Source organism: Myodes glareolus, chromosome 3 (genome assembly GCF_982192425.1).
Source record: "Myodes glareolus chromosome 3, mMyoGla1.1, whole genome shotgun sequence".
Lineage (NCBI taxonomy): Eukaryota > Metazoa > Chordata > Mammalia > Rodentia > Cricetidae > Myodes > Myodes glareolus.
Genome location: NC_142028.1, coordinates 129,678,108 through 130,831,540, shown reverse-complemented (window position 1 = coordinate 130,831,540; position 1,153,433 = coordinate 129,678,108).

The window sequence follows — 1,153,433 nt, the reverse complement described above, 5'->3', positions numbered from 1 at the left end:
ACACTCCATTCACTACGCACAGTGAATTGAAGTGTTGAAACAGACTGCTTCTCTTTCAGAAAAATGCATGTGAGTTTCTTGTGAATGCTTGTAAGGAGCTTAAGGCACTTTCAAGGGAAAGTGACTTTCTCGGAAAGGACACCATTTAGAAAGTGAAGCAGCACTCCATTCACTTCGCACAATGAATTGAAGTGTTGGAACAGACTGTTTCTCTTTCAGAGAAACGCATGTGAATTTCTGTTTAATGCTTGTAAGTAGCTTAAGGCACTTACAAAGGAAAGTGATTTTCTCTGAAAGGAAAGAATTTAGAAAGCGAAACAACACTCCATTCACTTCGCACAGTGAATTGAAGTGTTGGAAGAGACTGCTTCTCTTTCAGAAAAATGCATGTGAGTTTCTTGTGAATGCTTGTAAGTAGCTTAAGGCACTTTCAAAGGAAGGTGATTTTCTCTAAAAGGACAGCATTTAGAAAGTGAAGCAACACTCCATTCACTATGCACAGTGAATTGAAGTGTTGGAAGAGACTTCTTCTCTTTGAGAGAAACAGATATGAGTTTCTTGTGAATGCTTGTAAGTACCTTAAGGCACTTTCAAAGGAAAGTGATTTTCTCTGAAAGGACAGCATTTAGAAAGTGAAGCAACACTACATTCACTGCGCACAGTGAATTGAAGTGTTGGAACAGACTGCTTCTCTTTCAGAAAAATGCATGTGAGTTTCTTGTGAATGCTTGTAAGGAGCTTAAGGCACTTTCAAGGGAAAGTGACTTTCTCGGAAAGGACACCATTTAGAAAGTGAAGCAACACTCCATTCACTTCGCACAATGAATTGAAGTGTTGGAACAGACTGTTTCTCTTTCAGAGAAACGCATGTGAATTTCTGTTTAATGCTTGTAAGTAGCTTAAGGCACTTACAAAGGAAAGTGATTTTCTCTGAAAGGACAGCATTTAGAAAGCGAAACAACACACCATTCACTTCACACAGTGAATTGAAGTGTTGGAACAGACTACATCTTTCAGAAAAATGCATGTGAGTTTCATGTGAATGCTTGTAAGTAGCTTAAGGCACTTTCAAAGGAAAGTGATTTTCTCTGAAAAGACAGCATTTAGAAAGTGAAGCAACACTCCATTCACTACGCACAGTGAATTGAAGTGTTGGAACAGACTACTTCTCTTTCAGAGAAACAGGTATCAGTTTTTTGTGAATGCTTGTAAGTAGCTTAAGGCACTTTCAAAGGAAAGTGATTATCTCTGAAAGGACAGCATTTAGAAAGTGAAGCAACAATCCATTCACTTCGCACAGTGAATTGAAGTGTTGGAACAGACTGCTTCTCTTTCAGAGAAACAGATGTGAGTTTCTTGTGAATGCTTGTAAGTAGCTTCAGTCAGTTTCAAAAGAGAGTGATTTTCTCTAAAAGCAGAGCATATAGAGAGTGAAGCAACAACCATTCAAATTGCACAGTGAATTGAAGTGTTGGAACAAACTGCTTCTCTTTCAGAAAAATGCGTGTGAGTTTCTTGTGAATGCTTGTAAGTATCTTAAGGCACTTTCAAAGCAAAGTGATTTTCTCTGAAAGGACAGCATTTAGAAAGTGAAGCAAAACTCCATTCACTACGCACAGTGAATTGAAGTGTTTCAACAGACTGCTTCTCTTTCAGAAAAATGCATGTGAGTTTCTTGTGAATGCTTGTAAGTAGCTTAAGGCACTTTCAAAGGAAAGTGATTTTCTCTGAAAGGACAGCGTTTAGAAAGTGAAGCAACACTCCATTCACTACGCACAGTGAATTGAAGTGTTGGAACAGACTACTTCTCTTTGAGAGAAACAGATATGAGTTTCTTGTGAATGCTTGTAAGTACCTTAAGGCACTTTCAAAGGAAAGTGATTTTCTCTGAAAGGACAGCGTTTAGAAAGGGAAACAACACTCCATTCACTTCGCACAGTGAATTGAAGTGTTGGAACAGACTGCTTCTCTTTCAGAAAAATGCATGTGAGTTTCTTGTGAATGCTTGTAAGTAGCTTAAGGCACTTTCAAAGGAAGGTGATTTTCTCTAAAAGGACAGCATTTAGAAAGTGAAGCAACACTCCATTCACTACGCACAGTGAATTGAAGTGTTGGAAGAGACTTCTTCTCTTTGAGAGAAACAGATAGGAGTTTCTTGTGAATGCTTGTAAGTACCTTAAGGCACTTTCAAAGGAAAGTGATTTTCTCTGAAAGGACAGCATTTAGAAAGTGAAGCAACACTCCATTCACTACGCACAGTGAATTGAAGTGTTGGAACAGACTGCTTCTCTTTCAGAAAAATGCATGTGAGTTTCTTGTGAATTCTTGTAAGGAGCTTAAGGCACTTTCAAGGGAAAGTGACTTTCTCGGAAAGGACACCATTTAGAAAGTGAAGCAACACTCCATTCACTTCGCACAATGAATTGAAGTGTTGGAACAGACTGTTTCTCTTTCAGAGAAACGCATGTGAATTTCTGTTTAATGCTTGTAAGTAGCTTAAGGCACTTACAAAGGAAAGTGATTTTCTCTGAAAGGACAGCATTTAGAAAGCGAAACAACACACCATTCACTTCACACAGTGAATTGAAGTGTTGGAACAGACTACATCTTTCAGAAAAATGCATGTGAGTTTCATGTGAATGCTTGTAAGTAGCTTAAGGCACTTTCAAAGGAAAGTGATTTTCTCTGAAAAGACAGCATTTAGAAAGTGAAGCAACACTCCATTCACTACGCACAGTGAATTGAAGTGTTGGAACAGACTACTTCTCTTTCAGAGAAACAGGTATGAGTTTTTTGTGAATGCTTGTAAGTAGCTTAAGGCACTTTCAAAGGAAAGTGATTATCTCTGAAAGGACAGCATTTAGAAAGTGAAGCAACAATCCATTCACTTTGCACAGTGAATTGAAGTGTTGGAACAGACTGCTTCTCTTTCAGAGAAACAGATGTGAGTTTCTTGTGAATGCTTGTAAGTAGCTTCAGTCAGTTTCAAAAGAGAGTGATTTTCTCTAAAAGCAGAGCATATAGAGAGTGAAGCAACAACCATTCAAATTGCACAGTGAATTGAAGTGTTGGAACAAACTGCTTCTCTTTCAGAAAAATGCGTGTGAGTTTCTTGTGAATGCTTGTAAGTATCTTAAGGCACTTTCAAAGCAAAGTGATTTTCTCTGAAAGGACAGCATTTAGAAAGTGAAGCAAAACGCCATTCACTACGCACAGTGAATTGAAGTGTTGGAACAGACTGCTTCTCTTTCAGAAAAATGCATGTGAGTTTCTTGTGAATGCTTGTAAGTAGCTTAAGGCACTTTCAAAGGAAAGTGATTTTCTCTGAAAGGACAGCGTTTAGAAAGTGAAGCAAAACTCCATTCACTACGCACAGTGAATTGAAGTGTTGGAACAGACTACTTTTCTTTCAGAGAAACAGATATGAGTTTCTTGTGAATTCTTGTAAGTACCTTAAGGCACTTTCAAAGGAAAGTGATTTTCTCTGAAAGGACAGCATTTAGAAAGTGAAGCAACACTCCATTCACTACGCACAGTGAATTGAAGTGTTGGAACAGACTGCTTCTATTTCAGAAAAATGCATATGAGTTTCTTCTGAATGCTTGTAAGTAGCTTAAGGCATTTTCAAAAGAGAGTGATTTTCTCTAAAAGGAGAGCATATAGAAAGTGAAGCAACACTCCATTCACTTAGCCCAGTGAATTGAAGTGTTTGAACAGACATCTTCTCTTTCAGAGAAACGGATGTGAGTTTTTTGTGAATGCTTGTACGTAGCTTAAGGCACTTTCAAAGGAAAGTGATTTTCTCTGAAAGGACAGCATTTATAAAGTGAAGCAACACTCCATTCCCTTTGCACAGTTAATTGAAGTGTTGGAACAGACTACTTCTCTTTCAGAGAAACAGATGTGAGTTTCTTGTGAATGCTAGTAAGTAGCTTAAGCCAGTTTCAAAAGAGAGTGATTTTCTCTAAAAGGAGAGCATTTAGAAAGTGAAGCAACACTCCATTCACTTCGCACAGTGAATTGAAGTGTTTTAACAGACTGCTTCTCTTTCAGAGAAATGCATGTGAGTTTCTTGTGAATGCTTGTAAGTAGCTTAAGGCACTTTCAAAGGAAAGTGATTTTCTAGGAAAGGACAGTATTTAGAAAGTGAAACAACACTCCATTCACTTCGCTCTGTGAATTGAAGTGTTGGAACAGACTGTTTCTCTTTAGGAGAAACGCATGTGAATTTCTGTTGAATGCTTGTAAGTTGCTTAAGGCACTTTCAAAGGAAAGTGATTTTCTCTGAAAGGACAGCATTTAGAAGCGAAACAACACTCATTCACTTCGCACAGTGAATTGAAGTTTTGGAACAGACTACTTCTCTTTCAGAAAAATGCATGTGAGTTTGCTGTGAATGCTTGTAAGTAGCTTAAGGCACTTTCAAAGGAAAGTGATTTTCTCTGAAAGGACAGCATTTAGAAAGTGAAGCAACACTCCATTCACTACGCACAGTGAATTGAAGTGTTGGAACAGACTACTTCTCTTTCAGAGAAACAGATATGAGTTTTTTGTGAATGCTTGTAAGTAGCTTAAGGCACTTTCAAAGGAAAGTGATTTTCTCTGAAAGGACAGCATTTAGAAAGTGAAGCAACACTCCATTCACTTCACACTATGAATTTAAATGTTGGAACAGACTGCTTCTCTTTAGGAGAAACGCATGTGAATTTCTGTTGAATGCTTGTAAGTAGCTTAAGGCACTTTCAAGGGAAAGTGATTTTCTCTGAAAGGACAGCATTTAGAAAGTGAAGCAACACTCCATTCACTTCGCACTGTGAATTGAAGTGTTGGAACAGACTGCTTCTCTTTCAGAGAAATGCATGTGTATTTCTGTTGAATGCTTGTAAGTAGCTTAAGGCACTTTCAAAGGAAAGTGATTTTCTCTGAAAGGACAGCATTTAGAAAGCGAAACAACACTCCATTCACTTCGCACAGTGAATTGAAGTGTTGGAACAGACTGCTTCTCTTTCAGAAAAATGCATGTGAGTTTCTTGTGAATGCTTGTAAGTAGCTTAAGGCACTTTCAAAGGAAGGTGATTTTCTCTAAAAGGAGAGCATTGAGAAAGTGAGGCAACACTCCATTCACTACGCACAGTGAATTGAAGTGTTGGAAGAGACTTCTTCTCTTTGAGAGAAACAGATATGAGTTTCTTGTGAATGCTTGTAAGTACCTTAAGGCACTTTCAAAGGAAAGTGATTTTCTCTGAAAGGACAGCATTTAGAAAGTGAAGCAACACTCCATTCACTACGCACAGTGAATTGAAGTGTTGGAACAGACTGCTTCTCTTTCAGAAAAATGCATGTGAGTTTCTTGTGAATGCTTGTAAGGAGCTTAAGGCACTTTCAAGGGAAAGTGACTTTCTCGGAAAGGACACCATTTAGAAAGTGAAGCAACACTCCATTCACTTCGCACAGTGAATTGAAGTGTTGGAACAGACTACATCTTTCAGAAAAATGCATGTGAGTTTCTTGTGAATGCTTGTAAGTAGCTTAAGGCACTTTCAAATGAAAGTGATTTTCTCTGAAAGGACAGCATTTAGAAAGTGAAGCAACACTCCATTCACTACGCACAGTGAATTGAAGTGTTGGAACAGACTACTTCTCTTTCAGAGAAACAGGTATGAGTTTTTTGTGAATGCTTGTAAGTAGCTTAAGGCACTTTCAAAGGAAAGTGATTTTCTCTGAAAGGACAGCATTTAGAAAGTGAAGCAACAATCCATTCACTTCGCACAGTGAATTGAAGTGTTGGAACAGACTGCTTCTCTTTCAGAGAAACAGATGTGAGTTTCTTGTGAATGCTTGTAAGTAGCTTCAGTCAGTTTCAAAAGAGAGTGATTTTCTCTAAAAGCAGAGCATATAGAAAGTGAAGCAACAACCATTCAAATTGCACAGTGAATTGAAGTGTTGGAACAAACTGCTTCTCTTTCAGAAAAATGCGTGTGAGTTTCTTGTGAATGCTTGTAAGTATCTTAAGGCACTTTCAAAGCAAAGTGATTTTCTCTGAAAGGACAGCATTTAGAAAGTGAAGCAAAACTCCATTCACTACGCACAGTGAATTGAAGTGTTGGAAGAGACTGCTTCTCTTTGAGAGAAACAGATATGAGTTTCTTGTGAATGCTTGTAAGTACCTTAAGGCACTTTCAAAGGAAAGTGATTTTCTCTGAAAGGACAGCATTTAGAAAGTGAAGCAACACTCCATTCACTACGCACAGTGAATTGAAGTGTTGGAACAGACTACTTCTCTTTCAGAGAAACAGATATGAGTTTCTTGTGAATGCTTGTAAGTAGCTTAAGGCACTTTCAAAGGAAAGTGATTTTCTCTGAAAGGACAGCGTTTAGAAAGCGAAACAACACTCCATTCAGTTCGCACAGTGAATTGAAGTGTTGGAACAGACTGCTTCTCTTTCAGAAAAATGCATGTGAGTTTCTTGTGAATGCTTGTAAGTAGCTTAAGGCACTTTCAAAGGAAGGTGATTTTCTCTAAAAGGACAGCATTTAGAAAGTGAAGCAACACTCCATTCACTACGCACAGTGAATTGAAGTGTTGGAAGAGACTTCTTCTCTTTGAGAGAAACAGATATGAGTTTCTTGTGAATGCTTGTAAGTACCTTAAGGCACTTTCAAAGGAAAGTGATTTTCTCTGAAAGGACAGCATTTAGAAAGTGAAGCAACACTCCATTCACTTCGCACTGTGAATTGAAGTGTTGGAACAGACTGCTTCTCTTTCAGAGAAATGCATGTGTATTTCTGTTGAATGCTTGTAAGTAGCTTAAGGCACTTTCAAAGGAAAGTGATTTTATCTGAAAGGACAGCATTTAGAAAGCGAAACAACACTCCATTCAGTTCGCACAGTGAATTGAAGTGTTGGAAGAGACTGCTTCTCTTTCAGAAAAATGCATGTGAGTTTCTTGTGAATGCTTGTAAGTAGCTTAAGGCACTTTCAAAGGAAGGTGATTTTCTCTAAAAGGACAGCATTTAGAAAGTGAAGCAACACTCCATTCACTATGCACAGTGAATTGAAGTGTTGGAAGAGACTTCTTCTCTTTGAGAGAAACAGATATGAGTTTCTTGTGAATGCTTGTAAGTACCTTAAGGCACTTTCAAAGGAAAGTGATTTTCTCTTAAAGGACAGCATTTAGAAAGTGAAGCAACACTCCATTCACTACGCACAGTGAATTGAAGTGTTGGAACAGACTGCTTCTCTTTCAGAAAAATGCATGTGAGTTTCTTGTGAATGCTTGTAAGGAGCTTAAGGCACTTTAAAGGGAAAGTGACTTTCTCGGAAAGGACACCATTTAGAAAGTGAAGCAACACTCCATTCACTTCGCACAATGAATTGAAGTGTTGGAACAGACTGTTTCTCTTTCAGAGAAACGCATGTGAATTTCTGTTTAATGCTTGTAAGTAGCTTAAGGCACTTACAAAGGAAAGTGATTTTCTCTGAAAGGACAGCATTTAGAAAGCGAAACAACACATCATTCATTTCACACAGTGAATTGAAGTGTTGGAACAGACTACATCTTTCAGAAAAATGCATGTGAGTTTCATGTGAATGCTTGTAAGTAGCTTAAGGCACTTTCAAAGGAAAGTGATTTTCTCTGAAAAGACAGCATTTAGAAAGTGAAGCAACACTCCATTCACTACGCACAGTGAATTGAAGTGTTGGAACAGACTACTTCTCTTTCAGAGAAACAGGTATGAGTTTTTTGTGAATGCTTTTAAGTAGCTTAAGGCACTTTCAAAGGAAAGTGATTATCTCTGAAAGGACAGCATTTAGAAAGTGAAGCAACAATCCATTCACTTCGCACAGTGAATTGAAGTGTTGGAACAGACTGCTTCTCTTTCAGAGAAACAGATGTGAGTTTCTTGTGAATGCTTGTAAGTAGCTTCAGTCAGTTTCAAAAGAGAGTGATTTTCTCTAAAAGCAGAGCATATAGAGAGTGAAGCAACAACCATTCAAATTGCACAGTGAATTGAAGTGTTGGAACAAACTGCTTCTCTTTCAGAAAAATGCGTGTGAGTTTCTTGTGAATGCTTGTAAGTATCTTAAGGCACTTTCAAAGCAAAGTGATTTTCTCTGAAAGGACAGCATTTAGAAAGTGAAGCAAAACTCCATTCACTACGCACAGTGAATTGAAGTGTTGGAACAGACTGCTTCTCTTTCAGAAAAATGCATGTGAGTTTCTTGTGAATGCTTGTAAGTAGCTTAAGGCACTTTCAAAGGAAAGTGATTTTCTCTGAAAGGACAGCGTTTAGAAAGTGAAGCAACACTCCATTCACTACGCACAGTGAATTGAAGTGTTGGAACAGACTACTTCTCTTTCAGAGAAACAGATATGAGTTTCTTGTGAATGCTTGTAAGTACCTTAAGGCACTTTCAAAGGAAGGTGATTTTCTCTAAAAGGAGAGCATTGAGAAAGTGAAGCAACACTCCATTCACTACGCACAGTGAATTGAAGTGTTGGAAGAGACTTCTTCTCTTTGAGAGAAACAAATATGAGTTTCTTGTGAATGCTTGTAAGTACCTTAAGGCACTTTCAAAGGAAAGTGATTTTCTCTGAAAGGACAGCATTTAGAAAGTGAAGCAACACTCCATTCACTACGCACAGTGAATTGAAGTGTTGGAACAGACTGCTTCTCTTTCAGAAAAATGCATGTGAGTTTCTTGTGAATGCTTGTAAGGAGCTTAAGGCACTTTCAAGGGAAAGTGACTTTCTCGGAAAGGACACCATTTAGAAAGTGAAGCAACACTCCATTCACTTCGCACAATGAATTGAAGTGTTGGAACAGACTGTTTCTCTTTCAGAGAAACGCATGTGAATTTCTGTTTAATGCTTGTAAGTAGCTTAAGGCACTTTCAAAGGAAAGTGATTTTCTCTGAAAGGACAGCATTTAGAAAGCGAAACAACACACCATTCACTTCGCACAGTGAATTGAAGTGTTGGAACAGACTACATCTTTCAGAAAAATGCATGTGAGTTTCTTTTGAATGCTTGTAAGTAGCTTAAGGCACGTTCAAAGGAAAGTGATTTTCTCTGAAAGGACAGCATTTAGAAAGTGAAGCAACACTCCATTCACTACGCACAGTGAATTGAATTGTTGGAACAGACTACTTCTCTTTCAGAGAAACAGGTATGAGTTTTTTGTGAATGCTTGTAAGTAGCTTAAGGCACTTTCAAAGGAAAGTGATTTTCTCTGAAAGGACAGCATTTAGAAAGTGAAGGAACACTCCATTCACTTCGCACTGTGAATTGAAGTGTTGGAACAGACTGCTTCTCTTTCAGAGAAATGCATGTGTATTTCTGTTGAATGCTTGTAAGTAGCTTAAGGCACTTTCAAAGGAAAGTGATTTTCTCTGAAAGGACAGCATTTAGAAAGCGAAACAACACTCCATTCACTTCGCACAGTGAATTGAAGTGTTGGAACAGACTGCTTCTCTTTCAGAAAAATGCATGTGAGTTTCTTGTGAATGCTTGTAAGTAGCTTAAGGCACTTTCAAAGGAAGGTGATTTTCTCTAAAAGGAGAGCATTGAGAAAGTGAAGCAACACTCCATTCACTACGCACAGTGAATTGAAGTGTTGAAAGAGACTTCTTCTCTTTGAGAGAAGCAGATATGAGTTTCTTGTGAATGCTTGTAAGTACCTTAATGCACTTTCAAAGGAAAGTGATTTTCTCTGAAAGGACAGCATTTAGAAAGTGAAGCAACACTCCATTCACTACGCACAGTGAATTGAAGTGTTGAAACAGACTGCTTCTCTTTCAGAAAAATGCATGTGAGTTTCTTGTGAATGCTTGTAAGGAGCTTAAGGCACTTTCAAGGGAAAGTGACTTTCTCGGAAAGGACACCATTTAGAAAGTGAAGCAGCACTCCATTCACTTCGCACAATGAATTGAAGTGTTGGAACAGACTGTTTCTCTTTCAGAGAAACGCATGTGAATTTCTGTTTAATGTTTGTAAGTAGCTTAAGGCACTTACAAAGGAAAGTGATTTTCTCTGAAAGGAAAGAATTTAGAAAGCGAAACAACACACCATTCACTTCGCACAGTGAATTGAAGTGTTGGAACAGACTACATCTTTCAGAAAAATGCATGTGAGTTTCTTGTGAATGCTTGTAAGTGGCTTAAGGCACTTTCAAAGGAAAGTGATTTTCTCTGAAAGGACAGCATTTAGAAAGTGAAGCAACACTCCATTCACTACGCACAGTGAATTGAAGTGTTGGAACAGACTACTTCTCTTTCAGAGAAACAGGTATGAGTTTTTTGTGAATGCTTGTAAGTAGCTTAAGGCACTTTCAAAGGAAAGTGATTTTCTCTGAAAGGACAGCATTTAGAAAGTGAAGCAACAATCCATTCACTTCGCACAGTGAATTGAAGTGTTGGAACAGACTGCTTCTCTTTCAGAGAAACAGATGTGAGTTTCTTGTGAATGCTTGTAAGTAGCTTCAGTCAGTTTCAAAAGAGAGTGATTTTATCTAAAAGTAGAGCAGATAGAAAGTGAAGCAACAACCATTCAAATTGCACAGTGAATTGAAGTGTTGGAACAAACTGCTTCTCTTTCAGAAAAATGCGTGTGAGTTTCTTGTGAATGCTTGTAAGTATCTTAAGGCACTTTCAAAGCAAAGTGATTTTCTCTGAAAGGACAGCATTTAGAAAGTGAAGCAAAACTCCATTCACTACGCACAGTGAATTGAAGTGTTTCAACAGACTGCTTCTCTTTCAGAAAAATGCATGTGAGTTTCTTGTGAATGCTTGTAAGTAGCTTAAGGCACTTTCAAAGGAAAGTGATTTTCTCTGAAAGGACAGCGTTTAGAAAGTGAAGCAACACTCCATTCACTACGCACAGTGAATTGAAGTGTTGGAACAGACTACTTCTCTTTCAGAGAAACAGATATGAGTTTCTTGTGAATGCTTGTAAGTACCTTAAGGCACTTTCAAAGGAAAGTGATTTTCTCTGAAAGGACAGCGTTTAGAAAGGGAAACAACACTCCATTCACTTCGCACAGTGAATTGAAGTGTTGGAACAGACTGCTTCTCTTTCAGAAAAATGCATGTGAGTTTCTTGTGAATGCTTGTAAGTAGCTTAAGGCACTTTCAAAGGAAGGTGATTTTCTCTAAAAGGACAGCATTTAGAAAGTGAAGCAACACTCCATTCACTACGCACAGTGAATTGAAGTGTTGGAAGAGACTTCTTCTCTTTGAGAGAAACAGATAGGAGTTTCTTGTGAATGCTTGTAAGTACCTTAAGGCACTTTCAAAGGAAAGTGATTTTCTCTGAAAGGACAGCATTTAGAAAGTGAAGCAACACTCCATTCACTTCGCACTGTGAATTGAAGTGTTGGAACAGACTGTTTCTCTTTCAGAGAAACGCATGTGAATTTCTGTTTAATGCTTGTAAGTAGCTTAAGGCACTTACAAAGGAAAGTGATTTTCTCTGAAAGGACAGCATTTAGAAAGCGAAACAACACACCATTCACTTCGCACAGTGAATTGAAGTGTTGGAACAGACTACATCTTTCAGAAAAATGCATGTGAGTTTCTTGTGAATGCTTGTAAGTAGCTTAAGGCACTTTCAAAGGAAAGTGATTTTCTCTGAAAGGACAGCATTTAGAAAGTGAAGCAACACTCCATTCACTACGCACAGTGAATTGAAGTGTTGGAAGAGACTACTTCTCTTTGAGAGAAACAGATATGAGTTTCTTGTGAATGCTTGTAAGTACCTTAAGGCACTTTCAAAGGAAAGTGATTTTCTCTGAAAGGACAGCATTTAGAAAGTGAAGCAACACTCCATTCACTACGCACAGTGAATTGAAGTGTTGGAACAGACTGCTTCTCTTTCAGAAAAATGCATGTGAGTTTCTTGTGAATGCTTGTAAGGAGCTTAAGGCACTTTCAAGGGAAAGTGACTTTCTCGGAAAGGACACCATTTAGAAAGTGAAGCAACACTCCATTCACTTCGCACAATGAATTGAAGTGTTGGAACAGACTGTTTCTCTTTCAGAGAAACGCATGTGAATTTCTGTTTAATGCTTGTAAGTAGCTTAAGGCACTTACAAAGGAAAGTGATTTTCTCTGAAAGGACAGCATTTAGAAAGCGAAACAACACACCATTCACTTCGCACAGTGAATTGAAGTGTTGGAACAGACTACATCTTTCAGAAAAATGCATGTGAGTTTCTTGTGAATGCTTGTAAGTAGCTTAAGGCACGTTCAAAGGAAAGTGATTTTCTCTGAAAGGACAGCATTTAGAAAGTGAAGCAACACTCCATTCACTACGCACAGTGAATTGAATTGTTGGAACAGACTACTTCTCTTTCAGAGAAACAGGTATGAGTTTTTTGTGAATGCTTGTAAGTAGCTTAAGGCACTTTCAAAGGAAAGTGATTTTCTCTGAAAGGACAGCATTTAGAAAGTGAAGGAACACTCCATTCACTTCGCACTGTGAATTGAAGTGTTGGAACAGACTGCTTCTCTTTCAGAGAAATGCATGTGTATTTCTGTTGAATGCTTGTAAGTAGCTTAAGGCACTTTCAAAGGAAAGTGATTTTCTCTGAAAGGACAGCATTTAGAAAGCGAAACAACACTCCATTCACTTCGCACAGTGAATTGAAGTGTTGGAACAGACTGCTTCTCTTTCAGAAAAATGCATGTGAGTTTCTTGTGAATGCTTGTAAGTAGCTTAAGGCACTTTCAAAGGAAGGTGATTTTCTCTAAAAGGAGAGCATTGAGAAAGTGAAGCAACACTCCATTCACTACGCACAGTGAATTGAAGTGTTGAAAGAGACTTCTTCTCTTTGAGAGAAGCAGATATGAGTTTCTTGTGAATGCTTGTAAGTACCTTAATGCACTTTCAAAGGAAAGTGATTTTCTCTGAAAGGACAGCATTTAGAAAGTGAAGCAACACTCCATTCACTACGCACAGTGAATTGAAGTGTTGAAACAGACTGCTTCTCTTTCAGAAAAATACATGTGAGTTTCTTGTGAATGCTTGTAAGAAGCTTAAGGCACTTTCAAGGGAAAGTGACTTTCTCGGAAAGGACACCATTTAGAAAGTGAAGCAGCACTCCATTCACTTCGCACAATGAATTGAAGTGTTGGAACAGACTGTTTCTCTTTCAGAGAAACGCATGTGAATTTCTGTTTAATGCTTGTAAGTAGCTTAAGGCACTTACAAAGGAAAGTGATTTTCTCTGAAAGGAAAGAATTTAGAAAGCGAAACAACACACCATTCACTTCGCACAGTGAATTGAAGTGTTGGAACAGACTACATCTTTCAGAAAAATGCATGTGAGTTTCTTGTGAATGCTTGTAAGTGGCTTAAGGCACTTTCAAAGGAAAGTGATTTTCTCTGAAAGGACAGCATTTAGAAAGTGAAGCAACACTCCATTCACTACGCACAGTGAATTGAAGTGTTGGAACAGACTACTTCTCTTTCAGAGAAACAGGTATGTGTTTTTTGTGAATGCTTGAAAGTAGCTTAAGGCACTTTCAAAGGAAAGTGATTTTCTCTGAAAGGACAGCATTTAGAAAGTGAAGCAACAATCCATTCACTTCGCACAGTGAATTGAAGTGTTGGAACAGACTGCTTCTCTTTCAGAGAAACAGATGTGAGTTTCTTGTGAATGCTTGTAAGTAGCTTCAGTCAGTTTCAAAAGAGAGTGATTTTCTCTAAAACTAGAGCCTATAGAAAGTGAAGCAACAACCATTCAAATTGCACAGTGAATTGAAGTGTTGGAACAAACTGCTTCTCTTTCAGAAAAATGCGTGTGAGTTTCTTGTGAATGCTTGTAAGTATCTTAAGGCACTTTCAAAGCAAAGTGATTTTCTCTGAAAGGACAGCATTTAGAAAGTGAAGCAAAACTCCATTCACTACGCACAGTGAATTGAAGTGTTTCAACAGACTGCTTCTCTTTCAGAAAAATGCATGTGAGTTTCTTGTGAATGCTTGTAAGTAGCTTAAGGCACTTTCAAAGGAAAGTGATTTTCTCTGAAAGGACAGCGTTTAGAAAGTGAAGCAACACTCCATTCACTACGCACAGTGAATTGAAGTGTTGGAACAGACTACTTCTCTTTCAGAGAAACAGATATGAGTTTCTTGTGAATGCTTGTAAGTACCTTAAGGCACTTTCAAAGGAAAGTGATTTTCTCTGAAAGGACAGCGTTTAGAAAGGGAAACAACACTCCATTCACTTCGCACAGTGAATTGAAGTGTTGGAACAGACTGCTTCTCTTTCAGAAAAATGCATGTGAGTTTCTTGTGAATGCTTGTAAGTAGCTTAAGGCACTTTCAAAGGAAGGTGATATTCTCTAAAAGGACAGCATTTAGAAAGTGAAGCAACACTCCATTCACTACGCACAGTGAATTGAAGTGTTGGAAGAGACTTCTTCTCTTTGAGAGAAACAGATAGGAGTTTCTTGTGAATGCTTGTAAGTACCTTAAGGCACTTTCAAAGGAAAGTGATTTTCTCTGAAAGGACAGCATTTAGAAAGTGAAGCAACACTCCATTCACTTCGCACTGTGAATTGAAGTGTTGGAACAGACTGTTTCTCTTTCAGAGAAACGCATGTGAATTTCTGTTTAATGCTTGTAAGTAGCTTAAGGCACTTACAAAGGAAAGTGATTTTCTCTGAAAGGACAGCATTTAGAAAGCGAAACAACACACCATTCACTTCGCACAGTGAATTGAAGTGTTGGAACAGACTACATCTTTCAGAAAAATGCATGTGAGTTTCTTGTGAATGCTTGTAAGTAGCTTAAGGCACTTTCAAAGGAAAGTGATTTTCTCTGAAAGGACAGCATTTAGAAAGTGAAGCAACACTCCATTCACTACGCACAGTGAATTGAAGTGTTGGAAGAGACTACTTCTCTTTGAGAGAAACAGATATGAGTTTCTTGTGAATGCTTGTAAGTACCTTAAGGCACTTTCAAAGGAAAGTGATTTTCTCTGAAAGGACAGCATTTAGAAAGTGAAGCAACACTCCATTCACTACGCACAGTGAATTGAAGTGTTGGAACAGACTGCTTCTCTTTCAGAAAAATGCATGTGAGTTTCTTGTGAATGCTTGTAAGGAGCTTAAGGCACTTTCAAGGGAAAGTGACTTTCTCGGAAAGGACACCATTTAGAAAGTGAAGCAACACTCCATTCACTTCGCACAATGAATTGAAGTGTTGGAACAGACTGTTTCTCTTTCAGAGAAACGCATGTGAATTTCTGTTTAATGCTTGTAAGTAGCTTAAGGCACTTACAAAGGAAAGTGATTTTCTCTGAAAGGACAGCATTTAGAAAGCGAAACAACACACCATTCACTTCGCACAGTGAATTGAAGTGTTGGAACAGACTACATCTTTCAGAAAAATGCATGTGAGTTTCTTGTGAATGCTTGTAAGTAGCTTAAGGCACTTTCAAAGGAGAGTGATTTTCTCTGAAAGGACAGCATTTAGAAAGTGAAGCAACACTCCATTCACTACGCACAGTGAATTGAAGTGTTGGAACAGACTACTTCTCTTTCAGAGAAACAGGTATGAGTTTTTTGTGAATGCTTGTAAGTAGTTTAAGGCACTTTCAAAGGAAAGTGATTTTCTCTGAAAGGACAGCATTTAGAAAGTAAAGCAACACTCCATTCACTTCGCACTGTGAATTGAAGTGTTGGAACAGACTGCTTCTCTTTCAGAGAAATGCATGTGTATTTCTGTTGAATGCTTGTAAGTAGCTTAAGGCACTTTCAAAGGAAAGCGATTTTCTCTGAAAGGACAGCATTTAGAAAGCGAAACAACACTCCATTCACTTCGCACAGTGAATTGAAGTGTTGGAACAGACTGCTTCTCTTTCAGAAAAATGCATGTGAGTTTCTTGTGAATGCTTGTAATTAGCTTAAGGCACTTTCAAAGGAAGGTGATTTTCTCTAAAAGGAGAGCATTGAGAAAGTGAAGCAACACTCCATTCACTACGCACAGTGAATTGAAGTGTTGGAAGAGACTTCTTCTCTTTGAGAGAAACAGATATGAGTTTCTTGTGAATGCTTGTAAGTGCCTTAAGGCACTTTCAAAGGAAAGTGATTTTCTCTGAAAGGACAGCATTTAGAAAGTGAAGCAACACTCCATTCACTTCGCACTGTGAATTGAAGTGTTGGAACAGACTGTTTCTCTTTCAGAAAAATGCATGTGAGTTTCTTGTGAATGCTTGTAAGTAGCTTAAGGCACTTTCAAGGGAAAGTGACTTTCTCGGAAAGGACACCATTTAGAAAGTGAAGCAACACTCCATTCACTTCGCACAATGAATTGAAGTGTTGGAACAGACTGTTTCTCTTTCAGAGAAACGCATGTGAATTTCTGTTTAATGCTTGTAAGTAGCTTAAGGCACTTACAAAGGAAAGTGATTTTCTCTGAAAGGAAAGCATTTAGAAAGCGAAACAACACACCATTCACTTCGCACAGTGAATTGAAGTGTTGGAACAGACTACATCTTTCAGAAAAATGCATGTGAGTTTCTTGTGAATGCTTGTAAGTAGCTTAAGGCACTTTCAAAGGAAAGTGATTTTCTCTGAAAGGACAGCATTTAGAAAGTGAAGCAACACTCCATTCACTACACACAGTGAATTGAAGTGTTGGAACAGACTACTTCTCTTTCAGAGAAACAGGTATGAGTTTTTTGTGAATGCTTGTAAGTAGCTTAAGGCACTTTCAAAGGAAAGTGATTTTCTCTGAAAGGACAGCATTTAGAAAGTGAAGCAACAATCCATTCACTTCGCACAGTGAATTGAAGTGTTGGAACAGACTGCTTCTCTTTCAGAGAAACAGATGTGAGTTTCTTGTGAATGCTTGTAAGAAGCTTCAGTCAGTTTCAAAAGAGAGTGATTTTCTCTAAAAGCAGAGCATATAGAAAGTGAAGCAACAACCATTCAAATTGCACAGTGAATTGAAGTGTTGGAACAAACTGCTTCTCTTTCAGAAAAATGCGTGTGAGTTTCTTGTGAATGCTTGTAAGTATCTTAAGGCACTTTCAAAGCAAAGTGATTTTCTCTGAAAGGATAGCATTTAGAAAGTGAAGCAAAACTCCATTCACTACGCACAGTGAATTGAAGTGTTGGAAGAGACTGCTTCTCTTTCAGAAAAATGTATGTGAGTTTCTTGTGAATGCTTGTAAGTAGCTTAAGGCACTTTCAAAGGAAAGTGATTTTCTCTGAAAGGACAGCGTATAGAAAGTGAAGCAACACTCCATTCACTACGCACAGTGAATTGAAGTGTTGGAACAGACTGCTTCTCTTTCAGAAAAATGCATGTGAGTTTCTTGTGAATGCTTGTAAGTAGCTTAAGGCACTTTCAAAGGAAGGTGATTTTCTCTAAAAGGACAGCATTTAGAAAGTGAAGCAACACTCCATTCACTACGCACAGTGAATTGAAGTGTTGGAAGAGACTTCTTCTCTTTGAGAGAAACAGATATGAGTTTCTTGTGAATGCTTGTAAGTACCTTAAGGCACTTTCAAAGGAAAGTGATTTTCTCTGAAAGGACAGCATTTAGAAAGTGAAGCAACACTCCATTCACTACGCACAGTGAATTGAAGTGTTGGAACAGACTACTTCTCTTTCAGAGAAACAGATATGAGTTTCTTGTGAATGCTTGTAAGTACCTTAAGGCACTTTCAAAGGAAAGTGATTTTCTCTGAAAGGACAGCGTTTAGAAAGCGAAACAACACTCCATTCAGTTCGCACAGTGAATTGAAGTGTTGGAACAGACTGCTTCTCTTTCAGAGAAATGCATGTGTATTTCTGTTGAATGCTTGTAAGTAGCTTAAGGCACTTTCAAAGGAAAGTGATTTTATCTGAAAGGACAGCATTTAGAAAGCGAAACAACACTCCATTCACTTCGCACAGTGAATTGAAGTGTTAGAACAGACTGCTTCTCTTTCAGAAAAATGCATGTGAGTTTCTTGTGAATGCTTGTAAGTAGCTTAAGGCACTTTCAAAGGAAGGTGATTTTCTCTAAAAGGACAGCATTTTGAAAGTGAAGCAACACTCCATTCACTACGCACAGTGAATTGAAGTGTTGGAGGAGACTTCTTCTCTTTGAGAGAAACAGATATGTGTTTCTTGTGATTGCTTGTAAGTAGCTTAAGGCACTTTCAAAGGAAAGTGATTTTCTCTGAAAGGACAGCATTTAGAAAGTGAAGCAACACTCCATTCACTACGCACAGTAAATTGAAGTGTTGGAACAGACTACTTCTCTTTCAGAGAAACAGGTATGAGTTTTTTGTGAATGCTTGTAAGTAGCTTAAGGCACTTTCAAAGGAAAGTGATTTTCTCTGAAAGGACAGCATTTAGAAAGTGAAGCAACACTCCATTCACTTCGCACTGTGAATTGAAGTGTTGGAACAGACTGCATCTCTTTCAGAGAAATGCATGTGTATTTCTGTTGAATGCTTGTAAGTAGCTTAAGGCACTTTCAAAGGAAAGTGATTTTCTCTGAAAGGACAGCATTTAGAAAGTGAAGCAACACTCCATTCACTTCGCACAGTGAATTGAAGTTTTTGAACAGACAGCTTCTCTTTCATAGAAATGCATTTGAGTTTCCTTTGAATGTGTGTAAGTAGCTTAAGGCACTTTCAAAGGAAAGTGATTTTCTCTGAAAGCACAGCATTTAGAAAGTGAAGCAACACTCCATTCACTACGCACAGTGAATTGAAGTGTTGGAACAGACTGCTTCTCTTTCAGAAAAATGCATGTGAGTTTCTTGTGAATGCTTGTAAGTATCTTAAGGCACTTTCAAAGGAAAGTGATTTTCTCTGAAAGGACAGCGTTTAGAAAGTGAAGCAACACTCCATTCACTACGCACAGTGAATTGAAGTGTTGGAACAGACTACTTCTCTTTCAGAGAAACAGATATGAGTTTCTTGTGAATGCTTGTAAGTACCTTAAGGCACTTTCAAAGGAAAGTGATTTTCTCTGAAAGGACAGCATTTATAAAGTGAAGCAACACTCCATTCACTACGCACAGTGAATTGAAGTGTTGGAACAGACTGCTTCTCTTTCAGAAAAATGCATGTGAGTTTCTTGTGAATGCTTGTAAGTAGCTTAAGGCATTTTCAAAAGAGAGTGATTTTCTCTAAAAGGAGAGCATATAGAAAGTGAAGCAACACTCCATTCACTTCGCCCAATGAATTGAAGTGTTTGAACAGATATCTTCTCTTTCAGAGAAACGGATGTGAGTTTTTTGTGAATGCTTGTACGTATCTTAAGGCACTTTCAAAGGAAAGTGATTTTCTCTGAAAGGACAGCATTTATAAAGTGAAGCAACACTCCATTCCCTTTGCACAGTGAATTGAAGTGTTGGAACAGACTGCTTCTCTTTCAGAGAAACAGATGTGAGTTTCTTGTGAATGCTAGTAAGTAGCTTAAGACAGTTTCAAAAGAGACTGATTTTCTCTAAAAGGAGAGCATTTAGAAAGTGAAGCAACACTCCATTCACTTCGCACAGTGAATTGAAGTGTTGGAACAGACTGCTTCTCTTTCAGAAAAATGCATGTGAGTTTCTTGTGAATGCTTGTAAGTACCTTAAGGCACTTTCAAAGGAAAGTGATTTTCTCGGAAAGGACAGCATTTAGAAAGTGAAGCAACACTCCATTCACTTCGCTCAGTGAATTGAAGTGATGGAACAGACTGTTTCTCTTTCAGAGAAACGCATGTGAATTTCTGTTGAATGCTTGTAAGTAGCTTAAGGCACTTTCAAAGGAAAGTGATTTTCTCTGAAAGGACAGCATTTAGAAAGCGAAGCAACACTCCATTCACTTCGCACTGTGAATTGAAGTGTTGGAACAGACTGCTTCTCTTTCAGAAAAATGCATGTGAGTTTCTTGTGAATGCTTGTAAGTAGCTTAAGGCACTTTCAAAGGAAGGTGATTTTCTCTAAAAGGACAGCATTTAGAAAGTGAAGCAACACTCCATTCACTACGCACAGTGAATTGAAGTGTTGGAAGAGACTTCTTCTCTTTGAGAGAAACAGATATGAGTTTCTTGTGAATGCTTGTAAGTACCTTAAGGCACTTTCAAATGAAAGTGATTTTCTCTGAAAGGACAGCATTTAGAAAGTGAAGCAACACTCCATTCACTACGCACAGTGAATTGAAGTGTTGGAACAGACTGCTTCTCCTTCAGAAAAATGCATGTGAGTTTCTTGTGAATGCTTCTAAGGAGCTTAAGGCACGTTCAAGGGAAAGTGACTTTCTCGGAAAGGACACCATTTAGAAAGTGAAGCAACACTCCATTCACTTCGCACTGTGAATTGAAGTGTTGGAACCGACTGCTTCTCTTTCAGAGAAACGCATGAGAATTTCTGTTGAATGCTTGTAAGTAGCTTAAGGCACTTTCAAAGGAAAGTGATTTTCTCTGAAAGGACAGCATTTAGAAAGTGAAGCAACACTCCATTCACTACGCACAGTGAATTGAAGTGTTGGAACAGACTACTTCTCTTTCAGAGAAACAGGTATGAGTTTTTTGTGAATGCTTGTAAGTAGCTTAAGGCACTTTCAAAGGAATGTGTTTTTCTCTGAAAGGACAGCATTTGGAAAGTGAAGAAACACTCCATTCACTTCGCACTGTGAATTGAAGTGTTCGAACAGACTGCTTCTCTTTCGGAGAAACGCATGTGAATTTCTGTTGAATGCTTGTAAGTAGATTAAGGCACTTTCAAAGGAAAGTGATTTTCTCTGAAAGGACAGCATTTAGAAATTGAAGCAACACTCCATTCACTTCGCACTGTGAATTGAAGTGTTGGAACCGACTGCTTCTCTTTCAGAGAAACGCATGAGAATTTCTGTTGAATGCTTGTAAGTAGCTTAAGGCACTTTCAAAGGAAAGTGATTTTCTCTGAAAGGACAGCATTTATAAAGTGAAGCAACACTCCATTCACTTCGCACTGTGAATTGAAGTGTTGGAACAGACTGCTTCTCTTTCAGAAAAATGCGTGTGAGTTTCTTGTGAATGCTTGTAAGTAGCTTAATGCATTTTCAAAAGAGAATGATTTTCTCTAAAAGGAGAGCATTGAGAAAGTGAAGCAACACTCCATTCACGTCGCACAGTGAATTGAAGTGTTGGAACAGATTGCTTCTCTTTCAGAGAAACAGATGTGAGTTTATTGTGAATGCTTGTAAGTAGCTTAAGGCAGTTTCAAAAGAGAGTGATTTTCTCTAAAAGGAGAGCATATAGAAAGTGAAGCAACACTCCATTCACTTCGCACAGTGAATTGAAGTGTTGGAACAAACTGTTTCTCTTTCAGAAAAATGCATGTGAGTTTCTTGTGAATGCTTGTAAGTAGCTTAAGGCACTTTCAAAGGAAAGTGATTTTCTCTGAAAGGACAGCATTTAGAAAGTGAAGCAACACTCCATTCACTTCGCACAGTGAATTGAAGTGTTGGAACAGACTGTTTCTCTTTCAGAGAAACGCATGTGAGTTTCTTGTGAATGCTTGTAAGTAACTTAAGGCACTTTCAAAGGAAAGTGATTTTCTCTGAAAGGACAGCATTTAGAAAGTGAAGCAACACTCCATTCACTACGCACAGTGAATTGAAGTGTTGGAACAGACTACTTCTCTTTCAGAGAAACAGATATGAGTGTTTTGTGAATGCTTGTAAGTAGCTTAAGGCACTTTCAAAGGAAAGTGATTTTCTCTGAAAGGACAGCATTTAGAAAGTGAAGCAACACTCCATTCACTTCGCACAGTGAATTGAAGTGTTGGAACAGACTGCTCCTCTTTCAGAGAAACAGATGTGAGTTTCTTGTGAATGCTTGTAAGTAGCTTCAGGCAGTTTCAAAAGAGAGTGATTTTCTCTAAAACCAGAGCATATAGAAAGTGAAGCAACAACCATTCAATTTGCACAGTGAATTGAAGTGTTGGAACAAACTGCTTCTCTTTCAGAAAAATGCGTGTGAGTTTCTTGTGAATGCTTGTAAGTAGCTTAAGGCACTCTCAAAGCAAAGTGATTTTCTCTGAAAGACAGCATTTAGAAAGTGAAGCAACACTCCATTCACTACGCACAGTGAATTGAAGTGTTGGAACAGACTGCTTCTCTTTCAGAAAAATGCATGTGAGTTTCTTGTGAATGCTTGTAAGTAGCTTAAGGCACTTTCAAAGGAAAGTGATTTTCTCTGAAAGGACAGCGTTTAGAAAGTGAAGCAACACTCCATTCACTACGCACAGTGAATTGTAGTGTTGGAACAGACTACTTCTCTTTCAGAGAAACAGATATGAGTTTCTTGTGAATGCTTGTAAGTACCTTAAGGCACTTTCAAAAGGAAAGTGATTTTCTCTGAAAGGACAGCATTTATAAAGTGAAGCAACACTCCATTCACTACGCACAGTGAATTGAAGTGTTGGAACAGACTGCTTCTCTTTCAGAAAAATGCATGTGAGTTTCTTCTGAATGCTTGTAAGTAGCTTAAGGCATTTTCAAAAGAGAGTGATTTTCTCTAAAAGGAGACCATATAGAAAGTGAAGCAACTCTCCTTTCACTTCGCACAGTGAATTGAAGTGTTTGAACAGACATCTTCTCTTTCAGAGAAACGGATGTGAATTTTTTGTGAATGCTTGTACGTAGATTATGCACTTTCAAAGGAAAGTGATATTCTCTGAAAGGACAGCATTTATAAAGTGAAGCAACACTCCATTCCCTTTGCACAGTGAATTGAAGTGTTGGAACAGACTGCTTCTCTTTCAGAGAAACAGATGTGAGTTTCTTGTGAATGCTAGTAAGTAGCTTAAGACAGTTTCAAAAGAGAGTGATTTTCTCTAAAAGGAGAGCATTTAGAAAGTGAAGCAACACTCCATTCACTTCGCACAGTGAATTGAAGTGTTGGAACAGACTGCTTCTCTTTCAGAGAAACAGATGTGAGTTTCTTGTGAATCTTGTAAGTAGCTTAAGCCAGTTTCAAAAGACAGTGATTTTCTCTAAAAGGAGAGCATTTAGAAAGTGAAGCAACACTCCATTCACTTCGCACAGTGAATTGAAGTGTTGGAACAAACTGTTTCTCTTTCAGAAAAATGCATGTGAGTTTCTTGTGAATGCTTGTAAGTAGCTTAAGGCACTTTCAAACGAAAGTGATTTTCTAGGAAAGGACAGCATTTAGAAAGTGAAACAACACTCCATTCACTTCGCTCAGTGAATTGAAGTGTTGGAACTGACTGTTTCTCTTTTGGAGAAACGCATGTGAATTTCTGTTGAATGCTTGTAAGTAGCTTAAGGCACTTTCAAAGGAAAGTAATTTTCTCTGAAAGGACAGCATTTAGAAAGCGAAACAACACTCATTAACTTCGCAGAGTGAATTGAAGTTTTGGAACAGACTACTTCTCTTTCAGAAAAATGCATGTGAGTTTGCTGTGAATGCTTGTAAGTAGCTTAAGGCACTTTCAAAGGAAAGTGATTTTCTCTGAAAGGACAGCATTTAGAAAGTGAAGCAACACTCCATTCACTACGCACAGTGAATTGAAGTGTTGGAACAGACTACTTCTCTTTCAGAGAAACAGATATGAGTTTTTTGTGAATGCTTGTAAGTAGCTTAAGGCACTTTCAAAGGAAAGTGATTTTCTCTGAAAGGACAGCATTTAGAAAGTGAAGCAACACTCCATTCACTTCACACTATGAATTGAAGTGTTGGAACAGACTGCTTCTCTTTAGGGGAAACGCATGTGAATTTCTGTTGAGTGCTTGTAAGTAGATTAGGCACTTTCAAAGGAAAGTGACTTTCTCGGAAAGGACACCATTTAGAAAGTGAATCAACACTCCATTAACTTCGCACTGTGAATTGAAGTGTTGGAACAGACTGCTTCTCTTTCAGAGAAATGCATGTGTATTTCTGCTGAATGCTTGTAAGTAGCTTAAGGCACTTTCAAAGGAAAGTGATTTTCTCTGAAAGGACAGCATTTAGAAAGTGAAGCAACACTCCATTCACTACGCACAGTGAATTGAAGTGTTGGAACAGACTACTTCTCTTTCAGAGAAACAGATATGAGTTTTTTGTGAATGCTTGTAAGTAGCTTAAGGCACTTCCAAAGGAAAGTGATTTTATCTGAAAGGACAGCATTTAGAAAGCGAAACAACACTCCATTCACTTCGCACAGTGAATTGAAGTGTTGGAACAGACTGCTTCTCTTTCAGAAAAATGCATGTGAGTTTCTTGTGAATGCTTGTAAGTAGCTTAAGGCACTTTCAAAGGAAGGTGATTTTCTCTAAAAGGACAGCATTTAGAAAGTGAAGCAACACTCCATTCACTACGCACAGTGAATTGAAGTGTTGGAAGAGACTTCTTCTCTTTGAGAGAAACAGATATGAGTTTCTTTTGAATGCTTGTAAGTACCTTAAGGCACTTTCAAAGGAAAGTGATTTTCTCTGAAAGGACAGCGTTTAGAAAGTGAAGCAACACTCATTCACTACGCACAGTGAATTGAAGTGTTGGAACAGACTGCTTCTCTTTCAGAAAAATGCATGTGAGTCTCTTGTGAATGCTTGTAAGGAGCTTAAGGCACTTTCAAGGGAAAGTGACTTTCTCGGAAAGGACACCATTTAGAAAGTGAAGCAACACTCCATTCACTTCGCACAATGAATTGAAGTGTTGGAACAGACTGTTTCTCTTTCAGAGAAACGCATGTGAATTTCTGTTTAATGCTTGTAAGTAGCTTAAGGCACTTACAAAGGAAAGTGATTTTCTCTGAAAGGACAGCATTTAGAAAGCGAAACAACACACCATTCACTTCGCACAGTGAATTGAAGTGTTGGAACAGACTACATCTTTCAGAAAAATGCATGTGAGTTTCTTGTGAATGCTTGTAAGTAGCTTAATGCACTTTCAAAGGAAAGTGATTTTCTCTGAAAGGACAGCATTTAGAAAGTGAAGCAACACTCCATTCACTAAGCACAGTGAATTGAAGTTTTGGAACAGACTACTTCTCTTTCAGAGAAACAGGTATGAGTTTTTTGTGAATGCTTGTAAGTAGCTTAAGGCACTTTCAAAGGAATGTGATTTTCTCTGAAAGGACAGCATTTGGAAAGTGAAGAAACACTCCATTCACTTCGCACTGTGAATTGAAGTGTTCGAATAGACTGCTTCTCTTTCGGAGAAACGCATGTGAATTTCTGTTGAATGCTTGTAAGTAGATTAAGGCACTTTCAAAGGAAAGTGATTTTCTCTGAAAGGACAGCATTTAGAAAGTGAAGCAACACTCCATTCACTTCGCACTGTGAATTGAAGTGTTGGAACAGACTGCTTCTCTTTCAGAGAAACGCATGTGTATTTCTGTTGAATGCTTGTAAGTAGCTTAAGGCACTTTCAAAGGAAAGTGATTTTCTCTGAAAGGACAGCATTTATAAAGTGAAGCAACACTCCATTCGCTTCGCACTGTGAATTGAAGTGTTGGAACAGACTGCTTCTCTTTCAGAAAGATGCGTGTGAGTTTCTTGTGAATGCTTGTAAGTAGCTTAAGGCATTTTCAAAAGAGAGTGATTTTCTCTAAAAGGAGAGCATTGAGAAAGTGAAGCAACACTCCATTCACGTCGCACAGTGAATTGAAGTATTGGAACAGTCTGCTTCTCTTTCAGAGAAACAGATGTGAGTTTATTGTGAATGCTTGTAAGTAGCTTAAGGCACTTTCAAAGGAAAGTGATTTTCTCGGAAAGGACAGCATTTAGAAAGTGAAGCAACACTCCATTCACTTCGCACAGTGAATTGAAGTGTTGGAACAGACTGTTTCTCTTTCAGAGAAACGCATGTGAATTTCTGTTGAATGCTTGTAAGTAGCTTAAGGCACTTTCAAAGGAAAGTGATTTTCTCTGAAAGGACAGCATTTAGAAAGTGAAACAACACTCCATTCACTTCGCACAGTGAATTGAAGTGTTGGAACAGACTACTTATCTTTCAGAAAAATGCATGTGAGTTTCTTGTGAATGCTTGTAAGTAACTTAAGGCACTTTCAAAGGAAAGTGATTTTCTCTGAAATGACAGCATTTAGAAAGTGAAGCAACACTCCATTCACTACGCACAGTGAATTGAAGTGTTGGAACAGACTACTTCTCTTTCAGAGAAACAGATATGAGTGTTTTGTGAATGCTTGTAAGTAGCTTAAGGCACTTTCAAAGGAAAGTGATTTTCTCTGAAAGGACAGCATTTAGAAAGTGAAGCAACACTCCATTCACTTCGCACAGTGAATTGAAGTGTTGGAACAGACTGCTCCTCTTTCAGAGAAACAGATGTGAGTTTCTTGTGAATGCTTGTAAGTAGCTTCAGGCAGTTTCAAAAGAGAGTGATTTTCTCTAAAACCAGAGCATATAGAAAGTGAAGCAACAACCATTCAATTTGCACAGTGAATTGAAGCGTTGGAACAAACTGCTTCTCTTTCAGAAAAATGCGTGTGAGTTTCTTGTGAATGCTTGTAAGTAGCTTAAGGCACTCTCAAAGCAAAGTGCTTTTCTCTGAAAGACAGCATTTAGAAAGTGAAGCAACACTCCATTCACTTTGCACAGTGAATTGAAGTGTTGGAACAGACTGCTTCTCTTTCAGAAAAATGCATGTGAGTTTCTTGTGAATGCTTGTAAGTAGCTTAAGGCATTTTCAAAAGAGAGTGATTTTCTCTAAAAGGAGAGCATATAGAAAGTGAAGCAACACTCCATTAACTTCACACAGTGAATTGAAGTGTTTGAACAGACATCTTCTCTTTCAGAGAAACGGATGTGAGTTTTTTGTGAATGCTTGTACGTAGATTAGGCACTTTCAAAGGAAAGTGATTTTCTCTGAAAGGACAGCATTTAGAAAGTGAAGCAACACTCCATTCCCTTTGCACAGTGAATTGAAGTGTTGGAACAGACTGCTTCTCTTTCAGAGAAACAGATGTGAGTTTCTTGTGAATGCTAGTAAGTAGCTTAAGACAGTTTCAAAACAGAGTGATTTTTTCTAAAAGGAGAGCATGTAGAAAGTGAAGCAACACTCCATTCACTTCGCACAGTGAATTGAAGTGTTGGAACAAACTGTTTCTCTTTCAGAAAAATGCATGTGAGTTTCTTGTGAATGCTTGTAAGTAGCTTAAGGCACTTTCAAACGAAAGTGATTTTCTAGGAAAGGACAGCATTTAGAAAGTGAAACAACACTCCATTCACTTCGCTCAGTGAATTGAAGTGTTGGAACAGACTGTTTCTCTTTTGGAGAAACGCATGTGAATTTCTGTTGAATGCTTGTAAGTAGCTTAAGGCACTTTCATAGGAAAGTGATTTTCTCTGAAAGGACAGCATTTAGAAAGCGAAACAACACTCATTCACTTCGCACAGTGAATTGAAGTATTGGAACAGACTACTTCTCTTTCAGAAAAATGCATGTGAGTTTGCTGTGAATGCTTGTAAGTAGCTTAAGGCACTTTCAAAGGAAAGTGATTTTCTCTGAAAGGACAGCATTTAGAAAGTGAAGCAACACTCCATTCACTTCACACTATGAATTGAAGTGTTGGAACAGACTGCTTCTCTTTAGGAGAAACGCATGTGAATTTCTGTTGAGTGCTTGTAAGTAGATTAGGCACTTTCAAAGGAAAGTGACTTTCTCGGAAAGGACACCATTTAGAAAGTGAATCAACACTCCATTAACTTCGCACTGTGAATTGAAGTGTTGGAACAGACTGCTTCTCTTTCAGAGAAATGCATGTGTATTTCTGCTGAATGCTTGTAAGTAGCTTAAGGCACTTTCAAAGGAAAGTGATTTTCTCTGAAAGGACAGCATATAGAAAGCGAAACAACACTCCATTCACTTCGCACAGTGAATTGAACTGTTGGAACAGACTGCTTCTCTTTCAGAAAAATGCATGTGAGTTTCTTGTGAATGCTTGTAAGTAGGTTAAGGCACTTTCAAAGGAAGGTGATTTTCTCTGAAAGGACAGCATTTAGAAAGTGAAGCAACACTCCATTCACTACGCACAGTGAATTGAAGTGTTGGAACAGACTGCTTCTCTTTCAGAAAAATGCAGGTGAGTTTCTTGTGAATGCTTGTAAGGAGCTTAAGGCACTTTCAAGGGAAAGTGATTTTCTCGGAAAGGACACCATTTAGAAAGTGAAGCAACACTCCATTCACTTCGCAAAATGAATTGAAGTGTTGGAACAGACTGTTTCTCTTTCAGAGAAACGCATGTGAATTTCTGTTTAATGCTTGTAAGTAGCTTATGGCACTTACAAAGGAAAGTGATTTTCTCTGAAAGGACAGCATTTAGAAAGCGAAACAACACACCATTCACTTCGCACAGTGAATTGAAGTGTTGGAACAGACTACATCTTTCAGAAAAATGCATGTGAGTTTCTTGTGAATGCCTGTAAGTATCTTAAGGCACTTTCAAAGGAAAGTGATTTTAACTGAAAGGACAGCATTTAGAAAGTGAAGCAACACACCATTCACTACGCACAGTGAATTGAAGTGTTGGAACAGACTGCTTCTCTTTCAGAGAAACAGGTATGAGTTTTTTGTGAATGCTTGTAAGTAGCTTAAGGCACTTTCAAAGGAATGTGATTTTCTCTGAAAGGACAGCATTTGGAAAAGTGAAGAAACACTCCATTCACTTCGCACTGTGAATTGAAGTGTTCGAACAGACTGCTTCTCTTTCAGAGAAACGCATGTGAATTTCTGTTGAATGCTTGTAAGTAGATTAAGGCACTTTCAAAGGAAAGTGATTTTCTCTGAAAGGACTAAATTTAGAAAGTGAAGCAACACTCCATTCACTTCGCACTGTGAATTGAAGTGTTGGAACAGACTGCTTCTCTTTCAGAGAAACGCATGTGTATTTCTGTTGAATGCTTGTAAGTAGCTTAAGGCACTTTCAAAGGAAAGTGATTTTCTCTGAAAGGACAGCATTTATAAAGTGAAGCAACACTCCATTCACTTCGCACTGTGAATTGAAGTGTTGGAACAGACCGCTTCTCTTTCAGAAAAATGCGTGTGAGTTTCTTGTGAATGCTTGTAAGTAGCTTAAGGCATTTTCAAAAGAGAGTGATTTTCTCTAAAAGGAGAGCATTGAGAAAGTGAAGCAACACTCCATTCATTCGCACAGTGAATTGAAGTGTTGGAACGGACTGCTTCTCTTTCACAGAAACAGATGTGAGTTTATTGTGAATGCTTGTAAGTAGCTTAAGGCAGTTTCAAAAGAGAGTGATTTTCTCTAAAAGGAGAGCATATAGAAAATGAAGCAACACTCCATTCACTTCGCACAGTGAATTGAAGTGTTGGAACAAACTGTTTCTCTTTCAGAAAAATGCATGTGACTTTCTTGTGAATGCTTGTAAGTAGCTTAAGGCACTTTCAAAGGAAAGTGATTTTCTCGGAAAGGACAGCATTTAGAAAGTGAAGCAACACTCCATTCACTTCGCACAGTGAATTGAAGTGTTCGAACAGACTGTTTCTCTTTCAGAGAAACGCATGTGAATTTCTGTTGAATGCTTGTAAGTATCTTATGGCACTTTCCAAGGAAAGTGATTTTCTCTGAAAGGACAGCATTTAGAAAGTGAAACAACACTCCATTCACTTCGCACAGTGAATTGAAGTGTTGGAACAGACTACTTATCTTTCAGAAAAATGCATGGGAGTTTCTTGTGAATGCTTGTAAGTAACTTAAGGCACTTTCAAAGGAAAGTGATTTTCTCTGAAAGGACAGCATTTAGAAAGTGAAGCAACACTCCATTCACTATGCACAGTGAATTGAAGTGTTGGAACAGACTACTTCTCTTTCAGAGAAACAGATATGAGTGTTTTGTGAATGCTTGTAAGTAGCTTAAGGCACTTTCAAAGGAAAGTGATTTTCTCTGAAAGGACAGCATTTAGAAAGTGAAGCAACACTCCATTCACTTCGCACAGTGAATTGAAGTGTTGGAACAGACTGCTCCTCTTTCAGAGAAACAGATGTGAGTTTCTTGTGAATGCTTGTAAGTAGCTTCAGGCAGTTTCAAAAGAGAGTGATTTTCTCTAAAACCAGAGCATATAGAAAGTGAAGCAACAACCATTCAATTTGCACAGTGAATTGAAGTGTTGGAACAAACTGCTTCTCTTTCAGAAAAATGCGTGTGAGTTTCTTGTGAATGCTTGTAAGTAGCTTAAGGCACTCTCAAAGCAAAGTGATTTTCTCTGAAAGGACAGCATTTAGAAAGTGAAGAAACACTCCATTTACTACGCACAGTGAATTGAAGTGTTGGAACAGACTGCTTCTCTTTCAGAAAAATACATGTGAGTTTCTCGTGAATGCTTGTAAGTAGCTTAAGGCACTTTCAAAGGAAAGTGATTTTCTCTGAAAGGACAGCATTTATAAAGTGAAGCAACACTCCATTCACTTCGCACTGTGAATTGAAGTGTTGGAACAGACTGCTTCTCTTTCAGAAAAATGCGTGTGAGTTTCTTGTGAATGCTTGTAAGTAGCTTAAGGCATTTTCAAAAGAGAGTGATTTTCTCTAAAAGGAGAGCATTGAGAAAGTGAAGCAACACTCCATTCACTTCGCACAGTGAACTGAAGTGTTGGAACAGACTGCTTCTCTTTCACAGAAACAGATGTGAGTTTATTGTGAATGCTTGTAAGTAGCTTAAGGCAGTTTCAAAAGAGAGTGATTTTCTCTAAAAGGAGAGCATATAGAAAATGAAGCAACACTCCATTCACTTCGCACAGTGAATTGAAGTGTTGGAACAAACTGTTTCTCTTTCAGAAAAATGCATGTGAGTTTCTTGTGAATGCTTGTAAGTAGCTTAAGGCATTTTCAAAGGAAAGTGATTTTCTCGGAAAGGACAGCATTTAGAAAGTGAAGCAACACTCCATTCACTTCGCACAGTGAATTGAAGTGTTGGAACAGACTGTTTCTCTTTCAGAGAAACGCATGTGAATTTCTGTTGAATGCTTCTAAGTAGCTTAAGGCACTTTCAAAGGAAAGTGATTTTCTCTGAAAGGACAGCATTTAGAAAGTGAAACAACACTCCATTCACTTCGCACAGTGAATTGAAGTGTTGGAACAGACTACTTATCTTTCAGAAAAATGCATGTGAGTTTCTTGTGAATGCTTGTAAGTAACTTAAAGCACTTTCAAAGGAAAGTGATTTTCTCTGAAAGGACAGCATTTAGAAAGTGAAGTAACACTCCATTCACTATGCACAGTGAATTGTAGTGTTGGAACAGACTACTTCTCTTTCAGAGAAACAGATATGAGTGTTTTGTGAATGCTTGTAAGTAGCTTAAGGCACTTTCCAAGGAAAGTGATTTTCTCTGAAAGGACAGCATTTAGAAAGTGAAACAACACTCCATTCACTTCGCACAGTGAATTGAAGTGTTGAAACAGACTACTTATCTTTCAGAAAAATGCATGTGAGTTTCTTGTGAATGCTTGTAAGTAACTTAAGGCACTTTCAAAGGAAAGTGATTTTCTCTGAAAGGACAGCATTTAGAAAGTGAAGCAACACTCCATTCACTATGCACAGTGAATTGAAGTGTTGGAACAGACTACTTCTCTTTCAGAGAAACAGATATGAGTGTTTTGTGAATGCTTGTAAGTAGCTTAAGGCACTTTCAAAGGAAAGTGATTTTCTCTGAAAGGACAGCATTTAGAAAGTGAAGCAACACTCCATTCACTTCGCACAGTGAATTGAAGTGTTGGAACAGACTGCTCCTCTTTCAGAGAAACAGATGTGAGTTTCTTGTGAATGCTTGTAAGTAGCTTCAGGCAGTTTCAAAAGAGAGTGATTTTCTCTAAAACCAGAGCATATAGAAAGTGAAGCAACAACCATTCAATTTGCACAGTGAATTGAAGTGTTGGAACAAACTGCTTCTCTTTCAGAAAAATGCGTGTGAGTTTCTTGTGAATGCTTGTAAGTAACTTAAGGAACTCTCAAAGCAAAGTGATTTTCTCTGAAAGGACAGCATTTAGAAAGTGAAGAAACACTCCATTCACTACGCACAGTGAATTGAAGTGTTGGAACAGACTGCTTCTCTTTCAGAAAAATGCATGTGAGTTTCTTGTGAATGCTTGTAAGTAGCTTAAGGCACTTTCAAAGGAAAGTGATTTTCTCTGAAAGGACAGCGTTTAGAAAGTGAAGCAACACTCCATTCACTACGCACAGTGAATTGAAGTGTTGGAACAGACTACTTCTCTTTGAGAGAAACAGATATGAGTTTCTTGTGAATGCTTGTAAGTACCTTAAGGCACTTTCAAAGGAAAGTGATTTTCTCTGAAAGGACAGCATTTAGAAAGTGAAGCAACACTCCATTCACTACGCACAGTGAATTGAAGTGTTGGAACAGACTGCTTCTCTTTCAGAAAAATGCATGTGAGTTTCTTTTGAATGCTTGTAAGTAGCTTAAGGCATTTTCAAAAGAGAGTGATTTTCTCTAAAAGGAGAGCATATAGAAAGTTAAGCAACACTCCATTCACTTCGCCCAGTGAATTGAAGTGTTCGAACAGACACCTTCTCTTTCAGAGAAACGGATGTGAGTTTTTTGTGAATGCTTGTATGTAGCTTAAGGCACTTTCAAAGGAAAGTGTTTTTCTCTGAAAGGACTAAATTTAGAAAGTGAAGCAACACTCCATTCACTTCGCACTGTGAATTGAAGTGTTGGAACAGACTGCTTCTCTTTCAGAGAAACGCATGTGTATTTCTGTTGAATGCTTGTAAGTAGCTTAAGGCACTTTCAAAGGAAAGTGATTTTCTCTGAAAGGACAGCATTTATAAAGTGAAGCAACACTCCATTCACTTCGCACTGTGAATTGAAGTGTTGGAACAGACTGCTTCTCTTTCAGAAAAATGCGTGTGAGTTTCTTGTGAATGCTTGTAAGTAGCTTAAGGCATTTTCAAAAGAGAGTGATTTTCTCTAAAAGGAGAGCATTGAGAAAGTGAAGCAACACTCCATTCACTTCGCACAGTGAATTGAAGTGTTGGAACAAACTGTTTCTCTTTCAGAAAAATGCATGTGAGTTTCTTGTGAATGCTTGTACGTAGATTCGGCACTTTCAAAGGAAAGTGATTTTCTCTGAAAGGACAGCATTTATAAAGTGAAGCAACACTCCATTCACTTCGCACTGTGAATTGAAGTGTTGGAACAGACTGCTTCTCTTTCAGAAAAATGCGTGTGAGTTTCTTGTGGATGCTAGTAAGTAGCTTAAGACAGTTTCAAAACAGAGTGATTTTCTCTAAAAGGAGAGCATTTAGAAAGTGAAGCAACACTCCATTCACTTCGCACAGTGAATTGAAGTGTTGGAACAGACTGCTTCTCTTTCAGAGAAACAGATGTGAGTTTCTTGTGAATCTTGTAAGTAGCTTAAGCCAGTTTCATAAGAGAGTGATTTTTTCTAAAAGGAGAGCATTTAGAAAGTGAAGCAACACTCCATTCACTTCGCACAGTGAATTGAAGTGTTGGAACAAACTGTTTCTCTTTCAGAAAAATGCATGTGAGTTTCTTGTGAATGCTTGTAAGTAGCTTAAGGCACTTTCAAACGAAAGTGATTTTCTAGGAAAGGACAGCATTTAGAAAGTGAAACAACACTCCATTCACTTCGCTCAGTGAATTGAAGTGTTGGAACAGACTGTTTCTCTTTTGGAGAAACGCATGTGAATTTCTGTTGAATGCTTGTAAGTAGCTTAAGGCACTTTCATAGGAAAGTGATTTTCTCTGAAAGGACAGCATTTAGAAAGCGAAACAACACTCATTCACTTCGCACAGTGAATTGAAGTTTTGGAACAGACTACTTCTCTTTCAGAAAAATGCATGTGAGTTTGCTGTGAATGCTTGTAAGTAGCTTAAGGCACTTTCAAAGAAAAGTGATTTTCTCTGAAAGGACAGCATTTAAAAAGTGAAGCAACACTCCATTCACTTCACACTATGAATTGAAGTGTTGGAACAGACTGCTTCTCTTTAGGAGAAACGCATGTGAATTTCTGTTGAGTGCTTGTAAGTAGATTAGGCACTTTCAAAGGAAAGTGACTTTCTCGGAAAGGACACCATTTAGAAAGTGAATCAACACTCCATTAACTTCGCACTGTAAATTGAAGTGTTGGAACAGACTGCTTCTCTTTCAGAGAAATGCATGTGTATTTCTGCTGAATGCTTGTAAGTAGCTTAAGGCACTTTCAAAGGAAAGTGATTTTCTCTGAAAGGACAGCATTTAGAAAGCGAAACAACACTCCATTCACTTCGCACAGTGAATTGAAGTGTTGTAACAGACTGCTTCTCTTTCAGAAAAATGCATGTGAGTTTCTTGTGAATGCTTGTAAGTAGGTTAAGGCACTTTCAAAGGAAGGTGATTTTCTCTAAAAGGACAGCATTTAGAAAGTGAAGCAACACTCCATTCACTACGCACAGTGAATTGAAGTGTTGGAAGAGACTTCTCTTTGAGAGAAACAGATATGAGTTTCTTGTGAATGCTTGTAAGTACCTTAAGGCACTTTCAAAGGAAAGTGATTTTCTCTGAAAGGACAGCATTTAGAAAGTGAAGCAACACTCCATTCACTACGCACAGTGAATTGAAGTGTTGGAACAGACTGCTTCTCTTTCAGAAAAATGCATGTGAGTTTCTTGTGAATGCTTGTAAGGAGCTTAAGGCACTTTCAAGGGAAAGTGATTTTCTCGGAAAGGACACCATTTAGAAAGTGAAGCAACACTCCATTCACTTCGCACAATGAATTGAAGTGTTGGAACAGACTGTTTCTCTTTCAGAGAAACGCATGTGAATTTCTGTTTAATGCTTGTAAGTAGCTTAAGGCACTTACAAAGGAAAGTGATTTTCTCTGAAAGGACAGCATTTAGAAAGCGAAACAACACACCATTCACTTCGCACAGTGAATTGAAGTGTTGGAACAGACTACATCTTTCAGAAAAATGCATGTGAGTTTCTTGTGAATGCTTGTAAGTAGCTTAAGGCACTTTCAAAGGAAAGTGATTTTCTCTGAAAGAACAGCATTTAGAAAGTGAAGCAACACACCATTCACTACGCACAGTGAATTGAAGTGTTGGAACAGACTACTTCTCTTTCAGAGAAACAGGTATGAGTTTTTTGTGAATGCTTGTAAGTAGCTTAAGGCACTTTCAAAGGAATGTGATTTTCTCTGAAAGGACTAAATTTAGAAAGTGAAGCAACACTCCATTCACTTCGCACAGTGAATTGAAGTGTTGGAACAGACTGCTTCTCTTTCACAGAAACAGATGTGAGTTTATTGTGAATGCTTGTAAGTAGCTTAAGGCAGTTTCAAAAGAGAGTGATTTTCTCTAAAAGGAGAGCATATAGAAAATGAAGCAACACTCCATTCACTTCGCACAGTGAATTGAAGTGTTGGAACAAACTGTTTCTCTTTCAGAAAAATGCATGTGAGTTTCTTGTGAATGCTTGTAATTAGCTTAAGGCACTTTCAAAGGAAAGTGATTTTCTCGGAAAGGACAGCATTTAGAAAGTGAAGCAACACTCCATTCACTTCGCACAGTGAATTGAAGTGTTGGAACAGACTGTTTCTCTTTCAGAGAAACGCATGTGAATTTCTGTTGAATGCTTCTAGGTAGCTTAAGGCACTTTCAAAGGAAAGTGATTTTCTCTGAAAGGACAGCATTTAGAAAGTGAAACAACACTCCATTCACTTCGCACAGTGAATTGAAGTGTTGGAACAGACTACTTATCTTTCAGAAAAATGCATGTGAGTTTCTTGTGAATGCTTGTAAGTAACTTAAAGCACTTTCAAAGGAAAGTGATTTTCTCTGAAAGGACAGCATTTAGAAAGTGAAGTAACACTCCATTCACTATGCACAGTGAATTGAAGTGTTGGAACAGACTACTTCTCTTTCAGAGAAACAGATATGAGTGTTTTGTGAATGCTTGTAAGTAGCTTAAGGCACTTTCAAAGGAAAGTGATTTTCTCTGAAAGGACAGCATTTAGAAAGTGAAACAACACTCCATTCACTTCGCACAGTGAATTGAAGTGTTGGAACAGACTGCTCCTCTTTCAGAGAAACAGATGTGAGTTTCTTGTGAATGCTTGTAAGTAGCTTCAGGCAGTTTCAAAAGAGAGTGATTTTCTCTAAAACCAGAGCATATAGAAAGTGAAGCAACAACCATTCAATTTGCACAGTGAATTGAAGTGTTGGAACAAACTGCTTCTCTTTCAGAAAAATGCGTGTGAGTTTCTTGTGAATGCTTGTAAGTAGCTTAAGGCACTCTCAAAGCAAAGTGATTTTCTCTGAAAGGACAGCATTTAGAAAGTGAAGAAACACTCCATTCACTACGCACAGTGAATTGAAGTGTTGGAACAGACTGCTTCTCTTTCAGAAAAATGCATGTGAGTTTCTTGTGAATGCTTGTAAGTAGCTTAAAGCACTTTCAAAGGAAAGTGATTTTCTCTGAAAGGACATCGTTTAGAAAGTGAAGCAACACTCCATTCACTACGCACAGTGAATTGAAGTGTTGGAACAGACTACTTCTCTTTGAGTGAAACAGATATGAGTTTCTTGTGAATGCTTGTAAGTACCTTAAGGCACTTTCAAAGGAAAGTGATTTTCTCTGAAAGGACAGCATTTAGAAAGTGAAGCAACACTCCATTCACTACGCACAGTGAATTGAAGTGTTGGAACAGACTGCTTCTCTTTCAGAAAAATGCATGTGAGTTTCTTTTGAATGCTTGTAAGTAGCTTAAGGCATTTTCAAAAGAGAGTGATTTTCTCTAAAAGGAGAGCATATAGAAAGTTAAGCAACACTCCATTCACTTCGCCCAGTGAATTGAAGTGTTCGAACAGACACCTTCTCTTTCAGAGAAACGGATGTGAGTTTTTTGTGAATGCTTGTATGTAGCTTAAGGCACTTTCAAAGGAAAGTGATTTTCTCTGAAAGGACAGCATTTAGAAAGTGAAGCAACACTCCATTCACTTCGCACTGTGAATTGAAGTGTTGGAACAGACTGCTTCTCTTTCAGAGAAACGCATGTGTATTTCTGTTGAATGCTTGTAAGTAGCTTAAGGCACTTTCAAAGGAAAGTGATTTTCTCTGAAAGGACAGCATTTATAAAGTGAAGCAACACTCCATTCACTTCGCACTGTGAATTGAAGTGTTGGAACAGACTGCTTCTCTTTCAGAAAAATGCGTGTGAGTTTCTTGTGAATGCTTGTAAGTAGCTTAAGGCATTTTCAAAAGAGAGTGATTTTCTCTAAAAGGAGAGCATTGAGAAAGTGAAGCAACACTCCATTCACTTCGCACAGTGAATTGAAGTGTTGGAACAAACTGTTTCTCTTTCAGAAAAATGCATGTGAGTTTCTTGTGAATGCTTGTAAGTAGCTTAAGGCACTTTCAAAGGAAAGTGATTTTCTCGGAAAGGACAGCATTTAGAAAGTGAAGCAACACTCCATTCACTTCGCACACTGAATTGAAGTGTTGGAACAGACTGTTTCTCTTTCAGAGAAACGCATGTGAATTTCTGTTGAATGCTTGTAAGTAGCTTAAGGCACTTTCAAAGGAAAGTGATTTTCTCTGAAAGGACAGCATTTAGAAAGTGAAACAACACTCCATTCACTTCGCACAGTGAATTGAAGTGTTGGAACAGACTACTTATCTTTCAGAAAAATGCATGTGAGTTTCTTGTGAATGGTTGTAAGTAACTTAAAGCACTTTCAAAGGAAAGTGATTTTCTCTGAAAGGACAGCGTTTAGAAAGTGAAGCAACACTCCATTATCTACGCACAGTGAATTGAAGTGTTGGAACAGACTACTTCTCTTTGAGAGAAACAGGTATGAGTTTTTTGTGAATGCTTGTAAGTAGCTTAAGGCACTTTCAAAGGAATGTGATTTTCTCTGAAAGGACAGCATTTGGAAAGTGAAGAAACACTCCATTCACTTCGCACTGTGAATTGAAGTGTTCGAACAGACTGCTTCTCTTTCGGAGAAACGCATGTGAATTTCTGTTGAATGCTTGTAAGTAGATTAAGGTACTTTCAAAGGAAAGTGATTTTCTCTGAAAGGACTAAATTTAGAAAGTGAAGCGACACTCCATTCACTTCGCACTGTGAATTGAAGTGTTGGAACAGACTGCTTCTCTTTCCGAGAAACGCATGTGTATTTCTGTTGAATGCTTGTAAGTAGCTTAAGGCACTTTCAAAGGAAAGTGATTTTCTCTGAAAGGACAGCATTTATAAAGTGAAGCAACACTCCATTCACTTCGCACTGTGAATTGAAGTGTTGGAACAGACTGCTTCTCTTTCAGAAAAATGCGTGTGAGTTTCTTGTGAATGCTTGTAAGTAGCTTAAGGCATTTTCAAAAGAGAGTGATTTTCTCTAAAAGGAGAGCATTGAGAAAGTGAAGCAACACTCCATTCACTTCGCACAGTGAATTGAAGTGTTGGAACAGACTGCTTCTCTTTCAGAGAAACAGATGTGAGTTTATTGTGAATGCTTGTAAGTAGCTTAAGGCAGTTTCAAAGAGAGTGATTTTCTCTAAAAGGAGAGCATATAGAAAATGAAGCAACACTCCATTCACTTCGCACAGTGAATTGAAGTGTTGGAACAAACTGTTTCTCTTTCAGAAAAATGCATGTGAGTTTCTTGTGAATGCTTGTAAGTAGCTTAAGGCACTTTCAAAGGAAAGTGATTTTCTCGGAAAGGACAGCATTTAGAAAGTGAAGCAACACTCCATTCACTTCGCACAGTGAATTGAAGTGTTGGAACAGACTGTTTCTCTTTCAGAGAAACACATGTGAATTTCTGTTGAATGCTTGTAAGTAGCTTAAGGCACTTTCAAAGGAAAGTGATTTTCTCTGAAAGGACAGCATTTAGAAAGTGAAACAACACTCCATTCACTTCGCACAGTGAATTGAAGTGTTGGAACAGACTACTTATCTTTCCGAAAAATGCATGTGAGTTTCTTGTGAATGCTTGTAAGTAACTTAAAGCACTTTCAAAGGAAAGTGATTTTCTCTGAAAGGACAGCATTTAGAAAGTGAAGTAACACTCCATTCACTATGCACAGTGAATTGAAGTGTTGGAACAGACTACTTCTCTTTCAGAGAAACAGATATGAGTGTTTTGTGAATGCTTGTAAGTAGCTTAAGGCACTTTCAAAGGAAAGTGATTTTCTCTGAAAGGACAGCATTTAGAAAGTGAAGCAACACTCCATTCACTACGCACAGTGAATTGAAGTGTTGGAACAGACTGCTTCTCTTTCAGAAAAATGCATGTGAGTTTCTTTTGAATGCTTGTAAGTAGCTTAAGGCATTTTCAAAAGAGAGTGATTTTCTCTAAAAGGAGAGCATATAGAAAGTTAAGCAACACTCCATTCACTTCGCCCAGTGAATTGAAGTGTTCGAACAGACACCTTCTCTTTCAGAGAAACGGATGTGAGTTTTTTGTGAATGCTTGTATGTAGCTTAAGGCACTTTCAAAGGAAAGTGATTTTCTCTGAAAGGACAGCATTTAGAAAGTGAAGCAACACTCCATTCACTTCGCACTGTGAATTGAAGTGTTGGAACAGACTGCTTCTCTTTCAGAGAAACGCATGTGTATTTCTGTTGAATGCTTGTAAGTAGCTTAAGGCACTTTCAAAGGAAAGTGATTTTCTCTGAAAGGACAGCATTTATAAAGTGAAGCAACACTCCATTCACTTCGCACTGTGAATTGAAGTGTTGGAACAGACTGCTTCTCTTTCAGAAAAATGCGTGTGAGTTTCTTGTGAATGCTTGTAAGTAGCTTAAGGCATTTTCAAAAGAGAGTGATTTTCTCTAAAAGGAGAGCATTGAGAAAGTGAAGCAACACTCCATTCACTTCGCACAGTGAATTGAAGTGTTGGAACAAACTGTTTCTCTTTCAGAAAAATGCATGTGAGTTTCTTGTGAATGCTTGTAAGTAGCTTAAGGCACTTTCAAAGGAAAGTGATTTTCTCGGAAAGGACAGCATTTAGAAAGTGAAGCAACACTCCATTCACTTCGCACAGTGAATTGAAGTGTTGGAACAGACTGTTTCTCTTTCAGAGAAACGCATGTGAATTTCTGTTGAATGCTTGTAAGTAGCTTAAGGCACTTTCAAAGGAAAGTGATTTTCTCTGAAAGGACAGCATTTAGAAAGTGAAACAACACTCCATTCACTTCGCACAGTGAATTGAAGTGTTGGAACAGACTACTTATCTTTCAGAAAAATGCATGTGAGTTTCTTGTGAATGGTTGTAAGTAACTTAAAGCACTTTCAAAGGAAAGTGATTTTCTCTGAAAGGACAGCGTTTAGAAAGTGAAGCAACACTCCATTATCTACGCACAGTGAATTGAAGTGTTGGAACAGACTACTTCTCTTTGAGAGAAACAGGTATGAGTTTTTTGTGAATGCTTGTAAGTAGCTTAAGGCACTTTCAAAGGAATGTGATTTTCTCTGAAAGGACAGCATTTGGAAAGTGAAGAAACACTCCATTCACTTCGCACTGTGAATTGAAGTGTTCGAACAGACTGCTTCTCTTTCGGAGAAACGCATGTGAATTTCTGTTGAATGCTTGTAAGTAGATTAAGGTACTTTCAAAGGAAAGTGATTTTCTCTGAAAGGACTAAATTTAGAAAGTGAAGCGACACTCCATTCACTTCGCACTGTGAATTGAAGTGTTGGAACAGACTGCTTCTCTTTCCGAGAAACGCATGTGTATTTCTGTTGAATGCTTGTAAGTAGCTTAAGGCACTTTCAAAGGAAAGTGATTTTCTCTGAAAGGACAGCATTTATAAAGTGAAGCAACACTCCATTCACTTCGCACTGTGAATTGAAGTGTTGGAACAGACTGCTTCTCTTTCAGAAAAATGCGTGTGAGTTTCTTGTGAATGCTTGTAAGTAGCTTAAGGCATTTTCAAAAGAGAGTGATTTTCTCTAAAAGGAGAGCATTGAGAAAGTGAAGCAACACTCCATTCACTTCGCACAGTGAATTGAAGTGTTGGAACAGACTGCTTCTCTTTCAGAGAAACAGATGTGAGTTTATTGTGAATGCTTGTAAGTAGCTTAAGGCAGTTTCAAAAGAGAGTGATTTTCTCTAAAAGGAGAGCATATAGAAAATGAAGCAACACTCCATTCACTTCGCACAGTGAATTGAAGTGTTGGAACAAACTGTTTCTCTTTCAGAAAAATGCATGTGAGTTTCTTGTGAATGCTTGTAAGTAGCTTAAGGCACTTTCAAAGGAAAGTGATTTTCTCGGAAAGGACAGCATTTAGAAAGTGAAGCAACACTCCATTCACTTCGCACAGTGAATTGAAGTGTTGGAACAGACTGTTTCTCTTTCAGAGAAACACATGTGAATTTCTGTTGAATGCTTGTAAGTAGCTTAAGGCACTTTCAAAGGAAAGTGATTTTCTCTGAAAGGACAGCATTTAGAAAGTGAAACAACACTCCATTCACTTCGCACAGTGAATTGAAGTGTTGGAACAGACTACTTATCTTTCCGAAAAATGCATGTGAGTTTCTTGTGAATGCTTGTAAGTAACTTAAAGCACTTTCAAAGGAAAGTGATTTTCTCTGAAAGGACAGCATTTAGAAAGTGAAGTAACACTCCATTCACTATGCACAGTGAATTGAAGTGTTGGAACAGACTACTTCTCTTTCAGAGAAACAGATATGAGTGTTTTGTGAATGCTTGTAAGTAGCTTAAGGCACTTTCAAAGGAAAGTGATTTTCTCTGAAAGGACAGCATTTAGAAAGTGAAGCAACACTCCATTCACTTCGCACAGTGAATTGAAGTGTTGGAACAGACTGCTCCTCTTTCAGAGAAACAGATGTGAGTTTCTTGTGAATGCTTGTAAGTAGCTTCAGGCAGTTTCAAAAGAGAGTGATTTTCTCTAAAACCAGAGCATATAGAAAGTGAAGCAACAACCATTCAATTTGCACAGTGAATTGAAGTGTTGGAACAAACTGCTTCTCTTTCAGAAAAATGCGTGTGAGTTTCTTGTGAATGCTTGTAAGTAGCTTAAGGCACTCTCAAAGCAAAGTGATTTTCTCTGAAAGGACAGCATTTAGAAAGTGAAGAAACACTCCATTCACTACGCAGAGTGAATTGAAGTGTTGGAACAGACTGCTTCTCTTTCAGAAAAATGCATGTGAGTTTCTTGTGAATGCTTGTAAGTAGCTTAAGGCACTTTCAAAGGAAAGTGATTTTCTCTGAAAGGACAGCGTTTAGAAAGTGAAGCAACACTCCATTCACTACGCACAGTGAATTGAAGTGTTGGAACAGACTACTTCTCTTTGAGGGAAACAGATATGAGTTTCTTGTGAATGCTTGTAAGTACCTTAAGGCACTTTCAAAGGAAAGTGATTTTCTCTGAAAGGACAGCATTTAGAAAGTGAAGCAACACTCCATTCACTACGCACAGTGAATTGAAGTGTTGGAACAGACTGCTTCTCTTTCAGAAAAATGCATGTGAGTTTCTTTTGAATGCTTGTAAGTAGCTTAAGGCATTTTCAAAAGAGAGTGATTTTCTCTAAAAGGAGAGCAAATAGAAAGTTAAGCAACACTCCATTCACTTCGCCCAGTGAATTGAAGTGTTCGAACAGACACCTTCTCTTTCAGAGAAACGGATGTGAGTTTTTTGTGAATGCTTGTATGTAGCTTAAGGCACTTTCAAAGGAAAGTGATTTTCTCTGAAAGGACTAAATTTAGAAAGTGAAGCAACACTCCATTCACTTCGCACTGTGAATTGAAGTGTTGGAACAGACTGCTTCTCTTTCAGAGAAACGCATGTGTATTTCTGTTGAATGCTTGTAAGTAGCTTAAGGCACTTTCAAAGGAAAGTGATTTTCTCTGAAAGGACAGCATTTATAAAGTGAAGCAACACTCCATTCACTTCGCACTGTGAATTGAAGTGTTGGAACAGACTGCTTCTCTTTCAGAAAAATGCGTGTGATTTTCTTGTGAATGCTTGTAAGTAGCTTAAAGCATTTTCAAAAGAGAGTGATTTTCTCTAAAAGGAGAGCATTGAGAAAGTGAAGCAACACTCCATTCACTTCGCACAGTGAATTGAAGTGTTGGAACAAACTGTTTCTCTTTCAGAAAAATGCATGTGAGTTTCTTGTGAATGCTTGTAAGTAGCTTAAGGCACTTTCAAAGGAAAGTGATTTTCTCGGAAAGGACAGCATTTAGAAAGTGAAGCAACACTCCATTCACTTCGCACAGTGAATTGAAGTGTTGGAACAGACTGTTTCTCTTTCAGAGAAACGCATGTGAATTTCTGTTGAATGCTTGTAAGTAGCTTAAGGCACTTTCAAAGGAAAGTGATTTTCTCTGAAAGGACAGCATTTAGAAAGTGAAACAACACTCCATTCACTTCGCACAGTGAATTGAAGTGTTGGAACAGACTACTTATCTTTCAGAAAAATGCATGTGAGTTTCTTGTGAATGCTTGTAAGTAACTTAAAGCACTTTCAAAGGAAAGTGATTTTCTCGGAAAGGACAGCATTTAGAAAGTGAAGCAACACTCCATTCACTATGCACAGTGAATTGAAGTGTTGGAACAGACTACTTCTCTTTGAGAGAAACAGATATGAGTTTCTTGTGAATGCTTGTAAGTACATTAAGGCACTTTCAAAGGAAAGTGATTTTCTCTGAAAGGACAGCATTTAGAAAGTGAAGCAACACTCCATTCACTACGCACAGTGAATTGAAGTGTTGGAACAGACTGCTTCTCTTTCAGAAAAATGCATGTGAGTTTCTTTTGAATGCTTGTAAGTAGCTTAAGGCATTTTCAAAAGAGAGTGATTATCTCTAAAAGGAGAGCATATAGAAAGTTAAGCAACACTCCATTCACTTCGCCCAGTGAATTGAAGTGTTTGAACAGACACCTTCACTTTCAGAGAAACGGATGTGAGTTTTTTGTGAATGCTTGTACGTAGCTTAAGGCACTTTCAAAGGAAAGTGATTTTCTCTGAAAGGACAGCATTTATAAAGTGAAGCAACACTCCATTCCCTTTGCACAGTGAATTGAAGTTTTGGAACAGACTGCTTCTCTTTCAGAGAAACAGATGTGAGTTTCTTGTGAATGCTAGTAAGTAGCTTAAGACAGATTCAAAAGAGAGTGATTTTCTCTAAAAGAAGGAGAGCATTTAGAAAGTGAAGCAACACTCCATTCACTTCTTACAGTGAATTGAAGTGTTGGAACAGACTGCTTCTCTTTCAGAGAAACAGATGTGAGATTCTTGTGAATGCTTGTAAGTAGCTTAAGGCAGTTTCAAAAGAGAGTGATTTTCTCTAAAAGGAGAGCATAGAGAAAGTGAAGCAACACTCCAGTCACTTCGCACAGTGAATTGAAGTGTTGGAACAAACAGCTTCTCTTTCAGAAAAATGCGTGTGAGTTTCTTGTGAATACTTGTAAGTAGCTTAAGGCACTTTCAAAGGAAAGTGATTTTCTCTGAAAGGACACCATTTAGAAAGTGAAGCAACACTCCATTCAATACGCACAGTGAATTGAAGTGTTGGAACAGACTGCTTCTCTTTCAGAAAAATGCATGTGAGTTTCTTGTGAATGCTTGTAAGGAGCTTAAGGCACTTTCAAAGGAAAGTGACTTTCTCGGAAAGGACACCATTTAGAAAGTGAAGCAACACTACATTCACTTCGCACAGTGAATTGAAGTGTTGGAACAGACTGTTTCTCTTTCAGAGAAACACATGTGAATTTCTGTTTAATGCATGTAAGTAGCTTAAGGCACTTTCAAAGGAAAGTGATTTTCTCTGAAAGGACAGCATTTAGAAAGTGAAGCAACACTCCATTCACTACGCACAGTGAATTGAAGTGTTGGAACAGACTACTTCTCTTTCAGAGAAACAGGTATGAGTTTTTTGTGAATGCTTGTAAGTAGCTTAAGGCACTTTCAAACGAATGTGATTTTCTCTGAAAGGACAGCATTTGGAATGTGAAGAAACACTCCATTCACTTCACACTGTGAATTGAAGTGTTCGAACAGACTGCTTCTCTTTCAGAGAAACGCATGTGTATTTCAGTTGAATGCTTGTAAGTAGCTTAAGGCACTTTCAAAAGAAAGTGATTTTCTCTGAAAGGACAGCATTTATAAAGTGAAGCAACACTCCATTCACTTCGCACTGTGAATTGAAGTGTTTGAACAGACTGCTTCTCTTTCAGAAAAATGCGTGTGAGTTTCTTGTGAATGCTGGTAAGTAGCTTAAGGATTTTTCAAAAGAGAGTGATTTTCTCTAAAAGGAGAGCATTGAGAAAGTGAAGCAACACTCCATTCACTTCGCACAGTGAATTGAAGTGTTGGAACAGACTGCTTCTCTTTCAGAGAAACAGATGTGAGTTTCTTGTGAATGATTGTAAGTAGCTTAAGGCAGTTTCAAAAGAGAGTGATTTTCTCTAATAGGAGAGCATAGAGAAAGTCAAGCAATACTCCAGTCACTTCGCACAGTGAATTGAGGTGTTGGAACAATCAGCTTCTCTTTCAGAGAAATGCGTGTGAGTTTCTTGTGAATACTTGTAAGTAGCTTAAGGCACTTTCAAAGGAAAGTGATTTTCTCTGAAAGGACAGCATTTAGAAAGTGAAGCAACACTCCATTCACTACGCACAGTGAAATGAAGTGTTGGAACAGACTACATCTCTTTCAGAGAAACAGATATGAGTTATTTGTGAATGCTTGTAAGTAACTTAAGGCACTTTCAAAGGAAAGTGATTTTCTCTGAGAGGACAGCATTTAGAAAGTGAAGCAACACTCCATTCACTTCGCACTGTGAATTGAAGTGTTGGAACAGACTGCTTCTCTTTCAGAGAAACGGATGTGAGTTTCTTCTGAATGCTTGTAAGTAGCTTAAGGCACTTTCAAAGGAAAGTGATTTTCTCTGAAAGGACAGCATTTAGAAAGTGAAGCAACACTCCATTCACTTCGCACAGTGAATTGAAGTGTTGAAACAGACTGCTTCTCTTTCAGAGAAACGCATGTGAATTTCTGATGAATGCTTGTAAGTAGCTTAAGGCACTTTCAAAGGAAAGTGATTTTCTCTGAAAGGACTAAATTTAGAAAGTGAAGCAACACTCCATTCACTTCGCACAGTGAATTGAAGTGTTGGAACAGACTGCTTCACTTTCAGAGAAACAGATGTGAGTTTCTTGTGAATGCTTGTAAGTAGCTTAAGACAGTTTCAAAAGAGAGTGATTTTCTCTAAAAGGAGAGCATATAGAAAGTGAAGCAACACTCCATTCACTTCGCAAAGTGAATTGAAGTGTTGGAACAAACAGCTTCTCTTTCAGAAAAATGCGTGTGAGTTTCTTGTGAATGCTTGTAAGTAGCTTAAGGCACTTTCAAAGGAAAGTGATTTTCTCTGAAAGGACAGCATTTAGAAAGTGAAACAACACTCCATTCACTTCGCACAGTGAATTGAAGTGTTGGAACAGACTGCTTCTCTTTCAGAAAAATGCATGTGAGTTTCTTGTGAATGCTTGTAAGTAGCTTAAGGCACTTTCAAAGGAAAGTGATTTTCTCTGAAAGGACAGCATTTAGAAAGTGAAGCCACACTCCATTCACTACGCACAGTGAATTGAAGTGTGGAAACAGACTACTTCTCTTTGAGAGAAACGCATGTGAATATCTATTGAATGCTTGTAAGTAGCTTAAGGCACTTTCAAAGGAAAGTGATTTTCTCTGAAAGGACAGCATTTAGAAAGTGAAGCAACACTCCATTCACTACGCAGAGTGAATTGAAGTGTTGGAACAGACTGCTTCTCTTTCAGAAAAATGCATGTGAGTTTCTTGTGAATGCTTGTAAGGAGCTTAAGGCACTTTCAAAGGAAAGTGACTTTCTCGGAAAGGACACCATTTAGAAAGTGAAGCAACACTCCATTCACTTCGCACAGTGAATTGAAGTGTTGAAACAGACTGTTTCTCTTTCAGAGAAACGCATGTGAGTTTCTGTTTAATGCTTGTAAGTAGATTAAGGCACTTTCAAAGGAAAGTGATTTTCTCTGAAAGGACAGCATTTAGAAAGTGAAGCAACACTCCATTCACTTCGCACTGTGAATTGAAGTGTTGGAACAGACTGCATCTCCTTCAGAGAAACGCATGTGAATTTCAGTTGAACGCTTGTAAGTAGCTTAAGGCACTTTCAAAGGAAAGTGATTTTCTCTGAAAGGACAGCATTTATAAAGTGAAGCAACACTCCATTCACTTCGCACTGTGAATTGAAGTGTTGGAACAGACTGCTTCTCTTTCAGAGAAACAGATGTGAGTTTCTTGTGAATGCTTGTAAGTAGCTTAAGGCAGTTTCAAAAGAGAGTGATTTTATCTAAAAGGAGAGCATATAGAAAGTGAAGCAACACTCCATTCACTTCGCACAGTGAATTGAAGTGTTGGAACAAACTGTTTCTCTTTCAGAAAAATGCATGTGAGTTTCTTGTGAATGCTTGTAAGTAGCTTTAGGCACTTTCAAAGGAAAGTGATTTTCTCTGAAAGGACAGCATTTAGAAAGTGAAGCAACACTCTATTCACTTCGCACAGTGAATTGAAGTGTTGAAACAGACTGTATCTCTTTCAGAGAAACACATGTGAATTTCTGTTGAATGCTTGTAAGTACCTTAAGGCACTTTCAAAGGAAAGTGATTTTCTCTGAAAGGACAGCATTTAGAAAGTGAAACAACACTCCATTCACTTCGCACAGTGAATTGAAGTGTTGGAACAGACTACTTATCTTTCAGAAAAATGCATGTGAGTTTCTTGTGAATGCTTGTAAGTAGCTTAAGACCGTTTCAAAAGAGAGTGATTTTCTCTAAAAGGAGAGCATTTAGAAAGTGAAGCAACACTCCATTCACTACGCACAGTGAATTGAAGTGTTGGAACAGACTACTTCTCTTTCAGAGAAACAGGTATGAGTTTTTTGTGAATGCTTGTAAGTAGCTTAAGGCACTTTCAAACGAATGTGATTTTCTCTGAAAGGACAGCATTTGGAATGTGAAGAAACACTCCATTCACTTCACACTGTGAATTGAAGTGTTCGAACAGACTGCTTCTCTTTCAGAGAAACGCATGTGTATTTCAGTTGAATGCTTGTAAGTAGCTTAAGGCACTTTCAAAAGAAAGTGATTTTCTCTGAAAGGACAGCATTTATAAAGTGAAGCAACACTCCATTCACTTCGCACTGTGAATTGAAGTGTTTGAACAGACTGCTTCTCTTTCAGAAAAATGCGTGTGAGTTTCTTGTGAATGCTGGTAAGTAGCTTAAGGATTTTTCAAAAGAGAGTGATTTTCTCTAAAAGGAGAGCATTGAGAAAGTGAAGCAACACTCCATTCACTTCGCACAGTGAATTGAAGTGTTGGAACAGACTGCTTCTCTTTCAGAGAAACAGATGTGAGTTTCTTGTGAATGATTGTAAGTAGCTTAAGGCAGTTTCAAAAGAGAGTGATTTTCTCTAATAGGAGAGCATAGAGAAAGTCAAGCAATACTCCAGTCACTTCGCACAGTGAATTGAGGTGTTGGAACAATCAGCTTCTCTTTCAGAGAAATGCGTGTGAGTTTCTTGTGAATACTTGTAAGTAGCTTAAGGCACTTTCAAAGGAAAGTGATTTTCTCTGAAAGGACAGCATTTAGAAAGTGAAGCAACACTCCATTCACTACGCACAGTGAAATGAAGTGTTGGAACAGACTACATCTCTTTCAGAGAAACAGATATGAGTTATTTGTGAATGCTTGTAAGTAACTTAAGGCACTTTCAAAGGAAAGTGATTTTCTCTGAGAGGACAGCATTTAGAAAGTGAAGCAACACTCCATTCACTTCGCACTGTGAATTGAAGTGTTGGAACAGACTGCTTCTCTTTCAGAGAAACGGATGTGAGTTTCTTCTGAATGCTTGTAAGTAGCTTAAGGCACTTTCAAAGGAAAGTGATTTTCTCTGAAAGGACAGCATTTAGAAAGTGAAGCAACACTCCATTCACTTCGCACAGTGAATTGAAGTGTTGAAACAGACTGCTTCTCTTTCAGAGAAACGCATGTGAATTTCTGATGAATGCTTGTAAGTAGCTTAAGGCACTTTCAAAGGAAAGTGATTTTCTCTGAAAGGACTAAATTTAGAAAGTGAAGCAACACTCCATTCACTTCGCACAGTGAATTGAAGTGTTGGAACAGACTGCTTCACTTTCAGAGAAACAGATGTGAGTTTCTTGTGAATGCTTGTAAGTAGCTTAAGACAGTTTCAAAAGAGAGTGATTTTCTCTAAAAGGAGAGCATATAGAAAGTGAAGCAACACTCCATTCACTTCGCAAAGTGAATTGAAGTGTTGGAACAAACAGCTTCTCTTTCAGAAAAATGCGTGTGAGTTTCTTGTGAATGCTTGTAAGTAGCTTAAGGCACTTTCAAAGGAAAGTGATTTTCTCTGAAAGGACAGCATTTAGAAAGTGAAACAACACTCCATTCACTTCGCACAGTGAATTGAAGTGTTGGAACAGACTGCTTCTCTTTCAGAAAAATGCATGTGAGTTTCTTGTGAATGCTTGTAAGTAGCTTAAGGCACTTTCAAAGGAAAGTGATTTTCTCTGAAAGGACAGCATTTAGAAAGTGAAGCCACACTCCATTCACTACGCACAGTGAATTGAAGTGTGGAAACAGACTACTTCTCTTTGAGAGAAACGCATGTGAATATCTATTGAATGCTTGTAAGTAGCTTAAGGCACTTTCAAAGGAAAGTGATTTTCTCTGAAAGGACAGCATTTAGAAAGTGAAGCAACACTCCATTCACTACGCAGAGTGAATTGAAGTGTTGGAACAGACTGCTTCTCTTTCAGAAAAATGCATGTGAGTTTCTTGTGAATGCTTGTAAGGAGCTTAAGGCACTTTCAAAGGAAAGTGACTTTCTCGGAAAGGACACCATTTAGAAAGTGAAGCAACACTCCATTCACTTCGCACAGTGAATTGAAGTGTTGAAACAGACTGTTTCTCTTTCAGAGAAACGCATGTGAGTTTCTGTTTAATGCTTGTAAGTAGATTAAGGCACTTTCAAAGGAAAGTGATTTTCTCTGAAAGGACAGCATTTAGAAAGTGAAGCAACACTCCATTCACTTCGCACTGTGAATTGAAGTGTTGGAACAGACTGCATCTCCTTCAGAGAAACGCATGTGAATTTCAGTTGAACGCTTGTAAGTAGCTTAAGGCACTTTCAAAGGAAAGTGATTTTCTCTGAAAGGACAGCATTTATAAAGTGAAGCAACACTCCATTCACTTCGCACTGTGAATTGAAGTGTTTGAACAGACTGCTTCTCTTTCAGGAAAATGCGTGTGAGTTTCTTGTGAATGCTTGTAAGTAGCTTAAGGCATTTTCAAAAGAGAGTGATTCTCTCTAAAAGGAGAGCATATAGAAAGTGAAGCAACACTCCATTCACTTCGCACAGTGAATTGAAGTGTTGGAACAGACTGCTTCTCTTTCAGAGAAACAGATGTGAGTTTCTTGTGAATGCTTGTAAGTAGCTTAAGGCAGTTTCAAAAGAGAGTGATTTTCTCTAAAAGGAGAGCATATAGAAAGTGAAGCAACACTCCATTCACTTCGCACAGTGAATTGAAGTGTTGGAACAAACTGTTTCTCTTTCAGAAAAATGCATGTGAGTTTCTTGTGAATGCTTGTAAGTAGCTTTAGGCACTTTCAAAGGAAAGTGATTTTCTCTGAAAGGACAGCATTTAGAAAGTGAAGCAACACTCTATTCACTTCGCACAGTGAATTGAAGTGTTGAAACAGACTGTATCTCTTTCAGAGAAACACATGTGAATTTCTGTTGAATGCTTGTAAGTACCTTAAGGCACTTTCAAAGGAAAGTGATTTTCTCTGAAAGGACAGCATTTAGAAAGTGAAACAACACTCCATTCACTTCGCACAGTGAATTGAAGTGTTGGAACAGACTACTTATCTTTCAGAAAAATGCATGTGAGTTTCTTGTGAATGCTTGTAAGTAGCTTAAGACCGTTTCAAAAGAGAGTGATTTTCTCTAAAAGGAGAGCATTTAGAAAGTGAAGCAACACTCCATTCACTTCTTACAGTGAATTGAAGTGTTGGAACAGACTGCTTCTCTTTCAGATAAACAGATATGAGTTTCTTGTGAATGCTAGTAAGTAGCTTAAGACCGTTTCAAAAGAGAGTGATTTTCTCTAAAAGGAGAGCATTTAGAAAGTGAAGCAACACTCCATTCACTACGCACAGTGAATTGAAGTGTTGGAACAGACGGCTTCTCTTTCAGAGAAACAGAAGTGAGCTTCTTGTGAATGCTTGTAAGTAGCTTAAGGCAGTTTCAAAAGAGAGTGATTTTCTCCAAAAGGAGAGCATATAGAAAGTGAAGCAACACTCCATTCACTACGCACAGTGAATTGAAGTGTTGGAACAGACTACTCTTTCAGAGAAACAGATATGAGTTATTTGTGAATGCTTGTAAGTAACTTAAGGCACTTTCAAAAGAAAGTGATTTTCTAGGAAAGGACAGCATTTAGAAAGTGAAGCAACACTCCATTCACTTCCCACAGTGAATTGAAGTGTTGGAACAGACTGTTTCTCTTTCAGAGAAACGCATGTGAGTTTCTTGTGAATGCTTGTAAGTAGCTTAAGGCACTTTCAAAGGAATGTGATTTTCTCTGAAAGGACAGCATTTAGAAAGTGAGGCAACACTCCATTCACTACGCACAGTGAATTGAAGTGTTGGAACAGAGTACTTCTCTTTCAGAGAAAAAGATATGAGTGTTTTGTGAATGCTTGTAAGTAGCTTAAGGCACTTTCAAAGGAAAGTGATTTTCTCTGAAAGGACAGCATTTAGAAAGTGAAGCAACACTCCATTCACTTCGCACAGTGAATTGAAGTGTTGGAACAGACTGCTTCTCTTTCAGAGAAACAGATGTGAGTTTCTTGTGAATGATTGTAAGCAGCTTCAAGCAGTTTCAAAAGAGAGTGACTTTCTCTAAAAGGAGAGCATATAGAAAGTGAAGCAACACTCCATTCACTTCACACAGTGAATTGAAGTGTTGGAACAAACAGCTTCTCTTTCAGAAAAATGCGTGTGAGTTTCTTGTGAATGCTTGTAAGTAGCTTAAGGCACTTTGAAAGGAAAGTGATTTTCTCTGAAAGGACAGCATTTAGAAAGTGAAACAACACTCCATTCACTTCGCACAGTGAATTGAAGTGTTGGAACAGACTGCTTCTCTTTCAGAAAAATGCATGTGAGTTTCTTGTGAATGCTTGTAAGTAGCTTAAGGCACTTTCAACGCAAAGTGATTTTCTCTGAAAGGACAGCATTTAGAAAGTGAAGCTACACTCCATTCACTACGCACAGTGAATTGAAGTGTGGAAACAGACTACTTCTCTTTGAGAGAAACGCATGTGAATTACTATTGAATGCTTGTAAGTACCTTAAGGCACTTTCAAAGGAAAGTGATTTTCTCTGAAAGGACAGCATTTAGAAAGTGAAGCACCACTCCATTCACTAAGCACAGTGAATTGAAGTGTTGGAACAGACTGCTTCTCTTTCAGAGAAACAGATGTGAGTTTCTTGTGAATGCTTGTAAGTAGCTTAAGGCAGTTTCAAAAGAGAGTGACTTTCTCTAAAAGGAGAGCATATAGAAAGTGAAGCAACACTCCATTCACTTCGCACAGTGAATTGAAGTGTTGGAACAAACAGCTTCTCTTTCAGAAAAATGCGTGTGAGTTTCTTGTGAATGCTTGTAAGTAGCTTAAGGCACTTTCAAAGGAAAGTGATTTTCTCGGAAAGGACAGCATTTAGAAAGTGAAGCAACACTCCATTCACTTCGCACAGTGAATTGAAGTGTTGGAACAGACTGTTTCTCTTTCAGAGAAACGCATGTGAATTTCTGTTGAATGCTTGTAAGTAGCTTAAGGCACTTTCAAAGGAAAGTGATTTTCTCTGAAAGGACAGCATTTAGAAAGTGAAACAACACTCCATTCACTTCGCACAGTGAATTGAAGTGTTGGAACAGACTACTTATCTTTCAGAAAAATGCATGTGAGTTTCTTGTGAATGCTTGTAAGTAACTTAAAGCACTTTCAAAGGAAAGTGATTTTCTCGGAAAGGACAGCATTTAGAAAGTGAAGCAACACTCCATTCACTATGCACAGTGAATTGAAGTGTTGGAACAGACTACTTCTCTTTCAGAGAAACAGATATGAGTGTTTTGTGAATGCTTGTAAGTAGCTTAAGGCACTTTCAAAGGAAAGTGATTTTCTCTGAAAGGACAGCATTTAGAAAGTGAAGCAACACTCCATTCACTTCGCACAGTGAATTGAAGTGTTGGAACAGACTGCTCCTCTTTCAGAGAAACAGATGTGAGTTTCTTGTGAATGCTTGTAAGTAGCTTCAGGCAGTTTCAAAAGAGAGTGATTTTCTCTAAAACCAGAGCATATAGAAAGTGAAGCAACAACCATTCAATTTGCACAGTAAATTGAAGTGTTGGAACAAACTGCTTCTCTTTCAGAAAAATGCGTGTGAGTTTCTTGTGAATGCTTGTAAGTAGCTTAAGGCACTCTCAAAGCAAAGTGATTTTCTCTGAAAGGACAGCATTTAGAAAGTGAAGAAACACTCCATTCACTACGCACAGTGAATTGAAGTGTTGGAACAGACTGCTTCTCTTTCAGAAAAATGCATGTGAGTTTCTTGTGAATGCTTGTAAGTAGCTTAAGGCACTTTCAAAGGAAAGTGATTTTCTCTGAAAGGACAGCGTTTAGAAAGTGAAGCAACACTCCATTCACTACGCACAGTGAATTGAAGTGTTGGAACAGACTACTTCTCTTTGAGAGAAACAGATATGAGTTTCTTGTGAATGCTTGTAAGTACATTAAGGCACTTTCAAAGGAAAGTGATTTTCTCTGAAAGGACAGCATTTAGAAAGTGAAGCAACACTCCATTCACTACGCACAGTGAATTGAAGTGTTGGAACAGACTGCTTCTCTTTCAGAAAAATGCATGTGAGTTTCTTTTGAATGCTTGTAAGTAGCTTAAGGCATTTTCAAAAGAGAGTGATTATCTCTAAAAGGAGAGCATATAGAAAGTTAAGCAACACTCCATTCACTTCGCCCAGTGAATTGAAGTGTTTGAACAGACACCTTCTCTTTCAGAGAAACGGATGTGAGTTTTTTGTGAATGCTTGTACGTAGCTTAAGGCACTTTCAAAGGAAAGTGATTTTCTCTGAAAGGACAGCATTTATAAAGTGAAGCAACACTCCATTCCCTTTGCACAGTGAATTGAAGTTTTGGAACAGACTGCTTCTCTTTCAGAGAAACAGATGTGAGTTTCTTGTGAATGCTAGTAAGTAGCTTAAGACAGATTCAAAAGAGAGTGATTTTCTCTAAAAGAAGGAGAGCATTTAGAAAGTGAAGCAACACTCCATTCACTTCTTACAGTGAATTGAAGTGTTGGAACAGACTGCTTCTCTTTCAGAGAAACAGATGTGAGATTCTTGTGAATGCTTGTAAGTAGCTTAAGGCAGTTTCAAAAGAGAGTGATTTTCTCTAAAAGGAGAGCATAGAGAAAGTGAAGCAACACTCCAGTCACTTTGCACAGTGAATTGAAGTGTTGGAACAAACAGCTTCTCTTTCAGAAAAATGCGTGTGAGTTTCTTGTGAATACTTGTAAGTAGCTTAAGGCACTTTCAAAGGAAAGTGATTTTCTCTGAAAGGACACCATTTAGAAAGTGAAGCAACACTCCATTCAATACGCACAGTGAATTGAAGTGTTGGAACAGACTGCTTCTCTTTCAGAAAAATGCATGTGAGTTTCTTGTGAATGCTTGTAAGGAGCTTAAGGCACTTTCAAAGGAAAGTGACTTTCTCGGAAAGGACACCATTTAGAAAGTGAAGCAACACTACATTCACTTCGCACAGTGAATTGAAGTGTTGGAACAGACTGTTTCTCTTTCAGAGAAACACATGTGAATTTCTGTTTAATGCATGTAAGTAGCTTAAGGCACTTTCAAAGGAAAGTGATTTTCTCTGAAAGGACAGCATTTAGAAAGTGAAGCAACACTCCATTCACTACGCACAGTGAATTGAAGTGTTGGAACAGACTACTTCTCTTTCAGAGAAACAGGTATGAGTTTTTTGTGAATGCTTGTAAGTAGCTTAAGGCACTTTCAAACGAATGTGATTTTCTCTCAAAGGACAGCATTTGGAATGTGAAGAAACACTCCATTCACTTCACACTGTGAATTGAAGTGTTCGAACAGACTGCTTCTCTTTCAGAGAAACGCATGTGTATTTCAGTTGAATGCTTGTAAGTAGCTTAAGGCACTTTCAAAAGAAAGTGATTTTCTCTGAAAGGACAGCATTTATAAAGTGAAGCAACACTCCATTCACTTCGCACTGTGAATTGAAGTGTTTGAACAGACTGCTTCTCTTTCAGAAAAATGCGTGTGAGTTTCTTGTGAATGCTGGTAAGTAGCTTAAGGATTTTTCAAAAGAGAGTGATTTTCTCTAAAAGGAGAGCATTGAGAAAGTGAAGCAACACTCCATTCACTTCGCACAGTGAATTGAAGTGTTGGAACAGACTGCTTCTCTTTCAGAGAAACAGATGTGAGTTTCTTGTGAATGATTGTAAGTAGCTTAAGGCAGTTTCAAAAGAGAGTGATTTTCTCTAATAGGAGAGCATAGAGAAAGTCAAGCAATACTCCAGTCACTTCGCACAGTGAATTGAGGTGTTGGAACAATCAGCTTCTCTTTCAGAGAAATGCGTGTGAGTTTCTTGTGAATACTTGTAAGTAGCTTAAGGCACTTTCAAAGGAAAGTGATTTTCTCTGAAAGGACAGCATTTAGAAAGTGAAGCAACACTCCATTCACTACGCACAGTGAAATGAAGTGTTGGAACAGACTACATCTCTTTCAGAGAAACAGATATGAGTTATTTGTGAATGCTTGTAAGTAACTTAAGGCACTTTCAAAGGAAAGTGATTTTCTCTGAGAGGACAGCATTTAGAAAGTGAAGCAACACTCCATTCACTTCGCACTGTGAATTGAAGTGTTGGAACAGACTGCTTCTCTTTCAGAGAAACGGATGTGAGTTTCTTCTGAATGCTTGTAAGTAGCTTAAGGCACTTTCAAAGGAAAGTGATTTTCTCTGAAAGGACAGCATTTAGAAAGTGAAGCAACACTCCATTCACTTCGCACAGTGAATTGAAGTGTTGAAACAGACTGCTTCTCTTTCAGAGAAACGCATGTGAATTTCTGATGAATGCTTGTAAGTAGCTTAAGGCACTTTCAAAGGAAAGTGATTTTCTCTGAAAGGACTAAATTTAGAAAGTGAAGCAACACTCCATTCACTTCGCACAGTGAATTGAAGTGTTGGAACAGACTGCTTCACTTTCAGAGAAACAGATGTGAGTTTCTTGTGAATGCTTGTAAGTAGCTTAAGACAGTTTCAAAAGAGAGTGATTTTCTCTAAAAGGAGAGCATATAGAAAGTGAAGCAACACTCCATTCACTTCGCAAAGTGAATTGAAGTGTTGGAACAAACAGCTTCTCTTTCAGAAAAATGCGTGTGAGTTTCTTGTGAATGCTTGTAAGTAGCTTAAGGCACTTTCAAAGGAAAGTGATTTTCTCTGAAAGGACAGCATTTAGAAAGTGAAACAACACTCCATTCACTTCGCACAGTGAATTGAAGTGTTGGAACAGACTGCTTCTCTTTCAGAAAAATGCATGTGAGTTTCTTGTGAATGCTTGTAAGTAGCTTAAGGCACTTTCAAAGGAAAGTGATTTTCTCTGAAAGGACAGCATTTAGAAAGTGAAGCCACACTCCATTCACTACGCACAGTGAATTGAAGTGTGGAAACAGACTACTTCTCTTTGAGAGAAACGCATGTGAATATCTATTGAATGCTTGTAAGTAGCTTAAGGCACTTTCAAAGGAAAGTGATTTTCTCTGAAAGGACAGCATTTAGAAAGTGAAGCAACACTCCATTCACTACGCAGAGTGAATTGAAGTGTTGGAACAGACTGCTTCTCTTTCAGAAAAATGCATGTGAGTTTCTTGTGAATGCTTGTAAGGAGCTTAAGGCACTTTCAAAGGAAAGTGACTTTCTCGGAAAGGACACCATTTAGAAAGTGAAGCAACACTCCATTCACTTCGCACAGTGAATTGAAGTGTTGAAACAGACTGTTTCTCTTTCAGAGAAACGCATGTGAGTTTCTGTTTAATGCTTGTAAGTAGATTAAGGCACTTTCAAAGGAAAGTGATTTTCTCTGAAAGGACAGCATTTAGAAAGTGAAGCAACACTCCATTCACTTCGCACTGTGAATTGAAGTGTTGGAACAGACTGCTTCTCCTTCAGAGAAACGCATGTGAATTTCAGTTGAACGCTTGTAAGTAGCTTAAGGCACTTTCAAAGGAAAGTGATTTTCTCTGAAAGGACAGCATTTATAAAGTGAAGCAACACTCCATTCACTTCGCACTGTGAATTGAAGTGTTTGAACAGACTGCTTCTCTTTCAGGAAAATGCGTGTGAGTTTCTTGTGAATGCTTGTAAGTAGCTTAAGGCATTTTCAAAAGAGAGTGATTCTCTCTAAAAGGAGAGCATATAGAAAGTGAAGCAACACTCCATTCACTTCGCACAGTGAATTGAAGTGTTGGAACAGACTGCTTCTCTTTCAGAGAAACAGATGTGAGTTTCTTGTGAATGCTTGTAAGTAGCTTAAGGCAGTTTCAAAAGAGAGTGATTTTCTCTAAAAGGAGAGCATATAGAAAGTGAAGCAACACTCCATTCACTTCGCACAGTGAATTGAAGTGTTGGAACAAACTGTTTCTCTTTCAGAAAAATGCATGTGAGTTTCTTGTGAATGCTTGTAAGTAGCTTTAGGCACTTTCAAAGGAAAGTGATTTTCTCTGAAAGGACAGCATTTAGAAAGTGAAGCAACACTCTATTCACTTCGCACAGTGAATTGAAGTGTTGAAACAGACTGTATCTCTTTCAGAGAAACACATGTGAATTTCTGTTGAATGCTTGTAAGTACCTTAAGGCACTTTCAAAGGAAAGTGATTTTCTCTGAAAGGACAGCATTTAGAAAGTGAAACAACACTCCATTCACTTCGCACAGTGAATTGAAGTGTTGGAACAGACTACTTATCTTTCAGAAAAATGCATGTGAGTTTCTTGTGAATGCTTGTAAGTAGCTTAAGACCGTTTCAAAAGAGAGTGATTTTCTCTAAAAGGAGAGCATTTAGAAAGTGAAGCAACACTCCATTCACTTCTTACAGTGAATTGAAGTGTTGGAACAGACTGCTTCTCTTTCAGATAAACAGATATGAGTTTCTTGTGAATGCTAGTAAGTAGCTTAAGACCGTTTCAAAAGAGAGTGATTTTCTCTAAAAGGAGAGCATTTAGAAAGTGAAGCAACACTCCATTCACTACGCACAGTGAATTGAAGTGTTGGAACAGACGGCTTCTCTTTCAGAGAAACAGAAGTGAGCTTCTTGTGAATGCTTGTAAGTAGCTTAAGGCAGTTTCAAAAGAGAGTGATTTTCTCCAAAAGGAGAGCATATAGAAAGTGAAGCAACACTCCATTCACTACGCACAGTGAATTGAAGTGTTGGAACAGACTACTCTTTCAGAGAAACAGATATGAGTTATTTGTGAATGCTTGTAAGTAACTTAAGGCACTTTCAAAAGAAAGTGATTTTCTAGGAAAGGACAGCATTTAGAAAGTGAAGCAACACTCCATTCACTTCCCACAGTGAATTGAAGTGTTGGAACAGACTGTTTCTCTTTCAGAGAAACGCATGTGAGTTTCTTGTGAATGCTTGTAAGTAGCTTAAGGCACTTTCAAAGGAATGTGATTTTCTCTGAAAGGACAGCATTTAGAAAGTGAGGCAACACTCCATTCACTACGCACAGTGAATTGAAGTGTTGGAACAGACTACTTCTCTTTCAGAGAAAAAGATATGAGTGTTTTGTGAATGCTTGTAAGTAGCTTAAGGCACTTTCAAAGGAAAGTGATTTTCTCTGAAAGGACAGCATTTAGAAAGTGAAGCAACACTCCATTCACTTCGCACAGTGAATTGAAGTGTTGGAACAGACTGCTTCTCTTTCAGAGAAACAGATGTGAGTTTCTTGTGAATGATTGTAAGCAGCTTCAAGCAGTTTCAAAAGAGAGTGACTTTCTCTAAAAGGAGAGCATATAGAAAGTGAAGCAACACTCCATTCACTTCACACAGTGAATTGAAGTGTTGGAACAAACAGCTTCTCTTTCAGAAAAATGCGTGTGAGTTTCTTGTGAATGCTTGTAAGTAGCTTAAGGCACTTTGAAAGGAAAGTGATTTTCTCTGAAAGGACAGCATTTAGAAAGTGAAACAACACTCCATTCACTTCGCACAGTGAATTGAAGTGTTGGAACAGACTGCTTCTCTTTCAGAAAAATGCATGTGAGTTTCTTGTGAATGCTTGTAAGTAGCTTAAGGCACTTTCAACGCAAAGTGATTTTCTCTGAAAGGACAGCATTTAGAAAGTGAAGCTACACTCCATTCACTACGCACAGTGAATTGAAGTGTGGAAACAGACTACTTCTCTTGGAGAGAAACGCATGTGAATTACTATTGAATGCTTGTAAGTACCTTAAGGCACTTTCAAAGGAAAGTGATTTTCTCTGAAAGGACAGCATTTAGAAAGTGAAGCACCACTCCATTCACTAAGCACAGTGAATTGAAGTGTTGGAACAGACTGCTTCTCTTTCAGAGAAACAGATGTGAGTTTCTTGTGAATGCTTGTAAGTAGCTTAAGGCAGTTTCAAAAGAGAGTGACTTTCTCTAAAAGGAGAGCATATAGAAAGTGAAGCAACACTCCATTCACTTCGCACAGTGAATTGAAGTGTTGGAACAAACAGCTTCTCTTTCAGAAAAATGCGTGTGAGTTTCTTGTGAATGCTTGTAAGTAGCTTAAGGCACTTTCAAAGGAAAGTGATTTTCTCTGAAAGGACAGCACTTAGAAAGTGAAACAACACTCCATTCACTTCGCACAGTGAAGTGAATTATGGAACAGACTGCATCTCTTTCAGAAAAATGCATGTGAGTTTCTTGTGAATGCTTGTAAGTAGCTTAAGGCACTTTCAACGCAAAGTGATTTTCTCTGAAAGGACAGCATTTAGAAAGTGAAACAACACTCCATTCACTTCGCACAGTGAATTGAAGTGTTGGAACAGACTACTTATCTTTCCGAAAAATGCATGTGAGTTTCTTGTGAATGCTTGTAAGTAACTTAAAGCACTTTCAAAGGAAAGTGATTTTCTCTGAAAGGACAGCATTTAGAAAGTGAAGTAACACTCCATTCACTATGCACAGTGAATTGAAGTGCTGGAACAGACTACTTCTCTTTCAGAGAAACAGATATGAGTGTTTTGTGAATGCTTGTAAGTAGCTTAAGGCACTTTCAAAGGAAAGTGATTTTCTCTGAAAGGACAGCATTTAGAAAGTGAAGCAACACTCCATTCACTTCGCACAGTGAATTGAAGTGTTGGAACAGACTGCTCCTCTTTCAGAGAAACAGATGTGAGTTTCTTGTGAATGCTTGTAAGTAGCTTCAGGCAGTTTCAAAAGAGAGTGATTTTCTCTAAAACCAGAGCATATAGAAAGTGAAGCAACAACCATTCAATTTGCACAGTGAATTGAAGTGTTGGAACAAACTGCTTCTCTTTCAGAAAAATGCGTGTGAGTTTCTTGTGAATGCTTGTAAGTAGCTTAAGGCACTCTCAAAGCAAAGTGATTTTCTCTGAAAGGACAGCATTTAGAAAGTGAAGAAACACTCCATTCACTACGCAGAGTGAATTGAAGTGTTGGAACAGACTGCTTCTCTTTCAGAAAAATGCATGTGAGTTTCTTGTGAATGCTTGTAAGTAGCTTAAGGCACTTTCAAAGGAAAGTGATTTTCTCTGAAAGGACAGCGTTTAGAAAGTGAAGCAACACTCCATTCACTACGCACAGTGAATTGAAGTGTTGGAACAGACTACTTCTCTTTGAGAGAAACAGATATGAGTTTCTTGTGAATGCTTGTAAGTACCTTAAGGCACTTTCAAAGGAAAGTGATTTTCTCTGAAAGGACAGCATTTAGAAAGTGAAGCAACACTCCATTCACTACGCACAGTGAATTGAAGTGTTGGAACAGACTGCTTCTCTTTCAGAAAAATGCATGTGAGTTTCTTTTGAATGCTTGTAAGTAGCTTAAGGCATTTTCAAAAGAGAGTGATTTTCTCTAAAAGGAGAGCATATAGAAAGTTAAGCAACACTCCATTCACTTCGCCCAGTGAATTGAAGTGTTCGAACAGACACCTTCTCTTTCAGAGAAACGGATGTGAGTTTTTTGTGAATGCTTGTATGTAGCTTAAGGCACTTTCAAAGGAAAGTGATTTTCTCTGAAAGGACTAAATTTAGAAAGTGAAGCAACACTCCATTCACTTCGCACTGTGAATTGAAGTGTTGGAACAGACTGCTTCTCTTTCAGAGAAACGCATGTGTATTTCTGTTGAATGCTTGTAAGTAGCTTAAGGCACTTTCAAAGGAAAGTGATTTTCTCTGAAAGGACAGCATTTATAAAGTGAAGCAACACTCCATTCACTTCGCACTGTGAATTGAAGTGTTGGAACAGACTGCTTCTCTTTCAGAAAAATGCGTGTGATTTTCTTGTGAATGCTTGTAAGTAGCTTAAAGCATTTTCAAAAGAGAGTGATTTTCTCTAAAAGGAGAGCATTGAGAAAGTGAAGCAACACTCCATTCACTTCGCACAGTGAATTGAAGTGTTGGAACAAACTGTTTCTCTTTCAGAAAAATGCATGTGAGTTTCTTGTGAATGCTTGTAAGTAGCTTAAGGCACTTTCAAAGGAAAGTGATTTTCTCGGAAAGGACAGCATTTAGAAAGTGAAGCAACACTCCATTCACTTCGCACAGTGAATTGAAGTGTTGGAACAGACTGTTTCTCTTTCAGAGAAACGCATGTGAATTTCTGTTGAATGCTTGTAAGTAGCTTAAGGCACTTTCAAAGGAAAGTGATTTTCTCTGAAAGGACAGCATTTAGAAAGTGAAACAACACTCCATTCACTTCGCACAGTGAATTGAAGTGTTGGAACAGACTACTTATCTTTCAGAAAAATGCATGTGAGTTTCTTGTGAATGCTTGTAAGTAACTTAAAGCACTTTCAAAGGAAAGTGATTTTCTCGGAAAGGACAGCATTTAGAAAGTGAAGCAACACTCCATTCACTATGCACAGTGAATTGAAGTGTTGGAACAGACTACTTCTCTTTCAGAGAAACAGATATGAGTGTTTTGTGAATGCTTGTAAGTAGCTTAAGGCACTTTCAAAGGAAAGTGATTTTCTCTGAAAGGACAGCATTTAGAAAGTGAAGCAACACTCCATTCACTTCGCACAGTGAATTGAAGTGTTGGAACAGACTGCTCCTCTTTCAGAGAAACAGATGTGAGTTTCTTGTGAATGCTTGTAAGTAGCTTCAGGCAGTTTCAAAAGAGAGTGATTTTCTCTAAAACCAGAGCATATAGAAAGTGAAGCAACAACATTCAATTTGCACAGTAAATTGAAGTGTTGGAACAAACTGCTTCTCTTTCAGAAAAATGCGTGTGAGTTTCTTGTGAATGCTTGTAAGTAGCTTAAGGCACTCTCAAAGCAAAGTGATTTTCTCTGAAAGGACAGCATTTAGAAAGTGAAGAAACACTCCATTCACTACGCACAGTGAATTGAAGTGTTGGAACAGACTGCTTCTCTTTCAGAAATATGCATGTGAGTTTCTTGTGAATGCTTGTAAGTAGCTTAAGGCACTTTCAAAGGAAAGTGATTTTCTCTGAAAGGACAGCGTTTAGAAAGTGAAGCAACACTCCATTCACTACGCACAGTGAATTGAAGTGTTGGAACAGACTACTTCTCTTTGAGAGAAACAGATATGAGTTTCTTGTGAATGCTTGTAAGTACATTAAGGCACTTTCAAAGGAAAGTGATTTTCTCTGAAAGGACAGCATTTAGAAAGTGAAGCAACACTCCATTCACTACGCACAGTGAATTGAAGTGTTGGAACAGACTGCTTCTCTTTCAGAAAAATGCATGTGAGTTTCTTTTGAATGCTTGTAAGTAGCTTAAGGCATTTTCAAAAGAGAGTGATTATCTCTAAAAGGAGAGCATATAGAAAGTTAAGCAACACTCCATTCACTTCGCCCAGTGAATTGAAGTGTTTGAACAGACACCTTCTCTTTCAGAGAAACGGATGTGAGTTTTTTGTGAATGCTTGTACGTAGCTTAAGGCACTTTCAAAGGAAAGTGATTTTCTCTGAAAGGACAGCATTTATAAAGTGAAGCAACACTCCATTCCCTTTGCACAGTGAATTGAAGTTTTGGAACAGACTGCTTCTCTTTCAGAGAAACAGATGTGAGATTCTTGTGAATGCTAGTAAGTAGCTTAAGACAGATTCAAAAGAGAGTGATTTTCTCTAAAAGAAGGAGAGCATTTAGAAAGTGAAGCAACACTCCATTCACTTCTTACAGTGAGTTGAAGTGTTGGAACAGACTGCTTCTCTTTCAGAGAAACAGATGTGAGATTCTTGTGAATGCTTGTAAGTAGCTTAAGGCAGTTTCAAAAGAGAGTGATTTTCTCTAAAAGGAGAGCATAGAGAAAGTGAAGCAACACTCCAGTCACTTCGCACAGTGAATTGAAGTGTTGGAACAAACAGCTTCTCTTTCAGAAAAATGCGTGTGAGTTTCTTGTGAATACTTGTAAGTAGCTTAAGGCACTTTCAAAGGAAAGTGATTTTCTCTGAAAGGACACCATTTAGAAAGTGAAGCAACACTCCATTCAATACGCACAGTGAATTGAAGTGTTGGAACAGACTGCTTCTCTTTCAGAAAAATGCATGTGAGTTTCTTGTGAATGCTTGTAAGGAGCTTAAGGCACTTTCAAAGGAAAGTGACTTTCTCGGAAAGGACACCATTTAGAAAGTGAAGCAACACTACATTCACTTCGCACAGTGAATTGAAGTGTTGGAACAGACTGTTTCTCTTTCAGAGAAACACATGTGAATTTCTGTTTAATGCATGTAAGTAGCTTAAGGCACTTTCAAAGGAAAGTGATTTTCTCTGAAAGGACAGCATTTAGAAAGTGAAGCAACACTCCATTCACTACGCACAGTGAATTGAAGTGTTGGAACAGACTACTTCTCTTTCAGAGAAACAGGTATGAGTTTTTTGTGAATGCTTGTAAGTAGCTTAAGGCACTTTCAAACGAATGTGATTTTCTCTGAAAGGACAGCATTTGGAATGTGAAGAAACACTCCATTCACTTCACACTGTGAATTGAAGTGTTCGAACAGACTGCTTCTCTTTCAGAGAAACGCATGTGTATTTCAGTTGAATGCTTGTAAGTAGCTTAAGGCACTTTCAAAAGAAAGTGATTTTCTCTGAAAGGACAGCATTTATAAAGTGAAGCAACACTCCATTCACTTCGCACTGTGAATTGAAGTGTTTGAACAGACTGCTTCTCTTTCAGAAAAATGCGTGTGAGTTTCTTGTGAATGCTGGTAAGTAGCTTAAGGATTTTTCAAAAGAGAGTGATTTTCTCTAAAAGGAGAGCATTGAGAAAGTGAAGCAACACTCCATTCACTTCGCACAGTGAATTGAAGTGTTGGAACAGACTGCTTCTCTTTCAGAGAAACAGATGTGAGTTTCTTGTGAATGATTGTAAGTAGCTTAAGGCAGTTTCAAAAGAGAGTGATTTTCTCTAATAGGAGAGCATAGAGAAAGTCAAGCAATACTCCAGTCACTTCGCACAGTGAATTGAGGTGTTGGAACAATCAGCTTCTCTTTCAGAGAAATGCGTGTGAGTTTCTTGTGAATACTTGTAAGTAGCTTAAGGCACTTTCAAAGGAAAGTGATTTTCTCTGAAAGGACAGCATTTAGAAAGTGAAGCAACACTCCATTCACTACGCACAGTGAAATGAAGTGTTGGAACAGACTACATCTCTTTCAGAGAAACAGATATGAGTTATTTGTGAATGCTTGTAAGTAACTTAAGGCACTTTCAAAGGAAAGTGATTTTCTCTGAGAGGACAGCATTTAGAAAGTGAAGCAACACTCCATTCACTTCGCACTGTGAATTGAAGTGTTGGAACAGACTGCTTCTCTTTCAGAGAAACGGATGTGAGTTTCTTCTGAATGCTTGTAAGTAGCTTAAGGCACTTTCAAAGGAAAGTGATTTTCTCTGAAAGGACAGCATTTAGAAAGTGAAGCAACACTCCATTCACTTCGCACAGTGAATTGAAGTGTTGAAACAGACTGCTTCTCTTTCAGAGAAACGCATGTGAATTTCTGATGAATGCTTGTAAGTAGCTTAAGGCACTTTCAAAGGAAAGTGATTTTCTCTGAAAGGACTAAATTTAGAAAGTGAAGCAACACTCCATTCACTTCGCACAGTGAATTGAAGTGTTGGAACAGACTGCTTCACTTTCAGAGAAACAGATGTGAGTTTCTTGTGAATGCTTGTAAGTAGCTTAAGACAGTTTCAAAAGAGAGTGATTTTCTCTAAAAGGAGAGCATATAGAAAGTGAAGCAACACTCCATTCACTTCGCAAAGTGAATTGAAGTGTTGGAACAAACAGCTTCTCTTTCAGAAAAATGCGTGTGAGTTTCTTGTGAATGCTTGTAAGTAGCTTAAGGCACTTTCAAAGGAAAGTGATTTTCTCTGAAAGGACAGCATTTAGAAAGTGAAACAACACTCCATTCACTTCGCACAGTGAATTGAAGTGTTGGAACAGACTGCTTCTCTTTCAGAAAAATGCATGTGAGTTTCTTGTGAATGCTTGTAAGTAGCTTAAGGCACTTTCAAAGGAAAGTGATTTTCTCTGAAAGGACAGCATTTAGAAAGTGAAGCCACACTCCATTCACTACGCACAGTGAATTGAAGTGTGGAAACAGACTACTTCTCTTTGAGAGAAACGCATGTGAATATCTATTGAATGCTTGTAAGTAGCTTAAGGCACTTTCAAAGGAAAGTGATTTTCTCTGAAAGGACAGCATTTAGAAAGTGAAGCAACACTCCATTCACTACGCAGAGTGAATTGAAGTGTTGGAACAGACTGCTTCTCTTTCAGAAAAATGCATGTGAGTTTCTTGTGAATGCTTGTAAGGAGCTTAAGGCACTTTCAAAGGAAAGTGACTTTCTCGGAAAGGACACCATTTAGAAAGTGAAGCAACACTCCATTCACTTCGCACAGTGAATTGAAGTGTTGAAACAGACTGTTTCTCTTTCAGAGAAACGCATGTGAGTTTCTGTTTAATGCTTGTAAGTAGATTAAGGCACTTTCAAAGGAAAGTGATTTTCTCTGAAAGGACAGCATTTAGAAAGTGAAGCAACACTCCATTCACTTCGCACTGTGAATTGAAGTGTTGGAACAGACTGCTTCTCCTTCAGAGAAACGCATGTGAATTTCAGTTGAACGCTTGTAAGTAGCTTAAGGCACTTTCAAAGGAAAGTGATTTTCTCTGAAAGGACAGCATTTATAAAGTGAAGCAACACTTCATTCACTTCGCACTGTGAATTGAAGTGTTTGAACAGACTGCTTCTCTTTCAGGAAAATGCGTGTGAGTTTCTTGTGAATGCTTGTAAGTAGCTTAAGGCATTTTCAAAAGAGAGTGATTCTCTCTAAAAGGAGAGCATATAGAAAGTGAAGCAACACTCCATTCACTTCGCACAGTGAATTGAAGTGTTGGAACAGACTGCTTCTCTTTCAGAGAAACAGATGTGAGTTTCTTGTGAATGCTTGTAAGTAGCTTAAGGCAGTTTCAAAAGAGAGTGATTTTCTCTAAAAGGAGAGCATATAGAAAGTGAAGCAACACTCCATTCACTTCGCACAGTGAATTGAAGTGTTGGAACAAACTGTTTCTCTTTCAGAAAAATGCATGTGAGTTTCTTGTGAATGCTTGTAAGTAGCTTTAGGCACTTTCAAAGGAAAGTGATTTTCTCTGAAAGGACAGCATTTAGAAAGTGAAGCAACACTCTATTCACTTCGCACAGTGAATTGAAGTGTTGAAACAGACTGTATCTCTTTCAGAGAAACACATGTGAATTTCTGTTGAATGCTTGTAAGTACCTTAAGGCACTTTCAAAGGAAAGTGATTTTCTCTGAAAGGACAGCATTTAGAAAGTGAAACAACACTCCATTCACTTCGCACAGTGAATTGAAGTGTTGGAACAGACTACTTATCTTTCAGAAAAATGCATGTGAGTTTCTTGTGAATGCTTGTAAGTAGCTTAAGACCGTTTCAAAAGAGAGTGATTTTCTCTAAAAGGAGAGCATTTAGAAAGTGAAGCAACACTCCATTCACTTCTTACAGTGAATTGAAGTGTTGGAACAGACTGCTTCTCTTTCAGATAAACAGATATGAGTTTCTTGTGAATGCTAGTAAGTAGCTTAAGACCGTTTCAAAAGAGAGTGATTTTCTCTAAAAGGAGAGCATTTAGAAAGTGAAGCAACACTCCATTCACTACGCACAGTGAATTGAAGTGTTGGAACAGACGGCTTCTCTTTCAGAGAAACAGAAGTGAGCTTTTGTGAATGCTTGTAAGTAGCTTAAGGCAGTTTCAAAAGAGAGTGATTTTCTCCAAAAGGAGAGCATATAGAAAGTGAAGCAACACTCCATTCACTACGCACAGTGAATTGAAGTGTTGGAACAGACTACTCTTTCAGAGAAACAGATATGAGTTATTTGTGAATGCTTGTAAGTAACTTAAGGCACTTTCAAAAGAAAGTGATTTTCTAGGAAAGGACAGCATTTAGAAAGTGAAGCAACACTCCATTCACTTCCCACAGTGAATTGAAGTGTTGGAACAGACTGTTTCTCTTTCAGAGAAACGCATGTGAGTTTCTTGTGAATGCTTGTAAGTAGCTTAAGGCACTTTCAAAGGAATGTGATTTTCTCTGAAAGGACAGCATTTAGAAAGTGAGGCAACACTCCATTCACTACGCACAGTGAATTGAAGTGTTGGAACAGAGTACTTCTCTTTCAGAGAAAAAGATATGAGTGTTTTGTGAATGCTTGTAAGTAGCTTAAGGCACTTTCAAAGGAAAGTGATTTTCTCTGAAAGGACAGCATTTAGAAAGTGAAGCAACACTCCATTCACTTCGCACAGTGAATTGAAGTGTTGGAACAGACTGCTTCTCTTTCAGAGAAACAGATGTGAGTTTCTTGTGAATGATTGTAAGCAGCTTCAAGCAGTTTCAAAAGAGAGTGACTTTCTCTAAAAGGAGAGCATATAGAAAGTGAAGCAACACTCCATTCACTTCACACAGTGAATTGAAGTGTTGGAACAAACAGCTTCTCTTTCAGAAAAATGCGTGTGAGTTTCTTGTGAATGCTTGTAAGTAGCTTAAGGCACTTTCAAAGGAAAGTGATTTTCTCTGAAAGGACAGCATTTAGAAAGTGAAACAACACTCCATTCACTTCGCACAGTGAATTGAAGTGTTGGAACAGACTGCTTCTCTTTCAGAAAAATGCATGTGAGTTTCTTGTGAATGCTTGTAAGTAGCTTAAGGCACTTTCAACGCAAAGTGATTTTCTCTGAAAGGACAGCATTTAGAAAGTGAAGCTACACTCCATTCACTACGCACAGTGAATTGAAGTGTGGAAACAGACTACTTCTCTTTGAGAGAAACGCATGTGAATTACTATTGAATGCTTGTAAGTACCTTAAGGCACTTTCAAAGGAAAGTGATTTTCTCTGAAAGGACAGCATTTAGAAAGTGAAGCACCACTCCATTCACTAAGCACAGTGAATTGAAGTGTTGGAACAGACTGCTTCTCTTTCAGAGAAACAGATGTGAGTTTCTTGTGAATGCTTGTAAGTAGCTTAAGGCAGTTTCAAAAGAGAGTGACTTTCTCTAAAAGGAGAGCATATAGAAAGTGAAGCAACACTCCATTCACTTCGCACAGTGAATTGAAGTGTTGGAACAAACAGCTTCTCTTTCAGAAAAATGCGTGTGAGTTTCTTGTGAATGCTTGTAAGTAGCTTAAGGCACTTTCAAAGGAAAGTGATTTTCTCTGAAAGGACAGCACTTAGAAAGTGAAACAACACTCCATTCACTTCGCACAGTGAAGTGAAGTATGGAACAGACTGCATCTCTTTCAGAAAAATGCATGTGAGTTTCTTGTGAATGCTTGTAAGTAGCTTAAGGCACTTTCAACGCAAAGTGATTTTCTCTGAAAGGACAGCATTTAGAAAGTGAAGCAACACTCCATTCACTACGCACAGTGAATTGAAGTGTGGAAACAGACTACTTCTCTTTGAGAGAAACGCATGTGAATTACTATTGAATGCTTGTAAGTACCTTAAGGCACTTTCAAAGGAAAGTGATTTTCTCTGAAAGGACAGCATTTAGAAAGTGACGCAACACTCCATTCACTACGCACAGTGAATTGAAGTGTTGGAACAGACTGCTTTTCTTTCAGAAAAATGCATGTGAGTTTCTTGTGAATGCTTGTAAGTAGCTTATGGCATTTTCAAAAGAGAGTGTTTTCTCTAAAAGGAGAGCATATAGAAAGTGAAGCAACACTCGATTCACTTCGCCCAGTTAATTGAAGTGTTTGAACAGGCATCTTCTCTTTCAGAGAAACGGATGTTAGTTTTTTGTGAATGCTTGTACGTAGCTTAAGGCACGTTCAAAGCAAAGTGATTTTCTCTGAAAGGACAGCATTTATAAAGTGAAGGAACGCTCCATTCCCTTTGCACAGTGAATTGAAGTTTTTGAACAGACTGCTTCTCTTTCAGAGAAACAGATGTGAGTTTCTTGTGAATGCTAGAAAGTAGCTTAAGACAGTTTCAAAAGAGAGTGATTTTCTCTAAAAGGAGAGCATTTAGAAAGTGAAGCAACACTCCATTCATTTCTTACAGTGAATTGAAGTGTTGGAACAGACTGCTTCTCTTTCAGAGAAACAGATGTGAGTTTCTTGTGAATGCTTGTAAGTAGCTTAAGGCATTTTCAAAAGAGAGTGATTTTCTCTAAAAGGAGAGCATTGAGAAAGTGCAGCAACACTCCATTCACTTCGCACAGTGAATTGAAGTGTTGGAACAGACTGCTTCTCTTTCAGAGAAACAGATGTGAGTTTCTTCTGAATGCTTGTAAGTAGCTTAAGGCACTTTCAAAGGAAAGTGATATTCTCTGAAAGGACAGCATTTAGAAAGTGAAGCAACACTCCATTCACTACGCACAGTGAATTGAAGTGTTGGCACAGACTACTTCTCTTTGAGAGAAACAGATATGAGTTTCTTGTGAATGCTTGTAAGAACCTTAAGGCACTTTCAAAGGAAAGTGATTTTCTCTGAAAGGACAGCATTTAGAAAGTGAAGCAACACTCCATTCACTTCGCACAGTGAATTGAAGTGTTGGAACAGACGGCTTCTCTTTCAGAGAAACAGATGTGAGTTTCTTGTGAATGCTTGTAAGTAGCTTAAGGCAGTTTCAAAAGAGAGTGATTTTCTCTAAAAGGAGAGCATATAGAAAGTGAAGCAACACTCCATTCACTTCGCACAGTGAATTGAAGTGTTGGAACAAACAGCTTCTCTTTCAGAAAAATGCATGTGAGTTTCTTGTGAATGCTTGTAAGTAGCTTAAGGCACTTTCAAATGAAAGTGATTTTCTCTGAAAGGACAGCATTTAGAAAGTGAAACAACACTCCATTCACTTCGCACAGTGAATTGAAGTGTTGGAACAGACTGCTTCTCTTTCAGAAAAATGCATGTGAGTTTCTTGTGAATGCTTGTAAGTAGCTTAAGGCACTTTCAAAGGAAAGTGATTTTCTCTGAAAGGACAGCATTTAGAAAGTGAAGCAACACTCCATTCACTACGCACAGTGAATTGAAGTGTGGAAACAGACTACTTCTCTTTGAGAGAAACGCATGTGAATTTTTATTGAATGCTTGTAAGTAGCTTAAGGCACTTTCAAAGGAAAGTGATTTTCTCTGAAAGGACAGCATTTAGAAAGTGAAGCAACACTCCATTCACTACGCACAGTGAATTGAAGTGTTGGAACAGACTGCTTTTCTTTCAGAAAAATGCATGTGAGTTTCTTGTGAATGCTTGTAAGTAGCTTAAGGCACTTTCAAAGGAAAGTGATTTTCTCTGAAAGGACAGCATTTAGAAAGCGAAACAACACTCCATTCACTACGCACAGTGAATTGAAGTGTTGGAACAGACTGCTTTTCTTTCAGAAAAATGCATGTGAGTTTCTTGTGAATGCTTGTAAGTAGCTTAAGGCACTTTCAAAGGAAAGTGACTTTCTCGGAAAGGACACCATTTAGAAAGTGAAGCAACACTCCATTCACTTCGCACAGTGAATTGAAGTGTTGGAACAGACTGGTTCTCTTTCAGAGAAACGCATGTGAATTTCTGTTTAATGCTTGTAAGTACCTTAAGGCACTTTCAAAGGAAAGTGATTTTCTCTGAAAGGACAGCATTTAGAAAGCGAAACAACACTCCATTCACTTCGCACAGTGAATTGAAGTGTTGGAACAGACTGCTTCTCTTTCAGAAAAATGCATGTGAGTTTCTTCTGAATGCTTGTAAGTAGCTTAAGGCATTTTCAAAAGAGAGTGATTTTCTCTAAAAGGAGAGCATATAGAAAGTGAAGCAACACTCGATTCACTTCGCCCAGTGAATTGAAGTGTTTGAACAGGCATCTTCTCTTTCAGAGAAATGGATGTGAGTTTTTTGTGAATGCTTGTACGTAGCTTAAGGCACTTTCAAAGCAAAGTGATTTTCTCTGAAAGGACAGCATTTATAAAGTGAAGCAACACTCCATTCCCTTTGCACAGTGAATTGAAGTTTTGGAACAGACTGCTTCTCTTTCAGAGAAACAGATATGAGTTTCTTGTGAATGCTAGTAAGTAGCTTAAGACCGTTTCAAAAGAGAGTTATTTTCTATAAAAGAGAGCATTTAGAAAGTGAAGCAACACTCCATTCACTACGCACAGTGAATTGAAGTGTTGGAACAGACGGCTTCTTTTTGAGAGAAATAGATGTGAGTTTCTTGTGAATGCTTGTAAGTAGCTTAAGGCAGTTTCAAAAGAGAGTGATTTTCTCTAAAAGGAGAGCATATAGAAAGTGAAGCAACACTCCATTGACTACGCACAGTGAATTGAAGTGTTGGAACAGACTACTTCTCTTTCAGAGAAACAGATATGAGTTATTTGTGAATGCTTGTAAGTAACTTAAGGCACTTTCAAAGGAAAGTGATTTTCTAGGAAAGGACAGCATTTAGAAAGTGAAGCAACACTCCATTCACTTCGCACAGTGAATTGAAGTGTTGGAACAGACTGTTTCTCTTTCAGAGAAACGCATGTGAGTTTCTTGTGAATGCTTGTAAGTAGCTTAAGGCACTTTCAAAGGAAAGTGATTTTCTCTGAAAGGACAGCATTTAGAAAGTGAAGCAACATTCCATTCACTACGGACAGTGAATTGAAGTGTTGGAACAGACTACTTCTCTTTGAGAGAAACAGATATGAGTTTCTTGTGAATGCTTGTAAGTACCTTAAGGCACTTTCAAAGGAAAGTGATTTTCTCTGAAAGGACAGCATTTAGAAAGTGAAGCAACACTCCATTCACTATGCACAGTGAATTGAAGTGTTGGAACAGACAGCTTCTCTTTCAGAGAAACAGATGTGAGTTTCTTGTGAATGCTTGTAAGTAGCTTAAGGCAGTTTCAAAAGAGAGTGACTTTCTCTAAAAGGAGAGCATATAGAAAGTGAAGCAACACTCCATTCACTTCGCACAGTGAATTGAAGTGTTGGAACAAACAGCTTCTCTTTCAGAAAAATGCGTGTGAGTTTCTTGTGAATGCTTGTAAGTAGCTTAAGGCACTTTCAAAGGAAAGTGATTTTCTCTGAAAGGACAGCATTTAGAAAGTGAAGCAACACTCCATTCACTATGCACAGTGAATTGAAGTGTTGGAACAGACAGCTTCTCTTTCAGAGAAACAGATGTGAGTTTCTTGTGAATGCTTGTAAGTAGCTTAAGGCAGTTTCAAAAGAGAGTGACTTTCTCTAAAAGGAGAGCATATAGAAAGTGAAGCAACACTCCATTCACTTCGCACAGTGAATTGAAGTGTTGGAACAAACAGCTTCTCTTTCAGAAAAATGCGTGTGAGTTTCTTGTGAATGCTTGTAAGTAGCTTAAGGCACTTTCAAAGGAAAGTGATTTTCTCTGAAAGGACAGCATTTAGAAAGTGAAACAACACTCCATTCACTTCGCACAGTGAATTGAAGTGTTGGAACAGACTGCTTCTCTTTCAGAAAAATGCATGTGAGTTTCTTGTGAATGCTTGTAAGTAGCTTAAGGCACTTTCAACGCAAAGTGATTTTCTCTGAAAGGACAGCATTTAGAAAGTGAAGCAACACTCCATTCACTACGCACAGTGAATTGAAGTGTTGGAACAGACTACTTCTCTTTCAGAGAAAAAGATATGAGTGTTTTGTGAATGCTTGTAAGTAGCTTAAGGCACTTTCAAAGGAAAGTGATTTTCTCTGAAAGGACAGCATTTAGAAAGTGAAGCAACACTCCATTCACTTCGCACAGTGAATTGAAGTGTTGGAAAAGACTGCTTCTCTTTCAGAGAAACAGATGTGAGTTTCTTGTGAATGATTGTAAGCAGCTTCAGGCAGTTTCAAAAGAGAGTGATTTTCTCTAAAAGCAGAGCATATAGAAAGTGAAGCAACAACCATTCAATTTGCACAGTGAATTGAAGTGTTGGAACAAACTGCTTCTCTTTCAGAAAAATGCGTGTGAGTTTCTTGTGAATGCTTGTAAGTAGCTTAAGGCACTTTCAAAGCAAAGTGATTTTCTCTGAAAGGACAGCATTTAGAAAGTGAAGCAACACTCCATTCACTACGCACAGTGAATTGAAGTGTTGGAACAGACTGCTTCTCTTTCAGAAAAATGCATGTGAGTTTCTTCTGAATGCTTGTAAGTAGCTTAAGGCATTTTCAAAAGAGAGTGATTTTCTCTAAAAGGAGAGCATATAGAAAGTGAAGCAACACTCGATTCACTTCGCCCAGTGAATTGAAGTGTTTGAACAGGCATCTTCTCTTTCAGAGAAACGGATGTGAGTTTTTTGTGAATGCTTGTACGTAGCTTAAGGCACTTTCAAAGCAAAGTGATTTTCTCTGAAAGGACAGCATTTATAAAGTGAAGGAACACTCCATTCCCTTTGCACAGTGAATTGAAGTTTTGGAACAGACTGCTTCTCTTTCAGAGAAACAGATATGAGTTTCTTGTGAATGCTAGTAAGTAGCTTAAGACCGTTTCAAAAGAGAGTTATTTTCTCTAAAAGGAGAGCATTTAGAAAGTGAAGCAACACTCCATTCACTACGCACAGTGAATTGAAGTGTTGGAACAGACGGCTTCTCTTTCAGAGAAACAGATGTGAGTTTCTTGTGAATGCTTGTAAGTAGCTTAAGGCAGTTTCAAAAGAGAGTGATTTTCTCTAAAAGGAGAGCATATAGAAAGTGAAGCAACACTCCATTCACTACGCACAGTGAATTGAAGTGTTGGAACAGACTACTTCTCTTTCAGAGAAACAGATATGAGTTATTTGTGACTGCTTGTAAGTAACTTAAGGCACTTTCAAAGGAAAGTGATTTTCTAGGAAAGGACAGCATTTAGAAAGTGAAGCAACACTCCATTCACTTCGCACAGTGAATTGAAGTGTTGGAACAGACTGTTTCTCTTTCAGAGAAACGCATGTGAGTTTCTTGTGAATGCTTGTACGTAGCTTAAGGCAGTTTCAAAAGAGAGTGACTTTCTCTAAAAGGAGAGCATATAGAAAGTGAAGCAACACTCCATTCACTTCGCACAGTGAATTGAAGTGTTGGAACAAACAGCTTCTCTTTCAGAAAAATGCGTGTGAGTTTCTTGTGAATGCTTGTAAGTAGCTTAAGGCACTTTCAAATGAAAGTGATTTTCTCTGAAAGGACAGCACTTAGAAAGTGAAACAACACTCCATTCACTTCGCACAGTGAATTGAAGTGTTGGAACAGACTGCTTCGCTTTCAGAAAAATGCATGTGAGTTTCTTGTGAATGCTTGTAAGTAGCTTAAGGCACTTTCAACGCAAAGTGATTTTCTCTGAAAGGACAGCATTTAGAAAGTGAAGCAACACTCCATTCACTACGCACAGTGAATTAAAGTGTGGAAACAGACTACTTCTCTTTGAGAGAAACGCATGTGAATTACTATTGAATGCTTGTAAGTACCTTAAGGCACTTTCAAAGGAAAGTGATTTTCTCTGAAAGGACAGCATTTAGAAAGTGACGCAACACTCCATTCACTACGCACAGTGAATTGAAGTGTTGGAACAGACTGCTTCTCTTTCAGAAAAATGCATGTGAGTTTCTTGTGAATGCTTGTAAGTAGCTTATGGCATTTTCAAAAGAGAGTGATTTTCTCTAAAAGGGGAGCATATAGAAAGTGAAGCAACACTCGATTCACTTCGCCCAGTTAATTGAAGTGTTTGAACAGGCATCTTCTCTTTCAGAGAAACGGATGTGAGTTTTTTGTGAATGCTTGTACGTAGCTTAAGGCACTTTCAAAGCAAAGTGATTTTCTCTGAAAGGACAGCATTTATAAAGTGAAGGAACACTCCATTCCCTTTGCACAGTGAATTGAAGTTTTTGAACAGACTGCTTCTCTTTCAGAGAAACAGATGTGAGTTTCTTGTGAATGCTAGAAAGTAGCTTAAGACAGTTTCAAAAGAGAGTGATTTTCTCTAAAAGGAGAGCATTTAGAAAGTGAAGCAACACTCCATTCACTTCTTACAGTGAATTGAAGTGTTGGAACAGACTGCTTCTCTTTCAGAGAAACAGATGTGAGTTTCTTGTGAATGCTTGTAAGCAGCTTCAGGCAGTTTCAAAAGAGAGTGATTTTCTCTAAAAGCAGAGCATATAGAAAGTGAAGCAACAACCATTCAATTTGCACAGTGAATTGAAGTGTTGGAACAAACTGCTTCTTTTTCAGAAAAATGCGTGTGAGTTTCTTGTGAATGCTTGTAAGTAGCTTAAGGCACTTTCAAAGCAAAGTGATTTTCTCTGTAAGGACAGCATTTAGAAAGTGAAGCAACACTCCATTCACTACGCACAGTGAATTGAAGTGTTGGAACAGACGGCTTCTCTTTCAGAGAAACAGATGTGAGTTTCTTGTGAATGCTTGTAAGTAGCTTAAGGCAGTTTCAAAAGAGAGTGATTTTCTCTAAAAGGAGAGCATATAGAAAGTGAAGCAACACTCCATTCACTACGCACAGTGAATTGAAGTGTTGGAACAGACTACTTCTCTTTCAGAGAAACAGATATGAGTTATTTGTGAATGCTTGTAAGTAACTTAAGGCACTTTCAAAGGAAAGTGATTTTCTAGGAAAGGACAGCATTTAGAAAGTGAAGCAACACTCCATTCACTTCGCACAGTGAATTGAAGTGTTGGAACAGACTGTTTCGCTTTCAGAGAAACGCATGTGAGTTTCTTGTGAATGCTTGTAAGTAGCTTAAGGCACTTTCAAAGGAAAGTGATTTTCTCTGAAAGGACAGCATTTAGAAAGTGAAGCAACATTCCATTCACTACGGACAGTGAATTGAAGTGTTGGAACAGACTACATCTCTTTGAGAGAAACAGATATGAGTTTCTTGTGAATGCTTGTAAGTACCTTAAGGCACTTTCAAAGGAAAGTGATTTTCTCTAAAAGGACAGCATTTAGAAAGTGAAGCAACACTCCATTCACTAAGCACAGTGAATTGAAGTGTTGGAACAGACTGCTTCTCTTTCAGAGAAACAGATGTGAGTTTCTTGTGAATTCTTGTAAGTAGCTTAAGGCAGTTTCAAAAGAGAGTGACTTTCTCTAAAAGGAGAGCATATAGAAAGTGAAGCAACACTCCATTCACTTCGCACAGTGAATTGAAGTGTTGGAACAAACAGCTTCTCTTTCAGAAAAATGCGTGTGAGTTTCTTGTTAATGCTTGTAAGTAGCTTAAGGCACTTTCAAATGAAAGTGATTTTCTCTGAAAGGACAGCACTTAGAAAGTGAAACAACACTCCATTCACTTCGCACAGTGAATTGAAGTGTTGGAACAGACTGCTTCGCTTTCAGAAAAATGCATGTGAGTTTCTTGTGAATGCTTGTAAGTAGCTTAAGGCACTTTCAACGCAAAGTGATTTTCTCTGAAAGGACAGCATTTAGAAAGTGAAGCAACACTCCATTCACTACGCACAGTGAATTAAAGTGTGGAAACAGACTACTTCTCTTTGAGAGAAACGCATGTGAATTACTATTGAATGCTTGTAAGTACCTTAAGGCACTTTCAAAGGAAAGTGATTTTCTCTGAAAGGACAGCATTTAGAAAGTGAAGCAACACTCCATTCACTACGCACAGTGAATTGAAGTGTTGGAACAGACTGCTTCTCTTTCAGAAAAATGCATGTGAGTTTCTTGTGAATGCTTGTAAGTAGCTTATGGCATTTTCAAAAGAGAGTGATTTTCTCTAAAAGGGGAGCATATAGAAAGTGAAGCAACACTCGATTCACTTCGCCCAGTTAATTGAAGTGTTTGAACAGGCATCTTCTCTTTCAGAGAAACGGATGTGAGTTTTTTGTGAATGCTTGTACGTAGCTTAAGGCACTTTCAAAGCAAAGTGATTTTCTCTGAAAGGACAGCATTTATAAAGTGAAGGAACACTCCATTCCCTTTGCACAGTGAATTGAAGTTTTTGAACAGACTGCTTCTCTTTCAGAGAAACAGATGTGAGTTTCTTGTGAATGCTAGAAAGTAGCTTAAGACAGTTTCAAAAGAGAGTGATTTTCTCTAAAAGGAGAGGATTTAGAAAGTGAAGCAACACTCCATTCACTTCTTACAGTGAATTGAAGTGTTGGAACAGACTGCTTCTCTTTCAGAGAAACAGATGTGAGTTTCTTGTGAATGATTGTAAGCAGCTTCAGGCAGTTTCAAAAGAGAGTGATTTTCTCTAAAAGCAGAGCATATAGAAAGTGAAGCAACAACCATTCAATTTGCACAGTGAATTGAAGTGTTGGAACAAACTGCTTCTCTTTCAGAAAAATGCGTGTGAGTTTCTTGTGAATGCTTGTAAGTAGCTTAAGGCACTTTCAAAGCAAAGTGATTTTCTCTGAAAGGACAGCATTTAGAAAGTGAAGCAACACTCCATTCACTACGCACAGTGAATTGAAGTGTTGGAACAGACTGCTTCTCTTTCAGAAAAATGCATGTGAGTTTCTTCTGAATGCTTGTAAGTAGCTTAAGGCATTTTCAAAAGAGAGTGATTTTCTCTAAAAGGAGAGCATATAGAAAGTGAAGCAACACTCGATTCACTTCGCCCAGTGAATTGAAGTGTTTGAACAGGCATCTTCTCTTTCAGAGAAACGGATGTGAGTTTTTTGTGAATGCTTGTACGTAGCTTAGGGCACTTTCAAAGCAAAGTGATTTTCTCTGAAAGGACAGCATTTATAAAGTGAAGGAACACTCCATTCCCTTTGCACAGTGAATTGAAGTTTTGGAACAGACTGCTTCTCTTTCAGAGAAACAGATATGAGTTTCTTGTGAATGCTAGTAAGTAGCTTAAGACCGTTTCAAAAGAGAGTTATTTTCTCTAAAAGGAGAGCATTTAGAAAGTGAAGCAACACTCCATTCACTACACACAGTGAATTGAAATGTTGGAACAGACGGCTTCTCTTTCAGAGAAACAGATGTGAGTTTCTTGTGAATGCTTGGAAGTAGCTTAAGGCAGTTTCAAAAGAGAGTGATTTTCTCTAAAAGGAGAGCATATAGAAAGTGAAGCAACACTCCATTCACTACGCACAGTGAATTGAAGTGTTGGAACAGACTACTTCTCTTTCAGAGAAAAAGATATGAGTTATTTGTGAATGCTTGTAAGTAACTTAAGGCACTTTCAAAGGAAAGTGATTTTCTAGGAAAGGACAGCATTTAGAAAGTGAAGCAACACTCCATTCACTTCGCACAGTGAATTGAAGTGTTGGAACAGACTGTTTCTCTTTCAGAGAAACGCATGTGAGTTTCTTGTGAATGCTTGTAACTAGCTTAAGGCACTTTCAAAGGAAAGTGATTTTTTCTGAAAGGACAGCATTTAGAAAGTGAAGCAACATTCCATTCACTACGGACAGTGAATTGAAGTGTTGGAACAGACTACTTCTCTTTGAGAGAAACAGATATGAGTTTCTTGTGAATGCTTGTAAGTACCTTAAGGCACTTTCAAAGGAAAGTGATTTTCTCTAAAAGGACAGCATTTAGAAAGTGAAGCAACACTCCATTTACTAAGCACAGTGAATTGAAGTGTTGGAACAGACTGCTTCTCTTTCAGAGAAACAGATGTGAGTTTCTTGTGAATGCTTGTAAGTAGCTTAAGGCAGTTTCAAAAGAGAGTGACTTTCTCTAAAAGGAGAGCATATAGAAAGTGAAGCAACACTCCATTCACTTCGCACAGTGAATTGAAGTGTTGGAACAAACAGCTTCTCTTTCAGAAAAATGCGTGTGAGTTTCTTGTGAATGCTTGTAAGTAGCTTAAGGCACTTTCAAATGAAAGTGATTTTCTCTGAAAGGACAGCACTTAGAAAGTGAAACAACACTCCGTTCACTTCGCACAGTGAATTGAAGTGTTGGAACAGACTGCTTCGCTTTCAGAAAAATGCATGTGAGTTTCTTGTGAATGCTTGTAAGTAGCTTAAGGCACTTTCAACGCAAAGTGATTTTCTCTGAAAGGACAGCATTTAGAAAGTGAAGCAACACTCCATTCACTACGCACAGTGAATTAAAGTGTGGAAACAGACTACTTCTCTTTGTGAGAAACGCATGTGAATTACTATTGAATGCTTGTAAGTACCTTAAGGCACTTTCAAAGGAAAGTGATTTTCTCTGAAAGGACAGCATTTAGAAAGTGACGCAACACTCCATTCACTACGCACAGTGAATTGAAGTGTTGGAACAGACTGCTTCTCTTTCAGAAAAATGCATGTGAGTTTCTTGTGAATGCTTGTAAGTAGCTTATGGCATTTTCAAAAGAGAGTGATTTTCTCTAAAAGGGGAGCATATAGAAAGTGAAGCAACACTCGATTCACTTCGCCCAGTTAATTGAAGTGTTTGAACAGGCATCTTCTCTTTCAGAGAAACGGATGTGAGTTTTTTGTGAATACTTGTACGTAGCTTAAGGCACTTTCAAAGCAAAGTGATTTTCTCTGAAAGGACAGCATTTATAAAGTGAAGGAACACTCCATTCCCTTTGCACAGTGAATTGAAGTTTTTGAACAGACTGCTTCTCTTTCAGAGAAACAGATGTGAGTTTCTTGTGAATGCTAGAAAGTAGCTTAAGACAGTTTCAAAAGAGAGTGATTTTCTCTAAAAGGAGAGGATTTAGAAAGTGAAGCAACACTCCATTCACTTCTTACAGTGAATTGAAGTGTTGGAACAGACTGCTTCTCTTTCAGAGAAACAGATGTGAGTTTCTTGTGAATGATTGTAAGCAGCTTCAGGCAGTTTCAAAAGAGAGTGATTTTCTCTAAAAGCAGAGCATATAGAAAGTGAAGCAACAACCATTCAATTTGCACAGTGAATTGAAGTGTTGGAACAAACTGCTTCTCTTTCAGAAAAATGCGTGTGAGTTTCTTGTGAATGCTTGTAAGTAGCTTAAGGCACTTTCAAAGCAAAGTGATTTTCTCTGAAAGGACAGCATTTAGAAAGTGAAGCAACACTCCATTCACTACGCACAGTGAATTGAAGTGTTGGAACAGACTGCTTCTCTTTCAGAAAAATGCATGTGAGTTTCTTCTGAATGCTTGTAAGTAGCTTAAGGCATTTTCAAAAGAGAGTGATTTTCTCTAAAAGGAGAGCATATAGAAAGTGAAGCAACACTCGATTCACTTCGCCCAGTGAATTGAAGTGTTTGAACAGGCATCTTCTCTTTCAGAGAAACGGATGTGAGTTTTTTGTGAATGCTTGTACGTAGCTTAGGGCACTTTCAAAGCAAAGTGATTTTCTCTGAAAGGACAGCATTTATAAAGTGAAGGAACACTCCATTCCCTTTGCACAGTGAATTGAAGTTTTGGAACAGACTGCTTCTCTTTCAGAGAAACAGATATGAGTTTCTTGTGAATGCTAGTAAGTAGCTTAAGACCGTTTCAAAAGAGAGTTATTTTCTCTAAAAGGAGAGCATTTAGAAAGTGAAGCAACACTCCATTCACTACGCACAGTGAATTGAAATGTTGGAACAGACGGCTTCTCTTTCAGAGAAACAGATGTGAGTTTCTTGTGAATGCTTGGAAGTAGCTTAAGGCAGTTTCAAAAGAGAGTGATTTTCTCTAAAAGGAGAGCATATAGAAAGTGAAGCAACACTCCATTCACTACGCACAGTGAATTGAAGTGTTGGAACAGACTACTTCACTTTCAGAGAAAAAGATATGAGTTATTTGTGAATGCTTGTAAGTAACTTAAGGCACTTTCAAAGGAAAGTGATTTTCTAGGAAAGGACAGCATTTAGAAAGTGAAGCAACACTCCATTCACTTCGCACAGTGAATTGAAGTGTTGGAACAGACTACTTCTATTTGAGAGAAACAGATATGAGTTTCTTGTGAATGCTTGTAAGAACCTTAAGGCACTTTCAAAGGAAAGTGATTTTCTCTGAAAGGACAGCATTTAGAAAGTGAAGCAACACTCCATTCACTTCGCACAGTGAATTGAAGTGTTGGAACAGACGGCTTCTCTTTCAGAGAAACAGATGTGAGTTTCTTGTGAATGCTTGTAAGTAGCTTAAGGCAGTTTCCAAAGAGAGTGATTTTCTCTAAAAGGAGAGCATATAGAAAGTGAAGCAGCACTCCATTCACTTCGCACAGTGAATTGAAGTGTTGGAACAAACAGCTTCTCTTTCAGAAAAATGCGTGTGAGTTTCTTGTGAATGCTTGTAAGTAGCTTAAGGCACTTTCAAATGAAAGTGATTTTCTCTGAAAGGACAGCATTTAGAAAGTGAAACAACACTCCATTCACTTCGCACAGTGAATTGAAGTGTTGGAACAGACTGCTTCTCTTTCAGAAAAATGCATGTGAGTTTCTTGTGAATGCTTGTAAGTAGCTTAAGGCACTTTCAAAGGAAAGTGATTTTCTCTGAAAGGACAGCATTTAGAAAGTGAAGCAACACTCCATTCACTACGCACAGTGAATTGAAGTGTGGAAACAGACTACTTCTCTTTGAGAGAAACGCATGTGAATTTTTATTGAATGCTTGTAAGTAGCTTAAGGCACTTTCAAAGGAAAGTGATTTTCTCTGAAAGGACAGCATTTAGAAAGTGAAGCAACACTCCATTCACTACGCACAGTGAATTGAAGTGTTGGAACAGACTGCTTTTCTTTCAGAAAAATGCATGTGAGTTTCTTGTGAATGCTTGTAAGTAGCTTAAGGCACTGTCAAAGGAAAGTGACTTTCTCGGAAAGGACACCATTTAGAAAGTGAAGCAACACTCCATTCACTTCGCACAGTGAATTGAAGTGTTGGAACAGACTGTTTCTCTTTCAGAGAAACGCATGTGAATTTCTGTTTAATGCTTGTAAGTACCTTAAGGCACTTTCAAAGGAAAGTGATTTTCTCTGAAAGGACAGCATTTAGAAAGCGAAACAACACTCCATTCACTTCGCACAGTGAATTGAAGTGTTGGAACAGACTGCTTCTCTTTCAGAAAAATGCATGTGAGTTTCTTCTGAATGCTTGTAAGTAGCTTAAGGCATTTTCAAAAGAGAGTGATTTTCTCTAAAAGGAGAGCATATAGAAAGTGAAGCAACACTCGATTCACTTCGCCCAGTGAATTGAAGTGTTTGAACAGGCATCTTCTCTTTCAGAGAAACGGATGTGAGTTTTTTGTGAATGCTTGTACGTAGCTTAAGGCACTTTCAAAGCAAAGTGATTTTCTCTGAAAGGACAGCATTTATAAAGTGAAGCAACACTCCATTCCCTTTGCACAGTGAATTGAAGTTTTGGAACAGACTGCTTCTCTTTCAGAGAAACAGATATGAGTTTCTTGTGAATGCTAGTAAGTAGCTTAAGACCGTTTCAAAAGAGAGTTATTTTCTCTTAAAGAGAGCATTTAGAAAGTGAAGCAACACTCCATTCACTACGCACAGTGAATTGAAGTGTTGGAACAGACGGCTTCTCTTTCAGAGAAACAGATGTGAGTTTCTTGTGAATGCTTGTAAGTAGCTTAAGGCAGTTTCAAAAGAGAGTGATTTTCTCTAAAAGGAGAGCATATAGAAAGTGAAGCAACACTCCATTCACTACGCACAGTGAATTGAAGTGTTGGAACAGACTACTTCTCTTTGAGAGAAACAGATATGAGTTTCTTGTGAATGCTTGTAAGTAGCTTAAGGCACTTTCAAAGGAAAGTGATTTTCTCTGAAAGGACAGCATTTAGAAAGTGAAGCAACACTCCATTCACTATGCACAGTGAATTGAAGTGTTGGAACAGACAGCTTCTCTTTCAGAGAAACAGATGTGAGTTTCTTGTGAATGCTTGTAAGTAGCTTAAGGCAGTTTCAAAAGAGAGTGACTTTCTCTAAAAGGAGAGCATATAGAAAGTGAAGGAACACTCCATTCACTTCGCACAGTGAATTGAAGTGTTGGATCAAACAGCTTCTCTTTCAGAAAAATGCGTGTGAGTTTCTTGTGAATGCTTGTAAGTAGCTTAAGGCACTTTCAAAGGAAAGTGATTTTCTCTGAAAGGAAAGCATTTAGAAAGTGAAACAACACTCCATTCACTTCGCACAGTGAATTGAAGTGTTGGAACAGACTGCTTCTCTTTCAGAAAAATGCATGTGAGTTTCTTTTGAATGCTTGTAAGTAGCTTAAGGCACTTTCAACGCAAAGTGATTTTCTCTGAAAGGACAGCATTTAGAAAGTGAAGCAACACTCCATTCACTACGCACAGTGAATTGAAGTGTTGGAACAGACTACTTCTCTTTCAGAGAAAAAGATATGAATGTTTTGTGAATGCTTGTAAGTAGCTTAAGGCACTTTCAAAGGAAAGTGATTTTCTCTGAAAGGACAGCATTTAGAAAGTGACGCAACACTCCATTCACTACGCACAGTGAATTGAAGTGTTGGAACAGACTGCTTCTCTTTCAGAAAAATGCATGTGAGTTTCTTGTGAATGCTTGTAAGTAGCTTATGGCATTTTCAAAAGAGAGTGATTTTCTCTAAAAGGGGAGCATATAGAAAGTGAAGCAACACTCGATTCACTTCGCCCAGTTAATTGAAGTGTTTGAACAGGCATCTTCTCTTTCAGAGAAACGGATGTGAGTTTTTTGTGAATACTTGTACGTAGCTTAAGGCACTTTCAAAGCAAAGTGATTTTCTCTGAAAGGACAGCATTTATAAAGTGAAGGAACACTCCATTCCCTTTGCACAGTGAATTGAAGTTTTTGAACAGACTGCTTCTCTTTCAGAGAAACAGATGTGAGTTTCTTGTGAATGCTAGAAAGTAGCTTAAGACAGTTTCAAAAGAGAGTGATTTTCTCTAAAAGGAGAGGATTTAGAAAGTGAAGCAACACTCCATTCACTTCTTACAGTGAATTGAAGTGTTGGAACAGACTGCTTCTCTTTCAGAGAAACAGATGTGAGTTTCTTGTGAATGATTGTAAGCAGCTTCAGGCAGTTTCAAAAGAGAGTGATTTTCTCTAAAAGCAGAGCATATAGAAAGTGAAGCAACAACCATTCAATTTGCACAGTGAATTGAAGTGTTGGAACAAACTGCTTCTCTTTCAGAAAAATGCGTGTGAGTTTCTTGTGAATGCTTGTAAGTAGCTTAAGGCACTTTCAAAGCAAAGTGATTTTCTCTGAAAGGACAGCATTTAGAAAGTGAAGCAACACTCCATTCACTACGCACAGTGAATTGAAGTGTTGGAACAGACTGCTTCTCTTTCAGAAAAATGCATGTGAGTTTCTTCTGAATGCTTGTAAGTAGCTTAAGGCATTTTCAAAAGAGAGTGATTTTCTCTAAAAGGAGAGCATATAGAAAGTGAAGCAACACTCGATTCACTTCGCCCAGTGAATTGAAGTGTTTGAACAGGCATCTTCTCTTTCAGAGAAACGGATGTGAGTTTTTTGTGAATGCTTGTACGTAGCTTAGGGCACTTTCAAAGCAAAGTGATTTTCTCTGAAAGGACAGCATTTATAAAGTGAAGGAACACTCCATTCCCTTTGCACAGTGAATTGAAGTTTTGGAACAGACTGCTTCTCTTTCAGAGAAACAGATATGAGTTTCTTGTGAATGCTAGTAAGTAGCTTAAGACCGTTTCAAAAGAGAGTTATTTTCTCTAAAAGGAGAGCATTTAGAAAGTGAAGCAACACTCCATTCACTACGCACAGTGAATTGAAATGTTGGAACAGACGGCTTCTCTTTCAGAGAAACAGATGTGAGTTTCTTGTGAATGCTTGGAAGTAGCTTAAGGCAGTTTCAAAAGAGAGTGATTTTCTCTAAAAGGAGAGGATATAGAAAGGGAAGCAACACTCCATTCACTACGCACAGTGAATTGAAGTGTTGGAACAGACTACTTCACTTTCAGAGAAAAAGATATGAGTTATTTGTGAATGCTTGTAAGTAACTTAAGGCACTTTCAAAGGAAAGTGATTTTCTAGGAAAGGACAGCATTTAGAAAGTGAAGCAACACTCCATTCACTTCGCACAGTGAATTGAAGTGTTGGAACAGACTGTTTCTCTTTCAGAGAAACGCATGTGAGTTTCTTGTGAATGCTTGTAAGTAGCTTAAGGCACTTTCAAAGGAAAGTGATTTTTTCTGAAAGGACAGCATTTAGAAAGTGAAGCAACATTCCATTCACTACGGACAGTGAATTGAAGTGTTGGAACAGACTACTTCTCTTTGAGAGAAACAGATATGAGTTTCTTGTGAATGCTTGTAAGTACCTTAAGGCACTTTCAAAGGAAAGTGATTTTCTCTAAAAGGACAGCATTTAGAAAGTGAAGCAACACTCCATTTACTAAGCACAGTGAATTGAAGTGTTGGAACAGACTGCTTCTCTTTCAGAGAAACAGATGTGAGTTTCTTGTGAATGCTTGTAAGTAGCTTAAGGCAGTTTCAAAAGAGAGTGACTTTCTCTAAAAGGAGAGCATATAGAAAGTGAAGCAACACTCCATTCACTTCGCACAGTGAATTGAAGTGTTGGAACAAACAGCTTCTCTTTCAGAAAAATGCGTGTGAGTTTCTTGTGAATGCTTGTAAGTAGCTTAAGGCACTTTCAAATGAAAGTGATTTTCTCTGAAGGGACAGCACTTAGAAAGTGAAACAACACTCCATTCACTTCGCACAGTGAATTGAAGTGTTGGAACAGACTGCTTCGCTTTCAGAAAAATGCATGTGAGTTTCTTGTGAATGCTTGTAAGTAGCTTAAGGCACTTTCAACGCAAAGTGATTTTCTCTGAAAGGACAGCATTTAGAAAGTGAAGCAACACTCCATTCACTACGCACAGTGAATTGAAGTGTGGAAACAGACTACTTCTCTTTGAGAGAAACACATGTGAATTACTATTGAATGCTTGTAAGTACCTTAAGGCACTTTCAAAGGAAAGTGATTTTCTCTGAAAGGACAGCATTTAGAAAGTGACGCAACACTCCATTCACTACGCACAGTGAATTGAAGTGTTGGAACAGACTGCTTTTCTTTCAGAAAAATGCATGTGAGTTTCTTGTGAATGCTTGTAAGTAGCTTATGGCATTTTCAAAAGAGAGTGATTTTCTCTAAAAGGAGAGCATATAGAAAGTGAAGCAACACTCGATTTACTTCGCCCAGTTAATTGAAGTGTTTGAACAGGCATCTTCTCTTTCAGAGAAACGGATGTTAGTTTTTTGTGAATGCTTGTACGTAGCTTAAGGCACTTTCAAAGCAAAGTGATTTTCTCTGAAAGGACAGCATTTAGAAAGTGAAGGAACGCTCCATTCTCTTTGCACAGTGAATTGAAGTTTTTGAACAGACTGCTTCTCTTTCAGAGAAACAGATGTGAGTTTCTTGTGAATGCTAGAAAGTAGCTTAAGACAGTTTCAAAAGAGAGTGATTTTCTCTAAAAGGAGAGCATTTAGAAAGTGAAGCAACACTCCATTCACTTCTTACAGTGAATTGAAGTGTTGGAACAGACTGCTTCCCTTTCAGAGAAACAGATGTGAGTTTCTTGTGAATGCTTGTAAGTAGCTTAAGGCACTTTCAAAGGAAAGTGATATTCTCTGAAAGGACAGCATTTAGAAAGTGAAGCAACACTCCATTCACTACGCACAGTGAATTGAAGTGTTGGAACAGACTACTTCTATTTGAGAGAAACAGATATGAGTTTCTTGTGAATGCTTGTAAGAACCTTAAGGCACTTTCAAAGGAAAGTGATTTTCTCTGAAAGGACAGCATTTAGAAAGTGAAGCAACACTCCATTCACTTCGCACAGTGAATTGAAGTGTTGGAACAGACGGCTTCTCTTTCAGAGAAACAGATGTGAGTTTCTTGTGAATGCTTGTAAGTAGCTTAAGGCAGTTTCCAAAGAGAGTGATTTTCTCTAAAAGGAGAGCATATAGAAAGTGAAGCAGCACTCCATTCACTTCGCACAGTGAATTGAAGTGTTGGAACAAACAGCTTCTCTTTCAGAAAAATGCGTGTGAGTTTCTTGTGAATGCTTGTAAGTAGCTTAAGGCACTTTCAAATGAAAGTGATTTTCTCTGAAAGGACAGCATTTAGAAAGTGAAACAACACTCCATTCACTTCGCACAGTGAATTGAAGTGTTGGAACAGACTGCTTCTCTTTCAGAAAAATGCATGTGAGTTTCTTGTGAATGCTTGTAAGTAGCTTAAGGCACTTTCAAAGGAAAGTGATTTTCTCTGAAAGGACAGCATTTAGAAAGTGAAGCAACACTCCATTCACTACGCACAGTGAATTGAAGTGTGGAAACAGACTACTTCTCTTTGAGAGAAACGCATGTGAATTTTTATTGAATGCTTGTAAGTAGCTTAAGGCACTTTCAAAGGAAAGTGATTTTCTCTGAAAGGACAGCATTTAGAAAGTGAAGCAACACTCCATTCACTACGCACAGTGAATTGAAGTGTTGGAACAGACTGCTTTTCTTTCAGAAAAATGCATGTGAGTTTCTTGTGAATGCTTGTAAGTAGCTTAAGGCACTGTCAAAGGAAAGTGACTTTCTCGGAAAGGACACCATTTAGAAAGTGAAGCAACACTCCATTCACTTCGCACAGTGAATTGAAGTGTTGGAACAGACTGTTTCTCTTTCAGAGAAACGCATGTGAATTTCTGTTTAATGCTTGTAAGTACCTTAAGGCACTTTCAAAGGAAAGTGATTTTCTCTGAAAGGACAGCATTTAGAAAGCGAAACAACACTCCATTCACTTCGCACAGTGAATTGAAGTGTTGGAACAGACTGCTTCTCTTTCAGAAAAATGCATGTGAGTTTCTTCTGAATGCTTGTAAGTAGCTTAAGGCATTTTCAAAAGAGAGTGATTTTCTCTAAAAGGAGAGCATATAGAAAGTGAAGCAACACTCGATTCACTTCGCCCAGTGAATTGAAGTGTTTGAACAGGCATCTTCTCTTTCAGAGAAACGGATGTGAGTTTTATGTGAATGCTTGTACGTAGCTTAAGGCACTTTCAAAGCAAAGTGATTTTCTCTGAAAGGACAGCATTTATAAAGTGAAGCAACACTCCATTCCCTTTGCACAGTGAATTGAAGTTTTGGAACAGACTGCTTCTCTTTCAGAGAAACAGATATGAGTTTCTTGTGAATGCTAGTAAGTAGCTTAAGACCGTTTCAAAAGAGAGTTATTTTCTCTTAAAGAGAGCATTTAGAAAGTGAAGCAACACTCCATTCACTACGCACAGTGAATTGAAGTGTTGGAACAGACGGCTTCTCTTTCAGAGAAACAGATGTGAGTTTCTTGTGAATGCTTGTAAGTAGCTTAAGGCAGTTTCAAAAGAGAGTGATTTTCTCTAAAAGGAGAGCATATAGAAAGTGAAGCAACACTCCATTCACTACGCACAGTGAATTGAAGTGTTGGAACAGACTACTTCTCTTTGAGAGAAACAGATATGAGTTTCTTGTGAATGCTTGTAAGTACCTTAAGGCACTTTCAAAGGAAAGTGATTTTCTCTGAAAGGACAGCATTTAGAAAGTGAAGCAACACTCCATTCACTATGCACAGTGAATTGAAGTGTTGGAACAGACAGCTTCTCTTTCAGAGAAACAGATGTGAGTTTCTTGTGAATGCTTGTAAGTAGCTTAAGGCAGTTTCAAAAGAGAGTGACTTTCTCTAAAAGGAGAGCATATAGAAAGTGAAGGAACACTCCATTCACTTCGCACAGTGAATTGAAGTGTTGGATCAAACAGCTTCTCTTTCAGAAAAATGCGTGTGAGTTTCTTGTGAATGCTTGTAAGTAGCTTAAGGCACTTTCAAAGGAAAGTGATTTTCTCTGAAAGGAAAGCATTTAGAAAGTGAAACAACACTCCATTCACTTCGCACAGTGAATTGAAGTGTTGGAACAGACTGCTTCTCTTTCAGAAAAATGCATGTGAGTTTCTTTTGAATGCTTGTAAGTAGCTTAAGGCACTTTCAACGCAAAGTGATTTTCTCTGAAAGGACAGCATTTAGAAAGTGAAGCAACACTCCATTCACTACGCACAGTGAATTGAAGTGTTGGAACAGACTACTTCTCTTTCAGAGAAAAAGATATGAGTGTTTTGTGAATGCTTGTAAGTAGCTTAAGGCACTTTCAAAGGAAAGTGATTTTCTCTGAAAGGACAGCATTTAGAAAGTGAAGCAACACTCCATTCACTTCGCACAGTGAATTGAAGTGTTGGAAAAGACTGCTTCTCTTTCAGAGAAACAGATGTGAGTTTCTTGTGAATGCTTGTAAGTAGCTTAAGACAGTTTCAAAAGAGAGTGACTTTCTGTAAAAGGAGAGCATATAGAAAGTGAAGCAACACTCCATTCACTTCGCACAGTGAATTGAAGTGTTGGAACAAACAGCTTCTCTTTCAGAAAAATGCGTGTGAGTTTCTTGTGAATGCTTGTAAGTAGCTTAAGGCACTTTCAAATGAAAGTGATTTTCTCTGAAAGGACAGCACTTAGAAAGTGAAACAACACTCCATTCACTTCGCACAGTGAATTGAAGTGTTGGAACAGACTGCTTCGCTTTCAGAAAAATGCATGTGAGTTTCTTGTGAATGCTTGTAAGTAGCTTAAGGCACTTTCAACGCAAAGTGATTTTCTCTGAAAGGACAGCATTTAGAAAGTGAAGCAACACTCCATTCACTACGCACAGTGAATTGAAGTGTGGAAACAGACTACTTCTCTTTGAGAGAAACGCATGTGAATTACTATTGAATGCTTGTAAGTACCTTAAGGCACTTTCAAAGGAAAGTGATTTTCTCTAAAAGGACAGCATTTAGAAAGTGACGCAACACTCCATTCACTACGCACAGTGAATTGAAGTGTTGGAACAGACTGCTTCTCTTTCAGAAAAATGCATGTGAGTTTCTTGTGAATGCTTGTAAGTAGCTTATGGCATTTTCAAAAGAGAGTGATTTTCTCTAAAAGGGGAGCATATAGAAAGTGAAGCAACACTCGATTCACTTCGCCCAGTTAATTGAAGTGTTTGAACAGGCATCTTCTCTTTCAGAGAAACGGATGTGAGTTTTTTGTGAATGCTTGTACGTAGCTTAAGGCACTTTCAAAGGAAAGTGATTTTCTCTGAAAGGACAGCATTTATAAAGTGAAGGAACACTCCATTCCCTTTGCACAGTGAATTGAAGTTTTTGAACAGACTGCTTCTCTTTCAGAGAAACAGATGTGAGTTTCTTGTGAATGCTAGAAAGTAGCTTAAGACAGTTTCAAAAGAGAGTGATTTTCTCTAAAAGGAGAGCATTTAGAAAGTGAAGCAACACTCCATTCACTTCTTACAGTGAATTGAAGTGTTGGAACAGACTGCTTCTCTTTCAGAGAAACAGATGTGAGTTTCTTGTGAATGATTGTAAGCAGCTTCAGGCAGTTTCAAAAGAGAGTGATTTTCTCTAAAAGCAGAGCATATAGAAAGTGAAGCAACAACCATTCAATTTGCACAGTGAATTGAAGTGTTGGAACAAACTGCTTCTCTTTCAGAAAAATGCGTGTGAGTTTCTTGTGAATGCTTGTAAGTAGCTTAAGGCACTTTCAAAGCAAAGTGATTTTCTCTGAAAGGACAGCATTTAGAAAGTGAAGCAACACTCCATTCACTACGCACTGTGAATTGAAGTGTTGGAACAGACTGCTTCTCTTTCAGAAAAATGCATGTGGGTTTCTTCTGAATGCTTGTAAGTAGCTTAAGGCATTTTCAAAAGAGAGTGATTTTCTCTAAAAGGAGAGCAAATAGAAAGTGAAGCAACACTCGATTCACTTCGCCCAGTGAATTGAAGTGTTTGAACAGGCATCTTCTCTTTCAGAGAAACGGATGTGATTTTTTGTGAATGCTTGTACGTAGCTTAGGGCACTTTCAAAGCAAAGTGATTTTCTCTGAAAGGACAGCATTTATAAAGTGAAGGAACACTCCATTCCCTTTGCACAGTGAATTGAAGTTTTGGAACAGACTGCTTCTCTTTCAGAGAAACAGATATGAGTTTCTTGTGAATGCTAGTAAGTAGCTTAAGACCGTTTCAAAAGAGAGTTATTTTCTCTAAAAGGAGAGCATTTAGAAAGTGAAGCAACACTCCATTCACTACGCACAGTGAAATGAAGTGTTGGAACAGACGGCTTCTCTTTCAGAGAAACAGATGTGAGTTTCTTGTGAATGCTTGTAAGTAGCTTAAGGCAGTTTCGAAAGAGAGTGATTTTCTCTAAAAGGAGAGCATATAGAAAGTGAAGCAACACTCCATTCACTACGCACAGTGAATTGAAGTGTTGGAACAGACTACTTCTCTTTCAGAGAAAAAGATATGAGTTATTTGTGAATGCTTGTAAGTAACTTAAGGCACTTTCAAAGGAAAGTGAATTTCTAGGAAAGGACAGCATTTAGAAAGTGAAGCAACACTCCATTCACTTCACACATTGAATTGAAGTGTTGGAACAGACTGTTTCTCTTTCAGAGAAACGCATGTGAGTTTCTTGTGAATGCTTGTAAGTAGCTTAAGGCACTTTCAAAGGAAAGTGATTTTTTCTGAAAGGACAGCATTTAGAAAGTGAAGCAACATTCCATTCACTACGGACAGTGAATTGAAGTGTTGGAACAGACTACTTCTCTTTGAGAGAAACAGATATGAGTTTCTTGTGAATGCTTGTAAGTACCTTAAGGCACTTTCAAAGGAAAGTGATTTTCTCTAAAAGGACAGCATTTAGAAAGTGAAGCAACACTCCATTCACTAAGCACAGTGAATTGAAGTGTTGGAACAGACTGCTTCTCTTTCAGAGAAACAGATGTGAGTTTCTTGTGAATGCTTGTAAGTAGCTTAAGGCAGTTTCAAAAGAGAGTGACTTTCTCTAAAAGGAGAGCATATAGAAAGTGAATCAACACTCCATTCACTTCGCACAGTGAATTGAAGTGTTGGAACAAACAGCTTCTCTTTCAGAAAAATGCGTGTGAGTTTCTTGTGAATGCTTGTAAGTAGCTTAAGGCACTTTCAAATGAAAGTGATTTTCTCTGAAGGGACAGCACTTAGAAAGTGAAGCAACACTCCATTCACTTCGCACAGTGAATTGAAGTGTTGGTACAGACTGCTTCGCTTTCAGAAAAATGCATGTGAGTTTCTTGTGAATGCTTGTAAGTAGCTTAAGGCACTTTCAAAGCAAAGTGATTTTCTCTGAAAGGACAGCATTTAGAAAGTGAAGCAACACTCCATTCACTACGCACAGTGAATTGAAGTGTGGAAACAGACTACTTCTCTTTGAGAGAAACGCATGTGAATTACTATTGAATGCTTGTAAGTACCTTAAGGCACTTTCAAAGGAAAGTGATTTTCTCTGAAAGGACAGCATTTAGAAAGTGACGCAACACTCCATTCACTACGCACAGTGAATTGAAGTCTTGGAACAGACTGCTTCTCTTTCAGAAAAATGCATGTGAGTTTCTTGTGAATGCTTGTAAGTAGCTTATGGCATTTTCAAAAGAGAGTGATTTTCTCTAAAAGGAGAGCATATAGAATGTGAAGCAACACTCGATTCACTACGCCCAGTTAATTGAAGTGTTTGAACAGGCATCTTCTCTTTCAGATAAACGGATGTGAGTTTTTTGTGAATGCTTGTACGTAGCTTAAGGCACTTTCAAAGCAAAGTGATTTTATCTGAAAGGACAGCATTTATAAAGTGAAGGAACACTCCATTCCCTTTGCACAGTGAATTGAAGTTTTTGAACAGACTGCTTCTCTTTCAGAGAAACAGATGTGAGTTTCTTGTGAATGCTAGAAAGTAGCTTAAGACAGTTTCAAAAGAGAGTGATTTTCTCTAAAAGGAGAGCATTTAGAAAGTGAAGCAACACTCCATTCACTTCTTACAGTGAATTGAAGTGTTGGAACAGACTACTTTTCTTTCAGAGAAACAGATATGAGTTATTTGTGAATGCTTGTAAGTAGCTTAAGGCACTTTCACAGGAAAGTGATTTTCTAGGAAAGGACAGCATTTAGAAAGTGAAGCAACACTCCATTTACTTCGCACAGTGAATTGAAGTGTTGGAACAGACTGTTTCTCTTTCAGAGAAACGCATGTGAGTTTCTTGTGAATGCTTGTAAGTAGCTTAAGGCACTTTCAAAGGAAAGTGATATTCTCTGAAAGGACAGCATTTAGAAAGTGAAGCAACACTCCATTCACTACGCACAGTGAATTGAAGTGTTGGAACAGACTACTTCTCTTTGAGAGAAACAGATATGAGTTTCTTGTGAATGCTTGTAAGTACCTAAAGACTCTTTCAAAGGAAAGTGATTTTCTCTGAAAGGACAGCATTTAGAAAGTGAAGCAACACTCCATTCACTTCGCACAGTGAATTGAAGTGTTGGAACAGACGGCTTCTCTTTCAGAGAAACAGATGTGAGTTTCTTGTGAATGCTTGTAAGTAGCTTAAGGCAGTTTCAAAAGAGAGTGATTTTCTCTAAAAGGAGAGCATATAGAAAGTGAAGCAACACTCCATTCACTTCGCACAGTGAATTGAAGTGTTGGAACAAACAGCTTCTCTTTCAGAAAAATGCGTGTGAGTTTCTTGTGAATGCTTGTAAGTAGCTTAAGGCACTTTCAAAGGAAAGTGATTTTCTCTGAAAGAACAGCATTTTGAAAGTGAAACAACACTCCATTCACTTTGCACAGTGAATTGAAGTGTTGGAACAGACTGCTACTCTTTCAGAAAAATGCATGTGAGTTTCTTGTGAATGCTTGTAAGTAGCTTAAGGCACTTTCAAAGGAAAGTGATTTTCTCTGAAAGGACAGCATTTAGAAAGTGAAGCAACACTCCATTCACTACGCACAGTGAATTGAAGTGTGGAAACAGACTACTTCTCTTTGAGAGAAACGCATGTGAATTTTTATTGAATGCTTGTAAGTAGCTTAGGGCACTTTCAAAGGAAAGTGATTTTCTCTGAAAGGACAGCATTTAGAAAGTGAAGCAACACTCCATTCACTACGCACAGTGAATTGAAGTGTTGGAACAGACGGCTTCTCTTTCAGAGAAACAGATGTGAGTTTCTTGTGAATGCTTGTAAGTAGCTTAAGACAGTTTCAAAAGAGAGTGATTTTCTCTAAAAGGAGAGCATATAGAAAGTGAAGCAACACTCCATTCACTTCGCACAGTGAATTGAAGTGTTGGAACAAACAGCTTCTCTTTCAGAAAAATGCGTGTGAGTTTCTTGTGAATGCTTGTAAGTAGCTTAAGGCACTTTCAAAGGAAAGTGATTTTCTCTGAAAGAACAGCATTTTGAAAGTGAAACAACACTCCATTCACTTTGCACAGTGAATTGAAGTGTTGGAACAGACTGCTTCTCTTTCAGAAAAATGCATGTGAGTTTCTTGTGAATGCTTGTAAGTAGCTTAAGGCACTTTCAAAGGAAAGTGATTTTCTCTGAAAGGACAGCATTTAGAAAGTGAAGCAACACTCCATTCACTACGCACAGTGAATTGAAGTGTGGAAACAGACTACTTCTCTTTGAGAGAAACGCATGTGAATTTTTATTGAATGCTTGTAAGTAGCTTAGGGCACTTTCAAAGGAAAGTGATTTTCTCTGAAAGGACAGCATTTAGAAAGTGAAGCAACACTCCATTCACTACGCACAGTGAATTGAAGTGTTGGAACAGACTGCTTTTCTTTCAGAAAAATGCAAGTGAGTTTCTTGTGAATGCTTGTAAGTAGCTTAAGGCACTGTCAAAGGAAAGTGACTTTCTCGGAAAGGACACCATTTAGAAAGTGAAGCAACACTCCATTCACTTCGCACAGTGAATTGAAGTGTTGGAACAGACTGTTTCTCTTTCAGAGAAACGCATGTGAATTTCTGTTTAATGCTTGTAAGTACCTTAAGGCACTTTCAAAGGAAAGTGATTTTCTCTGAAAGGACAGCATTTAGAAAGCGAAACAACACTCCATTCACTTCGCACAGTGAATTGAAGTGTTGGAACAGACTACTTCTTTCAGAAAAATGCATGTGAGTTTGCTGTGAATGCTTGTAAGTAGCTTAATGCACTTTCAAAGGAAAGTGATTTTCTCTGAAAGGACAGCATTTAGAAAGTGAAGCAACACTCCATTCACTACGCACAGTGAATTGAAGTGTTGGAACAGACTACTTCTCTTTCAGAGAAACAGATATGAGTTTTTTGTGAATGCTTGTAAGTAGCTTAAGGCACTTTCAAAGGAAAGTGACTTTCTCGGAAAGGACAGCATTTGGAAAGTGAAGCAACACTCCATTCACTTCGCACTGTGAATTGAAGTGTTGGAACAGACTGCTTCTCTTTCGGAGAAATGCATGTGAATTTCTGTTGAATGCTTGTAAGTAGATTAAGGCACTTTCAAAGAAAAGTGATTTTCTCTGAATGGACAGCATTTAGAAAGTGAAGCAACACTCCATTCACTTCGCACTGTGAATTGAAGTGTTGGAACAGACTGCTTCTCTTTCAGAGAAACGCATGTGTATTTCTGTTGAATGCTTGTAAGTAGTTTAAGGCACTTTTAAAGAAAAGTGATTTTCTCTGAAAGGACAGCATTTATAAAGTGAAGCAACACTCCATTCCCTTCGCACAGTGAATTGAAGTGTTGGAACAGACTGCTTCTCTTTCAGAGAGACAGATGTGAGTTTCTTGTGAATGCTTGTAAGTAGCTTAAGGCAGTTTTAAAAGAGAGTGATTTTCTCTAAAAGGAGAGCATTTAGAAAGTGAAGCAACACTCCATTCACTTCGCACAGTGAATTGAAGTGTTGGAACAGACTGCTTCTCCTTCAAGAAACAGATGTGAGTTTCTTGTGAATGCTTGTAAGTAGCTTAAGGCAGTTTCAAAAGAGAGTGATTTTCTCTAAAAGGAGAGCATATAGAAAGTGAAGCAACACTCCATTCACTTCGCACAGTGAATTGAAGTGTTGGAACAGACTGCTTCTCTTTCAGAAAAATGCATGTGAGTTTCTTGTGAATGCTTGTAAGTAGCTTAAGGCACTTTCAAAGGAAAGTGATTTTCTCTGAAAGGACAGCATTTAGAAAGTGAAGCAACACTCCATTCACTTCGCACTGTGAATTTAAGTGTTGGAACAGACTGCTTCTCTTTCAGAGAAACGCATGTGAGTTTCTTGTGAATGCTTGTAAGTAGCTTAAGGCACTTTCAAAGGAAAGTGATTTTCTCTGAAAGGACAGTATTTAGAAAGTGAAGGAACACTCCATTCACTTCGCACAGTGAATTCAAGTATTTGAACAGAGAGCTTCAATTTCAAAAAAATGCATGTGAGTTTCTTCTGAATGCTTGTAAGTAGCTTAAGGCAGTTTCAAAAGAGAGTGATTTTCTCTAAAAGGAGAGCATATAGAAAGTGAAGCAACACTCCATTCACTTCCCCCAGTGAATTGAAGTGTTGGAACAGACTGCTTCTCTTTCAGAGAAACGGATGTGAGTTTCTTGTGAATGCTTGTAAGTAGCTTAAGGCACTTTCAAAGGAAAGTGATTTTCTCTGAAAGGACAGCATTTAGAAAGTGAAGCAACACTCCATTCACTACGCACAGAGAATTGAAGTGTTGGAACAGACTGCTTTTCTTTCAGAAAAATGCATGTGAGTTTCTTGTGAATGCTTGTAAGTAGCTTAAGGCACTGTCAAAGGAAAGTGACTTTCTCGGAAAGGACACCATTTAGAAAGTGAAGCAACACTCCATTCACTTCGCACTGTGAATTGAAGTGTTGGAACAGACTGCTTCTCTTTCAGAGAAACGCATGTGTATTTCTGTTGAATGCTTGTAAGTAGCTTAAGGCACTTTTAAAGGAAAGTGATTTTCTCTGAAAGGACAGCATTTATAAAGTGAAGCAACACTCCATTCCCTTCGCACAGTGAATTGAAGTGTTGGAACAGACGGCTTCTCTTTCAGAGAGACAGATGTGAGTTTCTTGTGAATGCTTGTAAGTAGCTTAAGGCAGTTTCAAAAGAGAGTGATTTTCTCTAAAAGAAGAGCATTTAGAAAGTGAAGCAACACTCCATTCACTTCGCACAGTGAATTGAAGTGTTGGAACAGACTGCTTCTCTTTCAGAGAAACAGATGTGAGTTTCTTGTGAATGCTTGTAAGTAGCTTAAGGCAGTTTCAAAAGAGAGTGATTTTCTCTAAAAGGAGAGCATATAGAAAGTGAAGCAACACTCCATTCACTTCGCACAGTGAATTGAAGTGTTGGAACAGACTGCTTCTCTTTCAGAAAAATGCATGTGAGTTTCTTGTGAATGCTTGTAAGTAGCTTAAGGCACTTTCAAAGGAAAGTGATTTTCTCTGAAAGGACAGCATTTAGAAAGTGAAGCAACACTCCATTCACTTCGCACAGTGAATTGAAGTGTTGGAACAGACTGCTTCTCTTTCAGAGAAACGCATGTGAGTTTCTTGTGAATGCTTGTAAGTAGCTTAAGGCACTTTCAAAGGAAAGTGATTTTCTCTGAAAGGACAGTATTTAGAAAGTGAAGGAACACTCCATTCACTTCGCACAGTGAATTCAAGTATTGGAACAGAGAGCTTCACTTTCAAAAAATGCATGTGAGTTTCTTCTGAATGCTTGTAAGTAGCTTAAGGCAGTTTCAAAAGAGAGTGATTTTCTCTAAAAGGAGAGCATATAGAAAGTGAAGCAACACTCCATTCACTTCCCCCAGTGAATTGAAGTGTTGGAACAGACTGCTTCTCTTTCAGAGAAACGGATGTGAGTTTCTTGTGAATGCTTGTAAGTAGCTTAAGGCACTTTCAAAGGAAAGTGATTTTCTCGGAAAGGACAGCATTTAGAAAGTGAAGCAACACTCCATTCACTTCGCACACTGAATTGAAGTGTTGGAACAGACTGCTTCTCTTTAGGAGAAACGCGTGTGAATTTCTGTTGAATGCTTGTAAGTAGATTAGGCACTTTCAAAGGAAAGTGATTTTCTCTGAAAGGACAGCATTTAGAAAGTGAAGCAACACTCCATTCACTTCGCACTGTGAATTGAAGTGTTGGAACAGACTGCTTCTCTTTCAGAGAAACGGATGTGTGTTTCTTCTGAATGCTTTTAAGTAGCTTAAGGCACTTTCAAAGCAAAGTGATTTTCTCTGAAAGGACAGCATTTAGAAAGTGAAGCAACACTCCATTCACTTCGCACAGTGAACTGAAGTGTTGGAACAGACGGCTTCTCTTTCAGAAAAATGCATGTGAGTTTCTTGTGAATGCTTGTAAGTAGCTTAAGGCACTTTCAAAGGAAAGTGATTTTCTAGGAAAGGACAGCATTTAGAAAGTGAAGCAACACTCCATTCACTTCGCACAGTGATTTGAAGTGTTGGAACAGACTGTTTCTATTTCAGAGAAACGCATGTGAATTTCGGTTGAATGCTGGTAAGTAGCTTAAGGCACTTTCAAAGAAAAGTGATTTTCTCTGAAAGGACAGCATTTAGAAAGCGAAACAACACTCCATTCACTTCGCACAGTGAATTGAAGTGTTGGAACCGACTGCTCTCTTTCAGAAAAATGCATGTGAGTTTCTTATGACTGCTTGTAAGTAGCTTAAGGCACATTCAAAGGAAAGTGATTTTCTGTGAAAGGACAGCATTTAGAAAGTGAAGCAACACTCCATTCACTACGCACACTGAATTGAAGTGTTGGAACAGACTACTTCTCTTTGAGAGAAACAGATATGAGTTTCTTGTGAATGCTTGTAAGTACCTTAAGGCACTTTCAAAGGAAAGTGATTTTCTCTGAAAGGACAGCATTTAGAAAGTGAAGCAACACTCCATTCACTATGCACAGTGAATTGAAGTGTTGGAACAGACTGCTTTTCTTTCAGAGAAACAGATGTGTGTTTCTTGTGAATGCTTGTAAGTAGCTTAAGGCAGTTTCAAAAGAGAGTGATTTTCTCTAAAAGGAGAGCATATAGAAAGTGAAGCAACACTCCATTCACTTCGCACAGTGAATTGAAGTATGGAACAAACAGCTTCTCTTTCAGAAAAATGCGTGTGAGTTTCTTGTGAATGCTTGTAAGTAGCTTAAGGCACTTTCAAAGGAAAGTGATTTTCTCTGAAAGGACAGCATTTAGAAAGCGAAACAACACTCCATTCACTTCGCACAGTGAATTGAAGTGTTGGAACAGACTGCTTCTCTTTCAGAAAAATGCATGTGACTTTCTTGTGAATGCTTGTAAGTAGCTTAAGGCACTTTCAAAGGAAAGTGATTTTCTCTGAAAGGACAGCATTTAGAAAGTGAAGCAACACTCCATTCACTACGCACAGTGAATTGAAGTGTGGGAAGAGACTACTTCTCTTTGAGAGAAACAGATATGAGTTTCTTGTGAATGCCTGTAAGTACCTTAAGGCACTTTCAAAGGAAAGTGATTTTCTCTGAAAGACAGCATTTAGAAAGTGAAGCAACACTCCATTCACTACGCACAGTGAATTGAAGTGTTGGAACACACTGCTTCTCTTTCAGAGAAACAGATGTGAGTTTCTTGTGAATGCTTGTAAGTAGCTTAAGGCAGTTTCAAAAGAGAGTGATTTTCTCTAAAAGGAGAGCATATAGAAAGTGAAGCAACACTCCATTCCCTTCCCCCAGTGAATTGAAGTGTTGGAACAGACTGCTTCTCTTTCAGAGAAACGGATGTGAGTTTCTTGTGAATGCTTGTAAGTAGCTTAAGGCACTTTCAAAGGAAAATGATTTTCTCGGAAAGGACAGCAATTAGAAAGTGAAGCAACACTCCATTCACTGCGCACAGTGAATTGAAGTGTTGGAACAGACTGTTTCTCTTTCAGAGAAACGCATGTGAATTTCTGTTGAATGCTTGTAAGTAGCTTAAGGCACTTTCAAAGGAAAGTGATTTTCTCTGAAAGGACAGCATTTAGAAAGCGAAACAACACTCCATTCACTTCGCACAGTGAATTGAAGTGTTGGAACAGACTACTTCTCTTTCAGAAAAATGCATGTGAGTTTGCTGTGAATGCTTGTAAGTAGCTTAAGGCACTTTCAAAGGAAAGTGATTTTCTCTGAAAGGACAGCATTTAGAAAGTGAAGCAACACTCCATTCACTACGCACAGTGAATTGAAGTGTTGGAACAGACTACTTCTCTTTCAGAGAAAAGGATATGAGTTTTTTGTGAATGCTTGTAAGTAGCTTAAGGCACTTTCAAAGGAAAGTGATTTTTTCTGAAAGGACAGCATTTAGAAAGTGAAGCAACACTCCATTCACTTCGCACTATGAATTGAAGTGTTGGAACAGACTGCTTCTCTTTCGGAGAAACGCATGTCAATTTCCGATGAATGCTTGTAAGTAGCTTAAGGCACTTTCAAAGGAAAGTGATTTTCTCTGAAAGGACAGCATTTAAAAAGTGAAGCAACACTCCATTCACTTCGCACTGTGAATTGAAGTGTTGGAACAGACTGCTTCTCTTTCAGAGAAACGGATGTGAGTTTCTTCTGAATGCTTGTAAGTAGCTTAAGGCACTTTCAAAGCAAAGTGATTTTCTCTGAAAGGACAGCATTTAGAAAGTGAAGCAACACTCCATTCACTTCGCACAGTGAATTGAAGTGTTGGAACAGACTGCTTCTCTTTCAGAGAAACGCATGTGAATTTCTGTTGAATGCTGGTAAGTAGCTTAAGGCACTTTCAAAGAAAAGTGATTTTCTCTGAAAGGACAGCATTTAGAAAGCGAAACAACACTCCATTCACTTCGCACAGTAATTTGAAGTGTTGGAACCGACTGCTCTCTTTCAGAAAAATGCATGTGAGTTTCTTGTGAATGCTTGTAAGTAGCTTAAGGCACTTTCAAAGGAAAGTGATTTTCTCTGAAAGGACAGCATTTAGAAAGTGAAGCAACACTCCATTCACTACGCACACTGAATTGAAGTGTTGGAACAGACTACTTCTCTTTGAGAGAAACAGATATGAGTTTCTTGTGAATGCTTGTAAGTAGCTTAAGGCACTTTCAAAGGAAAGTGATTTTCTCTGAAAGGACAGCATTTAGAAAGTGAAGCAACACTCCATTCACTACGCACAGTGAATTGAAGTGTTGGAACAGACTACTTCTCTTTCAGAGAAACAATATGAGTTTTTTGTGAATGCTTGTAAGTAGCTTAAGGCACTTTCAAAGGAAAGTGATTTTCTCTGAAAGGACAGCATTTAGAAAGTGAAGCAACACTCCATTCACTTCGCACTATGAATTGAAGTGTTGGAACAGACTGCTTCTCTTTTGGAGAAACTCATGTGAATTTCTGTTGAATGCTTGTAAGTAGATTAGGCACTTTCAAAGGAAAGTGATTTTCTCTGAAAGGACAGCATTTAGAAAGTGAAGCAACACTCCATTCACTTCGCACTGTGAATTGAAGTGTTGGAACAGACTGCTTCTCTTTCAGAGAAACGGATGTGAGTTTCTTCTGAATGCTTGTAAGTAGCTTAAGGCACTTTCAAAGCAAAGTGATTTTCTCTGAAAGGACAGCATTTAGAAAGTGAAGCAACACTCCATTCACTTCGCACAGTGAATTGAAGTGTTGGAGCACACGGCTTCTCTTTCAGAAAAATGCATGTGAGTTTCTTGTGAATGCTTGTAAGTAGCTTAAGGCACTTTCAAAGGAAAGTGATTTTCTAGGAAAGGACAGCATTTAGAAAGTGAAGCAACACTCCATTCACTTCGCACAGTGAATTGAAGTGTTGGAACAGACTGTTTCTCTTTCAGAGAAACGCATGTGAATTTCTGTTGAATGCTTGTAAGTAGCTTATGGCACTTTCAAAGGAAAGTGATTTTCTCTGAAAGGACAGCATTTAGAAAGTGAAGCAACACTCCATTCACTACGCACAGTGAATTGAAGTGTTGGAACAGACTACTTCTCTTTGATAGAAACAGATATGAGTTTCTTGTGAATGCTTGTAAGTACCTTAAGGCACTTTCAAAGGAAAGTGATTTTCTCTGAAAGGACAGCATTTAGAAAGTGAAGCAACACTCCATTCACTACACACAGTGAATTGAAGTGTTGGAGCAGACTGTTTCTCTTTCAGAGAAACAGATGTGAGTTTCTTGTGAATGCTTGTAAGTAGCTTAAGGCAGTTTCAAAAGAGAGTGATTTTCTCTAAAAGGAGAGCATATAGAAAGTGAAGCAACACTTCATTCACTTCGCACAGTGAATTGAAGTGTTGGAACAGACTACTTCTCTTTCAGAGAAACAGATATGAGTTTTTTGTGAATGCTTGTAAGTAGCTTAAGGCACTTTCAAAGGAAAGTGATTTTTTCTGAAAGGACAGCATTTAGAAAGTGAAGCAACACTCCATTCACTTCGCACTATGAATTGAAGTGTTGGAACAGACTGCTTCTCTTTCGGAGAAACGCATGTCAATTTCCGATGAATGCTTGTAAGTAGCTTAAGGCACTTTCAAAGGAAAGTGATTTTCTCTGAAAGGACAGCATTTAAAAAGTGAAGCAACACTCCATTCACTTCGCACTGTGAATTGAAGTGTTGGAACAGACTGCTTCTCTTTCAGAGAAACGGATGTGAGTTTCTTCTGAATGCTTGTAAGTAGCTTAAGGCACTTTCAAAGCAAAGTGATTTTCTCTGAAAGGACAGCATTTAGAAAGTGAAGCAACACTCCATTCACTTCGCACAGTGAATTGAAGTGTTGGAACAGACTGCTTCTCTTTCAGAGAAACGCATGTGAATTTCTGTTGAATGCTGGTAAGTAGCTTAAGGCACTTTCAAAGAAAAGTGATTTTCTCTGAAAGGACAGCATTTAGAAAGCGAAACAACACTCCATTCACTTCGCACAGTAATTTGAAGTGTTGGAACCGACTGCTCTCTTTCAGAAAAATGCATGTGAGTTTCTTGTGAATGCTTGTAAGTAGCTTAAGGCACTTTCAAAGGAAAGTGATTTTCTCTGAAAGGACAGCATTTAGAAAGTGAAGCAACACTCCATTCACTACGCACACTGAATTGAAGTGTTGGAACAGACTACTTCTCTTTGAGAGAAACAGATATGAGTTTCTTGTGAATGCTTGTAAGTAGCTTAAGGCACTTTCAAAGGAAAGTGATTTTCTCTGAAAGGACAGCATTTAGAAAGTGAAGCAACACTCCATTCACTACGCACAGTGAATTGAAGTGTTGGAACAGACTACTTCTCTTTCAGAGAAACAATATGAGTTTTTTGTGAATGCTTGTAAGTAGCTTAAGGCACTTTCAAAGGAAAGTGATTTTCTCTGAAAGGACAGCATTTAGAAAGTGAAGCAACACTCCATTCACTTCGCACTATGAATTGAAGTGTTGGAACAGACTGCTTCTCTTTTGGAGAAACTCATGTGAATTTCTGTTGAATGCTTGTAAGTAGATTAGGCACTTTCAAAGGAAAGTGATTTTCTCTGAAAGGACAGCATTTAGAAAGTGAAGCAACACTCCATTCACTTCGCACTGTGAATTGAAGTGTTGGAACAGACTGCTTCTCTTTCAGAGAAACGGATGTGAGTTTCTTCTGAATGCTTGTAAGTAGCTTAAGGCACTTTCAAAGCAAAGTGATTTTCTCTGAAAGGACAGCATTTAGAAAGTGAAGCAACACTCCATTCACTTCGCACAGTGAATTGAAGTGTTGGAGCACACGGCTTCTCTTTCAGAAAAATGCATGTGAGTTTCTTGTGAATGCTTGTAAGTAGCTTAAGGCACTTTCAAAGGAAAGTGATTTTCTAGGAAAGGACAGCATTTAGAAAGTGAAGCAACACTCCATTCACTTCGCACAGTGAATTGAAGTGTTGGAACAGACTGTTTCTCTTTCAGAGAAACGCATGTGAATTTCTGTTGAATGCTTGTAAGTAGCTTATGGCACTTTCAAAGGAAAGTGATTTTCTCTGAAAGGACAGCATTTAGAAAGTGAAGCAACACTCCATTCACTACGCACAGTGAATTGAAGTGTTGGAACAGACTACTTCTCTTTGATAGAAACAGATATGAGTTTCTTGTGAATGCTTGTAAGTACCTTAAGGCACTTTCAAAGGAAAGTGATTTTCTCTGAAAGGACAGCATTTAGAAAGTGAAGCAACACTCCATTCACTACACACAGTGAATTGAAGTGTTGGAGCAGACTGTTTCTCTTTCAGAGAAACAGATGTGAGTTTCTTGTGAATGCTTGTAAGTAGCTTAAGGCAGTTTCAAAAGAGAGTGATTTTCTCTAAAAGGAGAGCATATAGAAAGTGAAGCAACACTTCATTCACTTCGCACAGTGAATTGAAGTGTTGGAACAAACAGCTTCTCTTTCCGAAAAATGCGTGCGAGTTTCTTGTGAATGCTTGTAAGTAGCTTAAGGCACTTTCAAAGGAAAGTGATTTTCTCTGAAAGGACAGCATTTAGAAAGTGAAACAACACTCCATTCACTGCGCACAGTGAATTGAAGTGTTGGAACAGACTGTTTCTCTTTCAGAGAAACGCATGTGAATTTCTGTTGAATGCTTGTAAGTAGCTTAAGGCACTTTCAAAGGAAAGTGATTTTCTCTGAAAAGACAGCATTTAGAAAGCGAAACAACACTCCGTTCACTTCGCACAGTGAATTGAAGTTTTGGAACAGACTACTTCTCTTTCAGAAAACTGCATGTGAATTTGCTGTGAATGCTTGTAAGTAGCTTAAGGCACTTTCAAAGGAAAGTGATTTTCTCTGAAAGGACAGCATTTAGAAAGTGAAGCAACACTCCATTCACTACGCACAATGAATTGAAGTTTTGGAACAGACTACTTCTCTTTCAGAGAAACAGATATGAGTTTTTTGTGAATGCTTGTAAGTAGCTTAAGGCACTTTCAAAGGAAAGTGATTTTCTCTGAAAGGACAGCATTTAGAAAGTGAAGCAACACTCCATTCACTTCGCACAGTGAATTGAAGTGTTGGAACAGACGGCTTCTCTTTCAGAAAAATGCATGTGAGTTTCTTGTGAATGCTTGTAAGTAGCTTAAGGCACTTTCAAAGGAAAGTGATTTTCTAGGAAAGGACAGCATTTAGAAAGTGAAGCAACACTCCATTCACTTCGCACAGTGAATTGAAGTGTTGGAACAGACTGTTTCTCTTTCAGAGAAACGCATGTGAATTTCTTTTGAATGCTTGTAAGTAGCTTAAGGCACTTTCAAAGGAAAGTGATTTTCTCTGAAAGGACAGCATTTAGAAAGTGAAGCAACACTCCATTCACTTCGCACAGTGAATTGAAGTGTTGGAACAGACGGCTTCTCTTTCAGAAAAATGCATGTGAGTTTCTTGTGAATGCTTGTAAGTAGCTTAAGGCACTTTCAAAGGAAAGTGATTTTCTAGGAAAGGACAGCATTTAGAAAGTGAAGCAACACTCCATTCACTTCGCACAGTGAATTGAAGTGTTGGAACAGACTGTTTCTCTTTCAGAGAAACGCATGTGTATTTCTGTTGAATGCTTGTCAGTAGCTTAAGGCACTTTCAAAGGAAAGTGATTTTCTCTGAAAGGACAGCATTTAGAAAGCGAAACAACACTCCATTCACTTCGCACAGTGAATTGAAGTGTTGGAACAGACTACTTCTCTTTCAGAAAAATGCATGTGAGTTTGCTGTGAATGCTTGTAAGTAGCTTAAAGCACTTTCAAAGGAAAGTGATTTTCTCTGAAAGGACAGCATTTAGAAAGTGAAGCAACACTCCATTCACTACGCACAATGAATTGAAGTGTTGGAACAGACTACTTCTCTTTCAGAGAAACAGATATGAGTTTTTTGTGAATGCTTGTAAGTAGCTTAAGGCACTTTCAAAGGAAAGTGATTTTCTCTGAAAGGACAGCATTTAGAAAGTGAAGCAACACTCCATTCACTTCGCACAGTGAATTGAAGTGCTGGAGCAGATTGTTTCTCTTTCAGAGAAACAGATGTGAGTTTCTTGTGAATGCTTGTAAGTAGCTTAAGGCAGTTTCAAAAGAGAGTGATTTTCTCTAAAAGGAGAGCATATAGAAAGTGAAGCAACACTCCATTCACTTCCCCCAGTGAATTGAAGTGTTGGAACAGACTGCTTCTCTTTCAGAGAAACGGATGTGAGTTTCTTGTGAATGCTTGTAAGTAGCTTAAGGCACTTTCAAAGGAAAGTGATTTTCTCGGAAAGGACAGCATTTAGAAAGTGAAGCAACACTCCATTCACTTCGCACAGTGAATTGAAGTGTTGGAACAGACTCTTTCTCTTTCAGAGAAACGCATGTGAATTTCTGTTGAATGCTTGTAAGTAGCTTAAGGCACTTTCAAAGGAAAGTGATTTTCTCTGAAAGGACAGCATTTAGAAAGCGAAACAACACTCCATTCACTTCGCACAGTGAATTGAAGTGTTGGAACAGACTACTTCTCTTTCAGAAAAATGCATGTGAGTTTGCTGTGAATGCTTGTAAGTAGCTTAAAGCACTTTCAAAGGAAAGTGATTTTCTCTGAAAGGACAGCATTTAGAAAGTGAAGCAACACTCCATTCACTACGCACAATGAATTGAAGTGTTGGAACAGACTACTTCTCTTTCAGAGAAACAGATATGAGTTTTTTGTGAATGCTTGTAAGTAGCTTAAGGCACTTTTAAAGGAAAGTGATTTTCTCTGAAAGGACAGCATTTAGAAAGTGAAGCAACACTCCATTCACTACGCACAGTGAATTGAAGTGTTGGAACAGACTACTTCTTTTTCAGAGAGACAGATATGAGTTTTTTGTGAATGTTTGTAAGTAACTTAAGGCACTTTCAAAGGAAAGTGATTTTCTCTGAAAGGACAGCATTTAGAAAGTGAAGCAACACTCCATTCACTTCGCACAGTGAATTGAAGTGTTGGAGCAGACTGCTTCTTTTTCAGAGAAACGAATGTGAGTTTCTTGTGAATGCTTGTAAGTAGCTTAAGGCACTTTCAAAGGAAAGTGATTTTCTCTGAAAGGACAGCATTTAGAAAGTGAAACAACACTCCATTCACTTCGCACAGTGAATTGAAGTGTTGGAACAGACTGCTTCTCTTTCAGAAAAATGCATGTGATTTTCTTGTGAATGCTTGTAAGTAGCTTAAGGCACTTTCAAAGGAAAGTGATTTTCTCTGAAAGGACAGCATTTAGAAAGTGAAGCAACACTCCATTCACTACGCACAGCGAATTGAAGTGTTGGAACAGACTACTTCTTTTTCAGAGAGACAGATATGAGTTTTTTGTGAATGTTTGTAAGTAACTTAAGGCACTTTCAAAGGAAAGTGATTTTCTCTGAAAGGACAGCATTTAGAAAGTGAAGCAACACTCCATTCACTTCGCACTGTGAATTGAAGTGTTGGAACAGACTGCTTCACTTTCAGAGAAACGCATGTGAGTTTCTTGTGAATGCTTGTAAGTAGCTTAAGGCATTTTCAAAGGAAAGTGATTTTCTCTGAAAGGACAGTATTTAGAAAGTGAAGGAACACTCCATTCACTTCTCACAGTGAATTCAAGTATTGGAACAGAGAGCTTCACTTTCAAAAAAATGCATGTGAGTTTCTTGTGAATGCTTGTAAGTAGCTTAAGGCAGTTTCAAAAGAGAGTGATTTTCTCTAAAAGGAGAGCATATAGAAAGTGAAGCAACACTCCATTCACTTCCCCCAGTGAATTGAAGTGTTGGAACAGACTGCTTCTCTTTCAGAGAAACGGATGTGAGTTTCTTGTGAATGCTTGTAAGTAGCTTAAGGCACTTTCAAAGGAAAGTGATTTTCTCGGAAAGGACAGCATTTAGAAAGTGAAGCAACACTCCATTCACTTCGCACAGTGAATTGAAGTGTTGGAACAGACTGTTTCTCTTTCAGAAAAACGCATGTGAATTTCTGTTGAATGCTTGTAAGTAGCTTAAGGCACTTTCAAAGGAAAGTGATTTTCTCTGAAAGGACAGCATTTAGAAAGCGAAACAACACTCCATTCACTTCGCACAGTGAATTGAAGTGTTGGAACAGACTACTTCTCTTTCAGAAAAATGCATGTGAGTTTGCTGTGAATGCTTGTAAGTAGCTTAAAGCACTTTCAAAGAAAGTGATTTTCTCTGAAAGGACAGCATTTAGAAAGTGAAGCAACACTCCATTCACTACGCACAATGAATTGAAGTTTTGGAACAGACTACTTCTCTTTCAGAGAAACAGATATGAGTTTTTTGTGAATGCTTGTAAGTAGCTTAAGGCACTTTCAAAGGAAAGTGATTTTCTCTGAAAGGACAGCATTTAGAAAGTGAAGCAACACTCCATTCACTTCGCACTATGAATTGAAGTGTTGGAACAGACTGCTTCTCTTTAGGAGAAACGCATGTGAATTTCTGTTGAATGCTTGTAAGTAGATTAGGCACTTTCAAAGGAAAGTGACTTTCTCTGAAAGGACAGCATTTAGAAAGTGAAGCAACACTCCATTCACTTCGCACTGTGAATTGAAGTGTTGAAACAGACTGCTTCTCTTTAAGAGAAACGGATGTGAGTTTCTTCTGAATGCTTGTAAGTAGCTTAAGGCACTTTCAAAGCAAAGTGATTTTCTCTGAAAGGACAGCATTTAGAAAGTGAAGCAACACTCCATTCACTTCGCACAGTGAATTGAAGTGTTGGAACAGATGGCTTCTCTTTCAGAAAAATGCATGTGAGTTTCTTGTGAATGCTTGTAAGTAGCTTAAGGCACTTTCAAAGGAAAGTGATTTTCTAGGAAAGGACAGCATTTAGAAAGTGAAGCAACACTCCATTCACTACGCACAGTGAATTGAAGTGTTGGAACAGACTGTTTCTCTTTTAGAGAAACGCATGTGAATTTCTGTTGAATGCTTGTAAGTAGCTTAAGGCACTTTCAAAGGAAAGTGATTTTCTCTGAAAGGACAGCATTTAGAAAGCGAAACAACACTCCATTCACTTCGCACAGTGAATTGAAGTGTTGGAACAGACTGCTTCTCTTTCAGAAAAATGCATGTGATTTTCTTGTGAATGCTTGTAAGTAGCTTAAGGCACTTTCAAAGGAAAGTGATTTTCTCTGAAAGGACAGCATTTAGAAAGTGAAGCAACACTCCATTCACTACGCACAGTTAATTGAAGTGTTGGAACAGACTACTTCTCTTTGATAGAAACAGATATGAGTTTCTTGTGAATGCTTGTAAGTACCTTAAGGCACTTTCAAAGGAAAGTGATTTTCTCTGAAAGGACAGCATTTAGAAAGTGAAGCAACACTCCATTCACTACGCACAGTGAATTGAAGTGTTGGAACAGACTGTTTCTCTTTCAGAGAAACAGATGTGAGTTTCTTGTGAATGCTTGTAAGTAGCTTAAGGCAGTTTCAAAAGAGAGTGATTTTCTCTAAAAGGAGAGCATATAGAAAGTGAAGCAACACTCCATTCACTTCGCACAGTGAATTGAAGTGTTGGAACAGACTGCTTCTCTTTCAGAAAAATGCATGTGAGTTTCTTGTGAATGCTTGTAAGTAGCTTAAGGCACTTTCAAAGCAAAGTGATTTTCTCTGAAAGGACAGCATTTAGAAAGTGAAGCAACAATCCATTCACTACGCACAGTGAATTGAAGTGTGGAAACAGACTACTTCTCTTTGAGAGAAACGCATGTGAATTTCTATTGGATGCTTGTAAGCAGCTTAAGGCACTTTCAAAGGAAAGTGTTTTTCTCTGAAAGGACAGCATTTAGAAAGTGAAGCAACACTCCATTCACTACGCACAGTGAATTGAAGTGTTGGAACAGACTGCTTTTCTTTCCGAAAAATGCATGTGAGTTTCTTGTGAATGCTTGTAAGTAGCTTAAGGCACTTTCAAAGGAAAGTGACTTTCTCGAAAAGGACAGCATTTAGAAAGTGAAGCAACACTCCATTCACTTCGCACAGTGAATTGAAGTGTTGGAACAGACTGTTTCTCTTTCAGAGAAACGCATGTGAATTTCTGTTTAATGCTTGTAAGTATCTTAAGGCACTTTCAAAGGAAAGTGATTTTCTCTGAAAGGACAGCATTTAGAAAGCGAAACAACACTCCATTCACTTCGCACAGTGAATTGAAGTGTTGGAACAGAACTCTTTTTTCAGAAAAATGCATGTGATTTTGCTGTGAATGATTGTAAGTAGCTTAAGGCACTTTCAAAGGAAAGTGATTTTCTCTGAAAGGACAGCATTTAGAAAGTGAAGCAACACTCCATTCACTACGCACAGTGAATTGAAGTGTTGGAACAGACTACTTCTCTTTCAGAGAAACAGATATGAGTTTTTTGTGAATGCTTGTAAGTAGCTTAAGGCACTTTCAAAGGAAAGTGATTTTCTCTGAAAGGACAGCATTTGGAAAGTGAGGCAACACTCCATTCACTTCGCACTGTGAATTGAAGTGTTGGAACAGACTGCTTCTCTTTCGGAGAAACGCATGTGAATTTCTGTTGAATGCTTGTAAGTAGATTAAGGCACTTTCAAAGGAAAGTGATTTTCTCTGAAAGGACAGCATTTAGAAAGTGAAGCAACACTCCATTCCCTTCGCACAGTGAATTGAAGTGTTGGAACAGACTGCTTCTCTTTCAGAGAAACGCATGTGTATTTCTGTTGAATGCTTGTAAGTAGCTTAAGGCACTTTCAAAGGAAAGTGATTTTCTCTGAATGGACAGCATTTATAAAGTGAAGCAACACTCCATTCCCTTCGCACAGTGAATTGAAGTGTTGGAACAGACTGCTTCTGTTTCAGAGAAACAGATGTGAGTTTCTTGTGAATGCTTGTAAGTAGCTTAAGGCAGTTTCAAAAGAGAGTGATTTTCTCTAAAAGGAGAGCATTTAGAAAGTGAAGTAACACTCCATTCACTTCGCACAGTGAATTGAAGTGTTGGAACAGACTGCTTCTCTTTCAGAGAAACAGATGTGAGTTTCTTGTGAATGCTTGTAAGTAGCTTAAGGCAGTTTCAAAAAAGAGTGATTTTCTCTAAAAGGAGAGCATATAGAGAGTGAAGCAACACTCCATTCACTTCGCACAGTGAATTGAAGTGTTGGAATAAACAGCTTCTCTTTCGGAAAAATGCGTGTGAGTTTCTTGTGAATGCTTGTAAGTAGCTTAAGGCACTTTCAAAGGAAAGTGATTTTCTCTGAAAGAACAGCATTTAGAAAGTGAAACAACACTCCATTCACTTCGCACAGTGAATTGAAGTGGTGGAACAGACTCCTTCTCTTTCAGAAAAATGCATGTGAGTTTCTTGTGAATGCTTGTAAGTAGCTTAAGGCACTTTCAAAGGAAAGTGATTTTCTCTGAAAGGACAGCATTTAGAAAGTGAAGCAACACTCCATTCACTACTCACAGTGAATTGAAGTGTTGGAACAGACTACTTCTCTTTCAGAGAGACAGATATGAGTTTTTTGTGAATGCTTGTAAGTAACTTAAGGCACTTTCAAAGGAAAGTGATTTTCTCTGAAAGGACAGCATTTAGAAAGTGAAGCAACACTCCATTCACTTAGCACTGTGAATTGAAGTGTTGGAACAGACTGCTTCTCTTTCCGAGAAACGCATGTGAGTTTCTTGTTAATGCTTGTAAGTAGCTTAAGGCACTTTCAAAGGAAAGAGATTTTCTCTGAAAGGACAGTATTTAGAAAGTGAAGGAACACTCCATTCACTTCGCACAGTGAATTCAAGTGTTGGAACAGAGAGCTTCACTTTGAAAAAAATGCATGTGAGTTTCTTGTGAATGCTTGTTAGTAGCTTAAGGCAGTTTCAAAAGAGAGTGATTTTCTCTAAAATGAGAGCATATAGAAAGTGAAGCAACACTCCATTCACTTCCCCCAGTGAATTGAAGTGTTGGAGCAGACTGCTTCTCTTTCAGAGAAATGGATGTGAGTTTCTTGTGAATGCTTGTAAGTAGCTTAAGGCACTTTCAAAGGAAAGTGATTTTCTAGGAAAGGACAGCATTTAGAAAGTGAAGCAACACTCCATTCACTTCGCACAGTGAATTGAAGTGTTGGAACAGACTGTTTCTCTTTCAGAGAAACGCATGTGAATTTCTGTTGAATGCTTGTAAGTAGCTTAAGGCACTTTCAAAGGAAAGTGATTTTCTCTTAAAGGACAGCATTTAGAAAGTGTAGCAACACTCCATTCACTTCGCACAGTAAATTGAAGTTTTGGAACAGACTACTTCTCTTTCAGAAAAATGCATGTGAGTTTGCTGTGAATGCTTGTAAGTAGCTTAAGGCACTTTCAAAGGAAAGTGATTTTCTCTGAAAGGACAGCATTTAGAAAGCGAAACAACACTCCATTCACTTCGCACAGTGAATTGAAGTGTTGGAACAGACTACTTCTCTTTCAGAAAAATGCATGTGAGTTTGCTGTGAATGCTTGTAAGTAGATTAAAGCACTTTCAAAGGAAAGTGATTTTCTCTGAAAGGACAGCATTTAGAAAGTGAAGCAACACTCCATTCACTACGCACAATGAATTGAAGTGTTGGAACAGACTACTTCTCTTTCAGAGAAACAGATATGAGTTTTTTGTGAATGCTTGTAAGTAGCTTAAGGCACTTTCAAAGGAAAGTGATTTTCTCTGAAAGGACAGCATTTATAAAGTGAAGCAACACTCCATTCACTTCGCACTATGAATTGAAGTGTTGGAACAGACTGCTTCTCTTTAGGAGAAACGCATGTGAATTTCTGTTGAATGCTTGTAAGTAGATTAGGCACTTTCAAAGGAAAGTGACTTTCTCTGAAAGGACAGCATTTAGAAAGTGAAGCAACACTCCATTCACTTCGCACTGTGAATTGAAGTGTTGGAACAGACTGCTTCTCTTTAAGAGAAACGGATGTGAGTTTCTTCTGAATGCTTGTAAGTAGCTTAAGGCACTTTCAAAGCAAAGTGATTTTCTCTGAAAGGACAGCATTTAGAAAGTGAAGCAACACTCCATTCACTTCGCACAGTGAATTGAAGTGTTGGAACAGACGGCTTCTCTTTCAGAAAAATGCATGTGAGTTTCTTGTGAATGCTTGTAAGTAGCTTAAGGCACTTTCAAAGGAAAGTGATTTTCTAGGAAAGGACAGCATTTAGAAAGTGAAGCAACACTCCATTCACTTCGCACAGTGAATTGAAGTGTTGGAACAGACTGTTTCTCTTTTAGAGAAACGCATGTGAATTTCTGTTGAATGCTTGTAAGTAGCTTAAGGCACTTTCAAAGGAAAGTGATTTTCTCTGAAAGGACAGCATTTAGAAAGCGAAACAACACTCCATTCACTTCGCACAGTGAATTGAAGTGTTGGAACAGACTGCTTCTCTTTCAGAAAAATGCATGTGATTTTCTTGTGAATGCTTGTAAGTAGCTTAAGGCACTTTCAAAGGAAAGTGATTTTCTCTGAAAGGACAGCATTTAGAAAGTGAAGCAACACTCCATTCACTACGCACAGTGAATTGAAGTGTTGGAACAGACGGCTTCTCTTTCAGAAAAATGCATGTGAGTTTCTTGTGAATGCTTGTAAGTAGCTTAAGGCACTTTCAAAGGAAAGTGATTTTCTAGGAAAGGACAGCATTTAGAAAGTGAAGCAACACTCCATTCACTACGCACAGTGAATTGAAGTGTTGGAACAGACTGTTTCTCTTTTAGAGAAACGCATGTGAATTTCTGTTGAATGCTTGTAAGTAGCTTAAGGCACTTTCAAAGGAAAGTGATTTTCTCTGAAAGGACAGCATTTAGAAAGCGAAACAACACTCCATTCACTTCGCACAGTGAATTGAAGTGTTGGAACAGACTGCTTCTCTTTCAGAAAAATGCATGTGATTTTCTTGTGAATGCTTGTAAGTAGCTTAAGGCACTTTCAAAGGAAAGTGATTTTCTCTGAAAGGACAGCATTTAGAAAGTGAAGCAACACTCCATTCACTACGCACAGTGAATTGAAGTGTTGGAACAGACTACTTCTCTTTGATAGAAACAGATATGAGTTTCTTGTGAATGCTTGTAAGTACCTTAAGGCACTTTCAAAGGAAAGTGATTTTCTCTGAAAGGACAGCATTTAGAAAGTGAAGCAACACTCCATTCACTACGCACAGTGAATTGAAGTGTTGGAACAGACTGTTTCTCTTTCAGGGAAACAGATGTGAGTTTCTTGTGAATGCTTGTAAGTAGCTTAAGGCAGTTTCAAAAGAGAGTGATTTTCTCTAAAAGGAGAGCATATAGAAAGTGAAGCAACACTCCATTCACTTCGCACAGTGAATTGAAGTGTTGGAACAGACTGCTTCTCTTTCAGAAAAATGCATGTGAGTTTCTTGTGAATGCTTGTAAGTAGCTTAAGGCACTTTCAAAGCAAAGTGATTTTCTCTGAAAGGACAGCATTTAGAAAGTGAAGCAACAATCCATTCACTACGCACAGTGAATTGAAGTGTGGAAACAGACTACTTCTCTTTGAGAGAAACGCATGTGAATTTCTATTGGATGCTTGTAAGCAGCTTAAGGCACTTTCAAAGGAAAGTGTTTTTCTCTGAAAGGACAGCATTTAGAAAGTGAAGCAACACTCCATTCACTACGCACAGTGAATTGAAGTGTTGGAACAGACTGCTTTTCTTTCCGAAAAATGCATGTGAGTTTCTTGTGAATGCTTGTAAGTAGCTTAAGGCACTTTCAAAGGAAAGTGACTTTCTCGAAAAGGACAGCATTTAGAAAGTGAAGCAACACTCCATTCACTTCGCACAGTGAATTGAAGTGTTGGAACAGACTGTTTCTCTTTCAGAGAAACGCATGTGAATTTCTGTTTAATGCTTGTAAGTATCTTAAGGCACTTTCAAAGGAAAGTGATTTTCTCTGAAAGGACAGCATTTAGAAAGCGAAACAACACTCCATTCACTTCGCACAGTGAATTGAAGTGTTGGAACAGAACTCTTTTTTCAGAAAAATGCATGTGATTTTGCTGTGAATGATTGTAAGTAGCTTAAGGCACTTTCAAAGGAAAGTGATTTTCTCTGAAAGGACAGCATTTAGAAAGTGAAGCAACACTCCATTCACTACGCACAGTGAATTGAAGTGTTGGAACAGACTACTTCTCTTTCAGAGAAACAGATATGAGTTTTTTGTGAATGCTTGTAAGTAGCTTAAGGCACTTTCAAAGGAATGTGATTTTCTCTGAAAGGACAGCATTTGGAAAGTGAGGCAACACTCCATTCACTTCGCACTGTGAATTGAAGTGTTGGAACAGACTGCTTCTCTTTCGGAGAAACGCATGTGAATTTCTGTTGAATGCTTGTAAGTAGATTAAGGCACTTTCAAAGGAAAGTGATTTTCTCTGAAAGGACAGCATTTAGAAAGTGAAGCAACACTCCATTCCCTTCGCACAGTGAATTGAAGTGTTGGAACAGACTGCTTCTCTTTCAGAGAAACGCATGTGTATTTCTGTTGAATGCTTGTAAGTAGCTTAAGGCACTTTCAAAGGAAAGTGATTTTCTCTGAATGGACAGCATTTATAAAGTGAAGCAACACTCCATTCCCTTCGCACAGTGAATTGAAGTGTTGGAACAGACTGCTTCTGTTTCAGAGAAACAGATGTGAGTTTCTTGTGAATGCTTGTAAGTAGCTTAAGGCAGTTTCAAAAGAGAGTGATTTTCTCTAAAAGGAGAGCATTTAGAAAGTGAAGTAACACTCCATTCACTTCGCACAGTGAATTGAAGTGTTGGAACAGACTGCTTCTCTTTCAGAGAAACAGATGTGAGTTTCTTGTGAATGCTTGTAAGTAGCTTAAGGCAGTTTCAAAAAAGAGTGATTTTCTCTAAAAGGAGAGCATATAGAAAGTGAAGCAACACTCCATTCACTTCGCACAGTGAATTGAAGTGTTGGAATAAACAGCTTCTCTTTCGGAAAAATGCGTGTGAGTTTCTTGTGAATGCTTCTAAGTAGCTTAAGGCACTTTCAAAGGAAAGTGATTTTCTCTGAAAGAACAGCATTTAGAAAGTGAAACAACACTCCATTCACTTTGCACAGTGAATTGAAGTGGTGGAACAGACTCCTTCTCTTTCAGAATAATGCATGTGATTTTCTTGTGAATGCTTGTAAGTAGCTTAAGGCACTTTCAAAGGAAAGTGATTTTCTCTGAAAGGACAGCATTTAGAAAGTGAAGCAACACTCCATTCACTACTCACAGTGAATTGAAGTGTTGGAACAGACTACTTCTCTTTCAGAGAGACAGATATGAGTTTTTTGTGAATGCTTGTAAGTAACTTAAGGCACTTTCAAAGGAAAGTGATTTTCTCTGAAAGAACAGCATTTAGAAAGTGAAGCAACACTCCATTCACTTAGCACTGTGAATTGAAGTGTTGGAACAGACTGCTCTTTCAGAGAAACGCATGTGAGTTTCTTGTTAATGCTTGTAAGTAGCTTAAGGCACTTTCAAAGGAAAGAGATTTTCTCTGAAAGGACAGTATTTAGAAAGTGAAGGAACACTCCATTCACTTCGCACAGTGAATTCAAGTGTTGGAACAGAGAGCTTCACTTTGAAAAAAATGCATGTGAGTTTCTTGTGAATGCTTGTTAGTAGCTTAAGGCAGTTTCAAAAGAGAGTGATTTTCTCTAAAATGAGAGCATATAGAAAGTGAAGCAACACTCCATTCACTTCCCCCAGTGAATTGAAGTGTTGGAGCAGACTGCTTCTCTTTCAGAGAAATGGATGTGAGTTTATTGTGAATGCTTGTAAGTAGCTTAAGGCACTTTCAAAGGAAAGTGATTTTCTAGGAAAGGACAGCATTTAGAAAGTGAAGCAACACTCCATTCACTTCGCACAGTGAATTGAAGTGTTGGAACAGACTGTTTCTCTTTCAGAGAAACGCATGTGAATTTCTGTTGAATGCTTGTAAGTAGCTTAAGGCACTTTCAAAGGAAAGTGATTTTCTCTTAAAGGACAGCATTTAGAAAGTGTAGCAACACTCCATTCACTTCGCACAGTAAATTGAAGTTTTGGAACAGACTACTTCTCTTTCAGAAAAATGCATGTGAGTTTGCTGTGAATGCTTGTAAGTAGCTTAAGGCACTTTCAAAGGAAAGTGATTTTCTCTGAAAGGACAGCATTTAGAAAGCGAAACAACACTCCATTCACTTCGCACAGTGAATTGAAGTGTTGGAACAGACTACTTCTCTTTCAGAAAAATGCATGTGAGTTTGCTGTGAATGCTTGTAAGTAGATTAAAGCACTTTCAAAGGAAAGTGATTTTCTCTGAAAGGACAGCATTTAGAAAGTGAAGCAACACTCCATTCACTACGCACAATGAATTGAAGTGTTGGAACAGACTACTTCTCTTTCAGAGAAACAGATATGAGTTTTTTGTGAATGCTTGTAAGTAGCTTAAGGCACTTTCAAAGGAAAGTGATTTTCTCTGAAAGGACAGCATTTATAAAGTGAAGCAACACTCCATTCACTTCGCACTATGAATTGAAGTGTTGGAACAGACTGCTTCTCTTTAGGAGAAACGCATGTGAATTTCTGTTGAATGCTTGTAAGTAGATTAGGCACTTTCAAAGGAAAGTGACTTTCTCTGAAAGGACAGCATTTAGAAAGTGAAGCAACACTCCATTCACTTCGCACTGTGAATTGAAGTGTTGGAACAGACTGCTTCTCTTTAAGAGAAACGGATGTGAGTTTCTTCTGAATGCTTGTAAGTAGCTTAAGGCACTTTCAAAGCAAAGTGATTTTCTCTGAAAGGACAGCATTTAGAAAGTGAAGCAACACTCCATTCACTTCGCACAGTGAATTGAAGTGTTGGAACAGACGGCTTCTCTTTCAGAAAAATGCATGTGAGTTTCTTGTGAATGCTTGTAAGTAGCTTAAGGCACTTTCAAAGGAAAGTGATTTTCTAGGAAAGGACAGCATTTAGAAAGTGAAGCAACACTCCATTCACTTCGCACAGTGAATTGAAGTGTTGGAACAGACTGTTTCTCTTTTAGAGAAACGCATGTGAATTTCTGTTGAATGCTTGTAAGTAGCTTAAGGCACTTTCAAAGGAAAGTGATTTTCTCTGAAAGGACAGCATTTAGAAAGCGAAACAACACTCCATTCACTTCGCACAGTGAATTGAAGTGTTGGAACAGACTGCTTCTCTTTCAGAAAAATGCATGTGATTTTCTTGTGAATGCTTGTAAGTAGCTTAAGGCACTTTCAAAGGAAAGTGATTTTCTCTGAAAGGACAGCATTTAGAAAGTGAAGCAACACTCCATTCACTACGCACAGTGAATTGAAGTGTTGGAACAGACGGCTTCTCTTTCAGAAAAATGCATGTGAGTTTCTTGTGAATGCTTGTAAGTAGCTTAAGGCACTTTCAAAGGAAAGTGATTTTCTAGGAAAGGACAGCATTTAGAAAGGGAAGCAACACTCCATTCACTACGCACAGTGAATTGAAGTGTTGGAACAGACTGTTTCTCTTTTAGAGAAACGCATGTGAATTTCTGTTGAATGCTTGTAAGTAGCTTAAGGCACTTTCAAAGGAAAGTGATTTTCTCTGAAAGGACAGCATTTAGAAAGCGAAACAACACTCCATTCACTTCGCACAGTGAATTGAAGTGTTGGAACAGACTGCTTCTCTTTCAGAAAAATGCATGTGATTTTCTTGTGAATGCTTGTAAGTAGCTTAAGGCACTTTCAAAGGAAAGTGATTTTCTCTGAAAGGACAGCATTTAGAAAGTGAAGCAACACTCCATTCACTACGCACAGTGAATTGAAGTGTTGGAACAGACTACTTCTCTTTGATAGAAACAGATATGAGTTTCTTGTGAATGCTTGTAAGTACCTTAAGGCACTTTCAAAGGAAAGTGATTTTCTCTGAAAGGACAGCATTTAGAAAGTGAAGCAACACTCCATTCACTACGCACAGTGAATTGAAGTGTTGGAACAGACTGTTTCTCTTTCAGGGAAACAGATGTGAGTTTCTTGTGAATGCTTGTAAGTAGCTTAAGGCAGTTTCAAAAGAGAGTGATTTTCTCTAAAAGGAGAGCATATAGAAAGTGAAGCAACACTCCATTCACTTCGCACAGTGAATTGAAGTGTTGGAACAGACTGCTTCTCTTTCAGAAAAATGCATGTGAGTTTCTTGTGAATGCTTGTAAGTAGCTTAAGGCACTTTCAAAGCAAAGTGATTTTCTCTGAAAGGACAGCATTTAGAAAGTGAAGCAACAATCCATTCACTACGCACAGTGAATTGAAGTGTGGAAACAGACTACTTCTCTTTGAGAGAAACGCATGTGAATTTCTATTGGATGCTTGTAAGCAGCTTAAGGCACTTTCAAAGGAAAGTGTTTTTCTCTGAAAGGACAGCATTTAGAAAGTGAAGCAACACTCCATTCACTACGCACAGTGAATTGAAGTGTTGGAACAGACTGCTTTTCTTTCCGAAAAATGCATGTGAGTTTCTTGTGAATGCTTGTAAGTAGCTTAAGGCACTTTCAAAGGAAAGTGACTTTCTCGAAAAGGACAGCATTTAGAAAGTGAAGCAACACTCCATTCACTTCGCACAGTGAATTGAAGTGTTGGAACAGACTGTTTCTCTTTCAGAGAAACGCATGTGAATTTCTGTTTAATGCTTGTAAGTATCTTAAGGCACTTTCAAAGGAAAGTGATTTTCTCTGAAAGGACAGCATTTAGAAAGCGAAACAACACTCCATTCACTTCGCACAGTGAATTGAAGTGTTGGAACAGAACTCTTTTTTCAGAAAAATGCATGTGATTTTGCTGTGAATGATTGTAAGTAGCTTAAGGCACTTTCAAAGGAAAGTGATTTTCTCTGAAAGGACAGCATTTAGAAAGTGAAGCAACACTCCATTCACTACGCACAGTGAATTGAAGTGTTGGAACAGACTACTTCTCTTTCAGAGAAACAGATATGAGTTTTTTGTGAATGCTTGTAAGTAGCTTAAGGCACTTTCAAAGGAATGTGATTTTCTCTGAAAGGACAGCATTTGGAAAGTGAGGCAACACTCCATTCACTTCGCACTGTGAATTGAAGTGTTGGAACAGACTGCTTCTCTTTCGGAGAAACGCATGTGAATTTCTGTTGAATGCTTGTAAGTAGATTAAGGCACTTTCAAAGGAAAGTGATTTTCTCTGAAAGGACAGCATTTAGAAAGTGAAGCAACACTCCATTCCCTTCGCACAGTGAATTGAAGTGTTGGAACAGACTGCTTCTCTTTCAGAGAAACGCATGTGTATTTCTGTTGAATGCTTGTAAGTAGCTTAAGGCACTTTCAAAGGAAAGTGATTTTCTCTGAATGGACAGCATTTATAAAGTGAAGCAACACTCCATTCCCTTCGCACAGTGAATTGAAGTGTTGGAACAGACTGCTTCTGTTTCAGAGAAACAGATGTGAGTTTCTTGTGAATGCTTGTAAGTAGCTTAAGGCAGTTTCAAAAGAGAGTGATTTTCTCTAAAAGGAGAGCATTTAGAAAGTGAAGTAACACTCCATTCACTTCGCACAGTGAATTGAAGTGTTGGAACAGACTGCTTCTCTTTCAGAGAAACAGATGTGAGTTTCTTGTGAATGCTTGTAAGTAGCTTAAGGCAGTTTCAAAAAAGAGTGATTTTCTCTAAAAGGAGAGCATATAGAAAGTGAAGCAACACTCCATTCACTTCGCACAGTGAATTGAAGTGTTGGAATAAACAGCTTCTCTTTCGGAAAAATGCGTGTGAGTTTCTTGTGAATGCTTGTAAGTAGCTTAAGGCACTTTCAAAGGAAAGTGATTTTCTCTGAAAGAACAGCATTTAGAAAGTGAAACAACACTCCATTCACTTCGCACAGTGAATTGAAGTGGTGGAACAGACTCCTTCTCTTTCAGAAAAATGCATGTGAGTTTCTTGTGAATGCTTGTAAGTAGCTTAAGGCACTTTCAAAGGAAAGTGATTTTCTCTGAAAGGACAGCATTTAGAAAGTGAAGCAACACTCCATTCACTACTCACAGTGAATTGAAGTGTTGGAACAGACTACTTCTCTTTCAGAGAGACAGATATGAGTTTTTTGTGAATGCTTGTAAGTAACTTAAGGCACTTTCAAAGGAAAGTGATTTTCTCTGAAAGGACAGCATTTAGAAAGTGAAGCAACACTCCATTCACTTAGCACTGTGAATTGAAGTGTTGGAACAGACTGCTCTTTCAGAGAAACGCATGTGAGTTTCTTGTTAATGCTTGTAAGTAGCTTAAGGCACTTTCAAAGGAAAGAGATTTTCTCTGAAAGGACAGTATTTAGAAAGTGAAGGAACACTCCATTCACTTCGCACAGTGAATTCAAGTGTTGGAACAGAGAGCTTCACTTTGAAAAAAATGCATGTGAGTTTCTTGTGAATGCTTGTTAGTAGCTTAAGGCAGTTTCAAAAGAGAGTGATTTTCTCTAAAATGAGAGCATATAGAAAGTGAAGCAACACTCCATTCACTTCCCCCAGTGAATTGAAGTGTTGGAGCAGACTGCTTCTCTTTCAGAGAAATGGATGTGAGTTTATTGTGAATGCTTGTAAGTAGCTTAAGGCACTTTCAAAGGAAAGTGATTTTCTAGGAAAGGACAGCATTTAGAAAGTGAAGCAACACTCCATTCACTTCGCACAGTGAATTGAAGTGTTGGAACAGACTGTTTCTCTTTCAGAGAAACGCATGTGAATTTCTGTTGAATGCTTGTAAGTAGCTTAAGGCACTTTCAAAGGAAAGTGATTTTCTCTTAAAGGACAGCATTTAGAAAGTGTAGCAACACTCCATTCACTTCGCACAGTAAATTGAAGTTTTGGAACAGACTACTTCTCTTTCAGAAAAATGCATGTGAGTTTGCTGTGAATGCTTGTAAGTAGCTTAAGGCACTTTCAAAGGAAAGTGATTTTCTCTGAAAGGACAGCATTTAGAAAGCGAAACAACACTCCATTCACTTCGCACAGTGAATTGAAGTGTTGGAACAGACTACTTCTCTTTCAGAAAAATGCATGTGAGTTTGCTGTGAATGCTTGTAAGTAGATTAAAGCACTTTCAAAGGAAAGTGATTTTCTCTGAAAGGACAGCATTTAGAAAGTGAAGCAACACTCCATTCACTACGCACAATGAATTGAAGTGTTGGAACAGACTACTTCTCTTTCAGAGAAACAGATATGAGTTTTTTGTGAATGCTTGTAAGTAGCTTAAGGCACTTTCAAAGGAAAGTGATTTTCTCTGAAAGGACAGCATTTATAAAGTGAAGCAACACTCCATTCACTTCGCACTATGAATTGAAGTGTTGGAACAGACTGCTTCTCTTTAGGAGAAACGCATGTGAATTTCTGTTGAATGCTTGTAAGTAGATTAGGCACTTTCAAAGGAAAGTGACTTTCTCTGAAAGGACAGCATTTAGAAAGTGAAGCAACACTCCATTCACTTCGCACTGTGAATTGAAGTGTTGGAACAGACTGCTTCTCTTTAAGAGAAACGGATGTGAGTTTCTTCTGAATGCTTGTAAGTAGCTTAAGGCACTTTCAAAGCAAAGTGATTTTCTCTGAAAGGACAGCATTTAGAAAGTGAAGCAACACTCCATTCACTTCGCACAGTGAATTGAAGTGTTGGAACAGACGGCTTCTTTTTCAGAAAAATGCATGTGAGTTTCTTGTGAATGCTTGTAAGTAGCTTAAGGCACTTTCAAAGGAAAGTGATTTTCTAGGAAAGGACAGCATTTAGAAAGTGAAGCAACACTCCATTCACTTCGCACAGTGAATTGAAGTGTTGGAACAGACTGTTTCTCTTCTAGAGAAACGCATGTGAATTTCTGTTGAATGCTTGTAAGTAGCTTAAGGCACTTTCAAAGGAAAGTGATTTTCTCTGAAAGGACAGCATTTAGAAAGCGAAACAACACTCCATTCACTTCGCACAGTGAATTGAAGTGTTGGAACAGACTGCTTCTCTTTCAGAAAAATGCATGTGATTTTCTTGTGAATGCTTGTAAGTAGCTTAAGGCACTTTCAAAGGAAAGTGATTTTCTCTGAAAGGACAGCATTTAGAAAGTGAAGCAACACTCCATTCACTACGCACAGTGAATTGAAGTGTTGGAACAGACTACTTCTCTTTGATAGAAACAGATATGAGTTTCTTGTGAATGCTTGTAAGTACCTTAAGGCACTTTCAATGGAAAGTGATTTTCTCTGAAAGGACAGCATTTAGAAAGTGAAGCAACACTCCATTCACTACGCACAGTGAATTGAAGTGTTGGAACAGACTGTTTCTCTTTCAGAGAATCAGATGTGAGTTTCATGTGAATGCTTGTAAGTAGCTTAAGGCAGTTTCAAATGAGAGTGATTTTCTCTAAAAGGAGAGCATATAGAAAGTGAAGCAACACTCCATTCACTTCGCACAGTGAATTGAAGTGTGGAAACAGACTACTTCTCTTTGAGAGAAACGCATGTGAATTTCTATTGAATGCTTGTAAGCAGCTTAAGGCACTTTCAAAGGAAAGTGTTTTTCTCTGAAAGGACAGCATTTAGAAAGTGAAGCAACACTCCATTCACTACGCACAGTGAATTGAAGTGTTGGAACAGACTGCTTTTCTTTCCGAAAAATGCATGTGAGTTTCTTGTGAATGCTTGTAAGTAGCTTAAGGCACTTTCAAAGGAAAGTGACTTTCTCGAAAAGGACAGCATTTAGAAAGTGAAGCAACACTCCATTCACTTCGCACAGTGAATTGAAGTGTTGGAACAGACTGTTTCTCTTTCAGAGAAACGCATGTGAATTTCTGTTGAATGCTTGTAAGTAGCTTAAGGCACTTTCAAAGGAAAGTGATTTTCTCTTAAAGGACAGCATTTAGAAAGTGTAGCAACACTCCATTCACTTCGCACAGTAAATTGAAGTTTTGGAACAGACTACTTCTCTTTCAGAAAAATGCATGTGAGTTTGCTGTGAATGCTTGTAAGTAGCTTAAGGCACTTTCAAAGGAAAGTGATTTTCTCTGAAAGGACAGCATTTAGAAAGCGAAACAACACTCCATTCACTTCGCACAGTGAATTGAAGTGTTGGAACAGACTACTTCTCTTTCAGAAAAATGCATGTGAGTTTGCTGTGAATGCTTGTAAGTAGATTAAAGCACTTTCAAAGGAAAGTGATTTTCTCTGAAAGGACAGCATTTAGAAAGTGAAGCAACACTCCATTCACTACGCACAATGAATTGAAGTGTTGGAACAGACTACTTCTCTTTCAGAGAAACAGATATGAGTTTTTTGTGAATGCTTGTAAGTAGCTTAAGGCACTTTCAAAGGAAAGTGATTTTCTCTGAAAGGACAGCATTTATAAAGTGAAGCAACACTCCATTCACTTCGCACTATGAATTGAAGTGTTGGAACAGACTGCTTCTCTTTAGGAGAAACGCATGTGAATTTCTGTTGAATGCTTGTAAGTAGATTAGGCACTTTCAAAGGAAAGTGACTTTCTCTGAAAGGACAGCATTTAGAAAGTGAAGCAACACTCCATTCACTTCGCACTGTGAATTGAAGTGTTGGAACAGACTGCTTCTCTTTAAGAGAAACGGATGTGAGTTTCTTCTGAATGCTTGTAAGTAGCTTAAGGCACTTTCAAAGCAAAGTGATTTTCTCTGAAAGGACAGCATTTAGAAAGTGAAGCAACACTCCATTCACTTCGCACAGTGAATTGAAGTGTTGGAACAGACGGCTTCTCTTTCAGAAAAATGCATGTGAGTTTCTTGTGAATGCTTGTAAGTAGCTTAAGGCACTTTCAAAGGAAAGTGATTTTCTAGGAAAGGACAGCATTTAGAAAGTGAAGCAACACTCCATTCACTTCGCACAGTGAATTGAAGTGTTGGAACAGACTGTTTCTCTTTTAGAGAAACGCATGTGAATTTCTGTTGAATGCTTGTAAGTAGCTTAAGGCACTTTCAAAGGAAAGTGATTTTCTCTGAAAGGACAGCATTTAGAAAGCGAAACAACACTCCATTCACTTCGCACAGTGAATTGAAGTGTTGGAACAGACTGCTTCTCTTTCAGAAAAATGCATGTGATTTTCTTGTGAATGCTTGTAAGTAGCTTAAGGCACTTTCAAAGGAAAGTGATTTTCTCTGAAAGGACAGCATTTAGAAAGTGAAGCAACACTCCATTCACTACGCACAGTGAATTGAAGTGTTGGAACAGACTACTTCTCTTTGATAGAAACAGATATGAGTTTCTTGTGAATGCTTGTAAGTACCTTAAGGCACTTTCAAAGGAAAGTGATTTTCTCTGAAAGGACAGCATTTAGAAAGTGAAGCAACACTCCATTCACTACGCACAGTGAATTGAAGTGTTGGAACAGACTGTTTCTCTTTCAGAGAATCAGATGTGAGTTTCATGTGAATGCTTGTAAGTAGCTTAAGGCAGTTTCAAATGAGAGTGATTTTCTCTAAAAGGAGAGCATATAGAAAGTGAAGCAACACTCCATTCACTTCGCACAGTGAATTGAAGTGTGGAAACAGACTACTTCTCTTTGAGAGAAACGCATGTGAATTTCTATTGAATGCTTGTAAGCAGCTTAAGGCACTTTCAAAGGAAAGTGTTTTTCTCTGAAAGGACAGCATTTAGAAAGTGAAGCAACACTCCATTCACTACGCACAGTGAATTGAAGTGTTGGAACAGACTGCTTCTCTTTCAGAAAAATGCATGTGAGTTTCTTCTGAATGCTTGTAAGTAGCTTAAGGCACTTTCAAAGCAAAGTGATTTTCTCTGAAAGGACAGCATTTAGAAAGTGAAGCAACACTCCATTCACTACGCACAGTGAATTGAAGTGTTGGAACAGACTGTTTCTCTTTCAGAGAATCAGATGTGAGTTTCATGTGAATGCTTGTAAGCAGCTTCAGGCAGTTTCAAAAGAGAGTGATTTTCTCTAAAAGCAGAGCATATAGAAAGTGAAGCAACAACCATTCAATTTGCACAGTGAATTGAAGTGTTGGAACAAACTGCTTCTCTTTCAGAAAAATGCGTGTGAGTTTCTTGTGAATGCTTGTAAGTAGCTTAAGGCACTTTCAAAGCAAAGTGATTTTCTCTGAAAGGACAGCATTTAGAAAGTGAAGCAACACTCCATTCACTACGCACAGTGAATTGAAGTGTTGGAACAGACTGCTTCTCTTTCAGAAAAATGCATGTGAGTTTCTTCTGAATGCTTGTAAGTAGCTTAAGGCATTTTCAAAAGAGAGTGATTTTCTCTAAAAGGAGAGCATATAGAAAGTGAAGCAACACTCGATTCACTTCGCCCAGTGAATTGAAGTGTTTGAACAGGCATCTTCTCTTTCAGAGAAACGGATGTGAGTTTTTTGTGAATGCTTGTACGTAGCTTAGGGCACTTTCAAAGCAAAGTGATTTTCTCTGAAAGGACAGCATTTATAAAGTGAAGGAACACTCCATTCCCTTTGCACAGTGAATTGAAGTTTTGGAACAGACTGCTTCTCTTTCAGAGAAACAGATATGAGTTTCTTGTGAATGCTAGTAAGTAGCTTAAGACCGTTTCAAAAGAGAGTTATTTTCTCTAAAAGGAGAGCATTTAGAAAGTGAAGCAACACTCCATTCACTACGCACAGTGAATTGAAATGTTGGAACAGACGGCTTCTCTTTCAGAGAAACAGATGTGAGTTTCTTGTGAATGCTTGGAAGTAGCTTAAGGCAGTTTCAAAAGAGAGTGATTTTCTCTAAAAGGAGAGCATATAGAAAGTGAAGCAACACTCCATTCACTACGCACAGTGAATTGAAGTGTTGGAACAGACTACTTCACTTTCAGAGAAAAAGATATGAGTTATTTGTGAATGCTTGTAAGTAACTTAAGGCACTTTCAAAGGAAAGTGATTTTCTAGGAAAGGACAGCATTTAGAAAGTGAAGCAACACTCCATTCACTTCGCACAGTGAATTGAAGTGTTGGAACAGACTACTTCTATTTGAGAGAAACAGATATGAGTTTCTTGTGAATGCTTGTAAGAACCTTAAGGCACTTTCAAAGGAAAGTGATTTTCTCTGAAAGGACAGCATTTAGAAAGTGAAGCAACACTCCATTCACTTCGCACAGTGAATTGAAGTGTTGGAACAGACGGCTTCTCTTTCAGAGAAACAGATGTGAGTTTCTTGTGAATGCTTGTAAGTAGCTTAAGGCAGTTTCCAAAGAGAGTGATTTTCTCTAAAAGGAGAGCATATAGAAAGTGAAGCAGCACTCCATTCACTTCGCACAGTGAATTGAAGTGTTGGAACAAACAGCTTCTCTTTCAGAAAAATGCGTGTGAGTTTCTTGTGAATGCTTGTAAGTAGCTTAAGGCACTTTCAAATGAAAGTGATTTTCTCTGAAAGGACAGCATTTAGAAAGTGAAACAACACTCCATTCACTTCGCACAGTGAATTGAAGTGTTGGAACAGACTGCTTCTCTTTCAGAAAAATGCATGTGAGTTTCTTGTGAATGCTTGTAAGTAGCTTAAGGCACTTTCAAAGGAAAGTGATTTTCTCTGAAAGGACAGCATTTAGAAAGTGAAGCAACACTCCATTCACTACGCACAGTGAATTGAAGTGTGGAAACAGACTACTTCTCTTTGAGAGAAACGCATGTGAATTTTTATTGAATGCTTGTAAGTAGCTTAAGGCACTTTCAAAGGAAAGTGATTTTCTCTGAAAGGACAGCATTTAGAAAGTGAAGCAACACTCCATTCACTACGCACAGTGAATTGAAGTGTTGGAACAGACTGCTTTTCTTTCAGAAAAATGCATGTGAGTTTCTTGTGAATGCTTGTAAGTAGCTTAAGGCACTGTCAAAGGAAAGTGACTTTCTCGGAAAGGACACCATTTAGAAAGTGAAGCAACACTCCATTCACTTCGCACAGTGAATTGAAGTGTTGGAACAGACTGTTTCTCTTTCAGAGAAACGCATGTGAATTTCTGTTTAATGCTTGTAAGTACCTTAAGGCACTTTCAAAGGAAAGTGATTTTCTCTGAAAGGACAGCATTTAGAAAGCGAAACAACACTCCATTCACTTCGCACAGTGAATTGAAGTGTTGGAACAGACTGCTTCTCTTTCAGAAAAATGCATGTGAGTTTCTTCTGAATGCTTGTAAGTAGCTTAAGGCATTTTCAAAAGAGAGTGATTTTCTCTAAAAGGAGAGCATATAGAAAGTGAAGCAACACTCGATTCACTTCGCCCAGTGAATTGAAGTGTTTGAACAGGCATCTTCTCTTTCAGAGAAACGGATGTGAGTTTTTTGTGAATGCTTGTACGTAGCTTAAGGCACTTTCAAAGCAAAGTGATTTTCTCTGAAAGGACAGCATTTATAAAGTGAAGCAACACTCCATTCCCTTTGCACAGTGAATTGAAGTTTTGGAACAGACTGCTTCTCTTTCAGAGAAACAGATATGAGTTTCTTGTGAATGCTAGTAAGTAGCTTAAGACCGTTTCAAAAGAGAGTTATTTTCTCTTAAAGAGAGCATTTAGAAAGTGAAGCAACACTCCATTCACTACGCACAGTGAATTGAAGTGTTGGAACAGACGGCTTCTCTTTCAGAGAAACAGATGTGAGTTTCTTGTGAATGCTTGTAAGTAGCTTAAGGCAGTTTCAAAAGAGAGTGATTTTCTCTAAAAGGAGAGCATATAGAAAGTGAAGCAACACTCCATTCACTACGCACAGTGAATTGAAGTGTTGGAACAGACTACTTCTCTTTGAGAGAAACAGATATGAGTTTCTTGTGAATGCTTGTAAGTAGCTTAAGGCACTTTCAAAGGAAAGTGATTTTCTCTGAAAGGACAGCATTTAGAAAGTGAAGCAACACTCCATTCACTATGCACAGTGAATTGAAGTGTTGGAACAGACAGCTTCTCTTTCAGAGAAACAGATGTGAGTTTCTTGTGAATGCTTGTAAGTAGCTTAAGGCAGTTTCAAAAGAGAGTGACTTTCTCTAAAAGGAGAGCATATAGAAAGTGAAGGAACACTCCATTCACTTCGCACAGTGAATTGAAGTGTTGGATCAAACAGCTTCTCTTTCAGAAAAATGCGTGTGAGTTTCTTGTGAATGCTTGTAAGTAGCTTAAGGCACTTTCAAAGGAAAGTGATTTTCTCTGAAAGGAAAGCATTTAGAAAGTGAAACAACACTCCATTCACTTCGCACAGTGAATTGAAGTGTTGGAACAGACTGCTTCTCTTTCAGAAAAATGCATGTGAGTTTCTTTTGAATGCTTGTAAGTAGCTTAAGGCACTTTCAACGCAAAGTGATTTTCTCTGAAAGGACAGCATTTAGAAAGTGAAGCAACACTCCATTCACTACGCACAGTGAATTGAAGTGTTGGAACAGACTACTTCTCTTTCAGAGAAAAAGATATGAATGTTTTGTGAATGCTTGTAAGTAGCTTAAGGCACTTTCAAAGGAAAGTGATTTTCTCTGAAAGGACAGCATTTAGAAAGTGACGCAACACTCCATTCACTACGCACAGTGAATTGAAGTGTTGGAACAGACTGCTTCTCTTTCAGAAAAATGCATGTGAGTTTCTTGTGAATGCTTGTAAGTAGCTTATGGCATTTTCAAAAGAGAGTGATTTTCTCTAAAAGGGGAGCATATAGAAAGTGAAGCAACACTCGATTCACTTCGCCCAGTTAATTGAAGTGTTTGAACAGGCATCTTCTCTTTCAGAGAAACGGATGTGAGTTTTTTGTGAATACTTGTACGTAGCTTAAGGCACTTTCAAAGCAAAGTGATTTTCTCTGAAAGGACAGCATTTATAAAGTGAAGGAACACTCCATTCCCTTTGCACAGTGAATTGAAGTTTTTGAACAGACTGCTTCTCTTTCAGAGAAACAGATGTGAGTTTCTTGTGAATGCTAGAAAGTAGCTTAAGACAGTTTCAAAAGAGAGTGATTTTCTCTAAAAGGAGAGGATTTAGAAAGTGAAGCAACACTCCATTCACTTCTTACAGTGAATTGAAGTGTTGGAACAGACTGCTTCTCTTTCAGAGAAACAGATGTGAGTTTCTTGTGAATGATTGTAAGCAGCTTCAGGCAGTTTCAAAAGAGAGTGATTTTCTCTAAAAGCAGAGCATATAGAAAGTGAAGCAACAACCATTCAATTTGCACAGTGAATTGAAGTGTTGGAACAAACTGCTTCTCTTTCAGAAAAATGCGTGTGAGTTTCTTGTGAATGCTTGTAAGTAGCTTAAGGCACTTTCAAAGCAAAGTGATTTTCTCTGAAAGGACAGCATTTAGAAAGTGAAGCAACACTCCATTCACTACGCACAGTGAATTGAAGTGTTGGAACAGACTGCTTCTCTTTCAGAAAAATGCATGTGAGTTTCTTCTGAATGCTTGTAAGTAGCTTAAGGCATTTTCAAAAGAGAGTGATTTTCTCTAAAAGGAGAGCATATAGAAAGTGAAGCAACACTCGATTCACTTCGCCCAGTGAATTGAAGTGTTTGAACAGGCATCTTCTCTTTCAGAGAAACGGATGTGAGTTTTTTGTGAATGCTTGTACGTAGCTTAGGGCACTTTCAAAGCAAAGTGATTTTCTCTGAAAGGACAGCATTTATAAAGTGAAGGAACACTCCATTCCCTTTGCACAGTGAATTGAAGTTTTGGAACAGACTGCTTCTCTTTCAGAGAAACAGATATGAGTTTCTTGTGAATGCTAGTAAGTAGCTTAAGACCGTTTCAAAAGAGAGTTATTTTCTCTAAAAGGAGAGCATTTAGAAAGTGAAGCAACACTCCATTCACTACGCACAGTGAATTGAAATGTTGGAACAGACGGCTTCTCTTTCAGAGAAACAGATGTGAGTTTCTTGTGAATGCTTGGAAGTAGCTTAAGGCAGTTTCAAAAGAGAGTGATTTTCTCTAAAAGGAGAGGATATAGAAAGGGAAGCAACACTCCATTCACTACGCACAGTGAATTGAAGTGTTGGAACAGACTACTTCACTTTCAGAGAAAAAGATATGAGTTATTTGTGAATGCTTGTAAGTAACTTAAGGCACTTTCAAAGGAAAGTGATTTTCTAGGAAAGGACAGCATTTAGAAAGTGAAGCAACACTCCATTCACTTCGCACAGTGAATTGAAGTGTTGGAACAGACTGTTTCTCTTTCAGAGAAACGCATGTGAGTTTCTTGTGAATGCTTGTAAGTAGCTTAAGGCACTTTCAAAGGAAAGTGATTTTTTCTGAAAGGACAGCATTTAGAAAGTGAAGCAACATTCCATTCACTACGGACAGTGAATTGAAGTGTTGGAACAGACTACTTCTCTTTGAGAGAAACAGATATGAGTTTCTTGTGAATGCTTGTAAGTACCTTAAGGCACTTTCAAAGGAAAGTGATTTTCTCTAAAAGGACAGCATTTAGAAAGTGAAGCAACACTCCATTTACTAAGCACAGTGAATTGAAGTGTTGGAACAGACTGCTTCTCTTTCAGAGAAACAGATGTGAGTTTCTTGTGAATGCTTGTAAGTAGCTTAAGGCAGTTTCAAAAGAGAGTGACTTTCTCTAAAAGGAGAGCATATAGAAAGTGAAGCAACACTCCATTCACTTCGCACAGTGAATTGAAGTGTTGGAACAAACAGCTTCTCTTTCAGAAAAATGCGTGTGAGTTTCTTGTGAATGCTTGTAAGTAGCTTAAGGCACTTTCAAATGAAAGTGATTTTCTCTGAAGGGACAGCACTTAGAAAGTGAAACAACACTCCATTCACTTCGCACAGTGAATTGAAGTGTTGGAACAGACTGCTTCGCTTTCAGAAAAATGCATGTGAGTTTCTTGTGAATGCTTGTAAGTAGCTTAAGGCACTTTCAACGCAAAGTGATTTTCTCTGAAAGGACAGCATTTAGAAAGTGAAGCAACACTCCATTCACTACGCACAGTGAATTGAAGTGTGGAAACAGACTACTTCTCTTTGAGAGAAACACATGTGAATTACTATTGAATGCTTGTAAGTACCTTAAGGCACTTTCAAAGGAAAGTGATTTTCTCTGAAAGGACAGCATTTAGAAAGTGACGCAACACTCCATTCACTACGCACAGTGAATTGAAGTGTTGGAACAGACTGCTTTTCTTTCAGAAAAATGCATGTGAGTTTCTTGTGAATGCTTGTAAGTAGCTTATGGCATTTTCAAAAGAGAGTGATTTTCTCTAAAAGGAGAGCATATAGAAAGTGAAGCAACACTCGATTTACTTCGCCCAGTTAATTGAAGTGTTTGAACAGGCATCTTCTCTTTCAGAGAAACGGATGTTAGTTTTTTGTGAATGCTTGTACGTAGCTTAAGGCACTTTCAAAGCAAAGTGATTTTCTCTGAAAGGACAGCATTTAGAAAGTGAAGGAACGCTCCATTCTCTTTGCACAGTGAATTGAAGTTTTTGAACAGACTGCTTCTCTTTCAGAGAAACAGATGTGAGTTTCTTGTGAATGCTAGAAAGTAGCTTAAGACAGTTTCAAAAGAGAGTGATTTTCTCTAAAAGGAGAGCATTTAGAAAGTGAAGCAACACTCCATTCACTTCTTACAGTGAATTGAAGTGTTGGAACAGACTGCTTCCCTTTCAGAGAAACAGATGTGAGTTTCTTGTGAATGCTTGTAAGTAGCTTAAGGCACTTTCAAAGGAAAGTGATATTCTCTGAAAGGACAGCATTTAGAAAGTGAAGCAACACTCCATTCACTACGCACAGTGAATTGAAGTGTTGGAACAGACTACTTCTATTTGAGAGAAACAGATATGAGTTTCTTGTGAATGCTTGTAAGAACCTTAAGGCACTTTCAAAGGAAAGTGATTTTCTCTGAAAGGACAGCATTTAGAAAGTGAAGCAACACTCCATTCACTTCGCACAGTGAATTGAAGTGTTGGAACAGACGGCTTCTCTTTCAGAGAAACAGATGTGAGTTTCTTGTGAATGCTTGTAAGTAGCTTAAGGCAGTTTCCAAAGAGAGTGATTTTCTCTAAAAGGAGAGCATATAGAAAGTGAAGCAGCACTCCATTCACTTCGCACAGTGAATTGAAGTGTTGGAACAAACAGCTTCTCTTTCAGAAAAATGCGTGTGAGTTTCTTGTGAATGCTTGTAAGTAGCTTAAGGCACTTTCAAATGAAAGTGATTTTCTCTGAAAGGACAGCATTTAGAAAGTGAAACAACACTCCATTCACTTCGCACAGTGAATTGAAGTGTTGGAACAGACTGCTTCTCTTTCAGAAAAATGCATGTGAGTTTCTTGTGAATGCTTGTAAGTAGCTTAAGGCACTTTCAAAGGAAAGTGATTTTCTCTGAAAGGACAGCATTTAGAAAGTGAAGCAACACTCCATTCACTACGCACAGTGAATTGAAGTGTGGAAACAGACTACTTCTCTTTGAGAGAAACGCATGTGAATTTTTATTGAATGCTTGTAAGTAGCTTAAGGCACTTTCAAAGGAAAGTGATTTTCTCTGAAAGGACAGCATTTAGAAAGTGAAGCAACACTCCATTCACTACGCACAGTGAATTGAAGTGTTGGAACAGACTGCTTTTCTTTCAGAAAAATGCATGTGAGTTTCTTGTGAATGCTTGTAAGTAGCTTAAGGCACTGTCAAAGGAAAGTGACTTTCTCGGAAAGGACACCATTTAGAAAGTGAAGCAACACTCCATTCACTTCGCACAGTGAATTGAAGTGTTGGAACAGACTGTTTCTCTTTCAGAGAAACGCATGTGAATTTCTGTTTAATGCTTGTAAGTACCTTAAGGCACTTTCAAAGGAAAGTGATTTTCTCTGAAAGGACAGCATTTAGAAAGCGAAACAACACTCCATTCACTTCGCACAGTGAATTGAAGTGTTGGAACAGACTGCTTCTCTTTCAGAAAAATGCATGTGAGTTTCTTCTGAATGCTTGTAAGTAGCTTAAGGCATTTTCAAAAGAGAGTGATTTTCTCTAAAAGGAGAGCATATAGAAAGTGAAGCAACACTCGATTCACTTCGCCCAGTGAATTGAAGTGTTTGAACAGGCATCTTCTCTTTCAGAGAAACGGATGTGAGTTTTATGTGAATGCTTGTACGTAGCTTAAGGCACTTTCAAAGCAAAGTGATTTTCTCTGAAAGGACAGCATTTATAAAGTGAAGCAACACTCCATTCCCTTTGCACAGTGAATTGAAGTTTTGGAACAGACTGCTTCTCTTTCAGAGAAACAGATATGAGTTTCTTGTGAATGCTAGTAAGTAGCTTAAGACCGTTTCAAAAGAGAGTTATTTTCTCTTAAAGAGAGCATTTAGAAAGTGAAGCAACACTCCATTCACTACGCACAGTGAATTGAAGTGTTGGAACAGACGGCTTCTCTTTCAGAGAAACAGATGTGAGTTTCTTGTGAATGCTTGTAAGTAGCTTAAGGCAGTTTCAAAAGAGAGTGATTTTCTCTAAAAGGAGAGCATATAGAAAGTGAAGCAACACTCCATTCACTACGCACAGTGAATTGAAGTGTTGGAACAGACTACTTCTCTTTGAGAGAAACAGATATGAGTTTCTTGTGAATGCTTGTAAGTACCTTAAGGCACTTTCAAAGGAAAGTGATTTTCTCTGAAAGGACAGCATTTAGAAAGTGAAGCAACACTCCATTCACTATGCACAGTGAATTGAAGTGTTGGAACAGACAGCTTCTCTTTCAGAGAAACAGATGTGAGTTTCTTGTGAATGCTTGTAAGTAGCTTAAGGCAGTTTCAAAAGAGAGTGACTTTCTCTAAAAGGAGAGCATATAGAAAGTGAAGGAACACTCCATTCACTTCGCACAGTGAATTGAAGTGTTGGATCAAACAGCTTCTCTTTCAGAAAAATGCGTGTGAGTTTCTTGTGAATGCTTGTAAGTAGCTTAAGGCACTTTCAAAGGAAAGTGATTTTCTCTGAAAGGAAAGCATTTAGAAAGTGAAACAACACTCCATTCACTTCGCACAGTGAATTGAAGTGTTGGAACAGACTGCTTCTCTTTCAGAAAAATGCATGTGAGTTTCTTTTGAATGCTTGTAAGTAGCTTAAGGCACTTTCAACGCAAAGTGATTTTCTCTGAAAGGACAGCATTTAGAAAGTGAAGCAACACTCCATTCACTACGCACAGTGAATTGAAGTGTTGGAACAGACTACTTCTCTTTCAGAGAAAAAGATATGAGTGTTTTGTGAATGCTTGTAAGTAGCTTAAGGCACTTTCAAAGGAAAGTGATTTTCTCTGAAAGGACAGCATTTAGAAAGTGAAGCAACACTCCATTCACTTCGCACAGTGAATTGAAGTGTTGGAAAAGACTGCTTCTCTTTCAGAGAAACAGATGTGAGTTTCTTGTGAATGCTTGTAAGTAGCTTAAGACAGTTTCAAAAGAGAGTGACTTTCTGTAAAAGGAGAGCATATAGAAAGTGAAGCAACACTCCATTCACTTCGCACAGTGAATTGAAGTGTTGGAACAAACAGCTTCTCTTTCAGAAAAATGCGTGTGAGTTTCTTGTGAATGCTTGTAAGTAGCTTAAGGCACTTTCAAATGAAAGTGATTTTCTCTGAAAGGACAGCACTTAGAAAGTGAAACAACACTCCATTCACTTCGCACAGTGAATTGAAGTGTTGGAACAGACTGCTTCGCTTTCAGAAAAATGCATGTGAGTTTCTTGTGAATGCTTGTAAGTAGCTTAAGGCACTTTCAACGCAAAGTGATTTTCTCTGAAAGGACAGCATTTAGAAAGTGAAGCAACACTCCATTCACTACGCACAGTGAATTGAAGTGTGGAAACAGACTACTTCTCTTTGAGAGAAACGCATGTGAATTACTATTGAATGCTTGTAAGTACCTTAAGGCACTTTCAAAGGAAAGTGATTTTCTCTAAAAGGACAGCATTTAGAAAGTGACGCAACACTCCATTCACTACGCACAGTGAATTGAAGTGTTGGAACAGACTGCTTCTCTTTCAGAAAAATGCATGTGAGTTTCTTGTGAATGCTTGTAAGTAGCTTATGGCATTTTCAAAAGAGAGTGATTTTCTCTAAAAGGGGAGCATATAGAAAGTGAAGCAACACTCGATTCACTTCGCCCAGTTAATTGAAGTGTTTGAACAGGCATCTTCTCTTTCAGAGAAACGGATGTGAGTTTTTTGTGAATGCTTGTACGTAGCTTAAGGCACTTTCAAAGGAAAGTGATTTTCTCTGAAAGGACAGCATTTATAAAGTGAAGGAACACTCCATTCCCTTTGCACAGTGAATTGAAGTTTTTGAACAGACTGCTTCTCTTTCAGAGAAACAGATGTGAGTTTCTTGTGAATGCTAGAAAGTAGCTTAAGACAGTTTCAAAAGAGAGTGATTTTCTCTAAAAGGAGAGCATTTAGAAAGTGAAGCAACACTCCATTCACTTCTTACAGTGAATTGAAGTGTTGGAACAGACTGCTTCTCTTTCAGAGAAACAGATGTGAGTTTCTTGTGAATGATTGTAAGCAGCTTCAGGCAGTTTCAAAAGAGAGTGATTTTCTCTAAAAGCAGAGCATATAGAAAGTGAAGCAACAACCATTCAATTTGCACAGTGAATTGAAGTGTTGGAACAAACTGCTTCTCTTTCAGAAAAATGCGTGTGAGTTTCTTGTGAATGCTTGTAAGTAGCTTAAGGCACTTTCAAAGCAAAGTGATTTTCTCTGAAAGGACAGCATTTAGAAAGTGAAGCAACACTCCATTCACTACGCACTGTGAATTGAAGTGTTGGAACAGACTGCTTCTCTTTCAGAAAAATGCATGTGGGTTTCTTCTGAATGCTTGTAAGTAGCTTAAGGCATTTTCAAAAGAGAGTGATTTTCTCTAAAAGGAGAGCAAATAGAAAGTGAAGCAACACTCGATTCACTTCGCCCAGTGAATTGAAGTGTTTGAACAGGCATCTTCTCTTTCAGAGAAACGGATGTGATTTTTTGTGAATGCTTGTACGTAGCTTAGGGCACTTTCAAAGCAAAGTGATTTTCTCTGAAAGGACAGCATTTATAAAGTGAAGGAACACTCCATTCCCTTTGCACAGTGAATTGAAGTTTTGGAACAGACTGCTTCTCTTTCAGAGAAACAGATATGAGTTTCTTGTGAATGCTAGTAAGTAGCTTAAGACCGTTTCAAAAGAGAGTTATTTTCTCTAAAAGGAGAGCATTTAGAAAGTGAAGCAACACTCCATTCACTACGCACAGTGAAATGAAGTGTTGGAACAGACGGCTTCTCTTTCAGAGAAACAGATGTGAGTTTCTTGTGAATGCTTGTAAGTAGCTTAAGGCAGTTTCGAAAGAGAGTGATTTTCTCTAAAAGGAGAGCATATAGAAAGTGAAGCAACACTCCATTCACTACGCACAGTGAATTGAAGTGTTGGAACAGACTACTTCTCTTTCAGAGAAAAAGATATGAGTTATTTGTGAATGCTTGTAAGTAACTTAAGGCACTTTCAAAGGAAAGTGAATTTCTAGGAAAGGACAGCATTTAGAAAGTGAAGCAACACTCCATTCACTTCACACATTGAATTGAAGTGTTGGAACAGACTGTTTCTCTTTCAGAGAAACGCATGTGAGTTTCTTGTGAATGCTTGTAAGTAGCTTAAGGCACTTTCAAAGGAAAGTGATTTTTTCTGAAAGGACAGCATTTAGAAAGTGAAGCAACATTCCATTCACTACGGACAGTGAATTGAAGTGTTGGAACAGACTACTTCTCTTTGAGAGAAACAGATATGAGTTTCTTGTGAATGCTTGTAAGTACCTTAAGGCACTTTCAAAGGAAAGTGATTTTCTCTAAAAGGACAGCATTTAGAAAGTGAAGCAACACTCCATTCACTAAGCACAGTGAATTGAAGTGTTGGAACAGACTGCTTCTCTTTCAGAGAAACAGATGTGAGTTTCTTGTGAATGCTTGTAAGTAGCTTAAGGCAGTTTCAAAAGAGAGTGACTTTCTCTAAAAGGAGAGCATATAGAAAGTGAATCAACACTCCATTCACTTCGCACAGTGAATTGAAGTGTTGGAACAAACAGCTTCTCTTTCAGAAAAATGCGTGTGAGTTTCTTGTGAATGCTTGTAAGTAGCTTAAGGCACTTTCAAATGAAAGTGATTTTCTCTGAAGGGACAGCACTTAGAAAGTGAAGCAACACTCCATTCACTTCGCACAGTGAATTGAAGTGTTGGTACAGACTGCTTCGCTTTCAGAAAAATGCATGTGAGTTTCTTGTGAATGCTTGTAAGTAGCTTAAGGCACTTTCAAAGCAAAGTGATTTTCTCTGAAAGGACAGCATTTAGAAAGTGAAGCAACACTCCATTCACTACGCACAGTGAATTGAAGTGTGGAAACAGACTACTTCTCTTTGAGAGAAACGCATGTGAATTACTATTGAATGCTTGTAAGTACCTTAAGGCACTTTCAAAGGAAAGTGATTTTCTCTGAAAGGACAGCATTTAGAAAGTGACGCAACACTCCATTCACTACGCACAGTGAATTGAAGTCTTGGAACAGACTGCTTCTCTTTCAGAAAAATGCATGTGAGTTTCTTGTGAATGCTTGTAAGTAGCTTATGGCATTTTCAAAAGAGAGTGATTTTCTCTAAAAGGAGAGCATATAGAATGTGAAGCAACACTCGATTCACTACGCCCAGTTAATTGAAGTGTTTGAACAGGCATCTTCTCTTTCAGATAAACGGATGTGAGTTTTTTGTGAATGCTTGTACGTAGCTTAAGGCACTTTCAAAGCAAAGTGATTTTATCTGAAAGGACAGCATTTATAAAGTGAAGGAACACTCCATTCCCTTTGCACAGTGAATTGAAGTTTTTGAACAGACTGCTTCTCTTTCAGAGAAACAGATGTGAGTTTCTTGTGAATGCTAGAAAGTAGCTTAAGACAGTTTCAAAAGAGAGTGATTTTCTCTAAAAGGAGAGCATTTAGAAAGTGAAGCAACACTCCATTCACTTCTTACAGTGAATTGAAGTGTTGGAACAGACTACTTTTCTTTCAGAGAAACAGATATGAGTTATTTGTGAATGCTTGTAAGTAGCTTAAGGCACTTTCACAGGAAAGTGATTTTCTAGGAAAGGACAGCATTTAGAAAGTGAAGCAACACTCCATTTACTTCGCACAGTGAATTGAAGTGTTGGAACAGACTGTTTCTCTTTCAGAGAAACGCATGTGAGTTTCTTGTGAATGCTTGTAAGTAGCTTAAGGCACTTTCAAAGGAAAGTGATATTCTCTGAAAGGACAGCATTTAGAAAGTGAAGCAACACTCCATTCACTACGCACAGTGAATTGAAGTGTTGGAACAGACTACTTCTCTTTGAGAGAAACAGATATGAGTTTCTTGTGAATGCTTGTAAGTACCTAAAGACTCTTTCAAAGGAAAGTGATTTTCTCTGAAAGGACAGCATTTAGAAAGTGAAGCAACACTCCATTCACTTCGCACAGTGAATTGAAGTGTTGGAACAGACGGCTTCTCTTTCAGAGAAACAGATGTGAGTTTCTTGTGAATGCTTGTAAGTAGCTTAAGGCAGTTTCAAAAGAGAGTGATTTTCTCTAAAAGGAGAGCATATAGAAAGTGAAGCAACACTCCATTCACTTCGCACAGTGAATTGAAGTGTTGGAACAAACAGCTTCTCTTTCAGAAAAATGCGTGTGAGTTTCTTGTGAATGCTTGTAAGTAGCTTAAGGCACTTTCAAAGGAAAGTGATTTTCTCTGAAAGAACAGCATTTTGAAAGTGAAACAACACTCCATTCACTTTGCACAGTGAATTGAAGTGTTGGAACAGACTGCTACTCTTTCAGAAAAATGCATGTGAGTTTCTTGTGAATGCTTGTAAGTAGCTTAAGGCACTTTCAAAGGAAAGTGATTTTCTCTGAAAGGACAGCATTTAGAAAGTGAAGCAACACTCCATTCACTACGCACAGTGAATTGAAGTGTGGAAACAGACTACTTCTCTTTGAGAGAAACGCATGTGAATTTTTATTGAATGCTTGTAAGTAGCTTAGGGCACTTTCAAAGGAAAGTGATTTTCTCTGAAAGGACAGCATTTAGAAAGTGAAGCAACACTCCATTCACTACGCACAGTGAATTGAAGTGTTGGAACAGACGGCTTCTCTTTCAGAGAAACAGATGTGAGTTTCTTGTGAATGCTTGTAAGTAGCTTAAGACAGTTTCAAAAGAGAGTGATTTTCTCTAAAAGGAGAGCATATAGAAAGTGAAGCAACACTCCATTCACTTCGCACAGTGAATTGAAGTGTTGGAACAAACAGCTTCTCTTTCAGAAAAATGCGTGTGAGTTTCTTGTGAATGCTTGTAAGTAGCTTAAGGCACTTTCAAAGGAAAGTGATTTTCTCTGAAAGAACAGCATTTTGAAAGTGAAACAACACTCCATTCACTTTGCACAGTGAATTGAAGTGTTGGAACAGACTGCTTCTCTTTCAGAAAAATGCATGTGAGTTTCTTGTGAATGCTTGTAAGTAGCTTAAGGCACTTTCAAAGGAAAGTGATTTTCTCTGAAAGGACAGCATTTAGAAAGTGAAGCAACACTCCATTCACTACGCACAGTGAATTGAAGTGTGGAAACAGACTACTTCTCTTTGAGAGAAACGCATGTGAATTTTTATTGAATGCTTGTAAGTAGCTTAGGGCACTTTCAAAGGAAAGTGATTTTCTCTGAAAGGACAGCATTTAGAAAGTGAAGCAACACTCCATTCACTACGCACAGTGAATTGAAGTGTTGGAACAGACTGCTTTTCTTTCAGAAAAATGCAAGTGAGTTTCTTGTGAATGCTTGTAAGTAGCTTAAGGCACTGTCAAAGGAAAGTGACTTTCTCGGAAAGGACACCATTTAGAAAGTGAAGCAACACTCCATTCACTTCGCACAGTGAATTGAAGTGTTGGAACAGACTGTTTCTCTTTCAGAGAAACGCATGTGAATTTCTGTTTAATGCTTGTAAGTACCTTAAGGCACTTTCAAAGGAAAGTGATTTTCTCTGAAAGGACAGCATTTAGAAAGCGAAACAACACTCCATTCACTTCGCACAGTGAATTGAAGTGTTGGAACAGACTACTTCTTTCAGAAAAATGCATGTGAGTTTGCTGTGAATGCTTGTAAGTAGCTTAATGCACTTTCAAAGGAAAGTGATTTTCTCTGAAAGGACAGCATTTAGAAAGTGAAGCAACACTCCATTCACTACGCACAGTGAATTGAAGTGTTGGAACAGACTACTTCTCTTTCAGAGAAACAGATATGAGTTTTTTGTGAATGCTTGTAAGTAGCTTAAGGCACTTTCAAAGGAAAGTGACTTTCTCGGAAAGGACAGCATTTGGAAAGTGAAGCAACACTCCATTCACTTCGCACTGTGAATTGAAGTGTTGGAACAGACTGCTTCTCTTTCGGAGAAATGCATGTGAATTTCTGTTGAATGCTTGTAAGTAGATTAAGGCACTTTCAAAGAAAAGTGATTTTCTCTGAATGGACAGCATTTAGAAAGTGAAGCAACACTCCATTCACTTCGCACTGTGAATTGAAGTGTTGGAACAGACTGCTTCTCTTTCAGAGAAACGCATGTGTATTTCTGTTGAATGCTTGTAAGTAGTTTAAGGCACTTTTAAAGAAAAGTGATTTTCTCTGAAAGGACAGCATTTATAAAGTGAAGCAACACTCCATTCCCTTCGCACAGTGAATTGAAGTGTTGGAACAGACTGCTTCTCTTTCAGAGAGACAGATGTGAGTTTCTTGTGAATGCTTGTAAGTAGCTTAAGGCAGTTTTAAAAGAGAGTGATTTTCTCTAAAAGGAGAGCATTTAGAAAGTGAAGCAACACTCCATTCACTTCGCACAGTGAATTGAAGTGTTGGAACAGACTGCTTCTCCTTCAAGAAACAGATGTGAGTTTCTTGTGAATGCTTGTAAGTAGCTTAAGGCAGTTTCAAAAGAGAGTGATTTTCTCTAAAAGGAGAGCATATAGAAAGTGAAGCAACACTCCATTCACTTCGCACAGTGAATTGAAGTGTTGGAACAGACTGCTTCTCTTTCAGAAAAATGCATGTGAGTTTCTTGTGAATGCTTGTAAGTAGCTTAAGGCACTTTCAAAGGAAAGTGATTTTCTCTGAAAGGACAGCATTTAGAAAGTGAAGCAACACTCCATTCACTTCGCACTGTGAATTTAAGTGTTGGAACAGACTGCTTCTCTTTCAGAGAAACGCATGTGAGTTTCTTGTGAATGCTTGTAAGTAGCTTAAGGCACTTTCAAAGGAAAGTGATTTTCTCTGAAAGGACAGTATTTAGAAAGTGAAGGAACACTCCATTCACTTCGCACAGTGAATTCAAGTATTTGAACAGAGAGCTTCAATTTCAAAAAAATGCATGTGAGTTTCTTCTGAATGCTTGTAAGTAGCTTAAGGCAGTTTCAAAAGAGAGTGATTTTCTCTAAAAGGAGAGCATATAGAAAGTGAAGCAACACTCCATTCACTTCCCCCAGTGAATTGAAGTGTTGGAACAGACTGCTTCTCTTTCAGAGAAACGGATGTGAGTTTCTTGTGAATGCTTGTAAGTAGCTTAAGGCACTTTCAAAGGAAAGTGATTTTCTCTGAAAGGACAGCATTTAGAAAGTGAAGCAACACTCCATTCACTACGCACAGAGAATTGAAGTGTTGGAACAGACTGCTTTTCTTTCAGAAAAATGCATGTGAGTTTCTTGTGAATGCTTGTAAGTAGCTTAAGGCACTGTCAAAGGAAAGTGACTTTCTCGGAAAGGACACCATTTAGAAAGTGAAGCAACACTCCATTCACTTCGCACTGTGAATTGAAGTGTTGGAACAGACTGCTTCTCTTTCAGAGAAACGCATGTGTATTTCTGTTGAATGCTTGTAAGTAGCTTAAGGCACTTTTAAAGGAAAGTGATTTTCTCTGAAAGGACAGCATTTATAAAGTGAAGCAACACTCCATTCCCTTCGCACAGTGAATTGAAGTGTTGGAACAGACGGCTTCTCTTTCAGAGAGACAGATGTGAGTTTCTTGTGAATGCTTGTAAGTAGCTTAAGGCAGTTTCAAAAGAGAGTGATTTTCTCTAAAAGAAGAGCATTTAGAAAGTGAAGCAACACTCCATTCACTTCGCACAGTGAATTGAAGTGTTGGAACAGACTGCTTCTCTTTCAGAGAAACAGATGTGAGTTTCTTGTGAATGCTTGTAAGTAGCTTAAGGCAGTTTCAAAAGAGAGTGATTTTCTCTAAAAGGAGAGCATATAGAAAGTGAAGCAACACTCCATTCACTTCGCACAGTGAATTGAAGTGTTGGAACAGACTGCTTCTCTTTCAGAAAAATGCATGTGAGTTTCTTGTGAATGCTTGTAAGTAGCTTAAGGCACTTTCAAAGGAAAGTGATTTTCTCTGAAAGGACAGCATTTAGAAAGTGAAGCAACACTCCATTCACTTCGCACAGTGAATTGAAGTGTTGGAACAGACTGCTTCTCTTTCAGAGAAACGCATGTGAGTTTCTTGTGAATGCTTGTAAGTAGCTTAAGGCACTTTCAAAGGAAAGTGATTTTCTCTGAAAGGACAGTATTTAGAAAGTGAAGGAACACTCCATTCACTTCGCACAGTGAATTCAAGTATTGGAACAGAGAGCTTCACTTTCAAAAAATGCATGTGAGTTTCTTCTGAATGCTTGTAAGTAGCTTAAGGCAGTTTCAAAAGAGAGTGATTTTCTCTAAAAGGAGAGCATATAGAAAGTGAAGCAACACTCCATTCACTTCCCCCAGTGAATTGAAGTGTTGGAACAGACTGCTTCTCTTTCAGAGAAACGGATGTGAGTTTCTTGTGAATGCTTGTAAGTAGCTTAAGGCACTTTCAAAGGAAAGTGATTTTCTCGGAAAGGACAGCATTTAGAAAGTGAAGCAACACTCCATTCACTTCGCACACTGAATTGAAGTGTTGGAACAGACTGCTTCTCTTTAGGAGAAACGCGTGTGAATTTCTGTTGAATGCTTGTAAGTAGATTAGGCACTTTCAAAGGAAAGTGATTTTCTCTGAAAGGACAGCATTTAGAAAGTGAAGCAACACTCCATTCACTTCGCACTGTGAATTGAAGTGTTGGAACAGACTGCTTCTCTTTCAGAGAAACGGATGTGTGTTTCTTCTGAATGCTTTTAAGTAGCTTAAGGCACTTTCAAAGCAAAGTGATTTTCTCTGAAAGGACAGCATTTAGAAAGTGAAGCAACACTCCATTCACTTCGCACAGTGAACTGAAGTGTTGGAACAGACGGCTTCTCTTTCAGAAAAATGCATGTGAGTTTCTTGTGAATGCTTGTAAGTAGCTTAAGGCACTTTCAAAGGAAAGTGATTTTCTAGGAAAGGACAGCATTTAGAAAGTGAAGCAACACTCCATTCACTTCGCACAGTGATTTGAAGTGTTGGAACAGACTGTTTCTATTTCAGAGAAACGCATGTGAATTTCGGTTGAATGCTGGTAAGTAGCTTAAGGCACTTTCAAAGAAAAGTGATTTTCTCTGAAAGGACAGCATTTAGAAAGCGAAACAACACTCCATTCACTTCGCACAGTGAATTGAAGTGTTGGAACCGACTGCTCTCTTTCAGAAAAATGCATGTGAGTTTCTTATGACTGCTTGTAAGTAGCTTAAGGCACATTCAAAGGAAAGTGATTTTCTGTGAAAGGACAGCATTTAGAAAGTGAAGCAACACTCCATTCACTACGCACACTGAATTGAAGTGTTGGAACAGACTACTTCTCTTTGAGAGAAACAGATATGAGTTTCTTGTGAATGCTTGTAAGTACCTTAAGGCACTTTCAAAGGAAAGTGATTTTCTCTGAAAGGACAGCATTTAGAAAGTGAAGCAACACTCCATTCACTATGCACAGTGAATTGAAGTGTTGGAACAGACTGCTTTTCTTTCAGAGAAACAGATGTGTGTTTCTTGTGAATGCTTGTAAGTAGCTTAAGGCAGTTTCAAAAGAGAGTGATTTTCTCTAAAAGGAGAGCATATAGAAAGTGAAGCAACACTCCATTCACTTCGCACAGTGAATTGAAGTATGGAACAAACAGCTTCTCTTTCAGAAAAATGCGTGTGAGTTTCTTGTGAATGCTTGTAAGTAGCTTAAGGCACTTTCAAAGGAAAGTGATTTTCTCTGAAAGGACAGCATTTAGAAAGCGAAACAACACTCCATTCACTTCGCACAGTGAATTGAAGTGTTGGAACAGACTGCTTCTCTTTCAGAAAAATGCATGTGACTTTCTTGTGAATGCTTGTAAGTAGCTTAAGGCACTTTCAAAGGAAAGTGATTTTCTCTGAAAGGACAGCATTTAGAAAGTGAAGCAACACTCCATTCACTACGCACAGTGAATTGAAGTGTGGGAAGAGACTACTTCTCTTTGAGAGAAACAGATATGAGTTTCTTGTGAATGCCTGTAAGTACCTTAAGGCACTTTCAAAGGAAAGTGATTTTCTCTGAAAGACAGCATTTAGAAAGTGAAGCAACACTCCATTCACTACGCACAGTGAATTGAAGTGTTGGAACACACTGCTTCTCTTTCAGAGAAACAGATGTGAGTTTCTTGTGAATGCTTGTAAGTAGCTTAAGGCAGTTTCAAAAGAGAGTGATTTTCTCTAAAAGGAGAGCATATAGAAAGTGAAGCAACACTCCATTCCCTTCCCCCAGTGAATTGAAGTGTTGGAACAGACTGCTTCTCTTTCAGAGAAACGGATGTGAGTTTCTTGTGAATGCTTGTAAGTAGCTTAAGGCACTTTCAAAGGAAAATGATTTTCTCGGAAAGGACAGCAATTAGAAAGTGAAGCAACACTCCATTCACTGCGCACAGTGAATTGAAGTGTTGGAACAGACTGTTTCTCTTTCAGAGAAACGCATGTGAATTTCTGTTGAATGCTTGTAAGTAGCTTAAGGCACTTTCAAAGGAAAGTGATTTTCTCTGAAAGGACAGCATTTAGAAAGCGAAACAACACTCCATTCACTTCGCACAGTGAATTGAAGTGTTGGAACAGACTACTTCTCTTTCAGAAAAATGCATGTGAGTTTGCTGTGAATGCTTGTAAGTAGCTTAAGGCACTTTCAAAGGAAAGTGATTTTCTCTGAAAGGACAGCATTTAGAAAGTGAAGCAACACTCCATTCACTACGCACAGTGAATTGAAGTGTTGGAACAGACTACTTCTCTTTCAGAGAAAAGGATATGAGTTTTTTGTGAATGCTTGTAAGTAGCTTAAGGCACTTTCAAAGGAAAGTGATTTTTTCTGAAAGGACAGCATTTAGAAAGTGAAGCAACACTCCATTCACTTCGCACTATGAATTGAAGTGTTGGAACAGACTGCTTCTCTTTCGGAGAAACGCATGTCAATTTCCGATGAATGCTTGTAAGTAGCTTAAGGCACTTTCAAAGGAAAGTGATTTTCTCTGAAAGGACAGCATTTAAAAAGTGAAGCAACACTCCATTCACTTCGCACTGTGAATTGAAGTGTTGGAACAGACTGCTTCTCTTTCAGAGAAACGGATGTGAGTTTCTTCTGAATGCTTGTAAGTAGCTTAAGGCACTTTCAAAGCAAAGTGATTTTCTCTGAAAGGACAGCATTTAGAAAGTGAAGCAACACTCCATTCACTTCGCACAGTGAATTGAAGTGTTGGAACAGACTGCTTCTCTTTCAGAGAAACGCATGTGAATTTCTGTTGAATGCTGGTAAGTAGCTTAAGGCACTTTCAAAGAAAAGTGATTTTCTCTGAAAGGACAGCATTTAGAAAGCGACAACACTCCATTCACTTCGCACAGTAATTTGAAGTGTTGGAACCGACTGCTCTCTTTCAGAAAAATGCATGTGAGTTTCTTGTGAATGCTTGTAAGTAGCTTAAGGCACTTTCAAAGGAAAGTGATTTTCTCTGAAAGGACAGCATTTAGAAAGTGAAGCAACACTCCATTCACTACGCACACTGAATTGAAGTGTTGGAACAGACTACTTCTCTTTGAGAGAAACAGATATGAGTTTCTTGTGAATGCTTGTAAGTAGCTTAAGGCACTTTCAAAGGAAAGTGATTTTCTCTGAAAGGACAGCATTTAGAAAGTGAAGCAACACTCCATTCACTACGCACAGTGAATTGAAGTGTTGGAACAGACTACTTCTCTTTCAGAGAAACAATATGAGTTTTTTGTGAATGCTTGTAAGTAGCTTAAGGCACTTTCAAAGGAAAGTGATTTTCTCTGAAAGGACAGCATTTAGAAAGTGAAGCAACACTCCATTCACTTCGCACTATGAATTGAAGTGTTGGAACAGACTGCTTCTCTTTTGGAGAAACTCATGTGAATTTCTGTTGAATGCTTGTAAGTAGATTAGGCACTTTCAAAGGAAAGTGATTTTCTCTGAAAGGACAGCATTTAGAAAGTGAAGCAACACTCCATTCACTTCGCACTGTGAATTGAAGTGTTGGAACAGACTGCTTCTCTTTCAGAGAAACGGATGTGAGTTTCTTCTGAATGCTTGTAAGTAGCTTAAGGCACTTTCAAAGCAAAGTGATTTTCTCTGAAAGGACAGCATTTAGAAAGTGAAGCAACACTCCATTCACTTCGCACAGTGAATTGAAGTGTTGGAGCACACGGCTTCTCTTTCAGAAAAATGCATGTGAGTTTCTTGTGAATGCTTGTAAGTAGCTTAAGGCACTTTCAAAGGAAAGTGATTTTCTAGGAAAGGACAGCATTTAGAAAGTGAAGCAACACTCCATTCACTTCGCACAGTGAATTGAAGTGTTGGAACAGACTGTTTCTCTTTCAGAGAAACGCATGTGAATTTCTGTTGAATGCTTGTAAGTAGCTTATGGCACTTTCAAAGGAAAGTGATTTTCTCTGAAAGGACAGCATTTAGAAAGTGAAGCAACACTCCATTCACTACGCACAGTGAATTGAAGTGTTGGAACAGACTACTTCTCTTTGATAGAAACAGATATGAGTTTCTTGTGAATGCTTGTAAGTACCTTAAGGCACTTTCAAAGGAAAGTGATTTTCTCTGAAAGGACAGCATTTAGAAAGTGAAGCAACACTCCATTCACTACACACAGTGAATTGAAGTGTTGGAGCAGACTGTTTCTCTTTCAGAGAAACAGATGTGAGTTTCTTGTGAATGCTTGTAAGTAGCTTAAGGCAGTTTCAAAAGAGAGTGATTTTCTCTAAAAGGAGAGCATATAGAAAGTGAAGCAACACTTCATTCACTTCGCACAGTGAATTGAAGTGTTGGAACAGACTACTTCTCTTTCAGAGAAACAGATATGAGTTTTTTGTGAATGCTTGTAAGTAGCTTAAGGCACTTTCAAAGGAAAGTGATTTTTTCTGAAAGGACAGCATTTAGAAAGTGAAGCAACACTCCATTCACTTCGCACTATGAATTGAAGTGTTGGAACAGACTGCTTCTCTTTCGGAGAAACGCATGTCAATTTCCGATGAATGCTTGTAAGTAGCTTAAGGCACTTTCAAAGGAAAGTGATTTTCTCTGAAAGGACAGCATTTAAAAAGTGAAGCAACACTCCATTCACTTCGCACTGTGAATTGAAGTGTTGGAACAGACTGCTTCTCTTTCAGAGAAACGGATGTGAGTTTCTTCTGAATGCTTGTAAGTAGCTTAAGGCACTTTCAAAGCAAAGTGATTTTCTCTGAAAGGACAGCATTTAGAAAGTGAAGCAACACTCCATTCACTTCGCACAGTGAATTGAAGTGTTGGAACAGACTGCTTCTCTTTCAGAGAAACGCATGTGAATTTCTGTTGAATGCTGGTAAGTAGCTTAAGGCACTTTCAAAGAAAAGTGATTTTCTCTGAAAGGACAGCATTTAGAAAGCGAAACAACACTCCATTCACTTCGCACAGTAATTTGAAGTGTTGGAACCGACTGCTCTCTTTCAGAAAAATGCATGTGAGTTTCTTGTGAATGCTTGTAAGTAGCTTAAGGCACTTTCAAAGGAAAGTGATTTTCTCTGAAAGGACAGCATTTAGAAAGTGAAGCAACACTCCATTCACTACGCACACTGAATTGAAGTGTTGGAACAGACTACTTCTCTTTGAGAGAAACAGATATGAGTTTCTTGTGAATGCTTGTAAGTAGCTTAAGGCACTTTCAAAGGAAAGTGATTTTCTCTGAAAGGACAGCATTTAGAAAGTGAAGCAACACTCCATTCACTACGCACAGTGAATTGAAGTGTTGGAACAGACTACTTCTCTTTCAGAGAAACAATATGAGTTTTTTGTGAATGCTTGTAAGTAGCTTAAGGCACTTTCAAAGGAAAGTGATTTTCTCTGAAAGGACAGCATTTAGAAAGTGAAGCAACACTCCATTCACTTCGCACTATGAATTGAAGTGTTGGAACAGACTGCTTCTCTTTTGGAGAAACTCATGTGAATTTCTGTTGAATGCTTGTAAGTAGATTAGGCACTTTCAAAGGAAAGTGATTTTCTCTGAAAGGACAGCATTTAGAAAGTGAAGCAACACTCCATTCACTTCGCACTGTGAATTGAAGTGTTGGAACAGACTGCTTCTCTTTCAGAGAAACGGATGTGAGTTTCTTCTGAATGCTTGTAAGTAGCTTAAGGCACTTTCAAAGCAAAGTGATTTTCTCTGAAAGGACAGCATTTAGAAAGTGAAGCAACACTCCATTCACTTCGCACAGTGAATTGAAGTGTTGGAGCACACGGCTTCTCTTTCAGAAAAATGCATGTGAGTTTCTTGTGAATGCTTGTAAGTAGCTTAAGGCACTTTCAAAGGAAAGTGATTTTCTAGGAAAGGACAGCATTTAGAAAGTGAAGCAACACTCCATTCACTTCGCACAGTGAATTGAAGTGTTGGAACAGACTGTTTCTCTTTCAGAGAAACGCATGTGAATTTCTGTTGAATGCTTGTAAGTAGCTTATGGCACTTTCAAAGGAAAGTGATTTTCTCTGAAAGGACAGCATTTAGAAAGTGAAGCAACACTCCATTCACTACGCACAGTGAATTGAAGTGTTGGAACAGACTACTTCTCTTTGATAGAAACAGATATGAGTTTCTTGTGAATGCTTGTAAGTACCTTAAGGCACTTTCAAAGGAAAGTGATTTTCTCTGAAAGGACAGCATTTAGAAAGTGAAGCAACACTCCATTCACTACACACAGTGAATTGAAGTGTTGGAGCAGACTGTTTCTCTTTCAGAGAAACAGATGTGAGTTTCTTGTGAATGCTTGTAAGTAGCTTAAGGCAGTTTCAAAAGAGAGTGATTTTCTCTAAAAGGAGAGCATATAGAAAGTGAAGCAACACTTCATTCACTTCGCACAGTGAATTGAAGTGTTGGAACAAACAGCTTCTCTTTCCGAAAAATGCGTGCGAGTTTCTTGTGAATGCTTGTAAGTAGCTTAAGGCACTTTCAAAGGAAAGTGATTTTCTCTGAAAGGACAGCATTTAGAAAGTGAAACAACACTCCATTCACTGCGCACAGTGAATTGAAGTGTTGGAACAGACTGTTTCTCTTTCAGAGAAACGCATGTGAATTTCTGTTGAATGCTTGTAAGTAGCTTAAGGCACTTTCAAAGGAAAGTGATTTTCTCTGAAAAGACAGCATTTAGAAAGCGAAACAACACTCCGTTCACTTCGCACAGTGAATTGAAGTTTTGGAACAGACTACTTCTCTTTCAGAAAACTGCATGTGAATTTGCTGTGAATGCTTGTAAGTAGCTTAAGGCACTTTCAAAGGAAAGTGATTTTCTCTGAAAGGACAGCATTTAGAAAGTGAAGCAACACTCCATTCACTACGCACAATGAATTGAAGTTTTGGAACAGACTACTTCTCTTTCAGAGAAACAGATATGAGTTTTTTGTGAATGCTTGTAAGTAGCTTAAGGCACTTTCAAAGGAAAGTGATTTTCTCTGAAAGGACAGCATTTAGAAAGTGAAGCAACACTCCATTCACTTCGCACAGTGAATTGAAGTGTTGGAACAGACGGCTTCTCTTTCAGAAAAATGCATGTGAGTTTCTTGTGAATGCTTGTAAGTAGCTTAAGGCACTTTCAAAGGAAAGTGATTTTCTAGGAAAGGACAGCATTTAGAAAGTGAAGCAACACTCCATTCACTTCGCACAGTGAATTGAAGTGTTGGAACAGACTGTTTCTCTTTCAGAGAAACGCATGTGAATTTCTTTTGAATGCTTGTAAGTAGCTTAAGGCACTTTCAAAGGAAAGTGATTTTCTCTGAAAGGACAGCATTTAGAAAGTGAAGCAACACTCCATTCACTTCGCACAGTGAATTGAAGTGTTGGAACAGACGGCTTCTCTTTCAGAAAAATGCATGTGAGTTTCTTGTGAATGCTTGTAAGTAGCTTAAGGCACTTTCAAAGGAAAGTGATTTTCTAGGAAAGGACAGCATTTAGAAAGTGAAGCAACACTCCATTCACTTCGCACAGTGAATTGAAGTGTTGGAACAGACTGTTTCTCTTTCAGAGAAACGCATGTGTATTTCTGTTGAATGCTTGTCAGTAGCTTAAGGCACTTTCAAAGGAAAGTGATTTTCTCTGAAAGGACAGCATTTAGAAAGCGAAACAACACTCCATTCACTTCGCACAGTGAATTGAAGTGTTGGAACAGACTACTTCTCTTTCAGAAAAATGCATGTGAGTTTGCTGTGAATGCTTGTAAGTAGCTTAAAGCACTTTCAAAGGAAAGTGATTTTCTCTGAAAGGACAGCATTTAGAAAGTGAAGCAACACTCCATTCACTACGCACAATGAATTGAAGTGTTGGAACAGACTACTTCTCTTTCAGAGAAACAGATATGAGTTTTTTGTGAATGCTTGTAAGTAGCTTAAGGCACTTTCAAAGGAAAGTGATTTTCTCTGAAAGGACAGCATTTAGAAAGTGAAGCAACACTCCATTCACTTCGCACAGTGAATTGAAGTGCTGGAGCAGATTGTTTCTCTTTCAGAGAAACAGATGTGAGTTTCTTGTGAATGCTTGTAAGTAGCTTAAGGCAGTTTCAAAAGAGAGTGATTTTCTCTAAAAGGAGAGCATATAGAAAGTGAAGCAACACTCCATTCACTTCCCCCAGTGAATTGAAGTGTTGGAACAGACTGCTTCTCTTTCAGAGAAACGGATGTGAGTTTCTTGTGAATGCTTGTAAGTAGCTTAAGGCACTTTCAAAGGAAAGTGATTTTCTCGGAAAGGACAGCATTTAGAAAGTGAAGCAACACTCCATTCACTTCGCACAGTGAATTGAAGTGTTGGAACAGACTCTTTCTCTTTCAGAGAAACGCATGTGAATTTCTGTTGAATGCTTGTAAGTAGCTTAAGGCACTTTCAAAGGAAAGTGATTTTCTCTGAAAGGACAGCATTTAGAAAGCGAAACAACACTCCATTCACTTCGCACAGTGAATTGAAGTGTTGGAACAGACTACTTCTCTTTCAGAAAAATGCATGTGAGTTTGCTGTGAATGCTTGTAAGTAGCTTAAAGCACTTTCAAAGGAAAGTGATTTTCTCTGAAAGGACAGCATTTAGAAAGTGAAGCAACACTCCATTCACTACGCACAATGAATTGAAGTGTTGGAACAGACTACTTCTCTTTCAGAGAAACAGATATGAGTTTTTTGTGAATGCTTGTAAGTAGCTTAAGGCACTTTTAAAGGAAAGTGATTTTCTCTGAAAGGACAGCATTTAGAAAGTGAAGCAACACTCCATTCACTACGCACAGTGAATTGAAGTGTTGGAACAGACTACTTCTTTTTCAGAGAGACAGATATGAGTTTTTTGTGAATGTTTGTAAGTAACTTAAGGCACTTTCAAAGGAAAGTGATTTTCTCTGAAAGGACAGCATTTAGAAAGTGAAGCAACACTCCATTCACTTCGCACAGTGAATTGAAGTGTTGGAGCAGACTGCTTCTTTTTCAGAGAAACGAATGTGAGTTTCTTGTGAATGCTTGTAAGTAGCTTAAGGCACTTTCAAAGGAAAGTGATTTTCTCTGAAAGGACAGCATTTAGAAAGTGAAACAACACTCCATTCACTTCGCACAGTGAATTGAAGTGTTGGAACAGACTGCTTCTCTTTCAGAAAAATGCATGTGATTTTCTTGTGAATGCTTGTAAGTAGCTTAAGGCACTTTCAAAGGAAAGTGATTTTCTCTGAAAGGACAGCATTTAGAAAGTGAAGCAACACTCCATTCACTACGCACAGCGAATTGAAGTGTTGGAACAGACTACTTCTTTTTCAGAGAGACAGATATGAGTTTTTTGTGAATGTTTGTAAGTAACTTAAGGCACTTTCAAAGGAAAGTGATTTTCTCTGAAAGGACAGCATTTAGAAAGTGAAGCAACACTCCATTCACTTCGCACTGTGAATTGAAGTGTTGGAACAGACTGCTTCACTTTCAGAGAAACGCATGTGAGTTTCTTGTGAATGCTTGTAAGTAGCTTAAGGCATTTTCAAAGGAAAGTGATTTTCTCTGAAAGGACAGTATTTAGAAAGTGAAGGAACACTCCATTCACTTCTCACAGTGAATTCAAGTATTGGAACAGAGAGCTTCACTTTCAAAAAAATGCATGTGAGTTTCTTGTGAATGCTTGTAAGTAGCTTAAGGCAGTTTCAAAAGAGAGTGATTTTCTCTAAAAGGAGAGCATATAGAAAGTGAAGCAACACTCCATTCACTTCCCCCAGTGAATTGAAGTGTTGGAACAGACTGCTTCTCTTTCAGAGAAACGGATGTGAGTTTCTTGTGAATGCTTGTAAGTAGCTTAAGGCACTTTCAAAGGAAAGTGATTTTCTCGGAAAGGACAGCATTTAGAAAGTGAAGCAACACTCCATTCACTTCGCACAGTGAATTGAAGTGTTGGAACAGACTGTTTCTCTTTCAGAAAAACGCATGTGAATTTCTGTTGAATGCTTGTAAGTAGCTTAAGGCACTTTCAAAGGAAAGTGATTTTCTCTGAAAGGACAGCATTTAGAAAGCGAAACAACACTCCATTCACTTCGCACAGTGAATTGAAGTGTTGGAACAGACTACTTCTCTTTCAGAAAAATGCATGTGAGTTTGCTGTGAATGCTTGTAAGTAGCTTAAAGCACTTTCAAAGAAAGTGATTTTCTCTGAAAGGACAGCATTTAGAAAGTGAAGCAACACTCCATTCACTACGCACAATGAATTGAAGTTTTGGAACAGACTACTTCTCTTTCAGAGAAACAGATATGAGTTTTTTGTGAATGCTTGTAAGTAGCTTAAGGCACTTTCAAAGGAAAGTGATTTTCTCTGAAAGGACAGCATTTAGAAAGTGAAGCAACACTCCATTCACTTCGCACTATGAATTGAAGTGTTGGAACAGACTGCTTCTCTTTAGGAGAAACGCATGTGAATTTCTGTTGAATGCTTGTAAGTAGATTAGGCACTTTCAAAGGAAAGTGACTTTCTCTGAAAGGACAGCATTTAGAAAGTGAAGCAACACTCCATTCACTTCGCACTGTGAATTGAAGTGTTGAAACAGACTGCTTCTCTTTAAGAGAAACGGATGTGAGTTTCTTCTGAATGCTTGTAAGTAGCTTAAGGCACTTTCAAAGCAAAGTGATTTTCTCTGAAAGGACAGCATTTAGAAAGTGAAGCAACACTCCATTCACTTCGCACAGTGAATTGAAGTGTTGGAACAGATGGCTTCTCTTTCAGAAAAATGCATGTGAGTTTCTTGTGAATGCTTGTAAGTAGCTTAAGGCACTTTCAAAGGAAAGTGATTTTCTAGGAAAGGACAGCATTTAGAAAGTGAAGCAACACTCCATTCACTACGCACAGTGAATTGAAGTGTTGGAACAGACTGTTTCTCTTTTAGAGAAACGCATGTGAATTTCTGTTGAATGCTTGTAAGTAGCTTAAGGCACTTTCAAAGGAAAGTGATTTTCTCTGAAAGGACAGCATTTAGAAAGCGAAACAACACTCCATTCACTTCGCACAGTGAATTGAAGTGTTGGAACAGACTGCTTCTCTTTCAGAAAAATGCATGTGATTTTCTTGTGAATGCTTGTAAGTAGCTTAAGGCACTTTCAAAGGAAAGTGATTTTCTCTGAAAGGACAGCATTTAGAAAGTGAAGCAACACTCCATTCACTACGCACAGTTAATTGAAGTGTTGGAACAGACTACTTCTCTTTGATAGAAACAGATATGAGTTTCTTGTGAATGCTTGTAAGTACCTTAAGGCACTTTCAAAGGAAAGTGATTTTCTCTGAAAGGACAGCATTTAGAAAGTGAAGCAACACTCCATTCACTACGCACAGTGAATTGAAGTGTTGGAACAGACTGTTTCTCTTTCAGAGAAACAGATGTGAGTTTCTTGTGAATGCTTGTAAGTAGCTTAAGGCAGTTTCAAAAGAGAGTGATTTTCTCTAAAAGGAGAGCATATAGAAAGTGAAGCAACACTCCATTCACTTCGCACAGTGAATTGAAGTGTTGGAACAGACTGCTTCTCTTTCAGAAAAATGCATGTGAGTTTCTTGTGAATGCTTGTAAGTAGCTTAAGGCACTTTCAAAGCAAAGTGATTTTCTCTGAAAGGACAGCATTTAGAAAGTGAAGCAACAATCCATTCACTACGCACAGTGAATTGAAGTGTGGAAACAGACTACTTCTCTTTGAGAGAAACGCATGTGAATTTCTATTGGATGCTTGTAAGCAGCTTAAGGCACTTTCAAAGGAAAGTGTTTTTCTCTGAAAGGACAGCATTTAGAAAGTGAAGCAACACTCCATTCACTACGCACAGTGAATTGAAGTGTTGGAACAGACTGCTTTTCTTTCCGAAAAATGCATGTGAGTTTCTTGTGAATGCTTGTAAGTAGCTTAAGGCACTTTCAAAGGAAAGTGACTTTCTCGAAAAGGACAGCATTTAGAAAGTGAAGCAACACTCCATTCACTTCGCACAGTGAATTGAAGTGTTGGAACAGACTGTTTCTCTTTCAGAGAAACGCATGTGAATTTCTGTTTAATGCTTGTAAGTATCTTAAGGCACTTTCAAAGGAAAGTGATTTTCTCTGAAAGGACAGCATTTAGAAAGCGAAACAACACTCCATTCACTTCGCACAGTGAATTGAAGTGTTGGAACAGAACTCTTTTTTCAGAAAAATGCATGTGATTTTGCTGTGAATGATTGTAAGTAGCTTAAGGCACTTTCAAAGGAAAGTGATTTTCTCTGAAAGGACAGCATTTAGAAAGTGAAGCAACACTCCATTCACTACGCACAGTGAATTGAAGTGTTGGAACAGACTACTTCTCTTTCAGAGAAACAGATATGAGTTTTTTGTGAATGCTTGTAAGTAGCTTAAGGCACTTTCAAAGGAAAGTGATTTTCTCTGAAAGGACAGCATTTGGAAAGTGAGGCAACACTCCATTCACTTCGCACTGTGAATTGAAGTGTTGGAACAGACTGCTTCTCTTTCGGAGAAACGCATGTGAATTTCTGTTGAATGCTTGTAAGTAGATTAAGGCACTTTCAAAGGAAAGTGATTTTCTCTGAAAGGACAGCATTTAGAAAGTGAAGCAACACTCCATTCCCTTCGCACAGTGAATTGAAGTGTTGGAACAGACTGCTTCTCTTTCAGAGAAACGCATGTGTATTTCTGTTGAATGCTTGTAAGTAGCTTAAGGCACTTTCAAAGGAAAGTGATTTTCTCTGAATGGACAGCATTTATAAAGTGAAGCAACACTCCATTCCCTTCGCACAGTGAATTGAAGTGTTGGAACAGACTGCTTCTGTTTCAGAGAAACAGATGTGAGTTTCTTGTGAATGCTTGTAAGTAGCTTAAGGCAGTTTCAAAAGAGAGTGATTTTCTCTAAAAGGAGAGCATTTAGAAAGTGAAGTAACACTCCATTCACTTCGCACAGTGAATTGAAGTGTTGGAACAGACTGCTTCTCTTTCAGAGAAACAGATGTGAGTTTCTTGTGAATGCTTGTAAGTAGCTTAAGGCAGTTTCAAAAAAGAGTGATTTTCTCTAAAAGGAGAGCATATAGAGAGTGAAGCAACACTCCATTCACTTCGCACAGTGAATTGAAGTGTTGGAATAAACAGCTTCTCTTTCGGAAAAATGCGTGTGAGTTTCTTGTGAATGCTTGTAAGTAGCTTAAGGCACTTTCAAAGGAAAGTGATTTTCTCTGAAAGAACAGCATTTAGAAAGTGAAACAACACTCCATTCACTTCGCACAGTGAATTGAAGTGGTGGAACAGACTCCTTCTCTTTCAGAAAAATGCATGTGAGTTTCTTGTGAATGCTTGTAAGTAGCTTAAGGCACTTTCAAAGGAAAGTGATTTTCTCTGAAAGGACAGCATTTAGAAAGTGAAGCAACACTCCATTCACTACTCACAGTGAATTGAAGTGTTGGAACAGACTACTTCTCTTTCAGAGAGACAGATATGAGTTTTTTGTGAATGCTTGTAAGTAACTTAAGGCACTTTCAAAGGAAAGTGATTTTCTCTGAAAGGACAGCATTTAGAAAGTGAAGCAACACTCCATTCACTTAGCACTGTGAATTGAAGTGTTGGAACAGACTGCTTCTCTTTCCGAGAAACGCATGTGAGTTTCTTGTTAATGCTTGTAAGTAGCTTAAGGCACTTTCAAAGGAAAGAGATTTTCTCTGAAAGGACAGTATTTAGAAAGTGAAGGAACACTCCATTCACTTCGCACAGTGAATTCAAGTGTTGGAACAGAGAGCTTCACTTTGAAAAAAATGCATGTGAGTTTCTTGTGAATGCTTGTTAGTAGCTTAAGGCAGTTTCAAAAGAGAGTGATTTTCTCTAAAATGAGAGCATATAGAAAGTGAAGCAACACTCCATTCACTTCCCCCAGTGAATTGAAGTGTTGGAGCAGACTGCTTCTCTTTCAGAGAAATGGATGTGAGTTTCTTGTGAATGCTTGTAAGTAGCTTAAGGCACTTTCAAAGGAAAGTGATTTTCTAGGAAAGGACAGCATTTAGAAAGTGAAGCAACACTCCATTCACTTCGCACAGTGAATTGAAGTGTTGGAACAGACTGTTTCTCTTTCAGAGAAACGCATGTGAATTTCTGTTGAATGCTTGTAAGTAGCTTAAGGCACTTTCAAAGGAAAGTGATTTTCTCTTAAAGGACAGCATTTAGAAAGTGTAGCAACACTCCATTCACTTCGCACAGTAAATTGAAGTTTTGGAACAGACTACTTCTCTTTCAGAAAAATGCATGTGAGTTTGCTGTGAATGCTTGTAAGTAGCTTAAGGCACTTTCAAAGGAAAGTGATTTTCTCTGAAAGGACAGCATTTAGAAAGCGAAACAACACTCCATTCACTTCGCACAGTGAATTGAAGTGTTGGAACAGACTACTTCTCTTTCAGAAAAATGCATGTGAGTTTGCTGTGAATGCTTGTAAGTAGATTAAAGCACTTTCAAAGGAAAGTGATTTTCTCTGAAAGGACAGCATTTAGAAAGTGAAGCAACACTCCATTCACTACGCACAATGAATTGAAGTGTTGGAACAGACTACTTCTCTTTCAGAGAAACAGATATGAGTTTTTTGTGAATGCTTGTAAGTAGCTTAAGGCACTTTCAAAGGAAAGTGATTTTCTCTGAAAGGACAGCATTTATAAAGTGAAGCAACACTCCATTCACTTCGCACTATGAATTGAAGTGTTGGAACAGACTGCTTCTCTTTAGGAGAAACGCATGTGAATTTCTGTTGAATGCTTGTAAGTAGATTAGGCACTTTCAAAGGAAAGTGACTTTCTCTGAAAGGACAGCATTTAGAAAGTGAAGCAACACTCCATTCACTTCGCACTGTGAATTGAAGTGTTGGAACAGACTGCTTCTCTTTAAGAGAAACGGATGTGAGTTTCTTCTGAATGCTTGTAAGTAGCTTAAGGCACTTTCAAAGCAAAGTGATTTTCTCTGAAAGGACAGCATTTAGAAAGTGAAGCAACACTCCATTCACTTCGCACAGTGAATTGAAGTGTTGGAACAGACGGCTTCTCTTTCAGAAAAATGCATGTGAGTTTCTTGTGAATGCTTGTAAGTAGCTTAAGGCACTTTCAAAGGAAAGTGATTTTCTAGGAAAGGACAGCATTTAGAAAGTGAAGCAACACTCCATTCACTTCGCACAGTGAATTGAAGTGTTGGAACAGACTGTTTCTCTTTTAGAGAAACGCATGTGAATTTCTGTTGAATGCTTGTAAGTAGCTTAAGGCACTTTCAAAGGAAAGTGATTTTCTCTGAAAGGACAGCATTTAGAAAGCGAAACAACACTCCATTCACTTCGCACAGTGAATTGAAGTGTTGGAACAGACTGCTTCTCTTTCAGAAAAATGCATGTGATTTTCTTGTGAATGCTTGTAAGTAGCTTAAGGCACTTTCAAAGGAAAGTGATTTTCTCTGAAAGGACAGCATTTAGAAAGTGAAGCAACACTCCATTCACTACGCACAGTGAATTGAAGTGTTGGAACAGACGGCTTCTCTTTCAGAAAAATGCATGTGAGTTTCTTGTGAATGCTTGTAAGTAGCTTAAGGCACTTTCAAAGGAAAGTGATTTTCTAGGAAAGGACAGCATTTAGAAAGTGAAGCAACACTCCATTCACTACGCACAGTGAATTGAAGTGTTGGAACAGACTGTTTCTCTTTTAGAGAAACGCATGTGAATTTCTGTTGAATGCTTGTAAGTAGCTTAAGGCACTTTCAAAGGAAAGTGATTTTCTCTGAAAGGACAGCATTTAGAAAGCGAAACAACACTCCATTCACTTCGCACAGTGAATTGAAGTGTTGGAACAGACTGCTTCTCTTTCAGAAAAATGCATGTGATTTTCTTGTGAATGCTTGTAAGTAGCTTAAGGCACTTTCAAAGGAAAGTGATTTTCTCTGAAAGGACAGCATTTAGAAAGTGAAGCAACACTCCATTCACTACGCACAGTGAATTGAAGTGTTGGAACAGACTACTTCTCTTTGATAGAAACAGATATGAGTTTCTTGTGAATGCTTGTAAGTACCTTAAGGCACTTTCAAAGGAAAGTGATTTTCTCTGAAAGGACAGCATTTAGAAAGTGAAGCAACACTCCATTCACTACGCACAGTGAATTGAAGTGTTGGAACAGACTGTTTCTCTTTCAGGGAAACAGATGTGAGTTTCTTGTGAATGCTTGTAAGTAGCTTAAGGCAGTTTCAAAAGAGAGTGATTTTCTCTAAAAGGAGAGCATATAGAAAGTGAAGCAACACTCCATTCACTTCGCACAGTGAATTGAAGTGTTGGAACAGACTGCTTCTCTTTCAGAAAAATGCATGTGAGTTTCTTGTGAATGCTTGTAAGTAGCTTAAGGCACTTTCAAAGCAAAGTGATTTTCTCTGAAAGGACAGCATTTAGAAAGTGAAGCAACAATCCATTCACTACGCACAGTGAATTGAAGTGTGGAAACAGACTACTTCTCTTTGAGAGAAACGCATGTGAATTTCTATTGGATGCTTGTAAGCAGCTTAAGGCACTTTCAAAGGAAAGTGTTTTTCTCTGAAAGGACAGCATTTAGAAAGTGAAGCAACACTCCATTCACTACGCACAGTGAATTGAAGTGTTGGAACAGACTGCTTTTCTTTCCGAAAAATGCATGTGAGTTTCTTGTGAATGCTTGTAAGTAGCTTAAGGCACTTTCAAAGGAAAGTGACTTTCTCGAAAAGGACAGCATTTAGAAAGTGAAGCAACACTCCATTCACTTCGCACAGTGAATTGAAGTGTTGGAACAGACTGTTTCTCTTTCAGAGAAACGCATGTGAATTTCTGTTTAATGCTTGTAAGTATCTTAAGGCACTTTCAAAGGAAAGTGATTTTCTCTGAAAGGACAGCATTTAGAAAGCGAAACAACACTCCATTCACTTCGCACAGTGAATTGAAGTGTTGGAACAGAACTCTTTTTTCAGAAAAATGCATGTGATTTTGCTGTGAATGATTGTAAGTAGCTTAAGGCACTTTCAAAGGAAAGTGATTTTCTCTGAAAGGACAGCATTTAGAAAGTGAAGCAACACTCCATTCACTACGCACAGTGAATTGAAGTGTTGGAACAGACTACTTCTCTTTCAGAGAAACAGATATGAGTTTTTTGTGAATGCTTGTAAGTAGCTTAAGGCACTTTCAAAGGAATGTGATTTTCTCTGAAAGGACAGCATTTGGAAAGTGAGGCAACACTCCATTCACTTCGCACTGTGAATTGAAGTGTTGGAACAGACTGCTTCTCTTTCGGAGAAACGCATGTGAATTTCTGTTGAATGCTTGTAAGTAGATTAAGGCACTTTCAAAGGAAAGTGATTTTCTCTGAAAGGACAGCATTTAGAAAGTGAAGCAACACTCCATTCCCTTCGCACAGTGAATTGAAGTGTTGGAACAGACTGCTTCTCTTTCAGAGAAACGCATGTGTATTTCTGTTGAATGCTTGTAAGTAGCTTAAGGCACTTTCAAAGGAAAGTGATTTTCTCTGAATGGACAGCATTTATAAAGTGAAGCAACACTCCATTCCCTTCGCACAGTGAATTGAAGTGTTGGAACAGACTGCTTCTGTTTCAGAGAAACAGATGTGAGTTTCTTGTGAATGCTTGTAAGTAGCTTAAGGCAGTTTCAAAAGAGAGTGATTTTCTCTAAAAGGAGAGCATTTAGAAAGTGAAGTAACACTCCATTCACTTCGCACAGTGAATTGAAGTGTTGGAACAGACTGCTTCTCTTTCAGAGAAACAGATGTGAGTTTCTTGTGAATGCTTGTAAGTAGCTTAAGGCAGTTTCAAAAAAGAGTGATTTTCTCTAAAAGGAGAGCATATAGAAAGTGAAGCAACACTCCATTCACTTCGCACAGTGAATTGAAGTGTTGGAATAAACAGCTTCTCTTTCGGAAAAATGCGTGTGAGTTTCTTGTGAATGCTTCTAAGTAGCTTAAGGCACTTTCAAAGGAAAGTGATTTTCTCTGAAAGAACAGCATTTAGAAAGTGAAACAACACTCCATTCACTTTGCACAGTGAATTGAAGTGGTGGAACAGACTCCTTCTCTTTCAGAATAATGCATGTGATTTTCTTGTGAATGCTTGTAAGTAGCTTAAGGCACTTTCAAAGGAAAGTGATTTTCTCTGAAAGGACAGCATTTAGAAAGTGAAGCAACACTCCATTCACTACTCACAGTGAATTGAAGTGTTGGAACAGACTACTTCTCTTTCAGAGAGACAGATATGAGTTTTTTGTGAATGCTTGTAAGTAACTTAAGGCACTTTCAAAGGAAAGTGATTTTCTCTGAAAGAACAGCATTTAGAAAGTGAAGCAACACTCCATTCACTTAGCACTGTGAATTGAAGTGTTGGAACAGACTGCTCTTTCAGAGAAACGCATGTGAGTTTCTTGTTAATGCTTGTAAGTAGCTTAAGGCACTTTCAAAGGAAAGAGATTTTCTCTGAAAGGACAGTATTTAGAAAGTGAAGGAACACTCCATTCACTTCGCACAGTGAATTCAAGTGTTGGAACAGAGAGCTTCACTTTGAAAAAAATGCATGTGAGTTTCTTGTGAATGCTTGTTAGTAGCTTAAGGCAGTTTCAAAAGAGAGTGATTTTCTCTAAAATGAGAGCATATAGAAAGTGAAGCAACACTCCATTCACTTCCCCCAGTGAATTGAAGTGTTGGAGCAGACTGCTTCTCTTTCAGAGAAATGGATGTGAGTTTATTGTGAATGCTTGTAAGTAGCTTAAGGCACTTTCAAAGGAAAGTGATTTTCTAGGAAAGGACAGCATTTAGAAAGTGAAGCAACACTCCATTCACTTCGCACAGTGAATTGAAGTGTTGGAACAGACTGTTTCTCTTTCAGAGAAACGCATGTGAATTTCTGTTGAATGCTTGTAAGTAGCTTAAGGCACTTTCAAAGGAAAGTGATTTTCTCTTAAAGGACAGCATTTAGAAAGTGTAGCAACACTCCATTCACTTCGCACAGTAAATTGAAGTTTTGGAACAGACTACTTCTCTTTCAGAAAAATGCATGTGAGTTTGCTGTGAATGCTTGTAAGTAGCTTAAGGCACTTTCAAAGGAAAGTGATTTTCTCTGAAAGGACAGCATTTAGAAAGCGAAACAACACTCCATTCACTTCGCACAGTGAATTGAAGTGTTGGAACAGACTACTTCTCTTTCAGAAAAATGCATGTGAGTTTGCTGTGAATGCTTGTAAGTAGATTAAAGCACTTTCAAAGGAAAGTGATTTTCTCTGAAAGGACAGCATTTAGAAAGTGAAGCAACACTCCATTCACTACGCACAATGAATTGAAGTGTTGGAACAGACTACTTCTCTTTCAGAGAAACAGATATGAGTTTTTTGTGAATGCTTGTAAGTAGCTTAAGGCACTTTCAAAGGAAAGTGATTTTCTCTGAAAGGACAGCATTTATAAAGTGAAGCAACACTCCATTCACTTCGCACTATGAATTGAAGTGTTGGAACAGACTGCTTCTCTTTAGGAGAAACGCATGTGAATTTCTGTTGAATGCTTGTAAGTAGATTAGGCACTTTCAAAGGAAAGTGACTTTCTCTGAAAGGACAGCATTTAGAAAGTGAAGCAACACTCCATTCACTTCGCACTGTGAATTGAAGTGTTGGAACAGACTGCTTCTCTTTAAGAGAAACGGATGTGAGTTTCTTCTGAATGCTTGTAAGTAGCTTAAGGCACTTTCAAAGCAAAGTGATTTTCTCTGAAAGGACAGCATTTAGAAAGTGAAGCAACACTCCATTCACTTCGCACAGTGAATTGAAGTGTTGGAACAGACGGCTTCTCTTTCAGAAAAATGCATGTGAGTTTCTTGTGAATGCTTGTAAGTAGCTTAAGGCACTTTCAAAGGAAAGTGATTTTCTAGGAAAGGACAGCATTTAGAAAGTGAAGCAACACTCCATTCACTTCGCACAGTGAATTGAAGTGTTGGAACAGACTGTTTCTCTTTTAGAGAAACGCATGTGAATTTCTGTTGAATGCTTGTAAGTAGCTTAAGGCACTTTCAAAGGAAAGTGATTTTCTCTGAAAGGACAGCATTTAGAAAGCGAAACAACACTCCATTCACTTCGCACAGTGAATTGAAGTGTTGGAACAGACTGCTTCTCTTTCAGAAAAATGCATGTGATTTTCTTCTGAATGCTTGTAAGTAGCTTAAGGCACTTTCAAAGGAAAGTGATTTTCTCTGAAAGGACAGCATTTAGAAAGTGAAGCAACACTCCATTCACTACGCACAGTGAATTGAAGTGTTGGAACAGACGGCTTCTCTTTCAGAAAAATGCATGTGAGTTTCTTGTGAATGCTTGTAAGTAGCTTAAGGCACTTTCAAAGGAAAGTGATTTTCTAGGAAAGGACAGCATTTAGAAAGGGAAGCAACACTCCATTCACTACGCACAGTGAATTGAAGTGTTGGAACAGACTGTTTCTCTTTTAGAGAAACGCATGTGAATTTCTGTTGAATGCTTGTAAGTAGCTTAAGGCACTTTCAAAGGAAAGTGATTTTCTCTGAAAGGACAGCATTTAGAAAGCGAAACAACACTCCATTCACTTCGCACAGTGAATTGAAGTGTTGGAACAGACTGCTTCTCTTTCAGAAAAATGCATGTGATTTTCTTGTGAATGCTTGTAAGTAGCTTAAGGCACTTTCAAAGGAAAGTGATTTTCTCTGAAAGGACAGCATTTAGAAAGTGAAGCAACACTCCATTCACTACGCACAGTGAATTGAAGTGTTGGAACAGACTACTTCTCTTTGATAGAAACAGATATGAGTTTCTTGTGAATGCTTGTAAGTACCTTAAGGCACTTTCAAAGGAAAGTGATTTTCTCTGAAAGGACAGCATTTAGAAAGTGAAGCAACACTCCATTCACTACGCACAGTGAATTGAAGTGTTGGAACAGACTGTTTCTCTTTCAGGGAAACAGATGTGAGTTTCTTGTGAATGCTTGTAAGTAGCTTAAGGCAGTTTCAAAAGAGAGTGATTTTCTCTAAAAGGAGAGCATATAGAAAGTGAAGCAACACTCCATTCACTTCGCACAGTGAATTGAAGTGTTGGAACAGACTGCTTCTCTTTCAGAAAAATGCATGTGAGTTTCTTGTGAATGCTTGTAAGTAGCTTAAGGCACTTTCAAAGCAAAGTGATTTTCTCTGAAAGGACAGCATTTAGAAAGTGAAGCAACAATCCATTCACTACGCACAGTGAATTGAAGTGTGGAAACAGACTACTTCTCTTTGAGAGAAACGCATGTGAATTTCTATTGGATGCTTGTAAGCAGCTTAAGGCACTTTCAAAGGAAAGTGTTTTTCTCTGAAAGGACAGCATTTAGAAAGTGAAGCAACACTCCATTCACTACGCACAGTGAATTGAAGTGTTGGAACAGACTGCTTTTCTTTCCGAAAAATGCATGTGAGTTTCTTGTGAATGCTTGTAAGTAGCTTAAGGCACTTTCAAAGGAAAGTGACTTTCTCGAAAAGGACAGCATTTAGAAAGTGAAGCAACACTCCATTCACTTCGCACAGTGAATTGAAGTGTTGGAACAGACTGTTTCTCTTTCAGAGAAACGCATGTGAATTTCTGTTTAATGCTTGTAAGTATCTTAAGGCACTTTCAAAGGAAAGTGATTTTCTCTGAAAGGACAGCATTTAGAAAGCGAAACAACACTCCATTCACTTCGCACAGTGAATTGAAGTGTTGGAACAGAACTCTTTTTTCAGAAAAATGCATGTGATTTTGCTGTGAATGATTGTAAGTAGCTTAAGGCACTTTCAAAGGAAAGTGATTTTCTCTGAAAGGACAGCATTTAGAAAGTGAAGCAACACTCCATTCACTACGCACAGTGAATTGAAGTGTTGGAACAGACTACTTCTCTTTCAGAGAAACAGATATGAGTTTTTTGTGAATGCTTGTAAGTAGCTTAAGGCACTTTCAAAGGAATGTGATTTTCTCTGAAAGGACAGCATTTGGAAAGTGAGGCAACACTCCATTCACTTCGCACTGTGAATTGAAGTGTTGGAACAGACTGCTTCTCTTTCGGAGAAACGCATGTGAATTTCTGTTGAATGCTTGTAAGTAGATTAAGGCACTTTCAAAGGAAAGTGATTTTCTCTGAAAGGACAGCATTTAGAAAGTGAAGCAACACTCCATTCCCTTCGCACAGTGAATTGAAGTGTTGGAACAGACTGCTTCTCTTTCAGAGAAACGCATGTGTATTTCTGTTGAATGCTTGTAAGTAGCTTAAGGCACTTTCAAAGGAAAGTGATTTTCTCTGAATGGACAGCATTTATAAAGTGAAGCAACACTCCATTCCCTTCGCACAGTGAATTGAAGTGTTGGAACAGACTGCTTCTGTTTCAGAGAAACAGATGTGAGTTTCTTGTGAATGCTTGTAAGTAGCTTAAGGCAGTTTCAAAAGAGAGTGATTTTCTCTAAAAGGAGAGCATTTAGAAAGTGAAGTAACACTCCATTCACTTCGCACAGTGAATTGAAGTGTTGGAACAGACTGCTTCTCTTTCAGAGAAACAGATGTGAGTTTCTTGTGAATGCTTGTAAGTAGCTTAAGGCAGTTTCAAAAAAGAGTGATTTTCTCTAAAAGGAGAGCATATAGAAAGTGAAGCAACACTCCATTCACTTCGCACAGTGAATTGAAGTGTTGGAATAAACAGCTTCTCTTTCGGAAAAATGCGTGTGAGTTTCTTGTGAATGCTTGTAAGTAGCTTAAGGCACTTTCAAAGGAAAGTGATTTTCTCTGAAAGAACAGCATTTAGAAAGTGAAACAACACTCCATTCACTTCGCACAGTGAATTGAAGTGGTGGAACAGACTCCTTCTCTTTCAGAAAAATGCATGTGAGTTTCTTGTGAATGCTTGTAAGTAGCTTAAGGCACTTTCAAAGGAAAGTGATTTTCTCTGAAAGGACAGCATTTAGAAAGTGAAGCAACACTCCATTCACTACTCACAGTGAATTGAAGTGTTGGAACAGACTACTTCTCTTTCAGAGAGACAGATATGAGTTTTTTGTGAATGCTTGTAAGTAACTTAAGGCACTTTCAAAGGAAAGTGATTTTCTCTGAAAGGACAGCATTTAGAAAGTGAAGCAACACTCCATTCACTTAGCACTGTGAATTGAAGTGTTGGAACAGACTGCTCTTTCAGAGAAACGCATGTGAGTTTCTTGTTAATGCTTGTAAGTAGCTTAAGGCACTTTCAAAGGAAAGAGATTTTCTCTGAAAGGACAGTATTTAGAAAGTGAAGGAACACTCCATTCACTTCGCACAGTGAATTCAAGTGTTGGAACAGAGAGCTTCACTTTGAAAAAAATGCATGTGAGTTTCTTGTGAATGCTTGTTAGTAGCTTAAGGCAGTTTCAAAAGAGAGTGATTTTCTCTAAAATGAGAGCATATAGAAAGTGAAGCAACACTCCATTCACTTCCCCCAGTGAATTGAAGTGTTGGAGCAGACTGCTTCTCTTTCAGAGAAATGGATGTGAGTTTATTGTGAATGCTTGTAAGTAGCTTAAGGCACTTTCAAAGGAAAGTGATTTTCTAGGAAAGGACAGCATTTAGAAAGTGAAGCAACACTCCATTCACTTCGCACAGTGAATTGAAGTGTTGGAACAGACTGTTTCTCTTTCAGAGAAACGCATGTGAATTTCTGTTGAATGCTTGTAAGTAGCTTAAGGCACTTTCAAAGGAAAGTGATTTTCTCTTAAAGGACAGCATTTAGAAAGTGTAGCAACACTCCATTCACTTCGCACAGTAAATTGAAGTTTTGGAACAGACTACTTCTCTTTCAGAAAAATGCATGTGAGTTTGCTGTGAATGCTTGTAAGTAGCTTAAGGCACTTTCAAAGGAAAGTGATTTTCTCTGAAAGGACAGCATTTAGAAAGCGAAACAACACTCCATTCACTTCGCACAGTGAATTGAAGTGTTGGAACAGACTACTTCTCTTTCAGAAAAATGCATGTGAGTTTGCTGTGAATGCTTGTAAGTAGATTAAAGCACTTTCAAAGGAAAGTGATTTTCTCTGAAAGGACAGCATTTAGAAAGTGAAGCAACACTCCATTCACTACGCACAATGAATTGAAGTGTTGGAACAGACTACTTCTCTTTCAGAGAAACAGATATGAGTTTTTTGTGAATGCTTGTAAGTAGCTTAAGGCACTTTCAAAGGAAAGTGATTTTCTCTGAAAGGACAGCATTTATAAAGTGAAGCAACACTCCATTCACTTCGCACTATGAATTGAAGTGTTGGAACAGACTGCTTCTCTTTAGGAGAAACGCATGTGAATTTCTGTTGAATGCTTGTAAGTAGATTAGGCACTTTCAAAGGAAAGTGACTTTCTCTGAAAGGACAGCATTTAGAAAGTGAAGCAACACTCCATTCACTTCGCACTGTGAATTGAAGTGTTGGAACAGACTGCTTCTCTTTAAGAGAAACGGATGTGAGTTTCTTCTGAATGCTTGTAAGTAGCTTAAGGCACTTTCAAAGCAAAGTGATTTTCTCTGAAAGGACAGCATTTAGAAAGTGAAGCAACACTCCATTCACTTCGCACAGTGAATTGAAGTGTTGGAACAGACGGCTTCTTTTTCAGAAAAATGCATGTGAGTTTCTTGTGAATGCTTGTAAGTAGCTTAAGGCACTTTCAAAGGAAAGTGATTTTCTAGGAAAGGACAGCATTTAGAAAGTGAAGCAACACTCCATTCACTTCGCACAGTGAATTGAAGTGTTGGAACAGACTGTTTCTCTTCTAGAGAAACGCATGTGAATTTCTGTTGAATGCTTGTAAGTAGCTTAAGGCACTTTCAAAGGAAAGTGATTTTCTCTGAAAGGACAGCATTTAGAAAGCGAAACAACACTCCATTCACTTCGCACAGTGAATTGAAGTGTTGGAACAGACTGCTTCTCTTTCAGAAAAATGCATGTGATTTTCTTGTGAATGCTTGTAAGTAGCTTAAGGCACTTTCAAAGGAAAGTGATTTTCTCTGAAAGGACAGCATTTAGAAAGTGAAGCAACACTCCATTCACTACGCACAGTGAATTGAAGTGTTGGAACAGACTACTTCTCTTTGATAGAAACAGATATGAGTTTCTTGTGAATGCTTGTAAGTACCTTAAGGCACTTTCAATGGAAAGTGATTTTCTCTGAAAGGACAGCATTTAGAAAGTGAAGCAACACTCCATTCACTACGCACAGTGAATTGAAGTGTTGGAACAGACTGTTTCTCTTTCAGAGAATCAGATGTGAGTTTCATGTGAATGCTTGTAAGTAGCTTAAGGCAGTTTCAAATGAGAGTGATTTTCTCTAAAAGGAGAGCATATAGAAAGTGAAGCAACACTCCATTCACTTCGCACAGTGAATTGAAGTGTGGAAACAGACTACTTCTCTTTGAGAGAAACGCATGTGAATTTCTATTGAATGCTTGTAAGCAGCTTAAGGCACTTTCAAAGGAAAGTGTTTTTCTCTGAAAGGACAGCATTTAGAAAGTGAAGCAACACTCCATTCACTACGCACAGTGAATTGAAGTGTTGGAACAGACTGCTTTTCTTTCCGAAAAATGCATGTGAGTTTCTTGTGAATGCTTGTAAGTAGCTTAAGGCACTTTCAAAGGAAAGTGACTTTCTCGAAAAGGACAGCATTTAGAAAGTGAAGCAACACTCCATTCACTTCGCACAGTGAATTGAAGTGTTGGAACAGACTGTTTCTCTTTCAGAGAAACGCATGTGAATTTCTGTTGAATGCTTGTAAGTAGCTTAAGGCACTTTCAAAGGAAAGTGATTTTCTCTTAAAGGACAGCATTTAGAAAGTGTAGCAACACTCCATTCACTTCGCACAGTAAATTGAAGTTTTGGAACAGACTACTTCTCTTTCAGAAAAATGCATGTGAGTTTGCTGTGAATGCTTGTAAGTAGCTTAAGGCACTTTCAAAGGAAAGTGATTTTCTCTGAAAGGACAGCATTTAGAAAGCGAAACAACACTCCATTCACTTCGCACAGTGAATTGAAGTGTTGGAACAGACTACTTCTCTTTCAGAAAAATGCATGTGAGTTTGCTGTGAATGCTTGTAAGTAGATTAAAGCACTTTCAAAGGAAAGTGATTTTCTCTGAAAGGACAGCATTTAGAAAGTGAAGCAACACTCCATTCACTACGCACAATGAATTGAAGTGTTGGAACAGACTACTTCTCTTTCAGAGAAACAGATATGAGTTTTTTGTGAATGCTTGTAAGTAGCTTAAGGCACTTTCAAAGGAAAGTGATTTTCTCTGAAAGGACAGCATTTATAAAGTGAAGCAACACTCCATTCACTTCGCACTATGAATTGAAGTGTTGGAACAGACTGCTTCTCTTTAGGAGAAACGCATGTGAATTTCTGTTGAATGCTTGTAAGTAGATTAGGCACTTTCAAAGGAAAGTGACTTTCTCTGAAAGGACAGCATTTAGAAAGTGAAGCAACACTCCATTCACTTCGCACTGTGAATTGAAGTGTTGGAACAGACTGCTTCTCTTTAAGAGAAACGGATGTGAGTTTCTTCTGAATGCTTGTAAGTAGCTTAAGGCACTTTCAAAGCAAAGTGATTTTCTCTGAAAGGACAGCATTTAGAAAGTGAAGCAACACTCCATTCACTTCGCACAGTGAATTGAAGTGTTGGAACAGACGGCTTCTCTTTCAGAAAAATGCATGTGAGTTTCTTGTGAATGCTTGTAAGTAGCTTAAGGCACTTTCAAAGGAAAGTGATTTTCTAGGAAAGGACAGCATTTAGAAAGTGAAGCAACACTCCATTCACTTCGCACAGTGAATTGAAGTGTTGGAACAGACTGTTTCTCTTTTAGAGAAACGCATGTGAATTTCTGTTGAATGCTTGTAAGTAGCTTAAGGCACTTTCAAAGGAAAGTGATTTTCTCTGAAAGGACAGCATTTAGAAAGCGAAACAACACTCCATTCACTTCGCACAGTGAATTGAAGTGTTGGAACAGACTGCTTCTCTTTCAGAAAAATGCATGTGATTTTCTTGTGAATGCTTGTAAGTAGCTTAAGGCACTTTCAAAGGAAAGTGATTTTCTCTGAAAGGACAGCATTTAGAAAGTGAAGCAACACTCCATTCACTACGCACAGTGAATTGAAGTGTTGGAACAGACTACTTCTCTTTGATAGAAACAGATATGAGTTTCTTGTGAATGCTTGTAAGTACCTTAAGGCACTTTCAAAGGAAAGTGATTTTCTCTGAAAGGACAGCATTTAGAAAGTGAAGCAACACTCCATTCACTACGCACAGTGAATTGAAGTGTTGGAACAGACTGTTTCTCTTTCAGAGAATCAGATGTGAGTTTCATGTGAATGCTTGTAAGTAGCTTAAGGCAGTTTCAAATGAGAGTGATTTTCTCTAAAAGGAGAGCATATAGAAAGTGAAGCAACACTCCATTCACTTCGCACAGTGAATTGAAGTGTGGAAACAGACTACTTCTCTTTGAGAGAAACGCATGTGAATTTCTATTGAATGCTTGTAAGCAGCTTAAGGCACTTTCAAAGGAAAGTGTTTTTCTCTGAAAGGACAGCATTTAGAAAGTGAAGCAACACTCCATTCACTACGCACAGTGAATTGAAGTGTTGGAACAGACTGCTTTTCTTTCCGAAAAATGCATGTGAGTTTCTTGTGAATGCTTGTAAGTAGCTTAAGGCACTTTCAAAGGAAAGTGACTTTCTCGAAAAGGACAGCATTTAGAGAGTGAAGCAACACTCCATTCACTTCGCACAGTGAATTGAAGTGTTGGAACAGACTGTTTCTCTTTCAGAGAAACGCATGTGAATTTCTGTTTAATGCTTGTAAGTATCTTAAGGCACTTTCAAAGGAAAGTGATTTTCTCTGAAAGGACAGCATTTAGAAAGCGAAACAACACTCCATTCACTTCGCACAGTGAATTGAAGTGTTGGAACAGAACTCTTTTTTCAGAAAAATGCATGTGATTTTGCTCTGAATGATTGTAAGTAGCTTAAGGCACTTTCAAAGGAAAGTGATTTTCTCTGAAAGGACAGCATTTAGAAAGTGAAGCAACACTCCATTCACTACGCACAGTGAATTGAAGTGTTGGAACAGACTACTTCTCTTTCAGAGAAACAGATATGAGTTTTTTGTGAATGCTTGTAAGTAGCTTAAGGCACTTTCAAAGGAATGTGATTTTCTCTGAAAGGACAGCATTTGGAAAGTGAGGCAACACTCCATTCACTTCGCACTGTGAATTGAAGTGTTGGAACAGACTGCTTCTCTTTCGGAGAAACGCATGTGAATTTCTGTTGAATGCTTGTAAGTAGATTAAGGCACTTTCAAAGGAAAGTGATTTTCTCTGAAAGAACAGCATTTAGAAAGTGAAACAACACTCCATTCACTTCGCACAGTGAATTGAAGTGTTGGAACAGACTCCTTCTCTTTCAGAAAAATGCATGTGAGTTTCTTGTGAATGCTTGTAAGTAGCTTAAGGCACTTTCAAAGGAAAGTGATTTTCTCTGAAAGGACAGCATTTAAAAAGTGAAGCAACACTCCATTCACTACTCACAGTGAATTGAAGTGTTGGAACAGACTACTTCTCTTTCAGAGAGACAGATATGAGTTTTTTGTGAATGCTTGTAAGTAACTTAAGGCACTTTCAAAGGAAAGTGATTTTCACTGAAAGGACAGCATTTAGAAAGTGAAGCAACACTCCATTCACTTAGCACTGTGAATTGAAGTGTTGGAACAGACTGCTTCTCTTTCAGAGAAACGCATGTGAGTTTCTTGTTAATGCTTGTAAGTAGCTTAAGGCACTTTCAAAGGAAAGAGATTTTCTCTGAAAGGACAGTATTTAGAAAGTGAAGGAACACTCCATTCACTTCGCACAGTGAATTCAAGTGTTGGAACAGAGAGCTTCACTTTGAAAAAAATGCATGTGAGTTTCTTGTGAATGCTTGTTAGTAGCTTAAGGCAGTTTCAAAAGAGAGTGATTTTCTCTAAAATGAGAGCATATAGAAAGTGAAGCAACACTCCATTCAGTTCCCCCAGTGAATTGAAGTGTTGGAGCAGACTGCTTCTCTTTCAGAGAAATGGATGTGAGTTTCTTGTGAATGCTTGTAAGTAGCTTAAGGCACTTTCAAAGGAAAGTGATTTTCTAGGAAAGGACAGCATTTAGAAAGTGAAGCAACACTCCATTCACTTTGCACAGTGAATTGAAGTGTTGGAACAGACTGTTTCTCTTTCAGAGAAACGCATGTGAATTTCTGTTGAATGCTTGTAAGTAGCTTAAGGCACTTTCAAAGGAAAGTGATTTTCTCTTAAAGGACAGCATTTAGAAAGTGAAGCAACACTCCATTCACTTCGCACAGTAAATTGAAGTTTTGGAACAGACTACTTCTCTTTCAGAAAAATGCATGTGAGTTTGCTGTGAATGCTTGTAAGTAGCTTAAGGCACTTTCAAAGCAAAGTGATTTTCTCTGAAAGGACAGCATTTAGAAAGTGAAGCAACACTCCATTCACTACGCACAGTGAATTGAAGTGTTGGAACAGACTACTTCTCTTTCAGAGAAACAGATATGAGTTTTTTGTGAATGCTTGTAAGTAGCTTAAGGAACTTTCAAAGGAAAGTGATTTTCTCTGAAAGGACAGCATTTAGCAAGTGAAGCAACACTACATTCACTTCGCACTGTGAATTGAAGTGTTGGAACAGACTGCTTCTCTTTCAGAGAAATGCATGTGTATTTCTGTTGAATGCTTGTAAGTAGCTTAAGGCACTTTCAAAGGAAAGTGATTTTCTCTGAAAGGACAGCATTTAGAAAGCGAAACAACACTCCATTCACTTCGCACAGTGAATTGAAGTGTTGGAACAGACTGCTTCTCTTTCATAAAAATGCATGTGACTTTCTTGTGAATGCTTGTAAGTAGCTTAAGGCACTTTCAAAGGAAAGTGATTTTCTCTGATAGGACAGCATTTAGAAAGTGAAGCAACACTCCATTCACTACGCACAGTGAATTGAAGTGTTGGAACAGACTACTTCTCTTTGAGAGAAACAGATATGAGTTTCTTGTGAATGCTTGTAAGTACCTTAAGGCACTTTCAAAGAAAAGTGATTTTCTCTGAAAGGACAGCATTTAGAAAGTGAAGAAACACTCCATTCACTACGCACAGTGAATTGAAGTGTTGGAACAGACTGTTTCTCTTTCAGAGAAACGCATGTGAATTTCTGTTGAATGCTTGTAAGTAGCTTAAGGCACTTTCAAAGGAAAGTGATTTTCTCTGAAAGGACAGCATTTAGAAAGTGAAGCAACACTCCATTCACTTCGCACAGTGAATTGAAGTGTTGGAACAGACTGCTTCTCTTTCAGAAAAATGCATGTGAGTTTCTTGTGAATGCTTGTAAGTAGCTTAAGGCACTTTCAAAGGAATGTGATTTTCTCTGAAAGGACAGCATTTAGAAAGTGAAGCAACACTCCATTCACTACGCACAGTGAATTGAAGTGTGGAAACAGACCACTTCTCTTTCAGAGAAACGCATGTGAATTTCTATTGAATGCTTGTAAGTAGCTTAAGGCACTTTCAAAGGAAATTGATTTTCTCTGAAAGGAGAGCATTTAGAAAGTGAAGCTACACTCCATTCACTACGCACAGTGAATTGAAGTGTTGGAACATGCATCTTCTCTTTCAGAGAAACGGATGTGAGTTTTTTGTGAATGCTTGTACGTAGCTTAAGGCACTTTCAAAGCAAAGTGATTTTCTCTGAAAGGACAGCATTTATAAAGTGTAGCAACACTCCATTCCCTTTGCACAGTGAATTGAAGTTTTGGAACAGACTGCTTCTCTTTCAGAGAAACAGATGTGAGTTTCTTGTGAATGCTAGAAAGTAGCTTAAGACAGTTTCAAAAGAGAGTGATTTTCTCTAAAAGGAGAGCATTTAGAAAGTGAAGCAACACTCCATTCACTTCTTACAGTGAATTGAAGTATTGGAACAGACTGCTTCTCTTTCAGAGAAACAGATGTGAGTTTCTTGTGAATGCTTGTAAGTAGCTTAAGGCAGTTTCAAAAGAGAGTGATTTTCTCTAAAAGGAGAGCATATAGAAAGTGAAGCAACACTCCATTCACTTCGCACAGTGAATTGAAGTGTGGAAACAGACTACTTCTCTTTGAGAGAAACACATGTGAATTTCTATTGAATGCTTGTAAGCAGCTTAAGGCACTTTCAAAGGAAAGTGTTTTTCTCTGAAAGGACAGCATTTAGAAAGTGAAGCAACACTCCATTCACTACGCACAGTGAATTGAAGTGTTGGAACAGACTGCTTTTCTTTCCGAAAAATGCATGTGAGTTTCTTGTGAATGCTTGTAAGTAGCTTAAGGCACTTTCAAAGGAAAGTGACTTTCTCGAAAAGACAGCATTTAGAAAGTGAAGCAACACTCCATTCACTTCGCACAGTGAATTGAAGTGTTGGAACAGACTGTTTCTCTTTCAGAGAAACGCATGTGAATTTCTGTTGAATGCTTGTAAGTAGCTTAAGGCACTTTCAAAGGAAAGTGATTTTCTCTTAAAGGACAGCATTTAGAAAGTGTAGCAACACTCCATTCACTTCGCACAGTAAATTGAAGTTTTGGAACAGACTACTTCTCTTTCAGAAAAATGCATGTGAGTTTGCTGTGAATGCTTGTAAGTAGCTTAAGGCACTTTCAAAGGAAAGTGATTTTCTCTGAAAGGACAGCATTTAGAAAGCGAAACAACACTCCATTCACTTCGCACAGTGAATTGAAGTGTTGGAACAGACTACTTCTCTTTCAGAAAAATGCATGTGAGTTTGCTGTGAATGCTTGTAAGTAGATTAAAGCACTTTCAAAGGAAAGTGATTTTCTCTGAAAGGACAGCATTTAGAAAGTGAAGCAACACTCCATTCACTACGCACAATGAATTGAAGTGTTGGAACAGACTACTTCTCTTTCAGAGAAACAGATATGAGTTTTTTGTGAATGCTTGTAAGTAGCTTAAGGCACTTTCAAAGGAAAGTGATTTTCTCTGAAAGGACAGCATTTATAAAGTGAAGCAACACTCCATTCACTTCGCACTATGAATTGAAGTGTTGGAACAGACTGCTTCTCTTTAGGAGAAACGCATGTGAATTTCTGTTGAATGCTTGTAAGTAGATTAGGCACTTTCAAAGGAAAGTGACTTTCTCTGAAAGGACAGCATTTAGAAAGTGAAGCAACACTCCATTCACTTCGCACTGTGAATTGAAGTGTTGGAACAGACTGCTTCTCTTTAAGAGAAACGGATGTGAGTTTCTTCTGAATGCTTGTAAGTAGCTTAAGGCACTTTCAAAGCAAAGTGATTTTCTCTGAAAGGACAGCATTTAGAAAGTGAAGCAACACTCCATTCACTTCGCACAGTGAATTGAAGTGTTGGAACAGACGGCTTCTCTTTCAGAAAAATGCATGTGAGTTTCTTGTGAATGCTTGTAAGTAGCTTAAGGCACTTTCAAAGGAAAGTGATTTTCTAGGAAAGGACAGCATTTAGAAAGTGAAGCAACACTCCATTCACTTCGCACAGTGAATTGAAGTGTTGGAACAGACTGTTTCTCTTTTAGAGAAACGCATGTGAATTTCTGTTGAATGCTTGTAAGTAGCTTAAGGCACTTTCAAAGGAAAGTGATTTTCTCTGAAAGGACAGCATTTAGAAAGCGAAACAACACTCCATTCACTTCGCACAGTGAATTGAAGTGTTGGAACAGACTGCTTCTCTTTCAGAAAAATGCATGTGATTTTCTTGTGAATGCTTGTAAGTAGCTTAAGGCACTTTCAAAGGAAAGTGATTTTCTCTGAAAGGACAGCATTTAGAAAGTGAAGCAACACTCCATTCACTACGCACAGTGAATTGAAGTGTTGGAACAGACGGCTTCTCTTTCAGAAAAATGCATGTGAGTTTCTTGTGAATGCTTGTAAGTAGCTTAAGGCACTTTCAAAGGAAAGTGATTTTCTAGGAAAGGACAGCATTTAGAAAGGGAAGCAACACTCCATTCACTACGCACAGTGAATTGAAGTGTTGGAACAGACTGTTTCTCTTTTAGAGAAACGCATGTGAATTTCTGTTGAATGCTTGTAAGTAGCTTAAGGCACTTTCAAAGGAAAGTGATTTTCTCTGAAAGGACAGCATTTAGAAAGCGAAACAACACTCCATTCACTTCGCACAGTGAATTGAAGTGTTGGAACAGACTGCTTCTCTTTCAGAAAAATGCATGTGATTTTCTTGTGAATGCTTGTAAGTAGCTTAAGGCACTTTCAAAGGAAAGTGATTTTCTCTGAAAGGACAGCATTTAGAAAGTGAAGCAACACTCCTTTCACTACGCACAGTGAATTGAAGTGTTGGAACAGACTACTTCTCTTTGATAGAAACAGATATGAGTTTCTTGTGAATGCTTGTAAGTACCTTAAGGCACTTTCAAAGGAAAGTGATTTTCTCTGAAAGGACAGCATTTAGAAAGTGAAGCAACACTCCATTCACTACGCACAGTGAATTGAAGTGTTGGAACAGACTGTTTCTCTTTCAGAGAATCAGATGTGAGTTTCATGTGAATGCTTGTAAGTAGCTTAAGGCAGTTTCAAATGAGAGTGATTTTCTCTAAAAGGAGAGCATATAGAAAGTGAAGCAACACTCCTTTCACTACGCACAGTGAATTGAAGTGTTGGAACAGACTGCTTCTCTTTCAGAAAAATGCATGTGATTTTCTTGTGAATGCTTGTAAGTAGCTTAAGGCACTTTCAAAGGAAAGTGATTTTCTCTGAAAGGACAGCATTTAGAAAGTGAAGCAACACTCCTTTCACTACGCACAGTGAATTGAAGTGTTGGAACAGACTACTTCTCTTTGATAGAAACAGATATGAGTTTCTTGTGAATGCTTGTAAGTACCTTAAGGCACTTTCAAAGAAAAGTGATTTTCTCTGAAAGGACAGCATTTAGAAAGTGAAGAAACACTCCATTCACTACGCACAGTGAATTGAAGTGTTGGAACAGACTGTTTCTCTTTCAGAGAAACGCATGTGAATTTCTGTTGAATGCTTGTAAGTAGCTTAAGGCACTTTCAAAGGAAAGTGATTTTCTCTGAAAGGACAGCATTTAGAAAGTGAAGCAACACTCCATTCACTTCGCACAGTGAATTGAAGTGTTGGAACAGACTGCTTCTCTTTCAGAAAAATGCATGTGAGTTTCTTGTGAATGCTTGTAAGTAGCTTAAGGCACTTTCAAAGGAATGTGATTTTCTCTGAAAGGACAGCATTTAGAAAGTGAAGCAACACTCCATTCACTACGCACAGTGAATTGAAGTGTGGAAACAGACCACTTCTCTTTCAGAGAAACGCATGTGAATTTCTATTGAATGCTTGTAAGTAGCTTAAGGCACTTTCAAAGGAAATTGATTTTCTCTGAAAGGAGAGCATTTAGAAAGTGAAGCTACACTCCATTCACTACGCACAGTGAATTGAAGTGTTGGAACATGCATCTTCTCTTTCAGAGAAACGGATGTGAGTTTTTTGTGAATGCTTGTACGTAGCTTAAGGCACTTTCAAAGCAAAGTGATTTTCTCTGAAAGGACAGCATTTATAAAGTGTAGCAACACTCCATTCCCTTTGCACAGTGAATTGAAGTTTTGGAACAGACTGCTTCTCTTTCAGAGAAACAGATGTGAGTTTCTTGTGAATGCTAGAAAGTAGCTTAAGACAGTTTCAAAAGAGAGTGATTTTCTCTAAAAGGAGAGCATTTAGAAAGTGAAGCAACACTCCATTCACTTCTTACAGTGAATTGAAGTATTGGAACAGACTGCTTCTCTTTCAGAGAAACAGATGTGAGTTTCTTGTGAATGCTTGTAAGTAGCTTAAGGCAGTTTCAAAAGAGAGTGATTTTCTCTAAAAGGAGAGCATATAGAAAGTGAAGCAACACTCCATTCACTTCGCACAGTGAATTGAAGTGTGGAAACAGACTACTTCTCTTTGAGAGAAACACATGTGAATTTCTATTGAATGCTTGTAAGCAGCTTAAGGCACTTTCAAAGGAAAGTGTTTTTCTCTGAAAGGACAGCATTTAGAAAGTGAAGCAACACTCCATTCACTACGCACAGTGAATTGAAGTGTTGGAACAGACTGCTTTTCTTTCCGAAAAATGCATGTGAGTTTCTTGTGAATGCTTGTAAGTAGCTTAAGGCACTTTCAAAGGAAAGTGACTTTCTCGAAAAGACAGCATTTAGAAAGTGAAGCAACACTCCATTCACTTCGCACAGTGAATTGAAGTGTTGGAACAGACTGTTTCTCTTTCAGAGAAACGCATGTGAATTTCTGTTGAATGCTTGTAAGTAGCTTAAGGCACTTTCAAAGGAAAGTGATTTTCTCTTAAAGGACAGCATTTAGAAAGTGTAGCAACACTCCATTCACTTCGCACAGTAAATTGAAGTTTTGGAACAGACTACTTCTCTTTCAGAAAAATGCATGTGAGTTTGCTGTGAATGCTTGTAAGTAGCTTAAGGCACTTTCAAAGGAAAGTGATTTTCTCTGAAAGGACAGCATTTAGAAAGCGAAACAACACTCCATTCACTTCGCACAGTGAATTGAAGTGTTGGAACAGACTACTTCTCTTTCAGAAAAATGCATGTGAGTTTGCTGTGAATGCTTGTAAGTAGATTAAAGCACTTTCAAAGGAAAGTGATTTTCTCTGAAAGGACAGCATTTAGAAAGTGAAGCAACACTCCATTCACTACGCACAATGAATTGAAGTGTTGGAACAGACTACTTCTCTTTCAGAGAAACAGATATGAGTTTTTTGTGAATGCTTGTAAGTAGCTTAAGGCACTTTCAAAGGAAAGTGATTTTCTCTGAAAGGACAGCATTTATAAAGTGAAGCAACACTCCATTCACTTCGCACTATGAATTGAAGTGTTGGAACAGACTGCTTCTCTTTAGGAGAAACGCATGTGAATTTCTGTTGAATGCTTGTAAGTAGATTAGGCACTTTCAAAGGAAAGTGACTTTCTCTGAAAGGACAGCATTTAGAAAGTGAAGCAACACTCCATTCACTTCGCACTGTGAATTGAAGTGTTGGAACAGACTGCTTCTCTTTAAGAGAAACGGATGTGAGTTTCTTCTGAATGCTTGTAAGTAGCTTAAGGCACTTTCAAAGCAAAGTGATTTTCTCTGAAAGGACAGCATTTAGAAAGTGAAGCAACACTCCATTCACTTCGCACAGTGAATTGAAGTGTTGGAACAGACGGCTTCTCTTTCAGAAAAATGCATGTGAGTTTCTTGTGAATGCTTGTAAGTAGCTTAAGGCACTTTCAAAGGAAAGTGATTTTCTAGGAAAGGACAGCATTTAGAAAGTGAAGCAACACTCCATTCACTTCGCACAGTGAATTGAAGTGTTGGAACAGACTGTTTCTCTTTTAGAGAAACGCATGTGAATTTCTGTTGAATGCTTGTAAGTAGCTTAAGGCACTTTCAAAGGAAAGTGATTTTCTCTGAAAGGACAGCATTTAGAAAGCGAAACAACACTCCATTCACTTCGCACAGTGAATTGAAGTGTTGGAACAGACTGCTTCTCTTTCAGAAAAATGCATGTGATTTTCTTGTGAATGCTTGTAAGTAGCTTAAGGCACTTTCAAAGGAAAGTGATTTTCTCTGAAAGGACAGCATTTAGAAAGTGAAGCAACACTCCATTCACTACGCACAGTGAATTGAAGTGTTGGAACAGACGGCTTCTCTTTCAGAAAAATGCATGTGAGTTTCTTGTGAATGCTTGTAAGTAGCTTAAGGCACTTTCAAAGGAAAGTGATTTTCTAGGAAAGGACAGCATTTAGAAAGGGAAGCAACACTCCATTCACTACGCACAGTGAATTGAAGTGTTGGAACAGACTGTTTCTCTTTTAGAGAAACGCATGTGAATTTCTGTTGAATGCTTGTAAGTAGCTTAAGGCACTTTCAAAGGAAAGTGATTTTCTCTGAAAGGACAGCATTTAGAAAGCGAAACAACACTCCATTCACTTCGCACAGTGAATTGAAGTGTTGGAACAGACTGCTTCTCTTTCAGAAAAATGCATGTGATTTTCTTGTGAATGCTTGTAAGTAGCTTAAGGCACTTTCAAAGGAAAGTGATTTTCTCTGAAAGGACAGCATTTAGAAAGTGAAGCAACACTCCTTTCACTACGCACAGTGAATTGAAGTGTTGGAACAGACTACTTCTCTTTGATAGAAACAGATATGAGTTTCTTGTGAATGCTTGTAAGTACCTTAAGGCACTTTCAAAGGAAAGTGATTTTCTCTGAAAGGACAGCATTTAGAAAGTGAAGCAACACTCCATTCACTACGCACAGTGAATTGAAGTGTTGGAACAGACTGTTTCTCTTTCAGAGAATCAGATGTGAGTTTCATGTGAATGCTTGTAAGTAGCTTAAGGCAGTTTCAAATGAGAGTGATTTTCTCTAAAAGGAGAGCATATAGAAAGTGAAGCAACACTCCATTCACTTCGCACAGTGAATTGAAGTGTGGAAACAGACTACTTCTCTTTGAGAGAAACGCATGTGAATTTCTATTGAATGCTTGTAAGCAGCTTAAGGCACTTTCAAAGGAAAGTGTTTTTCTCTGAAAGGACAGCATTTAGAAAGTGAAGCAACACTCCATTCACTACGCACAGTGAATTGAAGTGTTGGAACAGACTGCTTTTCTTTCCGAAAAATGCATGTGCGTTTCTTGTGAATGCTTGTAAGTAGCTTAAGGCACTTTCAAAGGAAAGTGACTTTCTCGAAAAGGACAGCATTTAGAAAGTGAAGCAACACTCCATTCACTTCGCACAGTGAATTGAAGTGTTGGAACAGACTGTTTCTCTTTCAGAGAAACGCATGTGAATTTCTGTTTAATGCTTGTAAGTATCTTAAGGCACTTTCAAAGGAAAGTGATTTTCTCTGAAAGGACAGCATTTAGAAAGCGAAACAACACTCCATTCACTTCGCACAGTGAATTGAAGTGTTGGAACAGAACTCTTTTTTCAGAAAAATGCATGTGAGTTTGCTGTGAATGATTGTAAGTAGCTTAAGGCACTTTCAAAGGAAAGTGATTTTCTCTGAAAGGACAGCATTTAGAAAGTGAAGCAACACTCCATTCACTACGCACAGTGAATTGAAGTGTTGGAACAGACTACTTCTCTTTGATAGAAACAGATATGAGTTTTTTGTGAATGCTTGTAAGTAGCTTAAGGCACTTTCAAAGGAATGTGATTTTCTCTGAAAGGACAGCATTTGGAAAGTGAGGCAACACTCCATTCACTTCGCACTGTGAATTGAAGTGTTGGAACAGACTGCTTCTCTTTCGGAGAAACGCATGTGAATTTCTGCTGAATGCTTGTAAGTAGATTAAGGCACTTTCAAAGGAAAGTGATTTTCTCTGAAAGGACAGCATTTAGAAAGTGAAGCAACACTCCATTCACTTCGCACAGTGAATTGAAGTGTTGGAACAGACTGCTTCTCTTTCAGAAAAATGCATGTGATTTTCTTGTGAATGCTTGTAAGTAGCTTAAGGCACTTTCAAAGGAAAGTGATTTTCTCTGAAAGGACAGCATTTAGAAAGTGAAGCAACACTCCATTCACTACGCACAGTGAATTGAAGTGTTGGAACAGACTACTTCTCTTTGATAGAAACAGATATGAGTTTCTTGTGAATGTTTGTAAGTACCTTAAGGCACTTTCAAAGGAAAGTGATTTTCTCTGAAAGGACAGCATTTAGAAAGTGAAGCAACACTCCATTCACTACGCACAGTGAATTGAAGTGTTGGAACAGACTGTTTCTCTTTCAGAGAATCAGATGTGAGTTTCTTGTGAATGCTTGTAAGTAGCTTAAGGCAGTTTGAAAAAAGAGTGATTTTCTCTAAAAGGAGAGCATATAGAAAGTGAAGCAACACTCCATTCACTTCGCACAGTGAATTGAAGTGTTGGAATAAACAGCTTCTCTTTCGGAAAAATGCGTGTGAGTTTCTTGTGAATGCTTGTAAGTAGCTTAAGGCACTTTCAAAGGAAAGTGATTTTCTCTGAAAGAACAGCATTTAGAAAGTGAAACAACACTCCATTCACTTCGCACAGTGAATTGAAGTGTTGGAACAGACTCCTTCTCTTTCAGAAAAATGCATGTGAGTTTCTTGTGAATGCTTGTAAGTAGCTTAAGGCACTTTCAAAGGAAAGTGATTTTCTCTGAAAGGACAGCATTTAAAAAGTGAAGCAACACTCCATTCACTACTCACAGTGAATTGAAGTGTTGGAACAGACTACTTCTCTTTCAGAGAGACAGATATGAGTTTTTTGTGAATGCTTGTAAGTAACTTAAGGCACTTTCAAAGGAAAGTGATTTTCACTGAAAGGACAGCATTTAGAAAGTGAAGCAACACTCCATTCACTTAGCACTGTGAATTGAAGTGTTGGAACAGACTGCTTCTCTTTCAGAGAAACGCATGTGAGTTTCTTGTTAATGCTTGTACGTAGCTTAAGGCACTTTCAAAGGAAAGAGATTTTCTCTGAAAGGACAGTATTTAGAAAGTGAAGGAACACTCCATTCACTTCGCACAGTGAATTCAAGTGTTGGAACAGAGAGCTTCACTTTGAAAAAAATGCATGTGAGTTTCTTGTGAATGCTTGTTAGTAGCTTAAGGCAGTTTCAAAAGAGAGTGATTTTCTCTAAAATGAGAGCATATAGAAAGTGAAGCAACACTCCATTCACTTCCCCCAGTGAATTGAAGTGTTGGAGCAGACTGCTTCTCTTTCAGAGAAATGGATGTGAGTTTCTTGTGAATGCTTGTAAGTAGCTTAAGGCACTTTCAAAGGAAAGTGATTTTCTAGGAAAGGACAGCATTTAGAAAGTGAAGCAACACTCCATTCACTTTGCACAGTGAATTGAAGTGTTGGAACAGACTGTTTCTCTTTCAGAGAAACGCATGTGAATTTCTGTTGAATGCTTGTAAGTAGCTTAAGGCACTTTCAAAGGAAAGTGATTTTCTCTTAAAGGACAGCATTTAGAAAGTGAAGCAACACTCCATTCACTTCGCACAGTAAATTGAAGTTTTGGAACAGACTACTTCTCTTTCAGAAAAATGCATGTGAGTTTGCTGTGAATGCTTGTAAGTAGCTTAGGGCACTTTCAAAGCAAAGTGATTTTCTCTGAAAGGACAGCATTTAGAAAGTGAAGCAACACTCCATTCACTACGCACAGTGAATTGAAGTGTTGGAACAGACTACTTCTCTTTCAGAGAAACAGATATGAGTTTTTTGTGAATGCTTGTAAGTAGCTTAAGGAACTTTCAAAGGAAAGTGATTTTCTCTGAAAGGACAGCATTTAGCAAGTGAAGCAACACTCCATTCACTTCGCACTGTGAATTGAAGTGTTGGAACAGACTGCTTCTCTTTCAGAGAAATGCATGTGTATTTCTGTTGAATGCTTGTAAGTAGCTTAAGGCACTTTCAAAGGAAAGTGATTTTCTCTGAAAGGACAGCATTTAGAAAGCGAAACAACACTCCATTCACTTCGCACAGTGAATTGAAGTGTTGGAACAGACTGCTTCTCTTTAATAAAAATGCATGTGACTTTCTTGTGAATGCTTGTAAGTAGCTTAAGGCACTTTCAAAGGAAAGTGATTTTCTCTGATAGGACAGCATTTAGAAAGTGAAGCAACACTCCATTTACTACGCACAGTGAATTGAAGTGTTGGAACAGACTACTTCTCTTTGAGAGAAACAGATATGAGTTTCTTGTGAATGCTTGTAAGTACCTTAAGGCACTTTCAAAGAAAAGTGATTTTCTCTGAAAGGACAGCATTTAGAAAGTGAAGAAACACTCCATTCACTACGCACAGTGAATTGAAGTGTTGGAACAGACTGTTTCTCTTTCAGAGAAACGCATGTGAATTTCTGTTGAATGCTTGTAAGTAGCTTAAGGCACTTTCAAAGGAAAGTGATTTTCTCTGAAAGGACAGCATTTAGAAAGTGAAACAACACTCCATTCACTTCGCACAGTGAATTGAAGTGTTGGAACAGACTGCTTCTCTTTCAGAAAAATGCATGTGAGTTTCTTGTGAATGCTTGTAAGTAGCTTAAGGCACTTTCAAAGGAAAGTGATTTTCTCTGAAAGGACAGCATTTAGAAAGTGAAGCAACACTCCATTCACTACGCACAGTGAATTGAAGTGTGGAAACAGACCACTTCTCTTTCAGAGAAACGCATGTGAATTTCTATTGAATGCTTGTAAGTAGCTTAAGGCACTTTCAAAGGAAAGTGATTTTCTCTGAAAGGAGAGCATTTAGAAAGTGAAGCTACACTCCATTCACTACGCACAGTGAATTGAAGTGTTGGAACATGCATCTTCTCTTTCAGAGAAACGGATGTGAGTTTTTTGTGAATGCTTGTACGTAGCTTAAGGCACTTTCAAAGCAAAGTGATTTTCTCTGAAAGGACAGCATTTATAAAGTGAAGGAACGCTCCATTCTCTTTGCACAGTGAATTGAAGTTTTTGAACAGACTGCTTCTCTTTCAGAGAAACAGATGTGAGTTTCTTGTGAATGCTAGAAAGTAGCTTAAGACAGTTTCAAAAGAGAGTGATTTTCTCTAAAAGGAGAGCATTTAGAAAGTGAAGCAACACTCCATTCACTTCTTACAGTGAATTGAAGTATTGGAACAGACTGCTTCTCTTTCAGAGAAACAGATGTGAGTTTCTTGTGAATGCTTGTAAGTAGCTTAAGGCAGTTTCAAAAGAGAGTGATTTTCTCTAAAAGGAGAGCATATAGAAAGTGAAGCAACACTCCATTCACTATGCACAGTGAATTGAAGTGTTGGAACAGACTACTTTTCTTTCAGAGAAACAGATATGAGTTATTTGTGAATGCTTTTAAGTAGCTTAAGGCATTTAAAGGAAAGTGATTTTTCTAGGAAAGGACAGCATTTAGAAAGTGAAGCAACACTCCATTTACTTCGCACAGTGAATTGAAGTGTTGGAACAGACTGTTTCACTTTCAGAGAAACGCATGTGAGTTTCTTGTGAATGTTTGTAAGTAGCTTAAGGCACTTTCAAAGGAAAGTGATTTTCTCTGAAAGGACAGCATTTAGAAAGTGAAGCAACACTCCATTCACTACGCACAGTGAATTGAAGTGTTGGAACAGACTACTTCTCTTTGAGAGAAACAGATATGAGTTTCATGTGAATGCTTGTAAGTACCTTAAGGCACTTTAAAAGGAAAGTGATTTTCTCTGAAAGGACAGCATTTAGAAAGTGAAGCAACACTCCATTCACTTCGCACAGTGAATTGAAGTGTTGGAACAGACGGCTTCTCTTTCAGAGAAACAGATGTGAGTTTCTTGTGAATGCTTGTAAGTAGCTTAAGGCAGTTTCAAAACAGAGTGATTTTCTCTAAAAGGAGAGCATATAGAAAGTGAAGCAACACTCCATTCACTTCGCACAGTGAATTGAAGTGTTGGAACAAACAGCTTCTCTTTCAGAAAAATGCGTGTGAGTTTCTTGTGAATGCTTGTAAGTAGCTTAAGGCACTTTCAAAGGAAAGTTATTTTCTCTGAAAGGACAGCATTTAGAAAGTGAAACAACACTCCAATCACTTCGCACAGTGAATTGAAGTGTTGGAACAGACTGCTTCTCTTTCAGAAAAATGCATGTGAGTTTCTTGTGAATGCTTGTAAGTAGCTTAAGACACTGTCAAAGGAAAGTGACTTTCTCGGAAAGGACACCATTTAGAAAGTGAAGCAACACTCCATTCACTTCGCACAGTGAATTGAAGTGTTGGAACAGACTGTTTCTCTTTCAGAGAAACGCATGTGAATTTCTGTTTAATGCTTGTAAGTACCTTAAGGCACTTTCAAAGGAAAGTGATTTTCTCTGAAAGGACAGCATTTAGAAAGTGAAGCAACACTCCATTCACTTCGCACTGTGAATTGAAGTGTTGGAACAGACTGCTTCTCTTTCAGAGAAACGGATGTGTATTTCTGTTGAATGCTTGTAAGTAGCTTAAGGCACTTTTAAAGGAAAGTGATTTTCTCTGAAAGGACAGCATTTATAAAGTGAAGCAACACTCCATTCCCTTCGCACAGTGAATTGAAGTGTTGGAACAGACTGCTTCTTTTTCAGAGAGACAGATGTGAGTTTCTTGTGAATGCTTGTAAGTAGCTTAAGGCAGTTTCAAAAGAGAGTGATTTTCTCTAAAAGGAGAGCATTTAGAAAGTGAAGCAACACTCCATTCACTTCGCACAGTGAATTGAAGTGTTGGAACAGACTGCTTCTCTTTCAGAGAAACAGATGTGAGTTTCTTGTGAATGCTTGTAAGTAGCTTAAGGCAGTTTCAAAAGAGAGTGATTTTCTCTAAAAGGAGAGCATATAGAAAGTGAAGCAACACTCCATTCACTTCGCACAGTGAATTGAAGTGTTGGAACAGACTGCTTCTCTTTCAGAGAAACAGATGTGAGTTTCTTGTGAATGCTTGTAAGTAGCTTAAGGCACTTTCAAAGGAAAGTGATTTTCTCTGAAAGGACAGCATTTAGAAAGTGAAGCAACACTCCATTCACTACGCACAGTGAATTGGAGTGTTGGAACAGACTACTTCTTTTTCAGAGAGACAGATATGAGTTTTTTGTGAATGTTTGTAAGTAACTTAAGGCACTTTCAAAGGAAAGTGATTTTCTCTGAAAGGACAGCATTTAGAAAGTGAAGCAACACTCCATTCACTTCGCACTGTGAATTGAAGTGTTGGAACAGACTGCTTCTCTTTCAGAGAAACGCATGTGAGTTTCTTGTGAATGCTTGTAAGTAGCTTAAGGCACTTTCAAAGGAAAGTGATTTTCTCTGAAAGGACAGTATTTAGAAAGTGAAGGAACACTCCATTCACTTCGCACAGTGAATTCAAGTATTGGAACAGAGAGCTTCACTTTCAAAAAAATGCATGTGAGTTTCTTCTGAATGCTTGTAAGTAGCTTAAGGCAGTTTCAAAAGAGAGTGATTTTCTCTAAAAGGAGAGCATATAGAAAGTGAAGCAACACTCCATTCTCTTCCCGCAGTGAATTGAAGTGTTGGAACAGACTGCTTCTCTTTCAGAGAAACGGATGTGAGTTTCTTTTGAATGCTTGTAAGTAGCTTAAGATACTTTCAAAGGAAAGTGATTTTCTCGGAAAGGACAGCATTTAGAAAGTGAAGCAACACTCCATTCACTTCGCACAGTGAATTGAAGTGTTGGAACAAACTGTTTCTCTTTCAGAGAAACGCATGTGAATTTCTGTTGAATGCTTGTAAGTAGCTTAAGGCACTTTCAAAGGAAAGTGATTTTCTTTGAAAGGAGAGCATTTAGAAAGTGAAGCAACACTCCATTCACTACGCACACTGAATTGAAGTGTTGGAACAGACTGCTTCTCTTTCAGAGAAACAGATGTGTGTTTCTTGTGAATGCTTGTAAGTAGCTTAAGGCAGTTTCAAAAGAGAGTTATTTTCTCTAAAAGGAGAGCATATAGAAAGTGAAGCAACACTCCATTCACTTCGCACAGTGAATTGAAGTGTTGGAACAAACAGCTTCTCTTTCAGAAAAATGCGTGTGAGTTTCTTGTGAATGCTTGTAAGTAGCTTAAGGCACTTTCAAAGGAAAGTGATTTTCTCTGAAAGGACAGCATTTAGAAAGCGAAACAACACTCCATTCACTTCGCACAGTGAATTGAAGTGTTGGAACAGACTGCTTCTCTTTCAGAAAAATGCATGTGACTTTTTTGTGAATGCTTGTAAGTAGCTTAAGGCACTTTCAAAGGAAAGTGATTTTCTCTGAATGACAGCATTTAGAAAGTGAAGCAACACTCCATTCACTACGCACAGTGAATTGAAGTGTGGGAACAGACTACTTCTCTTTGAGAGAAACAGATATGAGTTTCTTGTGAATGCCTGTAAGTACCTTAAGGCACTTTCAATGAAAGTGATATTCTCTGAAAGGACAGCATTTAGAAAGTGAAGCAACACTCCATTCACTACGCACAGTGAATTGAAGTGTTGGAACACACTGCTTCTCTTTCAGAGAAACAGATGTGAGTTTCTTGTGAATGCTTGTAAGTAGCTTAAGGCAGTTTCAAAAGAGAGTGATTTTCTCTAAAAGGAGAGCATGTAGAGAGTGAAGCAACACTCCATTCACTTCCCCCAGTGAATTGAAGTGTTGGAACAGACTGCTTCTCTTTCAGAGAAACGGATGTGAGTTTCTTGTGAATGCTTGTAAGTAGCTTAAATCACTTTCAAAGGAAAGTGATTTTCTCGGAAAGGACAGCATTTAGAAAGTGAAGCAACACTCCATTCACTACGCACAGTGAATTGAAGTGTTGGAACAGACTGTTTCTCTTTCAGAGAAACGCATGTGAATTTCTGTTGAATGCTTGTAAGTAGCTTAAGGCACTTTCAAAAGAAAGTGATTTTCTCTGAAAGGACAGCATTTAGAAAGCGAAACAACACTCCATTCACTTCGCACAGGGAATTGAAGTGTTGGAACAGACTACTTCTCTTTCAGAAAAATGCATGTGAGTTTGCTGTGAATGCTTGTAAGTAGCTTAAGGCACTTTCAAAGGAAAGTGATTTTCTCTGAAAGGACAGCATTTAGAAAGTGAAGGAACACTCCATTCACTTCGCACAGTGAATTCAAGTATTGGAACAGAGAGCTTCACTTTCAAAAAAATGCATGTGAGTTTGCTGTGAATGCTTGTAAGTAGCTTAAGGCACTTTCAAAGGAAAGTGATTTTCTCGGAAAGGACAGCATTTAGAAAGTGAAGCAACACTCCATTCACTTCGCACAGTGAATTGAAGTGTTGGAACAGACTGTTTCTCTTTCAGAGAAACGCATGTGAATTTCTGTTGAATGCTTGTAAGTAGCTTAAGGCACTTTCAAAGGAAAGTGATTTTCTCTGAAAGGACAGCATTTAGAAAGCGAAACAACACTCCATTCACTTCGCACAGTGAATTGAAGTGTTGGAACAGACTACTTCTCTTTCAGAAAAATGCATGTGAGTTTGCTGTGAATGCTTGTAAGTAGCTTAAAGCACTTTCAAAGCAAAGTGATTTTCTCTGAAAGGACAGCATTTAGAAAGTGAAGCAACACTCCATTCACTACGCACAATGAATTGAAGTGTTGGAACAGACTACTTCTCTTTCAGAGAAACAGATATGAGTTTTTTGTGAATGCTTGTAAGTAGCTTAAGGCACTTTCAAAGGAAAGTGATTTTCTCTGAAAGGACAGCATTTAGAAAGTGAAGCAACACTCCATTCACTTCGCACTATGAATTGAAGTGTTGGAACAGACTGCTTCTCTTTAGGAGAAACACATGTGAATTTCTGTTGAATGCTTGTAAGTAGATTAGGCACTTTCAAAGGAAAGTGATTTTCTCTGAAAGGACAGCATTTAGAAAGTGAAGCACCACTCCATTCACTTCGCACTGTGAATTGAAGTGTTGGAACAGACTGCTTCTCTTTCAGAGAAATGGATGTGAGTTTCTTGTGAATGCTTGTAAGTAGCTTAAGGCACTTTCAAAGCAAAGTGATTTTCTCTGAAAGGACAGCATTTAGAAAGTGAAGCAACACTCCATTCACTTCGCACACTGAATTGAAGTGTTGGAACAGACGGCTTCTCTTTCAGAAAAATGCTTGTGAGTTTCTTGTGAATGCTTGTAAGTAGCTTAAGGCACTTTCAAAGGAAAGTGATTTTCGAGGAAAGGACAGCATTTAGAAAGTGAAGCAACACTCCATTCACTTCGCACAGTGAATTGAAGTGTTGGAACAGACTGTTTCTCTTTCAGAGAAACGCATGTGAATTTCGGTTGAATGCTTGTAAGTAGCTTAAGGCACTTTCAAAGGAAAGTGATTTTCTCTAAAAGGACAGCATTTAGAAAGCGAAACAGCACTCCATTCACTTCGCACAGTGAATTGAAGTGTTGGAACAGACTGCTTCTCTTTCAGAAAAATGCATGTGATTTTCTTGTGAATGCTTGTAAGTAGCTTAAGGAACTTTCAAAGGAAAGTGATTTTCTCTGAAAGGACAGCATTTAGAAAGTGAAGCAACACTCCATTCACTACGCACAGTGAATTGAAGTGTTGGAACAGACTGTTTCTCTTTCAGAGAAACAGATGTGAGTTTCTTGTGAATGCTTGTAAGTAGCTTAAGGCAGTTTCAAAAGAGAGTGATTTTCTCTAAAAGGAGAGCATATAGAAAGTGAAGCAACACTCCATTCACTTCGCACAGTGAATTGAAGTGTTGGAACAAACAGCTTCTCTTTCAGAAAAATGCGTGTGAGTTTCTTGTGAATGCTTGTAAGTAGCTTAAGGCACTTTCAAAGGAAAGTGATTTTCTCTGAAAGGACAGCATTTAGAAAGTGAAACAACTCTCCATTCACTTCGCACAGTGAATTGAAGTGTTGGAACAGACTGCTTCTCTTTCAGAAAAATGCATGTGAGTTTCATGTGAATGCTTGTAAATAGCTTAAGGCACTTTCAAAGCAAAGTGATTTTCTCTGAAAGGACAGAATTTAGAAAGTGAAGCAACACTCCATTCACTACGCACAGTGAATTGAAGTGTAGAAACAGACTACTTCTCTTTGAGAGAAACACATGTGAATTTCTATTGAATGCTTGTAAGCAGCTTAAGGCACTTTCAAAGGAAAGTGATTTTCTCTGAAAGGACAGCATTTAGAAAGTGAAGCAACACTCCATTCACTTCGCACAGTGAATTGAAGTGTTGGAACAGACTGCTTTTCTTTCCGAAAAATGCATGTGAGTTTCTTGTGAATGCTTGTAAGTAGATTAAGGCATTTTCAAAAGAGAGTGATTTTCTCTAAAAGGAGAGCATTTAGAAAGTGAAGCAACACTCCATTCACTTCGCAAAGTGAATTGAAGTGTTGGAACAGACTGCTTCTCTTTCAGAGAAACAGATGTGAGTTTCTTGTGAATGCTTGTAAGTAGCTTAAGGCAGTTTCAAAAGAGAGTGATTTTCTCTAAACAAGAGCATATAGAAAGTGAAGCAACACTCCATTCACTTCGCACAGTGAATTGAAGTGTTGGAATAAACAGCTACTCTTTCGGAAAAATGCGTGTGAGTTTCTTGTGAATGCTTGTAAGTAGCTTAAGGCACTTTCAAAGAAAAGTGATTTTCTCTGAAAGGACAGCATTTAGAAAGTGAAATAACACTCCATTCACTTCGCACAGTGAATTGAAGTGTTGGAACAGACTGCTTCTCTTTCAGAAAAATGCATGTGAGTTTCTTGTGAATGCTTGTAAGTAGCTTAAGGCACTTTCATAGGAAAGTGATTTTCTCTGAAAGGACAGCATTTAGAACGTGAAGCAACACTCCATTCACTACTCACAGTGAATTGAAGTGTTGGAACAGACTACTTCTCTTTCAGAGAGACAGATATGAGTTTTTTGTGAATGCTTGTAAGTAACTTAAGGCACTTTCAAAGGAAAGTGATTTTCTCTGAAAGGACAGCATTTAGAAAGTGAAGCAACACTCATTTCACTTAGCACTGTGAATTGAAGTGTTGGAACAGACTGCTTCTCTTTCAGAGAAACGAATGTGAGTTTCTTGTTAATGCTTGTAAGTAGCTTAAGGCACTTTCAAAGGAAAGTGATTTTCTCTGAAAGGACAGTATTTAGAAAGTGAAGGAACACTCCATTCACTTCGCACAGTGAATTCAAGTGTTGGAACAGAGAGCTTCACTTTGAAAAAAATGCATGTGAGTTTCTTGTGAATGCTTGTAAATAGCTTAAGGCAGTTTCAAAAGAGAGTGATTTTCTCTAAAATGAGAGCATATAGAAAGTGAAGCAACAATCCATTCACTTCCCCCAGTGAATTGAAGTGTTGGAGCAGACTGCTTCTCTTTCAGAGAAACGGATGTGAATTTCTGTTGAATGCTTGTAAGTAGCTTAAGGCACTTTCAAAGGAAAGTGATTTCCTCTGAAATGACAGCATTTAGAAAGTGAAGCAACACTCCATTCACTACGCACAGTGAATTGAAGTGTTGGAACAGACTATTTCTCTTTCAGAGAAACAGATATGAGTTTTTTGTGAATGCTTGTAAGTAGCTTAAGGCACTTTCAAAGGAAAGTGATTTTCTCTGAAAGGACAGCATTGAGAAAGTGAAGCAACACTCCATTCACTTCGCACTATGAATTGAAGTGCTGGAACAGACTGCTTCTCTTTAGGAGAAACGCATGTGAATTTCTGTTGAATGCTTGTAAGTAGATTAGGCACTTTCAAAGGAAAGTGATTTTCTCTGAAAGGACAGCATTTAGAAAGTGAAGCAACACTCCATTCACTTCGCACAGTGAATTGAAGTGTTGGAACAGACTGCTTCTCTTTCAGGGAAATGCATGTGTATTTCTGTTGAATGCTTGTAAGTAGCTTAAGGCACTTTCAAAGGAAAGTGATTTTCTCTGAAAGGACAGCATTTAGAAAGCGAAACAACACTCCATTCACTTCGCACAGTGAATTGAAGTGTTTGAACAGACTGCTTCTCTTTCATAAAAATGCATGTGAGTTTCTTGTGAATGCTTGTAAGTAGCTTAAGGCACTTTCAAAGGAAAGTTATTTTCTCTGAAAGGACAGCATTTAGAAAGTGAAGCAACACTCCATTCACTTTCCCCAGTGAATTGAAGTGTTGGAACAGACTGCTTCTCTTTGAGAGAAACGGATGTGAGTTTCTTCTGAATGCTTGTAAGTAGCTTAAGGCACTTTCAAAGCTAAGTGATTTTCTCTGAAAGGACAGCATTTAGAAAGTGAAGCAACACTCCATTCACTTCGCACAGTGAATTGAAGTGTTGGAACAGACTGCTTCTCTTTCAGAGAAATGCATGTGAATTTCTGTTGAATGCTTGTAAGTAGCTTAAGGCACTTTCAAAGGAAAGTGATTTTCTCTGAAAGTACAGCATTTAGAAAGCAAAACAACACTCCATTCACTTCGCACAGTGAATTGAAGTGTTGGAACAGACTACTTCTCTTTCAGAAAAATACATGTGAGTTTGCTGTGAATGCTTGTAAGTAGCTTAAGGCACTTTCAAAGGAAAGTGATTTTCTCTGAAAGGACAGCATTTAGAAAGTGAAGCAACACTCCATTCACTACGCACAGTGAACTGAAGTGTTGGAACAGACTACTTCTCTTTCAGAGAAACAGATATGAGTTTTGTGTGAAAGCTTGTAAGTAGCTTAAGGCACTTTCAAAAGAGAGTGATTTTCTCTAAAAGCAGAGCATATAGAAAGTGAAGCAACAACCATTCAATTTGCACAGTGAATTGAAGTGTTGGAACAGACTGCTTCTCCTTCAGAAAAATGCATGTGAGTTTCTTGTGAATGCTTGTAAGTAGCTTAAGGCACTTTCAAATCAAAGTGATTTTCTCTGAAAGGACAGCATTTAGAAAGTGAAGCAACACTCCATTCACTACGCACAGTGAATTGAAATGTTGTAACAGACTACTTCTCTTTGAGAGAAACAGATATGAGTTTCTTGTGAATGCTTGTATGTAGCTTAAGGCACTTTCAAAGGAAAGTGATTTTCTCTGAAAGGACAGCATTTAGAAAGTGAAGCAACACTCCATTCACTAGGCACAGTGAATTGAAGTGTTGGAACAGACTGCTTCTCTTTCAGAAAAATGCATGTGAGTTTCTTCTGAAAGCTTGTAAGTAGCTTAAGGCATTTTCAAAAGAGAGTGATTTTCTCTAAAAGGAGAGCATATAGAAAGTGAAGCAATACTCGATTCACTTCGCCCAGTGAATTGAAATGTTTGAACAGACATCTTCTCTTTCAGAGAAACGGATGTGAGTTTTTTGTGAATGCTTGTACGTAGCTTAAGGCACTTTCAAAGCAAAGTGATTTTCTCTGAAAGGACAGCATTTATAAAGTGAAGCAACACTCCATTCCCTTTGCACAGTGAATTGAAGTGTTGGAACAGACTGCTTCTCTTTCAGAGAAACAGATGTGAGTTTCTTGTGAATGCTAGTAAGTAGCTTCAGTCAGTTTCAAAAGAGAGTGATTTTCTCTAAAAGGAGAGCATTTAGAAAGTGAAGCAACACTCCATTTACTTCTTACAGTGAATTGAAGTGTTGGAACAGACTGCTTCTCTTTCAGAGAAACAGATGTGAGTTTCTTGTGAATGCTTGTAAGTAGCTTAAGGCAGTTTCAAAAGAGAGTGATTTTCTCTAAAAGGAGAGCATATAGAAAGTGAAGCAACACTCCATTCACTACGCACAGTGAATTGAAGTGTTGGAACAGACTACTTCTCTTTCAAAGAAACAGATATGAATTATTTATGAATGCTTGTAAGTAACTTAAGGCACTTTCAAAGGAAAGTGATTTTCTAGGAAAGGACAGCATTTAGAAAGTGAAGCAACACTCCATTCACTTCGCACTGTGAATTGAAATGTTGGAACAGACTACTTCTCTTTCAGAGAAATGCATGTGTATTTCTGTTGAATGCTTGTAAGTAGCTTACGGCACTTTCAAAGGAAAGTGATTTTCTCTGAAAGGACAGCATTTAGAAAGCGAAACAACACTCCATTCACTTCGCACAGTGAATTGAAGTGTTGGAACAGACTGCTTCTCTTTCATAAAAATGCATGTGAGTTTCTTGTGAATGCTTGTAAGTAGCTTAAGGCACTTTCAAAGGAAAGTGATTTTCTCTGAAAGGACAGCATTTAGAAAGTGAAGCAACACTCCATTCACTACGCACAGTGAATTGAAATGTTGTAACAGACTACTTCTCTTTGAGAGAAACAGATATGAGTTTCTTGTGAATGCTTGTATGTAGCTTAAGGCACTTTCAAAGGAAAGTGATTTTCTCTGAAAGGACAGCATTTAGAAAGTGAAGCAACACTCCATTCACTAGGCACAGTGAATTGAAGTGTTGGAACAGACTGCTTCTCTTTCAGAAAAATGCATGTGAGTTTCTTCTGAAAGCTTGTAAGTAGCTTAAGGCATTTTCAAAAGAGAGTGATTTTCTCTAAAAGGAGAGCATATAGAAAGTGAAGCAATACTCGATTCACTTCGCCCAGTGAATTGAAATGTTTGAACAGACATCTTCTCTTTCAGAGAAACGGATGTGAGTTTTTTGTGAATGCTTGTACGTAGCTTAAGGCACTTTCAAAGCAAAGTGATTTTCTCTGAAAGGACAGCATTTATAAAGTGAAGCAACACTCCATTCCCTTTGCACAGTGAATTGAAGTGTTGGAACAGACTGCTTCTCTTTCAGAGAAACAGATGTGAGTTTCTTGTGAATGCTAGTAAGTAGCTTCAGTCAGTTTCAAAAGAGAGTGATTTTCTCTAAAAGGAGAGCATTTAGAAAGTGAAGCAACACTCCATTTACTTCTTACAGTGAATTGAAGTGTTGGAACAGACTGCTTCTCTTTCAGAGAAACAGATGTGAGTTTCTTGTGAATGCTTGTAAGTAGCTTAAGGCAGTTTCAAAAGAGAGTGATTTTCTCTAAAAGGAGAGCATATAGAAAGTGAAGCAACACTCCATTCACTACGCACAGTGAATTGAAGTGTTGGAACAGACTACTTCTCTTTCAAAGAAACAGATATGAATTATTTATGAATGCTTGTAAGTAACTTAAGGCACTTTCAAAGGAAAGTGATTTTCTAGGAAAGGACAGCATTTAGAAAGTGAAGCAACACTCCATTCACTTCGCACTGTGAATTGAAATGTTGGAACAGACTACTTCTCTTTCAGAGAAATGCATGTGTATTTCTGTTGAATGCTTGTAAGTAGCTTACGGCACTTTCAAAGGAAAGTGATTTTCTCTGAAAGGACAGCATTTAGAAAGCGAAACAACACTCCATTCACTTCGCACAGTGAATTGAAGTGTTGGAACAGACTGCTTCTCTTTCATAAAAATGCATGTGAGTTTCTTGTGAATGCTTGTAAGTAGCTTAAGGCACTTTCAAAGGAAAGTGATTTTCTCTGAAAGGACAGCATTTAGAAAGTGAAGCAACACTCCATTCACTACGCACAGTGAATTGAAATGTTGTAACAGACTACTTCTCTTTGAGAGAAACAGATATGAGTTTCTTGTGAATGCTTGTATGTAGCTTAAGGCACTTTCAAAGGAAAGTGATTTTCTCTGAAAGGACAGCATTTAGAAAGTGAAGCAACACTCCATTCACTAGGCACAGTGAATTGAAGTGTTGGAACAGACTGCTTCTCTTTCAGAAAAATGCATGTGAGTTTCTTCTGAAAGCTTGTAAGTAGCTTAAGGCATTTTCAAAAGAGAGTGATTTTCTCTAAAAGGAGAGCATATAGAAAGTGAAGCAATACTCGATTCACTTCGCCCAGTGAATTGAAATGTTTGAACAGACATCTTCTCTTTCAGAGAAACGGATGTGAATTTTTTGTGAATGCTTGTACGTAGCTTAAGGCACTTTCAAAGCAAAGTGATTTTCTCTGAAAGGACAGCATTTATAAAGTGAAGCAACACTCCATTCCCTTTGCACAGTGAATTGAAGTGTTGGAACAGACTGCTTCTCTTTCAGAGAAACAGATGTGAGTTTCTTGTGAATGCTAGTAAGTAGCTTCAGTCAGTTTCAAAAGAGAGTGATTTTCTCTAAAAGGAGAGCATTTAGAAAGTGAAGCAACACTCCATTTACTTCTTACAGTGAATTGAAGTGTTGGAACAGACTGCTTCTCTTTCAGAGAAACAGATGTGAGTTTCTTGTGAATGCTTGTAAGTAGCTTAAGGCAGTTTCAAAAGAGAGTGATTTTCTCTAAAAGGAGAGCATATAGAAAGTGAAGCAACACTCCATTCACTACGCACAGTGAATTGAAGTGTTGGAACAGACTACTTCTCTTTCAAAGAAACAGATATGAGTTATTTATGAATGCTTGTAAGTAACTTAAGGCACTTTCAAAGGAAAGTGATTTTCTAGGAAAGGACAGCATTTAGAAAGTGAAGCAACACTCCATTCACTTCGCACTGTGAATTGAAATGTTGGAACAGACTACTTCTCTTTCAGAGAAATGCATGTGTATTTCTGTTGAATGCTTGTAAGTAGCTTACGGCACTTTCAAAGGAAAGTGATTTTCTCTGAAAGGACAGCATTTAGAAAGCGAAACAACACTCCATTCACTTCGCACAGTGAATTGAAGTGTTGGAACAGACTGCTTCTCTTTCATAAAAATGCATGTGAGTTTCTTGTGAATGCTTGTAAGTAGCTTAAGGCACTTTCAAAGGAAAGTGATTTTCTCTGAAAGGACAGCATTTAGAAAGTGAAGCAACACTCCATTCACTACGCACAGTGAATTGAAGTGTTGGAACAGACTACTTCTCTTTGAGAGAAACAGATGTGAGTTTCTTGTGAATGCTTGTAAGTAGTTTAAGGCACTTTCAAAGCAAAGTGATTTTCTCTGAAAGGACAGCATTTAGAAAGTGAAGCAACACTCCAATCACTACGCACAGTGAATTGAAGTGTTGGAACAGACTGCTTCTCTTTCAGAGAAACAGATGTGAGTCTCCTGTGAATCTTGTAAGTAGCTTAAGGCACTTTCAAAGGAAAGTGATTTTCTCTGAAAGGACAGCATTTAGAAAGTGAAGCAACACTCCATTCACTTCGCACAGTGAATTGAAGTGTTGGAACAGACTGTTTCTCTTTCAGAGAAACGCATGTGAATTTCTGTTGAATGCTTGTAAGTAGCTTAAGGCACTTCCAAAGAAAGTGATTTTCTCTGAAAGGACAGCATTTAGAAAGTGAAACAACACTCCATTCACTTCGCACAGTGAATTGAAGTGTTGGAACAGACTGCTTCTCTTTCAGAAAAATGCATGTGAGTTTCTTGTGAATGCTTGTAAGTAGCTTAAGGCACTTTCAAAGCAAAGTGATTTTCTCTGAAAGGACAGCATTTAGAAAGTGAAGCAACACTCCATTCACTACGCACAGTGAATTGAAGTGTGGAAACAGACTTCTTCTCTTTCAGAGAAACACATGTGAATTTCTATTGAATGCTTGTAAGTAGCTTAAGGCACTTTCAAAGGAAAGTGATTTTCTCTGAAAGGACAGCATTTAGAAAGTGAAGCAACACTCCATTCACTTCGCACAGTGAATTGAAGTGTTGGAACAGACTGCTTCTCTTTCAGAGAAACGCATGTGAATTTCTATTGAATGCTTGTAAGTAGCTTAAGGCACTTTCAAAGGAAAGTGATTTTCTCTGAAATGAGAGCATTTAGAAAGTGAAGCTACACTCCATTCACTTCGCACAGTGAATTGAAGTGTTGGAACAGACTGCTTCTCTTTCATAAAAATGCATGTGAGTTTCTTGTGAATGCTTGTAAGTAGCTTAAGGCACTTTCAAAGCAAAGTGATTTTCTCTGAAAGGACAGCATTTAGAAAGTGAAGCAACACTCCATTCACTACGCACAGTGAATTGAAGTGTGGAAACAGACTTCTTCTCTTTCAGAGAAACACATGTGAATTTCTATTGAATGCTTGTAAGTAGCTTAAGGCACTTTCAAAGGAAAGTGATTTTCTCTGAAAGGACAGCATTTAGAAAGTGAAGCAACACTCCATTCACTTCGCACAGTGAATTGAAGTGTTGGAACAGTCTGCTTCTCTTTCAGAGAAACGCATGTGAATTTCTATTGAATGCTTGTAAGTAGCTTAAGGCACTTTCAAAGGAAAGTGATTTTCTCTGAAATGAGAGCATTTAGAATGTGAAGCTACACTCCATTCACTTCGCACAGTGAATTTACGTGTTGGAACAGACTGCTTCTCTTTCAGAGAAACGCATGTGAATTTCTGATGAATGCTTGTAAGTAGCTTAAGGCACTTTCAAAGGAAAGTGATTTTCTCTGAAAGGACAGCATTTAGAAAGTGAAGCAACACTCCATTCACTTCGCACAGTGAATTGAAGTGTTGGCACAGACAGCTTCTCTTTCATAGAAACGCATTGGAGTTTCCTGTGAATGTGTCTAAGTAGCTTAAGGCACTTTCAAAGGAAAGTGATTTTCTCTGAAAGGACAGCATTTAGAAAGTGAAACAACACTCCATTCACTTCGCACAGTGAATTGAAGTGTTAGAACAGACTGCTTCTCTTTCAGAAAAATGCATGTGAGTTTCTTGTGAATGCTTGTAAGTAGCTTAAGGCAGTTTCAAAAGAGGGTGATTTTCTCTAAAAGGAGAGCATATAGAAAGTGAAGCAACACTCCATTCACTTCCCCCAGTGAATTGAAGTGTTGGAACATACTGCTTCTCTTTGAAAGAAACGGATGTGAGTTTCTTCTGAATGCTTGTAAGTAGCTTAATGCACTTTCAAAGGAAAGTGATTTTCTCTGAAAGGACAGCATTTGGAAAGTGAAGCAACACTCCATTCACTTCGCACTGTGAATTGAAGTGTTGGAACAGACTGCTTCTCTTTCGGAGAAACGCATGTGAATTTCTGTTGAATGCTTGTAAGTAGATTAAGGCACTTTCAAAGGAAAGTGATTTTCTCTGAAAGGACAGCATTTTGAAAGTGAGCAACACTCCATTCACTTCGCACTGTGAATTGAAGTGTTGGAACAGACTGCTTCTCTTTCAGAGAGACAGATGTGAGTTTCTTGTGAATGCTTGTAAGTAGCTTAAGGCAGTTTAAAAAGAGAGTGATTTTCTCTAAAAGGAGACCATTTAGAAAGTGAAGCAACATTCCATTCACTTCGCACAGTGAATTGAAGTGTTGGAACAGACTACTTCTCTTTCAGAGAAACAGATGTGAGTTTCTTGTGAATGCTTGTAAGTAGCTTAAGGCAGTTTCAAAAGAGAGTGATTTTCTCTAAAAGGAGAGCATATAGAAAGTGAAGCAACACTCCATTCACTTCGCACAGTGAATTGAAGTGTTGGAACAGACTGCTTCTCTTTTAGAAAAATGCATGTGAGTTTCTTGTGAATGCTTGTAAGAAGCTTAAGGCACTTTCAAAGGAAAGTGATTTTCTTTGAAAGGACAGCATTTAGAAAGTGAAGCAACACTTCATTCACTTCGCACAGTGAATTCAAGTATTGGAACAGAGAGCTTCACTTTCAAAAAAATGCATGTGAGTTTCTTCTGAATGCTTGTAAGTAGCTTAAGGCAGTTTCAAAAGAGAGTGATTTTCACTAAAAGGAGAGCATATAGAAAGTGAAGCAACACTCCATTCACTTCCCCCAGTGAATTGAAGTGTTGGAACATACTGCTTCTCTTTCAGAGAAACGGATGTGAGTTTCTTGTGAATGCTTGTAAGTAGCTTAAGGCAATTTCAAAGGAAAGTGATTTTCTCTGAAAGGACAGCATTTAGAAAGTGAAGCAACACTCCATTCACTTCGCACAGTGAATTGACGTGTTGGAACAGACTGTTTCTCTTTCAGAGAAACGCATGTGAATTTCTGTTGAATGCTTGTAAGTAGCTTAAGGCACTTTCAAAGGAAAGTGATTTTCTCTGAAAGGACAGCATTTAGAAAGCGAAACAACACTCCATTCACTTCGCACAGTGAATTGAAGTGTTGGAACAGACTACTTCTCTTTCAGAAAAATGCATGTGAGTTTGCTGTGAATGCTTGTAAGTAGCTTAAGGCACTTTCAAAGGAAAGTGATTTTCTCTGAAAGGACAGCATTTAGAAAGTGAAGCAACACTCCATTCACTACGCACAGTGAATTGAAGTGTTGGAACAGACTACTTCTCTTTCAGAGAAACAGATATGAGTTTTTTGTGAATGCTTGTAAGTAGCTTAAGGCACTTTCAAAGGAAAGTGATTTTCTCTGAAAGGACAGCATTTAGAAAGTGAAGCAACACTCCATTCACTTCGCACAGTGAATTGAAGTGTTGGAACAGACTGCTTCTCTTTAGGAGAAACGCATGTGAATTTCTGTTGAATGCTTGTAAGTAGATTAGGCACGTTCAAAGGAAAGTGATTTTCTCTGAAAGGACAGCATTTAGAAAGTGAAGCAACACTCCATTCACTTCGCACTGTGAATTGAAGTGTTGGAACAGACTGCTTCTCTTTCAGGGAAATGCATGTGTATTTCTGTTGAATGCTTGTAAGTAGCTTAAGGCACTTTCAAAGGAAAGTGATTTTCTCTGAAAGGACAGCATTTAGAAAGCGAAACAACACTCCATTCACTTCGCACAGTGAATTGAAGTGTTGGAACAGACTGCTTCTCTTTCATAAAAATGCATGTGAGTTTCTTGTGAATGCTTGTAAATAGCTTAAGGCACTTTCAAAGGAAAGTGATTTTCTCTGAAAGGACAGCATTTAGAAAGTGAAGCAACACTCCATTCACTTTCCCCAGTGAATTGAAGTGTTGGAACAGACTGCTTCTCTTTGAGAGAAACGAATGTGAGTTTCTTCTGAATGCTTGTAAGTAGCTTAAGGCACTTTCAAAGCTAAGTGATTTTCTCTGAAAGGACAGCATTTAGAAAGTGAAGCAACACTCCATTCACTTCGCACAGTGAATTGAAGTGTTGGAACAGACTGCTTCTCTTTCAGAGAAATGCATGTGAATTTCTGTTGAATGCTTGTAAGTAGCTTAAGGCACTTTCAAAGGAAAGTGATTTTCTCTGAAAGGACAGCATTTAGAAAGCAAAACAACACTCCATTCACTTCGCACAGTGAATTGAAGTGTTGGAACAGACTACTTCTCTTTCAGAAAAATACATGTGAGTTTGCTGTGAATGCTTGTAAGTAGCTTAAGGCACTTTCAAAGGAAAGTGATTTTCTCTGAAAGGACAGCATTTAGAAAGTGAAGCAACACTCCATTCACTACGCACAGTGAACTGAAGTGTTGGAACAGACTACATCTCTTTAAGAGAAACAGATATGAGTTTTGTGTGAAAGCTTGTAAGTAGCTTAAGGTACTTTCAAAGGAAAGTGATTTTCTCTGAAAGGACTGCATTTAGGAAGTGAAGCAACACTCCATTCACTTCGCACTATGAATTGAAGTGTTGGAACAGACTACTTCTCTTTCAGAGAAACAGATATGAGTGTTTTGTAAATGCTTGTAAGTAGCTTAAGGCACTTTCAAAGGAAAGTGATTTTCTCTGAAAGGACAGCATTTAGAAAGTGAAGCAACACTCCATTCACTTCGCACAGTGAATTTAAGTGTTGGAACAGACTGCTTCTCTTTCAGAGAAACAGATGTGAGTTTCTTGTGAATGCTTGTAAGTAGCTTCAGGCAGTTTCCAAAGAGAGTGATTTTCTCTAAAAGCAGAGCATATAGAAAGTGAAGCAACAACCATTCAATTTGCACAGTGAATTGAAGTGTTGGAACAGACTGCTTCTCTTTCAGAAAAATGCATGTGAGTTTCTTGTGAATGCTTGTAAGTAGCTTAAGGCACTTTCAAATCAAAGTGATTTACTCTGAAAGGACAGCATTTAGAAAGTGAAGCAACACTCCATTCACTACGCACAGTGAATTGAAATGTTGTAACAGACTACTTCTCTTTGAGAGAAACAGATATGAGTTTCTTGTGAATGCTTGTAAGTACCTTAAGGCACTTTCAAAGGAAAGTGTTTTTCTCTGAAAGGACAGCATTTAGAAAGTGAAGCAACACTCCATTCACTAGGCACAGTGAATTGTAGTGTTGGAAAAGACTGCTTCTCTTTCAGAAAAATGCATGTGAGTTTCTTCTGAAAGCTTGTAAGTAGCTTAAGGCATTTTCAAAAGAGAGTGATTTTCTCTAAAAGGAGAGCATATAGAAAGTGAAGCAACACTCGATTCACTTCGCCCAGTGAATTGAAGTGTTTGAACAGACATCTTCTCTTTCAGAGAAACGGATGTGAGTTTTTTGTGAATGCTTGTACGTAGCTTAAGGCACTTTCAAAGCAAAGTGATTTTCTCTGAAAGGACAGCATTTATAAAGTGAAGCAACACTCCATTCCCTTTGCACAGTGAATTGAAGTGTTGGAACAGACTGCTTCTCTTTCAGAGAAACAGATGTGAGTTTCTTGTGAATGCTAGTAAGTAGCTTAAGACAGTTTCAAAAGAGAGTGATTTTCTCTAAAAGGAGAGCATTTAGAAAGTGAAGAAACACTCCATTCACTTCTTACAGTGAATTGAAGTGTTGGAGCAGACTGCTTCTCTTTCAGAGAAACAGATGTGAGTTTCTTGTGAATGCTTGTAAGTAGCTTAAGGCACTTTCAAAAGAGAGTGATTTTCTCTAAAAGGAGAGCATATAGAAAGTGAAGCAACACTCCATTCACTACGCACAGTGAATTGAAGTGTTGGAACAGACTACTTCTCTTTCAGAGAAACAGATATGAGTTATTTGTGAATGCTTGTAAGTAACTTAAGGCACTTTCAAAGGAAAGTGATTTTCTAGGAAAGGACAGCATTTAGAAAGTGAAGCAACACTCCATTCACTTCGCACTGTGAATTGAAATGTTGGAACAGACTGCTTCTCTTTCAGAGAAATGCATGTGTACTTCTGTTGAATGCTTGTAAGTAGCTTACGGCACTTTCAAAGGAAAGTGATTTTCTCTGAAAGGACAGCATTTAGAAAGCGAAACAACACTCCATTCACTTCGCACAGTGAATTGAAGTGTTGGAACAGACTGCTTCTCTTTCATAAAAATGCATGTGAGTTTCTTGTGAATGCTTGTAAGTAGCTTAAGGCACTTTCAAAGGAAAGTGATTTTCTCTGAAAGGACAGCATTTAGAAAGTGAAGCAACACTCCATTCACTTTCCCCAGTGAATTGAAGTGTTGGAACAGACTGCTTCTCTTTGAGAGAAACGAATGTGAGTTTCTTCTGAATGCTTGTAAGTAGCTTAAGGCACTTTCAAAGCTAAGTGATTTTCTCTGAAAGGACAGCATTTAGAAAGTGAAGCAACACTCCATTCACTTCGCACAGTGAATTGAAGTGTTGGAACAGACTGCTTCTCTTTCAGAGAAATGCATGTGAATTTCTGTTGAATGCTTGTAAGTAGCTTAAGGCACTTTCAAAGGAAAGTGATTTTCTCTGAAAGGACAGCATTTAGAAAGCAAAACAACACTCCATTCACTTCGCACAGTGAATTGAAGTGTTGGAACAGACTACTTCTCTTTCAGAAAAATACATGTGAGTTTGCTGTGAATGCTTGTAAGTAGCTTAAGGCACTTTCAAAGGAAAGTGATTTTCTCTGAAAGGACAGCATTTAGAAAGTGAAGCAACACTCCATTCACTACGCACAGTGAACTGAAGTGTTGGAACAGACTACATCTCTTTAAGAGAAACAGATATGAGTTTTGTGTGAAAGCTTGTAAGTAGCTTAAGGTACTTTCAAAGGAAAGTGATTTTCTCTGAAAGGACTGCATTTAGGAAGTGAAGCAACACTCCATTCACTTCGCACTATGAATTGAAGTGTTGGAACAGACTACTTCTCTTTCAGAGAAACAGATATGAGTGTTTTGTAAATGCTTGTAAGTAGCTTAAGGCACTTTCAAAGGAAAGTGATTTTCTCTGAAAGGACAGCATTTAGAAAGTGAAGCAACACTCCATTCACTTCGCACAGTGAATTTAAGTGTTGGAACAGACTGCTTCTCTTTCAGAGAAACAGATGTGAGTTTCTTGTGAATGCTTGTAAGTAGCTTCAGGCAGTTTCCAAAGAGAGTGATTTTCTCTAAAAGCAGAGCATATAGAAAGTGAAGCAACAACCATTCAATTTGCACAGTGAATTGAAGTGTTGGAACAGACTGCTTCTCTTTCAGAAAAATGCATGTGAGTTTCTTGTGAATGCTTGTAAGTAGCTTAAGGCACTTTCAAATCAAAGTGATTTACTCTGAAAGGACAGCATTTAGAAAGTGAAGCAACACTCCATTCACTACGCACAGTGAATTGAAATGTTGTAACAGACTACTTCTCTTTGAGAGAAACAGATATGAGTTTCTTGTGAATGCTTGTAAGTACCTTAAGGCACTTTCAAAGGAAAGTGTTTTTCTCTGAAAGGACAGCATTTAGAAAGTGAAGCAACACTCCATTCACTAGGCACAGTGAATTGTAGTGTTGGAAAAGACTGCTTCTCTTTCAGAAAAATGCATGTGAGTTTCTTCTGAAAGCTTGTAAGTAGCTTAAGGCATTTTCAAAAGAGAGTGATTTTCTCTAAAAGGAGAGCATATAGAAAGTGAAGCAACACTCGATTCACTTCGCCCAGTGAATTGAAGTGTTTGAACAGACATCTTCTCTTTCAGAGAAACGGATGTGAGTTTTTTGTGAATGCTTGTACGTAGCTTAAGGCACTTTCAAAGCAAAGTGATTTTCTCTGAAAGGACAGCATTTATAAAGTGAAGCAACACTCCATTCCCTTTGCACAGTGAATTGAAGTGTTGGAACAGACTGCTTCTCTTTCAGAGAAACAGATGTGAGTTTCTTGTGAATGCTAGTAAGTAGCTTAAGACAGTTTCAAAAGAGAGTGATTTTCTCTAAAAGGAGAGCATTTAGAAAGTGAAGAAACACTCCATTCACTTCTTACAGTGAATTGAAGTGTTGGAGCAGACTGCTTCTCTTTCAGAGAAACAGATGTGAGTTTCTTGTGAATGCTTGTAAGTAGCTTAAGGCACTTTCAAAAGAGAGTGATTTTCTCTAAAAGGAGAGCATATAGAAAGTGAAGCAACACTCCATTCACTACGCACAGTGAATTGAAGTGTTGGAACAGACTACTTCTCTTTCAGAGAAACAGATATGAGTTATTTGTGAATGCTTGTAAGTAACTTAAGGCACTTTCAAAGGAAAGTGATTTTCTAGGAAAGGACAGCATTTAGAAAGTGAAGCAACACTCCATTCACTTCGCACTGTGAATTGAAATGTTGGAACAGACTGCTTCTCTTTCAGAGAAATGCATGTGTACTTCTGTTGAATGCTTGTAAGTAGCTTACGGCACTTTCAAAGGAAAGTGATTTTCTCTGAAAGGACAGCATTTAGAAAGCGAAACAACACTCCATTCACTTCGCACAGTGAATTGAAGTGTTGGAACAGACTGCTTCTCTTTCATAAAAATGCATGTGAGTTTCTTGTGAATGCTTGTAAGTAGCTTAAGGCACTTTCAAAGGAAAGTGATTTTCTCTGAAAGGACAGCAGTTAGAAAGTGAAGCAACACTCCATTCACTACGCACAGTGAATTGAAGTGTTGGAACAGACTACTTCTCTTTGAGAGAAACAGATGTGAGTTTCTTGTGAATGCTTGTAAGTAGCTTAAGGCACTTTCAAAGCAAAGTGATTTTCTCTGAAAGGACAGCATTTAGAAAGTGAAGCAACACTCCATTCACTACGCACAGTGAATTGAAGTGTTGGAACAGACTGCTTCTCTTTCAGGTAAACAGATGTGAGTTTCCTGTGAATGCTTGTAAGTAACTTAAGGCAGTTTCAAAGGAAAGTGATTTTCTCTGAAAGGACAGCATTTAGAAAGTAAAGCAACACTCCATTCACTTCGCACAGTGAATTGAAGTGTTGGAACAGACTGTTTCTCTTTCAGAGAAACGCATGTGAATTTCTGTTGAATGCTTGTGAGTAGCTTAAGGCACTTTCAAAGGAAAGTGATTTTCTCTGAAAGGACAGCATTTAGAAAGTGAAACAACACTCCATTCACTTCGCACAGTGAACTGAAGTGTTGGAACAAACTACTTCTCTTTCAGAGAAACAGATATGAGTTTTGTGTGAAAGCTTGTAAGTAGCTTAAGGCACTTTCAAAGGAAAGTGATTTTCTCTGAAAGGACTGCATTTAGAAAGTGAAGCAACACTCCATTCACTTCGCAATATGAATTGAAGTGTTGGAACAGACTACTTCTCTTTCAGAGAAACAGATATGAGTGTTTTGTAAATGCTTGTAAGTAGCTTAAGGCACTTTCAAAGGAAAGTGATTTTCTCTGAAAGGACAGCATTTAGAAAGTGAAGCAACACTCCATTCACTTCGCACAGTGAATTTAAGTGTTGGAACAGACTGCTTCTCTTTCAGAGAAACAGATGTGAGTTTCTTGTGAATGCTTGTAAGTAGCTTCAGGCAGTTTCATAAGAGAGTGATTTTCTCTAAAAGCAGAGCATATAGAAAGTGAAGCAACAACCATTCAATTTGCACAGTGAATTGAAGTGTTGGAACAGACTGCTTCTCTTTCAAAAAAATGCATGTGAGTTTCTTGTGAATGCTTATAAGTAGCTTAAGGCACTTTCAAATCAAAGTGATTTTCTCTGAAAGGACAGCATTTAGAAAGTGAAGCAACACTCCATTCACTACGCACAGTGAATTGAAATGTTGTAACAGACTACTTCTCTTTGAGAGAAACAGATATGAGTTTCTTGTGAATGCTTGTAAGTACCTTAAGGCACTTTCAAAGGAAAGTGATTTTCTCTGAAAGGACAGCATTTAGAAAGTGAAGCAACACTCCATTCACTAGGCACAGTGAATTGAAGTGTTGGAACAGACTGCTTCTCTTTCAGAAAAATGCATGTGAGTTTCTTCTGAAAGCTTGTAAGTAGCTTAAGGCATTTTCAAAAGAGAGTGATTTTCTCTAAAAGGAGAGCATATAGAAAGTGATGCAACACTCGATTCACTTCGCCCAGTGAATTGAAGTGTTTGAACAGACATCTTCTCTTTCAGAGAAACGGATGTGAGTTTTTTGTGAATGCTTGTACGTAGCTTAAGGCACTTTCAAAGCAAAGTGATTTTCTCTGAAAGGACAGCATTTATAAAGTGAAGCAACACTCCATTCCCTTTGCACAGTGAATTGAAGTGTTGGAACAGACTGCTTCTCTTTCAGAGAAACAGATGTGAGTTTCTTGTGAATGCTAGTAAGTAGCTTAAGACAGGTTCAAAAGAGAGTGATTTTCTCTAAAAGGAGAGCATTTAGAAAGTGAAGCAACACTCCATTCACTTCTTACAGTGAATTGAAGTGTTGGAACAGACTGCTTCTCTTTCAGAGAAACAGATGTGAGTTTCTTGTGAATGCTTGTAAGTAGCTTAAGGCACTTTCAAAAGAGAGTGATTTTCTCTAAAAGGAGAGCATATAGAAAGTGAAGCAACACTCCATTCACTACGCACAGTGAATTGAAGTGTTGGAACAGACTACTTCTCTTTCAGAGAAACAGATATGAGTTATTTGTGAATGCTTGTAAGTAACTTAAGGCACTTTCAAAGGAAAGTGATTTTCTCTGAAAGGACAGCATTTAGAAAGTGAAGCAACACTCCATTCACTTCGCACAGTGAATTGAAGTGTTGGAACAGACTGTTTCTCTTTCAGAGAAACGCATGTGAATTTCTGTTGAATGCTTGTAAGTAGCTTAAGGCACTTTCAAAGGAAAGTGATTTTCTCTGAAAGGACAGCATTTAGAAAGTGAAACAACACTCCATTCACTTCGCACAGTGAATTGAAGTGTTGGAATAGACTGCTTCTCTTTCAGAAAAATGCATGCGAGTTTCTTGTGAATGCTTGTAAGTAGCTTAAGGCACTTTCAAAGCAAAGTGATTTTCTCTGAAAGGACAGCATTTAGAAAGTGAAGCAACACTCCATTCACTACGCACAGTGAATTGAAGTGTGGAAACAGACTACTTCTCTTTCAGAGAAACGCATGTGAATTTCTATTGAATGCTTGTAAGTAGCTTAAGGCACTTTCAAAGGAAAGTGATTTTCTCTGAAAGGAGAGCATTTAGAAAGTGAAGCTACACTCCATTCACTACGCACAGTGAATTGAAGTGTTGGAACAGACTACTTCTCTTTCAGAGAAACAGATATGAGTTTTTTGTGAATGCTTGTAAGTAGCTTAAGGCACTTTCAAAGGAAAGTGATTTTCTCTGAAAGGACAGCGTTTAGAAAGTGAAGCAACACTCCATTCACTTCGCACAGTGAATTTAAGTGTTGGAACAGACTGCTTTTCTTTCAGAGAAACACATGTGAATTTCTGATGAATGCTTGTAAGTAGCTTAAGGCACTTTCAAAGGAAAGTGATTTTCTCTGAAAGGACTAAATTTAGAAAGTGAAGCAACACTCCATTCACTTCGCACAGTGAATTGAAGTGTTGGCACAGACAGCTTCTCTTTCATAGAAACACATTGGAGTTTCCTGTGAATGTGTCTAAGTAGCTTAAGGCACTTTCAAAGGAAAGTGATTTTCTCTGAAAGGACAGCATTTAGAAAGTGAAACAACACTCCATTCACTTCGCACAGTGAATTGAAGTGCTGGAACAGACTGCTTCTCTTTCAGAAAAATGCATGTGAGTTTCTTGTGAATGCTTGTAAGTAGCTTAAGGCAGTTTCAAAAGAGAGTGATTTTCTCTAAAAGGAGAGCATATAAAAAGTGAAGCAACACTCCATTCACTTCCCCCAGTGAATTGAAGTGTTGGAACAGACTGCTTCTCTTTGAAAGAAACGGATGTGAGTTTCTTCTGAATGCTTGTAAGTAGCTTAAGGCACTTTCAAAGCTAAGTGATTTTCTCTGAAAGGACAGCATTTAGAAAGTGAAGCAACACTCCATTCACTTCGCACAGTGAATTGAAGTGTTGGAACAGACTGCTTCTCTTTCAGAGAAACGCATGTGAATTTCTATTGAATGCTTGTAAGTATCTTAAGGAACTTTCAAAGGAAAGTGATTTTCTCTGAAAGGACAGTATTTAGAAAGTGAAGGAACACTCCATTCACTTCGCACTGTGAATTGAAGTGTTGGAACAGACTGCTTCTCTTTCGGAGAAACGCATGTGAATTTCTGTTGAATGCTTGTAAGTAGATTAAGGCACTTTCAAAGGAAAGTGATTTTCTCTGAAAAAACAGCATTTCGAAAGTGAAGCAACACTCCATTCACTTCGAACTGTGAATTGAAGTGTTGGAACAGACTGCTTCTCTTTCAGAGAAACGGATGTGTATTTCTGTTGAATGCTTGTAAGTAGCTTAAGGCACTTTTAAAGGAAAGTGATTTTCTCTGAAAGGACAGCATTTATAAAGTGAAGCAACACTCCATTCCCTTCGCACAGTGAATTGAAGTGTTGGAACAGACTGCTTCTCTTTCAGAGAGACAGATGTGAGTTTCTTGTGAATGCTTGTAAGTAGCTTAAGGCAGTTTCAAAAGAGAGTGATTTTCTCTAAAAGGAGAGCATTTAGAAAGTGAAGCAACACTCCATTCACTTCGCACAGTGAATTGAAGTGTTGGAACAGACTGCTTCTCTTTCAGAGAAACAGATGTGAGTTTCTTGTGAATGCTTGTAAGTAGCTTAAGGCAGTTTCAAAAGAGAGTGATTTTCTCTAAAAGGAGAGCATATAGAAAGTGAAGCAACACTCCATTCACTTCGCACAGTGAATTGAAGTGTTGGAACAGACTGCTTCTCTTTCAGAAAAATGCATGTGAGTTTCTTGTGAATGCTTGTAAGTAGCTTAAGGCACTTTCAAAGGAAAGTGATTTTCTCTGAAAGGACAGCATTTAGAAAGTGAAGCAACACTCCATTCACTACGCACAGTGAATTGAAGTGTTGGAATAGACTACTTCTTTTTCAGAGAGACAGATATGAGTTTTTTGTGAATGTTTGTAAGTAACTTAAGGCACTTTCAAAGGAAAGTGATTTTCTCTGAAAGGACAGCATTTAGAAAGTGAAGCAACACTCCATTCACTTCGCACTGTGAATTGAAGTGTTGGAACAGACTGCTTCTCTTTCAGAGAAGCGCATGTGAGTTTCTTGTGAATGCTTGTAAGTAGCTTAAGGCACTTTCAACGGAAAGTGATTTTCTCTGAAAGGACAGTATTTAGAAAGTGAAGGAACACTCCATTCACTTCGCACAGTGAATTCAAGTATTGGAACAGAGAGCTTCACTTTCAAAAAAATGCATGTGAGTTTCTACTGAATGCTTGTAAGTAGCTTAAGGCAGTTTCAAAAGAAAGTGATTTTCTCTAAAAGGAGAGCATATAGAAAGTGAAGCAACACTCCATTCACTTCCCCCAGTGAATTGAAGTGTTGGAACAGACTGCTTCTCTTTCAGAGAAACGGATGTGAGTTTCTTGTGAATGCTTGTAAGTAGCTTAAGGCACTTTCAAAGCAAAGTGATTTTCTCTGAAAGGACAGCATTTAGAAAGTGAAGCAACACTCCATTCACTACGCACAGTGAATTGAAGTGTTGGAACAGACTGCTTCTCTTTCAGAGAAACAGATGTGAGTTTCCTGTGAATGCTTGTAAGTAGCTTAAGGCAGTTTCAAAGGAAAGTGATTTTCTCTGAAAGGACAGCATTTAGAAAGTGAAGCAACACTCCATTCACTTCGTACAGTGAATTGAAGTGTTGGAACAGACTGTTTCTCTTTCAGAGAAACGCATGTGAATTTCTGTTGAATGCTTGTAAGTAGCTTAAGGCACTTTCAAAGGAAAGTGATTTTCTCTGAAAGGACAGCATTTAAAAAGTGAAACAACACTCCATTCACTTCGCACAGTGAATTGAAGTGTTGGAATAGTGTGCTTCTCTTCCAGAAAAATGCATGTGAGTTTCTTGTGAATGCTTGTAAGTAGCTTAAGGCACTTTCAAAGCAAAGTGATTTTCTCTGAAAGGACAGCATTTAGAAAGTGAAGCAATACTCCATTCACTTCGCACAGTGAATTGAAGTGTTGGAACAGACTGCTTCTCTTTCAGAGAAACGCATGTGAATTTCTATTGAATGCTTGTAAGTAGCTTAAGGCACTTTCAAAGGAAAGTGATTTTCTCTGAAAGGAGAGCATTTAGAAAGTGAAGCTACACTCCATTCACTACGCACAGTGAATTGAAGTGTTGGAACAGACTACTTCTCTTTCAGAGAAACAGATATGAGTTTTTTGTGAATGCTTGTAAGTAGCTTAAGGCACTTTCAAAGGAAAGTGATTTTCTCTGAAAGGACAGCATTTAGAAAGTGAAGCAACACTCCATTCACTTCGCACAGTGAATTTAAGTGTTGGAACAGCCTGCTTCCCTTTCAGAGTAACACATGTGAATTTCTGATGAATGCTTGTAAGTAGCTTAAGGCACTTTCAAAGGAAAGTGATTTTCACTGAAAGGACTAAATTTAGAAAGTGAAGCAACACTCCATTCACTTCGCACAGTGAATTGAAGTGTTGGCACAGACAGCTTCTCTTTCATAGAAACACATTGGAGTTTCCTGTGAATGTGTCTAAGTAGCTTAAGGCACTTTCAAAGGAAAGTGATTTTCTCTGAAAGGACAGCATTTAGAAAGTGAAACAACACTCCATTCACTTCGCACAGTGAATTGAAGTGTTGGAACAGACTGCTACTCTTTCAGAAAAATGCATGTGAGTTTCTTGTGAATGCTTGTAAGTAGCTTAAGGCAGTTTCAAAAGAGAGTGATTTTCTCTAAAAGGAGAGCATATAGAAAGTGAAGCAACACTCCATTCACTTCGCACAGTGAATTGAAGTGTTGGAACACACTGCTTCTCTTTCAGAGAAACAGATGTGAGTTTCTTGTGAATGCTTGTAAGTAGCTTAAGGCAGTTTCAAAAGAGAGTGATTTTCTCTAAAAGGAGAGCATATAGAAAGTAAAGCAACACTCCATTCACTTCCCCCAGTGAATTGAAGTGTTGGAACAGACTGCTTCTCTTTCAGAGAAACGGATGTGAGTTTCTTGTGAATGCTTGTAAGTAGCTTAAGGCACTTTCAAAGGAAAGTGATTTTCTCGGAAAGGACAGCATTTAGAAAGTGAAGCAACACTCCATTCACTTCGCACAGTGAATTGAAGGGTTGGAACAGACTGTTTCTCTTTCAGAGAAACGCATGTGAATTTCTGTTGAATGCTTGTAAGTAGCTTAAGGCACTTTCAAAGGAAAGTGATTTTCTCTGAAAGGACAGCATTTAGAAAGCGAAACAACACTCCATTCACTGCGCACAGTGAATTGAAGTGTTGGAACAGACTACTTCTCTTTCAGAAAAATGCATGTGAGTTTGCTGTGAATGCTTGTAAGTAGCTTAAAGCACTTTCAAAGGAAAGTGATTTTCTCTGAAAGGACAGCATTTAGAAAGTGAAGCAACACTCCATTCCCTTCGCACAGTGAATTGAAGTGTTGGAACAGACTGCTTCTCTTTCAGAGAGACAGATGTGAGTTTCTTGTGAATGCTTGTAAGTAGCTTAAGGCAGTTTCAAAAGAGAGTGATTTTCTCTAAAAGGAGAGCATTTAGAAAGTGAAGCAACACTCCATTCCCTTCGCACAGTGAATTCAAGTATTGGAACAGAGAGCTTTACTTTCAAAAAAATGCATGTGAGATTCTACTGAATGCTTGTAAGTAGCTTAAGGCAGTTTCAAAAGAAAGTGATTTTCTCTGAAAGGACAGCATTTAGAAAGTGAAACAACACTCCATTCACTTCGCACAGTGAACTGAAGTGTTGGAACAAACTACTTCTCTTTCAGAGAAACAGATATGAGTTTTGTGTGAAAGCTTGTAAGTAGCTTAAGGCACTTTCAAAGGAAAGTGATTTTCTCTGAAAGGACTGCATTTAGAAAGTGAAGCAACACTCCATTCACTTCGCAATATGAATTGAAGTGTTGGAACAGACTACTTCTCTTTCAGAGAAACAGATATGAGTGTTTTGTAAATGCTTGTAAGTAGCTTAAGGCACTTTCAAAGGAAAGTGATTTTCTCTGAAAGGACAGCATTTAGAAAGTGAAGCAACACTCCATTCACTTCGCACAGTGAATTTAAGTGTTGGAACAGACTGCTTCTCGTTCAGAGAAACAGATGTGAGTTTCTTGTGAATGCTTGTAAGTAGCTTCAGGCAGTTTCATAAGAGAGTGATTTTCTCTAAAAGCAGAGCATATAGAAAGTGAAGCAACAACCATTCAATTTGCACAGTGAATTGAAGTGTTGGAACAGACTGCTTCTCTTTCAAAAAAATGCATGTGAGTTTCTTGTGAATGCTTATAAGTAGCTTAAGGCACTTTCAAATCAAAGTGATTTTCTCTGAAAGGACAGCATTTAGAAAGTGAAGCAACACTCCATTCACTACGCACAGTGAATTGAAATGTTGTAACAGACTACTTCTCTTTGAGAGAAACAGATATGAGTTTCTTGTGAATGCTTGTAAGTACCTTAAGGCACTTTCAAAGGAAAGTGATTTTCTCTGAAAGGACAGCATTTAGAATGTGAAGCAACACTCCATTCACTAGGCACAGTGAATTGAAGTGTTGGAACAGACTGCTTCTCTTTCAGAAAAATGCATGTGAGTTTCTTCTGAAAGCTTGTAAGTAGCTTAAGGCATTTTCAAAAGAGAGTGATTTTCTCTAAAAGGAGAGCATATAGAAAGTGATGCAACACTCGATTCACTTCGCCCAGTGAATTGAAGTGTTTGAACAGACATCTTCTCTTTCAGAGAAACGGATGTGAGTTTTTTGTGAATGCTTGTACGTAGCTTAAGGCACTTTCAAAGCAAAGTGATTTTCTCTGAAAGGACAGCATTTATAAAGTGAAGCAACACTCCATTCCCTTTGCACAGTGAATTGAAGTGTTGGAACAGACTGCTTCTCTTTCAGAGAAACAGATGTGAGTTTCTTGTGAATGCTAGTAAGTAGCTTAAGACAGGTTCAAAAGAGAGTGATTTTCTCTAAAAGGAGAGCATTTAGAAAGTGAAGCAACACTCCATTCACTTCTTACAGTGAATTGAAGTGTTGGAACAGACTGCTTCTCTTTCAGAGAAACAGATGTGAGTTTCTTGTGAATGCTTGTAAGTAGCTTAAGGCACTTTCAAAAGAGAGTGATTTTCTCTAAAAGGAGAGCATATAGAAAGTGAAGCAACACTCCATTCACTACGCACAGTGAATTGAAGTGTTGGAACAGACTACTTCTCTTTCAGAGAAACAGATATGAGTTATTTGTGAATGCTTGTAAGTAACTTAAGGCACTTTCAAAGGAAAGTGATTTTCTCTGAAAGGACAGCATTTAGAAAGTGAAGCAACACTCCATTCACTTCGCACAGTGAATTGAAGTGTTGGAACAGACTGTTTCTCTTTCAGAGAAACGCATGTGAATTTCTGTTGAATGCTTGTAAGTAGCTTAAGGCACTTTCAAAGGAAAGTGATTTTCTCTGAAAGGACAGCATTTAGAAAGTGAAACAACACTCCATTCACTTCGCACAGTGAATTGAAGTGTTGGAATAGACTGCTTCTCTTTCAGAAAAATGCATGCGAGTTTCTTGTGAATGCTTGTAAGTAGCTTAAGGCACTTTCAAAGCAAAGTGATTTTCTCTGAAAGGACAGCATTTAGAAAGTGAAGCAACACTCCATTCACTACGCACAGTGAATTGAAGTGTGGAAACAGACTACTTCTCTTTCAGAGAAACGCATGTGAATTTCTATTGAATGCTTGTAAGTAGCTTAAGGCACTTTCAAAGGAAAGTGATTTTCTCTGAAAGGAGAGCATTTAGAAAGTGAAGCTACACTCCATTCACTACGCACAGTGAATTGAAGTGTTGGAACAGACTACTTCTCTTTCAGAGAAACAGATATGAGTTTTTTGTGAATGCTTGTAAGTAGCTTAAGGCACTTTCAAAGGAAAGTGATTTTCTCTGAAAGGACAGCATTTAGAAAGTGAAGCAACACTCCATTCACTTCGCACAGTGAATTTAAGTGTTGGAACAGACTGCTTTTCTTTCAGAGAAACACATGTGAATTTCTGATGAATGCTTGTAAGTAGCTTAAGGCACTTTCAAAGGAAAGTGATTTTCTCTGAAAGGACTAAATTTAGAAAGTGAAGCAACACTCCATTCACTTCGCACAGTGAATTGAAGTGTTGGCACAGACAGCTTCTCTTTCATAGAAACACATTGGAGTTTCCTGTGAATGTGTCTAAGTAGCTTAAGGCACTTTCAAAGGAAAGTGATTTTCTCTGAAAGGACAGCATTTAGAAAGTGAAACAACACTCCATTCACTTCGCACAGTGAATTGAAGTGCTGGAACAGACTGCTTCTCTTTCAGAAAAATGCATGTGAGTTTCTTGTGAATGCTTGTAAGTAGCTTAAGGCAGTTTCAAAAGAGAGTGATTTTCTCTAAAAGGAGAGCATATAAAAAGTGAAGCAACACTCCATTCACTTCCCCCAGTGAATTGAAGTGTTGGAACAGACTGCTTCTCTTTGAAAGAAACGGATGTGAGTTTCTTCTGAATGCTTGTAAGTAGCTTAAGGCACTTTCAAAGCTAAGTGATTTTCTCTGAAAGGACAGCATTTAGAAAGTGAAGCAACACTCCATTCACTTCGCACAGTGAATTGAAGTGTTGGAACAGACTGCTTCTCTTTCAGAGAAACGCATGTGAATTTCTATTGAATGCTTGTAAGTATCTTAAGGAACTTTCAAAGGAAAGTGATTTTCTCTGAAAGGACAGTATTTAGAAAGTGAAGGAACACTCCATTCACTTCGCACTGTGAATTGAAGTGTTGGAACAGACTGCTTCTCTTTCGGAGAAACGCATGTGAATTTCTGTTGAATGCTTGTAAGTAGATTAAGGCACTTTCAAAGGAAAGTGATTTTCTCTGAAAAAACAGCATTTCGAAAGTGAAGCAACACTCCATTCACTTCGAACTGTGAATTGAAGTGTTGGAACAGACTGCTTCTCTTTCAGAGAAACGGATGTGTATTTCTGTTGAATGCTTGTAAGTAGCTTAAGGCACTTTTAAAGGAAAGTGATTTTCTCTGAAAGGACAGCATTTATAAAGTGAAGCAACACTCCATTCCCTTCGCACAGTGAATTGAAGTGTTGGAACAGACTGCTTCTCTTTCAGAGAGACAGATGTGAGTTTCTTGTGAATGCTTGTAAGTAGCTTAAGGCAGTTTCAAAAGAGAGTGATTTTCTCTAAAAGGAGAGCATTTAGAAAGTGAAGCAACACTCCATTCACTTCGCACAGTGAATTGAAGTGTTGGAACAGACTGCTTCTCTTTCAGAGAAACAGATGTGAGTTTCTTGTGAATGCTTGTAAGTAGCTTAAGGCAGTTTCAAAAGAGAGTGATTTTCTCTAAAAGGAGAGCATATAGAAAGTGAAGCAACACTCCATTCACTTCGCACAGTGAATTGAAGTGTTGGAACAGACTGCTTCTCTTTCAGAAAAATGCATGTGAGTTTCTTGTGAATGCTTGTAAGTAGCTTAAGGCACTTTCAAAGGAAAGTGATTTTCTCTGAAAGGACAGCATTTAGAAAGTGAAGCAACACTCCATTCACTACGCACAGTGAATTGAAGTGTTGGAATAGACTACTTCTTTTTCAGAGAGACAGATATGAGTTTTTTGTGAATGTTTGTAAGTAACTTAAGGCACTTTCAAAGGAAAGTGATTTTCTCTGAAAGGACAGCATTTAGAAAGTGAAGCAACACTCCATTCACTTCGCACTGTGAATTGAAGTGTTGGAACAGACTGCTTCTCTTTCAGAGAAGCGCATGTGAGTTTCTTGTGAATGCTTGTAAGTAGCTTAAGGCACTTTCAACGGAAAGTGATTTTCTCTGAAAGGACAGTATTTAGAAAGTGAAGGAACACTCCATTCACTTCGCACAGTGAATTCAAGTATTGGAACAGAGAGCTTCACTTTCAAAAAAATGCATGTGAGTTTCTACTGAATGCTTGTAAGTAGCTTAAGGCAGTTTCAAAAGAAAGTGATTTTCTCTAAAAGGAGAGCATATAGAAAGTGAAGCAACACTCCATTCACTTCCCCCAGTGAATTGAAGTGTTGGAACAGACTGCTTCTCTTTCAGAGAAACGGATGTGAGTTTCTTGTGAATGCTTGTAAGTAGCTTAAGGCACTTTCAAAGCAAAGTGATTTTCTCTGAAAGGACAGCATTTAGAAAGTGAAGCAACACTCCATTCACTACGCACAGTGAATTGAAGTGTTGGAACAGACTGCTTCTCTTTCAGAGAAACAGATGTGAGTTTCCTGTGAATGCTTGTAAGTAGCTTAAGGCAGTTTCAAAGGAAAGTGATTTTCTCTGAAAGGACAGCATTTAGAAAGTGAAGCAACACTCCATTCACTTCGTACAGTGAATTGAAGTGTTGGAACAGACTGTTTCTCTTTCAGAGAAACGCATGTGAATTTCTGTTGAATGCTTGTAAGTAGCTTAAGGCACTTTCAAAGGAAAGTGATTTTCTCTGAAAGGACAGCATTTAAAAAGTGAAACAACACTCCATTCACTTCGCACAGTGAATTGAAGTGTTGGAATAGTGTGCTTCTCTTCCAGAAAAATGCATGTGAGTTTCTTGTGAATGCTTGTAAGTAGCTTAAGGCACTTTCAAAGCAAAGTGATTTTCTCTGAAAGGACAGCATTTAGAAAGTGAAGCAATACTCCATTCACTTCGCACAGTGAATTGAAGTGTTGGAACAGACTGCTTCTCTTTCAGAGAAACGCATGTGAATTTCTATTGAATGCTTGTAAGTAGCTTAAGGCACTTTCAAAGGAAAGTGATTTTCTCTGAAAGGAGAGCATTTAGAAAGTAAAGCTACACTCCATTCACTACGCACAGTGAATTGAAGTGTTCGAACAGACTACTTCTCTTTCAGAGAAACAGATATGAGTTTTTTGTGAATGCTTGTAAGTAGCTTAAGGCACTTTCAAAGGAAAGTGATTTTCTCTGAAAGGACAGCATTTAGAAAGTGAAGCAACACTCCATTCACTTCGCACAGTGAATTTAAGTGTTGGAACAGCCTGCTTCTCTTTCAGAGTAACACATGTGAATTTCTGATGAATGCTTGTAAGTAGCTTAAGGCACTTTCAAAGGAAAGTGATTTTCACTGAAAGGACTAAATTTAGAAAGTGAAGCAACACTCCATTCACTTCGCACAGTGAATTGAAGTGTTGGCACAGACAGCTTCTCTTTCATAGAAACACATTGGAGTTTCCTGTGAATGTGTCTAAGTAGCTTAAGGCACTTTCAAAGGAAAGTGATTTTCTCTGAAAGGACAGCATTTAGAAAGTGAAACAACACTCCATTCACTTCGCACAGTGAATTGAAGTGTTGGAACAGACTGCTACTCTTTCAGAAAAATGCATGTGAGTTTCTTGTGAATGCTTGTAAGTAGCTTAAGGCAGTTTCAAAAGAGAGTGATTTTCTCTAAAAGGAGAGCATATAGAAAGTGAAGCAACACTCCATTCACTTCGCACAGTGAATTGAAGTGTTGGAACACACTGCTTCTCTTTCAGAGAAACAGATGTGAGTTTCTTGTGAATGCTTGTAAGTAGCTTAAGGCAGTTTCAAAAGAGAGTGATTTTCTCTAAAAGGAGAGCATATAGAAAGTAAAGCAACACTCCATTCACTTCCCCCAGTGAATTGAAGTGTTGGAACAGACTGCTTCTCTTTCAGAGAAACGGATGTGAGTTTCTTGTGAATGCTTGTAAGTAGCTTAAGGCACTTTCAAAGGAAAGTGATTTTCTCGGAAAGGACAGCATTTAGAAAGTGAAGCAACACTCCATTCACTTCGCACAGTGAATTGAAGGGTTGGAACAGACTGTTTCTCTTTCAGAGAAACGCATGTGAATTTCTGTTGAATGCTTGTAAGTAGCTTAAGGCACTTTCAAAGGAAAGTGATTTTCTCTGAAAGGACAGCATTTAGAAAGCGAAACAACACTCCATTCACTGCGCACAGTGAATTGAAGTGTTGGAACAGACTACTTCTCTTTCAGAAAAATGCATGTGAGTTTGCTGTGAATGCTTGTAAGTAGCTTAAAGCACTTTCAAAGGAAAGTGATTTTCTCTGAAAGGACAGCATTTAGAAAGTGAAGCAACACTCCATTCCCTTCGCACAGTGAATTGAAGTGTTGGAACAGACTGCTTCTCTTTCAGAGAGACAGATGTGAGTTTCTTGTGAATGCTTGTAAGTAGCTTAAGGCAGTTTCAAAAGAGAGTGATTTTCTCTAAAAGGAGAGCATTTAGAAAGTGAAGCAACACTCCATTCCCTTCGCACAGTGAATTCAAGTATTGGAACAGAGAGCTTTACTTTCAAAAAAATGCATGTGAGATTCTACTGAATGCTTGTAAGTAGCTTAAGGCAGTTTCAAAAGAAAGTGATTTTCTCTAAAAGGAGAGCATATAGAAAGTGAAGCAACACTCCATTCACTTCCCCCAGTGAATTGAAGTGTTGGAACAGACTGCTTCTCTTTCAGAGAAACGGATGTGAGTTTCTTGTGAATGCTTGTAAGTAGCTTAAGGCACATTCAAAGGAAAGTGATTTTCTCTGAAAGGACAGCATTTAGAAAGTGAAGCAACACGCCATTCACTTCGCACAGTGAATTGAAGTGTTGGAACAGACTACTTCTCTTTCAGAAAAATGCATGTGAGTTTGCTGTGAATGCTTGTAAGTAGCTTAAGGCACTTTCAAAGGAAAGTGATTTTCTCTGAAAGGACAGCATTTAGAAAGTGAAACAACACTCCATTCACTTCACACAGTGAATTGAAGTGTTGGAACAAACAGCTTCTCTTTCAGAAAAATGCGTGTGAGTTTCTTGTGAATGCTTGTAAGTAGCTTAAGGCACTTTCAAAGGAAAGTGATTTTCTCTGAAAGGACAGCATTTAGAAAGTGAAACAACACTCCATTCACTTCGCACAGTGAATTGAAGTGTTGGAACAGACTGCTTCTCTTTCAGAAAAATGCATGTGACTTTCTTGTGAATGCTTGTAAGTAGCTTAAGGCACTTTCAAAGGAAAGTGATTTTCTCTGAAAGGACAGCATTTAGAAAGTGAAGCAACACTCCATTCACTACGCACAGTGAATTGAAGTGTTGGAACAGACTACTTCTTTTTCAGAGAGACAGATATGAGTTTTTTGTGAATGTTTGTAAGTAACTTAAGGCGCTTTCAAAGGAAAGTCATTTTCTCTGAAAGGACAGCATTTAGAAAGTGAAGCAACACTCCATTCACTTCGCACTGTGAATTGAAGTGTTGGAACAGACTGCTTCTCTTTCAGAGAAACGCATGTGAGTTTCTTGTGAATGCTTGTAAGTAGCTTAAGGCACTTTCAAAGGAAAGTGATTTTCTCTGAAAGGACAGTATTTAGAAAGTGAAGGAACACTCCATTCACTTCGCACAGTGAATTCAAGTATTGGAACAGAGAGCTTCACTTTCAAAAAAATGCATGTGAGTTTCTTGTGAATGCTTGTAAGTAGCTTAAGGCAGTTTCAAAAGAGAGTGATTTTCTCTAAAAGGAGAGCATATAGAAAGTGAAGCAACACTCCATTCACTTCCCCCAGTGAATTGAAGTGTTGGAACAGACTGCTTCTCTTTCAGAGAAACGGATGTGAGTTTCTTGTGAATGCTTGTAAGTAGCTTAAGGCACTTTCAAAGGAAAGTGATTTTCTCTGAAAGGACAGCATTTAGAAAGTGAAGCAACACTCCATTCACTTCGCACTGTGAATTGAAGTGTTGGAACAGACTGCTTCTCTTTCAGAGATACGGATGTGAGTTTCTTCTGAATGCTTGTAAGTAGCTTAAGGCACTTTCAAAGCAAAGTGATTTTCTCTGAAAGGACAGCATTTAGAAAGTGAAGCAACACTCCATTCACTTCGCACTATGAATTGAAGTGTTGGAACAGACTGCTTCTCTTTAGGAGAAACGCATGTGAATTTCTGTTGAATGCTTGTAAGTAGATTAGGCACTTTCAAAGGAAAGTGATTTTCTCTGAAAGGACAGCATTTAGAAAGTGAAGCAACACTCCATTCACTTCGCACTGTGAATTGAAGTGTTGGAACAGACTGCTTCTCTTTCAGAGATACGGATGTGAGTTTCTTCTGAATGCTTGTAAGTAGCTTAAGGCACTTTCAAAGCAAAGTGATTTTCTCTGAAAGGACAGCATTTAGAAAGTGAAGCAACACTCCATTCACTTCGCACAGTGAATTGAAGTGTTGGAACAGACGGCTTCTCTTTCAGAAAAATGCATGTGAGTTTCTTGTGAATGCTTGTAAGTAGCTTAAGGCACTTTCAAAGGAAAGTGATTTTCTTTGAAAGGACAGCATTTAGAAAGTGAAGCAACACTCCATTCACTACGCACACTGAATTGAAGTGTTGGAACAGACTACTTCTCTTTGAGAGAAACAGATATTAGTTTCTTGTGAATGCTTGTAAGTACCTTAAGGCACTTTCAAAGGAAAGTGATTTTCTCTGAAAGAACAGCATTTAGAAAGTGAAGCAACACTCCATTCACTACGCACAGTGAATTGAAGTGTTGGAACAGACTGCTTCTCTTTCAGAGAAACAGATGTGTGTTTCTTGTGAATGCGTGTAAGTAGCTTAAGGCAGTTTCAAAAGAGAGTGATTTTCTCTCAAAGGAGAGCATATAGAAAGTGAAGAAACACTCCATTCACTTCGCACAGTGAATTGAAGTGTTGGAACAAACAGCTTCTCTTTCAGAAAAATGCGTGTGAGTTTCTTGTGAATGCTTGTAAGTAGCTTAAGGCACTTTCAAAGGAAAGTAATTTTCTCTGAAAGGACAGCATTTAGAAAGCGAAACAACACTCCATTCACTGCGCACAGTGAATTGAAGTGTTGGAACAGACTGTTTCTCTTTCAGAGAAACGCATGTGAATTTCTGTTGAATGCTTGTAAGTAGCTTAAGGCACTTTCAAAAGAAAGTGATTTTCTCTGAAAGGACAGCATTTAGAAAGCGAAACAACACTCCATTCACTTCGCACAGTGAATTGAAGTGTTGGAACAGACTACTTCTCTTTCAGAAAAATGCATGTGAGTTTGCTGTGAATGCTTGTAAGTAGCTTAAGGCACTTTCAAAGGAAAGGGGTTTTCTCTGAAAGGACAGCATTTAGAAAGTGAAGCAACACTCCATTCACTACGCACAGTGAATTGAAGTGTGGGAACAGACTACTTCTCTTTGAGAGAAACAGATATGAGTTTCTTGTGAATGACTGTAAGTACCTTAAGGCGCTTTCAATGAAAGTGATTTTCTCTGAAAGGACAGCATTTAGAAAGTGAAGCAACACTCCATTCACTACGCACAGTGAATTGAAGTGTTGGAACACACTGCTTCTCTTTCAGAGAAACAGATGTGAGTTTCTTGTGAATGCTTGTAAGTAGCTTAAGGCAGTTTCAAAAGAGAGTGATTTTCTCTAAAAGGAGAGCATATAGAAAGGGAAGCAACACTCCATTCACTTCCCCCAGTGAATTGAAGTGTTGGAACAGACTGCTTCTCTTTCAGAGAAACGGATGTGAGTTTCTTGTGAATGCTTGTAAGTAGCTTAAATCACTTTCAAAGGAAAGTGATTTTCTCGGAAAGGACAGCATTTAGAAATTGAAGCAACACTCCATTCACTGCGCAGAGTGAATTGAAGTGTTGGAACAGACTACTTCTCTTTCAGAAAAATGCATGTGAGTTTGCTGTGAATGCTTGTAAGTAGCTTAAGGCACTTTCAAAGGAAAGTGATTTTCTCTGAAAGGACAGCATTTAGAAAGTGAAGCAACACTCCATTCACTTCGCACTGTGAATTGAAGTGTTGGAACAGACTACTTCTCTTTCAGAGAAACAGATATGAGTTTTTTGTGAATGCTTGTAAGTAGCTTAAGGCACTTTCAAAGGAAAGTGATTTTCTCTGAAAGGACAGCATTTAGAAAGTGAAGCAACACTCCATTCACTTCGCACTATGAATTGAAGTGTTGGAACAGACTGCTTCTCTTTTGGAGAAACGCATGTGAATTTCTGTTGAATGCTTGTAAGTAGATTAGGCACTTTCAAAGGAAAGTGATTTTCTCTGAAAGGACAGCATTTAGAAAGTGAAGCAACACTCCATTCACTTCGCACTGTGAATTGAAGTGTTGGAACAGACTGCTTCTCTTTCAGAGATACGGATGTGAGTTTCTTCTGAATGCTTGTAAGTAGCTTAAGGCACTTTCAAAGCAAAGTGATTTTCTCTGAAAGGACAGCATTTAGAAAGTGAAGCAACACTCCATTCACTTCGCACTGTGAATTGAAGTGTTGGAACAGACTGCTTCTCTTTCAGAGATACGGATGTGAGTTTCTTCTGAATGCTTGTAAGTAGCTTAAGGCACTTTCAAAGCAAAGTGATTTTCTCTGAAAGGACAGCATTTAGAAAGTGAAGCAACACTCCATTCACTTCGCACAGTGAATTGAAGTGTTGGAACAGACGGCTTCTCTTTCAGAAAAATGCATGTGAGTTTCTTGTGAATGCTTGTAAGTAGCTTAAGGCACTTTCAAAGGAAAGTGATTTTCTTTGAAAGGACAGCATTTAGAAAGTGAAGCAACACTCCATTCACTACGCACACTGAATTGAAGTGTTGGAACAGACTACTTCTCTTTGAGAGAAACAGATATTAGTTTCTTGTGAATGCTTGTAAGTACCTTAAGGCACTTTCAAAGGAAAGTGATTTTCTCTGAAAGGACTGCATTTAGAAAGTGAAGCAACACTCCATTCACTTCGCACTGTGAATTGAAGTGTTGGAACAGACTGCTTCTCTTTCAGGGAAATGCATGTGTATTTCTGTTGAATGCTTGTAAGTAGCTTAAGGCACTTTCAAAGGAAAGTGATTTTCTCTGAAAGGACAGCATTTAGAAAGCGAAACAACACTACATTCACTTCGCACAGTGAATTGAAGTGTTGGAACAGACTGCTTCTCTTTGATAAAAATGCATGTGAGTTTCGTGTGAATGCTTGTAAGTAGCTTAAGGCACTTTCAAAGGAAAGTGATTTTCTCTGAAAGGACAGCATTTAGAAAGTGAAGCAACACTCCATTCACTTTCCCCAGTGAATTGAAGTGTTGGAACAGACTGCTTCTCTTTGAGAGAAACGGATGTGAGTTTCTTCTGAATGCTTGTAAGTAGCTTAAGGCACTTTCAAAGCTAAGTGATTTTCTCTGAAAGGACAGCATTTAGAAAGTGAAGCAACACTCCATTCACTTCGCACTGTGAATTGAAGTGTTGGAACAGACTGCTTCTCTTTCAGAGAAACGCATGTGAATTTCTGTTGAATGCTTGTAAGTAGCTTAAGGCACTTTCAAAGGAAAGTGATTTTCTCTGAAAGGACAGCATTTAGAAAGCAAAACAACACTCCATTCACTTCGCACAGTGAATTGAAGTGTTGGAACAGACTACTTCTCTTTCAGAAAAATACATGTGAGTTTGCTGTGAATGCTTGTAAGTAGCTTAAGGCACTTTCAAAGGAAAGTGATTTTCTCTGAAAGGACAGCATTTAGAAAGTGAAGCAACACTCCATTCACTACGCACAGTGAACTGAAGTGTTGGAACAGACCACATCTCTTTAAGAGAAACAGATATGAGTTTTGTGTGAAAGCTTGTAAGTAGCTTAAGGTACTTTCAAAGGAAAGTGATTTTCTCTGAAAGGACTGCATTTAGGAAGTGAAGCAACACTCCATTCACTTCGCACTATGAATTGAATTGTTGGAACAGACTGCTTCTCTTTAGGAGAAACGCATGTGAATTTCTGTTGAATGCTTGTAAGTAGATTAGGCACTTTCAAAGGAATGTGATTTTCTCTGAAAGGACAGCATTTAGAAAGTGAAGCAACACTCCATTCACTTCGCACAGTGAATTGAAGTGTTGGAACAGACGGCTTCTCTTTCCGAAAAATGCATGTGAGTTTCTTGTGAATGCTTGTAAGTAGCTTAAGGCACTTTCAAAGGAAAGTGAATTTCTTGGAAGGACAACATTTAGAAAGTGAAGCAACACTCCATTCACTACGCACACTGAATTGAAGTGTTGAAACAGACTACTTCTCTTTGAGAGAAACAGATATTAGTTTCTTGAGAATGCTTGTAAGTACCTTAAGGCACTTTCAAAGGAAAGTGATTTCCTTGAAAGGACAGCATTTAGAAAGTGAAGCAACACTCCATTCACTACGCACAGTGAATTGAAGTGTTGGAACAGACTGCTTCTCTTTCAGAGAAACAGATGTGTATTTCTTGTGAATGCGTGTAAGTAGCTTAAGGCAGTTTCAAAAGAGAGTGATTTTCTCTAAAAGGCGAGCATATAGAAAGTGAAGCAACACTCCATTCACTTCGCACAGTGAATTGAAGTGTTGGAACAGACTGCTTCTCTTTCAGAAAAATGCATGTGACTTTCTTGTGAATGCTTGTAAGTAGCTTAAGGCACTTTCAAAGGAAAGTGATTTTCTCTGAAAGGACAGCATTTAGAAAGTGAAGCAACACTCCATTCACTACGCACAGTGAATTGAAGTGTGGGAACAGACTACTTCTCTTTGAGAGAAACAGATATGAGTTTCTTGTGAATGTCTGTAAGTACCTTAAGGCACTTTCAATGAAAGTGATTTTCTCTGAAAGGACAGCATTTAGAAAGTGAAGCAACACTCCATTCACTACGCACAGTGAATTGAAGTGTTGGAACACACTGCTTCTCTTTCAGAGAAACAGATGTGAGTTTCTTGTGAATGCTTGTAAGTAGCTTAAGGCAGTTTCAAAAGAGAGTGATTTTCTCTAAAAGGAGAGCATATAGAAAGTGAAGCAACACTCCATTCACTTCCCCCAGTGAATTGAAGTGTTGGAACAGACTGCTTCTCTTTCAGAGAAACGGATGTGAGTTTCTTGTGAATGCTTGTAAGTAGCTTAAATCACTTTCAAAGGAAAGTGATTTTCTCGGAAAGGACAGCATTTAGAAATTGAAGCAACACTCCATTCACTGCGCACAGTGAATTGAAGTGTTGGAACAGACTGTTTCTCTTTCAGAGAAACGCATGTGAATTTCTGTTGAATGCTTGTAAGTAGCTTAAGGCACTTTCAAAAGAAAGTGATTTTCTCTGAAAGGACAGCATTTAGAAAGCGAAACAACACTCCATTCACTTCGCACAGTGAATTGAAGTGTTGGAACAGACTACTTCTCTTTCAGAAAAATGCATGTGAGTTTGCTGTGAATGCTTGTAAGTAGCTTAAGGCACTTTCAAAGGAAAGTGATTTTCTCTGAAAGGACAGCATTTAGAAAGTGAAGCAACACTCCATTCACTACGCACAATGAATTGAAGTGTTGGAACAGACTACTTCTCTTTCAGAGAAACAGATATGAGTTTTTTGTGAATGCTTGTAAGTAGCTTAAGGCACTTTCAAAGGAAAGTGATTTTCTCTGAAAGGACAGCATTTATAAAGTGAAGCAACACTCCATTCACTTCGCACTATGAATTGAAGTGTTGGAACAGACTGCTTCTCTTTTGGAGAAACTCATGTGAATTTCTGTTGAATGCTTGTAAGTAGATTAGGCACTTTCAAAGGAAAGTGATTTTCTCTGAAAGGACAGCATTTAGAAAGTGAAGCAACACTCCATTCACTTCGCACTGTGAATTGAAGTGTTGGAACAGACTGCTTCACTTTCAGAAAAATGCATGTGATTTTCTTGTGAATGCTTGTAAGTAGCTTAAGGCACTTTCAAAGGAAAGTCATTTTCTCTGAAAGGACAGCATTTAGAAAGTGAAGCAACACTCCATTCACTACGCACTGTGAATTGCAGTGTTGGAACAGACTGTTTCTCTTTCAGAGAAACAGATGTGAGTTTCTTGTGAATGCTTGTAAGTAGCTTAAGGCAGTTTCAAAAGAGAGTGATTTTCTCTAAAAGGAGAGCATATAGAAAGTGAAGCAACACTCCATTCACAACGCACAGTGAATTGAAGTGTTGGAACAAACAGCTTCTCTTTCAGAAAAATGCGTGTGAGTTTCCTGTGAATGCTTGTAAGTAGCTTAAGGCACTTTCAAAGGAAAGTGATTTTCTCTGAAAGGACAGCATTTAGAAAGTGAAACAACACTCCATTCACTTCGCACAGTGAATTGAAGTGTTGAAACAGACTGCTTCTCTTTCAGAAAAATGCATGTGAGTTTCTTGTGAATGCTTGTTAGTAGCTTAAGGCACTTTCAAAGCAAAGTGATTTTCCCTGAAAGGACAGCATTTAGAAAGTGAAGCAACACTCCATTCACTACGCACAGTGAATTGAAGTGTGGAAACAGACTACTTCTCTTTGAGAGAAACGCATGTGAATTTGTATTGAATGCTTGTAAGCAGCTTAAGGCACTTTCAAAGGAAAGTGATTTTCTCTGAAAGGACAGCATTTAGAAAGTGAAGCAACACTCCATTCACTACGCACAGTGAATTGAAGTGTTGGAACAGACTGCTTTTCTTTCCGAAAAATGCATGTGAGTTTCTTGTGAATGCTTGTAAGTAGCTTAAGGCAGTTTCAAAAGAGAGTGATTTTCTCTAAAAGGAATGCATTTAGAAAGTGAAGCAACACTCCATTCACTTTGCACAGTGAATTGAAGTGTTGGAACAGACTGCTTCTCTTTCAGAGAAACAGATGTGAGTTTCTTGTGAATGCTTGTAAGTAGCTTAAGGCAGTTTCAAAAGAGAGTGATTTTCTCTAAAAGGAGAGCATATAGAAAGTGAAGCAACACTCCATTCACTTCGCACAGTGAATTGAAGTGTTGGAATAAACAGCTACTCTTTCGGAAAAATGCGTGTGAGTTTCTTGTGAATGCTTGTAAGTAGCTTAAGGCAATTTCAAAGGAAAGTGATTTTCTCTGAAAGGACAGCATTTAGAAAGTGAAACAACACTCCATTCACTACTCACAGTGAATTGAAGTGTTGGAACAGACTACTTCTCTTTCAGAGAGACAGATATGAGTTTTTTGTGAATGCTTGTAAGTAACTTAAGGCACTTTCAAAGGAAAGTGATTTTCTCTGAAAGGACAGCATTTAGAAAGTGAAGCAACACTCCATTCACTTAGCACTGTGAATTGAAGTGTTGGAACAGACTGCTTCTCTTTCAGAGAAACGCATGTTAGTTTCTTGTTAATGCTTGTAAGTAGCTTAAGGCACTTTCAAAGGAAAGTGATTTTCTCTGAAAGGACAGTATTTAGAAAGTGAAGGAACACTCCATTCACTTCGCACAGTGAATTCAAGTGTTGGAACAGAGAGCTTCACTTTGAAAAAAATGCATGTGAGTTTCTTGTGAATGCTTGTAAGTAGCTTAAGGCAGTTTCAAAAGAGAGTGATTTTCTCTAAAAGGAGAGCATATAGAAAGTGAAGCAACACTCCATTCACTTCCCCCAGTGAATTGAAGTGTTGGAGCAGACTCCTTCTCTTTCAGAGAAACGGATGTGAGTTTCTTTGAATGCTTGTAAGTAGCTTAAGGCACTTTCAAAGGAAAGTGATTTTCTAGGAAAGGACAGCATTTAGAAAGTGAAGCAACACTCCATTCACTTCGCACAGTGAATTGAAGTGTTTGAACAGACATCTTCTCTTTCAGAGAAACAGATGTGAGTTTTTTGTGAATGCTTGTACGTAGCTTAAGGCACTTTCAAAGCAAAGTGATTTTCTCTGAAAGGACAGCATTTATAAAGTGAAGCAACACTCCATTCCCTTTGCACAGTGAATTGAAGTGTTGGAACAGACTGCTTCTCTTTCAGAGAAACAGATGTGAGTTTCTTGTGAATGCTAGTAAGTAGCTTAAGACAGTTTCAAAAGAGAGTGATTTTCTCTAAAAGGAGAGCATATAGAAAGTGAAGCAACACTCCATTTACTTCTTACAGTGAATTGAAGTGTTGGAACAGACTGCTTCTCTTTCAGAGAAACAGATGTGAGTTTCTTGTGAATGCTTGTAAGTTGCTTAGGGCACCTTCAAAAGAGAGTGATTTTCTCTAAAAGGAGAGCATATAGAAAGTGAAGCAACACTCCATTCACTACGCACCGTGAATTGAAGTGTTGGAACAGACTGCTTCTCTTTCAGAGAAACAGATGTGAGTTTCCTGTGAATGCTTGTAAGTAGCTTAAGGCAGTTTCAAAGGAAAGTGATTTTCTCTGAAAGGACAGCATTTAGAAAGTGAAGCAACACTCCATTCACTTCGCACAGTGAATTGAAGTGTTGGAACAGACTGTTTCTCTTTCAGAGAAACGCATGTGAATTTCTGTTGAATGCTTGTAAGTAGCTTAAGGCACTTTCAAAGGAAAGTGATTTTCTCTGAAAGGACAGCATTTAGAAAGTGAAACAACACTCCATTCACTTCGCACAGTGAATTGAAGTTTTGGAACAGACTGCTTCTCTTTCAGAAAAATGCATGTGAGTTTCTTGTGAATGCTTGTAAGTAGCTTAAGGCACTTTCAAAGCAAAGTGATTTTCTCTGAAAGGACAGCATTTAGAAAGGGAAGCAACACTCCATTCACTACGCACAGTGAATTGAAGTGTGGAAACAGACTACTTCTCTTTCAGAGAAACGCATGTGAATTTCTATTGAATGCTTGTAAGTAGCTTAAGGCACTTTCAAAGGAAAGTGATTTTCTCTGAAAGGACAGCATTTAGAAAGTGAAGCAACACTCCATTCACTTCGCACAGTGAATTGAAGTGTTGGAACAGACTGCTTCTCTTTCAGAGAAACGCATGTGATTTTCTATTGAATGCTTGTAAGTAGCTTAAGGCACTTTCAAAGGAAAGTGATTTTCTCTGAAAGGAGAGCATTTAGAAAGTGAAGCTACACTCCATTCACTACGCACAGTGAATTGAAGTGTTGGAACAGACTACTTCTCTTTCAGAGAAACAGATATGAGTTTTTTGTGAATGCTTGTAAGTAGCTTAAGGCACTTTCAAAGGAAAGTGATTTTCTCTCAAAGGACAGCATTTAGAAAGTGAAGCAACACTCCATTAACTTCGCACAGTGAATTTAAGTGTTGGAACAGACTGCTTCTCTTTCAGAGAAACGCATGTGAATTTCTGATGAATGCTTGTAAGTAGCTTAAGGCACTTTCAAAGGAAAGTGATTTTCTCTGAAAGGACTAAATTTAGAAAGTGAAGCAACACTCCAATCACTTTGCACAGAGAATTGAAGTGTTGGCACAGACAGCTTCTCTTTCATAGAAACGCATTGGAGTTTCCTGTGAATGTGTCTAAGTAGCTTAAGGCACTTTCAAAGGAAAGTGATTTTCTCTGAAAGGACAGCATTTAGAAAGTGAAACAACACTCCATTCACTTCGCACAGTGAATTGAAGTGTTGGAACAGACTGCTTCTCTTTCAGAAAAATGCATGTGAGTTTCTTGTGAATGCTTGTAAGTAGCTTAAGGCAGTTTCAAAAGAGCGTGCTTTTCTCTAAAAGGAGAGCATATAGAAAGTGAAGCAACACTCCATTCACTTCCCTCAGTGAATTGAAGTGTTGGAACAGACTGCTTCTGTTTGAAAGAAACGGATGTGAGTTTCTTCTGAATGCTTGTAAGTAGCTTAAGGCACTTTCAAAGCTAAGTGATTTTCTCTGAAAGGACAGCATTTAGAAAGTGAAGCAACACTCCATTCACTTCGCACAGTGAATTGAAGTGTTGGAACAGACTCGTTCTCTTTCAGAGAAACGCATGTGAATTTCTATTGAATGCTTGTAAGTATCTTAAGGCACTTTCAAAGGAAAGTGATTTTCTCTGAAAGGACAGCATTTAGAAAGTGAAGCAACACTCCATTCACTACGCACAGTGAATTGAAGTTTTGGAACAGACGGCTTCTCTTTCAGAAAGATGCATATGAGTTTCTCGTGAATGCTTGCAAGTAGCTTAAGGCACTTTCAAAGGAAAGTGATTTTCTCTGAAAGGACAGAATTTAGAAAGTGAAGCAACACTCCATTCAATTCGCACAGTGAATTGAAGTGTTGGAACAGACTGTTTTTCTTTCAGAGAAACGCATGTGAATTTCTGTTGAATGCTTGTAAGTAACTTAAGGCAATTTCAAAGGAAAGTGATTTTCTCAGAAAGGACAGCATTTAGAAAGCGAAACAACACTCCATTCACTTCGCACAGTGAATTGAAGTGTTTGAACAGACTACTTCTCTTTAAGAAAAATGCATGTGAGTTTGCTGTGAATGTTTGTAAGTAGATTAAGGCACTTCCAAAGCAAAGTGATTTTCTCTGAAAGGACAGCATTTAGAAAGTGAAGCAACACTCCATTCACTACGCACAGTGAACTGGTGTTGGAACAGACTACTTCTCTTTCAGAGAGACAGATATGAGTTTTGTGTGAATGCTTGTAAGTAGCTTAAGGCACTTTCAAAGGAAAGTGATTTTCTCTGAAAGGACAGCATTTAGAAAGTGAAGCAACACTCCATTCACTTCGCACTATGTATTGAAGTGTTGGAACAGACTGCTTCTCTTTAGGAGAAACGCATGTGAATTTCTGTTGAATGCTTGTAAGTAGATTAGGCACTTTCAAAGGAAAGTGATTTTCTCTGAAAGTACAGCATTTAGAAAGTGAAGCAACACTCCATTCACTTCGCACTGTGAATTGAAGTGTTGGAACAGACTGCTTCTCTTTCAGAGAAACGGATGTGAGTTTCTTCTGAATGCTTGTAAGTAGCTTAAGGCACTTTCAAAGGAAAGTGATTTTCTCGGAAAGGACAGCATTTAGAAAGTGAAGCAACACTCCATTCACTACGCACAGTGAATTGAAGCGGTGGAACAGACTGCTTCTCTTTCAGAAAAATGCATGTGAGTTTCTTGTGAATGCTTGTAAGTAGCTTAAGGCACTTTCAAAGGAAAGTGATTTTCTCTGAAAGGACAGCATTTAGAAAGTGAAGCAACACTCCATTCACTACGCACAGTGAATTGAAGTGTTGAAACAGACTACTTCTCTTTGAGAGAAACAGATATGAGTATCTTGTGAATGCTTGTAAGTAGCTTAAGGCACTTTCAAAGGAATGTGATTTTCTCTGGAAGGACAGCATTTAGAAAGTGAAGCAACACTCCATTCACTTCGCACAGTGAATTGAAGTGTTGGAACAGACTGCTTCTCTTTCAGAGAAACGCATGTGAATTTCTATTGAATGCTTGTAAGTAGCTTAAGGCACTTTCAAAGGAAAGTGATTTTCTCTGAAAGGACAGCATTTAGAAAGTGAAGCAACACTCATTTCACTTTGCACAGTGAATTGAAGTGTTGGAACAGACTGCTTCTCTTTCAGAGAAACGCATGTGAATTTCTATTGAATGCTTGTAAGTAGCTTAAGGCACTTTCAAAGGAAAGTGATTTTCTCTGGAAGGAGAGCATTTAGAAAGTGAAGCTACACTCCATTCAACACGCACAGTGAATTGAAGTGTTGGAACAGACTACTTCTCTTTCAGAGAAACAGATATGAGTTTTTTGTGAATGCTTGTAAGTAGCTTAAGGCACTTTCAAAGGAAAGTGATTTTCTCGGAAAGGACAGCATTTAGAAAGTGAAGCAACACTCCATTCACTTTCCCCAGTGAATTGAAGTGTTGGAACAGACTGCTTCTCATTGAGAGAAGCGGATGTGAGTTTCTTCTGAATGCTTGTAAGTAGCTTAAGGCACTTTCAAAGCTAAGTGATTTTCTCTGAAAGGACAGCATTTAGAAAGTGAAGCAACACTCCATTCACTTCGCACAGTGAATTGAAGTTTTGGAACAGACTGCTTCTCTTTCAGAGAAACGCATGTGAATTTCTGTTGAATGCTTGTAAGTAGCTTAAGGCACTTTCAAAGGAAAGTGATTTTCTCTGAAAGGACAGCATTTAGAAAGCAGAACAACACTCCATTCACTTCGCACAGTGAATTGAAGTGTTGGAACAGACTACATCTCTTTCAGAAAAATGCATGTGAGTTTGCTGTGAATGCTTGTAAGTAGCTTAAGGCACTTTCAAAGGAAAGTGATTTTCTCGGAAAGGACAGCATTTAGAAAGTGAAGCAACACTCCATTCACTACGCACAGTGAACTGAAGTGTTGGAACAGACTACTTCTCTTTCAGAGAAACAGATATGAGTTTTGTTTGAAAGCTTGTAAGTAGCTTAAGGCACTTTCAAAGGAAAGTGATTTTCTCTGAAAGGACAGCATTTAGAAAGTGAAGCAACACTCCATTCACTTCGCACTATGAATTGAAGTGTTGGAACAGACTACTTCTCTTTCAGAGAAACAGATATGAGTGTTTTGTGAATGCTTGTAAGTAGCTTAAGGCACTTTCAAAGGAAAGTGATTTTCTCTGAAAGGACAGCATTTAGAAAGTGAAGCAACACTCCATTCACTTCGCACAGTGAATTTAAGTGTTGGAACAGACTGCTTCTCTTTCAGAGAAACAGATGTGAGTTTCTTGTGAATGCTTGTAAGTAGCTTCAGGCAGTTTCAAAAGAGAGTTATTTTCTCTAAAAGCAGAGCATATAGAAAGTGAAGCAACAACCATTCAATTTGCACAGTGAATTGAAGTGTTGGAACAGACTGCTTCTCTTTCAGAAAAATGCATGTGAGTTTCTTGTGAATGCTTGTAAGTAGCTTAAGGCACTTTCAAAGAAAAGTGATTTTCTCTGAAAGGACAGCATTTAGAAAGTGAAGCAACACTCCATTCCCTTTGCACAGTGAATTGAAGTGTTGGAACAGACTGCTTCTCTTTCAGAGAAACAGATGTGAGTTTCTTGTGAATGCTTGTAAGTAGCTTAAGGCACTTTCAAAAGAGAGTGATTTTCTCTAAAAGGAGAGCATATAGAAAGTGAAGCAACACTCCATTCACTACGCACAGTGAATTGAAGTGTTGGAACAGACTACTTCTCTTTCAGAGAAACAGATATGAGTTATTTGTGAATGCTTGTAAGTAACTTAAGGCACTTTCAAAGGAAAGCGATTTTCTAGGAAAGGACAGCATTTAGAAAGTGAAGCAACATTCCATTCACTTCACACTGTGAATTGAAATGTTGGAACAGACTGCTTCTCTTTCAGAGAAATGCATGTGTATTTCTGTTGAATGCTTGTAAGTAGCTTAAGGCACTTTCAAAGGAAAGTGATTTTCTCTGAAAGGACAGCATTTAGAAAGCGAAACAACACTCCATTCACTTCGCACAGTGAATTGAAGTGTTGGAACAGACTGCTTCTCTTTCATAAAAATGCATGTGAGTTTCTTGTGAATGCTTGTAAGTAGCTTAAGGCACTTTCAAAGCAAAGTGATTTTCTCTGAAAGGACAGCATTTAGAAAGTGAAGCAACACTCCATTCACTACGCACAGTGAATTGAAGTGTTGGAACAGACTGCTTCTCTTTCAGAGAAACAGATATGAGTTTCCTGTGAATGCTTGTAAGTAGCTTAAGGCAGTTTCAAAGGAAAGTGATTTTCTCTGAAAGGACAGCATTTAGAAAGTGAAGCAACACTCCATTCACTTCGCACAGTGAATTGAAGTGTTGGAACAGACTGTTTCTCTTTCAGAGAAACGCATGTGAATTTCGGTTGAATGCTTGTAAGTAGCTTAAGGCACTTTCAAAGGAAAGTGATTTTCTCGGAAAGGACAGCATTTAGAAAGTGAAGCAACACTCCATTCACTACGCACAGTGAATTGAAGCGGTGGAACAGACTGCTTCTCTTTCAGAAAAATGCATGTGAGTTTCTTGTGAATGCTTGTAAGTACCTAAAGGCACTTTCAAAGGAAAGTGATTTTCTCTGAAAGGACAGCATTTAGAAAGTGAAGCAACACTCCATTCACTACGCACAGTGAATTGAAATGTTGAAACAGACTACATGTCTTTGAGAGAAACAGATATGAGTATCTTGTGAATGCTTGTAAGTAGCTTAAGGCACTTTCAAAGGAATGTGATTTTCTCTGGAAGGACAGCATTTAGAAAGTGAAGCAACACTCCATTCACTTCGCACAGTGAATTGAAGTGTTGGAACAGACTGCTTCTCTTTCAGAGAAACGCATGTGAATTTCTATTGAATGCTTGTAAGTAGCTTAAGGCACTTTCAAAGGAAAGTGATTTTCTCTGAAAGGACAGCATTTAGAAAGTGAAGCAACACTCATTTCACTTTGCACAGTGAATTGAAGTGTTGGAACAGACTGCTTCTCTTTCAGAGAAACGCATGTGAATTTCTATTGAATGCTTGTAAGTAGCTTAAGGCACTTTCAAAGGAAAGTGATTTTCTCTGAAAGGAGAGCATTTAGAAAGTGAAGCTACACTCCATTCACTACGCAGAGTGAATTGAAGTGTTGGAACAGACTACTTCTCTTTCAGAGAAACAGATATGAGTTTTTTGTGAATGCTTGTAAGTAGCTTAAGGCACTTTCAAAGGAAAGTGATTTTCTCGGAAAGGACAGCATTTAGAAAGTGAAGCAACACTCCATTCACTTTCCCCAGTGAATTGAAGTGTTGGAACAGACTGCTTCTCTTAGAGAGAAACGGATGTGAGTTTCTTCTGAATGCTTGTAAGTAGCTTAAGGCACTTTCAAAGCTAAGTGATTTTCTCTGAAAGGACAGCATTTAGAAAGTGAAGCAACACTCCATTCACTTCGCACAGTGAATTGAAGTGTTGGAACAGACTGCTTCTCTTTCAGAGAAACGCATGTGAATTTCTGTTGAATGCTTGTAAGTAGCTTAAGGCACTTTCAAAGGAAAGTGATTTTCTCTGAAAGGACAGCATTTAAAAAGCAGAACAACACTCCATTCACTTCGCACAGTGAATTGAAGTGTTGGAACAGACTACATCTCTTTCAGAAAAATGCATGTGAGTTTGCTGTGAATGCTTGTAAGTAGCTTAAGGCACTTTCAAAGGAAAGTGATTTTGTCGGAAAGGACAGCATTTAGAAAGTGAAGCAACACTCCATTCACTACGCACAGTGAACTGAAGTGTTGGAACAGACTACTTCTCTTTCAGAGAAACAGATATGAGTTTTGTGTGAAAGCTTGTAAGTAGCTTAAGGCACTTTCAAAGGAAAGTGATTTTCTCTGAAAGGACAGCATTTAGAAAGTGAAGCAACACTCCATTCACTTCGCACTATGAATTGAAGTGTTGGAACAGACTACTTCTCTTTCAGAGAAACAGATATGAGTGTTTTGTGAATGCTTGTAAGTAGCTAAGGCACTTTCAAAGGAAAGTGATTTTCTCTGAAAGGACAGCATTTAGAAAGTGAAGCAACACTCCATTCACTTCGCACAGTGAATTTAAGTGTTGGAACAGACTGCTTCTCTTTCAGAGAAACAGATGTGAGTTTCTTGTGAATGCTTTTAAGTAGCTTAAGGCACTTTCAAAAGAGAGTGATTTTCTCTAAAAGGAGAGCATATAGAAAAATGAAGCAACACTCCATTCACTACGCACAGTGAATTGAAGTGTTGGAACAGACTACTTCTCTTTCAGAGAAACAGATATGAGTTATTTGTGAATGCTTGTAAGTAACTTAAGGCACTTTCAAAGGAAAGCGATTTTCTAGGAAAGGACAGCATTTAGAAAGTGAAGCAACACTCCATTCACTTCACACTGTGAATTGAAATGTTGGAACAGACTGCTTCTCTTTCAGAGAAATGCATGTGTATTTCTGTTGAATGCTTGTAAGTAGCTTAAGGCACTTTCAAAGGAAAGTGATTTTCTCTGAAAGGACAGCATTTAGAAAGCGAAACAACACTCCATTCACTTCGCACAGTGAATTGAAGTGTTGGAACAGACTGCTTCTCTTTCATAAAAATGCATGTGAGTTTCTTGTGAATGCTTGTAAGTAGCTTAAGGTACTTTCAAAGGAAAGTGATTTTCTCTGAAAGGACAGCATTTAGAAAGTGAAGCAACACTCCATTCACTACGCACAGTGAATTGAAGTGTTGGAACAGACTACTTCTCTTTGAGAGAAACAGATATGAGTTTCTTGAGAATGCTTGTAAGTAGCTTAAGGCACTTTCAAAGCAAAGTGATTTTCTCTGAAAGGACAGCATTTAGAAAGTGAAGCAACTCTCCATTCACTACGCACAGTGAATTGAAGTGTTGGAACAGACTGCTTCTCTTTCAGAAAAATGCATGTGAGTTTCTTGTGAATGCTTGTAAGTAGCTTAAGGCACTTTCAAAGGAAAGTGATTTTCTCTGAAAGGACAGCATTTAGAAAGTGAAGCAACACTCCATTCACTACGCACAGTGAATTGAAGCGGTGGAACAGACTGCTTCTCTTTCAGAAAAATGCATGTGAGTTTCTTGTGAATGCTTGTAAGTAGCTAAAGGCACTTTCAAAGGAAAGTGATTTTCTCTGAAAGGACAGCATTTAGAAAGTGAAGCAACACTCCATTCAGTACGCCCAGTGAATTGAAGTGTTGAAACAGACTACTTCTCTTTGAGAGAAACAGATATGAGTATCTTGTGAATGCTTGTAAGTAGCTTAAGGCACTTTCAAAGGAATGTGATTTTCTCTTAATGTACAGCATTTAGAAAGTGAAGCAACACTCCATTCACTACGCACAGTGAATTGAAGCGGTGGAACAGACTGCTTCTCTTTCAGAAAAATGCATGTGAGTTTCTTGTGAATGCTTGTAAGTAGCTTAAGGCACTTTCAAAGGAAAGTGATTTTCTCTGAAAGGACAGCATTTAGAAAGTGAAGCAACACTCCATTCACTACGCACAGTGAATTGAAGTGTTGAAACAGACTACTTCTCTTTGAGAGAAACAGATATGAGTATCTTGTGAATGCTTGTTAGTAGCTTAAGGCACTTTCAAAGGAATGTGATTTTCTCTGGAAGGACAGCATTTAGAAAGTGAAGCAACACTCCATTCACTTCGCACAGTGAATTGAAGTGTTGGAACAGACTGCTTCTCTTTCAGAGAAACGCATGTGAATTTCTATTGAATGCTTGTAAGTAGCTTAAGGCACTTTCAAAGGAAAGTGATTTTCTCTGAAAGGACAGCATTTAGAAAGTGAAGCAACACTCATTTCACTTTGCACAGTGAATTGAAGTGTTGGAACAGACTGCTTCTCTTTCAGAGAAACGCATGTGAATTTCTATTGAATGCTTGTAAGTAGCTTAAGGCACTTTCAAAGGAAAGTGATTTTCTCTGAAAAGACAGCATTTAGAAAGTGAAGCAACACTCCATTCACTACGTACAGTGAATTGAAGTGTTGGAACAGACTGCTTCTCTTTCAGAAAAATGCATGTGAGTTTCTTCTGAAAGCTTGTAAGTAGCTTAAGGCATTTTCAAAAGAGAGTGATTTTCTCTAAAAGGAGAGCATATAGAAAGTGAAGCAACACTCGATTCACTTCGCCCAGTGAATTGAAGTGTTTGAACAGACATCTTCTCTTTCAGAGAAACGGATGTGAGTTTTTTGTGAATGCTTGTACGTAGCTTAAGGCACTTTCAAAGCAAAGTGATTTTCTCTGAAAGGACAGCATTTATAAAGTGAAGCAACACTCCATTCCCTTTGCACAGTGAATTGAAGTGTTGGAACAGACTGCTTCTCTTTCAGAGAAACAGATGTGAGTTTCTTGTGAATGCTTTTAAGTAGCTTAAGGCACTTTCAAAAGAGAGTGATTTTCTCTAAAAGGAGAGCATATAGAAAGTGAAGCAACACTCCATTCACTACGCACAGTGAATTGAAGTGTTGGAACAGACTACTTCTCTTTCAGAGAAACAGATATGAGTTATTTGTGAATGCTTGTAAGTAACTTAAGGCACTTTCAAAGGAAAGCGATTTTCTAGGAAAGGACAGCATTTAGAAAGTGAAGCAACACTCCATTCACTTCACACTGTGAATTGAAATGTTGGAACAGACTGCTTCTCTTTCAGAGAAATGCATGTGTATTTCTGTTGAATGCTTGTAAGTAGCTTAAGGCACTTTCAAAGGAAAGTGATTTTCTCTGAAAGGACATCATTTAGAAAGCGAAACAACACTCCATTCACTTAGCACAGTGAATTGAAGTGTTGGAACAGACTGCTTCTCTTTCATAAAAATGCATGTGAGTTTCTTGTGAATGCTTGTAAGTAGCTTAAGGCACTTTCAAAGGAAAGTGATTTTCTCTGAAAGGACAGCATTTAGAAAGTGAAGCAACACTCCATTCACTACGCACAGTGAATTGAAGTGTTGGAACAGACTACTTCTCTTTGAGAGAAACAGATATGAGTTTCTTGAGAATGCTTGTAAGTAGCTTAAGGCACTTTCAAAGCAAAGTGATTTTCTCTGAAAGGACAGCATTTAGAAAGTGAAGCAACACTCCATTCACTACGCACAGTGAATTGAAGTGTTGGAACAGACTGCTTCTCTTTCAGAAAAATGCATGTGAGTTTCTTGTGAATGCTTGTAAGTAGCTTAAGGCACTTTCAAAGGAAAGTGATTTTCTCTGAAAGGACAGCATTTAGAAAGTGAAGCAACACTCCATTCACTACGCACAGTGAATTGAAGCGGTGGAACAGACTGCTTCTCTTTCAGAAAAATGCATGTGAGTTTTTTGTGAATGCTTGTAAGTAGCTAAAGGCACTTTCAAAGGAAAGTGATTTTCTCTGAAAGGACAGCATTTAGAAAGTGAAGCAACACTCCATTCAGTACGCACAGTGAATTGAAGTGTTGAAACAGACTACTTCTCTTTGAGAGAAACAGATATGAGTATCTTGTGAATGCTTGTAAGTAGCTTAAGGCACTTTCAAAGGAATGTGATTTTCTCTTAATGTACTGCATTTGGAAAGTGAAGCAACACTCCATTCACTACGCACAGTGAATTGAAGCGGTGGAACAGACTGCTTCTCTTTCAGAAAAATGCATGTGAGTTTCTTGTGAATGCTTGTAAGTAGCTTAAGGCACTTTCAAAGGAAAGTGATTTTCTCTGAAAGGACAGCATTTAGAAAGTGAAGCAACACTCCATTCACTACGCACAGTGAATTGAAGTGTTGAAACAGACTACTTCTCTTTGAGAGAAACAGATATGAGTATCTTGTGAATGCTTGTTAGTAGCTTAAGGCACTTTCAAAGGAATGTGATTTTCTCTGGAAGGACAGCATTTAGAAAGTGAAGCAACACTCCATTCACTTCGCACAGTGAATTGAAGTGTTGGAACAGACTGCTTCTCTTTCAGAGAAACGCATGTGAATTTCTATTGAATGCTTGTAAGTAGCTTAAGGCACTTTCAAAGGAAAGTGATTTTCTCTGAAAGGACAGCATTTAGAAAGTGAAGCAACACTCATTTCACTTTGCACAGTGAATTGAAGTGTTGGAACAGACTGCTTCTCTTTCAGAGAAACGCATGTGAATTTCTATTGAATGCTTGTAAGTAGCTTAAGGCACTTTCAAAGGAAAGTGATTTTCTCTGAAAGGAGAGCATTTAGAAAGTGAAGCTACACTCCATTCACTACGCACAGTGAATTTAAGTGTTGGAACAGACTACTTCTCTTTCAGAGAAACAGATATGAGTTTTTTGTGAATGCTTGTAAGTAGCTTAAGGCACTTTCAAAGGAAAGTGATTTTCTCGGAAAGGACAGCATTTAGAAAGTGAAGCAACACTCCATTCACTTTCCCCAGTGAATTGAAGTGTTGGAACAGACTGCTTCTCATTGAGAGAAACGGATGTGAGTTTCTTCTGAATGCTTGTAAGTATCTTAAGGCACTTTCAAAGCTAAGTGATTTTCTCTGAAAGGACAGCATTTAGAAAGTGAAGCAACACTCCATTCACTTCGCACAGTGAATTGAAGTTTTGGAACAGACTGCTTCTCTTTCAGAGAAACGCATGTGAATTTCTGTTGAATGCTTGTAAGTAGCTTAAGGCACTTTCAAAGGAAAATGATTTTCTCTGAAAGGACAGCATTTAGAAAGCAGAACAACACTCCATTCACTTCGCACAGTGAATTGAAGTGTTGGAACAGACTACATCTCTTTCAGAAAAATGCATGTGAGTTTGCTGTGAATGCTTGTAAGTAGCTTAAGGCACTTTCAAAGGAAAGTGATTTTCTCGGAAAGGACAGCATTTAGAAAGTGAAGCAACACTCCATTCACTACGCACAGTGAACTGAAGTGTTGGAACAGACTACTTCTCTTTCAGAGAAACAGATATGAGTTTTGTGTGAAAGCTTGTAAGTAGCTTAAGGCACTTTCAAAGGAAAGTGATTTTCTCTGAAAGGACAGCATTTAGAAAGTGAAGCAACACTCCATTCACTTCGCACTATGAATTGAAGTGTTGGAACAGACTACTTCTCTTTCAGAGAAACAGATATGAGTGTTTTGTGAATGCTTGTAAGTAGCTTAAGGCACTTTCAAAGGAAAGTGATTTTCTCTGAAAGGACAGCATTTAGAAAGTGAAGCAACACTCCATTCACTTCGCACAGTGAATTTAAGTGTTGGAACAGACTGCTTCTCTTTCAGAGAAACAGATGTGAGTTTCTTGTGAATGCTTGTAAGTAGCTTCAGGCAGTTTCAAAAGAGAGTTATTTTCTCTAAAAGCAGAGCATATAAAAAGTGAAGCAACAACCATTCAATTTGCACAGTGAATTGAAGTGTTGGAACAGACTGCTTCTCTTTCAGAGAAACAGATGTGAGTTTCTTGTGAATGCTTGTAAGTAGCTTAAGGCACTTTCAAAGAAAAGTGATTTTCTCTGAAAGGACAGCATTTAGAAAGTGAAGCAACACTCCATTCCCTTTGCACAGTGAATTGAAGTGTTGGAACAGTCTGCTTCTCTTTCAGAGAAACAGATGTGAGTTTCTTGTGAATGCTTGTAAGTAGCTTAAGGCACTTTCAAAAGAGAGTGATTTTCTCTAAAAGGAGAGCATATAGAAAGTGAAGCAACACTCCATTCACTACGCACAGTGAATTGAAGTGTTGGAACAGACTACTTCTCTTTCAGAAAAACAGACATGAGTTATTTGTGAATGCTTGTAAGTAACTTAAGGCACTTTCAAAGGAAAGCGATTTTCTAGGAAAGGACAGCATTTAGAAAGTGAAGCAACACTCCATTCACTTCACACTGTGAATTGAAATGTTGGAACAGACTGCTTCTCTTTCAGAGAAATGCATGTGTATTTCTGTTGAATGCTTGCAAGTAGCTTAAGGCACTTTCAAAGGAAAGTGATTTTCTCTGAAAGGACAGCATTTAGAAAGCGAAACAACACTCCATTCACTTCGCACAGTGAATTGAAGTGTTGGAACAGACTGCTTCTCTTTCATAAAAATGCATGTGAGTTTCTTGTGAATGCTTGTAAGTAGCTTAAGGCACTTTCAAAGGAAAGTGATTTTCTCTGAAAGGACAGCATTTAGAAAGTGAAGCAACACTCCATTCACTACGCACAGTGAATTGAAGTTTTGGAACAGACTACTTCTCTTTGAGAGAAACAGATATGAGTTTCTTGTGAATGCTTGTAAGTAGCTTAAGGCACGTTCAAAGCAAAGTGATTTTCTCTGAAAGGACAGCATTTAGAAAGTGAAGCAACACTCCATTCACTACGCACAGTGAATTGAAGTGTTGAAACAGACTGCTTCTCTTTCAGAGAAACAGATGTGAGTTTCCTGTGAATGCTTGTAAGTAGCTTAAGGCAGTTTCAAAGGAAAGTGATTTTCTCTGAAAGGACAGCATTTAGAAAGTGAAGCAACACTCCATTCACTTCGCACAGTGAATTGAAGTGTTGGAACAGACTGTTTCTCTTTCAGAGAAACGCATGTGAATTTCTGTTGAATGCTTGTAAGTAGCTTAAGGCACTCTCAAAGGAAAGTGATTTTCTCGGAATGGACAGCATTTAGAAAGTGAAGCAACACTCCATTCACTACGCACAGTGAATTGAAGCGGTGGAACAGACTGCTTCTCTTTCAGAAAAATGCATGTGAGTTTCTTGTGAATGCTTGTAAGTAGCTAAAGGCACTTTCAAAGGAAAGTGATTTTCTCTGAAAGGACAGCATTTAGAAAGTGAAACAACACTCCATTCACTACGCACAGTGAATTGAAGTGTTGAAACAGACTACTTCTCTTTGAGAGAAACAGATATGAGTATCTTGTGAATGCTTGTAAGTAGCTTAAGGCACTTTCAAAGGAATGTGATTTTCTCTTAATGTACAGCATTTAGAAAGTGAAGCAACACTCCATTCACTACGCACAGTGAATTGAAGCGGTGGAACAGACTGCTTCTCTTTCAGAAAAATGCATGTGAGTTTCTTGTGAATGCTTGTAAGTAGCTTAAGGCACTTTCAAAGGAAAGTGATTTTCTCTGAAAGGACAGCATTTAGAAAGTGAAGCAACACTCCATTCACTACGCACAGTGAATTGAAGTGTTGAAACAGACTACTTCTCTTTGAGAGAAACAGATATGAGTATCTTGTGAATGCTTGTAAGTAGCTTAAGGCACTTTCAAAGGAATGTGATTTTCTCTGGAAGGACAGCATTTAGAAAGTGAAGCAACACTCCATTCACTTCGCACAGTGAATTGAAGTGTTGGAACAGACTGCTTCTCTTTCAGAGAAACGCATGTGAATTTCTATTGAATGCTTGTAAGTAGCTTAAGGCACTTTCAAAGGAAAGTGATTTTCTCTGAAAGGACAGCATTTAGAAAGTGAAGCAACACTCATTTCACTTTGCACAGTGAATTGAAGTGTTGGAACAGACTGCTTCTCTTTCAGAGAAACGCATGTGAATTTCTATTGAATGCTTGTAAGTAGCTTAAGGCACTTTCAAAGGAAAGTGATTTTCTCTGAAAGGAGAGCATTTAGAAAGTGAAGCTACACTCCATTCACTACGCCCAGTGAATTGAAGTGTTGGAACAGACTACTTCTCTTTCAGAGAAACAGATATGAGTTTTTTGTGAATGCTTGTAAGTAGCTTAAGGCACTTTCAAAGGAAAGTGATTTTCTCGGAAAGGACAGCATTTAGAAAGTGAAGCAACACTCCATTCACTTTCCCCAGTGAATTGAAGTGTTGGAACAGACTGCTTCTCATTGAGAGAAACGGATGTGAGTTTCTTCTGAATGCTTGTAAGTATCTTAAGGCACTTTCAAAGCTAAGTGATTTTCTCTGAAAGGACAGCATTTAGAAAGTGAAGCAACACTCCATTCACTTCGCACAGTGAATTGAAGTTTTGGAACAGACTGCTTCTCTTTCAGAGAAAGGCATGTGAATTTCTGTTGAATGCTTGTAAGTAGCTTAAGGCACTTTCAAAGGAAAGTGATTTTCTCTGAAAGGACAGCATTTAGAAAGCAGAACAACACTCCATTCACTTCGCACAGTGAATTGAAGTGTTGGAACAAACTACATCTCTTTCAGAAAAATGCATGTGAGTTTGCTGTGAATGCTTGTAAGTAGCTTAAGGCACTTTCAAAGGAAAGTGATTTTCTCTGAAAGGACAGCATTTAGAAAGTGAAGCAACACTCCATTCACTACGCACAGTGAATTGAAGTGTTGGAACAGACTACTTCTCTTTCCGAGAAAAAGATATGAGTTTCTTGTGAATGCTTGTAAGTAGCTTAAGGCACTTTCAAAGCAAAGTGATTTTCTCTGAAAGGACAGCATTTAGAAAGTGAAGCAACACTCCATTCACTACGCACAGTGAATTGAAGTGTTGGAACAGACTGCTTCTCTTTCAGAGAAACAGATGTGAGTTTCCTGTGAATGCTTGTAAGTAGCTTAAGGCAGTTTCAAAGGAAAGTGATTTTCTCTGAAAGGACAGCATTTAGAAAGTGAAGCAACACTCCATTCACTTCGCACAGTGAATTGAAGTGTTGGAACAGACTGTTTCTCTTTCAGAGAAACGCATGTGAATTTCGGTTGAATGCTTGTAAGTAGCTTAAGGCACTTTCAAAGGAAAGTGATTTTCTCTGAAAGGACAGCATTTAGAAAGTGAAACAACACTCCATTCACTACGCACAGTGAATTGAAGTGTTGAAACAGACTACTTCTCTTTGAGAGAAACAGATATGAGTATCTTGTGAATGCTTGTAAGTAGCTTAAGGCACTTTCAAAGGAATTTGATTTTCTCTTAATGTACAGCATTTAGAAAGTGAAGCAACACTCCATTCACTACGCACAGTGAATTGAAGCGGTGGAACAGACTGCTTCTCTTTCAGAAAAATGCATGTGAGTTTCTTGTAAATGCTTGTAAGTAGCTTAAGGCACTTTCAAAGGAAAGTGATTTTCTCTGAAAGGACAGCATTTAGAAAGAGAAGCAACACTCCATTCACTACGCACAGTGAATTGAAGTGTTGAAACAGACTACTTCTCTTTGAGAGAAACAGATATGAGTATCTTGTGAATGCTTGTAAGTAGCTTAAGGCACTTTCAAAGGAATGTGATTTTCTCTGGAAGGACAGCATGTAGAAAGTGAAGCAACACTCCATTCACTTCGCACAGTGAATTGAAGTGTTGGAACAGACTGCTTCTCTTTCAGAGAAACGCATGTGAATTTCTATTGAATGCTTGTAAGTAGCTTAAGGCACTTTCAAAGGAAAGTGATTTTCTCTGAAAGGACAGCATTTAGAAAGTGAAGCAACACTCATTTCACTTTGCACAGTGAATTGAAGTGTTGGAACAGACTGCTTCTCTTTCAGAGAAACGCATGTGAATTTCTATTGAATGCTTGTAAGTAGCTTAAGGCACTTTCAAAGGAAAGTGATTTTCTCTGAAAGGAGAGCATTTAGAAAGTGAAGCTACACTCCATTCACTACGCACAGTGAATTGAAGTGTTGGAACAGACTACTTCTCTTTCAGAGAAACAGATATGAGTTTTTTGTGAATGCTTGTAAGTAGCTTAAGGCACTTTCAAAGGAAAGTGATTTTCTCGGAAAGGACAGCATTTAGAAAGTGAAGCAACACTCCATTCACTTTCCCCAGTGAATTGAAGTGTTGGAACAGACTGCTTCTCATTGAGAGAAACGGATGTGAGTTTCTTCTGAATGCTTGTAAGTAGCTTAAGGCACTTTCAAAGCTAAGTGATTTTCTCTGAAAGGACAGCATTTAGAAAGTGAAGCAACACTCCATTCACTTCGCACAGTGAATTGAAGTTTTGGAACAGACTGCTTCTCTTTCAGAGAAACGCATGTGAATTTCTGTTGAATGCTTGTAAGTAGCTTAAGGCACTTTCAAAGGAAAGTGAATTTCTCTGAAAGGACAGCATTTAGAATGCAGAACAACACTCCATTCACTTCGCACAGTGAATTGAAGTGTTGGAACAGACTACATCTCTTTCAGAAAAATGCATGTGAGTTTGCTGTGAATGCTTGTAAGTAGCTTAAGGCACTTTCAAAGGAAAGTAATTTTCTCGGAAAGGACAGCATTTAGAAAGTGAAGCAACACTCCATTCACTACGCACAGTGAACTGAAATGTTGGAACAGACTACTTCTCTTTCAGAGAAACAGATATGAGTTTTGTGTGAAAGCTTGTAAGTAGCTTAAGGCACTTTCAAAGGAAAGTGATTTTCTCTGAAAGGACAGCATTTAGAAAGTCAAGCAACACTCCATTCACTTCGCACTATGAATTGAAGTGTTGGAACAGACTACTTCTCTTTCAGAGAAACAGATATGAGTGTTTTGTGAATGCTTGTAAGTAGCTTAAGGCACTTTCAAAGGAAAGTGATTTTCTCTGAAAGGACAGCATTTAGAAAGTGAAGCAACACTCCATTCACTTCGCACAGTGAATTTAAGTGTTGGAACAGACTGCTTCTCTTTCAGAGAAACAGATGTGAGTTTCTTGTGAATGCTTGTAAGTAGCTTCAGGCAGTTTCAAAAGAGAGTTATTTTCTCTAAAAGCAGAGCATATAGAAAGTGAAGCAACAACCATTCAATTTGCACAGTGAATTGAAGTGTTGGAACAGACTGCTTCTCTTTCAGAAAAATGCATGTGAGTTTCTTGTGAATGCTTGTAAGTAGCTTAAGGCACTTTCAAAGAAAAGTGATTTTCTCTGAAAGGACAGCATTTAGAAAGTGAAGCAACACTCCATTCCCTTTGCACAGTGAATTGAAGTGTTGGAACAGACTGCTTCTCTTTCAGAGAAACAGATGTGAGTTTCTTGTGAATGCTTGTAAGTAGCTTAAGGCACTTTCAAAAGAGAGTGATTTTCTCTAAAAGGAGAGCATATAGAAAGTGAAGCAACACTCCATTCACTACGCACAGTGAATTGAAGTGTTGGAACAGACTACTTCTCTTTCAGAGAAACAGATATGAGTTTCTTGTGAATGCTTGTAAGTAGCTTAAGGCACTTTCAAAGCAAAGTGATTTTCTCTGAAAGGACAGCATTTAGAAAGTGAAGCAACACTCCATTCACTACGCACAGTGAATTGAAGTGTTGGAACAGACTGCTTCTCTTTCAGAGAAACAGATGTGAGTTTCCTGTGAATGCTTGTAAGTAGCTTAAGGCAGTTTCAAAGGAAAGTGATTTTCTCTGAAAGGACAGCATTTAGAAAGTGAAGCAACACTCCATTCACTTCGCACAGTGAATTGAAATGTTGGAACAGACTGTTTCTCTTTCAGAGAAACGCATGTGAATTTCGGTTGAATGCTTGTAAGTAGCTTAAGGCACTTTCAAAGGAAAGTGATTTTCTCTGAAAGGACAGCATTTAGAAAGTGAAACAACACTCCATTCACTACGCACAGTGAATTGAAGTGTTGAAACAGACTACTTCTCTTTGAGAGAAACAGATATGAGTATCTTGTGAATGCTTGTAAGTAGCTTAAGGCACTTTCAAAGGAATGTGATTTTCTCTGAAAGGACAGCATTTAGAAAGTGAAGCAACACTCCATTCACTACGCACAGTGAATTGAAGCGGTGGAACAGACTGCTTCTCTTTCAGAAAAATGCATGTGAGTTTCTTGTGAATGCTTGTAAGTAGCTTAAGGCACTTTCAAAGGAAAGTGATTTTCTCTGAAAGGACAGCATTTAGAAAGTGAAGCAACACTCCATTCACTACGCACAGTGAATTGAAGTGTTGAAACAGACTACTTCTCTTTGAGAGAAACAGATATGAGTATCTTGTGAATGCTTGTAAGTAGCTTAAGGCACTTTCAAAGGAATGTGATTTTCTCTGGAAGGACAGCATGTAGAAAGTGAAGCAACACTCCATTCACTTCGCACAGTGAATTGAAGTGTTGGAACAGACTGCTTCTCTTTCAGAGAAACGCATGTGAATTTCTATTGAATGCTTGTAAGTAGCTTAAGGCACTTTCAAAGGAAAGTGATTTTCTCTGAAAGGACAGCATTTAGAAAGTGAAGCAACACTCATTTCACTTTGCACAGTGAATTGAAGTGTTGGAACAGACTGCTTCTCTTTCAGAGAAACGCATGTGAATTTCTATTGAATGCTTGTAAGTAGCTTAAGGCACTTTCAAAGGAAAGTGATTTTCTCTGAAAGGAGAGCATTTAGAAAGTGAAGCTACACTCCATTCACTACGCACAGTGAATTGAAGTGTTGGAACAGACTACTTCTCTTTCAGAGAAACAGATATGAGTTTTTTGTGAATGCTTGTAAGTAGCTTAAGGCACTTTCAAAGGAAAGTGATTTTCTCGGAAAGGACAGCATTTAGAAAGTGAAGCAACACTCCATTCACTTTCCCCAGTGAATTGAAGTGTTGGAACAGACTGCTTCTCATTGAGAGAAACGGATGTGAGTTTCTTCTGAATGCTTGTAAGTAGCTTAAGGCACTTTCAAAGCTAAGTGATTTTCTCTGAAAGGACAGCATTTAGAAAGTGAAGCAACACTCCATTCACTTCGCACAGTGAATTGAAGTTTTGGAACAGACTGCTTCTCTTTCAGAGAAACGCATGTGAATTTCTGTTGAATGCTTGTAAGTAGCTTAAGGCACTTTCAAAGGAAAGTGAATTTCTCTGAAAGGACAGCATTTAGAATGCAGAACAACACTCCATTCACTTCGCACAGTGAATTGAAGTGTTGGAACAGACTACATCTCTTTCAGAAAAATGCATGTGAGTTTGCTGTGAATGCTTGTAAGTAGCTTAAGGCACTTTCAAAGGAAAGTAATTTTCTCGGAAAGGACAGCATTTAGAAAGTGAAGCAACACTCCATTCACTACGCACAGTGAACTGAAATGTTGGAACAGACTACTTCTCTTTCAGAGAAACAGATATGAGTTTTGTGTGAAAGCTTGTAAGTAGCTTAAGGCACTTTCAAAGGAAAGTGATTTTCTCTGAAAGGACAGCATTTAGAAAGTCAAGCAACACTCCATTCACTTCGCACTATGAATTGAAGTGTTGGAACAGACTACTTCTCTTTCAGAGAAACAGATATGAGTGTTTTGTGAATGCTTGTAAGTAGCTTAAGGCACTTTCAAAGGAAAGTGATTTTCTCTGAAAGGACAGCATTTAGAAAGTGAAGCAACACTCCATTCACTTCGCACAGTGAATTTAAGTGTTGGAACAGACTGCTTCTCTTTCAGAGAAACAGATGTGAGTTTCTTGTGAATGCTTGTAAGTAGCTTCAGGCAGTTTCAAAAGAGAGTTATTTTCTCTAAAAGCAGAGCATATAGAAAGTGAAGCAACAACCATTCAATTTGCACAGTGAATTGAAGTGTTGGAACAGACTGCTTCTCTTTCAGAAAAATGCATGTGAGTTTCTTGTGAATGCTTGTAAGTAGCTTAAGGCACTTTCAAAGAAAAGTGATTTTCTCTGAAAGGACAGCATTTAGAAAGTGAAGCAACACTCCATTCCCTTTGCACAGTGAATTGAAGTGTTGGAACAGACTGCTTCTCTTTCAGAGAAACAGATGTGAGTTTCTTGTGAATGCTTGTAAGTAGCTTAAGGCACTTTCAAAAGAGAGTGATTTTCTCTAAAAGGAGAGCATATAGAAAGTGAAGCAACACTCCATTCACTACGCACAGTGAATTGAAGTGTTGGAACAGACTACTTCTCTTTCAGAGAAACAGATATGAGTTTCTTGTGAATGCTTGTAAGTAGCTTAAGGCACTTTCAAAGCAAAGTGATTTTCTCTGAAAGGACAGCATTTAGAAAGTGAAGCAACACTCCATTCACTACGCACAGTGAATTGAAGTGTTGGAACAGACTGCTTCTCTTTCAGAGAAACAGATGTGAGTTTCCTGTGAATGCTTGTAAGTAGCTTAAGGCAGTTTCAAAGGAAAGTGATTTTCTCTGAAAGGACAGCATTTAGAAAGTGAAGCAACACTCCATTCACTTCGCACAGTGAATTGAAATGTTGGAACAGACTGTTTCTCTTTCAGAGAAACGCATGTGAATTTCGGTTGAATGCTTGTAAGTAGCTTAAGGCACTTTCAAAGGAAAGTGATTTTCTCTGAAAGGACAGCATTTAGAAAGTGAAACAACACTCCATTCACTACGCACAGTGAATTGAAGTGTTGAAACAGACTACTTCTCTTTGAGAGAAACAGATATGAGTATCTTGTGAATGCTTGTAAGTAGCTTAAGGCACTTTCAAAGGAATGTGATTTTCTCTGAAAGGACAGCATTTAGAAAGTGAAGCAACACTCCATTCACTACGCACAGTGAATTGAAGCGGTGGAACAGACTGCTTCTCTTTCAGAAAAATGCATGTGAGTTTCTTGTGAATGCTTGTAAGTAGCTTAAGGCACTTTCAAAGGAAAGTGATTTTCTCTGAAAGGACAGCATTTAGAAAGTGAAGCAACACTCCATTCACTACGCACAGTGAATTGAAGTGTTGAAACAGACTACTTCTCTTTGAGAGAAACAGATATGAGTATCTTGTGAATGATTGTAAGTAGCTTAAGGCACTTTCAAAGAAATGTGATTTTCTCTGGAAGGACAGCATTTAGAAAGTGAAGCAACACTCCATTCACTTCGCACAGTGAATTGAAGTGTTGGAACAGACTGCTTCTCTTTCAGAGAAACGCATGTGAATTTCTATTGAATGCTTGTAAGTAGCTTAAGGCACTTTCAAAGGAAAGTGATTTTCTCTGAAAGGACAGCATTTAGAAAGTGAAGCAACACTCATTTCACTTTGCACAGTGAATTGAAGTGTTGGAACAGACTGCTTCTCTTTCAGAGAAACGCATGTGAATTTCTATTGAATGCTTGTAAGTAGCTTAAGGCACTTTCAAAGGAAAGTGATTTTCTCTGAAAGGAGAGCATTTAGAAAGTGAAGCTACACTCCATTCACTACGCACAGTGAATTGAAGTGTTGGAACAGACTACTTCTCTTTCAGAGAAATAGATATGAGTTTTTTGTGAATGCTTGTAAGTAGCTTAAGGCACTTTCAAAGGAAAGTGATTTTCTCGGAAAGGACAGCATTTAGAAAGTGAAGCAACACTCCATTCACTTTCCCCAGTGAATTGAAGTGTTGGAACAGACTGCTTCTCATTGAGAGAAACGGATGTGAGTTTCTTCTGAATGCTTGTAAGTAGCTTAAGGCACTTTCAAAGCTAAGTGATTTTCTCTGAAAGGACAGCATTTAGAAAGTGAAGCAACACTCCATTCACTTCGCACAGTGAATTGAAGTTTTGGAACAGACTGCTTCTCTTTCAGAGAAACGCATGTGAATTTCTGTTGAATGCTTGTAAGTAGCTTAAGGCACTTTCAAAGGAAAGTGAATTTCTCTGAAAGGACAGCATTTAGAAAGCAGAACAACACTCCATTCACTTCGCACAGTGAATTGAAGTGTTGGAACAGACTACATCTCTTTCAGAAAAATGCATGTGAGTTTGCTGTGAATGCTTGTAAGTAGCTTAAGGCACTTTCAAAGGAAAGTAATTTTCTCAAAAAGGACAGCATTTAGAAAGTGAAGCAACACTCCATTCACTACGCACAGTGAACTGAAGTGTTGGAACAGACTACTTCTCTTTCAGAGAAACAGATATGAGTTTTGTGTGAAAGCTTGTAAGTAGCTTAAGGCACTTTCAAAGGAAAGTGATTTTCTCTGAAAGGACAGCATTTAGAAAGTCAAGCAACACTCCCTTCACTTCGCACTATGAATTGAAGTGTTGGAACAGACTACTTCTCTTTCAGAGAAACAGATATGAGTGTTTTGTGAATGCTTGTAAGTAGCTTAAGGCACTTTCAAAGAAAAGTGATTTTCTCTGAAAGGACAGCATTTAGAAAGTGAAGCAACACTCCATTCCCTTTGCACAGTGAATTGAAGTGTTGGAACAGACTGCTTCTCTTTCACAGAAACAGATGTGAGTTTCTTGTGAATGCTTGTAAGTAGCTTAAGGCACTTTCAAAGGAAAGTGATTTTCTCTGAAAGGACAGCATTTTGAAAGCGAAACAACACTCCATTCACTTCGCACAGTGAATTGAAGTGTTGGAACAGACTGCTTCTCTTTCAGAAAAATGCATGTGACTTTCTTGTGAATGCTTGTAAGTAGCTTAAGGCACTTTCAAAGGAAAGTGATTTTCTCTGAAAGACAGCATTTAGAAAGTGAAGCAACACTCCATTCACTACGCACAGTGAATTGAAGTGTGGGAACAGACTACTTCTCTTTGAGAGAAACAGATATGAGTTTCTTGTGAATGCCTGTAAGTACCTTAAGGCACTTTCAATGAAAGTGATATTCTCTGAAAGGACAGCATTTAGAAAGTGAAGCAACACTCCATTCACTACGCACAGTGAATTGAAGTGTTGGAACAGACTGCATCTCTTTCAGAGAAACAGATGTGAGTTTCTTGTGAATGCTTGTAAGTAGCTTAAGACAGTTTCAAAAGAGAGTGATTTTCTCTAAAAGGAGAGCATATAGAGAGTGAAGCAACACTCCATTCACTTCCCCCAGTGAATTGAAGTGTTGGAACAGACTGCTTCTCTTTCAGAGAAACGGATGTGAGTTTCTTGTGAATGCTTGTAAGTAGCTTAAATCACTTTCAAAGGAAAGTGATTTTCTCGGAAAGGACAGCATTTAGAAATTGAAGCAACACTCCATTCACTGCGCACAGTGAATTGAAGTGTTGGAACAGACTGTTTCTCTTTCAGAGAAACGCATGCGAATTTCTGTTGAATGCTTGTAAGTAGCTTAAGGCACTTTCAAAAGAAAGTGATTTTCTCTGAAAGGACAGCATTTAGAAAGCGAAACAAAACTCCATTCACTTCGCACAGTGAATTGAAGTGTTGGAACAGACTACTTCTCTTTCAGAAAAATGCATGTGAGTTTGCTGTGAATGCTTGTAAGTAGCTTAAGGCACTTTCAAAGGAAAGTGATTTTCTCTGAAAGGACAGCATTTAGAAAGTGAAGCAACACTCCATTCACTACGCACAATGAATTGAAGTGTTGGAACAGACTACTTCTCTTTCAGAGAAACAGATATGAGTTTTTTGTGAATGCTTGTAAGTAGCTTAAGGCACTTTCAAAGGAAAGTGATTTTCTCTGAAAGGACAGCATTTAGAAAGTGAAGCAACACTCCATTCACTTCGCACTATGAATTGAAGTGTTGGAACAGACTGCTTCTCTTTTGGAGAAACTCATGTGAATTTCTGTTGAATGCTTGTAAGTAGATTAGGCACTTTCAAAGGAAAGTGATTTTCTCTGAAAGGACAGCATTTAGAAAGTGAAGCAACACTCCATTCACTTCGCACAGTGAATTGAAGTGTTGGAACTGACGGCTTCTCTTTCAGAAAAATGCATGTGAGTTTCTTGTGAATGCTTGTAGGTAGCTTAAGGCACTTTCAAAGGAAAGTGATTTTCTCTGAAAGGACAGCATTTAGAAAGTGAAACAACACTCCATTCACTTCGCACAGTGAATTGAAGTGTTGGAACAGACTGCTTCTCTTTCAGAAAAATGCATGTGAGTTTCTTGTGAATGCTTGTAAGTAGCTTAAGGCACTTTCAAAGGAAAGTGATTTTCTCTGAAAGGACAGCATTTAGAAAGTGAAGCAACATTCCATTCACTACGCACAGTGAATTGAAGTGTTGGAACAGACTCCTTCTTTTTCAGAGAGACAGATATGAGTTTTTTGTGAATGTTTGTAAGTAACTTAAGGCACTTTCAAAGGAAAGTCATTTTCTCTGAGAGGACAGCATTTAGAAAGTGAAGCAACACTCCATTCACTTCGCACTGTGAATTGAAGTGTTGGAACAGACTGCTTCTCTTTCAGAGAAACGCATGTGAGTTTCTTGTGAATGCTTGTAAGTAGCTTAAGGCACTTTCAAAGGAAAGTGATTTTCTCTGAAAGGACAGCATTTAGAAAGTGAAGGAACACTCCATTCACTTCGCACAGTGAATTCAAGTATTGGAACAGAGAGCTTCACTTTCAAAAAAATGCATGTGAGTTTCTTGTGAATGCTTGTAAGTAGCTTAAGGCAGTTTCAAAAGAGAGTGATTTTCTCTAAAAGGAGAGCATTTAGAAAGTGAAGCAACACTCCATTCACTTCCCCCAGTGAATTGAAGTGTTGGAACAGACTGCTTCTCTTTCAGAGAAACGGATGTGAGTTTCTTGTGAATGCTTGTAAGTAGCTTAAGGCACTTTCAAAGGAAAGTGATTTTCTCGGAAAGGACAGCATTTAGAAAGTGAAGCAACACTACATTCACTTCGCACAGTGAATTGAAGTGTTGGAACAGACTGTTTCTCTTTCAGAGAAACGCATGTGAATTTCTGTTGAATGCTTGTAAGTAGCTTAAGGCACTTTCAAAGGAAAGTGATTTTCTCTGAAAGGACAGCATTTAGAAAGCGAAACAACACTCCATTCACTACGCACAATGAATTGAAGTGTTGGAACAGACTACTTCTCTTTCAGAAAAATGCATGTGAGTTTGCTGTGAATGCTTGTAAGTAGCTTAAAGCACTTTCAAAGGAAAGTGATTTTCTCTGAAAGGACAGCATTTAGAAAGTGAAGCAACACTCCATTCACTACGCACAATGAATTGAAGTGTTGGAACAGACTACTTCTCTTTCAGAGAAACAGATATGAGTTTTGTGTGAATGCTTGTATGTAGCTTAAGGCACTTTCAAAGGAAAGTGATTTTCTCTGAAAGGACAGCACTTAGAAAGTGAAGCAACACTCCATTCACTTCGCACTATGAATTGAAGTGTTGGAACAGACTGCTTCTCTTTAGGAGAAACGCATGTGAATTTCTGTTGAATGCTTGTAAGTTGATTAGGCACTTTCAAAGGAAAGTGATTTTCTCTGAAAGGACAGCATTTAGAAAGTGAAGCACCACTCCATTCACTTCGCACTGTGAATTGAAGTGTTGGAACAGACTGCTTCTCTTTCAGAGAAACGGATGTGAGTTTCTTCTGAATGCTTGTAAGTAGCTTAAGGCACTTTCAAAGCAAAGTGATTTTCTCTGAAAGGACTGCATTTAGAAAGTGAAGCAACACTCCATTCACTTCGCACAGTGAATTGAAGTGTTGAAACAGACGGCTTCTCTTTCAGAAAAATGCATGTGAGTTTCTTGTGAATGCTTGTAAGTAGCTTAAGGCACTTTCAAAGGAAAGTGATTTTCTCTGAAAGGACAGCATTTAGAAAGTGAAGCAACACTCCATTCACTTCTTACAGTGAATTGAAGTGTTAGAACAGACTGCTTCTCTTTCAGAGAAACAGATGTGAGTTTCTTGTGAATGCTTGTAAGTAGCTTAAGGCAGTTTCAAAAGAGAGTGATTTTCTCTAAAAGGAGAGCATATAGAAAGCGAAGCAACACTCCATTCACTACGCACAGTGAATTGAAGTGTTGGAACAGACTACTTCTCTTTCAGAGAAACAGATATGAGTTATTTATGAATGCTTGTAAGTAACTTAAGGCACTTTCAAAGGAAAGAGATTTTCTAGGAAAGGACAGCATTTAGAAAGTGAAGCAACACTCCATTCACTTCGCACTGTGAATTGAAATGTTGGAACAGACTGCTTCTCTTTGAGAGAAATGCATGTGTATTTCTGTTGAATGCTTGTAAGTAGCTTACGGCACTTTCAAAGGAAAGTGATTTTCTCTGAAAGGACAGCATTTAGAAAGCGAAACAACACTCCATTCACTTCGCACAGTGAATTGAAGTGTTGGAACAGACTGCTTCTCTTTCATAAAAATGCATGTGAGTTTCTTGTGAATGCTTGTAAGTAGCTTAAGGCACTTTAAAAGGAAAGTGATTTTCTCTGAAAGGACAGCATTTAGAAAGTGAAGCAACACTCCAATCACTACGCACAGTGAATTGAAGTGTTGGAACAGACTACTTCTCTTTGAGAGAAACAGATGTGAGTTTCTTGTGAATGCTTGTAAGTAGCTTAAGGCACTTTCAAAGCAAAGTGATTTTCTCTGAAAGGACAGCATTTAGAAAGTGAGGCAACACTCCATTCACTACGCACAGTGAATTGAAGTGTTGGAACAGACTGCTTCTCTTTCAGAGAAACGCATGTGAATTTCTATTGAATGCTTGTAAGTATCTTAAGGCACTTTCAAAGGAAAGTGATTTTCTCTGAAAGGACAGCATTTAGAAAGTGAAGCAACACTCGATTCACTACGCACAGTGAATTGAAGTGTTGGAACAGACGGCTTCTCTTTCAGAAAGATGCATGTGAGTTTCTCGTGAATGCTTGTAAGTAGCTTAAGGCAGTTTCAAAAGAGAGTGATTTTCTCTAAAAGGAGAGCATATAGAAAGTGAACCAACACTCCATTCACTTCGCACAGTGAATTGAAGTGTTGGAACAGACTGCTTCTCTTTCAGAAAAATACATGTGAGTTTCTTGTGAATGCTTGTAAGTAGCTTAAGGCACTTTCAAAGGAGAGTGATTTTCTTTGAAAGGACAGCATTTAGAAAGTGAAGCAACACTCCATTCACTTCGCACAGTGAATTCAAGTATTGGAACAGAGAGCTTCACTTTCAAAAAAATGCATGTGAGTTTCTTCTGAATGCTTGTAAGTAGCTTAAGGCAGTTTCAAAAGAGAGTGATTTTCACTAAAAGGAGAGCATATAGAAAGTGAAGCAACACTCCATTCACTTCCCCCAGTGAATTGAAGTGTTGGAACAGACTGCTTCTCTTTCAGAGAAACGGATGTGAGTTTCTTGTGAATGCTTGTAAGTAGCTTAAGGCACTTTCAAAGGAAAGTGATTTTCTCGGAAAGGACAGCATTTAGAAAGTGAAGCAACACTCCATTCACTTCGCACAGTGAATTGACGTCTTGGAACAGACTGTTTCTCTTTCAGAGAAACGCATGTAAATTTCTGTTGAATGCTTGTAAGTAGCTTAAGGCACTTTCAAAGGAAAGTGATTTTCTCTGAAAGGACAGCATTTAGAAAGCGAAACAACACTCCATTCACTTCGCACAGTGAATTGAAGTGTTGGAACAGACTACTTCTCTTTCAGAAAAATGCATGTGAGTTTGCTGTGAATGCTTGTAAGTAGCTTAAGGCACTTTCAAAGGAAAGTGATTTTCTCTGAAAGGACAGCATTTAGAAAGTGAAGCAACACTCCATTCACTATGCACAGTGAATTGAAGTGTTGGAACAGACTACTTCTCTTTCAGAGAAACAGATATGAGTTTTTTGTGAATGCTTGTAAGTAGCTTAAGGCACTTTCAAGGGAAAGTAATTTTCTCTGAAAGGACAGCATTTAGAAAGTGAAGCAACACTCCATTCACTTCGCACTATGAATTGAAGTTTTGGAACAGACTGCTTCTCTTTAGGAGAAACGCATGTGAATTTCTGTTGAATGCTTGTAAGTAGATTAGGCACGTTCAAAGGAAAGTGATTTTCTCTGAAAGGACAGCATTTAGAAAGTGAAGCAACACTCCATTCACTTCGCACTGTGAATTGAAGTGTTGGAACAGACTGCTTCTCTTTCAGGGAAATGCATGTGTATTTCTGTTGAATGCTTGTAAGTAGCTTAAGGCACTTTCAAAGGAAAGTGATTTTCTCTGAAAGGACAGCATTTAGAAAGCGAAACAACACTCCATTCACTTCGCACAGTGAATTGAAGTGTTGGAACAGACTGCTTCTCTTTCAGAAAAATGCATGTGAGTTTCTTCTGAATGCTTGTAAGTAGCTTAAGGAACTTTCAAAGGAAAGTGACTTTCTCTGAAATGACAGCATTTAGAAAGTGAAGCAACACTCCATTCACTTTCCCCAGTGAATTGAAGTGTTGGAACAGACTGCTTCTCTTTGAGAGAAACGGATGTGAGTTTCTTCTGAATGCTTGTAAGTAGCTTAAGGCACTTTCAAAGCTATGTGATTTTCTCTGAAAGGACAGCATTTAGAAAGTGAAGCAACACTCCATTCACTTCGCACAGTGAATTGAAGTGTTGGAACAGACTGCTTCTCTTTCAGAGAAATGCATGTGAATTTCTGTTGAATGCTTGTAAGTAGCTTAAGGCACTTTCAAAGGAAAGTGATTTTCTCTGAAAGGACAGCATTTAGAAAGCAAAACAACACTCCATTCACTTCGCACAGTGAATTGAAGTGTTGGAACAGACTACTTCTCTTTCAGAAAAATACATGTGAGTTTGCTTTGAATGCTTGTAAGTAGCTTAAGGCACTTTCAAAGGAAAGTGATTTTCTCTGAAAGGACAGCATTTAGAAAGTGAAGCAACACTCCATTCACTATGCACAGTGAACTGAAGTGTTGGAACAGACTACTTATCTTTCAGAGAAACAGATATGAGTTTTCTGTGAAAGCTTGTAAGTAGCTTAAGGCACTTTCAAAGGAAAGTGATTTTCTCTGAAAGGACTGCATTTAGAAAGTGAAGCAACACTCCATTCACTTCGCACTATGAATTGAAGTGTTGGAACAGACTACTTCTCTTTCAGAGAAACAGATATGAGTGTTTTGTAAATGCTTGTAAGTAGCTTAAGGCACTTTCAAAGGAAAGTGATTTTCTCTGAAAGGACAGCATTTAGAAAGTGAAGCAACACTCCATTCACTTCGCACAGTGAATTTAAGTGTTGGAACAGACTGCTTCTCTTTCAGAGAAACAGATGTGAGTTTCTTGTGAATGCTTGTAAGTAGCTTCAGGCAGTTTCCAAAGAGAGTGATTTTCTCTAAAAGCAGAGCATATAGAAAGTGAAGCAAAAACCATTCAATTTGCACAGTGAATTGAAGTGTTGGAACAGACTGCTTCTCTTTCAGAAAAATGCATGTGAGTTTCTTGTGAATGCTTGTAAGTAGCTTAAGGCACTTTCAAATCAAAGTGATTTTCTCTGAAAGGACAGCATTTAGAAAGTGAAGCAACACTCCATTCACTACGCACAGTGAATTGAAATGTTGTAACAGACTACTTCTCTTTGAGAGAAACAGATATGAGTTTCTTGTGAATGCTTGTAAGTACCTTAAGGCACTTTCAAAGGAAAGTGATTTTCTCTGAAAGGACAGCATTTAGAAAGTGAAGCAACACTCCATTCACTAGGCACAGTGAATTGAAGTTTTGGAACAGACTGCTTCTCTTTCAGAAAAATGCATGTGAGTTTCTTCTGAAAGCTTGTAAGTAGCTTAAGGCATTTTCAAAAGAGAGTGATTTTCTCTAAAAGGAGAGCATATAGAAAGTGAAGCAACACTCGATTCACTTCGCCCAGTGAATTGAAGTGTTGGAACAGACTGCTTCTCTTTCAGAGAAATGCATGTGTACTTCTGTTGAATGCTTGTAAGTAGCTTACGGCACTTTCAAAGGAAAGTGATTTTCTCTGAAAGGACAGCATTTAGAAAGTGAAACAACACTCCATTCACTTCGCACAGTGAATTGAAGTGTTGGAACAGACTGCTTCTCTTTCATAAAAATGCATGTGAGTTTTTTGTGAATGCTTGTAAGTAGCTTAAGGCACTTTCAAAGGAAAGTGATTTTCTCTGAAAGGACAGCATTTAGAAAGTGAAGCAACACTCCATTCACTACGCACAGTGAATTGAAGTGTTGGAACAGACTACTTCTCTTTGAGAGAAACAGATGTGAGTTTCTTGTGAATGCTTGTAAGTAGCTTAAGGCACTTTCAAAGCAAAGTGATTTTCTCTGAAAGGACAGCATTTAGAAAGTGAAGCAACACTCCATTCACTACGCACAGTGAATTGAAGTGTGGAAACAGACTGCTTCTCTTTCAGAGAAACAGATGTGAGTTTCCTGTGAATGCTTGTAAGTAGCTTAAGGCAGTTTCAAAGGAAAGTGATTTTCTCTGAAAGGACAGCATTTAGAAAGTGAAGCAACACTCCATTCACTACGCACAGTGAATTGAAATGTTGTAACAGACTACTTCTCTTTGAGAGAAACAGATATGAGTTTCTTGTGAATGCTTGTAAGTACCTTAAGGCACTTTCAAAGAAAGTGATTTTCTCTGAAAGGACAGCATTTAGAAAGTGAAGCAACACTCCATTCACTAGGCACAGTGAATTGAAGTGTTGGAACAGACTGCTTCTCTTTCAGAAAAATGCATGTGAGTTTCTTCTGAAAGCTTGTAAGTAGCTTAAGGCATTTTCAAAAGAGAGTGATTTTCTCTAAAAGGAGAGCAAATAGAAAGTGAAGCAACACTCGATTCACTTCGCCCAGTGAATTGAAGTGTTTGAACAGACATCTTCTCTTTCAGAGAAACGGATGTGAGTTTTTGGTGAATGCTTGTACGTAGCTTAAGGCACTTTCAAAGCAAAGTGATTTTCTCTGAAAGGACAGCATTTATAAAGTGAAGCAACACTCCATTCCCTTTGCACAGTGAATTGAAGTGTTGGAACAGACTGCTTCTCTTTCAGAGAAACAGATGTGAGTTTCTTGTGAATGCTAGTAATAGCTTAAGACAGGTTCAAAAGAGAGTGATTTTCTCTAAAAGGAGAGCATTTAGAAAGTGAAGCAACACTCCATTCACTTCTTACAGTGAATTGAAGTGTTGGAACAGACTGCTTCTCTTTCAGAGAAACAGATGTGAGTTTCTTGTGAATGCTTGTAAGTAGCTTAAGGCACTTTCAAAAGAGAGTGATTTTCTCTAAAAGGAGAGCATATAGAAAGTGAAGCAACACTCCATTCACTACGCACAGTGAATTGAAGTGTTGTAACAGACTACTTCTCTTTCAGAGAAACAGATATGAGTTATTTGTGAATACTTGTAAGTAACTTAAGGCACTTTCAAAGGAAAGTGATTTTCTAGGAAAGGACAGCATTTAGAAAGTGAAGCAACACCCCATTCACTTCGCACTGTGAATTGAAATGTTGGAACAGACTGCTTCTCTTTCAGAGAAATGCATGTGTACTTCTGTTGAATGCTTGTAAGTAGCTTACGGCACTTTCAAAGGAAAGTGATTTTCTCTGAAAGGACAGCATTTAGAAAGCGAAACAACACTCCATTCACTTCGCACAGTGAATTGAAGTGTTGGAACAGACTGCTTCTCTTTCATAAAAATGCATGTGAGTTTCTTGTGAATGCTTGTAAGTAGCTTAAGGCACTTTCAAAAAAGTGATTTTCTCTGAAAGGACAGCATTTAGAAAGTGAAGCAACACTCCATTCACTACGCACAGTGAATTGAAGTGTTGGAACAGACTACTTCTCTTTGAGAGAAACAGATGTGAGTTTCTTGTGAATGCTTGTAAGTAGCTTAAGGCACTTTCAAAGCAAAGTGATTTTCTCTGAAAGGACAGCATTTAGAAAGTGAAGCAACACTCCATTCACTACGCACAGTGAATTGAAGTGTTGGAACAGACTGCTTCTCTTTCAGAGAAACAGATGTGAGTTTCCTGTGAATGCTTGTAAGTAGCTTAAGGCAGTTTCAAAGGAAAGTGATTTTCTCTGAAAGGACAGCATTTAGAAAGTGAAGCAACACTCCATTCACTTCGCACAGTGAATTGAAGTGTTGGAACAGACTGTTTCTCTTTCAGAGAAACGCATGTGAATTTCTGTTGAATGCTTGTAAGTAGCTTAAGGCACTTTCAAAGGAAAGTGATTTTCTCTGAAAGGACAGCATTTAGAAAGTGAAACAACACTCCATTCACTTCGCACAGTGAATTGAAGTGTTGGAATAGACTGCTTCTCTTTCAGAAAAATGCATGTGAGTTTCTTGTGAATGCTTGTAAGTAGCTTAAGGCACTTTCAAAGGAAAGTGATTTTCTCTGAAAGGACAGCATTTAGAAAGTGAAGCAACACTCCATTCACTACGCACAGTGAATTGAAGTGTGGAAACAGACTACTTCTCTTTCAGGGAAACGCATGTGAATTTCTATTGAATGCTTGTAAGTAGCTTAAGGCACTTTCAAAGGAAAGTGATTTTCTCTGAAAGGACAGCATTTAGAAAGTGAAGCAATACTCCATTCACTTCGCACAGTTAATTGAAGTGTTGGAACAGACTGCTTCTCTTTCAGAGAAACGCATGTGAATTTCTATTGAATGCTTGTAAGTAGCTTAAGGCACTTTCAAAGGAAAGTGATTTTCTCTGAAAGGAGAGCATTTTGAAAGTGAAGCTACACTCCATTCACTACGCACAGTGAATTGAAGTGTTGGAACAGACTACTTCTCTTTCAGAGAAACAGATATGAGTTTTTTGTGAATGCTTGTAAGTAGCTTAAGGCACTTTCAAAGGAAAGTGATTTTCTCTGAAAGGACAGCATTTAGAAAGTGAAGCAACACTCCATTCACTTCGCACAGTGAATTTAAGTGTTGGAACAGACTGCTTCTCTTTCAGAGAAACACATGTGAATTTCTGATGAATGCTTGTAAGTAGCTTAAGGCACTTTCAAAGGAAAGTGATTTTCTCTGAAAGGACTAAATTTAGAAAGTGAAGCAACACTCCATTCACTTCGCACAGTGAATTGAAGTGTTGGCACAGACAGCTTCTCTTTCATAGAAACACATTGGAGTTTCCTGTGAATGTGTCTAAGTAGCTTAAGGCACTTTCAAAGGAAAGTGATTTTCTCTGAAAGGACAGCATTTAGAAAGTGAAACAACACTCCATTCACTTCGCACAGTGAATTAAAGTGTTGGAACAGACTGCTTCTCTTTCAGAAAAATGCATGTGAGTTTCTTGTGAATGCTTGTAAGTAGCTAAAGGCAGTTTCAAAAGAGAGTGATTTTCTCTAAAAGGAGAGCATATAAAAAGTGAAGCAACACTCCATTCACTTCCCCCAGTGCATTGAAATGTTGGAACAGACTGCTTCTCTTTGAAAGAAACGGATGTGAGTTTCTTCTGAATGCTTGTAAGTAGCTTAAGGCACTTTCAAAGCTAAGTGATTTTCTCTGAAAGGACAGCATTTAGAAAGTGAAGCAACACTCCATTCACTTCGCACTGTGAATTGAAGTGTTGGAACAGACTGCTCCTCTTTCAGAGAAACGCATGTGAATTTCTATTGAATGCTTGTAAGTATCTTAAGGCACTTTCAAAGGAAAGTGATTTTCTCTGAAAGGACAGCATTTAGAAAGTGAAGCAACACTCGATTCACTACGCACAGTGAATTGAAGTGTTGGAACAGACTACTTCTCTTTCAGAGAAACAGATATGAGTTTTTTGTGAATGCTTGTAAGTAGCTTAAGGCACTTTCAAAGGAAAGTGATTTTCTCTGAAAGGACAGCATTTGGAAAGTGAAGCAACACTCCATTCACTTCGCACTGTGAATTGAAGTGTTGGAACAGACTGCTTCTCTTTCGGAGAAACGCATGTGAATTTCTGTTGAATGCTTGTAAGTAGATTAAGGCACTTTCAAAGGAAAGTGATTTTCTCTGAAAGGACAGCATTTCGAAAGTGAAGCAACACTCCATTCACTTCGCACTGTGAATTGAAGTGTTGGAACAGACTGCTTCTCTTTCAGAGAAACGGATGTGTATTTCTGTTGAATGCTTGTAAGTAGCTTAAGGCACTTTTAAAGGAAAGTGATTTTCTCTGAAAGGACAGCATTTATAAAGTGAAGCAACACTTCATTCCCTTCGCACAGTGAATTGAAGTGTTGGAACAGACTGCTTCACTTTAAGAGAGAGACAGATGTGAGTTTCTTGTGAATGCTTGTAAGTAGCTTAAGACAGTTTCAAAAGAGAGTGTTTTTCTCTAAAAGGAGAGCATTTAGAAAGTGAAGCAACACTCCATTCACTTCGCACAGTGAATTGAAGTGTTGGAACAGACTGCTTCTCTTTCAGAGAAACAGATGTGAGTTTCTTGTGAATGCTTGTAAGTAGCTTAAGGCAGTTTCAAAAGAGAGTGATTTTCTCTAAAAGGAGAGCATATAGAAAGTGAAGCAACACTCCATTCACTTTGCACAGTGAATTGAAGTGTTGGAACAGACTGCTTCTCTTTCAGAAAAATGCATGTGAGTTTCTTGTGAATGCTTGTAAGTAGCTTAAGGCACTTTCAAAGGAAAGTGATTTTCTCTGAAAGGACAGCATTTAGAAAGTGAAGCAACACTCCATTCACTACGCACAGTGAATTGAAGTGTTGGAACAGACTACTTCTTTTTCAGAGAGATAGATATGAGTTTTTTGTGAATGTTTGTAAGTAACTTAATGCACTTTCAAAGGAAAGTGATTTTCTCTGAAAGGACAGCATTTAGAAAGTGAAGCAACACTCCATTCACTTCGCACTGTGAATTGAAGTGTTGGAACAGACTGCTTCTCTTTCAGAGAAGCGCATGTGAGTTTCTTGTGAATGCTTGTAAGTAGCTTAAGGCACTTTCAACGGAAAGTGATTTTCTCTGAAAGGACAGTATTTAGAAAGTGAAGGAACAATCCATTCACTACGCACAGTGAATTCAAGTATTGGAACAGAGAGCTTCACTTTCAAAAAAATGCATGTGAGTTTCTACTGAATGCTTGTTAGTATCTTAAGGCAGTTTCAAAAGAAAGTGATTTTCTCTAAAAGGAGAGCATATAGAAAGTGAAGCAACACTCCATTCACTTCCCCCAGTGAATTGCAGTGTTGGAACAGACTGCTTCTCTTTCAGAGAAACGGATGTGAGTTTCTTGTGAATGCTTGTAAGTAGCTTAAGGCACATTCAAAGGAAAGTGATTTTCTCGGAAAGGACAGAATTTAGAAAGTGAAGCAACACTCCATTCACTTCGCACAGTGAATTGAAGTGTTGGAACAGACTGTTTCTCTTTCAGAGAAACGCATGTGAATTTCTGTTGAATGCTTGTAAGTAGCTTAAGGCACTTTCAAAGGAAAGTGATTTTCTCTGAAAGGACAGCATTTAGAAAGCGAAACAACACTCCATTCACTTCGCACAGTGAATTGAAGTGTTGGAACAGACTACTTCTCTTTCAGAAAAATGCATGTGAGTTTGCTGTGAATGCTTGTAAGTAGCTTAAGGCACTTTCAAAGGAAAGTGATTTTCTCTGAAAGGACAGCATTTAGAAAGTGATGCAACACTCCATTCACTACGCACAGTGAATTGAAGTGTTGGAACAGACTACTTCTCTTTCAGAGAAACAGATATTAGTTTTTTGTGAATTCTTGTAAGTAGCTTAAGGCACTTTCAAAGGAAAGTGATTTTCTCTGAAAGGACAGCATTTAGAAAGTGAAGCAACACTCCATTCACTTCGCACTATGAATTGAAGTGTTGGAACAGACTGCTTCTCTTTAGGAGAAAAGCATGTGAATTTCTGTTGAATGCTTGTAAGTAGATTAGGCACTTTCAAAGGAAAGTGATTTTCTCTGAAAGGACAGCATTTAGAAAGTGAAGCAACACTCCATTCACTTCGCACTGTGAATTGAAGTGTTGGAACAGACTGCTTCTCTTTCAGAGAAACGGATGTGAGTTTCTTCTGAATGCTTGTAAGTAGCTTAAGGCACTATCAAAGCAAAGTGATTTTCTCTGAAAGGACAGCATTTAGAAAGTGAAGCAACACTCCATTCACTTCGCACAGTGAATTGAAGTGTTGGAACAGACGGCTTCTCTTTCAGAAAAATGCATGTGAGTTTCTTGTGAATGCTTGTAAGTAGCTTAAGGCACATTCAAAGGAAAGTGATTTTCTTTGAAAGGACAGCATTTAGAAAGTGAAGCAACACTCCATTCACTACGCACACTGAATTGAAGTGTTGGAACAGACTACTTCTCTTTGAGAGAAACAGATATGAGTTTCTTGTGAATGCTTGTAAGTACCTTAAGGCACTTTCAAAGGAAAGTGATTTTCTCTGAAAGGACAGCATTTAGAAAGTGAAGCAACACTCCATTCACTACGCACAGTTAATTGAAGTGTTGGAACAGACTGCTTCTCTTTCAGAGAAACAGATGTGTGTTTCTTGTGAATGCTTGTAAGTAGCTTAAGGCAGTTTCAAAAGAGAGTGATTTTCTCTAAAAGGAGAGCATATAGAAAGTGAAGCAACACTCCATTCACTTCGCACAGTGAATTGAAGTGTTGGAACAAACAGCTTCGCTTTCAGAAAAATGCGTGTGAGTTTCTTGTGAATGCTTGTAAGTAGCTTAAGGCACTTTCAAAGGAAAGTGATTTTCTCTGAAAGGACAGCATTTAGAAAGCGAAACAACACTCCATTCACTTCGCACAGTGAATTGAAGTGTTGGAACAGACTGCTTCTCTTTCAGAAAAATGCATGTGACTTTCTATTGAATGCTTGTAAGTAGCTTAAGGCACTTTCAAAGGAAAGTGATTTTCTCTGAAAGGACAGCATTTAGAAAGTGAAGCAACACTCCATTCACTACGCACAGTGAATTGAAGTGTGGGAACAGACTACTTCTCTTTGAGAGAAACAGATATGAGTTTCTTGTGAATGCCTGTAAGTACCTTAAGGCACTTTCAATGAAAGTGATTTTCTCTGAAAAGACAGCATTTAGAAAGTGAAGCAACACTCCATTCACTACGCACAGTGAATTGAAGTGTTGGAACACACTGCTTCTCTTTCAGAGAAACAGATGTGAGTTTCCTGTGAATGCTTGTAAGTAGCTTAAGGCAGTTTCAAAAGAGAGTGATTTTCTCTAAAAGGAGAGCATATAGAAAGTGAAGCAACACTCCATTCACTTCCCCCAGTGAATTGAAGTGTTGGAACAGACTGCTTCTCTTTCAGAGAAACGGATGTGAGTTTCTTGTGAATGCTTGTAAGTAGCTTAAATCACTTTCAAAGGAAAGTGATTTTCTTGGAAAGGACAGCATTTAGAAATTGAAGCAACACTCCATTCACTGTGCACAGTGAATTGAAGTGTTGGAACAGACTGTTTCTCTTTTAGAGAAACGCATGTGAATTTCTGTTGAATGCTTGTAAGTAGCTTAAGGCACTTTCAAAGGAAAGTGATTTTCTCTGAAAGGACAGCATTTAGAAAGTGAAGCAACACTCCATTCACTACGCACAATGAATTGAAGTGTTGGAACAGACTACTTCTCTTTCAGAGAAACAGGTATGAGTTTTTTGTGAATGCTTGTAAGTAGGTTAAGGCACTTTCAAAGGAAAGTGATTTTCTCTGAAAGGACAGCATTTAGAAAGTGAAGCAACACTCCATTCACTTCGCACTATGAATTGAAGTGTTGGAACAGACTGCTTCTCTTTTGAAGAAACTCATGTGAATTTCTGTTGAATGCTTGTAAGTAGATTAGGCACTTTCAAAGGAAAGTGATTTTCTCTGAAAGGACAGCATTTAGAAAGTGAAGCAACACTCCATTCACTTCGCACTGTGAATTGAAGTGTTGGAACAGACTGCTTCTCTTTCAGAGAAACGGATGTGAGTTTCTTCTGAATGCTTGTAAGTAGCTTAAGGCACTTTCAAAGCAAAGTGATTTTCTCTGAAAGGACAGCATTTAGAAAGTGAAGCAACACTCCATTCACTTCGCACAGTGAATTGAAGTGTTGGAACTGACGGCTTCTCTTTCAGAAAAATGCATGTGAGTTTCTTGTGAATGCTTGTAAGTAGCTTAAGGCACTTTCAAAGGAAAGTGATTTTCTAGGAAAGGACAGCATTTAGAAAGTGAAGCAACACTCCATTCACTTCGCACAGTGAATTGAAGTGTTGGAACAGACTGTTTCTCTTTCAGAGAAACGCATGTAAATTTCTGTTGAATGCTTGTAAGTAGCTTAAGGCACTTTCAAAGGAAAGTGATTTTCTCTGAAAGGACAGCATTTAGAAAGTGAAGCAACACTCCATTCACTACACACAGTGAATTGAAGTGTTGGAACAGACTGTTTCTCTTTCAGAGAAACAGATGTGAGTTTCTTGTGAATGCTTGTAAGTAGCTTAAGGCAGTTTCAAAAGAGAGTGACTTTCTCTTAAAGGAGAGCATATAGAAAGTGAAGCAACACTCCATTCACTTCGCACAGTGAATTGAAGTGTTGGAACAAACAGCTTCTCTTTCAGAAAAATGCGTGTGAGTTTCTTGTGAATGCTTGTAAGTAGCTTAAGGCACTTTCAAAGGAAAGTGATTTTCTCTGAAAGGACAGCATTTAGAAAGTGAAGCAACACTCCACTCACTACGCACAGTGAATTGAAGTGTTGGAACAGACTACTTCTTTTTCAGAGAAACAGATATGAGTTTTTTGTGAATGCGTGTAAGTAGCTTAAGGCACTTTCAAAGGAAAGTGATTTTCTCTGAAAGGACAGCATTTAGAAAGTGAAGCAACACTCCATTCACTTCGCACTATGAATTGAAGTGTTGGAACAGACTGCTTCTCTTTTGGAGAAACTCATGTGAATTTCTGTTGAATGCTTGTAAGTAGATTAGGCACTTTCAAAGGAAAGTGATTTTCTCTGAAAGGACAGCATTTAGAAAGTGAAGCAACACTCCATTCACTTCGCACTGTGAATTGAAGTGTTGGAACAGACTGCTTCTCTTTCAGAGAAACGGATGTGAGTTTCTTCTGAATGCTTGTAAGTAGCTTAAGGCACTTTCAAAGCAAAGTGATTTTCTCTGAAAGGACAGCATTTAGAAAGTGAAGCAACACTCCATTCACTTCGCACAGTGAATTGAAGTGTTGGAACTGACGGCTTCTCTTTCAGAAAAATGCATGTGAGTTTCTTGTGAATGCTTGTACGTAGCTTAAGGCACTTTCAAAGGAAAGTGATTTTCTAGGAAAGGACAGCATTTAGAAAGTGAAGCAACACTCCATTCACTTCGCACAGTGAATTTAAGTGTTGGAACAGACTGTTTCTCTTTCAAAGAAACGCATGTAAATTTCTGTTGAATGCTTGTAAGTAGCTTAAGGCACTTTCAAAGGAAAGTGATTTTCTCTGAAAGGACAGCATTTAGAAAGTGAAGCAACACTCCATTCACTACGCACAGTGAATTGAAGTGTTGGAACAAACAGCTTCTCTTTCAGAAAAATGCGTGTGAGTTTCTTGTGAATGCTTGTAAGTAGCTTAAGGCACTTTCAAAGGAAAGTGATTTTTTCTGAAAGGACAGCCTTTAGAAAGTGAAACAACACTCCATTCACTTCGCACAGTGAATTGAAGTGTTGGAACAGACTGCTTCTCTTTCAGAAAAATGCATGTGACTTTCTTGTGAATGCTTGTAAGTAGCTTAAGGCACTTTCAAAGGAAAGTGATTTTCTCTGAAAATACAGCATTTAGAAAGTGAAGCAACACTCCATTCACTACGCACAGTGAATTGAAGTGTTGGAACAGACTACTTCTTTTTCAGAGAGACAGATATGAGTTTTTTGTGAATGTTTGTAAGTAACTTAAGGCACTTTCAAAGGAAAGTCATTTTCTCTGAAAGGACAGCATTTAGAAAGTGAAGCAACACTCCATTCACTTCGCACTGTGAATTGAAGTGTTGGAACAGACTGCTTCTCTTTCAGAGAAACGCATGTGAGTTTCTTGTGAATGCTTGTAAGTAGCTTAAGGCACTTTCAAAGGAAAGGGATTTTCTCTGAAAGGACAGTATTTAGAAAGTGAAGGAACACTCCATTCACTTCGCACAGTGAATTCAAGTATTGGAACAGAGAGCTTCACTTTCAAAAAATGCATGTGAGTTTCTTGTGAATGCTTGTAAGTAGCTTAAGGCAGTTTCAAAAGAGAGTGATTTTCTCTAAAAGGAGAGCATATAGAAAGTGAAGCAACACTCCATTCACTTCCCCCAGTGAATTGAAGTGTTGGAACAGACTGCTTCTCTTTCAGAGAAACGGATGTGAGTTTCTTGTGAATGCTTGTAAGTAGCTTAAGGCACGTTCAAAGGAAAGTGATTTTCTCTGAAAGGACAGCATTTAGAAAGTGAAGCAACACTCCATGCACTTCGCACAGTGAATTGAAGTGTTGGAACAGACTGTTTCTCTTTCAGAGAAACGCATGTGAATTTCTGTTGAATGCTTGTAAGTAGCTTAAGGCACTTTCAAAGGAAAGTGATTTTCTCTGAAAGGACAGCATTTAGAAAGCGAAACAACACTTCATTCACTTCGCACAGTGAATTGAAGTGTTGGAACAGACTACTTCTCTTTCAGAAAAATGCATGTGAGTTTGCTGTGAATGCTTGTAAGTAGCTTAAAGCACTTTCAAAGGAAAGTGATTTTCTCTGAAAGGACAGCATTTAGAAAGTGAAGCAACACTCCATTCACTACGCACAATGAATTGAAGTGTTGGAACAGACTACTTCTCTTTCAGAGAAACAGATATGAGTTTTTTGTGAATGCTTGTAAGTAGCTTAGGGCACTTTCAAAAGAGAGTGATTTTCACTAAAAGGAGAGCATTTAGAAAGTGAAGCAACACTCCATTCACTTCGCACAGTGAATTGAAGTGTTTGAACAGACATCTTCTCTTTCAGAGAAAGGGATGTGAGTTTTTTGTGAATGCTTGTACGTAGCTTAAGGCACTTTCAAAGCAAAGTGATTTTCTCTGAAAGGACAGCATTTATAAAGTGAAGCAACACTCCATTCCCTTTGCACAGTGAATTGAAGTTTTGGAACAGACTGCTTCTCTTTCAGAGAAACAGATGTGAAGTTCTTGTGAATGCTAATAAGTAGCTTAAGACAGTTTCAAAAGAGAGTGATTTTCTCTGAAAGGAGAGCATTTAGAAAGTGAAGCAACACTCCATTCACTTCTTACCGTGAATTGAAGTGTTGGAACAGACTGCTTCTCTTTCAGAGAAACAGATGTGAGTTTCTTGTGAATGCTTGTAAGTAGCTTAGGGCACTTTCAAAAGAGAGTGATTTTCTCTAAAAGGAGAGCATATAGAAAGTGAAGCAACACTCCATTCACTACGCACAGTGAATTGAAGTGTTGGAACAGACTACTTCTCTTTCAGAGAAACAGATATGAGTTATTTGTGAATGCTTGTAAGTAACTTAAGGCACTTTCAAAGGAAAGTGATTTTCTAGGAAAGGACAGCATTTAGAAAGTGAAGCAACACTCCATTCACTTCGCACTGTGAATTGAAATGTTGGAACAGACTGCTTCTCTTTCAGAGAAATGCATGTGTATTTCTGTTGAATGCTTGTAAGTAGCTTACGGCACTTTCAAAGGAAAGTGATTTTCTCTGAAAGGACAGCATTTAGAAAGCAAAACAACACTCCATTCACTTCGCACAGTGAATTGAAGTGTTGGAACAGACTGCTTCTCTTTCATAAAAATGCATGTGAGTTTCTTGTGAATGCTTGTAAGTAGCTTAAGGCACTTTCAAAGGAAAGTGATTTTCTCTGAAAGGACAGCATTTAGAAAGTGAAGCAACACTCCAATCACTACGCACAGTGAATTGAAGTGTTGGAACAGACTACTTCTCTTTGAGAGAAACAGATGTGAGTTTCTTGTGAATGCTTGTAAGTAGCTTAAGGCACTTTCAAAGCAAAGTGATTTTCTCTGAAAGGACAGCATTTAGAAAGTGAAGCAACACTCCATTCACTACGCACAGTGAATTGAAGTGTTGGAACAGACTGCTTCTCTTTCAGAAAAATGCATGTGAGTTTCTTGTGAATGCTTGTAAGTAGCTTAAGGCACTTTCAAAGGAAAGTGATTTTCTCTGAAAGGACAGCATTTAGAAAGTGAAGCAACACTCCATTCACTACGCACAGTGAATTGAAGTGTGGAAACAGACTACTTCTCTTTCAGAGAAACGCATGTGAATTTCTATTGAATGCTTGTAAGTAGCTTAAGGCACGTTCAAAGGAAAGTGATTTTCTCTGAAAGGACAGCATTTAGAAAGTGAAGCAACACTCCATTCACTTCGCACAGTGAATTGAAGTGTTGGAACAGACTGCTTCTCTTTCAGAGAAACGCATGTGAATTTCTGTTGAATGCTTGTAAGTAGCTTAAGGCACTTTCAAAGGAAAGTGATTTTCTCTGAAAGGACTAAATTTAGAAAGTGAAGCAACACTCCAATCACTTCGCACAGTGAATTGAAGTGTTGGCACAGACAGCTTCTCTTTCATAGAAACGCATTGGAGTTTCCTGTGAATGTGTCTAAGTAGCTTAAGGCACTTTCAAAGGAAAGTGAATTTCTCTGAAAGGACAGCATTTAGAAAGTGAAACAACACTCCATTCACTTCGCACAGTGAATTGAAGTGTTGGAACAGACTGCTTCTCTTTCAGAAAAATGCATGTGAGTTTCTTGTGAATGCTTGTAAGTAGCTTAAGGCAGTTTCAAAAGAAAGTGATTTTCTCTAAAAGGAGAGCATATAGAAAGTGAAGCAACACTCCATTCACTTCCCCCAGTGAATTGAAGTGTTGGAACAGACTGCTTCTCTTTGAAAGAAACGGATGTGAGTTTCTTCTGAATGCTTGTAAGTAGCTTAAGGCACTTTCAAAGCAAAGTGATTTTCTCTGAAAGGACAGCATTTAGAAAGTGAAGCAACACTCCATTCACTACGCACAGTGAATTGAAGTGTTGGAACAGACTGCTTCTCTTTCAGAGAAGCAGATGTGAGTTTCCTGTGAATGCTTGTAAGTAGCTTAAGGCAGTTTCAAAGGAAAGTGATTTTCTCTGAAAGGACAGCATTTAGAAACTGAAGCAACACTCCATTCACTTCGCACAGTGAATTGAAGTGTTGGAACAGACTGTTTCTCTTTCAGAGAAACGCATGTGAATTTCTGGTGAATGCTTGTAAGTAGCTTAAGGCACTTTCAAAGGAAAGTGATTTTCTCTTAAAGGACAGCATTTAGAAAGTGAAACAACACTCCATTCACTTCGCACAGTGAATTGAAGTGTTGGAACAGACTGCTTCTCTTTCAGAAAAATGCATGTGAGTTTCTTGTGAATGCTTGTAAGTAGCTTAAGGCACTTTCAAAGCAAAGTGATTTTCTCTGAAAGGACAGCATTTAGAAAGTGAAGCAACACTCCATTCACTACGCACAGTGAATTGAAGTGTGGGAACAGACTACTTCTCTTTGAGAGAAACAGATATGAGTTTCTTGTGAATGCCTGTAAGTACCTTAAGGCACTTTCAATGAAAGTGATTTTCTCTGAAAAGACAGCATTTAGAAAGTGAAGCAACACTCCATTCACTACGCACAGTGAATTGAAGTGTTGGAACACACTGCTTCTCTTTCAGAGAAACAGATGTGAGTTTCCTGTGAATGCTTGTAAGTAGCTTAAGGCAGTTTCAAAAGAGAGTGATTTTCTCTAAAAGGAGAGCATATAGAAAGTGAAGCAACACTCCATTCACTTCCCCCAGTGAATTGAAGTGTTGGAACAGACTGCTTCTCTTTCAGAGAAACGGATGTGAGTTTCTTGTGAATGCTTGTAAGTAGCTTAAATCACTTTCAAAGGAAAGTGATTTTCTTGGAAAGGACAGCATTTAGAAATTGAAGCAACACTCCATTCACTGTGCACAGTGAATTGAAGTGTTGGAACAGACTGTTTCTCTTTTAGAGAAACGCATGTGAATTTCTGTTGAATGCTTGTAAGTAGCTTAAGGCACTTTCAAAGGAAAGTGATTTTCTCTGAAAGGACAGCATTTAGAAAGTGAAGCAACACTCCATTCACTACGCACAATGAATTGAAGTGTTGGAACAGACTACTTCTCTTTCAGAGAAACAGATTGAGTTTTTTGTGAATGCTTGTAAGTAGCTTAAGGCACTTTCAAAGGAAAGTGATTTTCTCTGAAAGGACAGCATTTAGAAAGTGAAGCAACACTCCATTCACTTCGCACTATGAATTGAAGTGTTGGAACAGACTGCTTCTCTTTTGGAGAAACTCATGTGAATTTCTGTTGAATGCTTGTAAGTAGATTAGGCACTTTCAAAGGAAAGTGATTTTCTCTGAAAGGACAGCATTTAGAAAGTGAAGCAACACTCCATTCACTACACACAGTGAATTGAAGTGTTGGAACAGACTGTTTCTCTTTCAGAGAAACAGATGTGAGTTTCTTGTGAATGCTTGAAAGTAGCTTAAGGCAGTTTCAAAAGAGAGTGACTTTCTCTTAAAGGAGAGCATATAGAAAGTGAAGCAACACTCCATTCACTTCGCACAGTGAATTGAAGTGTTGGAACAAACAGCTTCTCTTTCAGAAAAATGCGTGTGAGTTTCTTGTGAATGCTTGTAAGTAGCTTAAGGCACTTTCAAAGGAAAGTGATTTTCTCTGAAAGGACAGCATTTAGAAAGTGAAGCAACACTCCACTCACTACCCACAGTGAATTGAAGTGTTGGAACAGACTACTTCTTTTTCAGAGAAACAGATATGAGTTTTTTGTGAATGCTTGTAAGTAGCTTAAGGCACTTTCAAAGGAAAGTGATTTTCTCTGAAAGGACAGCATTTAGAAAGTGAAGCAACACTCCATTCACTTCGCACTATGAATTGAAGTGTTGGAACAGACTGCTTCTCTTTTGGAGAAACTCATGTGAATTTCTGTTGAATGCTTGTAAGTAGATTAGGCACTTTCAAAGGAAAGTGATTTTCTCTGAAAGGACAGCATTTAGAAAGTGAAGCAACACTCCATTCACTTCGCACTGTGAATTGAAGTGTTGGAACAGACTGCTTCTCTTTCAGAGAAACGGATGTGAGTTTCTTCTGAATGCTTGTAAGTAGCTTAAGGCACTTTCAAAGCAAAGTGATTTTCTCTGAAAGGACAGCATTTAGAAAGTGAAGCAACACTCCATTCACTTCGCACAGTGAATTGAAGTGTTGGAACTGACGGCTTCTCTTTCAGAAAAATGCATGTGAGTTTCTTGTGAATGCTTGTACGTAGCTTAAGGCACTTTCAAAGGAAAGTGATTTTCTAGGAAAGGACAGCATTTAGAAAGTGAAGCAACACTCCATTCACTTCGCACAGTGAATTTAAGTGTTGGAACAGACTGTTTCTCTTTCAAAGAAACGCATGTAAATTTCTGTTGAATGCTTGTAAGTAGCTTAAGGCACTTTCAAAGGAAAGTGATTTTCTCTGAAAGGACAGCATTTAGAAAGTGAAGCAACACTCCATTCACTACGCACAGTGAATTGAAGTGTTGGAACAAACAGCTTCTCTTTCAGAAAAATGCGTGTGAGTTTCTTGTGAATGCTTGTAAGTAGCTTAAGGCACTTTCAAAGGAAAGTGATTTTCTCTGAAAGGACAGCCTTTAGAAAGTGAAACAACACTCCATTCACTTCGCACAGTGAATTGAAGTGTTGGAACAGACTGCTTCTCTTTCAGAAAAATGCATGTGACTTTCTTGTGAATGCTTGTAAGTAGCTTAAGGCACTTTCAAAGGAAAGTGATTTTCTCTGAAAATACAGCATTTAGAAAGTGAAGCAACACTCCATTCACTACGCACAGTGAATTGAAGTGTTGGAACAGACTACTTCTTTTTCAGAGAGACAGATATGAGTTTTTTGTGAATGTTTGTAAGTAACTTAAGGCACTTTCAAAGGAAAGTCATTTTCTCTGAAAGGACAGCATTTAGAAAGTGAAGCAACACTCCATTCACTTCGCACTGTGAATTGAAGTGTTGGAACAGACTGCTTCTCTTTCAGAGAAACGCATGTGAGTTTCTTGTGAATGCTTGTAAGTAGCTTAAGGCACTTTCAAAGGAAAGTGATTTTCTCTGAAAGGACAGTATTTAGAAAGTGAAGGAACACTCCATTCACTTCGCACAGTGAATTCAAGTATTGGAACAGAGAGCTTCACTTTCAAAAAATGCATGTGAGTTTCTTGTGAATGCTTGTAAGTAGCTTAAGGCAGTTTCAAAAGAGAGTGATTTTCTCTAAAAGGAGAGCATATAGAAAGTGAAGCAACACTCCATTCACTTCCCCCAGTGAATTGAAGTGTTGGAACAGACTGCTTCTCTTTCAGAGAAACGGATGTGAGTTTCTTGTGAATGCTTGTAAGTAGCTTAAGGCACTTTCAAAGGAAAGTGATTTTCTCTGAAAGGACAGCATTTAGAAAGTGAAGCAACACTCCATGCACTTCGCACAGTGAATTGAAGTGTTGGAACAGACTGTTTCTCTTTCAGAGAAACGCATGTGAATTTCTGTTGAATGCTTGTAAGTAGCTTAAGGCACTTTCAAAGGAAAGTGATTTTCTCTGAAAGGACAGCATTTAGAAAGCGAAACAACACTTCATTCACTTCGCACAGTGAATTGAAGTGTTGGAACAGACTACTTCTCTTTCAGAAAAATGCATGTGAGTTTGCTGTGAATGCTTGTAAGTAGCTTAAAGCACTTTCAAAGGAAAGTGATTTTCTCTGAAAGGACAGCATTTAGAAAGTGAAGCAACACTCCATTCACTACGCACAATGAATTGAAGTGTTGGAACAGACTACTTCTCTTTCAGAGAAACAGATATGAGTTTTTTGTGAATGCTTGTAAGTAGCTTAGGGCACTTTCAAAAGAGAGTGATTTTCACTAAAAGGAGAGCATTTAGAAAGTGAAGCAACACTCCATTCACTTCGCACAGTGAATTGAAGTGTTTGAACAGACATCTTCTCTTTCAGAGAAAGGGATGTGAGTTTTTTGTGAATGCTTGTACGTAGCTTAAGGCACTTTCAAAGCAAAGTGATTTTCTCTGAAAGGACAGCATTTATAAAGTGAAGCAACACTCCATTCCCTTTGCATAGTGAATTGAAGTTTTGGAACAGACTGCTTCTCTTTCAGAGAAACATATGTGAAGTTCTTGTGAATGCTAATAAGTAGCTTAAGACAGTTTCAAAAGAGAGTGATTTTCTCTGAAAGGAGAGCATTTAGAAAGTGAAGCAACACTCCATTCACTTCTTACAGTGAATTGAAGTGTTGGAACAGACTGCTTCTCTTTCAGAGAAACAGATGTGAGTTTCTTGTGAATGCTTGTAAGTAGCTTAGGGCACTTTCAAAAGAGAGTGATTTTCTCTAAAAGGAGAGCATATAGAAAGTGAAGCAACACTCCATTCACTACACACAGTGAATTGAAGTGTTGGAACAGACTACTTCTCTTTCAGAGAAACAGATATGAGTTATTTGTGAATGCTTGTAAGTAACTTAAGGCACTTTCAAAGGAAAGTGATTTTCTAGGAAAGGACAGCATTTAGAAAGTGAAGCAACACTCCATTCACTTCGCACTGTGAATTGAAATGTTGGAACAGACTGCTTCTCTTTCAGAGAAATGCATGTGTATTTCTGTTGAATGCTTGTAAGTAGCTTAGGGCACTTTCAAAGGAAAGTGATTTTCTCTGAAAGGAGAGCATTTAGAAAGCGAAACAACACTCCATTCACTTCGCACAGTGAATTGAAGTGTTGGAACAGACTGCTTCTCTTTCATAAAAATGCATGTGAGTTTCTTGTGAATGCTTGTAAGTAGCTTAAGGCACTTTCAAAGGAAAGTGATTTTCTCTGAAAGGACAGCATTTAGAAAGTGAAGCAACACTCCATTCACTAAGCACAGTGAATTGAAGTGTTGGAACAGACTACTTCTCTTTGAGAGAAACAGATGTGAGTTTCTTGTGAATGCTTGTAAGTAGCTTAAGGGACTTTCAAAGCAAAGTGATTTTCTCTGAAAGGACAGCATTTAGAAAGTGAAGCAACACTCCATTCACTACGCACAGTGAATTGAAGTGTTGGAACAGACTGCTTCTCTTTCAGAGAAACAGATGTGAGTTTCCTGTGAATACTTGTAAGTAGCTTAAGGCAGTTTCAAAGGAAAGTGATTTTCTCTGAAAGGACAGCATTTAGAAAGTGAAGCAACACTCCATTCACTTCGCACAGTGAATTGAAGTGTTGGAACAGACTGTTTCTCTTTCAGAGAAACGCATGTGAATTTCTGTTGAATGCTTGTAAGTAGCTTAAGGCACTTTCAAAGGAAAGTGATTTTCTCTGAAAGGACAGCATTTAGAAAGTGAAACAACACTCCATTCCCTTCGCACAGTGATTGAAGTGTTGGAACAGACTGCTTCTCTTTCAGAAAAATGCATGTGAGTTTCTTGTGAATGCTTGTAAGTAGCTTAAGGCACTTTCAAAGGAAAGTGATTTTCTCTGAAAGGACAGCATTTAGAAAGTGAAGCAACACTCCATTCACTACGCACAGTGAATTGAAGTGTGGAAACAGACTACTTCTCTTTCAGAGAAACGCATGTGAATTTCTATTGAATGCTTGTAAGTAGCTTAAGGCACGTTCAAAGGAAAGTGATTTTCTCTGAAAGGACAGCATTTAGAAAGTGAAGCAACACTCCATTCACTTCGCACAGTGAATTGAAGTGTTGGAACAGACTGCTTCTCTTTCAGAGAAACGCATGTGAATTTCTATTGAATGCTTGTAAGTAGCTTAAGGCACTTTCAAAGGAAAGTGATTTTCTCTGAAAGGAGAGCATTTAGAAAGTGAAGCTACACTCCATTCACTACGCACAGTGAATTGAAGTGTTGGAACAGACTACTTCTCTTTGAGAGAAACAGATATGAGTTTTTTGTGAATGCTTGTAAGTAGCTTAAGGCACTTTCAAAGGAAAGTGATTTTCTCTGAAAGGACAGCATTTAGAAAGTGAAGCAACACTCCATTCACTTCGCACAGTGAATTTAAGTGTTGGAAGAGACTGCTTCTCTCAGAGAAACGCATGTGAATTTCTGATGAATGCTTGTAAGTAGCTTAAGGCACTTTCAAAGGAAAGTGATTTTCTCTGAAAGGACTAAATTTAGAAAGTGAAGCAACACTCCAATCACTTCGCACAGTGAATTGAAGTGTTGGCACAGATAGCTTCTCTTTCATAGAAACGCATTGGAGTTTCCTGTGAATGTGTCTAAGTAGCTTAAGGCACTTTCAAAGGAAAGTGATTTTCTCTGAAAGGACAGCATTTAGAAAGTGAAACAACACTCCATTCACTTCGCACAGTGAATTGAAGTGTTGGAACAGACTGCTTCTCTTTCAGAAAAATGCATGTGAGTTTCTTGTGAATGCTTGTAAGTAGCTTAAGGCAGTTTCAAAAGAAAGTGATTTTCTCTAAAAGGAGAGCATATAGAAAGTGAAGCAACACTCCATTCACTTCCCCCAGTGAATTGAAGTGTTGGAACAGACTGCTTCTCTTTGAAAGAAACGGATGTGAGTTTCTTCTGAATGCTTGTAAGTAGCTTAAGGCACTTTCAAAGCAAAGTGATTTTCTCTGAAAGGACAGCATTTAGAAAGTGAAGCAACACTCCATTCACTACGCACAGTGAATTGAAGTGTTGGAACAGACTGCTTCTCTTTCAGAGAAGCAGATGTGAGTTTCCTGTGAATGCTTGTAAGTAGCTTAAGGCAGTTTCAAAGGAAAGTGATTTTCTCTGAAAGGACAGCATTTAGAAACTGAAGCAACACTCCATTCACTTCGCACAGTGAATTGAAGTGTTGGAACAGACTGTTTCTCTTTCAGAGAAACGCATGTGAATTTCTGGTGAATGCTTGTAAGTAGCTTAAGGCACTTTCAAAGGAAAGTGATTTTCTCTTAAAGGACAGCATTTAGAAAGTGAAACAACACTCCATTCACTTCGCACAGTGAATTGAAGTGTTGGAACAGACTGCTTCTCTTTCAGAAAAATGCATGTGAGTTTCTTGTGAATGCTTGTAAGTAGCTTAAGGCACTTTCAAAGCAAAGTGATTTTCTCTGAAAGGACAGCATTTAGAAAGTGAAGCAACACTCCATTCACTACGCACAGTGAATTGAAGTGTGGAAACAGACTACTTCTCTTTTAGAGAAACGCATGTGAATTTCTATTGAATGCTTGTAAGTAGCTTAAGGCACTTTTAAAGGAAAGTGATTTTCTCTGAAAGGACAGCATTTAGAAAGTGAAGCAACACTCCATTCACTTCGCACAGTGAATTGAAGTGTTGGAACAGACTGCTTCTCTTTCAGAGAAACGCATGTGAATTTCTATTGAATGCTTGTAAGTAGCTTAAGGCACTTTCAAAGGAAAGTGATTTTCTCTGAAAGGAGAGCATTTAGAAAGTGAAGCTACACTCCATTCACTACGCACAGTGAATTGAAGTGTTGGAACAGACTACTTCTCTTTCAGAGAAACAGATATGAGTTTTTTGTGAATGCTTGTAAGTAGCTTAAGGCACTTTCAAAGGAAAGTGATTTTCTCTGAAAGGACAGCATTTAGAAAGTGAAGCAACACTCCATTCACTTCGCACAGTGAATTTAAATGTTGGAACAGACTGCTTCTCTTTCAGAGAAACGCATGCGAATTTCTGATGAATGCTTGTAAGTAGCTTAAGGCACTTTCAAAGGAAAGTGATTTTCTCTGAAAGGACTAAATTTAGAAAGTGAAGCAACACTCCAATCACTTCGCACAGTGAATTGAAGTGTTGGCACAGACAGCTTCTCTTTCATAGAAACGCATTGGAGTTTCCTGTGAATGTGTCTAAGTAGCTTAAGGCACTTTCAAAGGAAAGTGATTTTCTCTGAAAGGACAGCATTTAGAAAGTGAAACAACACTCCATTCACTTCGAACAGTGAATTGAAGTGTTGAAACAGACTGCTTCTCTTTCAGAAAAATGCATGTGAGTTTCTTGTGAATGCTTGTAAGTAGCTTAAGGCAGTTTCAAAAGAGAGTGATTTTCTCTAAAAGGAGAGCATATAGAAAGTGAAGCAACACTCCATTCACTTCCCCCAGTGAATTGAAGTGTTGGAACAGACTGCTTCTCTTTGAAAGAAACGGATGTGAGTTTCTTCTGAATGCTTGTAAGTAGCTTAAGGCACTTTCAAAGCTAAGTGATTTTCTCTGAAAGGACAGCATTTAGAAAGTGAAGCAACACTCCATTCACTTCGCACAGTGAATTGAAGTGTTGGAACAGACTGCTTCTCTTTCAGAGAAACGCATGTGAATTTCTATTGAATGCTTGTAAGTATCTTAAGGCACTTTCAAAGGAAAGTGATTTTCTCTGAAAGGACAGCATTTAGAAAGTGAAGCAACACTCCATTCACTACGCACAGTGAACTGGTGTTGGAACAGACTACTTCTCTTTCAGAGAAACAGATATGAGTTTTGTGTGAATGCTTGAAAGTAGCTTAAGGCACTTTCAAAGGAAAGTGATTTTCTCTGAAAGGACAGCATTTAGAAAGTGAAACAACACTCCATTCACTTCGCACAGTGAATTGAAGTGTTGGAACAGACTGCTTCTCTTTCAGAAAAATGCATGTGAGTTTCTTGTGAATGCTTGTAAGTAGCTTAAGGCACTTTCAAAGCAAAGTGATTTTCTCTGAAAGGACAGCATTTAGAAAGTGAAGCAACACTCCATTCACTACGCACAGTGAATTGAAGTGTGGAAACAGACTACTTCTCTTTTAGAGAAACGCATGTGAATTTCTATTGAATGCTTGTAAGTAGCTTAAGGCACTTTTAAAGGATAGTGATTTTCTCTGAAAGGACAGCATTTAGAAAGTGAAGCAACAGTCCATTCACTTCGCACAGTGAATTGAAGTGTTGGAACAGACTGCTTCTCTTTCAGAGAAACGCATGTGAATTTCTATTGAATGCTTGTAAGTATCTTAAGGCACTTTCAAAGGAAAGTGATTTTCTCTGAAAGGACAGCATTTAGAAAGTGAAGCAACACTCCATTCACTACGCACAGTGAACTGGTGTTGGAACAGACTACTTCTCTTTCAGAGAAACAGATATGAGTTTTGTGTGAATGCTTGAAAGTAGCTTAAGGCACTTTCAAAGGAAAGTGATTTTCTAGGAAAGGACAGCATTTAGAAAGTGAAGCAACACTCCATTCACTACGCACAGTGAACTGGTGTTGGAACAGACTACTTCTCTTTCAGAGAAACAGATATGAGTTATTTGTGAATGCTTGTAAGTAACTTAAGGCACTTTCAAAGGAAAGTGATTTTCTAGGAAAGGACAGCATTTAGAAAGTGAAGCAACACTCCATTCACTTCGCACTGTGAATTGAAATGTTGGAACAGACTGCTTCTCTTTCAGAGAAATGCATGTGTATTTCTGTTGAATGCTTGTAAGTAGCTTAGGGCACTTTCAAAGGAAAGTGATTTTCTCTGAAAGGAGAGCATTTAGAAAGCGAAACAACACTCCATTCACTTCGCACAGTGAATTGAAGTGTTGGAACAGACTGCTTCTCTTTCATAAAAATGCATGTGAGTTTCTTGTGAATGCTTGTAAGTAGCTTAAGGCACTTTCAAAGGAAAGTGATTTTCTCTGAAAGGACAGCATTTAGAAAGTGAAGCAACACTCCATTCACTAAGCACAGTGAATTGAAGTGTTGGAACAGACTACTTCTCTTTGAGAGAAACAGATGTGAGTTTCTTGTGAATGCTTGTAAGTAGCTTAAGGGACTTTCAAAGCAAAGTGATTTTCTCTGAAAGGACAGCATTTAGAAAGTGAAGCAACACTCCATTCACTACGCACAGTGAATTGAAGTGTTGGAACAGACTGCTTCTCTTTCAGAGAAACAGATGTGAGTTTCCTGTGAATACTTGTAAGTAGCTTAAGGCAGTTTCAAAGGAAAGTGATTTTCTCTGAAAGGACAGCATTTAGAAAGTGAAGCAACACTCCATTCACTTCGCACAGTGAATTGAAGTGTTGGAACAGACTGTTTCTCTTTCAGAGAAACGCATGTGAATTTCTGTTGAATGCTTGTAAGTAGCTTAAGGCACTTTCAAAGGAAAGTGATTTTCTCTGAAAGGACAGCATTTAGAAAGTGAAACAACACTCCATTCCCTTCGCACAGTGATTGAAGTGTTGGAACAGACTGCTTCTCTTTCAGAAAAATGCATGTGAGTTTCTTGTGAATGCTTGTAAGTAGCTTAAGGCACTTTCAAAGGAAAGTGATTTTCTCTGAAAGGACAGCATTTAGAAAGTGAAGCAACACTCCATTCACTACGCACAGTGAATTGAAGTGTGGAAACAGACTACTTCTCTTTCAGAGAAACGCATGTGAATTTCTATTGAATGCTTGTAAGTAGCTTAAGGCACGTTCAAAGGAAAGTGATTTTCTCTGAAAGGACAGCATTTAGAAAGTGAAGCAACACTCCATTCACTTCGCACAGTGAATTGAAGTGTTGGAACAGACTGCTTCTCTTTCAGAGAAACGCATGTGAATTTCTATTGAATGCTTGTAAGTAGCTTAAGGCACTTTCAAAGGAAAGTGATTTTCTCTGAAAGGAGAGCATTTAGAAAGTGAAGCTACACTCCATTCACTACGCACAGTGAATTGAAGTGTTGGAACAGACTACTTCTCTTTGAGAGAAACAGATATGAGTTTTTTGTGAATGCTTGTAAGTAGCTTAAGGCACTTTCAAAGGAAAGTGATTTTCTCTGAAAGGACAGCATTTAGAAAGTGAAGCAACACTCCATTCACTTCGCACAGTGAATTTAAGTGTTGGAAGAGACTGCTTCTCTCAGAGAAACGCATGTGAATTTCTGATGAATGCTTGTAAGTAGCTTAAGGCACTTTCAAAGGAAAGTGATTTTCTCTGAAAGGACTAAATTTAGAAAGTGAAGCAACACTCCAATCACTTCGCACAGTGAATTGAAGTGTTGGCACAGATAGCTTCTCTTTCATAGAAACGCATTGGAGTTTCCTGTGAATGTGTCTAAGTAGCTTAAGGCACTTTCAAAGGAAAGTGATTTTCTCTGAAAGGACAGCATTTAGAAAGTGAAACAACACTCCATTCACTTCGCACAGTGAATTGAAGTGTTGGAACAGACTGCTTCTCTTTCAGAAAAATGCATGTGAGTTTCTTGTGAATGCTTGTAAGTAGCTTAAGGCAGTTTCAAAAGAAAGTGATTTTCTCTAAAAGGAGAGCATATAGAAAGTGAAGCAACACTCCATTCACTTCCCCCAGTGAATTGAAGTGTTGGAACAGACTGCTTCTCTTTGAAAGAAACGGATGTGAGTTTCTTCTGAATGCTTGTAAGTAGCTTAAGGCACTTTCAAAGCAAAGTGATTTTCTCTGAAAGGACAGCATTTAGAAAGTGAAGCAACACTCCATTCACTACGCACAGTGAATTGAAGTGTTGGAACAGACTGCTTCTCTTTCAGAGAAGCAGATGTGAGTTTCCTGTGAATGCTTGTAAGTAGCTTAAGGCAGTTTCAAAGGAAAGTGATTTTCTCTGAAAGGACAGCATTTAGAAACTGAAGCAACACTCCATTCACTTCGCACAGTGAATTGAAGTGTTGGAACAGACTGTTTCTCTTTCAGAGAAACGCATGTGAATTTCTGGTGAATGCTTGTAAGTAGCTTAAGGCACTTTCAAAGGAAAGTGATTTTCTCTTAAAGGACAGCATTTAGAAAGTGAAACAACACTCCATTCACTTCGCACAGTGAATTGAAGTGTTGGAACAGACTGCTTCTCTTTCAGAAAAATGCATGTGAGTTTCTTGTGAATGCTTGTAAGTAGCTTAAGGCACTTTCAAAGCAAAGTGATTTTCTCTGAAAGGACAGCATTTAGAAAGTGAAGCAACACTCCATTCACTACGCACAGTGAATTGAAGTGTGGAAACAGACTACTTCTCTTTTAGAGAAACGCATGTGAATTTCTATTGAATGCTTGTAAGTAGCTTAAGGCACTTTTAAAGGAAAGTGATTTTCTCTGAAAGGACAGCATTTAGAAAGTGAAGCAACACTCCATTCACTTCGCACAGTGAATTGAAGTGTTGGAACAGACTGCTTCTCTTTCAGAGAAACGCATGTGAATTTCTATTGAATGCTTGTAAGTAGCTTAAGGCACTTTCAAAGGAAAGTGATTTTCTCTGAAAGGAGAGCATTTAGAAAGTGAAGCTACACTCCATTCACTACGCACAGTGAATTGAAGTGTTGGAACAGACTACTTCTCTTTCAGAGAAACAGATATGAGTTTTTTGTGAATGCTTGTAAGTAGCTTAAGGCACTTTCAAAGGAAAGTGATTTTCTCTGAAAGGACAGCATTTAGAAAGTGAAGCAACACTCCATTCACTTCGCACAGTGAATTTAAATGTTGGAACAGACTGCTTCTCTTTCAGAGAAACGCATGCGAATTTCTGATGAATGCTTGTAAGTAGCTTAAGGCACTTTCAAAGGAAAGTGATTTTCTCTGAAAGGACTAAATTTAGAAAGTGAAGCAACACTCCAATCACTTCGCACAGTGAATTGAAGTGTTGGCACAGACAGCTTCTCTTTCATAGAAACGCATTGGAGTTTCCTGTGAATGTGTCTAAGTAGCTTAAGGCACTTTCAAAGGAAAGTGATTTTCTCTGAAAGGACAGCATTTAGAAAGTGAAACAACACTCCATTCACTTCGAACAGTGAATTGAAGTGTTGAAACAGACTGCTTCTCTTTCAGAAAAATGCATGTGAGTTTCTTGTGAATGCTTGTAAGTAGCTTAAGGCAGTTTCAAAAGAGAGTGATTTTCTCTAAAAGGAGAGCATATAGAAAGTGAAGCAACACTCCATTCACTTCCCCCAGTGAATTGAAGTGTTGGAACAGACTGCTTCTCTTTGAAAGAAACGGATGTGAGTTTCTTCTGAATGCTTGTAAGTAGCTTAAGGCACTTTCAAAGCTAAGTGATTTTCTCTGAAAGGACAGCATTTAGAAAGTGAAGCAACACTCCATTCACTTCGCACAGTGAATTGAAGTGTTGGAACAGACTGCTTCTCTTTCAGAGAAACGCATGTGAATTTCTATTGAATGCTTGTAAGTATCTTAAGGCACTTTCAAAGGAAAGTGATTTTCTCTGAAAGGACAGCATTTAGAAAGTGAAGCAACACTCCATTCACTACGCACAGTGAACTGGTGTTGGAACAGACTACTTCTCTTTCAGAGAAACAGATATGAGTTTTGTGTGAATGCTTGAAAGTAGCTTAAGGCACTTTCAAAGGAAAGTGATTTTCTCTGAAAGGACAGCATTTAGAAAGTGAAACAACACTCCATTCACTTCGCACAGTGAATTGAAGTGTTGGAACAGACTGCTTCTCTTTCAGAAAAATGCATGTGAGTTTCTTGTGAATGCTTGTAAGTAGCTTAAGGCACTTTCAAAGCAAAGTGATTTTCTCTGAAAGGACAGCATTTAGAAAGTGAAGCAACACTCCATTCACTACGCACAGTGAATTGAAGTGTGGAAACAGACTACTTCTCTTTTAGAGAAACGCATGTGAATTTCTATTGAATGCTTGTAAGTAGCTTAAGGCACTTTTAAAGGATAGTGATTTTCTCTGAAAGGACAGCATTTAGAAAGTGAAGCAACAGTCCATTCACTTCGCACAGTGAATTGAAGTGTTGGAACAGACTGCTTCTCTTTCAGAGAAACGCATGTGAATTTCTATTGAATGCTTGTAAGTAGCTTAAGGCACTTTCAAAGGAAAGTGATTTTCTCTGAAAGGAGAGCATTTAGAAAGTGAAGCTACACTCCATTCACTACGCACAGTGAATTGAAGTGTTGGAACAGACTACTTCTCTTTCAGAGAAACAGATATGAGTTTTTTGTGAATGCTTGTAAGTAGCTTAAGGCACTTTCAAAGGAAAGTGATTTTCTCTGAAAGGACAGCATTTAGAAAGTGAAGCAACACTCCATTCACTTCGCAAAGTGAATTTAAATGTTGGAACAGACTGCTTCTCTTTCAGAGAAACGCATGTGAATTTCTGATGAATGCTTGTAAGTAGCTTAAGGCACTTTCAAAGGAAAGTGATTTTCTCTGAAAGGACTAAATTTAGAAAGTGAAGCAACACTCCAATCACTTCGCACAGTGAATTGAAGTGTTGGCACAGACAGCTTCTCTTTCATAGAAACGCATTGGAGTTTCCTGTGAATGTGTCTAAGTAGCTTAAGGCACTTTCAAAGGAAAGTGATTTTCTCTGAAAGGACAGCATTTAGAAAGTGAAACAACACTCCATTCACTTCGCACAGTGAATTGAAGTGTTGGAACAGACTGCTTCTCTTTCAGAAAAATGCATGTGAGTTTCTTGTGAATGCTTGTAAGTAGCTTAAGGCAGTTTCAAAAGAGAGTGATTTTCTCTAAAAGGAGAGCATATAGAAAGTGAAGCAACACTCCATTCTCTTCCCCCAGTGAATTGAAGTGTTGGAACAGACTGCTTCTCTTTGAAAGAAACGGATGTGAGTTTCTTCTGAATGCTTGTAAGTAGCTTAAGGCACTTTCAAAGCTAAGTGATTTTCTCTGAAAGGACAGCATTTAGAAAGTGAAGCAACACTCCATTCAATTCGCACAGTGAATCGAAGTGTTGGAAGAGACTGTTTCTCTTTCAGAGAAACGCATGTGAATTTCTGTTGAATGCTTGTAAGTAACTTAAGGCAATTTCAAAGGAAAGTGATTTTCTCTGAAAGGACAGCATTTAGAAAGCGAAACAACACTCCATTCACTTCGCACAGTGAATTGAAGTGTTGGAACAGACTACATCTCTTTCAGAAAAATGCATGTGAGTTTGCTGTGAATGCTTGTAAGTAGATTAAGGCACTTTCAAAGCAAAGTGATTTTCTCTGAAAGGACAGCATTTAGAAAGTGAAGCAACACTCCATTCACTACGCACAGTGAACTGGTGTTGGAACAGACTACTTCTCTTTCAGAGAAACAGATATGAGTTTTGTGTGAATGCTTGAAAGTAGTTTAAGGCACTTTCAAAGGAAAGTGATTTTCTCAGAAAGGACAGCATTTAGAAAGTGAAGCAACACTCCATTCACTTCGCACTATGAAATGAAGTGTTAGAACAGACTGCTTCTCTTTAGGAGAAACGCATGTGAATTTCTGTTGAATGCTTGTATGTAGATTAGGCACTTTCAAAGGAAAGTGATTTTCTCTGAAAGTACAGCATTTAGAAAGTGAAGCAACACTCCATTCACTTCGCACTGTGAATTGAAGTGTTGGAACAGACTGCTTCTCTTTCAGAGAAACGGATATGAGTTTTGTGTGAAAGCTTGTAAGTAGCTTAAGGCACTTTCAAAGGAAAGTGATTTTCTCTGAAAGGACAGCATATAGAAAGTGAAGCAACACTCCATTCACTTCTCCCAGTGAATTGAAGTGTTGGAACAGACTGCTTCTCTTTCAGAGAAACGCATGTGAATTTCTATTGAATGCTTGTAAGTAGCTTAAGGCACTTTCAAAGGAAAGTGATTTTCTCTGAAAGGAGAGCATTTAGAAAGTGAAGCTACACTCCATGCACTACGCACAGTGAATTGAAGTGTTGGAACAGACTACTTCTCTTTCAGAGAAACAGATATGAGTTTTTTGTGAATGCTTGTAAGTAGCTTAAGGCACTTTCAAAGGAAAGTGATTTTCTCTGAAAGGACAGCATTTAGAAAGTGAAGCAACACTCCATTCACTTCGCACAGTGAATTGAAGTGTTGGAACAGACTGCTTCTCTTTCAGAGAAACGCATGTGAATTTCTGATGAATGCTTGTAAGTAGCTTAAGGCACTTTCAAAGGAAAGTGATTTTCTCTGAAAGGACTAAATTTAGAAAGTGAAGCAACACTCCAATCACTTCGCACAGTGAATTGAAGTGTTGGCACAGACAGCTTCTCTTTCATAGAAACGCATTGGAGTTTCCTGTGAATGTGTCTAAGTAGCTTAAGGCACTTTCAAAGGAAAGTGATTTTCTCTGAAAGGACAGCATTTAGAAAGTGAAACAACACTCCATTCACTTCGCACAGTGAATTGAAGTGTTAGAACAGACTGCTTCTCTTTCAGAAAAATGCATGTGAGTTTCTTGTGAATGCTTGTAAGTAGCTTAAGGCAGTTTCAAAAGAGAGTGATTTTCTCTAAAAGGAGAGCATATAGAAAGTGAAGCAACACTCCATTCACTTCCCCCAGTGAATTGAAGTGTTGGAACAGACTGCTTCTCTTTGAAAGAAACGGATGTGAGTTTCTTCTGAATGCTTGTAAGTAGCTTAAGGCACTTTCAAAGCTAAGTGATTTTCTCTGAAAGGACAGCATTTAGAAAGTGAAGCAACACTCCATTCACTTCGCACAGTGAATTGAAGTGTTGGAACAGACTGCTTCTCTTTCAGAGAAACGCATGTGAATTTCTATTGAATGCTTGTAAGTATCTTAAGGCACTTTCAAAGGAAAGTGATTTTCTCTGAAAGGACAGCATTTAGAAAGTGAAGCAACACTCCATTCACTACGCACAGTGAATTGAAGTGTTGGAACAGACGGCTTCTCTTTCAGAAAGATGCATATGAGTTTCTCGTGAATGCTTGTAAGTAGCTTAAGGCACTTTCAAAGGAAAGTGATTTTCTCTGAAAGGACAGAATTTAGAAAGTGAAGCAACACTCCATTCAATTCGCACAGTGAATTGAAGTGTTGGAACAGACTGTTTCTCTTTCAGAGAAACGCATGTGAATTTCTGTTGAATGCTTGTAAGTAACTTAAGGCAATTTCAAAGGAAAGTGATTTTCTCTGAAAGGACAGCATTTAGAAAGCGAAACAACACTCCATTCACTTCGCACAGTGAATTGAAGTGTTGGAACAGACTACTTCTCTTTCAGAAAAATGCATGTGAGTTTGCTGTGAATGCTTGTAAGTAGATTAAGGCACTTTCAAAGCAAAGTGATTTTCTCTGAAAGGACAGCATTTAGAAAGTGAAGCAACACTCCATTCACTACGCACAGTGAACTGGTGTTGGAACAGACTACTTCTCTTTCAGAGAAACAGACATGAGTTTTGTGTGAATGCTTGAAAGTAGCTTAAGGCACTTTCAAAGGAAAGTGATTTTCTCTGAAAGGACAGCATTTAGAAAGTGAAGCAACACTCCATTCACTTCGCACTATGAATTGAAGTGTTGGAACAGACTGCTTCTCTTTAGGAGAAACGCATGTGAATTTCTGTTGAATGCTTGTAAGTAGATTAGGCACTTTCAAAGGAAAGTGATTTTCTCTGAAAGTACAGCATTTAGAAAGTGAAGCAACACTCCATTCACTTCGCACTGTGAATTGAAGTGTTGGAACAGACTGCTTCTCTTTCAGAGAAATGGATGTGAGTTTCTTCTGAATGCTTGTAAGTAGCTTAATGCACTTTCAAAGGAAAGTGATTTTCTCTGAAAGGACAGCATATAGAAAGTGAAGCAACACTCCATTCACTTCTCCCAGTGAATTGAAGTGTTGGAACAGACTGCTTCTCTTTCAGAGAAACGCATGTGAATTTCGGTTGAATGCTTGTAAGTAGCTTAAGGCACTTTCAAAGGAAAGTGATTTTCTCGGAAAGGACAGCATTTAGAAAGTGAAGCAACACTCCATTCACTACGCACAGTGAATTGAAGCGGTGGAACAGACTGCTTCTCTTTCAGAAAAATGCATGTGAGTTTCTTGTGAATGCTTGTAAGGAGCTTAAGGCACTTTCAAAGGAAAGTGATTTTCTCTGAAAGGACAGCATTTAGAAAGTGAAGCAACACTCCATTCACTTCGCACTGTGAATTGAAATGTTGGAACAGACTGCTTCTTTTTCAGAGAAACGCATGTGTATTTCTGTTGAATGCTTGTAAGTAGCTTACGGCACTTTCAAAGGAAAGTGATTTTCTCTGAAAGGACAGCATTTAGAAGCGAAACAACACTCCATTCACTTCGCACAGTGAATTGAAGTGTTGGAACAGACTGCTTCTCTTTCATAAAAATGCATGTGAGTTTCTTGTGAATGCTTGTAAGTAGCTTAAGGCACTTTCAAAGGAAAGTGATTTTCTCTGAAAGGACAGCATTTAGAAAGTGAAGCAACACTCCATTCACTAAGCACAGTGAATTGAAGTGTTGGAACAGACTACTTCTCTTTGAGAGAAACAGATGTGAGTTTCTTGTGAATGCTTGTAAGTAGCTTAAGGGACTTTCAAAGCAAAGTGATTTTCTCTGAAAGGACAGCATTTAGAAAGTGAAGCAACACTCCATTCACTACGCACAGTGAATTGAAGTGTTGGAACAGACTGCTTCTCTTTCAGAGAAACAGATGTGAGTTTCCTGTGAATGCTTGTAAGTAGCTTAAGGCACTTTCAAAGCAACGTGAGTTTCTCTGAAAGGACCGCATTTAGAAAGGGAAGCAACACTCCATTCACTACGCACAGTGAATTGAAGTGTGGAAACAGACTACTTCTCTTTCAGAGAAACGCATGTGAATTTCTATTGAATGCTTGTAAGTAGCTTAAGGCACTTTCAAAGGAAAGTGATTTTCTCTGAAAGGACAGCATTTAGAAAGTGAAGCAACACTCCATTCACTTCGCACAGTGAATTGAAGTGTTGGAACAGACTGCTTCTCTTTCAGAGAAACGCATGTGAATTTCTATTGAATGCTTGTAAGTAGCTTAAAGCACTTTCAAAGGAAAGTGATTTTTTCTGAAAGGAGAGCATTTAGAAAGTGAAGCTACACTCCATTCACTACGCACAGTGAATTGAAGTGTTGGAACAGACTACTTCTCTTTCAGAGAAACAGATATGAGTTTTTTGTGAATGCTTGTAAGTAGCTTAAGGCACTTTCAAAGGAAAGTGATTTTCTCTGAAAGGACAGCATTTAGAAAGTGAAGCAACACTCCATTCACTTCGCACAGTGAATTGAAGTGTTGGAACAGACTGCTTCTCTTTCAGAGAAACGCATGTGAATTTCTGATGAATGCTTGTAAGTAGCTTAAGGCACTTTCAAAGGAAAGTGATTTTCTCTGAAAGGACTAAATTTAGAAAGTGAAGCAACACTCCAATCACTTCGCACAGTGAATTGAAGTGTTGGCACAGACAGCTTCTCTTTCATAGAAACGCATTGGAGTTTCCTGTGAATGTGTCTAAGTAGCTTAAGGCACTTTCAAAGGAAAGTGATTTTCTCTGAAAGGACAGCATTTAGAAAGTGAAACAACACTCCATTCACTTCGCACAGTGAATTGAAGTGTTGGAACAGACTGCTTCTCTTTCAGAAAAATGCATGTGAGTTTCTTGTGAATGCTTGTAAGTAGCTTAAGGCAGTTTCAAAAGAGAGTGATTTTCTCTAAAAGGAGAGCATATAGAAAGTGAAGCAACACTCCATTCACTTCCCCCAGTGAATTGAAGTGTTGGAACAGACTGCTTCTCTTTGAAAGAAACGGATGTGAGTTTCTTCTGAATGCTTGTAAGTAGCTTAAGGCACTTTCAAAGCAAAGTGATTTTCTCTGAAAGGACAGCATTTAGAAAGTGAAGTAACACTCCATTCACTACGCACAGTGAATTGAAGTGTTGGAACAGACTGCTTCTCTTTCAGAGAAACAGATGTGAGTTTCCTGTGAATGCTTGTAAGTAGCTTAAGGCAGTTTCAAAGGAAAGTGATTTTCTCTGAAAGGACAGTATTTAGAAAGTGAAGCAACACTCCATTCACTTCGCACAGTGAATTGAAGTGTTGGAACAGACTGTTTCTCTTTCAGAGAAACGCATGTGAATTTCTGTTGAATGCTTGTAAGTAGCTTAAGGCACTTTCAAAGGAAAGTGATTTTCTCTGAAAGGACAGCATTTAGAAAGTGAAACAACACTCCATTCACTTCGCACAGTGAATTGAAGTGTTGGAACAGACTGCTTCTCTTTCAGAAAAATGCATGTGAGTTTCTTGTGAATGCTTGTAAGTAGCTTAAGGCACTTTCAAAGCAAAGTGATTTTCTCTGAAAGGACAGCATTTAGAAAGTGAAGCAACACTCCATTCACTACGCACAGTGAATTGAAGTGTGGAAACAGACTACTTCTCTTTCAGAGAAACGCATGTGAATTTCTATTGAATGCTTGTAAGTAGCTTAAGGCACTTTCAAAGGAAAGTGATTTTCTCTGAAAGGACAGCATTTAGAAAGTGAAGCAACACTCCATTCACTTCGCACAGTGAATTTAAGTGTTGGAACAGACTGCGTCTCTTTCAGAGAAACGCATGTGAATTTCTGATGAATGCTTGTAAGTAGCTTAAGGCACTTTCAAAGGAAAGTGATTTTCTCTGAAAGGACTAAATTTAGAAAGTGAAGCAACACTCCAATCACTTCGCACAGTGAATTGAAGTGTTGGCACAGACAGCTTCCCTTTCATAGAAACGCATTGGAGTTTCCTGTGAATGTGTCTAAGTAGCTTAAGGCACTTTCAAAGGAAAGTGATTTTCTCTGAAAGGACAGCATTTAGAAAGTGAAACAACACTCCATTCACTTCGCACAGTGAATTGAAGTGTTGGAACAGACTGCTTCTCTTTCAGAAAAATGCATGTGAGTTTCTTGTGAATGCTTGTAAGTAGCTTAAGGCAGTTTCAAAAGAGAGTGATTTTCTCTAAAAGGAGAGCATATAGAAAGTGAAGCAACACTCCATTCACTTCCCCCAGTGAATTGAAGTGTTGGAACAGACTGCTTCTCTTTGAAAGAAACGGATGTGAGTTTCTTCTGAATGCTTGTAAGTAGCTTAAGGCACTTTCAAAGCTAAGTGATTTTCTCTGAAAGGACAGCATTTAGAAAGTGAAGCAACACTCCATTCAATTCGCACAGTGAATTGAAGTGTTGGAACAGACTGTTTCTCTTTCAGAGAAACGCATGTGAATTTCTGTTGAATGCTTGTAAGTAACTTAAGGCAATTTCAAAGGAAAGTGATTTTCTCTGAAAGGACAGCATTTAGAAAGCGAAACAACACTCCATTCACTTCGCACAGTGAATTGAAGTGTTGGAACAGACTACTTATCTTTCAGAAAAATGTATGTGAGTTTGCTGTGAATGCTTGTAAGTAGATTAAGGCACTTTCAAAGCAAAGTGATTTTCTCTGAAAGGACAGCATTTAGAAAGTGAAGCAACACTCCATTCACTACGCACAGTGAACTGGTGTTGGAACAGACTACTTCTCTTTCAGAGAAACAGATATGAGTTTTGTGTGAATGCTTGAAAGTAGCTTAAGGCACTTTCAAAGGAAAGTGATTTTCTCAGAAAGGACAGCATTTAGAAAGTGAAGCAACACTCCATTCACTTCGCACTATGAAATGAAGTGTTAGAACAGACTGCTTCTCTTTAGGAGAAACGCATGTGAATTTCGGTTGAATGCTTGTAAGTAGCTTAAGGCACTTTCAAAGGAAAGTGATTTTCTCGGAAAGGACAGCATTTAGAAAGTGAAGCAACACTCCATTCACTACGCACAGTGAATTGAAGCGGTGGAACAGACTGCTTCTCTTTCAGAAAAATGCATGTGAGTTTCTTGTGAATGCTTGTAAGTAGCTTAAGGCACTTTCAAAGGAAAGTGATTTCCTCTGAAAGGACAGCATTTAGAAAGTGAAGCAACACTCCATTCACTACGCACAGTGAATTGAAGTGTTGAAACAGACTACTTCTCTTTGAGAGAAACAGATATGAGTATCTTGTGAATGCTTGTAAGTAGCTTAAGGCACTTTCAAAGGAATGTGATTTTCTCTGGAAGGACAGCATTTAGAAAGTGAAGCAACACTCCATTCACTTCGCACAGTTAATTGAAGTGTTGGAACAGACTGCTTCTCTTTCAGAGAAACGCATGTGAATTTCTATTGAATGCTTGTAAGTAGCTTAAGGCACTTTCAAAGGAAAGTGATTTTCTCTGAAAGGACAGCATTTAGAAAGTGAAGCAACACTCATTTCACTTTGCACAGTGAATTGAAGTGTTGGAACAGACTGCTTCTCTTTCAGAGAAACGCATGTGAATTTCTGTTGAATGCTTGTAAGTAGCTTAAGGCACTTTCAAAGGAAAGTGATTTTCTCTGAAAGGACAGCATTTAGAAAGCAGAACAACACTCCATTCACTTCGCACCGTGAATTGAAGTGTTGGAACAGACTACATCTCTTTCAGAAAAATGCATGTGAGTTTGCTGTGAATGCTTGTAAGTAGCTTAAGGCACTTTCAAAGGAAAGTGATTTTCTCGGAAAGGACAGCATTTAGAAAGTGAAGCAATACTCCATTCACTACGCACAGTGAACTGAAGTGTTGGAACAGACTACTTCTCTTTCAGAGAAACAGATATGAGTTTTGTGTGAAAGCTTGTAAGTAGCTTAAGGCACTTTCAAAGGAAAGTGATTTTCTTTGAAAGGACAGCATTTAGAAAGTGAAGCAACACTCCATTCACTTCGCACTATGAATTGAAGTGTTGGAACAGACTACTTCTCTTTCAGAGAAACAGATATGAGTGTTTTGTGAATGCTTGTAAGTAGCTTAAGGCACTTTCAAAGGAAAGTGATTTTCTCTGAAAGGACAGCATTTAGAAAGTGAAGCAACACTCCATTCACTTCGCACAGTGAATTTAAGTGTTGGAACAGACTGCTTCTCTTTCAGAGAAACAGATGTGAGTTTCTTGTGAATGCTTGTAAGTAGCTTCAGGCAGTTTCAAAAGAGAGTTATTTTCTCTAAAAGCAGAGCATATAGAAAGTGAAGCAACAACCATTCAATTTGCACAGTGAATTGAAGTGTTGGAACAGACTGCTTCTCTTTCAGAAAAATGCATGTGAGTTTCTTGTGAATGCTTGTAAGTAGCTTAAGGCACTTTCAAAGAAAAGTGATTTTCTCTGAAATGACAGCATTTGGAAAGTGAAGCAACACTCCATTCCCTTTGCACGGTGAATTGAAGTGTTGAAACAGACTGCTTCTCTTTCAGAGAAACAGATGTGAGTTTCTTGTGAATGCTTGTAAGTAGCTTAAGGCACTTTCAAAGGAAAGTGATTTTCTCTGAAAGGACAGCATTTAGAAAGCGAAACAACACTCCATTCACTTCGCACAGTGAATTGAAGTGTTGGAACAGACTACTTCTCTTTGAGAGAAACAGATATGAGTTTCTTGTGAATGCTTGTAAGTAGCTTAAGGCACTTTCAAAGCAAAGTGATTTTCTCTGAAAGGACAGCATTTAGAAAGTGAAGCAACACTCCATTCACTACGCACAGTGAATTGAAGTGTTGGAACAGACTGCTTCTCTTTCAGAGAAACAGATGTGAGTTTCCTGTGAATGCTTGTAAGTAGCTTAAGGCAGTTTCAAAGGAAAGTGATTTTCTCTGAAAGGACAGCATTTAGAAAGTGAAGCAACACTCCATTCACTTCGCACAGTGAATTGAAGTGTTGGAACAGACTCTTTCTCTTTCAGAGAAACGCATGTGAATTTCGGTTGAATGCTTGTAAGTAGCTTAAGGCACTTTCAAAGGAAAGTGATTTTCTCTGAAAGGACAGCATTTAGAAAGCGAAACAACACTCCATTCACTTCGCACAGTGAATTGAAGTGTTGGAACAGACTACTTCTCTTTGAGAGAAACAGATATGAGTTTCTTGTGAATGCTTGTAAGTAGCTTAAGGCACTTTCAAAGCAAAGTGATTTTCTCTGAAAGGACAGCATTTAGAAAGTGAAGCAACACTCCATTCAATACGCATAGTGAATTGAAGCGGTGGAACAGACTGCTTCTCTTTCAGAAAAATGCATGTGAGTTTCTTGTGAATGCTTGTAAGTAGCTAAAGGCACTTTCAAAGCAAAGTGATTATCTCTGAAAGGACAGCATTTAGAAAGTGAAGCAACACTCCATTCACTACGCACAGCGAATTGAAGTGTTGAAACAGACTACTTCTCTTTGAGAGAAACAGATATGAGTATCTTGTGAATGCTTGTAAGTAGCTTAAGGCACTTTCAAAGGAATGTGATTTTCTCTTAATGTACAGCATTTAGAAAGTGAAGCAACACTCCATTCACTTCGCACAGTGAATTGAAGTGTTTGAACAGACTGCTTCTCTTTCAGAGAAACGCATGTGAATTTCTATTGAATGCTTGTAAGTAGCTTAAGGCACTTTCAAAGGAAAGTGATTTTCTCTGAAAGGACAGCATTTAGAAAGTGAAGCAACATTCCATTCACTTTGCACAGTGAATTGAAATGTTGGAATAGACTGCTTCTCTTTCAGAGAAACGCATGTGAATTTCTATTGAATGCTTGTAAGTAGCTCAAGGCACTTTCAAAGCAAAGTGATTTTCTCTGAAAGGAGAGCATTTAGAAAGTGAAGCTACACTCCATTCACTACGCACAGTGAATTGAAGTGTTGGAACAGACTACTTCTCTTTCGGAGAAACAGATATGAGTTTTTTGTGAATGCTTGTAAGTAGCTTAAGGCACTTTCAAAGGAAAGTGATTTTCTCTGAAAGGACAGCATTTAGAACGTGAAGCAACACTCCATTCACTTCCCCCAGTGAATTGAAGTGTTGGAACAGACTGCTTCTCTTTGAGAGAAATGGATGTGAGTTTCTTCTTAATGCTTGTAAGTAGCTTAAGGCACTTTCAAAGCTAAGTGATTTTCTGTGAAAGGACAGCATTTAGAAAGTGAAGCAACACTCCATTCACTTCGCACAGTGAATTGAAGTGTTGGAACAGACTCTTTCTCTTTCAGAGAAACGCATGTGAATTTCGGTTGAATGCTTGTAAGTAGCTTAAGGCACTTTCAAAGGAAAGTGATTTTCTCTGAAAGGACAGCATTTAGAAAGCGAAACAACACTCCATTCACTTCGCACAGTGAATTGAAGTGTTGGAACAGACTACTTCTCTTTGAGAGAAACAGATATGAGTTTCTTGTGAATGCTTGTAAGTAGCTTAAGGCACTTTCAAAGCAAAGTGATTTTCTCTGAAAGGACAGCATTTAGAAAGTGAAGCAACACTCCATTCAATACGCATAGTGAATTGAAGCGGTGGAACAGACTGCTTCTCTTTCAGAAAAATGCATGTGAGTTTCTTGTGAATGCTTGTAAGTAGCTAAAGGCACTTTCAAAGCAAAGTGATTTTCTCTGAAAGGACAGCATTTAGAAAGTGAAGCAACACTCCATTCACTACGCACAGCGAATTGAAGTGTTGAAACAGACTACTTCTCTTTGAGAGAAACAGATATGAGTATCTTGTGAATGCTTGTAAGTAGCTTAAGGCACTTTCAAAGGAATGTGATTTTCTCTTAATGTACAGCATTTAGAAAGTGAAGCAACACTCCATTCACTTCGCACAGTGAATTGAAGTGTTTGAACAGACTGCTTCTCTTTCAGAGAAACGCATGTGAATTTCTATTGAATGCTTGTAAGTAGCTTAAGGCACTTTCAAAGGAAAGTGATTTTCTCTGAAAGGACAGCATTTAGAAAGTGAAGCAACATTCCATTCACTTTGCACAGTGAATTGAAATGTTGGAATAGACTGCTTCTCTTTCAGAGAAACGCATGTGAATTTCTATTGAATGCTTGTAAGTAGCTCAAGGCACTTTCAAAGCAAAGTGATTTTCTCTGAAAGGAGAGCATTTAGAAAGTGAAGCTACACTCCATTCACTACGCACAGTGAATTGAAGTGTTGGAACAGACTACTTCTCTTTCGGAGAAACAGATATGAGTTTTTTGTGAATGCTTGTAAGTAGCTTAAGGCACTTTCAAAGGAAAGTGATTTTCTCTGAAAGGACAGCATTTAGAACGTGAAGCAACACTCCATTCACTTCCCCCAGTGAATTGAAGTGTTGGAACAGACTGCTTCTCTTTGAGAGAAATGGATGTGAGTTTCTTCTTAATGCTTGTAAGTAGCTTAAGGCACTTTCAAAGCTAAGTGATTTTCTGTGAAAGGACAGCATTTAGAAAGTGAAGCAACACTCCATTCACTTCGCACAGTGAATTGAAGTGTTGGAACAGACTGCTTCTCTTTCAGAGAAACGCATGTGAATTTCTGTTGAATGCTTGTAAGTAGCTTAAGGCACTTTCAAAGGAAAGTGATTTTCTCTGAAAGGACAGCATTTAGAAAGCAAAACAACACTCCATTCACTTCGCACAGTGAATTGAAGTGTTGGAACAGACTACTTCTCTTTCAGAAAAATGCATGTGAGTTTGCTGTGAATGCTTGTAAGTAGCTTAAGGCCCTTTCAAAGGAAAGTGATTTTCTCGGAAAGGACAGCATTTAGAAAGTGAAGCAACACTCCATTCACTACGCACAGTGAACTGAAGTGTTGGAACAGACTACTTCTCTTTCAGAGAAACAGATATGAGTTTTGTGTGAAAGCTTGTAAGTAGCTTAAGGCACTTTCAAAGGAAAGTGATTTTCTCTGAAAGGACAGCATTTAGAAAGTGAAGCAACACTCCATTCACTTCGCACTATGAATTGAAGTGTTGGAACAGACTACTTTTCTTTCAGAGAAACAGATATGAGTGTTTTGTAAATGCTTGTAAGTAGCTTAAGGCACTTTCAAAGGAAAGTGATTTTCTCTGAAAGGACAGCATTTAGAAAGTGAAGCAACACTCCATTCACTTCGCACAGTGAATTTAAGTATTGGAACAGACTGCTTCTCTTTCAGAGAAACAGATGTGAGTTTCTTGTGAATGCTTGTAAGTAGCTTCAGGCAGTTTCAAAAGAGAGTGATTTTCTCTAAAAGCAGAGCATATAGAAAGTGAAGCAACAACCATTCAATTTGCACATTGAATTGAATTGTTGGAACAGACTGCTTCTCTTTCAGAAAAATGCATGTGAGTTTCTTGTGAATTCTTGTAAGTAGCTTAAGGCACTTTCAAATCAAAGTGATTTTCTCTGAAAGGACAGCATTTAGAAAGTGAAGCAACACTCCATTCACTACGCACAGTGAATTGAAGTGTTGGAACAGACTACTTCTCTTTGAGAGAAACAGATATGAGTTTCTTGTGAATGCTTGTAAGTACCTTAAGGCACTTTCAAAGGAAAGTGATTTTCTCTGAAAGGACAGCATTTAGAAAGTGAAGCAACACTCCATTCACTAGGCACAGTGAATTGAAGTGTTGGAACAGACTGCTTCTCTTTCAGAGAAACAGATGTGAGTTTCTTGTGAATGCTTGTAAGTAGCTTAAGGCAGTTTCAAAAGAGAGAGATTTTCTCTAAAAGGAGAGCATATAGAAAGTGAAGCAACGCTCCATTCACTTCACACAGTGAATTGAAGTGTTGGAAAAAACAGCTTCTCTTTCAGAAAAATGCGTGTGAGTTTCTTGTGAATGCTTGTAAGTAGCTTAAGGCACTTTCAAAGGAAAGTGATTTTCTCTGAAAGGACAGCATTTAGAAAGCGAAACAACACTCCATTCACTTCGCACAGTGAATTGAAGTGTTGGAACAGACTGCTTCTCTTTGAGAGAAACTGATGTGAGTTTCTTCTGAATGCTTGTAAGTAGCTTAAGGCACTTTCAAAGGAAAGTGATTTTCTCGGAAAGGACAGCATTTAGAAAGTGAAGCAGCACTCCATTCACTACGCACAGTGAACTGAAGTGTTGGAACAGACTACTTCTCTTTCATAGAAACAGATATGAGTTTTGTGTGAAAGCTTGTAAGTAGCTTAAGGCACTTTCAAAGGAAAGTGATTTTCTCTGAAAGGACAGCATTTAGAAAGTGAAGCAACACTCCATTCACTTCGCACTATGAATTGAAGTGTTGGAACAGACTACTTCTCTTTCAGAGAAACAGATATGAGTGTTTTGTGAATGCTTGTAAGTACCTTAAGGCACTTTCAAAGGAAAGTGATTTTCTCTGAAATGACAGCATTTAGAAAGTGAAGCAACACTCCATTCACTTCGCACAGTGAATTTAAGTGTTGGAACAGACTGCTTCTCTTTCAGAGAAACAGATGTGAGTTTCTTGTGAATGCTTGTAAGTAGCTTCACGCAGTTTCAAAAGAGAGTGATTTTCTCTAAAAGCAGAGCATATAGAAAGTGAAGCAACAACCATTCAATTTGCACAGTGAATTGAAGTGTTGGAACAGACTGCTTCTCTTTCAGAAAAATGCATGTGAGTTTCTTGTGAATGCTTGTAAGTAGCTTAAGGCACTTTCAAATCAAAGTGATTTTCTCTGAAAGGACAGCATTTAGAAAGTGAAGCAACACTCCATTCACTACGCACAGTGAATTGAAGTGTTGGAACAGACTACTTCTCTTTGAGAGAAACAGTTATGAGTTTCTTGTGAATGCTTGTAAGTACCTTAAGGCACTTTCAAAGGAAAGTGATTTTCTCTGAAAGGACAGCATTTAGAAAGTGAAGCAACACTCCATTCACTAGGCACAGTGAATTGAAGTGTTGGAACAGACTGCTTCTCTTTTAGAAAAATGCATGTGAGTTTCTTCTGAAAGCTTGTAAGTAGCTTAAGGCATTTTCAAAAGAGAGTAATTTTCTCTAAAAGGAGAGCATTGAGAAAGTGAAGCAACACTCGATTCACTTCGCCCAGTGAATTGAAGTGTTTGAACAGACATCTTCTCTTTCAGAGAAACGGATGTGAGTTTTTTGTGAATGCTTGTACGTAGCTTAAGGCACTTTCAAAGCAAAGTGATTTTCTCTGAAAGGACAGCATTTATAAAGTGAAGCAACACTCCATTCCCTTTGCACAGTGAATTGAAGTGTTGGAACAGACTGCTTCTCTTTCAGAGAAACAGATGTGAGTTTCTTGTGAATGCTAGTAAGTAGCTTAAGACAGTTTCAAAAGAGAGTGATTTTCTCTAAAAGGAGAGCATTTAGAAAGTGAAGCAACACTCCATTCACTTCTTACAGTGAATTGAAGTGTTGGAACAGACTGCTTCTCTTTCAGAAAAATGCATGGAGTTTCTTGTGAATGCTTGTAAGTAGCTTAAGGCAGTTTCAAAAGAGAGTGATTTTCTCTAAAAGGAGAGCATATAGAAAGTGAAGCAACACTCCATTCACTTCCCCAAGTGAATTGAAGTGTTGGAACAGACTGCTTCTCTTTGAGAGAAACGGATGTGAGTTTCTTCTGAATGCTTGTAAGTAGCTTAAGGCACTTTCAAAGCTAAGTGATTTTCTCTGAAATGACAGCATTTAGAAAGTGAAGCAACACCCCATTCACTTCGCACAGTGAATTGAAGTGTTGGAACAGACGGCTTCTCTTTCAGAAAAATGCATGTGAGTTTGCTGTGAATGCTTGTAAGTAGCTTAAGGCACTTTCAAAGGAAAGTGATTTTCTCTGAAAGGACAGCATTTAGAAAGTGAAGCAACACTCCATTCACTACGCACAGTGAACTGAAGTTTTGGAACAGACTGCTTCTCTTTCAGAGAAACTGATGTGAGTTTCTTGTGAATGCTTGTAAGTAGCTTAAGGCATTTTCAAATGAGAGTGATTTTCTCTAAAAGGAGAGCATTGAGAAAGTGAAGCAAAACACTCCATTCACTTCGCACAGTGAATTGAAGTGTTGGAACAGACTGCTTCTCTTTCAGAGAAACAGATGTGAGTTTCTTGTGAATGCTTGTAAGTAGCTTAAGGCATTTTCAAAAGAGAGTAATTTTCTCTAAAAGGAGAGCATTGAGAAAGTGAAGCAACACTCCATTCACTTCGCACAGTGAATTGAAGTGTTGGAACAGACGGCTTCTCTTTCAGAGAAACGCATGTGAATTTCTATTGAATGCTTGTAAGTAGCATAAGGCACTTTCAAAGGAAAGTGATTTTCTCTGAAAGGACAGCATTTAGAAAGTGAAGCAACACTCCATTCACTACGCACAGTGAATTGAAGTGTTGGAACAGATGGCTTCTCTTTCAGAAAGATGCATGTGAGTTTCTTGTGAATGCTTGTAAGTAGCTTAAGGCACTTTCAAAGGAAAGTGATTTTCTCTGAAAGGACAGCATTTAGAAAGTGAAGCAACACTCCATTCAATTCGCACAGTGAATTGAAGTGTTGGAACAGACTGTTTCTCTTTCAGAGAAACGCATGTGAATTTCTGTTGAATGCTTGTAAGTAGCTTAAGGAACTTTTAAAGGAAAGTGATTTTCTCTGAAAGGACAGCATTTAGAAAGCGAAACAACACTCCATTCACTTCACACAGTGAATTGAAGTGTTGGAACAGACTGCTTCTCTTTCAGAAAAATGCATGTGAGTTTGCTGTGAATGCTTGTAAGTAGCTTAAGGCACTTTCAAAGGAAAGTGATTTTCTCTGAAAGGACAGCATTTAGAAAGTGAAGCAACACTCCATTCACTACGCACAGTGAACTGAAGTGTTGAAACAGACTGCTTCTCTTTCAGAGAAACAGATGTGAGTTTCTTGTGAATGCTTGTAAGTAGCTTAAGGCATTTTCAAAAGAGAGTGATTTTCTCTAAAAGGAGAGCATTGAGAAAGTGAAGCAACACTCCATTCACTACGCACAGTGAATTGAAGTGTTGGAACAGACTACTTCTTTTTCAGAGAGATAGATATGAGTTTTTTGTGAATGCTTGTAAGTAACTTAAGGCACTTTCAAAGGAAAGTGATTTTCTCTGAAAGGACAGCATTTAGAAAGTGAAGCAACACTCCATTCACTTCGCACTGTGAATTGAAGTGTTGGAACAGACTGTTTCTCTTTCAGAGAAACGCATGTGAGTTTCTTGTGAATGCTTGTAAGTAGCTTATGGCACTTTCAAAGGAAAGTGATTTTCTCTGAAAGGACAGCATTTAGAAAGTGAAGCAACACTCCATTCACTACGCACAGTGAATTGAAGTGTTGGAACAGACTACTTCTCTTTGAGAGAAACAGATATGAGTTTCTTGTGAATGCTTGTAAGTACCTTAAGGCACTTTCAAAGGAAAGTGATTTTCTCTGAAAGGACAGCATTTAGAAAGTGAAGCAACACTCCATTCACTACGCACAGTGAATTGAAGTGTTGGAACAGACTGCTTCTCTTTCAGAGAAACAGATGTGAGATTCTTGTGAATGCTTGTAAGTAGCTTAAGGCAGTTTCAAAAGAGAGAGATTTTCTCTAAAAGGAGAGCATATAGAAAGTGAAGCAACACTCCATTCACTTCACACAGTGAATTGAAGTGTTGGGACAAACAGCTTCTCTTTCAGAAAAATGCGTGTGAGTTTCTTGTGAATGCTTGTAAGTAGCGTAAGGCACTTTCAAAGGAAAGTGATTTTCTCTGAAAGGACAGCATTTAGAAAGTAAAACAACACTCCATTCACTTCGCACAGTGAATTGAAGTGTTGCAACAGACTGTTTCTCTTTCAGAGAAACGCATGTGAATTTCTATTGAATGCTTGTAAGTAGCTTAAGGCACTTTCAAAGGAAAGTGATTTTCTCTGAAAGGAGAGCATTTAGAAAGTGAAGCTACACTCCATTCACTACGCACAGTGAATTGAAGTGTTGGAACAGACTACTTCTCTTTCAGAGAAACAGATATGAGTTTTTTGTGAATGCTTGTAAGTAGCTTAAGGCACTTTCAAAGGAAAGTGATTTTCTCTGAAAGGACAGCATTTAGAAAGTGAAGCAACACTCCATTCACTTCGCACAGTGAATTTAAGTGTTGGAACAGACTGCTTCTCTTTCAGAGAAACGCATGTGAATTTCTAATGAATGCTTGTAAGTAGCTTAAGGCACTTTCAAAGGAAAGTGATTTTCTCTGAAAGGACTAAATTTAGAAAGTGAAGCAACACTCCATTCACTTCGCACAGTGAATTGAAGTGTTGGCACAGACAGCTTCTCTTTCATAGAAACGCATTTGAGTTTCCTGTGAATGTGTGTAAGTAGCTTAAGGCACTTTCATAGGAAAGTTATTTTCTCTGAAAGGACAGCATTTGAAAGTGAAACAACACTCCATTCACTTCGCACAGTGAATTGAAGTGTTGGAACAGACTGCTTCTCTTTCAGAAAAATACATGTGAGTTTCTTCTGAATGCTTGTAAGTAGCTTAAGGCAGTTTCAAAAGAGAGTGATTTTCTCTAAAAGGAGAGCATATAGAAAGTGAAGCAACACTCCATTCACTTCCCCCAGTGAATTGAAGTGTTGGAACAGACTGCTTCTCTTTGAGAGAAACGGATGTGAGTTTCTTCTGAATGCTTGTAAGTAGCTTAAGGCACTTTCAAAGCTAAGTGATTTTCTCTGAAAGGACAGCATTTAGAAAGTGAAGCAACACTCCATTCACTTCGCACAATGAATTGAAGTGGTGGAACAGACTGCTTCTCTTTCAGAGAAACGCATGTGAATTTCTGTTGAATGCTTGTAAGTAGCTTAAGGCACTTTCAAAGGAAAGTGATTTTCTCTGAAAGGACAGCATTTAGAAAGTGAAGCTACACTCCATTCACTACGCACAGTGAATTGAAGTGTTGGAAAAGACGGCTTCTCTTTCAGAAAGATGCATGTGAGTTTCTTGTGAATGCTTGTAAGTAGCTTAAGGCACTTTCAAAGGAAAGTGATTTTCTCTGAAAGGACAGCATTTAGAAAGTGAAGCAACACTCCATTCACTACGCACAGTGAACTGAAGTGTTGAAACAGACTGCTTCTCTTTCAGAGAAACAGATGTGAGTTTCTTGTGAATGCTTGTAAGTAGCTTAAGGCATTTTCAAAAGAGAGTGATTTTCTCTAAAAGGAGAGCATTGAGAAAGTAAAGCAGCACTCCATTCACTTCGCACAGTGAATTGAAGTGTTGGAACAGACTGCTTCTCTTTCAGAGAAACAGATGTGAGTTTCTTGTGAATGCTTGTAAGTAGCTTAAGGCATTTTCAAAAGAGAGTGATTTTCTCTAAAAGGAGAGCATTGAGAAAGTGAAGCAACACTCCATTCACTACGCACAGTGAATTGAAGTGTTGGAACAGACGGCTCTTCTTTCAGAAAGATGCATGTGACTTTCTTGTGAATGCTTGTAAGTAGCTTAAGGCACTTTCAAAGGAAAGTGATTTTCTCTGAAAGGACAGCATTTAGAAAGTGAAGCAACACTCCATTCAATTCGCACAGTGAATTGAAGTGTTGGAACAGACTGTTTCTCTTTCAGAGAAACGCATGTGAATTTCTGTTGAATGCTTGTAAGTAGCTTAAGGCACTTTCAAAGGAAGGTGATTTTCTCTGGAAGGACAGCATTTAGAAAGCGAAACAACACTCCATTCACTTCGCAGAGTGAATTGAAGTGTTGGAACAGACTGCTTCTCTTTCAGAAAAATGCACGTGAGTTTGCTGTGAATGCTTGTAAGTAGCTTAAGGCACTTTCAAAGGAAAGTGATTTTCTCTGAAAGGACAGCATTTAGAAAGTGAAGCAACACTCCATTCACTACGCACAGTGAACTGAAGTGTTGGAACAGACTGCTTCTCTTTCAGAGAAACAGATGTGAGTTTCTTGTGAATGCTTGTAAGTAGCTTAAGGCATTTTCAAAGGAAAGTGATTTTCTCTGAAAGGAGAGCATTTAGAAAGTGAAGCTACACTCCATTCACTACGCACAGTGAATTGAAGTGTTGGAACAGACTACTTCTTTTTCAGAGAGATAGATATGAGTTTTTTGTGAATGCTTGTAAGTAACTTAAGGCACTTTCAAAGGAAAGTGATTTTCTCTGAAAGGACAGCATTTAGAAAGTGAAGCAACACTCCATTCACTTCGCACTGTGAATTGAAGTGTTGGAACAGACTGTTTCTCTTTCAGAGAAACGCATGTGAGTTTCTTGTGAATGCTTGTAAGTAGCTTAAGGCACTTTCAAAGGAAAGTGATTTTCTCTGAAAGGACAGCATTTAGAAAGTGAAGCAACACTCCATTCACTACGCACAGTGAATTGAAGTGTTGGAACAGACTACTTCTCTTTGAGAGAAACAGATATGAGTTTCTTGTGAATGCTTGTAAGTACCTTAAGGCACTTTCAAAGGAAAGTGATTTTCTCTGAAAGGACAGCATTTAGAAAGTGAAACAACACTCCATTCACTTCGCACAGTGAATTGAAGTGTTGCAACAGACTGTTTCTCTTTCAGAGAAACGCATGTGAATTTCTATTGAATGCTTGTAAGTAGCTTAAGGCACTTTCAAAGGAAAGTGATTTTCTCTGAAAGTAGAGCATTTAGAAAGTGAAGCTACACTCCATTCACTACGCACAGTGAATTGAAGTGTTGGAACAGACTACTTCTCTTTCAGAGAAACAGATATGAGTTTTTTGTGAATGCTTGTAAGTAGCTTAAGGCACTTTCAAAGGAAAGTGATTTTCTCTGAAAGGACAGCATTTAGAAAGTGAAGCAACACTCCATTCACTTCGCACAGTGAATTTAAGTGTTGGAACAGACTGCTTCTCTTTCAGAGAAACGCATGTGAATTTCTAATGAATGCTTGTAAGTAGCTTAAGGCACTTTCAAAGGAAAGTGATTTTCTCTGAAAGGACTAAATTTAGAAAGTGAAGCAACACTCCATTCACTTCGCACAGTGAATTGAAGTGTTGGCACAGACAGCTTCTCTTTCATAGAAACGCATTTGAGTTTCCTGTGAATGTGTGTAAGTAGCTTAAGGCACTTTCATAGGAAAGTGATTTTCTCTGAAAGGACAGCATTTGAAAGTGAAACAACACTCCATTCACTTCGCACAGTGAATTGAAGTGTTGGAACAGACTGCTTCTCTTTCAGAAAAATGCATGTGAGTTTCTTCTGAATGCTTGTAAGTAGCTTAAGGCAGTTTCAAAAGAGAGTGATTTTCTCTAAAAGGAGAGCATATAGAAAGTGAAGCAACACTCCATTCACTTCCCCCAGTGAATTGAAGTGTTGGAACAGACTGCTTCTCTTTGAGAGAAACGGATGTGAGTTTCTTCTGAATGCTTGTAAGTAGCTTAAGGCACTTTCAAAGCTAAGTGATTTTCTCTGAAAGGACAGCATTTAGAAAGTGAAGCAACACTCCATTCACTTCGCACAATGAATTGAAGTGGTGGAACAGACTGCTTCTCTTTCAGAGAAACGCATGTGAATTTCTGTTGAATGCTTGTAAGTAGCTTAAGGCACTTTCAAAGGAAAGTGATTTTCTCTGAAAGGACAGCATTTAGAAAGTGAAGCTACACTCCATTCACTACGCACAGTGAATTGAAGTGTTGGAAAAGACGGCTTCTCTTTCAGAAAGATGCATGTGAGTTTCTTGTGAATGCTTGTAAGTAGCTTAAGGCACTTTCAAAGGAAAGTGATTTTCTCTGAAAGGACAGCATTTAGAAAGTGAAGCAGCACTCCATTCAATTCGCACAGTGAATTGAAGTGTTGGAACAGACTGTTTCTCTTTCAGAGAAACGCATGTGAATTTCTCTTGAATGCTTGTAAGTAGCTTAAGGCACTTTCAAAGGAAAGTGATTTTCTCTAAAGGACAGCATTTAGAAAGCGAAACAACACTCCATTCACTTCGCACAGTGAATTGAAGTGTTGGAACAGACTACTTCTCTTTCAGAATAATGCATGTGAGTTTGCTGTGAATGCTTGTAAGTAGCTTAAGGCACTTTCAAAGGAAAGTGATTTTCTCTGAAAGGACAGCATTTAGAAAGTGAAGCAACACTCCATTCACTACGCACAGTGAACTGAAGTGTTGGAACAGACTGCTTCTCTTTCAGAGAAACAGATGTGAGTTTCTTGTGAATGCTTGTAAGTAGCTTAAGGCATTTTCAAAAGAGAGTGATTTTCTCTAAAAGGAGAGCATTGAGAAAGTGAAGCAACACTCCATTCACTACGCACAGTGAATTGAAGTGTTGGAACAGACTACTCCTTTTTCAGAGAGATAGATATAAGTTTTTTGTGAATGCTTGTAAGTAACTTAAGGCACTTTCAAAGGAAAGTGATTTTCTCTGAAAGGACAGCATTTAGAAAGTGAAGCAACACTCCATTCACTTCGCACTGTGAATTGAAGTGTTGGAACGGACTATTTCTCTTTCAGAGAAACGCATGTGAGTTTCTTGTGAATGCTTGTAAGTAGCTTAAGGCACCTTTAAAGGAAAGTGATTTTCTCTGAAAGGACAGTATTTAGAAAGTGAAGGAACACTCCATTCACTTCGCACAGTGAATTCAAGTATTGGAAGAGAGAGCATCACTTTAAAAAAAAATGCATGTGAGTTTCTTGTGAATGCTTGTAAGTAGCTTAAGGCAGTTTCAAATGAGAGTGATTTTCTCTAAAAGGAGAGCATATAGAAAGTGAAGCAACACTCCATTCACTTCACCCAGTGAACTGAAGTGTTGGAACAGACTGCTTCTCTTTCAGAGAAACGGATTTGAGTTTCTTGTGAATGCTTGTAAGTAGCTTAAGGCACTTTCAAAGTAAAGTGATTTTCTCGGAAAGGACAGCATTTAGAAAGTGAAGCAACACTCCATTCACTTCGCACAGTGAATTGAAGTGTTGGAACAGACTGTTTCTCTTTCAGAGAAACGCATGTGAATTTCTGTTGAATGCTTGTAAGTAGCTTAAGGCACTTTCAAAGGAAAGTGATTTTCTCTGAAAGGACAGCATTTAGAAAGCGAAACAACACTCCATTCACTTCGCACAGTGAATTGAAGTGTTCGAACAGACTGCTTCTCTTTCAGAAAAATGCATGTGAGTTTCTTCTGAATGCTTGTAAGTAGCTTAAGGCACTTTCAAAGGAAAGTGATTTTCTCTGAAAGGACAGAATTTAGAAAGCGAAACAACACTCCATTCACTTCGCACAGTGAATTGAAGTGTTGGAACAGACTACTTCTCTTTGAGAGAAACAGATATGAGTTTCTTGTGAATACTTGTAAGTACCTTAAGGCACTTTCAAAGGAAAGTGATTTTCTCTGAAAGGACAGCATTTAGAAAGTGAAGCAACACTCCATTCACTACGCACAGTGAATTGAAGTGTTGGAACAGACTGCTTCTCTTTCAGAGAAACAGATGTGAGATTCTTGTGAATGCTTGTAAGTAGCTTAAGGCAGTTTCAAAAGAGAGAGATTTTCTCTAAAAGGAGAGCATATAGAAAGTGAAGCAACACTCCATTCACTTCACACAGTGAATTGAACTGTTGGAACAAACAGCTTCTCTTTCAGAAAAATGCGTGTGAGTTTCTTGTGAATGCTTGTAAGTAGTGCAAGGCACTTTCAAAGGAAAGTGATTTTCTCTGAAAGGACAGCATTTAGAAAGCGAAACAACACTCCATTCACTTCGCACAGTGAATTGAAGTGTTGCAACAGACTGTTTCTCTTTCAGAGAAACGCATGTGAATTTCTATTGAATGCTTGTAAGTAGCTTAAGGCACTTTCAAAGGAAAGTGATTTTCTCTGAAAGGACAGCATTTAGAAAGTGAAGCAACACTCCTTTCACTTCGCACAGTGAATTTAAGTGTTGGAAAAGACTGCTTCTCTTTCAGAGAAACGCATGTCAATTTCCGATGAATGCTTGTAAGTAGCTTAAGGCACTTTCAAAGGAAAGTGATTTTCTCTGAAAGGACTAAATTTAGAAAGTGAAGCAACACTCCATTCACTTCGCACAGTGAATTGAAGTGTTGGCACAGACAGCTTCTCTTTCATAGAAACGCATTTGAGTTTCCTGTGAATGCTTGTAAGTAGCTTAAGGCACTTTCAAAGGAAAGTGATTTTCTCTGAAAGGACTAAATTTAGAAAGTGAAGCAACACTCCATTCACTTCACACAGTGAATTGAACTGTTGGAACAAACAGCTTCTCTTTCAGAAAAATGCGTGTGAGTTTCTTGTGAATGCTTGTAAGTAGGGCAAGGCACTTTCAAAGGAAAGTGATTTTCTCTGAAAGGACAGCATTTAGAAAGCGAAACAACACTCCATTCACTTCGCACAGTGAATTGAAGTGTTGCAACAGACTGTTTCTCTTTCAGAGAAACGCATGTGAATTTCTATTGAATGCTTGTAAGTAGCTTAAGGCACTTTCAAAGGAAAGTGATTTTCTCTGAAAGGACAGCATTTAGAAAGTGAAGCAACACTCCATTCACTACGCACAGTGAATTGAAGTGTTGGAACAGATGGCTTCTCTTTCAGAAAGATGCATGTGAGTTTCTTGTGAATGCTTGTAAGTAGCTTAAGGCACTTTCAAAGGAAAGTGATTTTCTCTGAAAGGACAGCATTTAGAAAGTGAAGCAACACTCCATTCAATTCGCACAGTGAATTGAAGTGTTGGAACAGACTGTTTCTCTGTCAGAGAAACGCATGTGAATTTCTGTTGAATGCTTGTAAGTAGCTTAAGGAACTTTTAAAGGAAAGTGATTTTCTCTGAAAGGACAGCATTTAGAAAGCGAAACAACACTCCAATCACTTCGCATAGTGAATTGAAGTGTTGGAACAGACTGCTTCTCTTTCAGAAAAATGCATGTGAGTTTGCTGTGAATGCTTGTAAGTAGCTTAAGGCACTTTCAAAGGAAAGTGATTTTCTCTGAAAGGACAGCATTTAGAAAGTGAAGCAACACTCCATTCACTACGCACAGTGAACTGAAGTGTTGAAACAGACTGCTTCTCTTTCAGAGAAACAGATGTGAGTTTCTTGTGAATGCTTGTAAGTAGCTTAAGGCATTTTCAAAAGAGAGTGATTTTCTCTAAAAGGAGAGCATTGAGAAAGTAAAGCAGCACTCCATTCACTTCGCACAGTGAATTGAAGTGTTGGAACAGACTGCTTCTCTTTCAGAGAAACAGATGTGAGTTTCTTGTGAATGCTTGTAAGTAGCTTAAGGCATTTTCAAAAGAGAGTGATTTTCTCTAAAAGGAGAGCATTGAGAAAGTGAAGCAACACTCCATTCACTACGCACAGTGAATTGAAGTGTTGGAACAGACGGCTCTTCTTTCAGAAAGATGCATGTGACTTTCTTGTGAATGCTTGTAAGTAGCTTAAGGCACTTTCAAAGGAAAGTGATTTTCTCTGAAAGGACAGCATTTAGAAAGTGAAGCAACACTCCATTCAATTCGCACAGTGAATTGAAGTGTTGGAACAGACTGTTTCTCTTTCAGAGAAACGCATGTGAATTTCTGTTGAATGCTTGTAAGTAGCTTAAGGCACTTTCAAAGGAAGGTGATTTTCTCTGGAAGGACAGCATTTAGAAAGCGAAACAACACTCCATTCACTTCGCAGAGTGAATTGAAGTGTTGGAACAGACTGCTTCTCTTTCAGAAAAATGCACGTGAGTTTGCTGTGAATGCTTGTAAGTAGCTTAAGGCACTTTCAAAGGAAAGTGATTTTCTCTGAAAGGACAGCATTTAGAAAGTGAAGCAACACTCCATTCACTACGCACAGTGAACTGAAGTGTTGGAACAGACTGCTTCTCTTTCAGAGAAACAGATGTGAGTTTCTTGTGAATGCTTGTAAGTAGCTTAAGGCATTTTCAAAGGAAAGTGATTTTCTCTGAAAGGAGAGCATTTAGAAAGTGAAGCTACACTCCATTCACTACGCACAGTGAATTGAAGTGTTGGAACAGACTACTTCTTTTTCAGAGAGATAGATATGAGTTTTTTGTGAATGCTTGTAAGTAACTTAAGGCACTTTCAAAGGAAAGTGATTTTCTCTGAAAGGACAGCATTTAGAAAGTGAAGCAACACTCCATTCACTTCGCACTGTGAATTGAAGTGTTGGAACAGACTGTTTCTCTTTCAGAGAAACGCATGTGAGTTTCTTGTGAATGCTTGTAAGTAGCTTAAGGCACTTTCAAAGGAAAGTGATTTTCTCTGAAAGGACAGCATTTAGAAAGTGAAGCAACACTCCATTCACTACGCACAGTGAATTGAAGTGTTGGAACAGACTACTTCTCTTTGAGAGAAACAGATATGAGTTTCTTGTGAATGCTTGTAAGTACCTTAAGGCACTTTCAAAGGAAAGTGATTTTCTCTGAAAGGACAGCATTTAGAAAGTGAAGCAACACTCCATTCACTACGCACAGTGAATTGAAGTATTGGAACAGACTGCTTCTCTTTCAGAGAAACAGATGTGAGATTCTTGTGAATGCTTGTAAGTAGCTTAAGGCAGTTTCAAAAGAGAGAGATTTTCTCTAAAAGGAGAGCATATAGAAAGTGAAGCAACACTCCATTCACTTCACACAGTGAATTGAAGTGTTGGGACAAACAGCTTCTCTTTCAGAAAAATGCGTGTGAGTTTCTTGTGAATGCTTGTAAGTAGCGTAAGGCACTTTCAAAGGAAAGTGATTTTCTCTGAAAGGACAGCATTTAGAAAGTGAAACAACACTCCATTCACTTCGCACAGTGAATTGAAGTGTTGCAACAGACTGTTTCTCTTTCAGAGAAACGCATGTGAATTTCTATTGAATGCTTGTAAGTAGCTTAAGGCACTTTCAAAGGAAAGTGATTTTCTCTGAAAGGAGAGCATTTAGAAAGTGAAGCTACACTCCATTCACTACGCACAGTGAATTGAAGTGTTGGAACAGACTACTTCTCTTTCAGAGAAACAGATATGAGTTTTTTGTGAATGCTTGTAAGTAGCTTAAGGCACTTTCAAAGGAAAGTGATTTTCTCTGAAAGGACAGCATTTAGAAAGTGAAGCAACACTCCATTCACTTCGCACAGTGAATTTAAGTGTTGGAACAGACTGCTTCTCTTTCAGAGAAACGCATGTGAATTTCTAATGAATGCTTGTAAGTAGCTTAAGGCACTTTCAAAGGAAAGTGATTTTCTCTGAAAGGACTAAATTTAGAAAGTGAAGCAACACTCCATTCACTTCGCACAGTGAATTGAAGTGTTGGCACAGACAGCTTCTCTTTCATAGAAACGCATTTGAGTTTCCTGTGAATGTGTGTAAGTAGCTTAAGGCACTTTCATAGGAAAGTTATTTTCTCTGAAAGGACAGCATTTGAAAGTGAAACAACACTCCATTCACTTCGCACAGTGAATTGAAGTGTTGGAACAGACTGCTTCTCTTTCAGAAAAATGCATGTGAGTTTCTTCTGAATGCTTGTAAGTAGCTTAAGGCAGTTTCAAAAGAGAGTGATTTTCTCTAAAAGGAGAGCATATAGAAAGTGAAGCAACACTCCATTCACTTCCCCCAGTGAATTGAAGTGTTGGAACAGACTGCTTCTCTTTGAGAGAAACGGATGTGAGTTTCTTCCGAATGCTTGTAAGTAGCTTAAGGCACTTTCAAAGCTAAGTGATTTTCTCTGAAAGGACAGCATTTAGAAAGTGAAGCAACACTCCATTCACTTCGCACAATGAATTGAAGTGGTGGAACAGACTGCTTCTCTTTCAGAGAAACGCATGTGAATTTCTGTTGAATGCTTGTAAGTAGCTTAAGGCACTTTCAAAGGAAAGTGATTTTCTCTGAAAGGACAGCATTTAGAAAGTGAAGCTACACTCCATTCACTACGCACAGTGAATTGAAGTGTTGGAACAGACTGTTTCTCTTTCAGAGAAACGCATGTGAGTTTCTTGTGAATGCTTGTAAGTAGCTTAAGGCACTTTCAAAGGAAAGTGATTTTCTCTGAAAGGACAGCATTTAGAAAGTGAAGCAACACTCCATTCACTACGCACAGTGAATTGAAGTGTTGGAACAGACTACTTCTCTTTGAGAGAAACAGATATGAGTTTCTTGTGAATGCTTGTAAGTACCTTAAGGCACTTTCAAAGGAAAGTGATTTTCTCTGAAAGGACAGCATTTAGAAAGTGAAGCAACACTCCATTCACTACGCACAGTGAATTGAAGTGTTGGAACAGACTGCTTCTCTTTCAGAGAAACAGATGTGAGATTCTTGTGAATGCTTGTAAGTAGCTTAAGGCAGTTTCAAAAGAGAGAGATTTTCTCTAAAAGGAGAGCATATAGAAAGTGAAGCAACACTCCATTCACTTCACACAGTGAATTGAAGTGTTGGGACAAACAGCTTCTCTTTCAGAAAAATGCGTGTGAGTTTCTTGTGAATGCTTGTAAGTAGCGTAAGGCACTTTCAAAGGAAAGTGATTTTCTCTGAAAGGACAGCATTTAGAAAGTGAAACAACACTCCATTCACTTCGCACAGTGAATTGAAGTGTTGCAACAGACTGTTTCTCTTTCAGAGAAACGCATGTGAATTTCTATTGAATGCTTGTAAGTAGCTTAAGGCACTTTCAAAGGAAAGTGATTTTCTCTGAAAGTAGAGCATTTAGAAAGTGAAGCTACACTCCATTCACTACGCACAGTGAATTGAAGTGTTGGAACAGACTACTTCTCTTTCAGAGAAACAGATATGAGTTTTTTGTGAATGCTTGTAAGTAGCTTAAGGCACTTTCAAAGGAAAGTGATTTTCTCTGAAAGGACAGCATTTAGAAAGTGAAGCAACACTCCATTCACTTCGCACAGTGAATTTAAGTGTTGGAACAGACTGCTTCTCTTTCAGAGAAACGCATGTGAATTTCTAATGAATGCTTGTAAGTAGCTTAAGGCACTTTCAAAGGAAAGTGATTTTCTCTGAAAGGACTAAATTTAGAAAGTGAAGCAACACTCCATTCACTTCGCACAGTGAATTGAAGTGTTGGCACAGACAGCTTCTCTTTCATAGAAACGCATTTGAGTTTCCTGTGAATGTGTGTAAGTAGCTTAAGGCACTTTCATAGGAAAGTTATTTTCTCTGAAAGGACAGCATTTGAAAGTGAAACAACACTCCATTCACTTCGCACAGTGAATTGAAGTGTTGGAACAGACTGCTTCTCTTTCAGAAAAATGCATGTGAGTTTCTTGTGAATGCTTGTAAGTAGCTTAAGGCAGTTTCAAAAGAGAGTGATTTTCTCTAAAAGGAGAGCATATAGAAAGTGAAGCAACACTCCATTCACTTCCTCCAGTGAATTGAAGTGTTGGAACAGACTGCTTCTCTTTGAGAGAAACGGATGTGAGTTTCTTCTGAATGCTTGTAAGTAGCTTAAGGCACTTTCAAAGCTAAGTGATTTTCTCTGAAAGGACAGCATTTAGAAAGTGAAGCAACACTCCATTCACTTCGCACAATGAATTGAAGTGTTGCAACAGACTGTTTCTCTTTCAGAGAAACGCATGTGAATTTCTATTGAATGCTTGTAAGTAGCTTAAGGCACTTTCAAAGGAAAGTGATTTTCTCTGAAAGGACAGCATTTAGAAAGTGAAGCAACACTCCATTCACTACGCACAGTGAATTGAAGTGTTGGAACAGATGGCTTCTCTTTCAGAAAGATGCATGTGAGTTTCTTGTGAATGCTTGTAAGTAGCTTAAGGCACTTTCAAAGGAAAGTGATTTTCTCTGAAAGGACAGCATTTAGAAAGTGAAGCAACACTCCATTCAATTCGCACAGTGAATTGAAGTGTTGGAACAGACTGTTTCTCTGTCAGAGAAACGCATGTGAATTTCTGTTGAATGCTTGTAAGTAGCTTAAGGAACTTTTAAAGGAAAGTGATTTTCTCTGAAAGGACAGCATTTAGAAAGCGAAACAACACTCCATTCACTTCGCACAGTGAATTGAAGTGTTGGAACAGACTGCTTCTCTTTCAGAAAAATGCATGTGAGTTTGCTGTGAATGCTTGTAAGTAGCTTAAGGCACTTTCAAAGGAAAGTGATTTTCTCTGAAAGGACAGCATTTAGAAAGTGAAGCAACACTCCATTCACTACGCACAGTGAACTGAAGTGTTGAAACAGACTGCTTCTCTTTCAGAGAAACAGATGTGAGTTTCTTGTGAATGCTTGTAAGTAGCTTAAGGCATTTTCAAAAGAGAGTGATTTTCTCTAAAAGGAGAGCATTGAGAAAGTAAAGCAGCACTCCATTCACTTCGCACAGTGAATTGAAGTGTTGGAACAGACTGCTTCTCTTTCAGAGAAACAGATGTGAGTTTCTTGTGAATGCTTGTAAGTAGCTTAAGGCATTTTCAAAAGAGAGTGATTTTCTCTAAAAGGAGAGCATTGAGAAAGTGAAGCAACACTCCATTCACTACGCACAGTGAATTGAAGTGTTGGAACAGACGGCTCTTCTTTCAGAAAGATGCATGTGACTTTCTTGTGAATGCTTGTAAGTAGCTTAAGGCACTTTCAAAGGAAAGTGATTTTCTCTGAAAGGACAGCATTTAGAAAGTGAAGCAACACTCCATTCAATTCGCACAGTGAATTGAAGTGTTGGAACAGACTGTTTCTCTTTCAGAGAAACGCATGTGAATTTCTGTTGAATGCTTGTAAGTAGCTTAAGGCACTTTCAAAGGAAGGTGATTTTCTCTGGAAGGACAGCATTTAGAAAGCGAAACAACACTCCATTCACTTCGCAGAGTGAATTGAAGTGTTGGAACAGACTGCTTCTCTTTCAGAAAAATGCACGTGAGTTTGCTGTGAATGCTTGTAAGTAGCTTAAGGCACTTTCAAAGGAAAGTGATTTTCTCTGAAAGGACAGCATTTAGAAAGTGAAGCAACACTCCATTCACTACGCACAGTGAACTGAAGTGTTGGAACAGACTGCTTCTCTTTCAGAGAAACAGATGTGAGTTTCTTGTGAATGCTTGTAAGTAGCTTAAGGCATTTTCAAAGGAAAGTGATTTTCTCTGAAAGGAGAGCATTTAGAAAGTGAAGCTACACTCCATTCACTACGCACAGTGAATTGGAGTGTTGGAACAGACTACTTCTTTTTCAGAGAGATAGATATGAGTTTTTTGTGAATGCTTGTAAGTAACTTAAGGCACTTTCAAAGGAAAGTGATTTTCTCTGAAAGGACAGCATTTAGAAAGTGAAGCAACACTCCATTCACTTCGCACTGTGAATTGAAGTGTTGGAACAGACTGTTTCTCTTTCAGAGAAACGCATGTGAGTTTCTTGTGAATGCTTGTAAGTAGCTTAAGGCACTTTCAAAGGAAAGTGATTTTCTCTGAAAGGACAGCATTTAGAAAGTGAAGCAACACTCCATTCACTACGCACAGTGAATTGAAGTGTTGGAACAGACTACTTCTCTTTGAGAGAAACAGATATGAGTTTCTTGTGAATGCTTGTAAGTACCTTAAGGCACTTTCAAAGGAAAGTGATTTTCTCTGAAAGGACAGCATTTAGAAAGTGAAGCAACACTCCATTCACTACGCACAATGAATTGAAGTGTTGGAACAGACTGCTTCTCTTTCAGAGAAACAGATGTGAGATTCTTGTGAATGCTTGTAAGTAGCTTAAGGCAGTTTCAAAAGAGAGAGATTTTCTCTAAAAGGAGAGCATATAGAAAGTGAAGCAACACTCCATTCACTTCACACAGTGAATTGAAGTGTTGGGACAAACAGCTTCTCTTTCAGAAAAATGCGTGTGAGTTTCTTGTGAATGCTTGTAAGTAGCGTAAGGCACTTTCAAAGGAAAGTGATTTTCTCTGAAAGGACAGCATTTAGAAAGTGAAACAACACTCCATTCACTTCGCACAGTGAATTGAAGTGTTGCAACAGACTGTTTCTCTTTCAGAGAAACGCATGTGAATTTCTATTGAATGCTTGTAAGTAGCTTAAGGCACTTTCAAAGGAAAGTGATTTTCTCTGAAAGGAGAGCATTTAGAAAGTGAAGCTACACTCCATTCACTACGCACAGTGAATTGAAGTGTTGGAACAGACTACTTCTCTTTCAGAGAAACAGATATGAGTTTTTTGTGAATGCTTGTAAGTAGCTTAAGGCACTTTCAAAGGAAAGTGATTTTCTCTGAAAGGACAGCATTTAGAAAGTGAAGCAACACTCCATTCACTTCGCACAGTGAATTTAAGTGTTGGAACAGACTGCTTCTCTTTCAGAGAAACGCATGTGAATTTCTAATGAATGCTTGTAAGTAGCTTAAGGCACTTTCAAAGGAAAGTGATTTTCTCTGAAAGGACTAAATTTAGAAAGTGAAGCAACACTCCATTCACTTCGCACAGTGAATTGAAGTGTTGGCACAGACAGCTTCTCTTTCATAGAAACGCATTTGAGTTTCCTGTGAATGTGTGTAAGTAGCTTAAGGCACTTTCATAGGAAAGTTATTTTCTCTGAAAGGACAGCATTTGAAAGTGAAACAACACTCCATTCACTTCGCACAGTGAATTGAAGTGTTGGAACAGACTGCTTCTCTTTCAGAAAAATGCATGTGAGTTTCTTCTGAATGCTTGTAAGTAGCTTAAGGCAGTTTCAAAAGAGAGTGATTTTCTCTAAAAGGAGAGCATATAGAAAGTGAAGCAACACTCCATTCACTTCCCCCAGTGAATTGAAGTGTTGGAACAGACTGCTTCTCTTTCAGAGAAACGGATGTGAGTTTCTTCTGAATGCTTGTAAGTAGCTTAAGGCACTTTCAAAGCTAAGTGATTTTCTCTGAAAGGACAGCATTTAGAAAGTGAAGCAACACTCCATTCACTTCGCACAATGAATTGAAGTGGTGGAACAGACTGCTTCTCTTTCAGAGAAACGCATGTGAATTTCTGTTGAATGCTTGTAAGTAGCTTAAGGCACTTTCAAAGGAAAGTGATTTTCTCTGAAAGGACAGCATTTAGAAAGTGAAGCTACACTCCATTCACTACGCACAGTGAATTGAAGTGTTGGAAAAGACGGCTTCTCTTTCAGAAAGATGCATGTGAGTTTCTTGTGAATGCTTGTAAGTAGCTTAAGGCACTTTCAAAGGAAAGTGATTTTCTCTGAAAGGACAGCATTTAGAAAGTGAAGCAACACTCCATTCAATTCGCACAGTGAATTGAAGTGTTGGAACAGACTGTTTCTCTTTCAGAGAAACGCATGTGAATTTCTCTTGAATGCTTGTAAGTAGCTTAAGGCACTTTCAAAGGAAAGTGATTTTCTCTAAAGGACAGCATTTAGAAAGCGAAACAACACTCCATTCACTTCGCACAGTGAATTGAAGTGTTGGAACAGACTACTTCTCTTTCAGAATAATGCATGTGAGTTTGCTGTGAATGCTTGTAAGTAGCTTAAGGCACTTTCAAAGGAAAGTGATTTTCTCTGAAAGGACAGCATTTAGAAAGTGAAGCAACACTCCATTCACTACGCACAGTGAACTGAAGTGTTGGAACAGACTGCTTCTCTTTCAGAGAAACAGATGTGAGTTTCTTGTGAATGCTTGTAAGTAGCTTAAGGCATTTTCAAAAGAGAGTGATTTTCTCTAAAAGGAGAGCATTGAGAAAGTGAAGCAACACTCCATTCACTACGCACAGTGAATTGAAGTGTTGGAACAGACTACTCCTTTTTCAGAGAGATAGATATGAGTTTTTTGTGAATGCTTGTAAGTAACTTAAGGCACTTTCAAAGGAAAGTGATTTTCTCTGAAAGGACAGCATTTAGAAAGTGAAGCAACACTCCATTCACTTCGCACTGTGAATTGAAGTGTTGGAACGGACTGTTTCTCTTTCAGAGAAACGCATGTGAGTTTCTTGTGAATGCTTGTAAGTAGCTTAAGGCACTTTTAAAGGAAAGTGATTTTCTCTGAAAGGACAGTATTTAGAAAGTGAAGGAACACTCCATTCACTTCGCACAGTGAATTCAAGTATTGGAAGAGAGAGCATCACTTTAAAAAAAAATGCATGTGAGTTTCTTGTGAATGCTTGTAAGTAGCTTAAGGCAGTTTCAAAAGAGAGTGATTTTCTCTAAAAGGAGAGCATATAGAAAGTGAAGCAACACTCCATTCACTTCACCCAGTGAACTGAAGTGTTGGAACAGACTGCTTCTCTTTCAGAGAAACGGATTTGAGTTTCTTGTGAATGCTTGTAAGTAGCTTAAGGCACTTTCAAAGTAAAGTGATTTTCTCGGAAAGGACAGCATTTAGAAAGTGAAGCAACACTCCATTCACTTCGCACAGTGAATTGAAGTGTTGGAACAGACTGTTTCTCTTTCAGAGAAACGCATGTGAATTTCTGTTGAATGCTTGTAAGTAGCTTAAGGCACTTTCAAAGGAAAGTGATTTTCTCTGAAAGGACAGCATTTAGAAAGCGAAACAACACTCCATTCACTTCGCACAGTGAATTGAAGTGTTCGAACAGACTGCTTCTCTTTCAGAAAAATGCATGTGAGTTTCTTCTGAATGCTTGTAAGTAGCTTAAGGCACTTTCAAAGGAAAGTGATTTTCTCTGAAAGGACAGAATTTAGAAAGCGAAACAACACTCCATTCACTTCGCACAGTGAATTGAAGTGTTGGAACAGACTACTTCTCTTTGAGAGAAACAGATATGAGTTTCTTGTGAATACTTGTAAGTACCTTAAGGCACTTTCAAAGGAAAGTGATTTTCTCTGAAAGGACAGCATTTAGAAAGTGAAGCAACACTCCATTCACTACGCACAGTGAATTGAAGTGTTGGAACAGACTGCTTCTCTTTCAGAGAAACAGATGTGAGATTCTTGTGAATGCTTGTAAGTAGCTTAAGGCAGTTTCAAAAGAGAGAGATTTTCTCTAAAAGGAGAGCATATAGAAAGTGAAGCAACACTCCATTCACTTCACACAGTGAATTGAACTGTTGGAACAAACAGCTTCTCTTTCAGAAAAATGCGTGTGAGTTTCTTGTGAATGCTTGTAAGTAGTGCAAGGCACTTTCAAAGGAAAGTGATTTTCTCTGAAAGGACAGCATTTAGAAAGCGAAACAACACTCCATTCACTTCGCACAGTGAATTGAAGTGTTGCAACAGACTGTTTCTCTTTCAGAGAAACGCATGTGAATTTCTATTGAATGCTTGTAAGTAGCTTAAGGCACTTTCAAAGGAAAGTGATTTTCTCTGAAAGGACAGCATTTAGAAAGTGAAGCAACACTCCTTTCACTTCGCACAGTGAATTTAAGTGTTGGAAAAGACTGCTTCTCTTTCAGAGAAACGCATGTCAATTTCCGATGAATGCTTGTAAGTAGCTTAAGGCACTTTCAAAGGAAAGTGATTTTCTCTGAAAGGACTAAATTTAGAAAGTGAAGCAACACTCCATTCACTTCGCACAGTGAATTGAAGTGTTGGCACAGACAGCTTCTCTTTCATAGAAACGCATTTGAGTTTCCTGTGAATGCTTGTAAGTAGCTTAAGGCACTTTCAAAGGAAAGTGATTTTCTCTGAAAGGACTAAATTTAGAAAGTGAAGCAACACTCCATTCACTTCACACAGTGAATTGAACTGTTGGAACAAACAGTTTCTCTTTCAGAAAAATGCGTGTGAGTTTCTTGTGAATGCTTGTAAGTAGGGCAAGGCACTTTCAAAGGAAAGTGATTTTCTCTGAAAGGACAGCATTTAGAAAGCGAAACAACACTCCATTCACTTCGCACAGTGAATTGAAGTGTTGCAACAGACTGTTTCTCTTTCAGAGAAACGCATGTGAATTTCTATTGAATGCTTGAAAGTAGCTTAAGGCACTTTCAAAGGAAAGTGATTTTCTCTGAAAGGACAGCATTTAGAAAGTGAAGCAACACTCCATTCACTACGCACAGTGAATTGAAGTGTTGGAACAGATGGCTTCTCTTTCAGAAAGATGCATGTGAGTTTCTTGTGAATGCTTGTAAGTAGCTTAAGGCACTTTCAAAGGAAAGTGATTTTCTCTGAAAGGACAGCATTTAGAAAGTGAAGCAACACTCCATTCAATTCGCACAGTGAATTGAAGTGTTGGAACAGACTGTTTCTCTGTCAGAGAAACGCATGTGAATTTCTGTTGAATGCTTGTAAGTAGCTTAAGGAACTTTTAAAGGAAAGTGATTTTCTCTGAAAGGACAGCATTTAGAAAGCGAAACAACACTCCATTCACTTCGCACAGTGAATTGAAGTGTTGGAACAGACTGCTTCTCTTTCAGAAAAATGCATGTGAGTTTGCTGTGAATGCTTGTAAGTAGCTTAAGGCACTTTCAAAGGAAAGTGATTTTTTCTGAAAGGACAGCATTTAGAAAGTGAAGCAACACTCCATTCACTACGCACAGTGAACTGAAGTGTTGAAACAGACTGCTTCTCTTTCAGAGAAACAGATGTGAGTTTCTTGTGAATGCTTGTAAGGAGCTTAAGGCATTTTCAAAAGAGAGTGATTTTCTCTAAAAGGAGAGCATTGAGAAAGTAAAGCAGCACTCCATTCACTTCGCACAGTGAATTGAAGTGTTGGAACAGACTGCTTCTCTTTCAGAGAAACAGATGTGAGTTTCTTGTGAATGCTTGTAAGTAGCTTAAGGCATTTTCAAAAGAGAGTGATTTTCTCTAAAAGGAGAGCATTGAGAAAGTGAAGCAACACTCCATTCACTACGCACAGTGAATTGAAGTGTTGGAACAGACGGCTCTTCTTTCAGAAAGATGCATGTGACTTTCTTGTGAATGCTTGTAAGTAGCTTAAGGCACTTTCAAAGGAAAGTGATTTTCTCTGAAAGGACAGCATTTAGAAAGTGAAGCAACACTCCATTCAATTCGCACAGTGAATTGAAGTGTTGGAACAGACTGTTTCTCTTTCAGAGAAACGCATGTGAATTTCTGTTGAATGCTTGTAAGTAGCTTAAGGCACTTTCAAAGGAACGTGATTTTCTCTGGAAGTACAGCATTTAGAAAGCGAAACAACACTCCATTCACTTCGCAGAGTGAATTGAAGTGTTGGAACAGACTGCTTCTCTTTCAGAAAAATGCACGTGAGTTTGCTGTGAATGCTTGTAAGTAGCTTAAGGCACTTTCAAAGGAAAGTGATTTTCTCTGAAAGGACAGCATTTAGAAAGTGAAGCAACACTCCATTCACTACGCACAGTGAACTGAAGTGTTGGAACAGACTGCTTCTCTTTCAGAGAAACAGATGTGAGTTTCTTGTGAATGCTTGTAAGTAGCTTAAGGCATTTTCAAATGAGAGTGATTTTCTCTAAAAGAGAGCACTGAGAAAGTGAAGCAACATTCCATTCACTTCGCACAGTGAATTGAAGTGTTGGAACAGACTGCTTCTCTTTCAGAGAAACAGATGTGAGTTTCTTGTGAATGCTTGTAAGTAGCTTAAGGCATTTTCAAAAGAGAGTGATTTTCTCTAAAAGGAGAGCATTGAGAAAGTGAAGCAACACTCCATTCACTTCGCACAGTGAATTGAAGTGTTGGAACAGACTGCTTCTCTTTCAGAGAAACAGATGTGAGTTTCTTGTGAATGCTTGTAAGTAGCTTAAGGCATTTTCAAAAGAGAGTGATTTTCTCTAAAAGGAGAGCATTGAGAAAGTGAAGCAACACTCCATTCACTACGCACAGTGAATTGAAGTGTTGGAACAGACTACTTTTTTTTCAGAGAGATAGATATGAGTTTTTTGTGAATGCTTGTAAGTAACTTAAGGCACTTTCAAAGGAAAGTGATTTTCTCTGAAAGGACAGCATTTAGAAAGTGAAGCAACACTCCATTCACTTCGCACTGTGAATTGAAGTGTTGGAACAGACTATTTCTCTTTCAGAGAAACGCATGTGAGTTTCTTGTGAATGCTTGTAAGTAGCTTAAGGCACTTTCAAAGGAAAGTGATTTTCTCTGAAAGGACAGTATTTAGAAAGTGAAGGAACACTCCATTCACTTCGCACAGTGAATTCAAGTATTGGAACAGAGAGCTTCACTTTCAAAAAAATGCATGTGAGTTTCTTGTGAATGCTTGTAAGTAGCTTAAGGCAGTTTCAAAAGAGAGTGATTTTCTCTAAAAGGAGAGCATATAGAAAGTGAAGCAACACTCCATTCACTTCCCCCAGTGAATTGAAGTGTTGGAACAGACTGCTTCTCTTTCAGAGAAACGGATGTGAGTTTCTTGTGAATGCTTGTAAGTAGCTTAAAGCACTTTCAAAGGAAAGTGATTTTCTCGGAAAGAACAGCATTTAGAAAGTGAAGCAACACTCCATTCACTTCGCACAGTGAATTGAAGTGTTGGAACAGACTGTTTCTCTTTCAGAGAAACGCATGTGAATTTCTGTTGAATGCTTGTAAGTAGCTTAAGGCACTTTCAAAGGAAAGTGATTTTCTCTGAAAGGACAGCATTTAGAAAGAGAAACAACACTCCATTCACTTCGCACAGTGAATTGAAGTGTTCGAACAGACTGCTTCTCTTTCAGAAAAATGCATGTGAGTTTCTTCTGAATGCTTGTTAGTAGCTTAAGGCACTTCTAAGTAAAGTGATTTTCTCTGAAAGGACAGCATTTAGAAAGTGAAGCAACACTCCATTCACTACGCACAGTGAATTGAAGTGTTGGAACAGACTACTTCTCTTTGAGAGAAACAGATATGAGTTTCTTGTGAATGCTTGTAAATACCTTAAGGCACTTTCAAAGGAAAGTGATTTTCTCTGAAAGGACAGCATTTAGAAAGTGAAGCAACACTCCATTCACTACGCACAGTGAATTGAAGTGTTGGAACAGACTGCTTCTCTTTCAGAGAAACATATGTGAGTTTCTTGTGAATGCTTGTAAGTAGCTTAAGGCAGTTTCAAAAGAGAGAGATTTTCTCTAAAAGGAGAGCATATAGAAAGTGAAGCAACACTCCATTCACTTCACACAGTGAACTGAAGTGTTGGAACAAACAGCTTCTCTTTCAGAAAAATGCGTGTGAGTTTCTTTTGAATGCTTGTAAGTAGCCTAAGGAACTTTCAAAGGAAAGTGATTTTCTCTGAAAGGACAGCATTTAGAAAGTGAAGCTACACTCCATTCACTTCTTACAGTGAATTGAAGTGTTGGAACAGACTACTTCTCTTTCAGAGAAACAGATATGAGTTTTTTGTGAATGCTTGTAAGTAACTTAAGGCACTTTCAAAGGAAAGTGATTTTCTCTGAAAGGACTGCATTTAGAAAGTGAAGCAACACTCCATTCACTTCGCACAGTGAATTTAAGTGTTGGAACAGACTGCTTCTCTTTCAGAGAAACAGATGTGAGATTCTTGTGAATGCTTGTAAGTAGCTTAAGGCAGTTTCGAAAGAGAGAGATTTTCTCTAAAAGGAGAGCATATAGAAAGTGAAGCAACACTCCATTCACTTCAAACAGTGAATTGAACTGTTGGAACAAACAGCTTGTCTTTCAGAAAAATGCGTGTGAGTTTCTTGTGAATGCTTGTAAGTAGTGTAAGGCACTTTCAAAGGAAAGTGATTTTCTCTGAAAGGACAGCATTTAGAAAGCGAAACAACACTCCATTCACTTCGCACAGTGAATTGAAGTGTTGCAACAGACTGTTTCTCTTTCAGAGAAACGCATGTGAATTTCTAATGAATGCTTGTAAGTAGCTTAAGGCACTTTCAAAGGAAAGTGATTTTCTCTGAAAGGAGAGCATTTAGAAAGTGAAGCTACACTCCATTCACTACGCACAGTGAATTGAAGTGTTAGAACAGACTACTTCTCTTTCAGAGAAACAGATATGAGTTTTTTGTGAATGCTTGTAAGTAGCTTAAGGCACTTTCAAAGGAAAGTGATTTTCTCTGAAAGGACAGCATTTAGAAAGTGAAGCAACACTCCATTCACTTCGCACAGTGAATTTAAGTGTTGGAAAAGACTGCTTCTCTTTCAGAGAAACGCATGTGAATTTCTGATGAATGCTTGTAAGTAGCTTAAGGCACTTTCAAAGGAAAGTGATTTTCTCTGAAAGGACTAAATTTAGAAAGTGAAGCAACACTCCATTCACTTCGCACAGTGAATTGAAGTGTTGGCACAGACAGCTTCTCTTTCATAGAAACGCATTTGAGTTTCCTGTGAATGCTTGTAAGTAGCTTAAGGCACTTTCAAAGGAAAGTGATTTTCTCTGAAAGGACAGCATTTAGAAAGTGAAACAACACTCCATTCACTTCGCACAGTGAATTGAAGTGTTGGAACAGACTGCTTCTCTTTCAGAAAAATGCATGTGAGTTTCTTGTGAATGCTTGTAAGTAGCTTAAGGCACTTTCAAAGCAAAGTGATTTTCTCTGAAAGGACAGCATTTAGAAAGTGAAGCAACACTCCATTCACTACGCACAGTGAATTGAAGTGTGGAACCAGACTACTTCTCTTTGAGAGAAACGCATGTGAATTTCTATTGAATGCTTGTAAGTAGCTTAAGGCACTTTCAAAGGAAAGTGATTTTCTCTGAAAGGACAGCATTTAGAAAGTGAAGCAACACTCCATTCACTACGCACAGTGAATTGAAGTGTTGGAACAGACTACTTCTCTTTCAGAGAAACAGATATGAGTTTTTTGTGAGTGCTTGTAAGTAGCTTAAGGCACTTTCAAAGGAAAGTGATTTTCTCTGAAAGGACAGCATTTGGAAAGTGAAGCAACACTCCATTCACTTCGCACTGTGAATTGAAGTGTTGGAACAGACTGCTTCTCTTTCGGAGAAACGCATGTGAATTTCTGTTGAATGCTTGTAAGTAGATTAAGGCACTTTCAAAGGAAAGTGATTTTCTCTGAAAGGACAGCATTTAGAAAGTGAAGCAACACTCCATTCACTTCGCACTGTGAATTGAAGTGTTGGAACAGACTGCTTCTCTTTCAGAGAAACGCATGTGTATTTCTGTTGAATGCTTGTAAGTAGCTGAAGGCACTTTCAAAGGAAAGGGATTTTCTCTGAAAGGACAGCATTTATAAAGTGAAGCAACACTCCATTCCCTTCGCACAGTGAATTGAATTGTTGGAACAGATGCCTCTCTTTCACAGAAACAGATGTGAGTTTCTTGTGAATGCTTGTAAGTAGCTTAAGGCAGTTTCAAAAGAGAGTGATTTTCTCTAAAAGGAGAGCATATAGAAAGTGAAGCAACACTCCATTCACTTCCCCCAGTGAATTGAAGTGTTGGAACAGACTGCTTCTCTTTAGGAGAAACGCATGTGAATTTCTGATGAATGCTTGTAAGTAGTGTAAGGCACTTTCAAAGGAAAGTGATTTTCTCTGAAAGGACAGCATTTAGAAAGCGAAACAACACTCCATTCACTTCGCACAGTGAATTGAAGTGTTGCAACAGACTGTTTCTCTTTCAGAGAAACGCATGTGAATTTCTATTGAATGCTTGTAAGTAGCTTAAGGTACTTTCAAAGGAAAGTGATTTTCTCTGAAAGGAGAGCATTTAGAAAGTGAAGCTACACTCCATTCACTACGCACAGTGAATTGAAGTGTTAGAACAGACTACTTCTCTTTCAGAGAAACAGATATGAGTTTTTTGTGAATGCTTGTAAGTAGCTTAAGGCACTTTAAAAGCTAAGTGATTTTCTCTGAAAGGACTAAATTAAGAAAGTGAAGCAACATTCCATTCACTTCGCAGAGTGAATTGAAGTGTTGGCACAGACAGCTTCTTTTTCATAGAAACGCATTTGAGTTTCCTGTGAATGTGTGTAAGTAGCTTAAGGCACTTTCAAAGGAAAGTGATTTTCTCTGAAAGGACAGCATTTCGAAAGTGAAACAACACTCCATTCACTTCGCACAGTGAATTGAAGTGTTGGAACAGACTGCTTCTCTTTCAGAAAAATGCATGGAGTTTCTTGTGAATGCTTGTAAGTAGCTTAAGGCAGTTTCAAAAGAGAGTGATTTTCTCTAAAAGGAGAGCATATAGAAAGTGAAGCAACACTCCATTCACTTCCCCCAGTGAATTGAAGTGTTGGAACAGACTGCTTCTCTTTGAGAGAAACAGATGTGAGTTTCTTCTGAATGCTTGTAAGTAGCTTAAGGCACTTTAAAAGCTAAGTGATTTTCTCTGAAAGGACAGCATTTAGAAAGTGAAGCAACACTCCATTCACTTCGCACAGTGTATTGAAGTGTTGGAAAAGACTGCTGCTCTTTCAGAGAAACGCATGTGAATTTCTATTGAATGTTTGTATGTAGCTTAAGGCACTTTCAAAGGAAAGTGATTTTCTCTGAAAGGACAGCATTTAGAAAGTGAAGCAACACTCCATTCACTACGCACTGTGAATTGAAGTGTTGGAACAGACGGCTTCTCTTTCAGAAAGATGCATGTGAGTTTCTTGTGAATGCTTGTAAGTAGCTTAAGGCACTTTCAAAGGAAAGTGATTTTCTCTGAAAGGACAGCATTTAGAAAGTGAAGCTACACTCCATTCACTTCGCACAGTGAATTTAAGTGTTGGAAAAGACTGCTTCTCTTTCAGAGAAACGCATGTGAATTTCTGATGAATGCTTGTAAGTAGCTTAAGGCACTTTCAAAGGAAAGTGATTTTCTCTGAAAGGACAGCATTTAGAAAGCGAAACAACACTCCATTCACTTCGCACAGTGAATTGAAGTGTTGCAACAGACTGTTTCTCTTTCAGAGAAACGCATGTGAATTTCTATTGAATGCTTGTAAGTAGCTTAAGGCACTTTCAAAGGAAAGTGATTTTCTCTGAAAGGAGAGCATTTAGAAAGTGAAGCTACACTCCATTCACTACGCACAGTGAATTGAAGTGTTAGAACAGACTACTTCTCTTTCAGAGAAACAGATATGAGTTTTTTGTGAATGCTTGTAAGTAGCTTAAGGCACTTTCAAAGGAAAGTGATTTTCTCTGAAAGGACAGCATTTAGAAAGTGAAGCAACACTCCATTCACTTCGCACAGTGAATTTAAGTGTTGGAAAAGACTGCTTCTCTTTCAGAGAAACGCATGTGAATTTCTGATGAATGCTTGTAAGTAGCTTAAGGCACTTTCAAAGGAAAGTGATTTTCTCTGAAAGGACTAAATTTAGAAAGTGAAGCAACACTCCATTCACTTCGCACAGTGAATTGAAGTGTTGGCACAGACAGCTTCTCTTTCATAGAAACGCATTTGAGTTTCCTGTGAATGCTTGTAAGTAGCTTAAGGCACTTTCAAAGGAAAGTGATTTTTTCTGAAAGGACAGCATTTAGAAAGTGAAACAACACTCCATTAACTTCGTACAGTGAATTGAAGTGTTTGAACAGACTGCTTCTCTTTCAGAAAAATGCATGTGAGTTTCTTGTGAATGCTTGTAAGTAGCTTAAGGCACTTTCAAAGCAAAGTGATTTTCTCTGAAAGGACAGCATTTAGAAAGTGAAGCAACACTCCATTCACTACGCACAGTGAATTGAAGTGTGGAACCAGACTACTTCTCTTTGAGAGAAACGCATGTGAATTTCTATTGAATGCTTGTAAATAGCTTAAGGCACTTTCAAAGGAAAGTGATTTTCTCTGAAAGGACAGCATTTAGAAAGTGAAGCAACACTCCATTCACTATGCACAGTGAATTGAAGTGTTGGAACAGACTACTTCTCTTTCAGAGAAACAGATATGAGTTTTTTGTGAATGCTTGTAAGTAGCTTAAGGCACTTTCAAAGGAAAGTGATTTTCTCTGAAAGGACAGCATTTGGAAAGTGAAGCGACACTCCATTTCCTTCGCACAGTGAATTGAATTGTTGGAACATATGCCTCTCTTTCACAGAAACAGATGTGAGTTTCTTGTGAATGCTTGTAAGTAGCTTAAGGCAGTTTCAAAAGAGAGTGATTTTCTCTAAAAGGAGAGCATATAGAAAGTGAAGCAACACTTCATTCACTTCCCCCAGTGAATTGAAGTGTTGGAACAGACTGCTTCTCTTTCGGAGAAACGCATGTGAATTTCTGTTGAATGCTTGTAAGTAGATTAAGGCACTTTCAAAGGAAAGTGATATTCTCTGAAAGGACAGCATTTAGAAAGTGAAGCAACACTCCATTCACTTCGCACTGTGAATTGAAGTGTTGGAACAGACTGCTTCTCTTTCAGAGAAACGCATGTGTATTTCTGTTGAATGCTTGTAAGTAGCTGAAGGCACTTTCAAAGGAAAGGGATTTTCTCTGAAAGGACAGCATTTATAAAGTGAAGCAACACTCCATTTCCTTCGCACAGTGAATTGAATTGTTGGAACATATGCCTCTCTTTCACAGAAACAGATGTGAGTTTCTTGTGAATGCTTGTAAGTAGCTTAAGGCAGTTTCAAAAGAGAGTGATTTTCTCTAAAAGGAGAGCATATAGAAAGTGAAGCAACACTTCATTCACTTCCCCCAGTGAATTGAAGTGTTGGAACAGACTGCTTCTCTTTCAGAGAAACGCATGTGAATTTCTGATGAATGCTTGTAAGTAGCTTAAGGCACTTTCAAAGGAAAGTGATTTTCTCTGAAAGGACTAAATTAAGAAAGTGAAGCAACATTCCATTCACTTCGCAGAGTGAATTGAAGTGTTGGCACAGACAGCTTCTTTTTCATAGAAACGCATTTGAGTTTCCTGTGAATGTGTGTAAGTAGCTTAAGGCACTTTCAAAGGAAAGTGATTTTCTCTGAAAGGACAGCATTTCGAAAGTGAAACAACACTCCATTCACTTCGCACAGTGAATTGAAGTGTTGGAACAGACTGCTTCTCTTTCAGAAAAATGCATGGAGTTTCTTGTGAATGCTTGTAAGTAGCTTAAGGCAGTTTCAAAAGAGAGTGATTTTCTCTAAAAGGAGAGCATATAGAAAGTGAAGCAACACTCCATTCACTTCCCCCAGTGAATTGAAGTGTTGGAACAGACTGCTTCTCTTTGAGAGAAACAGATGTGAGTTTCTTCTGAATGCTTGTAAGTAGCTTAAGGCACTTTAAAAGCTAAGTGATTTTCTCTGAAAGGACAGCATTTAGAAAGTGAAGCAACACTCCATTCACTTCGCACAGTGTATTGAAGTGTTGGAAAAGACTGCTGCTCTTTCAGAGAAACGCATGTGAATTTCTATTGAATGTTTGTAAGTAGCTTAAAACACTTTCAAAGGAAAGTGATTTTCTCTGAAAGGACAGCATTTAGAAAGTGAAGCAACACTCCATTCACTACGCACTGTGAATTGAAGTGTTGGAATAGAAGGCTTCTCTTTCAGAAAGATGCATGTGAGTTTCTTGTGAATGCTTGTAAGTAGCTTAAGGCACTTTCAAAGGAAAGTGATTTTCTCTGAAAGGACAGCATTTAGAAAGTGAAGCTACACTCCATTCACTTCGCACAGTGAATTTAAGTGTTGGAAAAGACTGCTTCTCTTTCAGAGAAACGCATGTGAATTTCTGATGAATGCTTGTAAGTAGCTTAAGGCACTTTCAAAGGAAAGTGATTTTCTCTGAAAGGACAGCATTTAGAAAGCGAAACAACACTCCATTCACTTCGCACAGTGAATTGAAGTGTTGCAACAGACTGTTTCTCTTTCAGAGAAACGCATGTGAATTTCTATTGAATGCTTGTAAGTAGCTTAAGGCACTTTCAAAGGAAAGTGATTTTCTCTGAAAGGAGAGCATTTAGAAAGTGAAGCTACACTCCATTCACTACGCACAGTGAATTGAAGTGTTAGAACAGACTACTTCTCTTTCAGAGAAACAGATATGAGTTTTTTGTGAATGCTTGTAAGTAGCTTAAGGCACTTTCAAAGGAAAGTGATTTTCTCTGAAAGGACAGCATTTAGAAAGTGAAGCAACACTCCATTCACTTCGCACAGTGAATTTAAGTGTTGGAAAAGACTGCTTCTCTTTCAGAGAAACGCATGTGAATTTCTGATGAATGCTTGTAAGTAGCTTAAGGCACTTTCAAAGGAAAGTGATTTTCTCTGAAAGGACTAAATTTAGAAAGTGAAGCAACACTCCATTCACTTCGCACAGTGAATTGAAGTGTTGGCACAGACAGCTTCTCTTTCATAGAAACGCATTTGAGTTTCCTGTGAATGCTTGTAAGTAGCTTAAGGCACTTTCAAAGGAAAGTGATTTTTTCTGAAAGGACAGCATTTAGAAAGTGAAACAACACTCCATTAACTTCGTACAGTGAATTGAAGTGTTTGAACAGACTGCTTCTCTTTCAGAAAAATGCATGTGAGTTTCTTGTGAATGCTTGTAAGTAGCTTAAGGCACTTTCAAAGCAAAGTGATTTTCTCTGAAAGGACAGCATTTAGAAAGTGAAGCAACACTCCATTCACTACGCACAGTGAATTGAAGTGTGGAACCAGACTACTTCTCTTTGAGAGAAACGCATGTGAATTTCTATTGAATGCTTGTAAGTAGCTTAAGGCACTTTCAAAGGAAAGTGATTTTCTCTGAAAGGACAGCATTTAGAAAGTGAAGCAACACTCCATTCACTATGCACAGTGAATTGAAGTGTTGGAACAGACTACTTCTCTTTCAGAGAAACAGATATGAGTTTTTTGTGAATGCTTGTAAGTAGCTTAAGGCACTTTCAAAGGAAAGTGATTTTCTCTGAAAGGACAGCATTTGGAAAGTGAAGCGACACTCCATTCACTTCGCACTGTGAATTGAAGTGTTGGAACAGACTGCTTCTCTTTCGGAGAAACGCATGTGAATTTCTGTTGAATGCTTGTAAGTAGATTAAGGCACTTTCAAAGGAAAGTGATTTTCTCTGAAAGGACAGCATTTAGAAAGTGAAGCAACACTCCATTCACTTCGCACTGTGAATTGAAGTGTTGGAACAGACTGCTTCTCTTTCAGAGAAACGCATGTGTATTTCTGTTGAATGCTTGTAAGTAGCTGAAGGCACTTTCAAAGGAAAGGGATTTTCTCTGAAAGGACAGCATTTATAAAGTGAAGCAACACTCCATTTCCTTCGCACAGTGAATTGAATTGTTGGAACATATGCCTCTCTTTCACAGAAACAGATGTGAGTTTCTTGTGAATGCTTGTAAGTAGCTTAAGGCAGTTTCAAAAGAGAGTGATTTTCTCTAAAAGGAGAGCATATAGAAAGTGAAGCAACACATCATTCACTTCCCCCAGTGAATTGAAGTGTTGGAACAGACTGCTTCTCTTTCAGAGAAACGCATGTGAATTTCTCATGAATGCTTGTAAGTAGCTTAAGGCACTTTCAAAGGAAAGTGATTTTCTCTGAAAGGACTAAATTAAGAAAGTGAAGCAACATTCCATTCACTTCGCAGAGTGAATTGAAGTGTTGGCACAGACAGCTTCTTTTTCATAGAAACGCATTTGAGTTTCCTGTGAATGTGTGTAAGTAGCTTAAGGCACTTTCAAAGGAAAGTGATTTTCTCTGAAAGGACAGCATTTCGAAAGTGAAACAACACTCCATTCACTTCGCACAGTGAATTGAAGTGTTGGAACAGACTGCTTCTCTTTCAGAAAAATGCATGGAGTTTCTTGTGAATGCTTGTAAGTAGCTTAAGGCAGTTTCAAAAGAGAGTGATTTTCTCTAAAAGGAGAGCATATAGAAAGTGAAGCAACACTCCATTCACTTCCCCCAGTGAATTGAAGTGTTGGAACAGACTGCTTCTCTTTGAGAGAAACAGATGTGAGTTTCTTCTGAATGCTTGTAAGTAGCTTAAGGCACTTTAAAAGCTAAGTGATTTTCTCTGAAAGGACAGCATTTAGAAAGTGAAGCAACACTCCATTCACTACGCACAGTGAATTGAAGTGTTGGAACAGACTACTTCTCTTTGAGAGAAACAGATATGAGTTTCTTGTGAATGCTTGTAAGTAGCTTAAGGCACTTTCAAAGGAAAGTGATTTTCTCTGAAAGGACAGCATTTAGAAAGTGAAGCAACACTCCATTCACTACGCACTGTGAATTGAAGTGTTGGAACAGACGGCTTCTCTTTCAGAAAGATGCATGTGAGTTTCTTGTGAATGCTTGTAAGTAGCTTAAGGCACTTTCAAAGGAAAGTGATTTTCTCTGAAAGGACAGCATTTAGAAAGTGAAGCTACACTCCATTCAATTCGCACAGTGAATTGAAGTGTTGGAACAGACTGTTTCTCTTTCAGAGAAACGCATGTGAATTTCTGTTGAATGCTTGTAAGTAGCTAAAGGCACTTTCAAAGGAAAGTGATTTTCTCTGGAAGGACAGCATTTAGAAAGCGAAACAACACTCCATTCACTTCGCACAGTGAATTGAAGTGTTGGAACAGACTGCTTCTCTTTCAGAAAAATGCATGTGAGTTTGCTGTGAATGCTTGTAAGTAGCTTAAGGCACTTTCAAAGGAAAGTGATTTTCTCTGAAAGGACAGCATTTAGAAAGTGAAGCAACACTCCATTCACTACGCACAGTGAACTGAAGTGTTGGAACAGACTGCTTCTCTTTCAGAGAAACAGATGTGAGTTTCTTGTGAATGCTTGTAAGTAGCTTAAGGCATTTTCAAAAGAGAGTGATTTTCTCTAAAAGGAGAGCATTGAGAAAGTAAAGCAACACTCCATTCACTTCGCACAGTGAATTGAAGTGTTGGAACAGACTGTTTCTCTTTCAGAGAAACGCATGTGAATTTCTGTTGAATGCTTGTAAGTAGCTTAAGGCACTTTCAAAGGAAAGTGATTTTCTCTGAAAGGACAGCATTTAGAAAGCGAAACAACACTCCATTCACTTCGCACAGTGAATTGAAGTGTTCGAACAGACTGCTTCTCTTTCAGAAAAATGCATGTGAGTTTCTTCTGAATACTTGTAAGTAGCTTAAGGCACTTTCAAAGTAAAGTGATTTTCTCTGAAAGGACAGCATTTAGAAAGTGAAGCAACACTCCATTCACTACGCACAGTGAATTGAAGTGTTGGAACAGACTACTTCTCTTTGAGAGAAACAGATATGAGTTTCTTGTGAATGCTTGTAAGTAGCTTAAGGCACTTTCAAAGGAAAGTGATTTTCTCTCAAAGGACAGCATTTAGAAAGTGAAGCAACACTCCATTCACTACGCACAGTGAATTGAAGTGTTGGAACAGACTGCTTCTCTTTCAGAGAAACATATGTGAGTTTCTTGTGAATGCTTGTAAGTAGCTTAAGGCAGTTTCAAAAGAGAGAGATTTTCTCTAAAAGGAGAGCATATAGAAAGTGAAGCAACACTCCATTCTCTTCACACAGTGAACTGAAGTGTTGGAACAAACAGCTTCTCTTTCAGAAAAATGCGTGTGAGTTTCTTGTGAATGCTTGTAAGTAGCCTAAGGAACTTTCAAAGGAAAGTGATTTTCTCTGAAAGGACAGCATTTAGAAAGCGAAACAACACTCCATTCACTTCGCACAGTGAATTGAAGTGTTGCAACAGACTGCTTCTCTTTCAGAGAAACGCATGTGAATTTCTATTGAATGCTTGTAAGTAGCTTAAGGCACTTTCAAAGAAAAGTGATTTTCTCTGAAAGGAGAGCATTTATAAAGTGAAGCTACACTCCTTTCACTACGCACAGTGAATTGAAGTGTTGGAACAGACTACTTCTCTTTCAGAGAAACAGATATGAGTTTTTTGTGAATGCTTGTAAGTAACTTAAGGCACTTTCAAAGGAAAGTGATTTTCTCTGAAAGGACTGCATTTAGAAAGTGAAGCAACAGTCCATTCACTTCACACAGTGAATTTAAGTGTTGGAACAGACTGCTTCTCTTTCAGAGAAACGCATGTGAATTTCTGATGAATGCTTGTAAGTAGCTTAAGGCACTTTCAAAGGAAAGTGATTTTCTCTGAAAGGACTAAATTTAGAAAGTGAAGCAACACTCCATTCACTTCGCACAGTGAATTGAAGTGTTGGCACAGACAGCTTCTATTTCATAGAAACGCATTTGAGTTTCCTGTGTATGTGTGTAAGTAGCTTAAGGCACTTTCAAAGGAAAGTGATTTTCTCGGAAAGGACAGCATTTAGAAAGTGAAACAACACTCCATTCACTTCGCAGAGTGAATTGAAGTGTTGGAACAGACTGCTTCTCTTTCAGAAAAATGCATGTGAGTTTCTTCAGAATGCTTGTAAGTAGCTTAAGGCAGTTTCAAAAGAGAGTGATTTTCTCTAAAAGGAGAGCATATAGAAAGTGAAGCAACACTCCATTCACTTCCCCCAGTGAATTGAAGTGTTGAACAGACTGCTTCTCTTTGAGAGAAATGGATGTGAGTTTCTTCTGAATGCTTGTAAGTAGCTTATGGCACTTTCAAAGCTAAGAGATTTTCTCGGAAAGGACAGCATTTAGAAAGTGAAGCAACACTCCATTCACTTCGCACAGTGAATTGAAGTGTTGGAACAGACTGCTTCTCTTTCAGAGAAACGCATGTGAATTTCTGTTGAATGCTTGTAAGTAGCTTAAGGCACTTTCAAAGGAAAGTGATTTTCTCTGAAAGGACAGCATTTAGAAAGCGAAACAACGCACCATTCACTTCGCACAGTGAATTGAAGTGTTGGAACAGACTACTTCTCTTTCAGAAAAATGCATATGAGTTTGCTGTGAATGCTTGTAAGTAGCTTAAGGCACTTTCAAAGGAAAGTGATTTTCTCTAAAAGGACAGCATTTAGAAAGTGAAGCAACACTCCATTCATTACGCACAGTGAACTGAAGTGTTGGAACAGACTGCTTCTCTTTCAGAGAAACAGATGTGAGTTTCTTGTGAATGCTTGTAAGTAGCTTAAGGCATTTTCAAAAGAGAGTGATTTTCTCTAAAAGGAGAGCATTGAGAAAGTGAAGCAACACTCCATTCACTTCGCACAGTGAATTGAAGTGTTGGAACAGACTGCTTCTCTTTCAGAGAAACAGATGTGAGTTTCTTGTGAATGCTTGTAAGTAGCTTAAGGCATTTTCAAAAGAGAGTGATTTTCTCTAAAAGGAGAGCATTGAGAAAGTGAAGCAACACTCCATTCACTTCGCACAGTGAATTGAAGTTTGGAACAGACTGCTTCTCTTTCAGAGAAACAGATGTGAGTTTCTTGTGAATGCTTGTAAGTAGCTTAAGGCATTTTCAAAAGAGAGTGATTTTCTCTGAAATGAGAGCATTGAGAAAGTGAAGCAACACTCCATTCACTTCGCACAGTGAATTGAAGTGTTGGACAGACTGCTTATCTTTCAGAGAAACAGATGTGAGTTTCTTGTGAATGCTTGTAAGTAGCTTAAGGCAGTTTCAAAAGAGAGTGATTTTCTCTGAAAGGACAGTATTTAGAAAGTGAAGGAACACTCCATTCACTTCGCACAGTGAATTCAAGTATTGGAACAGAGAGCTTCACTTTCAAAAAAATGCATGTGAGTTTTTTGTGAATGCTTGTAAGTAGCTTAAGGCAGTTTCAAAAGAGAGTGATTTTCTCTAAAAGGAGAGCATATAGAAAGTGAAGCAACACTCCATTCACTTCCCCCAGTGAATTGAAGTGTTGGAACAGACTGCTTCTCTTTCAGAGAAACGGATGTGAGTTTCTTGTGAATGCTTGTAAGTAGCTTAAGGCACTTTCAAAGGAAAGTGATTTTCTTGGAAAGGACAGCATTTAGAAAGTGAAGCAACACTCCATTCACTTCGCACAGTGAATTGAAGTGTTGGAACAGACTGTTTCTCTTTCAGAGAAACGCATGTGAATTTCTGTTGAATGCTTGTAAGTAGCTTAAGGCACTTTCAAAGGAAAGTGATTTTCTCTGAAAGGACAGCATTTAGAAAGCGAAACAACACTCCATTCACTTCGCACAGTGAATTGAAGAGTTCGAACAGACTGCTTCTCTTTCAGAAAAATGCATGTGAGTTTCTTCTGAATGCTTGTAAGTAGCTTAAGGCAGTTTCAAAAGAGAGTGATTTTCTCTAAAAGGAGAGCATATAGAAAGTGAAGCAACACTCCATTCACTTCCCCCAGTGAATTGAAGTGTTGGAACAGACTGCTTCTCTTTCAGAGAAACGGATGTGAGTTTCTTGTGAATGCTTGTAAGTAGCTTAAGGCACTTTCAAAGGGAAGTGATTTTCTCTGAAAGGACAGCATTTAGAAAGTGAAGCAACACTCCATTCACTACGCACAGTGAATTGAAGTGTTGGAACAGACTGCTTCTCTTTCCGAGAAACGGATATGAGTTTTTTGTGAATGCTTGTAAGTAGCTTAAGGCACTTTCAAAGGAAAGTGATTTTCTCTGAAAGGACAGCATTTAGAAAGTGAAGCAACACTCCATTCACTTCGCACAGTGAATTTAAGTGTTGGAACAGACTGCTTCTCTTTCAGAGAAACGCATGTGAATTTCTGATGAATGCTTGTAAGTAGCTTAAGGCACTTTCAAAGGAAAGTGATTTTCTCTGAAAGGACTAAATTTAGAAAGTGAAGCAACACTCCATTCACTTCGCACAGTGAATTGAAGTTTGGCACAGACAGCTTCTCTTTCATAGAAACGCATTTGAGTTTCCTGTGAAAGTGTGTATGTAGCTTAAGGCACTTTCAAAGGAAAGGGATTTTCTCTGAAAGGACAGCATTTAGAAAGTGAAACAACACTCCATTCACTTCGCACAGTGAATTGAAGTGTTGGAACAGACTGCTTCTCTTTCAGAAAAATGCATGTGAGTTTCTTCTGAATGCTTGTAAGTAGCTTAATGCAGTTTCAAAAGAGAGTGATTTTCTCTAAAAGGAGAGCATATAGAAAGTGAAGCAACATTCCATTCACTTCCCCCAGGGAATTGAAGTGTTGGAACAGACTGCTTCTCTTTGAGAGAAACGGATGTGAGTTTCTTCTGAATGCTTGTAAGTAGCTTAAGGCACTTTCAAAGCTAAGTGATTTTCTCTGATAGGACAGCATTTAGAAAGTGAAGCAACACTCCATTCAATTCGCACAGTGAATTGAAGTGTTGGAACAGACTGTTTCTCTTTCAGAGAAACGCATGTGAGTTTCTGTTGAATGCTTGTAAGTAGCTTAAGGCACTTTCAAAGGAAAGTGATTTTCTCTGAAAGGACAGCATTTAGAAAGCGAAACAACACTCCATTCACTTCGCTTAGTGAATTGAAGTGTTGGAACAGACTACTTCTCTTTCAGAAAAATGCATGTGAGTTTGCTGTGAGTGCTTGTAAGTAGCTTAAGGCACTTTCAAAGGAAAGTGATTTTCTCTGAAAGGACAGCATTTAGAAAGTGAAGCAACACTCCATTCACTACGCACAGTGAACTGAAGTGTTGGAACAGACTGCTTCTCTTTCAGAGAAACAGATGTGAGTTTCTTGTGAATGCTTGTAAGTAGCTTCAGGCAGTTTTAAAAGAGTGTGATTTTCTCTAAAAGCAGAGCATATAGAAAGTGAAGCAACAACCATTCAATTTTCACAGTGAATTGAAGTGTTGGAACAGACTGCTTCTCTTTCATGAAAATGCATGTGAGTTTCTTGTGAATGCTTGTAAGTAGCTTAAGGCACTTTCAAAGGAAAGTGATTTTCTCTGAAAGGACAGCGTTTAGAAAGTGAAGCAACACTCCATTCACTACGCACAGTGAATGGAAGTGTTGGAACAGACTACTTCTCTTTGAGAGAAACAGATATGAGTTTCTTGTGAATGCTTGTAAGTACCTTAAGGCACTTTCAAAGGAAAGTGATTTTCTCTGAAAGGACAGCATTTAGAAAGTGAAGCAACACTCCATTCACTACGCACAGTGAATTGAAGTGTTGGAACAGACTGCTTCTCTTTCAGAAAAATGCATGTGAGTTTCTTCTGAATGCTTGTAAGTAGCTTAAGGCATTTTCAAAAGAGAGTGATTTTCTCTAAAAGGAGAGCATATAGAAAGTGAAGCAACACTCGATTCACTTCGCACAGTGAATTGAAGTGTTGGAACAGACTGCTTCTCTTTCAGAGAAACAGATGTGTGTTTCTTGGGAATGCTTGTAAGTAGCTTAAGACAGTTTCAAAAGAGAGTGATTTTCTCTAAAAGGAGAGCATTTAGAAGGTGAAGCAACACTCCATTCACTTCTTACAGTGAATTGAAGTGTTGGAACAGACTGCTTCTCTTTCAGAGAAACAGATGTGAGTTTCTTGGGAATGCTTGTAAGTAGCTTAAGACAGTTTCAAAAGAGATTATTTTCTCTAAAAGGAGAGCATTTAGAAGGTGAAGCAACACTCCATTCACTTCTTACAGTGAATTGAAGTGTTGGAACAGACTGCTTCTCTTTCAGAGAAACAGATGTGAGTTTCTTGTGAATGCTTGTAAGTAGCTTAAGGCACTTTCAAAGGAAAGTGATTTTCTCAGAAAGGACAGCATTTAGAAAGTGAAGCAACACTCCATTCACTTCGCACAGTGAATTGAAGTTTGGCACAGACAGCTTCTCTTTCATAGAAACGCATTTGAGTTTCCTGTGAAAGTGTGTAAGTAGCTTAAGGCACTTTCAAAGGAAAGGGATTTTCTCTGAAAGGACAGCATTTAGAAAGTGAAACAACACTCCATTCACTTCGCACAGTGAATTGAAGTGTTGGAACAGACTGCTTCTCTTTCAGAAAAATGCATGTGAGTTTCTTCTGAATGCTTGTAAGTAGCTTAAGGCAGTTTCAAAAGAGAGTGATTTTCTCTAAAAGGAGAGCATATAGAAAGTGAAGCAACATTCCATTCACTTCCCCCAGGGAATTGAAGTGTTGGAACAGACTGCTTCTCTTTGAGAGAAACGGATGTGAGTTTCTTCTGAATGCTTGTAAGTAGCTTAAGGCACTTTCAAAGCTAAGTGATTTTCTCTGAAAGGACAGCATTTAGAAAGTGAAGCAACACTCCATTCACTACGCACAGTGAATTGAAGTGTTGGAACAGACTGCTTCTCTTTCCGAGAAACAGATATGAGTTTTTTGTGAATGCTTGTAAGTAGCTTAAGGCACTTTCAAAGGAAAGTGATTTTCTCTGAAAGGACAGCATTTAGAAAGTGAAGCAACACTCCATTCACTTCGCACAGTGAATTTAAGTGTTGGAACAGACTGCTTCTCTTTCAGAGAAACGCATGTGAATTTCTGATGAATGCTTGTAAGTAGCTTAAGGCACTTTCAAAGGAAAGTGATTTTCTCTGAAAGGACTAAATTTAGAAAGTGAAGCAACACTCCATTCACTTCGCACAGTGAATTGAAGTTTGGCACAGACAGCTTCTCTTTCATAGAAACGCATTTGAGTTTCCTGTGAAAGTGTGTATGTAGCTTAAGGCACTTTCAAAGGAAAGGGATTTTCTCTGAAAGGACAGCATTTAGAAAGTGAAACAACACTCCATTCACTTCGCACAGTGAATTGAAGTGTTGGAACAGACTGCTTCTCTTTCAGAAAAATGCATGTGAGTTTCTTCTGAATGCTTGTAAGTAGCTTAATGCAGTTTCAAAAGAGAGTGATTTTCTCTAAAAGGAGAGCATATAGAAAGTGAAGCAACATTCCATTCACTTCCCCCAGGGAATTGAAGTGTTGGAACAGACTGCTTCTCTTTGAGAGAAACGGATGTGAGTTTCTTCTGAATGCTTGTAAGTAGCTTAAGGCACTTTCAAAGCTAAGTGATTTTCTCTGATAGGACAGCATTTAGAAAGTGAAGCAACACTCCATTCAATTCGCACAGTGAATTGAAGTGTTGGAACAGACTGTTTCTCTTTCAGAGAAACGCATGTGAGTTTCTGTTGAATGCTTGTAAGTAGCTTAAGGCACTTTCAAAGGAAAGTGATTTTCTCTGAAAGGACAGCATTTAGAAAGCGAAACAACACTCCATTCACTTCGCTTAGTGAATTGAAGTGTTGGAACAGACTACTTCTCTTTCAGAAAAATGCATGTGAGTTTGCTGTGAGTGCTTGTAAGTAGCTTAAGGCACTTTCAAAGGAAAGTGATTTTCTCTGAAAGGACAGCATTTAGAAAGTGAAGCAACACTCCATTCACTACGCACAGTGAACTGAAGTGTTGGAACAGACTGCTTCTCTTTCAGAGAAACAGATGTGAGTTTCTTGTGAATGCTTGTAAGTAGCTTCAGGCAGTTATAAAAGAGTGTGATTTTCTCTAAAAGCAGAGCATATAGAAAGTGAAGCAACAACCATTCAATTTTCACAGTGAATTGAAGTGTTGGAACAGACTGCTTCTCTTTCATGAAAATGCATGTGAGTTTCTTGTGAATGCTTGTAAGTAGCTTAAGGCACTTTCAAAGGAAAGTGATTTTCTCTGAAAGGACAGCGTTTAGAAAGTGAAGCAACACTCCATTCACTACGCACAGTGAATGGAAGTGTTGGAACAGACTACTTCTCTTTGAGAGAAACAGATATGAGTTTCTTGTGAATGCTTGTAAGTACCTTAAGGCACTTTCAAAGGAAAGTGATTTTCTCTGAAAGGACAGCATTTAGAAAGTGAAGCAACACTCCATTCACTACGCACAGTGAATTGAAGTGTTGGAACAGACTGCTTCTCTTTCAGAAAAATGCATGTGAGTTTCTTCTGAATGCTTGTAAGTAGCTTAAGGCATTTTCAAAAGAGAGTGATTTTCTCTAAAAGGAGAGCATATAGAAAGTGAAGCAACACTCGATTCACTTCGCACAGTGAATTGAAGTGTTGGAACAGACTGCTTCTCTTTCAGAGAAACAGATGTGTGTTTCTTGGGAATGCTTGTAAGTAGCTTAAGACAGTTTCAAAAGAGAGTGATTTTCTCTAAAAGGAGAGCATTTAGAAGGTGAAGCAACACTCCATTCACTTCTTACAGTGAATTGAAGTGTTGGAACAGACTGCTTCTCTTTCAGAGAAACAGATGTGAGTTTCTTGGGAATGCTTGTAAGTAGCTTAAGACAGTTTCAAAAGAGATTATTTTCTCTAAAAGGAGAGCATTTAGAAGGTGAAGCAACACTCCATTCACTTCTTACAGTGAATTGAAGTGTTGGAACAGACTGCTTCTCTTTCAGAGAAACAGATGTGAGTTTCTTGTGAATGCTTGTAAGTAGCTTAAGGCACTTTCAAAGGAAAGTGATTTTCTCAGAAAGGACAGCATTTAGAAAGTGAAGCAACACTCCATTCACTTCGCACAGTGAATTTAAGTGTTGGAACAGACTGCTTCTCTTTCAGAGAAACGCATGTGAATTTCTGATGAATGCTTGTAAGTAGCTTAAGGCACTTTCAAAGGAAAGTGATTTTCTCTGAAAGGACTAAATTTAGAAAGTGAAGCAACACTCCATTCACTTCGCACAGTGAATTGAAGTTTGGCACAGACAGCTTCTCTTTCATAGAAACGCATTTGAGTTTCCTGTGAAAGTGTGTAAGTAGCTTAAGGCACTTTCAAAGGAAAGGGATTTTCTCTGAAAGGACAGCATTTAGAAAGTGAAACAACACTCCATTCACTTCGCACAGTGAATTGAAGTGTTGGAACAGACTGCTTCTCTTTCAGAAAAATTCATGTGAGTTTCTTCTGAATGCTTGTAAGTAGCTTAAGGCAGTTTCAAAAGAGAGTGATTTTCTCTAAAAGGAGAGCATATAGAAAGTGAAGCAACATTCCATTCACTTCCCCCAGGGAATTGAAGTGTTGGAACAGACTGCTTCTCTTTGAGAGAAACGGATGTGAGTTTCTTCTGAATGCTTGTAAGTAGCTTAAGGCACTTTCAAAGCTAAGTGATTTTCTCTGATAGGACAGCATTTAGAAAGTGAAGCAACACTCCATTCAATTCGCACAGTGAATTGAAGTGTTGGAACAGACTGTTTCTCTTTCAGAGAAACGCATGTGAGTTTCTGTTGAATGCTTGTAAGTAGCTTAAGGCACTTTCAAAGGAAAGTGATTTTCTCTGAAAGGACAGCATTTAGAAAGCGAAACAACACTCCATTCACTTCGCTTAGTGAATTGAAGTGTTGGAACAGACTACTTCTCTTTCAGAAAAATGCATGTGAGTTTGCTGTGAGTGCTTGTAAGTAGCTTAAGGCACTTTCAAAGGAAAGTGATTTTCTCTGAAAGGACAGCATTTAGAAAGTGAAGCAACACTCCATTCACTACGCACAATGAACTGAAGTGTTGGAACAGACTGCTTCTCTTTCAGAGAAACAGATGTGAGTTTCTTGTGAATGCTTGTAAGTAGCTTCAGGCAGTTTTAAAAGAGTGTGATTTTCTCTAAAAGCAGAGCATATAGAAAGTGAAGCAACAACCATTCAATTTTCACAGTGAATTGAAGTGTTGGAACAGACTGCTTCTCTTTCATAAAAATGCATGTGAGTTTCTTGTGAATGCTTGTAAGTAGCTTAAGGCACTTTCAAAGGAAAGTGATTTTCTCTGAAAGGACAGCGTTTAGAAAGTGAAGCAACACTCCATTCACTACGCACAGTGAATGGAAGTGTTGGAACAGACTACTTCTCTTTGAGAGAAACAGATATGAGTTTCTTGTGAATGCTTGTAAGTACCTTAAGGCACTTTCAAAGGAAAGTGATTTTCTCTGAAAGGACAGCATTTAGAAAGTGAAGCAACACTCCATTCACTACGCACAGTGAATTGAAGTGTTGGAACAGACTGCTTCTCTTTCAGAAAAATGCATGTGAGTTTCTTCTGAATGCTTGTAAGTAGCTTAAGGCATTTTCAAAAGAGAGTGATTTTCTCTAAAAGGAGAGCATATAGAAAGTGAAGCAACACTCGATTCACTTCGCACAGTGAATTGTAGTGTTGGAACAGACTGCTTCTCTTTCAGAGAAACAGATGTGTGTTTCTTGGGAATGCTTGTAAGTAGCTTAAGACAGTTTCAAAAGAGAGTGATTTTCTCTAAAAGGAGAGCATTTAGAAGGTGAAGCAACACTCCATTCACTTCTTACAGTGAATTGAAGTGTTGGAACAGACTGCTTCTCTTTCAGAGAAACAGATGTGAGTTTCTTGGGAATGCTTGTAAGTAGCTTAAGACAGTTTCAAAAGAGATTATTTTCTCTAAAAGGAGAGCATTTAGAAGGTGGAGCAACACTCCATTCACTTCTTACAGTGAATTGAAGTGTTGGAACAGACTGCTTCTCTTTCAGAGAAACAGATGTGAGTTTCTTGGGAATGCTTGTAAGTAGCTTAAGGCACTTTCAAAGGAAAGTGATTTTCTCTGAAAGGACAGCATTTAGAAAGTGAAGCAACACTCCATTCACTACGCACAGTGAATTGAAGTGTTGGAACAGACTGCTTCTCTTTCAGAGAAACAGATGTGAGTTTCTTGTGAATGCTTGTAAGTAGCTTAAGGCAGTTTCAAAAGAGAGAGATTTTCTCTAAAAGGAGAGCATATAGAAAGTGAAGCAACACTCCATTCACTTCACACAGTGAATTGAAGTGTTGGAACAAACAGCTTCTCTCTCAGAAAAATGCGTGTGAGTTTCTTGTGAATGCTTGTAAGTAGCGTAAGGCACTTTCAAAGGAAAGTGATTTTCTCTGAAAGGACAGCGTTTAGAAAGTGAAGCAACACTCCATTCACTACGCACAGTGAATTGAAGTGTTGGAACAGACTGCTTCTCTTTCCGAGAAACAGATATGAGTTTTTTGTGAATGCTTGTATGTAGCTTAAGGCACTTTCAAAGGAAAGTGATTTTCTCTGAAAGGACAGCATTTAGAAAGTGAAGCAACACTCCATTCACTTCGCACAGTGAATTTAAGTGTTGGAACAGACTGCTTCTCTTTCAGAGAAACGCATGTGAATTTCTGATGAATGCTTGTAAGTAGCTTAAGGCACTTTCAAAGGAAAGTGATTTTCTCTGAAAGGACTAAATTTAGAAAGTGAAGCAACACTCCATTCACTTCGCACAGTGAATTGAAGTTTGGCACAGACAGCTTCTCTTTCATAGAAACGCATTTGAGTTTCCTGTGAATGTGTGTAAGTAGCTTAAGGCACTTTCAAAGGAAAGGGATTTTCTCTGAAAGGAGAGCATATAGAAAGTTAAGCAACACTCCATTCACTTCCCCCAGGGAATTGAAGTGTTGGAACAGACTGCTTCTCTTTGAGAGAAACGGATGTGAGTTTCTTCTGAATGCTTGTAAGTAGCTTAAGGCACTTTCAAAGCTAAGTGATTTTCTCTGAAAGGACAGCATTTAGAAAGTGAAGCAACACTCCATTCACTTCGCACAGTGAATTGAAGTGTTGGAACAGACTGCTTCTCTTTCAGAGAAACGCATGTGAATTTCTGTTGAATGCTTGTAAGTAGCTTAAGGCACTTTCAAAGGAAAGTGATTTTCTCTGAAAGGACAGCACTTAGAAAGTGAAGCTACACTCCATTCACTACGCACAGTGAATTGAAGTGTTGGAACAGACGGCTTCTCTTTCAGAAAGATGCATGTGAGTTTCTTGTGAATGCTTGTAAGTAGCTTAAGGCACTTTTAAAGGAAAGTGATTTTCTCTGATAGGACAGCATTTAGAAAGTGAAGCAACACTCCATTCAATTCGCACAGTGAATTGAAGTGTTGGAACAGTCTGTTTCTCTTTCAGAGAAACGCATGTGAGTTTCTGTTGAATGCTTGTAAGTAGCTTAAGGCACTTTCAAAGGAAAGTGATTTTCTCTGAAAGGACAGCATTTAGAAAGCGAAACAACACTCCATTCACTGCGCTTAGTGAATTGAAGTGTTGGAACAGACTACTTCTCTTTCAGAAAAATGCATGTGAGTTTGCTGTGAATGCTTGTAAGTAGCTTAAGGCACTTTCAAAGGAAAGTGATTTTCTCTGAAAGGACAGCGTTTAGAAAGTGAAGCAACACTCCATTCACTACGCACAGTGAATGGAAGTGTTGGAACAGACTACTTCTCTTTGAGAGAAACAGATATGAGTTTCTTGTGAATGCTTGTAAGTACCTTAAGGCACTTTCAAAGGAAAGTGATTTTCTCTGAAAGGACAGCATTTAGAAAGTGAAGCAACACTCCATTCACTACGCACAGTGAATTGAAGTGTTGGAACAGACTGCTTCTCTTTCAGAAAAATGCATGTGAGTTTCTTCTGAATGCTTGTGAGTAGCTTAAGGCATTTTCAAAAGAGAGTGATTTTCTCTAAAAGGAGAGCATATAGAAAGTGAAGCAACACTCGATTCACTTCGCCCAGTGAATTGAAGTGTTTGAACAGACATCTTCTCTTTCAGAGAAAAGGATGTGAGTTTTTTGTGAATGCTTGTACGTAGCTTAAGGCGCTTTCAAAGCAAAGTGATTTTCTGTGAAAGGACAGCATTTATATAGTGAAGCAACACTCCATTCCCTTTGCACAGTGAATTGAAGTGTTGGAACAGACTGCTTCTCTTTCAGAGAAACAGATGTGAATTTCTTGTGAATGCTAGTAAGTAGCTTAAGACAGTTTCAAAAGAGAGTGATTTTCTCTAAAAGGAGAGCATTTAGAAAGTGAAGCAACACTCCATTCACTTCTTACAGTGAATTGAAGTGTTGGAACAGAATGCTTCTCTTTCAGAGAAACAGATGCGAGTTTCTTGTGAATGCTTGTAAGTAGCTTAAGGCAGTTTCAAAAGAGAGTGATTTTCTCTAAAAGGAGAGCATATAGAAAGTGAAGCAACACTCCATTTACTACGCACAGTGAATTGAAGTGTTGGAACAGACTACTTCTCTTTCAGAGAAACAGATATGAGTTATTTGTGAATGCTTGTAAGTAACTTAAGGCACTTTCAATTGAAAGTGATTTTCTAGGAAAGGACAGCATTTAGAAAGTGAAGCAACACTCCATTCACTTCGTACAGTGAATTGAAGTGTTGGAACAGACTGTTTCTCTTTCAGAGAAACGCATGTGAGTTTCTTGTGAATGCTTGTAAGTAGCTTAAGGCACTGTCAAAGGAAAGTGATTTTCTCTGAAAGGACAGCATTTAGAAAGTGAAGCAACACTCCATTCACTACGCACAGTGAATTGAAGTGTTGGAACAGACTACTTCTCTTTGAGAGAAACAGATATGAGTTTCTTGTGAATGCTTGTAAGTAGCTTAAGGCACTTTCAAAGGAAAGTGATTTTCTCTGAAAGGACAGCATTTAGAAAGTGAAGCAACACTCCATTCACTTCGCACAGTGAATTGAAGTGTTGGAACAGACTGCTTCTTTTTCAGAGAAACGCATGTGAATTTCTGTTTAATGCTTGTAAGTAGCTTAAGGCACTTTCAAAGGAAAGTGATTTTCTCTGAAAGGACAGCATTTAGAAAGTTAAGCTACACTCCATTCACTACGCACAGTGAATTGAAGTGTTGGAACAGACGGCTTCTCTTTCAGAAAGATGCATGTGATTTTCTTGTGAATGCTTGTAAGTAGCTTAAGGCACTTTCAAAGGAAAGTGATTTTCTCTGAAAGGACAGCATTTAGAAAGTGAAGCAACACTCCATTCAATTCGCACAGTGAATTGAAATGTTGGAACAGACTGTTTCTCTTTCAGAGTAACGCATGTGAATTTCTGTTGAATGCTTGTAAGTAGCTTAAGGCACTTTCAAAGGAAAGTGATTTTCTCTGAAAGGACAGCATTTAGAAAGCGAAACAACACTCCATTCACTTCGCACAGTGAATTGAAGTGTTGGAACAGACTACTTCTCTTTCAGAAAAATGCATGTGAGCTTGCTGTGAATGCTTGTAAGTAGTTTAAGGCACTTTCAAAGGAAAGTGATTTTCTCTGAAAGGACAGCATTTAGAAAGTGAAGCAACACTCCATTCACTACGCACAGTGACCTGAAGTGTTGGAACAGACTGCTTCGCTTTCAGAGAAACAGATGTGAGTTTCTTGTGAATGCTTGTAAGTAGCTTAAGGCATTTTCAAAAGAGAGTGATTTTCTCTAAAAGGAGAGCATTGAGAAAGTGAAGCAACACTCCATTCACTACGCACAGTGAATGGAAGTGTTGGAACAGACGGCTCTTCTTTCAGAAAGATGCATGTGACTTTCTTGTGAATGCTTGTAAGTAGCTTAAGGCACTTTCAAAGGAAAGTGATTTTCTCTGAAAGGACAGCATTTAGAAAGTGAAGCAACACTCCATTCAATTCGCACAGTGAATTGAAGTGTTGGAACAGACTGTTTCTCTTTCAGAGAAACGCATGTGAATTTCTGTTGAATGCTTGTAAGTAGCTTAAGGCACTTTCAAAGGAAAGTGATTTTCTCTGAAAGGACAGCATTTAGAAAGCGAAACAACACTCCATTCACTTCGCACAGTGAATTGAAGTGTTGGAACAGACTACTTCTCTTTCAGAAAAATGCATGTGAGCTTGCTGTGAATCTTGTAAGTAGCTTAAGCCAGTTTCAAAAGAGAGTGATTTTCTCAAAAAGGAGAGCATTTAGAAAGTGAAGCAACACTCCATTCACTTCGCACAGTGAATTGAAGTGTTGGAACAGACTGCTTCTCTTTCAGAGAAACAGATGTGAGTTTCTTGTGAATGCTTGTAAGAAGCTTAAGGCATTTTCAAAAGAGAGTGATTTTCTCTAAAAGGAGAGCATTGAGAAAGTGAAGCAACACTCCATTCACTTCGCACAGTGAATTGAAGTGTTGGAACAGACTGCTTCTCTTTCAGAGAAACAGATGTGAGTTTCTTGTGAATGCTTGTAAGTAGCTTAAGGCATTTTCAAAAGAGAGTGATTTTCTCTAAAATGAGAGCATTGAGAAAGTGAAGCAACACTCCATTCACTTCGCACAGTGAATTGAAGTGTTGGAACAGACTGCTTCTCTTTCAGATAAACAGATGTGAGTTTCTTGTGAATGCTTGTAAGTAGCTTAAGGCAGTTTCAAAAGAGAGTGATTTTCTCTGAAAGGACAGTATTTAGAAAGTGAAGGAACACTCCATTCACTTCGCACAGTGAATTCAAGTATTGGAACAGAGAGCTTCACTTTCAAAAAAATGCATGTGAGTTTTTTGTGAATGCTTGTAAGTAGCTTAAGGCAGTTTCAAAAGAGAGTGATTTTCTCTAAAAGGAGAGCATATAGAAAGTGAAGCAACACTCCATTCACTTCCCCCAGTGAATTGAAGTGTTGGAACAGACTGCTTCTCTTTCAGAGAAACGGATGTGAGTTTCTTGTGAATGCTTGTAAGTAGCTTAAGGCAGTTTCAAACGAGAGTGATTTTCTCTAAAAGGAGAGCATATAGAAAGTGAAACAACACTCCATTCACTTCGCACAGTGAATTGAAGTGTTGGAACAGACTGCTTCTCTTTCAGAGAAACAGATGTGAGTTTCTTGTGAATGCTTGTAGGTAGCTTAAGGCAGTTTCAAAAGAGAGTGATTTTCTCTAAAAGGAGAGCATATAGAAAGTGAAACAACACTCCATTCACTTCGCACAGTGAATTGAAGTGTTGGAACAGACTACTTATCTTTCAGAAAAATGCACGTGAGTTTCTTGTGAATGCTTGTAAGTAACTTAAGGCACTTTCAAAGGAAAGTGATTTTCTCTGAAAGGACAGCATTTAGAAAGTGAAGCAACACTCCATTCACTACGCACAGTGAATTGAAGTGTTGGAACAGACTACTTCTCTTTCAGAGAAACAGATATGAGTGTTTTGTGAATGCTGGTAAGTAACTTAAGGCACTCTCAAAGGAAAGTGATTTTCTCTGAAAGGACAGCATTTAGAAAGTGAAGCAACACTCCATTCACTTCGCACAGTTAATTTAAGTGTTGGAACAGACTGCTTCTCTTTCAGAGAAACAGATGTGACTTTCTTGTGAATGCTTGTAAGTAGCTTCAGGCATTTTCAAAAGAGAGTGATTTTCTCTAAAAGCAGAGCATATAGAAAGTGAAGCAACAACCATTCAATTTGCACAGTGAATTGAAGTGTTGGTACAGACTGCTTCTCTTTCAGAAAAATGCATGTGAGTTTCTTGTGAATGCTTGTACGTAGCTTAAGGCACTTTCAAAGGAAAGTGATTTTCTCTGAAAGGACAGCGTTTAGAAAGTGAAGCAACACTCCATTCACTACGCACAGTGAATGGAAGTGTTGGAACAGACTACTTCTCTTTGAGAGAAACAGATATGAGTTTCTTGTGAATGCTTGTAAGTACCTTAAGGCACTTTCAAAGGAAAGTGATTTTCTCTGAAAGGACAGCATTTAGAAAGTGAAGCAACACTCCATTCACTACGCTCAGTGAATTGAAGTGTTGGAACAGACTGCTTCTCTTTCAGTAAAATGCATGTGAGTTTCTTCTGAATGCTTGTAAGTAGCTTAAGGCATTTTCAAAAGAGAGTGATTTTCTCTCAAAGGAGAGCATATAGAAAGTGAAGCAACACTCGATTCACTTCGCCCAGTGAATTGAAGTGTTTGAACAGACATCTTCTCTTTCAGAGAAAAGGATGTGAGTTTTTTGTGAATGCTTGTACGTAGCTTAAGGCGCTTTCAAAGCAAAGTGATTTTCTGTGAAAGGACAGCATTTATAAAGTGACGCAACACTCCATTCCCTTTGCACAGTGAATTGAAGTGTTGGAACAGACTGCTTCTCTTTCAGAGAAACAGATGTGAGTTTCTTGTGAATGCTAGTAAGTAGCTTAAGACAGTTTCAATAGAGAGTGATTTTCTCTAAAAGGAGAGCATATAGAAAGTGAAGCAACACTCCATTCACTTCTTACAGTGAATTGAAGTGTTGGAACAGACTGCTTCTCTTTCAGAGAAACAGATGTGAGTTTCTTGTGAATGCTTGTAAGTAGCTTAAGGCAGTTTCAAAAGAGAGTGATTTTCTCTAAAAGGAGAGCATATAGAAAGTGAAGCAACACTCCATTTACTACGCACAGTGAATTGAAGGGTTGGAACAGACTACTTCTCTTTCAGAGAAACAGATATGAGTTATTTGTGAATGCTTGTAAGTAACTTAAGGCACTTTCAAAGGAAAGTGATTTTCTAGGAAAGGACAGCATTTAGAAAGTGAAGCAACACTCCATTCACTTCGCACAGTGAATTGAAGTGTTGGAACAGACTGTTTCTCTTTCAGAGAAACGCATGTGAGTTTCTTGTGAATGCTTGTAAATAGCTTAAGGCACTTTCAAAGGAAAGTGATTTTCTCTGAAAGGACAGCATTTAGAAACTGAAGCAACACTCCATTTACTACGCACAGTGAATTGAAGTGTTGGAACAGACTACTTCTCTTTCAGAGAAACAAATGTGAGTTTCTTGTGAATGCTTGTAAGTAGCTTAAGGCATTTTCAAAAGAGAGTGATTTTCGCTAAAAGGAGAGCATTGAGAAAGTGAAGCAACACTCCATTCACTTCGCACAGTGAATTGAAGTGTTGGAACAGACTGCTTCTCTTTCAGAGAAACAGATGTGAGTTTCTTTCAATGCTTGTAAGTAGCTTAAGGCATTTTCAAAAGAGAGTGATTTTCTCTAAAAGGAGAGCATTGAGAAAGTGAAGCAACACTCCATTCACTTCGCACAGTGAATTGAAGTGTTGGAACAGACTGCTTCTCTTTCAGAGAAACAGATGTGAGTTTCTTGTGAATGCTTGTAAGTAGCTTAAGGCATTTTCAAAAGAGAGTGATTTTCTCTTAAATGAGAGCATTGAGAAAGTGAAGCAACACTCCATTCACTTCGCACAGTGAATTGAAGTGTTGGAACAGACTGCTTCTCTTTCAGAGAAACAGATGTGAGTTTCTTGTGAATGCTTGTAAGTAGCTTAAGGCAATTTCAAAAGAGAGTGATTTTCTCTGAAAGGACAGTATTTAGAAAGTGAAGGAACACTCCATTCACTTCGCACAGTGAATTCAAGTATTGGAACAGAGAGCTTCACTTTCAAAAAAATGCATGTGAGTTTTTTGTGAATGCTTGTAAGTAGCTTAAGGCAGTTTCAAAAGAGAATGATTTTCTCTAAAAGGAGAGCATATAGAAAGTGAAGCAACACTCCATTCACTTCGCACAGTGAATTGAAGTGTTGGAACAGACTGCTTCTCTTTCAGAGAAACAGATGTGAGTTTCTTGTGAATGCTTGTAAGTAGCTTAAGGCAGTTTCAAAAGACAGTGATTTTCTCTGAAAGGACAGTATTTAGAAAGTGAAGGAACACTCCATTCTCTTCCCCCAGTGAATTGAAGTGTTGGAACAGACTGCTTCTCTTTCAGAGAAACGGATGTGAGTTTCTTGTGAATGCTTGTAAGTAGCTTAAGGCAGTTTCAAAAGAGAGTGATTTTCTCTAAAAGGAGAGCATATAGAAAGTGAAACAACACTCCATTCACTTCGCACAGTGAATTGAAGTGTTGGAACAGACTGCTTCTCTTTCAGAGAAACAGATGTGAGTTTCTTGTGAATGCTTGTAGGTAGCTTAAGGCAGTTTCAAAAGAGAGTGATTTTCTCTAAAAGGAGAGCATATAGAAAGTGAAACAACACTCCATTCACTTCGCACAGTGAATTGAAGTGTTGGAACAGACTACTTATCTTTCAGAAAAATGCACGTGAGTTTCTTGTGAATGCTTGTAAGTAACTTAAGGCACTTTCAAAGGAAAGTGATTTTCTCTGAAAGGACAGCATTTAGAAAGTGAAGCAACACTCCATTCACTACGCACAGTGAATTGAAGTGTTGGAACAGACTACTTCTCTTTCAGAGAAACAGATATGAGTGTTTTGTGAATGCTTGTAAGTAGCTTAAGGCACTTTCAAAGGAAAGTGATTTTCTCTGAAAGGACAGCATTTACAAAGTGAAGCAACACTCCATTCACTTCGCACAGTTAATTTAAGTGTTGGAACAGACTGCTTCCCTTTCAGAGAAACAGATGTGACTTTCTTGTGAATGCTTGTAAGTAGCTTCAGGCATTTTCAAAAGAGAGTGATTTTCTCTAAAAGCAGAGCATATAGAAAGTGAAGCAACAACCATTCAATTTGCACAGTGAATTGAAGTGTTGGAACAGACTGCTTCTCTTTCAGAAAAATGCATGTGAGTTTCTTGTGAATGCTTGTACGTAGCTTAAGGCACTTTCAAAGGAAAGTGATTTTCTCTGAAAGGACAGCGTTTAGAAAGTGAAGCAACACTCCATTCACTACGCACAGTGAATGGAAGTGTTGGAACAGACTACTTCTCTTTGAGAGAAACAGATATGAGTTTCTTGTGAATGCTTGTAAGTACCTTAAGGCACTTTCAAAGGAAAGTGATTTTCTCTGAAAGGACAGCATTTAGAAAGTGAAGCAACACTCCATTCACTACGCACAGTGAATTGAAGTGTTGGAACAGACTGCTTCTCTTTCAGAAAAATGCATGTGAGTTTCTTCTGAATGCTTGTAAGTAGCTTAAGGCATTTTCAAAAGAGAGTGATTCTCTCTCAAAGGAGAGCATATAGAAAGTGAAGCAACACTCGATTCACTTCGCCCAGTGAATTGAAGTGTTTGAACAGACATCTTCTCTTTCAGCGAAAAGGATGTGAGTTTTTTGTGAATGCTTGTACGTAACTTAAGGCGCTTTCAAAGCAAAGTGATTTTCTGTGAAAGGACAGCATTTATAAAGTGACGCAACACTCCATTCCCTTTGTACAGTGAATTGAAGTGTTGGAACAGACTGCTTCTCTTTCAGAGAAACAGATGTGAGTTTCTTGTGAATGCTAGTAAGTAGCTTAAGACAGTTTCAATAGAGAGTGATTTTCTTTAAAAGGAGAGCATATAGAAAGTGAAGCAACACTCCATTCACTTCTTACAGCGAATTGAAGTGTTGGAACAGACTGCTTCTCTTTCAGAGAAACAGATGTGAGTTTCTTGTGAATGCTTGTAAGTAGCTTAAGGCAGTTTCAAAAGAGAGTGATTTTCTCTAAAAGGAGAGCATATAGAAAGTGAAGCAACACTCCATTTACTACGCACAGTGAATTGAAGTGTTGCAACAGACTACTTCTCTTTCAGAGAAACAGATATGAGTTATTTGTGAATGCTTGTAAGTAACTTAAGGCACTTTCAAAGGAAAGTGATTTTCTAGGAAAGGACAGCATTTAGAAAGTGAAGCAACACTCCATTCACTTCGCACAGTGAATTGAAGTGTTGGAACAGACTGTTTCTCTTTCAGAGAAACGCATGTGAGTTTCTTGTGAATGCTTGTAAGTAGCTTAAGGCACTTTCAAAGGAAAGTGATTTTCTCTGAAAGGACAGCATTTAGAAAGTGAAGCAACACTCCATTCACTTCGCACAGTGAATTGAAGTGTTGGAACAGACTGCTTCTCTTTCAGAGAAACGCATGTGAATTTCTGTTGAAAGCTTGTAAGTAGCTTAAGGCACTTTCAAAGGAAAGTGATTTTCTCTGAAAGGACAGCATTTAGAAAGTGAAGCTACACTCCATTCACTACGCACAGTGAATTGAAGTGTTGGAACAGACGGCTTCTCTTTCAGAAAGATGCATGTGATTTTCTTGTGAATGCTTGTGAGTAGCTTAAGGCACTTTCAAAGGAAAGTGATTTTCTCTGAAAGGACAGCATTTAGAAAGTGAAGCAACACTCCATTCAATTCGCACAGTGAATTGAAATGTTGGAACAGACTGTTTCTCTTTCAGAGAAACGCATGTGAATTTCTGTTGAATGCTTGTAAGTAGCTTAAGGCACTTTCAAAGGAAAGTGATTTTCTCTGAAAGGACAGCATTTAGAAAGCGAAACAACACTCCATTCACTTCGCACAGTGAATTGAAGTGTTGGAACAGACTACTTCTCTTTCAGAAAAATGCATGTGAGTTTGCTGTGAATGTTTGTAAGTAGCTTAAGGCACTTTCAAAGGAAAGTGATTTTCTCTGAAAGGACAGCATTTAGAAAGTGAAGCAACACTCCATTCACTACGCACAGTGACCTGAAGTGTTGGAACAGACTGCTTCGCTTTCAGAGAAACAGATGTGAGTTTCTTGTGAATGCTTGTAAGTAGCTTAAGGCATTTTCAAAAGAGAGTGATTTTCTCTAAAAGGAGAGCATTTAGAAAGTGAAGCAACACTCCATTCACTTCGCACTGTGAATTGAAGTGTTGGAACAGACTGCTTCTCTTTCAGAGAAACAGATGTGAATTTCTTGTGAATGCTTGTAAGAAGCTTAAGGCATTTTCAAAAGAGAGTGATTTTCTCTAAAAGGAGATCATTGAGAAAGTGAAGCAACACTCCATTCACTTCGCACAGTGAATTGAAGTGTTGGAACAGACTGCTTCTCTTTCAGAGAAACAGATGTGAGTTTCTTGTGAATGCTTGTAAGTAGCTTAAGGCATTTTCAAAAGAGAGTGATTTTCTCTAAAATGAGAGCATTGAGAAAGTGAAGCAACACTCCATTCACTTCGCACAGTGAATTGAAGTGTTGGAACAGACTGCTTCTCTTTCAGAGAAACAGATGTGAGTTTCTTGTGAATGCTTGTAAGTAGCTTAAAGCAGTTTCAAAAGAGAGTGATTTTCTCTGAAAGGACAGTATTTAGAAAGTGAAGGAACACTCCATTCACTTCGCACAGTGAATTCAAGTATTGGAACAGAGAGCTTCACTTTCAAAAAAATGCATGTGAGTTTTTTGTGAATGCTTGTAAGTAGCTTAAGGCAGTTTCAAAAGAGAGTGATTTTCTCTAAAAGGAGAGCATATAGAAAGTGAAGCAACACTCCATTCACTTCCCCCAGTGAATTGAAGTGTTGGAACAGACTGCTTCTCTTTCAGAGAAACGGATGTGAGTTTCTTGTGAATGCTTGTAAGTAGCTTAAGGCAGTTTCAAAAGAGAGTGATTTTCTCTAAAAGGAGAGCATATAGAAAGTGAAACAACACTCCATTCACTTCGCACAGTGAATTGAAGTGTTGGAACAGACTGCTTCTCTTTCAGAGAAACAGATGTGAGTTTCTTGTGAATGCTTGTAGGTAGCTTAAGGCAGTTTCAAAAGAGAGTGATTTTCTCTAAAAGGAGAGCATATAGAAAGTGAAACAACACTCCATTCACTTCGCACAGTGAATTGAAGTGTTGGAACAGACTGCTTATCTTTCAGAAAAATGCACGTGAGTTTCTTGTGAATGCTTGTAAGTAACTTAAGGCACTTTCAAAGGAAAGTGATTTTCTCTGAAAGGACAGCATTTAGAAAGTGAAGCAACACTCCATTCACTACGCACAGTGAATTGAAGTGTTGGAACAGACTACTTATCTTTCAGAAAAATGCACGTGAGTTTCTTGTGAATGCTTGTAAGTAACTTAAGGCACTTTCAAAGGAAAGTGATTTTCTCTGAAAGCACAGCATTTAGAAAGTGAAGCAACACTCCATTCACTACGCACAGTGAATTGAAGTGTTGGAACAGACTACTTCTCTTTCAGAGAAACAGATATGAGTGTTTTGTGAATGCTTGTAAGTAGCTTAAGGCACTTTCAAAGGAAAGTGATTTTCTCTGAAAGGACAGCATTTAGAAAGTGAAGCAACACTCCATTCACTTCGCACAGTGAATTGAAGTTTGGCACAGACAGCTTCTCTTTCATAGAAACGCATTTGAGTTTCCTGTGAATGTGTGTAAGTAGCTTAAGGCACTTTCAAAGGAAAGGGATTTTCTCTGAAAGGAGAGCATATAGAAAGTGAAGCAACACTCCATTCACTTCCCCCAGGGAATTGAAGTGTTGGAACAGACTGCTTCTCTTTGAGAGAAACGGATGTGAGTTTCTTCTGAATGCTTGTAAGTAGCTTAAGGCACTTTCAAAGCTAAGTGATTTTCTCTGAAAGGACAGCATTTAGAAAGTGAAGCAACACTCCATTCACTTCGCACAGTGAATTGAAGTGTTGGAACAGACTGCTTCTCTTTCAGAGAAACGCATGTGAATTTCTGTTGAATGCTTGTAAGTAGCTTAAGGCACTTTCAAAGGAAAGTGATTTTCTCTGAAAGGACAGCACTTAGAAAGTGAAGCTACACTCCATTCACTACGCACAGTGAATTGAAGTGTTGGAACAGACGGCTTCTCTTTCAGAAAGATGCATGTGAGTTTCTTGTGAATGCTTGTAAGTAGCTTAAGGCACTTTTAAAGGAAAGTGATTTTCTCTGATAGGACAGCATTTAGAAAGTGAAGCAACACTCCATTCAATTCGCACAGTGAATTGAAGTGTTGGAACAGTCTGTTTCTCTTTCAGAGAAACGCATGTGAGTTTCTGTTGAATGCTTGTAAGTAGCTTAAGGCACTTTCAAAGGAAAGTGATTTTCTCTGAAAGGACAGCATTTAGAAAGCGAAACAACACTCCATTCACTGCGCTTAGTGAATTGAAGTGTTGGAACAGACTACTTCTCTTTCAGAAAAATGCATGTGAGTTTGCTGTGAATGCTTGTAAGTAGCTTAAGGCACTTTCAAAGGAAAGTGATTTTCTCTGAAAGGACAGCGTTTAGAAAGTGAAGCAACACTCCATTCACTACGCACAGTGAATGGAAGTGTTGGAACAGACTACTTCTCTTTGAGAGAAACAGATATGAGTTTCTTGTGAATGCTTGTAAGTACCTTAAGGCACTTTCAAAGGAAAGTGATTTTCTCTGAAAGGACAGCATTTAGAAAGTGAAGCAACACTCCATTCACTACACACAGTGAATTGAAGTGTTGGAACAGACTGCTTCTCTTTCAGAAAAATGCATGTGAGTTTCTTCTGAATGCTTGTGAGTAGCTTAAGGCATTTTCAAAAGAGAGTGATTTTCTCTAAAAGGAGAGCATATAGAAAGTGAAGCAACACTCGATTCACTTCGCCCAGTGAATTGAAGTGTTTGAACAGACATCTTCTCTTTCAGAGAAAAGGATGTGAGTTTTTTGTTAATGCTTGTACGTAGCTTAAGGCGCTTTCAAAGCAAAGTGATTTTCTGTGAAAGGACAGCATTTATATAGTGAAGCAACACTCCATTCCCTTTGCACAGTGAATTGAAGTGTTGGAACAGACTGCTTCTCTTTCAGAGAAACAGATGTGAATTTCTTGTGAATGCTAGTAAGTAGCTTAAGACAGTTTCAAAAGAGAGTGATTTTCTCTAAAAGGAGAGCATTTAGAAAGTGAAGCAACACTCCATTCACTTCTTACAGTGAATTGAAGTGTTGGAACAGACTGCTTCTCTTTCAGAGAAACAGATGCGAGTTTCTTGTGAATGCTTGTAAGTAGCTTAAGGCAGTTTCAAAAGAGTGTGATTTTCTCTAAAAGGAGAGCATATAGAAAGTGAAGCAACACTCCATTTACTACGCACAGTGAATTGAAGTGTTGGAACAGACTACTTCTCTTTCAGAGAAACAGATATGAGTTATTTGTGAATGCTTGTAAGTAACTTAAGGCACTTTCAAAGGAAAGTGATTTTCTAGGAAAGGACAGCATTTAGAAAGTGAAGCAACACTCCATTCACTTCGTACAGTGAATTGAAGTGTTGGAACAGACTGTTTCTCTTTCAGAGAAACGCATGTGAGTTTCTTGTGAATGCTTGTAAGTAGCTTAAGGCACTTTCAAAGGAAAGTGATTTTCTCTGAAAGGACAGCATTTAGAAAGTGAAGCAACACTCCATTCACTACGCACAGTGAATTGAAGTGTTGGAACAGACTACTTCTCTTTGAGAGAAACAGATATGAGTTTCTTGTGAATGCTTGTAAGTAGCTTAAGGCACTTTCAAAGGAAAGTGATTTTCTCTGAAAGGACAGCATTTAGAAAGTGAAGCAACACTCCATTCACTTCGCACAGTGAATTGAAGTGTTGGAACAGACTGCTTCTTTTTCAGAGAAACACATGTGAATTTCTGTTTAATGCTTGTAAGTAGCTTAAGGCACTTTCAAAGGAAAGTGATTTTCTCTGAAAGGACAGCATTTAGAAAGTTAAGCTACACTCCATTCACTACGCACAGTGAATTGAAGTGTTGGAACAGACGTCTTCTCTTTCAGAAAGATGCATGTGATTTTCTTGTGAATGCTTGTAAGTAGCTTAAGGCACTTTCAAAGGAAAGTGATTTTCTCTGAAAGGACAGCATTTAGAAAGTGAAGCAACACTCCATTCAATTCGCACAGTGAATTGAAATGTTGGAACAGACTGTTTCTCTTTCAGAGTAACGCATGTGAATTTCTGTTGAATGCTTGTAAGTAGCTTAAGGCACTTTCAAAGGAAAGTGATTTTCTCTGAAAGGACAGCATTTAGAAAGCGAAACAACACTCCATTCACTTCGCACAGTGAATTGAAGTGTTGGAACAGACTACTTCTCTTTCAGAAAAATGCATGTGAGCTTGCTGTGAATGCTTGTAAGTAGTTTAAGGCACTTTCAAAGGAAAGTGATTTTCTCTGAAAGGACAGCATTTAGGAAGTGAAGCAACACTCCATTCACTACACACAGTGACCTGAAGTGTTGGAACAGACTGCTTCGCTTTCAGAGAAACGGATGTGAGTTTCTTGTGAATGCTTGTAAGTAGCTTAAGGCATTTTCAAAAGAGAGTGATTTTCTCTAAAAGGAGAGCATTGAGAAAGTGAAGCAACACTCCATTCACTACGCACAGTGAATTGAAGTGTTGGAACAGACGGCTCTTCTTTCAGAAAGATGCATGTGACTTTCTTGTGAATGCTTGTAAGTAGCTTAAGGCACTTTCAAAGGAAAGTGATTTTCTCTGAAAGGACAGCATTTAGAAAGTGAAGCAACACTCCATTCAATTCGCACAGTGAATTGAAGTGTTGGAACAGACTGTTTCTCTTTCAGAGAAACGCATGTGAATTTCTGTTGAATGCTTGTAAGTAGCTTAAGGCACTTTCAAAGGAAAGTGATTTTCTCTGAAAGGACAGCATTTAGAAAGCGAAACAACACTCCATTCACTTCGCACAGTGAATTGAAGTGTTGGAACAGACTACTTCTCTTTCAGAAAAATGCATGTGAGCTTGCTGTGAATGCTTGTAAGTAGTTTAAGGCACTTTCAAAGGAAAGTGATTTTCTCTGAAAGGACAGCATTTAGAAAGTGAAGCAACACTCCATTCACTACGCACAGTGACCTGAAGTGTTGGAACAGACTGCTTCGCTTTCAGAGAAACAGATGTGAGTTTCTTGTGAATGCTTGTAAGTAGCTTAAGGCATTTTCAAAAGAGAGTGATTTTCTCTAAAAGGAGAGCATTGAGAAAGTGAAGCAACACTCCATTCACTACGCACAGTGAATTGAAGTGTTGGAACAGACGGCTCTTCTTTCAGAAAGATGCATGTGACTTTCTTGTGAATCTTGTAAGTAGCTTAAGCCAGTTTCAAAAGAGAGTGATTTTCTCAAAAAGGAGAGCATTTAGAAAGTGAAGCAACACTCCATTCACTTCGCACAGTGAATTGAAGTGTTGGAACAGACTGCTTCTCTTTCAGAGAAACAGATGTGAGTTTCTTGTGAATGCTTGTAAGAAGCTTAAGGCATTTTCAAAAGAGAGTGATTTTCTCTAAAAGGAGAGCATTGAGAAAGTGAAGCAACACTCCATTCACTTCGCACAGTGAATTGAAGTGTTGGAACAGACTGCTTCTCTTTCAGAGAAACAGATGTGAGTTTCTTGTGAATGCTTGTAAGTAGCTTAAGGCATTTTCAAAAGAGAGTGATTTTCTCTAAAATGAGAGCATTGAGAAAGTGAAGCAACACTCCATTCACTTCGCACAGTGAATTGAAGTGTTGGAACAGACTGCTTCTCTTTCAGATAAACAGATGTGAGTTTCTTGTGAATGCTTGTAAGTAGCTTAAGGCAGTTTCAAAAGAGAGTGATTTTCTCTGAAAGGACAGTATTTAGAAAGTGAAGGAACACTCCATTCACTTCGCACAGTGAATTCAAGTATTGGAACAGAGAGCTTCACTTTCAAAAAAATGCATGTGAGTTTTTTGTGAATGCTTGTAAGTAGCTTAAGGCAGTTTCAAAAGAGAGTGATTTTCTCTAAAAGGAGAGCATATAGAAAGTGAAGCAACACTCCATTCACTTCCCCCAGTGAATTGAAGTGTTGGAACAGACTGCTTCTCTTTCAGAGAAACGGATGTGAGTTTCTTGTGAATGCTTGTAAGTAGCTTAAGGCAGTTTCAAACGAGAGTGATTTTCTCTAAAAGGAGAGCATATAGAAAGTGAAACAACACTCCATTCACTTCGCACAGTGAATTGAAGTGTTGGAACAGACTGCTTCTCTTTCAGAGAAACAGATGTGAGTTTCTTGTGAATGCTTGTAGGTAGCTTAAGGCAGTTTCAAAAGAGAGTGATTTTCTCTAAAAGGAGAGCATATAGAAAGTGAAACAACACTCCATTCACTTCGCACAGTGAATTGAAGTGTTGGAACAGACTACTTATCTTTCAGAAAAATGCACGTGAGTTTCTTGTGAATGCTTGTAAGTAACTTAAGGCACTTTCAAAGGAAAGTGATTTTCTCTGAAAGGACAGCATTTAGAAAGTGAAGCAACACTCCATTCACTACGCACAGTGAATTGAAGTGTTGGAACAGACTACTTCTCTTTCAGAGAAACAGATATGAGTGTTTTGTGAATGCTGGTAAGTAGCTTAAGGCACTCTCAAAGGAAAGTGATTTTCTCTGAAAGGACAGCATTTAGAAAGTGAAGCAACACTCCATTCACTTCGCACAGTTAATTTAAGTGTTGGAACAGACTGCTTCTCTTTCAGAGAAACAGATGTGACTTTCTTGTGAATGCTTGTAAGTAGCTTCAGGCATTTTCAAAAGAGAGTGATTTTCTCTAAAAGCAGAGCATATAGAAAGTGAAGCAACAACCATTCAATTTGCACAGTGAATTGAAGTGTTGGTACAGACTGCTTCTCTTTCAGAAAAATGCATGTGAGTTTCTTGTGAATGCTTGTACGTAGCTTAAGGCAATTTCAAAGGAAAGTGATTTTCTCTGAAAGGACAGCGTTTAGAAAGTGAAGCAACACTCCATTCACTACGCACAGTGAATGGAAGTGTTGGAACAGACTACTTCTCTTTGAGAGAAACAGATATGAGTTTCTTGTGAATGCTTGTAAGTACCTTAAGGCACTTTCAAAGGAAAGTGATTTTCTCTGAAAGGACAGCATTTAGAAAGTGAAGCAACACTCCATTCACTACGCTCAGTGAATTGAAGTGTTGGAACAGACTGCTTCTCTTTCAGTAAAATGCATGTGAGTTTCTTCTGAATGCTTGTAAGTAGCTTAAGGCATTTTCAAAAGAGAGTGATTTTCTCTCAAAGGAGAGCATATAGAAAGTGAAGCAACACTCGATTCACTTCGCCCAGTGAATTGAAGTGTTTGAACAGACATCTTCTCTTTCAGAGAAAAGGATGTGAGTTTTTTGTGAATGCTTGTACGTAGCTTAAGGCGCTTTCAAAGCAAAGTGATTTTCTGTGAAAGGACAGCATTTATAAAGTGACGCAACACTCCATTCCCTTTGCACAGTGAATTGAAGTGTTGGAACAGACTGCTTCTCTTTCAGAGAAACAGATGTGAGTTTCTTGTGAATGCTAGTAAGTAGCTTAAGACAGTTTCAATAGAGAGTGATTTTCTCTAAAAGGAGAGCATATAGAAAGTGAAGCAACACTCCATTCACTTCTTACAGTGAATTGAAGTGTTGGAACAGACTGCTTCTCTTTCAGAGAAACAGATGTGAGTTTCTTGTGAATGCTTGTAAGTAGCTTAAGGCAGTTTCAAAAGAGAGTGATTTTCTCTAAAAGGAGAGCATATAGAAAGTGAAGCAACACTCCATTTACTACGCACAGTGAATTGAAGTGTTGGAACAGACTACTTCTCTTTCAGAGAAACAGATATGAGTTATTTGTGAATGCTTGTAAGTAACTTAAGGCACTTTCAAAGGAAAGTGATTTTCTAGGAAAGGACAGCATTTAGAAAGTGAAGCAACACTCCATTCACTTCGCACAGTGAATTGAAGTGTTGGAACAGACTGTTTCTCTTTCAGAGAAACGCATGTGAGTTTCTTGTGAATGCTTGTAAATAGCTTAAGGCACTTTCAAAGGAAAGTGATTTTCTCTGAAAGGACAGCATTTAGAAACTGAAGCAACACTCCATTCACTTCGCACAGTGAACTGAAGTGTTGAAACAGACTGCTTCTCTTTCAGAGAAACAAATGTGAGTTTCTTGTGAATGCTTGTAAGTAGCTTAAGGCATTTTCAAAAGACAGTGATTTTCGCTAAAAGGAGAGCATTGAGAAAGTGAAGCAACACTCCATTCACTTCGCACAGTGAATTGAAGTGTTGGAACAGACTGCTTCTCTTTCAGAGAAACAGATGTGAGTTTCTTTCAATGCTTGTAAGTAGCTTAAGGCATTTTCAAAAGAGAGTGATTTTCTCTAAAAGGAGAGCATTGAGAAAGTGAAGCAACACTCCATTCACTTCGCACAGTGAATTGAAGTGTTGGAACAGACTGCTTCTCTTTCAGAGAAACAGATGTGAGTTTCTTGTGAATGCTTGTAAGTAGCTTAAGGCAGTTTCAAAAGAGAATGATTTTCTCTAAAAGGAGAGCATATAGAAAGTGAAGCAACACTCCATTCACTTCGCACAGTGAATTGAAGTGTTGGAACAGACTGCTTCTCTTTCAGAGAAACAGATGTGAGTTTCTTGTGAATGCTTGTAAGTAGCTTAAGGCAGTTTCAAAAGAGAGTGATTTTCTCTGAAAGGACAGTATTTAGAAAGTGAAGGAACACTCCATTCACTTCCCCCAGTGAATTGAAGTGTTGGAACAGACTGCTTCTCTTTCAGAGAAACGGATGTGAGTTTCTTGTGAATGCTTGTAAGTAGCTAAAGGCAGTTTCAAAAGAGAGTGATTTTCTCTAAAAGGAGAGCATATAGAAAGTGAAACAACACTCCATTCACTTCGCACAGTGAATTGAAGTGTTGGAACAGACTGCTTCTCTTTCAGAGAAACAGATGTGAGTTTCTTGTGAATGCTTGTAGGTAGCTTAAGGCAGTTTCAAAAGAGAGTGATTTTCTCTAAAAGGAGAGCATATAGAAAGTGAAACAACACTCCATTCACTTCGCACAGTGAATTGAAGTGTTGGAACAGACTGCTTCCCTTTCAGAGAAACAGATGTGACTTTCTTGTGAATGCTTGTAAGTAGCTTCAGGCATTTTCAAAAGAGAGTGATTTTCTCTAAAAGCAGAGCATATAGAAAGTGAAGCAACAACCATTCAATTTGCACAGTGAATTGAAGTGTTGGAACAGACTGCTTCTCTTTCAGAAAAATGCATGTGAGTTTCTTGTGAATGCTTGTACGTAGCTTAAGGCACTTTCAAAGGAAAGTGATTTTCTCTGAAAGGACAGCGTTTAGAAAGTGAAGCAACACTCCATTCACTACGCACAGTGAATGGAAGTGTTGGAACAGACTACTTCTCTTTGAGAGAAACAGATATGAGTTTCTTGTGAATGCTTGTAAGTACCTTAAGGCACTTTCAAAGGAAAGTGATTTTCTCTGAAAGGACAGCATTTAGAAAGTGAAGCAACACTCCATTCACTACGCACAGTGAATTGAAGTGTTGGAACAGACTGCTTCTCTTTCAGAAAAATGCATGTGAGTTTCTTCTGAATGCTTGTAAGTAGCTTAAGGCATTTTCAAAAGAGAGTGATTCTCTCTCAAAGGAGAGCATATAGAAAGTGAAGCAACACTCGATTCACTTCGCCCAGTGAATTGAAGTGTTTGAACAGACATCTTCTCTTTCAGAGAAAAGGATGTGAGTTTTTTGTGAATGCTTGTACGTAGCTTAAGGCGCTTTCAAAGCAAAGTGATTTTCTGTGAAAGGACAGCATTTATAAAGTGACGCAACACTCCATTCCCTTTGCACAGTGAATTGAAGTGTTGGAACAGACTGCTTCTCTTTCAGAGAAACAGATGTGAGTTTCTTGTGAATGCTAGTAAGTAGCTTAAGACAGTTTCAATAGAGAGTGATTTTCTCTAAAAGGAGAGCATATAGAAAGTGAAGCAACACTCCATTCACTTCTTACAGTGAATTGAAGTGTTGGAACAGACTGCTTCTCTTTCAGAGAAACAGATGTGAGTTTCTTGTGAATGCTTGTAAGTAGCTTAAGGCAGTTTCAAAAGAGAGTGATTTTCTCTAAAAGGAGAGCATATAGAAAGTGAAGCAACACTCCATTTACTACGCACAGTGAATTGAAGTGTTGGAACAGACTACTTCTCTTTCAGAGAAACAGATATGAGTTATTTGTGAATGCTTGTAAGTAACTTAAGGCACTTTCAAAGGAAAGTGATTTTCTAGGAAAGGACAGCATTTAGAAAGTGAAGCAACACTCCATTCACTTCGCACAGTGAATTGAAGTGTTGGAACAGACTGTTTCTCTTTCAGAGAAACGCATGTGAGTTTCTTGTGAATGCTTGTAAATAGCTTAAGGCACTTTCAAAGGAAAGTGATTTTCTCTGAAAGGACAGCATTTAGAAACTGAAGCAACACTCCATTCACTTCGCACAGTGAACTGAAGTGTTGAAACAGACTGCTTCTCTTTCAGAGAAACAAATGTGAGTTTCTTGTGAATGCTTGTAAGTAGCTTAAGGCATTTTCAAAAGACAGTGATTTTCGCTAAAAGGAGAGCATTGAGAAAGTGAAGCAACACTCCATTCACTTCGCACAGTGAATTGAAGTGTTGGAACAGACTGCTTCTCTTTCAGAGAAACAGATGTGAGTTTCTTTCAATGCTTGTAAGTAGCTTAAGGCATTTTCAAAAGAGAGTGATTTTCTCTAAAAGGAGAGCATTGAGAAAGTGAAGCAACACTCCATTCACTTCGCACAGTGAATTGAAGTGTTGGAACAGACTGCTTCTCTTTCAGAGAAACAGATGTGAGTTTCTTGTGAATGCTTGTAAGTAGCTTAAGGCAGTTTCAAAAGAGAATGATTTTCTCTAAAAGGAGAGCATATAGAAAGTGAAGCAACACTCCATTCACTTCGCACAGTGAATTGAAGTGTTGGAACAGACTGCTTCTCTTTCAGAGAAACAGATGTGAGTTTCTTGTGAATGCTTGTAAGTAGCTTAAGGCAGTTTCAAAAGAGAGTGATTTTCTCTGAAAGGACAGTATTTAGAAAGTGAAGGAACACTCCATTCACTTCCCCCAGTGAATTGAAGTGTTGGAACAGACTGCTTCTCTTTCAGAGAAACGGATGTGAGTTTCTTGTGAATGCTTGTAAGTAGCTTAAGGCAGTTTCAAAAGAGAGTGATTTTCTCTAAAAGGAGAGCATATAGAAAGTGAAACAACACTCCATTCACTTCGCACAGTGAATTGAAGTGTTGGAACAGACTGCTTCTCTTTCAGAGAAACAGATGTGAGTTTCTTGTGAATGCTTGTAGGTAGCTTAAGGCAGTTTCAAAAGAGAGTGATTTTCTCTAAAAGGAGAGCATATAGAAAGTGAAACAACACTCCATTCACTTCGCACAGTGAATTGAAGTGTTGGAACAGACTACTTATCTTTCAGAAAAATGCACGTGAGTTTCTTGTGAATGCTTGTAAGTAACTTAAGGCACTTTCAAAGGAAAGTGATTTTCTCTGAAATGACAGCATTTAGAAAGTGAAGCAACACTCCATTCACTACGCACAGTGAATTGAAGTGTTGGAACAGACTACTTCTCTTTCAGAGAAACAGATATGAGTGTTTTGTGAATGCTTGTAAGTAGCTTAAGGCACTTTAAAGGAAAGTGATTTTCTCTGAAAGGACAGCATTTAGAAAGTGAAGCAACACTCCATTCACTTCGCACAGTTAATTTAAGTGTTGGAACAGACTGCTTCCCTTTCAGAGAAACAGATGTGACTTTCTTGTGAATGCTTGTAAGTAGCTTCAGGCATTTTCAAAAGAGAGTGATTTTCTCTAAAAGCAGAGCATATAGAAAGTGAAGCAACAACCATTCAATTTGCACAGTGAATTGAAGTGTTGGAACAGACTGCTTCTCTTTCAGAAAAATGCATGTGAGTTTCTTGTGAATGCTTGTACGTAGCTTAAGGCACTTTCAAAGGAAAGTGATTTTCTCTGAAAGGACAGCGTTTAGAAAGTGAAGCAACACTCCATTCACTACGCACAGTGAATGGAAGTGTTGGAACAGACTACTTCTCTTTGAGAGAAACAGATATGAGTTTCTTGTGAATGCTTGTAAGTACCTTAAGGCACTTTCAAAGGAAAGTGATTTTCTCTGAAAGGACAGCATTTAGAAAGTGAAGCAACACTCCATTCACTACGCACAGTGAATTGAAGTGTTGGAACAGACTGCTTCTCTTTCAGAAAAATGCATGTGAGTTTCTTCTGAATGCTTGTAAGTAGCTTAAGGCATTTTCAAAAGAGAGTGATTCTCTCTCAAAGGAGAGCATATAGAAAGTGAAGCAACACTCGATTCACTTCGCCCAGTGAATTGAAGTGTTTGAACAGACATTTTCTCTTTCAGCGAAAAGGATGTGAGTTTTTTGTGAATGCTTGTACGTAACTTAAGGCGCTTTCAAAGCAAAGTGATTTTCTGTGAAAGGACAGCATTTATAAAGTGACGCAACACTCCATTCCCTTTGTACAGTGAATTGAAGTGTTGGAACAGACTGCTTCTCTTTCAGAGAAACAGATGTGAGTTTCTTGTGAATGCTAGTAAGTAGCTTAAGACAGTTTCAATAGAGAGTGATTTTCTTTAAAAGGAGAGCATATAGAAAGTGAAGCAACACTCCATTCACTTCTTACAGCGAATTGAAGTGTTGGAACAGACTGCTTCTCTTTCAGAGAAACAGATGTGAGTTTCTTGTGAATGCTTGTAAGTAGCTTAAGGCAGTTTCAAAAGAGAGTGATTTTCTCTAAAAGGAGAGCATATAGAAAGTGAAGCAACACTCCATTTACTACGCACAGTGAATTGAAGTGTTGCAACAGACTACTTCTCTTTCAGAGAAACAGATATGAGTTATTTGTGAATGCTTGTAAGTAACTTAAGGCACTTTCAAAGGAAAGTGATTTTCTAGGAAAGGACAGCATTTAGAAAGTGAAGCAACACTCCATTCACTTCGCACAGTGAATTGAAGTGTTGGAACAGACTGTTTCTCTTTCAGAGAAACGCATGTGAGTTTCTTGTGAATGCTTGTAAGTAGCTTAAGGCACTTTCAAAGGAAAGTGATTTTCTCTGAAAGGACAGCATTTAGAAAGTGAAGCAACACTCCATTCACTTCGCACAGTGAATTGAAGTGTTGGAACAGACTGCTTCTCTTTCAGAGAAACGCATGTGAATTTCTGTTGAATGCTTGTAAGTAGCTTAAGGCACTTTCAAAGGAAAGTGATTTTCTCTGAAAGGACAGCATTTAGAAAGTGAAGCTACACTCCATTCACTACGCACAGTGAATTGAAGTGTTGGAACAGACGGCTTCTCTTTCAGAAAGATGCATGTGATTTTCTTGTGAATGCTTGTGAGTAGCTTAAGGCACTTTCAAAGGAAAGTGATTTTCTCTGAAAGGACAGCATTTAGAAAGTGAAGCAACACTCCATTCAATTCGCACAGTGAATTGAAATGTTGGAACAGACTGTTTCTCTTTCAGAGAAACGCATGTGAATTTCTGTTGAATGCTTGTAAGTAGCTTAAGGCACTTTCAAAGGAAAGTGATTTTCTCTGAAAGGACAGCATTTAGAAAGCGAAACAACACTCCATTCACTTCGCACAGTGAATTGAAGTGTTGGAACAGACTACTTCTCTTTCAGAAAAATGCATGTGAGTTTGCTGTGAATGTTTGTAAGTAGCTTAAGGCACTTTCAAAGGAAAGTGATTTTCTCTGAAAGGACAGCATTTCGAAAGTGAAGCAACACTCCATTCACTACGCACAGTGACCTGAAGTGTTGGAACAGACTGCTTCGCTTTCAGAGAAACAGATGTGAGTTTCTTGTGAATGCTTGTAAGCAGCTTAAGGCATTTTCAAAAGAGAGTGATTTTCTCTAAAAGGAGAGCATTTAGAAAGTGAAGCAACACTCCATTCACTTCGCACTGTGAATTGAAGTGTTGGAACAGACTGCTTCTCTTTCAGAGAAACAGATGTGAATTTCTTGTGAATGCTTGTAAGAAGCTTAAGGCATTTTCAAAAGAGAGTGATTTTCTCTAAAAGGAGATCATTGAGAAAGTGAAGCAACACTCCATTCACTTCGCACAGTGAATTGAAGTGTTGGAACAGACTGCTTCTCTTTCAGAGAAACAGATGTGAGTTTCTTGTGAATGCTTGTAAGTAGCTTAAGGCATTTTCAAAAGAGAGTGATTTTCTCTAAAATGAGAGCATTGAGAAAGTGAAGCAACACTCCATTCACTTCGCACAGTGAATTGAAGTGTTGGAACAGACTGCTTCTCTTTCAGAGAAACAGATGTGAGTTTCTTGTGAATGCTTGTTAGTAGCTTAAAGCAGTTTCAAAAGAGAGTGATTTTCTCTGAAAGGACAGTATTTAGAAAGTGAAGGAACACTCCATTCACTTCGCACAGTGAATTCAAGTATTGGAACAGAGAGCTTCACTTTCAAAAAAATGCATGTGAGTTTTTTGTGAATGCTTGTAAGTAGCTTAAGGCAGTTTCAAAAGAGAGTGATTTTCTCTAAAAGGAGAGCATATAGAAAGTGAAGCAACACTCCATTCACTTCCCCCAGTGAATTGAAGTGTTGGAACAGACTGCTTCTCTTTCAGAGAAACGGATGTGAGTTTCTTGTGAATGCTTGTAAGTAGCTTAAGGCAGTTTCAAAAGAGAGTGATTTTCTCTAAAAGGAGAGCATATAGAAAGTGAAACAACACTCCATTCACTTCGCACAGTGAATTGAAGTGTTGGAACAGACTGCTTCTCTTTCAGAGAAACAGATGTGAGTTTCTTGTGAATGCTTGTAGGTAGCTTAAGGCAGTTTCAAAAGAGAGTGATTTTCTCTAAAAGGAGAGCATATAGAAAGTGAAACAACACTCCATTCACTTCGCACAGTGAATTGAAGTGTTGGAACAGACTGCTTATCTTTCAGAAAAATGCACGTGAGTTTCTTGTGAATGCTTGTAAGTAACTTAAGGCACTTTCAAAGGAAAGTGATTTTCTCTGAAAGGACAGCATTTAGAAAGTGAAGCAACACTCCATTCACTACGCACAGTGAATTGAAGTGTTGGAACAGACTACTTATCTTTCAGAAAAATGCACGTGAGTTTCTTGTGAATGCTTGTAAGTAACTTAAGGCACTTTCAAAGGAAAGTGATTTTCTCTGAAAGGACAGCATTTAGAAAGTGAAGCAACACTCCATTCACTACGCACAGTGAATTGAAGTGTTGGAACAGACTACTTCTCTTTCAGAGAAACAGATATGAGTGTTTTGTGAATGCTTGTAAGTAGTTTAAGGCACTTTCAAAGGAAAGTGATTTTCTCTGAAAGGACAGCATTTAGAAAGTGAAGCAACACTCCATTCACTTCGCACAGTTAATTTAAGTGTTGGAACAGACTGCTTCTCTTTCAGAGAAACAGATGTGACTTTCTTGTGAATGCTTGTAAGTAGCTTCAGGCATTTTCAAAAGAGAGTGATTTTCTCTAAAAGCAGAGCATATAGAAAGTGAAGCAACAACCATTCAATTTGCACAGTGAATTGAAGTGTTGGAACAGACTGCTTCTCTTTCAGAAAAATGCATGTGAGTTTCTTGTGAATGCTTGTACGTAGCTTAAGGCACTTTCAAAGGAAAGTGATTTTCTCTGAAAGGACAGCGTTTAGAAAGTGAAGCAACACTCCATTCACTACGCACAGTGAATGGAAGTGTTGGAACAGACTACTTCTCTTTGAGAGAAACAGATATGAGTTTCTTGTGAATGCTTGTAAGTACCTTAAGGCACTTTCAAAGGAAAGTGATTTTCTCTGAAAGGACAGCATTTAGAAAGTGAAGCAACACTCCATTCACTACGCACAGTGAATTGAAGTGTTGGAACAGACTGCTTCTCTTTCAGAAAAATGCATGTGAGTTTCTTCTGAATGCTTGTAAGTAGCTTAAGGCATTTTCAAAAGAGAGTGATTTTCTCTCAAAGGAGAGCATATAGAAAGTGAAGCAACACTCGATTCACTTCGCCCAGTGAATTGAAGTGTTTGAACAGACATCTTCTCTTTCAGAGAAAAGGATGTGAGTTTTTTGTGAATGCTTGTACGTAGCTTAAGGCGATTTCAAAGCAAAGTGATTTTCTCTGAAAGGATAGCATTTATAAAGTGACGCAACACTCCATTCCCTTTGTACAGTGAATTGAAGTGTTGGAACAGACTGCTTCTCTTTCAGAGAAACAGATGTGAGTTTCTTGTGAATGCTTGTAAGTAGCTTAAGGCAGTTTCAAAAGAGAGTGATTTTCTCTGAAAGGACAGTATTTAGAAAGTGAAGGAACACTCCATTCACTTCGCACAGTGAATTCAAGTATTGGAACAGAGAGCTTCACTTTCAAAAAAATGCATGTGAGTTTTTTGTGAATGCTTGTAAGTAGCTTAAGGCAGTTTCAAAAGAGAATGATTTTCTCTAAAAGGAGAGCATATAGAAAGTGAAGCAACACTCCATTCACTTCGCACAGTGAATTGAAGTGTTGGAACAGACTGCTTCTCTTTCAGAGAAACAGATGTGAGTTTCTTGTGAATGCTTGTAAGTAGCTTAAGGCAGTTTCAAAAGAGAGTGATTTTCTCTGAAAGGACAGTATTTAGAAAGTGAAGGAACACTCCATTCACTTCCCCCAGTGAATTGAAGTGTTGGAACAGACTGCTTCTCTATCAGAGAAACGGATGTGAGTTTCTTGTGAATGCTTGTAAGTAGCTTAAGGCACTTTCAAAGGAATGTGATTTTCTCGGAAAGGACAGCATTTAGAAAGTGAAGCAACACTCCATTCACTTCGCACAGTGAATTGAAGTGTTGGAACAGACTGTTTCTCTTTCAGAGAAACGCATGTGAATTTCTGTTGAATGCTTGTATGTAGCTTAAGGCACTTTCAAAGGAAAGTGATTTTCTCTGAAAGGACAGCATTTAGAAAGCGAAACAACACTCCATTCACTTCGCACAGTGAATTGAAGTGTTCGAACAGACTGCTTCTCTTTCAGAAAAATGCATGTGAGTTTCTTGTGAATGCTTGTTAGTAGCTTAAGGCACTTTCAAAGTAAAGTGATTTTCTCTGAAAGGACAGCATTTAGAAAGTGAAGCAACACTCCATTCACTACGCACAGTGAATGGAAGTGTTGGAACAGACTACTTCTCTTTGAGAGAAACAGATATGAGTTTCTTGTGAATGCTTGTAAGTAGCTTAAGGCACTTTAAAGGTAAGTGATTTTCTCTGAAAGGACAGCATTTAGAAAGTGAAGTAACACTCCATTCACTACGCACAGTGAATTGAAGTGTTGGAACAGTCTGCTTCTCTTTCAGAGAAACAGATGTGAGTTTCTTGTGAATGCTTGTAAGTAGCTTAAGGCATTTTCAAAAGAGAGTGATTTTCTCTAAAAGGAGAGCATTGAGAAAGTGAAGCAACACTCCATTCACTTCGCACAGTGAATTGAAGTGTTGGAACAGACTGCTTCTCTTTCAGAGAAACAGATGTGAGTTTCTTGTGAATGCTTGTAACTAGCTTAAGGCATTTTCAAAAGAGAGTGATTTTCTCTAAAATGAGAGCATTGAGAAAGTGAAGCAACACTCCATTCACTTCGCACACTGAATTGAAGTGTTGGAACAGACTGCTTCTCTTTCAGAGAAACAGATGTGAGTTTCTTGTGAATGCTTGTAAGTAGCTTAAGGCAGTTTCAAAAGAGAGTGATTTTCTCTGAAAGGACAGTATTTAGAAAGTGAAGGAACACTCCATTCACTTCGCACAGTGAATTCAAGTATTGGAACAGAGAGCTTCACTTTCAAAAAAATGCATGTGAGTTTTTTGTGAATGCTTGTAAGTAGCTTAAGGCAGTTTCAAAAGAGAGTGATTTTCTCTAAAAGGAGAGCATATAGAAAGTGAAGCAACACTCCATTCACTTCCCCCAGTGAATTGAAGTGTTGGAACAGACTGCTTCTCTTTCAGAGAAACGGATGTGAGTTTCTTGTGAATGCTTGTAAGTAGCTTAAGGCAGTTTCAAAAGAGAGTGATTTTCTCTAAAAGGAGAGCATATAGAAAGTGAAACAACACTCCATTCACTTCGCACAGTGAATTGAAGTGTTGGAACAGACTGCTTCTCTTTCAGAGAAACAGATGTGAGTTTCTTGTGAATGCTTGTAGGTAGCTTAAGGCAGTTTCAAAAGAGAGTGATTTTCTCTAAAAGGAGAGCATATAGAAAGTGAAACAACACTCCATTCACTTCGCACAGTGAATTGAAGTGTTGGAACAGACTACTTATCTTTCAGAAAAATGCACGTGAGTTTCTTGTGAATGCTTGTAAGTAACTTAAGGCACTTTCAAAGGAAAGTGATTTTCTCTGAAAGGACAGCATTTAGAAAGTGAAGCAACACTCCATTCACTACGCACAGTGAATTGAAGTGTTGGAACAGACTACTTAACTTTCAGAGAAACAGATATGAGTGTTTTGTGAATGCTTGTAAGTAGCTTAAGGCACTTTCAAAGGAAAGTGATTTTCTCTGAAAGGACAGCATTTAGAAAGTGAAGCAACACTCCATTCACTTCGCACAGTTAATTTAAGTGTTGGAACAGACTGCTTCTCTTTCAGAGAAACAGATGTGACTTTCTTGTGAATGCTTGTAAGTAGCTTCAGGCATTTTCAAAAGAGAGTGATTTTCTCTAAAAGCAGAGCATATAGAAAGTGAAGCAACAACCATTCAATTTGCACAGTGAATTGAAGTGTTGGAACAGACTGCTTCTCTTTCAGAAAAATGCATATGAGTTTCTTGTGAATGCTTGTACGTAGCTTAAGGCACTTTCAAAGGAAAGTGATTTTCTCTGAAAGGACAGCGTTTAGAAAGTGAAGCAACACTCCATTCACTACGCACAGTGAATGGAAGTGTTGGAACAGACTACTTCTCTTTGAGAGAAACAGATATGAGTTTCTTGTGAATGCTTGTAAGTACCTTAAGGCACTTTCAAAGGAAAGTGATTTTCTCTGAAATGACAGCATTTAGAAAGTGAAGCAACACTCCATTCACTACGCACAGTGAATTGAAGTGTTGGAACAGACTGCTTCTCTTTCAGAAAAATGCATGTGAGTTTCTTCTGAATGCTTGTAAGTAGCTTAAGGCATTTTCAAAAGAGAGTGATTTTCTCTCAAAGGAGAGCATATAGAAAGTGAAGCAACACTCGATTCACTTCGCCCAGTGAATTGAAGTGTTTGAACAGACATCTTCTCTTTCAGAGAAAAGGATGTGAGTTTTTTGTGAATGCTTGTACGTAGCTTAAGGCGCTTTCAAAGCAAAGTGATTTTCTGTGAAAGGACAGCATTTATAAAGTGACGCAACACTCCATTCCCTTTGCACAGTGAATTGAAGTGTTGGAACAGACTGCTTCTCTTTCAGAGAAACAGATGTGAGTTTCTTGTGAATGCTAGTAAGTAGCTTAAGACAGTTTCAATAGAGAGTGATTTTCTCTAAAAGGAGAGCATTTAGAAAGTGAAGCAACACTCCATTCACTTCTTACAGTGAATTGAAGTGTTGGAACAGACTGCTTCTCTTTCAGAGAAACAGATGTGAGTTTCTTGTGAATGCTTGTAAGTAGCTTAAGGCAGTTTCAAAAGAGAGTGATTTTCTCTAAAAGGAGAGCATATAGAAAGTGAAGCAACACTCCATTTACTACGCACAGTGAATTGAAGTGTTGGAACAGACTACTTCTCTTTCAGAGAAACAGATATGAGTTATTTGTGAATGCTTGTAAGTAACTTAAGGCACTTTCAAAGGAAAGTGATTTTCTAGGAAAGGACAGCATTTAGAAAGTGAAGCAACACTCCATTCACTTCGCACAGTGAATTGAAGTGTTGGAACAGACTGTTTCTCTTTCAGAGAAACGCATGTGAGTTTCTTGTGAATGCTTGTAAGTAGCTTAAGGCACTTTCAAAGGAAAGTGATTTTCTCTGAAAGGACAGCATTTAGAAACTGAAGCAACACTCCATTCACTTCGCACAGTGAACTGAAGTGTTGGAACAGACTGCTTCTCTTTCAGAAAAATGCATGTGAGTTTCTTCTGAATGCTTGTAAGTAGCTTAAGGCAGTTTCAAAAGAGAGTGATTTTCTCTAAAAGGAGAGCATATAGAAAGTGAAGCAACACTCCATTCACTTCCCCCATTGAATTGAAGTGTTGGAACAGACTGCTTCTCTTTGAGAGAAACGGATGTGAGTTTCTTCTGAATGCTTGTAAGTAGCTTAAGGCACTTTCAAAGCTAAGTGATTTTCTCTGAAAGGACAGCATTTAGAAAGTGAAGCAACACTCCATTCACTTCGCACAGTGAATTGAAGTGTTGGAACAGACTGCTTCTCTTTCAGAGAAACGCATGTGAATTTCTGTTGAATGCTTGTAAGTAGCTTAAAACACTTTCAAAGGAAAGTGATTTTCTCTGAAAGGACAGCATTTAGAAAGTGAAGCTACACAACATTCACTACGCACAGTGAATTGAAGTGTTGGAACAGACGTTTTCTCTTTCAGAGAGATGCATGTGAGTTTCTTGTGAATGCTTGTATGTAGCTTAAGGCACTTTCAAAGCAAAGTGATTTTCTCTGAAAGGACAGCATTTAGAAAGTGAAGCTACACAACATTCACTTCGCACAGTGAATTGAAGTGTTGGAACAGACTACTTCTCTTTCAGAAAAATGCATGTGAGTTTGCTGTGAATGCTTGTAAGTAGCTTAAGGCACTTTCAAAGGAAAGTGATTTTCTCTGAAAGGACAGCATTTAGAAAGTGAAGCAACACTCCATTCACTACGCACAGTGAACTGAAGTGTTGGAACAGACTGCTTCTCTTTCAGAGAAACAGATATGAGTTATTTGTGAATGCTTGTAAGTAACTTAAGGCACTTTCAAAGGAAAGTGATTTTCTAGGAAAGGACAGCATTTAGAAAGTGAAGCAACACTCCATTCACTTCGCACAGTGAATTGAAGTGTTGGAACAGACTGTTTCTCTTTCAGAGAAACGCATGTGAGTTTCTTGTGAATGCTTGTAAGTAGCTTAAGGCACTTTCAAAGGAAAGTGATTTTCTCTGAAAGGACAGCATTTAGAAACTGAAGCAACACTCCATTCACTTCGCACAGTGAACTGAAGTGTTAGAACAGACTGCTTCTCTTTCAGAGAAACATATGTGAGTTTCTTGTGAATGCTTGTAAAAAGCTTAAGGCATTTTCAAAAGAGAGTGATTTTCGCTAAAAGGAGAGCATTGAGAAAGTGAAGCAACACTCCATTCACTTCGCACAGTGAATTGAAGTGTTGGAACAGACTGCTTCTCTTTCAGAGAAACAGATGTGAGTTTCTTGTGAATGCTTGTAAGTAGCTTAAGGCATTTTCAAAAGAGAGTGATTTTCTCTAAAAGGAGAGCATTGAGAAAGTGAAGCAACACTCCATTCACTTCGCACAGTGAATGGAAGTGTTGTAACAGACTGCTTCTCTTTCAGAGAAACAGATGTGAGTTTCTTGTGAATGTTTGTAAGTAGCTTAAGGCATTTTCAAGAGAGAGTGATTTTCTCTAAAATGAGAGCATTGAGAAAGTGAAGCAACACTCCATTCACTTCGCACAGTGAATTGAAGTGTTGGAACAGACTGCTTCTCTTTCAGAGAAACAGATGTGAGTTTCTTGTGAATGCTTGTAAGTAGCTTAAGGCAGTTTCAAAAGAGAGTGATTTTCTCTGAAAGGACAGTATTTAGAAAGTGAAGGAACACTCCATTCACTTCGCACAGTGAATTCAAGTATTGGAACAGAGAGCTTCACTTTCAAAAAAATGCATGTGAGTTTTTTGTGAATGCTTGTAAGTAGCTTAAGGCAGTTTCAAAAGAGAATGATTTTCTCTAAAAGGAGAGCATATAGAAAGTGAAGCAACACTCCATTCACTTCGCACAGTGAATTGAAGTGTTGGAACAGACTGCTTCTCTTTCAGAGAAACAGATGTGAGTTTCTTGTGAAAGCTTGTAAGTAGCTTAAGGCATTTTCAAAAGAGAGTGATTTTCTCTGAAAGGACAGTATTTAGAAAGTGAAGGAACACTCCATTCACTTCCCCCAGTGAATTGAAGTGTTGGAACAGACTGCTTCTCTTTCAGAGAAACGGATGTGAGTTTCTTGTGAATGCTTGTAAGTAGCTTAAGGCACTTTCAAAGGAAAGTGATTTTCTCGGAAAGGACAGCATTTAGAAAGTGAAGCAACACTCCATTCACTTCGCACAGCGAATTGAAGTGTTGGAACAGACTGTTTCTCTTTCAGAGAAACGCATGTGAGTGTCTTGTGAATGCTTGTAAGTAGCTTAAGGCACTTTCAAAGGAAAGTGATTTTCTCTGAAAGGACAGCATTTAGAAAGCGAAACAACACTCCATTCACTTCGCACAGTGAATTGAAGTGTTCGAACAGACTGCTTCTCTTTCAGAGAAACGCATGTGAATTTCTGATGAATGCTTGTAAGTAGCTAAAGGCACTTTCAAAGGAAAGTGATTTTCTCTGAAAGGACTAAATTTAGAAAGTGAAGCAACACTCCATTCACTTCGCACAGTGAATTGAAGTTTGGCACAGACAGCTTCTCTTTCATAGAAACGCATTTGAGTTTCCTGTGAATGTGTGTAAGTAGCTTAAGGCACTTTCAAAGGAAAGTGATTTTCTATGAAAGGACAGCATTTAGAAAGTGAAACAACACTCCATTCACTTCGCAGAGTGAATTGAAGTGTTGGAACAGACTGCTTCTCTTTCAGAAAAATGCATGTGAGTTTCTTCTGAATGCTTGTAAGTAGCTTAAGGCAGTTTCAAAAGAGAGTGATTTTCTCTAAAAGGAGAGCATATAGAAAGTGAAGCAACACTCCATTCACTTCCCCCAGTGAATTGAAGTGTTGGAACAGACTGCTTCTCTTTGAGAGAAACGGATGTGAGTTTCTTCTGAATGCTTGTAAGTAGCTTAAGGCACTTTCAAAGCTAAGTGATTTTCTCTGAAAGGACAGCATTTAGAAAGTGAAGCAACACTCCATTCACTTCGCACAGTGAATTGAAGTGTTGGAACAGACTGCTTCTCTTTCAGAGAAACGCATGTGAATTTCTGTTGAATGCTTGTAAGTAGCTTAAGACACTTTCAAAGGAAAGTGATTTTCTCTGAAAGGACAGCATTTAGAAAGTGAAGCTACACAACATTCACTACGCACAGTGAATTGAAGTGTTGGAACAGACGTTTTCTCTTTCAGAGAGATGCATGTGAGTTTCTTGTGAATGCTTGTAAGTAGCTTAAGGCACTTTCAAAGCAAAGTGATTTTCTCTGAAAGGACAGCATTTAGAAAGTGAAGCTACACAACATTCACTTCGCACAGTGAATTGAAGTGTTGGAACAGACTACTTCTCTTTCAGAAAAATGCATGTGAGTTTGCTGTGAATGCTTGTAAGTAGCTTAAGGCACTTTCAAAGGAAAGTGATTTTCTCTGAAAGGACAGCATTTAGAAAGTGAAGCAACACTCCATTCACTACGCACAGTGAACTGAAGTGTTGGAACAGACTGCTTCTCTTTCAGAGAAACAGATGTGAGTTTCTTGTGAATGCTTGTAAGTAGCTTAAGGCATTTTCAAAAGAGAGTGATTTTCTCTAAAAGGAGAGCAATGAGAAAGTGAAGCAACACTCCATTCACTTCGCACTATGAATTGAAGTGTTGGAACAGACTGCTTCTCTTTTTGAGAAACGCATGTGAATTTCTGTTGAATGCTTGTAAGTAGATTAGGCACTTTCAAAGGAAAGTGATTTTCTCTGAAAGGACAGCATTCAGAAAGTGAAGCAACACTCCATTCACTTCGCACTGTGAATTGAAGTGTTGGAACAGACTGCTTCTCTTTCAGAGAAACGGATGTGAGTTTCTTCTGAATGCTTGAAAGTAGCTTAAGGCTCTTTCAAAGCAAAGTGATTTTCTCTGAAAGGACAGCATTTAGAAAGTGAAGCAACACTCCATTCACTTCGCACAGTGAATTGAAGTGTTAGAACAGACGGCTTCTCTTTCAGAAAAATGCATGTGAGTTTCTTGTGAATGCTTGTAAGTAGCTTAAGGCACTTTCAAAGAAAGTGATTTTCTCTGAAAGGACAGCATTTAGAAAGTGAAGCAACACTCCATTCACTACGCACAGTGAATTGAAGTGTTGGAACAGACTACTTCTCTTTCAGAGAAACAGATATGAGTTTTTTGTGAATGCTTGTACGTAGCTTAAGGCACTTTCAAAGGAAAGTGATTTTCTCTGAAAGGACAGCATTTAGAAAGTGAAGCAACACTCCATTCACTTCGCACTATGAATTGAAGTGTTGGAACAGACTGCTTCTCTTTCAGAGAAATGCATGTGTATTTCTGTTGAATGCTTGTAAGTAGCTTAAGGCACTTTCAAAGGAAAGTGATTTTCTCTGAAAGGACAGCATTTAGGAAGCGAAACAACACTCCATTCACTTCGCACAATGAATTGAAGTGTTGGAACAGACTGCTTATCTTTCAGAAAAATGCATGTGAGTTTCTTGTGAATGCTTGTAAGTAGCTTAAGGCACTTTCAAAGGAAAGTGATTTTCTCTGAAAGGACAGCATTTAGAAAGTGAAGCAACACTCCATTCACTACGCACAGTGAATTGAAGTGTTAGAACAGACTACTTCTCTTTGAGAGAAACAGATATGAGTTTCTTGTGAATGCTTGTAAGTACCTTAAGGCACTTTCAAAGGAAAGTGATTTTCTCTGAAAGGACAGCATTTAGAAAGTGAAGCAACATTCCATTCACTACGCACAGTGAATTGAAGTGTTGGAACAGACTGCTTCTCTTTCAGAGAAACAGATGTGAGTTTCTTGTGAATGCTTGTAAGTAGCTTAAGGCAGTTTCAAAAGAGAGTGATTTTCTCTAAAAGCAGAGCATATAGAAAGTGAAGCAACACTCCATTCACTTCGCACAGTGAATTGAAGTGTTGGAACAAACAGCTTCTCTTTCAGAAAAATGCGTGTGAGTTTCTTGTGAATGCTTGTAAGTTGCTTAAGGCACTTTCAAAGGAAAGTGATTTTCTCTGAAAGGACAGCATTTAGAAAGCGAAACAACACTCCATTCACTTCGCACAGTGAATTGAAGTGTTGGAACAGACTGCTTCTCTTTCAGAAAAATGCATGTGACTTTCTTGTGAATGCTTGTAAGTAGCTTAAGGCACTTTCAAAGGAAAGTGATTTTCTCTGAAAGGACAGCATTTAGAAAGTGAAGCAACACTCCATTCACTACGCACAGTGAATTGAAGTGTTGGAACAGACTACTTCTCTTTCAGAGAAACAGATATGAGTGTTTTGTGAATGCTTGTAAGTAGCTTAAGGCACTTTCAAAGGAAAGTGATTTTCTCTGAAAGGACAGCATTTAGAAAGTGAAGCAACACTCCATTCACTTCGCACAGTGAATTTAAGTGTTGGAACAGACTGCTTCTCTTTCAGAGAAACAGATGTGACTTTCTTGTGAATGCTCGTAAGTAGCTTCAAGCAGTTTCAAAAGAGAGTGATTTTCTCTAAAAGCAAAGCATATAGAAAGTGAAGCAACAACCATTCAATTTGCACAGTGAATTGAAGTGTTGGAACAGACTGCTTCTCTTTCAGAAAAATGCATGTGAGTTTCTTGTGAATGCTTGTAAGTAGCTTAAGGCACTTTCAAAGGAAAGTGATTTTCTCTGAAAGGACAGCGTTTAGAAAGTGAAGCAACACTCCATTCACTACGCACAGTGAATGGAAGTGTTGGAACAGACTACTTCTCTTTGAGAGAAACAGATATGAGTTTCTTGTGAATGCTTGTAAGTACCTTAAGGCACTTTCAAAGGAAAGTGATTTTCTCTGAAAGGACAGCATTTAGAAAGTGAAGCAACACTCCATTCACTACGCACAGTGAATTGAAGTGTTGGAACAGACTGCTTCTCTTTCAGAAAAGTTCATGTGAGTTTCTTCTGAATGCTTGTAAGTAGCTTAAGGCACTTTCAAAGGAAAGTGATTTTCTCTAAAAGGACAGCATTTAGAAAGTGAAGCAACACTCCATTCACTACGCACAGTGAATTGAAGTGTTGGAACAGGCTACTTCTCTTTGAGAGAAACAGATAAGAGTTTCTTGTGAATGCTTGTAAGTACCTTAAGGCAATTTCAAAGGAAAGTGATTTTCTCTGAAAGGACTGCATTTAGAAAGTGAAGCAACACTCCATTCACTACGCACAGTGAATTGAAGTGTTGGAACAGACTGCTTCTCTTTCAGAGAAACAGATGTGAGTTTCTTGTGAATGCTTGTAAGTAGCTTAAGGCAGTTTCAAAAGAGAGTGATTTTCTCTAAAAGGAGAGCATATAGAAAGTGAAGCAACACTCCATTCACTTCGCACAGTGAATTGAAGTGTTGGAACAGACTACTTCTCTTTCAGAAAAATGCATGTGAGTTTGCTGTGAATGCTTGTAAGTAGCTTAAGGCACTTTCAAAGGAAAGTGATTTTCTCTGAAAGGACAGCATTTAGAAAGTGAAACAACACTCCATTCACTTCGCACAGTGAATTGAAGTGTTGGAACAGACTGTTTCTCTTCAGAAAAATGCATGTGAGGTTCTTGTGAATGCTTGTAAGTAGCTTAAGGCACTTTCAAAGCAAAGTGATTTTCTCTGAAAGGACAGCATTTAGAAGGTGAAGCAACACTCCATTCACTACGCACAGTGAATTGAAGTGTGGAACCAGACTACTTCTCTTTGAGAGAAACGCATGTGAATTTCTATTGAATGCTTGTAAGTAGCTTAAGGCACTTTCAAAGGAAAGTGATTTTCTCTGAAAGGACAGCATTTAGAAAGTGAAGCAACACTCCATTCACTACGCACAGTGAATTGAAGTGTTGGAACAGACTACTTCTCTTTCAGAGAAACAGATATGAGTTTCTTGTGAATGCTTGTAAGTAGCTTAAGGCACTTTCAAAGGAAAGTGATTTTCTCTGAAAGGACAGCATTTAGAAAGTGAAACAACACTCCATTCACTTCGCACAGTGAATTGAAGTGTTGGATCAGACTGCTTCTCTTTCAGAAAAATGCATGTGAGTTTCTTCTGAATGCTTTTAAGTAGCTTAAGGCAGTTTCAAAAGAGAGTGATTTTCTCTAAAAGGAGAGCATATAGAAAGTGAAGCAACACTCCATTCACTTCCCCCAGTGAATTGAAGTGTTGGAACAGACTGCTTCTCTTTGAGAGAAACGGATGTGAGTTTCTTCTGAATGCTTGTAAGTAGCTTAAGGCACTTTCAAAACTAAGTGATTTTCTCTGAAAGGACAGCATTTAGAAAGTGAAGCAACACTCCATTCACTTCGCACAGTGAATTGAAGTGTTGGAACAGACTGCTTCTCTCAGAGAAACGCATGTGTATTTCTGTTGAATGCTTGTAAGTAGCTTAAGGCACTTTCAAAGGAAAGTGATTTTCTCTGAAAGGACAGCATTTAGAAAGTGAAGCTACACTCCATTCACTACGCACAGTGAATTGAAGTGTTGGAACAGCCGGCTTCTCTTTCAGAAAGATGCATGTGAGTTTCTTGTGAATGCTTGTAAGTAGCTTAAGGCACTTTCAAAGGAAAGTGATTTTCTCTGATAGGACAGCATATAGAAAGTGAAGCAACACTCCATTCACTTCGCACAGTGAATTGAAGTGTTGGAACAAACAGCTTCTCTTTCAGAAAAATGCGTGTGAGTTTCTTGTGAATGCTTGTAAGTTGCTTAAGGCACTTTCAAAGGAAAGTGATTTTCTCTGAAAGGACAGCATTTAGAAAGCGAAACAACACTCCATTCACTTCGCACAGTGAATTGAAGTGTTGGAACAGACTGCTTCTCTTTCAGAAAAATGCATGTGACTTTCTTGTGAATGCTTGTAAGTAGCTTAAGGCACTTTCAAAGGAAAGTGATTTTCTCTGAAAGGACAGCATTTAGAAAGTGAAGCAACACTCCATTCACTTCGCACAGTGAATTTAAGTGTTGGAACAGACTGCTTCTCTTTCAGAGAAACAGATGTGACTTTCTTGTGAATGCTCGTAAGTTGCTTCAAGCAGTTTCAAAAGAGAGTGATTTTCTCTAAAAGCAAAGCATATAGAAAGTGAAGCAACAACCATTCAATTTGCACAGTGAATTGAAGTGTTGGAACAGACTGCTTCTCTTTCAGAAAAATGCATGTGAGTTTCTTGTGAATGCTTGTAAGTAGCTTAAGGCACTTTCAAAGGAAAGTGATTTTCTCTGAAAGGACAGCGTTTAGAAAGTGAAGCAACACTCCATTCACTACGCACAGTGAGTGGAAGTGTTGGAACAGACTACTTCTCTTTGAGAGAAACAGATATGAGTTTCTTGTGAATGCTTGTAAGTACCTTAAGGCACTTTCAAAGGAAAGTGATTTTCTCTGAAAGGACAGCATTTAGAAAGTGAAGCAACACTCCATTCACTACGCACAGTGAATTGAAGTGTTGGAACAGACTGCTTCTCTTTCAGAAAAGTTCATGTGAGTTTCTTCTGAATGCTTGTAAGTAGCTTAAGGCACTTTCAAAGGAAAGTGATTTTTTCTAAAAGGACAGCATTTAGAAAGTGAAGCAACACTCCATTCACTACGCACAGTGAATTGAAGTGTTGGAACAGGCTACCTCTCTTTGAGAGAAACAGATAAGAGTTTCTTGTGAATGCTTGTAAGTACCTTAAGGCAATTTCAAAGGAAAGTGATTTTCTCTGAAAGGACTGCATTTAGAAAGTGAAACAACACTCCATTCACTTCGCACAGTAATTGAAGTGTTGGAACAGACTGCTTCTCTTTCAGAAAAATGCATGTGAGTTTGCTGTGAATGCTTGTAAGTAGCTTAAGGCACTTTAAAGGAAAGTGATTTTCTCTGAAAGGACAGCATTTAGAAAGTGAAACAACACTCCATTCACTTCGCACAGTGAATTGAAGTGTTGGAACAGACTGCTTCTCTTTCAGAAAAATGCATGTGAGTTTCTTGTGAATGCTTGTAAGTAGCTTAAGGCACTTTCAAAGCAAAGTGATTTTCTCTGAAAGGACAGCATTTAGAAGGTGAAGCAACACTCCATTCACTACGCACAGTGAATTGAAGTGTGGAACCAGACTACTTCTCTTTGAGAGAAACGCATGTGAATTTCTATTGAATGCTTGTAAGTAGCTTAAGGCACTTTCAAAGGAAAGTGATTTTCTCTGAAAGGACAGCATTTAGAAAGTGAAGCAACACTCCATTCACTACGCCCAGTGAATTGAAGTGTTGGAACAGACTGCTTCTCTTTTTGAGAAACGCATGTGAATTTCTGTTGAATGCTTGTAAGTAGATTAGGCACTTTCAAAGGAAAGTGATTTTCTCTGAAAGGACAGCATTCAGAAAGTGAAGCAACACTCCATTCACTTCGCACTGTGAATTGAAGTATTGGAACAGACTGATTCTCTTTCAAAGAAACGGATGTGAGTTTCTTCTGAATGCTTGTAAGTAGCTTAAGGCTCTTTCAAAGCAAAGTGATTTTCTCTGAAAGGACAGCATTTAGAAAGTGAAGAAACACTCCATTCACTACGCACAGTGAATTGAAGTGTTAGAACAGACGGCTTCTCTTTCAGAAAAATGCATGTGAGTTTCTTGTGAATGCTTGTAAGTAGCTTAAGGCACTTTCAAAGAAAGTGATTTTCTCTGAAAGGACAGCATTTAGAAAGTGAAGCAACACTCCATTCACTACGCACAGTGAATTGAAGTGTTGGAACAGACTACTTCTCTTTCAGAGAAACAGATATGAGTTTTTTGTGAATGCTTGTACGTAGCTTAAGGCACTTTCAAAGGAAAGTGATTTTCTCTGAAAGGACAGCATTTAGAAAGTGAAGCAACACTCCATTCACTTCGCACTATGAATTGAAGTGTTGGAACAGACTGCTTCTCTTTCAGAGAAATGCATGTGTATTTCTGTTGAATGCTTGTAAGTAGCTTAAGGCACTTTCAAAGGAAAGTGATTTTCTCTGAAAGGACAGCATTTAGGAAGCGAAACAACACTCCATTCACTTCGCACAATGAATTGAAGTGTTGGAACAGACTGCTTATCTTTCAGAAAAGTGCATGTGAATTTCTTCTGAATGCATGTAAGTAGCTTAAGGCACTTTCAAAGGAAAGTGATTTTCTCTGAAAGGACAGCATTTAGAAAGTGAAGCAACACTCCATTCACTACGCACAGTGAATTGAAGTGTTAGAACAGACTACTTCTCTTTGAGAGAAACAGATATGAGTTTCTTGTGAATGCTTGTAAGTACCTTAAGGCACTTTCAAAGGAAAGTGATTTTCTCTGAAAGGACAGCATTTAGAAAGTGAAGCAACATTCCATTCACTACGCACAGTGAATTGAAGTGTTGGAACAGACTGCTTCTCTTTCAGAGAAACAGATGTGAGTTTCTTGTGAATGCTTGTAAGTAGCTTAAGGCAGTTTCAAAAGAGAGTGATTTTCTCTAAAAGCAGAGCATATAGAAAGTGAAGCAACACTCCATTCACTTCGCACAGTGAATTGAAGTGTTGGAACAAACAGCTTCTCTTTCAGAAAAATGCGTGTGAGTTTCTTGTGAATGCTTGTAAGTTGCTTAAGGCACTTTCAAAGGAAAGTGATTTTCTCTGAAAGGACAGCATTTAGAAAGCGAAACAATACTCCATTCACTTCGCACAGTGAATTGAAGTGTTGGAACAGACTGCTTCTCTTTCAGAAAAATGCATGTGACTTTCTTGTGAATGCTTGTAAGTAGCTTAAGGCACTTTCAAAGGAAAGTGATTTTCTCTGAAAGGACAGCATTTAGAAAGTGAAGCAACACTCCATTCACTACGCACAGTGAATTGAAGTGTTGGAACAGACTACTTCCCTTTCAGAGAAACAGATATGAGTGTTTTGTGAATGCTTGTAAGTAGCTTAAGGCACTTTCAAAGGAAAGTGATTTTCTCTGAAAGGACAGCATTTAGAAAGTGAAGCAACACTCCATTCACTTCGCACAGTGAATTTAAGTGTTGGAACAGACTGCTTCTCTTTCAGAGAAACAGATATGACTTTCTTGTGAATGCTCGTAAGTAGCTTCAAGCAGTTTCAAAAGAGAGTGATTTTCTCTAAAAGCAAAGCATATAGAAAGTGAAGCAACAACCATTCAATTTGCACAGTGAATTGAAGTGTTGGAACAGACTGCTTCTCTTTCAGAAAAATGCATGTTAGTTTCTTGTGAATGCTTGTAAGTAGCTTAAGGCACTTTCAAAGGAAAGTGATTTTCTCTGAAAGGACAGCGTTTAGAAAGTGAAGCAACACTCCATTCACTACGCACATTGAAAGGAAGTGTTGGAACAGACTACTTCTCTTTGAGAGAAACAGATATGAGTTTCTTGTGAATGCTTGTAAGTACCTTAAGGCACTTTCAAAGGAAAGTGATTTTCTCTGAAAGGACAGCATTTAGAAAGTGAAGCAACACTCCATTCACTACGCACAGTGAATTGAAGTGTTGGAACAGAATGCTTCTCTTTCAGAAAAGTTCATGTGAGTTTCTTCTGAATGCTTGTAAGTAGCTTAAGGCACTTTCAAAGGAAAGTGATTTTCTCTAAAAGGACAGCATTTAGAAAGTGAAGCAACACTCCATTCACTACGCACAGTGAATTGAAGTGTTGGAACAGGCTACTTCTCTTTGAGAGAAACAGATAAGAGTTTCTTGTGAATGCTTGTAAGTACCTTAAGGCAATTTCAAAGGAAAGTGATTTTCTCTGAAAGGACTGCATTTAGAAAGTGAAGCAACACTCCATTCACTACGCACAGTGAATTGAAGTGTTGGAACAGACTGCTTCTCTTTCAGAGAAACAGATGTGAGTTTCTTGTGAATGCTTGTAAGTAGCTTAAGGCAGTTTCAAAAGAGAGTGATTTTCTCTAAAAGGAGAGCATATAGAAAGTGAAACAACACTCCATTCACTTCGCACAGTGAATTGAAGTGTTGGAACAGACTACTTCTCTTTCAGAAAAATGCATGTGAGTTTGCTGTGAATGCTTGTAAGTAGCTTAAGGCACTTTCAAAGGAAAGTGATTTTCTCTGAAAGGACAGCATTTAGAAAGTGAAACAACACTCCATTCACTTCGCACAGTGAATTGAAGTGTTGGAACAGACTGCTTCTCTTTCAGAAAAATGCATGTGAGTTTCTTGTGAATGCTTGTAAGTAGCTTAAGGCACTTTCAAAGCAAAGTGATTTTCTCTGAAAGGACAGCATTTAGAAGGTGAAGCAACACTCCATTCACTACGCACAGTGAATTGAAGTGTGGAACCAGACTACTTCTCTTTGAGAGAAACGCATGTGAATTTCTATTGAATGCTTGTAAGTAGCTTAAGGCACTTTCAAAGGAAAGTGATTTTCTCTGAAAGGACAGCATTTAGAAAGTGAAGCAACACTCCATTCACTACGCACAGTGAATTGAAGTGTTGGAACAGACTACTTCTCTTTCAGAGAAACAGATATGAGTTTCTTGTGAATGCTTGTAAGTAGCTTAAGGCACTTTCAAAGGAAAGTGATTTTCTCTGAAAGGACAGCATTTAGAAAGTGAAACAACACTCCATTCACTTCGCACAGTGAATTGAAGTGTTGGATCAGACTGCTTCTCTTTCAGAAAAATGCATGTGAGTTTCTTCTGAATGCTTTTAAGTAGCTTAAAGCAGTTTCAAAAGAGAGTGATTTTCTCTAAAAGGAGAGCATATAGAAAGTGAAGCAACACTCCATTCACTTCCCCCAGTGAATTTAAGTGTTGGAACAGACTGCTTCTCTTTGAGAGAAACGGATGTGAGTTTCTTCTGAATGCTTGTAAGTAGCTTAAGGCACTTTCAAAACTAAGTGATTTTCTCTGAAAGGACAGCATTTAGAAAGTGAAGCAACACTCCATTCACTTCGCACAGTGAATTGAAGTGTTGGAACAGACTGCTTCTCTCAGAGAAACGCATGTGTATTTCTGTTGAATGCTTGTAAGTAGCTTAAGGCACTTTCAAAGGAAAGTGATTTTCTCTGAAAGGACAGCATTTAGAAAGTGAAGCTACACTCCATTCACTACGCACAGTGAATTGAAGTGTTGGAACAGCCGGCTTCTCTTTCAGAAAGATGCATGTGAGTTTCTTGTGAATGCTTGTAAGTAGCTTAAGGCACTTTCAAAGGAAAGTGATTTTCTCTGATAGGACAGCATATAGAAAGTGAAGCAACACTCCATTCACTTCGCACAGTGAATTGAAGTGTTGGAACAAACAGCTTCTCTTTCAGAAAAATGCGTGTGAGTTTCTTGTGAATGCTTGTAAGTTGCTTAAGGCACTTTCAAAGCAAAGTGATTTTCTCTGAAAGGACAGCATTTAGAAAGCGAAACAACACTCCATTCACTTCGCACAGTGAATTGAAGTGTTGGAACAGACTGCTTCTCTTTCAGAAAAATGCATGTGACTTTCTTGTGAATGCTTGTAAGTAGCTTAAGGCACTTTCAAAGGAAAGTGATTTTCTCTGAAAGGACAGCATTTAGAAAGTGAAGCAACACTCCATTCACTACGCACAGTGAATTGAAGTGTTGGAACAGACTACTTCTCTTTCAGAGAAACAGATATGAGTGTTTTGTGAATGCTTGTAAGTAGCTTAAGGCACTTTCAAAGGAAAGTGATTTTCTCTGAAAGGACAGCATTTAGAAAGTGAAGCAACACTCCATTCACTTCGCACAGTGAATTTAAGTGTTGGAACAGACTGCTTCTCTTTCAGAGAAACAGATGTGACTTTCTTGTGAATGCTCGTAAGTTGCTTCAAGCAGTTTCAAAAGAGAGTGATTTTCTCTAAAAGCAAAGCATATAGAAAGTGAAGCAACACTCCATTCACTTCGCACAGTGAATTGAAGTGTTGGAACAAACAGCTTCTCTTTCAGAAAAATGCATGTGAGTTTCTTGTGAATGCTTGTAAGTAGCTTAAGGCACTTTCAAAGCAAAGTGATTTTCTCTGAAAGGACAGCATTTAGAAGGTGAAGCAACACTCCATTCACTACGCACAGTGAATTGAAGTGTGGAACCAGACTACTTCTCTTTGAGAGAAACGCATGTGAATTTCTATTGAATGCTTGTAAGTAGCTTAAGGCACTTTCAAAGGAAAGTGATTTTCTCTGAAAGGACAGCATTTAGAAAGTGAAGCAACACTCCATTCACTACGCACAGTGAATTGAAGTGTTGGAACAGACTACTTCTCTTTCAGAGAAACAGATATGAGTTTCTTGTGAATGCTTGTAAGTAGCTTAAGGCACTTTCAAAGGAAAGTGATTTTCTCTGAAAGGACAGCATTTAGAAAGTGAAACAACACTCCATTCACTTCGCACAGTGAATTGAAGTGTTGGATCAGACTGCTTCTCTTTCAGAAAAATGCATGTGAGTTTCTTCTGAATGCTTTTAAGTAGCTTAAAGCAGTTTCAAAAGAGAGTGATTTTCTCTAAAAGGAGAGCATATAGAAAGTGAAGCAACACTCCATTCACTTCCCCCAGTGAATTTAAGTGTTGGAACAGACTGCTTCTCTTTGAGAGAAACGGATGTGAGTTTCTTCTGAATGCTTGTAAGTAGCTTAAGGCACTTTCAAAACTAAGTGATTTTCTCTGAAAAGACAGTATTTAGAAAGTGAAGCAACACTCCATTCACTTCGCACAGTGAATTGAAGTGTTGGAACAGACTGCTTCTCTCAGAGAAACGCATGTGAATTTCTGTTGAATGCTTGTAAGTAGCTTAAGGCACTTTCAAAGGAAAGTGATTTTCTCTGAAAGGACAGCATTTAGAAAGTGAAGCTACACTCCATTCACTACGCACAGTGAATTGAAGTGTTGGAACAGACGGCTTCTCTTTCAGAAAGATGCATGTGAGTTTCTTGTGAATGCTTGTAAGTAGCTTAAGGCACTTTCAAAGGAAAGTGATTTTCTCTGATAGGACAGCATATAGAAAGTGAAGCAACACTCCATTCACTTCGCACAGTGAATTGAAGTGTTGGAACAAACAGCTTCTCTTTCAGAAAAATGCGTGTGAGTTTCTTGTGAATGCTTGTAAGTTGCTTAAGGCACTTTCAAAGGAAAGTGATTTTCTCTGAAAGGACAGCATTTAGAAAGTGAAGCAACACTCCATTCACTACGCACAGTGAATTGAAGTGTTGGAACAGACTACTTCTCTTTCAGAGAAACAGATATGAGTTTCTTGTGAATGCTTGTAAGTAGCTTAAGGCACTTTCAAAGGAAAGTGATTTTCTCTGAAAGGACAGCATTTAGAAAGTGAAACAACACTCCATTCACTTCGCACAGTGAATTGAAGTGTTGGATCAGACTGCTTCTCTTTCAGAAAAATGCATGTGAGTTTCTTCTGAATGCTTTTAAGTAGCTTAAGGCAGTTTCAAAAGAGAGTGATTTTCTCTAAAAGGAGAGCATATAGAAAGTGAAGCAACACTCCATTCACTTCCCCCAGTGAATTGAAGTGTTGGAACAGACTGCTTCTCTTTGAGAGAAACGGATGTGAGTTTCTTCTGAATGCTTGTAAGTAGCTTAAGGCACTTTCAAAACTAAGTGATTTTCTCTGAAAGGACAGCATTTAGAAAGTGAAGCAACACTCCATTCACTTCGCACAGTGAATTGAAGTGTTGGATCAGACTGCTTCTCTTTCAGAAAAATGCATGTGAGTTTGCTGTGAATGCTTGTAAGTAGCTTAAGGCACTTTCAAAGGAAAGTGATTTTCTCTGAAAGGACAGCATTTAGAAAGTGAAACAACACTCCATTCACTTCGCACAGTGAATTGAAGTGTTGGAACAGACTGCTTCTCTTTCAGAAAAATGCATGTGAGTTTCTTGTGAATGCTTGTAAGTAGCTTAAGGCACTTTCAAAGCAAAGTGATTTTCTCTGAAAGGACAGCATTTAGAAGGTGAAGCAACACTCCATTCACTACGCACAGTGAATTGAAGTGTGGAACCAGACTACTTCTCTTTGAGAGAAACGCATGTGAATTTCTATTGAATGCTTGTAAGTAGCTTAAGGCACTTTCAAAGGAAAGTGATTTTCTCTGAAAGGACAGCATTTAGAAAGTGAAGCAACACTCCATTCACTACGCACAGTGAATTGAAGTGTTGGAACAGACTACTTCTCTTTCAGAGAAACAGATATGAGTTTCTTGTGAATGCTTGTAAGTAGCTTAAGGCACTTTCAAAGGAAAGTGATTTTCTCTGAAAGGACAGCATTTAGAAAGTGAAACAACACTCCATTCACTTCGCACAGTGAATTGAAATGTTGGATCAGACTGCTTCTCTTTCAGAAAAATGCATGTGAGTTTCTTCTGAATGCTTTTAAGTAGCTTAAAGCAGTTTCAAAAGAGAGTGATTTTCTCTAAAAGGAGAGCATATAGAAAGTGAAGCAACACTCCATTCACTTCCCCCAGTGAATTTAAGTGTTGGAACAGACTGCTTCTCTTTGAGAGAAACGGATGTGAGTTTCTTCTGAATGCTTGTAAGTAGCTTAAGGCACTTTCAAAACTAAGTGATTTTCTCTGAAAGGACAGTATTTAGAAAGTGAAGCAACACTCCATTCACTTCGCACAGTGAATTGAAGTGTTGGAACAGACTGCTTCTCTCAGAGAAACGCATGTGAATTTCTGTTGAATGCTTGTAAGTAGCTTAAGGCACTTTCAAAGGAAAGTGATTTTCTCTGAAAGGACAGCATTTAGAAAGTGAAGCTACACTCCATTCACTACGCACAGTGAATTGAAGTGTTGGAACAGACGGCTTCTCTTTCAGAAAGATGCATGTGAGTTTCTTGTGAATGCTTGTAAGTAGCTTAAGGCACTTTCAAAGGAAAGTGATTTTCTCTGATAGGACAGCATATAGAAAGTGAAGCAACACTCCATTCACTTCGCACAGTGAATTGAAGTGTTGGAACAAACAGCTTCTCTTTCAGAAAAATGCGTGTGAGTTTCTTGTGAATGCTTGTAAGTTGCTTAAGGCACTTTCAAAGGAAAGTGATTTTCTCTGAAAGGACAGCATTTAGAAAGTGAAGCAACACTCCATTCACTACGCACAGTGAATTGAAGTGTTGGAACAGACTACTTCTCTTTCAGAGAAACAGATATGAGTTTCTTGTGAATGCTTGTAAGTAGCTTAAGGCACTTTCAAAGGAAAGTGATTTTCTCTGAAAGGACAGCATTTAGAAAGTGAAACAACACTCCATTCACTTCGCACAGTGAATTGAAGTGTTGGATCAGACTGCTTCTCTTTCAGAAAAATGCATGTGAGTTTCTTCTGAATGCTTTTAAGTAGCTTAAGGCAGTTTCAAAAGAGAGTGATTTTCTCTAAAAGGAGAGCATATAGAAAGTGAAGCAACACTCCATTCACTTCCCCCAGTGAATTGAAGTGTTGGAACAGACTGCTTCTCTTTGAGAGAAACGGATGTGAGTTTCTTCTGAATGCTTGTAAGTAGCTTAAGGCACTTTCAAAACTAAGTGATTTTCTCTGAAAGGACAGCATTTAGAAAGTGAAGCAACACTCCATTCACTTCGCACAGTGAATTGAAGTGTTGGAACAGACTGCTTCTCTCAGAGAAACGCATGTGTATTTCTGTTGAATGCTTGTAAGTAGCTTAAGGCACTTTCAAAGGAAAGTGATTTTCTCTGAAAGGACAGCATTTAGAAAGTGAAGCTACACTCCATTCACTACGCACAGTGAACTGAAGTGTTGGAACAGCCGGCTTCTCTTTCAGAAAGATGCATGTGAGTTTCTTGTGAATGCTTGTAAGTAGCTTAAGGCACTTTCAAAGGAAAGTGATTTTCTCTGATAGGACAGCATATAGAAAGTGAAGCAACACTCCATTCACTTCGCACAGTGAATTGAAGTGTTGGAACAAACAGCTTCTCTTTCAGAAAAATGCGTGTGAGTTTCTTGTGAATGCTTGTAAGTTGCTTAAGGCACTTTCAAAGGAAAGTGATTTTCTCTGAAAGGACAGCATTTAGAAAGCGAAACAACACTCCATTCACTTCGCACAGTGAATTGAAGTGTTGGAACAGACTGCTTCTCTTTCAGAAAAATGCATGTGACTTTCTTGTGAATGCTTGTAAGTAGCTTAAGGCACTTTCAAAGGAAAGTGATTTTCTCTGAAAGGACAGCATTTAGAAAGTGAAGCAACACTCCATTCACTACGCACAGTGAATTGAAGTGTTGGAACAGACTATTTCTCTTTCAGAGAAACAGATATGAGTGTTTTGTGAATGCTTGTAAGTAGCTTAAGGCACTTTCAAAGGAAAGTGATTTTCTCTGAAAGGACAGCATTTAGAAAGTGAAGCAACACTCCATTCACTTCGCACAGTGAATTTAAGTGTTGGAACAGACTGCTTCTCTTTCAGAGAAACAGATGTGACTTTCTTGTGAATGCTCGTAAGTTGCTTCAAGCAGTTTCAAAAGAGAGTGATTTTCTCTAAAAGCAAAGCATATAGAAAGTGAAGCAACAACCATTCAATTTGCACAGTGAATTGAAGTGTTGGAACAGACTGCTTCTCTTTCAGAAAAATGCATGTGAGTTTCTTGTGAATGCTTGTAAGTAGCTTAAGGCACTTTCAAAGGAAAGTGATTTTCTCTGAAAGGACAGCGTTTAGAAAGTGAAGCAACACTCCATTCACTACGCACAGTGAATGGAAGTGTTGGAACAGACTACTTCTCTTTGAGAGAAACAGATATGAGTTTCTTGTGAATGCTTGTAAGTACCTTAAGGCACTTTCAAAGGAAAGTGATTTTCTCTGAAAGGACAGCATTTAGAAAGTGAAGCAACACTCCATTCACTACGCACAGTGAATTGAAGTGTTGGAACAGACTGCTTCTCTTTCAGAAAAATGCATGTGAGTTTCTTGTGAATGCTTGTAAGTAGTTTAAGGCACTTTCAAAGGAAAGTGATTTTCTCTGAAAGGACAGCGTTTAGAAAGTGAAGCAACACTCCATTCACTACGCACAGTGAATTGAAGTGTTGGAACAGACTGCTTCTCTTTCAGAGAAACAGATGTGAGTTTCTTGTGAATGCTTGTAAGTAGCTTAAGGCAGTTTCAAAAGAGAGTGATTTTCTCTAAAAGCAGAGCATATAGAAAGTGAAGCAACACTCCATTCACTTCGCACAGTGAATTGAAGTGTTGGAACAAACAGCTTCTCTTTCAGAAAAATGCGTGTGAGTTTCTTGTGAATGCTTGTAAGTTGCTTAAGGCACTTTCAAAGGAAAGTGATTTTCTCTGAAAGGACAGCATTTAGAAAGCGAAACAACACTCCATTCACTTCGCACAGTGAATTGAAGTGTTGGAACAGACTGCTTCTCTTTCAGAAAAATGCATGTGACTTTCTTGTGAATGCTTGTAAGTAGCTTAAGGCACTTTCAAAGGAAAGTGATTTTCTCTGAAAGGACAGCATTTAGAAAGTGAAGCAACACTCCATTCACTACGCACAGTGAATTGAAGTGTTGGAACAGACTACTTCCCTTTCAGAGAAACAGATATGAGTGTTTTGTGAATGCTTGTAAGTAGCTTAAGGCACTTTCAAAGGAAAGTGATTTTCTCTGAAAGGACAGCATTTAGAAAGTGAAGCAACACTCCATTCACTTCGCACAGTGAATTTAAGTGTTGGAACAGACTGCTTCTCTTTCAGAGAAACAGATGTGACTTTCTTGTGAATGCTCGTAAGTAGCTTCAAGCAGTTTCAAAAGAGAGTGATTTTCTCTAAAAGCAAAGCATATAGAAAGTGAAGCAACAACCATTCAATTTGCACAGTGAATTGAAGTGTTGGAACAGACTGCTTCTCTTTCAGAAAAATGCATGTTAGTTTCTTGTGAATGCTTGTAAGTAGCTTAAGGCACTTTCAAAGGAAAGTGATTTTCTCTGAAAGGACAGCGTTTAGAAAGTGAAGCAACACTCCATTCACTACGCACATTGAAAGGAAGTGTTGGAACAGACTACTTCTCTTTGAGAGAAACAGATATGAGTTTCTTGTGAATGCTTGTAAGTACCTTAAGGCACTTTCAAAGGAAAGTGATTTTCTCTGAAAGGACAGCATTTAGAAAGTGAAGCAACACTCCATTCACTACGCACAGTGAATTGAAGTGTTGGAACAGACTGCTTCTCTTTCAGAAAAGTTCATGTGAGTTTCTTCTGAATGCTTGTAAGTAGCTTAAGGCACTTTCAAAGGAAAGTGATTTTCTCTAAAAGGACAGCATTTAGAAAGTGAAGCAACACTCCATTCACTACGCACAGTGAATTGAAGTGTTGGAACAGGCTACTTCTCTTTGAGAGAAACAGATAAGAGTTTCTTGTGAATGCTTGTAAGTACCTTAAGGCAATTTCAAAGGAAAGTGATTTTCTCTGAAAGGACTGCATTTAGAAAGTGAAGCAACACTCCATTCACTACGCACAGTGAATTGAAGTGTTGGAACAGACTGCTTCTCTTTCAGAGAAACAGATGTGAGTTTCTTGTGAATGCTTGTAAGTAGCTTAAGGCAGTTTCAAAAGAGAGTGATTTTCTCTAAAAGGAGAGCATATAGAAAGTGAAGCAACACTCCATTCACTTCGCACAGTGAATTGAAGTGTTGGAACAGACTACTTCTCTTTCAGAAAAATGCATGTGAGTTTGCTGTGAATGCTTGTAAGTAGCTTAAGGCACTTTCAAAGGAAAGTGATTTTCTCTGAAAGGACAGCATTTAGAAAGTGAAACAACACTCCATTCACTTCGCACAGTGAATTGAAGTGTTGGAACAGACTGCTTCTCTTTCAGAAAAATGCATGTGAGTTTCTTGTGAATGCTTGTAAGTAGCTTAAGGCACTTTCAAAGCAAAGTGATTTTCTCTGAAAGGACAGCATTTAGAAAGCGAAACAACACTCCATTCACTACGCACAGTGAATTGAAGTGTGGAACCAGACTACTTCTCTTTGAGAGAAACGCATGTGAATTTCTATTGAATGCTTGTAAGTAGCTTAAGGCACTTTCAAAGGAAAGTGATTTTCTCTGAAAGGACAGCATTTAGAAAGTGAAGCAACACTCCATTCACTACGCACAGTGAATTGAAGTGTTGGAACAGACTACTTCTCTTTCAGAGAAACAGATATGAGTTTCTTGTGAATGCTTGTAAGTAGCTTAAGGCACTTTCAAAGGAAAGTGATTTTCTCTGAAAGGACAGCATTTAGAAAGTGAAACAACACTCCATTCACTTCGCACAGTGAATTGAAATGTTGGATCAGACTGCTTCTCTTTCAGAAAAATGCATGTGAGTTTCTTCTGAATGCTTTTAAGTAGCTTAAAGCAGTTTCAAAAGAGAGTGATTTTCTCTAAAAGGAGAGCATATAGAAAGTGAAGCAACACTCCATTCACTTCCCCCAGTGAATTTAAGTGTTGGAACAGACTGCTTCTCTTTGAGAGAAACGGATGTGAGTTTCTTCTGAATGCTTGTAAGTAGCTTAAGGCACTTTCAAAACTAAGTGATTTTCTCTGAAAGGACAGTATTTAGAAAGTGAAGCAACACTCCATTCACTTCGCACAGTGAATTGAAGTGTTGGAACAGACTGCTTCTCTCAGAGAAACGCATGTGAATTTCTGTTGAATGCTTGTAAGTAGCTTAAGGCACTTTCAAAGGAAAGTGATTTTCTCTGAAAGGACAGCATTTAGAAAGTGAAGCTACACTCCATTCACTACGCACAGTGAATTGAAGTGTTGGAACAGACGGCTTCTCTTTCAGAAAGATGCATGTGAGTTTCTTGTGAATGCTTGTAAGTAGCTTAAGGCACTTTCAAAGGAAAGTGATTTTCTCTGATAGGACAGCATATAGAAAGTGAAGCAACACTCCATTCACTTCGCACAGTGAATTGAAGTGTTGGAACAAACAGCTTCTCTTTCAGAAAAATGCGTGTGAGTTTCTTGTGAATGCTTGTAAGTTGCTTAAGGCACTTTCAAAGGAAAGTGATTTTCTCTGAAAGGACAGCATTTAGAAAGTGAAGCAACACTCCATTCACTACGCACAGTGAATTGAAGTGTTGGAACAGACTACTTCTCTTTCAGAGAAACAGATATGAGTTTCTTGTGAATGCTTGTAAGTAGCTTAAGGCACTTTCAAAGGAGAGTGATTTTCTCTGAAAGGACAGCATTTAGAAAGTGAAACAACACTCCATTCACTTCGCACAGTGAATTGAAGTGTTGGATCAGACTGCTTCTCTTTCAGAAAAATGCATGTGAGTTTCTTCTGAATGCTTTTAAGTAGCTTAAGGCAGTTTCAAAAGAGAGTGATTTTCTCTAAAAGGAGAGCATATAGAAAGTGAAGCAACACTCCATTCACTTCCCCCAGTGAATTGAAGTGTTGGAACAGACTGCTTCTCTTTGAGAGAAACGGATGTGAGTTTCTTCTGAATGCTTGTAAGTAGCTTAAGGCACTTTCAAAACTAAGTGATTTTCTCTGAAAGGACAGCATTTAGAAAGTGAAGCAACACTCCATTCACTTCGCACAGTGAATTGAAGTGTTGGAACAGACTGCTTCTCTCAGAGAAACGCATGTGTATTTCTGTTGAATGCTTGTAAGTAGCTTAAGGCACTTTCAAAGGAAAGTGATTTTCTCTGAAAGGACAGCATTTAGAAAGTGAAGCTACACTCCATTCACTACGCACAGTGAACTGAAGTGTTGGAACAGCCGGCTTCTCTTTCAGAAAGATGCATGTGAGTTTCTTGTGAATGCTTGTAAGTAGTTTAAGGCACTTTCAAAGGAAAGTGATTTTCTCTGATAGGACAGCATATAGAAAGTGAAGCAACACTCCATTCACTTCGCACAGTGAATTGAAGTGTTGGAACAAACAGCTTCTCTTTCAGAAAAATGCGTGTGAGTTTCTTGTGAATGCTTGTAAGTTGCTTAAGGCACTTTCAAAGGAAAGTGATTTTCTCTGAAAGGACAGCATTTAGAAAGCGAAACAACACTCCATTCACTTCGCACAGTGAATTGAAGTGTTGGAACAGACTGCTTCTCTTTCAGAAAAATGCATGTGACTTTCTTGTGAATGCTTGTAAGTAGCTTAAGGCACTTTCAAAGGAAAGTGATTTTCTCTGAAAGGACAGCATTTAGAAAGTGAAGCAACACTCCATTCACTACGCACAGTGAATTGAAGTGTTGGAACAGACTACTTCTCTTTCAGAGAAACAGATATGAGTGTTTTGTGAATGCTTGTAAGTAGCTTAAGGCACTTTCAAAGGAAAGTGATTTTCTCTGAAAGGACAGCATTTAGAAAGTGAAGCAACACTCCATTCACTTCGCACAGTGAATTTAAGTGTTGGAACAGACTGCTTCTCTTTCAGAGAAACAGATGTGACTTTCTTGTGAATGCTCGTAAGTTGCTTCAAGCAGTTTCAAAAGAGAGTGATTTTCTCTAAAAGCAAAGCATATAGAAAGTGAAGCAACAACCATTCAATTTGCACAGTGAATTGAAGTGTTGGAACAGACTGCTTCTCTTTCAGAAAAATGCATGTGAGTTTCTTGTGAATGCTTGTAAGTAGCTTAAGGCACTTTCAAAGGAAAGTGATTTTCTCTGAAAGGACAGCGTTTAGAAAGTGAAGCAACACTCCATTCACTACGCACAGTGAATGGAAGTGTTGGAACAGACTACTTCTCTTTGAGAGAAACAGATATGAGTTTCTTGTGAATGCTTGTAAGTACCTTAAGGCACTTTCAAAGGAAAGTGATTTTCTCTGAAAGGACAGCATTTAGAAAGTGAAGCAACACTCCATTCACTACGCACAGTGAATTGAAGTGTTGGAACAGACTGCTTCTCTTTCAGAAAAATGCATGTGAGTTTCTTGTGAATGCTTGTAAGTAGCTTAAGGCACTTTCAAAGGAAAGTGATTTTCTCTGAAAGGACAGCGTTTAGAAAGTGAAGCAACACTCCATTCACTACGCACAGTGAATTGAAGTGTTGGAACAGACTGCTTCTCTTTCAGAGAAACAGATGTGAGTTTCTTGTGAATGCTTGTAAGTAGCTTAAGGCAGTTTCAAAAGAGAGTGATTTTCTCTAAAAGCAGAGCATATAGAAAGTGAAGCAACACTCCATTCACTTCGCACAGTGAATTGAAGTGTTGGAACAAACAGCTTCTCTTTCAGAAAAATGCGTGTGAGTTTCTTGTGAATGCTTGTAAGTTGCTTAAGGCACTTTCAAAGGAAAGTGATTTTCTCTGAAAGGACAGCATTTAGAAAGCGAAACAACACTCCATTCACTTCGCACAGTGAATTGAAGTGTTGGAACAGACTGCTTCTCTTTCAGAAAAATGCATGTGACTTTCTTGTGAATGCTTGTAAGTAGCTTAAGGCACTTTCAAAGGAAAGTGATTTTCTCTGAAAGGACAGCATTTAGAAAGTGAAGCAACACTCCATTCACTACGCACAGTGAATTGAAGTGTTGGAACAGACTACTTCCCTTTCAGAGAAACAGATATGAGTGTTTTGTGAATGCTTGTAAGTAGCTTAAGGCACTTTCAAAGGAAAGTGATTTTCTCTGAAAGGACAGCATTTAGAAAGTGAAGCAACACTCCATTCACTTCGCACAGTGAATTTAAGTGTTGGAACAGACTGCTTCTCTTTCAGAGAAACAGATGTGACTTTCTTGTGAATGCTCGTAAGTAGCTTCAAGCAGTTTCAAAAGAGAGTGATTTTCTCTAAAAGCAAAGCATATAGAAAGTGAAGCAACAACCATTCAATTTGCACAGTGAATTGAAGTGTTGGAACAGACTGCTTCTCTTTCAGAAAAATGCATGTTAGTTTCTTGTGAATGCTTGTAAGTAGCTTAAGGCACTTTCAAAGGAAAGTGATTTTCTCTGAAAGGACAGCGTTTAGAAAGTGAAGCAACACTCCATTCACTACGCACATTGAAAGGAAGTGTTGGAACAGACTACTTCTCTTTGAGAGAAACAGATATGAGTTTCTTGTGAATGCTTGTAAGTACCTTAAGGCACTTTCAAAGGAAAGTGATTTTCTCTGAAAGGACAGCATTTAGAAAGTGAAGCAACACTCCATTCACTACGCACAGTGAATTGAAGTGTTGGAACAGACTGCTTCTCTTTCAGAAAAGTTCATGTGAGTTTCTTCTGAATGCTTGTAAGTAGCTTAAGGCACTTTCAAAGGAAAGTGATTTTCTCTAAAAGGACAGCATTTAGAAAGTGAAGCAACACTCCATTCACTACGCACAGTGAATTGAAGTGTTGGAACAGGCTACTTCTCTTTGAGAGAAACAGATAAGAGTTTCTTGTGAATGCTTGTAAGTACCTTAAGGCAATTTCAAAGGAAAGTGATTTTCTCTGAAAGGACTGCATTTAGAAAGTGAAGCAACACTCCATTCACTACGCACAGTGAATTGAAGTGTTGGAACAGACTGCTTCTCTTTCAGAGAAACAGATGTGAGTTTCTTGTGAATGCTTGTAAGTAGCTTAAGGCAGTTTCAAAAGAGAGTGATTTTCTCTAAAAGGAGAGCATATAGAAAGTGAAGCAACACTCCATTCACTTCGCACAGTGAATTGAAGTGTTGGAACAGACTACTTCTCTTTCAGAAAAATGCATGTGAGTTTGCTGTGAATGCTTGTAAGTAGCTTAAGGCACTTTCAAAGGAAAGTGATTTTCTCTGAAAGGACAGCATTTAGAAAGTGAAACAACACTCCATTCACTTCGCACAGTGAATTGAAGTGTTGGAACAGACTGCTTCTCTTTCAGAAAAATGCATGTGAGTTTCTTGTGAATGCTTGTAAGTAGCTTAAGGCACTTTCAAAGCAAAGTGATTTTCTCTGAAAGGACAGCATTTAGAAGGTGAAGCAACACTCCATTCACTACGCACAGTGAATTGAAGTGTGGAACCAGACTACTTCTCTTTGAGAGAAACGCATGTGAATTTCTATTGAATGCTTGTAAGTAGCTTAAGGCACTTTCAAAGGAAAGTGATTTTCTCTGAAAGGACAGCATTTAGAAAGTGAAGCAACACTCCATTCACTACGCACAGTGAATTGAAGTGTTGGAACAGACTACTTCTCTTTCAGAGAAACAGATATGAGTTTCTTGTGAATGCTTGTAAGTAGCTTAAGGCACTTTCAAAGGAAAGTGATTTTCTCTGAAAGGACAGCATTTAGAAAGTGAAACAACACTCCATTCACTTCGCACAGTGAATTGAAGTGTTGGATCAGACTGCTTCTCTTTCAGAAAAATGCATGTGAGTTTCTTCTGAATGCTTTTAAGTAGCTTAAAGCAGTTTCAAAAGAGAGTGATTTTCTCTAAAAGGAGAGCATATAGAAAGTGAAGCAACACTCCATTTACTTCCCCCAGTGAATTTAAGTGTTGGAACAGACTGCTTCTCTTTGAGAGAAACGGATGTGAGTTTCTTCTGAATGCTTGTAAGTAGCTTAAGGCACTTTCAAAACTAAGTGATTTTCTCTGAAAGGACAGTATTTAGAAAGTGAAGCAACACTCCATTCACTTCGCACAGTGAATTGAAGTGTTGGAACAGACTGCTTCTCTCAGAGAAACGCATGTGAATTTCTGTTGAATGCTTGTAAGTAGCTTAAGGCACTTTCAAAGGAAAGTGATTTTCTCTGAAAGGACAGCATTTAGAAAGTGAAGCTACACTCCATTCACTACGCACAGTGAATTGAAGTGTTGGAACAGACGGCTTCTCTTTCAGAAAGATGCATGTGAGTTTCTTGTGAATGCTTGTAAGTAGCTTAAGGCACTTTCAAAGGAAAGTGATTTTCTCTGATAGGACAGCATATAGAAAGTGAAGCAACACTCCATTCACTTCGCCCAGTGAATTGAAGTGTTGGAACAAACAGCTTCTCTTTCAGAAAAATGCGTGTGAGTTTCTTGTGAATGCTTGTAAGTTGCTTAAGGCACTTTCAAAGGAAAGTGATTTTCTCTGAAAGGACAGCATTTAGAAAGCGAAACAACACTCCATTCACTTCGCACAGTGAATTGAAGTGTTGGAACAGACTGCTTCTCTTTCAGAAAAATGCATGTGACTTTCTTGTGAATGCTTGTAAGTAGCTTAAGGCACTTTCAAAGGAAAGTGATTTTCTCTGAAAGGACAGCATTTAGAAAGTGAAGCAACACTCCATTCACTACGCACAGTGAATTGAAGTGTTGGAACAGACTACTTCTCTTTCAGAGAAACAGATATGAGTGTTTTGTGAATGCTTGTAAGTAGCTTAAGGCACTTTCAAAGGAAAGTGATTTTCTCTGAAAGGACAGCATTTAGAAAGTGAAGCAACACTCCATTCACTTCGCACAGTGAATTTAAGTGTTGGAACAGACTGCTTCTCTTTCAGAGAAACAGATGTGACTTTCTTGTGAATGCTCGTAAGTAGCTTCAAGCAGTTTCAAAAGAGAGTGATTTTCTCTAAAAGCAAAGCATATAGAAAGTGAAGCAACAACCATTCAATTTGCACAGTGAATTGAAGTGTTGGAACAGACTGCTTCTCTTTCAGAAAAATGCATGTGAGTTTCTTGTGAATGCTTGTAAGTAGCTTAAGGCACTTTCAAAGGAAAGTGATTTTCTCTGAAAGGACAGCGTTTAGAAAGTGAAGCAACACTCCATTCACTACGCACAGTGAATGGAAGTGTTGGAACAGACTACTTCTCTTTGAGAAAAACAGATATGAGTTTCTTGTGAATGCTTGTAAGTACCTTAAGGCACTTTCAAAGGAAAGTGATTTTCTCTGAAAGGACAGCATTTAGAAAGTGAAGCAACACTCCATTCACTACGCACAGTGAATTGAAGTGTTGGAACAGACTGCTTCTCTTTCAGAAAAGTTCATGTGAGTTTCTTCTGAATGCTTGTAAGTAGCTTAAGGCACTTTCAAAGGAAAGTGATTTTCTCTAAAAGGACAGCATTTAGAAAGTGAAGCAACACTCCATTCACTACGCACAGTGAATTGAAGTGTTGGAACAGGCTACTTCTCTTTGAGAGAAACAGATAAGAGTTTCTTGTGAATGCTTGTAAGTACCTTAAGGCAATTTCAAAGGAAAGTGATTTTCTCTGAAAGGACTGCATTTAGAAAGTGAAGCAACACTCCATTCACTACGCACAGTGAATGGAAGTGTTGGAACAGACTACTTCTCTTTGAGAGAAACAGATATGAGTTTCTTGTGAATGCTTGTAAGTACCTTAAGGCACTTTCAAAGGAAAGTGATTTTCTCTGAAAGGACAGCATATAGAAAGTGAAGCAACACTCCATTCACTACGCACAGTGAATTGAAGTGTTGGAACAGACTGCTTCTCTTTCAGAAAAGTTCATGTGAGTTTCTTCTGAATGCTTGTAAGTAGCTTAAGGCACTTTCAAAGGAAAGTGATTTTCTCTAAAAGGACAGCATTTAGAAAGTGAAGCAACACTCCATTCACTACGCACAGTGAATGGAAGTGTTGGAACAGGGTACTTCTCTTTGAGAGAAACAGATAAGAGTTTCTTGTGAATGCTTGTAAGTACCTTAAGGCAATTTCAAAGGAAAGTGATTTTCTCTGAAAGGACTGCATTTAGAAAGTGAAGCAACAATCCATTCACTACGCACAGTGAATTGAAGTGTTGGAACAGACTGCTTCTCTTTCAGAGAAACAGATGTGAGTTTCTTGTGAATGCTTGTAAGTAGCTTAAGGCAGTTTCAAAAGAGAGTGATTTTCTCTAAAAGGAGAGCATATAGAAAGTGAAGCAACACTCCATTCACTTCGCACAGTGAATTGAAGTGTTGGAACAGACTACTTCTCTTTCAAAAAATGCATGTGAGTTTGCTGTGAATGCTTGTAAGTAGCTTAAGGCACTTTCAAAGGAAAGTGATTTTCTCTGAAAGGACAGCATTTAGAAAGTGAAACAACACTCCATTCACTTCGCACAGTGAATTGAAGTGTTGGAACAGACTGCTTCTCTTTCAGAAAAATGCATGTGAGTTTCTTGTGAATGCTTGTAAGTGGCTTAAGGCACTTTCAAAGCAAAGTGATTTTCTCTGAAAGGACAGCATTTAGAAGGTGAAGCAACACTCCATTCACTACGCACAGTGAATTGAAGTGTGGAACCAGACTACTTCTCTTTGAGAGAAACGCATGTGAATTTCTATTGAATGCTTGTAAGTAGCTTAAGGCACTTTCAAAGGAAAGTGATTTTCTCTGAAAGGACAGCATTTCGAAAGTGAAGCAACACTCCATTCACTACGCACAGTGAATTGAAGTGTTGGAACAGACTACTTCTCTTTCAGAGAAACAGATATGAGTTTCTTGTGAATGCTTGTAAGTAGCTTAAGGCACTTTCAAAGGAAAGTGATTTTCTCTGAAAGGACAGCATTTAGAAAGTGAAACAACACTCCATTCACTTCGCACAGTGAATTGAAATGTTGGATCAGACTGCTTCTCTTTCAGAAAAATGCATGTGAGTTTCTTCTGAATGCTTTTAAGTAGCTTAAGGCAGTTTAAAAAGAGAGTGATTTTCTCTAAAAGGAGAGCATATAGAAAGTGAAGCAACACTCCATTCACTTCCCCCAGTGAATTGAAGTGTTGGAACAGACTGCTTCTCTTTGAGAGAAACGGATGTGAGTTTCTTGTGAATGCTTGTAAGTAGCTTAAGGCACTTTCAAAGGAAAGTGATTTTCTCTGAAAGGACAGCATTTAGAAAGTGAAGCAACACTCCATTCACTTCGCACAGTGAATTGAAGTGTTGGAACAGACTGCTTCTCTTTCAGAGAAATGCATGTGAATTTCTGTTGAATGCTTGTAAGTAGCTTAAGGCACTTTCAAAGGAAAGTGATTTTCTCTGAAAGGACAGCATTTAGAAAGTGAAGCTACACTCCATTCACTACGCACAGTGAATTGAAGTGTTGGAACAGACGGCTTCTCTTTCAGAAAGATGCATGTGAGTTTCTTGTGAATGCTTGTAAGTAGCTTAAGGCACTTTCAAAGGAAAGTGATTTTCTCTGATAGGACAGCATTTAGAAAGTGAAGCAACACTCCATTCAATTCGCACAGTGAATTGAAGTGTTGGAACAGACTGTTTCTCTTTCAGAGAAACGCATGTGAATTTCTGTTGAATGCTTGTAAGTAGCTTAAGGCACTTTCAAAGGAAAGTGATTTTCTCTGAAAGGACAGCATTTAGAAAGCGAAACAACACTCCATTCACTTCGCACAGTGAATTGAAGTGTTGGAACAGACTGCTTCTCTTTCAGAGAAATGCATGTGAGTTTGCTGTGAATGCTTGTAAGTAGCTTAAGGCACTTTCAAAGGAAAGTGATTTTCTCTGAAAGGACAGCATTTAGAAAGTGAAGCAACACTCCATTCACTACGCACAGTGAACTGAAGTGTTGGAACAGACTGCTTCTCTTTCAGAGAAACAGATGTGAGTTTCTTGTGAATGCTTGTAAGTAGCTTAAGGCATTTTCAAAAGAGAGTGATTTTCTCTAAAAGGAGAGCATTGAGAAAGTGAAGCAACACTCCATTCACTTCGCACAGTGAATTGAAGTGTTGGAACAGACTGCTTCTCTTTCAGAGAAACAGATGTGAGTTTCTTGTGAATGCTTGTAAGTAGCTTAAGGCAGTTTCAAAAGAGTGTGATTTTCTCTAAAAGGAGAGCATATAGAAAGTGAAACAACACTCCATTCACTTCGCACAGTGAATTGAAGTGTTGGAACAGACTACTTATCTTTCAGAAAAATGCACGTGAGTTTCTTGTGAATGCTTGTAATTAACTTAAGGCACTTTCAAAGGAAAGTGATTTTCTCTGAAAGGACAGCATTTAGAAAGTGAAGCAACACTCCATTCACTACGCACAGTGAATTGAAGTGTTGGAACAGATTACTTCTCTTTCAGAGAAACAGATATGAGTGTTTTGTGAATGCTTGTAAGTAGCTTAAGGCACTTTCAAATGAAAGTGATTTTCTCTGAAAGGACAGCATTTAGAAAGTGAAGCAACACTCCATTCACTACGCACAGTGAATTGAAGTGTTGGAACAGACTGCTTCTCTTTCAGAAAAGTGCATGTGAGTTTCTTCTGAATGCTTGTAAGTAGCTTAAGGCATTTTCAAAAGAGAGTGATTTTCTCTAAAAGGAGAGCATATAGAAAGTGAAGCAACACTCGACTCACTTCGCCCAGTGAATTGAAGTGTTTGAACAGACATCTTCTCTTTCAGAGAAAAGGATGTGAGTTTTTTGTGAATGCTTGTACGTAGCTTAAGGCACTTTCAAAGCAAAGTGATTTTCTGTGAAAGGACAGCATTTATAAAGTGAAGCAACACTCCATTCCCTTTGCACAGTGAATTGAAGTGTTGGAACAGACTGCTTCTCTTTCAGAGAAACAGATGTGAGTTTCATGTGAATGCTAGTAAGTAGCTTAAGACAGTTTCAAAAGAGAGTGATTTTCTCTAAAAGGAGAGCATTTAGAAAGTGAAGCAACACTCCATTCACTTCTTACAGTGAATTGATGTGTTGGAACAGACTGCTTCTCTTTCAGAGAAACAGATGTGAGTTTCTTGTGAATGCTTGTAAGTAGCTTAAGGCAGTTTCAAAAGAGAGTGATTTTCTCTAAAAGGAGAGCATATAGAAAGTGAAGCAACACTCCATTTACTACGCACAGTGAATTGAAATGTTGGAACAGACTACTTCTCTTTCAGAGAAACAGATATGAGTTATTTGTGAATGCTTGTAAGTAACTTAAGGCACTTTCAAAGGAAAGTGATTTTCTAGGAAAGGACAGCATTTAGAAAGTGAAGCAGCACTCCATTCACTTCGCACAGTGAATTGAAGTGTTGGAACAGACTGTTTCTCTTTCAGAGAAATGCATGTGAGTTTCTTGTGAATGCTTGTAAGTAGCTTAAGGCACTTTCAAAGGAAAGTGATTTTCTCTGAAAGGACAGCATTTAGAAAGTGAAGCAACACTCCATTCACTACGCACAGTGAATTGAAGTGTTGGAACAGACTACTTCTCTTTGAGAGAAACAGATATGAGGTTCTTGTGAATGCTTGTAAGTACCTTAAGGCAATTTCAAAGGAAAGTGATTTTCTCTGAAAGGACTGCATTTAGAAAGTGAAGCAACACTCCATTCACTATGCACAGTGAATTGAAGTGTTGGAACAGACTGCTTCTCTTTCAGAGAAACAGATGTGAGTTTCTTGTGAATGCTTGTAAGTAGCTTAAGGCAGTTTCAAAAGAGAGTGATTTTCTCTAAAAGGAGAGCATATAGAAAGTGAAGCAACACTCCATTCACTTCGCACAGTGAATTGAAGTGTTGGAACAAACAGCTTCTCTTTCAGAAAAATGCGTGTGAGTTTCTTGTGAATGCTTGTAAGTAGCTTAAGGCACTTTCAAAGGAAAGCGATTTTCTCTGAAAGGACAGCATTTAGAAAGTGAAACAACACTCCATTCACTTCGCACAGTGAATTGAAGTGTTGGAACAGACTGCTTCTCTTTCAGAAAAATGCATGTGAGTTTCTTGTGAATGCTTGTAAGTAGATTAAGGCACTTTCAAAGAAAACTAATTTTCTCTGAAAGGACAGCATTTAGAAGGTGAAGCAACACTCCATTCACTACGCACAGTGAATTGAAGTGTGGAACCAGACTACTTCTCTTTGAGAGAAACGCATGTGAATTTCTATTGAATGCTTGTAAGTAGCTTAAGGCACTTTCAAAGCAAAGTGATTTTCTCTGAAAGGACAGCATTTAGAAAGTGAAGCAACACTCCATTCACTACGCACAGTGAATTGAAGTGTTGGAACAGACTACTTCTCTTTCAGAGAAACAGATATGAGTTTCTTGTGAATGCTTGTAAGTAGCTTAAGGCACTTTCAAAGGAAAGTGATTTTCTCTGAAAGGACAGCATTTAGAAAGTGAAACAACACACCATTCACTTCGCACAGTGAATTGAAGTGTTGGAACAGACTGCTTCTCTTTCAGAAAAATGCATGTGAGTTTCTTCTGAATGCTTTTAAGTAGCTTAAGGCAGTTTCAAAAGAGAGTGATTTTCTCTAAAAGGAGAGCATATAGAAAGTGAAGCAACACTCCATTCACTTTCCCCAGTGAATTGAAGTGTTGGAACAGACTGCTTCTCTTTGAGAGAAACGGATGTGAGTTTCCTCTGAATGCTTGTAAGTAGCTTAAGGCACTTTCAAAGCTAAGTGATTTTCTCTGAAAGGACAGCATTTAGAAAGTGAAGCAACACTCCATTCACTTCGCACAGTGAATTGAAGTGTTGGAACAGACTGCTTCTCTTTCAGAGAAACGCATGTGAATTTCTGTTGAATTCTTGTAAGTAGCTTAAGGCACTTTCAAAGGAAAGTGATTTTCTCTGAAAGGACAGCATTTAGAAAGTGAAGCTACACTCCATTCACTACGCACAGTGAATTGAAGTGTTGAAACAGACGGCTTCACTTTCAGAAAGATGCATGTGAGTTTCTTGTGAATGCTTGTAAGTAGCTTAAGGCACTTTCAAAGGAAAGTGATTTTCTCTGATAGGACAGCATTTAGAAAGTGCAGCAACACTCCATTCAATTCGAACAGTGAATTGAAGTGTTGGAACAGACTGTTTCTCTTTCAGAGAAACGCATGTGAATTTCTGTTGAATGCTTGTAAGTAGCTTAAGGCACTTTCAAAGGAAAGTGATTTTCTCTGAAAGGACAGCATTTAGAAAGCAAAACAACACTCCATTCACTTCGCAAAGTGAATTGAAGTGTTGGAACAGACTACTTCTCTTTCAGAAAAATGCATGTGAGTTTGCTGTGAATGCTTGTAAGTAGCTTAAGGCACTTTCAAAGGAAAGTGATTTTCTCTGAAAGGACAGCATTTAGAAAGTGAAGCAACACTCCATTCACTACGCACAGTGAACTGAAGTGTTGGAACAGACTGCTTCTCTTTCAGAGAAACAGATGTGAGTTTCTTGTGAATGCTTGTAAGTAGCTTAAGGCATTTTCAAAAGAGAGTGATTTTCTCTAAAAGGAGAGCTTTGAGAAAGTGAAGCAACACTCCATTCACTTAGCACAGTGAATTGAAGTGTTGGAACAGACTGCTTCTCTTTCAGAGAAACAGATGTGAGTTTCTTGTGAATGCTTGTAAGTAGCTTAAGGCATTTTCAAAAGAGAGTGATTTTCTCTAAAAGGAGAGCATTGAGAAAGTGAAGCAACACTCCATTCACTTCGCACAGTGAATTGATGTGTTGGAACAGACTGCTTCTCTTTCAGAGAATCAGATGTGAGTTTCTTGTGAATGCTTGTAAGTAGCTTAAGTCATTTTCAAAAGAGAGTGATTTTCTCTAAAATGAGAGCATTGAGAAAGTGAAGCAACACTCCATTCACTTCGCACAGTGAATTGAAGTGTTGGAACAGATTACTTCTCTTTCAGAGAAACAGATATGAGTTATTTGTGAATGCTTGTAAGTAACTTAAGGCACTTTCAAAGGAAAGTGATTTTCTAGGAAAGGACAGCATTTAGAAAGTGAAGCAACACTCCATTCACTTCGCACAGTGAATTGAAGTGTTGGAACAGACTGTTTCTCTTTCAGAGAAACGCATGTGAGTTTCTTGTGAATGCTTGTAAGTAGCTTAAGGCACTTTCAAAGGAAAGTGATTTTCTCTGAAAGGACAGCATTTAGAAAGTGAAGCAACACTCCATTCACTACGCACAGTGAATTGAAGTGTTGGAACAGACTACTTCTCTTTGAGAGAAACAGATATGAGTTTCTTGTGAATGCTTGTAAGTACCTTAAGGCAATTTCAAAGGAAAGTGATTTTCTCTGAAAGGACTGCATTTAGAAAGTGAAGCAACACTCCATTCACTACGCACAGTGAATTGAAGTGTTGGAACAGACTGCTTCTCTTTCAGAGAAACAGATGTGAGTTTCTTGTGAATGCTTGTAAGTTGCTTAAGGCAGTTTCAAAACAGAGTGATTTTCTCTAAAAGGAGAGCATATAGAAAGTGAAGCAACACTCCATTCACTTCCCCCAGTGCATTGAAGTATTGGAACAGACTGCTTCTCTTTGAGAGAAACGGATGTGAGTTTCTTCTGAATGCTTGTAAGTAGCTTAAGGCACTTTCAAAGCTAAGTGATTTTCTCTGAAAGGACAGCATTTAGAAAGTGAAGCAACACTCCATTCATTTCGCACAGTGAATTGAAGTGTTGGAACAGACTGCTTCTCTTTCAGAGAAACGCATGTGAATTTCTGTTGAATTCTTGTAAGTAGCTTAAGGCACTTTCAAAGGAAAGTGATTTTCTCTGAAAGGACAGCATTTAGAAAGTGAAGCTACACTCCATTCACTACGCACAGTGAATTGAAGTGTTGAAACAGACGGCTTCACTTTCAGAAAGAAGCATGTGAATTTCTGTTGAATGCTTGTAAGTAGCTTAAGGCACTTTCAAAGGAAAGTGATTTTCTCTGAAAGGACAGCATTTAGAAAGCAAAACAACACTCCATTCACTTCGCACAGTGAATTGAAGTGTTGGAACAGACTACTTCTCTTTCAGAAAAATGCATGTGAGTTTGCTGTGAATGCTTGTAAGTAGCTTAAGGCACTTTCAAAGGAAAGTGATTTTCTCTGAAAGGACAGCATTTAGAAAGTGAAGCAACACTCCATTCACTACGCACAGTGAACTGAAGTGTTGGAACAGACTGCTTCTCTTTCAGAGAAACAGATGTGAGTTTCTTGTGAATGCTTGTAAGTAGCTTAAGGCATTTTCAAAAGAGAGTGATTTTCTCTAAAAGGAGAGCATTGAGAAAGTGAAGCAACACTCCATTCACTTAGCACAGTGAATTGAAGTGTTGGAACAGACTGCTTCTCTTTCAGAGAAACAGATGTGAGTTTCTTGTGAATGCTTGTAAGTAGCTTAAGGCATTTTCAAAAGAGAGTGATTTTCTCTAAAAGGAGAGCATTGAGAAAGTGAAGCAACACTCCATTCACTTCGCACAGTGAATTGAAGTGTTGGAACAGACTGCTTCTCTTTCAGAGAATCAGATGTGAGTTTCTTGTGAATGCTTGTAAGTAGCTTAAGTCATTTTCAAAAGAGAGTGATTTTCTCTAAAATGAGAGCATTGAGAAAGTGAAGCAACACTCCATTCACTTCGCACAGTGAATTGAAGTGTTGGAACAGACTGCTTCTCTTTCAGAGAAACAGATGTGAGTTTCTTGTGAATGCTTGTAAGTAGCTTAAGGCAGTTTCAAAAGAGTGTGATTTTCTCTAAAAGGAGAGCATATAGAAAGTGAAACAACACTCCATTCACTTCGCACAGTGAATTGAAGTGTTGGAACAGACTACTTATCTTTCAGAAAAATGCACGTGAGTTTCTTGTGAATGCTTGTAATTAACTTAAGGCACTTTCAAAGGAAAGTGATTTTCTCTGAAAGGACAGCATTTAGAAAGTGAAGCAACACTCCATTCACATCGCACAGTGAATTGAAGTGTTGGAACAGACTACTTCTCTTTCAGAGAAAGAGATATGAGTGTTTTGTGAATGCTTGTAAGTAGCTTAAGGCACTTTCAAAGGAAAGTGATTTTCTCTGAAAGGACAGCATTTAGAAAGTGAAGCAACACTCCATTCACTTCGCACAGTGAATTTAAGTGTTGGAACAGACTGCTTCTCTTTCAGAGAAACAGATGTGAGTTTCTTGTGAATGCTTGTAAGTAGCTTAAGGCAGTTTCAAAAGAGAGTGATTTTCTCTAAAAGGAGAGCATATAGAAAGTGAAGCAACACTCCATTTACTACGCACAGTGAATTGAAGTGTTGGAACAGACTACTTCTCTTTCAGAGAAACAGATATGAGTTATTTGTGAATGCTTGTAAGTAACTTAAGGCACTTTCAAAGGAAAGTGATTTTCTAGGAAAGGACAGCATTTAGAAAGTGAAGCAACACTCCATTCACTTCGCACAGTGAATTGAAGTGTTGGAACAGACTGCTTCTCTTTCAGAAAAATGCATGTGATTTTCTTGTGAATGCTTGTAAGTAGCTTAAGGCACTTTCAAAGGAAAGTGATTTTCTCTGAAAGGACAGCATTTAGAAGGTGAAGCAACACTCCATTCACTACGCACAGTGAATTGAAGTGTTGGAACAGACTACTTCTCTTTCAGAGAAACAGATATGAGTGTTTTGTGAATGCTTGTAAGTAGCTTAAGGCACTTTCAAACGAATGTGATTTTCTCTGAAAGGACAGCATTTGGAAAGTGAAGCAACACTCCATTCACTTCGCACTGTGAATTGAAGTGTTGGAACAGACTGCTTCTCTTTAGGAGAAACGCATGTGAATTTCTGTTGAATGCTTGTAAGTAGATTAAGGCACTTTCAAAGGAAAGTGATTTTCTCTGAAAGGACAGCATTTAGAAAGTGAAGCAACACTCGATTCACTTCGCACTGTGAATTGAAGTGTTGGAACAGACTGCTTCTCTTTCAGAGAAACGCATGTGTATTTCTGTTGAATGCTTGTAAGTAGCTTAAGGCACTTTCAAAGGAAACTGATTTTCTCTGAAAGGACAGCATTTATAAAGTGAAGCAACACTCCATTCCCTTCGCACAGTGAATTGAAGTGTTGGAACAGACTGCTTCTCTTTCAGAGAAACAGATGTGAGTTTCTTGTGAATGCTTGTAAGTAGGTTAAGGCAGTTTCAAAAGAGAGTGATTTTCTCTAAAAGGAGAGCATTTAGAAAGGGAAGCAACACTCCATTCACTTCGCACAGTGAAATGAAGTGTTGGAACAGACTGCTTCTCTTTCAGAGAAACAGATATGAGTTTTTTGTGAATGCTTATAAGTAGCTTAAGGCACTTTCAAAGGAAAGTGATTTTCTCTGAAAGGACAGCATTTAGAAAGTGAAGCAACACTCCATTCACTTTGCACTATGAATTGAAGTGTTGGAACAGACTGCTTCTCTTTCAGAGAAATGCATGTGTATTTCTGTTGAATGCTTGTAGGTAGCTTAAGGCACTTTCAAAGGAAAGTGATTTTCTCTGAAAGGACAGCATTTAGAAAGCGAAACAACACTCCATTCACTTCGCACAGTGAATTGAAGTGTTGGAACAGACTGCTTCTCTTTCAGAAAAATGCATGTGAGTTTCTTGTGAATGCTAGTAAGTAGCTTAAGGCACTTTCAAAGGAAAGTGATTTTCTCTGAAAGGACAGCATTTAGAAAGTGAAGCAACACTCCATTCACTACGCACAGTGAATTGAAGTGTTGGAACAGACTGCTTCTATTTCAGAGAAACAGATGTGAGTTTCTTGTGAATACTTGGAAGTAGCCTAAGGCACTTTCAAAGGAAAGTGATTTTCTCTGAAAGGACAGTATTTAGAAAGTGAAGCAACACTCCATTCACTATGCACAGTGAATTGAAGTGTTGGAACAGACTGCTTGTCTTTCAGAGAAACAGATGTGAGTTTCTTGTGAATACATGTAAGGAGCTTAAGGCAGTTTCAAAAGAGAGTGATTTTCTCTAAAAGGAGAGCATTTAGAAAGTGAAGCAACACTCCATTCACTTCGCCCAGTGAATTGAAATGTTGGAACAGAATGCTTCTCTTTCAGAGAAACAGATATGAGTTTCTTGTGAATGCTTGTAAGTAGCTTAAGGCACTTTCAAAGGACAGTGATTTTCTCTGAAAGGACAGCATTTAGAAAGTGAAGCAACACTCCATTCACTTCGCACTATGAATTGAAGTGTTGGAACAGACTGCTTCTCTTTCAGAGAAATGCATGTGTATTTCTGTTGAACGCTTGTAAGTAGCTTAAGGCACTTTCAAAGGAAAGTGATTTTCTCTGAAAGGACAGCATTTAGAAAGCGAAACAACACTCCATTCACTTCGCACAGTGAATTGAAGTGTTGGAACAGACTGCTTCTCTTTCAGAAAAATGCATGTGAGTTTCTTGTGAATGCTTGTAAGTAGCTTAAGGCACTTTCAAAGCGAAGTGATTTTCTCTGAAAGGACAGCATTTAGAAAGTGAAGCAACACTCCATTCACTACGCACAGTGAATTGAAGTGTTGGAACAGACTGCTTCTCTTTCAGAGAAACAGATGTGAGTTTCTTGTGAATGCTTGTAAGTAGCTTAAGGCACTTTCAAAGGAATGTGATTTTCTCTGAAAGGACAGCATTTGGAAAGTGAAGCAACACTCCATTCACTTCGCACTGTGAATTGAAGTGTTGGAACAGACTGCTTCTCTTTCGGAGAAACGCATGTGAATTTCTGTTGAATGCTTGTAAGTAGATTGAGGCACTTTCAAAGGAAAGTGATTTTCTCTGAAAGGACAGCATTTAGAAAGTGAAGCAACACTCCATTCACTTCGCACTGTGAATTGAAGTGTTGGAACAGACTGCTTCTCTTTCAGAGAAACGCATGTGTATTTCTGTTGAATGCTTGTAAGTAGCTTAAGGCACTTTCAAAGGAAAGTGATTTTCTCTGAAAGGACAGCATTTATAAAGTGAAGCAACACTCCATTCCCTTCGCACAGTGAATTGAAGTGTTGGAACAGACTGCTTCTCTTTCAGAGAAACAGATGTGAGTTTCTTGTGAATGCTTGTAAGTAGCTTAAGGCAGTTTCAAAAGAGAGTGATTTTCTCTAAAAGGAGAGCATTTAGAAAGTGAAGCAACACTCCATTCACTTCGCACAATGAATTGAAGTGTTGGAACAGACTGCTTCTCTTTCAGAGAAACAGATGTGAGTTTCTTGTGAATGCTTGTAAGTTGCTTAAGGCACTTTCAAAGGAAAGTGATTTTCTCTGAAAGGACAGCATTTAGAAAGTGAAACAACACTCCATTCACTTCGCACAGTGAATTGAAGTGTTGGAACAGACTGCTTCTATTTCAGAAAAATGCATGTGAGTTTCTTGTGAATGTTTGTAAGTAGCTTAAGGCACTTTCAAATGAGAGTGATTTTCTCTGAAAGGACAGCATTTAGAAAGTGAAGCAACACTCCATTCACTTCGCAGTGTGAATTGAAGTGTTGGAACAGACTGCTTCTCTTTCAGAGAAACGCATGTGTATTTCTGTTGAATGCTTGTTAGTACCTAAAGGCACTTTCAAAGGAAAGTGATTTTCTCTGAAAGGACAGCATTTAGAAAGTGAAGCAACACTCCATTCCCTTCGCACAGTGAATTGATGTGTTGGAACAGAATGCTTCTCTTTCAGAGAAACAGATGTGAGTTTCTTGTGAATGCTTGTAAGTAGCTTAAGGCAGTTTCAAAAGAGAGTGATTTTCTCCAAAAGGAGAGCATTTAGAAAGTGAAGCAACACTCCATTCACTTCGCACAGTGAATTGAAGTGTTGGAACAGACTGCTTCTCTTTCAGAGAAACAGATGTGAGTTTCTTGTGAATGCTTGTAAGTAGCTTAAGGCACTTTCAAAGGAAAGTGATTTTCCCTGAAAGGACAGCATTTAGAAAGTGAGGCAACACTCCATTCACTTTCCCCAGTGAATTGAAGTGTTGGAACAGACTGCTTCTCTTTCAGAGAAACGCATGTGAATTTCTGTTGAATGCTTGTAAGTAGCTTAAGGCACTTTCAAAGGAAAGTGATTTTCTCTGAAAGGACAGCATTTAGAAAGTGAAGCAACACTCCATTCACTACGCCCAGTGTATTGAAGTGTTGGAACAGACTGCTTCTCTTTCAGAGAAACAGATGTGAGTTTCTTGGGAATGCTTGTAAGTAGCTTAAGGCAGTTTCAAAAGAGAGTGATTTTCCCTAAACGGAGAGGATATAGAAAGTGAAGCAACACTCCATTCACTTCGCAGAGTGAATTGAAGTGTTGGAACAAACAGCTTCTCTTTCAGAAAAATGCGTGTGAGTTTCTTGTGAATGCTTGTAAGTAGCTTAAGGCACTTTCAAAAAAAAGTGATTTTCTCTGAAAGGACAGCATTTAGAAAGTGAAACAACACTCCATTCACTTCGCACAGTGAATTGAAGTGTTGGAACAGACTGCTTCTCTTTCAGAAAAATGCATGTGAGTTTCTTGTGAATGCTTGCAAGTAGCTTAAGGCACTTTCACAGCAAAGTGATTTTCTCTGAACGGACAGCATTTAGAAAGTGAAGCAACACTCCATTCACTACGCACAGTGAATTGAAGTGTTGGAACAGACTGCTTCTCTTTCAGAAAAATGCATATGAGTTTCTTGTGAATGCTTGTAAGTAGCTTAAGGCACTTTCAAGGGAAAGTGACTTTCTCGGAAAGGATACCATTTAGAAAGTGAAGCAACACTCCATTCACTTCGCACAGTGAATTGAATTGTTGGAACAGACTGTTTCTCTTTCAGAGAAACGCATGTGAATTTCTGTTTAATGCTTGTAAGTAGCTTAAGGCACTTTCATAGGAAAGTGATTTTCTCTGAAAGGACACTATTTAGAAAGCGAAACAACACTCCATTCACTTCGCACAGTGAATTGAAGTGTTGGAACAGACCTCTTCTTTCAGAAAAATGCATGTGAGTTTGCTGTGAATGCTTGTAAGTAGCTTAAGGCACTTTCAAAGGAAAGTGATTTTCTCTGAAAGGACAGCATTTAGAAAGTGAAGCAACACTCCATTCACTACGCACAGTGAATTGAAGTGTTGGAACAGACTACTTCTCTTTCAGAGAAACAGATATGAGTTTTTTGTGAATGCTTGTAAGTAGCTTAAGGCACTTTCAAAGGAATGTGATTTTCTCTGAAAGGACAGCATTTGGAAAGTGAAGCAACACTCCATTCACTTCGCACTGTGAATTGAAGTGTTGGAACAGACTGCTTCTCTTTCGGAGAAACACATGTGAATTTCTGTTGAATGCTTGTAAGTAGATTGAGGCACTTTCAAAGGAAAGTGATTTTCTCTGAAAGGACAGCATTTAGAAAGTGAAACAACACTCCATTCACTTCGCACAGTGAATTGAAGTGTTGGAACAGACTGTTTCTCTTTCAGAGAAACGCATGTGAATTTCTGTTAATGCTTTTAAGTAGCTTAAGGCACTTTCAAAGGAATGTGATTTTCTCTGAAAGGACAGCATTTGGAAAGTGAAGCAACACTCCATTCACTTCGCACAGTGAATTGAAGTGTTGGAACAGACTGTTTCTCTTTCAGAGAAACGCATGTGAATTTCTGTTAATGCTTTTAAGTATCTTAAGGCACTTTCAAAGGAAAGTGATTTTCTCTGAAAGGACAGCATTTAGAAAGCGAAACAACACTCCATTCACTTCGCACAGTGAATTGAAGTGTTGGAACAGACCTCTTCTTTCAGAAAAATGCATGTGAGTTTGCTGTGAATGCTTGTAAGTAGCTTAAGGCACTTTCAAAGGAAAGTGATTTTCTCTGAAAGGACAGCATTTAGAAAGTGAAGCAACACTCTATTCACTACGCACAGTGAATTGAAGTGATGGAACAGACTAGTTCTCTTTCAGAGAAACAGATATGAGTTTTTTTGTGAATGCTTGTAAGTAGCTTAAGGCACTTTCAAAGGAATGTGATTTTCTCTGAAAGGACAGCATTTAGAAAGTGAAACAACACTCCATTCACTTCGCACAGTGAATTGAAGTGTTGGAACAGACTGCTTCTCTTTCAGAAAAATGCATGTGAGTTTCTTGTGAATGCTTGTAAGTAGCTTAAGGCACTTTCAAAGCAAAGTGATTTTCTCTGAAAAGACAGCATTTAGAAAGTGAAGCAACACTCCATTCACTACGCACAGTGAATTGAAGTGTTGGAACAGACTGCTTCTCTTTCAGAAAAATGCATGTGAGTTTCTTGTGAATGCTTGTAAGTAGCATAAGGCACTTTCAAAGCAAAGTGATTTTTTCTGAAAGGACAGCATTTAGAAAGTGAAGCAACACTCCATTCACTACGCACAGTGAATTGAAGTGTTGGAACAGACTACTTCTCTTTCAGAGAAACAGATATGAGTTTTTTGTGAATGCTTGTAAGTAGCTTAAGGCACTTTCAAAGGAATGTGATTTTCTCTGAAAGGACAGCATTTGGAAAGTGAAGCAACACTCCATTCACTTCGCACTGTGAATTGAAGTGTTGGAACAGACTGCTTCTCTTTCGGAGAAACGCATGTGAATTTCTGTTGAATGCTTGTAAGTAGATTAAGGCACTTTCAAAGGAAAGTGATTTTCTCTGAAAGGACAGCATTTAGAAAGTGAAGCAACACTCCATTCACTTCTCACTGTGAATTGAAGTGTTGGAACAGACTGCTTCTCTTTCAGAGAAACGCATGTGTATTTCTGTTGAATGCTTGTAAGTAGCTTAAGGCACTTTCAAAGGAAAGTGATTTTCTCTGAAAGGACAGCATTTATAAAGTGAAGCAACACTCCATTCCCTTCGCACAGTGAATTGAAGTGTTGGAACAGACTGCTTCTCTTTCAGAGAAACAGATGTGAGTTTCTTGTGAATGCTTGTAAGTAGCTTAAGGCAGTTTCAAAAGAGAGTGATTTTTTCTAAAATGAGAGCATTTAGAAAGTGAAGCAACACTCCATTCACTTCGCACAGTGAATTGAAGTGTTGGAACAGACTGCTTCTCTTTCAGAAAAATGCATGTGAGTTTCTTGTGAATGCTTGTAAGTAGCATAAGGCACTTTCAAAGCAAAGTGATTTTCTCTGAAAGGACAGCATTTAGAAAGTGAAGCAACACTCCATTCACTACGCGCAGTGAATTGAAGTGTGGAAACAGACTACTTCTCTTTGAGAGAATTGCATGTGAATTTCTATTGAATGCTTGTAAGTAGCTTAAGGCACTTTCAAAGGAAAGTGATTTTCTCTGAAAGGACAGCATTTAGAAAGTGAAGCAACACTCCATTCACTAAGCACAGTGAATTGAAGTGTTGGAACAGACTGCTTCTCTTTCAAAAAAATGCATGTGAGTTTCTTGTGAATGCTTGTAAGTAGCTTATGGCACTTTCAAAGGAAAGTGACTTTCTCGGAATGGACACCATTTAGAAAGTGAAGCAACACACCATTCACTTCGCACAGTGAATTGAAGTGTTGGAACAGACTGTTTCTCTTTCAGAGAAACACGTGTAAATTTCTGTTTAATGCTTGTAAGTAGCTTAAGGCACTTTCAAAGGAAAGTGATTTTCTCTGAAAGGACAGCATTTAGAAAGCGAAACAACACTCCATTCACTTCGCTAAGTGAATTGAAGTGTTGGAACAGACCTCTTCTTTCCGAAAAATGCATGTGAGTTTGCTGTGAATGCTTGTAAGTAGCTTAAGGCACTTTCAAAGGAAAGTGATTTTCTCTGAAAGGACAGCATTTAGAAAGCGAAACAACACTCCATTCACTACGCACAGTGAATTGAAGTGTTGGAACAGACCTCTTCTTTCAGAAAAATGCATGTGAGTTTGCTGTGAATGCTTGTAAGTAGCTTAAGGCACTTTCAAAGGAAAGTGATTTTCTCTGAAAGGACAGCATTTAGAAAGTGAAGCAACACACCATTCACTACGCACAGTGAATTGAAGTGTTGGAACAGACTACTTCTCTTTCAGAGAAACAGATATGAGTTTTTTTGTGAATGCTTGTAAGTAGCTTAAGGCACTTTCAAAGGAATGTGATTTTCTCTGAAAGGACAGCATTTGGAAAGTGAAGCAACACTCCATTCACTTCGCACTGTGAATTGAAGTGTTGGAACAGACTGCTTCTCTTTCGGAGAAACGCATGTGAATTTCTGTTGAATGCTTGTAAGTAGCTTAAGGCACTTTCAAAAGAAAGTGATTTTCTCTGAAAGGACAGCATTTAGAAAGTGAAGCAACACTCCATTCACTTCGCACTGTGAATTGAAGTGTTGGAACAGAGTGCTTCTCTTTCAGAGAAACGCATGTGTATTTCTGTTGAATGCTTGTAAGTAGCTTAAGGCACTTTCAAAGGAAAGTGATTTTCTCTGAAAGGACAGCATTTATAAAGTGAAGCAACACTCCATTCCCTTTGCACAGTGAATTGAAGTGTTGGAACAGACTGCTTCTCTTTCAGAGAAACAGATGTGAGTTTCTTGTGAATGCTTGTAAGTAGCTTAAGGCAGTTTCAAAAGAGAGTGATTTTCTCTAAAAGGAGAGCATTTAGAAAGTGAAGCAACACTCCATTCACTTCGCACAGTGAATTGAAGTGTTGGAACAGACTGCTTCTCTTTCAGAGAAACAGATGTGAGTTTCTTGTGAATGCTTGTAAGTAGCTTAAGGCACTTTCAAAGGAAAGTGATTTTCTCTGAAAGGACAGCATTTAGAAAGTGAAACAACACTCCATTCACTACGCACAGTGAATTGAAGTGTTGGAACAGACTACTTCTCTTTCAGAGAGACAGATATGAGTTTCTTGTGAATGCTTGTAAGTACCTTAAGGCACTTTCAAAGGAAAGTGATTTTCTCTGAAAGGACAGCATTTAGAAAGTGAAGCAACACTCCATTCACTACGCACAGTGAATTGAAGTGTTGGAACAGACTGCTTCGCTTTCAGAGAAACAGATGTGAGTTTCTTGTGAATGCTTGTAAGTAGCTTAAGGCAGTTTCAAAAGAGAGTGATTTTCTCTAAAAGGAGAGCATATAGAAAGTGAAGCAACACTCCATTCATTTCGCACAGTGAATTGAAGTGTTGGAACAAACAGCTTCTCTTTCAGAAAAATGCGTGTGAGTTTCTTGTGAATTCTTGTAAGTAGCTTAAGGCACATTCAAAGGAAAGTGATTTTCTCTGAAAGGACAGCATTTAGAAAGTGAAACAACACTCCATTCACTTCACACAGTGAATTGAAGTGTTGGAACAGACTGCTTCTTTTTCAGAAAAAAGCATGTGAGTTTCTTGTGAATGCTTGTAAGTAGCTTAAGGCACTTTCAAAGCAAAGTGATTTTCTCTGAAAGGACAGCATTTAGAAAGTGAAGCAACACTCCATTCACTACGCACAGTGAATTGAAATGTGGAAACAGACTACTTCTCTTTGACAGAATCGCATGTGAATTTCTATTGAATGCTTGTAAGTAGCTTAAGGCACTTTCAAAGGAAAGTGATTTTCTCTGAAAGGACAGCATTTAGAAAGTGAAGCAACACTCCATTCACTAAGCACAGTGAATTGAAGTGTTGGAACAGACCTCTTCTTTCAGAAAAATGCATGTGAGTTTGCTGTGAATGCTTGTAAGTAGCTTAAGGCACTTTCAAAGGAAAGTGATTTTCTCTGAAAGGACAGCATTTAGAAAGTGAAGCAACACTCCATTCACTACTCACAGTGAATTGAAGTGTTGGAACAGACTACTTCTCTTTCAGAGAAACAGATATGAGTATTTTGTGAATGCTTGTAAGTAGCTTAAGGCACTTTCAAAGGAATGTGATTTTCTCTGAAAGGACAGCATTTGGAAAGTGAAACAACACTCCATTCACTTCGCACTGTGAATTGAAGTGTTGGAATAGACTGCTTCTCTTTCGGAGAAACGCATGTGAATTTCTGTTGAATGCTTGTAAGTAGATTAAGGCACTTTCAAAGGAAAGTGATTTTCTCTGAAAGGACAGCATTTCGAAAGTGAAGCAACACTCCATTCACTTCGCACAGTGAATTGAAGTGTTGGAACAGACTGCTTCTCTTTCAGAGAAACAGATGTGAGTTTCTTGTGAATGCTTGTAAGTAGCTTAAGGCAGTTTCAAAAGAGAGTGATTTTCTCTAAAAGGAGAGCATATAGAAAGTGAAGCAACACTCCATTCACTTCGCACAGTGAATTGAAGTGTTGGAACAAACAGCTTCTCTTTCAGAAAAATGCGTGTGAGTTTCCTGTGAATGCTTGTAAGTAGCTTAAGGCACTTTCAAAGGAAAGTGATTTTCTCTGAAAGGACAGCATTTAGAAAGTGAAACAACACTCCATTCACTTCGCACAGTGAATTGAAGTGTTGGAACAGACTGCTTCTCTTTCAGAAAAATGCATGTGAGTTTCTTGTGAATGCTTGTAAGTAGCTTAAGGCACTTTCAAAGGAAAGTGATTTTCTCTGAAAGGACAGCATTTAGAAAGTGAAGCAACACTCCATTCACTACTCACAGTGAATTGAAGTGTTGGAACAGACTACTTCTCTTTCAGAGAGACAGATATGAGTTTTTTGTGAATGCTTGTAAGTAACTTAAGGACTTTCAAAGGAAAGTGATTTTCTCTGAAAGGACAGCATTTAGAAAGTGAAGCAACACTCCATTCACTTCGCACTGTGAATTGAAGTGTTGGAACAGACTGCTTCTCTTTCAGAGAAACCCATGTGAGTGTCTTGTGAATGCTTGTAGGTAGCTTTAGGCACTTTCAAAGGAAAGTGATTTTCTCTGAAAGGACAGTATTTAGAAAGTGAAGCAAGACTCCATTCACTTCGCACAGTGAATTCAAGTGTTGGAACAGAGAGCTTCACTTTCAAAAAAATGCATGTGAGTTTCTTGTGAATGCTTGTAAGTAGCTTAAGGCAGTTTAAAAAGAGAGTGATTTTCTCTAAAATGAGAGCATATAGATTGTGAAGCAACACTCCATTCACTTCCCCCAGTGAATTGAAGTGTTGGAGCAGACTGCTTCTCTTTCAGAGAAACGGATGTGAGTTTCTTGTGAATGCTTGTAAGTAGCTTAAGGCACTTTCAAAGGAAAGTGATTTTCTAGGAAAGGACAGCATTTAGAAAGTGAAGCAACACTCCATTCACTTCGCACAGTGAATTGAAGTGTTGGAACAGACTACTTCTATTTCAGAAAAATGCATGTGAGTTTGCTGTGAATGCTTGTAAGTAGCTTAAGGCACTTTCAAAGGAAAGTGATTTTCTATGAAATGACAGCATTTAGAAAGTGAAGCAACACTCCATTCACTACGCACAGTGAACTGAAGTGTTGGAACAGACTACTTCTCTTTCAGAGAAACAGATATGAGTTTTTTGTGAATGCTTGTAATTAGCTTAAGGCACTTTCAAAGGAAAGTGATTTTCTCTGAAAGGACAGCATTTAGAAAGTGAAGCAACACTCCATTCACTTCGCACTATGAATTGAAGTGTTGGAACAGACTGCTTCTCTTTAGGAGAAACGCATGTGAGTTTCTTGTGAATGCTTGTAAGTAGCTTAAGGCACTTTCAAAGGAAAGTGATTTTCTCTGAAAGGACAGCATTTAGAAAGTGAAGCAACACTCCATTCACTTCGCACTGTGAATTGAAGTGTTGGAACAGACTGCTTCTCTTTCAGAGAAATGCATGTGTATTTCTGTTGAATGCTTGTAAGTAGCTAAGGCACTTTCAAAGGAAAGTGATTTTCTCTGAAAGGACAGCATTTAGAAAGCGAAGCAACACACCATTCACTTCGCACAGTGAATTGAAGTGTTGGAAGAGACTGCTTCTTTTTCAGGAAAATGCATGTGACTTTCTTGTGAATGCTTGTAAGTAGCTTAAGGCAGTTTCAAAAGAGAGTGATTTTCTCTAAAATGAGAGCATTTAGAAAGTGAAGCAACACTCCATTCCCTTCGCACAGTGAATTGAAGTGTTGGAACAGACTGCTTCTCTTTCAGAGAAACAGATGTGAGTTTCTTGTGAATGCTTGTAAGTAGCTTAAGGCAGTTTCAAAAGAGAGTGATTTTCTCTAAAATGAGAGCATTTAGAAAGTGAAGCAACACTCCATTCACTTCGCACAGTGAATTGAAGTTTTGGAACAGACTGCTTCTCTTTCAGAGAAACAGATGTGAGTTTCTTGTGAATGCTTGTAAGTAGCTTAAGGCAGTTTCAAAAGAGAGTGATTTTCTCTAAAAGGAGAGCATATAGAAAGTGAAGCAACACTCCATTCACTTCGCACAGTGAATTGAAGTGTTGGAACAAACAGCTTCTATTTCAGAAAAATGCGTGTGAGTTTCTTGTGAATGCTTGTAAGTAGCTTAAGGCACTTTCAAAGGAAAGTGATTTTCTCTGAAAGGACAGCATTTAGAAAGTGAAACAACACTCCATTCACTTCGCACAGTGAATTGAAGTGTTGGAACAGACTGCTTCTCTTTCAGAAAAATGCATGTGAGTTTCTTGTAAATGCTTGTAAGTAGCTTAAGGCACTTTCAAAGGAAAGTGATTTTCTCTGAAAGGACAGCATTTAGAAAGTGAAGCAACACTCCATTCACTACTCACAGTGAATTGAAGTGTTGGAACAGACTACTTCTCTTTCAGAGAGACAGATATGAGTTTTTTGTGAATGCTTGTAAGTAAATTAAGGCACTTTCAAAGAAAAGTGATTTTCTCTGAAAGGACAGCATTTAGAAAGTGAAGCAACACTCCATTCACTTAGCACTGTGAATTGAAGTGTTGGAACAGACTGCTTCTCTTTCAGAGAAACGCATGTGAGTTTCTTGTGAATGCTTGTAGGTAGCTTAAGGCACTTTCAAAGGAAAGTGATTTTCTCTGAAGGACAGTATTTAGAAAGTGAAGCAACACTCCATTCACTTCGCACAGTGAATTCAAGTGTTGGAACAGAGAGCTTCACTTTCAAAAAAATGCATGTGAGTTTCTTGTGAATGCTTGTAAGTAGCTTAAGGCAGTTTAAAAAGAGAGTGATTTTCTCTAAAATGAGAGCATATAGATTGTGAAGCAACACTCCATTCACTTCCCCCAGTGAATTGAAGTGTTGGAGTAGACTGCTTCACTTTCAGAGAAACCGATGTGAGTTTCTTGTGAATGCTTGTAAGTAGCTTAAGGCACTTTCAAAGGAAAGTGATTTTCTAGGAAAGGACAGCATTTAGAAAGTGAAGCAACACTCCATTCACTTCGCACAGTGAACTGAAGTGTTGGAACAGACTACTTCTCTTTCAGAGAAACAGATAAGAGTTTTTTGTGAATGCTTGTAAGTAGCTTAAGGCACTTTCAAAGGAAAGTGATTTTCTCTGAAAGGACAGCATTTAGAAAGCGAAACAACACTCCATTCACTTCGCACTATGAATTGAAGTGTTGGAACAGACTGCTTCTCTTTAGGAGAAACGCATGTGAATTTCTGTTGAATGCTTGTAAGTAGATTAGGCACTTTCAAAGGAAAGTGATTTTCTCTGAAAGGACAGCATTTAGAAAGTGAAGCAACACTCCATTCACTTCGCACTGTGAATTGAAGTGTTGGAACAGACTGCTTCTCTTTCAGAGAAATGCATGTGTATTTCTGTTGAATGCTTGTAAGTAGCTAAGGCACATTCAAAGGAAAGTGATTTTCTCTGAAAGGACAGCATTTAGAAAGCGAAGCAACACACCATTCACTTCGCACAGTGAATTGAAGTGTTGGAAGAGACTGTTTCTCTTTCAGAAAAATGCATGTGACTTTCTTGTGAATGCTTGTAAGTAGCTTAAGGCACTTTCAAAGGAAAGTGATTTTCTAGGAAAGGACAGCATTTAGAAAGTGAAGCAACACTCCATTCCCTTTGCACAGTGAATTGAAGTGTTGGAACAGACTGCTTCTCTTTCAGAGAAACAGATGTGATTTTCTTGTGAATGCTTGTAAGTAGCTTAAGGCAGTTTCAAAAGAGAGTGATTTTCTCTAAAAGGAGAGCATTTAGAAAGTGAAGCAACACTCCATTCACTTCGCACAGTGAATTGAAGTGTTGGAACAGACTGCTTCTCTTTCACAGAAACAGATGTGAGTTTCTTGTGAATGCTTGTAAGTAGCTTAAGGCACGTCCAAGCAAAGTGATTTTCTCTGAAAGGACAGCATTTAGAAAGTGAAGCAACACTCCATTCACTACGCACAGTGAATTGAAGTGTGGAAACAGACTACTTCTCTTTGAGAGAAACGCATGTGAATTTCTATTGAATGCTTGTAAGTAGCTTAAGGCACTTTCAAAGGAAAGTGATTTTCTCTGAAAGGACAGCATTTAGAAAGTGAAGCAACACTCCATTCACTACGCACAGTGAATTGAAGTGGTGGAACAGACTGCTTCTCTTTCAAAAAAATGCATGTGAGTTTCTTGTGAATGCTTGTAAGTAGCTTAAGGCACTTTCAAAGAAAAGTGACTTTCTCGGAGAGGACACCATTTAGAAAGTGAAGCAACACTCCATTCACTTCGCACAGTGAATTGAAGTGTTGGAACAGACTGTTTCTCTTTCAGAGAAACGCATGTGAATTTCTGTTAATGCTTTTAAGTATCTTAAGGCACTTTCAAAGGAAAGTGATTTTCTCTGAAAGGACAGCATTTAGAAAGCGAAACAACACTCCATTCACTTCGCACAGTGAATTGAAGTGTTGGAACAGACCTCTTCTTTCAGAAAAATGCATGTGAGTTTGCTGTGAATGCTTGTAAGTAGCTTAAGGCACTTTCAAAGGAAAGTGATTTTCTCTGAAAGGACAGCATTTAGAAAGTGAAGCAACACTCTATTCACTACGCACAGTGAATTGAAGTGATGGAACAGACTAGTTCTCTTTCAGAGAAACAGATATGAGTTTTTTTGTGAATGCTTGTAAGTAGCTTAAGGCACTTTCAAAGGAATGTGATTTTCTCTGAAAGGACAGCATTTAGAAAGTGAAACAACACTCCATTCACTTCGCACAGTGAATTGAAGTGTTGGAACAGACTGCTTCTCTTTCAGAAAAATGCATGTGAGTTTCTTGTGAATGCTTGTAAGTAGCTTAAGGCACTTTCAAAGCAAAGTGATTTTCTCTGAAAAGACAGCATTTAGAAAGTGAAGCAACACTCCATTCACTACGCACAGTGAATTGAAGTGTTGGAACAGACTGCTTCTCTTTCAGAAAAATGCATGTGAGTTTCTTGTGAATGCTTGTAAGTAGCATAAGGCACTTTCAAAGCAAAGTGATTTTCTCTGAAAGGACAGCATTTAGAAAGTGAAGCAACACTCCATTCACTACGCACAGTGAATTGAAGTGTTGGAACAGACTACTTCTCTTTCAGAGAAACAGATATGAGTTTTTTGTGAATGCTTGTAAGTAGCTTAAGGCACTTTCAAAGGAATGTGATTTTCTCTGAAAGGACAGCATTTGGAAAGTGAAGCAACACTCCATTCACTTCGCACTGTGAATTGAAGTGTTGGAACAGACTGCTTCTCTTTCGGAGAAACGCATGTGAATTTCTGTTGAATGCTTGTAAGTAGATTAAGGCACTTTCAAAGGAAAGTGATTTTCTCTGAAAGGACAGCATTTAGAAAGTGAAGCAACACTCCATTCACTTCTCACTGTGAATTGAAGTGTTGGAACAGACTGCTTCTCTTTCAGAGAAACGCATGTGTATTTCTGTTGAATGCTTGTAAGTAGCTTAAGGCACTTTCAAAGGAAAGTGATTTTCTCTGAAAGGACAGCATTTATAAAGTGAAGCAACACTCCATTCCCTTCGCACAGTGAATTGAAGTGTTGGAACAGACTGCTTCTCTTTCAGAGAAACAGATGTGAGTTTCTTGTGAATGCTTGTAAGTAGCTTAAGGCAGTTTCAAAAGAGAGTGATTTTTTCTAAAATGAGAGCATTTAGAAAGTGAAGCAACACTCCATTCACTTCGCACAGTGAATTGAAGTGTTGGAACAGACTGCTTCTCTTTCAGAAAAATGCATGTGAGTTTCTTGTGAATGCTTGTAAGTAGCATAAGGCACTTTCAAAGCAAAGTGATTTTCTCTGAAAGGACAGCATTTAGAAAGTGAAGCAACACTCCATTCACTACGCGCAGTGAATTGAAGTGTGGAAACAGACTACTTCTCTTTGAGAGAATCGCATGTGAATTTCTATTGAATGCTTGTAAGTAGCTTAAGGCACTTTCAAAGGAAAGTGATTTTCTCTGAAAGGACAGCATTTAGAAAGTGAAGCAACACTCCATTCACTAAGCACAGTGAATTGAAGTGTTGGAACAGACTGCTTCTCTTTCAAAAAAATGCATGTGAGTTTCTTGTGAATGCTTGTAAGTAGCTTATGGCACTTTCAAAGGAAAGTGACTTTCTCGGAATGGACACCATTTAGAAAGTGAAGCAACACACCATTCACTTCGCACAGTGAATTGAAGTGTTGGAACAGACTGTTTCTCTTTCAGAGAAACACGTGTAAATTTCTGTTTAATGCTTGTAAGTAGCTTAAGGCACTTTCAAAGGAAAGTGATTTTCTCTGAAAGGACAGCATTTAGAAAGCGAAACAACACTCCATTCACTTCGCTAAGTGAATTGAAGTGTTGGAACAGACCTCTTCTTTCCGAAAAATGCATGTGAGTTTGCTGTGAATGCTTGTAAGTAGCTTAAGGCACTTTCAAAGGAAAGTGATTTTCTCTGAAAGGACAGCATTTAGAAAGCGAAACAACACTCCATTCACTTCGCACAGTGAATTGAAGTGTTGGAACAGACCTCTTCTTTCAGAAAAATGCATGTGAGTTTGCTGTGAATGCTTGTAAGTAGCTTAAGGCACTTTCAAAGGAAAGTGATTTTCTCTGAAAGGACAGCATTTAGAAAGTGAAGCAACACACCATTCACTACGCACAGTGAATTGAAGTGTTGGAACAGACTACTTCTCTTTCAGAGAAACAGATATGAGTTTTTTTGTGAATGCTTGTAAGTAGCTTAAGGCACTTTCAAAGGAAAGTGATTTTCTCTGAAAGGACAGCATTTGGAAAGTGAAGCAACACTCCATTCACTTCGCACTGTGAATTGAAGTGTTGGAACAGACTGCTTCTCTTTCGGAGAAACGCATGTGAATTTCTGTTGAATGCTTGTAAGTAGCTTAAGGCACTTTCAAAAGAAAGTGATTTTCTCTGAAAGGACAGCATTTAGAAAGTGAAGCAACACTCCATTCACTTCGCACTGTGAATTGAAGTGTTGGAACAGAGTGCTTCTCTTTCAGAGAAACGCATGTGTATTTCTGTTGAATGCTTGTAAGTAGCTTAAGGCACTTTCAAAGGAAAGTGATTTTCTCTGAAAGGACAGCATTTATAAAGTGAAGCAACACTCCATTCCCTTTGCACAGTGAATTGAAGTGTTGGAACAGACTGCTTCTCTTTCAGAGAAACAGATGTGAGTTTCTTGTGAATGCTTGTAAGTAGCTTAAGGCAGTTTCAAAAGAGAGTGATTTTCTCTAAAAGGAGAGCATTTAGAAAGTGAAGCAACACTCCATTCACTTCGCACAGTGAATTGAAGTGTTGGAACAGACTGCTTCTCTTTCAGAGAAACAGATGTGAGTTTCTTGTGAATGCTTGTAAGTAGCTTAAGGCACTTTCAAAGGAAAGTGATTTTCTCTGAAAGGACAGCATTTAGAAAGTGAAACAACACTCCATTCACTACGCACAGTGAATTGAAGTGTTGGAACAGACTACTTCTCTTTCAGAGAGACAGATATGAGTTTCTTGTGAATGCTTGTAAGTACCTTAAGGCACTTTCAAAGGAAAGTGATTTTCTCTGAAAGGACAGCATTTAGAAAGTGAAGCAACACTCCATTCACTACGCACAGTGAATTGAAGTGTTGGAACAGACTGCTTCGCTTTCAGAGAAACAGATGTGAGTTTCTTGTGAATGCTTGTAAGTAGCTTAATGCAGTTTCAAAAGAGAGTGATTTTCTCTAAAAGGAGAGCATATAGAAAGTGAAGCAACACTCCATTCATTTCGCACAGTGAATTGAAGTGTTGGAACAAACAGCTTCTCTTTCAGAAAAATGCGTGTGAGTTTCTTGTGAATTCTTGTAAGTAGCTTAAGGCACATTCAAAGGAAAGTGATTTTCTCTGAAAGGACAGCATTTAGAAAGTGAAACAACACTCCATTCACTTCACACAGTGAATTGAAGTGTTGGAACAGACTGCTTCTTTTTCAGAAAAAAGCATGTGAGTTTCTTGTGAATGCTTGTAAGTAGCTTAAGGCACTTTCAAAGCAAAGTGATTTTCTCTGAAAGGACAGCATTTAGAAAGTGAAGCAACACTCCATTCACTACGCACAGTGAATTGAAATGTGGAAACAGACTACTTCTCTTTGAGAGAATCGCATGTGAATTTCTATTGAATGCTTGTAAGTAGCTTAAGGCACTTTCAAAGGAAAGTGATTTTCTCTGAAAGGACAGCATTTAGAAAGTGAAGCAACACTCCATTCACTAAGCACAGTGAATTGAAGTGTTGGAACAGACCTCTTCTTTCAGAAAAATGCATGTGAGTTTGCTGTGAATGCTTGTAAGTAGCTTAAGGCACTTTCAAAGGAAAGTGATTTTCTCTGAAAGGACAGCATTTAGAAAGTGAAGCAACACTCCATTCACTACTCACAGTGAATTGAAGTGTTGGAACAGACTACTTCTCTTTCAGAGAAACAGATATGAGTATTTTGTGAATGCTTGTAAGTAGCTTAAGGCACTTTCAAAGGAATGTGATTTTCTCTGAAAGGACAGCATTTGGAAAGTGAAGCAACACTCCATTCACTTCGCACTGTGAATTGAAGTGTTGGAACAGACTGCTTCTCTTTCAGAGAAACAGATGTGAGTTTCTTGTGAATGCTTGTAAGTAGCTTAAGGCAGTTTCAAAAGAGAGTGATTTTCTCTAAAAGGAGAGCATATAGAAAGTGAAGCAACACTCCATTCACTTCGCACAGTGAATTGAAGTGTTGGAACAAACAGCTTCTCTTTCAGAAAAATGCGTGTGAGTTTCCTGTGAATGCTTGTAAGTAGCTTAAGGCACTTTCAAAGGAAAGTGATTTTCTCTGAAAGGACAGCATTTAGAAAGTGAAACAACACTCCATTCACTTCGCACAGTGAATTGAAGTGTTGGAACAGACTGCTTCTCTTTCAGAAAAATGCATGTGAGTTTCTTGTGAATGCTTGTAAGTAGCTTAAGGCACTTTCAAAGGAAAGTGATTTTCTCTGAAAGGACAGCATTTAGAAAGTGAAGCAACACTCCATTCACTACTCACAGTGAATTGAAGTGTTGGAACAGACTACTTCTCTTTCAGAGAGACAGATATGAGTTTTTTGTGAATGCTTGTAAGTAACTTAAGGACTTTCAAAGGAAAGTGATTTTCTCTGAAAGGACAGCATTTAGAAAGTGAAGCAACACTCCATTCACTTCGCACTGTGAATTGAAGTGTTGGAACAGACTGCTTCTCTTTCAGAGAAACCCATGTGAGTGTCTTGTGAATGCTTGTAGGTAGCTTTAGGCACTTTCAAAGGAAAGTGATTTTCTCTGAAAGGACAGTATTTAGAAAGTGAAGCAACACTCCATTCACTTCGCACAGTGAATTCAAGTGTTGGAACAGAGAGCTTCACTTTCAAAAAAATGCATGTGAGTTTCTTGTGAATGCTTGTAAGTAGCTTAAGGCAGTTTAAAAAGAGAGTGATTTTCTCTAAAATGAGAGCATATAGATTGTGAAGCAACACTCCATTCACTTCCCCCAGTGAATTGAAGTGTTGGAGCAGACTGCTTCTCTTTCAGAGAAACGGATGTGAGTTTCTTGTGAATGCTTGTAAGTAGCTTAAGGCACTTTCAAAGGAAAGTGATTTTCTAGGAAAGGACAGCATTTAGAAAGTGAAGCAACACTCCATTCACTCGCACAGTGAATTGAAGTGTTGGAACAGACTACTTCTATTTCAGAAAAATGCATGTGAGTTTGCTGTGAATGCTTGTAAGTAGCTTAAGGCACTTTCAAAGGAAAGTGATTTTCTATGAAATGACAGCATTTAGAAAGTGAAGCAACACTCCATTCACTACGCACAGTGAACTGAAGTGTTGGAACAGACTACTTCTCTTTCAGAGAAACAGATATGAGTTTTTTGTGAATGCTTGTAATTAGCTTAAGGCACTTTCAAAGGAAAGTGATTTTCTCTGAAAGGACAGCATTTAGAAAGTGAAGCAACACTCCATTCACTTCGCACTATGAATTGAAGTGTTGGAACAGACTGCTTCTCTTTAGGAGAAACGCATGTGAGTTTCTTGTGAATGCTTGTAAGTAGCTTAAGGCACTTTCAAAGGAAAGTGATTTTCTCTGAAAGGACAGCATTTAGAAAGTGAAGCAACACTCCATTCACTTCGCACTGTGAATTGAAGTGTTGGAACAGACTGCTTCTCTTTCAGAGAAATGCATGTGTATTTCTGTTGAATGCTTGTAAGTAGCTAAGGCACTTTCAAAGGAAAGTGATTTTCTCTGAAAGGACAGCATTTAGAAAGCGAAGCAACACACCATTCACTTCACACAGTGAATTGAAGTGTTGGAAGAGACTGCTTCTTTTTCAGGAAAATGCATGTGACTTTCTTGTGAATGCTTGTAAGTAGCTTAAGGCAGTTTCAAAAGAGAGTGATTTTCTCTAAAATGAGAGCATTTAGAAAGTGAAGCAACACTCCATTCCCTTCGCACAGTGAATTGAAGTGTTGGAACAGACTGCTTCTCTTTCAGAGAAACAGATGTGAGTTTCTTGTGAATGCTTGTAAGTAGCTTAAGGCAGTTTCAAAAGAGAGTGATTTTCTCTAAAATGAGAGCATTTAGAAAGTGAAGCAACACTCCATTCACTTCGCACAGTGAATTGAAGTTTTGGAACAGACTGCTTCTCTTTCAGAGAAACAGATGTGAGTTTCTTGTGAATGCTTGTAAGTAGCTTAAGGCAGTTTCAAAAGAGAGTGATTTTCTCTAAAAGGAGAGCATATAGAAAGTGAAGCAACACTCCATTCACTTCGCACAGTGAATTGAAGTGTTGGAACAAACAGCTTCTATTTCAGAAAAATGCGTGTGAGTTTCTTGTGAATGCTTGTAAGTAGCTTAAGGCACTTTCAAAGGAAAGTGATTTTCTCTGAAAGGACAGCATTTAGAAAGTGAAACAACACTCCATTCACTTCGCACAGTGAATTGAAGTGTTGGAACAGACTGCTTCTCTTTCAGAAAAATGCATGTGAGTTTCTTGTAAATGCTTGTAAGTAGCTTAAGGCACTTTCAAAGGAAAGTGATTTTCTCTGAAAGGACAGCATTTAGAAAGTGAAGCAACACTCCATTCACTACTCACAGTGAATTGAAGTGTTGGAACAGACTACTTCTCTTTCAGAGAGACAGATATGAGTTTTTTGTGAATGCTTGTAAGTAAATTAAGGCACTTTCAAAGAAAAGTGATTTTCTCTGAAAGGACAGCATTTAGAAAGTGAAGCAACACTCCATTCACTTAGCACTGTGAATTGAAGTGTTGGAACAGACTGCTTCTCTTTCAGAGAAACGCATGTGAGTTTCTTGTGAATGCTTGTAGGTAGCTTAAGGCACTTTCAAAGGAAAGTGATTTTCTCTGAAGGACAGTATTTAGAAAGTGAAGCAACACTCCATTCACTTCGCACAGTGAATTCAAGTGTTGGAACAGAGAGCTTCACTTTCAAAAAAATGCATGTGAGTTTCTTGTGAATGCTTGTAAGTAGCTTAAGGCAGTTTAAAAAGAGAGTGATTTTCTCTAAAATGAGAGCATATAGATTGTGAAGCAACACTCCATTCACTTCCCCCAGTGAATTGAAGTGTTGGAGTAGACTGCTTCACTTTCAGAGAAACCGATGTGAGTTTCTTGTGAATGCTTGTAAGTAGCTTAAGGCACTTTCAAAGGAAAGTGATTTTCTAGGAAAGGACAGCATTTAGAAAGTGAAGCAACACTCCATTCACTTCGCACAGTGAATTGAAGTGTTCGAACAGACTACTTCTCTTTCAGAAAAATGCATGTGAGTTTGCTGTGAATGCTTGTAAGTAGCTTAAGGCACTTTCAAATGAAAGTGATTTTCTATGAAATGACAGCATTTAGAAAGTGAAGCAACACTCCATTCACTACGCACAGTGAACTGAAGTGTTGGAACAGACTACTTCTCTTTCAGAGAAACAGATAAGAGTTTTTTGTGAATGCTTGTAAGTAGCTTAAGGCACTTTCAAAGGAAAGTGATTTTCTCTGAAAGGACAGCATTTAGAAAGCGAAACAACACTCCATTCACTTCGCACTATGAATTGAAGTGTTGGAACAGACTGCTTCTCTTTAGGAGAAACGCATGTGAATTTCTGTTGAATGCTTGTAAGTAGATTAGGCACTTTCAAAGGAAAGTGATTTTCTCTGAAAGGACAGCATTTAGAAAGTGAAGCAACACTCCATTCACTTCGCACTGTGAATTGAAGTGTTGGAACAGACTGCTTCTCTTTCAGAGAAATGCATGTGTATTTCTGTTGAATGCTTGTAAGTAGCTAAGGCACATTCAAAGGAAAGTGATTTTCTCTGAAAGGACAGCATTTAGAAAGCGAAGCAACACACCATTCACTTCGCACAGTGAATTGAAGTGTTGGAAGAGACTGTTTCTCTTTCAGAAAAATGCATGTGACTTTCTTGTGAATGCTTGTAAGTAGCTTAAGGCACTTTCAAAGGAAAGTGATTTTCTAGGAAAGGACAGCATTTAGAAAGTGAAGCAACACTCCATTCACTTCGCACAGTGAATTGAAGTGTTGGAACAGACTGTTTCTCTTTCAGAGAAACGCATGTGAATTTCTGTTGAATGCTTGTAAGTAGATTAGGCACTTTCAAAGGAACGTGATTTTCTCTGAAAGGACGGCATTTAAAAAGTGAAGCAACACTCCATTCACTTCGCACTGTGAATTGAAGTGTTGGAACAGACTGCTTCTCTTTCAGAGAAATGCATGTGTATTTCTGTTGAATGCTTGTAAGTAGCTAGTGCACTTTCAATGGAAAGTGACTTTCTCGGAAAGGACACCATTTAGAAAGTGAAGCAACACTCCATTCCCTTTGCACAGTGAATTGAAGTGTTGGAACAGACTGCTTCTCTTTCAGAGAAACAGATGTGAGTTTCTTGTGAATGCTTGTAAGTAGCTTAAGGCAGTTTCAAAAGAGAGTGATTTTCTCTGAAAGGACAGCATTTAGAAAGTGAAGCAACACTCCATTCACTTCGCACAGTGAATTGAAGTGTTGGAACAGACTGCTTCTCTTTCAGAGAAACAGATGTGAGTTTCTTGTGAATGCTTGTAAGTAGCTTAAGGCACTTTCAAAGGAAAGTGATTTTCTCTGAAATGACAGCTTTTGGAAAGTGAAGCAACACTCCATTCACTACGCACAGTGAATTGAAGTGTTGGAACAGACTACTTCTCTTTCAGAGAAACAGATATGAGTTTCTTGTGAATGCTTGTAAGTAGCTTAAGGCACTTTCAAAGGAAAGTGATTTTCTCTGAAAGGACAGCATTTAGAAAGTGAAACAACACTCCATTCACTTCGCACAGTGAATTGAAGTGTTGGACCAGACTGCTTCTCTTTCAGAAAAATGCATGTGAGTTTCTTGTGAATGCTTGTAAGTAGCTTAAGGCACTTTCAAAGGAAAGTGATTTTCTCTGAAAGGACAGCATTTAGAAAGTGAAGCAACACTCCATTCACTACTTACAGTGAATTGAAGTGTTGGAACAGACTACTTCTCTTTCAGAAAGACAGATATGAGTTTTTTGTGAATGCTTGTAAGTAACTTAAGGCAGTTTCAAAGGAAAGTGATTTTCTCTGAAAGGACAGCATTTAGAAAGTGAAGCAACACTCCATTCACTTAGCACTGTGATTTGAAGTGTTGGAACAGACTGCTTCTCTTTCAGAGAAACGCATGTGAGTTTCTTGCGAATGCTTGTAAGTAGCTTAAGGCACTTTCAAAGGAAAGTGATTTTCTAGAAAAGGACAGCATTTAGAAAGTGAAGCAACACTCCATTCACTTCGCACAGTGAATTGAAGTGTTGGAACAGACTACTTCTCTTTCAGAAAAATGCATGTGAGTTTGCTGTGAATGCTTGTAAGTAGCTTAAGGCACTTTCAAAGGAAAGTGATTTTCTCTGAAAGGACAGCATTTAGAAAGTGAAGCAACACTCCATTCACTACGCACAGTGAATTGAAGTGTTGGAACAGACTACTTCTCTTTCAGAGAAACAGATATGAGTTTTTTGTGAATGCTTGTAAGTAGCTTAAGGCACTTTCAAAGGAAAGTGATTTTCTCTGAAAGGACAGCATTTAGAAAGTGAAGCAACACTCCATTCACTTCGCACTATGAATTGAAGTGTTGGAACAGACTGCTTCTCTTTAGGAGAAACGCATGTGAATTTCTGTTGAATGCTTGTAAGTAGATTAGGCACTTTCAAAGGAAAGTGATTTTCTCTGAAAGGACAGCATTTTGAAAGTGAAGCAACAATCCATTCACTTCGCACTGTGAATTTAAGTGTTGGAACAGACTGCTTCTCTTTCAGAGAAATGCATGTGTATTTCTGTTGAATGCTTGTAAGTAGCTAAGTCACTTTCAAAGGAAAGTGATTTTCTCTGAAAGGACAGCATTTAGAAAGCGAAGCAACACTCCATTCACTTCGCACAGTGAATTGAAGTGTTGGAACAGACTGCTTCTCTTTCAGAGAAACAGATGTGAGTTTCTTGTGAATGCTTGTAAGTAGCTTACGGCAGTTTCAAAAGAGAGTGATTTTCTCTAAAATGAGAGCATATAGAAAGTGAAGCAACACTCCATTCACTTCGCACAGTGAATTGAAGTGTTGGAACAAACAGCTTCTCTTTCAGAAAAATGCGTGTGAGTTTCTTGTGAATGCTTGTAAGTAACTTAAAGCACTTTCAAAGGAAAGTGATTTTCTCTGAAAGGACAGCATTTAGAAAGTGAAGCAACACTCCATTCACTTCGCACAGTGAATTGAAGTGTTGGAACAGACTGCTTCTCTTTCAGAGAAGCGTATGTGAGTTTCTTGTGAATGCTTGTAAGTAGCTTAAGGCACTTTCAAAGCAAAGTGATTTTCTCTGAAAGGACAGCATTTAGAAAGTGAAGCAACACTCCATTCACTACGCACAGTGAATTGAAGAGTTGGAACAGACTGCTTCTCTTTCAAAAAAATGCATGTGAGTTTCTTGTGAATGCTTGTAAGTAGCTTAAGGCACTTTCAAAGGAAAGTGACTTTCTCGGAAAGGACACCATTTAGAAAGTGAAGCAACACTCCATTCACTTCGCACAGTGAATTGAAGTGTTGGAACAGACTGTTTCTCTTTCAGAGAAACGCATATGAATTTCTGTTTCATGCTTGTAAGTAGCTTAAGGCACTTTCAAAGGAAAGTGATTTTCTCTGAAAGGACAGCATTTAGAAAGCGAAACAACACTCCATTCACTTCGCACAGTGAATTGAAGTGTTGGAACAGACCTCTTCTTTCAGAAAAATGCATGTGAGTTTGCTGTGAATGCTTGTAAGTAGCTTAAGGCACTTTCAAAGGAAAGTGATTTTCTCTAAAAGGACAGCATTTAGAAAGTGAAGCAACACTCCATTCACTACGCACAGTGAAATGAAGTGTTGGAACAGACTACTTCTCTTTCAGAGAAACAGATATGAGTTTTTTGTGAATGTTTGTAAGTAGCTTAAGGCACTTTCAAAGGAAAGTGATTTTCTCTGAAAGGACAGCATTTGGAAAGTGAAGCAACACTCCATTCACTTCGCACTGTGAATTGAAGTGTTGGAACAGACTGCTTCTCTTTCGGAGAAACGCATGTGAATTTCTCTTGAATGCTTGTAAGTAGCTTAAGGCACTTTCAAAGGAAAGTGATTTTCTCTGAAAGGACAGCATTTAGATAGTGAAGCAACACTCCATTCACTTCGCACTGTGAATTGAAGTGTTGGAACAGACTGCTTCTCTTTCAGAGAAATGCATGTGTATTTCTGTTGAATGCTTGTAAGTAGCTTAAGGCACTTTCAAAGGAAAGTGATTTTCTCTGAAAGGGCAACATTTATAAAGTGAAACAACACTCCATTCACTTCGCACAGTGAATTGAAGTGTTGGAACAGACTGCTTCTCTTTCAGAAAAATGCATGTGAGCTTCTTGTGAATGCTTGTAAGTAGCTTAAGGCACTTTCAAAGGAAAGTGATTTTCTCTGAAAGGACAGCATTTAGAAAGTGAAGCAACACTCCATTCACTACTCACAGTGAAATGAAGTGTTGGAACAGACTACTTCTCTTTCAGAGAGACAGATATGAGTTTTTTGTGAATGCTTGTAAGTAACTTAAGGCACTTTCAAAGGAAAGTGATTTTCTCTGAAAGGACACCATTTAGAAAGTGAAGCAACACTCCATTCACTTAGCACTGTGAATTGAATTGTTGGAACAGACTGCTTCTCTTTCAGAAAAATGCATGTGAGTTTGCTGTGAATGCTTGTAAGTAGCTTAAGGCACTTTCAAAGGAAAGTGACTTTCCTGGAAAGGACACCATTTAGAAAGTGAAGCAACACTCCATTTACTTCGCACAGTGAATTGAAGTGTTGGAACAGACTGTTTCTCTTTCAGAGAAACGCATGTGAATTTCTGTTTAATGCTTGTAAGTAGCTTAAGGCACTTTCAAAGGAAAGTGATTTTCTCTGAAAGGACAGCATTTAGAAAGCGAAACAACACTCCTTTCACTTCGCACAGTGAATTGAAGTGTTGGAACAGACCTCTTCTTTCAGAAAAATGCATGTGAGTTTGCTGTGAATGCTTATAAGTAGCTTAAGGCACTTTCAAAGGAAAGTGATTTTCTCTGAAAGGACAGCATTTATAAAGTGAAGCAACACTCCATTCCCTTCGCACAGTGAATTGAAGTGTTGGAACAGACTGCTTCTTTTTCAGAGAAACAGATGTGAGTTTCTTGTGAATGCTTGTAAGTAGCTTAAGGCAGTTTCAAAAGAGAGTGATTTTCTCTAAAATGAGAGCATTTAGAAAGTGAAGCAACACTCCATTCACTTCGCACAGTGAATTGAAGTGTTGGAACAGACTGCTTCTCTTTCAGAGAAACAGATGTGAGTTTCTTGTGAATGCTTGTAAGTAGCTTAAGGCAGTTTCAAAAGAGAGTGATTTTCTCTAAAAGGAGAGCATATAGAAAGTGAAGCAACACTCCATTCACTTCGCACAGTGAATTGAAGTGTTGGAACAAACAACTTCTCTTTCAGAAAAATGCGTGTGAGTTTCTTGTGAATGCTTGTAAGTAGCTTAAGGCACTTTCAAAGGAAAGTGATTTTCTCTGAAAGGACAGCATTTAGAAAGTGAAGCAACACTCCATTCACTGCTCACAGTGAATTGAAATGTTGGAACAGACTACTTCTCTTTCAGAGAGACAGATATAAGTTTTTTGTGAATGCTTGTAAGTAACTTAAGGCACTTTCAAAGAAAAGTGATTTTCTCTGAAAGGACAGCATTTAGAAAGTGAAGCAACACTCCATTCACTTAGCACTGTGAATTGAAGTGTTGGAACAGACTGCTTCTCTTTCAGAGAAACGCATGTGAGTTTCTTGTGAATGCTTGTAAGTAGCTTAAGGCACTTTCAAAGGAAAGTGATTTTCTAGGAAAGGACAGCATTTAGAAAGTGAAGCAACACTCCATTCACTTCGCACAGTGAATTGAAGCGTTGGAACAGACTACTTCTCTTTCAGAAAAATGCATGTGAGTTTGCTGTGAATGCTTGTAAGTAGCTTAAGGCACTTTCAAAGGAAAGTGATTTTCTCTGAAAGGACAGCATTTAGAAAGTGAAGCAACACTCCATTCACTACGCACAGTGAATTGAAGTGTTGGAACAGACAACTTCTCTTTCAGAGAAACAGATATGAGTTTTTAGTGAATGCTTGTAAGTAGCTTAAGGCACTTTCAAAGGAAAGTGATTTTCTCTGAAAGGACAGCATTTAGAAAGTGAAGCAACACTCCATTCACTTCGCACTATGAATTGAAGTGTTGGAACAGACTGTTTCTCTTTAGGAGAAACGCCTGTGAATTTCTGTTGAATGCTTGTAAGTAGATTAGGCACTTTCAAAGGAAAGTGATTTTCTCTGAAAGGACAGCATTTTGAAAGTGAAGCAACACTCCATTCACTTCGCACTGTGAATTGAAGTGTTGGAACAGACTGCTTCTCTTTCAGAGAAATGCATGTGTATTTCTGTTGAATGCTTGTAAGTAGCTAATGCACTTTCAAAGGAAAGTGATTTTCTCTGAAAGTACAGCATTTAGAAAGCGAAGCAACACTCCATTCCCTTCGCACAGTGAATTGAAGTGTTGGAGCAGACTGCTTCTCTTTCAGAAAAATGCATGTGACTTTCTTGTGAATGCTTGTAAGTAGCTTAAGGCACTTTCAAAGGAAAGTGATTTTCTCTGAAAGGACAGCATTTAGAAAGTGAAGCAACACTCCATTCACTACGCACAGTGAATTGAAGTGTTGGAACAGACTACTTCTCTTTGAGAGAAACAGATATGAGTTTCTTGTGAATGCTTGTAATTACCTTAAGGCACTTTCAAAGGAAAGTGATTTTCTCTGAAAGGACAGCATTTAGAAAGTGAAGCAACACTCCATTCACTACGCACAGTGAATTGAAGTGTTGGAACAGACTGCTTCTCTTTCAGAGAAACAGATGTGAGTTTCCTGTGAATGCTTGTAAGTAGCTTAAGGCAGTTTCAAAGGAATGTGATTTTACCTGAAAGGACAGCATTTGGAAAGTGAAGCAATACTCCATTCACTTCGCACTGTGAATTGAAGTGTTGGAACAGACTGCTTCTCTTTCAGAGAAACGCATGTGAATTTCTGTTGAATGCTCGTAAGTAGCTTAAGGCACTTTCAAAGGAAAGTGATTTTCTCTGAAAGGACAGCATTTAGAAAGTGAAGCAACACTCCATTCACTTCCCACTGTGAATTGAAGTGTTGGAACAGACTGCTTCTCTTTCAGAGAAACGCATGTGTATTTCTGTTGAATGCTTGTAAGTAGCTTAAGGCACTTTCAAAGGAAAGTGATTTTCTCTGAAAGGACAGCATTTATAAAGTGAAGCAACACTCCATTCCCTTTGCACAGTGAATTGAAGTGTTAGAACAGACTGCTTCTCTTTCAGAGAAACAGATGTGAGTTTCTTGTGAATGCTTGTAAGTAGCTTAAGGCAGTTTCAAAAGAGAGTGATTTTCTCTAAAAGGATAGCATTTAGAAAGAGAAGCAACACTCCATTCACTTCGCACAGTGAATTGAAGTGTTGGAACAGACTGCTTCTCTTTCAGAGAAACAGATGTGAGTTACTTGTGAATGCTTGTAAGTAGCTTAAGGCACTTTCAAAGGAAAGTGATTTTCTCTGAAAGGACAGCATTTAGAAAGTGAAGCAACACTCCATTCACTACGCACAGTGAATTGAAGTGTTGAAACAGACTACTTCTCTTTCAGAGAAACAGATATGAGTTTCTTGTGAATGCTTGTAAGTACCTGAAGGCATTTTCAAAGGAAAGTGATTTTCTCTGAAAGGACAGCATTTAGAAAGTGAAGCAACACTCCATTCACTACGCACAGTGAATTGAAGTGTTGGAAGAGACTGCTTCTCTTTCAGAGAAACAGATGTGAGTTTCTTGTGAATGCTTGTAAGTAGCTTAAGGCAGTTTCAAAAGAGAGTGATTTTCTCTAAAAGGAGAGCATATAGAAAGTGAAGCAACACTCCATTCACTTCGCACAGTGAATTGAAGTGTTGGAACAGACTGCTTCTCTTTCAGAGAAACAGATGTGAGTTTCTTGTGAATGCTTGTAAGCAGCTTAAGGCAGTTTCAAAAGAGAGTGATTTTCTCTGAAAGGACAGCATTTAGAAAGTGAAGCAACACTCCATTCACTACGCACTGTGAATTGAAGTGTGGAAACAGACTACTTCTCTTTGAGAGAATCGCATGTGAATTTCTATTGAATGCTTGTAAGTAGCTTAAGGCACTTTCAAAGGAAAGTGATTTTCTCTGAAAGGACAGCATTTAGAAAGTGAAACAACACTCCATTCACTTCGCACAGTGAATTGAAGTGTTGGAACAGACTGCTTCTCTTTCAGAAAAATGCATGTGAGTTTCTTGTGAATGCTTGTAAGTAGCTTAAGGCACTTTCAAAGCAAAGTGATTTTCTCTGAAAGGACAGCATTTAGAAAGTGAAGCAACACTCAGTTCACTACGCACAGTGAATTGAAGTGTTGGAACAGACTGCTTCTCTTTCAAAAAAATGCATGTGAGTTTCTTGTGAATGCTTGTAAGTAGCTTAAGGCACTTTCAAAGGAAAGTGACTTTCTCGGAAAGGACACCATTTAGAAAGTGAAGCAACACTCCATTCACTTCGCACAGTGAATTGAAGTGTTGGAACAGACTTTTTCTCTTTCAAAGAAACACATGTGAATTTCTGTTTAATGCTTGTAAGTAGCTTAAGGCACTTTCAAAGGAAAGTGATTTTCTGTGAAAGGACAGCATTTATAAAGTGAAACAACACTCCATTCACTTCGCACAGTGAATTGAAGTGTTGGAACAGACCTCTTCTTTCCGAAAAATGCATGTGAGTTTGCTGTGAATGCTTGTAAGTAGCTTAAGGCACTTTCAAAGGAAAGTGATTTTCTCTGAAAGGACAGCATTTAGAAAGTGAAGCAACACTCCATTCACTACGCACAGTGAATTGAAGTGTTGGAACAGACTACTTTTGTTTTATAGAAACAGATATGAGTTTTTTGTGAATGCTTGTAAGTAGCTTAAGGCACTTTCAAAGGAATGTGATTTTCTCTGAAAGGACAGCATTTGGAAAGTGAAGCAACACTCCATTCACTTCGCACTGTGAATTGAAGTGTTGGAACAGACTGATTCTCTTTCGGAGAAACGCATGTGAATTTCTGTTGAATGCTTGTAAGTAGATTAAGGCACTTTCAAAGGAAAGTGATTTTCTTTGAAAGGACAGCATTGAGAAAGTGAAGCAACACTCCATTCACTTCGCACTGTGAATTGAAGTGTTGGAACAGACTGCTTCTCTTTCAGAGAAACGCATGTGTATTTCTGTTGAATTCTTGTAAGTAGCTTAAGGCACTTTCAAAGGAAAGTGATCTTCTCTGAAAGGACAGCATTTATAAAGTGAAGCAACACTCCACTCCCTTCGCACAGTGAATTGAAGTGTTGGAACAGACTGCTTCTCTTTCAGAGAAACGCATGTGTATTTCTGTTGAATGCTTGTAAGTAGCTAAGGCACTTTCAAAGGAAAGTGATTTTCTCTGAAAGGACAGCATTTAGAAAGTGAAGCAACACTCCATTCACTTCGCACAGTGAATTGAAGTGTTGGAACAGACTGTTTCTCTTTCAGAGAAACGCATGTGAATTTCTGTTGAATGCTTGTAAGTAGATTAGGCACTTTCATAGGAAAGTGATTTTCTCTGAAAGGACAGCATTTAGAAAGTGAAGCAACACTCCATTCACTTCGCTCTGTGAATTGAAGTGTTGGAACAGACTGCTTCTCTTTCAGAGAAATGCATGTGTATTTCTGTTGAATGCTTGTAAGTAGCTAATGCACTTTCAAAGGAAAGTGATTCTCTAAAAGGACAGCATTTAGAAAGCGAAGCAACACTCAGTTCACTACGCACAGTGAATTGAAGTGTTGGAACAGACTGCTTGTCTTTCAGAAAAACGCATGTGAGTTTCTTGTGAATGCTTGTAAGTAGCTTATGGCACTTTCAAAGGAAAGTGATTTTCTCTTAAAGGACAGCATTTAGAAAGTGAAGCAACAATCCATTCACTACGCACAGTGAATTGAAGTGTTGGAACAGACTACTTCTCTTTGAGAGAAACAGATATGAGTTTCTTGTGAATGCTTGTAAGTACCTTAAGGCACTTTCAAAGGAAAGTGATTTTCTCTGAAAGGACAGCATTTAGAAAGTGAAGCAACACTCCATTCACTACGCACAGTGAATTGAAGTGAGGAACAGACTGCTTCTCTTTCAGAGAAACAGATGTGAGTTTCCTGTGAATGCTTGTAAGTAGCTTAAGGCAGTTTCAAAGAAAGTGATTTTCTCTGAAAGGACAGCATTTAGAAAGTGAAGCAACACTCCATTCACTTCGCACAGTGAATTGAAGTGTTGGAACAGACTGTTTCTCTTTCATAGAAACGCATGTGAATTTCTGTTGAATGCTTGTAAGTAGCTTAAGGCACTTTCAAAGGAAAGTGATTTTCTATGAAAGGACAGCATTTAGAAAGTGAAGCAACACTCCATTCACTATGCACAGTGAATTGAAGTGTTGGAACAGACTACTTCTCTTTGAGAGAAACAGATATGAGTTTCTTGTGAATGCTTGTAAGTACCTTAAGGCACTTTCAAAGGAAAGTGATTTTCTCTGAAAGGACAGCATTTAGAAAGTGAAGCAACACTCCATTCACTACGCACAGTGAATTGAAGTGTTGGAACAGACTGCTTCCCTTTCAGAGAAACAGATGTGAGTTTCTTGTGAATGCTTGTAAGTAGCTTAAGGCAGTTTCAAAAGAGAGTGACTTTCTCTAAAAGGAGAGCATATAGAAAGTGAAGCGACACTCCATTCACTTCGCACAGTGAATTGAAGTGTTGGAACAAACAGCTTCTCTTTCAGAAAAATGCGTGTGAGTTTCTTGTGAATGCTTGTAAGTAGCTTAAGGCACTTTCAAAGGAAAGTGATTTTCTCTGAAAGGACAGCATTTAGAAAGTGAAACAACACTCCATTCACTTCGCACAGCGAATTGAAGTATTGTAACAGACTGCTTCTCTTTCAGAAAAATGCATTTGAGTTTCTTGTGAATGCTTGTAAGTAGCTTAAGGCACTTTCAAAACAAAGTGATTTTCTCTGAAAGGACAGCATTTAGAAAGTGAAGCAACACTCCGTTCACTACGCACAGTGAATTGAAGTGTGGAAACAGACTACTTCTCTTTGAGAGAATCGCATGTGAATTTGTATTGAATGCTTGTAAGTAGCTTAAGGCACTTTGAAAGGAAAGTGATTTTCTCTGAAAGGACAGCATTTAGAAAGTGAAGCAACACTCCATTCACTAAGCACAGTGAATTGAAGTGTTGGAACAGACTGCTTCTCTTTCAGAGAAACGCATGTGTATTTCTGTTGAATGCTTGTAAGTAGCTTAAGGCACTTTCAAAGGAAAGTGATTTTCTCTGAAAGGACAGCATTTATAAAGTGAAGCAACACTCCATTCCCTTCGCACAGTGAATTGAAGTGTTGGAACAGACTGCTTCTCTTTCAGAGAAACAGATGTGAGTTTCTTGTGAATGCTTGTAAGTAGCTTAAGGCAGTTTCAAAAGAGAGTGATTTTCTCTAAAATGAGAGCATTTAGAAAGTGAAGCAACACTCCATTCACTTCGCACAGTGAATTGAAGTGTTGGAACAGACTGCTTCTCTTTCAGAGAAACAGATGTGAGTTTCTTGTGAATGCTTGTAAGTAGCTTAAGGCACTTTCAAAGCAAAGTGATTTTCTCTGAAAGGACAGCATTTAGAAAGTGAAGCAACACTCAGTTCACTACGCACAGTGAATTGAAGTGTTGGAACAGACTGCTTCTCTTTCAAAAAAATGCATGTGAGTTTCTTGTGAATGCTTGTAAGTAGCTTAAGGCACTTTCAAAGGAAAGTGACTTTCTCGGAAAGGACACCATTTAGAAAGTGAAGCAACACTCCATTCACTTCGCACAGTGAATTGAAGTGTTGGAACAGACTGTTTCTCTTTCAAAGAAACACATGTGAATTTCTGTTTAATGCTTGTAAGTAGCTTAAGGCACTTTCAAAGGAAAGTGATTTTCTCTAAAAGGACAGAATTTAGAAAGTGAAACAACACTCCATTCACTTCGCACAGTGAATTGAAGTGTTGGAACAGACCTCTTCTTTCCGAAAAATGCATGTGAGTTTGCTGTGAATGCTTGTAAGTAGCTTAAGGCACTTTCAAAGGAAAGTGATTTTCTCTGAAAGGACAGCATTTAGAAAGTGAAGCAACACTCCATTCACTACGCACAGTGAATTGAAGTGTTGGAACAGACTACTTTTGTTTTATAGAAACAGATATGAGTTTTTTGTGAATGCTTGTAAGTAGCTTAAGGCACTTTCAAAGGAATGTGATTTTCTCTGAAAGGACAGCATTTGGAAAGTGAAGCAACACTCCATTCACTTCGCACTGTGAATTGAAGTGTTGGAACAGACTGATTCTCTTTCGGAGAAACGCATGTGAATTTCTGTTGAATGCTTGTAAGTAGATTAAGGCACTTTCAAAGGAAAGTGATTTTCTTTGAAAGGACAGCATTTAGAAAGTGAAGCAACACTCCATTCACTTCGCACTGTGAATTGAAGTGTTGGAACAGACTGCTTCTCTTTCAGAGAAACGCATGTGTATTTCTGTTGAATTCTTGTAAGTAGCTTAAGGCACTTTCAAAGGAAAGTGATCTTCTCTGAAAGGACAGCATTTATAAAGTGAAGCAACACTCCACTCCCTTCGCACAGTGAATTGAAGTGTTGGAACAGACTGCTTCTCTTTCAGAGAAACGCATGTGTATTTCTGTTGAATGCTTGTAAGTAGCTAAGGCACTTTCAAAGGAAAGTGATTTTCTCTGAAAGGACAGCATTTAGAAAGTGAAGCAACACTCCATTCACTTCGTACAGTGAATTGAAGTGTTGGAACAGACTGCTTCTCTTTCAGAGAAACAGATGTGAGTTTCTTGTGAATGCTTGTAAGTAGCTTAAGGCAGTTTCAAAAGAGAGTGATTTTCTCTAAAAGGAGAGCATATAGAAAGTGAAGCAACACTCCATTCACTTCGCACAGTGAATTGAAGTCTTGGAACAAACAGCTTCTCTTTCAGAAAAATCCGTGTGAGTTTCTTGTGAATGCTTGTAAGTAGCTTAAGGCACTTTCAAAGGAAAGTGATTTTCTCTGAAAGGACAGCATTTAGAAAGTGAAGCAACACTCCATTCACTTCGCACAGTGAATTGAAGTGTTGGAACAGACTGTTTCTCTTTCAGAGAAACGCATGTGAATTTCTGTTGAATGCTTGTAAGTAGATTAGGCACTTTCATAGGAAAGTGATTTTCTCTGAAAGGACAGCATTTAGAAAGTGAAGCAACACTCCATTCACTTCGCTCTGTGAATTGAAGTGTTGGAACAGACTGCTTCTCTTTCAGAGAAATGCATGTGTATTTCTGTTGAATGCTTGTAAGTAGCTAATGCACTTTCAAAGGAAAGTGATTCTCTAAAAGGACAGCATTTAGAAAGCGAAGCAACACTCAGTTCACTACGCACAGTGAATTGAAGTGTTGGAACAGACTGCTTGTCTTTCAGAAAAACGCATGTGAGTTTCTTGTGAATGCTTGTAAGTAGCTTATGGCACTTTCAAAGGAAAGTGATTTTCTCTTAAAGGACAGCATTTAGAAAGTGAAGCAACAATCCATTCACTACGCACAGTGAATTGAAGTGTTGGAACAGACTACTTCTCTTTGAGAGAAACAGATATGAGTTTCTTGTGAATGCTTGTAAGTACCTTAAGGCACTTTCAAAGGAAAGTGATTTTCTCTGAAAGGACAGCATTTAGAAAGTGAAGCAACACTCCATTCACTACGCACAGTGAATTGAAGTGAGGAACAGACTGCTTCTCTTTCAGAGAAACAGATGTGAGTTTCCTGTGAATGCTTGTAAGTAGCTTAAGGCAGTTTCAAAGAAAGTGATTTTCTCTGAAAGGACAGCATTTAGAAAGTGAAGCAACACTCCATTCACTTCGCACAGTGAATTGAAGTGTTGGAACAGACTGTTTCTCTTTCATAGAAACGCATGTGAATTTCTGTTGAATGCTTGTAAGTAGCTTAAGGCACTTTCAAAGGAAAGTGATTTTCTATGAAAGGACAGCATTTAGAAAGTGAAGCAACACTCCATTCACTACGCACAGTGAATTGAAGTGTTGGAACAGACTACTTCTCTTTGAGAGAAACAGATATGAGTTTCTTGTGAATGCTTGTAAGTACCTTAAGGCACTTTCAAAGGAAAGTGATTTTCTCTGAAAGGACAGCATTTAGAAAGTGAAGCAACACTCCATTCACTACGCACAGTGAATTGAAGTGTTGGAACAGACTGCTTCCCTTTCAGAGAAACAGATGTGAGTTTCTTGTGAATGCTTGTAAGTAGCTTAAGGCAGTTTCAAAAGAGAGTGACTTTCTCTAAAAGGAGAGCATATAGAAAGTGAAGCGACACTCCATTCACTTCGCACAGTGAATTGAAGTGTTGGAACAAACAGCTTCTCTTTCAGAAAAATGCGTGTGAGTTTCTTGTGAATGATTGTAAGTAGCTTAAGGCACTTTCAAAGGAAAGTGATTTTCTCTGAAAGGACAGCATTTAGAAAGTGAAACAACACTCCATTCACTTCGCACAGTGAATTGAAGTGTTGTAACAGACTGCTTCTCTTTCAGAAAAATGCATTTGAGTTTCTTGTGAATGCTTGTAAGTAGCTTAAGGCACTTTCAAAACAAAGTGATTTTCTCTGAAAGGACAGCATTTAGAAAGTGAAGCAACACTCCGTTCACTACGCACAGTGAATTGAAGTGTGGAAACAGACTACTTCTCTTTGAGAGAATCGCATGTGAATTTCTATTGAATGCTTGTAAGTAGCTTAAGGCACTTTGAAAGGAAAGTGATTTTCTCTGAAAGGACAGCATTTAGAAAGTGAAGCAACACTCCATTCACTAAGCACAGTGAATTGAAGTGTTGGAACAGACTGCTTCTCTTTCAGAGAAACGCATGTGTATTTCTGTTGAATGCTTGTAAGTAGCTTAAGGCACTTTCAAAGGAAAGTGATTTTCTCTGAAAGGACAGCATTTATAAAGTGAAACAACACTCCATTCCCTTCGCACAGTGAATTGAAGTGTTGGAACAGACTGCTTCTCTTTCAGAGAAACAGATGTGAGTTTCTTGTGAATGCTTGTAAGTAGCTTAAGGCAGTTTCAAAAGAGAGTGATTTTCTCTAAAAGGAGAGCATATAGAAAGTGAAGCAACACTCCATTCACTTCGCAAAGTGAATTGAAGTGTTGGAACAAACAGCTTCTCTTTCAGAAAAATGCGTGTGAGTTTCTTGTGAATGCATGTAAGTAGCTTAAGGCACTTTCAAAGGAAAGTGATTTTCTCTGAAAGGACAGCATTTAGAAAGTGAAGCAATACTCCATTCACTTCGCACTGTGAATTGAAGTGTTGGAAAAGACTGCTTCTTTTTCAGAGAAACGCATGTGTATTTCTGTTGAATGCTTGTAAGTAGCTTAAGGCACTTTCAAAGGAAAGTGATTTTCTCTGAAAGGACAGCATTTAGAAAGTGAAGCAACACTCCATTCACTACGCACAGTGAATTGAAGTGAGGAACAGACTGCTTCTCTTTCAGAGAAACAGATGTGAGTTTCCTGTGAATGCTTGTAAGTAGCTTAAGGCAGTTTCAAAGAAAGTGATTTTCTCTGAAAGGACAGCATTTAGAAAGTGAAGCAACACTCCATTCACTTCGCACAGTGAATTGAAGTGTTGGAACAGACTGTTTCTCTTTCATAGAAACGCATGTGAATTTCTGTTGAATGCTTGTAAGTAGCTTAAGGCACTTTCAAAGGAAAGTGATTTTCTATGAAAGGACAGCATTTAGAAAGTGAAGCAACACTCCATTCACTACGCACAGTGAATTGAAGTGTTGGAACAGACTACTTCTCTTTGAGAGAAACAGATATGAGTTTCTTGTGAATGCTTGTAAGTACCTTAAGGCACTTTCAAAGGAAAGTGATTTTCTCTGAAAGGACAGCATTTAGAAAGTGAAGCAACACTCCATTCACTACGCACAGTGAATTGAAGTGAGGAACAGACTGCTTCTCTTTCAGAGAAACAGATGTGAGTTTCCTGTGAATGCTTGTAAGTAGCTTAAGGCATTTTCAAAGAAAGTGATTTTCTCTGAAAGGACAGCATTTAGAAAGTGAAGCAACACTCCATTCACTTCGCACAGTGAATTGAAGTGTTGGAACAGACTGTTTCTCTTTCATAGAAACGCATGTGAATTTCTGTTGAATGCTTGTAAGTAGCTTAAGGCACTTTCAAAGGAAAGTGATTTTCTATGAAAGGACAGCATTTAGAAAGTGAAGCAACACTCCATTCACTACGCACAGTGAATTGAAGTGTTGGAACAGACTACTTCTCTTTGAGAGAAACAGATATGAGTTTCTTGTGAATGCTTGTAAGTACCTTAAGGCACTTTCAAAGGAAAGTGATTTTCTCTGAAAGGACAGCATTTAGAAAGTGAAGCAACACTCCATTCACTACGCACAGTGAATTGAAGTGTTGGAACAGACTGCTTCCCTTTCAGAGAAACAGATGTGAGTTTCTTGTGAATGCTTGTAAGTAGCTTAAGGCAGTTTCAAAAGAGAGTGATTTTCTCTAAAATGAGAGCATTTAGAAAGTGAAGCAATACTCCATTCACTACGCACAGTGAAATGAAGTGTTGGAACAGACTACTTCTCTTTCAGAGAAACAGATATGAGTTTTTTGTGAATGTTTGTAAGTAGCTTAAGGCACTTTCAAAGGAAAGTGATTTTCTCTGAAAGGACAGCATTTAGATAGTGAAGCAACACTCCATTCACTTCGCACTGTGAATTGAAGTGTTGGAACAGACTGCTTCTCTTTCAGAGAAACGCATGTGTATTTCTGTTGAATGCTTGTAAGTAGCTTAAGGCACTTTCAAAGGAAAGTGATTTTCTCTGAAAGGGCAACATTTATAAAGTGAAACAACACTCCATTCACTTCGCACAGTGAATTGAAGTGTTGGAACAGACTGCTTCTCTTTCAGAAAAATGCATGTGAGCTTCTTGTGAATGCTTGTAAGTAGCTTAAGGCACTTTCAAAGGAAAGTGATTTTCTCTGAAAGGACAGCATTTAGAAAGTGAAGCAACACTCCATTCACTACTCACAGTGAATTGAAGTGTTGGAACAGACTACTTCTCTTTCAGAGAGACAGATATGAGTTTTTTGTGAATGCTTGTAAGTAACTTAAGGCACTTTCAAAGGAAAGTGATTTTCTCTGAAAGGACACCATTTAGAAAGTGAAGCAACACTCCATTCACTTAGCACTGTGAATTGAATTGTTGGAACAGACTGCTTCTCTTTCAGAAAAATGCATGTGAGTTTGCTGTGAATGCTTGTAAGTAGCTTAAGGCACTTTCAAAGGAAAGTTACTTTCCTGGAAAGGACACCATTTAGAAAGTGAAGCAACACTCCATTTACTTCGCACAGTGAATTGAAGTGTTGGAACAGACTGTTTCTCTTTCAGAGAAACGCATGTGAATTTCTGTTTAATGCTTGTAAGTAGCTTAAGGCACTTTCAAAGGAAAGTGATTTTCTCTGAAAGGACAGCATTTAGAAAGCGAAACAACACTCCTTTCACTTCGCACAGTGAATTGAAGTGTTGGAACAGACCTCTTCTTTCAGAAAAATGCATGTGAGTTTGCTGTGAATGCTTATAAGTAGCTTAAGGCACTTTCAAAGGAAAGTGATTTTCTCTGAAAGGACAGCATTTATAAAGTGAAGCAACACTCCATTCCCTTCGCACAGTGAATTGAAGTTTTGGAACAGACTGCTTCTTTTTCAGAGAAACAGATGTGAGTTTCTTGTGAATGCTTGTAAGTAGCTTAAGGCAGTTTCAAAAGAGAGTGATTTTCTCTAAAATGAGAGCATTTAGAAAGTGAAGCAACACTCCATTCACTTCGCACAGTGAATTGAAGTGTTGGAACAGACTGCTTCTCTTTCAGAGAAACAGATGTGAGTTTCTTGTGAATGCTTGTAAGTAGCTTAAGGCAGTTTCAAAAGAGAGTGATTTTCTCTAAAAGGAGAGCATATAGAAAGTGAAGCAACACTCCATTCACTTCGCACAGTGAATTGAAGTGTTGGAACAAACAACTTCTCTTTCAGAAAAATGCGTGTGAGTTTCTTGTGAATGCTTGTAAGTAGCTTAAGGCACTTTCAAAGGAAAGTGATTTTCTCTGAAAGGACAGCATTTAGAAAGTGAAGCAACACTCCATTCACTGCTCACAGTGAATTGAAGTGTTGGAACAGACTACTTCTCTTTCAGAGAGACAGATATAAGTTTTTTGTGAATGCTTGTAAGTAACTTAAGGCACTTTCAAAGAAAAGTGATTTTCTCTGAAAGGACAGCATTTAGAAAGTGAAGCAACACTCCATTCACTTAGCACTGTGAATTGAAGTGTTGGAACAGACTGCTTCTCTTTCAGAGAAACGCATGTGAGTTTCTTGTGAATGCTTGTAAGTAGCTTAAGGCACTTTCAAAGGAAAGTGATTTTCTAGGAAAGGACAGCATTTAGAAAGTGAAGCAACACTCCATTCACTTCGCACAGTGAACTGAAGCGTTGGAACAGACTACTTCTCTTTCAGAAAAATGCATGTGAGTTTGCTGTGAATGCTTGTAAGTAGCTTAAGGCACTTTCAAAGGAAAGTGATTTTCTCTGAAAGGACAGCATTTAGAAAGTGAAGCAACACTCCATTCACTACGCACAGTGAATTGAAGTGTTGGAATAGACTACTTCTCTTTCAGAGAAACAGATATGAGTTTTTAGTGAATGCTTGTAAGTAGCTTAAGGCACTTTCAAAGGAAAGTGATTTTCTCTGAAAGGACAGCATTTAGAAAGTGAAGCAACACTCCATTCACTTCGCACTATGAATTGAAGTGTTGGAACAGACTGTTTCTCTTTAGGAGAAACGCCTGTGAATTTCTGTTGAATGCTTGTAAGTAGATTAGGCACTTTCAAAGGAAAGTGATTTTCTCTGAAAGGACAGCATTTTGAAAGTGAAGCAACACTCCATTCACTTCGCACTGTGAATTGAAGTGTTGGAACAGACTGCTTCTCTTTCAGAGAAATGCATGTGTATTTCTGTTGAATGCTAGTAAGTAGCTAATGCACTTTCAAAGGAAAGTGATTTTCTCTGAAAGTACAGCATTTAGAAAGCGAAGCAACACTCCATTCCCTTCGCACAGTGAATTGAAGTGTTGGAACAGACTGCTTCTCTTTCAGAAAAATGCATGTGACTTTCTTGTGAATGCTTGTAAGTAGCTTAAGGCACTTTCAAAGGAAAGTGATTTTCTCTGAAAGGACAGCATTTAGAAAGTGAAGCAACACTCCATTCACTACGCACAGTGAATTGAAGTGTTGGAACAGACTACTTCTCTTTGAGAGAAACAGATATGAGTTTCTTGTGAATGCTTGTAATTACCTTAAGGCACTTTCAAAGGAAAGTGATTTTCTCTGAAAGGACAGCATTTAGAAAGTGAAGCAACACTCCATTCACTACGCACAGTGAATTGAAGTGTTGGAACAGACTGCTTCTCTTTCAGAGAAACAGATGTGAGTTTCCTGTGAATGCTTGTAAGTAGCTTAAGGCAGTTTCAAAGGAATGTGATTTTACCTGAAAGGACAGCATTTGGAAAGTGAAGCAATACTCCATTCACTTCGCACTGTGAATTGAAGTGTTGGAACAGACTGCTTCTCTTTCAGAGAAACGCATGTGAATTTCTGTTGAATGCTCGTAAGTAGCTTAAGGCACTTTCAAAGGAAAGTGATTTTCTCTGAAAGGACAGCATTTAGAAAGTGAAGCAACACTCCATTCACTTCCCACTGTGAATTGAAGTGTTGGAACAGACTGCTTCTCTTTCAGAGAAACGCATGTGTATTTCTGTTGAATGCTTGTAAGTAGCTTAAGGCACTTTCAAAGGAAAGTGATTTTCTCTGAAAGGACAGCATTTATAAAGTGAAGCAACACTCCATTCCCTTTGCACAGTGAATTGAAGTGTTGGAACAGACTGCTTCTCTTTCAGAGAAACAGATGTGAGTTTCTTGTGAATGCTTGTAAGTAGCTTAAGGCAGTTTCAAAAGAGAGTGATTTTCTCTAAAAGGATAGCATTTAGAAAGAGAAGCAACACTCCATTCACTTCGCACAGTGAATTGAAGTGTTGGAACAGACTGCTTCTCTTTCAGAGAAACAGATGTGAGTTACTTGTGAATGCTTGTAAGTAGCTTAAGGCACTTTCAAAGGAAAGTGATTTTCTCTGAAAGGACAGCATTTAGAAAGTGAAGCAACACTCCATTCACTTCGCACAGTGAATTGAAGTGTTGGAACAGACTGTTTCTCTTTCAAAGAAACACATGTGAATTTCTGTTTAATGCTTGTAAGTAGCTTAAGGCACTTTCAAAGGAAAGTGATTTTCTCTAAAAGGACAGAATTTAGAAAGTGAAACAACACTCCATTCACTTCGCACAGTGAATTGAAGTGTTGGAACAGACCTCTTCTTTCCGAAAAATGCATGTGAGTTTGCTGTGAATGCTTGTAAGTAGCTTAAGGCACTTTCAAAGGAAAGTGATTTTCTCTGAAAGGACAGCATTTAGAAAGTGAAGCAACACTCCATTCACTACGCACAGTGAATTGAAGTGTTGGAACAGACTACTTTTGTTTTATAGAAACAGATATGAGTTTTTTGTGAATGCTTGTAAGTAGCTTAAGGCACTTTCAAAGGAATGTGATTTTCTCTGAAAGGACAGCATTTGGAAAGTGAAGCAACACTCCATTCACTTCGCACTGTGAATTGAAGTGTTGGAACAGACTGATTCTCTTTCGGAGAAACGCATGTGAATTTCTGTTGAATGCTTGTAAGTAGATTAAGGCACTTTCAAAGGAAAGTGATTTTCTTTGAAAGGACAGCATTTAGAAAGTGAAGCAACACTCCATTCACTTCGCACTGTGAATTGAAGTGTTGGAACAGACTGCTTCTCTTTCAGAGAAACGCATGTGTATTTCTGTTGAATTCTTGTAAGTAGCTTAAGGCACTTTCAAAGGAAAGTGATCTTCTCTGAAAGGACAGCATTTATAAAGTGAAGCAACACTCCACTCCCTTCGCACAGTGAATTGAAGTGTTGGAACAGACTGCTTCTCTTTCAGAGAAACGCATGTGTATTTCTGTTGAATGCTTGTAAGTAGCTAAGGCACTTTCAAAGGAAAGTGATTTTCTCTGAAAGGACAGCATTTAGAAAGTGAAGCAACACTCCATTCTCTTCGTACATTGAATTGAAGTGTTGGAACAGACTGCTTCTCTTTCAGAGAAACAGATGTGAGTTTCTTGTGAATGCTTGTAAGTAGCTTAAGGCAGTTTCAAAAGAGAGTGATTTTCTCTAAAAGGAGAGCATATAGAAAGTGAAGCAACACTCCATTCACTTCGCACAGTGAATTGAAGTCTTGGAACAAACAGCTTCTCTTTCAGAAAAATGCGTGTGAGTTTCTTGTGAATGCTTGTAAGTAGCTTATGGCACTTTCAAAGGAAAGTGATTTTCTCTGAAAGGACAGCATTTAGAAAGTGAAGCAACACTCCATTCACTTCGCACAGTGAATTGAAGTGTTGGAACAGACTGTTTCTCTTTCAGAGAAACGCATGTGAATTTCTGTTGAATGCTTGTAAGTAGATTAGGCACTTTCATAGGAAAGTGATTTTCTCTGAAAGGACAGCATTTAGAAAGTGAAGCAACACTCCATTCACTTCGCTCTGTGAATTGAAGTGTTGGAACAGACTGCTTCTCTTTCAGAGAAATGCATGTGTATTTCTGTTGAATGCTTGTAAGTAGCTAATGCACTTTCAAAGGAAAGTGATTTTCTCTGAAAGTACAGCATTTAGAAAGCGAAGCAACACTCCATTCCCTTCGCACAGTGAATTGAAGTGTTGGAACAGACTGCTTCTCTTTCAGAAAAATGCATGTGACTTTCTTGTGAATGCTTGTAAGTAGCTTAAGGCACTTTCAAAGGAAAGTGATTTTCTCTGAAAGGACAGCATTTAGAAAGTGAAGCAACACTCCATTCACTACGCACAGTGAATTGAAGTGTTGGAACAGACTACTTCTCTTTGAGAGAAACAGATATGAGTTTCTTGTGAATGCTTGTAATTACCTTAAGGCACTTTCAAAGGAAAGTGATTTTCTCTGAAAGGACAGCATTTAGAAAGTGAAGCAACACTCCATTCACTACGCACAGTGAATTGAAGTGTTGGAACAGACTGCTTCTCTTTCAGAGAAACAGATGTGAGTTTCCTGTGAATGCTTGTAAGTAGCTTAAGGCAGTTTCAAAGGAATGTGATTTTACCTGAAAGGACAGCATTTGGAAAGTGAAGCAATACTCCATTCACTTCGCACTGTGAATTGAAGTGTTGGAACAGACTGCTTCTCTTTCAGAGAAACGCATGTGAATTTCTGTTGAATGCTCGTAAGTAGCTTAAGGCACTTTCAAAGGAAAGTGATTTTCTCTGAAAGGACAGCATTTAGAAAGTGAAGCAACACTCCATTCACTTCCCACTGTGAATTGAAGTGTTGGAACAGACTGCTTCTCTTTCAGAGAAACGCATGTGTATTTCTGTTGAATGCTTGTAAGTAGCTTAAGGCACTTTCAAAGGAAAGTGATTTTCTCTGAAAGGACAGCATTTATAAAGTGAAGCAACACTCCATTCCCTTTGCACAGTGAATTGAAGTGTTGGAACAGACTGCTTCTCTTTCAGAGAAACAGATGTGAGTTTCTTGTGAATGCTTGTAAGTAGCTTAAGGCAGTTTCAAAAGAGAGTGATTTTCTCTAAAAGGATAGCATTTAGAAAGAGAAGCAACACTCCATTCACTTCGCACAGTGAATTGAAGTGTTGGAACAGACTGCTTCTTTTTCAGAGAAACAGATGTGAGTTACTTGTGAATGCTTGTAAGTAGCTTAAGGCACTTTCAAAGGAAAGTGATTTTCTCTGAAAGGACAGCATTTAGAAAGTGAAGCAACACTCCATTCACTTCGCACAGTGAATTGAAGTGTTGGAACAGACTGTTTCTCTTTCAAAGAAACACATGTGAATTTCTGTTTAATGCTTGTAAGTAGCTTAAGGCACTTTCAAAGGAAAGTGATTTTCTCTAAAAGGACAGAATTTAGAAAGTGAAACAACACTCCATTCACTTCGCACAGTGAATTGAAGTGTTGGAACAGACCTCTTCTTTCCGAAAAATGCATGTGAGTTTGCTGTGAATGCTTGTAAGTAGCTTAAGGCACTTTCAAAGGAAAGTGATTTTCTCTGAAAGGACAGCATTTAGAAAGTGAAGCAACACTCCATTCACTACGCACAGTGAATTGAAGTGTTGGAACAGACTACTTTTGTTTTATAGAAACAGATATGAGTTTTTTGTGAATGCTTGTAAGTAGCTTAAGGCACTTTCAAAGGAATGTGATTTTCTCTGAAAGGACAGCATTTGGAAAGTGAAGCAACACTCCATTCACTTCGCACTGTGAATTGAAGTGTTGGAACAGACTGATTCTCTTTCGGAGAAACGCATGTGAATTTCTGTTGAATGCTTGTAAGTAGATTAAGGCACTTTCAAAGGAAAGTGATTTTCTTTGAAAGGACAGCATTTAGAAAGTGAAGCAACACTCCATTCACTTCGCACTGTGAATTGAAGTGTTGGAACAGACTGCTTCTCTTTCAGAGAAACGCATGTGTATTTCTGTTGAATTCTTGTAAGTAGCTTAAGGCACTTTCAAAGGAAAGTGATCTTCTCTGAAAGGACAGCATTTATAAAGTGAAGCAACACTCCACTCCCTTCGCACAGTGAATTGAAGTGTTGGAACAGACTGCTTCTCTTTCAGAGAAACGCATGTGTATTTCTGTTGAATGCTTGTAAGTAGCTAAGGCACTTTCAAAGGAAAGTGATTTTCTCTGAAAGGACAGCATTTAGAAAGTGAAGCAACACTCCATTCTCTTCGTACATTGAATTGAAGTGTTGGAACAGACTGCTTCTCTTTCAGAGAAACAGATGTGAGTTTCTTGTGAATGCTTGTAAGTAGCTTAAGGCAGTTTCAAAAGAGAGTGATTTTCTCTAAAAGGAGAGCATATAGAAAGTGAAGCAACACTCCATTCACTTCGCACAGTGAATTGAAGTCTTGGAACAAACAGCTTCTCTTTCAGAAAAATGCGTGTGAGTTTCTTGTGAATGCTTGTAAGTAGCTTATGGCACTTTCAAAGGAAAGTGATTTTCTCTGAAAGGACAGCATTTAGAAAGTGAAGCAACACTCCATTCACTTCGCACAGTGAATTGAAGTGTTGGAACAGACTGTTTCTCTTTCAGAGAAACGCATGTGAATTTCTGTTGAATGCTTGTAAGTAGATTAGGCACTTTCATAGGAAAGTGATTTTCTCTGAAAGGACAGCATTTAGAAAGTGAAGCAACACTCCATTCACTTCGCTCTGTGAATTGAAGTGTTGGAACAGACTGCTTCTCTTTCAGAGAAATGCATGTGTATTTCTGTTGAATGCTTGTAAGTAGCTAATGCACTTTCAAAGGAAAGTGATTCTCTAAAAGGACAGCATTTAGAAAGCGAAGCAACACTCAGTTCACTACGCACAGTGAATTGAAGTGTTGGAACAGACTGCTTGTCTTTCAGAAAAACGCATGTGAGTTTCTTGTGAATGCTTGTAAGTAGCTTATGGCACTTTCAAAGGAAAGTGATTTTCTCTTAAAGGACAGCATTTAGAAAGTGAAGCAACAATCCATTCACTACGCACAGTGAATTGAAGTGTTGGAACAGACTACTTCTCTTTGAGAGAAACAGATATGAGTTTCTTGTGAATGCTTGTAAGTACCTTAAGGCACTTTCAAAGGAAAGTGATTTTCTCTGAAAGGACAGCATTTAGAAAGTGAAGCAACACTCCATTCACTACGCACAGTGAATTGAAGTGAGGAACAGACTGCTTCTCTTTCAGAGAAACAGATGTGAGTTTCCTGTGAATGCTTGTAAGTAGCTTAAGGCAGTTTCAAAGAAAGTGATTTTCTCTGAAAGGACAGCATTTAGAAAGTGAAGCAACACTCCATTCACTTCGCACAGTGAATTGAAGTGTTGGAACAGACTGTTTCTCTTTCATAGAAACGCATGTGAATTTCTGTTGAATGCTTGTAAGTAGCTTAAGGCACTTTCAAAGGAAAGTGATTTTCTATGATAGGACAGCATTTAGAAAGTGAAGCAACACTCCATTCACTACGCACAGTGAATTGAAGTGTTGGAACAGACTACTTCTCTTTGAGAGAAACAGATATGAGTTTCTTGTGAATGCTTGTAAGTACCTTAAGGCACTTTCAAAGGAAAGTGATTTTCTCTGAAAGGACAGCATTTAGAAAGTGAAGCAACACTCCATTCACTACGCACAGTGAATTGAAGTGTTGGAACAGACTGCTTCCCTTTCAGAGAAACAGATGTGAGTTTCTTGTGAATGCTTGTAAGTAGCTTAAGGCAGTTTCAAAAGAGAGTGACTTTCTCTAAAAGGAGAGCATATAGAAAGTGAAGCGACACTCCATTCACTTCGCACAGTGAATTGAAGTGTTGGAACAAACAGCTTCTCTTTCAGAAAAATGCGTGTGAGTTTCTTGTGAATGCTTGTAAGTAGCTTAAGGCACTTTCAAAGGAAAGTGATTTTCTCTGAAAGGACAGCATTTAGAAAGTGAAACAACACTCCATTCACTTCGCACAGTGAATTGAAGTGTTGTAACAGACTGCTTCTCTTTCAGAAAAATGCATTTGAGTTTCTTGTGAATGCTTGTAAGTAGCTTAAGGCACTTTCAAAACAAAGTGATTTTCTCTGAAAGGACAGCATTTAGAAAGTGAAGCAACACTCCGTTCACTACGCACAGTGAATTGAAGTGTGGAAACAGACTACTTCTCTTTGAGAGAATCGCATGTGAATTTCTATTGAATGCTTGTAAGTAGCTTAAGGCACTTTGAAAGGAAAGTGATTTTCTCTGAAAGGACAGCATTTATAAAGTGAAGCAACACTCCATTCCCTTCGCACAGTGAATTGAAGTGTTGGAACAGACTGCTTCTCTTTCAGAGAAACAGATGTGAGTTTCTTGTGAATGCTTGTAAGTAGCTTAAGGCACTTTCAAAGCAAAGTGATTTTCTCTGAAAGGACAGCATTTAGAAAGTGAAGCAACACTCAGTTCACTACGCACAGTGAATTGAAGTGTTGGAACAGACTGCTTCTCTTTCAAAAAAATGCATGTGAGTTTCTTGTGAATGCTTGTAAGTAGCTTAAGGCACTTTCAAAGGAAAGTGACTTTCTCGGAAAGGACACCATTTAGAAAGTGAAGCAACACTCCATTCACTTCGCACAGTGAATTGAAGTGTTGGAACAGACTGTTTCTCTTTCAAAGAAACACATGTGAATTTCTGTTTAATGCTTGTAAGTAGCTTAAGGCACTTTCAAAGGAAAGTGATTTTCTCTAAAAGGACAGAATTTAGAAAGTGAAACAACACTCCATTCACTTCGCACAGTGAATTGAAGTGTTGGAACAGACCTCTTCTTTCCGAAAAATGCATGTGAGTTTGCTGTGAATGCTTGTAAGTAGCTCTAGGCACTTTCAAAGGAAAGTGATTTTCTCTGAAAGGACAGCATTTAGAAAGTGAAGCAACACTCCATTCACTACGCACAGTGAATTGAAGTGTTGGAAAAGACTACTTTTGTTTTATAGAAACAGATATGAGTTTTTTGTGAATGCTTGTAAGTAGCTTAAGGCACTTTCAAAGGAATGTGATTTTCTCTGAAAGGACAGCATTTGGAAAGTGAAGCAACACTCCATTCACTTCGCACTGTGAATTGAAGTGTTGGAACAGACTGATTCTCTTTCGGAGAAACGCATGTGAATTTCTGTTGAATGCTTGTAAGTAGATTAAGGCACTTTCAAAGGAAAGTGATTTTCTTTGAAAGGACAGCATTTAGAAAGTGAAGCAACACTCCATTGACTTCGCACTGTGAATTGAAGTGTTGGAACAGACTGCTTCTCTTTCAGAGAAACGCATGTGTATTTCTGTTGAATTCTTGTAAGTAGCTTAAGGCACTTTCAAAGGAAAGTGATCTTCTCTGAAAGGACAGCATTTATAAAGTGAAGCAACACTCCACTCCCTTCGCACAGTGAATTGAAGTGTTGGAACAGACTGCTTCTCTTTCAGAGAAACGCATGTGTATTTCTGTTGAATGCTTGTAAGTAGCTAAGGCACTTTCAAAGGAAAGTGATTTTCTCTGAAAGGACAGCATTTAGAAAGTGAAGCAACACTCCATTCACTTCGTACAGTGAATTGAAGTGTTGGAACAGACTGCTTCTCTTTCAGAGAAACAGATGTGAGTTTCTTGTGAATGCTTGTAAGTAGCTTAAGGCAGTTTCAAAAGAGAGTGATTTTCTCTAAAAGGAGAGCATATAGAAAGTGAAGCAACACTCCATTCACTTCGCACAGTGAATTGAAGTCTTGGAACAAACAGCTTCTCTTTCAGAAAAATGCGTGTGAGTTTCTTGTGAATGCTTGTAAGTAGCTTAAGGCACTTTCAAAGGAAAGTGATTTTCTCTGAAAGGACAGCATTTAGAAAGTGAAGCAACACTCCATTCACTTCGCACAGTGAATTGAAGTGTTGGAACAGACTGTTTCTCTTTCAGAGAAACGCATGTGAATTTCTGTTGAATGCTTGTAAGTAGATTAGGCACTTTCATAGGAAAGTGATTTTCTCTGAAAGGACAGCATTTAGAAAGTGAAGCAAAACTCCATTCACTTCGCTCTGTGAATTGAAGTGTTGGAACAGACTGCTTCTCTTTCAGAGAAATGCATGTGTATTTCTGTTGAATGCTTGTAAGTAGCTAATGCACTTTCAAAGGAAAGTGATTCTCTAAAAGGACAGCATTTAGAAAGCGAAGCAACACTCAGTTCACTACGCACAGTGAATTGAAGTGTTGGAACAGACTGCTTGTCTTTCAGAAAAACGCATGTGAGTTTCTTGTGAATGCTTGTAAGTAGCTTATGGCACTTTCAAAGGAAAGTGATTTTCTCTTAAAAGACAGCATTTAGAAAGTGAAGCAACAATCCATTCACTACGCACAGTGAATTGAAGTGTTGGAACAGACTACTTCTCTTTGAGAGAAACAGATATGAGTTTCTTGTGAATGCTTGTAAGTACCTTAAGGCACTTTCAAAGGAAAGTGATTTTCTCTGAAAGGACAGCATTTAGAAAGTGAAGCAACACTCCATTCACTACGCACAGTGAATTGAAGTGAGGAACAGACTGCTTCTCTTTCAGAGAAACAGATGTGAGTTTCCTGTGAATGCTTTTAAGTAGCTTAAGGCAGTTTCAAAGAAAGTGATTTTCTCTGAAAGGACAGCATTTAGAAAGTGAAGCAACACTCCATTCACTTCGCACAGTGAATTGAAGTGTTGGAACAGACTGTTTCTCTTTCATAGAAACGCATGTGAATTTCTGTTGAATGCTTGTAAGTAGCTTAAGGCACTTTCAAAGGAAAGTGATTTTCTATGAAAGGACAGCATTTAGAAAGTGAAGCAACACTCCATTCACTACGCACAGTGAATTGAAGTGTTGGAACAGACTACTTCTCTTTGAGAGAAACAGATATGAGTTTCTTGTGAATGCTTGTAAGTACCTTAAGGCACTTTCAAAGGAAAGTGATTTTCTCTGAAAGGACAGCATTTAGAAAGTGAAGCAACACTCCATTCACTACGCACAGTGAATTGAAGTGTTGGAACAGACTGCTTCCCTTTCAGAGAAACAGATGTGAGTTTCTTGTGAATGCTTTTAAGTAGCTTAAGGCAGTTTCAAAAGAGAGTGACTTTCTCTAAAAGGAGAGCATATAGAAAGTGAAGCGACACTCCATTCACTTCGCACAGTGAATTGAAGTGTTGGAACAAACAGCTTCTCTTTCAGAAAAATGCGTGTGAGTTTCTTGTGAATGCTTGTAAGTAGCTTAAGGCACTTTCAAAGGAAAGTGATTTTCTCTGAAAGGACAGCATTTAGAAAGTGAAACAACACTCCATTCACTTCGCACAGTGAATTGAAGTGTTGTAACAGACTGCTTCTCTTTCAGAAAAATGCATTTGAGTTTCTTGTGAATGCTTGTAAGTAGCTTAAGGCACTTTCAAAACAAAGTGATTTTCTCTGAAAGGACAGCATTTAGAAAGTGAAGCAACACTCCGTTCACTACGCACAGTGAATTGAAGTGTGGAAACAGACTACTTCTCTTTGAGAGAATCGCATGTGAATTTCTATTGAATGCTTGTAAGTAGCTTAAGGCACTTTGAAAGGAAAGTGATTTTCTCTGAAAGGACAGCATTTAGAAAGTGAAGCAACACTCCATTCACTAAGCACAGTGAATTGAAGTGTTGGAACAGACTGCTTCTCTTTCAGAGAAATGCATGTGTATTTCTGTTGAATGCTTGTAAGTAGCTTAAGGCACTTTCAAAGGAAAGTGATTTTCTCTGAAAGGACAGCATTTATAAAGTGAAGCAACACTCCATTCCCTTCGCACAGTGAATTGAAGTGTTGGAACAGACTGCTTCTCTTTCAGAGAAACAGATGTGAGTTTCTTGTGAATGCTTGTAAGTAGCTTAAGGCAGTTTCAAAAGAGAGTGATTTTCTCTAAAATGAGAGCATTTAGAAAGTGAAGCAACACTCCATTCACTTCGCACAGTGAATTGAAGTGTTGGAACAGACTGCTTCTCTTTCAGAGAAACAGATGTGAGTTCCTTGTGAATGCTTGTAAGTAGCTTAAGGCAGTTTCAAAAGAGAGTGATTTTCTCTAAAAGGAGAGCATATAGAAAGTGAAGCAACACTCCATTCACTTCGCAAAGTGAATTGAAGTGTTGGAACAAACAGCTTCTCTTTCAGAAAAATGCGTGTGAGTTTCTTGTGAATGCATGTAAGTAGCTTAAGGCACTTTCAAAGGAAAGTGATTTTCTCTGAAAGGACAGCATTTAGAAAGTGAAGCAATACTCCATTCACTTCGCACTGTGAATTGAAGTGTTGGAAAAGACTGCTTCTTTTTCAGAGAAACGCATGTGTATTTCTGTTGAATGCTTGTAAGTAGCTTAAGGCACTTTCAAAGGAAAGTGATTTTCTCTGAAAGGACAGCATTTATAAAGTGAAGCAACACTCCATTCCCTTCGCACAGTTAATTGAAGTGTTGGAACAGACTGCTTCTCTTTCAGAGAAACAGATGTGAGTTTCTTGTGAATGCTTGTAAGTAGCTTAAGGCAGTTTCAAAAGAGAGTGATTTTCTCTAAAATGAGAGCATTTAGAAAGTGAAGCAATACTCCATTCACTACGCACAGTGAAATGAAGTGTTGGAACAGACTACTTCTCTTTCAGAGAAACAGATATGAGTTTTTTGTGAATGTTTGTAAGTAGCTTAAGGCACTTTCAAAGGAAAGTGATTTTCTCTGAAAGGACAGCATTTGGAAAGTGAAGCAACACTCCATTCACTTCGCACTGTGAATTGAAGTGTTGGAACAGACTGCTTCTCTTTCGGAGAAACGCATGTGTTATTTCTCTTGAATGCTTGTAAGTAGCTTAAGGCACTTTCAAAGGAAAGTGATTTTCTCTGAAAGGACAGCATTTAGATAGTGAAGCAACACTCCATTCACTTCGCACTGTGAATTGAAGTGTTGGAACAGACTGCTTCTCTTTCAGAGAAACGCATGTGTATTTCTGTTGAATGCTTGTAAGTAGCTTAAGGCACTTTCAAAGGAAAGTGATTTTCTCTGAAAGGGCAACATTTATAAAGTGAAACAACACTCCATTCACTTCGCACAGTGAATTGAAGTGTTGGAACAGACTGCTTCTCTTTCAGAAAAATGCATGTGAGCTTCTTGTGAATGCTTGTAAGTAGCTTAAGGCACTTTCAAAGGAAAGTGATTTTCTCTGAAAGGACAGCATTTAGAAAGTGAAGCAACACTCCATTCACTACTCACAGTGAATTGAAGTGTTGGAACAGACTACTTCTCTTTCAGAGAGACAGATATGAGTTTTTTGTGAATGCTTGTAAGTAACTTAAGGCACTTTCAAAGGAAAGTGATTTTCTCTGAAAGGACACCATTTAGAAAGTGAAGCAACACTCCATTCACTTAGCACTGTGAATTGAATTGTTGGAACAGACTGCTTCTCTTTCAGAAAAATGCATGTGAGTTTGCTGTGAATGCTTGTAAGTAGCTTAAGGCACTTTCAAAGGAAAGTGACTTTCCTGGAAAGGACACCATTTAGAAAGTGAAGCAACACTCCATTTACTTCGCACAGTGAATTGAAGTGTTGGAACAGACTGTTTCTCTTTCAGAGAAACGCATGTGAATTTCTGTTTAATGCTTGTAAGTAGCTTAAGGCACTTTCAAAGGAAAGTGATTTTCTCTGAAAGGACAGCATTTAGAAAGCGAAACAACACTCCTTTCACTTCGCACAGTGAATTGAAGTGTTGGAACAGACCTCTTCTTTCAGAAAAATGCATGTGAGTTTGCTGTGAATGCTTATAAGTAGCTTAAGGCACTTTCAAAGGAAAGTGATTTTCTCTGAAAGGACAGCATTTATAAAGTGAAGCAACACTCCATTCCCTTCGCACAGTGAATTGAAGTGTTGGAATAGACTGCTTCTTTTTCAGAGAAACAGATGTGAGTTTCTTGTGAATGCTTGTAAGTAGCTTAAGGCAGTTTCAAAAGAGAGTGATTTTCTCTAAAATGAGAGCATTTAGAAAGTGAAGCAACACTCCATTCACTTCGCACAGTGAATTGAAGTGTTGGAACAGACTGCTTCTCTTTCAGAGAAACAGATGTGAGTTTCTTGTGAATGCTTGTAAGTAGCTTAAGGCAGTTTCAAAAGAGAGTGATTTTCTCTAAAAGGAGAGCATATAGAAAGTGAAGCAACACTCCATTCACTTCGCACAGTGAATTGAAGTGTTGGAACAAACAACTTCTCTTTCAGAAAAATGCGTGTGAGTTTCTTGTGAATGCTTGTAAGTAGCTTAAGGCACTTTCAAAGGAAAGTGATTTTCTCTGAAAGGACAGCATTTAGAAAGTGAAGCAACACTCCATTCACTGCTCACAGTGAATTGAAGTGTTGGAACAGACTACTTCTCTTTCAGAGAGACAGATATAAGTTTTTTGTTAATGCTTGTAAGTAACTTAAGGCACTTTCAAAGAAAAGTGATTTTCTATGAAAGGACAGCATTTAGAAAGTGAAGCAACACTCCATTCACTTAGCACTGTGAATTGAAGTGTTGGAACAGACTGCTTCTCTTTCAGAGAAACGCATGTGAGTTTCTTGTGAATGCTTGTAAGTAGCTTAAGGCACTTTCAAAGGAAAGTGATTTTCTAGGAAAGGACAGCATTTAGAAAGTGAAGCAACACTCCATTCACTTCGCACAGTGAATTGAAGCGTTGGAACAGACTACTTCTCTTTCAGAAAAATGCATGTGAGTTTGCTGTGAATGCTTGTAAGTAGCTTAAGGCACTTTCAAAGGAAAGTGATTTTCTCTGAAAGGACAGCATTTAGAAAGTGAAGCAACACTCCATTCACTACGCACAGTGAATTGAAGTGTTGGAACAGACTACTTCTCTTTCAGAGAAACAGATATGAGTTTTTAGTGAATGCTTGTAAGTAGCTTAAGGCACTTTCAAAGGAAAGTGATTTTCTCTGAAAGGACAGCATTTAGAAAGTGAAGCAACACTCCATTCACTTCGCACTATGAATTGAAGTGTTGGAACAGACTGTTTCTCTTTAGGAGAAACGCCTGTGAATTTCTGTTGAATGCTTGTAAGTAGATTAGGCACTTTCAAAGGCAAGTGATTTTCTCTGAAAGGACAGCATTTTGAAAGTGAAGCAACACTCCATTCACTTCGCACTGTGAATTGAAGTGTTGGAACAGACTGCTTCTCTTTCAGAGAAATGCATGTGTATTTCTGTTGAATGCTTGTAAGTAGCTAATGCACTTTCAAAGGAAAGTGATTTTCTCTGAAAGTACAGCATTTAGAAAGCGAAGCAACACTCCATTCCCTTCGCACAGTGAATTGAAGTGTTGGAACAGACTGCTTCTCTTTCAGAAAAATGCATGTGACTTTCTTGTGAATGCTTGTAAGTAGCTTAAGGCACTTTCAAAGGAAAGTGATTTTCTCTGAAAGGACAGCATTTAGAAAGTGAAGCAACACTCCATTCACTACGCACAGTGAATTGAAGTGTTGGAACAGACTACTTCTCTTTGAGAGAAACAGATATGAGTTTCTTGTGAATGCTTGTAATTACCTTAAGGCACTTTCAAAGGAAAGTGATTTTCTCTGAAAGGACAGCATTTAGAAAGTGAAGCAACACTCCATTCACTACGCACAGTGAATTGAAGTGTTGGAACAGACTGCTTCTCTTTCAGAGAAACAGATGTGAGTTTCCTGTGAATGCTTGTAAGTAGCTTAAGGCAGTTTCAAAGGAATGTGATTTTACCTGAAAGGACAGCATTTGGAAAGTGAAGCAATACTCCATTCACTTCGCACTGTGAATTGAAGTGTTGGAACAGACTGCTTCTCTTTCAGAGAAACGCATGTGAATTTCTGTTGAATGCTCGTAAGTAGCTTAAGGCACTTTCAAAGGAAAGTGATTTTCTCTGAAAGGACAGCATTTAGAAAGTGAAGCAACACTCCATTCACTTCCCACTGTGAATTGAAGTGTTGGAACAGACTGCTTCTCTTTCAGAGAAACGCATGTGTATTTCTGTTGAATGCTTGTAAGTAGCTTAAGGCACTTTCAAAGGAAAGTGATTTTCTCTGAAAGGACAGCATTTATAAAGTGAAGCAACACTCCATTCCCTTTGCACAGTGAATTGAAGTGTTGGAACAGACTGCTTCTCTTTCAGAGAAACAGATGTGAGTTTCTTGTGAATGCTTGTAAGTAGCTTAAGGCAGTTTCAAAAGAGAGTGATTTTCTCTAAAAGGATAGCATTTAGAAAGAGAAGCAACACTCCATTCACTTCGCACAGTGAATTGAAGTGTTGGAACAGACTGCTTCTCTTTCAGAGAAACAGATGTGAGTTACTTGTGAATGCTTGTAAGTAGCTTAAGGCACTTTCAAAGGAAAGTGATTTTCTCTGAAAGGACAGCATTTAGAAAGTGAAGCAACACTCCATTCACTACGCACAGTGAATTGAAGTGTTGAAACAGACTACTTCTCTTTCAGAGAAACAGATATGAGTTTCTTGTGAATGCTTGTAAGTACCTTAAGGCACTTTCAAAGGAAAGTGATTTTCTCTGAAAGGACAGCATTTAGAAAGTGAAGCAACACTCCATTTACTACGCACAGTGAATTGAAGTGTTGGAAGAGACTGCTTCTCTTTCAGAGAAACAGATGTGAGTTTCTTGTGAATGCTTGTAAGTAGCTTAAGGCAGTTTCAAAAGAGAGTGATTTTCTCTAAAAGGAGAGCATATAGAAAGTGAAGCAACACTCCATTCACTTCGCACAGTGAATTGAAGTGTTGGAACAGACTGCTTCTCTTTCAGAGAAACAGATGTGAGTTTCTTGTGAATGCTTGTAAGCAGCTTAAGGCAGTTTCAAAAGAGAGTGATTTTCTCTGAAAGGACAGCATTTAGAAAGTGAAGCAACACTCCATTCACTACGCACTGTGAATTGAAGTGTGGAAACAGACTACTTCTCTTTGAGAGAATCGCATGTGAATTTCTATTGAATGCTTGTAAGTAGCTTAAGGCACTTTCAAAGGAAAGTGATTTTCTCTGAAAGGACAGCATTTAGAAAGTGAAACAACACTCCATTCACTTCGCACAGTGAATTGAAGTGTTGGAACAGACTGCTTCTCTTTCAGAAAAATGCATGTGAGTTTCTTGTGAATGCTTGTAAGTAGCTTAAGGCACTTTCAAAGCAAAGTGATTTTCTCTGAAAGGACAGCATTTAGAAAGTGAAGCAACACTCAGTTCACTACGCACAGTGAATTGAAGTGTTGGAACAGACTGCTTCTCTTTCAAAAAAATGCATGTGAGTTTCTTGTGAATGCTTGTAAGTAGCTTAAGGCACTTTCAAAGGAAAGTGACTTTCTCGGAAAGGACACCATTTAGAAAGTGAAGCAACACTCCATTCACTTCGCACAGTGAATTGAAGTGTTGGAACAGACTGTTTCTCTTTCAAAGAAACACATGTGAATTTCTGTTTAATGCTTGTAAGTAGCTTAAGGCACTTTCAAAGGAAAGTGATTTTCTCTAAAAGGACAGAATTTAGAAAGTGAAACAACACTCCATTCACTTCGCACAGTGAATTGAAGTGTTGGAACAGACCTCTTCTTTCCGAAAAATGCATGTGAGTTTGCTGTGAATGCTTGTAAGTAGCTTAAGGCACTTTCAAAGGAAAGTGATTTTCTCTGAAAGGACAGCATTTAGAAAGTGAAGCAACACTCCATTCACTACGCACAGTGAATTGAAGTGTTGGAACAGACTACTTTTGTTTTATAGAAACAGATATGTGTTTTTTGTGAATGCTTGTAAGTAGCTTAAGGCACTTTCAAAGGAATGTGATTTTCTCTGAAAGGACAGCATTTGGAAAGTGAAGCAACACTCCATTCACTTCGCACTGTGAATTGAAGTGTTGGAACAGACTGATTCTCTTTCGGAGAAACGCATGTGAATTTCTGTTGAATGCTTGTAAGTAGATTAAGGCACTTTCAAAGGAAAGTGATTTTCTTTGAAAGGACAGCATTTAGAAAGTGAAGCAACACTCCATTCACTTCGCACTGTGAATTGAAGTGTTGGAACAGACTGCTTCTCTTTCAGAGAAACGCATGTGTATTTCTGTTGAATTCTTGTAAGTAGCTTAAGGCACTTTCAAAGGAAAGTGATCTTCTCTGAAAGGACAGCATTTATAAAGTGAAGCAACACTCCACTCCCTTCGCACAGTGAATTGAAGTGTTGGAACAGACTGCTTCTCTTTCAGAGAAACGCATGTGTATTTCTGTTGAATGCTTGTAAGTAGCTAAGGCACTTTCAAAGGAAAGTGATTTTCTCTGAAAGGACAGCATTTAGAAAGTGAAGCAACACTCCATTCACTTCGTACAGTGAATTGAAGTGTTGGAACAGACTGCTTCTCTTTCAGAGAAACAGATGTGAGTTTCTTGTGAATGCTTGTAAGTAGCTTAAGGCAGTTTCAAAAGAGAGTGATTTTCTCTAAAAGGAGAGCATATAGAAAGTGAAGCAACACTCCATTCACTTCGCACAGTGAATTGAAGTCTTGGAACAAACAGCTTCTCTTTCAGAAAAATGCGTGTGAGTTTCTTGTGAATGCTTGTAAGTAGCTTAAGGCACTTTCAAAGGAAAGTGATTTTCTCTGAAAGGACAGCATTTAGAAAGTGAAGCAACACTCCATTCACTTCGCACAGTGAATTGAAGTGTTGGAACAGACTGTTTCTCTTTCAGAGAAACGCATGTGAATTTCTGTTGAATGCTTGTAAGTAGATTAGGCACTTTCATAGGAAAGTGATTTTCTCTGAAAGGACAGCATTTAGAAAGTGAAGCAACACTCCATTCACTTCGCTCTGTGAATTGAAGTGTTGGAACAGACTGCTTCTCTTTCAGAGAAATGCATGTGTATTTCTGTTGAATGCTTGTAAGTAGCTAATGCACTTTCAAAGGAAAGTGATTCTCTAAAAGGACAGCATTTAGAAAGCGAAGCAACACTAAGTTCACTACGCACAGTGAATTGAAGTGTTGGAACAGACTGCTTGTCTTTCAGAAAAACGCATGTGAGTTTCTTGTGAATGCTTGTAAGTAGCTTAAGGCACTTTCAAAGGAAAGTGATTTTCTCTTAAAGGACAGCATTTAGAAAGTGAAGCAACACTCCATTCACTACGCACAGTGAATTGAAGTGAGGAACAGACTGCTTCTCTTTCAGAGAAACGCATATGAATTTCTGTTGAATGCTTGTAAGTAGCTTAAGGCACTTTCAAAGGAAAGTGATTTTCTATGAAAGGACAGCATTTAGAAAGTGAAGCAACACTCCATTCACTACGCACAGTGAATTGAAGTGTTGGAACAGACTACTTCTCTTTGAGAGAAACAGATATGAGTTTCTTGTGAATGCTTGTAAGTACCTTAAGGCACTTTCAAAGGAATGTGATTTTCTCTGAAAGGACAGCATTTAGAAAGTGAAGCAACACTCCATTCACTACGCACAGTGAATTGAAGTGTTGGAACAGACTGCTTCCCTTTCAGAGAAACAGATGTGAGTTTCTTGTGAATGCTTGTAAGTAGCTTAAGGCAGTTTCAAAAGAGAGTGACTTTCTCTAAAAGGAGAGCATATAGAAAGTGAAGCGACACTCCATTCACTTCGCACAGTGAATTGAAGTGTTGGAACAAACAGCTTCTCTTTCAGAAAAATGCGTGTGAGTTTCTTGTGAATGCTTGTAAGTAGCTTAAGGCACTTTCAAAGGAAAGTGATTTTCTCTGAAAGGACAGCATTTAGAAAGTGAAACAACACTCCATTCACTTCGCACAGTGAATTGAAGTGTTGTAACAGACTGCTTCTCTTTCAGAAAAATGCATTTGAGTTTCTTGTGAATGCTTGTAAGTAGCTTAAGGCACTTTCAAAACAAAGTGATTTTCTCTGAAAGGACAGCATTTAGAAAGTGAAGCAACACTCCGTTCACTACGCACAGTGAATTGAAGTGTGGAAACAGACTACTTCTCTTTGAGAGAATCTCATGTGAATTTCTATTGAATGCTTGTAAGTAGCTTAAGGCACTTTGAAAGGAAAGTGATTTTCTCTGAAAGGACAGCATTTAGAAAGTGAAGCAACACTCCATTCACTAAGCACAGTGAATTGAAGTGTTGGAACAGACTGCTTCTCTTTCAGAGAAACGCATGTGTATTTCTGTTGAATGCTTGTAAGTAGCTTAAGGCACTTTCAAAGGAAAGTGATTTTCTCTGAAAGGACAGCATTTATAAAGTGAAGCAACACTCCATTCCCTTCGCACAGTGAATTGAAGTGTTGGAACAGACTGCTTCTCTTTCAGAGAAACAGATGTGAGTTTCTTGTGAATGCTTGTAAGTAGCTTAAGGCAGTTTCAAAAGAGAGTGATTTTCTCTAAAATGAGAGCATTTAGAAAGTGAAGCAACACTCCATTCACTTCGCACAGTGAATTGAAGTGTTGGAACAGACTGCTTCTCTTTCAGAGAAACAGATGTGAGTTTCTTGTGAATGCTTGTAAGTAGCTTAAGGCAGTTTCAAAAGAGAGTGATTTTCTCTAAAAGGAGAGCATATAGAGAGTGAAGCAACACTCCATTCACTTCGCAAAGTGAATTGAAGTGTTGGAACAAACAGCTTCTCTTTCAGAAAAATGCGTGTGAGTTTCTTGTGAATGCATGTAAGTAGCTTAAGGCACTTTCAAAGGAAAGTGATTTTCTCTGAAAGGACAGCATTTAGAAAGTGAAGCAATACTCCATTCACTTCGCACTGTGAATTGAAGTGTTGGAAAAGACTGCTTCTTTTTCAGAGAAACGCATGTGTATTTCTGTTGAATGCTTGTAAGTAGCTTAAGGCACTTTCAAAGGAAAGTGATTTTCTCTGAAAGGACAGCATTTATAAAGTGAAGCAACACTCCATTCCCTTCGCACAGTTAATTGAAGTGTTGGAACAGACTGCTTCTCTTTCAGAGAAACAGATGTGAGTTTCTTGTGAATGCTTGTAAGTAGCTTAAGGCAGTTTCAAAAGAGAGTGATTTTCTCTAAAATGAGAGCATTTAGAAAGTGAAGCAACACTCCATTCACTACGCACAGTGAATTGAAGTGTTGGAACAGACTACTTATCTTTGAGAGAAACAGATATGAGTTTCTTGTGAATGCTTGTAAGTAGCTTAAGGCACTTTCAAAGGAAAGTGATTTTCTCTGAAAGGACAGCATTTAGAAAGTGAAGCAACACTCCATTCACTACCCACAGTGAATTGAAGTGTTGGAACAGACTACTTCTCTTTCAGAGAGACAGATATGAGTTTTTTGTGAATGCTTGTAAGTAACTTAAGGCACTTTCAAAGGAAAGTGATTTTCTCTGAAAGGACAGCATTTAGAAAGTGAAGCAATACTCCATTCACTTCGCACTATGAATTGAAGTGTTGGAACAGACTGCTTCTCTTTAGGAGAAACGCATGTGAATTTCTGCTGAATGCTTGTAAGTAGATTAGGCACTTTCAAAGGAAAGTGATTTTCTCTGAAAGGACAGCAGTTAGAAAGTGAAGCAACACTCCATTCACTTCGCACTGTGAATTGAAGTGTTGGAACAGACTGCTTCTCTTTCAGAGAAATGCATGTGTATTTCTGTTGAATGCTTGTAAGTAGCTAAGGCACTTTCAAAGGAAAGTGATTTTCTCTGAAAGGACAGCATTTAGAAAGCGAAGCAACACTCCATTCATTCGCACAGTGAATTGAAGTGTTGGAACAGACTGCTTGTCTTTCAGAAAAACGCATGTGAGTTTCTTGTGAATGCTTGTAAGTAGCTTAAGGCACTTTCAAAGGAAAGTGATTTTCTCTCAAAGGACAGCATTTAGAAAGTGAAGCAATTCTCCATTCACTTCGCACAGTGAATTGAAGTGTTGGAACAGACTGTTTCTCTTTCAGAGAAACGCATGTGAATTTCTGTTGAATGCTTGTAAGTGCTTAAGGCAGTTTCAAAGGAAAGTGATTTTCTCTGAAAGGACAGCATTTAGAAAGTGAAGCAACACTCCATTCACTACGCACAGTGAATTGAAGTGTTGGAACAGACTTCTTCTCTTTGAGAGAAACAGATATGAGTTTCTTGTGAATGCTTGTAAGTACCTTAAGGCACTTTCAAAGGAAAGAGATTTTCTCTGAAAGGACAGCATTTAGAAAGTGAAGCAACACTCCATTCACTACGCACAGTGAATTAAAGTGTTGGAACAGACTGCTTCTCTTTCAGAGAAACAGATGTGAGTTTCTTGTGAATGCTTGTAAGTAGCTTAAGGCAGTTTCAAAAGAGAGTGACTTTCTCTAAAAGGAGAGCATATAGAAAGTGAAGCAACACTCCATTCACTTCGCACAGTGAATTGAAGTGTTGGAACAAACAGCTTCTCTTTCAGAAAAATGCGTGTGAGTTTCTTGTGAATGCTTGTAAGTAGCTTAAGGCACTTTCAAAGGAAAGTGATTTTCTCTGAAAGGACAGCATTTAGAAAGTGAAACAACACTCCATTCACTTCGCACAGTGAATTGAAGTGTTGGAACAGACTGCTTCTCTTTCAGAAAAATGCATGTGAGTTTCTTGTGAATGCTTGTAAGTAGCTTAAGGCACTTTCAAAGCAAAGTGATTTTCTCTGAAAGGACAGCATTTAGAAAGTGAAGCAACACTCCGTTCACTACGCACAGTGAATTGAAGTGTGGAAACAGACTACTTCTCTTTGAGAGAATCGCATGTGAATTTCTATTGAATGCTTGTAAGTAGCTTGAGGCACTTTCAAAGGAAAGTGATTTTCTCTGAAAGGACAGCATTTAGAAAGTGAAGCAACACTCCATTCACTAAGCACAGTGAATTGAAGTGTTGGAACAGACTGCTTCTCTTTCAAAAAAATGCATGTGAGTTTCTTGTGAATGCTTGTAAGTAGCTTAAGGCACTTTCAAAGGAATGTGATTTTCTCTGAAAGGACAGCATTTGGAAAGTGAAGCAACACTCCATTCACTTCGCACTGTGAATTGAAGTGTTGGAACAGACTGCTTCTCTTTCGGAGAAACGCATGTGACTTTCTGTTGAATGCTTGTAAGTAGATTAAGGCACTTTCAAAGGAAAGTGATTTTCTCTGAAAGGACAGCATTTAGAAAGTGAAGCAACACTCCATTCACTTCGCACTGTGAATTGAAGTGTTGGAACAGACTGCTTCTTTTTCAGAGAAACGCATGTGTATTTCTGTTGAATGCTTGTAAGTAGCTTAAGGCACTTTCAAAGGAAAGTGATTTTCTCTGAAAGGACAGCATTTAGAAAGTGAAGCAACACTCCATTCCCTTCGCACAGTGAATTGAAGTGTTGGAACAGACTGCTTCTCTTTCAGAGAAACAGATGTGAGTTTCTTGTGAATGCTTGTAAGTAGCTTAAGGCAGTTTCAAAAGAGAGTGATTTTCTCTAAAATGAGAGCATTTAGAAAGTGAAGCAACACTCCATTCACTTCGCACAGTGAATTGAAGTGTTGGAACAGACTGCTTATCTTTCAGAGAAACAGATATGAGTTTCTTGTGAATGCTTGTAAGTAGCTTAAGGTAGTTTCAAAAGGGAGTGATTTTCTCTAAAAGGAGCGCATACAGAAAGTGAAGCAACACTCCATTCACTTCGCACAGTGAATTGAAGTGTTGGAACAAACAGCTTCTCTTTCAGAAAAATGCCTGTGAGTTTCTTGTGAATGCTTGTAAGTAGCTTAAGGCACTTTCAAAGGAAAGTGATTTTCTCTGAAAGGACAGCATTTAGAAAGTGAAACAACACTCCAATCACTTCGCACAGTGAATTGAAGTGTTGGAACAGACTGCTTCTCTTTCAGAAAAATGCATGTGAATTTCTTGTGAATGCTTGTAAGTAGCTTAAGGCACTTTCAAAGCAAAGTGATTTTCTCTGAAAGGACAGCATTTAGAAAGTGAAGCAACACTCCGTTCACTACGCACAGTGAATTGAAGTGTGGAAACAGACTACTTCTCTTTGAGAGAATCGCATGTGAATTTCTATTGAATGCTTGTAAGTAGCTTAAGGCACTTTCAAAGGAAAGTGATTTTCTCTGAAAGGACAGCATTTAGAAAGTGAAGCAACACTCCATTCACTAAGCACAGTGAATTGAAGTGTTGGAACAGACTGCTTCTCTTTCAAAAAAATGCATGTGAGTTTCTTGTGAATGCTTGTAAGTAGCTTAAGGCACTTTCAAAGGAATGTGATTTTCTCTGAAAGGACAGCATTTGGAAAGTGAAGCAACACTCCATTCACTTCGCACTGTGAATTGAAGTGTTGGAACAGACTGCTTCTCTTTCGGAGAAACGCATGTGACTTTCTGTTGAATGCTTGTAAGTAGATTAAGGCACTTTCAAAGGAAAGTGATTTTCTCTGAAAGGACAGCATTTAGAAAGTGAAGCAACACTCCATTCACTTCGCACTGTGAATTGAAGTGTTGGAACAGACTGCTTCTTTTTCAGAGAAACGCATGTGTATTTCTGTTGAATGCTTGTAAGTAGCTTAAGGCACTTTCAAAGGAAAGTGATTTTCTCTGAAAGGACAGCATTTAGAAAGTGAAGCAACACTCCATTCCCTTCGCACAGTGAATTGAAGTGTTGGAACAGACTGCTTCTCTTTCAGAGAAACAGATGTGAGTTTCTTGTGAATGCTTGTAAGTAGCTTAAGGCAGTTTCAAAAGAGAGTGATTTTCTCTAAAATGAGAGCATTTAGAAAGTGAAGCAACACTCCATTCACTTCGCACAGTGAATTGAAGTGTTGGAACAGACTGCTTATCTTTCAGAGAAACAGATATGAGTTTCTTGTGAATGCTTGTAAGTAGCTTAAGGTAGTTTCAAAAGGGAGTGATTTTCTCTAAAAGGAGAGCATATAGAAAGTGAAGCAACACTCCATTCACTTCGCACAGTGAATTGAAGTGTTGGAACAAACAGCTTCTCTTTCAGAAAAATGCCTGTGAGTTTCTTGTGAATGCTTGTAAGTAGCTTAAGGCACTTTCAAAGGAATGTGATTTTCTCTGAAAGGACAGCATTTAGAAAGTGAAACAACACTCCATTCACTTCGCACAGTGAATTGAAGTGTTGGAACAGAATGCTTCTCTTTCAGAAAAATGCATGTGAGTTTCTTGTGAATGCTTGTAAGTAGCTTAAGGCACTTTCAAAGGAAAATGATTTTCTCTGAAAGGACAGCATTTAGAAAGTGAAGCAACACTCCATTCACTACTCACAGTGAATTGAAGTGTTGGAACAGACTACTTCTCTTTCAGAGAGACAGATATGAGTTTTTTGTGAATGCTTGTAAGTAACTTAAGGCACTTTCAAAGGAAAGTGATTTTCTCTGAAAGGACAGCATTTAGAAAGTGAAGCAACACTCCATTCACTTCGCACTATGAATTGAAGTGTTGGAACAGACTGCTTCTCTTTAGTAGAAACGCATGTGAATTTCTGCTGAATGCTTGTAAGTAGATTAGGCACTTTCAAAGGAAAGTGATTTTCTCTGAAAGGACAGCATTTAGAAAGTGAAGCAACACTCCACTCACTTCGCACTGTGAATTGAAGTGTTGGAACAGACTGCTTCTCTTTCAGAGAAATGCATGTGTATTTCTGTTGAATGCTTGTAAGTAGCTAAGGCACTTTCAAAGGAAAGTGATTTTCTCTGAAAGGACAGCATTTAGAAAGCGAAGCAACACTCCATTCACTTCGCACAGTGAATTGAAGTGTTGGAACAGACTGCTTCTCTTTCAGAAAAATGCATGTGAATTTCTTGTGAATGCTTGTAAGTAGCTTAAGGCACTTTCAAAGGAAAGTGATTTTCTCTGAAAGGACAGCATTTAGAAAGTGAAGCAACACTCCATTCACTTCGCACAGTGAATTGAAGTGTTGGAACAGACTACTTCTCTTTGAGAGAAACAGATATGAGTTTCTTGTGAATGCTTGTAAGTACCTTAAGGCACTTTCAAAGGAAAGTGACTTTCTCGGAAAGGACACCATTTAGAAAGTGAAGCAACACTCCATTCACTTCGCACAGTGAATTGAAGTGTTGGAACAGACTACTTCTCTTTCAGAGAAACGCATGTGAATTTCTGTTTAATGCTTGTAAGTAGCTTAAGGCACTTTCAAAGCAAAGTGATTTTCTCTGAAAGGACAGCATTTAGAAAGTGAAGCAACACTCCGTTCACTACGCACAGTGAATTGAAGTGTGGAAACAGACTACTTCTCTTTGAGAGAATTGCATGTGAATTTCTATTGAATGCTTGTAAGTAGCTTAAGGCACTTTGAAAGGAAAGTGATTTTCTCTGAAAGGACAGCATTTAGAACGTGAAGCAACACTCCATTCACTAAGCACAGTGAATTGAAGTGTTGGAACAGACTGCTTCTCTTTCAAAAAAATGCATATGTGTTTCTTGTGAATGCTTGTAAGTAGCTTAAGGCACTTTCAAAGGAAAGTGACTTTCTCGGAAAGGACACCATTTAGAAAGTGAAGCAACACTCCATTCACTTCGCACTGTGAATTGATGTGTTGGAACAAACAGCTTCTCTTTCAGAAAAATGCGTGTGAGTTTCTTGTGAATGCTTGTAAGTAGCTTAAGGCACTTTCAAAGGAAAGTGATTTTCTCTGAAAGGACAGCATTTAGAAAGTGAAGCAACACTCCATTCACTACGGACAGTGAATTGAAGTGTTGGAACAGACTACTTCTCTTTCAGAGAAACAGATATGAGTTTTTTGTGAATGCTTGTAAGTAGCTTAAGGCACTTTCAAAGGAATGTGATTTTCTCTGAAAGGACAGCATTTGGAAAGTGAAGCAACACTCCATTCACTTCGCACTGTGAATTGATGTGTTGGAACAAACAGCTTCTCTTTCAGAAAAATGCGTGTGAGTTTCTTGTGAATGCTTGTAAGTAGCTTAAGGCACTTTCAAAGGAAAGTGATTTTCTCTGAAAGGACAGCATTTAGAAAGTGAAACAACACTCCATTCACTTCGCACAGTGAATTGAAGTGTTGAAACAGACTGCTTCTCTTTCAGAAAAATGCATGTGAGTTTCTTGTGAATGCTTGTAAGTAGCTTAAGGCACTTTCAAAGGAAAGTGATTTTCTCTGAAAGGACAGCATTTAGAAAGTGAAGCAACACTCCATTCACTACTCACAGTGAATTGAAGTGTTGGAAAAGACTACTTCTCTTTCAGAGAGACAGATATGAGTTTTTTGTGAATGCTTGTAAGTAACTTAAGGCACTTTCAAAGGAAAGTGATTTTCTCTGAAAGGACAGCATTTAGAAAGTGAAGCAACACTCCATTCACTTAGCACTGTGAATTGAAGTGTTGGAACAGACTGCTTCTCTTTCAGAGAAACGCATGTGAGTTTCTTGTAAATGCTTGTAAGTAGCTTAAGGCACTTTCAAAGGAAAGTGATTTTCTCTGAAAGGACAGCAGTTGGAAAAAGAAGCAACACTCCATTCACTTCGAAATGTAATTTGAAGTGTGGAAACAGACTACTTCTCTTTGAGAGAATCGCATGTGAATTTCTATTGAATGCTTGTAAGTAGCTTAAGGCACTTTCAAAGGAAAGTGATTTTCTCTGAAAGGACAGCATTTAGAAAGTGAAGCAACACTCCATTCACTAAGCACAGTGAATTGAAGTTTTGGAACAGACTGCTTCCCTTTCAGAGAAACAGATGTGAGTTTCTTGTGAATGCTTGTAAGTAGCTTAAGGCAGTTTCAAAAGAGAGTGACTTTCTCTAAAAGGAGAGCATATAGAAAGTGAAGCGACACTCCATTCACTTCGCACAGTGAATTGAAGTGTTGGAACAAACAGCTTCTCTTTCAGAAAAATGCGTGTGAGTTTCTTGTGAATGCTTGTAAGTAGCTTAAGGCACTTTCAAAGCAAAGTGATTTTCTCTGAAAGGACACCATTGAGAAAGTGAAGCAACACTCCGTTCACTACGCACAGTGAATTGAAGTGTTGGAACAGACTGCTTATCTTTCAGAGAAACAGATATGAGTTTCTTGTGAATGCTTGTAAGTAGCTTAAGGTAGTTTCAAAAGGGAGTGATTTTCTCTAAAAGGAGCGCATACAGAAAGTGAAGCAACACTCCATTCACTTCGCACAGTGAATTGAAGTGTTGGAACAAACAGCTTCTCTTTCAGAAAAATGCCTGTGAGTTTCTTGTGAATGCTTGTAAGTAGCTTAAGGCACTTTCAAAGGAAAGTGATTTTCTCTGAAAGGACAGCATTTAGAAAGTGAAACAACACTCCAATCACTTCGCACAGTGAATTGAAGTGTTGGAACAGACTGCTTCTCTTTCAGAAAAATGCATGTGAATTTCTTGTGAATGCTTGTAAGTAGCTTAAGGCACTTTCAAAGCAAAGTGATTTTCTCTGAAAGGACAGCATTTAGAAAGTGAAGCAACACTCCGTTCACTACGCACAGTGAATTGAAGTGTGGAAACAGACTACTTCTCTTTGAGAGAATCGCATGTGAATTTCTATTGAATGCTTGTAAGTAGCTTAAGGCACTTTCAAAGGAAAGTGATTTTCTCTGAAAGGACAGCATTTAGAAAGTGAAGCAACACTCCATTCACTAAGCACAGTGAATTGAAGTGTTGGAACAGACTGCTTCTCTTTCAAAAAAATGCATGTGAGTTTCTTGTGAATGCTTGTAAGTAGCTTAAGGCACTTTCAAAGGAATGTGATTTTCTCTGAAAGGACAGCATTTGGAAAGTGAAGCAACACTCCATTCACTTCGCACTGTGAATTGAAGTGTTGGAACAGACTGCTTCTCTTTCGGAGAAACGCATGTGACTTTCTGTTGAATGCTTGTAAGTAGATTAAGGCACTTTCAAAGGAAAGTGATTTTCTCTGAAAGGACAGCATTTAGAAAGTGAAGCAACACTCCATTCACTTCGCACTGTGAATTGAAGTGTTGGAACAGACTGCTTCTTTTTCAGAGAAACGCATGTGTATTTCTGTTGAATGCTTGTAAGTAGCTTAAGGCACTTTCAAAGGAAAGTGATTTTCTCTGAAAGGACAGCATTTAGAAAGTGAAGCAACACTCCATTCCCTTCGCACAGTGAATTGAAGTGTTGGAACAGACTGCTTCTCTTTCAGAGAAACAGATGTGAGTTTCTTGTGAATGCTTGTAAGTAGCTTAAGGCAGTTTCAAAAGAGAGTGATTTTCTCTAAAATGAGAGCATTTAGAAAGTGAAGCAACACTCCATTCACTTCGCACAGTGAATTGAAGTGTTGGAACAGACTGCTTATCTTTCAGAGAAACAGATATGAGTTTCTTGTGAATGCTTGTAAGTAGCTTAAGGTAGTTTCAAAAGGGAGTGATTTTCTCTAAAAGGAGAGCATATAGAAAGTGAAGCAACACTCCATTCACTTCGCACAGTGAATTGAAGTGTTGGAACAAACAGCTTCTCTTTCAGAAAAATGCCTGTGAGTTTCTTGTGAATGCTTGTAAGTAGCTTAAGGCACTTTCAAAGGAATGTGATTTTCTCTGAAAGGACAGCATTTAGAAAGTGAAACAACACTCCATTCACTTCGCACAGTGAATTGAAGTGTTGGAACAGAATGCTTCTCTTTCAGAAAAATGCATGTGAGTTTCTTGTGAATGCTTGTAAGTAGCTTAAGGCACTTTCAAAGGAAAATGATTTTCTCTGAAAGGACAGCATTTAGAAAGTGAAGCAACACTCCATTCACTACTCACAGTGAATTGAAGTGTTGGAACAGACTACTTCTCTTTCAGAGAGACAGATATGAGTTTTTTGTGAATGCTTGTAAGTAACTTAAGGCACTTTCAAAGGAAAGTGATTTTCTCTGAAAGGACAGCATTTAGAAAGTGAAGCAACACTCCATTCACTTCGCACTATGAATTGAAGTGTTGGAACAGACTGCTTCTCTTTAGTAGAAACGCATGTGAATTTCTGCTGAATGCTTGTAAGTAGATTAGGCACTTTCAAAGGAAAGTGATTTTCTCTGAAAGGACAGCATTTAGAAAGTGAAGCAACACTCCACTCACTTCGCACTGTGAATTGAAGTGTTGGAACAGACTGCTTCTCTTTCAGAGAAATGCATGTGTATTTCTGTTGAATGCTTGTAAGTAGCTAAGGCACTTTCAAAGGAAAGTGATTTTCTCTGAAAGGACAGCATTTAGAAAGCGAAGCAACACTCCATTCACTTCGCACAGTGAATTGAAGTGTTGGAACAGACTGCTTCTCTTTCAGAAAAATGCATGTGAATTTCTTGTGAATGCTTGTAAGTAGCTTAAGGCACTTTCAAAGGAAAGTGATTTTCTCTGAAAGGACAGCATTTAGAAAGTGAAGCAACACTCCATTCACTTCGCACAGTGAATTGAAGTGTTGGAACAGACTACTTCTCTTTGAGAGAAACAGATATGAGTTTCTTGTGAATGCTTGTAAGTACCTTAAGGCACTTTCAAAGGAAAGTGACTTTCTCGGAAAGGACACCATTTAGAAAGTGAAGCAACACTCCATTCACTTCGCACAGTGAATTGAAGTGTTGGAACAGACTACTTCTCTTTCAGAGAAACGCATGTGAATTTCTGTTTAATGCTTGTAAGTAGCTTAAGGCACTTTCAAAGCAAAGTGATTTTCTCTGAAAGGACAGCATTTAGAAAGTGAAGCAACACTCCGTTCACTACGCACAGTGAATTGAAGTGTGGAAACAGACTACTTCTCTTTGAGAGAATTGCATGTGAATTTCTATTGAATGCTTGTAAGTAGCTTAAGGCACTTTGAAAGGAAAGTGATTTTCTCTGAAAGGACAGCATTTAGAACGTGAAGCAACACTCCATTCACTAAGCACAGTGAATTGAAGTGTTGGAACAGACTGCTTCTCTTTCAAAAAAATGCATATGTGTTTCTTGTGAATGCTTGTAAGTAGCTTAAGGCACTTTCAAAGGAAAGTGACTTTCTCGGAAAGGACACCATTTAGAAAGTGAAGCAACACTCCATTCACTTCGCACTGTGAATTGATGTGTTGGAACAAACAGCTTCTCTTTCAGAAAAATGCGTGTGAGTTTCTTGTGAATGCTTGTAAGTAGCTTAAGGCACTTTCAAAGGAAAGTGATTTTCTCTGAAAGGACAGCATTTAGAAAGTGAAGCAACACTCCATTCACTACGGACAGTGAATTGAAGTGTTGGAACAGACTACTTCTCTTTCAGAGAAACAGATATGAGTTTTTTGTGAATGCTTGTAAGTAGCTTAAGGCACTTTCAAAGGAATGTGATTTTCTCTGAAAGGACAGCATTTGGAAAGTGAAGCAACACTCCATTCACTTCGCACTGTGAATTGATGTGTTGGAACAAACAGCTTCTCTTTCAGAAAAATGCGTGTGAGTTTCTTGTGAATGCTTGTAAGTAGCTTAAGGCACTTTCAAAGGAAAGTGATTTTCTCTGAAAGGACAGCATTTAGAAAGTGAAACAACACTCCATTCACTTCGCACAGTGAATTGAAGTGTTGAAACAGACTGCTTCTCTTTCAGAAAAATGCATGTGAGTTTCTTGTGAATGCTTGTAAGTAGCTTAAGGCACTTTCAAAGGAAAGTGATTTTCTCTGAAAGGACAGCATTTAGAAAGTGAAGCAACACTCCATTCACTACTCACAGTGAATTGAAGTGTTGGAAAAGACTACTTCTCTTTCAGAGAGACAGATATGAGTTTTTTGTGAATGCTTGTAAGTAACTTAAGGCACTTTCAAAGGAAAGTGATTTTCTCTGAAAGGACAGCATTTAGAAAGTGAAGCAACACTCCATTCACTTAGCACTGTGAATTGAAGTGTTGGAACAGACTGCTTCTCTTTCAGAGAAACGCATGTGAGTTTCTTGTAAATGCTTGTAAGTAGCTTAAGGCACTTTCAAAGGAAAGTGATTTTCTCTGAAAGGACAGCAGTTGGAAAAAGAAGCAACACTCCATTCACTTCGAAATGTAATTTGAAGTGTGGAAACAGACTACTTCTCTTTGAGAGAATCGCATGTGAATTTCTATTGAATGCTTGTAAGTAGCTTAAGGCACTTTCAAAGGAAAGTGATTTTCTCTGAAAGGACAGCATTTAGAAAGTGAAGCAACACTCCATTCACTAAGCACAGTGAATTGAAGTTTTGGAACAGACTGCTTCCCTTTCAGAGAAACAGATGTGAGTTTCTTGTGAATGCTTGTAAGTAGCTTAAGGCAGTTTCAAAAGAGAGTGACTTTCTCTAAAAGGAGAGCATATAGAAAGTGAAGCGACACTCCATTCACTTCGCACAGTGAATTGAAGTGTTGGAACAAACAGCTTCTCTTTCAGAAAAATGCGTGTGAGTTTCTTGTGAATGCTTGTAAGTAGCTTAAGGCACTTTCAAAGCAAAGTGATTTTCTCTGAAAGGACACCATTGAGAAAGTGAAGCAACACTCCGTTCACTACGCACAGTGAATTGAAGTGTGGAAACAGACTACTTCTCTTTGAATGAATCGCATGTGAATTTCTATTGAATGCTTGTAAGTAGCTTAAGGCACTTTCAAAGGAAAGTGACTTTCTCGGAAAGGACACCATTTAGAAAGTGAAGCAACACTCCATTTACTTCGCACAGTGAATTGAAGTTTTGGAACAGACTGTTTCTCTTTCAAAGAAACGCATGTGAATTTCTGTTTAATGCTTGTAAGTAGCTTAAGGTACTTTCAAAGGAAAGTGATTTTCTCTAAAAGGACAGCATTTAGAAAGCGAAACAACACTCCATTCACTTCGCACAGTGAATTGAAGTGTTGGAACAGACTGTTTCTCTTTCAGAGAAACGCATGTGAATTTCTGTTGAATGCTTGTAAGTAGCTTAAGGCAGTTTCAAAGGATAGTGATTTTCTCTGAAAGGACAGCATTTAGAAAGTGAAGCAACACTCCATTCACTACGCACAGTGAATTGAAGTGTTGGAACAGACTACTTCTCTTTCAGAGAAACAGATATGAGTTTCTTGTGAATGCTTGTAAGTACTTTAAGGCACTTTCAAAGGAAAGAGATTTTATCTGAAAGGACAGCATTTAGAAAGTGAAGCAACACTCCATTCACTACGCACAGTGAACTGAAGTGTTGGAACAGACTGCTTCTCTTTCAGAGAAACAGATGTGAGTTTCTTGTGAATGCTTGTAAGTAGCTTAAGGCAGTTTCAAAAGAGAGTGACTTTCTCTAAAAGGAGAGCATATAGAAAGTGAAGCAACACTCCATTCACTTCGCACAGTGAATTGAAGTGTTGGAACAAACAGCTTCTCTTTCAGAAAAATGCGTGTGAGTTTCTTGTGAATTCTTGTAAGTAGCTTAAGGCACTTTCAAAGGAAAGTGATTTTCTCTGAAAGGACAGCATTTAGAAAGTGAAACAACACTCCATTCACTTCGCACAGTGAATTGAAGTGTTGGAACAGACTGCTTCTCTTTCAGAAAAATGCATGTGAGTTTCTTGTGAATGCTTGTAAGTAGCTTATGGCACATTCAAAGCAAAGTGATTTTCTCTGAAAGGACATCATTTAGAAAGTGAAGCAACACTCCATTCACTACGCACAGTGAATTGAAGTGTGGAAACAGACTACTTCTCTTTGAGAGAATCGCATGTGAATTTCTATTGAATGCTTGTAAGTAGCTTAAGGCACTTTGAAAAAAAAGTGATTTTCTCTGAAAGGACAGCATTTAGAAAGTGAAGCAACACTCCATTCACTAAGCACAGTTAATTGAAGTGTTGGAACAGACGGCTTCTCTTTCAAAAAAATGCATGTGAGTTTCTTGTGAATGCTTGTAAGTAGCTTAAGGCACTTTCAAAGGAATGTGATTTTCTCTGAAAGGACAGCATTTGGAAAGTGAAGAAACACTCCATTCACTTCGCACTGTGAATTGAAGTGTTGGAACAGACTGCTTCTCTTTCGGAGAAACGCATGTGACTTTCTGTTGAATGCTTGTAAGTAGATTAAGGCACGTTCAAAGGAAAGTGATTTTCTCTGAAAGGACAGCATTTAGAAAGTGAAGCAACACTCCATTCACTTCGCACTGTGAATTGAAGTGTTGGAACAGACTGCTTCTTTTTCAGAGAAACGCATGTGCATTTCTGTTGAATGCTTGTAAGTAGCTTAAGGCACTTTCAAAGGAAAGTAATTTTCTCTGAAAGGACAGCATTTATAAAGTGAAGCAACACTCCATTCCCTTCGCACAGTGAATTGAAGTGTTGGAACAAACTGCTTCTCTTTCAGAGAAACAGATGTGAGTTTCTTGTGAATGCTTGTAAGTACCTTAAGGCAGTTTCAAAAGAGAGTGATTTTCTCTAAAATGAGAGCATTTAGAAAGTGAAGCAACACTCCATTCACTTCGCACAGTGAATTGAAGTGTTGGAACAGACTGCTTCTCTTTCAGAGAAACAGATGTGAGTTTCTTGTGAATGCTTATAAGTAGCTTAAGGCAGTTTCAAAAGGGAGTGATTTTCTCTAAAAGGAGAGCATATAGAAAGTGAAGCAACACTTCATTCACTTCGCACAGTGAATTGAAGTGTTGGAACAAACAGCTTCTCTTTCAGAAAAATGCGTGTGAGTTTCTTGTGAATGCTTGTAAGTACCTTAAGGCACTTTCAAAGGACTGTGATTTTCTCTGAAAGGACAGCATTTAGAAAGTGAAACAACACTCCTTTCACTTCGCACAGTGAATTGAAGTGTTGGAACAGACTGCTTCTCTTTCAGAAAAATGCATGTGAGTTTCTTGTGAATGCTTATAAGTAGCTTAAGGCACTTTCAAAGGAAAGTGATTTTCTCTGAAAGGACATCATTTAGAAAGTGAAGCAACACTCCATTCACTACTCACAGTGAATTGAAGTGTTGGAACAGACTACTTCTCTTTCAGAGAGACAGATATGAGTTTTTTGTGAATGCTTGTAAGTAACTTAAGGCACTTTCAAAGGAAAGTGATTTTCTCTGAAAGGACAGCATTTAGAAAGTGAAGAAACACTCCATTCACTTCGCACTATGAATTGAAGTGTTGGAACAGACTGCTTCTCTTTAGGAGAAACGCATGTGTATTTCTGTTGAATGCTTGTAAGTAGATTAGGCACTTTCAAAGGAAAGTGATTTTCTCTAAAAGGACAGCATTTAGAAAGCGAAACAACACTCAATTCACTTCGCACAGTGAATTGAAGTGTTGGAACAGACCTCTTCTTTCAGAAAAATGTATGTGAGTTTGCTGTGAATGCTTGTAAGTAGCTTAAGGCATTTTCAAAGGAAAGTGATTTTCTCTCAAAGGACAGCATTTAGAAAGTGAAGCAACAGTCCATTCACTATGCACAGTGAATTGAAGTGTTGGAACAGACTACTTCTCTTTCAGAGAAACAGATATGAGTTTTTTGTGAATGCTTGTAAGTAGCTTGAGGCACTTTCAAAGGAATGTGATTTTCTCTGAAAGGACAGCATTTGGAAAGTGAAGCAACACTCCATTCACTTCGCACTGTGAATTGAAGTGTTGGAACAGACTGCTTCTCTTCGTAGAAACGCATGTGACTTTCTGTTGAATGCTTGTAAGTAGATTAAGGCACTTTAAAGGAAAGTGATTTTCTCTGAAAGGACAGCATTTAGAAAGTGAAGCAACACTCCATTCACTTCGCACTGTGAATTGAAGTGTTGGAACAGACTGCTTCTCTTTCAGAGAAACGCATGTGTATTTCTGTTGAATGCATGTAAGTAGCTTAAGGCACTTTCAAAGGAAAGTGATTTTCTCTGAAAGGACAGCATTTATAAAGTGAAGCAACACTCCATTCCCTTCGCACAGTGAATTGAAGTGTTGGAACAGACTGCTTCTCTTTCAGAGAAACAGATGTGAGTTTCTTGTGAATGCTTGTAAGTAGCTTAAGGCAGTTTCAAAAGAGAGTGATTTTCTCTAAAATGAGAGCATTTAGAAAGTGAAGCAACACTCCATTCACTTCACACAGTGAATTGAAGTGTTGGAACAGACTGCTTCTCTTTCAGAGAAACAGATGTGAGTTTCTTGTGAATGCTTGTAAGTAGCTTAAGGCAGTTTCAAAAGAGAGTGATTTTCTCTAAAAGGAGAGCATATAGAAAGTGAAGCAACACTCCATTCACTTCGCACAGTGAATTGAAGTGTTGGAACAAACAGCTTCTCTTTCAGAAAAATGCGTGTGAGTTTCTTGTGAATGCTTGTAAGTAGCTTAAGGCACTTTCAAAGGAAAGTGATTTTCTCTGAAAGGACAGCATTTAGAAAGTGAAGCAACACTCCATTCACTTAGCACTGTGAATTGAAGTGTTGGAACAGACTGCTTCTCTTTCAGAGAAACGCATGTGAGTTTCTTGTGAATGCTTGTAAGTAGCTTAAGGCACTTTCAAAGGAAAGTGATTTTCTCTGAAAGGACAGCAATTGGAAAATGAAGCAACACTCCATTCACTTCGCACTGTGAATTGAAGTGTGGAAACAGACTACTTCTCTTTGAGAGAATCGCATGTGAATTTCTATTGAATGCTTGTAAGTAGCTTAAGGCACTTTCAAAGGAAAGTGATTTTCTCTGAAAGTACAGCATTTAGAAAGTGAAGCAACACTCCATTCACTAAGCACAGTGAATTGAAGTGTTGGAACAGACTGCTTCTCTTTCAAAGAAATGCATGTGAGTTTCTTGTGAATGCTTGTAAGTAGCTTAAGGCACTTTCAAAGGAAAGTGACTTTCTCGGAAAGGACACCATTTAGAAAGTGAAGCAACACTGCATTCACTTCGCACAGTGAATTCAAGTGTTGGAACAGACTTCTTCTCTTTCAGAGAAACGCATGTGAATTTCTGTTTAATGCTTGTAAATAGCTTAAGGCACTTTCAAAGGAAAGTGATTTTCTCTGAAAGGACAGCATTTAGAATGCGAAGCAACACTCCATTCACTTCGCACAGTGAATTGAATTGTTGGAACAGACTGCTTCTCTTTCAGAAAAATGCATGTGACTTTCTTGTGAATGCTTGTAAGTAGCTTAAGGCACTTTCAAAGGAAAGTGATTTTCTCTGAAAGGACAGCATTTAGAAAGTGAAGCAACACTCCATTCACTACGCACAGTGAATTGAAGTGTTGGAACAGACTACATCTCTTTGAGAGAAACAGATATGAGTTTCTTGTGAATGCTTGTAAGTACCTTAAGGCACTTTCAAAGGAAAGTGATTTTCTCTGAAAGGACAGCATTTGGAAAGTGAAGCAACACTCCATTCACTTCGCACTGTGAATTGAAGTGTTGGAACAGACTGCTTCTCTTCGTAGAAACGCATGTGACTTTCTGTTGAATGCTTGTAAGTAGATTAAGGCACTTTCAAAGGAAAGTGATTTTCTCTGAAAGGACAGCATTTAGAAAGTGAAGCAACACTCCATTCACTTCGCACTGTGAATTGAAGTGTTGGAACAGACTGCTTCTCTTCGTAGAAACGCATGTGACTTTCTGTTGAATGCTTGTAAGTAGCTTAAGGCAGTTTCAAAAGAGAGTGATTTTCTCTAAAAGGAGAGCATATAGAAAGTGAAGCAACACTCCATTCACTTCGCACAGTGAATTGAAGTGTTGGAACAAACAGCTTCTCTTTCAGAAAAATGCGTGTGAGTTTCTTGTGAATGCTTGTAAGTAGCTTAAGGCACTTTCAAAGGAAAGTGATTTTCTCTGAAAGGACAGCATTTAGAAAGTGAAACAACACTCCATTCACTTCGCACAGTGAATTGAAGTGTTGAAACAGACTGCTTATCTTTCAGAAAAATGCATGTGAGTTTCTTGTGAATGCTTGTAAGTAGCTTAAGGCACTTTCAAAGGAAAGTGATTTTCTCTGAAAGGACAGCATTTAGAAAGTGAAGCAACACTCCATTCACTTCTCACAGTGAATTGAAGTGTTGGAACAGACTACTTCTCTTTCAGAGAGACAGATATGAGTTTTTTGTGAATGCTTGTAAGTAACTTAAGGCACTTTCAAAGGAAAGTGATTTTCTCTGAAAGGACAGCATTTAGAAAGTGAAGCAACACTCCATTCACTTAGCACTGTGAATTGAAGTGTTGGAACAGACTGCTTCTCTTTCAGAGAAACGCATGTGAGTTTCTTGTGAATGCTTGTAAGTAGCTTAAGGCAGTTTAAAAAGAGAGTGATTTTCTCTAAAATGAGAGCATATAGAAAGTGAAGCAACACTCCATTCACTTCCCCCAGTGAATTGAAGTGTTGGAGCAGACTGCTTCTCTTTCAGAGAAACGGATGTGAGTTTCTTGTGAATGCTTGTAAGTAGCTTAAGGCACTTTCAAAGGAAAGTGATTTTCTAGGAAAGGACAGCATTTAGAAAGTGAAGCAACAGTCCATTCACTTCGCACAGTGAATTGAAGTGTTGGAACAGACTACTTCTCTTTCAGAAAAATGCATGTGAGTTTGCTGTGAATGCTTGTAAGTAGCTTAAGGCACTTTCAAAGGAAAGTGATTTTCTCTGAAAGGACAGCATTTAGAAAGTGAAGCAACACTCCATTCACTACGCACAGTGAATTGAAGTGTTGGAACAGACTACTTCTCTTTCAGAGAAACAGATATGAGTTTTTTGTGAATGCTTGTAAGTAGCTTAAGGCACTTTCAAAGGAAAGTGATTTTCTCTGAAAGGACAGCATTTAGAAAGTGAAGCAACACTCCATTCACTTCGCACTATGAATTGAAGTGTTGGAACAGACTCCTTCTCTTTAGGAGAAACGCATGTGAATTTCTGTTGAATGCTTGTAAGTAGAATAGGCACTTTCAAAGGAAAGTGATTTTCTCTGAAAGGACAGCATTTAGAAAGTGAAGCAACACTCCATTCACTTCGCACTGTGAATTGAAGTGTTGGAACAGACTGCTTCTCTTTCAGAGAAACGCATGTGTATTTCTGTTGAATGCTTGTAAGTAGCTAAGGCACTTTCAAAGGAAAGTGATTTTCTCTGAAAGGACAGCATTTAGAAAGTGAAGCAACACTCCGTTCACTACGCACAGTGAATTAAAGTGTTGGAACAGACTACTTCTCTTTGAGAGAAACAGATATGAGTTTCTTGTGAATGCTTGTAAGTACCTTAAGGCACTTTCAAAGGAAAGTGACTTTCTCGGTAAGGACACCATTTAGAAAGTGAAGCAACACTCCATTCACTTCGCACAGTGAATTGAAGTGTTGGAACAGACTGTTTCTCTTTCAGAGAAACGCATGTGAATTTCTGTTTAATGCTTGTAAGTAGCTTAAGGCACTTTCAAAGGAAAGTGATTTTCTCTAAAAGGACAGCATGTAGAAAGCGAAACAACACTCCATTCACTTCGCACAGTGAATTGAAGTGTTGGAACAGACCTCTTCTTTCAGAAAAATGCATGTGAGTTTGCTGTGAATGCTTGTAAGTAGCTTAAGGCACTTTCAAAGGAAAGTGATTTTCTCTGAAAGGACAGCATTTAGAAAGTGAAGCAACACTCCATTCACTACGCACAGTGAATTGAAGTGTTGGAACAGACTACTTCTCTTTCAGAGAAAAGATATGAGTTTTTTGTGAATGCTTGTAAGTAGCTTAAGGCACTTCAAAGGAATGTGATTTTCTCTGAAAGGACAGCATTTGGAAAGTGAAGCAACACTCCATTCACTTCGCACTGTGAATTGAAGTGTTGGAACAGACTGCTTCTCTTTCGGAGAAACGCATGTGAATTTCTGTTGAATGCTTGTAAGTAGATTAAGGCACTTTCAAAGGAAAGTGATTTTCTCTGTAAGGACAGCATTTAGAAAGTGAAGCAACACTCCTTTCACTTCGCACTGTGAATTGAAGTGTTGGAACAGACTGCTTCTCTTTCAGAAAAATGCATGTGAGTTTCTTGTGAATGCTTTTAAGTAGCTTAAGGCACTTTCAAAGGAAAGTGATTTTCTCTGAAAGGACAGCATTTAGAAAGTGAAGCAACACTCCATTCACTACTCACAGTGAATTGAAGTGTTGGAACAGACTACTTCTCTTTCAGAGAGACAGATATGAGTTTTTGTGAATGTGTGTAAGTAGCCTAAGGCACTTTCAAAGGAAAGTGATTTTCTCTGAAAGGACAGCATTTAGAAAGTGAAGCAACACTCCATTCACTTAGCACTGTGAATTGAAGTGTTGGAACAGACTGCTTCTCTTTCAGAGAAACGCATGTGAGTTTCTTGTGAATGCTTGTAAGTAGCTTAAGGCACTTTCAAAGGAAAGTTATTTTCTCTGAAAGGACAGCAATTGGAAAATGAAGCAACACTCCATTCACTTCGCACTGTGAATTGAAGTGTGGAAACAGACTACTTCTCTTTGAGAGAATCGCATGTGAATTTCTATTGAATGCTTGTAAGTAGCTTAAGGCACTTTCAAAGGAAAGTGATTTTCTCTGAAAGGACAGCATTTAGAAAGTGAAGCAACACTCCATTCACTAAGCACAGTGAATTGAAGTGTTGGAACAGACTGCTTCTCTTTCAAAAAAATGCATGTGAGTTTCATGTGAATGCTTGTAAGTAGCTTAAGGCACTTTCAAAGGAAAGTGACTTTCTCGGAAAGGACACCATTTAGAAAGTGAAGCAACACTGCATTCACTTCGCACAGTGAATTGAAGTGTTGGAACAGACTGTTTCTCTTTCAGAGAAACGCATGTGAATTTCTGTTTAATGCTTGTAAGTAGCTTAAGGCACTTTCAAAGGAAAGTGATTTTCTCTGAAAGGACAGCATTTAGAAAGCGAAACAACACTCCATTCACTTCGCACAGTGAATTGAAGTGTTGGAACAGACCTCTTCTTTCAGAAAAATGCATGTGAGTTTGCTGTGAATGCTTGTAAGTAGCTTAAGGCACTTTCAAAGTAAAGTAATTTTCTCTGAAAGGACAGCAGTTAGAAAGTGAAGCAACACTCCATTCACTACGCACAGTGAATTGAAGTGTTGGAACAGATTACTTCTCTTTCAGAGAAACAGATATGAGTTTTTTGTGAATGCTTGTAAGTAGCTTAAGGCACTTTCAAAGGAATGTGATTTTCTCTGAAAGGACAGCATTTGGAAAGTGAAGCAACACTCCATTCACTTCGCACTGGGAATTGAAGTGTTGGAACAGACTGCTTCTCTTTCGGAGAAACGCATGTGAATTTCTGTTGAATGCTTGTAAGTAGGTTAAGGCACTTTCAAAGGAAAGTGATTTTCTCTGAAAGGACAGCATTTAGAAAGTGAAGCAGCACTCCATTCACTTCGCACTGTGAATTGAAGTGTTGGAACAGACTGCTTCTCTTTCAGAGAAACGCATGTGTATTTCTGTTGAATGCTTGTAAGTAGCTTAAGGCACTTTCAAAGGAAAGTGATTTTCTCTGAAAGGACAGCATTTATAAAGTGAAGCAACACTCCATTCCCTTCGCACAGTGAATTAAATGTTGGAACAGACTGCTTCTCTTTCAGAGAAACAGATGTGAGTTTCTTGTGAATGCTTGTAAGTAGCATAAGGCAGTTTCAAAAGAGAGTGATTTTCTCTGAAAGGACAGCATTTAGAAAGTGAAGCAACACTCCATTCACTTCTCACAGTGAATTGAAGTGTTGGAACAGACTGCTTCTCTTTCAGAGAAACAGATGTGAGTTTCTTCTGAATGCTTGTAAGTAGCTTAAGGCAGTTTCAAAAGAGAGTGATTTTCTCTAAAAGGAGAGCATATAGAAAGTGAAGCAACACTCCATTCACTTCGCACAGTGAATTGAAGTGTTGGAACAAACAGTTTCTCTTTCAGAAAAATGCGTGTGAGTTTCTTGTGAATGCTTGTAAGTAGCTTAAGGCACTTTCAAAGGAAAGTGATTTTCTCTGAAAGGACAGCATTTAGAAAGTGAAACAACACTCCATTCACTTCGCACAGTGAATTGAAGTGTTGGAACAGACTGCTTCTCTTTCAGAAAAATGCATGTGAGTTTCTTGTGAATGCTTGTACGTAGCTTAAGGCACTTTCAAAGGAAAGTGATTTTCTCTGAAAGGACAGCATTTAGAAAGTGAAGCAACACTCCATTCACTACTCACAGTGAATTGAAGTGTTGGAACAGACTGCTTCTCTTTCAGAGAAACGCATGTGAGTTTCTTGTGAATGCTTGTAAGTAGCTTAAGGCACTTTCAAAGGAAAGAGATTTTCTCTGAAAGGACAGTATTTAGAAAGTGAAGGAACACTCCATTCACTTCGCACAGTGAATTCAAGTGTTGGAACAGAGAGATTCACTTCCAAAAAAATGCATGTGAGTTTCTTGTGAATGCTTGTAAGTAGCTTAAGGCAGTTTAAAAAGAGAGTGATTTTCTCTAAAATGAGAGCATATAGAAAGGGAAGCAACACTCCATTCACTTCCCCCAGTGAATTGAAGTGTTGGAGCAGACTGCTTCTCTTTCAGAGAAACGGATGTGAGTTTCTTGTGAATGCTTGTAAGTAGCTTAAGGCACTTTCAAAGGAAAGTGATTTTCTAGGAAAGGACAGCATTTAGAAAGTGAAGCAACAGTCCATTCACTTCGCACAGTGAATTGAAGTGTTGGAACAGACTACTTCTCTTTCAGAAAAATGCATGTGAGTTTGCTGTGAATGCTTGTAAGTAGCTTAAGGCACTTTCAAAGGAAAGTGATTTTCTCTGAAAGGACAGCATTTAGAAAGTGAAGCAACACTCCATTCACTTCGCACTATGAATTGAAATGTTGGAACAGACTGCTTCTCTTTAGGAGAAACGCATGTGAATTTCTGTTGAATGCTTGTAAGTAGAATAGGCACTTTCAAAGGAAAGTGATTTTCTCTGAAAGGACAGCATTTAGAAAGTGAAGCAACACTCCATTCACTTCGCACTGTGAATTGAAGTGTTGGAACAGACTGCTTCTCTTTCAGAGAAACGCATGTGTATTTCTGTTGAATGCTTGTAAGTAGCTAAGGCACTTTCAAAGGAAAGTGATTTTCTCTGAAAGGACAGCATTTAGAAAGCGAAGCAACACTCCATTCACTTCGCACAGTGAATTGAAGTGTTGGAACAGACTGCTTTTCTTTCAGAAAAATGCATGTGACTTTCTTGTGAATGCTTGTAAGTAGCTTAAGGCACTTTCAAAGGAAAGTGATTTTCTCTGAAAGGACAGCATTTAGAAAGTGAAGAAACACTCCATTCACTACGCACAGTGAATTAAAGTGTTGGAACAGACTACTTCTCTTTGAGAGAAACAGATATGAGTTTCTTGTGAATGCTTGTAAGTACCTTAAGGCACTTTCAAAGGAAAGTGACTTTCTCGGAAAGGACACCATTTAGAAAGTGAAGCAACACTCCATTCACTTCGCACTGTGAATTGAAGTGTTGGAACAGACTGTTTCTCTTTCAGAGAAACGCATGTGAATTTCTGTTTAATGCTTGTAAGTAGCTTAAGGCACTTTCAAAGGAAAGTGATTTTCTCTAAAAGGACAGCATTTGGAAAGTGAAGCAACACTCCATTCACTTCGCACTGTGAATTGAAGTGTTGGAACAGACTGCTTCTCTTTCGGAGAAACGCATGTGAATTTCTGTTGAATACTTGTAAGTAGATTAAGGCACTTTCAAAGGAAAGTGATTATCTCTGAAAGGACAGCATTTAGAAAGTGAAGCAACACTCCATTCACTTCGCACTGTGAATTGAAGTGTTGGAACTGACTGCTTCTCTTTCAGAGAAACGCATGTGTATTTCTGTTGAATGCTTGTAAGTAGCTTAAGGCACTTTCAAAGGAAAGTGATTTTCTCTGAAAGGACAGCATTTATAAAGTGAAGCAACACTCCATTCCCTTCGCACAGTGAATTGAAGTGTTGGAACAGACTGCTTCTCTTTCAGAGAAACAGATGTGAGTTTCTTGTGAATGCTTGTAAGTAGCTTAAGGCAGTTTCAAAAGAGAGTGATTTTCTCTAAAATGAGAGCATTTAGAAAGTGAAGCAACACTCCATTCACTTCGCACAGTGAATTGAAGTGTTGGAACAGACTGCTTCTCTTTCAGAGAAACAGATGTGAGTTTCTTGTGAATGCTTGTAAGTAGCTTAAGGCAGTTTCAAAAGAGAGTGATTTTCTTCAAAAGGAGAGCATATAGAAAGTGAAGCAACACTCCATTCACTTCGCACAGTGAATTGAAGTGTTGGAACAAACAGTTTCTCTTTCAGAAAAATGCGTGTGAGTTTCTTGTGAAGGCTTGTAAGTAGCTTAAGGCACTTTCAAAGGAAAGTGATTTTCTCTGAAAGGACAGCATTTAGAAAGTGAAACAACACTCCATTCACTTCGCACAGTGAATTGAAGTGTTGGAACAGACTGCTTCTCTTTCAGAAAAATGCATGTGAGTTTCTTGTGAATGCTTGTACGTAGCTTAAGGCACTTTCAAAGGAAAGTGATTTTCTCTGAAAGGACAGCATTTAGAAAGTAAAGCAACACTCCATTCACTACTCACAGTGAATTGAAGTGTTGGAACAGACTACTTCTCTTTCAGAGAGACAGATATGAGTTTTTGGTGAATGCTTGTAAGTAACTTAAGGCACTTTCAAAGGAAAGTGATTTTCTCTGAAAGGACAGCATTTAGAAAGTGAAGCAACACTCCATTCACTTAGCACTGTGAATTGAAGTGTTGGAACAGACTGCTTCTCTTTCAGAGAAACGCATGTGAGTTTCTTGTGAATGCTTGTAAGTAGCTTAAGGCACTTTCAAAGGAAAGTGATTTTCTCTGAAAGGACAGTATTTAGAAAGTGAAGGAACACTCCATTCACTTCGCACAGTGAATTCAAGTGTTGGAACAGAGAGCTTCACTTTCAAAAAAATGCATGTGAGTTTCTTGTGAATGCTTGTAAGTAGCTTAAGGCAGTTTAAAAAGAGAGTGATTTTCTCTAAGATGAGAGCATATAGAAAGTGAAGCAACACTCCATTCACTTCCCCCAGTGAATTGAAGTGTTGGAGCAGACTGCTTCTCTTTCAGAGAAACGGATGTGAGTTTCTTGTGAATGCTTGTAAGTAGCTTAAGGCACTTTCAAAGGAAAGTGATTTTCTAGGAAAGGACAGCATTTAGAAAGTGAAGCAACAGTCCATTCACTTCGCACAGTGAATTGAAGTGTTGGAACAGACTACTTCTCTTTCAGAAAAATGCATGTGAGTTTGCTGTGAATGCTTGTAAGTAGCTTAAGGCACTTTCAAAGGAAAGTGATTTTCTCTGAAAGGACAGCATTTAGAAAGTGAAGCAACACTCCATTCACTTCGCACTATGAATTGAAATGTTGGAACAGACTGCTTCTCTTTAGGAGAAACGCATGTGAATTTCTGTTGAATGCTTGTAAGTAGAATAGGCACTTTCAAAGGAAAGTGATTTTCTCTGAAAGGACAGCATTTAGAAAGTGAAGCAACACTCCATTCACTTCGCACTGTGAATTGAAGTGTTGGAACAGACTGCTTCTCTTTCAGAGAAACGCATGTGTATTTCTGTTGAATGCTTGTAAGTAGCTAAGGCACTTTCAAAGGAAAGTGATTTTCTCTGAAAGGACAGCATTTAGAAAGCGAAGCAACACTCCATTCACTTCGCACAGTGAATTGAAGTGTTGGAACAGACTGCTTTTCTTTCAGAAAAATGCATGTGACTTTCTTGTGAATGCTTGTAAGTAGCTTAAGGCACTTTCAAAGGAAAGTGATTTTCTCTGAAAGGACAGCATTTAGAAAGTGAAGAAACACTCCATTCACTACGCACAGTGAATTAAAGTGTTGGAACAGACTACTTCTCTTTGAGAGAAACAGATATGAGTTTCTTGTGAATGCTTGTAAGTACCTTAAGGCACTTTCAAAGGAAAGTGACTTTCTCGGAAAGGACACCATTTAGAAAGTGAAGCAACACTCCATTCACTTCGCACTGTGAATTGAAGTGTTGGAACAGACTGTTTCTCTTTCAGAGAAACGCATGTGAATTTCTGTTTAATGCTTGTAAGTAGCTTAAGGCACTTTCAAAGGAAAGTGATTTTCTCTAAAAGGACAGCATTTGGAAAGTGAAGCAACACTCCATTCACTTCGCACTGTGAATTGAAGTGTTGGAACAGACTGCTTCTCTTTCGGAGAAACGCATGTGAATTTCTGTTGAATACTTGTAAGTAGATTAAGGCACTTTCAAAGGAAAGTGATTATCTCTGAAAGGACAGCATTTAGAAAGTGAAGCAACACTCCATTCACTTCGCACTGTGAATTGAAGTGTTGGAACTGACTGCTTCTCTTTCAGAGAAACGCATGTGTATTTCTGTTGAATGCTTGTAAGTAGCTTAAGGCACTTTCAAAGGAAAGTGATTTTCTCTGAAAGGACAGCATTTATAAAGTGAAGCAACACTCCATTCCCTTCGCACAGTGAATTGAAGTGTTGGAACAGACTGCTTCTCTTTCAGAGAAACAGATGTGAGTTTCTTGTGAATGCTTGTAAGTAGCTTAAGGCAGTTTCAAAAGAGAGTGATTTTCTCTAAAATGAGAGCATTTAGAAAGTGAAGCAACACTCCATTCACTTCGCACAGTGAATTGAAGTGTTGGAACAGACTGCTTCTCTTTCAGAGAAACAGATGTGAGTTTCTTGTGAATGCTTGTAAGTAGCTTAAGGCAGTTTCAAAAGAGAGTGATTTTCTTCAAAAGGAGAGCATATAGAAAGTGAAGCAACACTCCATTCACTTCGCACAGTGAATTGAAGTGTTAGAACAAACAGTTTCTCTTTCAGAAAAATGCGTGTGAGTTTCTTGTGAAGGCTTGTAAGTAGCTTAAGGCACTTTCAAAGGAAAGTGATTTTCTCTGAAAGGACAGCATTTAGAAAGTGAAACAACACTCCATTCACTTCGCACAGTGAATTGAAGTGTTGGAACAGACTGCTTCTCTTTCAGAAAAATGCATGTGAGTTTCTTGTGAATGCTTGTACGTAGCTTAAGGCACTTTCAAAGGAAAGTGATTTTCTCTGAAAGGACAGCATTTAGAAAGTAAAGCAACACTCCATTCACTACTCACAGTGAATTGAAGTGTTGGAACAGACTACTTCTCTTTCAGAGAGACAGATATGAGTTTTTGGTGAATGCTTGTAAGTAACTTAAGGCACTTTCAAAGGAAAGTGATTTTCTCTGAAAGGACAGCATTTAGAAAGTGAAGCAACACTCCATTCACTTAGCACTGTGAATTGAAGTGTTGGAACAGACTGCTTCTCTTTCAGAGAAACGCATGTGAGTTTCTTGTGAATGCTTGTAAGTAGCTTAAGGCACTTTCAAAGGAAAGTGATTTTCTCTGAAAGGACAGTATTTAGAAAGTGAAGGAACACTCCATTCACTTCGCACAGTGAATTCAAGTGTTGGAACAGAGAGCTTCACTTTCAAAAAAATGCATGTGAGTTTCTTGTGAATGCTTGTAAGTAGCTTAAGGCAGTTTAAAAAGAGAGTGATTTTCTCTAAGATGAGAGCATATAGAAAGGGAAGCAACACTCCATTCACTTCCCCCAGTGAATTGAAGTGTTGGAGCAGACTGCTTCTCTTTCAGAGAAACGGATGTGAGTTTCTTGTGAATGCTTGTAAGTAGCTTAAGGCACTTTCAAAGGAAAGTGATTTTCTAGGAAAGGACAGCATTTAGAAAGTGAAGCAACAGTCCATTCACTACGCACAGTGAATTGAAGTGTTGGAACAGACTACTTCTCTTTCAGAAAAATGCATGTGAGTTTGCTGTGAATGCTTGTAAGTAGCTTAAGGCACTTTCAAAGGAAAGTGATTTTCTCTGAAAGGACAGCATTTAGAAAGTGAAGCAACACTCCATTCACTACGCACAGTGAATTGAAGTGTTGGAACAGACTACTTCTCTTTCAGAGAAACAGATATGAGTTTTTTGTGAATGCTTGTAAGTAGCTTAAGGCACTTTCAAAGGAAAGTGATTTTCTCTGAAAGGACAGCATTTAGAAAGTGAAGCAACACTCCATTCACTTCGCACTATGAATTGAAGTGTTGGAACAGACTGCTTCTCTTTAGGAGAAACGCATGTGAATTTCTGTTGAATGCTTGTAAGTAGATTAGGAACTTTCAAAGGAAAGTGATTTTCTCTGAAAGGACAGCATTTAGAAAGTGAAGCAACACTCCATTCACTTCGCACAGTGAATTGAAGTGTTGGAACAGACCTCTTCTTTCAGAAAAATGCAAGTGAGTTTGCTGTGAATGCCTGTAAGTAGCTTAAGGCACTTTCAAAGGAAAGTGATTTTCTCTGAAAGGACAGCATTTAGAAAGCGAAACAACACTCCATTCACTTCGCACAGTGAATTGAAGTGTTGGAACAGACCTCTTCGTTCAGAAAAATGCATGTGAGTTTGCTGTGAATGCCTGTAAGTAGCTTAAGGCACTTTCAAAGGAAAGTGATTTTCTCTGAAAGGACAGCAGTTAGAAAGTGAAGCAACACTCCATTCACTACGCACAGTGAATTGAAGTGTTGGAACAGACTACTTCTCTTTCAGAGAAACAGATATGAGTTTTTTGTGAATGCTTGTAAGTAGCTTAAGGCACTTTCAAAGGAATGTGATTTTCTCTGAAAGGACAGCATTTGGAAAGTGAAGCAACACTCCATTCACTTCGCACTGTGAATTGAAGTGTTGGAACAGACTGCTTCTCTTTCGGAGAAACGCATGTGAATTTCTGTTGAATACTTGTAAGTAGATTAAGGCACTTTCAAAGGAAAGTGATTTTCTCTGAAAGGACAGCATTTAGAAAGTGAAGCAACACTCCATTCACTTCGCATTGTGAATTGAAGTTTTGGAACAGACTGCTACTCTTTCAGAGAAACGCATGTGTATTGCTGTTGAATGCTTGTAAGTAGCTTAAGGCACTTTCAAAGGAAAGTGATTTTCTCTGAAAGGACAGCATTTATAAAGTGAAGCAACACTCCATTCCCTTCGCACAGTGAATTGAAGAGTTGGAACAGACTGCTTCTCTTTCAGAGAAACAGATGTGAGTTTCTTGTGAATGCTTGTAAGTAGCTTAAGGCAGTTTCAAAAGAGAGTGATTTTCTCTAAAATGAGAGCATTTAGAAAGTGAAGCAACACTCCATTCACTTCGCACAGTGAATTGAAGTGTTGGAACAGACTGCTTCTCTTTCAGAGAAACAGATGTGAGTTTCTTGTGAATGCTTGTAAGTAGCTTAAGGCAGTTTCAAAAGAGAGTGATTTTCTCTAAAATGAGAGCATTTAGAAAGTGAAGCAACACTCCATTCACTTCGCACAGTGAATTGAAGTGTTGGAACAGACTGCTTCTCTTTCAGAGAAACAGATGTGAGTTTCTTGTGAATGCTTGTAAGTAGCTTAAGGCAGTTTCAAAAGAGAGTGATTTTCTTCAAAAGGAGAGCATATAGAAAGTGAAGCAACACTCCATTCACTTCGCACAGTGAATTGAAGTGTTGGAACAAACAGTTTCTCTTTCAGAAAAATGCGTGTGAGTTTCTTGTGAATGCTTGTAAGTAGCTTAAGGCACTTTCAAAGGAAAGTGATTTTCTCTGAAAGGACAGCATTTAGAAAGTGAAACAACACTCCATTCACTTCGCACAGTGAATTGAAGTGTTGGAACAGACTGCTTCTCTTTCAGAAAAATGCATGTGAGTTTCTTGTGAATGCTTGGACGTAGCTTAAGGCACTTTCAAAGGAAAGTGATTTTCTCTGAAAGGACAGCATTTAGAAAGTGAAGCAACACTCCATTCACTACTCACAGTGAATTGAAGTGTTGGAACAGACTACTTCTCTTTCAGAGAGACAGATATGAGTTTTTTCTGAATGCTTGTAAGTAACTTAAGGCACTTTCAAAGGAAAGTGATTTTCTCTGAAAGGACAGCATTTAGAAAGTGAAGCAACACTCCATTCACTTAGCACTGTGAATTGAAGTGTTGGAACAGACTGCTTCTCTTTCAGAGAAACGCATGTGAGTTTCTTGTGAATGCTTGTAAGTAGCTTAAGGCACTTTCAAAGGAAAGTGATTTTCTCTGAAAGGACAGTATTTAGAAAGTGAAGGAACACTCCATTCACTTCGCACAGTGATTTCAAGTGTTGGAACAGAGAGCTTCACTTTCAAAAAAATGCATGTGAGTTTCTTGTGAATGCTTGTAAGTAGCTTAAGGCAGTTTAAAAAGAGAGTGATTTTCTCTAAAATGAGAGCATATAGAAAGTGAAGCAACACTCCATTCACTTCCCCCAGTGAATTGAAGTGTTGGAGCAGACTGCTTCTCTTTCAGAGAAACGGATGTGAGTTTCTTGTGAATGCTTGTAAGTAGCTTAAGGCACTTTCAAAGGAAAGTGATTTTCTAGGAAAGGACAGCATTTAGAAAGTGAAGCAACAGTCCATTCACTTCGCACAGTGAATTGAAGTGTTGGAACAGACTACTTCTCTTTCAGAAAAATGCATGTGAGTTTGCTGTGAATGCTTGTAAGTAGCTTAAGGCACTTTCAAAGGAAAGTGATTTTCTCTGAAAGGACAGCATTTAGAAAGTGAAGCAACACTCCATTCACTACGCACAGTGAATTGAAGTGTTGGAACAGACTACTTCTCTTTCAGAGAAACAGATATGAGTTTTTTGTGAATGCTTGTAAGTAGCTTAAGGCACTCTCAAAGGAAAGTGATTTTCTCTGAAAGGACAGCATTTAGAAAGTGAAGCAACACTCCATTCACTTCGCACTATGAATTGAAGTGTTGGAACAGACTGCTTCTCTTTAGGAGAAACGCATGTGAATTTCTGTTGAATGCTTGTAAGTAGATTAGGCACTTTCAAAAGAAAGTGATTTTCTCTGAAAGGACAGCATTTAGAAAGTGAAGCAACACTCCATTCACTTCGCACTGTGAATTGAAGTGTTGGAACAGACTGCTTCTCTTTCAGAGAAACGCATGTGTATTTCTGTTGAATGCTTGTAAGTAGCTAAGGCACTTTCAAAGGAAAGTGATTTTCTCTGAAAGGACAGCATTTAGAAAGCGAAGCAACACTCCATTCACTTCGGACAGTGAATTGAAGTGTTGGAACAGACTGCTTCTCTTTCAGAAAAATGCATGTGACTTTCTTGTGAATGCTTGTAAGTAGCTTAAGGCACTTTCAAAGGAAAGTGATTTTCTCTGAAAGGACAGCATTTAGAAAGTGAAGCAACACTCCATTCACTACGCACAGTGAATTAAAGTGTTGGAACAGACTACTTCTCTTTGAGAGAAACAGATATGAGTTTCTTGTGAATGCTTGTAAGTACCTTAAGGCACTTTCAAAGGAAAGTGACTTTCTCGGAAAGGACACCATTTAGAAAGTGAAGCAACACTCCATTCACTTCGCACAGTGAATTGAAGTGTTGGAACAGACTGTTTCTCTTTCAGGGAAACACATGTGAATTTCTGTTTAATGCTTGTAAGTAGCTTAAGGCACTTTCAAAGGAAAGTGATTTTCTCTAAAAGGACAGCATTTAGAAAGCGAAACAACACTCCATTCACTTCGCACAGTGAATTGAAGTGTTGGAACAGACCTCTTCTTTCAGAAAAATGCATGTGAGTTTGCTGTGAATGCTTGTAAGTAGCTTAAGGCACTTTCAAAGGAAAGTGATTTTCTCTGAAAGGACAGCATTTAGAAAGTGAAGCAACACTCCATTCACTACGCACAGTGAATTGAAGTGTTGGAACAGACTACTACTCTTTCAGAGAAACAGATATGAGTTTTTTGTGAATGCTTGTAAGTAGCTTAAGGCACTTCAAAGGAATGTGATTTTCTCTGAAAGGACAGCATTTGGAAAGTGAAGCAACACTCCATTCACTTCGCACTGTGAATTGAAGTGTTGTAACAGACTGCTTCTCTTTCGGAGAAACGCATGTGAATTTCTGTTGAATGCTTGTAAGTAGATTAGGCACTTTCAAAGGAAAGTGATTTTCTCTGAAAGGACAGCATTTAGAAAGTGAAGCAACACTCCATTCACTTCGCACTGTAAATTGAAGTGTTGGAACAGACTGCTTCTCTTTCAGAGAAACGCATGTGTATTTCTGTTGAATGCTTGTAAGTAGCTAAGGCACTTTCAAAGGAAAGTGATTTTCTCTGAAAGGACAGCATTTAGAAAGCGAAGCAACACTCCATTCACTTCGGACAGTGAATTGAAGTGTTGGAACAGACTGCTTCTCTTTCAGAAAAATGCATGTGACTTTCTTGTGAATGCTTGTAAGTAGCTTAAGGCACTTTCAAAGGAAAGTGATTTTCTCTGAAAGGACAGCATTTAGAAAGTGAAGCAACACTCCATTCACTACGCACAGTGAATTAAAGAGTTGGAACAGACTACTTCTCTTTGAGAGAAACAGATATGAGTTTCTTGTGAATGCTTGTAAGTACCTTAAGGCACTTTCAAAGGAAAGTGACTTTCTCGGAAAGGACACCATTTAGAAAGTGAAGCAACACTCCATTCACTTCGCACAGTGAATTGAAGTGTTGGAACAGACTGTTTCTCTTTCAGGGAAACACATGTGAATTTCTGTTTAATGCTTGTAAGTAGCTTAAGGCACTTTCAAAGGAAAGTGATTTTCTCTAAAAGGACAGCATTTAGAAAGCGAAACAACACTCCATTCACTTCGCACAGTGAATTGAAGTGTTGGAACAGACCTCTTCTTTCAGAAAAATGCATGTGCGTTTGCTGTGAATGCTTGTAAGTAGCTTAAGGCACTTTCAAAGGAAAGTGATTTTCTCTGAAAGGACAGCATTTAGAAAGTGAACCAACACTCCATTCACTACGCACAGTGAATTGAAGTGTTGGAACAGACTACTTCTCTTTCAGAGAAACAGATATGAGTTTTTTGTGAATGCTTGTAAGTAGCTTAAGGCACTTCAAAGGAATGTGATTTTCTCTGAAAGGACAGCATTTGGAAAGTGAAGCAACACTCCATTCACTTCGCACTGTGAATTGAAGTGTTGGAACAGACTGCTTCTCTTTCGGAAAAACGCATGTGAATTTCTGTTGAATGCTTGTAAGTAGATTAAGGCACTTTCAAAGGAAAGTGATTTTCTCTGAAAGGACAGCATTTAGAAAGTGAAGCAACACTCCATTCACTTCGCACAGTGAATTGAAGTGTTGGAAAAAACAGCTTCTCTTTCAGAAAAATGCGTGTGAGTTTCTTGTGAATGCTTGTAAGTAGCTTAAGGCACTTTCAAAGGAAAGTGATTTTCTCTGAAAGGACAGCATTTAGAAGTGAAACAACACTGCATTCACTTCACACAGTGAATTGAAGTGTTGGAACAGACCTCTTCTTTCAGAAAAATGCATGTGAGTTTGCTGTGAATGCTTGTAAGTAGCTTAAGGCACTTTCAAAGGAAAGTGATTTTCTCTGAAAGGACAGCATTTAGAAAGTGAAGCAACACTCCATTCACTACGCACAGTGAATTGAAGTGTTGGAACAGACTACTTCTCTTTCAGAGAAACAGATATGAGTTTTTTGTGAATGCTTGTAAGTAGCTTAAGGCACTTCAAAGGAATGTGATTTTCTCTGAAAGGACAGCATTTGGAAAGTGAAGCAACACTCCATTCACTTCGCACTGTGAATTGAAGTGTTGTAACAGACTGCTTCTCTTTAGGAGAAACGCATGTGAATTTCTGTTGAATGCTTGTAAGTAGATTAGGCACTTTCAAAGGAAAGTGATTTTCTCTGAAAGGACAGCATTTAGAAAGTGAAGCAACACTTCATTCACTTCGCACTGTGAATTGAAGTGTTGGAACAAACAGCTTCTCTTTCAGAAAAATGCGTGTGAGTTTCTTGTGAATGCTTGTAAGTAGCTTAAGGCACTTTCAAAGGAAAGTGATTTTGTCTGAAAGGACAGCATTTAGAAAGTGAAGCAACACTCCATTCACTACGCACAGTGAATTGAAGTGTTGGAACAAACTGCTTCTCTTTCAGAGAAACGGATGTGAGTTTTTTGTGAATGCTTGTAAGTAGCTTAAGGCACTTTCAAAGCAAATTAATGTTCTCTGAAAGGACAGCATTTAGAACGTGAAACAACACTCCATTCTTTCGCACAGTGAATTGAAGTGTTGGAACAGACTGCTTCTCTTTCAGAGAAACAGATGTGAGTTTCTTGTGAATGCTTGTAAGTAGATTAAGGCACTTTCAAAGGAAAGTGATTTTCTCTGAAAGGAAAGCAATTGGAAAATGAAGCAACACTCCATTCACTTCGCACTGTGAATTGAAGTGTTGGAACAGACTGCTTCTCTTTCAGAGAAACGCATGTATATTTCTGATGAATGCTTGTAATTAGCTCTAGGCACTTTCAATGGAAAGTGATTTTCTCTGAAAGGACAGCATTTAGAAAGTGAAGCAACACTCCATTCACTACGCACAGTGAATTGAAGTGTTGGAACACACTACTTCTCTTTCAGAGAAACAGATATGAATTTTCTGTGAATGCTTGTAAGTAGCTTAAGGCACTTTCAAAGGAAAGTGATTTTCTCTGAAAGGACAGCATTTAGAAAGTGAAGCAACACTCCATTCACTTCGTACAGTGAATTGAAGTGTTGGAACAGACTGCTTCACTTTCAGAGAAACAGATGTGAGTTTCTTGTGAATGCTTGTAAGTAGCTTAAGGCAGTTTCAAAAGAGAGTGATTTTCTCTAAAAGGAGAACATATAGAAAGTGAAGCAACAACCATTCAATTTGCACAGTGAATTGAAGTGTTGGAACAGACTGCTTCTCTTTGAGAGAAACGCATGTGAATTTCTGATGAATGCTTGTAAGTAGCTTAAGGCACTTTCAAAGAAAAATGATTTTCTCTGAAAGGACTAAATTTAGAGAGTGAAGCAACACTCCATTCACTTCGCAGAGTGAATTGAGGTGTTGGAAGTGACTGCTTCTCTTTCAGAAAAATGCATGTGAGTTTCTTGTGAATGCTTGTAAGTAGCTTAAGGCACTTTGAAAGGAAAGTGATTTTCTCTGAAAGGACAGCATTTAGAAAGTGAAGCAACACTCCATTCCCCACGCACAGTGAATTGAAGTGTTGGAACAGACTACTTCTCTTTCAGAGAAACAGATATGAGTTTTTTGTGAATGCTTGTAAGTAACTTAAGGCACTTTCAAAGGAAAGTGATTTTCTCTGAAAGGACAGCATTTAGAAAGTGAGGTAACACTCCATTCACTTTCTCCAGTGAATTGAAGTGTTGGAACAGACTGCTGCTTCTCTTTCAGAGAAACGCATGTGAATTTCTGTTGAATGCTTGTAAGTAGCTTAAGGCACTTTCAAAGGAAAGTGATTTTCTCTGAAAGGACAGTATTTAGAAAGTGAAGCAACACTCCATTCACTTCGCACAGTGAATTCAAGTGTTGGAACAGACAGCTTCACTTTCAAAAAATGCATGTGAGTTTCTTCTGAATGCTTGTAAGTAGCTTAAGGCAGTTTCAAAAGAGAGTGATTTTCTCTAAAAGGAGAGCATATATAAAGTGAAGCAACACTCCATTCACTTCGCACAGTGAATTCAAGTGTTGGAACAGAATGCTTCTCTCTCAGAAAAATGCATGTGAGTTTCTTGTGAATGCTTGTAAGTAGCTTAAGGCACTTTCAAAGGAAAGTGATTTTCTCTGAAAGGACAGCATTTAGAAAGTGAAGCAACACTCCATTCACTACTCACAGTGAATTGAAGTGTTGGAACAGACTACTTCTCTTTCAGAGAGACAGATATGAGTTTTTTGTGAATGCTTGTAAGTAACTTAAGGCACTTTCAAAGGAAAGTGATTATCTCTGAAAGGACAGCATTTAGAAAGTGAAGCAACACTCCATTCACTTAGCACTGTGAATTGAAGTGTTGGAACAGACTGCTTCTCTTTCAGAGAAACGCATGTGAGTTTCTTGTGAATGCTTGTAAGTAGCTTAAGGCACTTTCAAAGGAAAGTGATTTTCTCTGAAAGGTCAGCAATTGGAAAATGAAGCAACACTCCATTCACTTCGCACTGTGAATTGAAGTGTGGAAACAGACTACTTCTCTTTGAGAGAATCGCATGTGAATTTCTATTGAATGCTTGTAAGTAGCTTAAGGCACTTTCAAAGGAAAGTGATTTTCTCTGAAAGGACAGCATTTAGAAAGTGAAGCAACACTCCATTCACTAAGCACAGTGAATTGAAGTGTTGGAACAGACTGCTTCTCTTTCAAAAAAATGCATGTGAGTTTCTTGTGAATGCTTGTAAGTAGCTTAAGGCACTTTCAAAGGAAAGTGACTTTCTCGGAAAGGACACCATTTAGAAAGTGAAGCAACACTCCATTCACTTCGCACAGTGAATTGAAGTGTTGGAACAGACTGCTTCTCTTTCAGAGAAACGCATGTGAATTTCTGTTTAATGCTTGTAAGTAGCTTAAGGCACTTTCAAAGGAAAGTGATTTTCTCTGAAAGGACAGCATTTAGAAAGCGAAACAACACTCTATTGACTTCGCACAGTGAATTGAAGTGTTGGAACAGACCTCTTCTTTCAGAAAAATGCATGTGAGTTTGCTGTGAATGCTTGTAAGTAGCTTAAGGCACTTTCAAAGGAAAGTGATTTTCTCTGAAAGGACAGCATTTAGAAAGTGAAGCAACACTCCATTCACTACGCACAGTGAATTGAAGTGTTGGAACAGACTACTTCTCTTTCAGAGAAACAGATATGAGTTTTTTGTGAATGCTTGTAAGTAGCTTAAGGCACTTTCAAAGGAATGTGATTTTCTCTGAAAGGACAGCATTTGGAAAGTGAAGCAACACTCCATTCACTTTCCCCAGTGAATTGAAGTGTTGGAACAGACTGCTTCTCTTTCAGAGAAACGCATGTGTATTTCTGTTGAATGCTTGTAAGTAGCTTAAGGCACTTTCAAAGGAAAGTGATTTTCTCTGAAAGGACAGCATTTATAAAGTGAAGCAACACTCCATTCCCTTCGCACAGTGAATTGAAGTGTTGGAACAGACTGCTTCTCTTTCAGAGAAACAGATGTGAGTTTCTTGTGAATGCTTGTAAGTAGCTTAAGGCAGTTTCAAAAGAGAGTGATTTTCTCTAAAATGAGAGCATTTAGAAAGTGAAGCAACACTCCATTCACTTCGCACAGTGAATTGAAGTGTTGGAACAAACAGCTTCTCTTTCAGAAAAATGCGTGTGAGTTTCTTGTGAATGCTTGTAAGTAGCTTAAGGCACTTTCAAAGGAAAGTGATTTTCTCTGAAAGGACAGCATTTAGAAAGTGAAACAACACTCCATTCACTTCGCACAGTGAATTGAAGTGTTGGAACAGACTGCTTCTCTTTCAGAAAAATGCATGTGAGTTTCTTGTGAATGCTTGTAAGTAGCTTAAGGCACTTTCAAAGGAAAGTGATTTTCTCTGAAAGGACAGCATTTAGAAAGTGAAGCAACACTCAATTCACTACTCACAGTGAATTGAAGTGTTGGAACAGACTACTTCTCTTTCATAGAGACAGATATGAGTTTTTTGTGAATGCTTGTAAGTAACTTAAGGCACTTTCAAAGGAAAGTGATTATCTCTGAAAGGACAGCATTTAGAAAATGAAGCAACACTCCATTCACTTAGCACTGTGAATTGAAGTGTTGGAACAGACTGCTTCTCTTTCAGAGAAACGCATGTGAGTTTCTTGTGAATGCTTGTAAGTAGCTTAAGGCACTTTCAAAAGAAAGTGATTTTCTCTGAAAGGACAGCAATTGGAAAATGAAGCAACACTCCATTCACTTCTCACTGTGAATTGAAGTGTGGAAACAGACTACTTCTCTTTGAGAGAATCGCATGTGAATTTCTATTGAATGCTTGTAAGTAGCTTAAGGCACTTTCAAAGGAAAGTGATTTTCTCTGAAAGGACAGCATTTAGAAAGTGAAGCAACACTCCATTCACTAAGCACAGTGAATTGAAGTGTTGGAACAGACTGCTTCTCTTTCAAAAAAATGCATGTGAGTTTCTTGTGAATGCTTGTAAGTAGCTTAAGGCACTTTCAAAGAAAAGTGACTTTCTCGGAAAGGACACCATTTAGAAAGTGATGCAACACTCCATTCACTTCGCACAGTGAATTGAAGTGTTGGAACAGACTGTTTCTCTTTCAGAGAAACGCATGTAAATTTCTGTTTAATGCTTGTAAGTAGCTTAAGGCACTTTCAAAGGAAAGTGATTTTCTCTGAAAGGACAGCATTTAGAAAGCGAAACAACACTCCATTCACTTCGCACAGTGAATTGAAGTGTTGGAACAGACCTCTTCTTTCAGAAAAATGCATGTGAGTTTGCTGTGAATGCTTGTAAGTAGCTTAAGGCACTTTCAAAGGAAAGTGATTTTCTCTGAAAGGACAGCATTTAGAAAGTGAAGCAACACTCCATTCACTACGCACAGTGAATTGAAGTGTTGGAACAGACTACTTCTCTTTCAGAGAAACAGATATGAGTTTTTTGTGAATGCTTGTAAGTAGCTTAAGGCACTTTCAAAGGAATGTGATTTTCTCTGAAAGGACAGCATTTGGAAAGTGAAGCAACACTCCATTCACTTCGCACAGTGAATTGAAGTGTTGGAACAGACTGCTTCTCTTTCAGAGAAACGCATGTGAATTTCTGTTTAATGCTTGTAAGTAGCTTAAGGCACTTTCAAAGGAAAGTGATTTTCTCTGAAAGGACAGCATTTAGAAAGCGAAACAACACTCTATTCACTTCGCACAGTGAATTGAAGTGTTGGAACAGACCTCTTCTTTCAGAAAAATGCATGTGAGTTTGCTGTGAATGCTTGTAAGTAGCTTAAGGCACTTTCAAAGGAAAGTGATTTTCTCTGTAAGGACAGCATTTAGAAAGTGAAGTAACACTCCATTCACTACGCACAGTGAATTGAAGTGTTGGAACAGACTACTTCTCTTTCAGAGAAACAGATATGAGTTTTTTGTGAATGCTTGTAAGTAGCTTAAGGCACTTTCAAAGGAATGTGATTTTCTCTGAAAGGACAGCATTTGGAAAGTGAAGCAACACTCCATTCACTTTCCCCAGTGAATTGAAGTGTTGGAACAGACTGCTTCTCTTTCAGAGAAACGCATGTGTATTTCTGTTGAATGCTTGTAAGTAGCTTAAGGCACTTTCAAAGGAAAGTGATTTTCTCTGAAAGGACAGCATTTATAAAGTGAAGCAACACTCCATTCCCTTCGCACAGTGAATTGAAGTGTTGGAACAGACTGCTTCTCTTTCAGAGAAACAGATGTGAGTTTCTTGTGAATGCTTGTAAGTAGCTTAAGGCAGTTTCAAAAGAGAGTGATTTTCTCTAAAATGAGAGCATTTAGAAAGTGAAGCAACACTCCATTCACTTCGCACAGTGAATTGAAGTGTTGGAACAAACAGCTTCTCTTTCAGAAAAATGCGTGTGAGTTTCTTGTGAATGCTTGTAAGTAGCTTAAGGCACTTTCAAAGGAAAGTGATTTTCTCTGAAAGGACAGCATTTAGAAAGTGAAACAACACTCCATTCACTTCGCACAGTGAATTGAAGTGTTGGAACAGACTGCTTCTCTTTCAGAAAAATGCATGTGAGTTTCTTGTGAATGCTTGTAAGTAGCTTAAGGCACTTTCAAAGGAAAGTGATTTTCTCTGAAAGGACAGCATTTAGAAAGTGAAGCAACACTCAATTCACTACTCACTGTGAATTGAAGTGTTGGAACAGACTACTTCTCTTTCAGAGAGACAGATATGAGTTTTTTGTGAATGCTTGTAAGTAACTTAAGGCACTTTCAAAGGAAAGTGATTATCTCTGAAAGGACAGCATTTAGAAAATGAAGCAACACTCCATTCACTTAGCACTGTGAATTGAAGTGTTGGAACAGACTGCTTCTCTTTCAGAGAAACGCATGTGAGTTTCTTGTGAATGCTTGTAAGTAGCTTAAGGCACTTTCAAAGGAAAGTGATTTTCTCTGAAAGGACAGCAATTGGAAAATGAAGCAACACTCCATTCACTTCTCACTGTGAATTGAAGTGTGGAAACAGACTACTTCTCTTTGAGAGAATCGCATGTGAATTTCTATTGAATGCTTGTAAGTAGCTTAAGGCACTTTCAAAGGAAAGTGATTTTCTCTGAAAGGACAGCATTTAGAAAGTGAAGCAACACTCCATTCACTAAGCATAGTGAATTGAAGTGTTGGAACAGACTGCTTCTCTTTCAAAAAAATGCATGTGAGTTTCTTGTGAATGCTTGTAAGTAGCTTAAGGCACTTTCAAAGAAAAGTGACTTTCTCGGAAAGGACACCATTTAGAAAGTGAAGCAACACTCCATTCACTTCGCACAGTGAATTGAAGTGTTGGAACAGACTGTTTCTCTTTCAGAGAAACGCATGTGAATTTCTGTTTAATGCTTGTAAGTAGCTTAAGGCACTTTCAAAGGAAAGTGATTTTCTCTGAAAGGACAGCATTTAGAAAGCGAAACAACACTCCATTCACTTCGCACAGTGAATTGAAGTGTTGGAACAGACCTCTTCTTTCAGAAAAATGCATGTGAGTTTGCTGTGAATGCTTGTAAGTAGCTTAAGGCACTTTCAAAGGAAAGTGATTTTCTCTGAAAGGACAGCATTTAGAAAGTGAAGCAACACTCCATTCACTACGCACAGTGAATTGAAGTGTTGGAACAGACTACTTCTCTTTCAGAGAAACAGATATGAGTTTTTTGTGAATGCTTGTAAGTAGCTTAAGGCACTTTCAAAGGAATGTGATTTTCTCTGAAAGGACAGCATTTGGAAAGTGATCAACACTCCATTCTCTTCGCACTGTGAATTGAAGTGTTGGAACAGACTGCTTCTCTTTCGGAGATACGCATGTGAATTTCTGTTGAATGCTTGTAAGTAGATTAAGGCACTTTCAAAGGAAAGTGATTTTCTCTGAAAGGACAGCATTTAGAAAGTGAAGCAACACTCCATTCACTTCGCACAGTGAATTGAAGTGTTGGAACAGATTGCTTCTCTTTCAGAGAAACGCATGTGTATTTCTGTTGAATGCTTGTAAGTAGCTTAAGGCACTTTCAAAGGAAAGTGATTTTCTCTGAAAGGACAGCTTTTATAAAGTGAAGCAACACTCCATTCCCTTCGCACAGTGAATTGTAGTGTTGGCAAAGACTGCTTCTCTTTCAGAGAAACAGATGTGAGTTTCTTGTGAATGCTTGTAAGTAGCTTAGGGCAGTATCAAAAGAGAGTGATTTTCTCTAAAATGAGAGCATTTAGAAAGTGAAGCAACACTCCATTCACTTCGCACATTGAATTGAAGTGTTGGAACAGACTGCTTCTCTTTCAGAGAAGCAGATGTGAGTTTCTTGTGAATGCTTGTAAGTAGCTTAAGGCAGTTTCAAAAGAGAGTGATTTTCTCTAAAAGGAGAGCATATAGAAAGTGAAGCAACACTCCATTCACTTCGCACAGTGAATTGAAGTATTGGAACAGACTACTTCTCTTTCAGAGAGACAGATATGAGTTTTTTGTGAATGCTTGTAAGTAACTTAAGGCACTTTCAAAGGAAAGTGATTTTCTCTGAAAGGACAGCATTTAGAAAGTGAAGCAAGACTCCATTCACTTAGCACTGTGAATTGAAGTGTTGGAACAGACTGTTTCTCTTTCAGAGAAACGCATGTAAATTTCTGTTTAATGCTTGTAAGTAGCTTAAGGCACTTTCAAAGGAAAGTGATTTTCTCTGAAAGGACAGCATTTAGAAAGCGAAACAACACTCCATTCACTTCGCACAGTGAATTGAAGTGTTGGAACAGACCTCTTCTTTCAGAAAAATGCATGTGAGTTTGCTGTGAATGCTTGTAAGTAGCTTAAGGCACTTTCAAAGGAAAGTGATTTTCTCTGAAAGGACAGCATTTAGAAAGTGAAGCAACACTCCATTCACTACGCACAGTGAATTGAAGTGTTGGAACAGACTACTTCTCTTTCAGAGAAACAGATATGAGTTTTTTGTGAATGCTTGTAAGTAGCTTAAGGCACTTTCAAAGGAATGTGATTTTCTCTGAAAGGACAGCATTTGGAAAGTGAAGCAACACTCCATTCACTTCGCACAGTGAATTGAAGTGTTGGAACAGACTGCTTCTCTTTCAGAGAAACGCATGTGAATTTCTGTTTAATGCTTGTAAGTAGCTTAAGGCACTTTCAAAGGAAAGTGATTTTCTCTGAAAGGACAGCATTTAGAAAGCGAAACAACACTCTATTCACTTCGCACAGTGAATTGAAGTGTTGGAACAGACCTCTTCTTTCAGAAAAATGCATGTGAGTTTGCTGTGAATGCTTGTAAGTAGCTTAAGGCACTTTCAAAGGAAAGTGATTTTCTCTGTAAGGACAGCATTTAGAAAGTGAAGTAACACTCCATTCACTACGCACAGTGAATTGAAGTGTTGGAACAGACTACTTCTCTTTCAGAGAAACAGATATGAGTTTTTTGTGAATGCTTGTAAGTAGCTTAAGGCACTTTCAAAGGAATGTGATTTTCTCTGAAAGGACAGCATTTGGAAAGTGAAGCAACACTCCATTCACTTTCCCCAGTGAATTGAAGTGTTGGAACAGACTGCTTCTCTTTCAGAGAAACGCATGTGTATTTCTGTTGAATGCTTGTAAGTAGCTTAAGGCACTTTCAAAGGAAAGTGATTTTCTCTGAAAGGACAGCATTTATAAAGTGAAGCAACACTCCATTCCCTTCGCACAGTGAATTGAAGTGTTGGAACAGACTGCTTCTCTTTCAGAGAAACAGATGTGAGTTTCTTGTGAATGCTTGTAAGTAGCTTAAGGCAGTTTCAAAAGAGAGTGATTTTCTCTAAAATGAGAGCATTTAGAAAGTGAAGCAACACTCCATTCACTTCGCACAGTGAATTGAAGTGTTGGAACAAACAGCTTCTCTTTCAGAAAAATGCGTGTGAGTTTCTTGTGAATGCTTGTAAGTAGCTTAAGGCACTTTCAAAGGAAAGTGATTTTCTCTGAAAGGACAGCATTTAGAAAGTGAAACAACACTCCATTCACTTCGCACAGTGAATTGAAGTGTTGGAACAGACTGCTTCTCTTTCAGAAAAATGCATGTGAGTTTCTTGTGAATGCTTGTAAGTAGCTTAAGGCACTTTCAAAGGAAAGTGATTTTCTCTGAAAGGACAGCATTTAGAAAGTGAAGCAACACTCAATTCACTACTCACTGTGAATTGAAGTGTTGGAACAGACTACTTCTCTTTCAGAGAGACAGATATGAGTTTTTTGTGAATGCTTGTAAGTAACTTAAGGCACTTTCAAAGGAAAGTGATTATCTCTGAAAGGACAGCATTTAGAAAATGAAGCAACACTCCATTCACTTAGCACTGTGAATTGAAGTGTTGGAACAGACTGCTTCTCTTTCAGAGAAACGCATGTGAGTTTCTTGTGAATGCTTGTAAGTAGCTTAAGGCACTTTCAAAGGAAAGTGATTTTCTCTGAAAGGACAGCAATTGGAAAATGAAGCAACACTCCATTCACTTCTCACTGTGAATTGAAGTGTGGAAACAGACTACTTCTCTTTGAGAGAATCGCATGTGAATTTCTATTGAATGCTTGTAAGTAGCTTAAGGCACTTTCAAAGGAAAGTGATTTTCTCTGAAAGGACAGCATTTAGAAAGTGAAGCAACACTCCATTCACTAAGCACAGTGAATTGAAGTGTTGGAACAGACTGCTTCTCTTTCAAAAAAATGCATGTGAGTTTCTTGTGAATGCTTGTAAGTAGCTTAAGGCACTTTCAAAGAAAAGTGACTTTCTCGGAAAGGACACCATTTAGAAAGTGAAGCAACACTCCATTCACTTCGCACAGTGAATTGAAGTGTTGGAACAGACTGTTTCTCTTTCAGAGAAACGCATGTGAATTTCTGTTTAATGCTTGTAAGTAGCTTAAGGCACTTTCAAAGGAAAGTGATTTTCTCTGAAAGGACAGCATTTAGAAAGCGAAACAACACTCCATTCACTTCGCACAGTGAATTGAAGTGTTGGAACAGACCTCTTCTTTCAGAAAAATGCATGTGAGTTTGCTGTGAATGCTTGTAAGTAGCTTAAGGCACTTTCAAAGGAAAGTGATTTTCTCTGAAAGGACAGCATTTAGAAAGTGAAGCAACACTCCATTCACTACGCACAGTGAATTGAAGTGTTGGAACAGACTACTTCTCTTTCAGAGAAACAGATATGAGTTTTTTGTGAATGCTTGTAAGTAGCTTAAGGCACTTTCAAAGGAATGTGATTTTCTCTGAAAGGACAGCATTTGGAAAGTGATCAACACTCCATTCTCTTCGCACTGTGAATTGAAGTGTTGGAACAGACTGCTTCTCTTTCGGAGATACGCATGTGAATTTCTGTTGAATGCTTGTAAGTAGATTAAGGCACTTTCAAAGGAAAGTGATTTTCTCTGAAAGGACAGCATTTAGAAAGTGAAGCAACACTCCATTCACTTCGCACAGTGAATTGAAGTGTTGGAACAGATTGCTTCTCTTTCAGAGAAACGCATGTGTATTTCTGTTGAATGCTTGTAAGTAGCTTAAGGCACTTTCAAAGGAAAGTGATTTTCTCTGAAAGGACAGCTTTTATAAAGTGAAGCAACACTCCATTCCCTTCGCACAGTGAATTGTAGTGTTGGCAAAGACTGCTTCTCTTTCAGAGAAACAGATGTGAGTTTCTTGTGAATGCTTGTAAGTAGCTTAGGGCAGTATCAAAAGAGAGTGATTTTCTCTAAAATGAGAGCATTTAGAAAGTGAAGCAACACTCCATTCACTTCGCACATTGAATTGAAGTGTTGGAACAGACTGCTTCTCTTTCAGAGAAGCAGATGTGAGTTTCTTGTGAATGCTTGTAAGTAGCTTAAGGCAGTTTCAAAAGAGAGTGATTTTCTCTAAAAGGAGAGCATATAGAAAGTGAAGCAACACTCCATTCACTTCGCACAGTGAATTGAAGTATTGGAACAGACTACTTCTCTTTCAGAGAGACAGATATGAGTTTTTTGTGAATGCTTGTAAGTAACTTAAGGCACTTTCAAAGGAAAGTGATTTTCTCTGAAAGGACAGCATTTAGAAAGTGAAGCAAGACTCCATTCACTTAGCACTGTGAATTGAAGTGTTGGAACAGACTGCTTCTCTTTAAGAGAAACGCATGTGAGTTTCTTGTGAATGCTTGTAAGTAGCTTAAGGCACTTTCAAAGGAAAGTGATTTTCTCTGAAAGGACTGTATTTAAAAAGTGAAGGAACACTCCATTCTCTTCGCACAGTGAATTCAAGTGTTGTAACAGAGAGCTTCACTTTCAAAAAATGCATGTGAGTTTCTTGTGAATGCTTGTAAGTAGCTTAAGGCAGTTTAAAAAGAGAGTGATTTTGTCTAAAATGAGAGCATATAGAAAGTGAAGCAACACTCCATTCACTTCCCCCAGTGAATTGAAGTGTTGGAACAGACTACTATTCTTTGAGAGAAACAGATATGAGTTTCTTGTGAATGCTTGTAAGTAGCTTAAGGCACTTTCAAAGGAATGTGATTTTCTCTGAAAGGACAGCATTTGGAAAGTGAAGCAACACTCCATTCACTTCGCACTGTGAATGGAAGTGTTGGAACAGACAGCTTCTCTTTCGGAGAAACGCATGTCAATTTCTGTTGAATGCTTGTAAGTAGATTAAGGCACTTTCAAAGAAAAGTGATTTTCTCTGCAAGGACAGCATTTAGAAAGTGAAGCAACACTCCATTCACTTCGCACTGTGAATTGAAGTGTTGGAACAGACTGCTTCTCTTTCAGAGAAACGCATGTGAGTTTCTTGTGAATGCTTGTAAGTAGCTTAAGGCAGTTTCAAAAGAGAGTGATTTTCTCTAAAATGAGAGCATTTAGAAAGTGAAGCAACACTCCATTCACTTCGCACAGTGAATTGAAGTGTTGGAACAGACTGCTTCTCTTTCAGAGAAACGCATGTGAGTTTCTTGTGAATGCTTGTAAGTAGCTTAAGGCACTTTCAAAGGAAAGTGATTTTCTCTGAAAGGACAGCATTTAGAAAGTGTAGCAACACTCCATTCACTACGCACAGTGAATTGAAGTGTTGGAACAGACTACTTCTCTTCTAGAGAAACAGATATGAGTTTTTTGTGAATGCTTGTAAGTAGCTTAAGGCACTTTCAAAGGAAAGTGATTTTCTCTGAAAGGACAGCATTTAGAATGTGAAGCAACACTCCATTAACTTCGCACAGTTAATTGAAGTGTTGGAACAGACTGCTTCTCTTTCAGTGAAATGCATGTGAATTTCTGTTGAATGCTTGTAAGTAGCTTAAGGCACTTTCAAAGGAAAGTGATTTTCTCTGAAAGGACAGCATTTAGAAAGTGAAGCAACACTCCATTCACTACGCACAGTGAATTGAAGTGTCGGAACAGACTGCTTCTCTTTGAGTGAAACGCATGTGAATTTCTGTTGAATGCTTGTAAGTAGCTTAAGGCACTTTCAAAGGAAAGTGATTTTCTCTGAAAGGACAGCATTTAGAAAGTGAAGCAACACTCCATTCACTTCGCACAGTGAATTGAAGTGTTGGAACAGACAGCTTCTCTTTCAGAGAAACGGATGTGAGTTTTTTGTGAATGCTTGTAAGTAGCTTAAGGCACTTTCAAAGCAAATTAATGTTCTCTGAAAGGACAGCATTTATAAAGTGAAACAACACTCCATTCCTTTCGCACAGAGAATTGAAGTGTTGGAACAGACTGCTTTTCTTTCAGAGAAACAGATGTGAGTTTCTTGTGAATGCTTGTAAGTAGCTTAAGGCAGTTTCAAAAGAGAGTGATTTTTTCTAAAAGGAGAGCATTTAGAAAGTGAAGCAACATTCCATTCACTTCGCACTGTGAATTGAAGTGTTGGAACAGACTGCTTCTCTTTCAGAGAAACGCATGTGTATTTCTGTTGAATGCTTGTAAGTAGCTCTAGGCACTTTCAATGGAAAGTGATTTTCTCTGAAAGGAGAGCATTTAGAAAGTGAAGCAACACTCCATTCACTTCGCACAGTGAATTGAAGTGTTGGAACAGACTACTTCTCTTTCAGAAAAATGCATGTGAGTTTGCTGTGAATGCTTGTAAGTAGCTTAAGGCACTTTCAAAGGAAAGTGATTTTCTCTGAAAGGACAGCATTTAGAAAGTGAAGCAACACTCCATTCACTACGCACAGTGAATTGAAGTGTTGGAACAGACTACTTCTCTTTCAGAGAAACAGATATGAGTTTTTTGTGAATGCTTGTAAGTAGCTTAAGGCACTTTCAAAGGAAAGTGATTTTCTCTGAAAGGACAGCATTTAGAAAGTGAAGCAACACTCCATTCACTTCGCACTATGAATTGAAGTGTTGGAACAGACTGCTTCTCTTTAGGAGAAACGCATGTGAATTTCTGTTGAATGCTTGTAAGTAGATTAGGCACTTTCAAAGGAAAGTGATTTTCTCTGAAAGGACAGCATTTAGAAAGTGAAGCAACACTCCATTCACTTCGCACTGTGAATTGAAGTGTTGGAACAGACTGCTTCTCTTTCAGAGAAACGCATGTGTATTTCTGTTGAATGCTTGTAAGTAGCTAAGGCACTTTCAAAGGAAAGTGATTTTCTCTGAAAGGACAGCATTTAGAAAGCGAAGCAACACTCCATTCACTTCGGACAGTGAATTGAAGTGTTGGAACAGACTGCTTCTCTTTCAGAAAAATGCATGTGACTTTCTTGTGAATGCTTGTAAGTAGCTTAAGGCACTTTCAAAGGAAAGTGATTTTCTCTGAAAATACAGCATTTAGAAAGTGAAGCAACACTCCATTCACTACGCACAGTGAATTAAAGTGTTGGAACAGACTACTTCTCTTTGAGAGAAACAATTATGAGTTTCTTGTGAATGCTTGTAAGTACCTTAAGGCACTTTCAAAGGAAAGTGACTTTCTCGGAAAGGACACCATTTAGAAAGTGAAGCAACACTCCATTCACTTCGCACAGTGAATTGAAGTGTTGGAACAGACTGTTTCTCTTTCAGGGAAACACATGTGAATTTCTGTTTAATGCTTGTAAGTAGCTTAAGGCACTTTCAAAGGAAAGTGATTTTCTCTAAAAGGACAGCATTTAGAAAGCGAAACAACACTCCATTCACTTCGCACAGTGAATTGAAGTGTTGGAACAGACTGTTTCTCTTTCAGAGAAACGCACGTGAATTTCTGTTTAATGCTTGTAAGTAGCTTAAGGCACTTTCAAAGGAAAGTGATTTTCTCTGAAAGGACAGCATTTAGAAAGCGAAACAACACTCCATTCACTTCGCACAGTGAATTGAAGTGTTGGAACAGACCTCTTCTTTCAGAAAAATGCATGTGAGTTTGCTGTGAATGCTTGTAAGTAGCTTAAGGCACTTTCAAAGGAAAGTGATTTTCTCTGAAAGGACAGCATTTAGAAAGTGAGGCAACACTCCATTCACTTTCCCCAGTGAATTGAAGTGTTGGAACAGACTACTTCTCTTTCAGAGAAACAGATATGAGTTTTTTGTGAATGCTTGTAAGTAGCTTAAGGCACTTCAAAGGAATATGATTTTCTCTGAAAGGACAGCATTTGGAAAGTGAAGCAACACTCCATTCACTACGCACTGTGAATTGAAGTGTTGTAACAGACTGCTTCTCTTTCGGAGAAACGCATGTGAATTTCTGTTGAATGCTTTTAAGTAGATTAAGGCACTTTCAAAGGAAAGTGATTTTCTCTGAAAGGACAGCATTTAGAAAGTGAAGCAACACTCCATTCACTTCGCACAGTGAATTGAAGTGTTGGAACAAACAGCTTCTCTTTCAGAAAAATGCGTGTGAGTTTCTTGTGAATGCTTGTAAGTAGCTTAAGGCACTTTCAAAGGAAAGTGATTTTCTCTGAAAGGACAGCATTTAGAAGTGAAACAACACTGCATTCACTTCACACAGTGAATTGAAGTGTTGGAACAGAATGCTTCTCTCTCAGAAAAATGCATGTGAGTTTCTTGTGAATGCTTGTAAGTAGCTTAAGGCACTTTCAAAGGAAAGTGATTTTCTCTGAAAGGACAGCATTTAGAAAGTGAAGCAACACTCCATTCACTACTCACAGTGAATTGAAGTGTTGGAACAGACTACTTCTCTTTCAGAGAAACAGATATGAGTTTTTTGTGAATGCTTGTAAGTAACTTAAGGCACTTTCAAAGGAAAGTGATTATCTCTGAAAGGACAGCATTTAGAAAGTGAAGCAACACTCCATTCACTTAGCACTGTGAATTGAAGTGTTGGAACAGACTGCTTCTCTTTCAGAGAAACGCATGTGAGTTTCTTGTGAATGCTTGTAAGTAGCTTAAGGCACTTTCAAAGGAAAGTGATTTTCTCTGAAAGGTCAGCAATTGGAAAATGAAGCAACACTCCATTCACTTCGCACTGTGAATTGAAGTGTGGAAACAGACTACTTCTCTTTGAGAGAATCGCATGTGAATTTCTATTGAATGCTTGTAAGTAGCTTAAGGCACTTTCAAAGTAAAGTGATTTTCTCTGAAAGGACAGCATTTAGAAAGTGAAGCAACACTCCATTCACTAAGCACAGTGAATTGAAGTGTTGGAACAGACTGCTTCTCTTTCAAAAAAATGCATGTGAGTTTCTTGTGAATGCTTGTAAGTAGCTTAAGGCACTTTCAAAGGAAAGTGACTTTCTCGGAAAGGACACCATTTAGAAAGTGAAGCAACACTCCATTCACTTCGCACAGTGAATTGAAGTGTTGGAACAGACTGCTTCTCTTTCAGAGAAACGCATGTGAATTTCTGTTTAATGCTTGTAAGTAGCTTAAGGCACTTTCAAAGGAAAGTGATTTTCTCTGAAAGGACAGCATTTAGAAAGCGAAACAACACTCTATTGACTTCGCACAGTGAATTGAAGTGTTGGAACAGACCTCTTCTTTCAGAAAAATGCATGTGAGTTTGCTGTGAATGCTTGTAAGTAGCTTAAGGCACTTTCAAAGGAAAGTGATTTTCTCTGAAAGGACAGCATTTAGAAAGTGAAGCAACACTCCATTCACTACGCACAGTGAATTGAAGTGTTGGAACAGACTACTTCTCTTTCAGAGAAACAGATATGAGTTTTTTGTGAATGCTTGTAAGTAGCTTAAGGCACTTTCAAAGGAATGTGATTTTCTCTGAAAGGACAGCATTTGGAAAGTGAAGCAACACTCCATTCACTTTCCCCAGTGAATTGAAGTGTTGGAACAGACTGCTTCTCTTTCAGAGAAACGCATGTGTATTTCTGTTGAATGCTTGTAAGTAGCTTAAGGCACTTTCAAAGGAAAGTGATTTTCTCTGAAAGGACAGCATTTATAAAGTGAAGCAACACTCCATTCCCTTCGCACAGTGAATTGAAGTGTTGGAACAGACTGCTTCTCTTTCAGAGAAACAGATGTGAGTTTCTTGTGAATGCTTGTAAGTAGCTTAAGGCAGTTTCAAAAGAGAGTGATTTTCTCTAAAATGAGAGCATTTAGAAAGTGAAGCAACACTCCATTCACTTCGCACAGTGAATTGAAGTGTTGGAACAAACAGCTTCTCTTTCAGAAAAATGCGTGTGAGTTTCTTGTGAATGCTTGTAAGTAGCTTAAGGCACTTTCAAAGGAAAGTGATTTTCTCTGAAAGGACAGCATTTAGAAAGTGAAACAACACTCCATTCACTTCGCACAGTGAATTGAAGTGTTGGAACAGACTGCTTCTCTTTCAGAAAAATGCATGTGAGTTTCTTGTGAATGCTTGTAAGTAGCTTAAGGCACTTTCAAAGGAAAGTGATTTTCTCTGAAAGGACAGCATTTAGAAAGTGAAGCAACACTCAATTCACTACTCACAGTGAATTGAAGTGTTGGAACAGACTACTTCTCTTTCAGAGAGACAGATATGAGTTTTTTGTGAATGCTTGTAAGTAACTTAAGGCACTTTCAAAGGAAAGTGATTATCTCTGAAAGGACAGCATTTAGAAAATGTAGCAACACTCCATTCACTTAGCACTGTGAATTGAAGTGTTGGAACAGACTGCTTCTCTTTCAGAGAAACGCATGTGAGTTTCTTGTGAATGCTTGTAAGTAGCTTAAGGCACTTTCAAAAGAAAGTGATTTTCTCTGAAAGGACAGCAATTGGAAAATGAAGCAACACTCCATTCACTTCTCACTGTGAATTGAAGTGTGGAAACAGACTACTTCTCTTTGAGAGAATCGCATGTGAATTTCTATTGAATGCTTGTAAGTAGCTTAAGGCACTTTCAAAGGAAAGTGATTTTCTCTGAAAGGACAGCATTTAGAAAGTGAAGCAACACTCCATTCACTAAGCACAGTGAATTGAAGTGTTGGAACAGACTGCTTCTCTTTCAAAAAAATGCATGTGAGTTTCTTGTGAATGCTTGTAAGTAGCTTAAGGCACTTTCAAAGAAAAGTGACTTTCTCGGAAAGGACACCATTTAGAAAGTGAAGCAACACTCCATTCACTTCGCACAGTGAATTGAAGTGTTGGAACAGACTGTTTCTCTTTCAGAGAAACGCATGTGAATTTCTGTTTAATGCTTGTAAGTAGCTTAAGGCACTTTCAAAGGAAAGTGATTTTCTCTGAAAGGACAGCATTTAGAAAGCGAAACAACACTCCATTCACTTCGCACAGTGAATTGAAGTGTTGGAACAGACCTCTTCTTTCAGAAAAATGCATGTGAGTTTGCTGTGAATGCTTGTAAGTAGCTTAAGGCACTTTCAAAGGAAAGTGATTTTCTCTGAAAGGACAGCATTTAGAAAGTGAAGCAACACTCCATTCACTACGCACAGTGAATTGAAGTGTTGGAACAGACTACTTCTCTTTCAGAGAAACAGATATGAGTTTTTTGTGAATGCTTGTAAGTAGCTTAAGGCACTTTCAAAGGAATGTGATTTTCTCTGAAAGGACAGCATTTGGAAAGTGAAGCAACACTCCATTCACTTCGCACAGTGAATTGAAGTGTTGGAACAGACTGCTTCTCTTTCAGAGAAACGCATGTGAATTTCTGTTTAATGCTTGTAAGTAGCTTAAGGCACTTTCAAAGGAAAGTGATTTTCTCTGAAAGGACAGCATTTAGAAAGCGAAACAACACTCTATTCACTTCGCACAGTGAATTGAAGTGTTGGAACAGACCTCTTCTTTCAGAAAAATGCATGTGAGTTTGCTGTGAATGCTTGTAAGTAGCTTAAGGCACTTTCAAAGGAAAGTGATTTTCTCTGAAAGGACAGCATTTAGAAAGTGAAGTAACACTCCATTCACTACGCACAGTGAATTGAAGTGTTGGAACAGACTACTTCTCTTTCAGAGAAACAGATATGAGTTTTTTGTGAATGCTTGTAAGTAGCTTAAGGCACTTTCAAAGGAATGTGATTTTCTCTGAAAGGACAGCATTTGGAAAGTGAAGCAACACTCCGTTCACTTTCCCCAGTGAATTGAAGTGTTGGAACAGACTGCTTCTCTTTCAGAGAAACGCATGTGTATTTCTGTTGAATGCTTGTAAGTAGCTTAAGGCACTTTCAAAGGAAAGTGATTTTCTCTGAAAGGACAGCATTTATAAAGTGAAGCAACACTCCATTCCCTTCGCACAGTGAATTGAAGTGTTGGAACAGACTGCTTCTCTTTCAGAGAAACAGATGTGAGTTTCTTGTGAATGCTTGTAAGTAGCTTAAGGCAGTTTCAAAAGAGAGTGATTTTCTCTAAAATGAGAGCATTTAGAAAGTGAAGCAACACTCCATTCACTTCGCACAGTGAATTGAAGTGTTGGAACAAACAGCTTCTCTTTCAGAAAAATGCGTGTGAGTTTCTTGTGAATGCTTGTAAGTAGCTTAAGGCACTTTCAAAGGAAAGTGATTTTCTCTGAAAGGACAGCATTTAGAAAGTGAAACAACACTCCATTCACTTCGCACAGTGAATTGAAGTGTTGGAACAGACTGCTTCTCTTTCAGAAAAATGCATGTGAGTTTCTTGTGAATGCTTGTAAGTAGCTTAAGGCACTTTCAAAGGAAAGTGATTTTCTCTGAAAGGACAGCATTTAGAAAGTGAAGCAACACTCAATTCACTACTCACTGTGAATTGAAGTGTTGGAACAGACTACTTCTCTTTCAGAGAGACAGATATGAGTTTTTTGTGAATGCTTGTAAGTAACTTAAGGCACTTTCAAAGGAAAGTGATTATCTCTGAAAGGACAGCATTTAGAAAATGAAGCAACACTCCATTCACTTAGCACTGTGAATTGAAGTGTTGGAACAGACTGCTTCTCTTTCAGAGAAACGCATGTGAGTTTCTTGTGAATGCTTGTAAGTAGCTTAAGGCACTTTCAAAGGAAAGTGATTTTCTCTGAAAGGACAGCAATTGGAAAATGAAGCAACACTCCATTCACTTCTCACTGTGAATTGAAGTGTGGAAACAGACTACTTCTCTTTGAGAGAATCGCATGTGAATTTCTATTGAATGCTTGTAAGTAGCTTAAGGCACTTTCAAAGGAAAGTGATTTTCTCTGAAAGGACAGCATTTAGAAAGTGAAGCAACACTCCATTCACTAAGCACAGTGAATTGAAGTGTTGGAACAGACTGCTTCTCTTTCAAAAAAATGCATGTGAGTTTCTTGTGAATGCTTGTAAGTAGCTTAAGGCACTTTCAAAGGAAAGTGACTTTCTCGGAAAGGACACCATTTAGAAAGTGAAGCAACACTCCATTCACTTCGCACAGTGAATTGAAGTGTTGGAACAGACTGTTTCTCTTTCAGAGAAACGCATGTGAATTTCTGTTTAATGCTTGTAAGTAGCTTAAGGCACTTTCAAAGGAAAGTGGTTTTCTCTGAAAGGACAGCATTTAGAAAGCGAAACAACACTCCATTCACTTCGCACAGTGAATTGAAGTGTTGGAACAGACCTCTTCTTTCAGAAAAATGCATGTGAGTTTGCTGTGAATGCTTGTAAGTAGCTTAAGGCACTTTCAAAGGAAAGTGATTTTCTCTGAAAGGACAGCATTTAGAAAGTGAAGCAACACTCCATTCACTTCGCACAGTGAATTGAAGTGTTGGAACAGACCTCTTCTTTCAGAAAAATGCATGTGAGTTTCTTGTGAATGCTTGTAAGTAGCTTAAGGCAGTTTCAAAAGAGAGTGATTTTCTCTAAAAGGAGAGCATATAGAAAGTGAAGCAACACTCCATTCACTTCGCACAGTGAATTGAAGTATTGGAACAGACTACTTCTCTTTCAGAGAGACAGATATGAGTTTTTTGTGAATGCTTGTAAGTAACTTAAGGCACTTTCAAAGGAAAGTGATTTTCTCTGAAAGGACAGCATTTAGAAAGTGAAGCAAGACTCCATTCACTTAGCACTGTGAATTGAAGTGTTGGAACAGACTGCTTCTCTTTCAGAGAAACGCATGTGAGTTTCTTGTGAATGCTTGTAAGTAGCTTAAGGCACTTTCAAAGGAAAGTGATTTTCTCTGAAAGGACTGTATTTAAAAAGTGAAGGAACACTCCATTCACTTCGCACAGTGAATTCAAGTGTTGTAACAGAGAGCTTCACTTTCAAAAAATGCATGTGAGTTTCTTGTGAATGCTTGTAAGTAGCTTAAGGCAGTTTAAAAAGAGAGTGATTTTGTCTAAAATGAGAGCATATAGAAAGTGAAGCAACACTCCATTCACTTCCCCCAGTGAATTGAAGTGTTGGAACAGACTACTATTCTTTGAGAGAAACAGATATGAGTTTCTTGTGAATGCTTGTAAGTAGCTTAAGGCACTTTCAAAGGAATGTGATTTTCTCTGAAAGGACAGCATTTGGAAAGTGAAGCAACACTCCATTCACTTCACACTGTGAATGGAAGTGTTGGAACAGACAGCTTCTCTTTCGGAGAAACGCATGTCAATTTCTGTTGAATGCTTGTAAGTAGATTAAGGCACTTTCAAAGAAAAGTGATTTTCTCTGAAAGGACAGCATTTAGAAAGTGAAGCAACACTCCATTCACTTCGCACTGTGAATTGAAGTGTTGGAACAGACTGCTTCTCTTTCAGAGAAACGCATGTGAGTTTCTTGTGAATGCTTGTAAGTAGCTTAAGGCAGTTTCAAAAGAGAGTGATTTTCTCTAAAATGAGAGCATTTAGAAAGTGAAGCAACACTCCATTCACTTCGCACAGTGAATTGAAGTGTTGGAACAGACTGCTTCTCTTTCAGAGAAACGCATGTGAGTTTCTTGTGAATGCTTGTAAGTAGCTTAAGGCACTTTCAAAGGAAAGTGATTTTCTCTGAAAGGACAGCATTTAGAAAGTGTAGCAACACTCCATTCACTACGCACAGTGAATTGAAGTGTTGGAACAGACTACTTCTCTTCTAGAGAAACAGATATGAGTTTTTTGTGAATGCTTGTAAGTAGCTTAAGGCACTTTCAAAGGAAAGTGATTTTCTCTGAAAGGACAGCATTTAGAATGTGAAGCAACACTCCATTAACTTCGCACAGTTAATTGAAGTGTTGGAACAGACTGCTTCTCTTTCAGTGAAATGCATGTGAATTTCTGTTGAATGCTTGTAAGTAGCTTAAGGCACTTTCAAAGGAAAGTGATTTTCTCTGAAAGGACAGCATTTAGAAAGTGAAGCAACACTCCATTCACTACGCACAGTGAATTGAAGTGTCGGAACAGACTGCTTCTCTTTGAGTGAAACGCATGTGAATTTCTGTTGAATGCTTGTAAGTAGCTTAAGGCACTTTCAAAGGAAAGTGATTTTCTCTGAAAGGACAGCATTTAGAAAGTGAAGCAACACTCCATTCACTTCGCACAGTGAATTGAAGTGTTGGAACAGACAGCTTCTCTTTCAGAGAAACGGATGTGAGTTTTTTGTGAATGCTTCTAAGTAGCTTAAGGCACTTTCAAAGCAAATTAATGTTCTCTGAAAGGACAGCATTTATAAAGTGAAACAACACTCCATTCCTTTCGCACAGAGAATTGAAGTGTTGGAACAGACTGCTTTTCTTTCAGAGAAACAGATGTGAGTTTCTTGTGAATTCTTGTAAGTAGCTTAAGGCAGTTTCAAAAGAGAGTGATTTTCTCTAAAAGGAGAGCATTTAGAAAGTGAAGCAACATTCCATTCACTTCGCACTGTGAATTGAAGTGTTGGAACAGACTGCTTCTCTTTCAGAGAAACGCATGTGTATTTCTGTTGAATGCTTGTAAGTAGCTCTAGGCACTTTCAATGGAAAGTGATTTTCTCTGAAAGGAGAGCATTTAGAAAGTGAAGCAACACTCCATTCACTTCGCACAGTGAATTGAAGTGTTGGAACAGACTACTTCTCTTTCAGAAAAATGCATGTGAGTTTGCTGTGAATGCTTGTAAGTAGCTTAAGGCACTTTCAAAGGAAAGTGATTTTCTCTGAAAGGACAGCATTTAGAAAGTGAAGCAACACTCCATTCACTACGCACAGTGAATTGAAGTGTTGGAACAGACTACTTCTCTTTCAGAGAAACAGATATGAGTTTTTTGTGAATGCTTGTAAGTAGCTTAAGGCACTTTCAAAGGAAAGTGATTTTCTCTGAAAGGACAGCATTTAGAAAGTGAAGCAACACTCCATTCACTTCGCACTATGAATTGAAGTGTTGGAACAGACTGCTTCTCTTTAGGAGAAACGCATGTGAATTTCTGTTGAATGCTTGTAAGTAGATTAGGCACTTTCAAAGGAAAGTGATTTTCTCTGAAAGGACAGCATTTAGAAAGTGAAGCAACACTCCATTCACTTCGCACTGTGAATTGAAGTGTTGGAACAGACTGCTTCTCTTTCAGAGAAACGCATGTGTATTTCTGTTGAATGCTTGTAAGTAGCTAAGGCACTTTCAAAGGAAAGTGATTTTCTCTGAAAGGACAGCATTTAGAAAGCGAAGCAACACTCCATTCACTTCGGACAGTGAATTGAAGTGTTGGAACAGACTGCTTCTCTTTCAGAAAAATGCATGTGACTTTCTTGTGAATGCTTGTAAGTAGCTTAAGGCACTTTCAAAGGAAAGTGATTTTCTCTGAAAGGACAGCATTTAGAAAGTGATGCAACACTCCATTCACTACGCACAGTGAATTAAAGTGTTGGAACAGACTACTTCTCTTTGAGAGAAACAATTATGAGTTTCTTGTGAATGCTTGTAAGTACCTTAAGGCACTTTCAAAGGAAAGTGACTTTCTCGGAAAGGACACCATTTAGAAAGTGAAGCAACACTCCATTCACTTCGCACAGTGAATTGAAGTGTTGGAACAGACTGTTTCTCTTTCAGGGAAACACATGTGAATTTCTGTTTAATGCTTGTAAGTAGCTTAAGGCACTTTCAAAGGAAAGTGATTTTCTCTAAAAGGACAGCATTTAGAAAGCGAAACAACACTCCATTCACTTCGTACAGTGAATTGAAGTGTTGGAACAGACCTCTTCTTTCAGAAAAATGCATGTGAGTTTGCTGTGAATGCTTGTAAGTAGCTTAAGGCACTTTCAAAGGAAAGTGATTTTCTCTGAAAGGACAGCATTTAGAAAGTGAGGCAACACTCCATTCACTTTCCCCAGTGAATTGAAGTGTTGGAACAGACTACTTCTCTTTCAGAGAAACAGATATGAGTTTTTTGTGAATGCTTGTAAGTAGCTTAAGGCACTTCAAAGGAATATGATTTTCTCTGAAAGGACAGCATTTGGAAAGTGAAGCAACACTCCATTCACTACGCACTGTGAATTGAAGTGTTGTAACAGACTGCTTCTCTTTCGGAGAAACGCATGTGAATTTCTGTTGAATGCTTGTAAGTAGATTAAGGCACTTTCAAAGGAAAGTGATTTTCTCTGAAAGGACAGCATTTAGAAAGTGAAGCAACACTCCATTCACTTCGCACAGTGAATTGAAGTGTTGGAACAAACAGCTTCTCTTTCAGAAAAATGCGTGTGAGTTTCTTGTGAATGCTTGTAAGTAGCTTAAGGCACTTTCAAAGGAAAGTGATTTTCTCTGAAAGGACAGCATTTAGAAGTGAAACAACACTGCATTCACTTCACACAGTGAATTGAAGTGTTGGAACAGAATGCTTCTCTCTCAGAAAAATGCATGTGAGTTTCTTGTGAATGCTTGTAAGTAGCTTAAGGCACTTTCAAAGGAAAGTGATTTTCTCTGAAAGGACAGCATTTAGAAAGTGAAGCAACACTCCATTCACTACTCACAGTGAATTGAAGTGTTGGAACAGACTACTTCTCTTTCAGAGAAACAGATATGAGTTTTTTGTGAATGCTTGTAAGTAACTTAAGGCACTTTCAAAGGAAAGTGATTATCTCTGAAAGGACAGCATTTAGAAAGTGAAGCAACACTCCATTCACTTAGCACTGTGAATTGAAGTGTTGGAACAGACTGCTTCTCTTTCAGAGAAACGCATGTGAGTTTCTTGTGAATGCTTGTAAGTAGCTTAAGGCACTTTCAAAGGAAAGTGATTTTCTCTGAAAGGTCAGCAATTGAAAAAGGAAGCAACACTCCATTCACTTCGCACTGTGAATTGAAGTGTGGAAACAGACTACTTCTCTTTGAGAGAATCGCATGTGAATTTCTATTGAATGCTTGTAAGTAGCTTAAGGCACTTTCAAAGGAAAGTGATTTTCTGTGAAAGGACAGCATTTAGAAAGTGAAGCAACACTCCATTCACTAAGCACAGTGAATTGAAGTGTTGAACAGACTGCTTCTCTTTCAAAAAAATGCATGTGAGTTTCTTGTGAATGCTTGTAAGTAGCTTAAGGCACTTTCAAAGGAAAGTGACTTTCTCGGAAAGGACACCATTTAGAAAGTGAAGCAACACTCCATTCACTTCGCACAGTGAATTGAAGTGTTGGAACAGACTGTTTCTCTTTCAGAGAAACGCATGTGAATTTCTGTTTAATGCTTGTAAGTAGCTTAAGGCACTTTCAAAGGAAAGTGATTTTCTCTGAAAGGACAGCATTTAGAAAGCGAAACAACACTCCATTCACTTCGCACAGTGAATTGAAGTGTTGGAACAGACCTCTTCTTTCAGAAAAATGCATGTGAGTTTGCTGTGAATGCTTGTAAGTAGCTTAAGGCACTTTCAAAGGAAAGTGATTTTCTCTGAAAGGACAGCATTTAGAAAGTGAAGCAACACTCCATTCACTACGCACAGTGAATTGAAGTGTTGGAACAGACTACTTCTCTTTCAGAGAAACAGATATGAGTTTTTTGTGAATGCTTGTAAGTAGCTTAAGGCACTTTCAAAGGAATGTGATTTTCTCTGAAAGGACAGCATTTGGAAAGTGAAGCAACACTCCATTCACTTTCCCCAGTGAATTGAAGTGTTGGAACAGACTGCTTCTCTTTCAGAGAAACGCATGTGTATTTCTGTTGAATGCTTGTAAGTAGCTTAAGGCACTTTCAAAGGAAAGTGATTTTCTCTGAAAGGACAGCATTTATAAAGTGAAGCAACACTCCATTCCCTTCGCACAGTGAATTGAAGTGTTGGAACAGACTGTTTCTCTTTCAGAGAAAGAGATGTGAGTTTCTTGTGAATGCTTGTAAGTAGCTTAAGGCAGTTTCAAAAGAGAGTGATTTTCTCTAAAATGAGAGCATTTAGAAAGTGAAGCAACACTGCATTCACTTCGCACAGTGAATTGAAGTGTTGGAACAAACAGCTTCTCTTTCAGAAAAATGCGTGTGAGTTTCTTCTGAATGCTTGTAAGTAACTTAAGGCACTTTCAAAGGAAAGTGATTTTCTCTGAAAGGACAGCATTTAGAAAGTGAAACAACACTCCATTCACTTCGCACAGTGAATTGAAGTGTTGGAACAGACTGCTTCTCTTTCAGAAAAATGCATGTGAGTTTCTTGTGAATGCTTGTAAGTAGCTTAAGGCACTTTCAAAGGAAAGTGATTTTCTCTGAAAGGACAGCATTTAGAAAGTGAAGCAACACTCCATTCACTACTCACAGTGAATTGAAGTGTTGGAACAGACTACTTCTCTTTCAGAGAGACAGATATGAGTTTTTTGTGAATGCTTGTAAGTAACTTAAGGCACTTTCAAAGGAAAGTGATTATCTCTGAAAGGACAGCATTTAGAAAATGAAGCAACACTCCATTCACTTAGCACTGTGAATTGAAGTGTTGGAACAGACTGCTTCTCTTTCAGAGAAACGCATGTGAGTTTTTTGTGAATGCTTGTAAGTAGCTTAAGGCACTTTCAAAGGAAAGTGATTTTCTCTGAAAGGACAGCAATTGGAAAATGAAGCAACACTCCATTCACTTCGCACTGTGAATTGAAGTGTGGAAACAGACTACTTCTCTTTGAGAGAATCGCATGTGAATTTCTATTGAATGCTTGTAAGTAGCTTAAGGCACTTTCAAAGGAAAGTGATTTTCTCTGAAAGGACAGCATTTAGAAAGTGAAGCAACACTCCATTCACTACGCACAGTGAATTGAAGTGTTGGAACAGACTACTTCTCTTTCAGAGAAACAGATATGAGTTTTTTGTGAATGCTTGTAAGTAGCTTAAGGCACTTTCAAAGGAATGTGATTTTCTCTGAAAGGACAGCATTTGGAAAGTGAAGCAACACTCCATTCACTTTCCCCAGTGAATTGAAGTGTTGGAACAGACTGCTTCTCTTTCAGAGAAACGCATGTGTATTTCTGTTGAATGCTTGTAAGTAGCTTAAGGCACTTTCAAAGGAAAGTGATTTTCTCTGAAAGGACAGCATTTATAAAGTGAAGCAACACTCCATTCCCTTCGCACAGTGAATTGAAGTGTTGGAACAGACTGCTTCTCTTTCAGAGAAACAGATGTGAGTTTCTTGTGAATGCTTGTAAGTAGCTTAAGGCAGTTTCAAAAGAGAGTGATTTTCTCTAAAATGAGAGCATTTAGAAAGTGAAGCAACACTCCATTCACTTCGCACAGTGAATTGAAGTGTTGGAACAAACAGCTTCTCTTTCAGAAAAATGCGTGTGAGTTTCTTGTGAATGCTTGTAAGTAGCTTAAGGCACTTTCAAAGGAAAGTGATTTTCTCTGAAAGGACAGCATTTAGAAAGTGAAACAACACTCCATTCACTTCGCACAGTGAATTGAAGTGTTGGAACAGACTGCTTCTCTTTCAGAAAAATGCATGTGAGTTTCTTGTGAATGCTTGTAAGTAGCTTAAGGCACTTTCAAAGGAAAGTGATTTTCTCTGAAAGGACAGCATTTAGAAAGTGAAGCAACACTCCATTCACTACGCACAGTGAATTGAAGTGTCGGAACAGACTGCTTCTCTTTGAGTGAAACGCATGTGAATTTCTGTTGAATGCTTGTAAGTAGCTTAAGGCACTTTCAAAGGAAAGTGATTTTCTCTGAAAGGACAGCATTTAGAAAGTGAAGCAACACTCCATTCACTTCGCACAGTGAATTGAAGTGTTGGAACAGACAGCTTCTCTTTCAGAGAAACGGATGTGAGTTTTTTGTGAATGCTTGTAAGTAGCTTAAGGCACTTTCAAAGCAAATTAATGTTCTCTGAAAGGACAGCATTTATAAAGTGAAACAACACTCCATTCCTTTCGCACAGAGAATTGAAGTGTTGGAACAGACTGCTTTTCTTCAAGAGAAACAGATGTGAGTTTCTTGTGAATGCTTGTAAGTAGCTTAAGGCAGTTTCAAAAGAGAGTGATTTTCTCTAAAAGGAGAGCATTTAGAAAGTGAAGCAACATTCCATTCACTTCGCACTGTGAATTGAAGTGTTGGAACAGACTGCTTCTCTTTCAGAGAAACGCATGTGTATTTCTGTTGAATGCTTGTAAGTAGCTCTAGGCACTTTCAATGGAAAGTGATTTTCTCTGAAAGGAGAGCATTTAGAAAGTGAAGCAACACTCCATTCACTTCGCACAGTGAATTGAAGTGTTGGAACAGACTACTTCTCTTTCAGAAAAATGCATGTGAGTTTGCTGTGAATGCTTGTAAGTAGCTTAAGGCACTTTCAAAGGAAAGTGATTTTCTCTGAAAGGACAGCATTTAGAAAGTGAAGCAACACTCCATTCACTACGCACAGTGAATTGAAGTGTTGGAACAGACTACTTCTCTTTCAGAGAAACAGATATGAGTTTTTTGTGAATGCTTGTAAGTAGCTTAAGGCACTTTCAAAGGAAAGTGATTTTCTCTGAAAGGACAGCATTTAGAAAGTGAAGCAACACTCCATTCACTTCGCACTATGAATTGAAGTGTTGGAACAGACTGCTTCTCTTTAGGAGAAACGCATGTGAATTTCTGTTGAATGCTTGTAAGTAGATTAGGCACTTTCAAAGGAAAGTGATTTTCTCTGAAAGGACAGCATTTAGAAAGTGAAGCAACACTCCATTCACTACGCACAGTGAATTAAAGTGTTGGAACAGACTACTTCTCTTTGAGAGAAACAATTATGAGTTTCTTGTGAATGCTTGTAAGTACCTTAAGGCACTTTCAAAGGAAAGTGACTTTCTCACCATTTAGAAAGTGAAGCAACACTCCATTCACTTCGCACAGTGAATTGAAGTGTTGGAACAGACTGTTTCTCTTTCAGGGAAACACATGTGAATTTCTGTTTAATGCTTGTAAGTAGCTTAAGGCACTTTCAAAGGAAAGTGATTTTCTCTAAAAGGACAGCATTTAGAAAGCGAAACAACACTCCATTCACTTCGTACAGTGAATTGAAGTGTTGGAACAGACCTCTTCTTTCAGAAAAATGCATGTGAGTTTGCTGTGAATGCTTGTAAGTAGCTTAAGGCACTTTCAAAGGAAAGTGATTTTCTCTGAAAGGACAGCATTTAGAAAGTGAGGCAACACTCCATTCACTTTCCCCAGTGAATTGAAGTGTTGGAACAGACTACTTCTCTTTCAGAGAAACAGATATGAGTTTTTTGTGAATGCTTGTAAGTAGCTTAAGGCACTTCAAAGGAATATGATTTTCTCTGAAAGGACAGCATTTGGAAAGTGAAGCAACACTCCATTCACTACGCACTGTGAATTGAAGTGTTGTAACAGACTGCTTCTCTTTCGGAGAAACGCATGTGAATTTCTGTTGAATGCTTGTAAGTAGATTAAGGCACTTTCAAAGGAAAGTGATTTTCTCTGAAAGGACAGCATTTAGAAAGTGAAGCAACACTCCATTCACTTCGCACAGTGAATTGAAGTGTTGGAACAAACAGCTTCTCTTTCAGAAAAATGCGTGTGAGTTTCTTGTGAATGCTTGTAAGTAGCTTAAGGCACTTTCAAAGGAAAGTGATTTTCTCTGAAAGGACAGCATTTAGAAGTGAAACAACACTGCATTCACTTCACACAGTGAATTGAAGTGTTGGAACAGAATGCTTCTCTCTCAGAAAAATGCATGTGAGTTTCTTGTGAATGCTTGTAAGTAGCTTAAGGCACTTTCAAAGGAAAGTGATTTTCTCTGAAAGGACAGCATTTAGAAAGTGAAGCAACACTCCATTCACTACTCACAGTGAATTGAAGTGTTGGAACAGACTACTTCTCTTTCAGAGAAACAGATATGAGTTTTTTGTGAATGCTTGTAAGTAACTTAAGGCACTTTCAAAGGAAAGTGATTATCTCTGAAAGGACAGCATTTAGAAAGTGAAGCAACACTCCATTCACTTAGCACTGTGAATTGAAGTGTTGGAACAGACTGCTTCTCTTTCAGAGAAACGCATGTGAGTTTCTTGTGAATGCTTGTAAGTAGCTTATGGCACTTTCAAAGGAAAGTGATTTTCTCTGAAAGGTCAGCAATTGAAAAAGGAAGCAACACTCCATTCACTTCGCACTGTGAATTGAAGTGTGGAAACAGACTACTTCTCTTTGAGAGAATCGCATGTGAATTTCTATTGAATGCTTGTAAGTAGCTTAAGGCACTTTCAAAGGAAAGTGATTTTCTGTGAAAGGACAGCATTTAGAAAGTGAAGCAACACTCCATTCACTAAGCACAGTGAATTGAAGTGTTGAACAGACTGCTTCTCTTTCAAAAAAATGCATGTGAGTTTCTTGTGAATGCTTGTAAGTAGCTTAAGGCACTTTCAAAGGAAAGTGACTTTCTCGGAAAGGACACCATTTAGAAAGTGAAGCAACACTCCATTCACTTCGCACAGTGAATTGAAGTGTTGGAACAGACTGTTTCTCTTTCAGAGAAACGCATGTGAATTTCTGTTTAATGCTTGTAAGTAGCTTAAGGCACTTTCAAAGGAAAGTGATTTTCTCTGAAAGGACAGCATTTAGAAAGCGAAACAACACTCCATTCACTTCGCACAGTGAATTGAAGTGTTGGAACAGACCTCTTCTTTCAGAAAAATGCATGTGAGTTTGCTGTGAATGCTTGTAAGTAGCTTAAGGCACTTTCAAAGGAAAGTGATTTTCTCTGAAAGGACAGCATTTAGAAAGTGAAGCAACACTCCATTCACTACGCACAGTGAATTGAAGTGTTGGAACAGACTACTTCTCTTTCAGAGAAACAGATATGAGTTTTTTGTGAATGCTTGTAAGTAGCTTAAGGCACTTTCAAAGGAATGTGATTTTCTCTGAAAGGACAGCATTTGGAAAGTGAAGCAACACTCCATTCACTTTCCCCAGTGAATTGAAGTGTTGGAACAGACTGCTTCTCTTTCAGAGAAACGCATGTGTATTTCTGTTGAATGCTTGTAAGTAGCTTAAGGCACTTTCAAAGGAAAGTGATTTTCTCTGAAAGGACAGCATTTATAAAGTGAAGCAACACTCCATTCCCTTCGCACAGTGAATTGAAGTGTTGGAACAGACTGTTTCTCTTTCAGAGAAAGAGATGTGAGTTTCTTGTGAATGCTTGTAAGTAGCTTAAGGCAGTTTCAAAAGAGAGTGATTTTCTCTAAAATGAGAGCATTTAGAAAGTGAAGCAACACTGCATTCACTTCGCACAGTGAATTGAAGTGTTGGAACAAACAGCTTCTCTTTCAGAAAAATGCGTGTGAGTTTCTTGTGAATGCTTGTAAGTAACTTAAGGCACTTTCAAAGGAAAGTGATTTTCTCTGAAAGGACAGCATTTAGAAAGTGAAACAACACTCCATTCACTTCGCACAGTGAATTGAAGTGTTGGAACAGACTGCTTCTCTTTCAGAAAAATGCATGTGAGTTTCTTGTGAATGCTTGTAAGTAGCTTAAGGCACTTTCAAAGGAAAGTGATTTTCTCTGAAAGGACAGCATTTAGAAAGTGAAGCAACACTCCATTCACTACTCACAGTGAATTGAAGTGTTGGAACAGACTACTTCTCTTTCAGAGAGACAGATATGAGTTTTTTGTGAATGCTTGTAAGTAACTTAAGGCACTTTCAAAGGAAAGTGATTATCTCTGAAAGGACAGCATTTAGAAAATGAAGCAACACTCCATTCACTTAGCACTGTGAATTGAAGTGTTGGAACAGACTGCTTCTCTTTCAGAGAAACGCATGTGAGTTTTTTGTGAATGCTTGTAAGTAGCTTAAGGCACTTTCAAAGGAAAGTGATTTTCTCTGAAAGGACAGCAATTGGAAAATGAAGCAACACTCCATTCACTTCGCACTGTGAATTGAAGTGTGGAAACAGACTACTTCTCTTTGAGAGAATCGCATGTGAATTTCTATTGAATGCTTGTAAGTAGCTTAAGGCACTTTCAAAGGAAAGTGATTTTCTCTGAAAGGACAGCATTTAGAAAGTGAAGCAACACTCCATTCACTACGCACAGTGAATTGAAGTGTTGGAACAGACTACTTCTCTTTCAGAGAAACAGATATGAGTTTTTTGTGAATGCTTGTAAGTAGCTTAAGGCACTTTCAAAGGAATGTGATTTTCTCTGAAAGGACAGCATTTGGAAAGTGAAGCAACACTCCATTCACTTTCCCCAGTGAATTGAAGTGTTGGAACAGACTGCTTCTCTTTCAGAGAAACGCATGTGTATTTCTGTTGAATGCTTGTAAGTAGCTTAAGGCACTTTCAAAGGAAAGTGATTTTCTCTGAAAGGACAGCATTTATAAAGTGAAGCAACACTCCATTCCCTTCGCACAGTGAATTGAAGTGTTGGAACAGACTGCTTCTCTTTCAGAGAAACAGATGTGAGTTTCTTGTGAATGCTTGTAAGTAGCTTAAGGCAGTTTCAAAAGAGAGTGATTTTCTCTAAAATGAGAGCATTTAGAAAGTGAAGCAACACTCCATTCACTTCGCACAGTGAATTGAAGTGTTGGAACAAACAGCTTCTCTTTCAGAAAAATGCGTGTGAGTTTCTTGTGAATGCTTGTAAGTAGCTTAAGGCACTTTCAAAGGAAAGTGATTTTCTCTGAAAGGACAGCATTTAGAAAGTGAAACAACACTCCATTCACTTCGCACAGTGAATTGAAGTGTTGGAACAGACTGCTTCTCTTTCAGAAAAATGCATGTGAGTTTCTTGTGAATGCTTGTAAGTAGCTTAAGGCACTTTCAAAGGAAAGTGATTTTCTCTGAAAGGACAGCATTTAGAAAGTGAAGCAACACTCCATTCACTACGCACAGTGAATTGAAGTGTCGGAACAGACTGCTTCTCTTTGAGTGAAACGCATGTGAATTTCTGTTGAATGCTTGTAAGTAGCTTAAGGCACTTTCAAAGGAAAGTGATTTTCTCTGAAAGGACAGCATTTAGAAAGTGAAGCAACACTCCATTCACTTCGCAGAGTGAATTGAAGTGTTGGAACAGACTGCTTCTCTTTCAGAGAAACGCATGTTAGTTTTTTGTGAATGCATGTAAGTAGCTTAAGGCACTTTCAAAGGAAAGTGATTTTCTCTGAAAGGACAGCATTTAGAAAGTGAAGCAACACTCCATTCACTTCGCACAGTGAACTGAACTGTTGGACCAGACTGCTCCTCTTTCAGAGAAACACATGTGAATTTCTGTTGAATGCTTGTAAGTAGCTTAAGGCACTTTCAAAGCAAATTAATGTTCTCTGAAAGGACAGCATTTATAAAGTGAAACAACACTCCATTCCTTTCGCACAGAGAATTGAAGTGTTGGAACAGACTGCTTTTCTTTAAGAGAAACAGATGTGAGTTTCTTGTGAATGCTTGTAAGTAGCTTAAGGCAGTTTCAAAAGAGAGTGATTTTCTCTAAAAGGAGAGCATTTAGAAAGTGAAGCAACATTCCATTCACTTCGCACTGTGAATTGAAGTGTTGGAACAGACTGCTTCTCTTTCAGAGAAACGCATGTGTATTTCTGTTGAATGCTTGTAAGTAGCTCTAGGCACTTTCAATGGAAAGTGATTTTCTCTGAAAGGAGAGCATTTAGAAAGTGAAGCAACACTCCATTCACTTCGCACAGTGAATTGAAGTGTTGGAACAGACTACTTCTCTTTCAGAAAAATGCATGTGAGTTTGCTGTGAATGCTTGTAAGTAGCTTAAGGCACTTTCAAAGGAAAGTGATTTTCTCTGAAAGGACAGCATTTAGAAAGTGAAGCAACACTCCATTCACTACGCACAGTGAATTGAAGTGTTGGAACAGACTACTTCTCTTTCAGAGAAACAGATATGAGTTTTTTGTGAATGCTTGTAAGTAGCTTAAGGCACTTTCAAAGGAAAGTGATTTTCTCTGAAAGGACAGCATTTAGAAAGTGAAGCAACACTCCATTCACTTCGCACTATGAATTGAAGTGTTGGAACAGACTGCTTCTCTTTAGGAGAAACGCATGTGAATTTCTGTTGAATGCTTGTAAGTAGATTAGGCACTTTCAAAGGAAAGTGATTTTCTCTGAAAGGACAGCATTTAGAAAGTGAAGCAACACTCCATTCACTTCGCACTGTGAATTGAAGTGTTGGAACAGACTGCTTCTCTTTCAGAGAAACGCATGTGTATTTCTGTTGAATGCTTGTAAGTATCTAAGGCACTTTCAAAGGAAAGTGATTTTCTCTGAAAGGACAGCATTTAGAAAGCGAAGCAACACTCCATTTACTTCGGACAGTGAATTGAAGTGTTGGAACAGACTGCTTCTCTTTCAGAAAAATGCATGTGACTTTCTTGTGAATGCTTGTAAGTAGCTTAAGGCACTTTCAAAGGAAAGTGATTTTCTCTGAAAGGACAGCATTTAGAAAGTGAAGCAATACTCCATTCACTACGCACAGTGAATTAAAGTGTTGGAACAGACTACTTCTCTTTGAGAGAAACAATTATGAGTTTCTTGTGAATGCTTGTAAGTACCTTAAGGCACTTTCAAAGGAAAGTGACTTTCTCGGAAAGGACACCATTTAGAAAGTGAAGCAACACTCCATTCACTTCGCACAGTGAATTGAAGTGTTGGAACAGACTGTTTCTCTTTCAGGGAAACACATGTGAATTTCTGTTTAATGCTTGTAAGTAGCTTAAGGCACTTTCAAAGGAAAGTGATTTTCTCTAAAAGGACAGCATTTAGAAAGCGAAACAACACTCCATTCACTTCGTACAGTGAATTGAAGTGTTGGAACAGACCTCTTCTTTCAGAAAAATGCATGTGAGTTTGCTGTGAATGCTTGTAAGTAGCTTAAGGCACTTTCAAAGGAAAGTGATTTTCTCTGAAAGGACAGCATTTAGAAAGTGAGGCAACACTCCATTCACTTTCCCCAGTGAATTGAAGTGTTGGAACAGACTACTTCTCTTTCAGAGAAACAGATATGAGTTTTTTGTGAATGCTTGTAAGTAGCTTAAGGCACTTCAAAGGAATATGATTTTCTCTGAAAGGACAGCATTGGGAAAGTGAAGCAACACTCCATTCACTACGCACTGTGAATTGAAGTGTTGTAACAGACTGCTTCTCTTTCGGAGAAACGCATGTGAATTTCTGTTGAATGCTTGTAAGTAGATTAAGGCACTTTCAAAGGAAAGTGATTTTCTCTGAAAGGACAGCATTTAGAAAGTGAAGCAACACTCCATTCACTTCGCACAGTGAATTGAAGTGTTGGAACAAACAGCTTCTCTTTCAGAAAAATGCGTGTGAGTTTCTTGTGAATGCTTGTAAGTAGCTTAAGGCACTTTCAAAGGAAAGTGATTTTCTCTGAAAGGACAGCATTTAGAAGTGAAACAACACTGCATTCACTTCACACAGTGAATTGAAGTGTTGGAACAGAATGCTTCTCTCTCAGAAAAATGCATGTGAGTTTCTTGTGAATGCTTGTAAGTAGCTTAAGGCACTTTCAAAGGAAAGTGATTTTCTCTGAAAGGACAGCATTTAGAAAGTGAAGCAACACTCCATTCACTACTCACAGTGAATTGAAGTGTTGGAACAGACTACTTCTCTTTCAGAGAAACAGATATGAGTTTTTTGTGAATGCTTGTAAGTAACTTAAGGCACTTTCAAAGGAAAGTGATTATCTCTGAAAGGACAGCATTTAGAAAGTGAAGCAACACTCCATTCACTTAGCACTGTGAATTGAAGTGTTGGAACAGACTGCTTCTCTTTCAGAGAAACGCATGTGAGTTTCTTGTGAATGCTTGTAAGTAGCTTAAGGCACTTTCAAAGGAAAGTGATTTTCTCTGAAAGGTCAGCAATTGAAAAAGGAAGCAACACTCCATTCACTTCGCACTGTGAATTGAAGTGTGGAAACAGACTACTTCTCTTTGAGAGAATCGCATGTGAATTTCTATTGAATGCTTGTAAGTAGCTTAAGGCACTTTCAAAGGAAAGTGACTTTCTCGGAAAGGACACCATTTAGAAAGTGAAGCAACACTCCATTCACTAAGCACAGTGAATTGAAGTGTTGAACAGACTGCTTCTCTTTCAAAAAAATGCATGTGAGTTTCTTGTGAATGCTTGTAAGTAGCTTAAGGCACTTTCAAAGGAAAGTGACTTTCTCGGAAAGGACACCATTTAGAAAGTGAAGCAACACTCCATTCACTTCGCACAGTGAATTGAAGTGTTGGAACAGACTGTTTCTCTTTCAGAGAAACGCATGTGAATTTCTGTTTAATGCTTGTAAGTAGCTTAAGGCACTTTCAAAGGAAAGTGATTTTCTCTGAAAGGACAGCATTTAGAAAGCGAAACAACACTCCATTCACTTCGCACAGTGAATTGAAGTGTTGGAACAGACCTCTTCTTTCAGAAAAATGCATGTGAGTTTGCTGTGAATGCTTGTAAGTAGCTTAAGGCACTTTCAAAGGAAAGTGATTTTCTCTGAAAGGACAGCATTTAGAAAGTGAAGCAACACTCCATTCACTACGCACAGTGAATTGAAGTGTTGGAACAGACTACTTCTCTTTCAGAGAAACAGATATGAGTTTTTTGTGAATGCTTGTAAGTAGCTTAAGGCACTTTCAAAGGAATGTGATTTTCTCTGAAAGGACAGCATTTGGAAAGTGAAGCAACACTCCATTCACTTTCCCCAGTGAATTGAAGTGTTGGAACAGACTGCTTCTCTTTCAGAGAAACGCATGTGTATTTCTGTTGAATGCTTGTAAGTAGCTTAAGGCACTTTCAAAGGAAAGTGATTTTCTCTGAAAGGACAGCATTTATAAAGTGAAGCAACACTCCATTCCCTTCGCACAGTGAATTGAAGTGTTGGAACAGACTGCTTCTCTTTCAGAGAAACGCATGTGAGTTTTTTGTGAATGCTTGTAAGTAGCTTAAGGCACTTTCAAAGCAAAGTGATTTTCTCTGAAAGGACAGCATTTAGAAAGTGAAACAACACTCCATTCACTTCGCACAGTGAATTGAAGTGTTGGAACAGACTGCTTCTCTTTCAGAAAAATGCATGTGAGTTTCTTGTGAATGCTTGTAAGTAGCTTAAGGCACTTTCAAAGGAAAGTGATTTTCTCTGAAAGGACAGCATTTAGAAAGTGAAGCAACACTCCATTCACTACTCACAGTGAATTGAAGTGTTGGAACAGACTACTTCTCTTTCAGAGAGACAGATATGAGTTTTTTGTGAATGCTTGTAAGTAACTTAAGGCACTTTCAAAGGAAAGTGATTATCTCTGAAAGGACAGCATTTAGAAAATGAAGCAACACTCCATTCACTTAGCACTGTGAATTGAAGTGTTGGAACAGACTGCTTCTCTTTCAGAGAAACGCATGTGAGTTTTTTGTGAATGCTTGTAAGTAGCTTAAGGCACTTTCAAAGGAAAGTGATTTTCTCTGAAAGGACAGCAATTGGAAAATGAAGCAACACTCCATTCACTTCGCACTGTGAATTGAAGTGTGGAAACAGACTACTTCTCTTTGAGAGAATCGCATGTGAATTTCTATTGAATGCTTGTAAGTAGCTTAAGGCACTTTCAAAGGAAAGTGATTTTCTCTGAAAGGACAGCATTTAGAAAGTGAGGCAACACTCCATTCACTTTCCCCAGTGAATTGAAGTGTTGGAACAGACTACTTCTCTTTCAGAGAAACAGATATGAGTTTTTTGTGAATGCTTGTAAGTAGCTTAAGGCACTTCAAAGGAATATGATTTTCTCTGAAAGGACAGCATTGGGAAAGTGAAGCAACACTCCATTCACTACGCACTGTGAATTGAAGTGTTGTAACAGACTGCTTCTCTTTCGGAGAAACGCATGTGAATTTCTGTTGAATGCTTGTAAGTAGATTAAGGCACTTTCAAAGGAAAGTGATTTTCTCTGAAAGGACAGCATTTAGAAAGTGAAGCAACACTCCATTCACTTCGCACAGTGAATTGAAGTGTTGGAACAAACAGCTTCTCTTTCAGAAAAATGCGTGTGAGTTTCTTGTGAATGCTTGTAAGTAGCTTAAGGCACTTTCAAAGGAAAGTGATTTTCTCTGAAAGGACAGCATTTAGAAGTGAAACAACACTGCATTCACTTCACACAGTGAATTGAAGTGTTGGAACAGAATGCTTCTCTCTCAGAAAAATGCATGTGAGTTTCTTGTGAATGCTTGTAAGTAGCTTAAGGCACTTTCAAAGGAAAGTGATTTTCTCTGAAAGGACAGCATTTAGAAAGTGAAGCAACACTCCATTCACTACTCACAGTGAATTGAAGTGTTGGAACAGACTACTTCTCTTTCAGAGAAACAGATATGAGTTTTTTGTGAATGCTTGTAAGTAACTTAAGGCACTTTCAAAGGAAAGTGATTATCTCTGAAAGGACAGCATTTAGAAAGTGAAGCAACACTCCATTCACTTAGCACTGTGAATTGAAGTGTTGGAACAGACTGCTTCTCTTTCAGAGAAACGCATGTGAGTTTCTTGTGAATGCTTGTAAGTAGCTTAAGGCACTTTCAAAGGAAAGTGATTTTCTCTGAAAGGTCAGCAATTGAAAAAGGAAGCAACACTCCATTCACTTCGCACTGTGAATTGAAGTGTGGAAACAGACTACTTCTCTTTGAGAGAATCGCATGTGAATTTCTATTGAATGCTTGTAAGTAGCTTAAGGCACTTTCAAAGGAAAGTGACTTTCTCGGAAAGGACACCATTTAGAAAGTGAAGCAACACTCCATTCACTAAGCACAGTGAATTGAAGTGTTGAACAGACTGCTTCTCTTTCAAAAAAATGCATGTGAGTTTCTTGTGAATGCTTGTAAGTAGCTTAAGGCACTTTCAAAGGAAAGTGACTTTCTCGGAAAGGACACCATTTAGAAAGTGAAGCAACACTCCATTCACTTCGCACAGTGAATTGAAGTGTTGGAACAGACTGTTTCTCTTTCAGAGAAACGCATGTGAATTTCTGTTTAATGCTTGTAAGTAGCTTAAGGCACTTTCAAAGGAAAGTGATTTTCTCTGAAAGGACAGCATTTAGAAAGCGAAACAACACTCCATTCACTTCGCACAGTGAATTGAAGTGTTGGAACAGACCTCTTCTTTCAGAAAAATGCATGTGAGTTTGCTGTGAATGCTTGTAAGTAGCTTAAGGCACTTTCAAAGGAAAGTGATTTTCTCTGAAAGGACAGCATTTAGAAAGTGAAGCAACACTCCATTCACTACGCACAGTGAATTGAAGTGTTGGAACAGACTACTTCTCTTTCAGAGAAACAGATATGAGTTTTTTGTGAATGCTTGTAAGTAGCTTAAGGCACTTTCAAAGGAATGTGATTTTCTCTGAAAGGACAGCATTTGGAAAGTGAAGCAACACTCCATTCACTTTCCCCAGTGAATTGAAGTGTTGGAACAGACTGCTTCTCTTTCAGAGAAACGCATGTGTATTTCTGTTGAATGCTTGTAAGTAGCTTAAGGCACTTTCAAAGGAAAGTGATTTTCTCTGAAAGGACAGCATTTATAAAGTGAAGCAACACTCCATTCCCTTCGCACAGTGAATTGAAGTGTTGGAACAGACTGCTTCTCTTTCAGAGAAACGCATGTGAGTTTTTTGTGAATGCTTGTAAGTAGCTTAAGGCACTTTCAAAGCAAAGTGATTTTCTCTGAAAGGACAGCATTTAGAAAGTGAAACAACACTCCATTCACTTCGCACAGTGAATTGAAGTGTTGGAACAGACTGCTTCTCTTTCAGAAAAATGCATGTGAGTTTCTTGTGAATGCTTGTAAGTAGCTTAAGGCACTTTCAAAGGAAAGTGATTTTCTCTGAAAGGACAGCATTTAGAAAGTGAAGCAACACTCCATTCACTACTCACAGTGAATTGAAGTGTTGGAACAGACTACTTCTCTTTCAGAGAGACAGATATGAGTTTTTTGTGAATGCTTGTAAGTAACTTAAGGCACTTTCAAAGGAAAGTGATTATCTCTGAAAGGACAGCATTTAGAAAATGAAGCAACACTCCATTCACTTAGCACTGTGAATTGAAGTGTTGGAACAGACTGCTTCTCTTTCAGAGAAACGCATGTGAGTTTTTTGTGAATGCTTGTAAGTAGCTTAAGGCACTTTCAAAGGAAAGTGATTTTCTCTGAAAGGACAGCAATTGGAAAATGAAGCAACACTCCATTCACTTCGCACTGTGAATTGAAGTGTGGAAACAGACTACTTCTCTTTGAGAGAATCGCATGTGAATTTCTATTGAATGCTTGTAAGTAGCTTAAGGCACTTTCAAAGGAAAGTGATTTTCTCTGAAAGGACAGCATTTAGAAAGTGAAGCAACACTCCATTCACTACGCACAGTGAATTGAAGTGTTGGAACAGACTACTTCTCTTTCAGAGAAACAGATATGAGTTTTTTGTGAATGCTTGTAAGTAGCTTAAGGCACTTTCAAAGGAATGTGATTTTCTCTGAAAGGACAGCATTTGGAAAGTGAAGCAACACTCCATTCACTTTCCCCAGTGAATTGAAGTGTTGGAACAGACTGCTTCTCTTTCAGAGAAACGCATGTGTATTTCTGTTGAATGCTTGTAAGTAGCTTAAGGCACTTTCAAAGGAAAGTGATTTTCTCTGAAAGGACAGCATTTATAAAGTGAAGCAACACTCCATTCCCTTCGCACAGTGAATTGAAGTGTTGGAACAGACTGCTTCTCTTTCAGAGAAACAGATGTGAGTTTCTTGTGAATGCTTGTAAGTAGCTTAAGGCAGTTTCAAAAGAGAGTGATTTTCTCTAAAATGAGAGCATTTAGAAAGTGAAGCAACACTCCATTCACTTCGCACAGTGAATTGAAGTGTTGGAACAAACAGCTTCTCTTTCAGAAAAATGCGTGTGAGTTTCTTGTGAATGCTTGTAAGTAGCTTAAGGCACTTTCAAAGGAAAGTGATTTTCTCTGAAAGGACAGCATTTAGAAAGTGAAACAACACTCCATTCACTTCGCACAGTGAATTGAAGTGTTGGAACAGACTGCTTCTCTTTCAGAAAAATGCATGTGAGTTTCTTGTGAATGCTTGTAAGTAGCTTAAGGCACTTTCAAAGGAAAGTGATTTTCTCTGAAAGGACAGCATTTAGAAAGTGAAGCAACACTCCATTCACTACGCACAGTGAATTGAAGTGTCGGAACAGACTGCTTCTCTTTGAGTGAAACGCATGTGAATTTCTGTTGAATGCTTGTAAGTAGCTTAAGGCACTTTCAAAGGAAAGTGATTTTCTCTGAAAGGACAGCATTTAGAAAGTGAAGCAACACTCCATTCACTTCGCACAGTGAATTGAAGTGTTGGAACAGACAGCTTCTCTTTCAGAGAAACGGATGTGAGTTTTTTGTGAATGCTTGTAAGTAGCTTAAGGCACTTTCAAAGCAAATTAATGTTCTCTGAAAGGACAGCATTTATAAAGTGAAACAACACTCCATTCCTTTCGCACAGAGAATTGAAGTGTTGGAACAGACTGCTTTTCTTTAAGAGAAACAGATGTGAGTTTCTTGTGAATGCTTGTAAGTAGCTTAAGGCAGTTTCAAAAGAGAGTGATTTTCTCTAAAAGGAGAGCATTTAGAAAGTGAAGCAACATTCCATTCACTTCGCACTGTGAATTGAAGTGTTGGAACAGACTGCTTCTCTTTCAGAGAAACGCATGTGTATTTCTGTTGAATGCTTGTAAGTAGCTCTAGGCACTTTCAATGGAAAGTGATTTTCTCTGAAAGGAGAGCATTTAGAAAGTGAAGCAACACTCCATTCACTTCGCACAGTGAATTGAAGTGTTGGAACAGACTACTTCTCTTTCAGAAAAATGCATGTGAGTTTGCTGTGAATGCTTGTAAGTAGCTTAAGGCACTTCAAAGGAATATGATTGTCTCTGAAAGGACAGCATTGGGAAAGTGAAGCAACACTCCATTCACTACGCACTGTGAATTGAAGTGTTGTAACAGACTGCTTCTCTTTCGGAGAAACGCATGTGAATTTCTGTTGAATGCTTGTAAGTAGATTAAGGCACTTTCAAAGGAAAGTGATTTTCTCTGAAAGGACAGCATTTAGAAAGTGAAGCAACACTCCATTCACTTCGCACAGTGAATTGAAGTGTTGGAACAAACAGCTTCTCTTTCAGAAAAATGCGTGTGAGTTTCTTGTGAATGCTTGTAAGTAGCTTAAGGCACTTTCAAAGGAAAGTGATTTTCTCTGAAAGGACAGCATTTAGAAGTGAAACAACACTGCATTCACTTCACACAGTGAATTGAAGTGTTGGAACAGAATGCTTCTCTCTCAGAAAAATGCATGTGAGTTTCTTGTGAATGCTTGTAAGTAGCTTAAGGCACTTTCAAAGGAAAGTGATTTTCTCTGAAAGGACAGCATTTAGAAAGTGAAGCAACACTCCATTCACTACTCACAGTGAATTGAAGTGTTGGAACAGACTACTTCTCTTTCAGAGAAACAGATATGAGTTTTTTGTGAATGCTTGTAAGTAACTTAAGGCACTTTCAAAGGAAAGTGATTATCTCTGAAAGGACAGCATTTAGAAAGTGAAGCAACACTCCATTCACTTAGCACAGTGAATTGAAGTGTTGGAACAGACTGCTTCTCTTTCAGAGAAACGCTTGTGAGTTTCTTGTGAATGCTTGTAAGTAGCTTAAGGCACTTTCAAAGGAAAGTGATTTTCTCTGAAAGGTCAGCAATTGGAAAATGAAGCAACACTCCATTCACTACGCACTGTGAATTGAAGTGTGGAAACAGACTACTTCTCTTTGAGAGAATCGCATGTGAATTTCTATTGAATGCTTGTAAGTAGCTTAAGGCACTTTCAAAGGAAAGTGATTTTCTGTGAAAGGACAGCATTTAGAAAGTGAAGCAACACTCCATTCACTAAGCACAGTGAATTGAAGTGTTGAACAGACTGCTTCTCTTTCAAAAAAATGCATGTGAGTTTCTTGTGAATGCTTGTAAGTAGCTTAAGGCACTTTCAAAGGAAAGTGACTTTCTCGGAAAGGACACCATTTAGAAAGTGAAGCAACACTCCATTCACTTCGCACAGTGAATTGAAGTGTTGGAACAGACTGTTTCTCTTTCAGAGAAACGCATGTGAATTTCTGTTTAATGCTTGTAAGTAGCTTGAGGCACTTTCAAAGGAAAGTGATTTTCTCTGAAAGGACAGCATTTAGAAAGCGAAACAACACTCCATTCACTTCGCACAGTGAATTGAAGTGTTGGAACAGACCTCTTCTTTCAGAAAAATGCATGTGAGTTTGCTGTGAATGCTTGTAAGTAGCTTAAGGCACTTTCAAAGGAAAGTGATTTTCTCTGAAAGGACAGCATTTAGAAAGTGAAGCAACACTCCATTCACTACGCACAGTGAATTGAAGTGTTGGAACAGACTACTTCTCTTTCAGAGAAACAGATATGAGTTTTTTGTGAATGCTTGTAAGTAGCTTAAGGCACTTTCAAAGGAATGTGATTTTCTCTGAAAGGACAGCATTTGGAAAGTGAAGCAACACTCCATTCACTTTCCCCAGTGAATTGAAGTGTTGGAACAGACTGCTTCTCTTTCAGAGAAACGCATGTGTATTTCTGTTGAATGCTTGTAAGTAGCTTAAGGCACTTTCAAAGGAAAGTGATTTTCTCTGAAAGGACAGCATTTATAAAGTGAAGAAACACTCCATTCCCTTCGCACAGTGAATTGAAGTGTTGGAACAGACTGCTTCTCTTTCAGAGAAACAGATGTGAGTTTCTTGTGAATGCTTGTAAGTAGCTTAAGGCAGTTTCAAAAGAGAGTGATTTTCTCTAAAATGAGAGCATTTAGAAAGTGAAGCAACACTCCATTCACTTCGCACAGTGAATTGAAGTGTTGGAACAAACAGCTTCTCTTTCAGAAAAATGCGTGTGAGTTTCTTGTGAATGCTTGTAAGTAGCTTAAGGCACTTTCAAAGGAAAGTGATTTTCTCTGAAAGGACAGCATTTAGAAAGTGAAACAACACTCCATTCACTTCGCACAGTGAATTGAAGTGTTGGAACAGACTGCTTCTCTTTCAGAAAAATGCATGTGAGTTTCTTGTGAATGCTTGTAAGTAGCTTAAGGCACTTTCAAAGGAAAGTGATTTTCTCTGAAAGGACAGCATTTAGAAAGTGAAGCAACACTCCATTCACTACTCACAGTGAATTGAAGTGTTGGAACAGACTACTTCTCTTTCAGAGAGACAGATATGAGTTTTTTGTGAATGCTTGTAAGTAACTTAAGGCACTTTCAAAGGAAAGTGATTATCTCTGAAAGGACAGCATTTAGAAAATGAAGCAACACTCCATTCACTTAGCACTGTGAATTGAAGTGTTGGAACAGACTGCTTCTCTTTCAGAGAAACGCATGTGAGTTTTTTGTGAATGCTTGTAAGTAGCTTAAGGCACTTTCAAAGGAAAGTGATTTTCTCTGAAAGGACAGCAATTGGAAAATGAAGCAACACTCCATTCACTTCGCACTGTGAATTGAAGTGTGGAAACAGACTACTTCTCTTTGAGAGAATCGCATGTGAATTTCTATTGAATGCTTGTAAGTAGCTTAAGGCACTTTCAAAGGAAAGTGATTTTCTCTGAAAGGACAGCATTTAGAAAGTGAAGCAACACTCCATTCACTACGCACAGTGAATTGAAGTGTTGGAACAGACTACTTCTCTTTCAGAGAAACAGATATGAGTTTTTTGTGAATGCTTGTAAGTAGCTTAAGGCACTTTCAAAGGAATGTGATTTTCTCTGAAAGGACAGCATTTGGAAAGTGAAGCAACACTCCATTCACTTTCCCCAGTGAATTGAAGTGTTGGAACAGACTGCTTCTCTTTCAGAGAAACGCATGTGTATTTCTGTTGAATGCTTGTAAGTAGCTTAAGGCACTTTCAAAGGAAAGTGATTTTCTCTGAAAGGACAGCATTTATAAAGTGAAGCAACACTCCATTCCCTTCGCACAGTGAATTGAAGTGTTGGAACAGACTGCTTCTCTTTCAGAGAAACAGATGTGAGTTTCTTGTGAATGATTGTAAGTAGCTTAAGGCAGTTTCAAAAGAGAGTGATTTTCTCTAAAATGAGAGCATTTAGAAAGTGAAGCAACACTCCATTCACTTCGCACAGTGAATTGAAGTGTTGGAACAAACAGCTTCTCTTTCAGAAAAATGCGTGTGAGTTTCTTGTGAATGCTTGTAAGTAGCTTAAGGCACTTTCAAAGGAAAGTGATTTTCTCTGAAAGGACAGCATTTAGAAAGTGAAACAACACTCCATTCACTTCGCACAGTGAATTGAAGTGTTGGAACAGACTGCTTCTCTTTCAGAAAAATGCATGTGAGTTTCTTGTGAATGCTTGTAAGTAGCTTAAGGCACTTTCAAAGGAAAGTGATTTTCTCTGAAAGGACAGCATTTAGAAAGTGAAGCAACACTCCATTCACTACTCACAGTGAATTGAAGTGTTGGAACAGACTACTTCTCTTTCAGAGAGACAGATATGAGTTTTTTGTGAATGCTTGTAAGTAACTTAAGGCACTTTCAAAGGAAAGTGATTATCTCTGAAAGGACAGCATTTAGAAAATGAAGCAACACTCCATTCACTTAGCACTGTGAATTGAAGTGTTGGAACAGACTGCTTCTCTTTCAGAGAAACGCATGTGAGTTTTTTGTGAATGCTTGTAAGTAGCTTAAGGCACTTTCAAAGGAAAGTGATTTTCTCTGAAAGGACAGCAATTGGAAAATGAAGCAACACTCCATTCACTTCGCACTGTGAATTGAAGTGTGGAAACAGACTACTTCTCTTTGAGAGAATCGCATGTGAATTTCTATTGAATGCTTGTAAGTAGCTTAAGGCACTTTCAAAGGAAAGTGATTTTCTGTGAAAGGACAGCATTTAGAAAGTGAAGCAACACTCCATTCACTAAGCACAGTGAATTGAAGTGTTGGAACAGACTGCTTCTCTTTCAAAAAAATGCATGTGAGTTTCTTGTGAATGCTTGTAAGTAGCTTAAGGCACTTTCAAAGAAAAGTGACTTTCTCGGAGAGGACACCATTTAGAAAGTGAAGCAACACTCCATTCACTTCGCACAGTGAATTGAAGTGTTGGAACAGACTGTTTCTCTTTCAGAGAAACGCATGTGAATTTCTGTTTAATGCTTGTAAGTAGCTTAAGGCACTTTCAAAGGAAAGTGATTTTCTCTGAAAGGACAGCATTTAGAAAGCGAAACAACACTCCATTCACTTCGCACAGTGAATTGAAGTGTTGGAACAGACCTCTTCTTTCAGAAAAATGCATGTGAGTTTGCTGTGAATGCTTGTAAGTAGCTTAAGGCACTTTCAAAGGAAAGTGATTTTCTCTGAAAGGATAGCATTTAGAAAGTGAAGCAACACTCCATTCACTACGCACAGTGAATTGAAGTGTTGGAACAGACTACTTCTCTTTCAGAGAAACAGATATGAGTTTTTTGTGAATGCTTGTAAGTAGCTTAAGGCACTTTCAAAGGAATGTGATTTTCTCTGAAAGGACAGCATTTGGAAAGTGAAGCAACACTCCATTCACTTCGCACTGTGAATTGATGTGTTGGAACAGACTGCTTCTCTTTCGGAGAAACGCATGTGAATTTCTGTTGAATGCTTGTAAGTAGATAAAGGCACTTTCAAAGGAAAGTGATTTTCTCTGAAAGGACAGCATTTAGAAAGTGAAGCAACACTCCATTCACTTCGCACTGTGAATTGAAGTGTTGGAACAGATTGCTTCTCTTTCAGAGAAACGCATGTGTATTTCTGTTGAATGCTTGTAAGTAGCTTAAGGCACTTTCAAAGGAAAGTGATTTTCTCTGAAAGGACAGCTTTTATAAAGTGAAGCAACACTCCATTCCCTTCGCACAGTGAATTGTAGTGTTGGACCAGACAGCTTCTCTTTCAAAGAAACAGATGTGAGTTTCTTGTGAATGCTTGTAAGTAGCATAGGGCAGTATCAAAAGAGAGTGATTTTCTCTAAAATGAGAGCATTTAGAAAGTGAAGCAACACTCCATTCACTTCGCACAGTGAATTGAAGTGTTGGAACAGACTGCTTCTCTTTCAGAGAAACAGATGTGAGTTTCTTGTGAATGCTTGTAAGTAGCTTAAGGCAGTTTCAAAAGAGAGTGATTTTCTCTAAAAGGAGAGCATATAGAAAGTGAAGCAACACTCCATTCACTTCGCACAGTGAATTGAAGTATTGGAACAGACTACTTCTCTTTCAGAGAGACAGATATGAGTTTTTTGTGAATGCTTGTAAGTAACTTAAGGCACTTTCAAAGGAAAGTGATTTTCTCTGAAAGGACACCATTTAGAAAGTGAAGCAAGACTCCATTCACTTAGCACTGTGAATTGAAGTGTTGGAACAGACTGCTTCTCTTTCAGAGAAACGCATGTGAGTTTCTTGTGAATGCTTGTAAGTAGCTTAAGGCACTTTCAAAGGAAAGTGATTTTCTCTGAAAGGACTGTATTTAGAAAGTGAAGGAACACTCCATTCACTTCGCACAGTGAATTCAAGTGTTGGAACAGAGAGCTTCACTTTCAAAAAATGCATGTGAGTTTCTTGTGAATGCTTGTAAGTAGCTTAAGGCAGTTTAAAAAGAGAGTGATTTTGTCTAAAATGAGAGCATATAGAAAGTGAAGCAACACTCCATTCACTTCCCCCAGTGAATTGAAGTGTTGGAACAGACTACTATTCTTTGAGAGAAACAGATATGAGTTTCTTGTGAATACTTGTAAGTAGATTAAGGCACTTTCAAAGGAAAGTGATTTTCTCTGAAAGGACAGCATTTAGAAAGTGAAGCAACACTCCATTCACTTCGCACAGTGAATTGAAGTGTTGGAACAGACTGCTTCTCTTTCAGAGAAACGCATGTGAGTTTCTTGTGAATGCTTGTAAGTAGCTTAAGGCACTTTCAAAGGAAAGTGATTTTCTCTGAAAGGACAGCATTTAGAAAGTGTAGCAACACTCCATTCACTACGCACAGTGAATTGAAGTGTTGGAACAGACTACTTCTCTTCTAGAGAAACAGATATGAGTTTTTTGTGAATGCTTGTAAGTAGCTTAAGGCACTTTCAAAGGAAAGTGATTTTCTCTGAAAGGACAGCATTTAGAAAGTGAAGCAACACTCCATTAACTTCGCACAGTGAATTGAAGTGTTGGAACAGACTGCTTCTCTTTCAGAGAAATGCATGTGAATTTCTGTTGAATGCTTGTAAGTAGCTTAAGGCACTTTCAAAGGAAAGTGATTTTCTCTGAAAGGACAGCATTTAGAAAGTGAAGCAACACTCCATTCACTACGCACAGTGAATTGAAGTGTCGGAACAGACTGCTTCTCTTTCAGTGAAACGCATGTGAATTTCTGTTGAATGCTTGTAAGTAGCTTAAGGCACTTTCAAAGGAAAGTGATTTTCTCTGAAAGGACAGCATTTAGAAAGTGAAGCAACACTCCATTCACTTCGCACAGTGAATTGAAGTGTTGGAACAGACAGCTTCTCTCTCAGAGAAACGGATGTGAGTTTTTTGTGAATGCTTGTAAGTAGCTTAAGGCACTTTCAAAGCAAATTAATGTTCTCTGAAAGGACAGCATTTATAAAGTGAAACAACACTCCATTCCTTTCGCACAGAGAATTGAAGTGTTGGAACAGACTGCTTTTCTTTCAGAGAAACAGATGTGAGTTTCTTGTGAATGCTTGTAAGTAGCTTAAGGCAGTTTCAAAAGAGAGTGATTTTCTCTAAAAGGAGAGCATTTAGAAAGTGAAGCAACATTGCATTCACTTCGCACTGTGAATTGAAGTGTTGGAACAGACTGCTTCTCTTTCAGAGAAACGCATGTGTATTTCTGTTGAATGCTTGTAAGTAGCTCTAGGCACTTTCAATGGAAAGTGATTTTCTCTGAAAGGAGAGCATTTAGAAAGTGAAGCAACACTCCATTCACTTCGCACAGTGAATTCAAGTGTAGGAACAGACAGCATCACTTTCAAAAAATGCATGTGAGTTTCTTCTGAATGCTTGTAAGTAGCTTAAGGCAGTTTCAAAAGAGAGTGATTTTCTCTAAAAGGAGAGCATATATAAAGTGAAGCAACACTCCATTCACTTCCCACAGTGAATTGAAGTGTAGGAACAGACTGCTTCTCTTTCAGAGAAACAGATGTGAATTTCCTGTGAATGCTTGTAAGTAGCTTAAGGCAGTTTCAAAGGAAAGTGATTTTCTCTGAAAGGAGAGCATTTAGAAAGTGAAGCAACACTCCATTCACTTCGCACAGTGAATTGAAGAGTTGGAAAAGACTTCTTCTCTTTCAGAGAAACGCATGTGAATTTCGATTGAATGCTTGTAAGTAGCTTAAGCCACTTTCAAAGGAAAGTGATTTTCTCTGAAAGGACAGCATTTAGAAAGTGAAGCAACACTCCATTCACTTCGCACTGTGAATTGAAGTGTTGGAACAGCCTGCTTCTCTTTCAGAGAAACGCATGTGTATTTCTGTTGAATGCTTGTAAGTAGCTCTAGGCAATTTCTAATGGAAAGTAATTTTCTCTGAAAGGACATCATTTAGAAAGTGAAGCAACACTCCATTCACTACGCACAGTGAATTGAAGTGTTGGAACACACTACTTCTCTTTCAGAGAAACAGATATGAATTTTCTGTGAATGCTTGTAAGTAGCTTAAGGCACTTTCAAAGGAAAGTGATTTTCTCTGAAAGGACAGCATTTAGAAAGTGAAGCAACACTCCATTCACTTCGTACAGTGAATTGAAGTGTTGGAACAGACTGCTTCACTTTCAGAGAAACAGATGTGAGTTTCTTGTGAATGCTTGTAAGTAGCTTAAGGCAGTTTCAAAAGAGAGTGATTTTCTCTAAAAGGAGAACATATAGAAAGTGAAGCAACAACCATTCAATTTGCACAGTGAATTGAAGTGTTGGAACAGACTGCTTCTCTTTGAGAGAAACGCATGTGAATTTCTGATGAATGCTTGTAAGTAGCTTAAGGCACTTTCAAAGAAAAATGATTTTCTCTGAAAGGACTAAATTTAGAGAGTGAAGCAACACTCCATTCACTTCGCAGAGTGAATTGAGGTGTTGGAAGTGACTGCTTCTCTTTCAGAAAAATGCATGTGAGTTTCTTGTGAATGCTTGTAAGTAGCTTAAGGCACTTTGAAAGGAAAGTGATTTTCTCTGAAAGGACAGCATTTAGAAAGTGAAGCAACACTCCATTCCCCACGCACAGTGAATTGAAGTGTTGGAACAGACTACTTCTCTTTCAGAGAAACAGATATGAGTTTTTTGTGAATGCTTGTAAGTAACTTAAGGCACTTTCAAAGGAAAGTGATTTTCTCTGAAAGGACAGCATTTAGAAAGTGAGGTAACACTCCATTCACTTTCTCCAGTGAATTGAAGTGTTGGAACAGACTGCTGCTTCTCTTTCAGAGAAACGCATGTGAATTTCTGTTGAATGCTTGTAAGTAGCTTAAGGCACTTTCAAAGGAAAGTGATTTTCTCTGAAAGGACAGTATTTAGAAAGTGAAGCAACACTCCATTCACTTCGCACAGTGAATTCAAGTGTTGGAACAGACAGCTTCACTTTCAAAAAATGCATGTGAGTTTCTTCTGAATGCTTGTAAGTAGCTTAAGGCAGTTTCAAAAGAGAGTGATTTTCTCTAAAAGGAGAGCATATATAAAGTGAAGCAACACTCCATTCACTTCCCCCAGTGAATTGAAGTGTAGGAACAGACTGCTTCTCTTTCTGAGAAACGGATGTGAGTTTCTTCTGAATGCTTGTAAGTAGCTTAAGGCAGTTTCAAAAGAGAGTGATTTTCTCTGAAAGGACAGCATTTAGAAAGTGAAGCAACACTCCATTCACTTCGCACAGTGAATTGAAGTGTTGGAACAGACTGCTTCTCTTTCAGAAAAATGAATGTGAGTTTCTTGTGAATGCTTGTAAGTAGCTTGAGGCACTTTCAAAGGAAAGTGATTTTCTCTGAAAGGACTAAATTTAGAAAGTGAAGCAACACTCCATTCACTACGCACAGTGAATTGAAGTGTTGGAACAGACTGCTTCTCTTTCAGAGAAACAGATATGAATTTTTTGTAATTGCTTCTAAGTAGCTTAAGGCACTTTCAAAGGAAAGTGATTTTCTCTGAAAGGAAAGCATTTAGAAAGTGAAGCAACACTCCATTCACTTCGCACTGTGAATTGAAGTGTTTTAACAGACTGCTTCTCTTTAGGAGAAACGCATGTGACTTTCTGTTGAATGCTTGTAAGCAGATTAAGGCACTATCAAAGGAAAGTGATTTTCTCTGAAAGGACAGCATTTAGAAAGTGAAGCAACACTCCATTCACTTCGCACTGTGAATTGAAGTGTTGGAACAGACTGCTTCTCTTTCAGAGAAACGCATGTGAGTTTCTTGTGAATGCTTGTAAGTAGCTTAAGGCACTTTCAAAGGAAAGTGATTTCTCTGAAAGGACAGCATTTAGAAAGTGAAGCAACACTCCATTCACTACGCACAGTGAATTGAAGTGTCGGAACAGACTGCTTCTCTTTCATTGAAACGCATGTGAATTTCTGTTGAATGCTTGTAAGTAGCTTAAGGCACTTTCAAAGGAAAGTGATTTTCTCTGAAAGGACAGCATTTAGAAAGTGAAGCAACACTCCATTCACTTCGCACAGTGAATTGAAGTGTTGGAACAGACAGCTTCTCTTTCAGAGAAACGGATGTGAGTTTTTTGTGAATGCTTGTAAGTAGCTTAAGGCACTTTCAAAGCAAATTAATGTTCTCTGAAAGGACAGCATTTAGAACGTGAAACAACACTCCATTCCTTTCGCACAGTGAATTGAAGTGTTGGAACAGACTGCTTCTCTTTCAGAGAAACAGATGTGAGTTTCTTGTGAATGCTTGTAAGTAGATTAAGGCACTTTCAAAGGAAAGTGATTTTCTCTGAAAGGAAAGCAATTGGAAAATGAAGCAACACTCCATTCACTTCGCACTGTGAATTGAAGTGTTGGAACAGACTGCTTCTCTTTCAGAGAAACGCATGTATATTTCTGTTGAATGCTTGTAATTAGCTCTAGGCACTTTCAATGGAAAGTGATTTTCTCTGAAAGGACAGCATTTAGAAAGTGAAGCAACACTCCATTCACTACGCACAGTGAATTGAAGTGTTGGAACACACTACTTCTCTTTCAGAGAAACAGATATGAATTTTCTGTGAATGCTTGTAAGTAGCTTAAGGCACTTTCAAAGGAAAGTGATTTTCTCTGAAAGGACAGCATTTAGAAAGTGAAGCAACACTCCATTCACTTCGTACAGTGAATTGAAGTGTTGGAACAGACTGCTTCACTTTCAGAGAAACAGATGTGAGTTTCTTGTGAATGCTTGTAAGTAGCTTAAGGCAGTTTCAAAAGAGAGTGATTTTCTCTAAAAGGAGAACATATAGAAAGTGAAGCAACAACCATTCAATTTGCACAGTGAATTGAAGTGTTGGAACAGACTGCTTCTCTTTGAGAGAAACGCATGTGAATTTCTGATGAATGCTTGTAAGTAGCTTAAGGCACTTTCAAAGAAAAATGATTTTCTCTGAAAGGACTAAATTTAGAGAGTGAAGCAACACTCCATTCACTTCGCAGAGTGAATTGAGGTGTTGGAAGTGACTGCTTCTCTTTCAGAAAAATGCATGTGAGTTTCTTGTGAATGCTTGTAAGTAGCTTAAGGCACTTTGAAAGGAAAGTGATTTTCTCTGAAAGGACAGCATTTAGAAAGTGAAGCAACACTCCATTCCCCACGCACAGTGAATTGAAGTGTTGGAACAGACTACTTCTCTTTCAGAGAAACAGATATGAGTTTTTTGTGAATGCTTGTAAGTAACTTAAGGCACTTTCAAAGGAAAGTGATTTTCTCTGAAAGGACAGCATTTAGAAAGTGAGGTAACACTCCATTCACTTTCTCCAGTGAATTGAAGTGTTGGAACAGACTGCTGCTTCTCTTTCAGAGAAACGCATGTGAATTTCTGTTGAATGCTTGTAAGTAGCTTAAGGCACTTTCAAAGGAAAGTGATTTTCTCTGAAAGGACAGTATTTAGAAAGTGAAGCAACACTCCATTCACTTCGCACAGTGAATTCAAGTGTTGGAACAGACAGCTTCACTTTCAAAAAATGCATGTGAGTTTCTTCTGAATGCTTGTAAGTAGCTTAAGGCAGTTTCAAAAGAGAGTGATTTTCTCTAAAAGGAGAGCATATATAAAGTGAAGCAACACTCCATTCACTTCCCCCAGTGAATTGAAGTGTAGGAACAGACTGCTTCTCTTTCTGAGAAACGGATGTGAGTTTCTTCTGAATGCTTGTAAGTAGCTTAAGGCAGTTTCAAAAGAGAGTGATTTTCTCTGAAAGGACAGCATTTAGAAAGTGAAGCAACACTCCATTCACTTCGCACAGTGAATTGAAGTGTTGGAACAGACTGCTTCTCTTTCAGAAAAATGAATGTGAGTTTCTTGTGAATGCTTGTAAGTAGCTTGAGGCACTTTCAAAGGAAAGTGATTTTCTCTGAAAGGACTAAATTTAGAAAGTGAAGCAACACTCCATTCACTACGCACAGTGAATTGAAGTGTTGGAACAGACTGCTTCTCTTTCAGAGAAACAGATATGAATTTTTTGTAATTGCTTCTAAGTAGCTTAAGGCACTTTCAAAGGAAAGTGATTTTCTCTGAAAGGAAAGCATTTAGAAAGTGAAGCAACACTCCATTCACTTCGCACTGTGAATTGAAGTGTTTTAACAGACTGCTTCTCTTTAGGAGAAACGCATGTGACTTTCTGTTGAATGCTTGTAAGCAGATTAAGGCACTATCAAAGGAAAGTGATTTTCTCTGAAAGGACAGCATTTAGAAAGTGAAGCAACACTCCATTCACTTCGCACTGTGAATTGAAGTGTTGGAACAGACTGCTTCTCTTTCAGAGAAACGCATGTGAGTTTCTTGTGAATGCTTGTAAGTAGCTTAAGGCACTTTCAAAGGAAAGTGATTTCTCTGAAAGGACAGCATTTAGAAAGTGAAGCAACACTCCATTCACTACGCACAGTGAATTGAAGTGTCGGAACAGACTGCTTCTCTTTCATTGAAACGCATGTGAATTTCTGTTGAATGCTTGTAAGTAGCTTAAGGCACTTTCAAAGGAAAGTGATTTTCTCTGAAAGGACAGCATTTAGAAAGTGAAGCAACACTCCATTCACTTCGCACTGTGAATTGAAGTGTTGGAACAGACTGCTTCTCTTTCAGAGAAACGCATGTGAGTTTCTTGTGAATGCTTGTAAGTAGCTTAAGGCACTTTCAAAGGAAAGTGATTTCTCTGAAAGGACAGCATTTAGAAAGTGAAGCAACACTCCATTCACTACGCACAGTGAATTGAAGTGTCGGAACAGACTGCTTCTCTTTCATTGAAACACATGTGAATTTCTGTTGAATGCTTGTAAGTAGCTTAAGGCACTTTCAAAGGAAAGTGATTTTCTCTGAAAGGACAGCATTTAGAAAGTGAAGCAACACTCCATTCACTTCGCACAGTGAATTGAAGTGTTGGAACAGACAGCTTCTCTTTCAGAGAAACGGATGTGAGTTTTTTGTGAATGCTTGTAAGTAGCTTAAGGCACTTTCAAAGCAAATTAATGTTCTCTGAAAGGACAGCATTTAGAACGTGAAACAACACTCCATTCTTTCGCACAGTGAATTGAAGTGTTGGAACAGACTGCTTCTCTTTCAGAGAAACAGATGTGAGTTTCTTGTGAATGCTTGTAAGTAGATTAAGGCACTTTCAAAGGAAAGTGATTTTCTCTGAAAGGAAAGCAATTGGAAAATGAAGCAACACTCCATTCACTTCGCACTGTGAATTGAAGTGTTGGAACAGAATGCTTCTCTTTCAGAGAAACGCATGTATATTTCTGATGAATGCTTGTAATTAGCTCTAGGCACTTTCAATGGAAAGTGATTTTCTCTGAAAGGACAGCATTTAGAAAGTGAAGCAACACTCCATTCACTACGCACAGTGAATTGAAGTGTTGGAACACACTACTTCTCTTTCAGAGAAACAGATATGAATTTTCTGTGAATGCTTGTAAGTAGCTTAAGGCACTTTCAAAGGAAAGTGATTTTCTCTGAAAGGACAGCATTTAGAAAGTGAAGCAACACTCCATTCACTTCGTACAGTGAATTGAAGTGTTGGAACAGACTGCTTCACTTTCAGAGAAACAGATGTGAGTTTCTTGTGAATGCTTGTAAGTAGCTTAAGGCAGTTTCAAAAGAGAGTGATTTTCTCTAAAAGGAGAACATATAGAAAGTGAAGCAACAACCATTCAATTTGCACAGTGAATTGAAGTGTTGGAACAGACTGCTTCTCTTTGAGAGAAACGCATGTGAATTTCTGATGAATGCTTGTAAGTAGCTTAAGGCACTTTCAAAGAAAAATGATTTTCTCTGAAAGGACTAAATTTAGAGAGTGAAGCAACACTCCATTCACTTCGCAGAGTGAATTGAGGTGTTGGAAGTGACTGCTTCTCTTTCAGAAAAATGCATGTGAGTTTCTTGTGAATGCTTGTAAGTAGCTTAAGGCACTTTGAAAGGAAAGTGATTTTCTCTGAAAGGACAGCATTTAGAAAGTGAAGCAACACTCCATTCCCCACGCACAGTGAATTGAAGTGTTGGAACAGACTACTTCTCTTTCAGAGAAACAGATATGAGTTTTTTGTGAATGCTTGTAAGTAACTTAAGGCACTTTCAAAGGAAAGTGATTTTCTCTGAAAGGACAGCATTTAGAAAGTGAGGTAACACTCCATTCACTTTCTCCAGTGAATTGAAGTGTTGGAACAGACTGCTGCTTCTCTTTCAGAGAAACGCATGTGAATTTCTGTTGAATGCTTGTAAGTAGCTTAAGGCACTTTCAAAGGAAAGTGATTTTCTCTGAAAGGACAGTATTTAGAAAGTGAAGCAACACTCCATTCACTTCGCACAGTGAATTCAAGTGTTGGAACAGACAGCTTCACTTTCAAAAAATGCATGTGAGTTTCTTCTGAATGCTTGTAAGTAGCTTAAGGCAGTTTCAAAAGAGAGTGATTTTCTCTAAAAGGAGAGCATATATAAAGTGAAGCAACACTCCATTCACTTCCCCCAGTGAATTGAAGTGTAGGAACAGACTGCTTCTCTTTCTGAGAAACGGATGTGAGTTTCTTCTGAATGCTTGTAAGTAGCTTAAGGCAGTTTCAAAAGAGAGTGATTTTCTCTGAAAGGACAGCATTTAGAAAGTGAAGCAACACTCCATTCACTTCGCACAGTGAATTGAAGTGTTGGAACAGACTGCTTCTCTTTCAGAAAAATGAATGTGAGTTTCTTGTGAATGCTTGTAAGTAGCTTGAGGCACTTTCAAAGGAAAGTGATTTTCTCTGAAAGGACTAAATTTAGAAAGTGAAGCAACACTCCATTCACTACGCACAGTGAATTGAAGTGTTGGAACAGACTGCTTCTCTTTCAGAGAAACAGATATGAATTTTTTGTAATTGCTTCTAAGTAGCTTAAGGCACTTTCAAAGGAAAGTGATTTTCTCTGAAAGGAAAGCATTTAGAAAGTGAAGCAACACTCCATTCACTTCGCACTGTGAATTGAAGTGTTTTAACAGACTGCTTCTCTTTAGGAGAAACGCATGTGACTTTCTGTTGAATGCTTGTAAGCAGATTAAGGCACTATCAAAGGAAAGTGATTTTCTCTGAAAGGACAGCATTTAGAAAGTGAAGCAACACTCCATTCACTTCGCACAGTGAATTGAAGTGTTGGAACAGACTGCTTCTCTTTCAGAGAAACGCATGTGAGTTTCTTGTGAATGCTTGTAAGTAGCTTAAGGCACTTTCAAAGGAAAGTGATTTCTCTGAAAGGACAGCATTTAGAAAGTGAAGCAACACTCCATTCACTACGCACAGTGAATTGAAGTGTCGGAACAGACTGCTTCTCTTTCATTGAAACGCATGTGAATTTCTGTTGAATGCTTGTAAGTAGCTTAAGGCACTTTCAAAGGAAAGTGATTTTCTCTGAAAGGACAGCATTTAGAAAGTGAAGCAACACTCCATTCACTTCGCACAGTGAATTGAAGTGTTGGAACAGACAGCTTCTCTTTCAGAGAAACGGATGTGAGTTTTTTGTGAATGCTTGTAAGTAGCTTAAGGCACTTTCAAAGCAAATTAATGTTCTCTGAAAGGACAGCATTTAGAACGTGAAACAACACTCCATTCCTTTCGCACAGTGAATTGAAGTGTTGGAACAGACTGCTTCTCTTTCAGAGAAACAGATGTGAGTTTCTTGTGAATGCTTGTAAGTAGATTAAGGCACTTTCAAAGGAAAGTGATTTTCTCTGAAAGGAAAGCAATTGGAAAATGAAGCAACACTCCATTCACTTCGCACTGTGAATTGAAGTGTTGGAACAGACTGCTTCTCTTTCAGAGAAACGCATGTATATTTCTGTTGAATGCTTGTAATTAGCTCTAGGCACTTTCAATGGAAAGTGATTTTCTCTGAAAGGACAGCATTTAGAAAGTGAAGCAACACTCCATTCACTACGCACAGTGAATTGAAGTGTTGGAACACACTACTTCTCTTTCAGAGAAACAGATATGAATTTTCTGTGAATGCTTGTAAGTAGCTTAAGGCACTTTCAAAGGAAAGTGATTTTCTCTGAAAGGACAGCATTTAGAAAGTGAAGCAACACTCCATTCACTTCGTACAGTGAATTGAAGTGTTGGAACAGACTGCTTCACTTTCAGAGAAACAGATGTGAGTTTCTTGTGAATGCTTGTAAGTAGCTTAAGGCAGTTTCAAAAGAGAGTGATTTTCTCTAAAAGGAGAGCATATAGAAAGTGAAGCAACAACCATTCAATTTGCACTGTGAATTAAAGGTTTGGAACAGACTGCTTCTCTTTCAGAGAAACGCATGTGAATTTCTGATGAATGCTTGTAAGTAGCTTAAGGCACTTTCAAAGGAAAATGATTTTCTCTGAAAGGACTATATTTAGAAAGTGAAGCAACACTCCATTCACTTCGCAGAGTGAATTGAAGTGTTGGAACAGACAGCTTCTCTTTCATAGAAACGCATTTGAGTTTCCTGTGAATGTGTGTAAGTAGCTTAAGGCACTTTCAAAGGAAAGTGATTTTCTCTGAAAGGACTAAATTTAGAAAGTGAAACAACACTCCATTCACTTCGCACAGTGAATTGAAGTGTTGGAACAGACTGCTTCTCTTTCAGAAAAATGCATGTGAGTTTCTTGTGAATGCTTGTAAGTAGCTTAAGGCACTTTCAAAGGAAAGTGATTTTCTCTGAAAGGACAGCATTTAGAAAGTGAAGCAACACTCCATTCCCTTCTCACAGTGAATTGAAGTGTTGGAACAGACTACTTCTCTTTCAGAGAAACAGATATGAGTTTTTTGTGAATGCTTGTAAGTAACTTAAGGCACTTTCAAAGGAAAGTGATTTTCTCTGAAAGGACAGCATTTAGAAAGTGAGGCAACACTCCATTCACTTTCCCCAGTGAATTGAAGTGTTGGAACAGACTGATTCTCTTTCAGAGAAACGCATGTGAATTTCTGTTGAATGCTTGTAAGTAGCTTAGGCACTTTCAAAGGAAAGTGATTTTCTCTGAAAGGACAGTATTTAGAAAGTGAAGCAACACTCCATTCACTTCGCACAGTGAATTCAAGTGTTGGAACAGACAGCTTCACTTTCAAAAAATGCATGTGAGTTTCTTCTGAATGCTTGTAAGTAGCTGAAGGCAGTTTCAAAAGAGAGTGATTTTCTCTAAAAGGAGAGCATATATAAAGTGAAGCAACACTCCATTCACTTCCCCCAGTGAATTGAAGTGTAGGAACAGACTGCTTCTCTTTCAGAGAAACGGATGTGAGTTTCTTCTGAATGCTTGTAAGTAGCTTAAGGCACTTTCAAAGCAAAGTGATTTTCTCTGAAAGGAAAGCATTTAGAAAGTGAAGCAACACTCCATTCACTTCGCACAGTGAATTGAAGTGTTATAACAGACTGCTTCTCTTTCAGAGAAACGCATGTGAATTTCGATTGAATGCTTGTAAGTAGCTTAAGCCACTTTCAAAGGAAAGTGATTTTCTCTGAAAGGACAGTATTTAGAAAGTGAAGCAACACTCCATTCACTTCGCACTGTGAATTGAAGTGTTGGAACAGACTGCTTCTCTTTCAGAGAAACGCATGTGAATTTCTGTTGAATGCTTGTAAGTAGATTAAGGCACTTTCAAAGGAAAGTGATTTTCTCTGAAAGGACAGCAATTGGAAAATGAAGCAACACTCCATTCACTTCGCACTGTGAATTGAAGTGTTGGAACAGACTGCTTCTCTTTCAGAGAAACGCATGTGTATTTCTGTTGAATGCTTGTAAGTAGCTTAAGGAACTTTCAATGGAAAGTGATTTTCTCTGAAAGGACAGCATTTAGAAAGTGAAGCAACACTCCATTCACTACGCACAGTGAATTGAAGTGTTGGAACACACTACTTCTCATTCAGAGAAACAGATATGAGTTTTTTGTGAATGCTTGTAAGTAGCTTAAGGCACTTTCAAAGGAAAGTGATTTTCTCTGAAAGGACAGCATTTAGAAAGTGAAGCAACACTCCATTCAATTCGTACAGTGAATTGAAGTGTTGGAACAGACTGCTTCACTTTCAGAGAAACAGATGTGAGTTTCTTGTGAATGCTTGTAAGTAGCTTAAGGCAGTTCCAAAATAGAGTGATTTTCTCTAAAAGGAGAGCATATAGAAAGTAAAGTAACAACCATTCAATTTGCACAGTGAATTGAAATGTTGGAACAGACTGCTTCTCTTTCAGAGAAACGCATGTGAATTTCTGATGAATGCTTGTAAGTAGCTTAAGGCACTTTCAAAGGAAAATGATTATCTCTGAAAGGACTAAATTTAGAAAGTGAAGCAACACTCCATTCCCTTCGCAGAGTCAATTGAAGTGTTGGAACAGACAGCTTCTCTTTCATAGAAACGCATTTGAGTTTCCTGTGAATGTGTGTAAGTAGCTTAAGGCACTTTCAAAGAAAAGTGATTTTCTCTGAAAAGACAGCATTTAGAAAGTGAAACAACACTCCATTCACTTCGTACAGTGAATTGAAGTGTTGGAACAGACTACTTCTCTTTCAGAGAAACAGATATGAGTTTTTTGTGAATGCTTGTAAGTAACTTAAGGCACTTTCAAAGGAAAGTGATTTTCTCTGAAAGGACAGCATTTAGAAAGTGAAGCAACACTCCATTCACTTCGCACAGTGAATTGAAGTGTTGGAACAGACTGCTTCTCTTTCAGAAAAATGAATGTGAGTTTCTTGTGAATGCTTGTAAGTAGCTTGAGGCACTTTCAAAGGAAAGTGATTTTCTCTGAAAGGACTAAATTTAGAAAGTGAAGCAACACTTCATTCACTACGCACAGTGAATTGAAGTGTTGGAACAGACTGCTTCTCTTTCAGAGAAACAGATATGAATTTTTTGTAATTGCTTCTAAGTAGCTTAAGGCACTTTCAAAGGAAAGTGATTTTCTCTGAAAGGAAAGCATTTAGAAAGTGAAGCAACACTCCATTCACTTCGCACTGTGAATTGAAGTGTTTTAACAGACTGCTTCTCTTTAGGAGAAACGCATGTGACTTTCTGTTGAATGCTTGTAAGCAGATTAAGGCACTATCAAAGGAAAGTGATTTTCTCTGAAAGGACAGCATTTAGAAAGTGAAGCAACACTCCATTCACTTCGCACTGTGAATTGAAGTGTTGGAACAGACTGCTTCTCTTTCAGAGAAACGCATGTGAGTTTCTTGTGAATGCTTGTAAGTAGCTTAAGGCACTTTCAAAGGAAAGTGATTTCTCTGAAAGGACAGCATTTAGAAAGTGAAGCAACACTCCATTCACTACGCACAGTGAATTGAAGTGTCGGAACAGACTGCTTCTCTTTCATTGAAACACATGTGAATTTCTGTTGAATGCTTGTAAGTAGCTTAAGGCACTTTCAAAGGAAAGTGATTTTCTCTGAAAGGACAGCATTTAGAAAGTGAAGCAACACTCCATTCACTTCGCACAGTGAATTGAAGTGTTGGAACAGACAGCTTCTCTTTCAGAGAAACGGATGTGAGTTTTTTGTGAATGCTTGTAAGTAGCTTAAGGCACTTTCAAAGCAAATTAATGTTCTCTGAAAGGACAGCATTTAGAACGTGAAACAACACTCCATTCCTTTCGCACAGTGAATTGAAGTGTTGGAACAGACTGCTTCTCTTTCAGAGAAACAGATGTGAGTTTCTTGTGAATGCTTGTAAGTAGATTAAGGCACTTTCAAAGGAAAGTGATTTTCTCTGAAAGGAAAGCAATTGGAAAATGAAGCAACACTCCATTCACTTCGCACTGTGAATTGAAGTGTTGGAACAGACTGCTTCTCTTTCAGAGAAACGCATGTATATTTCTGTTGAATGCTTGTAATTAGCTCTAGGCACTTTCAATGGAAAGTGATTTTCTCTGAAAGGACAGCATTTAGAAAGTGAAGCAACACTCCATTCACTACGCACAGTGAATTGAAGTGTTGGAACACACTACTTCTCTTTCAGAGAAACAGATATGAATTTTCTGTGAATGCTTGTAAGTAGCTTAAGGCACTTTCAAAGGAAAGTGATTTTCTCTGAAAGGACAGCATTTAGAAAGTGAAGCAACACTCCATTCACTTCGTACAGTGAATTGAAGTGTTGGAACAGACTGCTTCACTTTCAGAGAAACAGATGTGAGTTTCTTGTGAATGCTTGTAAGTAGCTTAAGGCAGTTTCAAAAGAGAGTGATTTTCTCTAAAAGGAGAACATATAGAAAGTGAAGCAACAACCATTCAATTTGCACAGTGAATTGAAGTGTTGGAACAGACTGCTTCTCTTTGAGAGAAACGCATGTGAATTTCTGATGAATGCTTGTAAGTAGCTTAAGGCACTTTCAAAGAAAAATGATTTTCTCTGAAAGGACTAAATTTAGAGAGTGAAGCAACACTCCATTCACTTCGCAGAGTGAATTGAGGTGTTGGAAGTGACTGCTTCTCTTTCAGAAAAATGCATGTGAGTTTCTTGTGAATGCTTGTAAGTAGCTTAAGGCACTTTGAAAGGAAAGTGATTTTCTCTGAAAGGACAGCATTTAGAAAGTGAAGCAACACTCCATTCCCCACGCACAGTGAATTGAAGTGTTGGAACAGACTACTTCTCTTTCAGAGAAACAGATATGAGTTTTTTGTGAATGCTTGTAAGTAACTTAAGGCACTTTCAAAGGAAAGTGATTTTCTCTGAAAGGACAGCATTTAGAAAGTGAGGTAACACTCCATTCACTTTCTCCAGTGAATTGAAGTGTTGGAACAGACTGCTGCTTCTCTTTCAGAGAAACGCATGTGAATTTCTGTTGAATGCTTGTAAGTAGCTTAAGGCACTTTCAAAGGAAAGTGATTTTCTCTGAAAGGACAGTATTTAGAAAGTGAAGCAACACTCCATTCACTTCGCACAGTGAATTCAAGTGTTGGAACAGACAGCTTCACTTTCAAAAAATGCATGTGAGTTTCTTCTGAATGCTTGTAAGTAGCTTAAGGCAGTTTCAAAAGAGAGTGATTTTCTCTAAAAGGAGAGCATATATAAAGTGAAGCAACACTCCATTCACTTCCCCCAGTGAATTGAAGTGTAGGAACAGACTGCTTCTCTTTCTGAGAAACGGATGTGAGTTTCTTCTGAATGCTTGTAAGTAGCTTAAGGCAGTTTCAAAAGAGAGTGATTTTCTCTGAAAGGACAGCATTTAGAAAGTGAAGCAACACTCCATTCACTTCGCACAGTGAATTGAAGTGTTGGAACAGACTGCTTCTCTTTCAGAAAAATGAATGTGAGTTTCTTGTGAATGCTTGTAAGTAGCTTGAGGCACTTTCAAAGGAAAGTGATTTTCTCTGAAAGGACTAAATTTAGAAAGTGAAGCAACACTCCATTCACTACGCACAGTGAATTGAAGTGTTGGAACAGACTGCTTCTCTTTCAGAGAAACAGATATGAATTTTTTGTAATTGCTTCTAAGTAGCTTAAGGCACTTTCAAAGGAAAGTGATTTTCTCTGAAAGGAAAGCATTTAGAAAGTGAAGCAACACTCCATTCACTTCGCACTGTGAATTGAAGTGTTTTAACAGACTGCTTCTCTTTAGGAGAAACGCATGTGACTTTCTGTTGAATGCTTGTAAGCAGATTATGGCACTATCAAAGGAAAGTGATTTTCTCTGAAAGGACAGCATTTAGAAAGTGAAGCAACACTCCATTCACTTCGCACTGTGAATTGAAGTGTTGGAACAGACTGCTTCTCTTTCAGAGAAACGCATGTGAGTTTCTTGTGAATGCTTGTAAGTAGCTTAAGGCACTTTCAAAGGAAAGTGATTTCTCTGAAAGGACAGCATTTAGAAAGTGAAGCAACACTCCATTCACTACGCACAGTGAATTGAAGTGTCGGAACAGACTGCTTCTCTTTCATTGAAACGCATGTGAATTTCTGTTGAATGCTTGTAAGTAGCTTAAGGCACTTTCAAAGGAAAGTGATTTTCTCTGAAAGGACAGCATTTATAAAGTGAAGCAACACTCCATTCACTTCGCACAGTGAATTGAAGTGTTGGAACAGACAGCTTCTCTTTCAGAGAAACGGATGTGAGTTTTTTGTGAATGCTTGTAAGTAGCTTAAGGCACTTTCAAAGCAAATTAATGTTCTCTGAAAGGACAGCATTTAGAACGTGAAACAACACTCCATTCCTTTCGCACAGTGAATTGAAGTGTTGGAACAGACTGCTTCTCTTTCAGAGAAACAGATGTGAGTTTCTTGTGAATGCTTGTAAGTAGATTAAGGCACTTTCAAAGGAAAGTGATTTTCTCTGAAAGGAAAGCAATTGGAAAATGAAGCAACACTCCATTCACTTCGCACTGTGAATTGAAGTGTTGGAACAGACTGCTTCTCTTTCAGAGAAACGCATGTATATTTCTGTTGAATGCTTGTAATTAGCTCTAGGCACTTTCAATGGAAAGTGATTTTCTCTGAAAGGACAGCATTTAGAAAGTGAAGCAACACTCCATTCACTACGCACAGTGAATTGAAGTGTTGGAACACACTACTTCTCTTTCAGAGAAACAGATATGAATTTTCTGTGAATGCTTGTAAGTAGCTTAAGGCACTTTCAAAGGAAAGTGATTTTCTCTGAAAGGACAGCATTTAGAAAGTGAAGCAACACTCCATTCACTTCGTACAGTGAATTGAAGTGTTGGAACAGACTGCTTCACTTTCAGAGAAACAGATGTGAGTTTCTTGTGAATGCTTGTAAGTAGCTTAAGGCAGTTTCAAAAGAGAGTGATTTTCTCTAAAAGGAGAGCATATAGAAAGTGAAGCAACAACCATTCAATTTGCACTGTGAATTAAAGGTTTGGAACAGACTGCTTCTCTTTCAGAGAAACGCATGTGAATTTCTGATGAATGCTTGTAAGTAGCTTAAGGCACTTTCAAAGGAAAATGATTTTCTCTGAAAGGACTATATTTAGAAAGTGAAGCAACACTCCATTCACTTCGCAGAGTGAATTGAAGTGTTGGAACAGACAGCTTCTCTTTCATAGAAACGCATTTGAGTTTCCTGTGAATGTGTGTAAGTAGCTTAAGGCACTTTCAAAGGAAAGTGATTTTCTCTGAAAGGACTAAATTTAGAAAGTGAAACAACACTCCATTCACTTCGCACAGTGAATTGAAGTGTTGGAACAGACTGCTTCTCTTTCAGAAAAATGCATGTGAGTTTCTTGTGAATGCTTGTAAGTAGCTTAAGGCACTTTCAAAGGAAAGTGATTTTCTCTGAAAGGACAGCATTTAGAAAGTGAAGCAACACTCCATTCCCTTCTCACAGTGAATTGAAGTGTTGGAACAGACTACTTCTCTTTCAGAGAAACAGATATGAGTTTTTTGTGAATGCTTGTAAGTAACTTAAGGCACTTTCAAAGGAAAGTGATTTTCTCTGAAAGGACAGCATTTAGAAAGTGAGGCAACACTCCATTCACTTTCCCCAGTGAATTGAAGTGTTGGAACAGACTGATTCTCTTTCAGAGAAACGCATGTGAATTTCTGTTGAATGCTTGTAAGTAGCTTAGGCACTTTCAAAGGAAAGTGATTTTCTCTGAAAGGACAGTATTTAGAAAGTGAAGCAACACTCCATTCACTTCGCACAGTGAATTCAAGTGTTGGAACAGACAGCTTCACTTTCAAAAAATGCATGTGAGTTTCTTCTGAATGCTTGTAAGTAGCTGAAGGCAGTTTCAAAAGAGAGTGATTTTCTCTAAAAGGAGAGCATATATAAAGTGAAGCAACACTCCATTCACTTCCCCCAGTGAATTGAAGTGTAGGAACAGACTGCTTCTCTTTCAGAGAAACGCATGTGAATTTCGATTGAATGCTTGTAAGTAGCTTAAGCCACTTTCAAAGGAAAGTGATTTTCTCTGAAAGGACAGTATTTAGAAAGTGAAGCAACACTCCATTCACTTCGCACTGTGAATTGAAGTGTTGGAACAGACTGCTTCTCTTTCAGAGAAACGCATGTGAATTTCTGTTGAATGCTTGTAAGTAGATTAAGGCACTTTCAAAGGAAAGTGATTTTCTCTGAAAGGACAGCAATTGGAAAATGAAGCAACACTCCATTCACTTCGCACTGTGAATTGAAGTGTTGGAACAGACTGCTTCTCTTTCAGAGAAACGCATGTGTATTTCTGTTGAATGCTTGTAAGTAGCTTAAGGAACTTTCAATGGAAAGTGATTTTCTCTGAAAGGACAGCATTTAGAAAGTGAAGCAACACTCCATTCACTACGCACAGTGAATTGAAGTGTTGGAACACACTACTTCTCATTCAGAGAAACAGATATGAGTTTTTTGTGAATGCTTGTAAGTAGCTTAAGGCACTTTCAAAGGAAAGTGATTTTCTCTGAAAGGACAGCATTTAGAAAGTGAAGCAACACTCCATTCAATTCGTACAGTGAATTGAAGTGTTGGAACAGACTGCTTCACTTTCAGAGAAACAGATGTGAGTTTCTTGTGAATGCTTGTAAGTAGCTTAAGGCAGTTCCAAAATAGAGTGATTTTCTCTAAAAGGAGAGCATATAGAAAGTAAAGTAACAACCATTCAATTTGCACAGTGAATTGAAGTGTTGGAACAGACTGCTTCTCTTTCAGAGAAACGCATGTGAATTTCTGATGAATGCTTGTAAGTAGCTTAAGGCACTTTCAAAGGAAAATGATTATCTCTGAAAGGACTAAATTTAGAAAGTGAAGCAACACTCCATTCCCTTCGCAGAGTCAATTGAAGTGTTGGAACAGACAGCTTCTCTTTCATAGAAACGCATTTGAGTTTCCTGTGAATGTGTGTAAGTAGCTTAAGGCACTTTCAAAGAAAAGTGATTTTCTCTGAAAAGACAGCATTTAGAAAGTGAAACAACACTCCATTCACTTCGTACAGTGAATTGAAGTGTTGGAACAGACTACTTCTCTTTCAGAGAAACAGATATGAGTTTTTTGTGAATGCTTGTAAGTAACTTAAGGCACTTTCAAAGGAAAGTGATTTTCTCTGAAAGGACAGCATTTAGAAAGTGAGGCAACACTCCATTCACTTTCCCCATTGAATTGAAGTGTTGGAACAGACTGCTTCTCTTTCAGAGAAACGCATGTGAATTTCTGTTGAATGCTTGTAAGTAGCTTAGGCACTTTCAAAGGAAAGTGATTTTCTCTGAAAGGACAGTATTTAGAAAGTGAAGCAACACTCCATTCACTTCGCACAGTGAATTCAAGTGTTGGAACAGACAGCTTCACTTTCAAAAAATGCATGTGAGTTTCTTCTGAATGCTTGTAAGTAGCTGAAGGCAGTTTCAAAAGAGAGTGATTTTCTCTAAAAGGAGAGCATATACAAAGTGAAGCAACACTCCATTCACTTCCCCCAGTGAATTGAAGTGTAGCAACAGACTGCTTCTCTTTCAGAGAAACGGATGTGAGTTTCTTCTGAATGCTTGTAAGTAGCTTAAGGCACTTTCAAAGGAAAGTGATTTTCTCTGAAAGGAAAGCATTTAGAAAGTGAAGCAACACTCCATTCACTTCGCACAGTGAATTGAAGTGTTATAACAGACTGCTTCTCTTTCAGAGAAACGCATGTGAATTTCGATTGAATGCTTGTAAGTAGCTTAAGCCACTTTCAAAGGAAAGTGATTTTCTCTGAAAGGACAGTATTTAGAAAGTGAAGCAACACTCCATTCACTTCGCACTGTGAATTGAAGTGTTGGAACAGACTGCTTCTCTTTCAGAGAAACGCATGTGAATTTCTGTTGAATGCTTGTAAGTAGATTAAGGCACTTTCAAAGGAAAGTGATTTTCTCTGAAAGGACAGCAATTGGAAAATGAAGCAACACTCCATTCACTTCGCACTGTGAATTGAAGTGTTGGAACAGACTGCTTCTCTTTCAGAGAAACGCATGTGTATTTCTGTTGAATGCTTGTAAGTAGCTTAAGGCACTTTCAATGGAAAGTGATTTTCTCTGAAAGGACAGCATTTAGAAAGTGAAGCAACACTCCATTCACTACACACAGTGAATTGAAGTGTTGGAACACACTACTTCTCATTCAGAGAAACAGATATGAGTTTTTTGTGAATGCTTGTAAGTAGCTTAAGGCACTTTCAAAGGAAAGTGATTTTCTCTGAAAGGACAGCATTTAGAAAGTGAAGCAACACTCCATTCACTTCGTACAGTGAATTGAAGTGTTGGAACAGACTGCTTCACTTTCAGAGAAACAGATGTGAGTTTCTTGTGAATGCTTGTAAGTAGCTTAAGGCAGTTCCAAAATAGAGTGATTTTCTCTAAAAGGAGAGCATATAGAAAGTAAAGTAACAACCATTCAATTTGCACAGTGAATTGAAGTGTTGGAACAGACTGCTTCTCTTTCAGAGAAACGCATGTGAATTTCTGATGAATGCTTGTAAGTAGCTTAAGGCACTTTCAAAGGAAAATGATTATCTCTGAAAGGACTAAATTTAGAAAGTGAAGCAACACTCCATTCACTTCGCAGAGTCAATTGAAGTGTTGGAACAGACAGCTTCTCTTTCATAGAAACGCATTTGAGTTTCCTGTGAATGTGTGTAAGTAGCTTAAGGCACTTTCAAAGAAAAGTGATTTTCTCTGAAAAGACAGCATTTAGAAAGTGAAACAACACTCCATTCACTTCGTACAGTGAATTGAAGTGTTGGAACAGACTACTTCTCTTTCAGAGAAACAGATATGAGTTTTTTGTGAATGCTTGTAAGTAACTTAAGGCACTTTCAAAGGAAAGTGATTTTCTCTGAAAGGACAGCATTTAGAAAGTGAGGCAACACTCCATTCACTTTCCCCAGTGAATTGAAGTGTTGGAACAGACTGCTTCTCTTTCAGAGAAACGCATGTGAATTTCTGTTGAATGCTTGTAAGTAGCTTAAGGCACTTTCAAAGGAAAGTGATTTTCTCTGAAAGGACAGTATTTAGAAAGTGAAGCAACACTCCATTCACTTCGCACAGTGAATTCAAGTGTTGGAACAGACAGCTTCACTTTCAAAAAATGCATGTGAGTTTCTTCTGAATGCTTGTAAGTAGCTTAAGGCAGTTTCAAAAGAGAGTGATTTTCTCTAAAAGGAGAGCATATATAAAGTGAAGCAACACTCCATTCACTTCCCCCAGTGAATTGAAGTGTAGGAACAGACTGCTTCTCTTTCAGAGAAACGGATGTGAGTTTCTTCTGAATGCTTGTAAGTAGCTTAAGGCAGTTTCAAAAGAGAGTGATTTTCTCTGAAAGGACAGCATTTAGAAAGTGAAGCAACACTCCATTCCCTACTCACAGTGAATTGAAGTGTTGGAACAGACTGCTTCTCTTTCAGAGAAACGCCTGTGAATTTCGATTGAATGCTTGTAAGTAGCTTAAGCCACTTTCAAAGGAAAGTGATTTTCTCTGAAAGGACAGCATTTAGAAAGTGACGCAACACTCCATTCACTACGCACAGTGAATTGAAGTGTTGGAACAGACTGTTTCTCTTTCAGAGAAACGCATGTGAATTTCTGTTGAATGCTTGTAAGTAGCTTAAGGCACTTTCAAAGGAAAGTGATTTTCTCTGAAAGGAAAGCATTTAGAAAGTGAAGCAACACTCCATTCACTTCGCACTGTGAATTGAAGTGTTTTAACAGACTGCTTCTCTTTAGGAGAAACGCATGTGACTTTCTGTTGAATGCTTGTAAGCAGATTAAGGCACTTTCAAAGGAAAGTGATTTTCTCTGAAAGGACAGCATTTAGAAAGTGAAGCAACACTCCATTCACTTCGCACTGTGAATTGAAGTGTTGGAATAGACTACTTCTTTTCAGAGAAACGCATGTGAGTTTCTTGTGAATGCTTGTAAGTAGCTTAAGGCACTTTCAAAGGAAAGTGATTTTCTCTGAAAGGACAGCATTTAGAAAGTGAAGCAACACTCCATTCACTTCGCACTGTGAATTGAAGTGTTGGAACAGACTGCTTCTCTTTCAGAAAAATGCATGTGAGTTTCTTCTGAATGCTTGTAAGTAGCTTAAGGCAGTTTCAAAAGAGAGTGATTTTCTCTAAAAGGAGAGCATATAGAAAGTGAAGCAACACTCCATTCACTTCCCCCAGTGAATTGAAGTGTTGGAACAGACTGCTTATCTTTAGGAGAAACGCATGTGAATTTCTGTTGAATGCTTGTAAGTAGATTAGGCACTTTCAAAGGAAAGTGATTTTCTCTTAAAGGACAGCATTTAGAAAGTGAAGCACCACTCCATTCACTTCGCACTGTGAATTAAAGTGTTGGAACAGACTGCTTCTCTTTCAGAAAAATGCATGTGAGTTTCTTGTGAATACTTGTAAGTAGCTTAAGGCACTTTCAAAGGAAAGTGATTTTCTCTGAAAGAACAGCATTTAGAAAGTGAAGCAACACTCCATTCACTACGCACAATGAATTGAAGTGTTGGAACAGACTGCTTCTCTTTCAGAGAAACAGATGTGAGTTTCTTGTGAATGCTTGTAAGTAGCTTAAGGCAGTTTCAAAAGAGAGTGATTTTCTCTAAAAGGAGAGCATTTAGAAAGTGAAGCAACACTCCATTCACTTCGCACAGTGAATTGAAGTGTTGGAACAGACTGCTTCTCTTTCAGAGAAACAGATGTGAGTTTCTTGTGAATACTTGTAAGTAGCTTAAGGCAGTTTCAAAAGAGAGTGATTTTCTCTAAAAGGAGAGCATTTAGAAAGTGAAGCAACATTCCATTCACTTCGCACAGTGAATTGAAGTGTTGGAACAGACTGCTTCTCTTTCAGAGAAACAGATGTGAGTTTCTTGTGAATGCTTGTAAGTAGCTTAAGGCAGATTCAAAAGAGAGTGATTTTCTCTAAAAGGAGAGCATATAGAAAGTGAAGCAACACTCCATTCACTTCGCACAGTGAATTGAAGTGTTGGAACAGACAGCTTCTCTTTCAGAAAAATGCTTGTGAGTTTCTTGTGAATGCTTGTAAGTAGCTTTAGGCACTTTCAAAGGAAAGTGATTTTCTCTGAAAGGACAGCATTTAGAAAGTGAAGCACCACTCCATTCACTTCGCACTGTGAATTGAAGTGTTGGAACAGACTGCTTCTCTTTCAGAAAAATGCATGTGAGTTTCTTGTGAATGCTTGTAAGTAGCTTAAGGCACTTTCAAAGGAAAGTGATTTTCTCTGAAAGAACAGCATTTACAAAGTGTAGCAACACTCCATTCACTACGCACAGTGAATTGAAGTGTTGGAACAGACTGCTTCTCTTTCAGAAAAATGCATGTGAGTTTCTTGTGAATGCTTGGAAGTAGCTTAAGGCATTTCAAAAGAGAGTGATTTTCTCTAAAAGGAGAGCATATAGAAAGTGAAGCAATACTCCATTCACTTCGCCCAGTGAATTGAAGTGTTGGAACAGACTTCTTCTCTTTCAGAGAAACGGATGTGAGTTTTTTGTGAATGCTTGTAAGTAGCTTAAGGCACTTTCAAAGCAAAGTGATTTTCTCTGAAAGGACAGCATTTAGAAAGTGAAGCAACACTCCATTCCCTTTGCACAGTGAATTGAAGTGTTGGAACAGACTGCTTCTCTTTCAGAGAAACAGATGTGAGTTTCTTGTGAATGCTTGTAAGTAGGTTAAGGCACTTTCAAAGGAAAGTGATTTTCTCTGAAAGGACAGCATTTGGAAAGTGAAGCAACACTCCATTCACTACGCACAGTGAATTGAAGTGTTGGAACAGACTACATCACTTTCAGAGAAACAGATATGAGTTTTTTGTGAATGCTTGTAGGTAACTTATGGCACTTTCAAAGGAAAGTGATTTTCTCTGAAAGGACAGCATTTAGAAAGTGAAGCAACACTCCATTCACCACGCACAGTGAATTGAAGTGTTGGAACAGACTACTTCTCTTTGAGAGAAACGCATGTGAGTTTCTTGTGAATGCTTGTAAGTAGCTTAAGGCACTTTCAAAGGAAAGTGACTTTCTCTGAAAGGACTAAATTTAGAAAGTGAAGCAACACTCCATTCACTTCGCAGAGTCAATTGAAGTGTTGGAACAGACTACTTCTCTTTGAGAGAAACAGATATGAGTTTCTTGTGAATGCTTGTAGGTAACTTATGGCACTTTCAAAGGAAAGTGATTTTCTCTGAAAGGACAGCATTTAGAAAGTGAAGCAACACTCCATTCACTACGCACAGTAAATTGAAGTGTTGGAACAGACTGCTTCTCTTTCAGAAAAATGCTTGTGAGTTTCTTGTGAATGCTTGAAAGTAGCTTAAGGCACTTTCAAAGGAAAGTGATTTTCTCTGAAAGGACAGCATTTAGAAAGTGAAGCAACACTCCATTCACTACGCACAGTGAATTGAAGTGTTGGAACAGACTACTTCTCTTTGAGAGAAACAGATATGAGTTTCTTGTGAATGCTTGTAAGTAGCTTAAGGCACTTTCAAAGCAAAGTGATTTTCTCTGAAAGGACAGCATTTAGAAAGTGAAGCAACACTCCATTCACTTCCCACAGAGAATTGAAGTGTTGGAACAGACTGTTTCTCTTTCAGAGAAACGCATGTGAATTTCTATTGAATGCTTGTAAGTACCTTAAGGCACTTTCAAAGGAAAGTGATTTTCTCTGAAAGGACAGCATTTAGAAAGTGAAGCAACACTCCATTCACTTCGCACTGTGAATTGAAGTGTTTTAACAGACTGCTTCTCTTTAGGAGAAACGCATGTGACTTTCTGTTGAATGCTTGTAAGCAGATTAAGGCACTTTCAAAGGAAAGTGATTTTCTCTGAAAGGACAGCATTTAGAAAGTGAAGCAACACTCCATTCACTTCACACTGTGAATTGAAGTGTTGGAACAGACTGCTTCTCTTTCAGAGAAGCGCATCTGAGTTTCTTGTGAATGCTTGTAAGTAGCTTAAGGCACTTTCAAAGGAAAGTGATTTTCTCTGAAAGGACAGCATTTAGAAAGTGAAGCAACACTCCATTCACTACGCGCAGTGAATTGAAGTGTTGGAACAGACTGCTTCTCTTTCAGAAAAATGCATGTGAGTTTCTTGTGAATGCTTGTAAGTAGCTTAAGGCACTTTCAAAGGAAAGTGATTTTCTCTGAAAGGACAGCATTTAGAAAGTGAAGCAACACTCCATTCACTACGCACAGTGAATTGAAGTGTTGGAACAGACTACTTCTCTTTGACTGAAACAGATATGAGTTTCTTGTGAATGCTTGCAAGTAGCTTAAGGCACTTTCAAAGGAAAGTGATTTTCTCTGAAAGGACAGCATTTAGAAAGTGAAGCAACACTCCATTCACTTCGCACAGAGAATTGAAGTGTTGGAACAGACTGTTTCTCTTTCAGAGAAACGCATGTGAATTTCTATTGAATGCTTGTAAGTAGCTTAAGGCACTTTCAAAGGAAAGTGATTTTCTCTGAAAGGACAGCATTTAGAAAGTGAAACAACACTCCATTCACTTCGCACTGTGAATTGAAGTGTTTTAACAGACTGCTTCTCTTTAGGAGAAACGCATGTGACATTCTGTTGAATGCTTGTAAGCAGATTAAGGCACTTTCAAAGGAAAGTGATTTTCTCTGAAAGGACAGCATTTAGAAAGTGAAGCAACACTCCATTCATTTCACACTGTGAATTGAAGTGTTGGAACAGACTGCTTCTCTTTCAGAGAAACGCATCTGAGTTTCTTGTGAATGCTTGCAAGTAGCTTAAGGCACTTTCAAAGGTAAGTGATTTTCTCTGAAAGGACAGCATTTAGAAAGTGAAGCAACACTCCATTCACTACGCACAGTGAATTGAAGTGTCAGAACAGACTGCTTCTCTTTCAGTGAAACGAATGTGAATTTCTGTTGAATGCTTGTAAGTAGCTTAAGGAACTTTGAAAGGAAAGTGATTTTCTCTGAAAGGACAGCATTTAGAAAGTGAAACAACACTCCATTCACTACGCACAATGAATTGAAGTGTTGGAACAGACTGCTTCTCTTTCAGAGAAATAGATGTGACTTTCTTGTGAATGCTTGTAAGTAGCTTAAGGCAGTTTCAAAAGAGAGTGATTTTCTCTAAAAGGAGAGCATTTAGAAAGTGAAGCAACACTCCATTCACTTCGCACAGTGAATTGAAGTGTTGGAACAGACTGCTTCTCTTTCAGAGAAACAGATGTGAGTTTCTTGTGAATACTTGTAAGTCGCTTAAGGCAGTTTCAAAAGAGAGTGATTTTCTCTAAAAGGAGAGCATTTAGAAAGTGAAGCAACATTCCATTCACTTCGCACAGTGAATTGAAGTGTTGGAACAGACTGCTTCTCTTTCAGAGAAACAGATGTGAGTTTCTTGTGAATGCTTGTAAGTAGCTTAAGGCAGATTCAAAAGAGAGTGATTTTCTCTAAAAGGAGAGCATATAGAAAGTGAAGCAACACTCCATTCACTTCGCACAGTGAATTGAAGTGTTGGAACAGACAGCTTCTCTTTCAGAAAAATGCTTGTGAGTTTCTTGTGAATGCTTGTAAGTAGCTTTAGGCACTTTCAAAGGAAAGTGATTTTCTCTGAAAGGACAGCATTTAGAAAGTGAAGCACCACTCCATTCACTTCGCACTGTGAATTGAAGTGTTGGAACAGACTGCTTCTCTTTCAGAAAAATGCATGTGAGTTTCTTGTGAATGCTTGTAAGTAGCTTAAGGCACTTTCAAAGGAAAGTGATTTTCTCTGAAAGAACAGCATTTAGAAAGTGTAGCAACACTCCATTCACTACGCACAGTGAATTGAAGTGTTGGAACAGACTGCTTCTCTTTCAGAAAAATGCATGTGAGTTTCTTGTGAATGCTTGGAAGTAGCTTAAGGCATTTCAAAAGAGAGTGATTTTCTCTAAAAGGAGAGCATATAGAAAGTGAAGCAATACTCCATTCACTTCGCCCAGTGAATTGAAGTGTTGGAACAGACTTCTTCTCTTTCAGAGAAACGGATGTGAGTTTTTTGTGAATGCTTGTAAGTAGCTTAAGGCACTTTCAAAGCAAAGTGATTTTCTCTGAAAGGACAGCATTTAGAAAGTGAAGCAACACTCCATTCCCTTTGCACAGTGAATTGAAGTTTTGGAACAGACTGCTTCTCTTTCAGAGAAACAGATGTGAGTTTCTTGTGAATGCTTGTAAGTAGGTTAAGGCACTTTCAAAGGAAAGTGATTTTCTCTGAAAGGACAGCATTTGGAAAGTGAAGCAACACTCCATTCACTACGCACAGTTAATTGAAGTGTTGGAACAGACTACATCTCTTTCAGAGAAACCGATATGAGTTTTTTGTGAATGCTTGTAGGTAACTTATGGCACTTTCAAAGGAAAGTGATTTTCTCTGAAAGGACAGCATTTAGAAAGTGAAGCAACACTCCATTCACTACGCACAGTGAATTGAAGTGTTGGAACAGACTACTTCTCTTTGAGAGAAACGCATGTGAGTTTCTTGTGAATGCTTGTAAGTAGCTTAAGGCACTTTCAAAGGAAAGTGACTTTCTCTGAAAGGACTAAATTTAGAAAGTGAAGCAACACTCCATTCACTTCGCAGAGTCAATTGAAGTGTTGGAACAGACTACTTCTCTTTGAGAGAAACAGATATGAGTTTCTTGTGAATGCTTGTAGGTAACTTATGGCACTTTCAAAGGAAAGTGATTTTCTCTGAAAGGACAGCATTTAGAAAGTGAAGCAACACTCCATTCACTACGCACAGTGAATTGAAGTGTTGGAACAGACTGCTTCTCTTTCAGAAAAATGCATGTGAGTTTCTTGTGAATGCTTGAAAGTAGCTTAAGGCACTTTCAAAGGAAAGTGATTTTCTCTGAAAGGACAGCATTTAGAAAGTGAAGCAACACTCCATTCACTACGCACAGTGAATTGAAGTGTTGGAAGAGACTACTTCTCTTTGAGAGAAACAGATATGAGTTTCTTGTGAATGCTTGTAAGTAGCTTAAGGCACTTTCAAAGCAAAGTGATTTTCTCTGAAAGGACAGCATTTAGAAAGTGAAGCAACACTCCATTCACTTCGCACTGTGAATTGAAGTGTTTTAACAGACTGCTTCTCTTTAGGAGAAACGCATGTGACTTTCTGTTGAATGCTTGTAAGCAGATTAAGGCACTTTCAAAGGAAAGTGATTTTCTCTGAAAGGACAGCATTTAGAAAGTGAAGCAACACTCCATTCACTTCACACTGTGAATTGAAGTGTTGGAACAGACTGCTTCTCTTTCAGAGAAGCGCATCTGAGTTTCTTGTGAATGCTTGTAAGTAGCTTAAGGCACTTTCAAAGGAAAGTGATTTTCTCTGAAAGGACAGCATTTAGAAAGTGAAGCAACACTCCATTCACTACGCACAGTGAATTGAAGTGTTGGAACAGACTGCTTCTCTTTCAGAAAAATGCATGTGAGTTTCTTGTGAATGCTTGTAAGTAGCTTAAGGCTCTTTCAAAGGAAAGTGATTTTCTCTGAAAGGACAGCATTTAGAAAGTGAAGCAACACTCCATTCACTACGCACAGTGAATTGAAGTGTTGGAACAGACTACTTCTCTTTGACTGAAACAGATATGAGTTTCCTGTGAATGCTTGCAAGTAGCTTAAGGCACTTTCAAAGGAAAGTGATTTTCTCTGAAAGGACAGCATTTAGAAAGTGAAGCAACACTCCATTCACTTCGCACAGAGAATTGAAGTGTTGGAACAGACTGTTTCTCTTTCAGAGAAACGCATGTGAATTTCTATTGAATGCTTGTAAGTAGCTTAAGGCACTTTCAAAGGAAAGTGATTTTCTCTGAAAGGACAGCATTTAGAAAGTGAAACAACACTCCATTCACTTCGCACTGTGAATTGAAGTGTTTTAACAGACTGCTTCTCTTTAGGAGAAACGCATGTGACATTCTGTTGAATGCTTGTAAGCAGATTAAGGCACTTTCAAAGGAAAGTGATTTTCTCTGAAAGGACAGCATTTAGAAAGTGAAGCAACACTCCATTCATTTCACACTGTGAATTGAAGTGTTGGAACAGACTGCTTCTCTTTCAGAGAAACGCATCTGAGTTTCTTGTGAATGCTTGCAAGTAGCTTAAGGCACTTTCAAAGGAAAGTGATTTTCTCTGAAAGGACAGCATTTAGAAAGTGAAGCAACACTCCATTCACTACGCACAGTGAATTGAAGTGTCGGAACAGACTGCTTCTCTTTCAGTGAAACGAATGTGAATTTCTGTTGAATGCTTGTAAGTAGCTTAAGGAACTTTGAAAGGAAAGTGATTTTCTCTGAAAGGACAGCATTTAGAAAGTGAAGCAACACTCCATTAACTTCGCACAGTGAATTGAAGTGTTGGAACAGACAGCTTCTCTTTCAGAGAAACGGATGTGAGTTTTTTGTGAATGCTTGTAAGTAGCATAAGGCATTTTCAAAGCAAATTAATGTTCTCTGAAAGGACAGCATTTATAAAGTGAAACAACACTCCATTCCTTTCGCACAGTGAATTGAAGTGTTGGAACAGACTGCTTCTCTTTCAGAGAAACAGATGTGATTTTCTTGTGAATGCTTGTAAGAAGCTTAAGGCAGATTCAAAAGAGAGTGATTTTCTCTAAAAGGAGAGCATATAGAAAGTGAAGCAACACTCCATTCACTTCGCACAGTGAATTGAAGTGTTGGAACAGACTGCTTCTCTTTCAGAAAAATGCTTGTGAGTTTCTTGTGAATGCTTGTAAGTAGCTTAAGGCACTTTCAAAGGCAAGTGATTTTTCTTGATAGGACAGCATTTAGAAAGTGAAGCAACACTCCATTCACTACGCACAGTGAATTGAAGTGTTGGAACAGACTGCTTCTCTTTCAGAGAAACGCATGTGAATTTCTGTTGAATGCTTGTAAGTAGATTAAGGCACTTTCAAAGGAATGTGATTTTTTCTGAAAGGAAAGCAATTGGAAAATGAAGCAACACTCCATTCACTTCGCACTGTGAATTGAAGTGTTGGAACAGACTGCTTCTCTTTCGGAGAAACGCATGTGAATTTCTGTTGAATACTTGTAAGTAGATTAAGGCACTTTCAAAGGAAAGTGATTTTCTCTGAAAGGACAGCATTTAGAAAGTGAGGCAACACTCCATTCACTACGCACAGTGAATTGAAGTGTTGGAACACACTACTTCTCTTTCAGAGAAACAGATATGAGTTTTTTGTGAATGCTTGTAAGTAGCTTAAGGCACTTTCAAAGGAAAGTGATTTTCTCTGAAAGGACAGCATTTAGAAAGTGAAGCAACACTCCATTCACTTCGTACAGTGAATTGAAGTGTTGGAACAGACTGCTTCACTTTCAGAGAAACAGATGTGAGTTTCTTGTGAATGCTTGTAAGTAGCTTAAGGCAGTTTCAAAAGAGAGTGATTTTCTCTAAAAGGAGAGCATATAGAAAGTGAAGCAACAACCATTCAATTTGCACAGTGAATTAAAGTGTTGGAACAGACTGCTTCTCTTTCAGAGAAACGCATGTGAATTTCTGATGAATGCTTGTAAGTAGCTTAAGGCACTTTCAAAGGAAAATGATTTTCTCTGAAAGGAATATATTTAGAAAGTGAAGCAACACTCCATTCACTTCGCAGAGTGAATTGAATTGTTGGAACAGACAGCTTCTCTTTCATAGAAACGCATTTGAGTTTCCTGTGAATGTGTGTAAGTAGCTTAAGGCACTTTCAAAGGAAAGTGATTTTCTCTGAAAGGACTAAATTTAGAAAGTGAAGCAACACTCTATTCACTTCGCACAGTGAATTGAAGTGTTGGAACAGACTGCTTCTCTTTCAGAAAAATGCATGTGAGTTTCTTGTGAATGCTTGTAAGTAGCTTAAGGAATTTTCAAAGGAAAGTGATTTTCTCTGAAAGGACAGCATTTAGAAAGTGAAGCAACACTCCATTCCCTACCGACAGTGAATTGAAGTGTTGGAACAGACTACTTCTCTTTCAGAGAAACAGATATGAGTTTTTTGTGAATGCTTGTAAGTAACTTAAGGCACTTTCAAAGGAAAGTGATTTTCTCTGAAAGGACAGCATTTAGAAAGTGAGGAAACACTCCATTCACTTTCCCCAGTGAATTGAAGTGTTGGAACAGACTGCTTCTCTTTCAGAGAAACGCATGTGAATTTCTGTTGAATGCTTGTAAGTAGATTAAGGCACTTTCAAAGGAAAGTGATTTTCTCTGAAAGGACAGCATTTAGAAAGCGAAACAACACTCCATTCACTTCGCACTGTGAATTGAAGTGTTGGAACAGACTGCTTCTCTTTCAGAGAAACGCATGTGTATTTCTGTTGAATGCTTGTAAGTAGCTTAAGGCACTTTCAATGGAAAGTGATTTTCTCTGAAAGGACAGCATTTAGAAAGTGAAGCAACACTCCATTCACTTCGTACAGTGAATTGAAGTGTTGGAACAGACTGCTTCACTTTCAGAGAAACAGATGTGAGTTTCTTGTGAATGCTTGTAAGTAGCTTAAGGCAGTTCCAAAAGAGAGTGATTTTCTCTAAAAGGAGAGCATATAGAAAGTAAAGCAACAACCATTCAATTTGCACAGTGAATTGAAGTGTTGGAACAGACTGCTTCTCTTTCAGAGAAACGCATGTGAATTTCTGATGAATGCTTGTAAGTAGCTTAAGGCACTTTCAAAGGAAAATGATTTTCTCTGAAAGGACTAAATTTAGAAAGTGAAGCAACACTCCATTCACTTCGCAGAGTGAATTGAAGTGTTGGAACAGACAGCTTCTCTTTCATAGAAACGCATTTGAGTTTCCTGTGAACGTGTGTAAGTAGCTTAAGGCACTTTCAAAGAAAAGTGATTTTCTCTGAAAGGACAGCATTTAGAAAGTGAAACAACACTCCATTCACTTCGTACAGTGAATTGAAGTGTTGGAACAGACTACTTCTCGTTAAGAGAAACAGATATGAGTTTTTTGTGAATGCTTGTAAGTAACTTAAGGCACTTTCAAAGGAAAGTGATTTTCTCTGAAAGGACAGCATTTAGAAAGTGAGGCAACACTCCATTCACTTTCCCCAGTGAATTGAAGTGTTGGAACAGACTGCGTCTCTTTCAGAGAAACGCATGTGAATTTCTGTTGAATGCTTGTAAGTAGCTTAAGGCACTTTCAAAGGAAATTGATTTTCTCTGAAAGGACAGTATTTAGAAAGTGAAGCAACACTCCATTCACTTCGCACAGTGAATTCAAGTGTTGGAACAGACAGCTTCACTTTCAAAAATGCAGGTGAGTTTCTTCTGAATGCTTGTAAGTAGCTTAAGGCAGATTCAAAAGAGAGTGAATTTCTCTAAAAGGAGAGCATATATAAAGTGAAGCAACACTCCATTCACTTCCCCCAGTGAATTGAAGTGTAGGAACAGACGGCTTCTCTTTCAGAGAAACGCATGTGAGTTTCTTGTGAATGCTTTTAAGTAGCTTAAGGCACTTTCAAAGGAAAGTGATTTTCTCTGAAAGGACAGCATTTAGAAAGTGAAGCAACACTCCATTCACTTCGCACTGTGAATTGAAGTGTTGGAACAGACTGCTTCTCTTTCATAGAAACACATTTGAGTTTCCTGTGAATGTGTGTAAGTAGCCTAAGGCACTTTCAAAGGAAAGTGATTTTCTCTGAAAGGACAGCATTTAGAAAGTGAAACAACACTCCATTCTCTTCGCACAGTGAATTGAAGTGTTGGAACAGACTGCTTCTCTTTCAGAAAAATGCATGTGAGTTTCTTCTGAATGCTTGTAAGTAGCTTAAGGCAGTTTCAAAAGAGAGTGATTTTCTCTAAAAGGAGAGCATATAGAAAGTGAAGCAACACTCCATTCACTTCCCCCAGTGAATTGAAGTGTTGGAACAGACTGCTTCTCTTTCAGAGAAACGGATGTGAGTTTCTTCTGAATGCTTGAAAGTAGCTTAAGGCACTTTCAAAGCAAAGTGATTTTCTCTGAAAGGACAGCATTTAGAAAGTGAAGCAACACTCCATTCACTTCGCACTATGAATTGAAGTGTTGGAACAGACTGCTTCTCTTTAGGAGAAACGCATGTGAATTTCTGTTGAATGCTTGTAAGTAGATTAGGCACTTTCAAAGGAAAGTGATTTTCTCTGAAAGGACAGCATTTAGAAAGTGAAGCAACACTCCATTCACTTCGCACTGTGAATTGAAGTGTTGGAACAGACTGCTTCTCTTTCAGAGAAACGCATGTGTATTTCTGTTGAATGCTTGTAAGTAGCTTAAGGCACTTTCAATGGAAAGTGATTTTCTCTGAAAGGACAGCATTTAGAAAGTGAAGCAACACTCCATTCACTACGCACAGTGAATTGAAGTGTTGGAACACACTACTTCTCATTCAGAGAAACAGATATGAGTTTTTTGTGAATGCTTGTAAGTAGCTTAAGGCACTTTCAAAGGAAAGTGATTTTCTCTGAAAGGACAGCATTTAGAAAGTGAAGCAACACTCCATTCACTTCGTACAGTGAATTGAAGTGTTGGAACAAACTGCTTCACTTTCAGAGAAACGCATGTGAATTTCTGATGAATGCTTGTAAGTAGCTTAAGGCACTTTCAAAGGAAAATGATTTTCTCTGAAAGGACTAAATTTAGAAAGTGAAGCAACACTCCATTCACTTCGCAGAGTGAATTTAAGTGTTGGAACAGACAGCTTCTCTTTCATAGAAACGCATTTGAGTTTCCTGTGAATGTGTGTAAGTAGCTTAAGGCACTTTCAAAGAAAAGTGATTTTCTCTGAAAGGACAGTATTTAGAAAGTGAAGCAACTCTCCATTCACTTCGCACAGTTAATTCAAGTGTTGGAACAGACAGCTTCACTTTCAAAAAATGCATGTGAGTTTCTTCTAAATGCTTGTAAGTAGCTTAAGGCAGTTTCAAAAGAGAGTGATTTTCTCTAAAAGGAGAGCATATATAAAGTGAAGCAACACTCCATTCACTTCCCCCAGTGAATTGAAGTGTAGGAACAGATTGCTTCTCTTTCAGAGAAACGGATGTGAGTTTCTTCTGAATGCTTGTAAGTAGCTTAAGGCACTTTCAAAGCAAAGTGATTTTCTCTGAAAGGACAGCATTTAGAAAGTGAAGCAACACTCCATTCACTTCGCACAGTGAATTGAAGTGTTGGAACAGACTGCTTCTCTTTCAGAGAAACGCACGTGAATTTCGATTGAATGCTTGTAAGTATCTTAAGCCACTTTCAAAGGAAAGTGATTTTCTCTGAAAGGACAGCATTTAGAAAGTGAAGCAACACTCCATTCACTTCGAACTGTGAATTGAAGTGTTGGAACAGACTGCTTCTCTTTAAGAGAAACGCATGTGAATTTCTGTTGAATGCTTGTAAGTAGATTAAGGCACTTTCAAAGGAAAGTGATTTTCTCTGAAAAGACAGCAATTGGAAAATGAAGCAACACTCCATTCACTTCGCACTGTGAATTGAAGTGTTGGAACAGACTGCTTCTCTTTCAGAGAAACGCATGTGTATTTCTGTTGAATGCTTGTAAGTAGCTTAAGGCACTTTCAATGGAAAGTGATTTTCTCTGAAAGGACAGCATTTAGAAAGTGAAGCAACACTCCATTCACTTCGTACAGTGAATTGAAGTGTTGGAACAGACTGCTTCACTTTCAGAGAAACAGATGTGAGTTTCTTGTGAATGCTTGTAAGTAGCTTAAGGCAGTTCCAAAAGAGAGTGATTTTCTCTAAAAGGAGAGCATATAGAAAGTAAAGCAACAACCATTCAATTTGCACAGTGAATTGAAGTGTTGGAACAGACTGCTTCTCTTTCAGAGAAACGCATGTGAATTTCTGATGAATGCTTGTAAGTAGCTTAAGGCACTTTCAAAGGAAAATGATTTTCTCTGAAAGGACTAAATTTAGAAAGTGATGCAAAACTCCATTCACTTCGCAGAGTGAATTGAAGTGTTGGAACAGACAGCTTCTCTTTCATAGAAAAGCATTTGAGTTTCCTGTGAATGTGTGTAAGTAGCTTAAGGCACTTTCAAAGAAAAGTGATTTTCTCTGAAAGGACAGCATTTAGAAAGTGAAACAACACTCCATTCACTTCGTACAGTGAATTGAAGTGTTGGAACAGACTACTTCTCTTTCAGAGAAACAGATATGAGTTTTTTGTTAATGCTTGTAAGTAACTTAAGGCACTTTCAAAGGAAAGTGATTTTCTCTGTAAGGACAGCATTTAGAAAGTGAGGCAACACTCCATTCACTTTCCCCAGTGAATTGAAGTGTTGGAACAGACTGCGTCTCTTTCAGAGAAACGTATGTGAATTTCTGTTGAATGCTTGTAAGTAGCTTAAGGCACTTGCAAAGGAAATTGATTTTCTCTGAAAGGACAGTATTTAGAAAGTGAAGCAACACTCCATTCACTTCGCACAGTGAATTCAAGTGTTGGAACAGACAGCTTCACTTTCAAAAAATGCAGGTGAGTTTCTTCTGAATGCTTGTAAGTAGCTTAAGGCAGTTTCAAAAGAGAGTGATTTTCTCTAAAAGGAGAGCATATATAAAGTGAAGCAACACTCCATTCACTTCCCCCAGTGAATTGAAGTGTAGGAACAGACGGCTTCTCTTTCAGAGTAACCGATGTGAGTTTCTTCTGAATGCTTGTAAGTAGCTTAAGGCAGTTTCAAAAGAGAGTGATTTTCTCTGAAAGGACAGCATTTAGAAAGTGAAGCAACACTCCATTCACTTCGCACAGGGAATTGAAGTGTTGGAACAGACTGCTTCTCTTTCAGAGAAACGCCTGTGAATTTCGATTGAATGCTTGTAAGTAGCTTAAGCCACTTTCAAAGGAAAGTGATTTTCTCTGAAAGGACAGCATTTAGAAAGTGACGCAACACTCCATTCACTACGCACAGTGAATTGAAGTGTTCGAACAGACTGTTTCTCTTTCAGAGAAACGCATGTGAGTTTCTTGTGAATGCTTGTAAGTAGCTTAAGGTACTTTCAAAGGAAAGTGATTTTCTCTGAAAGGACAGCATTTAGAAAGTGAAGCAACACTCCATTCACTTCGCACTGTGAATTGAAGTGTTTTAACAGACTGCTTCTCTTTAGGAGAAACGCATGTGACTTTCTGTTGAATGCTTGTTAGCAGATTAAGGCACTTTCAAAGGAAAGTGATTTTCTCTGAAAGGACAGCATTTAGAAAGTGAAGCAACACTCCATTCACTTCGCACTGTGAATTGAACTGTTGGAACAGACTGCTTCTCTTTCAGAGAAACGCATGTGAGTTTCTTGTGAATGCTTGTAAGTAGCTTAAGGCACTTTCAAACGAAAGTGATTTTCTCTGAAAGGACAGCATTTAGAAAGTGAAGCAACACTCCATTCACTTCGCACTGTGAATTGAAGTGTTGGAACAGACTGCTTCTCTTTCATAGAAACGCATTTGAGTTTCCTGTGAATGTGTGTAAGTAGCCTAAGGCACTTTCAAAGGAAAGTGATTTTCTCTGAAAGGACAGCATTTAGAAAGTGAAGCAACACTCCATTCACTTCGCACAGTGAATTGAAGTGTTGGAACAGACTGCTTCTCTTTCAGAAAAATGCATGTGAGTTTCTTCTGAATGCTTGTAAGTAGCTTAAGGCAGTTTCAAAAGAGAGTGATTTTCTCTAAAAGGAGAGCATATAGAAAGTGAAGCAACACTCCATTCACTTCCCCCAGTGAATTGAAGTGTTGGAACAGACTGCTTCTCTTTCAGAGAAACGGATGTGAGTTTCTTCTGAATGCTTGAAAGTAGCTTAAGGCACTTTCAAAGCAAAGTGATTTTCTCTGAAAGGACAGCATTTAGAAAGTGAAGCAACACTCCATTCACTTCGCACTATGAATTGAAGTGTTGGAACAGACTGCTTCTCTTTAGGAGAAACGCATGTGAATTTCTGTTGAATGCTTGTAAGTAGATTAGGCACTTTCAAAGGAAAGTGATTTTCTCTGAAAGGACAGCATTTAGAAAGTGAAGCAACACTCCATTCACTTCGCACTGTGAATTGAAGTGTTGGAACAGACTGCTTCTCTTTCAGTGAAACGCATGTGTATTTCTGTTGAATGCTTGTAAGTAGCTTAAGGCACTTTCAATGGAAAGTGATTTTCTCTGAAAGGACAGCATTTAGAAAGTGAAGCAACACTCCATTCACTACGCACAGTGAATTGAAGTGTTGGAACACACTACTTCTCATTCAGAGAAACAGATATGAGTTTTTTGTGAATGCTTGTAAGTAGCTTAAGGCACTTTCAAAGGAAAGTGATTTTCTCTGAAAGGACAGCATTTAGAAAGTGAAGCAACACTCCATTCACTTCGTACAGTGAATTGAAGTGTTGGAACAGACTGCTTCACTTTCAGAGAAACGCATGTGAATTTCTGATGAATGCTTGTAAGTAGCTTAAGGCACTTTCAAAGGAAAATGATTTTCTCTGAAAGGACTAAATTTAGAAAGTGAAGCAACACTCCATTCACTTCGCAGAGTGAATTTAAGTGTTGGAACAGACAGCTTCTCTTTCATAGAAACGCATTTGAGTTTCCTGTGAATGTGTGTAAGTAGCTTAAGGCACTTTCAAAGAAAAGTGATTTTCTCTGAAAGGACAGTATTTAGAAAGTGAAGCAACACTCCATTCACTTCGCACAGTTAATTCAAGTGTTGGAACAGACAGCTTCACTTTCAAAAAATGCATGTGAGTTTCTTCTAAATGCTTGTAAGTAGCTTAAGGCAGTTTCAAAAGAGAGTGATTTTCTCTAAAAGGAGAGCATATATAAAGTGAAGCAACACTCCATTCACTTCCCCCAGTGAATTGAAGTGTAGGAACAGACTGCTTCTCTTTCAGAGAAACGGATGTGAGTTTCTTCTGAATGCTTGTAAGTAGCTTAAGGCACTTTCAAAGCAAAGTGATTTTCTCTGAAAGGACAGCATTTAGAAAGTGAAGCAACACTCCATTCACTACGAACTGTGAATTGAAGTGTTGGAACAGACTGCTTCTCTTTCAGAGAAACGCATGTGAATTTCTGTTGAATGCTTGTAAGTAGATTAAGGCACTTTCAAAGGAAAGTGATTTTCTCTGAAAAGACAGCAATTGGAAAATGAAGTAACACTCCATTCACTTCGCACTGTGAATTGAAGTGTTGGAACAGACTGCTTCTCTTTCAGAGAAACGCATGTGTATTTCTGTTGAATGCTTGTAAGTAGCTTAAGGCACTTTCAATGGAAAGTGATTTTCTCTGAAAGGACAGCATTTAGAAAGTGAAGCAACACTCCATTCACTTCGTACAGTGAATTGAAGTGTTGGAACAGACTGCTTCACTTTCAGAGAAACAGATGTGAGTTTCTTGTGAATGCTTGTAAGTAGCTTAAGGCAGTTCCAAAAGAGAGTGATTTTCTCTAAAAGGAGAGCATATAGAAAGTAAAGCAACAACCATTCAATTTTCACAGTGAATTGAAGTGTTGGAACAGACTGCTTCTCTTTCAGAGAAACGCATGTGAATTTCTGATGAATGCTTGTAAGTAGCTTAAGGCACTTTCAAAGGAAAATGATTTTCTCTGAAAGGACTAAATTTAGAAAGTGATGCAACACTCCATTCACTTCGCAGAGTAAATTGAAGTGTTGGAACAGACAGCTTCTCTTTCATAGAAACGCATTTGAGTTTCCTGTGAATGTGTGTAAGTAGCTTAAGGCACTTTCAAAGAAAAGTGATTTTCTCTGAAAGGACAGCATTTAGAAAGTGAAACAACACTCCATTCACTTCGTACAGTGAATTGAAGTGTTGGAACAGACTCCTTCTCTTTCAGAGAAACAGATATAAGTTTTTTGTTAATGCTTGTAAGTAACTTAAGGCACTTTCAAAGGAAAGTGATTTTCTCTGAAAGGACAGCATTTAGAAAGTGAGGCAACACTCCATTAACTTTCCCCAGTGAATTGAAGTGTTGGAACAGACTGCGTCTCTTTCAGAGAAACGTATGTGAATTTTTGTTGAATGCTTGTAAGTAGCTTAAGGCACTTTCAAAGGAAATTGATTTTCTCTGAAAGGACAGTATTTAGAAAGTGAAGCAACACTCCATTCACTTCGCACAGTGAATTCAAGTGTTGGAACAGACAGCTTCACTTTCAAAAAATGCAGGTGAGTTTCTTGTGAATGCTTGTAAGTAGCTTAAGGCAGTTTCAAAAGAGAGTGATTTTCTCTAAAAGGAGAGCATATATAAAGTGAAGCAACACTCCATTCACTTCCCCCAGTGAATTGAAGTGTAGGAATAGACGGCTTCTCTTTCAGAGAAACGGTTGTGAGTTTCTTCTGAATGCTTGTAAGTAGCTTAAGGCAGTTTCAAAAGAGAGTGATTTTCTCTGAAAGGACAGCATTTAGAAAGTGAAGCAACACTCCATTCACTTCGCACAGGGAATTGAAGTGTTTAAACAGACTGCTTCTCTTTCAGAGAAACGCCTGTGAATTTCGATTGAATGCTTGTAAGTAGCTTAAGCCACTTTCAAAGGAAAGTGATTTTCTCTGAAAGGACAGCATTTAGAAAGTGACGCAACACTCCATTCACTACGCACAGTGAATTGAAGTGTTCGAACAGACTGTTTCTCTTTCAGAGAAACGCATGTGAGTTTCTTGTGAATGCTTGTAAGTAGCTTAAGGCACTTTCAAAGGAAAGTGATTTTCTCTGAAAGGACAGCATTTAGAAATTGAAGCAACACTCCATTCACTTCGCACTGTGAATTGAAGTGTTTTAACAGACTGCTTCTCTTTAGGAGAAACGCATGTGACTTTCTGTTGAATGCTTGTAAGCAGATTAAGGCACTTTCAAAGGAAAGTGATTTTCTCTGAAAGGACAGCATTTAGAAAGTGAAGCAACACTCCATTCACTTCGCACAGTGAATTGAAGTGTTGGAACAGACTGCTTCTCTTTCAGAGAAACGCATGTGAGTTTCTTGTGAATGCTTGTAAGTAGCTTAGGGCACTTTCAAAGGAAAGTGATTTTCTCTGAAAGGACAGCATTTAGAAAGTGAAGCAACACTCCATTCACTTCGCACTGTGAATTGAAGTGTTGGAACAGACTGCTTCTCTTTCATAGAAACGCATTTGAGTTTCCTGTGAATGTGTGTAAGTAGCCTAAGGCACTTTCAAAGGAAAGTGATTTTCTCTGAAAGGACAGCATTTAGAAAGTGAAACAACACTCCATTCACTTCGCACAGTGAATTGAAGTGTTGGAACAGACTGCTTCTCTTTCAGAAAAATGATTGTGAGTTTCTCCTGAATGCTTGCCAGTAGCTTAAGGCAGTTTCAAAAGAGAGTGATTTTCTCTAAAAGGAGAGCATATAGAAAGTGAAGCAACACTCCATTCACTTCCCCCAGTGAATTGAAGTGTTGGAACAGACTGCTTCTCTTTCAGAGAAACGGATGTGAGTTTCTTCTGAATGCTTGAAAGTAGCTTAAAGCACTTTCAAAGCAAAGTGATTTTCTCTGAAAGGACAGCATTTAGAAAGTGAAGCAACACTCCATTCACTTCGCACTATGAATTGAAGTGTTGGAACAGACTGCTTCTCTTTAGGAGAAACGCATGTGAATTTCTGTTGAATGCTTGTAAGTAGATTAGGCACTTTCAAAGGAAAGTGATTTTCTCTGAAAGGACAGCATTTAGAAAGTGAAGCAACACTCCATTCACTTCGCACTGTGAATTGAAGTGTTGGAACAGACTGCTTCACTTTCAGAGAAACGCATGTGTATTTCTTTTGAATGCTTGTAAGTAGCTTAAGGCACTTTCAATGGAAAGTGATTTTCTCTGAAAGGACAGCATTGAGAAAGTGAAGCAACACTCCATTCACTACGCACAGTGAATTGAAGTGTTGGAACACACTACTTCTCATTCAGAGAAACAGATATGAGTTTTTTGTGAATGCTTGTAAGTAGCTTAAGGCACTTTCAAAGGAAAGTGATTTTCTCTGAAAGGACAGCATTTAGAAAGTGAAGCATCACTCCATTCACTTCGTACAGTGAATTGAAGTGTTGGAACAGACTGCTTCACTTTCAGAGAAACGCATGTGAATTTCTGATGAATGCTTGTAAGTAGCTTAAGGCACTTTCAAAGGAAAATGATTTTCTCTGAAAGGACTAAATTTAGAAAGTGAAGCAACACTCCATTCACTTCGCAGAGTGAATTTAAGTGTTGGAACAGACAGCTTCTCTTTCATAGAAACGCATTTGAGTTTCCTGTGAATGTGTGTAAGTAGCTTAAGGCACTTTCAAAGAAAAGTGATTTTCTCTGAAAGGACAGTATTTAGAAAGTGAAGCAACACTCCATTCACTTCGCACAGTTAATTCAAGTGTTGGAACAGACAGCTTCACTTTCAAAAAATGCATGTGAGTTTCTTCTAAATGCTTGTAAGTAGCTTAAGGCAGTTTCAAAAGAGAGTGATTTTCTCTAAAAGGAGAGCATATATAAAGTGAAGCAACACTCCATTCACTTCCCCCAGTGAATTGAAGTGTAGGAACAGACTGCTTCTCTTTCAGAGAAACGGATGTGAGTTTCTTCTGAATGCTTGTAAGTAGCTTAAGGCACTTTCAAAGCAAAGTGATTTTCTCTGAAAGGACAGCATTTAGAAAGTGAAGCAACACTCCATTCACTTCGCACAGTGAATTGAAGTGTTGGAACAGACTGCTTCTCTTTCAGAGAAACGCACGTGAATTTCGATTGAATGCTTGTAAGTATCTTAAGCCACTTTCAAAGGAAAGTGATTTTCTCTGAAAGGACAGCATTTAGAAAGTGAAGCAACACTCCATTCACTTCGAACTGTGAATTGAAGTGTTGGAACAGACTGCTTCTCTTTCAGAGAAACGCATGTGAATTTCTGTTGAATGCTTGTAAGTAGATTAAGGCACTTTCAAAGGAAAGTGATTTTCTCTGAAACGACAGCAATTGGATAATGAAGCAACACTCCGTTCACTTCGCACTGTGAATTGAAGTGTTGGAACAGACTGCTTCTCTTTCAGAGAAACGCATGTGTATTTCTGTTGAATGCTTGTAAGTAGCTTAAGGCACTTTCAATGGAAAGTGATTTTCTCTGAAAGGACAGCATTTAGAAAGTGAAGCAACACTCCATTCACTTCGTACAGTGAATTGAAGTGTTGGAACAGACTGCTTCACTTTCAGAGAAACAGATGTGAGTTTCTTGTGAATGCTTGTAAGTAGCTTAAGGCAGTTCCAAAAGAGAGTGATTTTCTCTAAAAGGAGAGCATATAGAAAGTAAAGCAACAACCATTCAATTTGCACAGTGAATTGAAGTGTTGGAACAGACTGCTTCTCTTTCAGAGAAACGCATGTGAATTTCTGATGAATGCTTGTAAGTAGCTTAAGGCACTTTCAAAGGAAAATGATTTTCTCTGAAAGGACAGTATTTAGAAAGTGAAGCAACACTCTATTCACTTCGCACAGTGAATTGAAGTGTTGGAACAGACAGCTTCTCTTTCATAGAAACGCATTTGAGTTTCCTGTGAATGTGTGTAAGTAGCTTAAGCACTTTCAAAGAAAAGTGATTTTCTCTGAAAGGACAGCATTTAGAAAGTGAAACAACACTCCATTCACTTCGTACAGTGAATTGAAGTGTTGGAACAGACTGCTTCACTTTCAGAGAAACAGATATGAGTTTTTTGTTAATGCTTGTAAGTAACTTAAGGCACTTTCAAAGGAAAGTGATTTTCTCTGAAAGGACAGCATTTAGAAAGTGAGGCAACACTCCATTCACTTTCCCCAGTGAATTGAAGTGCTGGAACAGACTGCGTCTCTTTCAGAGAAACGCATGTGAATTTCTGTTGAATGCTTGTAAGTAGCTTAAGGCACTTTCAAAGGAAATTGATTTTCTCTGAAAGGACAGTATTTAGAAAGTGAAGCAACACTCCATTCACTTCGCACAGTGAATTCAAGTGTTGGAACAGACAGCTTCACTTTCAAAAAATGCAGGTGAGTTTCTTCTGAATGCTTGTAAGTAGCTTAAGGCAGTTTCAAAAGAGAGTGATATTCTCTAAAAGAAGAGCATATATAAAGTGAAGCAACACTCCATTCACTTCCCCCAGTGAATTGAAGTGTAGGAACAGACGGCTTCTCTTTCAGAGAAACGGATGTGAGTTTCTTCTGAATGCTTGTAAGTAGCTTAAGGCAGTTTCAAAAGAGAGTGATTTTCTCTGAAAGGACAGCATTTAGAAAGTGAAGCAACACTCCATTCACTTCGCACAGGGAATTGAAGTGTTGGAACAGACTGCTTCTCTTTCAGAGAAACGCCTGTGAATTTCGATTGAATGCTTGTAAGTAGCTTAAGCCACTTTCAAAGGAAAGTGATTTTCTCTGAAAGGACAGCATTTAGAAAGTGAATCAACACTCCATTCACTTCGCACAGTGAATTGAAGTGTTGGAACAGACAGCTTCTCTTTCAGAGAAACGGATGTGAGTTTTTTGTGAATGCTTGTAAGTAGATTAAGGCACTTTCAAAGCAAATTAATGTTCTCTGAAAGGACAGCATTTAGAACGTGAAACAACACTCCATTCCTTTCGCACAGTGAATTGAAGTGTTGGAACAGACTGCTTCTCTTTCAGAGAAACAGATGTGAGTTTCTTGTGAATGCTTGTAAGTAGATTAAGGCACTTTCAATGGAAAGTGATTTTCTCTGAAAGAACAGCATTTAGAAAGTGAAGCAACACTCCATTCACTACGCAAAGTGAATTGAAGTGTTGGAACACACTACTTCTCTTTCAGAGAAACAGATATGAATTTTTTGTGAATGCTTGTAAGTAGCTTAAGGCTCTTTCAAAGGAAAGTGATTTTCTCTGAAAGGACAGCATTTAGAAAGTGAAGCAACACTCCATTCACTACGCACAGTGAATTGAAGTGTTGGAACACACTACTTCTCTTTCAGAGAAACAGATATGAATTTTTTGTGAATGCTTGTAAGTAGCTTAAGGCTCTTTCAAAGGAAAGTGATTTTCTCTGAAAGGACAGCATTTAGAAAGTGAAGCAACACTCCATTCACTTCGCACAGGAAATTGAAGTGTTGGAACAGACTGCTTCTCTTTCAGAGAAACGCCTGTGAATTTCGATTGAATGCTTGTAAGTAGCTTAAGCCACTTTCAAAGGAAAGTGATTTTCTCTGAAAGGACAGCATTTAGAAAGTGAATCAACACTCCATTCACTTCGCACAGTGAATTGAAGTGTTGGAACAGACAGCTTCTCTTTCAGAGAAACGGATGTGAGTTTTTTGTGAATGCTTGTAAGTAGCTTAAGGCACTTTCAAAGCAAATTAATGTTCTCTGAAAGGACAGCATTTAGAACGTGAAACAACACTCCATTCCTTTCGCACAGTGAATTGAAGTGTTGGAACAGACTGCTTCTCTTTCAGAGAAACAGATGTGAGTTTCTTGTGAATGCTTGTAAGTAGATTAAGGCACTTTCAATGGAAAGTGATTTTCTCTGAAAGAACAGCATTTAGAAAGTGAAGCAACACTCCATTCACTACGCACAGTGAATTGAAGTGTTGGAACACACTACTTCTCTTTCAGAGAAACAGATATGAATTTTTTGTGAATGCTTGTAAGTAGCTTAAGGCTCTTTCAAAGGAAAGTGATTTTCTCTGAAAGGACAGCATTTAGAAAGTGAAGCAACACTCCATTCACTAGGCACAGTGAATTGAAGTGTTGGAACACACTACTTCTCTTTCAGAGAAACAGATATGAATTTTTTGTGAATGCTTGTAAGTAGCTTAAGGCTCTTTCAAAGGAAAGTGATTTTCTCTGAAAGGACAGCATTTAGAAAGTGAAGCAACACTCCATTCACTTCGTACAGTGAATTGAAGTGTTGGAACAGACTGCTTCACTTTCAGAGAAACAGATGTGAGTTTCTTGTGAATGCTTGTAAGTAGCTTAAGGCAGTTTCAAAAGAGAGTGATTTTCTCTAAAAGAAGAGCATATAGAAAGTGAAGCAACAACCATTCAATTTGCACAGTGAATTAAAGTGTTGGAACAGACTTCTTCTCTTTCAGAGAAACGCATGTGAATTTCTGATGAATGCTTGTAAGTAGCTTAAGGCACTTTCAAAGGAAAATGATTTTCTCTGAAAGGACTATATTTAGAAAGTGAAGCAACACTCCATTCACTTCGCAGAGTGAATTGAAGTGTTGGAACAGACTGCTTCTCTTTCAGAAAAATGCATGTGAGTTTCTTGTGAATGCTTGTAAGTAGCTTAAAGCACTTTCAAAGGAAAGTGATTTTCTCTGAAAGGACAGCATTTAGAACGTGAAGCAACACTCCATTCCCTACTCACAGTGAATTGAAGTGTTGGAACAGACTACTTCTCTTTCAGAGAAACAGATATGAGTTTTTTGTGAATGCTTGTAAGTAACTTAAGGCACTTTCAAAGAAAGTGATTTTCTCTGAAAGGACAGCATTTAGAAAGTGAGGCAACACTCCATTCCCTTTCCCCAGTGAATTGAAGTGTTGGAACAGACTGCTTCTCTTTCAGAGAAACGCATGTGAATTTCTGTTGAATGCTTGTAAGTAGCTTAGGCACTTTCAAAGGAAAGTGATTTTCTCTGAAAGGACAGTATTTAGAAAGTGAAGCAACACTCCATTCACTTCGCACAGTTAATTCAAGTGTTGGAACAGACAGCTTCACTTTCAAAAAATGCATGTGAGTTTCTTCTGAATGCTTGTAAGTAGCTTAAGGCAGTTTCAAAAGAGAGTGATTTTCTCTAAAAGGAGAGCATATATAAAGTGAAGCAACACTCCATTCACTTCCCCCAGTGAATTGAAGTGTAGGAACAGACTGCTTCTCTTTCAGAGAAACGGATGTGAATTTCTTCTGAATGCTTGTACGTAGCTTAAGGCACTTTCAAAGCAAAGTGATTTTCTCTGAAAGGAAAGCATTTAGAAAGTGAAGCAACACTCCATTCACTTCGCACAGTGAATTGAAGTGTTATAACAGACTGCTTCTCTTTCAGAGAAACGCATGTGAATTTCGATTGAATGCTTGTAAGTAGCTTAAGCCACTTTCAAAGGAAAGTGATTTTCTCTGAAAGGACAGTATTTAGAAAGTGAAGCAACACTCCATTCACTTTGCACTGTGAATTGAAGTGTTGGAACAGACTGCTTCTCTTTCAGAGAAACGCATGTGAATTTCTGTTGAATGCTTGTAAGTAGATTAAGGCACTTTCAAAGGAAAGTGATTTTCTCTGAAAGGACAGCAATTGGAAAATGAAGCAACACTCCATTCACTTCGCACTGTGAATTGAAGTGTTGGAACAGACTGCTTCTCTTTCAGAGAAACGCATGTGTATTTCTGTTGAATGCTTGTAAGTAGCTTGAGGCACTTTCAATGGAAAGTGATTTTCTCTGAAAGGACAGCATTTAGAAAGTGAAGCAACACTCCATTCACTACGCACAGTGAATTGAAGTGTTGGAACACACTACTTCTCATTCAGAGAAACAGATATGAGTTTTTTGTGAATGCTTGTAAGTAGCTTAAGGCACTTTGAAAGGAAAGTGATTTTCTCTGAAAGGACAGCATTTAGAAAGTGAAGCAACACTCCATTCACTTCGTACAGTGAATTGAAGTGTTGGAACAGACTGCTTCACTCTCAGAGAAACAGATGTGAGTTTCTTGTGAATGCTTGTAAGTAGCTTAAGGCAGTTCCAAAAGAGAGTGATTTTTTCTAAAAGGAGAGCATATAGAAAGTAAAGTAACAACCATTCAATTTGCACAGTGAATTGAAGTGTTGGAACAGACTGCTTCTCTTTCAAAGAAACGCATGTGAATTTCTGATGAATGCTTGTAAGTAGCTTAAGGCACTTTCAAAGGAAAATGATTTTCTCTGAAAGGACTAAATTTAGAAAGTGAAGCAACACTCCATTCACTTCGCAGAGTCAATTGAAGTGTTGGAACAGACAGCTTCTCTTTCATAGAAACGCATTTGATTTTCCTGTGAATGTGTGTAAGTAGCTTAAGGCACTTTCAAAGAAAAGTGATTTTCTCTGAAAAGACAGCATTTAGAAAGTGAAACAACACTCCATTCACTTCGTACAGTGAATTGAAGTGTTGGAACAGACTACTTCGCTTTCAGAGAAACAGATATGAGTTTTTTGTGAATGCTTGTAAGTAACTTAAGGCACTTTCAAAGGAAAGTGATTTTCTCTGAAAGGACAGCATTTAGAAAGTGAGGCAACACTCCATTCACTTTCCCCAGTGAATTGAAGTGTTGGAACAGACTGCTTCTCTTTCAGAGAAACGCATGTGAATTTCTGTTGAATGCTTGTAAGTAGCTTAAGGCACTTTCAAAGGAAAGTGATTTTCTCTGAAAGGACAGTATTTAGAAAGTGAAGCAACACTCCATTCACTTCGCACAGTGAATTCAAGTGTTGGAACAGACAGCTTCCCTTTCAAAAGATGCATGTGAGTTTCTTCTGAATGCTTGTAAGTAGCTTAAGGCAGTTTCAAAAGAGAGTGATTTTCTCTAAAAGGAGAGCATATATAAAGTGAAGCAACACTCCATTCACTTCCCCCAGTGAATTGAAGTGTAGGAACAGACGGCTTCTCTTTCAGAGAAACGGATGTGAGTTTCTTCTGAATGCTTGTAAGTAGCTTAAGGCAGTTTCAAAGAGAGTGATTTTCTCTGAAAGGACAGCATTTAGAAAGTGAAGCAACACTCCATTCACTTCGCACTGTGAATTGAAGTGTTTTAACAGACTGCTTCTCTTTAGGAGAATCGCATGTGACTTTCTGTTGAATGCTTGTAAGCAGATTAAGGCACTTTCAAAGGAAAGTGATTTTCTCTGAAAGGACAGCATTTAGAAAGTGAAGCAACACTCCATTCACTTCGCACAGAGAATTGAAGTGTTGGAACAGACTGCTTCTCTTTCAGAAAAATGCATGTGAGTTTCTTCTGAATGCTTGTAAGTAGCTAAAGGCAGTTTCAAAAGAGAGTGATTTTCTCTAAAAGGAGAGCATATAGAAAGTGAAGCAACACTCCATTCACTTCCCCCAGTGAATTGAAGTGTTGGAACAGACTGCTTCTCTTTAGGAGAAACGTATGTGAATTTCTGTTGAATGCTTGTAAGTAGATTAGGCACTTTCAAAGGAAAGTGATTTTCTCTGAAAGTACAGCATTTAGAAAGTGAAGCACCACTCCATTCACTTCGCACTGTGAATTAAAGTGTTGGAACAGACTGCTTCTCTTTCAGAAAAATGCATGTGAGTTTCTTGTGAATACTTGTAAGTAGCTTAAGGCACTTTCAAAGGAAAGTGATTTTCTCTGAAAGGACAGCATTTAGAAAGTGTAGCAACACTCCATTCACTACGCACAGTGAATTGAAGTGTTGTAACAGACTGCTTCTCTTTCAGAAAAATGCATGTGAGTTTCTTGTGAATGCTTGTAAGTAGCTTAAGGCATTTTCAAAAGAGAGTGATTTTCTCTAAAAGGAGAGCATATAGAAAGTGAAGCAATACTCCATTCACTTCGCCCAGTGAATTGAAGTGTTGGAACAGACTTCTTCTCTTTCAGAGAAACGGATGTGAGTTTTTTGTGAATGCTTGTAAGTAGCTTGAGGCACTTTCAAAGCAAAGTGATTTTCTGTGAAAGACAGCATTTAGAAAGTGAAGCAACACTCCATTCCCTTTGCACAGTGAATTGAAGTGTTGGAACAGACTGCTTCTCTTTCAGAGTAACAGATGTGAGTTTCTTGTGAATGCTTGTAAGTAGCTTAAGGCACTTTCAAAGGAAAGTGATTTTCTCTGAAAGGACAGCATTTAGAAAGTGAAGCAACACTCCATTCACTACGCACAGTGAATTGAAGAGTTGGAACAGACTACATCTCTTTCAGAGAAACAGATATGAGTTTTTTGTAAATGCTTGTAGGTAACTTATGGCACTTTCAAAGAAAGTGATTTTCTCTGAAAGGACAGCATTTAGAAAGTGAAGCAACACTCCATTCACTTAGCACTGTGAATTGAAGTGTTGGAACAGACTGCTTCTCTTTCAGAGAATCGCATGTTAATTTCTGTTGAATGCTTGTAAGTAGCTTAAGGCACTTTCAACGGAAAGTGATTTTCTCTGAAAGGACAGCATTTAGAAAGTGAAGCAACACTCCATTCACTACGCACAGTGAATTGAAGTGTTGGAACAGACTGCTTCTCTTTCAGAAAAATGCATGTGAGTTTCTTGTGAATGCTTGTAAGTAGCTTAAGGCACTTTCAAAGGAAAGTGATTTTCTCTGAAAGGACAGCATTTAGAAAGTGAAGCAACACTCCATTCACTTCGCACAGAGAATTGAAGTGTTGGAACAGACTGCTTCTCTTTCAGAAAAATGCATGTGAGTTTCTTCTGAATGCTTGTAAGTAGCTTAAGGCAGTTTCAAAAGAGAGTGATTTTCTCTAAAAGGAGAGCATATAGAAAGTGAAGCAACACTCCATTCACTTCCCCCAGTGAATTGAAGTGTTGGAACAGACTCCTTCTCTTTAGGAGAAACGCATGTGAATTTCTGTAGAATGCTTGTAAGTAGATTAGGCACTTTCAAAGGAAAGTGATTTTCTCTGAAAGGACAGCATTTAGAAAGTGAAGCAACACTCCATTCACTACGCACAGTGAATTGAAGTGTTGGAACAGACTACTTCTCTTTGAGAGAAACAGATATGAGTTTCTTGTGAATGCTTGTAAGTAGCTTAAGGCACTTTCAAAGGAAAGTGATTTTCTCTGAAAGGACAGCATTTAGAAAGTGAAGCAACACTCCATTCACTTCGCACAGAGAATTGAAGTGTTGGAACAGACTGTTTTTCTTTCAGAGAAACGCATGTGAATTTCTATTGAATGCTTGTAAGTAGCTTTAGGCACTTTCAAAGGAAAGTGATTTTCTCTGAAAGGACAGCATTTAGAAAGTGAAGCAACACTCCATTCACTTCGCACTGTGAATTGAAGTGTTTTAACAGACTGCTTCTCTTTAGGAGAAACGCATGTGACTTTCTGTTGAATGCTTGTAAGCAGATTAAGGCACTTTCAAAGGAAAGTGATTTTCTCTGAAAGGACAGCATTTAGAAAGTGAAGCAACACTCCATTCACTTCACACTGTGAATTGAAGTGTTGGAACAGACTCCTTCTCTTTCAGAGAAACGCATCTGAGTTTCTTGTGAATGCTTGTAAGTAGCTTAAGGCACTTTCAAAGGAAAGTGATTTTCTCTGAAAGGACAGCATTTAGAAAGTGAAGCAACACTCCATTCACTTTGCACTGTGAATTGAAGTGTTGGAACAGACTACTTCTCTTTGAGAGAAACAGATATGAGTTTCTTGTGAATGCTTGTAGGTAACTTATGGCACTTTCAAAGGAAAGTGATTTTCTCTGAAAGGACAGCATTTAGAAAGTGAAGCAACACTCCATTCACTTAGCACTGTGAATTGAAGTGTTGGAACAGACTGCTTCTCTTTCAGAGAATCGCATGTGAATTTCGGTTGAATGCTTGTAAGTAGCTTAAGGCACTTTCAAAGGAAAGTGATTTTCTCTGAAAGGACAGCATTTAGAAAGTGAAGCAACACTCCATTCACTACGCACAGTGAATTGAAGTGTTGGAACAGACTGCTTCTCTTTCAGAAAAATGCATGTGAGTTTCTTGTGAATGCTTGTAAGTAGCTTAAGGCACTTTCAAAGGAAAGTGATTTTCTCTGAAAGGACAGCATTTAGAAAGTGAAGCAACACTCCATTCACTACGCACAGTGAATTGAAGTGTTGGAACAGACTACTTCTCTTTGAGAGAAACAGATATGAGTTTCTTGTGAATGCTTGTAAGTAGCTTAAGGCACTTTCAAAGGAAAGTGATTTTCTCTGAAAGGACAGCATTTAGAAAGTGAAGCAACACTCCATTCACATCGCACAGAGAATTGAAGTGTTGGAACAGACTGTTTTTCTTTCAGAGAAACGCATGTGAATTTCTATTGAATGCTTGTAAGTAGCTTTAGGCACTTTCAAAGGAAAGTGATTTTCTCTGAAAGGACAGCATTTAGAAAGTGAAGCAACACTCCATTCACTTCGCACTGTGAATTGAAGTGTTTTAACAGACTGCTTCTCTTTAGGAGAAACGCATGTGACTTTCTGTTGAATGCTTGTAAGCAGATTAAGGCACTTTCAAAGGAAAGTGATTTTCTCTGAAAGGACAGCATTTAGAAAGTGAAGCAACACTCCATTCACTTCACACTGTGAATTGAAGTGTTGGAACAGACTGCTTCTCTTTCAGAGAAACGCATCTGAGTTTCTTGTGAATGCTTGTAAGTAGCTTAAGGCACTTTCAAAGGAAAGTGATTTTCTCTGAAAGGACAGCATTTAGAAAGTGAAGCAACACTCCATTCACTACGCACAGTGAATTGAAGTGTTGGAACAGACTGTTTCTCTTTCAGAGAAACAGATGTGAGTTTCTTGTGAATGCTTGTAAGTAGCTTAAGGCACTTTCAAAGGAAAGTGATTTTCTCTGAAAGGACAGCATTTAGAAAGTGAAGCAACACTCCATTCACTACGCACAGTGAATTGAAGTGTTGGAACTGACTACATCTCTTTCAGAGAAACAGATATGAGTTTTTTGTGAATGCTTGTAGGTAACTTATGGCACTTTCAAAAGAAAGTGATTTTCTCTGAAAGGACCGCATTTAGAAAGTGAAGCAACACTCCATTCACTTCACACTGTGAATTGAAGTGTTGGAACAGACTACTTCTCTTTGAGAGAAACAGATATGAGTTTCTTGTGAATGCTTGTAGGTAACTTATGGCACTTTCAAAGGAAAGTGATTTTCTCTGAAAGGACAGCATTTAGAAAGTGAAGCAACACTCCATTCACTTAGCACTGTGAATTGAAGTGTTGGAACAGACTGCTTCTCTTTCAGAGAATCGCATGTGAATTTCGGTTGAATGCTTGTAAGTAGCTTAAGGCACTTTCAAAGGAAAGTGATTTTCTCTGAAAGGACAGCATTTAGAAAGTGAAGCAACACTTCATTCACTACGCACAGTGAATTGAAGTGTTGGAACAGACTGCTTCTCTTTCAGAAAAATGCATGTGAGTTTCTTGTGAATGCTTGTAAGTAGCTTAATTCACTTTCAAAGGAAACTGATTTTCTCTGAAAGGACAGCATTTAGAAAGTGAAGCAACACTCCATTCACTACGCACAGTGAATTGAAGTGTTGGAACAGACTACTTCTCTTTGAGAGAAACAGATATGAGTTTCTTGTGAATGCTTGTAAGTAGCTTAAGGCACTTTCAAAGGAAAGTGATTTTCTCTGAAAGGACAGCATTTAGAAAGTGAAGCAACACTCCATTCACTTCGCACAGAGAATTGAAGTGTTGGAACAGACTGTTTTTCTTTCAGAGAAACGCATGTGAATTTCTATTGAATGCTTGTAAGTAGCTTTAGGCACTTTCAAAGGAAAGTGATTTTCTCTGAAAGGACAGCATTTAGAAAGTGAAGCAACACTCCATTCACTTCGCACTGTGAATTGAAGTGTTTTAACAGACTGCTTCTCTTTAGGAGAAACGCATGTGACTTTCTGTTGAATGCTTGTAAGCAGATTAAGGCACTTTCAAAGGAAAGTGATTTTCTCTGAAAGGACAGCATTTAGAAAGTGAAGCAACACTCCATTCACTTCACACTGTGAATTGAAGTGTTGGAACAGACTGCTTCTCTTTCAGAGAAACGCATCTGAGTTTCTTGTGAATGCTTGTAAGTAGCTTAAGGCACTTTCAAAGGAAAGTGATTTTCTCTGAAAGGACAGCATTTAGAAAGTGAAGCAACACTCCATTCACTACGCACAGTGAATTGAAGTGTTGGAACAGACTGTTTCTCTTTCAGAGAAACAGATGTGAGTTTCTTGTGAATGCTTGTAAGTAGCTTAAGGCACTTTCAAAGGAAAGTGATTTTCTCTGAAAGGACAGCATTTAGAAAGTGAAGCAACACTCCATTCACTACGCACAGTGAATTGAAGTGTTGGAACAGACTACATCTCTTTCAGAGAAACAGATATGAGTTTTTTGTGAATGCTTGTAGGTAACTTATGGCACTTTCAAAAGAAAGTGATTTTCTCTGAAAGGACAGCATTTAGAAAGTGAAGCAACACTCCATTCACTTAGCACTGTGAATTGAAGTGTTGGAACAGACTGCTTCTCTTTCAGAGAATCGCATGTGAATTTCTGTTGAATGCTTGTAAGTAGCATAAGGCACTTTCAAAGGAAAGTGATTTTCTCTGAAAGGACAGCATTTAGAAAGTGAAACAACACTCCATTCACTACGCACAGTGAATTGAAGTGTTGGAACAGACTGCTTCTCTTTCAGAAAAATGCATGTGAGTTTCTTGTGAATGCTTGTAAGTAGCTTAAGGCACTTTCAAAGGAAAGTGATTTTCTCTGAAAGGACAGCATTTAGAAAGTGAAGCAACACTCCATTCACTACGCACAGTGAATTGAAGTGTTGGAACAGACTGCTTCTCTTTCAGAGAATCGCATGTGAATTTCGGTTGAATGCTTGTAAGTAGCTTAAGGCACTTTCAAAGGAAAGTGATTTTCTCTGAAAGGACAGCATTTAGAAAGTGAAGCAACACTCCATTCACTACGCACAGTGAATTGAAGTGTTGGAACAGACTGCTTCTCTTTCAGAAAAATGCATGTGAGTTTCTTGTGAATGCTTGTAAGAAGCTTAAGGCACTTTCAAAGGAAAGTGATTTTCTCTGAAAGGACAGCATTTAGAGAGTGAAGCAACACTCCATTCACTACGCACAGTGAATTGAAGTGTTGGAACAGACTACTTCTCCTTGAGAGAAACAGATATGAGTTTCCTGTGAATGCTTGCAAGTAGCTTAAGGCACTTTCAAAGGAAAGTGATTTTCTCTGAAAGGACAGCATTTAGAAAGTGAAGCAACACTCCATTCACTTCGCACAGAGAATTGAAGTGTTGGAACAGACTGTTTCTCTTTCAGAGAAACGCATGTGAATTTCTATTGAATGCTTGTAAGTAGCTTAAGGCACTTTCAAAGGAAAGTGATTTTCTCTGAAAGGACAGCATTTAGAAAGGGAAGCAACACTCTATTCACTTCGCACTCTGAATTGAAGTGTTTTAACAGACTGCTTCTCTTTAGGAGAAACGAATGTGACTTTCTGTTGAATGCTTGTAAGCAGATTAAGGCACTTTCAAAGGAAAGTGATTTTCTCTGAAAGGACAGCATTTAGAAAGTGAAGCAACACTCCATTCACTTCGCACTGTGAATTGAAGTGTCGGAACAGACTGCTTCTCTTTCAGAGAAACGCATCTGAGTTTCTTGTGAATGCTTGTAAGTAGCTTAAGGCACTTTCAAAGGAAAGTCATTTATTCTGAAAGGACAGCATTTAGAAAGTGAAGCAACACTCCATTCACTACGCACAGTGAATTGAAGTGTCGGAACAGACTGCTTCTCTTTCAGTGAAACGCATGTGAATTTCTGTTGAATGCTTGTAAGTAGCTTAAGGCACTTTCAAAGGAAAGTGATTTTCTCTGAAAGAACAGCATTTAGAAAGTGAAGTAACACTCCATTCACTTCGCACAGTGAATTGAAGTGTTGGAACAGATAGCTTCTCTTTCAGAGAAACGGATGTGAGTTTCTTGTGAATGCTTGTAAGTAGCTTAAGGCAGTTTCAAAAGAGAGTGATTTTCTCTAAAAGGAGAGCATTTAGAAAGTGAAGCAACATTCCATTCACTTCGCACAATGAATTGAAGTGTTGGAACAGACTGCTTCTCTTTCAGAGAAACAGATGTGAGTTTCTTGTGAATGCTTGTAAGTAGCTTAAGGCAGATTCAAAAGAGAGTGATTTTCTCTAAAAGGAGAGCATATAGAAAGTGAAGCAACACTCCATTCACTTCGCACAGTGAATTGAAGTGTTGGAACAGACAGCTTCTCTTTCAGAAAAATGCTTGTGAGTTTCTTGTGAATGCTTGTAAGTAGCTTAAGGCACTTTCAAAGGCAAGTGATTTTCTCTGAAAGGACAGCATTTAGAAAGTGAAGTACCACTCCATTCACTTCGCACTGTGAATTGAAGTGTTGGAACAGACTGCTTCTCTTTCAGAAAAATGCATGTGAGTTTCTTGTGAATGCTTGTAAGCAGCTTAAGGCATTTTCAAAGGAAAGTGATTTTCTCTGAAAGAACAGCATTTAGAAAGTGTAGCAACACTCCATTCACTACGCACAGTGAATTGAAGTGTTGGAACAGACTGCTTCTCTTTCAGAAAAATGCATGTGAGTTTCTTGTGAATGCTTGTAAGTAGCTTAAGGCATTTTCAAAAGAGAGTGATTTTCTCTAAAAGGAGAGCATATAGAAAGTGAAGCAAAACTCCATTCACTTCGCCCAGTGAATTGAAGTGTTGGAACAGACTTCTTCTCTTTCAGAGAAACGGATGTGAGTTTTTTGTGAATGCTTGTAAGTAGCTTAAGGCACTTTCAAAGCAAAGTGATTTTCTCTGAAAGGACAGCATTTAGAAAGTGAAGCAACACTCCATTCCCTTTGCACAGTGAATTGAAGTGTTGGAACAGACTGCTTCTCTTTCAGAGAAACAGATGTGAGTTTCTTGTGAATGCTTGTAAGTAGCTTAAGGCACTTTCAAAGGAAAGTGATTTTCTCTGAAAGGACAGCATTTGGAAAGTGAAGCAACACTCCATTCACTACGCACAGTGAATTGAAGTGTTGGAACAGACTACATCTCTTTCAGAGAAACAGATATGAGTTTTTTGTGAATGCTTGTAGGTAACTTATGGCACTTTCAAAGGAAAGTGATTTTCTCTGAAAGGACAGCAATTAGAAAGTGAAGCAACACTCCATTCACTTAGCACTGTGAATTGAAGTGTTGGAACAGACTGTTTCTCTTTCAGAGAATCGCATGTGGATTTCGGTTGAATGCTTGTAAGTAGCTTAAGGCACTTTCAAAGGAAAGTGATTTTCTCTGAAAGGACAGCATTTGGAAAGTGAAGCAACACTCCATTCACTACGCACAGTGAACTGAATTGTTGGAACAGACTACATCTCTTTCAGAGAAACAGATATGAGTTTTTTGTGAATGCTTGTAGGTAACTTATGGCACTTTCAAAGGAAAGTGATTTTCTCTGAAAGGACAGCATTTAGAAAGTGAAGCAACACTCCATTCACTTAGCACTGTGAATTGAAGTGTTGGAACAGACTGCTTCTCTTTCAGAGAATCGCATGTGGATTTCAGTTGAATGCTTGTAAGTAGTTTAAGGCACTTTCAAAAGAAAGTGATTTTCTCTGAAAGGACAGCATTTAGAAAGTGAAGCAACACTCCATTCACTACGCACAGTGAATTGAAGTGTTGGAACAGACTGCTTCTCTTTCAGAAAAATGCATGTGAGTTTCTTGTGAATGCTTGTAAGTAGCTTAAGGCACTTTCAAAGGAAAGTGATTTTCTCTGAAAGGACAGCATTTAGAAAGTGAAGCAACACTCCATTCACTACGCACAGTGAATTGAAGTGTTGGAACAGACTACTTCTCTTTGAGAGAAACAGATATGAGTTTCTTGTGAATGCTTGTAGGTAACTTATGGCACTTTCAAAGGAAAGTGATTTTCTCTGAAAGGACAGCAGTTAGAAAGTGAAGCAACACTCCATTCACTTAGCACTGTGAATTGAAGTGTTGGAACAGACTGCTTCTCTTTCAGAGAATCTCATGTGAATTTCGGTTGATTGCTTGTAAGTAGCTTAAGGCACTTTCAAAGGAAAGTGATTTTCTCTGAAAGGACAGCATTTAGAAAGTGAAGCAACACTCCATTCACTACGCACAGTGAATTGAAGTGTTGGAACAGACTACTTCTCTTTGAGAGAAACAGATATGAGTTTCTTGTGAATGCTTGTAAGTAGCTTAAGGCACTTTCAAAGGAAAGTGATTTTCTCTGAAAGGACAGCATTTACAAAGTGAAGCAACACTCCATTCACTTCGCACAGAGAATTGAAGTGTTGGAACAGACTGTTTTTCTTTCAGAGAAACGCATGTGAATTTCTATTGAATGCTTGTAAGTAGCTTTAGGCACTTTCAAAGGAAAGTGATTTTCTCTGAAAGGACAGCATTTAGAAAGTGAAGCAACACTCCATTCACTTCGCACTGTGAATTGAAGTGTTTTAACAGACTGCTTCTCTTTAGGAGAAACGCATGTGACTTTCTGTTGAATGCTTGTAAGCAGATTAAGGCACTTTCAAAGGAAAGTGATTTTCTCTGAAAGGACAGCATTTAGAAAGTGAAGCAACACTCCATTCACTTCACACTGTGAATTGAAGTGTTGGAACAGACTGCTTCTCTTTCAGAGAAACGCATCTGAGTTTCTTGTGAATGCTTGTAAGTATCTTAAGGCACTTTGAAAGGAAAGTGATTTTCTCTGAAAGGACAGCATTTAGAAAGTGAAGCAACACTCCATTCACTACGCACAGTGAATTGAAGTGTTGGAACAGACTACATCTCTTTCAGAGAAACAGATATGAGTTTTTTGTGAATGCTTGTAGGTAACTTATGGCACTTTCAAAGGAAAGTGATTTTCTCTGAAAGGACAGCATTTAGAAAGTGAAGCAACACTCCATTCACTTAGCACTGTGAATTGAAGTGTTGGAACAGACTGCTTCTCTTTCAGAGAATCGCATGTGAATTTCGGTTGAATGCTTGTAAGTAGCTTAAGGCACTTTCAAAGGAAAGTGATTTTCTCTGAAAGGACAGCATTTAGAAAGTGAAGTAACACTCCATTCACTACGCACAGTGAATTGAAGTGTTGGAACAGACTGCTTCTCTTTCAGAAAAATGCATGTGAGTTTCTTGTGAATGCTTGTAAGTAGCTTAAGGCACTTTCAAAGGAAAGTGATTTTCTCTGAAAGGACAGCATTTAGAAAGTGAAGCAACACTCCATTCACTACGCACAGTGAATTGAATTGTTGGAACAGACTACTTCTCTTTGAGAGAAACAGATATGAGTTTCTTGTGAATGCTTGTAAGTAGCTTAAGGCACTTTCAAAGGAAAGTGATTTTCTCTGAAAGGACAGCATTTAGAAAGTTAAGCAACACTCCATTCACTTCGCACAGAGAATTGCAGTGTTGGAACAGACAGTTTCTCTTTCAGAGAAACGCATGTGAATTTCTATTGAATGCTTGTAAGTAGCTTAAGGCACTTTCAAAGGAAAGTGATTTTCTCTGAAAGGACAGCATTTCGAAAGTGAAGCAACACTCCATTCACTTCGCACTGTGAATTGAAGTGTTTTAACAGACTGCTTCTCTTTAGGAGAAACGCATGTGACTTTCTGTTGAATGCTTGTAAGCAGATTAAGGCACTTTCAAAGGAAAGTGATTTTCTCTGAAAGGACAGCATTTAGAAAGTGAAGCAACACTCCATTCACTTCACACTGTGAATTGAAGTGTTGGAATAGACTGCTTCTCTCTCAGAGAAACGCATCTGAGTTTCTTGTGAAGGCTTGTAAGTAGCTTAAGGCACTTTCAAAGGAAAGTGATTTTCTCTGAAAGGACAGCATTTAGAAAGTGAAGCAACACTCCATTCACTACGCACAGTGAATTGAAGTGTCGGAACAGTCTGCTTCTCTTTCAGTGAAAGGCATGTGAATTTCTGTTGAATGCTTGTAAGTAGCTTAAGGCACTTTGAAAGGAAAGTGATTTTCTCTGAAAGGACAGCATTTAGAAAGTGAAGCAACACTCCATTCACTTCGCACAATGAATTGAAGTGTTGGAACAGACAGCTTCTCTTTCAGAGAAACGGATGTGAGTTTTTTGTGAATGCTTGTAAGTAGCTTAAGGCATTTTCAAAGCAAATTAATGTTCTCTGAAAGGACAGCATTTATAAAGTGAAACAACACTCCATTCCTTTCGCACAGTGAATTGAAGTGTTGGAACAGACTACTTCTCTTTAAGAGAAACAGATGTGAGTTTCTTGTGAATGCTTGTAAGTAGCTTAAGGCAGTTTCAAAAGAGAGTGATTTTCTCTAAATGAGAGCATTTAGAAAGTGAAGCAACATTCCATTCACTTCGCACAGTGAATTGAAGTGTTGGAACAGACTGCTTCTCTTTCAGAGAAACAGATGTGAGTTTCTTGTGAATGCTTGTAAGTAGCTTAAGGCAGATTCAAAAGAGAGTGATTTTCTCTAAAAGGAGAGCATATAGAAAGTGAAGCAACACTCCATTCACTTCGCACAGTGAATTGAAGTGTTGGAACAGACAGCTTCTCTTTCAAAAAAATGCTTGTGAGTTTCTTGTGAATGCTTGTAAGTAGCTTAAGGCACTTTCAAAGGCAAGTGATTTTCCTTGATAGGACAGCATTTAGAAAGTGAAGCAACACTCCATTCACTACGCACAGTGAATTGAAGTGTTGGAACAGACTGCTTCTCTTTCAGAGAAACGCATGTGAATTTCTGTTGAATGCTTGTAAGTAGATTAAGGCACTTTCAAAGGAATGTGATTTTCTCTGAAAGGAAAGCAATTGGAAAATGAAGCAACACTCCATTCACTTCGCACTGTGAATTGAAGTGTTGGAACAGACTGCTTCTCTTTCAGAGAAACGCATGTGTATTTCTGTTGAATGCTTGTAAGTAGCTCTAGGCACTTTCAATGGAAAGTGATTTTCTCTGAAAGGACAGCATTTAGAAAGTGAAGCAACACTCCATTCACTACGCACAGTGAATTGAAGTGTTGGAACACACTACTTCTCATTCAGAGAAATAGATATGAGTTTTTTGTGAATGCTTGTAAGTAGCTTAAGGCACTTTCAAAGGAAAGTGATTTTCTCTGAAAGGACAGCATTTAGAAAGTGAAGCAACACTCCATTCACTTCGTACAGTGAATTGAAGTGTTGGAACAGACTGCTTCACTTTCAGAGAAACAGATGTGAGTTTCTTGTGAATGCTTGTAAGTAGCTTAAGGCAGTTTCAAAAGAGAGTGATTTTCTCTAAAAGGAGAGCATATAGAAAGTGAAGCAACAACCACTCAATTTGCACAGTGAATTAAAGTGTTGGAACAGACTGCTTCTCTTTCAGAGAAACGCATGTGAATTTCTGATGAATGCTTGTAAGTAGCTTAAGGCACTTTCAAAGGAAAATGATTTTCTCTGAAAGGACTATATTTAGAAAGTGAAGCAACACTCCATTCACTTCGCAGAGTGAATTGAATTGTTGGAACAGACAGCTTCTCTTTCATAGAAACGCATTTGAGTTTCCTGTGAATGTGTGTAAGTAGCTTAAGGCACTTTCAAAGGAAAGTGATTTTCTCTGAAAGGACTAAATTTAGAAAGTGAAGCAACACTCCATTCACTTCGCACAGTTAATTCAAGTGTTGGAACAGACAGCTTCACTTTCAAAAAATGCATGTGAGTTTCTTCTAAATGCTTGTAAGTAGCTTAAGGCAGTTTCAAAAGAGAGTGATTTTCTCTAAAAGGAGAGCATATAGAAAGTGAAGCAACACTCCATTCACTTCCCCCAGTGAATTGAAGTGTTGGAACAGACTGCTTCTCTTTCAGAGAAACGGATGTGAGTTTCTTCTAAATGCTTGAAAGTAGCTTAAGGCACTTTCAAAGCAAAGTGATTTTCTCTGAAAGGACAGCATTTAGAAAGTGAAGCAACACTCCATTCACTTCGCACTATGAATTGAAGTGTTGGAACAGACTGCTTCTCTTTAGGAGAAACACATGTGAATTTCTGTTGAATGCTTGTAAGTAGATTAGGCACTTTCAAAGGAAAGTGATTTTCTCTGAAAGGACAGCGTTTAGAAAGTGAAGCAACACTCCATTCACTTCGCACAGTGAATTGAAGTGTTGGAACAGACTGCTTCACTTTCAGAGAAACAGATGTGAGTTTCTTGTGAATGCTTGTAAGTAGCTTAAGGCAGTTTCAAAAGAGAGTGATTTTCTCTAAAAGGAGAGCATATAGAAAGTGAAGCAACAACCATTCAATTTGCACAGTGAATTAAAGTGTTGGAACAGACTGCTTCTCTTTCAGAGAAACGCATGTGAATTTCTGATGAATGCTTGTAAGTAGCTTAAGGCACTTTCAAAGGAAAATGATTTTCTCTGAAAGGACTAAATTTAGAAAGTGAAGCAACACTGCATTCACTTCGCAGAGTGAATTAAATTGTTGGAACAGACAGCTTCTCTTTCATAAAAACGCATTTGAGTTTCCTGTGAATGTGTGTAAGTAGCTTAAGGCACTTTCAAAGGAAAGTGATTTTCTCTGAAAGGACTAAATTTAGAAAGTGAAACAACACTCCATTCACTTCGCACAGTGAATTGAAGTGTTGGAACAGACTGCTTCTCTTTCAGAAAAATGCATGTGAGTTTCTTGTGAATGCTTGTAAGTAGCTTAAGGCACTTTCAAAGGAAAGTGATTTTCTCTGAAAGGACAGCATTTAGAAAGTGAAGCAACACTCCATTCACTACGCACAGTGAATTGAAGTGTTGGAACAGACTACTTCTCTTTCAGAGAAACAGATATGAGTTTTTTTGTGAATGCTTGTAAGTAAATTAAGGCACTTTCAAAGGAAAGTGATTTTCTCTGAAAGGACAGCATTTAGAAAGTGAGGCAACACTCCATTCACTTTCCCCAGTGAATAGAAGTGTTGGAACAGACTGCTTCTCTTTCAGAGAAACGCATGTGAATTTCTGTTGAATGCTTGTAAGTAGCTTAAGGCACTTTCAAAGGAAAGTGATTTTCTCTGAAAGGACAGTATTTAGAAAGTGAAGCCACACTCCATTCACTTCCCCCAGTGAATTGAAGTGTAGGAACAGACTGCTTCTCTTTCAGAGAAACGTGTGAGTTTCTTCTGAATGCCTGTAAGTAGCTTAAGGCACTTTCAAAGCAAAGTGATTTTCTCTGAAAGGACAGCATTTAGAAAGTGAAGCAACACTCCATTCACTTCGCACAGTGAATTGAAGTGTTGGAACAGACTGCTTCTCTTTCAGAGAAACGCATGTGAATTTCGATTGAATGCTTGTAAGTAGCTTAAGCCACTTTCAAAGGAAAGTGATTTTCTCTGAAAGGACAGCATTTAGAAAGTGAAGCACACTTCATTCACTTCGCACTGTGAATTGAAGTGTTGGAACAGACTGCTTCTCTTTCAGAGAAACGCATGTGTATTTCTGTTGAATGCTTGTAAGTAGCTTAAGGCACTTTCAATGGAAAGTGATTTTCTCTGAAAGGACAGCATTTAGAAAGTGAAGCAACACTCCATTCACTACGCACAGTGAATTGAAGTGTTGGAACACACTACTTCTCATTCAGAGAAACAGATATGAGTTTTTTGTGAATGCTTTTAAGTAGCTTAAGGCACTTTCAAAGGAAAGTGATTTTCTCTGAAAGGACAGAATTTAGAAAGTGAAGCAACACTCCATTCACTTCGTACAGTGAATTGAAGTGTTGGAACAGACTGCTTCACTTTCAGAGAAACGCATGTGAATTTCTGATGAATGCTTGTAAGTAGCTTAAGGCACTTTCAAAGGAAAATGATTTTCTCTGAAAGGACTAAATTTAGAAAGTGAAGCAACACTCCATTCACTTCGCAGAGTGAATTTAAGTGTTGGAACAGACAGCTTCTCTTTCATAGAAACGCATTTGAGTTTCCTGTGAATGTGTGTAAGTAGCTTAAGGCATTTTCAAAGAAAAGTGATTCTCTCTGAAAGGACAGCATTTACAAAGTGAAACAACACTCCATTCACTTCGTACAGTGAATTGAAGTGTTGGAACAGACTATTTCTCTTTCAGAGAAACAGATATGAGTTTTTTGTGAATGCTTGTAAGTAACTTAAGGCACTTTCAAAGGAAAGTGATTTTCTCTGAAAGGACAGCATTTAGAAAGTGAGGCAACACTCCATTCACTTTCCCCAGTGAATTGAAGTGTTGTAACAGACTGCTTCTCTTTCAGAGAAACGCATGTGAATTTCTGTTGAATGCTTGTAAGTAGCTTTTGCACTTTCAAAGGAAAGTGATTTTCTCTGAAAGGACAGTATTTAGAAAGTGAAGCAACACTCCATTCACTTCGCACAGTTAATTCAAGTGTTGGAACAGACAGCTTCACTTTCAAAAAATGCATTTGAGTTTCTTCTAAATGCTTGCAAGTAGCTTAAGGCAGTTTCAAAAGAGAGTGATTTTCTCTAAAAGGAAAGCATATAGAAAGTGAAGCAACACTCCATTCACTTCCCCCAGTGAATTGAAGTGTAGGAACAGACTGCTTCTCTTTCAGAGAAACGGATGTGAGTTTCTTCTGAATGCTTGTAAGTAGCTTAAGGCACTTTCAAAGCAAAGTGATTTTCTCTGAAAGGACAGCATTTAGAATGTGAAGCAACACTCCATTCACTTCGCAGAGTGAATTTAAGTGTTGGAACAGACAGCTTCTCTTTCATAGAAACGCATTTGAGTTTCCTGTGAATGTGTGTAAGTAGCTTAAGGCATTTTCAAAGAAAAGTGATTTTCTCTGAAAGGACAGCATTTACAAAGTGAAACAACACTCCATTCACTTCGTACAGTGAATTGAAGTGTTGGAACAGACTATTTCTCTTTCAGAGAAACAGATATGAGTTTTTTGTGAATACTTGTAAGTAACTTAAGGCACTTTCAAAGGAAAGTGATTTTCTCTGAAAGGACAGCATTTAGAAAGTGAGGCAACACTCCATTCACTTTCCCCAGTGAATTGAAGTGTTGGAACAGACTGCTTCTCTTTCAGAGAAACGCATGTGAATTTCGATTGAATGCTTGTAAGTATCTTAAGCCACTTTCAAAGGAAAGTGATTTTCTCTGAAAGGACAGCATTTAGAAAGTGAAGCAACACTCCATTCACTTCGAAATGTGAATTTAAGTGTTGGAACAGACTGCTTCTCTTTCAGAGAAACGCATGTGAATTTCTGTTGAATGCTTGTAAGTAGATTAAGGCACTTTCAAAGGAAAGGGATTTTCTCTGAAAGGACAGCAATTGAAAAATGAAGCAACACTCCATTCACTTCGCACTGTGAATTGAAGTGTTGGAACAGACTGCTTCTCTTTCAGAGAAACGCATGTGTATTTCTGTTGAATGCTTGTAAGTAGCTTAAGGCACTTTCAATGGACAGTGATTTTCTCTGAAAGGACAGCATTTAGAAAGTGAAGCAACACTCCATTCACTTCGTAGAGTGAATTGAAGTGTTGGAACAGACTGCTTCACTTTCAGAGAAACAGATGTGAGTTTCTTGTGAATGCTTGTAAGTAGCTTAAGGCAGTTCCAAAAGAGAGTGATTTTCTCTAAAAGGAGAGCATATAGAAAGTAAAGCAACAACCATTCAATTTGCAGAGTGAATTGAAGTGTTGGAACAGACTGCTTCTCTTTCAGAGAAACGCATGTGAATTTCTGATGAATGCTTGTAAGTAGCTTAAGGCACTTTCAAAGGAAAATGATTTTCTCTGAAAGGACTAAATTTAGAAAGTGAAGCAACACTCCATTCACTTCGCAGAGTGAATTTAAGTGTTGGAACAGACAGCTTCTCTTTCATAGAAACGCATTTGAGTTTCTTGTGAATGTGTGTAAGTAGCTTAAGGCACTTTCAAAGAAAAGTGATTTTCTCTGAAAGGACAGCATTTAGAAAGTGAAACAACACTCCATTCACTTCGTACAGTGAATTGAAGTGTTGGAACAGACTACTTCTCTTTCAGAGAAACAGATATGAGTTTTTTGTTAATGCTTGTAAGTAACTTAAGGCACTTTCAAAGGAAAGTGATTTTCTCTGAAAAAACAGCATTTAGAAAGTGAGGCAACAAACCATTCACTTTCCCCAGTGAATTGAAGTGTTGGAACAGACTGTGTCTCTTTCAGAGAAACGCATGTGAATTTCTGTTGAATGCTTGTAAGTAGCTTAAGGCACTTTCAAAGGAAAGTGATTTTCTCTGAAAGGACAGTATTTAGAAAGTGAAGCAACACTCCATTCACTTCGCACAGTAAATTCAAGTGTTGGAACAGACAGCTTCACTTTCAAAAAATGCATGTGAGTTTCTTCTGAATGCTTGTAAGTAGCTTAAGGCAGTTTCAAAAGAGAGTGATTTTCTCTAAAAGGAGAGCATATATAAAGTGAACCAACACTCCATTCACTTCCCCCAGTGAATTGAAGTGTAGGAACAGACGGCTTCTCTTTCAGAGTAACGAATGTGAGTTTCTTCTGAATGCTTGTAAGTAGCTTAAGGCAGTTTCAAAAGAGAGTGATTTTCTCTGAAAGGACAGCATTTAGAAAGTGAAGCAACACTCCATTCACTTCGCACAGGGAATTGAAGTGTTGGAACAGACTGCTTCTCTTTCAGAGAAACGCCTGTGAATTTCGATTGAATGCTTGTAAGTAGCTTAAGGCACTTTCAAAGGAAAGTGATTTTCTCTGAAAGGACAGCATTTAGAAAGTGAGGCAACACTCCATTCACTTTCCCCAGTGAATAGAAGAGTTGGAACAGACTGCTTCTCTTTCAGAGAAACGCATGTGAATTTCTGTTGAATGCTTGTAAGTAGCTTAAGGCACTTTCAAAGGAAAGTGATTTTCTCTGAAAGGACAGTATTTAGAAAGTGAAGCAACACTCCATTCACTTCGCACAATTAATTCAAGTGTTGGAACAGACAGCTTCACTTTCAAAAAATGCATGTGAGTTTCTTCTGAATGCTTGTAAGTAGCTTAAGGCAGTTTCAAAAGAGAGTGATTTTCTCTAAAAGGAGAGCATATATAAAGTGAAGCAACACTCCATTCACTTCCCCCAGTGAATTGAAGTGTAGGAACAGACTGCTTCTCTTTCAGAGAAACGGATGTGAGTTTCTTCTGAATGCTTGTAAGTAGCTTAAGGCACTTTCAAAGCAAAGTGATTTTCTCTGAAAGGACAGCCTTTAGAAAGTGAAGCAACACTCCATTCACTTCGCACAGTGAATTGAAGTGTTGGAACAGACTGCTTCTCTTTCAGAGAAACGCATGTGAATTTCGATTGAATGCTTGTAAGTAGCTTAAGCCACTATCAAAGGAAAGTTATTTTCTCTGAAAGGACAGCATTTAGAAAGTGAAGCAACACTCCATTCACTTCGCACTGTGAATTGAAGTGTTGGAACAGACTGCTTCTCTTTCAGAGAAACGCATGTGTATTTCTGTTGAATGCTTGTAAGTAGCTTAAGGCACTTTCAATGGAAAGTGATTTTCTCTGAAAGGACAGCATTTAGAAAGTGAAGCAACACTCCATTCACTACGCACAGTGAATTGAAGTGTTGGAACACACTACTTCTCATTCAGAGAAACAGATATGAGTTTTTTGTGAATGCTTTTAAGTAGCTTAAGGCACTTTCAAAGGAAAGTGATTTTCTCTGAAAGGACAGCATTTAGAAAGTGAAGCAACACTCCATTCACTTCGTACAGTGAATTGAAGTGTTGGAACAGACTGCTTCACTTTCAGAGAAACGCATGTGAATTTCTGATGAATGCTTGTAAGTAGCTTAAGGCACTTTCAAAGGAAAATGATTTTCTCTGAAAGGACTAAATTTAGAAAGTGAAGCAACACTCCATTCACTTCGCAGAGTGAATTTAAGTGTTGGAACAGACAGCTTCTCTTTCATAGAAACGCATTTGAGTTTCCTGTGAATGTGTGTAAGTAGCTTAAGGCACTTTCAAAGAAAAGTGATTTTCTCTGAAAGGACAGCATTTAGAAAGTGAAACAACACTCCATTCACTTCGTACAGTGAATTGAAGTGTTGGAACAGACTATTTCTCTTTCAGAGAAACAGATATGAGTTTTTTGTGAATGCTTGTAAGTAACTTAAGGCACTTTCAAAGGAAAGTGATTTTCTCTGAAAGGACAGCATTTAGAGAGTGAGGCAACACTCCATTCACTTTCCCCAGTGAATTGAAGTGTTGGAACACACTGCTTCTCTTTCAGAGAAACGCATGTGAATTTCTGTTGAATGCTTGTAAGTAGCTTAAGGCACTTTCAAAGGAAAGTGATTTTCTCTGAAAGGACAGTATTTAGAAAGTGAAGCAACACTCCATTCACTTCGCACAGTTAATTCAAGTGTTGGAACAGACAGCTTCACTTTCAGAAAATGCATTTGAGTTTCTTCTAAATGCTTGCAAGTAGCTTAAGGCAGTTTCAAAAGAGAGTGATTTTCTCTAAAAGGAGAGCATATAGAAAGTGAAGCAACACTCCATTCACTTCCCCCAGTGAATTGAAGTGTAGGAACAGACTGCTTCTCTTTCAGAGAAACGGATGTGAGTTTCTTCTGAATGCTTGTAAGTAGCTTAAGGCACTTTCAAAGCAAAGTGATTTTCTCTGAAAGGACAGCATTTAGAAAGTGAAGCAACACTCCATTCACTTCGCACAGTGAATTGAAGTGTTGGAACAGACTGCTTCTCTTTCAGAGAAACGCATGTGAATTTCGATTGAATGCTTGTAAGTAGCTTAAGGCACTTTCAAAGGAAAGTGATTTTCTCTGAAAGGACAGCATTTAGAAATTGAAGCAACACTCCATTCACTTCGCACTGTGAATTGAAGTGTTTTAACAGACTGCTTCTCTTTAGGAGAAACGCATGTGACTTTCTGTTGAATGCTTGTAAGCAGATTAAGGCACTTTCAAAGGAAAGTGATTTTCTCTGAAAGGACAGCATTTAGAAAGTGAAGCAACACTCCATTCACATCGCACTGTGAATTGAACTGTTGGAACAGACTGCTTCTCTTTCAGAGAAACGCATGTGAGTTTCTTGTGAATGCTTGTAAGTGGCTTAAGGCACTTTCAAAGGAAAGTGATTTTCTCTGAAAGGACAGCATTTAGAAAGTGAAGCAACACTCCATTCACTTCGCACTGTGAATTGAAGTGTTGGAACAGACTGCTTCTCTTTCATAGAAACGCATTTGAGTTTCCTGTGAATGTGTGTAAGTAGCCTAAGGCACTTTCAAAGGAAAGTGATATTCTCTGAAAGGACAGCATTTAGAAAGTGAAACAACACTCCATTCACTTCGCACAGTGAATTGAAGTGTTGGAACAGACTGCTTCTCTTTCAGAAAAATGCATGTGAGTTTCTTCTGAATGCTTGTAAGTAGCTTAAGGCAGTTTCAAAAGAGAGTGATTTTCTCTAAAAGGAGAGCATATAGAAAGTGAAGCAACACTCCATTCACTTCCCCCAGTGAATTGAAGTGTTGGAACAGACTGCTTCTCTTTCAGAGAAACGGATGTGAGTTTCTTCTGAATGCTTGAAAGTAGCTTAAGGCACTTTCAAAGCGAAGTGATTTTCTCTGAAAGGACAGCATTTAGAAAGTGAAGCAACACTCCATTCCCTACGCACAGTGAATTGAAGTGTTGGAACAGACTACTTCTCTCTCAGAGAAACAGATATGAGTTTTTTTGTGAATGCTAGTAAGTAACTTAAGGCACTTTCAAAGGAAAGTGATTTTCTCTGAAAGGACAGCATTTAGAAAGTGAGGCAACACTCCATTCACTTTCCCCAGTGAATAGAAGTGTTGGAACAGACTGCTTCTCTTTCAGAGAAACGCATGTGAATTTCTGTTGAATGCTTGTAAGTAGCTTAAGGCACTTTCAAAGGAAAGTGATTTTCTCTGAAAGGACAGTATTTAGAAAGTGAAGCAACACTCCATTCACTTCGCACAATTAATTCAAGTGTTGGAACAGACAGCTTCACTTTCAAAAAATGCATGTGAGTTTCTTCTGAATGCTTGTAAGTAGCTTAAGGCAGTTTCAAAAGAGAGTGATTTTCTCTAAAAGGAGAGCATATATAAAGTGAAGCAACACTCCATTCACTTCCCCCAGTGAATTGAAGTGTAGGAACAGACTGCTTCTCTTTCAGAGAAACGGATGTGAGTTTCTTCTGAATGCTTGTAAGTAGCTTAAGGCACTTTCAAAGCAAAGTGATTTTCTCTGAAAGGACAGCATTTAGAAAGTGAAGCAACACTCCATTCACTACGCACAGTGAATTGAAGTGTTGGAACACACTGCTTCTCTTTCAGAGAAACGCATGTGAATTTCGATTGAATGCTTTAAGTAGCTTAAGCCACTATCAAAGGAAAGTTATTTTCTCTGAAAGGACAGCATTTAGAAAGTGAAGCAACACTCCATTCACTTCGCACTGTGAATTGAAGTGTTGGAACAGACTGCTTCTCTTTCAGAGAAACGCATGTGTATTTCTGTTGAATGCTTGTAAGTAGCTTAAGGCACTTTCAATGGAAAGTGATTTTCTCTGAAAGGACAGCATTTAGAAAGTGAAGCAACACTCCATTCACTACGCACAGTGAATTGAAGTGTTGGAACACACTACTTCTCATTCAGAGAAACAGATATGAGTTTTTTGTGAATGCTTGTAAGTAGCTTAAGGCACTTTCAAAGGAAAGTGATTTTCTCTGAAAGGACAGCATTTAGAAAGTGAAGCAACACTCCATTCACTTCGTACAGTGAATTGAAGTGTTGGAACAGACTGCTTCACTTTCAGAGAAACGCATGTGAATTTCTGATGAATGCTTGTAAGTAGCTTAAGGCACTTTCAAAGGAAAATGATTTTCTCTGAAAGGACTAAATTTAGAAAGTGAAGCAACACTTCATTCACTTCGCAGAGTGAATTGAAGTGTTGGAACAGACAGCTTCTCTTTCATAGAAACGCATTTGAGTTTCCTGTGAATGTGTGTAAGTAGCTTAAGGCACTTTCAAAGAAAAGTGATTTTCTCTGAAAGGACAGCATTTAGAAAGTGAAACAACACTCCATTCACTTCGTACAGTGAAATGAAGTGTTGGAACAGACTGCTTCTCTTTCAGAGAAACAGATATGAGTTTTTTGTGAATGCTTGTAAGTAACTTAAGGCACTTTCAAAGGAAAGTGATTTTCTCTGAAAGGACAGCATTTAGAAAGTGAGGCAACACTCCATTCACTTTCCCCAGTGAATTGAAGTGTTGGAACAGATTGCTTCTCTTTCAGAGCAACGCATGTGAATTTCTGTTGAATGCTTGTAAGTAGCTTAAGGCACTTTCAAAGGAAAGTGATTTTCTCTGAAAGGACAGTATTTAGAAAGTGAAGCAACACTCCATTCACTTCGCACAGTGAATTCAAGTGTTGGAACAGACAGCTTCACTTTCAAAAAATGCATGTGAGTTTCTTCTGAATGCTTGTAAGTAGCTTAAGGCAGTTTCAAAAGAGAGTGATTTTCTCTAAAAGGAGAGCATATAGAAAGTGAAGCAACACTCCATTCACTTCCCCCAATGAATTGAAGTGTAGGAACAGACTGCTTCTCTTTCAGAGAAACGGATGTGAGTTTCTTCTGAATGCTTGTAAGTAGCTTATGGCAGTTTCAAAAGAGAGTGATTTTCTCTGAAAGGACAGCATTTAGAAAGTGAAGCAACACTCCATTCACTTCGCACAGTGAATTGAAGTGTTGGAACAGACTGCTTCTCTTTTAGAGAAACGCCTGTGAATTTCGATTGAATGCTTGTAAGTAGCTTAAGCCACTTTCAAAGGAAAGTGATTTTCTCTGAAAGGACAGCATTTAGAAAGTGACGCAACACTCCATTCACTACGCACAGTGAATTGAAGTGTTGGAACAGACTGTTTCTCTTTCAGAGAAACGCATGTGAATTTCTGTTGAATGCTTGTAAGTAGCTTAAGGCACTTTCAAAGGAAAGTGATTTTCTCTGAAAGGACAGCATTTAGAAAGTGAAGCAACACTCCATTCACTTCGCACTGTGAATTGAAGTGTTGGAACAGACTGCTTCTCTTTAGGAGAAACGCATGTGACTTTCTGTTGAATGCTTGTAAGCAGATTAAGGCACTTTCAAAGGAAAGTGATTTTCTCTGAAAGGACAGCATTTAGAAAGTAAAGCAACACTCCATTCACTTCGCACTGTGAATTGAAGTGTTGGAACAGACTGCTTCTCTTTCATAGAAACGCATTTGAGTTTCCTGTGAATGTGTGTAAGTAGCCTAAGGCACTTTCAAAGGAAAGTGATTTTCTCTGAAAGGACAGCATTTAGAAAGTGAAACAACACTCCATTCACTTCGCACAGTGAATTGAAGTGTTGGAACAGACTGCTTCTCTTTCAGAAAAATGCATGTGAGTTTCTCCTGAATGCTTGTAAGTAGCTTAAGGCAGTTTCAAAAGAGAGTGATTTTCTCTAAAAGGAGAGCATATAGAAAGTGAAGCAACACTCCATTCACTTCCCCCAGTGAATTGAAGTGTTGGAACAGACTGCTTCTCTTTCAGAGAAACGGATGTGAGTTTCTTCTGAATGCTTGAAAGTAGCTTAAGGCACTTTCAAAGCAAAGTGATTTTCTCTGAAAGGACAGCATTTAGAAAGTGAAGCAACACTCCATTCACTTCGCACTATGAATTGAAGTGTTGGAACAGACTGCTTCACTTTCAGAGAAAGAGATGTGAGTTTCTTGTGAATGCTTGTAAGTAGCTTAAGGCAGTTCCAAAAGAGAGTGATTTTCTCTAAAGGAGAGCATATAGAAAGTAAAGCAACAACCATTCAATTTGCACAGTGAATTGAAGTGTTGGAACAGACTGCTTGTCTTTCAGAGAAACGCATGTGAATTTCTGATGAATGCTAGTAAGTAGCTTAAGGCACTTTCAAAGGAAAATGATTTTCTCTGAAAGGACTAAATTTAGAAAGTGAAGCAACACTCCATTCACTTCGCACAGTGAATTGAAGTGTTGGAACAGACAGCTTCTCTTTCATAGAAACGCATTTGAGTTTCCTGTGAATGTGTGTAAGTAGCTTAAGGCACTTTCAAAGAAAAGTGATTTCCTCTGAAAGGACAGCATTTAGAAAGTGAAAGAACACTCCATTCACTTCGTACAGTGAATTGATGTGTTGGAACAGACTACTTCTCTTTCAGAGAAACAGATATGAGTTTTTTGTGAATGCTTGTAAGTAACTTAAGACACTTTCAAAGGAAAGTGATTTTCTCTGAAAGGACAGCATTTAGAAAGTGAGGCAACACTCCATTCACTTTCCCCAGTGAATTGAAGTGTTGGAACAGACTGCTTCTCTTTCAGAGAAACGCATGTGAATTTCTGTTGAATGCTTGTAAGTAGCTTAAGGCACTTTCAAAGAAAAGTGATTTTCTCTGAAAGGACAGTATTTAGAAAGTGAAGCAACACTCCATTCACTTCGCACAGTGAATTCAAGTGTTGGAACAGACAGCTTCACTTTCAAAAAATGCATGTGAGTTTCATCTGAATGCTTGTAAGTAGCTTAAGGCAGTTTCAAAAGAGAGTGATTTTCTCTAAAAGGAGAGCATATATAAAGTGAAGCAACACTCCATTCACTTCCCCCAATGAATTGAAGTGTAGGAACAGACTGCTTCTCTTTCAGAGAAACGGATGTGAGTTTCTTCTGAATGCTTGTAAGTAGCTTATGGCAGTTTCAAAAGAGAGTGATTTTCTCTGAAAGGACAGCATTTAGAAAATGAAGCAACACTCCATTCACTTCGCACAGTGAATTGAAGTGTTGGAACAGACTGCTTCTCTTTTAGAGAAACGCCTGTGAATTTCGATTGAATGCTTGTAAGTAGCTTAAGCCACTTTCAAAGGAAAGTGATTTTCTCTGAAAGGACAGCATTTAGAAAGTGACGCAACACTCCATTCACTACGCACAGTGAATTGAAGTGTTGGAACAGACTGTTTCTCTTTCAGAGAAACGCATGTGAATTTCTGTTGAATGCTTGTAGGTAGCTTAAGGCACTTTCAAAGGAAAGTGATTTTCTCTGAAAGGACAGCATTTAGAAAGTGAAGCAACACTCCATTCACTTCGCACTGTGAATTGAAGTGTTTTAACAGACTGCTTCTCTTTAGGAGAAACGCATGTGACTTTCTGTTGAATGCTTGTAAGCAGATTAAGGCACTTTCAAAGGAAAGTGATTTTCTCTGAAAGGACAGCAATTAGAAAGTGAAGCAACACTCCATTCACTTCGCACTGTGAATTGAAGTGTTGGAACAGACTGCTTCTCTTTCAGAGAAACGCATGTTAGTTTCTTGTGAATGCTTGTAAGTAGCTTAAGGCACTTTCAAAGGAAAGTGATTTTCTCTGAAAGGACAGCATTTAGAAAGTGAAGCAACACTCCATTCACTTCGCACTGTGAATTGAAGTGTTGGAACAGACTGCTTCTCTTTCATAGAAACGCATTTGAGTTTCCTGTGAATATGTGTAAGTAGCCTAAGGCACTTTCAAAGGAAAGTGATTTTCTCTGAAAGGACAGCATTTAGAAAGTGAAACAACACTCCATTCACTTTGCACAGTGAATTGAAGTGTTGGAACAGACTGCTTCTCTTTCAGAGAAACAGATGTGAGTTTCTTGTGAATTCTAGTAAGTAGCTTAAGACAGTTTCAAAAGAGAGTGATTTTCTCTAAAAGGAGAGCATATAGAAAGTGAAGCAACACTCCATTCACTTCGCACAGTGAATTGAAGTGTTGGAACAGACTGCTTCTCTTTCAGAGAAACAGATGTGAGTTTCTTGTGAATGCTTGTAAGTAGCTTAAGGCAGTATCAAAAGAGAGTGATTTTCTCTAAAAGGACAGCATATAGAAAGTGAAGCAACACTCCATTCACTTCGCACAGTGAATTGAAGTGTTGGAACAAACAGCTTCTCTTTCAGAAAAATGCGTGTGAGTTTCTAGTGAATGCTTGTAAGTAGCTTAAGGCACTTTCAAAGCAAACTGATTTTCTCTGAAAGGACAGCATTTAGAAAGTAAAGCAACACTCCATTCACTTCGCACTATGAATTGAAGTGTTGGAACAGACTGCTTCTCTTTAGGAGAAACGCATGTGAATTTATGTTGAATGCTTGTAAGAACATTAGGCACTTTCAAAGGAGAGGGATTTTCTCTGAAAGGACAGCATTTAGAAAGTGTAGCAACACTCCATTCACTACGCACAGTGAATTGAAGTGTTGGAACACACTGCTTCTCTTTCAGAGAAACGCATGTGAATTTCGATTGAATGCTTGTAAGTAGCTTAAGCCACTATCAAAGGAAAGTTATTTTCTCTGAAAGGACAGCATTTAGAAAGTGAAGCAACACTCCATTCACTTCGCACTGTGAATTGAAGTGTTGGAACAGACTGCTTCTCTTTCAGAGAAACGCATGTGTATTTCTGTTGAATGCTTGTAAGTAGCTTAAGGCACTTTCAATGGAAAGTGATTTTCTCTGAAAGGACAGCATTTAGAAAGTGAAGCAACACTCCATTCACTACGCACAGTGAATTGAAGTGTTGGAACACACTACTTCTCATTCAGAGAAACAGATATGAGTTTTTTGTGAATGCTTGTAAGTAGCTTAAGGCACTTTCAAAGGAAAGTGATTTTCTCTGAAAGGACAGCATTTAGAAAGTGAAGCAACACTCCATTCACTTCGTACAGTGAATTGAAGTGTTGGAACAGACAGCTTCTCTTTCATAGAAACGCATTTGAGTTTCCTGTGAATGTGTGTAAGTAGCTTAAGGCACTTTCAAAGAAAAGTGATTTTCTCTGAAAGGACAGCATTTAGAAAGTGAAACAACACTCCATTCACTTCGTACAGTGAAATGAAGTGTTGGAACAGACTGCTTCTCTTTCAGAGAAACAGATATGAGTTTTTTGTGAATGCTTGTAAGTAACTTAAGGCACTTTCAAAGGAAAGTGATTTTCTCTGAAAGGACAGCATTTAGAAAGTGAGGCAACACTCCATTCACTTTCCCCAGTGAATTGAAGTGTTGGAACAGATTGCTTCTCTTTCAGAGCAACGCATGTGAATTTCTGTTGAATGCTTGTAAGTAGCTTAAGGCACTTTCAAAGGAAAGTGATTTTCTCTGAAAGGACAGTATTTAGAAAGTGAAGCAACACTCCATTCACTTCGCACAGTGAATTCAAGTGTTGGAACAGACAGCTTCACTTTCAAAAAATGCATGTGAGTTTCTTCTGAATGCTTGTAAGTAGCTTAAGACAGTTTCAAAAGAGAGTGATTTTCTCTAAAAGGAGAGCATATAGAAAGTGAAGCAACACTCCATTCACTTCCCCCAATGAATTGAAGTGTAGGAACAGACTGCTTCTCTTTCAGAGAAACGGATGTGAGTTTCTTCTGAATGCTTGTAAGTAGCTTATGGCAGTTTCAAAAGAGAGTGATTTTCTCTGAAAGGACAGCATTTAGAAAGTGAAGCAACACTCCATTCACTTCGCACAGTGAATTGAAGTGTTGGAACAGACTGCTTCTCTTTTAGAGAAACGCCTGTGAATTTCGATTGAATGCTTGTAAGTAGCTTAAGCCACTTTCAAAGGAAAGTGATTTTCTCTGAAAGGACAGCATTTAGAAAGTGACGCAACACTCCATTCACTACGCACAGTGAATTGAAGTGTTGGAACAGACTGTTTCTCTTTCAGAGAAACGCATGTGAATTTCTGTTGAATGCTTGTAAGTAGCTTAAGGCACTTTCAAAGGAAAGTGATTTTCTCTGAAAGGACAGCATTTAGAAAGTGAAGCAACACTCCATTCACTTCGCACTGTGAATTGAAGTGTTGGAACAGACTGCTTCTCTTTAGGAGAAACGCATGTGACTTTCTGTTGAATGCTTGTAAGCAGATTAAGGCACTTTCAAAGGAAAGTGATTTTCTCTGAAAGGACAGCATTTAGAAAGTAAAGCAACACTCCATTCACTTCGCACTGTGAATTGAAGTGTTGGAACAGACTGCTTCTCTTTCAGAGAAACGCATGTTAGTTTCTTGTGAATGCTTGTAAGTAGCTTAAGGCACTTTCAAAGGAAAGTGATTTTCTCTGCAAGGACAGCATTTAGAAAGTGAAGCAACACTCCATTCACTTCGCACAGTGAATTGAAGTGTTGGAACAGACTGCTTCTCTTTCAGAGAAACGCATGTGAATTTCGATTGAATGCTTGTAAGTAGCTTAAGCCACTATCAAAGGAAAGTTATTTTCTCTGAAAGGACAGCATTTAGAAAGTGAAGCAACACTCCATTCACTTCGCACTGTGAATTGAAGTGTTGGAACAGACTGCTTCTCTTTCAGAGAAACGCATGTGTATTTCTGTTGAATGCTTGTAAGTAGCTTAAGGCACTTTCAATGGAAAGTATTTTCTCTGAAAGGACAGCATTTAGAAAGTGAAGCAACACTCCATTCACTACGCACAGTGAATTGAAGTGTTGGAACACACTACTTCTCATTCAGAGAAACAGATATGAGTTTTTTGTGAATGCTTGTAAGTAGCTTAAGGCACTTTCAAAGGAAAGTGATTTTCTCTGAAAGGACAGCATTTAGAAAGTGAAGCAACACTCCATTCACTTCGTACAGTGAATTGAAGTGTTGGAACAGACTGCTTCACTTTCAGAGAAACGCATGTGAATTTCTGATGAATGCTTGTAAGTAGCTTAAGGCACTTTCAAAGGAAAATGATTTTCTCTGAAAGGACTAAATTTAGAAAGTGAAGCAACACTTCATTCACTTCGCAGAGTGAATTGAAGTGTTGGAACAGACAGCTTCTCTTTCATAGAAACGCATTTGAGTTTCCTGTGAATGTGTGTAAGTAGCTTAAGGCACTTTCAAAGAAAAGTGATTTTCTCTGAAAGGACAGCATTTAGAAAGTGAAACAACACTCCATTCACTTCGTACAGTGAAATGAAGTGTTGGAACAGACTGCTTCTCTTTCAGAGAAACAGATATGAGTTTTTTGTGAATGCTTGTAAGTAACTTAAGGCACTTTCAAAGGAAAGTGATTTTCTCTGAAAGGACAGCATTTAGAAAGTGAGGCAACACTCCATTCACTTTCCCCAGTGAATTGAAGTGTTGGAACAGATTGCTTCTCTTTCAGAGCAACGCATGTGAATTTCTGTTGAATGCTTGTAAGTAGCTTAAGGCACTTTCAAAGGAAAGTGATTTTCTCTGAAAGGACAGTATTTAGAAAGTGAAGCAACACTCCATTCACTTCGCACAGTGAATTCAAGTGTTGGAACAGACAGCTTCACTTTCAAAAAATGCATGTGAGTTTCTTCTGAATGCTTGTAAGTAGCTTAAGGCAGTTTCAAAAGAGAGTGATTTTCTCTAAAAGGAGAGCATATAGAAAGTGAAGCAACACTCCATTCACTTCCCCCAATGAATTGAAGTGTAGGAACAGACTGCTTCTCTTTCAGAGAAACGGATGTGAGTTTCTTCTGAATGCTTGTAAGTAGCTTATGGCAGTTTCAAAAGAGAGTGATTTTCTCTGAAAGGACAGCATTTAGAAAGTGAAGCAACACTCCATTCACTTCGCACAGTGAATTGAAGTGTTGGAACAGACTGCTTCTCTTTTAGAGAAACGCCTGTGAATTTCGATTGAATGCTTGTAAGTAGCTTAAGCCACTTTCAAAGGAAAGTGATTTTCTCTGAAAGGACAGCATTTAGAAAGTGACGCAACACTCCATTCACTACGCACAGTGAATTGAAGTGTTGGAACAGACTGTTTCTCTTTCAGAGAAACGCATGTGAATTTCTGTTGAATGCTTGTAAGTAGCTTAAGGCACTTTCAAAGGAAAGTGATTTTCTCTGAAAGGACAGCATTTAGAAAGTGAAGCAACACTCCATTCACTTCGCACTGTGAATTGAAGTGTTGGAACAGACTGCTTCTCTTTCAGAGAAACGCATTTTAGTTTCTTGTGAATGCTTGTAAGTAGCTTAAGGCACTTTCAAAGGAAAGTGATTTTCTCTGAAAGGACAGCATTTAGAAAGTGAAGCAACACTCCATTCACTTCGCACTGTGAATTGAAGTGTTGGAACAGACTGCTTCTCTTTCATAGAAACGCATTTGAGTTTCCTGTGAATATGTGTAAGTAGCCTAAGGCACTTTCAAAGGAAAGTGATTTTCTCTGAAAGGACAGCATTTAGAAAGTGAAACAACACTCCATTCACTTTGAACAGTGAATTGAAGTGTTGGAACAGACTGCTTCTCTTTCAGAGAAACAGATGTGAGTTTCTTGTGAATTCTAGTAAGTAGCTTAAGACAGTTTCAAAAGAGAGTGATTTTCTCTAAAAGGAGAGCATATAGAAAGTGAATCAACACTCCATTCACTTCGCACAGTGAATTGAAGTGTTGGAACAGACTGCTTCTCTTTCAGAGAAACAGATGTGAGTTTCTTGTGAATGCTTGTAAGTAGCTTAAGGCAGTATCAAAAGAGAGTGATTTTCTCTAAAAGGACAGCATATAGAAAGTGAAGCAACACTCCATTCACTTCGCACAGTGAATTGAAGTGTTGGAACAAACAGCTTCTCTTTCAGAAAAATGCGAGTGAGTTTCTAGTGAATGCTTGTAAGTAGCTTAAGGCACTTTCAAAGCAAAGTGATTTTCTCTGAAAGGACAGCATTTAGAAAGTAAAGCAACACTCCATTCACTTCGCACTATGAATTGAAGTGTTGGAACAGACTGCTTCTCTTTAGGAGAAACGCATGTGAATTTATGTTGAATGCTTGTAAGTACATTAGGCACTTTCAAAGGAGAGGGATTTTCTCTGAAAGGACAGCATTTAGAAAGTGTAGCAACACTCCATTCACTACGCACAGTGAATTGAAGTGTTGGAACAGACTGCTTCTCTTTCAGAAAAATGCATGTGAGTTTCTTGTGAATGCTTGTAAGTAGCTTAAGGCACTTCCAAACAAAGTGATTTTCTCTGAAAGGACAGCATTTAGAAAGTGTAGCAACACTCCATTCACTACGCACAGTGAATTTAAGTGTTGGAACAGACTGCTTCTCTTTCAGAAAAATGCATGTGAGTTTCTTGTGAATGCTTGTAAGTAGCTTAAGGCATTTTCAAAAGAGAGTGATTTTCTCTAATAGGAGAGCATATAGAAAGTGAATCAATACTCCATTCACTTCGCCCAGTGAATTGAAGTGTTGGAACAGACTTCTTCTCTTTCAGAGAAACAGATGTGAGTTTTTTGTGAATGCTTGTAAGTAGCTTAAGGCACTTTCAAAGCAAAGTGATTTTCTCTGAAAGGACAGCATTTAGAAAGTGAAGCAACACTCCATTCCCTTTGCACAGTGAATTGAAGTGTTGGAACAGACTGCTTCTCTTTCAGAGAAACAGATGTGAGTTTCTTGTGAATGCTTGTAAGTAGCTTAAGGCACTTTCAAAGGAAAGTGATTTTCTCTGAAAGGACAGCATTTAGAAAGTGAAGCAACACTCCATTCACTACGCACAGTGAATTGAAGTGTTGGAACAAACTGCTTCTCTTTCAGAAAAATGCGTGTGAGTTTCTTGTGAATGCTTGTAAGTAGCTTAAGGCACGTTCAAATCAAAGTGATTTTCTCTGAAAGGACTGCATTTAGAAAGTGAAGCAACACTCCATTCACTACGCACAGTGAATTGAAGTGTTGGAACAGACTGCTTCTCTTTCAGAAAAATGCATGTGAGTTTCTTGTGAATGCTTCTAAGCAGCTTAAGGCACTTTCAAAGGAAAGTGATTTTCTCTGAAAGGACAGCATTTAGAAAGTGAAGCTACACTCCATTCACTACGCACAGTGAATTGAAGTGTTGGAACACACTGCTTCTCTTTCAGAGAAACGCATGTGAATTTCGATTGAATGCTTTAAGTAGCTTAAGCCACTATCAAAGGAAAGTTATTTTCTCTGAAAGGACAGCATTTAGAAAGTGAAGCAACACTCCATTCACTTCGCACTGTGAATTGAAGTGTTGGAACAGACTGCTTCTCTTTCAGAGAAACGCATGTGTATTTCTGTTGAATGCTTGTAAGTAGCTTAAGGCACTTTCAATGGAAAGTGATTTTCTCTGAAAGGACAGCATTTAGAAAGTGAAGCAACACTCCATTCACTACGCACAGTGAATTGAAGTGTTGGAACACACTACTTCTCATTCAGAGAAACAGATATGAGTTTTTTGTGAATGCTTGTAAGTAGCTTAAGGCACTTTCAAAGGAAAGTGATTTTCTCTGAAAGGACAGCATTTAGAAAGTGAAGCAACACTCCATTCACTTCGTACAGTGAATTGAAGTGTTGGAACAGACTGCTTCACTTTCAGAGAAACGCATGTGAATTTCTGATGAATGCTTGTAAGTAGCTTAAGGCACTTTCAAAGGAAAATGATTTTCTCTGAAAGGACTAAATTTAGAAAGTGAAGCAACACTTCATTCACTTCGCAGAGTGAATTGAAGTGTTGGAACAGACAGCTTCTCTTTCATAGAAACGCATTTGAGTTTCCTGTGAATGTGTGTAAGTAGCTTAAGGCACTTTCAAAGAAAAGTGATTTTCTCTGAAAGGACAGCATTTAGAAAGTGAAACAACACTCCATTCACTTCGTACAGTGAAATGAAGTGTTGGAACAGACTGCTTCTCTTTCAGAGAAACAGATATGAGTTTTTTGTGAATGCTTGTAAGTAACTTAAGGCACTTTCAAAGGAAAGTGATTTTCTCTGAAAGGACAGCATTTAGAAAGTGAGGCAACACTCCATTCACTTTCCCCAGTGAATTGAAGTGTTGGAACAGATTGCTTCTCTTTCAGAGCAACGCATGTGAATTTCTGTTGAATGCTTGTAAGTAGCTTAAGGCACTTTCAAAGGAAAGTGATTTTCTCTGAAAGGACAGTATTTAGAAAGTGAAGCAACACTCCATTCACTTCGCACAGTGAATTCAAGTGTTGGAACAGACAGCTTCACTTTCAAAAAATGCATGTGAGTTTCTTCTGAATGCTTGTAAGTAGCTTAAGGCAGTTTCAAAAGAGAGTGATTTTCTCTAAAAGGAGAGCATATAGAAAGTGAAGCAACACTCCATTCACTTCCCCCAATGAATTGAAGTGTAGGAACAGACTGCTTCTCTTTCAGAGAAACGGATGTGAGTTTCTTCTGAATGCTTGTAAGTAGCTTATGGCAGTTTCAAAAGAGAGTGATTTTCTCTGAAAGGACAGCATTTAGAAAGTGAAGCAACACTCCATTCACTTCGCACAGTGAATTGAAGTGTTGGAACAGACTGCTTCTCTTTTAGAGAAACGCCTGTGAATTTCGATTGAATGCTTGTAAGTAGCTTAAGCCACTTTCAAAGGAAAGTGATTTTCTCTGAAAGGACAGCATTTAGAAAGTGACGCAACACTCCATTCACTACGCACAGTGAATTGAAGTGTTGGAACAGACTGTTTCTCTTTCAGAGAAACGCATGTGAATTTCTGTTGAATGCTTGTAAGTAGCTTAAGGCACTTTCAAAGGAAAGTGATTTTCTCTGAAAGGACAGCATTTAGAAAGTGAAGCAACACTCCATTCACTTCGCACTGTGAATTGAAGTGTTGGAACAGACTGCTTCTCTTTAGGAGAAACGCATGTGACTTTCTGTTGAATGCTTGTAAGCAGATTAAGGCACTTTCAAAGGAAAGTGATTTTCTCTGAAAGGACAGCATTTAGAAAGTAAAGCAACACTCCATTCACTTCGCACTGTGAATTGAAGTGTTGGAACAGACTGCTTCTCTTTCATAGAAACGCATTTGAGTTTCCTGTGAATGTGTGTAAGTAGCCTAAGGCACTTTCAAAGGAAAGTGATTTTCTCTGAAAGGACAGCATTTAGAAAGTGAAACAACACTCCATTCACTTCGCACAGTGAATTGAAGTGTTGGAACAGACTGCTTCTCTTTCAGAAAAATGCATGTGAGTTTCTCCTGAATGCTTGTAAGTAGCTTAAGGCAGTTTCAAAAGAGAGTGATTTTCTCTAAAAGGAGAGCATATAGAAAGTGAAGCAACACTCCATTCACTTCCCCCAGTGAATTGAAGTGTTGGAACAGACTGCTTCTCTTTCAGAGAAACGGATGTGAGTTTCTTCTGAATGCTTGAAAGTAGCTTAAGGCACTTTCAAAGCAAAGTGATTTTCTCTGAAAGGACAGCATTTAGAAAGTGAAGCAACACTCCATTCACTTCGCACTATGAATTGAAGTGTTGGAACAGACTGCTTCACTTTCAGAGAAAGAGATGTGAGTTTCTTGTGAATGCTTGTAAGTAGCTTAAGGCAGTTCCAAAAGAGAGTGATTTTCTCTAAAGGAGAGCATATAGAAAGTAAAGCAACAACCATTCAATTTGCACAGTGAATTGAAGTGTTGGAACAGACTGCTTGTCTTTCAGAGAAACGCATGTGAATTTCTGATGAATGCTAGTAAGTAGCTTAAGGCACTTTCAAAGGAAAATGATTTTCTCTGAAAGGACTAAATTTAGAAAGTGAAGCAACACTCCATTCACTTCGCACAGTGAATTGAAGTGTTGGAACAGACAGCTTCTCTTTCATAGAAACGCATTTGAGTTTCCTGTGAATGTGTGTAAGTAGCTTAAGGCACTTTCAAAGAAAAGTGATTTCCTCTGAAAGGACAGCATTTAGAAAGTGAAAGAACACTCCATTCACTTCGTACAGTGAATTGATGTGTTGGAACAGACTACTTCTCTTTCAGAGAAACAGATATGAGTTTTTTGTGAATGCTTGTAAGTAACTTAAGACACTTTCAAAGGAAAGTGATTTTCTCTGAAAGGACAGCATTTAGAAAGTGAGGCAACACTCCATTCACTTTCCCCAGTGAATTGAAGTGTTGGAACAGACTGCTTCTCTTTCAGAGAAACGCATGTGAATTTCTGTTGAATGCTTGTAAGTAGCTTAAGGCACTTTCAAAGAAAAGTGATTTTCTCTGAAAGGACAGTATTTAGAAAGTGAAGCAACACTCCATTCACTTCGCACAGTGAATTCAAGTGTTGGAACAGACAGCTTCACTTTCAAAAAATGCATGTGAGTTTCATCTGAATGCTTGTAAGTAGCTTAAGGCAGTTTCAAAAGAGAGTGATTTTCTCTAAAAGGAGAGCATATATAAAGTGAAGCAACACTCCATTCACTTCCCCCAATGAATTGAAGTGTAGGAACAGACTGCTTCTCTTTCAGAGAAACGGATGTGAGTTTCTTCTGAATGCTTGTAAGTAGCTTATGGCAGTTTCAAAAGAGAGTGATTTTCTCTGAAAGGACAGCATTTAGAAAATGAAGCAACACTCCATTCACTTCGCACAGTGAATTGAAGTGTTGGAACAGACTGCTTCTCTTTTAGAGAAACGCCTGTGAATTTCGATTGAATGCTTGTAAGTAGCTTAAGCCACTTTCAAAGGAAAGTGATTTTCTCTGAAAGGACAGCATTTAGAAAGTGACGCAACACTCCATTCACTACGCACAGTGAATTGAAGTGTTGGAACAGACTGTTTCTCTTTCAGAGAAACGCATGTGAATTTCTGTTGAATGCTTGTAGGTAGCTTAAGGCACTTTCAAAGGAAAGTGATTTTCTCTGAAAGGACAGCATTTAGAAAGTGAAGCAACACTCCATTCACTTCGCACTGTGAATTGAAGTGTTTTAACAGACTGCTTCTCTTTAGGAGAAACGCATGTGACTTTCTGTTGAATGCTTGTAAGCAGATTAAGGCACTTTCAAAGGAAAGTGATTTTCTCTGAAAGGACAGCAATTAGAAAGTGAAGCAACACTCCATTCACTTCGCACTGTGAATTGAAGTGTTGGAACAGACTGCTTCTCTTTCAGAGAAACGCATGTTAGTTTCTTGTGAATGCTTGTAAGTAGCTTAAGGCACTTTCAAAGGAAAGTGATTTTCTCTGAAAGGACAGCATTTAGAAAGTGAAGCAACACTCCATTCACTTCGCACTGTGAATTGAAGTGTTGGAACAGACTGCTTCTCTTTCATAGAAACGCATTTGAGTTTCCTGTGAATATGTGTAAGTAGCCTAAGGCACTTTCAAAGGAAAGTGATTTTCTCTGAAAGGACAGCATTTAGAAAGTGAAACAACACTCCATTCACTTTGCACAGTGAATTGAAGTGTTGGAACAGACTGCTTCTCTTTCAGAGAAACAGATGTGAGTTTCTTGTGAATTCTAGTAAGTAGCTTAAGACAGTTTCAAAAGAGAGTGATTTTCTCTAAAAGGAGAGCATATAGAAAGTGAAGCAACACTCCATTCACTTCGCACAGTGAATTGAAGTGTTGGAACAGACTGCTTCTCTTTCAGAGAAACAGATGTGAGTTTCTTGTGAATGCTTGTAAGTAGCTTAAGGCAGTATCAAAAGAGAGTGATTTTCTCTAAAAGGACAGCATATAGAAAGTGAAGCAACACTCCATTCACTTCGCACAGTGAATTGAAGTGTTGGAACAAACAGCTTCTCTTTCAGAAAAATGCGTGTGAGTTTCTAGTGAATGCTTGTAAGTAGCTTAAGGCACTTTCAAAGCAAACTGATTTTCTCTGAAAGGACAGCATTTAGAAAGTAAAGCAACACTCCATTCACTTCGCACTATGAATTGAAGTGTTGGAACAGACTGCTTCTCTTTAGGAGAAACGCATGTGAATTTATGTTGAATGCTTGTAAGAACATTAGGCACTTTCAAAGGAGAGGGATTTTCTCTGAAAGGACAGCATTTAGAAAGTGTAGCAACACTCCATTCACTACGCACAGTGAATTGAAGTGTTGGAACACACTGCTTCTCTTTCAGAGAAACGCATGTGAATTTCGATTGAATGCTTGTAAGTAGCTTAAGCCACTATCAAAGGAAAGTTATTTTCTCTGAAAGGACAGCATTTAGAAAGTGAAGCAACACTCCATTCACTTCGCACTGTGAATTGAAGTGTTGGAACAGACTGCTTCTCTTTCAGAGAAACGCATGTGTATTTCTGTTGAATGCTTGTAAGTAGCTTAAGGCACTTTCAATGGAAAGTGATTTTCTCTGAAAGGACAGCATTTAGAAAGTGAAGCAACACTCCATTCACTACGCACAGTGAATTGAAGTGTTGGAACACACTACTTCTCATTCAGAGAAACAGATATGAGTTTTTTGTGAATGCTTGTAAGTAGCTTAAGGCACTTTCAAAGGAAAGTGATTTTCTCTGAAAGGACAGCATTTAGAAAGTGAAGCAACACTCCATTCACTTCGTACAGTGAATTGAAGTGTTGGAACAGACTGCTTCACTTTCAGAGAAACGCATGTGAATTTCTGATGAATGCTTGTAAGTAGCTTAAGGCACTTTCAAAGGAAAATGATTTTCTCTGAAAGGACTAAATTTAGAAAGTGAAGCAACACTTCATTCACTTCGCAGAGTGAATTGAAGTGTTGGAACAGACAGCTTCTCTTTCATAGAAACGCATTTGAGTTTCCTGTGAATGTGTGTAAGTAGCTTAAGGCACTTTCAAAGAAAAGTGATTTTCTCTGAAAGGACAGCATTTAGAAAGTGAAACAACACTCCATTCACTTCGTACAGTGAAATGAAGTGTTGGAACAGACTGCTTCTCTTTCAGAGAAACAGATATGAGTTTTTTGTGAATGCTTGTAAGTAACTTAAGGCACTTTCAAAGGAAAGTGATTTTCTCTGAAAGGACAGCATTTAGAAAGTGAGGCAACACTCCATTCACTTTCCCCAGTGAATTGAAGTGTTGGAACAGATTGCTTCTCTTTCAGAGCAACGCATGTGAATTTCTGTTGAATGCTTGTAAGTAGCTTAAGGCACTTTCAAAGGAAAGTGATTTTCTCTGAAAGGACAGTATTTAGAAAGTGAAGCAACACTCCATTCACTTCGCACAGTGAATTCAAGTGTTGGAACAGACAGCTTCACTTTCAAAAAATGCATGTGAGTTTCTTCTGAATGCTTGTAAGTAGCTTAAGGCAGTTTCAAAAGAGAGTGATTTTCTCTAAAAGGAGAGCATATAGAAAGTGAAGCAACACTCCATTCACTTCCCCCAATGAATTGAAGTGTAGGAACAGACTGCTTCTCTTTCAGAGAAACGGATGTGAGTTTCTTCTGAATGCTTGTAAGTAGCTTATGGCAGTTTCAAAAGAGAGTGATTTTCTCTGAAAGGACAGCATTTAGAAAGTGAAGCAACACTCCATTCACTTCGCACAGTGAATTGAAGTGTTGGAACAGACTGCTTCTCTTTTAGAGAAACGCCTGTGAATTTCGATTGAATGCTTGTAAGTAGCTTAAGCCACTTTCAAAGGAAAGTGATTTTCTCTGAAAGGACAGCATTTAGAAAGTGACGCAACACTCCATTCACTACGCACAGTGAATTGAAGTGTTGGAACAGACTGTTTCTCTTTCAGAGAAACGCATGTGAATTTCTGTTGAATGCTTGTAAGTAGCTTAAGGCACTTTCAAAGGAAAGTGATTTTCTCTGAAAGGACAGCATTTAGAAAGTGAAGCAACACTCCATTCACTTCGCACTGTGAATTGAAGTGTTGGAACAGACTGCTTCTCTTTAGGAGAAACGCATGTGACTTTCTGTTGAATGCTTGTAAGCAGATTAAGGCACTTTCAAAGGAAAGTGATTTTCTCTGAAAGGACAGCATTTAGAAAGTAAAGCAACACTCCATTCACTTCGCACTGTGAATTGAAGTGTTGGAACAGACTGCTTCTCTTTCAGAGAAACGCATGTTAGTTTCTTGTGAATGCTTGTAAGTAGCTTAAGGCACTTTCAAAGGAAAGTGATTTTCTCTGCAAGGACAGCATTTAGAAAGTGAAGCAACACTCCATTCACTTCGCACAGTGAATTGAAGTGTTGGAACAGACTGCTTCTCTTTCAGAGAAACGCATGTGAATTTCGATTGAATGCTTGTAAGTAGCTTAAGCCACTATCAAAGGAAAGTTATTTTCTCTGAAAGGACAGCATTTAGAAAGTGAAGCAACACTCCATTCACTTCGCACTGTGAATTGAAGTGTTGGAACAGACTGCTTCTCTTTCAGAGAAACGCATGTGTATTTCTGTTGAATGCTTGTAAGTAGCTTAAGGCACTTTCAATGGAAAGTATTTTCTCTGAAAGGACAGCATTTAGAAAGTGAAGCAACACTCCATTCACTACGCACAGTGAATTGAAGTGTTGGAACACACTACTTCTCATTCAGAGAAACAGATATGAGTTTTTTGTGAATGCTTGTAAGTAGCTTAAGGCACTTTCAAAGGAAAGTGATTTTCTCTGAAAGGACAGCATTTAGAAAGTGAAGCAACACTCCATTCACTTCGTACAGTGAATTGAAGTGTTGGAACAGACTGCTTCACTTTCAGAGAAACGCATGTGAATTTCTGATGAATGCTTGTAAGTAGCTTAAGGCACTTTCAAAGGAAAATGATTTTCTCTGAAAGGACTAAATTTAGAAAGTGAAGCAACACTTCATTCACTTCGCAGAGTGAATTGAAGTGTTGGAACAGACAGCTTCTCTTTCATAGAAACGCATTTGAGTTTCCTGTGAATGTGTGTAAGTAGCTTAAGGCACTTTCAAAGAAAAGTGATTTTCTCTGAAAGGACAGCATTTAGAAAGTGAAACAACACTCCATTCACTTCGTACAGTGAAATGAAGTGTTGGAACAGACTGCTTCTCTTTCAGAGAAACAGATATGAGTTTTTTGTGAATGCTTGTAAGTAACTTAAGGCACTTTCAAAGGAAAGTGATTTTCTCTGAAAGGACAGCATTTAGAAAGTGAGGCAACACTCCATTCACTTTCCCCAGTGAATTGAAGTGTTGGAACAGATTGCTTCTCTTTCAGAGCAACGCATGTGAATTTCTGTTGAATGCTTGTAAGTAGCTTAAGGCACTTTCAAAGGAAAGTGATTTTCTCTGAAAGGACAGTATTTAGAAAGTGAAGCAACACTCCATTCACTTCGCACAGTGAATTCAAGTGTTGGAACAGACAGCTTCACTTTCAAAAAATGCATGTGAGTTTCTTCTGAATGCTTGTAAGTAGCTTAAGGCAGTTTCAAAAGAGAGTGATTTTCTCTAAAAGGAGAGCATATAGAAAGTGAAGCAACACTCCATTCACTTCCCCCAATGAATTGAAGTGTAGGAACAGACTGCTTCTCTTTCAGAGAAACGGATGTGAGTTTCTTCTGAATGCTTGTAAGTAGCTTATGGCAGTTTCAAAAGAGAGTGATTTTCTCTGAAAGGACAGCATTTAGAAAGTGAAGCAACACTCCATTCACTTCGCACAGTGAATTGAAGTGTTGGAACAGACTGCTTCTCTTTTAGAGAAACGCCTGTGAATTTCGATTGAATGCTTGTAAGTAGCTTAAGCCACTTTCAAAGGAAAGTGATTTTCTCTGAAAGGACAGCATTTAGAAAGTGACGCAACACTCCATTCACTACGCACAGTGAATTGAAGTGTTGGAACAGACTGTTTCTCTTTCAGAGAAACGCATGTGAATTTCTGTTGAATGCTTGTAAGTAGCTTAAGGCACTTTCAAAGGAAAGTGATTTTCTCTGAAAGGACAGCATTTAGAAAGTGAAGCAACACTCCATTCACTTCGCACTGTGAATTGAAGTGTTGGAACAGACTGCTTCTCTTTCAGAGAAACGCATGTTAGTTTCTTGTGAATGCTTGTAAGTAGCTTAAGGCACTTTCAAAGGAAAGTGATTTTCTCTGAAAGGACAGCATTTAGAAAGTGAAGCAACACTCCATTCACTTCGCACTGTGAATTGAAGTGTTGGAACAGACTGCTTCTCTTTCATAGAAACGCATTTGAGTTTCCTGTGAATATGTGTAAGTAGCCTAAGGCACTTTCAAAGGAAAGTGATTTTCTCTGAAAGGACAGCATTTAGAAAGTGAAACAACACTCCATTCACTTTGCACAGTGAATTGAAGTGTTGGAACAGACTGCTTCTCTTTCAGAGAAACAGATGTGAGTTTCTTGTGAATTCTAGTAAGTAGCTTAAGACAGTTTCAAAAGAGAGTGATTTTCTCTAAAAGGAGAGCATATAGAAAGTGAAGCAACACTCCATTCACTTCGCACAGTGAATTGAAGTGTTGGAACAGACTGCTTCTCTTTCAGAGAAACAGATGTGAGTTTCTTGTGAATGCTTGTAAGTAGCTTAAGGCAGTATCAAAAGAGAGTGATTTTCTCTAAAAGGACAGCATATAGAAAGTGAAGCAACACTCCATTCACTTCGCACAGTGAATTGAAGTGTTGGAACAAACAGCTTCTCTTTCAGAAAAATGCGTGTGAGTTTCTAGTGAATGCTTGTAAGTAGCTTAAGGCACTTTCAAAGCAAAGTGATTTTCTCTGAAAGGACAGCATTTAGAAAGTAAAGCAACACTCCATTCACTTCGCACTATGAATTGAAGTGTTGGAACAGACTGCTTCTCTTTAGGAGAAACGCATGTGAATTTATGTTGAATGCTTGTAAGTACATTAGGCACTTTCAAAGGAGAGGGATTTTCTCTGAAAGGACAGCATTTAGAAAGTGTAGCAACACTCCATTCACTACGCACAGTGAATTGAAGTGTTGGAACAGACTGCTTCTCTTTCAGAAAAATGCATGTGAGTTTCTTGTGAATGCTTGTAAGTAGCTTAAGGCACTTCCAAACAAAGTGATTTTCTCTGAAAGGACAGCATTTAGAAAGTGTAGCAACACTCCATTCACTACGCACAGTGAATTTAAGTGTTGGAACAGACTGCTTCTCTTTCAGAAAAATGCATGTGAGTTTCTTGTGAATGCTTGTAAGTAGCTTAAGGCATTTTCAAAAGAGAGTGATTTTCTCTAATAGGAGAGCATATAGAAAGTGAATCAATACTCCATTCACTTCGCCCAGTGAATTGAAGTGTTGGAACAGACTTCTTCTCTTTCAGAGAAACAGATGTGAGTTTTTTGTGAATGCTTGTAAGTAGCTTAAGGCACTTTCAAAGCAAAGTGATTTTCTCTGAAAGGACAGCATTTAGAAAGTGAAGCAACACTCCATTCCCTTTGCACAGTGAATTGAAGTGTTGGAACAGACTGCTTCTCTTTCAGAGAAACAGATGTGAGTTTCTTGTGAATGCTTGTAAGTAGCTTAAGGCACTTTCAAAGGAAAGTGATTTTCTCTGAAAGGACAGCATTTAGAAAGTGAAGCAACACTCCATTCACTACGCACAGTGAATTGAAGTGTTGGAACAAACTGCTTCTCTTTCAGAAAAATGCGTGTGAGTTTCTTGTGAATGCTTGTAAGTAGCTTAAGGCACGTTCAAATCAAAGTGATTTTCTCTGAAAGGACTGCATTTAGAAAGTGAAGCAACACTCCATTCACTACGCACAGTGAATTGAAGTGTTGGAACAGACTGCTTCTCTTTCAGAAAAATGCATGTGAGTTTCTTGTGAATGCTTCTAAGCAGCTTAAGGCACTTTCAAAGGAAAGTGATTTTCTCTGAAAGGACAGCATTTAGAAAGTGAAGCTACACTCCATTCACTACGCACAGTGAATTGAAGTGTTGGAACAGACTACTTCTTTTTGAGAGAAACAGATATGAGTTTCTTTTGAATGCTTGTAAGTAGCTTAATTCACTTTCAAAGGAAAGTGATTTTCTCTGAAAGGACAGCATTTAGAAAGTGACGCAACACTCCATTCACTACGCACAGTGATTTGAAGTGTTGGAACAGACTGCATCTCTTTCAGAAAAATGCATGTGAGTTTCTTCTGAATGCTTGTAAGTAGCTTAAGGCATTTTCAAAAGAGAGTGATTTTCTCTAAAAGGAGAGCATATAGAAAGTGAAGCAACACTCCATTCATTTCGCCCAGTGAATTGAAGTGTTGGAACAGACTTCTTCTCTTTCAGAGAAACGGATGTGAGTTTTTTGTGAATGCTTGTAAGTAGCTTAAGGCACTTTCAAAGGAAAGTGATTTTCTCTGAAAGGACAGCATTTATAAAGTGAAGCAACACTCCATTCCCTTTGCACAGTGAATTGAAGTGTTGGAACAGACTGCTTCTCTTTCAGAGAAACAGATGTGAGTTTCTTGTGAATGCTAGTAAGTAGCTTAAGACAGTTTCAAAAGAGAGTGATTTTCTCTAAAAGGAGAGCATTTAGAAAGTGAAGCAACACTCCATTTACTTCGCACAGTGAATTGAAGTGTTGGAACAAACAGCTTCTCTTTCAGAAAAATGCGTGTGAGTTTCTTGTGAATGCTTGTAAGTAGCTTAAGGCACTTTCAAAGGAAAGTGATTTTCTCTGAAAGGACAGCATTTAGAAAGTGAAGCAGCACTCCATTCACTACGCACAGTGAATTGAAGTGTTGGAACAGACTACTTCTCTTTCAGAGAAACAGAAATGAGTTTTTTGTGAATGCTTGTAAGTAACTTAAGGCACTTTCAAAAGAAAGTGATTTTCTCTGAAAGGACAGCATTTAGAAAGTGAAGCTACACTCCATTCCCTTCGCACTGTGAATTGAAATGTTGGAACAGACTGCTTCTCTTTCAGAGAATCGCATGTGAATTTCGGTTGAATGCTTGTAAGTGGCTTAAGGCACTTTCAAAGGAAAGTGATTTTCTCTGAAAGGACAGCATTTAGAAAGTGAAGCAACACTCCATTCACTACGCACAGTGAATTGAAGTGTTGGAACAGACTGCTTCTCTTTCAGAGAAACAGATATGAGTTTTTTGTGAATGCTTGTAAGTAACTTAAGGCACTTTCAAAGGAAAGTGATTTTCTCTGAAAGGACAGAATTTAGAAAGTGAAGCAACACTCCATTCACTTCGCACTGTGAATTGAAGTGTTGGAACAGATTGCATCTTTTTCAGAGAAACGCATGTGTATTTCTGTTGAATGCTTGTAAGTAGCTTAAGGCACTTTCAAAGCAAAGTGATTTTCTCTGAAAGGACAGCATTTATAAAGTGAAGCAACACTCCATTCCCTTTGCACAGTGAATTGAAGTGTTGGAACAGACTGCTTCTCTTTCAGAGAAACAGATGTGAGTTTCTTGTGAATGCTAGTAAGTAGCTTAAGACAGTTTGAAAAGAGAGTGATTTTCTCTAAAAGGAGAGCATTTAGAAAGTGAAGCAACTCTCCATTCACTTCGCACAGTGAATTGAAGTTTTGGAACAGACTGCTTCTCTTTCAGAAAAACAGATGTGAGTTTCTTGTGAATGCTGGTAAGTAGCTTAAGGCAGTTTCAAAAGAGAGTGATTTTCTCTAAAAGGAGAGCATATAGAAAGTGAAGCAACACTCCATTTACTGCGCACAGTGAATTGAAGTGTTGGAACAAAAAGCTTCTCTTTCAGAAAAATGCGTGTGAGTTTCTTGTGAATGCTTGTAAGTAGCTTAAGGCTCTTTCAAAGGAAAGTGATTTTCTCTGAAAGGACAGCATTTAGAAAGTGAAACAACACTCCATTCACTCCGCCAGTGAATTGAAGTGTTGGAACAGACTGCTTCTATTTCAGAAAAATGCATGTGAGTTTCTTGTGAATGCTTGTAAGTAGCTTAAGGCACTTTCAAAGGAAAGTGATTTTCTCTGAAAGGACAGCATTTAGAAAGTGAAGTAACACTCCATTCACTTCGCACAGTGAATTGAAGTGTTGGAACAGACTACTTCTCTTTCAGAGAAACAGATATGAGTGTTTTGTGAATGCTTGTAAGTAGCTTAAGGCACTTTCAAAGCAAAGTGATTTTCTCTGAAAGGACAGCATTTAGAAAGTGAAGCAACACTCCATTCACTTCGCACAGTGAATTGAAGTGTTGGAACAGACTGCTTCTCTTTCAGAGAAACGCATGTGTATTTCTGTTGAATGCTTGTAAGTAGCTTAAGGCACTTTCAAAGGAAAGTGATTTTCTCTGAAAGGACAGCATTTAGAAAGTGAAGCAACACTCCATTCACTTCGCACTGTGAATTGAAGTGTTGGAACAGACTGCTTCTCTTTCAGAGAAACGCATGTGAATTTCTGTTGAATGCTTGTAAGTAGCTTAAGGCACTTTCAAAGGAAAGTGATTTTCTCTGAAAGGACAGCATTTAGAAAGTGAAGCAACACTCCATTCACTACGCACAGTGAATTGAAGTGTTTGAACAGACTACTTCTCTTTCAGAGAAACAGATATGAGTTTTTTGTGAATGCTTGTAAGTAGCTTAAGGCACTTTCAAAGGAAAGTTATTTTCTCTGAAAGGAAAGCAGTTAGAAAGTGAAGCAACACTCCATTCACTTCCCCCAGTGAATTGAAGTGTTGAAACAGACTTCTTCTCTTTCAGAGAAACGGATGTGAGTTTTTTGTGAATGCTTGTAAGTAGCTTAAGGCACTTTCAAAGCAAAGTGATTTTCTCTGAAAGGAAAGCAGTTAGAAAGTGAAGCAACACTCCATTTACTTCGCACAGTGAATTGAAGTGTTGGAACAGACTGCTTCTCTTTCAGAGAAACAGATGTGAGTTTCTTGTGAATGCTAGTAAGTAGCTTAAGACAGTTTCAAAAGAGAGTGATTTTCTCTAAAAGGAGAGCATTTAGAAAGTGAAGCAACACTCCATTTACTTCGCACAGTGAATTGAAGTGTTGGAACAAACAGCTTCTCTTTCAGAAAAATGCGTGTGAGTTTCTTGTGAATGCTTGTAAGTAGCTTAAGGCACTTTCAAAGGAAAGTGATTTTCTCTGAAAGGACAGCATTTAGAAAGTGAAGCAGCACTCCATTCACTACGCACAGTGAATTGAAGTGTTGGAACAGACTACTTCTCTTTCAGAGAAACAGAAATGAGTTTTTTGTGAATGCTTGTAAGTAACTTAAGGCACTTTCAAAAGAAAGTGATTTTCTCTGAAAGGACAGCATTTAGAAAGTGAAGCAACACTCCATTCCCTTCGCACTGTGAATTGAAGTGTTGGAACAGACTGCTTCTCTTTCAGAGAATCGCATGTGAATTTCGGTTGAATGCTTGTAAGTGGCTTAAGGCACTTTCAAAGGAAAGTGATTTTCTCTGAAAGGACAGCATTTAGAAAGTGAAGCAACACTCCATTCACTACGCACAGTGAATTGAAGTGTTGGAACAGACTACTTCTCTTTCAGAGAAACAGATATGAGTTTTTTGTGAATGCTTGTAAGTAACTTAAGGCACTTTCAAAGGAAAGTGATTTTCTCTGAAAGGACAGAATTTAGAAAGTGAAGCAACACTCCATTCACTTCGCACTGTGAATTGAAGTGTTGGAACAGACTGCATCTTTTTCAGAGAAACGCATGTGTATTTCTGTTGAATGCTTGTAAGTAGCTTAAGGCACTTTCAAAGCAAAGTGATTTTCTCTGAAAGGACAGCATTTATAAAGTGAAGCAACACTCCATTCCCTTTGCACAGTGAATTGAAGTGTTGGAACAGACTGCTTCTCTTTCAGAGAAACAGATGTGAGTTTCTTGTGAATGCTAGTAAGTAGCTTAAGACACTTTGAAAAGAGAGTGATTTTCTCTAAAAGGAGAGCATTTAGAAAGTGAAGCAACACTCCATTCACTTCGCACAGTGAATTGAAGTTTTGGAACAGACTGCTTCTCTTTCAGAAAAACAGATGTGAGTTTCTTGTGAATGCTGGTAAGTAGCTTAAGGCAGTTTCAAAAGAGAGTGATTTTCTCTAAAAGGAGAGCATATAGAAAGTGAAGCAACACTCCATTTACTGCGCACAGTGAATTGAAGTGTTGGAACAAAAAGCTTCTCTTTCAGAAAAATGAGTGTGAGTTTCTTGTGAATGCTTGTAAGTAGCTTAAGGCTCTTTCAAAGGAAAGTGATTTTCTCTGAAAGGACAGCATTTAGAAAGTGAAACAACACTCCATTCACTCCGCCAGTGAATTGAAGTGTTGGAACAGACTGCTTCTATTTCAGAAAAATGCATGTGAGTTTCTTGTGAATGCTTGTAAGTAGCTTAAGGCACTTTCAAAGGAAAGTGATTTTCTCTGAAAGGACAGCATTTAGAAAGTGAAGTAACACTCCATTCACTTCGCACAGTGAATTGAAGTGTTGGAACAGACTACTTCTCTTTCAGAGAAACAGATATGAGTGTTTTGTGAATGCTTGTAAGTAGCTTAAGGCACTTTCAAAGCAAAGTGATTTTCTCTGAAAGGACAGCATTTAGAAAGTGAAGCAACACTCCATTCACTTCGCACAGTGAATTGAAGTGTTGGAACAGACTGCTTCTCTTTCAGAGAAACGCATGTGTATTTCTGTTGAATGCTTGTAAGTAGCTTAAGGCACTTTCAAAGGAAAGTGATTTTCTCTGAAAGGACAGCATTTAGAAAGTGAAGCAACACTCCATTTACTTCGCACTGTGAATTGAAGTGTTGGAACAGACTGCTTCTCTTTCAGAGAAACGCATGTGTATTTCTGTTGAATGCTTGTAAGTAGCTTAAGGCACTTTCAAAGGAAAGTGATTTTCTCTGAAAGGACAGCATTTAGAAAGTGAAGCAACACTCCATTCACTACGCACAGTGAATTGAAGTGTTTGAACAGACTACTTCTCTTTCAGAGAAACAGATATGAGTTTTTTGTGAATGCTTGTATGTAGCTTAAGGCACTTTCAAAGGAAAGTGATTTTCTCTGAAAGGAAAGCAGTTAGAAAGTGAAGCAACACTCCATTCACTTCCCCCAGTGAATTGAAGTGTTGAAACAGACTTCTTCTCTTTCAGAGAAACAGATGTGAGTTTTTTGTGAATGCTTGTAAGTAGCTTAAGGCACTTTCAAAGCAAAGTGATTTTCTCTGAAAGGACAGCATTTAGAAAGTGAAGCAACACTCCATTCACTTCGCACAGTGAATCGAAGTGTTGGAACAGACTGCTTCTCTTTCAGAGAAACAGATGTGAGTTTCTTGTGAATGCTAGTAGGTAGCTTAAGACAGTTTCAAAAGAGAGTGATTTTCTCTAAAAGTAGAGCATTTATAAAGTGAAGCAACACTCCATTCATTTCGCACAGTGAATTGAAGTGTTGGAACAGACTGCATCTCTTTCAGAGAAACAGATGTGAGTTTCTTGTGAATGCTGGTAAGTAGCTTAAGGCAGTTTCAAAAGAGAGTGATTTTCTCTAAAAGGAGAGCATATAGAAAGTGAAGCAATACTCCATTCACTTCGCACAGTGAATTGCAGTGTTGGAACAAACAGCTTCTCTTTCAGAAAAATGCATGTGAGTTTCTTGTGAATGCTTGTAAGTAGCTTAAGGCACTTTCAAAGAAAAGTGATTTTCTCTGAAAGGACAGCATTTAGAAAGTGAAACAACACTCCATTCACTTCGCCAGTGAATTGAAGTGTTGGAACAGACTGCTTCTCTTTCAGAAAAATGCATGTGAGTTTCTTGTGAATGCTTGTAAGTAGCTTAAGGCACTTTCAAAGGAAAGTGATTTTTTCTGAAAGGACAGCATTTAGAAAGTGAAGCAACACTCCACTCACTTCGCACAGTGAATTGAAGTGTTGGAACAGACTACTTCTCTTTCAGAGAAACAGATATGAGTGTTTTGTGAATGCTTGTAAGTAGCTTAAGGCACTTTCAAAGGAAAGTGATTTTCTCTGAAAGGACAGCATTTATAAAGTGAAGCAAAACTCGATTCCCTTCGCACAGTGAATTGAAGTGTTGGAACAGACTGCATCTCTTTCAGAGAAACAGATGTGAGTTTCTTGAGAATGCTTGTAAGTAGCTTTAGGCAGTTTCAAAAGAGAGTGATTTTCTCTAAAAGGAGAGCATTTAGAAAGTGAAGCAACACTCCATTCACTTCGCACAGTGAATTGAAGTGTTGGAACAGACTGCTTCTCTTTCAGAGAAACAGATGTGAGTTTCTTGTGAATGCTTGTAAGTAGCTTAAGGCACTTTCAAAGGAAAGTGACTTTCTCGGAAAGGACACCATTTAGAAAGTGAAGCAACACTCCATTCACTTCGCACAGTGAATTGAAGTGTTGGAACAGACCTCTTCTTTCAGAAAAATGCATGTGAGTTTGCTGTGAATGCTTGTAAGTAGCTTAAGGCACTTTCAAAGGAAAGTGATTTTCTCTGAAAGGACAGCATTTAGAAAGTGAAGCAACACTCCATTCACTACGCACAGTGAATTGAAGTGTTGGAACAGACTACTTCTCTTTCAGAGAAGCAGATATGAGTTTTTTGTGAATGCTTGTAAGTAGCTTAAGGAACTTTCAAAGTAATGTGATTTTCTCTGAAAGGACAGCATTTGGAAAGTGAAGCAACACTCCATTCACTTCGCACTGTGAATTGAAGTGTTTGAACAGACTGCTTCTTTTTCGGAGAAACGCATGTGAATTTCTGTTGAATGCTTGTAAGTAGATTCAGGCACTTTCAAATCAAAGTGATTTTCTCTGAAAGGACAGCATTTAGAAAGTGAAGCAACACTCCATTCACTTCGCACTGTGAATTGAATTGTTGGAACAGACTGCTTCTCTTTCAGAGAAACGCATGTGTATTTCTGTTGAATGCTTGTAAATAACTTAAGGCACTTTCAAAGGAAAGTGATTTTCTCTGAAAGGACAGCATTTATAAAGTGAAGCAACACTCCATTCCCTTCGCACAGTGAATTGAAGTGTTGGAACAGACTGCTTCTCTTTCAGAGAAACAGATGTGAGTTTCTTATGAATGCTTGTAAGTAGCTTAAGGCACTTTCAAAGGAAACTGATTTTCTCTGAAAGGACAGCATTTAGAAAGTGAAGCAACACTCCATTCACTACGCACAGTGAATTGAAGTGTTGGAACAGACTACTTCTCTTTGAGAGAAACAGATATGAGTTTCTTGTGAATGCTTGTAAGTACCTTAAGGCACTTTCAAAGGAAAGTGATTTTCTCTGAAAGGACAGCATTTAGAAAGTGAAGCAACACTCCATTCACTACGCACAGTGAATTGAAGTGTTGGAACAGACTACTTCTCTTTGAGAGAAACAGATATGAGTTTCTTGTGAATGCTTGTAAGTACCTTTAGGCACTTTCAAAGGAAAGTGATTTTCTCTGAAAGGACAGCATTTAGAAAGTGAAGCAACACTCCATTCACTACGCACAGTGAATTGAAGTGTTGGAACAGACTGCTTCTCTTTCAGAGAAACAGATGTTAGTTTCTTCTGAATGCTTGTAAGTAGCTTAAGGCAGTTTCAAAAGAGAGTGATTTTCTCTAAAAGGAGAGCATATAGAAAGTGAAGCAACACTCCATTCACTTCGCACAGTGAATTGAAGTGTTGGAACAAACAGCTTCTCTTTCAGAAAAATGCGTGTGAGTTTCTTGTGAATGCTTTTAAGTAGCTTAAGGCACTTTCAAAGGAAAGTGATTTTCTCTAAAGGACAGCATTTAGAAAGTGAAACAACACTCCATTCACTTCGCACAGTGAATTGAAGTGTTGGAACAGACTGCTTCTCTTTCAGAGAAATGCATGTGAGTTTCTTGTGAATGCTTGTAAGTAGCTTAAGGCACTTTCAAAGCAAAGTGATTTTCTCTGAAAGGACAGCATTTAGAAAGTGAAGCAACACTCCATTCACTTCGCACAGTGAATTGAAGTGTGGAAACAGACTACTTCTCTTTGAGAGAAACGCATGTGAATTTCTATTGAATGCTTGTAAGTAGCTTAAGGCACTTTCAAAGGAAAGTGATTTTCTCTGAAAGGACAGCATTTAGAAAGTGAAGCAACACTCCATTCACTACGCACAGTGAATTGAATTGTTGGAACAGACTGCTTCTCTTTCAGATATACAGATGTTATTTTCTTGTGAATGCTTGTAAGTAGCTTAAGGCAGTTTCAAAAGAGAGTGATTTTCTCTAAAAGGAGAGCATATAGAAAGTGAAGCAACACTCCATTCACTTCGCACAGTGAATTGAATTGTTGGAACAAACAGCTTCTCTTTCAGAAAAATGCGTGTGAGTTTCTTGTGAATGCTTTTAAGTAGCTTAAGGCACTTTCAAAGGAAAGTGATTTTCTCTAAAGGACAGCATTTAGAAAGTGAAACAACACTCCATTCACTTCGCACAGTGAATTGAAGTGTTGGAACAGACTGCTTCTCTTTCAGAGAAATGCATGTGAGTTTCTTGTGAATGCTTGTAAGTAGCTTAAGGCACTTTCAAAGCAAACTGATTTTCTCTGAAAGGACAGCATTTAGAAAGTGAAGCAACACTCCATTCACTACGCACAGTGAATTGAAGTGTGGAAACAGACTACTTCTCTTTGAGAGAAACGCATGTGAATTTCTATTGAATGCTTGTAAGTAGCTTAAGGCACTTTCAAAGGAAAGTGATTATCTCTGAAAGGACAGCATTTAGAAAGTGAAGCAACACTCCATTCACTACGCACAGTGAATTGAAGTGTTGGAACAGACTGCTTCTCTTTCAGAAAAATGCATGTGAGTTTCTTGTGAATGCTTGTAAGTAGCTTAAGGCACTGTCAAAGGAAAGTGACTTTCTCGGAAAGGACACCATTTAGAAAGTGAAGCAACAGTCCATTCACTTCGCACAGTGAATTGAAGTGTTGGACCAGACTGTTTCTCTTTCAGAGAAACGCATGTGAATTTCTGTTTAATGCTTATAAGTAGCTTAAGGCACTTTCAAAGGAAAGTGATTTTCTCTGAATGGACAGCATTTAGAAAGCGAAACAACACTCCATTCACTTCGCAGAGTGAATTGAAGTGTTGGAACAGACAGCTTCTCTTTCATAGAAACGCATTTGAGTTTCCTGTGAATGTGTGTAAGTAGCTTAAGGCACTTTCAAAGAAAAGTGATTTTCTCTCAAAGGACTAAATTTAGAAAGTGAAACAACACTCCATTCACTTCGCACAGTGAATTGAAGTGTTGGAACAGACTGCTTCTCTTTCAGAAAAATGCATGTGAGTTTCTTGTGAATGCTTGTAAGTAGCTTAAGGCACTTTCAAAGGAAAGTGATTTTCTCTGAAAGGACAGCATTTAGAAAGTGAAGCAACACTCCATTCCCTACGCACAGTGAATTGAAGTGTTGGAACAGACTACTTCTCTTTCAGAGAAACAGATATGAGTTTTTTGTGAATGCTTGTAAGTAACTTAAGGCACTTTCAAAGGAAAGTGATTTTCTCTGAAAGGACAGCATTTAGAAAGTGAGGCAACACTCCATTCACTTTCCCCAGTGAATTGAAGTGTTGGAACAGACTGCTTCTCTTTCAGAGAAACGCATGTGAATTTCTGTTGAATGCTTGTACGTAGCTTAAGGCACTTTCAAAGGAAAGTGATTTTCTCTGAAAGGAAAGTATTTAGAAAGTGAAGCAACACTCCATTCACTTCGAAAAGTTAATTCAAGTGTTGGAACAGACAGCTTCACTTTCAAAAAATGCATGTGAGTTTCTTCTGAATGCTTGTAAGTAGCTTAAGGCAGTTTCAAAAGAGAGAGATTTTCTCTAAAGGGAGAGCATATATAAAGTGAAGCAACACTCCATTCACTTCCCCCAGTGAATTGAAGTGTAGGAACAGACTGCTTCTCTTTCAGAGAAACGGATGTGAGTTTCTTCTAAATGCTTGTAAGTAGCTTAAGGCACTTTCAAAGCAAAGTGATTTTCTCTGAAAGGACAGCATTTAGAAAGTGAAGCAACACTCCATTCACTACGCACAGTGAATTGAAGTGTGGAAACAGACTACTTCTCATTGAGAGAAACGCATGTGAATTTCTATTGAATGCTTGTAAGTAGCTTAAGGCACTTTCAAAGGAAAGTGATTTTCTCTGAAAGGACAGCATTTAAAAAGTGAAGCAACACTCCATTCCCTACGCACAGTGAATTGAAGTGTTGGAACAGACTGCTTCTCTTTCATAGAAACGCATTTGAGTTTCCTGTGAATGTGTGTAAGTAGCCTAAGGCACTTTCAAAGGAAAGTGATTTTCTCTGAAAGGACAGCATTTAGAAAGTGAAACAACACTCCATTCACTTCGCACAGTGAATTGAAGTGTTGGAACAGACTGCTTCTCTTTCAGAAAAATGCATGTGAGTTTCTCCTGAATGCTTGTAAGTAGCTTAAGGCAGTTTCAAAAGAGAGTGATTTTCTCTAAAAGGAGAGCATATAGAAAGTGAAGCAACACTCCATTCACTTCCCCCAGTGAATTGAAGTGTTGGAACAGACTGCTTCTCTTTCAGAGAAACGGATGTGAGTTTCTTCTGAATGCTTGAAAGTAGCTTAAGGCACTTTCAAAGCAAAGTGATTTTCTCTGAAAGGACAGCATTTAGAAAGTGAAGCAACACTCCATTCACGTCGCACTATGAATTGAATGTTGGAACAGACTGCTTCTCTTTAGGAGAAACGCATGTGAATTTCTGTTGAATGCTTGTAAGTAGATTAGGCACTTTCAAAGGAATGTGATTTTCTCTGAAACGACAGCATTTAGAAAGTGAAGCAACACTCCATTCACGACGCACAGTGAATTGAAGTGTTGTAACAGACTTCTTCTCTTTCAGAGAAACTAATGTGAGTTTTTTGTGAATGCTTGTAAGTAGCTTAAGGCACTTTCAAAGCAAAGTGATTTTCTCTGAAAGGACAGCATTTAGAAAGTGAAGCAACACTCCATTCCCTTTGCACAGTGAATTGAAGTGTTGGAACAGACTGCTTCACTTTCAGAGAAACAGATGTGAGTTTCTTGTGAATGCTTGTAAGTAGCTTAAGGCAGTTTCAAAAGACAGTGATTTTCTCTAAAGGAGAGCATATAGAAAGTAAAGCAACAACCATTCAATTTGCAAAGTGAATTGAAGTGTTGGAACAGACTGCTTCTCTTTCAGAGAAACGCATGTGAATTTCTGATGAATGCTTGTAAGTAGCTTAAGGCACTTTCAAAGGAAAATGATTTTCTCTGAAAGGACTAAATTTAGAAAGTGAAGCAACACTCCATTCACTTCGCAGAGTGAATTGAAGTGTTGGAATAGACAGCTTCTCTTTCATAGAAACGCATTTGAGTCCTGTGAATGTGTGTAAGTAGCTTAAGGCACTTTCAAAGAAAAGTGATTTCCTCTGAAAGGACAGCATTTAGAAAGTGAAACAACACTCCATTCACTTCGTACAGTGAATTGAAGTGTTGGAACAGACTACTTCTCTTTCAGAGAAACAGATATGAGTTTTTTGTGAATGCTTGTAAGTAACTTAAGGCACTTTCAAAGGAAAGTGATTTTCTCTGAAAGGACAGCATTTAGAAAGTGAGGCAACACTCCATTCACTTTCCCCAGTGAATTGAAGTGTTGGAACAGACTGCTTCTCTTTCAGAGAAACGCATGTGAATTTCTGTTGAATGCTTGTAAGTAGCTTAAGGCACTTTCAAAGGAAAGTGATTTTCTCTGAAAGGACAGTATTTAGAAAGTGAAGCAACACTCCATTCACTTCGCACAGTGAATTCAAGTGTTGGAACAGACAGCTTCACTTTCAAAAAATGCATGTGAGTTTCATCTGAATGCTTGTAAGTAGCTTAAGGCAGTTTCAAAAGAGAGTGATTTTCTCTAAAAGGAGAGCATATATAAAGTGAAGCAACACTCCATTCACTTCCCCCAATGAATTGAAGTGTAGGAACAGACTGCTTCTCTTTCAGAGAAACGGATGTGAGTTTCTTCTGAATGCTTGTAAGTAGCTTATGGCAGTTTCAAAAGAGAGTGATTTTCTCTGAAAGGACAGCATTTAGAAAATGAAGCAACACTCCATTCACTTCGCACAGTGAATTGAAGTGTTGGAACAGACTGCTTCTCTTTTAGAGAAACGCCTGTGAATTTCGATTGAATGCTTGTAAGTAGCTTAAGCCACTTTCAAAGGAAAGTGATTTTCTCTGAAAGGACAGCATTTAGAAAGTGACGCAACACTCCATTCACTACGCACAGTGAATTGAAGTGTTGGAACAGACTGTTTCTCTTTCAGAGAAACGCATGTGAATTTCTGTTGAATGCTTGTAGGTAGCTTAAGGCACTTTCAAAGGAAAGTGATTTTCTCTGAAAGGACAGCATTTAGAAAGTGAAGCAACACTCCATTCACTTCGCACTGTGAATTGAAGTGTTTTAACAGACTGCTTCTCTTTAAGAGAAACGCATGTGACTTTCTGTTGAATGCTTGTAAGCAGATTAAGGCACTTTCAAAGGAAAGTGATTTCCTCTGAAAGGACAGCAATTAGAAAGTGAAGCAACACTCCGTTCACTTCGCACTGTGAATTGAAGTGTTGGAACAGACTGCTTCTCTTTCAGAAAACGCATGTGAGTTTCTTGTGAATGCTTGTAAGTAGCTTAAGGCACTTTCAAAGGAAAGTGATTTTCTCTGAAAGGACAGCATTTAAAAAGTGAAGCAACACACCATTCCCTACGCACAGTGAATTGAAGTGTTGGAACAGACTACTTCTCATTCAGAGAAACAGATATGAGTTTTTTGTGAATGCTTGTAAGTAACTTAAGGCACTTTCAAAGGAAAGTGATTTTCTCTGAAAGGACAGCATTAGGAAAGTGAGGCAACACTCCATTCACTTTCCCCAGTGAATTGAAGTGTTGGAACAGACTGCTTCTCTTTCGGAGAAACGCATGTGAATTTCTGTTGAATGCTTGTAAGTAGCTTAAGGCACTTTCAAAGGAAAGTGATTTTCTCTGAAAGGACAGCATTTAAAAAGTGAAGCAACACTCCATTCCCTACGCACAGTGAATTGAAGTGTTGGAACAGACTGCTTCTCTTTCATAGAAACGCATTTGAGTTTCCTAGGAATGTGTGTAAGTAGCCTAAGGCACTTTCAAAGGAAAGTGATTTTCTCTGAAAGGACAGCATTTAGAAAGTGAAACAACACTCCATTCACTTCGCACAGTGAATTGAAGTGTTGGAACAGACTGCTTCTCTTTCAGAAAAATGCATGTGAGTTTCTCCTGAATGCTTGTAAGTAGCTTAAGGCAGTTTCAAAAGAGAGTGATTTTCTCTAAAAGGAGAGCGTATAGAAAGTGAAGCAACACTCCATTCACTTCCCCCAGTGAATTGAAGTGTTGGAACAGACTGCTTCTCTTTCAGAGAAACGGATGTGAGTTTCTTCTGAATGCTTGAAAGTAGCTTAAGGCACTTTCAAAGCAAAGTGATTTTCTCTGAAAGGACAGCATTTAGAAAGTGAAGCAACACTCCATTCACTTCGCACAGTGAATTGAAATGTTGGAACAGACTGCTTCTCTTTCAGAAAAATGCATGTGAGTTTCTTGTGAATGCTTGTAAGTAGCTTAAGGCACTTTCAAAGGAATGTGATTTTCTCTGAAAGGACAGCATTTAGAAAGTGAAGCAACACTCCATTCACTACGCACAGTGAATTGAAGTGTTGGAACAGACTGCTTCTCTTTCAGAAAAATGCATGTGAGTTTCTTCTGAATGCTTGGAAGTAGCTTAAGGCATTTTCAAAAGAGAGTGATTTTCTCTAAAAGGAGAGCATATAGAAAGTGAAGCAACACTCCATTCACTTCGCCCAGTGAATTGAAGTGTTGTAACAAACTTCTCTTTCAGATAAACTAATGTGAGTTTTTTGTGAATGCTTGTAAGTAGCTTAAGACACTTTCAAAGCAAAGTGATTTTCTCTGAAAGGACAGCATTTAGAAAGTGAAGCAACACTCCATTCCCTTTGCACAGTGAATTGAAGTGTTGGAACAGACTGCTTCACTTTCAGAGAAACAGATGTGAGTTTCTTGTGAATGCTTGTAAATAGCTTAAGGCAGTTCCAAAAGAGAGTGATTTTCTCTAAAGGAGAGCATATAGAAAGTAAAGCAACAACCATTCAATTTGCACAGTGAATTGAAGTGTTGGAACAGACTGCTTCTCTTTCAGAGAAACGCATGTGAATTTCTGATGAATGCTTGTAAGTAGCTTAAGGCACTTTCAGAGGAAAATGATTTTCTCTGAAAGGACTAAATTTAGAAAGTGAAGCAACACTCCATTCACTTCGCACAGTGAATTGAAGTGTTGGAACAGACAGCTTCTCTTTCATAGAAACACATTTGAGTTTCCTGTGAATGTGTGTAAGTAGCTTAAGGCACTTTCAAAGAAAAGTGATTTCCTCTGAAAGGACAGCATTTAGAAAGTGAAGCAACACTCCATTCACTTCGCACAGTGAATTCAAGTGTTGGAACAGACAGCTTCACTTTCAAAAAATGCATGTGAGTTTCATCTGAATGCTTGTAAGTAGCTTAAGGCAGTTTCAAAAGAGAGTGATTTTCTCTAAAAGGAGAGCATATATAAAGTGAAGCAACACTCCATTCACTTCCCCCAATGAATTGAAGTGTAGGAACAGACTGCTTCTCTTTCAGAGAAACGGCTGTGAGTTTCTTCTGAATGCATGTAATTAGCTTATGGCAGTTTCAAAAGAGAGTGATTTTCTCTGAAAGGACAGCATTTAGAAAATGAAGCAACACTCCATTCACTTCGCACAGTGAATTGAAGTGTTGGAACAGACTGCTTCTCTTTTAGAGAAACGCCTGTGAATTTCGATTGAATGCTTGTAAGTAGCTTAAGCCACTTTCAAAGGAAAGTGATTTTCTCTGAAAGGACAGCATTTAGAAAGTGACGCAACACTCCATTCACTACGCACAGTGAATTGAAGTGTTGGAACAGACTGTTTCTCTTTCAGAGAAACGCATGTGAATTTCTGTTGAATGCTTGTAGGTAGCTTAAGGCACTTTCAAAGGAAAGTGATTTTCTCTGAAAGGACAGCATTTAGAAAGTGAAGCAACACTCCATTCACTTCGCACTGTGAATTGAAGTGTTTTAACAGACTGCTTCTCTTTAGGAGAAACGCATGTGACTTTCTGTTGAATGCTTGTAAGCAGATTAAGGCACTTTCAAAGGAAACTGATTTTCTCTGAAAGGACAGCAATTAGAAAGTGAAGCAACACTCCATTCACTTCGCACTGTGAATTGAAGTGTTGGAACAGACTGCTTCTCTTTCAGAGAAACGCATGTTAGTTTCTTGTGAATGCTTGTAAGTAGCTTAAGGCACTTTCAAAGGAAAGTGATTTTCTCTGAAAGGACAGCATTTAGAAAGTGAAGCAACACTCCATTCACTTCGCACTGTGAATTGAAGTGTTGGAACAGACTGCTTCTCTTTCATAGAAACGCATTTGAGTTTCCTGTGAATATGTGTAAGTAGCCTAAGGCACTTTCAAAGGAAAGTGATTTTCTCTGAAAGGACAGCATTTAGAAAGTGAAACAACACTCCATTCACTTCGCACAGTGAATTGAAGTGTTGGAACAGACTGCTTCTCTTTCAGAAAAATGCATGTGAGTTTCTCCTGAATGCTTGTAAGTAGCTTAAGGCAGTTTCAAAAGAGAGTGATTTTCTCTAAAAGGAGAGCATATAGAAAGTGAAGCAACCCGCCATTCACTTCCCCCAGTGAATTGAAGTGTTGGAACAGACTGCTTCTCTTTCAGAGAAACGGATGTGAGTTTTTTGTGAATGCTTGTAAGTAGCTTAAGGCACTTTCAAAGGAAAGTGATTTTCTCTGAAAGGACAGCATTTAGAAAGTGAAGCAACACTAGATTTACTTCGCACTATGAATTGAAGTGTTGGAACAGACTGCTTCTCTTTAGGAGAAACGCATGTGAATTTCTGTTGAATGCTTGTAAGTAGATTAGGCACTTTCAAAGGAAAGTGATTTTCTCTGAAAGGACAGCATTTAGAAAGTGAAGCAACACTCCATTCACTTCGCACAGTGAATTGAAGTGTTGGAACAGACTGCTTCTCTTTCAGAAAAATGCATGTGAGTTTCTTGTGAATGCTTGTAAGTAGCTTAAGGCACTTTCAAAGGAAAGTGATTTTCTCTGAAAGGACAGCAATTAGAAAGTGAAGCAACACTCCATTCACTTCGCACTGTGAATTGAAGTGTTGGAACAGACTGCTTCTCTTTCAGAGAAACGCATGTTAGTTTCTTGTGAATGCTTGTAAGTAGCTTAAGGCACTTTCAAAGGAAAGTGATTTTCTCTGAAAGGACAGCATTTAGAAAGTGAAGCAACACTCCATTCACTTCGCACTGTGAATTGAAGTGTTGGAACAGACTGCTTCTCTTTCATAGAAACGCATTTGAGTTTCCTGTGAATATGTGTAAGTAGCCTAAGGCCCTTTCAAAGGAAAGTGATTTTCTCTGAAAGGACAGCATTTAGAAAGTGAAACAACACTCCATTCACTTTGCACAGTGAATTGAAGTGTTGGAACAGACTGCTTCTCTTTCAGAGAAACAGATGTGAGTTTCTTGTGAATTCTAGTAAGTAGCTTAAGACAGTTTCAAAAGAGAGTGATTTTCTCTAAAAGGAGAGCATATAGAAAGTGAAGCAACACTCCATTCACTTCGCACAGTGAATTGAAGTGTTGGAACAGACTGCTTCTCTTTCAGAGAAACAGATGTGAGTTTCTTGTGAATGCTTGTAAGTAGCTTAAGGCAGTATCAAAAGAGAGTGATTTTCTCTAAAAGGACAGCATATAGAAAGTGAAGCAACACTCCATTCACTTCGCACAGTGAATTGAAGTGTTGGAACAAACAGCTTCTCTTTCAGAAAAATGCGTGTGAGTTTCTAGTGAATGCTTGTAAGTAGCTTAAGGCACTTTCAAAGCAAAGTGATTTTCTCTGAAAGGACAGCATTTAGAAAGTAAAGCAACACTCCATTCACTTCGCACTATGAATTGAAGTGTTGGAACAGACTGCTTCTCTTTAGGAGAAACGCATGTGAATTTATGTTGAATGCTTGTAAGTACATTAGGCACTTTCAAAGGAGAGGGATTTTCTCTGAAAGGACAGCATTTAGAAAGTGTAGCAACACTCCATTCACTACGCACAGTGAATTGAAGTGTTGGAACAGACTGCTTCTCTTTCAGAAAAATGCATGTGAGTTTCTTGTGAATGCTTGTAAGTAGCTTAAGGCACTTCCAAACAAAGTGATTTTCTCTGAAAGGACAGCATTTAGAAAGTGTAGCAACACTCCATTCACTACGCACAGTGAATTTAAGTGTTGGAACAGACTGCTTCTCTTTCAGAAAAATGCATGTGAGTTTCTTGTGAATGCTTGTAAGTAGCTTAAGGCATTTTCAAAAGAGAGTGATTTTCTCTAAAAGGAGAGCATATAGAAAGTGAATCAATACTCCATTCACTTCGCCCAGTGAATTGAAGTGTTGGAACAGACTTCTTCTCTTTCAGAGAAACAGATGTGAGTTTTTTGTGAATGCTTGTAAGTAGCTTAAGGCACTTTCAAAGCAAAGTGATTTTCTCTGAAAGGACAGCATTTAGAAAGTGAAGCAACACTCCATTCCCTTTGCACAGTGAATTGAAGTGTTGGAACAGACTGCTTCTCTTTCAGAGAAACAGATGTGAGTTTCTTGTGAATGCTTGTAAGTAGCTTAAGGCACTTTCAAATGAAAGTGATTTTCTCTGAAAGGACAGCATTTAGAAAGTGAAGCAACACTCCATTCACTACGCACAGTGAATTGAAGTGTTGGAACAAACTGCTTCTCTTTCAGAAAAATGCGTGTGAGTTTCTTGTGAATGCTTGTAAGTAGCTTAAGGCACGTTCAAATCAAAGTGATTTTCTCTGAATGGACTGCATTTAGAAAGTGAAGCAACACTCCATTCACTACGCACAGTGAATTGAAGTGTTGGAACAGACTGCTTCTCTTTCAGAAAAATGCATGTGAGTTTCTTGTGAATGCTTCTAAGTAGCTTAAGGCACTTTCAAAGGAAAGTGATTTTCTCTGAAAGGACAGCATTTAGAAAGTGAAGCTACACTCCATTCACTACGCACAGTGAATTGAAGTGTTGGAACAGACTACTTCTTTTTGAGAGAAACAGATATGAGTTTCTTTTGAATGCTTGTAAGTAGCTTAATTCACTTTCAAAGGAAAGTGATTTTCTCTGAAAGGACAGCATTTAGAAAGTGACGCAACACTCCATTCACTACGCACAGTGATTTGAAGTGTTGGAACAGACTGCATCTCTTTCAGAAAAATGCATGTGAGTTTCTTCTGAATGCTTGTAAGTAGCTTAAGGCATTTTCAAAAGAGAGTGATTTTCTCTAAAAGGAGAGCATATAGAAAGTGAAGCAACACTCCATTCATTTCGCCCAGTGAATTGAAGTGTTGGAACAGACTTCTTCTCTTTCAGAGAAACGGATGTGAGTTTTTTGTGAATGCTTGTAAGTAGCTTAAGGCACTTTCAAAGGAAAGTGATTTTCTCTGAAAGGACAGCATTTATAAAGTGAAGCAACACTCCATTCCCTTTGCACAGTGAATTGAAGTGTTGGAACAGACTGCTTCTCTTTCAGAGAAACAGATGTGAGTTTCTTGTGAATGCTTGTAAGTAGCTTAAGGCACTTTCAAAGGAAAGTGATTTTCTCTGAAAGGACAGCATTTAGAAAGTGAAGCAGCACTCCATTCACTACGCACAGTGAATTGAAGTGTTGGAACAGACTACTTCTCTTTCAGAGAAACAGAAATGAGTTTTTTGTGAATGCTTGTAAGTAACTTAAGGCACTTTCAAAAGAAAGTGATTTTCTCTGAAAGGACAGCATTTAGAAAGTGAAGCAACACTCCATTCCCTTCGCACTGTGAATTGAAATGTTGGAACAGACTGCTTCTCTTTCAGAGAATCGCATGTGAATTTCGGTTGAATGCTTGTAAGTGGCTTAAGGCACTTTCAAAGGAAAGTGATTTTCTCTGAAAGGACAGCATTTAGAAAGTGAAGCAACACTCCATTCACTACGCACAGTGAATTGAAGTGTTGGAACAGACTGCTTCTCTTTCAGAGAAACAGATATGAGTTTTTTGTGAATGCTTGTAAGTAACTTAAGGCACTTTCAAAGGAAAGTGATTTTCTCTGAAAGGACAGAATTTAGAAAGTGAAGCAACACTCCATTCACTTCGCACTGTGAATTGAAGTGTTGGAACAGATTGCATGTTTTTCAGAGAAACGCATGTGTATTTCTGTTGAATGCTTGTAAGTAGCTTAAGGCACTTTCAAAGCAAAGTGATTTTCTCTGAAAGGACAGCATTTATAAAGTGAAGCAACACTCCATTCCCTTTGCACAGTGAATTGAAGTGTTTGAACAGACTGCTTCTCTTTCAGAGAAACAGATGTGAGTTTCTTGTGAATGCTAGTAAGTAGCTTAAGACAGTTTGAAAAGAGAGTGATTTTCTCTAAAAGGAGAGCATTTAGAAAGTGAAGCAACTCTCCATTCACTTCGCACAGTGAATTGAAGTTTTGGAACAGACTGCTTCTCTTTCAGAAAAACAGATGTGAGTTTCTTGTGAATGCTGGTAAGTAGCTTAAGGCAGTTTCAAAAGAGAGTGATTTTCTCTAAAAGGAGAGCATATAGAAAGTGAAGCAACACTCCATTTACTGCGCACAGTGAATTGAAGTGTTGGAACAAAAAGCTTCTCTTTCAGAAAAATGCGTGTGAGTTTCTTGTGAATGCTTGTAAGTAGCTTAAGGCTCTTTCAAAGGAAAGTGATTTTCTCTGAAAGGACAGCATTTAGAAAGTGAAACAACACTACATTCACTCCGCCAGTGAATTGAAGTGTTGGAACAGACTGCTTCTATTTCAGAAAAATGCATGTGAGTTTCTTGTGAATGCTTGTAAGTAGCTTAAGGCACTTTCAAAGGAAAGTGATTTTCTCTGAAAGGACAGCATTTAGAAAGTGAAGTAACACTCCATTCACTTCGCACAGTGAATTGAAGTGTTGGAACAGACTACTTCTCTTTCAGAGAAACAGATATGAGTGTTTTGTGAATGCTTGTAAGTAGCTTAAGGCACTTTCAAAGCAAAGTGATTTTCTCTGAAAGGACAGCATTTAGAAAGTGAAGCAACACTCCATTCACTTCGCACAGTGAATTGAAGTGTTGGAACAGACTGCTTCTCTTTCAGAGAAACGCATGTGTATTTCTGTTGAATGCTTGTAAGTAGCTTAAGGCACTTTCAAAGGAAAGTGATTTTCTCTGAAAGGACAGCATTTAGAAAGTGAAGCAACACTCCATTCACTTCGCACTGTGAATTGAAGTGTTGGAACAGACTGCTTCTCTTTCAGAGAAACGCATGTGTATTTCTGTTGAATGCTTGTAAGTAGCTTAAGGCACTTTCAAAGGAAAGTGATTTTCTCTGAAAGGACAGCATTTAGAAAGTGAAGCAACACTCCATTCACTACGCACAGTGAATTGAAGTGTTTGAACAGACTACTTCTCTTTCAGAGAAACAGATATGAGTTTTTTGTGAATGCTTGTAAGTAGCTTAAGGCACTTTCAAAGGAAAGTTATTTTCTCTGAAAGGAAAGCAGTTAGAAAGTGAAGCAACACTCCATTCACTTCCCCCAGTGAATTGAAGTGTTGAAACAGACTTCTTCTCTTTCAGAGAAACGGATGTGAGTTTTTTGTGAATGCTTGTAAGTAGCTTAAGGCACTTTCAAAGCAAAGTGATTTTCTCTGAAAGGAAAGCAGTTAGAAAGTGAAGCAACACTCCATTTACTTCGCACAGTGAATTGAAGTGTTGGAACAGACTGCTTCTCTTTCAGAGAAACAGATGTGAGTTTCTTGTGAATGCTAGTAAGTAGCTTAAGACAGTTTCAAAAGAGAGTGATTTTCTCTAAAAGGAGAGCATTTAGAAAGTGAAGCAACACTCCATTTACTTCGCACAGTGAATTGAAGTGTTGGAACAAACAGCTTCTCTTTCAGAAAAATGCGTGTGAGTTTCTTGTGAATGCTTGTAAGTAGCTTAAGGCACTTTCAAAGGAAAGTGATTTTCTCTGAAAGGACAGCATTTAGAAAGTGAAGCAGCACTCCATTCACTACGCACAGTGAATTGAAGTGTTGGAACAGACTACTTCTCTTTCAGAGAAACAGAAATGAGTTTTTTGTGAATGCTTGTAAGTAACTTAAGGCACTTTCAAAAGAAAGTGATTTTCTCTGAAAGGACAGCATTTAGAAAGTGAAGCAACACTCCATTCCCTTCGCACTGTGAATTGAAGTGTTGGAACAGACTGCTTCTCTTTCAGAGAATCGCATGTGAATTTCGGTTGAATGCTTGTAAGTGGCTTAAGGCACTTTCAAAGGAAAGTGATTTTCTCTGAAAGGACAGCATTTAGAAAGTGAAGCAACACTCCATTCACTACGCACAGTGAATTGAAGTGTTGGAACAGACTACTTCTCTTTCAGAGAAACAGATATGAGATTTTTGTGAATGCTTGTAAGTAACTTAAGGCACTTTCAAAGGAAAGTGATTTTCTCTGAAAGGACAGAATTTAGAAAGTGAAGCAACACTCCATTCACTTCGCACTGTGAATTGAAGTGTTGGAACAGACTGCATCTTTTTCAGAGAAACGCATGTGTATTTCTGTTGAATGCTTGTAAGTAGCTTAAGGCACTTTCAAAGCAAAGTGATTTTCTCTGAAAGGACAGCATTTATAAAGTGAAGCAACACTCCATTCCCTTTGCACAGTGAATTGAAGTGTTGGAACAGACTGCTTCTCTTTCAGAGAAACAGATGTGAGTTTCTTGTGAATGCTAGTAAGTAGCTTAAGACAGTTTGAAAAGAGAGTGATTTTCTCTAAAAGGAGAGCATTTAGAAAGTGAAGCAACACTCCATTCACTTCGCACAGTGAATTGAAGTTTTGGAACAGACTGCTTCTCTTTCAGAAAAACAGATGTGAGTTTCTTGTGAATGCTGGTAAGTAGCTTAAGGCAGTTTCAAAAGAGAGTGATTTTCTCTAAAAGGAGAGCATATAGAAAGTGAAGCAACACTCCATTTACTGCGCACAGTGAATTGAAGTGTTGGAACAAAAAGCTTCTCTTTCAGAAAAATGAGTGTGAGTTTCTTGTGAATGCTTGTAAGTAGCTTAAGGCTCTTTCAAAGGAAAGTGATTTTCTCTGAAAGGACAGCATTTAGAAAGTGAAACAACACTCCATTCACTCCGCCAGTGAATTGAAGTGTTGGAACAGACTGCTTCTATTTCAGAAAAATGCATGTGAGTTTCTTGTGAATGCTTGTAAGTAGCTTAAGGCACTTTCAAAGGAAAGTGATTTTCTCTGAAAGGACAGCATTTAGAAAGTGAAGTAACACTCCATTCACTTCGCACAGTGAATTGAAGTGTTGGAACAGACTACTTCTCTTTCAGAGAAACAGATATGAGTGTTTTGTGAATGCTTGTAAGTAGCTTAAGGCACTTTCAAAGCAAAGTGATTTTCTCTGAAAGGACAGCATTTAGAAAGTGAAGCAACACTCCATTCACTTCGCACAGTGAATTGAAGTGTTGGAACAGACTGCTTCTCTTTCAGAGAAACGCATGTGTATTTCTGTTGAATGCTTGTAAGTAGCTTAAGGCACTTTCAAAGGAAAGTGATTTTCTCTGAAAGGACAGCATTTAGAAAGTGAAGCAACACTCCATTTACTTCGCACTGTGAATTGAAGTGTTGGAACAGACTGCTTCTCTTTCAGAGAAACGCATGTGTATTTCTGTTGAATGCTTGTAAGTAGCTTAAGGCACTTTCAAAGGAAAGTGATTTTCTCTGAAAGGACAGCATTTAGAAAGTGAAGCAACACTCCATTCACTACGCACAGTGAATTGAAGTGTTTGAACAGACTACTTCTCTTTCAGAGAAACAGATATGAGTTTTTTGTGAATGCTTGTATGTAGCTTAAGGCACTTTCAAAGGAAAGTGATTTTCTCTGAAAGGAAAGCAGTTAGAAAGTGAAGCAACACTCCATTCACTTCCCCCAGTGAATTGAAGTGTTGAAACAGACTTCTTCTCTTTCAGAGAAACAGATGTGAGTTTTTTGTGAATGCTTGTAAGTAGCTTAAGGCACTTTCAAAGCAAAGTGATTTTCTCTGAAAGGACAGCATTTAGAAAGTGAAGCAACACTCCATTCACTTCGCACAGTGAATCGAAGTGTTGGAACAGACTGCTTCTCTTTCAGAGAAACAGATGTGAGTTTCTTGTGAATGCTAGTAGGTAGCTTAAGACAGTTTCAAAAGAGAGTGATTTTCTCTAAAAGTAGAGCATTTATAAAGTGAAGCAACACTCCATTCATTTCGCACAGTGAATTGAAGTGTTGGAACAGACTGCTTCTCTTTCAGAGAAACAGATGTGAGTTTCTTGTGAATGCTGGTAAGTAGCTTAAGGCAGTTTCAAAAGAGAGTGATTTTCTCTAAAAGGAGAGCATATAGAAAGTGAAGCAATACTCCATTCACTTCGCACAGTGAATTGCAGTGTTGGAACAAACAGCTTCTCTTTCAGAAAAATGCATGTGAGTTTCTTGTGAATGCTTGTAAGTAGCTTAAGGCACTTTCAAAGAAAAGTGATTTTCTCTGAAAGGACAGCATTTAGAAAGTGAAACAACACTCCATTCACTTCGCCAGTGAATTGAAGTGTTGGAACAGACTGCTTCTCTTTCAGAAAAATGCATGTGAGTTTCTTGTGAATGCTTGTAAGTAGCTTAAGGCACTTTCAAAGGAAAGTGATTTTTTCTGAAAGGACAGCATTTAGAAAGTGAAGCAACACTCCACTCACTTCGCACAGTGAATTGAAGTGTTGGAACAGACTACTTCTCTTTCAGAGAAACAGATATGAGTGTTTTGTGAATGCTTGTAAGTAGCTTAAGGCACTTTCAAAGGAAAGTGATTTTCTCTGAAAGGACAGCATTTATAAAGTGAAGCAAAACTCGATTCCCTTCGCACAGTGAATTGAAGTGTTGGAACAGACTGCATCTCTTTCAGAGAAACAGATGTGAGTTTCTTGAGAATGCTTGTAAGTAGCTTTAGGCAGTTTCAAAAGAGAGTGATTTTCTCTAAAAGGAGAGCATTTAGAAAGTGAAGCAACCCTCCATTCACTTCGCACAGTGAATTGAAGTGTTGGAACAGACTGCTTCTCTTTCAGAGAAACAGATGTGAGTTTCTTGTGAATGCTTGTAAGTAGCTTAAGGCACTTTCAAAGGAAAGTGACTTTCTCGGAAAGGACACCATTTAGAAAGTGAAGCAACACTCCATTCACTTCGCACAGTGAATTGAAGTGTTGGAACAGACTGTTTCTCTTTCAGAGAAACGCACGTGAATTTCTGTTTAATGCTTGTAAGTAGCTTAAGGCACTTTCAAAGGAAAGTGATTTTCTCTGAAAGGACAGCATTTAGAAAGCGAAACAACACTCCATTCACTTCGCACAGTGAATTGAAGTGTTGGAACAGACCTCTTCTTTCAGAAAAATGCATGTGAGTTTGCTGTGAATGCTTGTAAGTAGCTTAAGGCACTTTCAAAGGAAAGTGATTTTCTCTGAAAGGACAGCATTTAGAAAGTGAAGCAACACTCCATTCACTACGCACAGTGAATTGAAGTGTTGGAACAGACTACTTCTCTTTCAGAGAAGCAGATATGAGTTTTTTGTGAATGCTTGTAAGTAGCTTAAGGAACTTTCAAAGTAATGTGATTTTCTCTGAAAGGACAGCATTTGGAAAGTGAAGCAACACTCCATTCACTTCGCACTGTGAATTGAAGTGTTTGAACAGACTGCTTCTTTTTCGGAGAAACGCATGTGAATTTCTGTTGAATGCTTGTAAGTAGATTCAGGCACTTTCAAATCAAAGTGATTTTCTCTGAAAGGACAGCATTTAGAAAGTGAAGCAACACTCCATTCACTTCGCACTGTGAATTGAATTGTTGGAACAGACTGCTTCTCTTTCAGAGAAACGCATGTGTATTTCTGTTGAATGCTTGTAAATAACTTAAGGCACTTTCAAAGGAAAGTGATTTTCTCTGAAAGGACAGCATTTAGAAAGTGAAGCAACACTCCATTCACTACGCACAGTGAATTGAAGTGTTTGAACAGACTACTTCTCTTTCAGAGAAACAGATATGAGTTTTTTGTGAATGCTTGTATGTAGCTTAAGGCACTTTCAAAGGAAAGTGATTTTCTCTGAAAGGAAAGCAGTTAGAAAGTGAAGCAACACTCCATTCACTTCCCCCAGTGAATTGAAGTGTTGAAACAGACTTCTTCTATTTCAGAGAAACAGATGTGAGTTTTTTGTGAATGCTTGTAAGTAGCTTAAGGCACTTTCAAAGCAAAGTGATTTTCTCTGAAAGGACAGCATTTAGAAAGTGAAGCAACACTCCATTCACTTCGCACAGTGAATCGAAGTGTTGGAACAGACTGCTTCTCTTTCAGAGAAACAGATGTGAGTTTCTTGTGAATGCTAGTAGGTAGCTTAAGACAGTTTCAAAAGAGAGTGATTTTCTCTAAAAGTAGAGCATTTATAAAGTGAAGCAACACTCCATTCATTTCGCACAGTGAATTGAAGTGTTGGAACAGACTGCTTCTCTTTCAGAGAAACAGATGTGAGTTTCTTGTGAATGCTGGTAAGTAGCTTAAGGCAGTTTCAAAAGAGAGTGATTTTCTCTAAAAGGAGAGCATATAGAAAGTGAAGCAATACTCCATTCACTTCGCACAGTGAATTGCAGTGTTGGAACAAACAGCTTCTCTTTCAGAAAAATGCATGTGAGTTTCTTGTGAATGCTTGTAAGTAGCTTAAGGCACTTTCAAAGAAAAGTGATTTTCTCTGAAAGGACAGCATTTAGAAAGTGAAACAACACTCCATTCACTTCGCCAGTGAATTGAAGTGTTGGAACAGACTGCTTCTCTTTCAGAAAAATGCATGTGAGTTTCTTGTGAATGCTTGTAAGTAGCTTAAGGCACTTTCAAAGGAAAGTGATTTTTTCTGAAAGGACAGCATTTAGAAAGTGAAGCAACACTCCACTCACTTCGCACAGTGAATTGAAGTGTTGGAACAGACTACTTCTCTTTCAGAGAAACAGATATGAGTGTTTTGTGAATGCTTGTAAGTAGCTTAAGGCACTTTCAAAGGAAAGTGATTTTCTCTGAAAGGACAGCATTTATAAAGTGAAGCAAAACTCGATTCCCTTCGCACAGTGAATTGAAGTGTTGGAACAGACTGCATCTCTTTCAGAGAAACAGATGTGAGTTTCTTGAGAATGCTTGTAAGTAGCTTTAGGCAGTTTCAAAAGAGAGTGATTTTCTCTAAAAGGAGAGCATTTAGAAAGTGAAGCAACACTCCATTCACTTCGCACAGTGAATTGAAGTGTTGGAACAGACTGCTTCTCTTTCAGAGAAACAGATGTGAGTTTCTTGTGAATGCTTGTAAGTAGCTTAAGGCACTTTCAAAGGAAAGTGACTTTCTCGGAAAGGACACCATTTAGAAAGTGAAGCAACACTCCATTCACTTCGCACAGTGAATTGAAGTGTTGGAACAGACTGTTTCTCTTTCAGAGAAACGCACGTGAATTTCTGTTTAATGCTTGTAAGTAGCTTAAGGCACTTTCAAAGGAAAGTGATTTTCTCTGAAAGGACAGCATTTAGAAAGCGAAACAACACTCCATTCACTTCGCACAGTGAATTGAAGTGTTGGAACAGACCTCTTCTTTCAGAAAAATGCATGTGAGTTTGCTGTGAATGCTTGTAAGTAGCTTAAGGCACTTTCAAAGGAAAGTGATTTTCTCTGAAAGGACAGCATTTAGAAAGTGAAGCAACACTCCATTCACTACGCACAGTGAATTGAAGTGTTGGAACAGACTACTTCTCTTTCAGAGAAGCAGATATGAGTTTTTTGTGAATGCTTGTAAGTAGCTTAAGGAACTTTCAAAGTAATGTGATTTTCTCTGAAAGGACAGCATTTGGAAAGTGAAGCAACACTCCATTCACTTCGCACTGTGAATTGAAGTGTTTGAACAGACTGCTTCTTTTTCGGAGAAACGCATGTGAATTTCTGTTGAATGCTTGTAAGTAGATTCAGGCACTTTCAAATCAAAGTGATTTTCTCTGAAAGGACAGCATTTAGAAAGTGAAGCAACACTCCATTCACTTCGCACTGTGAATTGAATTGTTGGAACAGACTGCTTCTCTTTCAGAGAAACGCATGTGTATTTCTGTTGAATGCTTGTAAATAACTTAAGGCACTTTCAAAGGAAAGTGATTTTCTCTGAAAGGACAGCATTTATAAAGTGAAGCAACACTCCATTCCCTTCGCACAGTGAATTGAAGTGTTGGAACAGACTGCTTCTCTTTCAGAGAAACAGATGTGAGTTTCTTATGAATGCTTGTAAGTAGCTTAAGGCACTTTCAAAGGAAACTGATTTTCTCTGAAAGGACAGCATTTAGAAAGTGAAGCAACACTCCATTCACTACGCACAGTGAATTGAAGTGTTGGAACAGACTACTTCTCTTTGAGAGAAACAGATATGAGTTTCTTGTGAATGCTTGTAAGTACCTTAAGGCACTTTCAAAGGAAAGTGATTTTCTCTGAAAGGACAGCATTTAGAAAGTGAAGCAACACTCCATTCACTACGCACAGTGAATTGAAGTGTTGGAACAGACTACTTCTCTTTGAGAGAAACAGATATGAGTTTCTTGTGAATGCTTGTAAGTACCTTTAGGCACTTTCAAAGGAAAGTGATTTTCTCTGAAAGGACAGCATTTAGAAAGTGAAGCAACACTCCATTCACTACGCACAGTGAATTGAAGTGTTGGAACAGACTGCTTCTCTTTCAGAGAAACAGATGTTAGTTTCTTCTGAATGCTTGTAAGTAGCTTAAGGCAGTTTCAAAAGAGAGTGATTTTCTCTAAAAGGAGAGCATATAGAAAGTGAAGCAACACTCCATTCACTTCGCACAGTGAATTGAAGTGTTGGAACAAACAGCTTCTCTTTCAGAAAAATGCGTGTGAGTTTCTTGTGAATGCTTTTAAGTAGCTTAAGGCACTTTCAAAGGAAAGTGATTTTCTCTAAAGGACAGCATTTAGAAAGTGAAACAACACTCCATTCACTTCGCACAGTGAATTGAAGTGTTGGAACAGACTGCTTCTCTTTCAGAGAAATGCATGTGAGTTTCTTGTGAATGCTTGTAAGTAGCTTAAGGCACTTTCAAAGCAAAGTGATTTTCTCTGAAAGGACAGCATTTAGAAAGTGAAGCAACACTCCATTCACTTCGCACAGTGAATTGAAGTGTGGAAACAGACTACTTCTCTTTGAGAGAAACGCATGTGAATTTCTATTGAATGCTTGTAAGTAGCTTAAGGCACTTTCAAAGGAAAGTGATTTTCTCTGAAAGGACAGCATTTAGAAAGTGAAGCAACACTCCATTCACTACGCACAGTGAATTGAATTGTTGGAACAGACTGCTTCTCTTTCAGATATACAGATGTTATTTTCTTGTGAATGCTTGTAAGTAGCTTAAGGCAGTTTCAAAAGAGAGTGATTTTCTCTAAAAGGAGAGCATATAGAAAGTGAAGCAACACTCCATTCACTTCGCACAGTGAATTGAATTGTTGGAACAAACAGCTTCTCTTTCAGAAAAATGCGTGTGAGTTTCTTGTGAATGCTTTGAAGTAGCTTAAGGCACTTTCAAAGGAAAGTGATTTTCTCTAAAGGACAGCATTTAGAAAGTGAAACAACACTCCATTCACTTCGCACAGTGAATTGAAGTGTTGGAACAGACTGCTTCTCTTTCAGAGAAATGCATGTGAGTTTCTTGTGAATGCTTGTAAGTAGCTTAAGGCACTTTCAAAGCAAACTGATTTTCTCTGAAAGGACAGCATTTAGAAAGTGAAGCAACACTCCATTCACTACGCACAGTGAATTGAAGTGTGGAAACAGACTACTTCTCTTTGAGAGAAACGCATGTGAATTTCTATTGAATGCTTGTAAGTAGCTTAAGGCACTTTCAAAGGAAAGTGATTATCTCTGAAAGGACAGCATTTAGAAAGTGAAGCAACACTCCATTCACTACGCACAGTGAATTGAAGTGTTGGAACAGACTGCTTCTCTTTCAGAAAAATGCATGTGAGTTTCTTGTGAATGCTTGTAAGTAGCTTAAGGCACTGTCAAAGGAAAGTGACTTTCTCGGAAAGGACACCATTTAGAAAGTGAAGCAACAGTCCATTCACTTCGCACAGTGAATTGAAGTGTTGGACCAGACTGTTTCTCTTTCAGAGAAACGCATGTGAATTTCTGTTTAATGCTTATAAGTAGCTTAAGGCACTTTCAAAGGAAAGTGATTTTCTCTGAATGGACAGCATTTAGAAAGCGAAACAACACTCCATTCACTTCGCAGAGTGAATTGAAGTGTTGGAACAGACAGCTTCTCTTTCATAGAAACGCATTTGAGTTTCCTGTGAATGTGTGTAAGTAGCTTAAGGCACTTTCAAAGAAAAGTGATTTTCTCTCAAAGGACTAAATTTAGAAAGTGAAACAACACTCCATTCACTTCGCACAGTGAATTGAAGTGTTGGAACAGACTGCTTCTCTTTCAGAAAAATGCATGTGAGTTTCTTGTGAATGCTTGTAAGTAGCTTAAGGCACTTTCAAAGGAAAGTGATTTTCTCTGAAAGGACAGCATTTAGAAAGTGAAGCAACACTCCATTCCCTACGCACAGTGAATTGAAGTGTTGGAACAGACTACTTCTCTTTCAGAGAAACAGATATGAGTTTTTTGTGAATGCTTGTAAGTAACTTAAGGCACTTTCAAAGGAAAGTGATTTTCTCTGAAAGGACAGCATTTAGAAAGTGAGGCAACACTCCATTCACTTTCCCCAGTGAATTGAAGTGTTGGAACAGACTGCTTCTCTTTCAGAGAAACGCATGTGAATTTCTGTTGAATGCTTGTACGTAGCTTAAGGCACTTTCAAAGGAAAGTGATTTTCTCTGAAAGGAAAGTATTTAGAAAGTGAAGCAACACTCCATTCACTTCGAAAAGTTAATTCAAGTGTTGGAACAGACAGCTTCACTTTCAAAAAATGCATGTGAGTTTCTTCTGAATGCTTGTAAGTAGCTTAAGGCAGTTTCAAAAGAGAGAGATTTTCTCTAAAGGGAGAGCATATATAAAGTGAAGCAACACTCCATTCACTTCCCCCAGTGAATTGAAGTGTAGGAACAGACTGCTTCTCTTTCAGAGAAACGGATGTGAGTTTCTTCTAAATGCTTGTAAGTAGCTTAAGGCACTTTCAAAGCAAAGTGATTTTCTCTGAAAGGACAGAATTTAGAAAGTGAAGCAACACTCCATTCACTACGCACAGTGAATTGAAGTGTGGAAACAGACTACTTCTCATTGAGAGAAACGCATGTGAATTTCTATTGAATGCTTGTAAGTAGCTTAAGGCACTTTCAAAGGAAAGTGATTTTCTCTGAAAGGACAGCATTTAAAAAGTGAAGCAACACTCCATTCCCTACGCACAGTGAATTGAAGTGTTGGAACAGACTGCTTCTCTTTCATAGAAACGCATTTGAGTTTCCTGTGAATGTGTGTAAGTAGCCTAAGGCACTTTCAAAGGAAAGTGATTTTCTCTGAAAGGACAGCATTTAGAAAGTGAAACAACACTCCATTCACTTCGCACAGTGAATTGAAGTGTTGGAACAGACTGCTTCTCTTTCAGAAAAATGCATGTGAGTTTCTCCTGAATGCTTGTAAGTAGCTTAAGGCAGTTTCAAAAGAGAGTGATTTTCTCTAAAAGGAGAGCATATAGAAAGTGAAGCAACACTCCATTCACTTCCCCCAGTGAATTGAAGTGTTGGAACAGACTGCTTCTCTTTCAGAGAAACGGATGTGAGTTTCTTCTGAATGCTTGAAAGTAGCTTAAGGCACTTTCAAAGCAAAGTGATTTTCTCTGAAAGGACAGCATTTAGAAAGTGAAGCAACACTCCATTCACGTCGCACTATGAATTGAATGTTGGAACAGACTGCTTCTCTTTAGGAGAAACGCATGTGAATTTCTGTTGAATGCTTGTAAGTAGATTAGGCACTTTCAAAGGAATGTGATTTTCTCTGAAACGACAGCATTTAGAAAGTGAAGCAACACTCCATTCACGACGCACAGTGAATTGAAGTGTTGTAACAGACTTCTTCTCTTTCAGAGAAACTAATGTGAGTTTTTTGTGAATGCTTGTAAGTAGCTTAAGGCACTTTCAAAGCAAAGTGATTTTCTCTGAAAGGACAGCATTTAGAAAGTGAAGCAACACTCCATTCCCTTTGCACAGTGAATTGAAGTGTTGGAACAGACTGCTTCACTTTCAGAGAAACAGATGTGAGTTTCTTGTGAATGCTTGTAAGTAGCTTAAGGCAGTTTCAAAAGACAGTGATTTTCTCTAAAGGAGAGCATATAGAAAGTAAAGCAACAACCATTCAATTTGCAAAGTGAATTGAAGTGTTGGAACAGACTGCTTCTCTTTCAGAGAAACGCATGTGAATTTCTGATGAATGCTTGTAAGTAGCTTAAGGCACTTTCAAAGGAAAATGATTTTCTCTGAAAGGACTAAATTTAGAAAGTGAAGCAACACTCCATTCACTTCGCAGAGTGAATTGAAGTGTTGGAATAGACAGCTTCTCTTTCATAGAAACGCATTTGAGTCCTGTGAATGTGTGTAAGTAGCTTAAGGCACTTTCAAAGAAAAGTGATTTCCTCTGAAAGGACAGCATTTAGAAAGTGAAACAACACTCCATTCACTTCGTACAGTGAATTGAAGTGTTGGAACAGACTACTTCTCTTTCAGAGAAACAGATATGAGTTTTTTGTGAATGCTTGTAAGTAACTTAAGGCACTTTCAAAGGAAAGTGATTTTCTCTGAAAGGACAGCATTTAGAAAGTGAGGCAACACTCCATTCACTTTCCCCAGTGAATTGAAGTGTTGGAACAGACTGCTTCTCTTTCAGAGAAACGCATGTGAATTTCTGTTGAATGCTTGTAAGTAGCTTAAGGCACTTTCAAAGGAAAGTGATTTTCTCTGAAAGGACAGTATTTAGAAAGTGAAGCAACACTCCATTCACTTCGCACAGTGAATTCAAGTGTTGGAACAGACAGCTTCACTTTCAAAAAATGCATGTGAGTTTCATCTGAATGCTTGTAAGTAGCTTAAGGCAGTTTCAAAAGAGAGTGATTTTCTCTAAAAGGAGAGCATATATAAAGTGAAGCAACACTCCATTCACTTCCCCCAATGAATTGAAGTGTAGGAACAGACTGCTTCTCTTTCAGAGAAACGGATGTGAGTTTCTTCTGAATGCTTGTAAGTAGCTTATGGCAGTTTCAAAAGAGAGTGATTTTCTCTGAAAGGACAGCATTTAGAAAATGAAGCAACACTCCATTCACTTCGCACAGTGAATTGAAGTGTTGGAACAGACTGCTTCTCTTTTAGAGAAACGCCTGTGAATTTCGATTGAATGCTTGTAAGTAGCTTAAGGTACTTTCAAAGGAAAGTGATTTTCTCTGAAAGGACAGCATTTAGAAAGTGAGGCAACACTCCATTCACTTCGCACAGTGAATTGAAGTGTTGGAACAGACTGTTTCTCTTTCAGAGAAACGCATGTGAATTTCTGTTGAATGCTTGTAGGTAGCTTAAGGCACTTTCAAAGGAAAGTGATTTTCTCTGAAAGGACAGCATTTAGAAAGTGAAGCAACACTCCATTCACTTCGCACTGTGAATTGAAGTGTTTTAACAGACTGCTTCTCTTTAAGAGAAACGCATGTGACTTTCTGTTGAATGCTTGTAAGCAGATTAAGGCACTTTCAAAGGAAAGTGATTTCCTCTGAAAGGACAGCAATTAGAAAGTGAAGCAACACTCCGTTCACTTCGCACTGTGAATTGAAGTGTTGGAACAGACTGCTTCTCTTTCAGAAAACGCATGTGAGTTTCTTGTGAATGCTTGTAATAGCTTAAGGCACTTTCAAAGGAAAGTGATTTTCTCTGAAAGGACAGCATTTAAAAAGTGAAGCAACACACCATTCCCTACGCACAGTGAATTGAAGTGTTGGAACAGACTACTTCTCATTCAGAGAAACAGATATGAGTTTTTTGTGAATGCTTGTAAGTAACTTAAGGCACTTTCAAAGGAAAGTGATTTTCTCTGAAAGGACAGCATTAGGAAAGTGAGGCAACACTCCATTCACTTTCCCCAGTGAATTGAAGTGTTGGAACAGACTGCTTCTCTTTCGGAGAAACGCATGTGAATTTCTGTTGAATGCTTGTAAGTAGCTTAAGGCACTTTCAAAGGAAAGTGATTTTCTCTGAAAGGACAGCATTTAAAAAGTGAAGCAACACTCCATTCCCTACGCACAGTGAATTGAAGTGTTGGAACAGACTGCTTCTCTTTCATAGAAACGCATTTGAGTTTCCTAGGAATGTGTGTAAGTAGCCTAAGGCACTTTCAAAGGAAAGTGATTTTCTCTGAAAGGACAGCATTTAGAAAGTGAAACAACACTCCATTCACTTCGCACAGTGAATTGAAGTGTTGGAACAGACTGCTTCTCTTTCAGAAAAATGCATGTGAGTTTCTCCTGAATGCTTGTAAGTAGCTTAAGGCAGTTTCAAAAGAGAGTGATTTTCTCTAAAAGGAGAGCATATAGAAAGTGAAGCAACACTCCATTCACTTCCCCCAGTGAATTGAAGTGTTGGAACAGACTGCTTCTCTTTCGGAGAAACGCATGTGAATTTCTGTTGAATGCTTGTAAGTAGCTTAAGGCACTTTCAAAGGAAAGTGATTTTCTCTGAAAGGACAGCATTTAAAAAGTGAAGCAACACTCCATTCCCTACGCACAGTGAATTGAAGTGTTGGAACAGACTGCTTCTCTTTCATAGAAACGCATTTGAGTTTCCTAGGAATGTGTGTAAGTAGCCTAAGGCACTTTCAAAGGAAAGTGATTTTCTCTGAAAGGACAGCATTTAGAAAGTGAAACAACACTCCATTCACTTCGCACAGTGAATTGAAGTGTTGGAACAGACTGCTTCTCTTTCAGAAAAATGCATGTGAGTTTCTCCTGAATGCTTGTAAGTAGCTTAAGGCAGTTTCAAAAGAGAGTGATTTTCTCTAAAAGGAGAGCATATAGAAAGTGAAGCAACACTCCATTCACTTCCCCCAGTGAATTGAAGTGTTGGAACAGACTGCTTCTCTTTCAGAGAAACGGATGTGAGTTTCTTCTGAATGCTTGAAAGTAGCTTAAGGCACTTTCAAAGCAAAGTGATTTTCTCTGAAAGGACAGCATTTAGAAAGTGAAGCAACACTCCATTCACTTCGCACAGTGAATTGAAGTGTTGGAACAGACTGCTTCTCTTTCAGAAAAATGCATGTGAGTTTCTTGTGAATGCTTGTAAGTAGCTTAAGGCACTTTCAAAGGAATGTGATTTTCTCTGAAAGGACAGCATTTAGAAAGTGAAGCAACACTCCATTCACTACGCACAGTGAATTGAAGTGTTGGAACAGACTGCTTCTCTTTCAGAAAAATGCATGTGAGTTTCTTCTGAATGCTTGGAAGTAGCTTAAGGCATTTTCAAAAGAGAGTGATTTTCTCTAAAAGGAGAGCATATAGAAAGTGAAGCAACACTCCATTCACTTCGCCCAGTGAATTGAAGTGTTGTAACAAACTTCTCTTTCAGATAAACTAATGTGAGTTTTTTGTGAATGCTTGTAAGTAGCTTAAGACACTTTCAAAGCAAAGTGATTTTCTCTGAAAGGACAGCATTTAGAAAGTGAAGCAACACTCCATTCCCTTTGCACAGTGAATTGAAGTGTTGGAACAGACTGCTTCACTTTCAGAGAAACAGATGTGAGTTTCTTGTGAATGCTTGTAAGTAGCTTAAGGCAGTTCCAAAAGAGAGTGATTTTCTCTAAAGGAGAGCATATAGAAAGTAAAGCAACAACCATTCAATTTGCACAGTGAATTGAAGTGTTGGAACAGACTGCTTCTCTTTCAGAGAAACGCATGTGAATTTCTGATGAATGCTTGTAAGTAGCTTAAGGCACTTTCAGAGGAAAATGATTTTCTCTGAAAGGACTAAATTTAGAAAGTGAAGCAACACTCCATTCACTTCGCACAGTGAATTGAAGTGTTGGAACAGACAGCTTCTCTTTCATAGAAACACATTTGAGTTTCCTGTGAATGTGTGTAAGTAGCTTAAGGCACTTTCAAAGAAAAGTGATTTCCTCTGAAAGGACAGCATTTAGAAAGTGAAGCAACACTCCATTCACTTCGCACAGTGAATTCAAGTGTTGGAACAGACAGCTTCACTTTCAAAAAATGCATGTGAGTTTCATCTGAATGCTTGTAAGTAGCTTAAGGCAGTTTCAAAAGAGAGTGATTTTCTCTAAAAGGAGAGCATATATAAAGTGAAGCAACACTCCATTCACTTCCCCCAATGAATTGAAGTGTAGGAACAGACTGCTTCTCTTTCAGAGAAACGGCTGTGAGTTTCTTCTGAATGCATGTAATTAGCTTATGGCAGTTTCAAAAGAGAGTGATTTTCTCTGAAAGGACAGCATTTAGAAAATGAAGCAACACTCCATTCACTTCGCACAGTGAATTGAAGTGTTGGAACAGACTGCTTCTCTTTTAGAGAAACGCCTGTGAATTTCGATTGAATGCTTGTAAGTAGCTTAAGCCACTTTCAAAGGAAAGTGATTTTCTCTGAAAGGACAGCATTTAGAAAGTGACGCAACACTCCATTCACTACGCACAGTGAATTGAAGTGTTGGAACAGACTGTTTCTCTTTCAGAGAAACGCATGTGAATTTCTGTTGAATGCTTGTAGGTAGCTTAAGGCACTTTCAAAGGAAAGTGATTTTCTCTGAAAGGACAGCATTTAGAAAGTGAAGCTACACTCCATTCACTTCGCACTGTGAATTGAAGTGTTTTAACAGACTGCTTCTCTTTAGGAGAAACGCATGTGACTTTCTGTTGAATGCTTGTAAGCAGATTAAGGCACTTTCAAAGGAAACTGATTTTCTCTGAAAGGACAGCAATTAGAAAGTGAAGCAACACTCCATTCACTTCGCACTGTGAATTGAAGTGTTGGAACAGACTGCTTCTCTTTCAGAGAAACGCATGTTAGTTTCTTGTGAATGCTTGTAAGTAGCTTAAGGCACTTTCAAAGGAAAGTGATTTTCTCTGAAAGGACAGCATTTAGAAAGTGAAGCAACACTCCATTCACTTCGCACTGTGAATTGAAGTGTTGGAACAGACTGCTTCTCTTTCATAGAAACGCATTTGAGTTTCCTGTGAATATGTGTAAGTAGCCTAAGGCACTTTCAAAGGAAAGTGATTTTCTCTGAAAGGACAGCATTTAGAAAGTGAAACAACACTCCATTCACTTCGCACAGTGAATTGAAGTGTTGGAACAGACTGCTTCTCTTTCAGAAAAATGCATGTGAGTTTCTCCTGAATGCTTGTAAGTAGCTTAAGGCAGTTTCAAAAGAGAGTGATTTTCTCTAAAAGGAGAGCATATAGAAAGTGAAGCAACCCGCCATTCACTTCCCCCAGTGAATTGAAGTGTTGGAACAGACTGCTTCTCTTTCAGAGAAACGGATGTGAGTTTTTTGTGAATGCTTGTAAGTAGCTTAAGGCACTTTCAAAGGAAAGTGATTTTCTCTGAAAGGACAGCATTTAGAAAGTGAAGCAACACTAGATTTACTTCGCACTATGAATTGAAGTGTTGGAACAGACTGCTTCTCTTTAGGAGAAACGCATGTGAATTTCTGTTGAATGCTTGTAAGTAGATTAGGCACTTTCAAAGGAAAGTGATTTTCTCTGAAAGGACAGTATTTAGAAAGTGAAGCAACACTCCATTCACTTCGCACAGTGAATTGAAGTGTTGGAACAGACTGCTTCTCTTTCAGAAAAATGCATGTGAGTTTCTTGTGAATGCTTGTAAGTAGCTTAAGGCACTTTCAAAGGAAAGTGATTTTCTCTGAAAGGACAGCATTTAGAAAGTGAAGCAACACTCCATTCACTACGCACAGTGAATTGAAGTGTTGGAACAGACTGCTTCTCTTTCAGAAAAATGCATGTGAGTTTCTTCTGAATGCTTGGAAGTAGCTTAAGGCATTTTCAAAAGAGAGTGATTTTCTCTAAAAGGAGAGCATATAGAAAGTGAAGCAACACTCCATTCACTTCGCCCAGTGAATTGAAGTGTTGTAACAGACTTCTTCTCTTTCAGAGAAACTAATGTGAGTTTTTTGTGAATGCTTGTAAGTAGCTTAAGGCACTTTCAAAGCAAAGTGATTTTCTCTGAAAGGACAGCATTTAGAAAGTGAAGGAACACTCCATTCCCTTTGCACAGTGAATTGAAGTGTTGGAACAGACTGCTTCTCTTTCAGAGAAACAGATGTGAGTTTCTTGTGAATTCTAGTAAGTAGCTTAAGACAGTTTCAAAAGAGAGTGATTTTCTCTAAAAGGAGAGCATATAGAAAGTGAAGCAACACTCCATTCACTTCGCACAGTGAATTGAAGTGTTGGAACAGACTGCTTCTCTTTCAGAGAAACAGATGTGAGTTTCTTGTGAATGCTTGTAAGTAGCTTAAGGCAGTATCAAAAGAGAGTGATTTTCTCTAAAAGGACAGCATATAGAAAGTGAAGCAACACTCCATTCACTTCGCACAGTGAATTGAAGTGTTGGAACAGACTGCTTCTCTTTAGGAGAAACGCATGTGAATTTCTGTTGAATGCTTGTAAGTACATTAGGCACTTTCAAAGGAGAGGGATTTTCTCTGAAAGGACAGCATTTAGAAAGTGAAGCAACACTCCATTCACTACGCACAGTGAATTGAAGTGTTGGAACAGACTGCTTCTCTTTCAGAAAAATGCATGTGAGTTTCTTGTGAATGCTTGTAAGTAGCTTAAGGCACTTCCAAAGAAAGTGATTTTCTCTGAAAGGACAGCATTTAGAAAGTGTAGCAACACTCCATCCACTACGCACAGTGAATTGAAATGTTGGAACAGACTGCTTCTCTTTCAGAAAAATGCATGTGAGTTTCTTGTGAATGCTTGTAAGTAGCTTAAGGCATTTTCAAAAGAGAGTGATTTTCTCTAAAAGGAGAGCATATAGAAAGTGAAGCAATACTCCATTCACTTCGCCCAGTGAATTGAAGTGTTGGAACAGACTGCTTCTCTTTCAGAAAAATGCATGTGAGTTTCTTGTGAATGCTTGTAAGTAGCTTAAGGCACTTTCAAAGGAAAGTGATTTTCTCTGAAAGGACAGCATTTAGAAAGTGAAGCAACACTCCATTCCCTTTGCACAGTGAATTGAAGTGTTGGAACAGACTGCTTCTCTTTCAGAGAAACAGATGTGAGTTTCTTGTGAATGCTTGTAAGTAGCTTAAGGCACTTTCAAAGGAAAGTGATTTTCTCTGAAAGGACAGCATTTAGAAAGTGAAGCAACACTCCATTCACTACGCACAGTGAATTGAAGTGTTGGAACAAACTGCTTCTCTTTCAGAAAAATGCGTGTGAGTTTCTTGTGAATGCTTGTAAGTAGCTTAAGGCACGTTCAAAGCAAAGTGATTTTCTCTGAAAGGACAGCATTTAGAAAGTGAAGCAACACTCCATTCACTACGCACAGTGAATTGAAGTGTTGGAACAGACTGCTTCTCTTTCAGAAAAATGCATGTGAGTTTCTTGTGAATGCTTCTAAGTAGCTTAAGGCACTTTGAAAGGAAAGTGATTTTCTCTGAAAGGACAGCATTTAGAAAGTGAAGCAACACTCCATTCACTACGCACAGTGAATTGAAGTGTTGGAACAGACTACTTCTTTTTGAGAGAAACAGATATGAGTTTCTTTTGAATGCTTGTAAGTAGCTTAATTCACTTTCAAAGGAAAGTGATTTTCTCTGAAAGGACAGCATTTAGAAAGTGAAGCAACACTCCATTCACTACACACAGTGAATTGAAGTGTTGGAACAGACTGCATCTCTTTCAGAAAAATGCATGTGAGTTTCTTCTGAATGCTTGTAAGTAGCTTAAGGCATTTTCAAAAGAGAGTGATTTTCTCTACAAGGAGAGCATATAGAAAGTGAAGCAACACTCCATTCATTTCGCCCAGTGAATTGAAGTGTTGGAACAGACTTCTTCTCTTTCAGAGAAACGGATGTGAGTTTTTTGTGAATGCTTGTAAGTAGCTTAAGGCACTTTCAAAGGAAAGTGATTTTCTCTGAAAGGACAGCATTTATCAAGTGAAGCAACACTCCATTCCCTTTGCACAGTGAATTGAAGTGTTGGAACAGACTGCTTCTCTTTCAGAGAAACAGATGTGAGTTTCTTGTGAATGCTAGTAAGTAGCTTAAGACAGTTTCAAAAGAGAGTGATTTTCTCTAAAAGGAGAGCATTTAGAAAGTAAAGCAACACTCCATTTACTTCGCACAGTGAATTGAAGTGTTGGAACAAACAGCTTCTCTTTCAGAAAAATGCGTGTGAGTTTCTTGTGAATGCTTGTAAGTAGCTTAAGGCACTTTCAAAGGAAAGTGATTTTCTCTGAAAGGACAGCATTTAGAAAGTGAAGCAACACTCCATTCACTACGCACAGTGAATTGAAGTGTTGGAACAGACTACTTCCCTTTCAGAGAAACTGATATGAGTTTTTTGTGAATGCTAGTAAGAAAGTTAAGGCACTTTCAAAGGAAAGTGATTTTCTCTGAAAGGACAGAATTTAGAAAGTGAAGCAACACTCCATTCACTTCGCACTGTGAATTGAAGTGTTGGAACAGACTGCTTCTCTTTCAGAGAAACAGATGTGAGTTTCTTGTGAATGCTAGTAAGTAGCTTAAGACAGTTTGAAAAGAGAGTGATTTTCTCTGAAAGGAGAGCATTTAGAAAGTGAAGCAACACTCCATTCACTTCGCACAGTGAATTGAAGTGTTGGAACAGACTGCTTCTCTTTCAGAAAAACAGATGTGAGTTTCTTGTGAATGCTGGTAAGTAGCTTAAGGCAGTTTCAAAAGAGAGTGATTTTCTCTAAAAGGAGAGCATATAGAAAGTGAAGCAACACTCCATTTGCTGCGCACAGTGAATTGAAGTGTTGGAACAAAAAGCTTCTCTTTCAGAAAAATGCGTGTGAGTTTCTTGTGAATGCTTGTAAGTAGCTTAAGGCACTTTCAAAGGAAAGTGATTTTCTCTGAAAGGACAGCATTTAGAAAGTGAAACAACACTCCATTCACTCCGCCAGTGAATTGAAGTGTTGGAACAGACTGCTTCTCTTTCAGAAAAATGCATGTGAGTTTCTTGTGAATGCTTGTAAGTAGCTTAAGGCACTTTCAAAGGAAAGTGATTTTCTCTGAAAGGACAGCATTTAGAAAGTGAAGTAACCCACCATTCACTTCGCACAGTGAATTGAAGTGTTGGAACAGACTACTTCTCTTTCAGAGAAACAGATATGAGTGTTTTGTGAATGCTTGTAAGTAGCTTAAGGCACTTTCAAAGCAAAGTAATTTTCTCTGAAAGGACAGCATTTAGAAAGTGAAGCAACACTCCATTCACTTCGCACAGTGAATTGAAGTGTTGGAACAGACTGCTTCTCTTTCAGAGAAACGCATGTGTATTTCTGTTGAATGCTTGTAAGTAGCTTAAGGCACTTTCAAAGGAAAGTGATTTTCTCTGAAAGGACAGCATTTAGAAAGTGAAGCAACACTCCATTCACTTCGCACTGTGAATTGAAGTGTTGGAGCAGACTGCTTCTCTTTCAGAGAAACGCATGTGTATTTCTGTTGAATGCTTGTAAGTAGCTTAAGGCACTTTCAAAGGAAAGTGATTTTCTCTGAAAGGACAGCATTTAGAAAGTGAAGCAACACTCCATTCACTACGCACAGTGAATTGAAGTGTTTGAACAGACTACTTCTCTTTCAGAGAAACAGATATGAGTTTTTTGTGAATGCTTGTAAGTAGCTTAAGGCACTTTCAAAGGAAAGTGATTTTCTCTGAAAGGAAAGCAGTTAGAAAGTGAAGCAACACTCCATTCACTTCCCCCAGTGAATTGAAGTGTTGGAACAGACTTCTTCTCTTTCAGAGAAACGGATGTGTGTTTTTTGTGAATGCTTGTAAGTAGCTTAAGGCACTTTCAAAGCAAAGTGATTTTCTCTGAAAGGACAGCATTTAGAAAGTGAAGCAACACTCCATTCACTTCGCACAGTGAATTGAAGTGTTGGAACAGACTGCTTCTCTTTCAGAGAAACAGATGTGAGTTTCTTGCGAATGCTAGTAAGTAGCTTAAGACAGTTTCAAAAGAGAGTGATTTTCTCTAAAAGGAGAGCATTTAGAAAGTAAAGCAACACTCCATTTACTTCGCACAGTGAATTGAAGTGTTGGAACAAACAGCTTCTCTTTCAGAAAAATGCGTGTGAGTTTCTTGTGAATGCTTGTAAGTAGCTTAAGGCACTTTCAAAGGAAAGTGATTTTCTCTGAAAGGACAGCATTTAGAAAGTGAAGCAACACTCCATTCACTACGCACAGTGAATTGAAGTGTTGGAACAGACTACTTCCCTTTCAGAGAAACTGATATGAGTTTTTTGTGAATGCTAGTAAGAAACTTAAGGCACTTTCAAAGGAAAGTGATTTTCTCTGAAAGGACAGAATTTAGAAAGTGAAGCAACACTCCATTCACTTCGCACTGTGAATTGAAGTGTTGGAACAGACTGCTTCTCTTTCAGAGAAACAGATGTGAGTTTCTTGTGAATGCTAGTAAGTAGCTTAAGACAGTTTGAAAAGAGAGTGATTTTCTCTGAAAGGAGAGCATTTAGAAAGTGAAGCAACACTCCATTCACTTCGCACAGTGAATTGAAGTGTTGGAACAGACTGCTTCTCTTTCAGAAAAACAGATGTGAGTTTCTTGTGAATGCTGGTAAGTAGCTTAAGGCACTTTCAAAGGAAAGTGATTTTCTCTGAAAGGACAGCATTTAGAAAGTGAAACAACACTCCATTCACTCCGCCAGTGAATTGAAGTGTTGGAACAGACTGCTTCTCTTTCAGAAAAATGCATGTGAGTTTCTTGTGAATGCTTGTAAGTAGCTTAAGGCACTTTCAAAGGAAAGTGATTTTCTCTGAAAGGACAGCATTTAGAAAGTGAAGTAACCCACCATTCACTTCGCACAGTGAATTGAAGTGTTGGAACAGACTACTTCTCTTTCAGAGAAACAGATATGAGTGTTTTGTGAATGCTTGTAAGTAGCTTAAGGCACTTTCAAAGCAAACTAATTTTCTCTGAAAGGACAGCATTTAGAAAGTGAAGCAACACTCCATTCACTTCGCACAGTGAATTGAAGTGTTGGAACAGACTGCTTCTCTTTCAGAGAAACGCATGTGTATTTCTGTTGAATGCTTGTAAGTAGCTTAAGGCACTTTCAAAGGAAAGTGATTTTCTCTGAAAGGACAGCATTTAGAAAGTGAAGCAACACTCCATTCACTTCGCACTGTGAATTGAAGTGTTGGAGCAGACTGCTTCTCTTTCAGAGAAACGCATGTGTATTTCTGTTGAATGCTTGTAAGTAGCTTAAGGCACTTTCAAAGGAAAGTGATTTTCTCTGAAAGGACAGCATTTAGAAAGTGAAGCAACACTCCATTCACTACGCACAGTGAATTGAAGTGTTTGAACAGACTACTTCTCTTTCAGAGAAACAGATATGAGTTTTTTGTGAATGCTTGTAAGTAGCTTAAGGCACTTTCAAAGGAAAGTGATTTTCTCTGAAAGGAAAGCAGTTAGAAAGTGAAGCAACACTCCATTCACTTCCCCCAGTGAATTGAAGTGTTGGAACAGACTTCTTCTCTTTCAGAGAAACGGATGTGTGTTTTTTGTGAATGCTTGTAAGTAGCTTAAGGCACTTTCAAAGCAAAGTGATTTTCTCTGAAAGGACAGCATTTAGAAAGTGAAGCAACACTCCATTCACTTCGCACAGTGAATTGAAGTGTTGGAACAGACTGCTTCTCTTTCAGAGAAACAGATGTGAGTTTCTTGCGAATGCTAGTAAGTAGCTTAAGACAGTTTCAAAAGAGAGTGATTTTCTCTTAAAGGAGAGCATTTAGAAAGTAAAGCAACACTCCATTTACTTCGCACAGTGAATTGAAGTGTTGGAACAAACAGCTTCTCTTTCAGAAAAATGCGTGTGAGTTTCTTGTGAATGCTTGTAAGTAGCTTAAGGCACTTTCAAAGGAAAGTGATTTTCTCTGAAAGGACAGCATTTAGAAAGTGAAGCAACACTCCATTCACTACGCACAGTGAATTGAAGTGTTGGAACAGACTACTTCCCTTTCAGAGAAACTGATATGAGTTTTTTGTGAATGCTAGTAAGAAACTTAAGGCACTTTCAAAGGAAAGTGATTTTCTCTGAAAGGACAGAATTTAGAAAGTGAAGCAACACTCCATTCACTTCGCACTGTGAATTGAAGTGTTGGAACAGACTGCTTCTCTTTCAGAGAAACAGATGTGAGTTTCTTGTGAATGCTAGTAAGTAGCTTAAGACAGTTTGAAAAGAGAGTGATTTTCTCTGAAAGGAGAGCATTTAGAAAGTGAAGCAACACTCCATTCACTTCGCACAGTGAATTGAAGTGTTGGAACAGACTGCTTCTCTTTCAGAAAAACAGATGTGAGTTTCTTGTGAATGCTGGTAAGTAGCTTAAGGCAGTTTCAAAAGAGAGTGATTTTCTCTAAAAGGAGAGCATATAGAAAGTGAAGCAACACTCCATTTGCTGCGCACAGTGAATTGAAGTGTTGGAACAAAAAGCTTCTCTTTCAGAAAAATGCGTGTGAGTTTCTTGTGAATGCTTGTAAGTAGCTTAAGGCACTTTCAAAGGAAAGTGATTTTCTCTGAAAGGACAGCATTTAGAAAGTGAAACAACACTCCATTCACTCCGCCAGTGAATTGAAGTGTTGGAACAGACTGCTTCTCTTTCAGAAAAATGCATGTGAGTTTCTTGTGAATGCTTGTAAGTAGCTTAAGGCACTTTCAAAGGAAAGTGATTTTCTCTGAAAGGACAGCATTTAGAAAGTGAAGTAACCCACCATTCACTTCGCACAGTGAATTGAAGTGTTGGAACAGACTACTTCTCTTTCAGAGAAACAGATATGAGTGTTTTGTGAATGCTTGTAAGTAGCTTAAGGCACTTTCAAAGCAAAGTAATTTTCTCTGAAAGGACAGCATTTAGAAAGTGAAGCAACACTCCATTCACTTCGCACAGTGAATTGAAGTGTTGGAACAGACTGCTTCTCTTTCAGAGAAACGCATGTGTATTTCTGTTGAATGCTTGTAAGTAGCTTAAGGCACTTTCAAAGGAAAGTGATTTTCTCTGAAAGGACAGCATTTAGAAAGTGAAGCAACACTCCATTCACTTCGCACTGTGAATTGAAGTGTTGGAGCAGACTGCTTCTCTTTCAGAGAAACGCATGTGTATTTCTGTTGAATGCTTGTAAGTAGCTTAAGGCACTTTCAAAGGAAAGTGATTTTCTCTGAAAGGACAGCATTTAGAAAGTGAAGCAACACTCCATTCACTACGCACAGTGAATTGAAGTGTTTGAACAGACTACTTCTCTTTCAGAGAAACAGATATGAGTTTTTTGTGAATGCTTGTAAGTAGCTTAAGGCACTTTCAAAGGAAAGTGATTTTCTCTGAAAGGAAAGCAGTTAGAAAGTGAAGCAACACTCCATTCACTTCGCACAGTGAATTGAAGTGTTGGAACAGACTGCTTCTCTTTCAGAGAAACAGATGTGAGTTTCTTGCGAATGCTAGTAAGTAGCTTAAGACAGTTTCAAAAGAGAGTGATTTTCTCTAAAAGTAGAGCATTTATAAAGTGAAGCAACACTCCATTCACTTCGCACAGTGAATTGAAGTGTTGGAACAGACTGCTTCTTTTTCAGAGAAACAGATGTGAGTTTCTTGTGAATGCTGGTAAGTAGCTTAAGGCAGTTTCAAAAGAGAGTGATTTTCTCTAAAAGGAGAGCATATAGAAAGTGAAGCAATACTCCATTCACTTCGCACAGTGAATTGAAGTGTTGGAACAGACCTCTTCTTTCAGAAAAATGCATGTGAGTTTGCTGTGAATGCTTGTAAGTAGCTTAAGGCACTTTCAAAGTAAAGTGATTTTCTCTGAAAGGAGAGCATTTAGAAAGTGAAGCAACACTCCATTCACTACGCACAGTGAATTGAAGTGTTGGAACAGACTTCTTCTCTTTCAGAGAAGCAGATATGAGTTTTTTGTGAATGCTTGTAAGTAGCTTAAGGCACTTTCAAAGTAATGTGATTTTCTCTGAAAGGACAGCATTTGGAAAGTGAAGCAACACTCCATTCACTTCGCACTGTGAATTGAAGTGTTGGAACAGACTGCTTCTCTTTCAGAGAAACGCATGTGAATTTCTGTTGAATGCTTGTAAGTAGATTCAGGCACTTTCAAATCAAAGTGCTTTTCTCTGAAAGGACAGCATTTAGAAAGTGAAGCAACACTCCATTCACTTCGCACTGTGAATTGAAGTGTTGGAACAGACTGCTTCTCTTTCACAGAAACGCATGTGTATTTCTGTTGAATGCTTGTAAATAGCTTAAGGCACTTTCAAAGGAAAGTGATTTTCTCTGAAAGGACAGCATTTATAAAGTGAAGCAACACTCCATTCCCTTCGCACAGTGAATTGAAGTGTTGGAACGGACTGCTTCTCTTTCAGAGAAACAGATGTGAGTTTCTTGTGAAAGCTTGTAAGTAGCTTAAGGCACTTTCAAAGGAAAGTGATTTTCTCTGAAAGGACAGCATTTAGAAAGTGAAGCAACACTCCATTCACTACGCACAGTGAATTGAAGTGTTGGAACAGACTACTTCTCTTTGAGAGAAACAGATATGAGTTTCTTGTGAATGCTTGTAAGTACCTTAAGGCACTTTCAAAGGAAAGTGATTTTCTCTGAAAGGACAGCATTTAGAAAGTGAAGCAACACTCCATTCACTACGCACAGTGAATTGAAGTGTTGGAACAGACTGCTTCTCTTTCAGAGAAACAGATGTGAGTTTCTTGTGAATGCTTGTAAGTAGCTTAAGGCAGTTTCAAAAGAGAGTGATTTTCTCTAAAAGGAGAGCATATAGAAAGTGAAGCAACACTCCATTCACTTCGCACAGTGAATTGAAGTGTTGGAACAAACAGCTTCTCTTTCAGAAAAATGCGTGTGAGTTTCTTGTGAATGCTTTTAAGTAGCTTAAGGCACTTTCAAAGGAAAGTGATTTTCTCTAAAGGACAGCATTTAGAAAGTGAAACAACACTCCATTCACTTCGCACAGTGAATTGAAGTGTTGGAACAGACTGCTTCTCTTTCAGAGAAATGCATGTGAGTTTCTTGTGAATGCTTGTAAGTAGCTTAAGGCACTTTCAAAGCAAAGTGAGTTTCTCTGAAAGGACAGCATTTAGAAAGTGAAGCAACACTCCATTCACTACGCACAGTGAATTGAAGTGTTGGAACAGACTGCTTCTCTTTCAGAGAAACAGATGTTAGTTTCTTGTGAATGCTTGTAAGTAGCTTAGGGCAGTTTCAAAAGAGAGTGATTTTCTCTAAAAGGAGAGCATATAGAAAGTGAAGCAACACTCCATTCACTTCGCACAGTGAATTGAAGTGTTGGAACAAACAGCTTCTCTTTCAGAAAAATGCGTGTGAGTTTCTTGTGAATGCTTTTAAGTAGCTTAAGGCACTTTCAAAGGAAAGTGATTTTCTCTAAAGGACAGCATTTAGAAAGTGAAACAACACTCCATTCACTTCGCACAGTGAATTGAAGTGTTGGAACAGACTGCTTCTCTTTCAGAGAAATGCATGTGAGTTTCTTGTGAATGCTTGTAAGTAGCTAAAGGCACTTTCAAAGCAAAGTGATTTTCTCTGAAAGGACAGCATTTAGAAAGTGAAGCAACACTCCATTCACTACGCACAGTGAATTGAAGTGTGGAAACAGACTACTTCTCTTTGAGAGAAACGCATGTGAATTTCTATTGAATGCTTGTAAGTAGCTTAAGGCACTTTCAAAGGAAAGTGATTTTCTCTTAAAGGACAGCATTTAGAAAGTGAAGCAACACTCCATTCACTACGCACAGTGAATTGAAGTGTTGGAACAGACTGCTTCTCTTTCAGAAAAATGCATGTGAGTTTCTTGTGAATGCTTGTAAGTAGCTTAAGGCACTTTCAAAGGAAAGTGACTTTCTCGGAAAGGACACCATTTAGAAAGTGAAGCAACACTCCATTCACTTCGCACAGTGAATTGAAGTGTTGGACCAGACTGTTTCTCTTTCAGAGAAACGCATGTGAATTTCTGTTTAATGCTTATAAGTAGCTTAAGGCACTTTCAAAGGAAAGTGATTTTCTCTGAAAGGACAGCATTTAGAAAGCGAAACAACACTCCATTCACTTCGCAGAGTGAATTGAAGTGTTGGAACAGACAGCTTCTCTTTCATAGAAACGCATTTGAGTTTCCTGTGAATGTGTGTAAGTAGCTTAAGGCACTTTCAAAGGAAAGTGATTTTCTCTGAAAGGACTAAATTTAGAAAGTGAAACAACACTCCATTCACTTCGCACAGTGAATTGAAGTGTTGGAACAGACTGCTTATCTTTCAGAAAAATGCATGTGAGTTTCTTGTGAATGCTTGTAAGTAGCTTAAGGCACTTTCAAAGGAAAATGATTTTCTCTGAAAGGACTAAATTTAGAAAGTGAAGCAACACTCCATTCCCTACGCACAGTGAATTGAAGTGTTGGAAAAGACTACTTCTCTTTCAGAGAAACAGATATGAGTTTTTTGTGAATGCTTGTAAGTAACTTAAGGCACTTTCAAAGGAAAGTGATTTTCTCTGAAAGGACAGCATTTAGAAAGTGAGGCAACACTCCATTCACTTTCCCCAGTGAATTGAAGTGTTGGAACAGACTGCTTCTCTTTCAGAGAAACGCATGTGAATTTCTGTTGAATGCTTGTACGTAGCTTAAGGCACTTTCAAAGGAAAGTGATTTTCTCTGAAAGGAAAGTATTTAGAAAGTGAAGCAACACTCCATTCACTTCGAAAAGTTAATTCAAGTGTTGGAACAGACAGCTTCACTTTCAAAAAATGCATGTGAGTTTCTTCTGAATGCTTGTAAGTAGCTTAAGGCAGTTTCAAAAGAGAGTGATTTTCTCTAAAAGGAGAGCATATATAAAGTGAAGCAACACTCCATTCACTTCCCCCAGTGAATTGAAGTGTAGGAACAGACTGCTTCTCTTTCAGAGAAACGGATGTGAGTTTCTTCTGAATGCTTGTAATTAGCTTAAGGCACTTTCAAAGCAAAGTGATTTTCTCTGAAAGGACAGCATTTAGAAAGTGAAGCAACACTCCATTCACTACGCACAGTGAATTGAAGTGTGGAAACAGACTACTTCTCTTTGAAAGAAACGCATGTGAATTTCTATTGAATGCTTGTAAGTAGCTTAAGGCACTTTCAAAGGAAAGTGATTTTCTCTGAAAGGACAGCATTTAGAAAGTGAAGCAACACTCCATTCACTACGCACAGTGAATTGAAGTGTTGGAACAGACTGCTTCTCTTTCAGAAAAATGCATGTGAGTTTCTTGTGAATGCTTGTAAGTAGCTTAAGGCACTTTGAAAGGAAAGTGATTTTTTCTGAAAGGACAGCATTTAGAAAGTGAAGCAACACTCCATTCACTTCGCACAGTGAATTGAAGTGTTGGAACAGACTGCTTCTCTTTCAGAGAAACAGATGTGAGTTTCTTGTGAATGCTTGTAAGTAGCTTAAGGCAGTTCCAAAAGAGAGTGATTTTCTCTAAAAGGAGAGCATATAGAAAGTAAAGCAACGACCATTCAATTTGCACAGTGAATTGAAGTGTTGGAACAGACTGCTTCTCTTTCAGAGAAATGCATGTGAATTTCTGATGAATGCTTGTAAGTAGCTTAAGGCACTTTCAAAGGAAAATGATTTTCTCTGAAAGGACTAAATTTAGAAAGTGAAGCAACACTCCATTCACTTCGTACAGTGAATTGAAGTGTTGGAACAGACTACTTCTCTTTCAGAGAAACAGATATGAGTTTTTTGTGAATGCTTATAAGTAGCTTAAGGCACTTTCAAAAGAAAGTGATTTTCTCTGAAAGGACAGCATTTAGAAAGAGAGGCAACACTCCATTCACTTTCCCCAGTGAATTGAAGTGTTGGAACAGACTGCTTCTCTTTCAGAGAAACGCATGTGAATTTCTGTTGAATGCTTGTAAGTAGCTTAAGGCACTTTCAAAGGAAAGTGATTTTCTCTGAAAGGACAGTATTTAGAAAGTGAAGCAACACTCCATTCACTACGCACAGTGAATTCAAGTGTTGGAACAGACAGCTTCACTTTCAAAAAATGCATGTCAGTTTCTTCTGAATGCTTGTAAGTAGCTTAAGGCAGTTTCAAAAGAGAGTGATTTTCTCTAAAAGGAGAGCATATATAAAGTGAAGCAACACTCCATTCACTTTCCCCAGTGAATTGAAATGTAGTAACAGACTGCTTCTCTTTCAGAGAAACGGATGTGAGTTTCTTCTGAATGCTTGTAAGTAGCTTAAGGCAGTTTCAAAAGAGAGTGATTTTCTCTGAAAGGACAGCATTTAGAAAGTGAAGTAACACTCCATTCACTTCGCACAGTGAATTGAAGTGTTGGAACAGACTGCTTCTCTTTTAGAGAAACGCCTGTGAATTTCGATTGAATGCTTGTAAGTAGCTTAAGCCACTTTCAAAGGAAAGTGATTTTCTCTGAAAGGACAGCATTTAGAAAGTGACGCAACACTCCATTCACTACGCACAGTGAATTGAAGTGTTGGAACAGACTGTTTCTCTTTCAGAGAAACGCATGTGAATTTCTGTTGAATGCTTGTAGGTAGCTTAAGGCACTTTCAAAGGAAAGTGATTTTCTCTGAAAGGACAGCATTTAGAAAGTGAAGCAACACTCCATTCACTTCGCACTGTGAATTGAAGTGTTGGAACAGACTGCTTCTCTTTCAGAGAAACGCATGTTAGTTTCTTGTGAATGCTTGTAAGTAGCTTAAGGCACTTTCAAAGGAAAGTGATTTTCTCTGAAAGGACAGAATTTAGAAAGTGAAGCAACACTCCATTCACTTCGCACTGTGAATTGAAGTGTTGGAACAGACTGCTTCTCTTTCATAGAAACGCATTTGAGTTTCCTGTGAATATGTGTAAGTAGCCTAAGGCACTTTCAAAGGAAAGTGATTTTCTCTGAAAGGACAGCATTTAGAAAGTGAAACAACACTCCATTCACTTCGCACAGTGAATTGAAGTGTTGTATTAGACTGCTTCTCTTTCAGAAAAATGCATGTGAGTTTCTCCTGAATGCTTGTAAGTAGCTTAAGGCAGTTTCAAAAGAGAGTGATTTTCTCTAAAAGGAGAGCATATAGAAAGTGAAGCAACACGCCATTCACTTCCCCCAGTGAATTGAAGTGTTGGAACAGACTGCTTCTCTTTCAGAGAAACGGATGTGAGTTTTTTGTGAATGCTTGTATGTAGCTTAAGGCACTTTCAAAGGAAAGTGATTTTCTCTGAAAGGACAGCATTTAGAAAGTGAAGCAACACTCCATTTACTTTGCACTATGAATTGAAGTGTTGGAACAGACTGCTTCTCTTTAGGAGAAACGCATGTGAATTTCTGTTGAATGCTTGTAAGTAGATTAGGCACTTTCAAAGGAAAGTGATTTTCTCTGAAAGGACAGCATTTAGAAAGTGAAGCAACACTCCATTCACTTCGCACAGTGAATTGAAGTGTTGGAACAGACTGCTTCTCTTTCAGAAAAATGCATGTGAGTTTCTTGTGAATGCTTGTAAGTAGCTTAAGGCACTTTCAAAGGAAAGTGATTTTCTCTGAAAGGACAGCATTTAGAAAGTGAAGCAACACTCCATTCACTACGCACAGTGAATTGAAGTGTTGGAACAGACTGCTTCTCTTTCAGAAAAATGCATGTGAGTTTCTTCTGAATGCTTGGAAGTAGCTTAAGGCATTTTCAAAAGAGAGTGATTTTCTCTAAAAGGAGAGCATATAGAAAGTGAAGCAACACTCCATTCACTTCCCCCAGTGAATTGAAGTGTTGTAACAGACTTCTTCTCTTTCAGAGAAACTAATGTGAGTTTTTTGTGAATGCTTGTAAGTAGCTTAAGGCACTTTCAAAGCAAAGTGATTTTCTCTGAAAGGACAGCATTTAGAAAGTGAAGGAACACTCCATTCCCTTTGCACAGTGAATTGAAGTGTTGGAACAGACTGCTTCTCTTTCAGAGAAACAGATGTGAGTTTCTTGTGAATTCTAGTAAGTAGCTTAAGACAGTTTCAAAAGAGAGTGATTTTCTCTAAAAGGAGAGCATATAGAAAGTGAAGCAACACTCCATTCACTTCGCAGAGTGAATTGAAGTGTTGGAACAGACTGCTTCTCTTTCAGAGAAACAGATGTGAGTTTCTTGTGAATGCTTGTAAGTAGCTTAAGGCAGTATCAAAAGAGAGTGATTTTCTCTAAAAGGACAGCATATAGAAAGTGAAGCAACACTCCATTCACTTCGCACAGTGAATTGAAGTGTTGGAACAAACAGCTTCTCTTTCAGAAAAATGCGTGTGAGTTTCTAGTGAATGCTTGTAAGTAGCTTAAGGCACTTTCAAAGCAAAGTGATTTTCTCTGAAAGGACAGCATTTAGAAAGTGAAGCAACACTCCATTCACTTCGCACTATGAATTGAAGTGTTGGAACAGACTGCTTCTCTTTAGGAGAAACGCATGTGAATTTCTGTTGAATGCTTATAAGTACATTAGGCACTTTCAAAGGAGAGGGATTTTCTCTGAAAGGACAGCATTTAGAAAGTGTAGCAACACTCCATTCACTACGCACAGTGAATTGAAGTGTTGGAACAGACTGCTTCTCTTTCAGAAAAATGCATGTGAGTTTCTTGTGAATGCTTCTAAGTACCTTAAGGCACTTTCAAAGGAAAGTGATTTTCTCTGAAAGGACAGCATTTAGAAAGTGTAGCAACACTCCATTCACTTCACCCAGTGAATTGAAGTGTTGGAACAGACTTCTTCTCTTTCAGAGAAACAGATGTGAGTTTTTTGTGAATGCTTGTAAGTAGCTTAAGGCACTTTCAAAGCAAAGTGATTTTCTCTGAAAGGACAGCATTTAGAAAGTGAAGCAACACTCCATTCCCTTTGCACAGATAATTGAAGTGTTGGAACAGACTTCTTCTCTTTCAGAGAAACAGATGTGAGTTTTTTGTGAATGCTTGTAAGTAGCTTAAGGCACTTTCAAAGGAAAGTGATTTTCTCTGAAAGGACAGCATTTAGAAAGTGAAGCAACACTCCATTCACTACGCACAGTGAATTGAAGTGTTGGAACAAACTGCTTCTCTTTCAGAAAAATGCGTGTGAGTTTCTTGTGAATGCTTGTAAGTAGCTTAAGGCACGTTCAAAGCAAAGTGATTTTCTCTGAAAGGACAGCATTTAGAAAGTGAAGCAACACTCCATTCACTTCGCACAGTGAATTGAAGTGTTGGAACAGACTGTTTCTCTTTCAGAGAAACGCACGTGAATTTCTGTTTAATGCTTGTAAGTAGCTTAAGGCACTTTCAAAGGAAAGTGATTTTCTCTGAATGGACAGCATTTAGAAAGCAAAACAACACTCCATTCACTTCGCACAGTGAATTGAAGTGTTGGAACAGACCTCTTCTTTCAGAAAAATGCATGTGAGTTTGCTGTGAATGCTTGTAAGTAGCTTAAGGCACTTTCAAAGTAAAGTGATTTTCTCTGAAAGGACAGCATTTAGAAAGTGAAGCAACACTCCATTCACTACGCACAGTGAATTGAAGTGTTGGAACAGACTTCTTCTCTTTCAGAGAAGCAGATATGAGTTTTTTGTGAATGCTTGTAAGTAGCTTAAGGCACTTTCAAAGGAAAGTGATTTTCTCTGAAAGGACAGCATTTAGAAAGTGAAACAACACTCCATTCACTCCGCCAGTGAATTGAAGTGTTGGAACAGACTGCTTCTCTTTCAGAAAAATGCATGTGAGTTTCTTGTGAATGCTTGTAAGTAGCTTAAGGCACTTTCAAAGCAAAGTGATTTTCTCTGAAAGGACAGCATTTAGAAAGTGAAGTAACCCACCAATCACTTCGCACAGTGAATTGAAGTGTTGGAACAGACTACTTCTCTTTCAGAGAAACAGATATGAGTGTTTTGTGAATGCTTGTAAGTAGCTTTAGGCACTTTCAAAGCAAAGTGATTTTCTCTGAAAGGACAGCATTTAGAAAGTGAAGCAACACTCCATTCACTTCGCACAGTGAATTGAAGTGTTGGAACAGACTGCTTCTCTTTCAGAGAAACGCATGTGTATTTCTGTTGAATGCTTGTAAGTAGCTTAAGGCACTTTCAAAGGAAAGTCATTTTCTCTGAAAGGACAGCATTTAGAAAGTGAAGCAACACTCCATTCACTTCGCACAGTGAATTGAAGTGTTGGAACAGACTGCTTCTCTTTCAGAGAAACGCATGTGTATTTCTGTTGAATGCTTGTAAGTAGCTTAAGGCACTTTCAAAGGAAAGTGATTTTCTCTGAAAGGACAGCATTTAGAAAGTGAAGCAACACTCCATTCACTACGCACAGTGAATTGAAGTGTTTGAACAGACTACTTCTCTTTCAGAGAAACAGATATGAGTTTTTTGTGAATGCTTGTAAGTAGCTTAAGGCACTTTCAAAGGAAAGTGATTTTCTCTGAAAGGAAAGCAGTTAGAAAGTGAAGCAACACTCCATTCACTTCCCCCAGTGAATTGAAGTGTTGGAACAGACTTCTTCTCTTTCAGAGAAACGGATGTGTGTTTTTTGTGAATGCTTGTAAGTAGCTTAAGGCACTTTCAAAGCAAAGTGATTTTCTCTGAAAGGACAGCATTTAGAAAGTGAAGCAACACTCCATTCACTTCGCACAGTGAATTGAAGTGTTGGAACAGACTGCTTCTCTTTCAGAGAAACAGATGTGAGTTTCTTGCGAATGCTAGTAAGTAGCTTAAGACAGTTTCAAAAGAGAGTGATTTTCTCTAAAAGGAGAGCATTTAGAAAGTGAAGCAACACTCCATTCACTTCGCACAGTGAATTGAAATGTTGGAACAGACTGCCTCTTTTTCAGAGAAACAGATGTGAGTTTCTTGTGAATGCTGGTAAGTAGCTTAAGGCAGTTTCAAAAGAGAGTGATTTTCTCTAAAAGGAGAGCATATAGAAAGTGAAGCAAAACTCCATTCACTTCGCACAGTGAATTGAAGTGTTGGAACAAACAGCTTCTCTTTCAGAAAAATGCGTGTGAGTTTCTTGTGAATGCTTGTAAGTAGCTTAAGGCACTTTCAAAGGAAAGTGACTTTCTCGGAAAGGACACCATTTAGAAAGTGAAGCAACACTCCATTCACTTCGCACAGTGAATTGAAGTGTTGGAACAGACTGTTTCTCTTTCAGAGAAACGCACGTGAATTTCTGTTTAATGCTTGTAAGTAGCTTAAGGCACTTTCAAAGGAAAGTGATTTTCTCTGAAAGGACAGTATTTAGAAAGTGAAGCAACACTCCATTCACTACGCACAGTGAATTCAAGTGTTGGAACAGACAGCTTCACTTTCAAAAAATGCATGTCAGTTTCTTCTGAATGCTTGTAAGTAGCTTAAGGCAGTTTCAAAAGAGAGTGATTTTCTCTAAAAGGAGAGCATATATAAAGTGAAGCAACACTCCATTCACTTTCCCCAGTGAATTGAAATGTAGTAACAGACTGCTTCTCTTTCAGAGAAACGGATGTGAGTTTCTTCTGAATGCTTGTAAGTAGCTTAAGGCAGTTTCAAAAGAGAGTGATTTTCTCTGAAAGGACAGCATTTAGAAAGTGAAGTAACACTCCATTCACTTCGCACAGTGAATTGAAGTGTTGGAACAGACTGCTTCTCTTTTAGAGAAACGCCTGTGAATTTCGATTGAATGCTTGTAAGTAGCTTAAGCCACTTTCAAAGGAAAGTGATTTTCTCTGAAAGGACAGCATTTAGAAAGTGACGCAACACTCCATTCACTACGCACAGTGAATTGAAGTGTTGGAACAGACTGTTTCTCTTTCAGAGAAACGCATGTGAATTTCTGTTGAATGCTTGTAGGTAGCTTAAGGCACTTTCAAAGGAAAGTGATTTTCTCTGAAAGGACAGCATTTAGAAAGTGAAGCAACACTCCATTCACTTCGCACTGTGAATTGAAGTGTTGGAACAGACTGCTTCTCTTTCAGAGAAACGCATGTTAGTTTCTTGTGAATGCTTGTAAGTAGCTTAAGGCACTTTCAAAGGAAAGTGATTTTCTCTGAAAGGACAGAATTTAGAAAGTGAAGCAACACTCCATTCACTTCGCACTGTGAATTGAAGTGTTGGAACAGACTGCTTCTCTTTCATAGAAACGCATTTGAGTTTCCTGTGAATATGTGTAAGTAGCCTAAGGCACTTTCAAAGGAAAGTGATTTTCTCTGAAAGGACAGCATTTAGAAAGTGAAACAACACTCCATTCACTTCGCACAGTGAATTGAAGTGTTGTATTAGACTGCTTCTCTTTCAGAAAAATGCATGTGAGTTTCTCCTGAATGCTTGTAAGTAGCTTAAGGCAGTTTCAAAAGAGAGTGATTTTCTCTAAAAGGAGAGCATATAGAAAGTGAAGCAACACGCCATTCACTTCCCCCAGTGAATTGAAGTGTTGGAACAGACTGCTTCTCTTTCAGAGAAACGGATGTGAGTTTTTTGTGAATGCTTGTATGTAGCTTAAGGCACTTTCAAAGGAAAGTGATTTTCTCTGAAAGGACAGCATTTAGAAAGTGAAGCAACACTCCATTTACTTTGCACTATGAATTGAAGTGTTGGAACAGACTGCTTCTCTTTAGGAGAAACGCATGTGAATTTCTGTTGAATGCTTGTAAGTAGATTAGGCACTTTCAAAGGAAAGTGATTTTCTCTGAAAGGACAGCATTTAGAAAGTGAAGCAACACTCCATTCACTTCGCACAGTGAATTGAAGTGTTGGAACAGACTGCTTCTCTTTCAGAAAAATGCATGTGAGTTTCTTGTGAATGCTTGTAAGTAGCTTAAGGCACTTTCAAAGGAAAGTGATTTTCTCTGAAAGGACAGCATTTAGAAAGTGAAGCAACACTCCATTCACTACGCACAGTGAATTGAAGTGTTGGAACAGACTGCTTCTCTTTCAGAAAAATGCATGTGAGTTTCTTCTGAATGCTTGGAAGTAGCTTAAGGCATTTTCAAAAGAGAGTGATTTTCTCTAAAAGGAGAGCATATAGAAAGTGAAGCAACACTCCATTCACTTCCCCCAGTGAATTGAAGTGTTGTAACAGACTTCTTCTCTTTCAGAGAAACTAATGTGAGTTTTTTGTGAATGCTTGTAAGTAGCTTAAGGCACTTTCAAAGCAAAGTGATTTTCTCTGAAAGGACAGCATTTAGAAAGTGAAGGAACACTCCATTCCCTTTGCACAGTGAATTGAAGTGTTGGAACAGACTGCTTCTCTTTCAGAGAAACAGATGTGAGTTTCTTGTGAATTCTAGTAAGTAGCTTAAGACAGTTTCAAAAGAGAGTGATTTTCTCTAAAAGGAGAGCATATAGAAAGTGAAGCAACACTCCATTCACTTCGCATAGTGAATTGAAGTGTTGGAACAGACTGCTTCTCTTTCAGAGAAACAGATGTGAGTTTCTTGTGAATGCTTGTAAGTAGCTTAAGGCAGTATCAAAAGAGAGTGATTTTCTCTAAAAGGACAGCATATAGAAAGTGAAGCAACACTCCATTCACTTCGCACAGTGAATTGAAGTGTTGGAACAAACAGCTTCTCTTTCAGAAAAATGCGTGTGAGTTTCTAGTGAATGCTTGTAAGTAGCTTAAGGCACTTTCAAAGCAAAGTGATTTTCTCTGAAAGGACAGCATTTAGAAAGTGAAGCAACACTCCATTCACTTCGCACTATGAATTGAATTGTTGGAACAGACTGCTTCTCTTTAGGAGAAACGCATGTGAATTTCTGTTGAATGCTTATAAGTACATTAGGCACTTTCAAAGGAGAGGGATTTTCTCTGAAAGGACAGCATTTAGAAAGTGTAGCAACACTCCATTCACTACGCACAGTGAATTGAAGTGTTGGAACAGACTGCTTCTCTTTCAGAAAAATGCATGTGAGTTTCTTGTGAATGCTTCTAAGTACCTTAAGGCACTTTCAAAGGAAAGTGATTTTCTCTGAAAGGACAGCATTTAGAAAGTGTAGCAACACTCCATTCACTTCACCCAGTGAATTGAAGTGTTGGAACAGACTTCTTCTCTTTCAGAGAAACAGATGTGAGTTTTTTGTGAATGCTTGTAAGTAGCTTAAGGCACTTTCAAAGCAAAGTGATTTTCTCTGAAAGGACAGCATTTAGAAAGTGAAGCAACACTCCATTCCCTTTGCACAGATAATTGAAGTGTTGGAACAGACTTCTTCTCTTTCAGAGAAACAGATGTGAGTTTTTTGTGAATGCTTGTAAGTAGCTTAAGGCACTTTCAAAGGAAAGTGATTTTATCTGAAAGGACAGCATTTAGAAAGTGAAGCAACACTCCATTCACTACGCACAGTGAATTGAAGTGTTGGAACAAACTGCTTCTCTTTCAGAAAAATGCGTGTGAGTTTCTTGTGAATGCTTGTAAGTAGCTTAAGGCACGTTCAAAGCAAAGTGATTTTCTCTGAAAGGACAGCATTTAGAAAGTGAAGCAACACTCCATTCACTTCGCACAGTGAATTGAAGTGTTGGAACAGACTGTTTCTCTTTCAGAGAAACGCACGTGAATTTCTGTTTAATGCTTGTAAGTAGCTTAAGGCACTTTCAAAGGAAAGTGATTTTCTCTGAATGGACAGCATTTAGAAAGCAAAACAACACTCCATTCACTTCGCACAGTGAATTGAAGTGTTGGAACAGACCTCTTCTTTCAGAAAAATGCATGTGAGTTTGCTGTGAATGCTTGTAAGTAGCTTAAGGCACTTTCAAAGTACAGTGATTTTCTCTGAAAGGACAGCATTTAGAAAGTGAAGCAACACTCCATTCACTACGCACAGTGAATTGAAGTGTTGGAACAGACTTCTTCTCTTTCAGAGAAGCAGATATGAGTTTTTTGTGAATGCTTGTAAGTAGCTTAAGGCACTTTCAAAGGAAAGTGATTTTCTCTGAAAGGACAGCATTTAGAAAGTGAAACAACACTCCATTCACTCCGCCAGTGAATTGAAGTGTTGGAACAGACTGCTTCTCTTTCAGAAAAATGCATGTGAGTTTCTTGTGAATGCTTGTAAGTAGCTTAAGGCACTTTCAAAGCAAAGTGATTTTCTCTGAAAGGACAGCATTTAGAAAGTGAAGTAACCCACCAATCACTTCGCACAGTGAATTGAAGTGTTGGAACAGACTACTTCTCTTTCAGAGAAACAGATATGAGTGTTTTGTGAATGCTTGTAAGTAGCTTTAGGCACTTTCAAAGCAAAGTGATTTTCTCTGAAAGGACAGCATTTAGAAAGTGAAGCAACACTCCATTCACTTCGCACAGTGAATTGAAGTGTTGGAACAGACTGCTTCTCTTTCAGAGAAACGCATGTGTATTTCTGTTGAATGCTTGTAAGTAGCTTAAGGCACTTTCAAAGGAAAGTCATTTTCTCTGAAAGGACAGCATTTAGAAAGTGAAGCAACACTCCATTCACTTCGCACAGTGAATTGAAGTGTTGGAACAGACTGCTTCTCTTTCAGAGAAACGCATGTGTATTTCTGTTGAATGCTTGTAAGTAGCTTAAGGCACTTTCAAAGGAAAGTGATTTTCTCTGAAAGGACAGCATTTAGAAAGTGAAGCAACACTCCATTCACTACGCACAGTGAATTGAAGTGTTTGAACAGACTACTTCTCTTTCAGAGAAACAGATATGAGTTTTTTGTGAATGCTTGTAAGTAGCTTAAGGCACTTTCAAAGGAAAGTGATTTTCTCTGAAAGGAAAGCAGTTAGAAAGTGAAGCAACACTCCATTCACTTCCCCCAGTGAATTGAAGTGTTGGAACAGACTTCTTCTCTTTCAGAGAAACGGATGTGTGTTTTTTGTGAATGCTTGTAAGTAGCTTAAGGCACTTTCAAAGCAAAGTGATTTTCTCTGAAAGGACAGCATTTAGAAAGTGAAGCAACACTCCATTCACTTCGCACAGTGAATTGAAGTGTTGGAACAGACTGCTTCTCTTTCAGAGAAACAGATGTGAGTTTCTTGCGAATGCTAGTAAGTAGCTTAAGACAGTTTCAAAAGAGAGTGATTTTCTCTAAAAGGAGAGCATTTAGAAAGTGAAGCAACACTCCATTCACTTCGCACAGTGAATTGAAATGTTGGAACAGACTGCCTCTTTTTCAGAGAAACAGATGTGAGTTTCTTGTGAATGCTGGTAAGTAGCTTAAGGCAGTTTCAAAAGAGAGTGATTTTCTCTAAAAGGAGAGCATATAGAAAGTGAAGCAAAACTCCATTCACTTCGCACAGTGAATTGAAGTGTTGGAACAAACAGCTTCTCTTTCAGAAAAATGCGTGTGAGTTTCTTGTGAATGCTTGTAAGTAGCTTAAGGCACTTTCAAAGGAAAGTGACTTTCTCGGAAAGGACACCATTTAGAAAGTGAAGCAACACTCCATTCACTTCGCACAGTGAATTGAAGTGTTGGAACAGACTGTTTCTCTTTCAGAGAAACGCACGTGAATTTCTGTTTAATGCTTGTAAGTAGCTTAAGGCACTTTCAAAGGAAAGTGATTTTCTCTGAAAGGAGAGCATATATAAAGTGAAGCAACACTCCATTCACTTTCCCCAGTGAATTGAAATGTAGTAACAGACTGCTTCTCTTTCAGAGAAACGGATGTGAGTTTCTTCTGAATGCTTGTAAGTAGCTTAAGGCAGTTTCAAAAGAGAGTGATTTTCTCTAAAAGGAGAGCATATATAAAGTGAAGCAACACTCCATTCACTTTCCCCAGTGAATTGAAATGTAGTAACAGACTGCTTCTCTTTCAGAGAAACGGATGTGAGTTTCTTCTGAATGCTTGTAAGTAGCTTAAGGCAGTTTCAAAAGAGAGTGATTTTCTCTGAAAGGACAGCATTTAGAAAGTGAAGTAACACTCCATTCACTTCGCACAGTGAATTGAAGTGTTGGAACAGACTGCTTCTCTTTTAGAGAAACGCCTGTGAATTTCGATTGAATGCTTGTAAGTAGCTTAAGCCACTTTCAAAGGAAAGTGATTTTCTCTGAAAGGACAGCATTTAGAAAGTGACGCAACACTCCATTCACTACGCACAGTGAATTGAAGTGTTGGAACAGACTGTTTCTCTTTCAGAGAAACGCATGTGAATTTCTGTTGAATGCTTGTAGGTAGCTTAAGGCACTTTCAAAGGAAAGTGATTTTCTCTGAAAGGACAGCATTTAGAAAGTGAAGCAACACTCCATTCACTTCGCACTGTGAATTGAAGTGTTGGAACAGACTGCTTCTCTTTCAGAGAAACGCATGTTAGTTTCTTGTGAATGCTTGTAAGTAGCTTAAGGCACTTTCAAAGGAAAGTGATTTTCTCTGAAAGGACAGAATTTAGAAAGTGAAGCAACACTCCATTCACTTCGCACTGTGAATTGAAGTGTTGGAACAGACTGCTTCTCTTTCATAGAAACGCATTTGAGTTTCCTGTGAATATGTGTAAGTAGCCTAAGGCACTTTCAAAGGAAAGTGATTTTCTCTGAAAGGACAGCATTTAGAAAGTGAAACAACACTCCATTCACTTCGCACAGTGAATTGAAGTGTTGTATTAGACTGCTTCTCTTTCAGAAAAATGCATGTGAGTTTCTCCTGAATGCTTGTAAGTAGCTTAAGGCAGTTTCAAAAGAGAGTGATTTTCTCTAAAAGGAGAGCATATAGAAAGTGAAGCAACACGCCATTCACTTCCCCCAGTGAATTGAAGTGTTGGAACAGACTGCTTCTCTTTCAGAGAAACGGATGTGAGTTTTTTGTGAATGCTTGTATGTAGCTTAAGGCACTTTCAAAGGAAAGTGATTTTCTCTGAAAGGACAGCATTTAGAAAGTGAAGCAACACTCCATTTACTTTGCACTATGAATTGAAGTGTTGGAACAGACTGCTTCTCTTTAGGAGAAACGCATGTGAATTTCTGTTGAATGCTTGTAAGTAGATTAGGCACTTTCAAAGGAAAGTGATTTTCTCTGAAAGGACAGCATTTAGAAAGTGAAGCAACACTCCATTCACTTCGCACAGTGAATTGAAGTGTTGGAACAGACTGCTTCTCTTTCAGAAAAATGCATGTGAGTTTCTTGTGAATGCTTGTAAGTAGCTTAAGGCACTTTCAAAGGAAAGTGATTTTCTCTGAAAGGACAGCATTTAGAAAGTGAAGCAACACTCCATTCACTACGCACAGTGAATTGAAGTGTTGGAACAGACTGCTTCTCTTTCAGAAAAATGCATGTGAGTTTCTTCTGAATGCGTGGAAGTAGCTTAAGGCATTTTCAAAAGAGAGTGATTTTCTCTAAAAGGAGAGCATATAGAAAGTGAAGCAACACTCCATTCACTTCCCCCAGTGAATTGAAGTGTTGTAACAGACTTCTTCTCTTTCAGAGAAACTAATGTGAGTTTTTTGTGAATGTTTGTAAGTAGCTTAAGGCACTTTCAAAGCAAAGTGATTTTCTCTGAAAGGACAGCATTTAGAAAGTGAAGGAACACTCCATTCCCTTTGCACAGTGAATTGAAGTGTTGGAACAGACTGCTTCTCTTTCAGAGAAACAGATGTGAGTTTCTTGTGAATTCTAGTAAGTAGCTTAAGACAGTTTCAAAAGAGAGTGATTTTCTCTAAAAGGAGAGCATATAGAAAGTGAAGCAACACTCCATTCACTTCGCATAGTGAATTGAAGTGTTGGAACAGACTGCTTCTCTTTCAGAGAAACAGATGTGAGTTTCTTGTGAATGCTTGTATGTAGCTTAAGGCAGTATCAAAAGAGAGTGATTTTCTCTAAAAGGACAGCATATAGAAAGTGAAGCAACACTCCATTCACTTCGCACAGTGAATTGAAGTGTTGGAACAAACAGCTTCTCTTTCAGAAAAATGCGTGTGAGTTTCTAGTGAATGCTTGTAAGTAGCTTAAGGCACTTTCAAAGCAAAGTGATTTTCTCTGAAAGGACAGCATTTAGAAAGTGAAGCAACACTCCATTCACTTCGCACTATGAATTGAAGTGTTGGAACAGACTGCTTCTCTTTAGGAGAAACGCATGTGAATTTCTGTTGAATGCTTATAAGTACATTAGGCACTTTCAAAGGAGAGGGATTTTCTCTGAAAGGACAGCATTTAGAAAGTGTAGCAACACTCCATTCACTACGCACAGTGAATTGAAGTGTTGGAACAGACTGCTTCTCTTTCAGAAAAATGCATGTGAGTTTCTTGTGAATGCTTCTAAGTAGCTTAAGGCACTTTCAAAGGAAAGTGATTTTCTCTGAAAGGACAGCATTTAGAAAGTGTAGCAACACTCCATTCACTTCACCCAGTGAATTGAAGTGTTGGAACAGACTTCTTCTCTTTCAGAGAAACAGATGTGAGTTTTTTGTGAATGCTTGTAAGTAGCTTAAGGCACTTTCAAAGCAAAGTGATTTTCTCTGAAAGGACAGCATTTAGAAAGTGAAGCAACACTCCATTCCCTTTGCACAGATAATTGAAGTGTTGGAACAGACTGCTTCTCTTTCAGAGAAACAGATGTGAGTTTCTTGTGAATGCTTGTAAGTAGCTTAAGGCACTTTCAAAGGATAGTGATTTTCTCTGAAAGGACAGCATTTAGAAAGTGAAGCAACACTCCATTCACTACGCACAGTGAATTGAAGTGTTGGAACAAACTGCTTCTCTTTCAGAAAAATGCGTGTGAGTTTCTTGTGAATGCTTGTAAGTAGCTTAAGGCACGTTCAAAGCAAAGTGATTTTCTCTGAAAGGACAGCATTTAGAAAGTGAAGCAACACTCCATTCACTTCGCACAGTGAATTGAATTGTTGGAACAGACTGTTTCTCTTTCAGAGAAACGCACGTGAATTTCTGTTTAATGCTTGTAAGTAGCTTAAGCCACTTTCAAAGGAAAGTGATTTTCTCTGAAAGGACAGCATTTAGAAAGCAAAACAACACTCCATTCACTTCGCACAGTGAATTGAAGTGTTGGAACAGACCTCTTCTTTCAGAAAAATGCATGTGAGTTTGCTGTGAATGCTTGTAAGTAGCTTAAGGCACTTTCAAAGTAAAGTGATTTTCTCTGAAAGGACAGCATTTAGAAAGTGAAGCAACACTCCATTCACTACGCACAGTGAATTGAAGTGTTGGAACAGACTTCTTCTCTTTCAGAGAAGCAGATATGAGTTTTTTGTGAATGCTTGTAAGTAGCTTAAGGCACTTTCAAAGGAAAGTGATTTTCTCTGAAAGGACAGCATTTAGAAAGTGAAACAACACTCCATTCACTCCGCCAGTGAATTGAAGTGTTGGAACAGACTGCTTCTCTTTCAGAAAAATGCATGTGAGTTTCTTGTGAATGCTTGTAAGTAGCTTAAGGCACTTTCAAAGCAAAGTGATTTTCTCTGAAAGGACAGCATTTAGAAAGTGAAGTAACCCACCAATGACTTCGCACAGTGAATTGAAGTGTTGGAACAGACTACTTCTCTTTCAGAGAAACAGATATGAGTGTTTTGTGAATGCTTGTAAGTAGCTTTAGGCACTTTCAAAGCAAAGTGATTTTCTCTGAAAGGACAGCATTTAGAAAGTGAAGCAACACTCCATTCACTTCCCCCAGTGAATTGAAGTGTTGGAACAGACTGCTTCTCTTTCAGAGAAACGCATGTGTATTTCTGTTGAATGCTTGTAAGTAGCTTAAGGCACTTTCAAAGGAAAGTCATTTTCTCTGAAAGGACAGCATTTAGAAAGTGAAGCAACAAACCATTCACTTCGCACTGTGAATTGAAGTGTTGGAGCAGACTGCTTCTCTTTCAGAGAAACGCATGTGTATTTCTGTTGAATGCTTGTAAGTAGCTTAAGGCACTTTCAAAGGAAAGTGATTTTCTCTGAAAGGACAGCATTTAGAAAGTGAAGCAACACTCCATTCACTACGCACAGTGAATTGAAGTGTTTGAACAGACTACTTCTCTTTCAGAGAAACAGATATGAGTTTTTTGTGAATGCTTGTAAGTAGCTTAAGGCACTTTCAAAGGAAAGTGATTTTCTCTGAAAGGAAAGCAGTTAGAAAGTGAAGCAACACTCCATTCACTTCCCCCAGTGAATTGAAGTGTTGGAACAGACTTCTTCTCTTTCAGAGAAACGGATGTGTGTTTTTTGTGAATGCTTGTAAGTAGCTTAAGGCACTTTCAAAGCAAAGTGATTTTCTCTGAAAGGACAGCATTTAGAAAGTGAAGCAACACTCCATTCACTTCGCACAGTGAATTGAAGTGTTGGAACAGACTGCTTCTCTTTCAGAGAAACAGATGTGAGTTTCTTGCGAATGCTAGTAAGTAGCTTAAGACAGTTTCAAAAGAGAGTGATTTTCTCTAAAAGGAGAGCATTTAGAAAGTGAAGCAACACTCCATTCACTTCGCACAGTGAATTGAAATGTTGGAACAGACTGCCTCTTTTTCAGAGAAACAGATGTGAGTTTCTTGTGAATGCTGGTAAGTAGCTTAAGGCAGTTTCAAAAGAGAGTGATTTTCTCTAAAAGGAGAGCATATAGAAAGTGAAGCAAAACTCCATTCACTTCGCACAGTGAATTGAAGTGTTGGAACAAACAGCTTCTCTTTCAGAAAAATGCGTGTGAGTTTCTTGTGAATGCTTGTAAGTAGCTTAAGGCACTTTCAAAGGAAAGTGACTTTCTCGGAAAGGACACCATTTAGAAAGTGAAGCAACACTCCATTCACTTCGCACAGTGAATTGAAGTGTTGGAACAGACTGTTTCTCTTTCAGAGAAACGCACGTGAATTTCTGTTTAATGCTTGTAAGTAGCTTAAGGCACTTTCAAAGGAAAGTGATTTTCTCTGAAAGGACAGCATTTAGATAGTGAAGCAACACTCCATTCACTACGCACAGTGAATTGAAGTATTGGAACAGACTTCTTCTCTTTCAGAGAAGCAGATATGAGTTTTTTGTGAATGCTTGTAAGTAGCTAAGGCACTTTCAAAGTAATGTGATTTTCTCTGAAAGGACAGCATTTGGAAAGTGAAGCAACACTCCATTCACTTCGCACTGTGAATTGAAGTGTTGGAACAGACTGCTTCTCTTTCAGAGAAACGCATGTGAATTTCTGTTGAATGCTTGTATTTAGATTCAGGCACTTTCAAATCAAAGTGCTTTTCTCTGAAAGGACAGCATTTAGAAAGTGAAGCAACACTCCATTCACTTCGCACTGTGAATTGAAGTGTTGGAACAGACTGCTTCTCTTTCAGAGAAACGCATGTGTATTTCTGTTGAATGCTTGTAAATAGCTTAAGGCACTTTCAAAGGAAAGTGATTTTCTCTGAAAGGACAGCATTTATAAAGTGACGCAACACTCCATTCCCTTCGCACAGTGAATTGAAGTGTTGGAACAGACTGCTTCTCTTTCAGAGAAACAGATGTGAGTTTCTTGTGAATGCTTGTAAGTAGCTTAAGGCACTTTCAAAGTAAAGTGATTTTCTCTGAAAGGACAGCATTTAGAAAGTGAAGCAACACTCCATTCACTACGCACAGTGAATTGACGTGTTGGAACAGACTACTTCTCTTTGAGAGAAACAGATATGAGTTTCTTGTGAATGCTTGTAAGTACCTTAAGGCACTTTCAAAGGAAAGTGATTTTCTCTGAAAGGACAGCATTTAGAAAGTGAAGCAACACTCCATTCACTACGCACAGTGAATTGAAGTGTTGGAACAGACTGCTTCTCTTTCAGAGAAACAGATGTTAGTTTCTTGTGAATGCTTGTAAGTAGCTTAAGGCAGTTTCAAAAGAGAGTGATTTTCTCTAAAAGGAGAGCATATAGAAAGTGAAGCAACACTCCATTCACTTCGCACAGTGAATTGAAGTGTTGGAACAAACAGCTTCTCTTTCAGAAAAATGCGTGTGAGTTCCTTGTGAATGCTTTTAAGTAGCTTAAGGCACTTTCAAAGGAAAGTGATTTTCTCTAAAGGACAGCATTTAGAAAGTGAAACAACACTCCATTCACTTCGCACAGTGAATTGAAGTGTTGGAACAGACTGCTTCTCTTTCAGAGAAATGCATGTGAGTTTCTTGTGAATGCTTGTAAGTAGCTAAAGGCACTTTCAAAGCAAAGTGATTTTCTCTGAAAGGACAGCATTTAGAAAGTGAAGCAACACTCCATTCACTACGCACAGTGAATTGAAGTGTGGAAACAGACTACTTCTCTTTGAGAGAAACGCATGTGAATTTCTATTGAATGCTTGTAAGTAGCTTAAGGCACTTTCAAAGGAAAGTGATTTTCTCTGAAAGGACAGCATTTAGAAAGTGAAGCAACACTCCATTCACTACGCACAGTGAATTGAAGTGTTGGAACAGACTGCTTCTCTTTCAGAAAAATGCATGTGAGTTTCTTGTGAATGCTTCTAAGTAGCTTAAGGCACTTTCAAAGGAAAGTGACTTTCTCGGAAAGGACACCATTTAGAAAGTGAAGCAACACTCCATTCACTTCGCACAGTGAATTGAAATGTTGGACCAGACTGTTTCTCTTTCAGAGAAACGCATGTGAATTTCTGTTTAATGCTTGTAAGTAGCTTAAGGCACTTTCAAAGGAAAGTGATTTTCTCTGAAAGGACAGCATTTAGAAAGCGAAACAACACTCCATTCACTTCGCAGAGTGAATTGAAGTGTTGGAACAGACAGCTTCTCATTCATAGAAACGCATTTGAGTTTCCTGTGAATGTGTGTAAGTAGCTTAAGGCACTTTCAAAGGAAAGTGATTTTCTCTGAAAGGACTAAATTTAGAAAGTGAAACAAGACTCCATTCACTTCGCACAGTGAATTGAAGTGTTGGAACAGACTGCTTCTCTTTCAGAAAAATGCATGTGAGTTTCTTGTGAATGCTTGTAAGTAGCTTAAGGCACTTTCAAAGGAAAGTGATTTTCTCTGAAAGGATAGCATTTGGAAAGTGAAGCAACACTCCATTCCCTACGCACAGTGAATTGAAGTGTTGGAAAAGACTACTTCTCTTTCAGAGAAACAGATATGAGTTTTTTGTGAATGCTTGTAAGTAACTTAAGGCACTTTCAAAGGAAAGTGATTTTCTCTGAAAGGACAGCATTTAGAAAGTGAGGCAACACTCCATTCACTTTCCCCAGTGAATTGAAGTGTTGGAACAGACTGTTTCTCTTTCAGAGAAACGCATGTGAATTTCTGTTGAATGCTTGTACGTAGCTTAAGGCACTTTCAAAGGAAAGTGATTTTCTCTGAAAGGACAGCATTTAGAAAGTGTAGCAACACTCCATTCACTACGCACAGTGAATTGAAGTGTTGGAACAGACTGCTTCTCTTTCAGAAAAATGCATGTGAGTTTCTTGTGAATGCTTCTAAGTACCTTAAGGCACTTTCAAAGGAAAGTGATTTTCTCTGAAAGGACAGCATTTAGAAAGTGTAGCAACACTCCATTCACTTCACCCAGTGAATTGAAGTGTTGGAACAGACTTCTTCTCTTTCAGAGAAACAGATGTGAGTTTTTTGTGAATGCTTGTAAGTAGCTTAAGGCACTTTCAAAGCAAAGTGATTTTCTCTGAAAGGACAGCATTTAGAAAGTGAAGCAACACTCCATTCCCTTTGCACAGATAATTGAAGTGTTGGAACAGACTTCTTCTCTTTCAGAGAAACAGATGTGAGTTTTTTGTGAATGCTTGTAAGTAGCTTAAGGCACTTTCAAAGGAAAGTGATTTTCTCTGAAAGGACAGCATTTAGAAAGTGAAGCAACACTCCATTCACTACGCACAGTGAATTGAAGTGTTGGAACAAACTGCTTCTCTTTCAGAAAAATGCGTGTGAGTTTCTTGTGAATGCTTGTAAGTAGCTTAAGGCACGTTCAAAGCAAAGTGATTTTCTCTGAAAGGACAGCATTTAGAAAGTGAAGCAACACTCCATTCACTTCGCACAGTGAATTGAAGTGTTGGAACAGACTGTTTCTCTTTCAGAGAAACGCACGTGAATTTCTGTTTAATGCTTGTAAGTAGCTTAAGGCACTTTCAAAGGAAAGTGATTTTCTCTGAAAGGACAGCATTTAGAAAGCAAAACAACACTCCATTCACTTCGCACAGTGAATTGAAGTGTTGGAACAGACCTCTTCTTTCAGAAAAATGCATGTGAGTTTGCTGTGAATGCTTGTAAGTAGCTTAAGGCACTTTCAAAGTAAAGTGATTTTCTCTGAAAGGACAGCATTTAGAAAGTGAAGCAACACTCCATTCACTACGCACAGTGAATTGAAGTGTTGGAACAGACTTCTTCTCTTTCAGAGAAGCAGATATGAGTTTTTTGTGAATGCTTGTAAGTAGCTTAAGGCACTTTCAAAGGAAAGTGATTTTCTCTGAAAGGACAGCATTTAGAAAGTGAAACAACACTCCATTCACTCCGCCAGTGAATTGAAGTGTTGGAACAGACTGCTTCTCTTTCAGAAAAATGCATGTGAGTTTCTTGTGAATGCTTGTAAGTAGCTTAAGGCACTTTCAAAGCAAAGTGATTTTCTCTGAAAGGACAGCATTTAGAAAGTGAAGTAACCCACCAATCACTTCGCACAGTGAATTGAAGTGTTGGAACAGACTACTTCTCTTTCAGAGAAACAGATATGAGTGTTTTGTGAATGCTTGTAAGTAGCTTTAGGCACTTTCAAAGCAAAGTGATTTTCTCTGAAAGGACAGCATTTAGAAAGTGAAGCAACACTCCATTCACTTCGCACAGTGAATTGAAGTGTTGGAACAGACTGCTTCTCTTTCAGAGAAACGCATGTGTATTTCTGTTGAATGCTTGTAAGTAGCTTAAGGCACTTTCAAAGGAAAGTCATTTTCTCTGAAAGGACAGCATTTAGAAAGTGAAGCAACACTCCATTCACTTCGCACAGTGAATTGAAGTGTTGGAACAGACTGCTTCTCTTTCAGAGAAACGCATGTGTATTTCTGTTGAATGCTTGTAAGTAGCTTAAGGCACTTTCAAAGGAAAGTGATTTTCTCTGAAAGGACAGCATTTAGAAAGTGAAGCAACACTCCATTCACTACGCACAGTGAATTGAAGTGTTTGAACAGACTACTTCTCTTTCAGAGAAACAGATATGAGTTTTTTGTGAATGCTTGTAAGTAGCTTAAGGCACTTTCAAAGGAAAGTGATTTTCTCTGAAAGGAAAGCAGTTAGAAAGTGAAGCAACACTCCATTCACTTCCCCCAGTGAATTGAAGTGTTGGAACAGACTTCTTCTCTTTCAGAGAAACGGATGTGTGTTTTTTGTGAATGCTTGTAAGTAGCTTAAGGCACTTTCAAAGCAAAGTGATTTTCTCTGAAAGGACAGCATTTAGAAAGTGAAGCAACACTCCATTCACTACGCACAGTGAATTGAAGTGTTGGAACAGACTGCTTCTCTTTCAGAAAAATGCATGTGAGTTTCTTGTGAATGCTTCTAAGTAGCTTAAGGCACTTTCAAAGGAAAGTGACTTTCTCGGAAAGGACACCATTTAGAAAGTGAAGCAACACTCCATTCACTTCGCACAGTGAATTGAAATGTTGGACCAGACTGTTTCTCTTTCAGAGAAACGCATGTGAATTTCTGTTTAATGCTTGTAAGTAGCTTAAGGCACTTTCAAAGGAAAGTGATTTTCTCTGAAAGGACAGCATTTAGAAAGCGAAACAACACTCCATTCACTTCGCAGAGTGAATTGAAGTGTTGGAACAGACAGCTTCTCATTCATAGAAACGCATTTGAGTTTCCTGTGAATGTGTGTAAGTAGCTTAAGGCACTTTCAAAGGAAAGTGATTTTCTCTGAAAGGACTAAATTTAGAAAGTGAAACAAGACTCCATTCACTTCGCACAGTGAATTGAAGTGTTGGAACAGACTGCTTCTCTTTCAGAAAAATGCATGTGAGTTTCTTGTGAATGCTTGTAAGTAGCTTAAGGCACTTTCAAAGGAAAGTGATTTTCTCTGAAAGGACAGCATTTGGAAAGTGAAGCAACACTCCATTCCCTACGCACAGTGAATTGAAGTGTTGGAAAAGACTACTTCTCTTTCAGAGAAACAGATATGAGTTTTTTGTGAATGCTTGTAAGTAACTTAAGGCACTTTCAAAGGAAAGTGATTTTCTCTGAAAGGACAGCATTTAGAAAGTGAGGCAACACTCCATTCACTTTCCCCAGTGAATTGAAGTGTTGGAACAGACTGTTTCTCTTTCAGAGAAACGCATGTGAATTTCTGTTGAATGCTTGTACGTAGCTTAAGGCACTTTCAAAGGAAAGTGATTTTCTCTGAAAGGACAGCATTTAGAAAGTGTAGCAACACTCCATTCACTACGCACAGTGAATTGAAGTGTTGGAACAGACTGCTTCTCTTTCAGAAAAATGCATGTGAGTTTCTTGTGAATGCTTCTAAGTACCTTAAGGCACTTTCAAAGGAAAGTGATTTTCTCTGAAAGGACAGCATTTAGAAAGTGTAGCAACACTCCATTCACTTCACCCAGTGAATTGAAGTGTTGGAACAGACTTCTTCTTTTTCAGAGAAACAGATGTGAGTTTTTTGTGAATGCTTGTAAGTAGCTTAAGGCACTTTCAAAGCAAAGTGATTTTCTCTGAAAGGACAGCATTTAGAAAGTGAAGCAACACTCCATTCCCTTTGCACAGATAATTGAAGTGTTGGAACAGACTTCTTCTCTTTCAGAGAAACAGATGTGAGTTTTTTGTGAATGCTTGTAAGTAGCTTAAGGCACTTTCAAAGGAAAGTGATTTTCTCTGAAAGGACAGCATTTAGAAAGTGAAGCAACACTCCATTCACTACGCACAGTGAATTGAAGTGTTGGAACAAACTGCTTCTCTTTCAGAAAAATGCGTGTGAGTTTCTTGTGAATGCTTGTAAGTAGCTTAAGGCACGTTCAAAGCAAAGTGATTTTCTCTGAAAGGACAGCATTTAGAAAGTGAAGCAACACTCCATTCACTTCGCACAGTGAATTGAAGTGTTGGAACAGACTGTTTCTCTTTCAGAGAAACGCACGTGAATTTCTGTTTAATGCTTGTAAGTAGCTTAAGGCACTTTCAAAGGAAAGTGATTTTCTCTGAAAGGACAGCATTTAGAAAGCAAAACAACACTCCATTCACTTCGCACAGTGAATTGAAGTGTTGGAACAGACCTCTTCTTTCAGAAAAATGCATGTGAGTTTGCTGTGAATGCTTGTAAGTAGCTTAAGGCACTTTCAAAGTAAAGTGATTTTCTCTGAAAGGACAGCATTTAGAAAGTGAAGCAACACTCCATTCACTACGCACAGTGAATTGAAGTGTTGGAACAGACTTCTTCTCTTTCAGAGAAGCAGATATGAGTTTTTTGTGAATGCTTGTAAGTAGCTTAAGGCACTTTCAAAGGAAAGTGATTTTCTCTGAAAGGACAGCATTTAGAAAGTGAAACAACACTCCATTCACTCCGCCAGTGAATTGAAGTGTTGGAACAGACTGCTTCTCTTTCAGAAAAATGCATGTGAGTTTCTTGTGAATGCTTGTAAGTAGCTTAAGGCACTTTCAAAGCAAAGTGATTTTCTCTGAAAGGACAGCATTTAGAAAGTGAAGTAACCCACCAATCACTTCGCACAGTGAATTGAAGTGTTGGAACAGACTACTTCTCTTTCAGAGAAACAGATATGAGTGTTTTGTGAATGCTTGTAAGTAGCTTTAGGCACTTTCAAAGCAAAGTGATTTTCTCTGAAAGGACAGCATTTAGAAAGTGAAGCAACACTCCATTCACTTCGCACAGTGAATTGAAGTGTTGGAACAGACTGCTTCTCTTTCAGAGAAACGCATGTGTATTTCTGTTGAATGCTTGTAAGTAGCTTAAGGCACTTTCAAAGGAAAGTCATTTTCTCTGAAAGGACAGCATTTAGAAAGTGAAGCAACACTCCATTCACTTCGCACAGTGAATTGAAGTGTTGGAACAGACTGCTTCTCTTTCACAGAAACGCATGTGTATTTCTGTTGAATGCTTGTAAGTAGCTTAAGGCACTTTCAAAGGAAAGTGATTTTCTCTGAAAGGACAGCATTTAGAAAGTGAAGCAACACTCCATTCACTACGCACAGTGAATTGAAGTGTTTGAACAGACTACTTCTCTTTCAGAGAAACAGATATGAGTTTTTTGTGAATGCTTGTAAGTAGCTTAAGGCACTTTCAAAGGAAAGTGATTTTCTCTGAAAGGAAAGCAGTTAGAAAGTGAAGCAACACTCCATTCACTTCCCCCAGTGAATTGAAGTGTTGGAACAGACTTCTTCTCTTTCAGAGAAACGGATGTGTGTTTTTTGTGAATGCTTGTAAGTAGCTTAAGGCACTTTAAAAGCAAAGTGATTTTCTCTGAAAGGACAGCATTTAGAAAGTGAAGCAACACTCCATTCACTTCGCACAGTGAATTGAAGTGTTGGAACAGACTGCTTCTCTTTCAGAGAAACAGATGTGAGTTTCTTGCGAATGCTAGTAAGTAGCTTAAGACAGTTTCAAAAGAGAGTGATTTTCTCTAAAAGGAGAGCATTTAGAAAGTGAAGCAACACTCCATTCACTTCGCACAGTGAATTGAAATGTTGGAACAGACTGCCTCTTTTTCAGAGAAACAGATGTGAGTTTCTTGTGAATGCTGGTAAGTAGCTTAAGGCAGTTTCAAAAGAGAGTGATTTTCTCTAAAAGGAGAGCATATAGAAAGTGAAGCAAAACTCCATTCACTTCGCACAGTGAATTGAAGTGTTGGAACAAACAGCTTCTCTTTCAGAAAAATGCGTGTGAGTTTCTTGTGAATGCTTGTAAGTAGCTTAAAGCACTTTCAAAGGAAAGTGACTTTCTCGGAAAGGACACCATTTAGAAAGTGAAGCAACACTCCATTCACTTCGCACAGTGAATTGAAGTGTTGGAACAGACTGTTTCTCTTTCAGAGAAACGCACGTGAATTTCTGTTTAATGCTTGTAAGTAGCTTAAGGCACTTTCAAAGGAAAGTGATTTTCTCTGAAAGGAGAGCATATATAAAGTGAAGCAACACTCCATTCACTTTCCCCAGTGAATTGAAATGTAGTAACAGACTGCTTCTCTTTCAGAGAAACGGATGTGAGTTTCTTCTGAATGCTTGTAAGTAGCTTAAGGCAGTTTCAAAAGAGAGTGATTTTCTCTAAAAGGAGAGCATATATAAAGTGAAGCAACACTCCATTCACTTTCCCCAGTGAATTGAAATGTAGTAACAGACTGCTTCTCTTTCAGAGAAACGGATGTGAGTTTCTTCTGAATGCTTGTAAGTAGCTTAAGGCAGTTTCAAAAGAGAGTGATTTTCTCTGAAAGGACAGCATTTAGAAAGTGAAGTAACACTCCATTCACTTCGCACAGTGAATTGAAGTGTTGGAACAGACTGCTTCTCTTTTAGAGAAACGCCTGTGAATTTCGATTGAATGCTTGTAAGTAGCTTAAGCCACTTTCAAAGGAAAGTGATTTTCTCTGAAAGGACAGCATTTAGAAAGTGACGCAACACTCCATTCACTACGCACAGTGAATTGAAGTGTTGGAACAGACTGTTTCTCTTTCAGAGAAACGCATGTGAATTTCTGTTGAATGCTTGTAGGTAGCTTAAGGCACTTTCAAAGGAAAGTGATTTTCTCTGAAAGGACAGCATTTAGAAAGTGAAGCAACACTCCATTCACTTCGCACTGTGAATTGAAGTGTTGGAACAGATTGCTTCTCTTTCAGAGAAACGCATGTTAGTTTCTTGTGAATGCTTGTAAGTATCTTAAGGCACTTTCAAAGGAAAGTGATTTTCTCTGAAAGGACAGAATTTAGAAAGTGAAGCAACACTCCATTCACTTCGCACTGTGAATTGAAGTGTTGGAACAGACTGCTTCTCTTTCATAGAAACGCATTTGAGTTTCCTGTGAATATGTGTAAGTAGCCTAAGGCACTTTCAAAGGAAAGTGATTTTCTCTGAAAGGACAGCATTTAGAAAGTGAAACAACACTCCATTCACTTCGCACAGTGAATTGAAGTGTTGTATTAGACTGCTTCTCTTTCAGAAAAATGCATGTGAGTTTCTCCTGAATGCTTGTAAGTAGCTTAAGGCAGTTTCAAAAGAGAGTGATTTTCTCTAAAAGGAGAGCATATAGAAAGTGAAGCAACACGCCATTCACTTCCCCCAGTGAATTGAAGTGTTGGAACAGACTGCTTCTCTTTCAGAGAAACGGATGTGAGTTTTTTGTGAATGCTTGTATGTAGCTTAAGGCACTTTCAAAGGAAAGTGATTTTCTCTGAAAGGACAGCATTTAGAAAGTGAAGCAACACTCCATTTACTTTGCACTATGAATTGAAGTGTTGGAACAGACTGCTTCTCTTTAGGAGAAACGCATGTGAATTTCTGTTGAATGCTTGTAAGTAGATTAGGCACTTTCAAAGGAAAGTGATTTTCTCTGAAAGGACAGCATTTAGAAAGTGAAGCAACACTCCATTCACTTCGCACAGTGAATTGAAGTGTTGGAACAGACTGCTTCTCTTTCAGAAAAATGCATGTGAGTTTCTTGTGAATGCTTGTAAGTAGCTTAAGGCACTTTCAAAGGAAAGTGATTTTCTCTGAAAGGACAGCATTTAGAAAGTGAAGCAACACTCCATTCACTACGCACAGTGAATTGAAGTGTTGGAACAGACTGCTTCTCTTTCAGAAAAATGCATGTGAGTTTCTTCTGAATGCTTGGAAGTAGCTTAAGGCATTTTCAAAAGAGAGTGATTTTCTCTAAAAGGAGAGCATATAGAAAGTGAAGCAACACTCCATTCACTTCCCCCAGTGAATTGAAGTGTTGTAACAGACTTCTTCTCTTTCAGAGAAACTAATGTGAGTTTTTTGTGAATGTTTGTAAGTAGCTTAAGGCACTTTCAAAGCAAAGTGATTTTCTCTGAAAGGACAGCATTTAGAAAGTGAAGCAACACTCCATTCCCTTTGCACAGTGAATTGAAGTGTTGGAACAGACTGCTTCTCTTTCAGAGAAACAGATGTGAGTTTCTTGTGAATTCTAGTAAGTAGCTTAAGACAGTTTCAAAAGAGAGTGATTTTCTCTAAAAGGAGAGCATATAGAAAGTGAAGCAACACTCCATTCACTTCGCATAGTGAATTGAAGTGTTGGAACAGACTGCTTCTCTTTCAGAGAAACAGATGTGAGTTTCTTGTGAATGCTTGTAAGTAGCTTAAGGCAGTATCAAAAGAGAGTGATTTTCTCTAAAAGGACAGCATATAGAAAGTGAAGCAACACTCCATTCACTTCGCACAGTGAATTGAAGTGTTGGAACAAACAGCTTCTCTTTCAGAAAAATGCGTGTGAGTTTCTAGTGAATGCTTGTAAGTAGCTTAAGGCACTTTCAAAGCAAAGTGATTTTCTCTGAAAGGACAGCATTTAGAAAGTGAAGCAACACTCCATTCACTTCGCACTATGAATTGAAGTGTTGGAACAGACTGCTTCTTTTTAGGAGAAACGCATGTGAATTTCTGTTGAATGCTTATAAGTACATTAGGCACTTTCAAAGGAGAGGGATTTTCTCTGAAAGGACAGCATTTAGAAAGTGTAGCAACACTCCATTCACTACGCACAGTGAATTGAAGTGTTGGAACAGACTGCTTCTCTTTCAGAAAAATGCATGTGAGTTTCTTGTGAATGCTTCTAAGTAGCTTAAGGCACTTTCAAAGGAAAGTGATTTTCTCTGAAAGGACAGCATTTAGAAAGTGTAGCAACACTCCATTCACTTCACCCAGTGAATTGAAGTGTTGGAACAGACTTCTTCTCTTTCAGAGAAACAGATGTGAGTTTTTTGTGAATGCTTGTAAGTAGCTTAAGGCACTTTCAAAGCAAAGTGATTTTCTCTGAAAGGACAGCATTTAGAAAGTGAAGCAACACTCCATTCCCTTTGCACAGATAATTGAAGTGTTGGAACAGACTGCTTCTCTTTCAGAGAAACAGATGTGAGTTTCTTGTGAATGCTTGTAAGTAGCTTAAGGCACTTTCAAAGGATAGTGATTTTCTCTGAAAGGACAGCATTTAGAAAGTGAAGCAACACTCCATTCACTACGCACAGTGAATTGAAGTGTTGGAACAAACTGCTTCTCTTTCAGAAAAATGCGTGTGAGTTTCTTGTGAATGCTTGTAAGTAGCTTAAGGCACGTTCAAAGCAAAGTGATTTTCTCTGAAAGGACAGCATTTAGAAAGTGAAGCAACACTCCATTCACTTCGCACAGTGAATTGAAGTGTTGGAACAGACTGTTTCTCTTTCAGAGAAACGCACGTGAATTTCTGTTTAATGCTTGTAAGTAGCTTAAGGCACTTTCAAAGGAAAGTGATTTTCTCTGAAAGGACAGCATTTAGAAAGCAAAACAACACTCCATTCACTTCGCACAGTGAATTGAAGTGTTGGAACAGACCTCTTCTTTCAGAAAAATGCATGTGAGTTTGCTGTGAATGCTTGTAAGTAGCTTAAGGCACTTTCAAAGTAAAGTGATTTTCTCTGAAAGGACAGCATTTAGAAAGTGAAGCAACACTCCATTCACTACGCACAGTGAATTGAAGTGTTGGAACAGACTTCTTCTCTTTCAGAGAAGCAGATATGAGTTTTTTGTGAATGCTTGTAAGTAGCTTAAGGCACTTTCAAAGGAAAGTGATTTTCTCTGAAAGGACAGCATTTAGAAAGTGAAACAACACTCCATTCACTCCGCCAGTGAATTGAAGTGTTGGAACAGACTGCTTCTCTTTCAGAAAAATGCATGTGAGTTTCTTGTGAATGCTTGTAAGTAGCTTAAGGCACTTTCAAAGCAAAGTGATTTTCTCTGAAAGGACAGCATTTAGAAAGTGAAGTAACCCACCAATCACTTCGCACAGTGAATTGAAGTGTTGGAACAGACTACTTCTCTTTCAGAGAAACAGATATGAGTGTTTTGTGAATGCTTGTAAGTAGCTTTAGGCACTTTCAAAGCAAAGTGATTTTCTCTGAAAGGACAGCATTTAGAAAGTGAAGCAACACTCCATTCACTTCGCACAGTGAATTGAAGTGTTGGAACAGACTGCTTCTCTTTCAGAGAAACGCATGTGTATTTCTGTTGAATGCTTGTAAGTAGCTTAAGGCACTTTCAAAGGAAAGTCATTTTCTCTGAAAGGACAGCATTTAGAAAGTGAAGCAACAAACCATTCACTTCGCACTGTGAATTGAAGTGTTGGAGCAGACTGCTTCTCTTTCAGAGAAACGCATGTGTATTTCTGTTGAATGCTTGTAAGTAGCTTAAGGCACTTTCAAAGGAAAGTGATTTTCTCTGAAAGGACAGCATTTAGAAAGTGAAGCAACACTCCATTCACTACGCACAGTGAATTGAAGTGTTTGAACAGACTACTTCTCTTTCAGAGAAACAGATATGAGTTTTTTGTGAATGCTTGTAAGTAGCTTAAGGCACTTTCAAAGGAAAGTGATTTTCTCTGAAAGGAAAGCAGTTAGAAAGTGAAGCAACACTCCATTCACTTCCCCCAGTGAATTGAAGTGTTGGAACAGACTTCTTCTCTTTCAGAGAAACGGATGTGTGTTTTTTGTGAATGCTTGTAAGTAGCTTAAGGCACTTTCAAAGCAAAGTGATTTTCTCTGAAAGGACAGCATTTAGAAAGTGAAGCAACACTCCATTCACTTCGCACAGTGAATTGAAGTGTTGGAACAGACTGCTTCTCTTTCAGAGAAACAGATGTGAGTTTCTTGCGAATGCTAGTAAGTAGCTTAAGACAGTTTCAAAAGAGAGTGATTTTCTCTAAAAGGAGAGCATTTAGAAAGTGAAGCAACACTCCATTCACTTCGCACAGTGAATTGAAATGTTGGAACAGACTGCCTCTTTTTCAGAGAAACAGATGTGAGTTTCTTGTGAATGCTGGTAAGTAGCTTAAGGCAGTTTCAAAAGAGAGTGATTTTCTCTAAAAGGAGAGCATATAGAAAGTGAAGCAAAACTCCATTCACTTCGCACAGTGAATTGAAGTGTTGGAACAAACAGCTTCTCTTTCAGAAAAATGCATGTGAGTTTCTTGTGAATGCTTGTAAGTAGCTTAAGGCACTTTCAAAGGAAAGTGATTTTCTCTGAAAGGACAGCATTTAGAAAGTGTAGCAACACTCCATTCACTTCACCCAGTGAATTGAAGTGTTGGAACAGACTTCTTCTCTTTCAGAGAAACAGATGTGAGTTTTTTGTGAATGCTTGTAAGTAGCTTAAGGCACTTTCAAAGCAAAGTGATTTTCTCTGAAAGGACAGCATTTAGAAAGTGAAGCAACACTCCATTCCCTTTGCACAGATAATTGAAGTGTTGGAACAGACTGCTTCTCTTTCAGAGAAACAGATGTGAGTTTCTTGTGAATGCTTGTAAGTAGCTTAAGGCACTTTCAAAGGATAGTGATTTTCTCTGAAAGGACAGCATTTAGAAAGTGAAGCAACACTCCATTCACTACGCACAGTGAATTGAAGTGTTGGAACAAACTGCTTCTCTTTCAGAAAAATGCGTGTGAGTTTCTTGTGAATGCTTGTAAGTAGCTTAAGGCACGTTCAAAGCAAAGTGATTTTCTCTGAAAGGACAGCATTTAGAAAGTGAAGCAACACTCCATTCACTTCGCACAGTGAATTGAAGTGTTGGAACAGACTGTTTCTCTTTCAGAGAAACGCACGTGAATTTCTGTTTAATGCTTGTAAGTAGCTTAAGGCACTTTCAAAGGAAAGTGATTTTCTCTGAAAGGACAGCATTTAGAAAGCAAAACAACACTCCATTCACTTCGCACAGTGAATTGAAGTGTTGGAACAGACCTCTTCTTTCAGAAAAATGCATGTGAGTTTGCTGTGAATGCTTGTAAGTAGCTTAAGGCACTTTCAAAGTAAAGTGATTTTCTCTGAAAGGACAGCATTTAGAAAGTGAAGCAACACTCCATTCACTACGCACAGTGAATTGAAGTGTTGGAACAGACTTCTTCTCTTTCAGAGAAGCAGATATGAGTTTTTTGTGAATGCTTGTAAGTAGCTTAAGGCACTTTCAAAGGAAAGTGATTTTCTCTGAAAGGACAGCATTTAGAAAGTGAAACAACACTCCATTCACTCCGCCAGTGAATTGAAGTGTTGGAACAGACTGCTTCTCTTTCAGAAAAATGCATGTGAGTTTCTTGTGAATGCTTGTAAGTAGCTTAAGGCACTTTCAAAGCAAAGTGATTTTCTCTGAAAGGACAGCATTTAGAAAGTGAAGTAACCCACCAATCACTTCGCACAGTGAATTGAAGTGTTGGAACAGACTACTTCTCTTTCAGAGAAACAGATATGAGTGTTTTGTGAATGCTTGTAAGTAGCTTTAGGCACTTTCAAAGCAAAGTGATTTTCTCTGAAAGGACAGCATTTAGAAAGTGAAGCAACACTCCATTCACTTCGCACAGTGAATTGAAGTGTTGGAACAGACTGCTTCTCTTTCAGAGAAACGCATGTGTATTTCTGTTGAATGCTTGTAAGTAGCTTAAGGCACTTTCAAAGGAAAGTCATTTTCTCTGAAAGGACAGCATTTAGAAAGTGAAGCAACAAACCATTCACTTCGCACTGTGAATTGAAGTGTTGGAGCAGACTGCTTCTCTTTCAGAGAAACGCATGTGTATTTCTGTTGAATGCTTGTAAGTAGCTTAAGGCACTTTCAAAGGAAAGTGATTTTCTCTGAAAGGACAGCATTTAGAAAGTGAAGCAACACTCCATTCACTACGCACAGTGAATTGAAGTGTTTGAACAGACTACTTCTCTTTCAGAGAAACAGATATGAGTTTTTTGTGAATGCTTGTAAGTAGCTTAAGGCACTTTCAAAGGAAAGTGATTTTCTCTGAAAGGAAAGCAGTTAGAAAGTGAAGCAACACTCCATTCACTTCCCCCAGTGAATTGAAGTGTTGGAACAGACTTCTTCTCTTTCAGAGAAACGGATGTGTGTTTTTTGTGAATGCTTGTAAGTAGCTTAAGGCACTTTCAAAGCAAAGTGATTTTCTCTGAAAGGACAGCATTTAGAAAGTGAAGCAACACTCCATTCACTTCGCACAGTGAATTGAAGTGTTGGAACAGACTGCTTCTCTTTCAGAGAAACAGATGTGAGTTTCTTGCGAATGCTAGTAAGTAGCTTAAGACAGTTTCAAAAGAGAGTGATTTTCTCTAAAAGGAGAGCATTTAGAAAGTGAAGCAACACTCCATTCACTTCGCACAGTGAATTGAAATGTTGGAACAGACTGCCTCTTTTTCAGAGAAACAGATGTGAGTTTCTTGTGAATGCTGGTAAGTAGCTTAAGGCAGTTTCAAAAGAGAGTGATTTTCTCTAAAAGGAGAGCATATAGAAAGTGAAGCAAAACTCCATTCACTTCGCACAGTGAATTGAAGTGTTGGAACAAACAGCTTCTCTTTCAGAAAAATGCGTGTGAGTTTCTTGTGAATGCTTGTAAGTAGCTTAAGGCACTTTCAAAGGAAAGTGACTTTCTCGGAAAGGACACCATTTAGAAAGTGAAGCAACACTCCATTCACTTCGCACAGTGAATTGAAGTGTTGGAACAGACTGTTTCTCTTTCAGAGAAACGCACGTGAATTTCTGTTTAATGCTTGTAAGTAGCTTAAGGCACTTTCAAAGGAAAGTGATTTTCTCTGAAAGGACAGCATTTAGATAGTGAAGCAACACTCCATTCACTACGCACAGTGAATTGAAGTATTGGAACAGACTTCTTCTCTTTCAGAGAAGCAGATATGAGTTTTTTGTGAATGCTTGTAAGTAGCTAAGGCACTTTCAAAGTAATGTGATTTTCTCTGAAAGGACAGCATTTGGAAAGTGAAGCAACACTCCATTCACTTCGCACTGTGAATTGAAGTGTTGGAACAGACTGCTTCTCTTTCAGAGAAACGCATGTGAATTTCTGTTGAATGCTTGTATTTAGATTCAGGCACTTTCAAATCAAAGTGCTTTTCTCTGAAAGGACAGCATTTAGAAAGTGAAGCAACACTCCATTCACTTCGCACTGTGAATTGAAGTGTTGGAACAGACTGCTTCTCTTTCAGAGAAACGCATGTGTATTTCTGTTGAATGCTTGTAAATAGCTTAAGGCACTTTCAAAGGAAAGTGATTTTCTCTGAAAGGACAGCATTTATAAAGTGAAGCAACACTCCATTCCCTTCGCACAGTGAATTGAAGTGTTGGAACAGACTGCTTCTCTTTCAGAGAAACAGATGTGAGTTTCTTGTGAATGCTTGTAAGTAGCTTAAGGCACTTTCAAAGTAAAGTGATTTTCTCTGAAAGGACAGCATTTAGAAAGTGAAGCAACACTCCATTCACTACGCACAGTGAATTGACGTGTTGGAACAGACTACTTCTCTTTGAGAGAAACAGATATGCGTTTCTTGTGAATGCTTGTAAGTACCTTAAGGCACTTTCAAAGGAAAGTGATTTTCTCTGAAAGGACAGCATTTAGAAAGTGAAGCAACACTCCATTCACTACGCACAGTGAATTGAAGTGTTGGAACAGACTGCTTCTCTTTCAGAGAAACAGATGTTAGTTTCTTGTGAATGCTTGTAAGTAGCTTAAGGCAGTTTCAAAAGAGAGTGATTTTCTCTAAAAGGAGAGCATATAGAAAGTGAAGCAACACTCCATTCACTTCGCACAGTGAATTGAAGTGTTGGAACAAACAGCTTCTATTTCAGAAAAATGCGTGTGAGTTCCTTGTGAATGCTTTTAAGTAGCTTAAGGCACTTTCAAAGGAAAGTGATTTTCTCTAAAGGACAGCATTTAGAAAGTGAAACAACACTCCATTCACTTCGCACAGTGAATTGAAGTGTTGGAACAGACTGCTTCTCTTTCAGAGAAATGCATGTGAGTTTCTTGTGAATGCTTGTAAGTAGCTAAAGGCACTTTCAAAGCAAAGTGATTTTCTCTGAAAGGACAGCATTTAGAAAGTGAAGCAACACTCCATTCACTACGCACAGTGAATTGAAGTGTGGAAACAGACTACTTCTCTTTGAGAGAAACGCATGTGAATTTCTATTGAATGCTTGTAAGTAGCTTAAGGCACTTTCAAAGGAAAGTGATTTTCTCTGAAAGGACAGCATTTAGAAAGTGAAGCAACACTCCATTCACTACGCACAGTGAATTGAAGTGTTGGAACAGACTGCTTCTCTTTCAGAAAAATGCATGTGAGTTTCTTGTGAATGCTTCTAAGTAGCTTAAGGCACTTTCAAAGGAAAGTGACTTTCTCGGAAAGGACACCATTTAGAAAGTGAAGCAACACTCCATTCACTTCGCACAGTGAATTGAAATGTTGGACCAGACTGTTTCTCTTTCAGAGAAACGCATGTGAATTTCTGTTTAATGCTTGTAAGTAGCTTAAGGCACTTTCAAAGGAAAGTGATTTTCTCTGAAAGGACAGCATTTAGAAAGCGAAACAACACTCCATTCACTTCGCAGAGTGAATTGAAGTGTTGGAACAGACAGCTTCTCATTCATAGAAACGCATTTGAGTTTCCTGTGAATGTGTGTAAGTAGCTTAAGGCACTTTCAAAGGAAAGTGATTTTCTCTGAAAGGACTAAATTTAGAAAGTGAAACAACACTCCATTCACTTCGCACAGTGAATTGAAATGTTGGAACAGACTGCTTCTCTTTCAGAAAAATGCATGTGAGTTTCTTGTGAATGCTTGTAAGTAGCTTAAGGCACTTTCAAAGGAAAGTGATTTTCTCTGAAAGGACAGCATTTGGAAAGTGAAGCAACACTCCATTCCCTACGCACAGTGAATTGAAGTGTTGGAAAAGACTACTTCTCTTTCAGAGAAACAGATATGAGTTTTTTGTGAATGCTTGTAAGTAACTTAAGGCACTTTCAAAGGAAAGTGATTTTCTCTGAAAGGACAGCATTTAGAAAGTGAGGCAACACTCCATTCACTTTCCCCAGTGAATTGAAGTGTTGGAACAGACTGTTTCTCTTTCAGAGAAACGCATGTGAATTTCTGTTGAATGCTTGTACGTAGCTTAAGGCACTTTCAAAGGAAAGTGATTTTCTCTGAAAGGAAAGTATTTAGAAAGTGAAGCAACACTCCATTCACTTCGAAAAGTTAATTCAAGTGTTGGAACAGACAGCTTCACTTTCAAAAAATGCATGTGAGTTTCTTCTGAATGCTTGTAAGTAGCTTAAGGCAGTTTCAAAAGAGAGTGATTTTCTCTAAAAGGAGAGCATATATAAAGTGAAGCAACACTCCATTCACTTCCCCCAGTGAATTGAAGTGTAGGAACAGACTGCTTCTCTTTCAGAGAAACGGATGTGAGTTTCTTCTGAATGCTTGTAAGTAGCTTAAGGCACTTTCAAAGCGAAGTGATTTTCTCTGAAAGGACAGCATTTAGAAAGTGAAGCAACACTCCATTCACTACGCACAGTGAATTGAAGTGTGGAAACAGACTACTTCTCTTTGAAAGAAACGCATGTGAATTTCTATTGAATGCTTGTAAGTAGCTTAAGGCACTTTAAAAGGAAAGTGATTTTCTCTGAAAGGACAGCATTTAGAAAGTGAAGCAACACTCCATTCACTACGCACAGTGAATTGAAGTGTTGGAACAGACTGCTTCTCTTTCAGAAAAATGCATGTGAGTTTCTTGTGAATGCTTGTAAGTAGCTTAAGGCACTTTCAAAGGAAAGTGACTTTCTCGGAAAGGACACCATTTAGAAAGTGAAGCAACACTCCATTCACTTCGCACAGTGAATTGAAGTGTTGGACCAGACTGTTTCTCTTTCAGAGAAACGCATGTGAATTTCTGTTTAATGCTTGTAAGTAGCTTAAGGCACTTTCAAAGGAAAGTGATTTTCTCTGAATGGACAGCATTTAGAAAGCGAAACAACACTCCATTCACTTCGCAGAGTGAATTGAAGTGTTGGAACAGACAGCTTCTCTTTCATAGAAACGCATTTGAGTTTCCTGTGAATGTGTGTAAGTAGCTTAAGGCACTTTCAAAGGAAAGTGATTTTCTCTGAAAGGACTAAATTTAGAAAGTGAAACAACACTCCATTCACTTCGCACAGTGAATTGAAGTGTTGGAACAGACTGCTTCTCTTTCAGAAAAATGCATGTGAGTTTCTTGTGAATGCTTGTAAGTAGCTTAAGGCACTTTCAAAGGAAAGTGATTTTCTCTGAAAGGACAGCATTTAAAAAGTGAAGCAACACTCCATTCCCTACGCACAGTGAATTGAAGTGTTGGAACAGACTACTTCTCTTTCAGAGAAACAGATATGAGTTTTTTGTGAATGCTTGTAAGTAACTTAAGGCACTTTCAAAGGAAAGTGATTTTCTCTGAAAGGACAGCATTAGGAAAGTGAGGCAACACTCCATTCACTTTCCCCAGTGAATTGAAGTGTTGGAACAGACTGCTTCTCTTTCGGAGAAACGCATGTGAATTTCTGTTGAATGCTTGTAAGTAGCTTAAGGCACTTTCAAAGGAAAGTGATTTTCTCTGAAAGGACAGTATTTAGAAAGTGAAGCAACACTCCATTCACTTCGAAAAGTTAATTCAAGTGTTGGAACAGACAGCTTCACTTTCAAAAAATGCATGTGAGTTTCTTCTGAATGCTTGTAAGTAGCTTAAGGCAGTTTCAAAAGAGAGTGATTTTCTCTAAAAGGAGAGCATATATAAAGTGAAGCAACACTCCATTCACTTCCCCCAGTGAATTGAAGAGTAGGAACAGACTGCTTCTCTATCAGAGAAACGGATGTGAGTTTCTTCTGAATGCTTGTAAGTAGCTTAAGGCACTTTCAAAGCAAAGTGATTTTCTCTGAAAGGACAGCATTTAGAAAGTGAAGCAACACTCCATTCACTTCGCACTATGAATTGAAGTGTTGGAACAGACTGCTTCTCTTTCAGAGAAACGAATGTGTATTTCTGTTGAATTCTTGTAAGTAGCTTAAGGCACTTTCAAAGGAAAGTGATTTTCTCTGAAAGGACTAAATTTAGAAAGTGAAGCAACACTCCATTCACTTCGTACAGTGAATTGAAGTGTTGGAACAGACTACTTCTCTTTCAGAGAAACAGATATGAGTTTTTTGTGAATGCTTATAAGTAACTTAAGGCACTTTCAAAAGAAAGTGATTTTCTCTGAAAGGACAGCATTTAGAAAGTGAGGCAACACTCCATTCACTTTCCCCAGTGAATTGAAGTGTTGGAACAGACTGTTTCTCTTTCAGAGAAACGCATGTGAATTTCTGTTGAATGCTTGTACGTAGCTTAAGGCACTTTCAAAGGAAAGTGATTTTCTCTGAAAGGAAAGTATTTAGAAAGTGAAGCAACACTCCATTCACTTCGAAAAGTTAATTCAAGTGTTGGAACAGACAGCTTCACTTTCAAAAAATGCATGTGAGTTTCTTCTGAATGCTTGTAAGTAGCTTAAGGCAGTTTCAAAAGAGAGTGATTTTCTCTAAAAGGAGAGCATATATAAAGTGAAGCAACACTCCATTCACTTCCCCCAGTGAATTGAAGTGTAGGAACAGACTGCTTCTCTTTCAGAGAAACGGATGTGAGTTTCTTCTGAATGCTTGTAAGTAGCTTAAGGCACTTTCAAAGCGAAGTGATTTTCTCTGAAAGGACAGCATTTAGAAAGTGAAGCAACACTCCATTCACTACGCACAGTGAATTGAAGTGTGGAAACAGACTACTTCTCTTTGAAAGAAACGCATGTGAATTTCTATTGAATGCTTGTAAGTAGCTTAAGGCACTTTAAAAGGAAAGTGATTTTCTCTGAAAGGACAGCATTTAGAAAGTGAAGCAACACTCCATTCACTACGCACAGTGAATTGAAGTGTTGGAACAGACTGCTTCTCTTTCAGAAAAATGCATGTGAGTTTCTTGTGAATGCTTGTAAGTAGCTTAAGGCACTTTCAAAGGAAAGTGACTTTCTCGGAAAGGACACCATTTAGAAAGTGAAGCAACACTCCATTCACTTCGCACAGTGAATTGAAGTGTTGGACCAGACTGTTTCTCTTTCAGAGAAACGCATGTGAATTTCTGTTTAATGCTTGTAAGTAGCTTAAGGCACTTTCAAAGGAAAGTGATTTTCTCTGAATGGACAGCATTTAGAAAGCGAAACAACACTCCATTCACTTCGCAGAGTGAATTGAAGTGTTGGAACAGACAGCTTCTCTTTCATAGAAACGCATTTGAGTTTCCTGTGAATGTGTGTAAGTAGCTTAAGGCACTTTCAAAGGAAAGTGATTTTCTCTGAAAGGACTAAATTTAGAAAGTGAAACAACACTCCATTCACTTCGCACAGTGAATTGAAGTGTTGGAACAGACTGCTTCTCTTTCAGAAAAATGCATGTGAGTTTCTTGTGAATGCTTGTAAGTAGCTTAAGGCACTTTCAAAGGAAAGTGATTTTCTCTGAAAGGACAGCATTTAAAAAGTGAAGCAACACTCCATTCCCTACGCACAGTGAATTGAAGTGTTGGAACAGACTACTTCTCTTTCAGAGAAACAGATATGAGTTTTTTGTGAATGCTTGTAAGTAACTTAAGGCACTTTCAAAGGAAAGTGATTTTCTCTGAAAGGACAGCATTAGGAAAGTGAGGCAACACTCCATTCACTTTCCCCAGTGAATTGAAGTGTTGGAACAGACTGCTTCTCTTTCGGAGAAACGCATGTGAATTTCTGTTGAATGCTTGTAAGTAGCTTAAGGCACTTTCAAAGGAAAGTGATTTTCTCTGAAAGGACAGTATTTAGAAAGTGAAGCAACACTCCATTCACTTCGAAAAGTTAATTCAAGTGTTGGAACAGATAGCTTCACTTTCAAAAAATGCATGTGAGTTTCTTCTGAATGCTTGTAAGTAGCTTAAGGCAGTTTCAAAAGAGAGTGATTTTCTCTAAAAGGAGAGCATATATAAAGTGAAGCAACACTCCATTCACTTCCCCCAGTGAATTGAAGTGTAGGAACAGACTGCTTCTCTATCAGAGAAACGGATGTGAGTTTCTTCTGAATGCTTGTAAGTAGCTTAAGGCACTTTCAAAGCAAAGTGATTTTCTCTGAAAGGACAGCATTTAGAAAGTGAAGCAACACTCCATTCACTTCGCACAGTGAATTGAAGTGTTGGAACAGACTGCTTCTCTTTCAGAGAAACGCATGTGAATTTCTGTTGAATGCTTGTAAGTAGATTAAGGCACTTTCAAAGGAAAGTGATTTTCTCTGAAAAAACAGCAATTGGAAAATGAAGCAACACTCCATTCACTTCGCACTGTGAATTGAAGTGTTGGAACAGACTGCTTCTCTTTCAGAGAAACGCATGTGTATTTCTGTTGAATGCTTGTAAGTAGCTTAAAGCACTTTCAATGGAAAGTGATTTTCTCTGAAAGGACAGCATTTAGAAAGTGAAGCAACACTCCATTCACTACGCACAGTGAAATAAAGTGTTGGAACACACTACTTCCCATTCAGAGAAACAGATATGAGTTTTTTGTGAATGCTTGTAAGTAGCTTAAGGCACTTTCAAAGGAAAGTGATTTTCTCTGAAAGGACAGCATTTAGAAAGTGAAGCAACACTCCATTCTCTTCGTACAGTGAATTGAAGTGTTGGAACAGACTGCTTCACTTTCAGAGAAACAGATGTGAGTTTCTTGTGAATGCTTGTAAGTAGCTTAAGGCAGTTCCAAAAGAGAGTGATTTTCTCTAAAAGGAGAGCATATAGAAAGTAAAGCAACGACCATTCAATTTGCAGAGTGAATTGAAGTGTTGGAACAGACTGCTTCTCTTTCAGAGAAACGCATGTGAATTTCTGATGAATGCTTGTAAGTAGCTTAAGGCACTTTCAAAGGAAAATGATTTTCTCTGAAAGGACTAAATTTAGAAAGTGAAGCAACACTCCATTCACTTCGTACAGTGAATTGAAGTGTTGGAACAGACTACTTCTCTTTCAGAGAAACAGATATGAGTTTTTTGTGAATGCTTATAAGTAACTTAAGGCACTTTCAAAAGAAAGTGATTTTCTCTGAAAGGACAGCATTTAGAAAGTGAGGCAACACTCCATTCACTTTCCCCAGTGAATTGAAGTGTTGGAACAGACTGCTTCTCTTTCAGAGAAACGCATGTGAATTTCTGTTGAATGCTTGTAAGTAGCTTAAGGCACTTTCAAAGGAAAGTGATTTTCTCTGAAAGGACAGTATTTAGAAAGTGAAGCAACACTCCATTCACTACGCACAGTGAATTCAAGTGTTGGAACAGACAGCTTCACTTTCAAAAAATGCATGTGAGTTTCTTCTGAATGCTTGTAAGTAGCTTAAGGCAGTTTCAAAAGAGAGTGATTTTCTCTAAAAGGAGAGCATATATAAAGTGAAGCAACACTCCATTCACTTTCCCCAGTGAATTGAAATGTAGGAACAGACTGCTTCTCTTTCAGAGAAACGGATGTGAGTTTCTTCTGAATGCTTGTAAGTAGCTTAAGGCAGTTTCAAAAGAGAGTGATTTTCTCTGAAAGGACAGCATTTAGAAAGTGAAGTAACACTCCATTCACTTCGCACAGTGAATTGAAGTGTTGGAACAGACTGCTTCTCTTTTAGAGAAACGCCTGTGAATTTCGATTGAATGCTTGTAAGTAGCTTAAGCCACTTTCAAAGGAAAGTGATTTTCTCTGAAAGGACAGCATTTAGAAAGTGACGCAACACTCCATTCACTACGCACAGTGAACTGAAGTGTTGGAACAGACTGTTTCTCTTTCAGAGAAATGCATGTGAATTTCTGTTGAATGCTTGTAAGTAGCTTAAGGCACTTTCAAAGCAAAGTGATTTTCTCTGAAAGGACAGCATTTAGAAAGTGAAGCAACACTCCATTCACTTCGCACTGTGAATTGAAGTGTTTTAACAGACTGCTTCTCTTTAGGAGAAACGCATGTGACTTTCTGTTGAATGCTTGTAAGCAGATTAAGGCACTTTCAAAGGAAAGTGATTTTCTCTGAAAGGACAGCATTTAGAAAGTGAAGCAACACTCCATTCACTTCGCACTGTGAATTGAAGTGTTGGAACAGACTGCTTCTCTTTCAGAGAAACGCATGTGAGTTACTTGTGAATGCTTGTAAGTAGCTTAAGGCACTTTCAAAGGAAAGTGATTTTCTCTGAAAGGACAGCATTTAGAAAGTGAAGCAACACTCCACTCACTTCGCACTGTGAATTGAAGTGTTGGAACAGACTGCTTCTCTTTCATAGAAACGCATTTGAGTTTCCTGTGAATGTGTGTAAGTAGCCTAAGGCACTTTCAAAGGAAAGTGATTTTCTCTGAAAGGACAGCATTTAGAAAGTGAAACAACACTCCATTCACTTCGCACAGTGAATTGAAGTGTTGGAACAGACTGCTTCTCTTTCAGAAAAATGCATGTGAGTTTCTCCTGAATGCTTGTAAGTAGCTTAAGGCAGTTTCAAAAGAGAGTGATTTTCTCTAAAAGGAGAGCATATAGAAAGTGAAGCAACACTCCATTCACTTCCCCCAGTGAATTGAAGTGTTGGAATAGACTGCTTCTCTTTCAGAGAAACGGATGTGAGTTTCTTCTGAATGCTTGAAAGTAGCTTAAGGCACTTTCAAAGCAAAGTGATTTTCTCTGAAAGGACAGCATTTAGAAAGTGAAGCAACACTCCATTCACTTCGCACTATGAATTGAAGTGTTGGAACAGACTGCTTCTCTTTAGGAGAACCGCATGTGAATTTCTGTTGAATGCTTGTAAGTAGATTAGGCACTTTCAAAGGAAAGTGATTTTCTCTGAAAGGACAGCATTTAGAAAGTGAAGCAACACTCCATTCACTTCGCACAGTGAATTGAAGTGTTGGAACAGACTGCTTCTCTTTCAGAGAAACAGATGTGAGTTTCTTGCGAATGCTAGTAAGTAGCTTAAGACAGTTTCAAAAGAGAGTGATTTTCTCTAAAAGGAGAGCATTTAGAAAGTGAAGCAACACTCCATTCACTTCGCACAGTGAATTGAAATGTTGGAACAGACTGCCTCTTTTTCAGAGAAACAGATGTGAGTTTCTTGTGAATGCTGGTAAGTAGCTTAAGGCAGTTTCAAAAGAGAGTGATTTTCTCTAAAAGGAGAGCATATAGAAAGTGAAGCAAAACTCCATTCACTTCGCACAGTGAATTGAAGTGTTGGAACAAACAGCTTCTCTTTCAGAAAAATGCGTGTGAGTTTCTTGTGAATGCTTGTAAGTAGCTTAAGGCACTTTCAAAGGAAAGTGACTTTCTCGGAAAGGACACCATTTAGAAAGTGAAGCAACACTCCATTCACTTCGCACAGTGAATTGAAGTGTTGGAACAGACTGTTTCTCTTTCAGAGAAACGCACGTGAATTTCTGTTTAATGCTTGTAAGTAGCTTAAGGCACTTTCAAAGGAAAGTGATTTTCTCTGAAAGGACAGCATTTAGATAGTGAAGCAACACTCCATTCACTACGCACAGTGAATTGAAGTGTTGGAACAGACTTCTTCTCTTTCAGAGAAGCAGATATGAGTTTTTTGTGAATGCTTGTAAGTAGCTAAGGCACTTTCAAAGTAATGTGATTTTCTCTGAAAGGACAGCATTTGGAAAGTGAAGCAACACTCCATTCACTTCGCACTGTGAATTGAAGTGTTGGAACAGACTGCTTCTCTTTCAGAGAAACGCATGTGAATTTCTGTTGAATGCTTGTATTTAGATTCAGGCACTTTCAAATCAAAGTGCTTTTCTCTGAAAGGACAGCATTTAGAAAGTGAAGCAACACTCCATTCACTTCGCACTGTGAATTGAAGTGTTGGAACAGACTGCTTCTCTTTCAGAGAAACGCATGTGTATTTCTGTTGAATGCTTGTAAATAGCTTAAGGCACTTTCAAAGGAAAGTGATTTTCTCTGAAAGGACAGCATTTATAAAGTGAAGCAACACTCCATTCCCTTCGCACAGTGAATTGAAGTGTTGGAACAGACTGCTTCTCTTTCTGAGAAACAGATGTGAGTTTCTTGTGAATGCTTGTAAGTAGCTTAAGGCACTTTCAAAGTAAAGTGATTTTCTCTGAAAGGACAGCATTTAGAAAGTGAAGCAACACTCCATTCACTACGCACAGTGAATTGACGTGTTGGAACAGACTACTTCTCTTTGAGAGAAACAGATATGAGTTTCTTGTGAATGCTTGTAAGTACCTTAAGGCACTTTCAAAGGAAAGTGATTTTCTCTGAAAGGACAGCATTTAGAAAGTGAAGCAACACTCCATTCACTACGCACAGTGAATTGAAGTGTTGGAACAGACTGCTTCTCTTTCAGAGAAACAGATGTTAGTTTCTTGTGAATGCTTGTAAGTAGCTTAAGGCAGTTTCAAAAGAGAGTGATTTTCTCTAAAAGGAGAGCATATAGAAAGTGAAGCAACACTCCATTCACTTCGCACAGTGAATTGAAGTGTTGGAACAAACAGCTTCTCTTTCAGAAAAATGCGTGTGAGTTCCTTGTGAATGCTTTTAAGTAGCTTAAGGCACTTTCAAAGGAAAGTGATTTTCTCTAAAGGACAGCATTTAGAAAGTGAAACAACACTCCATTCACTTCGCACAGTGAATTGAAGTGTTGGAACAGACTGCTTCTCTTTCAGAGAAATGCATGTGTGTTTCTTGTGAATGCTTGTAAGTAGCTAAAGGCACTTTCAAAGCAAAGTGATTTTCTCTGAAAGGACAGCATTTAGAAAGTGAAGCAACACTCCATTCACTACGCACAGTGAATTGAAGTGTGGAAACAGACTACTTCTCTTTGAGAGAAACGCATGTGAATTTCTATTGAATGCTTGTAAGTAGCTTAAGGCACTTTCAAAGGAAAGTGATTTTCTCTGAAAGGACAGCATTTAGAAAGTGAAGCAACACTCCATTCACTACGCACAGTGAATTGAAGTGTTGGAACAGACTGCTTCTCTTTCAGAAAAATGCATGTGAGTTTCTTGTGAATGCTTCTAAGTAGCTTAAGGCACTTTCAAAGGAAAGTGACTTTCTCGGAAAGGACACCATTTAGAAAGTGAAGCAACACTCCATACACTTCGCACAGTGAATTGAAATGTTGGACCAGACTGTTTCTCTTTCAGAGAAACGCATGTGAATTTCTGTTTAATGCTTGTAAGTAGCTTAAGGCACTTTCAAAGGAAAGTGATTTTCTCTGAAATGACAGCATTTAGAAAGCGAAACAACACTCCATTCACTTCGCAGAGTGAATTGAAGTGTTGGAACAGACAGCTTCTCATTCATAGAAACGCATTTGAGTTTCCTGTGAATGTGTGTAAGTAGCTTAAGGCACTTTCAAAGGAAAGTGATTTTCTCTGAAAGGACTAAATTTAGAAAGTGAAACAACACTCCATTCACTTCGCACAGTGAATTGAAGTGTTGGAACAGACTGCTTCTCTTTCAGAAAAATGCATGTGAGTTTCTTGTGAATGCTTGTAAGTAGCTTAAGGCACTTTCAAAGGAAAGTGATTTTCTCTGAAAGGACAGCATTTGGAAAGTGAAGCAACACTCCATTCCCTACGCACAGTGAATTGAAGTGTTGGAAAAGACTACTTCTCTTTCAGAGAAACAGATATGAGTTTTTTGTGAATGCTTGTAAGTAACTTAAGGCACTTTCAAAGGAAAGTGATTTTCTCTGAAAGGACAGCATTTAGAAAGTGAGGCAACACTCCATTCACTTTCCCCAGTGAATTGAAGTGTTGGAACAGACTGTTTCTCTTTCAGAGAAACGCATGTGAATTTCTGTTGAATGCTTGTACGTAGCTTAAGGCACTTTCAAAGGAAAGTGATTTTCTCTGAAAGGAAAGTATTTAGAAAGTGAAGCAACACTCCATTCACTTCGAAAAGTTAATTCAAGTGTTGGAACAGACAGCTTCACTTTCAAAAAATGCATGTGAGTTTCTTCTGAATGCTTGTAAGTAGCTTAAGGCAGTTTCAAAAGAGAGTGATTTTCTCTAAAAGGAGAGCATATATAAAGTGAAGCAACACTCCATTCACTTCCCCCAGTGAATTGAAGTGTAGGAACAGACTGCTTCTCTTTCAGAGAAACGGATGTGAGTTTCTTCTGAATGCTTGTAAGTAGCTTAAGGCACTTTCAAAGCGAAGTGATTTTCTCTGAAAGGACAGCATTTAGAAAGTGAAGCAACACTCCATTCACTACGCACAGTGAATTGAAGTGTGGAAACAGACTACTTCTCTTTGAAAGAAACGCATGTGAATTTCTATTGAATGCTTGTAAGTAGCTTAAGGCACTTTCAAAGGAAAGTGATTTTCTCTGAAAGGACAGCATTTAGAAAGTGAAGCAACACTCCATTCACTTCGCACAGTGAATTGAAGTGTTGGAACAGACTGCTTCTCTTTCAGAAAAATGCATGTGAGTTTCTTGTGAATGCTTGTAAGTAGCTTAAGGCACTTTCAAAGGAAAGTGACTTTCTCGGAAAGGACACCATTTAGAAAGTGAAGCAACACTCCATTCACTTCGCACAGTGAATTGAAGTGTTGGACCAGACTGTTTCTCTTTCAGAGAAACGCATGTGAATTTCTGTTTAATGCTTGTAAGTAGCTTAAGGCACTTTCAAAGGAAAGTGATTTTCTCTGAAAGGACAGCATTTAGAAAGCGAAACAACACTCCATTCACTTCGCAGAGTGAATTGAAGTGTTGGAACAGACAGCTTCTCTTTCATAGAAACGCATTTGAGTTTCCTGTGAATGTGTGTAAGTAGCTTAAGGCACTTTCAAAGGAAAGTGATTTTCTCTGAAAGGACTAAATTTAGAAAGTGAAACAACACTCCATTCACTTCGCACAGTGAATTGAAGTGTTGGAACAGACTGCTTCTCTTTCAGAAAAATGCATGTGAGTTTCTTGTGAATCCTTGTAAGTAGCTTAAGGCACTTTCAAAGGAAAGTGATTTTCTCTGAAAGGACAGCATTTAAAAAGTGAAGCAACACTCCATTCCCTACGCATAGTGAATTGAAGTGTTGGAACAGACTACTTCTCTTTCAGAGAAACAGATATGAGTTTTTTGTGAATGCTTGTAAGTAACTTAAGGCACTTTCAAAGGAAAGTGATTTTCTCTGAAAGGACAGCATTAGGAAAGTGAGGCAACACTCCATTCACTTTCCCCAGTGAATTGAAGTGTTGGAACAGACTGCTTCTCTTTCGGAGAAACGCATGTGAATTTCTGTTGAATGCTTGTAAGTAGCTTAAGGCACTTTCAAAGGAAAGTGATTTTCTCTGAAAGGACAGTATTTAGAAAGTGAAGCAACACTCCATTCACTTCGAAAAGTTAATTCAAGTGTTGGAACAGACAGCTTCACTTTCAAAAAATGCATGTGAGTTTCTTCTGAATGCTTGTAAGTAGCTTAAGGCAGTTTCAAAAGAGAGTGATTTTCTCTAAAAGGAGAGCATATATAAAGTGAAGCAACACTCCATTCACTTCCCCCAGTGAATTGAAGTGTAGGAACAGACTGCTTCTCTATCAGAGAAACGGATGTGAGTTTCTTCTGAATGCTTGTAAGTAGCTTAAGGCACTTTCAAAGCAAAGTGATTTTCTCTGAAAGGACAGCATTTAGAAAGTGAAGCAACACTCCATTCACTTCGCACAGTGAATTGAAGTGTTGGAACAGACTGCTTCTCTTTCAGAGAAACGCATGTGAATTTCTGTTGAATGCTTGTAAGTAGATTAAGGCACTTTCAAAGGAAAGTGATTTTCTCTGAAAAAACAGCAATTGGAAAATGAAGCAACACTCCATTCACTTCGCACTGTGAATTGAAGTGTTGGAACAGACTGCTTCTCTTTCAGAGAAACGCATGTGTATTTCTGTTGAATGCTTGTAAGTAGCTTAAAGCACTTTCAATGGAAAGTGATTTTCTCTGAAAGGACAGCATTTAGAAAGTGAAGCAACACTCCATTCACTACGCACAGTGAAATAAAGTGTTGGAACACACTACTTCTCATTCAGAGAAACAGATATGAGTTTTTTGTGAATGCTTGTAAGTAGCTTAAGGCACTTTCAAAGGAAAGTGATTTTCTCTGAAAGGACAGCATTTAGAAAGTGAAGCAACACTCCATTCTCTTCGTACAGTGAATTGAAGTGTTGGAACAGACTGCTTCACTTTCAGAGAAACAGATGTGAGTTTCTTGTGAATGCTTGTAAGTAGCTTAAGGCAGTTCCAAAAGAGAGTGATTTTCTCTAAAAGGAGAGCATATAGAATGTAAAGCAACGACCATTCAATTTGCACAGTGAATTGAAGTGTTGGAACAGACTGCTTCTCTTTCAGAGAAACGCATGTGAATTTCTGATGAATGCTTGTAAGTAGCTTAAGGCACTTTCAAAGGAAAATGATTTTCTCTGAAAGGACTAAATTTAGAAAGTGAAGCAACACTCCATTCACTTCGTACAGTGAATTGAAGTGTTGGAACAGACTACTTCTCTTTCAGAGAAACAGATATGAGTTTTTTGTGAATGCTTATAAGTAACTTAAGGCACTTTCAAAAGAAAGTGATTTTCTCTGAAAGGACAGCATTTAGAAAGTGAGGCAACACTCCATTCACTTTCCCCAGTGAATTGAAGTGTTGGAACAGACTGCTTCTCTTTCAGAGAAACGCATGTGAATTTCTGTTGAATGCTTGTAAGTAGCTTAAGGCACTTTCAAAGGAAAGTGATTTTCTCTGAAAGGACAGTATTTAGAAAGTGAAGCAACACTCCATTCACTACGCACAGTGAATTCAAGTGTTGGAACAGACAGCTTCACTTTCAAAAAATGCATGTGAGTTTCTTCTGAATGCTTGTAAGTAGCTTAAGGCAGTTTCAAAAGAGAGTGATTTTCTCTAAAAGGAGAGCATATATAAAGTGAAGCAACACTCCATTCACTTTCCCCAGTGAATTGAAATGTAGGAACAGACTGCTTCTCTTTCAGAGAAACGGATGTGAGTTTCTTCTGAATGCTTGTAAGTAGCTTAAGGCAGTTTCAAAAGAGAGTGATTTTCTCTGAAAGGACAGCATTTAGAAAGTGAAGTAACACTCCATTCACTTCGCACAGTGAATTGAAGTGTTGGAACAGACTGCTTCTCTTTTAGAGAAACGCCTGTGAATTTCGATTGAATGCTTGTAAGTAGCTTAAGTCACTTTCAAAGGAAAGTGATTTTCTCTGAAAGGACAGCATTTAGAAAGTGACGCAACACTCCATTCACTACGCACAGTGAACTGAAGTGTTGGAACAGACTGTTTCTCTTTCAGAGAAATGCATGTGAATTTCTGTTGAATGCTTGTAAGTAGCTTAAGGCACTTTCAAAGCAAAGTTATTTTCTCTGAAAGGACAGCATTTAGAAAGTGAAGCAACACTCCATTCACTTCGCACTGTGAATTGAAGTGTTTTAACAGACTGCTTCTCTTTAGGAGAAACGCATGTGACTTTCTGTTGAATGCTTGTAAGCAGATTAAGGCACTTTCAAAGGAAAGTGATTTTCTCTGAAAGGACAGCATTTAGAAAGTGAAGCAACACTCCATTCACTTCGCACTGTGAATTGAAGTGTTGGAACAGACTGCTTCTCTTTCAGAGAAACGCATGTGAGTTACTTGTGAATGCTTGTAAGTAGCTTAAGGCACTTTCAAAGGAAAGTGATTTTCTCTGAAAGGACAGCATTTAGAAAGTGAAGCAACACTCCACTCACTTCGCACTGTGAATTGAAGTGTTGGAACAGACTGCTTCTCTTTCATAGAAACGCATTTGAGTTTCCTGTGAATGTGTGTAAGTAGCCTAAGGCACTTTCAAAGGAAAGTGATTTTCTCTGAAAGGACAGCATTTAGAAAGTGAAACAACACTCCATTCACTTCGCACAGTGAATTGAAGTGTTGGAACAGACTGCTTCTCTTTCAGAAAAATGCATGTGAGTTTCTCCTGAATGCTTGTAAGTAGCTTAAGGCAGTTTCAAAAGAGAGTGATTTTCTCTAAAAGGAGAGCATATAGAAAGTGAAGCAACACTCCATTCACTTCCCCCAGTGAATTGAAGTGTTGGAATAGACTGCTTCTCTTTCAGAGAAACGGATGTGAGTTTCTTCTGAATGCTTGAAAGTAGCTTAAGGCACTTTCAAAGCAAAGTGATTTTCTCTGAAAGGACAGCATTTAGAAAGTGAAGCAACACTCCATTCACTTCGCACTATGAATTGAAGTGTTGGAACAGACTGCTTCTCTTTAGGAGAACCGCATGTGAATTTCTGTTGAATGCTTGTAAGTAGATTAGGCACTTTCAAAGGAAAGTGATTTTCTCTGAAAGGACAGCATTTAGAATGTGAAGCAACACTCCATTCACTTCGCACAGTGAATTGAAGTGTTGGAACAGACTGCTTCTCTTTCAGAAAAATGCATGTGAGTTTCTTGTGAATGCTTGTAAGTAGCTTAAGGCACTTTCAAAGGAATGTGATTTTCTCTGAAAGGACAGCATTTAGAAAGTGAAGCAACACTCCATTCACTACGCACAGTGAATTGAAGTGTTGGAACAGACTGCTTCTCTTTCAGAAAAATGCATGTGAGTTTCTTCTGAATGCTTGGAAGTAGCTTAAGGCATTTTAAAAGAGAGTGATTTTCTCTAAAAGGAGAGCATATAGAAAGTGAAGCAACACTCCATTCACTTCGCCAAGTGAATTGAAGTGTTGTAACAGACTTCTTCTCTTTCAGAGAAACTAATGTGAGTTTTTTGTGAATGCTTGTAAGTAGCTTAAGGCACTTTCAAAGCAAAGTGATTTTCTCTGAAAGGACAGCATTTAGAAAGTGAAGCAACACTCCATTCACTTCGCACTATGAATTGAAGTGTTGGAACAGACTGCTTCTCTTTAGGAGAAACGCATGTGAATTTCTGTTGAATGCTTGAAAGTAGATTAGGCACTTTCAAAGGAAAGTGATTTTCTCTGAAAGGACAGCATTTAGAAAGTGAAGCACCACTCCATTCACTTCGCACTGTGAATTGAAGTGTTGGAACAGACTGCTTCTCTTTCAGAAAAATGCATGTGAGTTTCTTGTGAATGCTTGTAAGTAGCTTAAGGCACTTTCAAATGAAAGTGATTTTCTCTGAAAGGACAGCATTTAGAAAGTGTAGCAACACTCCATTCATTACGCACAGTGAATTGAAGTGTTGGAACAGACTGCTTTTCTTTCAGAAAAATGCATGTGAGTTTCTTGTGAATGCTTGTAAGTAGCTTAAGGCATTTTCAAAAGAGAGTGATTTTCTCTAAAAGGAGAGCATATAGAAAGTGAAGCAATACTCCATTCACTACGCCCAGTGAATTGAAGTGTTGGAACAGACTTCTTCTCTTTCAGAGAAACGGATGTGAGTTTTTTGTGAATGCTTGTAAGGAGCTTAAGGCACTTTCAAAGGAAAGTGATTTTCTCTGAAAGGACAGCATTTGGAAAGTGAAGCAACACTCCATTCCCTACGCACAGTGAATTGAAGTGTTGGAAAAGACTACTTCTCTTTCAGAGAAACAGATATGAGTTTTTTGTGAATGCTTGTAAGTAACTTAAGGCACTTTCAAAGGAAAGTGATTTTCTCTGAAAGGACAGCATTTAGAAAGTGAGGCAACACTCCATTCACTTTCCCCAGTGAATTGAAGTGTTGGAACAGACTGTTTCTCTTTCAGAGAAACGCATGTGAATTTCTGTTGAATGCTTGTACGTAGCTTAAGGCACTTTCAAAGGAAAGTGATTTTCTCTGAAAGGAAAGTATTTAGAAAGTGAAGCAACACTCCATTCACTTCGAAAAGTTAATTCAAGTGTTGGAACAGACAGCTTCACTTTCAAAAAATGCATGTGAGTTTCTTCTGAATGCTTGTAAGTAGCTTAAGGCAGTTTCAAAAGAGAGTGATTTTCTCTAAAAGGAGAGCATATATAAAGTGAAGCAACACTCCATTCACTTCCCCCAGTGAATTGAAGTGTAGGAACAGACTGCTTCTCTTTCAGAGAAACGGATGTGAGTTTCTTCTGAATGCTTGTAAGTAGCTTAAGGCACTTTCAAAGCGAAGTGATTTTCTCTGAAAGGACAGCATTTAGAAAGTGAAGCAACACTCCATTCACTACGCACAGTGAATTGAAGTGTGGAAACAGACTACTTCTCTTTGAAAGAAACGCATGTGAATTTCTATTGAATGCTTGTAAGTACCTTAAGGCACTTTCAAAGGAAAGTGATTTTCTCTGAAAGGACAGCATTTAGAAAGTGAAGCAACACTCCATTCACTTCGCACAGTGAATTGAAGTGTTGGAACAGACTGCTTCTCTTTCAGAAAAATGCATGTGAGTTTCTTGTGAATGCTTGTAAGTAGCTTAAGGCACTTTCAAAGGAAAGTGATTTTCTCTGAAAGGACAGCATTTAAAAAGTGAAGCAACACTCCATTCCCTACGCATAGTGAATTGAAGTGTTGGAACAGACTACTTCTCTTTCAGAGAAACAGATATGAGTTTTTTGTGAATGCTTGTAAGTAACTTAAGGCACTTTCAAAGGAAAGTGATTTTCTCTGAAAGGACAGCATTAGGAAAGTGAGGCAACACTCCATTCACTTTCCCCAGTGAATTGAAGTGTTGGAACAGACTTGCTTCTCTTTCGGAGAAACGCATGTGAATTTCTGTTGAATGCTTGTAAGTAGCTTAAGGCACTTTCAAAGGAAAGTGATTTTCTCTGAAAGGACAGTATTTAGAAAGTGAAGCAACACTCCATTCACTTCGAAAAGTTAATTCAAGTGTTGGAACAGACAGCTTCACTTTCAAAAAATGCATGTGAGTTTCTTCTGAATGCTTGTAAGTAGCTTAAGGCAGTTTCAAAAGAGAGTGATTTTCTCTAAAAGGAGAGCATATATAAAGTGAAGCAACACTCCATTCACTTCCCCCAGTGAATTGAAGTGTAGGAACAGACTGCTTCTCTATCAGAGAAACGGATGTGAGTTTCTTCTGAATGCTTGTAAGTAGCTTAAGGCACTTTCAAAGCAAAGTGATTTTCTCTGAAAGGACAGCATTTAGAAAGTGAAGCAACACTCCATTCACTTCGCACAGTGAATTGAAGTGTTGGAACAGACTTCTCCTCTTTCAGAGAAACGGATGTGAGTTTTTTGTGAAAGCTTGTAAGTAGCTTAAGGCACTTTCAAAGCAAAGTGATTTTCTCTGAAAGGACAGCATTTAGAAAGTGAAGCAACACTCCATTCTCTTCGTACAGTGAATTGAAGTGTTGGAACAGACTGCTTCACTTTCAGAGAAACAGATGTGAGTTTCTTGTGAATGCTTGTAAGTAGCTTAAGGCAGTTCCAAAAGAGAGTGATTTTCTCTAAAAGGAGAGCATATAGAAAGTAAAGCAACGACCATTCATTTTGCACAGTGAATTGAAGTGTTGGAACAGACTGCTTCTCTTTCAGAGAAACGCATGTGAATTTCTGATGAATGCTTGTAAGTAGCTTAAGGCACTTTCAAAGGAAAATGATTTTCTCTGAAAGGACTAAATTTAGAAAGTGAAGCAACACTCCATTCACTTCGTACAGTGAATTGAAGTGTTGGAACAGACTACTTCTCTTTCAGAGAAACAGATATGAGTTTTTTGTGAATGCTTATAAGTAACTTAAGGCACTTTCAAAAGAAAGTGATTTTCTCTGAAAGGACAGCATTTAGAAAGTGAGGCAACACTCCATTCACTTTCCCCAGTGAATTGAAGTGTTGGAACAGACTGCTTCTCTTTCAGAGAAACGCATGTGAATTTCTGTTGAATGCTTGTAAGTAGCTTAAGGCACTTTCAAAGGAAAGTGATTTTCTCTGAAAGGACAGTATTTAGAAAGTGAAGCAACACTCCATTCACTACGCACAGTGAATTCAAGTGTTGGAACAGACAGCTTCACTTTCAAAAAATGCATGTGAGTTTCTTCTGAATGCTTGTAAGTAGCTTAAGGCAGTTTCAAAAGAGAGTGATTTTCTCTAAAAGGAGAGCATATATAAAGTGAAGCAACACTCCATTCACTTTCCCCAGTGAATTGAAATGTAGGAACAGACTGCTTCTCTTTCAGAGAAACGGATGTGAGTTTCTTCTGAATGCTTGTAAGTAGCTTAAGGCAGTTTCAAAAGAGAGTGATTTTCTCTGAAAGGACAGCATTTAGAAAGTGAAGTAACACTCCATTCACTTCGCACAGTGAATTGAAGTGTTGGAACAGACTGCTTCTCTTTTAGAGAAACGCCTGTGAATTTCGATTGAATGCTTGTAAGTAGCTTAAGCCACTTTCAAAGGAAAGTGATTTTCTCTGAAAGGACAGCATTTAGAAAGTGACGCAACACTCCATTCACTACGCACAGTGAACTGAAGTGTTGGAACAGACTGTTTCTCTTTCAGAGAAATGCATGTGAATTTCTGTTGAATGCTTGTAAGTAGCTTAAGGCACTTTCAAAGCAAAGTGATTTTCTCTGAAAGGACAGCATTTAGAAAGTGAAGCAACACTCCATTCACTTCGCACTGTGAATTGAAGTGTTTTAACAGACTGCTTCTCTTTAGGAGAAACGCATGTGACTTTCTGTTGAATGCTTGTAAGCAGATTAAGGCACTTTCAAAGGAAAGTGATTTTCTCTGAAAGGACAGCATTTAGAAAGTGAAGCAACACTCCATTCACTTCGCACTGTGAATTGAAGTGTTGGAACAGACTGCTTCTCTTTCAGAGAAACGCATGTGAGTTACTTGTGAATGCTTGTAAGTAGCTTAAGGCACTTTCAAAGGAAAGTGATTTTCTCTGAAAGGACAGCATTTAGAAAGTGAAGCAACACTCCACTCACTTCGCACTGTGAATTGAAGTGTTGGAACAGACTGCTTCTCTTTCATAGAAACGCATTTGAGTTTCCTGTGAATGTGTGTAAGTAGCCTAAGGCACTTTCAAAGGAAAGTGATTTTCTCTGAAAGGACAGCATTTAGAAAGTGAAACAACACTCCATTCACTTCGCACAGTGAATTGAAGTGTTGGAACAGACTGCTTCTCTTTCAGAAAAATGCATGTGAGTTTCTCCTGAATGCTTGTAAGTAGCTTAAGGCAGTTTCAAAAGAGAGTGATTTTCTCTAAAAGGAGAGCATATAGAAAGTGAAGCAACACTCCATTCACTTCCCCCAGTGAATTGAAGTGTTGGAATAGACTGCTTCTCTTTCAGAGAAACGGATGTGAGTTTCTTCTGAATGCTTGAAAGTAGCTTAAGGCACTTTCAAAGCAAAGTGATTTTCTCTGAAAGGACAGCATTTAGAAAGTGAAGCAACACTCCATTCACTTCGCACTATGAATTGAAGTGTTGGAACAGACTGCTTCTCTTTAGGAGAACCGCATGTGAATTTCTGTTGAATGCTTGTAAGTAGATTAGGCACTTTCAAAGGAAAGTGATTTTCTCTGAAAGGACAGCATTTAGAATGTGAAGCAACACTCCATTCACTTCGCACAGTGAATTGAAGTGTTGGAACAGACTGCTTCTCTTTCAGAAAAATGCATGTGAGTTTCTTGTGAATGCTTGTAAGTAGCTTAAGGCACTTTCAAAGGAATGTGATTTTCTCTGAAAGGACAGCATTTAGAAAGTGAAGCAACACTCCATTCACTACGCACAGTGAATTGAAGTGTTGGAACAGACTGCTTCTCTTTCAGAAAAATGCATGTGAGTTTCTTCTGAATGCTTGGAAGTAGCTTAAGGCATTTTAAAAGAGAGTGATTTTCTCTAAAAGGAGAGCATATAGAAAGTGAAGCAACACTCCATTCACTTCGCCCAGTGAATTGAAGTGTTGTAACAGACTTCTTCTCTTTCAGAGAAACTAATGTGAGTTTTTTGTGAATGCTTGTAAGTAGCTTAAGGCACTTTCAAAGCAAAGTGATTTTCTCTGAAAGGACAGCATTTAGAAAGTGAAGCAACACTCCATTCACTTCGCACTATGAATTGAAGTGTTGGAACAGACTGCTTCTCTTTAGGAGAAACGCATGTGAATTTCTGTTGAATGCTTGAAAGTAGATTAGGCACTTTCAAAGGAAAGTGATTTTCTCTGAAAGGACAGCATTTAGAAAGTGAAGCACCACTCCATTCACTTCGCACTGTGAATTGAAGTGTTGGAACAGACTGCTTCTCTTTCAGAAAAATGCATGTGAGTTTCTTGTGAATGCTTGTAAGTAGCTTAAGGCACTTTCAAATGAAAGTGATTTTCTCTGAAAGGACAGCATTTAGAAAGTGTAGCAACACTCCATTCATTACGCACAGTGAATTGAAGTGTTGGAACAGACTGCTTTTCTTTCAGAAAAATGCATGTGAGTTTCTTGTGAATGCTTGTAAGTAGCTTAAGGCATTTTCAAAAGAGAGTGATTTTCTCTAAAAGGAGAGCATATAGAAAGTGAAGCAATACTCCATTCACTTCGCCCAGTGAATTGAAGTGTTGGAACAGACTTCTTCTCTTTCAGAGAAACGGATGTGAGTTTTTTGTGAATGCTTGTAAGGAGCTTAAGGCACTTTCAAAGCAAAGTGATTTTCTCTGAAAGGACAGCATTTAGAATGTGAAGCAACACTCCATTCCCTTTGCACAGTGAATGGAAGTGTTGGAACAGACTGCTTCTCTTTCAGAGAAACAGATGTGAGTTTCTTGGGAATGCTTGTAAGTAGCTTAAGGCACTTTCAAAGGAAAGTGATTTTCTCTAAAAGGACAGCATTTAGAAAGTGAAGCAACACTCCATTCACTACGCACAGTGAATTGAAGTGTTGGAACAAACTGCTTCTCTTTCAGAAAAATGCGTGTGAGTTTCTTGTGAATGCTTGTAAGTAGCTTAAGGCACTTTCAAAGCAAAGTGATTTTCTCTGAAAGGAGAGCATTTAGAAAGTGAAGCAACACTCCATTCACTACGCACAGTGAATTGAAGTGTTGGAACAGACTACTTCTTTTTGAGAGAAACAGATATGAGTTTCTTCTGAATGCTTGTAAGTAGCTTAAGGCATTTTCAAAAGAGAGTGATTTTTTCTAAAAGGAGAGCATATAGAAAGTGAAGCAACACTCCATTCATTTCGCCAGTGATTTGAAATGTTGGAACAGAATTCTTCTCTTTCAGATAAACGGATGTGAGTTTTTTGTGAATGCTTGTAAGTAGCTTAAGGCACTTTCAAAGCAAAGTGATTTTCTCTGAAAGGACAGCATTTATAAAGTGAAGCAACACTCCATTCCCTTTGCACAGTGAATTGAAGTGTTGGAACAGACTGCTTTTTTTCAGAGAAACAGATGTGAGTTTCTTGAGAATGCTAGTAAGTAGCTTAAGACAGTTTCAAAAGAGAGTGATTTTCTCTAAAAGGAGAGCATTTAGAAAGTGAAGCAACACTCCATTTACTTCGCACAGTGAATTGAAGTGTTGGAACAAACAGCTTCTCTTTCAGAAAAATGCGTGTGAGTTTCTTGTGAATGCTTGTAAGTAGCTTAAGGCACTTTCAAAGGAAAGTGATTTTCTCTGAAAGGACAGCATTTAGAAAGTGAAGCAGCACTCCATTCACTACGCACATTGAATTGAAGTGTTGGAACAGACTGCTTCACTTTCAGAGAAACAGATGTGAGTTTCTTGTGAATGCTTGTAAGTAGCTTAAGGCAGTTCCAAAAGAGAGTGATTTTCTCTAAAAGGAGAGCATATAGAAAGTAAAGCAACGACCATTCAATTTGCACAGTGAATTGAAGTGTTGGAACAGACTGCTTCTCTTTCAGAGAAACGCATGTGAATTTCTGATGAATGCTTGTAAGTAGCTTAAGGCACTTTCAAAGGAAAATGATTTTCTCTGAAAGGACTAAATTTAGAAAGTGAAGCAACACTCCATTCACTTCGTACAGTGAATTGAAGTGTTGGAACAGACTACTTCTCTTTCAGAGAAACAGATATGAGTTTTTTGTGAATGCTTATAAGTAACTTAAGGCACTTTCAAAAGAAAGTGATTTTCTCTGAAAGGACAGCATTTAGAAAGTGAGGCAACACTCCATTCACTTTCCCCAGTGAATTGAAGTGTTGGAACAGACTGCTTCTCTTTCAGAGAAACGCATGTGAATTTCTGTTGAATGCTTGTAAGTAGCTTAAGGCACTTTCAAAGGAAAGTGATTTTCTCTGAAAGGACAGTATTTAGAAAGTGAAGCAACACTCCATTCACTACGCACAGTGAATTCAAGTGTTGGAACAGACAGCTTCACTTTCAAAAAATGCATGTGAGTTTCTTCTGATTGCTTGTAAGTAGCTTAAGGCAGTTTCAAAAGAGAGTGATTTTCTCTAAAAGGAGAGCATATATAAAGTGAAGCAACACTCCATTCACTTTCCCCAGTGAATTGAAATGTAGGAACAGACTGCTTCTCTTTCAGAGAAACGGATGTGAGTTTCTTCTGAATGCTTGTAAGTAGCTTAAGGCAGTTTCAAAAGAGAGTGATTTTCTCTGAAAGGACAGCATTTAGAAAGTGAAGTAACACTCCATTCACTTCGCACAGTGAATTGAAGTGTTGGAACAGACTGCTTCTCTTTTAGAGAAACGCCTGTGAATTTCGATTGAATGCTTGTAAGTAGCTTAAGCCACTTTCAAAGGAAAGTGATTTTCTCTGAAAGGACAGCATTTAGAAAGTGACGCAACACTCCATTCACTACGCACAGTGAACTGAAGTGTTGGAACAGACTGTTTCTCTTTCAGAGAAATGCATGTGAATTTCTGTTGAATGCTTGTAAGTAGCTTAAGGCACTTTCAAAGCAAAGTGATTTTCTCTGAAAGGACAGCATTTAGAAAGTGAAGCAACACTCCATTCACTTCGCACTGTGAATTGAAGTGTTTTAACAGACTGCTTCTCTTTAGGAGAAACGCATGTGACTTTCTGTTGAATGCTTGTAAGCAGATTAAGGCACTTTCAAAGGAAAGTGATTTTCTCTGAAAGGACAGCATTTAGAAAGTGAAGCAACACTCCATTCACTTCGCACTGTGAATTGAAGTGTTGGAACAGACTGCTTCTCTTTCAGAGAAACGCATGTGAGTTACTTGTGAATGCTTGTAAGTAGCTTAAGGCACTTTCAAAGGAAAGTGATTTTCTCTGAAAGGACAGCATTTAGAAAGTGAAGCAACACTCCACTCACTTCGCACTGTGAATTGAAGTGTTGGAACAGACTGCTTCTCTTTCATAGAAACGCATTTGAGTTTCCTGTGAATGTGTGTAAGTAGCCTAAGGCACTTTCAAAGGAAAGTGATTTTCTCTGAAAGGACAGCATTTAGAAAGTGAAACAACACTCCATTCACTTCGCCCAGTGAATTGAAGTGTTGGAACAGACTGCTTCTCTTTCAGAAAAATGCATGTGAGTTTCTCCTGAATGCTTGTAAGTAGCTTAAGGCAGTTTCAAAAGAGAGTGATTTTCTCTAAAAGGAGAGCATATAGAAAGTGAAGCAACACTCCATTCACTTCCCCCAGTGAATTGAAGTGTTGGAATAGACTGCTTCTCTTTCAGAGAAACGGATGTGAGTTTCTTCTGAATGCTTGAAAGTAGCTTAAGGCACTTTCAAAGCAAAGTGATTTTCTCTGAAAGGACAGCATTTAGAAAGTGAAGCAACACTCCATTCACTTCGCACTATGAATTGAAGTGTTGGAACAGACTGCTTCTCTTTATGAGAACCGCATGTGAATTTCTGTTGAATGCTCGTAAGTAGATTAGGCACTTTCAAAGGAAAGTGATTTTCTCTGAAAGGACAGCATTTAGAATGTGAAGCAACACTCCATTCACTTCGCACAGTGAATTGAAGTGTTGGAACAGACTGCTTCTCTTTCAGAAAAATGCATGTGAGTTTCTTGTGAATGCTTGTAAGTAGCTTAAGGCACTTTCAAAGGAATGTGATTTTCTCTGAAAGGACAGCATTTAGAAAGTGAAGCAACACTCCATTCACTACGCACAGTGAATTGAAGTGTTGGAACAGACTGCTTCTCTTTCAGAAAAATGCATGTGAGTTTCTTCTGAATGCTTGGAAGTAGCTTAAGGCATTTTAAAAGAGAGTGATTTTCTCTAAAAGGAGAGCATATAGAAAGTGAAGCAACACTCCATTCACTTCGCCCAGTGAATTGAAGTGTTGTAACAGACTTCTTCTCTTTCAGAGAAACTAATGTGAGTTTTTTGTGAATGCTTGTAAGTAGCTTAAGGCACTTTCAAAGCAAAGTGATTTTCTCTGAAAGGACAGCATTTAGAAAGTGAAGCAACACTCCATTCACTTCGCACTATGAATTGAAGTGTTGGAACAGACTGCTTCTCTTTAGGAGAAACGCATGTGAATTTCTGTTGAATGCTTGAAAGTAGATTAGGCACTTTCAAAGGAAAGTGATTTTCTCTGAAAGGACAGCATTTAGAAAGTGAAGCACCACTCCATTCACTTCGCACTGTGAATTGAAGTGTTGGAACAGACTGCTTCTCTTTCAGAAAAATGCATGTGAGTTTCTTGTGAATGCTTGTAAGTAGCTTAAGGCACTTTCAAATGAAAGTGATTTTCTCTGAAAGGACAGCATTTAGAAAGTGTAGCAACACTCCATTCATTACGCACAGTGAATTGAAGTGTTGGAACAGACTGCTTTTCTTTCAGAAAAATGCATGTGAGTTTCTTGTGAATGCTTGTAAGTAGCTTAAGGCATTTTCAAAAGAGAGTGATTTTCTCTAAAAGGAGAGCATATAGAAAGTGAAGCAATACTCCATTCACTTCGCCCAGTGAATTGAAGTGTTGGAACAGACTTCTTCTCTTTCAGAGAAACGGATGTGAGTTTTTTGTGAATGCTTGTAAGGAGCTTAAGGCACTTTCAAAGGAAAGTGATTTTCTCTGAAAGGACAGCATTTAGAATGTGAAGCAACACTCCATTCCCTTTGCACAGTGAATGGAAGTGTTGGAACAGACTGCTTCTCTTTCAGAGAAACAGATGTGAGTTTCTTGGGAATGCTTGTAAGTAGCTTAAGGCACTTTCAAAGGAAAGTGATTTTCTCTAAAAGGACAGCATTTAGAAAGTGAAGCAACACTCCATTCACTACGCACAGTGAATTGAAGTGTTGGAACAAACTGCTTCTCTTTCAGAAAAATGCGTGTGAGTTTCTTGTGAATGCTTGTAAGTAGCTTAAGGCACTTTCAAAGCAAAGTGATTTTCTCTGAAAGGACAGCATTTAGAAAGTGAAGCAACACTCCATTCACTACGCACAGTGAATTGAAGTGTTGGAACAGACTACTTCTTTTTGAGAGAAACAGATATGAGTTTCTTCTGAATGCTTGTAAGTAGCTTAAGGCATTTTCAAAAGAGAGTGATTTTTTCTAAAAGGAGAGCATATAGAAAGTGAAGCAACACTCCATTCATTTCGCCAGTGATTTGAAATGTTGGAACAGAATTCTTCTCTTTCAGATAAACGGATGTGAGTTTTTTGTGAATGCTTGTAAGTAGCTTAAGGCACTTTCAAAGCAAAGTGATTTTCTCTGAAAGGACAGCATTTATAAAGTGAAGCAACACTCCATTCCCTTTGCACAGTGAATTGAAGTGTTGGAACAGACTGCTTTTTTTCAGAGAAACAGATGTGAGTTTCTTGAGAATGCTAGTAAGTAGCTTAAGACAGTTTCAAAAGAGAGTGATTTTCTCTAAAAGGAGAGCATTTAGAAAGTGAAGCAACACTCCATTTACTTCGCACAGTGAATTGAAGTGTTGGAACAAACAGCTTCTCTTTCAGAAAAATGCGTGTGAGTTTCTTGTGAATGCTTGTAAGTAGCTTAAGGCACTTTCAAAGAAAAGTGATTTTCTCTGAAAGGACAGCATTTAGAAAGTGAAGCAGCACTCCATTCACTACGCACATTGAATTGAAGTGTTGGAACAGACTGCTTCACTTTCAGAGAAACAGATGTGAGTTTCTTGTGAATGCTTGTAAGTAGCTTAAGGCAGTTCCAAAAGAGAGTGATTTTCTCTAAAAGGAGAGCATATAGAAAGTAAAGCAACGACCATTCAATTTGCACAGTGAATTGAAGTGTTGGAACAGACTGCTTCTCTTTCAGAGAAACGCATGTGAATTTCTGATGAATGCTTGTAAGTAGCTTAAGGCACTTTCAAAGGAAAATGATTTTCTCTGAAAGGACTAAATTTAGAAAGTGAAGCAACACTCCATTCACTTCGTACAGTGAATTGAAGTGTTGGAACAGACTACTTCTCTTTCAGAGAAACAGATATGAGTTTTTTGTGAATGCTTATAAGTAACTTAAGGCACTTTCAAAAGAAAGTGATTTTCTCTGAAAGGACAGCATTTAGAAAGTGAGGCAACACTCCATTCACTTTCCCCAGTGAATTGAAGTGTTGGAACAGACTGCTTCTCTTTCAGAGAAACGCATGTGAATTTCTGTTGAATGCTTGTAAGTAGCTTAAGGCACTTTCAAAGGAAAGTGATTTTCTCTGAAAGGACAGTATTTAGAAAGTGAAGCAACACTCCATTCACTACGCACAGTGAATTCAAGTGTTGGAACAGACAGCTTCACTTTCAAAAAATGCATGTGAGTTTCTTCTGAATGCTTGTAAGTAGCTTAAGGCAGTTTCAAAAGAGAGTGATTTTCTCTAAAAGGAGAGCATATATAAAGTGAAGCAACACTCCATTCACTTTCCCCAGTGAATTGAAATGTAGGAACAGACTGCTTCTCTTTCAGAGAAACGGATGTGAGTTTCTTCTGAATGCTTGTAAGTAGCTTAAGGCAGTTTCAAAAGAGAGTGATTTTCTCTGAAAGGACAGCATTTAGAAAGTGAAGTAACACTCCATTCACTTCGCACAGTGAATTGAAGTGTTGGAACAGACTGCTTCTCTTTTAGAGAAACGCCTGTGAATTTCGATTGAATGCTTGTAAGTAGCTTAAGCCACTTTCAAAGGAAAGTGATTTTCTCTGAAAGGACAGCATTTAGAAAGTGACGCAACACTCCATTCACTACGCACAGTGAACTGAAGTGTTGGAACAGACTGTTTCTCTTTCAGAGAAATGCATGTGAATTTCTGTTGAATGCTTGTAAGTAGCTTAAGGCACTTTCAAAGCAAAGTGATTTTCTCTGAAAGGACAGCATTTAGAAAGTGAAGCAACACTCCATTCACTTCGCACTGTGAATTGAAGTGTTTTAACAGACTGCTTCTCTTTAGGAGAAACGCATGTGACTTTCTGTTGAATGCTTGTAAGCAGATTAAGGCACTTTCAAAGGAAAGTGATTTTCTCTGAAAGGACAGCATTTAGAAAGTGAAGCAACACTCCATTCACTTCGCACTGTGAATTGAAGTGTTGGAACAGACTGCTTCTCTTTCAGAGAAACGCATGTGAGTTACTTGTGAATGCTTGTAAGTAGCTTAAGGCACTTTCAAAGGAAAGTGATTTTCTCTGAAAGGACAGCATTTAGAAAGTGAAGCAACACTCCACTCACTTCGCACTGTGAATTGAAGTGTTGGAACAGACTGCTTCTCTTTCATAGAAACGCATTTGAGTTTCCTGTGAATGTGTGTAAGTAGCCTAAGGCACTTTCAAAGGAAAGTGATTTTCTCTGAAAGGACAGCATTTAGAAAGTGAAACAACACTCCATTCACTTCGCACAGTGAATTGAAGTGTTGGAACAGACTGCTTCTCTTTCAGAAAAATGCATGTGAGTTTCTCCTGAATGCTTGTAAGTAGCTTAAGGCAGTTTCAAAAGAGAGTGATTTTCTCTAAAAGGAGAGCATATAGAAAGTGAAGCAACACTCCATTCACTTCCCCCAGTGAATTGAAGTGTTGGAATAGACTGCTTCTCTTTCAGAGAAACGGATGTGAGTTTCTTCTGAATGCTTGAAAGTAGCTTAAGGCACTTTCAAAGCAAAGTGATTTTCTCTGAAAGGACAGCATTTAGAAAGTGAAGCAACACTCCATTCACTTCGCACTATGAATTGAAGTGTTGGAACAGACTGCTTCTCTTTAGGAGAACCGCATGTGAATTTCTGTTGAATGCTTGTAAGTAGATTAGGCACTTTCAAAGGAAAGTGATTTTCTCTGAAAGGACAGCATTTAGAATGTGAAGCAACACTCCATTCACTTCGCACAGTGAATTGAAGTGTTGGAACAGACTGCTTCTCTTTCAGAAAAATGCATGTGAGTTTCTTTGAATGCTTGTAAGTAGCTTAAGGCACGTTCAAAGGAATGTGATTTTCTCTGAAAGGACAGCATTTAGAAAGTGAAGCAACACTCCATTCACTACGCACAGTGAATTGAAGTGTTGGAACAGACTGCTTCTCTTTCAGAAAAATGCATGTGAGTTTCTTCTGAATGCTTGGAAGTAGCTTAAGGCATTTTAAAAGAGAGTGATTTTCTCTAAAAGGAGAGCATATAGAAAGTGAAGCAACACTCCATTCACTTCGCCCAGTGAATTGAAGTGTTGTAACAGACTTCTTCTCTTTCAGAGAAACTAATGTGAGTTTTTTGTGAATGCTTGTAAGTAGCTTAAGGCACTTTCAAAGCAAAGTGATTTTCTCTGAAAGGACAGCATTTAGAAAGTGAAGCAACACTCCATTCACTTCGCACTATGAATTGAAGTGTTGGAACAGACTGCTTCTCTTTAGGAGAAACGCATGTGAATTTCTGTTGAATGCTTGAAAGTAGATTAGGCACTTTCAAAGGAAAGTGATTTTCTCTGAAAGGACAGCATTTAGAAAGTGAAGCACCACTCCATTCACTTCGCACTGTGAATTGAAGTGTTGGAACAGACTGCTTCTCTTTCAGAAAAATGCATGTGAGTTTCTTGTGAATGCTTGTAAGTAGCTTAAGGCACTTTCAAAGGAAAGTGATTTTCTCTGAAAGGACAGCATTTAGAAAGTGTAGCAACACTCCATTCATTACGCACAGTGAATTGAATTGTTGTAACAGACTGCTTTTCTTTCAGAAAAATGCATGTGAGTTTCTTGTGAATGCTTGTAAGTAGCTTAAGGCATTTTCAAAAGAGAGTGATTTTCTCTAAAAGGAGAGCATATAGAAAGTGAAGCAATACTCCATTCACTTCGCCCAGTGAATTGAAGTGTTGGAACAGACTTCTTCTCTTTCAGAGAAACGGATGTGAGTTTTTTGTGAATGCTTGTAAGGAGCTTAAGGCACTTTCAAAGCAAAGTGATTTTCTCTGAAAGGACAGCATTTAGAATGTGAAGCAACACTCCATTCCCTTTGCACAGTGAATGGAAGTGTTGGAACAGACTGCTTCTCTTTCAGAGAAACAGATGTGAGTTTCTTGGGAATGCTTGTAAGTAGCTTAAGGCACTTTCAAAGGAAAGTGATTTTCTCTAAAAGGACAGCATTTAGAAAGTGAAGCAACACTCCATTCACTACGCACAGTGAATTGAAGTGTTGGAACAAACTGCTTCTCTTTCAGAAAAATGCGTGTGAGTTTCTTGTGAATGCTTGTAAGTAGCTTAAGGCACTTTCAAAGCAAAGTGATTTTCTCTGAAAGGACAGCATTTAGAAAGTGAAGCAACACTCCATTCACTACGCACAGTGAATTGAAGTGTTGGAACAGACTACTTCTTTTTGAGAGAAACAGATATGAGTTTCTTCTGAATGCTTGTAAGTAGCTTAAGGCATTTTCAAAAGAGAGTGATTTTTTCTAAAAGGAGAGCATATAGAAAGTGAAGCAACACTCCATTCATTTCGCCAGTGATTTGAAATGTTGGAACAGAATTCTTCTCTTTCAGATAAACGGATGTGAGTTTTTTGTGAATGCTTGTAAGTAGCTTAAGGCATTTTCAAAAGAGAGTGATTTTCTCTAAAAGGAGAGCATTTAGAAAGTGAAGCAACACTCCATTTACTTCGCACAGTGAATTGAAGTGTTGGAACAAACAGCTTCTCTTTCAGAAAAATGCGTGTGAGTTTCTTGTGAATGCTTGTAAGTAGCTTAAGGCACTTTCAAAGGAAAGTGATTTTCTCTGAAAGGACAGCATTTAGAAAGTGAAGCAGCACTCCATTCACTACGCACATTGAATTGAAGTGTTGGAACAGACTACTTCTCTTTCAGAGAAACAGAAATAAGTTTTTTGTGAATGCTTGTAAGTAACTTAAGGCACTTTCAAAGCAAAGTGATTTTCTCTGAAAGGACAGCATTTAGAAAGTGAAGCAACACTCCATTCCCTGCGCACTGTGAATTGAAGTGTTGGAACAGACTGCTTCTCTTTCAGAGAAACGAATGTGTATTTCTGTTGAATTCTTGTAAGTAGCTTAAGGCACTTTCAAAGGAAAGTGATTTTCTCTGAAAGGACAGCATTTAGAAAGTGAAGCAACACTCCATTCACTACGCACAGTGAATTGAAGCGTTGGAAGAGACTACTTCTCTTTGAGAGAAACAGATATGAGTTTTTTGTGAATGCTTGTAAGTAGCTTAAGGCACTTTCAAAGGAAAGTGATTTTCTCTGAAAGGACAGAATTTAGAAAGTGAAGCAACACTCCATTCACTTCGCACTGTGAATTGAAGTGTTGGAACAGACTGCTTCTCTTTCAGAGAAACGCATGTGTATTTCTGTTGAATGCTTGTAAGTAGCTTAAGGAACTTTCAAAGGAAAGTGATTTTCTCTGAAAGGACAGCATTTAGAAAGTGAAGCAACACTCCATTCACTACGCACAGTGAATTGAAGTGTTGGAACGGACTACTTCTCTTTCAGAGAAACAGATATGAGTTTTTTGTGAATGCTTGTAAGTAGCTTAAGGCACTTTCAACGAAAAGTGATTTTCTCTGAAAGGAAAGCAGTTAGAAAGTGAAGCAACACTCCATTCACTTCCCCCAGTGAATTGAAGTGTTGGAACAGACTTCTCCTCTTTCAGAGAAACGGATGTGAGTTTTTTGTGAAAGCTTGTAAGTAGCTTAAGGCACTTTCAAAGCAAAGTGATTTTCTCTGAAAGGACAGCATTTATAAAGTGAAGCAACACTCCATTCCCTTTGCACAGTGAATTGAAGTGTTGGAACAGACTGCTTCTCTTTCAGAGAAACAGATGTGAGTTTCTTGTGAATGCTAGTAAGTAGCTTAAGACAGTTTCAAAAGAGAGTGATTTTCTCTAAAAGGAGAGCATTTAGAAAGTGAAGCAACACTCCATTCACTTCGCACAGTGAATTGAAGTGTTGGAACAGACTGCTTCTCTTTCAGAAAAACAGATGTGAGTTTCTTGTGAATGCTGGTAAGTAGCTTAAGGCAGTTTCAAAAGAGAGTGATTTTCTCTAATAGGAGAGCATATAGAAAGTGAAGCAACACTCCATTTACTTCGCACAGTGAATTGAAGTGTTGGAACAAAAAGCTTCTCTTTCAGAAAAATGCGTGTGAGTTTCTTGTGAATGCTTGTAAGTAGCTTAAGGCACTTTCAAAGGAAAGTGATTTTCTCTGAAAGGACAGCATTTAGAAAGTGAAACAACACTCCATTCACTCCGCCAGTGAATTGAAGTGTTGGAACAGACTGCTTCTCTTTCAGAAAAATGCATGTGAGTTTCTTGTGAATGCTTGTAAGTAGCTTAAGGCACTTTCAAAGGAAAGTGATTTTCTGTGAAAGGACAGCATTTAGAAAGTGAAGCAACACTCCATTCACTTCGCACAGTGAATTGAAGTGTTGGAACAGACTACTTCTCTTTCAGAGAAACAGATATGAGTGTTTTGTGAATGCTTGTAAGTAGCTTAAGGCACTTTCAAAGGAAAGTGATTTTCTCTGAAAGGACAGCATTTATAAAGTGAAGCAACACTCCATTCACTTCGCACAGTGAATTGAAGTGTTGGAACAGACTGCTTCTCTTTCAGAGAAACGCATGTGTATTTCGGTTGAATGATTGTAAGTAGCTTAAGGCACTTTCAAAGGAAAGTGATTTTCTCTGAAAGGACAGCATTTAGAAAGTGAAGCAACACTCCATTCACTTCGCACTGTGAATTGAAGTGTTGGAAAAGACTGCTTCTCTTTCAGAGAAACGCATGTGTATTTCTGTTGAATGCTTGTAAGTAGCTTAAGGAACTTGCAAAGGAAAGTGATTTTCTCTGAAAGGACAGCATTTAGAAAGTGAAGCAACACTCCATTCACTACGCACAGTGAATTGAAGTGTTGGAACAGACTACTTCTCTTTCAGAGAAACAGATATGAGGTTTTTGTGAATGCTTGTAAGTAGCTTAAGGCACTTTCAAAAGAAAGTGATTTTCTCTGAAAGGAAAGCAGTTAGAAATTGAGGCAACACTCCATTCACTTCCCCCTGTGAATTGAAGTGTTGGAACAGACTTCTTCTCTTTCAGAGAAACGGATGTGAGTTTTTTTGTGAATGATTGTAAGTAGCTTAAGGCACTTTCAAAGCAAAGTGATTTTCTCTAAAAGGAGAGCATATAGAAAGTGAAGCAACACTCCATTCACTTCGCACAGTGAATTGAAGTGTTGGAATAAACAGCTTCTCTTTCAGAAAAATGCGTGTGAGTTTCTTGTGAATGCTTGTAAGTAGCTTAAGGCACTTTCAAAGGAAAGTGATTTTCTCTGAAAGGACAGCATTTAGAAAGTGAAGCAACACTCCACTCACTTCGCACTGTGAATTGAAGTGTTGGAACAGACTGCTTCTCTTTCATAGAAACGCATTTGAGTTTCCTGTGAATGTGTGTAAGTAGCCTAAGGCACTTTCAAAGGAAAGTGATTTTCTCTGAAAGGACAGCATTTAGAAAGTGAAACAACACTCCATTCACTTCGCACAGTGAATTGAAGTGTTGGAACAGACTGCTTCTCTTTCAGAAAAATGCATGTGAGTTTCTCCTGAATGCTTGTAAGTAGCTTAAGGCAGTTTCAAAAGAGAGTGATTTTCTCTAAAAGGAGAGCATATAGAAAGTGAAGCAACACTCCATTCACTTCCCCCAGTGAATTGAAGTGTTGGAATAGACTGCTTCTCTTTCAGAGAAACGGATGTGAGTTTCTTCTGAATGCTTGAAAGTAGCTTAAGGCACTTTCAAAGCAAAGTGATTTTCTCTGAAAGGACAGCATTTAGAAAGTGAAGCAACACTCCATTCACTTCGCACTATGAATTGAAGTGTTGGAACAGACTGCTTCTCTTTAGGAGAACCGCATGTGAATTTCTGTTGAATGCTTGTAAGTAGATTAGGCACTTTCAAAGGAAAGTGATTTTCTCTGAAAGGACAGCATTTAGAATGTGAAGCAACACTCCATTCACTTCGCACAGTGAATTGAAGTGTTGGAACAGACTGCTTCTCTTTCAGAAAAATGCATGTGAGTTTCTTGTGAATGCTTGTAAGTAGCTTAAGGCACTTTCAAAGGAATGTGATTTTCTCTGAAAGGACAGCATTTAGAAAGTGAAGCAACACTCCATTCACTACGCACAGTGAATTGAAGTGTTGGAACAGACTGCTTCTCTTTCAGAAAAATGCATGTGAGTTTCTTCTGAATGCTTGGAAGTAGCTTAAGGCATTTTAAAAGAGAGTGATTTTCTCTAAAAGGAGAGCATATAGAAAGTGAAGCAACACTCCATTCACTTCGCCCAGTGAATTGAAGTGTTGTAACAGACTTCTTCTCTTTCAGAGAAACTAATGTGAGTTTTTTGTGAATGCTTGTAAGTAGCTTAAGGCACTTTCAAAGCAAAGTGATTTTCTCTGAAAGGACAGCATTTAGAAAGTGAAGCAACACTCCATTCACTTCGCACTATGAATTGAAGTGTTGGAACAGACTGCTTCTCTTTAGGAGAAACGCATGTGAATTTCTGTTGAATGCTTGAAAGTAGATTAGGCACTTTCAAAGGAAAGTGATTTTCTCTGAAAGGACAGCATTTAGAAAGTGAAGCACCACTCCATTCACTTCGCACTGTGAATTGAAGTGTTGGAACAGACTGCTTCTCTTTCAGAAAAATGCATGTGAGTTTCTTGTGAATGCTTGTAAGTAGCTTAAGGCACTTTCAAATGAAAGTGATTTTCTCTGAAAGGACAGCATTTAGAAAGTGTAGCAACACTCCATTCATTACGCACAGTGAATTGAAGTGTTGGAACAGACTGCTTTTCTTTCAGAAAAATGCATGTGAGTTTCTTGTGAATGCTTGTAAGTAGCTTAAGGCATTTTCAAAAGAGAGTGATTTTCTCTAAAAGGAGAGCATATAGAAAGTGAAGCAATACTCCATTCACTTCGCCCAGTGAATTGAAGTGTTGGAACAGACTTCTTCTCTTTCAGAGAAACGGATGTGAGTTTTTTGTGAATGCTTGTAAGGAGCTTAAGGCACTTTCAAAGCAAAGTGATTTTCTCTGAAAGGACAGCATTTAGAATGTGAATCAACACTCCATTCCCTTTGCACAGTGAATGGAAGTGTTGGAACAGACTGCTTCTCTTTCAGAGAAACAGATGTGAGTTTCTTGGGAATGCTTGTAAGTAGCTTAAGGCACTTTCAAAGGAAAGTGATTTTCTCTAAAAGGACAGCATTTAGAAAGTGAAGCAACACTCCATTCACTACGCACAGTGAATTGAAGTGTTGGAACAAACTGCTTCTCTTTCAGAAAAATGCGTGTGAGTTTCTTGTGAATGCTTGTAAGTAGCTTAAGGCACTTTCAAAGCAAAGTGATTTTCTCTGAAAGGACAGCATTTAGAAAGTGAAGCAACACTCCATTCACTACGCACAGTGAATTGAAGTGTTGGAACAGACTACTTCTTTTTGAGAGAAACAGATATGAGTTTCTTCTGAATGCTTGTAAGTAGCTTAAGGCATTTTCAAAAGAGAGTGATTTTTTCTAAAAGGAGAGCATATAGAAAGTGAAGCAACACTCCATTCATTTCGCCAGTGATTTGAAATGTTGGAACAGAATTCTTCTCTTTCAGATAAACGGATGTGAGTTTTTTGTGAATGCTTGTAAGTAGCTTAAGGCACTTTCAAAGCAAAGTGATTTTCTCTGAAAGGACAGCATTTATAAAGTGAAGCAACACTCCATTCCCTTTGCACAGTGAATTGAAGTGTTGGAACAGACTGCTTTTTTTCAGAGAAACAGATGTGAGTTTCTTGAGAATGCTAGTAAGTAGCTTAAGACAGTTTCAAAAGAGAGTGATTTTCTCTAAAAGGAGAGCATTTAGAAAGTGAAGCAACACTCCATTTACTTCGCACAGTGAATTGAAGTGTTGGAACAAACAGCTTCTCTTTCAGAAAAATGCGTGTGAGTTTCTTGTGAATGCTTGTAAGTAGCTTAAGGCACTTTCAAAGGAAAGTGATTTTCTCTGAAAGGACAGCATTTAGAAAGTGAAGCAGCACTCCATTCACTACGCACATTGAATTGAAGTGTTGGAACAGACTACTTCTCTTTCAGAGAAACAGAAATAAGTTTTTTGTGAATGCTTGTAAGTAACTTAAGGCACTTTCAAAGCAAAGTGATTTTCTCTGAAAGGACAGCATTTAGAAAGTGAAGCAACACTCCATTCCCTGCGCACTGTGAATTGAAGTGTTGGAACAGACTGCTTCTCTTTCAGAGAAACGAATGTGTATTTCTGTTGAATTCTTGTAAGTAGCTTAAGGCACTTTCAAAGGAAAGTGATTTTCTCTGAAAGGACAGCATTTAGAAAGTGAAGCAACACTCCATTCACTACGCACAGTGAATTGAAGGGTTGGAAGAGACTACTTCTCTTTGAGAGAAACAGATATGAGTTTTTTGTGAATGCTTGTAAGTAGCTTAAGGCACTTTCAAAGGAAAGTGATTTTCTCTGAAAGGACAGAATTTAGAAAGTGAAGCAACACTCCATTCACTTCGCACTGTGAATTGAAGTGTTGGAACAGACTGCTTCTCTTTCAGAGAAACGCATGTGTATTTCTGTTGAATGCTTGTAAGTAGCTTAAGGCACTTTCAAAGGAAAGTGATTTTCTCTGAAAGGACAGCATTTAGAAAGTGAAGCAACACTCCATTCACTACGCACAGTGAATTGAAGTGTTGGAACGGACTACTTCTCTTTCAGAGAAACAGATATGAGTTTTTTGTGAATGCTTGTAAGTAGCTTAAGGCACTTTCAACGAAAAGTGATTTTCTCTGAAAGGAAAGCAGTTAGAAAGTGAAGCAACACTCCATTCACTTCCCCCAGTGAATTGAAGTGTTGGAACAGACTTCTCCTCTTTCAGAGAAACGGATGTGAGTTTTTTGTGAAAGCTTGTAAGTAGCTTAAGGCACTTTCAAAGCAAAGTGATTTTCTCTGAAAGGACAGCATTTATAAAGTGAAGCAACACTCCATTCCCTTTGCACAGTGAATTGAAGTGTTGGAACAGACTGCTTCTCTTTCAGAGAAACAGATGTGAGTTTCTTGTGAATGCTAGTAAGTAGCTTAAGACAGTTTCAAAAGAGAGTGATTTTCTCTAAAAGGTGAGCATTTAGAAAGTGAAGCAACACTCCATTCACTTCGCACAGTGAATTGAAGTGTTGGAACAGACTGCTTCTCTTTCAGAAAAACAGATGTGAGTTTCTTGTGAATGCTGGTAAGTAGCTTAAGGCAGTTTCAAAAGAGAGTGATTTTCTCTAATAGGAGAGCATATAGAAAGTGAAGCAACACTCCATTTACTTCGCACAGTGAATTGAAGTGTTGGAACAAAAAGCTTCTCTTTCAGAAAAATGCGTGTGAGTTTCTTGTGAATGCTTGTAAGTAGCTTAAGGCACTTTCAAAGGAAAGTGATTTTCTCTGAAAGGACAGCATTTAGAAAGTGAAACAACACTCCATTCACTCCGCCAGTGAATTGAAGTGTTGGAACAGACTGCTTCTCTTTCAGAAAAATGCATGTGAGTTTCTTGTGAATGCTTGTAATTAGCTTAAGGCACTTTCAAAGGAAAGTGATTTTCTGTGAAAGGACAGCATTTAGAAAGTGAAGCAACACTCCATTCACTTCGCACAGTGAATTGAAGTGTTGGAACAGACTACTTCTCTTTCAGAGAAACAGATATGAGTGTTTTGTGAATGCTTGTAAGTAGCTTAAGGCACTTTCAAAGGAAAGTGATTTTCTCTGAAAGGACAGCATTTATAAAGTGAAGCAACACTCCATTCACTTCGCACAGTGAATTGAAGTGTTGGAACAGACTGCTTCTCTTTCAGAGAAACGCATGTGTATTTCGGTTGAATGATTGTAAGTAGCTTAAGGCACTTTCAAAGGAAAGTGATTTTCTCTGAAAGGACAGCATTTAGAAAGTGAAGCAACACTCCATTCACTTCGCACTGTGAATTGAAGTGTTGGAAAAGACTGCTTCTCTTTCAGAGAAACGCATGTGTATTTCTGTTGAATGCTTGTAAGTAGCTTAAGGAACTTGCAAAGGAAAGTGATTTTCTCTGAAAGGACAGCATTTAGAAAGTGAAGCAACACTCCATTCACTACGCACAGTGAATTGAAGTGTTGGAACAGACTACTTCTCTTTCAGAGAAACAGATATGAGGTTTTTGTGAATGCTTGTAAGTAGCTTAAGGCACTTTCAAAAGAAAGTGATTTTCTCTGAAAGGAAAGCAGTTAGAAATTGAGGCAACACTCCATTCACTTCCCCCTGTGAATTGAAGTGTTGGAACAGACTTCTTCTCTTTCAGAGAAACGGATGTGAGTTTTTTGTGAATGATTGTAAGTAGCTTAAGGCACTTTCAAAGCAAAGTGATTTTCTCTAAAAGGAGAGCATATAGAAAGTGAAGCAACACTCCATTCACTTCGCACAGTGAATTGAAGTGTTGGAATAAACAGCTTCTCTTTCAGAAAAATGCGTGTGAGTTTCTTGTGAATGCTTGTAAGTAGCTTAAGGCACTTTCAAAGGAAAGTGATTTTCTCTGAAAGGACAGCATTTAGAAAGTGAAACAACACTCCATTCACTTCGCCAGTGAATTGAAGTGTTGGAACACACTGCTTCTCTTTCAGAAAAAATGCATGTGAGTTTCTTGTGAATGCTTGTAAGTAGCTTAAGGCACTTTCAAAGGAAAGTGATTTTTTCTGAAAGGACAGCATTTAGAAAGTGAAGCAACACTTCATTCACTTCGCACAGTGAATTGAAGTGTTGGAACAGACTGCTTCTCTTTCAGAGAAACAGATGTGAGTTTCTTGTGAATGCTTGTAAGTAGCTTAAGGCACTTTCAAAGGAAAGTGACTTTCTCGGAAAGGACAGCATTTAGAAAGTGAAGCAACACTCCATTCACTTCGCACAGTGAATTGAAGTGTTGGAACAGACTGCTTCTCTTTCAGAGAAACAGATATGAGTTTCTTGTGAATTCTAGTAAGTAGCTAAAGACAGTTTCAAAAGAGAGTGATTTTCTCTAAAAGGAGAGGATTTAGAAAGTGAAGCAACACTCCATTCACTTCGCACAGTGAATTGAAGTGTTGGAACAGACTGCTTCTCTTTGAGAGAAACAGATGTGAGTTTCTTGTGAATGCTTGTAAGTAGCTTAAGGCACTTTCAAAGGAAAGTGATTTTCTCTGAAAGGACAGCATTTAGAAAGTGAAACAACACTCCATTCACTCCGCCAGTGAATTGAAGTGTTGGAACAGACTGCTTCTCTTTCAGAAAAATGCATGTGAGTTTCTTGTGAATGCTTGTAAGTAGCTTAAGGCACTTTCAAAGGAAAGTGACTTTCTCGGAAAGGACACCATTTAGAAAGTGAAGCAACACTCCATTCACTTCGCACAGTGAATTGAAGTGTTGGACCAGACTGTTTCTCTTTCAGAGAAACGCATGTGAATTTCTGTTTAATGCTTGTAAGTAGCTTAAGGCACTTTCAAAGGAAAGTGATTTTCTCTGAAAGGACAGCATTTAGAAAGCGAAACAACACTCCATTCACTTCGCAGAGTGAATTGAAGTGTTGGAACAGACAGCTTCTCTTTCATAGAAACGCATTTGAGTTTCCTGTGAATGTGTGTAAGTAGCTTAAGGCACTTTCAAAGGAAAGTGATTTTCTCTGAAAGGACTAAATTTAGAAAGTGAAACAACACTCCATTCACTTCGCACAGTGAATTGAAGTGTTGGAACAGACTGCTTCTCTTTCAGAAAAATGCATGTGAGTTTCTTGTGAATGCTTGTAAGTAGCTTAAGGCACTTTCAAAGGAAAGTGATTTTCTCTGAAAGGACAGCATTTAAAAAGTGAAGCAACACTCCATTCCCTACGCACAGTGAATTGAAGTGTTGGAACAGACTACTTCTCTTTCAGAGAAACAGATATGAGTTTTTTGTGAATGCTTGTAAGTAACTTAAGGCACTTTCAAAGGAAAGTGATTTTCTCTGAAAGGACAGTATTTAGAAAGTGAAGCAACACTCCATTCACTTCGAAAAGTTAATTCAAGTTTTGGAACAGACAGCTTCACTTTCAAAAAATGCATGTGAGTTTCTTCTGAATGCTTGTAAGTAGCTTAAGGCAGTTTCAAAAGAGAGTGATTTTCTCTAAAAGGAGAGCATATATAAAGTGAAGCAACACTCCATTCACTTCCCCCAGTGAATTGAAGTGTAGGAACAGACTGCTTCTCTATCAGAGAAACGGATGTGAGTTTCTTCTGAATGCTTGTAAGTAGCTTAAGGCACTTTCAAAGCAAAGTGATTTTCTCTGAAAGGACAGCATTTAGAAAGTGAAGCAACACTCCATTCACTTCGCACAGTGAATTGAAGTGGTGGAACAGACTGCTTCTCTTTCAGAGAAACGCATGTGAATTTCTGTTGAATGCTTGTAAGTAGATTAAGGCACTTTCAAAGGAAAGTGATTTTCTCTGAAAAAACAGCAATTGGAAAATGAAGCAACACTCCATTCACTTCGCACTGTGAATTGAAGTGTTGGAACAGACTGCTTCTCTTTCAGAGAAACGCATGTGTATTTCTGTTGAATGCTTGTAAGTAGCTTAAAGCACTTTCAATGGAAAGTGATTTTCTCTGAAAGGACAGCATTTAGAAAGTGAAGCAACACTCCATTCACTACGCACAGTGAAATAAAGTGTTGGAACACACTACTTCTCATTCAGAGAAACAGATATGAGTTTTTTGTGAATGCTTGTAAGTAGCTTAAGGCACTTTCAAAGGAAAGTGATTTTCTCTGAAAGGACAGCATTTAGAAAGTGAAGCAACACTCCATTCTCTTCGTACAGTGAATTGAAGTGTTGGAACAGACTGCTTCACTTTCAGAGAAACAGATGTGAGTTTCTTGTGAATGCTTGTAAGTAGCTTAAGGCAGTTCCAAAAGAGAGTGATTTTCTCTAAAAGGAGAGCATATAGAAAGTAAAGCAACGACCATTCAATTTGCACAGTGAATTGAAGTGTTGGAACAGACTGCTTCTCTTTCAGAGAAACGCATGTGAATTTCTGATGAATGCTTGTAAGTAGCTTAAGGCACTTTCAAAGGAAAATGATTTTCTCTGAAAGGACTAAATTTAGAAAGTGAAGCAACACTCCATTCACTTCGTACAGTGAATTGAAGTGTTGGAACAGACTACTTCTCTTTCAGAGAAACAGATATGAGTTTTTTGTGAATGCTTATAAGTAACTTAAGGCACTTTCAAAAGAAAGTGATTTTCTCTGAAAGGACAGCATTTAGAAAGTGAGGCAACACTCCATTCACTTTCCCCAGTGAATTGAAGTGTTGGAACAGACTGCTTCTCTTTCAGAGAAACGCATGTGAATTTCTGTTGAATGCTTGTAAGTAGCTTAAGGCACTTTCAAAGGAAAGTGATTTTCTCTGAAAGGACAGTATTTAGAAAGTGAAGCAACACTCCATTCACTACGCACAGTGAATTCAAGTGTTGGAACAGACAGCTTCACTTTCAAAAAATGCATGTGAGTTTCTTCTGAATGCTTGTAAGTAGCTTAAGGCAGTTTCAAAAGAGAGTGATTTTCTCTAAAAGGAGAGCATATATAAAGTGAAGCAACACTCCATTCACTTTCCCCAGTGAATTGAAATGTAGGAACAGACTGCTTCTCTTTCAGAGAAACGGATGTGAGTTTCTTCTGAATGCTTGTAAGTAGCTTAAGGCAGTTTCAAAAGAGTGTGATTTTCTCTGAAAGGACAGCATTTAGAAAGTGAAGTAACACTCCATTCACTTCGCACAGTGAATTGAAGTGTTGGAACAGACTGCTTCTCTTTTAGAGAAACGCCTGTGAATTTCGATTGAATGCTTGTAAGTAGCTTAAGCCACTTTCAAAGGAAAGTGATTTTCTCTGAAAGGACAGCATTTAGAAAGTGACGCAACACTCCATTCACTACGCACAGTGAACTGAAGTGTTGGAACAGACTGTTTCTCTTTCAGAGAAATGCATGTGAATTTCTGTTGAATGCTTGTAAGTAGCTTAAGGCACTTTCAAAGCAAAGTGATATTCTCTGAAAGGACAGCATTTAGAAAGTGAAGCAACACTCCATTCACTTCGCACTGTGAATTGAAGTGTTTTAACAGACTGCTTCTCTTTAGGAGAAACGCATGTGACTTTCTGTTGAATGCTTGTAAGCAGATTAAGGCACTTTCAAAGGAAAGTGATTTTCTCTGAAAGGACAGCATTTAGAAAGTGAAGCAACACTCCATTCACTTCGCACTGTGAATTGAAGTGTTGGAACAGACTGCTTCTCTTTCAGAGAAACGCATGTGAGTTACTTGTGAATGCTTGTAAGTAGCTTAAGGCACTTTCAAAGGAAAGTGATTTTCTCTGAAAGGACAGCATTTAGAAAGTGAAGCAACACTCCACTCACTTCGCACTGTGAATTGAAGTGTTGGAACAGACTGCTTCTCTTTCATAGAAACGCATTTGAGTTTCCTGTGAATGTGTGTAAGTAGCCTAAGGCACTTTCAAAGGAAAGTGATTTTCTCTGAAAGGACAGCATTTAGAAAGTGAAACAACACTCCATTCACTTCGCACAGTGAATTGAAGTGTTGGAACAGACTGCTTCTCTTTCAGAAAAATGCATGTGAGTTTCTCCTGAATGCTTGTAAGTAGCTTAAGGCAGTTTCAAAAGAGAGTGATTTTCTCTAAAAGGAGAGCATATAGAAAGTGAAGCAACACTCCATTCACTTCCCCCAGTGAATTGAAGTGTTGGAATAGACTGCTTCTCTTTCAGAGAAACGGATGTGAGTTTCTTCTGAATGCTTGAAAGTAGCTTAAGGCACTTTCAAAGCAAAGTGATTTTCTCTGAAAGGACAGCATTTAGAAAGTGAAGCAACACTCCATTCACTTCGCACTATGAATTGAAGTGTTGGAACAGACTGCTTCTCTTTAGGAGAAACGCATGTGAATTTCTGTTGAATGCTTGTAAGTAGATTAGGCACTTTCAAAGGAAAGTGATTTTCTCTGAAAGGACAGCATTTAGAATGTGAAGCAACACTCCATTCACTTCGCACAGTGAATTGAAGTGTTGGAACAGACTGCTTCTCTTTCAGAAAAATGCATGTGAGTTTCTTGTGAATGCTTGTAAGTAGCTTAAGGCACTTTCAAAGGAATGTGATTTTCTCTGAAAGGACAGCATTTAGAAAGTGAAGCAACACTCCATTCACTACGCACAGTGAATTGAAGTGTTGGAACAGACTGCTTCTCTTTCAGAAAAATGCATGTGAGTTTCTTCTGAATGCTTGGAAGTAGCTTAAGGCATTTTAAAAGAGAGTGATTTTCTCTAAAAGGAGAGCATATAGAAAGTGAAGCAACACTCCATTCACTTCGCCCAGTGAATTGAAGTGTTGTAACAGACTTCTTCTCTTTCAGAGAAACTAATGTGAGTTTTTTGTGAATGCTTGTAAGTAGCTTAAGGCACTTTCAAAGGAAAGTGATTTTCTCTGAAAGGACAGTATTTAGAAAGTGAAGCAACACTCCATTCACTTCGCACTATGAATTGAAGTGTTGGAACAGACTGCTTCTCTTTAGGAGAAACGCATGTGAATTTCTGTTGAATGCTTGAAAGTAGATTAGGCACTTTCAAAGGAAAGTGATTTTCTCTGAAAGGACAGCATTTAGAAAGTGAAGCAACACTCCATTCACTACGCACAGTGAATTGAAGTGTTGGAACGGACTACTTCTCTTTCAGAGAAACAGATATGAGTTTTTTGTGAATGCTTGTAAGTAGCTTAAGGCACTTTCAACGAAAAGTGATTTTCTCTGAAAGGAAAGCAGTTAGAAAGTGAAGCAACACTCCATTCACTTCCCCCAGTGAATTGAAGTGTTGGAACAGACTTCTCCTCTTTCAGAGAAACGGATGTGAGTTTTTTGTGAAAGCTTGTAAGTAGCTTAAGGCACTTTCAAAGCAAAGTGATTTTCTCTGAAAGGACAGCATTTATAAAGTGAAGCAACACTCCATTCCCTTTGCACAGTGAATTGAAGTGTTGGAACAGACTGCTTCTCTTTCAGAGAAACAGATGTGAGTTTCTTGTGAATGCTAGTAAGTAGCTTAAGACAGTTTCAAAAGAGAGTGATTTTCTCTAAAAGGTGAGCATTTAGAAAGTGAAGCAACACTCCATTCACTTCGCACAGTGAATTGAAGTGTTGGAACAGACTGCTTCTCTTTCAGAAAAACAGATGTGAGTTTCTTGTGAATGCTGGTAAGTAGCTTAAGGCAGTTTCAAAAGAGAGTGATTTTCTCTAATAGGAGAGCATATAGAAAGTGAAGCAACACTCCATTTACTTCGCACAGTGAATTGAAGTGTTGGAACAAAAAGCTTCTCTTTCAGAAAAATGCGTGTGAGTTTCTTGTGAATGCTTGTAAGTAGCTTAAGGCACTTTCAAAGGAAAGTGATTTTCTCTGAAAGGACAGCATTTAGAAAGTGAAACAACACTCCATTCACTCCGCCAGTGAATTGAAGTGTTGGAACAGACTGCTTCTCTTTCAGAAAAATGCATGTGAGTTTCTTGTGAATGCTTGTAATTAGCTTAAGGCACTTTCAAAGGAAAGTGATTTTCTGTGAAAGGACAGCATTTAGAAAGTGAAGCAACACTCCATTCACTTCGCACAGTGAATTGAAGTGTTGGAACAGACTACTTCTCTTTCAGAGAAACAGATATGAGTGTTTTGTGAATGCTTGTAAGTAGCTTAAGGCACTTTCAAAGGAAAGTGATTTTCTCTGAAAGGACAGCATTTATAAAGTGAAGCAACACTCCATTCACTTCGCACAGTGAATTGAAGTGTTGGAACAGACTGCTTCTCTTTCAGAGAAACGCATGTGTATTTCGGTTGAATGATTGTAAGTAGCTTAAGGCACTTTCAAAGGAAAGTGATTTTCTCTGAAAGGACAGCATTTAGAAAGTGAAGCAACACTCCATTCACTTCGCACTGTGAATTGAAGTGTTGGAAAAGACTGCTTCTCTTTCAGAGAAACGCATGTGTATTTCTGTTGAATGCTTGTAAGTAGCTTAAGGAACTTGCAAAGGAAAGTGATTTTCTCTGAAAGGACAGCATTTAGAAAGTGAAGCAACACTCCATTCACTACGCACAGTGAATTGAAGTGTTGGAACAGACTACTTCTCTTTCAGAGAAACAGATATGAGGTTTTTGTGAATGCTTGTAAGTAGCTTAAGGCACTTTCAAAAGAAAGTGATTTTCTCTGAAAGGAAAGCAGTTAGAAATTGAGGCAACACTCCATTCACTTCCCCCTGTGAATTGAAGTGTTGGAACAGACTTCTTCTCTTTCAGAGAAACGGATGTGAGTTTTTTGTGAATGATTGTAAGTAGCTTAAGGCACTTTCAAAGCAAAGTGATTTTCTCTAAAAGGAGAGCATATAGAAAGTGAAGCAACACTCCATTCACTTCGCACAGTGAATTGAAGTGTTGGAATAAACAGCTTCTCTTTCAGAAAAATGCGTGTGAGTTTCTTGTGAATGCTTGTAAGTAGCTTAAGGCACTTTCAAAGGAAAGTGATTTTCTCTGAAAGGACAGCATTTAGAAAGTGAAACAACACTCCATTCACTTCGCCAGTGAATTGAAGTGTTGGAACACACTGCTTCTCTTTCAGAAAAAATGCATGTGAGTTTCTTGTGAATGCTTGTAAGTAGCTTAAGGCACTTTCAAAGGAAAGTGATTTTTTCTGAAAGGACAGCATTTAGAAAGTGAAGCAACACTTCATTCACTTCGCACAGTGAATTGAAGTGTTGGAACAGACTGCTTCTCTTTCAGAGAAACAGATGTGAGTTTCTTGTGAATGCTTGTAAGTAGCTTAAGGCACTTTCAAAGGAAAGTGACTTTCTCGGAAAGGACAGCATTTAGAAAGTGAAGCAACACTCCATTCACTTCGCACAGTGAATTGAAGTGTTGGAACAGACTGCTTCTCTTTCAGAGAAACAGATATGAGTTTCTTGTGAATTCTAGTAAGTAGCTAAAGACAGTTTCAAAAGAGAGTGATTTTCTCTAAAAGGAGAGGATTTAGAAAGTGAAGCAACACTCCATTCACTTCGCACAGTGAATTGAAGTGTTGGAACAGACTGCTTCTCTTTGAGAGAAACAGATGTGAGTTTCTTGTGAATGCTTGTAAGTAGCTTAAGGCACTTTCAAAGGAAAGTGATTTTCTCTGAAAGGACAGCATTTAGAAAGTGAAACAACACTCCATTCACTCCGCCAGTGAATTGAAGTGTTGGAACAGACTGCTTCTCTTTCAGAAAAATGCATGTGAGTTTCTTGTGAATGCTTGTAAGTAGCTTAAGGCACTTTCAAAGGAAAGTGACTTTCTCGGAAAGGACACCATTTAGAAAGTGAAGCAACACTCCATTCACTTCGCACAGTGAATTGAAGTGTTGGACCAGACTGTTTCTCTTTCAGAGAAACGCATGTGAATTTCTGTTTAATGCTTGTAAGTAGCTTAAGGCACTTTCAAAGGAAAGTGATTTTCTCTGAAAGGACAGCATTTAGAAAGCGAAACAACACTCCATTCACTTCGCAGAGTGAATTGAAGTGTTGGAACAGACAGCTTCTCTTTCATAGAAACGCATTTGAGTTTCCTGTGAATGTGTGTAAGTAGCTTAAGGCACTTTCAAAGGAAAGTGATTTTCTCTGAAAGGACTAAATTTAGAAAGTGAAACAACACTCCATTCACTTCGCACAGTGAATTGAAGTGTTGGAACAGACTGCTTCTCTTTCAGAAAAATGCATGTGAGTTTCTTGTGAATGCTTGTAAGTAGCTTAAGGCACTTTCAAAGGAAAGTGATTTTCTCTGAAAGGACAGCATTTAAAAAGTGAAGCAACACTCCATTCCCTACGCACAGTGAATTGAAGTGTTGGAACAGACTACTTCTCTTTCAGAGAAACAGATATGAGTTTTTTGTGAATGCTTGTAAGTAACTTAAGGCACTTTCAAAGGAAAGTGATTTTCTCTGAAAGGACAGTATTTAGAAAGTGAAGCAACACTCCATTCACTTCGAAAAGTTAATTCAAGTTTTGGAACAGACAGCTTCACTTTCAAAAAATGCATGTGAGTTTCTTCTGAATGCTTGTAAGTAGCTTAAGGCAGTTTCAAAAGAGAGTGATTTTCTCTAAAAGGAGAGCATATATAAAGTGAAGCAACACTCCATTCACTTCCCCCAGTGAATTGAAGTGTAGGAACAGACTGCTTCTCTATCAGAGAAACGGATGTGAGTTTCTTCTGAATGCTTGTAAGTAGCTTAAGGCACTTTCAAAGCAAAGTGATATTCTCTGAAAGGACAGCATTTAGAAAGTGAAGCAACACTCCATTCACTTCGCACAGTGAATTGAAGTGGTGGAACAGACTGCTTCTCTTTCAGAGAAACGCATGTGAATTTCTGTTGAATGCTTGTAAGTAGATTAAGGCACTTTCAAAGGAAAGTGATTTTCTCTGAAAAAACAGCAATTGGAAAATGAAGCAACACTCCATTCACTTCGCACTGTGAATTGAAGTGTTGGAACAGACTGCTTCTCTTTCAGAGAAACGCATGTGTATTTCTGTTGAATGCTTGTAAGTAGCTTAAAGCACTTTCAATGGAAAGTGATTTTCTCTGAAAGGACAGCATTTAGAAAGTGAAGCAACACTCCATTCACTACGCACAGTGAAATAAAGTGTTGGAACACACTACTTCTCATTCAGAGAAACAGATATGAGTTTTTTGTGAATGCTTGTAAGTAGCTTAAGGCACTTTCAAAGGAAAGTGATTTTCTCTGAAAGGACAGCATTTAGAAAGTGAAGCAACACTCCATTCTCTTCGTACAGTGAATTGAAGTGTTGGAACAGACTGCTTCACTTTCAGAGAAACAGATGTGAGTTTCTTGTGAATGCTTGTAAGTAGCTTAAGGCAGTTCCAAAAGAGAGTGATTTTCTCTAAAAGGAGAGCATATAGAAAGTAAAGCAACGACCATTCAATTTGCACAGTGAATTGAAGTGTTGGAACAGACTGCTTCTCTTTCAGAGAAACGCATGTGAATTTCTGATGAATGCTTGTAAGTAGCTTAAGGCACTTTCAAAGGAAAATGATTTTCTCTGAAAGGACTAAATTTAGAAAGTGAAGCAACACTCCATTCACTTCGTACAGTGAATTGAAGTGTTGGAACAGACTACTTCTCTTTCAGAGAAACAGATATGAGTTTTTTGTGAATGCTTATAAGTAACTTAAGGCACTTTCAAAAGAAAGTGATTTTCTCTGAAAGGACAGCATTTAGAAAGTGAGGCAACACTCCATTCACTTTCCCCAGTGAATTGAAGTGTTGGAACAGACTGCTTCTCTTTCAGAGAAACGCATGTGAATTTCTGTTGAATGCTTGTAAGTAGCTTAAGGCACTTTCAAAGGAAAGTGATTTTCTCTGAAAGGACAGTATTTAGAAAGTGAAGCAACACTCCATTCACTACGCACAGTGAATTCAAGTGTTGGAACAGACAGCTTCACTTTCAAAAAATGCATGTGAGTTTCTTCTGAATGCTTGTAAGTAGCTTAAGGCAGTTTCAAAAGAGAGTGATTTTCTCTAAAAGGAGAGCATATATAAAGTGAAGCAACACTCCATTCACTTTCCCCAGTGAATTGAAATGTAGGAACAGACTGCTTCTCTTTCAGAGAAACGGATGTGAGTTTCTTCTGAATGCTTGTAAGTAGCTTAAGGCAGTTTCAAAAGAGTGTGATTTTCTCTGAAAGGACAGCATTTAGAAAGTGAAGTAACACTCCATTCACTTCGCACAGTGAATTGAAGTGTTGGAACAGACTGCTTCTCTTTTAGAGAAACGCCTGTGAATTTCGATTGAATGCTTGTAAGTAGCTTAAGCCACTTTCAAAGGAAAGTGATTTTCTCTGAAAGGACAGCATTTAGAAAGTGACGCAACACTCCATTCACTACGCACAGTGAACTGAAGTGTTGGAACAGACTGTTTCTCTTTCAGAGAAATGCATGTGAATTTCTGTTGAATGCTTGTAAGTAGCTTAAGGCACTTTCAAAGCAAAGTGATATTCTCTGAAAGGACAGCATTTAGAAAGTGAAGCAACACTCCATTCACTTCGCACTGTGAATTGAAGTGTTTTAACAGACTGCTTCTCTTTAGGAGAAACGCATGTGACTTTCTGTTGAATGCTTGTAAGCAGATTAAGGCACTTTCAAAGGAAAGTGATTTTCTCTGAAAGGACAGCATTTAGAAAGTGAAGCAACACTCCATTCACTTCGCACTGTGAATTGAAGTGTTGGAACAGACTGCTTCTCTTTCAGAGAAACGCATGTGAGTTACTTGTGAATGCTTGTAAGTAGCTTAAGGCACTTTCAAAGGAAAGTGATTTTCTCTGAAAGGACAGCATTTAGAAAGTGAAGCAACACTCCACTCACTTCGCACTGTGAATTGAAGTGTTGGAACAGACTGCTTCTCTTTCATAGAAACGCATTTGAGTTTCCTGTGAATGTGTGTAAGTAGCCTAAGGCACTTTCAAAGGAAAGTGATTTTCTCTGAAAGGACAGCATTTAGAAAGTGAAACAACACTCCATTCACTTCGCACAGTGAATTGAAGTGTTGGAACAGACTGCTTCTCTTTCAGAAAAATGCATGTGAGTTTCTCCTGAATGCTTGTAAGTAGCTTAAGGCAGTTTCAAAAGAGAGTGATTTTCTCTAAAAGGAGAGCATATAGAAAGTGAAGCAACACTCCATTCACTTCCCCCAGTGAATTGAAGTGTTGGAATAGACTGCTTCTCTTTCAGAGAAACGGATGTGAGTTTCTTCTGAATGCTTGAAAGTAGCTTAAGGCACTTTCAAAGCAAAGTGATTTTCTCTGAAAGGACAGCATTTAGAAAGTGAAGCAACACTCCATTCACTTCGCACTATGAATTGAAGTGTTGGAACAGACTGCTTCTCTTTAGGAGAAACGCATGTGAATTTCTGTTGAATGCTTGTAAGTAGATTAGGCACTTTCAAAGGAAAGTGATTTTCTCTGAAAGGACAGCATTTAGAATGTGAAGCAACACTCCATTCACTTCGCACAGTGAATTGAAGTGTTGGAACAGACTGCTTCTCTTTCAGAAAAATGCATGTGAGTTTCTTGTGAATGCTTGTAAGTAGCTTAAGGCACTTTCAAAGGAATGTGATTTTCTCTGAAAGGACAGCATTTAGAAAGTGAAGCAACACTCCATTCACTACGCACAGTGAATTGAAGTGTTGGAACAGACTGCTTCTCTTTCAGAAAAATGCATGTGAGTTTCTTCTGAATGCTTGGAAGTAGCTTAAGGCATTTTAAAAGAGAGTGATTTTCTCTAAAAGGAGAGCATATAGAAAGTGAAGCAACACTCCATTCACTTCGCCCAGTGAATTGAAGTGTTGTAACAGACTTCTTCTCTTTCAGAGAAACTAATGTGAGTTTTTTGTGAATGCTTGTAAGTAGCTTAAGGCACTTTCAAAGGAAAGTGATTTTCTCTGAAAGGACAGTATTTAGAAAGTGAAGCAACACTCCATTCACTTCGCACTATGAATTGAAGTGTTGGAACAGACTGCTTCTCTTTAGGAGAAACGCATGTGAATTTCTGTTGAATGCTTGAAAGTAGATTAGGCACTTTCAAAGGAAAGTGATTTTCTCTGAAAGGACAGCATTTAGAAACTGAAGCACCACTCCATTCACTTCGCACTGTGAATTGAAGTGTTGGAACAGACTGCTTCTCTTTCAGAAAAATGCATGTGAGTTTCTTGTGAATGCTTGTAAGTAGCTTAAGGCACTTTCAAAGGAAAGTGATTTTCTCTGAAAGGACAGCATTTAGAAAGTGTAGCAACACTCCATTCATTACGCACAGTGAATTGAAGTGTTGGAACAGACTGCTTTTCTTTCAGAAAAATGCATGTGAGTTTCTTGTGAATGCTTGTAAGTAGCTTAAGGCATTTTCAAAAGAGAGTGATTTTCTCTAAAAGGAGAGCATATAGAAAGTGAAGCAATACTCCATTCACTTCGCCCAGTGAATTGAAGTGTTGGAACAGACTTCTTCTCTTTCAGAGAAACGGATGTGAGTTTTTTGTGAATGCTTGTAAGTAGCTAAAGGCACTTTCAAAGCAAAGTGATTTTCTCTGAAAGGACAGCATTTAGAATGTGAAGCAACACTCCATTCCCTTTGCACAGTGAATGGAAGTGTTGGAACAGACTGCTTCTCTTTCAGAGAAACAGATGTGAGTTTCTTGGGAATGCTTGTAAGTAGCTTAAGGCACTTTCAAAGGAAAGTGATTTTCTCTAAAAGGACAGCATTTAGAAAGTGAAGCAACACTCCATTCACTACGCACAGTGAATTGAAGTGTTGGAACAAACTGCTTCTCTTTCAGAAAAATGCGTGTGAGTTTCTTGTGAATGCTTGTAAGTAGCTTAAGGCACTTTCAAAGCAAAGTGATTTTCTCTGAAAGGACAGCATTTAGAAAGTGAAGCAACACTCCATTCACTACGCACAGTGAATTGAAGTGTTGAAACAGACTGCTTCTCTTTCAGAAAAATGCATGTGAGTTTCTTGTGAATGCTTGTAAGTAGCTTAAGGCACTTTCAAAGGAAAGTGATTTTCTCTGAAAGGACAGCATTTAGAAAGTGAAGCAACACTCCATTTACTTCGCACAGTGAATTGAAGTGTTGGAACAGACTACTTCTTTTTGAGAGAAACAGATATGAGTTTCTTCTGAATGCTTGTAAGTAGCTTAAGGCATTTTCAAAAGAGAGTGATTTTTTCTAAAAGGAGAGCATATAGAAAGTGAAGCAACACTCCATTCATTTCGCCAGTGATTTGAAATGTTGGAACAGAATTCTTCTCTTTCAGATAAACGGATGTGAGTTTTTTGTGAATGCTTGTAAGTAGCTTAAGGCACTTTCAAAGCAAAGTGATTTTCTCTGAAAGGACAGCATTTATAAAGTGAAGCAACACTCCATTCCCTTTGCACAGTGAATTGAAGTGTTGGAACAGACTGCTTTTTTTCAGAGAAACAGATGTGAGTTTCTTGAGAATGCTAGTAAGTAGCTTAAGACAGTTTCAAAAGAGAGTGATTTTCTCTAAAAGGAGAGCATTTAGAAAGTGAAGCAACACTCCATTTACTTCGCACAGTGAATTGAAGTGTTGGAACAAACAGCTTCTCTTTCAGAAAAATGCGTGTGAGTTTCTTGTGAATGCTTGTAAGTAGCTTAAGGCACTTTCAAAGGAAAGTGATTTTCTCTGAAAGGACAGCATTTAGAAAGTGAAGCAGCACTCCATTCACTACGCACATTGAATTGAAGTGTTGGAACAGACTACTTCTCTTTCAGAGAAACAGAAATAAGTTTTTTGTGAATGCTTGTAAGTAACTTAAGGCACTTTCAAAGCAAAGTGATTTTCTCTGAAAGGACAGCATTTAGAAAGTGAAGCAACACTCCATTCCCTGCGCACTGTGAATTGAAGTGTTGGAACAGACTGCTTCTCTTTCAGAGAAACGAATGTGTATTTCTGTTGAATTCTTGTAAGTAGCTTAAGGCACTTTCAAAGGAAAGTGATTTTCTCTGAAAGGACAGCATTTAGAAAGTGAAGCAACACTCCATTCACTACGCACAGTGAATTGAAGCGTTGGAAGAGACTACTTCTCTTTGAGAGAAACAGATATGAGTTTTTTGTGAATGCTTGTAAGTAGCTTAAGGCACTTTCAAAGGAAAGTGATTTTCTCTGAAAGGACAGAATTTAGAAAGTGAAGCAACACTCCATTCACTTCGCACTGTGAATTGAAGTGTTGGAACAGACTGCTTCTCTTTCAGAGAAACGCATGTGTATTTCTGTTGAATGCTTGTAAGTAGCTTAAGGCACTTTCAAAGGAAAGTGATTTTCTCTGAAAGGACAGCATTTAGAAAGTGAAGCAACACTCCATTCACTACGCACAGTGAATTGAAGTGTTGGAACGGACTACTTCTCTTTCAGAGAAACAGATATGAGTTTTTTGTGAATGCTTGTAAGTAGCTTAAGGCACTTTCAACGGAAAGTGATTTTCTCTGAAAGGAAAGCAGTTAGAAAGTGAAGCAACACTCCATTCACTTCCCCCAGTGAATTGAAGTGTTGGAACAGACTTCTCCTCTTTCAGAGAAACGGATGTGAGTTTTTTGTGAAAGCTTGTAAGTAGCTTAAGGCACTTTCAAAGCAAAGTGATTTTCTCTGAAAGGACAGCATTTATAAAGTGAAGCAACACTCCATTCCCTTTGCACAGTGAATTGAAGTGTTGGAACAGACTGCTTCTCTTTCAGAGAAACAGATGTGAGTTTCTTGTGAATGCTAGTAAGTAGCTTAAGACAGTTTCAAAAGAGAGTGATTTTCTCTAAAAGGAGAGCATTTAGAAAGTGAAGCAACACTCCATTCACTTCGCACAGTGAATTGAAGTGTTGGAACAGACTGCTTCTCTTTCAGAAAAACAGATGTGAGTTTCTTGTGAATGCTGGTAAGTAGCTTAAGGCAGTTTCAAAAGAGAGTGATTTTCTCTAATAGGAGAGCATATAGAAAGTGAAGCAACACTCCATTTACTTCGCACAGTGAATTGAAGTGTTGGAACAAAAAGCTTCTCTTTCAGAAAAATGCGTGTGAGTTTCTTGTGAATGCTTGTAAGTAGCTTAAGGCACTTTCAAAGGAAAGTGATTTTCTCTGAAAGGACAGCATTTAGAAAGTGAAACAACACCCCATTCACTCCGCCAGTGAATTGAAGTGTTGGAACAGACTGTTTCTCTTTCAGAAAAATGCATGTGAGTTTCTTGTGAATGCTTGTAAGTAGCTTAAGGCACTTTCAAAGGAAAGTGATTTTCTGTGAAAGGACAGCATTTAGAAAGTGAAGCAACACTCCATTCACTTCGCACAGTGAATTGAAGTGTTTGAACAGACTACTTCTCTTTCAGAGAAACAGATATGAGTGTTTTGTGAATGCTTGTAAGTAGCTTAAGGCACTTTCAAAGGAAAGTGATTTTCTCTGAAAGGACAGCATTTATAAAGTGAAGCAACACTCCATTCACTTCGCACAGTGAATTGAATTGTTGGAACATACTGCTTCTCTTTCAGAGAAACGCATGTGTATTTCTGTTGAATGATTGTAAGTAGCTTAAGGCACTTTCAAAGGAAAGTGATTTTCTCTGAAAGGACAGCATTTAGAAAGTGAAGCAACACTCCATTCACTTCGCACTGTGAATTGAAGTGTTGGAAAAGACTGCTTCTCTTTCAGAGAAACGCATGTGTATTTCTGTTGAATGCTTGTAAGTAGCTTAAGGAACTTGCAAAGGAAAGTGATTTTCTCTGAAAGGACAGCATTTAGAAAGTGAAGCAACACTCCATTCACTACGCACAGTGAATTGAAGTGTTGGAACAGACTACTTCTCTTTCAGAGAAACAGATATGAGGTTTTTGTGAATGCTTGTAAGTAGCTTAAGGCACTTTCAAAAGAAAGTGATTTTCTCTGAAAGGAAAGCAGTTAGAAATTGAGGCAACACTCCATTCACTTCCCCCTGTGAATTGAAGTGTTGGAACAGACTTCTTCTCTTTCAGAGAAACAGATGTGAGTTTTTTGTGAATGATTGTAAGTAGCTTAAGGCACTTTCAAAGCAAAGTGATTTTCTCTAAAAGGAGAGCATATAGAAAGTGAAGCAACACTCCATTCACTTCGCACAGTGAATTGAAGTGTTGGAATAAACAGCTTCTCTTTCAGAAAAATGCGTGTGAGTTTCTTGTGAATGCTTGTAAGTAGCTTAAGGCACTTTCAAAGGAAAGTGATTTTCTCTGAAAGGACAGCATTTAGAAAGTGAAACAACACTCCATTCACTTCGCCAGTGAATTGAAGTGTTGGAACACACTGCTTCTCTTTCAGAAAAAATGCATGTGAGTTTCTTGTGAATGCTTGTAAGTAGCTTAAGGCACTTTCAAAGGAAAGTGATTTTTTCTGAAAGGACAGCATTTAGAAAGTGAAGCAACACTTCATTCACTTCGCACAGTGAATTGAAGTGTTGGAACAGACTGCTTCTCTTTCAGAGAAACAGATGTGAGTTTCTTGTGAATGCTTGTAAGTAGCTTAAGGCACTTTCAAAGGAAAGTGACTTTCTCGGAAAGGACAGCATTTAGAAAGTGAAGCAACACTCCATTCACTTCGCACAGTGAATTGAAGTGTTGGAACAGACTGCTTCTCTTTCAGAGAAACAGATATGAGTTTCTTGTGAATTCTAGTAAGTAGCTAAAGACAGTTTCAAAAGAGAGTGATTTTCTCTAAAAGGAGAGGATTTAGAAAGTGAAGCAACACTCCATTCACTTCGCACAGTGAATTGAAGTGTTGGAACAGACTGCTTCTCTTTCAGAGAAACAGATGTGAGTTTCTTGTGAATGCTTGTAAGTAGCTTAAGGCAGTATCAAAAGAGAGTGATTTTCTCTAAAAGGATAGCATATAGAAAGTGAAGCAACACTCCATTCACTTCGCACAGTGAATTGAAGTGTTGGAACAAACAGCTTCTCTTTCAGAAAAATGCGTGTGAGTTTCTAGTGAATGCTTGTAATAGCTTAAGGCACTTTCAAAGGAAAGTGATTTTCTCTGAAAGGACAGCATTTAGAAAGTGAAGCAACACTCCATTCACTTCGCACTATGAATTGAAGTGTTGGAACAGACTGCTTCTCTTTAGGAGAAACGCATGTGAATTTCTGTTGAATGCTTGTAAGTAGATTAGGCACTTTAAAAGGAAAGTGATTTTCTCTGAAAGGACAGCATTTAGAAAGTGAAGCACCACTCCATTCACTTCGCATTGTGAATTGAAGTGTTGGAACAGACTGCTTCTCTTTCAGAAAAATGCATGTGAGTTTCTTGTGAATGCTTGTAAGTAGCTTAAGGCACTTTCAAAGGAAAGTAATTTTCTCTGAAAGGACAGCATTTAGAAAGTGTAGCAACACTCCATTCACTACGCACAGTGAATTGAAGTGTTGGAACAGACTGCTTCTCTTTCAGAAAAATGCATGTGAGTTTCTTGTGAATGCTTGTAAGTAGCTTAAGGCATTTTCAAAAGAGAGTGATTTTCTCTAAAAGGAGAGCATATAGAAAGTGAAGCAATACTCCATTCACTTCGCCCAGTGAATTGAAGTGTTGGAACAGACTTCTTCTCTCTCAGAGAAACGGATGTGAGTTTTTTGTGAATGCTTGTAAGTAGCTTAAGGCACTTTCAAAGCAAAGTGATTTTCTCTGAAAGGACAGCATTTAGAAAGTGAAGCAACACTCCATTCCCTTTGCACAGTGAATTGAAGTGTTGGAACAGACTGCTTCTCTTTCAGAGAAACAGATGTGAGTTTCTTGTGAATGCTTATAAGTAGCTTAAGGCACTTTCAAAGGAAAGTGATTTTCTCTAAAAGGACAGCATTTAGAAAGTGAAGCAACACTCCATTCACTACGCACAGTGAATTGAAGTGTTGGAACAGACTACATCACTTTCAGAGAAACAGATATGAGTTTTTTGTGAATGCTTGTAGGTAACTTATGGCACTTTTAAAGGAAAGTGATTTTCTCTGAAAGGACAGCATTTAGAAAGTGAAGCAACACTCCATTCACTTAGCACTGTGAATTGAAGTGTTGGAACAGACTGCTTCTCTTTCAGAGAAACGCATGTGAATTTCGGTTGAATGCTTGTAGGTAACTTATGGCACTTTCAAAGGAAAGTGATTTTCTCTGAAAGGACAGCATTTAGAAAGAGAAGCAACACTCCTTCACTTAGCACTGTGAATTGAAGTGTTGGAACAGACTGCTTCTCTTTCAGAAAAATGCATGTGAGTTTCTTGTGAATGCTAGTAAGTAGCTTAAGACAGTTTCAAAAGAGAGTGATTTTCTCTAAAAGTAGAGCATTTATAAAGTGAAGCAACACTCCATTCACTTCGCACAGTGAATTGAAGTGTTGGAACAGACTGCTTCTCTTTCAGAGAAAAAGATGTGAGTTTCTTGTGAATGCTGGTAAGTAGCTTAAGGCAGTTTCAAAAGAGAGTGATTTTCTCTAAAAGGAGAGCATATAGAAAGTGAAGCAACACTCCATTCACTTCGCACAGTGAATTGAAGTGTTGGAACAAACAGCTACTCTTTCAGAAAAATGCGTGTGAGTTTCTTGTGAATGCTTGTAAGTAGCTTAAGGCACTTTCAAAGGAAAGTGATTTTCTCTGAAAGGACAGCATTTAGAAAGTGAAACAACACTCCATTCACTTCGCCAGTGAATTGAAGTGTTGGAACACACTGCTTCTCTTTCAGAAAAAATGCATGTGAGTTTCTTCTGAATGCTTGTAAGTAGCTTAAGGCACTTTCAAAGGAAAGTGATTTTCTCTGAAAGGACAGCATTTATAAAGTGAAGCAACACTCCATTCACTACGCACAGTGAATTGAAGTGTTGGAACAGACTGCATCTCTTTCAGAGAAACAGATGTGAGTTTCTTGAGAATGCTTGTAAGTAGCTTTAGGCAGTTTCAAAAGAGAGTGATTTTCTCTAAAAGGAAAGCATTTAGAAAGTGAAGCAACACTCCATTCACTTCGCACAGTGAATTGAAGTGTTGGAACAGACTGCGTCTCTTTCAGAGGAACAGATGTGAGTTTCTTGTGAATGCTTGTAAGTAGCTTAAGGCACTTTCAAAGGAAAGTGACTTTCTCGGAAAGGACAGCATTTAGAAAGTGAAGCAACACTCCATTCACTTCGCACAGTGAATTGAAGTGTTGGAACAGACTGCTTCTCTTTCAGAGAAACAGATATGAGTTTCTTGTGAATTCTAGTAAGTAGCTAAAGACAGTTTCAAAGAGAGTGATTTTCTCTGAAAGGAGAGCATTTAGAAAGTGAAGCAACACTCCATTCACTTCGCACAGTGAATTGAAGTGTTGGAACAGACTGCTTCTCTTTCAGAGAAACAGATGTGAGTTTCTTGTGAATGCTTGTAAGTAGCTTAAGGCAGTATCAAAAGAGAGTGATTTTCTCTTAAAGGACAGCATATAGAAAGTGAAGCAACACTCCATTCACTTCGCACAGTGAATTGAAGTGTTGGAACAGACTGCTTCTCTTTCAGAGAAAAGATGTGAGTTTCTTGTGAATGCTTGTAAGTAGCTTAAGGCACTTTCAAAGGAAAGTGATTTTCTCTGAAAGGACAGCATTTAGAAAGTGAAGCAACACTCCATTCACTACGCACAGTGAATTGAAGTGTTGGAACAGACTACATCTCTTTCAGAGAAACAGATATGAGTTTTTTGTGAATGCTTGTAGGTAACTTATGGCACTTTCAAAGGAAAGTGATTTTCTCTGAAAGGACAGCATTTAGAAAGTGAAGCAACACTCCATTCACTTAGCACTGTGAATTGAAGTGTTGGAACAGACTGCTTCTCTTTCAGAGAAACGCATGTGAATTTCGGTTGAATGCTTGTAAGTAGCTTAAGGCACTTTCAAAGGAAAGTGATTTTCTCTGAAAGGACAGCATTTAGAAAGTGAAGCACCACTCCATTCACTTCGCATTGTGAATTGAAGTGTTGGAACAGACTGCTTCTCTTTCAGAAAAATGCATGTGAGTTTCTTGTGAATGCTTGTAAGTAGCTTAAGGCACTTTCAAAGGAAAGTGATTTTCTCTGAAAGGACAGCATTTAGAAAGTGTAGCAACACTCCATTCACTACGCACAGTGAATTGAAGTGTTGGAACAGACTGCTTCTCTTTCAGAAAAATGCATGTGAGTTTCTTGTGAATGCTTGTAATTAGCTTAAGGCATTTTCAAAAGAGAGTGATTTTCTCTTAAAGTAGAGCATTTATAAAGTGAAGCAACACTCCATTCACTTCGCACAGTGAATTGAAGTGTTGGAACAGACTGCTTCTCTTTCAGAGAAACAGATGTGAGTTTCTTGTGAATGCTGGTAAGTAGCTTAAGGCAGTTTCAAAAGAGAGTGATTTTCTCTAAAAGGAGAGCATATAGAAAGTGAAGCAACACTCCATTCACTACGCACAGTGAATTGAAGTGTTGGAACAAACAGCTTCTCTTTCAGAAAAATGCGTGGGAGTTTCTTGTGAATGCTTGTAAGTAGCTTAAGGCACTTTCAAAGGAAAGTGATTTTCTCTTAAAGGACAGCATTTAGAAAGTGACGCAACACTTCATTCACTTCGCACAGTGAATTGAAGTGTTGGAACAGACTACTTCTCTTTCAGAGAAACAGATATGAGTGTTTTGTGAATGCTTGTAAGTAGCTTAAGGCACTTTCAAAGGAAAGTGATTTTCTCTGAAAGGACAGCATTTATAAAGTGAAGCAACACTCGATTCCCTTCGCACAGTGAATTGAAGTGTTGGAACAGACTGCATCTCTTTCAGAGAAACAGATGTGAGTTTCTTGAGAATGCTTGTAAGTAGCTTTAGGCAGTTTCAAAAGAGAGTGATTTTCTCTAGAAGGAAAGCATTTAGAAAGTAAAGCAACACTCCATTCACTTCGCACTGTCAATTGAAGTGTTGGAACAGACTGCTTCTCTTTCAGAGAAACAGATGTGAGTTTCTTGTGAATGCTTGTAAGTAGCTTAAGGCACTTTCAAAGGAAAGTGATTTTCTCTGAAAGGACAGCATTTAGAAAGTGAAACAACACTCCATTCACTTCGCCAGTGAATTGAAGTGTTGGAACACACTGCTTCTCTTTCAGAAAAAATGCATGTGAGTTTCTTGTGAATGCTTGTAAATAGCTTAAGGCACTTTCAAAGGAAAGTGATTTTTTCTGAAAGGACAGCATTTAGAAAGTGACGCAACACTTCATTCACTTCGCACAGTGAATTGAAGTGTTGGAACAGACTACTTCTCTTTCAGAGAAACAGATATGAGTGTTTTGTGAATGCTTGTAAGTAGCTTAAGGCACTTTCAAAGGAAAGTGATTGCATCTGAAAGGACAGCATTTATAAAGTGAAGCAACACTCGATTCCCTTCGCACAGTGAATTGAAGTGTTGGAACAGACTGCATCTCTTTCAGAGAAACAGATGTGAGTTTCTTGAGAATGCTTGTAAGTAGCTTTAGGCAGTTTCAAAAGAGAGTGATTTTCTCTAAAAGGAAAGCATTTAGAAAGTGAAGCAACACTCCATTCACTTCGCACTGTCAATTGAAGTGTTGGAACAGACTGCTTCTCTTTCAGAGAAACAGATGTGAGTTTCTTGTGAATGCTTGTAAGTAGCTTAAGGCACTTTCAAAGGAAAGTGACTTTCTCGGAAAGGACACCATTTAGAAAGTGAAGCAACACTCCATTCACTTCGCACAGTGAATTGAAGTGTTGGAACAGACTGCTTCTCTTTCAGAGAAACAGATGTGAGTTTCTTGTGAATGCTTGTAAGTAGTTTAAGGCAGTATCAAAAGAGAGTGATTTTCTCTAAAAGGACAGCATATAGTAAGTGAAGCAACACTCCATTCACTTCGCACAGTGAATTGAAGTGTTGGAACAAACAGCTTCTCTTTCAGAAAAATGCGTGTGAGTTTCTAGTGAATGCTTGTAAGTAGCTTAAGGCACTTTCAAAGCAAAGTGATTTTCTCTGAAAGGACAGCATTTAGAAAGTGAAGCAACACTCCATTCACTTCGCACTATGAATTGAAGTGTTGGAACAGACTGCTTCTCTTTAGGAGAAACGCATGTGAATTTCTGTTGAATGCTTGTAAGTAGATTAGGCACTTTAAAAGGAAAGTGATTTTCTCTGAAAGGACAGCATTTAGAAAGTGAAGCACCACTCCATTCACTTCGTATTGTGAATTGAAGTGTTGGAACAGACTTCTTCTCTTTCAGAAAAATGCATGTGAGTTTCTTGTGAATGCTTGTAAGTAGCTTAAGGCACTTTCAAAGGAAAGTGATTTTCTCTGAAAGGACAGCATTTAGAAAGTGTAGCAACACTCCATTCACTACGCACAGTGAATTGAAGTGTTGGAACAGACTGCTTCTCTTTCAGAAAAATGCATGTGAGTTTCTTGTGAATGCTTGTAAATAGCTTAAGGCACTTTCAAAGGAAAGTGATTTTCTCTGAAAGGACAGCATTTAGAAAGTGAAGCAACACTCCATTCCCTTTGCACAGTGAATTGAAGTGTTGGAACAGACTGCTTCTCTTTCAGAGAAACAGATGTGAGTTTCTTGTGAATGCTTGTGAGTAGCTTAAGGTACTTTCAAAGGAAAGTGATTTTCTCTGAAAGGACAGCATTTAGAAAGTGAAGCAACACTCCATTCACTACGCACAGTGAATTGAAATGTTGGAACAGACTACATCTCTTTCAGAGAAACAGATATGAGTTTTTTGTGAATGCTTGTAGGTAACTTATGGCACTTTCAAAGGAAAGTGATTTTCTCTGAAAGGACAGCATTTAGAAAGTGAAGCAACACTCCATTCACTTAGCACTGTGAATTGAAGTGTTGGAACAGACTGCTTCTCTTTCAGAGAAACGCATGTGAATTTCGGTTGAATGCTTGTAAGTAGCTTAAGGCACTTTCAAAGGAAAGTGATTTTCTCTGAAAGGACAGCATTTAGAAAGTGAAGCAACACTCCATTCACTTAGCACTGTGAATTGAAGTGTTGGAACAGACTGCTTCTCTTTCAGAAAAATGCATGTGAGTTTCTTGTGAATGCTTGTAAGTAGCTTAAGGCACTTTCAAAGGAAAGTGATTTTCTCTGAAAGGACAGCATTTAGAAAGTGAAGCAACACTCCATTCACTTCGCACAGTGAATTGAAGTGTTGGAACAGACTGCTTCTCTTTCAGAGAAACAGATATGAGTTTCTTGTGAATTCTAGTAAGTAGCTAAAGACAGTTTCAAAGAGAGTGATTTTCTCTAAAAAGAGAGCATTTAGAAAGTGAAGCAACACTCCATTCACTTCGCACAGTGAATTGAAGTGTTGGAACAGACTGCTTCTCTTTCAGAGAAACAGATGTGAGTTTCTTGTGAATGCTTGTAAGTAGCTTAAGGCAGTATCAAAAGAGAGTGATTTTCTCTAAAAGGACAGCATATAGAAAGTGAAGCAACACTCCATTCACTTCGCACAGTGAATTGAAGTGTTGGAACAAACAGCTTCTCTTTCAGAAAAATGCGTGTGAGTTTCTAGTGAATGCTTGTAAGTAGCCTAAGGCACTTTCAAAGCAAAGTGATTTTCTCTGAAAGGACAGCATTTAGAAAGTGAAGCAACACTCCATTCACTTCGCACTATGAATTGAAGTGTTGGAACAGACTGCTTCTCTTTAGGAGAAACGCATGTGAATTTCTCTTGAATGCTTGTAAGTAGATTAGGCACTTTAAAAGGAAAGTGATTTTCTCTGAAAGGACAGCATTTAGAAAGTGAAGCACCACTCCATTCACTTCGCATTGTGAATTGATGTGTTGGAACAGACTGCTTCTCTTTCAGAAAAATGCATGTGAGTTTCTTGTGAATGCTTGTAAGTAGCTTAAGGCACTTTCAAAGGAAAGTGATTTTCTCTGAAAGGACAGCATTTAGAAAGTGTAGCAACACTCCATTCACTACGCAGAGTGAATTGAAGTGTTGGAACAGACTGCTTCTCTTTCAGAAAAATGCATGTGAGTTTCTTGTGAATGCTTGTAAGTAGCTTAAGGCATTTTCAAAAGAGAGTGATTTTCTCTAAAAGTAGAGCATTTATAAAGTGAAGCAACACTCCATTCACTTCGCACAGTGAATTGAAGTGTTGGAACAGACTGCTTCTCTTTCAGAGAAACAGATGTGAGTTTCTTGTGAATGCTGGTAAGTAGCTTAAGGCAGTTTCAAAAGAGAGTGATTTTCTCTAAAAGGAGAGCATATAGAAAGTGAAGCAACACTCCATTCACTTCGCACAGTGAATTGAAATGTTGGAACAAACAGCTTCTCTTTCAGAAAAATGCGTGGGAGTTAATTGTGAATGCTTGTAAGTAGCTTAAGGCACTTTCAAAGGAAAGTGATTTTCTCTGAAAGGACAGCATTTAGAAAGTGACGCAACACTTCATTCACTTCGCACAGTGAATTGAAGTGTTGGAACAGACTACTTCTCTTTCAGAGAAACAGATATGAGTGTTTTGTGAATGCTTATAAGTAGCTTAAGGCACTTTCAAAGGAAAGTGATTTTCTCTGAAAGGACAGCATTTATAAAGTGAAGCAACACTCGATTCCCTTCGCACAGTGAATTGAAGTGTTGGAACAGACTGCATCTCTTTCAGAGAAACAGATGTGAGTTTCTTGAGAATGCTTGTAAGTAGCTTTAGGCAGTTTCAAAAGAGAGTGATTTTCTCTAGAAGGAAAGCATTTAGAAAGTGAGGCAACACTCCATTCACTTCGCACTGTCAATTGAAGTGTTGGAACAGACTGCTTCTCTTTCAGAGAAACAGATGTGAGTTTCTTGTGAATGCTTGTAAGTAGCTTAAGGCACTTTCAAAGGAAAGTGATTTTCTCTGAAAGGACAGCATTTAGAAAGTGAAACAACACTCCATTCACTTCGCCAGTGAATTGAAGTGTTGGAACACACTGCTTCTCTTTCAGAAAAAATGCATGTGAGTTTCTTGTGAATGCTTGTAAATAGCTTAAGGCACTTTCAAAGGAAAGTGATTTTTTCTGAAAGGACAGCATTTAGAAAGTGACGCAACACTTCATTCACTTCGCACAGTGAATTGAAGTGTTGGAACAGACTACTTCTCTTTCAGAGAAACAGATATGAGTGTTTTGTGAATGCTTGTAAGTAGCTTAAGGCACTTTCAAAGGAAAGTGATTTTCTCTGAAAGGACAGCATTTATAAAGTGAAGCAACACTCGATTCCCTTCGCACAGTGAATTGAAGTGTTGGAACAGACTGCATCTCTTTCAGAGAAACAGATGTGAGTTTCTTGAGAATGCTTGTAAGTAGCTTTAGGCAGTTTCAAAAGAGAGTGATTTTCTCTAAAAGGAAAGCATTTAGAAAGTGAAGCAACACTCCATTCACTTCGCACTGTCAATTGAAGTGTTGGAACAGACTTCTCTCTTTCAGAAAAATGCATGTGAGTTTCTTGTGAATGCTTGTAAGTAGCTTAAGGCACTTTCAAAGGAAAGTGATTTTCTCTGAAAGGACAGCATTTAGAAAGTGAAGCACCACTCCATTCACTTCGCATTGTGAATTGAAGTGTTGGAACAGAATTCTTCTCTTTCAGAAAAATGCATGTGAGTTTCTTGTGAATGCTTGTAAGTAGCTTAAGGCACTTTCAAAGGAAAGTGATTTTCTCTGAAAGGACAGCATTTAGAAAGTGTAGCAACACTCCATTCACTACGCACAGTGAATTGAAGTGTTGGAACAGACTGCTTCTCTTTCAGAAAAATGCATGTGAGTTTCTTGTGAATGCTTGTAAGTAGCTTAAGGCACTTTCAAAGGAAAGTGATTTTCTCTGAAAGGACAGCATTTAGAAAGTGAAGCAACACTCCATTTTCTTTGCACAGTGAATTGAAGTGTTGGAACAGACTGCTTCTTTTTCAGAGAAACAGATGTGAGTTTCTTGTGAATGCTTGTAAGTAGCTTAAGGCACTTTCAAAGGAAAGTGATTTTCTCTGAAAGGACAGCATTTAGAAAGTGAAGCAACACTCCATTCACTACGCACAGTGAATTGAAATGTTGGAACAGACTACATCTCTTTCAGAGAAACAGATATGAGTTTTTTGTGAATGCTTGTAGGTAACTTATGGCACTTTCAAAGGAAAGTGATTTTCTCTGAAAGGACAGCATTTAGAAAGTGAAGCAACACTCCATTCACTTAGCACTGTGAATTGAAGTGTTGGAACAGACTGCTTCTCTTTCAGAGAAACGCATGTGATTTTCGGTTGAATGCTTGTAAGTAGCTTAAGGCACTTTCAAAGGAAAGTGATTTTCTCTGAAAGGACAGCATTTAGAAAGTGAAGCAACACTCCATTCACTTCGCACTATGAATTGAAGTGTTGAAACAGACTGCTTCTCTTTAGGAGAAACGCATGTGAAATTCTCTTGAATGCTTGTAAGTAGATTAGGCACTTTAAAAGGAAAGTGATTTTCTCTGAAAGGACAGCATTTAGAAGGTGAAGCACCACTCCATTCACTTCGCATTGTGAATTGAAGTGTTGGAACAGACTGCTTCTCTTTCAGAAAAATGCATGTGAGTTTCTTGTTAATGCTTGTAAGTAGCTTAAGGCACTTTCAAAGGAAAGTGATTTTCTCTGAAAGGACAGCATTTAGAAAGTGACGCAACACTTCATTCACTTCGCACAGGGAATTGAAGTGTTGGAACAGACTACTTCTCTTTCAGAGAAACAGATATGAGTGTTTTGTGAATGCTTGTAAGTAGCTTAAGGCACTTTCAAAAGAAAGTGATTTTCTCTGAAAGGACAGCATTTATAAAGTGAAGCAACACTCGATTCCCTTCGCACAGTGAATTGAAGTGTTGGAACAGACTGCATCTCTTTCAGAGAAACAGATGTGAGTTTCTTGAGAATGCTTGTAAGTAGCTTTAGGCAGTTTCAAAAGAGAGTGATTTTCTCTAAAAGGAAAGCATTTAGAAAGTGAAGCAACACTCCATTCACTTCGCACTGTCAATTGAAATGTTGGAACAGACTGCTTCTCTTTCAGAGAAACAGATGTGAGTTTCTTGTGAATGCTTGTAAGTAGCTTAAGGCACTTTCAAAGGAAAGTGACTTTCTCGGAAAGGACACCATTTAGAAAGTGAAGCAACACTCCATTCACTTCGCACAGTGAATTGAAGTGTTGGAACAGACTGCTTCTCTTTCAGAGAAACAGATATGAGTTTCTTGTGAATTCTAGTAAGTAGCTAAAGACAGTTTCAAAAGAGAGTGATTTTCTCTAAAAGGAGAGCATTTAGAAAGTGAAGCAACACTCCATTCACTTCGCACAGTGAATTGAAGTGTTGGAACAGACTGCTTCTCTTTCAGAGAAACAGATGTGAGTTTCTTGTGAATGCTTGTAAGTAGCTTAAGGCAGTATCAAAAGAGAGTGATTTTCTCTAAAAGGACAGCATATAGTAAGTGAAGCAACACTCCATTCACTTCGCACAGTGAATTGAAATGTTGGAACAAACAGCTTCTCTTTCAGAAAAATGCGTGTGAGTTTCTAGTGAATGCTTGTAAGTAGCTTAAGGCACTTTCAAAGCAAAGTGATTTTCTCTGAAAGGACAGCATTTAGAAAGTGAAGCAACACTCCATTCACTTCGCACTATGAATTGAAGTGTTGGAACAGACTGCTTCTCTTTAGGAGAAACGCATGTGAATTTCTGTTGAATGCTTGTAAGTAGATTAGGCACTTTAAAAGGAAAGTGATTTTCTCTGAAAGGACAGCATTTAGAAAGTGAAGCACCACTCCATTCACTTCGCATTGTGAATTGAAGTGTTGGAACAGACTTCTTCTCTTTCAGAAAAATGCATGTGAGTTTCTTGTGAATGCTTGTAAGTAGCTTAAGGCACTTTCAAAGGAAAGTGATTTTCTCTGAAAGGACAGCATTTAGAAAGTGTAGCAACACTCCATTCACTACGCACAGTGAATTGAAGTGTTGGAACAGACTGCTTCTCTTTCAGAAAAATGCATGTGAGTTTCTTGTGAATGCTTGTAGGTAGCTTAAGGCATTTTCAAAAGAGAGTGATTTTCTCTAAAAGGAGAGCATATAGAAAGTGAAGCAATACTCCATTCACTTCGCCCAGTGAATTGAAGTGTTGGAACAGACTTCTTCTCTCTCAGAGAAACGGATGTGAGTTTTTTGTGAATGCTTGTAAGTAGCTTAAGGCACTTTCAAAGCAAAGTGATTTTATCTGAAAGGACAGCATTTAGAAAGTGAAGCAACACTCCATTCCCTTTGCACAGTGAATTGAAGTGTTGGAACAGACTGCTTCTCTTTAAGAGAAACAGATGTGAGTTTCTTGTGAATGCTTGTAAGTAGCTTAAGGCACTTTCAAAGGAAAGTGTTTTTCTCTGAAAGGACAGCATTTAGAAAGTGAAGCAACACTCCATTCACTACGCACAGTGAATTGAAATGTTGGAACAGACTACATCTCTTTCAGAGAAACAGATATGAGTTTTTTGTGAATGCTTGTAGGTAACTTATGGCACTTTCAAAGGAAAGTGATTTTCTCTGAAAGGACAGCATTTAGAAAGTGAAGCAACACTCCATTCACTTAGCACTGTGAATTGAAGTGTTGGAACAGACTGCTTCTCTTTCAGAGAAACGCATGTGAATTTCGGTTGAATGCTTGTAAGTAGCTTAAGGCACTTTCAAAGGAAAGTGATTTTCTCTGACAGGACAGCATTTAGAAAGTGAAGCAACACTCCATTCACTTAGCACTGTGAATTGAAGTGTTGGAACAGACTGCTTCTCTTTCAGAAAAATGCATGTGAGTTTCTTGTGAATGCTTGTAAGTAGCTTAAGGCACTTTCAAAGGAAAGTGATTTTCTCTGAAAGGACAGCATTTAGAAAGTGAAGCAACACTCCATTCACTACGCACAGTGAATTGAAGTGTTGGAACAGACTTCTTCTCTTTGAGAGAAACAGATATGAGTTTCTTGTGAATGCTTGTAAGTAGCTTAAGGCACTTTCAAAGGAAAGTGATTTTCTCTGAAAGGACAGCATTTAGAAAGTGAAGCAACACTCCATTCACTTCGAACAGAGAATTGAAGTGTTGGAACAGACTGTTTCTCTTTCAGAGAAACGCATGTGAATTTCTATTGAATGCTTGTAAGTAGCTTAAGGCACTTTCAAAGGAAAGTGATTTTCTCTGAAAGGACAGCATTTAGAAAGTGAAGCAACACTCCATTCACTTCGCACTGTGAATTGAAGTGTTTTAACAGACTGCTTCTCTTTAGGAGAAACGCATGTGACTTTCTGTTGAATGCTTGTAAGCAGATTAAGGCACTTTCAAAGGAAAGTGATTTTCTCGGAAAGGACAGCATTTAGAAAGTGAAGCAACACTCCATTCCCTTTGCACAGTGAATTGAAGTGTTGGAACAGACTGCTTCTCTTTAAGAGAAACAGATGTGAGTTTCTTGTGAATGCTTGTAAGTAGCTTAAGGCACTTTCAAAGGAAAGTGATTTTCTCTGAAAGGACAGCATTTAGAAAGTGAAGCAACACTCCATTCACTACGCACAGTGAATTGAAATGTTGGAACAGACTACATCTCTTTCAGAGAAACAGATATGAGTTTTTTGTGAATGCTTGTAGGTAACTTATGGCACTTTCAAAGGAAAGTGATTTTCTCTGAAAGGACAGCATTTAGAAAGTGAAGCAACACTCCATTCACTTAGCACTGTGAATTGAAGTGTTGGAACAGACTGCTTCTTTTTCAGAGAAACGCATGTGAATTTCGGTTGAATGCTTGTAAGTAGCTTAAGGCACTTTCAAAGGAAAGTGATTTTCTCTGAAAGGACAGCATTTAGAAAGTGAAGCAACACTCCATTCACTTAGCACTGTGAATAGAAGTGTTGGAACAGACTGCTTCTCTTTCAGAAAAATGCATGTGAGTTTCTTGTGAATGATTGTAAGTAGCTTAAGGCACTTTCAAAGGAAAGTGATTTTCTCTGAAAGGACAGCATTTAGAAAGTGAAGCAACACTCCATTCACTACGCACAGTGAATTAAAGTGTTGGAACAGACTACTTCTCTTTGAGAGAAACAGATATGAGTTTCTTGTGAATGCTTGTAAGTAGCTTAAGGCACTTTCAAAGGAAAGTGATTTTCTCTGAAAGGACAGCATTTAGAAAGTGAAGCAACACTCCATTCACTTCGAACAGAGAATTGAAGTATTGGAACAGACTGTTTCTCTTTCAGAGAAACGCATGTGAATTTCTATTGAATGCTTGTAAGTAGCTTAAGGCACTTTCAAAGGAAAGTGATTTTCTCTGAAAGGACAGCATTTAGAAAGTGAAGCAACACTCCATTCACTTCGCACTGTGAATTGAAGTGTTTTAACAGACTGCTTCTCTTTAGGAGAAACGCATGTGACTTTCTGTTGAATGCTTGTAAGCAGATTAAGGCACTTTCAAAGGAAAGTGATTTTCTCTGAAAGGACAGCATTTAGAAAGTGAAGCAACACTCCATTCACTTCGCACTGTGAATTGAAGTGTTGGAACAGACTGCTTCTCTTTCAGAGAAACGCATGTGAGTTTCTTGTGAATGCTTGCAAGTAGCTTAAGGCACTTTCAAAGGAAAGTGATTTTCTCTGAAAGGACAGCATTTAGAAAGTGAAGCAACACTCCATTCACTACGCACAGTGAATTGAAGTGTCGGAACACACTGCTTCACTTTCAGTGAAATGCATGTGAATTTCTGTTGAATGCTTGTAAGTAGCTTAAGGCACTTTGAAAGGAAAGTGATTTTCTCTGAAAGGACAGCATTTAGAAAGTGAAGCAACACTCCATTCACTTCGCACAGTGAATTGAAGTGTTGGAACAGACAGCTTCTCTTTCAGAGAAACGGATGTGAGTTTTTTGTGAATGCTTGTAAGTAGCTTAAGGCATTTTCAAAAGAGAGTGATTTTCTCTAAAAGGAGAGCATTTAGAAAGTGAAGCAACATTCCATTCACTTCGCACAGTGAATTGAAGTGTTGGAACAGACTGCTTCTCTTTCAGAGAAACAGATGTGAGTTTCTTGTGAATGCTTGTAAGTAGCTTAAGGCAGATTCAAAAGAGAGTGATTTTCTCTAAAAGGAGAGCATATAGAAAGTGAAGCAACACTCCATTTACTTCGCACAGTGAATTGAAGTGTTGGAACAAAAAGCTTCTCTTTCAGAAAAATGCGTGTGAGTTTCTTGTGAATGCTTGTAAGTAGCTTAAGGCACTTTCAAAGGAAAGTGATTTTCCTTCATAGGACAGCATTTGGAAAGTGACACAACACTCCATTCACTTCGCACAGTGAATTGAAGTGTTGGAACAGTCTGCTTCTCTTTCAGAAAAATGCATGTGAGTTTCTTGTGAATGCTTGTAAGTAGCTTAAGGCACTTTCAAAGGAAAGTGATTTTCACTGAAAGGACAGCATTTAGAAAGTGAAGCAACACTCCATTCACTTCGCACAGTGAATTGAAGTGTTGGAACAGACTGCTTCTCTTTCAGAGACACGCATGTGAATTTCTGTTGAATGCTTGTAAGTAGATTAAGGCACTTTCAAAGGAAAGTGATATTCTCTGAAAGGAAAGCAATTGGAAAATGAAGCAACACTCCATTCACTTCGCACTGTGAATTGAAGTGTTGGAACAGACTGCTTCTCTTTCAGAGAAACGCATGTGTATTTCTGTTGAATGCTTGTAAGAAGCTCTAGGCACTTTCAATGGAAAGTGATTTTCTCTGAAAGGACAGCATTTAGAAAGTGAAGCAACACTCCATTCACTACGCACAGTGAATTGAAGTGTTGGAACACACTACATCTCTTTCAGAGAAACAGATATGAGTTTTTTGTGAATGCTTGCAAGTAGCTTAAGGCACTTTCAAAGGAAAGTGATTTTCTCTGAAAGGACAGCATTTAGAAAGTGAAGCAACACTCCATTCACTTCGTACAGTGAATTGAAGTGTTGGAACAGACTGCTTGACTTTCAGAGAAACAGATGTGAGTTTCTTGTGAATGCTTGTAAGTAGCTTAAGGCAGTTTCAAAAGAGAGTGATTTTCTCTAAAAGGAGAGCATATAGAAAGTGAAGCAACAACCATTCAATTTGCACAGTGAATTAAAGTGTTGGAACAGACTGCTTCTCTTTCAGAGAAACGCATGTGAATTTCTGATGAATGCTTGTAAGTAGCTTAAGGCACTTTCAAAGGAAAGTGATTTTCTCTGAAAGGACAGTATTTAGAAAGTGAAGCAACACTCCATTCTCTTCGCACAGTTAATTCAAGTGTTGGAACAGACAGCTTCACTTTCAAAAAATGCATGTGAGTTTCTTCTGAATGCTTGTAAGTAGCTTAAGGCAGTTTCAAAAGAGAGTGATTTTCTCTAAAAGGAGAGCATATATAAAGTGAAGCAACATTCCATTCACTTCCCCCAGTGAATTGAAGTGTAGGAACAGACTGCTTCTCTTTCAGAGAAACGGATGTGAGTTTCTTCTGAATGTGTAAGTAGCTTAAGGCACTTTCAAAGCAAAGTGATTTTCTCTGAAAGGACAGCATTTAGAAAGTGAAGCAACACTCCATTCACTTCGCACAGTGAATTGAAGTGTTGGAACAGACTGCTTCTCTTTCAGAGAAACGCATGTGAATTTCGATTGAATGCTTGTAAGTAGCTTAAGCCACTTTCAAAGGAAAGTGATTTTCTCTGAAAGGACAGCATTTAGAAAGTGAAGCAACACTCCATTCACTTCGCACTGTGAATTGAAGTGTTGGAACAGACTGCTTCTCTTTCAGAGAAACGCATGTGTATTTCTGTTGAATGCTTGTAAGTAGCTTAAGGCACTTTCAATGGAAAGTGATTTTCTCTGAAAGGACAGCATTTAGAAAGTGAAGCAACACTCCATTCACTACGCACAGTGAATTGAAGTGTTGGAACACACTACTTCTTATTCAGAGAAACAGATATGAGTTTTTTGTGAATGCTTGTAAGTAGCTTAAGGCACTTTCAAAGGAAAGTGATTTTCTCTGAAAGGACAGCATTTAGAAAGTGAAGCAACACTCCATTCACTTCGCACAGTGAATTCAAGTGTTGGAACAGACAGCTTCACTTTCAAAAAATGCATGTGAGTTTCTTCTGAATGCTTGTAAGTAGCTTAAGGCAGTTTCAAAAGAGAGTGATTTTCTCTAAAATGAGAGCATATAGAAAGTGAAGCAACCCTCCATTCACTTCCCCAGTGAATTGAAGTGTTGGAACAGACTGCTTCTCTTTCAGAGTAGCGGATTTGAGTTTTTTGTGAATGCTTGTAAGTAGCTTAAGGCACTTTCAAAGGAAAGTGATTTTCTCTGAAAGGACAGCAATTGGAAAATGAAGCAACACTCCATTCACTTCGCACTGTGAATTGAAGTGTTGGAACAGGATGCTTCTCTTTCAGAGAAACGAATGTGTATTTCTGTTGAATGCTTGTAAGTAGCTCTAGGAACTTTCAATGGAAAGTGATTTTCTCTGAAAGGACAGCATTTAGAAAGTGAACCAACACTCCATTCACTACGCACAGTGAATTGAAGTGTTGGAACACACTATTTCTCTTTCAGAGAAACAGATATGAGTTTTTTGTGAATGCTTGTAAGTAGCTTAAGGCACTTTCAAAGGAGAGTGATTTTCTCTAAAAGGACAGCATTTAGAAAGTGAAGCAACACTCCATTCACTTCGTACAGTGAATTGAAGTGTTGGAACAGACTGCTTGACTTTCAGAGAAACAGATGTGAGTTTCTTGTGAATGCTTGTAAGTAGCTTAAGGCAGTTTCAAAAGAGAGTGATTTTCTCTAAAAGGAGAGCATATAGAAAGTGAAGCAACACTCCATTTACTTCGCACAGTGAATTGAAGTGTTGGAACAAAAAGCTTCTCTTTCAGAAAAATGCGTGTGAGTTTCTTGTGAATGCTTGTAAGTAGCTTAAGGCACTTTCAAAGGAAAGTGATTTTCCTTCATAGGACAGCATTTGGAAAGTGACACAACACTCCATTCACTTCGCACAGTGAATTGAAGTGTTGGAACAGTCTGCTTCTCTTTCAGAAAAATGCATGTGAGTTTCTTGTGAATGCTTGTAAGTAGCTTAAGGCACTTTCAAAGGAAAGTGATTTTCACTGAAAGGACAGCATTTAGAAAGTGAAGCAACACTCCATTCACTTCGCACAGTGAATTGAAGTGTTGGAACAGACTGCTTCTCTTTCAGAGACACGCATGTGAATTTCTGTTGAATGCTTGTAAGTAGATTAAGGCACTTTCAAAGGAAAGTGATATTCTCTGAAAGGAAAGCAATTGGAAAATGAAGCAACACTCCATTCACTTCGCACTGTGAATTGAAGTGTTGGAACAGACTGCTTCTCTTTCAGAGAAACGCATGTGTATTTCTGTTGAATGCTTGTAAGTAGCTCTAGGCACTTTCAATGGAAAGTGATTTTCTCTGAAAGGACAGCATTTAGAAAGTGAAGCAACACTCCATTCACTACGCACAGTGAATTGAAGTGTTGGAACACACTACATCTCTTTCAGAGAAACAGATATGAGTTTTTTGTGAATGCTTGCAAGTAGCTTAAGGCACTTTCAAAGGAAAGTGATTTTCTCTGAAAGGACAGCATTTAGAAAGTGAAGCAACACTCCATTCACTTCGTACAGTGAATTGAAGTGTTGGAACAGACTGCTTGACTTTCAGAGAAACAGATGTGAGTTTCTTGTGAATGCTTGTAAGTAGCTTAAGGCAGTTTCAAAAGAGAGTGATTTTCTCTAAAAGGAGAGCATATAGAAAGTGAAGCAACAACCATTCAATTTGCACAGTGAATTAAAGTGTTGGAACAGACTGCTTCTCTTTCAGAGAAACGCATGTGAATTTCTGATGAATGCTTGTAAGTAGCTTAAGGCACTTTCAAAGGAAAGTGATTTTCTCTGAAAGGACAGTATTTAGAAAGTGAAGCAACACTCCATTCTCTTCGCACAGTTAATTCAAGTGTTGGAACAGACAGCTTCACTTTCAAAAAATGCATGTGAGTTTCTTCTGAATGCTTGTAAGTAGCTTAAGGCAGTTTCAAAAGAGAGTGATTTTCTCTAAAAGGAGAGCATATATAAAGTGAAGCAACATTCCATTCACTTCCCCCAGTGAATTGAAGTGTAGGAACAGACTGCTTCTCTTTCAGAGAAACGGATGTGAGTTTCTTCTGAATGTGTAAGTAGCTTAAGGCACTTTCAAAGCAAAGTGATTTTCTCTGAAAGGACAGCATTTAGAAAGTGAAGCAACACTCCATTCACTTCGCACAGTGAATTGAAGTGTTGGAACAGACTGCTTCTCTTTCAGAGAAACGCATGTGAATTTCGATTGAATGCTTGTAAGTAGCTTAAGCCACTTTCAAAGGAAAGTGATTTTCTCTGAAAGGACAGCATTTAGAAAGTGAAGCAACACTCCATTCACTTCGCACTGTGAATTGAAGTGTTGGAACAGACTGCTTCTCTTTCAGAGAAACGCATGTGTATTTCTGTTGAATGCTTGTAAGTAGCTTAAGGCACTTTCAATGGAAAGTGATTTTCTCTGAAAGGACAGCATTTAGAAAGTGAAGCAACACTCCATTCACTACGCACAGTGAATTGAAGTGTTGGAACACACTACTTCTTATTCAGAGAAACAGATATGAGTTTTTTGTGAATGCTTGTAAGTAGCTTAAGGCACTTTCAAAGGAAAGTGATTTTCTCTGAAAGGACAGCATTTAGAAAGTGAAGCAACACTCCATTCACTTCGCACAGTGAATTCAAGTGTTGGAACAGACAGCTTCACTTTCAAAAAATGCATGTGAGTTTCTTCTGAATGCTTGTAAGTAGCTTAAGGCAGTTTCAAAAGAGAGTGATTTTCTCTAAAATGAGAGCATATAGAAAGTGAAGCAACCCTCCATTCACTTCCCCAGTGAATTGAAGTGTTGGAACAGACTGCTTCTCTTTCAGAGTAGCGGATTTGAGTTTTTTGTGAATGCTTGTAAGTAGCTTAAGGCACTTTCAAAGGAAAGTGATTTTCTCTGAAAGGACAGCAATTGGAAAATGAAGCAACACTCCATTCACTTCGCACTGTGAATTGAAGTGTTGGAACAGGATGCTTCTCTTTCAGAGAAACGAATGTGTATTTCTGTTGAATGCTTGTAAGTAGCTCTAGGAACTTTCAATGGAAAGTGATTTTCTCTGAAAGGACAGCATTTAGAAAGTGAACCAACACTCCATTCACTACGCACAGTGAATTGAAGTGTTGGAACACACTATTTCTCTTTCAGAGAAACAGATATGAGTTTTTTGTGAATGCTTGTAAGTAGCTTAAGGCACTTTCAAAGGAGAGTGATTTTCTCTAAAAGGACAGCATTTAGAAAGTGAAGCAACACTCCATTCACTTCGTACAGTGAATTGAAGTGTTGGAACAGACTGCTTGACTTTCAGAGAAACAGATGTGAGTTTCTTGTGAATGCTTGTAAGTAGCTTAAGGCAGTTTCAAAAGAGAGTGATTTTCCCTAAAAGGAGAGTATATAGAAAGTGAAGCAACAACCATTCAATTTGCACAGTGAATTGAAGTGTTGGAACAGACTGCTTCTCTTTCAGAGAAACGCATGTGAATTTCTATTGAATGCTTGTAAGTAGCATATGGCACTTTCAAAGGAAAATGATTTTCTCTGAAAGGACTAAATTTAGAAAGTGAAGCAACACTCCATTCACTTCGCAGAGTGAATTGAAGTGTTGGAACAGACAGCTTCTCTTTCATAGAAACGCATTTGAGTTTCCTGTGAATGTGTGTAAGTAGCTTAAGGCACTTTCAAAGGAAAGTGATTTTCTCTGAAAGGACAGGATTTAGAAAGTGAAACAACACTCCATTCACTTCGCACAGTGAATTGAAGTGTTGGAACAGACTGCTTCTCTTTCAGAAAAATGCATGTGAGTTTCTTGGGAATGCTTGTAAGTAGCTTAAGGCACTTTCAATGGAAAGTGATTTTCTCTGAAAGGACAGCATTTAGAAAGTGAAGCAACACTCCATTCACTACGCACAGTGAATTGAAGTGTTGGAACACACTACTTCTTATTCAGAGAAACAGATATGAGTTTTTTGTGAATGCTTGTAAGTAGCTTAAGGCACTTTCAAAGGAAAGTGATTTTCTCTGAAAGGACAGCATTTAGAAAGTGAAGCAACACTCCATTCACTTCGCACAGTGAATTCAAGTGTTGGAACAGACAGCTTCACTTTCAAAAAATGCATGTGAGTTTCTTCTGAATGCTTGTAAGTAGCTTAAGGCAGTTTCAAAAGAGAGTGATTTTCTCTAAAATGAGAGCATATAGAAAGTGAAGCAACCCTCCATTCACTTCCCCAGTGAATTGAAGTGTTGGAACAGACTGCTTCTCTTTCAGAGTAGCGGATTTGAGTTTTTTGTGAATGCTTGTAAGTAGCTTAAGGCACTTTCAAAGGAAAGTGATTTTCTCTGAAAGGACAGCAATTGGAAAATGAAGCAACACTCCATTCACTTCGCACTGTGAATTGAAGTGTTGGAACAGGATGCTTCTCTTTCAGAGAAACGAATGTGTATTTCTGTTGAATGCTTGTAAGTAGCTCTAGGAACTTTCAATGGAAAGTGATTTTCTCTGAAAGGACAGCATTTAGAAAGTGAACCAACACTCCATTCACTACGCACAGTGAATTGAAGTGTTGGAACACACTATTTCTCTTTCAGAGAAACAGATATGAGTTTTTTGTGAATGCTTGTAAGTAGCTTAAGGCACTTTCAAAGGAGAGTGATTTTCTCTAAAAGGACAGCATTTAGAAAGTGAAGCAACACTCCATTCACTTCGTACAGTGAATTGAAGTGTTGGAACAGACTGCTTGACTTTCAGAGAAACAGATGTGAGTTTCTTGTGAATGCTTGTAAGTAGCTTAAGGCAGTTTCAAAAGAGAGTGATTTTCCCTAAAAGGAGAGTATATAGAAAGTGAAGCAACAACCATTCAATTTGCACAGTGAATTGAAGTGTTGGAACAGACTGCTTCTCTTTCAGAGAAACGCATGTGAATTTCTATTGAATGCTTGTAAGTAGCATATGGCACTTTCAAAGGAAAATGATTTTCTCTGAAAGGACTAAATTTAGAAAGTGAAGCAACACTCCATTCACTTCGCAGAGTGAATTGAAGTGTTGGAACAGACAGCTTCTCTTTCATAGAAACGCATTTGAGTTTCCTGTGAATGTGTGTAAGTAGCTTAAGGCACTTTCAAAGGAAAGTGATTTTCTCTGAAAGGACAGGATTTAGAAAGTGAAACAACACTCCATTCACTTCGCACAGTGAATTGAAGTGTTGGAACAGACTGCTTCTCTTTCAGAAAAATGCATGTGAGTTTCTTGGGAATGCTTGTAAGTAGCTTAAGGCACTTTCAAAGGAAAGTGATTTTCTCTGAAAGGACAGCATTTAGAAAGTGAAGCAACACTCCATTCACTACGCACAGTGAATTGAAGTGTTGGAACACACTACTTCTTATTCAGAGAAACAGATATGAGTTTTTTGTGAATGCATGTAAGTAACTTAAGGCACTTTTAAAGGAAAGTGATTTTCTCTGAAAGGACAGCATTTAGAAAGTGAAGCAACACTCCATTCACTTCGTACAGTGAATTGAAGTGTTGGAACAGACTGCTTCACTTTCAGAGAAACGCATGTGAATTTCTGATGAATGCTTGTAAGTAGCTTAAGGCTTTTTCAAAGGAAAGTGATTTTCTCTGAAAGGACAGCATTTAGAAAGTGAAGCAACACTCCATTCACTTCGCACAGTGAATTCAAGTGTTGGAACAGACAGCTTCACTTTCAAAAAATGCATGTGAGTTTCTTCTGAATGCTTGTAAGTAGCTTAAGGCAGTTTCAAAAGAGAGTGATTTTCTCTAAAATGAGAGCATATAGAAAGTGAAGCAACCCTCCATTCACTTCCCCAGTGAATTGAAGTGTTGGAACAGACTGCTTCTCTTTCAGAGTAGCGGATTTGAGTTTTTTGTGAATGCTTGTAAGTAGCTTAAGGCACTTTCAAAGGAAAGTGATTTTCTCTGAAAGGACAGCAATTGGAAAATGAAGCAACACTCCATTCACTTCGCACTGTGAATTGAAGTGTTGGAACAGGATGCTTCTCTTTCAGAGAAACGAATGTGTATTTCTGTTGAATGCTTGTAAGTAGCTCTAGGAACTTTCAATGGAAAGTGAATTTCTCTGAAAGGACAGCATTTAGAAAGTGAACCAACACTCCATTCACTACGCACAGTGAATTGAAGTGTTGGAACACACTATTTCTCTTTCAGAGAAACAGATATGAGTTTTTTGTGAATGCTTGTAAGTAGCTTAAGGCACTTTCAAAGGAGAGTGATTTTCTCTAAAAGGACAGCATTTAGAAAGTGAAGCAACACTCCATTCACTTCGTACAGTGAATTGAAGTGTTGGAACAGACTGCTTGACTTTCAGAGAAACAGATGTGAGTTTCTTGTGAATGCTTGTAAGTAGCTTAAGGCAGTTTCAAAAGAGAGTGATTTTCCCTAAAAGGAGAGTATATAGAAAGTGAAGCAACAACCATTCAATTTGCACAGTGAATTGAAGTGTTGGAACAGACTGCTTCTCTTTCAGAGAAACGCATGTGAATTTCTATTGAATGCTTGTAAGTAGCATATGGCACTTTCAAAGGAAAATGATTTTCTCTGAAAGGACTAAATTTAGAAAGTGAAGCAACACTCCATTCACTTCGCAGAGTGAATTGAAGTGTTGGAACAGACAGCTTCTCTTTCATAGAAACGCATTTGAGTTTCCTGTGAATGTGTGTAAGTAGCTTAAGGCACTTTAAAGGAAAGTGATTTTCTCTGAAAGGACAGCATTTAGAAAGTGAAACAACACTCCATTCACTTCGCACAGTGAATTGAAGTGTTGGAACAGACTGCTTCTCTTTCAGAAAAATGCATGTGAGTTTCTTGGGAATGCTTGTAAGTAGCTTAAGGCACTTTCAAAGGAAAGTGATTTTCTCTGAAAGGACAGCATTTAGAAAGTGAAGCAACACTCCATTCACTACGCACAGTGAATTGAAGTGTTGGAACAGACTGCTTCTCATTCAGAAAAATGCATGTGAGTTTCTTGTGAATGCTTGTAAGTAGCTTAAGGCACTTTCAAAGGAAAGTGACTTTCTCGGAAAGGACACCATTTAGAAAGTGAAGCAACACTCCATTCACTTCGCACAGTGAATTGAAGTATTGGAACAGACTACTTCTCTTTCAGAGAAACGCATGTGAATTTCTGTTTAATGCTTGTAAGTAGCTTAAGGCACTTTCAAAGGAAAGTGATTTTCTCTGAAAGGACAGCATTTAGAAAGCGAAACAACACTCCATTCACTTCGCACAGTGAATTGAAGTGTTGGAACAGACCTCTTCTTTAAGAAAAATGCATGTGAGTTTGCTGTGAATGCTTGTAAGTAGCTTAAGGCACTTTCAAAGTAATGTGATATTCTCTGAAAGGACAGCATTTAGAAAGTGAAGCAACACTCCATTCACTTAGCAGTGTGAATTGAAGTGTTGGAACAGACTGCTTCTCTTTCAGAGAAACACATGTGAATTTCTTGTGAATGCTTGTAAGTAGCTTAAGGCACTTTCAAAGGAAAGTCATTTTCTCTGAAAGGACAGTATTTAGAAAGCGAAGGAACACTCCATTCACTTCGCACAGTGAATTCAAGTGTTGGATCAGAGAGCTTCACTTTCAAAAAAATGCATGTGAGTTTCTTGTGAATGCTTGTAAGTAGCTTAAGGCACTTTCAAAGGAAAGTGATTTTCTCTGAAAGGACAGTATTTAGAAAGCGAAGGAACACTCCATTCACTTCGCACAGTGAATTCAAGGGTTGGATCAGAGAGCTTCACTTTCAGAAAAATGCATGTGAGTTTGCTGTGAATGCTTGTAAGTAGCTTAAGGCACTTTCAAATTAATGTGATATTCTCTGAAAGGACAGCATTTAGAAAGTGAAGCAACACTCCATTCACTTAGCACTGTGAATTGAAGTGTTGGAACAGACTGCTTCTCTTTCAGAGAAACGCATGTGAGTTTCTTGTGAATGCTTGTAAGTAGCTTAAGGCACTTTCAAAGGAAAGTGGTTTTCTCTGAAAGGACAGTATTTAGAAAGCAAAGGAACACTCCATTCACTTCGCACAGTGAATTCAAGTGTTGGATCAGAGAGCTTCACTTTCAAAAAAATGCATGTGAGTTTCTTGTGAATGCTTGTAAGTAGCTTAAGGCACTTTCAAAGGAAAGTGATTTTCTCTGAAAGGACAGTATTTAGAAAGCGAAGGAACCCTCCATTCACTTCGCACAGTGAATTCAAGTGTTGGATCAGAGAGCTTCACTTTCAAAAAAATGCATGTGAGTTTGCTGAGAATGCTTGTAAGTAGCTTAAGGCACTTTCAAAGTAATGTGATATTCTCTGAAAGGACAGCATTTAGAAAGTGAAGCAACACTCCATTCACTTCGCACAGTGAATTGAAGTGTTGGAACAGACTGTTTCTCTTTCAGAGAAACGCATGTGAATTTCTGTTGAATGCTTGTAAGTAGCTTAAGACACTTTCAAAGGAAAGTGATTTTCTCTGAAAGGACAGAATTTAGAAAGTGAAGCAACACTCCATTCCCTACGCACAGTGAATTGAAGTGTTGGAACAGACTACTTATCTTTCAGAGAAACAGATATGAGTTTTTTGTGAATGCTCGTAAGTAACTTAAGGCACTTTCAAAGGAAAGTGATTTTCTCTGAAAGGACAGCATTTAGAAAGTGAGGCAACACTCCATTCACTTTCCCCAGTGAATTGAAGTGTTGGAACAGACTGCTTCTCTTTAGGAGAAACGCATGTGAATTTCTGTTGAATGCTTGTAAGTAGCTTAAGGCACTTTCAAAGGAAAGTGATTTTCTCTGAAAGGACAGTATTTAGGAAGTGAGCAACACTCCATTCACTTCGCACAGTGAATTCAAGTGTTGGAACAGACAGCTTCACTTTCAAAAAATGCATGTGAGTTTCTTCTGAATGCTTGTAAGTAGCTTAAGGCAGTTTCAAAAGAGAGTGATTTTCTCTAAAAGGAGAGCATATATAAAGTGAAGCAACACTCCATTCACTTCCCCCAGTGAATTGAAGTGTAGGAACAGACTGCTTCTCTTTCAGAGAAACGGATGTGAGTTTCTTCTGAATGCTTGTAAGTAGCTTAAGGAACTGTCAAAGCAAAGTGATTTTCTCTGATTGGACAGCATTTAGAAAGTGAAGCAACACTCCATTCACTTCGCACAGTGAATTGAAGTTTTGGAACAGACTGCTTCTCTTTCAGAGAAACGCATGTGAATTTCGATTGAATGCTTGTAAGTAGCTTAAGCCACTTTCAAAGGAAAGTGATTTTCTCTGAAAGGACAGCATTTAGAAAGTGAAGCAACACTCCATTCACTTCGCACTGTGAATTGAAGTGTTGGAACAGACTGCTTCTCTTTCAGAGAAACGCATGTGAATTTCTGTTGAATGCTTGTAAGTAGATTAAGGCACTTTCAAAGGAAAGTGATTTTCTCTGAAAGGACAGCAATTGGAAAATGAAGCAATACTCCATTCACTTCGCACTGTGAATTGAAGTGTTGGAACAGGCTGCTTCTCTTTTAGAGAAACGCATGTGTATTTCTGTTGAATGCTTGTAAGTAGCTCTAGGCACTTTCAATGGCAAGTGATTTTCTCTGAAAGGACAGCATTTAGAAAGTGAAGAAACACTCCATTCACTACGCACAGTGAATTGAAGTGTTGGAACACACTACTTCTCTTTCAGAGAAACAGATATGAGTTTTTTGTGAATGCTTGTAAGTAGCTTAAGGCCCTTTCAAAGGAAAGTGATTTTCTCTGAAACGACAGTATTTAGAAAGTGAAGCAACACTCCATTCACTTCGCACAGTGAATTCAAGTGTTGGAACAGACAGCTTCACTTTCAAAAAATGCATGTGAGTTTCTTGTGAATGCTTGTAAGTAGCTTAAGGCAGTTTCAAAAGAGAGTGATTTTCTCTAAAAGGAGAGCATATATAAAGTGAAGCAACACTCCATTCACTTCCCCCAGTGAATTGAAGTGTAGGAACAGACTGCTTCTCTATCAGAGAAACAGATGTGAATTTCTTCTGAATGCTTGTAAGTAGCTTAAGGCACTTTCAAAGCAAAGTGATTTTCTCTGAAAGGACAGCATTTAGAAAGTGAAGCAACACTCCATTCACTTCGCACAGTGAATTGAAGTGTTGGAACAGACTGCTTCTCTTTCAGAGAAACGCCTGTGAATTTCGATTGAATGCTTGTAAGTAGCTTAAGGCACTTTCAAAGGAAAGTGATTTTCTCTGAAAGGACAGCATTTAGAAAGTGAAGCAACACTCCATTCACTTCGCACAGTGAATTGAAGTGTTGGAACAGACTACTTCTCTTTCAGAGAAACAGATATGAGTTTTTTGTGAATGCTTGTAAGTAGCTTAAGGCACTTTCAAAGGAAAGTGATTTTCTCTGAAAGGACAGCATTTAGAAATTGAAGCAACACTCCATTCACTTCGTACAGTGAATTGAAGTGTTGGAACAGACTGCTTCACTTTCAGAGAAACAGATGTGAGTTTCTTGTGAATGCTTGTAAGTAGCTTAAGGCAGTTTCAAAAGAGAGTGATTTTCCCTAAAAGGAGAGCATATAGAAAGTGAAGCAACAACCATTCAATTTGCACAGTGAATTGAAGTGTTGGAACAGACTGCTTCTCTTTCAGAGAAACGCATGTGAATTTCTATTGAATGCTTGTAAGTAGCTTAAGGCACTTTCAAAGGAAAATGATTTTCTCTGAAAGGACTAAATTTAGAAAGTGAAGCAACACTCCATTCACTTCGCAGAGTGAATTGAAGTGTTGGAACAGACAGCTTCTCTTTTATAGAAACGCATTTGAGTTTCCTGTGAATGTGTGTAAGTAGCTTAAGGCACTTTCAAAGGAAAGTGATTTTCTCTGAAAGGACAGCATTTAGAAAGTGAAACAACACTCCATTCACTTCGCACAGTGAATTGAAGTGTTGGAACAGACTGCTTCACTTTCAGAAAAATGCATGTGAGTTTCTTGTGAATGCTTGTAAGTAGCTTAAGGCACTTTCAAAGGAAAGTGATTTTCTCTGAAAGGACAGCATTTAGAAAGTGAAGCAACACTCCATTCCCTACGCACAGTGAATTGAAGTGTTGGAATAGACTACTACTCTTTCAGAGAAACAGATATGAGTTTTTTGTGAATGCATGTAAGTAACTTAAGGCACTTTCAAAGGAAAGTGATTTTCTCTGAAAGGACAGCATTTAGAAAGTGAGGCAACACTCCATTCACTTTCCCCAGTGAACTGAAGTGTTGGAACAGACTGCTTCTCTTTCAGAGGAACGCATGTGAATTTCTGTTGAATGCTTGTAAGTAGCTTAAGGCACTTTCAAAGGAAAGTGATTTTCTCAGAAACGACAGTATTTAGAAAGTGAAGCAACACTCCATTCACTTCGCACAGTGAATTCAAGTGTTGGAACAGACAGCTTCACTTTCAAAAAATGCATGTGAGTTTCTTCTGAATGCTTGTAAGCAGCTTAAGGCAGTTTCAAAAGAGAGTGATTTTCTCTAAAAGGAGAGCATATATAAAGTGAAGCAACACTCCATTCACTTCCCCCAGTGAATTGAAGTGTAGGAACAGACTGCTTCTCTTTCAGAGAAACGGATGTGAATTTCTTCTGAATGCTTGTAAGTAGCTTAAGGCACTTTCAAAGCAAAGTGATTTTCTCTGAAAGGACAGCATTTAGAAAGTGAAGCAACACTCCATTCACTTCGCACAGTGAATTGAAGTGTTGGAACAGACTGCTTCTCTTTCAGAGAAACGCCTGTGAATTTCGATTGAATGCTTGTAAGTAGCTTAAGGCACTTTCAAAGGAAAGTGATTTTCTCTGAAAGGACAGCATTTAGAAAGTGACGCAACACTCCATTCACTACGCACAGTGAATTGAAGTGTTGGAACAGACTGCTTCTCTTTCAGAAAAATGCATGTGAGTTTCTGGTGAATGCTTGTAAGTAGCTTAAGGCACTTTCAAAGGAAATTGATTTTCTCTGAAAGGACTAAATTTAGAAAGTGAAGCAACACTCCATTCACTTCGCACAGTGAATTGAAGTGTTGGAACAGACTGCTTCTCTTTCAGAGAAACGCATGTGAATTTCGATTGAATGCTTGTAAGTAGCTTAAGCCACTTTCAAAGGAAAGTGATTTTCTCTGAAAGGACAGCATTTAGAAAGTGATGCAACACTCCATTCTTTTCGCACTGTGAATTGAAGTGTTGGAACAGACTGCTTCTCTTTCAGAGAAACGCATGTGAATTTCTGTTGAATGCTTGTAAGTAGATTAAGGCACTTTCAAAGGAAAGTGATTTTCTCTGAAAGGACAGCAATTGGAAAATGAAGCAACACTCCATTCACTTCGCACTCTGAATTGAAGTGTTGGAACAGGCTGCTTCTCTTTCAGAGAAACGCATGTGTATTTCTGTTGAATGCTTGTAAGTAGCTCTAGGCACTTTCAATGGAAAGTGATTTTCTCTGAAAGGACAGCATTTAGAAAGTGAAGCAACACTCCATTCACTACTCACAGTGAATTGAAGTGTTGGAACACACTACTTCTCTTTCAGAGAGACAGATATGAGTTTTTTGTGAATGCTTGTAAGTAGCTTAAGGCACTTTCAAAGGAGAGTGATTTTCTCTGAAAGTACAGCATTTAGAAAGTGAAGCAACACTCCATTCACTTCGTACAGTGAACTGAAGTGTTGGAACAGACTGCTTCACTTTAAGAGAAACAGATGTGAGTTTCTTGTGAATGCTTGTAAGTAGCTTAAGGCAGTTTCATAAGAGAGTGATTTTCCCTAAAAGGAGAGCATATAGAAAGTGAAGCAACAACCATTCAATTTGCACAGTGAATTGAAGTGTTGGAACAGACTGCTTCTCTTTCAGAGAAACGCATGTGAGTTTCTTGTGAATGCTTGTAAGTAGCTTAAGGTACTTTCAAAGGAAAGTGATTTTCTCTGAAAGGACAGCATTTAGAAAGTGTAGCAACACTCCATTCACTACGCACAGTGAATTGAAGTGTTGGAACAGACCACTTCTCTTCTAGAGAAACAGATATGAGTTTTTTGTGAATGCTTGTAAGTAGCTTAAGGCACTTTCAAAGGAAAGTGATTTTCTCTGAAAGGACAGCATTTAGAAAGTGAAGCAACACTCCATTCACTACGCACAGTGAATTGAAGTGTTGGAACAGACCACTTCTCTTCTAGAGAAACAGATATGAGTTTTTTGTGAATGCTTGTAAGTAGCTTAAGGCACTTTCAAAGGAATGTGATTTTCTCTGAAAGGACAGCATTTAGAAAGTGAAGCAACACTCCATTCACTACGCACAGTGAATTGAAGTGTCGGAACAGACTGCTTCTCTTTCAGTGAAACGCATGTGAATTTCTGTTGAATGCTTGTAAGTAACTTAAGGCACTTTCAAAGGAAAGTGATTTTCTCTGAAAGGACAGCATTTAGAAAGTGAAGCAACACTCCATTCACTTCGCGCAGTGAATTGAAGTGTTGGAACAGACAGCTTCTCTTTCAGAGATACGGATGTGAGTTTTTTGTGAATGCTTGTAAGTAGCTTAAGGCACTTTCAAAGGAAAGTGATTTTCTCTGAAAGGACAGCATTTAGAAACTGAAGCAACACTCCATTCCCTACGCACAGTGAATTGAAGTGTTGGAACAGACTACTTCTCTTTCAGAGAAACAGATATGAGTTTTTTGTGAATGCTTGTAAGTAACTTAAGGCACTTTCAAAGGAAAGTGATTTTCTCTGAAAGGACAGCATTTAGAAAGTGAGGCAACACTACATTCACTTTCCCCAGTGAATTGAAGTGTTGGAACAGACTGCTTCTCTTTCAGAGAAACGCATGTGAATTTCTGTTGAATGCTTGTAAGTAGCTTAAGGCACTTTCAAAGGAAAGTGATTTTCTCTGAAAGGACAGTATTTAGAAAGTGAAGCAACACTCCATTCACTTCGCACAGTGAATTCAAGTGTTGGAACAGACAGCTTCACTTTCAAAAAATGCATGTGAGTTTCTTCTGAATGCTTGTAAGTAGCTTAAGGCAGTTTCAAAAGAGAGTGATTTTCTCTAAAAGGAGAGCATATATAAAGTGAAGCAACACTCCATTCACTTCCCCCAGTGAATTGAAGTGTAGGAACAGACTGCTTCTCTTTCAGAGAAACGGATGTGAGTTTCTTCTGAATGCTTGTAAGTAGCTTAAGCCACTTTCAAAGGAAAGTGATTTTCTCTGAAAGGACAGCATTTAGAAAGTGAAGCAACACTCCATTCACTACTCACAGTGAATTGAAGTGTTGGAACACACTACTTCTCTTTCAGAGAGACAGATATGAGTTTTTTGTGAATGCTTGTAAGTAGCTTAAGGCAGTTTCAAAGGAGAGTGATTTTCTCTGAAAGGACAGCATTTAGAAAGTGAAGCAACACTCCATTCACTTCGTACAGTGAATTGAAGTGTTGGAATAGACTGCTTCACTTTCCGAGAAACAGATGTGAGTTTCTTGTGAATGCTTGTAAGTAGCTTAAGGCAGTTTCATAAGAGAGTGATTTTCCCTAAAAGGAGAGCATATAGAAAGTGAAGCAACAACCATTCAATTTGCACAGTGAATTGAAGTGTTGGAACAGACTGCTTCTCTTTCAGAGAAACGCATGTGAGTTTCTTGTGAATGCTTGTAAGTAGCTTAAGGTACTTTCAAAGGAAAGTGATTTTCTCTGAAAGGACAGCATTTAGAAAGTGTAGCAACACTCCATTCACTACGCACAGTGAATTGAAGTGTTGGAACAGACCACTTCTCTTCTAGAGAAACAGATATGAGTTTTTTGTGAATGCTTGTAAGTAGCTTAAGGCACTTTCTAAGGAAAGTGATTTTCTCTGAAAGGACAGCATTTAGAAAGTGAAGCAACACTCCATTCACTACGCACAGTGAATTGAAGTGTCGGAACAGACTGCTTCTCTTTCAGTGAAACGCATGTGAATTTCTGTTGAATGCTTGTAAGTAGCTTAAGGCACTTTCAAAGGAAAGTGATTTTCTCTGAAAGGACAGCATTTAGAAAGTGAAGCAACACTCCATTCACTTCGCACAGTGAATTGAAGTGTTGGAACAGACAGCTTCTCTTTCAGAGATACGGATGTGAGTTTTTTGTGAATGCTTGTAAGTAGCTTAAGGCACTTTCAAAGGAAAGTGATTTTCTCTGAAAGGACAGCATTTAGAAAGTGAAGCAACACTCCATTCCCTACGCACAGTGAATTGAAGTGTTGGAACAGACTACTTCTCTTTCAGAGAAACAGATATGAGTTTTTTGTGAATGCTTGTAAGTAACTTAAGGCACTTTCAAGAGAAAGTGATTTTCTCTGAAAGGACAGCATTTAGAAAGTGAGGCAACACTACATTCACTTTCCCCAGTGAATTGAAGTGTTGGAACAGACTGCTTCTCTTTCAGAGAAACGCATGTGAATTTCTGTTGAATGCTTGTAAGTAGCTTAAGGCACTTTCAAAGGAAAGTGATTTTCTCTGAAAGGACAGTATTTAGAAAGTGAAGCAACACTCCATTCACTTCGCACAGTGAATTCAAGTGTTGGAACAGACAGCTTCACTTTCAAAAGATGCATGTGAGTTTCTTCTGAATGCTTGTAAGTAGCTTAAGGCAGTTTCAAAAGAGAGTGATTTTCTCTAAAAGGAGAGCATATATAAAGTGAAGCAACACTCCATTCACTTACCCCAGTGAATTGAAGTGTAGGAACAGACTGCTTCTCTTTCAGAGAAACGTATGTGAGTTTCTTCTGAATGCTTGTAAGTAGCTTAAGGCACTTTCAAAGCAAAGTGATTTTCTCTGATAGGACAGCATTTAGAAAGTGAAGCAACACTCCATTCACTTCGCACAGTGAATTGAAGTGTTGGAACAGACTGCTTCTCTTTCAGAGAAACGCATGTGAATTTCGATTGAATGCTTGCAAGTAGCTTAAGCCACTTTCAAAGGAAAGTGATTTTCTCTGAAAGGACAGCATTTAGAAAGTGAAGCAACACTCCATTCACTTCGCACTGTGAATTGAAGTGTTGGAACAGACTGCTTCTCTTTCAGAGAAACGCATGTGAATTTCTGTTGAATGCTTGTAAGTAGATTAAGGCACTTTCAAAGGAAAGTGATTTTCTCTGAAAGGACAGCAATTGGAAAATGAAGCAACACTCCATTCACTTCGCACTGTGAATTGAAGTGTTGGAACAGGCTGCTTCTCTTTCAGAGAAACGCATGTGTATTTCTGTTAAATGCTTGTAAGTAGCTCTAGGCACTTTCAATGGAAAGTGATTTTCTCTGAAAGGACAGCATTTAGAAAGTGAAGCAACACTCCATTCACTACGCACAGTGAATTGAAGTGTTGGAACACACTACTTCTCTTTCAGAGAAACAGATATGAGTTTTTGTGAATGCTTGTAAGTAGCTTAAGGCACTTTCAAAGGAGAGTGATTTTCTCTGAAAGGACAACATTTAGAAAGTGAAGCAACACTCCATTCACTTCGTACAGTGAATTGAAGTGTTGGAACAGACTGCTTCACTTTCAGAGAAACAGATGTGAGTTTCTTGTGAATGCTTGTAAGTAGCTTAAGGCAGTTTCATAAGAGAGTGATTTTCCCTAAAAGGAGAGCATATAGAAAGTGAAGCAACAACCATTCAATTTGCACAGTGAATTGAAGTGTTGGAACAGACTGCTTCTCTTTCAGAGAAACGCATGTGAATTTCTATTGAATGCTTGTAAGTAGCTTAAGGCACGTTCAAAGGAAAATGATTTTCTCTGAAAGGACTAAATTTAGAAAGTGAAGCAACACTCCATTCACTTCGCAGAGTGAATTGAAGTGTTGAAACAGACAGCTTCTCTTTCAGAGAAACGCATTTGAGTTTCCTGTGAATGTGTGTAAGTAGCTTAAGGCACTTTCAAAGGAAAGTGATTTTCTCTGAAACGACAGTATTTAGAAAGTGAAGCAACACTCCATTCACTTCGCACAGTGAATTCAAGTGTTGGAACAGACAGCTTCACTTTCAAAAAATGCATGTGAGTTTCTTCTGAATGCTTGTAAGTAGCTTAAGGCAGTTTCAAAAGAGAGTGATTTTCTCTAAAAGGAGAGCATATATAAAGTGAAGCAACACTCCATTCACTTCCCCCAGTGAATTGAAGTGTTGGAACAGACTGCTTCTCTTTCAGAAAAACGCATGTAAGTTTCTTGTGAATGCTTGTAAGTAGCTTAAGGCACTTTCAAAGGAAAGTGATTTTCTCTGAAAGGACAGCATTTAGAAAGTGAAGCAACACTCCATTCACTTCGCACTGTGAATTGAAGTGTTGGAACAGACTGCTTCTCTTTCAGAGAAATGCATGTGAGTTTCTTGTGAATGTTTGTAAGTAGCTTAAGGTACTTTCAAAGGAAAGTGATTTTCTCTGAAAGGACAGCATTTAGAAAGTGTAGCAGCACTCCATTCACTGCGCACAGTGAATTGAAGTGTTTGAACAGACCACTTCTCTTCTAGAGAAACAGATATGAGTTTTTTGTGAATGCTTGTTAGTAGCTTAAGGCACTTTCAAAGGAAAGTGATTTTCTCTGAAAGGACAGCATTTAGAAAGTGAAGCAACACTCCATTAACTTCGCACAGTGAATTGAAGTGTTGGAACAGACTGCTTCTCTTTCAGTGAAATGCATGTGAATTTCTGTTGAATGCTTGTAAGTAGCTTAAGGCACTTTCAAAGGAAAGTGATTTTCTCTGAAAGGACAGCATTTAGAAAGTGTAGCAACACTCCATTCACTTCGCACAGTGAATTGAAGTGTTGGAACAGACAGCTTCTCTTTCAGAGATACGGATGTGAGTTTTTTGTGAATGCTTGTAAGTAGCTTAAGGCACTTTCAAAGGAAAGTGATTTCCTAGGAAAGGACAACATTTAGAAAGTGAAGCAACACTCCATTCACTTCGCACAGTGAATTGAAGTGTTGGAACAGACTGTTTCTCTTTCAGAGAAACGCATGTGAATTTCTGTTGAATGCTTGTAAGTAGCTTAAGGCACTTTCAAAGGAAAGTGATTTTCTCTGAAAGGACAGAATTTAGAAAGCGAAACAACACTCCATTCACTTCGCACAGTGAATTGAAGTGTTGGAACAGACTACTTCTCTTTCAGAAAAATGCATGTGAGTTTGCTGTGAATGCTTGTAAGTAGCTTAAGGCACTTTCAAAGGAAAGTGATTTTCTCAGAAAGGACAGCATTTAGAAAGTGAAGCAACACTCCATTCCCTACGCACAGTGAATTGAAGTGTTGGAACAGACTACTTCTCTTTCAGAGAAACAGATATGAGTTTTTTGTGAATGCTTGTAAGTAACTTAAGGCACTTTCAAAGGAAAGTGATTTTCTCTGAAAGGACAGCATTTAGAAAGTGAGGCAACACTCCATTCACTTTCCCCAGTGAATTGAAGTGTTGGAACAGACTGCTTCTCTTTCAGAGAAACGCATGTGAATTTCTGTTGAATGCTTGTAAGTAGCTTAAGGCACTTTCAAAGGAAAGTGATTTTCTCTGAAACGACAGTATTTAGAAAGTGAAGCAACACTCCATTCACTTCGCACAGTGAATTCAAGTGTTGGAACAGACAGCTTCACTTTCAAAAAATGCATGTGAGTTTCTTCTGAATGCTTGTAAGTAGCTTAAGGCAGTTTCAAAAGAGAGTGATTTTCTCTAAAAGGAGAGCATATATAAAGTGAAGCAACACTCCATTCACTTCCCCCAGTGAATTGAAGTGTAGGAACAGACTGCTTCTCTTTCAGAGAAACGGATGTGAATTTCTGTTGAATGCTTGTAAGTAGATTAAGGCACTTTCAAAGGAAAGTGATTTTCTCTGAAAGGACAGCAATTGGAAAATGAAGCAACACTCCATTCACTTCGCACTGTGAATTGAAGTGTTGGAACAGACTGCTTCTCTTTCAGAGAAACGCATCTGTATTTCTGTTGAATGCTTGTAAGTAGCTCTAGGCACTTTCAATGGAAAGTGATTTTCTCTGAAGGACAGCATTTAGAAAGTGAAGCAACACTCCATTCACTACGCACAGTGAATTGAAGTGTTGGAACACACTACTTCTCTTTCAGAGAAACAGATATGAGTTTTTTTGTGAATGCTTGTAAGTAGCTTAAGGCACTTTCAAAGGAAAGTGATTTTCTCTGAAAGGACAGCATTTAGAAAGTGAAGCAACACTCCATTCACTTCGTACAGTGAATTGAAGTGTTGGAACAGACTGCTTCACTTTCAGAGAAACAGATGTGAGTTTCTTGTGAATGCATGTAAGTAGCTCAAGGCAGTTTCAAAAGAGAGTGATTTTCCCTAAAAGGAGAGCATATAGAAAGTGAAGCAACAACCATTCAATTTCCACAGTGAATTGAAGTGTTGGAACAGACTGCTTCTCTTTCAGAGAAACGCATGTGAATTTCTGTTGAATGCTTGTAAGTAGATTAAGGCACTTTCAAAGGAAAGTGATTTTCTCTGAAAGGACAGCAATTGGAAAATGAAGCAACACTCCATTCACTTCGCACTGTGAATTGAAGTGTTGGAACAGACTGCTTCTCTTTCAGAGAAACGCATCTGTATTTCTGTTGAATGCTTGTAAGTAGCTCTAGGCACTTTCAATGGAAAGTGATTTTCTCTGAAGGACAGCATTTAGAAAGTGAAGCAACACTCCATTCACTACGCACAGTGAATTGAAGTGTTGGAACACACTACTTCTCTTTCAGAGAAACAGATATGAGTTTTTTTGTGAATGCTTGTAAGTAGCTTAAGGCACTTTCAAAGGAAAGTGATTTTCTCTGAAAGGACAGCATTTAGAAAGTGAAGCAACACTCCATTCACTTCGTACAGTGAATTGAAGTGTTGGAACAGACTGCTTCACTTTCAGAGAAACAGATGTGAGTTTCTTGTGAATGCATGTAAGTAGCTCAAGGCAGTTTCAAAAGAGAGTGATTTTCCCTAAAAGGAGAGCATATAGAAAGTGAAGCAACAACCATTCAATTTCCACAGTGAATTGAAGTGTTGGAACAGACTGCTTCTCTTTCAGAGAAACGCATGTGAATTTCTATTGAATGCTTGTAAGAAGCTTAAGGCACTTTCAAAGGAAAATGATTTTCTCTGAAAGGACTAAATTAAGAAAGTGAAGCAACACTCCATTCACTTCGCACTGTGAATTGAAGTGTTGGAACAGACTGCTTCTCTTTCAGAGAAACGCATGTGAGTTTCTTGTGAATGCTTGTAAGTAGCTTAAGGTACTTTCAAAGGAAAGTGATTTTCTCTGAAAGGACAGCATTTAGAAAGTGTAGCCACACTCTATTCACTACGCACAGTGAATTGAAGTGTTGGAACAGACCACTTCTCTTCTAGAGAAACAGATATGAGTTTTTTGTGAATGCTTGTAAGTAGCTTAAGGCACTTTCAAAGGAAAGTGATTTTCTCTGAAAGGACAGCATTTAGAAAGTGAAGCAACACTCCATTAACTTCGCACAGTGAATTGAAGTGTAGGAACAGACTGCTTCTCTTTCAGAGAAACGCATGTGTATTTCTGTTGAATGCTTGTAAGTAGCTCTAGGCACTTTCAATGGAAAGTGATTTTCTCTGAAGGACAGCTTTTAGAAAGTGAAGCAACACTCCATTCACTTCGCACAGTGAATTGAAGTGTTGGAACAGACTGCTTCACTTTCAGATAAACAGATGTGAGTTTTTTTGTGAATGCTTGTAAGTAGCTTAAGGCACTTTCAAAGGAAAGTGATTTTCTCTGAAAGGACAGCATTTAGAAAGTGAAGCAACACTCCATTCACTTCGTACAGTGAATTGAAGTGTTGGAACAGACTGCTTCACTTTCAGAGAAACAGATGTGAGTTTCTTGTGAATGCATGTAAGTAGCTTAAGGCAGTTTCAAAAGAGAGTGATTTTCCCTAAAAGGAGAGCATATAGAAAGTGAAGCAACAACCATTCAATTTGCACAGTGAATTGAAGTGTTGGAACAGACTTCTTCTCTTTCAGAGAAACGCATGTGAATTTCTATTGAATGCTTGTAAGTAGCTTAAGGCACTTTCAAAGGAAAATGATTTTCTCTGAAAGGACTAAATTTAGAAAGTGAAGCAACACTCCATTCACTTCGCAGAGTGAATTGAAGTGTTGTTACAGAGAGCTTCTCTTTCATAGAAACGCATTTGAATTTCCTGTGAATGTGTGTAAGTAGCTTAAGGCACTTTCAAAGGAAAGTAATTTTCTCTGAAAGGACAGCATTTAGAAAGTGAAACAACACTCCATTCACTTCGCACAGTGAATTGAAGTGTTGGAACAGACTGCTTCTCTTTCAGAAAAATGCATGTGAGTTTCTTGTGAATGCTTGTAAGTAGCTTAAGGCAGTTTCAAAAGAGAGTGATTTTCTCTAAAAGGAGAGCATATAGAAAGTGAAGCAACAACCATTCAATTTGCACAGTGAATTGAAGTGTTGGAACAGACTGCTTCTCTTTCAGAGAAACGCATGTGAATTTCTGATGAATGCTTGTAAGTCGCTTAAGGCACTTTCAAAGGAAAATGATTTTCTCTGAAAGGACTAAATTTAGAAAGTGAAGCAAAACTCCATTCTCTTCGCACAGTGAATTGAAGTGTTGGAACAGAATGCTTCTCTTTCAGAGAAATGCATGAGAATTTCTGTTGAATGCTTGTAAGTAGCCTAAGGCACTTTCAAAGGAAAGTGATTTTCTCTCAAAGGACAGCATTTAGAAAGTGAAGCAACACTCCATTCACTTCGCACAGTGAATTGAAGTGTTGGAACAGACTGCTTCTCTTTCAGAGAAACGGATGTGAATTTTTTGTGAATGCATGTAAGTAGCTTAAGGCACTTTCAAAGGAAAGTGATTTTCTCTGAAAGGACAGCATTTAGAAAGTGAAGCAACACTCCATTCACTTCGGACAGTGAATTGAAATGTTGGAACAGACTGCTTCCCTTTCAGAGAAACGCATATGAATTTCTGTTGAATGCTTGTAAGTAGCTTAAGGCACTTTCAAAGGAAAGTGATTTTCTCTGAAAGGACACCATTTAGAAAGTGAAGCAACACTCCATTCACTTCGCACAGTGAATTGAAGTGTTGGAACAGACTGCTTCTCTTTCAGAGAAACGGATGTGAATTTTTTGTGAATGCATGTAAGTAGCTTAAGGCACTTTCAAAGGAAAGTGATTTTCTCTGAAAGGACAGCATTTAGAAAGTGAAGCAACACTCCATTCATTTCGCACAGTGAATTGAAGTTTTGGAACAGACTGCTTCTCTTTCAGAGAAACGGATTTGAGTTTTTGTGAATGCATGTAAGTAGCTTAAGGCACTTTCAAAGGAAAGTGATTTTCTCTGAAAGGACAGCATTTAGAAAGTGAAGCAACACTCCATTCACTTCGCACAGTGAATTGAAGTGTTGGAACAGACTACTTCTCTTTCAGAGAAATGCATGTGAATTTCTGTTGAATGCTTGTAAGTAGCTTAAGGCACTTTCAAAGGAAAGTGATTTTCTCTGAAAGGGCAGCATTTAGAAAGTGAAGGAACACTCCATTCACTTAGCAGAGTGAATTGAAGTGTTGGAACAGACTGCTTCTCTTTCAGAGAAACGGATGTGAGTTTTTTGTGAATGCATGTAAGTAGCTTAAGGCACTTTCAAAGGAAAGTGATTTTCTCTGAAAGGACAGCATTTAGAAAGTGAAGCAACACTCCATTCACTTCGCACAGTGAATTGAACTGTTGGACCAGACTGCTCCTCTTTCAGAGAAACACATGTGAATTTCTGTTGAATGCTTGTAAGTAGCTTAAGGCACTTTCAGAGGAATGTGATTTTCTCTGAAAGGACAGCATTTAGAAAGTGAAGGAACACTCCATTCACTTCGCACAGTGAATTGAAGTGTTGGAACCGACTGCTTCTCTTTCAGAAAAACGGATGTGAATTTTTTGTGAATGCATGTAAGTAGCTTAAGGCACTTACAAAGGAAAGTGATTTTCTCTGAAAGGAGAGCATTTAGAAAGTGAAGCAACACTCCATTCACTTCGCAGAGTGAATTGAAGTGTTGGAACAGACTGCTTCTCTTTCAGAGAAACGGATGTGAGTTTTTTGTGAATGCATGTAAGTAGCTTAAGGCACTTTCAAAGGAAAGTGATTTTCTCTGAAAGGACAGCATTTAGAAAGTGAAGCAACACTCCATTCACTTCGCACAGTGAATTGAACTGTTGGACCAGACTGCCCCTCTTTAGGAGAAACACATGTGAATTTCTGTTGAATTCTTGTAAGTAGCTTAAGGCACATTCAAAGGAAACTGATTTTCTCTGAAAGGACAGCATTTAGAAAGTGAAGGAACACTCCATTCACTTCGCACAGTGAATTGAAGTGTTGGAACCGACTGCTTCTCTTTCAGAGAAACAGATGTGAGTTTCTTGTGAATGCTTGTCAGTAGCTTAAGGCAGTTTCAAAAGAGAGTGATTTTCTCTAAAAGGAGAGCATTTAGAAAGTGAAGCAACACTCCATTCACTTCGCACAGTGAATTTAAGTTTTGGAACAGACTGCTTCTCTTTCAGAGAAACGCATGTGAATTTCTGTTGAATGCTTGTAAGTAGCTTAAGGCACTTTCAAAGGAAAGTGATTTTCTCTGAAACTACAGCATTTAGAATGTGAATGAACACTCCATTCACTTCGCACAGTGAATTGAAGTGTTGGAACAGACTGCTTCTCTTTCAGAGAAATGCATGTGAATTTCTGTTGAATGCATGTAAGTAGCTTAAGGCACTTTCAAAGGAAAGTGATTTTCTCTGAAAGGACAGCATTTAGAAAGTGAAGCAACACTCCATTCACTTCGCACAGTGAACTGAACTGTTGGACCAGACTGCTCCTCTTTCAGAGAAACACATGTGAATTTCTGTTGAATGCTTGTAAGTAGCTTAAGGCACTTTCAGAGGAAAGTGATTTTCTCTGAAAGGACAGCATTTAGAAAGTGAAGGAACACTCCATTCACTTCGCACAGTGAATTAAAGTGTAGGAACCGACTGCTTCTCTTTCAGAGAAACAGATGTGAGTTTCTTGTGAATGCCTGTAAGTAGCTTAATGCAGTTTCAAAAGAGAGTGATTTTCTCTAAAAGGAGAGCATTTAGAAAGTGAAGCAACACTCCATTCACTTCGCACAGTGAATTGAAGTGTTGGAACAGACTGCTTCACTATCAGAAAAATGCATGTGAATTTCTGTTAAATGCTTATAATTAGCTTAAAGCACTTTCAAAGGAAAGTGATTTTCTCTGAAAGGACAGCATTTAGAAAGTGAAGCAACACTCCATTCACTTCGCACAGTGAATTGAAGTGCTGGAACAGACTGCTTCCCTTTCAGAGAAATGCATGAGAATTTCTGTTGAATGCTTGTAAGTAGCTTAAGGCACTTTCAAAGGAAAGTGATTTTCTCTGAAAGACAGCATTTAGAAAGTGAAGCAACACTCCATTCACTTCGCACAGTGAATTGAAGTGTTGGAACAGACTGCTTCTCTTTCAGAGAAACGGATGTGAATTTTTTGTGAATGCATGTAAGTAGCTTAAGGCACTTTCAGAGGAAAGTGATTTTCTCTGAAAAGACAGCATTTAGAAAGTGAAGGAACACTCCATTCACTTCGCACAGTGAATTAAAGTGTTGGAACAGACTTCTTCACTTTCAGAGAAACGGATTTGAGTTTTTTTGTGAATGCATGTAAGTAGCTTAAGGCACTTTCAAAGGAAAGTGATTTTCTCTGAAAGGACAGCATTTAGAAAGTGAAGCAACACTCCATTCACTTCGCACAGTGAATTGAAGTTTTGGAACAGACTGCTTCTCTTTCAGAGAAACGCATGTGAATTTCTGTTGAATGCTTGTAATTAGCTTAAGGCACTTTCAAAGGAAAGTGATTTTCTCTGAAATGACAGCATTTAGAAAATGAAGCAACACTCCATTCACTTCGCAGAGTGAATTGAAGTGTTGGAACAGACTGCTTCTCTTTCAAAGAAACGGATGTGAGTTTTTTGTGAATGCATGTAAGTAGCTTAAGGCACTTTCAAAGGAAAGTGATTTTCTCTGAAAGGACAGCATTTAGAAAGTGAAGCAACACTCCATTCACTTCGCACAGTGAATTGAACTGTTGGACCAGACTGCCCCTCTTTAAGAGAAACACATGTGAATTTCTGTTGAATTCTTGTAAGTAGCTTAAGGCACATTCAAAGGAAAGTGATTTTCTCTGAAAGGACAGCATTTAGAAAGTGAAGGAACACTCCATTCACTTCGCACAGTGAATTGAAGTGTTGGAACCGACTGCTTCTCTTTCAGAGAAACAGATGTAAGTTTCTTGTGAATGCTTGTCAGTAGCTTGAGGCAGTTTCAAAAGAGAGTGATTTTCTCTAAAAGGAGAGCATTTAGAAAGTGAAGCAACACTCCATTCACTTCGTACAGTGAATTTAAATTTTGGAACAGACTGCTTCTCTTTCAGAGAAACGCATGTGAATTTCTGTTGAATGCTTGTAAGTAGCTTAAGGCACTTTCAAAGGAAAGTGATTTTCTCTGAAAGGACAGTATTTAGAAAGTGAAGCAACACTCCATTCACTTCGCAGAGTGAATTGAAGTGTTGGAACAGACTGCTTCTCTTTCAGAGAAACGCATGTTAGTTTTTTGTGAATGCATGTAAGTAGCTTAAGGCACTTTCAGAGGAAAGTGATTTTCTCTGAAAGGACAGCATTTCGAAAGTGAAGCAACACTCCATTCACTTCGCACAGTGAATTGAAGTTTTGGAACAGACTGCTTCTCTTTCAGAGAAACGCATGTGAATTTCTGTTGAATGCTTGTAAGTAGCTTAAGGCACTTTCAAAGGAAAGTGATTTTCTCTGAAATGACAGCATTTAGAAAGTGAAGCAACACTCCATTCACTTCGCAGAGTGAATTGAAGTGTTGGAACAGACTGCTTCTCTTTCAAAGAAACGGATGTGAGTTTTTTGTGAATGCATGTAAGTAGCTTAAGGCACTTTCAAAGGAAAGTGATTTTCTCTGAAAGGACAGCATTTAGAAAGTGAAGCAACACTCCATTCACTTCGCACAGTGAATTGAACTGTTGGACCAGACTGCCCCTCTTTAAGAGAAACACATGTGAATTTCTGTTGAAATCTTGTAAGTAGCTTAAGGCACATTCAAAGGAAAGTGATTTTCTCTGAAAGGACAGCATTTAGAAAGTGAAGGAACACTCCATTCACTTCGCACAGTGAATTGAAGTGTTGGAACCGACTGCTTCTCTTTCAGAGAAACAGATGTAAGTTTCTTGTGAATGCTTGTCAGTAGCTTGAGGCAGTTTCAAAAGAGAGTGATTTTCTCTAAAAGGAGAGCATTTAGAAAGTGAAGCAACACTCCATTCACTTCGCACAGTGAATTTAAGTTTTGGAACAGACTGCTTCTCTTTCAGAGAAACGCATGTGAATTTCTGTTGAATGCTTGTAAGTAGCTTAAGGCACTTGCAAAGGAAAGTGATTTTCTCTGAAAGGACAGTATTTAGAAAGTGAAGCAACACTCCATTCACTTCGCAGAGTGAATTGAAGTGTTGGAACAGACTGCTTCTCTTTCAGAGAAACGCATGTTAGTTTTTTGTGAATGCATGTAAGTAGCTTAAGGCACTTTCAGAGGAAAGTGATTTTCTCTGAAAGGACAGCATTTCGAAAGTGAAGCAACACTCCATTCACTTCGCACAGTGAATTGAAGTTTTGGAACAGACTGCTTCTCTTTCAGAGAAACGCATGTGAATTTCTGTTGAATGCTTGTAAGTAGCTTAAGGCACTTTCAAAGGAAAGTGATTTTCTCTGAAATGACAGCATTTAGAAAGTGAAGCAACACTCCATTCACTTCGCAGAGTGAATTGAAGTGTTGGAACAGACTGCTTCTCTTTCAAAGAATCGGATGTGAGTTTTTTGTGAATGCATGTAAGTAGCTTAAAGCACTTTCAAAGGAAAGTGATTTTCTCTGAAAGGACAGCATTTAGAAAGTGAAGCAACACTCCATTCACTTCGCACAGTGAACTGAACTGTTGGACCAGACTGCCCCTCTTTAAGAGAAACACATGTGAATTTCTGTTGAATTCTTGTAAGTAGCTTAAGGCACATTCAAAGGAGAGTGATTTTCTCTGAAAGGACAGCATTTAGAAAGTGAAGGAACACTCCATTCACTTCGCACAGTGAATTGAAGTGTTGGAACCGACTGCTTCTCTTTCAGAGAAACAGATGTAAGTTTCTTGTGAATGCTTGTCAGTAGCTTGAGGCAGTTTCAAAAGAGAGTGATTTTCTCTAAAAGGAGAGCATTTAGAAAGTGAAGCAACACTCCATTCACTTCGCACAGTGAATTTAAGTTTTGGAACAGACTGCTTCTCTTTCAGAGAAACGCATGTGAATTTCTGTTGAATGCTTGTAAGTAGCTTAAGGCACTTTCAAAGGAAAGTGATTTTCTCTGAAAGGACAGTATTTAGAAAGTGAAGCAACACTCCATTCACTTCGCAGAGTGAATTGAAGTGTTGGAACAGACTGCTTCTCTTTCAGAGAAACGCATGTTAGTTTTTTGTGAATGCATGTAAGTAGCTTAAGGCACTTTCAAAGGAAAGTGATTTTCTCTGAAAGGACAGCATTTAGAAAGTGAAGCAACACTCCATTCACTTCGCACAGTGAACTGAACTGTTGGACCAGACTGCTCCTCTTTCAGAGAAACACATGTGAATTTCTGTTGAATGCTTGTAAGTAGCTTAAGGCACTTTCAGAGGAAAGTGATTTTCTCTGAAAGGACAGCATTTAGAAAGTGAAGGAACACTCCATTCACTTCGCACAGTGAATTAAAGTGTAGGAACCGACTGCTTCTCTTTCAGAGAAACAGATGTGAGTTTCTTGTGAATGCTTGTAAGTAGCTTCAGGCAGTTTCAAAAGAGAGTGATTTTCTCTAAAAGGAGAGCATCTAGAAAGTGAAGCAACACTCCATTCACTTCGCACAGTGAATTGAAGTGTTGGAACAGACTGCTTCACTATCAGAAAAATGCATGTGAATTTCTGTTAAATGCTTATAATTAGCTTAAAGCACTTTCAAAGGAAAGTGATTTTCTCTGAAAGGACAGCATTTAGAAAGTGAAGCAACACTCCATTCACTTCGCACAGTGAATTGAAGTGTTAGAACAGACTTCTTCTCTTTCAGAGAAACGGATTTGAGTTTTTTGTGAATGCACGTAAGTAGCTTAAGGCACTTTCAAAGGAAAGTGATTTTCTCTGAAAGGACAGCATTTAGAAAGTGAAGCAACACTCCATTCACTTCGCACAGTGAATTGAAGTGCTGGAACAGACTGCTTCTCTTTCAGAGAAATGCATGAGAATTTCTGTTGAATGCTTGTAAGTAGCTTAAGGCACTTTCAAAGGAAAGTGATTTTCTCTGAAAGGACAGCATTTAGAAAGTGAAGCAACACTCCATTCACTTCGCACAGTGAATTGAAGTGTTGGAACAGACTGCTTCTCTTTCAGAGAAACGGATGTGAATTTTTTGTGAATGCATGTAAGTAGCTTAAGGCACTTTCAGAGGAAAGTGATTTTCTCTGAAAGGACAGCATTTAGAAAGTGAAGGAACACTCCATTCACTTCGCACAGTGAATTAAAGTGTTGGAACAGACTTCTTCACTTTCAGAGAAACGGATTTGAGTTTTTTGTGAATGCATGTAAGTAGCTTAAGGCACTTTCAAAGGAAAGTGATTTTCTCTAAAAGGACAGCATTTAGAAAGTGAAGCAACACTCCATTCACTTCGCACAGTGAATTGAAGTTTTGGAACAGACTGCTTCTCTTTCAGAGAAACGCATGTGAATTTCTGTTGAATGCTTGTAAGTAGCTTAAGGCACTTTCAAAGGAAAGTGATTTTCTCTGAAATGACAGCATTTAGAAAGTGAAGCAACACTCCATTCACTTCGCAGAGTGAATTGAAGTGTTGGAACACACTCCTTCTCTTTCAGAGAAACGGATGTGAGTTTTTTGTGAATGCATGTAAGTAGCTTAAGGCACATTCAAAGGAAAGTGATTTTCTCTGAAAGGACAGCATTTAGAAAGTGAAGCAACACTCCATTCACTTCGCACAGTGAATTGAACTGTTGGACCAGACTGCCCTCTTTAAGAGAAACACATGTGAATTTCTGCTGAATTCTTGTAAGTAGCTTAAGGCACATTCAAAGGAAAGTGATTTTCTCTGAAAGGACAACATTTAGAAAGTGAAGGAACACTCCATTCACTTCGCACAGTGAATTGAAGTGTTGGAAACGACTGCTTCTCTTTCAGAGAAATAGATGTGAGTTTCTTGTGAATGCTTGTCAGTAGCTTAAGGCAGTTTCAAATGAGAGTGATTTTCTCTAAAAGGAGAGCATTTAGAAAGTGAAGCAACACTCAATTCACTTCGCACAGTGAATTGAAGTGTTGGAACAGACTGCTTCTCTTTCAGAGAAATGCATGTGAATTTCTGTTGAATGCTTGTAAGTAGCTTAAGGCAATTTCAAAGGAAAGTGATGTTCTCTGAAAGGACAGCATTTAGAAAGTGAAGCAACACTCCATTCACTTCGCACAGTGAATTGAAGTGTTGGAGCAGACTGCTTCTCTTTCAGAGAAATGCATGAGAATTTCTGTTGAATGCTTGTAAGTAGCTTAAGGCACTTTCAAAGGAAAGTGATTTTCTCTGAAAGGACAGCATTTAGAAAGTGAAGCAACACTCCATTCACTTCGCACAGTGAATTGAAATATTGGAACAGACTCCTTCTCTTTCAGAGAAACGGATGTGAGTTTTTTGTGAATGCATGTAAGTAGCTTAAGGCACTTTCAAAGGAAAGTGATTTTCTCTGAAAGGAGAGCATTTAGAAAGTAAAGTAACACTCCATTCACTTCGCACAGTGAATTGAAGTGTTGGAACAGACTTCGTCTCTTTCAGAGAAACGGATTTGAGTTTTTTGTGAATGCATATAAGTAGCTTAAGGCACTTTCAAAGGAAAGTGATTTTCTCTGAAAGGACAGCATTTAGAAAGTGAAGCAACACTCCATTCACTTCGCACAGTGAATTGAACTGTTGGACCAGACTGCTCCTCTTTCAGAGAAACACATGTGAATTTCTGTTGAATGCTTGTAAGTAGCTTAAGGCACTTTCAGAGGAAAGTGATTTTCTCTGAAAGGACAGCATTTAGAAAGTGAAGGAACACTCCATTCACTCGCACAGTGAATTGAAGTGTTGGAACAGACTGCTTCCCTTTCAGAGAAACGCATGTGAATTTCTGTTGAATGCTTGTAAGTAGCTTAAGGCACTTATAAAGGAAAGTGATTTTCTCTGAAAGGACAGCATTTAGAAAGTGAAGCAACACTCCATTCACTTCGCACAGTGAATTGAAGTGTCGGAACAGACTGCTTCTCTTTCAGAGAAACGGATGTGAATTTTTGGTGAATGCATGTAAGTAGCTTAAGGCACTTTCAAAGGAAAGTGATTTTCTCTGAAAAGACAGCATTTAGAAAGTGAAGCAACACTCCATTCACTTCGCACAGTGAATTAAAGTGTTGGAACAGACTTTTTCTCTTTCAGAGAAACGGATTTGAGTTTTTTGTGAATGCATGTCAGTAGCTTAAGGCACTTTCAAAGGAAAGTGATTTTCTCTGAAAGGACAGCATTTAGAAAGTGAAGCAACACACCATTCACTTCGCACAGTGAATTGAAGTTTTGGAACAGACTGCTTCTCTTTCAGAGAAACGCATGTGAATTTCTGTTGAATGCTTGTAAGTAGCTTAAGGCACTTTCAAAGGAAAGTGATTTTCTCTGAAACTACAGCATTTAGAATGTGAATGAACACTCCATTCACTTCGCACAGTGAATTGAAGTGTTGGAACAGACTGCTTCTCTTTCAGAGAAATGCATTTGAATTTCTGTTGAATGCTTGTAAGTAGCTTAAGGCACTTTCAAAGGAAAGTGATTTTCTCTGAAAGGACAGCATTTAGAAAGTGAAGCAACACTCCATTCACTTCGCACAGTGAATTGAACTGTTGGACCATACTGCTCCTCTTTCAGAGAAACACATGTGAATTTCTGTTGAATGCTTGTAAGTAGCTTAAGGCACTTTCAGAGGAAAGTGATTTTCTCTGAAAGGACAGCATGTAGAAAGTGAAGGAACACTCCATTCACTTCGCACAGTGAATTGAAGTGTTGGAACCGACTGCTTCTCTTTCAGAGAAACGGATGTGAATTTTTTGTGAATGCATGTAAGTAGCTTAAGGCACTTTCAAAGGAAAGTGATTTTCTCTGAAAGGAGAGCATTTAGAAAGTGAAGCAACACTCCATTCACTTCGCACAGTGAATTGAAATGTTGGAACAGACTGCTTCACTTTCAGAGAAACGTATATGAGTTTCCTGTGAATGCTTGTAAGTAGCTTAAGGCACTTTCAAATGAAAGTGATTTTCTCTGAAACTACTGCATTTAGAATGTGAAGGAACATTCCATTCACTTCGCACAGTGAATTGAAGTGTTGGAACAGACTTCTTCACTTTCAGAGAAACAGATGTGAGTTTCTTGTCGATACTTTTAAGTCGCATCAAGGAGTTTCAAAAGAGAGTGATTTTCTCTAAAAGGAGAGCATTAAGAAAGTGAAGCAACACTCCATTCACTTCGCACAGTGAATTGAAGTGTTGGAACAGACTGCTTCTCTTTCAGAGAAACGGATGTGAATTTTTTGTGAATGCATTTAAGTAGCTTAAGGCACTTTCAGAGGAAAGTGATTTTCTCTGAAAGGAGAGCATTTAGAAAGTGAAGCAACACTCCATTCTCTTCGCACAGTGAATTAAAGTGTTGGAACAGACTTCTTCTCTTTCATAGAAACGGATTTGAGTTTTTTGTGAATGCATGTAAGTAGCTTAAGGCACTTTCAAAGGAAAGTGATTTTCTCTGAAAGGACAGCATTTAGAAAGTGAAGCAACACTCCATTCACTTCGCACAGTGAATTGAAGTTTTGGAACAGACTGCTTCTCTTTCAGAGAAACGCATGTGAATTTCTGTTGAATGCTTGTAAGTAGCTTAAGGCACTTTCAATGGAAAGTGATTTTCTCTGAAACTACAGAATTTAGAATGTGAAGGAACACTCCATTCACTTCGCACAATGAAGTGAAGTGTTGGAACAGACTGCTTCTCTTTCAGAGAAATGCATGTGAATTTCTGTTGAATGCTTGTAAGTAGCTTAAGGCACTTTCAAAGGAAAGTGATTTTCTCTGAAAGGACAGCATTTAGAAAGTGAAGCAACACTCCATTCACTTCGCACAGTGAATTGAACTGTTGGACCAGACTGCTCCTCTTTCAGAGAAACACATGTGAATTTCTGTTGAATGCTTGTAAGTAGCTTAAGGCACTTTCAGAGGAAAGTGATTTTCTCTGAAAAGACAGCATTTAGAAAGTGAAGGAACACTCCAATTACTTCGCACAGTGAATTGAAGTGTTAGAACAGACTTCTTCTCTTTCAGAGAAACGGATTTGAGTTGTTTGTGAATGCATGTTAGTAGCTTAAGGCACTTTCAAAGGAAAGTGATTTTCTCTGAAAGGACAGCATTTAGAAAGTGAAGCAACACTCCAATCACTTCGCACAGTGAATTGAAGTGTTGGAACAAACTGCTTCCCTTTCAGAGAAATGCATGTGAATTTCTGTTGAATGCTTGTAAGTAGCTTAAGGCACTTTCAAAGGAAAGTGATTTTCTCTGAAAGGACAGCATTTAGAAAGTGAAGCAACACTCCATTCACTTCGCACAGTGAATGGAAGTGTTGGAACAGACTGCTTCTCTTTCAGAGAAACGGATGTGAATCTTTTGTGAACGCATGTAAGTAGCTTAAGGCACTTCAGAGGAAAGTGATTTTCTCTGAAAGGACAGCATTTAGAAAGTGAAGGAACACTCCATTCACTTCGCACAGTGAATTAATGTGTTGGAACAGACTTCTTCACTTTCAGAGAAACGGATTTGAGTTTTTTGTGAATGCATGTAATTAGCTTAAGGCACTTTCAAAGGAAAGTAATTTTCTCTGAAAGGACAGCATTTAGAAAGTGAAGCAACACTCCATTCACTTCGCCCAGTGAATTAAAGTGTTGGAACAGACTTCTTCTCTTTCAGAGAAACGGATGTGAGTTTTTTGTGAATGCATGTAAGTAGCTTAAGGCACTTTCAAAGGAAAGTGATTTTCTCTGAAAGGACAGCATTTAGAAAGTGAAGGAACACTCCATTCACTTCGCACAGTGAATTGAAGTGTTGGAACCGACTGCTTCTCTTTCAGAGAAACAGATGTAAGTTTCTTGTGAATGCTTGTCAGTAGCTTGAGGCAGTTTCAAAAGAGAGTGATTTTCTCTAAAAGGAGAGCATTTAGAAAGTGAAGCAACACTCCATTCACTTCGTACAGTGAATTTAAATTTTGGAACAGACTGCTTCTCTTTCAGAGAAACGCATGTGAATTTCTGTTGAATGCTTGTAAGTAGCTTAAGGCACTTTCAAAGGAAAGTGATTTTCTCTGAAAGGACAGTATTTAGAAAGTGAAGCAACACTCCATTCACTTCGCAGAGTGAATTGAAGTGTTGGAACAGACTGCTTCTCTTTCAGAGAAACGCATGTTAGTTTTTTGTGAATGCATGTAAGTAGCTTAAGGCACTTTCAGAGGAAAGTGATTTTCTCTGAAAGGACAGCATTTCGAAAGTGAAGCAACACTCCATTCACTTCGCACAGTGAATTGAAGTTTTGGAACAGACTGCTTCTCTTTCAGAGAAACGCATGTGAATTTCTGTTGAATGCTTGTAAGTAGCTTAAGGCACTTTCAAAGGAAAGTGATTTTCTCTGAAATGACAGCATTTAGAAAGTGAAGCAACACTCCATTCACTTCGCAGAGTGAATTGAAGTGTTGGAACAGACTGCTTCTCTTTCAAAGAAACGGATGTGAGTTTTTTGTGAATGCATGTAAGTAGCTTAAGGCACTTTCAAAGGAAAGTGATTTTCTCTGAAAGGACAGCATTTAGAAAGTGAAGCAACACTCCATTCACTTCGCACAGTGAATTGAACTGTTGGACCAGACTGCCCCTCTTTAAGAGAAACACATGTGAATTTCTGTTGAAATCTTGTAAGTAGCTTAAGGCACATTCAAAGGAAAGTGATTTTCTCTGAAAGGACAGCATTTAGAAAGTGAAGGAACACTCCATTCACTTCGCACAGTGAATTGAAGTGTTGGAACCGACTGCTTCTCTTTCAGAGAAACAGATGTAAGTTTCTTGTGAATGCTTGTCAGTAGCTTGAGGCAGTTTCAAAAGAGAGTGATTTTCTCTAAAAGGAGAGCATTTAGAAAGTGAAGCAACACTCCATTCACTTCGCACAGTGAATTTAAGTTTTGGAACAGACTGCTTCTCTTTCAGAGAAACGCATGTGAATTTCTGTTGAATGCTTGTAAGTAGCTTAAGGCACTTGCAAAGGAAAGTGATTTTCTCTGAAAGGACAGTATTTAGAAAGTGAAGCAACACTCCATTCACTTCGCAGAGTGAATTGAAGTGTTGGAACAGTCTGCTTCTCTTTCAGAGAAACGCATGTTAGTTTTTTGTGAATGCATGTAAGTAGCTTAAGGCACTTTCAGAGGAAAGTGATTTTCTCTGAAAGGACAGCATTTCGAAAGTGAAGCAACACTCCATTCACTTCGCACAGTGAATTGAAGTTTTGGAACAGACTGCTTCTCTTTCAGAGAAACGCATGTGAATTTCTGTTGAATGCTTGTAAGTAGCTTAAGGCACTTTCAAAGGAAAGTGATTTTCTCTGAAATGACAGCATTTAGAAAGTGAAGCAACACTCCATTCACTTCGCAGAGTGAATTGAAGTGTTGGAACAGACTGCTTCTCTTTCAAAGAATCGGATGTGAGTTTTTTGTGAATGCATGTAAGTAGCTTAAAGCACTTTCAAAGGAAAGTGATTTTCTCTGAAAGGACAGCATTTAGAAAGTGAAGCAACACTCCATTCACTTCGCACAGTGAATTGAACTGTTGGACCAGACTGCCCCTCTTTAAGAGAAACACATGTGAATTTCTGTTGAATTCTTGTAAGTAGCTTAAGGCACATTCAAAGGAGAGTGATTTTCTCTGAAAGGACAGCATTTAGAAAGTGAAGGAACACTCCATTCACTTCGCACAGTGAATTGAAGTGTTGGAACCGACTGCTTCTCTTTCAGAGAAACAGATGTAAGTTTCTTGTGAATGCTTGTCAGTAGCTTGAGGCAGTTTCAAAAGAGAGTGATTTTCTCTAAAAGGAGAGCATTTAGAAAGTGAAGCAACACTCCATTCACTTCGCACAGTGAATTTAAGTTTTGGAACAGACTGCTTCTCTTTCAGAGAAACGCATGTGAATTTCTGTTGAATGCTTGTAAGTAGCTTAAGGCACTTTCAAAGGAAAGTGATTTTCTCTGAAAGGACAGTATTTAGAAAGTGAAGCAACACTCCATTCACTTCGCAGAGTGAATTGAAGTGTTGGAACAGACTGCTTCTCTTTCAGAGAAACGCATGTTAGTTTTTTGTGAATGCATGTAAGTAGCTTAAGGCACTTTCAAAGGAAAGTGATTTTCTCTGAAAGGACAGCATTTAGAAAGTGAAGCAACACTCCATTCACTTCGCACAGTGAACTGAACTGTTGGACCAGACTGCTCCTCTTTCAGAGAAACACATGTGAATTTCTGTTGAATGCTTGTAAGTAGCTTAAGGCACTTTCAGAGGAAAGTGATTTTCTCTGAAAGGACAGCATTTAGAAAGTGAAGGAACACTCCATTCACTTCGCACAGTGAATTAAAGTGTAGGAACCGACTGCTTCTCTTTCAGAGAAACAGATGTGAGTTTCTTGTGAATGCTTGTAAGTAGCTTCAGGCAGTTTCAAAAGAGAGTGATTTTCTCTAAAAGGAGAGCATCTAGAAAGTGAAGCAACACTCCATTCACTTCGCACAGTGAATTGAAGTGTTGGAACAGACTGCTTCACTATCAGAAAAATGCATGTGAATTTCTGTTAAATGCTTATAATTAGCTTAAAGCACTTTCAAAGGAAAGTGATTTTCTCTGAAAGGACAGCATTTAGAAAGTGAAGCAACACTCCATTCACTTCGCACAGTGAATTGAAGTGTTAGAACAGACTTCTTCTCTTTCAGAGAAACGGATTTGAGTTTTTTGTGAATGCACGTAAGTAGCTTAAGGCACTTTCAAAGGAAAGTGATTTTCTCTGAAAGGACAGCATTTAGAAAGTGAAGCAACACTCCATTCACTTCGCACAGTGAATTGAAGTGCTGGAACAGACTGCTTCTCTTTCAGAGAAATGCATGAGAATTTCTGTTGAATGCTTGTAAGTAGCTTAAGGCACTTTCAAAGGAAAGTGATTTTCTCTGAAAGGACAGCATTTAGAAAGTGAAGCAACACTCCATTCACTTCGCACAGTGAATTGAAGTGTTGGAACAGACTGCTTCTCTTTCAGAGAAACGGATGTGAATTTTTTGTGAATGCATGTAAGTAGCTTAAGGCACTTTCAGAGGAAAGTGATTTTCTCTGAAAGGACAGCATTTAGAAAGTGAAGGAACACTCCATTCACTTCGCACAGTGAATTAAAGTGTTGGAACAGACTTCTTCACTTTCAGAGAAACGGATTTGAGTTTTTTGTGAATGCATGTAAGTAGCTTAAGGCACTTTCAAAGGAAAGTGATTTTCTCTAAAAGGACAGCATTTAGAAAGTGAAGCAACACTCCATTCACTTCGCACAGTGAATTGAAGTTTTGGAACAGACTGCTTCTCTTTCAGAGAAACGCATGTGAATTTCTGTTGAATGCTTGTAAGTAGCTTAAGGCACTTTCAAAGGAAAGTGATTTTCTCTGAAATGACAGCATTTAGAAAGTGAAGCAACACTCCATTCACTTCGCAGAGTGAATTGAAGTGTTGGAACACACTCCTTCTCTTTCAGAGAAACGGATGTGAGTTTTTTGTGAATGCATGTAAGTAGCTTAAGGCACATTCAAAGGAAAGTGATTTTCTCTGAAAGGACAGCATTTAGAAAGTGAAGCAACACTCCATTCACTTCGCACAGTGAATTGAACTGTTGGACCAGACTGCCCTCTTTAAGAGAAACACATGTGAATTTCTGCTGAATTCTTGTAAGTAGCTTAAGGCACATTCAAAGGAAAGTGATTTTCTCTGAAAGGACAACATTTAGAAAGTGAAGGAACACTCCATTCACTTCGCACAGTGAATTGAAGTGTTGGAAACGACTGCTTCTCTTTCAGAGAAATAGATGTGAGTTTCTTGTGAATGCTTGTCAGTAGCTTAAGGCAGTTTCAAATGAGAGTGATTTTCTCTAAAAGGAGAGCATTTAGAAAGTGAAGCAACACTCAATTCACTTCGCACAGTGAATTGAAGTGTTGGAACAGACTGCTTCTCTTTCAGAGAAATGCATGTGAATTTCTGTTGAATGCTTGTAAGTAGCTTAAGGCAATTTCAAAGGAAAGTGATGTTCTCTGAAAGGACAGCATTTAGAAAGTGAAGCAACACTCCATTCACTTCGCACAGTGAATTGAAGTGTTGGAGCAGACTGCTTCTCTTTCAGAGAAATGCATGAGAATTTCTGTTGAATGCTTGTAAGTAGCTTAAGGCACTTTCAAAGGAAAGTGATTTTCTCTGAAAGGACAGCATTTAGAAAGTGAAGCAACACTCCATTCACTTCGCACAGTGAATTGAAATATTGGAACAGACTCCTTCTCTTTCAGAGAAACGGATGTGAGTTTTTTGTGAATGCATGTAAGTAGCTTAAGGCACTTTCAAAGGAAAGTGATTTTCTCTGAAAGGAGAGCATTTAGAAAGTAAAGTAACACTCCATTCACTTCGCACAGTGAATTGAAGTGTTGGAACAGACTTCGTCTCTTTCAGAGAAACGGATTTGAGTTTTTTGTGAATGCATATAAGTAGCTTAAGGCACTTTCAAAGGAAAGTGATTTTCTCTGAAAGGACAGCATTTAGAAAGTGAAGCAACACTCCATTCACTTCGCACAGTGAATTGAACTGTTGGACCAGACTGCTCCTCTTTCAGAGAAACACATGTGAATTTCTGTTGAATGCTTGTAAGTAGCTTAAGGCACTTTCAGAGGAAAGTGATTTTCTCTGAAAGGACAGCATTTAGAAAGTGAAGGAACACTCCATTCACTCGCACAGTGAATTGAAGTGTTGGAACAGACTGCTTCCCTTTCAGAGAAACGCATGTGAATTTCTGTTGAATGCTTGTAAGTAGCTTAAGGCACTTATAAAGGAAAGTGATTTTCTCTGAAAGGACAGCATTTAGAAAGTGAAGCAACACTCCATTCACTTCGCACAGTGAATTGAAGTGTCGGAACAGACTGCTTCTCTTTCAGAGAAACGGATGTGAATTTTTGGTGAATGCATGTAAGTAGCTTAAGGCACTTTCAAAGGAAAGTGATTTTCTCTGAAAAGACAGCATTTAGAAAGTGAAGCAACACTCCATTCACTTCGCACAGTGAATTAAAGTGTTGGAACAGACTTTTTCTCTTTCAGAGAAACGGATTTGAGTTTTTTGTGAATGCATGTCAGTAGCTTAAGGCACTTTCAAAGGAAAGTGATTTTCTCTGAAAGGACAGCATTTAGAAAGTGAAGCAACACACCATTCACTTCGCACAGTGAATTGAAGTTTTGGAACAGACTGCTTCTCTTTCAGAGAAACGCATGTGAATTTCTGTTGAATGCTTGTAAGTAGCTTAAGGCACTTTCAAAGGAAAGTGATTTTCTCTGAAACTACAGCATTTAGAATGTGAATGAACACTCCATTCACTTCGCACAGTGAATTGAAGTGTTGGAACAGACTGCTTCTCTTTCAGAGAAATGCATTTGAATTTCTGTTGAATGCTTGTAAGTAGCTTAAGGCACTTTCAAAGGAAAGTGATTTTCTCTGAAAGGACAGCATTTAGAAAGTGAAGCAACACTCCATTCACTTCGCACAGTGAATTGAACTGTTGGACCATACTGCTCCTCTTTCAGAGAAACACATGTGAATTTCTGTTGAATGCTTGTAAGTAGCTTAAGGCACTTTCAGAGGAAAGTGATTTTCTCTGAAAGGACAGCATGTAGAAAGTGAAGGAACACTCCATTCACTTCGCACAGTGAATTGAAGTGTTGGAACCGACTGCTTCTCTTTCAGAGAAACGGATGTGAATTTTTTGTGAATGCATGTAAGTAGCTTAAGGCACTTTCAAAGGAAAGTGATTTTCTCTGAAAGGAGAGCATTTAGAAAGTGAAGCAACACTCCATTCACTTCGCACAGTGAATTGAAATGTTGGAACAGACTGCTTCACTTTCAGAGAAACGTATATGAGTTTCCTGTGAATGCTTGTAAGTAGCTTAAGGCACTTTCAAATGAAAGTGATTTTCTCTGAAACTACTGCATTTAGAATGTGAAGGAACATTCCATTCACTTCGCACAGTGAATTGAAGTGTTGGAACAGACTTCTTCACTTTCAGAGAAACAGATGTGAGTTTCTTGTCGATACTTTTAAGTCGCATCAAGGAGTTTCAAAAGAGAGTGATTTTCTCTAAAAGGAGAGCATTAAGAAAGTGAAGCAACACTCCATTCACTTCGCACAGTGAATTGAAGTGTTGGAACAGACTGCTTCTCTTTCAGAGAAACGGATGTGAATTTTTTGTGAATGCATTTAAGTAGCTTAAGGCACTTTCAGAGGAAAGTGATTTTCTCTGAAAGGAGAGCATTTAGAAAGTGAAGCAACACTCCATTCTCTTCGCACAGTGAATTAAAGTGTTGGAACAGACTTCTTCTCTTTCATAGAAACGGATTTGAGTTTTTTGTGAATGCATGTAAGTAGCTTAAGGCACTTTCAAAGGAAAGTGATTTTCTCTGAAAGGACAGCATTTAGAAAGTGAAGCAACACTCCATTCACTTCGCACAGTGAATTGAAGTTTTGGAACAGACTGCTTCTCTTTCAGAGAAACGCATGTGAATTTCTGTTGAATGCTTGTAAGTAGCTTAAGGCACTTTCAATGGAAAGTGATTTTCTCTGAAACTACAGAATTTAGAATGTGAAGGAACACTCCATTCACTTCGCACAATGAAGTGAAGTGTTGGAACAGACTGCTTCTCTTTCAGAGAAATGCATGTGAATTTCTGTTGAATGCTTGTAAGTAGCTTAAGGCACTTTCAAAGGAAAGTGATTTTCTCTGAAAGGACAGCATTTAGAAAGTGAAGCAACACTCCATTCACTTCGCACAGTGAATTGAACTGTTGGACCAGACTGCTCCTCTTTCAGAGAAACACATGTGAATTTCTGTTGAATGCTTGTAAGTAGCTTAAGGCACTTTCAGAGGAAAGTGATTTTCTCTGAAAAGACAGCATTTAGAAAGTGAAGGAACACTCCAATTACTTCGCACAGTGAATTGAAGTGTTAGAACAGACTTCTTCTCTTTCAGAGAAACGGATTTGAGTTGTTTGTGAATGCATGTTAGTAGCTTAAGGCACTTTCAAAGGAAAGTGATTTTCTCTGAAAGGACAGCATTTAGAAAGTGAAGCAACACTCCAATCACTTCGCACAGTGAATTGAAGTGTTGGAACAAACTGCTTCCCTTTCAGAGAAATGCATGTGAATTTCTGTTGAATGCTTGTAAGTAGCTTAAGGCACTTTCAAAGGAAAGTGATTTTCTCTGAAAGGACAGCATTTAGAAAGTGAAGCAACACTCCATTCACTTCGCACAGTGAATGGAAGTGTTGGAACAGACTGCTTCTCTTTCAGAGAAACGGATGTGAATCTTTTGTGAACGCATGTAAGTAGCTTAAGGCACTTCAGAGGAAAGTGATTTTCTCTGAAAGGACAGCATTTAGAAAGTGAAGGAACACTCCATTCACTTCGCACAGTGAATTAATGTGTTGGAACAGACTTCTTCACTTTCAGAGAAACGGATTTGAGTTTTTTGTGAATGCATGTAATTAGCTTAAGGCACTTTCAAAGGAAAGTAATTTTCTCTGAAAGGACAGCATTTAGAAAGTGAAGCAACACTCCATTCACTTCGCCCAGTGAATTAAAGTGTTGGAACAGACTTCTTCTCTTTCAGAGAAACGGATGTGAGTTTTTTGTGAATGCATGTAAGTAGCTTAAGGCACTTTCAAAGGAAAGTGATTTTCTCTGAAAGGACAGCATTTAGAAAGTGAAGCAACACTCCATTCACTTCGCACAGTGAATTGAAGTGTTGGAACAAATTGCTTGTCTTTCAGAGAAACGCATGTGTATTTCTGTTGAATTCTTGTAAGTAGCTTAAGGCACGTTCAAAGGAAAGTGATTTTCTCTGAAACTACAGCATTTAGAATGTGAAGGAACACTCCATTCACTTCACACAGTGAATTGAAGTGTTGGAACAGACGGCTTCTCTTTCAGAGAAATGCATGTGAATTTCTGTTGAATGCTTGTAAGTAGCTAAAGGCACTTTCAAAGGAAAGTGATTTTCTCTGAAAGGACAGCATTTAGAAAGTAAAGCAACACTCCATTCACTTCGCACAGTGAATTGAAGTGTTGGAACAGACTGCTTCTCTTTCAGAGAAACAGATGTGAGTTTCTTGTGAATGCTTGGAAGTAGCTTAAAGCAGTTTCAAAAGAGAGTGATTTTCTCTAAAAGGAGAGCATTTAGAAAGTGAAGGAACACTCCATTCACTTCGCACAGTGAATTGAAATGTTGGAACAGACTGCTTCTCTTTCAGAGAAACGCAAGTGACTTGCTGGTGAATGCTTGTAAGTAGCTTAAGGCACTTTCAAAGGAAAGTGATTTTCTCTGAAACTACAGCATTTAGAATGTGAAGGAACACTCCATTCACTTCGCACAGTGAATTGAAGTGTTGGAACAGACGGCTTCTCTTTCAGAGAAACAGATGTGAGTTTCTTGTGAATACTTTTAAGTCGCTTCAAGGAGTTTCAAAAGAGAGTGATTTTCTATAAAAGGACAGCATTAAGAAAGTGAAGCAACACTCCATTCACTTCGCACAGTGAATTGAAGTGTTGGAACAGACTGCTTCTCTTTCAGAGAAACGCATGTGAATTTCTGTTGAATGCTTGTAAGTAGCTTAAGGCACTTTCAAAGGAAAGTGATTTTCTCTGAAACTACAGCATTTAGAATGTGAATGAACACTCCATTCACTTCGCACAGTGAATTGAAGTGTTGGAACAGACTGCTTCTCTTTCAGAGAAATGCATTTGAATTTCTGTTGAATGCTTGTAAGTAGCTTAAGGCACTTTCAAAGGAAAGTGATTTTCTCTGAAAGGACAGCATTTAGAAAGTGAAGCAACACTCCATTCACTTCGCAGAGTGAATTGAAGTGTTGGAACAGACTGCTTCTCTTTCAGAGAAACGCATGTGAGTTTTTTGTGAATGCATGTAAGTAGCTTAAGGCACTTTCAAAGGAAAGTGATTTTCTCTGAAAGGACAGCATTTAGAAAGTGAAGGAACACTCCATTCACTTCGCACAGTGAATTGAACTGTTGGACCATACTGCTCCTCTTTCAGAGAAACACATGTGAATTTCTGTTGAATGCTTGTAAGTAGCTTAAGGCACTTTCAGAGGAAAGTGATTTTCTCTGAAAGGACAGCATGTAGAAAGTGAAGGAACACTCCATTCACTTCGCACAGTGAATTGAAGTGTTGGAACAGACTGCTTCTCTTTCAGAGAAACGGATGTGAATTTTTTGTGAATGCATTTAAGTAGCTTAAGGCACTTTCAGAGGAAAGTGATTTTCTCTGAAAGGAGAGCATTTAGAAAGTGAAGCAACACTCCATTCTCTTCGCACAGTGAATTAAAGTGTTGGAACAGACTTCTTCTCTTTCATAGAAACGGATTTGAGTTTTTTGTGAATGCATGTAAGTAGCTTAAGGCACTTTCAAAGGAAAGTGATTTTCTCTGAAAGGACAGCATTTAGAAAGTGAAGCAACACTCCATTCACTTCGCACAGTGAATTGAAGTTTTGGAACAGACTACTTCTCTTTCAGAGAAACGCATGTGAATTTCTGTTGAATGCTTGTAAGTAGCTTAAGGCACTTTCAATGGAAAGTGATTTTCTCTGAAACTACAGAATTTAGAATGTGAAGGAACACTCCATTCACTTCGCACAATGAAGTGAAGTGTTGGAACAGACTGCTTCTCTTTCAGAGAAATGCATGTGAATTTCTGTTGAATGCTTGTAAGTAGCTTAAGGCACTTTCAAAGGAAAGTGATTTTCTCTGAAAGGACAGCATTTAGAAAGTGAAGCAACACTCCATTCACTTCGCACAGTGAACTGAACTGTTGGACTAGACTGCTCCTCTTTCAGAGAAACACATGTGAATTTCTGTTGAATGCTTGTAAGTAGCTTAAGGCACTTTCAGAGGAAAGTGATTTTCTCTGAAAAGACAGCATTTAGAAAGTGAAGGAACACTCCAATTACTTCGCACAGTGAATTGAAGTGTTAGAACAGACTTCTTCTCTTTCAGAGAAACGGATTTGAGTTGTTTGTGAATGCATGTAAGTAGCTTAAGGCACTTTCAAAGGAAAGTGATTTTCTCTGAAAGGACAGCATTTAGAAAGTGAAGCAACACTCCATTCACTTCGCACAGTGAATTGAAGTGTTGGAACAAACTGCTTCCCTTTCAGAGAAATGCATGTGAATTTCTGTTGAATGCTTGTAAGTAGCTTAAGGCACTTTCAAAGGAAAGTGATTTTCTCTGAAAGGACAGCATTTAGAAAGTGAAGCAACACTCCATTCACTTCGCACAGTGAATGGAAGTGTTGGAACAGACTGCTTCTCTTTCAGAGAAACGGATGTGAATTTTTTGTGAATGCATGTAAGTAGCTTAAGGCACTTCAGAGGAAAGTGATTTTCTCTGAAAGGACAGCATTTAGAAAGTGAAGGAACACTCCATTCACTTCGCACAGTGAATTAATGTGTTGGAACAGACTTCTTCACTTTCAGAGAAACGGATTTGAGTTTTTTGTGAATGCATGTAATTAGCTTAAGGCACTTTCAAAGGAAAGTAATTTTCTCTGAAAGGACAGCATTTAGAAAGTGAAGCAACACTCCATTCACTTCGCCCAGTGAATTAAAGTGTTGGAACAGACTTCTTCTCTTTCAGAGAAACGGATGTGAGTTTTTTGTGAATGCATGTAAGTAGCTTAAGGCACTTTCAAAGGAAAGTGATTTTCTCTGAAAGGACAGCATTTAGAAAGTGAAGCAACACTCCATTCACTTCGCACAGTGAATTGAAGTGTTGGAACAGATTGCTTCTCTTTCAGAGAAACGCATGTGAATTTCTGTTGAATTCTTGTAAGTAGCTAAAGGCACTTTCAAAGGAAAGTGATTTTCTCTGAAAGGACAGCATTTAGAAAGTAAAGCAACACTCAATTCACTTCGCACAGTGAATTGAAGTGTTGGAACAGACTGCTTCTCTTTCAGAGAAACAGATGTGAGTTTCTTGTGAATGCTTGGAAGTAGCTTAAAGCAGTTTCAAAAGAGAGTGATTTTCTCTAAAAGGAGAGCATTTAGAAAGTGAAGGAACACTCCATTCACTTCGCACAGTGAATTGAAATGTTGGAACAGACTGCTACTCTTTCAGAGAAACGCAAGTGACTTGCTGGTGAATGCTTGTAAGTAGCTTAAGGCACTTTCAAAGGAAAGTGATTTTCTCTGAAACTACAGCATTTAGAATGTGAAGGAACACTCCATTCACTTCGCACAGTGAATTGAAGTGTTGGAACAGACGGCTTCTCATTCAGAGAAACAGATGTGAGTTTCTTGTGAATACTTTTAAGTCGCTTCAAGGAGTTTCAAAAGAGAGTGATTTTCTATAAAAGGACAGCATTAAGAAAGTGAAGCAACACTCCATTCACTTCGCACAGTGAATTGAAGTGTTGGAACAGACTGCTTCTCTTTCAGAGAAACGGATGTGAATCTTTTGTGAATGCATGTAAGTAGCTTAAGGCACTTTCAAAGGTAAGTGATTTTCTCTGAAAGGACAGCATTTAGAAAGTGAAGCAACACTCCATTCACTTCGCACAGTGAATTGAACTGTTGGACCAGACTGCTTCTCTTTCAGAGAAACACATGTGAATTTCTGTTGAATGCTTGTAAGTAGCTTAAGGCACTCTCAGAGGAAAGTGATTTTCTCTGAAAGGAGAGCATTTAGAAAGTGAAGCAACACTCCATTCACTTCGCACAGTGAATTGAAGTGTTGGAACAGACGGCTTCTCTTTCAGATAAACAGATGTGAGTTTCTTGTGAATACTTTTAAGTCGCTTCAAGGAGTTTCAAAAGAGAGTGATTTTTTCTAAAAGGACAGCATTAAGAAAGTGAAGCAACACTCCATTCACTTTGCACAGTGAATTGAAGTGTTGGAAGAGACTGCTTCTCTTTCAGAGAAACGGATGTGAATTTTTTGTGAATGCATGTAAGTAGCTTAAGGCACTTTCAAAGGAAAGTGATTTTCTCTGAAAGGACAGCATTTAGAAAGTGAAGCAACACCCCATTCACTTCGCACAGTGAATTAAAGTGTTGGAACAGACTTCTTCTCTTTCAGAGAAACGGTTTTGAGTTTTTTGTGAATGCATGTAAGTAGCTTAAGACACTTTCGAAGGAAAGTGATTTTCTCTGAACGGACAGCATTTAGAAAGTGAAGCAACACTCCATTAACTTCGCACAGTGAATTGAAGTGTTTTAACAGACTGCTTCACTTTCAGAGAAATGCATGTGAATTTCTGTTGAATGCTTGTAAGTAGCTTAAGGCACTTTCAAAGGAAAGAGTTTTTCTCTGAAACTACAGCATTTAGAATGTGAAGAAACACTCCATTCACTTCGCACAGTGAATTGAAGTTTTGGAACAGACTGCTTCTCTTTCAGAGAAACGCATGTGAATTTCTGTTGAATGCTTGTAAGTAGCTTAAGGCACTTTCAAAGGAAAGTGATTTTCTCTGAAATGACAGCATTTAGAAAGTGAAGCAACACTCCATTCACTTCGCAGAGTGAATTGAAGTGTTGGAACAGACTCCTTCTCTTTCAGAGAAACGGATGTGAGTTTTTTGTGAATGCATGTAAGTAGCTTAAGGCACATTCAAAGGAAAGTGATTTTCTCTGAAAGGACAGCATTTAGAAAGTGAAGCAACACTCCATTCACTTCGCACAGTGAATTGAACTGTTGGACCAGACTGCCCTCTTTAAGAGAAACACATGTGAATTTCTGCTGAATTCTTGTAAGTAGCTTAAGGCACATTCAAAGGAAAGTGATTTTCTCTGAAAGGACAGCATTTAGAAAGTGAAGGAACACTCCATTCACTTCGCACAGTGAATTGAAGTGTTGGAAACGACTGCTTCTCTTTCAGAGAAATAGATGTGAGTTTCTTGTGAATGCTTGTCAGTAGCTTAAGGCAGTTTCAAATGAGAGTGATTTTCTCTAAAAGGAGAGCATTTAGAAAGTGAAGCAACACTCAATTCACTTCGCACAGTGAATTGAAGTGTTGGAACAGACTGCTTCTCTTTCAGAGAAATGCATGTGAATTTCTGTTGAATGCTTGTAAGTAGCTTAAGGCAATTTCAAAGGAAAGTGATGTTCTCTGAAAGGAAAGCATTTAGAAAGTGAAACAACACTCCATTCACTTCGCACAGTGAATTGAAGTGTTGGAACAGACTGCTTCTCTTTCAGAGAAATGCATGAGAATTTCTGTTGAATGCCTGTAAGTAGCTTAAGGCACTTTCAAAGGAAACTGACTTTCTCTGAAAGGACAGCCTTTAAAAAGTGAAGCAACACTCCATTCACTTCGCACAGTGAATTGAAGTGTTGGAACAGACTGCTTCTCTTTCAGAGAAACAGATGTGAGTTTCTTGTGAATGCTTGTAAGTAGCTTAAGGCAGTTTCAAAAGAGAGTGATTTTCTCTAAAAGGAGAGCATTTAGAAAGTGAAGCAACACTCCATTCACTTCGCACAGTGAATTGAAGTGTTGGAACAGACTGCTTCTCTTTCAGAGAAACAGATGTGAGTTTCTTGTGAATGCTTGTAAGTAGCTTAAGGCAGTTTCAAAAGAGAGTGATTTTCTCTAAAAGGAGAGCATTTAGAAAGTGAAGCAACATTCCATTCACTTCGCACAGTGAATTGAAATGTTGGAACAGACTGCTTCTCTTTCAGAGAAACATATTTGAGTTTCCTGTGAATGCTTGTAAGTAGCTTAACTCACTTTCAAAGGAAAGTGATTTTCTCTGAAAGGACAGCATTTAGAAAGTGAAGCAACACTCCATTCACTTCGCACAGTGAATTGAAGTGTTGGAACAGACGGCTTCTCTTTCAGAGAAACAGATGTGAGTTTCTTGTGAATACTTTTAAGTCGCTTCAAGGAGTTTCAAAAAAGAGTGATTTTCTCTAAAAGGACAGCATTAAGAAAGTGAAGCAACACTCCATTCACTTCGCACAATGAATTAAAGTGTTGGAACAGAGTGCTTCTCTTTCAGAGAAACGGATGTGAATTTTTTGTGAATGCATGTAAGTAGCTTAAGGCACTTTCAAAGAAAAGTGATTTTCTCTGAAAGGACAGCATTTAGAAAGTGAAGCAACACCCCATTCACTTCGCACAGTGAATTAAAGTGTTGGAACAGACTTCTTCTCTTTCAGAGAAACGGTTGTGAGTTTTTTGTGAATGCATGTAAGTAGCTTAAGGCACTTTCGAAGGAAAGTGATTTTCTCTGAACGGACAGCATTTAGAAAGTGAAGCAACACTCCATTCACTTCGCACAGTGAATTGAAGTGTTTTAACAGACTGCTTCACTTTCAGAGAAATGCATGTGAATTTCTGTTGAATGCTTGTAAGTAGCTTAAGGTACTTTCAAAGGAAAGTGATTTTCTCTGAAACTACAGCATTTAGAATATGAAGAAACACTCCATTCACTTCGCACAGTGAATTGAAGTTTTGGAACAGACTGCTTCTCTTTCAGAGAAATGCATGTGAATTTCTGTTGAATGCTTGTAAGTAGCTTAAGGCACTTTCAAAGGAAAGTGATTTTCTCTGAAACTACAGCATTTAGAATGTGAAGGAACACTCCATTCACTTCGCACAGTGAATTGAAGTGTTGGAACAGACTGCTTCTCTTTCAGAGAAATGCATGTGAATTTCTGTTGAATGCTTGTAAGTAGCTTAAGGCACTTTCAAAGGAAAGTGATTTTCTCTGAAACTACAGCATTTAGAATGTGAAGGAACACTCAATTCACTTCGCACAGTGAATTGAAGTTTTGGAACAGACTGCTTCTCTTTCAGAGAAATGCATGTGAATTTCTGTGGAATGCTTGTAAGTAGCTTAAGGCACTTTCAAAGGAAAGTGATTTTCTCTGAAACTACAGCATTTAGATGTGAAGGAACACTCTATTCACTTCGCACAGTGAATTGAAGTGTTGGAACAGACTGCTTCTCTTTCAGAGAAATGCATGTGAATTTCTGTTGAATGCTTGTAAATAGCTTAAAGCACTTTCAAAGGGAAGTGATTTTCTCTGAAAGGACAACATTTAGAAAGTGAAGCAACACTCCATTCACTTCGCACAGTGAATTGAAGTGTTGGAACAGACAGCTTCTCTTTCAGATAAACGGATATGAGTTTTTTGTGAATGCATGTAAGTAGCTTAAGGCACTTTCAAAGGAAAGTGATTTTCTCTGAAAGGACAGCATTTAGAAAGTGAAGCAACACCCCATTCACTTCACACAGTGAATTAAAGTGTTGGAACAGACTTCTTCTCTTTCAGAGAAACGGTTGTGAGTTTTTTGTGAATGCATGTAAGTAGCTTAAGGCACTTTCGAAGGAAAGTGATTTTCTCTGAACGGACAGCATTTAGAAAGTGAAGCAAAACTCCATTCACTTCGCACAGTGAATTGAAGTGTTTTAACAGACTGCTTCACTTTCAGAGAAATGCATGTAAATTTCTGTTGAATGCTTGTAAGTAGCTTAAGGCACTTTCAAAGGAAAGTGTTTTTCTCTGAAACTACAGCATTTAGAATGTGAAGAAACACTCCATTCACTTCGCAAGGTGAATTGAAGTTTTGGAACAGACTGCTTCTCTTTCAGAGAAATGCATGTGAATTTCTGTTGAATGCTTGTAAGTAGCTTAAGGCACGTTCAAAGGAAAGTGATTTTCTCTGAAACTACAGCATTTAGAATGTGAAGGAACACTCCATTCACTTCGCACAGTGAATTGAAGTGTTGGAACAGACTGCTTCTCTTTCAGAGAAATGCATGTGAATTTCTGTTGAATGCTTGTAAATAGCTTAAAACACTTTCAAAGGGAAGTGATTTTCTCTGAAAGGACAGCATTTATAAAGTGAAGCAACACTCCATTCACTTCGCACAGTGAATTGAACTGTTGGACCAGACTGCTTCTCTTTCAGAGAAACACATGTGAATTTCTGTTGAATGCTTGTAAGTAGCTTAAGGCACTCTCAGAGGAAAGTGATTTTCTCTGAAAGGAGAGCATTTATAAAGTGAAGCAACACTCCATTCACTTCGCACAGTGAATTGAAGTGTTGGAACAGACGGCTTCTCTTTCAGAGAAACAGATGTGAGTTTCTTGTGAATACTTTTAAGTCGCTTCAAGGAGTTTCAAAAGAGAGTGATTTTTTCTAAAAGGACAGCATTAAGAAAGTGAAGCAACACTCCATTCACTTCGCACAGTGAATTGAAGTGTTGGAAGAGACTGCTTCTCTTTCAGAGAAACGGATGTGAATTTTTTGTGAATGCATGTAAGTAGCTTAAGGCACTTTCAAAGGAAAGTGATTTTCTCTGAAAGGACAGCATTTAGAAAGTGAAGCAACACCCCATTCACTTCGCACAGTGAATTAAAGTGTTGGAACAGACTTCTTCTCTTTCAGAGAAACGGTTTTGAGTTTTTTGTGAATGCATGTAAGTAGCTTAAGACACTTTCGAAGGAAAGTGATTTTCTCTGAACGGACAGCATTTAGAAAGTGAAGCAACACTCCATTCACTTCGCACAGTGAATTGAAGTGTTGGAACAGACTGCTTCCCTTTCAGAGAAATGCATGTGAATTTCTGTTGAATGCTTGTAAGTAGCTAAAGGCACTTTCAAAGGAAAGTGATTTTCTCTGAAAGGACAGCATTTAGAAAGTGAAGGAACACTCCATTCACTTTGGACAGTGAATTAAAGTGTTGGAACAGACTTCTTCTCTTTCAGAGAAACGGATGTGAGTTTTTTGTGAATGCATGTAAGTAGCTTAAGGCACTTTCAAAGGAAAGTGACTTTCTCTGAAAGGACAGCCTTTAAAAAGTGAAGCAACACTCCATTCACTTCGCACAGTGAATTGAAGTGTTGGAACAGACTGCTTCTCTTTCAGAGAAACAGATGTGAGTTTCTTGTGAATGCTTGTAAGTAGCTTAAGGCAGTTTCAAAAGAGAGTGATTTTCTCTAAAAGGAGAGCATTTAGAAAGTGAAGCAACACTCCATTCACTTCGCACAGTGAATTGAAGTGTTGGAACAGACGGCTTCTCTTTCAGAGAAACAGATGTGAGTTTCTTGTGAATGCTTGTAAGTAGCTTAAGGCAGTTTCAAAAGAGAGTGATTTTCTCTAAAAGGAGAGCATTTAGAAAGTGAAGCAACATTCCATTCACTTCGCACAGTGAATTGAAATGTTGGAACAGACTGCTTCTCTTTCAGAGAAACGTATTTGAGTTTCCTGTGAATGCTTGTAAGTAGCTTAACTCACTTTCAAAGGAAAGTGATTTTCTCTGAAAGGACAGCATTTAGAAAGTGAAGCAACACTCCATTCACTTCGCACAGTGAATTGAAGTGTTGGAACAGACGTCTTCTCTTTCAGAGAAACAGATGTGAGTTTCTTGTGAATACTTTTAAGTCGCTTCAAGGAGTTTCAAAACAGAGTGATTTTCTCTAAAAGGACAGCATTAAGAAAGTGAAGCAACACTCCATTCACTTCGCACAATGAATTGAAGTGTTGGAACAGACTGCTTCTCTTTCAGAGAAACGGATGTGAATTTTTTGTGAATGCATGTAAGTAGCTTAAGGCACTTTCAAAGAAAAGTGATTTTCTCTGAAAGGACAGCATTTAGAAAGTGAAGCAACACCCCATTCACTTCGCACAGTGAATTAAAGTGTTGGAACAGACTTCTTCTCTTTCAGAGAAACGGTTGTGAGTTTTTTGTGAATGCATGTAAGTAGCTTAAGGCACTTTCGAAGGAAAGTGATTTTCTCTGAACGGACATCATTTAGAAAGTGAAGCAACACTCCATTCACTTCGCACAGTGAATTGAAGTGTTTTAACAGACTGCTTCACTTTCAGAGAAATGCATGTGAATTTCTGTTGAATGCTTGTAAGTAGCTTAAGGTACTTTCAAAGGAAAGTGATTTTCTCTGAAACTACAGCATTTAGAATATGAAGAAACACTCCATTCACTTCGCACAGTGAATTGAAGTTTTGGAACAGACTGCTTCTCTTTCAGAGAAATGCATGTGAATTTCTGTTGAATGCTTGTAAGTAGCTTAAGGCACTTTCAAAGGAAAGTGATTTTCTCTGAAACTACAGCATTTAGAATGTGAAGGAACACTCCATTCACTTCGCACAGTGAATTGAAGTGTTGGAACAGACTGCTTCTCTTTCAGAGAAATGCATGTGAATTTCTGTTGAATGCTTGTAAGTAGCTTAAGGCACTTTCAAAGGAAAGTGATTTTCTCTGAAACTACAGCATTTAGAATGTGAAGGAACACTCCATTCACTTCGCACAGTGAATTGAAGTTTTGGAACAGACTGCTTCTCTTTCAGAGAAATGCATGTGAATTTCTGTGGAATGCTTGTAAGTAGCTTAAGGCACTTTCAAAGGAAAGTGATTTTCTCTGAAACTACAGCATTTAGATGTGAAGGAACACTCTATTCACTTCGCACAGTGAATTGAAGTGTTGGAACAGACTGCTTCTCTTTCAGAGAAATGCATGTGAATTTCTGTTGAATGCTTGTAAATAGCTTAAAGCACTTTCAAAGGGAAGTGATTTTCTCTGAAAGGACAACATTTAGAAAGTGAAGCAACACTCCATTCACTTCGCACAGTGAATTGAAGTGTTGGAACAGACAGCTTCTCTTTCAGATAAACGGATATGAGTTTTTTGTGAATGCATGTAAGTAGCTTAAGGCACTTTCAAAGGAAAGTGATTTTCTCTGAAAGGACAGCATTTAGAAAGTGAAGCAACACCCCATTCACTTCACACCGTGAATTAAAGTGTTGGAACAGACTTCTTCTCTTTCAGAGAAACGGTTGTGAGTTTTTTGTGAATGCATGTAAGTAGCTTAAGGCACTTTCGAAGGAAAGTGATTTTCTCTGAACGGACAGCATTTAGAAAGTGAAGCAAAACTCCATTCACTTCGCACAGTGAATTGAAGTGTTTTAACAGACTGCTTCACTTTCAGAGAAATGCATGTAAATTTCTGTTGAATGCTTGTAAGTAGCTTAAGGCACTTTCAAAGGAAAGTGTTTTTCTCTGAAACTACAGCATTTAGAATGTGAAGAAACACTCCATTCACTTCGCAAGGTGAATTGAAGTTTTGGAACAGACTGCTTCTCTTTCAGAGAAATGCATGTGAATTTCTGTTGAATGCTTGTAAGTAGCTTAAGGCACGTTCAAAGGAAAGTGATTTTCTCTGAAACTACAGCATTTAGAATGTGAAGGAACACTCCATTCACTTCGCACAGTGAATTGAAGTGTTGGAACAGACTGCTTCTCTTTCAGAGAAATGCATGTGAATTTCTGTTGAATGCTTGTAAATAGCTTAAAACACTTTCAAAGGGAAGTGATTTTCTCTGAAAGGACAGCATTTATAAAGTGAAGCAACACTCCATTCACTTCGCACAGTGAATTGAACTGTTGGACCAGACTGCTTCTCTTTCAGAGAAACACATGTGAATTTCTGTTGAATGCTTGTAAGTAGCTTAAGGCACTCTCAGAGGAAAGTGATTTTCTCTGAAAGGAGAGCATTTATAAAGTGAAGCAACACTCCATTCACTTCGCACAGTGAATTGAAGTGTTGGAACAGACGGCTTCTCTTTCAGAGAAACAGATGTGAGTTTCTTGTGAATACTTTTAAGTCGCTTCAAGGAGTTTCAAAAGAGAGTGATTTTTTCTAAAAGGACAGCATTAAGAAAGTGAAGCAACACTCCATTCACTTCGCACAGTGAATTGAAGTGTTGGAAGAGACTGCTTCTCTTTCAGAGAAACGGATGTGAATTTTTTGTGAATGCATGTAAGTAGCTTAAGGCACTTTCAAAGGAAAGTGATTTTCTCTGAAAGGACAGCATTTAGAAAGTGAAGCAACACCCCATTCACTTCGCACAGTGAATTAAAGTGTTGGAACAGACTTCTTCTCTTTCAGAGAAACGGTTTTGAGTTTTTTGTGAATGCATGTAAGTAGCTTAAGACACTTTCGAAGGAAAGTGATTTTCTCTGAACGGACAGCATTTAGAAAGTGAAGCAACACTCCATTCACTTCGCACAGTGAATTGAAGTGTTGGAACAGACTGCTTCCCTTTCAGAGAAATGCATGTGAATTTCTGTTGAATGCTTGTAAGTAGCTAAAGGCACTTTCAAAGGAAAGTGATTTTCACTGAAAGGACAGCATTTAGAAAGTGAAGGAACACTCCATTCACTTTGGACAGTGAATTAAAGTGTTGGAACAGACTTCTTCTCTTTCAGAGAAACGGATGTGAGTTTTTTGTGAATGCATGTAAGTAGCTTAAGGCACTTTCAAAGGAAAGTGACTTTCTCTGAAAGGACAGCCTTTAAAAAGTGAAGCAACACTCCATTCACTTCGCACAGTGAATTGAAGTGTTGGAACAGACTGCTTCTCTTTCAGAGAAACAGATGTGAGTTTCTTGTGAATGCTTGTAAGTAGCTTAAGGCAGTTTCAAAAGAGAGTGATTTTCTCTAAAAGGAGAGCATTTAGAAAGTGAAGCAACACTCCATTCACTTCGCACAGTGAATTGAAGTGTTGGAACAGACGGCTTCTCTTTCAGAGAAACAGATGTGAGTGTCTTGTGAATGCTTGTAAGTAGCTTAAGGCAGTTTCAAAAGAGAGTGATTTTCTCTAAAAGGAGAGCATTTAGAAAGTGAAGCAACATTCCATTCACTTCGCACAGTGAATTGAAATGTTGGAACAGACTGCTTCTCTTTCAGAGAAACGTATTTGAGTTTCCTGTGAATGCTTGTAAGTAGCTTAACTCACTTTCAAAGGAAAGTGATTTTCTCTGAAAGGACAGCATTTAGAAAGTGAAGCAACACTCCATTCACTTCGCACAGTGAATTGAAGTGTTGGAACAGACGTCTTCTCTTTCAGAGAAACAGATGTGAGTTTCTTGTGAATACTTTTAAGTCGCTTCAAGGAGTTTCAAAAAAGAGTGATTTTCTCTAAAAGGACAGCATTAAGAAAGTGAAGCAACACTCCATTCACTTCGCACAATGAATTGAAGTGTTGGAACAGACTGCTTCTCTTTCAGAGAAACGGATGTGAATTTTTTGTGAATGCATGTAAGTAGCTTAAGGCACTTTCAAAGAAAAGTGATTTTCTCTGAAAGGACAGCATTTAGAAAGTGAAGCAACACCCCATTCACTTCGCACAGTGAATTAAAGTGTTGGAACAGACTTCTTCTCTTTCAGAGAAACGGTTGTGAGTTTTTTGTGAATGCATGTAAGTAGCTTAAGGCACTTTCGAAGGAAAGTGATTTTCTCTGAACGGACAGCATTTAGATAGTGAAGCAACACTCCATTCACTTCGCACAGTGAATTGAAGTGTTTTAACAGACTGCTTCACTTTCAGAGAAACACATGTGAATTTCTGTTGAATGCTTGTAAGTAGCTTAAGGCACTTTCAAAGGAAAGTGATTTTCTCTGAAACTACAGCATTTAGAATGTGAAGAAGCACTCCATTCACTTCGCACAGTGAATTGAAGTGTTGGAACAGACTCCTTCTCTTTCAGAGAAATGCATGTGAATTTCTGTTTAATGCTTGTAAGTAGCTTAAGGCACTTTCAAAGGAAAGTGATTTTCTCTGAAACTACAGCATTTAGAATGTGAAGGAACACTCCATTCACTTCGCACAGTGAATTGAAGTGTTGGAACAGACTGCTTCCCTTTCAGAGAAACGCATGTGAATTTCTGTTGAATGCTTGTAAATAGCTTAAAGCACTTTCAAAGGGAAGTGATTTTCTCTGAAAGGACAGCATTTAGAAAGTGAAGCAACACTCCATTCACTTCGCACATTGAATTGAAGTGTTGGAACAGACTGCTTCTCTTTCAGAGAAACGGATATGAGTTTTTTGTGAATGCATGTAAGTAGCTTAAGGCACTTTCAAAGGAAAGTGATTTTCTCTGAAAGGACAGCATTTAGAAAGTGAAGCAACACCCCATTCACTTCGAACAGTGAATTAAAGTGTTGGAAGAGACTTCTTCTCTTTCAGAGAAACGGTTGTGAGTTTTTTGTGAATGCATGTAAGTATCTTAAGGCACTTTCGAAGGAAAGTGATTTTCTCTGAAAGGACAGCATTTAGAAAGTGAAGCAACACTCCATTCACTTCGCACAGTGAATTGAAGTGTTTTAACAGACTGCTTCACTTTCAGAGAAATGCATGTGAATTTCTGTTGAATGCTTGTAAGTAGCTTAAGGCACTTTCAAAGGAAAGTGCTTTTCTCTGAAACTACAGCATTTAGAATGTGAAGGAACACTCCATTCACTTCGCACAGTGAATTGAAATGTTGGAACAGACTGCTTCTCTTTCAGAGAAACATATTTGAGTTTCCTGTGAATGCTTGTAAGTAGCTTAACTCACTTTCAAAAGTAAGTGATTTTCTCTGAAAGGACAGCATTTAGAAAGTGAAGCAAAACTCCATTCACTTCGCACAGTGAATTAAAGTGTTGGAACAGACTTCTTCTCTTTCAGAGAAACAGATGTGAGTTTCTTGTGAATACTTTTAAGTCGCTTCAAGGAGTTTCAAAAAAGAGTGATTTTCTCTAAAAGGACAGCATTAAGAAAGTGAAGCAACACTCCATTCACTTCGCACAGTGAATTGAAGTGTTTTAACAGACTGCTTCACTTTCAGAGAAATGCATGTGAATTTCTGTTGAATGCTTGTAAGTAGCTTAAGGCACTTTCAAAGGAAAGTGTTTTTCTCTGAAACTACAGCATTTAGAATATGAAGAAACACTCCATTCACTTCGCACAGTGAATTGAAGTTTTGGAACAGACTGCTTCTCTTTCAGAGAAATGCATGTGAATTTCTGTTGAATGCTTGTAAGTAGCTTAAGGCACTTTCAAAGGAAAGTGATTTTCTCTGAAACTACAGCATTTAGAATGTGAAGGAACACTCCATTCACTTCGCACAGTGAATTGAAGTGTTGGAACAGACTGCTTCTCTTTCAGAGAAATGCATGTGAATTTCTGTTGAATGCTTGTAAGTAGCTTAAGGCACTTTCAAAGGAAAGTGATTTTCTCTGAAACTACAGCATTTAGAATGTGAAGGAACACTCCATTCACTTCGCACAGTGAATTGAAGTTTTGGAACAGACTGCTTCTCTTTCAGAGAAATGCATGTGAATTTCTGTGGAATGCTTGTAAGTAGCTTAAGGCACTTTCAAAGGAAAGTGATTTTCTCTGAAACTACAGCATTTAGATGTGAAGGAACACTCTATTCACTTCGCACAGTGAATTAAAGTGTTGGAACAGACTTCTTCTCTTTCAGAGAAACGGCTTTGAGTTTTTTGTGAATGCATGTAAGTAGCTTAAGACACTTTCGAAGGAAAGTGATTTTCTCTGAACGGACAGCATTTAGAAAGTGAAGCAACACTCCATTCACTTCACACAGTGAATTGAAGTGTTGGAACAGACTGCTTCCCTTTCAGAGAAATGCATGTGAATTTCTGTTGAATGCTTGTATGTAGCTAAAGGCACTTTCAAAGGAAAGTGATTTTCTCTGAAAGGACAGCATTTAGAAAGTGAAGGAACACTCCATTCACTTTGGACAGTGAATTAAAGTGTTGGAACAGACTTCTTCTCTTTCAGAGAAACGGATGTGAGTTTTTTGTGAATGCATGTAAGTAGCTTAAGGCACTTTCAAAGGAAAGTGACTTTCTCTGAAAGGACAGCCTTTAAAAAGTGAAGCAACACTCCATTCACTTCGCACAGTGAATTGAAGTGTTGGAACAGACTGCTTCTCTTTCAGAGAAACAGATGTGAGTTTCTTGTGAATGCTTGTAAGTAGCTTAAGGTAGTTTCAAAAGAGAGTGATTTTCTCTAAAAGGAGAGCATTTAGAAAGTGAAGCAACACTCCATTCACTTCGCACAGTGAATTGAAGTGTTGGAACAGACGGCTTCTCTTTCAGAGAAACAGATGTGAGTTTCTTGTGAATGCTTGTAAGTAGCTTAAGGCAGTTTCAAAAGAGAGTGATTTTCTCTAAAAGGAGAGCATTTAGAAAGTGAAGCAACATTCCATTCACTTCGCACAGTGAATTGAAATGTTGGAACAGACTGCTTCTCTTTCAGAGAAACGTATTTGAGTTTCCTGTGAATGCTTGTAAGTAGCTTAACTCACTTTCAAAGGAAAGTGATTTTCTCTGAAAGGACAGCATTTAGAAAGTGAAGCAACACTCCATTCACTTCGCACAGTGAATTGAAGTGTTGGAACAGACGTCTTCTCTTTCAGAGAAACAGATGTGAGTTTCTTGTGAATACTTTTAAGTCGCTTCAAGGAGTTTCAAAAAAGAGTGATTTTCTCTAAAAGGACAGCATTAAGAAAGTGAAGCAACACTCCATTCACTTCGCACAATGAATTGAAGTGTTGGAACAGACTGCTTCTCTTTCAGAGAAACGGATGTGAATTTTTTGTGAATGCATGTAAGTAGCTTAAGGCACTTTCAAAGAAAAGTGATTTTCTCTGAAAGGACAGCATTTAGAAAGTGAAGCAACACCCCATTCACTTCGCACAGTGAATTAAAGTGTTGGAACAGACTTCTTCTCTTTCAGAGAAACGGTTGTGAGTTTTTTGTGAATGCATGTAAGTAGCTTAAGGCACTTTCGAAGGAAAGTGATTTTCTCTGAACGGACAGCATTTAGAAAGTGAAGCAACACTCCATTCACTTCGCACAGTGAATTGAAGTGTTTTAACAGACTGCTTCACTTTCAGAGAAATGCATGTGAATTTCTGTTGAATGCTTGTAAGTAGCTTAAGGCACTTTCAAAGGAAAGTGATTTTCTCTGAAACTACAGCATTTAGAATGTGAAGAAGCACTCCATTCACTTCGCACAGTGAATTGAAGTGTTGGAACAGACTCCTTCTCTTTCAGAGAAATGCATGTGAATTTCTGTTTAATGCTTGTAAGTAGCTTAAGGCACTTTCAAAGGAAAGTGATTTTCTCTGAAACTACAGCATTTAGAATGTGAAGGAACACTCCATTCACTTCGCACAGTGAATTGAAGTGTTGGAACAGACTGCTTCCCTTTCAGAGAAACGCATGTGAATTTCTGTTGAATGCTTGTAAATAGCTTAAAGCACTTTCAAAGGGAAGTGATTTTCTCTGAAAGGACAGCATTTAGAAAGTGAAGCAACACTCCATTCACTTCGCACATTGAATTGAAGTGTTGGAACAGACTGCTTCTCTTTCAGAGAAACGGATATGAGTTTTTTGTGAATGCATGTAAGTAGCTTAAGGCACTTTCAAAGGAAAGTGATTTTCTCTGAAAGGACAGCATTTAGAAAGTGAAGCAACACCCCATTCACTTCGAACAGTGAATTAAAGTGTTGGAACAGACTTCTTCTCTTTCAGAGAAACGGTTGTGAGTTTTTTGTGAATGCATGTAAGTATCTTAAGGCACTTTCGAAGGAAAGTGATTTTCTCTGAAAGGACAGCATTTAGAAAGTGAAGCAACACTCCATTCACTTCGCACAGTGAATTGAAGTGTTTTAACAGACTGCTTCACTTTCAGAGAAATGCATGTGAATTTCTGTTGAATGCTTGTAAGTAGCTTAAGGCACTTTCAAAGGAAAGTGCTTTTCTCTGAAACTACAGCATTTAGAATGTGAAGGAACACTCCATTCACTTCGCACAGTGAATTGAAATGTTGGAACAGACTGCTTCTCTTTCAGAGAAACATATTTGAGTTTCCTGTGAATGCTTGTAAGTAGCTTAACTCACTTTCAAAAGTAAGTGATTTTCTCTGAAAGGACAGCATTTAGAAAGTGAAGCAAAACTCCATTCACTTCGCACAGTGAATTGAAGTGTTGGAACAGACGGCTTCTCTTTCAGAGAAACAGATGTGAGTTTCTTGTGAATACTTTTAAGTCGCTTCAAGGAGTTTCAAAAAAGAGTGATTTTCTCTAAAAGGACAGCATTAAGAAAGTGAAGCAACACTCCATTCACTTCGCACAATGAATTGAAGTGTTGGAACAGACTGCTTCTCTTTCAGAGAAACGGATGTGAATTTTTTGTGAATGCATGTAAGTAGCTTAAGGCACTTTCAAAGAAAAGTGATTTTCTCTGAAAGGACAGCATTTAGAAAGTGAAGCAACACCCCATTCACTTCGCACAGTGAATTAAAGTGTTGGAACAGACTTCTTCTCTTTCAGAGAAACGGTTGTGAGTTTTTTGTGAATGCATGTAAGTAGCTTAAGGCACTTTCGAAGGAAAGTGATTTTCTCTGAACGGACAGCATTTAGAAAGTGAAGCAACACTCCATTCACTTCGCACAGTGAATTGAAGTGTTTTAACAGACTGCTTCACTTTCAGAGAAATGCATGTGAATTTCTGTTGAATGCTTGTAAGTAGCTTAAGGCACTTTCAAAGGAAAGTGATTTTCTCTGAAACTACAGCATTTAGAATGTGAAGAAGCACTCCATTCACTTCGCACAGTGAATTGAAGTGTTGGAACAGACTCCTTCTCTTTCAGAGAAATGCATGTGAATTTCTGTTTAATGCTTGTAAGTAGCTTAAGGCACGTTCAAAGGAAAGTGATTTTCTCTGAAACTACAGCATTTAGAATGTGAAGGAACACTCCATTCACTTCGCACAGTGAATTGAAGTGTTGGAACAGACTGCTTCTCTTTCAGAGAAATGCATGTGAATTTCTGTTGAATGCTTGTAAATAGCTTAAAGCACTTTCAAAGGGAAGTGATTTTCTCTGAAAGGACAGCATTTATAAAGTGAAGCAACACTCCATTCACTTCGCACAGTGAATTGAACTGTTGGACCAGACTGCTTCTCTTTCAGAGAAACGCATGTTAGTTTTTTGTGAATGCATGTAAGTAGCTTAAGGCACTCTCAGAGGAAAGTGATTTTCTCTGAAAGGAGAGCATTTAGAAAGTGAAGCAACACTCCATTCACTTCGCACAGTGAATTGAAGTGTTGGAACAGACGGCTTCTCTTTCAGAGAAACAGATGTGAGTTTCTTGTGAATACTTTTAAGTCGCTTCAAGGAGTTTCAAAAGAGAGTGATTTTTTCTAAAAGGACAGCATTAAGAAAGTGAAGCAACACTCCATTCACTTCGCACAGTGAATTGAAGTGTTGGAAGAGACTGCTTCTCTTTCAGAGAAACGGATGTGAATTTTTTGTGAATGCATGTAAGTAGCTTAAGGCACTTTCAAAGGAAAGTGATTTTCTCTGAAAGGACAGCATTTAGAAAGTGAAGCAACACCCCATTCACTTCGCACAGTGAATTAAAGTGTTGGAACAGACTTCTTCTCTTTCAGAGAAACGGTTTTGAGTTTTTTGTGAATGCATGTAAGTAGCTTAAGACACTTTCGAAGGAAAGTGATTTTCTCTGAACGGACAGCATTTAGAAAGTGAAGCAACACTCCATTCACTTCGCACAGTGAATTGAAGTGTTGGAACAGACTGCTTCCCTTTCAGAGAAATGCATGTGAATTTCTGTTGAATGCTTGTAAGTAGCTAAAGGCACTTTCAAAGGAAAGTGATTTTCTCTGAAAGGACAGCATTTAGAAAGTGAAGGAACACTCCATTCACTTTGGACAGTGAATTAAAGTGTTGGAACAGACTTCTTCTCTTTCAGAGAAACGGATGTGAGTTTTTTGTGAATGCATGTAAGTGGCTTAAGGCACTTTCAAAGGAAAGTGACTTTCTCTGAAAGGACAGCCTTTAAAAAGTGAAGCAACACTCCATTCACTTCGCACAGTGAATTGAAGTGTTGGAACATACTGCTTCTCTTTCAGAGAAACAGATGTGAGTTTCTTGTGAATGCTTGTAAGTAGCTTAAGGCAGTTTCAAAAGAGAGTGATTTTCTCTAAAAGGAGAGCATTTAGAAAGTGAAGCAACACTCCATTCACTTCGCACAGTGAATTGAAGTGTTGGAACAGACGGCTTCTCTTTCAGAGAAACAGATGTGAGTTTCTTGTGAATGCTTGTAAGTAGCTTAAGGCAGTTTCAAAAGAGAGTGATTTTCTCTAAAAGGAGAGCATTTAGAAAGTGAAGCAACATTCCATTCACTTCGCACAGTGAATTGAAATGTTGGAACAGACTGCTTCTCTTTCAGAGAAACGTATTTGAGTTTCCTGTGAATGCTTGTAAGTAGCTTAACTCACTTTCAAAGGAAAGTGATTTTCTCTGAAAGGACAGCATTTAGAAAGTGAAGCAACACTCCATTCACTTCGCACAGTGAATTGAAGTGTTGGAACAGACGTCTTCTCTTTCAGAGAAACAGATGTGAGTTTCTTGTGAATACTTTTAAGTCGCTTCAAGGAGTTTCAAAAAAGAGTGATTTTCTCTAAAAGGACAGCATTAAGAAAGTGAAGCAACACTCCATTCACTTCGCACAATGAATTGAAGTGTTGGAACAGACTGCTTCTCTTTCAGAGAAACGGATGTGAATTTTTTGTGAATGCATGTAAGTAGCTTAAGGCACTTTCAAAGAAAAGTGATTTTCTCTGAAAGGACAGCATTTAGAAAGTGAAGCAACACCCCATTCACTTCGCACAGTGAATTAAAGTGTTGGAACAGACTTCTTCTCTTTCAGAGAAACGGTTGTGAGTTTTTTGTGAATGCATGTAAGTAGCTTAAGGCACTTTCGAAGGAAAGTGATTTTCTCTGAACGGACAGCATTTAGAAAGTGAAGCAACACTCCATTCACTTCGCACAGTGAATTGAAGTGTTTTAACAGACTGCTTCACTTTCAGAGAAATGCATGTGAATTTCTGTTGAATGCTTGTAAGTAGCTTAAGGCACTTTCAAAGGAAAGTGATTTTCTCTGAAACTACAGCATTTAGAATGTGAAGAAGCACTCCATTCACTTCGCACAGTGAATTGAAGTGTTGGAACAGACTCCTTCTCTTTCAGAGAAATGCATGTGAATTTCTGTTTAATGCTTGTAAGTAGCTTAAGGCACTTTCAAAGGAAAGTGATTTACTCTAAAACTACAGCATTTAGAATGTGAAGGAACACTCCATTCACTTCGCACAGTGAATTGAAGTGTTGGAACAGACAGCTTCTCTTTCACATAAACGGATATGAGTTTTTTGTGAATGCATGTAAGTAGCTTAAGGCACTTTCAAAGGAAAGTGATTTTCTCTGAAAGGACAGCATTTAGAAAGTGAAGCAACACCCCATTCACTTCACACAGTGAATTAAAGTGTTGGAACAGACTTCTTCTCTTTCAGAGAAACGGTTGTGAGTTTTTTGTGAATGCATGTAAGTAGCTTAAGGCACTTTCGAAGGAAAGTGATTTTCTCTGAACGGACAGCATTTAGAAAGTGAAGCAACACTCCATTCACTTCGCACAGTGAATTGAAGTGTTTTAACAGACTGCTTCACTTTCAGAGAAATGCATGTAAATTTCTGTTGAATGCTTGTAAGTAGCTTAAGGCACTTTCAAAGGAAAGTGTTTTTCTCTGAAACTACAGCATTTAGAATGTGAAGAAACACTCCATTCACTTCGCACAGTGAATTGAAGTTTTGGAACACACTGCTTCTCTTTCAGAGAAATGCATGTGAATTTCTGTTGAATGCTTGTAAGTAGCTTAAGGCACGTTCAAAGGAAAATGATTTTCTCTGAAACTACAGCATTTAGAATGTGAAGGAACACTCCATTCACTTCGCACAGTGAATTGAAGTGTTGGAACAGACTGCTTCTCTTTCAGAGAAATGCATGTGAATTTCTGTTGAATGCTTGTAAATAGCTTAAAGCACTTTCAAAGGGAAGTGATTTTCTCTGAAAGGACAGCATTTATAAAGTGAAGCAACACTCCATTCACTTCGCACAGTGAATTGAACTGTTGGACCAGACTGCTTCTCTTTCAGAGAAACACATGTGAATTTCTGTTGAATGCTTGTAAGTAGCTTAAGGCACTCTCAGAGGAAAGTGATTTTCTCTGAAAGGAGAGCATTTAGAAAGTGAAGCAACACTCCATTCACTTCGCACAGTGAATTGAAGTGTTGGAACAGACGGCTTCTCTTTCAGAGAAACAGATGTGAGTTTCTTGTGAATACTTTTAAGTCGCTTCAAGGAGTTTCAAAAGAGAGTGATTTTTTCTAAAAGGACAGCATTAAGAAAGTGAAGCAACACTCCATTCACTTCGCACAGTGAATTGAAGTGTTGGAAGAGACTGCTTCTCTTTCAGAGAAACGGATGTGAATTTTTTGTGAATGCATGTAAGTAGCTTAAGGCACTTTCAAAGGAAAGTGATTTTCTCTGAAAGGACAGCATTTAGAAAGTGAAGCAACACCCCATTCACTTCGCACAGTGAATTAAAGTGTTGGAACAGACTTCTTCTCTTTCAGAGAAACGGTTTTGAGTTTTTTGTGAATGCATGTAAGTAGCTTAAGACACTTTCGAAGGAAAGTGATTTTCTCTGAACGGACAGCATTTAGAAAGTGAAGCAACACTCCATTCACTTCGCACAGTGAATTGAAGTGTTGGAACAGACTGCTTCCCTTTCAGAGAAATGCATGTGAATTTCTGTTGAATGCTTGTAAGTAGCTAAAGGCACTTTCAAAGGAAAGTGATTTTCTCTGAAAGGACAGCATTTAGAAAGTGAAGGAACACTCCATTCACTTTGGACAGTGAATTAAAGTGTTGGAACAGACTTCTTCTCTTTCAGAGAAACGGATGTGAGTTTTTTGTGAATGCATGTAAGTGGCTTAAGGCACTTTCAAAGGAAAGTGACTTTCTCTGAAAGGACAGCCTTTAAAAAGTGAAGCAACACTCCATTCACTTCGCACAGTGAATTGAAGTGTTGGAACATACTGCTTCTCTTTCAGAGAAACAGATGTGAGTTTCTTGTGAATGCTTGTAAGTAGCTTAAGGCAGTTTCAAAAGAGAGTGATTTTCTCTAAAAGGAGAGCATTTAGAAAGTGAAGCAACACTCCATTCACTTCGCACAGTGAATTGAAGTGTTGGAACAGACGGCTTCTCTTTCAGAGAAACAGATGTGAGTTTCTTGTGAATGCTTGTAAGTAGCTTAAGGCAGTTTCAAAAGAGAGTGATTTTCTCTAAAAGGAGAGCATTTAGAAAGTGAAGCAACATTCCATTCACTTCGCACAGTGAATTGAAATGTTGGAACAGACTGCTTCTCTTTCAGAGAAACGTATTTGAGTTTCCTGTGAATGCTTGTAAGTAGCTTAACTCACTTTCAAAGGAAAGTGATTTTCTCTGAAAGGACAGCATTTAGAAAGTGAAGCAACACTCCATTCACTTCGCACAGTGAATTGAAGTGTTGGAACAGACGTCTTCTCTTTCAGAGAAACAGATGTGAGTTTCTTGTGAATACTTTTAAGTCGCTTCAAGGAGTTTCAAAAAAGAGTGATTTTCTCTAAAAGGACAGCATTAAGAAAGTGAAGCAACACTCCATTCACTTCGCACAATGAATTGAAGTGTTGGAACAGACTGCTTCTCTTTCAGAGAAACGGATGTGAATTTTTTGTGAATGCATGTAAGTAGCTTAAGGCACTTTCAAAGAAAAGTGATTTTCTCTGAAAGGACAGCATTTAGAAAGTGAAGCAACACCCCATTCACTTCGCACAGTGAATTAAAGTGTTGGAACAGACTTCTTCTCTTTCAGAGAAACGGTTGTGAGTTTTTTGTGAATGCATGTAAGTAGCTTAAGGCACTTTCGAAGGAAAGTGATTTTCTCTGAACGGACAGCATTTAGAAAGTGAAGCAACACTCCATTCACTTCGCACAGTGAATTGAAGTGTTTTAACAGACTGCTTCACTTTCAGAGAAATGCATGTGAATTTCTGTTGAATGCTTGTAAGTAGCTTAAGGCACCTTCAAAGGAAAGTGATTTTCTCTGAAACTACAGCATTTAGAATGTGAAGAAGCACTCCATTCACTTCGCACAGTGAATTGAAGTGTTGGAACAGACTCCTTCTCTTTCAGAGAAATGCATGTGAATTTCTGTTTAATGCTTGTAAGTAGCTTAAGGCACTTTCAAAGGAAAGTGATTTACTCTGAAACTACAGCATTTAGAATGTGAAGGAACACTCCATTCACTTCGCACAGTGAATTGAAGTGTTGGAACAGACAGCTTCTCTTTCAGATAAACGGATATTAGTTTTTTGTGAATGCATGTAAGTAGCTTAAGGCACTTTCAAAGGAAAGTGATTTTCTCTGAAAGGACAGCATTTAGAAAGTGAAGCAACACCCCATTCACTTCACACAGTGAATTAAAGTGTTGGAACAGACTTCTTCTCTTTCAGAGAAACGGTTGTGAGTTTTTTGTGAATGCATGTAAGTAGCTTAAGGCACTTTCGAAGGAAAGTGATTTTCTCTGAACGGACAGCATTTAGAAAGTGAAGCAACACTCCATTCACTTCGCACAGTGAATTGAAGTGTTTAAACAGACTGCTTCACTTTCAGAGAAATGCATGTAAATTTCTGTTGAATGCTTGTAAGTAGCTTAAGGCACTTTCAAAGGAAAGTGTTTTTCTCTGAAACTACAGCATTTAGAATGTGAAGAAACACTCCATTCACTTCGCACAGTGAATTGAAGTTTTGGAACACACTGCTTCTCTTTCAGAGAAATGCATGTGAATTTCTGTTGAATGCTTGTAAGTAGCTTAAGGCACGTTCAAAGGAAAGTGATTTTCTCTGAAACTACAGCATTTAGAATGTGAAGGAACACTCCATTCACTTCGCACAGTGAATTGAAGTGTTGGAACAGACTGCTTCTCTTTCAGAGAAATGCATGTGAATTTCTGTTGAATGCTTGTAAATAGCTTAAAGCACTTTCAAAGGGAAGTGATTTTCTCTGAAAGGACAGCATTTATAAAGTGAAGCAACACTCCATTCACTTCGCACAGTGAATTGAACTGTTGGACCAGACTGCTTCTCTTTCAGAGAAACACATGTGAATTTCTGTTGAATGCTTGTAAGTAGCTTAAGGCACTCTCAGAGGAAAGTGATTTTCTCTGAAAGGAGAGCATTTAGAAAGTGAAGCAACACTCCATTCACTTCGCACAGTGAATTGAAGTGTTGGAACAGACGGCTTCTCTTTCAGAGAAACAGATGTGAGTTTCTTGTGAATACTTTTAAGTCGCTTCAAGGAGTTTCAAAAGAGAGTGATTTTTTCTAAAAGGACAGCATTAAGAAAGTGAAGCAACACTCCATTCACTTCGCACAGTGAATTGAAGTGTTGGAAGAGACTGCTTCTCTTTCAGAGAAACGGATGTGAATTTTTTGTGAATGCATGTAAGTAGCTTAAGGCACTTTCAAAGGAAAGTGATTTTCTCTGAAAGGACAGCATTTAGAAAGTGAAGCAACACCCCATTCACTTCGCACAGTGAATTAAAGTGTTGGAACAGACTTCTTCTCTTTCAGAGAAACGGTTTTGAGTTTTTTGTGAATGCATGTAAGTAGCTTAAGACACTTTCGAAGGAAAGTGATTTTCTCTGAACGGACAGCATTTAGAAAGTGAAGCAACACTCCATTCACTTCGCACAGTGAATTGAAGTGTTGGAACAGACTGCTTCCCTTTCAGAGAATTGCATGTGAATTTCTGTTGAATGCTTGTAAGTAGCTAAAGGCACTTTCAAAGGAAAGTGATTTTCTCTGAAAGGACAGCATTTAGAAAGTGAAGGAACACTCCATTCACTTTGGACAGTGATTTAAAGTGTTGGAACAGACTTCTTCTCTTTCAGAGAAACGGATGTGAGTTTTTTGTGAATGCATGTAAGTAGCTTAAGGCACTTTCAAAGGAAAGTGACTTTCTCTGAAAGGACAGCCTTTAAAAAGTGAAGCAACACTCCATTCACTTCGCACAGTGAATTGAAGTGTTGGAACAGACTGCTTCTCTTTCAGAGAAATGCATGTGAATTTCTGTTGAATGCTTGTAAGTAGCTTAAGGCACTTTCAAAGGAAAGTGCTTTTCTCTGAAACTACAGCATTTAGAATGTGAAGGAACACTCCATTCACTTCGCACAGTGAATTGAAATGTTGGAACAGACTGCTTCTCTTTCAGAGAAACATATTTGAGTTTCCTGTGAATGCTTGTAAGTAGCTTAACTCACTTTCAAAAGTAAGTGATTTTCTCTGAAAGGACAGCATTTAGAAAGTGAAGCAAAACTCCATTCACTTCGCACAGTGAATTAAAGTGTTGGAACAGACTTCTTCTCTTTCAGAGAAACAGATGTGAGTTTCTTGTGAATACTTTTAAGTCGCTTCAAGGAGTTTCAAAAAAGAGTGATTTTCTCTAAAAGGACAGCATTAAGAAAGTGAAGCAACACTCCATTCACTTCGCACAGTGAATTGAAGTGTTTTAACAGACTGCTTCACTTTCAGAGAAATGCATGTGAATTTCTGTTGAATGCTTGTAAGTAGCTTAAGGCACTTTCAAAGGAAAGTGATTTTCTCTGAAACTACAGCATTTAGAATATGAAGAAACACTCCATTCACTTCGCACAGTGAATTGAAGTTTTGGAACAGACTGCTTCTCTTTCAGAGAAATGCATGTGAATTTCTGTTGAATGCTTGTAAGTAGCTTAAGGCACTTTCAAAGGAAAGTGATTTTCTCTGAAACTACAGCATTTAGAATGTGAAGGAACACTCCATTCACTTCGCACAGTGAATTGAAGTGTTGGAACAGACTGCTTCTCTTTCAGAGAAATGCATGTGAATTTCTGTTGAATGCTTGTAAGTAGCTTAAGGCACTTTCAAAGGAAAGTGATTTTCTCTGAAACTACAGCATTTAGAATGTGAAGGAACACTCCATTCACTTCGCACAGTGAATTGAAGTTTTGGAACAGACTGCTTCTCTTTCAGAGAAATGCATGTGAATTTCTGTGGAATGCTTGTAAGTAGCTTAAGGCACTTTCAAAGGAAAGTGATTTTCTCTGAAACTACAGCATTTAGATGTGAAGGAACACTCTATTCACTTCGCACAGTGAATTAAAGTGTTGGAACAGACTTCTTCTCTTTCAGAGAAACGGTTTTGAGTTTTTTGTGAATGCATGTAAGTAGCTTAAGACACTTTCGAAGGAAAGTGATTTTCTCTGAACGGACAGCATTTAGAAAGTGAAGCAACACTCCATTCACTTCGCACAGTGAATTGAAGTGTTGGAACAGACTGCTTCCCTTTCAGAGAAATGCATGTGAATTTCTGTTGAATGCTTGTAAGTAGCTAAAGGCACTTTCAAAGGAAAGTGATTTTCTCTGAAAGGACAGCATTTAGAAAGTGAAGGAACACTCCATTCACTTTGGACAGTGAATTAAAGTGTTGGAACAGACTTCTTCTCTTTCAGAGAAACGGATGTGAGTTTTTTGTGAATGCATGTAAGTAGCTTAAGGCACTTTCAAAGGAAAGTGACTTTCTCTGAAAGGACAGCCTTTAAAAAGTGAAGCAACACTCCATTCACTTCGCACAGTGAATTGAAGTGTTGGAACAGACTGCTTCTCTTTCAGAGAAACAGATGTGAGTTTCTTGTGAATGCTTGTAAGTAGCTTAAGGTAGTTTCAAAAGAGAGTGATTTTCTCTAAAAGGAGAGCATTTAGAAAGTGAAGCAACACTCCATTCACTTCGCACAGTGAATTGAAGTGTTGGAACAGACGGCTTCTCTTTCAGAGAAACAGATGTGAGTTTCTTGTGAATGCTTGTAAGTAGCTTAAGGCAGTTTCAAAAGAGAGTGATTTTCTCTAAAAGGAGAGCATTTAGAAAGTGAAGCAACATTCCATTCACTTCGCACAGTGAATTGAAATGTTGGAACAGACTGCTTCTCTTTCAGAGAAACGTATTTGAGTTTCCTGTGAATGCTTGTAAGTAGCTTAACTCACTTTCAAAGGAAAGTGATTTTCTCTGAAAGGACAGCATTTAGAAAGTGAAGCAACACTCCATTCACTTCGCACAGTGAATTGAAGTGTTGGAACAGACGTCTTCTCTTTCAGAGAAACAGATGTGAGTTTCTTGTGAATACTTTTAAGTCGCTTCAAGGAGTTTCAAAAAAGAGTGATTTTCTCTAAAAGGACAGCATTAAGAAAGTGAAGCAACACTCCATTCACTTCGCACAATGAATTGAAGTGTTGGAACAGACTGCTTCTCTTTCAGAGAAACGGATGTGAATTTTTTGTGAATGCATGTAAGTAGCTTAAGGCACTTTCAAAGAAAAGTGATTTTCTCTGAAAGGACAGCATTTAGAAAGTGAAGCAACACCCCATTCACTTCGCACAGTGAATTAAAGTGTTGGAACAGACTTCTTCTCTTTCAGAGAAACGGTTGTGAGTTTTTTGTGAATGCATGTAAGTAGCTTAAGGCACTTTCGAAGGAAAGTGATTTTCTCTGAACGGACAGCATTTAGAAAGTGAAGCAACACTCCATTCACTTCGCACAGTGAATTGAAGTGTTTTAACAGACTGCTTCACTTTCAGAGAAATGCATGTGAATTTCTGTTGAATGCTTGTAAGTAGCTTAAGGCACTTTCAAAGGAAAGTGATTTTCTCTGAAACTACAGCATTTAGAATGTGAAGAAGCACTCCATTCACTTCGCACAGTGAATTGAAGTGTTGGAACAGACTCCTTCTCTTTCAGAGAAATGCATGTGAATTTCTGTTTAATGCTTGTAAGTAGCTTAAGGCACTTTCAAAGGAAAGTGATTTTCTCTGAAACTACAGCATTTAGAATGTGAAGGAACACTCCATTCACTTCGCACAGTGAATTGAAGTGTTGGAACAGACTGCTTCCCTTTCAGAGAAACGCATGTGAATTTCTGTTGAATGCTTGTAAATAGCTTAAAGCACTTTCAAAGGGAAGTGATTTTCTCTGAAAGGACAGCATTTAGAAAGTGAAGCAACACTCCATTCACTTCGCACATTGAATTGAAGTGTTGGAACAGACTGCTTCTCTTTCAGAGAAACGGATATGAGTTTTTTGTGAATGCATGTAAGTAGCTTAAGGCACTTTCAAAGGAAAGTGATTTTCTCTGAAAGGACAGCATTTAGAAAGTGAAGCAACACCCCATTCACTTCGAACAGTGAATTAAAGTGTTGGAACAGACTTCTTCTCTTTCAGAGAAACGGTTGTGAGTTTTTTGTGAATGCATGTAAGTATCTTAAGGCACTTTCGAAGGAAAGTGATTTTCTCTGAAAGGACAGGATTTAGAAAGTGAAGCAACACTCCATTCACTTCGCACAGTGAATTGAAGTGTTTTAACAGACTGCTTCACTTTCAGAGAAATGCATGTGAATTTCTGTTGAATGCTTGTAAGTAGCTTAAGGCACTTTCAAAGGAAAGTGCTTTTCTCTGAAACTACAGCATTTAGAATGTGACGGAACACTCCATTCACTTCGCACAGTGAATTGAAATGTTGGAACAGACTGCTTCTCTTTCAGAGAAACATATTTGAGTTTCCTGTGAATTCTTGTAAGTAGCTTAACTCACTTTCAAAAGTAAGTGATTTTCTCTGAAAGGACAGCATTTAGAAAGTGAAGCAAAACTCCATTCACTTCGCACAGTGAATTGAAGTGTTGGAACAGACGGCTTCTCTTTCAGAGAAACAGATGTGAGTTTCTTGTGAATACTTTTAAGTCGCTTCAAGGAGTTTCAAAAAAGAGTGATTTTCTCTAAAAGGACAGCATTAAGAAAGTGAAGCAACACTCCATTCACTTCGCACAATGAATTGAAGTGTTGGAACAGACTGCTTCTCTTTCAGAGAAACGATGTGAATTTTTTGTGAATGCATGTAAGTAGCTTAAGGCACTTTCAAAGGAAAGTGATTTTCTCTGAAAGGACAGCATTTAGAAAGTGAAGCAACACCCCATTCACTTCACACCGTGAATTAAAGTGTTGGAACAGACTTCTTCTCTTTCAGAGAAACGGTTGTGAGTTTTTTGTGAATGCATGTAAGTAGCTTAAGGCACTTTCGAAGGAAAGTGATTTTCTCTGAACGGACAGCATTTAGAAAGTGAAGCAACACTCCATTCACTTCGCACAGTGAATTGAAGTGTTTTAACAGACTGCTTCACTTTCAGAGAAATGCATGTGAATTTCTGTTGAATGCTTGTAAGTAGCTTAAGGCACTTTCAAAGGAAAGTGTTTTTCTCTGAAACTACAGCATTTAGAATGTGAAGAAACACTCCATTCACTTCGCACAGTGAATTGAAGTTTTGGAACAGACTGCTTCTCTTTCAGAGAAATGCATGTGAATTTCTGTTGAATGCTTGTAAGTAGCTTAAGGCACGTTCAAAGGAAAGTGATTTTCTCTGAAACTACAGCATTTAGAATGTGAAGGAACACTCCATTCACTTCGCACAGTGAATTGAAGTGTTGGAACAGACTGCTTCTCTTTCAGAGAAATGCATGTGAATTTCTGTTGAATGCTTGTAAATAGCTTAAAGCACTTTCAAAGGGAAGTGATTTTCTCTGAAAGGACAGCATTTATAAAGTGAAGCAACACTCCATTCACTTCGCACAGTGAATTGAACTGTTGGACCAGACTGCTTCTCTTTCAGAGAAACACATGTGAATTTCTGTTGAATGCTTGTAAGTAGCTTAAGGCACTCTCAGAGGAAAGTGATTTTCTCTGAAAGGAGAGCATTTAGAAAGTGAAGCAACACTCCATTCACTTCGCACAGTGAATTGAAGTGTTGGAACAGACGGCTTCTCTTTCAGAGAAACAGATGTGAGTTTCTTGTGAATACTTTTAAGTCGCTTCAAGGAGTTTCAAAAGAGAGTGATTTTTTCTAAAAGGACAGCATTAAGAAAGTGAAGCAAACTCCATTCACTTCGCACAGTGAATTGAAGTGTTGGAACAGACAGCTTCACTTTCAGAGAAATGCATGTAAATTTCTGTTGAATGCTTGTAAATAGCTTAAAGCACTTTCAAAGGGAAGTGATTTTCTCTGAAAGGACAACATTTAGAAAGTGAAGCAACACTCCATTCACTTCGCACAGTGAATTGAAGTGTTGGAACAGACAGCTTCTCTTTCAGATAAACGGATATGAGTTTTTTGTGAATGCATGTAAGTAGCTTAAGGCACTTTCAAAGGAAAGTGATTTTCTCTGAAAGGACAGCATTTAGAAAGTGAAGCAACACCCCATTCACTTCACACAGTGAATTGAAGTGTTGGAACAGACTGCTTCCCTTTCAGAGAAATGCATGTGAATTTCTGTTGAATGCTTGTAAGTAGCTAAAGGCACTTTCAAAGGAAAGTGATTTTATCTGAAAGGACAGCATTTAGAAAGTGAAGGAACACTCCATTCACTTTGGACAGTGAATTAAAGTGTTGGAACAGACTTCTTCTCTTTCAGAGAAATGGATGTGAGTTTTTTGTGAATGCATGTAAGTAGCTTAAGGCACTTTCAAAGGAAAGTGTCTTTCTCTGAAAGGACAGCCTTTAAAAAGTGAAGCAACACTCCATTCACTTCGCACAGTGAATTGAAGTGTTGGAACAGACTGCTTCTCTTTCAGAGAAACAGATGTGAGTTTCTTGTGAATGCTTGTAAGTAGCTTAAGGCAGTTTCAAAAGAGAGTGATTTTCTCTAAAAGGAGAGCATTTAGAAAGTGAAGCAACACTCCATTCACTTCGCACAGTGAATTGAAGTGTTGGAACAGACGGCTTCTCTTTCAGAGAAACAGATGTGAGTTTCTTGTGAATGCTTGTAAGTAGCTTAAGGCAGTTTCAAAAGAGAGTGATTTTCTCTAAAAGGAGAGCATTTAGAAAGTGAAGCAACATTCCATTCACTTCGCACAGTGAATTGAAATGTTGGAACAGACTGCTTCTCTTTCAGAGAAACGTATTTGAGTTTCCTGTGAATGCTTGTAAGTAGCTTAACTCACTTTCAAAGGAAAGTGATTTTCTCTGAAATTACAGCATTTAGAAAGTGAAGCAACACTCCATTCACTTCGCACAGTGAATTGAAGTGTTGGAACAGACGTCTTATCTTTCAGAGAAACAGATGTGAGTTTCTTGTGAATACTTTTAAGTCGCTTCAAGGAGTTTCAAAAAAGAGTGATTTTCTCTAAAAGGACAGCATTAAGAAAGTGAAGCAACACTCCATTCACTTCGCACAATGAATTGAAGTGTTGGAACAGACTGCTTCTCTTTCAGAGAAACGATGTGAATTTTTTGTGAATGCATGTAAGTAGCTTAAGGCACTTTCAAAGAAAAGTGATTTTCTCTGAAAGGACAGCATTTAGAAAGTGAAGCAACACCCCATTCACTTCGCACAGTGAATTAAAGTGTTGGAACAGACTTCTTCTCTTTCAGAGAAACGGTTGTGAGTTTTTTGTGAATGCATGTAAGTAGCTTAAGGCACTTTCGAAGGAAAGTGATTTTCTCTGAACGGACAGCATTTAGAAAGTGAAGCAACACTCCATTCACTTCGCACAATGAATTGAAGTGTTGGAACAGACTGCTTCTCTTTCAGAGAAACGGATGTGAATTTTTTGTGAATGCATGTAAGTAGCTTAAGGCACTTTCAAAGAAAAGTGATTTTCTCTGAAAGGACAGCATTTAGAAAGTGAAGCAACACTCCATTCACTTCGCACAGTGAATTGAAGTGTTTTAACAGACTGCTTCACTTTCAGAGAAATGCATGTGAATTTCTGTTGAATGCTTGTAAGTAGCTTAAGGCACTTTCAAAGGAAAGTGATTTTCTCTGAAACTACAGCATTTAGAATGTGAAGAAACACTCCATTCACTTCGCACAGTGAATTGAAGTTTTGGAACAGACTGCTTCTCTTTCAGAGAAATGCATGTGAATTTCTGTTGAATGCTTGTAAGTAGCTTAAGGCACTTTCAAAGGAAAGTGCTTTTCTCTGAAACTACAGCATTTAGAATGTGAAGGAACACTCCATTCACTTCGCACAGTGAATTGAAGTGTTGGAACAGACTGCTTTTCGTTCAGAGAAATGCATGTGAATTTCTGTTGAATGCTTGTAAATAGCTTAAAGCACTTTCAAAGGGAAGTGATTTTCTCTGAAAGGACAGCATTTAGAAAGTGAAGCAACACTCCATTCACTTCGCACAGTGAATTGAAGTGTTGGAACAGACTGCTTCTCTTTCAGAGAAACGGATATGAGTTTTTTGTGAATGCATGTAAGTAGCTTAAGGCACTTTCAAAGGAAAGTGATTTTCTCTGAAAGGACAGCATTTAGAAAGTGAAGCAACACTCCATTCACTTCGCACAGTGAATTGAAGTGTTGGAACAGACTGCTCCTCTTTCAGAGAAACACATGTGAATTTCTGTTGAATGCTTGTAAGTAGCTTAAGGCACTCTCAGAGGAAAGTAATTTTCTCTGAAAGGACAGCATTTACAAAGTGAAGGAACACTCCATTCACTTCGCACAGTGAATTGAAGTGTTGGAACAGACTGCTTCTCCTTCAGAGAAACAGATGTGAGTTTCTTGTGAATGCTTGTAAGTAGCTTAAGGCAGTTTCAAAAGAGAGTGATTTTCTCTAAAAGGAGAGCATTTAGAAAGTGAAGCAACACTCCATTCACTTCGCACAGTGAATTGAAATGTTGGAACAGACTGCTTCTCTTTCAGAGAAACGCAAGTGACTTGCTGGTGAATGCTTGTAAGTAGCTTAAGGCAATTTCAAAGGAAAGTGATTTTCTCTGAAAGGACATCATTTAGAAAGTGAAGCAACACTCTATTCACTTCGCACAGTGAATTGAAGTGTTCGAACAGACTGCTTCCCTTTCAGAGAAATGCATGTGAATTTCTGTTGAATGCTTGTAAGTAGCTAAAGGCACTTTCAAAGGAAAGTGATTTTCTCTGAAAGGACAGCATTTAGAAAGTGAAGGAACACTCCATTCACTTCGCACAGTGAATTGAAGTGTTGGAACAGACGGCTTCTCCTTCAGAGAAACAGATGTGAGTTTCTTGTGAATGCTTGTAAGTAGCTTAAGGCAGTTTCAAAAGAGAGTGATTTTCTCTAAAAGGAGAGCATTTAGAAAGTGAAGCAACACTCCATTCACTTCACACAGTGAATTGAAATGTTGGAACAGACTGCTTCTCTTTCAGAGAAACGCATGTGTCTTGCTGGTGAATGCTTTTACGTAGCTTAAGGCAATTTCAAAGGAAAGTGATTTTCTCTGAAAGGACAGCATTTACAAAGTGAAGCAACACTCTATTCACTTCGCTCAGTGAATTGAAGTGTTGGAACAGACTGCTTCCCTTTCAGAGAAATGCATGTGAATTTCTGTTGAATGCTTGTAAGTAGCTAAAGGCACTTTCAAATGAAAGTGATTTTCTCTGAAAGGACAGCATTTAGAAAGTGAAGCAACACTCCATTCACTTCGCACAGTGAATTGAAGCGTTGGAACAGACTGCTTCTCTTTCAGAGAAGCGGATGTGAATTTTTTGTGAATGCATGTAAGTAGCTTAAGGCACTTTCAAAGGAAAGTGATTTTCTCTGAAAGGACAGCATTTAGAAAGTGAAGCAACACTCCATTCACTTCGCAAAGTGAATTAAAGTGTTGGAACAGACTTCTTCAATTTCAGAGAAACGGATGTGAGTTTTTTGTGAATGCATGTAAGTAGCTTAAGGCACTTTCAAAGGAAACTGATTTTCTCTGAAAGGACAGCATTTAGAAAGTGAAGCAACACTCCATTCACTTCGCACAGTGAATTGAAGTGTTGGAACAGATTGCTTCTCTTTCAGAGAAACGCATGTGAATTTCTGTTGAATTCTTGTAGGTAGCTTAAGGCACTTTCAAAGGAAAGTGATTTTCTCTGAAACTACAGCATTTAGAATGTGAAGGAACACTCCATTCACTTCGCACATGAATTGAAGTGTTGGAACAGACTGCTTCTCTTTCAGAGAAATGCATGTGAATTTCTGTTGAATGCTTGTAAGTAGCTTAAGGCACTTTCAAAGGAAAGTGATTTTCTCTGAAAGTATAGCATTTAGAAAGTAAAGCAACACTCCATTCACTTCGCACAGTGAATTGAAGTGTTGGAACAGACTGCTTCTCCTTCAGAGAAACAGATGTGAGTTTCTTGTGAATGCTTGTAAGTAGCTTAAGGCAGTTTCAAAAGAGAGTGATTTTCTCTAAAAGGAGAGCATTTAGAAAGTGAAGGAACACTCCATTCACTTCGCACAGTGAATTGAAGTGTTGGAACAGACAGCTTCTCTTTCAGAGAAACAGATGTGAGTTTCTTGTGAATACTTTTAAGTCACTTCAAGGAGTTTCAAAAGAGAGTGATTTTCTCTAAAAGGACAGCATTAAGAAAGTGAAGCAATACTCCATTCACTTCTCACAGTGAATTGAAGTGTTGGAACAGACTGCTTCTCTTTCAGAGAAACGGATGTGAATTTTTGATGAATGCATGTAAGTAGCTTAAGGCACTTTCAAAGGAAAGTGATTTTCTCTGAAAGGACAGCATTTAGAAAGTGAAGCAACACCCCATTCACTTCGCACAGTGAATTAAAGTGTTGGAACAGACTTCTTCTCTTTCAGAGAAACGGTTGTGAGTTTTTTGTGAATGCATGTAAGTAGCTTAAGGCACTTTCGAAGGAAAGTGATTTTCTCTGAACGGACAGCATTTAGAAAGTGAAGCAACATTCCATTCACTTCGCACAGTGAATTGAAGTGTTTTAACAGACTGCTTCACTTTCAGAGAAATGCATGTGAATTTCTGTTGAATGCTTGTAAGTAGCTTAAGGCACTTTCAAAGGAAAGTGATTTTCTCTGAAACTACAGCATTTAGAATGTGAAAGAACACTCCATTCACTTCGCACAGTGAATTGAAGTTTTGTAACAGACTGCTTCTCTTTCAGAGAAATGCATGTGAATTTCTGTGGAATGCTTGTAAGTAGCTTAAGGCACTTTCAAAGGAAAGTGATTTTCTCTGAAACTACAGCATTATAATGTGAAGGAACACTCCATTCACTTCGCACAGTGAATTGCAGTGTTGGAACAGACTGCTTCTCTTTCAGAGAAATGCATGTCAATTTCTGTTGAATGCTTGTAAATAGCTTAAAGCACTTTCAAAGGGAAGTGATTTTCTCTGAAAGGACAACATTTAGAAAGTGAAGCAACACTCCATTCACTTCGCACAGTGAATTGAAGTGTTGGAACAGACAGCTTCTCTTTCAGATAAACGGATATGAGTTTTTTGTGAATGCATGTAAGTAGCTTAAGGCACTTTCAAAGGAAAGTGATTTTCTCTGAAAGGACAGCATTTAGAAAGTGAAGCAACACCCCATTCACTTCACACAGTGAATTGAAGTGTTGGAACAGACTGCTCCTCTTTCAGAGAAACACATGTGAATTTCTGTTGAATGCTTGTAAGTAGCTTAAGGCACTCTCAGAGGAAAGTAATTTTCTCTGAAAGGACAGCATTTACAAAGTGAAGGAACACTCCATTCACTTCGCACAGTGAATTGAAGTGTTGGAACAGACTGCTTCTCCTTCAGAGAAACAGATGTGAGTTTCTTGTGAATGCTTGTAAGTAGCTTAAGGCAGTTTCAAAAGAGAGTGATTTTCTCTAAAAGGAGAGCATTTAGAAAGTGAAGCAACACTCCATTCACTTCGCACAGTGAATTGAAATGTTGGAACAGACTGCTTCTCTTTCAGAGAAACGCAAGTGACTTGCTGGTGAATGCTTGTAAGTAGCTTAAGGCAATTTCAAAGGAAAGTGATTTTCTCTGAAAGGACATCATTTAGAAAGTGAAGCAACACTCTATTCACTTCGCACAGTGAATTGAACTCTTCGAACAGACTGCTTCCCTTTCAGAGAAATGCATGTGAATTTCTGTTGAATGCTTGTAAGTAGCTAAAGGCACTTTCAAAGGAAAGTGATTTTCTCTGAAAGGACAGCATTTAGAAAGTGAAGGAACACTCCATTCACTTCGCACAGTGAATTGAAGTGTTGGAACAGACGGCTTCTCCTTCAGAGAAACAGATGTGAGTTTCTTGTGAATGCTTGTAAGTAGCTTAAGGCAGTTTCAATAGAGTGTGATTTTCTCTAAAAGGAGAGCATTTAGAAAGTGAAGCAACACTCCATTCACTTCACACAGTGAATTGAAATGTTGGAACAGACTGCTTCTCTTTCAGAGAAACGCATGTGTCTTGCTGGTGAATGCTTTTAAGTAGCTTAAGGCAATTTCAAAGGAAAGTGATTTTCTCTGAAAGGACAGCATTTAAAAAGTGAAGCAACACTCTATTCACTTCGCTCAGTGAATTGAAGTGTTGGAACAGACTGCTTCCCTTTCAGAGAAATGCATGTGAATTTCTGTTGAATGCTTGTAAGTAGCTAAAGGCACTTTCAAAGGAAAGTGATTTTCTCTGAAAGGACAGCATTTAGAAAGTGAAGCAACACTCCATTCACTTCGCACAGTGAATTGAAGCGTTGGAACAGACTGTTTCTCTTTCAGAGAAGTGGATGTGAATTTTTTGTGAATGCATGTAAGTAGCTTAAGGCACTTTCAAAGGAAAGTGATTTTCTCTGAAAGGACAGCATTTAGAAAGTGAAGCAACACTCCATTCACTTCGCAAAGTGAATTAAAGTGTTGGAACAGACTTCTTCAATTTCAGAGAAACGGATGTGAGTTTTTTGTGAATGCATGTAAGTAGCTTAAGGCACTTTCAAAGGAAACTGATTTTCTCTGAAAGGACAGCATTTAGAAAGTGAAGCAACACTCCATTCACTTCGCACAGTGAATTGAAGTGTTGGAACAGATTGCTTCTCTTTCAGAGAAACGCATGTGAATTTCTGTTGAATTCTTGTAGGTAGCTTAAGGCACTTTCAAAGGAAAGTGATTTTCTCTGAAACTACAGCATTTAGAATGTGAAGGAACACTCCATTCACTTCGCACATGAATTGAAGTGTTGGAACAGACTGCTTCTCTTTCAGAGAAATGCATGTGAATTTCTGTTGAATGCTTGTAAGTAGCTTAAGGCACTTTCAAAGGAAAGTGATTTTCTCTGAAAGTACAGCATTTAGAAAGTAAAGCAACACTCCATTCACTTCGCACAGTGAATTGAAGTGTTGGAACAGACTGCTTCTCCTTCAGAGAAACAGATGTGAGTTTCTTGTGAATGCTTGTAAGTAGCTTAAGGCAGTTTCAAAAGAGAGTGATTTTCTCTAAAAGGAGAGCATTTAGAAAGTGAAGGAACACTCCATTCACTTCGCACAGTGAATTGAAGTGTTGGAACAGACGGCTTCTCTTTCAGAGAAACAGATGTGAGTTTCTTGTGAATACTTTTAAGTCGCTTCAAGGAGTTTCAAAAGAGAGTGATTTTCTCTAAAAGGACAGCATTAAGAAAGTGAAGCAATACTCCATTCACTTCTCACAGTGAATTGAAGTGTTGGAACAGACTGCTTCTCTTTCAGAGAAACGGATGTGAATTTTTGGTGAATGCATGTAAGTAGCTTAAGGCACTTTCAAAGGAAAGTGATTTTCTCTGAAAGGACAGCATTTAGAAAGTGAAGCAACACCCCATTCACTTCGCACAGTGAATTAAAGTGTTGGAACAGACTTCTTCTCTTTCAGAGAAACGGTTGTGAGTTTTTTGTGAATGCATGTAAGTAGCTTAAGGCACTTTCGAAGGAAAGTGATTTTCTCTGAACGGACAGCATTTAGAAAGTGAAGCAACATTCCATTCACTTCGCACAGTGAATTGAAGTGTTTTAACAGACTGCTTCACTTTCAGAGAAATGCATGTGAATTTCTGTTGAATGCTTGTAAGTAGCTTAAGGCACTTTCAAAGGAAAGTGATTTTCTCTGAAACTACAGCATTTAGATGTGAAGGAACACTCCATTCACTTCGCAGAGTGAATTGAAGTGTTGGAACAGACTGCTTCTCTTTCAGAGAAATGCATGTCAATTTCTGTTGAATGCTTGTAAATAGCTTAAAGCACTTTCAAAGGGAAGTGATTTTCTCTGAAAGGACAACATTTAGAAAGTGAAGCAACACTCCATTCACTTCGCACAGTGAATTGAAGTGTTGGAACAGACAGCTTCTCTTTCAGATAAACGGATATGAGTTTTTTGTGAATGCATGTAAGTAGCTAAAGGCACTTTCAAAGGAAAGTGATTTTCTCTGAAAGGACAGCATTTAGAAAGTGAAGCAACACCCCATTCACTTCACACAGTGAATTAAAGTGTTGGAACAGACTTCTTCTCTTTCAGAGAAACTGTTGTGAGTTTTTTGTGAATGCATGTAAGTAGCTTAAGGCACTTTCGAAGAAAGTGATTTTCTCTGAAACTACAGCATTTAGAATGTGAAGGAACACTCCATTCACTTCGCACAGTGAATTGAAGTGTTTTTACAGACTGCTTCACTTTCAGAGAAATGCATGTGAATTTCTGTTGAATGCTTGTAAGTAGCTTAAGGCACTTTCAAAGGAAAGTGTTTTTCTCTGAAACTACAGCATTTAGAATGTGAAGAAACACTCCATTCACTTCGCACAGTGAATTGAAGTGTTGGAACAGACTGCTTCTCTTTCAGAGAAATGCATGTGAATTTCTGTTGAATGCTTGTAAGTAGCTTAAGGCACGTTCAAAGGAAAGTGATTTTCTCTGAAACTACAGCATTTAGAATGTGAAGGAACACTCCATTCACTTCGCACAGTGAATTGAAGTGTTGGAACAGACTGCTTCTCTTTCAGAGAAATGCATGTGAATTTCTGTTGAATGCTTGTAAATAGCTTAAAGCACTTTCAAAGGGAAGTGATTTTCTCTGAAAGGACAGCATTTAGAAAGTGAAGCAACACTCCATTCACTTCGCACAGTGAATTGAAGTGTTGGAACAGACTGCTTCTCTTACAGAGAAACGGATATGAGTTTTTTGTGAATGCATGTAAGTAGCTTAAGGCACTTTCAAAGGAAAGTGATTTTCTCTGAAAGGACAGCATTTAGAAAGTGAAGCAACACTCTATTCACTTCGCACAGTGAATTGAAGTGTTGGAACAGACTGCTTCCCTTTCAGAGAAATGCATGTGAATTTCTGTTGAATGCTTGTAAGTAGCTAAAGGAACTTTCAATGGAAAGTGATTTTCTCTTAAAGGACAGCATTTAGAAAGTGAAGCAACACTCCATTCACTTCGCACAGTGAATTGAAGTGTTGGAACAGACTGCTTCTCTTTCAGAGAAATGCATGTGAATTTCTGTTGAATGCTTGTAAATAGCTTAAAGCACTTTCAAAGGGAAGTGATTTTCTCTGAAAGGACAGCATTTAGAAAGTGAAGCAACACTCCATTCACTTCGCACAGTGAATTGAAGTGTTGGAACAGACTGCTTCTCCTTCAAAGAAACAGATGTGTGTTTCTTGTGAATGCTTGTAAGTAGCTTAAGGCAGTTTCAAAAGAGAGTGATTTTCTCTAAAAGGAGAGCATTTAGAAAGTGAAGCAACACTCCATTCACTTCGCACAGTGAATTGAAATGTTGGAACAGACTGCTTCTCTTTCAGAGAAACGCATGTGACTTGCTGGTGAATGCTTGTAAGTAGCTTAAGGCAATTTCAAAGGAAAGTGATTTTCTCTGAAAGGACAGCATTTAGAAAGTGAAGCAACACTCTATTCACTTCGCACAATGAATTGAAGTGTTGGAACAGACTGCTTCCCTTTCAGAGAAATGCATGTGAATTTCTGTTGAATGCTTGTAAGTAGCTAAAGGCACTTTCAAAGGAAAGTGATTTTCTCTGAAAGGACAGCATTTAGAAAGTGAATGAACACTCCATTCACTTCGCACAGTGAATTGAAGTGTTGGAACAGACTGCTTCTCCTTCAGAGAAACAGATGTGAGTTTCTTGTGAATGCTTGTAAGTAGCTTAAGGCAGTTTCAAAAGAGAGTGATTTTCTCTAAAAGGAGAGCATTTAGAAAGTGAAGCAACACTCCATTCACTTCACACAGTGAATTGAAATGTTGGAACAGACTGCTTCTCTTTCAGAGATACGCATGTGACTTGCTGGTGAATGCTTGTAAGTAGCTTATGGCAATTTCAAAGGAAAGTGATTTTCTCTGAAAGGACAGTATTTAGAAAGTGAACCAACACTCTATTCACTTCGCACAGTGAATTGAAGTGTTGGCACAGACTGCTTCCCTTTCAGAGAAATGCATGTGAATTTCTGTTGAATGCTTGTAAGTAGCTAAAGGCACTTTCAAAGGAAAGTGATTTTCTCTGAAAGGACAGCATTTAGAAAGTGAAGCAACACTCCATTCACTTCGCTCAGTGAATTGAAGTGTTGGAACAGACTGCTTCTCTTTCAGAGAAACGGATGTGAATTTTTTGTGAATGCATGTAAGTAGCTTAAGGCACTTTCAAAGGAAAGTGATTTTCTCTGAAAGGACAGCATTTAGAAAGTGAAGCAACACTCCATTCACTTCGCAAAGTGAATTAAAGTGTTGGAAAAGACTTCTTCTCTTTCAGAGAAACGGATGTGAGTTTTTTGTGAATGCATGTAAGTAGCTTAAGGCACTTTCAAAGGAAAGTGATTTTCTCTGAAAGGACAGCATTTAGAAAGTGAAGCAACACTCCATTCACTTCGCACAGTGACTTGAAGTGTTGGAACAGATTGCTTCTCTTTCAGAGAAACGCATGTGAATTTCTGTTGAATTCTTGTAAGTAGCTTAAGGCACTTTCAAAGGAAAGTGATTTTCTCTGAAACTACAGCATTTAGAATGTGAAGGAACACTCCATTCACTTCGCACAGTGAATTGAAGTGTTGGAGCAGACTGCTTCTCTTTCAGAGAAATGCATGTGAATTTCTGTTGAATGCTTGTAAGTAGCTTAAGGCGCTTTCGAAGGAAAGTGATTTTCTCTGAAAGGACAGCATTTAGAAAGTGAAGCAACACTCTATTCACTTCGCACAGTGAATTGAAGTGTTGGAACAGACTGCTTCCCTTTCAGAGAAACGGATGTGAATTTTTGTGAATGCATGTAAGTAGCTTAAGGCACTTTCAAAGGAAAGTGATTTTCTCTGAATGGACAGCATTTAGAAAGTGAAGCAACACTCCATTCACTTCGCACAGTGAATTTAAGTGTTGGAACAGACTTCTTCTTTTTCAGAGAAACGGATGTGAGTTTTTTGTGAATGCATGTAAGTAGCTTAAGGCACTTTCAAAGGAAAGTGTTTTTCTCTGAAACTACAGCATTTAGAATGTGAAGGAACACTCCATTCACTTCGCACAGTGAATTGAAGTGTTGGTACAGACTGCTTCTCTTTCAGAGAAATGCATGTGAATTTCTGTTGAATGCTTGTAAGTAGCTTAAGTCAGTTTCAAAAGAGAGTGATTTTCTTTAAAAGGAGAGCATTTAGAAAGTGAAGCAACACTCCATTCACTTTGCACAGTGAATTGAAATGTTGGAACAAACTGCTTCTCTTTCAGAGAAACGTATTTGAGTTTCCTGTGAATGCTTGTAAGTAGCTTAAGGCACTTTCAAAGGAAAGTGATTTTCTCTGAAACTACAGCATTTAGAATGTGAAGGAACACTCCATTCACTTCGCACAGTGAATTGAAGTGTTGGAACTGACAGCTTCTCTTTCAGAGAAACAGATGTGAGTTTCTTGTGAATACTTTTAAGTCGCTTCAAGGAGTTTCAAAAGAGAGTGATTTTCTCTAAAAGGACAGCATTAAGAAAGTGAAGCAATACTCCATTCACTTCGCACAGTGAATTGAAGTGTTGGAACAGACTGCTTCTCTTTCAGAGAAACGGATGTGAATTTTTGGTGAATGCATGTAAGTACCTTAAGGCACTTTCAAAGGAAAGTGATTTTCTCTGAAAGGACAGCATTTAGAAAGTGAAGCAACACCCCATTCACTTCGCACAGTGAATTAAAGTGTTGGAACAGACTTCTTCTCTTTCAGAGATACAGTTGTGAGTTTTTTGTGAATGCATGTAAGTAGCTTAAGGCACTTTCGAAGGAAAGTGATTTTCTCTGAACGGACAGCATTTAGAAAGTGAAGCAACACTCCATTCACTTCGCACAGTGAATTGAAGTGTTTTAACAGACTGCTTCACTTTCAGAGAAATGCATGTGAATTTCTGTTGAATGCTTGCAAGTAGCTTAAGGCACTTTCAAAGGAAAGTGATTTTCTCTGAAACTACAGCATTTAGAATGTGAAGGAACACTCCATTCCCTTCGCACAGTGAATTGAAGTTTTGGAACAGACTGCTTCTCTTTCAGAGAAATGCATGTGAATTTCTGTTGAATGTTTGTAAGTAGCTTAAGGCACTTTCAAAGGAAAGTGATTTTCTCTGAAACTACAGCATTTAGAATGTGAAGGAACACACCATTCACTTCGCACAGTGAATTGAAGTTTGGAACAGACTGCTTCTCTTTCAGAGAAATGCATGTGAATTTCTGTTGAATGCTTGTAAATAGCTTAAAGCACTTTCAAAGGGAAGTGATTTTCTCTGAAAGGACAACATTTAGAAAGTGAAGCAACACTCTATTCACTTCGCACAGTGAATTGAAGTGTTGGAACAGACTGCTTCTCCTTCAGAAAAACAGATGTGAGTTTCTTGTGAATGCTTGTAAGTAGCTTAAGGCAGTTTCAAAAGAGAGTGATTTTCTCTAAAAGGAGAGCATTTAGAAATTGAAGGAACACTCCATTCACTTCGCACAGTGAATTGAAGTGTTGGAGCAGACTGCTTCTCCTTCAGAGAAACAGATGTGAGTTTCTTGTGAATGCTTGTAAGTAGCTTAAGGCAGTTTCAAAAGAGAGTGATTTTCTCTAAAAGGAGAGCATTTAGAAAGTGAAGCAACACTCCATTCACTTCGCACAGTGAATTAAAGTGTTGGAACGGACTTCTTCTCTTTCAGAGAAACAGATGTGAGTTTTTTGTGAATGCATGTAAGTAGCTTAATGCACTTTCAAAGGAAAGTGATTTTCTCTGAAAGGACAGCATTTAGAAAGTGAAGCAACACTCCATTCACTTCGCACAGTGAATTGAATTGTTGGAACAGATTGCTTCTCTTTCAGAGAAACGCATGTGAATTTCTGTTGAATTCTTGTAAGTAGCTTAAGGCACTTTCAAAGGAAAGTGATTTTCTCTGAAACTACAGCATTTAGAATGTGAAGGAACACTCCATTCACTTCACACAGTGAATTGAAGTGTTGGAACAGACTGCTTCTCTTTCAGAGAAATGCAAGTGAATTTCTGTTGAATGCTTGTAAATAGCTTAAGGCACTTTCAAAGGAAAGTGAATTTCTCTAAAAGGACAGCATTTAGAAAGTAAAGCAATACTCCATTCACTTCGCACAGTGAATTGAAGTGTTGGAACAGACTGCTTCTCTTTCAGAGAAACAGATGTGAGCTTCTTGTGAATGCTTGTAAGTCGCTTAAGGCAGTTTCAAAAGAGAATGATTTTCTCTAAAAGGAGAGCATTTAGAAAGTGAAGGAACACTCCATTCACTTCGCACAGTGAATTGAAATGTTGGAACAGACTGCTTCTCTTTCAGAGAAACGTATTTGAGTTTCCTGTGAATTCTTGTAAGTAGCTTAAGGCACTTTCAAAGGAAAGTGATTTTCTCTGAAACTACAGCATTTAGAATGTGAAGGAACACTCCATTCACTTCGCACAGTGAATTGAAGTGTTGGAACAGACGGCTTCTCTTTCAGAGAAACAGATGTGAGTTTCTTGTGAATACTTTTACGTCGCTTCAAGGAGTTTCAAAAGAGAGTGATTTTCTCTAAAATGACAGCATTAAGAAAGTGAAGCAACACTCCATTCACTTCGCACAGTAAATTGAAGTGTTGGAACAGACTGCTTCTCTTTCAGAGAAACGGATGTGAATTTTTTGTGAATGCATGTAAGTAGCTTAAGGCACTTTCAAATGAAAGTGATTTTCTCTGAAAGGACAGTATTTAGAAAGTGAAGCAAGACCCCATTCACTTCGCACAGTGAATTAAAGTGTTGGAACAGACTTCTTCTCTTTCAGAGAAACGGTTGTGAGTTTTTTGTGAATGCATGTAAGTAGCTTAAGGCACTTTCGAAGGAAAGTGATTTTCTCTGAATGGACAGCATTTGGAAAGTGAAGCAACACTCCATTCACTTCGCACAGTGAATTGAAGTGTTTTAACAGACTGCTTCACTTTCAGAGAAATGCATGTGAATTTCTGTTGAATGCTTGTAAGTAGCTTAAGGCACTTTCAAAGGAAAGTGATTTTCTCTGAAACTACAGCATTTAGAATGTGAAGGAACACTCCATTCACTTCGCACTGTGAATTGAAGTGTTGGAACAGACTGCTTCTCGTTCAGAGAAACGCATGTGAATTTCTGTTGAATGCTTTTAAGTAGCTTAAGGCACTTTAAAAGGAAAGTGATTTTCTCTGAAACTACAGCATTATAATGTGAAGGAACACTCCATTCACTTCGCACAGTGAATTGCAGTGTTGGAACAGACTGCTTCTCTTTCAGAGAAATGCATGTGAATTTCTGTTGAATGCTTGTAAATAGCTTAAAGCACTTTCAAAGGGAAGTGATTTTCTCTGAAAGGACAGCATTTAGAAAGTGAAGCAACACTCCATTCACTTCGCACAGTGAATTGAAGTGTTGGAACAGACTGCTTCTCTTTCAGAGAAACGGATATGAGTTTTTTTGTGAATGCATGTAAGTAGCTTAAGGCACTTTCAAAGGAAAGTGATTTTCTCTGAAAGGACAGCATTTAGAAAGTGAAGCAACACTCCATTCACTTCGCACAGTGAATTGAACTGGTGGACCAGACTGCTCCTCTTTCAGAGAAACACATGTGAATTTCTGTTGAATGCTCGTAAGTAGCTTAAGGCACACTCAGAGGAAAGTGATTTTCTCTGAAAGGACAGCATTTAGAAAGTGAAGCAACACTCCATTCACTTCGCACAGTGAATTGAAGTGTTGGAACAGACTGCTTCTCCTTCAGAGAAACAGATGTGAGTTTCTTGTGAATGCTTGTATGTAGCTTAAGGCAGTTTCAAAAGAGAGTGATTTTCTCTAAAAGGAGAGCACTTAGAAAGTGAAGCAACACTCCATTCACTTCGCACAGTGAATTGAACTGTTGGATCAGACTCCTCCTCTTTCAGAGAAACACATGTGAATTTCTGTTGAATGCTTGTAAGTAGCTTAAGGCACTCTCAGAGGAAAGTGATTTTCTCTGAAAGGACAGCATTTAGAAAGTGAAGGAACACTCCATCCACTTCGCACAGTGAATTGAAGTGTTGGAACAGACTGCTTCTCCTTCAGAGAAACAGATGTGAGTTTCTTGTGAATGCTTGTAAGTAGCTTAAGGCAGTTTCAAAAGAGAGTGATTTTCTCTAAAAGGAGAGCATTTAGAAAGTGAAGCAACGCTCCATTCACTTCACACAGTGAATTGAAATGTTGGAACAGACTGCTTCTCTTTCAGAGAAACGCATGTGACTTGCTGGTGAATGCTTGTAATTAGCTTAAGGCAATTTCAAAGGAAAGTGATTTTCTCTGAAAGGACAGCATTTAGAAAGTGAAGCAACACTCTATTTTCTTCGCACAGTGAATTGAAGCGTTGGAACAGACTGCTTCCCTTTCAGAGAAATGCATGTGAATTTCTGTTGAATGCTTGTAAGTAGCTTAAGGCACTTTCAAAGGAAAGTGTTTTTCTCTGAAACTACAGCATTTAGAATGTGAAGAAACACTCCATTCACTTCGCACAGTGAATTGAAGTTTTGGAACAGACTGCTTCTCTTTCAGAGAAATGCATGTGAATTTCTGTTGAATGCTTGTAAGTAGCTTAAGGCACGTTCAAAGGAAAGTGATTTTCTCTGAAACTACAGCATTTAGAATGTGAAGGAACACTCCATTCACTTCGCACAGTGAATTGAAGTGTTGGAACAGACTGCTTCTCTTTCAGAGAAATGCATGTGAATTTCTGTTGAATGCTTGTAAATAGCTTAAAGCACTTTCAAAGGGAAGTGATTTTCTCTGAAAGGACAGCATTTAGAAAGTGAAGCAACACTCCATTCACTTCGCACAGTGAATTGAAGTGTTGGAACAGACTGCTTCTCTTACAGAGAAACGGATATGAGTTTTTTGTGAATGCATGTAAGTAGCTTAAGGCACTTTCAAAGGAAAGTGATTTTCTCTGAAAGGACAGCATTTAGAAAGTGAAGCAACACTCCATTCACTTTGCACAGTGAATTGAACTGTTGGACCAGACTGCTCCTCTTTCAGAGAAACACATGTGAATTTCTGTTGAATGCTTGTAAGTATCTTAAGGCACTCTCAGAGGAAAGTAATTTTCTCTGAAAGGACAGCATTTACAAAGTGAAGGAACACTCCATTCACTTCGCACAGTGAATTGAAGTGTTGGAACAGACTGCTTCTCCTTCAGAGAAACAGATGTGAGTTTCTTGTGAATGCTTGTAAGTAGCTTAAGGCAGTTTCAAAAGAGAGTGATTTTCTCTAAAATAAGAGCATTTAGAAAGTGAAGCAACACTCCATTCAATTCGCACAGTGAATTGAAATTTTGGAACAGACTGCTTCTCTTTCAGAGAAACGCATGTGACTTGCTGGTGAATGCTTGTAAGTAGCTTAAGGCAATTTCAAAGGAAAGTGATTTTCTCTGAAAGGACAGCATTTAGAAAGTGAAGCAACACTCTATTCACTTCGCACAGTGAATTGAAGTGTTGGAACAGACTGCTTCCCTTTCAGAGAAATGCATGTGAATTTCTGTTGAATGCTTGTAAGTAGCTAAAGGAACTTTCAAAGGAAAGTGATTTTCTCTTAAAGGACAGCATTTAGAAAGTGAAGCAACACTCCATTCACTTCGCACAGTGAATTGAAGTGTTGGAACAGACTGCTTCTCTTTCAGAGAAATGCATGTGAATTTCTGTTGAATGCTTGTAAATAGCTTAAAGCACTTTCAAAGGGAAGTGATTTTCTCTGAAAGGACAGCATTTAGAAAGTGAAGCAACACTCCATTCACTTCGCACAGTGAATTGAAGTGTTGGAACAGACTGCTTCTCCTTCAAAGAAACAGATGTGTGTTTCTTGTGAATGCTTGTAAGTAGCTTAAGGCAGTTTCAAAAGAGAGTGATTTTCTCTAAAAGGAGAGCATTTAGAAAGTGAAGCAACACTCCATTCACTTCGCACAGTGAATTGAAATGTTGGAACAGACTGCTTCTCTTTCAGAGAAACGCATGTGACTTGCTGGTGAATGCTTGTAAGTAGCTTAAGGCAATTTCAAAGGAAAGTGATTTTCTCTGAAAGGACAGCATTTAGAAAGTGAAGCAACACTCTATTCACTTCGCACAATGAATTGAAGTGTTGGAACAGACTGCTTTCCTTTCAGAGAAATGCATGTGAATTTCTGTTGAATGCTTGTAAGTAGCTAAAGGCACTTTCAAAGGAAAGTGATTTTCTCTGAAAGGACAGCATTTAGAAAGTGAATGAACACTCCATTCACTTCGCACAGTGAATTGAAGTGTTGGAACAGACTGCTTCTCCTTCAGAGAAACAGATGTGAGTTTCTTGTGAATGCTTGTGAGTAGCTTAAGGCAGTTTCAAAAGAGAGTGATTTTCTCTAAAAGGAGAGCATTTAGAAAGTGAAGCAACACTCCATTCACTTCACACAGTGAATTGAAATGTTGGAACAGACTGCTTCTCTTTCAGAGATACGCATGTGACTTGCTGGTGAATGCTTGTAAGTAGCTTATGGCAATTTCAAAGGAAAGTGATTTTCTCTGAAAGGACAGTATTTAGAAAGTGAACCAACACTCTATTCACTTCGCACAGTGAATTGAAGTGTTGGCACAGACTGCTTCCCTTTCAGAGAAATGCATGTGAATTTCTGTTGAATGCTTGTAAGTAGCTAAAGGCACTTTCAAAGGAAAGTGATTTTCTCTGAAAGGACAGCATTTAGAAAGTGAAGCAACACTCCATTCACTTCGCTCAGTGAATTGAAGTGTTGGAACAGACTGCTTCTCTTTCAGAGAAACGGATGTGAATTTTTTGTGAATGCATGTAAGTAGCTTAAGGCACTTTCAAAGGAAAGTGATTTTCTCTGAAAGGACAGCATTTAGAAAGTGAAGCAACACTCCATTCACTTCGCAAAGTGAATTAAAGTGTTGGAAAAGACTTCTTCTCTTTCAGAGAAACGGATGTGAGTTTTTTGTGAATGCATGTAAGTAGCTTAAGGCACTTTCAAAGGAAAGTGATTTTCTCTGAAAGGACAGCATTTAGAAAGTGAAGCAACACTCCATTCACTTCGCACAGTGACTTGAAGTGTTGGAACAGATTGCTTCTCTTTCAGAGAAACGCATGTGAATTTCTGTTGAATTCTTGTAAGTAGCTTAAGGCACTTTCAAAGGAAAGTGATTTTCTCTGAAACTACAGCATTTAGAATGTGAAGGAACACTCCATTCACTTCGCACAGTGAATTGAAGTGTTGGAGCAGACTGCTTCTCTTTCAGAGAAATGCATGTGAATTTCTGTTGAATGCTTGTAAGTAGCTTAAGGCGCTTTCGAAGGAAAGTGATTTTCTCTGAAAGGACAGCATTTAGAAAGTGAAGCAACACTCTATTCACTTCGCACAGTGAATTGAACTGTTGGAACAGACTGCTTCCCTTTCAGAGAAACGGATGTGAATTTTTGTGAATGCATGTAAGTAGCTTAAGGCACTTTCAAAGGAAAGTGATTTTCTCTGAATGGACAGCATTTAGAAAGTGAAGCAACACTCCATTCACTTCGCACAGTGAATTTAAGTGTTGGAACAGACTTCTTCTTTTTCAGAGAAACGGATGTGAGTTTTTTGTGAATGCATGTAAGTAGCTTAAGGCACTTTCAAAGGAAAGTGTTTTTCTCTGAAACTACAGCATTTAGAATGTGAAGGAACACTCCATTCACTTCGCACAGTGAATTGAAGTGTTGGTACAGACTGCTTCTCTTTCAGAGAAATGCATGTGAATTTCTGTTGAATGCTTGTAAGTAGCTTAAGTCAGTTTCAAAAGAGAGTGATTTTCTTTAAAAGGAGAGCATTTAGAAAGTGAAGCAACACTCCATTCACTTCGCACAGTGAATTGAAATGTTGGAACAAACTGCTTCTCTTTCAGAGAAACGTATTTGAGTTTCCTGTGAATGCTTGTAAGTAGCTTAAGGCACTTTCAAAGGAAAGTGATTTTCTCTGAAACTACAGCATTTAGAATGTGAAGGAACACTCCATTCACTTCGCACAGTGAATTGAAGTGTTGGAACTGACAGCTTCTCTTTCAGAGAAACAGATGTGAGTTTCTTGTGAATACTTTTAAGTCGCTTCAAGGAGTTTCAAAAGAGAGTGATTTTCTCTAAAAGGACAGCATTAAGAAAGTGAAGCAATACTCCATTCACTTCGCACAGTGAATTGAAGTGTTGGAACAGACTGCTTCTCTTTCAGAGAAACGGATGTGAATTTTTGGTGAATGCATGTAAGTACCTTAAGGCACTTTCAAAGGAAAGTGATTTTCTCTGAAAGGACAGCATTTAGAAAGTGAAGCAACACCCCATTCACTTCGCACAGTGAATTAAAGTGTTGGAACAGACTTCTTCTCTTTCAGAGATACAGTTGTGAGTTTTTTGTGAATGCATGTAAGTAGCTTAAGGCACTTTCGAAGGAAAGTGATTTTCTCTGAACGGACAGCATTTAGAAAGTGAAGCAACACTCCATTCACTTCGCACAGTGAATTGAAGTGTTTTAACAGACTGCTTCACTTTCAGAGAAATGCATGTGAATTTCTGTTGAATGCTTGCAAGTAGCTTAAGGCACTTTCAAAGGAAAGTGATTTTCTCTGAAACTACAGCATTTAGAATGTGAAGGAACACTCCATTCCCTTCGCACAGTGAATTGAAGTTTTGGAACAGACTGCTTCTCTTTCAGAGAAATGCATGTGAATTTCTGTTGAATGTTTGTAAGTAGCTTAAGGCACTTTCAAAGGAAAGTGATTTTCTCTGAAACTACAGCATTTAGAATGTGAAGGAACACTCCATTCACTTGGCACAGTGAATTGAAGTTTGGAACAGACTGCTTCTCTTTCAGAGAAATGCATGTGAATTTCTGTTGAATGCTTGTAAATAGCTTAAAGCACTTTCAAAGGGAAGTGATTTTCTCTGAAAGGACAACATTTAGAAAGTGAAGCAACACTCTATTCACTTCGCACAGTGAATTGAAGTGTTGGAACAGACTGCTTCTCCTTCAGAAAAACAGATGTGAGTTTCTTGTGAATGCTTGTAAGTAGCTTAAGGCAGTTTCAAAAGAGAGTGATTTTCTCTAAAAGGAGAGCATTTAGAAATTGAAGGAACACTCCATTCACTTCGCACAGTGAATTGAAGTGTTGGAGCAGACTGCTTCTCCTTCAGAGAAACAGATGTGAGTTTCTTGTGAATGCTTGTAAGTAGCTTAAGGCAGTTTCAAAAGAGAGTGATTTTCTCTAAAAGGAGAGCATTTAGAAAGTGAAGCAACACTCCATTCACTTCGCACAGTGAATTAAAGTGTTGGAACAGACTTCTTCTCTTTCAGAGAAACAGATGTGAGTTTTTTGTGAATGCATGTAAGTAGCTTAATGCACTTTCAAAGGAAAGTGATTTTCTCTGAAAGGACAGCATTTAGAAAGTGAAGCAACACTCCATTCACTTCGCACAGTGAATTGAAGTGTTGGAACAGATTGCTTCTCTTTCAGAGAAACGCATGTGAATTTCTGTTGAATTCTTGTAAGTAGCTTAAGGCACTTTCAAAGGAAAGTGATTTTCTCTGAAACTACAGCATTTAGAATGTGAAGGAACACTCCATTCACTTCACACAGTGAATTGAAGTGTTGGAACAGACTGCTTCTCTTTCAGAGAAATGCAAGTGAATTTCTGTTGAATGCTTGTAAATAGCTTAAGGCACTTTCAAAGGAAAGTGAATTTCTCTAAAAGGACAGCATTTAGAAAGTAAAGCAATACTCCATTCACTTCGCACAGTGAATTGAAGTGTTGTAACAGACTGCTTCTCTTTCAGAGAAACAGATGTGAGCTTCTTGTGAATGCTTCTAAGTCGCTTAAGGCAGTTTCAAAAGAGAATGATTTTCTCTAAAAGGAGAGCATTTAGAAAGTGAAGTAACACTCCATTCACTTCGCACAGTGAATTGAAATGTTGGAACAGACTGCTTCTCTTTCAGAGAAACGTATTTGAGTTTCCTGTGAATTCTTGTAAGTAGCTTAAGGCACTTTCAAAGGAAAGTGATTTTCTCTGAAACTACAGCATTTAGAATGTGAAGGAACACTCCATTCACTTCGCACAGTGAATTGAAGTGTTGGAACAGACGGCTTCTCTTTCAGAGAAACAGATGTGAGTTTCTTGTGAATACTTTTACGTCGCTTCAAGGAGTTTCAAAAGAGAGTGATTTTCTCTAAAATGACAGCATTAAGAAAGTGAAGCAACACTCCATTCACTTCGCACAGTAAATTGAAGTGTTGGAACAGACTGCTTCTCTTTCAGAGAAACGGATGTGAATTTTTTGTGAATGCATGTAAGTAGCTTAAGGCACTTTCAAATGAAAGTGATTTTCTCTGAAAGGACAGTATTTAGAAAGTGAAGCAAGACCCCATTCACTTCGCACAGTGAATTAAAGTGTTGGAACATACTTCTTCTCTTTCAGAGAAACGGTTGTGAGTTTTTTGTGAATGCATGTAAGTAGCTTAAGGCACTTTCGAAGGAAAGTGATTTTCTCTGAATGGACAGCATTTGGAAAGTGAAGCAACACTCCATTCACTTCGCACAGTGAATTGAAGTGTTTTAACAGACTGCTTCACTTTCAGAGAAATGCATGTGAATTTCTGTTGAATGCTTGTAAGTAGCTTAAGGCACTTTCAAAGGAAAGTGATTTTCTCTGAAACTACAGCATTTAGAATGTGAAGGAACACTCCATTCACTTCGCACTGTGAATTGAAGTGTTGGAACAGACTGCTTCTCGTTCAGAGAAACGCATGTGAATTTCTGTTGAATGCTTTTAAGTAGCTTAAGGCACTTTAAAAGGAAAGTGATTTTCTCTGAAACTACAGCATTATAATGTGAAGGAACACTCCATTCACTTCGCACAGTGAATTGCAGTGTTGGAACAGACTGCTTCTCTTTCAGAGAAATGCATGTGAATTTCTGTTGAATGCTTGTAAATAGCTTAAAGCACTTTGAAAGGGAAGTGATTTTCTCTGAAAGGACAGCATTTAGAAAGTGAAGCAACACTCCATTCACTTCGCAGAAAGAATTGAAGTGTTGGAACAGACTGCTTCTCTTTCAGAGAAACGGATATGAGTTTTTTTGTGAATGCATGTAATTAGCTTAAGGCACTTTCAAAGGAAAGTGATTTTCTCTGAAAGGACAGCATTTAGAAAGTGAAGCAACACTCCATTCACTTCGCACAGTGAATTGAACTGGTGGACCAGACTGCTCCTCTTTCAGAGAAACACATGTGAATTTCTGTTGAATGCTCGTAAGTAGCTTAAGGCACACTCAGAGGAAAGTGATTTTCTCTGAAAGGACAGCATTTAGAAAGTGAAGGAACACTCCATTCACTTCGCACAGTGAATTGAAGTGTTGGAACAGACTGCTTCTCCTTCAGAGAAACAGATGTGAGTTTCTTGTGAATGCTTGTAAGTAGCTTAAGGCAGTTTCAAAAGAGAGTGATTTTCTCTAAAAGGAGAGCATTTAGAAAGTGAAGCAACACTCCATTCACTTCACACAGTGAATTGAAATGTTGGAACAGACTGCTTCTCTTTCAGAGAAACGCATGTGACTTGCTGGTGAATGCTTGTAATTAGCTTAAGGCAATTTCAAAGGAAAGTGATTTTCTCTGAAAGGACAGCATTTAGAAAGTGAAGCAACACTCTATTTTCTTCGCACAGTGAATTGAAGTGTTGGAACAGACTGCTTCCCTTTCAGAGAAATGCATGTGAATTTCTGTTGAATGCTTGTAAGTAGCTAAAGGCACTTTCATAGGAAAGTGATTTTCTCTGAAAGGACAGCGTTTAGAAAGTGAAGCAACACTCCATTCACTTCGCACAGTGAATTGAAGTGTTGGAACAGACTGCTTCTCTTTCAGAGAAACGGATGTGAATTTTTTGTGAATGCATGTAAGTAGCTTAAGGCACTTTCAAAGGAAAGTGATTTTCTCTGAAAGAACAGCATTTAGAAAGTGAAGCACCACTCCATTCACTTCGCACAGTGAATTAAAGTGTTGGAACAGACTTCTTCTCTTTCAGAGAAACCGATGTGAGTTTTTTGTGAATGCATGTATGTAGCTTAAGGCACTTTCAAAGGAAAGTGATTTTCTCTGAAAGGACAGCATTTAGAAAGTGAAGCAACACCCCATTCACTTCGCACAGTGATTTGAAGTGTTGAAACAGATTGCTTCTCTTTCAGAGAAACGCATGTGAATTTCTGTTGAATTCTTGTAAGTAGCTTAAGGCACTTTCAAAGGAAAGTGATTTTCTCTGAAACTACAGCATTTAGAATGTGAAGGAACACTCCATTCACTTCGCACAGTGAATTGAAGTGTTGGAACAGACTGCTTCTCTTTCAGAGAAATGCATGTGAATTTCTGTTGAATGCTTGTAAGTAGCTTAAGGCACTTTCAAAGGAAAGTGATTTTCTCTGAAAGGACAGCATTTAGAAAGTAAAGCAACACTCCATTCACTTCGCAAAGTGAATTGAAGTGTTGGATCAGACTGCTTCTCTTTCAGAGAAACAGATGTTAGTTTCTTGTGAATGCTTGTAAATAGCTTAAGGCACTTTCAAAAGAGAGTGATTTTCTCTAAAAGGAGAGCATTTAGAAAGTGAAGGAACACTCCATTCACTTCGCACAGTGAATTGAAATGTTGGAACAGATTGCTTCTCTTTCAGAGAAACGTATTTGAGTTTCCTGTGAATGCTTGTAAGTATCTTAAGGCACTTTCAAAGGAAAGTGATTTTCTCTGAAACTACAGCATTTAGAATGTGAAGGAACACTCCATTCACTTCGCACAGTGAATTGAAGTGTTGGAACAGACGGCTTCTCTTTCAGAGAAACAGATGTGAGTTTCTTGTGAATACTTTTAAGTCGCTTCAAGGAGTTTCAAAAGAGAGTGATTTTCTCTAAAAGGACAGCATTAAGAAAGTGAAGCAACACTCCATTCACTTCACACAGTGAATTGAAGTGTTGGAACAGACTGCTTCTCTTTCAGAGAAACGGATGTGAATTTTTTTTGAATGCATGTAAGTAGCTTAAGGCACTTTTAAAGGAAAGTGATTTTCTCTGAAAGGACAGCATTTAGAAAGTGAAGCAACACCCCATTCACTTCGCACAGTGAATTAAAGTGTTGTAACAGACTTCTTCTCTTTCAGAGAAACGGTTGTGAGTTTTTTGTGAATGCATGTAAGTAGCTTAAGGCACTTTCGAAGGAAAGTGATTTTCTCTGAACGGACAGCATTTAGAAAGTGAAGCAACACTCCATTCACTTCGCACAGTGAATTGAAGTGTTTTAACAGACTGCTTCACTTTCAGAGAAATGCATGTGAATTTCTGTTGAATGCTTGTAAGTAGCTTAAGGCACTCTCAAAGGAAAGTGATTTTCTCTGAAATTACAGCATTTAGAATGTGAAGCAACACTCCATTCACTTCGCACTGTGAATTGAAGTGTTGGAACAGACTGCTTCTCGTTCAGAGAAACGCATGTGAATTTCTGTTGAATGCTTGTAAGTAGCTTAAGGCACGGTCAAAGGAAAGTGATTTTCTCTGAAACTACAGTATTTAGAATGTGAAGGAACACTCCATTCACTTCGCACAGTGAATTGAAGTGTTGGAACAACTGCTTCTCCTTCAGAGAAACAGATGTGAGTTTCTTGTGAATGCTTGTAAGTAGCTTAAGGCAGTTTCAAAAGAGAGTGATTTTCTCTAAAAGGAGAGCATTTAGAAAGTGAAGCAACACTCCATGCACTTCACACAGTGAATTAAAGTGTTGGAACAGACTTCTTCTCTTTCAGAGAAACGGTTGTGAGTTTTTTGTGAATGCATGTAAGTAGCTTAAGGCACTTTCGAAGGAAAGTGATTTTCTCTGAACGGACAGCATTTAGAAAGTGAAGCAACACTCCATTCACTTCGCACAGTGAATTGAAGTGTTTAAAAAGACTGCTTCACTTTCAGAGAAATGCATGTGAATTTCTGTTGAATTCTTGTAAGTAGCTTAAGGCACTTTCAAAGGAAAGTGATTTTCTCAGAAACTACAGCATTTAGAACGTGAAGCAACACTGCATTCACTTCGCACTGTGAATTGAAGTGTCGGAACAGATTGCTTCTCGTTCAGAGAAACGCATGTGAATTTCTGTTGAATGCTTGTAAGTAGCTTAAGGCACGTTCAAAGGAAAGTGATTTTCTCTGAAACTACAGCATTTACAATGTGAAGGAACACTCCATTCACTTCGCACAGTGAATTGAAGTGTTGGAACAACTGCTTCTCCTTCAGAGAAACAGATGTGAGTTTCTTGTGAATGCTTGTAAGTAGCTTAAGGCAGTTTCAAAAGAGAGTGATTTTCTCTAAAAGGAGAGCATTTAGAAAGTGAAGCAACACTCCATTCACTTCACACAGTGAATTGAAATGTTGGAACAGACTGCTTCTCTTTCAGAGAAACGCATGTGACTTGCTGGTGAATGCTTGTAAGTAGCTTAAGGCAATTTCAAAGGAAAGTGATTTTCTCTGAAAGGACAGCATTTAGAAAGTGAAGCAACACTCTATTCACTTCGCACAGTGAATTGAAGTGTTGGAACAGACTGCTTCTCTTTCAGAGAAATGCATGTGAATTTCTGTTGAATGCTTGTAAGTAGCTAAAGGCACTTTCAAAGGAAAGTGATTTTCTCTGAAAGGACAGCATTTAGAAAGTGAAGGAACACTCCATTCACTTCGCACAGTGAATTGAAGTGTTGGAACAGACTGCTTCTCCTTCAGAGAAACAGATGTGAGTTTCTTGTGAATGCTTGTAAGTAGCTTAAGGCAGTTTCAAAAGAGAGTGATTTTCTCTAAAAGGAGAGCATTTAGAAAGTGAAGCAACACTCCATTCACTTCACACAGTGAATTGAAATGTTGGAACAGACTGCTTCTCTTTCAGAGAAACGCATGTGACTTGCTGGTGAATGCTTGTAAGTAGCTTAAGGCAATTTCAATGGAAAGTGATTTTCTCTGAAAGGACAGCATTTAGAAAGTGAAGCAACACTCTATTCACTTCGCACAGTGAATTGAAGTGTTGGAACAGACTGCTTCCCTTTCAGAGAAATGCATGTGAATTTCTGTTGAATGCTTGTAAGTAGCTAAAGGAACTTTCAAAGGAAAGTGATTTTCTATGAAAGGACAGCATTTAGAAAGTGAAGCAACACTCCATTCACTTCGCACAGTGAATTGAAGTGTTGGAACAGACTGCTTATCTTTCAGAGAAACGGATGTGAATTTTTTGTGAATGCATGTAGGTAGCTTAAGGCACTTTCAAAGGAAAGTGATTTTCTCTGAAAGGACAGCATTTAGAAAGTGAAGCAACACTCCATTCACTTCGCACAGTGAATTAAAGTGTTGGAACAGACTTCTTCTCTTTCAGAGAAACGGATGTGAGTTTTTTTGTGAATGCATGTAAGTAGCTTAAGGCACTTTCATAGGAAAGTGATTTTCTCTGAAAGGACAGCATTTAGAAAGTGAAGCAACACTCCATTCACTTCGCACAGTGAATTGAAGTGTTGGAACAGATTGCTTCTCTTTCAGAGAAACGCATGTGAATTTCTGTTGAATTCTTGTAAGTAGCTTAAGGCACTTTCAAAGGAAAGTGATTTTCTCTGAAACTACAGCATTTAGAATGTGAAGGAACACTCCATTCACTTTGCACAGTGAATTGAAGTGTAGGAACAGATTTCTTCTCTTTCAGAGAAATGCATGTGAATTTCTGTTGAATGCTTGTAAGTAGCTTAAGGCACTTTCAAAGGAAAGTGATTTTCTCTGAAAGGACAGCATTTAGAAAGTAAAGCAACACTCCATTCACTTCGCACAGTGAATTGAAGTGTTGGAACAGACTGCTTCTCTTTCTGAGAAACAGATGTGAGTTTCTTGTGAATGCTTGTAAGTAGCTTAAGGCAGTTTCAAAAGAGAGTGATTTTCTCTAAAAGGAGAGCATTTAGAAAGTTAAGGAACACTCCATTCACTTCGCACAGTGAATTGAAATGTTGGAACAGACTGCTTCTCTTTCAGAGAAACCTATTTGAGTTTCCCGTGAATGCTTGTAAGTAGCTTAAGGCACTTTCAAAGGAAAGTGATTTTCTCTGAAACTACAGCATTTAGAATGTGAAGGAACACTCCATTCACTTCGCACAGTGAATTGAAGTGTTGGAACAGACGGCTTCTCTTTCAGAGAAACAGATGTGAGTTTCTTGTGAATACTTTTAAGTCGCTTCAAGAAATTTCAAAAGAGAGGGCTTTCTCTGAAAGGACAGCATTAAGAAAGTGAAGCAACTCTCCATTCACTTCGCACAGTGAATTGAAGTGTTGGAACAGACTGCTTCTCTTTCAGAGAAACGGATGTGAATTTTTTGTGAATGCATGTAAGTTGCTTAAGGCACTTTCAAAGGAAAGTGATTTTCTCTGAAAGGACAGCATTTAGAAAGTGAAGCAACACCCCATTCACTTCGCACAGTGAATTAAAGTGTTGGAACAGACTTCTTCTCTTTCAGAGAAACGGTTGTGAGTTTTTTGTGAATGCATGTAAGTAGCTTAAGGCACTTTCAAAGGAAAGTGATTTTCTCTGAAAGGACAGCATTTAGAAAGTGAAGCAACTCCCCATTCACTTCGCACAGTGAAATGAACTGTTGGACCATACTGCTCCTCTTTCAGAGAAAGACATGTGAATTTCTGTTGAATGCTTGTAAGTAGCTTAAGGCACTCTCAGAGGAAAGTGATTTTCTCTGAAAGGACAGCATTTAAAAAGTGAAGGAATACTCCATTCACTTCGCACAGTGAATTGAAGTGTTGGAACAGACTGCTTCTCTTTCAGAGAAACAGATGTGAGTTTCTGGTGAATGCATGTCAGTAGCTTAAGGCAGTTTCAAAAGAGAGTGATTTTATCTAAAAGGAGAGCATTTAGAAAGTGAAGCAACACTCCATTCACTTCGCACAGTGAATTGAAGTGTTGGAACAGACTGCTTCACTATTAGAAAAATGCATGTGATTTTCTGTTAAATGCTTATAAGTAGCTTAAGGCACTTTCAAAGGAAAGTGATTTCCTCTGAAAGGACAGCATTTAGAAAGTGAAGCAACACTCCATTCACTTCGCACAGTGAACTGAAGTGTTGGAACAGACTGCTTCTCTTTTAGAGAAACTCATGATAGTTGCTGCTGAATGCTTGTAAGTAGCTTAAGGCACTTTCAAAGGAAAGAGATTTTCTCTGAACGGACAGCATTTAGAAAGTGAAGCAACACTCCATTCACTTCGCATAGTGAATTGAAGTGTTTTAACAGACTGCTTCACTTTCAGAGAAATGCATGTGAATTTCTCTTGAATGCTTGTAAGTAGCTTAAGGCACTTTCAAAGGAAAGTGATTTTCTTTGAAACTACAGCATTTAGAATGTGAAGCAACACTCCATTCACTTCGCACTGTGAATTGAAGTGTTGGAACAGACTGCTTCTCTTTCTGAGAAACAGATGTGAGTTTCTTGTGAATGCTTGTAAGTAGCTTAAGGCAGTTTCAAAAGAGAGTGATTTTCTCTAAAAGGAGAGCATTTAGAAAGTGAAGGAACACTCCATTCACTTCGCACAGTGAATTGAAATGTTGGAACAGACTGCTTCTCTTTCAGAGAAACCTATTTGAGTATCCCGTGAATGCTTGTAAGTAGCTTAAGGCACTTTCAAAGGAAAGTGATTTTCTCTGAAACTACAGCATTTAGAATGTGAAGGAACACTCCATTCACTTCGCACAGTGAATTGAAGTGTTGGAACAGACGGCTTCTCTTTCAGAGAAACGCATGTGACTTGCTGGTGAATGCTTGTAAGTAGCTTAAGGCAATTTCAAAGGAAAGTGATTTTCTCTGAAAGGACAGCATTTAGAAAGTGAAGCAACACTCTATTCACTTCGCACAATGAATTGAAGTGTTGGAACAGACTGCTTCCCTTTCAGAGAAATGCATGTGAATTTCTGTTGAATGCTTGTAAGTAGCTAAAGGCACTTTCAAAGGAAAGTGATTTTCTCTGAAAGGACAGCATTTAGAAAGTGAATGAACACTCCATTCACTTCGCACAGTGAATTGAAGTGTTGGAACAGACTGCTTCTCCTTCAGAGAAACAGATGTGAGTTTCTTGTGAATGCTTGTAAGTAGCTTAAGGCAGTTTCAAAAGAGAGTGATTTTCTCTAAAAGGAGAGCATTTAGAAAGTGAAGCAACACTCCATTCACTTCACACAGTGAATTGAAATGTTGGAACAGACTGCTTCTCTTTCAGAGATACGCATGTGACTTGCTGGTGAATGCTTGTAAGTAGCTTATGGCAATTTCAAAGGAAAGTGATTTTCTCTGAAAGGACAGTATTTAGAAAGTGAACCAACACTCTATTCACTTCGCACAGTGAATTGAAGTGTTGGCACAGACTGCTTCCCTTTCAGAGAAATGCATGTGAATTTCTGTTGAATGCTTGTAAGTAGCTAAAGGCACTTTCAAAGGAAAGTGATTTTCTCTGAAAGGACAGCATTTAGAAAGTGAAGCAACACTCCATTCACTTCGCTCAGTGAATTGAAGTGTTGGAACAGACTGCTTCTCTTTCAGAGAAACGGATGTGAATTTTTTGTGAATGCATGTAAGTAGCTTAAGGCACTTTCAAAGGAAAGTGATTTTCTCTGAAACTACAGCATTTAGAATGTGAAGGAACACTCCATTCACTTCGCACAGTGAATTGAAGTGTTGGAGCAGACTGCTTCTCTTTCAGAGAAATGCATGTGAATTTCTGTTGAATGCTTGTAAGTAGCTTAAGGCGCTTTCGAAGGAAAGTGATTTTCTCTGAAAGGACAGCATTTAGAAAGTGAAGCAACACTCTATTCACTTCGCACAGTGAATTGAACTGTTGGAACAGACTGCTTCCCTTTCAGAGAAACGGATGTGAATTTTTGTGAATGCATGTAAGTAGCTTAAGGCACTTTCAAAGGAAAGTGATTTTCTCTGAATGGACAGCATTTAGAAAGTGAAGCAACACTCCATTCACTTCGCACAGTGAATTTAAGTGTTGGAACAGACTTCTTCTTTTTCAGAGAAACGGATGTGAGTTTTTTGTGAATGCATGTAAGTAGCTTAAGGCACTTTCAAAGGAAAGTGTTTTTCTCTGAAACTACAGCATTTAGAATGTGAAGGAACACTCCATTCACTTCGCACAGTGAATTGAAGTGTTGGTACAGACTGCTTCTCTTTCAGAGAAATGCATGTGAATTTCTGTTGAATGCTTGTAAGTAGCTTAAGTCAGTTTCAAAAGAGAGTGATTTTCTTTAAAAGGAGAGCATTTAGAAAGTGAAGCAACACTCCATTCACTTCGCACAGTGAATTGAAATGTTGGAACAAACTGCTTCTCTTTCAGAGAAACGTATTTGAGTTTCCTGTGAATGCTTGTAAGTAGCTTAAGGCACTTTCAAAGGAAAGTGATTTTCTCTGAAACTACAGCATTTAGAATGTGAAGTAACACTCCATTCACTTCGCACAGTGAATTGAAGTGTTGGAACTGACAGCTTCTCTTTCAGAGAAACAGATGTGAGTTTCTTGTGAATACTTTTAAGTCGCTTCAAGGAGTTTCAAAAGAGAGTGATTTTCTCTAAAAGGACAGCATTAAGAAAGTGAAGCAATACTCCATTCACTTCGCACAGTGAATTGAAGTGTTGGAACAGACTGCTTCTCTTTCAGAGAAACGGATGTGAATTTTTGGTGAATGCATGTAAGTACCTTAAGGCACTTTCAAAGGAAAGTGATTTTCTCTGAAAGGACATCATTTAGAAAGTGAAGCAACACCCCATTCACTTCGCACAGTGAATTAAAGTGTTGGAACAGACTTCTTCTCTTTCAGAGATACAGTTGTGAGTTTTTTGTGAATGCATGTAAGTAGCTTAAGGCACTTTCGAAGGAAAGTGATTTTCTCTGAACGGACAGCATTTAGAAAGTGAAGCAACACTCCATTCACTTCGCACAGTGAATTGAAGTGTTTTAACAGACTGCTTCACTTTCAGAGAAATGCATGTGAATTTCTGTTGAATGCTTGCAAGTAGCTTAAGGCACTTTCAAAGGAAAGTGATTTTCTCTGAAACTACAGCATTTAGAATGTGAAGGAACACTCCATTCCCTTCGCACAGTGAATTGAAGTTTTGGAACAGACTGCTTCTCTTTCAGAGAAATGCATGTGAATTTCTGTTGAATGTTTGTAAGTAGCTTAAGGCACTTTCAAAGGAAAGTGATTTTCTCTGAAACTACAGCATTTAGAATGTGAAGGAACACTCCATTCACTTCGCACAGTGAATTGAAGTGTTGGAACAGACTGCTTCTCTTTCAGAGAAATGCATGTGAATTTCTGTTGAATGCTTGTAAATAGCTTAAAGCACTTTCAAAGGGAAGTGATTTTCTCTGAAAGGACAACATTTAGAAAGTGAAGCAACACTCTATTCACTTCGCACAGTGAATTGAAGTGTTGGAACAGACTGCTTCTCCTTCAGAAAAACAGATGTGAGTTTCTTGTGAATGCTTGTAAGTAGCTTAAGGCAGTTTCAAAAGAGAGTGATTTTCTCTAAAAGGAGAGCATTTAGAAATTGAAGGAACACTCCATTCACTTCGCACAGTGAATTGAAGTGTTGGAGCAGACTGCTTCTCCTTCAGAGAAACAGATGTGAGTTTCTTGTGAATGCTTGTAAGTAGCTTAAGGCAGTTTCAAAAGAGAGTGATTTTCTCTAAAAGGAGAGCATTTAGAAAGTGAAGCAACACTCCATTCACTTCGCACAGTGAATTAAAGTGTTGGAACAGACTTCTTCTCTTTCAGAGAAACAGATGTGAGTTTTTTGTGAATGCATGTAAGTAGCTTAATGCACTTTCAAAGGAAAGTGATTTTCTCTGAAAGGACAGCATTTAGAAAGTGAAGCAACACTCCATTCACTTCGCACAGTGAATTGAAGTGTTGGAACAGATTGCTTCTCTTTCAGAGAAACGCATGTGAATTTCTGTTGAATTCTTGTAAGTAGCTTAAGGCACTTTCAAAGGAAAGTGATTTTCTCTGAAACTACAGCATTTAGAATGTGAAGGAACACTCCATTCACTTCACACAGTGAATTGAAGTGTTGGAACAGACTGCTTCTCTTTCAGAGAAATGCAAGTGAATTTCTGTTGAATGCTTGTAAATAGCTTAAGGCACTTTCAAAGGAAAGTGAATTTCTCTAAAAGGACAGCATTTAGAAAGTAAAGCAATACTCCATTCACTTCGCACAGTGAATTGAAGTGTTGGAACAGACTGCTTCTCTTTCAGAGAAACAGATGTGAGCTTCTTGTGAATGCTTGTAAGTCGCTTAAGGCAGTTTCAAAAGAGAATGATTTTCTCTAAAAGGAGAGCATTTAGAAAGTGAAGGAACACTCCATTCACTTCGCACAGTGAATTGAAATGTTGGAACAGACTGCTTCTCTTTCAGAGAAACGTATTTGAGTTTCCTGTGAATTCTTGTAAGTAGCTTAAGGCACTTTCAAAGGAAAGTGATTTTCTCTGAAACTACAGCATTTAGAATGTGAAGGAACACTCCATTCACTTCGCACAGTGAATTGAAGTGTTGGAACAGACGGCTTCTCTTTCAGAGAAACAGATGTGAGTTTCTTGTGAATACTTTTACGTCGCTTCAAGGAGTTTCAAAAGAGAGTGATTTTCTCTAAAATGACAGCATTAAGAAAGTGAAGCAACACTCCATTCACTTCGCACAGTAAATTGAAGTGTTGGAACAGACTGCTTCTCTTTCAGAGAAACGGATGTGAATTTTTTGTGAATGCATGTAAGTAGCTTAAGGCACTTTCAAATGAAAGTGATTTTCTCTGAAAGGACAGTATTTAGAAAGTGAAGCAAGACCCCATTCACTTCGCACAGTGAATTAAAGTGTTGGAACAGACTTCTTCTCTTTCAGAGAAACGGTTGTGAGTTTTTTGTGAATGCATGTAAGTAGCTTAAGGCACTTTCGAAGGAAAGTGATTTTCTCTGAATGGACAGCATTTGGAAAGTGAAGCAACACTCCATTCACTTCGCACAGTGAATTGAAGTGTTTTAACAGACTGCTTCACTTTCAGAGAAATGCATGTGAATTTCTGTTGAATGCTTGTAAGTAGCTTAAGGCACTTTCAAAGGAAAGTGATTTTCTCTGAAACTACAGCATTTAGAATGTGAAGGAACACTCCATTCACTTCGCACTGTGAATTGAAGTGTTGGAACAGACTGCTTCTCGTTCAGAGAAACGCATGTGAATTTCTGTTGAATGCTTTTAAGTAGCTTAAGGCACTTTAAAAGGAAAGTGATTTTCTCTGAAACTACAGCATTATAATGTGAAGGAACACTCCATTCACTTCGCACAGTGAATTGCAGTGTTGGAACAGACTGCTTCTCTTTCAGAGAAATGCATGTGAATTTCTGTTGAATGCTTGTAAATAGCTTAAAGCACTTTCAAAGGGAAGTGATTTTCTCTGAAAGGACAGCATTTAGAAAGTGAAGCAACACTCCATTCACTTCGCACAGTGAATTGAAGTGTTGGAACAGACTGCTTCTCTTTCAGAGAAACGGATATGAGTTTTTTTGTGAATGCATGTAAGTAGCTTAAGGCACTTTCAAAGGAAAGTGATTTTCTCTGAAAGGACAGCATTTAGAAAGTGAAGCAACACTCCATTCACTTCGCACAGTGAATTGAACTGGAGGACCAGACTGCTCCTCTTTCAGAGAAACACATGTGAATTTCTGTTGAATGCTCGTAAGTAGCTTAAGGCACACTCAGAGGAAAGTGATTTTCTCTGAAAGGACAGCATTTAGAAAGTGAAGGAACACTCCATTCACTTCGCACAGTGAATTGAAGTGTTGGAACAGACTGCTTCTCCTTCAGAGAAACAGATGTGAGTTTCTTGTGAATGTTTGTATGTAGCTTAAGGAAGTTTCAAAAGAGAGTGATTTTCTCTAAAAGGAGAGCACTTAGAAAGTGAAGCAACACTCCATTCACTTCGCACAGTGAATTGAACTGTTGGATCAGACTCCTCCTCTTTCAGAGAAACACATGTGAATTTCTGTTGAATGCTTGTAAGTAGCTTAAGGCACTCTCAGAGGAAAGTGATTTTCTCTGAAAGGACAGCATTTAGAAAGTGAAGGAACACTCCATTCACTTCGCACAGTGAATTGAAGTGTTGGAACAGACTGCTTCTCCTTCAGAGAAACAGATGTGAGTTTCTTGTGAATGCTTGTAAGTAGCTTAAGGCAGTTTCAAAAGAGAGTGATTTTCTCTAAAAGGAGAGCATTTAGAAAGTGAAGCAACACTCCATTCACTTCACACAGTGAATTGAAATGTTGGAACAGACTGCTTCTCTTTCAGAGAAACGCATGTGACTTGCTGGTGAATGCTTGTAATTAGCTTAAGGCAATTTCAAAGGAAAGTGATTTTCTCTGAAAGGACAGCATTTAGAAAGTGAAGCAACACTCTATTTTCTTCGCACAGTGAATTGAAGTGTTGGAACAGACTGCTTCCCTTTCAGAGAAATGCATGTGAATTTCTGTTGAATGCTTGTAAGTAGCTAAAGGCACTTTCATAGGAAAGTGATTTTCTCTGAAAGGACAGCATTTAGAAAGTGAAGCAACACTCCATTCACTTCGCACAGTGAATTGAAGTGTTGGAACAGACTGCTTCTCTTTCAGAGAAACGGATGTGAATTTTTTGTGAATGCATGTAAGTAGCTTAAGGCACTTTCAAAGGAAAGTGATTTTCTCTGAAAGAACAGCATTTAGAAAGTGAAGCACCACTCCATTCACTTCGCACAGTGAATTAAAGTGTTGGAACAGACTTCTTCTCTTTCAGAGAAACCGATGTGAGTTTTTTGTGAATGCATGTATGTAGCTTAAGGCACTTTCAAAGGAAAGTGATTTTCTCTGAAAGGACAGCATTTAGAAAGTGAAGCAACACCCCATTCACTTCGCACAGTGATTTGAAGTGTTGAAACAGATTGCTTCTCTTTCAGAGAAACGGATGTGAATTTCTGTTGAATTCTTGTAAGTAGCTTAAGGCACTTTCAAAGGAAAGTGATTTTCTCTGAAACTACAGCATTTAGAATGTGAAGGAACACTCCATTCACTTCGCACAGTGAATTGAAGTGTTGGATCAGACTGCTTCTCTTTCAGAGAAACAGATGTGAGTTTCTTGTGAATGCTTGTAAATAGCTTAAGGCACTTTCAAAAGAGAGTGATTTTCTCTAAAAGGAGAGCATTTAGAAAGTGAAGGAACACTCCATTCACTTCGCACAGTGAATTGAAATGTTGGAACAGATTGCTTCTCTTTCAGAGAAACGTATTTGAGTTTCCTGTGAATGCTTGTAAGTATCTTAAGGCACTTTCAAAGGAAAGTGATTTTCTCTGAAACTACAGCATTTAGAATGTGAAGGAACACTCCATTCACTTCGCACAGTGAATTGAAGTGTTGGAACAGACAGCTTCTCTTTCAGAGAAACAGATGTGAGTTTCTTGTGAATACTTTTAAGTCGCTTCAAGGAGTTTCAAAAGAGAGTGATTTTCTCTAAAAGGACAGCATTAAGAAAGTGAAGCAACACTCCATTCACTTCACACAGTGAATTGAAGTGTTGGAACAGACTGCTTCTCTTTCAGAGAAACGGATGTGAATTTTTTTTGAATGCATGTAAGTAGCTTAAGGCACTTTTAAAGGAAAGTGATTTTCTCTGAAAGGACAGCATTTAGAAAGTGAAGCAACACCCCATTCACTTCGCACAGTGAATTAAAGTGTTGTAACAGACTTCTTCTCTTTCAGAGAAACGGTTGTGAGTTTTTTGAGAATGCATGTAAGTAGCTTAAGGCACTTTCGAAGGAAAGTGATTTTCTCTGAACGGACAGCATTTAGAAAGTGAAGCAACACTCCATTCACTTCGCACAGTGAATTGAAGTGTTTAAAAAGACTGCTTCACTTTCAGAGAAATGCATGTGAATTTCTGTTGAATTCTTGCAAGTAGCTTAAGGCACTTTCAAAGGAAAGTGATTTTCTCAGAAACTACAGCATTTAGAATGTGAAGCAACACTGCATTCACTTCGCACTGTGAATTGAAGTGTCGGAACAGATTGCTTCTCGTTCAGAGAAACGCATGTGAATTTCTGTTGAATGCTTGTAAGTAGCTTAAGGCACGTTCAAAGGAAAGTGATTTTCTCTGAAACTACAGCATTTACAATGTGAAGGAACACTCCATTCACTTCGCACAGTGAATTGAAGTGTTGGAACAACTGCTTCTCCTTCAGAGAAACAGATGTGAGTTTCTTGTGAATGCTTGTAAGTAGCTTAAGGCAGTTTCAAAAGAGAGTGATTTTCTCTAAAAGGAGAGCATTTAGAAAGTGAAGCAACACTCCATTCACGTCACACAGTGAATTGAAATGTTGGAACAGACTGCTTCTCTTTCAGAGAAACGCATGTGACTTGCTGGTGAATGCTTGTAAGTAGCTTAAGGCAATTTCAAAGGAAAGTGATTTTCTCTGAAAGGACAGCATTTAGAAAGTGAAGCAACACTCTATTCACTTCGCACAGTGAATTGAAGTCTTGGAACAGACTGCTTCTCTTTCAGAGAAATGCATGTGAATTTCTGTTGAATGCTTGTAAGTAGCTAAAGGCACTTTCAAAGGAAAGTGATTTTCTCTGAAAGGACAGCATTTAGAAAGTGAAGGAACACTCCATTCACTTCGCACAGTGAATTGAAGTGTTGGAACAGACTGCTTCTCCTTCAGAGAAACAGATGTGAGTTTCTTGTGAATGCTTGTAAGTAGCTTAAGGCAGTTTCAAAAGAGAGTGATTTTCTCTAAAAGGAGAGCATTTAGAAAGTGAAGCAACACTCCATTCACTTCACACAGTGAATTGAAATGTTGGAACAGACTGCTTCTCTTTCAGAGAAACGCATGTGACTTGCTGGTGAATGCTTGTAAGTAGCTTAAGGCAATTTCAAAGGAAAGTGATTTTCTCTGAAAGGACAGCATTTAGAAAGTGAAGCAACACTCTATTCACTTCGCACAGTGAATTGAAGTGTTGGAACAGACTGCTTCCCTTTCAGAGAAATGCATGTGAATTTCTGTTGAATGCTTGTAAGTAGCTAAAGGAACTTTCAAAGGAAAGTGATTTTCTATGAAAGGACAGCATTTAGAAAGTGAAGCAACACTCCATTCACTTCGCACAGTGAATTGAAGTGTTGGAACAGACTGCTTCTCTTTCAGAGAAACGGATGTGAATTTTTTGTGAATGCATGTAGGTAGCTTAAGGCACTTTCAAAGGAAAGTGATTTTCTCTGAAAGGACAGCATTTAGAAAGTGAAGCAACACTCCATTCACTTCGCACAGTGAATTAAAGTGTTGGAACAGACTTCTTCTCTTTCAGAGAAACGGATGTGAGTTTTTTTGTGAATGCATGTAAGTAGCTTAAGGCACTTTCATAGGAAAGTGATTTTCTCTGAAAGGACAGCATTTAGAAAGTGAAGCAACACTCCATTCACTTCGCACAGTGAATTGAAGTGTTGGAACAGATTGCTTCTCTTTCAGAGAAACGCATGTGAATTTCTGTTGAATTCTTGTAAGTAGCTTAAGGCACTTTCAAAGGAAAGTGATTTTCTCTGAAACTACAGCATTTAGAATGTGAAGGAACACTCCATTCACTTTGCACAGTGAATTGAAGTGTAGGAACAGATTTCTTCTCTTTCAGAGAAATGCATGTGAATTTCTGTTGAATGCTTGTAAGTAGCTTAAGGCACTTTCAAAGGAAAGTGATTTTCTCTGAAAGGACAGCATTTAGAAAGTAAAGCAACACTCCATTCACTTCGCACAGTGAATTGAAGTGTTGGAACAGACTGCTTCTCTTTCTGAGAAACAGATGTGAGTTTCTTGTGAATGCTTGTAAGTAGCTTAAGGCAGTTTCAAAAGAGAGTGATTTTCTCTAAAAGGAGAGCATTTAGAAAGTGAAGGAACACTCTATTCACTTCGCACAGTGAATTGAAATGTTGGAACAGACTGCTTCTCTTTCAGAGAAACGGATGTGAATTTTTTGTGAATGCATGTAAGTTGCTTAAGGCACTTTCAAAGGAAACTGATTTTCTCTGAAAGTACAGCATTTAGAAAGTGAAGCAACACTCCATTCACTTCGCACAGTGAATTGAAGTGTTGGAACAGACTGCTTCTCTTTCAGAGAAACGGATGTGAATTTTTTTGAATGCATGTAAGTAGCTTAAGGCACTTTCAAAGGAAAGTGATTTTCTCTGAAAGGACAGCATTTAGAAAGTGAAGCAACTCCCCATTCACTTCGCACAGTGAATTGAACTGTTGGACCAGACTGCTCCTCTTTCAGAGAAAGACATGTGAATTTCTGTTGAATGCTTGTAAGTAGCTTAAGGCACTCTCAGAGGAAAGTGATTTTCTCTGAAAGGACAGCATTTAAAAAGTGAAGGAATACTCCATTCACTTCGCACAGTGAATTGAAGTGTTGGAACAGACTGCTTCTCTTTCAGAGAAACAGATGTGAGTTTCTTGTGAATGCTTGTCAGTAGCTTAAGGCAGTTTCAAAAGAGAGTGATTTTATCTAAAAGGAGAGCATTTAGAAAGTGAAGCAACACTCCATTCACTTCGCACAGTGAATTGAAGTGTTGGAACAGACTGCTTCACTATTAGAAAAATGCATGTGATTTTCTGTTAAATGCTTATAAGTAGCTTAAGGCACTTTCAAAGGAAAGTGATTTCCTCTGAAAGGACAGCATTTAGAAAGTGAAGAAACACTCCATTCACTTCGTACAGTGAATTGAAGTATTGGAACAGACGGCTTCTCTTTCAGAGAAACAGATGTGAGTCTCTTGTGAATACTTTTAAGTCGCTTCAAGGAGTTTCAAAAGAGAGTGATTTTCTCTAAAAGGACAGCATTAAGTAAGTGAAGCAACACTCCATTCACTTCGCACAGTGAATTGAAGTGTTGGAACAGACTGCTTCTCTTTCAGAGAAACGGATGTGAATTTTTTTGAATGCATGTAAGTAGCTTAAGGCACTTTCAAAGGAAAGTGATTTTCTCTGAAAGGACAGCATTTAGAAAGTGAAGCAACTCCCCATTCACTTCGCACAGTGAATTGAACTGTTGGACCAGACTGCTCCTCTTTCAGAGAAAGACATGTGAATTTCTGTTGAATGCTTGTAAGTAGCTTAAGGCACTCTCAGAGGAAAGTGATTTTCTCTGAAAGGACAGCATTTAAAAAGTGAAGGAATACTCCATTCACTTCGCACAGTGAATTGAAGTGTTGGAACAGACTGCTTCTCTTTCAGAGAAACAGATGTGAGTTTCTTGTGAATGCTTGTCAGTAGCTTAAGGCAGTTTCAAAAGAGAGTGATTTTATCTAAAAGGAGAGCATTTAGAAAGTGAAGCAACACTCCATTCACTTCGCACAGTGAATTGAAGTGTTGGAACAGACTGCTTCACTATTAGAAAAATGCATGTGATTTTCTGTTAAATGCTTATAAGTAGCTTAAGGCACTTTCAAAGGAAAGTGATTTCCTCTGAAAGGACAGCATTTAGAAAGTGAAGCAACACTCCATTCACTTCGTACAGTGAATTGAAGTATTGGAACAGACGGCTTCTCTTTCAGAGAAACAGATGTGAGTCTCTTGTGAATACTTTTAAGTCGCTTCAAGGAGTTTCAAAAGAGAGTGATTTTCTCTAAAAGGACAGCATTAAGTAAGTGAAGCAACACTCCATTCACTTCGCACAGTGAATTGAAGTGTTGGAACAGACTGCTTCTCTTTCAGAGAAACGGATGTGAATTTTTTTGAATGTATGTAAGTAGCTTAAGGCACTTTCAAAGGAAAGTGATTTTCTCTGAAAGGACAGCATTTAGAAAGTGAAGCAACACCCCATTTACTTCGCACAGTGAATTAAAGTGTTGGAACAGACTTCTTCTCTTTCAGGGAAACGGTTTTGAGTGTTTTGTGAATGCATGTAAGTAGCTTAATGCACTTTCAAAGGAAAGTGATTTTCTCTGAAAGGACAGCATTTATAAAGTTAAGCAACACTCTATTCACTTCGCCCAGTGAATTGAACTGTTCGACCAGACTGCTCCTCTTTCAGAGAAAGACATGTGAATTTCTGTTGAATGCCTGTAAGTAGCTTAAGGCACTCTCAGAGGAAAGTTATTTCCTCTGAAAGGACAGCATTTAGAAAGTGAAGGAACACTCCATTCACTTCGCACAGTGAATTGAAGTGTTGGAACAACTGCATCTCCTTCAGAGAAACAGATGAGAGTTTCTTGTGAATGCTTGTAAGTAGCTTAAGGCAGTTTCAAAAGAGAGTGATTTTCTCTAAAAGGAGAGCATTTAGAAAGTGAAGCAACACTCCATTCACTTCACACAGTGAATTGAAATGTTGGAACAGACTGCTTCTCTCTCAGAGAAACGCATGTGACTTGCTGGTGAATGCTTGTAAGAAGCTTAAGGCAATTTCAAAGGAAAGTGATTTTCTCTGAAAGGACAGCATTTATAAAGTGAAGCAACACACCATTCACTTCGCACAGTGAATTGAACTGTTCGACCAGACTGCTCCTCTTTCAGAGAAACACATGTGAATTTCTGTTGAATGCTTGTATGTAGATTAAGGCACTTTCAGAGGAAAGTGATTTTCTCTGAAAGGACAGCATTGAAAAAGTGAAGGAACACTCCATTCAGTTCGCACAGTGAATTGAAGTGTTGGAACAGACTGCTTCTCTTTCAGAGAAACAGATGTGAGTTTCTTGTGAATGCTTGTAAGTAGCTTAAGCTAGTTTCAAAAGAGAATGATTTTATCTAAAAGGAGAGCATTTAGAAAGTGAAGCAACACTCCATTCACTTAGCACAGTGAACTGAAGTGTTGGAACAGACTGCTTCAGTATCAGAAAAATGCATGTGAATTTCTGTTATATGCTTAAAAGTAGCTTAAGGCACTTTCAAAGGAAAGTGATTTCCTCTGAAAGGACAGCATTTAGAAAGTGAAGCTACACTCCATTCACTTCGCACAGTGAATTGAAGTGTTGGATCAGACTGCTTCTCTTTCAGAGAAACAGATGTGAGTTTCTTGTGAATGCTTGTAAATAGCTTAAGGCACTTTCAAAAGAGAGTGATTTTCTCTAAAAGGAGAGCATTTAGAAAGTGAAGGAACACTCCATTCACTTCGCACAGTGAATTGAAATGTTGGAACAGATTGCTTCTCTTTCAGAGAAACGTATTTGAGTTTCCTGTGAATGCTTGTAAGTATCTTAAGGCACTTTCAAAGGAAAGTGATTTTCTCTGAAACTACAGCATTTAGAATGTGAAGGAACACTCCATTCACTTCGCACAGTGAATTGAAGTGTTGGAACAGACGGCTTCTCTTTCAGAGAAACAGATGTGAGTTTCTTGTGAATACTTTTAAGTCGCTTCAAGGAGTTTCAAAAGAGAGTGATTTTCTCTAAAAGGACAGCATTAAGAAAGTGAAGCAACTCTCCATTCACTTCACACAGTGAATTGAAGTGTTGGAACAGACTGCTTCTCTTTCCGAGAAACGGATGTGAATTTTTTTTGAATGCATGTAAGTAGCTTAAGGCACTTTTAAAGGAAAGTGATTTTCTCTGAAAGGACAGCATTTAGAAAGTGAAGCAACACCCCATTCACTTCGCACAGTGAATTAAAGTGTTGTAACAGACTTCTTTTCTTTCAGAGAAACGGTTGTGAGTTTTTTGTGAATGCATGTAAGTAGCTTAAGGCACTTTCGAAGGAAAGTGATTTTCTCTGAACGGACAGCATTTAGAAAGTGAAGCAACACTCCATTCACTTCGCACAGTGAATTGAAGTGTTTTAACAGACTGCTTCACTTTCAGAGAAATGCATGTGAATTTCTGTTGAATGCTTGTAAGTAGCTTAAGGCACTTTCAAAGGAAAGTGATTTTCTCTGAAATTACAGCATTTAGAATGTGAAGCAACACTCCATTCACTTCGCACTGTGAATTGAAGTGTTGGAACAGACTGCTTCTCGTTCAGAGAAACGCATGTGAATTTCTGTTGAATGCTTGTAAGTAGCTTAAGGCACGTTCAAAGGAAAGTGATTTTCTCTGAAACTACAGTATTTAGAATGTGAAGGAACACTCCATTCACTTCGCACAGTGAATTGAAGTGTTGGAACAACTGCTTCTCCTTCAGAGAAACAGATGTGAGTTTCTTGTGAATGCTTGTAAGTAGCTTAAGGCAGTTTCAAAAGAGAGTGATTTTCTCTAAAAGGAGAGCATTTAGAAAGTGAAGCAACACTCCATGCACTTCACACAGTGAATTAAAGTGTTGGAACAGACTTCTTCTCTTTCAGAGAAACGGTTGTGAGTTTTTTGTGAATGCATGTAAGTAGCTTAAGGCACTTTCGAAGGAAAGTGATTTTCTCTGAACGGACAGCATTTAGAAAGTGAAGCAACACTCCATTCACTTCGCACAGTGAATTGAAGTGTTTAAAAAGACTGCTTCACTTTCAGAGAAATGCATGTGAATTTCTGTTGAATGCTTGTAAGTAGCTTAAGGCACGTTCAAAGGAAAGTGATTTTCTCTGAAACTACAGCATTTACAATGTGAAGGAACACTCCATTCACTTCGCACAGTGAATTGAAGTGTTGGAACAACTGCTTCTTCTTCAGAGAAACAGATGTGAGTTTCTTGTGAATGCTTGTAAGTAGCTTAAGGCAGTTTCAAAAGAGAGTGATTTTCTCTAAAAGGAGAGCATTTAGAAAGTGAAGCAACACTCCATTCACTTCACACAGTGAATTGAAATGTTGGAACAGACTGCTTCTCTTTCAGAGAAACGCATGTGACTTGCTGGTGAATGCTTGTAAGTAGCTTAAGGCAATTTCAAAGGAAAGTGATTTTCTCTGAAAGGACAGCATTTAGAAAGTGAAGCAACACTCTATTCACTTCGCACAGTGAATTGAAGTGTTGGAACAGACTGCTTCTCTTTCAGAGAAATGCATGTGAATTTCTGTTGAATGCTTGTAAGTAGCTAAAGGCACTTTCAAAGGAAAGTGATTTTCTCTGAAAGGACAGCATTTAGAAAGTGAAGGAACACTCCATTCACTTCGCACAGTGAATTGAAGTGTTGGAACAACTGCATCTCCTTCAGAGAAACAGATGAGAGTTTCTTGTGAATGCTTGTAAGTAGCTTAAGGCAGTTTCAAAAGAGAGTGATTTTCTCTAAAAGGAGAGCATTTAGAAAGTGAAGCAACACTCCATTCACTTCACACAGTGAATTGAAATGTTGGAACAGACTGCTTCTCTCTCAGAGAAACGCATGTGACTTGCTGGTGAATGCTTGTAAGAAGCTTAAGGCAATTTCAAAGGAAAGTGATTTTCTCTGAAAGGACAGCATTTATAAAGTGAAGCAACACACCATTCACTTCGCACAGTGAATTGAACTGTTCGACCAGACTGCTCCTCTTTCAGAGAAACACATGTGAATTTCTGTTGAATGCTTGTATGTAGATTAAGGCACTTTCAGAGGAAAGTGATTTTCTCTGAAAGGACAGCATTGAAAAAGTGAAGGAACACTCCATTCAGTTCGCACAGTGAATTGAAGTGTTGGAACAGACTGCTTCTCTTTCAGAGAAACAGATGTGAGTTTCTTGTGAATGCTTGTAAGTAGCTTAAGCTAGTTTCAAAAGAGAATGATTTTATCTAAAAGGAGAGCATTTAGAAAGTGAAGCAACACTCCATTCACTTAGCACAGTGAACTGAAGTGTTGGAACAGACTGCTTCAGTATCAGAAAAATGCATGTGAATTTCTGTTATATGCTTAAAAGTAGCTTAAGGCACTTTCAAAGGAAAGTGATTTCCTCTGAAAGGACAGCATTTAGAAAGTGAAGCTACACTCCATTCACTTCGCACAGTGAATTGAAGTGTTGGATCAGACTGCTTCTCTTTCAGAGAAACAGATGTGAGTTTCTTGTGAATGCTTGTAAATAGCTTAAGGCACTTTCAAAAGAGAGTGATTTTCTCTAAAAGGAGAGCATTTAGAAAGTGAAGGAACACTCCATTCACTTCGCACAGTGAATTGAAATGTTGGAACAGATTGCTTCTCTTTCAGAGAAACGTATTTGAGTTTCCTGTGAATGCTTGTAAGTATCTTAAGGCACTTTCAAAGGAAAGTGATTTTCTCTGAAACTACAGCATTTAGAATGTGAAGGAACACTCCATTCACTTCGCACAGTGAATTGAAGTGTTGGAATAGACGGCTTCTCTTTCAGAGAAACAGATGTGAGTTTCTTGTGAATACTTTTAAGTCGCTTCAAGGAGTTTCAAAAGAGAGTGATTTTCTCTAAAAGGACAGCATTAAGAAAGTGAAGCAACTCTCCATTCACTTCACACAGTGAATTGAAGTGTTGGAACAGACTGCTTCTCTTTCAGAGAAACGGATGTGAATCTTTTTTGAATGCATGTAAGTAGCTTAAGGCACTTTTAAAGGAAAGTGATTTTCTCTGAAAGGACAGCATTTAGAAAGTGAAGCAACACCCCATTCACTTCACACAGTGAATTAAAGTGTTGTAACAGACTTCTTTTCTTTCAGAGAAACGGTTGTGAGTTTTTTGTGAATGCATGTAAGTAGCTTAAGGCACTTTCGAAGGAAAGTGATTTTCTCTGAACGGACAGCATTTAGAAAGTGAAGCAACACTCCATTCACTTCGCACAGTGAATTGAAGTGTTTTAACAGACTGCTTCACTTTCAGAGAAATGCATGTGAATTTCTGTTGAATGCTTGTAAGTAGCTTAAGGCACTTTCAAAGGAAAGTGATTTTCTCTGAAATTACAGCATTTAGAATGTGAAGCAACACTCCATTCACTTCGCACTGTGAATTGAAGTGTTGGAACAGACTGCTTCTCGTTCAGAGAAACGCATGTGAATTTCTGTTGAATGCTTGTAAGTAGCTTAAGGCACGTTCAAAGGAAAGTGATTTTCTCTGAAACTACAGTATTTAGAATGTGAAGGAACACTCCATTCACTTCGCACAGTGAATTGAAGTGTTGGAACAACTGCTTCTCCTTCAGAGAAACAGATGTGAGTTTCTTGTGAATGCTTGTAAGTAGCTTAAGGCAGTTTCAAAAGAGAGTGATTTTCTCTAAAAGGAGAGCATTTAGAAAGTGAAGCAACACTCCATGCACTTCACACAGTGAATTAAAGTGTTGGAACAGACTTCTTCTCTTTCAGAGAAACGGTTGTGAGTTTTTTGTGAATGCATGTAAGTAGCTTAAGGCACTTTCGAAGGAAAGTGATTTTCTCTGAACGGACAGCATTTAGAAAGTGAAGCAACACTCCATTCACTTCGCACAGTGAATTGAAGTGTTTAAAAAGACTGCTTCACTTTCAGAGAAATGCATGTGAATTTCTGTTGAATGCTTGTAAGTAGCTTAAGGCACGTTCAAAGGAAAGTGATTTTCTCTGAAACTACATCATTTACAATGTGAAGGAACACTCCATTCACTTCGCACAGTGAATTGAAGTGTTGGAACAACTGCTTCTTCTTCAGAGAAACAGATGTGAGTTTCTTGTGAATGCTTGTAAGTAGCTTAAGCTAGTTTCAAAAGAGAGTGATTTTCTCTAAAAGGAGAGCATTTAGAAAGTGAAGCAACACTCCATTCACTTCACACAGTGAATTGAAATGTTGGAACAGACTGCTTCTCTTTCAGAGAAACGCATGTGACTTGCTGGTGAATGCTTGTAAGTAGCTTAAGGCAATTTCAAAGGAAAGTGATTTTCTCTGAAAGGACAGCATTTAGAAAGTGAAGCAACACTCTATTCACTTCGCACAGTGAATTGAAGTGTTGGAACAGACTGCTTCTCTTTCAGAGAAATGCATGTGAATTTCTGTTGAATGCTTGTAAGTAGCTAAAGGCACTTTCAAAGGAAAGTGATTTTCTCTGAAAGGACAGCATTTAGAAAGTGAAGGAACACTCCATTCACTTCGCACAGTGAATTGAAGTGTTGGAACAGACTGCTTCTCCTTCAGAGAAACAGATGTGAGTTTCTTGTGAATGCTTGTAAGTAGCTTAAGGCAGTTTCAAAAGAGAGTGATTTTCTCTAAAAGGAGAGCATTTAGAAAGTGAAGCAACACTTCATTCACTTCACACAGTGAATTGAAATGTTGGAACAGACTGCTTCTCTTTCAGAGAATCGCATGTGACTTGCTGGTGAATGCTTGTAAGTAGCTTAAGGCAATTTCAATGGAAAGTGATTTTCTCTGAAAGGACAGCATTTAGAAAGTGAAGCAACACTCTATTCACTTCGCACAGTGAATTGAAGTGTTGGAACAGACTGCTTCCCTTTCAGAGAAATGCATGTGAATTTCTGTTGAATGCTTGTAAGTAGCTAAAGGAACTTTCAAAGGAAAGTGATTTTCTATGAAAGGACAGCATTTAGAAAGTGAAGCAACACTCCATTCACTTCGCACAGTGAATTGAAGTGTTGGAACAGACTGCTTCTCTTTCAGAGAAACGGATGTGAATTTTTTGTGAATGCATGTAGGTAGCTTAAGGCACTTTCAAAGGAAAGTGATTTTCTCTGAAAGGACAGCATTTAGAAAGTGAAGCAACACTCCATTCACTTCGCACAGTGAATTAAAGTGTTGGAACAGACTTCTTCTCTTTCAGAGAAACGGATGTGAGTTTTTTTGTGAATGCATGTAAGTAGCTTAAGGCACTTTCATAGGAAAGTGATTTTCTCTGAAAGGACAGCATTTAGAAAGTGAAGCAACACTCCATTCACTTCGCACAGTGAATTGAAGTGTTGGAACAGATTGCTTCTCTTTCAGAGAAACGCATGTGAATTTCTGTTGAATGATTGTAAGTAGCTTAAGGCACTTTCAAAGGAAAGTGATTTTCTCTGAAACTACAGCATTTAGAATGTGAAGAAACACTCCATTCACTTTGCACAGTGAATTGAAGTGTAGGAACAGATTTCTTCTCTTTCAGAGAAATGCATGTGAATTTCTGTTGAATGCTTGTAAGTAGCTTAAGGCACTTTCAAAGGAAAGTGATTTTCTCTGAAAGGACAGCATTTAGAAAGTAAAGCAACACTCCATTCACTTCGCACAGTGAACTGAAGTGTTGGAACAGACTGCTTCTCTTTCAGAGAAACAGATGTGAGTTTCTGTTGAATGCTTGTAAGTAGCTTAAGGCACTTTCAAAGGAAAGTGATTTTCTCTGAAAGGACAGCATTTAGAAAGTGAAGCAAAACTCCATTCACTTCGCACAGTGAATTGAAGTGTTGGAACAGACTGCTTCTCTTTCAGAGAAACGATTGTGAATTTTTTGTGAATGCTTGTAAGTAGCTTAAGGCACTTTCAAAGGAAAGTGATTTTCTCTGAAAGGACAGCATTTAGAAAGTGAAGCAACACTCCATTCACTTCGCACAGTGAATTGAAGTGTTGGAACAGACTGCTTCTCCTTCAGAGAAACTCATGATAGTTGCTGCTGAATGCTTGTACGTAGCTTAAGGCACTTTCGAAGGAAAGTGATTTTCTCTGAAACTACAGCATTTAGAATGTGAAGGAACACTCCATTCACTTCGCACAGTGAATTGAAGTGTTGGAACAGACTGCTTCTCTTTCAGAGAAATGCATGTGAATTTCTGTTGAATGCTGGTAAATAGCTTAAAGCACTTTCAAAGGGAAGTGATTTTCTCTGAAAGGACAGCATTTAGAAAGTGAAGCAACACTCCATTCACTTCGCACAGTGAATTGAAGTGTTGGAACAGACTGCTTCCCTTTCAGAGAAATGCATGTGAATTTCTGTTGAATGCTTGTAAGTAGCTTAAGGCACTTTCAAAGGAAAGTGATTTTCTCTGAAACTACAGCATTTAGAAAGTGAAGCAACACCCCATTCACTTCGCACAGTGAATTAAAGTGTTGGAACAGACTTCTTCTCTTTCAGAGAAACGGTTGTGAGTTTTTTGTGAATGCATGTAAGTAGCTTAAGGCACTTTCAAAGGAAAGTGATATTCTCTGAAAGGACAGCATTTATAAAGTGAAGCAACACTCCATTCACTTCGCACAGTGAATTGAACTGTTGGACCAGACTGCTCCTCTTTCAGAGAAACACATGTGAATTTCTGTTGAATGCTTGTAAGTAGCTTAAGGCACTTTCAGAGGAAAGTGATTTTCTCTGAAAGGACAGCATGTAGAAAGTGAAGGAACACTCCATTCACTTCGCACAGTGAATTGAAGTGTTGGAACAGACTGCTTCTCTTTCAGAGAAACAGATGTGAGTTTCTTGTGAATGCTTTTAAGTAGCTTAAGGCTGTTTCAAAAGAGAGTGATTTTATCTAAAAGGAGAGCATTTAGAAAGTGAAGCAACACTCCATTCACTTCGCACAGTGAATTGAAGTGTTGGAACAGACTGCTTCACTATCAGAAAAATGCATGTGAATTTCTGTTAAATGCTTATAAGTAGTTTAAGGCACTTTCAAAGGAAAGTGATTTTCTCTGAAAGGACAGCATTTTGAAAGTGAAGCAACACTCCATTCACTTCGCACAGTGAATTGAAGTGTTGGAACAGACTGCTTCTCTTTCAGAGAAACTCATGAGAGTTGCTGCTGAATGCTTGTATGTAGCTTAAGGCATTTTCGAAGGAAAGTGATTTTCTCTGAATGGACAGCATTTAGAAAGTGAAGCAACACTCCATTCACTTCGCACAATGAATTGAAGTGTTTTTACAGACTGCTTCACTCTCAGAGAAATGCATGTGAATTTCTGTTGAATGCTTGTAAGTAGCTTAAGGCACTTTCAAAGGAAAGTGATTTTCTCTGAAACTACAGCATTTAGAATGTGAAGGAACACTCCATTCACTTCGCACAGTGAATTGAAGTGTTGGAACAGACTGCTTCTCTTTCAGAGAAATGCATGTGAATTTCTGTTGAATGCTTGTAAGGAGCTAAAGGCACTTTCAAAGGAAAGTGATTTTCTCTGAAAGGACAGCATTTAGAAAGTGAAGCAACACTCCATTCACTTCACACAGTGAATTGAAGTGTTGGAACAGACTGCTTCTCTTTCAGAGAAATGCATGTGAATTTCTGTTGAATGCTTGTAAGTAGCTTAAGGCACTTTCAAAGGAAAGTGATTTTCTCTGAAAGGACAGCATTTAGAAAGTGAAGCAACACTCCATTCACTTCGCACAGTGCACTGAACTGTTGGATCAGACTGCTCCTCTTTCAGAGAAACACATGTGAATTTCTGTTGAATGCATGTAAGTAGCTTAAGGCACTCTCAGAGGAAAGTGATTTTCTCTGAAAGAACAGCATTTAGAAAGTGAAGGAACACTCCATTCACTTCGCACAGTGAATTGAACTATTCGAACTGACTGCTTCTTCTTCAGAGAAACAGATGTGAGTTTCTTGTGAATGCTTGTAAGTAGCTTAAGGCAGTTTCAAAAGAGAGTGATTTTCTCTAAAAGGAGAGCATTTAGAAAGTGAAGCAACACTCCATTCACTTCACACAGTGAATTGAAGTGTTGGAACAGACTGCTTCTCTTTCAGAGAAACGCATGTGACTTGCTGGTGAATGCTTATAAGTAGCTTAAGGCAATTTCAAAGGAAAGTGATTTTCTCTGAAAGGACAGCATATAGAAAGTGAAGCAACACTCTATTCACTTCGCACAATGAATTGAAGTGTTGGAACAGACTGCTTCCCTTTCAGAGAAATGCATGTGAATTTCTGTTGAATGCTTGTAAGTAGCTAAAGGCACTTTCAAAGGAAAGTGATTTTCTCTGAAAGACAGCATTTAGAAAGTGAAGCAACACTCCATTCACTTCGCACAGTGAATTGAAGTGTTGGAACAGACTGCTTCTCTTTCAGAGAAACTCATGAGAGTTGCTGCTGAATGCTTGTAAGTAGCTTAAGGCACTTTCAAAGGAAAGTGATTTTCTCTGAAAGGACAGCATTTAGAAAGTGAAGCAACACTCCATTCACTTCTCACAGTGTATTAAAGTGTTGGAACAGACTTCTTCTCTTTCAGAGAAAAGGATTTGAGTTTTTTGTGAATGCATGTAACTAGCTTAAGGCACTTTCAAAGGAAAGTGATTTTCTCTGAAAGGACAGCATTTAGAAAGTGAAGCAGCACTCCATTCACTTCGCACTGTGAATTGAAGTGTTGGAACAGACTGCTTCTCTTTCAGAGAAACGCATGTGAATTTCTGTTGAATGCTTGTAAGTAGCTTAAGGCACGTTCAAAGGAAAGTGATTTTCTCTGAAACTACAGCATTTAGAATGTGAAGGAACACTCCATTCGCTTCGCACAGTGAATTGAAGTGTTGGAACAGACTGCTTCTCTTTCAGAGAAACGGATGTGAATTTTTTGTGAATGCATGTAAGTAGCTTAAGGCAATTTCAAAGGAAAGTGATTTTCTCTGAAAGGACAGCATTTAGAAAGTGAAGCAACACTCCATTCACTTCGCACTGTGAGGTGAAGTGTTGGAACAGACTGCTTCTCTTTGGGAGAAACTCATGTGACTTGCTGGTGAATGCTTGTAAGTAGCTTAAGGCAATTTCGAAGGAAAGTGATTTTCTCTGAAAGGACAGCATTTAGAAAGTGAAGCAACACTCCATTCACTTTGCACAGTGAATTGAAGTGTTGGAACAGACTCCTTCCCTTTCAGAGAAATGCATGTGAATTTCTGTTGAATGCTTGTAAGTAGCTTAAGGCACTTTCAAAGGAAAGTGATTTTCTCTGAAAGGACAGCATTTAGAAAGTGAAGCAAAACTCCATTCACTTCGCACAGTGAATTGAAGTGTTGGAACAGACTGCTTCTCTTTCAGAGAAACGATTGTGAATTTTTTGTGAATGCTTGTAAGTAGCTTAAGGCACTTTCAAAGGAAAGTGATTTTCTCTGAAAGGACAGCATTTAGAAAGTGAAGCAACACTCCATTCACTTCGCACAGTGAATTGAAGTGTTGGAACAGACTGCTTCTCCTTCAGAGAAACTCATGATAGTTGCTGCTGAATGCTTGTAAGTAGCTTAAGGCACTTTCGAAGGAAAGTGATTTTCTCTGAAACTACAGCATTTAGAATGTGAAGGAACACTCCATTCACTTCGCACAGTGAATTGAAGTGTTGGAACAGACTGCTTCTCTTTCAGAGAAATGCATGTGAATTTCTGTTGAATGCTGGTAAATAGCTTAAAGCACTTTCAAAGGGAAGTGATTTTCTCTGAAAGGACAGCATTTAGAAAGTGAAGCAACACTCCATTCACTTCGCACAGTGAATTGAAGTGTTGGAACAGACTGCTTCCCTTTCAGAGAAATGCATGTGAATTTCTGTTGAATGCTTGTAAGTAGCTTAAGGCACTTTCAAAGGAAAGTGATTTTCTCTGAAACTACAGCATTTAGAAAGTGAAGCAACACCCCATTCACTTCGCACAGTGAATTAAAGTGTTGGAACAGACTTCTTCTCTTTCAGAGAAACGGTTGTGAGTTTTTTGTGAATGCATGTAAGTAGCTTAAGGCACTTTCAAAGGAAAGTGATATTCTCTGAAAGGACAGCATTTATAAAGTGAAGCAACACTCCATTCACTTCGCACAGTGAATTGAACTGTTGGACCAGACTGCTCCTCTTTCAGAGAAACACATGTGAATTTCTGTTGAATGCTTGTAAGTAGCTTAAGGCACTTTCAGAGGAAAGTGATTTTCTCTGAAAGGACAGCATGTAGAAAGTGAAGGAACACTCCATTCACTTCGCACAGTGAATTGAAGTGTTGGAACAGACTGCTTCTCTTTCAGAGAAACAGATGTGAGTTTCTTGTGAATGCTTTTAAGTAGCTTAAGGCTGTTTCAAAAGAGAGTGATTTTATCTAAAAGGAGAGCATTTAGAAAGTGAAGCAACACTCCATTCACTTCGCACAGTGAATTGAAGTGTTGGAACAGACTGCTTCACTATCAGAAAAATGCATGTGAATTTCTGTTAAATGCTTATAAGTAGTTTAAGGCACTTTCAAAGGAAAGTGATTTTCTCTGAAAGGACAGCATTTTGAAAGTGAAGCAACACTCCATTCACTTCGCACAGTGAATTGAAGTGTTGGAACAGACTGCTTCTCTTTCAGAGAAACTCATGAGAGTTGCTGCTGAATGCTTGTATGTAGCTTAAGGCATTTTCGAAGGAAAGTGATTTTCTCTGAATGGACAGCATTTAGAAAGTGAAGCAACACTCCATTCACTTCGCACAATGAATTGAAGTGTTTTAACAGACTGCTTCACTCTCAGAGAAATGCATGTGAATTTCTGTTGAATGCTTGTAAGTAGCTTAAGGCACTTTCAAAGGAAAGTGATTTTCTCTGAAACTACAGCATTTAGAATGTGAAGGAACACTCCATTCACTTCGCACAGTGAATTGAAGTTTTGGAACAGACTGCTTCTCTTTCAGAGAAATGCATGTGAATTTCTGTTGAATGCTTGTAAGGAGCTAAAGGCACTTTCAAAGGAAAGTGATTTTCTCTGAAAGGACAGCATTTAGAAAGTGAAGCAACACTCCATTCACTTCACACAGTGAATTGAAGTGTTGGAACAGACTGCTTCTCTTTCAGAGAAATGCATGTGAATTTCTGTTGAATGCTTGTAAGTAGCTTAAGGCACTTTCAAAGGAAAGTGATTTTCTCTGAAAGGACAGCATTTAGAAAGTGAAGCAACACTCCATTCACTTCGCACAGTGCACTGAACTGTTGGATCAGACTGCTCCTCTTTCAGAGAAACACATGTGAATTTCTGTTGAATGCATGTAAGTAGCTTAAGGCACTCTCAGAGGAAAGTGATTTTCTCTGAAAGAACAGCATTTAGAAAGTGAAGGAACACTCCATTCACTTCGCACAGTGAATTGAACTATTCGAACTGACTGCTTCTTCTTCAGAGAAACAGATGTGAGTTTCTTGTGAATGCTTGTAAGTAGCTTAAGGCAGTTTCAAAAGAGAGTGATTTTCTCTAAAAGGAGAGCATTTAGAAAGTGAAGCAACACTCCATTCACTTCACACAGTGAATTGAAGTGTTGGAACAGACTGCTTCTCTTTCAGAGAAACGCATGTGACTTGCTGGTGAATGCTTATAAGTAGCTTAAGGCAATTTCAAAGGAAAGTGATTTTCTCTGAAAGGACAGCATATAGAAAGTGAAGCAACACTCTATTCACTTCGCACAATGAATTGAAGTGTTGGAACAGACTGCTTCCCTTTCAGAGAAATGCATGTGAATTTCTGTTGAATGCTTGTAAGTAGCTAAAGGCACTTTCAAAGGAAAGTGATTTTCTCTGAAAGACAGCATTTAGAAAGTGAAGCAACACTCCATTCACTTCGCACAGTGAATTGAAGTGTTGGAACAGACTGCTTCTCTTTCAGAGAAACTCATGAGAGTTGCTGCTGAATGCTTGTAAGTAGCTTAAGGCACTTTCAAAGGAAAGTGATTTTCTCTGAAAGGACAGCATTTAGAAAGTGAAGCAACACTCCATTCACTTCGCACAGTGTATTAAAGTGTTGGAACAGACTTCTTCTCTTTCAGAGAAAAGGATTTGAGTTTTTTGTGAATGCATGTAACTAGCTTAAGGCACTTTCAAAGGAAAGTGATTTTCTCTGAAAGGACAGCATTTAGAAAGTGAAGCAGCACTCCATTCACTTCGCACTGTGAATTGAAGTGTTGGAACAGACTGCTTCTCTTTCAGAGAAACGCATGTGAATTTCTGTTGAATGCTTGTAAGTAGCTTAAGGCACGTTCAAAGGAAAGTGATTTTCTCTGAAACTACAGCATTTAGAATGTGAAGGAACACTCCATTCGCTTCGCACAGTGAATTGAAGTGTTGGAACAGACTGCTTCTCTTTCAGAGAAACGGATGTGAATTTTTTGTGAATGCATGTAAGTAGCTTAAGGCAATTTCAAAGGAAAGTGATTTTCTCTGAAAGGACAGCATTTAGAAAGTGAAGCAACACTCCATTCACTTCGCACTGTGAGGTGAAGTGTTGGAACAGACTGCTTCTCTTTGGGAGAAACTCATGTGACTTGCTGGTGAATGCTTGTAAGTAGCTTAAGGCAATTTCGAAGGAAAGTGATTTTCTCTGAAAGGACAGCATTTAGAAAGTGAAGCAACACTCCATTCACTTTGCACAGTGAATTGAAGTGTTGGAACAGACTCCTTCCCTTTCAGAGAAATGCATGTGAATTTCTGTTGAATGCTTGTAAGTAGCTTAAGGCACTTTCAAAGGAAAGTGATTTTCTCTGAAAGGACAGCATTTAGAAAGTGAAGCAAAACTCCATTCACTTCGCACAGTGAATTGAAGTGTTGGAACAGACTGCTTCTCTTTCAGAGAAACGATTGTGAATTTTTTGTGAATGCTTGTAAGTAGCTTAAGGCACTTTCAAAGGAAAGTGATTTTCTCTGAAAGGACAGCATTTAGAAAGTGAAGCAACACTCCATTCACTTCGCACAGTGAATTGAAGTGTTGGAACAGACTGCTTCTCCTTCAGAGAAACTCATGATAGTTGCTGCTGAATGCTTGTAAGTAGCTTAAGGCACTTTCGAAGGAAAGTGATTTTCTCTGAAACTACAGCATTTAGAATGTGAAGGAACACTCCATTCACTTCGCACAGTGAATTGAAGTGTTGGAACAGACTGCTTCTCTTTCAGAGAAATTCATGTGAATTTCTGTTGAATGCTGGTAAATAGCTTAAAGCACTTTCAAAGGGAAGTGATTTTCTCTGAAAGGACAGCATTTAGAAAGTGAAGCAACACTCCATTCACTTCGCACAGTGAATTGAAGTGTTGGAACAGACTGCTTCCCTTTCAGAGAAATGCATGTGAATTTCTGTTGAATGCTTGTAAGTAGCTTAAGGCACTTTCAAAGGAAAGTGATTTTCTCTGAAACTACAGCATTTAGAAAGTGAAGCAACACCCCATTCACTTCGCACAGTGAATTAAAGTGTTGGAACAGACTTCTTCTCTTTCAGAGAAACGGTTGTGAGTTTTTTGTGAATGCATGTAAGTAGCTTAAGGCACTTTCAAAGGAAAGTGATATTCTCTGAAAGGACAGCATTTATAAAGTGAAGCAACACTCCATTCACTTCGCACAGTGAATTGAACTGTTGGACCAGACTGCTCCTCTTTCAGAGAAACACATGTGAATTTCTGTTGAATGCTTGTAAGTAGCTTAAGGCACTTTCAGAGGAAAGTGATTTTCTCTGAAAGGACAGCATGTAGAAAGTGAAGGAACACTCCATTCACTTCGCACAGTGAATTGAAGTGTTGGAACAGACTGCTTCTCTTTCAGAGAAACAGATGTGAGTTTCTTGTGAATGCTTTTAAGTAGCTTAAGGCTGTTTCAAAAGAGAGTGATTTTATCTAAAAGGAGAGCATTTAGAAAGTGAAGCAACACTCCATTCACTTCGCACAGTGAATTGAAGTGTTGGAACAGACTGCTTCACTATCAGAAAAATGCATGTGAATTTCTGTTAAATGCTTATAAGTAGTTTAAGGCACTTTCAAAGGAAAGTGATTTTCTCTGAAAGGACAGCATTTTGAAAGTGAAGCAACACTCCATTCACTTCGCACAGTGAATTGAAGTGTTGGAACAGACTGCTTCTCTTTCAGAGAAACTCATGAGAGTTGCTGCTGAATGCTTGTATGTAGCTTAAGGCATTTTCGAAGGAAAGTGATTTTCTCTGAATGGACAGCATTTAGAAAGTGAAGCAACACTCCATTCACTTCGCACAATGAATTGAAGTGTTTTAACAGACTGCTTCACTCTCAGAGAAATGCATGTGAATTTCTGTTGAATGCTTGTAAGTAGCTTAAGGCACTTTCAAAGGAAAGTGATTTTCTCTGAAACTACAGCATTTAGAATGTGAAGGAACACTCCATTCACTTCGCACAGTGAATTGAAGTGTTGGAACAGACTGCTTCTCTTTCAGAGAAACGCATGTGACTTGCTGGTGAATGCTTATAAGTAGCTTAAGGCAATTTCAAAGGAAAGTGATTTTCTCTGAAAGGACAGCATATAGAAAGTGAAGCAACACTCTATTCACTTCGCACAATGAATTGAAGTGTTGGAACAGACTGCTTCACTCTCAGAGAAATGCATGTGAATTTCTGTTGAATGCTTGTAAGTAGCTTAAGGCACTTTCAAAGGAAAGTGATTTTCTCTGAAACTACAGCATTTAGAATGTGAAGGAACACTCCATTCACTTCGCACAGTGAATTGAAGTGTTGGAACAGACTGCTTCTCTTTCAGAGAAACGCATGTGACTTGCTGGTGAATGCTTATAAGTAGCTTAAGGCAATTTCAAAGGAAAGTGATTTTCTCTGAAAGGACAGCATATAGAAAGTGAAGCAACACTCTATTCACTTCGCACAATGAATTGAAGTGTTGGAACAGACTGCTTCCCTTTCAGAGAAATGCATGTGAATTTCTGTTGAATGCTTGTAAGTAGCTAAAGGCACTTTCAAAGGAAAGTGATTTTCTCTGAAAGACAGCATTTAGAAAGTGAAGCAACACTCCATTCACTTCGCACAGTGAATTGAAGTGTTGGAACAGACTGCTTCTCTTTCAGAGAAACTCATGAGAGTTGCTGCTGAATGCTTGTAAGTAGCTTAAGGCACTTTCAAAGGAAAGTGATTTTCTCTGAAAGGACAGCATTTAGAAAGTGAAGCAACACTCCATTCACTTCGCACAGTGTATTAAAGTGTTGGAACAGACTTCTTCTCTTTCAGAGAAAAGGATTTGAGTTTTTTGTGAATGCATGTAACTAGCTTAAGGCACTTTCAAAGGAAAGTGATTTTCTCTGAAAGGACAGCATTTAGAAAGTGAAGCAGCACTCCATTCACTTCGCACTGTGAATTGAAGTGTTGGAACAGACTGCTTCTCTTTCAGAGAAACGCATGTGAATTTCTGTTGAATGCTTGTAAGTAGCTTAAGGCACGTTCAAAGGAAAGTGATTTTCTCTGAAACTACAGCATTTAGAATGTGAAGGAACACTCCATTCGCTTCGCACAGTGAATTGAAGTGTTGGAACAGACTGCTTCTCTTTCAGAGAAACGGATGTGAATTTTTTGTGAATGCATGTAAGTAGCTTAAGGCAATTTCAAAGGAAAGTGATTTTCTCTGAAAGGACAGCATTTAGAAAGTGAAGCAACACTCCATTCACTTCGCACTGTGAGGTGAAGTGTTGGAACAGACTGCTTCTCTTTGGGAGAAACTCATGTGACTTGCTGGTGAATGCTTGTAAGTAGCTTAAGGCAATTTCGAAGGAAAGTGATTTTCTCTGAAAGGACAGCATTTAGAAAGTGAAGCAACACTCCATTCACTTTGCACAGTGAATTGAAGTGTTGGAACAGACTCCTTCCCTTTCAGAGAAATGCATGTGAATTTCTGTTGAATGCTTGTAAGTAGCTTAAGGCACTTTCAAAGGAAAGTGATTTTCTCTGAAAGGACAGCATTTAGAAAGTGAAGCAAAACTCCATTCACTTCGCACAGTGAATTGAAGTGTTGGAACAGACTGCTTCTCTTTCAGAGAAACGATTGTGAATTTTTTGTGAATGCTTGTAAGTAGCTTAAGGCACTTTCAAAGGAAAGTGATTTTCTCTGAAAGGACAGCATTTAGAAAGTGAAGCAACACTCCATTCACTTCGCACAGTGAATTGAAGTGTTGGAACAGACTGCTTCTCCTTCAGAGAAACTCATGATAGTTGCTGCTGAATGCTTGTAAGTAGCTTAAGGCACTTTCGAAGGAAAGTGATTTTCTCTGAAACTACAGCATTTAGAATGTGAAGGAACACTCCATTCACTTCGCACAGTGAATTGAAGTGTTGGAACAGACTGCTTCTCTTTCAGAGAAATTCATGTGAATTTCTGTTGAATGCTGGTAAATAGCTTAAAGCACTTTCAAAGGGAAGTGATTTTCTCTGAAAGGACAGCATTTAGAAAGTGAAGCAACACTCCATTCACTTCGCACAGTGAATTGAAGTGTTGGAACAGACTGCTTCCCTTTCAGAGAAATGCATGTGAATTTCTGTTGAATGCTTGTAAGTAGCTTAAGGCACTTTCAAAGGAAAGTGATTTTCTCTGAAACTACAGCATTTAGAAAGTGAAGCAACACCCCATTCACTTCGCACAGTGAATTAAAGTGTTGGAACAGACTTCTTCTCTTTCAGAGAAACGGTTGTGAGTTTTTTGTGAATGCATGTAAGTAGCTTAAGGCACTTTCAAAGGAAAGTGATATTCTCTGAAAGGACAGCATTTATAAAGTGAAGCAACACTCCATTCACTTCGCACAGTGAATTGAACTGTTGGACCAGACTGCTCCTCTTTCAGAGAAACACATGTGAATTTCTGTTGAATGCTTGTAAGTAGCTTAAGGCACTTTCAGAGGAAAGTGATTTTCTCTGAAAGGACAGCATGTAGAAAGTGAAGGAACACTCCATTCACTTCGCACAGTGAATTGAAGTGTTGGAACAGACTGCTTCTCTTTCAGAGAAACAGATGTGAGTTTCTTGTGAATGCTTTTAAGTAGCTTAAGGCTGTTTCAAAAGAGAGTGATTTTATCTAAAAGGAGAGCATTTAGAAAGTGAAGCAACACTCCATTCACTTCGCACAGTGAATTGAAGTGTTGGAACAGACTGCTTCACTATCAGAAAAATGCATGTGAATTTCTGTTAAATGCTTATAAGTAGTTTAAGGCACTTTCAAAGGAAAGTGATTTTCTCTGAAAGGACAGCATTTTGAAAGTGAAGCAACACTCCATTCACTTCGCACAGTGAATTGAAGTGTTGGAACAGACTGCTTCTCTTTCAGAGAAACTCATGAGAGTTGCTGCTGAATGCTTGTATGTAGCTTAAGGCATTTTCGAAGGAAAGTGATTTTCTCTGAATGGACAGCATTTAGAAAGTGAAGCAACACTCCATTCACTTCGCACAATGAATTGAAGTGTTTTAACAGACTGCTTCACTCTCAGAGAAATGCATGTGAATTTCTGTTGAATGCTTGTAAGTAGCTTAAGGCACTTTCAAAGGAAAGTGATTTTCTCTGAAACTACAGCATTTAGAATGTGAAGGAACACTCCATTCACTTCGCACAGTGAATTGAAGTGTTGGAACAGACTGCTTCTCTTTCAGAGAAATGCATGTGAATTTCTGTTGAATGCTTGTAAGGAGCTAAAGGCACTTTCAAAGGAAAGTGATTTTCTCTGAAAGGACAGCATTTAGAAAGTGAAGCAACACTCCATTCACTTCACACAGTGAATTGAAGTGTTGGAACAGACTGCTTCTCTTTCAGAGAAATGCATGTGAATTTCTGTTGAATGCTTGTAAGTAGCTTAAGGCACTTTCAAAGGAAAGTGATTTTCTCTGAAAGGACAGCATTTAGAAAGTGAAGCAACACTCCATTCACTTCGCACAGTGCACTGAACTGTTGGATCAGACTGCTCCTCTTTCAGAGAAACACATGTGAATTTCTGTTGAATGCATGTAAGTAGCTTAAGGCACTCTCAGAGGAACGTGATTTTCTCTGAAAGAACAGCATTTAGAAAGTGAAGGAACACTCCATTCACTTCGCACAGTGAATTGAACTATTCGAACTGACTGCTTCTTCTTCAGAGAAACAGATGTGAGTTTCTTGTGAATGCTTGTAAGTAGCTTAAGGCAGTTTCAAAAGAGAGTGATTTTCTCTAAAAGGAGAGCATTTAGAAAGTGAAGCAACACTCCATTCACTTCACACAGTGAATTGAAGTGTTGGAACAGACTGCTTCTCTTTCAGAGAAACGCATGTGACTTGCTGGTGAATGCTTATAAGTAGCTTAAGGCAATTTCAAAGGAAAGTGATTTTCTCTGAAAGGACAGCATATAGAAAGTGAAGCAACACTCTATTCACTTCGCACAATGAATTGAAGTGTTGGAACAGACTGCTTCCCTTTCAGAGAAATGCATGTGAATTTCTGTTGAATGCTTGTAAGTAGCTAAAGGCACTTTCAAAGGAAAGTGATTTTCTCTGAAAGACAGCATTTAGAAAGTGAAGCAACACTCCATTCACTTCGCACAGTGAATTGAAGTGTTGGAACAGACTGCTTCTCTTTCAGAGAAACTCATGAGAGTTGCTGCTGAATGCTTGTAAGTAGCTTAAGGCACTTTCAAAGGAAAGTGATTTTCTCTGAAAGGACAGCATTTAGAAAGTGAAGCAACACTCCATTCACTTCGCACAGTGTATTAAAGTGTTGGAACAGACTTCTTCTCTTTCAGAGAAAAGGATTTGAGTTTTTTGTGAATGCATGTAACTAGCTTAAGGCACTTTCAAAGGAAAGTGATTTTCTCTGAAAGGACAGCATTTAGAAAGTGAAGCAGCACTCCATTCACTTCGCACTGTGAATTGAAGTGTTGGAACAGACTGCTTCTCTTTCAGAGAAACGCATGTGAATTTCTGTTGAATGCTTGTAAGTAGCTTAAGGCACGTTCAAAGGAAAGTGATTTTCTCTGAAACTACAGCATTTAGAATGTGAAGGAACACTCCATTCGCTTCGCACAGTGAATTGAAGTGTTGGAACAGACTGCTTCTCTTTCAGAGAAACGGATGTGAATTTTTTGTGAATGCATGTAAGTAGCTTAAGGCAATTTCAAAGGAAAGTGATTTTCTCTGAAAGGACAGCATTTAGAAAGTGAAGCAACACTCCATTCACTTCGCACTGTGAGGTGAAGTGTTGGAACAGACTGCTTCTCTTTGGGAGAAACTCATGTGACTTGCTGGTGAATGCTTGTAAGTAGCTTAAGGCAATTTCGAAGGAAAGTGATTTTCTCTGAAAGGACAGCATTTAGAAAGTGAAGCAACACTCCATTCACTTCGCACAGTGAATTGAAGTGTTGGAACAGACTGCTTCCCTTTCAGAGAAATGCATGTGAATTTCTGTTGAATGCTTGTAAGTAGCTTAAGGCACTTTCAAAGGAAAGTGATTTTCTCTGAAAGGACAGCATTTAGAAAGTGAAGCAAAACTCCATTCACTTCGCACAGTGAATTGAAGTGTTGGAACAGACTGCTTCTCTTTCAGAGAACCGATTGTGAATTTTTTGTGAATGCTTGTAAGTAGCTTAAGGCACTTTCAAAGGAAAGTGATTTTCTCTGAAAGGACAGCATTTAGAAAGTGAAGCAACACTCCATTCACTTCGCACAGTGAATTGAAGTGTTGGAACAGACTGCTTCTCCTTCAGAGAAACTCATGATAGTTGCTGCTGAATGCTTGTAAGTAGCTTAAGGCACTTTCGAAGGAAAGTGATTTTCTCTGAAACTACAGCATTTAGAATGTGAAGGAACACTCCATTCACTTCGCACAGTGAATTGAAGTGTTGGAACAGACTGCTTCTCTTTCAGAGAAATGCATGTGAATTTCTGTTGAATGCTGGTAAATAGCTTAAAGCACTTTCAAAGGGAAGTGATTTTCTCTGAAAGGACAGCATTTAGAAAGTGAAGCAACACTCCATTCACTTCGCACAGTGAATTGAAGTGTTGGAACAGACTGCTTCCCTTTCAGAGAAATGCATGTGAATTTCTGTTGAATGCTTGTAAGTAGCTTAAGGCACTTTCAAAGGAAAGTGATTTTCTCTGAAACTACAGCATTTAGAAAGTGAAGCAACACCCCATTCACTTCGCACAGTGAATTAAAGTGTTGGAACAGACTTCTTCTCTTTCAGAGAAACGGTTGTGAGTTTTTTGTGAATGCATGTAAGTAGCTTAAGGCACTTTCAAAGGAAAGTGATTTTCTCTGAAAGGACAGCATTTAGAAAGTGAAGCAACACTCCATTCACTTCGCACAGTGAATTGAACTGTTGGACCAGACTGCTCCTCTTTCAGAGAAACACATGTGAATTTCTGTTGAATGCTTGTAAGTAGCTTAAGGCACTTTCAGAGGAAAGTGATTTTCTCTGAAAGGACAGCATGTAGAAAGTGAAGGAACACTCCATTCACTTCGCACAGTGAATTGAAGTGTTGGAACAGACTGCTTCTCTTTCAGAGAAACAGATGTGAGTTTCTTGTGAATGCTTTTAAGTAGCTTAAGGCTGTTTCAAAAGAGAGTGATTTTATCTAAAAGGAGAGCATTTAGAAAGTGAAGCAACACTCCATTCACTTCGCACAGTGAATTGAAGTGTTGGAACAGACTGCTTCACTATCAGAAAAATACATGTGAATTTCTGTTAAATGCTTATAAGTAGTTTAAGGCACTTTCAAAGGAAAGTGATTTTCTCTGAAAGGACAGCATTTTGAAAGTGAAGCAACACTCCATTCACTTCGCACAGTGAATTGAAGTGTTGGAACAGACTGCTTCTCTTTCAGAGAAACTCATGAGAGTTGCTGCTGAATGCTTGTAAGTAGCTTAAGGCATTTTCGAAGGAAAGTGATTTTCTCTGAATGGACAGCATTTAGAAAGTGAAGCAACACTCCATTCACTTCGCACAATGAATTGAAGTGTTTTAACAGACTGCTTCACTCTCAGAGAAATGCATGTGAATTTCTGTTGAATGCTTGTAAGTAGCTTAAGGCACTTTCAAAGGAAAGTGATTTTCTCTGAAACTACAGCATTTAGAATGTGAAGGAACACTCCATTCACTTCGCACAGTGAATTGAAGTGTTGGAACAGACTGCTTCTCTTTCAGAGAAATGCATGTGAATTTCTGTTGAATGCTTGTAAGGAGCTAAAGGCACTTTCAAAGGAAAGTGATTTTCTCTGAAAGGACAGCATTTAGAAAGTGAAGCAACACTCCATTCACTTCGGACAGTGAATTGAAATGTTGGAACAGACTGCTTCCCTTTCAGAGAAACGCATATGAATTTCTGTTGAATGCTTGTAAGTAGCTTAAGGCACTTTCAAAGGAAAGTGATTTTCTCTGAAAGGACAGCATTTAGAAAGTGAAGCAACACTCCATTCACTTCGCACAGTGAATTGAAGTGTTGGAACAGACTGCTTCTCCTTCAGAGAAACTCATGATAGTTGCTGCTGAATGCTTGTAAGTAGCTTAAGGCACTTTCGAAGGAAAGTGATTTTCTCTGAAACTACAGCATTTAGAATGTGAAGGAACACTCCATTCACTTCGCACAGTGAATTGAAGTGTTGGAACAGACTGCTTCTCTTTCAGAGAAATGCATGTGAATTTCTGTTGAATGCTGGTAAATAGCTTAAAGCACTTTCAAAGGGAAGTGATTTTCTCTGAAAGGACAGCATTTAGAAAGTGAAGCAACACTCCATTCACTTCGCACAGTGAATTGAAGTGTTGGAACAGACTGCTTCCCTTTCAGAGAAATGCATGTGAATTTCTGTTGAATGCTTGTAAGTAGCTTAAGGCACTTTCAAAGGAAAGTGATTTTCTCTGAAACTACAGCATTTAGAAAGTGAAGCAACACCCCATTCACTTAGCACAGTGAATTAAAGTGTTGGAACAGACTTCTTCTCTTTCAGAGAAACGGTTGTGAGTTTTTTGTGAATGCATGTAAGTAGCTTAAGGCACTTTCAAAGGAAAGTGATTTTCTCTGAAAGGACAGCATTTAGAAAGTGAAGCAACACTCCATTCACTTCGCACAGTGAATTGAACTATTCGAACTGACTGCTTCTTCTTCAGAGAAACAGATGTGAGTTTCTTGTGAATGCTTGTAAGTAGCTTAAGGCAGTTTCAAAAGAGAGTGATTTTCTCTAAAAGGAGAGCATTTAGAAAGTGAAGCAACACTCCATTCACTTCACACAGTGAATTGAAGTGTTGGAACAGACTGCTTCTCTTTCAGAGAAACGCATGTGACTTGCTGGTGAATGCTTATAAGTAGCTTAAGGCAATTTCAAAGGAAAGTGATTTTCTCTGAAAGGACAGCATATAGAAAGTGAAGCAACACTCTATTCACTTCGCACAATGAATTGAAGTGTTGGAACAGACTGCTTCCCTTTCAGAGAAATGCATGTGAATTTCTGTTGAATGCTTGTAAGTAGCTAAAGGCACTTTCAAAGGAAAGTGATTTTCTCTGAAAGACAGCATTTAGAAAGTGAAGCAACACTCCATTCACTTCGCACAGTGAATTGAAGTGCTGGAACAGACTGCTTCTCTTTCAGAGAAACTCATGAGAGTTGCTGCTGAATGCTTGTAAGTAGCTTAAGGCACTTTCAAAGGAAAGTGATTTTCTCTGAAAGGACAGCATTTAGAAAGTGAAGCAACACTCCATTCACTTCGCACAGTGTATTAAAGTGTTGGAACAGACTTCTTCTCTTTCAGAGAAAAGGATTTGAGTTTTTTGTGAATGCATGTAACTAGCTTAAGGCACTTTCAAAGGAAAGTGATTTTCTCTGAAAGGACAGCATTTAGAAAGTGAAGCAGCACTCCATTCACTTCGCACTGTGAATTGAAGTGTTGGAACAGACTGCTTCTCTTTCAGAGAAACGCATGTGAATTTCTGTTGAATGCTTGTAAGTAGCTTAAGGCACGTTCAAAGGAAAGTGATTTTCTCTGAAACTACAGCATATAGAATGTGAAGGAACACTCCATTCGCTTCGCACAGTGAATTGAAGTGTTGGAACAGACTGCTTCTCTTTCAGAGAAATGCATGTGAATTTCTGTTGAATGCTTGTAAGTAGCTTAAGACACTTTCAAAGGAAAGTGATTTTCTCTGAAACTACAGCATTTAGAATGTGAAGGAACACTCCATTCACTTCGCACAGTGAATTGAAGTGTTGGAACAGACTGCTTTCCTTTCAGAGAAATGCATGTGAATTTCTATTGAATGCTTGTAAGTAGCTTAAGACACTTTCAAAGGAAAGTGATTTTCTCTGAAAGGACAGCATTTAGAAAGTGAAGCAGCACTCCATTCACTTCGCACTGTGAATTGAAGTGTTGGAACAGACTGCTTCTCTTTCAGAGAAACGCATGTGAATTTCTGTTGAATGCTTGTAAGTAGCTTAAGGCACGTTCAAAGGAAAGTGATTTTCTCTGAAACTACAGCATTTAGAATGTGAAGGAACACTCCATTCGCTTCGCACAGTGAATTGAAGTGTTGGAACAGACTGCTTCTCTTTCAGAGAAACGGATGTGAATTTTTTGTGAATGCATGTAAGTAGCTTAAGGCAATTTCAAAGGAAAGTGATTTTCTCTGAAAGGACAGCATTTAGAAAGTGAAGCAACACTCCATTCACTTCGCACTGTGAGGTGAAGTGTTGGAACAGACTGCTTCTCTTTGGGAGAAACTCATGTGACTTGCTGGTGAATGCTTGTAAGTAGCTTAAGGCAATTTCGAAGGAAAGTGATTTTCTCTGAAAGGACAGCATTTAGAAAGTGAAGCAACACTCCATTCACTTCGCACAGTGAATTGAAGTGTTGGAACAGACTGCTTCCCTTTCAGAGAAATGCATGTGAATTTCTGTTGAATGCTTGTAAGTAGCTTAAGGCACTTTCAAAGGAAAGTGATTTTCTCTGAAAGGACAGCATTTAGAAAGTGAAGCAAAACTCCATTCACTTCGCACAGTGAATTGAAGTGTTGGAACAGACTGCTTCTCTTTCAGAGAACCGATTGTGAATTTTTTGTGAATGCTTGTAAGTAGCTTAAGGCACTTTCAAAGGAAAGTGATTTTCTCTGAAAGGACAGCATTTAGAAAGTGAAGCAACACTCCATTCACTTCGCACAGTGAATTGAAGTGTTGGAACAGACTGCTTCTCCTTCAGAGAAACTCATGATAGTTGCTGCTGAATGCTTGTAAGTAGCTTAAGGCACTTTCGAAGGAAAGTGATTTTCTCTGAAACTACAGCATTTAGAATGTGAAGGAACACTCCATTCACTTCGCACAGTGAATTGAAGTGTTGGAACAGACTGCTTCTCTTTCAGAGAAATGCATGTGAATTTCTGTTGAATGCTGGTAAATAGCTTAAAGCACTTTCAAAGGGAAGTGATTTTCTCTGAAAGGACAGCATTTAGAAAGTGAAGCAACACTCCATTCACTTCGCACAGTGAATTGAAGTGTTGGAACAGACTGCTTCCCTTTCAGAGAAATGCATGTGAATTTCTGTTGAATGCTTGTAAGTAGCTTAAGGCACTTTCAAAGGAAAGTGATTTTCTCTGAAACTACAGCATTTAGAAAGTGAAGCAACACCCCATTCACTTCGCACAGTGAATTAAAGTGTTGGAACAGACTTCTTCTCTTTCAGAGAAACGGTTGTGAGTTTTTTGTGAATGCATGTAAGTAGCTTAAGGCACTTTCAAAGGAAAGTGATTTTCTCTGAAAGGACAGCATTTAGAAAGTGAAGCAACACTCCATTCACTTCGCACAGTGAATTGAACTGTTGGACCAGACTGCTCCTCTTTCAGAGAAACACATGTGAATTTCTGTTGAATGCTTGTAAGTAGCTTAAGGCACTTTCAGAGGAAAGTGATTTTCTCTGAAAGGACAGCATGTAGAAAGTGAAGGAACACTCCATTCACTTCGCACAGTGAATTGAAGTGTTGGAACAGACTGCTTCTCTTTCAGAGAAACAGATGTGAGTTTCTTGTGAATGCTTTTAAGTAGCTTAAGGCTGTTTCAAAAGAGAGTGATTTTATCTAAAAGGAGAGCATTTAGAAAGTGAAGCAACACTCCATTCACTTCGCACAGTGAATTGAAGTGTTGGAACAGACTGCTTCACTATCAGAAAAATACATGTGAATTTCTGTTAAATGCTTATAAGTAGTTTAAGGCACTTTCAAAGGAAAGTGATTTTCTCTGAAAGGACAGCATTTTGAAAGTGAAGCAACACTCCATTCACTTCGCACAGTGAATTGAAGTGTTGGAACAGACTGCTTCTCTTTCAGAGAAACTCATGAGAGTTGCTGCTGAATGCTTGTAAGTAGCTTAAGGCATTTTCGAAGGAAAGTGATTTTCTCTGAATGGACAGCATTTAGAAAGTGAAGCAACACTCCATTCACTTCGCACAATGAATTGAAGTGTTTTAACAGACTGCTTCACTCTCAGAGAAATGCATGTGAATTTCTGTTGAATGCTTGTAAGTAGCTTAAGGCACTTTCAAAGGAAAGTGATTTTCTCTGAAACTACAGCATTTAGAATGTGAAGGAACACTCCATTCACTTCGCACAGTGAATTGAAGTGTTGGAACAGACTGCTTCTCTTTCAGAGAAATGCATGTGAATTTCTGTTGAATGCTTGTAAGGAGCTAAAGGCACTTTCAAAGGAAAGTGATTTTCTCTGAAAGGACAGCATTTAGAAAGTGAAGCAACACTCCATTCACTTCGGACAGTGAATTGAAATGTTGGAACAGACTGCTTCCCTTTCAGAGAAACGCATATGAATTTCTGTTGAATGCTTGTAAGTAGCTTAAGGCACTTTCAAAGGAAAGTGATTTTCTCTGAAAGGACAGCATTTAGAAAGTGAAGCAACACTCCATTCACTTCGCACAGTGAATTGAAGTGTTGGAACAGACTGCTTCTCCTTCAGAGAAACTCATGATAGTTGCTGCTGAATGCTTGTAAGTAGCTTAAGGCACTTTCGAAGGAAAGTGATTTTCTCTGAAACTACAGCATTTAGAATGTGAAGGAACACTCCATTCACTTCGCACAGTGAATTGAAGTGTTGGAACAGACTGCTTCTCTTTCAGAGAAATGCATGTGAATTTCTGTTGAATGCTGGTAAATAGCTTAAAGCACTTTCAAAGGGAAGTGATTTTCTCTGAAAGGACAGCATTTAGAAAGTGAAGCAACACTCCATTCACTTCGCACAGTGAATTGAAGTGTTGGAACAGACTGCTTCCCTTTCAGAGAAATGCATGTGAATTTCTGTTGAATGCTTGTAAGTAGCTTAAGGCACTTTCAAAGGAAAGTGATTTTCTCTGAAACTACAGCATTTAGAAAGTGAAGCAACACCCCATTCACTTCGCCAGTGAATTAAAGTGTTGGAACAGACTTCTTCTCTTTCAGAGAAACGGTTGTGAGTTTTTTGTGAATGCATGTAAGTAGCTTAAGGCACTTTCAAAGGAAAGTGATTTTCTCTGAAAGGACAGCATTTAGAAAGTGAAGCAACACTCCATTCACTTCGCACAGTGAATTGAACTATTCGAACTGACTGCTTCTTCTTCAGAGAAACAGATGTGAGTTTCTTGTGAATGCTTGTAAGTAGCTTAAGGCAGTTTCAAAAGAGAGTGATTTTCTCTAAAAGGAGAGCATTTAGAAAGTGAAGCAACACTCCATTCACTTCACACAGTGAATTGAAGTGTTGGAACAGACTGCTTCTCTTTCAGAGAAACGCATGTGACTTGCTGGTGAATGCTTATAAGTAGCTTAAGGCAATTTCAAAGGAAAGTGATTTTCTCTGAAAGGACAGCATATAGAAAGTGAAGCAACACTCTATTCACTTCGCACAATGAATTGAAGTGTTGGAACAGACTGCTTCCCTTTCAGAGAAATGCATGTGAATTTCTGTTGAATGCTTGTAAGTAGCTAAAGGCACTTTCAAAGGAAAGTGATTTTCTCTGAAAGACAGCATTTAGAAAGTGAAGCAACACTCCATTCACTTCGCACAGTGAATTGAAGTGCTGGAACAGACTGCTTCTCTTTCAGAGAAACTCATGAGAGTTGCTGCTGAATGCTTGTAAGTAGCTTAAGGCACTTTCAAAGGAAAGTGATTTTCTCTGAAAGGACAGCATTTAGAAAGTGAAGCAACACTCCATTCACTTCGCACAGTGTATTAAAGTGTTGGAACAGACTTCTTCTCTTTCAGAGAAAAGGATTTGAGTTTTTTGTGAATGCATGTAACTAGCTTAAGGCACTTTCAAAGGAAAGTGATTTTCTCTGAAAGGACAGCATTTAGAAAGTGAAGCAGCACTCCATTCACTTCGCACTGTGAATTGAAGTGTTGGAACAGACTGCTTCTCTTTCAGAGAAACGCATGTGAATTTCTGTTGAATGCTTGTAAGTAGCTTAAGGCACGTTCAAAGGAAAGTGATTTTCTCTGAAACTACAGCATTTAGAATGTGAAGGAACACTCCATTCGCTTCGCACAGTGAATTGAAGTGTTGGAACAGACTGCTTCTCTTTCAGAGAAATGCATGTGAATTTCTGTTGAATGCTTGTAAGTAGCTTAAGACACTTTCAAAGGAAAGTGATTTTCTCTGAAACTACAGCATTTAGAATGTGAAGGAACACTCCATTCACTTCGCACAGTGAATTGAAGTGTTGGAACAGACTGCTTTCCTTTCAGAGAAATGCATGTGAATTTCTATTGAATGCTTGTAAGTAGCTTAAGACACTTTCAAAGGAAAGTGATTTTCTCTGAAAGGACAGCATTTAGAAAGTGAAGCAAAACTCCATTCACTTCGCACAGTGAATTGAAGTGTTGGAACAGACTGCTTCTCTTTCAGAGAAACGGATGTGAATTTTTTGTGAATGCATGTAAGTAGCTTAAGGCAATTTCAAAGGAAAGTGATTTTCTCTGAAAGGACAGCATTTAGAAAGTGAAGCAACACTCCATTCACTTCGCACTGTGAGGTGAAGTGTTGGAACAGACTGCTTCTCTTTGGGAGAAACTCATGTGACTTGCTGGTGAATGCTTGTAAGTAGCTTAAGGCAATTTCGAAGGAAAGTGATTTTCTCTGAAAGGACAGCATTTAGAAAGTGAAGCAACACTCCATTCACTTCGCACAGTGAATTGAAGTGTTGGAACAGACTGCTTCCCTTTCAGAGAAATGCATGTGAATTTCTGTTGAATGCTTATAAGTAGCTTAAGGCACTTTCAAAGGAAAGTGATTTTCTCTGAAAGGACAGCATTTAGAAAGTGAAGCAAAACTCCATTCACTTCGCACAGTGAATTGAAGTGTTGGAACAGACTGCTTCTCTTTCAGAGAAACGATTGTGAATTTTTTGTGAATGCTTGTAAGTAGCTTAAGGCACTTTCAAAGGAAAGTGATTTTCTCTGAAAGGACAGCATTTAGAAAGTGAAGCAACACTCCATTCACTTCGCACAGTGAATTGAAGTGTTGGAACAGACTGCTTCACTATCAGAAAAATGCATGTGAATTTCTGTTAAATGCTTATAAGTAGTTTAAGGCACTTTCAAAGGAAAGTGATTTTCTCTGAAAGGACAGCATTTTGAAAGTGAAGCAACACTCCATTCACTTCGCACAGTGAATTGAAGTGTTGGAACAGACTGCTTCTCTTTCAGAGAAACTCATGAGAGTTGCTGCTGAATGCTTGTATGTAGCTTAAGGCATTTTCGAAGGAAAGTGATTTTCTCTGAATGGACAGCATTTAGAAAGTGAAGCAACACTCCATTCACTTCGCACAATGAATTGAAGTGTTTTAACAGACTGCTTCACTCTCAGAGAAATGCATGTGAATTTCTGTTGAATGCTTGTAAGTAGCTTAAGGCACTTTCAAAGGAAAGTGATTTTCTCTGAAACTACAGCATTTAGAATGTGAAGGAACACTCCATTCACTTCGCACAGTGAATTGAAGTGTTGGAACAGACTGCTTCTCTTTCAGAGAAATGCATGTGAATTTCTGTTGAATGCTTGTAAGGAGCTAAAGGCACTTTCAAAGGAAAGTGATTTTCTCTGAAAGGACAGCATTTAGAAAGTGAAGCAACACTCCATTCACTTCACACAGTGAATTGAAGTGTTGGAACAGACTGCTTCTCTTTCAGAGAAATGCATGTGAATTTCTGTTGAATGCTTGTAAGTAGCTTAAGGCACTTTCAAAGGAAAGTGATTTTCTCTGAAAGGACAGCATTTTGAAAGTGAAGCAACACTCCATTCACTTCGCACAGTGAATTGAAGTGTTGGAACAGACTGCTTCTCTTTCAGAGAAACTCATGAGAGTTGCTGCTGAATGCTTGTATGTAGCTTAAGGCATTTTCGAAGGAAAGTGATTTTCTCTGAATGGACAGCATTTAGAAAGTGAAGCAACACTGCATTCACTTCGCACAATGAATTGAAGTGTTTTTACAGACTGCTTCACTCTCAGAGAAATGCATGTGAATTTCTGTTGAATGCTTGTAAGTAGCTTAAGGCACTTTCAAAGGAAAGTGATTTTCTCTGAAACTACAGCATTTAGAATGTGAAGGAACACTCCATTCACTTCGCACAGTGAATTGAAGTGTTGGAACAGACTGCTTCTCTTTCAGAGAAATGCATGTGAATTTCTGTTGAATGCTTGTAAGGAGCTAAAGGCACTTTCAAAGGAAAGTGATTTTCTCTGAAAGGACAGCATTTAGAAAGTGAAGCAACACTCCATTCACTTCACACAGTGAATTGAAGTGTTGGAACAGACTGCTTCTCTTTCAGAGAAATGCATGTGAATTTCTGTTGAATGCTTGTAAGTAGCTTAAGGCACTTTCAAAGGAAAGTGATTTTCTCTGAAAGGACAGCATTTAGAAAGTGAAGCAACACTCCATTCACTTCGCACAGTGCACTGAACTGTTGGATCAGACTGCTCCTCTTTCAGAGAAACACATGTGAATTTCTGTTGAATGCATGTAAGTAGCTTAAGGCACTCTCAGAGGAAAGTGATTTTCTCTGAAAGAACAGCATTTAGAAAGTGAAGGAACACTCCATTCACTTCGCACAGTGAATTGAACTATTCGAACTGACTGCTTCTTCTTCAGAGAAACAGATGTGAGTTTCTTGTGAATGCTTGTAAGTAGCTTAAGGCAGTTTCAAAAGAGAGTGATTTTCTCTAAAAGGAGAGCATTTAGAAAGTGAAGCAACACTCCATTCACTTCACACAGTGAATTGAAGTGTTGGAACAGACTGCTTCTCTTTCAGAGAAACGCATGTGACTTGCTGGTGAATGCTTATAAGTAGCTTAAGGCAATTTCAAAGGAAAGTGATTTTCTCTGAAAGGACAGCATATAGAAAGTGAAGCAACACTCTATTCACTTCGCACAATGAATTGAAGTGTTGGAACAGACTGCTTCCCTTTCAGAGAAATGCATGTGAATTTCTGTTGAATGCTTGTAAGTAGCTAAAGGCACTTTCAAAGGAAAGTGATTTTCTCTGAAAGACAGCATTTAGAAAGTGAAGCAACACTCCATTCACTTCGCACAGTGAATTGAAGTGTTGGAACAGACTGCTTCTCTTTCAGAGAAACTCATGAGAGTTGCTGCTGAATGCTTGTAAGTAGCTTAAGGCACTTTCAAAGGAAAGTGATTTTCTCTGAAAGGACAGCATTTAGAAAGTGAAGCAACACTCCATTCACTTCGCACAGTGTATTAAAGTGTTGGAACAGACTTCTTCTCTTTCAGAGAAAAGGATTTGAGTTTTTTGTGAATGCATGTAACTAGCTTAAGGCACTTTCAAAGGAAAGTGATTTTCTCTGAAAGGACAGCATTTAGAAAGTGAAGCAGCACTCCATTCACTTCGCACTGTGAATTGAAGTGTTGGAACAGACTGCTTCTCTTTCAGAGAAACGCATGTGAATTTCTGTTGAATGCTTGTAAGTAGCTTAAGGCACGTTCAAAGGAAAGTGATTTTCTCTGAAACTACAGCATTTAGAATGTGAAGGAACACTCCATTCGCTTCGCACAGTGAATTGAAGTGTTGGAACAGACTGCTTCTCTTTCAGAGAAACGGATGTGAATTTTTTGTGAATGCATGTAAGTAGCTTAAGGCAATTTCAAAGGAAAGTGATTTTCTCTGAAAGGACAGCATTTAGAAAGTGAAGCAACAGTCCATTCACTTCGCACTGTGAGGTGAAGTGTTGGAACAGACTGCTTCTCTTTGGGAGAAACTCATGTGACTTGCTGGTGAATGCTTGTAAGTAGCTTAAGGCAATTTCGAAGGAAAGTGATTTTCTCTGAAAGGACAGCATTTAGAAAGTGAAGCAACACTCCATTCACTTTGCACAGTGAATTGAAGTGTTGGAACAGACTGCTTCCCTTTCAGAGAAATGCATGTGAATTTCTGTTGAATGCTTGTAAGTAGCTTAAGGCACTTTCAAAGGAAAGTGATTTTCTCTGAAAGGACAGCATTTAGAAAGTGAAGCAAAACTCCATTCACTTCGCACAGTGAATTGAAGTGTTGGAACAGACTGCTTCTCTTTCAGAGAACCGATTGTGAATTTTTTGTGAATGCTTGTAAGTAGCTTAAGGCACTTTCAAAGGAAAGTGATTTTCTCTGAAAGGACAGCATTTAGAAAGTGAAGCAACACTCCATTCACTTCGCACAGTGAATTGAAGTGTTGGAACAGACTGCTTCTCCTTCAGAGAAACTCATGATAGTTGCTGCTGAATGCTTGTAAGTAGCTTAAGGCACTTTCGAAGGAAAGTGATTTTCTCTGAAACTACAGCATTTAGAATGTGAAGGAACACTCCATTCACTTCGCACAGTGAATTGAAGTGTTGGAACAGACTGCTTCTCTTTCAGAGAAATGCATGTGAATTTCTGTTGAATGCTGGTAAATAGCTTAAAGCACTTTCAAAGGGAAGTGATTTTCTCTGAAAGGACAGCATTTAGAAAGTGAAGCAACACTCCATTCACTTCGCACAGTGAATTGAAGTGTTGGAACAGACTGCTTCCCTTTCAGAGAAATGCATGTGAATTTCTGTTGAATGCTTGTAAGTAGCTTAAGGCACTTTCAAAGGAAAGTGATTTTCTCTGAAACTACAGCATTTAGAAAGTGAAGCAACACCCCATTCACTTCGCACAGTGAATTAAAGTGTTGGAACAGACTTCTTCTCTTTCAGAGAAACGGTTGTGAGTTTTTTGTGAATGCATGTAAGTAGCTTAAGGCACTTTCAAAGGAAAGTGATTTTCTCTGAAAGGACAGCATTTATAAAGTGAAGCAACACTCCATTCACTTCGCACAGTGAATTGAACTGTTGGACCAGACTGCTCCTCTTTCAGAGAAACACATTTGAATTTCTGTTGAATGCTTGTAAGTAGCTTAAGGCACTTTCAGAGGAAAGTGATTTTCTCTGAAAGGACAGCATGTAGAAAGTGAAGGAACACTCCATTCACTTCGCACAGTGAATTGAAGTGTTGGAACAGACTGCTTCTCTTTCAGAGAAACAGATGTGAGTTTCTTGTGAATGCTTTTAAGTAGCTTAAGGCTGTTTCAAAAGAGAGTGATTTTATCTAAAAGGAGAGCATTTAGAAAGTGAAGCAACACTCCATTCACTTCGCACAGTGAATTGAAGTGTTGGAACAGACTGCTTCACTATCAGAAAAATACATGTGAATTTCTGTTAAATGCTTATAAGTAGTTTAAGGCACTTTCAAAGGAAAGTGATTTTCTCTGAAAGGACAGCATTTTGAAAGTGAAGCAACACTCCATTCACTTCGCACAGTGAATTGAAGTGTTGGAACAGACTGCTTCTCTTTCAGAGAAACTCATGAGAGTTGCTGCTGAATGCTTGTAAGTAGCTTAAGGCATTTTCGAAGGAAAGTGATTTTCTCTGAATGGACAGCATTTAGAAAGTGAAGCAACACTCCATTCACTTCGCACAATGAATTGAAGTGTTTTAACAGACTGCTTCACTCTCAGAGAAATGCATGTGAATTTCTGTTGAATGCTTGTAAGTAGCTTAAGGCACTTTCAAAGGAAAGTGATTTTCTCTGAAACTACAGCATTTAGAATGTGAAGGAACACTCCATTCACTTCGCACAGTGAATTGAAGTGTTGGAACAGACTGCTTCTCTTTCAGAGAAATGCATGTGAATTTCTGTTGAATGCTTGTAAGGAGCTAAAGGCACTTTCAAAGGAAAGTGATTTTCTCTGAAAGGACAGCATTTAGAAAGTGAAGCAACACTCCATTCACTTCGGACAGTGAATTGAAATGTTGGAACAGACTGCTTCCCTTTCAGAGAAACGCATATGAATTTCTGTTGAATGCTTGTAAGTAGCTTAAGGCACTTTCAAAGGAAAGTGATTTTCTCTGAAAGGACAGCATTTAGAAAGTGAAGCAACACTCCATTCACTTCGCACAGTGCACTGAACTGTTGGATCAGACTGCTCCTCTTTCAGAGAAACACATGTGAATTTCTGTTGAATGCATGTAAGTAGCTTAAGGCACTCTCAGAGGAAAGTGATTTTCTCTGAAAGAACAGCATTTAGAATGTGAAGGAACACTCCATTCACTTCGCACAGTGAATTGAACTATTCGAACTGACTGCTTCTTCTTCAGAGAAACAGATGTGAGTTTCTTGTGAATGCTTGTAAGTAGCTTAAGGCAGTTTCAAAAGAGAGTGATTTTCTCTAAAAGGAGAGCATTTAGAAAGTGAAGCAACACTCCATTCACTTCACACAGTGAATTGAAGTGTTGGAACAGACTGCTTCTCTTTCAGAGAAACGCATGTGACTTGCTGGTGAATGCTTATAAGTAGCTTAAGGCAATTTCAAAGGAAAGTGATTTTCTCTGAAAGGACAGCATATAGAAAGTGAAGCAACACTCTATTCACTTCGCACAATGAATTGAAGTGTTGGAACAGACTGCTTCCCTTTCAGAGAAATGCATGTGAATTTCTGTTGAATGCTTGTAAGTAGCTAAAGGCACTTTCAAAGGAAAGTGATTTTCTCTGAAAGACAGCATTTAGAAAGTGAAGCAACACTCCATTCACTTCGCACAGTGAATTGAAGTGTTGGAACAGACTGCTTCTCTTTCAGAGAAACTCATGAGAGTTGCTGCTGAATGCTTGTAAGTAGCTTAAGGCACTTTCAAAGGAAAGTGATTTTCTCTGAAAGGACAGCATTTAGAAAGTGAAGCAACACTCCATTCACTTCGCACAGTGTATTAAAGTGTTGGAACAGACTTCTTCTCTTTCAGAGAAAAGGATTTGAGTTTTTTGTGAATGCATGTAACTAGCTTAAGGCACTTTCAAAGGAAAGTGATTTTCTCTGAAAGGACAGCATTTAGAAAGTGAAGCAGCACTCCATTCACTTCGCACTGTGAATTGAAGTGTTGGAACAGACTGCTTCTCTTTCAGAGAAACGCATGTGAATTTCTGTTGAATGCTTGTAAGTAGCTTAAGGCACGTTCAAAGGAAAGTGATTTTCTCTGAAACTACAGCATTTAGAATGTGAAGGAACACTCCATTCGCTTCGCACAGTGAATTGAAGTGTTGGAACAGACTGCTTCTCTTTCAGAGAAATGCATGTGAATTTCTGTTGAATGCTTGTAAGTAGCTTAAGACACTTTCAAAGGAAAGTGATTTTCTCTGAAACTACAGCATTTAGAATGTGAAGGAACACTCCATTCACTTCGCACAGTGAATTGAAGTGTTGGAACAGACTGCTTTCCTTTCAGAGAAATGCATGTGAATTTCTATTGAATGCTTGTAAGTAGCTTAAGACACTTTCAAAGGAAAGTGATTTTCTCTGAAAGGACAGCATTTAGAAAGTGAAGCAAAACTCCATTCACTTCGCACAGTGAATTGAAGTGTTGGAACAGACTGCTTCTCTTTCAGAGAAACGGATGTGAATTTTTTGTGAATGCATGTAAGTAGCTTAAGGCAATTTCAAAGGAAAGTGATTTTCTCTGAAAGGACAGCATTTAGAAAGTGAAGCAACACTCCATTCACTTCGCACTGTGAGGTGAAGTGTTGGAACAGACTGCTTCTCTTTGGGAGAAACTCATGTGACTTGCTGGTGAATGCTTGTAAGTAGCTTAAGGCAATTTCGAAGGAAAGTGATTTTCTCTGAAAGGACAGCATTTAGAAAGTGAAGCAACACTCCATTCACTTCGCACAGTGAATTGAAGTGTTGGAACAGACTGCTTCCCTTTCAGAGAAATGCATGTGAATTTCTGTTGAATGCTTATAAGTAGCTTAAGGCACTTTCAAAGGAAAGTGATTTTCTCTGAAAGGACAGCATTTAGAAAGTGAAGCAAAACTCCATTCACTTCGCACAGTGAATTGAAGTGTTGGAACAGACTGCTTCTCTTTCAGAGAAACGATTGTGAATTTTTTGTGAATGCTTGTAAGTAGCTTAAGGCACTTTCAAAGGAAAGTGATTTTCTCTGAAAGGACAGCATTTAGAAAGTGAAGCAACACTCCATTCACTTCGCACAGTGAATTGAAGTGTTGGAACAGACTGCTTCTCCTTCAGAGAAACTCATGAGAGTTGCTGCTGAATGCTTGTAAGTAGCTTAAGGCACTTTCGAAGGAAAGTGTTTTTCTCTGAAACTGCAGCATTTAGAAAGTGACGGAAGACTCCATTCAATTCGCACAGTGAATTGAAGTGTTGGAACAGACTGCTTCTCTTTCAGAGAAATGCATGTGAATTTCTGTTGAATGCTTGTAAATAGCTTAAAGCACTTTCAAAGGGAAGTGATTTTCTCTGAAAGGACAGCATTTAGAAAGTGAAGCCACACTCCATTCACTTCGCACAGTGAATTGAAGTGTTGGAACAGACTGCTTCTCTTTCAGAGAAATGCATGTGAATTTCTGTTGAGTGCTCGTAAGTAGCTTAAGGCACATTCAAAGGAAAGTGATTTTCTCTGAAAGGACAGCATTTAAAAATTGAAGCAACACTCCATTCACTTCGCACATTGAATTGAAGTGTTGGAACAGACTGCTTCTCTTTCAGAGAAACGGATATGAGTTTTTTGTGAATGCATGTAAGTGGCTTAAGGCACTTTCAAAGGAAAGTGATTTTCTCTGAAAGGACAGCATTTAGAGAGTGAAGCAACACTCCATTCACTTCGCACAGTGAATTGAACTGTTGGACCAGACTGCTCCACTTTCAGAGAAACACATGTGAATTTCTGTTGAATGCTTGTAAGTAGCTTAAGGCACTCTCAGAGGAAAGTGATTTTCTCTGAAAGGACAGCATTTAGAAAGTGAAGGAACACTCCATTCACTTCGCACAGTGAATTGAAGTGTTGGAACAACTGCTTCTCCTTCAGAGAAACAGAAGTGAGTTTCTTGTGAATGCTTGTAAGTAGCTTAAGGCAGTTTCAAAAGAGAGTGATTTTCTCTAAAAGGAGAGCATTTAGAAAGTGAAGCAACTCTCCATTCACTTCACACAGTGAATTGAAATGTTGGAACAGACTGCTTCTCTTTCAGAGAAACGCATGTGACTTGCTGGTGAATGCTTGTAAGTAGCTTAAGGCAATTTCAAAGGAAAGTGATTTTCTCTGAAAGGACAGCATTTAGAAAGTGAAGCAACACTCCATTCACTTCGCACAGTGAATTGAAGTGTTGGAACAGACTGCTTCCCTTTCAGACAAATGCATGTGAATTTCTGTTGAATGCTTGTAAGTAGCTTAAGACACTTTCAAAGGAAAGTGATTTTCTCTGAAACTACAGCATTTAGAATGTGAAGGAACACTCCATTCACTTCGCACAGTGAATTGAAGTGTTGGAAAAGACGGCTTCTCTTTCAGAGAAACAGATGTGAGTTTCTTGTGAATGCTTGTAAGTAGCTTAAGGCAGTTTCAAAAGAGAGTGATTTTCTCTAAAAGGAGAGCATTTAGAAAGTGAAGCAACACTCCCTTCACTGCGCACAGTGAACTGAAGTGTTGGAACAGACTGCTTCTCTTTCAGAGAAACTCATGTGACTTGCTGGTGAATGCTTGTAAGTAGCTTAAGGCAATTTCAAAGGAAAGTGATTTTCTCTGAAAGGACAGCATTTAGAAAGTGAAAAAACACTCTATTCACTTCGCACAGTGAATTGAAGTGTTGGAACAGACTGCTTCTCTTTCAGAGAAACGCATGTGAATTTCTGTTGAATGCTTGTAAGTACCTTAAGGCACTTTCAAAGAAAAGTGATTTTCTCTGAAAGGACGGCATTTAGAAAGTGAAGCAACACTCCATTCACTTCGCACAGTGAATTGAAGTGTTGGAACAGACTACTTCTCTTTCAGAGAAGCGGATGTGAATATTTTGTGAATGCATGTAAGTAGCTTAAGGCACTTTCAAAGGAAAGTGATTTTCTCTGAAAGGACAGCATTTAGAAAGTGAGGGAACACTCCATTCACTTCGTACAGTGAATTGAAGTGTTGGAACAGACTGCTTCTCTTTCAGAGAAACTCATGAGAGTTGCTCCTGAATGCTTGTAAGTATCTTAAGGCACTTTCCAAGCAGAGTGATTTTCTCTGAACGGACAGCATTTAGAAAGTGAAGCAACACTCTATTCACTTCGCACAGTGAATTGAAGTGTTGGAACAGACTGCTTCTCTTTCAGAGAAACGCATGTGAATTTCTGTTGAATGCTTGTAAGTAGCTTAAGGCACGTTCAAAGGAAAGTGATTTTCTCTGAAACTACAGCATTTAGAATGTGAAGGAACACTCCATTCGCTTCGCACAGTGAATTGAAGTGTTGGAACAGACTGCTTCTCTTTCAGAGTAATGCTGTGAATTTCTGTTGAATGCTTGTAAGTAGCTTAAGACACTATCAAAGGAAAGTGATTTTCTCTGAAAGGACAGCATTTAGAAAGTGAAGCAACACTCCATTCACTTCGCACAGTGAATTGAAGTGTTGGAACAGACTGCTTCCCTTTCAGAGAAATGCATGTGAATTTCTGTTGAATGCTTGTATGTAGCATAAGGCACATTCAAAGGAATGTGATTTTCTCTGAAAGGACAGCATTTAGAAAGTGAAGCAAAACTCCATTCACTTCGCACAGTGAATTGAAGTGTTGGAACAGACTGCTTCTCTTTCAGAGAAACGGATGTGAATTTTTTGTGAATGCATGTAAGTAGCTTAAGGCACTTTCAAAGGAAAGTGATTTTCTCTGAAAGGACAGCATTTAGAAAGTGAAGCAACACACCATTCACTTCGCACAGTGAATTGAAGTGTTGGAACAGACTGCTTCTCTTTCAGAGAAACGGATGTGAATTTTTTGTGAATGCATGTAAGTAGCTTAAGGCACTTTCAAAGGAAAGTGATTTTCTCTGAAAGGAGAGCATTTAGAAAGTGAAGCAACACTCCATTCACTTCGCACAGTGAATTGAAATGTTGGAACAGAATGCTTCTCTTTCAGAGAAACATATTTGAGTTTCCTGTGAATGCTTGTAAGTAGCTTAAGGCACTTCCAAAGCAAAGTGATTTTCTCTGAAACTACAGCATTTAGAATGTGAAGGAACACTCCATTCACTTCGCGCAGTGAATTGAAGTGTTGGAACAGACGGCTTCTCTTTCACAGAAACAGATGTGAGTTTCTTGTGAACACTTTTAAGTCGCTTCAAGGAGTTTCAAAAGAGAGTGATTTTCTCTAAAAGGAGAGCATTAAGAAAGTGAAGCAACACTCCATTCACTTTGCACAGTAAATTGAAATGTTGGAACAGACAGCTTCTCTTTCAGAGAAACGGATATGAGTTTTTTGTGAATGCATGTAAGTAGCTTAAGGCACTTTCAAAGGAAAGTGATTTTCTCTGAAAGGACAGCATTTATAAAGTGAAGCAACACTCCATTCACTTCGCACAGTGAATTGAACTGTTGGAACAGACTGATTATCTTTCAGAGAAACTCATGAGAGTTGCTGCTGAATGCTTGTAAGTAGCTTAAGGCACATTCGAAGGAGTGATTTTCTCTGAACGGACAGCATTTAGAAAGTGAAGCAACACTCCATTCACTTCGCACAGTGAATTGAAGTGTTTTAACAGACTGCTTCCCTTTCAGAGAAATGCATGTGAATTTCTGTTGAATGCTTGTAAGAAGATTAAGGCACTTTCAAAGGAAAGTGATATTCTCTGAAAGGACAGCATTTAGAAAGTGAAAAAACACTCCATTCACTTCGCACAGTGAATTGAAGTGTTGGAACAGACTGCTTCCCTTTCAGAGAAACGCATGTGAATTTCTGTTGAATGCTTGTATGTAGCTTACTGCACTTTCAAAGGAAAGTGATTTTCTCTGAAAGGACAGCATTTAGAAAGTGAAGCAACACTCCATTCACTTCGCACAGTGAATTGAAGTGTTGGAACAGACTGCTTCTCTTTCAGAGAAACGGATGTGAATTTTTTGTGAATGCATGTAAGTAGCTTAAGGCACTTTCAAAGGAAAGTGATTTTCTCTGAAAGGACAGCATTTAGAAAGTGAAGCAACACTCCATTCACTTCGCACAGTGAAATGAAGTGTTGGAACAGACTGCTTCTCTTTCAGAGAAACTCATGAGAGTTGCTGCTGAATGCTTGTAAGTAGCTTAAGGCACTTTCGAAGGAAAGTGATTTTCTCTGAACGGACAGCATTTAGAAAGTGAAGCAACACTCCATTCACTTCGCACAGTGAATTGAAGTGTTTTAACAGACTGTTTCACTTTCAGAGAAATGCATGTGAATTTCTGTTGAATGCTTGTAAGTAGCTTAAGGCACTTTCAAAGGAAAGTGATTTTCTCTGAAACTACAGCATTTAGAATGTGAAGCAACACTCCATTCACTTCGCACTGTGAATTGAAGTTTTGGAACAGACTGCTTCTCGTTCAGAGAAATGCATGTGAATTTCTGTTGAATGCTTGTAAGTAGCTTAAGGCACATTCAAAGGGAAGTGATTTTCTCTGAAAGGACAGCATTTAGAAAGTGAAGCAACACTCCATTCACTTCGCACAGTGAATTAAAGTGTTGGAACAGACTGCTTCTCTTTCAGAGAAACGGATATGAGTTTTTTGTGAATGCATGTAAGTAGCTTAAGGCACTGTCAAAGGAAAGTGATTTTCTCTGAAAGGACAGCATTTATAAAGTGAAGCAACACTCCATTCACTTCGCACAGTGAATTGAACTGTTGGAACAGACTGCTTATCTTTCAGAGAAACTCATGAGAGTTGCTGCTGAATGCTTGTAAGTAGCTTAAGGCACTTTCGAAGGAGTGATTTTCTCTGAACGGACAGCATTTAGAAAGTGAAGCAACACTCCATTCACTTCGCACAGTGAATTGAAGTGTTTTAACAGACTGCTTCCCTTTCAGAGAAATGCATGTGAATTTCTGTAGAATGCTTGTAAGAAGCTTAAGGCACTTTCAAAGGAAAGTGATTTTCTCTGAAAGGACAGCATTTAGAAAGTGAAGCAACACTCCATTCACTTTGCACTGTGAATTGAAGTGTTGGAAAAGACTGCTTCTCTTTGAGAGAAAGTCATGTAACTTTCTGGTGAATGTTTGTAAGTAGCTTAAGGCAATTTCAAAGGAAAGTGATTTTCTCTGAAAGGACAGCATTTAGAAAGTGAAACAACACTCCATTCACTTCGCACAGTAAATTGAAGTGTTGGAACAGACTGCTTCCCTTTCAGAGAAATGCATGTGATTTTCTATTGAATGCTTGTAAGTAGCTTAAGGCACTTTCAAAGGAAAGTGATTTTCTCTGAAAGGACAGCATTTAGAAAATGAAGCAACACTCCATTCACTTCGCACAGTGAATTGAAGTGTTGGAACAGACTGCTTCCCTTTCAGAGGAACGCATGTGAATTTCTGTTGAATGCTTGTAAGTAGCTTAAGGCACTTTCAAAGGAAAGTGATTTTCTCTGAAAGGACAGCATTTAGAAAGTGAAGCAACACTCCATTCACTTCGCACAGTGAATTGAAGTGTTGGAAGAGACTGCTTCTCTTTCAGAGAAACGGATGAGAATTTTTTGTGAATGCATGTAAGTAGCTTAAGGCACTTTCAAAGGAAAGTGTTTTTCTCTGAAAGGAGAGCATTTAGAAAGTGAAGCAACACTCCATTCACTTCGCACAGTGAATTGAAATGTTGGAACAGACTGCTTCTCTTTCAGAGAAACGTATTTGAGTTTCCTGTGAATGCTTGTAAGTAGCTTAAGGCACTTTCAAAGGAAAGTGATTTTCTCTGAAACTACAGCATTTAGAATGTGAAGGAACACTCCATTCACTTCGCGCAGTGAATTGAAGTGTTGGAACAGACGGCTTCTCTTTCAGAGAAACAGATGTGAGTTTCTTGTGAATACTTTTAAGTCGCTTCAAGGAGTTTCAAAAGAGAGTGATTTTCTCTAAAAGGAGAGCAATAAGAAAGTGAAGCAACACTCCATTCACTTCGCACATTGAATTGAAGTGTTGGAACAGACTGCTTCTCTTTCAGAGAAAGGCATGTGAATTTCTGTTGAATGCATGTAAGTAGCTTAAGGCACTTTCAAAGGAAAGTGATTTTCTCTGAAACTACAGCATTTAGAATGTGAAGCAACACTCCATTCACTTCGCACAGTGAATTGAAGTGTTGGAACAGACTGCTTCTCTTTCAGAGAAAGGCATGTGAATTTCTGTAGAATGCTTGTAAGAAGCTTAAGGCACTTTCAAAGGAAAGTGATTTTCTCTGAAAGGACAGCATTTAGAAAGTGAAGCAACACTCCATTCACTTTGCACTGTGAATTGAAGTGTTGGAACAGACTGCTTCTCTTTGAGAGAAAGTCATGTAACTTTCTGGTGAATGTTTGTAAGTAGCTTAAGGCAATTTCAAAGGAAAGTGATTTTCTCTGAAAGGACAGCATTTAGAAAGTGAAACAACACTCCATTCACTTCGCACAGTAAATTGAAGTGTTGGAACAGACTGCTTCCCTTTCAGAGAAATGCATGTGATTTTCTATTGAATGCTTGTAAGTAGCTTAAGGCACTTTCAAAGGAAAGTGATTTTCTCTGAAAGGACAGCATTTAGAAAATGAAGCAAAACTCCATTCACTTCGCACAGTGAATTGAAGTGTTGGAACAGACTGCTTCCCTTTCAGAGGAACGCATGTGAATTTCTGTTGAATGCTTGTAAGTAGCTTAAGGCACTTTCAAAGGAACGTGATTTTCTCTGAAAGGACAGCATTTAGAAAGTGAAGCAACACTCCATTCACTTCGCACAGTGAATTGAAGTGTTGGAAGAGACTGCTTCTCTTTCAGAGAAACGGATGAGAATTTTTTGTGAATGCATGTAAGTAGCTTAAGGCACTTTCAAAGGAAAGTGATTTTCTCTGAAAGGAGAGCATTTAGAAAGTGAAGCAACACTCCATTCACTTCGCACAGTGAATTGAAATGTTGGAACAGACTGCTTCTCTTTCAGAGAAACGTATTTGAGTTTCCTGTGAATGCTTGTAAGTAGCTTAAGGCACTTTCAAAGGAAAGTGATTTTCTCTGAAACTACAGCATTTAGAAAGTGAGGGAACACTCCATTCACTTCGTACAGTGAATTGAAGTGTTGGAACAGACTGCTTCTCTTTCAGAGAAACTCATGAGAGTTGCTGCTGAATGCTTGTAAGTATCTTAAGGCACTTTCCAAGCAGAGTGATTTTCTCTGAACGGACAGCATTTAGAAAGTGAAGCAACACTCTATTCACTTCGCACAGTGAATTGAAGTGTTGGAACAGACTGCTTCTCTTTCAGAGAAACGCATGTGAATTTCTGTTGAATGCTTGTAAGTAGCTTAAGGCACGTTCAAAGGAAAGTGATTTTCTCTGAAACTACAGCATTTAGAATGTGAAGGAACACTCCATTCGCTTCGCACAGTGAATTGAAGTGTTGGAACAGACTGCTTCTCTTTCAGAGTAATGCTGTGAATTTCTGTTGAATGCTTGTAAGTAGCTTAAGACACTATCAAAGGAAAGTGATTTTCTCTGAAAGGACAGCATTTAGAAAGTGAAGCAACACTCCATTCAGTTCGCACAGTGAATTGAAGTGTTGGAACAGACTGCTTCCCTTTCAGAGAAATGCATGTGAATTTCTGTTGAATGCTTGTATGTAGCATAAGGCACATTCAAAGGAATGTGATTTTCTCTGAAAGGACAGCATTTAGAAAGTGAAGCAAAACTCCATTCACTTCGCACAGTGAATTGAAGTGTTGGAACAGACTGCTTCTCTTTCAGAGAAACGGATGTGAATTTTTTGTGAATGCATGTAAGTAGCTTAAGGCACTTTCAAAGGAAAGTGATTTTCTCTGAAAGGACAGCATTTAGAAAGTGAAGCAACACACCATTCACTTCGCACAGTGAATTGAAGTGTTGGAAGAGACTGCTTCTCTTTCAGAGAAACGGATGTGAATTTTTTGTGAATGCATGTAAGTAGCTTAAGGCACTTTCAAAGGAAAGTGATTTTCTCTGAAAGGAGAGCATTTAGAAAGTGAAGCAACACTCCATTCACTTCGCACAGTGAATTGAAATGTTGGAACAGAATGCTTCTCTTTCAGAGAAACATATTTGAGTTTCCTGTGAATGCTTGTAAGTAGCTTAAGGCACTTCCAAAGCAAAGTGATTTTCTCTGAAACTACAGCATTTAGAATGTGAAGGAACACTCCATTCACTTCGCGCAGTGAATTGAAGTGTTGGAACAGACGGCTTCTCTTTCACAGAAACAGATGTGAGTTTCTTGTGAACACTTTTAAGTCGCTTCAAGGAGTTTCAAAAGAGAGTGATTTTCTCTAAAAGGAGAGCATTAAGAAAGTGAAGCAACACTCCATTCACTTTGCACAGTAAATTGAAATGTTGGAACAGACAGCTTCTCTTTCAGAGAAACGGATATGAGTTTTTTGTGAATGCATGTAAGTAGCTTAAGGCACTTTCAAAGGAAAGTGATTTTCTCTGAAAGGACAGCATTTATAAAGTGAAGCAACACTCCATTCACTTCGCACAGTGAATTGAACTGTTGGAACAGACTGATTATCTTTCAGAGAAACTCATGAGAGTTGCTGCTGAATGCTTGTAAGTAGCTTAAGGCACTTTCGAAGGAGTGATTTTCTCTGAACGGACAGCATTTAGAAAGTGAAGCAACACTCCATTCACTTCGCACAGTGAATTGAAGTGTTTTAACAGACTGCTTCCCTTTGAGAGAAATGCATGTGAATTTCTGTAGAATGCTTGTAAGAAGCTTAAGGCACTTTCAAAGGAAAGTGATTTTCTCTGAAAGGACAGCATTTAGAAAGTGAAGCAACACTCCATTCACTTTGCACTGTGAATTGAAGTGTTGGAAAAGACTGCTTCTCTTTGAGAGAAAGTCATGTAACTTTCTGGTGAATGTTTGTAAGTAGCTTAAGGCAATTTCAAAGGAAAGTGATTTTCTCTGAAAGGACAGCATTTAGAAAGTGAAACAACACTCCATTCACTTCGCACAGTAAATTGAAGTGTTGGAACAGACTGCTTCCCTTTCAGAGAAATGCATGTGATTTTCTATTGAATGCTTGTAAGTAGCTTAAGGCACTTTCAAAGGAAAGTGATTTTCTCTGAAAGGACAGCATTTAGAAAATGAAACAACACTCCATTCACTTCGCACAGTGAATTGAAGTGTTGGAACAGACTGCTTCCCTTTCAGAGGAACGCATGTGAATTTCTGTTGAATGCTTGTAAGTAGCTTAAGGCACTTTCAAAGGAAAGTGATTTTCTCTGAAAGGACAGCATTTAGAAAGTGAAGCAACACTCCATTCACTTCGCACAGTGAATTGAAGTGTTGGAAGAGACTGCTTCTCTTTCAGAGAAACTGATGAGAATTTTTTGTGAATGCATGTAAGTAGCTTAAGGCACTTTCAAAGGAAAGTGTTTTTCTCTGAAAGGAGAGCATTTAGAAAGTGAAGCAACACTCCATTCACTTCGCACAGTGAATTGAAATGTTGGAACAGACTGCTTCTCTTTCAGAGAAACGTATTTGAGTTTCCTGTGAATGCTTGTAAGTAGCTTAAGGCACTTTCAAAGGAAAGTGATTTTCTCTGAAACTACAGCATTTAGAATGTGAAGGAACACTCCATTCACTTCGCGCAGTGAATTGAAGTGTTGGAACAGACGGCTTCTCTTTCAGAGAAACAGATGTGAGTTTCTTGTGAATACTTTTAAGTCGCTTCAAGGAGTTTCAAAAGAGAGTGATTTTCTCTAAAAGGAGAGCAATAAGAAAGTGAAGCAACACTCCATTCACTTCGCACATTGAATTGAAGTGTTGGAACAGACTGCTTCTCTTTCAGAGAAAGGCATGTGAATTTCTGTTGAATGCATGTAAGTAGCTTAAGGCACTTTCAAAGGAAAGTGATTTTCTCTGAAACTACAGCATTTAGAATGTGAAGCAACACTCCATTCACTTCGCACAGTGAATTGAAGTGTTGGAACAGACTGCTTCTCTTTCAGAGAAAGGCATGTGAATTTCTGTAGAATGCTTGTAAGAAGCTTAAGGCACTTTCAAAGGAAAGTGATTTTCTCTGAAAGGACAGCATTTAGAAAGTGAAGCAACACTCCATTCACTTTGCACTGTGAATTGAAGTGTTGGAACAGACTGCTTCTCTTTGAGAGAAAGTCATGTAACTTTCTGGTGAATGTTTGTAAGTAGCTTAAGGCAATTTCAAAGGAAAGTGATTTTCTCTGAAAGGACAGCATTTAGAAAGTGAAACAACACTCCATTCACTTCGCACAGTAAATTGAAGTGTTGGAACAGACTGCTTCCCTTTCAGAGAAATGCATGTGATTTTCTATTGAATGCTTGTAAGTAGCTTAAGGCACTTTCAAAGGAAAGTGATTTTCTCTGAAAGGACAGCATTTAGAAAATGAAGCAAAACTCCATTCACTTCGCACAGTGAATTGAAGTGTTGGAACAGACTGCTTCCCTTTCAGAGGAACGCATGTGAATTTCTGTTGAATGCTTGTAAGTAGCTTAAGGCACTTTCAAAGGAACGTGATTTTCTCTGAAAGGACAGCATTTAGAAAGTGAAGCAACACTCCATTCACTTCGCACAGTGAATTGAAGTGTTGGAAGAGACTGCTTCTCTTTCAGAGAAACGGATGAGAATTTTTTGTGAATGCATGTAAGTAGCTTAAGGCACTTTCAAAGGAAAGTGATTTTCTCTGAAAGGAGAGCATTTAGAAAGTGAAGCAACACTCCATTCACTTCGCACAGTGAATTGAAATGTTGGAACAGACTGCTTCTCTTTCAGAGAAACGTATTTGAGTTTCCTGTGAATGCTTGTAAGTAGCTTAAGGCACTTTCAAAGGAAAGTGATTTTCTCTGAAACTACAGCATTTAGAAAGTGAGGGAACACTCCATTCACTTCGTACAGTGAATTGAAGTGTTGGAACAGACTGCTTCTCTTTCAGAGAAACTCATGAGAGTTGCTGCTGAATGCTTGTAAGTATCTTAAGGCACTTTCCAAGCAGAGTGATTTTCTCTGAACGGACAGCATTTAGAAAGTGAAGCAACACTCTATTCACTTCGCACAGTGAATTGAAGTGTTGGAACAGACTGCTTCTCTTTCAGAGAAACGCATGTGAATTTCTGTTGAATGCTTGTAAGTAGCTTAAGGCACGTTCAAAGGAAAGTGATTTTCTCTGAAACTACAGCATTTAGAATGTGAAGGAACACTCCATTCGTTTCGCACAGTGAATTGAAGTGTTGGAACAGACTGCTTCTCTTTCAGAGTAATGCTGTGAATTTCTGTTGAATGCTTGTAAGTAGCTTAAGACACTATCAAAGGAAAGTGATTTTCTCTGAAAGGACAGCATTTAGAAAGTGAAGCAACACTCCATTCACTTCGCACAGTGAATTGAAGTGTTGGAACAGACTGCTTCCCTTTCAGAGAAATGCATGTGAATTTCTGTTGAATGCTTGTATGTAGCATAAGGCACATTCAAAGGAATGTGATTTTCTCTGAAAGCACAGCATTTAGAAAGTGAAGCAAAACTCCATTCACTTCGCACAGTGAATTGAAGTGTTGGAACAGACTGCTTCTCTTTCAGAGAAACGGATGTGAATTTTTTGTGAATGCATGTAAGTAGCTTAAGGCACTTTCAAAGGAAAGTGATTTTCTCTGAAAGGACAGCATTTAGAAAGTGAAGCAACACACCATTCACTTCGCACAGTGAATTGAAGTGTTGGAACAGACTGCTTCTCTTTCAGAGAAACGGATGTGAATTTTTTGTGAATGCATGTAAGTAGCTTAAGGCACTTTCAAAGGAAAGTGATTTTCTCTGAAAGGAGAGCATTTAGAAAGTGAAGCAACACTCCATTCACTTCGCACAGTGAATTGAAATGTTGGAACAGAATGCTTCTCTTTCAGAGAAACATATTTGAGTTTCCTGTGAATGCTTGTAAGTAGCTTAAGGCACTTCCAAAGCAAAGTGATTTTCTCTGAAACTACAGCATTTAGAATGTGAAGGAACACTCCATTCACTTCGCGCAGTGAATTGAAGTGTTGGAACAGACGGCTTCTCTTTCACAGAAACAGATGTGAGTTTCTTGTGAACACTTTTAAGTCGCTTCAAGGAGTTTCAAAAGAGAGTGATTTTCTCTAAAAGGAGAGCATTAAGAAAGTGAAGCAACACTCCATTCACTTTGCACAGTAAATTGAAATGTTGGAACAGACAGCTTCTCTTTCAGAGAAACGGATATGAGTTTTTTGTGAATGCATGTAAGTAGCTTAAGGCACTTTCAAAGGAAAGTGATTTTCTCTGAAAGGACAGCATTTATAAAGTGAAGCAACACTCCATTCACTTCGCACAGTGAATTGAACTGTTGGAACAGACTGATTATCTTTCAGAGAAACTCATGAGAGTTGCTGCTGAATGCTTGTAAGTAGCTTAAGGCACTTTCAAAGGAAAGTGATTTTCTCTGAAAGGACAGCATTTAGAAAGTGAAGCAACACTCCATTCACTTCGCACAGTGAATTGAAGTGTTTTAACAGACTGCTTCCCTTTCAGAGAAATGCATGTGAATTTCTGTTGAATGCTTGTAAGAAGCTTAAGGCACTTTCAAAGGAAAGTGATATTCTCTGAAAGGACAGCATTTAGAAAGTGAAAAAACACTCCATTCACTTCGCACAGTGAATTGAAGTGTTGGAACAGACTGCTTCCCTTTCAGAGAAACGCATGTGAATTTCTGTTGAATGCTTGTATGTAGCTTACTGCACTTTCAAAGGAAAGTGATTTTCTCTGAAAGGACAGCATTTAGAAAGTGAAGCAACACTCCATTCACTTCGCACAGTGAATTGAAGTGTTGGAACAGACTGCTTCTCTTTCAGAGAAACGGATGTGAATTTTTTGTGAATGCATGTAAGTAGCTTAAGGCACTTTCGAAGGAAAGTGATTTTCTCTGAACGGACAGCATTTAGAAAGTGAAGCAACACTCCATTCACTTCGCACAGTGAATTGAAGTGTTTTAACAGACTGTTTCACTTTCAGAGAAATGCATGTGAATTTCTGTTGAATGCTTGTAAGTAGCTTAAGGCACTTTCAAAGGAAAGTGATTTTCTCTGAAACTACAGCATTTAGAATGTGAAGCAACACTCCATTCACTTCGCACTGTGAATTGAAGTTTTGGAACAGACTGCTTCTCGTTCAGAGAAATGCATGTGAATTTCTGTTGAATGCTTGTAAGTAGCTTAAGGCACATTCAAAGGGAAGTGATTTTCTCTGAAAGGACAGCATTTAGAAAGTGAAGCAACACTCCATTCACTTCGCACAGTGAATTAAAGTGTTGGAACAGACTGCTTCTCTTTCAGAGAAACGGATATGAGTTTTTTGTGAATGCATGTAAGTAGCTTAAGGCACTGTCAAAGGAAAGTGATTTTCTCTGAAAGGACAGCATTTATAAAGTGAAGCAACACTCCATTCACTTCGCACAGTGAATTGAACTGTTGGAACAGACTGCTTATCTTTCAGAGAAACTCATGAGAGTTGCTGCTGAATGCTTGTAAGTAGCTTAAGGCACTTTCGAAGGAGTGATTTTCTCTGAACGGACAGCATTTAGAAAGTGAAGCAACACTCCATTCACTTCGCACAGTGAATTGAAGTGTTTTAACAGACTGCTTCCCTTTCAGAGAAATGCATGTGAATTTCTGTAGAATGCTTGTAAGAAGCTTAAGGCACTTTCAAAGGAAAGTGATTTTCTCTGAAAGGACAGCATTTAGAAAGTGAAGCAACACTCCATTCACTTTGCACTGTGAATTGAAGTGTTGGAACAGACTGCTTCTCTTTGAGAGAAAGTCATGTAACTTTCTGGTGAATGTTTGTAAGTAGCTTAAGGCAATTTCAAAGGAAAGTGATTTTCTCTGAAAGGACAGCATTTAGAAAGTGAAACAACACTCCATTCACTTCGCACAGTAAATTGAAGTGTTGGAACAGACTGCTTCCCTTTCAGAGAAATGCATGTGATTTTCTATTGAATGCTTGTAAGTAGCTTAAGGCACTTTCAAAGGAAAGTGATTTTCTCTGAAAGGACAGCATTTAGAAAATGAAGCAACACTCCATTCACTTCGCACAGTGAATTGAAGTGTTGGAACAGACTGCTTCCCTTTCAGAGGAACGCATGTGAATTTCTGTTGAATGCTTGTAAGTAGCTTAAGGCACTTTCAAAGGAAAGTGATTTTCTCTGAAAGGACAGCATTTAGAAAGTGAAGCAACACTCCATTCACTTCGCACAGTGAATTGAAGTGTTGGAAGAGACTGCTTCTCTTTCAGAGAAACGGATGAGAATTTTTTGTGAATGCATGTAAGTAGCTTAAGGCACTTTCAAAGGAAAGTGATTTTCTCTGAAAGGAGAGCATTTAGAAAGTGAAGCAACACTCCATTCACTTCGCACAGTGAATTGAAATGTTGGAACAGACTGCTTCTCTTTCAGAGAAACGTATTTGAGTTTCCTGTGAATGCTTGTAAGTAGCTTAAGGCACTTTCAAAGGAAAGTGATTTTCTCTGAAACTACAGCATTTAGAATGTGAAGGAACACTCCATTCACTTCGCGCAGTGAATTGAAGTGTTGGAACAGACGGCTTCTCTTTCAGAGAAACAGATGTGAGTTTCTTGTGAATACTTTTAAGTCGCTTCAAGGAGTTTCAAAAGAGAGTGATTTTCTCTAAAAGGAGAGCAATAAGAAAGTGAAGCAACACTCCATTCACTTCGCACATTGAATTGAAGTGTTGGAACAGACTGCTTCTCTTTCAGAGAAAGGCATGTGAATTTCTGTTGAATGCATGTAAGTAGCTTAAGGCACTTTCAAAGGAAAGTGATTTTCTCTGAAACTACAGCATTTAGAATGTGAAGCAACACTCCATTCACTTCGCACAGTGAATTGAAGTGTTGGAACAGACTGCTTCTCTTTCAGAGAAAGGCATGTGAATTTCTGTAGAATGCTTGTAAGAAGCTTAAGGCACTTTCAAAGGAAAGTGATTTTCTCTGAAAGGACAGCATTTAGAAAGTGAAGCAACACTCCATTCACTTTGCACTGTGAATTGAAGTGTTGGAACAGACTGCTTCTCTTTGAGAGAAAGTCATGTAACTTTCTGGTGAATGTTTGTAAGTAGCTTAAGGCAATTTCAAAGGAAAGTGATTTTCTCTGAAAGGACAGCATTTAGAAAGTGAAACAACACTCCATTCACTTCGCACAGTAAATTGAAGTGTTGGAACAGACTGCTTCCCTTTCAGAGAAATGCATGTGATTTTCTATTGAATGCTTGTAAGTAGAATAGGCACTTTCAAAGGAAAGTGATTTTCTCTGAAAGGACAGCATTTAGAAAATGAAGCAAAACTCCATTCACTTCGCACAGTGAATTGAAGTGTTGGAACAGACTGCTTCCCTTTCAGAGGAACGCATGTGAATTTCTGTTGAATGCTTGTAAGTAGCTTAAGGCACTTTCAAAGGAACGTGATTTTCTCTGAAAGGACAGCATTTAGAAAGTGAAGCAACACTCCATTCACTTCGCACAGTGAATTGAAGTGTTGGAAGAGACTGCTTCTCTTTCAGAGAAACGGATGAGAATTTTTTGTGAATGCATGTAAGTAGCTTAAGGCACTTTCAAAGGAAAGTGATTTTCTCTGAAAGGAGAGCATTTAGAAAGTGAAGCAACACTCCATTCACTTCGCACAGTGAATTGAAATGTTGGAACAGACTGCTTCTCTTTCAGAGAAACGTATTTGAGTTTCCTGTGAATGCTTGTAAGTAGCTTAAGGCACTTTCAAAGGAAAGTGATTTTCTCTGAAACTACAGCATTTAGAATGTGAAGGAACACTCCATTCACTTCGCGCAGTGAATTGAAGTGTTGGAACAGACGGCTTCTCTTTCAGAGAAACAGATGTGAGTTTCTTGTGAATACTTTTAAGTCGCTTCAAGGAGTTTCAAAAGAGAGTGATTTTCTCTAAAAGGAGAGCATTAAGAAAGTGAAGCAACACTCCATTCACTTCGCACATTGAATTGAAGTGTTGGAACAGACTGCTTCTCTTTCAGAGAAAGGCATGTGAATTTCTGTTGAATGCATGTAAGTAGCTTAAGGCACTTTCAAAGGAAAGTGATTTTCTCTGAAACTACAGCATTTAGAATGTGAAGCAACACTCCATTCACTTCGCACAGTGAATTGAAGTGTTGGAACAGACTGCTTCTCTTTCAGAGAAAGGCATGTGAATTTCTGTTGAATGCTTGTAAGTAGCTTAAGACACTATCAAAGGAAAGTGATTTCCTCTGAAAGGACAGCATTTAGAAAGTGAAGCAACACTCCATTCACTTCGCACAGTGAATTGAAGTGTTGGAACAGACTGCTTCCCTTTCAGAGAAATGCATGTGAATTTCTGTTGAATGCTTGTATGTAGCATAAGGCACATTCAAAGGAATGTGATTTTCTCTGAAAGGACAGCATTTAGAAAGTGAAGCAAAACTCCATTCACTTCGCACAGTGAATTGAAGTGTTGGAACAGACTGCTTCACTTTCAGAGAAACGGAATTGAATTTTTTGTGAATGCATGTAAGTAGCTTAAGGCACTTTCAAAGGAAAGTGATTTTCTCTGAAAGGACAGCATTTAGAAAGTGAAGCAACACTCCATTCACATCGCACAGTGAATTAAAGTGTTGGAACAGACTTCTTCTCTTTCAGAGAAACGGATGTGAGTTTTTTGTGAATGCATGTAAGTAGCTTAAGGCACTTTCAAAGGAAAGTGATTTTCTCTGAAAAGACAGCATCTAGAAAGTGAAGGAACACTCCATTCACTTCGCACAGTGAATTGAAGTGTTGGAACAGACAGCTTCTCTTTCAGAGAAACGCATGTGAATTTCTGTTGAATGCTTGTAAGTAGCTTAAGGCACTTTCAAAGGAAAGTGATTTTCTCTGAAAGGACAGCATTTAGAAAGAGAAGGAACACTCCACTCACTTCGCACAGTGAATTGAAGTGTTGGAACAGACAGCTTCTCTTTCAGAGAAACAGATGTGAGTTTCTTGTGAATGCTTGTAAGTAGCTTAAGGCAGTTTCAAAAGAGAGTGATTTTCTCTAAAAGGAGAGCATTTAGAAAGTGAAGCAACACTCCATTCACTACGCACAGTGAACTGAAGTGTTGGAACAGACTGCTCCTCTTTCAGAGAAAATCATGTGACTTGCTGGTGAATGCTTGTAAGTAGCTTAAGGCAATTTCAAAGGAAAGTGATTTTCTCTGAAAGGACAGCATTTAGAAAGTGAAAAAACACTCCATTCACTTCGCACAGTGAATTGAAGTGTTGGAACAGACTGCTTCCCTTTCAGAGAAACGCATGTGAATTTCTGTTGAATGCTTGTAAGTAGCTTATGGCGCTTTCAAAGGAAAGTGATTTTCTCTGAAAGGACAGCATTTAGAAAGTGAAGCAACACTCCATTCACTTCGCACAGTGAATTAAAGTGTTGGAACAGACTGCTTCTCTTTCAGAGAAACGGATATGAGTTTTTTGTGAATGCATGTAAGTAGCTTAAGGCACTGTCAAAGGAAAGTGATTTTCTCTGAAAGGACAGCATTTATAAAGTGAAGCAACACTCCATTCACTTCGCACAGTGAATTGAACTGTTGGAACAGACTGCTTATCTTTCAGAGAAACTCATGAGAGTTGCTGCTGAATGCTTGTAAGTAGCTTAAGGCACTTTCGAAGGAGTGATTTTCTCTGAACGGACAGCATTTAGAAAGTGAAGCAACACTCCATTCACTTAGCACAGTGAATTGAAGTGTTTTAACAGACTGCTTCCCTTTCAGGGAAATGCATGTGAATTTCTGTAGAATGCTTGTAAGAAGCTTAAGGCACTTTCAAAGGAAAGTGATTTTCTCTGAAAGGACAGCATTTAGAAAGTGAAGCAACACTCCATTCACTTTGCACTGTGAATTGAAGTGTTGGAACAGACTGCTTCTCTTTTAGAGAAAGTCATGTGACTTGCTGGTGAATGCTTGTAAGTAGCTTAAGGCAATTTCAAAGGAAAGTAATTTTCTCTGAAAGGACAGCATTTAGAAAGTGAAGCAACACTCCATTCACTTCGCACAGTGAATTGAAGTGTTGGAACAGACTGCTTCTCTTTCAGAGAAACGGATGTGAGTTTTTTGTGAATGCATGTAAGTGGCTTAAGGCACTTTCAAAGGAAAGTGATTTTCTCTGAAAAGACAGCATTTAGAAAGTGAAGCAACACTCCATTCACTTCGCACAGTGAATTGAAGTGTTGGAACAGACTGCTTCCCTTTCAGAGAAACGCATGTGAATTTCTGTTGAATGCTTGTAAGTAGCTTGAGGCACTTTCAAAGGAAAGTGATTTTCTCTGAAAGGACAGCATTTAGAAAGTGAAGCAAAACTCCATTCACTTCGCACAGTGAATTGAAATGTTGGAACATACTGCTTCTCTTTCAGAGAAACGTATTTGAGTTTCCTGTGAATGCTTGTAAGTAGCTTAAGGCACTTTCAAAGGAAAGTGATTTTCTCTGAAACTACAGCATTTAGAATGTGAAGGAACACTCCATCACTTCGCGCAGTGAATTGAAGTGTTGGAACAGATGGCTTCTCTTTCAGAGAAACAGATGTGAGTTTCTTGTGAATTCTTTTATGTCGCTTCAAGGAGTTTCAAAAGAGAGTGATTTTCTCTAAAAGGAGAGCATTAAGAAAGTGAAGCAACACTCCATTCACTTCGCACATTGAATTGAAGTGTTGGAACAGACTGCTTCTCTTTCAGAGAAAGGCATGTGAATTTCTGTTGAATGCTTGTAAGTAGCTTAAAGCACATTCAAAGGGAAGTGATTTTCTCTGAAAGGACAGCATTTAGAAAGTGAAGCAAAACTCCATTCACTTCGCACAGTGAATTGAAGTGTTGGAACAGACGGCTTCTCTTTCAGAGAAACAGATATGAGTTTTTTGTGAATGCATGTAAGTAGCTTAAGGCACTTTCAAAGGAAAGTGATTTTCTCTGAAAGGACAGCATTTATAAAGTGAAGCAACACTCCATTCACTTCGCACAGTGAATTGAACTGTTGGAACAGACTGCTTATCTTTCAGAGAAACTCATGAGAGTTGCTGCTGAATGCTTGTAAGTAGCTTAAGGCAATTGCGAAGGAGTGATTTTATCTGAAAGGACAGCATTTAGAAAGTGAAGCAACACTCCATTCACTTCGCACAGTGAATTGAACTGTTTTAACAGACTGCTTCCCTTTCAGAGAAATGCATGTGAATTTCTGTTGAATGCTTCTAAGTAGCTTAAGGCAATTTCAAAGGAAAGTGATTTTCTCTGAAAGGACAGCATTTAGAAAGTGAAGCAACACTCCATTCACTTCGCACTGTGAATTGAAGTGTTGGAACAGACTGCTTCTCGTTCAGAGAAACGCATGTGAATTTCTGTTGAATGCTTGTAAGTAGCTTAAGGCACGTTCAAAGGAAAGTGATTTTCTCTGAAACTACAGCATTTAGAATGTGAAGGAACACTCCATTCACTTCGCACAGTGAATTGAAGTGTTGGAACAGACTGCTTCTCTTTCAGAGAAATGCATGTGAATTTCTGTTGAATGCTTGTAAATAGCTTAAAGCACTTTCAAAGGGAAGTGATTTTCTTTGAAAGGACAGCATTTAGAAAGTGAAGCAACACTCCATTCACTTCACACAGTGAATTGAAGTGTTGGAACAGACTGCTTCTCTTTCAGAGAAACGGATATGAGTTTTTTCTGAATGCATGTAAGTAGCTTAAGGCACTTCCAAAGAAAGTGATTTTCTCTGAAAGGACAGCATTTAGAAAGTGAAAGAACACACCATTCACTTCGCACAATGAATTGAAGTGTTGGATCAGACTGCTTCTCCTTCAGAGAAACAGATGTGAGTTTCTTGTGAATGCTTGTAAGTAGCTTAAGGCAGTTTCAAAAGAGAGTGATTTTCTCTAAAAGGAGAGCATTTAGAAAGTGAAGCAACACTCCATTCACTTCACACAGTGAATTGAAGTGTTGGAACAGACTGCTTCTCTTTCAGAGAAACGCATGTGATTTGCTGGTGAATGCTTGTAAGTAGCTTAAGGCAATTTCAAAGGAAAGTGATTTTCTCTGAAAGGACAGCATTTATAAAGTGAAGCAACACTCTATTCACTTCGCACAGTGAATTGAAGTGTTGGAACAGACTGCTTCCCTTTCAGAGAAATGCATGTGAATTTCTGTTGAATGCTTGTAAATAGCTAAAGGCACTTTCAAAGGAAAGTGATTTTCTCTGAAAGGACAGCATTTAGAAAGTGAAGCAACACTCCATTCACTTCGCACAGTGAATTGAAGTGTTGGAACAGACTGCTTCTCTTTCAGAGAAACGGATGTGAATTTTTTGTGAATGCATGTAAGTAGCTTAAGGCACATTCAAAGAAAAGTGATTTTTTCTGAAAGGACAGCATTTAGAAAGTGAAGCAACACTCCATTCACTTCGCACAGTGAATTAAAGTGTTGGAACAGACTTCTTCTTTTTCAGAGAAACGGATGTGAGTTTTTGTGAATGAATGTAAGTAGCTTAAGGCACTTTCAAAGGAAAGTGATTTTCTCTGAAAGGACAGCATTTAGAAAGTGAAGCAACACTCCATTCACTTCGCACAGTGAATTGAAGTGTTGGAACAGATTGCTTCTCTTTCAGAGAAACGCATGTGAATTTCTGTTGAATGCTTGTAAGTAGCTTAAGGCACTTTCAAAGAAAAGTGATTTTCTCTGAAACTACAGCATTTAGAATGTGAAGGAACACGCCATTCACTTCTCACAGTGAATTGAAGTGTTGGAACAGACTGCTTCTCTTTCAGAGAAACGTATTTGAGTTTCCTGTGAATGCTTGTAAGTAGCTTAAGGCACTTTCAAAGGAAAGTGATTTTCTCTGAAAGGACAGCATTTAGAAAGTGAAGCAACACTCCATTCACTTCGCACAGTGAATTTAAGTGTTGGAACAGACTGCTTCTCTTTCAGAGAAACACATGTGACTTGCTGGTGAATGCTTGTAAGTAGCTTAAGGCACTCTCAGAGGAAAGTGATTTTCTCTGAAAGGACAGCATTTAGAAAGTGAAGGAACACACCATTCACTTCGCACAATGAATTGAAGTGTTGGAACAGACTGCTTCTACTTCAGAGAAACAGAAGTGAGTTTCTTGTGAATGCTTGTAAGTAGCTTAAGGCAGTTTCAAAAGAGAGTGATTTTCTCTAAAAGGAGAGCATTTAGAAAGTGAAGCAACACTCCATTCACTTCACACAGTGAATTGAAGTGTTGGAACAGACTGCTTCTCTTTCAGAGAAACGCATGTGACTTGCTGGTGAATGCTTGTAAGTAGCTTATGGCAATTTCAAAGGAAAGTGATTTTCTCTGAAAGGACAGCATTTATAAAGTGAAGCAACACTCTATTCACTTTCCACAGTGAATTGAAGTGTTGGAACAGACTGCTTCCCTTTCAGAGAAATGCATGTGAATTTCTGTTGAATGCTTGTAAATAGCTAAAGGCACTTTCAAAGGAAAGTGATTTTCTCTGAAAGGACAGCATTTAGAAAGTGAAGCAACACTCCATTCACTTCGCACAGTGAATTGAAGTGTTGGAACAGACTGCTTCTCTTTCAGAGAAACAGATGTGAATTTTTTGTGAATGCATGTAAGTAGCTTAAGGCACGTTCAAAGAAAAGTGATTTTCTCTGAAAGGACAGCATGTAGAAAGTGAAGCAACACTCCATTCACTTCGCACAGTGAATTAAAGTGTTGGAACAGACTTCTTCTCTTTCAGAGAAACGGATGTTAGTTTTTTGTGAATGAATGTAAGTTGCTTAAGGCACTTTCAAAGGAAAGTGATTTTCTCTGAAAGGACAGCATTTAGAAAGTGAAGCAACACTCCATTCACTTCGCACAGTGAATTGAAGTGTTGGAACAGATTGCTTCTCTTTCAGAGAAACGCATGTGAATTTCTGTTGAATGCTTGTAAGTAGCTTAAGGCCCTTTCAAAGGAAAGTGATTTTCTCTGAAACTACAGCATTAAGAATGTGAAGGAACACTCCATTCACTTCTCACAGTGAATTGAAGTGTTGGAACAGACTGCTTCCCTTTCAGAGAAACGCATGTGAATTTCTGTTGAATGCTTGTAAGTAGCTTAAGGCACTTTCAAAGGAAAGTGATTTTCTCTGAAACTACAGTATTTAGAATGTGAAGGAACACCCCATTCACTTCTCACAGTGAATTGAAGTGTTGGAACAGACTGCTTCTCTTTCAGAGAAACGGATGTGAATTTTTTGTGAATGCATGTAAGTAGCTTAAGGCACTTTCAAAGGAAAGTGATTTTCTCTGAAAGGACAGCATTTAGAAAGTGAAGCAACACTCCATTCACTTCGCACAGTGAAATGAAGTGTTGGAACAGACTGCTTTTCTTTCAGAGAAACTCATGAGAGTTGCTGCTGAATACTTGTAAGTAGCTTAAGGCACTTTCGAAGGAAAGTGATTTTCTCTGAACGGACAGCATTTAGAAAGTGAAGCAACACTCCATTCACTTCGCACAGTGAATTGAAGTGTTTTAACAGACTGCTTCACTTTCAGAGAAATGCATGTGAATTTTTGTTGAATGCTTGTAAGTAGCTTAAGGTACTTTCAAAGGAAAGTGATTTTCTCTGAAACTACAGCATTTAGAATGTGAAGCAACACTCCATTCACTTCGCACTGTGAAGTGAAGTTTTGGAACAGACTGCTTCTCGTTCAGAGAAATACATGTGAATTTCTGTTGAATGCTTGTAAGTAGCTTAAGGCACATTCAAAGGGAAGTGATTTTCTCTGAAAGGACAGCATTTAGAAAGTGAAGCAACACTCCATACACTTCGCACAGTGAATTAAAGTGTTGGAACAGACTGCTTCTCTTTCAGAGAAACGGATATGAGTTTTTTGTGAATGCATGTAAGTAGCTTAAGGCACTGTCAAAGGAAAGTGATTTTCTCTGAAAGGACAGCATTTATAAAGTGAAGCAACACTCCATTCACTTCTCACAGTGAATTGAACTGTTGGAACAGACTGCTTATCTTTCAGAGAAACTCATGAGAGTTGTTGCTGAATGCTTGTAAGTAGCTTAAGGCATTTTCGAAGGAGTGATTTTCTCTGAACGGACAGCATTTAGAAAGTGAAGCAACACTCCATTCACTTCGCACAGTGAATTAAAGTGTTTTAACAGACTGCTTCCCTTTCAGAGAAATGCATGTGAATTTCTGTAGAATGCTTGTAAGAAGCTTAAGGCACTTTCAAAGGAAAGTGATTTTCTCTGAAAGGACAGCATTTAGAAAGTGAAGCAACACTCCATTCACTTTGCACTGTGAATTGAAGTGTTGGAACAGACTGCTTCTCTTTGAGAGAAAGTCATGTGACTTGCTGGTGAATGCTTGTAAGTAGCTTAAGGCAATTTCAAAGGAAAGTGATTTTCTCTGAAAGGACAGCATTTAGAAAGTGAAGCAACACTCCATTCACTTCGCACAGTGAATTAAAGTGTTTTAACAGACTGCTTCCCTTTCAGAGAAATGCATGTGAATTTCTGTAGAATGCTTGTAAGAAGCTTAAGGCACTTTCAAAGGAAAGTGATTTTCTCTGAAAGGACAGCATTTAGAAAGTGAAGCAACACTCCATTCACTTTGCACTGTGAATTGAAGTGTTGGAACAGACTGCTTCTCTTTGAGAGAAAGTCATGTGACTTGCTGGTGAATGCTTGTAAGTAGCTTAAGGCAATTTCAAAGGAAAGTGATTTTCTCTGAAAGGACAGCATTTAGAAAGTGAAGCAACACTCCATTCACTTCGCACAGTGAATTGAAGTGTTGGAACAGACGGCTTCCCTTTCAGAGAAATGCATGTGATTTTCTGTTGAATGCTTGTAAGTAGCTTAAGGCACTTTCAAAGGAAAGTGATTTTCTCTGAAAGGACAGCATTTAGAAAGTGAAGCAAAACTCCATTCACTTCGCACAGTGAATTGAAGTGTTGGAACAGACTGCTTCTCTTTCAGAGAAACGGATGTGAATTTTTTGTGAATGCATGTAAGTAGCTTAAGGCACTTTCAAAGGAAAGTGATTTTCTCTGAAAGGACAGCATTTAGAAAGTGAAACAACACTCCATTCACTTCGCACAGTGAATTAAAGTGTTTTAACAGTCTGCTTCCCTTTCAGAGAAATGCATGTGAATTTCTGTAGAATGCTTGTAAGAAGCTTAAGGCACTTTCAAAGGAAAGTGATTTTCTCTGAAAGGACAGCATTTAGAAAGTGAAGCAACACTCCATTCACTTTGCACTGTGAATTGAAGTGTTGGAACAGACTGCTTCTCTTTGAGAGAAAATCATGTGACTTGCTGGTGAATGCTTGTAAGTAGCTTAAGGCAATTTCAAAGGAAAGTGATTTTCTCTGAAAGGACAGCATTTAGAAAGTGAAGCAACACTCCATTCACTTCGCACAGTGAATTAAAGTGTTTTAACAGACTGCTTCCCTTTCAGAGAAATGCATGTGAATTTCTGTAGAATGCTTGTAAGAAGCTTAAGGCACTTTCAAAGGAAAGTGATTTTCTCTGAAAGGACAGCATTTAGAAAGTGAAGCAACACTCCATTCACTTTGCACTGTGAATTGAAGTGTTGGAACAGACTGCTTCTCTTTGAGAGAAAGTCATGTGACTTGCTGGTGAATGCTTGTAAGTAGCTTAAGGCAATTTCAAAGGAAAGTGATTTTCTCTGAAAGGAGAGCATTTACAAAGTGAAGCAACACTCCATTCACTTCGCACAGTGAATTGAAATGTTGGAACAGACTGCTTCTCTTTCAGAGAAATGCATGTGAATTTCTGTTGAATGCTTGTAAGTAGCTTAAGGCACTTTCAAAGGAAAGTGATTTTCTCTGAAAGGACAGCATTTAGAAAGTGAAGCAACACTCCATTCACTTCGCAGAGTGAATTGAAGTGTTGGAACAGACTTCTTCTCTTTCAGAGAAACGGATGTGAGTTTTTTGTCAATGCATGTAAGTAGCTTAAGGCACTTTCAAAGGAAAGTGATTTACTCTGAAAGGACAGCATTTAGAAAGTGAAGCAACACTCCATTCACTTCGCACAGTGAATTGAAGTGTTGGAACAGACTGCTTTTCTTTCAGAGAAACGGATGTGAATTTTTTGTGAATGCATTTATGTAGCTTAAGGCACTTTCAGAGGAAAGTGATTTTCTCTGAAAGGACAGCATTTAGAAAGTGAAGCCACACTCCATTCACTTTGCACAGTGAATTAAAGTGTTGGAACAGAATTCTTCTCTTTCAGAGAAACGGATTTGAGTTTTTTGTGAATGCATGTAAGTAGCTTAAGGCACTTTCAAAGGAAAGTGATTTTCTCTGAAAGGACAGCATTTAGAAAGTGAAGCAACACTCCATTCACTTGGCACAGTGAATTGAAGTTTTGGAACAGACTGCTTCTCTTTCAGAGAAACGCATGTGAATTTCTGTTGAATGCTTGTAAGTAGCTTAAGGCACTTTCAAAGGAAAAAAGTGATTTTCTCTGAAACTACAGCATTTAGAATGTGAAGGAACACTCCATTCACTTCGCACAGTGAATTGAAGTTTTGGAACAGACTGCTTCTCTTTCAGAGAAATGCATGTGAATTTCTTTTGAATGCTTGTAAGTAGCTTAAGGCACTTTCAAGGAAAGTGATCTTCTCTGAAAGGACAGCATTTAGAAAGTGAAGGAACACTCCATTCACTTCGCACAGTGAATTGAAGTGTTGGAACAGACTTCTTCTCTTTCAGAGAAACAGATGTGAGTTTCTTGTGAATGCTTGTAAGTAGCTTAAGGCAGTTTCAAAAGAGAGTAATTTTCTCTAAAAGGAGAGCATTTAGAAAGTGAAGCAACACTCCATTCACTTCGCACAGTGAACTGAAGTGTTGGAACAGACTACTTCTCTTTCAGAGAAACTCATGTGACTTGCTGGTGAATGCTTGTAAGTAGCTTAAGGCAATTTCAAAGGAAAGTGATTTTCTCTGAAAGGACAGCATTTAGAAAGTGAAGCAACACTCCATTCACTTCGCACAGTGAATTGAAGTGTTGGAACAGACTGCTTCCCTTTCAGAGAAACGCATGTGAATTTCTGTTGAATGCTTGTAAGTAGCTTAAGGCACTTTCAAAGGAAAGTGATTTTCTCTGAAACTACAGTATTTAGAATGTGAAGGAACACCCCATTCACTTCTCACAGTGAATTGAAGTGTTGGAACAGACTGCTTCTCTTTCAGAGAAACGGATGTGAATTTTTTGTGAATGCATGTAAGTAGCTTAAGGCACTTTCAAAGGAAAGTGATTTTCTCTGAAAGGACAGCATTTAGAAAGTGAAGCAACACTCCATTCACTTCGCACAGTGAAATGAAGTGTTGGAACAGACTGCTTCTCTTTCAGAGAAACTCATGAGAGTTGCTGCTGAATGCTTGTAAGTAGCTTAAGGCACTTTCGAAGGAAAGTGATTTTCTCTGAAAGGACAGCATTTAGAAAGTGAAGCAACACTCCATTCACTTCGCACAGTGAATTAAAGTGTTGGAACAGACTGCTTCTCTTTCAGAGAAACGGATATGAGTTTTTTGTGAATGCATGTAAGTAGCTTAAGGCACTGTCAAAGGAAAGTGATTTTCTCTGAAAGGACAGCATTTAGAAAGTGAAGCAACACTCCATTCACTTCTCACAGTGAATTGAACTGTTGGAACAGACTGCTTATCTTTCAGAGAAACTCATGAGAGTTGTTGCTGAATGCTTGTAAGTAGCTTAAGGCATTTTCGAAGGAGTGATTTTCTCTGAACGGACAGCATTTAGAAAGTGAAGCAACACTCCATTCACTTCGCACAGTGAATTAAAGTGTTTTAACAGACTGCTTCCCTTTCAGAGAAATGCATGTGAATTTCTGTAGAATGCTTGTAAGAAGCTTAAGGCACTTTCAAAGGAAAGTGATTTTCTCTGAAAGGACAGTATTTAGAAAGTGAAGCAACACTCCATTCACTTTGCACTGTGAATTGAAGTGTTGGAACAGACTGCTTCTCTTTGAGAGAAAGTCATGTGACTTGCTGGTGAATGCTTGTAAGTAGCTTAAGGCAATTTCAAAGGAAAGTGATTTTCTCTGAAAGGACAGCATTTAGAAAGTGAAGCAACACTCCATTCACTTCGCACAGTGAATTAAAGTGTTTTAACAGACTGCTTCCCTTTCAGAGAAATGCATGTGAATTTCTGTAGAATGCTTGTAAGAAGCTTAAGGCACTTTCAAAGGAAAGTGATTTTCTCTGAAAGGACAGCATTTAGAAAGTGAAGCAACACTCCATTCACTTTGCACTGTGAATTGAAGTGTTGGAACAGACTGCTTCTCTTTGAGAGAAAGTCATGTGACTTGCTGGTGAATGCTTGTAAGTAGCTTAAGGCAATTTCAAAGGAAAGTGATTTTCTCTGAAAGGACAGCATTTAGAAAGTGAAGCAACACTCCATTCACTTCGCACAGTGAATTGAAGTGTTGGAACAGACTGCTTCCCTTTCAGAGAAATGCATGTGATTTTCTGTTGAATGCTTGTAAGTAGCTTAAGGCACTTTCAAAGGAAAGTGATTTTCTCTGAAAGGACAGCATTTAGAAAGTGAAGCAAAACTCCATTCACTTCGCACAGTGAATTGAAGTGTTGGAACAGACTGCTTCTCTTTCAGAGAAACGGATGTGAATTTTTTGTGAATGCATGTAAGTAGCTTAAGGCACTTTCAAAGGAAAGTGATTTTCTCTGAAAGGACAGCATTTAGAAAGTGAAACAACACTCCATTCACTTCGCACAGTGAATTAAAGTGTTGGAACAGACTTCTTCTCTTTCAGAGAAACGGATGTGAGTTTTTTGTGAATGCATGTAAGTGGCTTAGGGCACTTTCAAAGGAAAGTGATTTTCTCTGAAAAGACAGCATTTAGAAAGTGAAGCAACACTCCATTCACTTCGCACAGTGAATTGAAGTGTTGGAACAGACTGCTTCCCTTTCAGAGAAACGCATGTGAATTTCTGTTGAATGCTTGTAAGTAGCTTAAGGCACTTTCAAAGGAAAGTGATTTTCTCAGAAAGGACAGCATTTAGAAAGTGAAGCAACACTCCATTCACTTCGCACAGTGAATTGAGGTGTTGGAACAGACTGCTTCTCTTTCAGAGAAACGGATGAGAATTTTTTGTGAATGCATGTAAGTAGCTTAAGGCACTTTCAAAGGAAAGTGTTTTTCTCTGAAAGGAGAGCATTTACAAAGTGAAGCAACACTCCATTCACTTCGCACAGTGAATTGAAATGTTGGAACAGACTGCTTCTCTTTCAGAGAAATGCATGTGAATTTCTGTTGAATGCTTGTAAGTAGCTTAAGGCACTTTCAAAGGAAAGTGATTTTCTCTGAAAGGACAGCATTTAGAAAGTGAAGCAACACTCCATTCACTTCGCAGAGTGAATTGAAGTGTTGGAACAGACTTCTTCTCTTTCAGAGAAACGGATGTGAGTTTTTTGTCAATGCATGTAAGTAGCTTAAGGCACTTTCAAAGGAAAGTGATTTTCTCTGAAAGGACAGCATTTAGAAAGTGAAGCAACACTCCATTCACTTCGCACAGTGAATTGAAGTGTTGGAACAGACTGCTTCTCTTTCAGAGAAACGGATGTGAATTTTTTGTGAATGCATTTATGTAGCTTAAGGCACTTTCAGAGGAAAGTGATTTTCTCTGAAAGGACAGCATTTAGAAAGTGAAGCCACACTCCATTCACTTTGCACAGTGAATTAAAGTGTTGGAACAGAATTCTTCTCTTTCAGAGAAACGGTTTTGAGTTTTTTGTGAATGCATGTAAGTAGCTTAAGGCACTTTCAAAGGAAAGTGATTTTCTCTGAAAGGACAGCATTTAGAAAGTGAAGCAACACTCCATTCACTTGGCACAGTGAATTGAAGTTTTGGAACAGACTGCTTCTCTTTCAGAGAAACGCATGTGAATTTCTGTTGAATGCTTGTAAGTAGCTTAAGGCACTTTCAAAGGAAAAAAGTGATTTTCTCTGAAACTACAGCATTTAGAATGTGAAGGAACACTCCATTCACTTCGCACAGTGAATTGAAGTTTTGGAACAGACTGCTTCTCTTTCAGAGAAATGCATGTGAATTTCTTTTGAATGCTTGTAAGTAGCTTAAGGCACTTTCAAAGGAAAGTGATCTTCTCTGAAAGGACAGCATTTAGAAAGTGAAGGAACACTCCATTCACTTCGCACAGTGAATTGAAGTGTTGGAACAGACTTCTTCTCTTTCAGAGAAACAGATGTGAGTTTCTTGTGAATGCTTGTAAGTAGCTTAAGGCAGTTTCAAAAGAGAGTAATTTTCTCTAAAAGGAGAGCATTTAGAAAGTGAAGCAACACTCCATTCACTTCGCACAGTGAACTGAAGTGTTGGAACAGACTACTTCTCTTTCAGAGAAACTCATGTGACTTGCTGGTGAATGCTTGTAAGTAGCTTAAGGCAATTTCAAAGGAAAGTGATTTTCTCTGAAAGGACAGCATTTAGAAAGTGAAGCAACACTCCATTCACTTCGCACAGTGAATTGAAGTGTTGGAACAGACTGCTTCCCTTTCAGAGAAACGCATGTGAATTTCTGTTGAATGCTTGTAAGTAGCTTAAGGCACTTTCAAAGGAAAGTGATTTTCTCTGAAAGGACAGCATTTAGAAAGTGAAGCAACACTCCATTCACTTCACACAGTGAATTGAAGTGTTGGAACAGACTGCTTCTCTTTCAGAGAAACGCATGTGACTTGCTGGTGAATGCTTGTAAGTAGCTTAAGGCAATTTCAAAGGAAAGTGATTTTCTCTGAAACTACAGCATTTTTGAATGTGAAGGAACACTCCATTCACTACTCACAGTGAATTGAAGTGTTGGAACAGACTGCTTCTCTTTCAAAGAAATGCATGTGAATTTCTGTTGAATGCTTGTAAGTAGCTGAAGGCACTTTCAAAAGAAAGTGATTTTCTCTGAAACTACAGCATTTAGAATGTGAAGGAACACTCCATTCACTTCTCACAGTGAATTGAAGTGTTGGAACAGTCTGCTTCTCTTTCAGAGAAACGTATTTGAGTTTCCTGTGAATGCTTGTAAGTAGCTTAAGGCACTTTCAAAGGAAAGTGATTTTCTCTGAAAGGACAGCATTTAGAAAGTGAAGCAACACTCCATTCACTTCGCACAGTGAATTTAAGTGTTGGAACAGACTGCTTCTCTTTCAGAGAAACACATGTGACTTTCTGGTGAATGCTTGTAAGTAGCTTAAGGCACTCTCAGAGGAAAGTGATTTTCTCTGAAAGGACAGCATTTAGAAACTGAAGGAACACACCATTCACTTCGCACAATGAATTGAAGTGTTGGAACAGACTGCTTCTCCTTCAGAGAAACAAAAGTGAGTTTCTTGTGAATGCTTGTAAGTAGCTTAAGGCAGTTTCAAAAGAGAGTGATTTTCTCTAAAAGGAGAGCATTTAGAAAGTGAAGCAACACTCCATTCACTTCACACAGTGAATTGAAGTGTTGGAACAGACTGCTTCTCTTTCAGAGAAACGCATGTGACTTGCTGGTGAATGCTTGTAAGTAGCTTATGGCAATTTCAAAGGAAAGTGATTTTCTCTGAAAGGACAGCATTTATAAAGTGAAGCAACACTCTATTCACTTTCCACAGTGAATTGAAGTGTTGGAACAGACTGCTTCCCTTTCAGAGAAATGCATGAGAATTTCTGTTGAATGCTTGTAAATAGCAAAAGGCACTTTCAAAGGAAAGTGATTTTCTCTGAAAGGACAGCATTTAGAAAGTGAAGCAACACTCCATTCACTTCGCACAGTGAATTGAAGTGTTGGAACAGACTGCTTCTCTTTCAGAGAAACGGATGTGAATTTTTTGTGAATGCATGTAAGTAGCTTAAGGCACGTTCAAAGAAAAGTGATTTTCTCTGAAAGGACAGCATTTAGAAAGTGAAGCAACACTCCATTCACTTCGCACAGTGAATTAAAGTGTTGGAACAGACTTCTTCTCTTTCAGAGAAACGGATTTGAGTTTTTTGTGAATGCATGTAAGTAGCTTAAGGCACTTTCAAAGGAAAGTGATTTTCTCTGAAAGGACAGCATTTAGAAAGTGAAGCAACACTCCATTCACTTGGCACAGTGAATTGAAGTTTTGGAACAGACTGCTTCTCTTTCAGAGAAACGCATGTGAATTTCTGTTGAATGCTTGTAAGTAGCTTAAGGCACTTTCAAAGGAAAGTGATTTTCTCTGAAACTACAGCATTTAGAATGTGAAGGAACACTCCATTCACTTCGCACAGTGAATTGAAGTTTTGGAACAGACTGCTTCTCTTTCAGAGACATGCATGTGAATTTCTGTTGAATGCTTGTAAGTAGCTTAAGGCACTTTCAAAGGAAAGTGATTTTCTCTGAAAGGACAGCATTTAGAAAGTGAAGCAACACTCCATTCACTTCGCAGAGTGAATTGAAGTGTTGGAACAGACTGCTTCTCTTTCAGAGAAACGGATGTGAATTTTTTGTGAATGCATGTAAGTAGCTTAAGGCACTTTCAAAGGAAAGTGATTTTCTCTGAAAGGACAGCATTTAGAAAGTGAAGCAACACCCCATTCACTTCGCACAGTGAATTGAAATGTTGGAACAGACTGCTTCTCTTTCAGAGAAACGTATTTGAGTTTCCTGTGAATGCTTGTAAGTAGCTTAAGGCACTTTAAAAGGAAAGTGATTTTCTCTGAAACTACTGCATTTAGAATGTGAAGGAACATTCCATTCACTTCGCACAGTGAATTGAAGTGTTGGAACAGACGGCTTCTCTTTCAGAGAAACAGATGTGAGTTTCTTGTGGATACTTTTAAGTTGCTTCCAGGAGTTTCAAAAGAGAGTGATTTTCTATAAAGGAGAGCATTTAGAAAGTGAAGCAACACCCCATTCACTTCGCACAGTGAATTGAAATGTTGGAACAGACTGCTTCTCTTTCAGAGAAACGCATGTGAATTTCTGTTGAATGCTTGTAAGTAGCTTAAGGCACTGTCAAAGGAAAGTGATTTTCTCTGAAAGGACAGCATTTAGAAAGTGAAGGAACACTCCATTCACTTCGCACAGTGAATTGAAGTGTTGGAACAGACTTCTTCTCTTTCAGAGAAACAGATGTGAGTTTCTTGTGAATGCTTGTAAGTAGCTTAAGGCAGTTTCAAAAGAGAGTAATTTTCTCTAAAAGGAGAGCATTTAGAAAGTGAAGCAACACTCCATTCACTTCGCACAGTGAACTGAAGTGTTGGAACAGACTACTTCTCTTTCAGAGAAACTCATGTGACTTGCTGGTGAATGCTTGTAAGTAGCTTAAGGCAATTTCAAAGGAAAGTGATTTTCTCTGAAAGGACAGCATTTAGAAAGTGAAGCAACACTCCATTCACTTCGCACAGTGAATTGAAGTGTTGGAACAGACTGCTTCCCTTTCAGAGAAACGCATGTGAATTTCTGTTGAATGCTTGTAAATAGCTTAAGGCACTTTCAAAGGAAAGTGATTTTCTCTGAAACTACAGCATTTAGAATGTGAAGGAACACTCCATTCACTTCGCACTGTGAATTGAAGTTTTGGAACAGACTGCTTCTCTTTCAGAGAAATGCATGTGAATTTCTGTTGAATGCTTGTAGGTAGCTTAAGGCACTTTCAAAGGAAAGTGATTTTCTCTGAAAGGACAGCATTTAGAAAGTGAAGCAACACTCCATTCACTTCGCAGAGTGAATTGAAGTGTTGAAACAGACTGCTTCTCTTTCAGAGAAACGGATGTGAGTTTTTTGTGAATGCATGTAAGTAGCTTAAGGCACTTTCAAAGGAAAGTGATTTTCTCTGAAAGGACAACATTTAGAAAGTGAAGCAACACTCCATTCACTTCGCACAGTGAATTGAACTGTTGGACCAGACTGCTCCTCTTTCAGAGAAACACATGTGAATTTCTGTTGAATGCTTGTAAGTAGCTTAAGGCACTTTCAGAGGAAAGTGAATTTCTCTGAAAGGACAGCATTTAGAAAGTGAAGGAACACTCCATTCACTTCGCACAGTGAATTGAAGTGTTGGAACCGACTGCTTCTCTTTCAGAGAAACGGATGTGAATTTTTTGTGAATGCATGTAAGTAGCTTACGGCACTTTCAAAGGAAAGTGATTTTCTCTGAAAGGAGAACATTTAGAAAGTGAAGCAACACTCCATTCACTTCGCACAGTGAATTGAAGTGTTGGAACAGACTTCTTCTCTTTCAGAGAAACAGATGTGAGTTTCTTGTGGATACTTTTAAGTTGCTTCAAGGAGTTTCAAAAGAGAGTGATTTTCTCTAAAAGGAGAGCATTAAGAAAGTGAAGCAACACTCCATTCACTTCGCACAGTGAATTGAAGTGTTGGAACAGACTGCTTCTCTTTCAGAGAAACGCATGTGAATTTCTGTTGAATGCTTATAAGTAGCTTAAGGCACTTTCAAAGGAAAGTGATTTTCTCTGAAACTACAGCAATTAGAATGTGAAGGAACACTCCATTCACTTCGCACAATGAATTGAAGTGTTGGAACAGACTGTTTCTCTTTCAGAGAAATGCATGTGAATTTCTGTTGAATGCTTGTAAGTAGCTTAAAGCACATTCAAAGGGAAGTAATTTTCTCTGAAAGGACAGTATTTAGAAAGTGAAGCAACACTCCATTCACTTCGCAGAGTGAATTGAAATGTTGGAACAGACTGCTTCTCTTTCAGAGAAACGGATATGAGTTTTTTGTGAATGCATGTAAGTAGCTTAAGGCACTTTCAAAGGAAAGTGATTTTCTCTGAAAGGACAGCATTTAGAAAGTGAAGCAACACTCCATTCACTTCGCACAGTGAATTGAAGTGTTGGAACAGACTGCTTCTCTTTCAGAGAAACTCATGAGAGTTGCTGCTGAATACTTGTAAGTAGCTTAAGGCACTTTCGAAGGAAAGTGATTTTCTCTGAAAGGACAGCATTTAGAAAGTGAAGCAACACTCCATTCACTTCGCACAGTGAATTGAAGTGTTGGAACCGACTGGTTCTCTTTCAGAGAAACGTATTAGAGTTTCAAGTGAATGCTTGTAAGTAGCTTAAGGCAGTTTCAAAAGAGAGTGATTTTCTCTAAAAGGAGAGCATTTAGAAAGTGAAGCAACACTCCATTCACTTCGCACAGTGAAATGAAGTGTTGGAACAGACTGCTTCTCTTTCAGAGAAACGCATGTGAATTTCTGTTGAATGCTTGTAAGTAGCTTAAGGCACTTTCAAAGGAAAGTGATTTTCTCTGAAAGGACAGCATTTAGAAAGTGAAGCAACACTCCATTCACTTCGCACAGTGAATTGAACTGTAGGACCAGACTGCTCCTCTTTCAGAGAAACACATGTGAATTTCTGTTGAATGCTTGTAAGCAGCTTAAGGCACTTTCAAAGGAAAGTGATTTTCTCTGAAAGGACAGCATTTAGAAAGTGAAGGAACACTCCATTCACTTAGCACAGTGAATTGAAGTGTTGGAACCGACTGCTTCTCTTTCAGAGAAATGCTTGAGAATTTCTGTTGAATGCTTGTAAGTAGCTTAAGGCACTTTCAAAGGAAAGTGATTTTCTCTGAAAGGACAGCATTTAGAAAGGGAAGGAACACTCCATTCACTTAGCGCAGTGAATTGAAGTGTTGGAACCGACTGCTTCTCTTTCAGAGAAATGCATGAGAATTTCTGTTGAATGCTTGTAAGTAGCTTAAGGCACTTTCAAAGGAAAGTGATTTTCTCTGAAAGGACAGCATTTAGAAAGTGAAGGAACACTCCATTCACTTCGCACAGTGAATTGAAGTGTTGGAACAGACTTCTTCTCTTTCAGAGAAACAGATGTGAGTTTCTTGTGAATGCTTGTAAGTAGCTTAAGGCAGTTTCAAAAGAGAGTAATTTTCTCTGAAAGGACAGCATTTAGAAAGTGAAGCAACACTCCATTCACTTCGCACAGTGAATTGAAGTGTTGGAACAGACTGCTTCCCTTTCAGAGAAACGCATGTGAATCTCTGTTGAATGCTTGTAAGTAGCTTAAGGCACTTTCAAAGGAAAGTGATTTTCTCTGAAAGGACAGCATTTAGAAAGTGAAGCAACACTCCATTCACTTCGCACAGTGAATTGAAGTGTTGGAACAGACTGCTTCTCTTTCAGAGAAACGGATGTGAATATTTTGTGAATGCATGTAAGTAGCTAAAGGCACTTTCAAAGGAAAGTGATTTTCTCTGAAAGGACAGCATTTAGAAAGTGAAGCAACACTCCATTCACTTTGCACAGTGAATTGAAGTGTTGGAACAGACTGCTTCTCTTTCAGAGAAACGGATGTGAATTTTTTGTGAATGCATTTATGTAGCTTAAAGCACTTTCAGAGGAAAGTGATTTTCTCTGAAAGGACAGCATTTAGAAAGTGAAGCAACACTCCATTCACTTCGCACAGTGAATTAAAGTGTTGGAACATACTTCTTCTCTTTCAGAGAAACGAATTTGAGTTTTTTGTGAATGCATGTAAGTCGCTTAAGGCACTTTCAAAGGAAAGTGATTTTCTCTGAAAGGACAGCATTTAGAAAGTGAAGCAACACTCCATTCACTTGGCACAGTGAATTGAAGTTTTGGAACAGACTGCTTCTCTTTCAGAGAAACGCATGTGAATTTCTGTTGAATGCTTGTATGTAGCTAAAGGCACTTTCAATGGAAAGTGATTTTCTCTGAAACTACAGAATTTAGAATGTGGACAAACACTCCATTCACTTCGCACAGTGACTTAAAGTGTTGGAACAGACTGCTTCTCTTTCAGAGAAACGGATGTGAGTTTTTTGTGAATGCATGTAAGTAGCTTAAGGCACTTTCTAAGGAAAGTGATTTTCTCTGAAAGGACAGCATTTAGAAAGTGAAGCAACACTCCATTCACTTGGCACAGTGAATTGAACTCTTGGACCAGACTGCCCCTCTTTAAGAGAAACACATGTGAATTTCTGTTGAATTCTTGTAAGTAGCTTAAGGCACATTCAAAGGAAAGTGATTTTCTCTGAAAGGACAGAATTTAGAAAGTGAAGGAACACTCCATTCACTTCGCACAGTGAATTGAAGGGTTGGAACAGACTGCTTCTCTTTCAGAGAAACGGATGTGAATTTTTTGTGAATGCATTTATGTAGCTTAAGGCACTTTAAGAGGAAAGTGATTTTCTCTGAAAGGACAGCATTTAGAAAGTGAAGCAACACTCCATTCACTTCGCACAGTGAATTAAAGTGTTGGAACAGACTGCTTCTCTTTCAGAGAAACGGATGTGAGGTTTTTGTGAATGCATGTAAGTAGCTAAAGGCACTTTTGAAAGGAAAGTGATTTTCTCTGAAACTACAGCATTTAGAATGTGAAGGAACACTCCATTCACTTCGCACAGTGAATTGAAGTTTTGGAACAGACTGCTTCTCTTTAAGAGAAACGCATGTGAATTTCTGTTGAATGCTTGTAAGTAGCTTAAGGCACTTTCAGAGGAAAGTGATTTTCTCTGAAAGGACAGCATTTAGAAAGTGAAGGAACACTCCATTCACTTCGCACAGTGAATTGAAGTGTTGGAACAGACTTCTTCTCTTTCAGACAAACAGATGTGAGTTTCTTGTGAATGCTTGTAAGTAGCTTAAGGCAGTTTCAAAGGAAAGTGATTTTCTCTGAAAGGACAGCATTTAGAAAGTGAAGCAACACTCCATTCACTTCGCACAGTGAATTGAACTGTTGGACCAGACTGCTCCTCTTTCAGAGAAACACATGTGAATTTCTGTTGAATGCTTGTAAGTAGCTTAAGGAACTTTCAGAGGAAAGTGATTTTCTCTGAAAAGGACAGCATTTAGAAAGTGAAGCAACACTCCATTCACTTCGCACAGTGAACTGAAGTGTTGGAAAAGACTACTTCTCTTTCAGAGAAACTCATGGGACTTGCTGGTGAATGCTTGTAAGTAGCTTAAGGCACTTTCAAAGGAAAAAAGTGATTTTCTCTGAAACTACAGCATTTAGAATGTGAAGGAACACTCCATTCACTTCGCACAGTGAATTGAAGTGTTGGAACAGACTGCTTCTCTTTCAGAGAAATGCATGTGAATTTCTGTTGAATGCTTGTAAGTAGCTTAAGGCACTTTCAAAGGAAAGTGATTTTCTCTGAAAGGACAGCATTTAGAAAGTGAAGGAACACTCCATTCACTTCGCACAGTGAATTGAAGTGTTGGAACAGACTTCTTCTCTTTCAGAGAAACAGATGTGAGTTTCTTGTGAATGCTTGTAAGTAGCTTAAGGCAGTTTCAAAAGAGAGTAATTTTCTCTAAAAGGAGAGCATTTAGAAAGTGAAGCAACACTCCATTCACTTCGCACAGTGAACTGAAGTGTTGGAACAGACTACTTCTCTTTCAGAGAAACTCATGTGACTTGCTGGTGAATGCTTGTAAGTAGCTTAAGGCAATTTCAAAGGAAAGTGATTTTCTCTGAAAGGACAGCATTTAGAAAGTGAAGCAACACTCCATTCACTTCGCACAGTGAATTGAAGTGTTGGAACAGACTGCTTCCCTTTCAGAGAAACGCATGTGAATTTCTGTTGAATGCTTGTAAGTAGCTTAAGGCACTTTCAAAGGAAAGTGATTTTCTCTGAAAGGACAGCATTTAGAAAGTGAAGCAACACTCCATTCACTTCGCACAGTGAATTGAAGTGTTGGAACAGACTGCTTCTCTTTCAGAGAAACGGATGTGAATATTTTGTGAATGCATGTAAGTAGCTAAAGGCACTTTCAAAGGAAAGTGATTTTCTCTGAAAGGACAGCATTTAGAAAGTGAAGCAACACTCCATTCACTTCGCACAGTGAATTGAAGTGTTGGAACAGACTGCTTCTCTTTCAGAGAAACGGATGTGAATTTTTTGTGAATGCATTTATGTAGCTTAAAGCACTTTCAGAGGAAAGTGATTTTCTCTGAAAGGACAGCATTTAGAAAGTGAAGCAACACTCCATTCACTTCGCACAGTGAATTAAAGTGTTGGAACAGACTTCTTCTCTTTCAGAGAAACGGATTTGAGTTTTTTGTGAATGCATGTAAGTAGCTTAAGGCACTTTCAAAGGAAAGTGATTTTCTCTGAAAGGACAGCATTTAGAAAGTGAAGCAACACTCCATTCACTTGGCACAGTGAATTGAAGTTTTGGAACAGACTGCTTCTCTTTCAGAGAAACGCATGTGAATTTCTGTTGAATGCTTGTAAGTAGCTTAAGGCACTTTCAAAGGAAAGTGATTTTCTCTGAAACTACAGCATTTAGAATGTGAAGGAACACTCCATTCACTTCGCACAGTGAATTGAAGTTTTGGAACAGACTGCTTCTCTTTCAGAGAAATGCATGTGAATTTCTGTTGAATGCTTGTAAGTAGCTTAAGGCACTTTCAAAGGAAAGTGATTTTCTCTGAAAGGACAGCATTTAGAAAGTGAAGCAACACTCCATTCACTTCGCAGAGTGAATTGAAGTGTGGGAACAGACTGCTTCTCTTTCAGAGAAACGGATGTGAGTTTTTTGCGAATGCATGTAAGTAGCTTAAGGCACTTTCAAAGGAAAGTGATTTTCTCTGAAAGGACAGCATTTAGAAAGTGAAGCAACACTCCATTCACTTCGCACAGTGAATTGAACTGTTGGACCAGACTGCTCTTTTTCAGAGAAACACATGTGAATGTCTGTTGAATGCTTGTAAGTAGCTTAAGGCACTTTCAGAGGAAAGTGATTTTCTCTGAAAGGACAGCATTTAGAAAGTGAAGGAACACTCCATTCACTTCGCACAGTGAATTGAAGTGTTGGAACCGACTGCTTCACTTTCAGAGAAAAGGATGTGAATTTTTTGTAAATGCATGTAAGTAGCTTAAGGCACTTACAAAGGAAAGTGATTTTCTCTGAAAGGACAGCATTTAGAAAGTGAAGCAACACTCCATTCACTTCGCACAGTGAATTGAAATGTTGGAACAGACTGCTTCTCTTTCAGAGAAACGTATTTGAGTTTCCTGTGAATGCTTGTAAGTAGCTTAAGGCACTTTAAAAGGAAAGTGATTTTCTCTGAAACTACTGCATTTAGAATGTGAAGGAACATTCCATTCACTTCGCACAGTGGATTGAAGTGTTGGAACAGACGGCTTCTCTTTCAGAGAAACAGATGTGAGTTTCTTGTGGATACTTTTAAGTTGCTTCTAGGAGTTTCAAAAGAGAGTGATTTTCTCTAAAAGGAGAGCATTAAGAAAGTGAAGCAACACTCCATTCACTTCGCACAGTGAATTGAAGTGTTGGAACAGACGGCTTCTCTTTCAGAGAAATGCATGTGAATTTCTGTTGAATGCTTGTAAGTAGCTTAAGGCAATTTCAAAGGAAAGTGATTTTCTCTGAGAGGACAGCATTTAGAAAGTGAAGCAACACTCCATTCACTTCGCACAGTGAATTGAAGTGCTGGAACAGACTGCTTCTCTTTCACAGAAATGCATGAGAATTTCTGTTGAATGCTTCTAAGTAGCTTAAGGCACTTTCAAAGAAAGTGATTTTCTCTGAAAGGACAGCATTTAGAAAGTGAAGCCACACTCCATTCACATCGCACAGTGAATTAAAGTGTTGGAACAGACTTCTTCTCTTTCAGAGAAACGGATTTGAGTTTTTTGTGAATGCATGTAAGTAGCTTAAGGCACTTTCAAAGGAAAGTGATTTTCTCTGAAAGGACAGCATTTCGAAAGTGAAGCAACACTCCATTCACTTCGCACAGTGAATTGAAGTGTTGGAACCGACTGCTTCTCTTTCAGAGAAACGCATGTGAATTTCTGTTGAATGCTTGTAAGTAGCTTAAGGCACTGTCAAAGGAAAGTGATTTTCTCTGAAAGGACAGCATTTAGAAAGTGAAGGAACACTCCATTCACTTCGCACAGTGAATTGAAGTGTTGGAACAGACTTCTTCTCTTTCAGAGAAACAGATGTGAGTTTCTTGTGAATGCTTGTAAGTAGCTTAAGGCAGTTTCAAAAGAGAGTAATTTTCTCTAAAAGGAGAGCATTTAGAAAGTGAAGCAACACTCCATTCACTTCGCACAGTGAACTGAAGTGTTGGAACAGACTACTTCTCTTTCAGAGAAACTCATGTGACTTGCTGGTGAATGCTTGTAAGTAGCTTAAGGCAATTTCAAAGGAAAGTGATTTTCTCTGAAAGGACAGCATTTAGAAAGTGAAGCAACACTCCATTCACTTCGCACAGTGAATTGAAGTGTTGGAACAGACTGCTTCCCTTTCAGAGAAACGCATGTGAATTTCTGTTGAATGCTTGTAAATAGCTTAAGGCACTTTCAAAGGAAAGTGATTTTCTCTGAAACTACAGCATTTAGAATGTGAAGGAACACTCCATTCACTTCGCACAGTGACTTGAAGTTTTGGAACAGACTGCTTCTCTTTCAGAGAAATGCATGTGAATTTCTGTTGAATGCTTGTAGGTAGCTTAAGGCACTTTCAAAGGAAAGTGATTTTCTCTGAAAGGACAGCATTTAGAAAGTGAAGCAACACTCCATTCACTTCGCACAGTGAATTGAACTGTTGGACCAGACTGCTCCTCTTTCAGAGAAACACATGTGAATTTCTGTTGAATGCTTGTAAGTAGCTTAAGGCACTTTCAGAGGAAAGTGAATTTCTCTGAAAGGACAGCATTTAGAAAGTGAAGGAACACTCCATTCACTTCGCACAGTGAATTGAAGTGTTGGAACCGACTGCTTCTCTTTCAGAGAAACGAATGTGAATTTTTTGTGAATGCATGTAAGTAGCTTAAGGCACTTTCAAAGGAAAGTGATTTTCTCTGAAAGGAGAACATTTAGAAAGTGAAGCAACACTCCATTCACTTCGCACAGTGAATTGAAGTGTTGGAACAGACTGCTTCTCTTTCAGAGAAACGGATGTGAATTTTTTGTGAATGCATGTAAGTAGCTTAAGGCACGTTCAAAGAAAAGTGATTTTCTCTGAAACTACAGCATTTAGAAAGTGAAGCAACACTCCATTCACTTCGCACAGTGAATTAAAGTGTTGGAACAGACTTCTTCTCTTTCAGAGAAACGGATGTGAGTTTTTTGTGAATGAATGTAAGTAGCTTAAGGCAACTTTCAAAGGAAAGTGATTTTCTCTGAAAGGACAGCATTTAGAAAGTGAAGCAACACTCCATTCACTTCGCACAGTGAATTGAAGTGTTGGAACAGATTGCTTCTCTTTCAGAGAAACGCATGTGAATTTCTGTTGAATGCTTGTAAGTAGCTTAAGGCACTTTCAAAGGAAAGTGATTTTCTCTGAAACTACAGCATTTAGAATGTGAAGGAACACTCCATTCACTTCTCACAGTGAATTGAAGTGTTGGAACTGACTGCTTCTCTTTCAGAGAAATGCATGTGAATTTCTGTTGAATGCTTGTAAGTAGCTTAAGGCACTTTCAAAGGAAAGTGATTTTCTCTGAAACTACAGCATTTAGAATGTGAAGGAACACTCCATTCACTTCTCACAGTGAATTGAAGTGTTGGAACAGACGGCTTCTCTTTCAGAGAAATGCATGTGAATTTCTGTTGAATGCTTGTAAGTAGCTTAAGGCAATTTCAAAGGAAAGTGATTTTCTCTGAGAGGACAGCATTTAGAAAGTGAAGCAACACTCCATTCACTTCGCACAGTGAATTGAAGTGCTGGAACAGACTGCTTCTCTTTCAGAGAAATGCATGAGAATTTCTGTTGAATGCTTCTAAGTAGCTTAAGGCACTTTCAAAGAAAGTGATTTTCTCTGAAAGGACAGCATTTAGAAAGTGAAGCCACACTCCATTCACATCGCACAGTGAATTAAAGTGTTGGAACAGACTTCTTCTCTTTCAGAGAAACGGATTTGAGTTTTTTGTGAATGCATGTAAGTAGCTTAAGGCACTTTCAAAGGAAAGTGATTTTCTCTGAAAGGACAGCATTTCGAAAGTGAAGCAACACTCCATTCACTTCGCACAGTGAATTGAAGTGTTGGAACCGACTGCTTCTCTTTCAGAGAAACGCATGTGAATTTCTGTTGAATGCTTGTAAGTAGCTTAAGGCACTGTCAAAGGAAAGTGATTTTCTCTGAAAGGACAGCATTTAGAAAGTGAAGGAACACTCCATTCACTTCGCACAGTGAATTGAAGTGTTGGAACAGACTTCTTCTCTTTCAGAGAAACAGATGTGAGTTTCTTGTGAATGCTTGTAAGTAGCTTAAGGCAGTTTCAAAAGAGAGTAATTTTCTCTAAAAGGAGAGCATTTAGAAAGTGAAGCAACACTCCATTCACTTCGCACAGTGAACTGAAGTGTTGGAACAGACTACTTCTCTTTCAGAGAAACTCATGTGACTTGCTGGTGAATGCTTGTAAGTAGCTTAAGGCAATTTCAAAGGAAAGTGATTTTCTCTGAAAGGACAGCATTTAGAAAGTGAAGCAACACTCCATTCACTTCGCACAGTGAATTGAAGTGTTGGAACAGACTGCTTCCCTTTCAGAGAAACGCATGTGAATTTCTGTTGAATGCTTGTAAATAGCTTAAGGCACTTTCAAAGGAAAGTGATTTTCTCTGAAACTACAGCATTTAGAATGTGAAGGAACACTCCATTCACTTCTCACAGTGAATTGAAGTTTTGGAACAGACTGCTTCTCTTTCAGAGAAATGCATGTGAATTTCTGTTGAATGCTTGTAGGTAGCTTAAGGCACTTTCAAAGGAAAGTGATTTTCTCTGAAAGGACAGCATTTAGAAAGTGAAGCAACACTCCATTCACTTCGCACAGTGAATTGAACTGTTGGACCAGACTGCTCCTCTTTCAGAGAAACATATGTGAATTTCTGTTGAATGCTTGTAAGTAGCTTAAGGCACTTTCAGAGGAAAGTGAATTTCTCTGAAAGGACAGCATTTAGAAAGTGAAGGAACACTCCATTCACTTCGCACAGTGAATTGAAGTGTTGGAACCGACTGCTTCTCTTTCAGAGAAACGGATGTGAATTTTTTGTGAATGCATGTAAGTAGCTTAAGGCACTTTCAAAGGAAAGTGATTTTCTCTGAAAGGAGAACATTTAGAAAGTGAAGCAACACTCCATTCACTTCGCACAGTGAATTGAAGTGTTGGAACAGACTGCTTCTCTTTCAGAGAAACGGATGTGAATTTTTTGTGAATGCATGTAAGTAGCTTAAGGCACGTTCAAAGAAAAGTGATTTTCTCTGAAAGGACAGCATTTAGAAAGTGAAGCAACACTCCATTCACTTCGCACAGTGAATTAAAGTGTTGGAACAGACTTCTTCTCTTTCAGAGAAAAGGATGTGAGTTTTTTGTGAATGAATGTAAGTAGCTTAAGGCAACTTTCAAAGGAAAGTGATTTTCTCTGAAAGGACAGCATTTAGAAAGTGAAGCAACACTCCATTCACTTCGCACAGTGAATTGAAGTGTTGGAACAGATTGCTTCTCTTTCAGAGAAACGCATGTGAATTTCTGTTGAATGCTTGTAAGTAGCTTAAGGCACTTTCAAAGGAAAGTGATTTTCTCTGAAACTACAGCATTTAGAATGTGTAGGAACACTCCATTCACTTCTCACAGTGAATTGAAGTGTTGGAACTGACTGCTTCTCTTTCAGAGAAATGCATGTGAATTTCTGTTGAATGCTTGTAAGTAGCTTAAGGCACTTTCAAAGGAAAGTGATTTTCTCTGAAACTACAGCATTTAGAATGTGAAGGAACACTCCATTCACTTCTCACAGTGAATTGAAGTGTTGGAACAGACTGCTTCTCTTTCAGAGAAACGTATTTGAGTTTCCTGTGAATGCTTGTAAGTAGCTTAAGGCACTTTCAAAGGAAAGTGATTTTCTCTGAAAGGACAGCATTTAGAAAGTGAAGCAACACTCCATTCACTTCGCACAGTGAATTGAAGTGTTGGAACAGACTGCTTCTCTTTCAGAGAAACGGATGTGAATTTTTTGTGAATGCATGTAAGTAGCTTAAGGCACTTTCAAAGGAAAGTGATTTTCTCTGAGAGGACAGCATTTAGAAAGTGAAGCAACACTCCATTCACTTCGCACAGTGAATTGAAGTGCTGGAACAGACTGCTTCTCTTTCAGAGAAATGCATGAGAATTTCTGTTGAATGCTTCTAAGTAGCTTAAGGCACTTTCAAAGAAAGTGATTTTCTCTGAAAGGACAGCATTTAGAAAGTGAAGCCACACTCCATTCACATCGCACAGTGAATTAAAGTGTTGGAACAGACTTCTTCTCTTTCAGAGAAACGGATTTGAGTTTTTTGTGAATGCATGTAAGTAGCTTAAGGCACTTTCAAAGGAAAGTGATTTTCTCTGAAACTACAGCATTTAGAATGTGAAGGAACACTCCATTCACTTCGCACAGTGAATTGAAGTTTTGGAACAGACTGCTTCTCTTTCAGAGAAATGCATGTGAATTTCTGTTGAATGCTTGTAGGTAGCTTAAGGCACTTTCAAAGGAAAGTGATTTTCTCTGAAAGGACAGCATTTAGAAAGTGAAGCAACACTCCATTCACTTCGCAGAGTGAATTGAAGTGTTGGAACAGACTGCTTCTCTTTCAGAGAAACGCATGTGAATTTCTGTTGAATGCTTGTAAGTAGCTTAAGGCACTTTCAAAGGAAAGTGATTTTCTCTGAAACTACAGCAATTAGAATGTGAAGGAACACTCCATTCACTTCGCACAATGAATTGAAGTGTTGGAACAGACTGCTTCTCTTTCAGAGAAATGCATGTGAATTTCTGTTGAATGCTTGTAAGTAGCTTAAAGCACATTCAAAGGGAAGTAATTTTCTCTGAAAGGACAGCATTTAGAAAGTGAAGCAACACTCCATTCACTTCGCAGAGTGAATTGAAATGTTGGAACAGACTGCTTCTCTTTCAGAGAAACGGATATGAGTTTTTATTGAATGCATGTAAGTAGCTTAAGGCACTTTCAAAGGAAAGTGATTTTCTCTGAAAGGACAGCATTTAGAAAGTGAAGCAACACTCCATTCACTTCGCACAGTGAATTGAAGTGTTGGAACAGACTGCTTCTCTTTCAGAGAAACTCATGAGAGTTGCTGCTGAATACTTGTAAGTAGCTTAAGGCACTTTCTAAGGAAAGTGATTTTCTCTGAAAGGACAGCATTTAGAAAGTGAAGCAACACTCCATTCACTTCGCACAGTGAATTGAAGTGTTGGAACCGACTGGTTCTCTTTCAGAGAAACGTATTAGAGTTTCCAGTGAATGCTTGTAAGTAGCTTAAGGCAGTTTCAAAAGAGAGTGATTTTCTCTAAAATGAGAGCATTTAGAAAGTGAAGCAACACTCCATTCACTTCGCAGAGTGAAATGAAGTGTTGGAACAGACTGCTTCTCTTTCAGAGAAACGCATGTGAATTTCTGTTGAATGCTTGTAAGTAGCTTAAGGCACTTTCAAAGGAAAGTGATTTTCTCTGAAAGGACAGCATTTAGAAAGTGAAGCAACACTCCATTCACTTCGCACAGTGAATTGAACTGTAGGACCAGACTGCTCCTCTTTCAGAGAAACACATGTGAATTTCTGTTGAATGCTTGTAAGCAGCTTAAGGCACTTTCAAAGGAAAGTGATTTTCTCTGAAAGGACAGCATTTAGAAAGTGAAGGAACACTCCATTCACTTAGCACAGTGAATTGAAGTGTTGGAACCGACTGCTTCTCTTTCAGAGAAATGCATGAGAATTTCTGTTGAATGCTTGTAAGTAGCTTAAGGCACTTTCAAAGGAAAGTGATTTTCTCTGAAAGGACAGCATTTAGAAAGTGAAGGAACACTCCATTCACTTAGCGCAGCGAATTGAAGTGTTGGAACCGACTGCTTCTCTTTCAGAGAAATGCATGAGAATTTCTGTTGAATGCTTGTAAGTAGCTTAAGGCACTTTCAAAGGAAAGTGATTTTCTCTGAAAGGACAGCATTTAGTAAGTGAAGCAACACTCCATTCACTTCGCACAGTGAATTGAAGTGTTGGAACAGACTTTATCTCTTTCAGAGAAACAGATGTGAGTTTCTTGTGAATGCTTGTAAGTAGCTTAAGGCAGTTTCAAAAGAGAGTGATTTTCTCTAAAAGGAGAGCATTTAGAAAGTGAAGCAACACTCCATTCACTTCGCACAGTGAACTGAAGTGTTGGAACAGACTGCTTCTCTTTCAGAGTAACTCATGTGACTTGCTGGTGAATGCTTGTAAGTAGCTTAAGGCAATTTCAAAGGAAAGTGATTTTCTCTTTAAGGACAGCATTTAGAAAGTGAAGCAACACTCCACTCACTTCTAACAGTGAATTGAAGTGTTGGAACAGAATGCTTCCCTTTCAGAGAAACGCATGTGAATTTCTGTTGAATGCTTGTAAGTAGCTTAATGCACTTTCAAAGGAAAGTGATTTTCTCTGAAAGGACAGCATTTAGAAAGTGAAGCAACACTCCATTCACTTCGCACAGTGAATTGAAGTGTTGGAACAGACTGCTTCTCTTTCAGAGAAACACATGTGAATTTTTTGTGAATGCATGTAAGTAGCTTAAGGCACTTTCAAAGGAAAGTGATTTTCTCTGAAAGGACAGCACTTAGAAAGTGAAGCAACACTTCATTCACTTCGCACAGTGAACTGAACTGTTGGACCAGACTGCTCCTCTTTCAGAGAAACACATGTGAATTTCTGTTGAATGCTTGTAAGTAGCTTAAGGCACTTTCAGAGGAAAGTGATTTTCTATGAAAGGACAGCATTTAGAAAGTGAAGGAACACTCCATTCACTTCGCACAGTGAATTGAAGTGTAGGATCCGACTGCTTCTCTTTCAGAGAAACAGATGTGAGTTTCTTGTGAATGCTTGTAAGTAGCTTAAGGCAGTTTCAAAAGAGAGTGATTTTCTCTAAAAGGAGAGCATTTAGAAAGTGAAGCAACACTCCATTCACTTCGCACAGTGAATTGAAGTGTTGGAACAGACTGCTTCTCTTTCAGAGAAATGCATGTGAATTTCTGTTGAATGCCTGTAAGTAACTTAAGGCACCTTCAAAGGAAAGTGATTTTCTCTGAAAGGACAGCATTTAGAAAGTGAAGCCACACTCCATTCACTTCGCACAGTGAATTGAAATATTGGAACAGACTGCTTCTCGTTTAGAGAAACGGATGTGAGTTTTTTGTGAATGCATGTAAGTAGCTTAAGGCACTTTCAAAGGAAAGTGATTTTCTCTGAAAGGACAGCATTTAGAAAGTGAAGCAATACTCCATTCACTTCGCACAGTGAATTGAAATATTGGAACAGACTGCTTCTCTTTCAGAGAAACGGAGGTGAGTTTTTTGTGAATGCATGTAAGTAGCTTAAGTCACATTCAAAGGAAAGTGATTTTCTCTGAAGGAGAGCATTTAGAAAGTGAAGCAACACTCCATTCACTTCGCACAGTGAATTGAAGTGTTGGAACAGACTTCGTATCTTTCAGAGAAACAGATTTGAGTTTTTTGTGAATGCATATAAGTAGCTTAAGGCACTTTCAAAGGAAAGTGATTTTCTCTGAAAGGAGAGCATTTAGAAAGTGAAGCAACACTCCATTCACTTCGCACAGTGAATTGAAGTGTTGGAACAGACTGCTTCCCTTTCAGAGAAACGCATGTGAATTTCTGTTGAATGCTTGTAAGAAGCTTAAGGCACATTCAAAGGAAAGTGATTTTCTATGAAAGGACAGCGTTTAGAAAGTGAAGCAAAACTCCATTCACTTCGCACAGTGAATTGAAGTGTCGGAAAAGACTGCTTCTCTTTCAGAGTAACGGATGTGAAATTTTTGTGAATGCATGTAAGTAGCTTAAGGCACTTTCAAAGGAAAGTGATTTTCTCTGAAAGGACAGCATTTAGAAAGTGAAGCAACACTCCATTCATTTCGCCCAGTGAATTAAAGTGTTGGAACAGACTTCTTCTCTTTCAGAGAAACGGATTTGAGTTTTTTGTGAATGCATGTAAGTAGCTTAAGGCACTTTCAAAGGAAAGTGATTTTCTCTGAAAGGACAGCATTTAGAAAGTGAAGCAACACTCCATTCACTTCGCACAGTGAATTGAAGTTTTGGAACAGACTGCTTCTCTTTCAGAGAAACGCATGTGAATTTCTGTTGAATGCTTTTAAGTAGCTTAAGGCACTTTCACAGGAAAGTGATTTTCTCTGAAACTACAGCATTTAGAATGTGAATGAACACTCCATTCACTTCGCACAGTGAATTGAAGTGTTGGAACAGACTGCTTCTCTTTCAGAGAAATGCATGTGAATTTCTGTTGAATGCTTGTAAGTAGCTTAAGGCAATTTCAAAGGATAGTGATTTTCTCTGAAAGGACAGCATTTAGAAAGTGAAGCAACACTCCATTCACTTCGCAGAGTGAATTGAAGTGTTGGAACAGACTGCTTCTCTTTCAGAGAAACGCATGTGAGTTTTTTGTGAATGCATATAAGTAGCTTAAGGCACTTTCAAAGGAAAGTGATTTTCTCTGAAAGGACAGCATTTAGAAAGTGAAGCAACACTCCATTCACTTCGCACAGTGAATTGAACTGTTGGACCATACTGCTCCTCTTTCAGAGAAACACATGTGAATTTCTGTTGAATGCTTGTAAGTAGCTTAAGGCACTTTCAGAGGAAAGTGATTTTCTCTGAAAGGACAGCATTTAGAAAGTGAAGGAACACTCCATTCACTTCGCACAGTGAATTGAAGTGTTGGAACCGACTGCTTCTCTTTCAGAGAAACGGATGTGAATTTTTTGTGAATGCATGTAAGTAGCTTAAGGCACTTTGAAAGGAAAGTGATTTTCTCTGAAAGGAGAGCATTTAGAGAGTGAAGCAACACTCCATAAACTTCGCACAGTGAATTGAAATGTTGGAACAGACTGCTTCACTTTCAGAGAAACGAATTTGAGTTTCCTGTGAATGCTTGTAAGTAGCTTAAGGCACTTTCAAAGGAAAGTGATTATCTCTGAAACTACTGCATTTAGAATGTGAAGGAACATTCCATTCACTTCGCACAGTGAATTGAAATGTTGGAACAGACTTCTTCACTTTCAGAGAAACAGATGTGAGTTTCTTGTGGATACTTTTAAGTCGCTTCAAGGGGTTTCAAAAGAGAGTGATTTTCTCTAAAAGGAGAGCATTAAGAAAGTGAAGCAACACTCCATTCACTTCGCACAGTGAATTGAAGTGTTGGAACAGACTGCTTCTCTTTCAGAGAAACAGATGTGAATTTTTTGTGAATGCATTTAAGTAGCTTAAGGCACTTTCAGAGGAAAGTGATTTTCTCTGAAAGGACAGCATTTAGAAAGTGAAGCAACACTCCATTCACTTCGCACAGTGAATTAAAGTGTTGGAACAGACTTCTTCTCTTTCATAGAAACGGATTTGAGTTTTTTGTGAATGCATGTAAGTAGCTTAAGGCACTTTCAAAGGAAAGTGATTTTCTCTGAAAGGACAGCATTTAGAAAGTGAAGCAACACTCCATTCACTTCGCACAGTGAATTGAAGTTTTGGAACATACTGCTTCTCTTTCAGAGAAACGCATGTGAATTTCTGTTGAATGCTTGTAAGTAGCTTAAGGCACTTTCAATGGAAAGTGATTTTCTCTGAAACTACAGAATTTAGAATGTGAAGGAACACTCCATTCACTTCGCACAATGAATTGAAGTGTTGGAACAGACTGCTTCTCTTTCAGAGAAATGCATGTGAATTTCTGTTGAATGCTTGTAAGTAGCTTAAGGCACTTTCAAAGGAAAGTGATTTTCTCTGAAAGGACAGCATTTAGAAAGTGAAGCAACACTCCATTCACTTCGGACAGTGAATTGAAATGTTGGAACAGACTGCTTCCCTTTCAGAGAAACGCATGTGAATTTCTGTTGAATGCTTGTAAGTAGCTTAAGGCACTTTCAAAGGAAAGTGATTTTCTCTGAAAGGACAGCATTTAGAAAGTGAAGCAACACTCCATTCACTTCGCACAGTGAATTGAAGTGTTGGAACAGACTGCTTCTCTTTCAGAGAAACGGATGTGAATTTTTTGTGAATGCATGTAAGTAGCTTAAGGCACTTTCAAAGGAAAGTGATTTTCTCTGAAAGGACAGCATTTAGAAAGTGAAGCAACACTCCATTCATTTCGCACAGTGAATTGAAGTTTTGGAACAGACTGCTTCTCTTTCAGAGAAACGGATTTGAGTTTTTTGTGAATGCATGTAAGTAGCTTAAGGCACTTTCAAAGGAAAGTGATTTTCTCTGAAAGGACAGCATTTAGAAAGTGAAGCAACACTCCATTCACTTCGCACAGTGAATTGAAGTGTTGGAACAGACTGCTTCTCTTTCAGAGAAATGCATGTGAATTTCTGTTGAATGCTTGTAAGTAGCTTAAGGCACTTTCAAAGGAAAGTGATTTTCTCTGAAAGGGCAGCATTTAGAAAGTGAAGCAACACTCCATTCACTTAGCAGAGTGAATTGAAGTGTTGGAACAGACTGCTTCTCTTTCAGAGAAACGGATGTGAGTTTTTTGTGAATGCATGTAAGTAGCTTAAGGCACTTTCAAAGGAAAGTGATTTTCTCTGAAAGGACAGCATTTAGAAAGTGAAGCAACACTCCATTCACTTCGCACAGTGAATTGAACTGTTGGACCAGACTGCTCCTCTTTCAGAGAAACACATGTGAATTTCTGTTGAATGCTTGTAAGTAGCTTAAGGCACTTTCAGAGGAATGTGATTTTCTCTGAAAGGACAGCATTTAGAAAGTGAAGGAACACTCCATTCACTTCGCACAGTGAATTGAAGTGTTGGAACCGACTGCTTCTCTTTCAGAAAAACGGATGTGAATTTTTTGTGAATGCATGTAAGTAGCTTAAGGCACTTACAAAGGAAAGTGATTTTCTCTGAAAGGAGAGCATTTAGAAAGTGAAGCAACACTCCATTCACTTCACAGAGTGAATTGAAGTGTTGGAACAGACTGCTTCTCTTTCAGAGAAACGGATGTGAGTTTTTTGTGAATGCATGTAAGTAGCTTAAGGCACTTTCAAAGGAAAGTGATTTTCTCTGAAAGGACAGCATTTAGAAAGTGAAGCAACACTCCATTCACTTCGCACAGTGAATTGAACTGTTGGACCAGACTGCCCCACTTTAAGAGAAACACATGTGAATTTCTGTTGAATTCTTGTAAGCAGCTTAAGGCACATTCAAAGGAAAGTGATTTTCTCTGAAAGGACAGCATTTAGAAAGTGAAGGAACACTCCATTCACTTCGCACAGTGAATTGAAGTGTTGGAACCGACTGCTTCTCTTTCAGAGAAACAGATGTAAGTTTCTTGTGAATGCTTGTCAGTAGCTTGAGGCAGTTTCAAAAGAGAGTGATTTTCTCTAAAAGGAGAGCATTTAGAAAGTGAAGCAACACTCCATTCATTTCGCACAGTGAATTTAAGTTTTGGAACAGACTGCTTCTCTTTCAGAGAAACGCATGTGAATTTCTGTTGAATGCTTGTAAGTAGCTTAAGGCACTTTCAAAGGAAAGTGATTTTCTCTGAAAGGACAGTATTTAGAAAGTGAAGCAACACTCCATTCACTTCGCAGAGTGAATTGAAGTGTTGGAACAGACTGCTTCTCTTTCAGAGAAACGCATGTTAGTTTTTTGTGAATGCATGTAAGTAGCTTAAGGCACTTTCAAAGGAAAGTGATTTTCTCTGAAAGGACAGCATTTAGAAAGTGAAGCAACACTCCATTCACTTCGCACAGTGAACTGAACTGTTGGACCAGACTGCTCCTCTTTCAGAGAAACACATGTGAATTTCTGTTGAATGCTTGTAAGTAGCTTAAGGCACTTTCAGAGGAAAGTGATTTTCTCTGAAAGGACAACATTTAGAAAGTGAAGGAACACTCCATTCACTTCGCACAGTGAATTAAAGTGTAGGAACCAACTGCTTCTCTTTCAGAGAAACAGATGTGAGTTTCTTGTGAATGCTTGTAAGTAGCTTAAGGCAGTTTCAAAAGAGAGTGATTTTCTCTAAAAGGAGAGCATTTAGAAAGTGAAGCAACACTCCATTCACTTCGCACAGTGAATTGAAGTGTTGGAACAGACTGCTTCACTATCAGAAAAATGCATGTGAATTTCTGTTAAATGCTTATAATTAGCTTAAAGCACTTTCAAAGGAAAGTGATTTTCTCTGAAAGGACAGCATTTAGAAAGTGAAGCAACACTCCATTCACTTCGTAGAGTGAATTGAAATGTTGGAACAGACTGCTTCTCTTTCAGAGAAACGCATGTTAGTTTTTTGTGAATGCATGTAAGTAGCTTAAGGCACTTTCAAAGGAAAGTGATTTTCTCTGAAAGGACAGCATTTAGAAAGTGAAGCAACACTCCATTCACTTCGCACAGTGAACTGAACTGTTGGACCAGACTGCTCCTCTTTCAGAGAAACACATGTGAATTTCTGTTGAATGCTTGTAAGTAGCTTAAGGCACTTTCAGAGGAAAGTGATTTTCTCTGAAAGGACAACATTTAGAAAGTGAAGGAACACTCCATTCACTTCGCACAGTGAATTAAAGTGTAGGAACCGACTGCTTCTCTTTCAGAGAAACAGATGTGAGTTTCTTGTGAATGCTTGTAAGTAGCTTAAGGCAGTTTCAAAAGAGAGTGATTTTCTCTAAAAGGAGAGCATTTAGAAAGTGAAGCAACACTCCATTCACTTCGCACAGTGAATTGAAGTGTTGGAACAGACTGCTTCACTATCAGAAAAATGCATGTGAATTTCTGTTAAATGCTTATAACTAGCTTAAAGCACTTTCAAAGGAAAGTGATTTTCTCTGAAAGGACAGCATTTAGAAAGTGAAGCAACACTCCATTCACTTCGCACAGTGAATTGAAGTGTTAGAACAGACTTCTTCTCTTTCAGAGAAACGGATTTGAGTTTTTTGTGAATGCACGTAAGTAGCTTAAGGCACTTTCAAAGGAAAGTGATTTTCTCTGAAAGGACAGCATTTAGAAAGTGAAGCAACACTCCATTCACTTCGCACAGTGAATTGAAGTGCTGGAACAGACTGCTTCTCTTTCAGAGAAATGCATGAGAATTTCTGTTGAATGCTTGTAAGTAGCTTAAGGCACTTTCAAAGGAAAGTGATTTTCTCTGAAAGGACAGCATTTAGAAAGTGAAGCAACACTCCATTCACTTCGCACAGTGAATTGAAGTGTTGGAACAGACTGCTTCTCTTTCAGAGAAACGGATGTGAATTTTTTGTGAATGCATGTAAGTAGCTTAAGGCACTTTCAGAGGAAAGTGATTTTCTCTGAAAGGACAGCATTTAGAAAGTGAAGGAACACTCCATTCACTTCGCACAGTGAATTAAAGTGTTGGAACAGACTTCTTCACTTTCAGAGAAACGGATTTGAGTTTTTTGTGAATGCATGTAAGTAGCTTAAGGCACTTTCAAAGGAAAGTGATTTTCTCTAAAAGGACAGCATTTAGAAAGTGAAGCAACACTCCATTCACTTCGCACAGTGAATTGAAGTTTTGGAACAGACTGCTTCTCTTTCAGAGAAACGCATGTGAATTTCTGTTGAATGCTTGTAAGTAGCTTAAGGCACTTTCAAAGGAAAGTGATTTTCTCTGAAAGGACAGCATTTAGAAAGTGAAGCAACACTCCATTCACTTCGCACAGTGAATTGAAGTGCTGGAACAGACTGCTTCTCTTTCAGAGAATTTCATGAGAATTTCTGTTGAATGCTTGTAAGTAGCTTAAGGCACTTTCAAAGGAAAGTGATTTTCTCTGAAAGGACAGCATTTAGAAAGTGAAGCAACACTCCATTCACTTCGCACAGTGAATTGAAGTGTTGGAACAGACTGCTTCTCTTTCAGAGAAACGGATGTGAATTTTTTGTGAATGCATGTAAGTAGCTTAAGGCACTTTCAGAGGAAAGTGATTTTCTCTGAAAGGACAGCATTTAGAAAGTGAAGGAACACTCCATTCACTTCGCACAGTGAATTAAAGTGTTGGAACAGACTTCTTCACTTTCAGAGAAACGGATTTGAGTTTTTTGTGAATGCATGTAAGTAGCTTAAGGCACTTTCAAAGGAAAGTGATTTTCTCTAAAAGGACAGCATTTAGAAAGTGAAGCAACACTCCATTCACTTCGCACAGTGAATTGAAGTTTTGGAACAGACTGCTTCTCTTTCAGAGAAACGCATGTGAATTTCTGTTGAATGCTTGTAAGTAGCTTAAGGCACTTTCAAAGGAAAGTGATTTTCTCTGAAATGACAGCATTTAGAAAGTGAAGCAACACTCCATTCACTTCGCAGAGTGAATTGAAGTGTTGGAACAGACTCCTTCTCTTTCAGAGAAACGGATGTGAGTTTTTTGTGAATGCATGTAAGTAGCTTAAGGCACATTCAAAGGAAAGTGATTTTCTCTGAAAGGACAGCATTTAGAAAGTGAAGCAACACTCCATTCACTTCGCACAGTGAAGTGAACTGTTGGACCAGACTGCCCTCTTTAAGAGAAACACATGTGAATTTCTGCTGAATTCTTGTAAGTAGCTTAGGCACATTCAAAGGAAAGTGATTTTCTCTGAAAGGACAGCATTTAGAAAGTGAAGGAACACTCCATTCACTTCGCACAGTGAATTGAACTGTTGGACCATACTGCTCCTCTTTCAGAGAAACACATGTGAATTTCTGTTGAATGCTTGTAAGTAGCTTAAGGCACTTTCAGAGGAAAGTGATTTTCTCTGAAAGGACAGCATTTAGAAAGTGAAGCAACACTCCATTCACTTCGCACAGTGAATTGAAGTGTTGGAACCGACTGCTTCTCTTTCAGAGAAACGGATGTGAATTTTTTGTGAATGCATGTAAGTAGCTTAAGGCACTTTCAAAGGAAAGTGATTTTCTCTGAAAGGAGAGCATTTAGAAAGTGAAGCAACACTCCATTCACTTCGCACAGTGAATTGAAATGTTGGAACAGACTGCTTCACTTTCAGAGAAACGTATATGAGTTTCCTGTGAATGCTTGTAAGTAGCTTAAGGCACTTTCAAAGGAAAGTGATTTTCTCTGAAACTACAGCATTTAGAATGTGAAGGAACACTCCATTCACTTCGCACAGTGAATTGAAGTGTTGGAACAGACGGCTTCTCTTTCAGAGAAACAGATGTGAGTTTCTTGTGAATACTTTTAAGTCGCTTCAAGGAGTTTCAAAAGAGAGTGATTTTCTCTAAAAGGACAGCATTAAGAAAGTGAAGGAACACTCCATTCACTTCGCACAGTGAATTGAAGTGTTGGAACAGACTGCTTCTCTTTCAGAGAAATGCATGTGAATTTCTGTTGAATGCTTGTAAGTAGCTTAAGGCACATTCAAAGGAAAGTGATTTTCTCTAAAACTACAGCATTTAGAATGTGAAGGAACACTCCATTCACTTCGCACAGTGAATTGAAGTGTTGGAACAGACTGCTTCTCTTTCAGAGAAATGCATGTGAATTTCTGTTGAATGCTTGTAAATAGCTTAAAGCACTTTCAAAGGGAAGTGATTTTCTCTGAAAGGACAGCATTTATAAAGTGAAGCAACACTCCATTCACTTCGCACAGTGACTTGAACTGTTGGACCAGACTGCTTCTCTTTCAGAGAAACACATGTGAATTTCTGTTGAATGCTTGTAAGTAGCTTAAGGCACTCTCAGAGGAAAGTGATTTTCTCTGAAAGGAGAGCATTTAGAAAGTGAAACAACACTCCATTCACTTCGCACAGTGAATTGAAGTGTTGGAACAGACGGCTTCTCTTTCAGAGAAACAGATGTGAGTTTCTTGTGAATACTTTTAAGTCGCTTCAAGCAGTTTCAAAAGAGAGTGATTTTTTCTAAAAGGACAGCATTAAGAAAGTGAAGCAACACTCCATTCACTTCGCACAGTGAATTGAAGTGTTGGAAGAGACTGCTTCTCTTTCAGAGAAACGGATGTGAATTTTTTGTGAATGCATGTAAGTAGCTTAAGGCACTTTCAAAGGAAAGTGATTTTCTCTGAAAGGACAGCATTTAGAAAGTGAAGCAACACCCCATTCACTTCGCACAGTGAATTAAAGTGTTGGAACAGACTTCTTCTCTTTCAGAGAAACGGTTTTGAGTTTTTTGTGAATGCATGTAAGTAGCTTAAGACACTTTCGAAGGAAAGTGATTTTCTCTGAACGGACAGCATTTAGAAAGTGAAGCAACACTCCATTCACGTCGCACAGTGAATTGAAGTGTTGGAACAGACTGCTTCCCTTTCAGAGAAATGCATGTGAATTTCTGTTGAATGCTTGTAAGTAGCTAAAGGCACTTTCAAAGGAAAGTGATTTTCTCTGAAAGGACAGCATTTAGAAAGTGAAGGAACACTCCATTCACTTTGGACAGTGAATTAAAGTGTTGGAACAGACTTCTTCTCTTTCAGAGAAACGGATGTGAGTTTTTTGTGAATGCATGTAAGTAGCTTAAGGCACTTTCAAAGGAAAGTGACTTTCTCTGAAAGGACAGCCTTTAAAAAGTGAAGCAACACTCCATTCACTTCGCACAGTGAATTGAAGTGTTGGAACAGACTGCTTCTCTTTCAGAGAAACAGATGTGAGTTTCTTGTGAATGCTTGTAAGTAGCTTAAGGCAGTTTCAAAAGAGAGTGATTTTCTCTAAAAGGAGAGCATTTAGAAAGTGAAGCAACACTCCATTCACTTCGCACAGTGAATTGAAGTGTTGGAACAGACTGCTTCTCTTTCAGAGAAACAGATGTGAGTTTCTTGTGAATGCTTGTAAGTAGCTTAAGGCAGTTTCAAAAGAGAGTGATTTTCTCTAAAAGGAGAGCATTTAGAAAGTGAAGCAACATTCCATTCACTTCGCACAGTGAATTGAAATGTTGGAACAGACTGCTTCTCTTTCAGAGAAACGTATTTGAGTTTCCTGTGAATGCTTGTAAGTAGCTTAACTCACTTTCAAAGGAAAGTGATTTTCTCTGAAAGGACAGCATTTAGAAAGTGAAGCAACACTCCATTCACTTCGCACAGTGAATTGAAGTGTTGGAACAGATTGCTTCTCTTTCAGAGAAACGCATGTGAATTTCTGTTGAATTCTTGTAAGTAGCTTAAGGCACGTTCAAAGGAAATTGATTTTCTCTGAAACTACAGCATTTAGAATGTGATGGAACACTCCATTCACTTCACACAGTGAATTGAAGTGTTGGAACAGACGGCTTCTCTTTCAGAGAAATGCATGTGAATTTCTGTTGAATGCTTGTAAGTATCTAAAGGCACTTTCAAAGGAAAGTGATTTTCTCTGAAAGGACAGCATTTAGAAAGTAAAGCAACACTCCATTCACTTCGCACAGTGAATTGAAGTGTTGGAACAGACTGCTTCTCTTTCAGAGAAACAGATGTGAGTTTCTTGTGAATGCTTGGAAGTAGCTTAAAGCAGTTTCAAAAGAGAGTGATTTTCTCTAAAAGGAGAGCATTTAGAAAGTGAAGGAACACTCCATTCACTTCGCACAGTGAATTGAAATGTTGGAACAGACTGCTTCTCTTTCAGAGAAACGCAAGTGACTTGCTGGTGAATGCTTGTAAGTAGCTTAAGGCACTTTCAAAGGAAAGTGATTTTCTCTGAAACTACAGCATTTAGAATGTGAAGGAACACTCCATTCACTTCGCACAGTGAATTGAAGTGTTGGAACAGACGGCTTCTCTTTCAGAGAAACAGATGTGAGTTTCTTGTGAATACTTTTAAGTCGCTTCAAGGAGTTTCAAAAGAGAGTGATTTTCTCTAAAAGGACAGCATTAAGAAAGTGAAGGAACACTCCATTCACTTCGCACAGTGAATTGAAGTGTTGGAACAGACTGCTTCTCTTTCAGAGAAACGGATGTGAATCTTTTGTGAATGCATGTAAGTAGCTTAAGGCACTTTCAAAGGTAAGTGATTTTCTCTGAAAGGACAGCATTTATAAAGTGGAGCAACACTCCATTCACTTCGCACAGTGAATTGAACTGTTGGACCAGACTGCTTCTCTTGAAGAGAAACACATGTGAATTTCTGTTGAATGCTTGTAAGTAGCTTAAGGCACTCTCAGAGGAAAGTGATTTTCTCTGAAAGGAGAGCATTTAGAAAGTGAAGCAACACTCCATTCACTTCGCACAGTGAATTGAAGTGTTGGAACAGACGGCTTCTCTTTCAGAGAAACAGATGTGAGTTTCTTGTGAATACTTTTAAGTCGCTTCAAGGAGTTTCAAAAGAGAGTGATTTTTTCTAAAAGGACAGCATTAAGAAAGTGAAGCAACACTCCATTCACTTCGCACAGTGAATTGAAGTGTTGGAAGAGACTGCTTCTCTTTCAGAGAAACGGATGTGAATTTTTTGTGAATGCATGTAAGTAGCTTAAGGCACTTTCAAAGGAAAGTGATTTTCTCTGAAAGGACAGCATTTAGAAAGTGAAGCAACACCCCATTCACTTCGCACAGTGAATTAAAGTGTTGGAACAGACTTCTTCTCTTTCAGAGAAACGGTTTTGAGTTTTTTGTGAATGCATGTAAGTAGCTTAAGACACTTTCGAAGGAAAGTGATTTTCTCTGAACGGACAGCATTTAGAAAGTGAAGCAACACTCCATTCACTTCGCACAGTGAATTGAAGTGTTTTAACAGACTGCTTCACTTTCAGAGAAATGCATGTGAATTTCTGTTGAATGCTTGTAAGTAGCTTAAGGCACTTTCAAAGGAAAGTGTTTTTCTCTGAAACTACAGCATTTAGAATGTGAAGAAACACTCCATTCACTTCGCACAGTGAATTGAAGTTTTGGAACAGACTGCTTCTCTTTCAGAGAAATGCATGTGAATTTCTGTTGAATGCTTGTAAGTAGCTTAAGGCACATTCAAAGGAAAGTGATTTTCTCTAAAACTACAGCATTTAGAATGTGAAGGAACACTCCATTCACTTCGCACAGTGAATTGAAGTGTTGGAACAGACTGCTTCTCTTTCAGAGAAATGCATGTGAATTTCTGTTGAATGCTTGTAAATAGCTTAAAGCACTTTCAAAGGGAAGTGATTTTCTCTGAAAGGACAGCATTTATAAAGTGAAGCAACACTCCATTCACTTCGCACAGTGACTTGAACTGTTGGACCAGACTGCTTCTCTTTCAGAGAAACACATGTGAATTTCTGTTGAATGCTTGTAAGTAGCTTAAGGCACTCTCAGAGGAAAGTGATTTTCTCTGAAAGGAGAGCATTTAGAAAGTGAAGCAACACTCCATTCACTTCGCACAGTGAATTGAAGTGTTGGAACAGACGGCTTCTCTTTCAGAGAAACAGATGTGAGTTTCTTGTGAATACTTTTAAGTCGCTTCAAGCAGTTTCAAAAGAGAGTGATTTTTTCTAAAAGGACAGCATTAAGAAAGTGAAGCAACACTCCATTCACTTCGCACAGTGAATTGAAGTGTTGGAAGAGACTGCTTCTCTTTCAGAGAAACGGATGTGAATTTTTTGTGAATGCATGTAAGTAGCTTAAGGCACTTTCAAAGGAAAGTGATTTTCTCTGAAAGGACAGCATTTAGAAAGTGAAGCAACACCCCATTCACTTCGCACAGTGAATTAAAGTGTTGGAACAGACTTCTTCTCTTTCAGAGAAACGGTTTTGAGTTTTTTGTGAATGCATGTAAGTAGCTTAAGACACTTTCGAAGGAAAGTGATTTTCTCTGAACGGACAGCATTTAGAAAGTGAAGCAACACTCCATTCACGTCGCACAGTGAATTGAAGTGTTGGAACAGACTGCTTCGCTTTCAGAGAAATGCATGTGAATTTCTGTTGAATGCTTGTAAGTAGCTAAAGGCACTTTCAAAGGAAAGTGATTTTCTCTGAAAGGACAGCATTTAGAAAGTGAAGGAACACTCCATTCACTTTGGACAGTGAATTAAAGTGTTGGAACAGACTTCTTCTCTTTCAGAGAAACGGATGTGAGTTTTTTGTGAATGCATGTAAGTAGCTTAAGGCACTTTCAAAGGAAAGTGACTTTCTCTGAAAGGACAGCCTTTAAAAAGTGAAGCAACACTCCATTCACTTCGCACAGTGAATTGAAGTGTTGGAACAGACTGCTTCTCTTTCAGAGAAACAGATGTGAGTTTCTTGTGAATGCTTGTAAGTAGCTTAAGGCAGTTTCAAAAGAGAGTGATTTTCTCTAAAAGGAGAGCATTTAGAAAGTGAAGCAACACTCCATTCACTTCGCACAGTGAATTGAAGTGTTGGAACAGACTGCTTCTCTTTCAGAGAAACAGATGTGAGTTTCTTGTGAATGCTTGTAAGTAGCTTAAGGCAGTTTCAAAAGAGAGTGATTTTCTCTAAAAGGAGAGCATTTAGAAAGTGAAGCAACATTCCATTCACTTCGCACAGTGAATTGAAATGTTGGAACAGACTGCTTCTCTTTCAGAGAAACGTATTTGAGTTTCCTGTGAATGCTTGTAAGTAGCTTAACTCACTTTCAAAGGAAAGTGATTTTCTCTGAAAGGACAGCATTTAGAAAGTGAAGCAACACTCCATTCACTTCGCACAGTGAATTTAAGTGTTGGAACAGACGGCTTCTCTTTCAGAGAAACAGATGTGAGTTTCTTGTGAATACTTTTAAGTCGCTTCAAGGAGTTTCAAAAAACAGTGATTTTCTCTAAAAGGACAGCATTGAGAAAGTGAAGCAACACTCCATTCACTTCGCACAATGAATTGAAGTGTTGGAACAGACTGCTTCTCTTTCAGAGAAACGGATGTGAATTTTTTGTGAATGCATGTAAGTAGCTTAAGGCACTTTCAAAGAAAAGTGATTTTCTCTGAAAGGACAGCATTTAGAAAGTGAAGCAACACCCCATTCACTTCGCACAGTGAATTAAAGTGTTGGAACAGACTTCTTCTCTTTCAGAGAAACGGTTGTGAGTTTTTTGTGAATGCATGTAAGTAGCTTAAGGCACTTTCGAAGGAAAGTGATTTTCTCTGAACGGACAGCATTTAGAAAGTGAAGCAACACTCCATTCACTTCGCACAATGAATTGAAGTGTTTTAACAGACTGCTTCACTTTCAGAGAAATGCATGTGAATTTCTGTTGAATGCTTGTAAGTAGCTTAAGGCACTTTCAAAGGAAAGTGATTTTCTCTAAAACTACAGCATTTAGAATGTGAAGAAGCACTCCATTCACTTCGCACAGTGAATTGAAGTGTTGGAACAGACTCCTTCTCTTTCAGAGAAATGCATGTGAATTTCTGTTTAATGCTTGTAAGTAGCTTAAGGCACTTTCAAAGGAAAGTGATTTTCTCTGAAACTACAGCATTTAGATTGTGAAGGAACACTCCATTCACTTCGCACAGTGAATTGAAGTGTTGGAACAGACTGCTTCCCTTTCAGAGAAACGCATGTGAATTTCTGTTGAATGCTTGTAAATAGCTTAAAGCACTTTCAAAGGGAAGTGATTTTCTCTGAAAGGACAGCATTTAGAAAGTGAAGCAACACTCCATTCACTTCGCACAGTGAATTGAAGTGTTGGAACAGACTGCTTCTCTTTCAGAGAAACGGATATGAGTTTTTTGTGAATGCATGTAAGTAGCTTAAGGCACTTTCAAAGGAAAGTGATTTTCTCTGAAAGGACAGCATTTAGAAAGTGAAGCAACACCCCATTCACTTCGCACAGTGAATTAAAGTGTTGGAACAGACTTCTTCTCTTTCAGAGAAACGGTTGTGAGTTTTTTGTGAATGCATGTAAGTAACTTAAGGCACTTTCGAAGGAAAGTGATTTTTCTGAAAGGACAGCATTTAGAAAGTGAAGCAACACTCCAATCACTTCGCACAGTGAATTGAAGTGTTTTAACAAACTGCTTCACTTTCAGAGAAATGCATGTGAATTTCTGTTGAATGCTTGTAAGTAGCTTAAGGCACTTTCAAAGGAAAGTGATTTTCTCTGAAACTACAGCATTTAGAATGTGAAGAAACACTCCATTCACTTCGCACAGTGAATTGAAGTTTTGGAACAGACTGCTTCTCTTTCAGAGAAATGCATGTGAATTTCTGTTGAATGCTTGTAAGTAGCTTAAGGCACTTTCAAAGGAAAGTGATTTTTTCTGAAACTACAGCATTTAGAATGTGAAGGAACACTCCATTCACTTCGCAAAGTGAATTAAAGTGTTGGAACAGACTTCTTCTCTTTCAGAGAAACGGATGTGAGTTTTTTGTGAATGCATGTAAGTAGCTTAAGGCACTTTCAAAGGAAACTGATTTTCTCTGAAAGGACAGCATTTAGAAAGTGAAGCAACACTCCATTCACTTCGCACAGTGAATTGAAGTGTTGGAACAGATTGCTTCTCTTTCAGAGAAACGCATGTGAATTTCTGTTGAATTCTTGTAGGTAGCTTAAGGCACTTTCAAAGGAAAGTGATTTTTTCTGAAACTACAGCATTTAGAATGTGAAGGAACACTCCATTCACTTCGCACATGAATTGAAGTGTTGGAACAGACTGCTTCTTTTTCAGAGAAATGCATGTGAATTTCTGTTGAATGCTTGTAAGTAGCTTAAGGCACTTTCAAAGGAAAGTGATTTTCTCTGAAAGTACAGCATTTAGAAAGTAAAGCAACACTCCATTCACTTGGCACAGTGAATTGAAGTGTTGGAACAGACTGCTTCTCTTTCAGAGAAACAGATGTGAGTTTCTTGTGAATGCTTGTAAGTAGCTTAAGGCAGTTTCAAAAGAGAGTGATTTTCTCTGAAAGGAGAGTATTTAGAAAGTGAAGGAACACTCCATTCACTTCGCACAGTGAATTGAAGTGTTGGAACAGACGGCTTCTCTTTCAGAGAAACAGATGTGAGTTTCTTGTGAATACTTTTAAGTCGCTTCAAGGAGTTTCAAAAGAGAGTGATTTTCTCTAAAAGGACAGCATTAAGAAAGTGAAGCAATACTCCATTCACTTCTCACAGTGAATTGAAATGTTGGAACAGACTGCTTCTCTTTCAGATAAACGGATATGAGTTTTTTGTGAATGCATGTAAGTAGCTTAAGGCACTTTCAAAGGAAAGTGATTTTCTCTGAAAGGACAGCATTTAGAAAGTGAAGCAACACCCCATTCACTTCACACAGTGAATTAAAGTGTTGGAACAGACTTCTTCTCTTTCAGAGAAACGGTTGTGAGTTTTTTGTGAATGCATGTAAGTAGCTTAAGGCACTTTCGAAGGAAAGTGATTTTCTCTGAACGGACAGCATTTAGAAAGTGAAGCAACACTCCATTCACTTCGCACAGTGAATTGAAGTGTTTTAACAGACTGCTTCACTTTCAGAGAAATGCATGTGAATTTCTGTTGAATGCTTGTAAGTAGCTTAAGGCACTTTCAAAGGAAAGTGTTTTTCTCAGAAACTACAGCATTTAGAATGTGAAGAAACACTCCATTCACTTCGCACAGTGAATTGAAGTTTTGGAACAGACTGCTTCTCTTTCAGAGAAATGCATGTGAATTTCTGTTGAATGCTTGTAAGTAGCTTAAGGCACGTTCAAAGGAAAGTGATTTTCTCTGAAACTACAGCATTTAGAATGTGAAGGAACACTCCATTCACTTCGCACAGTGAATTGAAGTGTTGGAACAGACTGCTTCTCTTTCAGAGAAATGCATGTGAATTTCTGTTGAATGCTTGTAAATAGCTTAAAGCACTTTCAAAGGGAAGTGATTTTCTCTGAAAGGACAGCATTTAGAAAGTGAAGCAACACTCCATTCACTTCGCACAGTGAATTGAAGTGTTGGAACAGACTGCTTCTCTTAAAGAGAAACGGATATGAGTTTTTTGTGAATGCATGTAAGTAGCTTAAGGCACTTTCAAAGGAAAGTGATTTTCTCTGAAAGGACAGCATTTAGAAAGTGAAGCAACACTCCATTCACTTCGCACAGTGAATTGAACTGTTGGACCAGACTGCTCCTCTTTCAGAGAAACACATGTGAATTTCTGTTGAATGCTTGTAAGTAGCTTAAGGCACTCTCAGAGGAAAGTAATTTTCTCTGAAAGGACAGCATTTACAAAGTGAAGGAACACTTCATTCACTTCGCACAGTGAATTGAAGTGTTGGAACAGACTGCTTCTCCTTCAGAGAAACAGATGTGAGTTTCTTGTGAATGCTTGTAAGTAGCTTAAGGCAGTTTCAAAAGAGAGTGATTTTCTCTAAAAGGAGAGCATTTAGAAAGTGAAGCAACACTCCATTCAATTCGCACAGTGAATTGAAATTTTGGAACAGACTGCTTCTCTTTCAGAGAAACGCATGTGACTTGCTGGTGAATGCTTGTAAGTAGCTTAAGGCAATTTCAAAGGAAAGTGATTTTCTCTGAAAGGACAGCATTTAGAAAGTGAAGCAACACTCTATTCACTTCGCACAGTGAATTGAAGTGTTGGAACAGACTGCTTCCCTTTCAGAGAAATGCATGTGAATTTCTGTTGAATGCTTGTAAGTAGCTAAAGGAACTTTCAAAGGAAAGTGATTTTCTCTGAAAGGAAAGCATTTAGAAAGTGAAGCAACACTCCATTCACTTCGCACAGTGAATTGAAGTGTTGGAACAGACTGCTTCCCTTTCAGAGAAATGCATGTGAATTTCTGTTGAATGCTTGTAAGTAGCTTAAGGCACTTTCAAAGGAAAGTGATTTTCTCTGAAAGGACAGCATTGAGAAAGTGAAGCAAAACTCCACTCACCTCGCACAGTGAATTGAAGTGTTGGAACAGACTGCTTCTCTTTCAGAGAAACGGATGTGAATTTTTTGTGAATGCATGTAAGTAGCTTAAGGCACTTTCAAAGGAAAGTGATTTTCTCTGAAAGGACAGCATTGAGAAAGTGAAGCAAAACTCCACTCACCTCGCACAGTGAATTGAAGTGTTGGAACAGACTGCTTCTCTTTCAGAGAAACAGATGTGAATTTTTTGTGAATGCATGTAAGTAGCTTAAGGCACTTTCAAAGGAAAGTGATTTTCTCTGAAAGGACAGCATTTAGAAAGTGAAGCAACACTCCATTCACTTCGCACAGTGAAATAAAGTGTTGGAACAGACTTCTTCTCTTTCAGAGAAACGGATTTGAGTTTTTTGTGAATTCATGTAAGTAGCTTAAGGCACTTTCAAAGGAAAGTGATTTTCTCTGAAACTACAGCATTTAGAATGTGAAGGAACACTCCATTCACTTCGCACATAGAATTGAAGTGTTGGAACAGACTGCTTCTCTTTCAGAGAAACTCATGTGACTTGCTGGTGAATGCTTGTAAGTAGCTTAAGGCAATTTCGAAGGAAAGTGATTTTCTCTGAAAGGAGAGCATTTAGAAAGTGAAGCAACACTCCATTCACTTCGCACAGTGAATTGAAATGTTGGAACAGACAGCTTCTCTTTCAGAGAAACAGATGTGAGTTTCTTGTGAATGCTTGTAAGTAGCTTAAGGCAGTTTCAAAAGAGAGTGATTTTCTCTAAAAGGAGAGCATTTAGAAAGTGAAGCAACACTCCATTCACTTCGCACAGTGAATTGAAGTGTTGGAACAGACTGCTTCTCTTTGAGAGAAACTCATGTGACTTGCTGGTGAATGCTTGTAAGTAGCTTAAGGCAATTTCAAAGGAAAGTGATTTTCTCTGAAAGGACAGCATTTAGAAAGTGAAGGAACACTCCATTCACTTCGCACAGTGAATTGAAGTGTTGGAACAGACTGCTTCCCTTTCAGAGAAATGCATGTGAATTTCTGTTGAATGCTTGTAAGTAGCTTAAGGCACTTTCAAAGGAAAGTGATTTTCTCTGAAATGACAGCATTTAGAAAGTGAAGCAAAACTCCATTCACTTCGCACAGTGAATTGAAGTGTTGGAACAGACTGCTTCTCTTTCAGAGAAACGGATGTGAATTTTTTGTGAATGCATGTAAGTAGCTTAAGGTACTTTCAAAGGAAAGTGATTTTCTCTGAAAGGACAGCATTTAGAAAGTGAAGCAACACTCCATTCACTTTCCACAGTGAATTAAAGGGTTGGAACAGACTTCTTCTCTTTCAGAGAAACGGATTTGAGTTTTTTGTGAATGCATGTAAGTAGCTAAGGCACTTTCAAAGGAAAGTGATTTTCTCTGAAAAGACAGCATTTAGAAAGTGAAGCAACACTCCATTCACTTCGCACTGTGAATTGAAGTGTTGGAACAGACTGCTTCTCTTTCAGAGAAACGCATATGAATTTCTGTTGAATGCTTGTATGTAGCTTAAGGCACTTTCAAAGGAAAGTGGTTTTCTCTGAAAGGACAGCATTTAGAAAGTGAAGCAACACTCCATTCACTTCGCACAGTGAATTGAAGTGTTGGAACAGACGGCTTCCCTTTCAGAGAAACAGATGTGAGTTTCTTGTGAATGCTTGTAAGTAGCTTAAGGCAGTTTCAAAAGAGAGTGATTTTCTCTAAAAGGAGAGCATTTAGAAAGTGAAGCAACACTCCATTCACTTCGCACAGTGAACTGAAGTGTTGGAACAGACTGCTTCTCTTTCAGAGAAACTCATGTGACTTGCTGGTGAATGCTTGTAAGTAGCTTAAGGCAATTTCAAAGGAAAGTGATTTTCTCTAAAAGGACAGCATTTAGAAAGTGAAGCAACACTCCATTCACTTCGCACAGTGAATTGAAGTGTTGGAACAGACTGCTTCTCTTTCAGAGAAACGCATGCGAATTTCTGTTGAATGCTTGTAAGTAGCTTAAGGCAATTTCAAAGGAAAGTGATTTTCTCTGAAAGGACAGCATTTAGAAAGTGAAGGAACACTCCATTCACTTCGCACAGTGAATTGAAGTGTTGGAACAGACTGCTTCCCTTTCAGAGAAATGCATGTGAATTTCTGTTGAATGCTTGTAAGCAGCTTAAGGCACTTTCAAAGGAAAGTGATTTTCTCTGAAAGGACAGCATTTAGAAAGTGAAGCAACACTCCATTCACTTCGCACAGTGAATTGAAGTGTTGGAACAGACTTCTTCTCTTTCAGAGAAACGGATGTGAATTTTTTCTGAATGCATGTAAGTAGCTTAAGGCACTTTCAAGGGAAAGTGATTTTCTCTGAAAGGACAGCATTTAGAAAGTGAAGCAACACTCCATTCACTTCGCACAGTGAATTAAAGTGTTGGAACAGACTTCTTCTCTTTCAGAGAAACGGATTTGTGTTTTTTGTGAATGCATGTAAGGAGCTTAAGGCACTTTCAAAGGAAAGTGATTTTCTCTGAAAAGACAGCATTTAATAAGTGAAGCAACACTCCATTCACTTCGCACAGTGAATTGAAGTGTTGGAACAGACGGCTTCCCTTTCAGAGAAACAGATGTGAGTTCCTTGTGAATGCTTGTAAGTAGCTTAAGGCAGTTTCAAAAGAGAGTGTTTTTCTCTAAAATGAGAGCATTTAGAAAGTGAAGCAACACTCCATTCACTTCGCTCAGTGAACTGAAGTGTTGGAACAGACTGCTTCTCTTTCAGAGAAACTCATGTGAGTTGCTGGTGAATGCTTGTAAGTAGCTTAAGGCAATTTCAAAGGAAAGTGATTTTCTCTGAAAGGACAGCATTTAGAAAGTGAAGCAACACTCCATTCACTTCGCACAGTGAATTGAAGTGTTGGAACAGACTGCTTCTCTTTCAGAGAAACGCATGTGAATTTCTGTTGAATGCTTGTAAGTAGCTTAAGGCAATTTCAAAGTAAAGTGATTTTCTCTGAAAGGACAGCATTTAGAAAGTGAAGGAACACTCCATTCACTTCGCACAGTGAATTGAAGTGTTGGAACAGACTGCTTCCCTTTCAGAGAAATGCATGTGAATTTCTGTTGAATGCTTGTAAGTAGCTTAAGGCACTTTCAAAGGAAAGTGATTTTCTCTGAAAGGACAGCATTGAGAAAGTAAAGCAAAACTCCATTCACTTCGCACTGTGAATTGAAGTGTTGGAACAGACTGCTTCTCTTTCAGAGAAACGCATGTGAATTTCTGTTGAATGCTTGTATGTAGCTTAAGGCACTTTCAAAGGAAAGTGGTTTTCTCTGAAAGGACAGCATTTAGAAAGTGAAGCAACACTCCATTCACTTCGCACAGTGAATTGAAGTGTTGGAACAGACGGCTTCCCTTTCAGAGAAACAGATGTGAGTTTCTTGTGAATGCTTGTAAGTAGCTTAAGGCAGTTTCAAAAGAGAGTGATTTTCTCTAAAAGGAGAGCATTTAGAAAGTGAAGCAACACTCCATTCACTTCGCACAGTGAACTGAAGTGTTGGAACAGACTGCTTCTCTTTCAGAGAAACTCATGTGACTTGCTGGTGAATGCTTGTAAGTAGCTTAAGGCAATTTCAAAGGAAAGTGATTTTCTCTAAAAGGACAGCATTTAGAAAGTGAAGGAACACTCCATTCACTTCGCACAGTGAATTGAAGTGTTGGAACAGACTGCTTCTCTTTCAGAGAAACGCATGTGAATTTCTGTTGAATGCTTGTAAGTAGCTTAAGGCAATTTCAAAGGAAAGTGATTTTCTCTGAAAGGACAGCATTTAGAAAGTGAAGGAACACTCCATTCACTTCGCACAGTGAATTGAAGTGTTGGAACAGACTGCTTCCCTTTCAGAGAAATGCATGTGAATTTCTGTTGAATGCTTGTAAGCAGCTTAAGGCACTTTCAAAGGAAAGTGATTTTCTCTGAAAGGACAGCATTTAGAAAGTGAAGCAACACTCCATTCACTTCGCACAGTGAATTGAAGTGTTGGAACAGACTTCTTCTCTTTCAGAGAAACGGATGTGAATTTTTTCTGAATGCATGTAAGTAGCTTAAGGCACTTTCAAGGGAAAGTGATTTTCTCTGAAAGGACAGCATTTAGAAAGTGAAGCAACACTCCATTCACTTCGCACAGTGAATTAAAGTGTTGGAACAGACTTCTTCTCTTTCAGAGAAACGGATTTGAGTTTTTTGTGAATGCATGTAAGTAGCTTAAGGCACTTTCAAAGGAAAGTGATTTACTCTGAAAGGACAGCATTTAGAATGTGAAGGAACACTCCATTCACTTCGCACAGTGAATTGAGTGTTGGAACAGACTGCTTCTCTTTCAGAGAAACTCATGTGACTTGCTGGTGAATGCTTGTAAGTAGCTTAAGGCAATTTCAAAGGAAAGTGATTTTCTCTGAAAGGAGAGCATTTATAAAGTGAAGCAACACTCCATTCACTTCGCACAGTGAATTGAAATGTTGGAACAGACAGCTTCCCTTTCAGAGAAACAGATGTGAGTTTCTTGTGAATGCTTGTAAGTAGCTTAAGGCAGTTTCAAAAGAGAGTGATTTTCTCTAAAAGGAGAGCATTTAGAAAGTGAAGCAACACTCCATTCACTTCGCACAGTGAATTGAAGTGTTGGAACAGACTGCTTCTCTTTGAGAGAAACTCATGTGACTTGCTGGTGAATGCTTGTAATTAGCTTAAGGCAATTTCAAAGGAAAGTGATTTTCTCTGAAAGGACAGCATTTAGAAAGTGAAGGAACACTCCCTTCACTTCGCACAGTGAATTGAAGTGTTGGAACAGACTGCTTCCCTTTCAGAGAAATGCATATGAATTTCTGTTTAATGCTTGTAAGTAGCTTAAGGCACTTTCAAAGGAAAGTGATTTTCTCTGAAAGGACAGCATTTAGAAAGTGAGGGAACACTCCACTCACTTCGCACAGTGAATTGAAGTGTTGGAACAGACGGATTCTCTTTCAGAGAAACAGATGTGAGTTTCTTGTGAATGCTTGTAAGTAGCTTAAGGCAGTTTCAAAAGAGAGTGATTTTCTCTAAAAGGAGAGCATTTAGAAAGTGAAGCAACACTCCATTCACTTCGCACAGTGAACTGAAGTGTTGGAACAGACTGCTTCTCTTTCAGAGAAACTCATGTGATTTGCTGGTGAATGCTTGTAAGTAGCTTAAGGCACTTTCAAAGCAAAGTGATTTTCTCTGAAAGAACAGCATTTAGAAAGTGAAGCAACACTCCATTCACTTCGCACAGTGAATTGAAGTGTTGGAACAGAGTGCTTCTCTTTCAGAGAAACGGATGTGAATTTTTTCTGAATGCATGTAAGTAGCTTAAGGCACTTTCAAAGGAAAGTGATTTTCTCTGAAAGGACAGCATTTAGAAAGTGAAGCAACACTCCATTCACTTTGCACAGTGAATTGAAATGTTGGAACAGACTTCTTCTCTTTCAGAGAAACTCATGTGACTTGCTGGTGAATGCTTGTAAGTAGCTTAAGGCAATTTCAAAGGAAAGTGATTTTCTCTGAAAGGAGAGCATTTAGAAAGTGAAGCAACACTCCATTCACTTCGCACAATGAATTGAAATGTTGGATCAGACAGCTTCTCTTTCAGAGAAACAGATGTGAGTTTCTTGTGAATGCTTGTAAGTAGCTTAAGGCAGTTTCAAAAGAGAGTGATTTTCTCTAATAGGAGAGCATTTAGAAAGTGAAGCAACACTCCATTCACTTCACACAGTGAATTGAAATGTTGGAACAGACTGCTTCTCTTTCAGAGAAACGCATGAGCCTTGCTGGTGAATGCTTGTAAGTAGCTTAAGGCAATTTCAAAAGAAAGTGATTTTCTCTGAAAGGACAGTGTAACACGAGGGCTGACTTGTTGGGGTATCTGTCCCGCCCAGTACCCCATAACTGGCAAGCCCAAAGAAAATCACTCACAAGACTTCATAAGATTATAAACTGATTGGCCCGTTAGGTCAGGCTTCTTGTTAACTCTTATAACATATATTACCCCATTATCCTTATCTATGTTAGCCACATGGGCTCAGTACCTTTCTCAGTGTGACAGCTTACATGTTGCCTCTTCGGTGGTCTGCGCAGGAGTGACTGAGAGAGAGCTTCTGCTTCCAGAATACTCCCAGTCTCTTTGCTCCACCCCTACTTCCTGTCTGGCTTTCCTGCCTATACTGCCTGCCTGGCCAATCAGCGTTTTATTAAAATATGATTGACAGAATACAGATAATTCTCCCGCACCATTTCCCTCTTTTTTTTTTTTTAAAACAAAGGAAAATACCCATAGTCCATTTGTTGGGAATATGGGCGTAGTATTTCAGGCTACTTCCTGCTGGTTGGGGGTGCTGATAATCTTATGGGGACCTAAAGAAAATGTAGAATTATAATCAAGTCCTGACTGAAGTATCCTGTGAGTCTTGATCATCTCAGGCAGCAGTCTTGAATCTGTTCTGGATGTAGAATTCTGTCTTCTGGGCCATCTGTTCCTATCGGAGATTTCTCAGGTGGCCTCCCTTGGTCAAAGATGATTTTTCTTAACTCTGAATGAATCCACAGCTTCTCATTTTCTGTGGAAACAAAAGCAAAATCCCTTCTCCAAAGTATCATACCCTTTGACTTCAGTTCTAAATCCAAGGTATTTTCAAAATACCTATCTTGGGTTAATTCAGCAGCATTTATAAACAAAAGTCTTCTAGCAACTGTTGCTCCTTCCTCAGCATTCAAACAATTCAAAGAGAGCATAATAGCATACAGTATCAAGATTCTCTTTGTATTTTCCATCTTTATTTTAACGTCTATTTCTTTATTTTTACTTTTATCTTTTGGCTTTTTGAGACAGGTTCTCTGTATATATCTTTGTCCTGGAATAACTGTAGACCAGGCTGTCCTTGAACTCACAGAGATCCTTCTGTCTCTGCCTCCCCAGTACTGGGCTCAAAGGTGTTTGCTACCACACCTTGAACTCACAGAGATCCACGTGTCTCTGCTTCCCCAGTGCTAGGATTAAAGGTGTGTGCTACCACACCTTGAACTCAGAGATCTTTGTCTCTTCCTCCCAGGCAATGGGATTAAAGGTGTGTGCTACCACACCTTGAAGTCACAGAGGTCAACTACCTCTGCCCCTTAAAGTCTCAGAGGTCAATGTGCCTCTGCCTCCCAGGCATTGGGATTAAAACTGTGTACCACCACACCCTATATCTCCCTTTCTTTCTTCTTTATTTTTAATGACTTTAACCTTTTAGCCTGCATATATTTTTAACACACTGTAAACCATTTAGAGGTTTTCTTCATCTTTGAATCTCTCTTTACTGTTTATCTCTCTTTTTCTGACTATATAAGCCTTTAATTTACTAAGCAATATGGAGAGCTGTGGCTTTGACAGCTAGATCCAGCCCATTCCTCATGGCTGAGATACCAGCCAGAGCTTCAGTTCACTGCCACAACTCTATGGCGTTTCAAGGTCCCTGCCAGCAAGCAAGCTGGAGCACTCTGCTCACAGACCACACTCAGTCAGACTGCCTGCCTGAAAGAGTCAGAGATTGCCCTGGCAGGACAGTCCAGAAAGCCAGCATTTTAAAACAGTGCAGCTTTTTTCCTGCTACGGCTGAAAACCGAAAAGCATGCGTTAAGCTTTTGATCAACACCATTTAAGTGTTTCGTGGCAGGACCTCTTAAAAGAGCTGCAGGGTTTTGCAGCTGAAGCTGAGTCTCTCTTAGCTTCTTGAGGAAGCCTCTCTTAGATGAAAGCCTTGCTTGCCTCTAGCAAGCAGAGCAGACCCGAGAAATTGCTGCTACCAAGAAAACATGCTTTACTCTTTCCCAAGCTTCCCCAAGCTTTCTGTGGATTCAGTTATCCACGTGGGCGCCATATGTAACACGAGGGCTGGCTTGTTGGGGTATCTGTCCCGCCCAGTACCCCACAACTGGCAAGCCCAAAGAAAATCACTCACAAGACTTCATAAGATTATAAACTGATTGGCCCGTTAGGTCAGGCTTCTTGTTAACTCTTATAACATATATTACCCCATTATCCTTATCTATGTTAGCCACATGGGCTCAGTACCTTTCTCAGTGTGACAGCTTACATGTTGCCTCTTCGGTGGTCTGCGCAGGAGTGACTGAGAGAGAGCTTCTGCTTCCAGAATACTCCCAGTCTCTTTGCTCCACCCCTACTTCCTGTCTGGCTTTCCTGCCTATACTGCCTGCCTGGCCAATCAGCGTTTTATTAAAATATGATTGACAGAATACAGATAATTCTCCCGCACCAGGACAGCATTTAGAAAGTGAAGCAACACTCCATTCACTTCGCACTGTGAATTGAAGTGTTGGAACAGACTGCTTCTCTTTCAGAGAAACGCATGTGAATTTCTGTTGAATGCTTGTATGTAGCTTAAGGCACTTTCAAAGGAAAGTGGTTTTCTCTGAAAGGACAGCATTTAGAAAGTGAAGCAACACTCCATTCACTTCGCACAGTGAATTGAAGTGTTGGAACAGACGGCTTCCCTTTCAGAGAAACAGATGTGAGTTTCTTGTGAATGCTTGTAAGTAGCTTAAGGCAGTTTCAAAAGAGAGTGATTTTCTCTAAAAGGAGAGCATTTAGAAAGTGAAGCAACACTCCATTCACTTCGCACAGTGAACTGAAGTGTTGGAACAGACTGCTTCTCTTTCTGAGAAACTCATGTGACTTGCTGGTGAATGCTTGTAAGTAGCTTAAGGCAATTTCAAAGGAAAGTGATTTTATCTGAAAGGAGAGCATTTATAAAGTGAAGCAACACTCCATTCACTTCGCACAGTGAATTGAAATGTTGGAACAGACAGCTTCCCTTTCAGAGAAACAGATGTGAGTTTCTTGTGAATGCTTGTAAGTAGCTTAAGGCAGTTTCAAAAGAGAGTGATTTTCTCTAAAAGGAGAGCATTTAGAAAGTGAAGCAACACTCCATTCACTTCGCACAGTGAATTGAAGTGTTGGAACAGACTGCTTCTCTTTGAGAGAAACTCATGTGACTTGCTGGTGAATGCTTGTAATTAGCTTAAGGCAATTTCAAAGGAAAGTGATTTTCTCTGAAAGGACAGCATTTAGAAAGTGAAGGAACACTCCATTCACTTCGCACAGTGAATTGAAGTGTTGGAACAGACTGCTTCCCTTTCAGAGAAATGCATGTGAATTTCTGTTTAATGCTTGTAAGTAGCTTAAGGCACTTTCAAAGGAAAGTGATTTTCTCTGAAAGGACAGCATTTAGAAAGTGAAGGAACACTCCACTCACTTCGCACAGTGAATTGAAGTGTTGGAACAGACGGCTTCTCTTTCAGAGAAACAGATGTGAGTTTCTTGTGAATGCTTGTAAGTAGCTTAAGGCAGTTACAAAAGAGAGTGATTTTCTCTAAAAGGAGAGCATTTAGAAAGTGAAGCAACACTCCATTCACTTCGCACAGTGAACTGAAGTGTTGGAACAGACTGCTTCTCTTTCAGAGAAACTCATGTGACTTGCTGGTGAATGCTTGTAAGTAGCTTAAGGCACTTTCAAAGCAAAGTGATTTTCTCTGAAAGAACAGCATTTAGAAAGTGAAGCAACACTCCATTCACTTCGCACAGTGAATTGAAGTGTTGGAACAGAGTGCTTCTCTTTCAGAGAAACGGATGTGAATTTTTTCTGAATGCATGTAAGTAGCTTAAGGCACTTTCAAAGGAAAGTGATTTTCTCTGAAAGGACAGCATTTAGAAAGTGAAGCAACACTCCATTCACTTTGCACAGTGAATTGAAGTGTTGGAACAGACTTCTTCTCTTTCAGAGAAACTCATGTGACTTGCTGGTGAATGCTTGTAAGTAGCTTAAGGCAATTTCAAAGGAAAGTGATTTTCTCTGAAAGGAGAGCATTTAGAAAGTGAAGCAACACTCCATTCACTTCGCACAGTGAATTGAAATGTTGGATCAGACAGCTTCTCTTTCAGAGAAACAGATGTGAGTTTCTTGTGAATGCTTGTAAGTAGCTTAAGGCAGTTTCAAAAGAGAGTGATTTTCTCTAAAAGGAGAGCATTTAGAAAGTGAAGCAACACTCCATTCACTTCACACAGTGAATTGAAATGTTGGAACAGACTGCTTCTCTTTCAGAGAAACGCATGAGCCTTGCTGGTGAATGCTTGTAAGTAGCTTAAGGCAATTTCAAAAGAAAGTGATTTTCTCTGAAAGGACAGTGTAACACGAGGGCTGACTTGTTGGGGTATCTGTCCCGCCCAGTACCCCATAACTGGCAAGCCCAAAGAAAATCACTCACAAGACTTCATAAGATTATAAACTGATTGGCCCGTTAGGTCAGGCTACTTGTTAACTCTTATAACATATATTACCCCATTATCCTTATCTATGTTAGCCACATGGGCTCAGTACCTTTCTCAGTGTGACAGCTTACATGTTGCCTCTTCGGTGGTCTGCGCAGGAGTGACTGAGAGAGAGCTTCTGCTTCCAGAATACTCCCAGTCTCTTTGCTCCACCCCTACTTCCTGTCTGGCTTTCCTGCCTATACTGCCTGCCTGGCCAATCAGCGTTTTATTAAAATATGATTGACAGAATACAGATAATTCTCCCGCACCATTTCCCTCTTTTTTTTTTTTAAAACAAAGGAAAATACCCATAGTCCATTTGTTGGGAATATGGGCGTAGTATTTCAGGCTACTTCCTGCTGGTTGGGGGTGCTGATAATCTTATGGGGACCTAAAGAAAATGTAGAATTATAATCAAGTCCTGACTGAAGTATCCTGTGAGTCTTGATCATCTCAGGCAGCAGTCTTGAATCTGTTCTGGATGTAGAATTCTGTCTTCTGGGCCATCTGTTCCTATCGGAGATTTCTCAGGTGGCCTCCCTTGGTCAAAGATGATTTTTCTTAACTCTGAATGAATCCACAGCTTCTCATTTTCTGTGGAAACAAAAGCAAAATCCCTTCTCCAAAGTATCATACCCTTTGACTTCAGTTCTAAATCCAAGGTATTTTCAAAATACCTATCTTGGGTTAATTCAGCAGCATTTATAAACAAAAGTCTTCTAGCAACTGTTGCTCCTTCCTCAGCATTCAAACAATTCAAAGAGAGCATAATAGCATACAGTATCAAGATTCTCTTTGTATTTTCCATCTTTATTTTAACGTCTATTTCTTTATTTTTACTTTTATCTTTTGGCTTTTTGAGACAGGTTCTCTGTATATATCTTTGTCCTGGAATAACTGTAGACCAGGCTGTCCTTGAACTCACAGAGATCCTTCTGTCTCTGCCTCCCCAGTACTGGGCTCAAAGGTGTTTGCTACCACACCTTGAACTCACAGAGATCCACGTGTCTCTGCTTCCCCAGTGCTAGGATTAAAGGTGTGTGCTACCACACCTTGAACTCAGAGATCTTTGTCTCTTCCTCCCAGGCAATGGGATTAAAGGTGTGTGCTACCACACCTTGAAGTCACAGAGGTCAACTACCTCTGCCCCTTAAAGTCTCAGAGGTCAATGTGCCTCTGCCTCCCAGGCATTGGGATTAAAACTGTGTACCACCACACCCTATATCTCCCTTTCTTTCTTCTTTATTTTTAATGACTTTAACCTTTTAGCCTGCATATATTTTTAACACACTGTAAACCATTTAGAGGTTTTCTTCATCTTTGAATCTCTCTTTACTGTTTATCTCTCTTTTTCTGACTATATAAGCCTTTAATTTACTAAGCAATATGGAGAGCTGTGGCTTTGACAGCTAGATCCAGCCCATTCCTCATGGCTGAGATACCAGCCAGAGCTTCAGTTCACTGCCACAACTCTATGGCGTTTCAAGGTCCCTGCCAGCAAGCAAGCTGGAGCACTCTGCTCACAGACCACACTCAGTCAGACTGCCTGCCTGAAAGAGTCAGAGATTGCCCTGGCAGGACAGTCCAGAAAGCCAGCATTTTAAAACAGTGCAGCTTTTTTCCTGCTACGGCTGAAAACCGAAAAGCATGCGTTAAGCTTTTGATCAACACCATTTAAGTGTTTCGTGGCAGGACCTCTTAAAAGAGCTGCAGGGTTTTGCAGCTGAAGCTGAGTCTCTCTTAGCTTCTTGAGGAAGCCTCTCTTAGATGAAAGCCTTGCTTGCCTCTAGCAAGCAGAGCAGACCCGAGAAATTGCTGCTACCAAGAAAACATGCTTTACTCTTTCCCAAGCTTCCCCAAGCTTTCTGTGGATTCAGTTATCCACGTGGGCGCCATATGTAACACGAGGGCTGGCTTGTTGGGGTATCTGTCCCGCCCAGTACCCCACAACTGGCAAGCCCAAAGAAAATCACTCACAAGACTTCATAAGATTATAAACTGATTGGCCCGTTAGGTCAGGCTTCTTGTTAACTCTTATAACATATATTACCCCATTATCCTTATCTATGTTAGCCACATGGGCTCAGTACCTTTCTCAGTGTGACAGCTTACATGTTGCCTCTTCGGTGGTCTGCACCGGAGTGACTGAGAGAGAGCTTCTGCTTCCAGAATACTCCCAGTCTCTTTGCTCCACCCCTACTTCCTGTCTGGCTTTCCTGCCTATACTGCCTGCCTGGCCAATCAGCGTTTTATTAAAATATGATTGACAGAATACAGATAATTCTCCCGCACCAGGACAGCATTTAGAAAGTGAAGCAACACTCCATTCACTTCGCACTGTGAATTGAAGTGTTGGAACAGACTGCTTCTCTTTCAGAGAAACGCATGTGAATTTCTGTTGAATGCTTGTATGTAGCTTAAGGCACTTTCAAAGGAAAGTGGTTTTCTCTGAAAGGACAGCATTTAGAAAGTGAAGCAACACTCCATTCACTTCGCACAGTGAATTGAAGTGTTGGAACAGACGGCTTCCCTTTCAGAGAAACAGATGTGAGTTTCTTGTGAATGCTTGTAAGTAGCTTAAGGCAGTTTCAAAAGAGAGTGATTTTCTCTAAAAGGAGAGCATTTAGAAAGTGAAGCAACACTCCATTCACTTCGCACAGTGAACTGAAGTGTTGGAACAGACTGCTTCTCTTTCTGAGAAACTCATGTGACTTGCTGGTGAATGCTTGTAAGTAGCTTAAGGCAATTTCAAAGGAAAGTGATTTTATCTGAAAGGAGAGCATTTATAAAGTGAAGCAACACTCCATTCACTTCGCACAGTGAATTGAAATGTTGGAACAGACAGCTTCCCTTTCAGAGAAACAGATGTGAGTTTCTTGTGAATGCTTGTAAGTAGCTTAAGGCAGTTTCAAAAGAGAGTGATTTTCTCTAAAAGGAGAGCATTTAGAAAGTGAAGCAACACTCCATTCACTTCGGACAGTGAATTGAAGTGTTGGAACAGACTGCTTCTCTTTGAGAGAAACTCATGTGACTTGCTGGTGAATGCTTGTAATTAGCTTAAGGCAATTTCAAAGGAAAGTGATTTTCTCTGAAAGGACAGCATTTAGAAAGTGAAGGAACACTCCATTCACTTCGCACAGTGAATTGAAGTGTTGGAACAGACTGCTTCCCTTTCAGAGAAATGCATGTGAATTTCTGTTTAATGCTTGTAAGTAGCTTAAGGCACTTTCAAAGGAAAGTGATTTTCTCTGAAAGGACAGCATTTAGAAAGTGAAGGAACACTCCACTCACTTCGCACAGTGAATTGAAGTGTTGGAACAGACGGCTTCTCTTTCAGAGAAACAGATGTGAGTTTCTTGTGAATGCTTGTAATTAGCTTAAGGCAATTTCAAAGGAAAGTGATTTTCTCTGAAAGGACAGCATTTAGAAAGTGAAGGAACACTCCATTCACTTCGCACAGTGAATTGAAGTGTTGGAACAGAGTGCTTCTCTTTCAGAGAAACGGATGTGAATTTTTTCTGAATGCATGTAAGTAGCTTAAGGCACTTTCAAAGGAAAGTGATTTTCTCTGAAAGGACAGCATTTAGAAAGTGAAGCAACACTCCATTCACTTCGCACTATGAATTGAAGTGTTGGAACAGACTGCTTCTCTTTCAGAGAAACGCATGTGAATTTCTGTTGAATGCTTGTATGTAGCTTAAGGCACTTTCAAAGGAAAGTGGTTTTCTCTGAAAGGACAGCATTTAGAAAGTGAAGCAACACTCCATTCACTTCGCACAGTGAATTGAAGTGTTGGAACAGACGGCTTCCCTTTCAGAGAAACATATGTGAGTTTCTTGTGAATGCTTGTAAGTAGCTTAAGGCAGTTTCAAAAGAGAGTGATTTTCTCTAAAAGGAGAGCATTTAGAAAGTGAAGCAACACTCCATTCACTTCGCACAGTGAACTGAAGTGTTGGAACAGACTGCTTCTCTTTCAGAGAAACTCATGTGACTTGCTGGTGAATGCTTGTAAGTAGCTTAAGGCAATTTCAAAGGAAAGTGATTTTCTCTAAAAGGACAGCATTTAGAAAGTGAAGCAACACTCCATTCACTTCGCACAGTGAATTGAAGTGTTGGAACAGACTTCTTCTCTTTCAGAGAAACGGATTTGAGTTTTTTGTGAATGCATGTAAGTAGCTAAGGCACTTTCAAAGGAAAGTGATTTTCTCTGAAAAGACAGCATTTAGAAAGTGAAGCAACACTCCATTCACTTCGCACAGTGAATTGAAGTGTTGGAACAGACTGCTTCTCTTTCAGAGAAACACATGTGAATTTCTGTTGAATGCTTGTAAGTAGCTTAAGGCACTTTCAAAGGAAAGTAATTTTCTCTGAAAGGACAGCATTTAGAAAGTGAAGCAACCCTCCATTCACTTCGCACTGTGAATTGAAGTGTTGGAACAGACTGCTTCTCTTTCAGAGAAACGCATGTGAATTTCTGTTGAATGCTTGTATGTAGCTTAAGGCACTTTCAAAGGAAAGTGGTTTTCTCTGAAAGGACAGCATTTAGAAAGTGAAGCAACACTCCATTCACTTCGCACAGTGAATTGAAGTGTTGGAACAGACGGCTTCCCTTTCAGAGAAACAGATGTGAGTTTCTTGTGAATGCTTGTAAGTAGCTTAAGGCAGTTTCAAAAGAGAGTGATTTTCTCTAAAAGGAGAGCATTTAGAAAGTGAAGCAACACTCCATTCACTTCGCACAGTGAACTGAAGTGTTGGAACAGACTGCTTCTCTTTCTGAGAAACTCATGTGACTTGCTGGTGAATGCTTGTAAGTAGCTTAAGGCAATTTCAAAGGAAAGTGATTTTATCTGAAAGGAGAGCATTTATAAAGTGAAGCAACACTCCATTCACTTCGCACAGTGAATTGAAATGTTGGAACAGACAGCTTCCCTTTCAGAGAAACAGATGTGAGTTTCTTGTGAATGCTTGTAAGTAGCTTAAGGCAGTTTCAAAAGAGAGTGATTTTCTCTAAAAGGAGAGCATTTAGAAAGTGAAGCAACACTCCATTCACTTCGCACAGTGAATTGAAGTGTTGGAACAGACTGCTTCTCTTTGAGAGAAACTCATGTGACTTGCTGGTGAATGCTTGTAATTAGCTTAAGGCAATTTCAAAGGAAAGTGATTTTCTCTGAAAGGACAGCATTTAGAAAGTGAAGGAACACTCCATTCACTTCGCACAGTGAATTGAAGTGTTGGAACAGACTGCTTCCCTTTCAGAGAAATGCATGTGAATTTCTGTTTAATGCTTGTAAGTAGCTTAAGGCACTTTCAAAGGAAAGTGATTTTCTCTGAAAGGACAGCATTTAGAAAGTGAAGGAACACTCCACTCACTTCGCACAGTGAATTGAAGTGTTGGAACAGACGGCTTCTCTTTCAGAGAAACAGATGTGAGTTTCTTGTGAATGCTTGTAAGTAGCTTAAGGCAGTTTCAAAAGAGAGTGATTTTCTCTAAAAGGAGAGCATTTAGAAAGTGAAGCAACACTCCATTCACTTCGCACAGTGAACTGAAGTGTTGGAACAGACTGCTTCTCTTTCAGAGAAACTCATGTGACTTGCTGGTGAATGCTTGTAAGTAGCTTAAGGCACTTTCAAAGCAAAGTGATTTTCTCTGAAAGAACAGCATTTAGAAAGTGAAGCAACACTCCATTCACTTCGCACAGTGAATTGAAGTGTTGGAACAGAGTGCTTCTCTTTCAGAGAAACGGATGTGAATTTTTTCTGAATGCATGTAAGTAGCTTAAGGCACTTTCAAAGGAAAGTGATTTTCTCTGAAAGGACAGCATTTAGAAAGTGAAGCAACACTCCATTCACTTCGCACTGTGAATTGAAGTGATGGAACAGACTGCTTCTCTTTCAGAAAACGCATGTGAATTTCTGTTGAATGCTTGTATGTAGCTTAAGGCACTTTCAAAGGAAAGTGGTTTTCTCTGAAAGGACAGCATTTAGAAAGTGAAGCAACACTCCATTCACTTCGCACAGTGAATTGAAGTGTTGGAACAGACGGCTTCCCTTTCAGAGAAACAGATGTGAGTTTCTTGTGAATGCTTGTAAGTAGCTTAAGGCAGTTTCAAAAGAGAGTGATTTTCTCTAAAAGGAGAGCATTTAGAAAGTGAAGCAACACTCCATTCACTTCGCACAGTGAACTGAAGTGTTGGAACAGACTGCTTCTCTTTCAGAGAAACTCATGTGACTTGCTGGTGAATGCTTGTAAGTAGCTTAAGGCAATTTCAAAGGAAAGTGATTTTCTCTAAAAGGACAGCATTTAGAAAGTGAAGCAACACTCCATTCACTTCGCACAGTGAATTGAAGTGTTGGAACAGACTTCTTCTCTTTCAGAGAAACGGATTTGAGTTTTTTGTGAATGCATGTAAGTAGCTAAGGCACTTTCAAAGGAAAGTGATTTTCTCTGAAAGGACAGCATTTAGAAAGTGAAGGAACACTCCACTAACTTCGCACAGTGAATTGAAGTGTTGGAACAGACGGCTTCTCTTTCAGAGAAACAGATATGAGTTTCTTGTGAATGCTTGTAAGTAGCTTAAGGCAGTTTCAAAAGAGAGTGATTTTCTCTAAAAGGAGAGCATTTAGAAAGTGAAGCAACACTCCATTCACTTCGCACAGTGAACTGAAGTGTTGGAACAGACTGCTTCTCTTTCAGAGAAACTCATGTGACTTGCTGGTGAATGCTTGTAAGTAGCTTAAGGCACTTTCAAAGCAAAGTGATTTTCTCTGAAAGAACAGCATTTAGAAAGTGAAGCAACACTCCACTCACTTCGCACAGTGAATTGAAGTGTTGGAACAGAATGCTTTTCTTACAGAGAAACTCATGTGAGTTGTTGGTGAATGCTTGTAAGTAGCTTAAGGCACTTTCAAAGCAAAGTGATTTTCTCTGAAAGGACAGCATTTAGTAAGTGAAGCAAAACTCCATTCACTTCGCACAGTGAATTGAAGTGTTGGAACAGAGTGCTTCTCTTTCAGAGAAACGGATGTGAATTTTTTCTGAATGCATGTAAGTAGCTTAAGGCAATTTCAAAGGAAAGTGATTTTCTCTGAAAGGACAGCATTTAGAAAGTGAAGCAACACTCCATTCACTTCGCACAGTGAATTGAAATGTTGGAACAGACAGCTTCTCTTTCAGAGAAACAGATGTGAGTTTCTTGTGAATGCTTGTAAGTAGCTTAAGGCAGTTTCAAAAGAGAGTGATTTTCTCTAAAAGGAGAGCATTTAGAAAGTGAAGCAACACTCCATTCACTTCGCACAGTGAATTGAAGTGTTGGAACAGACTGCCTCTCTTTGAGAGAAACTCATGTGACTTGCTGGTGAAAGCTTGTAAGTAGCTTAAGGCAATTTCAAAGGAAAGTGATTTTCTCTGAAAGGACAGCATTTAGAAAGTGAAGGAACACTCCATTCACTTCGCACAGTGAATTGAAGTGTTGGAACAGACTGCTTCCCTTTCCGAGAAATGCATGTGAATTTCTGTTGAATGCTTGTAAGTAGCTTAAGGCACTTTCAAAGGAAAGTGATTTTCTCTGAAAGGACAGCATTTAGAAAGTGAAGCAAAACTCCATTCACTTCGCACAGTGAATTGAAGTGTTGGAACAGACTGCTTCTCTTTCAGAGAAACGGATGTGAATTTTTTGTGAATGCATGTAAGTAGCTTAAGGTACTTTCAAAGGAAAGTGATTTTCTCTGAAAGGACAGCATTTAGAAAGTGAAGCAACACTCCATTCACTTCGCACAGTTAATTAAAGTGTTGGAACAGACTTCTTCTCTTTCAGAGAAACGGATTTGAGTTTTTTGTGAATGCATGTAAGTAGCTAAGGCACTTTCAAAGGAAAGTGATTTTCTCTGAAAAGACAGCATTTAGAAAGTGAAGCAACACTCCATTCACTTCGCACAGTGAATTGAAGTGTTGGAACAGACTGCTTCTCTTTCAGAGAAACGCATGTGAATTTCTGTTGAATGCTTGTAAGTAGCTTAAGGCACTTTCAAAGGAAAGTAATTTTCTCTGAAAGGACAGCATTTAGAAAGTGAAGGAACACTCCACTCACTTCGCACAGTGAAGTGAAGTGTTGGAACAGACGGCTTCTCTTTCAGAGAAACAGATGTGAGTTTCTTGTGAATGCTTGTAAGTAGCTTAAGGCAGTTTCAAAAGAGAGTGATTATCTCTAAAAGGAGAGCATTTAGAAAGTGAAGCAACACTCCATTCACTTCGCACAGTGAACTGAAGTGTTGGAACAGACTGCTTCTCTTTCAAAGAAACTCATGTGACTTGCTGGTGAATGCTTGTAAGTAGCTTAAGGCACTTTCAAAGCAAAGTGATTTTCTCTGAAAGAACAGCATTAAGAAAGTGAAGCAACACTCCATTCACTTCGCACAGTGAATTGAAGTGTTGGAACAGAATGCTTTTCTTTCAGAGAAACTCATGTGAGTTGTTGGTGAATGCTTGTAAGTAGCTTAAGGCACTTTCAAAGCAAAGTGATTTTCTCTGAAAGAACAGCATTTAGAAAGTGAAGCAACACTCCATTCACTTCGCACAGTGAACTGAAGTGTTGGAACAGACTGCTTTTCTTTCAGAGAAACGCATGTGAGTTTCTTGTGAATGCTTGTAAGTAGCTTAAGGCACTTTCAAAGCGAAGTGATTTTCTCTGAAAGGACAGCATTTCAAAAGTGAAGCAACACTACATTCACTTCGCACAGTGAAATGAAGTGTTGGAACAGACTGCTTTTCTTTCAGAGAAACGCATGGGAGTTTCTTGTGAATGCTTGTAAGTAGCTTAAGGCACTTTCAAAGCAAAGTGATTTTCTCTGAAAGGACAGCATTTAGAAAGTGAAGCAAAACTCCATTCACTTCGCACAGTGAATTGAAGTGTTGGAACTGAGTGCTTCTCTTTCAGAGAAACGGATGTGAATTTTTTCTGAATGCATGTAAGTAGCTTAAGGCACTTTCAAAGGAAAGTGATTTTCTCTGAAAGGACAGCATTTAGAAAGTGAAGCAACACTCCATTCACTTTGCACAGTGAATTGAAATGTTGGAACAGACTTCTTCTCTTTCAGAGAAACTCATGTGACTTGCTGGTGAATGCTTGTAAGTAGCTTAAGGCAATTTCAAAGGAAAGTGATTTTCTCTGAAAGGAGAGCATTTAGAAAGTGAAGCAACACTCCATTCACTTCGCACAATGAATTGAAATGTTGGATCAGACAGCTTCTCTTTCAGAGAAACAGATGTGAGTTTCTTGTGAATGCTTGTAAGTAGCTTAAGGCAGTTTCAAAAGAGAGTGATTTTCTCTAATAGGAGAGCATTTAGAAAGTGAAGCAACACTCCATTCACTTCACACAGTGAATTGAAATGTTGGAACAGACTGCTTCTCTTTCAGAGAAACGCATGAGCCTTGCTGGTGAATGCTTGTAAGTAGCTTAAGGCAATTTCAAAAGAAAGTGATTTTCTCTGAAAGGACAGTGTAACACGAGGGCTGACTTGTTGGGGTATCTGTCCCGCCCAGTACCCCATAACTGGCAAGCCCAAAGAAAATCACTCACAAGACTTCATAAGATTATAAACTGATTGGCCCGTTAGGTCAGGCTTCTTGTTAACTCTTATAACATATATTACCCCATTATCCTTATCTATGTTAGCCACATGGGCTCAGTACCTTTCTCAGTGTGACAGCTTACATGTTGCCTCTTCGGTGGTCTGCGCAGGAGTGACTGAGAGAGAGCTTCTGCTTCCAGAATACTCCCAGTCTCTTTGCTCCACCCCTACTTCCTGTCTGGCTTTCCTGCCTATACTGCCTGCCTGGCCAATCAGCGTTTTATTAAAATATGATTGACAGAATACAGATAATTCTCCCGCACCATTTCCCTCTTTTTTTTTTTTTAAAACAAAGGAAAATACCCATAGTCCATTTGTTGGGAATATGGGCGTAGTATTTCAGGCTACTTCCTGCTGGTTGGGGGTGCTGATAATCTTATGGGGACCTAAAGAAAATGTAGAATTATAATCAAGTCCTGACTGAAGTATCCTGTGAGTCTTGATCATCTCAGGCAGCAGTCTTGAATCTGTTCTGGATGTAGAATTCTGTCTTCTGGGCCATCTGTTCCTATCGGAGATTTCTCAGGTGGCCTCCCTTGGTCAAAGATGATTTTTCTTAACTCTGAATGAATCCACAGCTTCTCATTTTCTGTGGAAACAAAAGCAAAATCCCTTCTCCAAAGTATCATACCCTTTGACTTCAGTTCTAAATCCAAGGTATTTTCAAAATACCTATCTTGGGTTAATTCAGCAGCATTTATAAACAAAAGTCTTCTAGCAACTGTTGCTCCTTCCTCAGCATTCAAACAATTCAAAGAGAGCATAATAGCATACAGTATCAAGATTCTCTTTGTATTTTCCATCTTTATTTTAACGTCTATTTCTTTATTTTTACTTTTATCTTTTGGCTTTTTGAGACAGGTTCTCTGTATATATCTTTGTCCTGGAATAACTGTAGACCAGGCTGTCCTTGAACTCACAGAGATCCTTCTGTCTCTGCCTCCCCAGTACTGGGCTCAAAGGTGTTTGCTACCACACCTTGAACTCACAGAGATCCACGTGTCTCTGCTTCCCCAGTGCTAGGATTAAAGGTGTGTGCTACCACACCTTGAACTCAGAGATCTTTGTCTCTTCCTCCCAGGCAATGGGATTAAAGGTGTGTGCTACCACACCTTGAAGTCACAGAGGTCAACTACCTCTGCCCCTTAAAGTCTCAGAGGTCAATGTGCCTCTGCCTCCCAGGCATTGGGATTAAAACTGTGTACCACCACACCCTATATCTCCCTTTCTTTCTTCTTTATTTTTAATGACTTTAACCTTTTAGCCTGCATATATTTTTAACACACTGTAAACCATTTAGAGGTTTTCTTCATCTTTGAATCTCTCTTTACTGTTTATCTCTCTTTTTCTGACTATATAAGCCTTTAATTTACTAAGCAATATGGAGAGCTGTGGCTTTGACAGCTAGATCCAGCCCATTCCTCATGGCTGAGATACCAGCCAGAGCTTCAGTTCACTGCCACAACTCTATGGCGTTTCAAGGTCCCTGCCAGCAAGCAAGCTGGAGCACTCTGCTCACAGACCACACTCAGTCAGACTGCCTGCCTGAAAGAGTCAGAGATTGCCCTGGCAGGACAGTCCAGAAAGCCAGCATTTTAAAACAGTGCAGCTTTTTTCCTGCTACGGCTGAAAACCGAAAAGCATGCGTTAAGCTTTTGATCAACACCATTTAAGTGTTTCGTGGCAGGACCTCTTAAAAGAGCTGCAGGGTTTTGCAGCTGAAGCTGAGTCTCTCTTAGCTTCTTGAGGAAGCCTCTCTTAGATGAAAGCCTTGCTTGCCTCTAGCAAGCAGAGCAGACCCGAGAAATTGCTGCTACCAAGAAAACATGCTTTACTCTTTCCCAAGCTTCCCCAAGCTTTCTGTGGATTCAGTTATCCACGTGGGCGCCATATGTAACACGAGGGCTGGCTTGTTGGGGTATCTGTCCCGCCCAGTACCCCACAACTGGCAAGCCCAAAGAAAATCACTCACAAGACTTCATAAGATTATAAACTGATTGGCCCGTTAGGTCAGGCTTCTTGTTAACTCTTATAACATATATTACCCCATTATCCTTATCTATGTTAGCCACATGGGCTCAGTACCTTTCTCAGTGTGACAGCTTACATGTTGCCTCTTCGGTGGTCTGCGCAGGAGTGACTGAGAGAGAGCTTCTGCTTCCAGAATACTCCCAGTCTCTTTGCTCCACCCCTACTTCCTGTCTGGCTTTCCTGCCTATACTGCCTGCCTGGCCAATCAGCGTTTTATTAAAATATGATTGACAGAATACAGATAATTCTCCCGCACCAGGACAGCATTTAGAAAGTGAAGCAACACTCCATTCACTTCGCACTGTGAATTGAAGTGTTGGAACAGACTGCTTCTCTTTCAGAGAAACGCATGTGAATTTCTGTTGAATGCTTGTATGTAGCTTAAGGCACTTTCAAAGGAAAGTGGTTTTCTCTGAAAGGACAGCATTTAGAAAGTGAAGCAACACTCCATTCACTTCGCACAGTGAATTGAAGTGTTGGAACAGACGGCTTCCCTTTCAGAGAAACAGATGTGAGTTTCTTGTGAATGCTTGTAAGTAGCTTAAGGCAGTTTCAAAAGAGAGTGATTTTCTCTAAAAGGAGAGCATTTAGAAAGTGAAGCAACACTCCATTCACTTCGCACAGTGAACTGAAGTGTTGGAACAGACTGCTTCTCTTTCTGAGAAACTCATGTGACTTGCTGGTGAATGCTTGTAAGTAGCTTAAGGCAATTTCAAAGGAAAGTGATTTTATCTGAAAGGAGAGCATTTATAAAGTGAAGCAACACTCCATTCACTTCGCACAGTGAATTGAAATGTTGGAACAGACAGCTTCCCTTTCAGAGAAACAGATGTGAGTTTCTTGTGAATGCTTGTAAGTAGCTTAAGGCAGTTTCAAAAGAGAGTGATTTTCTCTAAAAGGAGAGCATTTAGAAAGTGAAGCAACACTCCATTCACTTCGCACAGTGAATTGAAGTGTTGGAACAGACTGCTTCTCTTTGAGAGAAACTCATGTGACTTGCTGGTGAATGCTTGTAATTAGCTTAAGGCAATTTCAAAGGAAAGTGATTTTCTCTGAAAGGACAGCATTTAGAAAGTGAAGGAACACTCCATTCACTTCGCACAGTGAATTGAAGTGTTGGAACAGACTGCTTCCCTTTCAGAGAAATGCATGTGAATTTCTGTTTAATGCTTGTAAGTAGCTTAAGGCACTTTCAAAGGAAAGTGATTTTCTCTGAAAGGACAGCATTTAGAAAGTGAAGGAACACTCCACTCACTTCGCACAGTGAATTGAAGTGTTGGAACAGACGGCTTCTCTTTCAGAGAAACAGATGTGAGTTTCTTGTGAATGCTTGTAAGTAGCTTAAGGCAGTTACAAAAGAGAGTGATTTTCTCTAAAAGGAGAGCATTTAGAAAGTGAAGCAACACTCCATTCACTTCGCACAGTGAACTGAAGTGTTGGAACAGACTGCTTCTCTTTCAGAGAAACTCATGTGACTTGCTGGTGAATGCTTGTAAGTAGCTTAAGGCACTTTCAAAGCAAAGTGATTTTCTCTGAAAGAACAGCATTTAGAAAGTGAAGCAACACTCCATTCACTTCGCACAGTGAATTGAAGTGTTGGAACAGAGTGCTTCTCTTTCAGAGAAACGGATGTGAATTTTTTCTGAATGCATGTAAGTAGCTTAAGGCACTTTCAAAGGAAAGTGATTTTCTCTGAAAGGACAGCATTTAGAAAGTGAAGCAACACTCCATTCACTTTGCACAGTGAATTGAAGTGTTGGAACAGACTTCTTCTCTTTCAGAGAAACTCATGTGACTTGCTGGTGAATGCTTGTAAGTAGCTTAAGGCAATTTCAAAGGAAAGTGATTTTCTCTGAAAGGAGAGCATTTAGAAAGTGAAGCAACACTCCATTCACTTCGCACAGTGAATTGAAATGTTGGATCAGACAGCTTCTCTTTCAGAGAAACAGATGTGAGTTTCTTGTGAATGCTTGTAAGTAGCTTAAGGCAGTTTCAAAAGAGAGTGATTTTCTCTAAAAGGAGAGCATTTAGAAAGTGAAGCAACACTCCATTCACTTCACACAGTGAATTGAAATGTTGGAACAGACTGCTTCTCTTTCAGAGAAACGCATGAGCCTTGCTGGTGAATGCTTGTAAGTAGCTTAAGGCAATTTCAAAAGAAAGTGATTTTCTCTGAAAGGACAGTGTAACACGAGGGCTGACTTGTTGGGGTATCTGTCCCGCCCAGTACCCCATAACTGGCAAGCCCAAAGAAAATCACTCACAAGACTTCATAAGATTATAAACTGATTGGCCCGTTAGGTCAGGCTACTTGTTAACTCTTATAACATATATTACCCCATTATCCTTATCTATGTTAGCCACATGGGCTCAGTACCTTTCTCAGTGTGACAGCTTACATGTTGCCTCTTCGGTGGTCTGCGCAGGAGTGACTGAGAGAGAGCTTCTGCTTCCAGAATACTCCCAGTCTCTTTGCTCCACCCCTACTTCCTGTCTGGCTTTCCTGCCTATACTGCCTGCCTGGCCAATCAGCGTTTTATTAAAATATGATTGACAGAATACAGATAATTCTCCCGCACCATTTCCCTCTTTTTTTTTTTTAAAACAAAGGAAAATACCCATAGTCCATTTGTTGGGAATATGGGCGTAGTATTTCAGGCTACTTCCTGCTGGTTGGGGGTGCTGATAATCTTATGGGGACCTAAAGAAAATGTAGAATTATAATCAAGTCCTGACTGAAGTATCCTGTGAGTCTTGATCATCTCAGGCAGCAGTCTTGAATCTGTTCTGGATGTAGAATTCTGTCTTCTGGGCCATCTGTTCCTATCGGAGATTTCTCAGGTGGCCTCCCTTGGTCAAAGATGATTTTTCTTAACTCTGAATGAATCCACAGCTTCTCATTTTCTGTGGAAACAAAAGCAAAATCCCTTCTCCAAAGTATCATACCCTTTGACTTCAGTTCTAAATCCAAGGTATTTTCAAAATACCTATCTTGGGTTAATTCAGCAGCATTTATAAACAAAAGTCTTCTAGCAACTGTTGCTCCTTCCTCAGCATTCAAACAATTCAAAGAGAGCATAATAGCATACAGTATCAAGATTCTCTTTGTATTTTCCATCTTTATTTTAACGTCTATTTCTTTATTTTTACTTTTATCTTTTGGCTTTTTGAGACAGGTTCTCTGTATATATCTTTGTCCTGGAATAACTGTAGACCAGGCTGTCCTTGAACTCACAGAGATCCTTCTGTCTCTGCCTCCCCAGTACTGGGCTCAAAGGTGTTTGCTACCACACCTTGAACTCACAGAGATCCACGTGTCTCTGCTTCCCCAGTGCTAGGATTAAAGGTGTGTGCTACCACACCTTGAACTCAGAGATCTTTGTCTCTTCCTCCCAGGCAATGGGATTAAAGGTGTGTGCTACCACACCTTGAAGTCACAGAGGTCAACTACCTCTGCCCCTTAAAGTCTCAGAGGTCAATGTGCCTCTGCCTCCCAGGCATTGGGATTAAAACTGTGTACCACCACACCCTATATCTCCCTTTCTTTCTTCTTTATTTTTAATGACTTTAACCTTTTAGCCTGCATATATTTTTAACACACTGTAAACCATTTAGAGGTTTTCTTCATCTTTGAATCTCTCTTTACTGTTTATCTCTCTTTTTCTGACTATATAAGCCTTTAATTTACTAAGCAATATGGAGAGCTGTGGCTTTGACAGCTAGATCCAGCCCATTCCTCATGGCTGAGATACCAGCCAGAGCTTCAGTTCACTGCCACAACTCTATGGCGTTTCAAGGTCCCTGCCAGCAAGCAAGCTGGAGCACTCTGCTCACAGACCACACTCAGTCAGACTGCCTGCCTGAAAGAGTCAGAGATTGCCCTGGCAGGACAGTCCAGAAAGCCAGCATTTTAAAACAGTGCAGCTTTTTTCCTGCTACGGCTGAAAACCGAAAAGCATGCGTTAAGCTTTTGATCAACACCATTTAAGTGTTTCGTGGCAGGACCTCTTAAAAGAGCTGCAGGGTTTTGCAGCTGAAGCTGAGTCTCTCTTAGCTTCTTGAGGAAGCCTCTCTTAGATGAAAGCCTTGCTTGCCTCTAGCAAGCAGAGCAGACCCGAGAAATTGCTGCTACCAAGAAAACATGCTTTACTCTTTCCCAAGCTTCCCCAAGCTTTCTGTGGATTCAGTTATCCACGTGGGCGCCATATGTAACACGAGGGCTGGCTTGTTGGGGTATCTGTCCCGCCCAGTACCCCACAACTGGCAAGCCCAAAGAAAATCACTCACAAGACTTCATAAGATTATAAACTGATTGGCCCGTTAGGTCAGGCTTCTTGTTAACTCTTATAACATATATTACCCCATTATCCTTATCTATGTTAGCCACATGGGCTCAGTACCTTTCTCAGTGTGACAGCTTACATGTTGCCTCTTCGGTGGTCTGCACCGGAGTGACTGAGAGAGAGCTTCTGCTTCCAGAATACTCCCAGTCTCTTTGCTCCACCCCTACTTCCTGTCTGGCTTTCCTGCCTATACTGCCTGCCTGGCCAATCAGCGTTTTATTAAAATATGATTGACAGAATACAGATAATTCTCCCGCACCAGGACAGCATTTAGAAAGTGAAGCAACACTCCATTCACTTCGCACTGTGAATTGAAGTGTTGGAACAGACTGCTTCTCTTTCAGAGAAACGCATGTGAATTTCTGTTGAATGCTTGTATGTAGCTTAAGGCACTTTCAAAGGAAAGTGGTTTTCTCTGAAAGGACAGCATTTAGAAAGTGAAGCAACACTCCATTCACTTCGCACAGTGAATTGAAGTGTTGGAACAGACGGCTTCCCTTTCAGAGAAACAGATGTGAGTTTCTTGTGAATGCTTGTAAGTAGCTTAAGGCAGTTTCAAAAGAGAGTGATTTTCTCTAAAAGGAGAGCATTTAGAAAGTGAAGCAACACTCCATTCACTTCGCACAGTGAACTGAAGTGTTGGAACAGACTGCTTCTCTTTCTGAGAAACTCATGTGACTTGCTGGTGAATGCTTGTAAGTAGCTTAAGGCAATTTCAAAGGAAAGTGATTTTATCTGAAAGGAGAGCATTTATAAAGTGAAGCAACACTCCATTCACTTCGCACAGTGAATTGAAATGTTGGAACAGACAGCTTCCCTTTCAGAGAAACAGATGTGAGTTTCTTGTGAATGCTTGTAAGTAGCTTAAGGCAGTTTCAAAAGAGAGTGATTTTCTCTAAAAGGAGAGCATTTAGAAAGTGAAGCAACACTCCATTCACTTCGGACAGTGAATTGAAGTGTTGGAACAGACTGCTTCTCTTTGAGAGAAACTCATGTGACTTGCTGGTGAATGCTTGTAATTAGCTTAAGGCAATTTCAAAGGAAAGTGATTTTCTCTGAAAGGACAGCATTTAGAAAGTGAAGGAACACTCCATTCACTTCGCACAGTGAATTGAAGTGTTGGAACAGACTGCTTCCCTTTCAGAGAAATGCATGTGAATTTCTGTTTAATGCTTGTAAGTAGCTTAAGGCACTTTCAAAGGAAAGTGATTTTCTCTGAAAGGACAGCATTTAGAAAGTGAAGGAACACTCCACTCACTTCGCACAGTGAATTGAAGTGTTGGAACAGACGGCTTCTCTTTCAGAGAAACAGATGTGAGTTTCTTGTGAATGCTTGTAATTAGCTTAAGGCAATTTCAAAGGAAAGTGATTTTCTCTGAAAGGACAGCATTTAGAAAGTGAAGGAACACTCCATTCACTTCGCACAGTGAATTGAAGTGTTGGAACAGAGTGCTTCTCTTTCAGAGAAACGGATGTGAATTTTTTCTGAATGCATGTAAGTAGCTTAAGGCACTTTCAAAGGAAAGTGATTTTCTCTGAAAGGACAGCATTTAGAAAGTGAAGCAACACTCCATTCACTTCGCACTATGAATTGAAGTGTTGGAACAGACTGCTTCTCTTTCAGAGAAACGCATGTGAATTTCTGTTGAATGCTTGTATGTAGCTTAAGGCACTTTCAAAGGAAAGTGGTTTTCTCTGAAAGGACAGCATTTAGAAAGTGAAGCAACACTCCATTCACTTCGCACAGTGAATTGAAGTGTTGGAACAGACGGCTTCCCTTTCAGAGAAACATATGTGAGTTTCTTGTGAATGCTTGTAAGTAGCTTAAGGCAGTTTCAAAAGAGAGTGATTTTCTCTAAAAGGAGAGCATTTAGAAAGTGAAGCAACACTCCATTCACTTCGCACAGTGAACTGAAGTGTTGGAACAGACTGCTTCTCTTTCAGAGAAACTCATGTGACTTGCTGGTGAATGCTTGTAAGTAGCTTAAGGCAATTTCAAAGGAAAGTGATTTTCTCTAAAAGGACAGCATTTAGAAAGTGAAGCAACACTCCATTCACTTCGCACAGTGAATTGAAGTGTTGGAACAGACTTCTTCTCTTTCAGAGAAACGGATTTGAGTTTTTTGTGAATGCATGTAAGTAGCTAAGGCACTTTCAAAGGAAAGTGATTTTCTCTGAAAAGACAGCATTTAGAAAGTGAAGCAACACTCCATTCACTTCGCACAGTGAATTGAAGTGTTGGAACAGACTGCTTCTCTTTCAGAGAAACACATGTGAATTTCTGTTGAATGCTTGTAAGTAGCTTAAGGCACTTTCAAAGGAAAGTAATTTTCTCTGAAAGGACAGCATTTAGAAAGTGAAGCAACCCTCCATTCACTTCGCACTGTGAATTGAAGTGTTGGAACAGACTGCTTCTCTTTCAGAGAAACGCATGTGAATTTCTGTTGAATGCTTGTATGTAGCTTAAGGCACTTTCAAAGGAAAGTGGTTTTCTCTGAAAGGACAGCATTTAGAAAGTGAAGCAACACTCCATTCACTTCGCACAGTGAATTGAAGTGTTGGAACAGACGGCTTCCCTTTCAGAGAAACAGATGTGAGTTTCTTGTGAATGCTTGTAAGTAGCTTAAGGCAGTTTCAAAAGAGAGTGATTTTCTCTAAAAGGAGAGCATTTAGAAAGTGAAGCAACACTCCATTCACTTCGCACAGTGAACTGAAGTGTTGGAACAGACTGCTTCTCTTTCTGAGAAACTCATGTGACTTGCTGGTGAATGCTTGTAAGTAGCTTAAGGCAATTTCAAAGGAAAGTGATTTTATCTGAAAGGAGAGCATTTATAAAGTGAAGCAACACTCCATTCACTTCGCACAGTGAATTGAAATGTTGGAACAGACAGCTTCCCTTTCAGAGAAACAGATGTGAGTTTCTTGTGAATGCTTGTAAGTAGCTTAAGGCAGTTTCAAAAGAGAGTGATTTTCTCTAAAAGGAGAGCATTTAGAAAGTGAAGCAACACTCCATTCACTTCGCACAGTGAATTGAAGTGTTGGAACAGACTGCTTCTCTTTGAGAGAAACTCATGTGACTTGCTGGTGAATGCTTGTAATTAGCTTAAGGCAATTTCAAAGGAAAGTGATTTTCTCTGAAAGGACAGCATTTAGAAAGTGAAGGAACACTCCATTCACTTCGCACAGTGAATTGAAGTGTTGGAACAGACTGCTTCCCTTTCAGAGAAATGCATGTGAATTTCTGTTTAATGCTTGTAAGTAGCTTAAGGCACTTTCAAAGGAAAGTGATTTTCTCTGAAAGGACAGCATTTAGAAAGTGAAGGAACACTCCACTCACTTCGCACAGTGAATTGAAGTGTTGGAACAGACGGCTTCTCTTTCAGAGAAACAGATGTGAGTTTCTTGTGAATGCTTGTAAGTAGCTTAAGGCAGTTTCAAAAGAGAGTGATTTTCTCTAAAAGGAGAGCATTTAGAAAGTGAAGCAACACTCCATTCACTTCGCACAGTGAACTGAAGTGTTGGAACAGACTGCTTCTCTTTCAGAGAAACTCATGTGACTTGCTGGTGAATGCTTGTAAGTAGCTTAAGGCACTTTCAAAGCAAAGTGATTTTCTCTGAAAGAACAGCATTTAGAAAGTGAAGCAACACTCCATTCACTTCGCACAGTGAATTGAAGTGTTGGAACAGAGTGCTTCTCTTTCAGAGAAACGGATGTGAATTTTTTCTGAATGCATGTAAGTAGCTTAAGGCACTTTCAAAGGAAAGTGATTTTCTCTGAAAGGACAGCATTTAGAAAGTGAAGCAACACTCCATTCACTTCGCACTGTGAATTGAAGTGATGGAACAGACTGCTTCTCTTTCAGAAAACGCATGTGAATTTCTGTTGAATGCTTGTATGTAGCTTAAGGCACTTTCAAAGGAAAGTGGTTTTCTCTGAAAGGACAGCATTTAGAAAGTGAAGCAACACTCCATTCACTTCGCACAGTGAATTGAAGTGTTGGAACAGACGGCTTCCCTTTCAGAGAAACAGATGTGAGTTTCTTGTGAATGCTTGTAAGTAGCTTAAGGCAGTTTCAAAAGAGAGTGATTTTCTCTAAAAGGAGAGCATTTAGAAAGTGAAGCAACACTCCATTCACTTCGCACAGTGAACTGAAGTGTTGGAACAGACTGCTTCTCTTTCAGAGAAACTCATGTGACTTGCTGGTGAATGCTTGTAAGTAGCTTAAGGCAATTTCAAAGGAAAGTGATTTTCTCTAAAAGGACAGCATTTAGAAAGTGAAGCAACACTCCATTCACTTCGCACAGTGAATTGAAGTGTTGGAACAGACTTCTTCTCTTTCAGAGAAACGGATTTGAGTTTTTTGTGAATGCATGTAAGTAGCTAAGGCACTTTCAAAGGAAAGTGATTTTCTCTGAAAGGACAGCATTTAGAAAGTGAAGGAACACTCCACTAACTTCGCACAGTGAATTGAAGTGTTGGAACAGACGGCTTCTCTTTCAGAGAAACAGATATGAGTTTCTTGTGAATGCTTGTAAGTAGCTTAAGGCAGTTTCAAAAGAGAGTGATTTTCTCTAAAAGGAGAGCATTTAGAAAGTGAAGCAACACTCCATTCACTTCGCACAGTGAACTGAAGTGTTGGAACAGACTGCTTCTCTTTCAGAGAAACTCATGTGACTTGCTGGTGAATGCTTGTAAGTAGCTTAAGGCACTTTCAAAGCAAAGTGATTTTCTCTGAAAGAACAGCATTTAGAAAGTGAAGCAACACTCCACTCACTTCGCACAGTGAATTGAAGTGTTGGAACAGAATGCTTTTCTTACAGAGAAACTCATGTGAGTTGTTGGTGAATGCTTGTAAGTAGCTTAAGGCACTTTCAAAGCAAAGTGATTTTCTCTGAAAGGACAGCATTTAGTAAGTGAAGCAAAACTCCATTCACTTCGCACAGTGAATTGAAGTGTTGGAACAGAGTGCTTCTCTTTCAGAGAAACGGATGTGAATTTTTTCTGAATGCATGTAAGTAGCTTAAGGCAATTTCAAAGGAAAGTGATTTTCTCTGAAAGGACAGCATTTAGAAAGTGAAGCAACACTCCATTCACTTCGCACAGTGAATTGAAATGTTGGAACAGACAGCTTCTCTTTCAGAGAAACAGATGTGAGTTTCTTGTGAATGCTTGTAAGTAGCTTAAGGCAGTTTCAAAAGAGAGTGATTTTCTCTAAAAGGAGAGCATTTAGAAAGTGAAGCAACACTCCATTCACTTCGCACAGTGAATTGAAGTGTTGGAACAGACTGCCTCTCTTTGAGAGAAACTCATGTGACTTGCTGGTGAAAGCTTGTAAGTAGCTTAAGGCAATTTCAAAGGAAAGTGATTTTCTCTGAAAGGACAGCATTTAGAAAGTGAAGGAACACTCCATTCACTTCGCACAGTGAATTGAAGTGTTGGAACAGACTGCTTCCCTTTCCGAGAAATGCATGTGAATTTCTGTTGAATGCTTGTAAGTAGCTTAAGGCACTTTCAAAGGAAAGTGATTTTCTCTGAAAGGACAGCATTTAGAAAGTGAAGCAAAACTCCATTCACTTCGCACAGTGAATTGAAGTGTTGGAACAGACTGCTTCTCTTTCAGAGAAACGGATGTGAATTTTTTGTGAATGCATGTAAGTAGCTTAAGGTACTTTCAAAGGAAAGTGATTTTCTCTGAAAGGACAGCATTTAGAAAGTGAAGCAACACTCCATTCACTTCGCACAGTTAATTAAAGTGTTGGAACAGACTTCTTCTCTTTCAGAGAAACGGATTTGAGTTTTTTGTGAATGCATGTAAGTAGCTAAGGCACTTTCAAAGGAAAGTGATTTTCTCTGAAAAGACAGCATTTAGAAAGTGAAGCAACACTCCATTCACTTCGCACAGTGAATTGAAGTGTTGGAACAGACTGCTTCTCTTTCAGAGAAACGCATGTGAATTTCTGTTGAATGCTTGTAAGTAGCTTAAGGCACTTTCAAAGGAAAGTAATTTTCTCTGAAAGGACAGCATTTAGAAAGTGAAGGAACACTCCACTCACTTCGCACAGTGAAGTGAAGTGTTGGAACAGACGGCTTCTCTTTCAGAGAAACAGATGTGAGTTTCTTGTGAATGCTTGTAAGTAGCTTAAGGCAGTTTCAAAAGAGAGTGATTATCTCTAAAAGGAGAGCATTTAGAAAGTGAAGCAACACTCCATTCACTTCGCACAGTGAACTGAAGTGTTGGAACAGACTGCTTCTCTTTCAAAGAAACTCATGTGACTTGCTGGTGAATGCTTGTAAGTAGCTTAAGGCACTTTCAAAGCAAAGTGATTTTCTCTGAAAGAACAGCATTAAGAAAGTGAAGCAACACTCCATTCACTTCGCACAGTGAATTGAAGTGTTGGAACAGAATGCTTTTCTTTCAGAGAAACTCATGTGAGTTGTTGGTGAATGCTTGTAAGTAGCTTAAGGCACTTTCAAAGCAAAGTGATTTTCTCTGAAAGAACAGCATTTAGAAAGTGAAGCAACACTCCATTCACTTCGCACAGTGAACTGAAGTGTTGGAACAGACTGCTTTTCTTTCAGAGAAACGCATGTGAGTTTCTTGTGAATGCTTGTAAGTAGCTTAAGGCACTTTCAAAGCGAAGTGATTTTCTCTGAAAGGACAGCATTTCAAAAGTGAAGCAACACTACATTCACTTCGCACAGTGAAATGAAGTGTTGGAACAGACTGCTTTTCTTTCAGAGAAACGCATGGGAGTTTCTTGTGAATGCTTGTAAGTAGCTTAAGGCACTTTCAAAGCAAAGTGATTTTCTCTGAAAGGACAGCATTTAGAAAGTGAAGCAAAACTCCATTCACTTCGCACAGTGAATTGAAGTGTTGGAACTGAGTGCTTCTCTTTCAGAGAAACGGATGTGAATTTTTTCTGAATGCATGTAAGTAGCTTAAGGCACTTTCAAAGGAAAGTGATTTTCTCTGAAAGGACAGCATTTAGAAAGTGAAGCAACACTCCATTCACTTCGCACAGTGAATTAAAGTGTTGGAACAGACTTCTTCTCTTTCAGAGAAACGAATTTGAGTTTTTTGTGAATGCATGTAAGTAGCTTAAGGCACTTTCAAAGGAAAGTGATTTACTCTGAAAGGACAGCATTTAGAATGTGAAGGAACACTCCATTCACTTCGCACAGTGAATTGAAGTGTTGGAACAGACTGCTTCTCTTTCAGAGAAACTCATGTGACTTGCTGGTGAATGCTTGTAAGTAGCTTAAGGCAATTTCAAAGGAAAGTGATTTTCTCTGAAAGGACAGCATTTAGAATGTGAAGCAACACTCCATTCACTTCGCACAGTGAATTGAAATGTTGGAACAGACAGCTTCTCTTTCAGAGAAACAGATGTGAGTTTCTTGTGAATGCTTTAAGTAGCTTAAGGCAGTTTCAAAAGAGAGTGATTTTCTCTAAAAGGAGAGCATTTCGAAAGTGAAGCAACACTCCATTCACTTCGCACAGTGAATTGAAGTGTTGGAACAGACTGCTTCTCTTTGAGAGAAACTCATGTGACTTGCTGGTGAATGCTTGTAAGTAGCTTAAGGCAATTTCAAAGGAAAGTGATTTTCTCTGAAAGGACAGCATTTAGAAAGTGAAGCAAAACTCCATTCTCTTCGCACAGTGAATTGAAGTGTTGGAACAGACTGCTTCTCTTTCAGAGAAACGCATGTGAATTTTTTGTGAATGCATGTAAGTAGCTTAAGGTACTTTCAAAGGAAAGTGATTTTCTCTGAAAGGACAGCATTTAGAAAGTGAAGCAACACTCCATTCACTTCGCACAGTGAATTAAAGTGTTGGAACAGACTTCTTCTCTTTCAGAGAAACGGATTTGAGTTTTTTGTGAATGCATGTAAGTAGCTAAGGCACTTTCAAAGGAAAGTGATTTTCTCTGAAAAGACAGCATTTAGAAAGTGAAGCAACACTCCATTCACTTCGCACAGTGAATTGAAGTGTTGGAACAGACTGCTTCTCTTTCAGAGAAACGCATGTGAATTTCTGTTGAATGCTTGTAAGTAGCTTAAGGCACTTTCAAAGGAAAATAATTTTCTCTGAAAGGACAGCATTTAGAAAGTGAAGGAACACTCCACTCACTTGGCACAATGAATTGAAGTGTTGGAACAGACGACTTCTCTTTCAGAGAAACAGATGTGAGTTTCTTGTGAATGCTTGTAAGTAGCTTAAGGCAGTTTCAAAAGGGAGTGATTTTCTCTAAAAGGAGAGCATTTAGAAAGTGAAGCAACACTCCATTCACTTCGCACAGTGAACTGAAGTGTTGGAACAGACTGCTTCTCTTTCAGAGAAACTCATGTGACTTGCTGGTGAATGCTTGTAAGTAGCTTAAGGCACTTTCAAAGCAAAGTGATTTTCTCTGAAAGAACAGCATTTAGAAAGTGAAGCAACACTCCACTCACTTCGCACAGTGAATTGAAGTGTTGGAACAGAATGCTTTTCTTTCAGAGAAACTCATGTGAGTTGTTGGTGAATGCTTGTAAGTAGCTTAAGGCACTTTCAAAGCAAAGTGATTTTCTCTGAAAGAACAGCATTTAGAAAGTGAAGCAACACTCCATTCACTTCGCACAGTGAACTGAAGTGTTATAACAGACTGCTTTTCTTTCAGAGAAACGCATGTGAGTTTCTTGTGAATGCTTGTAAGTAGCTTAAGGCACTTTCAAAGCAAAGTGATTTTCTCTGAAAGGACAGCATTTCGAAAGTGAAGCAACACTCCATTCACTTCGCACAGTGAATTGAAGTGTTGGAACAGACTGCATTTCTTTCAGAGAACCGCTTGGGAATTTCTTGTGAATCTTTGTAAGTAGCTTAAGGCACTTTCAAAGGAAAGTGATTTTCTCTGAAAGAACAGCATTTAGAAAGTGAAGGAACACCCCAGTCACTTCGCACAGTGAATTGAAGTGTTGGAACAGACTGCGTTTTTTCAGAGAAACGCATGGGAGTTTCTTGTGAATGCTTGTACGTAGCTTAAGGCACTTTCAAAGCAAAGTGATTTTCTCTGAAAGAATAGCATTTAGAAAGTGAAGCAACACTCCATTCACTTCGCACAGTGAATTGAAGTGTTGGAACAGAATGCTTTTCATTCAGAGAAACTCATGTGAGTTGCTGGTCAATGCTTCTAATTAGCTTAAGGCACTTTCAAAGCAAAGTGATTTTCTCTGAAAGAACAGCATTTAGAAAGTGAAGCAACACTCCATTCACTTCGCAGTGAGTTGAAGTGTTGGAACAGTCTGGTTCTCTTTCAAGGAAATGAAAGTGAGTTTCTGGTAAATGCTTGTAATTAGCTAAAGGCACTTTCAAACAAAACGGATTTTCTCTGAAAGTACAGCATTTAGAAAGTGAAGCAATACTCCATTCACTTCACACAGTGAATTAAAGTGTTGGAACAGACTGCTTTTCTTTCAGAGAAAGTCATGTGAGTTTCTTGTGAATGCTTGTAAGTAGCTTAAGGCACTTTAAAAGGAAAGTGATTTTCTCTTAAAGTACACCATTTAGAAAGAGAAGAAACACTCCATTCACTTCGCACAGTGAATTGAAGTGTTGGAACAGACTACTTCCCTTTCAGAGAAACGCATGGCAGTTTCTTGTGAATGCTTGCAAGTAGCTAAGGCACTTTCAAAGGAAAGTGATTTTCTCTGAAAGTACAGCATTTAGAAACTGATGCAAAACTCCATTCATGTCGCAGAGTGAATAGAAGTGTTGGAACAGACTGGTTCTCTTTCAGAGAAATGAATGTGAGTTGCTGGTGAATGCTTGTAATTAGCTTAAGGCACTTTCAAAGGAAAGTAATTTTCTCTGAATGTACAGCATTTAGAAAGTGAAGCAACACTCCATTCACTTCGCAGAGTGAATTGAAGTGTTGGAAGAGACTGCTTCTCTTTCAGAGAAATGCATGTGAGTTTCTTGTGAATGCTTGTAAGTAGCTTAAGGCAATTTCAAAGGAAAGTGATTTTCTCTGAAAGGACAGCATTTAGAAAGTGAAGGAACACTCCATTCCCTTCGCACAGTGAATTGAAGTGTTGGAACAGACTGCTTTTCATTCAGAGAAACTCATGTGAGTTCCTGGTGAATGCTAGTAATTAGCTTAAGGCACTTTCAAAGCAAAGTGATTTTCTCTGAAAGAACAGCATTTAGAAAGTGAAGCAACACTCCATTCACTTCGCACAGTGAATTGAAGTGTTGGAACAGACTGCCTCTCTTTGAGAGAAACTCATGTGATTTACTGGTGAAAGCTTGTAAGTAGCTTAAGGCAATTTCAAAGGAAAGTGATTTTCTTTGAAAGGACAGCATTTAGAAAGTGAAGGAACACTCCATTCCCTTCGCACAGTGAATTGAAGTGTTGGAACAGACTGCTTCCCTTTCAGAGAAATGCATGTGAATTTCTGTTGAATGCTTGTAAGTAGCTTAAGGCACTTTCAAAGGAAAGTGATTTTCTCTGAAAGAACAGCATTCAGAAAGTGAAGCAACACCCCAGTCACATCGCACAGTGAATTGAAGTGTTGGAACAGACTGCGTTTTTTCAGAGAAAGGCATGGGAGTTTCTTGTGAATGCTTGTACGTAGCTTAAGGCACTTTCAAAGCAAAGTGATTTTCTCTGAAAGTATAGCATTTAGAAAGTGAAGCAACACTCGATTCACTTCGCACAGTGAATTGAAGTGTTGGAACAGAATGCTTTTCATTCAGAGAAACTCATGTGAGTTGCTGGTGAATGCTAGTAATTAGCTTAAGGCACTTTCAAAGCAAAGTGATTTTCTCTGAAAGAACAGCATTTAGAAAGTGAAGCAACACTCCATTCACTTCGCACAGTGAATTGAAGTGTTGGAACAGACTGATTCACTTTCGCAGAAACTCATGTGAGTTGCTGGTGAATGCTTGTGATTACCTTAAGGCACTTTCAAAGCAAAGTGATTTTCTCTGAAAGCACAGCATTTAGAAAGTGAAGCAACACTCAATTCACTTCGCACAGTGAATTGAAGTGTTGGAACAGACTACTTCCCTTTCAGAGAAACGCATGGCAGTTTCTTGTGAATGCTTGCAAGTAGCTAAGGCACTTTCAAAGGAAAGTGATTTTCTCTGAAAGTACAGCATTTAGAAACTGATGCAAAACTCCTTTCATGTCGCAGAGTGAATAGAAGTGTTGGAACAGACTGGTTCTCTTTCAGAGAAATGAATGTGAGTTGCTGGTGAATGCTTGTAATTAGCTTAAGGCACTTTCAAAGGAAAGTAATTTTCTCTGAATGTACAGCATTTAGAAAGTGAAGCAACACTCCATTCACTTCGCAGAGTGAATTGAAGTGTTGGAAGAGACTGCTTCTCTTTCAGAGAAATGCATGTGAGTTTCTTGTGAATGCTTGTAAGTAGCTTAAGGCAATTTCAAAGGAAAGTGATTTTCTCTGAAAGGACAGCATTTAGAAAGTGAAGGAACACTCCATTCCCTTCGCACAGTGAATTGAAGTGTTGGAACAGACTGCTTTTCATTCAGAGAAACTCATGTGAGTTCCTGGTGAATGCTAGTAATTAGCTTAAGGCACTTTCAAAGGAAAGTGGTTTTCTCTGAAAGGACAGCATTTAGAAAGTGAAGCAACACTCCATTCACTTCGCACAGTGAATTGAAGTGTTGGAACAGACTGCCTCTCTTTGAGAGAAACTCATGTGATTTACTGGTGAAAGCTTGTAAGTAGCTTAAGGCAATTTCAAAGGAAAGTGATTTTCTTTGAAAGGACAGCATTTAGAAAGTGAAGGAACACTCCATTCCCTTCGCACAGTGAATTGAAATGTTGGAACAGACTGCTTCCCTTTCAGAGAAATGCATGTGAATTTCTGTTGAATGCTTGTAAGTAGCTTAAGGCACTTTCAAAGCAAAGTGATTTTCTCTGAAAGAACAGCATTTAGAAAGTGAAGCAACACTCCATTCACTTCGCACAGTGAATTGAAGTGTTGGAACAGACTGCCTCTCTTTGAGAGAAACTCATGTGACTTGCTGGTGAAAGCTTGTAAGTAGCTTAAGGCAATTTCAAAGGAAAGTGATTTTCTCTGAAAGGACAGCATTTAGAAAGTGAAGGAACACTCCATTCAATTCGCACAGTGAATTGAAGTGTTGGAACAGACTGCTTCCCTTTTAGAGAAATGCATGTGAATTTCTGTTGAATGCTTGTAAGTAGCTTAAGGCACTTTCAAAGGAAAGTGATTTTCTCTGAAAGGACAGCATTTAGAAAGTGAAGCAAAACTCCATTCACTTCGCACAGTGAATTGAAGTGTTGGAACAGACTGCTTCTCTTTCAGAGAAACGGATGTGAATTTTTTGTGAATGCATGTAAGTAGCTTAAGGTACTTTCAAAGGAAAGTGATTTTCTCTGAAAGGACAGCATTTAGAAAGTGAAGCAACACTCCATTCACTTCGCACAGTGAATTAAAGTGTTGGAACAGACTTCTTCTCTTTCAGAGAAACGGATTTGAGTTTTTTGTGAATGCATGTAAGTAGCTAAGGCACTTTCAAAGGAAAGTGATTTTCTCTGAAAAGACAGCATTTAGAAAGTGAAGCAACACTCCATTCACTTCGCACAGTGAATTGAAGTGTTGGAACAGACTGCTTCTCTATCAGTGAAATGCACGTGAGTTTCTTGTGAATACTTGTGAGTAGCCTAAGGCACGTTAAAAGGAAAGTGATTTTCTCTGAAAGTACAGCATTTAGAAACTGAAGCAACACTCCATTCACTTCGCACAGTAAATTGAAGTGTTGGAACAGACTACTTCTCTATCAGAGAAATGCATGTGAGTTTCTTGTGAATGCTTGTAAGTAGCTTATGGCACTTTCAAAGGAAAGTGATTTTCTCTGAAAGTACAGCATTTAGAAAGTGAAGCAACACTCCATTCACTTCGCACAGTGAATTGAAGTGTTGGAACAGACTTATTCACTTTTGGAGAAACTCATGTGAGTTGCTGGTGAATGCTTGTAATTACCTTAAGGCACTTTCAAAGCAAAGTGATTTTCTCTGAAAGTACAGCATTTTGGAAACTGAAGCAACACTCCATTCACGTCGCAGAGTGAATTGAAGTGTTGGAACAGACTCGTTCTCTTTCAGAGAAATGAAGGTGAGTTGCTGGTGATAGCTTGTAATTAGCTAAATGCACTTTCAAATGAAACTGATTTTCTCTGAAAGTACAACATCTAGAAAGTGAAGCAACACTCCATTCACTTCGCACAGTGAATTGAAGTGTTGGAACAGACTACTTCTCTATCAGAGAAATGCATGTGAGTTTCTTGTGAATGCTTGTAAGTAGCTTATGGCACTTTCAAAGGAAAGTGATTTTCTCTGAAAGTACAGCATTTAGAAAGTGAAGCAACACTCCATTCACTTCGCACAGTGAATTGAAGTGTTGGAACAGACTTATTCACTTTTGGAGAAACTCATGTGAGTTGCTGGTGAATGCTTGTAATTACCTTAAGGCACTTTCAAAGCAAAGTGATTTTCTCTGAAAGTACAGCATTTTGGAAACTGAAGCAACACTCCATTCACGTCGCAGAGTGAATTGAAGTGTTGGAACAGACTCGTTCTCTTTCAGAGAAATGAAGGTGAGTTGCTGGTGAATGCTTGTAATTAGCTAAATGCACTTTCAAATGAAACTGATTTTCTCTGAAAGTACAACATCTAGAAAGTGAAGCAACACTCCATTCACTTTGCACAGTGAATTGAAGTTTTGGAACAGACTGATTCTCTTTGAGAGAAACTCATGTGAGTTTCTTGTGAATGCTTGTAAGTAGCTAAAGGCACTTTGAAAGCTAAGTGATTTTCTCTGAAAGAACAGCATTTAGAAAGTGAAGCAACACTCCATTCACTTCGCACAGTGAATTGAATTGTTGGAACAGACTGCTTCTCTACCAGAGAAACGCATGGGAGTTTCTTGTGAATGCTTGTAAGTAGCTTAAGGCACTTTAAAAGGAAAGTGATTTTCTCTGAAAATACAGCATTTAGAAAGTGAACCAACACACCATTCACTTCGCACAGTGAATTGAAGTGTTGAAACAGACTGATTCTCTTTCAGAGAAACTCATGTGAGTTGCTGGTGAATGCTTGTAATTAGCTTAAGGCACTTTCAAATGAAAGTGATTTTCTCTGAAAGTACAGCATTTAGAATGTGAAGCAACACTCCATTTACTTCGCACAGTGAAGTGAAGTGTTGGAACAGACTGGTTCTCGTTCAGAGATATGAAAGTGAGATGCTGGTGAATGCTTGTAATTAGCTTAAGGCACTTTCAAAGGAAAGTAATTTTCTCTGAAAGTACCGCATTTAGAAAGTGAAGCAACACTCCATTCACTTTGCACCGTGAATTGAAGTGTTGGAACAGACTGCTTCTCTTTCAGAGAAACTCATGTGAGTTTCTTGTGAATGCTTGTTAAGTAGCTTAAAGCTCTTTAAAAGGAAAGTGATTTTCTCTGAAAATACAGCATTTAGAAAGTGAAGCAACACTCCATTCACTTCGCACAGTGAATTAAAGTGTTGGAACAGACTGCTTCTCTATCAGAGAAATGCATGTGAATTTCTTGTGAATGCTTGTCAGTAGCCTAATGCACGTTAAAAGGAAAGTGATTTTCTCTGAAAGTAAAGCATTTAGAAAGTGAAGCAACACTCCATTCACTTCGCACAGTGAATTGAAGTGTTCGAACAGACTGCTTTTTTTCAAAGAAAGGCATGGGTGTTTCTTGTGAATGATTGTAAGTAGCTTAAGGCACTTTCAAAGCAAAGTGATTTTCTCTGAAAGAACAGCATTTAGAAAGTGAAGCAACACTCCATTCACTTCGCACAGTGAATTGAAGTGTTGGAACAGAATGCTTTTCTTTCAGAGAAACTCATGTGAGTTGTTGGTGAATGCTTGTAAGTAGCTTAAGGTATTTTCAAAGCAAAGTGATTTTCTCTGAAAGAACAGCATTTAGAAAGTGAAGCAACACTCCATTCACTTCGCACAGTGAATTGAAATCTTATAACAGACTGCTTATCTTTCAGAGAAACGCATGTGAGTTTCTTGTGAATGCTTGTAAGTAGCTTAAGGCACTTTCAAAGGAAAGTGATTTTCTCTGAAAGAACAGCATTTCGAAAGTGAAGCAACACTCCATTCACTTCGCACAGTGAATTGAAGTGTTGGAACAGACTGCTTTTTTTCAGAGAATCTCATGGGAGTTTCTTGTGAATGCTTGTAAGTAGCTTAAGGCACTTTCAAAGGAAAGTGATTTTCTCTGAAAGAACAGCATTTAGAAAGTGAAGCAACACTCCATTCACTTCGCACAGTGAATTGAAGTGTTGGAACAGACTTCTTTTCATTCAGAGAAACTCATGTGAGTTGCTGGTGAATGCTTCTAATTAGCTTAAGGTACTTTCAAAGGAAACTGATTTTCTCTGAAAGTACAGCATTTAGAATGTGAAGCAACACTCCATTTACTTCGCACAGTGAAGTGAAGTGTTGGAACAGACTGGTTCTCGTTCAGAGATATGAAAGTGAGATGCTGGTGAATGCTTGTAATTAGCTTAAGGCACTTTCAAAGGAAAGTAATTTTCTCTGAAAGTACCGCATTTAGAAAGTGAAGCAACACTCCATTCACTTTGCACCGTGAATTGAAGTGTTGGAACAGACTGCTTCTCTTTCAGAGAAACTCATGTGAGTTTCTTGTGAATGCTTGTTAAGTAGCTTAAAGCACTTTAAAAGGAAAGTGATTTTCTCTGAAAATACAGCATTTAGAAAGTGAAGCAACACTCCATTCACTTCGCACAGTGAATTAAAGTGTTGGAACAGACTGCTTCTCTATCAGAGAAATGCATGTGAATTTCTTGTGAATGCTTGTCAGTAGCCTAATGCACGTTAAAAGGAAAGTGATTTTCTCTGAAAGTAAAGCATTTAGAAAGTGAAGCAACACTCCATTCACTTCGCACAGTGAATTGAAGTGTTCGAACAGACTGCTTTTTTTCAAAGAAAGGCATGGGTGTTTCTTGTGAATGATTGTAAGTAGCTTAAGGCACTTTCAAAGCAAAGTGATTTTCTCTGAAAGAACAGCATTTAGAAAGTGAAGCAACACTCCATTCACTTCGCACAGTGAATTGAAGTGTTGGAACAGAATGCTTTTCTTTCAGAGAAACTCATGTGAGTTGTTGGTGAATGCTTGTAAGTAGCTTAAGGTATTTTCAAAGCAAAGTGATTTTCTCTGAAAGAACAGCATTTAGAAAGTGAAGCAACACTCCATTCACTTCGCACAGTGAATTGAAATCTTATAACAGACTGCTTATCTTTCAGAGAAACGCATGTGAGTTTCTTGTGAATGCTTGTAAGTAGCTTAAGGCACTTTCAAAGGAAAGTGATTTTCTCTGAAAGAACAGCATTTCGAAAGTGAAGCAACACTCCATTCACTTCGCACAGTGAATTGAAGTGTTGGAACAGACTGCTTTTTTTCAGAGAATCTCATGGGAGTTTCTTGTGAATGCTTGTAAGTAGCTTAAGGCACTTTCAAAGGAAAGTGATTTTCTCTGAAAGAACAGCATTTAGAAAGTGAAGCAACACTCCATTCACTTCGCACAGTGAATTGAAGTGTTGGAACAGACTTCTTTTCATTCAGAGAAACTCATGTGAGTTGCTGGTGAATGCTTCTAATTAGCTTAAGGTACTTTCAAAGGAAACTGATTTTCTCTGAAAGTACAGCATTTAGAAAGTGAAGCAACACTCCATTCACTTCGCACAGTGAGTTGAAGTGTTGGAACAGACTGGTTCTCTTTCAGAGAAATGAAAGTGAGTTGCTGGTGAATGCTTTTAATTAGCTAAAGGCACTTTCAAACGAAACGGATTTTCTCTGAAAGTACAGCATGTAGAAAGTGAAGCACCACTCCATTCACTTCGAACAGTGAATCGCAGTGTTATAACAGTCTGCTTTTCTTTCAGAAAAACGCATGTGAGTTTCTTGTGAATGATTGTTAATAGCTTAAGGCACGTTCAAAGGAAAGTGATTTTCTCTGAAAGAACAGCATTTAGAAAGTGAAGCAACACCCCAGTCACGTCACACAGTGAATTGAAGTGTTGGAACAGACTGCTTTTTTTCAGAGAAACTCATGGGAGTTTCTTGTGAATGCTTGTAAGTAGCTTAAGGCACTTTCAAAGGAAATTGATTTTCTCTGAAAGAACAGCATTTAGAAAGTGAAGCAACACCCCAGTCACGTCGCACAGTGAATTGAAGTGTTGGAACAGACTGCTTTTTTTCAGAGAAACTCATGGGAGTTTCTTGTGAATGCTTGTAAGTAGCTTAAGGCACTTTCAAAGCAAAGTGATTTTCTCTGAAAGAACAGCATTTAGAAAGTGAAGCAACACTCCATTCACTTCGCACAGTGAATTGAAGTGTTGGAACAGACTGCTTTTCATTCAGAGAAACTCATGTGAGTTGCTGGTGAATGCTTATAATTATCTTAAGGTACTTTCAAAGGAAACTGATTTTCTCTGAAAGTACAGCATTTAGAAAGTGAAGCAACACTCCATTCACTTCGCACAGTGAGTTGAAGTGTTGGAACAGACTGGTTCTATTTCAGAGAAATGAAAGTGAGTTGCTGGTGAATGCTTGTAATTAGCTAAAGGCACTTTCAAACGAAACGGATTTTCTCTGAAAGTACAGCATGTAGAAAGTGAAGCAACACTCCATTCACTTCGCACAGTGAATCGAAGTGTTATAACAGTCTGCTTTTATTTCAGAGAAACGCATGTGAGTTTCTTGTGAATGCTTGTAAGTAGCTTAAGGCACTATCAAAGGAAAGTGATTTTCTCTGAAAGGACAGAATTTCGAAAGTGAAGCAACACTCCATTCACTTCGCACAGTGAATTGAAGTGTTGGAACAGACTGCTTTTCTTTCAGAGAAACGCATGGGAGTTTCTTGTGAATGCTTGTAAGTAGCTTAAGGCACTTTCAAAGCAAAGTGATTTTCTCTGAAAGAACAGCATTTAGAAAGTGAAGCAACACTCCATTCACTTCGCACAGTGAATTGAAGTGTTGGAACAGACTTATTCACTTTTGGAGAAACTCATGTGAGTTGCTGGTGAATGCTTGTAATTACCTTAAGGCACTTTCAAAGCAAAGTGATTTTCTCTGAAAGTACAGCATTTTGGAAACTGAAGCAACACTCCATTCACGTCGCAGAGTTAATTGAAGTTTTGGAACAGACTCGTTCTCTTTCAGAGAAATGAAAGTGAGTTGCTGGTGAATGCTTGTAATTAGCTAAAGGCACTTTCAAATGAAACTGATTTTCTCTGAAAGTACAACATCTAGAAAGTGAAGCAACACTCCATTCACTTCGCACAGTGAATTGAAGTTTTGGAACAGACTGATTCTCTTTGAGAGAAACTCATGTGAGTTTCTTGTGAATGCTTGTAAGTAGCTAAAGGCACTTTGAAAGCTAAGTGATTTTCTCTGAAAGAACAGCATTTAGAAAGTGAAGCAACACTCCATTCACTTCGCACAGTGAATTGAATTGTTGGAACAGACTGCTTCTCTACCAGAGAAACGCATGGGAGTTTCTTGTGAATGCTTGTAAGTAGCTTAAGGCACTTTAAAAGGAAAGTGATTTTCTCTGAAAATACAGCATTTAGAAAGTGAACCAACACTCCATTCACTTCGCACAGTGAATTGAAGTGTTGAAACAGACGGATTCTCTTTCAGAGAAACTCATGTGAGTTGCTGGTGAATGCTTGTAATTAGCTTAAGGCACTTTCAAATGAAAGTGATTTTCTCTGAAAGTACAGCATTTAGAATGTGAAGCAACACTCCATTTACTTCGCACAGTGAAGTGAAATGTTGGAACAGACTGCTTCTCTATCAGAGAAATGCATGTGAGTTTCTTGTGAATGCTTGTCAGTAGCCTAATGCACGTTAAAAGGAAAGTAATTTTCTCTGAAAGTAAAGCATTTAGAAAGTGAAGCAACACTCCATTCACTTCGCACAGTGAATTGAAGTGTTCGAACAGACTGCTTTTTTTCAAAGAAAGGCATGGGTGTTTCTTGTGAATGCTTGTAAGTAGCTTAAGGCACTTTCAAAGCAAAGTGATTTTCTCTGAAAGAACAGCATTTAGAAAGTGAAGCAACACTCCATTCACTTCGCACAGTGAATTGAAGTGTTGGAACAGAATGCTTTTCTTTCAGAGAAACTCATGTGAGTTGTTGGTGAATGCTTGTAAGTAGCTTAAGGTATTTTCAAAGCAAAGTGATTTTCTCTGAAAGAACAGCATTTAGAAAGTGAAGCAACACTCCATTCACTACGCACAGTGAATTGAAATCTTATAACAGACTGCTTATCTTTCAGAGAAACGCATGTGAGTTTCTTGTGAATGCTTGTAAGTAGCTTAAGGCACTTTCAAAGCAAAGTGATTTTCTCTTTAAGGACAGCATTTCGAAAGTGAAGCAACACTCAATCACTTCGCACAGTGAATTGAAGTGTTGGAACAGACTGCTTTTCTTTCAGAGAAACGCATGGGAGTTTCTTGTGAATGCATGTAAGTAGCTTAAGGCACGTTCAAAGGAAAGTGATTTTCTCTGAAAGAACAGAATTTCAAAGTGAAGCAACACTCCATTCACCTCGCACAGTGAATTGAAGTGTTGGAACAGACTGCTTTTTTTCAGAGAAACTCATGGGAGTTTCTTGTGAATGCTTTTAAGTAGCTTAAGGCACTTTCAAAGGAAAGTGATTTTCTCTGAAAGAACAGCATTTAGAAAGTGAAGCAACACTCCATTCACTTCGCACAGTGAATTGAAGTGTTGGAACAGACTTCTTTTCATTCAGAGAAACTCATGTGAGTTGCTGGTGAATGCTTCTAATTAGCTTAAGGTACTTTCAAAGGAAACTGATTTTCTCTGAAAGTACAGCATTTAGAAAGTGAAGCAACACTCCATTCACTTCGCACAGTGAGTTGAAGTGTTGGAACAGACTGGTTCTCTTTCAGAGAAATGAAAGTGAGTTGCTGGTGAATGCTTTTAATTAGCTAAAGGCACTTTCAAACGAAACGGATTTTCTCTGAAAGTACAACATGTAGAAAGTGAAGCAACACTCCATTCACTTCGAACAGTGAATAGCAGTGTTATAACAGTCTGCTTTTCTTTCAGAGAAACGCATGTGAGTTTCTTGTGAATGCTTGTAAATAGCTTAAGGCACGTTCAAAGGAAAGTGATTTTCTCTGAAAGAACAGCATTTAGGAAGTGAAGCAACACCCCAGTCACGTCGCACAGTGAATTGAAGTGTTGGAACAGACTGCTTTTTTTCAGAGAAACTCATGGGAGTTTCTTGTGAATGCTTGTAAGTAGCTTAAGGCACTTTCAAAGGAAATTGATTTTCTCTGAAAGAACAGCATTTAGAAAGTGAAGCAACACCCCAGTCACGTCGCACAGTGAATTGAAGTGTTGGAACAAACTGCTTTTTTTCAGAGAAACTCATGGGAGTTTCTTGTGAATGCTTGTAAGTAGCTTAAGGCACTTTCAAAGCAAAGTGATTTTCTCTGAAAGAACAGCATTTAGAAAGTGAAGCAACACTCCATTCACTTCGCACAGTGAATTGAAGTGTTGGAACAGACTGCTTTTCATTCAGAGAAACTCATGTGAGTTGCTGGTGAATGCTTGTAATTATCTTAAGGTACTTTCAAAGGAAACTGATTTTCTCTGAAAGTACAGCATTTAGAAAGTGAAGCAACACTCCATTCACTTCGCACAGTGAGTTGAAGTGTTGGAACAGACTGGTTCTCTTTCAGAAAAATGAAAGTGAGTTGCTGGTGAATGCTTGTAATTAGCTAAAGGCACTTTCAAACGAAACGGATTTTCTCTGAAAGTACAGCATGTAGAAAGTGAAGCAACACTCCATTCACTTCGAACAGTGAATCGCAGTGTTAAAACAGTCTGCTTTTCTTTCAGAGAAACGCATGTGAGTTTCTTGTGAATGCTTGTAAGTAGCTTAAGGCACGTTCAAAGGAAAGTGATTTTCTCTGAAAGAACAGTATTTAGAAAGTGAAGCAACACCCCAGTCACGTCGCACAGTGAATTGAAGTGTTGGAACAGACTGCTTTTTTTCAGAGAAACTCATGGGAGTTTCTTGTTAATGCTTGTAAGTAGCTTAAGGCACTTTCAAAGCAAAGTGATTTTCTCTGAAAGAACAGCATTTAGAAAGTGAAGCAACACTCCATTCACTTCGCAAAGTGAATTGAAGTGTTGGAACAGACTGCTTTTCATTCAGAGAAACTCATGTGAGTTGCTGGTGAATGCTTCTAATTATCTTAAGGTACTTTCAAAGGAAACTGATTTTCTCTGAAAGTACAGCATTTAGAAAGTGAAGCAACACTCCATTCACTTCGCACAGTGAGTTGAAGTGTTGGAACAGACTGGTTCTCTTTCAGAGAAATGAAAGTGAGTTGCTGGTGAATGCTTGTAATTAGCTAAAGGCACTTTCAAACGAAACGGATTTTCTCTGAAAGTACAGCATGTAGAAAGTGAAGCAACACTCCATTCACTTCGAACAGTGAATCGCAGTGTTATAACAGTCTGCTTTTCTTTCAGAGAAACGCATGTGAGTTTCTTGTGAATGCTTGTAAGTAGCTTAAGGCACGTTTAAAGGAAAGTGATTTTCTCTGAAAGAACAGTATTTAGAAAGTGAAGCAACACCCCAGTCACGTCGCACAGTGAATTGAAGTGTTGGAACAGACTGCTTTTTTTCAGAGAAACTCATGGGAGTTTCTTGTTAATGCTTGTAAGTAGCTTAAGGCACTTTCAAAGCAAAGTGATTTTCTCTGAAAGAACAGCATTTAGAAAGTGAAGCAACACTCCATTCACTTCGCAAAGTGAATTGAAGTGTTGGAACAGACTGCTTTTCATTCAGAGAAACTCATGTGAGTTGCTGGTGAATGCTTCTAATTATCTTAAGGTACTTTCAAAGGAAACTGATTTTCTCTGAAAGTACAGCATTTAGAAAGTGAAGCAACACTCCATTCACTTCGCACAGTGAGTTGAAGTGTTGGAACAGACTGGTTCTCTTTCAAAGAAATGAAAGTGAGTTGCTGGTGAATGCTTGTAATTAGCTAAAGGCACTTTCAAACGAAACGGATTTTCTCTGAAAGTACAGCATGTAGAAAGTGAAGCAACACTCCATTCACTTCGCACAGTGAATCGAAGTGTTATAACAGTCTGCTTTTATTTCAGAGAAACGCATGTGAGTTTTTTGTGAATGCTTGTAAGTAGCTTAAGGCACTATCAAAGGAAAGTGATTTTCTCTGAAAGGACAGCATTTCGAAAGTGAAGCAACACTCCATTCACTTCGCACAGTGAATTGAAGTGTTGGAACAGACTGCTTCTCTTTCAGAGAAACGCATGGAAGTTTCTTGTGAATGCTAGTAAGTAGCTTAAGGCACTTTCAAAGGAAAGTGATTTTCTCTGAAAGAACAGCATTTAGAAAGTGAAGCAACACTCCATTCACTTCGCACAGTGAATTGAAGTGTTGGAACAGACTGCTTTTTTTCAGAGAAACTCATGGGAGTTTCTTGTGAATGCTTGTAAGTAGCTTAAGGCACTTTCAAAGCAAAGTGATTTTCTCTGAAAGAACAGCATTTAGAACATGAAGCAACACTCCATTCACTTCGCACAGTGAACTGAAGTGTTGGAACAGACTGCTTTTCATTCAGAGAAACTCATGTGAGTTGCTGGTGAATGCTTCTAATTAGCTTAAGGTACTTTCAAAGGAAACTGATTTTCTCTGAATGTACAGCATTTAGAAAGTGAAGCAACACTCCATTCACTTCGCAGTGAGTTGAAGTGTTGGAACAGACTGGTTCTCTTTCAGAGAAATGAAAGTGAGTTGCTGGTAAATGCTTGTAATTAGCTAAAGGCACTTTCAAACGAAACGGATTTTCTCTGAAAGTACAGCATGTAGAAAGTGAAGCAACACTCCATTCACTTCGCACAGTGAATTGAAGTGTTGGAAGGGACTGCTTTTCTTTCAGAGAAACTCATGTGAGTTGCTGGTGAATGCTTGTAATTAGCTAAAGGCACTTTCAAACGAAACGGATTTTCTCTGAAAGTACAGCATGTAGAAAGTGAAGCAACACTCCATTCACTTCGCACAGTGAATTGAAGTGTTGGAACAGACTGCATTTCTTTCAGAGAAACGCTTGGGAGTTTCTCGTGAATGCTTGTAAGTAGCTTAAGGTACTTTCAAAGGAAAGTGATTTTCTCTGAAAGAACAGCATTTAGAAAGTGAAGCAACACCCCAGTCACTTCGCACAGTGAATTGAAGTGTTGGAACAGACTGCTTTTTTTCAAAGAAAGGCATGGGTGTTTCTTGTGAATGCTTGTAATTAGCTTAAGGCACTTTCAAAGGAAAGTAATTTTCTCTGAAAGTACAGTATTTAGAAAGTGAAGCAAAACTCCATTCACTTCGCACAGTGAATTGAAGTGTTGGAACAGAATGCTTTTTTTCAAAGAAAGGCATGGGTGTTTCTTGTGAATGCTTGTAAGTAGCTTAAGGAACTTTCAAAGCAAAGTGATTTTCTCTGAAAGAACAGCATTTAGAAAGTGAAGCAACACTCCATTCACTTCGCACAGTGAATTGAAGTGTTGGAACAGAATGCTTTTCTTTCAGAGAAACTCATGTGAGTTGTTGGTGAATGCTTGTAAGTAGCTTAAGGCACTTCAAAGCAAAGTGATTTTCTCTGAAAAAACAGCATTTAGAAAGTGAAGCAACACTCCATTCACTTCGCACAGTGAATTGAAGTGTTATAACAGACTGCTTTTCTTTCAGAGAAACGCATGTGTGTTTCTTGTGAATGCTTTTAATTAGCTTAAGGCACTTTCAAAGGAAAGTGATTTTCTCTGAAAGGACAGCATTTCGAAAGTGAAGCAACACTCCATTCACTTCGTACAGTAAATTGAAGTGTTGGAACAGACTGCTTTTCTTTCAGAGAAACGCATGGGAGTTTCTTGTGAATGCTTGTAAGTAGCTTAAGGCACGTTCAAAGGAAAGTGATTTTCTCTGAAAGGACAGCATTTAGAAAGTGAAGCAACACTCCATTCACTTCGCACAGTGAATTAAAGTGTTGGAACAGACTGCTTTTCTTTCAGAGAAAGTCATGTGAGTTTCTGGTGAATGCTTGTAAGTAGCTTAAGGCACTTTAAAAGGAAAGTGATTTTCTCTGAAAGGACAGCATTTAGAAAGTGAAGCAACACTCCATTCACTTCGCACAGTGAATTGAAGTGTTGGAACAGACTACTTCCCTTTCAGAGAAACGCATGGCAGTTTCTTGTGAATGCTTGTAAGTAGCTAAGGCACTTTCAAAGGAAAGTGATTTTCTCTGAAAGTACAGCATTTAGAAACTGAAGCAACCCTCCATTCACGTTGCAGAGTGAATAGAAGTGTTGGAACAGACTCGTTCTCTTTCAGAGAAATGAAAGTGAGTTGCTGGTGAATGCTTGTAATTAGCTAAAGGCACTTTCAAATGAAACTGATTTTCTCTGAAAGTACAGCATTTAGAAAGTGAAGCAACACTCCATTCACTTCGCATAGTGAACTGAAGTGTTGGAACAGACTGCTTCTCTATCAGAGTAATGCATGTGAGTTTCTTGTGAATGCTTGTAAGTAGCTTATGGCACTTTCAAAGGAAACTGATTTTCTCTGAAAGTACAGCATTTAGAAAGTGAAGCAACACTCCATTCACTTTGCGCAGTGAATTGAAGTTTTGGAACAGACTGATTCTCTTTGAGAGAAACTCATGTGAGTTTCTTGTGAATGCTTGGAAGTAGCTAAAGGCACTTTGAAAGCTAAGTGATTTTCTCTGAAAGAACAGCATTTAGAAAGTGAAGCAACACTCCATTCACTTCGCACAGTGAATTGAAGTGTTGGAACAGCCTGCTTCTCTACCAATGAAACGCATGGGAGTTTCTTGTGAATGCTTGTAAGTAGCTTAAGGCACTTTCAAAGGAAAGTAATTTTCTCTGAAAGTACAGCATTTAGAAAGTGAAGCAACACTCCATTCACTTCGCACAGTGAATTGAAGTGTTGGAACAGACTGCTTCTCTATCAGAGAAATGCATGTGAGTTTCTCGTCAATGCTTGTAAGTAGCCTAAGGCACGTTAAAAGGAAAGTGATTTTCTCTGAAAGTACAGCATTTAGAAACTGAAGCAACACTCCATTCACATCGCACAGTGAATTGAAGTATTGGAACAAACTGCATTTTTTCAAAGAAAGGCATGGGTGTTTCTCGTGAATGCTTGTAAGTAGCTTAAGGCACTTTCAAAGCAAAGTGATTTTCTCTGAAAGAACAGCATTTAGAAAGTAAAGCAACACTCCATTCAATTCGCACAGTGAATCGAAGTGTTATAACACACTGTTTATCTATCAGAGTAATGCATGTGAGTTTCTTGTGAATGCTTGTAAGTAGTTTAAGGCACTGTAAAAGGAAAGTGATTATTTCTGAAAGTACAGCATTTAGAAAGTGAAGCAACACTCCATTCACTTCGCACAGTGAATTGAAGTGTTGGAGCCTACTGCTTTTCTTTCAGAGAAACTCATGTGAGTTGCTGGTGAATGCTTGTAAGTAGCTTAAGGCACTTTCAAAGCAAAGTGATTTCCTCTGAAAGAACAGCATTTAGAAATTGAAGCAACACTCCATTCACTTCGCACTGTGAATTGAAGTGTTATAACACACTGCTTCTCTATCAGAGAAATGCATGTGAGTTTCTTGTGAATGCTACTAAGTAGCTTTAGGCCCTTTAAAAGGAAAGTGATTTTCTGTAAAAGAACAACATTTAGAAAGTGAAGCAACACTCCATTCACTTCGCACAGTGAATTGAAGTGTTGGCACAGACTGCTTTTCTTTCAGAGAAACTCATGTGAGTTTCTTGTGAATGCTTGTTAAGTAGCTTAAAGCACTTTATAAGGAAAGTGATTTTCTCTGAAAATACAGCATTTAGAAAGTTAAGCAACACTCCATTCACTTCGCACAGTGAATTGAAGTGTTGGAACAGACTGCTTCTCTATCAGAGAAATGCATGTGAGTTTCTTGTGAATGCTTGTCAGTAGCCTAAGGCACGTTCAAAGGAAAGTGATTTTCTCTGAAAGAACAGCATTTAGAAAGTGAAGCAACACTCCATTCACTTCGCACAGTGAATTGAAGTGTTGGAACAGACTGCTTTTTTTCAGAGAAACTCATGGGAGTTTCTTGTGAATGCTTGTAAGTAGCTTAAGGCACTTTAAAAGCAAAGTGATTTTCTCTGAAAGAAAAGTATTTAGAAAGTGAAGCAACACTCCATTCACTTCGCAGTGAGTTGAAGTGTTGGAACAGACTGGTTCTCTTTCAGAGAAATGAAAGTGAGTTGCTGGTAAATGCTTGTAATTAGCTAAAGGCACTTTCAAACGAAACGGAATTTCTCTGAAAGTACAGCATGTAGAAAGTGAAGCAACACTCCATTCACTTCGCACAGTGAATTGAAGTGTTGGAACGGACTGCTTTTCTTTCAGAGAAACTCATGTGAGTTGCTGGTGAATGCTTGTAATTAGCTTAAGGCACTTTCAAAGGAAAATGATTTTCTCTGAAAGGATTGCATTTAGAAAGTGAAGCAACACTCCATTCACTTCGCACAGTGAATTGAAGAGTTGGAACAGACTGCTTCTCTTTCAGAGAAACGCTTGGGAGTTTCTCGTGAATGCTTGTAAGTAGCTTAAGGTACTTTCAAAGGAAAGTGATTTTCTCTGAAAGAACAGCATTTAGAAAGTGAAGCAACACCTCAGTCACTTCGCACAGTGAATTGAAGTGTTGGAACAGACTGCTTTTTTTCAAAGAAAGGCATGGGTGTTTCTTGTGAATGCTTGTAATTAGCTTAAGGCACTTTCAAAGGAAAGTAATTTTCTCTGAAAGTACAGTATTTAGAAAGTGAAGCAAAACTCCATTCACTTCGCACAGTGAATTGAAGTGTTGGAACAGAATGCTTTTTTTCAAAGAAAGGCATGGGTGTTTCTTGTGAATGCTTGTAAGTAGCTTAAGGAACTTTCAAAGCAAAGTGATTTTCTCTGAAAGAACAGCATTTAGAAAGTGAAGCAACACTCCATTCACTTCGCACAGTGAATTGAAGTGTTGGAACAGAATGCTTTTCTTTCAGAGAAACTCATGTGAGTTGTTGGTGAATGCTTGTAAGTAGCTTAAGGCACTTCAAAGCAAAGTGATTTTCTCTGAAAAAACAGCATTTAGAAAGTGAAGCAACACTCCATTCACTTCGCACAGTGAATTGAAGTGTTATAACAGACTGCTTTTCTTTCAGAGAAACGCATGTGTGTTTCTTGTGAATGCTTTTAATTAGCTTAAGGCACTTTCAAAGGAAAGTGATTTTCTCTGAAAGGACAGCATTTCGAAAGTGAAGCAACACTCCATTCACTTCGTACAGTAAATTGAAGTGTTGGAACAGACTGCTTTTCTTTCAGAGAAACGCATGGGAGTTTCTTGTGAATGCTTGTAAGTAGCTTAAGGCACGTTCAAAGGAAAGTGATTTTCTCTGAAAGGACAGCATTTAGAAAGTGAAGCAACACTCCATTCACTTCGCACAGTGAATTAAAGTGTTGGAACAGACTGCTTTTCTTTCAGAGAAAGTCATGTGAGTTTCTGGTGAATGCTTGTAAGTAGCTTAAGGCACTTTAAAAGGAAAGTGATTTTCTCTGAAAGGACAGCATTTAGAAAGTGAAGCAACACTCCATTCACTTCGCACAGTGAATTGAAGTGTTGGAACAGACTACTTCCCTTTCAGAGAAACGCATGGCAGTTTCTTGTGAATGCTTGTAAGTAGCTAAGGCACTTTCAAAGGAAAGTGATTTTCTCTGAAAGTACAGCATTTAGAAACTGAAGCAACCCTCCATTCACGTTGCAGAGTGAATAGAAGTGTTGGAACAGACTCGTTCTCTTTCAGAGAAATGAAAGTGAGTTGCTGGTGAATGCTTGTAATTAGCTAAAGGCACTTTCAAATGAAACTGATTTTCTCTGAAAGTACAGCATTTAGAAAGTGAAGCAACACTCCATTCACTTCGCATAGTGAACTGAAGTGTTGGAACAGACTGCTTCTCTATCAGAGTAATGCATGTGAGTTTCTTGTGAATGCTTGTAAGTAGCTTATGGCACTTTCAAAGGAAACTGATTTTCTCTGAAAGTACAGCATTTAGAAAGTGAAGCAACACTCCATTCACTTTGCGCAGTGAATTGAAGTTTTGGAACAGACTGATTCTCTTTGAGAGAAACTCATGTGAGTTTCTTGTGAATGCTTGGAAGTAGCTAAAGGCACTTTGAAAGCTAAGTGATTTTCTCTGAAAGAACAGCATTTAGAAAGTGAAGCAACACTCCATTCACTTCGCACAGTGAATTGAAGTGTTGGAACAGCCTGCTTCTCTACCAATGAAACGCATGGGAGTTTCTTGTGAATGCTTGTAAGTAGCTTAAGGCACTTTCAAAGGAAAGTAATTTTCTCTGAAAGTACAGCATTTAGAAAGTGAAGCAACACTCCATTCACTTCGCACAGTGAATTGAAGTGTTGGAACAGACTGCTTCTCTATCAGAGAAATGCATGTGAGTTTCTTGTCAATGCTTGTAAGTAGCCTAAGGCACGTTAAAAGGAAAGTGATTTTCTCTGAAAGTACAGCATTTAGAAACTGAAGCAACACTCCATTCACATCGCACAGTGAATTGAAGTATTGGAACAAACTGCATTTTTTCAAAGAAAGGCATGGGTGTTTCTCGTGAATGCTTGTAAGTAGCTTAAGGCACTTTCAAAGCAAAGTGATTTTCTCTGAAAGAACAGCATTTAGAAAGTAAAGCAACACTCCATTCAATTCGCACAGTGAATCGAAGTGTTATAACACACTGTTTATCTATCAGAGTAATGCATGTGAGTTTCTTGTGAATGCTTGTAAGTAGTTTAAGGCACTGTAAAAGGAAAGTGATTATTTCTGAAAGTACAGCATTTAGAAAGTGAAGCAACACTCCATTCACTTCGCACAGTGAATTGAAGTGTTGGAGCCTACTGCTTTTCTTTCAGAGAAACTCATGTGAGTTGCTGGTGAATGCTTGTAAGTAGCTTAAGGCACTTTCAAAGCAAAGTGATTTCCTCTGAAAGAACAGCATTTAGAAATTGAAGCAACACTCCATTCACTTCGCACTGTGAATTGAAGTGTTATAACACACTGCTTCTCTATCAGAGAAATGCATGTGAGTTTCTTGTGAATGCTACTAAGTAGCTTTAGGCCCTTTAAAAGGAAAGTGATTTTCTGTAAAAGAACAACATTTAGAAAGTGAAGCAACACTCCATTCACTTCGCACAGTGAATTGAAGTGTTGGCACAGACTGCTTTTCTTTCAGAGAAACTCATGTGAGTTTCTTGTGAATGCTTGTTAAGTAGCTTAAAGCACTTTATAAGGAAAGTGATTTTCTCTGAAAATACAGCATTTAGAAAGTTAAGCAACACTCCATTCACTTCGCACAGTGAATTGAAGTGTTGGAACAGACTGCTTCTCTATCAGAGAAATGCATGTGAGTTTCTTGTGAATGCTTGTCAGTAGCCTAAGGCACGTTCAAAGGAAAGTGATTTTCTCTGAAAGAACAGCATTTAGAAAGTGAAGCAACACTCCATTCACTTCGCACAGTGAATTGAAGTGTTGGAACAGACTGCTTTTTTTCAGAGAAACTCATGGGAGTTTCTTGTGAATGCTTGTAAGTAGCTTAAGGCACTTTAAAAGCAAAGTGATTTTCTCTGAAAGAAAAGTATTTAGAAAGTGAAGCAACACTCCATTCACTTCGCAGTGAGTTGAAGTGTTGGAACAGACTGGTTCTCTTTCAGAGAAATGAAAGTGAGTTGCTGGTAAATGCTTGTAATTAGCTAAAGGCACTTTCAAACGAAACGGAATTTCTCTGAAAGTACAGCATGTAGAAAGTGAAGCAACACTCCATTCACTTCGCACAGTGAATTGAAGTGTTGGAACGGACTGCTTTTCTTTCAGAGAAACTCATGTGAGTTGCTGGTGAATGCTTGTAATTAGCTTAAGGCACTTTCAAAGGAAAATGATTTTCTCTGAAAGGATTGCATTTAGAAAGTGAAGCAACACTCCATTCACTTCGCACAGTGAATTGAAGAGTTGGAACAGACTGCTTCTCTTTCAGAGAAACGCTTGGGAGTTTCTCGTGAATGCTTGTAAGTAGCTTAAGGTACTTTCAAAGGAAAGTGATTTTCTCTGAAAGAACAGCATTTAGAAAGTGAAGCAACACCTCAGTCACTTCGCACAGTGAATTGAAGTGTTGGAACAGACTGCTTTTTTTCAAAGAAAGGCATGGGTGTTTCTTGTGAATGCTTGTAATTAGCTTAAGGCACTTTCAAAGGAAAGTAATTTTCTCTGAAAGTACAGTATTTAGAAAGTGAAGCAAAACTCCATTCACTTCGCACAGTGAATTGAAGTGTTGGAACAGAATGCTTTTTTTCAAAGAAAGGCATGGGTGTTTCTTGTGAATGCTTGTAAGTAGCTTAAGGAACTTTCAAAGCAAAGTGATTTTCTCTGAAAGAACAGCATTTAGAAAGTGAAGCAACACTCCATTTACTTCGCACAGTGAATTGAAGTGTTGGAACAGAATGCTTTTCTTTCAGAGAAACTCATGTGAGTTGTTGGTGAATGCTTGTAAGTAGCTTAAGGCACTTCAAAGCAAAGTGATTTTCTCTGAAAAAACAGCATTTAGAAAGTGAAGCAACACTCCATTCACTTCGCACAGTGAATTGAAGTGTTATAACAGACTGCTTTTCTTTCAGAGAAACGCATGTGTGTTTCTTGTGAATGCTTGTAAGTAGCTTAAGGCACTTTCAAAGGAAAGTGATTTTCTCTGAAAGGACAGCATTTTGAAAGTGAAGCAACACTCCATTCACTTCGCACAGTAAATTGAAGTGTTGGAACAGACTGCTTTTCTTTCAGAGAAACGCATGGGAGTTTCTTGTGAATGCTTGTAAGTAGCTTAAGGCACGTTGAAAGGAAAGTGATTTTCTCTGAAAGGACAGCATTTAGAAAGTGAAGCAACACTCCATTCACTTCGCACAGTGAATTAAAGTGTTGGAACAGACTGCTTTTCTTTCAGAGAAAGTCATGTGAGTTTCTGGTGAATGCTTGTAAGTAGCTTAAGGCACTTTAAAAGGAAAGTGATTTTCTCTGAAAGGACAGCATTTAGAAAGTGAAGCAACACTCCATTCACTTCGCACAGTGAATTGAAGTGTTGGAACAGACTGCTTTTTTTCAGAGAAACTCATGGGAGTTTCTTGTGAATGCTTGTAATTAGCTAAAGGCACTTTCAAACGAAACGGATTTTCTCTGAAAGTACAGCATGTAGAAAGTGAAGCAACACTCCATTCACTTCGCACAGTGAATCGAAGTGTTATAACAGTCTGCTTTTATTTCAGAGAAACGCATGTGAGTTTTTTGTGAATGCTTGTAAGTAGCTTAAGGCACTATCAAAGGAAAGTGATTTTCTCTGAAAGGACAGCATTTCGAAAGTGAAGCAACACTCCATTCACTTCGCACAGTGAATTGAAGTGTTGGAACAGACTGCTTCTCTTTCAGAGAAACGCATGGAAGTTTCTTGTGAATGCTAGTAAGTAGCTTAAGGCACTTTCAAAGGAAAGTGATTTTCTCTGAAAGAACAGCATTTAGAAAGTGAAGCAACACTCCATTCACTTCGCACAGTGAATTGAAGTGTTGGAACAGACTGCTTTTTTTCAGAGAAACTCATGGGAGTTTCTTGTGAATGCTTGTAAGTAGCTTAAGGCACTTTCAAAGCAAAGTGATTTTCTCTGAAAGAACAGCATTTAGAACATGAAGCAACACTCCATTCACTTCGCACAGTGAACTGAAGTGTTGGAACAGACTGCTTTTCATTCAGAGAAACTCATGTGAGTTGCTGGTGAATGCTTCTAATTAGCTTAAGGTACTTTCAAAGGAAACTGATTTTCTCTGAATGTACAGCATTTAGAAAGTGAAGCAACACTCCATTCACTTCGCAGTGAGTTGAAGTGTTGGAACAGACTGGTTCTCTTTCAGAGAAATGAAAGTGAGTTGCTGGTAAATGCTTGTAATTAGCTAAAGGCACTTTCAAACGAAACGGATTTTCTCTGAAAGTACAGCATGTAGAAAGTGAAGCAACACTCCATTCACTTCGCACAGTGAATTGAAGTGTTGGAACGGACTGCTTTTCTTTCAGAGAAACTCATGTGAGTTGCTGGTGAATGCTTGTAATTAGCTAAAGGCACTTTCAAACGAAACGGATTTTCTCTGAAAGTACAGCATGTAGAAAGTGAAGCAACACTCCATTCACTTCGCACAGTGAATTGAAGTGTTGGAACAGACTGCATTTCTTTCAGAGAAACGCTTGGGAGTTTCTCGTGAATGCTTGTAAGTAGCTTAAGGCACTTTCAAAGTAAAGTGATTTTCTCTGAAAGAACAGCATTTAGAAAGTGAAGCAACACCCCAGTCACTTCGCACAGTGAATTGAAGTGTTGGAACAGACTGCTTTTTTTCAAAGAAAGGCATGGGTGTTTCTTGTGAATGCTTGTAATTAGCTTAAGGCACTTTCAAAGGAAAGTAATTTTCTCTGAAAGTACAGTATTTAGAAAGTGAAGCAAAACTCCATTCACTTCGCACAGTGAATTGAAGTGTTGGAACAGAATGCTTTTTTTCAAAGAAAGGCATGGGTGTTTCTTGTGAATGCTTGTAAGTAGCTTAAGGAACTTTCAAAGCAAAGTGATTTTCTCTGAAAGAACAGCATTTAGAAAGTGAAGCAACACTCCATTCACTTCGCACAGTGAATTGAAGTGTTGGAACAGAATGCTTTTCTTTCAGAGAAACTCATGTGAGTTTTTGGTGAATGCTTGTAAGTAGCTTAAGGCACTTCAAAGCAAAGTGATTTTCTCTGAAAAAACAGCATTTAGAAAGTGAAGCAACACTCCATTCACTTCGCACAGTGAATTGAAGTGTTATAACAGACTGCTTTTCTTTCAGAGAAACGCATGTGTGTTTCTTGTGAATGCTTTTAAGTAGCTTAAGGCACTTTCAAAGGAAAGTGATTTTCTCTGAAAGGACAGCATTTCGAAAGTGAAGCAACACTCCATTCACTTCGTACAGTAAATTGAAGTGTTGGAACAGACTGCTTTTCTTTCAGAGAAACGCATGGGAGTTTCTTGTGAATGCTTGTAAGTAGCTTAAGGCACGTTCAAAGGAAAGTGATTTTCTCTGAAAGGACAGCATTTAGAAAGTGAAGCAACACTCCATTCACTTCGCACAGTGAATTGAAGTGTTGGAACAGACTGCTTCTCTATCAGAGAAATGCATGTGAGTTTCTCGTCAATGCTTGTAAGTAGCCTAAGGCACGTTAAAAGGAAAGTGATTTTCTCTGAAAGTACAGCATTTAGAAACTGAAGCAACACTCCATTCACATCGCACAGTGAATTGAAGTATTGGAACAAACTGCATTTTTTCAAAGAAAGGCATGGGTGTTTCTCGTGAATGCTTGTAAGTAGCTTAAGGCACTTTCAAAGCAAAGTGATTTTCTCTGAAAGAACAGCATTTAGAAAGTAAAGCAACACTCCATTCAATTCGCACAGTGAATCGAAGTGTTATAACACACTGTTTATCTATCAGAGTAATGCATGTGAGTTTCTTGTGAATGCTTGTAAGTAGTTTAAGGCACTGTAAAAGGAAAGTGATTATTTCTGAAAGTACAGCATTTAGAAAGTGAAGCAACACTCCATTCACTTCGCACAGTGAATTGAAGTGTTGGAGCCTACTGCTTTTCTTTCAGAGAAACTCATGTGAGTTGCTGGTGAATGCTTGTAAGTAGCTTAAGGCACTTTCAAAGCAAAGTGATTTCCTCTGAAAGAACAGCATTTAGAAATTGAAGCAACACTCCATTCACTTCGCACTGTGAATTGAAGTGTTATAACACACTGCTTCTCTATCAGAGAAATGCATGTGAGTTTCTTGTGAATGCTACTAAGTAGCTTTAGGCCCTTTAAAAGGAAAGTGATTTTCTGTAAAAGAACAACATTTAGAAAGTGAAGCAACACTCCATTCACTTCGCACAGTGAATTGAAGTGTTGGCACAGACTGCTTTTCTTTCAGAGAAACTCATGTGAGTTTCTTGTGAATGCTTGTTAAGTAGCTTAAAGCACTTTATAAGGAAAGTGATTTTCTCTGAAAATACAGCATTTAGAAAGTTAAGCAACACTCCATTCACTTCGCACAGTGAATTGAAGTGTTGGAACAGACTGCTTCTCTATCAGAGAAATGCATGTGAGTTTCTTGTGAATGCTTGTCAGTAGCCTAAGGCACGTTCAAAGGAAAGTGATTTTCTCTGAAAGAACAGCATTTAGAAAGTGAAGCAACACTCCATTCACTTCGCACAGTGAATTGAAGTGTTGGAACAGACTGCTTTTTTTCAGAGAAACTCATGGGAGTTTCTTGTGAATGCTTGTAAGTAGCTTAAGGCACTTTAAAAGCAAAGTGATTTTCTCTGAAAGAAAAGTATTTAGAAAGTGAAGCAACACTCCATTCACTTCGCAGTGAGTTGAAGTGTTGGAACAGACTGGTTCTCTTTCAGAGAAATGAAAGTGAGTTGCTGGTAAATGCTTGTAATTAGCTAAAGGCACTTTCAAACGAAACGGAATTTCTCTGAAAGTACAGCATGTAGAAAGTGAAGCAACACTCCATTCACTTCGCACAGTGAATTGAAGTGTTGGAACGGACTGCTTTTCTTTCAGAGAAACTCATGTGAGTTGCTGGTGAATGCTTGTAATTAGCTTAAGGCACTTTCAAAGGAAAATGATTTTCTCTGAAAGGATTGCATTTAGAAAGTGAAGCAACACTCCATTCACTTCGCACAGTGAATTGAAGAGTTGGAACAGACTGCTTCTCTTTCAGAGAAACGCTTGGGAGTTTCTCGTGAATGCTTGTAAGTAGCTTAAGGTACTTTCAAAGGAAAGTGATTTTCTCTGAAAGAACAGCATTTAGAAAGTGAAGCAACACCTCAGTCACTTCGCACAGTGAATTGAAGTGTTGGAACAGACTGCTTTTTTTCAAAGAAAGGCATGGGTGTTTCTTGTGAATGCTTGTAATTAGCTTAAGGCACTTTCAAAGGAAAGTAATTTTCTCTGAAAGTACAGTATTTAGAAAGTGAAGCAAAACTCCATTCACTTCGCACAGTGAATTGAAGTGTTGGAACAGAATGCTTTTTTTCAAAGAAAGGCATGGGTGTTTCTTGTGAATGCTTGTAAGTAGCTTAAGGAACTTTCAAAGCAAAGTGATTTTCTCTGAAAGAACAGCATTTAGAAAGTGAAGCAACACTCCATTCACTTCGCACAGTGAATTGAAGTGTTGGAACAGAATGCTTTTCTTTCAGAGAAACTCATGTGAGTTGTTGGTGAATGCTTGTAAGTAGCTTAAGGCACTTCAAAGCAAAGTGATTTTCTCTGAAAAAACAGCATTTAGAAAGTGAAGCAACACTCCATTCACTTCGCACAGTGAATTGAAGTGTTATAACAGACTGCTTTTCTTTCAGAGAAACGCATGTGTGTTTCTTGTGAATGCTTTTAATTAGCTTAAGGCACTTTCAAAGGAAAGTGATTTTCTCTGAAAGGACAGCATTTCGAAAGTGAAGCAACACTCCATTCACTTCGTACAGTAAATTGAAGTGTTGGAACAGACTGCTTTTCTTTCAGAGAAACGCATGGGAGTTTCTTGTGAATGCTTGTAAGTAGCTTAAGGCACGTTCAAAGGAAAGTGATTTTCTCTGAAAGGACAGCATTTAGAAAGTGAAGCAACACTCCATTCACTTCGCACAGTGAATTAAAGTGTTGGAACAGACTGCTTTTCTTTCAGAGAAAGTCATGTGAGTTTCTGGTGAATGCTTGTAAGTAGCTTAAGGCACTTTAAAAGGAAAGTGATTTTCTCTGAAAGGACAGCATTTAGAAAGTGAAGCAACACTCCATTCACTTCGCACAGTGAATTGAAGTGTTGGAACAGACTACTTCCCTTTCAGAGAAACGCATGGCAGTTTCTTGTGAATGCTTGTAAGTAGCTAAGGCACTTTCAAAGGAAAGTGATTTTCTCTGAAAGTACAGCATTTAGAAACTGAAGCAACCCTCCATTCACGTTGCAGAGTGAATAGAAGTGTTGGAACAGACTCGTTCTCTTTCAGAGAAATGAAAGTGAGTTGCTGGTGAATGCTTGTAATTAGCTAAAGGCACTTTCAAATGAAACTGATTTTCTCTGAAAGTACAGCATTTAGAAAGTGAAGCAACACTCCATTCACTTCGCATAGTGAACTGAAGTGTTGGAACAGACTGCTTCTCTATCAGAGTAATGCATGTGAGTTTCTTGTGAATGCTTGTAAGTAGCTTATGGCACTTTCAAAGGAAACTGATTTTCTCTGAAAGTACAGCATTTAGAAAGTGAAGCAACACTCCATTCACTTTGCGCAGTGAATTGAAGTTTTGGAACAGACTGATTCTCTTTGAGAGAAACTCATGTGAGTTTCTTGTGAATGCTTGGAAGTAGCTAAAGGCACTTTGAAAGCTAAGTGATTTTCTCTGAAAGAACAGCATTTAGAAAGTGAAGCAACACTCCATTCACTTCGCACAGTGAATTGAAGTGTTGGAACAGCCTGCTTCTCTACCAATGAAACGCATGGGAGTTTCTTGTGAATGCTTGTAAGTAGCTTAAGGCACTTTCAAAGGAAAGTAATTTTCTCTGAAAGTACAGCATTTAGAAAGTGAAGCAACACTCCATTCACTTCGCACAGTGAATTGAAGTGTTGGAACAGACTGCTTCTCTATCAGAGAAATGCATGTGAGTTTCTTGTCAATGCTTGTAAGTAGCCTAAGGCACGTTAAAAGGAAAGTGATTTTCTCTGAAAGTACAGCATTTAGAAACTGAAGCAACACTCCATTCACATCGCACAGTGAATTGAAGTATTGGAACAAACTGCATTTTTTCAAAGAAAGGCATGGGTGTTTCTCGTGAATGCTTGTAAGTAGCTTAAGGCACTTTCAAAGCAAAGTGATTTTCTCTGAAAGAACAGCATTTAGAAAGTAAAGCAACACTCCATTCAATTCGCACAGTGAATCGAAGTGTTATAACACACTGTTTATCTATCAGAGTAATGCATGTGAGTTTCTTGTGAATGCTTGTAAGTAGTTTAAGGCACTGTAAAAGGAAAGTGATTATTTCTGAAAGTACAGCATTTAGAAAGTGAAGCAACACTCCATTCACTTCGCACAGTGAATTGAAGTGTTGGAGCCTACTGCTTTTCTTTCAGAGAAACTCATGTGAGTTGCTGGTGAATGCTTGTAAGTAGCTTAAGGCACTTTCAAAGCAAAGTGATTTCCTCTGAAAGAACAGCATTTAGAAATTGAAGCAACACTCCATTCACTTCGCACTGTGAATTGAAGTGTTATAACACACTGCTTCTCTATCAGAGAAATGCATGTGAGTTTCTTGTGAATGCTACTAAGTAGCTTTAGGCCCTTTAAAAGGAAAGTGATTTTCTGTAAAAGAACAACATTTAGAAAGTGAAGCAACACTCCATTCACTTCGCACAGTGAATTGAAGTGTTGGCACAGACTGCTTTTCTTTCAGAGAAACTCATGTGAGTTTCTTGTGAATGCTTGTTAAGTAGCTTAAAGCACTTTATAAGGAAAGTGATTTTCTCTGAAAATACAGCATTTAGAAAGTTAAGCAACACTCCATTCACTTCGCACAGTGAATTGAAGTGTTGGAACAGACTGCTTCTCTATCAGAGAAATGCATGTGAGTTTCTTGTGAATGCTTGTCAGTAGCCTAAGGCACGTTCAAAGGAAAGTGATTTTCTCTGAAAGAACAGCATTTAGAAAGTGAAGCAACACTCCATTCACTTCGCACAGTGAATTGAAGTGTTGGAACAGACTGCTTTTTTTCAGAGAAACTCATGGGAGTTTCTTGTGAATGCTTGTAAGTAGCTTAAGGCACTTTAAAAGCAAAGTGATTTTCTCTGAAAGAAAAGTATTTAGAAAGTGAAGCAACACTCCATTCACTTCGCAGTGAGTTGAAGTGTTGGAACAGACTGGTTCTCTTTCAGAGAAATGAAAGTGAGTTGCTGGTAAATGCTTGTAATTAGCTAAAGGCACTTTCAAACGAAACGGAATTTCTCTGAAAGTACAGCATGTAGAAAGTGAAGCAACACTCCATTCACTTCGCACAGTGAATTGAAGTGTTGGAACGGACTGCTTTTCTTTCAGAGAAACTCATGTGAGTTGCTGGTGAATGCTTGTAATTAGCTTAAGGCACTTTCAAAGGAAAATGATTTTCTCTGAAAGGATTGCATTTAGAAAGTGAAGCAACACTCCATTCACTTCGCACAGTGAATTGAAGAGTTGGAACAGACTGCTTCTCTTTCAGAGAAACGCTTGGGAGTTTCTCGTGAATGCTTGTAAGTAGCTTAAGGTACTTTCAAAGGAAAGTGATTTTCTCTGAAAGAACAGCATTTAGAAAGTGAAGCAACACCTCAGTCACTTCGCACAGTGAATTGAAGTGTTGGAACAGACTGCTTTTTTTCAAAGAAAGGCATGGGTGTTTCTTGTGAATGCTTGTAATTAGCTTAAGGCACTTTCAAAGGAAAGTAATTTTCTCTGAAAGTACAGTATTTAGAAAGTGAAGCAAAACTCCATTCACTTCGCACAGTGAATTGAAGTGTTGGAACAGAATGCTTTTTTTCAAAGAAAGGCATGGGTGTTTCTTGTGAATGCTTGTAAGTAGCTTAAGGAACTTTCAAAGCAAAGTGATTTTCTCTGAAAGAACAGCATTTAGAAAGTGAAGCAACACTCCATTTACTTCGCACAGTGAATTGAAGTGTTGGAACAGAATGCTTTTCTTTCAGAGAAACTCATGTGAGTTGTTGGTGAATGCTTGTAAGTAGCTTAAGGCACTTCAAAGCAAAGTGATTTTCTCTGAAAAAACAGCATTTAGAAAGTGAAGCAACACTCCATTCACTTCGCACAGTGAATTGAAGTGTTATAACAGACTGCTTTTCTTTCAGAGAAACGCATGTGTGTTTCTTGTGAATGCTTGTAAGTAGCTTAAGGCACTTTCAAAGGAAAGTGATTTTCTCTGAAAGGACAGCATTTTGAAAGTGAAGCAACACTCCATTCACTTCGCACAGTAAATTGAAGTGTTGGAACAGACTGCTTTTCTTTCAGAGAAACGCATGGGAGTTTCTTGTGAATGCTTGTAAGTAGCTTAAGGCACGTTGAAAGGAAAGTGATTTTCTCTGAAAGGACAGCATTTAGAAAGTGAAGCAACACTCCATTCACTTCGCACAGTGAATTAAAGTGTTGGAACAGACTGCTTTTCTTTCAGAGAAAGTCATGTGAGTTTCTGGTGAATGCTTGTAAGTAGCTTAAGGCACTTTAAAAGGAAAGTGATTTTCTCTGAAAGGACAGCATTTAGAAAGTGAAGCAACACTCCATTCACTTCGCACAGTGAATTGAAGTGTTGGAACAGACTGCTTTTTTTCAGAGAAACTCATGGGAGTTTCTTGTGAATGCTTGTAATTAGCTAAAGGCACTTTCAAACGAAACGGATTTTCTCTGAAAGTACAGCATGTAGAAAGTGAAGCAACACTCCATTCACTTCGCACAGTGAATCGAAGTGTTATAACAGTCTGCTTTTATTTCAGAGAAACGCATGTGAGTTTTTTGTGAATGCTTGTAAGTAGCTTAAGGCACTATCAAAGGAAAGTGATTTTCTCTGAAAGGACAGCATTTCGAAAGTGAAGCAACACTCCATTCACTTCGCACAGTGAATTGAAGTGTTGGAACAGACTGCTTCTCTTTCAGAGAAACGCATGGAAGTTTCTTGTGAATGCTAGTAAGTAGCTTAAGGCACTTTCAAAGGAAAGTGATTTTCTCTGAAAGAACAGCATTTAGAAAGTGAAGCAACACTCCATTCACTTCGCACAGTGAATTGAAGTGTTGGAACAGACTGCTTTTTTTCAGAGAAACTCATGGGAGTTTCTTGTGAATGCTTGTAAGTAGCTTAAGGCACTTTCAAAGCAAAGTGATTTTCTCTGAAAGAACAGCATTTAGAACATGAAGCAACACTCCATTCACTTCGCACAGTGAACTGAAGTGTTGGAACAGACTGCTTTTCATTCAGAGAAACTCATGTGAGTTGCTGGTGAATGCTTCTAATTAGCTTAAGGTACTTTCAAAGGAAACTGATTTTCTCTGAATGTACAGCATTTAGAAAGTGAAGCAACACTCCATTCACTTCGCAGTGAGTTGAAGTGTTGGAACAGACTGGTTCTCTTTCAGAGAAATGAAAGTGAGTTGCTGGTAAATGCTTGTAATTAGCTAAAGGCACTTTCAAACGAAACGGATTTTCTCTGAAAGTACAGCATGTAGAAAGTGAAGCAACACTCCATTCACTTCGCACAGTGAATTGAAGTGTTGGAACGGACTGCTTTTCTTTCAGAGAAACTCATGTGAGTTGCTGGTGAATGCTTGTAATTAGCTAAAGGCACTTTCAAACGAAACGGATTTTCTCTGAAAGTACAGCATGTAGAAAGTGAAGCAACACTCCATTCACTTCGCACAGTGAATTGAAGTGTTGGAACAGACTGCATTTCTTTCAGAGAAACGCTTGGGAGTTTCTCGTGAATGCTTGTAAGTAGCTTAAGGCACTTTCAAAGTAAAGTGATTTTCTCTGAAAGAACAGCATTTAGAAAGTGAAGCAACACCCCAGTCACTTCGCACAGTGAATTGAAGTGTTGGAACAGACTGCTTTTTTTCAAAGAAAGGCATGGGTGTTTCTTGTGAATGCTTGTAATTAGCTTAAGGCACTTTCAAAGGAAAGTAATTTTCTCTGAAAGTACAGTATTTAGAAAGTGAAGCAAAACTCCATTCACTTCGCACAGTGAATTGAAGTGTTGGAACAGAATGCTTTTTTTCAAAGAAAGGCATGGGTGTTTCTTGTGAATGCTTGTAAGTAGCTTAAGGAACTTTCAAAGCAAAGTGATTTTCTCTGAAAGAACAGCATTTAGAAAGTGAAGCAACACTCCATTCACTTCGCACAGTGAATTGAAGTGTTGGAACAGAATGCTTTTCTTTCAGAGAAACTCATGTGAGTTTTTGGTGAATGCTTGTAAGTAGCTTAAGGCACTTCAAAGCAAAGTGATTTTCTCTGAAAAAACAGCATTTAGAAAGTGAAGCAACACTCCATTCACTTCGCACAGTGAATTGAAGTGTTATAACAGACTGCTTTTCTTTCAGAGAAACGCATGTGTGTTTCTTGTGAATGCTTTTAAGTAGCTTAAGGCACTTTCAAAGGAAAGTGATTTTCTCTGAAAGGACAGCATTTCGAAAGTGAAGCAACACTCCATTCACTTCGTACAGTAAATTGAAGTGTTGGAACAGACTGCTTTTCTTTCAGAGAAACGCATGGGAGTTTCTTGTGAATGCTTGTAAGTAGCTTAAGGCACGTTCAAAGGAAAGTGATTTTCTCTGAAAGGACAGCATTTAGAAAGTGAAGCAACACTCCATTCACTTCGCACAGTGAATTAAAGTGTTGGAACAGACTGCTTTTCTTTCAGAGAAAGTCATGTGAGTTTCTGGTGAATGCTTGTAAGTAGCTTAAGGCACTTTAAAAGGAAAGTGATTTTCTCTGAAAGGACAGCATTTAGAAAGTGAAGCAACACTCCATTCACTTCGCACAGTGAATTGAAGTGTTGGAACAGACTACTTCCCTTTCAGAGAAACGCATGGCAGTTTCTTGTGAATGCTTGTAAGTAGCTAAGGCACTTTCAAAGGAAAGTGATTTTCTCTGAAAGTACAGCATTTAGAAACTGAAGCAACCCTCCATTCACGTTGCAGAGTGAATAGAAGTGTTGGAACAGACTCGTTCTCTTTCAGAGAAATGAAAGTGAGTTGCTGGTGAATGCTTGTAATTAGCTAAAGGCACTTTCAAATGAAACTGATTTTCTCTGAAAGTACAGCATTTAGAAAGTGAAGCAACACTCCATTCACTTCGCATAGTGAACTGAAGTGTTGGAACAGACTGCTTCTCTATCAGAGTAATGCATGTGAGTTTCTTGTGAATGCTTGTAAGTAGCTTATGGCACTTTCAAAGGAAACTGATTTTCTCTGAAAGTACAGCATTTAGAAAGTGAAGCAACACTCCATTCACTTTGCGCAGTGAATTGAAGTTTTGGAACAGACTGATTCTCTTTGAGAGAAACTCATGTGAGTTTCTTGTGAATGCTTGGAAGTAGCTAAAGGCACTTTGAAAGCTAAGTGATTTTCTCTGAAAGAACAGCATTTAGAAAGTGAAGCAACACTCCATTCACTTCGCACAGTGAATTGAAGTGTTGGAACAGCCTGCTTCTCTACCAATGAAACGCATGGGAGTTTCTTGTGAATGCTTGTAAGTAGCTTAAGGCACTTTCAAAGGAAAGTAATTTTCTCTGAAAGTACAGCATTTAGAAAGTGAAGCAACACTCCATTCACTTCGCACAGTGAATTGAAGTGTTGGAACAGACTGCTTCTCTATCAGAGAAATGCATGTGAGTTTCTTGTCAATGCTTGTAAGTAGCCTAAGGCACGTTAAAAGGAAAGTGATTTTCTCTGAAAGTACAGCATTTAGAAACTGAAGCAACACTCCATTCACATCGCACAGTGAATTGAAGTATTGGAACAAACTGCATTTTTTCAAAGAAAGGCATGGGTGTTTCTCGTGAATGCTTGTAAGTAGCTTAAGGCACTTTCAAAGCAAAGTGATTTTCTCTGAAAGAACAGCATTTAGAAAGTAAAGCAACACTCCATTCAATTCGCACAGTGAATCGAAGTGTTATAACACACTGTTTATCTATCAGAGTAATGCATGTGAGTTTCTTGTGAATGCTTGTAAGTAGTTTAAGGCACTGTAAAAGGAAAGTGATTATTTCTGAAAGTACAGCATTTAGAAAGTGAAGCAACACTCCATTCACTTCGCACAGTGAATTGAAGTGTTGGAGCCTACTGCTTTTCTTTCAGAGAAACTCATGTGAGTTGCTGGTGAATGCTTGTAAGTAGCTTAAGGCACTTTCAAAGCAAAGTGATTTCCTCTGAAAGAACAGCATTTAGAAATTGAAGCAACACTCCATTCACTTCGCACTGTGAATTGAAGTGTTATAACACACTGCTTCTCTATCAGAGAAATGCATGTGAGTTTCTTGTGAATGCTACTAAGTAGCTTTAGGCCCTTTAAAAGGAAAGTGATTTTCTGTAAAAGAACAACATTTAGAAAGTGAAGCAACACTCCATTCACTTCGCACAGTGAATTGAAGTGTTGGCACAGACTGCTTTTCTTTCAGAGAAACTCATGTGAGTTTCTTGTGAATGCTTGTTAAGTAGCTTAAAGCACTTTATAAGGAAAGTGATTTTCTCTGAAAATACAGCATTTAGAAAGTTAAGCAACACTCCATTCACTTCGCACAGTGAATTGAAGTGTTGGAACAGACTGCTTCTCTATCAGAGAAATGCATGTGAGTTTCTTGTGAATGCTTGTCAGTAGCCTAAGGCACGTTCAAAGGAAAGTGATTTTCTCTGAAAGAACAGCATTTAGAAAGTGAAGCAACACTCCATTCACTTCGCACAGTGAATTGAAGTGTTGGAACAGACTGCTTTTTTTCAGAGAAACTCATGGGAGTTTCTTGTGAATGCTTGTAAGTAGCTTAAGGCACTTTAAAAGCAAAGTGATTTTCTCTGAAAGAAAAGTATTTAGAAAGTGAAGCAACACTCCATTCACTTCGCAGTGAGTTGAAGTGTTGGAACAGACTGGTTCTCTTTCAGAGAAATGAAAGTGAGTTGCTGGTAAATGCTTGTAATTAGCTAAAGGCACTTTCAAACGAAACGGAATTTCTCTGAAAGTACAGCATGTAGAAAGTGAAGCAACACTCCATTCACTTCGCACAGTGAATTGAAGTGTTGGAACGGACTGCTTTTCTTTCAGAGAAACTCATGTGAGTTGCTGGTGAATGCTTGTAATTAGCTTAAGGCACTTTCAAAGGAAAATGATTTTCTCTGAAAGGATTGCATTTAGAAAGTGAAGCAACACTCCATTCACTTCGCACAGTGAATTGAAGAGTTGGAACAGACTGCTTCTCTTTCAGAGAAACGCTTGGGAGTTTCTCGTGAATGCTTGTAAGTAGCTTAAGGTACTTTCAAAGGAAAGTGATTTTCTCTGAAAGAACAGCATTTAGAAAGTGAAGCAACACCTCAGTCACTTCGCACAGTGAATTGAAGTGTTGGAACAGACTGCTTTTTTTCAAAGAAAGGCATGGGTGTTTCTTGTGAATGCTTGTAATTAGCTTAAGGCACTTTCAAAGGAAAGTAATTTTCTCTGAAAGTACAGTATTTAGAAAGTGAAGCAAAACTCCATTCACTTCGCACAGTGAATTGAAGTGTTGGAACAGAATGCTTTTTTTCAAAGAAAGGCATGGGTGTTTCTTGTGAATGCTTGTAAGTAGCTTAAGGAACTTTCAAAGCAAAGTGATTTTCTCTGAAAGAACAGCATTTAGAAAGTGAAGCAACACTCCATTCACTTCGCACAGTGAATTGAAGTGTTGGAACAGAATGCTTTTCTTTCAGAGAAACTCATGTGAGTTGTTGGTGAATGCTTGTAAGTAGCTTAAGGCACTTCAAAGCAAAGTGATTTTCTCTGAAAAAACAGCATTTAGAAAGTGAAGCAACACTCCATTCACTTCGCACAGTGAATTGAAGTGTTATAACAGACTGCTTTTCTTTCAGAGAAACGCATGTGTGTTTCTTGTGAATGCTTGTAAGTAGCTTAAGGCACTTTCAAAGGAAAGTGATTTTCTCTGAAAGGACAGCATTTTGAAAGTGAAGCAACACTCCATTCACTTCGCACAGTAAATTGAAGTGTTGGAACAGACTGCTTTTCTTTCAGAGAAACGCATGGGAGTTTCTTGTGAATGCTTGTAAGTAGCTTAAGGCACGTTGAAAGGAAAGTGATTTTCTCTGAAAGGACAGCATTTAGAAAGTGAAGCAACACTCCATTCACTTCGCACAGTGAATTAAAGTGTTGGAACAGACTGCTTTTCTTTCAGAGAAAGTCATGTGAGTTTCTGGTGAATGCTTGTAAGTAGCTTAAGGCACTTTAAAAGGAAAGTGATTTTCTCTGAAAGGACAGCATTTAGAAAGTGAAGCAACACTCCATTCACTTCGCACAGTGAATTGAAGTGTTGGAACAGACTGCTTTTTTTCAGAGAAACTCATGGGAGTTTCTTGTGAATGCTTGTAATTAGCTAAAGGCACTTTCAAACGAAACGGATTTTCTCTGAAAGTACAGCATGTAGAAAGTGAAGCAACACTCCATTCACTTCGCACAGTGAATCGAAGTGTTATAACAGTCTGCTTTTATTTCAGAGAAACGCATGTGAGTTTTTTGTGAATGCTTGTAAGTAGCTTAAGGCACTATCAAAGGAAAGTGATTTTCTCTGAAAGGACAGCATTTCGAAAGTGAAGCAACACTCCATTCACTTCGCACAGTGAATTGAAGTGTTGGAACAGACTGCTTCTCTTTCAGAGAAACGCATGGAAGTTTCTTGTGAATGCTAGTAAGTAGCTTAAGGCACTTTCAAAGGAAAGTGATTTTCTCTGAAAGAACAGCATTTAGAAAGTGAAGCAACACTCCATTCACTTCGCACAGTGAATTGAAGTGTTGGAACAGACTGCTTTTTTTCAGAGAAACTCATGGGAGTTTCTTGTGAATGCTTGTAAGTAGCTTAAGGCACTTTCAAAGCAAAGTGATTTTCTCTGAAAGAACAGCATTTAGAACATGAAGCAACACTCCATTCACTTCGCACAGTGAACTGAAGTGTTGGAACAGACTGCTTTTCATTCAGAGAAACTCATGTGAGTTGCTGGTGAATGCTTCTAATTAGCTTAAGGTACTTTCAAAGGAAACTGATTTTCTCTGAATGTACAGCATTTAGAAAGTGAAGCAACACTCCATTCACTTCGCAGTGAGTTGAAGTGTTGGAACAGACTGGTTCTCTTTCAGAGAAATGAAAGTGAGTTGCTGGTAAATGCTTGTAATTAGCTAAAGGCACTTTCAAACGAAACGGATTTTCTCTGAAAGTACAGCATGTAGAAAGTGAAGCAACACTCCATTCACTTCGCACAGTGAATTGAAGTGTTGGAACGGACTGCTTTTCTTTCAGAGAAACTCATGTGAGTTGCTGGTGAATGCTTGTAATTAGCTAAAGGCACTTTCAAACGAAACGGATTTTCTCTGAAAGTACAGCATGTAGAAAGTGAAGCAACACTCCATTCACTTCGCACAGTGAATTGAAGTGTTGGAACAGACTGCATTTCTTTCAGAGAAACGCTTGGGAGTTTCTCGTGAATGCTTGTAAGTAGCTTAAGGCACTTTCAAAGTAAAGTGATTTTCTCTGAAAGAACAGCATTTAGAAAGTGAAGCAACACCCCAGTCACTTCGCACAGTGAATTGAAGTGTTGGAACAGACTGCTTTTTTTCAAAGAAAGGCATGGGTGTTTCTTGTGAATGCTTGTAATTAGCTTAAGGCACTTTCAAAGGAAAGTAATTTTCTCTGAAAGTACAGTATTTAGAAAGTGAAGCAAAACTCCATTCACTTCGCACAGTGAATTGAAGTGTTGGAACAGAATGCTTTTTTTCAAAGAAAGGCATGGGTGTTTCTTGTGAATGCTTGTAAGTAGCTTAAGGAACTTTCAAAGCAAAGTGATTTTCTCTGAAAGAACAGCATTTAGAAAGTGAAGCAACACTCCATTCACTTCGCACAGTGAATTGAAGTGTTGGAACAGAATGCTTTTCTTTCAGAGAAACTCATGTGAGTTGTTGGTGAATGCTTGTAAGTAGCTTAAGGCACTTCAAAGCAAAGTGATTTTCTCTGAAAAAACAGCATTTAGAAAGTGAAGCAACACTCCATTCACTTCGCACAGTGAATTGAAGTGTTATAACAGACTGCTTTTCTTTCAGAGAAACGCATGTGTGTTTCTTGTGAATGCTTTTAAGTAGCTTAAGGCACTTTCAAAGGAAAGTGATTTTCTCTGAAAGGACAGCATTTCGAAAGTGAAGCAACACTCCATTCACTTCGTACAGTAAATTGAAGTGTTGGAACAGACTGCTTTTCTTTCAGAGAAACGCATGGGAGTTTCTTGTGAATGCTTGTAAGTAGCTTAAGGCACGTTCAAAGGAAAGTGATTTTCTCTGAAAGGACAGCATTTAGAAAGTGAAGCAACACTCCATTCACTTCGCACAGTGAATTAAAGTGTTGGAACAGACTGCTTTTCTTTCAGAGAAAGTCATGTGAGTTTCTGGTGAATGCTTGTAAGTAGCTTAAGGCACTTTAAAAGGAAAGTGATTTTCTCTGAAAGGACAGCATTTAGAAAGTGAAGCAACACTCCATTCACTTCGCACAGTGAATTGAAGTGTTGGAACAGACTACTTCCCTTTCAGAGAAACGCATGGCAGTTTCTTGTGAATGCTTGTAAGTAGCTAAGGCACTTTCAAAGGAAAGTGATTTTCTCTGAAAGTACAGCATTTAGAAACTGAAGCAACCCTCCATTCACGTTGCAGAGTGAATAGAAGTGTTGGAACAGACTCGTTCTCTTTCAGAGAAATGAAAGTGAGTTGCTGGTGAATGCTTGTAATTAGCTAAAGGCACTTTCAAATGAAACTGATATTCTCTGAAAGTACAGCATTTAGAAAGTGAAGCAACACTCCATTCACTTCGCATAGTGAACTGAAGTGTTGGAACAGACTGCTTCTCTATCAGAGTAATGCATGTGAGTTTCTTGTGAATGCTTGTAAGTAGCTTATGGCACTTTCAAAGGAAACTGATTTTCTCTGAAAGTACAGCATTTAGAAAGTGAAGCAACACTCCATTCACTTTGCGCAGTGAATTGAAGTTTTGGAACAGACTGATTCTCTTTGAGAGAAACTCATGTGAGTTTCTTGTGAATGCTTGGAAGTAGCTAAAGGCACTTTGAAAGCTAAGTGATTTTCTCTGAAAGAACAGCATTTAGAAAGTGAAGCAACACTCCATTCACTTCGCACAGTGAATTGAAGTGTTGGAACAGCCTGCTTCTCTACCAATGAAACGCATGGGAGTTTCTTGTGAATGCTTGTAAGTAGCTTAAGGCACTTTCAAAGGAAAGTAATTTTCTCTGAAAGTACAGCATTTAGAAAGTGAAGCAACACTCCATTCACTTCGCACAGTGAATTGAAGTGTTGGAACAGACTGCTTCTCTATCAGAGAAATGCATGTGAGTTTCTTGTCAATGCTTGTAAGTAGCCTAAGGCACGTTAAAAGGAAAGTGATTTTCTCTGAAAGTACAGCATTTAGAAACTGAAGCAACACTCCATTCACATCGCACAGTGAATTGAAGTATTGGAACAAACTGCATTTTTTCAAAGAAAGGCATGGGTGTTTCTCGTGAATGCTTGTAAGTAGCTTAAGGCACTTTCAAAGCAAAGTGATTTTCTCTGAAAGAACAGCATTTAGAAAGTAAAGCAACACTCCATTCAATTCGCACAGTGAATCGAAGTGTTATAACACACTGTTTATCTATCAGAGTAATGCATGTGAGTTTCTTGTGAATGCTTGTAAGTAGTTTAAGGCACTGTAAAAGGAAAGTGATTATTTCTGAAAGTACAGCATTTAGAAAGTGAAGCAACACTCCATTCACTTCGCACAGTGAATTGAAGTGTTGGAGCCTACTGCTTTTCTTTCAGAGAAACTCATGTGAGTTGCTGGTGAATGCTTGTAAGTAGCTTAAGGCACTTTCAAAGCAAAGTGATTTCCTCTGAAAGAACAGCATTTAGAAATTGAAGCAACACTCCATTCACTTCGCACTGTGAATTGAAGTGTTATAACACACTGCTTCTCTATCAGAGAAATGCATGTGAGTTTCTTGTGAATGCTACTAAGTAGCTTTAGGCCCTTTAAAAGGAAAGTGATTTTCTGTAAAAGAACAACATTTAGAAAGTGAAGCAACACTCCATTCACTTCGCACAGTGAATTGAAGTGTTGGCACAGACTGCTTTTCTTTCAGAGAAACTCATGTGAGTTTCTTGTGAATGCTTGTTAAGTAGCTTAAAGCACTTTATAAGGAAAGTGATTTTCTCTGAAAATACAGCATTTAGAAAGTTAAGCAACACTCCATTCACTTCGCACAGTGAATTGAAGTGTTGGAACAGACTGCTTCTCTATCAGAGTAATGCATGTGAGTTTCTTGTGAATGCTTGTCAGTAGCCTAAGGCACGTTCAAAGGAAAGTGATTTTCTCTGAAAGAACAGCATTTAGAAAGTGAAGCAACACTCCATTCACTTCGCACAGTGAATTGAAGTGTTGGAACAGACTGCTTTTTTTCAGAGAAACTCATGGGAGTTTCTTGTGAATGCTTGTAAGTAGCTTAAGGCACTTTAAAAGCAAAGTGATTTTCTCTGAAAGAAAAGTATTTAGAAAGTGAAGCAACACTCCATTCACTTCGCAGTGAGTTGAAGTGTTGGAACAGACTGGTTCTCTTTCAGAGAAATGAAAGTGAGTTGCTGGTAAATGCTTGTAATTAGCTAAAGGCACTTTCAAACGAAACGGAATTTCTCTGAAAGTACAGCATGTAGAAAGTGAAGCAACACTCCATTCACTTCGCACAGTGAATTGAAGTGTTGGAACGGACTGCTTTTCTTTCAGAGAAACTCATGTGAGTTGCTGGTGAATGCTTGTAATTAGCTTAAGGCACTTTCAAAGGAAAATGATTTTCTCTGAAAGGATTGCATTTAGAAAGTGAAGCAACACTCCATTCACTTCGCACAGTGAATTGAAGAGTTGGAACAGACTGCTTCTCTTTCAGAGAAACGCTTGGGAGTTTCTCGTGAATGCTTGTAAGTAGCTTAAGGTACTTTCAAAGGAAAGTGATTTTCTCTGAAAGAACAGCATTTAGAAAGTGAAGCAACACCTCAGTCACTTCGCACAGTGAATTGAAGTGTTGGAACAGACTGCTTTTTTTCAAAGAAAGGCATGGGTGTTTCTTGTGAATGCTTGTAATTAGCTTAAGGCACTTTCAAAGGAAAGTAATTTTCTCTGAAAGTACAGTATTTAGAAAGTGAAGCAAAACTCCATTCACTTCGCACAGTGAATTGAAGTGTTGGAACAGACTACTTCCCTTTCAGAGAAACGCATGGCAGTTTCTTGTGAATGCTTGTAAGTAGCTAAGGCACTTTCAAAGGAAAGTGATTTTCTCTGAAAGTACAGCATTTAGAAACTGAAGCAACCCTCCATTCACGTTGCAGAGTGAATAGAAGTGTTGGAACAGACTCGTTCTCTTTCAGAGAAATGAAAGTGAGTTGCTGGTGAATGCTTGTAATTAGCTAAAGGCACTTTCAAATGAAACTGATTTTCTCTGAAAGTACAGCATTTAGAAAGTGAAGCAACACTCCATTCACTTCGCATAGTGAACTGAAGTGTTGGAACAGACTGCTTCTCTATCAGAGTAATGCATGTGAGTTTCTTGTGAATGCTTGTAAGTAGCTTATGGCACTTTCAAAGGAAACTGATTTTCTCTGAAAGTACAGCATTTAGAAAGTGAAGCAACACTCCATTCACTTTGCGCAGTGAATTGAAGTTTTGGAACAGACTGATTCTCTTTGAGAGAAACTCATGTGAGTTTCTTGTGAATGCTTGGAAGTAGCTAAAGGCACTTTGAAAGCTAAGTGATTTTCTCTGAAAGAACAGCATTTAGAAAGTGAAGCAACACTCCATTCACTTCGCACAGTGAATTGAAGTGTTGGAACAGCCTGCTTCTCTACCAATGAAACGCATGGGAGTTTCTTGTGAATGCTTGTAAGTAGCTTAAGGCACTTTCAAAGGAAAGTAATTTTCTCTGAAAGTACAGCATTTAGAAAGTGAAGCAACACTCCATTCACTTCGCACAGTGAATTGAAGTGTTGGAACAGACTGCTTCTCTATCAGAGAAATGCATGTGAGTTTCTTGTCAATGCTTGTAAGTAGCCTAAGGCACGTTAAAAGGAAAGTGATTTTCTCTGAAAGTACAGCATTTAGAAACTGAAGCAACACTCCATTCACATCGCACAGTGAATTGAAGTATTGGAACAAACTGCATTTTTTCAAAGAAAGGCATGGGTGTTTCTCGTGAATGCTTGTAAGTAGCTTAAGGCACTTTCAAAGCAAAGTGATTTTCTCTGAAAGAACAGCATTTAGAAAGTAAAGCAACACTCCATTCAATTCGCACAGTGAATCGAAGTGTTATAACACACTGTTTATCTATCAGAGTAATGCATGTGAGTTTCTTGTGAATGCTTGTAAGTAGTTTAAGGCACTGTAAAAGGAAAGTGATTATTTCTGAAAGTACAGCATTTAGAAAGTGAAGCAACACTCCATTCACTTCGCACAGTGAATTGAAGTGTTGGAGCCTACTGCTTTTCTTTCAGAGAAACTCATGTGAGTTGCTGGTGAATGCTTGTAAGTAGCTTAAGGCACTTTCAAAGCAAAGTGATTTCCTCTGAAAGAACAGCATTTAGAAATTGAAGCAACACTCCATTCACTTCGCACTGTGAATTGAAGTGTTATAACACACTGCTTCTCTATCAGAGAAATGCATGTGAGTTTCTTGTGAATGCTACTAAGTAGCTTTAGGCCCTTTAAAAGGAAAGTGATTTTCTGTAAAAGAACAACATTTAGAAAGTGAAGCAACACTCCATTCACTTCGCACAGTGAATTGAAGTGTTGGCACAGACTGCTTTTCTTTCAGAGAAACTCATGTGAGTTTCTTGTGAATGCTTGTTAAGTAGCTTAAAGCACTTTATAAGGAAAGTGATTTTCTCTGAAAATACAGCATTTAGAAAGTTAAGCAACACTCCATTCACTTCGCACAGTGAATTGAAGTGTTGGAACAGACTGCTTCTCTATCAGAGTAATGCATGTGAGTTTCTTGTGAATGCTTGTCAGTAGCCTAAGGCACGTTCAAAGGAAAGTGATTTTCTCTGAAAGAACAGCATTTAGAAAGTGAAGCAACACTCCATTCACTTCGCACAGTGAATTGAAGTGTTGGAACAGACTGCTTTTTTTCAGAGAAACTCATGGGAGTTTCTTGTGAATGCTTGTAAGTAGCTTAAGGCACTTTAAAAGCAAAGTGATTTTCTCTGAAAGAAAAGTATTTAGAAAGTGAAGCAACACTCCATTCACTTCGCAGTGAGTTGAAGTGTTGGAACAGACTGGTTCTCTTTCAGAGAAATGAAAGTGAGTTGCTGGTAAATGCTTGTAATTAGCTAAAGGCACTTTCAAACGAAACGGAATTTCTCTGAAAGTACAGCATGTAGAAAGTGAAGCAACACTCCATTCACTTCGCACAGTGAATTGAAGTGTTGGAACGGACTGCTTTTCTTTCAGAGAAACTCATGTGAGTTGCTGGTGAATGCTTGTAATTAGCTTAAGGCACTTTCAAAGGAAAATGATTTTCTCTGAAAGGATTGCATTTAGAAAGTGAAGCAACACTCCATTCACTTCGCACAGTGAATTGAAGAGTTGGAACAGACTGCTTCTCTTTCAGAGAAACGCTTGGGAGTTTCTCGTGAATGCTTGTAAGTAGCTTAAGGTACTTTCAAAGGAAAGTGATTTTCTCTGAAAGAACAGCATTTAGAAAGTGAAGCAACACCTCAGTCACTTCGCACAGTGAATTGAAGTGTTGGAACAGACTGCTTTTTTTCAAAGAAAGGCATGGGTGTTTCTTGTGAATGCTTGTAATTAGCTTAAGGCACTTTCAAAGGAAAGTAATTTTCTCTGAAAGTACAGTATTTAGAAAGTGAAGCAAAACTCCATTCACTTCGCACAGTGAATTGAAGTGTTGGAACAGAATGCTTTTTTTCAAAGAAAGGCATGGGTGTTTCTTGTGAATGCTTGTAAGTAGCTTAAGGAACTTTCAAAGCAAAGTGATTTTCTCTGAAAGAACAGCATTTAGAAAGTGAAGCAACACTCCATTCACTTCGCACAGTGAATTGAAGTGTTGGAACAGAATGCTTTTCTTTCAGAGAAACTCATGTGAGTTGTTGGTGAATGCTTGTAAGTAGCTTAAGGCACTTCAAAGCAAAGTGATTTTCTCTGAAAAAACAGCATTTAGAAAGTGAAGCAACACTCCATTCACTTCGCACAGTGAATTGAAGTGTTATAACAGACTGCTTTTCTTTCAGAGAAACGCATGTGTGTTTCTTGTGAATGCTTGTAAGTAGCTTAAGGCACTTTCAAAGGAAAGTGATTTTCTCTGAAAGGACAGCATTTTGAAAGTGAAGCAACACTCCATTCACTTCGCACAGTAAATTGAAGTGTTGGAACAGACTGCTTTTCTTTCAGAGAAACGCATGGGAGTTTCTTGTGAATGCTTGTAAGTAGCTTAAGGCACGTTGAAAGGAAAGTGATTTTCTCTGAAAGGACAGCATTTAGAAAGTGAAGCAACACTCCATTCACTTCGCACAGTGAATTAAAGTGTTGGAACAGACTGCTTTTCTTTCAGAGAAAGTCATGTGAGTTTCTGGTGAATGCTTGTAAGTAGCTTAAGGCACTTTAAAAGGAAAGTGATTTTCTCTGAAAGGACAGCATTTAGAAAGTGAAGCAACACTCCATTCACTTCACACAGTGAATTGAAGTGTTGGAACAGACTACTTCCCTTTCAGAGAAACGCATGGCAGTTTCTTGTGAATGCTTGTAAGTAGCTAAGGCACTTTCAAAGGAAAGTGATTTTCTCTGAAAGTACAGCATTTAGAAACTGAAGCAACCCTCCATTCACGTTGCAGAGTGAATAGAAGTGTGGGAACAGACTCGTTCTCTTTCAGAAAAATGAAAGTGAGTTGCTGGTGAATGCTTCTAATTAGCTTAAGTAACTTTCAAAGGAAACTGATTTTCTCTGAAAGTACAGCATGTAGAAAGTGAAGCAACACTCCATTCACTTCACACAGTGAATCGAAGTGTTATAACAGTCTGCTTTTCTTTCAGAGAAACGCATGTGAGTTTCTTGTGAATGCTTGTAAGTAGCTTAAGGCACTTTGAAAGGAAACTGATTTTCTCTGAAAGTACAGCATTTAGAAAGTGAAGCAACACTCCATTCACTTCGCACAGTGAGTTGAAGTGTTGGAACAGACTGGTTCTCTTTCAGAGAAATGAAATTGAGTTGCTGGTGAATGCTTGTAATTAGCTAAAGGCACTTTCAAACGAAACGGATTTTCTCTGAAAGTACAGCATGTAGAAAGTGAAGCAACACTCCATTCACTTCGCACAGTGAATCGAATTGTTATAACAGTCTGCTTTTCTTTCAGAGAAACGCATGTGAGTTTCTTGTGAATGCTTGTAAGTAGCTTAAGGCACTTTCAAAGGAAAGTGATTTTCTCTGAAAGGACAGCATTTCGAAAGTGAAGCAACACTCCATTCACTTCGCACAGTGAATTGATGTGTTGGAACAGACTTCTTTTCTTTCAGAGAAACGCATGGGAGTTTCTTGTGGATGCTTGTAAGTAGCTTAAGGCACTTTCAAAGTAAAGTGATTTTCTCTGAAAGAACAGCATTTAGAAAATGAAGCAACACTCCATTCACTTCGCACAGTGAATTGAAGTGTTGGAACAGACTGCTTTTTTTCAGAGAAACTCATGGGAATTTCTTGTGAATGCTTGTAAGTAGCTTAAGGCACTTTCAAAGCAAAGTGATTTTCTCTGAAAGTACAGCATTTAGAAAGTGAAGCAAAACTCCATTCACTTCGCACAGTGAAATGAAGTGTTGGATCAGACTGCTTCTCTATCAGAGAAATGCATGTGAGTTTCCTGTGAAAGCTTGAAAGTAGCTTAAGGCACTTTAAAAGGAAAGTGATTTTCTCTCAAAGTACAGCATTTAGAAAGTGAAGCAACACTCCATTCACTTCGCACAGTGAATTGAAGTGTTCGCACAGACTGGTTCCCTTTCAGTGAAACTCATGAGAGTTGCTGGTGAATGCTTATAAGTAGCTTAAGGCACTTTCAAAGGAAAGTGATTTTCTCTGAAAGAACAGCATTTAGAAAGTGAAGCAACACCCCAGTCACTTCGCACAATGAATTGAAGTGTTGGAACAGACTGCGTTTTTTCAGAGAAACGCATGGGAGTTTCTTGTGAATTCTTGTACGTAGCTTAAGGCACTTTCAAAGCAAAGTGATTTTCTCTCAAAGTACAGCATTTAGAAAGTGAAGCAACACTCCATTCAATTCGCACAGTGAATCGAAGTGTTATAACAGACTGTTTATCTGTCAGAGTAATGCATGTGAGTTTCTTGTGAATGCTTGTAAGTAGTTTAAGGCACTGTAAAAGGAAAGTGATTATTTCTGAAAGTACAGCATTTAGAAAGTGAAGCAACACTCCATTCACTTCGCACAGTGAATTGAAGTGTTGGAGCCTACTGCTTTTCTTTCAGAGAAACTCATGTGAGTTGCTGGTGAATGCTTGTAAGAAGCTTAAGGCACTTTCAAAGCAAAGTGATTTCCTCTGAAAGAACAGCATTTAGAAAGTGAAGCAACACTCCATTCACTTCGCACTGTGAATTGAAGTGTTATAACACACTGCTTCTCAATCAGAGAAATGCATGTGAGTTTCTTGTGAATGCTACTAAGTAGCTTAAGGCCCTTTAAAAGGAAAGTGATTTTCTCTAAAAGAACAACATTGAGAAAGTGAAGCAACACTCCATTCACTTCGCACAGTGAATTGAAGTGTTGGCACGGACTGGTTCCCTTTCAGTGAAACTCATGTGAGTTGCTGGTGAATGCTTGTAAGTAGCTTAAGGCACTTTGAAAGGAATGTGATTTTCTCTGAAAGAACAGCATTTAGAAAGTGAAGCAACACCCCAGTCACTTCGCACAGTGAATTGAAGTGTTGGAACAGACTGTGTTTTTTCAGAGAAACGCATGGGATTTTCTTGTGAATGCTTGTACGTAGCTTAAGGCACTTTCAAAGCAAAGTGATTTTCTCTGAAAGTACAGCATTTAGAAAGTGAAGCAACACTCCATTCACTTCGCACAGTGAATTGAAGTGTTGGAACAGACTGCTTCTCTACAAGAGAAACGCATGGGAGTTTCTTGTGAATGCTTGTAAGTAGCTTAAGGCACTTTAAAAGGAAAGTGATATTCTCTGAAAATACAGCATTTAGAAAGTGAACTAACACTCCATTCACTTCTCACAGTGAATTGAAGTGCTGAAACAGACTGATTCTCTTTCAGAGAAACTCATGTGAGTTGCTGGTGAATGCTTGAAATTAGCTTAAGGCACTTTCAAAGGAAAGTGATTTTCTCTGAAAGTACAGCATTTAGAAAGTGAAGCAACACTCCATTTACTTCGCACAGTGAAGTGAAGTGTTGGAACAGACTGGTTCTCTTTCAGAGAATTGAAAGTGAGTTGCTGGTGAATGCTTGTAAGTAGCTTAAGACACTTTCAAAGGAAAGTAATTTTCTCTGAAAGTACAACATTTAGAAAGTGAAGCAACACTCCATTCACTTCGCACCGTGAATTGAAGTGTTGGAACAGACTGCTTTTCTTTCAGAGAAACTCATGTGAGTTTCTTGTGAATGCTTGTTAAGTAGCTTAAAGCACTTTATAAGGAAAGTGATTTTCTCTGAAAATACAGCATTTAGAAAGTTAAGCAACACTCCATTCACTTCGCACAGTGAATCGAAGTGTTATAACAGTCTGCTTTTCTTTCAGAGAAACGCATGTGAGTTTCTTGTGAATGCTTGTAAGTAGCTTAAGGCACTTTCAAAGGAAAGTGATTTTCTCTGAAAGGACAGCATTTCGAAAGTGAAGCAACACTCCATTCACTTCGCACAGTGAACTGAAGTGTTGGAACAGACTGCTTTTCATTCAGAGAAACTCATGTGAGTTGCTGGTGAATGCTTCTAATTAGCTTAAGGTACTTTCAAAGGAAACTGATTTTCTCTTAAATTACAGCATTTAGAAAGTGAAGCAACACTCCATTCACTTCGCACAGTGAGTTGAAGTGTTGGAACAGACTGGTTCTCTTTCAGAGAAATGAAAGTGAGTTGCTGGTGAATGCTTGTAATTAGCTAAAGGCACTTTCAAACGAAACAGATTTTCTCTGAAAGTACAGCATGTAGAAAGTGAAGCAACACTCCATTCACTTCGCACAGTGAATCGAATTGTTATAACAGTCTGCTTTTCTTTCAGAGAAACGCATGTGAGTTTCTTGTGAATGCTTGTAAGTAGCTTAAGGCACTTTCAAAGGATAGTGATTTTCTCTGAAAGGACAGCATTTCGAAAGTGAAGCAACACTCCATTCACTTCGCACAGTGAATTGAAGTGTTGGAACAGACTGCTTTTCTTTCAGAGAAACGCATGGGAGTTTCTTGTGAATGCTTGTAAGTAGCTTAAGGCACTTTCAAAGTAAAGTGATTTTCTCTGAAAGAACAGCATTTAGAAAGTGAAGCAACACTCCATTCACTTCGCACAGTGAATTGAAGTGTTCGCACAGACTGGTTCCCTTTCAGTGAAACTCATGTGAGTTGCTGGTGAATGCTTATAAGTAGCTTAAGGCACTTTCAAAGGAAAGTGATTTTCTCTGAAAGAACAGCATTTAGAAAGTGAAGCAACACCCCAGTCACTTCGCACAATGAATTGAAGTGTTGGAACAGACTGCGTTTTTTCAGAGAAACGCATGCGAGTTTCTTGTGAATTCTTGTACGTAGCTTAAGGCACTTTCAAAGCAAAGTGATTTTCTCTCAAAGTACAGCATTTAGAAAGTGAAGCAACACTCCATTCACTTCGCACAGTGAATTGAAGTGTTGGAACAGACTGCTTTTCATTCAGAGAAACTCATGTGAGTTGCTGGTGAATGCTAGTAATTAGCTTAAGGCACTTTCAAAGGAAACTGATTTTCTGTGAAAGTACAGCATTTAGAAAGTGAAGCAAAACTCCATTCACTTCGCACAGTGAATTGAAGTGTTGGAACAGACTACTTCTCTACCAGAGAAACGCATGGGAGTTTCTTGTGAATGCTTGTAAGTAGCTTAAGGCACTTTAAAAGGAAAGTGATTTTCTCTGAAAGTACAGCATTTAGAAAGTGAAGAAACACTCCATTCACTTCGCACAGTGAAGTGAAGTGTTGGAACAGAATGCTTTTTTTCAAAGAAAGACATGGGTGTTTCTTGTGAATGCTTGTAAGTAGCTTGAGGCACTTTCAAAGCAAAGTGATTTTCTCTGAAAGAACAGCATTTAGAAAGTGAAGCAACACTCCATTCACTTCGCACAGTGAATTGAAGTGTTGGAACAGAATGCTTTTATTTCAGAGAAACTCATGTGAGTTGTTGGTGAATGCTTGTAAGTAGCTTAAGGCACTTTCAAAGGAAAGTGATTTTCTCTGAAAGGACAGCATTTAGAAAGTGAAGCAACACCCCAGTCACTTCGCACAATGAATTGAAGTGTTGGAACAGACTGCGTTTTTTCAGAGAAACGCATGGGAGTTTCTTGTGAATTCTTGTACGTAGCTTAAGGCACTTTCAAAGCAAAGTGATTTTCTCTCAAAGTACAGCATTTAGAAAGTGAAGCAACACTCCATTCACTTCGCACAGTGAATTGAAGTGTTGGAACAGACTGCTTTTCATTCAGAGAAACTCATGTGAGTTGCTGGTGAATGGTAGTAATTGGCTTAAGGCACTTTCAAAGGAAACTGATTTTCTGTGAAAGTACAGCATTTAGAAAGTGAAGCAAAACTCCATTCACTTCGCACAGTGAATTGAAGTGTTGGAACAGACTACTTCTCTACCAGAGAAATGCATGGGAGTTTCTTGTGAATGCTTGTAAGTAGCTTAAGGCACTTTAAAAGGAAAGTGATTATCTCTGAAAGTACAGCATTTAGAAAGTGAAGATACACTCCATTCACTTCGCACAGTGAATTGAAGTGTTGAAACAGACTGCTTTTTTTCAGAGAAACTCATGGGAATTTCTTGTGAATGCTTGTAAGTAGCTTAAGGCACTTTCAAAGCAAAGTGATTTTCTCTGAAAGTACAGCATTTAGAAAGTGAAGCAACACTCCATTCACTTCGCACAGTGAAATGAAGTGTTGGATCAGACTGCTTCTCTATCAGAGAAATGCATGTGAGTTTCTTGTGAAAGCTTGAAAGTAGCTTAAGGCACTTTAAAAAGAAAGTGATTTTCTCTCAAAGTACAGCATTTAGAAAGTGAAGCAACACTCCATTCACTTCGCACAGTGAATTGAAGTGTTCGCACAGACTGGTTCCCTTTCAGTGAAACTCATGTGAGTTGCTGGTGAATGCTTATAAGTAGCTTAAGGCACTTTCAAAGGAAAGTGATTTTCTCTGAAAGAACAGCATTTAGAAAGTGAAGCAACACCCCAGTCACTTCGCACAATGAATTGAAGTGTTGGAACAGACTGCGTTTTTTCAGAGAAACGCATGGGTGTTTCTTGTGAATTCTTGTACGTAGCTTAAGGCACTTTCAAAGCAAAGTGATTTTCTCTCAAAGTACAGCATTTAGAAAGTGAAGCAACACTCCATTCACTTCGCACAGTGAATTGAAGTGTTGGAACAGACTGCTTTTCATTCAGAGAAACTCATGTGAGTTGCTGGTGAATGCTAGTAATTAGCTTAAGGCACTTTCAAAGGAAACTGATTTTCTGTGAAAGTACAGCATTTAGAAAGTGAAGCAAAACTCCATTCACTTCGCACAGTGAATTGAAGTGTTGGAACAGACTACTTCTCTACCAGAGAAACGCATGGGAGTTTCTTGTGAATGCTTGTAAGTAGCTTAAGGCACTTTAAAAGGAAAGTGATTTTCTCTGAAAGTACAGCATTTAGAAAGTGAAGAAACACTCCATTCACTTCGCACAGTGAAGTGAAGTGTTGGAACAGAATGCTTTTTTTCAAAGAAAGGCATGGGTGTTTCTTGTGAATGCTTGTAAGTAGCTTGAGGCACTTTCAAAGCAAAGTGATTTTCTCTGAAAGAACAGCATTTAGAAAGTGAAGCAACACTCCATTCACTTCGCACAGTGAATTGAAGTGTTCGAACAGAATGCTTTTCTTTCAGAGACACTCATGTGAGTTGTTGGTGAATGCTTGTAAGTAGCTTAAGGCACTTTCAAAGGAAAGTGATTTTCTCTGAAAGGACAGCATTTAGAAAGTGAAGCAACACCCCAGTCACTTCGCACAATGAATTGAAGTGTTGGAACAGACTGCGTTTTTTCAGAGAAACGCATGGGAGTTTCTTGTGAATTCTTGTACGTAGCTTAAGGCACTTTCAAAGCAAAGTGATTTTCTCTCAAAGTACAGCATTTAGAAAGTGAAGCAACACTCCATTCACTTCGCACAGTGAATTGAAGTGTTGGAACAGACTGCTTTTCATTCAGAGAAACTCATGTGAGTTGCTGGTGAATGCTAGTAATTGGCTTAAGGCACTTTCAAAGGAAACTGATTTTCTGTGAAAGTACAGCATTTAGAAAGTGAAGCAAAACTCCATTCACTTCGCACAGTGAATTGAAGTGTTGGAACAGACTACTTCTCTACCAGAGAAATGCATGGGAGTTTCTTGTGAATGCTTGTAAGTAGCTTAAGGCACTTTAAAAGCAAAGTGATTTTCTCTGAAAGAACAGCATTTAGAAAGTGAAGCAACACTCCATTCACTTCGCACAGTGAATTGAAGTGTTGGAACAGAATGCTTTTCTTTCAGAGACACTCATGTGAGTTGTTGGTGAATGCTTGTAAGTAGCTTAAGGCACTTTCAAAGGAAAGTGATTTTCTCTGAAAGGACAGCATTTAGAAAGTGAAGCAACACCCCAGTCACTTCGCACAATGAATTGAAGTGTTGGAACAGACTGCGTTTTTTCAGAGAAACGCATGGGAGTTTCTTGTGAATTCTTGTACGTAGCTTAAGGCACTTTCAAAGCAAAGTGATTTTCTCTCAAAGTACAGCATTTAGAAAGTGAAGCAACACTCCATTCACTTCGCACAGTGAATTGAAGTGTTGGAACAGACTGCTTTTCATTCAGAGAAACTCATGTGAGTTGCTGGTGAATGCTAGTATTTGGCTTAAGGCACTTTCAAAGGAAACTGATTTTCTGTGAAAGTACAGCATTTAGAAAGTGAAGCAAAACTCCATTCACTTCGCACAGTGAATTGAAGTGTTGGAACAGACTACTTCTCTACCAGAGAAATGCATGGGAGTTTCTTGTGAATGCTTGTAAGTAGCTTAAGGCACTTTAAAAGGAAAGTGATTATCTCTGAAAGTACAGCATTTAGAAAGTGAAGAAACACTCCATTCACTTCGCACAGTGAAGTGAAGTGTTGGAACAGAATGCTTTTTTTCAAAGAAAGGCATGGGTGTTTCTTGTGAATGCTTGTAAGTAGCTAAGGCACTTTCAAAGGAAAGTGATTTTCTCTGAAAGTACAGCATTTAGAAACTGAAGCAACACTCCATTCACGTTGCAGAGTGAATAGAAGTGTTGGAACAGACTCGTTCTCTTTCAGAGAAATGAAAGTGAGTTGCTGGTGAATGCTTGTAATTAGCTAAAGGCACTTTCAAATGAAACTGATTTTCTCTGAAAGTACAGCATTTAGAAAGTGAAGCAACACTCCATTCACTTCGCACAGTGAACTGAAGTGTTGGAACAGCCTGCTTCTCTATCAGAGTAATGCATGTGAGTTTCTTGTGAATGCTTGTAAGTAGCTTATGGCACTTTCAAAGGAAACTGATTTTCTCTGAAAGTACAGCATTTAGAAAGTGAAGCAACACTCCATTCACTTTGCGCAGTGAATTGAAGTTTTGGAACAGACTGATTCTCTTTGAGAGAAACTCATGTGAGTTTCTTGTGAAGGCTTGGAAGTAGCTAAAGGCACTTTGAAAGCTAAGTGATTTTCTCTGAAAGAACAGCATTTAGAAAGTGAAGCAACACTCCATTCACTTCGCACAGTGAATTGAAGTGTTGGAACAGACTGCTTCTCTACCAATGAAACGCATGGGAGTTTCTTGTGAATGCTTCTAAGTAGCTTAAGGCACTTTAAAAGGAAAGTGATTTTCTCTGAAAATACAGCATTTAGAAAGTGAAGCAACACTCCATTCACTTTGCACAGTGAATTGAAGTGTTGAAACAGACTGATTCACTTTCAGAGAAACTCATGTGAGTTGCTGGTGAATGCTTGTAATTAGCTTAAGGCACATTCAAAGGAAAATGATTTTCTCTGAAAGTACAGCATTTAGAAAGTGAAGCAACACTCCATTTACTTCGCACAGTGAATTGAAGTATTGGAACAAACTGCATTTTTTCAAAGAAAGGCATGGGTGTTTCTCGTGAATGCTTGTAAGTAGCTTAAGGCACTTTCAAAGCAAAGTGATTTTCTCTGAAAGAACAGCATTTAGAAAGTAAAGCAACACTCCATTCAATTCGCACAGTGAATCGAAGTGTTATAACAGACTGTTTATCTATCAGAGTAATGCATGTGAGTTTCTTGTGAATGCTTGTAAGTAGTTTAAGGCACTGTAAAAGGAAAGTGATTATTTCTGAAAGTACAGCATTTAGAAAGTGAAGCAACACTCCATTCACTTCGCACAGTGAATTGAAGTGTTGGAGCCTACTGCTTTTCTTTCAGAGAAACTCATGTGAGTTGCTGGTGAATGCTTGTAAGTAGCTTAAGGCACTTTCAAAGCAAAGTGATTTCCTCTGAAAGAACAGCATTTAGAAAGTGAAGCAACACTCCATTCACTTCGCACTGTGAATTGAAGTGTTATAACACACTGCTTCTCTATCAGAGAAATGCATGTGAGTTTCTTGTGAATGCTACTAAGTAGCTTAAGGCCCTTTAAAAGGAAAGTGATTTTCTCTAAAAGAACAACATTTAGAAAGTGAAGCAACACTCCATTCACTTCGCACAATGAATTGAAGTGTTGGCACAGACTGGTTCCCTTTCAGTGAAACTCATGTGAGTTGCTGGTGAATGCTTGTAAGTAGCTTAAGGCACTTTGAAAGGAAAGTGATTTTCTCTGAAAGAACAGCATTTAGAAAGTGAAGCAACACCCCAGTCACTTCGCACAGTGAATTGAAGTGTTGGAACAGACTGCGTTTTTTCAGAGAAACGCATTGGAGTTTCTTGTGAATGCTTGTACGTAGCTTAAGGCACTTTCAAAGCAAAGTGATTTTCTCTGAAAGTACAGCATTTAGAAAGAGAAGCAACACTCCATTCACTTCGCACAGTGAATTGAAGTGTTGGAACAGACTGCTTTTCATTCAGAGAAACTCATGTGAGTTGCTGGTGAATGCTTTTAAGTAGCTTAAGTCATTTTCAAAGAAGAGTGATTTTCTCTGAAAGTACAGCATTTAGAAAGTGAAGCAACACTCCATTCACTTCGCACAGTGAATTGAAGTGTTGGCACAGACTGGTTCCCTTTCAGTGAAACTCATGTGAGTTGCTGGTGAATGCTTGTAAGTAGCTTAAGGCACTTTGAAAGGAAAGTGATTTTCTCTGAAAGAACAGCATTTAGAAAGTGAAGCAACACCCCAGTCACTTTGAACAGTGAATTGAAGTGTTGGAACAGACTGCGTTTTTTCAGAGAAACGCATTGGAGTTTCTTGTGAATGCTTGTACGTAGCTTAAGGCACTTTCAAAGCAAAGTGATTTTCTCTGAAAGTACAGCATTTAGAAAGTGAAGCAACACTCCATTCACTTCGCACTGTGAATTGAAGTGTTATAACACACTGCTTCTCTATCAGAGAAATGCATGTGAGTTTCTTGTGAATGCTACTAAGTAGCTTAAGGCCCTTTAAAAAGAAAGTGATTTTCTCTAAAAGAACAACATTTAGAAAGTGAACTAACACTCCATTCACTTCGCACAGTGAATTGAAGTGCTGAAACAGACTGATTCTCTTTCAGAGAAACTCATGTGAGTTGCTGGTGAATGCTTGTAATTAGCTTAAGGCACTTTCAAAGGAAAGTGATTTTCTCTGAAAGTACAGCATTTAGAAAGTGAAGCAACACTCCATTTACCTCGCACAGTGAAGTGAAGTGTTGGAACAGACTGGTTCTCTTTCAGAGAATTGAAAGTGAGTTGCTGGTGAATGCTTGTAATTAGCTTAAGGCACTTTCAAAGGAAAGTAATTTTCTCTGAAAGTACAACATTTAGAAAGTGAAGCAACACTCCATTCACTTCGCACCGTGAATTGAAGTGTTGGAACAGACTGCTTTTCTTTCAGAGAAACTCATGTGAGTTTCTTGTGAATGCTTGTTAAGTAGCTTAAAGCACTTTCAAAGGAAAGTGATTTTCTCTGAAAATACAGCATTTAGAAAGTTAAGCAACACTCCATTCACTTCGCACAGTGAATTGAAGTGTTGGAACAGACTGCTTCTCTATCAGAGAAATGCATGTGAGTTTCTTGTGAATGCTTGTCAGTAGCCTAAGGCACGTTCAAAGGAAAGTGATTTTCTCTGAAAGAACAGCATTTAGAAAGTGAAGCAACACTCCATTCACTTCGCACAGTGAATTGAAATGTTGGAACAGACTGCTTTTTTTCAGAGAAACTCATGGGAGTTTCTTGTGAATGCTTGTAAGTAGCTTAAGGCACTTTCAAAGCAAAGTGATTTTCTCTGAAAGAAAAGCATTTAGAAAGTGAAGCAACACTCCATTCACTTCGCACAGTGAATTGAAGTGTTGGAACAGACTGCTTTTCATTCAGAGAAACTAATGTGAGTTGATGGTGAATGCTTCTAATTAGCTTAAGTAACTTTCAAAGGAAACTGATTTTCTCTGAAAGTACAGCATGTAGAAAGTGAAGCAACACTCCATTCACTTCGCACAGTGAATCGAAGTGTTATAACAGTCTGCTTTTCTTTCAGAGAAACGCATGTGAGTTTCTTGTGAATGCTTGTAAGTAGCTTAAGGCACTTTCAAAGGAAAGTGATTTTCTCTGAAAGTACAGCATTTAGAAAGTGAAGCAACACTCCATTCACTTCGCACAGTGAATTGAAGTGTTGGAACAGACTGCTTTTCTTTCAGAGAAACGCATGGGAGTTTCTTGTGAATGCTTGTAAGTAGCTTAAGGCACTTTCAAAGGAAAGTGATTTTCTCTGAAAGAACTGCATTTAGAAAGTGAAGCAACACTCCATTCACTTCGCACAGTGAATTGAAGTGTTGGAACAGACTGCGTTTTTTCAGAGAAACTCATGGGAGTTTCTTGTGAATGCTTGTAAGTAGCTTAGGGCACTTTCAAAGCAAAGTGATTTTCTCTGAAAGAACAGCATTTAGAAAGTGAAGCAACACTCCATTCACTTCGCACAGTGAACTGAAGTGTTGGAACAGACTGCTTTTCATTCAGAGAAACTCATGTGAGTTGCTGGTGAATGCTTCTAATTAGCTTAAGGTACTTTCAAAGGAAACTGATTTTCTCTGAAAGTACAGCATTTAGAAAGTGAAGCAACACTCCATTCACTTCGCACAGTGAGTTGAAGTGTTGGAACAGACTGGTTCTCTTTCAGAGAAATGAAAGTGAGTTGCTGGTGAATGCTTGTAAGTAGCTTAAGGCACTTTAAAAGGAAAGTGATTTTCTCTGAAAGTACAGCATTTAGAAAGTGAAGAAACACTCCATTCACTTCGCACAGTGAATTGAAGTGTTGGAACAGACTGCATTTCTTTCAGAGAAACGCTTGGGAGTTTCTTGTGAATGCTTGTAAGTAGCTTAAGGCACTTTCAAAGGAAAGTGGTTTTCTCTGAAAGAACAGCATTTAGAAAGTGAAGCAACACTCCATTCACGTCGCAGAGTGAATGGAAGTGTTGGAACAGACTCGTTCTCTTTCAGAGAAATGAAAGTGAGTTGCTGGTGAATGCTTGTAATTAGCTAAAGGCACTTTCAAATGAAACTGATTTTCTCTGAAAGTACAGCATTTAGAAAGTGAAGCAACACTCCATTCACTTCGCACAGTGAACTGAATTGTTGGAACAGACTGCTTCTCTATCAGAGAAATGCATGTGAGTTTCTTGTGAATGCTTGTAAGTAGCTTATGGCACTTTCAAAGGAAACTGATTTTCTGTGAAAGTACAGCATTTAGAAAGTGAAGCAAAACTCCATTCACTTCGCACAGTGAATTGAAGTGTTGGAACAGACTACTTCTCTACCAGAGAAACGCATGGGAGTTTCTTGTGAATGCTTGTAAGTAGCTTAAGGCACTTTAAAAGGAAAGTGATTTTCTCTGAAAGTACAGCATTTAGAAAGTGAAGAAACACTCCATTCACTTCGCACAGTGAAGTGAAGTGTTGGAACAGAATGCTTTTTTTCAAAGAAAGGCATGGGTGTTTCTTGTGAATGCTTGTAAGTAGCTTGAGGCACTTTCAAAGCAAAGTGATTTTCTCTGAAAGAACAGCATTTAGAAAGTGAAGCAACACTCCATTCACTTCGCACAGTGAATTGAAGTGTTGGAACAGAATGCTTTTCTTTCAGAGACACTCATGTGAGTTGTTGGTGAATGCTTGTAAGTAGCTTAAGGCACTTTCAAAGGAAAGTGATTTTCTCTGAAAGGACAGCATTTAGAAAGTGAAGCAACACCCCAGTCACTTCGCACAATGAATTGAAGTGTTGGAACAGACTGCGTTTTTTCAGAGAAACGCATGGGAGTTTCTTGTGAATTCTTGTACGTAGCTTAAGGCACTTTCAAAGCAAAGTGATTTTCTCTCAAAGTACAGCATTTAGAAAGTGAAGCAACACTCCATTCTCTTCGCACAGTGAATTGAAGTGTTGGAACAGACTGCTTTTCATTCAGAGAAACTCATGTGAGTTGCTGGTGAATGCTAGTATTTGGCTTAAGGCACTTTCAAAGGAAACTGATTTTCTGTGAAAGTACAGCATTTAGAAAGTGAAGCAAAACTCCATTCACTTCGCACAGTGAATTGAAGTGTTGGAACAGACTACTTCTCTACCAGAGAAATGCATGGGAGTTTCTTGTGAATGCTTGTAAGTAGCTTAAGGCACTTTAAAAGGAAAGTGATTATCTCTGAAAGTACAGCATTTAGAAAGTGAAGAAACACTCCATTCACTTCGCACAGTGAAGTGAAGTGTTGGAACAGAATGCTTTTTTTCAAAGAAAGGCATGGGTGTTTCTTGTGAATGCTTGTAAGTAGCTAAGGCACTTTCAAAGGAAAGTGATTTTCTCTGAAAGTACAGCATTTAGAAACTGAAGCAACACTCCATTCACGTTGCAGAGTGAATAGAAGTGTTGGAACAGACTCGTTCTCTTTCAGAGAAATGAAAGTGAGTTGCTGGTGAATGCTTGTAATTAGCTAAAGGCACTTTCAAATGAAACTGATTTTCTCTGAAAGTACAGCATTTAGAAAGTGAAGCAACACTCCATTCACTTCGCACAGTGAACTGAAGTGTTGGAACAGCCTGCTTCTCTATCAGAGTAATGCATGTGAGTTTCTTGTGAATGCTTGTAAGTAGCTTATGGCACTTTCAAAGGAAACTGATTTTCTCTGAAAGTACAGCATTTAGAAAGTGAAGCAACACTCCATTCACTTTGCGCAGTGAATTGAAGTTTTGGAACAGACTGATTCTCTTTGAGAGAAACTCATGTGAGTTTCTTGTGAATGCTTGGAAGTAGCTAAAGGCACTTTGAAAGCTAAGTGATTTTCTCTGAAAGAACAGCATTTAGAAAGTGAAGCAACACTCCATTCACTTCGCACAGTGAATTGAAGTGTTGGAACAGACTGCTTCTCTACCAATGAAACGCATGGGAGTTTCTTGTGAATGCTTCTAAGTAGCTTAAGGCACTTTAAAAGGAAAGTGATTTTCTCTGAAAATACAGCATTTAGAAAGTGAAGCAACACTCCATTCACTTTGCACAGTGAATTGAAGTGTTGAAACAGACTGATTCACTTTCAGAGAAACTCATGTGAGTTGCTGGTGAATGCTTGTAATTAGCTTAAGGCACATTCAAAGGAAAATGATTTTCTCTGAAAGTACAGCATTTAGAAAGTGAAGCAACACTCCATTTACTTCGCACAGTGAATTGAAGTATTGGAACAAACTGCATTTTTTCAAAGAAAGGCATGGGTGTTTCTCGTGAATGCTTGTAAGTAGCTTAAGGCACTTTCAAAGCAAAGTGATTTTCTCTGAAAGAACAGCATTTAGAAAGTAAAGCAACACTCCATTCAATTCGCACAGTGAATCGAAGTGTTATAACAGACTGTTTATCTATCAGAGTAATGCATGTGAGTTTCTTGTGAATGCTTGTAAGTAGTTTAAGGCACTGTAAAAGGAAAGTGATTATTTCTGAAAGTACAGCATTTAGAAAGTGAAGCAACACTCCATTCACTTCGCACAGTGAATTGAAGTGTTGGAGCCTACTGCTTTTCTTTCAGAGAAACTCATGTGAGTTGCTGGTGAATGCTTGTAAGTAGCTTAAGGCACTTTCAAAGCAAAGTGATTTCCTCTGAAAGAACAGCATTTAGAAAGTGAAGCAACACTCCATTCACTTCGCACTGTGAATTGAAGTGTTATAACACACTGCTTCTCTATCAGAGAAATGCATGTGAGTTTCTTGTGAATGCTACTAAGTAGCTTAAGGCCCTTTAAAAGGAAAGTGATTTTCTCTAAAAGAACAACATTTAGAAAGTGAAGCAACACTCCATTCACTTCGCACAATGAATTGAAGTGTTGGCACAGACTGGTTCCCTTTCAGTGAAACTCATGTGAGTTGCTGGTGAATGCTTGTAAGTAGCTTAAGGCACTTTGAAAGGAAAGTGATTTTCTCTGAAAGAACAGCATTTAGAAAGTGAAGCAACACCCCAGTCACTTCGCACAGTGAATTGAAGTGTTGGAACAGACTGCGTTTTTTCAGAGAAACGCATTGGAGTTTCTTGTGAATGCTTGTACGTAGCTTAAGGCACTTTCAAAGCAAAGTGATTTTCTCTGAAAGTACAGCATTTAGAAAGAGAAGCAACACTCCATTCACTTCGCACAGTGAATTGAAGTGTTGGAACAGACTGCTTTTCATTCAGAGAAACTCATGTGAGTTGCTGGTGAATGCTTTTAAGTAGCTTAAGTCATTTTCAAAGAAGAGTGATTTTCTCTGAAAGTACAGCATTTACAAAGTGAAGCAACACTCCATTCACTTCGCACAGTGAATTGAAGTGTTGGCACAGACTGGTTCCCTTTCAGTGAAACTCATGTGAGTTGCTGGTGAATGCTTGTAAGTAGCTTAAGGCACTTTGAAAGGAAAGTGATTTTCTCTGAAAGAACAGCATTTAGAAAGTGAAGCAACACCCCAGTCACTTTGAACAGTGAATTGAAGTGTTGGAACAGACTGCGTTTTTTCAGAGAAACGCATTGGAGTTTCTTGTGAATGCTTGTACGTAGCTTAAGGCACTTTCAAAGCAAAGTGATTTTCTCTGAAAGTACAGCATTTAGAAAGTGAAGCAACACTCCATTCACTTCGCACTGTGAATTGAAGTGTTATAACACACTGCTTCTCTATCAGAGAAATGCATGTGAGTTTCTTGTGAATGCTACTAAGTAGCTTAAGGCCCTTTAAAAAGAAAGTGATTTTCTCTAAAAGAACAACATTTAGAAAGTGAACTAACACTCCATTCACTTCGCACAGTGAATTGAAGTGCTGAAACAGACTGATTCTCTTTCAGAGAAACTCATGTGAGTTGCTGGTGAATGCTTGTAATTAGCTTAAGGCACTTTCAAAGGAAAGTGATTTTCTCTGAAAGTACAGCATTTAGAAAGTGAAGCAACACTCCATTTACCTCGCACAGTGAAGTGAAGTGTTGGAACAGACTGGTTCTCTTTCAGAGAATTGAAAGTGAGTTGCTGGTGAATGCTTGTAATTAGCTTAAGGCACTTTCAAAGGAAAGTAATTTTCTCTGAAAGTACAACATTTAGAAAGTGAAGCAACACTCCATTCACTTCGCACCGTGAATTGAAGTGTTGGAACAGACTGCTTTTCTTTCAGAGAAACTCATGTGAGTTTCTTGTGAATGCTTGTTAAGTAGCTTAAAGCACTTTCAAAGGAAAGTGATTTTCTCTGAAAATACAGCATTTAGAAAGTTAAGCAACACTCCATTCACTTCGCACAGTGAATTGAAGTGTTGGAACAGACTGCTTCTCTATCAGAGAAATGCATGTGAGTTTCTTGTGAATGCTTGTCAGTAGCCTAAGGCACGTTCAAAGGAAAGTGATTTTCTCTGAAAGAACAGCATTTAGAAAGTGAAGCAACACTCCATTCACTTCGCACAGTGAATTGAAATGTTGGAACAGACTGCTTTTTTTCAGAGAAACTCATGGGAGTTTCTTGTGAATGCTTGTAAGTAGCTTAAGGTACTTTCAAAGCAAAGTGATTTTCTCTGAAAGAAAAGCATTTAGAAAGTGAAGCAACACTCCATTCACTTCGCACAGTGAATTGAAGTGTTGGAACAGACTGCTTTTCATTCAGAGAAACTAATGTGAGTTGATGGTGAATGCTTCTAATTAGCTTAAGTAACTTTCAAAGGAAACTGATTTTCTCTGAAAGTACAGCATGTAGAAAGTGAAGCAACACTCCATTCACTTCGCACAGTGAATCGAAGTGTTATAACAGTCTGCTTTTCTTTCAGAGAAACGCATGTGAGTTTCTTGTGAATGCTTGTAAGTAGCTTAAGGCACTTTCAAAGGAAAGTGATTTTCTCTGAAAGTACAGCATTTAGAAAGTGAAGCAACACTCCATTCACTTCGCACAGTGAATTGAAGTGTTGGAACAGTCTGCTTTTCTTTCAGAGAAACGCATGGGAGTTTCTTGTGAATGCTTGTAAGTAGCTTAAGGCACTTTCAAAGGAAAGTGATTTTCTCTGAAAGAACTGCATTTAGAAAGTGAAGCAACACTCCATTCACTTCGCACAGTGAATTGAAGTGTTGGAACAGACTGCGTTTTTTCAGAGAAACTCATGGGAGTTTCTTGTGAATGCTTGTAAGTAGCTTAGGGCACTTTCAAAGCAAAGTGATTTTCTCTGAAAGAACAGCATTTAGAAAGTGAAGCAACACTCCATTCACTTCGCACAGTGAACTGAAGTGTTGGAACAGACTGCTTTTCATTCAGAGAAACTCATGTGAGTTGCTGGTGAATGCTTCTAATTAGCTTAAGGTACTTTCAAAGGAAACTGATTTTCTCTGAAAGTACAGCATTTAGAAAGTGAAGCAACACTCCATTCACTTCGCACAGTGAGTTGAAGTGTTGGAACAGACTGGTTCTCTTTCAGAGAAATGAAAGTGAGTTGCTGGTGAATGCTTGTAAGTAGCTTAAGGCACTTTAAAAGGAAAGTGATTTTCTCTGAAAGTACAGCATTTAGAAAGTGAAGAAACACTCCATTCACTTCGCACAGTGAATTGAAGTGTTGGAACAGACTGCATTTCTTTCAGAGAAACGCTTGGGAGTTTCTTGTGAATGCTTGTAAGTAGCTTAAGGCACTTTCAAAGGAAAGTGGTTTTCTCTGAAAGAACAGCATTTAGAAAGTGAAGCAACACTCCATTCACGTCGCAGAGTGAATGGAAGTGTTGGAACAGACTCGTTCTCTTTCAGAGAAATGAAAGTGAGTTGCTGGTGAATGCTTGTAATTAGCTAAAGGCACTTTCAAATGAAACTGATTTTCTCTGAAAGTACAGCATTTAGAAAGTGAAGCAACACTCCATTCACTTCGCACAGTGAACTGAATTGTTGGAACAGACTGCTTCTCTATCAGAGAAATGCATGTGAGTTTCTTGTGAATGCTTGTAAGTAGCTTATGGCACTTTCAAAGGAAACTGATTTTCTCTGAAAGTACAGCATTTAGAAAGTGAAGCAACACTCCATTCACTTCGCACAGTGAATTGAAGTTTTGGAACAGACTGATTCTCTTAGAGAGACTCATGTGAGTTTCTTGTGAATGCTTGGAAGTCGCTAAAGGTACTTTGAAAGCTTAGTGATTTTCTCTGAAAGAACAGCATTTAGAAAGTGAAGCAACACTCCATTCACTTCGCACAGTAAATTGAAGTGTTGGAACAGACTGCTTCTCTACCAGAGAAACGCATGAGAGTTTCTTGTGAATGCTTGTAAGTACCTTAAGGCACTTTAAAAGGAAAGTGATTTTCACTGAAAATACAGCATTTAGAAAGTGAACCAACACTCCATTCACTTCGCACAGTGAATTGAAGTGTTGAAACAGACTGATTCTCTTTCAGAGAAACTCATGTTAGTTGCTGGTGAATGCTTGTAATTAGCTTAAGGCACTTTCAAAGGAAAGTGATTTTCTCTGAAAGTACAGCATTTAGAAAGTGAAGCAACACTCCATTCACTTCGCACAGTGAAGTGAAGTATTGGAACAGACTGGTTCTCTTTCAGAGAAATGAAAGTGAGTTGCTGGTGAATGCTTGTAATTAGCTTAAGGCACTTTCAAAGGAAAGTGATTTTCTCTGAAAGGACAGCATTTCAAAAGTGAAGCAACACTCCATTCACTTCGCACAGTGAATTGAAGTGTTGGAACAGACTGCTTTTCTTTCAGAGAAACGCATGGGAGTTTCTTGTGAATGCTTGTAAGTAGCTTAAGGCACTTTCAAAGGAAAGTGATTTTCTCTGAAAGAACTGCATTTAGAAAGTGAAGCAACACTCCATTCACTTCGCACAGTGAATTGAAGTGTTGGAACAGACTGCGTTTTTTCAGAGAAACTCATGGGAGTTTCTTGTGAATGCTTGTAAGTAGCTTAGGGCACTTTCAAAGCAAAGTGATTTTCTCTGAAAGAACAGCATTTAGAAAGTGAAGCAACACTCCATTCACTTCGCACAGTGAACTGAAGTGTTGGAACAGACTGCTTTTCATTCAGAGAAACTCATGTGAGTTGCTGGTGAATGCTTCTAATTAGCTTAAGGTACTTTCAAAGGAAACTGATTTTCTCTGAAAGTACAGCATTTAGAAAGTGAAGCAACACTCCATTCACTTCGCACAGTGAGTTGAAGTGTTGGAACAGACTGGTTCTCTTTCAGAGAAATGAAAGTGAGTTGCTGGTGAATGCTTGTAAGTAGCTTAAGGCACTTTAAAAGGAAAGTGATTTTCTCTGAAAGTACAGCATTTAGAAAGTGAAGAAACACTCCAATCACTTCGCACAGTGAATTGAAGTGTTGGAACAGACTGCATTTCTTTCAGAGAAACGCTTGGGAGTTTCTTGTGAATGCTTGTAAGTAGCTTAAGGCACTTTCAAAGGAAAGTGGTTTTCTCTGAAAGAACAGCATTTAGAAAGTGAAGCAACACTCCATTCACGTCGCAGAGTGAATGGAAGTGTTGGAACAGACTCGTTCTCTTTCAGAGAAATGAAAGTGAGTTGCTGGTGAATGCTTGTAATTAGCTAAAGGCACTTTCAAATGAAACTGATTTTCTCTGAAAGTACAGCATTTAGAAAGTGAAGCAACACTCCATTCACTTCGCACAGTGAACTGAATTGTTGGAACAGACTGCTTCTCTATCAGAGAAATGCATGTGAGTTTCTTGTGAATGCTTGTAAGTAGCTTATGGCACTTTCAAAGGAAACTGATTTTCTCTGAAAATACAGCATTTAGAAAGTGAAGCAACACTCCATTCACTTCGCACAGTGAATTGAAGTTTTGGAACAGACTGATTCTCTTAGAGAGACTCATGTGAGTTTCTTGTGAATGCTTGGAAGTCGCTAAAGGTACTTTGAAAGCTTAGTGATTTTCTCTGAAAGAACAGCATTTAGAAAGTGAAGCAACACTCCATTCACTTCGCACAGTAAATTGAAGTGTTGGAACAGACTGCTTCTCTACCAGAGAAACGCATGAGAGTTTCTTGTGAATGCTTGTAAGTACCTTAAGGCACTTTAAAAGGAAAGTGATTTTCACTGAAAATACAGCATTTAGAAAGTGAACCAACACTCCATTCACTTCGCACAGTGAATTGAAGTGTTGAAACAGACTGATTCTCTTTCAGAGAAACTCATGTTAGTTGCTGGTGAATGCTTGTAATTAGCTTAAGGCACTTTCAAAGGAAAGTGATTTTCTCTGAAAGTACAGCATTTAGAAAGTGAAGCAACACTCCATTCACTTCGCACAGTGAAGTGAAGTGTTGGAACAGACTGGTTCTCTTTCAGAGAAATGAAAGTGAGTTGCTGGTGAATGCTTGTAATTAGCTTAAGGCACTTTCAAAGGAAAGTGATTTTCTCTGAAAGGACAGCATTTCAAAAGTGAAGCAACACTCCATTCACTTCGCACAGTGAATTGAAGTGTTGGAACAGACTGCTTTTCTTTCAGAGAAACGCATGGGAGTTTCTTGTGAATGCTTGTAAGTAGCTTAAGGCACTTTCAAAGGAAAGTGATTTTCTCTGAAAGAACTGCATTTAGAAAGTGAAGCAACACTCCATTCACTTCGCACAGTGAATTGAAGTGTTGGAACAGACTGCGTTTTTTCAGAGAAACTCATGGGAGTTTCTTGTGAATGCTTGTAAGTAGCTTAGGGCACTTCCAAACAAAGTGATTTTCTCTGAAAGAACAGCATTTAGAAAGTGAAGCAACACTCCATTCACTTCGCACAGTGAACTGAAGTGTTGGAACAGACTGCTTTTCATTCAGAGAAACTCATGTGAGTTGCTGGTGAATGCTTCTAATTAGCTTAAGGTACTTTCAAAGGAAACTGATTTTCTCTGAAAGTACAGCATTTAGAAAGTGAAGCAACACTCCATTCACTTCGCACAGTGAGTTGATGTGTTGGAACAGACTGGTTCTCTTTCAGAGAAATGAAAGTGAGTTGCTGGTGAATGCTTGTAAGTAGCTTAAGGCACTTTAAAAGGAAAGTGATTTTCTCTGAAAGTACAGCATTTAGAAAGTGAAGAAACACTCCATTCACTTCGCACAGTGAATTGAAGTGTTGGAACAGACTGCATTTCTTTCAGAGAAACGCTTGGGAGTTTCTTGTGAATGCTTGTAAGTAGCTTAAGGCACTTTCAAAGGAAAGTGGTTTTCTCTGAAAGAACAGCATTTAGAAAGTGAAGCAACACTCCATTCACGTCGCAGAGTGAATGGAAGTGTTGGAACAGACTCGTTCTCTTTCAGAGAAATGAAAGTGAGTTGCTGGTGAATGCTTGTAATTAGCTAAAGGCACTTTCAAATGAAACTGATTTTCTCTGAAAGTACAGCATTTAGAAAGTGAAGCAACACTCCATTCACTTCGCACAGTGAACTGAATTGTTGGAACAGACTGCTTCTCTATCAGAGAAATGCATGTGAGTTTCTTGTGAATGCTTGTAAGTAGCTTATGGCACTTTCAAAGGAAACTGATTTTCTCTGAAAGTACAGCATTTAGAAAGTGAAGCAACACTCCATTCACTTCGCACAGTGAATTGAAGTTTTGGAACAGACTGATTCTCTTAGAGAGACTCATGTGAGTTTCTTGTGAATGCTTGGAAGTCGCTAAAGGTACTTTGAAAGCTTAGTGATTTTCTCTGAAAGAACAGCATTTAGAAAGTGAAGCAACACTCCATTCACTTCGCACAGTAAATTGAAGTGTTGGAACAGACTGCTTCTCTACCAGAGAAACGCATGAGAGTTTCTTGTGAATGCTTGTAAGTACCTTAAGGCACTTTAAAAGGAAAGTGATTTTCACTGAAAATACAGCATTTAGAAAGTGAACCAACACTCCATTCACTTCGCACAGTGAATTGAAGTGTTGAAACAGACTGATTCTCTTTCAGAGAAACTCATGTTAGTTGCTGGTGAATGCTTGTAATTAGCTTAAGGCACTTTCAAAGGAAAGTGATTTTCTCTGAAAGTACAGCATTTAGAAAGTGAAGCAACACTCCATTCACTTCGCACAGTGAAGTGAAGTGTTGGAACAGACTGGTTCTCTTTCAGAGAATTGAAAGTGAGTTGCTGGTGAATGCTTGTAATTAGCTTAAGGCACTTTCAAAGGAAAGTAATTTTCTCTGAAAGTACAGCATTTAGAAAGTGAAGCAACACTCCATTCACTTCGCACAGTGAATTGAAGTGTTGGAACAGACTGCTTTTTTTCAAAGAAAGGCATGGGAGTTTCTTGTGAATGCTTGTAGTAGCTTAAGGCACTTTCAAAGCAAAGTGATTTTTTCTGAAAGAACAGCATTTAGAAAGTGAAGCAACACTCCATTCACTTCGCACTGTGAATTGAAGTGTTGGAACAGAATGCTTTTCTTTCAGAGAAACTCATGTGAGTTGTTGGTGAATGCTTGTAAGCAGCTTAAGGCACTTCAAAGCAAAGTGATTTTCTCTGAAAGAACAGCATTTAGAAAGTGAAGCAACACTCCATTCACTTCGAACAGTGAATTGAAGTGTTATAACAGACTGCTTTTCTTTCAGAGAAACGCATGTGAGTTTCTTGTGAATGCTTGTAAGTAGCTTAAGGCACTTTAAAAGTAAAGTGATTTTCTCTGAAAGGACAGCATTTCGAAAGTGAAGCAACACTCCATTCACTTTGCACATTGAATTGAAGTGTTGGAATAGACTGCTTTTCTTTCAGAGAAACGCATTGGAGTTTCTTGTGAATGCTTGTAAGTAGCTTACGGCACTTTAAAAGGAAAGTGATTTTCTCTGAAAGTACAGCATTTAGAAAGTGAAGAAACACTCCATTCACTTCGCACAGTGAATTGAAGTGTTGGAACAGACTGCATTTTTTCAAAGAAAGGCATGGGTGTTTCTCGTGAATGCTTGTAAGTAGCTTAAGGCACTTTCAAAGGAAAGTGATTTTCTCTGAAAGAACAGCATTTAGAAAGTGAAGCAACAACCCAGTCAAGTCGCACAGTGAATTGAAGTGTTGGAACAGACTGCTTTTTTTCAGAGAAACTCATGGGAGTTTCTTGTGAATGCTTGTAAGTAGCTTAAGGCACTTTAAAAGGAAAGTGATTTTCTCTGAAAGTACAGCATTTAGAAAGTGAAGAAACACTCCATTCACTTCGCACAGTGAATTGAAGTGTTGGAACAGACTGCATTTCTTTCAGAGAAACGCTTGGGAGTTTCTTGTGAATGCTTGTAAGTAGCTTAAGGCACTTTCAAAGGAAAGTGGTTTTCTCTGAAAGAACAGCATTTAGAAAGTGAAGCAACACTCCATTCACTTCGCAGAGTGAATGGAAGTGTTGGAACAGACTCGTTCTCTTTCAGAGAAATGAAAGTGAGTTGCTGGTGAATGCTTGTAATTAGCTAAAGGCACTTTCAAATGAAACTGATTTTCTCTGAAAGTACAGCATTTAGAAAGTGAAGCAACACTCCATTCACTTCGCACAGTGAACTGAATTGTTGGAACAGACTGCTTCTCTATCAGAGAAATGCATGTGAGTTTCTTGTGAATGCTTGTAAGTAGCTTATGGCACTTTCAAGGGAAACTGATTTTCTCTGAAAGTACAGCATTTAGAAAGTGAAGCAACACTCCATTCACTTCGCACAGTGAATTGAAGTGTTGGAACAGACTGCTTCTCTACCAGAGAAACGCATGAGAGTTTCTTGTGAATGCTTGTAAGTAGCTTAATGCACTTTAAAAGGAAAGTGATTTTCACTGAAAATACAGCATTTAGAAAGTGAACCAACACTCCATTCACTTCGCACAGTGAATTGAAGTGTTGAAACAGACTGATTCTCTTTCAGAGAAACTCATGTTAGTTGCTGGTGAATGCTTGTACTTAGCTTAAGGCACTTTCAAAGGAAAGTGATTTTCTCTGAAAGTACAGCATTTAGAAAGTGAAGCAACACTCCATTCACTTCGCACAGTGAAGTGAAGTGTTGGAACAGACTGGTTCTCTTTCAGAGAAATGAAAGTGAGTTGCTGGTGAATGCTTGTAATTAGCTTAAGGCACTTTCAAAGGAAAGTAATTTTCTCTGAAAGTACAGCATTTAGAAAGTGAAGCAACACTCCATTCACTTCGCACAGTGAATTGAAGTGTTGGAACAGACTGCTTTTTTTCAAAGAAAGGCATGGGAGTTTCTTGTGAATGCTTGTAGTAGCTTAAGGCACTTTCAAAGCAAAGTGATTTTTTCTGAAAGAACAGCATTTAGAAAGTGAAGCAACACTCCATTCACTTCGCACTGTGAATTGAAGTGTTGGAACAGAATGCTTTTCTTTCAGAGAAACTCATGTGAGTTGTTGGTGAATGCTTGTAAGCAGCTTAAGGCACTTCAAAGCAAAGTGATTTTCTCTGAAAGAACAGCATTTAGAAAGTGAAGCAACACACCATTCACTTCGAACAGTGAATTGAAGTGTTATAACAGACTGCTTTTCTTTCAGAGAAACGCATGTGAGTTTCTTGTGAATGCTTGTAAGTAGCTTAAGGCACTTTAAAAGTAATGTGATTTTCTCTGAAAGGACAGCATTTCGAAAGTGAAGCAACACTCCATTCACTTTGCACAGTGAATTGAAGTGTTGGAATAGACTGCTTTTCTTTCAGAGAAACGCATGGGAGTTTCTTGTGAATGCTTGTAAGTAGCTTAAGGCACTTTCAAAGGAAAGTGATTTTCTCTGAAAGAACAGCATTTAGAAAGTGAATCAACAACCCAGTCACGTCGCACAGTGAATTGAAGTGTTGGAACAGACTGCTTTTTTTCAGAGAAACTCATGGGAGTTTCTTGTGAATGCTTGTAAGTAGCTTAAGGCACTTTCAAAGCAAAGTGATTTTCTCTGAAAGAACAGCATTTCGAAAGTGAAGCAACACTCCATTCACTTCGCACAGTGAATTGAAGTGTTGGAACAGACTGCTTTTCATTCAGAGAGACTCATGTGAGTTGCTGGTGAATGTTTCTAATTATCTTAAGGTACTTTCAAAGGAAACTGATTTTCTCTGAAAGTACAGCATTTAGAAAGTGAAGCAACACTCCATTCACTTCGCACAGTGAAGTGAAGTGTTGGAACAGACTGGTTCTCTTTCAGAGAAATGAAAGTGAGTTGCTGGTGAATGCTTGTAATTAGCTTAAGGCACTTTCAAAGGAAAGTAATTTTCTCTGAAAGGACAGCATTTAGAAAGTGAAGCAACACTCCATTCACTTCGAACAGTGAATTGAAGTGTTATAACAGACTGCTTTTCTTTCAGAGAAACGCATGTGAGTTTCTTGTGAATGCTTGTAAGTAGCTTAAGGAACTTTAAAAGTAATGTGATTTTCTCTGAAAGGACAGCATTTCGAAAGTGAAGCAACACTCCATTCACTTCGCACAGTGAACTGAATTGTTGGAACAGACTGCTTCTCTATCAGAGAAATGCATGTGAGTTTCTTGTGAATGCTTGTAAGTAGCTTATGGCACTTTCAAAGGAAACTGATTTTCTCTGAAAGTACAGCATTTAGAAAGTGAAGCAACACTCCATTCACTTCGCACAGTGAATTGAAGTTTTGGAACAGACTGATTCTCTTAGAGAGACTCATGTGAGTTTCTTGTGAATGCTTGGAAGTCGCTAAAGGTACTTTGAAAGCTTAGTGATTTTCTCTGAAAGAACAGCATTTAGAAAGTGAAGCAACACTCCATTCACTTCGCACAGTAAATTGAAGTGTTGGAACAGACTGCTTCTCTACCAGAGAAACGCATGAGAGTTTCTTGTGAATGCTTGTAAGTACCTTAAGGCACTTTAAAAGGAAAGTGATTTTCACTGAAAATACAGCATTTAGAAAGTGAACCAACACTCCATTCACTTCGCACAGTGAATTGAAGTGTTGAAACAGACTGATTCTCTTTCAGAGAAACTCATGTTAGTTGCTGGTGAATGCTTGTAATTAGCTTAAGGCACTTTCAAAGGAAAGTGATTTTCTCTGAAAGTACAGCATTTAGAAAGTGAAGCAACACTCCATTCACTTCGCACAGTGAAGTGAAGTGTTGGAACAGACTGGTTCTCTTTCAGAGAAATGAAAGTGAGTTGCTGGTGAATGCTTGTAATTAGCTTAAGGCACTTTCAAAGGAAAGTGATTTTCTCTGAAAGGACAGCATTTCAAAAGTGAAGCAACACTCCATTCACTTCGCACAGTGAATTGAAGTGTTGGAACAGACTGCTTTTCTTTCAGAGAAACGCATGGGAGTTTCTTGTGAATGCTTGTAAGTAGCTTAAGGCACTTTCAAAGGAAAGTGATTTTCTCTGAAAGAACTGCATTTAGAAAGTGAAGCAACACTCCATTCACTTCGCACAGTGAATTGAAGTGTTGGAACAGACTGCGTTTTTTCAGAGAAACTCATGGGAGTTTCTTGTGAATGCTTGTAAGTAGCTTAGGGCACTTTCAAAGCAAAGTGATTTTCTCTGAAAGAACAGCATTTAGAAAGTGAAGCAACACTCCATTCACTTCGCACAGTGAACTGAAGTGTTGGAACAGACTGCTTTTCATTCAGAGAAACTCATGTGAGTTGCTGGTGAATGCTTCTAATTAGCTTAAGGTACTTTCAAAGGAAATTGATTTTCTCTGAAAGTACAGCATTTAGAAAGTGAAGCAACACTCCATTCACTTCGCACAGTGAGTTGAAGTGTTGGAACAGACTGGTTCTCTTTCAGAGAAATGAAAGTGAGTTGCTGGTGAATGCTTGTAAGTAGCTTAAGGCACTTTAAAAGGAAAGTGATTTTCTCTGAAAGTACAGCATTTAGAAAGTGAAGAAACACTCCATTCACTTCGCACAGTGAATTGAAGTGTTGGAACAGACTGCATTTCTTTCAGAGAAACGCTTGGGAGTTTCTTGTGAATGCTTGTAAGTAGCTTAAGGCACTTTCAAAGGAAAGTGGTTTTCTCTGAAAGAACAGCATTTAGAAAGTGAAGCAACACTCCATTCACGTCGCAGAGTGAATGGAAGTGTTGGAACAGACTCGTTCTCTTTCAGAGAAATGAAAGTGAGTTGCTGGTGAATGCTTGTAATTAGCTAAAGGCACTTTCAAATGAAACTGATTTTCTCTGAAAGTACAGCATTTAGAAAGTGAAGCAACACTCCATTCACTTCGCACAGTGAACTGAATTGTTGGAACAGACTGCTTCTCTATCAGAGAAATGCATGTGAGTTTCTTGTGAATGCTTGTAAGTAGCTTATGGCACTTTCAAAGGAAACTGATTTTCTCTGAAAGTACAGCATTTAGAAAGTGAAGCAACACTCCATTCACTTCGCACAGTGAATTGAAGTTTTGGAACAGACTGATTCTCTTAGAGAGACTCATGTGAGTTTCTTGTGAATGCTTGGAAGTCGCTAAAGGTACTTTGAAAGCTTAGTGATTTTCTCTGAAAGAACAGCATTTAGAAAGTGAAGCAACACTCCATTCACTTCGCACAGTAAATTGAAGTGTTGGAACAGACTGCTTCTCTACCAGAGAAACGCATGAGAGTTTCTTGTGAATGCTTGTAAATACCTTAAGGCACTTTAAAAGGAAAGTGATTTTCACTGAAAATACAGCATTTAGAAAGTGAACCAACACTCCATTCACTTCGCACAGTGAATTGAAGTGTTGAAACAGACTGATTCTCTTTCAGAGAAACTCATGTTAGTTGCTGGTGAATGCTTGTAATTAGCTTAAGGCACTTTCAAAGGAAAGTGATTTTCTCTGAAAGTACAGCATTTAGAAAGTGAAGCAACACTCCATTCACTTCGCACAGTGAAGTGAAGTGTTGGAACAGACTGGTTCTCTTTCAGAGAAATGAAAGTGAGTTGCTGGTGAATGCTTGTAATTAGCTTAAGGCACTTTCAAAGGAAAGTAATTTTCTCTGAAAGTACAGCATTTAGAAAGTGAAGCAACACTCCATTCACTTCGCACAGTGAATTGAAGTGTTGGAACAGACTGCTTTTTTTCAAAGAAAGGCATGGGAGTTTCTTGTGAATGCTTGTAGTAGCTTAAGGAACTTTCAAAGCAAAGTGATTTTTTCTGAAAGAACAGCATTTAGAAAGTGAAGCAACACTCCATTCACTTCGCACTGTGAATTGAAGTGTTGGAACAGAATGCTTTTCTTTCAGAGAAACTCATGTGAGTTGTTGGTGAATGCTTGTAAGCAGCTTAAGGCACTTCAAAGCAAAGTGATTTTCTCTGAAAGAACAGCATTTAGAAAGTGAAGCAACACTCCATTCACTTCGAACAGTGAATTGAAGTGTTATAACAGACTGCTTTTCTTTCAGAGAAACGCATGTGAGTTTCTTGTGAATGCTTGTAAGTAGCTTAAGGCACTTTAAAAGTAAAGTGATTTTCTCTGAAAGGACAGCATTTCGAAAGTGAAGCAACACTCCATTCACTTTGCACATTGAATTGAAGTGTTGGAATAGACTGCTTTTCTTTCAGAGAAACGCATTGGAGTTTCTTGTGAATGCTTGTAAGTAGCTTACGGCACTTTAAAAGGAAAGTGATTTTCTCTGAAAGTACAGCATTTAGAAAGTGAAGAAACACTCCATTCACTTCGCACAGTGAATTGAAGTGTTGGAACAGACTGCATTTTTTCAAAGAAAGGCATGGGTGTTCCTCGTGGATGCTTGTAAGTAGCTTAAGGCACTTTCAAAGGAAAGTGATTTTCTCTGAAAGAACAGCATTTAGAAAGTGAAGCAACAACCCAGTCAAGTCGCACAGTGAATTGAAGTGTTGGAACAGACTGCTTTTTTTCAGAGAAACTCATGGGAGTTTCTTGTGAATGCTTGTAAGTAGCTTAAGGCACTTTAAAAGGAAAGTGATTTTCTCTGAAAGTACAGCATTTAGAAAGTGAAGAAACACTCCATTCACTTCGCACAGTGAATTGAAGTGTTGGAACAGACTGCATTTCTTTCAGAGAAACGCTTGGGAGTTTCTTGTGAATGCTTGTAAGTAGCTTAAGGCACTTTCAAAGGAAAGTGGTTTTCTCTGAAAGAACAGCATTTAGAAAGTGAAGCAACACTCCATTCACTTCGCAGAGTGAATGGAAGTGTTGGAACAGACTCGTTCTCTTTCAGAGAAATGAAAGTGAATTGCTGGTGAATGCTTGTAATTAGCTAAAGGCACTTTCAAATGAAACTGATTTTCTCTGAAAGTACAGCATTTAGAAAGTGAAGCAACACTCCATTCACTTCGCACAGTGAACTGAATTGTTGGAACAGACTGCTTCTCTATCAGAGAAATGCATGTGAGTTTCTTGTGAATGCTTGTAAGTAGCTTATGGCACTTTCAAGGGAAACTGATTTTCTCTGAAAGTACAGCATTTAGAAAGTGAAGCAACACTCCATTCACTTCGCACAGTGAATTGAAGTGTTGGAACAGACTGCTTCTCTACCAGAGAAACGCATGAGAGTTTCTTGTGAATGCTTGTAAGTAGCTTAAGGCACTTTAAAAGGAAAGTGATTTTCACTGAAAATACAGCATTTAGAAAGTGAACCAACACTCCATTCACTTCGCACAGTGAATTGAAGTGTTGAAACAGACTGATTCTCTTTCAGAGAAACTCATGTTAGTTGCTGGTGAATGCTTGTACTTAGCTTAAGGCACTTTCAAAGGAAAGTGATTTTCTCTGAAAGTACAGCATTTAGAAAGTGAAGCAACACTCCATTCACTTCGCACAGTGAAGTGAAGTGTTGGAACAGACTGGTTCTCTTTCAGAGAAATGAAAGTGAGTTGCTGGTGAATGCTTGTAATTAGCTTAAGGCACTTTCAAAGGAAAGTAATTTTCTCTGAAAGTACAGCATTTAGAAAGTGAAGCAACACTCCATTCACTTCGCACAGTGAATTGAAGTGTTGGAACAGACTGCTTTTTTTCAAAGAAAGGCATGGGAGTTTCTTGTGAATGCTTGTAGTAGCTTAAGGCACTTTCAAAGCAAAGTGATTTTTTCTGAAAGAACAGCATTTAGAAAGGGAAGCAACACTCCATTCACTTCGCACTGTGAATTGAAGTGTTGGAACAGAATGCTTTTCTTTCAGAGAAACTCATGTGAGTTGTTGGTGAATGCTTGTAAGCAGCTTAAGGCACTTCAAAGCAAAGTGATTTTCTCTGAAAGAACAGCATTTAGAAAGTGAAGCAACACACCATTCACTTCGAACAGTGAATTGAAGTGTTATAACAGACTGCTTTTCTTTCAGAGAAACGCATGTGAGTTTCTTGTGAATGCTTGTAAGTAGCTTAAGGCACTTTAAAAGTAATGTGATTTTCTCTGAAAGGACAGCATTTCGAAAGTGAAGCAACACTCCATTCACTTTGCACAGTGAATTGAAGTGTTGGAATAGACTGCTTTTCTTTCAGAGAAACGCATGGGAGTTTCTTGTGAATGCTTGTAAGTAGCTTAAGGCACTTTCAAAGGAAAGTGATTTTCTCTGAAAGAACAGCATTTAGAAAGTGAATCAACAACCCAGTCACGTCGCACAGTGAATTGAAGTGTTGGAACAGACTGCTTTTTTTCAGAGAAACTCATGGGAGTTTCTTGTGAATGCTTGTAAGTAGCTTAAGGCACTTTCAAAGCAAAGTGATTTTCTCTGAAAGAACAGCATTTCGAAAGTGAAGGAACACTCCATTCACTTCGCACAGTGAATTGAAGTGTTGGAACAGACTGCTTTTCATTCAGAGAGACTCATGTGAGTTGCTGGTGAATGTTTCTAATTATCTTAAGGTACTTTCAAAGGAAACTGATTTTCTCTGAAAGTACAGCATTTAGAAAGTGAAGCAACACTCCATTCACTTCGCACAGTGAGTTGAAGTGTTGGAACAGACTGGTTCTCTTTCAGAGAAATGAAAGTGAGTTGCTGGTGAATGCTTGTAATTAGCTAAAGGCACTTTCAAACGAAACGGATTTTCTCTGAAAGTACAGCATGTAGAAAGTGAAGCAACACTCCATTCACTTCGCACAGTGAATCGAAGTTTTATAACAGTCTGCTTTTATTTCAGAGAAACGCATATGAGTTTCTTGTGAATGCTTGTAAGTAGCTTAAGGCACTATCAAAGGAAAGTGATTTTCTCTGAAATGACAGCATTTAGAAAGTGAAGCAACACTCCATTCACTTCGCACAGTGAATTGTAGTGTTGGAACAGACTGCTTTTTTTCAGAGAAACTCATGGGAGTTTCTTGTGAATGCTTGTAAGTAGCTTAAGGCACTTTCAAAGCAAAGTGATTTTCTCTGAAAGAACAGCATTTAGAAAGTGAAGCAACACTCCATTCACTTCGCACAGTGAACTGAAGTGTTTAAACAGACTGCTTTTCATTCAGAGAAACTCATGTGAGTTGCTGGTGAATGCTTGTAAGTAGCTTAAGGTACTTTCAAAGGAAACTGATTTTCTCTGAATGTACAGCATTTAGAAAGTGAAGCAACACTCCATTCACTTCGCAGTGAGTTGAAGTGTTGGAACAGACTGGTTCACTTTCAGAGAAATGAAAGTGAGTTGCTGGTAAATGCTTGTAATTAGCTAAAGGCACTTTCAAAGGAAACGGATTTTCTCTGAAAGTACAGCATGTAGAAAGTGAAGCAACACTCCATTCACTTCGCACAGTGAATTGAAGTGTTGGAACGGACTGCTTTTCTTTCAGAGAAACTCATGTGAGTTGCTGGTGAATGCTTGTAATTAGCTCAAGGCACTTTCAAAGGAAAATGATTTTCTCTGAAAGGATAGCATTTAGAAAGTGAAGCAACACTCCATTCACTTCGCACAGTGAATTGAAGTGTTGGAACAGACTGCATTTCTTTCAGAGAAACGCTTGGGAGTTTCTCGTGAATGCTTTTAAGTAGCTTAAGGTACTTTCAAAGGAAAGTAATTTTCTCTGAAAGTACAGCATTTAGAAAGTGAAGCAAAACTCCATTCACTTCGCACAGTGAATTGAAGTGTTGGAACAGAATGCTTTTTTTCAAAGAAAGGCATGGGTGTTTCTTGTGAATGCTTGTAAGTAGCTTAAGGCACTTTCAAAGCAAAGTGATTTTCTCTGAAAGAACAGCATTTAGAAAGTGAAGCAACACTCCATTCACTTCGCACAGTGAATTGAAGTGTTATAACAGACTGCTTTTCTTTCAGAGAAACGCATGTGATTTTCTTGTGAATGCTTGTAAGTAGCTTAACGCACTTTCAAAGGAAAGTGATTTTCTCTGAAAGGACAGCATTTCGAAAGTGAAGCAACACTCCATTCACTTCACACAGTAAATTGAAGTGTTGGAACAGACTGCTTTTCTTTCAGAGAAACGCATGGGAGTTTCTTGTGAATGCTTGTAAGTAGCTTAAGGCACGTTCAAAGGAAAGTGATTTTCTCTGAAAGGACAGCATTTAGAAAGTGAAGCAACACTCCATTCACTTCGCACAGTGAATTAAAGTGTTGGAACAGACTGCTTTTCTTTCAGAGAAAGTCATGTGAGTTTCTGGTGAATGCTTGTAAGTAGCTTAAGGCACTTTAAAAGGAAAGTGATTTTCTCTGAAAGGACAGCATTTAGAAAGTGAAGCAACACTCCATTCACTTCGCACAGTGAATTGAAGTGTTGGAACAGACTACTTCCCTTTCAGAGAAACGCATGGGAATTTCTTGTGAATGCTTGTAAGTAGCTAAGGCACTTTCAAAGGAAAGTGATTTTCTCTGAAAATACAGCATTTAGAAACTGAAGCAACACTCCATTCACGTCGCAGAGTGAATAGAAGTGTTGGAACAGACTCGTTCTCTTTCAGAGAAATGAAAGTGAGTTGCTGGTGAATGCTTTTAATTAGCTAAAGGCACTTTCAACTGAAACTGATTTTCTCTGAAAGTACAGCATTTAGAAAGTGAAGCAACACTCCATTCACTTCGCACAGTGAACTGAAGTGTTGGAACAGACTGCTTCTCTATCAGAGTAATGCATGTGAGTTTCTTGTGAATGCTTGTAAGTAGCTATTGGCACTTTCAAAGGAAACTGATTTTCTCTGAAAGTACAGCATTTAGAAAGTGAAGCAACACTCCATTCACTTTGCGCAGTGAATTGAAGTTTTGGAACAGACTGATTCTCTTTGAGAGAAACTCATGTGAGTTTCTTGTGAATGCTTGGAAGTAGCTAAAGGCACTTTGAAAGCTAAGTGATTTTCTCTGAAAGAACAGCATTTAGAAAGTGAAGAAACACTCCATTCACTTCGCACAGTGAATTGAAGTGTAGGAAGAGACTGCTTCTCTTTCAGAGAAACACACGTGAGTTTCTTGTGAATGCTTTTATGTAGCTTAAGGCACTTTCAAAGGGAAGTGATTTTCTCTGTAACTACAGCAATTAGAAAGTAAAGCAACACTCCATTCACTTCGCACAGTGAATTGAAATGTTGGAACAGACTGCTCCTCTTACACAGAAACTTATATGAGTTGCTGGTGAATTCCTGTAAGTGGCTTAAGGCAGTTTCAAAGCAAAGTGATCTTCTCTGAAAGTACAGCATTTAGAAAGTGAAACAACAACAAATTCCCTTCGCAGATTGAATTGAAGTGTTGGAACAGACTGCTTCTCTTTCAGAGAAACTCATGTGAGTTGCTGTTGAATGATTATTTGTAGCTTAAGGAACTTTGAAAGGAAAGTGATTTTCTCTGAAAGTACAGCATTTAGAAAGTGATGCAACACTCTATTCACTTCGCAGAGTGAATTGAAGAGTTGGAACAGACTGCTTCTCTTTCAGAGAAATGCATGTGAGTTGCTGTTGAATGCTTGTAAGTAGCTTAAGGCAGTTTCAAAGGACAGTGATTTTCTCTGAAAGTACAGCATTTAGAAAGTGAAGCAACACTCCATTCACTTCGCACATTGAATAGAAGTGTTGGAACAGACTGCTTCTCTTTCAGAGAAACTCATGTGAGTTTCTAGTGAATGCTTGTAAGTAGCTTAAGGCAGTTTCAAAGAAGAGTGATTTTCTCTGAAAGTACAGCATTTAGAAAGTGACGCAACACTCCATTCACTTCGCACAGTGAATTGAAGAGTTGGAACAGACTGCTTCCCTTTCAGAGAAACTCATGTGAGTTGCTGGTGAATGCTTGTAAGTAGTTTAAGGCAGTTTCAAAGGAAAGTGATTTTTCTTTGAAAGTACAGGATTTAGAAAGTGACGCAACACTCTATTCACTTCGCAGAGTGAATTGAAGTGTTGGAACAGACTGCTTCTCTTTCAGAGAAATGCATGTGAGTTTCTGGTGAATGCTTGTAAGTAGCTTAAGGCACTTTCAAAGGAAAGTGATTTTCTCTGAAAGTACAGCATTTAGAAAGTGAAACAACAACGCATTCACTTCGCACAGTGGATTGAAGTGTTGGAACAGACTGCTTCTCTTTCAGAGAAACTCATGTAAGTTGCTGGTGAATGCTTGTAAGTAGCTTAAGGCACTTTCAAGGAAAGTGATTTTCTCTGAAAGTACAGCATTTAGAAAGTGAAACAACATCACATTCACTTCGCAGAGTGAATTGAAGTGTTGGAACAGACTGCTTCTCTTTCAGAGAAACTCATGTGTGTTCCTGGTGAATCCTTGTAAGTAGCTTAAGGCACTTTCAAAGAAAAGTGATTTTCTCTGAAAGTACAGCATTTAAAAAGTGAAGCAACCCTCCATTCACTTCGCACAGTGAATTGAAGTGTTGGAACAGACCGCTTCTCTTTCAGAGAAATGTATGTGAGTTGCTGGTGAATGCTTGTAAGTAGCTTAAGGCAGTTTCAAAGGAAAGTGATTTTCTCTGAAAATACATCATTAAGAAAGTGAAACAACAACACATTCACTTCGCAGAGTGAATTGAAGTGTTGGAACAGACTGCTTCTCTTTCAGAGAAATGCATGTGAGTTTCTTGTGAATGCTTATAATTATCTAAAGGCACTTTAAAAGAAAGTGATTGTCTCTGAAAGTACAGCATATAGAAAGTGAAGCAACACTCCATTCACTTCGCACAGTGAATTGAAGTGTTGGAACAGACTGCTTCTCTTTCAGAGAATCTCATGTGAGTTTAAGGTGAATGCTTGTAAGTAGTTTAAGGTAGTTTCAAAGGAAAGTGATTTTCTCTGAAAGTACACCGTTTAGAAAATGAAGTAACACTCCATTCACTTTGCACAGTTAATTGAAGTGTTGGAACAGACTGCTTCTCTTTCAGAGAAACTCATGTGAGTTGCTGTTGAATGCTTGTACGTAGCTTAAGGGAGTTTCAAAGGAAAGTGATTTTCTCTGAAAGTACAGCATTTTGAAAGTGAAGCAACACTCCATTCACTTTGCACAGTGAATTGAAGAGTTGGAATAGACTGCTTCTCTTTCAGAGAGTCTCATGTGAGTTTAAGGTGAATGCTTCTAAGTAGTTTAAGGTAGTTTCAAAGGAAAGTGATTTTCTCTGAAAGTACACCGTTTAGAAAATGAAGTAACACTCCATTCACTTTGCACAGTTAATTGAAGTGTTGGAACAGACTGCTTCTCTTTCAGAGAAACTCATGTGAGTTGCTGGTGAATGCTTGTAAGTAGCTTAAGGCAGTTTCAAAGGAAAGTGATTTTCTCTGAAAGTACAGCATTTAGAAAGTGACGCAACACTCCATTCAGTTCGCACAGTGAATTGAAGTGTTGGAACAGACTGCTTCTCTTTCAGTGAAACTCATGTGAGTTGCTGTTGAATCCTTGTAAGTAGCTTAAGGCAGTTTCAAAGGAAAGTGATTTTCTCTGAAAATACAGCATTTAGAAAGTGAAGCAACACTCCATTCACTTCGCACAGTGAATTGAAGTGTTGGAACAGACTGCTTTTCTTTCAGAGAATTGTATGTGAGTTGCTGGTGAATGCTTGTAAGTAGCTTAAAGCAGTTTCAAAGGAAAGTGATTTTCTCTGAAAGTACAGCATTTAGAAAGTGAAACAACAACACATTCACTTCGCACTATGAATTGAAGTGTTGGAACAGACTGCTTCTCTTTCAGAGAAACTCATGTGAGTTGCTGGTGAATGCTTGTTAGTAGCTTAAGGTACTTTGAAAGGAAAGTGATTTTCTCTGAAATTACAGCATTTAGAAAGTGAAGCAACACTCCATTCACTTCGCACAGTGAATTGAAGAGTTGGAACAGACTGCTTCTCTTTCAGAGAAACTCATATGAGTTTCTGGTGAATGCTTGTAAGTAGTTGAAGGCAGTTTCAAAGGAAAGTGATTTTCTCTGAAAGTACAGCATTTAGAAAGTGAAGCAACACTCCATTCACTTTGCACTGTGAATTGAAGTGTTGGACCAGACTGCTTATAATTCACAGAAATGTATGTGAGTTGCTGGTGATTGCTTGTAAGTAGCTTAAGGCAGTTTCAAAGGAAAGTGATTTTCTCTGAAAGTACAGTATTTAGAAAGTGACGCAACACTCCATTCACTTCGCACAGTGAATTGAAGAGTTGGAACAGACTGCTTCTCTTTCAGAGAAACTCATGTGAGTTGCTGGTGAATGCTTGTAAGTAGCTTAAGGCAGTTTCAAAAGAAAGTGATTTTCTCTGAAAGGAGAGCATTTAGAAAGTGAAGCAACACTCCATTCACTTCGCACAGTGAACTGACGTGTTGGAACAGACTGCTTCTCTTTCAGAGAAACTCATGTGAGTTGCTGGTGAATGCTTGTAAGTAGTTTAAGGCAGTTACAAAGGAAAGTGATTTTCTCTAAAAGTACAGCATTTAGAAAGTGAAGCAACACTCCATTCACTTTGCACAGTGAATTGAAGTGTTGGAACAGACTGCTTCTCTTTCAGAGAAACTCATGTGAGTTGCTGGTGAATGCTTGTAAGTAGTTTAAGGCACTTTCAAAGGAAAGTGATTTTCTCTGAAAGTACAGCATTTAGAAAGTGACGCAACACTCCATTCAGTTCGCACAGTGAATTGAAGTGTTGGAAAAGACTGCTTCTCTTTCACAGAAACTCATGTGAGTTGCTGGTGAATGCTTGTAAGTAGCTTAAGGCAGTTTCAAAGGAAAGTGATTTTCTCTGAAAATACAGCATTTAGAAAGTGAAGCAACACTCCATTCACTTCGCACAATGAATTGAAGTGTTGGAACAGACTGCTTCTCTTTCAGAGAATTGTATGTGAGTTGCTGGTGAATGCTTGTAAGTAGCTTAAAGCAGTTTCAAAGGAAAGTGATTTTCTCTGAAAGTACAGAATTTAGAAAGTGAAAAAACAACACATTCACTTCGCACTATGAATTGAAGTGTTGGAACAGACTGCTTCTCTTTCAGAGAAACTCATTTGAGTTGCTGGTGAATGCTTGTAAGTAGCTTAAGGTACTTTGAAAGGAAAGTGATTTTCTCTGAAAGTACAGCATTTAGAAAGTGACGCAACACTGCATTCACTTCGCACAGTGAATTGAAGAGTTGGAACAGACTGCTTCTCTTTCAGAGAAACTCATGTGAGTTGCTGGTGAATGCTTGTAAGTAGTTGAAGGCAGTTTCAAAGGAAAGTGATTTTCTCTGAAAGTACAGCATTTAGAAAGTGAAGCAACACTCCATTCACTTTGCACTGTGAATTGAAGTGTTGGACCAGACTGCTTATAATTCACAGAAATGTATGTGAGTTGCTGGTGATTGCTTGTAAGTAGCTTAAGGCAGTTTCAAAGGAAAGTGATTTTCTCTGAAAGTACAGTATTTAGAAAGTGACGCAACACTCCATTCACGTCGCACAGTGAATTGAAGAGTTGGAACAGACTGCTTCTCTTTCAGAGAAACTCATGTGAGTTGCTGGTGAATCCTTGTAAGTAGCTTAAAGCACTTTCAAAGGAAAGTGATTTTCTCTGAAAGTACAGCATTTAGAAAGTGAAGGAACCCTCCATTCACTTCGCACAGTGAATTGAAGTGTTGGAACAGACTCGTTCTCTTTCAGAGAAATGAAAGTGAGTTGCTGGTGAATGCTTGTAATTAGCTAAAGGCACTTTCAAATGAAACTGATTTTCTCTGAAAGGACAGCATTTCAAAAGTGAAGCAACACTCCATTCACTTCGCACAGTGAATTGAAGTGTTGGAACAGACTGCTTTTCTTTCAGAGAAACGCATGGGAGTTTCTTGTGAATGCTTGTAAGTAGCTTAAGGCACTTTCAAAGGAAAGTGATTTTCTCTGAAAGAACTGCATTTAGAAAGTGAAGCAACACTCCATTCACTTCGCACAGTGAATTGAAGTGTTGGAACAGACTGCGTTTTTTCAGAGAAACTCATGGGAGTTTCTTGTGAATGCTTGTAAGTAGCTTAGGGCACTTTCAAAGCAAAGTGATTTTCTCTGAAAGAACAGCATTTAGAAAGTGAAGCAACACTCCATTCACTTCGCACAGTGAACTGAAGTGTTGGAACAGACTGCTTTTCATTCAGAGAAACTCATGTGAGTTGCTGGTGAATGCTTCTAATTAGCTTAAGGTACTTTCAAAGGAAACTGATTTTCTCTGAAAGTACAGCATTTAGAAAGTGAAGCAACACTCCATTCACTTCGCACAGTGAGTTGAAGTGTTGGAACAGACTGGTTCTCTTTCAGAGAAATGAAAGTGAGTTGCTGGTGAATGCTTGTAAGTAGCTTAAGGCACTTTAAAAGGAAAGTGATTTTCTCTGAAAGTACAGCATTTAGAAAGTGAAGAAACACTCCATTCACTTCGCACAGTGAATTGAAGTGTTGGAACAGACTGCATTTCTTTCAGAGAAACGCTTGGGAGTTTCTTGTGAATGCTTGTAAGTAGCTTAAGGCACTTTCAAAGGAAAGTGGTTTTCTCTGAAAGAACAGCATTTAGAAAGTGAAGCAACACTCCATTCACGTCGCAGAGTGAATGGAAGTGTTGGAACAGACTCGTTCTCTTTCAGAGAAATGAAAGTGAGTTGCTGGTGAATGCTTGTAATTAGCTAAAGGCACTTTCAAATGAAACTGATTTTCTCTGAAAGTACAGCATTTAGAAAGTGAAGCAACACTCCATTCACTTCGCACAGTGAACTGAATTGTTGGAACAGACTGCTTCTCTATCAGAGAAATGCATGTGAGTTTCTTGTGAATGCTTGTAAGTAGCTTATGGCACTTTCAAAGGAAACTGATTTTCTCTGAAAGTACAGCATTTAGAAAGTGAAGCAACACTCCATTCACTTCGCACAGTGAATTGAAGTTTTGGAACAGACTGATTCTCTTAGAGAGACTCATGTGAGTTTCTTGTGAATGCTTGGAAGTCGCTAAAGGTACTTTGAAAGCTTAGTGATTTTCTCTGAAAGAACAGCATTTAGAAAGTGAAGCAACACTCCATTCACTTCGCACAGTAAATTGAAGTGTTGGAACAGACTGCTTCTCTACCAGAGAAACGCATGAGAGTTTCTTGTGAATGCTTGTAAGTACCTTAAGGCACTTTAAAAGGAAAGTGATTTTCACTGAAAATACAGCATTTAGAAAGTGAACCAACACTCCATTCACTTCGCACAGTGAATTGAAGTGTTGAAACAGACTGATTCTCTTTCAGAGAAACTCATGTTAGTTGCTGGTGAATGCTTGTAATTAGCTTAAGGCACTTTCAAAGGAAAGTGATTTTCTCTGAAAGTACAGCATTTAGAAAGTGAAGCAACACTCCATTCACTTCGCACAGTGAAGTGAAGTGTTGGAACAGACTGGTTCTCTTTCAGAGAAATGAAAGTGAGTTGCTGGTGAATGCTTGTAATTAGCTTAAGGCACTTTCAAAGGAAAGTAATTTTCTCTGAAAGTACAGCATTTAGAAAGTGAAGCAACACTCCATTCACTTCGCACAGTGAATTGAAGTGTTGGAACAGACTGCTTTTTTTCAAAGAAAGGCATGGGAGTTTCTTGTGAATGCTTGTAGTAGCTTAAGGAACTTTCAAAGCAAAGTGATTTTTTCTGAAAGAACAGCATTTAGAAAGTGAAGCAACACTCCATTCACTTCGCACTGTGAATTGAAGTCTTGGAACAGAATGCTTTTCTTTCAGAGAAACTCATGTGAGTTGTTGGTGAATGCTTGTAAGCAGCTTAAGGCACTTCAAAGCAAAGTGATTTTCTCTGAAAGAACAGCATTTAGAAAGTGAAGCAACACTCCATTCACTTCGAACAGTGAATTGAAGTGTTATAACAGACTGCTTTTCTTTCAGAGAAACGCATGTGAGTTTCTTGTGAATGCTTGTAAGTAGCTTAAGGCACTTTAAAAGTAAAGTGATTTTCTCTGAAAGGACAGCATTTCGAAAGTGAAGCAACACTCCATTCACTTTGCACATTGAATTGAAGTGTTGGAATAGACTGCTTTTCTTTCAGAGAAACGCATTGGAGTTTCTTGTGAATGCTTGTAAGTAGCTTACGGCACTTTAAAAGGAAAGTGATTTTCTCTGAAAGTACAGCATTTAGAAAGTGAAGAAACACTCCATTCACTTCGCACAGTGAATTGAAGTGTTGGAACAGACTGCATTTTTTCAAAGAAAGGCATGGGTGTTTCTCGTGGATGCTTGTAAGTAGCTTAAGGCACTTTCAAAGGAAAGTGATTTTCTCTGAAAGAACAGCATTTAGAAAGTGAAGCAACAACCCAGTCAAGTCGCACAGTGAATTGAAGTGTTGGAACAGACTGCTTTTTTTCAGAGAAACTCATGGGAGTTTCTTGTGAATGCTTGTAAGTAGCTTAAGGCACTTTAAAAGGAAAGTGATTTTCTCTGAAAGTACAGCATTTAGAAAGTGAAGAAACACTCCATTCACTTCGCACAGTGAATTGAAGTGTTGGAACAGACTGCATTTCTTTCAGAGAAACGCTTGGGAGTTTCTTGTGAATGCTTGTAAGTAGCTTAAGGCACTTTCAAAGGAAAGTGGTTTTCTCTGAAAGAACAGCATTTAGAAAGTGAAGCAACACTCCATTCACTTCGCAGAGTGAATGGAAGTGTTGGAACAGACTCGTTCTCTTTCAGAGAAATGAAAGTGAGTTGCTGGTGAATGCTTGTAATTAGCTAAAGGCACTTTCAAATGAAACTGATTTTCTCTGAAAGTACAGCATTTAGAAAGTGAAGCAACACTCCATTCACTTCGCACAGTGAACTGAATTGTTGGAACAGACTGCTTCTCTATCAGAGAAATGCATGTGAGTTTCTTGTGAATGCTTGTAAGTAGCTTATGGCACTTTCAAGGGAAACTGATTTTCTCTGAAAGTACAGCATTTAGAAAGTGAAGCAACACTCCATTCACTTCGCACAGTGAATTGAAGTGTTGGAACAGACTGCTTCTCTACCAGAGAAACGCATGAGAGTTTCTTGTGAATGCTTGTAAGTAGCTTAAGGCACTTTAAAAGGAAAGTGATTTTCACTGAAAATACAGCATTTAGAAAGTGAACCAACACTCCATTCACTTCGCACAGTGAATTGAAGTGTTGAAACAGACTGATTCTCTTTCAGAGAAACTCATGTTAGTTGCTGGTGAATGCTTGTACTTAGCTTAAGGCACTTTCAAAGGAAAGTGATTTTCTCTGAAAGTACAGCATTTAGAAAGTGAAGCAACACTCCATTCACTTCGCACAGTGAAGTGAAGTGTTGGAACAGACTGGTTCTCTTTCAGAGAAATGAAAGTGAGTTGCTGGTGAATGCTTGTAATTAGCTTAAGGCACTTTCAAAGGAAAGTAATTTTCTCTGAAAGTACAGCATTTAGAAAGTGAAGCAACACTCCATTCACTTCGCACAGTGAATTGAAGTGTTGGAACAGACTGCTTTTTTTCAAAGAAAGGCATGGGAGTTTCTTGTGAATGCTTGTAGTAGCTTAAGGCACTTTCAAAGCAAAGTGATTTTTTCTGAAAGAACAGCATTTAGAAAGGGAAGCAACACTCCATTCACTTCGCACTGTGAATTGAAGTGTTGGAACAGAATGCTTTTCTTTCAGAGAAACTCATGTGAGTTGTTGGTGAATGCTTGTAAGCAGCTTAAGGCACTTCAAAGCAAAGTGATTTTCTCTGAAAGAACAGCATTTAGAAAGTGAAGCAACACACCATTCACTTCGAACAGTGAATTGAAGTGTTATAACAGACTGCTTTTCTTTCAGAGAAACGCATGTGAGTTTCTTGTGAATGCTTGTAAGTAGCTTAAGGCACTTTAAAAGTAATGTGATTTTCTCTGAAAGGACAGCATTTCGAAAGTGAAGCAACACTCCATTCACTTTGCACAGTGAATTGAAGTGTTGGAATAGACTGCTTTTCCTTCAGAGAAACGCATGGGAGTTTCTTGTGAATGCTTGTAAGTAGCTTAAGGCACTTTCAAAGGAAAGTGATTTTCTCTGAAAGAACAGCATTTAGAAAGTGAATCAACAACCCAGTCACGTCGCACAGTGAATTGAAGTGTTGGAACAGACTGCTTTTTTTCAGAGAAACTCATGGGAGTTTCTTGTGAATGCTTGTAAGTAGCTTAAGGCACTTTCAAAGCAAAGTGATTTTCTCTGAAAGAACAGCATTTCGAAAGTGAAGGAACACTCCATTCACTTCGCACAGTGAATTGAAGTGTTGGAACAGACTGCTTTTCATTCAGAGAGACTCATGTGAGTTGCTGGTGAATGTTTCTAATTATCTTAAGGTACTTTCAAAGGAAACTGATTTTCTCTGAAAGTACAGCATTTAGAAAGTGAAGCAACACTCCATTCACTTCGCACAGTGAGTTGAAGTGTTGGAACAGACTGGTTCTCTTTCAGAGAAATGAAAGTGAGTTGCTGGTGAATGCTTGTAATTAGCTAAAGGCACTTTCAAACGAAACGGATTTTCTCTGAAAGTACAGCATGTAGAAAGTGAAGCAACACTCCATTCACTTCGCACAGTGAATCGAAGTGTTATAACAGTCTGCTTTTATTTCAGAGAAACGCATATGAGTTTCTTGTGAATGCTTGTAAGTAGCTTAAGGCACTATCAAAGGAAAGTGATTTTCTCTGAAATGACAGCATTTAGAAAGTGAAGCAACACTCCATTCACTTCGCACAGTGAATTGTAGTGTTGGAACAGACTGCTTTTTTTCAGAGAAACTCATGGGAGTTTCTTGTGAATGCTTGTAAGTAGCTTAAGGCACTTTCAAAGCAAAGTGATTTTCTCTGAAAGAACAGCATTTAGAAAGTGAAGCAACACTCCATTCACTTCGCACAGTGAATTGAAGTGTTGGAACAGACTGCTTCTCTTTCAGAGAATTGCATGTGAGTTGCTTTTGAATGCTTGTAAGTAGCTTAAGGCAGTTTCAAAAAGAGTGATTTTCTCTGAAAGTACAGCATTTAGAATGTGAAGCAACACTCCATTCACTTCGCACAGTGAATTGAAGTGTTGAAACAGACTGATTCTCTTTCAGAGAAACTCATGTTAGTTGCTGGTGAATGCTTGTAATTAGCTTAAGGCACTTTCAAAGGAAAGTAATTTTCTCTGAAAGTACAGCATTTAGAAAGTGAAGCAACACTCCATTCACCTCGCACAGTGAATTGAAGTGTTGGAACAGACTGCTTTTTTTCAAAAAAAGGCACGGGAGTTTCTTGTGAATGCTTGTAGTAGCTTAAGGCACTTTCAAAGCAAAGTGATTTTTTCTGAAAGAACAGCATTTAGAAAGTGAAGCAACACTCCATTCACTTCGAACAGTGAATTGAAGTGTTACAACAGACTGCTTTTCTTTCAGAGAAACTCATGTGAGTTGTTGGTGAATGCTTGTAAGCAGCTTAAGGCACTTCAAAGCAAAGTGATTTTCTCAGAAAGAACAACATTTAGAAAGTGAAGCAACACTCCATTCACTTCGAACAGTGAATTGAAGTGTTATAACAGACTGCTTTTCTTTCAGAGAAACGCAAGTGAGTTTCTTGTGAATGCTTGTAAGTAGCTTAAGGCACTTTAAAAGTAAAGTGATTTTCTCTGAAAGGACAGCATTTAGAAAGTGAAGCAACACTCCATTCACTTCGCACATTGAATTGAATTGTTGGAACAGACTGCTTCTCTTTCAGAGTAATGAATGAGAGTTGTTGGTGAATGCTTGTAAGTAGCTTAAGGCACTTTCAAAGAAGAGTGATTTTCTCTGAAAGTACAGCATTACAAAGTGAAAGAACAACGCATTCAGTTCGCACAGTGAATTGAATTGTTGGAACAGACTGCTTCTCTTTCAGAAAAACTCATGTGAGTTGCTGGTGAATGCTTGTAAGTATCTTAAGGTAGTTTCGAAGGAAAGTGATTTTCTCTGAAAGTACAGCGTTTAGAAAATGAAGTAACACTCCATTCACTTTGCACAGTGAATTGAAGTGTTGGAACAGACTGCTTCTCTTTCAGAGAATTGTATGTGAGTTGCTGGTGAATGCTTGTAAGTAGCTTAAAGCAGTTTCAAAGGAAAGTGATTTTCTCTGAAAGTACAGCATTTAGAAAGTGAAAAAACAACACATTCACTTCGCACTATGAATTGAAGTGTTGGAACAGACTGCTTCTCTTTCAGAGAAACTCATGTGAGTTGCTGGTGAATTCTTGTAAGTAGTTGAAGGCAGTTTCAAAGGACAGTGATTTTCACTGAAAGTACAGCCTTTAGAAAGTGAAGCAACACTACATTCACTTTGCACTGTGAATTGAAGTTTTGGACCAGACTGCTTATAATTCACAGAAATGTATGTGAGTTGCTGGTGATTGCTTGTAAGTAGCTTAAGGCAGTTTCAAAGGAAAGTGATTTTCTCTGAAAGTACAGCATTTAGAAAGTGAAACAACAACACATTCACTTCGCACAATGAATTAAAGTGTTGAAACAGACTGCTTCTATTTCAGAGAAACTCATGTGAGTTGCTGGTAAATGCTTGTAAGTACCTTAAGGTACTTTTAAAGGAAAGTGATTTTCTCTGAGGGTACAGCATTTAGAAAGTGACACAACACTTTATTCACTTCACACAGTGAATTGAAGTGTTGGAAGAGAATGCTTCTCTTTCAGAGAACTCATGTGAGTTGCTGGTGAATGCTTGGAAGTTGCTTAAGGCAGTTTCAAAGGAAAGTGATTTTCTCTGAAAGTACAGCATTTAGAAAGTGTAACAACAACACATTCAATTCGCACAGTGAATTGAAGTGTTGGAACAGACTGCTTCACTTTCAGAGAAGATCTTGTGAGTTGCTGGTGAATGCTTGTAAGTAGCTTAAGGTACTTTGAAAGGAATGTGATTTTCTCTGAAAGTACAGCATTTAGAAAGTGACGCAACACTCCATTCACTTCGCACAGTGAATTGAAGAGTTGGAACAGACTGCTTCTCTTTCAGAGAAACTCATGTGAGATGCTGATGAATGCTTGTAAGTAGCTTAAGGCAGTTTCAAAAGAAAGTGATTTTCTCTGAAAGTACAGCATTTAGAAAGTGAAGCAACACTCCATTCACTTCGCACAGTGAATTGAAGAGTTGGAACAGACTGCTTCTCTTTCAGAGAAACTCATGTGAGTTGCTGGTGAATCCTTGTAAGTAGCTTAAAGCACTTTCAAAGGAAAGTGATTTTCTCTGAAAGTACAGCATTTAGAAAGTGAAGCAACCCTCCATTCACTTCGCACAGTGAATTGAAGTGTTGGAACAGACTGCTTCTCTTTCAGAGAAATGCATGTGAGTTTCATGTGAATGCTTATAATTATCTTAAGGCACTTTCAAAGAAAGTGATTTTCTCTGAAAGTACAGCATTTAGAAAGTGAAGCAACACTCCATTCACTTCGCACAGTGAATTGAAGTGTTGGAACAGACTGCTTCTCTTTCAGAGAAACGCATGTGAGTTGCTGTTGAATGCTTTTAAGTAGCTTAAGGCATTTTCAAAGAAGAGTGATTTTCTCTGAAAGTACAGCATTTAGAAAGTGAAACAACAACGCATTCCCTTCGCACAGTGAATGGAAGTGTTGGAACAGACTGCTTCTCTTTCAGAGAAACTCATGTGAGTTGCTGGTGAATGCTTGTAAATACCTTAAGGTACTTTGAAAGGAAAGTGATTTTCTCTGAAAGTACAGCCTTTAGAAAGTGGCGAAACACTCCATTCACTTCGCATAGTGAATTGAAGAGTTGGAATAGACTGCTTCTCTTTCTGAGAAACTCAAGTGAGTTGCTGGTGAATGCTTGTAAGTAGGTTAAGGCAGTTTCAAAAGAAAGTGATTTTCTCTGAAAGTACAGCATTTAGAAAGTGAAGAAACACTCCATTCACTTCGCACAGTGAATTGAAGTGTTGGAACAGACAGCTTCTCTTTCACAGAAACTCATGTGAGTTGCTGGTGAATGCTTGTAAGTAGTTTAAGGCAGTTTCAAAGGAAGGTGATTTTCTCTGAAAGTACAGCATTTAGAAAGTGAAGCAACCCTCCATTCAGTTCACACAGTGAATTGAAGTGTTGGAACAAACTGCTTCTCTTTCAGAGAAATGCATGTGAGTTTCATGTGAATGATTATAATTATCTTAAGGCACTTTCAAAGAAAGTGATTTTCTCTGAAAGTATAGCATTTAGAAAGTGAAGCAACACTCCATTCACTTCGCACACTGAATTGAAGTGTTGGAACAGACTGCTTTTCTTTCAGAGAAATGCATGTGAGTTGCTGTTGAATGCTTCTAAGTAGCTTAAGGCAGTTTCAAAGAAGAGTGATTTTCTCTGAAAGTACATCATTTAGAAAGTGAAGCAACACTCCATTCACTTCGCACATTGAATTGAAGTGTTGGAACTGACTGCTTCTCTTTCAGAGTAATGCATGAGAGTTGTTGGTGAATGCTTGTAAGTAGCTTAAGGCACTTTCAAAGAAGAGTGATTTTCTCTGAAAGTACAGCATTTAGAAAGTGAAGCAACACTCCATTCACTTCGCACAGTGAATTGAAATTTTGGAACAGACTGCTTCTCTTTCAGAGAAATGCATGTGAGTTGCTGTTGAATGCTTGTAGGTAGCTTAAGGGAGTTTCAAAGGAAAGTGATTTTCTCTGAAAGTACAGCATTTTGAAAGTGAAGCAACAGTCCATTCACTTCGCACAGTGAATTGAAGTGTGGGAATAGACTGCTTCTCTTTCAGAGAAATGCATGTGAGTTGCTTGTGAATGCTTGTAAGTAGCTTAAGGCAGTTTTAAAAAGAGTGATTTTATCTGAAAGTATAGCATTTAGAATGCGAAGCAACACTCCATTCACTTTGCACATTGAATTGAATTGTTGGAACAGACTGCTTCTCTTTCAGAGTAATGCATGAGAGTTGTTGGTGAATGCTTGTAAGTAGCTTAAGGAACTTTCAAAGAAGAGTGATTTTCTCTGAAAGTACAGCATTTCAAAGTGAAAGAACAACGCATTCATTTCGCACAGTGAATTGAAGTGTTGGAACTGACTGCTTCTCTTTCAGAGAAACTCATGTGAGTTTGTGGTGAATGCTTGTAAGTATCTTAAGGTAGTTTCAAAGGAAAGTGATTTTCTCTGAAAGTACAGCGTTTAGAAAATGAAGTAACACTCCATTCACTTTGCACAGTGAATTGAAGTGTTGGAACAGACTGGTTCTCTTTCAGAGAAACTCATGTGAGTTGCTGGTGAATCCTTGTAAGTAGCTTAAGGCACTTTCAAAGGAAAGTGATTTTCTCTGAAAGTACAGCATTTAGAAAATGACGCAACACTCCATTCAGTTCGCACAGAGAATTGAAGTGTTGGAACTGACTGCTTCTCTTTCAGAGTAATGCATGAGAGTTGTTGGTGAATGCTTGTAAGTAGCTTAAGGCACTTTCAAAGAAGAGTGATTTTCTCTGAAAGTACAGCCTTTAGAAAGTGAAGCAACACTCCATTCACTTCGCACAGTGAATTGAAATTTTGGAACAGACTGCTTCTCTTTCAGAGAAATGCATGTGAGTTGCTGTTGAATGCTTGTAGGTAGCTTAAGGGAGTTTCAAAGAAAGTGATTTTCTCTGAAAGTACAGCATTTTGAAAGTGAAGCAACAGTCCATTCACTTTGCACAGTGAATTGAATTGTTGGAACAGACTGCTTCTCTTTCAGAGAAATGCATGTGAGTTGCTTGTGAATGCTTGTAAGTAGCTTAAGGCAGTTTCAAAAAGAGTGATTTTATCTGAAAGTATAGCATTTAGAATGCGAAGAAACACTCCATTCACTTCGCACATTGAATTGAATTGTTGGAACAGACTGCTTGTCTTTCAGAGTAATGCATGAGAGTTGTTGGTGAATGCTTGTAAGTAGCTTAAGGCACTTTCAAAGAAGAGTGATTTTCTCTGAAAGTACAGCATTACAAAGTGAAAGAACAACGCATTCAGTTCGCACAGTGAATTGAATTGTTGGAACAGACTGCTTCTCTTTCAGAGAAACTCATGTGAGTTGCTGGTGAATGCTTGTAAGTAGCTTAAGGTAGTTTCAAAGGAAAGTGATTTTCTCTGAATGTACAGGATTTAGAAAGTGACGCAACACTCCATTCACTTCACACAGTGAATTGAAGTGTTGGAACAGACTGCTTCTCTTTCAGAGAAACTCATGTGAGTTTCTGGTGAATGCTTGTAAGTAGCTTAAGGCAGTTTCAAAGGAAAGTGATTTTCTCTGAAATACAGCATTTAGAAAGTGAAGCAACACTACATTCACTTCGCACAGTGAATTGAAGTGTTGGAACAGACTGCTTCTCTTTCAGAGAATTGTATGTGAGTTGCTGGTGAATGCTTGTAAGTAGCTTAAGGCAGTTTCAAAGGAAAGTGATTTTCTCTGAAAGTACAGCATTTAGAAATTGAAACAACAACACATTCACTTCGCACTATGAATTGAAGTGTTGGAACAGACTGCTTCTCTTTCAGAGAAACTCATGTGAGTTGCTGGTGAATGCTTGTAAGTAGCTTAAGGTACTTTGAAAGAAAGTGATTTTCTCTGAAAGTACAGCATTTAGAAAGTGACGCAACACTCCATTCACTTTGCACAGTGAATTGAAGAGTTGGAACAGACTGCTTCTCTTTCAGACAAACTCATGTGAGTTGCTGGTGAATGCTTGTAAGTAGTTGAAGGCAGTTTCAAAGCAAAGTGATTTTCTCTGAAAGGACAGCATTTAGAAAATGAAGCAACACTCCTATCACTTCGCACTGTGAATTGAAGTGTTGGAACAGAATACTTCCCTTTCAGAGAAACTCATGTGAGTAGCTGGTGAATGCTTGTAAGTAGCTCAAGACAGTTTCAAAGGATAGTGATTTTCTCTGAAAGTACAGCATTTAGAATGTGAAGCAACACTCCATTCACTTCGCAGAGTGAATTGAAGTGTTGGAACAGACTGCTTCTCTTTCAGAGAAATGCATGTGAGTTTCTTGTGAATTCTTATAATTATCTTAAGGCACTTTAAAGAAAGTGATTTTCTATGAAAGTACAGCATTTAGAAAGTGAAGCCACACTCCATTCACTTCGCACAGTGAATTGAAGTGTTGGAACAGACTGCTTCTGTTTCAGAGAAACTCATGTGAGTTGCTGGTGAATGCTTGAAAGTACCTTAAGGTACTTTGAAAGGAAAGTGATTTTCTCTGAAAGTACAGCATTTAGAAAGTGACGCAACACTCCATTCACTACACACAATGAATTGAAGTGTTGGAAGAGACTGCTTCTCTTACAGAGAAATGCATGTGAGTTGCCGTTGAATGCTTGTAAGTAGCTTAAGGCACTTTCAAAGAAGAGTGATTTTCTCTGAAAGTACAGCATTGAGAAAGTGAAACAACAACGCATTCACTTCGCACAGTGAATGAAAGTGTTGGAACAGACTGCTTCTCTTTCAGAGAAACTCATGTGAGTTGCTGGTGAATGCTTTAAATACCTTAAGGTACTTTGAAAGGAAAGTGATTTTCTCTGAAAGTACAGCTTTTAGAAAGTGACGAAACACTCCATTCACTTAGCATAGTGAATTGAAGTGTTGGAATAGACTGCTTCTCTTTCAGAGAAACTCATGTGTGTTGCTGGTGAATGCTTGTGAGTAGTTTAAGGCAGTTTCAAAGAAAAGTGATTTTCTCTGAAAGTACAGCATTTAGAAAATGAAGCGACACTCCTTTCACTTTGCACAGTGAATTGAAGTGTTGGAACAGACTGCTTCTCTTTCAGAGAAACTCATGTGAGTTGCTGGTGAATCCTAGTAAGTAGCTTAAGGCACTTTCAAAGGAAAGTGATTTTCTCTGAAATTACAGCATTTATAAAGTGAAGCAACACTCCATTCACTTCGCACAGTGAATTGAAGTGTTGGAACAGACTGCTTCTCTTTCAGAGAAACGCATGTGAGATTCTTGTGAATGCTTGTAATTGCTTAAGGCAGAATCAAAGGAAAGTGATTTTCTCTGAAAATACAGCATTTAGAAAGTGAAACAACAAGACATTCACTTCGCACAGTGAATTGAAGTGTTGGAACAGACTGCTTCACTTTCAGAGAAACTCATGTGAGTTGTTGGTGAATGCTTGTAAGTAGCTTAAGGCAGTTTCAAAAGAAAGTGATTTTCTCCGAAAGTACAGCATTTAGAAAGTGAAGCAACACTCCATTCACTTCGCACAGTGAATTGAAGTGTTGGAACAGACTGCTTCTCTTTCAGAGAAACTCATGTGAGTTGCTGGTGAATGCTTGTAAGTTGTTTAAGGCAGTTTCAAAGGAAAGTGATTTTCTCTGAAAGTACAGCATTTAGAAAATGAAGCAACACTCCATTCACTTTGCACAGTGAATTGAAGTGTTGGAACACACTCCTTATCTTTCAGAGAAACTCATGTGAGTTGCTGGTGAATCCTTTTAAGTAGCTGAAGGCACTTTTAAAGGAAAGTGATTTTCTCTGAAAGTACAGCATTTAGAAAGTGAAACAACCCTCCATTCACTTCGCAGAGTGAATTGAAGTGTTGGAACCGACTGCTTCTCTTTCAGAGAAATGCATGTGAGTTTCATGTGAATGCTTATAATTATCTTAAGGCACTTTCAAATAAAGTGATTTTCTCTTAAAGTACAGCATTTAGAAAGTGAAGCAACCCTCCATTCAGTTCGCACAGTGAATTGAAGTGTTTGAACTGACTGTTTCTCTTTCAGAGAAACTCATGTGAGTTGCTGGTGAATGCTTGTAAGTAGCTTAAGGCAGTTTCAAAGGAAAGTGATTTTCTCTGAATGTACAGGATTTAGAAAGTGACGCAACACTCCATTCACTTCACACAGTGAATTGAAGTGTTGGAACAGACTGCTTCTCTTTCAGAGAAACTCATGTGAGTTGCTGGTGAATACTTGTAAGTAGTTTAAGGCAGTTTCAAAGGAAAGTGATTTTCTCTGAAAGTACAGCATTTAGAAAGTGAAACAACAACACATTCACTTCGCACTATGAATTGAAGTGTTGGAACAGACTGCTTCTCTTTCAGAGAAACTCATGTGAGTTGCTGGTGAATGCTTGTAAGTAGCTTAAGGTACTTTGAAAGGAAAGTGATTTTCTCTGAAAGTACAGCATTTAGAAAGTGACGCAACACTCCATTCACTTTGCACAGTGAATTGAAGAGTTGGAACAGACTGCTTCTCTTTCAGACAAACTCATGTGAGTTGCTGGTGAATGCTTGTAAGTAGTTGAAGGCAGTTTCAAAGGAAAGTGATTTTCTCTGAAAGGACAGCATTTAGAAAATGAAGCAACACTCCTATCACTTCGCACTGTGAATTGAAGTGTTGGAACAGAATACTTCCCTTTCAGAGAAACTCATGTGAGTAGCTGGTGAATGCTTGTAAGTAGCTCAAGGCAGTTTCAAAGGAAAGTGATTTTCTCTGAAAGTACAGCATTTAGAATGTGAAGCAACACTCCATTCACTTCGCAGAGTGAATTGAAGTGTTGGAACAGACTGCTTCCCTTTCAGAGAAATGCATGTGAGTTTCTTGTGAATTCTTATAATTATCTAAAGGCACGTTCAAAGAAAGTGATTTTCTATGAAAGTACAGCATTTAGAAAGTGAAGCCACACTCCATTTACTTCGCACAGTGAATTGAAGTGTTGGAACAGACTGCTTCTCTTTCAGAGAACTCATGTGAGTTGCTGGTAAATCCTTGTAAGTAGCTTAAGGCACTTTCAAAGGAAAGTGATTTTCTCTGAAAGTACAGCATTTTGAAAGTGAAGCAACAGTCCATTCACTTAGCACAGTGAATGGAAGTGTTGGAACAGACTGCTTCTGTTTCAGAGAAACTCATGTGAGTTGCTGGTGAATGCTTGTAAGTACCTTAAGGTACTTTGAAAGGAAAGTGATTTTCTCTGAAAGTACAGCATTTAGAAAGTGACGCAACACTCCATTCACTACACACAGTGAATTGAAGTGTTGGAAGAGACTGCTTTTCTTTCAGAGAAACTCATGTGAGTTGCTGGTGAATGCTTGTAAGTAGCTTAAGGCAGTTTCAAAGGAAAGTGATTTTCTCTGAAAGTACAGCATTTAGAAAGTGAAACAACAACACATTCACTTCGCACAGTGAATTGAAGTGTTGGAACAGACTGCTTCACTTTCAGAGAGACTCTTGTGAGTTGCTGGTGAATGCTTGTAAGTAGCTTGAGGTACTTTGAAAGGAATGTGATTTTCTCTGAAACTACAGCTTTTAGAAAGTGACACAACACTCCATTCACTTCGCACAGCGAATTGAAGTGTTGGAACAGACTGCTTCTCTTTCAGAGAAATGCATGTGAGTTTCTTGTGAATGCTTATAATTATCTTAAGGCACTTTCAAAAAAGTGATTTTCTCTGAAAGTACAACACTTAGAAAGTGAAGCAACACTCCATTCACTTCGCAGAGTGAATTGAAGTGTTGGAACAGACTGCTTCTCTTTCAGAGAAATGCATGTGAGTTTCTTGTGAATCTTATAATTATCTTAAGGCACTTTCAAAGAAAGTGATTTTCTATGAAAGTACAGCATTTAGAAAGTGAAGCAACACTCCGTTCACTTCGCACCGTGAATTGAAGTGTTGGAACAGACTGCTTCTCTTTCAGAGAAACTCATGTGAGTTGCTGGTGAATGCTTGTAAGTAGTTGAAGGCAGTTTCAAAGGAAAGTGATTTTCTCTGAAAGTACAGCATTTAGAAAGTGACGCAACACTCCATTCACTTTCCACTGTGAATTGAAGTGTTGGAACAGAATAATTCTCTTTCAGAGAAACTCATGTGAGTTGCTGGTGAATGCTGGTAAGTAGCTCAAGGCAGTTTCAAAGGAAAGTGATTTTCTCTGAAAGTACAGTATTTAGAAAGTGAAGCAATACTCCATTCACTTCACCCAGTGAATTGAAGTGTTGGAACAGACTGCTTCTTATTCAGAGAAATGTATGTGTGTTGCTGGTGATTGCTTGTAAGTAGCTTAAGGCAGTTTCAAAGAAAAGTGATTTTCTCTGAAAGTACAGCATTTAGAAAGTGAAACAACAACACATTCACTTCGCACAGTGAATTGAAGTGTTGGAACAGACTCCTTCACTTTCAGAGAAACTCTTGTGAGTTGCTGGTGAATGCTTGTAAGTAGCTTAAGGTAGTTTGAAAGGAATGTGATTTTCTCTGAAAGTACAGCATTTAGAAAGTGACGCAACACTCCATTCACTTCGCACAGTGAATTGAAGAGTTGGAACAGACTGCTTCTCTTTCAGAGAAACTCATGTGAGTTGCTGGTGAATGCTTGTGGGTAGTTTAAGGTACTTTGAAAGGAATGTGATTTTCTCTGAAAGAACAGCATTTAGGAAGTGACGCAACACTCCATTCACTTCGCACAGTGAATTGAAGTGTTGGAACAGACTCCTTCTCTTTCAGAGAAACTCATATGAGTTGCTGGTGAATCCTTGTAAGTAGCTGAAGGCACTTTTAAAGGAAAGTGATTTTCTCTGAAAGTACAGCATTTAGAAAGTGAAACAACCCTCCATTCACTTCGCAGAGTGAATTGAAGTGTTGGAACCGACTGCTTCTCTTTCAGAGAAATGCATGTGAGTTTCATGTGAATGCTTATAATTATCTTAAGGCACTTTCAAAGAAAGTGATTTTCTCTGAAAGTACAGCATCTAGAAAGTGAAGCAACACTCCATTCACTTCCCACAGTGAATTGAAGTGTTGGAACAGTCTGCTTCTCTTTCAGAGTAATGCATTTGAGTTGCTGTTGAATGCTTGTAGGTAGCTTAAGGCAGTTTCAAAGGAAAGTGATTTTCTCTGAAAGTACAGCATTTTGAAAGTGAAACAACAGTCCATTCACTTCGCACAGTGAATTGAAATGTTGGAACAGACTGCTTCTCTTTCAGAGAAATGCATGTGAGTTGCTTGTGGATGCTTGTAAGTAGCTTAAGGCAGTTTCAAAGGAAAGTGATTTTCTCTGAAAGTACAGTATTTAGAAATTGAAGCAACGCTCCATTCACTTCGCACAGTGAATTGAAGTGTTGGAACAGACTGCTTCTCTTTCAGAGAAATGCATGTGAGTTTCTTGTGAATGCTTATAATTATCTTAAGGCACTTTAAAAGAAAGTGATTTTCTCTGAAAGTACAGCATATAGAAAGTGAAGCAACACTCCATTCACTTCGCACACTGAATTGAAGTGTTGGAAGAGACTGCTTCTCTTTCAGAGCAATGCAAGTGAGTTGCTGTTGAATGCTTGTAGGTAGCTGAAGGGAGTTTCAAAGGAAAGTGATTTTCTCTGAAAGTACAGCATTTTGAAAGTGAAGCAACAGTCCATTCACTTCGCACAGTGAATTGAAGTGTTGGAGCAGACTGCTTCTCTTTCAGAGAAATGCATGTGAGTTGCTTGTGAATGCTTGTAAGTAGCTTAAGGCACTTTCAAGGAAGAGTGATTTTCTCTGAAAGTACAGCATTTAGAATGTGAAGCAACACTCCATTCACTTCGCACATTGAATTGAATTGTTGGAACAGACTGCTTCTCTTTTAGAGTAATGCATGAGAGTTGTTGGTGAATGCTTGTACGTAGCTTAAGGCACTTTCAAAGAAGAGTGATTTTCTCTGAAAATACAGCATGTAGAAAGTGAAACAACAACGCATTCACTTCGCACAGTGAATTGAAGTGTTGGAACAGACTGCTTCTCTTTCAGAGAAACTCATGTGAGTTGCTGGTGAATGCTTGTAAGTAGCTTAAGGCAGTTTCAAAGGAAAGTGATTTTCCCTGAATGTACAGGATTTAGAAAGTGACGCAACACTCCATTCACTTCACACAGTGAATTGAAGTGTTGGAAAAGACTGCTTCTCTTTCAGAAAAACTCATGTGAGTTGCTGGTGAATGCTTGTAAGTAGCTTAAAGCAGTTTCAAAGGAAAGTGATTTTCTCTAAAAATACTGCATTTAGAAAATGAAGCAACACTCCATTCACTTCGCATAGTGAATTGAAATGTTGGAACAGACTGCTTCTCTTTCAGAGAAACTCATGTGAGTAGCTGGTGAATTCTTGTAAGTAGCTCAAGGCAGTTTCAAAGGAAAGTGATTTTCTCTGAAAGTACAGCATTTAGAAAGTGAAACAACAACACATTCACTTCGCACAATGAATTGAAGTGTTGGAACAGACTGCTTCTGTTTCAGAGAAACTCATGTGAGTTGCTGGTGAATGCTTGTAAGTACCTTAAGGTACTTTGAAAGGAAAGTGATTTTCTCTGAAAGTACAGCATTTAGAAAGTGACGCAACACTCCATTCACTTCACACAGTGAATTGAAGAGTTGGAACAGACTGCTTCTCTTTCAGAGAAACTCATGTGAGTTGCTGGTGAATGCTTGTAAGTAGTTTTAGGCAGTTTCAAAGGAAAGTGATTTTCTCTGAAAGTACAGCATTTAGAAAGTGACGCAACACTCCATTCACTTTGCACAGTGAATTGAAGAGTTGGAACAGACTGCTTCTCTTTCAGACAAACTCATGTGAGTTGCTGGTGAATGCTTGTAAGTAGTTGAAGGCAGTTTCAAATGAAAGTGATTTTCTCTGAAAGTACAGCATTTAGAAAGTGAATCAACACTCCATTCACTTTGAACTGTGAATTGAAGTGTTGGAACAGAATACTTCTCTTTCAGAGAAACTCATGTGAGTAGCTCGTGAATTCTTGTAAGTAGCTCAAGGCAGTTTCAAAGGAAAGTGATTTTCTCTGAAAGTACAGCATTTAGAATGTGAAGCAACACTCCATTCACTTCGCAGAGTGAATTGAAGTGTTGGAACAGACTGCTTCTCTTTCAGAGAAATGCATGTGAGTTTCTTGTGAATTCTTATAATTATCTTAAGGCACTTTCAAAGAAAGTGATTTTCTATGAAAGTACAGCATTTAGAAAGTGAAGCCACACTCCATTCACTTCGCACAGTGAATTGAAGTGTTGGAACAGACTGCTTCTCTTTCAGAGAACACATGTGAGTTGCTGGTGAATCCTTGTAAGTAGCTTAAGCCACTTTCAAAGGAAAGTGATTTTCTCTGAAAGTAGAGCATTTAGAAAGTGAAGCTACCCTCCATTCACTTCTCACAGTGCATTGAAGGGTTGGAACAGACTGCTTCTCTTTCAGAGAAATGCATGTGAGTTTCAAGTGAATGCTTATAATTATCTTAAGGCACTTTCAAAGAAATTGATTTTCTCTGAAAGTACAGCATTTTGAAAGTGAAGCCACAGTCCATTAACTTCGCACAGTGAATGGTAGTGTTGGAACAGACTGCTTCTGTTTCAGAGAAACTCATGTGAGTTGCTGGTGAATGCTTGAAAGTACCTTAAGGTACTTTGAAAGGAAAGTGATTTTCTCTGAAAGTACAGCATTTAGAAAGTGACGCAACACTCCATTCACTACACACAGTGAATTGAAGTGTTGGAAGAGACTGCTTCTCTTTCAGAGAAATGCATGTGAGTTGCTGTTGAATGCTTGTAAGTAGCTTAAGGCACTTTCAAAGAAGAGTGATTTTCTCTGAAAGTACAGCATTGAGAAAGTGAAACAACAACGCATTCACTTCGCACACTGAATGAAAGTGTTGGAACAGACTGCTTCTCTTTCAGAGAAACTCATGTGAGTTGCTGGTGAATGCTTTAAATACCTTAAGGTACTTTGAAAGGAAAGTGATTTTCTCTGAAAGTACAGCTTTTAGAAAGTGACGAAACACTCCATTCACTTCGCATAGGGAATTGAAGTGTTGGAATAGACTGCTTCTCTTTCAGAGAAACTCATGTGTGTTGCTGGTGAATGCTTGTGAGTAGTTTAAGGCAGTTTCAAAGAAAAGTGATTTTCTCTGAAAGTACAGCATTTAGAAAATGAAGCGACACTCCTTTCACTTTGCACAGTGAATTGAAGTGTTGGAACAGACTGCTTCTCTTTCAGAGAAACTCATGTGAGTTGCTGGTGAATCCTAGTAAGTAGCTTAAGGCACTTTCAAAGGAAAGTGATTTTCTCTGAAATTACAGCATTTATAAAGTGAAGCAACACTCCATTCACTTCGCACAGTGAATTGAAGTGTTGGAACAGACTGCTTCTCTTTCAGAGAAACGCATGTGAGATTCTTGTGAATGCTTGTAAGTAGCTTAAGGCAGAATCAAAGGAAAGTGATTTTCTCTGAAAATACAGCATTTAGAAAGTGAAACAACAAGACATTCACTTCGCACAGTGAATTGAAGTGTTGGAACAGACTGCTTCACTTTCAGAGAAACTCATGTGAGTTGCTGGTAAATGCTTGTAAGTAGCTTAAGGCAGTTTCAAAAGAAAGTGATTTTCTCCGAAAGTACAGCATTTAGAAAGTGAAGCAACACTCCATTCACTTCGCACAGTGAATTGAAGTGTTGGAACAGACTGCTTCTCTTTCAGAGAAACTCATGTGAGTTGCTGGTGAATGCTTGTAAGTTGTTTAAGGCAGTTTCAAAGGAAAGTGATTTTCTCTGAAAGTACAGCATTTAGAAAATGAAGCAAGACTCCATTCACTTTGCACAGTGAATTGAAGTGTTGGAACAGACTGCTTCTCTTTCAGAGAAACTCATGTGAGTTGCTGGTGAATCCTTGTAAGTAGCTGAAGGCACTTTTAAAGGAAAGTGATTTTCTCTGAAAGTACAGCATTTAGAAAGTGAAACAACCCTCCATTCACTTCGCAGAGTGAATTGAAGTGTTGGAACCGACTGCTTCTCTTTCAGAGAAATGCATGTGAGTTTCATGTGAATGCTTATAATTATCTTAAGGCACTTTCAAAGAAAGTGATTTTCTCTGAAAGTACAGCATCTAGAAAGTGAAGCAACACTCCATTCACTTCCCACAGTGAATTGAAGTGTTGGAACAGTCTGCTTCTCTTTCAGAGAAATGCATTTGAGTTGCTGTTGAATGCTTGTAGGTAGCTTAAGGCAGTTTCAAAGGAAAGTGATTTTCTCTGAAAGTACAGCATTTTGAAAGTGAAACAACAGTCCATTCACTTCGCACAGTGAATTGAAGTGTTGGAACAGACTGCTTCTCTTTCAGAGAAATGCATGTGAGTTGCTTGTGGATGCTTGTAAGTAGCTTAAGGCAGTTTCAAAGGAAAGTGATTTTCTCTGAAAGTACAGTATTTAGAAATTGAAGCAACCCTCCATTCACTTCGCACAGTGAATTGAAGTGTTGGAACAGACTGCTTCTCTTTCAGAGAAATGCATGTGAGTTTCTTGTGAATGCTTATAATTATCTTAAGGCACTTTAAAAGAAAGTGATTTTCTCTGAAAGTACAGCATATAGAAAGTGAAGCAACACTCCATTCACTTCGCACACTGAATTGAAGTGTT